General features: G+C 38.7%; 3 protein-coding genes, 1 non-coding gene and 2 pseudogenes across 10 annotated transcripts; 5 read left to right on the forward strand and 1 right to left on the reverse strand.

Annotated features, from left to right (window-relative positions):
• Window positions 1-32,906: 32,906 nt before the first annotated feature.
• Window positions 32,907-167,736, forward strand: MB21D2 (Mab-21 domain containing 2). Of its 3 annotated transcripts, XM_053565682.1 has the most exons (3): window positions 33,559-33,607; window positions 86,189-86,280; window positions 164,895-167,736. In XM_053565682.1, the coding sequence occupies exon 3, from the start codon at window positions 164,897-164,899 to the stop codon at window positions 166,157-166,159; it is 1,263 nt and encodes a 420-aa protein (XP_053421657.1). In that variant the 5' UTR covers window positions 33,559-33,607; window positions 86,189-86,280; window positions 164,895-164,896; the 3' UTR covers window positions 166,160-167,736. The 3 variants fall into 3 exon arrangements, with proteins under 3 accessions (XP_053421655.1, XP_053421657.1, XP_053421656.1); XM_053565680.1 differs by lacking the exon at window positions 86,189-86,280 and having other exon boundaries at window positions 32,907-33,607; XM_053565681.1 differs by lacking the exons at window positions 33,559-33,607; window positions 86,189-86,280 and adding an exon at window positions 157,985-158,048.
• Window positions 167,737-230,143: 62,407 nt separating this feature from the next.
• On the forward strand, window positions 230,144-771,662 carry FGF12 (fibroblast growth factor 12). Of its 3 annotated transcripts, XM_053565441.1 has the most exons (6): window positions 230,144-230,264; window positions 230,432-230,574; window positions 577,230-577,340; window positions 610,840-610,943; window positions 752,169-752,367; window positions 771,203-771,662. In XM_053565441.1, the coding sequence occupies exons 2-6, from the start codon at window positions 230,562-230,564 to the stop codon at window positions 771,319-771,321; spliced, it is 546 nt and encodes a 181-aa protein (XP_053421416.1). In that variant the 5' UTR covers window positions 230,144-230,264; window positions 230,432-230,561; the 3' UTR covers window positions 771,322-771,662. The 3 variants fall into 3 exon arrangements, with proteins under 3 accessions (XP_053421416.1, XP_053421417.1, XP_053421414.1); XM_053565442.1 differs by lacking the exons at window positions 230,144-230,264; window positions 230,432-230,574 and adding an exon at window positions 415,376-415,836; XM_053565439.1 differs by lacking the exons at window positions 230,144-230,264; window positions 230,432-230,574 and adding an exon at window positions 530,050-531,921.
• A 70,854-nt stretch (window positions 771,663-842,516) lies between these two features.
• LOC128568207 (U6 spliceosomal RNA) lies at window positions 842,517-842,623 on the forward strand. The gene has a single exon (XR_008375030.1). It is a non-coding gene; the product is annotated as a U6 spliceosomal RNA (small nuclear RNA).
• Window positions 842,624-855,811: 13,188 nt separating this feature from the next.
• Window positions 855,812-856,533, forward strand: LOC128567473 (E3 ubiquitin-protein ligase RNF113A-like). The gene has a single exon (XM_053564640.1). The coding sequence runs from the start codon at window positions 855,889-855,891 to the stop codon at window positions 856,531-856,533; it is 645 nt and encodes a 214-aa protein (XP_053420615.1). The 5' UTR covers window positions 855,812-855,888.
• Window positions 856,534-918,953: 62,420 nt separating this feature from the next.
• Window positions 918,954-920,357, reverse strand: LOC128567858 (elongation factor 1-alpha 1-like; annotated as a pseudogene). The gene has a single exon (XR_008374946.1). The product of XR_008374946.1 is annotated as an elongation factor 1-alpha 1-like (transcript).
• On the forward strand, window positions 920,266-1,110,460 carry LOC128567857 (elongation factor 1-alpha 1-like; annotated as a pseudogene). Its single transcript, XR_008374945.1, has 2 exons — window positions 920,266-920,374; window positions 1,108,998-1,110,460. The product of XR_008374945.1 is annotated as an elongation factor 1-alpha 1-like (transcript).
• Window positions 1,110,461-1,153,433: the final 42,973 nt, after the last annotated feature.

A 1,153,433-nucleotide genomic window follows, 5' to 3' on the forward strand; every position in this document is an offset into this window, starting at 1 on the left:
AAAAATATTAAATAATGTTCAGGAAGACCAGAGGTGCTATAGAACTAAAGAGTCCTTCTTGGATAACCAGGGCCTGGTTGATGATGATGATGATGGAGACAAAAACCATAGTGATAGCAAACTGTAAAAACATAAATACAAATAGCACTCTGGGAGGCTGAGGCAGGAGGATCACTTTAGCTCAGGAGCTCGTGACCAGCCTGAGCAACAGTGAGACCCAGTTTCTACTAAAAAAAAAAAAATTAGCTGGGAATTGCAGCGAGCCTCTATAGCCCAGCTACTCAGGAGACTGAGACGGGAGGATCGCCTGAGCCCAGGAGTTTAAAGTTGCTGTGAGCTGGGCTGACACCACAGCATGCTAGCCTGGGCAACAGCATGAGACTCTACCTCAAAAAAATAAAATAAATAAAATAAATAAAAATAAATCCAAGAAGAATTCAGCGTGTTTCTATACTTTCACCGAATAGAGGCCACTGGGCCCTTCTTGCTGGCCCTAGGTTCCTTTGTATCCAACTTTAATTTATTTTGAAACACATTTTTGAAATGAAAGATATTTTTAGACCTTTAGACTTAATTTGTAAATTAAAATAACAAAATGGAAAAACACAGTGGATCATAGAAAATCTGTTCTGCATCGTACTGGAGGAATCTTTTCTCCCTTTTAAGAGTTCATTAAAATGCAGCTGTGCTCATTTCAACCAATTACAATTTTGGGTTATGAATGGGAAATATGTGTGAATGGCCAGTACAGTACAAACTAAAACATTTGCATAACATCAGCTCTTTCTTTGGTTGCATAATTAATTATTTGGGATTATACATTTGTAAACATAGTTTTTCAGTGTCAGAAGAAATCGTATTTTACTTATTGAAGCACTCTAAGTCATAATTACAGCTATCAATTATTCAGCACTCACCAAGTACCAGGCATTATATGATATTGATGGTTATACTTATCTCAATGTTATAAAGCAAAATATTTCTATACCTGAGGTTTTTTTTTTAGTTCAGAGAGGGTAATTAACTGTCCAAGAAGATAAGCAAAGCAATTCAAAGCTAGATATGACTGACTGTAGGCTTCTTGTTCTTTTCTACTATGCCAGGCAGCCTCCTTTAAAGATTTTTTTTCTGAAAATATTTAGTCCATGTTAATAGATGATACTTACTGTGTGCTTGCTGTATGCCACTGCACATGCAACTTTATATGTTTTGCTCCATTTATTTAACTCACCAAACATCCCTATTACACACATTTCAGATAATGTGAAAACTGAGGCTTAAAGGAATTATTACCTGGTTCAGAATAGGGCAACCAGAAAGTCATGGAATCTGGATTCAAGATCTTGGTAGTTAGTTCATGTCTTTTTAATTTAATTTTTTCAATTTACATATAATAAAATTGACCTTTTTGGTATACAGTTCTAAGAATCTTAACACATGTACAAATTTGTGTGACCCATAACCACAAACCACAATCAGCATACAGAACAGTTCTATCCCCTTATCTCTTTGTGATTACACCTTCCTCCCACACCAAGACCTGTCCTTCCCTCAACTGGTCTCTGTCCCTACAGCTTTGATATTATATACATGGAATCCTGCCATATATAACCTTTTTGAACTGGTTTCTTTCACTCGGTATGTCTTTGAACTTCATCCATGTCGTTTCATGTAACAACAGTCTATTCCTTTTTATTGGCAAGTACTTTTCTATTGTATAGGTATATCATATTTGTTTATCCATTTATCTAGTGAGAGAAATTTGTGTTGCTTTCAATATTCTGGTGATCGTGAACAGACCTGCTACCGTGTATAAACATTCATGCTCAACTTTTTGTGTGAATGAAGCCTTTATTTCTTTGGGGTAAGTACCTAGGGGTAGTCTTGATGAGTCACATGGTATTGGTTTAACTTTATGAGAAACTGCCAAACTGTTTTCTAGAATAGCTGTACCATTTTGTCTTCTTGTTACCAATGAGTGAGAGCTCTGGTTGCTCCATAATCTTGTTTGGACTCGGTATTATCAATTGTGTCTTGCTGTTAGCTGTTCCAACAAGTGTGTAATAGTATCTCATGATAGTTTTATTTGGAAACTTTTAAAGTGAATTTCTTTATGTGCCTATTAAGGAGATATTGACCATCTCTTTAATATGTCTGTTGTTTCCTTACTATTGAGTTTTAAGAGAAACTCTTTATATATTCTAAATATGAGTCCTTTGCCAGAAAGATGATTCACAAGTATTTTCATCATCCAGTCAGAGTCTCACTATGTTGCCCTCGGTACAGTGCTGTGGTGTCACAGCTCTCCGCAACGTCAAACTCCTGGGTTTAAGTGATTCTCTTGCCTCAGCCTCCCAAGTAGCTGAGACTACAAGAGCCTGACACAACACCTGGCTTTTTATTGTTGTTGTTGTTGCAGTTGTCATTGTTGTTTAGCTGACCCAGGTGGGGTTTGAACCCGCCAGCCCTGTGTATCTGGCCAGCACCCTAACCACTGAACTACAGGTGCGGAGCCTCTTTTCATTATCTTAATAGTGTCTTTTACAAAGCATAGTGTTTTTTTTTTATTATTTTAATGCAGTTCAATTCAACTTTTTAAATGAATCATGCTTTGGGTGATTAGAGGGTCCCAGGGGGAGAGAGACTAGGAAGTCACTATGGTGCTTCGCACAATGGACAAAGGCACCAGCAGCCGCACCTCCTCGAGAAGTTGAAAAAAGGCGCTTTCTAACCTGGATCCTCCAGATCCAGCAGCCCTGTTGACGTCTTGATTTTTTCCTAATGAAACCCATTTAAAACTTCTTACCTCCAGAAGTATAAGACAATAAATTGTGTTGTATAAGTCTTTTTTTTTTTAATTTTTTGCAGTTTTTGGCCAGAGCTCTGGCATATGGGGCTGGCATCCTACTCCTTTGAGCCACAGGACCCTCAGTATTAAGTCATTTTTTAAAAAAGAAATAAAAACTCTGCCCAAATCAAAGGCCAAAAAAAATTATCTTATAACGTCTTCTAAAGGTTTTATAGTTTTACATTTTACATGTAGTAAAATGTAAATAATTTGTTTTGAGCTATTTTTTGAGCCATTTTGGGTTATTTTCTGCATAAAGTTTGACTTTTGAGTCAACATTCATGATTTTGTTTATGGACATCCAATTGTTTCATCACTCTTTGTTGAAAAGACAAATCTTCTCTTCATAGAATTGCCTTTAGGTAAGAAGAATATGTTCCAGCTCCATCCATGTAAACATGAAAGAGGCAAAGTCTCCATCTTTCTTTAAGGCTGCATAATATACCATGGTGTACACATACCACAATCTATTGATCCATTCATGGGTCAATGGGCACTTGGTATCCAATGTACTCAGCCCTACTATGAAACTAATTTATAGCCCAAGAATATGGGGAAAGGGGAAAGGGAAGGAGGGGAGGGGAGGGGAGAGGATGGGTAGAGAGATGGTAATTGGTTGGACCACACCTACGGTGCATCTTACAAAGGTACATGTGAAACTTACTAAATGTAGAATATAAATGTCTTAACACAATAACTAAGAAAAGCCATGAAGGCTATGTTAACCAGTTTGATGAAAATATTTCAAATTGTATATAAAATTGTATATAAAACCAGTACATTAATACATGACTGCATTAATGTACACAGCTATGATTTAATAAAAATGAAAATAAAAATAAAATAAAATAAAATATATTAAAAAAAGAATTGCCTTTAGGACTTCATCAAAAATCAATGGGCTATATTTATATGGTCTTTCTGGACTCTCTATTCTGTTCCATTGATCAATATGTCCATCCTGTCACCAATCCCACTGTCTTGATTACTGTAGCTTTTTACAATAGTAGCTCTTTAACTCTGATAATGTGTGTGTGATTCTTTAAGCAGTTAATTTTCTGCACCAACAAACTACATGGCACAGGTGGGCCGGTTCAGTGTCCTTTCCTTCACTACCTGGACAGTGTTAATAATACGTATTTTTTTTTTTACATATAAAGGAATAGAAAAGTAACAGGCTAGTTTCCAGCTCAAGAGACAGAAGAAAGGCTGTCATGGGCAGTATGTGTGTCTCTGTGTTAAGCACCATTATAACATTTGGAAAAGAAAAGGAGAACAGGACACACAGGTTTTTCTTCTGACAGAACTTAACATCAAACAGTAAACAAACAATGTCTAAACAAAGAACACGAGATCAGATGGCTATTCTTCAGAGAAGTAAAATTGGATAAAGAGTGAAAATAAAAGACACTCAGGCATCTTAGATCTCATGGCTTGGGAACACCTCCCTGAAGAGGCGACATTTACACTGAAATACCAAGACATGAGGAAATCAAACAGGTGAATATCTAGAGGAAGAATATTCTGGCCTGTTAGTCTGAAGAGCCTTAGATGAAAATAAGCTTGGCATGTTTTAGAAACAAACAAAAAAGGACTGGTGTAGCTGGAAAGTAGTGAGCCAGGGAAAGAGGTGTGAAACAAGTTCTGAGAAGTGGCAGGGGCGAGCTTTGTAACTAGGACAAGAAATTGGGTTTAATTGTAAGTGCTATGGGAGGCCATTCCAGAGTTTAAACCAATGTGGGTCATGTGACCAGACACAGAACTGGGCTCCGAGGTAAAGAAATAGTAACAGAGAGTATAAAGCATCTCCCCATCCCCATGGAAAAAATGTTCCCTGCTCACATTAAGCTTTTCTTTGCACCGAAAATACGTACATAAAAGCCTAAAGACACCAGGTTCAGGGCTCTGATCCTTCTAACATGCACATTATTTCTTCCTAGCATGAAATTCAAGGATCTAAGGAAAGGAGAACAGAGAGGAGAGAAAAAGAAGTCACTCACAGGCTCGGCGCCTGTGGCTCAAGCAGCTAAGGCGCCAGCCACATACATCTGAGCTGGAGGATTCGAATCGGGCCAGGGCCCGCCAAACAGCAATGACGGCTGCAACCGAAAAATACCCGGGCGTTGTGGCAGGCGCCTGTAGTCCCAGCTACTTGGGAGGTGGAGGCAGGAGAATTGCTTGAATCCAGGAGTTGGAGGATGCTGTGAGCTGTGTCTACCCAGGGTGACAGCTTGAGGCTCTGTCTCAAAAAAACAAAAAGAAGAAGAAGAAGTCACTCATAGTCTCCTGCTGAGCTGGCATGTGCTGAGGACATTGGAACTCGAACGTGGGACGAAGCAGCCCTAAACAAGCAGCCCCACCCCGCAGCCCCATGAAAAGTAAAAGCAGACACCCCTGTCTGGAGGTGAAGTGAGTCGTTTCATCACAGCTACTGCCCTGTGGTCCCCAATTTCACAAGCAATAAATTAAAGGAAATTGGCTTAAAATTACAGTATAAAAAAAATAAAAGCCCTGCACAAAAGGACTTTCCAAATAGCAGGAATTATACGCCCTGAGCTGCATTTCTGAGCAGAGGTGTGCACAGACTTTCCCAGAGACTCTATTTATTCCGTTTATTTAACCCTTACTTTGGATAAATAAGTTCCTGTGGGGAAGCAGAAACACAGCCCCGCTTCCCCATTACAGAGTCACAAGTTCCAACTCTGTGTCCTCTCTTCTCTCATCACTGTGTCTATATAATTTTTATGGAGACACAATCCCTGTGACGCTTGCTTCCTAGTGTTCTGTATTTGGCTTAACACTTCACATACATTTTTCCATGGAGCAGCGCAGTCTAAATATTTGCCATCTCACAGAGCCACACCGTGATACAGTGTAACAGGAAGAGCTGGCAGGTACGTGGCAATTGCTATTTGTCAGGCACTGTTCTAAGCCCTTTACCATTTTTACTCACGTAATGTTTGCTTGCTGCACCCCTCCAATGGTAGGTGCATCTCTGAGTGTGGTATCAAAATAAAGCGAAGCCTAAACAAATGGTTTCATGAACTACTTCATTTGGGGCACGATCCCAAGAAAGCAAGAGTGAGGGAAAAGTGAAATGAGCCAGGGAATGGTAAGAGTCAGCCTGAGGGTTTGTGATCAATCTGGTTACCACCAAGTATGATTGATGGCTGCATCTCACAAGACTGTATTCCCACAAGGCAGTCCTTCAAAAAGCAGCATAAACTGCATCTCAGACAGTCACATGGGGGAGAAAGAGGAAGAGTTTGTCCACCAGTTGCCATCTGCCCCGTGAGACATTTTATCCACCCATACTCCCCCGAGATCACCTACAAACACACATACTCACATACTCCTGGGCTGGAGCGTGTCACATCTGAGTATGCAATGGAGGCCTCAGGGATGGCAACAAAGACAGGGTCAAGGTCTTGAAGTGAAATACTCCATAGTTTGTTTGCACAAAGTCATGAAGTTGATCAGAACCTGCGTGCACCTGGCTCTGGCAGTGATGGCTGGAATGTACAAGAGATTCTGTTACTTCACTGTTTTTACAGATGAGTCTCAAAAAGATTAAGCGCCTGCCCCAAACCACTCAGCTAGTAACTGATGGGACCACAATTTGAGTCCAGAGAGCCAGCTTCTTCCCAAGTATGCTGAATTACCTCTTTAATTTGGGGAGACCTGAATTGTTTTCAGTTTTCACCAAAAGGCTCTAGAGCAGGCATTCTCAAACTTTTTAAACAGGGGGCCAGTTCACTGTCCCTCAGACCGTTGGAGGGCAGACTATAGTTAAAAAAAAAAAAAAACAACAAACTATGAACAAATTCCTATGCACACCGCACATATCTTATTTTGAGTAAAAAAACAAAAAGGGAACAAATACAATCACACTGCCTCATGTGGCCCGCGGGCCACAGTTTGAGGACCCCTGCGCTAGAGGGTCATTGATAGGAATCTTGGATTCTGACCTGGCTTAGACCCTTGGAAAAATCATTTCTCCAGATGACTGATTTTGTTCCTCTGGTTTTAGGAGAATTCAGAGTATGTGATTTAAGAGGTCTCAAATTTTGAAAAATACTATTCTAAAAATCTGAATTTTTTCAATGTACAAACCCTTAAGGTGTAAATCGAGAAACTAGATCAGATCACTGGGTCATAGGGTAGGACCATTTTTATGAGTCATGGTTTAAATTAGCAGATTACCTTTGAAAATAATCATACCAATTTAATGCACTTATAATATCTCCAGTACATCCGTGTGCCTCTTCCCTTGGAGCTTGACTATCATTGGGATTAAATAATATTATATATAATATACTAATTTTATATGACTTGATAGGGATGAGGTAGTATGTCAAAATTGTTTTATCTTCTATATCTTTAATGACTGAGGAAGCCAAACATCTCTCCACATGTCTCTTATTTGATTTACTCTGGTGTGAATTTACTTTTAGAAAGTTACTTCCCCTCTCTGGGGAATCGGCTTTGAATCCCAAAAGTGAAAAAGCAGCCTGAGCTCTCTAAGTCTGTTCTGGGGTGAAGTGAGACAGCCTGGGGTGCCTAACGCAGTACTTCCTCCATTCAATCAGTGGTCAAGTCGGGGCTTTTCCATCTTCAGCATGTCTATGAGTCTAAAAACCAGCAAACATGTCCCTTGCCTGGAAATTTCTGAGAACCCAATCTGGTCAGCCAGATTCCCTTCTTTCTAAACAGCTCATATTTTAGTCCTTCCTAAAAGCAGAAGTGAACTTAAATGACCTACATGTTTTCCCCCAATCCAGTCAGTTTGTTTTATTAATGTTACTATATGACAATAAACGCATACCAAGGGCCTCTCCCACAGTAGAGCTTGTCTGGGTTGACATTTCCAGTGCTGATCTAAAGCTGGAGCTTCTAAAACATTTGACACATTTGTCTGAACTTCTGGTGACCTACTTATTCTTAAATTTCAATCTTTTAGCAGATAAGATTAAAAATGTCCAAAGCAATGATGTCATCGTTGTCAGTCTTTGGAGATTTAAAAGAAATAAGACACCACTCTCAAACACTAGGGCAGAGCTGGGGGCTGGGAAACTGGGAATCTGCAACCAGATTATTATGTTTCCATTTTAGGACAGAGTTGTTTTTTTTTTTTTTGTAGAGACAGAGTCTCACTGTACCGCCCTCGGGTAGAGTGCCGTGGCATCACATGGCTCACCACAACCTCTAACTCTTGGGCTTACGCGATTCTCTTGCCTCAGCCTCCCGAGCAGCTGGGACTACAAGCGCCCGCCACAACGCCCGGCTATTTTTTTGTTGCAGTTTGGCCGGGGCTGGGTTTGAACCCGCCACCCTTGGCATATGGGGCCGGAGTCCTACTCACTGAGCCACAGGCGCCGGCCAGGACAGAGTTTTTAAAAAAGAAAAAGCAGGCCTAATCTTCAGAGAGTGCCAGCCTCCTTTTTCTAAGATTTCTTCTTTATTCTGTGGTTTTCTTCCACTTTTGTCTTACTTTTCTCTGAAGATCTTGCTCAGAACTGGGGTTGGAAGTAGGAAACACATGTTCGAGGCCAGGAAAGATGGGTCTGAACCCAGTTCTGCCACTATATTTTAGTAAGTAACCTCCCATCCCCAGTCTCCGTTTCCTCATCTGTCTTTAGTGATTGTTCAGTCTGTGAGAGCCTTGAATTTTTAACAGTATCAATCCTTGTTCATATTTGTGCTCTCCACAACCGCCTGTGATAGCATGTGTCATGATGTGTCATGTAAAAATGCTCTCCTCTTTTGTATTCTGAATGTTATGAACCTCTCCTTGCTCTGGGGATGATCACTATTATCTCATCTTTCTAAGGTTGTTCAGGCGCATTAGTTTACTAGAGCTGCCGTAATATATTGTCACCAACTTGGTAGCTCAAAACAACAGAAATTTATTCTCTCACAGTTCTGGAGGCTACAAGGTATCCAAAAATCAAGTTGTCCAAAGAGCTATGCTATGTAGGAGACCATGCACCAAGCTTGTGGAAGCGGTCACCGGCTCTTGAGGGAGGCGCTGGGAGCGGGACAATCTCCTAGTTGGCATGGAGATGTTTGGCTGCCCAGAGACAAGCCCTCAAGCAGCTGCAGGCGTTAATGAGATAATAGGGGTCACTCTTTAGCAAGCAGGTGTTCTACATTGGACATCAGTGGGGGGGGGGGAAGAGCACTTAGTGTTCATTAAGCATGTAGCTCTTGTGCATGGGCCCCCACATGTATTGTATAATGTTTCAATAAAAGGCCACAAGAGAGGTTATTTCGGGCTCTCCCTGGAATATGGGAAGCTCCCCTGCTACGGGCCGGGCCTTTGTTCCTTCAATCTGTGGTCCCCGCTGCTTTTATTTGCACTGTGACAGCGTGCCCACAGTGGACACTGACAATGCTACCTCTGGAAGTTCTAGGAAACAGTCATTCCTTGCCTCTTTCTAGCTTCCTATGGTTGCTGGCAATCCTTGGTACATCCCTCCAGTCTCTGCCTCCATCACAACATGGCATTCTTCCTGTCTCTGTGTGTCTTTCTGCATCTCCAATCTCTCTCCTTATAAACACCAATTATTGGATTAAGGCTCACTCTAATCCCATATGACCTCATCTTGATTAAATTTCCAAATCAGGTCACGTTCACAGGACATGAATTTGGGGGGACACTATTCTTCCCAGTTACACCAGGAGATCTCTGTATCTTCACTCCTCCCATCCCACAGCCATCATCATGAAGAATTCTTCCCCGTGGAGTACTCCTCTACACTGGAGTCAATATTTCATCTTCATTGTTCTCCTGGACAGCAGGTTCTCCCTCCGTCAATCCACGTTTCAAGAAAGTCGGCTATGAAGCTAATCTCACAAAAACAACAGCTTGGATATCTTCAGTCCCTTGCTCAGAAACTTTGTGATGGCCCCATTACCTACAGACTAAGGATCACACTTCCTCAGAAAAACATTGACAGTCTTTATCACGTGATTCCAACACCCCCTTCCAGGCCTATTCTTATGAATCGCTCCACACACACATTGGATTGTCTTTTAACTCCATGGCCTGCCCTTTTCCTCCTCTGTCATCATTTCAAAGCCATTCTCCATTCAAAAAGCCATTCTCTGACATAGTTTGTATTAATCTCACCTCTCTTGAAAAGCCACCTCTCTTCCAAAGTCTTTTCCATAGTCTACTAAGATCCCTACACTACCCCAGCCAGAACAGTCACTCCTACTCCAAACTCCCATATTTTGTGCTTTGATCCATACTTTTCTCCCTAAAATTATTTGTGCTCAGGCAATATCTCTTTCGATTGAAGCATGCACTTTTTTTTTTTTTTGAGAAAGACTCTCACTTTATCACCCTCGGTATAGTGCTGTGACGTCATGGCTCACAGCGATCTCTAGCTCTTGGGCTCAAGCAATCCCTTTGCCCTCAGTTTTTCCATATTAGTAGAGACAGGGTCTTGTTTTTTGTTTGTTTGTTTGTTTATTTGTTTTTGTTTTTAGCAGGCCCAGGCTGGATTTGAACCCATCATCCCTTTTGCTTGTGGCCGACACCCTAAACACTGAGCTACGGGTGCCCAGCTGAAGCATGCACTCTTAAGAACAAGGTTCCTGTCTCATTTGCCTGGTTTCTGCTTCTTAGGAAATGTTTGTTTGATTCATTTTTCAAAGGAAGGAAGGAAAGAAGGAAGGATTCTGAAGCAGTGATTTTCAGAAGGTGCTTCAAGGGGTATGCATATGTTTTGTATTTCATTGATCTCAAGATGATAAAAAAAAAAGTGTTTTTTTATGTTTGTTCCTAATTTCAAATTTTCATATTTATAAAAATAGTTCAAATCTTTATAATAAGCAAGTGTTATAATTAGAATTTACCACATAAATGTATATTAGTCGAATGTATTTCTATCTTATGAGTAGGTTCTGGGTAAGATCTTACAGCCTTAAAAAAATTATGAAAAATCACTGAGGCAATGAGGTCACATATTGCCCCAGGCAGATAAAGTATTTGCACTTCCTTTTAGATTCCGCTAATCCCAGGAGATACAATGATGGCTGGGAGTGTTCCCTCTATGGGTGAAAGGAGAGGATGCTGTAAGGATTAAAGAAGAGGGATGCTGTAAGGATTAAAGGAGAGGGATGCTGTAAGGATTAAAGGAGAGGGATGCTGTAAGGATTAAAGGAGAGGGATGCTGTAAGGATTAAAGGAGAGGGATGCTGTAAGGATTAAAGGAGAGGGATGCTGTAAGGATTAAAGGAGAGGGATGCTGTAAGGATTAAAGGAGAGGGATGCTGTAAGGATTAAAGGAGAGGGATGCTGTAAGGATTAAAGGAGAGGGATGCTGTAAGGATTAAAGGAGAGGATGCTGTAAGGATTAAAGAAGAGGGATGCTGTAAGGATTAAAGGAGAGGGATGCTGTAAGGATTAAAGGAGAGGGATGCTGTAAGGATTAAAGGAGAGGATGCTGTAAGGATTAAAGAAGAGGGATGCTGTAAGGATTAAAGGAGAGGATGCTGTAAGGATTAAAGAAGAGGGATGCTGTAAGGATTAAAGGAGAGGATGCTGTAAGGATTAAAGGAGAGGATGCTGTAAGGATTAAAGGAGAGGGATGCTGTAAGGATTAAAGAAGAGGGATGCTGTAAGGATTAAAGGAGAGGGATGCTGTAAGGATTAAAGGAGAGGGATGCTGTAAGGATTAAAGGAGAGGGATGCTGTAAGGATTAAAGGAGAGGGATGCTGTAAGGATTAAAGGAGAGGGATGCTGTAAGGATTAAAGGAGAGGGATGCTGTAAGGATTAAAGGAGAGGATGCTGTAAGGATTAAAGAAGAGGGATGCTGTAAGGATTAAAGGAGAGGGATGCTGTAAGGATTAAAGGAGAGGGATGCTGTAAGGATTAAAGGAGAGGATGCTGTAAGGATTAAAGAAGAGGGATGCTGTAAGGATTAAAGGAGAGGATGCTGTAAGGATTAAAGAAGAGGGATGCTGTAAGGATTAAAGGAGAGGATGCTGTAAGGATTAAAGGAGAGGATGCTGTAAGGATTAAAGGAGAGGGATGCTGTAAGGATTAAAGAAGAGGGATGCTGTAAGGATTAAAGGAGAGGGATGCTGTAAGGATTAAAGGAGAGGGATGCTGTAAGGATTAAAGGAGAGGGATGCTGTAAGGATTAAAGGAGAGGGATGCTGTAAGGATTAAAGGAGAGGGATGCTGTAAGGATTAAAGGAGAGGGATGCTGTAAGGCCAAGAAGCAGAACAGAAAGGTAATGGACTTCAGAGGTACAAAGACTCTAACAACTCTGTCATCTATTAACTGTGTGATTTGGGGTGAATCACTGAACTTCTCAAAACTGGGAGTTTTTTTCTTGTTAAACTAATGATTAGTTTTCACTTATAGGGTTGTTAAGAGGAATAAATAATATTCCTAAAATAGGCTGGGTGAGGTGGCTCACGCCTGTAATCCTAGCATTCTGGGAGGCCGAGGCAGGTGGATCTCCTGAGCTCAGGAGTTCAAGACCAGCCTGAGCAAGAGTGAGATCTGATCTCTGAAAACTAGCCAGGTGTTGAAGCAGGCACCTGTAATCACAGCTACTCAGGAGGCTGAGCCAAGAGGATTGCTTGAACCCAAGGATTTGTGGTTGCCCTGAGCTATTATACAACAGCAGTCTACCAGGGTGACAAAGTGAGACCCTGTCTCAAAAACAAAAACAAAAAATTCCTAAAATAAATAATAAGTGAAACACTTAATAAATGATATCTACCTCAATTAAAAGGGTTAGTTCCGATAAGAGGTACTATTTTTGACTGTTCTTATGAATTGAAGGGATAATTCAAATAGAAGCTGAGAAAGTAGATGAATAGGGCCTTAACCTCAAGATTGCCCTGAGGGAGAGTTAGCTAATGAAAAGCCACAGAGTGAATTATCTGCTGAATGCACTCTTTTGCTGAGGTACAAAATTACTTTTGTATAGATATGCACTTTGCTAATTATCTTTTAAAAATCTAACGAGAGTTCTTTCTAAAGTCCTGGCAGTGACCAAGATGTATTAAAGGAAAAGCAACTAATTTTACCTAAGAATCAAGAAAAATGCATCTGGAAGTAAAAAACCACCTGTGTACATAGTGTTTGCTATGACTCTGGAGTTTTTCCAATACTATATGTTCTCGTCTGTGATGCCCCTTCTCCAAGATTTGGGTGAAAACCAAGTGATTTAAAAGATGACTCTGAGAAATAGAAAAATCCACTTCCTGGATTAAATTTGATCTTTAAAAGAAAGCCAGTGACAGATTTCTTCTCTTACCAGTGGGGTTTAAAACGATCTTTTCCTCCTTTCATGAGACTGCTTTTCTCTGTTCATTTCTGGGAGCTGGTGTGCACTGGGGATGGGAGCGCATGAGGGTGTTCCGCACCGGTCTGTAACGGGTTCCCCCTGGGGATGACTCATTACGGGCCACGATCATGAGCCTGTGGAGTTACTTTTGCTTTTGCCACCCAGGGTGTCCAAGAAGAGTTATTCCTGTCCTCACAGGTCTCATCAGGAGCCCTCTTCTCCCTATTGTACCTTTCTAAAATTAAGTTCGGGGCCATATCTCAGACCTAAGATCTTTTTATCTTCATTGCCTTAAACCTCAAAGAATTTACCCTACTATCTTTTCTCTTCTAAATTTTAACACTAATTCCCATTCTATCCCTGTACAAGCCACCAGGGATCTAATTTTGAGACTTTTACTACCTATCAGAATAAGGAAGAGACGTTATTAGCTGAGAGAGATTATATGGGAAAGATGGAAAGTTTCTAGCCTCTTAAAAAGTAACTCAAGCCAGTCAGCACCCAGCTGGTATTTCCGTTGACATTAGTGGGATCTCAGATAAAAGTTCGAAAAGCAGCACTTCGCACAATATAATTTATTCAACAATATTTGGAACATTCATTGATGTTGGAGATAATTGGCTGCAACTCAGAAATAGCTATCTTTCAAAATGATTAGCACTGGATTCTGAGAGCAAAGAGAAAGGGATTGTTTTCACTTTTTAAAATTCTCTCAAAAACATCATCAGTTCCTTCGGAGTCCTTGAGTTTCCCACCACACGGCAAACTTTTTCCCTTTTCTCTTTCACAGCTCTTGGTCATATAGATCAATTCAGCTTCTCTGCTTATCTTGTTCATTACTAAACAGAACTTAAGAGTTGAAACAACACACCAAGAATCCACCACTTATTTCACCACACATCTCCAGGTAGGTTTCCTTGCTCTCTCCTGCAAGTGAGACCAAGACAGTTTTGTTCTTTGAAGACTGAAGGAAGAAGATGCGGTGATAAAAACAGAAGGTCTGGGGGGGCACCTGTGGCTTGAAGGAGTAGGGCGCTGGCCCCATATACTGGAGGTGGTGGGTTCAAACCAGGCCCTGGCCAAAAACTGCAAAAACAAAAACCAGAATGTCTGTTAAAACTTGACAGCTCAGAGTAAAGGAAATCTGAAAAACTCTCACACATTATTAAATTCTATTGCATTTGCACTTGCATTAAATTTTTAGCTATGTGATCAGGAACTTATTACACTCCTCTGTCAATCTCATTTGTTTCATGTGTAAAATGTAGACATTTAACTGGATAAGATGACCGCCTAGCCCTGGCAGTCTAAGATTCTGCACCTTAAGAACAATTCTTCATGTGAGTAAAGCTAAGAGCAATGTAAAAATGCATCAAGTGTGGGCCCATCATCACCAGGGAACCTCAGCCATCCTCTTTGGTGGTGAAGCTAATGCTGTTTTGTCCTGCTCCACTGGGTATTTGCTTTGTGAGTGCTAGGTTTCAGGTTGTTTTGCAAAGATTTCTAATCCATAATGTCCAATAAAGGCAGAAGCAAGAAGAGTATTGAAGATGTTAATAAGAGAGAGGGAAGGAGGGAGGGGTTGGGGCCTTGGTGTGTGCCTTTTGGAGGCAAGATATGATTGCAAGAGGGACTTTGCCTAACAAATGCAATCAGTGTACCTGGTTTCTTGTAACCTCAATGAATCCCCAACAATATAAATAAATAAATAAATAAAGTGAAAAAAGAGGAGGTATATGATAATAATGTAAACAGAGTAAGGTGTATTTAAAATTTTTAATTGGCATGATTCACTAGATTGAAGGAAAATTTCTGAAGACAAAGAGCTATTCATGAAGCAGGTGCAATGATTTGTGCATACCTGTGCAAAATCGTTAACCACAAAAATAAAAAGTGATTGATGAGCCAGAATGCCATTTGGGTGTGTGACTGTAGCATTTGCAGTGGTCTCTTCATTCAGGAGAAGGCTATGAGTTGGTTAAACAATTAAAAGTGAAGCATGGGCTGGGTATGGTAGCTCACACCTGTAATCCTAGCACTACGGGAAGCCAAGGTGGGAATGTTGCTTGAGGCCAGGAGTTTGAGACCATCCAGCACAAGAGTGATCCCTTTTTTGCCTCTACGAAAAATAGAAAAATTATCCCAGTGTGGTGGCACATGCCTACGGTCTCAACAACTTGGGAGGCCAAGGCAAGAGGATCGTTTGAGACTAGAAGGTTGCAGTGACTTATGATGTGTGTGATGGTGTCACTGCACTCTAGCCCAGGTGACAGAAAGGTACCTTATCTAAAAATAATAATGATATTAATTTTATTGGCTGTAAGTTATACTTCAATAAAGTTCATTTAAAAAAAAAAAAGTGAAGCATGGTATCCTTGAAGAAACCTATTACAGCCATGGATAGTTCATGGGTTTAAGAGTCTCAGTGGAAAAGGACTGAGTGCAGGCATGGTAATTACTAACATTCTCCATAATACTTAGAAGAGAGGTGATCTACCTCAATGGATTCCCACCATATAAAATAAATTACTACTTTTTGGAAAAGATGGTAGGGGAAAGGCACAGCAGTAAGGAAGAGAAGTGAACACTTGGTTTTAAAGCTTTGAAGGTCACTGACATAATTCCATGGGATAGAAATGAGCACTTGGGTTATAAGATTAAATCCATCTGTATTTGTTAAGATAAGACTATGTCCCATTGGCTTAACACAAGAATGGTTTCCATCTCACTCCTGTAGAAATTCACTATGGATGATGCTTGTTGGATGTCATTTCACGTGGTTCTTCATGGAGCCTCTCTGTCTTGTGGCTCAGCCCTCCTGCAGGTCCTAGGAGTCCTCTCCATTCACTAACAGAAAGAGGGGACTTTGGAGAAGGCAGACCACATCTTCACTATTCCACCAAGAAGCAGAAGTGACGGATTCACATCACTTCTTCTCACATCCATTGATAAGAATTAGCTGTGTGACTCCCGCCCCAGGTGCAAGAGAGCATGTCTGGGAAGTATCCAGCCATGTATGTCCCTGTCATCGCTTCCTTGAAATGACCCCACTCTATGAAGGAATCTTCTGTGGTCATCTATCCATCTCTGCTACACCTTCTTATTTCAGTTATGAACAGAAGGATTTATAACTAACTTCAGAACCTAACCTGTTCAGTTGTAGGGGAACAGAGAAACTTGCAGTAGATACTCAAAAGTAGGAGCTATGCTTCACAGCATTGAATGCCTAGACAATGGATGAATGAAAGCAATGTTTAAAAGAGCAAGCTACAGTTTAAGGAAAAGAAATATATTCAGTTGTAAATGTGCTAATGTCAATCTTAGGTAACACACTTGTGTGTGTGTGCATGCGCACACATATGCGTGTGTGTTGCCTCCGAATCTCTTTCTTTGAGAAGTTACTCCACCCTCATTCTGTAAATATCTCCCTCAGTTCATGTAGCTAAAGAAGGTGGAGGTAGAACTGACCAGGGTCACCTCCCTGCCTCAGTAGTTGCCCATCACCTGGTCTTGGCTGATCAAACAAATTTACCCCACTGATCACAGTGAGTTTTTAAGGCACACAAGCCCTAAATTGAGCCAATAAGGTCTCTGAAGCTCATGTAAATGGGAGCTGCTGGCCACCGTCTTACCACGGAGTAATTACTACTTACTACTTGAGCATGGCGACAGCCCAAGAGTGAAGTCAGAGAGACGATGACATTACTTAAATGCCTGAACCACCAGGACTCATCTCTCCTGCTTGAACTTTCTTGTTATATGAGCCAATACATTTCTCAGCTTACTATTTTTTTTGAGGGGTATTTGATTTGAGTTTAATTCTGATAATAAAACCTTCAAAATTAAAGGGTCCTAACTAAGACACCTGGTTTGGATTTTTCATCATTTTTCAAGGTTCTGCTCTAAAACCTTTACTGGACTCACTAATTGCCCACAAAACCAAATTAAAGCTCCTCTGCTTCACTTTCAGAGCCTAGCACAATAAGAGTTCACCTTTCTTAATCCAAGAACATAAACCTTAGAATGTCCACACACTTGTTTCTTATATTGACATCTGCTTTTGACCCATTTCAGCCTTAATCTGTTTCAGCTTGTCAAAGTCTGCGTATGTTAGAACAGTTCCCATGGAAATTATTACTCTTTTGAGGGTAGGGAACATGTCTTTTAGACAATGGTATTCAACATTACCGTCCACATCACTACCCCTTGTTCAATTCCTAGCATGGTATAGAACTCATAAAAACATTCTGCAAATACTTGTTGAATTACATTTCCACAATGATATTTCTTTGAGAAGCAGACTTTTAATTTTGAACAGGTTACATTTTTTTCTTTCTGGGAGGGGGAAAGTAAGTAGACAATTGTGGAGTAAATTTACAGCTTGCAAAAGGTGCTGAATTGACCAAGCCTTCATGGAGGCCAGCATTAAGGTCACCTTTACCTTTATTTCATTTTCACACAGTTACAGCTCAGATAGCAATTCAGAGGGTTTCCAAATAACTGACCTAAGTACTAATCTCTTTTAGATGTGAAAAAGAAATCAAGTTCTTCACAGCTCAGCTCTGCAGAAGCTATCAAATACCTGTTCTTCATTATTCCTGGCACATGGTGATGCATAGCAATTGTCAAAAGAAAAAATGATTTCTTTCTTCTCTTGGTTTTGTTTTGTTGTTTTTTTTTCCCTAGCTCTGGGCCTCATCAATTCCTAAGCAATATTAGGAAGATATAAATTAAGGTGTAACAATTCCTCCTATCTTTATAGCATTGTTATAGTTTTTATTCACCATCTTTTCACATGCCCTCCGCAATAACTTGTTAGCTAAGAGGAAAGAATAATGTCCATTTTGCAAAGAAAAACTGAGGCTCAGAGAGGCCCAGGGGCATGAATGTCATACAGCTGGCAAATGACAAACCCAAGTGTCAGGCTTCTAACACAACCACAACCTGTGTCTTACCCACTACATCACACGCTCTGAGAGGGACCAGGAAGGCAGCACACACAGTGTAGTGATCAAGACCATGGGCTTGGACTCAAGCAGACACAGATAAAAGTTTAAATTTGCTGCTTACTATGTGGCCTTGGATAAGTAACCAGTTAAAACCTTAGCTTCCTGCTCTAAAATGGGAATGACAGTTCAACTTCCTAAGGAAATTGTGAAGATGGAATACCTCTGAGACTGAGATGTGAAGAGTGCTCAGCAAATACAAGCTATTAAAGATAAAGTTGTTGGGAAACCTGGGATTGAGATCTCTGTTTAGATTATATAGATCTCATCTATACGGTACTCTGTGAAAACCCCCTCTTTGTACATACCAAGGAGAGAGCTGCCATTCGGCTCCCACCTTCTCAGGGTTCATCACTGAAATGTCATTCTTGGAGGAATATGTGAGGCAACCTGCCTAAGTAAACCTGGACTGAGATCTCCCTAGGAGGGCAATCGCAGCATTAGGATTTTGGAGCAGAAGGGCTGGGTGTCCACTAATCCCATGTCATTTGAAATTTCCTGTTTTCCAAAAACTTTTTTGCCAAAGGACTTGTTGCACTCCTCCCCCAATAGGAGACACCTGTGGTTCTTCCTGCCACGCTTTGTGGCACAACCAAGCCCTGGAGGACAGAGATGCCTCACTGTGCTGGCCACATCCCCACCATATTCACCAGGGATCCCGGAAGCCTTGCCAAACTAGCAGCGACTTAACACCCTTCAGGTTCATCAAGATCCAATCCCAAGCAGGTGAAATTTCTTCTTTTCTACCTGCCTCAAACTCGCCTTGGGTACTTTTCTGAGACTCTGCCTCTGCCCTGATGTCTATTTTTTGTAGGGAAGGCTCTACTTACTATCCAAAGGGATGTGACTTTGTCCTGAGGCTAGGATGAAATATACTAAACTGAACCTTGTTACAACAGATTAACATCCACTCTCACAGAGGAAATTTTCTTTAATGAAGGCTATTCATTAGTTGGTATGATTACCATTTATCTTCACCAAGATGCTCCACATCTCTCTCTCCACACCTGCCCTTCTGAGGTACACCGCAAGCATCCTCCCGGACACACCCCCACCCACGGGTGATTGATGCGCTATGGAGGGTTGACCTCTGCCCTCCAGAATGGGATGCAGCAGTTCCGTGTATCTGAGCTTTGCCTGTCCTATGGGAGTATTGAGGGGGTCAACATTAAAATGAGATAATACACAACAAAAGCATTATGTAAATATGAGGTAAGAGTATAATCTGATGCCTCTAGACACATTCTCCATCTTTGGAAAATAATAGAAGATAACACTTCAAGAAGAATGTTCAGCTGTTAACTCTGAACCCTTAGCATTCCATACGTCTGTTAAGATCCACTCCCCTCCCCGGCCATGTCCATTTATTTAATGCCTCTGATCAATAACCTCATTTCTCCCCAGTCTGTCTTTTACTAGCCTTCTCGATAGATTTAATTAAAGTAATGCACTTTGTTTGTGGGGATATGAAACCAGGCCTTGCTGCATGATGTCACTTCCTGGTTCAGGTTCTGAGCTTCCCTTTTGTAAAGTGGAGCGGGAGAGGGGCGAGGGGAAGATGAGGTACAATTTGCTTCTGCTCAATTCATAGTGTTATAAAGCTGAATAAAGGCTGGTCTGGACAGTGTCTGCAATTATGTCATTTCTGTAATTATCTTAATTTTTGACAGTGTTACATGATCCTCAAAGCCAGGCACGTTCTTATGAATTATGTAAATGTTTTAGGACAAACCCATGGCTAGTTAGTTCATGGGTAGAAAATATGAATTTCTATGTAGGCAAAAGGATGGTTGAGTTTAACGCAGGGATAGTAGAGGCTGATAGTGGAAGTACAAGCCTTGTCATTTTAATAATGATTTGCTAAAGCCAAAGTAATTCTTTGAAGCAAGGTTAGGGCTTAAGGCCTGGAAACGAGCTGGCTCAGAGAAACCGTGAAAAAGAAATATACAAGGCACAATCTGTGGACTAACAGGAGTCTTGAGTAAACTTTACTTTCTTGTGAACCCTGTGTTCTCCTATATATATTTTCTCTGTGCATACTGACTACAGCAATTATTGCGCGTGCACACACACACACAAAACACAAGGTCCCCCCAAAGAAAAAAACAAAATAAACAAGAAATACCTTTGACTGAGTGGTAAAAACATTAAGATTTTAATTTTGTGATATATGAATTCCTGAACACATATTTTTGGAACATCTATGCCTATATGTTCATTTAAAGTTAGGACCTAATAAATTTCTTCAATTTATCAAAGAATAATATGAATTTTTCAAAGATAGTTAACCTGAAACAACAGAGATAAACTGTTGCCCTTTCTCAGGGATGGTAAAACTCATTTTGAAGAGCTAGCCGTATCTAGCTTCTAAACACAAACAGCATTGACTTGTATGTGTCATCCCCTGAAGTTTTTCTGTGTGACTTTGGAAGAATCTCTTGATCTCTCTGTTTCATCTGCAAATGGCTAATAGCTTTTAGAATGAGTACTTGAACGAGCATGGAGTAATCACTGTCTAAATTAAAGAGGCTTTGGTGAATGCTTTATATTCCCAGCCGAACTGAACAACTCAATGTTTCTATATACATCACGCATTTTCCTGACTCTACACTTTTTCTTTTTTTTTTTTTATTGTTGGGGATTCATTGAGGGTACAATAAGCCAGTTACATTGATTGCAATTGCTAGGTAAAGTCCCTCTTGCAATCATGTCTTGCCCCCATAAAGTGTGACGCACACTAAGGCCCGACCCCCTCCCTCCATCCCTCTTTCTGCTCCCCCCCCATAACCTTAATTGTCATTAATTGTCCTCATATCAAGATTGAGTACATAGGATTCATGCTTCTCCATTCTTGTGATGCTTTACTAAGAATAATGTCTTCCACTTCCATCCAGGTTAATACGAAGGATGTAAAGTCTCCATTTTTTTTTAATGGCTGAATAGTATTCCATGGTATACATATACCACAGCTTGTTAATCCATTCCTGGGTTGGTGGGCATTTAGGCTGTTTCCACATTTTGGCGATTGTAAATTGAGCTGCAATGAACAGTCTAGTACAAGTGTCCTAACCCCAGTGAGAATGGCCCACATCACAAAATCTCAAAACTGCAGATGCTGGCGTGGATGTGGAGAGAAGGGAACACTTTGACACTGCTGGTGGGACTGCAAACTAGTACAACCTTTCTGGAAGGAAGTATGGAGAAACCTCAAAGCACTCAAGCTAGACCTCCCATTTGATCCTGCAATCCCATTACTGGGCATCTACCCAGAAGGAAAAAAATCCTTTTATCATAAGGACTCTACACTTTTTCTTATGCCATTTCTCCCACTTAGGAATGCCACCCACTGTCCTGTTTCCCTGGTTCTAATTTTACCCATTGTCCACGGACAAGGTTAACTATCTTTTGTGTCTTCGGCTTGCGTGCCTCTTTACCTGTAAATAATGTTCATTCTTTCAAACCTGCTAAGATGGCATGAGCTCCTTAGGGATTTTTAGAGTTATACTGTGTGTACATATTTAATTAAATGACTTATGCCCTTCCTTTCCAGGGCAGGGATTGTCCAGGGTTTGTCTCACAATGTGGCATGTGATAAGCACTTACTAAATGTTTACTGGCTAGATGGTGTCACGGTTTTAGATGTCAGCTTGGCTGGGCTACAGTAGATGTGGTTGACTGTAAGTAATGGAGATGACCTTAGATGATGTGGATAAGCCTTATTCAATCAGTTGAAAAGTTTTAAAAACAAAAACTGAGGATTCTTGAAGAAGACATTCTGTAGCAGCAGCAACTCCTGCTTGAGTTTCTTCTTTCTTCTTCTTTTTTTTTTTTTTGTGGAGACAGAGTTTCACTCTGTTGCCCTGGGTTGAGTACTCAGTCACCATGGGGTTGAGTGCTGTAGCATCATAGCTCACAGCAACCTCAGACCCTCGGGGTCAAGAGCTCCTCTTGCATCAGCCTCCCGAGTAGCTGGGTCTGCATGTGTCCACTACAAAGCCTGGCTAGTTTTAGTAAAGACAGGGGTCTCACTCTTGCTCAAGCTGGTCTTGAATGCCTGAGCTCCGGAGATCCACCCTCTCAGCCTCCCAGAGGGCTGGGATTACAGGCATGAGCCACCACGCCTGCCTCCTGCTCAAGTTTCCAGCCTGTTGGCCTGCCCTATGAATTTCAGACTTGCCATCCTGCAGATTTTTAACTTGTCAGTCCTCCAGATTTAATAAATTAATTGCTTAAAGTCCTCCAAATTTAATAAATCAGTTCTAAAATCTTTAGAATTCCAGAAGGATAGGAATTTTTGCTTTGTTCACTGCTATATCCTCAGTGTCTAGAACAGTGCTGGACACATAATAGGAATTCAATAAATATTTGTTGAATGAATGAAAGTACAAAAAAAGAACTTTATGAAAAATACCATATTTAGAAGGTTTGGGGCATTTACTAGGTAATTTAACAGTTTTTGGCCAAGTATAGGGCAATTTATATGTTTGCAACATATAGCTATTGACTGCAACATATAGCATTGGATGGATGCTTGACACAGAGACCCTCGCCTTCTTTCACACGTGTGTCAGATACAGCAGAAAAAGTCCCATGCTGTCATTCTGTGTGCTCACTAGGAAAGTCACTTCTATTCTTTTTACCTCATCTCGTTTTTGTTTTTTTTTAAAGACAGAGTCTCACTATGTCGCCCTGGGTAGAGTACCGTGGAGTCACAGCTCACCACAACCTCCAACTCTTGGGCTTAAGAGATTCTCTTGCCTCAGCCTCCCATGTAGGCAGGACTACAGGCGCCCACCACAATGCCTGGCTATTTTTTTGTTGTTGTTGCAGTTGATTGGCTGGCCCGAGCTGGGTTGAAACCCTCCACTCTGGGTGATGTGGCTGGTGCTGTAACCACTGTGCTACGGGCCCCCTTCACCTCATCTTGTTCATCTGTACAATTCAGTCCCTTCAGAGTGGCCTCAGTGTGTCAGGCCTGGTTGGGTTTCAAGTCCTCCTTAACCACTTATCTCCCATGAGATGTTGTAAAATAGAACTGTGCTGCCTCCACTGCAGGACTTGGCTTGGGATAAACAAGACCCATGTGTCTAAGAGCCTTTAAGGGGTTATTTTTTATTGGAGTTTATGGCGTGTGTGTAAACTATATATGCAAATAAATAACTATATATCTATTTAGGAAAAAAAAAGATTTTAAAGTGACAGAATTTGAAAATCTCTCTCACCCTTCTTTAATATGTGATTATTTTAATACATGGCTATGCGTATTTTTAATTTTGTCACTGTACACACTTGGATATTATTTATTGCACAATTACTGTTATTTCCTTCATGATTCATCACCACTACCACCAGTTACTACCTAAGATTTATAAAGTTGCTCTTCTCCCAAATACTTAAAAGAACAGCCCTGATGTCTAGGACCAGACTTCCATGTATTGATTGTAAAGAAATAAAAAGATTCCATACTTTTTTTTGCCAAAATCACAGCTTCTGGTGTCCAAGAGTTTTCTAAGCCCAGCTATAGAGCCCCATATATACCCTCATCCTGCACCCCGGACTTCAGAGCATCAAACTTAACTTCAAATTTTAGGGCCAGAAAATTATTCTGTTTTACAGCCTCTTGTAAATACTTCCTGGGATATTTTCTCTGCCGTGGTTTTGTTTCCTCTCATGCCTGTGGGGAGAAAGGTTTCTATAGTCTGACACACCTGCTGAGCTCTGGCTGGGCCTGAGAGCCCAGAGGCCATATAGCCTGACCCAGGGCCAGCCACTGAGTGCATTTCAGCAGCAGCCTCTGCTTCCTCCTGCACCAGCAGCAAGCTAGAGGCCATTAGCCCAGATGTGCCAGCGAGGACGGTGGGGGTGGGGGTGGGGGGGTCCTTAATGCATTTGTAGCTTCGCTTCCTCTTTGATTTCAGGCTAATTCTTGTAAAGCAAAGATTCTAAAGAATAAATTCTTAGAACATTAGACCATGGCATGTCAGGCTGTGCAAGGGTAGACTGGGAAAAATAAACAAGCAAAATGCTCTAAGAGTTTGTACTGAGCACAAGATTGCTTTATTTGTCTTTCTGTGCTAGAGCTGAAGTCTCAGAATGTCATGTTTGGATGGCACCTTATTCTATTCATTTACCCATGAGGGAAAGGATATTCAGAGAAGAGGAGATGCTTTTCTTCTGATTATGGAAGTAACTAATGGCCAAAGCAGGACCAGAACAGAAATGTACTGTCAAGCCCACTGTAGTGTTTGTTTGTTTGGAGACAGACTCTGACTCAGTCACCCTGGGATTTGAGTGTTGGGGAATCATAACTCACAGCAACCTCAAACTCCTGGGCTCAAGCGATCCTCTTGTCTCAGCCTTCTGAGTAGCTAGGACAACAGGCACCTGCCACTCCTGGCTAGTTTTCTATTTTTAGTAGAGACAGGGTCTCTCTTTGCTCAGGCTGGTCTTGAACTCCTAAACTCAAGCAATCCACCCTCCTGGACCTCACAGAGGGGTAAGATTACAGGTGTGAGCCACTGTACCTGGACCACTGTAGTTTTTTTGAATTCATTTATTTATAACATACATCTGATATAATCCTGCCTATCCCTCTCCAAAAAGTATTTAAGGCAAAACTTTCAAAAAAATGCAGATACTCATATCCTGAGGATAGTTTAAATGGACAAGAATAATCTGAAATTAAATGGAGTAAGGGAGCTGTGTTTTTTCTTTTCTGCTTTTCCTACTTTCTTTTTTTTTTCTTTTTCCTTTTTTCTTTTTCTTTTTTTCTATTATGGAAACACTGGGGAATTCAAGGGATTTGACAGTAGAGTTTTTGTTGTTGTTATTGTTTGTTTGTTTTTCCTGCTTATAATGTAGTAATAGAGAAAGCAGAATTTGACAGCTTGGTCCAGGACATATATTTACAGTTCCGTATGATAATGTCATCAGAGCTGAGGAACATTAATATTTTCCTCAAATGCCCTCTCTGTTTAAATTATAGCTTGGAATTTAAAATGAGCTTTGGACCACAACTCAACATACCAGGTCTCAGACCAGGGGAAGCAACTCTTTTTATTCAGGTAATATGCTGAGCATGGGAGGGAAAAAGCAAGCCAAATTTTTCAATAAACTTGTTGCAGGGCAGGGATTTACAGAATTTTTTTTTAATGAAGTCTAGAAAACAAAATAGTCATTCCTATGTTTCCCTTGTCAATTGTATAGCCCTGTTGGATAACCAGCTTCTATTATTATAAAGTGAGTGTGTAAATGAATGTGTTAAAGGAAGAACCTTTCTTTTGTTTTTCCTGACAACTGCCCTGAATACGAATTTGAGGTGTGTAATCTGTGTGGGATGTCAGTGGCATGTTCCTTCATCACTTTGTCAAGGGTTGGAATGAAAGAACCCGTTAGAATTGGACAGCAAGAAAGCTGGAAACAAGTGATAGGCGTAGTGGGCCTACGCTAAGACAGAAAGGTGCCAGGCCTGGCCTATAATGGAAAAATACCAGTTAACTTCTGACAAATTTCCGAATTGCAAGCTTTCAAATGAAATGAAATAAGTCTAGTTCACCCCAAGATAAATGAGGAAGTACTAATTGATTTCTTGCTTCTAGTTCAATCTCAGTTTCTTACTTGGCTAACTCCCTGGGAAACAGACCGGGGGTACCAACTGTTCCAGGACTGACTTTTTATTTTTATTTTTTTAAGAGACAGAGTCTCACTTTGTTGCCCTCGGTAGAGTGCTGTGGCATCACAGCTCACAGCAACCTCCAGTTCTTTGGCTTAGGTGATTCTCTCGCCTCAGCCTCCCAAGTAGCTGGGACCACAGGCATCTGCCACAATGCCCGGGTATTTTTTTGTCGCAGTTTGGCCTGGGCTGGGTTTGAACCTGCCACCCCCTACACTCTGAGCCACAGGCACCACTCCGGACTGACTTTTAAATAATACCAGGTGGGGAAAATACTGAAACCAAGATGTATGGAGGGAAAGTACTGAAACTAAGATGTATAGGGGGAAAATATTTAAACAAAAATGTATGACATACAGCTAACTAACCACAAAATTCTGCTTCTGTATAATGTCCAGCTACGCCTGGACTGCCTGCATGCCAACCAGGGTGCAGACCAAGCCTTAAAAACACAACCCCTCCCCAGCTGCTCTGGAGGCTGAGGTAAGAGAATCGCCTAAGCCCAGGAGTTGGAGGTTGCTGTGAGCTGTGTGATGCCACGGCACTCTACCCAGGGTCATAAAGTGAGACTCTGTCTCTACAAAAAAAAAAAAAACACAACCCCTCTTGGGTAGCGCCTGTGGCTCAAAGGAGTAGGGGACTGGTCCCATATGCCAGAGGTGGCAGGTTCAAACCCAGCCCCGGCCAAAAAATAAAAATAAAAATGTTAAGGGGAAAAAAACAAAACAAAACAAAACAAAACACGACCCCTCAAACACTTGGGACTGCTCTCAGAAACTCCATGTTGGGACACTGAGGCAGTCACTGGCTGGCTCTTCAATAAGAGGATTCTGCTGTAAATTTGACTTATTTGGCAGTGTGGTCTTTGTGGAACTCCTGGGGACAACACAAGGAAATATATATCTTAAGTCCAAAAAAAGAAAAAATACAGTCCTTGATCTTGAACATTATGTGAAGATGGATACAAAACACCTTGTGTTTAATGCAGAACGTAGCCCTGTAGTAGGGTGCGTGCGTCCTTGTAAGAAGCTAGTTCTCTGTTTTTCTGTTAGCTGAAAATGGATCATAGGGTAGGGGCTTCCCAGAGCTGAAAGGCACTGCAGGGGTCATAGCCTAAGCTCCTAACCAAGTTGGGAACCTCCTCTTATGTAACCTTGATAGGTGGGTAACACAGTTCTGAACACTTCCTTTGACAGGGAGTTTACTAATTCATAAGGCAGCCTATTCTGTACAGAGCAATGCTCATTGTGGAAAAATCCTTCCAAATCCCTGATCTGAAAGCTTTTCTTTCTACAGCTGCCACTCATCTCTCCTGGTGCTACCTTCTGTAGCCTCACAGGAAAAAAAATTAATTTCAGCAAAACAAACCAAACATTTCCACTCTTTCCATGACAAAGTATCGTGTTCGACCCTAAGCATAGGACCCAATACCCACGACATATACAACATAGGAAATGGACTGGCCTGGAGAACCAAGTATTGGCTATTTTGACAAGTTCAAGGGCTAAAGCAGAATGTAACAGTGTTATGGTAATGCAGGATGAGGCAGCACTATGACCTGCTGCCTTAGCCCTGGAGGTGTTGATGCTCCTATGGATGGAGGAACCAGCTTGCTGCAAGAGCCAGACACCTGAAGGGGAGATGCTGGTGCCTTGCTGTCTCCTCCATGTTGGCTTCTGAGCGGATGGCGCCTTACTTGCACTTCTGACTGGTCAATTTCATGGATGGGGCCTTGCTGTCTCCTCCAGGTGTGCTTCTGACTGGTAGATTTCCTGTCAGTTTCCAACGCCTGAGAGTTCATTGGACAGCTGGCTGTAACTGACAGGACTCACACCCTAGCAGAACACCCCCCCTGCCACTATATAAACCCCTGAGCAGCAAGCCCAAAGGCAAACCTGGAAGGGAGCAGGAGAGCTTGTTCTCCTCCTGGGTTCTCTCTGCCAGAAGGTTTGATTTTTGTACTTGTTGTAATTTTTGGTTTCTGTAAATAAATCCTGACTTACCACTGATCTGTGGTCCGTGGATTTATTCTTCAAATCGCGGAGACCAAGAACCTGAAATTCCGGTATCAATGGGATTGGTTGGTTGTAGTTTCCCCATAAGAGCCTATAGTTAAGGCATGCATATAGGAGGATTTCTAGAGTTATTTGTATTAATTGCCTGCAATTACCACTTTGCTTTTATTTACTTAATTTATAGAGGTCAAATGGGGTCTCTTAGACTTGATTTTCTAAAGGTTATTTTGTCATAAATTTATTGAAGAAAGGGCCTCAGCTTAGATTTTAAGGTAGAGAGAAGAAGAACAAAAGGTTTTCTTTACAATGATGGAACTTGAATCAAGCTTTAGGATCAGACTGTGCGTGTGAAATGCTGAATAAAGCATACCCAATCTCTAAATGTAAGAGTGTTGGCATTTTTCTGGATACTCAATGGTGCTGGCAACAGAGTCAGTGAGCTTTGGTTATAAATCAAGTTTGGGGGCTGAGTCTGCCATCTGGTTCATTCATTTACTTTTTTATTTATCAAACATTCATTAAACATCTACTACGTTCCAGATTTAGTGATAGGTACTGGTGATATTCAGGACAGACACAGTTGGGTACATTTTTGTGAGGAAAACAGGTAAGTTATCAGGCAGTTACAAAGAAAAATGAGAAAGAGCAGTGGCAGAAATCCAAAGGCAAGGGGAACCTGGAATTAGCCTACCTGACCGGACATGGGTGTCTTGAGTGTGGGAGAGGTCCAGAAAGAGCCATTTGCAAGGAATTAACATCTAAATAGAAAGCTGCAAGATGACAATTACTGACCAGTAACCTCACAAAAATCACTCTCTCTCTCTGAACCTTGGTTTCTTATCTCTAAAATGGGAATAGAAATAAAAGTCTTGATTAACCTGCTTCAGTAGGAGGTTGTAAGGAACTGATAAATGAATTTTATGATACGTGCTTTGTTGAACTATAAAGTACTCTAACATTGCAAGAAGTTGTTAATAATTTTTATCAGATATTGTTATCTCCCCATGCCTAGAGTTAATTTTCTTCTTTCCATATGTACAGATTTTGCTCTCCTGAGTACACTAAGAGCAGAGAATTAAGCCAAAGATTGGGGTGGAGAGAGCTATATTGCTGTTATTTTTTTTCCAGCTAGACCACTTAGGCCTGAGGCAAGAGGGTTATCCATACTGTTCTTGTACCTGACTTTTCAAGGACCTAATGTCATCAGAGGTAAAACTGCTAGATTTGCCCAAGCAGCAACATACGCGGGTTTGTTTGCGACTACTGAAGAGATTAGCTCTGGTCCTGATTATTACCTATTGCAGGAAAAAGCGGCAGTCAAGTCAATTCCAGGTGTCAGCAATTGCCTATTTATTGAGATTTCATTTTCAAGTGCCATGAGAACATTTTGCCCCAAGGATCATTCTTTCTTTTTTCTTTAATTATGATTTTGGTCCAATTTCATGCCATTTTCCATGCTCCTTCTGGCAGTCTGGAAAACAATAAATACAGTATTTACTAAATTTGAAGTTACATGAAAATAGAAACAGTTATTTCTACTATTTAGACAAGTCTTCTTTTTCCTTTCTGTGTCCCAGTTCTCTTATCTGCAAAATAAAAGAAGTGGGATTATTTTCCAAGTTCTCTCTACTGTCAACATTCTACATGTCTATGAGGTTTGCCTCTCTTTTTCCTGCCTGCATTTTCAAATTATAAGAAACCTGGGCCATTCTATTTGCTAGACTTTTATTGAAAATCCAGCTGCCCAAGAAGGCCAGATCTTGTAGCCTGGGCTGCTATTTAAATCTCTGTCAGACCAAAGAATCTTTGTTTAAAATTATATTTTGTTAATCCATCATGTGGATGTGGAGCTTGCTATTTTTAATACATGCTCTGCACAGCCCAGTTATTCATGGCTGAGAGTTTGCCACAGAACTTCAGAGCTGTATTTAACAACAAACAGCTCCAGAGAAAGAAGACTTCTTTCACATGCTAATAAAATTTGGGAGTGAGGCAGTCCAAGGGGCAAATTCAATCTCTAAGTGGGACAGCAGTTTGGAAATATAAGGAGTTTTTCTGTTCAGCTTAATGCTGCAGGAGGAAGCTTAGGAAAACCTGCCTTAGTGTTTATTTAGATAGTAGACTCTATTGAGCTTTTGGGAGTCATCTGTCAGAATTCTAGAAATGTGATTGTTTTTCTTTTCTTGTTTTTGCGAAAGGTTCTCACTCTGTCACTTAGGCTGGAGTGCAGTGGTATGATTGTAGCTCACTGTAACCTTGAACTCCTGGGCTCAAGTGATTCCTCCCTCCTCAGCCTCCCAAATAGCTAGGACTACAGGCATGCACCACCCTGCCCAGCTAATATTTTTATTTATAGAGAAGAGAACTTGTTATGCTACTCAGGCTTGTTTTCATCTCCTGGCCTGAAGCAACCCTCCTGCTTCAGGCTCCCAATGTGCTGGGATTATAGGCATGAGCTATGGAGCCTGGCCAGAAATGTGAATTTTTATTACAAAGCTCAGATATTCTTTAACACCTTTTGATAATTATCTCTTTTTGTCTCCTCACCTTCTTCTCTATCTCCTTTCCTTCTCTTACATCTTCTGATATATACAAGAATAAAAGGCATGAAAATAGGAATATTCAATTAGACTCAAGCAGAAATATTTATAACACCACTTAAATGACCCCGAGAAACCAGTCAGCATACACTGAGATATGTAAATCATAGCAAAAATCACCGAAATACTGAGTTCTTGGACTTTGAGGGCTGGTATTATTGAATTTATTCTTTTATTTGTTCATTTGAACATATTATGGATATACGATGGGCCAGAAACCATATTAAATGCGTTGTTTACAAAGGTGAAAAGACACACACTTGCCCTTGAGGAGCTCAGTGTACTCGGGCCCAGAGGTTTAAAAGTCTCCCAAGAGACCACTTTAGGGAATTATGGATCCTGATCTTTTCCTCCTATTATTTTAATTGAACAAGGGATATTTATACAATCTTATTGGAGTCATAAAACCCTATGAAGAATATTTAGTGTACCATTCAACTACTAAACATGTCTCTAAACATGCATGCACAGTGAGGGTCAGTGATTCACAGAATTCTGATCTGGCTGATGGAAACAAGAATAGAGGAAGAACAACACCAGAGAGATCCCTCATATACTCACTCATTCAAAAACCTCCAAGGCCCAGGCAAAGGCACAATCAGAGTAGCTCCTGCTAATTACCTGTTGTCTCTCTAAGAATATAAATATCACCAAAAAAGGTAGAAACCAGGGAGGAGTGATGCCTCATTCACGGTTGTGGAAATTCACAGCAACAACAAAAATGTCTTGCCTTGGTTGTTTCTCACAGCACTACACAGGTCGGAGGTAAACTGGAACCATTCTGAACCATGGGATAACTGTCTCTCAGCCAGCTGTCCCACAGATACCCGTCTGGATGTCAGCAGATGGGGGCAGAGCTAATGTGCTGGAGTTCCAACCACTTGTGTGGCTTATGCTTCTGTCCAGGTGATGGTGACACACGCTCAGGATGAGAAGTCAGGGCAGCAGAACTGCAAAAGCCACAGTAGCTTTCTCATCAGTCTACCCCCATTTGTCTGGGCAGGTATGCTCCTTCTTTCATATTGAGTGGGTGGAAAAGTTTGTTTTAAAGAGAAGGACACCAAAAGCAAGAAGAATAGTCTGAAACTTGCATTAACAGGGAGAAAGCAAGTTCAGAATTTATCAGTGTCATATGAAAGCTTCTGGAAGGGTGCAGTGGCACTTCCTTGGGGAGAATGTTCTAGAGAAGCTTTAAGGAAAAGGCAGGACTGGAATTGGCTTTGGTATAAAGTTGAGAAGGAAATAAAGAGGAGAATTCCAGGGATGTCAGTGGCCAGATTTGTGTTTGGTAAAGATCGCCGTGGCAACAATGTGGAGAACAGATTGTGGAAAAGGGAAAGAATTAAGTTCATATGGGTGGCGCCTGTGGCTCAAGGAGTAGGGCGCCGGCCCCATATACCGGAGGTGGTGGGTTCAAACCCGCCTGGGCCAAAAACTGAAAAAAAAAGAAAAAATAATAATAAAAGCTAAATGGTGAAAAAAAAAAAAAAAGAATTAAGTTCACAACCACAGTAGAAGCTGATAGTAGCTAACCTCTACTAAGTGCCTATTGTGTGAGTCCTTGTATTGTGCATTTTTCAGGGCTAACAAAACAATTTGTATTCCTGACCACGAGAATCCAGGTAAGAAAATGAAAAGGCCTGATCTAAATCAGGGATAGTGGGATAGAGAAAAGATGAATTTTGGAGAAACTGGGAGAAAGCTAACCTATGTTTCTAAGAGTCACACATCTCATAAACACTAAAATTATCTCTGTGATTCTGTTCTGTCTGAAGAACTATGACTTAGATTGAACCTGCCTGTCACATTAGCCTAACTCCATTGTAGGAACCTTGTCTTTTGGCTTAACGCTGTCCACCCAGATTCTTGCACTTCTCTGGCAAATACTAGGTGCTCTAATTGTATCTGTTGGACGAGAGAATTTCCATTTCATCTTTCAACATTCAGTTTGAACCTGGGGCAATTCATTCTGTTCCCCTCCCCCACACTTTCATTTCCCTGCTTTTAGATTCGAGTAGGTTGGATCTCATTAACTCATTATATGTTAAGTTGAATGAGCTGTTATCCAAGTAAATTAATTACTTAGGGCAAAGGTAGGGACACTTCAGCGGTTAATGGGAGTGTCTGTACGGGTCGAGTTGCGCACCCTCTTTTTTGATACGCTTAATCCTATCATGCTTAGCAATCTATGCCAAAAAAAACGGGCAGAAGATAGGTTTCATATTCCTTAAGACAGTTTCCTTCACAATCTAAAGGTATTGGAGTTCTTGGGATAGAGAAGGAAACGCGCGCATAGAGATGTCCTCGCCCGGGACACCGCCCTTAAAATCAGACAGGGTTAGACTCTCTCTCCTTGAAGGCGTTGGGCAAGCCTGCCCCGAAAGGGTTGGGGTGGGCGCAGGGGAAAAAGAAATATGTCCACACCTTGAGCGTCTTTCCCGAGTACAGATTGGCAAGTGGCATAGACGCGCAGACCTCTGTCATTTATTTATTTTTCCTTCCACTGGGTGCGCTGTCCCTTTAAATGGGGACGCTGGAGCTGGCTCCGTAACACTGGAGCCGGCAGCTTGTTGATTTCTGAGCTGAATTTCACATTGTTTCCACTTCACTTTCCTGGCTAAGGGGGGGAGGCTACGGTCGCCTCTACGACCGCTTTCTTCGCTGCCAGCAAGGGCCAGGGGAGGGCAGGGACACGCGGCATCGGGACCGGCGTGGGGCCAGGGAAAAGGGTGTCGGGGCTACACACGCACCCTCGCTGCAGTCCAGCTCCTCCCGGAGCCCGGAGCCCGGAGCGCACGGAACCGGGGACCGCCAGCCAGCCCGCCCACGGGCCAGGGCCACAGCCGGGAGCCCAGGAGGGGAGGAGGCCCAGGGGGGCGGGGTGGGGGGCGGGGGTGGGTGCTGCTGCTGCCGCGGAGCTGCTACTCGGCGCGTTTTGCATGAAGATGGCGGCTCCCACCGCCAGCAAGGCAGCCTCCCTGGGCTGTAACAACAAGCCTACGTTCCCGGAGCTGGATTTCAGGTCGGGAGCCCGGGTGGAGGAATTGAACAAACTCATCCAAGAATTTACGAAGCACGACCAGCGGGAATACGACGACCAGAGAGCGCTGGAGATTCACACAGCCAAGGATTTCATCTTTTCCATGCTGGGTAAGAAGGAAAGAGGGGGGAGGCGTGTGTGTATGTGTGTGATGGGAAGCGGAGTGGAGAACCCATTCCCCCTTCTCGAGCTCTTTCCTCCTCGGTTTCCTTCCCGAGCCGGGTGCCTGGGGGATAAGTCATCTCTGTTACGCCTCTTTCCTTCGTCGCCGCCAGCCGGCTGCCTTCGCTCCCCTCCTTACTATACTTTGCGCCGGGTCTCCCTTTTCCCGGGTTCGCCTGTTCTTTTGTTAATTTCCCAGCCGCCGGGGGCGGGTTGGCAGGTGAGGTGCTGGCGGTGCGACGCTGCACTGTTGGGGGAAGCCCCTGAAAGCCGTGCTGTGCAGGTGAGACGGCAGGCGCCTTTCAGTTGAGGGACTCGGCTCCCGGAGGTTCAGACCTGCCTGAGCTTTCCCAGCGCCAGGTCTTGGGTCTTCTCCTGAGCCTGAGCGCGGAGAAAGCTTGGGGCCCTGGCTCCCGGCCCAAGCGACAAGTTGCTTCTCTGGTCTTGCGGCGCGGCGCTGTCATGCCGAGCCCCCGGTGGCCAAACTTGTTGGGTGTTCCCGAGTAACCCGCTGAAGTAGTCTGGGCGCCTGGAGTTCCTGCAACTTTGGTTTGCAAATTGACTTCCCTTTGAAGCTATCGGAAGCATTTCCGGAGCTGCTCTGGGGTTCTTGCTGAGCTCGGAATTCTTAATTCCCAGCTGGAAAATGACCGGGCACCCAGTTCTGGCCTTTGAGGAGCGTCTATCCTCTCCTCTTTGTGTATTGTTTTAGCGCTAGCGGAGAAAGGTAGCCGGAGTTACGAACGCAGGAGACGTCCGGGGTTAGAAATGTGCAGCTCACTGCCACAGCCCACCTCTCACCTAAGGGTCCTGAAGGAGGAAATTAATTTGAACGGGGCCCGAGAGCGCACCCGTCCCCAGGGGTCCTGCTGTTGGGATCATTGCTTCTGTGGTGCAGCATCACTGTCCGCTGAGCTCGGATGTGGCTTGTGGCTCGTCCACCAGTGGAAGGAACCGTGGCTGTCATGCAGTACGTGGCCCGTGGTGCTGGAGTACAGCGCTGCTCCGACGCGTGTCTGTGCTGACGCTCTCCAGATAGATCTTCAGTCAAATTCCCGAGTGTTGAAAAACATGATGGGAAAAGGTCTTTTGGCCCCAGAGGAAGACAGGTTTTGCTTTCCTTCTGCAGTCTACCTCTATTTCAGCTGCTGTCTGCTGCTAGTTCTATCCTGGGGTACCTTCTTCTTTCTTGGTCCCCACAGCCCAAGTAGGGGTTATTAAATTGAACAAGTGTCCTAATGCTTTGAGAAGTTGGATGAAGCATGTTAAAATCTTGGCTGGTTTTAACCGTTTGTTTCACACTCTCCAAGTGTATCCTAGATTGTGTATGAGGTTGAAAAAAACTCTTTGTTGAGATATCCCATTATTCAGCTATTTAGATGCATTAAATTTTTTTTAAAATATGTCTGGTGGTGGGAGTGAGCTTTCAGAGGAAAGCTTGAAGTAGTTACAGAACCTCTAGATTTGAAAATCATCATAGTGATTGTCAGGAACTATGGGGCCACACACAGAAGGCTGAGGGCAGTTATCTAAGAAGTCACTTAATCATAGTCTGTCTCTTTGGCGTAAATAATGGAAGTGTGCCACTGTGTTATTACAGCCCCCCCGCATCCGAGCTGACGTTTTTGCCCTAGGTGATGCACTGGAGAAAGGTCCTGGGTCACAACCAGTCAGGATAGTCCTGAGTCAGAAAATTGGGAGAGTATGGGGAGCAGTAAGTTTAGGTGCCTACCCTGTTTTCCCGAAAATAAGACATCCTCCGAAAATAAGACCTACTTACAGGAAAGATAAGACGTCCCATGAAAATAAGATCTAGCACATCTTTGGGAGCACACCTTAAAATAAGACACTGTCTTATTTTTGGGGAAACAGGGTAGGGTTCAGTAGGAACTTCTAACCCCACAGCTGATAACACTGAATTAGTGAAGCCTTTGTCCAGATATAAAAAGGATAGATTATTCTAGGGTGCTTCATTGATGCCTGAGTTTAATAGTATGGGGGGCATTCTGTTGACAGGTAAACCAGATTTGATTCTATTCCTTTTTATACACTTGACCTTGCAAGAGAAGTCTTTCTTGCTCCCTGGGAATTTAGTATTTCCACTTGCAGGAGAGAAAATTCAGGAGAGTGTCATGTACGCCTTTTGCTCCTCTGGACACTGGAAGGCAGATGGTGAAATGAGCTTGTCTGTGTGTGGTGCTGCATTCATTTGTGAGTTCCTTCCTTTTAATGAGGTGCTGGCTGCTTTAGACAAGTGAAAGGTTTAGCACAGCAAAGGGTCCCTGTGTGGTTTTACTTTTTCTAAAGCAGATTTTTGCTTGGCTTAAAAAATCAAAATCTCTTTTTGTATACTTTGTTTCACTTACCACAGCCTTCGTTTTTTGAGTGTGAATGGTACATACATATGGTATGTAAGTGAGCCTTAGATTGTTAAGGTGTCACTTGGGTGGCACCAGGGCCTCATTTCTGGCAGTTGTAGGGAGCAAGTCCTCTTGGCTTTGTTCTGCACCTGAGCTGTACCTAAGGATTGTCAGCAGCCTAGAAACATTCTCTCACACAGAATGAAGAGGCCAAGGAATTGGGTACAAGCCTCTTGATTGGAGTTGAAGTAATGCAGCCTCTGGTTTCCTGCAGTTAGTGGAGGGGGCTGGAGGAGGCATAGCACTGTCTTCCTGGGTAAGACATTTTTGGTCTGGGCTGAAGCCCTCCTTTTCATTTTGTCTAGTTTGGAGGGGATTTTACACAGAAGAGCAAAGGGGTGGCAGACAGTTGTTATAATCAGTGACCTGTCCATAGTAAGACACTAAACTGGCCTATCAGGAGGGTTCTGCTCAGGCTGTGGGTTGGTCTGAACCTGCTGGTGGTCACAGTGATCTTTGTGATGTGCCCTTATGTTCTTTGTGCAGAAATTCTTATTTTTTGGAGGCAGGTATTAGCTGGAGTCATCTAGATTCATTCCTTGTTTCTCTATACCTTGGTCTTTTAGGAGAATAATTGCTATTATCATCTAGTTAATATTTGAGGGCTCATATTGTGTGAGAGGCTGGCAGTGCATAATAAACACCATTTATCAAAAATGCAGAGAAATCGCCAGAGTTCATTAATGTTTTAATAATATTTGGTATTTGCATAACGTCTCTGCCAACTCTTTTGTTATCTTCATTCCCTGGCGAGGTTGGAGGAAGACTGGTTGTGTCCCCATTGGATAGAGGCAGGACCAGTGGGTATGCAGATGCTGGAAAAGGAAACAAGCTGTCACCTAAGCTAGAGACGAAGTGTTCAGTATCATGGCATGACTGTCAGAGTAGTTATTCTTTCATCAGTCACCTTCTCAGGGTCAAAAATTTCACATAGTCTTTGAGTAGGTGTTGGTACCACTATATAGATGAGGATATTGAAATTTATTGGAGTTAAGAAACTTGATACTCAGGGTCATGTGTTTAAAGAATGATAGAAATGTTCTTGTAACTCGGGTCAGTCTTACTAGAACTTAGGAGATGTTCCTCATTTTCTACTTGAGACTATTAGGAATCGATGCAGGAAATCCTGAGGATGGGCTTTGTTTTAAAAAATTGCTTCTTTCAGGATTTTGTTTCTGATTTCAGCTCTAATTATTAGCATAATACAGGTAGCATCTGATTTCTGGAGCAGTCTGGGTTCAATATTTTATTCCATTATAAGAACACCTTTTACAATTTTTGATTGAGAAAATCATGGTTATTATAATGAAATGTTAAATTCTGTAGTTCCAGGCCCAGACTGCCTCTTGCTGGCTGTGCGGTGTTAGTTGTTTCATTATGAAGCCTGGATGACAGTAATGCATCATTTCAGAATTGTAAGCTGGTGGGAGTGAACTTTCAGAATTGTGTTTGAATGTGAAATTACTTTGCTAACTGAAAAGGAATGTATACGTGATTATTTAAAGAAATGTACTTTATTAGAAAATCTAGTGAACTTAAACTGGAATTATTTCTGCAGCTTGGCATCAGAAAGAACTATGGAGCGTAATTGAGGCGGCCTAGGAGGATGTTGGGTCTGGCTCTAGAGGGCCTAATTAATTCTACCAGGCATTGCCATTTGTTCAGCGCGTACTACAGGCTGACCATGGTGCTAACTACTTAGCGTAAATCTATAGCTCATGTCATCTTCTTCCAACAACTTTGTAAGGATAAGTATCATCATGCCCGTTTTGGAGGTGAAAGGAGTGGTGTTACCCTCTTTTAAATTTGAAACACTGAGGCTCAAAGGGGTCATAGACTTATGCAAGCTTGAGTTTGAACCCAGGTATTTCTGATGACAAAGTTCATATTCCTTTCACTGTACTAGCAATCAGTTTCCATTACTTTTGGGTCAGGCAACCAAAATTGGCCCCCACTTCCTGGAAAATACTACTGCTTCATGTATAGGAAGGATACTTTCTTTTCATCTGCCTGTCTCTCTTCCTCTTACTTTCATGGATTCAGCAAATACTTCAGTGAATGTAATAGTGTTTGCCAAGCAGCAGGCAGGGTACTGGGGATAAAATGGTGAGCAAAAATTTTGAGAAATTCATAAGGGGTTTTGAGGACCCCCCCCTTTGCCCACTATCTCTAAGAAATAGTTTGTAGGCTATTATGTATTTCCAGGCCAATAAATACCATGTGGCTGCTTCTAAGTTGTTTTTTTTTTTTTTTTTAATTGTTGGGGATTCATTGAGGTTACAATAAGCCAGGTTACACTGATTGCATTTGTTAGGTAAAGTCCCTCTTGCAATCTGCTTCTAAGTTTTAAATTTGTGGTGTGGTGCTTCTGAGTTTTCCTAGACCTACCACAATTTTAGGTATTTTTTTCTTTTTAGAGACAGCGTCTCACTTTGTCAACCAGGCTAGAGTGCAGGGGCCTGATCATAGCTCACTGCAGCCTGGAACTCCTTGGCTTAAGTGATCCTCCTGCCTCAATCTCCCAAGTAGCTGGGACTGTAGGCACTCATCACTGCGCCTGGCTAATATTTTAAATTTTTTGTAGAAACAGGGTCTTGCTATGTCCAGGCTGGTCTCAAATTTCAGGTTGAAACAATCCGCCTACCTCAGCCTTCCAAAATGCTGGGATTTTAAGTGTGAGCCACCATGCCTGGCCTTGGCACTTTGTGTCCAGAGTAGGCCACTTTAAAGTTCTCCCTTTCCAGCATTTGCCACTTTTCTTTTAATGAATTCACTCAGCAGTATTTATTGTAGAAATTTATTGTGAATTGTTGCTTTGTGGGCCTCCCAGTGCTTGGTAAGTTCCTTAGAGTTATAGGTACTAAAGTGCACTATGTATATGGCGGGCAAGATAATCTCTAAAGTTCTGGTGCTGAGAATGTTATGAATCTAGGGCATGGAGGTACCTCTAGTCATGCATTTTTGTGCTAATTTGTATTGTTTCAATTCTCTCTCTTTGGTCCTGGGCAGTTGCTGCCCTTCATTCTCAGAAGAGCCCTGGAGCTGTTGACAGGCATCTCCCAGCATTCCTCACTATGCCACCCGTGGATAAGGCATTGCTCACATCACAGAAATGATAAGAGTCCCTCTTGTGGAACACTGAGAACTGTCACTGTCAGGAGAAGCTTTTTAACAATTCAGAGTCTCTGGTTTCATTTCAAATCTATGGAGTCAGAATCTCTAGAGATCCCCAAACTGGCTGCTCAGCACTTGTATGCCCTGTCCTGCTGGCCGGATGCTGTGCATTCTTTGTCCGGCACTGCTGCTCCTAAGCCAGTGAACAGGATTCCGGCTGACTTTGAGACTAGAACTGAGCAGCTGAGCCTCCCAAGCAGATATGTCCACTGGCTTCTGGATGGTAACCCTGGAGTCCTTCTACCAGGGACAGAGGCAGGGAGACAGGATTGAGATGAGAGCCTTTACTCTGTTGGAGGAGGTAATAGGGCTTTACCTCATTGATCATTAATCATCACCACAACATGTTGAAGCAAAGAATCCTAAGATTGGAAAAATGGGGGAATTTGCTTAAGTTTACCAGCAAGTAAATAGCACAGTTGAGACTTAACCAAGGCCAGGATAATGCAAAGCCCTTGCTTTTTTTTTTTTGCAGTTTTTGGCTGGGGCCTGGTTTGAACCCACCACCACCGGTATATGGGGCCGGTGCCCTACTCCTTTGAGCCACAGGCACTGCCCTCACAGCCCTTGCTTTTAACAATGACAGTATTCTGTACTCTGTAGGACCACAGACCTTGGTTTTACCTCTGACTTCTCTAGTTATTTGCTGTGGGACTTTTGACAAGTCGCTTAAACTTTAAGCCTCAGTTTCTGCATATGTGAGTTGAGGTTAATAATTATATGTACTTAATGGACTTGGGAGCATTCAGGTCTGAATCTGAAAGCTTTTGTATAGTATAAAAGAAGGGAATTTCTGAGTTCCAACACCAGCTCTGTTTTGTACTATGTGGTATGTGTGTTACCCTAAGTCTGCCAACCTATTTTGAGCCTCTTTTTGCCTTTTTTTTTTTTGGCAGATTTTGGCCGGGGCTGGGTTTAAACCCACCACCTCTGGAATATGAGGCCAGCGCCCTACTCCTTTGAGCCCCAAGTGCCAACCTTTTTTTTTTTTTTGCAGTTTTTGGTGGTGCCAGGTTTGAACCCGCTACCTGCAGTATATGGGGCCAGCACCCTACTCCTTTGAGCCACAGACGCCATCCTTTGTGGGTTTTCTAATGGTAGAAAATGAAAGCAAACAGTAAAACTACTTCCAAATGTTAATCACTATTAGTATTTTGATGTGCATCTTTTCTAGACAATTAGGTGTAGTCACAAGCATGAATATTAACATACTACTTCCATGGACAGTTAACGTAACAGGGAACATATGGGACAGGTACTTTTTTTTAGTAAATTTATTAATATTCTGTCAGGTGCTACAGTGGAAAGAGGAGCTAAAATTGAAACCTGTGGAATGATGTTCTTTTATCCTCTTTCATTTATTTCCTTTGTATTTCAAAAGGAATTACCATTCTAGAACTTAGAGCACATTCTGTGGGTTAACAGTTGGGGGTGATGAACCCTACACTGATCACTTCTGAGGGTTTTTGCTGCCTCTTTTCTGTCTTTGTCTGTGTTTTCCATGGTCATATAACATGTCCCACATTTCTCACTCTCTCCTTTTGCTTAGGTTCTTTCTTCTATCAGGATTTCCTAACTTGCGTCCATGGACTTTAGGAACGTCAGTGGGGAAAAAAAAATGACATCTTCATTTTTAATAACCCTAACTAAAATATAGCATTTCCTTCCATTATAAATGTAGGTAGAACACCACAGTAGCATTAGTAACACCTATTTTTTTCTTGCCCATCAAAATCATAGATATTTTCATTTCATATTGTGGTTGTTGCAGATATCTCCAAAAACCATGGATATTAGGATTTGCTGCTCTATTTTATTGAATGTATTCATTAATGTATTTTACAAAATATATTAATACATTTTTTGAAAATACAAAAAATTCATTTTGTATTTTAACATTGATTTTCTTTGAAATCCTATGTAATGTTTTCGTATTCATTTAAACGTGCTATTTTTTTTTGCAGGAGTCCATAGGCTTCTCCAGCCTGTCAAGAGGATCCATGTTACAGAAACAGTTGAGGGTTTCAGCTTCCACAGATGGCCTTTGATGCCTTTCTTTGCTTTAGTTTCCTTTCCTAGGTCAAATGCATCTTGACTCATGGAAACATCCTAGAACAAAATGGCATTTCCTCTCCATACCATGTCCCCTTTTCCTTGGCATGTTCTTTCCCAGGCTGTGAAGAATTCTTGGCTTATTTATCTTAGTAGCTTCCAGTGGGGTCTTGTACATAATAGGTGCTCAGTAAGCGTGAAGTGACTTGAGTCACTTTTTAAAAAGAGCTTTTCCCCATGTAGCTTCTTATTTTAGGTTCCATTTAAGAAATGAACGTGTTCTGACATCTTCTCTTTATGATTTCTCTCTTCCATTAAGCCAGGCTGTATCTTCTTTTCTGGAGTCAAGAAACTCTTGTTCTTACCTCCTGTGCAGCAGAGGGGTGTAGTGGAATTTTTTCTACATTTCTGTGTTCCCTAAGACTTATTGTAGGGCAGATTAAGAAATGTCCAACATAATTGCCGTAGCTTGTTGACCAGAGCAGCAAATGGCAACTCATGCCCCGTAGGAATGTTTCCTTTCCTGTGGACCCCGACTTTTCTTCTACAGGGTACTCCTAGAGCTTTAGCCCACTCATACTCTGGACTTTATAGAATGTAGAGCAAGCAGTTATCTCTCTCCCATTAAGGTGTTTGATAGGTTTGTTAGCCATCCTCCAAATATTGGGATGCTTGTTCTGGGATGCAAATTGTAGTCGTTCTTTGTATTATAAACTATTATTTATTTATTTTTTTTGGTAGAGACAGAGTCTCACTTTATGGCCCTCGGTAGAGTGCTGTGGCCTCACACAGCTCACAGCAACCTCCAACTCCTGGGCTTAAGCGATTCTCTTGCCTCAGCCTCCCAAGTAGCTGGGACTACAGGCGCCCGCCACAACGCACAGTTATTTTTTGGTTGCAGTTTGGCCGGGACCGGGTTTGAACCTGCCACCCTCGGTATATGGGGCTGGCGCCTTACCTACTGAGCCACAGGCGCCGCCCATAAACTATTATTTGTTATCAATAATTATCATTTGCCTTTCTACAGTACTTTCTGGATGACAGTACATACTCATATCTGCTGTGGTATCATCCTTAGGTGAGGTCTTGGGTGAGAAAGGTTGAGTAGGTTCTATTAACCTCCATTTCCAGATGTGGGTAGTGAGGCTTTAAAAGGCAATGTGACTTAGTTTGACTTAATTTGACTAAATTGTAGCACAAGGCCCAACCCAGCTATTGAGGATACCTCTTGCCAAAAGCTTTTTTTTTTTTTTTGTAGAGACAGAGTCTCACTTTATGGCCCTGGGTAGAGTGCCGTGGCATCACACAGCTCAACCTCCAACTCCTGGGCTTAAGTGATTCTCTTGCCTCAGTCTCCCGAGTAGCTGGGACTACAGGCGCCCGCCACAACGCCCGGCTATTTTTTTGGTTGCAATTCAGCTGGGGCCGGGTTTGAACCCGCCACCCTTGGTATATGGGACCCGCGCCTTACCGACTGAGCCACAGGCGCCGCCCGCCAAAAGCTTATTGGCTGTCCTACCGGCAGGTACAAGCCCTTATAGACATGCATTCTCTGGTCTGATTTTTAGGCCTTGTCGTACTGGTTCTTAGGGCCCATGACCATGTTTACAATGGACCTACGTAAGCATTTGCCAGCTGAGTGATCTCTTTAAGATTATAATGGTGCCATTTTTTGAGGCTGTCTCTAGGAAATAGGTATCTGGTTTTCAACCACTGAAATACCTTTTCATGAATTCCCTCTGCTCCAGATAAAGAGATAACTAGGCACAGTGCTGCCCTGAATAAAGCTGGCAGAGGGAACTGTTCAGTTTGTTTCTTTTTTTTTTTTCCTCAACACAAGAGGACTTGATTACAACTTGTGAGTTGAGTCAGGTCAGTAGGGGGAGTTGGTGTAAGTCTAGTTTAGGTTTTTGTTTCTTCCAATTAGTTTTCTACCCCGTGTACAGAATGGTGTGAAACATTCATTCATTCATTCATTCATTCAACATGTTGGCCTGCCTACCTCCTGTTGGTGTAATTACTGTGATGTAATTACCATGTGAGTGCACAGAGTGGTGAAAAAGAGAAATAAGATTACTACTTTCATAGAGTTGTTGTTCTCTGGAGGGTTTAACAAGATTAAGCATACAAATAAACAGGGATGTGTACTATAAAACCCCAAGAAGAATGGAGTATCATGATGGTGCCTGCCTACGTAGGATGGAGTGAAGAATAGTTAAGAAGGCTTCCCTGAAGCAGACACATTTGAAATGGAAGGAGAAGGAACCAACTCTCTGAAGACTGGATAAAAGCATATTTCAGGTAGACAGACCATAGGTGTAAAGGCCGAGGAGGCGGGAGGGTAAACTTGAAAGGAGCTTTTAAGGCTGTTTAACTTACAGCAAGTCTGTTTTGGCCTCTGTGAGGAGGAATGGCGTGTGCTGCAATGGGCTGCCTGCCTGGGCATGTAGTGAGCGGATTGTGTTGTGATTAATAAAGGAAACTTTCCACTTTCCAGGAGGGACCACCCTGAGGCAGGACTCTTGTTAATAGCTTTCAGAAATGAGAGGAAGGGAGAAAGTCAGATTACAGGTCCTCAAAAGTTCCTTTGTAGCCGTGCGATCTCTGATTTCACCTTTGATAGCTGTAAGCTAGAAACAGTGAGTCCTACATTTGGTGATTTATGGGTCAGACTGCAGCTTTCATGGGATGATGATAGTAAGCCTTTATTTTTTTGGGTCCACATAGTTTATAAAATGCAGTAGAACCTCTTTAAGTTGACCACCCAAGGGAATATAACGAACTGGTCAACATATGGAGGTAGTCATCATAAGGAACTGGCCTACTGTACTGATACATGTGGGGCATGTCCAGTCTATGACAATTAGGTCAACTGAGAGAGGTGGTCGAGGTAGGGAGGGGCCAGCTGTGGAGGTTCTGCTGTACTTTCATTTCATTTGATTCACTTCTCACCGCAACCCTATGAAGTAGGTATTATTATTGTATCTGTTTTAACACAGGACAAAAACATAATCAAGAGAAGTAACTCAAGGTCACTAAATGATTGAGGTGGGATCCAACTCAAGTCTTTTGAAGCTCACCCCAATTCTCTATAGTATACTAATTCTAAATTAAAAAACAAAAACAAAACATTTGGGCAAAAACCACCTTCTCCCCATCCCATCGCACTCTGTCCCAGGGAATGGAAAGAGGATGACTTCTGCTCCGAGAGAAACCCGAAGGATCGTGAGGAAGAACCAGGCCCGTAGCCTGCAAGTCTGCGCCTGCCTGTTACGGGATTCAACTGTGAGCAGTTTTCTAGGCTGCTTCAAGATCACCCTTTTAGCAGCTGCAGCTGTTCTTAATAGCAGCTGCTTGTGCGGATTGTGTCGTGATTAATAAAGGAAACTCAACAGTTTGTTCCTTCGACTGTGCCCTTGGTGTGCACAGCCTGCCTTTCATACAGTTCTGATTCGGAACAACACAATCTTACTGGCATACGGAGCCTGGGGGCTCATTACCCTGTTGTCAGAAGAGGTGGTCCATCTAGAGCAGAGCCTCCTGGGGACTGGGTGGTAAGGAAGCTGAGTGCGGTGGGTGGCTTGGTGTCAGTCAGAGACCACAGGGAGTTGGGAGTACAATGGTAACAGATCACCTCCTGCCCCCCTGTCCAGTGGGACCCGCACTGTTTTTCCCATCTGCCAGCTGTTCCTCTGCTGCAGTGGACCTTGAGCTGCAGTGTGTGTGGGTCTCCTGCTTGGTGAAACACAGCCAGCCAGCTGTCTCTTCCAGAATTTCTGATTCCATAGGTCTGGGGTGGAGTGTGGTAATTTGCATTTCTAATGGATGATGGCAGTTGCTGCTGGTTGAGGGACTGCACTTTTAAGAGCCACTACTGAGGGTCCAGGGCTGATAGCTGATAACTTTGTATGTTTTGTATTTTTATGAGAAATCTCCAGACTTTTAAATATCGAGAATAAAATCAATTTTTAAAGAAACATCATGGAGTTTAAAAGTGTGGTCAGACAGAACACCGGCTGCCAGTATATCCTCTCTGAACTGCATAATTTCAGGGAAATTCTTATTCTGTCTTACCTGGAAACTGAGGCCCAGACAGGGGCAGTAGTTCATCCACAAACATAGAGCTGGTTTGGGGCAGTGTCAGCACGAGGACCCAGCTTTTCTGCCTGTCCGCTCTGTGTGTATATATGTCCTGTTGGGCTGTCTTCCAAATAAACTTTTTTTGTTGCGTAGAAATCTATGTAACTGCCTAAATAATGATAACCAAACCAAAGTAATGTTTACTGTATTCCAGGCACCGTTCTAAGTTCTTTATGCTTTATATGCATTGACTAACTCAATCCTAACAACAGAACTGTACGGAAGATATTATTACCCTTATTTTACTGGTGGGAAATGTGAAGCACAGAAAGGTTAAGTGATTTGCCTAAAGTCAGGGCTACTAGTAGACCTGAGATTTGAATCCAAGAAATCTAAGTTCAGGCAGAAAATAGCAAAAAACTATGACTTTTTTGTTTGTTTGTTTTAAGAGTCTCACTTTGTTGCACTTGGTAGATTGCTCTGGCATCATAGCTCACGGCAACCTCAAAACTCTTGAGCTCAGGTAATTCTCTTGATTCAGCCTCTTGAGTAGCTGGAACTACAGGTGCTGGCCATCCATGCCTGGCTGGTTTTTCTATTTTTGGTAGAGATGGGGTCTTGTTCTTGCTCAGGTTGGTGTTGAACTTGTGAGCTCAAGTGGTCCACCTGCCTTAGCCTCCTAGAGTGGTAGGATTACAGGTGTGAGCCACAGTGCCCAGCTTACATAAATGGTTTTTATTTGTTTAAACCTCATTTAAAAATATTTAAAAATCATTTGGGTAGAGAGTTGGAGGTTGCTGTGAGCTGTGATGCCATGGCACTCTATCCAGGGTGGGAGAATGAGACAAAAAAAAAAAAAAAATTAAAAATCTTTTCTCCCGTGCATGTGGAAATCATGACAGCAGACTCCTACAACTTTAATGCTGCTTAGGAAACTTGAAAATTAGGTGGCTTAACATCCTTCCTCCATTTTATAGATGGGGACACTGAGGGCCAGAAGGGGGGTGGGGGTGGGGGCTTGATTATCCTGAACACTAGAACACTAATTTTACTTCTGAGCAGAATGAAGGCTAAGTAAACATTGGAAGGTGTTTGCTCCTGAGACAGTGCACTTGGCAGCATCTGCTCCTTGGGGAAGACTGGCTGGGTTTGAAGAGGAAGGGAAGTCACTTTGACAGGCTATGCCTGCAGGTAGGGAAAATTGTCCCTGCTACAAAGCCACCTTATAGTTTGAAGTTCTCTTAATTGCTATTTGAGGAAGGATGCTAAATAAATCATCGCGTGCACAGAGTGTATTTTTCGTCTGTTGTGTTTGCTTTTGTCTTTTGACTGTCCCTTGCCTCTTGTTCTCGGGTTTGTTCCCTCTGAAGTGTGTCCTTTCCTTATGCTCCAGCTGCTTCACAGCTTTGAGTAATGCAATGAATATTTTGATCTCTGCACAATTTGGATCTATTAATACAGAAGGCTGGTTGGCTGGACCCTGGACTCTGGGACCAGCCTGGGCCTGCAATGTGTGAAAGGTCCATGGGCTGGTACTCTTCTAGGACCAGCATAACCTTCTCTCCCTGTTGCTGGTCTTAGAGCTCAGGGCCTTTAGGAGGATTAGAGAGTTGTAATAGGATTCAAAGAACTTTGGAGGAGTTAAGCCAGGGAGGATCTTCCTGAGATCAGGCCATCCAATCCCATCACTTTACTTATGGGGAAACTTAACCCCACAGTGGACAGTGACTTGCTTAAGGTCAAACAATGATGGTGGTAATGGTGGTGCTGAAATTGGGGAACTCTTCTCTATTTTCCAGGCATTATTCCAAGTGGCTTTATAATTATTAACCCATTTAATCCCCACAGCAGTCTATCAGGAGGGGACCATTACCATCCCCACTTTACAGATACAGAACGAAAGCTGAGAAATCACTTGTTAAGCGTGTGTTATCGGCTGGATCCAAACCCAGGCTGTCCTGTTTCTTCCCTCCTTGTATTTCACAAAGCTGACCATGTTGGTCTCCATGTTGTTGCTTGTGTACAAATGTGAGGTGGTGCCAAATATGGAGGGTAAGAGTGGCAGTCAGAGGATAGTGGGCAAAGTAGAAAAGATAGTGGTTTTGCTGTTGTGGAGACAATTGCCAATATGGTTCTGGCTCCTGGTCCAGAGTCTTTTCATTCTGTGGTTCTGGTTCCTGGTCCAGAGTCTTTTCATTCTATCATCTGACCTTTCTTGACAGTCCTCAGGACAAAACATTCTTTTGATGCTTGTGGGTTTTGTTTGTTGAAAAGTCCCTTTGTATGAAATCTTGTCCTATCCACAGCCTTCTCCTTTTGAAAGTTAAGGTGTGTTCCAGCTAATTGGTTGATTTAAGAAGGTATAAAGGTCAACTGGGCCCTTGACACTAAGTAAATTAGGGCAGTCTTATGAAGATGCAGGCTTCCCCCACCCTCAGTGGGTTTCATTCTGGATTTAGAACATTTAATTAGGACGTAGTTAATGTAGTCTCTCATTGTGGGGAGAATGGGGAGCAGATCTTCAAATGTATTTTTAAGAGGCTTACTTTGAAATCAAAATTTATAAATCAAAGTGGGTTTTATGTGAACTAAGGCATCTGCCTCTCTTACAGGGACTTACGGTGACTAATTATTAATATAAACAACCCCCATCCATTTCCCCTGCTTTCTTAAGGACAAATGTTTGTGCATTGATTTTTCTTAAAGCACTGAAGCACATTGGTGTTATGCTGCAAAACCAGTTGCTGGGAAAAAGTAGCTTCTTGAGATGCTGTTGCTCGTGATGCAGGGGAGTGGAACTGAAATCCTCAGAGAAGCCTCATTCCTGACCAATTTACTCATGGTTTTCTGGAAATAAAATCGTAGGAATGGAAATATCCTGAAGTAGTGAATCCATCTGGGCAATATAGAAACTCCGGGGAGAGCATTTTTTAATCTTTGGTTCCTGGGGAAAGGGATTAGTGAGCAATGATGAATTTAATATCTTTGTGTCATCCAAGACCAACCAAGCCCGCCCCCATCCTGTCTGATGTCTTAGTCCTTTCCCTAGGACCTGATTGTTGCCCTTTCCATCCTGCCTAAAGCTTCATGTATTTATTCTTCATCCCTGTCCTCAACAGAGACCTTGGGGAACCTTTGTGCAACTCGTCTTCCACTGGGCTGTAGTAACACAGTGAAGGAATAGACCTTCATGTTGCTTGTACGGTCTCAGGAGGAGATGGACAATATGGGGGAAAAAGCTTTACAGATTATGATCAATACTCTGAAGGCAAAGCACCCTGCCAAATCTACAAACAAATCAGAACCCAGAGCTGTGATTTGGCATTTCTTCTCCAACTTAACAATGCTGACTAATCTTTTCTTTAAACTCTTTCCTCCCTTGACTTCCATGGCGACATATTCTTGGTTTTCTCTATTCTTTCCATCTCCGTGTAAAGGATGGACTTATATCCCTTTGCCTAAACTCAGCATCTTAGTGCCTTTTCTCTTTCCATGTGGCAGTCTCCCAAGCCTCCGTCTCAGCTCATCACTCTTTGGCAATTCCATTTGGATGACCCAAAGGTGAGGTGGTTGACTGTTCACAGTGAATTCATCTGTGCTCCAAACCTGTTCCCTCTCAGTCAGCCACATTGCCGCTCACCGGGATGCTGGAGATGGAAACTTGGCACACTAGTGTGCTGCGCTCACTGATTGAGAATCACTGGTCTAGCATGTTTGCCTAGGCAATGAGTTTGGCTCAATAGTTTCAGTAGGTAGAAAGAAGTTACTAGTGATTTTTTTTTTTTTTTGATGTCTTATAACTAAACAAAAGCTAAATTTTCCAAGAGACTAAATGGATGCTTTTTTTCCTGTATAGTTTCTTGACTATTTCAAAAAGTGTGTAGGATTTGCCAAGGAGGAGGCTAATTCTAGTTACTCTGTACAACAGTTGGGGTCCTGAGGAGGGGATCAGAGGCTGTGTAGTCCCACAGGGATTGGCTGCGTGAGTTGAAATCCTCTTGCTTGGCCGTATTAAAACAAGTGAGATAAAGTTGAGGTTTTATGTGTTTATTTATTTATTAGAGACAGAGTCTCACTTTGTCACCCTTGGTAGAGTGCTGTGGCATCACAGCTCACAGCAACCTCCAGCTCTTAGGCAATTCTCTTGCCTCAGCCTCCCGAGTGTCTGCGACTACAGGTGCCAGCTACTACAATTGCTTTTAAGTATTCCTGTATGTTGGCTCCAATTGCCTATTGCTTCTCTGTTGAACGTCCAGCTATTTTTTGTTGTTGTTGTTGCAGTTTAGCTGATCCGGGTTTGAACCTGCCACCTTCAGTATATGGGCCAGTGCCCTACTCACTGAGCCATGGGCGCAACCCAAAGTTGAGTTAAATCTGATGCTTATGCAAAGTAATTTTTACATAGGGAGATAATTTAGGGGAGACCTGACTTGGAGATGGTTGGGGTGTATGTTTGGGTCCGCATGTGGAATGTCAGGTTACCCTGATCCTACTCGTGAGGGTTAGGTGGTGATGAGGGTTGGGCATCTGCTGCCGAAGTGAAGAAAGTGAGCACTGGAGCTTAAGGAAAGGTATCAGGACTTCTGCTCCTCCAGGACCCTTGGGAAGTGGAAGCTGTGGGGAGATTCCCTGGTGGCCTCTCCTTGCCCATCCCCCTGTTTCCTGTTTTCCTGCACTTGGTGACTGTCTGGTTGTACAGACGGGGCTGGTGAACAAGGGGTTGATGATGAGTTGCATACCAAAAGAATCTTGTTAGACTGAGAAGAGCTTGGGAATGCTTATCTTTCTCATTGGTCTAATCTCTCTGTATTGTGATTGTCTTTCCCTGAGGGGTAGCTGGCCTGTGAATTGGGTGTACCCCTCCTTAGAGCACCTGTTCCTGTTGCACAGGTGGGGGATGTGAAATGGGGTGCTGGGTGGGAAGGAGAAGAGATTTCTTAAAGAATGGAGGAGGGTAGGGGGGTTCTCATCTCCAGTTTCAGGGATAGTAGTGGGAGCTGTAATCACTTTCTCCGGAAAAGATTAGGCGGTACATTATACATCATAAAATTCTGGCAGCTTTTAAGTATTCCTGTATGTTGACTCCAATTGCCTATTGCTTCTCAGTTGAGATGAGAGGTAAAGACCTCCAAGGTGAAAGTAACCTGTGTGCTTGTCTTCAGGGGAGGCCAGGATGAGGACTGGACAGAAGGCTGGGGAAGACCATTCTCTATTCAGAAGCCAAATGGGGAGAGAAGACCCTGGCCAGGGAATAGCATTAGAAGAAGGTGGCTCTTTAAAGAGGAGAGGGTAGAAAGCTCTGGGGTGGAGAGGGAGAATGGTGCTTGGGTGTGGCGGGATGCCTAGGAAATGGATCGTGAAGCCCACCTCAGCAGTACAAGTGTTAAGGATGTGTGCTAGGTGTTTCATGAAATGAAGTGTTTTCCTGTTAAATCACAGGGCATTTGCATCCTTCTTCTCTCACTTCCCATGTCATCTTCAGCAAGTCACTTCCCCTCTCTACCCCTCACTTGCCCTATGTATAAAGTAAGGAAATTGGGCTTCCCTTCTGAGGCTATGATCTTAAGACTCCGTAGGTCCATAGATGGAATCATCTCTCATCAATACCAAAACTTGTTTTGAAATTCTGGGTTCAGCATGGAGATAGGCTCTGGCGGTTGGTTTGGTGGCAGTGGTTTATTTTTCAAGGTAAAGTTTGGAGAGCAGTTTCTGTTCTCATTTGAAGAAGCAATGATGTTATGTCTCTTGCCACATGGGGAAGCCAGATTCCTCCCTGTGGTTCTCAGAAGGGTGACTCATTAAACTCCAGGGGTGCTTGGGCCCCTGTTGGGAGGTTGGTACCCTGGCCCCTGTTGATAGTGGTGATGTGACAGCTCTGGGCTGCTGGCTCAGCAAAGTGTAACTGCACCTGTGATGGCAACGAGAGGGTTCTGAGCAGTTTACATAAAGGTGACAGCCTAGCATTGTTGTACAAATTAAGCAGGACACCAAAAGGGAAATTCATCTTAATCTGCTTTTAATACTCACTGCTCATTTGCCAGAGTTCTAAGTAGTATAATTTCAAAGGTTCAGAGGTGTCTAATACAATTTCACCCCCTCTGTACATAATTCTATGCCCATTGTGTATTTCGGTTAGAAACAGTAGGGTAATTATGGAGCTACATTCTGCTTTTCGAATCTGTATTAAAAGTCCTGAGTTGGCCTGTACTGACCATATTCATAAGCAATGACTGAAAATTAAAAACAGTTTAGCGAACTTCTAAATTATGATCTCCCTCCCCCCGCCCAGGACTTTCTCCCTGACATTTATAGGCAGGCAGGCAGGGTGTTACTTGGAGATGAACTTTGGGTTAGGAATTCAAAGAGCCAGTTTCTAAACTGTCATCTCTACAATGAAGACAAAATGATGTGAACGGTGAGGGGTGAGGACCAGTGAGCCTGTTGGGTGTGAAAGCACTTTGGGAGCTGAAGATGGGCCACATGAGTGTGAGTGGCAGGAACTGTTGTTAATATTTAGCACAATTCTTTTTTTTTCAAATTAATAATGAGGGTATATATGTTTAGGTTACATTGTTTTCAATTCTAAAGTAAAGTTCAAGGTGTAGTTGAGCCCTTCACCCAGGGGTCATGTTGAACACTCTCCCATTGTGCACTTTAGGTGAGATTCTGTCAATCACTGTCCGCTTCTCCCCTCCCCTCCCCCCTCCCCTTTGCTAGGCTGTACTTGTGTTTTTCCTTTCATGTGGGCATGTAGTTATTTATATATTGCTTTCTTATTAGTATTGAGTATATTGGGTACGTGTGTTTCCATGCTTGAGCTACTTTACCAAGAAGAATGTGTTTCACCTCCATGCAGGTAAACAGAAACAATGTTAAGTCTCTATGTTTTCTTGTGGCTGCGTGGTACTCCATGGCATACATATACCACAGTTTGTGAATCTGTTCTTGGGGTGATGGCATTTGGGTTGCTTTCGCGACTTGGCAATTGAGCTGCAATAAACATTCCGGTACAGACGTCCTTGTGGTAAAATGATTTTTGTTCTTCTGGGAAGATAGATACCTAGTAATGGGATTGGGAGATCCAAGGGAAGATCGACTTTTAATATAATTCTTAAAGTGGAGGGCAAAACAAGCAGATGCCACTGGTACATGTGCTTGTAGGCAGTGGGTCGCAACCCCTTTTAACTGTATTAAAGGTTCGTAGCATTGGGAAGGTTGAGAACTATTGTTCTAGGGGTCTTCATGGGTATGTTTCAAGGAATGGAAATTTTATGCTTAATATTTGGGCTAATTATTGTCACATCTGACACATGATAGTGTGAAAAATGCTTTCATACCTAAACTATATAAAATAAATTGCTTTTTTCTTCATTCTGTGAACCAACCAAATGAGGTGCAGATGGATTAAATAATAAACCTAAAATCAAATAATCAAATTAAACTTTTTGAACATAATTTGTTAAAACTTTTGGCTTGTGTCCACCGGTTTTAGAAACCCTTCCCCCCATTTATTACATTTTACTTTAGGTGGGGTTTACCACCACCTCTTTAACAATAAGGGATTATTAAGTATGAAGTGTTTAATGTCCTTAAGTACTAAATTTGACAGTTAATATTTCTGACATTTCACTTTGACACTTCCTGTTTTATTTTTATTGTGAAGATACATCCTCATTCTTTCAAATGTATGTTTTGGCTTGTGATTATCTTTCAAATTTTTTTAGAGCAATCTTTGTGAAACCATGGATAAGTAAAAAATTCATGTTATTTTCAAGTATGAGTTCTGTCATGGAACCAGCACAGACAGCTTGAAATATCAGCAGTGTTCGGGAAAGATGGGGCTAATGAATACACAGTATGTTGAAGGTTTGAGAAGTTCAATTTTGGTGATTTTAATTTTGACAATGAGCCACGTGGGTGATCTGAGACCAAGGTGGACAATAATAAGCCGAAAGCTGTAGTGGAAGTGAATCCATTTCAACCTGCAGGTGAATTAGCAGCAAGGATTGATGCTACTATTTGAACACTATTAGACCATTTGAAACAAATTGGCAAGGTAAAGAAGCTAGATAGGGGAGTTCTGAATGAATAAAGGAGCCTCAGATGAGACATGGTCTTGAATCTTGCCTTTCTTTGCTGTCACAACATAAAGGCAAACTATTTCTAAACGATGTGTGATGAAAAATGGATTCTTTGGGAGCTGGGCACTGTGGCTCACGCCTGTAATTCTAGCAGTCTGGGAGGCCAAGGCAGGAGAATTGCTTGAACTCAGGAGTTTAAGACCAGGCTAAGGAAGGACGAGACTCTGTTGCTACTAAAAATAGAAAAATTAGCCCTGTGTTATAGGGGATGCTTGTAGTCCCAGCTACTTGGGATCCTGAGGCAAGAGGATCTCTTGAACCAAGAGTTTGAAGTTGCTGTGAGGTAGACTTACACCATGTTAGCCTGGACAACAGAGTTAGGCTCTGACTAAAAGAAAGAGAGAGGGAGAGGAGGGAGGGGAGGGGAGGGGTGGGAGAAGGGAAAGGGAAAGAAAAATGGATTCTTTTTGACAGTTCCAAGTGTTGTTGGGTACTGATGAAGCACTGAAAGTCCAACACTGAATATTCATGAAAAGAAGCTAATTTGGTGGTCCAGCACTCGTATTATCCACTATAGCCTCATGAAACTTGGTCAGTTGATTACAGCCACTGTCTACTGCAACCAATTGGATGAAATGGTAAGGATGCTTGTGATTAAGCAGCCAATATTGGTTAGTAGAGACAGGCCAGTCTTTTTGCATGACAACGCTTGACCACATATTATACAAACAGCACTGCTCCAAGTATAGAAGCTGGATTTAGAAGCTCTCTGTCATCCGCGGTATTCACCAGATTTTGCACCAACGGACTACCACTTCTTCCAGACTTAAGACCACTTTTTGCAAGGAAAAATATTCAAGTCTCAGCAAGCCATGGAAAATGCCTTTTGTGATTTCATTGCCACCTGATGACAAAACCATGTTGATAATTTAGGTGCACACTTTGATTAATTGTGTTGCTGCTTGTTTGAGACATAAAAAAGTAGACATTTGATTAGAGAGCAGGCATTTCATGTTGATGACTTAGTAGCAGCTGGCATTTTCTGAAGCTTGGTCTGTGCCAGCATATTTTACAGATGAGAAGACGAGGTAGAGATGTTGAGTAGAGTACACTAAAGGTCATGGGCCTGGTGTGGCATACCCATTTGAGCTCTTCCTGTCCTGATGATGATGATGATAATAATAATAATAATAGCATTAACACTTACTATTTGCTAGGTGCTAGGCACCATGTTGAACAGTGTCATTAGAACCCCTTTGGGTATCACAGTGGTCCTGGTATCACAGTAGCCCTTGAAAATGTTCTGCCAGTGAGAGGCTCTTGGCATCTTTCCTGATAGTGGATTTGCAGATTCCCTCCTTTTGTTCTCTTACCTAGTACCCGTTTAGAAGTAGCTTTTTTTATGCTGCTTTTCTTTATCTCCTTCTATTACACTAATTATAATAATATAGGTGTTATAAATCAACTGTCTACAGCCCGAATTTGCCTTGCAGTCCTATGTTTTGTGCCCTTCATTATATTAAAAACAAATATGTGATTGAATTAGATAGCAATGTCTGAAAATTGAGGTAAACATATAAAAATGTGGATTTATGATTTCTCATGAAAAATTTGTGAGAATACGGGGTTTGCTTATCTGTATATCAGCATCAAGCTGTTCCCTTAACATGGACATGATTGGTATTTTTTTCTTCTATATTCTTTATCCATTTCCCACTTAATTACCCAGCTGAGATCCAGAGGATTGTATCCTTTATGTAACAAAGAAAAGTAAATAAATCTTGGTTCAGAGAAGAAATTCTGTAAATGTATGCTGAATTAAATTTAAATTGGTGGCTTAAGAACTAGGCTTAGTTGGGTAATAGAATATTTGCTGTTTGTGAGGTGACTTGCTATCCTGGCACTTTCTGCACAGATGGGGCATGTTAGGTTTTAATTTGTTATAAAAATGATGAAGGGCTTCATTCTTCTAACTTGAAGGTCATCAAAAGTTCAAAGTGACATACATAGACCTATTTTTGGTAAAATTACTTTTATTGTATTACTCAGCATTTGGAAATAGGAAGAAATAATATTTAAAAAAATAAAAGTTGTAGATTTGATGAGTTAGATGAGATAATGTGTATAAAAGCATGTTATATGTTGCTGAGTGTTGAGCCAGGGATGTATTAGAGCTGTTTTGAGAGCATCACCTTGTTATCATTTTAAACTTATGACGAACTTCTTGAATCTTTGGTCTCTGCCGTTCTGTACCTGGTTCAATAAGCTCCCTTATCTCTCTGAGCCTTTTCTTTTCATATATAAATATAGCTAATGTTATGTCCCAGCACCCAGGACAGGGCCTGAGTATAGAATGTATGTTGGGATAAGTGAACAAATACACGAGGAGTTTCAAGACTTTATTGAGCTAATACACAGAAAATATCAAACCGTATCAGCATGGCAGACAGTTTGCAGTTGTTAGTCATAGGCTGTTTCCTAAAACTACTACCTGGACACAGGGTAAGGGGTGATTTTTGTTCTTGGCTAAAGAGAGCCGAGGACTGGCATGTGTGCTGGACGCCAGAGAGCACCTGCATGAAACGCTGGATGGGGAGAGGCAGAGGGCAGAGCTCCTTGTGTGGTGCCAGAGCTGCCCTGGTGCCGCTTTCAAGCCTTAGTTTCTGATCCCTGCCTGTCCCGTCAGGGACATGCCAGAGGAAAATGATTAGGCAAGAGCAAGATGAGTTCAGACTTAGGAAATTTTGGAATCTCTACCTTAGAACATTCTGGAAATAATAGTGTCAGATCTAGAAGGGTTGTTAGGAACCACCAGGCTCAAATACCGTTTTACCAGCAGCATGTAGAGACAGGAAAGAGCGAAGAACGAAGTCTTTGGGGTTGGATATTCTTTGGTCTGAACCCCTATTTTGCCTTTTCCTATATGTCTTTTGCCCTAAGTCTTAACTTCCTTGACAGGAGGCAATTTATAGGTGTTTGTGAGGTTTAAATTAAGTAAAACATTCTTAGTACAATGCCTGGCATGTAGTGGTTACTTAAGTACAATGGCAGCCCTCACTGTTACAGCAAATGAAAGCCCAGGGACGGGAGTGGCTGGCCTGTGTGCTGACACCAAGGCCTCCTCCCATGGATTTGTGGTGAGGGAGGTGCGGGATGTGTGTTTGTCTCATGTCCAAGATGAAGTTGCTTCATTTGGAGAACGTGCTGAGATAGTGAGTTTAGAAGTAATGAACTTACTACCTGTTTGAGATAAAATGGCTCACCCAATCAATTTGACAGGAAAGTTTCCAGGGAAACTTTGTACACGGCAGAATATGATATGTGTTTGTATTTTTAAATTAATCTTTGTTTCATCTTCTCATGAGTGGTATTCGTTTTCTTTGAGATAAGCTGTTAAATGATCAAAATGCCCTCTAGAAACACAACTTTAGACTCGGATGGAAGATGTCACCATCATTTTTCTCCCACTCAAGACAGTCTTTCAGTTTTTATTATTAAATTTAAAAACCATCATTCTCTGTCTCCCCGTTGCTCTGCTTGCACCTGATATTCAGGGAAGGACTTCTGGGAAGCAGGCACGTCTTTTATCAATATCCACCTGCTGTGGAGGATGTGAGGATGGTCGTTATGACTTAATTCCATATTCTCATAGCATGTATCATTTTTATTGAAATTCACTTGTTTCAAAGGTTTTTTTTTTTTTTTTTACAAGATAGCACAATCTGCTGGCTTCACGGCTTTCAGAATTTATGAGTTTGTACCTGTGCAGTCAGGAAGAGGCTGGTATGCTAACCGTTAGCTTTATAGGAAGGATTTTTTTCTGTAATAATCACTTGCAGAACAGACTGCATCAGACATCTTCAATACCTACAAAATTATTATGCAGGAAACTCAAGTTTACCTTTTGTCATGCTGCTCCATCAGGCATTAAAAGATAAGCCTGCCACTCCATAAAACCCCGGCTTTCTTTAAAGGACAAGTACAGCTCTTTGTTTATCTCATGCCTCGAATTTCCAGATTCACTCAAATCATGATTTCCCTGAGTATACAGAGTCAAACACATTAGAAAAAAAAATCTTCTTGGTCCCTTTCTTTATGTTGAGAATTTCCCCTGGCATCTGTGATTTGTGAAAATAGATCATCTACATAGTGGTGAGAATTTTTGTTCCTTTGCACTGTTAACAAACTACTTTTAAATACTAAAAATGATCCTTATACCTATTCTGCTAGGGAGGAAGGAGTATGCTTCGGTTATTTATTCCAAGGAGGTTTATTTCTCCAGAAATACCAGTAGGATGTCAAGAAAAGGTTGCTCTTGGCTCTTTTTTCTGTATGTTCTGGGAATAAATAAAAGTAAAAAGAATTGTTTTTCTGACTGGCTGAAGTGTCAGAAATAACAGTAGACATTTCTTATTTCTTGAAATCTATCCTTTACAGAGAAGACATTTCTGACGTCTCCCCTTGAATTTGGGGGACTTTTACTGACTGATACTTTTTATTATTTCATTTTGTTAAGCTGAGTGTGACTCTGTGGATGTGGGTGTTCCGGGACCTTAATTTTTTCTATTGGAAATCTTGGGACTGGTTTAGTCCTATATGAAAAGAGTTATTTTTACTTGTGAATGAAAATTTTTACCATTACATTTTACTGTGTACGTTGCACACTTTGCAAACAGTTCACAGAACACTTTTCGCGTCTTTGCACTCTGGATGCACGTTTCTTTGCTCCTTCATGAGGTATTTTGACTAACAGTTTTGACCTGGGTTTGAGACACCTGGAACAAGCGTCTGTATGTGTGTCTCTATCATCCTGTGATAAACTCCAGGGCAAGAGCAGAGAGCATCTGGCTTGGGCAGGTGTCTTGTCCTTTCCCACTGGCTGCAGTCTCAAGGAAATGCTCTGGGTCTGGACACAGTGAAACTTTTTAAAAGTATAACACCTATTGTGCAAAAATTAAGTATTGCAAAATTAGAGATTCAGCGTGAAGCAGCCTCTCCCAATAACCAACCTATTGAATTCTTTTCTCTTAGGTGCTCCTGCAGTCTGAGTCTCTGCATTCCAGCCATTCCAAGCTGCTTAGTGGCCTCAGTTCACATGCTTCAGTGCCTTAGTTTCTGTTTTTACCTCTTCATGTATAACCAGTGACCCGCCCCCAAATCATCTTAAGGGAGAACGTCTTAACCCTTTTGTCAGAAGAATTCCCTTTCCCTGCTCTGAATTTACTCAACAGAGTAAATAATAAATAGATTATAACTTTTCTGGGCTGGGAGTGATGACTCAATGCCTGTCATCCTAGCCCTCTGGGAGCCCAAGGCAGGAGGATCACTTGAGCCTAGGAGTTTGAGGTTGCTGTGAGCTATGATGACACCAGGGTACCCTAGCCTGGGGGGTAGAGTGAGACCCTGTCTCAAAAAACGAATAAACAAATGAAAAAAACAAAATAATTTTTGTGCTTGTGGACTGAATGCTTGCTGAAGGCAGGGACTGGTGGGGGTTTCATCCATAGCCCTGGCAGTGGCCACACCCTGTCAAGCGTGTGTGAATACTGAGGGGCGTGGGTTCAGCTGCTCCCCCAGACTTTGGTATAGCTTAGACCTGGAGTTCACAGGGAAGAGGGAGTAGAGCCTTCTACTTTACAAGAGAAACATTCTCTGCTTAAAGAAGCAAGAATTAACATTTTAGGAAAAATCCTTGTGAGGAAGAAAGGAGTTAAATGAGTAAAGATAACGCATTTGAAGTGAACTAATTTACATAAATTGCTTAGTACTTGCTTCCTGCTTATCAACCTCAGTAAATGGGAGCTGTGTGATTATTCAAGGCCTGACAATGAAGTTTGTGAACTTGCCACTGTGTGCTTATGTTGGCAGTTGTTGGATTTAAAAATAACTTGGGAAGGTTTCATAACCTTGATATATCATCAGTATCTCACAGTTGTGTTCGTATTGACGGGTGGCGTGTCTTGCTGAGTACGTTCATTGTCGTCGTTGTGTGTTTATTTGTGCCATGAGATGAGAATGTCAGAGCTTGAATTAGAGCAACAAATAAACATTTGTAAATTTCTTGTTAAACTTGGCAAGAATAGAAGTGAAATCAGGGACACTGTTAGTCCAAGTTTATTGGGATAATGCCATGAGGAAAATGGATTAAACGTTTTTCTGAAGTCAGAGAAGACGTCACTGATGAACAGAGATCAGCGCAGCCAGTAATGAGCAGAACTGACAAAAACACTGAAGAAATTAATTGAATTGTGTGTCAAAATTGCTGACTGTGAGAAGTAATAGCAGATCATGTAAACATTGATAGAGAAATAGGAAAGTCTTAACTGAAAATCTTGCCCAACAACTCATGGTTCTTACATTATGACAGTGCTCCAGCTTACACAGCACTAACTGTGAGGGAGTTTTTGGTCAGTAAAAAATAACTGTATTGGACTTTCCTTGCTCAACTTATCTGGCCTCCACCAACTTTTTTCTTGACCCGAAGATAAAGGTTATATTGAAAGGAAGACATTTTGATGACATTCAGGACATCAGGGTAATACGATGATAGCTTTGATGGCCATTCCAGAAAAAGAATTATAAAATTGCTTTGAAGGGCGGACTAAGTGCTGGTATCAGTGCCTAGCTTTCTAAGGAGAGCACTCAAAAGTGACTGTAGTGATATTCAGCAGTGAGGTATATAGCACTTTTCCTAGGACAAGTTCACAGACTAATTTGTCAGACATAGTACGATAATAGCTGGGTTCAGGTAGTCTAATAGAGAATAGAGCAATATCTGAGGACAGAGAACATAAAACATTGGAGGGAATAACTATATTTTGTAGATAAGCTTTTTCATGGGTAGAAATACTTTTTTTGGTTCTTCAGAGATGTGATGATGGTTTAGGAGCAAGCATACTGTTATGAATTTCATTTCCTTGTCAGATGAAATGTACTAGAGTTTCCAAGATATTTTGTTCTTTTAACTTTCTTAGGGTATGTTAATGATTCCCAAGTTTTGCCTGAGCCTCTGAACTTTGACCTCTAGAGCTGTTTCTCTGGCTTAGTCACTACTTAATAGATTTAGAAGCTGTGTTTCTTGGGACAGTACATTTTAATTGTTATTGGAGGAGTTTAGACGCACAAGGCTGGTGCTGAAGGAATAAACCTGATTGTTAGGATTTTTGGTTTTTTTGGTCTATCCCCCCTTCTTTGGTTACCATCACATGACTAGTGATGCCTGTGTGATAAGTAATGTAAGTAAAGCTTTGCCAGATTCTCCCATTGCAAACACTTGTTGCCCTTAAGCCCCTATTGCAGGCGTCCTCAAACTGCGGCCCGTCCTCAAACTGCGGCCCGCGGGCTACATGAGGCGGTGTGAATTGTATTTGTTCCCATTTTGTTTTTTACTTCAAAATAAGATATGTGCAGTGTGCATAGGAATTTGTTCATATATATATATTTTTTAAACTATAGTCTGGCCCTCCAACGGTTTGAGGGATAGTGAATTGGCCCCCTGTTTAAAAAGTTTGAGGATGCCTTCCCTATTGCCTTGAAACTTAATATGCTATCCATGGATCAGCACCAGCACCTGGGAGCCTTGTTAGAAATGCATCATTTCAGTCCCTACCTGAGCCCTACTGAACAGAAACTGCATTTCAACCAAGTCCCAAAGTGATTCAAATGCACATTCAAGTTTGAGAAACATGTCTACTCTAGCATTGCAAAGGTGAAGCAGATCTCAGAATGGTTAGCATTTGAAAAAATGCTGCTTTCATTCCTACTTAAAAGCAAAATGACTCATTAGTGTGTAATGAGTATTTTGGTTGGACCAAGCTATTATTTCAAATATTTTGTGTCGGAGAACTTCAAACATATAAAGGTAGAAAGACTGGTGTAATGAATCCCCATGGACCCCTTATCACTGAACTTCAGCAGTTATATCCATCAAAGCTAATTTTTGTTTTATCTGTAACTCTGACCACACCCTGGATTATTTAATATCAAGGCCTAGACATATAATTTATTCCTAAAGATATATCTTTTTCCTTTTTAAAATAATTGAAGTTAAATGCACATAATATAAAATGTACCATCTTAACCATTTGTAAGTGAACAGTTTGGTAGTGTTAAGTATGTTCACATTTTTGTGCAATCAATCTCAAGAACTCTCCATCTCGAAAAACTGAAACTTTATAGACATTAAACAATATCTTTTTCCTTTTTAACATAACCACAGTACCATTATCACTCTTCAGGAAAAGTTAACATTAATTCTTAATATCATCAAATATCTGGTAAGTGTTCAGATTTCCCAGATTTAAGTTTAGTTTAAAGAAACCAGGAATTTCGTTTAACATCTTCTCTATGTGAATTGAATTGGTGGCCCTGTTTGTGTAATGTGAAAGTGGGGGCTTTTCTCTTTTCCTGAACTTGCAACCTGATGGGATTTTTTTTTTTTTTTTTTTTTTGAGACAGAGTTTCACTCAGTCACCCTGGGGTTGAATGCCATGTTATTAGAGCTCACAGCAACCTCAAACTATTGGGCTCAAGAAATCCTCTTGCCTCAACCTCCTGAGTAGCTAGGACAATAGGTGCCCATCACAATGCCTAGCTATTTTTAGAGACCGGGTCTTGCTCTGACTCAGGCTGCTCTTGAACTCCTGAGCTCATGCAATTCGCCTACCTTGGCTTTGGGATTACAGGCGTGAGCCACTGTGCCTGGCCTGATGGGATTTTGTGTAAAGACTTTGCAATTTCCAGTCTTCTTCTAATTTCAGAAAACTAGAGTCCGTAGCAGAAAAATGTGGATGTCTTATTAAGTCATTGACTTCTTAGAGTTGGGCAAAGTATTTACTCTTTCCCCATTTTAGGTAAAATGTTACTTTGAAAAATGAAATACCATGGCTCGGCGCCTGTGGCTCAAGCGGCTAAGGCGCCAGCCACATACACCTACCTGAACTGGCAGGTTCAAATCCAGCCCGGGCCTGCCAAACAACAATGACGTCTGCAACCAAAAAATAGCTGGACAGTGTGGCGGGAGCCTGTAGTCCCAGCTACTTGGAGGCGGAGGCAGGAGAATCGCTTGAGCCCAGGAGTTGGAGGTTGCTGTGAGCTGTGATGCCACGGCACTCTACCCAGGGCAACAGCTTGAGGCTCTGTCTCAAAAAAAAAAAGCAAAAAAACCCGAAATACCACACAGCACTTAAAATTAGTGAACCAGAGTTATATTTCCAACACAAGGAAAGGCCCAAATCATAAAGTTTAGAAAAGCAAGTTTCAGAATGACTTGTACAACATGATACACACAAGAAAATGTGCTTGAGAGTGACTCCTGCACATTTCAGGGTAATAATCATGTCTCCATGAGCAGAGAGTGGAATGGAATACCTGTTCCTGTGGTTTATTATTCAAAAAGCTGAAGGAAATGGGGCCAAGTGTCAAGGAAGGGGTATCTGTGGTATTATTTTTGTAGTGTATGTTTGGAAATACTGCAAAAGAAACACTTTTAAGAACTGATCAATTTGGGCGGCGCCTGTGGCTCAGTGGGTAGGGTGCCAGCCTCATATCCCGAGGGTGGCGGGTTCAAACCTACCCCCCGCCAAACTGCAACAAAAAAATGGCTGGGCGTTGAGGCAGGCGCCTGTGGTCTCAGCTACTCGGGAGGCTGAGGCAAGAGAATCACCAAAGCCCAGGAGTTGGAGGTTGCTGTGAGCTGTGACGCTATGGCACTCTACTGAGGGTGATTAAGTGAGACTGTCTTGTAAACTCAAATCCTCAGAAATATCAGCAAGTATGATTTGATTCATACCCCCATCTCAGAAAGGAAAAATTGAGACCCTGTATAAAACTATAAAAGTAACTTTCTTGGTGGTAATAACGGTTTTATAAAATAATTAAAAGGAGCCACTTGTCAAGTGTGTGGGATTGTCCAAAATTTGAACTAGTCTTCTGTTCATGGCTGTAGACACAGGTGGAATTCCGAAGAGCACCCGCCCCGCCCACCCCTATGGTGGGGTCAGGGCCATTTTAAAAAATTGGAATTTATAGCTTCCAAGGAAGATTTGAGGTGTCTTAGACCTAGCTTGTCGTGGTCTGGTGGACTAGACAGCCTCTCACCCCCAAACAGCCTGCACGTCACTTTTTCCTGTCTCAACTGTAGACAGCACTAATTCGGAGCAATCTGTGAAGGACAGTGCTTTCAAAGACCTCTGAGAAGGAGGTGCTTGGGGCTCCTCGGAGGACTGTTGTATGTTTAATTACCTTTCCCTTTAGGATGGCCTTTCTCACTTCAGCGTTTTCCTGGTGTGTACTCATATTCTCATTATAATAATCCTTGCCTAGAGGGTGTGATAAAGGTCATACAGTTGATATTTATTCATGAGTATAGAACTGAAACCATTCACTGCCGATGTTCTTTCTGGCAACGGGGGTGGGGGGGTGGGGGGGAGGAGATTTGGGCTTTCCAACTAAAGTGCACGTGCTGGGGGTAAAGAGCAGAGATATTGTTAATTAAGCCACGTTGACAAAAATGATAGAATATGTCTTGCCAAGGGTTTAAATAATGTGCAATTTCTGCAGGTTGTTTATATCAAGATCTCTTAGTGTGGATGTTTTATTGATAGTAATTAAATTGAGCTAACAACTATGGTTACATTGGGTACCTGAAGACAGCCGGAAGTCTGCCTCTAGTCTAATCTAATCCTTGCTACTGTGATTTTATTTCTCCTTCAGAACTAATTTTTGTCCCCTTCATCATATTTATTGTTCTTATCTCAATTCTCAAATATCACTAATCTTCCAGAAACATATATAATTATCTTTTAAAGATCTGAATCGTGCCAGATGTAGCAGAAGAATGGCTTCCTGGCTCCTGTATGAGGCTAAATTTTTTGTATCAGATTTTACCTTTTAAGAATAGGAATCAGACTCCATCCTTCTCTCACTCTGAGTGATTCTTGGATTTGTCCTCTCATTCAGATGTGCGTCACGTATTTATTGAGCTCCTCTTCCGCAGAGGGTGCTATGGTGGAGTCTTGAGGAAGGCAGTCATGAGAAGGGGTAAATATATACACATGTGCCCAGAGTCTCACTCCAGCCTCAGAATAATTTTGATTTCTGTCAGGATGGAACAACACACCCATGTAACCCCTACTGACCTCTGTCTCCAACACTGCTGGAGTTTGCCTGAGTTTGCAATTACACATAGTTAAAAGGGAGACAGGATTAGTGCAAAATCAAAGAGTGATTTACTGTGTTTGAATAGGGAGAAGTTAAGCAATGGGTTTTTTTGAATGTAAGTGATAGCAGCAGGAGAACTGCAGCAACATCACTGCATGGGCATTCACTCTGTCTTTGAAAGGTGAGGGAGTGGCTTATCTGGTATGTTTCCCATGCTAATGACATTAGACCTAACTTGTCATGTCTGTCAACACACATGTCCTTGTGAAGCTGAGTAGTTTTGACCCCCTGACTCATGTCCATCTCCTTTGCTGTGGACAAGGAGTCTCAGATGTCCAGAGACAACCACAGAAACAGAACAAGCCTGAGAGGGTTGTGAGAGTTCATCCCCATCTGATGGTTGCCTTCAGGCAGCAGCACCAGCATTAGTAGAATTGATGTTTTAAATTAAATAGAGGACTCCTCTGTTTTGGGCATGCCTCAAAAGGGGAATGTAAGAAGCCGGAATGGAGGTGAATTAATTCTTATCTACTCAGGGAGCTGTTGAATAATGGCGTAACTCTGGAGCTGGAGACTTGTATTCAGAAAGAAGTGACTCCTGTGGTGTTAATATCACAAACGCATATTTGTGATACGGAAGTGGAGTGGAATTTCCTCCTGCTTATTACCCCACTAAACTATAGTGGAGATGCAACTGCTGTGTGGTGTTTCCAGGGACTTTCTAATAGATCTTCTTCATTTTAGGGAGCAGGCAAGGATTTGTATCGTGGACAATAAATACTGACCCTAGTTACAAACTGAGAAGCTGCTCTTTGGCAGTTCCTTATATCTGTTTCCCACGCCGTCTTTTGTAAGCTGAATATTGTAAATGTTTATGTGAAGGTCTTACTCTCATGCTAGGCTGCCAACTAGATCTTCTTTTCTTATGTTTCTCTTTTCTCTTTATCACTTGTTAGTTTTTAGTTAGTTTTAGTTGGAATAGTTTTCTCCCTATTCAAACACACGTGGTTTTTAACAAGTGATAAACATGACTCTCACAGAGTGGGCGCATATCAGAGATGTATTTAACTTATTGATGAGGGAGCCAGTAGGAAGATAAAGCTGGTGCAGAGAGCATTTAAAGAAGTGTGTCGTGATAGGTGCTACTCAATATTGGAATCAGATTGCTAGAAATCAGATATGAAACTGGCTAATGTTCTCCAGGGCAATAAAAGAAGAACATTGGGAATTTCTTTTCTAGTAAGCAGAGATAATCATATACATCTATGATGGATAAACATCTGCACATTTCCATGTTAACACGTAACTTCTTAAAGTCTGACCGCTAATTAGTGGTAAATACCAAGTCAAGCACAGACACACTTCCTAGAGAATCAAATACTGAAAGGACATGCCGCCTGCCTTTTGCCTTGTTTCCAAGAGCAGCATAAGGTTTTCTAACACCTTTGGTGTCATTGCATTTAGCCAAGGAGCATATGCATTCAATCATCTGCTCATTTTGTTTAATAACTGTTGAATTCCAGTTCTGTGCCAAGTGTTAATAGCAGGGTAGGCACCCGAGGTACCTCCTTGCATGAGACACACAGTCCTTGCTCAGATGGAGTTCAGAGGCATTTGAGAGTCCTGAAAGGGGGGGCAAGTAGGCAAGAGTTCTCTTTAGGAAATGAGTTTTAATGTGGGAGAAGCAAGGATTATCATCTTTGGCTCACAGTGCCTTTGTGTCTATGTGCTTGTAAGGCGAGGATAAGATGTAAATGTCACAGAGGATGACAGCCAGAGCCCAGCACATGTGGGGACAAGAACAAACACTGATGCCACTTTGTTTATTCACGTGGCATGTTTAGCTTTTCAGTGCTAAATTTTGCAGGCCCGCGTGTTTACCATCTGACACGGTGGATCCCACTGGCCAGTGCTGCCAGGTCTGTCTGGAGGCCACCCTCTATTTGCCCCGCAGGTATAAACGTGCATATTTCTGGTTTGATCAGTGTGTAACACAAGCTTCAGCAACTTCTGTGGCAAAGACCTGGCAGAGAGGCTGCTTTTCCCCAGAAGGGTTTTGGTAACTGGCAGATAGCTCAAACTTTATAGCTGTCAGTACAGTTTCCTTATAGCAAATCTGTACATTGGTTTAGGGCATTTAGTGCCTTTTGAATTTAACTTCTCATCTCAAAAGTAATGATTGAGGGGAGGTGGCTGCTGTTCATCTTACAGCTGTAAGGTAGGGAGCTGGAAGGAGCCTTGGAGACCTTGCTTCCCCTTCTCCAGCTGACATGTGGGGAAACTGAGGTATGGCACATCCAGGGATTAGTCTCTGCTCTCCTAGTGACTTTTTCATGTTGCCTTCTCTGTGATGGTGCTTCTCACCCAGATTCATGAGGAGGATACAGAAGTCCTTCAGAGAGGACAAAGGATGCTTTTGTTTGGCGTTTTCATTTTTCTTTCTGTTTATAAAGATAGATTCTTGCTACAAAAAATGTACTTAATACTGAAAACAGCAAAACCCTTCTGAACTCAAATAATTACCATGACCATTTTTGGGAACATCCAGACAACCCTCTATCTAAATATATACATCTGTATTTATATTGTATACAGAGATGGATATATATTTTTCTTTATGATATTCAGCATGTGGGGAAGAGCAACATTTTCTTGCAGGTGATTTATCTGTAATTTGAAGAACTATTATCAACTTATTCTAGGGACAAATGGAAATATTTTCTTATGGGCTTGTTTTTTATTCCTGTTAGTATATGTTCAGTAACATAATAAACTGTTAATCTTAAAGTTAACCAGAAATATAAAGACAGGTTATCTCTTTGGAACAGGTGGATGTGATGAGTGCAGAGATGTGCCACCCCAGCTCCCTTGAAAGAGGGCTTGCTGACAGCTGCAGGCAGTGACAGCCTCCTGCTGGCTGTTGGCTCCATGGAGGTCGGGTGTGGGGGTCTGTGCAGAAAGCTGCTCACCCAAGGCCATGCTCTCCTGGAGGCTCTCAATCTGGAGCTACCTGGTAATGGGCAAGATAGCCCTGTAAAGGCTCAGGTGACGTCAGCTCCCCTGCAGAGGCTTCATTGAGTTGCTTCCTCCTCTTCCCTGCACAGGAGTTGATCGTCTGATAAGCATCACGAACCCCATACTCCATCTCCGCATCTGCTTCTGAAGAACTTCACCTGCAACAGTAGATTTTGGTTGTTGTTCGTTTGTGAAGCGTTTTAGTAGCCATTCGTGAGGCAAGACGTTTTCCGGCAGGCCTGTCCAGTGTAGTTCCAGCTCAAGGTCTCAGCGTGAGCTCATCCTTGCTCCCCACCACCCCTTGTTAGAGGTTTGGCATTTGAAGAATGTGGCCTTGGGCAAGGTGCTGAAGCAGCCTGCTTTGTGGTTTTAAGGGAAAGCTTGAAAGGCTGTCTTGCTGTGGGTATTCTGTCTGCAATACAAATCCATTTTAATTGTTTATGACATTAATCAATTAAAGATTTATCTGCTTTGGTAGAAATTTCTCTAGAATAGTGGCAAGCTCCTGCCTAAGAGTTAAGGATTTTTTTTTTCTTGCCTTCACTTCTTTGCTCGTCCTCCCTGCTTCCATCCTCCCACTTGATGGATGGGGTCTTCTTTAAGGTCCTCCATTTGCACAGCCTCTCCAATCCCTTCTTATTTTCCAGCAGAAAATATAACTTCACTGATCGGCTAGAAAGGGATGTGGAGGTGGGAGGACAAAGGAAGCAGCGAATGCCTTTTTGAGGCTTAATGGGGGTTTGTCCTGGTCACTGCGTTTACTTAAATGCTTTGTCCCTCTTGGTGAATGCTGGGAGTGTCTGTGCACCCTGCCCCTCATTTTCTCAGAGTCCTCTTGGGGACCCTGGCACTTCACTTCAAAGCTGTTTACGCTGACCAGCCCTAGTGCTGGTGGAATTGGCTTAAAGAAAGCCACATGTGCTCTGTGGTCTCTGGGACTCTCCTCTCTCTCCAGTACCAGTGGAGACGGAGATTAAGATCTCCCCATCTTAATCCCCAGAAATCAGTTTACTTTGGTGCTGTTAACCTTTAACCAAGCCCTACGGTGTGGACTTTAGAAGCAGAGATAAGAAAGGCCTGCCTGGAGGGTTTGACGTTGCTTCTTGGGCACCTCTTAAGAGCACCTGTAGTGAGAATAAGACGATTCAGTCGGGCTAGGGCTGGTATGACACAGCTGGTCTGGTCATTTTAGGTCCTATGCGACCTTCACCCCCTGCCTCTCATTCTTTTTGTTTCGTAAATTTAGTTCCCACCCTAAAGATGCTCATCTTAAATAGTTTAGGGAGATTGTTTTAGGAAATTGATTTATGAATAGGAAAATGTTCTAATAGGTCACTGAGTTATGCTGATTATTATGTAAAATAAGGGTTAAAATGATCTTTGCTTTAGGAGGATTGATGTAGGTAATGAACTTGTGAATTGGAAATATTGTAATAGGTTGTCCCTGAGTTGTGCTGATTATTATTTAAAATAAGAGTTGATACGGTCTTTACTTTGAACCTTTATATATAGAAGTGTGATTTTGGAAACGGAAGAACACAACAGTCTTGGAGAGGCTACTGTCACTGTTCTCCAGAATCGCTGGTCTCTTGACAGAAGTGGGTAGATCCAGCTATCCCTGTCTCTGCAATATTGGCTGAGTGACAAGCAGCTGGACCCTCTTCTTCCCGTAACACTCTCACTGTCTTCTTTGTGGGGGGCGGGCAGGGGCGCCTCCTTTAAAATTCTGCTGCCACGGTGACCCTGCTCTTCAGCATGCCGTGCCCTCCACTTGATTAACCTGGCAGCCAGGACTGAAGAGAGGGCCTGGGAGTTTTACAGTAAGTTCTGCAAGATAGTACTCAGAAGTGCGGGCTTTCAAAGGCTTCACTCGCTTAATGGATGTTTTTTTAAAAATTATTAAAAAAAGTTTATTTTTTATGAAAAAAGCAACTAGGCAAACTAGACCCGAAGAGGCTGCTGAATAGTCTTTCTTCTATAAAAGATTACGGGCAAAGACCTGACGCCAAAGAAATTGTTAAGCATTTTATTTCTCCTCCAATTTTCTCTGTAGGAGGAGAAAGGTCTATAAAGACATTTCTCTGTGTTCACTTTTTCAGTGACTTAGTCTTGCCACTGAATTTGCCTGGGGGAAGAGAACTCAGAAGTTCATAATACACCACAGAGTCAGAAAGCCTTTTGGAGTCATTTAGTTGACTGTCTTCATTTGGGGTGTTGGGAATTGGGGATAAGCAGGAGAATTGCTTGAAGATTCTTCACAGGGCCAGTTGCTCCCTCATCCCTCCCTTCTCCCACCATCATGCCGCCTCGCAGTGTTTTATCTTCTTCTTCTTCTTCTTTTTTTTTTTTTTTTCTTTTTCAACAATAGGTTCATGTGAAAGAGGGGTAATGATTTATTTGGGCACTCCAGATCCAACAACTTGTACTTTGGCCCTTCCAAGTTCCGATAATGAAATGTCCGTTAGATTTAGATGTAGCACGCGCCAATCCAGCAGACTTGGATGTGAGTTGGTCAGATCCTTGGCCCCAGTCTCAGTAGGTTGGTGTCACTCAGCTGCTATTGCACACACTACTATTCTTGTTAATAACAATGCATAGAATAGAATGGAGGTAGATGTCTTGAGCAGACATTTGAGTAATTACAGATGAATGTTGTATAACATGTATGTCCAATATACAATCACAGATAAACAACGTAGACCACGGGCAGGCAGACCTCTGTATGAGGCCTTGTGGGAGGATAGCGCAATAGACACCTGCAGTGTCACTGACAACAGCGGCCATGGAAGCTTCCGTGGATGACTTGATATTTGACATTGACTTGAGGAGTAAAGAAGTGGGACTGGCATGAACAAGGTTTCAGATAGTGTGAGAACATGAGTATTACCTATTTGGCAGCCCTAAGGGAGATTTTAGAGAAAGCTGGAGCCTATAGGACTAGTGGAAGGAAGTAGTCAGACCACAAAGGAAGAAGGAGTGGAAAAGAAAGGACAATGCAACCAGAGGGCATATATGTTCAAAGGCTACGAATGAGCCCAAGGAAAGATGGCTCTTGGGAGAGCCACAGGTAGCTTAGCAGGACAAGACTAAGGAGTGAATGGGGAGATGGCGGGCAGGATAATGAAGAGCCTTATGGTCCAGCCTCAGATACATGATGTTGTCCTAAACCTGGGCGTTGTCGAGTGAAGGGTCTTGGTGGTCTTAAGACCCCTGTGGCCACCAAGAGTAGACTGAAAAGTCACACAAGGAAGAGCAGTTAGGAGTGTGTTGTGGCTGTCCAGGAGCAACATGGTGGGAGCCTGAGCTGGACTAAGAGCAGCAATTCTGCAGAAAACTGGACAGACTCAAGACATACTGAGAAGATGAAAGGAGCAAAATTAGTGTTTTGATGTGGGTTGTAAAAGAGAAAAGCAGAAATGAATCCAAGATGACAGATGGATTTCCATCTCGGGCCCAAGAATGCATGGTGGAGCCATTCTCAGAGGAGGGGTAGAGAGAAGAAAGGGAGTGAGTTTCAGGGTGAGAGAACGCTCGGCCACTCCTGGGGGACACATGAGGAGTGATTCTGATTTACTGACTTTCCGCTTTTGTCATCGGATGTTCATGAAATGTAGGAACTGTAGGATTTGTGGTTTGGCAAGGACCCTTGCCTTTACACATGAGGAAAGTGGAGTCCAGAGAGGTGGAACAGCTTGCTTTGGGTCACACCGCTACTTACTGTTTGGGCTGCGACCTGTACCCAAGTCTTCTTCATCTGTCTAGGACAGTGGTTCTCAACCTTCCTAATGCCATGACCCTTTAGTACAGTTCCTCATGTTGCGGTGACCTCCAACCATATGGAAGGTTGAGAACCACTGTCCTAGGAGCATTTCCACTGTTAGTTTAGTGGTCTCTGAATTTAAGTGTGAATAAATTCCTGTGGCCATGTTGTCCCTTGCTTGGGAAGAACTACACTGACAGTTAAAAATGAGGGCCATGGGGTGAGGACTGTGCCCCATTCACGTCTCATTTGATTCCACCTGACTTGTCTTAACATGATTATTGCAACTTTGTGAGGCAAGTGGTTGCTTAGCACAGTGGAAAACTATCTTATTCTTTAACAGCTATATAAAACAGAGGAAAGTCAATTTTAATATTTAATCATTTGGTCATCTCTTGAAAAAAATTATTTTAGCATCCATTTGCATATCCATAAAATATGTAGGTGCAAATGTGCTACATTTTCATTTTCATTCTAGATTTCAGTAACACCAACCTTTTCTTTCAAAGTATTATTGCTGTGTAGACACAGAAAATTTAATGAAAAATTAAAATTTAAAAATCCACTCACAGTCTTTCCATATAACAACAATAAAAATTCAGGCTTTATGTTTTTTAGTACCTTTTCTCTACATGCCCATATGGTAATCCTAACTTGTGTCCTCTTTCCTAACTTTTTAATTTCACCAGCTATTTTACCATATCTACTCATTCATCCATCTGTTCATTCATTCGTTCAAGGAACAGCTGAGTATCTTTCAGGACTGGGGAACCTGTAGCCTCCAGGCCACACCTCTGGATCCCCCAAGTGTGGCCCCTAAACTGGACCCAATCTTAACAGACCAAATTCCTTTGTTAAAAGGATTTGTACTGTAAAATTTGAGATCAGCCGGTAGACTGTATTTGAGAACTGTTAAACAGTCCTCATGAAGCTGACATTTGGAGAGTGGGGGAATAGCTGTCTGGATAACGTATTCAATAAGTAATAAATAGTGTCTCAGAAAAAACTGCAGTGGAGGTAATAAACACGGTGCAGCACATTCTTTTTATATTGTAGATTCAACAGCTCAGGATCCCAGTAAGAAGCAAGTGGCACATCCAAATAGGGCAAGTGGAAGGGGTTTTGTATAGAGACAGTTTGCAAAGATATAGTCAGGATGAAAGGAAACCATCACGATGGTTACTCCACTGTGCAAGTGACTGTGAAGCATTTCTTGGCCTAATGGGGCTGGGGGGAGAGAGGTTTCTGAAACTGGGAAATCATTTGGTTGTGATGGACACATTGAGAGGTTAGTTGAGGAAAACAGCCTCAAGCTTATATTCCTCAATTCTTCTGATCTTTCTCTGATTTTAACCCCACTGGCTGGATCCTACTACTAGAAGGCAGCAGGCAGTGGAGCCTGCGAATGCTCCACAGAGGTCAGCTTTCCAGGGCACAGAGTGGGGAGAAAGTCAATGTAGACGGGCAGAGGATAACCAGCCCAGACAAGAGCCACATCAAGTTATTATTTTTTTTTATATTTCAGATTAATATGAGGGTACAAACAATTGGGGTTACACTGTTTGCATGTGTTAGGTAAAGACCGAGCTGTAGTGGAGCCCTTCACCCAGGAGGTGTGCTATATACCCTTACGTTGTGCCCATTAGGAGAGAGCTTACCAATTCCCTTTCCTTCTCCCCCTCCCTCCACTTAAGTGTAATTGTATTTTTTTCTTGTGTGGGCACATAGTTGTTTATTTACTAGTTTCATATTGGTATTGAATACATTAGATACTTGCTTTTCCATTCATGTGATACTTACTAGGGAGAATGATCTTCAATTCTATCCAAGTTAATATAAAAGATGTCACCATCTTTTTGTGGCTAAATAGTATTCCATGGTGTACCTATACCACAGTTTATTAATCCATTCATGGGTTAATGGGCACTTGGTTGATTCCATATCTTGGAGATTGTGAATTGAGCTGCAGTAAACATTCTAGTGCAAAAGTCTTTATTATCTTTTACTTCTGGGTAGATACCTAGTAATGAGATTGCAGGATCAAATGGAAAGTCTAGTTTGGTTCTTTGAGGATTCTCCATACTTCTTTACACAGAGCCTGTATTAGTTGTAGTCCCACCTACAGTGTAAAAGTGTTTCCTTTTCTCCACATCCACACCAGTATCTGCAGTTTTGGGACTTTGTGATGTGGGCTAATCTTACTGGTTTTAGGTGATATCTCAGGGTGGTTTTGATTTGCATTTCTCTAATGGTTAGGGATAATGAGCATTTTTTTGTTTATTTTTTTGCAGTTTTTGGCCAGGGCTGGGTTTGTACCTGCCACCTCTGGCATATGGGACCGGCACCCTACTCCTTTGAGCCCCAGGCGCTGCCCAGGGATAATGAGCATTTTAAAGTTATTTTTAAGAGTGTTTTAACAGAAAGCACTAGATAGGCAACTAGACCAGATAGTATAATAAAGTAAGTGTTTTAGGATAGAGAGCTGGATTTGGGAAACTGGGATTAGTGGAGTGGTTGCTGGAGTACATTTTTGTTGGTGGATTATTTTGTTTATTTAAACATAAGCCAGTGTGAGCTTTCATTAATGTATCTTGCTTAAGTTTGGTAGTGTGTGAAACTTAGTGATAGGGCTTTAGGAACTAGACCTTCATTCTGGTTCTGGCTCCATTTATTTATTGATTGATACATTCAGAGTATCATTCAATAAAAATTTGTCTTGTTTTAAACTGAGGTACAAATTTGGGTTGATAAAGGGCAAACATTTTGTGTCCAGCTCTGTAAGTGTTTGCATAGTATAAGTGGGTCACTATGAAAATGTTGAGACACTGTGTTATGGTCCATTATTTTCACTTACAAGAGACACAATCTACAGCGTCCTTTCTGATTCACATGTGCCGGTTTCCACTCGCTTGGCTTATTGGTGTTGCTGGGAGGGCTGTATTTGTTTCTGTGCACGCAGATTTTATGTTTCTTGATTTTTGTGTATCTCAAAACTTTCATTATAACCCAGGTACACTTGTGTAACTACTACCCAGGTCTACATGTAGAAATTTCCAGCACTCTGGAAGACTTCTTGTGTCCTTTCCATCCACTGCTTCTTGCCCCCACCCTAAGCAAGTGCTGTGGGGACTTTTGTTGTATCAGTGAATGCTGTCTGTTCTGATCTTCTTGTAAATCGAATCCTATGATGTGTATTCTTGTGTGTCTCACTCCTTTCAGTCATTATTGTCCACAAGATTTAATGTTGTTTACTTAAAGCAGTAGTTCATTCTTTCTCTTTTCTTTTCTTTTCTTTCTTTCTTTTTTTGAGACAGAGTCTTACTTTATTGGCCTCAGTTGAGTGCATGGCATCACAGCTCACAGCAACCTCAAACTCTTGGGCTTGAGCAATCCTCCAGCCTCAGTCTCCTGCGTAGCTGCAATCCTCCAGCCTCAGCCTCCCGAGTAGCTAGGATGCTACTCACATGCTAGGCGCCTCCCACAACCCCTGGCTATTTTATTTATTTATTTTTTTTTAGAGATGGGGTGAGAGGATGGCGGGAGGATCTATCTCTCTTGCTCAAGCTGCTCTGAAACCAGTGAGCTCAGGCAGTCCACCTGCCTCAGCCTCCGAGAGTGCTAGGATTACAGGTGTGAGCCACCGCACCCGGCCCATTATTTTTCTTTGGTATTATTTCCGTGGGTAAATTTCTTCCTGGTGTTTTTCAAGAAATATGTTTTTTGTAATCCTGAGAGACATTACTCAGGAAAATGTGCGAGAATTATAATTCTCCTATGATAATTAAAGCTTGGCAGTCATTGTACAGACATTATGGGTTGGGAGGAACACACGACGGACATGAAGTGGAGAGCAAGGGCAGGGGCTACAGGGAGGAGGAAGATGAAGGTCAGTGCTTCTGTCCTAAGAGAAAAGTGGCCACAGTCTCTCTGGTCACCTTGCTTGTGGCTCTGGCCTTGTTGTAGATGTTTGCTCCAGGCCCTCTCAGATGCTACTGGTAAGTCATTCTTGCAAATGAAATAACTATGATATTAATGTCTTTTTATAATACACTCAGTACACTCGATACAAGTCCTGTGAGTGGCTGCCAATAAATACTAACTTCTGGAAGTAAATTTGTTCATTGACAATTTCAACATGTGATTCTGGGTAGTGCTATGAACCTTGCTAGGAGAGCATCTCGTTTTGTTATTTAACTAGGAACTAAGGATGTTCACTAGCATTTTCTGTGTTGAGATATTTGCTTTAAGGTACAGACCATTGCAAACAATATATAACTTTAATATTTCCTTTTTATTAAACAGTTTTTTAAATGAGAAAGAATATAATGAAAGTTATTTTTTTCCTGTTTTCTCAGTTCTGAATCCCACAGATTAATATCTGACAGAAATCTGGAAATACTATTGCTGTGCGGTATTTCAGAGTATGAACGAATGTACGGTGACATTTATTTATCCATTCCATTTTTTTTTTTCAGTCAGAAAAAGGAACAATTTATTGATACATGCTACAACATGAATGAACCTTGAAAACATTATGCTAAGTGAAAACAGCCAGACACAAAAGCTCATGATTTTGTACATATGAAATGTCCAGACTGTAGAGACAGAGAGTATATTAATTGCTACCTAGGTAAATTGGTGCAGCTGCTATGGAAAGTAGTTTTATAATTTCTCAAAAAGTTAAAATAGAGAGTTACCATATAACCTAGCATTTCAGAAGTTCTCCACATTTACATTTTTTTTTCTTTTCTTTTTTTTTTTTTTTATTGTTGGGGATTCATTGAGGGTACAATAAGCCAGGTTACACTGATTGCAATTGTTAGGTAAAGTCCCTCTTGCAATCATGTCTTGCCCCCATAAAGTGTGACACACACCAAGGCCCCACCCCCCTCCCTCTGTCCCTCTTTCTGCTTCCCCCCCCATAACCTTAATTGTCATTAATTGTCCTCATATCAAAATTGAGTACATAGGATTCATGCTTCTCCATTCTTGTAATGCTTTACTAAGAATAATGTCTTCCACTTCCATCCAGGTTAATACGAAGGATGTAAAGTCTCCATTTTTTTTAATGGCTGAATAGTATTCCATGGTATACATATACCACAGCTTGTTAATCCATTCCTGGGTTGGTGGACATTTAGGCTGTTTTCACATTTTGGCGATTGTAAATTGATCTGCAATAAACAGTCTAGTACAAGCGTCCTTCTGATAAAAGGATTTTTTTCCTTCTGGGTAGATGCCCAGTAATGGGATTGCAGGATCAAATGGGAGGTCTAGCTTGAGTGCTTTGAGGTTTCTCCATACTTCCTTCCAGAAAGGTTGTACTAGTTTGCAGTCCCACCAGCAGTGTCAAAGTGTTCCCTTCTCTCCACATCCACGCCAGCATCTGCAGTTTTGAGATTTTCTGATGTGGGCCATTCTCACTGGGGTTAGATGATATCTCAGGGTTGTTTTGTTTTGATTTGCATTTCTCTAATATATAGAGATGATGAACATTTTTTCACGTGTTTGTTAGCCATTCATGTGTCATCTTTAGAGAAGGTTCTATTCATGTCTCTTGCCCATTGATATATGGGATTGTTGGCTTTTTTCATGTGGATTAATTTGAATTCTCTATAGATCCTAGTTATCAAGCTTTTGTCTGATCGAAAATATGCAAATATCCTTTCCCACTGTGTAGGTTGTCTCTTTGCTTTGGTTATTGTCTCCTTAGCTGTACAGAAGCTTTCCTGTTTAATGAGGTCCCATTTGTTTATTTTTGTTGTGGTTGCAATTGCCATGGCAGTCTTCTTCATGAAGTCTTTCCCCAGGCCAATATCTTCCAGTGTTTTTCCTATGCTTTCTTGGAGGATTTTTATTGTTTCATGCCTTAAACTTAAGTCCTTTATCCATCTTGAATCAATTTTTGTGAGTGGGGAAAGGTGTGGGTCCAGTTTCAGTCTTTTACATGTAGACATCCAGTTCTCCCAACGCCATTTATTGAATAGGGAGTCTTTCCCCCAAGGTATGTTCTTGTTTGGTTTATCGAAGATTAGGTGGTTGTAAGATGTTAGTTTCATTTCTTGGTTTTCAATTTGATTCCAAGTGTCTATGTCTCTGTTTTTGTGCCAGTACCATGCTGTCTTGAGTACTATGGCTTTGTAGTACAGCCTAAAATCTGGTATGCTGATGCCCCCAGCTTTAATTTTGTTACTAAGAACTGCCTTAGCTATACGGGTTTTTTTCCGGTTCCATACAAAACGCAGAATCATTTTTTCCAAATCTTGAAAGTACGATATTGGTATTTTGATAGGAATGGCATTGAATAGGTAGATTGCTTTGGGAAGTATAGACATTTTAACAATGTTGATTCTTCCCATCCATGAGCATGGTATGTTCTTCCATTTGTTAATATCCTCTGCTATTTCCTTTCTGAGGATTTCACAGTTTTCTTTATAGAGGTCCTTCACCTCCTTCGTTAGGAATATTCCTAGGTATTTCATTTTCTTTGAAACTATGGTGAAGGGAGTTGTGTCCTTAATTGGCTTCTCATATTGACTGTTATTGGTGTACACAAAGGCTACTGACTTGTGGACATTGATTTTATATCCTGAAACATTACTGTATTTTTTGATGACTACTAGGAGTCTTGTGGTTGAGTCTTTGGGGTTCTCTAAGTATAAGATCATGTCGTCAGCAAAGAGGGAGAGTTTGACCTCCTCTGCTCCCATTTGGATTCCCTTTATTTCCTTGTCTTGCCTAATTGTATTGGCTACAACTTCCAGCACTACGTTGAATAGTAAAGGTGACAGAGGACAACCTCGTCTGGTTCCAGTTCTAAGAGGAAAAGCTTTCAGTTTTACTCCATTCAGTAAAATACTGGCTGTGTGTTTGTCATAGATAGCTTCAATCAGTTTTAGAAATGTGCCACCTCTGCCTATACTCTTCAGTGTTCTAATTAGAAAAGGATGCTGGATTTTATCAAATGCTTTTTCTGCATCTATTGAGAGGATCATGTGATCTTTATTTTTGCCTCTGTTAATATGGTGGTTAACGTTTATGGACTTGGTATGTTAAACCAGCCTTGGATCCCTGGGATGAAGCCTACTTGATCATGATGAATGACTTTTTTGATGATAAGCTGTAATCTATTGGCTAGGATTTTGTTGAGAATTTTTGCATCTATATTCATGAGTGAGATTGGTCTGAAATTCTCCTTTTTGTTTGGGTCTTTTCCCGGTTTTGGTATCAGGGTGATGTTTGCTTCATAGAATGTGTTGGGGAAGATTCCTTCTTCCTCAATTTTTTGGAATAATTTCTGCAGTACAGGAATAAGCTGTTCCTTGAAGGTTTGATAGAATTCTGGAGTGAAGCCATCTGGACCAGGGCATCTTTTGATTGGAAGATTTTTTTATTGTTTCTTTGATCTCAGTGCTTGAAATTGGTCTGTTCAGGAGCTGTATTTCTTCCTGGCTGAGTGTAGGGAGAGGGTGTGATTACAAATATTGATCCATTTCCTTCACATTGTCAAATTTCTGGGCATGGAGTTTCTGGTATTATTCAGAGAGGATCTCTTGTATCTCTGTGGGATCAGTTGTTATTTCCCGTTTATCATTTCTAATTGAGGTTACTAGAGATTTTTTTTTTTTTTTTTGTAGAGACAGAGTCTCACTTTATGGCCCTTGGTAGAGTGCCATGGCCTCACACTGCTCACAGCAACCTCCAACTCCTGGGCTTCAGCGATTCTCTTGCCTCAGCCTCCCAAGTAGCTGGGACTACAGGCGCCTGCCACAACGCCCAGCTATTTTTTGGTTGCAGTTTGGCCAGGGCCAGGTTTGAACCCGTCACCCTCCGTATATGGGGCCGGCACCCTACCGACTGAGCCACAGGCGCCGCCCAAGGTTACTAGAGATTTTACTTTTCTATTCCTTGTTAGTCTGGCCAATGGTTTATCTATTTTATTTATTTTTTTCAAAAAACAACTCCTTGTTTCATTAATTTTCTGAATGATTCTTTTGTTTTCAATTTCATTGATCTCTGATTTGATTTTGGATATTTCTTTTCTTCTACTGAGATTAGGCTTAGATTGTTCTTCTTTTTCCAATTCCATAAGATCTCTTGTGAGATTGTTGATGTGCTCTCTTTCTGTTTTTCGAATGTAGGCATCTAAAGCGATGAATTTTCCTCTCAAAACTGCTTTTGCAGTATCCCAGAGGTTTTGGTAGCTTGTGTCTTCATTGTTGTTATGCTCAAGGAAGTTAATGATTTCCTGTTTTATTTCTTCCTTCACCCATCTGTTATTCAACAGAAGATTGTTTAATTTCCATGCCTTTGGGTGGGGTCGAGCGTTTTTGTTAGAGTTGAGTTCCACCTTTAGTGCCTTATGGTCTGAGAAGATAGAAGGTAAAATTTCAATTCTTTTGATTCTGTTGATATTTGTTTTGTGTCCCAGGATATGATCAATTTTGGAGACTGTTCCATGGGGTGATCAGAAGAATGTATATTCTTTATCTTTGGGATGGAGTGTTCTATATGCGTCTATCAAGCACAGTTGTTCTAGGGTCTCATTTAAATCTCTTATATCTTTGTTTAATTTCTGTTTAGAGGATCTGTCTAGCTGTGTAAGAGGAGTGTTAAAGTCCTCTATCATTATGGTATTATCAGATATCATATTGCTCAGACTGAGTAAGGTCTGCTTCAAGAATCTGGGAGCATTTAAATTGGGTGCATAAATATTTAGAATTGAAATGTCTTCTTGTTGTATTTTTCCTTTGACCAATATAAAGTGACCATCTTTGTCTTTTTTGACTTTAGTTGCTTTAAATCCACATGTATCTGAAAATAAAATGGCAACTCCTCTTTTCTTCTGAATTCCATTTGCCTGAAAAATTGTCTTCCAACCCTTGACTCAGAGCTTTAATTTGTCTTTTGAAGCCAGGTGTGTTTCTTGCAGACAGCAAATGGATGGCTTGTGTTTTTTAATCCAGTCAACCAATCTATGTCTCTTCAGTGGGGAATTCAAGCCATTAACATTTATTGAGATAATTGATAAGTGTGGTAGTATTCTATTCGTCTTATTTTGTGAGAGTCCATTGCTTAGTTTTATCTTTTGCATGAGTGTGGAGGTTAGGTTCTCTACTTTAATTTCTGAGTTCTTACTTTGCTGCTGATCCATTGTGGTGGTCAGTGTGCAGAACAGGTTGAAGTATTTCCTGTAGAGCTGTTCTTGTTGTGGCGAATTTCCTCAATGTTTGTATATCCGTAAATGATTTGATTTCTCCGTCAATTTTGAAGCTTAGGTTAGCAGGGTACAGAATTCTGGGCTGGAAATTGTTCTGTTTAAGTAGATTAAAGGTAGATGACCATTGTCTTCTTGCTTGGAAAGTTTCATTAGAGAAGTCTGCGGTCACTCTGATGGATTTGCCCCTGTAGGTCAACTGGCGCTTACTCCTGGCAGCTTGCAGAATCTTTTCTTTTGTCTTGACTTTGGACAGGTTCATCACAATGTGTCTTGGAGAAGCTCGGTTAGAGTTGAGGCGACCTCGGGTCCGATATCCCTCTGAAAGCAGTGTTTCAGAATCTTTGGTGATATTTGGGAAATTTTCTTTTATAATATTCTGTAGTATGGCTTCCATTCCTCTGGGGCATTCTTCTTCCCCTTTTGGAATTCCTATAACTCATATGTTGGAACGCTTCATAAAGTCCCATAATTGTGACAGTGAACGATCTGCTTTCTCTCTCTTCTTTTCTGCCTCTTTTACTATCTGAGTTATCTCAAGAACTTTGTCTTCTACTTCTGAAATTCTTTCTTCTGCATGGTCTAACCTGTTGGTGATACTTTCCATTGCATCTTTAAGTTCCCTAATTGACTGTTTCAGTTCCTTCAGCTCTGCTATATCCTTTTTATATTCTTCATATCGTTCATCTCTTATTTGATTCTGTTTTTGGATTTCCTTTTGGTTATTTTCCACTTTATTAGCAGTTTCCTTCATTGTTTCCATCATTTCTTTCATTGTTTTCAACATGTGTATTCTAAATTCCCTTTCTGACATTCCTATCATTTCTTCATAGGTGAAATCATCTGCAGTAGCTACGTCATGGTTCCTTGGCGGGGTTGTTCTGGACTGGTTCTTCATGTTGCCTGGAGTTTTCTGCTGATTCTTCCTCATGAGTGATTTCTTTTATCTGTTTCCTTGCTCTAATTTTCCTTTCACTTCCTCTTGCTCTTTAAGTTCTCGTGCCTGTGGACTAAGGGTTACAGGACCAGAAGGGTGAGAAGGTTGAAGAGCAAAAAAGGGATGAAAGGAAGGAGGACCGAGTGATAAGAAAAACAAAGAAAAATAGAGAAAGGAGAGGTTGTGGGTGAAAGGAATATTGACAAAAAGAAGAGTGGCACAGAAAGAGGTAGACAGAGCAATATAGGTGTACAGTAGGGTACTTTGCACCCCCTTAAAGAAACCCCACCTTCTGGGGCTGCCCAGTTGGGTGGTTCCCTTGAGGTCAGCAGGTCTTTGCCACCCTGTTCAGACACTGTACCCCACCTCCACCAAGTAGAGAGGAAAGACAAAAATGCTATAAATCAAACCAAAAGAAGCAAACATAAAACTTTATGGGATAAAATTGGGTGGAAAACCAAGTAATAGTGGTAGAAACACTAGCAAGAATGAAGTTCTAATTATTGAAAAAGGCAGTAATGGGAAATTATAATTGAACTAGAAAAATTGAGAAAGAAAAAGGATCTGTATGGAAAAGGTTGAACTTAAAAAAGAAAACAACATCAATGACATCAAAATAAACAAACGAAAAAAAACAACCAAACCAAAAAAAAAAAAAAACAACACAGCCAAAAACAAAGCAGTATGTATATGTTATTGAATATTGTCTGGGCAACACGTGGTCTTCTGGTGTATGAGATGTGAATCACAGTTCTGATACGACTGGAGACTGCTGATTTCTCAAACCCCAGTAGGTAGACACCCTAAATCTCTCTTCAGCCCACTTAAAAGACACTTTGAACTTGTTCACTTGCTGAGCAGAAGCTTTGCCAGGAAAGTGCTTGTCGCTGGAATCACTGCTGAAGTGGCTATCCACTTATCCAGTGTGCCAAAACTGGTCTCACTCTGCCCCTGAGGGTTAGGGCTGCAAGGCGGCTCAGACCCCACCCTTAGGTACTTGGTTGCTGGGTTACCAGCTCCCACCCAATTCTAGCTCTGCGACCCTGAGGGCAGATGGCTCACAATGGCTCCCTGTGACCCACAGCCAAACACTATTAGCTCCGTCCGGCTCAGTGGCTCAGACTGGGGCCCTAGACAAAGGCCAAAGTTCTCCGCACTCCCGCTCAGGCTCTCCCCAAGGCAGTTCAACTGAGTGCCAAGTCTAAAGACACCAGAACAGTTCACAGGTAAGGCCTTTCTGGTTTGCAGTCTCGCTGCTACTGAATTTACAGTTGTGGGCGGATTTAGACAGATTGAACGCACGCGACCACTTGCCGGTTTTCCACTGTTTTAGTCTTCCTCTTGGGGTCCAGAAGTCTCTCGCTGACTCCTTGTATCCTGGCAGGGGTGATGATAGGCAGATCCCACCAGCCAGAGATGCCTGGAGTCCTATCTCCCCAGACTCACGGTGCCCAGAAGCTGTTACTCGTCCCCATATGCAAGGAAGCTGTTACTCGGCCACCATCTTGCTCCCCAGCCGGCTCGCTCCGCGTGTGCCTCTCCAACTCCAGTAGAGGTCCTCTGGCCCGGGCTAGCTGAGCCTCTGCGGCTGCAGCCCAGGTGAGGGCTCGCGGCTCCCAGCGGTAGCACCTGGCACGTGTTGGCGGGTTCAGGGGTTGCGCTGCCAAGGAGGACTGGGCCGGTGGGCGGTTAGCATCCTGTTGGATGCGGGGAGGGGCGGCACACCAGGCGCTGCACAGCCTTGGCGGGCGGCGGTGGCGGCTACCAGGCTCTCGGGTTCTCTGCCCCAGGCCGGAGCCAGTAGTTGCCCTGGCGGAGAGAAGGTATCCATTCCATGTTTGATGGAGTACTTGGTTGCTTTGGTTTGGGGCTATTATGAATAATGCTGCTCTGAAGATTCTTTCTTTGGGTAGATACCACCATTATTTCTATTGGGAATCAATAAACATTTTACCCTAAATGCCCATCAACTCAGGGATGGATTAACAAATTGTAGTTTATGCATACTTGGGAATACTATTCAGCCATAAGAAGATGGTGACTTCACATCTTTTGTATTATCCTGAATGGAGTTGAAACACATTCTTCTTAGTAAAGTATCACAAGAATGGAGAAGCAAGAATCCAATGTACTCAGTACTAATATGAGGCCAGTGGATGATCTAGTACATGGCCAAATATGAGAAAAACTCATTTCAATGCCAGTTGGGGGGAACGGGAACAAGAGACGGGGACAGGGGAGGAGGGTAGGGACACCCACTGACTGGGCACGGCGTGGGGGCGTTTGGCACACCTTTTGAGTGTCGGTCATAACTACAAGAGGGACTCTAACAAATTCAAATATTTTGACCTGGTTGTACCCTCACGTTAACTTGAAATAAAAAATAAATAAATAAACAGCAGGCATTGTGCCAGTGCTAAAGGGAACACAAGCCCTGTCCGAAGGGAATCTTCTGCTTCCTGGGAGTGACGGGGGACAGCAGGGAAGAGTGATAGCAGAGCCAGGACTGGGAGGAAGGACAGGAAAGGAGCACAGGGGCTTTCTCCAGCTGCAAAGCAGGGTGAGTGGTGGAGGTGGGAAGAAGCAAAGGGCTGAGCTGGGCTCAGCTATCCCTCAGGCAGAGCTTTTCAGCTCTGAGCTGGGGATGGCACGTAGACCTCCTGAGACTGGATATTTCTGGCTTGAGAAGCCTCTTCCTGTCCACCCCACTATTGGATAAATAATTGCATCTTTCTTTTGTGTGCTATACCATGATGAATTTGGGAGATTTCCATGGGTTCTTCCAATTACTGAGTACTATCATTCTAGAAATTCTACCTGTAGTTGATGAAGCTTTAGGTGTTTCCGGTCTAATGTAATCAAATCACAGTAATTGTATATTCCTTCAGTGGCCTTTCTATTTTAGCCATTGTCAAGGTTGGGGAGGCAGGTGGAGCCAGGGGAAAGGGTGTCATTTTGGAGGGAGAAGGGAGGGAACCACATTAGCACTCCCCGCGGCGATGGTGCACAGGACAGGAGTGTTTAGGTAGGGGGTGCAGTTGTTTTTGTCATTTACCTGGGGTGTGTGTCTTCTAAACTTGTGAAGTTCATGTTTGAGGTTTTGCTGAGCATTGCCAACTTGGGGATCTGTTGGACTAATCTACTGGGAGCTAATGAATCACTTATACTGGGCCTCCTAAGGGAAGAGGGAACAGAGGTCAGGATCTAATGGTGTCACTAACGAGTGTTTGTTTGTGTGTGTGTGTGTGTGTGTAGGAGGATGAAACCTTGGCTGTGGCCTCTGTTCTTAAAGACCTAGGGTGGAATCTTTACTGCTCTCAGTTAGCGATTTTGCTGTTGTTCTGTTTTGTTCTCCTGATGGGGAGAGGGGCTTGTTCAGAGATGAGCCCAGAAAGAACTTAGAACCTGATTCTGTTTCTTAATTTTAGTTATCACCCTAGGAGGTACAACCCTCATCCCTAATTCTTTTCTCGGGGTTGAAATGTTCAGCCATCAAGGCAGAGCTTTGTAACTTTTGGTCCTTCTGCCTTTAGGGGGTAGTGTGGAAAGGCAAACAGTAAGCTCCCTTTTACCCTGTGATACATTTTGGTTTGTCTTCCTTTACCTTTTTTATTATAAATTGCCGCAAATCCTTTTTGGAAACAGATGAAGCCTTGAGTAATAAATGAGTAAACTTTCCTTTATCCAAACCCAAACAGCCAGCAAGCTAGGTAAGGATTCTTCACTCACCTTGGTGTTATGAGAAAGACAAACGCAGATCATGATTATAAAAAAGAAAATGAACGGAATGTTTAGAATATGTCTGACATTAGTTCAGCTCTGCCTCGGTCTACCACTCTGATTGTTTTTCTTTCTGTTTCAGCACCATATGACGTCTGTGACGTCTTTATCTAGTACCCAGGGGTATTCCAAGTTGCTGGAGTGCCAGTTACCAAAGTGCTGAGTGCCTTGTGAACCCACTGGGGAGCGTCCAAGTAATTGCCCTCCCCACAGCGCAGCCAGTGTTGTCTCTATCACGGTTATGTCTCCGCTGAACACCTTCCATGGCTCCCACGATCATTCACTTAAAAATCATTGCCGTGGACCAGGCTTTAGGTGCCACCAGTCCTCTGTCCCTTTCCCAACCCATCTGCAGCCTCCACCCCCCTCTTCTCTCTATGGGGTCCTTGGAGATCCTGTAGCCTGTTGACTTACTTGACCTTGGAACATGCTGTCTCTGCCCTCTCCCTCTCCTTATTCCTGTGATCATCTTCCCTGGCTCCACAGGTGAGGTGAGGTTTTTTTATTTTATTCTGTCCGTACCTCTCCTGTTCATTTGTTGGTATAAAATGTCACTTCTTCTCCATACAAGCTAATCAGTCCCCCATGAGGACCAGCTCTGTGTTTTTCCTGTTTACTACTGTTTCCGCAGCATCCGGCTCAGTGCCTGCTAAATAGTACATACTCAGGAGAGAGATGTTAAAAAATTGAAATATGTACTGTGCATTCATCAGGATTTTTGACAGTAGCAATCCATATTCAGTAGGTCCCTTCATTCCCTGGATAACCATCATTTTTAACAAGTTAGTATCATTCCTTTTCTAATAGGCCTGGATATGTTCCATCTGAAAGTATTTGTAACATTTCGCTTTAGGTGATTGTCAGCAAGGGTGGGCCAGGAGGAGAGTGGATTATATGTAGATTGATGGATTCAGCCCTGCCTTCACGGATATGCCCACCTTCCATGTGAGTTGAACCTTTACATTCAGAAATTTTCATTTTCATAATCTTCATTGATGGCCTCATCAGAACCTCTGAACTTGGCAGAGTAAAGGTTTTTATCCCCATTTTACAACTAAGAGATGTTTTGTTTTTTTTGAGACAGAGACTCAAGCTGTCACCCTGGGTAGGGTGCCATGGCATCACAGCTCACAGCAACCTCCAACTCCTGGGCTCAAGTGATTCTCTTGCCTTAGCCTCCCAAATAGCTGAGACTGCAGGCGCCCGCCACAATACCCAGCTGTTTTTTTTTTTTTTTTTTGGTTGCAGCCGTCATAGTTGTTTGGCGGGGCTGGGCTGGATTCGAACCCACCAGCTCAGGTGTATGTGGCTGGCACCTTAGCCGCTTGAGCCACAGGCGCTGAGCCTAAGAGATATTTCTGATGAAAACCAGCTCATGTCTGGCTGAGAAGCTTTGTTGCACATTTGCTCAGATGTTGTTGATGACCAAGCAGGCCACACTGGTTGGAACGAGAGAGATATAGAGTCACACAAGCCACAAGAAACCATTCTCAGTTTGGAAGTAATACATTTTGAGAAACTGTCTTCGGATTTGCCTGTTTCAGTGTGGGTTTTGCATTTTTAAGTACAAGGGTAAGCATGACTGAAATGCTCCACAGGTCCTGGGCATTTGCTCCTTAGGCTTGGGGTTTAGGTGTTTCTAGTTCATTCCATCTTATGGATAAGAAGTCTAGTCAGAAGAAGTCATTTACCAGGGAGACTCAGGTGGGGAAAGGAGGGGGGATTTGGATCCAGGTTTCTTGACTCATGTTAGGGACTCATGTGTCAGGGCATCTTCTCTATAGATTAAGTAAGAAAGAGGAGCAGGCCTGAATGTGTGGTTTTGAGATTATTGTGTGCCTGAGTAGTCCTGGGCTCAGAACATTGGTATTTGGTTGTGTAAATTATTTCATGATGACCATTATTAGCCTTTTTCTTCACCTAGCCTTTCTGCTGAATCTTAAGACCTTGCTCCATTGTTAAGCATCATCCATCTAAGTACTATTGATATACAGTTTATTTTTCTCTTGGAATTTTCTGTGTGTCTCTAATATAATGTGAAGGCTACAGCTGCCCTGTGTCCTGCTGTTGGAGTCTCTTTCCTAGCTCAGGTTAGCAGGTTATAGATGGCCTTGATGGCTGCCTACAGGGCAGGGGTGTTTTCCATTATTGCTAATGTCAGGGGCAGGTTTGTTGCTGTGTCCTGTGCAGGCCAGAATGGACTGGTTGATGACAGCTGATGCAGATAAGCTTCCTTCCTGCAAACTGGCCATAGCCCCAAGTGCAAGGTGAGGTCAAGTAGCTTTTGAGGGGGTGAGGTTTGCTGAGCAGAGAGGCCAGTAAGAGTCTGGGTAATTGGCAGGCTTTGCTGTCCTTTGGCCTAGCCCAGCTTTGATTAGAGCCTGGGTATGGTCAGCTGCAAGCTATGTGACTCCAGGCAATTTGCCTGAGTTTTTTTCTAGTGTTGGGAGAGACAGGATGATTAAAGCATCAGGACTCAGCTGGAGTCCTCCTCAGGTTCTGGCTCGTTTTGTTCATGATTTCTGTCTCCTCCACCACTCATACCACGTTATTTCTTGTCTTCTTTCTTTACTGAATATAGTATATTTATTTTAACAAGTAGTCTTTGGCCAACATAGTGTTTTATTTTATGGTCACAGGTTCAGTGAGTGGCATCGCCCCCAGACTTACAATCTCACTGGTGTATCATTTCCTGCCCTGCTTTGTCTGGCAGTTTGGTTAGCTGGCCACTAATTCCAACCTGCCGGCTCACCTCTGGCTTCTCCTGATTATATGTGACAGTGACTAAGGTAGAAGAGGTGCAGGTACAGAATCCTAGGGAGATTGGAATCCTTCCTTCCCTAGTTGTACTGCAAATTAACATTTTCATTCTATAGACCAGAAGCTAGAGCCTTACTATATTTAAAATTTTTCCCGTATGTCTTTTTTATTCCTTGACTTACTTTTTTAATCATTTATGACTGTTTAGAAATGGAAAAAGGTCAAGGACCAGTGATGGCCCTTTCCCATTTGCTGGTAGTTAGGAGTTTCATCAGCAACAAAGTTCCAGATAAATCAACACAACTTGCTTCAGCACAATATGAATTGATTGACAGTGTCCCCAAAAAGTTCCTGGGTAGCGCTGGCTTGATGAAAGGGCCAAATGATGTCATTAGTCCTTGCTTTCCTTCCCTGGCTCTGTCTCCCTTTGCATTGCTCCATTTTCAGAGGTTTCCCCCTCTTTCTGCCTCTGCTTTTTCTGTCTTTCAAGTCCAGGGGGGAGAGTCAAGAGTCAGACGACGAGGGTCCAGCATAAGTGTGCGCCTTGCCCTTCTAACTTCTGGCTTTGGCTGACCTAGTGAGGACGGGGTAAGACATGGAGGATTACAGGCATACGTAAAGATCACCAAATCAGAGGTGTGAGGGCTAGAGGGCTTTTATAGATCCCTGTATTATACATAGTTACTGATTGCAACATAAAACCAACCTAAACCTAGAGGCTTCAAATAATATCTCATTATGTCTGACGATTCTGTGAGGAGAACTTCAGACAGGGCACAAAGGGAGTGGCCTGTAATTACTCTGTGATTCCTGGGCCTCAGCTGAAAGCTGGCCAGACATCTCTCGCCTTCCCTCATTCCAATCTTTCTCCAGCCCCCAACTCCCCCAGCCATTTTGTATTATTAACTTGGCGTTTCTCATAGCATGAGAGCCTCCATATAAGTCAGACTCTTCCTAAGGAAGATCAGGGCTTCCAGAGAGAATCCTCTAAGATATGAGAAGTGGGAGCTGCCAGTTTCTTAAGGCCTGACCCTGAAAACCAGCAAAGCCTCATTTCCGTGTGTTACTTGGTTAGTCAGGCAGACACAGAGCCCTCTTACATTCAGGGCCATAGGACCGAGCCCTTATCTCTTGATGGAAGAATGTCAAAGAATATACCTGCAACCATCTTTAATCTGCCTTGTTCTCTAGTCTTCTATTCACAGATAAAAAGCAGGAGGCCCTGACAGAAGCAGTGATTGGCCCAACTTCTCTGAGCCCTTTTTCAGCAATAAAATAAAAACAAATAACAGCCAGGAGAAAAGCCCATACCTTACCCAGCCAGAATAGCTTTTGCTATATCTTCTGGGCTCTGGGGGCCCCAGTGCAGGGTGAGCCAGGGTTTATTGTTGTTCCTTTGCAAGTAAGATGCTGACAAAATGCTGCTTGTCAGCTAGGAGGGAGTTGCTTTGCGATTGCCTCAGGCTGCTTAGCTCTGCTGGGACTTCCCTTCTCAGTCAAGAGACAGCGGGAGAGACTGCTGGGTATTTTTGCTGGTTGCAAAGGGGCAGGGGGTGCTCTTTGGAAGGGGCGTGGATGTTGGGGTTGGAAGGGACCTAGGGTTCTAGCTGCTTGTTGGAGCTGCCTCTTCCTCCCTTCTTCCAGTTCTCCTCCCATTAATTAGGGAGCCCCTGACATGTCCCTGTGTGAAAGTCACTCATTTCATAACCTCATACTGCAGTATTTTCTGGGTTTATTATCTCTCTCCAACCTGCGGCTTCACACCATCTGGTGAGCACACACACAAGCAAGGGAGAAATCTGAGAGGGAAGGGAAACAGCTTTCTCCACTCCCCCTCCCTTCTGGGAGAAGAAAATTCACAGTCTTTCCGCACACAGGACCTGAGGTCTATTTCTAGGTGTGTGAGGCAGGAGGAGAGAGGTGGTCAGAGAACATGGTAGTGCAGGCTATTTCAGCAATTTGTCAGGAAACCACTTAAATCTCCTCTGCTAAAGGAGAACTTTCTTCTCTCCTGAATTATCTTTTACCTCTAGAGTGAGGACAGATTGTTTTTTATATCCTTATGTTTCATGTGGTCATGCCTCAAAAATAGGCGCTATCTTCATGGACAGGGAAGACAATTACATTAACATAGAATCCATTTATGACCCAGGGCACCTGGAAAAGAATAAATTACTCTCCAATTCAGAGTTAAATGCACCCGTGTAGGTGTTCGTATGCGCATGTGTGCTGGCTTTAACAGAGCAGGCAAAAAGAAATCTTGAAAACACACATATTGGGCTGGGGAGTAGGTTGAGGTGAGGAGATCAATTATATGTGGGATTCTTTGGTTTCCTCACATCAATTCCCTTCTTAATCAGAGAGAGATCTTCTAACTAGAAGATACTGTCTAATTGATGTTCTTTTGGTTTTTAATCCTAGCAAATTAAAGAGACTTTGCCAGTGATGTTGTCAGGTCTTTGAGGGAGGATGTGATTTCAGTTTACACTTGTACATTGTAATTTTAGTATATATTTAAAGTTTGCGGTTGTCTTCTTAACCTGGGAGTTTGGGAGAAATTCTGAGCCTTGGAGAGGACTAATGAGCTTGAAATAATAATATTGAAGGAATATCATTGGTGCACGCTGCCAGTGGCTCTATTCTCAGTTTCTGATGGGTTGATTTCAAGTTGCCTTGGTGCCAGCAACTTCTTAAAGATGGCTGACATGGACAATCGTCTATTAAACACAGAAGAATGGTGGGGCTGGGAGTCAGGGAGACATTAGATGGGGCCCAGTGGATGCATCTGTTCTCTGAGCATTTTTTTTTTTTGCAGTTTTTGGCCAGGGCTGGGTTTGAACCCACCACCTGTGGCATATGGGGCCAGCGTCCTACTCCTTTGAGCCACAGGCACTGCCCTACTCTCTGAGCAATTGCAACCATATGTGCCTCACAACTTCACTTGCTGCTTTATCTGCCATTCTTTCCTTCAGACTTCCAAATCAGAGTGCAGAGGGTGGTTAGTTTGATCATGTGCATTAAATGTCTCCTACTCGTAAGATGACACAAACCAGGACTTGCTCCTTTTGCCCTCTCAGTGGAATGTTCATTCATGTAATCTGAATGATTTCTCTTTACTCTTGATGAGCCATTCTTCCCAAATGCGATCCTAGAAGCCCTTTTGCATGCTTCAAAAGGAAACCAAACAAAGCCAGGGAAGGTGACCGCACCCTGGGGTCAGGAGTTTGAGTTCTAGTCTTGGGTCAGCCTCTAACTTGGGGTTCACCGAACTCCGAGCCTCCTTCAAGCCTCGTCGACACTGCTCAGCTCCCTCGGTTGCTGTAAGAATAAAACCCAGGGACATGGGAGAGTACTCTGGAAGGGCGGAAAGCTCCACACGCAGGAGGTTATATAATGCTATTCCAAGATCGCTCACAGCTGTCAAGTGCGACGCACTGACACACTCATGCTCCTGCACTGTGGGAAGCAGCTGTTGGTTTCATTTCTGCCTCTCCCTCTCCATATGCCAGAGTGAGGAGAAATGAATGGACTAAAAGTCTGCTCGGGATGAGGGAAAACCACTGGGGGATGAGGGAAAACCACTTTTCAGCTTTAATAATCTCATCGAAACTGTAAGGATGGCATATGACCTGTGTAGCACTTGAGTCACTCTAAAAATGAAGGGACAGAAAATAATCAAGTATTCTGGGGATGAAAAGAGTTATTGAGTAAGACTATTAAATATTGGAGGGGGAGTCATCTGAGCTCCTGTGGGGTTGCTTGGACTAGTTGCTGTACAAGTTGGGTGCTTCTACGTAGCTCGTGCATTTTATTTCGCATCCCTCCCTCCTTACACCCAACATCTGCCCGTATCTGGAGGAGCAGTCAAGGCCTTTGAACGTGTTTTGACACGCCCAGAAAGCATGTCCCTACCTTTTTCACAGAAAGAATACCTACTTTTTGAAGATCTGGCACAGATGTAACTTTGGTAAAAAGTCTCAGCTGATATCCCTTCTCCCGGATGGGATCGTTCTTCCCTTTTCCTTCCCTCCACGTGTAAATGCCACTGTTACACTGTCCACTGCTGATGTGAAGACATCTGTCAGGTTACATTTTTGCACCTTAGACCATTCCGGCTGCTATAACAAAATATCACAGGTGGCTTATAAGCTGCAGAAATTTATCTGTCACGATTTTAGAGGCTAGGAAATTTAAGATCAACGTGCTGACAGATTCGGTGTATGGAACGAGGCCACTTCCAGGTTCAAAGATGGCCTTCTTTTCACTGTGTCCTCATGTGATGGAAGGGACAAGGGATCTCCTCATGCCTCATAAGTACACTGGTTCCATTCCTGTGGACTCTTTCCTCATGACCTGGTCTTTCCAAATGCTCTTTCTCCTAATACAGTGGTTCTCAACCTTCCTAATGCCATGGCCCTTTAATACAGTTCCTGTGGGTCGCGACCCACAGGTTGAGAACCACTGTCCTAATAGCATCACCTTAGAGGTTAGGTTAGGATTCTCACATAGGAATTGGAAGGAGACACATTCACACCTTAGTAGGTGGTGAGCTCTTAGGACAGGAATTATTTCTTCATCCTTGTCTCCTCAGGGTCTAGCAGAATTTTTGTCACATATTAAGTACTCAGTAATTGGTTATTAAGTGTATGAATGTTGTTACAAAGAAAAAAAAACTAAAGCCATGTTCTAATATTCTTTCTGATTCAAGAATTAATGTCAGAACCCCCATCACAATTCCCACGTGGAAAACAACTGTTAGTTCCTAAGTCACAGACAGCTTGTCACCACATTCAGGCATTAGTCTATGCTTTAATTTACTAGGAGTGCTATAATAATTGCCACAATATTGGTGGCTTAAGACAAGTGTTTTGGAGTTTAGAAGTCTGGAATCAAGGAGCTGGCAGGTTAGACCTCCTTCTAAAGGCTTTGGGGACAGATGTGTTCCTGGCCTCTCTCCTAGCTCTGGTGGTGGCTGGTAGCCCATGGTAGTTCGTGGCCTGGAGCTGCATCACTTAGGTTTCTGCCTTCATTTTAACGTGACTGTTAACGTGGTCTGAATGTCCTTGTAAAATTCATGTCTTGAATCCCCAGTTAAACAGCATTAAGAGATGGGGCCTTTAGGAGGTGATTAGGTCATGAGGGTGCTGCCCCTGTCAGTGAGATCGGTGCCTAATTCTCCCTCTGCCATGTGGGGGCACAGCTACAGGGCACCATCTCTGAAGCAGAGCATAAGCCCTCATTAGACACTGAATCTGCTGGTGCCTTGATCTTGGACTTCACAGCCTGCAAAACTATGAACAGTAAATTTCTGTTGATTATAAATTACTGAGTTTAAGATAATTTGTTGTAATAGCCTGAATGGACCAAAACAACCGTCCTCACTCCCCCATGTGTATTCATGCCCAAATTTCCATCTTCAGTTAAGGACACCAGTCATTGGATTTAGGGCTCACTCTAATTTAGTATGACCGCATCTGAACTTGATTACTTCCACAGAGACCCTCTTTCTAAATAGATCATATTCATAAGTACACGGATGGGGGATAGATAGGACTTGAACATCCCCTTTTTATAGAACATAGTCCCACTTGCAGCAGCGCATTGACCTTGTGGAATCCCAGTTCCTTTCCTCCTCTGTTTCTCCTCCAGATGGCTCTCCAGCCCCTGCTTCAGCACCCCAGGGGCAAGTCTCTAGATTGGAGCAGCAGCTTCACGGAATTTTTTCTTTTATTGAGCCCAAATCTGTGTCTCTGCCATTTCCATCATTCTACAGTTAAAATGAATGTGGGGTAACAACCTTACCCCTTTTTCAGGGAGGAAAAGGAGGTTTAGGTTTTGAAGATGGTGCTCCTGGCCGTGTCTTTCTATATTCCCAGTTCCTTCAAATCTTCATCCAGGCTGTAGTCTCCTTACCACACCTCCTCCCTGTTGGTGTGACTTCCTGTTTGCCAGTGTATTGCTTGACAGTAATATGAATTTTCCAGGTGTGGTCAGCAGTGCAGGTCACAGAAGACATGTTACCTTCCAGGGAATGTGCTTCTATTTCTGCAGCTTCACTCATATTTTCTTGGCGGCTAAAGCACACCCTGGAAACATTTGTACTTATCCTTGGTTTCATATAAGGTTGCTAAACTTTATTCCCCTATTTAGCATTTTGACCCCCCAACCAGGGCCTGGCCCTTGTGTGATTGTTTTTTATTTTCTTGTGCCGGCCTTTTGCCCTAGCTTGTTGAAACGTCTTTATCACAGAGTTGTTACATGTGGTGTGTTGATGGTGGGAGTGGAGGGAGGGTGTGTCACTGGGGCTTGCTGTGCTGCCCTGTCCGTCTTGGCTGATCAGAATAGAACCCATTCAGAATTTGGGGATGTCTGCATAAAAGGCTTTAGATTATTCTACTGTTGCTGTAGGCTTCTGTAGTGGAGACAGCTCCATCATACCTGTTTGTGGGGTCTCCTCTGAGACTTGGGTGCTAGTTAGTACATATAGACTCTGGGGGTCCCAATCCTTCCTGTCTGAATGACTCAGGATCACAACCCGAGGGGACACAGAGATGATCATCTGAAGTATTGAGAACCTGAGCCCCAGGAACCAGGCAGATTTGTACTTCAGGCTCCACCTGTTTGTAACTTTGGGAAATTATTTTGTAAAATGGGGTTAATAATACTATCAACTTATACTTGAAATAATATCTATTTAATTTTAGCTAAGATGCAGCACCAGGAAGGGAAGCCGAGGCCCAAAGAAGTTAAATGATTAGCTGAGATCACTATGTGTCCACTCAGACCAGGAACAACGTCCAGCCTTTTGGTTTCTAATTTAATGCTTTTTCTTCTAAACCACTCTCATGCTTTAGAAATCATCAGCTTATTTATTTACAGTCTGCTTTTGTTTACTGAATAAAGGAAGGAAAATAAATAGAGTTGGTATTTAAATCTTTCTCACTAGAATATTGATTGAATTACTCTGTACTGTGTATGGATTTATTTCACATGGGTCTGAATTACCTGGGAGACCCTGTTGCCCCCTTGAGAGAGGGATGAAAGTCAGGGAAGTTGCCCCAGACTTTGCTTTCTCTGAAGACTTGGTAATGTGTCCTGCTTCTCCTGGGCGGCCCTGGCAGAGCTGGTTCCTGGGGCGGCCCTGGCACCACGCAGAGGCTATCTGTGCACATTCAGCAACTGCCTACATCCTAAGGCACGCTATTGCTGTTTAATATGCAATGCAGACTATATTTTCTTTCAATTTCTGTAAATTGTAAAGGTGAATTGTGCCAGCTTTCCTAAATTGCCACAATCAATATTCTACTGCCTTTATTTTTTATGCATGCTAATGACTTTACTTCTTTTGAAATGTACTTGTTTCCCAGATCAGTCTTTCCTGCATTAACAAAAAAAAAAAGAAAGAAAAAAAAAAAAGGCTGTGTCTCAAAAGAAGAAAAAAAAAAAAAAAAGAGAAAGAGAAGCCCTCTATATCAGGGTGAATTTCTGCCCAGAGTTATGTGGCGTGAATTTGAACCAGAGGTGGAAAGTGCTGCTCTGCTATGCTGGGGAGACCCTGATGGGCCTGTTGGGCTGACCAGGGCAGAGCCCACACAGAGTGAAGAGGGCGCTGGAGTTTTAGCTCAGAGAAACAGTTGGCCGGGTGGTGAACAGCTTGAAGGCCTGTGCTACAGTTGGCTTTCAGGAATCATCGCTGATCTCCCATCTCCACTCCCACCCCCAGCTAAACTGCTCTCCAACAGAGCCTGTGTGTATCTGGGGACCCCAGGGTGTCTCCTGAGATTGAGGGGTGGCCTTCCACCCCTATTCATGCAGAATGGGATCTGTGTGCTTTACCAGATGTTTGGGACTCCATTCTGCATTCTCTCTGGTCTACTTTCATTTGTATATCTTACATTTCAGACAAAGGAAACCCTTGCAGGTGTTATCCCAGCTCCCACACTTGGCCCTGTCTAAATATTTCTGCATGTTCTTTCCATCACCTGTAAGGTGGCTCTGCTTCTTACCAATGTGTCTTTTTTTCTCAACACCATCCATCATTTAAGGATCGGCTCCGATGCTGTCCTCTTCATGAAGCTTTCTCTAATTTCTGCTTTTATTCATTCTTTCTTTTCAATAAACCTTTTATTGAGTACCTAGTATATCTGAGGCTCTGTATTTGGCGATGGGGATAAAGCATTGAAGAAACTAGACACAAATCACTGCCTGTGGCCCTTCCATCCTATCCAGGGAGAGGGAGAAAATGTGTATAGAGGATATTGGCTGGTGGAACAGGGATGAGGCTGTGATTTTAATAAGATGGCCTGGGGGGAGGACTCACTGGGAAGGTGGAATTTTTCACCTGATGGTGAAAAGTGCTGTCTCCTTTCTCTGCCTCTTACCTGGTCCTCTCTCAGTTCTATGGTGGGAAGGAACTGCGTAGAGGAGAGGCTGTGGAGGAGAGGTTAGAAGCCGGGAGAGATTGAGAGAGAGGAAAGAGTCTGCGTGTGTCCCTGCACACACCTTCCATGCTGCCTTGCATATTGTCTCCTGATGCTTAACAAATGAATTTGGAGTGGCTATTGTTGAGTAGGCTTGTTTTCCTGCTATTCCCAGTGAGGGGAAAGAAAATGTATTCTGTACTGTGAACTATTGCTCCAGGATGGATCCGAGGTCCCTCTGGCTCTGTGGGCTTTGTGATGATGGCACTGCGGGCAGCAGGCCTGGCTTTTCTGTACATGTTGCTGTGAGCCCAGCATGCACACGCACCTTCCAAAAGCCTTGTTTTCTCCACCTTAGAATAACAGAGTGGAGTAACTGAATCCTGAGAGCTCTCCCAGCTCCAAAGTTTCATCCATTTTGTATGATAAAATCTTCACCCTATGTAGCCATGAAGAAAGATGGTGACTTTCCATCTTTTGTATTTACCTGGATGGATTTGGAGAACATCCTCCAACGTCAAGTATCATAAGGATGGAAAAGCAAGTGTCCAGTGTACTAAATGCCAATATGAAACTGGTAGATGAACGACTACATACCCATAGGAGAGAAAAACACAATTAAGTTAAAGTCCGGGTGTGGAGAATGTGGAGAGGGAGAGGGGAGGAGGGAGGAGGTTGGCAAGCTCTCACCTCTCTGGCACACCTCCTGGGCGAGGGCTCAACCACAACTTGGACTTCCCCTAACAGACACAAACATTGTAACTTTATCGTTTGTATCCTTACATTAATCTGAAATAAAATAAAAAGAATCTCCCAAATAAATATCCAAACAGTGCAGTTAAAAAAAAAAAGATCTCCACGCTGATGAATGATTTCAGCTCCCAGATTATTCCATTGTTTGTGCTTATGGTCTGTGCCCTGGAAACAGCACCCATAGGCTTATTTTCTTTGGCCCTGTGTGTCCTGTGAGAATATTATCTTCTTCAGCTAGATTGTGGGAAGTTAACTGGCGGGCCTGGGGATATATTTTGTCCCCTTTAGCACCTGCAATAGAAGATTCTGTATGTGGGGCTCCATCAGCTATTTGTCCATTGTTTCCTGAGTACCTAGAAAGTATGATAGGTTGTGCATTAAATACTGGAGCTCCTGAAGGGGAAATGTGAGTGCTGACCTCAGAAGTTCACAACCTGTCAGAGGAAGGACACTATTTAAAAATTCTTCATTATCTGTCAGTGTTTTGATCTTCAGACATCCTTAGGATTGAGGTAAGACATATAATATGAAGTTCTTTTTTGTTCCCTTTAAATTACAGGAGCCGGACTTGATAAAAATCGAGAGAGTGACAACAGTTTTAACAGTGCTGGTGACATGGTATTGGGATCCCCAGGCTGAGGAGGGCAGTCTAAGGGACAGGGTGGGGGTGGGGGGGCGGGGAGTGGCTGATGGGAAACACAAGCCTGTTCTTTAATTTGACCTCGGATCTCATGTGCCCCTTATGATATAAGCATTAAAATATGTCAGCTTTCCTTTTGAGTCATTTTATGGACTTCCAGGGCTGCTTTTATCATAGCGATTCTGACGGTTTCATCAATTTACAAACTAAACATCTGGTGCCATGTCACAGATGAGGAGATGGTCCCACAGGGAGGAATTTTCCTCCCTCGTCTGCCTGAAAGATAGAGTTAGGATTGGTTATACGTCTCCCTAACTTGCAACCAGGGCTTTTTTCTCTTCATCTTCATTTCTGTAATTCCACTGGGGTTATGTGGGTGTGGACTGCTAATGCGTATGGGAGGAGCTGCTTCCAGAAAGGTGTGCACGCTGGAGGGGTTGACACAACAGTGCTTCCTCTTCAAGCCTCCAGCAGCCCTGGGCTGCCCTGGAATCCTGGCCAGGCTTGGAGCTGCCTATTTGGAAATCTGTGGCTGCTTTTCCTCTGGGATCTAATGAATGCTGACTGACTTTGAGTGTTCCCTCTACTGTATTGCAGTTCCTTAAAGCCCATCTTCCACATCAAATTGGCAGGTTCATTTAATTGTTTGGGAGCCAGATAAAAATGCTTTGTTCTTTGTTCCTACATTATGTCATTTCACATTATCTCTCCTCCCACAAATTGCTGAGACTGTTCAATTTAGGCCTTCAGTTGCTTCTCTTTGAGCAGATCTTTCAATTTATATTGCAAGGCCTGTTCTTTTTGATTAGACGTTTAGGATATCAGTTAGGTTTCTTAATCTATTTATTTGTGTTTCTTTTTGCCTTTCTCCTTTTGCACTTTAAATGTCTTCTGTGTGGAAAGCATGCAGTCTCAGTAGCTGGAATGAAATGCGAATACTTTTTTCTTATTTCCTTACTGTAGTATGTAATCTCTTTTCTTTTTGCTTATGTTTTAGTGTGACAATAATAATAATGACATCATTGTTAGTATTTTTTTCTTCTTGAATTAGTTCATATACTTAGATATCAAACAGAAGATAATTAGTAGATGAGAAAAATACCAGGAAACTGTGATTCAGATTTCAGAAAACATGCCAAGTTCAATCCCGGGCACTGGGGCAGAGCTGTGAAAAAGATAAACTGGGCCTCTCCCTCCTGGTGCTTACAGTCTGATTTCCCCTGTGTTCTTTCATTTCACTTCATAGCAATTGTGATACTCATTCAACCCCTGGGGAACCCGAAACTCTAGAGTGGCAAAGTGATCTGTTCAAGGTTGCATACGCCTGTGGTTCAATGGATAGGGCGCTGGCCCCATGTGCCAGAGGTGGCGGGTTCAAACCCAGCCTGGGCCAAAAGCTACAAAAAAAAAAGAATTGGAGATGGATTTTAAACCCAAGTGTAGAGACTCCGAGTCTAGTGTTAGAGTCTGTGTAAAGGGAAAGTTTCCCACTTCAAACCAGACAGATGGAGACCACCCCTCCTCAAGTGTAATCAGAGGCTTTCGGTTTACTTCCTTATGAGGACTGGAAACATTACAACAGGTAGATCTCTGATTCTACCTTTGTGTTGCTTTATGGCAATGTTTTTCAACCTTTTTTATCGTATGGCGCACTTAAACCTGTAGTTAAACTTCTGTGGCACGTTTGCATTATGTTTATCAAAAAAAAAGAGTGAAAAAAATATACTCACTATGCTTTGAACTTCTTTCAAAAAATGATTTAATTACTGATCTTAAATATTTTTGCAGCATACTGGGTGAAAATCACTGATTCGTGACTTCTCTGATGCTCATTTTCATCCTTTAAATGGTGTAGGTAAAGGGAGGGAGAGGAAGTTAATATTTAAGAGAATGGGTTCTAGAGTAACAAGAATTAGTATCGACTGCTGGCACTTCTATGTTTTGACTCTGTGATCTTGGGCACATGAACCTCAGTTTCCTTATTTGTAAAATGGAGATGAACATACCGGAGCTGTATTGTGGGTTCAGGTCCAGACCACCTCAATAAAGCGAATATTGCGATAAGTCTTGAGTTACACAAAGCATAAAAGTATGTTTACACTGTGATGGGGTCTATTAAATGTGAAATAGCAAAATGTCTAAGATAAAGAATCTACCTTAATTTAAAGGATTTTTCACTAAGAAATGCTAGTGATCGTCTGAGCCTTTGGCAATTCTTGATCTTTTTGCCTGTGAAGGGTCTAGCCTCAGTGTTGATGGCTTTGACTGAGCAAGATGGTGGCTGCTAAAGGTTGGGGTGATTGCGGCAATTCCTTAAAATAAAACAACACTGATGTTTGTTGCATCAATTGTTGTTTCTTTGAAGCATGACATGCTGTTGAGAACGTTTTACCCACAGAACTTTCAAAATTGAGTCAATTCTCTCAAACCCTGCCACTATTTTTATCAACCAAAGTTATGTAATTTTCTAAATCCTTTCTTGTGATTTCAATGCTGTTTGCTGCATCTTCACCAGGAATAGATTCCATCCCAAGAAACCACTTTCTTTGCTCATTCTTAAGAAGCATCTCCTCTTCCATTCAAGTTTTATCATGAGAGTGCAACAATTCAATAACATCTTTTGGTTCCACTACAATTCTAGTTTTCTTTCTATTTCTTTTTTTTTTTTTTTTTTTGTAGAGACAGAGTTTCACTTTATCGCCCTTGGTAGAGTGCCGTGGCGTCACACAGCTCACAGCAACCTCCAACTCCTGGGCCTAGGCAATTCTCCTGCCTCAGCCTACCGAGTAGCTGGGACTACAGGCGCCCGCCACAATGCCCAGCTATTTTTTTGTTGCAGTTTGGCCGGGGCCGGGTTTGAACCCGCCACCCTTGGTATGTGGGGCCGGCGCCCTGCTCACTGAGCCACAGGCACCGCCCGTTTTCTTTCTATTTCTACCACATCTGCAGTTACTTACTTCCCTGAAGTCATTAACACCTCGTAGTCTTCTGTGAAATTTGTAATCAACTTTTTCCAAAGTCCTATTAATGATATTTGGACTATTTTTCCAGCTATATTGTCAAGGAGCAGTAATATTTTGTAAGCAATCTTTTTTTTTTCTGAGCAGTTAGATCTCAATAGTGGGAGCTAAATATTTAGTAAACCATGCTGTTATCTAGGCTTTGTTGTCCTATTTTTAGAGCACAGGGTAGATTTAGCATACTTTTTAAAGGCAGTAGGGTTTTTGGAATGAGCTCTAGCTTTAACTGAAAGCCAGTGTTTGCACTGACCCCTAACAAGAGAGTTGATCTGTCCTTTGAAGCTTGGAAACCAGGCACTAACTTCTCCTCTCTAGCTATGAAAGTTGTAGTTAAACATCTTCTGCCAATAGAAGAACGTTTTGTCTATGTTGAAAATCTGTTGTTTAAAGGATCCACCTTCATGAGTTATCTTAGTTAGATCTTTTGGATAACTTGCTGCGGCTTCTACATCAGCACTTGTTTTAGCTTGTACTGTTACGATATAGAGATTGCTGCTTTCTTTAAACCTCTTTAAAACCTCTTTAGACCACCTGTGTCTCCAAGATTCAGACTTTTCTTCTGTAGCTTCCTCACCTTTCTCAGCCTTCAATGATTGATGTGAGTTAGGGCCTTGCTCTGGATTAGACTGTGGCTTCGGGAAGTATTATGGCTGGTTTGATCTTCTGTGCAGACCACTCAAATTTTCTCCATCTTAGCAGTAAGGTTGCTTTACATTCTTATCATTCATGTGTTCACTGGAGTAGCATTTTTAATCTTCTTCAAGAACTTTTCTTTTAAGAACAAGTGATCCCCTGGGTGGCGCCTGTGGCTCAGTGAGCAGGGCGCCAGCCCCATATACCGAGGGTGGCGGATTCAAACCCTGCCCCGGCCAAACTGCAACAAAAAAATAGCCGGGCGTTGTGGCAGGTGCCTGTAGTCCCAGCTACTCAGGAGGCTGAGGCAGGAGAATCACCTAAGCCCAGGAGTTGGAGGTTGCTGTGAGCTGTGTGACGCCACGGCACTCTACCGAGGGCGATAAAGTGAAACTCTGTCTCTACAAAAAAAAAAAAAAAAAAAGAACAAGTGATCCCATCACAGGCTGGGCAAGGGACTTGAAGAGAAACTTCTCTGAAGAAGATAGGCGCACGGCCTACAGACATATGAAAAAATGCTCATCATCCTTAATCATCAGAGAAATGCAAATCAAAACTACTTTGAGATATCATCTAACTCCAGTAAGACTAGCCTATATCACAAAATCCCAAGACCAGAGATGTTGGCGTGGATGTGGAGAAAAGGGAACACTTCTACACTACTGGTGGGAATGCAAATTAATACGTTCCTTTTAGAAAGCTGTTTGGAGAACACGTAGAGATCTAAAAGTAGATCTGCCATTCAATCCTATAATTCCTCTACTAGGTATATACCCAGAAGACCAAAAATCACATCATAACAAAGATATTTGTACCAGAATGTTTATTGCAGCCCAATTCATAATTGCTAAGTCATGGAAGAAGCCCAAGTGCCCATCGATCCACTAATGGATTAATAAATTGTGGTATATGTACACCATGGAATATTATGCAGCCTTAAAGAAAGATGGAGACTTTACCTCTTTCATGTTTACATGGATGGAGCTGGAACATATTCTTCTTAGTAAAGTATGTGAAGAATGGAAGAAAAAGTACCCAATGTACTCAGCCCTACTATGAAACTAATGTATGGCTTTCATATGAAAGTTATAACCCAGTTATAACCTAAGAAGGGGGAAAGGGATGGGAGGGAGAGGGGAGGTGGGTGGAGGGAGGGGGATTGGTGGGATTACACCTTCGGTGCATCTTACAAGGGTACATGTGAAACTTAGTAAATGTAGAATATAAATGTCTTAACATGTTCAATAACTAAGAAAATGCCAGGAAGGCTATGTTAACCAGTGTGATGAAAATGTGTCAGACGGTCTATAAAACCAGTGTATAGTGCCCCATGAACGCATTAATGTACACAGCTATGATTTAATAAAAAAATAAATACATACATAAATAAATAAAAGAAAACTTTTCTTTTGCATTTACAACTTGGCTAGGTGGTGCAAAAAGCCTAGCTTGCGGCCTGTCTCCACTCTCAACGTGCCTTTCTCACTGAGCTTTTGATTTAAAGTGAGAGATATGTGACTCTTGAACACTTAGAGGCTATAACAGGTATATTAACTGGCCTAATTTCAGTATCCCTGTGTCTCAAGAAACAGGAAAGGCGGAGGAGTGGGAGAGAGATGGGGGAACAGCTGGTTGGTGGAATAGTCAGAACACATATAACATTTATTGATTAAATCCACTGTCTTCTGTGTGTGAGATTCCCGGTGCCCCCAAACCATTATAATATTAATGTCAGAGATCAGTGACCATGCATCACCACAACAGATATAATAATGATGAAAAAGTACGAAAGATCGTGCAGATCACCAACACAGAGACTTGAAATGAGCACGTGCTGATGGAAAAATGATAGACTTGGTTCATACAGAGCTGCCATAAGCCTTTAATTTGTAAAAAAACAAAAACAACGACACAATTACTAGTAAAGTGAGGTATGATGAAATAAAGTGTGCATGTATCTGAAAGGTCATTTGAAAATTAAAAAACAAAAACAGAACGTAGGCTAAACATTTAGCAGAGTGCAAAATAAATGTTGTCAGCAGTTATTTTTCTACTAGAGTCATTCATTCATTTATATATTCAGTGTGCATTTACTGAGTGACACTGAGGTTGGAGTGTCGTGACCCCTATTTTGGCCCATTGTGGGTAGTCAATATGGCATTGTAGATAAGATGCGGTTAAGTCTTTGGTGAACTGAAACTTTATAGGTGTCAAATGATAAAAGACCCATCGCATTAAATATTCCCGTAGTGTGAAAAAGCACTTGTCACAGAAGTGCCTTGTGAAGAAAGGGTCATCCTGGGGTGGGATGGTTGCTGGCTGGGGTAGGGGCATGGAGTGAGGTGGCCTGTTGTGGAAGAAGAGTCTGGAAGGGGTATATAGGTGGGGGATGTGGTTGGTCTCAAAGGCACGACTAAGGAGGGTAGACTTCATTTATTCATTCGTCTGTAAGCTGAGACTGAGTGAAAGATCAAAATGGTAATGTACTAAGTGGAAGGCAGTTAAAATGGTCTCAGAGGGAGAGAGATGGTGAGGACTGGATTCAGGGCAGTGGTAAGGGGAGGGAAAAGTAACTAAGAGAGTTTAGAGATGATGAGATGTTTTTAAAAGCACTTGTAAGAATCTGGATTTCCTGGTCATCGTGAGTATAGAAACAGGCACACTGGGCGTAATTTGGAATTGGAGGGTCCCGTAGGCTGTGGGTCACAGACATCTTGACATCTCGATTAAAGTGACTGAAGGGGCTGCACAGATGCTCTGAGGTGGCTTGTTCTGGAAATTCTCCAGCAAAGTTTGAGGATTTGGTGGACAACTCAGCGTTCTCTGCTTCTAGCAGTCATTCATTTCTCAATGATGTTAGCCATACTGACAAATGGATGCTGGCTTTTATTTTGCTCTCATTTTTAAAAATTTCCTATCTTTATGGCTTTTGGAGTCTAAAATGTACAAGGAAAAAAAATCTATCATTCTTTCCACCATAAAATGAAGAGGCTGTTTTCGTATTTGAGGCTATACCTCATTTCTCCCTTTTGTTTTTTTCCCCTCCTTTAAAATTCTCTGCTAAGCAAATGGCCTCTGGAACATGTATATGGAACAGGTTGCAAGGATGGTTCATCTGAGTGCTGGGATGTATCTAAGAATTCTTTAAACTGCCAGTTCAAGCTAAAAAATACTGGCTTTGAAATAAGGATTTGTTTCCTCCTTTCTCATTCATTCGCTTTTGTGGCCATTCCATTGATTGAAGAGCGCCTATAAAAGGGGGCTCCATGCTGAACACAGGTGCTCTGCCCACTGACTGCTATCTCTGATTGTGACCCCCAGTGAAAGGATGAAATAAATAGGTTCCTTCCTTCCTTGTTTTCTCCCCAACTGGTTTGCTTAGGTCCTGCTTTCTGATCATTTCCCCTGTTGGCAGAACCTGCCTCTGACCCTCAGCCGCAATGAATCAGTGTAAGCTGGCGCTGCTCCAAATGCCTGGGGGATAAAACTTTGTCCAAGCTCTCCAGTCATTCCTCGAAGTGGCTCAAGTTGTTCTAGTCTTTGTTGATGTTTCCTAGAAAATTTTGGCTCCACATTTGTCATAGTTTATTGATGTTGAGCTTGTCTTGCTTTGTGTTTGGCGCCTTAGGGGATAGGACTGTGAGACTCTGGCCCCGTCCTGGAGTAGTTCACAGGGGAAGAACATGAGGAATAATAATACCTTTTTAAAAAAAGTGTATAATCTAGTGGTTTTAGGACGTTGATAAAATTGTGCATAGATCACCACTCCCTAATTCCAGAATAATTTTATTAGCCCCCGCCAAAATCCCATACCTGTTAGTGGCCCTTCCTCCCCAACAGCCCTTGGCAATCACAAATCTGCTTTTTAAATCTATGTCTTTGCCTATTCTGGACATTTCGTATAAATGAAATCATGTCATAGGTGGCCTTTTGTGTCTGGCTTATTTCAATTAGCATAACGTCCCCAGGTTTGTCGAGGTAACAGTACTTCATTTCTTTTTATAGCCTAATAATAATTGTGTTTAGATGCACATATACCACATTTTGTTTATAGGAGTAATATCCTGAGCGTTTTCTCTGTTCCTTGTTCCATGAGCTTTACTTTGAAGTTCATTTGTCTTTCCAAGTGTCCTACGTCATAGGTACCATTATTATTGTCATTTTACAAGTAAAGAAGAAGAAGGCCTAGAAAGGTCACACAGCTAATAACAAGCTTGGTTTTAACTACAGAGTCTGTGCTCTTAACTACCCTATAACCATCCTCCCCACCATGAGTTAGAGGACATAAGACATATTTAAAAATGATTGTCCATATGCGAGAAAGTTACAAAGGTGGCCTGTGGTTTGGGGTAGTGGCTAGCAGGTGTGTTGCTCTGAATCATCTGTACTGCCCCTTAGATTATGGCACACAGTAGAAGGAGGCCAGCCAAAGTGATCTGGGCACATGGAGGTGGGGTGGGGCTCCGGATCCACCGCCAGGTTTGGTCAAGGCTGACTCAGGCAGTGGGCAGGGCTGAACCTAGGCCAAAGGTTTTTAGACATTACGTGTACCTGGGTGGAGCCTGGGCAGGCAGGGGCTCGATGGCAAAAAGCTCTTTTCTTGGAATGTGGAGGAGTTCGTGTGAGTCCAGGCGTGCTGCCCAGCTCACCACAGTGGTGCTGAGTAAGGGGATGAGCAAGCCATTTGGTTGGGGGGTACCGGATCTGAGACCCTTGAACCTCAAATTGAAGAGTCCATGCAATAGGGTGCCTTCAAGCTCTCTAGCTCATGTCTGGCCCGAGTCTGTCCACATCTCTGTGACTCTGTTTGAGTATCCAGCATCCGCCAGAGCAGACTGTCCAGGTTCTTCGTGGTGTAGAGCCTGTCTCCTGAGGGATGGTAATCTCTTAGAGAATCTCTTTGCTTAAGTGGAGCCCCAGGAAGTTGTTCATGATGTAGTATTTCTGTCTTTGGCGTTCAGTTATTCATTCAACAAAATTTAAGGAACTGCTGTGTGTTAAAACAGGAGTTGGGCTGGGGACCTAGGACACATCAGTGAGCAAAATGGAGACGGACTCCTGCTGTCTTGGGACTTAGACACTCTTCCAAGCGGGAAGAGATAGTAAGCGTGGATGTGATAAGTAAATTGAAGTTGTTTTTTTTTTTAATTTTTTTTTAAATGAATGCAGTAAGTGTTATGAAAAATAGTTAAAGTGGAGCAGGGTAAAAAAGGGATGTAAAATGGTTGAAATTTTAAATAGACTAAGATGATAAGACTTGTATTTGAAGATGTTAAAGAGCTCTGTGAACACTGGAGAAAGTCAGGCATGGCAGAATTCTGAAGGTGTTGGAGTAGTGTCAGGGGGACAGGTGTACATAGTGTGCTGGGAGCCAGGCAGCCTGACACTCCTCCTTTGGCTATCAGGGGGACTGTGGCGTTCCCTGTGAGTGGAATGTGCACACGAGCTTTAAAATGACCCATCTATCTACCCCGCTGAGACTCTCCTAATGACACTGAGTCTATCATATGTTAAGGATACTTCTTGGAGCAGACAGAAGAAATAAAAACATATTTCTGTGCTGGCTCTAGATCTTGGAACATTTTGCAGTCACCCCATCAGGCTCCCAGGGGCCCTCTGAATGCATTTGTTTTCTTTCATTCTCTTTGGTTTGTCAGAACCTTGAAGGGAAGGGAGCACCTTCTGTAGCAGAAGCCTAGCTGTGCCGTGGCAGACTGGGTTCCCTGCCGCTGGCTGTATACGACCAGGTCCAGGATCTTATTTTGTTCTAGGAAGACTTAGAAATTAGTATTTGATCATTGGTACATCTTGAAAATGTAAAGTATATATACTTTGAAAAATAGAGATACATGTATATAAACATGTAGCTCTTTTTTTTTGTTATTGTTATTATTTTTTTGTTTTTTTTTGTTTTTATTGTTGGGGATTCATTGAGGGTACAATAAGCCAGGTTACACTGACTGCATTTGTTAGGTAAGGTCCCTCTTGCCATCGTGTCTTGCTCCCAGAAGGTGTAGCTCTTGATGATCCTGTATAAAAAAAACTGTGACATGTTGATTTATTAACTTTATTCCATTTCACAAGATTTTGTTCAGGTGAGAAATAGGACCTTAGGAGCATACTTTTTGTCTTCAAAATTACTGGATCTATTATACAATCCCAACTTAAGTCTGTTGGAAATAGGAAATGGATCGTGCAACAATCGCATTACCTGCCATGTGAATGGACAGCCTTTCTTTATTTAAAAGTATAATAAATAGTACAGTATAAAAGTACTGATGCCACTTATTTATTTGGCTTGATTTGGGGCTTTCTTTGGGCCAGAATTGTTTGCAGATGCCCCCAGAATTTGAGATTCATGCTACATTTGTTGTACTCCCTGCTCCCCTCCCCATTAGAGATTTCTGAGATAGCACTTTGGCAAAACGTCAGCACAAACATTTGTAGAAGTGGGTGAATGAATTAAAAAGCAGAGTAGGCATTTAACTGGCAGGCTGAAAGAAAACGTCAGTTTCCGTGGGTTAAGCAGGATCTTTGCAGCATATTTAGCACTTGACTTCTTCCAAATTTGCCTGCATGAAATAACCTCTGTGTTTTCACACATGAAATATTTAAATAACTTTAAAATATGTCTGTAATGCAGGGTATGTGACCAGATGGAAGAGCACTTCTTGGCCCATAAGTGTACACAAGCCGCCACGCATGTTAATGTTACAGCTGTAGACATAAATGCATTTTGCTTGGTTATATTTTACTTTTAGAGTGTTCAGAACTTCGAAGTTAAGCCCCAGTTGAGTTTTTATTTGAATTTTTTGATGGAGCCTTTATACACACACACACATCACCACCACCAATTTTACCTGCCCTGCTGGCTAGAATATTTTAACCCCATGTAAAAGGGATGCATCTGTTTGCTTTTGTCAAGTACTGTCCACATAATGATTTCCCTCTCCAGTTTCCTAGAGAAAAATGCCATGTATGCAACTTTAGGATATTTTAGCTGGCTAACAGTTAATTGTCAGGTAGGCTGAGGGGTGTCTGAGTTTGTAAAGGGTCTGGGTAACCCATTGCTGCTTTGGGAATTGTTTCTTGTCCTACAAGAACTCTGATTTGGGGGTATTATGGTGAATGGTGTTTCATTCTGGTGACCCTGAAATGAAAGAAGTTAAAGTATGTTTCAGAAACCATACTGTCCCATGCCACCTTGTTTAATCTTAACTTTTCATGTGAATTAATATCATTAGTATTTTTTAATAGGAAAAATCAGCCTCTGAGAGACACCATTCCCAACACCCCTAGCTGCTAGTTAGTGGCACAGTCCAGATGCGGAACCTACCATATCCACCCTACTCAGAAGGCCCATTCTCTTTTTAATGGTTCACTTTAGGAAGGGAGCAAGGTAATATCTGTCAGGTATATTCCAAATGATTGGATCAGACAGCTCTAGTGTTTCTTAATCTTTAGATAATTAAATGGAGGACCTATGCCTTTATCTCTTTATGAATTTATTTTTAATATTTAATCAGCAAAGTTTGTAGGTTTCTGAGACCCAGTCTTCTGGATCTTATTTTGACAAATGCTTGTGTGATTATCTTGGGAAACTAACGATGGGCTTAGGTTCCTTCTAGCTCCCTTGACCCTGAGACCATCAAGAGTCGGGAATGACTCCTTCCAGGGTATTTCCAGAGCCTCTGCTTCCAGGCAGTAGTGAGTCCTCTGATTGCTATGTCCAAGTACGGGGAACCCTCAAACCAGGTCACTTGGGAGATTTTAAATTCATTGGCATTTAATTAAATAGTTTGCAGGAATCAAGGCGCCCATGCACACAGTTGTCAGTGAGTGCCCACACCCTTGCATCTTGAAACAGATATAAGAGAAAAGCAAAAACAAGATGTTTGAAGAAAACCACAGGCTCAAAATTGATGATATGAGGAGTGCGAGTGACAGGTGGTCTCTGGCTCCCAGGGAGCCTTTGCCAGTACTGCAGGCTGTGAACGTGGCTTGGCCAAATGGTGGCTGTTTCTCTGAGTGAAACTGCAGGGCTTTCTGCCTTCTTGTTCAGGATATTTTGGGTATTTTTTTTTAATTGTTAAATCATAGCTGTGTACATTAGTGCAATCAAGGGGTACAATGTGTTGGTTTCATAACAATCTGAAATATTCCCATCAAACTGTTCAACGTAGCCTTCATGGCATTTTCTTAGTTATTGTATGTAGACATTTGTATTCTGCATTTAGTAAGTTTCGCCTGTACCCATTCTAAGATGCACTGTAGGTGTGGCCCCCCCATTACCCTCCCTCCACCCTAACCTCCCTCCTCCCTTCCCCTTCCTTGGCCCTTCCCTCATAGTCTTGTGCTATAGTTGGGTTATAGCCTTCATGTGAAAGCTATAAATTAGCTTCATAGTAGGGCTGAGTACATTGGATACTTCTGGGTGTGTTTTTAATGGAGACTTATCTGGGATCCCAGACCTTCAAGGTCCATAAGAAGTGATGCTATGAACAGGTTAGAAATCAGAACTGTGTTGTCAGCAACCCAAAGATGTGGATTTATGAAAAAACATGTGAGCATGTTGATCCAACGGGGGGTGGTTTGAGGCATTAGGGATGGGGGAGAAAGGCAGAACAGTAGACCAGGTAATTACATATAAAATCTAAGTAAAGCAAAGCTCCAAAACAATGTACATCATAAGATTGTTCTGAAGATTTATTGAAATAATATAGATGAAGTGTTCTAAGCCTAGCATATCATAAGTACTCAAGAAATACTGTTTTTTAAGGTTATTACTATTTTTATTATCATTACTATATGTATATCAGATAGTCACAGGAGAAAGGCTTATATGAATTAATAAGACTTTGTAACATTCATAATTAATACATTAATGATGACTGTGTCAGGTTCGAAGATTGAACATTCACTCCAAATTTTATAATAATTTGGCTAAAGAGATTATTTTAGAGAAGAAAACAGATGTGGATTTTTTTGAGACAGAGCCTAAAGCTGTTGCCCTGGGTGGATTGCTATGGCATCCCAGCTCACAGCAACTTCCAACTCCTGGGCTCAAGTGAGTCTCCTGTCTCTGCACCTCCCAAGTAGCTGGGACTACAGGCGCCCAGCTGCTTTTTGGTTGCAGCCATCATTGTTGTTTGGTGGGCCCAGGCTGGATTCGAACCTGCCAGCTCAGGTGTATGTGGCTGACGCCTTAGCCGCTTGAGCCACAGGTGCCGAGCCACAGATGTAGATTCTTGTATACCACCCTGTCAAAGCCTCTGATGGAAGGAAAAGAATGCGGGCCAGAGTGAAATTTGGGATTTTGGTCTCTGCATTGTCCCTTCCTTAAGGACCTTCAGATTTGGTGGGCAAGGCAGAGGTTCTCAACATGTTAGGGTATAGAAACATGAACAGCCAAGGCCCAGCATTTGCTCATCTCTGTCACCCTTCTGTCTTGCAATGGGAATTTATAATTGGACTACAGATGAGGGTGCTCAGCAAATCATAGGATGGAGAGGAAACACGGTCTAAGTGGCAACTATGATTGGTATCTGCAAGGTGGTCTCTACCGCAAAGCTTACCCTGGACTCTTTATCAGTGGTTCTCAACCTTCCTAATGCCTCCGAGTGCTGCGACCCTTTAATACAGTTCCTCATATTGTGGTGACCCCCGACTATAAAATTATTTTCATTGCTACTTCATAACTGTAATTTTGCTACTGTTGTGAATCGTAATATAAACATCCTGATATGCAGGATGTGTTTTCATTGTTACAAAGGGGTCGCGACCCACAGGTTGAGAACTGCTGCTCCATAGGGTGAGATGAGAACCTTGTTGGAGGCCAAGATGAGTCGCCTGAGTCGGGGATGGTACATGTTCATGTTCTTCCTGTGATAGGTAACTGATGAAAGTGGTTAGAATTGTTTGTCCCTGGCTCTTGATTATAAAGGAGGGGGGAAAAAAACCCTTACTCAATAAATGAAGTCATTTGAAGAGTAGGTGCCAGTCACCCTGTAATCCTTCTCTTATTCTTCTCAAGAAACTTTAGTCAGCAGCCTCCAAGTTTCCCAAGGAAATGAGAGAGTACATGTTTCTTCTAAGATTTTGAATCAAATTTACTTAGCGGCCAGATCTATAGTGAGTAGAGGATCATTCTCCGTAAAGTCTGTTAATGACCAGATGTAGATGTTCCAAGTGGGAGGAAAGAGGCAGAGCCTTAAGCTCATTGGCCTTCCTTTGAAGGAAAAAGGAAAGTTGCTGCCAACTGCCTGGGTGAGACCTGGGAGGCTTGGATGTGGACTTTTTCCTACATGACAAATAAGGGCTCTTTGCTTATTCTGGCAAAATATGGCTGTGTGTGTGGTCTCCTTGAACAGGCTGGACTCAGGCCCTCAGAGGGGTCATGTTGAGGGGAAGGGGTATTGAAGCATTTCATCTCTCGCTGGAATCTCTCTAGCCCATTGGAATTTGGGAGCTCTGTTAAAGAGATCTCTGGCCTCTGCTAATCCCTCCCAGAGTTCTGCTGGCTCTATTTGCTGGAGGAGAAAGACGCCAGGAGAGGTGTGCTTGTAAACAGAACTGGATGCTAGCTTTTGGCATTGGCTCTCATTTACTTATCAGTCAGTGAAAGGCAGGGACAGGGGAAGCTGGAGAGTTTCAGGGGGAGAACCCCCCGGTGGCTGGCCAAGGTGTGAGGCAGATGGCAGTTATACCTCTGAGATAACCACGTCAGTGGGCATATCCGTGTCATGACTGGACGATGAAGATAAAGAAATGTAATTCACACGAACACTCACTCCCATTCAGGACAACAAAACTGTCTAAGCTCCTTCCCTCCAAAGAGTTTGAAAGTAAAATGAGAAGGAATGTTGGTGTGCCTTGTGCATCCAGACTCTGTCCCCACTGAGGCAGGGATGAGCCAGGGCCTGGCTGCAGAAGTATCCTGAGGGGTATCCTCAGGCTGGCTTGAAGTAGAGGGCTGGCTTTCAGGTGGTTCCAGGGCAAGTTTCTGGACAAGAGAGGCAGAACTAGAAAGAACAAAATTGAGCAGACATCAAAACCTGTACAATAATAGCATATTTCATCAGCAGCAGATGAAGCGAGCCTGGGAGGAGTGGGAGTTCTGGAGCTCTGGCCCAAGTTTGGCAGTGTAGGACTCAGAATGCAAATGGGGAGTGTGTTCCAGGAGGCTCCTTGTCTGGTGGTGTGTGGAGGGTGGCCATGGCTACTTAGAAGCCTGGGCTGGGGACCGTGTGCATACTTTTCTCTTGTAATCTTCTTGACAAGTGTACAAAGAAGAGGGCCTTGGGTGGTGCCTGTGGCTTAACGGAGTAGGGCGCTGGCCCCATATGCTGGAGGTTGCGGGTTCAAACTCAGCCCTGGCCAAAAACTGCAAAAAAAAAAAAAAAAAAAAAAAAAAAAGAAGAGGGCATTTATTTTTCTTTTATGATTTGGGAAAACAAAGCTCAGGGAAATGAAAGTAACCTACACGTGACATGGCTGGTAAGTGACAAAGCCAGGACACAAATACAGGTTTTCTGTTACAACTTCCAGGGACTCTTCTCTCCCCCACCCCCCAGTCCCTTTTGTTTATGTGTATAAACTTTACACCCCTCCTTCGACAGACTGCGCTGTTTCTCAAATAGAGGTATTTATATTTCTGTGCATTTATGACGTCCATGTTTCCTGAGCAAATGTCCTGCCTTCATTGCTTGTGAATCTAGAAGTATGCTTAGTGTCACTGTGGTCCCACACAGTGTGGTGTTAGCAGAGCTGGCCCCTCAGCTGTGACGACAGGCCCCCCTGAATGATCATAGCAGGCAGAAGAGTGCAGATTGCTAAAGCTTAGCCCCTTTTCCTCCTGGGAAGGCTGATCGTCATTTTGCTCTGACAAGCCCAAGGCAGGGAGCTGTTTTTCTTTTTCAGCACTTACCTTTTGTGATTTCACTGACAGGACTAACTTAGTGACAGAGTCCTTTAGTGAGCTGCAGAAGGAGATGACGCTGCCTCCCTGTCCAGGGTTGAATCATGTTACTTCCCTGGTAAACCTGGTTGCTACTCCTAATCAAGTTTCCACTTTCCCTAAGTATAAACACCCCCCTGTGCACGCCAAGCTGGATGGGCGCTAATCTTGTGTATTTAGGAAGATAAAGGCCAACTGTGTCCTTTTTGCTCCCTAGTGCACGTTGCTACTTTTCCTTCAGTTTCTTAAGGCTTTTGTTAGTCAAAGACAGTCTGCCAAAGACTAGGGCCAGGTTTTTCTTTTTTTTAATTTTAATTGTTGTCAGTTTTCTTGCCAAAGTTTTGCTGGAATGGCCTTAATTGCACTTAACATGGGCCATGGCTTTTGACAGCCTCCGAGTAACTGGATAGTGTCCACTTCCCAAAGAATTCCGGAGATCCGAGAGTCCACATGTTCTCTAAACCTCCACTGGTGACTTGTCTTTTGTTATGTGGGATGACTCGATGAGATTGATAATACTAATATTGTCCCTTACTGCTTTCTTCCACAGGCCTGTCACTGCTGTGAAGGATTGTCTTTCGAATTTTCTCTCTATTGCTTCCGTAATGTGTCCTTTATTATCATCATCATTATTATTGTTTGACTTTATTTTATTAAAGGTAGTGTAATTTAAAGTAAAGTGATTGAAGGGGAAACACACGCTACACGATTTACTATCATTTTGTGTCTGTAACCTCTACAGTATTTATGGCATTAATTTCGTGGTGCAATGCGTTGTATACCAGACAGCATGAATGGTGGTGCTTTGACTGAAAAACATGTCCTCTGGTAGCTTTGTCCTCAGGCATATAGCTAATATGCACACAGATGAAGCAATGGAACACAGATGAGTGTTCCGAAACCTCAGGCTCTGACAGGCAGCGGTGGGCGGCTGGCGTTCCACGTACGGACCACATCCACACTGTGCTGCTCATTCGTACCTTCTCTCTGACCCTACTCCAGCAACAACTTGATGGCACCCAATAATTGCAGAGCAGTATTTGTATACAACTGCAGGATAGAGAAATCTTCTAAGAAGTTGTCTTAACCAACTAAAACCTCATTTTCCTGCTCTTCTTCTGTCTGGAGTTGCCTATCCAACGCTTCTGATTTATTTGACCGTTCTGTTGAACTAGAGAGCTTAAGAAGCCCACGTGAGTGCCACATTTCAGCAGATTTTCTTAATTAGTCATCTAAAAAGATTCAACTTGTCGCCTCTCAACCACAAGAAGCTTCCTACAGTAGGGCTTTGATCATCTGTGTCAAAATGTAATGCCCTCCCAAACTGGTTCCCTGTTTCTAGGCTTGCTGGGATTGCGCTGCTATTGACGTGGGAACTTCTCCCAGTCCACTTTTCCAGAGTTGTAATTTAGCTTCAGCGTCAAGGAAAAAAAAAAAAAGGAAAGAAGAAAAGAAAAAAAAAAAATAAAGAAAATCCCTTGTTAGACTCCTAAGCAGAAAGTTATGGTGATTGAATTCAATAAAAGGGCTTTGATTTTCTTTTTCATTTTGAACAAAATCCTGGCTCCTTTAGTGGACTTTGAAAAGGTGGAACGTGTGTGCTTCTAATTTCAGTCATTTCTTCTTTCTTCTTTGCAAAAAAGGGAACACTGCATGTAGCTTTCTAAAAGTTGAACACCTTAGGTTTTTGTGTTCCCTGTCATAATAATCTTTTATATCTGCAGGGGACTTTTGGACTTATTCTTGTAATGATCCTTGGATTTTTGATTTGTTGGCTAAAGATACATTTTTTGAAATATTTAAAGTTCAAGTGTGTTTCCTACCCCTCCCCCCCAAGAAAGTTGGAGGAATATTACATATTGTTTGTCTAGTCCTTTTCTTACCTCTGCACAGGTATGCTTCTTATTTCTACCTCTACTGGCCATGGGGTGGTTTTTGTTACGTGCTTCAGCACAATGAGTTTCCCCTGAACTGTAGAATTTCTTGGATCTCTTTAAAGAGTCCAAACATACTGGGGAGATGGAGAAGTTAAGAGAATTTGAAAAAGAATTGAGAATGAGCTGTCTCAGATACTTTCATGCTTTTAGATGGTCATAAGGTTGTTTTCTGTATAGATTGATGTTTTCTTCAGTGGCTGTACAGAGTCAAGTTCATTTCTCGCACCGGTCCTCAAACTGCGGCCTGCAGGCCACATGTGGCGGTGTGATTGTATTTGTTCCCGTTTTGTTTTTTTACTTCAAAATAAGATACGTACTGTGTGCATAGGAATTTGTTCATAGTTTTTTTTTTTTTTTTAACTATAGTCCAGCCCTCCAATGATCTGAGGGACAGTGAACTGGCCCCCTGTTTAAAGTTTGAGGACCCCTGCTGAGCTCTGAAGAAGCCTCCACTCTGATGACAATAGAAATTCTGTCTCACATTTTCATTTTTGCATATAGATCTAGATAAATAATACTTAAATGTATATGTGTGAACATACCTCCAAACACAAAATATTTCCAGAAACTTCCATATTTAAGTGTAATTCTTTCCTGCTGTCATCTTCAGTATACATGGACATTTATCATTTATCAGAAAGCTGGCCAGTGTGGTGGCTCAGGACTATATTCCTGGCGTTCTGGGAGGCTGAGGTGGATGGATAGCCTGAGCTGAAACGTTCAAGACCAGCCTGAGCAAGAGCAAGACTCCGTCTCTACTCAAATACAAAAACTAGCTGGGTGTTGTGGCTGGCACCTATAGTCCCAGCTACTTAGCACGCTGAGGTAAAAGGATTGCTTGAGCTCCAGAGTTTGAGGTTGCTGTGAGCTATGATGACGCCATGGCACTCTACCCAGAGCAACAGAGTGCAACTCTGTCTCAGGTGAAAAAAATTAAGAAACAATTAGTTGTAAGTTCTCAAGAGGAGTTAATTGGTCAGGTAGCTTTGGGTAGTTGTCCAGTATATTTTACAAAGCCCATCTAGTTCTAATTGCGGGGAAGACCACAGGTAGGACCAGAAAGAAAACACAGTTTGGAGCAGGGAGACGAGTATCCCTGAGGGTGGGATTTCCTCAGGAAGCAGCAAAGGGCTGTTTTGCTCCTAAAAGGAAGTTGCCCAAATCCATAGTGCACATATGCAGAGGAATTGAGGTGACCTGAGTGCACTGGCCTCTTCACCTTCTGATATGTTTATCTTTGCTTATAATAAGCTTGCTAATAATCATAATTATTAGTATATATGGCACTTTGTCTAGCATGGTCATGAATTTTATCTTCTTTGGCCCTCATAGAACCCTGCCCCGTAAGGACCTACCCATTCACCACCATGAGGTTAAAAGTAATTGTCATTTTGTAAAGGAGCAAGGTAGTAGTTTAGTGCCCACAGGATATACATAGATAAACACACCCAGGCTGTGTTTATTTCTAATCCAATATGCTAGGTACTTCTTCTCCTAAACTAACTGGGCATTCCCTAGCTTGACTTCACAAAAGGAGAATAACATATTGGATACTTTGATTCTTTCTTGTACCCTGAGTCCCAGATTCCCTGAGGGCTGGATGAAACCATGAATATTTTTCTGTTTCTACTTCATTCTTGGCATATGATAGAAGCATTGGAAAGTATGATACTACACAGCTTCTTAGACACTGACTTCTGTTCTTTTTGAGCATGCGTTGGACTCTTGACTTGCTTCTAATAAATAGAAAGAAGTTGAAGTAACTGTGTACAACTTTAGAGACTTGATCGCAGAAGGTGCTGTGGCTTCCTCCTTGCTCTCTCTCGGATCCCTTACTGTGGGATAAGTTAGCTGCTGTCCTGAGAACTCTTCAGACATGCCTGCATAGCAGCCCACATGGTATAGAACTAAGGGCTTCTGCCAGTAGCCAGTGGGGAAACTGAAGCCTCTGGTTGACAACTTGGAAATGGATTTTCCAGCCCCAGGCAAGCCTTCAAGTGACTGCAGCCCTAGCCCATGAATGACTTAACTGCAGTCTCATCAGAGATCTTGAGCTAAAAATACCCAGTCCCACTGCTCTGTGAGTTTCAATGTAATGAAATGAAAAGATAAGAAATGTTTATTGCTATAAATCCCTAAGTTTGGGGGTGTCCTGTTAGGCAGTAATAGATAACTAATATACAAATGGGTGAAGAGGACCTCAGAATGGTCCAGGTTTCTGATGTTTCTGATGGTTAATGATAAAGACTCAGTGATATGTGCTGTGATTTGTAGATACTGGCTACCTCTCCGTCATTTTCTTTCAACTCAAAGATGGGTACAGTTTTGTGTGTTTCTCAGATTAGACAATCAATCACCTGGGGATCATTTAAACGCACAGAATCCAAAGCTTTACCCTGGTCATGAAATGGAACATCCTAGGATGGGGATTGGGAGCTGACAAGTTTAAATGAACCTCTTAAGATGATTCAGATGCACCAGCCCAAACTCACTGAAGGAATGTCATTTGGGAACCACTGAGCTGGAACTCTTCGTTTTTTCACAATTCAGTTCTCATAGTTAAGGCTTGCTACAGGATTATCCAATCTTCGTTCTCTTTCAGGGACTCATCTTCATGCTTTCTGTGGAAGGGGTGCTCCTTGCAATGATGAACTGTTGTTAGATTTGTGTCTCATTCTCTCCTGGGAGCTATGTCTGGTGCCTGTGTTGGGACAGGGAGAGGGGATATCAGGAGCTGGGAATGGATGCAGGTTCCAGCACTAATGTTGAGTCTCCTGTGTGGCATTATTCTTAAAATGTTTATGTGTGAGTGTCTCTCCAAGTATACAGACTTCAGGAGGCCCCTTTGGAAATGCATCACCTACCGGAGACTAAGTAGCTGTAGAGACTGCTCCCAGGCTGAAACTTAGTGTGTCTTCTGATGAAGAGATGCTGGCAGAGTTCTGGCCACAAACAGGGCATATTTTAAATGTCTATTTTTAATGCTTCCATAATCTTAATTTAAGATTGATTTATTGAGCATGTTGACTGTACTCTGGGTGTGGTCTTTGACATATATCATTTGAATGCTGGTGCCAAGTATTTCAAAGTTTTATTGTGTTATATGTTAATTTTAAAGGAAAAAGTCCAGGTGGTAGAGGGGATCCGTTTTTCCCAGGAGTTCTAGTCTGGTAACCTCTTTTGACACTAAGTAACTGTGTGACCTTAGGAAAGTTACTTTTCAGCATTGAGATAAAAGTCTTTTCATTAGAGAAAGGAGAGACCTGGGAAGGTGAGTGTTCCATCCACACAGCTAAATCTCTTAAGCATTATATTAGTTTGCCCAGGCTGCGGTAACAAAATACCACAGTGTCTTAAACAGCAGACATTTGTTTTTTCACCGTTTCAGAGGCTAGAAGTTTAAGATCAAGATGTTGGCAGGTTTGGTTTCCCCTGAGGCCTCTTCTTGGCTTGCAGACAGCCGTCTGCTGCTGTGTCTACAAATGGACTTTCTGCCCTGTGTGTGTGCACTGTAGGACACACAGACTTCCTCTTAAAATGACATCAGGCACATTGAATTAGGGTTCACTCTAACAACCTGTTATAATTGAATTACTTCTTTAAAGGCTGTGTCACCAAATACAGTAACATTCTGAGGTACTGGGGGCTAAGGCTTCAACATAATAATTTGGAGGGGATGTGACTCAGCCCATAACAATCATCCAGATTGCCTTTGTGTGTTAGAATTCCATGCAAGGCAATGGCTTGGGGTGGGTGCAGGGCACCGATAACAGAGCAGAATAGACAGAGTGAACCTGCTGAAGATACCTGGCCATTTTCTTGCTTTTCTAGAAACAATCTCTGAGAGGTCTCTGTTTGTTAGGGAGTCAAAGTCAGAGTTACAGAAGGCTACTAATGATGAACCGTACCTTGGGGGGATGCCCTTTATTTAATATTAGAGGAAGCCAAGGGTCCAGGGAGAGATTGAGCTACATTTATTATTAGATCTCTTGATTTATAACCCAATTCCATCTACTCAGTGGTGAGTCAGAGGACAGAGCCATACTCTCTGACCTCACCACTGCCTCACACCAACACCTTGGAGGCACTGATGTGGGTATGACATTTTTTCAAGCTCTGAGGAGGGAGGATATAATGGCACTTCATTGGGAATGTGCTAAGAACATTCTGAAAATAGGGACGTCCTCTAATCAAAAGCTTTTTGTCTGAGTGAGGGCTTTTTCAATGCTTTCTTCTTCTTGATCTTTCAAAGAAGGTCAGCTTTGTCACCATGAGCTTCAGGATCAAGGCTAGTATGTAAGTTGGTAGAGTTTTGTTATATTTAAACTGATGAAGAACAGAAACACACAACAGTAGAAGTGATCGATTTATTTCCTTAGTTTAACTCCAGAGTTAGGACTAGAAACGATCTTGATATCTAATTAAAAAGTGCTAGACCTAGTCCTTTTTCTGAATTAAGTGGCATAAACTTCCCAAATATTGTATGTTTTTAAAAAACTTTTTTTTTTTTTTTTGAGACAGAATCTTACCCTGGGTAGAGTGCTGTGGCATCATAGCTCACAGCAACCTCAAACTCCTAGGTTCTAGTGATCCTCTTGCCTCAGCCTCCCAAGTAGCTGGGACTACAGGCGCCTGCTACAACGCCTAGCTAGTTATTCTATTTTTATTATGGTGGGGGTGGGGGTCTTGCTCTCACTCAGGCTGGTCTGGAACTCCTGAGCTCAGGGGACATACCATCCTCAGCCTCCCAGAATGGTAGGATTACAAGGGTGAGCCACCGTGCCCTGCTAAAACGAAACTTTTTAAAGATCCATGGGCAAATCAAACAATCCTCTCAAACGTCTGTATCAATGGTTTGCATAATTCAACAAACCTTTCAATATTTCCTAGGAAAGCAATTTAGTCAGCATCACACCGGTGTTCCTAGTTTGTCTTGCTTTCACGGCAAAATAGTTAGCACTGCCTGTGGTGAAGGCAGTGAAAGAGGAAGGCTACCAGGCCTTTCCCCACGTCTGAAGCCCAGACGTGCACATCTCAACATCACTACATGCTGTTTATAAAGTCAATTATCTGAATGCAACAATCGAGATGTCTTTTCATGTACAAGGACAGTTTGACATTTTTATTGTCCCCCTTCTGTGTATGAGATAGAATCTTTCTACAACAGGCCCATTTTCTATTTCCTAAATGATTGATTCATTCCACAAAAACTTAGAAGAGGCTTCCTGTGCTAGACAGGAGGGATATGGCAGTGAACGGTAGTTAACAAATGTATGGTCCCTACTCATTTATATTCTGAAAAATAGGCTTTCATAGAATAATTTCACCTTTTAAAAAGTAACTTTTTATTCTATATTCTACCTATATATTTAAGGTATGTAACATGTTATGAGATCAAGATAAGAAAGATAAGATAGTAAAGCAAATGAATATATCCATCCTCTTACATAGTCACCTTTTCGTTTTCTTTCTTTTTTTTTTTTTGTGGCAAAAACACCTGAAATTTACTCATTTAGCGTAACTCCCAAGCATAGTCTGTGTCGGTGTCACTCGGCCGCTGACCAGCAGGGACGAACACACCAACGCAAACAGCTTTCAGCAAGTTTATTATGGGGGCAAGCAGCTTGTCCGGGGAGAGCAGGATGGAAAAGCCCTCTCTAACCTTGTTTACAGCACTCTGTATATATACTCTAGGACACTTCCTGTTGTCAGTTTCTTGACTTAGATATCTCTCCAATGAGCGCAAAGGGCACGGGGCGGCAAGGTTGTTGCCAGGGCGCAGCCTGCAAGCAGGTTTCCTAAAGTACGCCTCCGCCATCCTGTTTTTGTGCCTGATCGATACATTGTATAAGGGCCCTCCACATCTCCCCCTTTTTATTTATTTATTGCGAGTTGTGACCATGCCTGTCTTAGGTTGTCCCCCTGTCCGAGTATAGTCTTACCCGTCATTGAGGGTACAGGCAGCGGTGGCCTGTCCTCTGTCTTAGGTTGATCTACATGGGGGGGATCTTACCCGTCATTGGCTACTGGTCCAGCATGCTAATCCAGATTTGGGGGGAACCTCCTGCTTGGAGGGCGAGGAGGGCCTGCTGGACGATGACGCGGTCTCGTTGTTGTCTTTGGCGGAGGGTAAGGAGAAGTTTGATGCAAAAGACTATGGCAACTAGAAGTATAATACTTAAAGCCGCGGTGCCGGCCCAATTGCGGGCATGGGAGAGCAAACTAGTTACTTTTCCTAGAATATCGCGAGCGGTAATTACTTGTACTCGAGTGCCATTGATACTAACAATATGATTCAACATTTGGCGGGTGAGGTTTTCAAATTATGCATCCCAGCTCCCCAGAAGGTAACGGGATAGTTGCAAGGAAGCATTACGCAGGGTACCATTAGGTTCAAAAATTGTGGGGGTAACACACAAGGAACTAAACAACCAAAGGAGAGGCATCTCTCCACATCATCCACCCGCTGCTGCAAAATGTCCACTCCCTAATCGACCAACAGTCCAGCGCGAAGGCGTCTGGCTGCGGCGGCCCGGGTGCGCAGGGCCTCCACAACTGAGGCGGACAATTGGTTGACAGCAGTAGCGGTGGGGACCGTGGTGGCAAGGGCTGCAGTCGCGGTGGCGGCGGCTACGAGGGCTGTGGCGATGGCCGTGACAAGGGCCCCGGTGACTCCGAAGTCGCGCTTCGATGTGGCTCCATGGGCGCGGCTTCATCGTGTGAGGGGTTCACTGGACGGGTGAGTCTTTCCGGGACCCACACCGGGGAGCTCTGGTCCTGTGGAGAAACACAAACTGCACCTCGGTTCCAGATGAGAACCGGGTCTGGGCCACATCAGTGGCCAGTTAACAAATTTTTAAATGAAATTATTAATGAATTTTTGAATGAATTTTTTTTTTTTTTTTTTTTTTCAGCTTTCAGCAGGTTTATTATCAGGTACAAGCAGCTTGTCCGGGGAGAGCAGGATGGAAAAGCCCTAACCTTGTCCAGGGAGAGCAGGATGGAAAAGCTCTCTAACCTTGTCCGGGGAGAGCAGGATGGAAAAGCTCCCTCTAACCTTGTTTACAGCACTCTGTATATATACTCTAGGACACTTCCTGTTGTCAGTTTCTTGACTTAGATATCTCTCCAATGAGCGCAAAGGGCACGGGCGGCAAGGTTGTTGCCAGGGCGCAGCCTGCAAGCAGGTTTCCTAAAGTACGCCTCCGCCATCCTGTTTTTGTGCCTGATCGATACATTGTATAAGGGCCCTCCACAAGTCTGGTTTTATTGAGTGTAGTTCTCCTGTCATACACTGGATCGCTAGCCCCGTTCATCCTGCATATCTGCTACTTCTCATCCTCCGACCCACGTCACCCCATTTCAATTAGTATAACTACAAATTGGGATAAATTCTCCAAAGGAACAAACTGGATTATAGGGAAAACAGGAGCAGATTATGAAGGACTTTGTTCTCGGCTGGAAGATTTCTCTGGGGACCTGATTTTTGGCAGAGAGATGAAGGATCTGGGAAAGTGAGAGAAGTAATGTGGCAGAGGCCGGTGGTCCCAGTGGAGTGGCGTAAAGTTAAAGCAATGGATTGGGATGAGATAATTTGCATGCGTGTCTGTCATTTTTCTTTTTTCAGTGTAACTTTGGGAAAAATTATTTCACTTCCTCGAGCCTCATGTCCTTGTTTATATTGTGACTGAATATAAACCTCAGAGTCACTGAACTAGATTCATTCATTCAGTGACCTCAGAGTCACTGAACTAGAGGTGACCTCAGAGTCACTGAACTAGATTCATTCATTCACACAAAAAGCCTGACCACTTACCATGTACCAGGCAATGTGATTAGTCCTACAATTCAAAGATGCATTAACTGGGATCACTGACCTCGGGAAGCTTGGATCAGGCGCACAGACAAATGTATGAAGCAACCAATTGTGCCCTGTTGGGTCCTGGGGAATACAGATGAGGATGGGAGGAGAGGAGATGTTTGGAAGACTCCATGGAGAATAACATACTTTTTTTTAACTAGACGAAGAAGAGGATGAAGTTAGCCTGGGCAGCCAGATGAGTATGAAAAAATTTATAGAGATTGAAAATGTTCATTGTGACAACAGTGGGTAATGCTACTGCTCAATCTCAAGTGTGGACAACTAGGTCCTTTTGAGGCTCTGCATGTACCCAGATCTCCAGGGCAGATGGGAAGGGAGATTACAGACATCCTTGCCCACATCTCCTGGTTCTGTAAGGCTGGGGCAATGTAGAAACTTTCTATGCTCTTGCTTGGTTGCCTACCTGTCAGAAAATGCCCTTTTCATAGCAGGGTTCTAGTGACTTAATTATTGGTTATGGGATATTTTAGAAGTTCAGGTCAAGGATGAATTTCTGGTACAAAACTCAAGGCACATAAGTCACATGTGTAAAAGTGAAGTGGAAGTTTTTTTGGTTTGGTTTTGTTTTTGCAGAGAAAGATTTCCAAGGCCTGAATGTGCCTCTGTGGTTGGGTCAGATGGCCAGAAATTATTGTGTACACCAGAGAGAGGAAAGGGGAGTCTTTGGAGGAGCCGTTCTAAAAGGACTTTTTGTTTATTCTCTTAGACTCCTTGGTGTGAATGGGTCATAGTTCCCTTCCCAGGGATAGGGTTAGCATTTTTGTGGTATTTTAAAAGCTACCTGAAGGACTGGCAGGAACAGAGACAACCCAAACTACTTGAGAAAGAGTTGTTGGAAATTAGGTTGCAGTTGTTCCGTCTAATTCTGCTTAGAAACAGAGGACACAAACTAACATTCTTGATTTAAAAATTTGTTCCCTGCCTATTTCCAAAAAGTCGTAGGGGAATATACTTGCTTATAACATGGCCATTCAAATACAGGGCAAAGCCAAAACCTCACAAGGTTGGTGCAATGGCATATGTTTTATTTGACCTGGGTAGATGGCTGTTGTTATTGTTATTATTGATTGGGGGCATGGAGATTCTTGGCACGCTAAGCAAAAAAGGAAAATATGATTGCCTAGCAACTTTTATTGAACTATAAAAATAGACAGGTCAACCTGTTGGGAGATATATGTTTTCTTTGATGCACTTATAATGCAGATTTTTGTATTATAAACATTGAATAGGGTAATTTACCACAACTTCAATAAGTTTTCCTCATGGCAAACTTTCCTTAGTAAGGCAGGGTTTTTTTTTTTTTTTTTTTTGCATGAAGACATTTTTATATGAGAACATAACTAAGGCAATTCAGGTTTGTAATTTTCTATTACGATTTGATGCAAGGAAAAATATCAGTGAGTGGGTGGATATTATCTTGTTTAGATCAGTGTTTTAAAACTTGAATGTTCATAAGAACTGCCTGGGGCCCTTGTTAAAATGCAGATGCCAGTCCCCACCACTAACCAGTTCTACCTGATGAAATCCTCTAGGCAAGGGGCCTGGTTATGTATTTAACAAATACACCGAGTAATTTCTTATGCTCAAACAAGTTTAGGGAACACTGCCATAGATGGTTTTCTAGACTATTTTTTCCTCTCAGCTGGGCTTTGTAGCAGTCATTTTGAGCATAAATTGTGATAGGAGCCCGAGGCAACAGCACGGAAAGTGAGGTGTTGGAGCCCAGCAGAGCCAGTTTAATTAGCTGGTTTGGACACCGGAATGTCACTTTCCTGTCTCCAGCTGTGTGTTTCTGGATGCTGCCCAGAAGTTCCTTCCAGGTGTCTTTTCATCTGTTATTCCATTGATCCTTATAACATCTCTATGTAGTGGGTTGAACAAGTATAATAATTATTTTCATTGATTTTAAGATGCACCCCCTCCCATAGTTTTATATCACTAACATTACCATGCACCTGAGAACTCATGGTGTCTGAACTGGAACTATTTTTTGTTTGTTTTAGTATTACATAAAAAAAAAATGGTGCATCTTATATTCCAAAGTATCAAAGATTTGATGAACTGTGGTTGCCTTTTTTGTAGTTGAGTCATCGGGGACACTGTAACGGTGCTGCGAGTGTGTGTGGATATCACTACTACTACAGGGAACCCAGTCTTAGATTCATCTCTCTGCTCTTGGACTAGTTATCCTGAGTAACCAACTATCCCCAAACTTACTGGCTTAAAACAGCATTGAACATGTATTACCTCATGGAGTTTCTTGAAGTCAGGCATGAGGGCATTGCATAGATGGGGGATTCTGAGTGAGGGTCTCTCATGAGCTCAGCTGGGGCTGGAAGTTGCCCTTGCAGGCCGGTTCGCTTACAGGGCTGGGAGGCCTCAGCTCATCCCCATGGGGGCTTCTTAGAGGTTCCCTTAGAGTGATGCACCCTGGTGATTATCTGCCTTCCACCAGAGCACCTGATCCAACAGACCAAGGCAAGAAAGAAGTTACGATGTCTTTTATAACTTGGCTTCAAAATCTCATACTGTCCTTTCTATACATTGGCTTTGCCACACAGACTCACCTGATTCCATGCGGGAGGGGATGGGAAAGATATCAGGGCAGGAGTGGGGGCGCTGGCTGTTCCCTTCAGAACACACTGCCTTTCCAGCATTGTTTTGTCCTGAGCAGCTTGGTCATCTCATACCCTTAGGCCAGTTCTTAAATGGAATGAATGAAAATCCCTTGCGATTTATGACCCTTTCTAGCATTTGAAATTTGAATATGCTTACAGATCTCCTGGATCTCCAGTTAAAATGCAGATTCTGATTCGTTAGGTCTTGAATACAGCTCCCGGGTGACGCCTCTGCTCCTGGTCCTTGAGCGACACTTTGAGTAGCAAAATGAACAGTCAGGCAGGCTTCCAGTAGCGCGGGCGCTCTCTCTCTCTCTCTCCCTCCCTCAACCCCCCTCTTCAGGGCTGCATTGAAACTCTAACTCCTTTCTCCTTCTCAAGGTGTCTTGCTCCCTCCTTCTATTTGGCTGAGACAAAGGGTTTGGGAAGAAGGAACTAGGAAAAGAGAAGCAGCCTGCTTCATGCAGTGGTTAACAGAAAGGGTGATATGAAAGCAGATAAGAGCTGTGTGTTACTGTTTGGCAGTTTGCTGCAGCTGTGAGCCACTTCACAGTGAAGGTCAGGTTCAGACAGCCACAGCTGGGTACTCAGCTGGGTGAGGTAATTAGCTTGGGGGGGGGGGGCGCGAATGGAACCCAAACAGTGCTTAAAACAAAAAGTGCTAATGGATTATTCAAAGCTCAGATGTCCATCAGTGGAGGCTCTTCCTCCTCCTTTATCACTCCCGTCCTCTCTCCCTCTTCTGAAAACACACTCACACACACACACCCTGGAAGCATTACACTCAGAGTGTATTTCCCTGATTAAAATGAAGAATGTTCCAGCAGCATGCAGGGCACTGATTTTTGTCAAAGTAATAACAGTCATTATTTGAGGCTACCTGTGAAGTATCACCCAGTCCTTCCATGACTGGTGGGAATGTAAAATGACACAGTCGCTTGGAAAATAATGTGACACTTTATAAGAAAGGCACTACACACTCACCCTTAACACAGCACAACTATTGCACTCCTAGGGATTTACCTGAGAGAAAAGGAGCTTACGTGTCTATATAAAGACCTGTACACAGATGTTGACATCAGTTTTTTTCATAGTAGCAAAAAACTAGAAACTGGCAAATAGATAAACTGTGTCACATCTATGCATAGGACTCTACTCAGCAATAAGAATAAGCAAGCTATTGGGGGAATTGAAAAGCATCATGTGGAGTGAAAGAAGCCAGCCATAAGAGGCCCGTTACAGTGTCACTTCGTGTGTTAATTGATGTGTCACTCAGGAAACAGCAGAACTATAGGGATAAATCAAAACCCTTGGGAAGGGTGCTGACTTCCAAGGGGAATGAGGAAACTTTGGGGGGAACTTCCAAGGGGAATGAGGAAACTTTCACTTCTATGACTGAATTGTGGTGGTGGTTACACAACTTTATACCTTTATCAGACTCATCCAACTGCACTTCCAAAGGGGCTGACTTTTATTGCACATAAATTATACTCCAATAAATGTGGCTTTTAGAAACATACCAACCTATCCAAATGTACCATTTTCCAAATGAGGAAACAGGCCCCAAGTGAGGAGGTGACTTGCTGTAGCAGTTGAGAGTTAAGAACGCAGGCTTCTCGGCCCCAGTCCTGACGGAGCAGCAAGGGGACCCTGTGCCTCCTGTCCCCTGCCGAGGACATTCCAGGCGGGTGTTGTCTTCTCAGTGCTGTGGTGTGTGTGGCTTTTTATTATTATTATTATTAAATCATAGCTGTGTACATTAATGCAATCACGGGGCACCATACACTGGTTTTATACACAGTTTGACACATTTTCATCACACTGGTTGACAAAGCCTTCCTGGCATTTTCTTAGTTATTGTGTTAAGACAATTGTATTCTACATTTACTAAGTTTCATATGTACCCTTGTAAGATGCACCGCAGGTGTAATCCCACCAATCACCCTCCCTCCGCCCATCCCCCTCCCCTCCCTCTCCCCCTTTCCCATATTCTTAGGTTATAACTGGGTTATAGCTTTCACACGAGAGCCATAAATCAGTTTCATAGCAGGGCTGAGTACATTGGATACTTTTTCTTCCATTCTCGAGATACTTTACTAAGAAGAATATGTTCCAGCTCCATCCATGTAAACATGAAAGAGGTAAAGTCTCCATCTTTCTTTAAGGCTGCATAATATTCCATGGTGTGTGGCTTTTTAAAACCCACAATCTTCAGTGTTGACCTGTGTTTTGGCTAACGGTGTCCTAATGAGAAAGTAGAGCAAATTCGCACTCAGTCAGAATCTAAAGAACATAGAGCCTAAGAGGAACCTCTCTGTACATATACTCTGTTCTACTCTTACGAGAGATAGGAAAAAAGCAAAACTCTCATTGATTTATCCAGAAGAGTGCCTTGTAAGGCACAGCCACCAAGTCAGCCTGGAAGGGACTGAATATCCTAGAGATAGACAACCAACATCTTGTTGCAGAAAGTAGGTAGGATTTGGAGTGAGGTAGACCTGGTTTCAGTTGGAGAATCTCACGTAACTTCCTGCCCTTGAGTAGCCACTTAAGTTGCCTATCTGTGAAATAGAGGCCATCATTCTTGACTCCCAGGGCTTTCTGTGAGATTTAAATGAGAAACGAGAAAGAGAGGACCTGGCCCAGTTTGATAGACTTCTTCAGTGATGAGCACTGGGCCGTGTGCTCTACGTATTTTATCTTAAACCAGGGATCCTCAAACTGTAGCCCGCGGGCCACATGAAGCGGTGTGAATTGTATTTGTTCCCGTCCCATTTTGTTTTTTACTTCAAAATAAGATATGTGCATTGTGCATAGGAATTTGTTCATAGTTTTTTTTTTTTTTTAACTATAGTGCAGCCCTCCAAGTGTCTGAGGGACAGTGAATTGGCCCCCTGTTTAAAAAGTTTGAGGATGCCTGTCTTAAACCTTAACGCCCAGTTAGCAATCTGCCAGCGATTTATACCACCAGGCCAGAATCAGTGGGCTATGCATAGATTTCAACAAATGATCATCGATCTAACCAAGTACGATAATTGATTGGGGTGGATGGAAAGGAGTGGAATTTTGTTTCTTAATTTGAAAGGAAGCCTCCTTTAATTTTTTGCTTTTTAAGAAAGGAAAGGAAAACAGTTGAGGCCAAAATTGGGGCCCTGAGTGAGTGCCAGATGGGAGTTGAAAGGAAGCCGCCCTCCTCTGCCTTCTCTTTGTCTGGAAAAAAAAATATGCCACCAACCAAAAGATATTGTTCTATTTAGGGCTAGCTAAAACCAGAGCGTCAGAGAGCCAGTCCACCAGCACCTCAGCATGGTGACTGTGTCTGAGGACAGTCTCGATAACCTCAAACTCTTCTGCTTTCCTAGGCCAGTTTAACACTAACTGAAACAGGGGTCAACTAGGCTTAGGGCTGACTTTTATTTTTTCTCTTTCACAATCACAATAATTTGCACGTATGTTTTCCTTTTTTTATTTCTTTCTTTCAAGACAGAGCCTCAAGCTGTCTCCCTGGGTAGAGTGCTGTATCATCACAGCTCACAGCAACCTCCAACTCTTGGCCTCAAGCGATTCTCCTGCCTCCGCCTCCCAAGTAGCTGAGACTACAGGCGCCTGCCACAATGCCCAGCTATTTTTGGTTGCAGCCATCATTGTTTGGCAGGCCCAGGCTGGATTTGAACCTGCCAGCTCAGGTGTATGTGGCTGGCGCCTTAGCTGCTTAAGCCACAGGTGCCGAGCCTGCAAGTATGTTTTCTTTCTTTCTTTTTTTTTTTATTAAATCATAGCTGTGTACATCAACATGATCATGGGGCACCATACACTTGGTTCATAGAATATTTGACACATTTTCATCTCATTAGTTGACATAGCCCTCCTGGCATTTTCTTAGTTACTTTGCCAAGACATTTACTTTCCACATTTGCCAAGCCTCACATGTACCCTTGTAAGATGCACCACAGGTGTGATCCTTTCAATCCCCCTCCCTCTACCCACCTCTCCCCTCCCTCCCCACGCTTTCCCCCATCCCCCTGTTCTTAGGTTGTAACTTGGTTATAGCTTTCATGTGAAGGTCCTAAGTTAGTTTCATAGTAGGGGTGAATACATTGGATATTTTTTCTTCCATTCTTGAGAAACTTTACCGAGAAGAATATGTTCCAGCTCCATCCATGTAAACATGAAAGAGGTAAAGTCTCCATCTTTCTTCAAGGCTGCATAGTATTCCATGGTGTACATATACCACAATTTGTTAATCCATTTGTGGATCGATGGGCACTTGGGTTTTTTCCATGACTTAGCAATTATGAATAGGGCTGCAATAAAGATTCTGGTACAAATATCTTTGTTATGATGTGGTTTTTGGTCTTCTGGGTATATGCCCAGAAGAGGAATTACAGGATTGAATGGCAGATCTATTTTTAGATCTCTAAGTGTTCTCCATGTATCTTTCCAAAAGGAATGTACTAGTTTGCATTCCCACCAGCAGTGCAAAAGTGTTCCCTTTTCGCCACATCCACGCCAACATCTCTGGTCTTGAGATTTTGTGATATAGGCTAGTCTCACTGGAGTTAGATGATATCTCAAAGTAGTTTTGATTTGCGTTTCTCTGATGATTAAAGATGATGAGCATTTTTTCATATGTCTGAAGGCCGCTCGCCTGTCTTCTTCGGAGAAGTTTCTTTTCAAGTCTCTTGCCCAGCCTGTGATGGTATCCCTTGTTCTTTTCTTGCTAATACGTTTGAGTTCTCTGTGGATTCTGGTTATTAAACCTTTGTCAGAGACATAACCAGCAAATATCTTCTCCCATACTGTGGGCTGTTTGCTTGCTTTACTTACTGTGTTCTTGGCTGTGCAGAAGCTTTTTAGTTTGATCAAGTCCCAAAAGTGTATTTTTGAAGCTGCTTCAATCGCCCGGGGTCCTCCTCATAAAAAACTCACCCAACCCAATTTCTTCAAGGGTTTTCCCTGCACTCTCTTCTAGTATTTTTATAGTTTCATGTCTTAAGTTTAGGTCTTTAATCCAGTAAGAGTCTATCTTGGTTAGTGGTGAAAGGTGTGGATCCAGTTTCAGTCTTCTATAGGTTGCCAGCCAGTTCACCCAGCACCATTTGTTAAATAGGGAATCTTTTCCCCACTGGATGCTTTTAATTGGCTTGTCAAAGATTAAATAACGGTAAGTAGCTGGGTTCATCACTTGGTTCTCTATTCTGTTCCAGACATCTACTTCTCTGTTTTTGTGCCAATACCATGCTGTTTTGATCACTATCGATTTGTAATATAGTCTGAGGTCTGGTAGCGTAATTCCTCCTGCTTTGTTTTTATTTTTGAGTAATGTCTTGGCTATTCAAGGTTTTTTCTGATTCCATATAAAACGAAGTATTGTTTTTTCAGGATCTTTAAAGTATGACAGTGGAACTTCAATAGGGATTGCATTGAAGTTATATATTGCTTTGGGTAGTATGGACATTTTAATAATGTTGATTCTTCCCAGCCATGAGCATGGTATGTTTTTCCATTTATTAACATTCTTGGCTATCTCTTTTCTTAGAGTTTCATAGTTCTGTTTATATAGATCTTTCACATCCTTTGTTAAATAAACTCCCAAATATTTCATCTTCTTTGCCATTACTGTGAATGGGATAGAGTCCTTAATTGTTTTTTCAGCTTGACTGTTGTTGGTATATATAAAGGCTACTGATTTATGAATGTTGATTTTGTAACCTGAGACATTGCTGTATTCCTTGATCACTTCTAAGAGTTTTGTAGTAGAGTCCCTAGTGTTTTCCAGATATACAATCATATCATCTGCGAAGAGCGAAAGTTTGATCTCTTCTGACCCTATGTGGATGCCCTTGATCGCCTTTTCTTCCCTAATTGCGGTGCCTAAAACTTCCATTACAATGCTAAAAAGCAATGGAGACAATGGGCAGCCTTGTCTGGTTCCTGATCTAAGTGGAAATGATTCCAATTTAACTCTGTTCAATATGATATTGGCTGTCGGTTTGCTGTAGATGGCCTCTATCAGTTTAAGAATGTCCCTTCTATACCGATTTTCTTAAGTGTTCTGATCATGAAAGGATGTTGGATGTTATCAAAAGCTTTTTCTGCATCTATTGAGAGAATCATATGATCTTTGTTTTTTACTTTGTTTACGTGCTGAATTACATTTATAGATTTACTTATATTGAACCAGCCTTGAGACCCTGGGATAAAGCCAACTTGATCATGATGTATGATTTGTTTGATACGTTGCTGGATTCTGTTTGTTAGGATCTTGTTGAATATTTTTGCATCTATATTCATTAGTGATATTGGTCTATAATTTTCTTTTCTTGTTGGGTCTTTTCCTGGTTTGGGGATCAGGGTGATGTTTGCTTCATGGAACGTGATGGGGAGTCTTCCTTCTTTTTCTACCTTTTGGAACAGTTTGAGTAATATAGGTACTAATTCCTCTTTAAAGGTTTGGTAGAATTCTGATGTGAAAACATCTGGTCCCGGACTTTTCTTTTTGGGGAGGTTTTGTATGGTTGATGTTATTTCCAAACTTGAAATGGGCCTGTTCAACATTTCCACTTGATTCTGGTTAATCTTGGAAGGTGACGAGCTTCCAAGTATCTGTCCATTTCCTTCAGATTTTCATATTTCTGAGAGTAAAGTTTCTTGTAATATTCATTAAGGATTTTTTGGATTTCTGAGGAGTCTGTTGTTATTTCGTCTTTGTTATTTCTGATTGATGAGATTAGAGATTTTACTCTTTTTTCCTGATTAGGTTGGCCAACGGTGTATCTATTTTGTTGACCTTTTCAATAAACCAGCTTTTTGATTTATTGATCTGTTGTATTGTTCTTTTGTTTTCAATTTCATTTAGTTCTGCTCTGATTTTGGTTATTTCTTTTCTTCTACTGGGTTTGGGGTTGTAATGTTCTTCCTTTTCCAGTTGCTTGAGATGTCCCATTAAGTTGCTAACTTCCTCTCTTTCCGTTCTCCTGAGGAAGGCTTGCAGCGCTATAAATTTCCCTCTTAGAATTGCCTTTGTGGTGTCCCAGAGGTTCTGATAGTTCGTGTCTTCATTGTTGTTTTGTTCCAAAAATTTGGCAGTTTCCTTCTTGATCTCATCTCTGATCCAGCTGTCGTTCAGTATGAGTTTATTTAACTTTCATGTTTTTGTATGAGTATGTAGATTCCTGTTGTTACTCAGCTCAAGTTTTATTCCATGATGGTCCGAGAAGATGCATGGAAGAACTTCTATTCCTTTAAATTTACTGAGGTTAGATTTGTGACCTAAGATGTGATCGATTTTGGAGTAAGTTCCATGGGCTGATGAGAAGTATGTGTATTCAGTTTTGTTAGGATGAAATGTTCTGTAGATGTCTGCTAGATCTAAATGCTGGATGGTTAGATTTAAATCTAAAATTTCTTTACTCAGCTTTTTGTTCGAGGATCGATCCCTCACTGCCAAAGGAGTGTTAAAATCTCCGACTATTACGGAGCTGGAGGAAATCAAGTTGCTCATGTCTGTTAGAGTTTCTCTTATGAATTGAGGTGCATTCTGATTGGGTGCATAGATATTAATAATTGAAATCTCATCATATTGAGTATTACCCTTAACAAATATGAAGTGACCATTCTTGTCCTTCCTTACTTTTGTTGGTTTAAAGCCTATTGTGTCTGCAAATAAAATTGCAACACCTGCTTTCTTCTGGTTACCATTTGCCTGAAATATGGATGACCATGTTTTCACCCTGAGTCTGTATTTGTCTTTTAAGTTAAGATGTGACTCTTGTAAGCAACAGATATCTGGTCTGAGTTTGTGTATGCAGTCAGCTAACCTATGTCTCTTTAGAGGACAGTTTAAGCCATTCACATTAATGGAGATTATTGATAAGTTTGGTGAAATTTTGGGTATCGAGTTTTTCAAAAGTCCAGTGGATAATTTTAATCTTTTCACCATTGTTGAAGTTGGAATTTGATCAGAAGTTTCTGAGTGAGTTTACGTTTGTAGTAGAGTATTGGGTTGGTCATTATGGAGGATAGGTCTGAGAATATCCTGAAGAGCTGGTTTGGTTGTGGCAAATTTTTTCAACATATGAATGTCGTTAAAGTATTTAATTTCTCCATCATAGATGAAACTCAGTTTATCTGGGTACAAGATCCGGGGTTGAAAGTTATTTTGCTTTAGGAGATTAAAAGTCGATGACCACCCTCTTCTGGCTTGAAAAGTTTCAGCAGAGAGATCTGCAGTCATTCTAATGTTCTTACCTTTGTAGGTAATGGCTTTCTTTCTCTTGATAACCTTGAGAATTTTCTCCTTCATGTTGACTTTAGTGAAGCTAATTATGATATGTCTGGGGGATGACTTATTGGGGTTGAATCGTGCTGGTGTTCTGAAACTGTCTGCTATCTTAATTTCAGAATCTCTAGGCATGTCTGGAAAATTCTCTTTCATAATTTCATGCAGAAGGGCCTCTGTGCCCATCGATGCCACTTCATCGTTTTCTGGAACTCCTATTATTCGTATATTTGCCTTCTTCGAATTATCCCAGAGCTCTCTAAGAGAATGATCAATTTTTGCTCTCCATTTCTCTTCCTGTTTTAGAGTTTGGGAGCGTTCGAGGGCTTTATCTTCAATGTCAGAAATCCTTTCTTCTGCTTGGTCCATTCTGTTGCTGAGGGATTCTAGTGTATTTTTCATATCTTTAAGGGTTGCAAATTCTTGCTTCAGTGTGTCTCAGTCTTTGGTGGTTTTGTCTTTAAATTCGTTAAATTCTTGAGACAACTTTTGAATTTCTCCTGGGATTCCTAATTCCATTTTATCAATCTTGTATGCAATCCAAATTCTGAATTCGATTTCTTACATGTCTGCCAGTTGTTTATGAATGGGATCTTCAATTACATCCGCCATTTCTTTCCTTGGGGTGGGGGGTTGATCTATTCTGGTTATTAATGTTACCAGAGATTTTCCGTTGATTCTGCCCCATGGTTGTTTTACTCCCTTTGATTTTTCCCTTAGGGTTTTGTTGAGGGCCCGTTCAGTGTTGTAGCCTGAGATACTGGGGCCTTGTCTGGTGTGGTGGGGCTGAGTGGTTCTGACTTGTTGTCAGCTGGCTTCTGTTTGACCCCAGTGAAGCACTTACTCTGGGTTGAAGTCTCAGTTCTCTGAGTTGGCCCTATCCTGGATGTTTCCGGGGTCTGTGAGTCACCCCAGGCAAATCCTATACTCAGGGGTGGCCTCCTCTGGTTGCCCAGGGAGGCAGGGGGTATGGCTTCAGCCGCCTCAGGGAACTGCCGCTCTGATGTGGGTCTCCCCCAGCCTCACTCCTGTGTCCCAGAGTCAGGACCGACCAGCCGCAGTTCGGGCACTGTCCACGCCCCGACAAATCCCTCAAGAATCTGGGCTCCCGGGGGACAGGCCTCTAGATCCCAGAGTGAGGGTGGGGTGGGGCGCTGGGAGCTCAGAGCCGCCGGCAGGAAGCTCACTCAATTCCCCCAATCTTTGGCTGCACCGTACTGCCACAGCCCAAGCCTCCAGGCTTCAGAGTGAGGGCGGGATGGGTGGAGTGGCTGGAGCCCAGGACCGCCGGGCAGTGAACAGACTCAGCTCCACCGAGTTCCCTGCCCGGCCACACACAGGCACTCAGGTCTCCGGAGCACAGAGTGAGGGCGGGGGGAGGGGAGCGCCTGGAGCCCAGAGCCAGCAAGGGCTCCGAGCCACAGGGAGCCCAGTCGGCAGCGAGCAAATTCAGTTCCTCCCGGTCTCTCTCCCAGTTGTACCGCCGCAGCTCAAGCCTTCAGGCTTCAGAGTGGGGTCCAGGTGAGGGGAGTGGCTGTAGCCCAGAGCCGCCAGGCAGTGAACAGACTCTGCTCCACCCAGTTACCTACCTGGCCACACGGCAGGCGCTCAGGTCTCCGGACCACAGAGCGAGGGCTGGGGGAGCGCCGGGAGCCCAGAGCCAGGAAGGGCTCAGAGCTGCAGGGAGCCCAGTCGGCAGTGAGCAAATTCCTCCCAGTCTCTCACCCGGTTGTACCGCCGCACCTCAAGCCTTCAGGCTTCAGAGTGGGGGTGGGGTGGGGGGAGTGGCTGGAGCCCAGAACCGCCGGGCAGCAAAAAACAGATTCAGCTCCACCCAGCTCCCTGCCCAGTCACATGGCAGGCGCTCAGGTCTCCGGACCACAGAGCGAGGGTGGGGGGAGCGCCAGGAGCTCAGAGCAGCAGGGAGCTCGGAGCAGCTGGTAGCAAGGTCACACAGTTTGACTCAGCTATATGCCTGGTTGTATTGTTGCCCAAGGAGGGCTGCTGCACCTCCCCTCGGGGAAGCGCCACCCTGGTGAGGGTCTCCCTCCGCTGACTGTCCTCACCTCTCTCCCGTGCCCCAGAATCAGCGCTGACCAGCCGCAGCTCGGGGACTGTCCTCTCCCCTTTAGGAGTCACCCAAGAATCCGAACTCCTGGGGGACAGGCTTTCAGACCTCAGAGAGAGTGGAGGGAAGTGCTGGAAGCTCAGAGTTGCCGGCAAAGGATATTTACAGATTTATACAGTTTTGTTTTTTTTTTTTTTTTTGTAGAGACAGAGTTTCACTTTGTCGCCCTCGGTAGAGTGCCGTGGCGTCACACAGCTCACAGCAACCTCCAACTCCTGGGCTTAGGCGATTCTCCTGCCTCAGCCTCCCGAGGAGCTGGGACTACAGGCACCCGCCACAACGCCTGGCTATTTTTTTGTTGCAGTTTGGCTGGGGCTGGGCTTGAACCCGCCACCCTCGGTATATGGGGCCGGCGCCCTGCTCACTGAGCCACAGGCCCGCCCCAGATTTATACAGTTTTATGCCTGGCAGGAGAACGCCTAGGCATCCTAGTAAGGGAGGTAGGTCCAGTTTGTAGAAGGTCTCTCCCGTGAAGTGTAGTGGGAGGGCCTTTGATTTCTGCCCTTTTGTTTGTGGGGTCCTTAAGCCGATCAGATGGGGGATGGGGGGACTCCCGTCCGCTTGGTGATGGGTTTTGTACTTTTTGTTTGCTTCCTTGTGGTCGCAGCGCTCCTCAGTGGGGTTGATGTGCGTTCTTCAACTTTCTCGCTTGGTGTTGCTCGAATCCATCGGGTTACTTGCTAAATTTTCATCCCCTAACTCTCCTTCAGGACGGGAGCCTCTGTGGAAAGCTGGCTTCAGTCCGCCATCTTCCCATCATCCCCCCAAGTATGTTTTCTGTTGCTACTTGAAAATATTTCCCATTCCGTCCCATAGCCAGGGTAAGCCTAGGTTTATAATACATTAACTAATTGTAATAACGTCAGACAGCTGGCAAACATACCAATGACAATATAATTGCTTTCTATACTGTGTATGTTTAAATCCCTTTATGTTTCATTCACCTTGACTTAGTTTTCCTTTCCTAACCACCGTCACCCACTATTAAGTGGTCTGTTAAATGTACAGATTCTGGTGCCTCCTATCAAGCCTGGTGTACTATTGTGTTATGAGTGTTACAATTAAAAAGCATTGTTATTTATAATTTGGGTTGGAAGTAAAGCGTGCTAGGTTTTAATTTATATTGAAAATATGGGCTGGGCGTTGTGGCTCATGCCTGTAATCATAGCACTCTGGGAGGCCATGGCAGGTGGATTGCTTGAGCTCAGGAATTGGACATCAGCCTGACCAAGGGTGAGATCCCTGTCTCTAATAAAAATAGAAAAATGAGTTGAAGGTTGTGGTAGGCACCTGTAGTCCCAGCCAGTTGGGAGGCTAAAGCAGGAGGATCACTGGATACCAGGAATTTGAGGTTGCTGTGAGCTAGGCTGAGACCAAGGCACTCTACCCTGGGCAACAGAGTGAGACTCTTGTTTCAAAAAAAAGAAAAAGAAAATTATGATGTTAAAATGTTAAAATTTATCACGCAGTGTTTTAAATGCTAGATATGACTCTACTGCCCAGATCAAAATTATTATCCTCTTGAATAGTTTAGGAGCCTGAAGACGAGAAAAACTGGAGTCAAGGCCGGTGGTCAAAGTGGGAGACTGTAGATTCTTTCCCGAGGCCAGCACCGAGCTGCTTCTGCTGGCCCACATGCATGCTCCTTGTGGAGGTTATTTAATAAATTCATTTCACAAGCCATAGAGCTCAGTAGGAAACAATGCAATTACTGAACCATAGCAACACAGCTGCCAACATCTTGTTGATTCAGAATTGTCCAAACACTTCCATGTGGGGGCGGGACTGATGCAATTTGCTGGTTCAACAGTTGACATATATAAATTGGAGTTTCATTTCCTCTGCCTTCTGTTGGAGGTGCTAATGAGCATTGAAAGGCTGGAGAAACACAGAAGGGAGAGAAGGGAAAATCTTGCCTGATCTACATACTAAGTAATTGAGCTTGGAAGATACAGACTGGACACGGTTAGGTAATAGGAGGATCCATGTGAAGGCACTGACAAGGGCCAAACACAATTAGTGCTGTGAAAATTTGAACTATTTAAGTTCTGCTTGTGGATTATGGGGGCTGGAATCTTCATTTATTAGGAGAGAATGTTTTCCCTAATATTCCATTTCCAGGGCACTATGCCAAGATTCCTTGGCTTTTGGAAAACAAGGGAAACGGACCAGATGCTCTGTGAGGTCTCTTCCGCACGCCATTTTTTTCACTTGCTTTGGTATGAGAATTTGCCTGACATGAATTGCATCCTCTCCTGCAATCCTCTACATTTACCCAGGCCTCTGTTTTCTAAACCATTCATTTTCTCATTCGTTAAACAAGCTTACTATGCACCAGCTACTCCACTAGGAACTAAAGTGATTAAAAGACCTGAAATGTCGCTAGACCTTTATTCTCGAGAGTTGACTTTCTAATAGGGAGGGAGGTAAGTGGAGCATTTTGAAGTTGTCCTGGGGTGGGATACCCAGCAGAACCTATATATAGGAAAGCCCCCAGGCCAGACGTAATTAAGAACAGCAATTCAGAGCATGTCATGTTTAAATGAGAAGGTGAAGATTGAGAGGAGGAAGAGTTTGCATGAATTTTATTCTGTGTCCCCCCAGGACTTCCTAACGCCTTTTCTGTATGTGCAATAGAAGAGGGTTATGAGAGTTTCATAAAACACAGGGTTTGCTTGGTGTGGGAGCATAAAGTAGAAATAAGTAGGAGTGATTTTTGGAGAATGGAATGGCAGAGGGTTAACACTGAAAGAGGTGACTATTAAAAATCTTAAATGAGCATCTTAAAAGTGTCTATTTTATAACCCCTTCCTTAAGTACAAGCTGGGAACACAGCAGAGCTCAAGCTTGTCTTGTTGAATGTCCGCTATTTTGATCCATTCGTTAAGAGTTGGAAAATACTTTAAAAGCTTTCTATACTCATCCTTTCACGCATGAGGCAATTGATGCCCAGAAAGTTAAATTTTTTTTTTTTCAAAAATCATATAATTGAGTGGCTGAGCCTGCCCTAGAAACCTCCCCACGTACCTAAAGCACTTTCTTCATTCAAGAGCCAACTCGAGATGTTCCATCTCTTTCGCTTGATTTCTACAAGTCAAACTTTGAACTTTTCCTCTTTAAACACACACTTAGGAATTGGTTACCACCACATTATTTGAGGTCTGATTACACCTCCCAACATACATTCGTAATTTACTTTTACATGGGGGCTGTTGGCGCTGGGGGTTTTCAGTCAAAGTGGGAAAATGGATAACATGGTTTCAAAGAGTAAGAGTTTAAATTCTTCATCTGGAATTTAAGTTCTACAATGATCTAGCCCTATTCTTACTGTCTGGGATTCTTTTGGTAACACTGTATTACCTGCATTGAAGATTGCTACTTTTACTCAGCTCTCACAAAAACAGATTCCTAATAAACGTATGTCAGCATAGAGAGGAAATGCAGTGATTTTTAATTATCTTTTCCCCAAAGGTCATTAGACTATCTGTGGGTTGTCCTTAGACGTATTTCTGTTATATTTTAACCTAGTAAACAATTATTATTTCCGTGGTTTTAAAATTTTCCCTTTGTTTTAATCTGTCACTTTTATTTGAAAACAAATTATTTTGAATAAAACAAATTAGCAGTACTGAATTTCTAAAATGAACGCTTTACATATATGAATGTGTGTCTCAAACTCCAAGCCAACCGTAAGCGATCCTTTTCCTGTGTATTCAGCTTTTAGCCAGAAGAGTAGACTAATTTAGGAAAATTGCATTTTGTTAGGCTTTGAGTAGATGCAGTTAAGAATTCTCTAGCTGCAAGTCATTTCAGAAATTATCAAACATGTATTTACTCAATGTTTTTAAAAGCAAATTGGATTTATTTTTGTATGGCATTCATTAAAAAGCCTAAAAACGATTTCTTTGCAGGTAATCTTGATTTTAAGTATTTTGCTTAAAGTGATCTATAAATAAACTAGAACTCAGGATAGTCAGTGTGAAAATACTGTGGATATGTTTTTTAAAATGAAAATTTAACATCGCATATTACCATGGCTTATAAATACATCAGATGTGACATTTTATAATCAAATTCTATCACATCTGATGAGTAGAAAGTATAAAAATAAAAATGGCATCTGACTGTGATGGTTGCTGTCCTGTAAGGATTCAGGTTTGTGCACTGATAGCCCATCTCATCACCTGTCTGTAGGGTCTCAGAGCACTGGTTTAACAATTAGGAGACCTTGGCCTGGTCTTTGCTCCCATCCTCATCAGTCCTGTGGCCTCGAACTCCCAGCAGCGTCTCTTTGGTATTCCGTGGTCTCATCTATCGAATGAAGCTGTCATGCTGGGTGGATGTTCTGAGGGCCCCTACAGGTTTTAGGTGGATGAATGTGATCCATGAAATGTTTCTTTTCTATTTAGCACACAGAAAAGCAAAAGCCATAAAAGAGAAGCGTGTGGCCTGCCCATGGCCACAGGGAGAGTCACCAGCATAAAAGGCATAGACTGGACTCTGTCACATTTTTAGTTCTGCTCAGCCCTTTGGCCCTCATGCCTCCTTGTGGTCACTCTGCTAGTGCACCTGCTTTGGACCTTATTGTTCACAGAACCCAATCATTAGCATTTGCTGTTGTGTCTATTAGGATGACTTCTAGGTAGGTATTTAAAAGGGATGGAGGGAATGAAGTTAGTTGGCAAGTTCCTGTTCTAATAGACTTCTCTCCCTCTAGCCTGTCAAAATGGTGTAAGAGGTGAACTTATATTACCTTTTCTATTGAATCTCATTTTGGGGAGAAACCACTAATTAAAATGAAACAGTGTAAGGGACTCTCCAGGGTATCGTGCTCTCTCATCTTCAATAAAATTTAGAAACAACTTCTATCAGGAATGAAAATTTTAAGCAGATTCCCCATTCCAGGCTCTCTCACTGACCCCCCCACCCCCACCCCCTTTTGGATTGGTAAGCCTGTTTGCAGCACATGTAACCAACTTCCACGTCCAGGTGACTTACTGTGAATCATGTCTACTGATAGGCTCACCTTTAGAAACGTGATGGATATACATTTGTTTGTTTAGACTCAGACAATATTTCCACATAAAAATATTCTAAAGAATAACTAGGTTTGCAGGTGCTGTTTTACCTCAGTTTGCAACTGACCTCTGGTGCTCATCTTACTAGTTTGGATTTGAGAAGTAGAAGATTGTAGAAGAGAGAGGGAAAGGAAGAGGAAGAGGAAAATTGAGTACAGTTTTGACCAAGCATTTCCTTGGTGCTCCCTCTTGTGCTTCTAACATCCTTGGGACCTTTCAACACCCTGATGGGCCACTGTGGTACTTAGTCAACCAAATCTTAGTCAACTCTGAATCAAAACGCCCATCCTGGCAGGGCAGGTGGTCCCCACTTTGTAAGAATGTCTCACTCCACCTGAGCACATTTATACTAAAGAGTGAATGTTAATTAGCGTCTTAACTTCCAAGGAACAATTTCCATTTTCTTTTTTTAATTGTGAAAGCGAACCTCATTGGTAGAATTTTGGGCAAAATGGGTGGGAAGGTACAGAAAATTCTGGACTCAAATCTCTCTCCAGATTCAAATCTCCCTGCTTGCATCCAGATTTCCCAGCTTCTTTCGTTTCTGGACCCCCAGGGCAGTGTTTTTCAATCTTTTTTTGTCTCACGGCATACTTGAACCTATAGTTAAACTTTGCAGCACACTTAAAGTATGTTGATTAAAAAATAAACAGAGAGAGTAAAAAAAGAACATACTTACAGTGCTTTGAACTTCTTTTTTTTTTTTTTTTTGAGACAGAGCCTCAAGCTGTTACCCTGGGTAGAGTGCTATGGCATCACAGCTCACAGCAACCTCCAACTCCTGGGCTCAAGCGAGTCTCCTGCCTCCGCCTTCCAAGTAGCTGGGACTACAGGTGCCCGCCACAATGCCCGGCTATTTTATGGTTGCAGCCATCATTGTTGTTTGGCGGGCCCAAGCTGGATTCGAGCCGCCAGCTCAGGTGTATGTGGCTGGCGCCTTAGCCACTTGAGCCACAGGCGCCAAGCCTGAACTTCTTTCGAAAATAATTTAATTATTGGTCTTTAAAATTTTTTGTGGCACACCTAAGATCCTCTTGGAGCACAGGGGTTGAAAATCACTGCTCCTAGTGTTTGAGAGTTTCAGTTGCTTTGCCATCTTTCAAAGTAGGGGTGGAATTCTGAGAATGAGGTTGAGGCCTAGGGCAGAGCAAGTGGCCATGGTCAGCACTACTTACCTGTGTGAAGTGTTTGTAAGTCAGATACCTGGGTTTAACAATCAGCTCCCCTGACTATGTAGCTTCAGGCAGTTATTTAACTTCAGAAGTCTCCATTTCATTACATTACTTAGGGGCATCATAGAGACTACCAGCAATACACAAGACCACCTTGGCCCAAAAGTAGATGCTCGATAAATGGGTGATGTGAAGAGTCCAGGGGTGGTTGGACTGTGATATCAGCAGTATCAGGAAGGCAGCAGCGTCGTTAAGATAAATGATGTGTTATTTGAGGTGTCTATAGTGTCAGGCTATTCTGTTTGTTTTGAATAGATTTCTGGGTATGGATCAGAGCTCGTAGGACTGCAGTCTGGGTGCTCAGAGGTTGTACCTCCAGAAAGGTGCAGATAAGGCCAGAGAACTGCTCTGGGGAGGGTGGGCCCTTGCAGAGAGAGCATGGGCTGAATGCCAGGGGGCGTTTCCAGCAGCCGAGTAGTCACTGGGATGTGCCCTTTCATCTGCAGTCGCTGGGCATCTGTCTGAGACGAGAATCAATACCAGAAGGAGAAGGTGACAAATCACTTACTGCCTGAAGACTGCCTGTAAATCCAGTGCCTGTTATTTTTTTTCTAACTACTTTAAAGAAACTTCTACACAAATCCTTTGCCTGCAACACAGAGCCTCATCCCAGGCCACTAAAAGGCCTTGGGAAATACCCAAAAGGACCTTTGCATTGTCCACAGCTGTCATCTCAGGGGATGTAAGGATCTGTTCTGTTCTGCTCAAGTTAAATCAGCTTTCATAATGTCTTTGTTTTCTCCTCTACAATCTGTTCTTGGTATTCAGGAATTTTAGAGGAATAATCTGAAGAGTCGGCGTTGGCCTCTGCGTGTGTCTGAGGGGTGTGTATTTTAACGCCTCTGAATTCCGCGTTGCCACGAACTCATTCGTAATACAGCATCTCTTTCAGTGTAGAACACACTCAACACTTTCGGTGTACAGATTCTAGAAAGTCAGAAAGAATATTAAAGACCATCTAGTCCACCACAACACTTGATAGTGCGGAGAACACAGACCTGGGAGGAAAGGTGACCTGCAGAGGGAGCCTAGGACTGGACCTGGGGTCTGGCTCTGTGCTGGGGCACCACCACCACCAGCAGGGCCCAGGGTCTGCTGTCTACACAGCCTACACAGCCTACACAGCCTTCCCTTCCACAGCTGATACCAGGATCCTCCTAAGGCCCTGATCTACCATGGAATGTCTGGAAATGGATAAAAATAGTCAAACGAGTGAGTACAGCTGGCAAAAAGTAAAGTCCTTTTAGACAGCTTTGGAATGATTAGAGCAGGGAATTGGGGACCACACCAACAGAGGCCAACAGAGGTCCTCGTAGAGTAGATCTTTTATCAGTATAAGCACTGACTTATTTTGCTGCTAAAGGCCAGCCTCGGGCAGAATTGGGAAATAGGCAGCTTGATGTGGTGCTGTGGTTTCAAGCCTTTCCCTCCCCCTTTTGAAACTGTAGGATTTTCACTTCAAATAGAAGCATAAGAGGAAGCCCGATATGTAAAACGGATCAGAGTGGTTGCAGTGGGGTGGGAGGCCCAATGTCTGGTCCTTGGGCTCTCAGGGCTCCTCACACTTACCTCCTTCCACCCTCCACTCATTACAAGGCTCCTTGGGAGGCCCAGTTCTGGGTGCTCAGTTTGGAAACAACCGTTGCAGTGAAGAGCCAGCGTTTGGGATTCAGGCAACTCTCTGCTAGTCACTGGAGGCAAATCCTTTCACCACTGCGCCTGGCTTGCTTTTCTTGTACATTGAGGCTGGAGTGTCACACTGAAAGATTTTTGCATGGGAATATTAAGTGAGCCTCAGCAGAAACTGCAAACATTGGTTCCTACTTCTCTTTTTATCTTTTTTTCTTTCTACCCCCTTCCTATGCCTTTCCCTGTCAGATGTCCTTTTTCTTTTCAGGAGACCAGAGACCTCTGGCACTAGCATTCTGCAGACATGTGCAGCTCTCCAGGAAAACTATGAGTCATTTAGAGTCCAGGGTCAGCTCAGGTCAGTCTGTCTTTCCCAAGAGCAGGTCCACTGGCAGTCACAGACTCCAGCAAAAGGGCTCCTTCCCTGCTGCTTCTGATACTCAGCTAGTTGAGAGCCAGCCTTGGATAGTCAATGTTCAAGGGAATGGTAATGAGGGACCTCTAATCATTTCTGAAGACAAGGAGCCTCTAAGTTGAATATTAGTTTGGGCATTAGTGATGCAATACAGTATACACCTTTCTTCAAATTCTCATGTTCTGCACACACTTGCATCCAAAAGAAAAAAACATTAGTTGATGGAAAAATACGGTTGGCTACAAGAAGGTGACCCAAAACCTATTTGACTGTAACCAGGACATTAAAAAGATTTTTTAAAAATCACTCTCATATAGTACTTTACCTTTAAAAAGGGATTAAAGGTGGCTTGATGAAAAAGGTTGTAGGGAAGGGATGAAATTGTTGAATTTTGGAGATAAGGATAAAATGTAGTAAAATCATAAGCAACAATAAAAGAAAAACCATGTGCTGTCTGAGCCAAGAAGAGCCAGATGCCCGTCTGCCCCCAGCACGTGAGCCTCCTTCTCTCTGAGTTGCCACATTCTGCAGTGTTTGAGTATGTTTCGTTAGCTGTCATTTCTTAATTGCACAAAATATTAACATTCTTAGAAAGTTGCCCACGATGCCAACACTACTTTGAATTGTGTTAACGTGACTTTCCTATTTGCCAGTCCTGAATAAGCAATTCATTTTACGGTGACACATTCTGTGCAGGACAAACTATTTCTAAGCCCCAGTGGTCTAAATCCCAAAGAACACAGAGAGTGCAGGTGAGTAAGTCCCTGTGTTCTCAGAAAACTCTGGGTCTCAGGCGAGACGCGAGAATGAACTCAAATAGCTGTGATTACAAGTCACACTATCAATCTCCTAAGATACCAGGTCAATCAGAATGCTGTGCGGAGAGGAAGGGAGCTGACGTACACTGTGGGGAGGCCCGGGCCTGAAGAGCAGGATTTCAACGGGCGAGGATGGAGGGTGAGAAGGGCGGGAGCAGAGCGCATGGGGGATGCACTTGGACCCCACTGGGAGCATGAGGGAGCGGTTTAGACAAGGACTGAGATGGAGATTGGCCTTGGAGTGCAGGGCCCTTGAAAGCGCTTTGAGCAGGCAAGTGATGTGATCAGAGCCTGTCCTTTAAGAAGCTCCCTTTTGCAGCTGAAGCTGGGTGATGGTAATGGAGGTGGAGTCCAATAGGAAGGTGTTGCTCTTATCCCTCTGAAAGATATGGGGGCCCTCGCTGGACATTGACAGTGACACGCTGTGGCAGTGGGCATGATGGGAGGTCATTACATCACAAGCATTTTAGAGACAGAACCTCAAGCATTTGTCAACTGTGACTGCATGGTACAGGGCTCTGCTGGTACCTGTTTAATGACAACTTTACTATTCAGTAATGATAGTTGTCATCACTGAATACCATAAAAGATGGCATTAAGCTAAAACTAACCCTAAAAATCAGTACATTTGTTACTTTCTCTTTCCCTTCTTCTTTTATTTCCTTCCTTCCTCCCTCACTTACATCTGCCAGGTGCTTTGTGATACTTTTTACTGAACGTGTTTCTGCCCCTTAACAAAGCTGACTATTGTCAAGAGGTTTCCTTCATTCAGCCTACATTACTTGATGCTTACAAAGCCCTGCAGGGGGAGCTCTTGGTAACAGAAGGAAGCAGACACAGATGCCACCCTCCGGCTGTCTGTAAGTTGATGGTTGAACCATGTTACTCTATTACTCATTAAAACCTAAAGCAAATAAAAAAAACAGGAGGGAGGTGGCAAACTAGGCAGAAAAAATACCGAAAAATTTGTTTTTACCAAGTCACATGTCTAAATAACAGGGTAAAAGTCAGCGTTATTAGTTCCTCTAGAGAAGTGAGAACAGAGTATGACTTTAAAAGAAAAATTATACTCTCAGCATTTGCAAAGCTCCAGAAAATGTACTGGGAGCTTTAGATAACTGTTTCAGTCATATGTCACAAAAGCCTTGTGAGAGAAGCGATTTTAACCTTTTTTTTGGGGGGGGGGTGACAGTCTCACTTTGTCACCCTTGGTAGAGTGCGGTGATGGTACAGCTCACAGCAACCTCCAGCTCTTGGGCTTAAGTGATTCTCTTGCCTCAGCTTCCTGAGCAGCTGGGACTACAGGCACCCACCACAACGCCCAGCTGTTTTTTTGTTGCAGTTTGGCCGGGGCTGGGTTTGAACCCGCCACCCTGGGTATATGGGGCCTGTGCCCTACTCACTGAGCCACAGGCACTGCCCATCCCTTTTTTCTTTTCTTTTTTTTTTTTTTAATGAGAAAACAAAAGTTGCCAAAAATCAAATAAGTAATGCTAATGTCACACACACAGCCAATAAATCGTGAAATGAGGGTTCACGTTCAAGCTTGTCTGTGTCCCAATTCATAATATTTCCATCACATCACCCTCGCTATCTCCTCAGGCATCCTTTTGCACATGCCTTGTTCCTCTTAAAGCTGTGTAATTTTGTCACTGGCCATGTGACGTCCCGTCCTTACAGTGGAATTGCAGCAAGCAGCATGTGGGCATTTGGGATTCACCGGCAAGAAGCACTGTGTTGTGACTTACTCTGCAAGAATATCAGTAAAGTCAGGTATGAATTTTAAAATCTATGTCCAGCCTTCAGGCCTTCCTTTCTGGATTGGAGCCAGGGCATCAATTGTAAAGAAAGATTAGGAAGGCAGGACCTCTAGTGGAAATGCTAAAAACTTCATATTCTTTGCTGGTTTCTCCCCAGACTGATCCCTTTTAAACTATAATTAATGGAATTTTTTAATCTGAACATTACTCTCATAAGAAGACTTGGGGTCTGTGAACAAAATGGCATTTTTGTCACTATCTGGGAAGCTGAGGCTGGTGGATCGCCTGAGCTCAGGCGTTTAAGACTAGCCTGAGCAACAGCAAGACCCTGTCTCCACTAAAAATAAAAAATCAAACTGGGCATTGTTGTGGGTACCTGTAGTCCCAGCTACTTGGGAGGCTGAGGCAAAAGGATCACTTGAGCCTAAGAGTTTGAGGTTGCTGTGAGCTCTGACACCATGGCACTCTATTCAGGGTGACAGTGAGACTATCGCAAAAAAAAAAAAGAGCTATCCATGTAACAAAGATATTTGCACCCTCTTCATATTTAGAAATTCAAAAACGGGATTTCTGCATGTAACAGTCACACCACATCTGGGTGTGAGTCCTTTAACCACCTTTGCCATGAAGGCAGCATTTTTTAAAAGAAGGCTTGTCCCATAGTCTTTTTCCCACTTAATTATAAAACCTAATCTAACCAGACTTTTCGAAGGGACAGAGTATGGATGTGGGTCTCCGTATTTAATCTACCATGTCTAAATTCAACTCCAGGACAGTTGACCGCTTTGGAAATCATACACCCTTCAGACTATTCAAACTGGGATCTTTGGTTTCAGGGACTGAGCTGTAATCATGTCCATCACTGTGGGTTTCTTTCTCCACTACCACATCAGCCCCACACTCAATACTCACTGACCCATGTACATGATCCCAAGTAAAATGTGGTGTGTGAGCCACTTGTCCTTAAGGATTTTCAGCTGATGACACAATCACTTTGTCTATGCCAAAGACTGAACAGAGGACAAAAGTCAGCCCCTATCTGATAGATAGAGGGAGATAAGGGCCCTGCAAAAAGTCAGTAGCAAAAATTGAGCATAAATACATCATTCTCTTTCAAAGCAAACTGAATGCCTGGGAGTTTAGGAATGGGAATGAATCCTCCAGTGTGAGGACTGAGAGATGCCACATCTCTCCTGAATTTTAGGCATGTTTCCAAATGTCCCACCCAAGTTGTCTCTTTGCTGATTTGAGGATTTGCTAATCTCAGCTCTTCAAGATCTTAGAGAATTACTGGGACAGTGAATTTCTAATGCTAATCTGACAGTTTTGCCTTTCCTGACTTCATGCAGTTACCTTTCTCCTTTGAAACTGAGAGGGGAAGCAGGCCATCTCAATTTTTAAAAGCATTGCAGCGTTGCTAGTTTAAAACATGTCTCCGTAAATATTATGCTTTGGGCCTTCTGGGATGAGACAAGGACACATATTTTCAACAAACTGTGATTTGATACCCACCCACGTGTACAGTGGAAAGAGCACTGACAATCAGGGACTTTGGATTCTATTTCTAGCACCTGCCCCAGGTTCTGTGCTGTGTCTCCTTAAGTTTTGGGGCCTCAGCAAGCTCATCTGTGCCGTGATAGTTGGAAGAAGTAACCTTAAGTGTCAAGTCTGGCTCCAGTAATTTGCGTTGTATTCATTCTATGTGTGGGGAATATATATGTCACTTAAACTTCATTCTTGGAAGTCTAAGAGTTTCAGAATTTACCTCTGAGTCAAACAACCTTTTTTAATACAGTGAAGTTAAACAAACTCTTATTTCTCCCTCAATAGCTACCATTTTGGTTAATAATTTCTGCTAACATATTGGACGCCACTTTGTATCCACTTGCTCTTGCAGCATTTTTAACATTTGGAGGGAAAGCAGAGGAAAGAAGCCATCTCTCAACATAGAACTTTCCCACTTTCAGCACTGACTCGCCTTCTGACTGTGCCTGAGACTTTACCTTTTTCTTTTCTTTTTTTTTTTTTTATTGTTGGGGATTCATTGAGGATACAATAAGCCAGGTTACACTGATTGCAATTGTTAGGTAAAGTCCCTCTTGCAATCATGTCTTGCCCCCATAAAGTGTGACACACGCCAAGGCCCCACCCCCTCCCCTTTTTTTGCGGGGCTAGGTTTGAACCCGCCACCTCCGGCATATGGGGCCGGCGCTCTACTCCTTTGAGCCACAGGTGTCTTAGACTTTCCCTTTTTCTATCCAGCAGACCTTGATTTAAAAACACTGCAACACTTTGCCCTCTTTTGAATGATCCTCCTGTGTTTTTAAACTGTAAGTTTCAGCTCTCTTGCACGGGGCTTTGGCTGGTTGTTATTTTAAGTCTGACTTCTTTTGATGTGAACATTTTCAAGCTCAAGCAACAAAGGGTGTTTTTGCCCATATCCTGAAAGTAGTTATCAGGTAGACAATTGTGTCTCAGAAGTAGATTTAGTTCTTTATTAGTCTGTCAGGCTGTCAGTACTTTTTTCCCATTGTCTGTTTTCTTTGGACAAATTCTCAATCCCTCTCTCGGTGAAATTGTTAAATATGGGTGTAGCTGTACCAATCTGAACTTGAAGGTTTGTGGAACATTCCAGCTTTATGTAATGAAAAACCTTTAAAGATTTATTGAGTCATTGTTTTTTGAAATAGCAGGTTTTTAGGACATTAGTGCTTTGTTTGGAAACCAGATTGTAGAAATTATTGTTTGAAATAACACTTATTTAAAGAACAACAATATGGGCAGTCCCTGGGTTATGAACAAGATAGGTTCTGTGGGTTTGTTCTTAAGTGGGATTTGTATATTAGTTGGAACAGGTACATTTACCTATTCTCTGTAATAGCCTCCGTTCTTATATGCGAGCCTTATGTCAGTCAGATTTCATAACTTGAGGAATTAACTCTAATAGCCCATTTGTAAGTGTGAGCTGTATGGACATTGGATGTTTGTAACTCAGGGACTGCGTATATAGGCTTCATTGTTAATAAGCTATATGGAAAATTGATTAATAGCTATTAAGTATTCGATTGTTGACACTTTAAGTCAGGTTATTTTTCCGGAATTCCAAGTATTTTGCTATTGAAAGTCAGGAAAGTAGGGTGTCTTACCAGTACCCCAGTCAGTGTAGACATAACTGAAACCCCCTGGCTTATCATCTGTGGATTGCCCCCAGCACTGAAAGCTTTACTTTTTTGAGAACTTTGTCCCACCTGGGAACAAATTGACAACTTGGTAAAAAAAAAGAAAAGAAAAGAAAACAACCAGGTGACCTGTTCTTCTTTCCTTCAAAATAATTGTGTGTAGGCATATTAATTTTAATCTCATTTAGGCCAAAAAACTGGTGGCTACTTTGAATAGGTGGTTAGCTTCCAAGCCTCAGCTTCCACATCTGTGCAATGAGAACTATAATGTTCTTCATACTTACCGCTGGGAACGCACGAGAAAATGGCTGGAAACGGCAAACCATCATACAATATATGGCAGTGTTTAGTTGATTAGTTATTGATTGAAGCCAGGTTAAAACAATATTTTTTATTTGTCACCTGAATTTCTAAAATCTTTGAATGCATTTATTTATTTATACTTGAAGCAATGTTGTAGTGCCTTCATCTCATAACATCAAGGGGTATTTCCTGTGACTTCTCTTTCTTTTATTCCTGGAACCTGAAGCTTTACTCATTTGTTAAAATCTCAGCTGCAGCAAACAAGAGCTGAAACTCTGCCTTGCAACCAGGTCTTGGATATGCCCTGGGTTTTCTCCCAGGCATTGTCTCCCAGGTTTTCCACAAGGACAAAATATCATTCAGCTGTGGCTCACTTTAGGCGGAGTCCTTCAGCACCTGCATAACCAGGATTTTCTCTGGGAAACCAAAAAGCAAAGTTACAAGTCACTGGGTAGAACCTATGAGCAAACTGGCCTGGGACTAGTAGTGCTTTTGGAATTTAGACTTTGTTTTTTTTTTTTTTTTTTTTTTATTAAATCATAACTGTATACAATGATATGATTATGGGGCATCATACACTCACTTCATAAACCATTTGACACATTTTTATCACAGTGGTTAACATAGCCTTTCCGGCGTTATCTCAGTTACTGTGACAAAACATTTACATTCTACATTTACCAAGTTTCGCAAATACCCCTGTAATATGTACCACAGGTGTGATCCCACCGATTCCCCTCCCTCTACCCACGCCCCCCCCCCTTTCCCACTTCCCCCTATTGTTAAGTTGTAGCTGGGTTATAGCTTTCATGTGAGAGTCCCAAATTAGTTTCATAGTAGGGCTGTGTACATTGGGTATTTTTTTTTTCCATTCTTGGGATACTTTACTAAGAAGAATATGTTCCAGCTCCATCCATGTAAACATGAAAGAGGTAAAGTCTCCATCTTTCTTTAAGGCTGCATAGTATTCCATGGTATACATATACCACAATTTATTAATCCATTCGTGGATCGATGGGCACTTGGGCTTTTTCCATGACTTAGCTATTATGAATTGGGCTGCAATAAACATTCTGGTACAAATATCTTTGTTATGTTGTGATTTTTGGTCTTCTGGGTATATGCCCAGCAGAGGAATTACAGGATTGAATGGCAGATCTATTTTTAGATCTCTGAGTGTTCTCCATATATCTTTCCAAAAGGAATGTATTAATTTGCATTCCCACCAGCAGTGCAGAAGTGTTCCCTTTTCTCCGCATCCACGCCAACATCTCTGGTCTTGAGATTTTGTGATATAGGCTAGTCTCACTGGAGTTAGATGATATCTCAAAGTAGTTTTGATTTGCGTTTCTCTGATGATTAAAGATGATGAGCATTTTTTCATATGTCTGAAGGCCGTGCGCCTGTCTTCTTCAGAGAAGTTTCTCTTCAAATCCCTTGCCCAGCCTGCGATGGGATCCCTTGTTTTTTTCTTGCTGATGCGTTTGAGTTCTCTGTGGATTCTGGTTATTAAACCTTTGTCAGAGATATACCCTGCAAATATCTTCTCCCATTCTGAGGGCTGTCTGCTTGCTCTGCTTACTCTGTTCTTAGCTGTGCAGAAGCTTTTTAGTTTGATCAAGTCCCAGTAGTGTATTTTTGAAGCTGCTTCAATTGCCCGGGGGGGTTCTCCTCATGAAATACTCACCCAGACCAATTTCTTCAAGGGTTTTCCCTGCATTCTCCTCTAGTATTTTTATAGTTTCATGTCTTAAGTTTAAATCTTTAATCCAATGAGAGTCTATCTTAGTTAATGGTGAAAGGTGTGGGTCCAATTTCAGTCTTCTGCAGGTTGCCAGCCAGTTCACCCAGCACCATTTGTTAAATAGGGAATCTTTTCCCCACTGAATGTTTTTAATTGGCTTGTCAAAAATCAAATAGCAGTAAGTAGCTGGATTCATCTCTTGGTTCTCTATTCTGTTCCAGATATCTACTTCTCTGTTTTTGTGCCAATACCATGCTGTTTTGATCACTATCGATTTGTAGTAAAGTCTGAGGTCTGGTAGTGTGATTCCTCCTGTTTTGTTTTTATTTCTGAGTAATGTCTTGGCTATTCGAGGTTTTTTCTGATTCCATATAAAACGAAGTAATGTTTTTTCAAGATCTTTAAAATATGACAGTGGAGCTTTAATAGGGAGTGCGTTGAAATTATATATTGCTTTGGGTAGTATGGACATTTTGATAATGTTGATTCTTCCTAGCCATGAGCATGGTATGTTTTTCCATTTGTTAACATTTTCAGCTATTTCTTTTCTTAGAGTTTCATAGTTCTCTTTATAGAGATCTTTCACGTCTTTCGTTAGGTAAATTCCCAAATATTTCATCTTCTTTGGCACTACTGTGAATGGGATAGAGTCCTTAACTGCTTTTTCAATTTGACTGTTGTTGGTGTATATTGGAATTTAGACTTTGGAGCTGGCTAGAAGCTTTTAGTACAGTGGTTCTCAACCTTTCTAATGCTGCGGCCCTTTAATACAGTTTCTGTGGGTTGCGACAGGAGAACTGCTGTTTTAGTAGACGAATGGAGTGTGAGTGCCATCTTCTGGCTGTTATTGGGAATTGCTTAGTAAGGAGTCCTCCCGTTACATCTAGGTTCTGTACTTAATTCTTCAAAGGAAAAATGCATGGTTATGATCTTTTTTAAACATCAGATATTAGACTTTGATCAAAATTATTACACTGTAGTTACAGAGTGCCTTTTCTCCTATTCCTCTGTTAAGATTGTTGGCTAAGGGGCGGCGCCTGTGGCTCAAGGAGTAGGGCGCCTGTCCCATATGCCGGAGTGGCGGGTTCAAACCTAGCCCCGGCCAAAAAAAAAAAAAACACACACACACAAAAAGATTGTTGGCTAAGAAGTATTGCTTTGGAGAATGTCCTTGAGTAAATTATTCCCAAAGAACAAGAGATACCCCCTGAGCAGTTTTACAGATTAGTCCCTGGTCAGCTCATTAACAAGCCCCTAGAGCTTCTCCCTTCATCTGATTTGAGTATATAATACGATTCCCTTGCTTGCAGATATAGAAGCTCTGGAGTCTCTCGTTATGTCTCCAAATGACAGTGTTGTTAATCTAAGCATATTACCTGATGATTTCATCCTCTGTAAAGGTGGAGTCCACTTTAGGCTATTTCTATTTATCCATTCAACTTGGATCTGTTGAACTTCTGTTATGGTAGGTTAGGAGATACACAGGTCACCAGACCAAAGGATGCTAACAGGTAAGCACCTAGTTGGCAATTATCACAAGTATCACGCTGAAGTATGGACAAAAGGTCATTGAATGGAGAGATTAAATATGTCATTTAGGATTCTGTCCATACAATTTAGAAGAGAGATAGAATAATCCCAAACAGAGGCTGAAAGAGAAAGGTTGTTTTGGTCTTTGGCTTGAAACTTTTATATGTGAACAAACCTCCACTCTGAAAGTTGGTTTCTGCGGGAAGCTGGGCTTACTTTGTCATCTCCCCTCCCTCAAACCTTACTCCTGTTGTTTGCTTTGTAATTTAAGGAAGAAATGCCTGTACCTAAAGAATATATGAATTTTTTACTTTTCCAAAGTTCTCCAGAACACAAACACTTTTCAAAATGTCCTTTGGGAAATGAGAATTAGAATATCAAGAAAACATAAATATTCTCCACTCACAAAAATTGATTCAAGATGGATAAAAGACCTAAATCTAAGGCATGAAACCATTAAAATCCTCAAAGAAAGTGTGGGGAAAACACAGGAAGCTGTTGGCCTGGGGAAGGATTTTATGAGGAAGATTTCTATGGGAATCACAAAAACAACAAAAATAAACAAATGGGACTTAATGAAACTGAAAAGCTTCTGTACAGCTAAGGCGACAACAACCAAAGCAAACAGACAACCTACATATTGGGAAAGGATATTTGCATATTTGAAGCAGACAAAAGCTTGATAACTAGAATCTATAGAGAACTCAAATTAATAAACATAAAAAAAGTCAACAGTCCCTTAAATCACTGGGCAAGAGACATGAATAGAACCTTCTCTAAAGAAGACAGATGAATGGCTAACCAACATGAAAAAAGGTTCATCATCCCTAATTATTAGAGAAATGCAAATCCTGAGAAAGGTTCATCATCCCTAATTATAAGAGAAATGAAAAACCGCCCTGAGATATCATCTAACTGGTGTGAGAATGGCCCACATCACAAAGTCTCAAAACTGCAGATGCTGGCGTGGATGTGGAGAGAAGGGAACACTTTTACACTGCTGGTGGGACTGCAAACTTAATACAACCTTTTTGGAAGGAAGTATGGAGAACCCTCAAAGAACTCAAACTAGACCTCTCATTTGATCCTGCAATCCCATTACTGGGCATCTACCCAGAAAGAAAAAAAATCCTTTTACCACAGGGACACTTGCACTAGACTGTTTATTGCAGCTGAATTTACAATCACCAAAATGTGGAAACAGCCTAAATGCCCCCCAACCCAGGAATGGATTAACAAGCTGTGGTATATGTATACCATGGAATACTATTCAGCCATTACAAAAGATGGAGACTTTACATCCTTCGTATTAACCTGGATGGAAGTGGAAGACATTATTCTTAGTAAAGCATCACAAGAATGGAGGAACAAGAATCTATGTACTCAATTCTGATATGAGGACAATTAAGGTCCTAGTACATGGTGGGGGACAGGGAGAGCTGAGAAAAGGAAGGAGGGAGGGGGTGGGGACAAGGAGTGTGGTTCACCTTTTTGGGGGTGGGACACAATTATAAGAGGGTCCTTATCTAACAGGCCATCAATGTAACCTGGTTTTGTGTACCCTTAATGAATCCCCAACAATAAAAAAAGGTGCTAAATATTTGCTGATGATTATTTAAAAAAAAGAAAGCAATAAATAGAGAAAATGCTAACTGCTAATACACTGGAAAGCAAGCTTACGGATCTGAGAATGCTGATGAACTCTTTTTGGAAATTGTTCTCAGATCTATAAATGTAATCGATCTATAGCTGATTGTGGGAAAGAACAAGTAATTCATTATTACCGACTGACATTTGTAGTCTCATGGGTGGTTGTACATCTGAAATGTTGGGATTTCATCAAGAATTATTAGCAGAGGTGAGCCTGCTTCACACGCCTCCCCACCCCCACAGTTCCAGAACCAAAATACCTTGCTGTGGCTGTTGATTTGGGAAGTAATATTAAGAAGCTGGAGTGAGGGAGTAGAGTAGTTGAGACAAAGAAGAGAGAACTGTCAAGAAAGGTTCTGTCTATTCATAACTGAATGGGTGGGTTGATCTGTGGGCCCCTTTAGGAAGGAAGCTGTGTAGAACCCAGCTAGTCTGGGGAAGCCAGGGTATGTCTACCAGTTCTTCTCCTGGGTTCGGTGATGGTTGCTGCAAGGGATGGCGGTTCTCTGGCATCAACTCCCCTGCATTTTCTAGCAGTGGCTGAAGCAGAGATTGCTCTCAGGCAGAGGAGCAGAGTCACTGGCACTTGAGGAGGAAAGCGGCCCATCAGAGCTGCAAGTGAACTCAGGGGCCAGTGGGGACGCAGAGCAGGGGTCAGCGGAGACTCTCTCTCTCTGTCCATACACATGTATTCACAGATATTAGGAAAAACATAAAACCAAGTGGTCTGTAGTAATGGTAATAGGACTTACTACTATTAATATTATTTGAGGATAGAATGTTGTTTACATTATTAAAATGTTCTTTATTAGACAAATATGTTTAAGTGTTTATGGGTAAATTTATAGGCTACCTGGGATTCGCTTTAAAATATAAAAAATATAATATAATAAAATATAAAAATAATATAAAAAAATGGGGGGGAATGAAATAAGCAAGGCAAGCAGCATTGTTGAAGGTGAGTGGTGGGGACACAGTGATTGATCTACTCTGTGCGTGTTTGAAAATTTCTACAGTAAATAGTAAGATGTCTAACGTAAGACAAGGTCTTTGACAGGGTTCTTTAGATAAGCTGGAATCAGTGTTAAGCTCATGTAGCAAATTAGAGTGTATAGTATAGACCCCAGATATAAAATCCTCCTTTTAATGATCAGGGACATAGTTTTTAGGCTGCTAGGTTACAAGGAACATTATCTTTTTATTGCCGCCTCATGGATATCAGTTTTTTGTTTTTTTGTTTTTGTTTTTTTCATCATCATTGTCGTTTGGTGGTTTCTTTTGGAGATGGAATTCTTTACATTCCTTTCTCTGTGTCTCCGCGTGCCCAAGCTGAGTTTTGTACGGAGAAAAAGCGTGGCCGTGGTGGATACTGCTATGTCTGCAAGGAAAAAGATTTTCTTGCTTCAGCCTTCTACGTAGGAGTTGCTGGCTTTGTGGTTAGTACGTCTCTGGGTAATTATGTTTCTGGCCATTCTCTGTCTCCTCAACTCAGTACTAGAAACTAGGATAGAACCGTAAAATTAAGGCTGTACTAGTGGGTTAAACTAAGCAAGTTAGATGTTGTGCTGAATACGTGAGAATATTTTTAGAGTTTATCCTGGGGCCAGAAAGAATTCCAAGGTTTCTGTTATGATTAAAACAGTTGTGAAATGCTCTTTGAGAAATATTTAACAGAGTGTGACACGTGTGTGTGCATAGAGCTATGCGTCACAGCACTAGAGGTCCTTTTTTTTTTTTTTTTATTGTTGGGGATTCATTGAGGGTACAATAAGCCAGGTTACACTGATTGCAATTGTTAGGTAAAGTCCCTCTTGCAATCATGTCTTGCCCCCATAAAGTGTGACACACACCAAGGCCCCACCCCCCTCCCTCCGTCCCTCTTTCTGCTCCCCCCCCATAACCTTAATTGTCATTAATTGTACTAGAGGTCCTTTTTTAAACGGTCATTTATAATATCGTCTCTCCTGCAACCCTTCACCCATTTTGCTCATTTACTTCATTTTCCAGAGATGACTATAATCAGTTTTTAATCTACATTAGAAAATATTTTACTCCAAAGTAGTATGTGTTTCATTTGCTGGGGCAGGGTGAATAAGCTTCTACGTGTACTCCTTATTTACGTGGCAATTTTAACGTCCTGAAGATATTAAATTGTTTAATATCTCTTTTAGGAGAGCCCATTTAATGCTGGAAAGCAACAAAGAATCAGCTTGAATTTGGATCTCAGCTTAGCTATCATGACCATAAACAATGTATTCGACTGCTGTTAATCTTGGTTTCCTCATGTGTAAAATGGGAATAAAATTGTGTATTTGGAAGTGTCAAGAGGATTGAATGAGGCAACGAGGTATACATCAGCCCTTCTTTTGCAGTATGTTTACATTGCTAGTACTATGCTCTCTCCTCTTAAAATTGGTGGAGTTGTTTAAAGCATGTGACAACAGGTGGGCTGCAGATTGGAAGTGACGCAGCATGGACCAGATGAGAGAGAAGAACAGCTTCTAGTGTTGGAGCATAATGTATCCTTGGAGTTCTTGCTGACACTGTTGCTGGGCCCACCTTGGACGGTCACAGGTGGCTGCAGGAGTCCACCTTGAGGAGTCTGTCTTCAGTAGCGAGCAGTCACCTGGATAGACATCTATACTCAGACTCCATCACATTTATATTTTTAGTCTTTGTTCATCCTGAAGATGTGAATTGTTTGTCCCTTGGGACAGGATGTGGACTGCCTTTGCAAGCAGCATTGTTAGAAAATGCTACTTGAGGCGGTGCCTGTGGCTCAGTGAGTAGGGCGCCGACCCCATATGCCAAGGGTGGCGGGTTCGGACCCAGCCCCGGCCAAACTGCAACAGAAAAATAGCCAGGCGTTGTGGCGGGCGCCTGTAGTCCCAGCTGCTCAGGAGGCTGAGGCAAGAGAATCGCGTAAGCCCAAGAATTAGAGGTTGCTGTGAGCCGTGTGACGCCACGGCACTCTACCGAGGGCGGTACAATGAGACTCTGTCTCTACAAAAAAAAAAAGAAAATGCTACTTGATGGATGAGTCTCCCATTTATAACATTAGACTGGAATTTTCTCCTTCTACCTTCTACTTGTTGAAATCATAAATGAAGTCCATTTCTGCTCTATGAGTACAACTCAATAGATATTTGAAGGTGGATCTCAAGGTCTTAAATTTTCTATTCTTTAGGCAAAACAATTTTCAGTCCTTTCCCTCTTGTGTGCTCTATTTCCTTTAGTGTTATTCTCTCAGCTTATAATTCTATGTTTGTTAGTGTGTAATTATTTTATTCGTATGGGAACCATTCATGCTTCTTATCAAATATTTCGATCTTTCTCCCTACCTAGAATGTGGTAGAACTGTGATTTCTTCTTAATTCATTTCCTTTCATCTAACATGTTTTATGTGCCTGGCATGTGCTAGAGGTTTAGATAGACTATCTTGTTTCCTTAAATCTTCCAAACACCTCTTGGGAAAGATCAAAGAAGACTTCTTTGAGGAGTCATCTTTTGAATCATTCCTATTATTGTATATAAATTCTGGTCCGTAGATGATTACCATTACCATGCATGAGTTGAAAGTTTTCTAAAAGATTAAGTAAAACTATATGCAATAGTCTCTGAACTTAAGCAAAATACAACTGACTCTTTGACTTACAAAGCATATCACCACAATTGTGAACATTAATGATCAGTCAGAAGATTATTGAAAAGCTGGGAAGCTCCGTTGGTGTCTTCCTTATTTCCAGTGTCTTGCAGTCTATTTGGGAATACAAATGGCATCTTTCAAGGCAGATGAGGTCCATTCTTCCTGATGATAGACGTGGATAGTCAGATATATTCTGCTGCTTGACCAAGGTCACACAAAAGCTTTGGCCAATGAAATGCAAAGCAGGCACTTTGCCTGGATGCCTCTGCTCCTTCTTTTTTAAGCTGTTCTGCATTCAGGTCAAGTGAGGTCATTGTCATGGGGAGAACAGTACGTCTCTGCCATTCTGACCTTCTCAGCAAATGTGGAGATGAGACGATGCTGATTATCTCTCACGAAAGCTGGGTGACCTTGAATGAGTTCTTTTTCTTCTCTGAAGCTCCGTTTTTTAACCTGTAAAGTGAAGGACTTCAGATAGGTGATTTGGGGCCATGATTAAGGGAAAGGCTATAAAACCTTTCTCAAACTGGTGTCATTAACAAATCTATATATTAGTGACTTTGTAAGAAAATGGTGGCCATGCCTATATCTCAGATGTTTCTCAGAATGTCATGTAAACTTAAAAGAAAATTTCCTCTTTTGAAGCATACGTCACAATATTTATAGGAAGATTTTATACTGTTTATTGTCAACCAAAGTGATTGTTGCCCTAGGGGATACATTAAAATCAAAGAAGGGCCCTGTCAGCATCCTCCCACTCTATACACTTGCAACTAGTAAAAATCATTGTCATAATCAATCACTGTTTATTATTGTTATGTATCAATGAATTGGGGCCAAGAAAGAGTAACTCTTTTATATGAAACAGTGAATATTACTGAGATATTCAGGAACATAGGTCTCATATGTAGTGTATATATTATGCATATATATAGAGAGAGTCAAAGATATATGAAGAAATAAAATTCATCTAACTTTGTAACTTCACAAGATGTAAAGATCTGGCGTTATACGTTTGAGTGATGAGGTTAGTAATTTGAATTCAGTAGACTATGATAACATTTTATTTACTAGAACGTAAGGGAATCAGGGACAAAGTTCTATTTTCACTTCATATTCTAAAGGTAAACGGCAAAGAACTTTGAAAAGGATGACATGGAATTCATTCCTTAAACTCAAGATCCCAGTTTCTATATAAAAGAGTAATATTGAGGTCTGAAGTAGAAACTATGAAGTTAGTCAAAGCCAGGAGTGGGGAATTACAGTGAGGGAGGCTGAGAGGAAGTTTTACTTTCGTGTTTTTAAGAGCAAACATATGTCAGTGCTTCCATGAAGGAGAGACCACCCAGAGGAGTAAGCTGTTTCTCCATCCCACCTTTTCTTCGCTGCTAACAAGCTCATCTTCCCTTTGTTCCTGCTCGCGACTTGGATAATATAACTCATAGCTAAACAAGAGTTGCTTGATCTTACCTTTCTGCAATTACACAAGAATCCTTGGATCAGTTCAGAGACAGCACTTGTTGGAACTGACCCTGACAACCAAAGTATGCAGTTGAAATTTCTTCTCCTCTTTTTCTCTTCCAGCCCCTGCTTGTGTTTTAGTTGCATGTCAGTCTGTCTGCTGTGATAGCTGGTGTCAGTTCGTTTTCATTTGGACTTAGCCCAGAAAACTTTTCATGGAGGAAGTTTGGGCTTGTGTAATGTTGGGGAAGGCTCCAGTTTGTGTTATCAAGTTATATGTAAAGCTGCCTGCTAATGGGCTCAGGAAGGCTAAGTGGAAATGTGGGTGTCACAGGGGATTAGCTTCTGGAACAATGTGGCCTTAGGGATTTTGTTTCTAACTTCTAGGAGCTTAGTAAATGAGTATCTGCAATATTCTTCTCTCTGCTGCTAAAGTCCTTTCTTCATTTTAAAAGGAATAACAAGAAGTGTCTAAAATTACCCTAACTCCTTGGTATTAAAATTTAGCCCAATACAGAATTTACATTTCTTTTGAATGAACGGTCAGCATTTTAACTAGATGCATCAGCAGCAATTGAGAGGAAAAAGGATTAGCCCTGGCAGAGATGTTCTAGTATATACATGAACAAGTGAAAATAGGTTAAAACTTCTTTAATCCAGCAGAGGGCAGAAGGGAATTTTAGCTATGTCTTACCCAAAACCGTCTAAACTGAACTGTGATAATAGCATAAAATTCAGTGGCACTTTTGTAGGCAGATTATCTCTAGGTTGTTAATGCAAAAGTTACTCTGGTTTTGTAGGCAGGTCTTAGCTGCTGTTTCCAGAGCCAGTTTGCTCCTTTCTAGCACAGAAGGACATACAGAATTATGAGTTATTTATGCCCAAGAGGACAATAATGTGGTCAAATAACATTACCACTTTAATTGATTCGCATCTCATCTACTAACCACAAAACAGCATTTCGTGTTTTTTTCCCCAGTACATTTATGCACTCCAAATACTAGAATGAAAGAATATTTGAAATAATGAAGAGTAAACTATTTTATTAATCAATATATCTCTTTGATATATAATTGTACCTACATTCAGGTTCAGAAAATAAAATGATTTTCACAACCTACTCTGGAAGCTGAGAAATCAATCCTACCCTTTCGTAGCTGGAGCTGACAATTGGCTGGTAGTATTTGTTACCTGACAAAGATGAGGTTACTGTGAACACACACGGTGGTGACAGTTGAGTAATGGATCTTGGTCTTGGTCTTTATGAGAACTTTCCATCCTGATTCAGTTTGGCTTTTAAAAACCACTTTAAAAAAGGGAAAAGAAAATTTCCATTCTGAATTTATAGCTAAGCCTTTTTTGCTCGGGGAGTATGTGGTATGGTACGTTGTGTTTCTCGGGAAGCAGCCTCTGAAATGAAGTTAGCGTGTTTAGTAAGGAGCATTCTTGGGCTCTCTCTACACCTGGGAAGGGAGGGAGGCAGCAGGATTGAGTTGGAGGAGGAGTCAGTCAGGTTTCCCTGCAGGCTCATCATCCATCTCAGCTGACCCTCCTGGGAACTCTGGGTGTGACTGGCCCTTCAGAATGTGCTGAGCCTGGACACTCTCACACTGACCAGTCACTGGACGTCCATACCCAACTCCCAGCCCAGCCACAGGACGGAACCTCAGTTAACGTGATATTTTGCCTTAAGGCATTGTACTGAAGTGGTTGGGATGAGTCCTTTATTGAAGGGGGACTGGACGGCAGATCACAGCACAAATAGTGTGAGAATCAGCCCAAGAAATTACATGTGCTGGATTTTCTTTCTGATGAATCGTTGACTCTACAATGTTGGATAACTTACTGATTTGATTTCTTTAAAAAGAAAATGAATGATAATTTGCTCTATACCTATCTATATGTAAGCAAATGGTTCCTGAATAAAAGATATTTTTATTGTTAATGTGGTTTAGAATATGCGATTGATTCTAAGGAATGAAAAACAGCATATTTTTGTAAATGAGTGTTACATTTTAAAATATATTGTCGTATTTCATTCAGACTATTAAAGTACAGTAGACTGAATAGCTTATAAATAAACAATAGGAATTTGTTTCACACAGATCTGGAGCCTGGAAATTCCAAGATCAAGGTGCTGACAGAGTCAGTGTCTGGTGAAGTGCCCCCTCCTGGCCGCTACACAGCTGCCTTCTCGCTGTGTCCTCACCTGGTGGAAGTGAGGAAGCTCTCTGAGGTCTCTTTTATAAGGACACTGATCCCCCTGTGAGGGCTCCGTCTTCATGCCTAGTCACCTACCAAAGTCCTCACATTCTAATACTGTCTCATTGGAATTTGGGAATTTCTGTATATGTATGGAGGAGACGCAGACATTCGTCTTTACCAGTTACCACCACACAACCCATTTATATGGCTTATTTATTTGCTTTGGGATTATCCTATAAACCACAAACTGTTGATCAAAATTAATTACAATAAGTGACGGAATATTAGTTCATCGTTAGTTCTTTGTGATTTGGGGCAAAAACTGTTAAATAAGTCACAAAAATTATTCTGGTAATTCGTCAGGTAATGAAGCACAAACAAGTCTATCATGAAAGGACAGGAGGCAGAGACGGTAAATTTCTATGTTGTTCGTTGAACAGTCATTTAAGGATAGCCTGTATTTAAGTACCTGTGTTAATTCCATCTCTGAATTCCATCCAGCAAATAATTTTATACATTTGCTTTTTTATCATTTAGTCATAGTTTCAATTGTGTGCCTCCTGACCGGAGACCCTGTGTCTGCATAACACGAATTTGAGAAAGGATTCATTAATATTGTGTGAAGATGTCAAGCTCATGGTGCAGGATATACATTTTCTAAGATTTAATTTTCTTTCGAAAGCTTCAGTTTTATCATTAGGAATAAATATCATCGGTTGCTTTGTTGAAGCCAGACTTATTTTGTCTATTTGAAAGAAAAATGTCTGCCAAATACCCAAGTCTGAATAGCCATACTTTATCAGTTGTTCTTTAAGGTAAAAATGGTGTTCCATTATGAACTGAACATAGAGGCTAGTTCAGTTCACAGCTCGTAAGTCACGTGAGTGTTTTTCCTGAAGACTGTCACATTTCAGTGTGAGGAGAGAGGCTTTATACTTCCCATTTCATCACACAAACTATTAGAAAGGTGGTCTTTATAATGGCTCAGAGTTTGAGATTTAATAAAAGATAATTTTTCTTCTCCGTCAAGGATTTTCTTAGGTGAAACTGGAATGTTTTTAAATTGGTAGTGCATGTTGGCAGTAAAGACTACGCTGACTGCTGGCAGAGTTCGGTGCCACCGTCTCAGCTAGTGCTAAGGTACCAGCAGCTTTACCTTCCAGTGCTGTTTTTTTCTTTTTTTTTTTTTTTTCAGTTCTTGGCTGGGGCTGGGTTTGAACCCGCCACCTCCGGCATATGGGGCCAGTGCCTTACCCCTTTGAGCCACAGGTGCCGCCCCCTTCCACTGCTTTTATATCAGTGGAAGTGCAAGTATCAACACAGTGAAAGAATCAAATAATATGTTAGTATTCTTATGGAAAGAATTATGGCCTCGATGGTCTTTGGCAGTGTCTGCAGGCCACATTGAGAATTGCTGGAACGGGTGAAAGTTTAAGCGTGAAGAGCCCAGAGAAGGGAGATGGCTTTGGTAAGAGACAAAAAGAGCCTAACGTCATGATGGTAGCGGAGATGGAGAACACGATGGACATGAGAAACCCTGGCAAAGGTTATATAGATGAGATCTGGCAATAGAAAAGCAAGGAAGAGTTGAAGCTCACTGAAATTTTTAGCCTGGGTAACTGAGTGGACGACATTAAGAACAAGCCCAGTTCAGGATTAAAAAATAATACTGCTTTTCACTGTGAGAGAAATCTATCATGGGGTTTCCACTTGGAAAATAATAGATTCTAGCACTGGTGAGAAAGTCCTGTCAGCTGGGGCTGTGCAGCAGCCTGGGATCTGCCTTTGTACTGATAATGAATTTTGGATCTTGGAAGGTCAGAGCGTGAAGACTTCGTGCGGTGCTTCCCATAATAGGTTGTTCTCTCTTTGTATTTCTAGGAATGGTACAAAAGCTGGACCAGAAACTCCCAGTGGCTAACGAGTACCTGCTGCTCTCTGGAGGGGTCCGGGAAGGCGTGGTGGACCTGGACCTGGATGAGCTTAATGTCTATGCCCGGGGGACCGACTATGATATGGACTTTACCCTTTTGGTGCCAGCCCTCAAGCTGCATGACCGTAATCAGCCTGTGACGCTTGATATGCGCCACTCAGCCTTGTGCCACTCCTGGCTGAGCCTCCGACTGTTTGATGAAGGGACAATCAGTAAATGGAAAGACTGCTGCACCATTGTAGATCACATCAACGGTGCCACCAACTACTTCTTCTCCCCCACCAAAGTGGCCGACTGGTTCTATGACTCTATCAGCATCGTCCTATCAGAGATACAGAAGAAACCCCAGCGGGGGATGCCCAAGGTAGAAAAGGTAGAAAAAAACGGGACCATCATTTCCATCATTCTGGGTGTAGGGAGCAGTCGCATGTTGTACGACATTGTTCCTGTGGTGTCTTTCAAAGGGTGGCCTGCAGTGGCCCAGAGCTGGCTCATGGAGAACCACTTCTGGGATGGGAAGATTACGGAGGAAGAGGTCATCAGTGGGTTTTACCTGGTGCCTGCTTGCTCCTACAAGGGCAAGAAGGACAATGAGTGGCGGCTGTCCTTTGCCAGGAGCGAGGTGCAGCTGAAGAAGTGCATCTCCAGCAGCCTCATGCAGGCCTACCAGGCCTGCAAAGCCATTATCATTAAACTGCTGTCCCGGCCCAAGGCCATCAGCCCCTACCACCTGCGCAGCATGATGCTTTGGGCCTGCGACAGACTTCCCGCCAGCTACTTGGCTCAAGAGGACTATGCAGCCCACTTTCTGCTGGGCCTCATTGATGACCTGCAACACTGTCTGGTCAACAAGATGTGCCCCAATTATTTCATCCCCCAGTGCAACATGCTGGAGCACCTGTCGGAGGAGACGGTCATGCTGCACGCCCGGAAGCTGTCCTCGGTGCGCTCAGACCCTGCGGAGCACTTGCGCACCGCCATTGAGCATGTCAAGGCGGCCAACAGGCTGACGCTGGAGCTCCAGCGGCGAGGCAGCACCACCAGCATCCCCTCCCCGCAGTCCGACGGGGGGGACCCCAACCAGCCTGATGACCGGTTAGCCAAAAAACTGCAACAACTAGTGACTGAGAACCCGGGGAAGTCAATCTCCGTGTTTATCAACCCTGATGATGTCACAAGGCCCCATTTCAGAATTGATGATAAATTTTTCTGAGTGTTTCACTTTTCCCCCTGGTCCTGAAACTCTCATAATGCTTAGCGTGGTTTGTGATGCTTTCTGTTTTTTACATATCCAGCCTCGATTGGATTTGTTGAAAACAAAGTTTACGTTTCCTGGTTCTGCAGGATGGTGCAGGCTCTGAAGCAGTATATTACTATTTCATATTCTGCCTCTGATTTCCCTGTTGTTTGCCTTTTGTAGGCGTTGTCCTAGAGTTTTGTTGTTTTTTTTTTTTTTTTTTTTTTTAAGGAGAACTTGAGCCATAGATGAAGATGCTCATGAGTTTCGTTGCTTTTTTCTGTTTTGCGCTTTGTGCGCATTTGTTAATGTTTATGGGGAAACAATGCTCTTTTTGACAATTGAGGATTCCATTATGTTTTGTTTTGTTTTTTATCTTCATTTTTTACTGTGTTTTCACCACTACTGACATTTGAGAATCATATGAACCGGGAAACTGCCTGGCAGGTTAGCTGGACTTATTTCTTCTGACCAGTGGCCAGAGTAGCTTTCCCTTTGTCCACCAAACAATGTCAACTTTGAAAGTGAGAATGCTACGAATTGTGTTTTGGAGCAAATTCGTTGAATGTAATTGTCCTCAAATCAGAGAACATTGGATAGTTTGGAGGATGTGTTGGATGGTTTTCCAAACAGAATTAAGGTTTCCAAATGTTAGTCTTAGTGTATGTAATTATTTGAAGCCTTATTTAAATCCTATTAAAGAACATACCTTTATAATTATTATTTGCACTAATGAAATCTTTGCCATTGCCAGAATTGCAAAGTATGTTTCAATATAAATTAACATCCGCTGTTGAAATGCTATCATTTTTTCATTTACCCCATTTTGCTCAATGAATGGAATGATTCTTTGCATTCGTTTAGTTCTCCTTTAATTGTGGGTCCTGTTTTGCCCTCTCTGATATTCCTGATTCCTGTCAGACTAGAGAAGTTTTTAAAGCTTTATACCAGTTAAATGACTCTTATCTAAAGGGGTGGGGTGGGGTGTAAACTTGATTAAGTAGATGTCTTTGTATTTATTTCTTTTGGGGTATAGAAGTATGCTTTTTTGTAAAGTCTCTTTATTTCTCCTGAGAATTTTGAGGAAAACTGGCAGGAAGAATTTATAATCCTCAAATAGAAGATACCATGTCTGTTCAAAAGCAGGTTTTGCTATGGAGCAGGAGCCAGGAAATATCGGTGGGTGGCAGCCTTGGTATAGAGGTGTCCTGTCTTCATGAATGAAATTACTTGCCAGGTTTAGGTGCTGTAAAGCTTTGATTCCCTGTTTTGAGGTGGACTCATGGCATACTGGTGTTTGAGGGGTCAAGGGGTCTGCTGATCTCTCAAAGGACACCCATGATGTCTACTAATGGAAATTTCAAGCAACATTTTGGTTTTGGTCTTGAATGTCCAGACTCAAAGGTTGGATTTTGGCCATTGAGATCAGACACGTGGTCTTGGGTTTTTGCATGGGAATTAATGTAATGCTTTTAAAGGAGAATGAAATCATTCAACCATCTTAAGTCAAACACAAAAATAATAATAAAAAGAGAAACATACTAGCCTTGAAATTTTGTTGTTCATTTGTAATCTAAAATTATTTTCTTACTAGTAATGCTAACAATAATTTTCAATAAATAAGAGCTATGGGCTTGCTACTGTCTTTCAGACCAGATACTCGTACATTGAATATCTATATTCCTTCTGCCTCTTTTCCCCAATTATCTTAACTAATGTCTACTTATCTTCCACACAATCTTTGTCCTTCTCAGGAAATGACTTTATCCCCAGATCTAGACAGACACCCTGATTGGAAAAACCAATCTCCACCAAGCATTTCCCTGGCCACAAACATTAGAGAAAGACATATAATATAAACTCTTCCAGTCGGGGACGTGCTCAGCATTCTGGGTTGGAGTGCTGGAGCAGAAGCATGCACTCTTCCAGATATGGGAGGGGAAGCATTTGGCTTCCGTTGCTATTAACAACTATCACATAATCATGACTAGAGCCAGAGTTAGGATGAAGCTGACAGTGGATGGCCTTATGGAGAATTAGGAAATAAAAACACGAGCCACCAGACTCCACACTCCCAAGTTTGAAGCCTCTCCTCTGTTAGACTTTATAGTGAAATGAGTCAACACTGAAGTTATTTTAGTGAGTTTGAATTTGGTTCAGTTCATCACAATATTTAAACTGGTATGTCCAACTGGTTCAGTATATTTGAACTATTGCAGTTGATAACTTATCTGTTTCAGGAGTTTGGATAACAGAGATACACATATTTTATCTTTTTTTTTCTTTTATTAAATCATAGCTGTGTACATTGATGTGATCATGGGGCATCATTCACTAGCTTCACAGACCGTTTACCAAGTCACATATTTTATCTAAGAGCTATGCTGTCTGACTCAATTAATTCCAAAGAATATCAGAGCCTTTATAACTAATAACTATGTACCTGACAAAGTCTTTTAAATTTATCATACTTAGATCATTATGTTGAACTCTGGGTTAAAATAAATACAGTAAATGACTGAAGTAGCAAGCAAATAGCTGTTACTTTAAAATCAACTATAATATAAACTACCCTGGTGCTCTGAATTGGAGTCTCAAATATGGTGAGCAACATTTGCCATGTCTTAAATGCTATGTTTTCAGACAAAATTCTGTTAACAGGCTTGGAAAAAAAGTTTTCACAATCCTCTTGGCACATTTTTTTCTTTTGCTACTTCTACACCTAGTGAAAAACACTTTAAAAATTTTTGGTTAAACTTCACAAAAAAGGTTCCAAGGCTCTGGGCTTTAATAATTTTAAAGTCCTATTTATTTATTTATTTATTATTGTTGAATCATTGAGGGTACAAAGAACCAGGTTACATTGCTTGCATTTGTTAGGTACAGTCCCTCTTATAAAAAATTCCTGAAATTTGCTATAAGTACCGTAACTTAGGACTTGAGGGTTGAGGGTGTGTGGAAATGGGATATAGTTTTCCATGTTTTCTTGTCTGAATCTTAAGCACGTCATTGAATTTACTAACCGGTCAGTTTGTCCCTCTAAAGCCCAGAAGATTCATTAACATCACTTCTGTTTCAAGTGCAATAAAAAAAATGCCTTATGGCTGGAGTCATAATTTTAACATTGCTTACAGCTGATTTTTTTAATTGGGGGCATCTATGAGCTGTTACTCAACAGGCTTCCCATTCCCTAATGAGACCTGGTTTCACCTGCTTCAAGAGTAGATGAGCAGCTGTCCCCCTGCCTTTCTTTTCTGAAATGGAAGATCCAAAGATACAAGTCAAAGGTTGGTTTCAGAGTGGATGGTACCAGTCAGGACAAATTCTGAAAATAAGAACATGTCTGAAATTACTGGATGGACTTATTTCAGAGAAAATGAGAGGTCGGCATAGGTGGCTATCTTACTTTCGGGTGAAATTGTGAGGGAAGGAGTGGGAGGCTTCTGGGCCTAGGTTAAGAGCGCCTACTGACTTCTGTACCACCCCATCACCATGTGTGCACACGTGTGCTTTCACATTATCAATTGGTGGTTTCTTTGGGGTGACTGTTGTGTAACAATTCTTTGGAGAATTAAGCCCTCTGGTCACAACTAAACGGCAGTTCTTTTGGATCAGATCATCACCTTGCTGGGAGAAATTTCCCAATTTGGGGTTCAGCGTTTGATGGGGGTGCTGAGAAAGAAAAGGAGGCCAGGGATTATCAACAGTCACTGGAACAGTGTTTTTCTACCTTTTTTATCTCATGGCACACTTGAACCTATAAATACTTCCAATGAACACTTAAATTATGTTGGTCAAACAAAAGAGTTTAAAAAAAGAATATACTTACTGTTCTTTGAACTTCTTTCAGAAATAATTTGATTGGGCAGCGCCTGTGGCTCAGTGAGTAGGGTGCCGGCCCCATATGCTGAGGGTGGCGGGTTCAAACCCGGCCCCGGCCAAACTGCAACCAAAAAATAGCCGGGCGTTGTGGCGGGTGCCTGTAGTCCCAGCTGCTCGGGAGGCTGAGGCAAGAGAATCGCGTAAGCCCAAGAGTTGAAAGTTGCTGTGAGCCGTGTGACGCCACGACACTCTACCCGAGGGCGGTACAGTGAGACTCTGTCTCTACAAAAAAAAAAAAAAAGAAATAATTTGTTTAACGATCTTTACAAATTTTCACAGCACACCTTGGATCCTCTCACAGCACATTAGTGTGCCATGGAACACCAGTGGAAAAATCACTGTGCTGGACTCTTGGGATCCTCAGAGATCTGCAGTGGTCTCGAGAGAATGTGCCTGAACTTCCTTCCTGATAAGAGGCTTCCCAGAACCTCTGTTCCTAAGTCACTGAAGGAAGTGTTTGTCCCCTTCTTTCAGGTCCAATTGTTAGGTGTCTGGGAAAGATATTCACGCTCTTCAGAGTCTGACCTCTAGAGTAATCCTTTCCCTAAATGAAGCACTGATGGCTACTTATATTAAAGGAAGGAAAAGATCATGACTGGTTTTTAAATGTAATATCAGGTGAGTACAAATGTGTTTTTAAGGTGATTACAGTGATATAACCAGTGCTGCTTTCTGAGGAGACCAGCCGATTTTAAAAATGCACTTCTTTTGCTATGATTTTGTCAATAGGTCAACAACGTGTGATCCAGTGGGTCCTAAAGGTTACCATACATACATACATAGGGAAGATGGGAAACTGTAGCTAAATGTGCCTTTATTTGCAAAGCATCACAAAATTTTATAAAATATTTATGAAATATTTCTCTACATGTTGATATATAAATATAAAAGACACAAAAGAATATAAAATATGAGCTTATTAATTTTTCCTACTTACAGTGAGCTTTGGGGCACTATCAATATTTTTAGAATAGATATTCACCAGTGGAGAATTACTGTTTACAACATATCTAAAAGTCTACCTTATGTTAATTAGCTAGGAAAAACACCTTCTTTATTTTTGAAGGAAACATACATGGTAGGACTCAGGCTATACTAATTTAACTACAATAATTGTGTTTCTCTATGCTCATTTACAACGCTGTCAAGCAATAAATTCAAAAGCAGCGTGTTTTACAACTACACTATTTCCTATGACACCGGACTTTTCTATTGATTTAGTGTGTTTTTCTAAGGTCGAGTTGACAGTTTTCATCACAGTTGGGGCCTGACATTCAGCAAACATCAGGGAGACAATATGACTGGGTCTGTGTGGTTGAGCATAAGCAAGAAATTTCAGAAAAGTCAAATACTGCAATGTAAAATCACTTGTTCAAAGATGTTCAAAGACATACAGCCTTAATTTGGTGTGGCAGCTGAGATGAGGATGCTTGCACCCGGGACCACTTTTCCTTTCTTCAGGATGAATGGGCCCTTAATGTGACCTGAGTGAGGATGCATTAAAATGCTTCTCACTTGCCATCTTCTGCTCTACAAATCAATCATGGAAGATAAAGGGAGCTCAATGGAGGTAGAGGCAAAAACTTGTGTCTTTGACTTTACACCCTTATCTGTAAAACGCAGAGTAGCTATTGTCTTCCTTTCTGGCTTTTACTATACTTTCTCTGTTTCCAATCTAATTTCAGTCTTTAGAGCTGTCCATCTATTTACACACCTGGAGCATTCATTCTGACAGAATATTTTTTTTTTTTTTTTTTTTTTTTTGTAGAGACAGAGTCTCACTGTACCGCCCTCGGGTAGAGTGCCGTGGCGGCACACGGCTCACAGCAACCTCCAACTCCTGGGCTGAAGCGATTCTCTTGCCTCAGCCTCCCGAGTAGCTGGGACTACAGGCGCCCGCCACAACACCCGGCTATTTTTTGGTTGCAGTTTGGCCGGGGCTGGGTTTGAACCCGCCACCCTCGGCATATGGGGCCGGCGCCCTACTCACTGAGCCACAGGCACCGCCCCAGAATATTATTTTTAAAAAATCTTATTAAATTATACCAACATGTCCCCGGGGGCCCAGCAAATTTTCATTGAACGCTTTGCTGATACAGATCTTCCTGTGAGAGGAACTTTCTGAAGTATCACAACAACTCTAAACACAGTCTCAATTTCAAGACTCAAATTAGGTAACTTGTTCAAAGTTACACAGATAGTCATGGGGTGGGACAGAGGTGCAATTTGAACTCATTTGTCTTATTTCTTTGTTTTCAAAATTAAGAACTTTCTGCTACGTCACCAGCCTCTGATAGTAGAATCAATTCTTATTATTTACAGTAAGATTATTATGTGAATCCGCAGGGGGCCGGCATTCGGATAATAGTACTTTGAATAAACGTACCTTCAGAGCTTTTCCTCAGTAGAATAAATTGATTATTTAGAGAAAATTAATTTTCTGTCTCTGACAGATCCTAGCAGAAGAGAGATGACCCCCACAGGAAAGTTTCCGGTTGGAGCAGGGAAATGGACAAAATAACTGCCCTCATTTCATTTTAATTCCTGAGCTCAGAGGAATGGACAGCAGGAGGACTGTTACTATTAGCAAAATCCTACCTTTTTATAGGATGTAGGGAGAGAATTATCTTTGAAAAGAAAAAAAAAAAAGGTGTACTTGGGCATTTAGTTACACTTAAGAATTAGCTACCAATGAAAGGTCACAGCTTTAATGGATCTTTCAGCTGGCATTGCTAGAAAAATGAAATACGTGCAAATAGACCGTGCTGTATATTTAAAGCACTGTTTCTGTAATTTAGATTTTCTTTTATTAAGTCATATACACATAGATCATGAATACATTTATGCATTGGTGGGATAGATTGTGTTGATTTTTTTATGCAGTTTGGAATGCTTACATCAAACTAAATATAGCTTTCACCTCATTTACTTAATTATTGTGTTAAGACATTTATATTCTATGCTTTATAGATTTGACTTGTACCTTTGCAATATGCTTGATAGGTGTGGGGACGTTTGATAGATTTTTTTTAATATGATGGTATTTTTAAAAATTCTAGGCATTTGTAGACTTTGGTAGACTAAACCCACTACAAAATCTTACCACTTACATTTTTTAAATCCACGCATTTACTATTTGCACTTATAAATCTTTTTATAGAAATCGGAATTAAACCAGCTTTCATTACTATTACCAAACTACAAAGTGGGAGGTGTGGTTTTAATGATGACCTAAAGTCATTGGCCCAAGGGACAAGAGGGCATTCCTGGGTTATGATAATTGAAGATATCTGGAAATAAACAGAAATTTGTTTCTCACCGTTATTTTTTTACCTGAACACAGCCTATGTTTGGAGGACTAAAGCAGGTATCTGTGATCACGAGCCAAACTCTTCCTTGTTTATGGGAGCAATTAAATATATAAAAGATCCCCATTTCACAAGATAATGATTAAAAATAAAATCAAACACTTCTGATCTTTGGTGGTGATTTGCAGGTACTTTCTATAATGTTTGTAGAAATTCACCAGATGTCTGTCTTCTGAAGATGAAGCTTTTCAAGGAGGAACATTCTTTAGTGGGTGGAAAAGGCCAGGCTGAGACAACTTGGTCACCAACAAAGAGTGCAGGAAACTGGGAGCCAGGCCATAGGGATTTGGTCAGTTCTGACAGTAACAATGTGACTTTGGGCAAATCCCTCCTCTTCTCTGGGTCTTGTTTGCTCTCATCATTTATAACCTGAGGAGTGAGATGTGTGACCGCTAAATACCCCTTCAGGACAAGCTATTCGTGGCAGAGTGAGAATAAACACTAAGACATAGGGAAGATTAAACAAGGACAACTTACAGCTGGTAAGTGGGATTGGCAGATCCAGGCTGGGGCTCAAGATGAAAGGAGGTGTTGGCGAGTGCTCGGGTGGGCTAGAATAATGAGAGAAACTTGCTTCTGCTTATTCCATTCTTTACTCCAGGAGGCTTCGTTCTTCTGAGAGCTCCCCAAGGCCAGTTTCATAGTCAGAAGTACAGATCTTTGCGCAGCTGTGATTGTGACATTTTATAAAGCTATTGCTTGCAAACAGATTTTATTGGAAAACCGAAACCTTTTGTTGACTCTTAGGTCATTAAATACACCTCCAACATTGACCTTCACTAATTCACACATTTTGTTCAAATTTTTGATATGAGAATCCTGAGATAAAGCCACTTGAGTGTGACAAGATGGCAAGGCTATATTGGGTATATAATCTGCATAAATTTGATCTCTAGCTACCGTGCACTCACCACATGGTGGAAACCTTTGGGGACAATGTCTCCCATCATGTCCTGTGAGTTTGACAAGATCATGGCTTGACTCCAGCCAGCAGAATCCTACCTTGCTGTCTTCTTGACCTTACAGTCATCTTGTATTTTTCTATCCTAATGATGTGGAGAAGATCTAATAAAGTATAACAGAGTATGTAACAGTCTGAGAATGGCTTCCTTATCCTTGCAGTGAAGGTCCTGGCCTAGAAGATCTCTGAACTTTGGTGTTAGCTATCTGTTTACTTAATCTAGTGCTATACCCAGACTCATTCTCTTTATATTGTTTTTAACAAGGGCTATGTAGGATGTTAAATGGGTAAAAAGACCCCACTCAAGTCCTTACATGAAATTTTATTTTCTACTTTTCCATTTTTAAATATTCTATAACCTTCTAACAAATACAATAGCTTAAGTATTTTAATCTCTTCAGACACTCCTTTTTTTTGCTTCCCTATTACTTGTTAGAGAATCACTATCTTCAAGTATTCCCCCTAGACAGCCAGAAATATTTTGACAAGCTTTCTGAAGTTTATATTATAAAAATTACAGGTATTACCGGGTTTTAAAATAAATGTTCAGACTGTAATTTTTTCAGACTACATATATTCCTAATTCCAGTACATCATCAGGCAACAACATTTCCCCCATTAAGGAAGGGTCTGCACAGAAGGGCAAGTGGAGGTGCAAGGGCTCTGCTAAATTTCTTCTCCTTAATTTGAGCTCATAGAAGAATTTGTCTTACTGGAAAAAAATGATTCATATAGAAATGTCTCTATACCTAGTTGATCTATAGATTTTGTTCAAGTCTTGAATTTCCAGTAGTGGAAATCTCTTGTAGAGATTTTTTTATTCCTAGTGAATTGGGGTGAGTGTGTGGGGAAAAGTTAACCCTAGCACATATATAAAACTATTATGTGAATTAGGTTAGTTCAACACAGTAAGTGCTTTTGTTTTGCACCTGTCTTTTAGGATACTTGGTGATGACAGCATTTTCCATGAATCTCCTGTTTACCAACACTGGCCAACTGACTTCATTCTGATTTCTTTTTCTCTCTACTTCAGATTTCTCAAGTGTTACTTGAGTGCTATTTGAATGCATTAATTTTTCAATGCCCACCAGCCCACCAGTGGGGTGGCGGTTGGGCTCCAGATCTCTCACTTTTGACCTAGTGCAGCTAGCGGGTCTATATTTACTTGCCTTAAGTGTTAAAATTTCCCATAGGAAATTACTTGAAGAAAAGGCATCACTGTGTTAACAAATATCAAAAACCATATAAGAGATGATCTCTTTAAAGGTCTTTGTCCATTTTTAAAGGGTCAGTAGTTCTAGAAATCAAATGTTACATCAATATGTTGAGGAGTGAAGGAAGACTGGATAACACTATACTACTTAATTTTTCACTCAACAAACCTTTACAGAGTATCTTGAAGAAACAGGAGAACTAGTAAAAGGGGGGTGAATGTGGAGAACATTAGTCCTAGATGCTCAGATATAAAAAATAGCAGTTATGAAAGTTTTATAATTGGAAAGATAAAACTAATATTAAAATCTGTTTTCACATCTCTCGGCCCACATTAGTTTCTCAGACTCGGTGCTGTTGACACTGTTTCCTGTGGGAGCTGCCCCTGTGGATTTTAGAATTCATAGCAGCATCTCTTGCCTCATTCACTATCATAACACCAGTAGCATCCTGCACCTCCAGTTTTGATGAACAAAACTATCTCCAGACATTGCCAAATGTCCTCTGGGGAGCACAATTGCCTCTAGTTAAGCACCACCGTAGTGGCTTTTCGCTTTTCCTGACATGAGTTTTGGGGTGTGCAGCCTAAGAGTTTTTGCTTGCAGGTCAGTCCTGCTGTCCCTCAGGTGCCTTCATTCCTCCCAGTCCTGGGCCAGTTTGGGAAACAGAGGCCAGCATGTGGGCCCTGTGGGCCGCTGCAGCCAGAGGGGCCTTCTGCTCATTGGGCAAACATTTAGTTTCCAAGGGCTAAATGCCAGATTCCGCTCTAGGTTCCAGGGACGCTGCTGTGAATGAGAGTGGGTGTCAACACCGGCCCCAGGAGCTTTCAGCTTGTTGGTCACTGCTGATCATTTCACTCCATCTGCTCATGACCTGCTGCTTCCCCTGCCTCCTCAGAGGGAGCCCAAGTGATGGCAGCTGTGCCCGTGAAAGCTCAACACCAGGAGTTGGTGACCTTCGAGGACACAGCTATGTACTTCACCCGGCCAAATTGGACTGGCCCCCTCCCTCCCAGAGGGCCCTGTGCAGAAGTGTGATGCTGGAGAATTATGAGAATTTGACTATTGCAGGATACCCAGTTCCCAAACCTGCACTGATGTCACTTCTGGAGAGAGGGCCTTGGGGGCTGGAGGCGCAGGATGAACCCACCTCAGAGAGGACCAGGACATCTGTAAAGATGCTGAGACGGACACTGCTAAGGAGTCCATGTTGACACAAGGAATTTCTGAAGAAAGGGAGATCATAATGTCACGTGGGCTGGAAAAGAGTGTCCCTCGGAGAACTTACTTCCCAGAAACACGCGAAGTGGAGAAACACCAGGAAACTCCCACAGTGAAAATTATTTGAGGAAAAGGTCCAAAAATCCACTATGCAAGGAAACCTTTCTGATGTGAAGAACGTGGGAAATGTTTCACCTATTTTTCTTACTACGTTAGACACCAGGTAACTCACACTGGGGAGAAAGCCTTTGAGCGTGTTAAGTGTGGAAAACCCTTTAATGGCAATCCTTTGTTAATTCAGCACAAGATCCATGCTAGAGGGACACTGAGTGTGAGGAGTGGGGGAGAGCCTGTACTCCTAGGGCCAGTCTGATCAGGCATCAGAGAATCCACAGACTGTATATCTGCAAGGAGCATGCAGGTAGTTTCACCCATAGTTAATGGATTTGTTATGCATCAGAGAATCCACACTGGGGAGAAACCTTATGAGGGTAACCAGTGTGGAAAAGCTTTTGTGGGTAGTTCACCACTAATTCAGCATCAGAAAATCCACACTGGAGAGAAACGCTGTGAGTGCAGTAAGTGTAGCAAAAGCTTTGGAAGGACTCCGTCTTCATCAGCACCAGCGTATTCACACCGGGGAAAAGCCGTATTCTTGTAAAGTATGTGGACAAGCCTTCACTTTTCATACACAACCATTCAGCACCAGAGGATACCCAGTGAGGACAAACCATTCGATCGTGTCAATTGTGGAAAAGCCTTCAGTGCTCAGAAACAATGAAAAAGGCATCTGAGAATTCATAATTCAAGAGTTTTCCTGAGTACGTAGTAAGTGCAAAAAAGTCTTCTTTAGCAAAGTAAGTCATCTTCAGCATCAAACAATCCATACCGGAGAGAAATCTGAAGAGTGTTCTGTGCAACAGCCTTTCAGACTTCTTGACCATGTCCCTCTGCCAAGAAGCCTATTCTGGACGTTCGTTGTTTTGGCCTTCAGATTTTTTTACCCCTTTTTACTGGTAATAGTGCTTCAGTTTCCTTTTATTTATTTATTTATTTTTTTGAGACATAGGTCTTACTATGTCGCCCTTGGTAGAGTGCTGTGGCGTCAGAGCTCACAGCAACCTCAAACTCTTGGGCTTACGCGATTCTCTTGCCTCAGCCACCTTCAGTTTCCTTTTAGATTCCATCTTCCACTCAGGAGTGGAATGGGTGACACAGGCCTGGCTCAGCTGCAGATCCTTCCCTCAAGCCACAGTTATTGGTTCAGATGTCAGTAAGTGACCCACGGTGGTCCAATAAAAGTACCGGGACTTGGCAAGAACAAGAACTTACAGGGTGAAATACTTTTTCTTGCTTTGTTCTTTTCTTGGGTGACATTGGTTTTAAAGCAGTGAAGATCTAGGTTTTCATAGAAGCTGAGAATAAAATCAGCACAGCAAAAAAGATACCCGAGAGTTAGATACTATTTGACTAGCCCATTAAACCACGTCTGACCCTTGAAATACATGTGGGATTTTGAATTTCAGTAGCCAATAAATTTGTTTTATTAAAACAAATGAACAACAACAAAAAAGAATCACTATAGTAAATAATTCTACATTACCTATTATTTCCTGGTAATATAGACAAGGTTTATCTTACCTCTTAATTCCTGAGGATAGAGACAATTATGACTAGCCAAAATTAAGTAAATACCTAGCAAATGTTGGTTGAATTACATTTGTAAGAGCTGATGTGTTGATGAGTCTTTTCACAGTTCCTCATCACTTTTATGTTTGTAACTATTGAAATGCTTGCTCAATCAGCTGATCAACAAGTATTTTCCAATGACCCAGGTTTGCTTAAGAGGGGCTGTGGGTTACACTCTTCAAGGTAACCTTTTCCTTAAGAAATTTACAGTGTGTAAGAAGAGATATAGATTGTGTAGGTGGAAGTCTTAAAAAGCAGCAAAAGGAATATACTAAAGGGGTCAAAGAAAAAGACAGGTCAGGGCGGCGCCTGTGGCTCAAAGGAGTAGGGCACCAGCCCCATATGCCAGAGGTGGTGGGTTCAAATCCAGCCCTGGCCAAAAACTGGAAAAAAAAAACAAAACTGGTCATAGTTATAGGCAGGGGTCCTCAAATGTCAGCCCGCAGGCCACATGAGGTGGTGTGATTGTATTTGTTCCCGTTTTGTTTTTTTACTTCAAAATAAGATAGGTGCAGTGTGCATAGGAATTTGTTCATAGTTGTTTTTTTTTTTTTTTTTTTTGTAGAGACAGAGTCTCACTGTACTGCCCTCGGGTAGAGTGCCGTGGCGTCACACGGCTCACAGCAACCTCTTAACTCTTGGGCTTACGCGATTCTCTTGCCTCAGCCTCCCGAGTAGCTGGGACTACAGGCGCCTGCCACAACACCCGGCTATTTTTTGGTTGCAGTTTGGCCGGGGCCGGGTTTGAACCCGCCACCCTCGGCATATGGGGCCGGCGCCCTACTCACTGAGCACAGGCGCCACCCCATAGTTGTTTTTTTTAAACTATAGTCCGGCCCTCCAACGGTCTGAGGAACAGTGAATTGGCCCCCTGTTTAAAAAGTTTGAGGACGCCTGGAGGAGTTAAGCATAGGAAGAAATCTTGGGCTGGGATGTTTGGGAAAGGCTATAAAAGATAGTATATTAAAACTATGGAGATGGTTGGGGAAGTGTTACAGTGTAATAGAATGATGGAAAAACTTAGAGCAGGCATGGAGGGGCCACATACGGGAAAGCAAAACAAGAAATACAGATAGCCCTATTCTTTCATGCTCTGAGGCCTATAAAGGCTTTCTGAACTATGCTTTGTACTCAGAAAATATAACTGCAGCAAATTTGAGTGGAAAAGGAATCTCACTTCCTATTTTAACTTTGACAGCATGAGAAATACAGAAAGCAGCTTGACAGTATTTGAGATGCACATTAGTTGTCCCTGAAATGACTTTACTGCTAAATAAGTTTCATGTATGAACACTGTTCTGCTTTGTTATTTTTGGTTGCATTCATTAAAAAATATTGTCAAGTCTTTAGGAATGGCTAATTTACACAGCTATTCAAAGTTTATAATTAGTCATCGAGGGCAGTTCTCCTCCTTCAAATAAATTGCAAACTCAGATCTTTGCCTAGAAAAGTCACACTCAAAAATATATTACCGAGGGGGAGACAAGATGGCGGACTGAAGCCAGCTTTCAACAAAGGCTCCCATCCAGAAGGAGAGTTAAGGGACAGGAATTTAGTAAGTATCCTGGTGGACTTGAGCCTCACCAAGAGAGAAGGCTGAAGAACGCACATCAACACCGCTGAGGCAAGTTGTGATCACAAGGACGCAAACAAAAGGTACAAAATCCACCACCAAGCGGACGGGAGTCCCCCTCCCCCATGAGACCGGCTCAAGAGCCCCACAATTGAACAAGCGGGCAGAAATTAAAGGCCCTCCCACTACACTCCACGGGAGAGACCTTCTAAAAACTGGACCTACCTCCCCTACTGGGGTGCCGTGGCGTTCTCCTGCCGGACATAGGGCTGAATAAAACTTTGGGAATCCTTTGCCGGCAACCCTGAATCCCCGGCGCTCCCCTCCCGCCCACTGAGGTCTGGAGGCCTGTCCCCCAGGACTTCGGATCCTTGGGTGATTTCTCAAGGGGAGTGGACAGTCCCCGAGTTGCGACTGGTCAGCATTGACTCTGAGGCGCGCCGAGTGAGGAGAGGGCACCGGGCTGAGGGGGAGTCACGCCTCGCGGCACTTCCCTGCGGTGCAGTGCAGCAACCTCCCCAGGCATGCGGGGCCCAAGACTGAATCAGACTCTGGCCTCCCCGCTGAGAGCTGAGAGCCCCTACTCTCACTCGGGGTCTGAGGGCCTATCCCTCCGGAGTTCGGCTCCTTGGGTGATTTCTCGAGGGGAGTGCACAGTGCCTGAGCTGCGTCAGGTCAGCGCTGACTCTGGGATACGTGAGCGAGGAGAGGGAACTCTGCTGAGGGGAAATCAAGCCTTGGTGGCACTTCCCTGCAGTGCAGTGCAGGAGCCCTCCCCGGGCATACGGGGCCCAAGACTGAATCAGACTCTGGCCTCCCCGCTGAGAGCTGAGAGCCCCTACTCTCACTCGGGGTCTGAGGGCCTATCCCCCAGGAGTTCGGCTCCTTGGGTGATTTCTCGAGGGGAGTGCACAGTGCCTGAGCTGCGTCAGGTCAGCGCTGACTCTGGGACACGTGAGCGAGGAGAGGGCACTCTGCTGAGGGGAAATCAAGCCTTGGCGGCACTTCCCTGCGGTGCAGTGCAGGAGCCCTCCCCGGACCGTAGTATTGCGTGAAACTGAATGAAACTCTAGCTTCCCCCTGCCCCACTCCCAATCGGGGTCTGGGGGCCCATCCCCCAAGAGTTCTGATTCTTGGGGGATCTCTTAAGGGGTGTGGACCCAGCACAAACTGTGGCCGCTCAGTGCTGACTCTGGGGCGTGGGACAGAGGAGAAAAGGGTCGCCTGAGTGCCCACACCAGAGCAGCAGTTCCCTGGAGGTAGATCAACAGCCGTTTTTTCTTTAACGGCAGAACGCTCACTTCTGGATATTCTGAGGCCATACCCCCTGTCTCCCTGGGCAACCAGAGGAGGCCACCGGTGACACGGCTCACAAACCCGGAAGCCTCCAGGGCGGGGCCGACCCAGAGAGGTGTTCAGACGCAATTCTCCAGCAGCAAAGACGTTTGAACTCAAAACAGCCCGTCTCCTGTAGGCGACGACAGGAACAGAGACAGAACCTCACAAAGTTGTCTGTTCTGTTCTGTTCTGTTAGCAGCATGCATCAGGGACGGGGCTAAGCCTGAGTGAACACCTCCTTCCCATCACCTGCATCAAACACTCAAAGATGTCAGGCCCCATCTCCTCCTGCTAGATAGCGGCAGTCTGCGGGGGCCTGGCAGACTTCCTTGCGATTCAGGCAGGTGCAAACCCCTGGAGTGTCTGTTCACTGCAGGCAACTGGGTTAGCCATCTGCAGAGATACCAGTGACTGGGTCCGACGGAGGGGCAAAGTGGGGAAGGAGACGTCAACCTTCCCAGACTGCTCTGTTTGCTGGGTGGCTCCTCCTGACTCCACGCTGCACTGGGGTGAGCTGTGTCAGAGGAGTCACCAGGCCCCTGTGATCCAGTTCCCAGAGACCTCTTGAACCCTTCCACCAGAGACAAGTGCCGATTGAGACAGTTGATTCGGACCTTTTGAACTGGGCTAATAGACTGAGGACTCTTCAGGCGGTGCCCTGGGTGTGCGATTGTAGGAAGGTTTGATTCTCCTTTTCCAACTGGGGCCAGAGGTGGGCAGGCGGGGTGACTTAATTGCTGATTTTTCCACACAGCTGAGACTTCAAGCCAGAGTAGAAGATGCAATAGGATCGAACAGAAACCAGCTGAAAACAAGACAGAACCACTTTGCTCCACCACACCAGACAGGGCCCCAGTTTCTCAGGCCACAACACTGTACGGGCCCTCGATAAAACCCCAGGGGAAAAACCAAAGGGAGTAAACCATGGGGCGGAATCAGCGGAAAAACTCTGGTAACATGAATAACCAGAATAGATCAACCCCCCCAAGAAAAGATACGGCAGATGTGATTGAAGATCCCATTCATAAACAACTGGCTGAGATGTCAGAAGTCGAATTCAGAATTTGGTTTGCAGACAAGATTAATAAAATGGAATTAGGAATTCGAGGAGAAATTCAAAAATTGTCTCAAGAATTTAACGAATTTAAAGGCAAAACCACCAAAGACTTAGACACACTGAAACAAGAACTTACAGCCCTCAAAGATATGAAAAATACAGTAGAATCCCTCAGTAACAGAATGGAGCAAGCAGAAGAAAGGATTTCTGACATTGAAGATAAAGTCTTCGAACGCTCCCAATCTCTCAAAGAGGAAGAGAAATGGAGAGCAAAAACGGATCACTCACTCAGAGAGCTCTCAGATAATTCGAAAAAAAACAACATAAGGGTTATAGGAATTTCGGAGAATGATGAAGTGGCTGCCAAGGCCACAGAGGCCCTTCTACATGAAATTATGAAAGAAAATTTTCCAGACATGCCTAGAGAATCTGAAATTCAGATAGCAGACAGCTTCAGAACCCCAGCACGATTCAACCCCAATAAGCCATCTCCCAGACATATCATAATTAGCTTCACTAAAGTTAACATGAAAGAGAAGATTCTCAAAGCAGCCCGGCGAAAGAAAACTATAACGTACAAAGGTAAGAATATTAGAATAACTGCAGATCTCTCTGCTGAAACTTTTCAAGCAAGAAGAGGCTGGTCATCAACTTTTAATCTCCTAAAGCAAAAAAACTTTCAACCCAGGATCTTGTATCCAGCTAAACTGAGTTTCATCTATGATGGAGAAATTAAATACTTCAATGACATTCATATGTTGAAAAAATTTGCCATAAGTAAACCAGCTCTTCAGGATGTTCTCAGACCTATCCTCCACAATGACCAACCCAATCCTATACCACAAAAGTAAACTCACTCAGAAACTTCGGATCAAACTCCAACTTCCACACTGGCGAAAGGATTAAAAATGTCCACTGGACCTTTGAAAAACTCGATACCCAAAATTCCACCAGACTTATCAATACTCTCCATCAATGTGAATGGCTTAAACTGTCCTCTAAAGAGGCATAGGTTAGCTGACTGGATACAAAAACTCAAGCCAGATATTTGTTGCATACAAGAGTCACATCTCAACTTAAAAGACAAATACAGACTCAGGGTGAAAGGATGGTCATCCATATTTCAGGCAAATGGTAATCAGAAAAAAGCAGGTGTTGCAATTTTATTTGCAGATACAGTAGGCTTTAAACCATCAAAAGTAAGGAAGGACAAGAATGGTCACTTCATATTTGTTAAGGGTAATACTCAATATGACGAGATCTCAATTATTAATATCTATGCACCCAACCAGAATGCACCTCAATTTATAAGAGAAACTCTAACAGACATGAGTAACTTGATTTCCTCCAGCTCCATAATCGTTGGAGATTTCAACACTCCCTTGGCAGTGTTGGATCGATCCTCCAGAAAGAAGCTGAGCAAAGAAATCATAGATTTAAACCTAACCATCCAATATTTAGATTTAGCAGACATCTACAGAACATTTCATCCCAACAAAACTGAATACACATACTTCTCATCAGCCCACGGAACTTACTCCAAAATTGATCACATTTTAGGTCACAAGTCTAACCTCAGTCAATTTAAAGGAATAGAAATTATTCCATGCATCTTCTCGGACCACCATGGAATAAAACTTGAATTGAGTAACAACAGGAATCTGCATACCCATACAAAAACATGGAAGTTAAATAACCTTATGCTGAATGATAGCTGGGTCAGAGATGAGATTAAGAAAGAAATCACCAATTTTTTGGAACAAAATGACAATGAAGACACAAGCTATCAGAACCTCTGGGACACTGCAAAGGCAGTTCTAAGAGGGAAATTTATAGCACTGCAAGCCTTCCTCAAGAGAACGGAAAGAGAGGAAGTTAACAACTTAATGGGACATCTCATGCAACTGGAAAAGGAAGAACATTCCAACCCCAAACCCAGTAGAAGAAAAGAAATAACCAAAATTAGAGCAGAATTAAATGAAATTGAAAACAAAAGAATAATACAACAGATCAATAAATCAAAAAGCTGGTTTTTTGAAAAGGTCAATAAAATAGATATACCTCTGGCCAACCTAATCAGGAAAAAAGAGTAAAATCTCTAATATCATCAATCGGAAACAACAAAGACGAAATAACCACAGACTCATCAGAAATCCAAAAAATCCTTAATGAATATTACAAGAAACTTTATTCTCAGAAATATGAAAATCTGAAGGAAATAGACCGATACTTGGAAGCACGCCACCTTCCAAGACTTAACCAGAATCAAGTGGAAATGTTGAACAGACCCATATCAAGTTCAGAAATAGCATCAACGATACAAAACCTCCCTAAAAAGAAAAGCCCGGGACCAGATGGTTTCACGTCAGAATTCTACCAAACCTTTAAAGAGGAATTAGTACCTATATTACTCAACCTGTTCCAAAATGTAGAAAAAGAAGGAAGACTACCCAACACGTTCTATGAAGCAAATATCACCCTGATCCCCAAACCAGGAAAAGACCCAACAAGAAAAGAAAATTATAGACCAATATCACTAATGAATATAGATGCAAAAATATTCAACAAGATCCTAACAAACAGAATCCAACAACACATCAAACAAATTATACATCATGACCAAGTTGGTTTTATCCCAGGGTCTCAAGGCTGGTTCAATATACGTAAATCTATAAATGTAATTCAGCACATAAACAAATTAAAAAACAAAGACCATATGATTCTCTCAATTGATGCAGAAAAAGCTTTTGATAATATCCAGCATCCCTTCATGATCAGAACACTCAAGAAAATTGGTCTAGAAGGGACTTCTCTTAAACTGATAGAGGCTATCTACAGCAAACCCACAGCCAATATCATATTGAATGGAGTTAAATTGGAATCATTTCCACTCAGATCAGGAACCAGACAAGGCTGCCCATTGTCTCCATTGCTTTTCAACATTGTAATGGAAGTTTTAGCCACCACAATTAGGGAAGAAAAGGCGATCAAGGGTATCCATATAGGGTCAAACTCTCGCTCTTCGCAGATGATATGATTGTGTATCTGGAAAACACTAGGGACTCTACTACAAAACTCCTAGAAGTGATCAAGGAATACAGCAGCATCTCAGGTTACAAAATCAACATTCATAAATCGGTAGCCTTTATATACACCAACAACAGTCAAATTGAAAAAGCAGTTAAGGACTCTATCCCATTCACAGTAGTGCCAAAGAAGATGAAATATTTGGGAATTTACCTAACAAAAGACGTGAAAGATCTCTATAAAGAGAACTATGAAACTCTAAGAAAAGAAATAGCTGAAAATGTTAACAAATGGAAAAACATACCATGCTCATGGCTAGGAAGAATCAACATTATCAAAATGTCCATACTACCCAAAGCAATATATAATTTCAACGCACTCCCTATTAAAGCTCCACTGTCATATTTTAAAGATCTTGAAAAAACATTACTTCGTTTTATATGGAATCAGAAAAAACCTCGAATAGCCAAGACATTACTCAGAAATAAAAACAAAACAGGAGGAATCACACTACCAGACCTCAGACTTTACTACAAATCGATAGTGATCAAAACAGCATGGTATTGGCACAAAAACAGAGAAGTAGATATCTGGAATAGAATAGAGAACCAAGAGATGAATCCAGCTACTTACCACTATTTGATTTTTGACAAGCCAATTAAAAACATTCAGTGGGGAAAAGATTCCCTATTTAACAAATGGTGCTGGGTGAACTGGCTGGCAACCTGCAGAAGACTGAAATTGGACCCACACCTTTCACCATTAACTAAGATAGACCCTCATTGGATTAAAGATTTAAACTTAAGACATGAAACTATAAAAATACTAGAGGAGAATGCAGGGAAAACCCTTGAAGAAATTGGTCTGGGTGAGTATTTCATGAGGAGAACCCCCCGGGCAATTGAAGCAGCTTCAAAAATACACTACTGGGACTTGATCAAACTAAAAAGCTTCTGCACAGCTAAGAACACAGTAAGCAGAGCAAGCAGACAGCCCTCAGAATGGGAGAAGATATTTGCAGGGTATAACTCTGACAAAGGTTTAATAACCAGAATCCACAGAGAACTCAAACGCATCAGCAAGAAAAAAACAAGGGATCCCATCGCAGGCTGGGCAAGGGATTTGAAGAGAAACTTCTCTGAAGAAGACAGGCGCACGGCCTTCAGACATATGAAAAAATGCTCATCATCTTTAATCATCAGAGAAATGCAAATCAAAACTACTTTGAGATATCATCTAACTCCAATGAGACTAGCCTATATCACAAAATCTCAAGACCAGAGATGTTGGCGTGGATGCGGAGAAAAGGGAACACTTCTGCACTGCTGGTGGGAATGCAAATTAATACATTCCTTTTGGAAAGATATATGGAGAACACTCAGAGATCTAAAAATAGATCTGCCATTCAATCCTGTAATTCCTCTGCTGGGCATATACCCAGAAGACCAAAAATCACAACATAACAAAGATATTTGTACCAGAATGTTTATTGCAGCCCAATTCATAATAGCTAAGTCATGGAAAAAGCCCAAGTGCCCATCGATCCACGAATGGATTAATAAATTGTGGTATATGTATACCATGGAATACTATGCAGCCTTAAAGAAAGATGGAGACTTTACTTCTTTCATGTTTACATGGATGGAGCTGGAACATATTCTTCTTAGTAAAGTATCCCAAGAATGGAAGAAAAAATACCCAATGTACACAGCCCTACTATGAAACTAATTTGGGACTCTCACATGAAAGCTATAACCCAGCTACAACTTAACAATAGGGGGAAGTGGGAAGGGGGGGGTGGGTAGAGGGAGGGGAATCGGTGGGATCACACCTGTGGTGCATCTTACAGGGGTATGCGAAACTTGGTAAATGTAGAATGTAAATGTTTTGGCACAGTAACTGAGATAAAGCCGGAAAGGCTATGTTAACCACTGTGATAAAAATGTGTCAAATGGTTTATGAAGTGAGTGTATGATGCCCCATAATCATATCATTGTATACAGTTATGATTTAATAAAAAAATTAAAAAAAATATATTACCATTGCTATGTTATTGACCTTCTCTGTGGTTGGGAAATTAAGAATTCTCAACTTATCTCTCAAATATATTCAGAATGGCCAATAGTTAAGTCTAAAAGAGCAGTGGAGGGCGGCGCCTGTGGCTCAGTGAGTAGGGCGCCGGCCCCATATGCTGAGGGTGGCGGGTTCAAGCCCAGCCCCGGCCAAACTGCAACAAAAAAATAGCTGGGCGTTGTGGCGGGCGCCTGTAGTCCCAGCTGCTCGGGAGGCTGAGGCAGGAGAATCGCGTAAGCCCAAGAGTTAGAGGTTGCTGTGAGCCGTGTGACGCCACGGCACTCTACCCGAGGGCGGTACAGTGAGAGACTGTCTCTACAAAAAAAAAAAAGAGCAGTGGAAGTTCACTGTCAATGTGGCTGGTTCATAATACATAATAAATTCAAATATGGTCCAGAAGGTATCTGTTGAATAGTAAAATAAATAACAACAGGTTTAAATGAATAGTATGTACACGAATATTTAAACAACAGGTTTAAATATTATATGTACACGAATTTTGTAAATTTATCCAACTAATCTTCCGTTCGATCTCGCACATATTTTCATCATTTTCATTTGTAACGCATCCTTGCAAATTCTATTTTATTTGTACAGAATTGGTGTTTTTCTCAGTTTTTTGAAAATTTTCTCAATTGTAATTTTTCCACTTGACCTAGTATAGGCTAATTCTTCAATTCTGCATTGATTATTTAAATAAACAATACAGAACAGTATTGGTAACACGTGTGAACTCATCCAAAGCCCATGAAAACAATTAAAATCATTTGTCTTGTTTTAAAATTGATGACTGATTTTGCTTCTGATGTCATTAGATCATCCATGTTTTTTTCTTCTTTAATCTTAAAATTCCATATTAAAACAGATTTAGGCATTGACCATTCTAGGAAATACTAGTTACGTAGAGTTTCATTTCGGTATTTACGACTTTTTTTTAAATTTCAGGACTCTTTCTTGAGTTATCATTTTGAATATTTGTTTTTTATCAATGTTTGACTTTTTCTTCTGGGACTCCATTCATATTCATATTCTATTTCTTTTGTCCGTCTTTAACTTCTTTCATTGTCTTAAATCTTTTGTCTTTTTAAACATTTTCTGTTTTATTTTATTTTTTTACCATCATTGTTTATTTTTATATTATTTTCAACTATTAAGAGTACATAGTAGTTGTGTACTTCTATAGGGCACAGCTGTGTTTGGATACAGGCATACAATGTGAATTAATCAAATCAGGGTAAGTGGGACATCCATTACTTCAGCCTTTTATCATTTCTTGGTGTTGGGAACATTCCAGTTCCACTCTTTTAGTTATTTGAAAGTAAACCCTAGCTTGTTGTTGATTACAGACACTCTGTTGTGTTCTCACACACAGTATGAGACAAGGATCGTGTTGTAATGGGTTAGGCCCGATTCTTCATGTTGACAGATAAAGACGAGCAACCGCAGAGCTTTTGCCCTTCCCAGATTTTCTCCTACCTCGTGGTGTGACGGCAGATGTGGTGTGTTGGTAGCTTCCTTTATTTTGCTCCTCTTCTCATTTGTCCTCAATCCTTTTGCCTCCCTCTGGTGTTAAAAGTGGTCCAAGGAGGCTCCCAGGTGCTGCTTTCTCAGCTGCAAAGAAAAGGTCTCGTGTTTGCCCCTCTTTGTGGGCCTCCTGTTTTGGAGGTAATTGGGTCCAGCTGTTGCCACTTGAAACCTGTCCACCTTCTTCTCCCCTGATTTGATTTTCATCACCTTTGCAGCCCTTCTTCAAATATGTATTACTTAGGGCATGGGGTGTTTCCTAGTTTTGTTTCATAAAGAATTTTTTTTCTCACTTCAGTTGTTGCTTTCGAGAGATCAACAAAAGAGGTGAGCAGAGACGCCTTTACTTTGCCGTTTTGCATCTTCCATTTGTGGTTTGTTATTGGGTTTTGTGTCTTCCCCTGGCATACGGGCTTTGAGATTTTTTAAAAACCAAAACCCTACCAATTTTTTCATTTATGATTACTTATTTTAAAGTTATTCTTGGGCCTTTAATTCTACGGGTATTCACGTGTTTCCTTTGAATTTTTTAAGACACGGTCTTGCCATGTTGTCCAGCTGAAAGGAAGTAGCATGATGGTAGCTCACTGTAACCTCCAAAGCTTAGGCTCGGCGCTGCCCTCGGGTAGAGTGCCGTGGCGTCACACGGCTCACAGCAACCTCTAACTCTTGGGCTTAGGCGATTCTCTTGCCTCAGCCTCCCGAGCAGCTGGGACTACAGGCGCCCGCCACAACGCCCGGCTATTTTTTTGTTGCAGTTTGGCCGGGGCTGGGTTTGAACCCGCCACCCTCGGCATATGGGGCCGGCGCCCTACTCATTGAGCCACAGGCGCCGCCCCTTTTGAATTTTTTAAGACACTGTCTTGCCATGTTGTCCAGCTGAAAGGAAGTAGCATGATGGTAGCTCACTGTAACCTCCAAAGCTTAGGCTCAGCGATTCTCTTGCCTCAGCCTTCTAAGGTGCTGGGACTACAGGAGTGCATCACCATGCACCCAGCTAATTTTTAATTTTTTTGTAGAGAGGGTATCTTGCTATGTTGCCCAGGCTGGTTGGGCCTATGTTGCTCATACTTTTGGCCTCAAGCTATCCTCCTACCTCAGCCTTCCAAATTGCTGGGATATAGGTATGAGCCATTGAATCCAGCACTTTTCTTTTTCTTTCTTTCTTTTTTTTTGTTTAAAAAATATTTAATTCTCTCGTTCTCCTACTCAAGTTTTGTGGGATTTTTTTGCGATTTAACTGAAGTATCTAATTTACTTCTTTTTATGAATGGCTGATTTGTTTTTCCCCTACCATTTATTTATATCTGTCCCCCCTCACAGTATATCATGCTATGGAATGTATTAAATTCTAATGTAGACTTCCTGTAGCTCAGTGTGCCATATTCTATCTAATCATCTGTCATTCTGTTTCTGCTTCAAATCTATATTGTTTTCATTTTTATATCTTGAATATATGTTTTAATGTATGAAAGAATAAGTTTACCTCATCTCTTTCATATGTTTCCAGAATTTTTCTATATTTTATGAAACTGGTTAATTGGTATTTTTATACCCTGTATGTCCCTTTCAGAAACATGAAATTCATTTCTAAAATGTCAATATATCTGTACATTTTCTGGCTTTCTTTTCTTTATAATTCCTGTTACTACAAGTGTGATTTCCACTTTTATTCCATTATATATTTTCTCAATAGTTATTACAGCAATAGAAAAAATTTACTATCAAGGTAAAGGTGACTTTGTGAAGTTAATTGGAAAATGGCTATTAAAAATTAAAAGGTTTAAACATAAACATTTTTTGTTTCTTGAATATATAAGGGAATTTCCATTAGAACCAAGTAGGACTGATGCCATGTTGTGGGAGGGCTATATATGCATTTAAAAAAAAAGATTTTAATAGATTTTTTTAATGGTGTAAGACAGACAAAACGATCCACTTAATTCAGTCATTTAATAAACATCATATGCCAGCGCTGAGCAGCAGTGGGGATACTGAGATAAGACTTGCTCTTTGCTTCCCAGCTTGTCAGAAATTTATTTCAACTTATTTAACTGGCAAAGATCCTGATATTAAATTGGAAAAATAATCTAAGTTTAAGTTCTTTTAACAAATCCTTCTTCTGATATTATCACTACTTAAACTAACTCTGGTAGGTTTAATGCTATAATCTTCACATGAATCATTGATTAGCTTTCTGTTTGAGTCCCCGCCATACCCAAGGGATATTATGCATTACTTTTCTTTTTTTTCTTTTTTAAGAGACAAGATCTCAGCTTGGCACCTGTGACTCAATGGTTAGGACGCCAGCCACATGCACTGGGGCTGGTAGGTTCGAACCCTGCTCAGGCCCGCTAAATGACAATGACAACAACAAAAAATAGCAGGGCATTGTGGTGGGCACCTGTAGTCCCAGCTACTTAGAAGGCTGAGGCAAGAGAATCGCTTACACCCAAGAGTTTGCGGTTGCTGTGAACTGTGTCGCCACGGCACTCTACCTAGGGCAATATAGTGAGACTCTGTCTCAAAGAAAAAAAATTCTGTTGCCCAGGCTGCAGTGACAAGATCACAGTTCACTGTAACCTCAAACTTCTGGGCTCAAGTGACTCTCCCACCACAGCCTCCTGAGTAGCCAGGGCTGTAGGTGTACATCATGATGACTCCAGAATAAGTGCTTTTGTTTTGTTTTGCTTGTAGAGTTAGAGTTTCACTTTGTTGTCCAGGCTGGTCTCAAATTACCTAGCCCCAAGTGATCCTCCCACCTCAGCCTCCCAAAGTGCTGGGATTACAGGCGTGAGCCCCTGAACCCAGGCTGTGCATTACTATTAATGCCAGTGATTCACTGGATTAGTGCTGAGTAGTTTGAAGAAACTCATGCTGATTTCCCACTTCCCACCCTACACATGTGCACATTTGAAATTACCTCTCTAGAGCTTACAAAACTCACCAAAAAATCCCTAACATATGTTTATCCTTTTGCTATGTATAAGATGAAATCACAATTATGTTTTCACTTGCTTCTCATAATATCCTATGGGATAGTTTAGGCAAAGATTATTTTCTCCATTTTATATTTGACAAAACTGAGTCTTAAATAGAATGATACAGACTCCCACCTCCTTACTCCAAATGTCAGTTTCTTTCCACTGAACTAAACTAAGGCAGTGTCACTTTGAGTCTCTTTTAAGATTGATGAAGAAACTAGCTTTTAATCTACATAACTTCCACCACAGTGAGTGATGATCTGATTGCTTTGTGTCTAAATTTTCTTTTGAATTATAACCATTTAACTGAATAGTTTTTACTCTTTTATGCCTGATAATAAATGGCTTCCATCCTTTCTTTATAAAGATAAGCCTGAAGGAATGATGCGTCGGCCTCCCAAATCACCATGTGGGGCCTGACAGAAATTATAGGAGTTTTTAATTTATGAAGACATCTCATCTTACCTTGCCAACCTTCTAGCTTTGCCCAATTTTATCTCAATTTTTTATTCCAAACCAAACTGTCACTTTTCTACGGTGAGGAGAAGATACAAAATGTAGGCTGTGTAATGAGAATAGTAGGAAAAAACATACTAAGATATAGCTTTATGTTCTATTTTTTATTTTATAATGAAAGAAGACCTATAAAATTGTTTCACACTATTTCACAGTCTTCAAGTGAGTGAGAGAATACTTCCAAGAGTAAGCATACAATTATGAACATGTAATGAAAATAGTTCCTATAGAATATTTTCACAGTCTTTGTTGTGAAATAAGCCATTCGAATATGCAGCTTAACTTTAACAAATTTTTATAAATATGAATCACCATGTAACCACCACCTAGGTCAAGAAACAACATCTCCAAAGCTTCCAAGCTGCCTGTCTGTGCTTCATTCAATTATAACCCCTTTCCCCTAATGAATGTAAGTCTCCTAAATTTTATATCTTCCTTTACTTTTCTTTATAGTTTTTCCATATACCTCTGCACCATTACATGATGTACTTTAGTTTGTCTGTATTTTTGAATTTCATATAAAAGGCATCATTCTTTCCTTTCTTGTGTCTCCCACTCACCTTCACGTTGTAAGGTTCATCCATGCTGTTTCAGGAAACTGTAGTTTGTTAATTTTCAGGGCTGTACAAGATTGCATGACTTGGATAGACCACCATTTATGTGACTATTTTCTCTTGATGGATGTATCTTACATGTTTCGGTGTTTAGTTATTGTAAGGAATACTGTTGTGAACGTTCTCATTCATGTTTCCTGGTACAGGCAGTGCCCGGAGTACAGATGACCCAACTTATGGAGTTAAGTACTTATGAACTGGCTTCCAAGCCTTCCCGTAAGGATAGTTTATAATTAAATATTTAAGTTAATATTTTAGGACCTGGTTTCTTCCGCACATGTAGACAAACCTGCATGATGTAAGCAGTTTCTTGGTGCAGTATCTTTATGCTGGTGCTAGTCTCAGGGCAGACATAGGTGCTTATGCACAGCATCACCTTATCTTAACATTTTTATTTGATTTCGTGAGCTGTGTTTACCCCTATGCCCATGCCTTCAAAGTGAAAGTCCACTGCAAGTCCAGGTGAGCTGGCAGTGAAGAGAAAGGTGATTACAATGGGAACAGATGTAGAAATTAAAGTCCTTGGAGAAAGGTCAGATGCCCTTATGCATTGGGAAAGCCTTTGGCCTCAGTTGCTAACTATTGGAACGATTATGAAGTGGAAATAACGGAACATGTGATAGGCAGCAGGAAAGCACCAATGAAAGCATCAGTTATTACTAAGTGGCATAGTGGATTAATTATTGAAAAGGAAAAGTTATTATTGATTTGGTTAGAAGATCAAAATAAGCATAACATTCCTACAAGCCTAAGAATTAAAACAAAGAGGACAATTGATTTTGTAACTTATGACAGTATTATACTGTGTTATTATATGAACTGTTATAGCATTGTTATTATTATTACCATAATGTGCTGTTCATCAGGGATCTAAGTTACATGCCAATCTGACCTAAAGATGTTTGCAGGATTGTATCTTATTGGTGTCATCATAAACACACATTTCTTTTGGGCAGAAACCCAGGAATAAATTGCTAGTTATAAATGTTTTCCATATCTTCTCCCAGTCTGTGACATCTCTTAAGGATATATTTTGATAAGTAGTTCTTAATTTTATTTTAACATAAAATGTTTCATATTTTTATTGTTTAGTAACTTCCTCCTAACTCAATGGTTGAAGCCACTCTTCTGTATTAACTTCTAGAAGTGTTGGGTCAGGTGACACGTCTATAAGGGTCCAGGTGTCCCACATTCTCACCAACACAATGTAAGGCTAATCTTTTTATTTGTATTTTTAGTCATTTTGATGGGTACATACTGGTATCTTGTTGCAGTTTTAATTTAAATTTTCTAATAACTAATAATGCTCAGTAATTTTTCTTATTTTTATTGGATATTTGTATACCTTTGGTAAATTGCCTGTTTAAGTTTTTTTTCCAAGTTTGTCCATTTTTAAAATTAGATTATTTGATTTTTCTTTATTAATATGTAGGTATTCTCTAAATATTTTAGGGAAAAAATCCTCTATAATTGTATTGTAAACGTCTTCCTCAGTCTGTCTATACCTTGTCTTTACACTCTCTTAATGATATCTTTGATGAACAGATGTTCTTAATTATAACATATCCTAATATCTCAAGCTCTTTTATAGTTATTGTTACTTCTGTTATAATTTCTTCACCTGTCCAAAATGGCATGAAGATATTCTACTTTGTTTCTTCTAAGAGCTTTATTAATTTACATCTATAATCTAAATTATGTTAAATTTTTTGTGTGGTGTGAAGTCAAGAATTAAGGGGTTTTTTTCCTATATACATAGCCATTGACCAGTACAGTTTATTAAAAGATTATCCTATCCCCTCCAAATTTCAGGGGTCCCTTTGTTAAAAACCAAGTGACCACACACACATTTACAAACTTTTTTTTTGTTGTTGTGGGATTGGTTTCTCTCTCCTTATGCCAATGCCACACTGTCTTAATTATCATCTTTTTAAAGTATGCTCTGAACTTTGGAGGGGTAAGTTCTTTTTTTAAAATGGTCTTGGCTATTCTAGGATGGGTTTTATTTGCATATTTATATAAATTTTGAAAACTGATGCTATCAATTTTCACACATACACAAAGCTTGTTGAAACCAATTGAGATGGAATTGAGCCTACAGATTAAGGAATAGAACATATAATAATTTATGGGAAAGATACAATTGCACTTTTTGTATCTGTCAATCTATAAATGTCTTTATAAGGTCTTCTTTAATTTCTCTCAGACATATTTTGTAGTTTTAGAGAAGTTGTACAAATTTTATTAGGCATATTCCTGGGTATTAGATTTGTTTATACTACTACAAATGGCATTTTAAAAATATAATTGACAAGTTGTGATTTTCTTACGGTGCTTTCAGTTAAATTTATTCCTTAGAGCACCTTCTCTAAGGAAGGTGAGTTAGCATGACTTCTGATTTTGTAGTATTCTTATTTTAGTAGAACAAATCATAATCTTGGTTTTGACCTATGATTTCAGAATATGTTCTACCCATGTATATGTTTTCTTTAGTGACGGTCACATATACTAATTCAAAATTTAGAGTACCTTAAATTTAGAAGTAAAAAAAATTTCCAGAACTGGAATTTTAAATATTATGAAAACCTAGGGTAACTTCTTTCTCATCAGGCTTCATTATGAATTTCATGTGACACATAAATGTTTCTCTCCTATATTACATTCCTTGGTTTTGGTTCTCTCTGTAGTAGTTGTTAGAATATACTTAGTTAAAGCTCCTGGTCCCCATAATAGTAATAAAGAAAATCTTCTGCACTCTACAGAAGTTCCTTTCACTAAAGGCTTTTAGAGAACTTTATAGACATTGTTTGGTAATGAATGTTATTAGAAAGGATATACCAACAATTAAGATTCTTCTATATTTGGCTCAGCGCCTTGTAGCACAGTGGTTACGGGACCAGCCACATACACTGAGGCTGGCTGGTTTGAACCGGCCCGAGGCCTGCTAAACAATGACAACTGCAACAAAAAATAGCCGGGCATAGAGGCAGGTGCCTATAGTCCCAGCTACTCGGGGGGCTGAGGCAAGAGAATCACTTAAGCCTAGGAGCTGGAGGTTGCTGTGAGCTGTGACACCACGGCACTCTACTGAGGGTGACATAATGAGACTCTGTCTCAAAAAAAAAAAAAAAAAGAAAAGAAAAAAGAAAAAAAGATTCTTCTATGTAACTTCCAATGCTCTTCCTTCCTAAAAGGAAAAGAGAAAGAAACAAATGTCTGGGGAAGAATGAAAGTCTAATATGAGTGTTTTTTTTTTTTTTTTTTGGTAGAGACAGAGTCTCATTTTATGGCCCTTGGTAGAGTGCCGTGGCATCACACAGCTCACAGCAACCTCCAACTCCTGGGCTTAAGCGAATCTCTTGCCTCAGCCTCCTGACCAGCTGGGACTACAGGCGCCCGCCACAACACCTGGCTGTTTTTTGGTTGCAGTTCAGCAGGGGCCGGGTTTGAACCCGCCACCCTTGGTATATGGGACCAGCGCCTTACTGACTGAGCCACAGGCGCTGCCCCTAATATGAGTGTTTTTATAATTTATTCTTCTTCAAGGATAAAGCATTTGAAGAATTTCTTTGAAAATATTGAAGATTAACCAGAAAGGAAATGTCCAGATAGCGAGGAAGCCCACAGGATACAAATCTATTGCAGTCTTCCTTACAGATTCGGAGCTGCCTGGAGACTAAGTGTGTATATAGTTGCAACCTTGAGGCTTAACCTACTATTCAAATCCGTGGATTACATCTGTTCCCAGAGACAAACATCATTTTGCTCTCAAAGGTCTGCTGCTCGGGCACTTTGTAGATGAGATTCCCTGGACATCACCAAGCACAAGGTCTGTCTGTGTGGGCCCAGGGCCTCTAGGGGGCAGCGTTGCCATCGACCTGGTAGTCACCAGGGGAGCCTGCCGAAGTCCTGGGGTTGCTGGAAGATCAGAAGACAAGAGTGGAAAGAGTCGGGATCGAGCAAATATGAAAATGCATACACAGGTATGCTCTGTGGCAGCCGGAAATGACAGCGGGCAGTTAAATAGAGAAAGTAATACTTGCATTTTCATCCAATGTTTGATGTGGAACTGACCTGTGAGGGGTATTATGAGTTCTCTGTTCAGTGTGATATTAAGACTTATAAACACGTTTTCTGTCCAATGTGTTAAGTGCCTTGGAGAAAAGCAAAAGGTGCTGTGCAGGTTCAAGGACAGTGACCGTGGGGATGGAGAAGGTGGGGAGGACGTCATCAATAGGTGAGTGACATTGGTACCAGCTCCTAGAGAATGAGTTGGCAGAGAAAGAAGTGGGAGAGGTAAAAGGCACACTGGGTGGACAACAGCGAGCTGTTAGATAATGTCTGTGTGAGGAAGTGGGCAAGACGAGGAGGCCTACCTTGCCCTCTGTGCCTCTCCCCTCTAAGCAAGTCGTTTTTTTTGTTTGTTTGTTTGTTTTTATTTCCTTGCTTTATTTATTTATTTATTTTGTTGAGACAGATTCCCACCCTATGCCCTGAGCAGCATGCAGTGGCGTCCTACCTCACTGCAACCTCAGACTGGGGCTGTGGGCATCCTGCTGCCTCAGCCTCCTGAAGGTGCTGGGATTACAGGTGCTTGCTGCAGCGCCCAGCTGGGATTTTCATTTTTTGAGGAGTCGGAGTCTCACTCTCACTCAGGCAAGTATCAAACTCCTGAGCTCAAGCAATTCACCCTCCTTAGCTTCCCACAGTATGAAGCAAATATGTCTTTTAATATATTCTGAGAATAAGTCCATGAACCCTCTTCATCAATGTTACTAATTCCCACCACACTTTGGGGTTCTTCCATAAGAGAATGAAGACTAATTTGGTTTAAAGAAAATGGGGAGGTTTTGTTATCTGGTTGAAACCAGAACCCCCCAAGGGAGATGAGAACTATGAGCCCTCACTCTGCTAGTACATTCCAAGGCAAGGGCATGGTATGCGGAGGGGCTGTAGCAGAGAAGATGAAATATGTCACTGTATCAGATAACTGCTCACATTTCCCCTTGTTGCTTCTTTTTGTGAGCTCTAGACATCTTGAGACTTTCTGGACTTAAATACTAAAGGATCCAGGATTTTTAGACATCTTGATGCTTGGGCCCTTCCCCCTCACTCAGCATCAATGAGTGAAACAAACACCTAGAAAAACAGGTCTCACCAGTCAACTGTTGGGGGGCGGGTAACACACATCCTCTGAAAGAATAAGTTCAGGTTATTATTGAGTAGTTCATCTAATATTTAATGTGATGTAGGGTAAGGGTAGTAACTTTGTTTAATTCTAGAGTCAAAATTCTAGACTCTTAGTGCCTAAGTGAAAGATCTCAGACCTTTTCCCAATTCCATTTGACACAATATTTCAACTAAGTTTAGTGCTTGGGACAGAACAGGTGTTTATTCAATAGCCGTTGAATAAATCAGTGAATGAACCACCAACCAATTGATTGGAATATATGAAATCAAAGACATCTACAGGGGTTCTTAGCCCTGAATTTGCTGCTAACTACCTCTTGTCTTCAGTGAATTTGAGACCACCGATACTTGTGAAAAAGTCATAGAGATGTGCTGACAGGTTGCTGTGTTGTCTGCAGCAGAGCTTCCCAGCCTATGCACTTGTACAAGTTAATGCCTGTGCTGTGAGAAGCTCAGCTCTGCCTTTAGGGTGGCAAGCCAGTTCGGCCCCAGCCAGGGTTCCTAAGTCAGTTGACTCAGGTCATAAGCAATCTCATCTGAGACACCTTAGAGCGCAGCATGATTAGAGAAGAATTTTAAGGTGTGCTCCATGGTCCCCCAAACTTGCAAAAGGAAAGCTGGCATTCCCTGCTTTGACAAGAAACCCTGTGTCCAGGGAGGTGCGCCTGCACCTGGATTTCTACCTCAGCTGCCGGTTGCTGAGTGCAGCTGCCCATTGTGGATAAGAGTCATGTACTGGTGAAGAAGTTCATGTTCATTTAGCAGGATGAGGCCCAAGGCTCAGTCAGTTAGAGTTTGGGGGGGGGACTGAATAGGGTTCCTGTGGGCACAGTTCTCAGATCCATCATCTCTAACATCTGATAATTTTGTTATTTTTATGACCAATGTACACTTTTACTGGAGTCTGAACTACCTCTGACGTGATTGTTGTAATAAAGCAAGTACTATTTGCAAGTCATTATTGTTTTGAAATCCTATATATAGAAAAGGTTTTTTGCATTCAAAACCCACTTATAAATCACAAGAAAATCTACTAATTATTTTTGTAGGGAGAAGTTGTTACATTCTTTAAATATCGTCTGAACTACAGATTGTCCTTGACTTGGAATGATTTGACTTATAATTTTTCCACTTTGTGATAGGTTGAAAAGGGTATTAAATGCATTTTTTAACTTATAATATTTTTGACTTACAATGAATTTATCAGGACATAGCCCATTACCAGTTGAGAAGCATCTATATTTTAAATATATAGTGGTTGTAAAAGGAACAGCAGCTTTAGATTTTTTCTCATCTACTTCTATGAATGGTTTCCCATTAATGATAACTATTAAGAATTTGAAGCGTTCCTCAGTAGAAAGTTTTGTCAGGAATTTTATATCAAGCATAAAAGCTGAATTAAAAACTTTGTGTTCATTGATAAAACTTTTACTTTCTTGTCACATTTTGGGAAATATTTCATTTAGAAATTTTATCAATTTAACACTTACTATATTTTCCTAGTATATTGTTTTATTTTAATTATATATCAAAAAGAAAATCTAACTTTTTTTCACCAAATTATTTATAGAATCTTCAAATAACCTCTAATTTTCTTTAGCGGGGTATTCAAACACTGTCACTTACTATGAGTACCACATACATCCTCTCTCATCTCCCTCAGCCCCCCCAAAGGAAGAGAAAAATGGGTACTAAGTTCATGAGACCAATTAGGACACTTGCTTTGACTGTTTTTCTGTGTTGGACTTCTGTAGAACTGTCTTTAGGTCTAATGATTTAATTCTCTATAGTTGGCTTTTATCTAAGATCATAAATTTTCTGCAGTTTTATTGTTATATATGGATTATTAAATTATCCAAATTGCATGAGATAGAAACCTTTTTGAAGATCTTATTCCCTAAAGGACTGGTATGCTCTGGTATGTATTTATCATCCAATGATAAATAGGAAATCTATTGCATTTTTCTTTTTGGTGTGCTGACATCCAGGAGAGTAATTTAATTCTCAAATGCAATAAACATTATTGCTAAGACATACAGAAGTATTAAAGTTTCTTTGATGTTAAAGTAGAGTAAATTATGCAGAGAAACAGCCAGAGTGATAACCCCTAATTTGTTGCAAGGAATTTGATGTTATTTGAACACAAAAATCTTCCTCACCCAGATAGCTTAACATATATACAATATTTTCCTTTTCTCTTCTCTGTTTCTCTCCCTAATTTAAAAATAATATCTTTGCTGATGCCCACATATCATTTTTGCCTGACATAATCCTTGATACAAATACATAGCTCTCATCTAACCCACATGTATATAAAAGTGAGGCAACTTAAGATCTCTACCAACCGAGCTGTACGTACCAACTTATGACTCATGTAGGCTGCAATGATCTGATGTATTGGAATCTGACCTAGCATTGTTATTTATCATAGTAAAAAAATAAGATTGAGCCCTGGAAAGTAAGGAAGTTGAATGTCTTCCTTCTTGCTGCACTTAAAAAATAATTTTTTCGTGATTTTTTAAAAACGTATTGGTGATATGTTAAAAGTGTTACACTGTCACATTGTTTCTTCAACCCAATTTCTCATCACAGGACCAGACAAACATTTCCTAAATAACTGTGGACCGTCCTGTCTTCTCAGAACCATTCTTCATTCTGTCCCCTTCTATACTGCATCAGACGTGTCGGTCCTCTTGTGTGTGTGGTGTTAATTAAAATAGCTGTCAATTTTTGAGGAAGGATAAAAGCTGGTGATGCTTACTTACATAAATATATTTCTTAGGATTATGTTTATTTTAGATAAGCATATCACTGTTTCCTTCTGTTACTGTAATTAAAATAAACTCCATTTAAAAAAAAAAATCAACTCCATTTTATTTGATCTTTTACATGTACCTTCCCAGGCTCCCTGTTTAGATTACATTCTCTTTGAGGCCTGTGCTTACATGTCTTAACACAATAACTAAGTAAATGATATGAGGTATGTATTAACCAGTGTGATGTCAGTGTTCCTAATTCTATAGGAAATCAGCACATTGTACCCCATAAATGCATTAATGTATACAGGATCTATGTGTTTATGATTTAATAAAAAACAAAAATTAAAAAAAACAACCAATAAAATATTAGTAAAAGATATAAATACACATTTCCTTGAGCACTGGAAATCAAGGGGATCCAATAAACATGAGAATATGCTCAATTTCAAAAAAAAAATCAGCAACCAATGAGTCTCGTATATTCTGTTGAAAATAATACACATAGTTACCTGTCTTACCTAGCTCTATTTTGCCCAAAGAAAGAAGTTTGGGCATGTTAGTAGTCACTAGATCTAAGAATCAGGAAGGAAGGTTCTAAATTCTCAAGTATAACTTTGGTGCCAATTGGCAGATTTTTTTTTTCATTTGTCAGCATTGTTTTTCTTATCTGTAAAATTAAGGGATTTGAGTTAGATGTTCACTAAAATTTCTGTCATTCTATAGTTCTGCAGAAAGAAATTAGTATAAACCTAAACTATCTTTGATTTATCCATGATTAAAATTAAAATTGAAGCCTGAGGCTCTAAGTTATGTTTTGTTGTTTTTATTTTTTTTTTAAGCAAGAACCTTGAGAGCTAGATAAGCTGTTGACACAAGTGCTTTTGAGAGTGGAATATGGGATAATTACTAGCTTATATTAAAATAGACAAAGGAAAAGGTTAGTAAATATTTGCATATCACCAGTGACCACAAAATTTAAATAAACCTGTGCTTACCTGCATCTAATCCCTAGAAAAATGGAGTTTATATCTCAATTAGTTAACTAAAAGAAACTTTCCCTTAATATTAATTTTTTATTTAAATAGTACTTCCAAAGTAGTTGGCTTATTATCTTTGAAGTTATGTTTATTCTTACTTACATGAATTAAATAAAAATACCTTTTGTAGAAAACTATATGATGTCATGAATTCTTCTTTATGGGAGGCTGTGCATGGTCAAAAACTATAATAATTAACCTGCTGTGACCTCACCAATTTTACTTTCTTTGACTTAACCAGCATCTAAATAGTAGATTTTCTTAAAATGAGAACACATCTGGGGTACTGCTCCCAGGAAGTAGTCATTTTAATAGTCGTAGTGAAAGAAATATCTTTAACAGATGAACTTTAAAACACAAGACAGAGTATTCATATTTTTAGGTTATAAGGCACACTTCTTGGGTACGGGACACAACTACAATAGGAACTCTACTTAACAAATGAAACATTATAACCTAATTTTTTGTGTCCTCACATTAATCTGAAATAAAAAAATTAAATAAATAAAGTTGATATTTAGAAACATAATGGTCACCTCAACCAACCTGCTATAGAAAATTGTGCAACCTAATACCTGCTCATTTTTGATAAACAGTGACACATTTATAATAACTTAGATGCATTTATTGCATTTCTGAAAAAGGAAAATGAATTTCGTGTTTGGTATGATAATTCAAAACAACTGGTAAATACTCAGGATATGAGCCTCCTTTTTCATCGGGGTGGGGGATGATACTGTGGCTCTTGGTACAAGGGAAATAGTATTAATTCTTCTCAGCTGGCCACTTTGGAGGTTTCCCTTCCATTGCCTTCTTCTGCCTTAGTATCTGAAAAAGCTTTTCTTCCTGTTGCCTCAACAGTCTAATGACATTCTCTGTGGAAGGGTCCACGGTGTCTCCCTGCTCCACTGTCTGATGACATTCTCTGTGGAAGGGTCCACGGTGTCTCCCTGCTCCACGGTCTGATGACGCTCTCTGTGGAAGAGTCCATGGTGTCTCCCTGCTCCACTGTCTGATGACGCTCTCTGCAAAGTGTCCACGGTGTCTCCCTGCTCCACGGTCCCATGACACTCTCTGTGGAAGGGTCCATGGCGTCTCTCTGCAGCACTGTGGCTGTGTTCTTTAGCATATTTAAGAGCTGTTAGCTGAAAGCTCCCAGGGTACAAAAATTGGATATTTTCCAATAATTTTTGTAAAAATATCAGCTAGATTGCTAGCTCCTGTTGATTAGCCCACATCACAAAATCCCAGAGCTATAGATGTTGGCGTGGATGTGGAGAGAAGGGAACACTTCTACACTGCTGGTGGGAATGCAAGCTAATACAACCTTTCTGGAAAGAAGTTTGGAGAATACTCAAGGAACTAAAAGTAGACCTACTGTTTGATTCTGCAATTCCTCTACTAGGTATATACCCAGATGATCAAAAATTATTTTAGGACAAAGATATTTAAACCTGAATGTTTATTGCAGCTCAGTTCATAATTGCCAAGACATGGAAACAGCCCAATTGCCCATAGACCCAGGAATGGATTAAGAAATTGTGGTGTATGTACACCATGGAATACTATGCAGCCATAAAAAGATGGAGACTTCATATCTTTTAGGTTTACCTCGATGGAGTTGGCACATACTCTTCTTAGCAAAATATCTCAAGAATGGAAAAAATAGTATCCAATGTACTCAATACTACTATGAAATCAATATATAATCACCTTTACATTCATATGAATGGCAAAGCATAACTATAGTCCAGAAAGTGGAAGAGAAGAGGAGTCAGAGGGGAGGGGAAGGGGGATATGGGAGGAGAGAGGATATTTGGGGGGACCTCAGCTAATGTGCATGATGCAATGATACATTTCAAAATGATTAAGAAAAGAGTATAATTGCGATGGATGTGTTACTTAGTTCAATGTAAGATTAAGAAAAGAGTATAATTGTGATGGATGTGTTACTTTTTTTTTTTTTTTTTATTGTTGGGGATTCATTGAGGGTACAATAAGCCAGGTTACACTGATTGCAATTGTTAAGTAAAGTCCCTCTTGCAATCATGTCTTGCCCCCATAAAATGATGTGTTACTTAGTTCACATTGTATATCACATCAGTACACTGAACCCCATAAATGCATCAATGTACAAAGTTATGATTTAATAAAAAAGTGTACAAAAAGAAATATGTCATTCTTCATTGGCTGAAAATACTTTTGTTTTGAGCTCGTTGTAAGTTCAACAAAACCGATTACTGTATTCGATTGTACTATTTTGCATACAGGTATCACTATTGCTTAAAAAGAGTTACAGTTTTAATGCATAAGCATAAATAAAAGAATGAAAAACATTTATATAGATACAGAAATAGTACTTCCCATGTATAATGTGCATCCTTATTTTTCTCTCTTTTCCCTCAAAAATTTAGGCAAAAAAGTCTGGTTATCGACAGTGCCTAATGGAACTAGACAGAAATCTGTGTTACTAGAAAGTGATATAATGAAATAATTCATAGTCTTTACAGAATGTGTTTGATTTGGAAGTTAAGAGTTATGAAAACTAGTCTACCAGTAACTTCCTATTTATTAATAAAATTGTTATTTTGAATGTTGAGTTAACTTGGAGTAGCGAATGTGAATATTCAAGGATAAGAATAAATTGAGATAAGTATATGAGTCTATGTGTGAAAAAGTTGCATATCTCTGCAAGTGTAAAAAAAAATTAAGAGCAATTATATTTAAGGTGGAAATCACTTTGAAGGCATCTAATTTTTTCTTCTCAATTTTATTCCACATGAATAAACTGTGGCAAGGATGAGGACCAGCTGATAGTAAGTAGCAGTGCGCTCGCTGTGGAATTCTCTGTGAATGGAACAATAATTGTCTATGTGAACTTTTCTTTGTAGGTCTCAGATTGTCCTCTATAAACTTAGTGGATTATACCAGATAATAACTTAGATTCATTTTGACTCTAATATTCTATGATTCAGTGATTTTATGATGTATAAAATCATTATACAATGTTTATATTATATAATAGAATGTCAGAAGGCTTTAATTTTGTTTAAAAATCTGGATTGAAATTCTACTTTAAAAAGAAAATAACTGAGAGAGGAGACAAAAGACAAAAAACCCGGAAGTGACACAAATTAAGACCAAAAGTGTAATTGATTTATTTGTCAGCAATTTTCAAGTTGAATTATTATAGGTCTTTTGGGAATCATCTTGCCTTTACAGCTGACTTACAAAATTTTCTGTTTTTTATACATTTAGTCTAAGTACAATGTTTTTCAGTTAAGAATACATCAGAATAAGATTCAGGAAATAGTTCAGTAAAGAACAGTTACAGCTCCAGCCTGGAGGATGGAATGTGTTATATTTTAAGAGCTTTAGCTATAATGATATTATCAAATTAGTCATATAATAAAGCAAATTATGGGAAGACTATTAATAGTAATGTGTCTCTGGGTAATGTAGAAATTTCTGTGACAATTTAAGAAAAACAAATTCCTACATATTTGTTGACTTTTTTTTTTTTTTTATTGTTGGGGATTCATTGAGGGTACAATAAGCCAGGTTACACTGATTGCAATTGTTAGGTAAAGTCCCTCTTGCAATCATGTCTTGTCCCCATAAAGTTTTTTTTTTTTTTTGCAGTTTTTTGGCCAGGGCTGGGTTTGAACCCCCCACCTCTGGTATATGGGGCCAGTGCCCTACTCCTTGAGCCACAGGCGCCACCTTTATTGAGAGATTTTTGGTTGAATCTAGATGCCACTGCTTATTAGCCAAGTATCCTTGGGCAAGTTATCCAACCTTCCTGAGCTTCAACTTTCTTTTCTGTAAAATGAGATACTACTTATACCTAATTGAAAGGATTATTATGTGTATTAAACAGGATACTAGGTGGACGGAATTTACCAATGTGGTAAGTATTCAGTAGCTGTTCTCATTTGTAGGTGCTATTTGTAGTTTTATTCCATCCACAGAGAATTCCATAGAAAGCACATTGCCAGTTACTAAAAGCTGGTCCTCATCTTTGCCTCAGTTTATCCATCTGGAATAAAATTGAGAAGAAAAAACTTACATGCTTCTATTGAAGTATGATATTTAAATGGTAGACAACTCTGATAAAAGGGAATGTTTTCAAGCAAAGTGGACTCTAGATTTTTGTTAGCATTCCCATACATAAATAATCTAATGAAATCAAGCGCAAGCATCTTTAGCAATGAATGAGAACATTTAAATCCAAATATACAGAAGGTGCCAAAAATATATATACACATCTTAGAAAAAGCCTGTAATAAAATTATAGTGCTCAAGTCACCTTTAACTTTTGCAATCATAAGATACAATATATAAGATAACAAACCATTGGTATATATATGGATTATTACAAGTTTTAATACTTGTAAATAAAAATGTGCGTCTGTATATATAATTTTGAATTTTTCTCTCCACCAAATAACCATACTATTAGCTCCACTCTTTAGATAAAGAAACTTATTTAAAGATTTGATGTTTACATAGCTACTTCGTTTTGACACTGTCTTCTGAAAGCAGGACTTCCGAGTACTGTTCTGGGGCTCTGTTTAATGAATGTTTATTGAGCATTTATTAGGAGCAAAGCACTGTGAGGGGCACTAAGAGAGATGCATTGTAGTGCACACCTATTTGTTTTGCTCACCTCTTACTTTTTCCTGTAACTGTTTGTTTGTTTATCTAAGACAGAGTCTCACTCTCACGTAGGCTATCGTGCAGTGACATGGGCACAGCTCACTACAACTTCGAACTCTTGGGCTCAAGAGAGCCCCGTGCCTCAGGCTCCCAAGTAGCTCCAAGTAGTACAGGCTCCCTACGACTGTTTTTGGTTTTTAATAGAAGTTTCTGAAGTTTTCTAACTGACCAACTTTGAACTATAAGGTGACTGAGGGAGCTGCCCTGTCAACCTCACGCTAAGCATCATAATCCACCAAAGAAACCACCTGCTAAGAAATGGAAGCTGCAGAAATCCTTTAATAGACTTTGTGCCATAGTTGGTGAAAGAGAGAGCAAGGGAGAAAGAGAGAAGACACGTGTGGGCACGCGTGTTTGCTTTAGGGACCCTGAACACCTGATGCTTCTCAAGACAATTTGAATCCTTTCCTGAGAATTTGGACTTATTGAACAGAGAGTTGACTCTGTATATGGACTAAAACATGCAGCACGTGGGAAATGATGGCAGTTAGGTTCTGCCACTGAGGAAAGGAGAAAACCTGTCTGGGGTGAGACAGAAAGACCAGGAAGATGTTCAGAAGTCAGGAAAGATGAGAAACAGGAGAGTCTGGAGGTGACTTTGTTGGTTTTCTTGAGCCCAACTGCATTCTTTCATGGCGTTTCATGATCCATTGTAATGTCCTACAGTAAATCCTTTTTTCTTATTAAAAGTAGTTAGAATTTTATATACAACGAAGATGCATAATTAATATCAAAATTAAGGTTAAAGGCATGAGGTCTCTACTTCTGTGAGCGAAAAACCAACATTAGCATTTCCCAAATGACTCAGATGTGTATTATACTCATTGCCTAAGGAGGGAAGCTTGTTAAAATGCAGATTCTAAGACCCCTTCTCCTATAGGTTCTGGTGCAGAACATCTGCCATTTGGCCTGGAAATCTGTGTCTTAATAAGCTTTTCAAGTGAATCTGATGCATAGCAAGAATTGGAAACCTCTGGCAGAAAATCTTCTGCAAATATGGCAATGGACTTAAAGGTGATAAAAATCATGTCAATTAAGATCTATCAGGTATATTTCTGTTTCCGTTTCCGTTTCAGTACTGATTTGATAGTAAAATGAAACATTTCCTCTTAGGAAGTTATCATCCCTTCACTGTGTTCCGAGGGGAGCAGGTAGAAGGCAGTGCAGTCAGATTTGGGGGTACGGGGTTTGGTAAAAGAATGGGGAAGAACTGAAGATCAGAATCGGAGATGGTATGTAGGAAGTTAGTAGTAAGTTGTAGGTGGGCAGAAAAGATGATGTCTCTCCTCTGCTCAACTTGCAGAAACAATCGCAGTGTGAGGCTTCCCTGACCAGAAGCTAGAAGGAAAAGCAAAACCAGAACAAAAGCTCTTTTAATGCAGAAACCATTTTCAGGTCTTTGCCTCTTCTTCCTTGCCCTAGCCTCTCTGCTTTGAGGGTAGTTTATAGATGTCGAGGATGATATTTACCTGATCTTTGCCTCCTGATCCCATGAGATATTGCCAGATGGGCAACTTGGGAAGAATTATTTCCTACCCCCGAATTGACCCTGCTGTAGTTTACGTTTACCTCAGCATCTTTCATGCAGGCTGTCAGCAATGCATGAAGCAGCTCTAACCACAGTCAAGCTACAAGGACACTCATGAGAAGCTTTTCCATCTGAGAAACACAAACAGCTCTATCGATCTTGCTAACACCCTAGAGGTAGGTGTGAGAGCAACAGAAATTGTCTTGGCGGTAGAGTGGGGAGAAGGGATGGTATAAGTAATTCTGGAGTTATTTCCTGGCCTTGCCAAAAAGCATTACTGGGAAATGGAAACTGGGTGTGGTTAAATTCCCAGTACCTTAGAACGTCATTGCAGAAGGAAAACTTAGAGATTATCCAGTCCACAACTCTGTTTTTATAATTGAGAAATTGAATTTGAGAGAAAGGAAGTGGCATGTCCAGACTCACACTTATAGTTACTGGCAGTGTCAAGTCTGGAATTTAGAGCTTCCGACACCAAGGTTAGTGTTCAATAAGTGTTACCATGAGTGAAGACTCCTGACTGTGTCTGAGGCTGAGAATATAGCCAGTCTGGGAAGCAGAATTGTCATGGTTGTATTAGTCAGCTTGAGCTACCTTAACAAAATGCCACAGACTGGGTGGTTTAAACAATAGAAATTTATTTCTTGCAGTTCTGGAGGCTGGGAAGTTCCAGATCAAGGTATAGACTTTCTTCCTGCCATGCCCATGGCTGCCTCGTCACTGTGATCTTACATGGGGAACACACACACACAGAAAACACTCCTGATGTTTCTTCTTATATGTTTCTCTGTCATCAGATCAAGATCTCACCTTATGACCTCCTTACCTGAACCTAAATTACCCCTTTATAGGCTGTATGTCCAAGTACAGTCAGACTGCAGGTTAGGGCTTCAACATACGCCTTTGGGTGGGAAGCGATAATACAGTCCATGGCAATGGTTGTCTCTGTATTAGATAGCATCCTCCTGCCCTTGGTCACACTGGCGATTTAGGTTGAGGCAGGTGCTTGTTCTTTCTGCCTACCACAAAGACAATACTTTTGAAAAGAAGAGGAAAAATTAATCAATAATGATATTTTCTGTTTTGCTTTTTGTGGTGTTTCCTTATGAGGACAGAAAAGGTCTAGAGGAAAAAACTCAGTCCACGTCACTAATACTGGTGATTCTCTTAGAGAGACAAATGGAGTCACCGATGATAGTTGACTAGGCCGAGTAGTTGTATAAATGAGTAGTTGTACAAATATACACTCCCTTGTCTGCAACTCTAAAATCTAGAGATTTCTGGAATCTAATCATTTTCTACAAATGTGTAGCAAACTCATGGTGGCAAAACCTGGTTTATTCTGATGGGAGGCTGTTCATAGTCTCTGCTTGTTCTGATTATTGAGAATATTCATATGTTTTGCTGAATAAATATTAATAATAAAGTGCTCAATTTTGGATTTCTGCCCCAAATCCTGCTGGGGTATTTGTAGTATATTAAGAAAGGCACTGAACTATTTTTCTGAAATACAAATAAATATGAATTTTTGAAACACCTATGACCCCCAAAGTTTTAGATAAGGAAATTTGAGTCTATATTATTGTGAATATTCTGTCCCAAGGGCTGAAATTACATATGATAGGGTGGGGGTTATAAAAATCAAGGCTAAGCAGAGGTGAATGTTAGCTGAATGTTCCTAGGAAATCAGCTGATGTGGAGGCCATTGGAATAGAGCAGGTGAGAAGGTGAAAGCTTGACTCCAATTACTGCAAGCAGGGTCATGGAATTCTTTTAATTAAATGTTTAGGTCAAAATATAATATAGAGTTCTGAGGAGGAGACCCTTGGTGATTTGAAACAATAAAATAGATTTGTTTGAGAAATTTGGAAATGCTGTCTCATTCAGCAGGTTGAATTCCAGGGAGAAGCTGACCTTCTGTGCTCCCTTTTTATGTATGTTTTCTTGTTGGAAATTGACCAGATCACTTGACCTATATGACTCCTTTTTTTCCATTCACGGTACAAATAGCTTTCCTTACCATATTCTCAACCAACACATAAAATGTCATTTTAAGAAGACGTTTAACCTCACAAAGGCCTTGTCTGGAAGGTGACTGGAGAGCACAGCTGTTGGTCCTAGTAGAGTGAGTTCTGGGCTGGGAATTGGGAGTCACAGCTTCAGTTTCCACCTTAGTTTTAATTTCCAGCGTGGCCTTGAGCATTTCACTTTCCCTTTCTAGAGCAGTTTCCTCATGTAGAAAGCACGAGACTTGAAAACGGTGATCTTCAAGGACTCCTTTACCATTAATACTGAACCCACAAATAAGATGATAATAATCATCCGCTATTTGTTTAGACATTTATAGTTGTAGACAACTTCACATCTATTAAGTATCAACAAACCTTTTAGTGTCTATGGAGCAGGGAAGTATTATTTTCTTCTAAAAATGTTTAGAGAGAAGTTACTTGACTTCTAATTAATGGTTGTCCAATAAAAAGGGGGCCAGACCACATCTTCATACTCTTTGACCACTTGCCCTTTTTTTTTTCCACTCTGCCTCACTATTTCACTAATTTCAGAGATTCCTTGCTTAATAACATTCCCAGAGAAAACACATTTGTGACCCTAGTGTAGGCCTATGTTGAATAGCAGTTTTTACATTTTGGCAGTATTGTTTAGGAGAAGAAAATAGCCAGAGAATATTTTAAATCACCCCCCTTGGGCCTCAGTTTCCCCATCTGCATATGAACCTGGCATTCAAAGCACTCTGCCCCTCTCTCCCACCTTCTGTACCATCACGCCTCTTTACACCCTACTCCAAAAACCCAACATCTTTCTCTTGACTTGGAGGCAACCCGACGCTGCTTTTGCTTTCATAATTCCCTCTTGCCTTGATTTTTTTTTATGTTCTTGATTCCAAGTCTCCTTGTTTTCCAGGCCAGCACGAATGCCATGGAGCTTTGCCTGATTTTCCCACCCGGAAGCTGGTGCTTCTTCCTCACCTAAGAGTCCCTATTTGTCTTGTGGACTATATTTAACAGTTTCCATCTCCTAGTGCTTTCATTTGTTATATATCTGTGACTTTGCTTGCCTGGGATTCTTGATGACAGACCCATCTGTATCCTGTCCCCTCTCTAGGATTGCATGTACCTAGTGAAGTATGATCTTAAATATCTGAGTAAACAAAGAATGCGTGAGAGCTAAGGTCCATTCTACACTAGAGTAATGTGGTATTTCTCCTGAAGCAAGTGTGATAAGAATCTGCTTAGAAGTGAGACATTTTGTGTTGAGTTAGGATAGAAACTTACCTAATCAAAAACTAAATGGTTTGAGCTGAATTCTTGCTCTTTTAAAAAGAAATCCATTTAAAGAGAGGTGCCATGTAATTTCAAAACTACTGCCTGATGATTTTTTCCCCTGGGTGAGTTAAGTTTGAGATATCCTTCTGTTTTTTTACCAACTGTGAGACTTCAAACAAGTCAGGTCACTTTTTTGAGTTAATTTTTTTTGACACAGGGTCTTGCTCTGTTGCCCAGGCTGGTGTGCAGTGGCTTAATCACAGCTCACTGCAGGCTTGAATTCCTGGACTCCAGTGATTCTCCTGCCTCAGCCTCCTGTGGCTGAGGAGGTGGTGATACAGCCTCCTGTCACCACCCCTGGCTTCAGAGTCCAACTTTTTCAACCAGAAAATAATGATCTTTCCAGGGTTCAGAAGAGTTAATGTGATAATGGATATGAAAGTGTTGCAAACTAAAATGAACTCCATACATAAAGAGGTTTATTATTATCATTATTATTATTTTCAAAGTCATTTCCATGGGATGTAAATGCAGTCTCTACAGCTCCTTTGGGCTTCTAACTGTACAGATAGTATTTACAAGTTTATAACATACTCAATATGGAGTTGAATAACAGCCAATCAATGCTAATAGCCCTGAATCCTTATTTACAGAGTGCCTTTCTTCTGACATCAAGAGTCGTTAAAAGCTAAACCCTTCATTCTTCAATCAATTTCCATTCAGTCAATCATCTAACAGATATTTACTGTATGCCTACTATGTGTCAAACAGCATTTTAGACAGTAGGTGGGTTGTTTCTGTTCTGCTTACACTGTGGGAAACTGCAGATCCAGAGAAGTGACAGACTTATACACAGCTGTGTGTGCAGACAGGGTCAGAGGTGGGGTGACAGCCCAGAGCTTAGGGTAGGTAGTGGCCTACATTGTGCTAAAAATAATCGTTTCATGGCTGAAGCCGAACACCTTTGGTTGGAGGCAAATACCTTCACCCACAGAAAACTGGGCCTTTGCCTTCTTGCAATAATGAGAAATGATGTCAGTGGCTGAAAGGCACATTGCGTGACCCAAGTTGCAGGGGGGTAAGGTTGCTGACCTGCTTTGGTCGGTGCTGTTTCAGACACTTTGGGGAGGAAAGTTTCAGTGTAGCTATTGATTGAGAGATTTGAGTCTGTCCCACAGCTGACTCCTGCAGAGTCCTGCACCTGGCTGCAGTCACATTTCACAGTTGCAAATTCACTTTTATCCTCTAGAGAGAACAAACTCTTCTCTTTTTCCAAGTGGAGGATTTTTAAGATGCTGGGATAAAAGCTCCCCTTTCATGTGTGAGTGACTCAGGGAACCTCGAGTCAGCAGGGCTGTATCAAGGCAGCCCAAGGCGCTACAGGGGAGCATCAGACATGTTTCCCATATTCAGCCTTGTATCCTCTCAAAGACATTTCCTACTAACAGGCTCTGCAGTGGGCTTCCATAGCTTTGGAGTATCCCTAGCAGTCTTATCCAGAACAAGAAAATGACACAGATAATTTGTATCATTTTCAATTTGACACATTTCTCAAAAGAGATTCACTTTTGAGAAAATCACAGGTATGGCAGGGCCGTCTCCCTCTAAAAGCCTACTGTGGGGTGATTGAGAAAACACCCAGGTAACTATTAATAGACAGGACCACTCATTCAATAAATAGTTCTTGATGAAATGTGTTTACCCTAATCATACTCTTGAAAGAGTAAAAATGATTTGGTGGAACCAGAAAATGTTTTCTGTTTTATTTCTGTAGTATGGAATTCTGGATACTTTTATAATTAACTAAGAAGGACTTGAGGGAAATAAAGATGGGATGAGAAGAGGTGCATTCCAGATGTGAGCAATGTCCTAGAGGCAGGGAGGTAGAAGATGTTCCCGGGCATCAAGAGTGGTCCTGTGAGGAGAAACAGCAGAATACAACAGTTGCAAAAAAAAGAGTCCTCTGGATCACTGCGACAGCCAAGGTAATTTCTGTTAGGGCAGTACTGTAAAACTTTGAAAGTACTGTTTGGAAACATTTAATGCCTGCCCAAGTACAACCTAAATCCTTGGTCTATAATTACTATCTCACGATTCACCCAGTCTCTTAAATGTGATCCATTTCTCTGAGCAACTAGATTTCCAGTTAAACATTCAAACTTTTCTCAAACAATAAATGCTTTTATTATTTGTGATGACTAAAGGCTTTGAAAGTTCTGATACAATGATTCTTCCAACCACTTGGGATTTAGTGTATATACTTATTGTAACTATACTAATTTTCTTGCTTTCTGCAAAATGGTCCTAGTAATTTAGTTACCATATTGGATCATTAGTTTTGTTCTGATAAATAATATATTAGTTTGGCTTCCCCTGGGTTTAAATATAGGTGGTCATATTATTTTTGAAAGTGATTTCCTCTTAATCGTTCCTTAACGTGATCATTGCAATATTCTCAGTGATTTAGGGATTAGTGTATTTACCTAGCTGTGTATATTCACTTTAGTATTTTTGTTTCACATTCTTTTTTTTTTTTTTTGCAGTTTTTTTTTGGCTGGGGCTGGATTTGAACCTGCCACCTCTGGCATATGCGGCTGGCGCCCTACTTCTGTGAGCCACCGGTACCGCCCTTTCATTTCCCATTCTCTAAGAAATTCATAAAATAGACATATATGTATTAAATACCTAGCCCCAAAGCAGTGACAGTCCGAGGAGTGTAGAATAGTGATAGGAATAAGGAATTCCACTGGCCCTGGAATTTAAGAGGAATAGATTCCTCAGAAACTCTGCCACTTACCAGCTTTGTGATGTTGTTCACATACCTGTTCTGGGCCTTGGTTTTCTTTTAATAAAAATTATTATCCTGTCCTGTCTTCAACTGACACAGTAGTCCCCTTTTAATCCATGGGATAAGTTCCAAAACCTCCAGTGGATGCCTGAAACCACAGATAATAACCAACACTATATATACTATTTTTTATAATCTGATCGCCAAAGTGGCTACTAAGTGATACTGGGCAGGTAGTGAACTCAACAAAGACACAAAGACACACTGGACAAAGGGATGATTTGTGTCCCAGGCAGGATAGAGCAAGACAGCAGGAGATTTCCTCATGCTACTGAGAATGGTGCACAATTTAAGATGTATGAATAGCTTATTTCTGGAATTTTCTATTTAATATTTTTAGATCATGGTTGACTAGGGGTAAATGAAACTTCGTTAGTGACACCTCAGGCAAGGAAGACTACTGTATTTTTGATTGGCTGCGGCGTACTGTGCTCCATAGCGTACATCCAATTACAGGTGTCTTCTCTAACAAAGCTCAAAGCTTAATAGGGGAGATTCAGGGTTCCCGGCAGTTTAAGTCGTAAACCGGGAATGTTAAGGGTTTTATGAAAGCCAGGATGAGAGCATCACTTCACAAGATATGAGAGAGCTTCTTAGAGGAGCGGGCACTGGGCTGAATTCTGAGTGAACTAGAAAGAGAAAGGGGAATGATGTCTGTGCGGGCAGGGAGAGCAGCATGGATGGACACAGAAGCATGGCAGGGCCTGCTGTACCTGGGGATCCCTGGGCGGTGCACAGTGGGAGAGAAGAACAAGCATGGGGCAGTGCAGCGGGGACAGGCCTGTGGACTAAGCTGGCACTGCCACTGCAGCTGATAATCACTACCTTTTGTTGATGGAATTCAAAACACGAGGAAAGCACATTTTTAGATTTTATTTTTATTTATTTATTTATTTATTTTTGTAGAGAGAGACAGTCTCTCACTGTACCGCCCTCGGTAGAGTGCCGTGGCGTCACACGGCTCACAGCAACCTCTAACTCTTGGGCTTACGCGATTCTCTTGCCTCAGCCTCCCAAGCAGCTGGGACTACAGGCGCCCGCCACAACGCCCGGCTATTTTTTGTTGCAGTTTGGCCGGGGCTGGGTTTGAACCCGCCACCCTCGGCATATGGGGCCGGCGCCCTACTCACTGAGCCACAGGCGCCGCCCACATTTTTAGATTTTAAAGATTGGTAAAATTAACATCGCAGAGTGCCTAGCTTTTTACCAAATAGTTATTTCTAAAATATATTCTACCATTTCTCAAATGTAAACAAGTATGAAGAAATACCGTTGTCAAACAGATTAATTCAAGTATCAAGAGCTGAGGATTGTGGAAAGGATGATGTCCTTCCAGTACGAAAACTTTTACCACTGTTTATTTAAATATTCCCCCAAATGTTTCAATAAACTAGTCCACATCTCAACATATTCTTGAGGATAATAGTGGGGTTTACTTAGTAGTACGTGTATTTATCCTACTTTACCTCTCCTGAGCATGGATGTTCAGTATAGTTTTCATTTCTTGGCACAATATTATGAGTGTTCAAATTAAAGCTATTTTTCATGTGTATTATAGCAGTAACATATTGAATGCTAAACAGAAAAGAGAAAGCTTAAATTTGAGATTGCAGTGGTAGAGAATGCTGAAATTCAGTACACCCGTAATTACTAAATTCAAACGCTTTTGTTAGGTCTGTGTACTTGGTTTATTTAATCTTACGAACATTATGAACAATTATTCACAACCTCGACAATAATACAATTGGCCCTGCATATCTGTGGTTATGCATCTGAGGATCTAACCTACTGTGACTCAGAAATATTTGGGAAAAAATAGTCTATACTGGACATGTACAGACCGTTTCTCTCATTATTTCCTAAGCAATAAAATATAACAATCATATACATGGCATTTGCATTGTTTGGGGCATTATAAGTTATCTAGGGATGATGTAAAGTATATATGCGTGGGTTATATGCAAATACTACACCCTTTTATATCAGGGACTTGAGCTTCTACAGATTTTGGTATACGAGGGAGGTCCTGGAATAAATTCCAAACAGATACCAAGAGATGGTTATATATACAAAGTGCATAGTAAATGGTTAAAATTGTACATATTACTTACCAGGCTTCGTGTCCAGGGTGGACCTTGCCTCCAGAGGAGGGCATCTGGAAGAGGTAAGACAATAGGATTTCTGAGAGAGAGAGAGAGTTGAAAGGACTGTTATCATGAAGGTTGTTCATGAACGGATGGAATTAAGGGATGGAGATAAAACAGCTGGGAGGTAGGTGAGGCCAGAAATTGATCTTGCAGTCATGCTGGTTAGGGAAGTGAGATTATTAATATAAGTTAGATGCAAAGCTGGCGGTCAAGTAGAGAGGAAAGATTCAGCAGCATATTGTTGAGTCAATGGGATCACAGGATGAGGATTTAAATTTGCATGCAGTCCATATTTCATTTTTGCATTCAAAAACTCAGAAAGTCATGGCTGGACTCACAAAAAAGCTACATAAGAAGGGAAGTTCTAGGAGGAAATATGTGTCCAAGATTCAGTCTTTGCAGACAAGGGGCTAAATCTGATAAGACAAGTAAACATGAAAACAGTCCATGCTAAGGGAGAGTGTGCCAAGAGCTTTGCTGGAGGTAATTAAGTTACACGGGAAGGCTCCTCTACCCGGCAACTCCTCTGCTCCAACACTATAACACCTACCCTAAATGATCCAGGGCATTTAGTAGAAATTAAAATGGACACTTCAGATATGGGAAACTTCGTGTCCAACTGTAGCCATGAGTATTAAAGCTTCCTCCTCGGCCCACATTCAGCATGTCCTTACCCTTCCTCTCTCCAGTCCAGGAACACTGGTCTGCTATACTCACTTCAAATCATCCTACCCTGGCTCTCCACTGAGCCTTGCTTTAATGCTGAACCCTCTGCTAGAAATGGGTTTCTCTCATTCATTAAAAAGGCTTTTTATTAAAAAAACCTTTTTTCCCTTTTCTTTTTTTAAATTTCAGAATATTAAGGGGCTACACACCTTTTGATTGCATAATTTAGTCTTGTACATTTCAGGTTAAAATTATAAGTGTGCCCTTCACTCAGGAAGGGTGCATGGTACCTGTTAGGTGTGAATGAACCCAACCCCTCCTCCCCCCTTTTACCTACTTGGTTCTCAATGAGTTTAACTTTCATATGTGCACCTACGTGTGATTGACTAGTTCCAACTGAGTATTGAATACACATGAAGTTTGTTTTCTGTGATACTTCACTTAGAGAAGAATGGTCACCAGTTCCATCCAGGTTGTTGCAAATGATGCTAATCATTTTTTTTTTTTTTTTTGAAACAGAGTCTGGCTATGTTGCCCTCCGTAGAGTGCTGTAGCATCACAGCTCACAGCAACCTCAAACTCTTGGGCTTAAGTGATTCTCTTGCCTCAGCCTCCCAAGTAGCTGGGACAGGCACCTGTCACAACCCCTGCCCTTTGTTGTTGCTGTTGTAGTTGCCATTGTTGTTTGGCAGGCCTGGGCTGGGTTTGAACCCACCAGCCCTGGTGTATGTGGCTGGCGCCCTAGCTGCTGAGCTACAGGTGCCAAGCCAAGATAATCATTGTTTAAGATTGAGTAGTACTTCATGGGGGAGTGTGTGTGTGTGTGTGTGAGAGTATGTATATATCATATATGTACATCATATACATATCATGTTTTATTAATCCATTCATGTATTTATGGGCATTTGAGTTGTTTCCACATCTTTGCAATTGTGAATTGTGCTACTTTGAGTTCAGGTGTCTTACAAAATTACCTTTTTTCCTTTGGGTAAATACCTAGTAGTGGAATTGCTAGATCAAATTCTAGGTCTACTCTTAGTTTTTTGAAATACCTCCATACTACTTTCCATGGAGGGTACACTAGTTTGCAGTCTCACCACCAGAATGTAAGTGTTCCTTTTTCTCTGCATCCTCTCCGACAGTTGTTATTTTGGGACTTTTTGATAAAAGCCATTCCCATTGAAGTTTGGTGATACTTCATCGTGGTTTTCATTTCCCTAATGATTGAAGATGTTGAGCATTTTTTCATGTGTTTGTTGACCATTAGACTATCTTCCTTTGAAAAGTTTCAGTTCATATCTTTTGCCCGCTTTTTAATAGGGTTGTTTTATTTTTTTCATGTTGATTTGCTTGAGTTCTTTGTAGATTCTGGTTATCAGCTCTCTATTGGAAGTATAGCATGCAAATATATTCTCCCATTCTGTGGTTCTCTATTTCTGCTGTTCACTGTGTTGTTGGCTGTGCAGACACTTTTTAATTTGATGAGGTTTTATTTGTTTATTTTTGTTGTTGCTGTGATTGCTTGTAAGGTTTTCTTTATGAATTCTTTCCCTAGGCTGATAGCTATAAGAGTTTTTTTTCAACACTCTCTTCTAGAATTCTTATAGTTTCATGCTTTAGGTTTAAGTCTTTCATCCATTGCGGATTAATTTTTGTAAGTGGTAAGAGGTGCAAATCCTGTTTTCCCAGCATGATTTGTTGAATAAGAATTCTTTTTATCAATATATGATTTTATCTGTTTTGTCAAAAATCAGATGGGATATGAGGATGGTTTCGTCTCTGGGTTCTCTGTTCTGATCAATAGGTCTATGTCTCCAGTTTTTGTGCCACTACTATGCTGTTTTGGTTACTATAGCCTTGTAGTATAGCCTAAAGTCTGGTAAGATGGTACCTCCCACTTTATTCTTATTGTGTAAGGTTGCATTGACTATTCAGGGTCTTTTCTGGTTCCACACAAAGCATAGAACTGGAAAGACTTTTTCATCCTTCAGTGTTCCCTGCTCTTTTGCTGACTGAGAAAGTATCACATTCCCTCTCTTGGGCTCCTCTGGCACAAGTTTACCTAATGGTGGAAGTTTCACCTACAAAGGATATGTCCTTGAGGCATATGCAAAGGTCAAGAATTTAAATTCTGTAAATGAAAGAATATGTTTCTGACTCCACACTTGGTGTGTATTTTGGACAAATAATATACTTTCTTGGAGCCTTAGTTCCTTACAAGTGTTTTCATGGGTATTTGATAAGATAGTGGATGTAAAGCACCCAGCATAATGTTAGACAAAAATTAGAGTGTTTTGTTTGTTAAATTTAATATGTGGAATATATAATATAAATGAATACAAATGTAAACTGGATTTGGGGGGACTACCTTCAACTTAGTAAAGAAGTTTGATTTCTGAATTATTACATAGCCCCTTTGGTAAATTCCCTGATGCCATGTAAGAATAAGTCATTCTTTTCTCTGAGGGATTCTACTAATGACATTTTAATCGTATTCTACCTATAAGCCACACAGAAAGTTATTTCAGTTATTTTTATAAGCATATTTGATTTTCTTGGTGTTGATTTCCTTTTGCAATTCTGATTTTCAGTTTATCATTGAAATAGATGCACTATGCCCCCTTAACTTCCTTCCAGCTTAGCTGAATTCAGATTCCAATGGTTTGCCAATCAGGACCTGAGTGATACTTGTTGAATGATCATCACAATTTTCAAAATCCCAAAAAACAAAGTCCAAGTGTAGAAAAGGCACCACTTCTATTGCCAATTCTCCTATCTCCATCTGTGCTGCCTAAAAGTGTCTGCTTTCTGTACTTACAAGACATTAGTCTTTTGGCACTATCTTCCAGAGCAAATAATGTGGATGTAATAATAGCAAATGATTTGGCATGTGCATCAAGTGAAAATAGAGTTTACAAATGCACAGTAATGTATCCTGAAAGAATACATCATCTTTTAAAATGTGTTTCTTGAACATACTTATGTTCAGTTGAGAAAACATCACATCCATTATTAGAAAGGTAGAGTGTTTCTTTGTATTCTAGGAGGATTCTTGATAGATGGTTGCTATATTTAGCCATGAAAGCTAACATCTCACTTAAGAGGAAAGAACCCTGTGGTTGGGGAGAAAACCAAGAATTGGAGTATGTCAAATTCCTTGTTTAAAAGGAGATATAAAAATTGAGACAAAGCTAAAGGAAATGGGTAAAAGGACCAAATAATAATATTGAGCTACAATTTAGGGTTTGAAAGCAGAAAATAAAAAGAAATAGAACATTTATCATTCATGCATTTGAATGCATCATCAAAGCATTCCTCTGTCTCTTGACAAAGTCAGGATACTAGCTCAGCTTATGGGTATCTATGGAAGCAAGTGGGGATACTGTTAATGAGTAATGTGTGTTGGGGAGGAGTAGTGGTGATAGGGGTAAGGTGCATGTTTCAAAAGATGGGAAATCCAAGATTAGAAGAAGAAAGTAAAGAGTGAAAAATACTCATCCCAGAAGCCAAAAGGGAAGACCTCTGTTTCTCCAACCTGGAGAGTCAGAGAGAAAAGAGCAAGAATAAAGCATGTTGAGGGCAACATTGAGGGCCCTGGTAGTAGACCCTGCGTAGAAGAAGCACTGCTATTCAAAGTTCATTTTTATTTACTCCTGGGGTATAATGAAGAATAAATCAACTGCATTTAAAGATCCACGGTGGCCCACACCTGTAATCCTAGCACTCTGGGAGGCCAAGACGGGTGGATTGTCTGAGCTCACAGGTTCGATAACAGCCTAAGCAAGAGCAAGACCCTGCCTCTAAAAATAGCCGGTGTTAGGCATGATGTCATGTGATAGGAATCCTCCCCTTTTTTAGTGCATGCAGGCTGCTATGTGGAATACCATAGGGCTCCCTTATAAACAACAGAAATTTATTTTCTCATAGTTTTGAAAGGCTGGGAAGTTTAAGATCAAAGTTCTGGCAGATTTGGTGTCCAGTGAGGCCCTGTTTCTTGGTTAATAGAGAGCTGTCTTACTGCTGTAACTTCACAGGCAGAGAGGCAAGGAGCTCCCTGGGGTCCCTTTCACTGTGGCAGTAATTCCATTCATGAGGGCCCTGCCCTTGTGACCTGACCACTGCTCAAAGTCCCTTCCATCTGTACCATTACATTGGGAATTAGGTTTCAACATATGAATTTGGGGGGCACGCAAACATTCTGTCTGTAAGCATATATTGTAGACATAAAAAAATACTGAAACTACTTTGAATATTAGGAGAAGGTTTCTCAGGAAATGCTTTAAGTGGGATTTGAAGGATAAAGAAGAGTTTCCTAAGCTGAGAAAAAGAGTGAGCCCCAAGGTTGTATTCAATCCTGTCCCTCTGCAAGATTGTATTTATCAGACCTTCTTTATCACAGCCTGAATCATCAGCCAGCTTGAATTGTTTGCATCATGTAGGGGGTAAAAATGAAAAAAATTATGTAAAAGATATAAGAGAGAGAAGGGCAAGGAAGCAGATAGATAGAAACCATTCTGCTGGGGTTTGTATTTCTTTATTCAGTGGTTTAGAGGTAGCAGTGGGGCCTAGTAGACTGCTATTTCTTCACTTCAAACTATTAATATTTTCTATTGGAGCACTTTGTACTTCATCATAACATAAGGAGCAGTCAGGAGCAAGACTGTTTCAAAAAGAAAAAAATAGGCAGTATAAAATAATGGATAAAAGTCCTGGCTGACTTTGAATTCAGGCAGTTGTAGGGTCTAAAATCTTCCCTTCCCTGGGCCTCAAGTGTCTCCTATGTAAACTGGTGCAGCTGGACTGGAGGAATTTCAGTGGTCCTTTCAGGTCTGACAGTGATGCCAAGAAGAATACAACATTCTTGTGTGAGCACCAAGAAGCGGTTCTGTGATCCAAAACAGAACCTTGTAGTCTTAGGGCTGAAAGGGGACTGACAAATCCCTTCCTTCTAGAGGAGGAAACCAGAGTTAGGTCTCTACCCTTCCCAAAATCATTGCTGTGACAGTCACTAATTATTAATAGCTTGTGGTTCCTCAGAGAGAAGGAAAAATGTTTATTGAGTGAATTTGGAAGTAATTGGGTAGGCTAAATAAGTTTTCCATAAGTATATAAGTATACCATAAAGTATAGGTATAAATTTAAATCAGGTGACAACATTTTTCATCTCATGTTTTATTCATTTTATTTTTTTTATTTTTATATATTTATTTTTTTGTAGAGACAGAGTTTCACTTTATGGCCCTCGGTAGAGTGCCATGGCATCAACACAGCTCACAGCAACCTCCAACTCCTGGGCTTAAGTCATTCTCCTCCCTCAGCCTCCTGAGTAGCTGGGACTACAGGTGCCTGCCACAATGCCTGGCTATTTTTTTGTTGCAGTTTGGCTGGGGCTGGGTTTGAACCCGCCACCCTCGGCATATGGGGCCGGGGCCCTGCTCACTGAGCCACAGGCGCCGCCCTATTCATTTTATTTTTTATTTATATTTTTATTTCCCCCCAAATACCCACCTTCCTCCCCTATCCCCCCTCCCCTCCCCTCTCTCTCCTCTTCCCTTCTACTTTCTGGACTATAGTTATGTTTTGCCATTCGTATCATCTCATGTTTTAAATGACAGACTTCATGGACTTCATGGCTCGGCGCCTGTAGCTCAAGCGGCTAAGGTGCCAGCCACATACACTAGAGCCGGAGAGTCCAAATCCAGCCCGGGCCCACCAAACAACAATGACAACTGCAACCCAAAAATAGCTGGGTGTTGTGGCGGGCGCCTGTAGTCCCAGGTACTCGGGAGGCTGAGGCAAGAGAATCGCTTAAGCCCAGGAGTTGGAGGTTGCTGTGAGCTGTGATGCTACAGCACTCTACCCAGGGCGACAGCTTGAGGCTCTGTCTCAAAAATAAATAAATAAATAAATAAATAAATAAATAAATAAAAATAAATAACAGACTTCAGGCAGTTAAGAGAGGGCCTAGGAACATCGGCATCACTGTCTTACAACCCCAGGGCCTACAGCTCAGTACACAAGAGACCCCTGGGGGAAGAGCCCCGGTTTGGTCCCACCTATAACTACACTCTCTCTTGCCTTCCTTCATAGTCCAGGAGCATCATCTCAGCGGGGCAAATGATGAAGAGAAAAAAAGACAAGGTAAAATGTTCTGGAAAACGCCTTTTAAAATAAACAATTTTTTAAAAAGATAGACGTAAAAATCTATTGGTCTTGTTTTTAGTAAATTGTAGACTGTCAGCATCATCCACAATTGGTCATGAACCGCCAAATCTCTGCTGATAAAGCCCTTGTGTTAACACACCTGTGGGATCCATTACGCTAGTGTATTCTTTTGCTGTTATTTAATTTCAGTTGGTTTAAATTACTCATTAATCTTTTCCTCCATTTTTAATAACAGGGCTTTTGGCACCAGTCACATCGCTATTATAATTGCTTCATTTCTGCATTTCACTTTGCCTTGGGTAGCCACAGCCACTATGTGAATTGGGATTTGAATATAAACACAAACCAGAAAGATTTTCACCAAGTAAGTGCACAGGTAATGAAAAAACAAAAACAAAAACACTTTCCTATTATCCACCACACAAATGATATACTTGTGCCACATCAATCAGGCATCATGCAGAACATATTATGAAGGTTCCTTATTGGTGGAAACACATTTAGTATCATTACCATTTTCCAGCCTTTTAATACAATATAAAGAGGACAAGGCCTCCAAGCCACGAATGCACATGGACTTGCGTATCACTGTGTGGAGGGCTGTGATGGAGTGGGGCATCTGTAGATCTAACTTCGAGTCTGCTTGTAACTCGTTATTTGACTAGAGAAAAGCTGTTTCCCCCAACCCCCACCGATCCTCATTTCTCAATTTTGTCTGATAAGTGTTTGGGTTACAAAGTCTGAAGTTCATTCCAGCTGTGAAGACACAGCGTAAACACCACGAGTCCACAGACTTATGTATACACAAGTACCTGGCACACCATAGGTTCTCAGTGAATATTTAATGAATGAATCACAGACTGGTCATACTATTTGTTAACTTTTTAGGCCTGAATGTTCATGTGATATTAAAAAAAAGTCAAAAAATCAAGCACCTACATTTTTGGAACTTTTGTGGGAAGAGTATAGAGTAAGGAAACAGATTTATCCAAATGTCTACATTCTTTTATAATGCCTCTTTGGATAAATGGATTTATCCAAATGTCTACATTCTTTTATGATGCATCTGGACTAAAACTTGCCGTACATTTGGACTGTTCTTAGTACCATAACTCAAGGATTGTTTTGGCCTTTATGACAATTCCATAGAAATTCAAGAAATTACATTCGCATGTTATTTTAACAGGTTATTTCTTATCTACAGAGTGAAAAGAGGGCAATTAATTGAAAAGTGTTATCTTCTAGTAATCTGTTTAAACTGATTATTTAGACCTGTGTCAGTCTGATACCTAAACATTAATGAAATTGGCATACTCCATTTTAAGTGGGCATTATGCCAGGGTAACAGATGGGCCTTGAAATTATCAGTTGATAGCTTGTGTATAAATCTCTAATATTGTCAAATGGACAAAGTCCTTAAGAAGAAATGTCAAAAATGTTTGTCAGTTGGTTTCCAGATGCCTTACCATGCATCATTACTTGGCCACACCAGTCTGAAAGCCTCCTTGGACTCCTCATAGCTGATTGGTAAACCATGTCGACAGGTAACTCTGCGGAAAAATATACCTGGATGAACTGCACCATCTGCTCTTCTGCCTCTTTCATAGACTGTTCCTTCTCTCCCTTCCCTGCAACCTGAACCAGTTCTATTGAAGCTTCATCACTTGTCATTTTTCTTCTTGGGAAGGCTACTTTTTCATTTTCACTCAATGAAGACAATGAGAACCTCACACATGGTAAGCAATTAAGATTCGTTTGCTCCCTGAGAGATACTGTCTGAGCTCTACAGTACTGTCACCCTCACATGGCTTTGCTCTATCGACCCATCATCCTCTTGTCCTCTGACATTTTTGCCGCCTTCCTTCTTCTTCCTTCCTCTACAATCAGTTTCCTCCAGTCTGCTATGCTCTTTGTGAAGGTGTGGTCTGCCTATTAGCCTGCCAAAGAGGGATACCTGAACTTAGGTTCAGAAAAACCAGAACCTAAGCCTGCTTATTTATGGTCTTTGCCTCAAAGTAAACACTGAGACCAGTTGTTAAAGGACTTTATGTCTGATGATAATAATCTTGCTATCTGTTGCTATTCACATACAACCTGGTTTATGCCATCAGGATTGCTGATAAATGCTTCTCTTTTGCCAAGTGAATTGGCTTGCTGGCCATAAAAAAAAGCTGTATTATATTAAGCTCATTTATTTACTCATCAGATGTAACACTCACTCTTCTACAAGCTGGAGATATGACAGTGAAAAATGATGGAAATGGTCCTTATTCTTCTGGAGCTTACCTTCTGGTGACAATTTAGAATTGCCACCCTTGGTGGTGACTGAGCTAACCACTTGTTCCCTCTTATAGTGAGTACTCATTTGTAGAGGTGAGTTGACTTCAGTGTCATCACCATAACATGTTCCAAATGGCCAACTGTTACTTCTTACAAAAGGTCATCCAGTTATAAAAGAGGAATAGTAAGAAAACCATCTGATATAAAGGAAAGATCACAAATGCCTCTCAATTTCCATTCACCAGTTCTGGAAAAACAAAGTGAGTATATGGAAGAAAAAGTAAGTGAGCTCGTAATTGCTTTGACATATTAGTAAGTCTGGTTAAATTTTTAATTAAAAGTAATGCATTGCTGTTAATTAATTTCAGTAATTTATATTATTTCTGTACATTCTATACTAACAAGGACCAAAGCTAAAAGAATCTTAATATGCACAGATAGACAATCAATTCTGTGAGTTGTCTAGAAATTCCATGGAGTCTCAGTGTTGAAGATGTGTTCTCATTCGATGGTGTAGTACAACTACTATGCCCATATGATTTATTGCTCAAACCAGGACAGTTTTTGATGGGCCCTCTGAAAAATTAAGCGTGACAATAAGCATAAACGGGAAACATCTTGAGCACACCATGATGTAAGGTCACCCAAAGTACAAGGAATCTAGTTCCACCTAATTCTTGGCACTTTTGAAATAGCAAATTGCCAGGCTGGACTAGTTCTCCTGTTAAGATTTATCTTTAAGCAAGTTCATAATAACTAGGTCAAATGATTTCTCGTTGACACTCTCAGGAAATAATTATTCCTTTAAATCCTCTCCCACTTTTAGGATAGGGAAGGATTAGACTCTTTTCATATTACTTTTTTAATAAAGGGGGCCCTTAAAGGCTCCAAGCCCCTAATCCTTAGCCCAAATGGATTCAAGACTCTGAGTGAATATAATTTAATGAGTAATCAGTATTTTAGACATCTTTGTATGTCTTCCAGCATCTCTGCCTAGAAGATAGTACTCACAATTCCAAAAGAAGCTAGGTCTCATACAGATTGAGTAAATTGTCAGGATAAAACAATAAGTAACAATGGGCAAGCTATACAAACCCATGTCTGTCTGGTGCCAAAACCTATTTTATCCACTATGTTCTATTGTCTTTCTACCCAAATTTATGGCAGAAGCCTCAGGTGCTATAAAGAGATCTGATCTTTTCAAGGCTGGAATTGGAGCTCTGGCACTGAGCATTTCTCTGCCTCATTCCATTTTCCTCTCTTACACTGAAGGTTCACATCTGGTGGAGAAACCTGGACAATGACAATAACTTTTCATGTTCAAAGGCACTTTTGGTGTATAATATGGTCCCTTGGCTCCCCCCCACCCCAACCGTGTGAAGCTCAGGCTTCAAGAGGTATCTCCATGTATGTGGGAAACTTTCTTAAAATCCCCAGGATGACTAACTGCCCCTTCTCCTGCACTCCCACTCCACTGTGACAACCTCTGCCTTATACCTTACCATTAAAAAAAATCATTTATGTTTCTATCATCATTAATAAGCTCAAGGCTTCTGTAGGAAAGAGATCATATTTTACAGATACCTTAACTTCCCCGTGCCTCCAGCTGCTCATCTTTAAAATAGAGGGAATGATAATACTAACCTTATACAGTCTTAGAAAGATAGAATTAATTAAAAAATTTGGAGTCTTTACAGTGCTTGGCACATAGTAAGCTCTGAGTAATATTAGCTGCATATTACCATCATCATTAGTTGTTATTTTAGTGCCTGTAGCCAATGTCACAAAATATGTATACTAAATATTATTAATTCAAATGTTTATCATTGTTTCCTATGTTTGAGACACTTGGTAGACTACAGTGGAAAATAAGGGACCTGCTTTTAAAAATTAGGGTGAAGAAAAGGAGTAAGATACTTACATAAGTAATTATGACACATAAGTGATGTAAGAGAAGTAAAGACATAGACTCATCAGTGTTCTTACACAGAATATTCTCAGACTAAATCAGGGAAGACTTTAGGAGTGAGAAGGAACTTTAGCTGGATTTTGAGGAAAACGTAAGATTTGGGTACATAGACACTTGTGGTAGGTGGGGGTGTGATGAGGTAAATGTATCTATGCAAGTCAAGGTATTGAAAAGGTTTGTCTAGAATAATTTCTACTACTGTCTAGGTGGTAAGCTTGGAGAAGAAAGGCAAGATCTTGAATGTCAGACCACAAATTTTGCACTAAATTTGATTTGTTTTCTATTTATAAAGCACCTGGATTTTTAAAATTATAAATAAAAATAGAGAAAATTTGTGCTCTAGAAGGCTCTCCTTGTTCTCATTTACTGTGGATAACAGGGAGGCAGTTATGTAAGAAATCATCCAGGAGTAGATGGATTTTGCCTTTACCTTCAAGGCCAGAAACTCAGATTCTGAGACCAATTCTGCTCCACTATGTGGCTCTTATCAAGTTAAGTACCACCCTTCTGCCTTTAGTTACTCCATCTGTAAAATAATAAATATTAAGAGTATATATAGAGGTACTGTATAACTTTCGAGAAGGAATGAGCATGTAATTTGGTATAGTATTAAGAGGATAATTTGGCTTGGTGCCTGTAGCAGTGGTTACAGCGCCAGTCACAAACACTGAGGGTGGCAGGTTTGAACCCAGCCTGGGCCAGCTAAACAACAATGACGACTGCAACAAAAAATAGCTGGGTGTTGTGGTGGGCGCCTGTAGTCCCAGCTACTTGGGAGGCCGAGGCAAGAGAATTGCTTAAGCCCAAGAGTTTGAGGTTGCTGTGAGCTGTAATGCCACAGCACTCTACTGAGGGCAACATAGTGAGACTCTGTCTCAACAACAACAACAACGACAACAACAACAACAACAACAACAACAAAGTATCTGCTTAATCTCAGTGAAATAGGATATTGCTCTTAAAGAGCAAATCTACTCCCACCATTAGCCTACTTCCTAAACCTATCCAACGTTTACAAGAAATCCTGAGTTTTGTGATTCTTCAGAACATTTACTTGAACATGTAATTGAAGAACCTAGAAATTAGTATGACCTCTTTAATTCCATATTTCTAGATGCTGTGGGAGTCCTCCACTAATAAATGTCCGTGTCTGGTTGAACCACCATGATTTCTATTTGTAATCATAACCCTGGCACTGGAAAATCCCAGGATGCCTCTAAATCATCAGAAAATGATTTCCTTAGAGTCAGCCTCAGGTTTCTTGTTAGGAATCCATTTTATTGTATGTCACTATGTTGGAAATTGGAAATAAAAGTCTACAGAAGAAGGATCTTTAGATGATCTCAATTGTGTGATTAATCTGCACATCTCTTTTCTTAACCATTCTAGAAAACAGGGCTTCTGAATTTGCTTTTGTGCCAGATATTAGTCTGCTGGGAGAATTTGAATTATTGAATAGAAAATAAGGTAGTAGATGAACCGTATTTTTTTCCTATTATTTTTTTTATATAAACTAATACAATGTGGGCTTTAAAATATTTAGTTATGAAAGTAGCACTTCAAGGAATTTGTGGCTTTACATTCTTCTCTAGAGCCTTATACAAGAAAGAAAACACTCTTCTCCAACTTCATAAAGATGATAAGATGTTTCATTTTAATAGTACTTGTTATCTTGCAAGCTTTGGGGTCTTGCTTCTTGGTAGATTGTTGTAGCTATCAAGAGCATCTGCAAATGTCTTCAGTAGATTTTTGTTTTGTTTTGTTTGTTTGGAGAACTTTAGAAGCCTTGCAGCCTGCTGGCAAAACAGTGTGAGGTGGAGGGAGGAAAACACTGGGTCTCAGCAAAGCAGGAGAATATTAACCTTTGGCAGCTCCAGGACTACTACCCCATTCCTGAAAAAGAAAACAAAACAATACGAGGATATAAGGAGAAATGGGAAGTCTGGGCAAGGCAGAGGGAAGCAGACACCTGGAAAGTTACTGCAGCCAATAGGAAGAGAAACCCAAATTGTGAACATTAATTAAATAGGATTCGTAAATCCCTTGTCTCTGCCTAAGGAATAAAACCATACCCTGCCTGGAGACCCCAGCTTCCTCTAAGGCTTTAGTGATCCATCCTGGAGAAGCGTATGTATGTGTCTGATGCACAGTTCCAGTTCAATCCATTTTCTAGTTTGCAGAGGAAAATCCGGTCCGGCGTTTATTTTTAGCAGCGCTTCGCTGTGACCGAATGCTACAGCTCTTCAGCTGGGATAACTGAGGACCGTATTGGGGAGCTAAGCGAAGGGGGCGGGGAGCGGGAGGCGGAGACAGGGGCGGGGGAACGCCCTGCGCATGCGTGCCAGCGCCCATGCAAATCCGCTGTACATCCAGAGAGCAAAGTGGGATGATCTGTCACTACACCTGCAGCACCACGCTCGGAGGACAGCTCCTGCTCGCAGCTTCCAGGCCCAGGTAACAAAATAAAAAAAATAAAAAGAAATCTGAGCGGGCACCGTGCATGCGTTTCGGTATCAGATGCGCGTCGCAGCCTGTGTGTCGAGGCAATCTGCTGCTGCTGCCGCTAAGTGTCCTTTGGTGGCTGATTGCAGCTTCAAGGTTTAAGAAATCCCATCTTTCAGGAAGCCTGAGGGGAAGGAAGGAAGTACGGGCGAAATCATCAGATTGGCTTCCCAGATTTGGGAATCTGAAGCGGGCCCACGTCTTCCGGCCAACTTCCATTGAACTTCCCAGCACTCGAAAGGGACCGAAATGGAGAGCAAAGGTATGTGGCTGTCCCTGTCGGGGACTTCCCGCTGCATGTGCGTGTGGTCGGGGCAATCCTCAGCGAGAGGACTGCAGTGCCTGGGGAGCGAGCATCATACTGGGTCGCCAGGAGGAGGAGATGCTATGTCCGTTGCAGCACGGGGAAGTGTGGCAGGAAGGCGACTTCTTTTTAACTCCCACAGCTCTGAAGACAGTGTTTAATACTCCATCAGTTGCGTAGTGAAGTGTGATGAGTTTTTTTGTGGGGAGTAGGAGAGCCCCCCCAAAATGGAGGAGGAGGAAAGATGTGTTGGTAAAGCAGTTGCTTTTCTGTGTAATGGATGGACTCAAATATATTTCATTTGCTTCAGAATTGCTGACAGGAACGTTTGTATCTGAGATCCAATAATCCATTGCCAAAAAATAAAAATGTTTGGATTTCTCTACCCCCACCATATGAAGATGGTATTTCTGGGTGTGCATGACCACATCCTATTGCATTTTGAATATATATCAGCAGAGAAATCGGGTCTGTTTGAAACAGCATGCGTTAGAACTGACCTCTAAGAAGAACAGTGTATCGGAGTACCGCTTGGTTCGAAAGCACAGTGCACTGACTAGCTCTAAACATGTATGTGCTAATATTCTCATAAGCCAATCTGCATACTGTACACATCCCAACTGGTAAGTGAACTGTAAAAATAACTTCTGGGTGGTATACTCACACACATGAAGAAATGACTATTGAAATTATAAGATCAGAGATCCTTTGGATTTAACCCCATCTATGCAGGTCTATTTCTCCTCCTCTAAACGCCCACCAGGTTGTGAGAGCCTTGAGGAATGTGGTCAGATATCCAGTAGGAATATTGGGTGTCTTTAATTCTGGTGAAATCAGAAGAAATGATGTCAACTTTTATGAAACTATATTCATTACCCAGAACTTGAGAAGCTATATTTGAAACAAGGTTTTATTTTTAAACCAGGAATATGTCAGTCACTGTGGTAATGTACTCAAGATCAGGGAGTGGTGGTGGGTTACCTATTTCTGGGCTGATTAATAAAACAATACTATGGAATGATAGCAGTTAATGTTCAGGAAAGTATTTTAAGTATTTAATTAGTAGATGTAATGTGTTTGAACCTAGGTAAGTACTTAGAACATACAACGAACTGAATCAACATGGATTAAGACTAGCTGGTAATTTTCGGTGTAGACAAATTATTTTCACGATACATTGATGGACATTTCCATGTCTGACAATGATGTACACATATGAGAGAATCCATGTCTATAAATATACATGAGGCATATAGTTATTAACTCTGTTATTGAATTCATTTTAAAATGAAAGCCTGTCTTTCTTAGGAAATAAAGGTCTTTAATATTGTAGTTGATTAAGCATTTCTGAAACATAAGCTTAGCAACAGGAAAAGAGTATTGTTTTACTATGAAACAGTTTTTCGTGTTTGGATGACACCTGCTATTTGGCCATTAAATTTGTTATTTGGCAAGAGTTCTTGGTAACATTTTTGCCTCCAAGTCCTGGTCCATCGTAAACAGAGGATGTATTTCTCAGCAATAATCTTTTATTTTCCTTTGTTACCCATGAAACATGCTACATACTACTCAGAGTTCCTGGTGGTTTATATCTCGGATTGCTAGCAGTAGAGTTCTAGCTATTCTTCCAGTCTTGGTAAGTTCAAAAAGCAGGAAGAGTCTCAGAAATACATTAGATCAGGAACAGGCCAGAAGTTGTATGTCAATCCAGATAGCAGCAGTACAGCCATACAGCACTACAGCAATGAAGACATTGTCATAAGCCAACACTATGATCATTTTGCAGAGGTCCCATAATTGCCTCTGACAAAAGATAAGACAAAAGTCTTTACTCATGTTAATTCCCGGACTTCCTTTATAGAGCTGAGTTAGCCAGTTAGCAATCAGATTAAGAATAGCTAATTACTTATACTTGGCCTCACTTTCTACACCGATGCAAATAGAACAGCTAAAAATGGTAGCTAACTTGATATTTTTATTCTAGAGGAGAAAAGAGTATATTAAGAGGAGTGTCTATCCATCTTTCATTCCCGTTGGTACATCTTTCATACTTTATGTTGCCATGTTCAAACTGCTTCTCCCAATAGACTCAAATCTAATTTTAGGAAGACATTCTCAAATGTAAGTACATATAATTTTTTTTTCTTTTGAAAAATCTATTAAGATAGAGTCAAAAAAGTCATATTGCATGATTCATTTGAGGGTTCAAGAGTTCTCCATTCTCCCCCAAATCAAATGGCTCATTTAATCTTGAATCTTGTCACCAACAAACTTTCACATTGCTCCTAGCATTTTGAAAACCTTTCATAGAGCACTTCCCCAGAGTGTCCTCCAAGTTGAACTTCAGTTATAAACAAATACCTAGTAAGATCAATTTATTTTTGCTTCCTTATACTTTGTATCACTCCTCGTCATCCAGGTTAAAGAGGAAAAGAAAACACATTGGTTGGCTCAGGGATCAATGTGCAATCTAAGTGATCTTTCTGTACCATGTAATTAATATTGTCTCAAAGATTTGGGGTGATGCACAATCTTAGCAGCTGGACAAAATTTTTGACTTTTGGGTCCCAAGAGCTTGAGATTCTTAAATATATTCAGTATTTAGAACAGTGACTGACAAACTTTGCTGCCCATTAGAGTCTGACCTGCTTTTCAAACATCCTTATTTTCCAGTGGCACACATGGCAATTGAATTAAAATTTGTGGTGGGAGAAAAGCATAGGCATTTTTTTTAAAGACCCCCAGGTACAACAATGTTTGAGAACCACCGATTTAGACTCTCGATAATCAATATGTGGTTTGAAGATTAGTTTTTTTTTTCTGGAATTGGAGAATTTTGATCTTTACAACAGGTCTATTGAATCAGAATCTGATTAAAAAAATCCTTAGGTAATTTGCATGCACATTAAAGTTTGAGAAGCATTGATTTAGGGTGAGGAAAGAGGCTCACTCATCTTTCTTTCTTTCTTTCTTTCTTTCTTTCTTTCTTTCTTTCTTTCTTTCTTTCTTTCTTTCTTTCTTTCTTTCTTTCTTTCTTTCTTCTAACTAACTACTTTCTCTCCTCTTTTCCTCTCCTGTCTGCATCACATTTTTTTTTGTGGTTGTTTGGCTGGGTTTTCAGTCTCAGACTGACATATTACTTGTAGAGCTTTTCAAATGTAAAGATGCAGCGCCCGTAGCACAGTGGTTGCAGTGCCAGCCACATACACCCAGGCTGGCAGGTTCAAACCTGGCTTGGGCCTGATAAACAACAATGACAACTCCAACAAAGAAATAGCGTTGTGGCAGGTACCTGTAATCCCAGCTACTCAGGAGGCTGAGGCAAGAGAATCACTTAAGCCCAAGAGTTTGATGTTGCTGTCAGCTGTGACACCACAGCACTCTACTGAGGGAGACATAGTGAGACTCTGTCTCAAAAAAAAAAAAAAATCAAATGTAAAGATGCTCAGGACATAGCTCCAGATTATTCTACTTCATTCTAGGGTGAGACCTGGGGCATAGGTATTTTTAAATAGCTTCCCAAGTGATGCTAATGGATATCTGGAGTTAAGCACAGATATAAGGCCTTGCTACCAGCGGTCCACAGACCAGCAGCCTTGGCATCATCTGGGAACTTGTTAGAAATGCTGAATTTCAGGTTCTACCCTAGACTCACTACATCAACTAGATTCCAACAAAATCTGATGGTCATTTGTGTGCACATTAAAGTTTAAGAAGCACTGGTTTAGATAGAAGGGAAATGATTTGTATCTAAGAAAGACTGCTCTAGGCACCTCAGTAGAGAAGAAGATCTGATATTATCTGACTGATCAATAGGGAAGATCAGGGATATGTGATCCTGTTCTAGGTCTTCTGGCTGCTTTTTTGTAGAGAACAGAAATGAAATGGAAACCGAATTGCCTTCTTCAGGGTTAGATCAGAAAACAGACCCACTTTTAAATACCCCTCTGTGCTTCTTCAAACCATTTACTTTCAAGCCCCAACTGTTCTAAAATATTTATTCTCTAAGTTCATTTTGAGCCGCTGACAATTGTCCTGATGCTAACTCATAGTAATGCGGTGATATTAGGCTGCTTAAATCAAGGCACAGCTTAACAAAATGAGGATAGCTTTACCCTCTTCCCATTGTCGTATCTCCTTGTTCCATTCTCTTTGAGTTTCATGTGACATGTCCCTTGCTACATAAAACCTGTCCTGACCTCTCTCGCATTGAATTAATATTTTATTAGTATTCATTATATGACATAAGTACTTGTTTATTCCTCACCTACTGTATTTCTTAGAATCATTGTAACTTTTGTGCTCTTTGTTTAGACAAATATTTATATTTACCCAGTATATGCCCTATGTTCTTAGTTCTCAGAAAGAAAGTAAATTAAGATGTAATCTCTACTCACAAAGATCTCACTCTCCTATCTCCATTAATATATTAACCTTCTTGTAGGCCTAAGATGAGCTGCAGCATTTCTGCAGCCAACTAGGTGTCTGCTTCAGGTAAAACATTTTAGTTTACATGGTAGGATTATATATGTTAAAGTGAACAGCCTTAATTTTCATGCCAATTTCATGCACCCAGAAGACTGTTAATTGGGAGAGGTGAAAGAAGTTTAGTTACCAGGAGTGTTCCCAGACACGTCAGTTTGAGTCCAGAAGAGAGAAGGCAGTAACGAGACTTGAGACTTGCTTTCTCACTAAAGACCTACATGTATGTTCCTCCTGAAAATCAATTCTCTTTTCTGGGTTTCATGCCAGTCATCAGGGTCCAGGCAGGAGCATAAGCCAACACATTTGAGGTGTAGAACAGTTATTTCTCTGAAGCCAGGATGGTTCACCCTGCAGGGGAAAAAGGAAATGTCTAATAAGTTTATTCATTTAGGGTGGTGCCTGTGGCTCAGTGAGTAGGCACCGGCCCCATATACCAAGGGTGGCAAGTTCAAACCCGGCCCAAGACAAACTGCAACAATAACAGCAACAATAAAAATAGTCGGGTGTTATGTCAGCCTTCCGAGTAGCTGTAATCTAAGCTACTCGGAAGGCTGAGGCAAGAGAATCACCTAAGCCCAAGAGCTGGAGGTTGCTGTGAGCTGTGATGCCATGGCACTCTACTGAGGGTGATAAAATGAGATTCTGCCTCAAAAAAAAAAAAAGTTTATTCATTTAGCAGAATCAGAAAGTGATGTTAATAAGAGCTATTTTGTAGTTCAAACAACAAAATATGGAGGCCATTGTGGTGGGATACGTAAGATATAATACAGTTAAATCATAATGTAATAGAATAAGCATTGGGCATAGATGAAGTAGTCCTTACGCCGCCAGCTCTAATGGTGTAACTTTGGACAAAGTGTTTTCCCTCTCTGGGTCTCAAGGTTCTTAAATCCTAAAGTGGTCCAGTTCATTTAATTCAAAATACACTGTTTAGTTGCCACATTGTTCCAGGCAAATTGTTAAATGAAAGGATAGAGATATAAATAGTGTATGGACTTAACCTTTAGGAGTTTATAATCTGTGAACAGGCTCAACAGCGATCAGTTCCTGACATTGCATGCGCCTCCTCCATTCATCTTTCAGAGTTCTAGCAGGTTACTCAGGAGGTTAGAATGGGAAGTTACAGTGATTAATGACCTCCAAAGAGGCACTTAGCAATATTCCACAATAATAATGCCTGCCTTTTTTAATTTTTTTTCTCCTTTGGTCTCTTTAAACAAAATTATTGTGTGGGTGAACACTTGAACTCAAGCTATGTATCTACTCTCAAATCTGTTCCAACTGACCGCCTAGTTAGTAACCCATTGTCTGACTCTGGTGGTTATTCTGGAGCTTATTAGTTTCAATAATGTCTCTGGGAGTGGCCAGCTAGTTATTTGCCATTCCTTTATCCCTGTCCTTTCATACTTTAAAGCTTCTAAAGTATTGATTCTGTGGTGTTTTGTGCTTACTGAGTGACCAATAATGTTTTATTGTTAACATTGGGTTTCCTGATTTATTATATGTTAACAGCCATAAATAATGTTCATGAGACACTTTGCGTTTTTTTCCCAAAGGGCTTTTTGTGTATGTCACCTTCCTTAAAACCCTGTGATTGTGCATTTTAACTTGATTTTAGAGATAACAAAGCAGAGGGTTAGAAAGACTAAGTGACATAGCAAATCATCGTACCTTGGTTTCTCTGTAAAATCATAATTATTTTACACACCCAAGCACCATACCATAATGTCACCATAATATCGTGATTTTGAAATAAAACTCATGCTAGTAAAGCATTTAGAGTTGAGCCTGACTTTCGTCATTGTTAGCTATGTTTGTCTTTTCACCAGACTGTGAATCCTGGAGGGTAGAAATTGGTCCTTTGCCATTTTTGTAGTTTTAGTAGTGAGCTCACTGGATAGACACTCAATAAATCATCTTCATTGACTTCACAAAGGCTTTAATTTACCAAAAGAGATTTCTTTTGTGCTTATTCTACATTTTTGATGGCAACTTCTCTAATACCTGAATTTGTCTTTGTTGTTGGTAGGACTTAGTTTCCAGGCAGTTATGTAAGGCTGGACCATTAAGTTCATGAAGTCATCCTAGAAAATGGGCTTCATACCTCATTGCTGAATATCACTACAGTCACCTTCAAAGTACCCCCAGTGGAAAGCTATACACCCACATCAGTGCCTAGTCCACCCTTCAGAGCACTCTTTCCAGGATAAGTTCACAACCTTAATTATCAAACCTCCTGACAATGACATCTCTGATGGCCATTCCATGAAAAGAGCTCCAAAATTGCTTTGAAGGGTGGGCTAGGCGCTGGCATCAGTGCAAAGCTTCCCAAGGGAAGCACTTGGAAGGTAACTATTGTGATATTCAGCAGTGAGGTATGAAGCCCTTTTTTTAATTGTCTGACCTTGTACGAGATCTTGTAGATTTGGAATGGAGGTACATTCAGTCAAGTATTACATCCTGGATGGGCTTAAAACATAGACTGTATAACTTCCGGCCATTAATAGTGGCTCTTAGGCTCTTAGGTACCTCAGAACAACTCGGCACCCTGTAATATGTGGAACTCTTCAGGTATGTAACAAATGTGTGGGTGATTAGCATGTACATCCCCAATTATGAGTCAGTAGATAAGCTATAGGGCGGTTACTAGAAAACTATAACATGCACCTATGTCCTTTATCATGAACACTATAGGACTTGTGCTGCCTGGGCCTTGTCTGTTATGATCACCCTCCTTAGTGTTAAGAGAGTGTGTGTGTGCAGAAGAGAGACTTAAATCATATATTATAAACTTGGGATAGAAAATAGATATGTAAAATAGACAAGATTCTGAGGCTAAGACAATATGTCATTTTCCCCAACATCTTCTTCCTCATCTTATTAGCATCCTTGCATGCAGAACATGGTAGGATTTTTCTGAGGAGCTATGTCAATAGTTCTAATTTTAGTTTTCTCACAGTTACTTTTTGAAATAGTTCCTATCTCTTTGTCTTTGGGAATATGAGACTTCCACCCAGGGAGGCCATGGTATTTAGCTGCTTGAATGCTACAGACGGTGGTACTTTGGCGGAAGTCCCCAAGGACACCTGTTGCGCTTCACAGACCTTTTCTCTTTTTTTTTTTAAATACACACGCTGCCTTGATTTTACCTGAAACTAATCCCATCTCTAATAATTCCAAAAGCACCAATAATTGAAAGTGGGGCCTTCAACTACATACAAGAAGTAAAGAGAAGCTGCTTGTGGTTAGATTTTTGTTTCTCTCTTGTTTATAGACTGGCTATTAGCCTGAAAAGCAGCCCAAGGGGATTAGACTGGAAAAAAAAAATCCAGAAACTTTCAGAGGCTATTCAGAAGACAACTAAACACATCGCCTCCCTTAACAAGGAGGCCGCAGTGGTGGCAATGCCAATCTCTTCCTACCCAATTCATTTCTACAATCAGGTTCTTCTTAAGTTTTTCAAATACTGAGAACATTGAAACAGGTCAGACTAACCTCAACATAAGGTAAATTAGGTAAATCCTTTTCATGTATTTGGATACTGAAAATCTACATGTGTTTCTGGCTTCAAAATGTGTTGAAACGTTTTTATGCCAGTGGTCTCTTTCACATATTTAAATTGTACTTAGATGGTCTGCAAATAAGGCAATTACTTAAGATTTATTGTATGATCACTCTAATTGCAAACTCTGGGAAGTTTAAAATTAGATTATTGAGGAGCTTTTCTAAAGGCTCTTATTTCATTTTAAAATATCTTCAACATTTCCAGCACTATCTAAAATTGAATTTGCTTTCCTTTTCTTCTGTGATTTAAGGGAGAAGTATTTGCTATGTGTCCAGATTAAGATTGCCATGTAAATTGCTCAGATGAAATGGATACTTTGTACGTATGGATATTGTATTCACAGTAGCATAAGAAGCATGCTGCTGATGAAAATACTGTATAGTAAACCCTAGTAATACTGAGGTAAGGGAGATAACCAAAGCAAAGGCACGTCTATCAGTCTTGGTCTGTTAAAATAAAATGATTGAATAAGTGAGTCAATAAGCAATATTTTTTTTTTGTTGTTTCAGGTTAATTTGAGGGTACAAAGAATTAGATTACAATTTTTATATTTGTTAGGTAGAGTCCCTCTTATAATTGTGTCCTGCCCCCAAGAGGTGTGCCATACACCCCAATATTGCGTGTATTGTGCCAATCAAGTGGGAACACACCCACCCCCTTGTTCCTCCCCTCTCCCCGCTTCCTCATTCCTCTGTACCCCACCTACTATTTGTTAGATGTTTTAAGGCTGAGCTTTTCAAACGGGATTGGGGGGTTATGCATATTGTGGCATCATGGTGTCATATCCTGGGGTGACATTCTGAAGCACAGAATAAACAGGATGCATGTTCTCATGAAATAAACTAGTATTCTAATACAGGGTAGACATAAAGTTCATGTGAAATTTAAAATAATTTAACATAGTAAATTGCTCATGAACTTATGAACACCCTGTATATTAATCTAATAGACAATTACATTCTAATAGTCTATTAGATTATTCTATGGTAGAAAATGTGGGTTCAGGTTCTGCTTCCTATATTAATTCTGTGGACAAACCTGGGGAAAAATCACTTCGTTCTCCTCTTAGGAGGTCAGTGTATTAAACTTTTTTATTTTTAACTCATTGATTATTGATTTTTATTCATTTTAATTTAATTATATTTTTTTGAGACAGAGTCTCACTATGTCACCCTTGGTAGAGTGCTATGGTGTCACAGCTCACAGCAACCTCAAACTCTTGGGCTCAAGTGATTCTTTTGCCTCAGCCTCCCCAGTAGCTGGGACCGTAGGCGCCCACCACAACGCCTGGGTATTTTTTGGCTGTAGTTGTCATTGTTGTTTGGCAGGCCTGGGCTGGATTCGAACCCTCCAGCTCTGGGGTATGTGGCTGGTGCCCTAGCCGCTTGAGCTACAGGCACCGATCCTGATTTTTATTTTATTATTACAAAGAAACTGCATTTTTAGCGTGAGTTTATTCTTCCTTCATCCTCTTGAGGCTTGACATCTGTATAAAATAAATCAGGGTGATCATAATTACCACATCCAGTTTTGAGGACTCAGTGTAAGTTTGAGCTAGCCTGTAAAGGCTGTGAATTGTGTGACTGAAGTTGTTGGATTTATAACTAACGGGGTTGAGCAATTCATTTGATTCTGACTGAGAAAGCTCTAAGACTTAGGGGAAACTGTGAGTGGGCTGAAGTTTGCATGCAGCATGATTGTGACCCCCCAAAGGGGACAGGCCTGTGTCTGAATTGGAGAATGGCTGTGCTGACCTTGTGGAAAAGACCCTGACTTGGGAATTCAGAGACCTGTCATTTGAATTCTAATTCCTGCTCCACCTCATTAATGTGAATTTTTGCTGTTCACTTTCTTTCTCTGGCCTTGTTCTTCATCTGCAAAACAAAGGTGGATTGAACACAAGATTCTTTTCATTGTTGAGATTGTAAGAAGCAGCATTTGTGAAGTGTTTATGTAGGAACTAGAGTGCACGTGCTCTGTTTAATCGTTTCTGGTTGGCTTCCTGTTCTCTCCTACCTCTTTGGCCAAGGCCGTGGCATTTTTTGCTCTGCAGATTGTCTGCTATGTTTTAACATCTTTTTTTCACCCTCACGGGTATCCTCCTTACAATTCATGTGAGTGTATTTATCAGTTGTCTGGGAAGTTGATTTGGTGGCTATGGGTTTCTTCCCACTGTCAGCCCTAATCAAAAAAAGAAAGACTAACAAATGATAAGCCCTTCAACAAGTGCTGAGTGTTTTACTAACGTTATAGAAAGGAGATATGATTTTCTTTTAGTTCTCAATCATTAGTAATATATTATTCAAAAATAATTGCACTCAGTCCTTTATTGTCTTCAAACAATTTAAAAACCAATAACTATCTCTTCCAAGGTTTGATTGGCTCCCGGTCATTTTAGATAGAAGCAGCATTTTTTTTTTTTTTTTGCTTCCAGATGGAAGTTTTCCAAGTTCTAAAAGTTTCAAGGATAATAAACTGAATTTCTTAATTATGCAAAGAATAAAATAAAGCAAAATATTTATCAGTCACTAACATGTTTATGAACATAAATTATGAGCAGAAGTACTTATGATATAATGATAATTATAAAATAATCGTATGTATGGGTGTATGTGCTGTATATATACTGCTTATAATAGAGTAAAATTTGCATCTCAATGAGCAGATAGTAGATTGTTTTTGGTCCGGGCTGGGTTTGAACCCGCCACCTCCAGCATATGGGCCCGACGCCCTACTCACTGAGCCACAGGTGCCACCCCAGATAGTAGATTGTAATAAAAGTGATAATGTTTGGGTAACGATGATTTAATTATGAGTAGATGTCTATTCCTTTCAAATATATTATCAATATTACAGTTTTTTTCCATGCAGCATCAGTACACCAGGTGTTGGGCTAAGTTATAAACTATTAAACAGATCTACCTGAACTTAAAAAAAGTGTCTTTATGCTTCACAGTTTCATGTTTTTTTCATGTCAGACATTGAAAGGACATTTGAGAAGATAATGGAGTCTTTGGAAATAATGCTTGTGTTGCTTTTCCTATGCATTTTGCACTGCGCTTTACGTACATTGAGTCATTAAGCCTCATCAAAACCCAGTGAGGCAGGCTCTGTTGTCTTTATTTTAGTGATTGGAAAACTTGGCCATAGAGATAATAAGTAATTTACCCAGGTCACACAGGCGGGCTTCAGAGTCCACGTGCTTACCTACTACTTAACATCAAGGCATATTTAGCTCTAGTCTGATAAGACGGTTTAATAAACCTGTCTTTGTTACTGAAAAGCTAGTCCAGCAATGCACATACAGATTTTATTAACCTTTAGGAAGCCTAATCTGCAGAATTAGTCTCAACCCAAGGCCTAGGCTAATGAGCCGCAGACGGAGAATCATCCGGAGTTGCCACCTATCCCGTGCATTGGAGAAAGAGCCACATCTCTCATGTGCCTTGCCATGGCTTCTACCGCTAGGGGCGTAGGTAAGCATGGAGTTGCATCGTCTTTTTCTAGCCCTCAGCTTAAATAGTTGTCCTGTTTATTTGGGAAGCTTGTGGTGTGGTGAAAAGATCACAAGACTTGAAATCAGACCATATAACTAGCAACTTTTTAATCTCTGTAACTCGGCAAGATATATTTCTGTTTCTTTGCTTCCTAATTTGTACAATAGCTCTCTTTCAAAATTAATGGGGCAAATGAGAACAAAATATATAAAGACATAAGCATAAAATTAGTGCCCGATAATAACAGCTGCTGCTGTGGCTATGGTTGTTACTTTTGTATGGGGCTGGATTCTTGCCTTAATACCACCATCATCAGGTGAGACTCTCTGCATAGAACTCGATGCAGCTTGCGGTACCCTTCAGACCACTGCACGTGAACACGCCTGATGCATAACAAAATTCCCACCTGATACTGGAGGGCACTGCCCTTCTTAATCCTATCTCCATATTCCTTCTTTCCCCTCTCATTGCCTCTCCTCCTACTTCAACACCAGCTATGATTGGTCTGGAATTGATTATATTGCTCCATACTCTTTTTTTTAAATTCCGACTTGCTGACCCTTGCTGCCTTCGTTAGTTTTCTCCTTCATCTTGGGTAGTTCTATTTCAATCGTTTTTCTTTCCACTAAAAATTTAAAAAATTCTGCTCTTTATTTTTTTATTTCAGGTTAATAGGAGGGTACAAACAATGTTTGCGTTTGTTAGGTAAAGTCCCTGCTGTAGTTGTGTCCCTCACCTAGGAGGTGTGCCATGGACCTCTACATTGGACCTGTTAGGTGGAAGCACACCAATCTCCCTCCCCTCTCCACCCACTTGAATTAAATTACGTTTTTCTCTTGTGTGGGCATGTATTAGTTCATCTACAGCAGTGGTTCTCAACCTTCCTCATGCCATGGCCCTTTAATACAGTTCCTGTGGGTTGCAACCCACAGGTTGAGAAGTGCTAATCTACAGCCTTCATATTAGTATTGAATATATTGGATACTTGCTTTTCCACTCTTGTGATACTTTACTAAAGAGAATGTTCTCCAGATTAATACAAAGATGTAAAACCTTTATCTTTTTTTATGGCTGATATAGTCTCTGAAGAGGACAGACAAATGGCCAGCAAACATAAGAAAAAATGCTCATTATCCCTAATCATCAGAGAAATGCAAATCAAAACCACCCTGAGATATCACCTAAACCCTGTGAGAACAACCCACATCACAAAGTCTCAAAGCTGCAAATACTGGTGTGGATGTGCAGACAAGGGAACACTTTTATACTGTTGGTGGGCCTGCAAACTAATACAACCTCCATGGAAGGAAGTTTGGAGAATTCTCAAAGAACTCAATTATAGTCCTTCCATTTGATCTCACAATCCCATTACTAGATATTTACTCAGGAGAGAAAAAAAAAAGATCAATTTATCATTAGGACATTTGTACCAGATTGCTTATCATGACTCAATTTGCAATCACTAAGATGTGGAACCAACCCAAGTGCCCATCAACCCATGAGTGTATTAATAAACTGGTATATTTCACTCCTTTTTCTCTGGTTGGAGCCACCAGTATGCCATGTACCAGGTATACAGTTTAAAATAATAGTTTTTAGTGACACTATAAAAATTAAAAAGTCGTAACATCAGTTGGCTCATCTACTAATCTTTTTGATCAGAATTTTACTGGCCTAAAATGAAGTCTAGATTCCTTAGAAGATGGAACTTGACTATCATAAATTGAGGGTTGATATCATCAATTCGGTTTACGAACGTTGCCTTGCTCATGCCAGAAGAATGAGGACAATTATCTGCCAAATTGTCCAACTAAGTGTGCATCACAATAATGGTGGGTTTGTTAAAACACAGATTGATGTGCCCTAGCCCAGAGTTTCCAATTCCGTGGGTCGGGGGTGGGCAAAAGAATCTGCTTTTATAACCTGTTCCAAAGAGGTGCAGATGCTGCTTGTCTGGGGGTGCAGCTTGAGAGCCACTGCTGTAACCAGTCTAGTCTAAGATTCTCTTGTGCTTGGGAATTGGATTGAGAAACAGATAACATATTTTGCTGATTATTCAGAAATGTCAGAATAAGGGATCAGAAGTAGCATTCTCATGAGTGAATTCAATTAATTCACTTTAGTTAATTCAAGGGTTCATCTTTGGTCATATCCATTTACCCCTTTATCTATCCCGAGGCATATTGCTTGTCATTGGGACTAGAAATGAGAAACCGCATAGTTTTTGACCTTAAGAACACCTCATAAATTGGCTTTTGAAGATATATACAAACCAAAACTTAAGAACTGACAGGTGGCAATGCGTATAAAAATTTCAAATGAATTTACTTTTACTATCGTGTCTTGTGTAGGCTGCTTTGGGTAGTTTTTATAGGTCAGGAGCCTAGGCATGAAACAAGGTTTAGACCATTTCCTATTACATAGATAAATATAAATATAAATATAAATATAACCTTTGGAGATACCGACAGAAGCTCACATCTAGGAAGGAGCTGGCGTTTGAACTTTTGCAGGCAGGATGAAACTAAACCATTGGAAAAGCATTCTAGGCTGATGGAATAATATAAACAAAGGTAAAGAAACATAAATGTCATACTAGGAAAATAATAATGGAATGATGAATTAATTCATCTAGCAGCTATTTGTTGTCCTGGACACTGTTCTACATGCTAAGTATAGTAGGGATGAGAAAAAGTGCCCCCCTCAGGAAGCACGTAAGGTTGGGGATGGGATACAGTGGATGATGAATCCTAAAAGAAAGGCTGGAGGCAAATTGTGGAAACCTGTAACAAGTTGTATAATGCAGGTGATGATTTCATTTACATTTCAAAAATGTTAACTAATGTAATCATCTTTGAAAAATTAGATTCCTAGGGCTTTTATAATACAATTTCTACTTACAAAGCTTTAATAATTCACTAGCTTTTCAAGAACCCATCTACTGTGCAAAGCGAGGCATTCCTACAAACACACTGCCACGGCTGTAGGAAATGCTGTGGTCCAGTGTTTCAGGCTGACTTTCTCCAATTGCTGCTGCTGACACACTTCCTTTGCTTAATGGAACAGTAAGTTTCACTTTTGTTCACTGTTGGCTCTCAAGTCCCTGAAATTCTAGCACGGAAACTTAAAAACTGATGTTATAGAGGAAAAGAAGCCCAAGAACCCTTTGGAATGTTTCAGGCTTAAAAATCACTGCCAAAAGATCTATAAATTATTAAGTCTCAAAATTGTAGTGACAGCAAAAAGTGTGCAAGAATATACTAATTAATGTACATGCATTTTTCAACTATGTTGTATGAAGTTTTTCAAACTCTTCTATCCTTAAATATATGAAGACTCATGTGAGAAATGTTTGTCTCCTTCTTTCACTGGTCTGTTTTGATGTTCTGATGAAACTTCTTTTTTTATGGAAAATATAGGTAAACTAAAAGAGTAGTTTTTAAATCCAATCCTGGTCTTGATTTTTGTCTGCCCACTTCCTAACTGAAGACACTGGATGAGGGTCCTAATCTCTCCACTCCTTGATTTTCTTATCCATATAATGGAGATAATAATAGTACCTATTCAGAGAGTTGTTTTAAGGATTAAATTAGATACTTTATGAAAGTGTTTAGCTCACATACAGTAGACATTCAATAAAATGTACCTATTACTATGTTACATATCTCAAAACTGCCTCATTGTAACCTCTGGTTTCATAACCATGGGCTTTGGCTGAGTCTGATGGATTCAGGTTTGTTTCATTGTTTGGATGAACAGCAAGCGTAATAATTCCAGTCTGAGCATTTATTTGTAACTCGACAGATTTCTAGTCAATAAAGTATGGCAGCCACAAAGACACTGTTTTTGGATCAAATTCTTAAACTCTCCTAGGAAGACACATCCTACCACACTAGATAACCATAATCAGTAGTTGAAATCTAGAAAGCATCTCGTATAGAGAAGGTTTCAGCCTGGCTGGTGAAAATTTTATGAATAAGATTTTGAAATGAAGGTCAGCAGATGACTTTCCTGTAACAACCATAAGGAGCAGTTAGACAGATGGCAAGGACAGCCTTGTCTGTTCTCTGGGCAACATCCTTTGATCTCTATTGACCCCATTGAATCATGTCTTAGCAAAGAAGGGAGAATGGCAGGGAGCAAGCTACAGCCTCCTGCCATACGCCATTCTTCAGAAATACTTTTAGAGTAAGAGCTGTACAAAAATGACCCTTCATGCATAAAATCAGAGGTGATTTCTTTCTATTCCTCTGCTGTTTTCACTTGCTATTTTTGTCACAGTTATAGAACGTATATTATGAAAGATAGTAATTCCTTGTCCTTGTCCCATTGTTTTTTCCCTGTTGAGACAATCACTCTCCGCTCTTGCTGATACTTACCTTTGTGTTCTGAAGACATTCTCTTCTTCCTACTTCTTTACTTTCTTGTTGTCACACCAAGGAAATGATTTTCAGCTCTCTCCCATGGTCCCATTCTCACCACAACTTGCATCCTTGCCATCTCGCCATCTTTCCAGGGGCTCTGCCATTGTTATTTTGGTTAGTTTAGTTGGTAGCTACATTATTGTAATTATTTAAATACTTTCCATGACTGAGGCAAATTAAACCATGACTTCCCTTCCTTTTGTCAGAAGATTTCATTTTTTCTGTGGTTGATAATTGTCTTGTTTTTGTTTGCTCTGCTTTCTACGTTCTTTTTTTTTTGTAGAGACAGAGTCTCACTGTACCGCACTCGGGTAGAGTGCCATGGCATCACACGGCTCACAGCAACCTCTAACTCTTGGGCTTATGCGATTCTCTTGACTCAGCCTCCCGAGCAGCTGGGACTACAGGCGCCCGCCACAACGCCCGGCTATTTTTCTGTTGCAGTTTGGCCGGGGTTGGGTTTGAACCTGCCACCCTCGGCATATGGGGCCGGCACCCTACTCACTGAGCCACAGGCACCGCCTCTGTGTTCTTCTCACTAGTCAACTCCCAGCCCCTGACCATTTTCTGTGTCTCATCTCAAGTCATTCAGATGCACAGACCCTCTATCCTGTGCACTGTCCTGAAGTAATCTCTCCTGGAACCCGAGGACGGGGTGTTGTAGGGGTGTGCTTTTTCTTCTATGTGCATTGGTTTGGTCTCGGGATTTCCTTTATCATCACCCTGGAAAGTCTCTGAGGTCTTTTTCCTTGTTCCCCTGTTTTCCTGTAGCCTCTGTGTTCTTTCTCTGTTTTGTTATTTTTGATGGAGTATATTCTCCAGTAGATTCCTGGAAAAAAGGATATATGGTAGTTAAATTCTCTGGATCTTTGTATAGCAGCACATATCTTTATTGATTCTTCATATTTGTATAATAATTTGGCTGGTTGTAGAATTCTAGGTTTTAAATCACTTTTCTTCAGAATTTAAATGACTCTACTACAATATATTCCTTCTTCCAGTTTTGAAGTTTGGGTCTGATATTATTCTGATTCCTTATTTTTTGTACATGCCTGATAATTTTTATTAGAACTTAGGTGGATCTATTTTTTTCTTCCAGCTCTGAGAATTGATAATGATTCATCTTCTTGTGGTTTCATTTGAACTCATTCTGCTGTGTACTTACTGTGTAGAAACTCTTTACCATCTTTAATTCTAGAAAAAAATATTTTTAATTCTTTGATTTCTATAAAATCAAAAATAGTTTAGTTTCTTGGATGAATTTCTTGATGATTTCTCATTCTCTGGTTATTTTGTTGTTTGTTTAGTTCCAACTTTTGGAAAATTTTGTCACTTGGATTTTGATATCCTGGATTTATTTGTCACAGGTTTAGTTTCTCATATGCTACATTTTCTATTTCTATCTCTTTTGTTTTTCCTCTACTTTCTACATGATAGGCTCAAATTTATCTTCTACTCTTTCTTAAATTAATCTTTTTTGTCTTTAATTTCTGGTATCAGATTTCTAGTTTCCAAGAGCTTTATTTGTTGGCTTTCTTTGATTGTTCAATTTTATATAATATGATTTCTTATTTCACTGATGTAATCAATATTTTCTAATGTTTTGCTGAGAATATTGATATACTCCTTAGAAGGTCTCATCTCTCTCCACATTCTCTATTTGTAGTCAGCTTTTTGGTTTGCATTTGTTTACATTTCTATCTTTTGTGTTAGAGACTTTCTACAGATGTTTTTATATTTGGTGCCTGTTCATGTTTCAGAGTGGGTATAGGGGGCTAAGGAGGTGACCGGAAACCCTGCGTGCATGTCAACAGCAATGATCTTAGTTGGGTAGTGATCTTGGTGGGCTTTTCACAGAGGAAACTCCTGATGTCAATATCCTTAGCTTTTATCTCTTATGTTTACATCATTTCTTTCTCTTTTTTTGTGGCTTATTACTCTATCTTTATTTGAAAGAATTCTGTTGATGTCTTTCGCACACTTTCAAAATTTTTTTTTTTTATTAAATCGTAGCTGTGTACATCAGTGCAATCATGGGGTACAATGTGCTGGTTTTATATACAATCTGAAATATTTTCATCAAACTGGTTAACATAGCCTTTACAGCAGCCTCTTAGTTATTGTGTTAAGACATTTATATCCTACATTTAGTAAATTTCACATGTACCCTTGTAAGATGCACCGTAGGTGTGGTCCCACCAATTACCCTCCCTCCACCCATCCTCCCTTCCCCCCTCCTCTCCTCTCCCTTTCCCCATATTCTTGGGCTATAATTGGGTTATAGCTTTCATAAGAAAGCTATAAATTGGTTTCATAGTAGGGCTGAGTACATTGGATACTTTTTCTTCCATTCTTGAGATACTTTGCTAAGAATAATATGTTCCAGCTCCATCTATGTAAACATGAAAGAGGTAAAGTCTCCATCTTTCTTTAAGGCTGCATAATATTCCATGGTGTACATATACCACAATTTATTAATCCATTCATGGGTCGATGGGCACTTGGGCTTCTTCCATGACTTCGCAATTATGAATTGGGCTGCAATAAACATTCTGGTACAAATCTTTGTTATAATGTGATTTTTGGTCTTCTCAACATATACCTGGTAGAGGAATTGCATGATTTCTTCACAAAGACTCTTCCACTCCTCTGCCTGATGGTAAAGCCTGACTCTAAGGGTTCTGTGGCTGTCACCAATACATTCACTTAATCTCCGAGTTTTCAATGTGGTACTGGCTCTGCCCACAGACTGAACTTTTTTCTTTCCACTACAAAGAATAAATCTCAAATTTTCTTCTGGGATGAGGGAGGGCAGCTGCTTAAATGCTTAATGTGTAGGAGAGGACTTAAGGTTATAACACCTTCTTAAAAACCAACTTTCCATAATCTTTATACATTTTATCCTGTCTGATCTTATCCTTCTCAGATCTGCTAAATCCTTTATATTTTCACCAGCTGGTTTGTCAGTTCTAAAGTTTTGTTTTTATTGTCTTATCTCCCCTTTCCTCCATCTTGGAATATTTATGCAATACATACACATCTTTGTTGTACTTTGAATGATGCTTCAGGTAGGAATGAAAGTAAAAGCCACTTTTCAATTTTTTATCCTTACTTAAAAGTCTCTTTACTTTTTAAAGATACCAGATTACCTTGCAACAGGATAATCTCAGCTCAGAGCTCCTCTTTACATGCATAACATTTTGCAGAGTTTTCAGCAGTGCCCTTGGCCAAATCCCTCACTTTATTCATACTTTAGATACCAGGGTCATGAAAGTATTCTTTGCATGAGAAAATACTATGCAAATCACTTAAAAGTGTTACTAGCTTAAGAGAATTACTAGGACCATCTCTAGACAATTTTGTTTGTTTGTTTTTGAGATAGAGTCTCACTATGTCGCCCTTGGTAGAGTGCCATGGCGTCACAGCTCACAGCAACCTCAAACTCTTAGGCTTAAGAGATTGTCTTGCCTCAGTCTCACAAGTGACTGGGACTGCAGGTGCCCATCACAGTGCTCGGCTATTTTTTATTGTAGTTGTCATTGTTGTTTAGCTGGCCCAGGCTGGGTTCAAACCCACCAACCCTGGTGTATGTGGCCGGTGCCCTAGCCACTGAGCTATGGGTGCTGAGCCTCTAGACAGTTTTTTAAAGTAGTTGTTCATGCATTTGTTCATTCTTTCACTTGCCAGGCAGCCACTGAACACTCACCCTACATTGCTGGACAATGGCAAGGCAGGATAATGAAAAAGAGACAGTTCTTGACCGTATGAGCCTTTCACACTGGCATGGGAGACAGACAACAATGTCCCAGATGCAATATGATAAAAGCCATCATAGACATATTAACCGGAGGTAGAAGTTCCAGAGGGGGGAGTGATTAAGTTATCCTGCAAAATTCATGACTGGAAATATATCTTAGCTCTCAGTACATTCAAGCACAAATTTTCCAGAGTGATCCTTTTGCCAATTTATAACTGGCAAAATTACTATCTTCCCAGCACTGTAATAGAGTTTTATGATCAGAAGAGAATTTGAAAGTTCTTATTAGCTTCTTCATTTTACCTGGGAAAAACTGAAGCTCAGGGAAAAGCAGTTCAATCCTAGTGAAATCAAAGACTGAAACTCAGGTTTCTTGATTCTTTCACTAATGTTTTTTTCCACTAAATTATATTGACCTCCCACCCCAAAGCCCAGTTATCTATTTAATATTACTCAAATTTTTAATCAGTGGCTCTGAGTCTCAGAAATCTGGAAATAGCAATTTTTAAAACTTGTGACTGTTTCTTTAAGAACAGTCATTTAAATGAAATAGCTATGCTGTGGACTTCAGAATAGGACTACAAACTCTTTCAGGTAATGCTATAAAGAGAGAATGGCTTCCAGTTCTCACTGCTTCTTTTAAAGCAGGCTCACAGTTCTTAACCTAGAACAGAGGTTTTAAAATTCATATAGGCTAGTATTGATTGAATTTAAATTCACCCAGCACATTCAGGGTACACTTTCCCAGATGACGCACTGGTGTGCCATTTTGCAATGTATTTTTGAGACGTTTCTATGTTTACAGTGTCTTGAAAGCATACAACAGATGTATAAACATAGTATTTAAACATTTCAGAGAGGAGGAGAATGCTGTCTTTGGTAAACACTTAAGAATATAATGTATGCTGTTAAATTTATCATTTCATGAGTTAGTGATTATCAAATGGTATACTATCGGGAAGTCTAAGAACTAAAAAAAAACATATATATTGTTCAATTGTCAGTTCTTTATCAGCAATATAATACTAACAGTAAGTACTCACTAAAAGCAAAACACAGCTTGAAAGAGATCTTATAATTTCCCAAAGTATATTAACTTTGTTGTGTATTCATAAATACATAGATGGTGATATTTTTCAATAAATTTTTTCCTGATTCTTTTCTCCTGAGAAATCTGTCCCTCCCAGCCCTTCAAACGTCTGCTGCAGTGCTGGTTTCTTTCTATGCTATACTACAGTTTCTTGGATCATAGCCTCTTAGCTAGGCTGTGGGATTCAAGAAGGCAAGAACTATGTCTTTCTTTTTTGGGATTCCAGTGACTTGGCACATATTAAGTGTCTGATAGGAGGTTATTTGAGTAAATAAAAATATAAAGCCTTCGATATATAATAATATTGTTTGATTTTTATAGCACCAGACCCAGAGATGACATACATAGCATGCATGCCTCAACTTCCCCTTCTTTGTCTTTTGAAACATCTCTCGTCTCTACCCCAAACTCAGATATAATCTTGACATAATGGATTATAATCACTGTGACTTAACCTCTCCTTGCCCATGAAAGAGAATGATCAATTCTCATCCCTGGGAGGTCTAATTAGGCATCAAAACGGTTTCCTCCACCTTCATAGAAGCCATGTCTCTTGATTTTTCTAAAAATGAGCAACAAAACAATCTCGGTTGTTGTCATCCTCATCCAGAAGGTGGCGAGTTCCTGGTTATTATCTGTGTGTCTGTGTTGCCCCCAGTCTTCTGGTTCTGCTGGCAGGTCGAATGTGAATCATGTGAGGACATCTTTGCTTATCTGTGGTGGTGGATATCACAAAAAATGAGTCATGGACCTTTTTTTTTTTCGCTTATGAGCTTTTATTAGTGTTTGTGTATTTAATATGTGGCTCAAGACAACTCTTTCTCTTTGGCGCAGAGAAACCAAAAGGGTGGACACGCCTGAAAGAGCTTTGCTGTTCCCTGTCAGCTTCCGCGATGCCACCTGAGATCACCTTCCCCCTGGCTAAGTGCAGCCTTGTCTTTAGCTACATCCTCAGTGATCCTACTTCTTAGGATCTTTTCTGAGTGCCAACAAAAGGAATGCTGTGCTGGTTCAAAGGGGTGGCCTTCCTGGAGCCACAGCTATCCTCACCTTTGTCCTTTAAAATAACCTGAGATTTCTGCTTGCCGAGGACTAGGAATAGAGGTGTTTCAGTTTCCTCAGTTCAAACAAGGGAGCTGAAATAAGTGAGTAATGTAGGCCTTTCTTGTCCTTGATATGTAAACCACTTCAGTAAATATGTATGTTTTAGTTTTTAATTATTTAGGTACATAATAGTTACCTATCTTTCTAGGTGGATGTGATGTTTTGATACAGGCATACAAGTGAATTAATCAAATCAGGGTAATTGGGTGTACATTACCTTAAACATTTATCATTTCTGTGTGTTAAGAATATTCTGATATCACTCTTTTGGTTATTTTAAAGTATACACTAACTTATTGTTGATTATAGACACTTTGTTCTGCTCTCCAGCATTTCTCATTCTATCTACTTACCTACTTTTTTGTATCCATTAATCATCCCCACTTTATGCCCCGATTCCCCACTACCCTTCCTGGTGTCTGGTAACCATGATTCTACTCTCTGTCTCTAGGAGATCCATTGTTTTTACTATTTAGCTTTCACACATGAATGAAAACATTATTTTTTTTGTCTTTCTGTGCTTGGCTTATTTTACTTAACATACTGTTCTCCTGTTCCATCCATGCTCTTGCAAATGGCAATATTTTATTCTTTGTGTGGCTGTACACTAAAATATTCCATTGTGCATTCCTTATTCACGAGTTGATGGACATTGAAGTTGATTCTAAATCTTGATACTTCATAGTGCTGTAGTAGATACTAATAGAGCTGCAATAAACGTGGGAGAGCAGAAATCTTTTCCGTATGCTGAATTCCCCTCCTTTGGATATATACCCAGAGGTGGGATCACTGGGTCATTTGGTAGCTCTGTTTTAATTTTTTTGAGGAGCCTGTAGACTGTTCTCCATAGTGATTGCATGAATCTACATTCCCATCAACCAAGTACAAGGGTTCCCCTTTCTCCACATCCTCATCCACATTTGTTATTATCTGTTCTTTTTAAAAAAGCCATATTAATTGTGGTATATGTGTACCATGGAATATTATGCAGCCTTGAAGAAAGATGGAGACTTTACCTCTTTCATGTTTACATACATGGAGCTGAAACATATTCTTCTTAGCAAAGTATCTCAAGAATGGAAGAAAAAGTATCCAATGTACTCAGCCCTACTATGAAACCAATTTATAGCTTTCATATGAAAGCTATAACCCAGTTATAGCCCAAGAACATGGAGAAAGGGGAGAGGGAAGGGAGGGGAGGGGGGAGGATGGGTGGAGGAAGGGTAATTGATGGGACCACACCTGTGGTGCATCTTACAAGGGTATATGTGAAATTTACTAAATGTAGAATATAAATGTCTTAACACAGTAACTAAGAGGCTCCTGTGAAGTCTATGTTAACTAGTTCGATGAAAATGTTTCAAATGGTATATAAAACCAGCACATTGTACCCCATGATTGCACTGATGTACAGAGCTATGATTTAATAATAAAAAAGCCATATTAACAGGGGTGAGACGATATCTTGCTGCAGTTTTATTTGCATTTCCCTATGACTAATGTTGTTGAGCATTTTTTCTTATACTTGTTTGCAATTTTAGTCTTATTGTGAGAAATATCTATTCAGATCCTTTACCTATTTTTTAATCAGATTATTTGAATTTTTCCCATTGAATATTTAGAGCTCCTTATGTATTCTAGTTATTATTCCTTGTCCGATGGGTAGTTTACAGACATTTTCTCCCTTTCTGTGGGTTGTCTCTTTACTATTGATTTTTTTGCTTTGGTTGCCCATGCTTTATGAGTATTACTGAAGAAGTCCTTGTCCAGATCAATTTGCCATGCATTTTGGTGGTTGTCCTGCCTGTTTTTCTTGATATTTTATCTATTACTTTTCCATGGGTTATTTATTTGGTTAGTGTTAAAATTCTTTTTTTTTTCCAAGACAAAGTCTTACTCCGTTGCCCAGGCTAGAGTGCCATAGGGTCAGTCTTGCTCACAGTAACCTTAGACTCTTAGATTCAAGTGACCCCCTTCCCTGAGCCTCCTAAGTAGCTGGGACTATAGGCACTAACCATTATACCTGGCTAATTTTTCTATTTTTAGTGGAGATGGAGTCTCACTTTGCCTAGGCTGGTGCCGAACTCCTGAGCTCAAGTGATATTATCACCTTGGCCTCCCAGAGTGCTAGGGTTACAGGATGAGCCACTGTGCCCAATCTTAAAATTCTTTTAAAAGCATTTTCTGTATCCATAAATGTTTCACAAAGTTACTTGGAAAGGCCACTTAGAATCTTGGCTTAATAGGATGAAAATAAGGATTGGAATGGATAATTCTTTTTCTTGGACTGATTATATTTCTAGAACAAAAAATTATTGTGGATCTATTTATAGAGAACTAGATGCGTAGTAAACAACTGGGTTCAAGTTTAGCTCTATGCCATGACCTTGAATCTATCGCATTATATGTTCCTAGGCCTTAGTTTCTTGTAAGTGAATGTAAATATCTTGCCTCTGGGGTTTTGGGAAGGATTTAAGGAGAGAAAGAGCTTTGTAAACTATATAGTACTATATAAAAGCAAGTTGTTATTAATAGAGATCTGACTATTCCCAATTGTTTCTGCTTGGTCAGTTAGTTCTAGGTGAATAAATCGGAGAGGACAGGAAGGAAGAAAATGGCACACGGCTAGGAGTCCGGTGACCTGAAGTCCATCCTGGTGCTACTCAGCACTCACTCACTGACTTGATGTGACCTTGGCAAAGTCGCTTTATCTCATGTGCTTCTGTTGCGTCATCAGTAATATGAGGTGGGCTAAAGAAAAGGTGATCCAGAGACTTTCTTCCAGTCTAAAAACACCTATGGTTTTTGGATCAAACATGCTTATTTATTAAGCTTATCACTAAGTTTAGATTATTAAATCAGAAGTCTCACCAATTTGAAGCCCAAGTAACGTGTATTTTGAGTACGCAATTTTAAGAATTATTTTAAAGAAAGTGCCAAAGCTTAAAATTTTTTTTAACCACTAAAAGGAACCAGTGGAATCTTCTATCCAATACATTTTTCTATTGTATCTGGGAGGAGCGGATGAAATTCTGTGTGAGAGACCAACTAATGTCTACAACACCTAAAGCGCATTTTATCATGATATATTCTCTAGTAACTATAAATTAATTTCTTGTCTTCATTTAACAAAAAAAAAAACAAAAACAAAAACAACCTGACTACTTGTTAAAAATCAGGCACTATGCTTAGCAGTGCAGAAGCACAATTAAGACAGTTCCTGTTATAAGGGATAGTTGATTTCATGTAAAAAAAAAGCAGCATGTGTTTAAAATCACAGAGGGCTATCTCATTTTATTGCACTTTGCAGATGTTGCATTTGTTACATGTTAAAGGTTTGCGGCAAGCAACCTTGTCAAGAAAGTCTAGTTATGCCATTTTTTCCAGTAGAGGTGCTAACATCATGTCTCTGTGACACATTTTGCTCATTCTTGCAATATTTCAAAGTTTTTCACTATTATTTTATTGTATCTGTAATGGTGATCTATGATCAGTGATATTTGGTGTTAGCATCATAACTATTTTATGGAGCCACAAACCATGCACAGTGATGACTGATGCACGCTGTGTATTCTGTATTCTGACTGCTTCGCTGACTGGCTCCCCATCTCTCTCCTTCTTCCTGGGCCTCCCTACTTCCTGAGGCACAACAATATTGACAGTAAGCCAGTTAATAACCATACAATGGTCTCTAAATGTCCAGTGCAAGAGCTCCACATTTCTACTTTAAATCAAAAGCTAGAAATGATTAAGCTTAGTGAGGAAGGGATGTCAAAAGCTGAGATAGGCTGAAAGCGAGGCCTCTTGTGCCAAATAGCTGAGTTGTGAATGCAAAGGAAAAATTCTTGAAGAAAATTAAAAGTGCTACTGCAGTGAACACGCAAATGATAAGAAAGCAAAATAGCCTTCTTGCTGATGCAGACAAAGTTTGAGGGGTCTGGATAGAAGATCAAACCCACAGTATTCCCTTAAGTGAAAGCCTCATCCACAGCAAAATCCTAACTCTTCTCAATTCTGTGATTGCTGACAGAGGTGAGGAAGGTGCAGAAGAAAAGTTTGAAGCTAGCAGAGGTTGATTTAGGAAGTTGAAGGAAAGAAGCAGTCTCCATAATGTAGAAGTTCAAGGTGAAGCAGCAAGTGTTGCTGGAGAACCTGCAGCAAGTTTTCCAGAAGACGTAAGATAACTGATGAAAGAGGCTACTCTAAACAACAGATTTTCAATGAATACAGAACAGCCCTGTCATGAAGAAGATGCCATCTGGGACATTCATAGCTAAAGAAGAGAAGTCAGTGCCTGGTTTCAAATCTTCAAAAGACAGGCTGACTCTCTTAGTAAGGGGCTAATACAGTTTTGTTTAAGTGGAAGGCAGTGCTTATTTACCATTCTGAAAATCTTAGGCCCCTTAAGAATTATGCTAAATCTACTCTGTGCTCTATCAGTGGACCGACAAAGCCTGGATGTTGGGCACATCTGTTTACAGCATGCCTTTTTTTTTTTATTATTAAGTCATATACACATAGATCATGAATACGTTTATGCATATGTGGGGTTCAATGCATTGATTTTTTTATACAATTTGATGTGCTTACATCAAACCAATTAATACATCTTTCACCTCACATTGATAAATGTTTTAAACCCACTATTGAGACCTACTGCTCAGAAAAGAAAAATTCCTTTCAAAATAGCAATGCTCATTGACAATGCCTCTAGTCTCCCAAGAGCTCTGATGGAGATGTACAAAAAGATTCATGCTATTTTTATACCTGCTAACACTCATCCATTCTATAGCTTATGGATCAAGAAGTTAAATTTTAACTTTCAAGTCTTATTATTTAAGAAATACATTTTATAAGGCTACATAGATACTATAAATAGTGATTCCTCTGATGGATCTGGAGAAATTAAATTGAAAACCTCTGGACTGCATTTACCATTTGAGATGCCATTAAGAACATTCACGATTCATAGGAAGAGGTCAAAATATCAGTATTAACAGGAGTTTGGAAGAAGTTAATTCCAGCTCTCCTGGTGATTTTGTGGGATTCAAGACTTGAGGGAAGGAAGTTATTGCAGATGTGATGAGAATCACAAGAGAGCTAGACTTAGAAATGGAGGCTGAGGATCTGCCTGAATTTCAGCAATCTCACGATAAAACTTGAATGGATGGTGAGTTGCTTCTTACAGATTAGTAAAGAAAGTAATTTCTTGAGATGGAATCTATTCCTGGTGAAGATGCTTTAACCATTTTTGAAATGACAACAAAAGATTTAGAATATTACATGCACTTAGTTGATAAGTTTGAGAGGATTGAGTCCAATTTTAAAAGAAGTTCTACTGTGGGTCGAATAATATTTTTGCCATCAAACAACATGGTATACTGTAGAAATTTTTCCTGAAAGGAAAAGCCAACTGATACTTCAGTATTGTCTTATTTTGAGAAATTGCTACAGGTTCCTCAGCCTTTGGCAGCTACCGTCCTGATCAGTCATCCCCCGTCAACATCAAATCCAGAGTCTTCACTAGCAAATGACTGTGACTTGCTGAAGGTTCAAATGATAATTAACAATTTTTAGAAATATACTTTTTTTAATTATTTACATTATATTTTTAGACATAATGCTTTTGCTCACTTAACAGACTACAATATAGTGCAAACATAACAACTTGGATGGGCTCCGGGAAACCATACTATCTGTGTGGCCCACTTGATCATGATATTTGCTTTATTGCGGTGGTCTGAACCTGAACCTGCAGTACCTCTATGGTAAACCTGTGTAAGAAAGAAAAACCAAATTTCTAAAAGGAGATAGAGGGAAGGTAAAATATATAGCATGTTTCAAATGCTTTATAGATTATAGTAGTTTTTTCATATGCTATCTTGACTTTAACAGGTGTAGAGCAAGATATCATCTTTTGAGAACCAGTTTGAAATCTCCTGAAACTCCCAAATTCTGAGCAGTGTAGAGAAAATACTGATAAGATATACTGTCATTTAAATAATTAAGGTGGGTAGCTAAATGTAATCCACTCGAATTTCTGAAAGTTTTGCCCAAAGTGACTTGCACTATTTTTGTGCATGAATATCACCCTATCAACCATTCTCTTTTTAAATAAGAAGCCTATAACAACCTTTTCAAATTATATAATGTAGGTATTCAATTTCTATGTATATTTTCCAGACGAATTTATCTAATATTGATACTTACTGTATATTGGTTTGTTATGAAGCATGGATAAAATTTGGTTCTATTGCCTAACTTTAGCATTATTGACAATAGCCAATATATGGGAACAAATTAAGTGCCATAGACACATGAATGGGTAAAGAAATTGTTCCGTGTTAAATAAAGCACTATTTAGCTTAAAGAGGAGGTCTTGCCATTTGTGACAACATGGATGAACCTGGAGAACCTTGTGTTAAGTGAAATAAATTAGACATAGAAAGAAAAATACTGCGTGATCTCACTTGTATGTGGAAGTTAAAAAAAAAAAAAAGTCAAATACATAGGAACAGAGTTGACTGATGGTTGCCAGGTTACCAGAGGTGGTGGGGGGTGGGGGCAATGGGAGATGCAGGTCAAAGGGTAAAGTGTTGTCATTAGGGAAGATGAAGAAACCCAGAGAGCTAATGTATAGCATGGATGTGTTGTACTTTTAGAAAAATAGTAATTTTTCACTATAATTATGGCCTCCAGACTAATTCCCTTGCCTGTACACCACAGCCAGAGTAAAGGTTGCCTCAAATAGAGCTTCATTTGATGTGGGACATGCCTAAAATTGTCTTGGTCTCTATTTGGATTTTAGCACAGTATCTTTTCATGAATTTCTTTTAAAACAATTAACTCTGTGTTTAAGGTTACTACCACTGTGCGATAGTGACATTTTGAGGAATTGTAACTGTTTTGTGGCCTCAAATGTATTAATAACGGATCTATGCAAATACGTAAGGGGCTTCTGCTCACAAAATGAGATGTGATAGTAGTAGAAGTCATTGCTGCATCTTCGCCTCATTTTCAGTGACAAATCTTTAAAAAGATGAAATGTATCTTTTTATTATTATTATCTTTTTATTAGTCCTAAGTATGACAGGACTTTATTTGGATTCATTTTATTGCCAAGTAAAATTCTAATTTTATTTTATTCGAATCCATTAAATACAGTGGTTCTTAACCTTTAATAACTGGGGCTACAATTTAGATTTTTAAAGAAATAAAATTTTCTGGGTTTATGAATGTGATCTCTGTTTATATTCTATATTATTTGGATATTTTAAAATCATCATGTCCATTTTGGGACACTAGTTCAGAAGAACCTTGTAAAAGTAGAGTACGCATATGAAATGAACCCTTAGTGCAGTTACTTAATCTGAAAAAGAGACAGCACAGAAAATGTGCTAATTACTACCCTCAGGCATCTGCGATGATTTTATGAGGAGCCCTATAGTTTCCCCTTCCTCTTAGAAAGGAGAGATTTTGGTTTTATGTTAGTGGTGACAAGCACAGCCAGGATTCAGCAGGAGGGACTGCAGTTTCCATCTGTAAAGATCTAAGACAAGGACTGATGACCTTTGCATTTTTAAGTTGTCTTTTTTTTATATCTGAATAAAATGATCTCTCAAGTTCTCTTTCCATTCTGTAGTTACCTTTGGGGAAGAGAGATTGAAACTCATTTCTTCCACAATGAAAATGACTAGGGACCTTGAAATAACTGACTCAAAGAATGTGGGAACTATCTTGCCAAGCTCCCATCCTTTGCATCAGAGCCAGAAGCCCAGAGAGAGTGCTGGGGAGAGAATTTACATCAAGGTCTTGCATCCGGCCTTCTCTTGGGGATCTTCCTCCTCTCTCTGCATGGCTTCTGAGGGCTTACTGCACAATCTAATATGCAGTGGATTTGACGACTACACAAAATTAATGATTGGATGGAAGATCAAGGTTAGGGTAGACTGGATAATGCACCTCTTTCCAAGCATTGCAGGTGGTAGCTTATTATGTCAGATCAGCGACTTTCTGCCAATGTGGCTAAGAAAGAATAGATTTGTTGACTGCAGTCGATTTTACAGTTAGAAATTATGGAACTTATGTGTAAGTGTCTAGATAATAAGCTCTCATAAGCTAGAAATATTATGTGTAGGACTGGGTATCTTGCACCCCACAATGATTGAACAGTTGTTACTTGGAATTTTTATACCCAGCACTGGCATCAATGTTCCATCAGATACAGCTTTCTGAAAGCTATGATTACCACTGACTCATTCTTTTTCAATGATAGAAATTGTGTCAGAAAGGGAAGGGCAGATAAGCTCAGACAGATTTTGTTGGTATGGAAAACACTAAAGGTATAACAAAAATTAGAGTTTGAAATGGCATGGGTTTTGTTTTGCCCAGTCCCTCACCTGACAGATATAAAACTTGAAGCCAAGAAAAAAAGATGTGGCTAATATTTTGGTGACAGGTGAGGATTAGAAACAAGAAATGAGAAGGAAAAAAATAGTTGAAAGTTACAAATGTGTTGGTCAGAGCCCATAGCTCAGTGGGTAGGGTGCTGGCCACATTCACTGAGGCTGGCGGATTCGAACCCAGCCCAGACCAGCTAAAACAACAATGACAACTCAACAACAACAACAAAAAAAAATAGCTGGGCATTGTGGTGGGCGCCCGTAGTTCCAGCTACTTGGAAGGCTGAGGCAAGAGAATTGCTTAAGCCCAAGAGTTGGAGGCTGCTGTGAGCTGTGACACCATAGCACTCTACTAAGGGCAACAGCTTGAGACTGTCTCAAAAAAAAAAAAAGAAAGAAAGAAAGTTACAAATGTGTTATAGGAGTTTATCAGGAAACACTGATGGCAGTATTTTTAGGGATAAAGAAGACAAAGTTATCATACAATCTTTAGACAAAATGAGGAAAGACTTCTCTCTCCTGACACAAAATTCTCTTTACAGTGTTAATTTGAAAGAACTTGTCTGAAAGGGGTAAAGGGACTAATATTTTAAAAGGAAGCTAACAGTATGAGGAGCACAGGGAAGGCCAAGGAGCTGTCAACAACTAAGATCTGCTCAGCAGAGTTTTTGTGATTTCTCTTTGAAAAAACAAGAGCAATCATCACCTCTTGGGAGAAAATGAAAACAAAAGTAAGAAAAGAGTAGTAAGATGCTATTTAATCATCTTTGGTAAATATATAACCCTTTCCAATCTCCAGAAAACCAAAGGTGAATTATAGAGCTGACAGGAATATTAGAATTCATCATTCTGCTCATTACAAGAATTTAGGTTAATATTTAAACTTTTCATTGTATTTTTGTGTTTTGTATCCTTGCTGGTTATAAGTGCTAAGGAAGCAAAACTTTGTATTTAGTCACTTTTATGGCCTCCACACCATAGGACGGTGTCTGACACATAGTTAATACTCAGTAAATATTGTTGCTTAGTGTATGAAACCCAAACTATTGCTATTCTTATTTTAGTATTATACAATGTTGGTGTTTAGAAGAGACTAAAATCTGGTGTAATTTCTATATTTTTCAGTAATAGATGAGGCTTGGAAAAGGGCCTATATGTGTTTATACTGGTATGTAGCTACAGGCCATAAACCAAACTTTGATATACTGGCTTTGTCTCCCAAACCAAAACGATACATTTTTAAGTAAACAGTTTCTTAGAGAAACTTGTATATAATATATAGTTTTGATAAGTGGCCACATTATCTGAGATACAAGACTTTAATGACCTCACATTATTAATTAATGAAAAGATGTTTTTATTGATTCACCAGTATTTCTTGAGGCCTATGATATGCTAAGCACTGGTCTACATAAAGCGGTGAGGAAAACCAATAGAATTTCCTGATTACATTTGGGGGAAAGACTACCAGGTAAGTAAACAAGTTATGTCAGTTATTGAAAGTACTATGAAAAAAAAAAAAAAAGATCAGGAATGAGGCGTAGGGGATGCTGGGAGACATTGGGGTATTAATTTAGAATTGTAATTAGTTATGGAAGACCTCACTAAAAATGAAACACTTGGACAAGGGCCCAATTAAGGAGGCAATGAGAAAACAATGGCCTTTCTGCAGGGAGCACATAGAGGAAATAGCAAATGCAAATATGCTGAAGTAGGAGTGTGGCTGGGGTATCTGCAGAGCATCGAGGAATCTGTGAAGTCAGAGAAGGTGAGAGTGTTGGAGATGAGGTTTGGTCAGGCCGCAGGACATCTTCATCCTGATGCCCCTTTTCTCCTGACTAGCGGGTTCATCACAATCAACTCTTGGACGTGCAAAGGATACGCTTGGGGACTAATCAGTCCACATTTTCCCTAACGCAACATACTTTTGGCAATAACCTTCAGATAGCAAACATCTGAGCTTTCTGCCAGTTTCAAGCAATGAGTTCCTCTGGAAGTCTGAATTACGACTGGTAGTCGAGCTTCTGGGAGTATACCAGAAACTTGGGACAGTATCCATGATTTCCCGCTTAGAAAATATACACATCTCTGATGAAGTTGCGAGAACCTCAGATTGCTGGTGGGAGAGAGACACAAACCCGTTTGTAAGAAGGGAAATTCTCTCCTATTTCCAAAAGCAATTTGAGTCTAATAGATACTGTCAAGGACTGGTTGTAGACCCAGATCATGTTTCTTTTAAGGGAACTGTTTTTCCAAGGATTCCTCAGAGCCCTCTCAGTAACCTTTGGGGAGTCATTGCAGAGCTAAATCACCACATTAGCCTGCTGCCTGCTGGAAAAACCTAGCTCCATTGCTCTGGAAGCAGGAGAAGCCAGCCCTTGAGCTGGAACCAACTGCGGAGAGAACTGAGAGGTGAGGGAAGGTGGGGTGGGGTGGGGGAGCTTTTGAAAAGAAGTCCAGATCCTCAGGGCAGGGTGGGGAGAAAACAATCATGTATTAAAGAGAAAGCACTTGTTTTATTGCTAATCAAATACCTTCTTCAATGCATTACAGTTTATAAAATATTTCCCTATCCCTTACCTCCCAGTCCCCTATGGTCTGGCTTTGTTGTACACAATGTTGAGAATCAGCACATCTGTATTACTCAGGAACTGATTAGAAATGCCCCCACTTAGACCTACCAGCTGGAATTCATTATTTTATTGATTAATTGTTTTTAAATTTCAGATTAATATGAGGGTGCATATGGTTAGATCACATTGTTTGTGTTTGTAAGGTAAAGTTCAAGTTATAGTTAGAAGCTTCACTCAGGAAGTCAGCCATGTACCCGTACATTGCACCTGGTAGGTAGGAACTCACTGACTCCCCTAGCTCCTTAAAGTTTAAGAAGCATTGCTAGAAGGTCCATGGAATAGTCATTTTTCCTGATTGTAGTGAGGAGATAGAGGACAGCATGATGGAATGTCTGAGCCAAGCTCACCCTCTCAGTAAGTAGTGCAGCCGGGCCTTACTCCTAGGCTTTGTGCCTCCTAGGCCAGCAGTCTCCTCCCACTCCACCATCCCTTGGTGGCATGCCTGTGATGTACTACCCTGTTTCCCCAGGTGTGCTCCCAAAGATGCCCTAGGTCTTATTTTCAGGGGATGTCTTATCGTTCCTGGAAGTAGGTTTTATTTTCGGAGGATGTCTTATTTTCGGGGAAACAGGGTAGCTTTTGAAAGAGAGAGTCTTTCTTCTCTGAACCTAGACTATGCCAGCTGTCTGAGGCTCCTCCCTCATCTGCTTGCTGGTTGTAGAAATGCAAACACCCTAAAAACCTCCATAGCATTTCCCACGTGGAGCCCATCCGGTAAGAATTACTGGCATCCATCAATTGCTCAGGGCTTCTCTGCAAAACTTCCCAAGTTCACTCAAAGGAACGGGTGCAAACTCAGAACAACACAACTGAAGAAATAAAACTTGGGATACTCTGGTGGGTACAAGTGTTCCACTGTTGCTCACAGTTAGGAAATGCCATGGTGTCTAGCTTAGTACCACATAAAAACACATGTGCTGAGAGCGTCATAGCCTACCATTCACCATGACTTACAGCAGTCCTAAAATTGTTAGCCTTCCCATTTTAAGAATGTAAAACTATGCCCGGATGTCACTTAGATGACATGTACTAGTTGACCCAACAGGTAGAAAAAACTGAGTCTCCTGGGTAGAGAATCCTTCATTTACAGGTATCATGCTTTGGGTGAGGGACTTGAATTTTAAAAATATGAGTCATAGATCCTCAACTATAATTCTTTAACTAATTTAATTTAGTTAACTCACAAATTTCAGGTTGAATCCTCACTTTTTATTAGTCAGTTTGTTCACTGAAAAATTGTATATGACATTCCCCTGTGAACCTACCTGTATAAGACGTTTCCTGTGAATCATAAAGATCATCTGCAGCAGGTGTAGGAAGGGTTCAGAAACGAGTGGGATCCTCTGAGAGCCTGCTGTCTAATAGAACACATAAATATACAGAAGTCAAGCTAGGATAGGAGACAGCCGAAAATTCCTCTCCCACCTCCACCCCAAATAATGAAGGCTTGTCCTAGGAAGTGACATTTGAGGACAGAAGATAGATTTTAGATATTCAGACTCACAGTAGAGAAAGCCATGGGGACAGTGAGAGGCAAAGCCAATGAAAAACAAGATGAAAAAGGCTAGGTTTTATTTGGAATAGCAAATAAACAATAAATTGATTATGACTTGTGATATATCAACTCAAGGATAAGCAAAATATGCTTTTGTTAGTTCTAATTCTTCTGGTATCTTTGGGTATTTTTATTTATTTATTTATTGAGACAGAGTCTCACTGTGTTGCCCTCAGTAGAGTGCTGTGACATCACAGCTCACAGCAACTTCCAACTCTTGGGCTTCCGTGATTCTCTTGCCTTAGCCTCCCAAGTAGCTGGAACCACAGGCGCCTGCCACAACGCTGGGCTATTTTTCTGTTGCAGTTGTCATTGTTGCTTAAGTGGCCCAGGCTGGGTTTGGAATCTGCCAGACTCAGTGTATGTGGCTGGTGCTATAACCACTGTGCTACGGGTGCCAAGCCAAAGGTCATGTCATCTGTAAATGGGGATAGTTTTACTTTCTACTTTCTAACATGGATGGCTTCTTTTAAAAATATTTTTTCTTTTTCTTTTTTCCCTTTGGTTCAATTGCTCTTGCTTGTACTTCTAGTACTTTGTTGAATAGAATGGTGAGAATGGACATCCTTGTCCTGAGCCAGATCTTACAGAAAAGCTTTTGTTTCCCTTCCTATAAATAGTCTACATTTTGTTGAGGAAGTTTTCCTGCTATACCTTAGGTTTGGAGAGTTTTTTTCATGAAAGGAGTGAAACTTTGTCAAATGCTTTTTCTGTATTTATTGACATGATCATGTGATTTTTATCTTTCATTTGGTGTATCACAATGATTGATTTGTCAACGTTAAAACAATCTGGCATCCCAGGGATAAATCTCACTTAGTCATGATGTATACTTTTTTTGATGTGTTGTTGAATTTGGTTTGTAAATATTTCATTGAAGATTTTTGCATCTGTGTTCACCAGAGATAATGGGCCTATAGTTTTCTTTTCTTGCGGTGTCTTTTTCTGGTTTTATTATCAGGGTAGTGTTGGCCTCAACAAAATGGGTTTGGAAGTATTTCCTTTTTTCTATTTTTTTTGAATAGCTAAAGAAGGATTGGTATTCGTTTTTCTTTAAATGTTTGGTAGGATTCAATTAGCGAGGTATCTGGTCTTGGACTTTTCTTTGCCGGAAGCTTTTATAAATAATTCCTATGCCAATCCTTTTATTTGTCATTTGTCTGTTCAGGCTTTCTATTTCTTCTTAATTCCATCTTGATAGGTTGTGTGTTTCTAGAAATTTATCCATTTCCATTGGGTTATGTAATTTCTTGATTCATAATTGTTCATAATAGTCTTTTATGATGCTTTTTATTTCTGAGGCATTCATTGTAACATTTCCACTTTCATATTTTTATTTATTTGTGTCTTTCAGGGTTTGTCATTTTTGATTCTCAAAACATTCATTCTTTTTATTTTTAATAGTTTTGCTGTTCTCTGTTGGTTCTATTCCAGTTCTGATCTTTTTTATTCTCTTTCTTTCACTAACTTTGGACTAGTTACATCTTTTACTAGTTCCTTGAAGTATAACATTAGATTGTTTATTTGAGATATTTCTGATCTATTAATGTAGGCATTTTTTTCCTATAAAGTTCCCCTTTAGAACTGCTTTTACTGCATCCATAGTCTTTTGTATATTGTGTTGCCATTTTTGTCTGAAGATATTTTTAAATTTCCCTTTTGATTTGTTCTCCTATCCCCCCATTAATGTTTCAGAAGCATATGAGTTAATTTCCACATCATCGTGAATTTTCTAATTTTTTTCCTGTTATCGATTTTTAGGTTCATAAATTGTGGTTGGAAAAGATACTTGATATGATTTCAATCTTCTTAAATTTCTATAGATTTTTTGTGTCTTAACATATAATCTATGCTGGAGAATATCCCATTCTCCATGTGGAAGGTTTGTAATTCTCCATGGGATATTCTCCAGCATAGATTAGAAGAGGAATTGGTCCTCTGCTACAGTTGGATGGAATGGTCTGTGAATTTCCCTAAGATATTTTAAAGGGGATACCGAAATGCTTTTATACACATATTATTGTGTCACTTCAGATTTATTATTATTTGCTTTTCATTTTGGTGCGCTCATTTTGCATACGTATATATTTATCATTATTATAAGAGTTTGATGAATTGACCCAATTTTTAAATCTATTTGTCTGTTGATGAACATTTCAGTTGATTCCATGACTTTGCTATTGGGAATAGTACTGCAGTAAACATGAGGATGTGTGTATCTCTTTGATATACTGATTTTCTTTCCTCGGGTTCAATATCCAGTGGTGGTATGCTAGATTGTATAACAATTCTATTTTTAGTTTTTGGAGAACTCTTCCTACTGTGTTTTCTGCTGAGTGTCTTTAGAACAATTATTTTGAAATGTTTGTCAGGCAATCCATGGGTCTCCAATTCTTTAGTGTCAGATACTGAAAGTTTATTGTGTTCCTTGGTAGTATCAGGTTTGCCTGATTCTTCATGGTCTTTGTAGGTTGGCAGAGGTATCTGTGCTTTTGAAGATCATGTATCTCTTCAAAACTTTATGAACTGGCTTTCTTAATAAAAAATCTTCACCTGTGTAGGGGAAGAGGGTGGAGAGGCCCGCATGGCATCAAGTGTCATAGTGCAGGACAACAAGAATGAGGACATATGTACATGTAGGGGCTCCAGGGGCAGGGTGAGCATGGTGCTTTGCTGGTTCAGAAAGCTGGGATTTGTGATATTGGCAATTATGTGGTTCTTGGTGGCAAGCACTGTGGAAGGTTTGTAATGACTGTGAGGCTATTAAGTTTCTTAATGCTCCCTCTGTATCCAGTGGAAGGGGCTGGAGCAGACAGAATTGGGGACCAAAAGTAGCAGTTTGCACATACTTAACTGCAGAAGCTGGCTGCAGGCATATGTGTGGCAAGAAAGACCAGCTGCAAGTTTGTACGTGTTGGTGAGGGCTGCTACCAGAAACATGGGCCAGTGTAGACTCCAGGTGCCAGCATTGCAGCTGGGGCTGGTGGTGAACATGTACACTACATTGTCCAGTGGCAGGCCAGGCAGGGGTCAGGCTGGCTAAATTTGCAAGGGAAGTTGTGACCCTGAGCTGGAGGTCTGCATGTTGAGGAGGTTATAGGGGCCAGCTGTGGGTGCAAGCATAGTGGTGGGGCAAAAGTTGGGGTGTGGTGCCAGCTGCTTACACACACACAGCTACAGGGACAGGGATGGCAGCATGCAGTAGCCTGCTACAGGGATGGCCATGGGTGTGGGCATGATGGTGTCAGCCAGATTCCCGGGGCCAGAGCACCTGTGGAAGCAGCAGCTGTCCTTTATTTTCTTTAAATTCAACCAGTGTAAATCTGACCTTAATTTCCTATCTCTGTTAGTAAATTTATTGCCAGTTATTATTGGGCCTTAGCTCATGTGCCAGGCAGAGTCAGATTTCTACCTGAGCCTTAGAGCATTTATCATTGGTCACTGGCCAACATGAGGTATGTGCTGTGTAGGGAGCATGAGGATCTTCACTGCTACCAGGAGTTTTCTTTGCCTGGGATTCAACTCTCCAGCCAAACCATGTGGCCATCACTCCCAGAATGATGCATGTGTCTTCACCCTGCTTTCTCTCAACACCCCCAAACATATGTTTTTAGTCCCAGGGAAAATATTTGCTCTCATCTAGATGTTCTTATGAGACCTCTTAACATAGACTCCAATCCTTAAGCCTTAAAAAAAGTCTCCTCAGTGAGTTTAGACTTTTGTAAGAACTATAATCTCCAAATAGCTTCTGTTGTCCTTATTGAAAAATTCCTGAGTCAAGGAAATACTATGGTAAGTGGCCTACTTTAAGTAGCACAGGAAAAAGAGAGGAAATGTAAGTTAATATTTTAATAAAACAAAAAAGTGCACCACGTTTAGAATAACTGGGGCATCAGATGGGTGAGGGTAGAATGGTGGGTGCTCAGACCGGATGCTTTGTTGGCGTTTGGGAGGGGTGTGGTGTGGGGGGGAGCATCTTTTACTGACTTTAGTAACTCTCCTAAGATCATAAGAGCCTATGTTTCTGTTTGAGTTTTAACTTTCTGATTTTTTTCCATCGTATATGAACTTGCCTCTGTGTCTCTGTTCATTTTCTTTGTTTAGAGCAAGAGCTGGCTGTTCATTCATTTTAAGTTAGTCAACTTCTGTTTATCTACAACTAAGACTGATATTTTAAAAAAAAAAAAAGCCTGATATTTTCATGCTCTACTGACTTCTCAGCATTTCAACATGCTCAAAATCAGTGCATTAAATGCTTTTCTCTTCACCTCAACCTGTTCTAGCTCTTCCTTTAACTTCTCCATTCTTTACAAAATCCCTGATTGTGCCATGTTGACTTTTTTTAAAATTTCAAGATATTAATAGTATTCAAATGTTTTTGTTACATGGATAGTTTTATAATGCTTTAATGAAGGTTTTACGTAGGACTGTCGCCCCACTAGTGCTCATTGTACCTGTTAAGTAGGTTTTTACCCCCTCACCTCTTTCCCTCTCCTCTTGATTTCCAATGATTTTTACTTTTTTCTGTGTCCATCTGTGCCCATCACTTATTTCCAAGTAATCAGAGTATATGCATTGTTTGTTTTCCAATTATTGAGATACTTCATTCACAAACTGTACATCTGATAAAAGGGCTATTATCCAGAATCTACTAAGAAATCAAACAAATCAGCAAGAAAAAAATAAATAACCCCATTAAAAAGGGGACAAAAGACATGAACAGAAACATTTCAAAAGAAGATAGACAAGTGGCCAACAAATATATGACAAATTCTCAATGTCACTGATCATTGGGGAAAGGCAAATTACAAGTACATTGACTTTTGTCACTACAGCTAAGGAGTGCCTTAGAAATAGCCTGCATAGCACCAATCTTGGAGACAGATGGGCTCTGCCACTTTCAGTCTATTATCGTTGAGAAATACACTATAAACCTTTCTAAGTCTCATGTTCTTAATTTTTAAAATGGTAACAGTGAGGACAACCTTGAAATACTATCATCAGAATTTAATAAAATATAGGTAATTTTTATCACAGTCCTTGCATATAATAGAAAAGATATGCAAATATTATTATTCACGAATATTGCACGCTTGGCCCTGAAATTCTACTCTCTCCTTTTTTCATTTCTTGATTTTCTGGAAAATGTCTGCTAATCCTTTAATACTCTGCCCTGTGATATCACCTGCTGTTACCTCTTTCCCTTCCTTTCCCCTTGTCCAATGTGCCCCCCACTTCTCTCCTATGATACATAAGAAATTGTCCTATGGTTGTTTAATTTTTAACTCACTCTTGACAAGAACTCTGAGAGTTTCTGGAGGACAAGAACTGTGGTATAAATCTCATATTTCCATGCCCTTGTTATGATATGGTGTGAGCTCTCAAATGGTTGTTGAATTAAATTTTATTTCACAAACTCTTTAATAGTGTTCACTATGTTCTAGGTACTTAGAAATATTAACTTTTTAATCCTTAAAACAACACTCTCAGGTACGAACTATTATTTTCATTCTACAGTTGAGGAAACTGAGGCATAAGAAGAGTAAGTTGCCCAAGCCCATGTAGCAAATAAATAGGGGAGTTAAAATTTGAACCTACACTATATCCTTCATCTATGTCTGTGTTTAATACTATTTGTCCTGGGGTAATATTATATGCCTTGCCAGTTTGAAGCCTTGTAATGAAGACCATGATAGAAGCAAGTGAACTTTGTAAATGACTAAATATTGAATGAATAAGTGAAGCAAGTTCCTTGATTTATACTAAAAGTGTTACGTAAATATGTGTCATAACAATGACTAAAAAGAGCATTATAAACATCATATTTTACAGAAATTTGGTGATTATCACCAAAATACTTTTTAAACCCTGACTTTCAATTACTGAAAGGGGAGACTACTATTCTTTTCCATCAAAGAAAAGCAAAAAATGAAAAACGAGTTTTAACATATGTCACCTCTGGAGTGTGGTCCCACAGTCATTTTTCTGCAAGGATCAATTCTACTTGCAAGCAGCTGTTTAGAGCAGATGAACTTCCAAAAATGGCCCCGGAGAGAAAAAAGCCAACGGGCAGCTGCTTGACCTTTTTCCAAATGAAAAAACAAACCCTGATCAGTTGGTCTTGATTGGCATGTTCAGCATCAAGGAGCTTTAGATTAGTTTTTATAGCAAACCACCAGTGACGATTACTCAGCACTCATTAACACTGTGTCCCAGATCTTCTTGAGGGTCCGATGTGTGTTTCCATTTTAAGTCCATTAACACAGTCAGCTTGGACAGCACGTGTTGGTGCTGTGCCAATGATGACCTATGGGGAAAAGCAGTAGAAAGTGTTTCTTGGTGTTTCTGCAGATCACCTGTGTCAGATTACCTGGAAGGACTGAATCATGCAGGTTTATGGTACCTAACTTGGAATTACTGGTTCTGAATCTCTGGGAGAGGATTCTAAGATGCTGCAACAAAATCAAGCGCCCCCCAAGATGTCTCTTAGGAACATGGAGGTTGAGTACCGTGGAGGTGAGACTCTGGTCTTTTACAGTGTCATGGAGGATGAGAATAGCTCTAGAACTTAATTAATCATTCCCCAAAGAATTCCAGAATCTATTTTTCCTTCTGTTTATAATCAATTAATTGGTATTTATAGCTGCATAGGGAATGAGATTGAGTTGCACTGGAACAAAAAGATATTCTTAAATCTGTTTTGGGGGAGTTTATATCAATGATTTCAAGTCTGTTTCCTGTGCCTATAGGAAGGGAAAAAAAGAAAAAGAAATGAATTTTTGGGATGACCAACATTTGAATTGCTTAAGAATGATAAAAGTAAGACCTGCAGAGTGGTTGTTAAAGAGATGGTGTATTAGGCAGGGATTTCGTCAACACCTGAATAATGACAGGCTGCTCCCCAGAATTTTTTTCAGATTTTGTAATAACTGCTTAATATAGCAAGGAAATGTTCCTTTTAAAAGCGCTGTTAGGAGGTGCCGATGCAGAAGAATGTGTCCTCTTTGACATCTCAGAACACTTTTGTCATTTATAAGACCTGCATAACCATGATTTTAAAAGTCTGTCAGTGGGAACATCTTATAATCACACAATACCCATGCTGGTCCCAGACACCCCACTTACTATAAACCAGGGAACACTCGTAGAAGTGTTTGAAGTCCATTCATTTGGCTAGGAACATATATAAATTATAATTATTATCCAATAGGTACATTGTATGCAATATTTTAAGTCAAGTCCAGGACTAAACATTGGAGTGAGCGTTGTCTCCATAGGTTAAGGCCACAGTCTCCAACAAGACTATACTCATTTCAAGTGCCAAGTGCAAGTTCAGGGGTCCCCAGGCAATTTCATTTACTGACTATACATTCTGAAGGTGGAAGTTTCACGTAATGCTCTCAGTTTAGATAATTTGCTGAACAATTCGTAGAACTCATTAAAGTATCATACCTAGAATTATAATGTTATCATAAAGGATACAATTCATGAGCAGCAGCTGAACAGACACATTGGGTGGGGTCTGGAAGGGTTTTGCATCTGTACCCACCCCTCAGTCAGTAAACGTCTCCTTCCCGGCACAGCAATGTGTTCCCCAATCAGAAAGCTCACCTGAGTCTTATGGCCAAGACTTTAACTGTGGTTTCATATGCATGACTGAGTGAATCACTGGCCACGTGAATGAAGTCAGTTTCCAGCTTTCCTCCCTTTTGGACCTATGGCCCAAAGCCCCAACACTTTAATTACTTGGCTGGTCTTTCTTGTAGAACTAGCCCTTCTCTAGAGTCCTTGCCTTAGCTTAAACTCAGGTGTGGTTCAAGGGCTCACCCTGAATAACAAAGACACTCTTATTATTTGGAAAATTCCAAGGCTTTAGAACCTCTATCCCAGAAACCTAAGACACAGACCAAATTCTTCATTATACAACATCTTAATTTCCAGAAAATTGTACTTCAGGCTAAATGTCTTATCGGGTGGAACCTCATACAGTGTCAGAGGAGGAACAAATCTTAGAAATGATTTAATCTAAAGTTTTAACTTGACAGATGAGAAAATTGAGCCCCAGAGGTGAAGGGAAATCCTCAAGTTAATACCTGAGGTGAAACTGGAATCAGAGATAGTTTTTTTTGTTTTGTTTTTTTTCTTTATTTCAGGACCTTAGATTTGTAAATGGGATGGAAAACTACTTATATAGCCATGTGGGAAAACAATGGTGGTTGGAGGAAACACATTGAATGTGTATGGACTTACAGCAGAGAAAATTTGGCATCTGCTGTTTACCTTGCTTTTACCGGGGCTACTATTTAGACCACTGATAGGGAAATTACTGAAACAGAAAACCTGAAAAGTTTGTCCACCATCTCTCCTGGCCTAAGGAAGATTTGTTGTAAAAGAGAAAGTGAAAGTCTAGGTTCTGGCTCTATTGGACTCAGTCAACCAATGAGAAAATGATGGGAAACCGTTTGTATCCCCCAGAGTCTTAATGTCTTCACTTTTACAAAGAGGGTGGGGAGGGGAGAATAGCATTGGAGTCTGGCACTGTGGAATGTCTAAAAACATTGTGAGGTTTTATTTATTTATTTATTTATTGGGGCACCAATAAAAAGAAATATGATCCTGGGCTGTCTCTTTCCCTTCTCTTTCTGACGTAGGGGTTCATTGGCTAGATGAGTTTCATGACCCCAACCAGTGTTTATAGTGAATATCTGGGTGGTCATCATTGTTTCTTATATTCCCATCTGTAAAGCAAGAATGGAAATATTTACTTAAAGTAAAAGCAAGATTTGGGTAATACCTGGGAAAGGAAAATAAAATAAGAAAAAAAGACTTTCAACTAACTGACATTTTTCTCCTTTGTGCACTTTCTTTGTTCATTTCTAAGTCCCTTTGGTTAAGGCGCAGCTTTTTACAGTAAGTGCCCGCTGCTGCCTGGCCTGTCTTTTCTAGAGAAGAGAAAAGGGAAGATAGAGGCCTCAGTCCAGCGCTCTGTCTTGAAGATACCGTGTGCTCCTTGTCTTTGGTGCCTCCTAGATTCCTATGACTGGGATATCTCCAGTCTAGAACTTTCTCCTGAACTTCAGAGCCAAAGCACCCAAATTCTACTGACTCATACTGACTCTTCATCTTCTCCCTCATCATTCTCTCTCCCTGTTTTTCTCAACTTGCCAGTGGCACCATGATCCATAAGACACTTAATGCAGAAACTTAGAGTCATCTTCAAGACACCTCTTTCTTCACTCAGTCTGACCGCATGTTTCCCCTCTGAGCATCTCTGGTTTAAATTAAGATGTCCTTCCGGTTCTGCTGTCTCAGTTCAGATACTCCTCACCTCTTACCTTGTCTTCTGTGATGAAGGCCTAACCGGCCATCTTATTCTGTCCCTCTACCATTTATAAGAAGACACAAATTCTATGCCCTGTATCATACTGTGCCAGGTTCTTACAGCTAGAAACAGAACTGAATGAATGAAATGTTTACAAGTATATTCTTGAGATGACAACATTACTGGATGGAAGGTATAAACATTGGCACCCAGAGATGAGGCCACAGAGGAGATGTTCAGGCCGAGTTTATTGAAGGGGAAGGCAGCCTGCCTCGGCAGTGCGAAGGTGGCATCTGCACCTGGGGGCAGTTAGAGATCACTTTTATATGGGCCTGTGAGGGGTGGGCACATTCCATAGGTTGCCTGGAAAGTTAGGGTCTTTTGGCACAAACATTTTGGGAGTGGAGACAGCAGATCCTTTGTGTCTTTGTCTCAGAAGGAGAGGAGGAAGAGAAGGAGGGGGAAAGGGTTTGTGTGTGGCTGCATGAGGCCCCACAACATTGCATAACAGAAAACATGAGGATGGGTTCTGCAGAGCCCAACATCAGGTCCTTATTAAATGTCTTTATGTAAATAATTATTTAGCCTAATTTAGGGGCAGCCTCCAGAATTTCCATTCTGTAACCCAGGTTTCTAATGTGCCTGGTATTTAAAGGTAGGAATACTTTTCTTTATTATTATGGGTCTAGCATCTAACTACCCAGCCAATAATATGTGTTTAAGTTCTTGCAGACTGAATGAATGCAGGAATATAATGCCTAATGGGCTTCAGGGCTAGGAAAACCCCCACACACCCTCCCAGAAGTGGGAACTACATCGCATAACTATTCTTATGATGTTAAGTAGACGATTCATTTACAAACATAGATGCTACACTTAGAGGAGAGGAAGCAAGTCACATTGTGAACCGGATCCATCTGGCTGGGCAGTTCTTATGCTTCTCACATCCCCTGTTGGGTTTCCTGCTGTGCAGTCTCTGGTCTGATCTGTTGCTGAGGGTTTGCTCCTGTCTGCGCCAGCCCTCACCTCACAGTCCGACCTCTTTGGCTTTCATCATGTAATGACCCCAATAACCCCTACCATAACCTTTTCTTCATTTCTTCTTCCTATCATCACCTCCCCACCAAAGGCCACCGGCCCTGCGTTCCTGCCCGAGTCCATGGGGTTTGAAGGTCCTCCAGCTCCTTTCATGGCTCCCGCCTGGGCCCTGGGCAGAGTTCCTTATCCCCTCTGCACCACTTCCTTCTGCATCAGTCACCTTGCTTTGCACCCAGCTGTGCATCTTATGATCACTCCCCACTCCCTCTAATTCTTTGTTAAAATCAGGTTTGGAACAGTGGTTCTTACTTCCAGATTCTGCTGAGGATCCAACAAAATTCCTCCCCTGTCCCTGCTATATCTGTTTCTCCTGCCTTTTAAAAACTGCTTTCTTAGCATTAAGGGAATGGGACACATGGAGTAAGCTATTTTTTCTAGTGAAGGAAAAAGCCCTCAGAATAGAAATCCTTTGCCAAGATGGGAGCCAGAGAAAATGTTTGTTTTTGTTATTTTCATCTTTTAAAATGGGATGTTTTACTAGCATGCAAGCACCTGGTGGCAAGGAAGTAGTAGAGGAGAGAATTTTATACCCCCCCCCCAATGCCAGCTCAGGGAGGATTACCTTCCCCTGCCCTGCCACTCTGCAAGGTAACACCTCAGGCTCCAATGTCTAAAGCCCACTGGCCTGCTCAGCTGTCCCTCACTATATAGCACAGCTCTCTGCAGAAGCCACACAAAGCAGCTGTGATGATTTAGGAGCTTTTGGACAGTAGGTGTGGGGCTTTTGGGTGTGATTCCTGGGTCTTGGTGGTGGTGTAGTTTGAGGGCCTCCCTATATGAAAAGGTGAATCCAAGCCTCTTTATGATCTGAAGGAGAAGCAGAACTGCTTAACTTTGGGGTCAAGTCCAAATTTTCTGCTTATCTTCCTGTGCCCACGTTGTACCTCTTGTACTTACCAAGCTGTTCATGTTGCCTGTCTTCAGTGTGACCTTCCATACATCCTTTCTTTGCTCCATGCCCTAACTCCAAAAGGGAGCTTTTTATCTACCTACTGGTTTCTTTCTTGCTTAAAATACTCTTCTGCAACGCTGGTATCTAGAGCAGTTGAGTCTCAAAACCTTCATCATTAACCTCACCAAGGAGCGTGTTGAGAATGCAAATTCTCAGACCCCCTTTCAGACTTCCTGAAGCAGAAACTCTAGGGTGGGCTCAGGCATCTATATTTTAACAAGCTCTCCAGGGGATTCTGAAGCATAATGACGTTTGAGCTTTAGAGTGAATTCCAAGTCCTCTGTGTTCCCTGTGAGCTCTGTCAAAGCTACCTTTATAGTGGACCCTGAGTAGGATACGGCGAGCCTGGGCTGGCTCTCAGGAGGAGGATCCTGGACTCTATATCATGCTACGACACTGACCCTGTTTTCACTTATTCCCTAAATGTTCATGGAGAAAACTTTGCTAAATGCAAGGGAATATGGTAGGCTTCAGGGAACTTCAGAAATAACTGGGCTGTGCATTTTTCACAGGTGTGTTTACAAATGGTGAAAAAATGAGGGAAGTTTAAGGCATACAGCTACAAGGCAGAAATCATTGAATGACCCACAAGGAACTGAGGGGTTGAGTGGAGGGAGACAGTGTTTCTTGGTGAAGTCATGAGGGCATAAATAATTTGAGTCTTCGACAGTGCTGAGAGAGGAGTTATCCACCCCTTCAAAAAGTTCACAGTGGGGAGAGAGATGTGACAACGCAGGTGGCTCCCAGGGCGAGGAGCAGACGAGGATGGTGGCTTAAAGTGGAAAGCCCTGGAGACAGCTTGACTTTGCATTCTCTGTCTTTTACAGGCCGCACGAATTTAAATACTTCCCTTCACCTTTCCATTTCTACCTCAGCCCCCTCATCTGTGAAGTAGGAATAATAATAGTGCCTATCTCATGAGATTTTTGCGAGCAATACAAGAAAAGACTTTGGAACATTTAGCCTATCCCATAATAAGGGCTCATAGTAAGTAGACCTTAGTAATTATTTTGTCATTGAATATTGTGATAGTAGCTTGTATGGTTGGAAACCCAGAAGTGGGAGCTACATTGCGTGACTGTGGTTATGATGTTTTACTGATGATGCAGTGACTTTGGAAAGCATTTAGGAAGCCCAGCTGGACTCCATGAAATTACTTTGAATTGGTCAAGAATCTTCTGCTGGAACTTCATCTGGAAATGACTCTATTGTTATTCCTTTTTTGGTGAATGATTTCTCAGTCAGCCTCCTCCAAATTTATGGGTTAGTGCTGCTAATTCCGAATTTCTGATACCAGACAGCCCACTTATGGTAGAACCTCTGTGTGAGATGGAAAATGTGCCCAAAGCTGACTTTTGCATCATCCACAGGCGTCAGGGTGGGGAAACTTGCATTAAAGCATACACAGAAGGAGAGAGGGAAAGACAATACATTGAACCAGCTAGGAAAATGATTAAAAATATTATTCATGTTGAAATAATTAGAAATTCAGCTCACAGACAAGGGAATGTTCTTTATGTGAGTGTACTAAATGCCTCAGATCCAAACTCTGAGCACACCACACCGTGTCCTGGACTTTGCCTGATGCACCTTCAGAGTTTGTCTCTGGGATGCTCATCTGCAGAGGTGCGGCATGAAGAAAGAAGAGGAGGGAGGTCATCTCAAGACAAGTTCATCAGTTATTATGAATGCTGGGATCTGTTTCACCTACAGAACTAGGCTCAGTCAACTCTTGGTGTGGGGGTGGGGGTGTTGATTGCCTAAGTGGTTATAGTTTGAAAGGTGAGGGAGGAGAGGCCACTGTTTGAAGCACCTTATTTGGGATGTGTAGGAGCTTATGGACTTGTCCTACTACGTGAAGTCAAGCACTCTCTGTGGCACATGCTTAGGCTGGAATCAGGAAGACAGTCACTATGGAATGGGCCAATCCAGACTTCAGGTGAGGGAATAATTGGATGCTGAAAGACACTGGTTTTATTCAAAATTCATTGTATTAGTTTGCAAGGGCTTTTGTAACAAAATTCAGACATGTGCTCCATAACAACTCTTCACTGAGGGATGGATCAATATGTGACAGTGCTCCCATAGTATTATAACACTGTGGCCTTCCTGTACCTTTTCTCTGCTCAGATACGTAAATACCTACCAAAGTAACATGTTGTGCAGTTTGTAGCTTGGGAATAGTCTGTGCCTCTAGCCTGGGTGTGCGGGTGTGTGGGAGGCTGTCCCACCCAGGTTATGTGTCAGTGCATTCTGTGGTGTTTGCACCACAATGAAATTGCCTAATGATGCCTAGCTGAGAACATCACCCTGTCTTAAAGCAATGTCTGACTGTACCACAAACTGGGTGGCTTGAAGAACAGAAATTTACCGTCACACAGTTCTGGAGGCTAGAAGTTTTGAGATCCTGCGTGAGCAGGGTCAGTCCCTTTGGAGGGCTGTGAGGGGAAGTCTGTCCCAGGACTCTGCCCCAGTTTGGGAGGTTCGTTGGCTGTCTTTGCTGTGCGTTGGCCCCATTGCTGCCTTCGTCTTCACATGGCATTCTCATGCGTGTCTGTATCCAAATGTCCTATGGGGGCACACTAATCATATTGGATCAGTGTGCTCTACTCTAATGACCTTGTTTTAATTTGATTACCTTTGTAATGACCCTATTTCCAAATCACTGAAGGTTAGGACTTCAATATATACATTTTGATGAAACAAAATACATGTCACAAACTGACATGTAACAGATCCTATCTACTGCAGTGGCATAACTATTACGTGGAGAGAGCTAGAATGCCTGTGGACCCCAGAACGGGAAGCCTTAGGGGTGATGCCAGCTCTACCTCTAATTTGCAGTGTGACTGGGAAGCATCAAGTTTGAAGCTTCTTTTCATTCTGTGAGGAGAGGGGTTGATTGTGTTGCTCTGCTCCCTTGAGACATCTTTCAACTTTAGTCTTGTAGAATTCTGCACCGTTTCCTCTGAAGTTCTCCTGTTCTGTCTAGGAAATCTTACCTTCATTAACATCATTGTTCTTACCTTTGCAGCTGTGTGAACTGGGCATTGTTCTTATCTTGCAGCTGTGTGAGCTGGGCCAGGGGATGGCCTAACAGAGAATTTCAAGCAGGGGGTAGTGGTGGGAGAAGTGATTTATGCTTTTATTTGAACTGTCAAGAGTATTGATGTGGCCTTCTGGTTTAGTGGATGTTTGATGGGTCCTGGAAGTGCCCTCATTCTCTAAATTCTCTGTACTGATAGGCTCTGTCAAAAGCGTAACTTCTTCAGTTTGACTATACCTAGGATATAGGTTGAATAAATTTGGGTAGTGTTTTGGGTTTAGGACTCCTGGAGTGAGAAGACTAAGTTCCTAGGTGAATGGTGAGCCACACTGCACAGACCCAAGTTGTTTACATTGATCTGCTTCGCTGTTTCAAGTGTTTTGTGAAGTCACCAGGGAAAAGTTGACTTGGAATAATGTCAGTAATGTATTTGATTCTTGACTTGTTTTTTGATGTTTCCTAAGTTTGCCTATACTTTGAGCATTATTCTCCAAGTACCATGAACTTACTATCTGTGTGTCTTGGGCAAGGCACTTCACCTCTTAGAACATCCAATTCCTCAAATATAAAACAGACATGAAAACCCACCATTCTACATCCTTCATAGATGGAAACAATGTGTCAGATTAAATGATAGATAATGAAAAAAAGGGTTTTATGAATGGAGAAACCATTTGTCTCAGTTTTATACCCATTGTTTGGGGTTATAATTAATAGCTTTCCCTTGTATTTTTAGAAATGTCAGAGTTTGCATAATAAATTATATGGTCTTTTTCAAAATAATGACTGTTAAGTATTCTTGGTTTTATCATTTATGTCACAATATAGATGATCTTAAATTCTGGTTTCTTAAATAGTTTCATTTAAAACTTCTTTTAAAGACTTTTTTTCTTGGCTCACTTTAAAGTGAGAAAAATAACTAGTGTGAGTTTTTTACCCATACATCTTCACGTAACTGATGTCATGGGTCATGGTGCATCCCAGGAGGCCCTGTGGCTGCTCTGTCCCAGGTCTGCCAGTGCTCAGGCTGTCCACAGGCTTCAGCGCTCATTTGGTTTTCTCTACCACTTAGTCTATCTCTAGGGCTGTCTACAGCATGACTCTGGTTTCTGGAGCTCTTCGTTTCCTTTCTTCTCTTAAAGACAGGTACTCAGGCCCTGTCCATTTTTAGGATGGAATCACTGATCATGCTTGTAGACAGGCGGTGATAATGAGCATGCAAACAACAAAAGGCTGCAAAGCTTAAAAAAAAGGATTTGATGCTCTTACAAAGGCCTTGGTCAATACTATTTTAGAGTCTTGCTGTGACAGTAATTGTAAACCTTAGCAGGGTGTCTCTACATGTATGGCTGAGGCCGGGACATGTCACATTTTCCTTTTCCTTACTCATTTTCTTCTTTAGAAAAAGATTTGCATTGAAGTCTTGTCCCTCAACTAAGGCTATATATCCTTTCCTTGAAATCTGTATCTTTGACAATTTTCAGACATGGGAATATTCACTGGACTAGAACTTTTACTTATCTAACTACATATATTTTATTACTATTACCATTAAAAGTTTTAGCTGTGGAAAGTGGTTTAGCGATCTAAAATATAGTACTCTTCCTTGTACAGCTGAAGAAAATGGTTTTTTAGGGATTCGTACCTGTCCCATCTTTACTGAGTACGGGCTTAATGTAGGTCTCTAGGCTCAGGAGTTCTTCTAAATATACTATTTTAGTCATTTATTTATCATTTTGTTTTCACACACGCAATGTATTGGTTACATTAAGTCTTTGCTAACAAGTAGTGCAACTCCGGATGGATTGCTTAGTTTCTAAGTAGGTATCACAAGAGCTGAGTCTGGCTATCATGCCTTTTGCTTCCATTAATTCCATGCTGGATTGTAGTAGCCAGACTTTGGCATCAGCACTTTCAACATTCCTGGTTTTTTGATGAGTTGCAAAGCAACTGACCCATCTGTGGGTCACAAAGATTCTGTGCATGAATGTGGATCCCTTGGGTTGCAGATTCGGATGTAGAAATAATCACTTAATGAAACAGCCTAGTCATAAAACACCTGGCCTTGCCATTTTGGAAAGATCTTTGGATGTAGCTTTTATGAATGTAGATGCTCTATTATAATATTCACTAATACATTTCTGGGTAATACTGTTCTTTACATTTTTCTTGCAAACACTGCATGCTTCTTTGTGTTTGCCCCCTTGCTGGGGCGCCTCAAGGGAATCTGAAGGCAGAAGCCTGTTATGTGAAGAGAGTAAACCAGTGAGGAGAGCACTTCCTCATGCTCAGGAGGACTAGCGAGGTAGATCACCTGCATTTGCTCAGCCCATGGACAAAAACAGCCCTTTTGAGACCATTCACAGTGGCTCATGCCTGTATTCCTAGCACTTGGGAGGCCAAGGTGGGAGAATTGCTTCAGGCCAGGAATTCAAGACTAGCCCAAATAAGAGCAAGATCTCATCTCAACAAAAAAATAGAAAAAATAGGCTCTTTTCACACTTGTAGGGCTCTGCATTATTTTCTGGCACTGTCTTCTACTGCGGTTTATGATGAAAGATTATTGGACTGGAAGTCCACAGGGCTAAATTCTATTAATAATCCTATCTTGACTATCAATTCGCTTTGCCATTTTGAGCAAGCCAAATTCTCTCCTGGGGTCTCAGTTCTTCATCAGTGAAATAAAGAAATTTTTCAATATGAGCCTCTTACTATGATGACCCAAGGAATTGATAGTTTTATTTCAATCTAGTTTATAATAATAATGAAAGTTATTTATCCCTTTAAAATTAACTTAAAAGCACATGCTTTAGCAATGAGCATGGGCTAAGTTACCTTCAGATTTCTTAGTTGATATTGAAGGTTCTTTTTCTTTTTTGTGTGTGTATTCAAAAAACACAAGATGCTTTACTGAATGTCTTCACTTTATAACAGCCTTCAGCTTCTTACCTAACTAAAGGAATTTTTCCTGTGTATAAAAAGCTATCACATATATCATTTCATGTGGTCTTTATAGACAGTATGTGAGTTTCCACAGGGGACATTTTGCATTCATCTCACAGGGGAAAAAAGGCTGAGGCCTCCAGACTTGCTCCCTAACAGAAAGCTGAAAAGTAGTTATGGGTATTTCTACCTTTTGTCCAATGTTATTATTATTATTATTATTTATTTTTTTTTTTTACCAACTATTGGGTTAACTTTTCACTGCTAAAAAACTGGTGATTAGAAAACGTAACCAATTCATGGAATTTCCATTGGAAGCCCCTCTCTTTAAAATTTATTTCTTTGTATTTTGTTTTCCTAATCTGGAAAATAGTAATTGCAATATAATCTCTAAAGAGTCTCTTAGCAGTTCACCTGTTCCCCTGACCTCCACTTCTGCTTCCTACAATACATCTTTTACTGTACTAGAGATATTTTTTTTTCCTAAAGCACCAAAGTATTGCATCATTTTTTTCTTAATGTTTTCTTTGTATCTTCTTGGAAGCTCTGTAGGGTAAGCTAAATTCCTTGATATATAAACTTACTCATATCCTTGTATTTACCTTCCTCATCAGCCCCCTCTCTTTCCATGCCCTTCATTTACTTGTTTGAAACCTGTCTTTACGTTTATGATATTCCAGTTTTCATGCTGAGTTGGAGATTAAAGCTGATAAATGTGGTAGACTTAGGTGATGCCCTGTCTGAGGCAACCATCTACAATCCAGCTGAGCCAAATGTCATGAGTTTGATAATGCTTAACTCAGATTGTCTTCCTCTTCACCCTATCTTCCCTCTCTGTGGAAAACACACACTCATCTTTGAAATTCAATCACTATTACCTTTGTGAAGCCTTTCCTTGAGATTCAAGGAGAATCAAGCTACACCATCCTTTTGGCATCAGTGGTACTTTGCATATACATCCATGATAACACAAATAATGCTTTAACCGTTCTCACTGGTGTTCTAGACTGAAGGCTCAAAGTAGGAATCTTTTTTTTTCCTTTTTTAATTTTTTTTGTAGAGACAGATTCTCACTTTGTCACCCTCGGTAGAGTGCTGTGGCATCACACAGCTCACAGCAACCTCCAACTCCTGGGCCTAGGCGATTCTCTTTCCTCAGCCTCCCAAGTAGCTGGGACTGCAGGCGCCTGCCACAATGCCTGGCTAAATGTAGGAATCTTTTTAATTAATTAATTTTATTGTTTGGGATTCATTGAGGGTGCAAAGAATTAGGTTATACTGATTGCATTTGTTAGATAAGTCCCTCTTATAATTGTGTCCCACCCCCAAGAGGTGTGCCATACACCATGGCCCCCTAACTTCCTCCCTCTTTCCCTTCCCCCACTTGCTCATTTCCCCCTTGTATTAGCTTGTCTATTCTCTTCTACTGTCTTCATTCAATCCATATAAGTACATTGGAGTCTTGCTTCTCCATTGTTGTGATACTTTGCTAAGAAGAATGTGTTCCACCTCCATCCAGGTGAATACAGAAGATATAAAGTCTCCATCTTTATTAGTGGCTAAATAGTATTCCATGGTATATACATATACCATAGCTTGTTAATCCATTCCAGTGTTGTTGGGCATTTAGGCTAGTGATTGTAAATTGTGCTGTGATAAACATTCTAGTGCAAATTTCCTTATGATAAAATGACTTTTTTTCTTCTGGGTAGAAGCCTAGTAATAGGGTTGCAGGATCAAGTAGGAGGTATAATTTGAGTTCTTTGAGGATTCTCCATACTTTCTTCCAAAAAGGTGGTATTAGTTTGCTGTCCCACCAGCAATGTAAGTGTTCCTTTCTCTCCACATCCATGCCAGCATCTGCAGCTTTGAGACTTTGTGATGTGGGCCATTCTCACTGGGGTTAGGTGATATCTCAGGTAGTTTTGATTTCCATTTCTCTGATGACTTGGGACAATGAATATTTTCTCATATGTTTGTTAGCCATTCTTCTGTCTTCTTTAGAAAAGATTCTATTCATTTCTCTTATCCAGTGATATATGGGATTCTTAGTGGGGGGAGGGGGTTGTCGATGAATTTGAGTTATCTATACGTCCTAGCTATCAAGCTTTTGTCTGATTTATAAGATGCAAATATATTTTCTCATTATGAAAGTTGTCTATTTGCTTTTGTTTCCTTAGCTGTACAGAAGTTATTCAGTTTAATTAAGTTCTATTTGTTTATTTTTGTTGTTGTTGCAATTGCCACAGAAGTCTTCTTCGTAAAATCTTTCCCCAGGCCGATATCTTCAAGTGTTTTTCTTACATTTTCTTTGAGATTTTTATTGTTTCATGCCTTCTATTTAAATCTTTTATCCATCTTGAATCAATTTTTGGAAGTGCTGAGAGGTGCAGGTCCAGTTTTAGTCTTTTACATATGATTATCCAGTTCTCGCAGCACCATTTATTGAATAGGATTTCTTTTCATCAGTGTATGTTCTTATTTGGTTTGTCAGATCTGTAAGATGTTAGTTTCATCCCATGGTTTTCTATTCAGTTCCAAATGGCAATGTCTCCATTTTTGTGCCAAACCATGGTGTTTTGATCACTATGGCCTTGGAGTATAGCCTAAGTCAGGATATGAATGCTGAGGAAATAATCAGGGGATCACTGAATGCAACTATGTTTGGAATAAGGACCATAAAGATTGCTGGCTGTGCTCTCTGTTTCCTAAAAAACTACAGTACTACCTGCTGTCCCAGTAACATATTGCAACATACTTTCATCAGAGCAAGGACTTTTGTTTTTTTGGCCATAAGGAAGAGTTTGACTTTGTTCAGGCTAAGGCCCTTGAAGACTTAAGTTCCGAGAAAAGGTAATTTGAAACAAAGGAGAAAATGAGAAGGAAAGAGGAGGACAAAGAGGAGAACAAGAAGAAAGAACACATGAGGAGGAGACAGCAGAAAAATCTGGGCAACATGAAAAGCCAAAACAGAGGAACTTCCTCAAGGGACCATGAGGCAGCTACTGAAGAAGACTCCACCTGTAAAGAATTAATGGACTTGATAGAAAGTGAATTTAAAATATGGATGATAAAGATAATAAAAAGGAATGGATGAGAAAATGGAAAACAGAACCAAAAATCAGACGAGAGATATGTAAATATAGAAAGGATATGGCAGAGCTTAAGGAAATGAAGGAGACAATCAGGGAATGTAAAGATACAATAGAAAGTATCAAAAATAGGTTAGACCATGGAGAAGAAAGAACCTCAGAGCTAGAGGATAAAGTTTTCAAGTAAACCCAGATAGTTACAGAGGCAGAAAAGAAGACAGAGGAAGCAGAACAGGCACTTAGAGAGCTATGAGACTCCATCGAGTGTTCAAACATACAAATAAGAGGGATTCTTGGAGGAGAAGACAATTATCCCAAATAAATGGAAGCCCAACAGGAGACTATCATAAATGAACCCCAAATTTTAATAAAGACCCCAACACACTACTTTCAGATGGATAGTGAACCCTGGGTCATCTCAACTCAAACAGAGCCTCTCCAAGACATGTTGTAATGAACCTGTCCAAAGTAAAGATATGATTTATACTTAGAGAACCCCAAAGACCTAACCATAGGACTCCTGGGAGTGATAAAAAAATACAGTAATGTCTGAGGATATAAAATCAATGTCCACAAATCAGTAGCCTTTGTATATGACAATAACAGCCAAGATGAGAAGCTAATCAAGGGTACAATTCCCTTCACAGTAGTTTCAAAAAAAATTAAATACCTAGGAATATACACAACATAAGAAGTGAAGGACCTATCATTACAAAACCCTGAGAAAAGAGATAGCAGAAGACATTAACAAATGGAAGAACATAACCATGCTCATGGCTGGGAAGAATCAATATTGTGAAAATGTCTATACTACCACAAAGCAATCTACAGATTCAATGCAATCCCCATTAAAATACCATCATCAGGGTGGTGCCTGTGGCACAAAGGAGTAGGGCACTGGCCCCATATACTGGAGGTGGTGGGTTCACACCCGGTCCCGACCAAAAACTGCAAATAAATAAATAAAATAAAATAAAATACCATCATCATACTTTCAAGATTTGGAAAAAATAATTCTTCATTTTGTATGGAACCAGAAGAAACCCCATATAGCTAAGGCAATTCTTAGCAATAAAAATAAAGCCAGGGTATCACCCTACCAGAAAGTAGAAAACTTAATAAACATTCATTCAGTGCTTTGATGGTTTATGAGTCAAAGGACTGCACAATCACACACATCTGCCCAGAGACGCAAATCAATTTATTATGCTTTTATTATTTTTGGAAAGGTTTATCTGCCTGTAGATATATCCCAATGAATGCATATACATCATATTATGGCACATGTTATTTATATCATTATTATTATTATTATTTTTATATCATTATTATTTAAAAAATATTTTTGTTAAATATTCATATATTATTAGTTCTTAAAGTCATCTTTGGTCTCAGGAGATCTACACACCTCAGAATTCTTGAGAATTTAAATGAGCTTTTGTTTATGTGAGTTGTATCTATCAATATTTACCTTGTTAGAAATGAAAACTGAGAAATTTGAAAGAAGTTATTTAAACATAAGTAACAAAAATAAGTGACTACATTCTTCCATAAACAACATTTTTTTAAGAGACCTATGTTTTTCAAAACAAAGAAACTAGTGGGAAGAACATCATTGTTTTCCATTTTTGTAAGTCTCTTATAATGTCTAGGTTAGTAGAAAATAGCTGGATTCTCGTATCTGCTGCATTTGACGTATAGCAAATATTCTTGGGGTCAAAGTATATTAACAGTCCAGTCTTACTCATATATATTAGTTGGAAAATGGAGGAATATTTTAATAGTTCTTTTAAATACTTGTGGATATTCTTCTTTAACACTATATCAAAACTCAACAAGTGATTGTTTCATACAAGTTAGGTGCAAAAAGGAATTTGAAATCATCAACGATCTTTTTATAGTCTTTCACATGGGTCTACTTTGTACTTTGAATGGGTCTTTTACTCATGCATTATATTTTGATATCATACATTGAACGTTTGGAAAATATTGGTTCACAGAGTCACACAGATCTTCCAAATATTGACACAGGTTATTATACTATGTCAGCACATGTCATAGAGCCTCTGGAAAACACGTTATTATAAGAAAATGATAATGAAAAAGGTAAATAACACTTTAATATTATTGAAGAAATAGTCTTGACCTTGTGATCTCCTATAAAGTTTCCAGGGACACTCAGGATTCCCTGGACCACACTTTAAGAGCTGTTGCAATCTGTCAATCCGACTCATGTCAATATTTAATTCTGGAAAATTCTTAGATGTTATAATGTTGCTTCTTTTCTTTTTCATAATTTGCATTTTCTGTAATAGTAGCTTTAACTCCCATTTAACCAATGTGATGTCCTAATTCTAACTTGTATACTTTAGTTTGTCTATTGAGATTTTTGTTCTAATAACCATATTTCACTTTTAAAACCTCATCATTTTTTCTTATTTGCCTATTTTTCTTCTACTGTCAACTTCTGAAACTCCTATTAGACAGATACTAGAGCATATTTATCTGTTTTTGTCACATTTTTCATTTTTCTAATCTGCCTATTTTTTATTTCCTAACTGCTCCTTCTTTCAGTTCTTATATCATGTTATTAATCTATTCTTTCTCTTGAGGATTTTAATCCTATTTTTTAAAAGTCTTATTCATGTTTGTCTATTTTCTCTATTTCATGGATGTAAATTATCCTGTTTATTGGGTCTGATTGCTTTAAATTGCATTAATGAACTTTTCATTGTGCTTTAAATTATTATTTAAGATGTCTTTTTCTTTAAGAATTTCTTTCTCCGCTTGTAGGTGAGTTTTGCAGTTTCTTCATTCTGGATGCTACAAATGCACAGTTCCAAACCAAGTCTCATGGTAGCATCTCAGTTTGACGTTTTCCTTTGGGGGATAGTGTAATCCCTGGTCTTGTCTCTGTGGCCCACACAGACCCAGATCCTATTTTCACATTAGTATTTCTGTCTCTGCCCTATGAGTGGCACATTTTAGGTCATGGACCTAGGAAAGTGGAAAAAAAAGCGTTTCCATTATTTCTTTGTAGGTGGGCACTGCAATCCCAGCTTCTAGATTTACTTGGGAAGCCTATCTCTGGTGCTCTCACTGTGAAGTAGTCTATTTGTCCTTCATTGTATATTCTCATGAAGAATCTGGACCCAGTGTTTGTATCTGCTCCCAGTCCCTTGTGAACCAGGAGTTTTGTCCCACCTATTGCTGTGGGTTGCCTTACTATTTCTGCCATGCAGAATTTTTTTCATTCTTGTGTTGTTTTTAATTAGACATCCTTTATTTTCTAGTTTCTGTTTGTTATTTATGTTTATCAGTATATTTCTGAGTTCCGAGTGGAAGAGGGAATTTTTGGTATGTGGTTAATCTGCCATTTCTACTTCTTCAGCCACTACGTGAAGGGACCAACGTTTATTAAACCTATTTCCCAATGCTGGGCACTTAGTTTTTTCCTAGTTCTTGTTAATACAAACATCACAATGATAGACATCTTCACAGCTAAATACTTGCACATACCCATTATTACTACGTATATTCCTAGATTACATTTTGAGAACTAAATGCTGATAAGTTTTTTTCCTTACACAGGTCTAACCATGTTTTTCTTCCCACTTAAAACCTTTCCTTGGCTTTTCACTTCTTTCATGGTCAGGTTCTAGCAACGCAACATCATGTTAAAATGTCAGCATCTAACTCCTCCTTAACTTCATGTTCTGTCAGTCTTCTCCATTCACCAACTTGCAGTTCTGCAGATACGTTTATGCTCTCCCACTCCTCTGTGTCTTTATCTATGTTGGCGCCTCCATTAGGGATACCTTCGCTTCATCTCTTTGCTCAGCGATCTACTCATCCTTTAAAACTCTGCTGTGAAGCCCTCTGAGACCTTTCCAGATAGCTTTTCTGTCCTCTGTGCTATTATAGTTCCTCTATTAAAGAATTTACCACTGTTGTTTATGTGTCTCCACAACCAGATTGGGTAATCCTCAAAAAACTGTTATTTGAAGCTTAGCACTTAGCAGAGGGGATAATACGTAGTAAGTACTCGCTCAATGTATAACGAATGAATGAAGGATATGATCTCACTTTGTGAGTTATAGGAGGTTACATTATTTACTTTTTTTCTTCTGCCTTCACATAATACAGTGGTTTGGGGTAAGGCTTTATCATGATTTTCTTTCTTTCTTTCTTTCTTTCATCCATCATCTATGTATCAATCATCTATCTATCTTCTGTCTATGTATCATCTTTCTTCTATGTATTCTGCCTCTTTTTACCTCTAATCTGCTATGCAGTATCAATCATATTGTCAGCACACTCTCAATGTTTACTGTTTGATTGTCTATTAGGCAAAACTGCAACATCAGTGAGGTTGAAGGGAATTTATTATGGAGTTCTTTTGCAGGTTATTTGATGCTAGACCACGAGAACATTGCACTGAATACTCACCTTGGTTAAGCCTCTTTCCATTTCTTAGTTTTTATGTGTGTGAATAAAGACTTCTGGATTTGAAAATCTCCAAGGCAGCTTCCAGGTCTAATCTAACTTCTTACAATTCGTATCCTGTGTCCAATACCTAAAATAAGCGAGACCTGTGTTTTATAATAGCACTTGTTTTTAATGTTTGTATATTTTTATAGTTCTAAAATAGAAATCATAAACTTGTATTTATATTTTAACTTACTTCTGGAAAAATGACTATACAAAGTGCTGGGAAGAAGGCTTTTCACCTCCTCTATTCTTATAGTTTTCTGACCTCAAATAAGCATCCGCCCGTATCTCTAGTGATAGCAAAAATGGTCAACTTTTTGTTCCTTTGTAAATAAAGTTCATAGAGGGAAAATAAATCCTTAAATTAAGCAAAGCTGTATAAAAGTGAGTAGAAAACAGATATAAAGCTCAAGCAGCTCAAGGTAGCATCCTTAACTGATCCTGGGATAAAAAGGTATTTTAAATCGTGTGGTTTCCTTTTCTTATTGTGTTGTTATCAGATTGGGAGGTATTGTCTTGGGTTCATGTGTTTCCCCAAATCTTTATCTTTTCCATTTCACATTGGTTTTAATTGCATGGAAACTAAAGATTATTTCTAGTTGTATTAAATGTGATGTAACAGTCAAAAGAAAGAAAGAAACAAAAACTGCCAGGACCTTTGATCATCAATTCAATTTCACCATTACTGGTTTTGCTGTTTTTACGAAAGCCATTTTCCATAATTAAATGAATATTCTAAACCAGAAATTGTATCTCGGTTACTGGTTCCACCTATTTGAGACCTTAGATAAACTACATCCTTTTATTGATTTCAGGTTTATCATGGTAATGGCATAGCAATCTGTTCTCTCATTTTGGCTTAACTATGATTCAGTCTTCATTTCCTTTCTCTTTCCTGTAATTATTTCTCAAGCAAAGACTGAGTCAATATTTTTTTCATGATTCATCAAGGTTGAGAGCCTGTGAGGAGAAGCCATGTCCAATTTATTTTTTCACACTTTGCCTCCCCTCATCCCCTCCCAGTACTAATATATAGCATGCCTTTAGGAAAGATTTTGTAACTACCTGGATTTAAATAAAAGAGTGTGAGGTCTCTAAGAGACATCATATTTCTGTTTACCTTCAGGTAAACTATGGTCCTGAACTTGATGGACTTTCAGGATTAATGCATTGATAATCTGCTTAAGTTCCTATGGGATTTCTGGATAATTATTACTATTTTTTGTTTTTTCTGTGTTTTCTAGTTCTTCTATATTGGATAGGTATTACTTAGCTGTACAGAAACTAGTTGTTAATAAAATTTTAGAAGGTAGGCTCAGCACCTGTAGCTCAACTGGCTAAGGAGCCAGCCATATACACCAGAGCTGGCGGGTTCAAATCCAGCCCGGGCTTGCAAACAACAATGACAACTACAACCAAAAAAAATGACAACTACAACCAAAAAAAAAAAAAAAAAGCAAGGTGTTGTGGTGGGCACCTGTAGTCCCAGCTACTTGGGAGGATGAGGCAAGAGAATTGCTTAAGCCCAGGCATTGGAGGTTGCTATGAGCTGTGATGCCGCAGCACTCTACCCAAGGTGACAGCTTGAGGCTCTGTCTCAAAAAAAAAAAAAAAAAATTTTAGAAGGTAGATATTAATTATATTTGTAATATATTTTTTATTTCCTGCAAAAGAAATAACAATGAATAATCAAACGATGAGGTTAGAGTTTGGTAATTAAAAAAAATTTTGTGTCAATTAAGGAAGTGATGATGGTGGTAGTTTATTGTTCTGATCTAAGATTTAAAGTCAGTAGCTATCTGGTCCTAGAACAACTGTGGGGAGTAGTTTCAACCACTCCCTACGTCTGAGGCTTATTTAAACTAGGACTAGCTCACACTCTGTGTAACCCAGTTTGCTACTACTTATCTAATCTAGACAGTGCTAATTTTATTGGATTATAGTATCTTTTCATCTTATTATGGAGATGTCTTTTTATATCTCAGAATCATTTGCTTGGCATAAAATGAAATGTTAAGGTATGTTTTAAAGAGGAGGACATTGGGTTAACTTCAGAATTCCAGCCACTTCCTCTTTCACTTATCTTGAGAAAAGCGGGGTTGTTTTCAGTCTTCGCAACCATGGAGCCAAAACTGACTTTGTCACTCATTAGTGGTAGGAATTGGAGCAGCTCACATGGCTCCTCTGACCCTCAAGGACTTCCTCTCTAATGTGGGGCTGTCAGCTGTCTGTCTACCAATAGGGTTGTGTAAAGCATAAGAAAATGCCAAGTTAATTGCAAAGCACAGAACAAATGGATTTTGTCATCAGTGTTATAGGATCTATATGTACAGGCAAAAGTGAAATCCTCGGAAACAAGCTGGAAGACATTTTTCTTCAGCATTTCTTCTGCCAAAATGTGTATTGATTGTAGCTGGAAGGAAATGATTCTGAGAGGCAAAAAAATGTTGAATAGGAGTCAGAGCTGTTTAATATTTGACACCATGAACATATTTCTTTATGGTTAATGATAATGATAATTTAGCTTTGATGCCCCCTAAATCGGGAAAGCTACAAATTTCTGTTCCCTTTGAGAGATGACAGGCAGGGGAAAATGGCACGGGACCAGTGCGTTTGCCTGAGGGCACTCATCTGCCTAAGGTTTTATAGGCTGCAAAGGAAGCTGGGTCTTTTGGCATGTGAAGGACCAGCTCTGGGCCTCACTCATTGAGAATCTACCACGTACACTCTGTAGTAGGGGCTTTGACAAAGGTATTACATTTATCCTTCACAACACATCTGTGAGGGGAATGCTATCGTACCGCTAATTCCTTTAGGAGAACTGATACTCAAAGTGGCAATGTCACACCCCCTAAACTACGTTTATACTCAGACCTTCTAATTCTAAATCTAGTACTCCTTTCATTTTATACATAACCATCCAACAACCACATATACCTATACTAGTAACTATGCATTGACAAAGTACTTCCAGACAGATCATCACACCTTACTTAATGGCTACCTTCTCGGGCCTTAGCCTCTCCAGGGCTTGCTTGTGGATTATTTCTGTCTGAGTTCTGATGGCATGCCTGCAAAAAAGCTGCATGAGAACCAGATCTTTGGTCTTCGCAACTTGAATTTACCACCTCAACCTCTGAACAAGAAAGGTGTTGTCTCTAGCATAGTTAGTTGGTAGAAGAATCTGGAGAACTCAGATGTCTAGAGAACCAGGCCTCCCAAGGATCTCTGGGAGAACAAAAGTACTAAATAGATAGTATTTATGTACTTGTTGAGGTCATTATTTAAAGAGTGTAATGATTTATTCCTTCAGGTAGTCAATAAAACTGACTATAAAATGGAATAAGGGAAAACATTGGTAGAAAAAGATTTACCATGAAAGTTTGGTCCTTATCTACAACGAATGTAACACTTCACACAGACAAAGAGTAAAAAGCCGTCTAAAGCTTTATCTAGTTGTAGAAGCCCCAGCTTTAGGCTTTGAAGCTATACAAAATAGAGACACAGTTTAGGCTATCTGTAAAAGAATCTGAGCGCACCAAGTGCTCCTCTCGGTGGAGGACCTAGGTCGGCCTGCCCTGGAAAGGTGAAGGCCTGCAGAAAATCCACCTGCCGTAGAAAATGAATGTACTTTTCCTTCTGGGCAGCTCAATTTACAATCGCCAAAATGTGCAAACAGCCTAAATGCCCACCAACCCAAGCATGGATTAACAAGCTGTGGTATATGTAGACCATGGAATATTATTCAGCCACTAAAAAAGATGGAGACTTTACATCTTTTGTATTAACCTGGGTGGATGTGGAAGACATTATTCTTAGTAAAGCATCACAAGAATGGAGAAACAAGAATCCTATGTACTCAATTCTGATATGAGGACAATTAAGGTCCTAGTGCATGGTGGGAGATGGGGGATGGGGAGAGCTAAGAAAGGGAAGGAGGGAGTGGGCGGGAGAGTCTAGGGGTGTGGTACACTTTTGGGGGGCGGGACACAACTACAGGAGGGTCCTTAACTGACAAGGGCAATCAGTGGAATGTGGTTCTGGGTTCTGTGTTTCCTCAATGAATCCCTAGCAATTAAAAAAGAAAAAAAAAAAGAAAATGAATGTACTGGCAACTCATTCTAACCTAGGTAGCGTTCAAGTGCGTCCACAACCAAGATCATTTTAGAGAGTTAATTAATGAGGGCCAATATAGTTATTGAAGTTATTGGAGGCTATTAATTAATTCAGATTTGTAACGACTCGGATTTATGAAAATGAATTTGTAATAAACAGGAATGGCAGAAATAAGCTGAAAAAGCGAAGCATACGGCTACTCAGGCAAATCTGCCTTAACAAAACGAGGTTATTACCTCCAGAGGATGAAGATGACCTGTCTTTTGAGATATTTTATTAAAAGTTAGCTGTGATTTTCTTTTGAGGTCAGTTGCTGCCTCTCTAGACAGGGTGACCTTGAGGCTACTTCCTTCTTCCTCTGATCTTTCCTCTCCTTCGCCTTCACTCACTCTCTCTTCTGGACACATTCTGGTGAATGAAGAAATAATGACTGTGGACTACGGAGTGATGAATCAGGAAGCCTACTCAGGCTGAGTCAGAGACAGTAGGAGATCAACAAAAGGGATTTTTCATTAGGACGTGGGATGTGTCGGGGTGATAAAACGTACTGAAGTAGCATTTTATGGCAAGCTTGATGTTAAATTACTTGCCCATATTTCTGTAGTAAAGCTATCATTTGAACGGAGTATGTCTGTCTTGAATGTAGAGGCCCCAGGGCATTACCAGGTCTGGATCTCACTGGTGTTGGGGAGCAGGACATGGATTGAAACCTCAAATGTTAGTGTCTCTGGTCAGTCTTCGCCTCGAGAGCTATTTTCTATAGACATCTTTGCTTGATTGTTGCTTCTATCCCACGAGTCAGGACTTGTTTTTTAGAGATTAAAATTATTTGTAAACATAAATCTACCATCTTTGCTATTTTTATAATCGTCCCTTTAATACCTTTTCCTCTTTTCTGATTCTTAGGAGAATTGCTTCTTTATATCAATGATTTAATTTTTATAGTGCTAATTTTATTCTTTTCTATTTCCAGAATGGATTTAATTTGGCTTTTGTTACCTTGCTATTCTCAGCCAGGTCCTTTAATCATTTTGGACTGCATTTCTGTAAAATGCAGAAATCTCATCATTCATCCCTAACTTTAACTGGTTCTTTCTTTCTTTCTTTTCTCCCTCCCCCCCTTCCTTCCTTCTTTCCTTCTTTCTTTCTTTCTTTCCAGTTTTGGCCAGGGCCAGGTTTGAACCTACCACCTCTGGTATATGGGGCCAGCACCCTACTCCTTTGAGCCACAGGCACCACCCTAGGTCCACTATTTCATGTATTTATTTGAGAGCACAGAAAAGATATTCTAAAAAATTTTTTTTATTTTTTTAAATATGAAATATTACAAAATAAAGAACTATGGTTTTCCTCCACAACTTCCAAGAAAATGTCCCTTATCCCAGTCTGTGTTTTTTCCCCTGTTTACTTCTCCTTGAGCATGGATCTAAGACTGGAATTTTCCAAAAGCTAGGCTTCTCAGTTTTCACTTATTTTCCACTAATTTCCATGTAAGTGTAATAGATTTCTTCCAAGTTCTTTACTAACTTTTAGAAGGTCAATTACATGGCTCTACCTAAATGAGGAAGCATCTTCTTCTTCCAATGCCTGCTCGTTTGGCTGTGAAAAATAAATTTTCCCCATTTGTGATTGAAAATTGTTATTTCTTATTTTTCCAGAAACAGAGTATACAGCTCCAAGAGCTTTTCTTTTCTTTTACAGCGCCCACCAACAATTTTCCTTTCCTTTTTCCTTGGTATTTCTGCACCCTTGGCTATTACAGTCTTCAAATTTTGATGTAAGGGGAACCCATTAATGCTGCCCTGTGTAAAGAACGAATGTCAGAGGAGAGGAAAAAACTATCTTGCATGGATTAACTTACCATTTCTTTGTTGTATGTGTAGAGGTGGATGTCAGATTTCTGACTCCTGCAACCCTCAGGCAGGGGTACACAGTGGGAGCTGCTGCTGGCTTCTGCTATATTTCTATCCCAGATGACATGCATCAGCTGATGATGAGATCACATGCTCTTCCCATATCAATGAGCATTGATTTCACCCATGTTCTAAAAAATTGTTGTTAGGGATTATTATTTTCTATTACTATTGTGATATTAGGTCATATATTTAGGGTTTTGTGCATTTGAAGGGAAGGTGGAAAGAGTAAATGAGGTGCTATAAAATGTAACACTTTATGATATCACCCTAACGTATTGCCATAAACTTATAATTTGCGGGAGTCCTTTATGAATAGATGATGTCTATTTTTTTAGCGCGTGTTTTTCTATCCAAGGAGAACTGGCATCAGCAGCTGAAGCCCAATTTTTCCCTTCCTAAGGTCCACTTAAGGCACATAGGGGAGCAGCTCAGCATCGGCTGGACCACTAATTTCTGGAAGCAAAGGGCAAGTGTGACTTAACATTTGCAGCATAAATACTTTGCAAAGGGGTTGACACTTGTATTTCTGTAATGTGCCAAATTGTGGTTTCTCTAGTGCGAGTGCAGAGCCTGTAAAAATTTGAAAGGAAAACTCCATCACCCTTTTAGGCACTGTATCTTTGGCCCCTCATGGGATAACTATTTTGATATGTAGGAAATAATTCTTTTGATCTTAACTGCAGTGATACTTTCCACACTTTATTTTCCACTGGTGAAAGAAATTATTTTCATTGAAAAGCTAAGTTAAGTAAAAGTATGACTTGAAATAACAGCAGATTTTTTTTGTCTCTTCTCAACGTAACCCTTAATTTTCCAAATAAGCTGAGGACGCTGCTTTCTGGGGTAGAGCTGATGCTGATCAAGCTCCATGCTCTGCCTTTTTCTGGTCTCCAGGATGTTCTCAGGGCAAAGGCTCCAGCTTGCTCAGCTTCACAAAGTCACGGCAGAATGGAATAAAACTGCTGGGAGCAGCATTTAGGTGCCTGGGGGGACATTCTTGCCAATGAGCAGCTGATGTTGAGTTCAAAGAGCCACAGAAGCAATGCAGCTCTTTGACATGCCAAGTCCTGGGTCCCTGACCACTGCCCGTTTCAGCTCTCAGCCTGCCAAGACATGGGTTCAGTTTGCCATCTATTTTATTTACATAATTTTTTTTAATGGGCTGATTTCTTATTTAGCAGATTTGTCATGATTTTCCCTACAATTTTCAAGAATCACTGATGTGTCCTATTGTATCTCGTCCAGTTAACCCTCACGACATCTCTGCACTCTTCTGCATCTGCCATTGCAAAGTGCTGGTAAGGGTCCTTTTCATTTTCCAAAGGAGCGATGATGGAGTAGAAAAACTTAATCCAAAGAGCCTTTGGGGCATCCTTTGAGGAACATAACTCTCCTTAGGGCAAAACATCCTTAAAAACTTCATATTATCTTGCTACATTTATTACTTTTGATAATTTTGTTGGTACTTTTATCCTTTTGCAATTAAAAAATTGGGAGCTGTGTATTTAAAGTGTTATTGGGCTACATCTTGAAAATATGGCTGTCTTGATAAATTTTGCTTTAAATGTAGATAGTAGACATATATAGCTTGGTGGAAGCATAACACAATATCCCATTATAATATAGTCAAGTGTAGGATTAAAATGTCCATTACCTATATTGCAATATGTCATGAACTTGAAGCTTATAGATCCAACAAACTCTGCTTGATGGAATTCAGCTGCAAGTTAGAAAATAAAGTCAAAAGGAATTCGGAGCAGGAAGCGTATCCAGTCTCAGCTTCTCATCCTGTCATCTCTCTTCCCTGCTTCCCCTACTCTATGGGAAGTTCCTTTAGGATTTTATTTCATCTTTTTAATAGTTTTAATAGTCCTTGTTCTCTTTTTTTATTCCATAGAAGACTAGAAGATTCTGAAGATAGGCACAATGGCCATAGTTAAGCTCACTACTAATATGAAGCCAGGAGGCAAACTAATGCATGTCCACATAGAAGAAAAACTATTTCTTTTTTTTTTTTTTTATTGTTGGGGATTCATTGAGGGTACAATAAGCCAGGTTACACTGATTGCAATTTCAATTCAAGTTGTGGAGAGTGGTATGAAGGGAAGGCAAGGGGATTGGGGTGCTCTCACTGAGTGGGCACTTGGTGGGGGATGTTTGGCACATCTTTTGTGTGTGGGACATAACCCTGAGAGGGACTCTACCTAACAAAATCAGACATTTTGACCTGGTTATTTGTGCCCTAAAATTAACCTTAATACATTTACTTAAAAAATTAAATTAATTAAATTCTTTTTTTAACTATTAGTTTTGGAGATAGATATATTGGAATTTTATGAATCTTTTTTTTATTAAATCATAACTGTATACGTTAATGCGTTTATGGGGTATGATGTTAGACAGCTCCAACTCTGCCGGAAAAAGGGGGTAGAGATGAAAAGAAAATCTCTAAAAACATTGGGATCATCTAGTGAAGGGACAAACAGCCCTGTCATTTCATAAGCTCCAGAGACATTACACTACAGGATAATGTGGACTCCATCATAGCCACCTGACAGGTTAGGAAGAGATTAACTTATGTTCAGTATGGTATATATAGCAAATAGAGCTCAGGAATCTGTAGTACATTACAGGAAACATTCTGTCCAATAAGTTACTGCTTTTCTGAACTTGAAAAACAAAAATAAAGAAAGAAAGCTTAACTCACTAGAGAATGTCGGTATCCAGAATAGCAGCCATGATGACACAGTGAGCTTCCTGTGTCATCAGTATACACTGGGATCTTCTATTATTTATAAGTGCTGTGACCTTGGGCCTGGACCTTGTCTCTTGCAGCCTTAGAGTTCTCTTCTGTAGAATTATTATGACAACAGGTATCCCTCAGGGGTGTTCTGTAGATTCAATAAGATTATCTTTACACGGTTTTTCACATTATTCCTGCCAAAGAGTTGGTATTTAATAATTTTGGCTATTATCCATTTCAAGCTTCTGTGAACAAGGAAATCCATTGAAAGGTGAGCTGTGTAGTACCGAGACTTACTTTTCTGAGCCTGTGCTGTTAGGTGTTTTCTTGCTGGATATTCTGAAAAATATATGAACTAAAAGACTGTTAATACTGGAGAGAATATACCGTCACTTTGAAGGGTCTGGCATTATTGTGAGATTTTGTGAGGGCCAATTCTTCGTTGTGGATAGGTGACTGTCCTGGGCATTGTAGGTTATTGGTCAGCAGCATCTTTGGCCTCTACCTACTAGATGCCAGTAACACCTTCCCTGGCCCTCGTTGTAACAACCAGTGCTCTCGGTACTATGAGGCTTTCCCTACTTGTATCAGCTTTATTCTAATTATCTTTCTCTGTGTGTGTCTTTTCCTTTTATAATTTAGATGTTCTTTACTGACAGTTAAATGAGAGTCAGACGGCGATGAAACAGTGTGTCTTATCCAGTCTTTTGAGAATGAGGCTTCCCAGCTGAACTTCAGTCACTGATTTGTTGGTTGGCTTTAAGTTAATCACTGTACATTTATTGAGTGCATGCCCTTTTTAAAAGTTCTGTTCCAGATATTGCAAGGGAGAGCATTTTTTTCCCCTCCACCACACAGATGATGGAATTTCTATTCTGATGTGTAACATTTCTTTTTTGGGCCCATGTCCCTGGGGGGCTAATTATGCCTTGTGCCAGTCCCAATTTGTCTTTTTCTATAGCTTCATTGATCTTTTTCTCTAAAATCCTTATGCCCTGATTCACATCCTCATCTTCCACCCCCAACTCCATCGCATCATTATGCAGCGTTACAAACACCATCATCTCCAGAGCCATCTACTTTCTGGCTGTGACTTAGAGCCCTAATAAAGTTACATCTCTGTTTGCCTTATTTAGGGAAAATAATCTTGTTTTTTAGCTCACATTAATGCGAAACATCGGTCCATCTATTACTCAGTTGGCCTTTAATTTTTAAATTTCGTCTTAACCAAAATTTTCCAGCTCTTCATCTTGCCCATATTTGGGGGGTTTAAAAGTAAGAATGAAATTGGTCAGCTAGTAACAGAAATCCAAAGTAAGAGTGACAAACCAAATGAAATTAATTTTCTCTTAACATGGAGGTCGAGAGATTGGCATGGTAAGGTTATAATTTTATCAGACTCTCAATTTTCCCCTGTCCTTCTGCTCTGCCCATCACTGTGGTGTAGCTTTCCATCTTTAAGGTCAAGTCATGGTCAGCGGATGTCTATCGACATAATGCAACTCCAAACGTCACATCTGAGTTTTAAACACAGAGATATAGAATAAGAGAAGGGCAGAAGGAGTGCGTCTCTATGGAATGCTATCTCTTTTCCCTAACACCCTCTTAAGACTGTGTTGTTTAAATTTTAACACCTGTCTACAAGAGTGGCTGGGATATGTAGCTGGGCACACTGTAGCTGTCAACAACATAGAGATTGTGTTAATAAGGAGAAGTGAGGATAGCTAGTGGTCGGGCAGCAGACATCTGTGCACACAGAGAATTTTGAGAGGAAGTCATGTCATTGATGTTATAGGCAAGATCTGACAATTAAGTTTGTGACCTTGTCCTAGAAAAAGTGCTACATAGCTCATGGCAGCATATCACTATGGTCACCTTCGAAGTACTCCCTTTGGGAAGCTGGGCGTCGACACCCGTGCCTAGTCTACCCATCAAAGCATCTTTTCTGGGATGAGTTTGAGAACTTACTTGCCAGTCCATGCATGACAAGAGTTCTGATGGCCATTTCAGAAAGAGTTCCAAAATGGCTCTGGAGAGTGGACTAGGTGCTGGTATCCATGCATAGCCTCCCTAGGGGATTACTCGGAGGTGACCACAGTGGTATTCATCACGAAGTATGTAGCGCTTTTTCTCAGATGAATTTGTGAACTTAATGGTTTGACCTCATACACCACATATGAAGAGGACTTCAGTAACATATTTCAGAATCTATACAGCAAATGTTTTTTATTCCATTCATACTGAGTTATCATTCCTTGTGCTTAAGTGCATATTTAGAAGGATTCTTTGTTATTGTCCCCAGAATGAGGTGGAAAACTGTAACATTGCTCAGAAAAGTGACAAATGTAGTTAGTTAGTCTAGTTGACTAGTTTTTTTCTTCCCTAATCTGTCAAACATGGTTGATTAGTTCTGGGTTTCTATACATGGCTAGCATTTATCATGGAAGCATCATGAAGACACCCTTTCTCTTGTATATATGACAACTGTGCCCAGTTTTGACATGCAAGGGAAGGGGTGGAATGCAGGTCTGTCAAACCATGAGGCAGTGTGGGGTGGGGGAAGGAATGCGCTGTGTTCAAGAAGCCTCTATTCTGTTCCAGCTTGACCATTTCCTGGCTTTATCACTTTCTTAATCACTCAAAGCCTGCATTGTCCATCTGGAAAACGGGACTAATAATCTTTAACTTAGCTGTCATTTGTTTGTTCCTTCTCAAAGAAATACTGAATGTCCACCTATGACAAGATACTGTAGTAGAACAGAGCTATTTATACCCTGAGATAAAATACTATATAAAAAAATCACATGTACATTCAAAAGGCTATTCTGTTGCTGGCATTGAGTTTATTACTGCAACAAATGGCAGCTCATCTGAGAAGGTCAGTGTTCTATTTGTTCTTCCGTCTTGGAACAGAATTTTTTAGCATTCCACTGACCCAAGTAAATTGTAAGTTTTTTGTGTTATGAGATTTTACCTGAATCTATCCTTTTAGCTCCCTAGAAAGCTAAGATGTGCAGAGGGACAGACATGTACAGATTTCATTTGGAAACTCTGTTTTTTAATGTCTAGGTCATCGAAATCTTCATAGCAACTTGCAACATTAAGACGAAAATAAATTTAACCTAATATCTTATTAATTGCTTAGGATTTAGTGTTGGTCAATGAAACTTGTTATTTACTTTTTATATTGCTGTTAATTATATTTTCTGAATTAAAAAATCAAGACATCCAGTTTGATGATAGGATAGAATATTTAAAGGGACAACTGTCCCATTAGACATCTATGAATATGCCATGTTATTTTATTTTATATTTTAAAATTCATTACTCTTTAAATGATATTCATTCTTCAGATAATGAATAATTTAGACTCATTCAGAAACTTTTATGGAACATTTTTGTGTGTTTCAGGAACTGTGCTCATGGCTATTGATACAAAGTTGAACAGTAGACAAGTCTTGTTTGCAAGGCATTTATAGACTAATAGGAAAAATGTATTTGAAAACAAATTACGACAGTAGAGTATGATAAATGCAACAAGGAGGTAAGTAATAGGTATTGGTTGGCACATGCACAAGGGAGTGGGTAGTTGTTTGGGTGGCTCAGGGAAGCTTCTACAGATGGGAGCTGTCTTTCAGAATGAGTAGGAGTTTATCAGAAGCAGGAACTAGGAGAAGGGATGACAGTTCCGGTATTGGAAATAGCAGGTGCAAAGGCACAGAGTTGCGAAATAATTTGGCATAATCAAGTAGATATAAACCAGTTGATAGTCTTGGACTTCAGAATTTGTGTAGGTTGGTGGTGGAAGCTGAGAATGACAAAAAGAGGAAGGGGAAAGTTTCTGGAAGGCCTTGTGAAGGCTGTTAAGGCACCTGAACTTTACACACTTGGAGTATGTGTAGTTGCAGGGACATGTGACATGGTCACATTTACACTTGAAGAGGATATTTTGATGCCCTTGCTGCTTCCCACGTGAGTCTCTTTGATTCCTTTTCCTTGTGGTCTGTAATAGAGTGAAAGAGTTTCCTACATGAAGCGTGGAGAGAGGGAACAGATTTGTGTGCTGCCAAGTTCTCAAAGAAAATAGATTGCCCTTAAAACCAACTTTTTCCCCTTAAAGCTACTAGTAAGAAAAACATCAGGAGTGGAAAATAGCACAGAATGATCTTATGCAGCATTTTAAAAAAAACTATTATATAAAAGAAATTTATAAGTGAAAATATTAAAACAAGATTTCAGTAGAATTTTAGTAACACACAAACCTCAGGATATTTATTATAACCCAAAGTTATATAATCATAAGAAAACTAGATCGTCAAGGTAAATCTCTGAATTAAGAATTCAAACTGTTATTAATTAAGCAGAAGAGCTCTTGTGGAGGCGTTAGTCAATAACAGGATTTACTGCACTTCTGGGGGGCTGATCCCTCCCTGCCCATTGAGTAGACGCTTCCGTTTATTCTCCTTCTGTTTGTTATAGTTGTTACTATTGTATGGAGTGGCTGAGGTTTGGGCTGTGGGGATCAATCCTCCGATGCTGGATGATGAAATTTACTCAGTGGGTCACAGTAATGAATTGTCCGCTATCTGGGATACTATCCATTAAATCAGATAGTGGCCACCTATAGGTGTATTAATCTGAGTGCTGAGATAATGCGATTGGGTAGCACGACTCAAAAGCCCTCAACTTTGACTCCCTGGTTGTGCTGATTTTTAACATAATGAGGGGACCCTTCAAGATTGCAATTTCCCTTCCTCCACACTCAACATCTCTCCCCCAAAGATAATAATGACTTGAAATAATTCTGAGGGTGAGTCCATTGATCTAGTTGAGAATCTATACTGGAGATTAATGAATCCCAAGCTTTACAAAATGCCCTCCTGGCTTCTAGCCACATACTGTAATTTTACTTTACTTTTGGTTATTACTCAATTGAAAGCCTTATCTCAAGGATAAATTATTTTGCTTTCTAAAAAAATTATTTTTTAAAGTTTTTTCTCTTTACTGCTCCTTTCTAGTGCCATTTCTCATTGTTCTTATTTCTCCTAAATTTTGGAAGGCAGAACAAAAGCAGGAGTAAAGTGATCTCTATCAAAACAACAATCATTTGTTTAGGAGATGTTTATTTAGTTGGAGAAGAACGAAAACCAGCAAAAGCTGGCAATTTGATGGGTCTGTGAAATAATTTTTTCTAATAAAAAGAAATACCCACTGATGTGAGATTTCAAAATTCCAAGAGATTTTTTAAACTTCTAAGTTTTCTTTGTCCTTATAAGACCATGAGCCTTCATAATATTGTGGGGGAGACACTCATCTAATGTATATGTAAGTATCTTAGTGTCTTGCTTTTCTTTATAAGATGAACAAAAGAAAAAACAAAATCAACAAAACCAACAAAATCAATTAGTTTTTCAAAAATGGATTACTTTTAAGGCTGCTAGTCATCATAGACCAATATTGTTATATTGATATCATATATCATTATTTACTTTCTTTTTTATTATTAAATCATTATTTACTTTCTATCAGATATAGAGGTATTCTGTGATAATAAAATAACATCAATAATAATATAGATAATGATAGAATACTGTGTTATTTCAGGAATGTATTGGACTTGATGTCAGAAGGTTTGATTTGAAATAAAACCGGGTATACCACTCCCTGAAAGTCCGAGTTTGTGCAGTGTCCTGACTTTACTAAGTCTCTATAACATGTTTTTACTCAAAAAAGGTTTTTTGTTTGTTTTGTTTTTTGAGACAGAGTCTCACTGTGTTGCCCAGGCTAGAGTGACCTGGCGTCAGCCTAGCTCACAGCAACCTCGAACTCCTGGGTTTAAATGACCCTCCTGCCTCAGACTCCCACATGGCTGGGACTACAGGCGCCCACCACATCACCCAACTGGATTTTCTGTTGTTAGCAGAGACAGGGTTCTTCTCTTGTTCAAGCTGGTTTCTATCTCCTAAGCTCAGACAATCCTCTGACCTTGGCTTCCCAGACTAGGATTATAGGTATGAACCACCACGCCTAGCCAGTTCATAAATGTTTGTAATCTGCTCTTCTGGAGCAATTCTTCTGCCTTAGCTAGCTTGCTTCTTTATGCATTTATTTATAACTTATTTTATAAGGAATTTGCTAATTTGATGAAATTTCCATCATACATTCATGTATATATGTATGTATTTATGTACCTATTTTTCTCTTAACATTCATAATAAAAATATCAAGCCATATTCCCAAGGTTGGTATAAATTCCAGATACTCATTCACTTTTTTATTACTAACTGTCAGAGAAAATTGAAAAATTGATACGTCTGCTCATTTCTCAGACCTTCCTAAATACTTGCCATTATGGGATTCAGTCCATTATGACCTCGATAAGTCACTGGGTTTCCTATATTAGAAATACATTAAAATTTTAAATCTTACCTTGATTGTCTTCAAAATATTTGATAAAGTCAAAGCCCTTTCTATTGTCTTGACTGGTAAGTTAATGCCCAAAGGATAAATTGTGTGCAAAATACCTCTTCTGGTTCATTGATCACTATGTCCTGTGAGGCGGAATCGAAGGCCTTCTTTAAGACCCTGGGTATTGAAGCTCTGCCTCTTTTTTGCTCTATTAAATCTTGCCATTTAGCATAAGGGATGACACTTCCTGACAGAACTTTTACAAGGTAGTGAGTGGTAATGTTTCATGACACACGTGGATGTTGTTGTCTTGGTATATTTATGTGACGGATTACGGAAAGCTTTTACAGTATTTTTCCAGGTATAAAATTAATCTTATGGAACTGAACTTCCAAAGTTGTTATTAAACACAGGCATAACTCATTCAGCCACAGCTCATCAAAAATAATATCAGCTTAAAAACATTCATTCTGGGCTGCGTGCTGTGGCTCGTGCCTGTAATCTCACCACAGCGGGTGGCCGAGGTGGGAGGATCTCTTGAGGCCAGGAGTTGGAGACCATCCTCAGCAATATTGGGAGACCCCATTTCTATAAAATACAGAAAAATTCCCTGGGCATGGTGACACGTAACTGTAGCCCCAGCTTCTTAGGAGACTGAGGCAGGAGGATCACTTGGGCCCAGGAGTTTGAAGTTGCAGTGAGTTAGGCTGATGCCACTGCACTGTAGGCTAGGTGACAGAGACTCTTTCTCAAAAAAAAAAAAAAAAAAATCTAGTAAAATCCTTACATAAGCAAGCCATCTAGACTGATCTCTCTATAGGTAGGTACATCATTTATTGAGATTAGTAGGGTGCAAGGAGGTTGTCCCATGAGTTTAAAAAAAAAATAACAGCTTTATTGGCATGTGATTCATGTGCCATAAAGTTTACTCTCTGAAAGTACACATTCAGTGGGGTTTTTAGTATGTTCATAGAGTTGTGACTCCCTTGCTGTGATCCAATTCCAGTGTAGTTTCAGCAGTGCAAAAGAAAACCCCAGGCCAATTAAGCAGTCATTCCCCTTCTCCCCATTCCCTGGCAACCATCAATCTACTTTCTGTTTCTAAGGCTTTGCCTATTAAGAATGTTTCATATTAAGGGACTCACAATTTGTGGCCTTTTCAATTTGGCTTCTTTCACTGAACATAGGTCCATTCATGTTGCAGTATGCATCACTGTTTCTTTCTTTTTTATGTCTAACTGACCTTGCACTGTACATAACTTTACTACATGTAATTTATCCATTCCATGAGATCTTTAGTCTCACCAAAGTGATTCATGGAACCTTCCTCTAACTCCCCAGAAGAGAACATATGGGATGGAGAAAGTAGCTTGAATAATGACTCACTTTTTTATATTAATTGAAAGAAAAGGGGCTCATTAAGTAGCTACCATGCTGTGCTGGAAATGGTTGAAATCAAGCTTTCTTTTGCAGGCTTTTCTTCCCTTCTCCCCTTGTTAAATGCTGACATCCTCTACATTCTGATGATTGACTGATAGATGAATACTGTGTCTCAAAAGACAGACTGTCCCTGAATAAACAGGTCTGCTTGAACTCCACCCTTTCTACCTCTCATCCTGGGCTCCTCATTCATTATGTTTCAATCACATTACCTTTTTCAGTGTTTTTAATAAATAACTCAATCTTTCTCGTCCCAGATCTTCACCTAGTCTGTTCCCACGGGAATGTTTGGTACTGAGCTAACCACCCATTAGGCTTTAGTCTCAGTTTCAATCCTCTATGTCTCAGATGGCTCTATCAACCCAGTCTAGATGACCCAACTCCTGTCATTCTTGTCTGTGGTAGTCTGTGCTTTTTCTCTTTGGCACTTTACGGAATCTCTAGTTGTGCATTTATTTTGTATGCTTTAATATAACCCCCTGAATACTGACACTAAGAAGGCCAGACCTTTTTTTTTTTTTTTAATTAACCTGTCTTGTTAACTGCCATATCCCCAGCATCTAAAATAGTTTCTGGAACACAATGGGCAGTCAATAAATATTTGTTGAACAAACAACTGGCTTTAATTATCACCTGCACACTGATGATTCCCACTGGCATCTCCCTCTGGACCTACCTGGCGCTCCATACTCCCTGGGCTGCTGTCTTGACGTCTCTGTCTGAATGTCCTGCACGTACACCAAAGTCAGCAGTTCTAAAACGGGGATCATTTTCTTTCTTCTTCAGTTTTGCTTCTACCTGCCCTGTTTAATGGCATCAAAACTCTTCTTGTTGCCTAAGCCAGAAACCTGAGCATCTTCTTAGATTCTTTTCTAGCTTTAGTCCTTAATATCTGGTTGGCCATAAGGTAGAGTTCTTTCGGTGCCCTAAACATTTCTTTAACATATTTTTATTTCCACTGTTACTACCTTAGTTCAAGTACTCATTTTTATCTGAGTTGTGCTATTGTGATATCTTGTGAACTTGTTTCTCTTTCTCTGGTCTTATTTAATTTATACCTCACACTGCTGTGAGCTTTTTAAATTTAATATTTGATCATGTCATGTCATTCCTTTGTTTAAAAGCTTTAGTGGTTATCCATTACCTACAAGGGTGGTTCCAACTCCGTGGCTTGTCCTGCGATCCCCACCCACCTCTTCAGCTCCAGCAGGAGCCGCGCGCTCACTAATTTCAGTGGTGTCAGACTGCTTTTAGTTCCCCAACATGCTACTTTTAAAAACAGTATGCTTTTTCCCCATAAAGTCTCCTCTATCCATAAACTCCTCTTTCTCTTTTCTACTTGACAAACATTTTATTTATTTATTTATTTATATGTATTGTAGAGACAGAGTCTCACTTTATCACCCTGAGTAGAGTGCTATAGCATCACAGCTCACAGCAGCCTCCCACTTTTGGGTTCAAGTGATCCTCTTGCCTCAGCCTCCTGGGTAGCTGAGACTACAGACACTCACCACAATGCCCAGCTATTTTATTTAGCAATGGGTTCTTATTCTTGCTCAGGCTGGTCTTGAACTCCTGAGCTCAAGCAATCCACCTGCCTTGGCCTCTCGGAGTGCTAGGATTATAGGTGTGAACCACCGTGCCTGGCCTCTATCATTATTCTTTAAAATTTTGTCCAAATGCCATATATACCTCAAAGATTTGGCTAACTGCCCTCAGAAAAATTAGGGTTCCTTTATCTATAGCCAATGACACCTGTACTTCTCCGAATAATAGCTTTCATCCCGTGAATTTAATCATCATGGTAGATGTCTCTCCCTGATACTACACATGGGCACTTGAATGACAAAGAGAGCCTGGGCTTCTGATGATGACATACTTGGGTTTAAATTCTGAGTCCTGTGTGCAGTAGTGGATGAGCCATTTAACATTTTAACAGAGAAGAGGTGCGTAAAGTACCTAGTATTGTGCCTGACACACCCTAAGCATTTCCTTACAGATAACTATTAATTATATACATTTTAGTAGTAGTGGAAGAAACCTTAGTGTCCTAAAGGCAGGGCAGCAACTGACATTTGGTGACATTTGTTCAATCAATGATTAAATAAAAATTTATTGGGTGGTGCCTGTGGCTCAAGGAGTAGGGTGCCGGTCCCATATGCCAGAGGTAGTGGGTTCAAACCCAGCCCTGGCCAATAAAAAAAATAAATAAATAAAAATAAAAATTTATTTGGGGGGGATCATGATCAAACTGCAATACGATAAAAAATAGGGATAAACATAAAATTATGAGCTGGGCCCAGAAAGACAGGTACACAAATAAGGAGAAAAGAAATATGACAACAGGGGTTTTAGACTACAGTAGTTAGAGAGAGGCTCAGCTTCTACCCCAACTCTGCTGGAGACCACATCTGAAAATTTCGGAGAATTTTTACAACACTCCATGATTCCCAGGTGTGCCCTGCCTAAGTCATTTAATGAAGTTATAGTTTCTTCAAAAAATGTATGTGCGTGATATTAATAGGAACAAAGCACTCAAACAATGGACTTTACTAACTAGAAAAGTTTTTGGGGAGACATTCTGATCAAATGGGAAATTTGAATATAAAGAGCCAGAAGATCAAGGTTGCAATTCTGGGTAAGTCATTTACCTCTTTCAGATTTTCATATACTATGTATAAGGCTAGAAGTTTGGCTTGGCAGGCTCTTCAGAGTCCTCTAACCTATAAGCTCTGAGGTTACTTGATTTACTTTTGAAGTAAGATATGATCGTGAACAGGAAAACTCCCCCAAATCAAGACCCACTTATTTTGTGGTAACTAATTGATGTCATTTAACATAGCATAGGAATTTACATGTTTTTCATCTTCTATTATTTTACCAAAATTTAGACACGAAAAAGCCTCTCTTACATGACAGCTTTTTCTGTTGTTCAAAAAAGTGCAATCTTCCAGCACAGAATGTGTCAATTATTATTAATCCTAATAGCTGTGGGAAACAGAGAAAACCAGAGGGTGAATGTATGCAAATAAGTACTAATGGAAATGGACACCAGTGAAGTTTGTGAGGGATACACAGAAGCAGAACAGGCTACAAATGTGAAAAGTAAGAGGAAAGGACGTTTTCTCCTTTAGAAAGAATAAGGAGGACAGAGCATGACATGGCCGGTTTGGGAGTAGCTGGAGGAGGAAAGATACCAACAGCATGAAGGAAAGCTGAAGGTGATAAAATTAAAAATGTTGGTTGGGCCAGATCGCAGGCAATTTAAATGTATACATAATCTTTACTTTCAATATTCACTTTGGACAAAGTCCCCTTTGGCAACAGTTTACTCACTGATTAAGGCAATTGAACTAGATGATCCATAATACTTTATCTAATCATATGTTTTTTAATTTCATAATATTTCTCAAGCATGCCAGGATCAATAAGTAATATATCTTCTAACTAGTTATCTAGCTAGATAAAGATGGTTATAGAATCTAGATTTGTCTATGTATTTATCTATCTATCTATTCTAAATAATTCTCAAGTATTTTCAGAAGATTGGAAGAAAAAGGAATTTCCCTAAAGTGTTGACTCTGATTTTGAATTAACTATTGAAAAATCATGATTGCCAATTAAGTACAGAAAACTCTTTTGTGCAGTATCATTCTTTCAAGAAATACTTACTGATTGTGAATAGATTTGCCAAGACATTTGCTACTGGAAAGAAAATGTAGCTGACGATCAGTCCTACTGTAAGTCATAGCATTTGCTGGTAAAAAGGAATAAAAGGAAAGAAAAAAATGAGCAGCACTCCAGATGGGTCAGGCAGGACTCCCCATCAAGCTGCTTGTCATGTACCTGCCAGTCCTGGCCTAGCGGCAGGGAGCAGTGAATGCTCCATCATTTCCGTTAGGCTACAAGTAAATGGCCCATCAAAATGGACTGCATGGCAAATGCTGTGCTGACCTCAGATTAACATTTAATTGGGAATTCTCTTTCCTTAAAGACCATTGGAACTGCATGAAATCTTCCTTCAAAAAGAAAGACATAGTTCTTACTGGCAGGAGATGCTCTCATTTGGTTGTCTTATATTAATTAAGAGACTTTTAAAAACCTTATTTTTTAAAGAAGCAACATACGTACGTGGTACCAATTTCAGACAAAAGGATAGTAAGTCTCCCTTAATTTTTCTTCAGCCAAATAGACACAAAAGTCCTACCTGGGTAGCCTTCCAGAGATAATGCATGCATAGATTATGGCTTGTTTGGTGGATTGTTTGTTTTCAGATTAATGTGAGGGTACAAAAAACTAGATTACAATGTTTGCATTTGTTAGGCAGAGCCCCTCTAGTACTTGTGTCCCACACTCGAGAGGTGTGCCCTAAAACCTTACATTATGCCCATTAAGTGGGAGCACACCCATCTCCCCTCCTTCCCTCTGTCCCCTTCCTTGTCCCCCCCCCCACTTGAATTGAATTGAGTTTTTCTCTTATGTGGGCGTGTGTTAGACCATCTACTGGCTTCATATTAGTATTGAAGATTGTAACTTGTTTTGCTAATATCATCCCTCATCATGATTTTGGTTTTTCTAATCTCAGCAGCAAGTGCACATGATCCTCCAGATGGAATGCTGTTCTCTCAGGAGCACCTGGATTCTGGGGTCAGGGAAGGAATCTCTTGCTGATTCCACAGTGTGCTTAGGACAGTCCCTTGAATTCCCTAGGCCTAGTTTTCCCCTCTAGAAAGCAGAAACAGTCATTCTTTCCATGGACACCTCATATGGTTTTTTTGAGAGATCAATGTATGCAAAAATGTTTTTTTTTTAGAGACAAAGTCTCACTCCGTCACCCCCAATAGAGTGCTGTGGGGTCACAGCTCACAGCAACCTCCAGCTCTTGGGCTTAGGCGATTCTCTTGCCTCAGCCTCCCGAGTAGCTGGGACTATAGGCACTCGCCACAACGCCCGGCTATTTTTTGTTGCAGTTTGGCCAGGATTGGGTTTGAACCTGCCACCCTGGGCACATGGGGCCAGCGCCCTACTCACTGAGCCACAGGCGCAGCCTGCAAAAATGTTTTAAATAGCAAAGATCTATATAAATATGGATTGAAAAAAAGAGTTGTTGTTGAGAAATCAGAAAAAATTCTCAGACATATGATATTGTTGATGAAACAGTTTGGTAAGCTTATGGACATATAAAGAAATCACAGAAGGTTATAAATAAAATTCTGCATGTCTTTAATTTATAAACAAAAGATAATATATTTGCAGACACATGCAATATATTACACATCTCTGAGATATGTTATTTAGGTGTCAGCAAACTTCTAAAGAACCAGATAGTAAATATTTTAGGCTTTTGAAGTCTATATTCTCTGTTGCTGCTGCTCTGTTCTCGTCCCACAAAGGCTGCCATAGATAATATGCAAACAATTGAGCATAGCTATACTCCAATAAAACTTTATTTATGAGCCCTGAAATTTCATTTATCAAAAATGTTATTCTTTTTATTATTTTTTCAATTACTTAAAATTATAACAAACATTTTTAACTCTCGGCCCGTACAAAAATGGGCTACAGGACAGAGTTGGCCCATGGACCACAGTTTGTCAAAGACTAATTCAGAACAAATTGTGTAAAGAAAAATGAACCTTACTGACCAAAATTTTTATTTACCAGCTCAAGTTTTAAACGTGCTCTCTGTAAGATTGAATTAGTTGTGTGAAGGTGGGAAAGGCTGTAAAAGAAAGGAGGTAACATCTGATGATCTCCTAGGAATTTGCCTTTGCTAACATTTTGAGGCTTAATGGTTCTGAACAACCTCCTTCCTTTGGAGTTCACTCGGCCTTGTACATGATATATGAAATACACCTGTGAAAGCCATTCTCCTGGAAAGTTTTTAGCTTCAATTTTGTGTTTTCTTTTTACTTTATTATTTTCAATTTCTTTTCTTTTTACTTAATTATTTTCAATCTTGTTTAAAACATTTAAGTTATTTTATGTATATTTAAAAAATACTATGGGAAACATATAGGAAGTTGAATACTCACTAGAGTGAAACAAACTACGCATACCCATCATCCACATAGGTACTCATCTAACATCTACTCATTCAGCAGAAATCCCAAATTCAGTGCAATTTTATCAACGATAGTCCTTATGTGGTACATTAGACCTCTAGACGTGTTTATCCTGTGGATCTGCTGCTTCCTAACCCCTGAGCTATATCCCCAATTCCCTCCCCCGACTTCTGTCCTGTGCCTCTTGTTTTATTGTTTCAAGCACTGTTTCATTCCCTATCTCTGTACCCTTGACCTTTTCTTGTCATGATTCCACACGTAAATTAGATCACGCGGTACTTTTCTTTCTGTGTCTGCTTATTTCACTTATCATAATGGCCTCCAGTTTCATCCATGTTGTGGCCAATTACAGGACTCTCTTTTCCCCTAAGGCTAAATAATGTTCCTTGTATATACAGTCATACCTTAGAATCCATGGGGGTAGGATTCATACTACTGGTAAGAAAATGTAATTTATAAACAAAAGATAATATATTTGCAGACGCATGCAATATATTACACATCTCTGAGATATGTCTTACTATGACCCGTGGCATTTACTAGTAAAATGGAATAAAAGAAAATGATCAAGAATACCAAATCCCTGGATGTTTAAATCCCTGCCAGTCCTGGCATAGTGACAGGGAGCAGATACATAAAATCTAAAGTGCTTACACTGCGTAATACCTAATGTGGTATAAATGCTACATATATAGTTGTTATACAACGTTGTATAGAGAATAATGACAAGTCTGTACATGGTCAGCACAGACACCATTTTCCCCCACATAGTTTCCATCTGTGCTTGGTTTGAATCCACTGCTATGGAATCCACAGACATGGAAGGCCTACTGTAGACACCACAGTTTCTTCGTGCATTTGTTGATGACAGACACAGGTTGTTTCCGTATCTTGGCTGTTGAGAATAATGCTGCAGGAATGTGGGAGTACAGATGTCTTTATGAGGTGTTTATTTCATTTCCTTTGGGCATATGCCCAGAGGAGGGATGGCTGGGCCGTATGGTAGTTCTATTTTTAATTTATTTAGGAACTTCCATACTGTTTTCCATAATGGATGCACCAATCTACATCACCACCAACAGTGTGCAACCATTCTCTTTTTTTCTTACTCTTGTCAACATTTGTTATCTCTTGACTTTTTGATAATCACCACTGTCATGGAGTTATATGAGTTCCTTCTAAAGTTTGAATATTAACCCCTTATCCGATATATGGCTTATAAATGTATTTTTCCTCATCCATAAGTTGCCATACCATTTTGCCGTTTCCTTTGCAGGGCAAAAGCTTTAAATGTATTTATGACTAGAGGTGAATTTCTGCATCTCGTTGAGTTTACTTTTCCTTGGTTCTCAAATTTCTTGGTATTAAATTAGGTGTTTTGGATGCACATTAATTGTTCAATGCCTCCTGGGTATCATCTGGGACGTTGCCATGTTATTATTGCACTGCCCACTGAATCGGAAAACGTTTTATTTCAGTGGGATTTTTCCTATCAAATACTCCTACAAATGTGGGCTGTAACTCGTACTAAATGAGCACATCTATAAACAGGGAACTAATACCAACCTGTGGGCATGTGGTTAAATTTAATTTATTAAAGCTTCTAAAGAACTTCAAGTCCACAGATAAAATGTATTATTCAATTGCTAAGAGCTATCATTATTTATCATTTTCCTCTAGTGTTTCCCAGTAGATGCTTTCCTATTAAAATGTAATGGCAGTAATTTTGAAACAAACTGACATTTGAGTCTGTTTGCAGAGTTCATGAAGCTACAGGTAATATTTTAATGAAATCTTCTCCCCTCTTCCCGCAGAGTAACTAGGTACACAGCTACTATCACCTTCTCTTATCAATAGATGTCCACAGAATTTATTAGAATTTACTAGTAACGTCTCCATTGGTATAAAAAGGAATCAGAAGAAAAATTTTTTCCAAATAAGATTAAGTAATATAGCAGCATATCAATGTTGATAATTTTTACTGACGCTAAGGCTACGTATAATGGGAGGCAGGCAATAAGTTGTGTTCAATAATTTACTAACAGTTTACTGAAATTCTCTGATTGACCTTTTATGTTGGTCAATATTGCAGTTTGGATAACAGCCACTAGAGATAGACCCTAAGTTACTCTTCCATAATACATAGGAGCTCAAAAGGGCTTATGATTTTTGGATGTCATGGCATGTAATACTCACTTGGAAAGTGTGAAAGCCAGCCAGCGTGTTCTAACAGAAAGAACCCTGAGCTGGAGGCAAGCCGTCTCTTCAGAGACTCAGTATTTTCCCTTGTTTGCAAGTTTTTTTTCTTTTTTTTCCCAATGTTATATTTTAATCTCAATAGTATTTTTTTTTTCCATAACTGGTCCTGGGGTCTTTATTTTATTTATTTTATTTTTTTTTAATTAAATCATAGCTATGTACATTGATATAATCATGGGGCATCATTCACTAGCTTCAAGTTTTGTCTCTTTCTGGGTCTCAAGCACCTTATCCCATTGGACCATATCCTTGGTTTTCACAATGTGGTCCTTAGAATTTAAGGCTTAGAAGGCTTCAGAGTTTCAACCAGCAGTTTTTTCCAACAAACATTAAAGATTTATATGCCTGAGCACCCCATTTATTATTTTTTCTTTTACATACTTTAAGGTTCTTTTAAAATTTTGATCTGAAGATTTTTATTGCCTAGGAAAATATTCTGCTCTGTGATCTGAGGTCCCTTCCAGCTCTGGCATCCTGTGATCTTCTATCTCAAAGGAAGCTAATCACCACATACACAGGCCTCTGTACACACAGACAAAAGCAGTCTTTGAAGATTTCAATCATGGGCTCTGGGACGAGTTTAATTCTTGAGGCTTATGGATTATAGAAGCTCTGCTAAATAAATAAAATAGTTAATAAAAAATAAATAGCATTTGAAAGACACATACTCTATGAAACTGCTACTGAAATGCTTAGCAAACTACCTGCCATAATTTTTCTCAGTATCTTATCCCTGCTGTGTATTAGCTGTAGCCAAATTTTCACTTTCAGGGTCTTTGGAATCCCACGTACATGTGGTTCAAATGGGAAAGAGCTATAATAGGGTTGTTTAAGGGCTTAGTGTTCTGGGGAGTGTCTTAAGGCACAGAGCAGAGTGGAACTCAATAATTTGTGCTATATTATTACTTTCCATTTCACAAAGTAGAGGCTTTTAAAATGCCAGTTCCAATGTTGATTTCTCTTTCCCCTATGAAACCTCATAGTTCTGACTCACAGAAATCCTTTCCGAAGCAAAAGTTAAAAGCTGGGCTTGCATCTTTCGATGACTACATAGAATACAATGGTAGACATTTTTAGGGGTGTGTGTGTGCACGCTCCTGCTCCCGTGGGTGCCCATGTACAGAACTATTAAGACAGAAATGCCACTTGTCAGTGCAACCATGTTATTCCTTGGTAAACAAAATGCTATTTTAAAAATCAAGTGCTCAGAAATGCATGTTAAATTATGTCAATGTGATAACACTTATCCTGGGTCTTCTATCTTGAAAAATGACACCATCCTTAATAATATTTCCTGTGACACTTGAAACTGCCCACGTATTATTATTATTATTATTATCATTATTATTTTCAGTTTTTGGCCAGGGATGGGTTTGAACCCACCACCTCTGGAATATGGGGCCAGTGCTCTACTCCTTTGAGCCACAGGCGCAGCCCAAACTGCCCATGTATTATAAAAGCCATGCTTCCCAGGGTGTTTTAGTCATTTTTATTTGTAAAGATAGCTTCACTGACAATGTTACACGGGGGTGTGTCCATATCTTCTTTTAGTAGGCCTTAATTTTGAGTTTTGATATAATAAAGAGAAACCTTTGCCTGACCTTTTCCATATCTACAGCATGCTCTGCACATTCAAAAGATCTTACAAAGGCTATAGATGAAATGTAAAACCTGACATGGACGAGCCCAACCTCCGGTCCCTGCTCTGCCACTCACTAGCTTATGACCTTGGCCAAGGGCTGCTATCCGTGTGCGTCTCAGTTTACAAATGTAGAAGTTGTGTAAGAGAATGCTTAAAGTCCCTGTTAGCTCTAAAATCCCTCTTAACAGGCACAGACAAATTTTAAGCAGTTGAATTCAATCTGGATTTATTTAATGTTGCCCTAATGGTTCTGAGTGTTTGCCTTGCTTCAGACACCATGCTAAGAGGTTTGGTTTTATTAACTCTTTTACACATGAATGTGGCTTCCCAAGGACACTAGAATGCCCATTTAAGAGAAATGAGACTTAGACCAGGGAGGTTAGTTTTTGAAAGACACAGTTGGCAAGAGGCAAAGATGGAAGTGAAACCCAGCAAAACTGTCTTCATAGCCCTGGATGTACTGTCAATGCCATATTGCCTGGAGACGTGTGGGCACCATGCTAAGATCCGCCAGGGACCACAAAGGCAAACGTGATGAAGATTTTGTCTTCCCAGAGCTTACAGTTGTATTTAATCTGAAAGGAAATATGAGGGAAAGCATTAAGAGAAATGGCAGGCGGCCTGCACACTGGAGGCTAAAGGAGAGGTGCAGAACTTGGCTATTATCAGAGTGCTGAGAAGAGGGCAATGGGAACTTGGCACCACTGAGGTGTCGTTACAAAACCAACCCGAAGCACTGTCAGCATCCAGCAAGGTTTCCATTGCCTTATCCAGAGACATAGGCGCAGGAGAGAGAAGCTATAAAAAGAAGAATAAAAGAAACAATTATTTATTAGCTATGTTTTCAGTCATCCATCACCTGGTAGAGCTGACAGCTGATGATAATCAGGCTAAAGGTGGTTTGTCGGGTAATTCTGTGCAACAAAATCGGCCTGGTATTTGGCTTCCTCCCACCTCCCTGATCAGTAGCTCTCATGTCAGTGCCATCACCCCTCTCTCTCTGCCTTTCCTAACACTCTGACCACCCTGAATATGCTCTAGTTTTCATTTCTGCTTTTCGTTTAGGATTATACGATAGACTTTTAGAATAGGCCTCTCTGATATCTTTGTTGTTGTCCTGGGTGCCTGAGTCATCAAGGAGAAGTACCCTGAAGTCACCTCTGCTGACCAGCATGGCTAAGTCACGTCATGGCAGAGAAGCAGTCAGTAGGCACAGCAGCCAATAGCTGAGACTCTTCCCCCTCCTCCACCCCAACTTTGCCACACCTGCAGATACCAACACCCGGCCACTATCATATCCCTGACTCATGATGGAGAAAAGAAATAGAGACTTGGCAGGTCACCTTGTAAGAGTTTAGATTTATGAACCCATTTGTTAATAATAGACTTGTGCAGATTTTAACTTGGTGAAATGGTGATGTTTTATATTGGTTGTTGAAAGGTTTACAGCGAACTCTCTGCAATGGTGGAGACGTCGTGTATCTGTACTGCCTAACACAGTAACCACGGGTAACATGTGGTGTTTGAATACTTGACATATGAGACTTGAAGTGAGACCAAGAAAATGAATTGCAAAATTTATTTAATTTCAAACAAATTTAAATTTAAGTAGCCATATGTGAGTAGTAGCTATCATATAGGACGGGGCAGCTATGGCTCAAAATACCCAAATATTCAAAACTGACAATCTGGAAGAAGCTAGTCTCTTAATCCTAATAGTAGTATGGTGTTTTTTTAGTCACATAAAATATTTCATAATTTTTGTCCTTAATGGTACTTGAGCAGAAAGATCCTCAGTGTGTCAAAGATTTAGATTTTATAAATATTTATTAGAAATACATATTTGTTATTTATCCTCCAGATCCCAGACTCAGTGTCAGAATCTCCTTCAAAGCAGCATTCCAGGTAGCTAATATCAATTGGTTGAATTTGTCAAAAGAGAGAACCTTGTTTGCCATCTTTGAGGTACTGGCGACAAAATGTATAGTGTACTTTGATAAAGACATCTTCAATTAAGATTTGATGACCAGGTGATCTGTAAGGCCTTTTTGTGAGATTGTATGAGTCTATCAACTAAAAGAGAATCTGTTCTGTACTTACCCACATGTCATCATAGAAGTTTAGAAGAGAAACCATCTCTGTAGCACTAAGCAATGACCTTTTACTTCTAACAAACTACCCTCACCATAAAAAAGACCAGAAAGAAAAAAAAAATGCAGCACAGATTAAAAAAAATCAATTCATTGGCTTAAATGCTATGAAGAAACTGGCTCTTTTCTTTTGTTTTTAACTGAGTGTATACACAGCCTCAGGCCAAGTCATGACCATTATGAAAGTCAGGCACTGTTAGGTGCCCGTATAGCATGGGGTTCAACACCAAGTTGTTAGGGTTTGGCAAGTGACCCAGCAAATTCAACAGGGCTTTACTAGGTTGAACTTCAATGATACAGCAATGCTGTATGATATACATCACCTATTTTAGCATTGAAACATTTCTGATTAATCTGTGGGGATTTTAGCAATGTGACAGTGATATTCTTAAACACAATCAGCCTGCCCTAAAGGAAGATTTCTGAGTGTGGAGGTATTGGAAAAAAAATTTCAAACATTCTACACACTAAAACAGAGGCCAAGTGATTTGGACAGCTCCTAAAACCTTATTGTAGATTTAATTCTTTAAACTGTAAGAAGATCTTCCAATTATTTTATTAATATTATAATAGATCACGATATTTTTAAAAGGGTGAGGGTTATTCTTTTAAACCCTCACAAGTTTTTCCTTCTTAATATTTAAATTAATTAATTTCAACTAACATATATATATATAAAGTCATTTAAATTTACAAAGTAATTCATTGATTTATTAGTGATTTGATAGCCTTCCTCTCTAAGACTCTGGTTTCTGATTTTAGAGTTAGGTATATGTATGTGTGTGTGTGCATATACATTAGACATACTGTCGTCCCTCAGTATCTATGGGAGACTGGTTACAGGATCCTTGTGGATAAATTGGACAAGTCCCTTATATAAAACAGCATTTGCATGTGTGTATTTATGCACGTATATACGTACGCTTATAGCTATAGAAAGAGAAAGAGTGAGAAAAGGAAAAAAGGAAGAAAAGAAAGGAACAAGAGAAGGAAGAATATGACAAAAGTAGATTTTGATGAGTACCAACTTAAAGAGGCAGTGCTATGGGAATTGAGGGAAAAGACAGATTTATAACTTCCTGGGCTTTCAGAGATGAATTTAGAGATCGAAGCTGAGCATGTAAATTTGGAAGGAAGAACTGAAGGGAAGGACATTTCAGGAGAAGAAACAGGGACATAAAGTCATAAAGTACACCGGGTCATCTTGGTTGAACATGAAGGTGCATGAAGAGATGTTGAGATATGAAGGGGTTACTGAAAATGATGTCAGGTTTCAATGTCAAGAGTCACGAGCATAAAAACCCTGAGCTTTCTGCTGTTGGCCAAAAGAGCTGTAGGAGGTGCTTGTTGTAGGGGAGTGTTGCAGACATTTAATTCTGCATTGATTACTGTAATTTAGAATAAGTCAAATGCAGCAAGGTCTCTTGCAAGGTGGTGCAGAAGGAGTCCCGTGGTGCTGCACATCCAGATGAGTCTGACCCGGCCCGCGCAGACGCTGGTGGGAGAGCTGAGCGGTGTGGATGGTGTACGTACCTTTGTTCGGTTCTTGGCTTTACAACTGATTACCTAGGTGATTTGAGGGAATTGTTGAATCCTTATTTAGTGACACAGCATGTCCCTTCTAAAATTAATTTCCATGCAGAGCGTAGGAATGTGACCTTATTTGGAAAAAGGGTATTACGTTGAGACTATACCAGATTAGAGTGGGGCCTAAATCCAATGTCTAATCCAATCCTTAGAAGAAGAGTTGAGGACACATAGAGAAAAAGCCATGTGAGGACACAAGCAGAGACTGAGACTTAAGCAGAAACATCATCATTTTACCATGGTGAGTGACGCATCTACAGCCAAGGGGCACCAAGGATTCCCTGCAACTACTGGAAGCTATGAGCAAGGCATGGATAGATTCTCCCTCAGAGCCTCCGGAAGGAACCAGCACTGCCAACACCTTGATTTCTCTCTCTCTTTTTTTGTTCTTTTAGTTTGAGAGTGAGAGTCTTACGCTGTTGCCCCAGACTAGAGTGCCGTAACATCATCCTAGCTCACAGCAATCTCAAACTCCTGGGCTGAAGGGATCCTCCTACCTCAGCCTCCTGGCATCTGCCATAATGCCTGGCTAAGTTTTCTATTTTTTAGTAAAGACAAAGTCTCTTTCTTGCTCAGGCTGGTCTTCAATTCCTGAGCTCGAGGGATCCTTCCACCTCTGCCTACCAAAGTGCTATGATTATAGGGGTGAGCCTCCATGCCCAGCCCAACACCTTGATTTCAAACCTTTGCTTTCTGTAACTGTACATTTCTGTTGTTTTAAGGTTCCCAATTTGTGGTAGCTTGTTATGGCAGCCCCAGTAAACTAACACACCTTCAAACCCAAATTTACTTCATTGTAATATGGGGACGATGATCCTGATCTGGCAGAGTTTGGATGAGAATGAAATGAATCAGACTCAAATTAAGAAGAAATTGGCCAGTTCTGAAATGCTCTATAAATATTTACAAAGTTAAAAGACAATTTTCTAGACTTGCAAGATATATCTAACAGTTACAGAGCATTAACTATTGTACCAACCAAAGCGTCAGACACATTCTGCCTGCCATGTCCCAGCAGTCAGTGATATTTAGTTGTCTAATCTCATGTCATTTTGCCTCCTTGACATATGAAACTTAATGGCAGCAAAATTTTGTAGGCATTTAATTGCTGAGGAGAGAAAGGAAGGGAGTGCTTTGGTCCAAATGAAAGGGTTAATGCATTTTTTTTCTTGGCAGTATTTTTCATTTAGTCAAAATCATTTCTTTTTCCCCGAAGATAAGCAAAATTGCTATGCTATGGTTTAATAAGTAAAGTAAGTACATCAAGTTAAAAAAAAAAACTCTGTGTAGATGTTTGAATTCCAGGCTCTGATTTTCAATTACACCTTTTCTTAAGAAAATCACAACTTCTCATTCCTGTCTGATCTGAATTAGGTGGATGGGGTGGGGAAGGAGCTCCTTCTATCCCATAGTAAGTCTAATCGGGAGTCCCCAGAGAAAATATATGTGAAAAGCTATTTAGCTCAGTTCATTTTCAGACAATTCGGTAAATATTGGCTAATTTGTTTGCATTGCTCTCCTGAGACAACCATGAGTTGTGTTCTTTTGTAACACAGAAGCTGAAATAGAGTTCAATGACTTACCAAATGAGTAAACGGAGTAGGTGCTGCTGCTGGAGCTGGACTGTGGGGATTTTAGGACTCTACTCACTGATGAACTTCCCCCTGGGGAGACTCCAGGCACTCCATCCTGCCTTCCTGCACCATGCTTCAAATAGTCAAGGAATTTTTCTAGGAAAATGGAATTTTAGGCTTGCATTCCATCATTTAATGCAAAACTTTTGCACTCCCTTTAGCCTCCCAGCTTCCCTTCCACTGTCTTATGCCTAGAACTACAATGATAAACATAATGGACTCTGCCCCCTGCCCCATGTGACACACCTAGTAGGGGGTAGAGGCAGAAAGCACAGCATGGGAAGTGGGATGCCACTTTTCAGAGCTCAAGTTTAGCTAGGCAAGGCCATTTACTTTCTATAAGATGTGGTAGAATTAAGTAGGTTGAAACATCTTGGTGCTAGACTTGCCAACTGCTGTGGTGTAAGGATTTGGGAAAATTATCCAAGTGTGGTTGCAAATGTGGGTTCAATCTGGTGAAAGAAATGAGGTTATCAAGATTTTCAGCTGTGGTTAATCAGTTGCTGTAGGAATTCAGGACTGGCACGCTGGATGAAATAGCATTATGTTCTGATGGTTGGGTAGAAGTGTGTTGATGGAGGTTCTGAGATGGGCCAGTTCATACCTGGACAGTGGCATCAGAGTAGTTGAGCTTAGCCACTGGCCTGAGCTTTAGGAATAGGACTCTTCTCTATGAAAGAAGAAGACATTATTCTTAGTAAAGCATCACAAGAATGGAGAAGCATGAATCCTATGTACTCAATTTTGATATGAGGACAATTAATGACAATTAAGGTTATGGGGGGGAAGCAGAAAGAGGGATGGAGGGAGTGGGGTGGGGCCTTGGTGTGTGTCACACTTTATGGGGGGCAAGACATGATTGCAAGAGGGACTTTACCTAACAATTGCAATCAGTGTAACCTGGCTTATTGTACCCTCAATGAATCCCCAACAATATAAAAGAAAAAAAAAAAAAAAAAGAAGAACTTTAAAGCAGATTAAACCCAGCAAATGGATGGAGAACATTGAACTATGACACAGGTTAGCAAAAAGAAAACCTCATTATGAGAGCAAAGATTTTTTAAAAGTGGCATTAACTCAGGAACTGGGGAGAGAGAAAAAGAATAAGCTGCTAGAGGCGGCACCTGTGGCTCAGCGGAGTAGGGCACCAGCCCCGTATGCTGGAGGTGGTGGGTTCAAACCCAGCCCTGGCCAAAACCTGCAAAAAAAAAAAAGAATAAGCTGCTAGCAAGAAGGACTTGACCCTTCTGAAGGGAAGGACTGGAGTCAGCTGTGTCGGGAGATAAAACTGGGGAGGGGGCAGCGAAGATTAGGAATGAGCTCACACGTATGGAACACAGCCTCACCTTCAGTTGTGGGGCAGAAGAAGAGTGAAAACCTTTGCAACCAGGCGGGGTCATACATGGTTTCCTTAAGAAAAAAAACTGAGAATGAATTTTTTATAGAGACAATGTGTCACAAATGGTTAAGAGCACATCAACAGTGGCAAGAGGCAAGAGTTCCAATTCCACCTTTGCTAGTTTGAGGGAGCGTGATCTTGCCTTTTGGGGGGAAATATCCTTTATAACACTCATTTCTCTATAAAGTTGTGTTTCATATGAAAGGCCATGGGACGGCACTGGGTTATGAGGGAGCTTGTTAACAACACCATGCTCTGAGGTGCTCCCTTCTAAGATTGTGCTTAAAATAGTCAGAGGTAGACCCAGAAATCTGTGCTTTTAACAGGTACCCCGTCTAAGAATGTAGATGAGACGACGTTCGACTAGACATGCTGGAGTCTCTTCACCAGTCCTTCCGTTGTTCTCATTTTCTCTTTGTATCACTCGCCTTTGCACATGTTTGTGCTCATAAACTGGGTTGATGCTCAAAGATCCAATAAAAAAAGTTTATTGGCACACTATTTCCAATGGACACTTGAAGTCTAGGAGTCAAATGATGCAGGAAAGTGGCTTTTTATTACCTGTCAGCCCCCAGAGCACACACTGTCACAAGGCTGGTGTAGAATTTGCTCTCATTTGACCTCGGAGCTCATTTTTACAGTTGCAGAAATTTGGGTTCTTCTTTGAGATCGCTGACTTTCTTTTTTTATGGTATGAGGCATTTCCAAAGCTTAGACATAACTATCAATACAGCATTTCAAAATGTTTGGAAAAATACTTTCCATAAACAAATATAGGATGAAGTTAAGGTGGTGATTAGGTGACTTCTACTGTCACGCAGAAACGGGAAAAACTTCTGGGAAGTCCATCTTACATGCAGTAAATCAACTTGCTATGTTTAGTAGCTTACTTCTGAGGGAAATAGTATGTCCCAGGACCCACACATTACCTGGGTTTTCAGAAACATCAATTCCTCCTCTGTAGACAAAGTCATTCTCTCTCTCTCTCTCTTTTTTTTTTTTTTTCTGTTAGAAGAAAAGTAATTCACAAACCCTTTCTGGGTTCTACACTTTTATAATCAACCATGGAAGTGTGTTCTTATTTTATATTCATAGAAAGGTATAATTGAAAGATTGTTAGGAATTTTCTGTGTTACAGAAACCATGTCTCAGAGGAGAAGAAAAGATTTGGCTGAGATCACACGCGTATTTGTGGCAAGTCAATCTCAACCTCTTCATTCACTGCCCAATAAAAATAACAAAAATATCCTCCCCTACTGTATTAGTCAGGGTTCTCCAGAAAAACAGAACCAATAGGATGTATGTTTATCTACACTTAACATGTGTAAAATGTGTGTGTCTGTGTATATTTGTGTATAAATGACATACACACACCTTTGGTTGGAATAAAAAAATAATACAGCCATTCAGGAAAATAGTTTGGCAGTTTTTATTTATACTGTATTCTTGCGTTTTATTGAAGAGAAATGAAAACTATGTTCACACAAAACCTGTATATGATTGTTCATAGCAGCTTTATCTACAACAAACCCAAACCAGGAATAGCTAAAGTGTCCTTTAATAGGTAAATGGTTTGAGAAAATATGGTATATCCATATTGTGAAATACTACTCACTAATAAAAAGGACAGACTGTTGATGCATGATACAACTTGGAAGAATCCTTAGGGAATTACACTGAATGAAAAAAGCAATCTCCCAAAAGTTATGTACTATGTGAGTCTACTTACATAATATTTTTTAAGTGACAAGATTTTAGAAGTGGAGAAAAGATCAATGGTTCCCAGGGGTTAGGAATCAGTTGGTGGGATAGGCAGAAGAGAGAAGGGCATGGTTATTCAAAGGCAACATGAACAATCCTTATGTATTCATTATTCATTAAAAATATTCATTATTGTGATGGGTTCCACATGAATTTTATACATGTGATGAAGTTTTATAGAACTAAATGCACGGACACATGCAAGTCAAACTGGAGAGATCAGCGGATTACATAAATGGCAAGATTCTGGTTGTGATAGTGCAAAAGTTTTGCAAAATGCCACCATTGGAGCAAATTGGGTAAAAGACTTCTGTATTGTTTCTCACGGTTGTATGGGAATCTAAAATTATCTTATAAAATTTTTAATTAAAGATACTATTACTAATAAACAGGCTAAAACTTTATTTTTCTTGTGTCAAATTGGACAAAAGATGTTTTTATGTTCTAAAGCCAATATTGGTGAGAATAGAATAAGATATATACTTTTTCTGTAGCGTACTGGTGGAGTACATGTTGCTATGCTTTTAAAAATAAATTGACATATTTAAATGCTTTGACATGATCATTTCACATCTGTGAAATTGTCCTAGAAAAATAGAGATATTAATAAATTATATATGTATGTATTTTCACTATATTTTATAGTATATTGTAGTATTATGATAGCAATAAAACTAAAAATAACCTACGTAATAACCTAAGATGGTTTACTGGAGTTTTGTTAAAGACAGCATCTCACTCTGTCACCTAGGATGGAGTGTGCAGCACGATCATAGATCACTGCAGCATTTTCTTTCTTTCTTTTTTTTTTTTTATTAAATCATAGCTGTGTACATTAGTGCAATCAAGGGGTACAATGTGCTGGTTTCATATACAATCTGAAATATTTTCATCGAACTGTTTAATATAGTCTTCATGGCATTTTCTTAGTCATTATATGTAGACATTTGTATTCTGCATTTAGTAAGTTTCGCCTGTACCCTTTATAAGATGCACTATAGATGTGACCTCACCAATTACCCTCCCTCCACCCCAAACTCCCCCCTCCACTCCCCTCCCTTGGCCCTTTCCCCATATTCTTGTGCTATAGTTGGGTTGTAGCCTTCATATGAAGGCTGTAAATTAGCTTCACAGTAGGGCTGAGTACATTGGATACTTTTTCTTCCATTCTTGAGATACTTTGCTAAGAAGAATATGTTCCAGCTCCATCCATGTAAACATGAAAGAGGTAAAGTCTCCATCTTTCTTTAAGGCTGCATAATATTCCATGGTATACATGTACCACAATTTGTTAATCCATTCGTGGGTCGATGGGCACTTGGGCTTCTTCCATGACTTAGCAATTATGAATTGGGCACTTGCAGAAATAAAGTTTCTTTATCTTGCAGAAATAAAGAAAGTTCATTGTTTTTTTTTTTTTCCCTTTTATCAGTGAGTAGTATTTCGTAGTATGGATGTATCACACTTTGTTAAACCATTTATATGTTAATGGACATTTAGGCTATTTCTGATTTGGGGTTGTCACAGATAAAGTTGCTATAAATAATCATATACAGGTTTTTGTGTGAACATGGTTTTTCTTTCTCTTTAGGAAGGAAGGAAAGATGGAAGGGAGGGAGGGAGGAACTCCTGGATTTCAAACAATTTGCCCACCCTAGGCTTCCAAGTGGCTATGACTGCAGGTGTACACAAATACACCTGGATAATTTTTTTCATTTTTTGTAGAGGTGGTGTCTAGCTATGTTGCCCAGGTTGGTCTTCAACTCCTGACCTCAACCTCAAGTGATCCTCCTGCCTCAGCCTCCCAAAGTATAGGGTTTATAGGTGTGAGCCACCATGTCTATCCAAAAGATAGCATTTTACATGCTTCATTAAAATTGTATTTTCCAAAAATATTTATCAATTTGACAACAGCCCATGAGATAATGTTAAGTAAAAAATATAAAATAAATGTTATTTATATATCACAAAGTACATATCAACATATATAACTGACTCCTATTCTTACAGGCTGTGTGATCTTCAGTAAATTGCTAACTCTTTTTTGGATCTCTGGGGTACAAACATAATAGAAATAACTCATATTTTAAAAATTAAAATGATTAAAGCTCTTCAAAGCATAGTCTAGCTCATAGATTTTTAAGCCGATATTAAATATTACTTGTATTTGAGAAATAGTAATACTACCTATATATATATATTCTTCTGTATTTTAAAAATGTTCTACTATAAGCATGTGATAATAGTTCATGAAGCAAATAAAGAAACTGTTGAAAAACATTTACTCTTCATTTTGGTAGTAGATAATTAATTGACTTCCTGGGAAATTAATCATTGATAAGACCATGAAATAAAGAACATATGCTAATTATTTCAAAAAGATTGTGATGATATATGGGTGACTAGAATTGAGAACTTGAACCATCTACTGAGTCAGGTTATGAAGCATTTAATCATTTACTTATTCTTGGTGAGCATTTAATTTGCCTTAAAAATGGCAGTCATTATAGCAACCAACAGAAAATTCTGTAGACATTATGTATCACAGCACTGCCTCATTTATCTAATCTATTCTCTAACCTAATTTTACTCAGAAAGGTATCTATCAGTCTATCTTTAAAGCTTTCCTCCCCAAACTCTAAGATGTTGTGAAAAACTACAATTCATGACATTACATTTCTAACATTTAGAAATATATAATATTTAATAATTATTTGCCCATTATTCTCTGTTTGTTCTGCCCCTTTCCCTTTTAACATGTTTTGTGTTTTTCTTTTCAATGTTTCATAACCTGAATATTTTGTGGGATAACCTAAATATTTAGTAAGAAAGTACTTGCAAAAAACATGAATTTTTAAAAAATCTATTTTCTGAAAATATTGTTTCCTTTCCATATTACTCAATCTCCAAAATAAACATAGAATTTATATTTTTCCCTGAAAACCATCTGTGCTTGACACTAACATTTCTTACTAACTTACAAAAATTATTTTATCTTATTAACTTATAAAAAGATTTTTTTTTTTTTTGAGACAGAGTCTCACTATGTTGCCTGGGTAGAGTGCCATGGCATCATAGTTCACAGCAACCTGAAACTCTTGGGCTTAAGCGATTCTCTTGCCTCAGCTTCCCAAGTAGCTGGGACTATAGGCGCCCGCCACAATGCCCGGCTATCTTTTTGTTGTAGTTGTCATTGTTGTTTAGTAGGCCTGGGTTGGGTTCAAACTCTCCAGCTCTGGTATATGTGGCCAGTGCCCTAGCTGCTGAGCTACAGGCACCAAGCCTAACTTATAAAAAGATATTAAGATTGGGAGGCTGAGGCAAGAGAATTGCTTAAGCCCAAGAGTTGGAGGCTGCTGTGAGCTGTGACACCATGGCACAGGGCGACATAGTGAGACTCTGTCTCAAAAAAAAAAAAAAAAGGTTTTAATAGATTAAGAGCCTGAGCTCTTTTTATAACAAAAACGTTATCATGTCAAAGCAGACAGCAGTCAAATGGCTCTTAAACATATGGATGTATACTCAGTCTTGATAATTTTTTTTAAAGTAGGTTAAAACTTAAACATCGATATATCGTTTTTAAATTCTCAAGTTTCCAAAATGAGAAAGTTTTATAACATACTTTATTGGCCCGCTGCACTAGTGTCAGAATTAGTATAATGTTACCAGGGGCACTTTGGCAGTATCTGTCAAAATTATAGATACACATATCTTGATCCAGCAATTCTGTTTCTAGGAATTTATCTTAGGTATCCTTGGACATGTGAAAGATGAATATATATATATATATAAAGTAATTTACCGCAGAGTCATCTGTAATAAAGGCAAAAGATTAGATGCAATCAAGCGACTCGTTTAATAAACAATTGTATGTGTACTTGAAACACAAATGATTATGTACAATGTACTTGAAACATAAGAAAGCTTTTAATGTCCTATATGGATTATTTTCCAAACTATCTTGTTAAGTAGACAAAGCAAAGGTACAAGACTGTGACAGTAGTTTGCAAAGAATGCACTGCGGGGTGACAAAATGGTTACTCTGAGGCTAGGGGATAAAGAGAGTTTAAACTTACACCTTTTGAATTTACACCTATTTCAATCTTAGACCTACTGAATTTTATAGTGTAGGACTGTATTACCCAATCAGAACATAAATTAACTTTATGCCTAACAGCAGACTGATACACATATAATATACAATACACTGAAATGCTTTAAAGCAAATTTCTCTTTGTTACAGTTAAATTTTTCCCAATATCTTTAAACAAGAAAGATGCAATATAATTATTGTAGAATGATGACGGGAAATGATTTTTAAAAGATTAAAGAGAAGAGTTAATCTTTGAAGCATGAAGTCACATTATTTCTTTTATTCACACATTATTTATATGTGAAAATATACAAATGAGCAGCCAGATGAGTGAAACTCTTCCCTTCTCTCACTGCCCCCTTCTTCCGACCCCTTTCCTTCCTCCACCTTCTCCTCTTTTTGTTTAGCTTGGCTGACCTTGGGAGGATTTTTAAATTATATTAACCAAAATATAGGTGCATGGATGACAAATGTAAGTTAATATTTATGTATTTATTTAAATTATTTCCCATGCTCATATAAATAGAAGCAAGAGTGACAGCCTCTTTGGACATAATCATTTTAAAGGGGTTTTATCAGTTTTTGGCTTAATTTCTTTTTCTTATTTAAATAGAGATTATTTCCCATTTGCTAAAGGGCTGTATAAGCTGTATATATTTCTTTTTTTTTTTTTTTTTTTGTAGAGACAGAGTCTCACTTTATGGCCTTCGGTAGAGTGCCGTGGCTTCACACAGCTCACAGCAACCTCCAACTCCTGGGGCTTAAGCGATCCTCTTGCCTCAGCCTCCCGAGTAGCTGGGACTACAGGCGCCCGCAACAACGCCCGGTTATTTTTTTGGTTGCAGTTTGGCCGGGGCTGGACTTGAACCCACCACCCTCGGCATATGGGGCCGGCGCCTTACCGACTGAGCCACAGGCGCCGCCCGCTGTATATATTTCTTTAGAGAACATTGGCACTTTTCACTTATTTTTGCTATCAATTCCAGAGAAGATATGGACAAAAGGAGCTTAAGCCACTTAGCCTCGTAATGCCAACTCAAACTGGCTCCAATAGAGTGTGTTTTCACAATTAACTTTCTGTCTAATACTGTGATGACCCAGTCTTAAAATTGATTATGCACTCTTGAACATGTTTTTTGGAGGCTCACAAAATAATTACATTGTCAAACATGCAGTTTTGGCAACTAGTTACAATTGCTTCTGAAGCTCCTGTATGTGGCTGTCAAAGGACCCAGATCTGATGTGCCCTGAGAAACCCGAAGAGCTAATGGCAATGGGGAAGAGGCGAAGCTGGTGAAGTTGTGTGGACTTCCCTAGTCTCTGGCTATTCGCCTTGCAGCCTCCCATCCATGTGCTGAGTCTGCACCAGAGTGACTCATGCTCCGTACACCTCAGGAGGCCAGTGTTCTGCTCTGGGCAAATGTAGAAAAGAACGTAGTGGAAGTCTGGCCTCCTTCATTCATGATGAATCATGCTCTTTCAATGAAACACCAGCACATCTGGATACAGATCAGAATGCAAAGCAAACACCAGGCACTTTTGTACAAAAAAAAAGGGTAACAACAATTTTTAAGGCATCACATTTATAGGAATTTTGAGGGAATTAAATCTATCTTGTGGCATCACACGCAAACCAATATAGGTAGCATTTTATGCTTATATTCAGCTACTTTTATGAAAACATGTAAGTTTAGCAAATTTTAATTCCCTGGTCAGCAATTTGATCTATAGCTGTTAGCACAAAGCATATTTGGCCTGATCAAATTGTTTATTTTCTTTTGTGTGATCAGAAAAAAAAGATGATGTCTTCATCTGTGCTCTCATGGTCCATTTAGAGCTTACTTTCCTTTTTCCTTGTGATCATTAGTTGTTCTCATGTCTCCCTCCCCACTGGAATGTCAACACACTGAAGGCAAAGACTATGCAATGTCTTTTTATCCATCATAGCCTCCAGCAGGGAGCCTGGCACATACTTGTTACACAGTCAATGTTCATTTGATTGAATTGAATTATGAATGACATTTTGGTTATTCAAATGTAAGGTCGAGAGGGATAAGCTAAGTATGAAATATAAAATCATTGTACTTCAAAAATATTAAGCCCCAGTTGCAAGTGTCATAATCCTGAAAGATTTTTTTGGTTACCCCTGGTGCAAGAGAAGGTGCCGCTGACTTGCTCTTCTGCAGCCCCTTGGGTTGACTTAACAAGCCACTGTAGAAAACAATGAAAACTTGACCCCTTTAGCAGAGATTGAGGCTAGGGCCAGGGTTGGGGAGAGAATCAGAATGTTTGGGTCCTCACTTGGTGAAGAAGGGTGATGCCCTGTTTATTTGCGGGTTGGGTATTTCATAGTTTATGAAGTGTGTCTGTGCTTTTTAATGATCACATCTGATTTGCAAACGCAATCTGAAGATAGGTTCTCTATACTTATGTACTAAGCTCTACAGTAGTAGTATCCCCACTGAGTGATGATCCCTGTTCCCTCCTTTCCCCAGTCCCTGTGTCCAGGAGAGAAGTCTGCATCCCTTGAGTGTTCAGGGTAGAGTGAAGACTGAACATCTCCGACCCAGTCATAGGACTCCTAGGTTACATTTTCTGCCCAGGGCATTTTCTGCCAGTGATTTGCAGATGATGTCATTTTAGGCAATGGTTGTAAAGAGGCTCCAGGTGAGGTTGGAAGGCGCATTGACAAGCAGACTCTGCTCCACTCTACCTCTTTGCTTCCCTTTGGACTACTCCACAGCCTTCCTGTCTTGTGGTTGCTGTATTTTGCTTGCTGCCCTTGGGCTGAAGGAGGCCATGCTGTGCAAAATGATTACATCTCCCTGCCAGTTGGCACAGAGAAGCCATGCTGTGCGTATTTGTTTGTGCTCATGCCATTTGACAACAGTAAGATTTAGTAGTTGGCTTGCATTTGTAAGGGAATTGGAAAGGAGGTCTTTTCTTCAGTGGTTTACTCATCAACAACTGTAAAGACCTAAGTTGTTGTTAATCCTGGCCAGCCTGTGGCTTTCTTTTTATGAGTCTGCTATTATTTGACTTCTCTGCATAGGAAGAATATTGAGAATTAAAGGCATGTTTCCATTTCTGGTATTGCCCCCCCCAAGAATTTGCAAGCATATAACTTTCACTATAGGCATTGGGGCACAGGGCCAATCATTCCAGATTTCTTGAGAGCTACAATTCTTGGGGCTAGAGGCAGGAGGGTGTGTGTGTGTTGCATTTTTGTGTGTTCATCCTTGTTTTTTGCCTAAGATATTCTCTGATATTTCACTTAACCTTGCTACATCCCTATAATGGAGTCACAGATCTCACCAATAGCAATATCTACCTTGATACTATGCTCCACAAATTATGTACATTATCTCTAATTTTTAAAATATCCCTGTAGGGTGAGTACTATTATTCTTGATATACAGTGGGAGAAGAGAGATATTCCATATTTTCTCCAGGATCACACTGGAAGAATCTGAATTCCAACCCTTTCTCTTTAGGCTTCAAAGCCCATGCTTTTTCTGGTATGCATCACTACATAACTGAACTAAACAGAAACTTACTTTTATAAGAGGTAACAATTTCACATAGTATTTCTTACCCAACCTACTGTCTATGGGGGAAAACTCTGGATAGAATAAATTTTATAAAAGAAGGGAGAAAGAAATTCTATCTTTGAGAAAATAAAATTCTCTATAAAATTTTGGAGGAAAGAAATTTCTCTGTAAAAATTAACTAGTCAATTAGCAGGCAGGAAATGTGAGGGAAAAATGCATACATCATTTCAGGGGTGTATGAAAACAAAAGCAGTGTTTGGGTTTCAAGTCAATAGGTTGCTCGAAAAGAATGCAAAGTTGGAAGTTAAGAGACGTCTGAAATTTTCAAGTCATGTCTGATTATATTTCCTTTGTTTACTTGAACAGAAATACAAAAGTAGTGTGTTAGAGTCAGATGGTGCTGGAAGTTTATCCCCCAACTTTACAGGTGGGGCTGAGGACATGGAGCCCATTATTGGTGTATATGTAGACCAAGGGCTTGAGTTTCCTGACCTGGAGCCCAGTTCTCTTTTGTGGGCTGTCATGATATTTTTCAGTGGAAAAGCAGACATCTCAGCTCTTTTACCTTGCCTCAAAGGTGAATCATGAGCCCACTGCATTGATGTGGAGCTCAAAGCTGGGTACATGTCGGTTGAGGCATTTTGAGCTTAAAAATATCTGGGGAAAATTCTAGGATCTAACGTTAATAGACCTTAAAAATAAAATGTAAGAGTGGGGCTTATAGATAATGTTCTTCTACAGCCAGGGAGGGCAGAGCCCATTAGCTTTCAAAATGTGAAAGCTAAACAACGTGGACTCTCCAATCAGCAGCTTTCCAGGCGGGAAACTTGGGCAGCTGGTCGGTAGCATGCTGGCTCACTTAGGCAGGGTAGCATTTTTCCCACCGTGTAGTTTTTATGCAGAGCACACATCAACCAAATGATTCTCAGCAGGAAAGGATACAGATTTCTTCTCGTGTATTACAGCCATTGGAGTAGATGAAATATGGGCCCTGGAAACCTTTTTGGCAAACTCTCCAATTGCTGCAGGCAGTGCTTAGAAAAGGAAGAAGAATGTGGGCTCTTTTTTAGTCTATCGAAACTTTAAAATGTTTTTTGGCTCTGTTGTGTGTGTGTGTGTGTGAAATGGATCTTACTGAACTAAATCATGAATTTTCTTATGAATTCAAAGCCAGAATGTATTTTATCATCTCCCTCAATTAGGGGAATGAGGGTGAGCTGGGCAAAATTGGAGAGTTAAAGAGGAAGTAGATACCAAAGAGAGCGTCCATTGGGTATGAGAGATCTGAACGACGGCCCCATTAAGCTCTTCTCAACCATTGACCACAAATGACCACAGAGTATCTGAGTCTAAAACAATCAATAGGTTTTTTTCATTGATTTTTTTCCTGTCTTCCCAACCTATCTCACAACCACCTCTCCTAAGAGTGAGGGCAAAGCTATCATATCCTTGTTTTGGGGACTGATTATCCTGAGTTTCTAAAGTCCATTCTTCTGCACCTACTGAAAATTCACCCAACTAGATGTGGTTTTTCTGATTTAGGACGTGACAAAAGAAAGCATAGCACTAGCAAATACTCCCAATTCCTTTTTCAAAAACATTAATAATTTATGGTGAGATGAGGTTGGAATAAAGCAATTTCTCTCAAATTTCTCACATTATAGGAAAATTAAACAAAATTAAAAGACTTGCCATAGAGATTGTCAGAACTGGGCTTACTACTTAGATTCTAAAATCTCATGCTTGGGTAGGAGGGGGACGTCAAATTATACCAAAGTTGACAATAACGCCTCTAGGCAGATGAAGGCCATGGCTTTGTGGCCAATGCCTGAATGATATCAGCAGGAGGAGCTCCGAGGAAACTGGGCAAGACTGGTGGTGATGCCCAGTAAGGCCCAAATGCTCTTCTGCAGCCTTAGCCTGCCCCTGCCTGGTACATGCACTGCCCAACTGTGCCTTTCCCTGCTGGAACTGGATGGACTTCTCTCTGCTTTTGCCATGCCCTTTCCTATGCCTGGAATTCCTGATCCTTCTGTGAGGCCCCACTCACATGGCACCTATTCTGTAAGGGCAGGTTCCACCCATGGGGGGAGGAAGGAGGAATACAGTTCTCTTTCATCTGTGATTTCAGATTATTTTATAGCCCTATTTTAAGTGGTTACCATGCCATATTACTTTTAAATTGGCTGTTTGTAGCCTCTATCAGACTATAAACCAGATCATATCTGTGTATCTCCAGTCCCAAACAAGTGTTCCTTGCTTACCAGGGACTAGGTCAACGTTTGTTATTTTGAGGCCCATTATCTTGTTTTTATTTTTCCAGATTAATATGAGGGTACATATGAATTGGTTGCCTTCTTTGCATTTGCAAGGTAAAGTCTGAGTTGTAGTTGACTCTTTCACCTAAGCGGTGTGCCCTGTACCCCTGCATTGTACACTTTAGCTGGGAGCTTACCAAAGCCCTCCTCCTCCCTTCTTGAATTTAATTGTGTTGTTCTCTCCTGTGGCATGTAGTTGTTGGTCTACTATTTTCAGATTAGTACTGAGTACATGGGATGCTTGCTTTTCCATTCTTGTAATAATTTACTAAAGAGAATATTCTTCAACTCCATCCAGGTTAATACAAAAGAGGTAAAGTCTCCATCCTTTCTTATGGCTGAATAGTATTCCATGGTATGTATGTGTGTATATACATGTACACACACACAGACAACACACACACACACACATATATATATATATTTATCAAAGCTTATTAGTTCATTCACGAGTTGATGGGCACTTGGTTTGTTTCCACATCTTTGCGATTGTGAATTGAGCTGCTGTAAACATTCAAGTGCAAATGTCCTTGTGATAAAATGACTTCTTTTTTCTGAGTCAATACCTAGAAATGGGATTGTGGGATTAATTGGAGGGTCTACTTTTAACTATTTGAAGATTCTCTACATTTCTTTTCAAAAAGGCCATATTGGGTGGCGCCTGTGGCTCAAGGAGTAGGGCGCCAGTCCCATACGCCAGAGGTGGTGGGTTCAAACCCAGCCCCGGCCAAAAAAAAAAAAAAAAAAAACCAAAAAGGCCATATTAGTTTTCAATCCCACCAGCAATGTATAAGTGCTCTCCTCTCTGCACCCATGCCAGCATCCACAGCTTTGGGACTTTGTGCAGTTGGTGGCCCATTCTCATGGGGGTTGGGGGATCTCTCAGTGTGGTTTTGATTTGCATTTCTCTGATAATTCAGGATGATAAACATTTTTTCGTGTATTTGTTGTCTTTAGGCCAATTCTTGAAACTGTTCAAGAAAGAAATGTGTTAACTTGGGGATTAACAAGAGCAAGTACTTGTACTAATTTAGTTTTTGTGTGTGCACATGTGTCTGTGAGAAAGACAGAGACAGAGAGTCAAGCTTTGATAAGTAAAGGAAAAAGCAGCATTTGTCATTGAACAGGGTTATTACTTTTCCTATTTTCATCTGTGAATCAGATCTAAAAGATTTAGCAGCTTCAAATGAGACTGAAACTAAGATTTTGAAACCTTCAGTTTCTGAGCCAGAGATTTAGACAGAATATTTTTGGCTTCAGTTTTAGTGAGGAGAATATTCAAATTTATTATTAACATGTTGCCTTTCTAAAGCATTAACTGACTCTTCTTATTTTGTATATTATACTCTTTACGTTTCTTTCCCCCCTTCCTTCCTTTTCATTCATTCTCCTAGAAGTGAGGATTAATTTTTTAAAATTTATCATCTTTGCTTGCATTAAATGGCATTCATCTGCCAAAAATTGGATGGAATTGAATTAAAGGTCATGGGAGGCACATTGAGTTATGAGGCCTCTGCTGATTTGGAATCCTCTTCCACTGGCAGCACTCTCTGATCAAGTAAGCTGACTTTAGAATATTCTTTAGGTTCCTCAACACAAGCTCTCTTTTAAAAAGCATATTCTTTTGTGCTTGGCTATTCCATTGTAGAATATAAAAGAATAGAATAGGAAAGGATCTTGGCGACCATCTCAACAATTCCTACAATTCTTGTGATGAAAGGTTGCTCAAGTTCAATCTGAACACCTATACAGAAATCAATGTATCATCCCCAAGTTAACACATTTCTTTGCTAGTCAACTTTGATTCTCTTTGCCATCCTGGGTACACAGATGGAGTTGTATTTACATCAATAACCCAAATTTATTTTCCTTTACCATATGTATCTTTCTAAAATGCCTATAAATAACCGAAGTACTACCAGGGTTGGCAGGAGTGTCTGGATTATGGATGGAGGTTAGTTCCAGAGTATTCAAACCCACAATGTGAGTTTCAGACTCTGTTCAGCATCTGCCCTGTTCTTCCTTTCCCATGTGGCTTCTCCTTGTCAGTCTCTTCTCATCCCAAAAATCTCTACCAAAATCTTGCTACTAAGTGGTTGCTGGGCCAGCACTATCAAAATCACCCGAGAGCTTATTTTGAATGGGGAATCTTGGGTTCCGTGTCAGATTCACCAAATTACATTGGCATTTAAATAAGATCCTAGGTTATTCTTATGCATGTTTAAGTTTGAGAGATGTTGCTCTAGCTGGGCAGTGCCTTATGATTTCTGTGGCCTGGCCTACTCTCATAACACCAGTGTCAGGACTAAAAAATGTGCTGCTGGATGATTTCTAAATCAGAATGGCCAAGTTGAGGAAGGTTCTGCACAGAAAGTGGAAGAATGATTTCTCCAAGTTTATGACTCACTTTGTCACTTTGTAGGGTCCTATCCAGCCATGTCCTGTGTCCTGATGCCCCCTTGGGACTTTTTACCTTTCTCCTCCAGCCCCCTATATCCCCTAGTTCTTTTATGCTAAGGCATCTTAGAAAAGTACCCTACACTATCACATATTTTCCAGTGACTTTTTCGAACTTCTCTTCAGAATCTTACTCTATTTCTTGTCCTTCCTCCATCAGTTTAAAATTAAAAGTTTATCTAGAAATCAATTCACGCCAATAGCCCCTTATAGACTCAACATATATCACATACACAAATATAAATTCCCTTTGGATTAATTGGGCCATCTCATACTCACTGTCACTGAACTGCCGTATTCCTTCCAAAAGCTAATCTGTTTTATAATTTAGGACTTCTGAAACCATGAAAAACATACTTTAAATCTCTTTTCTGTGTACCTGTCCTATAGGTATTTGAAGAACATTTTTATGTGCTCTTCCCCAAACCTTCTGATTTCTAGACCACACATTCTCAGTTCTCATACATTTTTCTCACGTTTGACTTTTCAGCTATTTCCTCAGAATAAGAATGGGTGACACAAATTGATCACAAAATAAACTGATGATCATATGCAGAGATAGCGGAAGGCAGAGAATATCAAAAGAGGGTGTTTTGTAATAAATGAGGTGTAGAGAGTGCTGCAGACAACTTCTATGTGCAGCCAAGCTGGAAAGCAAGTCTGTTACTTTACTACCCCTCATGGATCAAGCAGATGAGCTCCTTATATTCTCTTCTTAAAATATCATTGTTTATATCACTGTTGTTGCACCAGTTTATTTATACTCCAGAGTTTAGTTTCTCAAAGCTCATGCTGTACACTTCGTAAGCAATAAAATTCTTGGAGTCTGTGCCTCAAAGGCTCTGTGTGTCCGTGGCTGTTCAAGCTATTAAATATTAGAGCCAACAGATGTAGAAATCATAATGAATCTGCTGTCACGATGGCTGAAGCCTTTATAAACTGATGAGGTGCTCATCTAGGTAAACATTAAATTTATCTTAGAATCATAGGTTTTGTTAGTATTTTATTTCTCAGATTTTGTATCATAATGCTTTACAAACAACAAAAATAAATGAAAAATAAAGTTTAAAACCATCAATAATTTTGAAACTTTTCTGAAGCTGAAACAATGTGGCAAACCTTTTTTTCTTTGCCAACAATTCAAGTAATTAAACACAACATGAGTTAATTTTTTTAAATAAAATTGTTCTGTTGCAATTAATTTCATATGGACAACTATACAATAAAGTAGTTATCAGTAGCTTACATTTGAGTTATACAAGTTGTATTTTAAAGTCTTTTCTGTACATGAAACTAATAATTATCTATCAGAGAACTTTTGACACTGTAATTGATTGCAATTACAAAGGAATTAAAAGTGTCCATAATTCTACTGCTTTTAGATAAACACAACATTTTCATGTCTTTTTAAATCATTTTTTTAACCACCAAAATATATGACTATATAGGGGAGCATGGTTACTGATTGTATAACAATGTTGTATTCTGTTTTTGTCATTTGTCATGTATTTCCATGTTCTTAAATTTTTTTGGTTTTAATTATTGTATAAAACTCCAGCACATGAATATATCATAATTTATTTTACCATTCCCTTATTGCTGGATATTTTGATTGTTTTTACCTTTTCATTATTTTTACTAGGAAGACTATTTTATTACTATGTAAATTTTGATCACTTCTATGACTATTTTATTATGCTAGAGTCTGTGAGTTAGTCTTGGTGAGTTAAAAATGATGGTTGTGTCATGCATCTCTTTTAAAATGTGTATTTAGTTTGTCCATTATCTAAAGTGGTACATGGGGGGGGTGGCTAACAGGTGGGGGTGGGGAGATAGAGTATTGGAAATACATCTTCACAAGAAAGGAAAATTAAAATCATTTTTGTTAATACACGATTCAAGACCTTAGCAGTAACTAATTCTAAGCACTCTAAAAAGGTGACTTTATAATGGGAAATCTTAGTTCCATAATAATAAAAAAGAGAGAACTTTTAATTTTTCATTTCCTAATAGAATAAAAAATTAAACTACATTTATGTGAGTAATCACTGCTTTATTTTTGCATTTCACTGAGATTGAATAATCTTTTTAAAATTCTTTTAAAAAATTATATTATTTTCCACATGTCATAAGTGTAAAGACACAGAAAATCTAAACCATAAACCCCCTTAGGGCAGAGGTGGCAGCTGTCTTAGAGAGTCTGTGTCTCTGTCCTCATGAGCTTTTGATACATGTATGGTGCACAGTAGACATTTGGATAGTGTAGAGGACATTTTTCTTGTGACTTTTGAAATATAAAATACATGTGGTCAATATAATTTTATTTTCCTTAAAAATTATTAATTAGTGATATAATAGAAGAAAAAAAGCTCTACAAACAAGTAAACCAAAAAAAAAAAAAATGTATACAAAAAGTGTCTGAAGTTAAGCAGTTAGAAGGCTGGATGTACTTCTCTGAATAGAATTTGGAGTAGACAGAATTCATTTCTTAACTGAAAGGTCAAGGAAGATGGTCACAGAAGATGGTTATCTCTTTTATTTTTCAAAGGTGAGTTACCGGAAACCCTGTCTCTCTGTTCTTCCCTGGCCTCATTGCAGCATACAGAATATTCAATAACACCCTTAGAAATGTTTCCTGTTAAAATTTAGTCTAGTAATACTGAAAAGTAAAAAAAAAAAAGTAGTTAAAAAATCTAAACTTTAACACCTGTAGCAATATGAAAAAAACGTATTTTGCTCTGTTAACGTACATAAGGTAAAGAGGAAATTAACTTGTACTAAATAGTATCTCCTGAAATAAATCTTAAATTCCATTTCTAACCACCACTGAAGTCTTTTAGGGTTTAAAACAATGCAAGGGGGTGGAGTATAGTCTTCCTCCTTCTTGTCACTAGTTAAAACCATTTTGATTACAAAGATTCTAATTTTATTATCTCCATTTTAGTCTCGATGTAGAAATATAAGGACAGGTGAACAAAAGATCTATGTGGCAGATTGGTTCAAAAAGAGGGGTTTAGAAGAAAAAAAATTAAATCTACTTACAGTGAATGTTGACTCCTAGGGGAAAAAAAAGTCTTCAAAATTGTGATTAAAGAGAAGAAAGCATGGAGGAAATACAAATTTAGAAATAAAATGATCTGTGTTTGGGATATATAGATTGCCAATTTGAACATGCCTTGTCATCCCCCATATTTCTGGGAGCAAGTATATGTTCACCAAAGAGGAATAACTCTGTCATCAGTGGGAAGCAAAGGGGAAGGGCAGGGATTGCTGGGATGGTAGGAATTGCAGACCACAGTGACTTTGATCCAATAGGTAATCCATCCATCATTCCAAGGTTGATCATTCTTGCCACTAGCAAACTAATTTATATTCCTTTATTTAATGGCCTTATTAGAATTGTAAATTTATAAGTAATGTTTTGAGATCCTATGCATAATTATTGAAAAAAGAGTTTGTGAAGGAGGCGGAGCAAGATGGCAGCCGAGTAACAGCTTCCTTGCATCTGGGCACCGTGAGTCTGGGGAGATAGGATTCCAGGCATCTCTGGCTGGTGGGAACTGCCTATCATCACTCCTATGAGGATACAGGGAGTCAGCGAGAGACTTCTGGACCCCAAGAGGAGGACTAAAACAGTGGAAAACCGGCAAGTGGTCGCGTGTGTTCAATCCGTCTAAACCCGCCCACAACTGTAAGTTCAGTAGCAGCGAGACTGCAAACCAGAAAGGCTTTACCTGTGAACTGTTTTGATGTTCTTGGGCTTGGCACTGAGTTGAACTGCCCTGGGGAAGGCCTGAGTGGGAGTGCGGAGAACTTTGGCCATTGTCTAGGGCCCCAGTCTGAGCCACTGAGCCAGACGGAGCTAATAGGGTTTGGCGGTGGGTCACATGGAACCATTGTCAGTGATCTGCCCCGGCAAGCTCCACCCTCAGGGTCACAGAGCTAGAAACGGGTGGGAGCTTGTAACCCAGCAACCAAGTAGCCTAAGGGTGGGGTCTGAGCCGCCTTGTAGCCCTAACCCTCAGGGGCAGAGTGAGACCGGTTTTGGCACACTGGGTAAGCGGATAGCCACTTCAGCAGTGATTCCAGCGAGAAAGCTGGGAAAGCTTCTGCTCAGCAAGTTTATAAGTTCAAAGTGCCTTTTAAGTGGGCTGAAGAGAGATTTAGGGTGTCTACCTGCTGGGGTTTGAGAAATCAGCAGCCTCCAGTCGTATCAGAACTGTGACTAACATCTCATACCCCAGAAGACCACGTGTTGCCCAGACAATATTCAATAACATATACAAACTGCTTTGTTTTTGGTTGTGTATTTTTTTCTTTTTTTTTTTTGGTTTGGTTGTTTTTTTTGTTTGTTTGTTTATTTTGACGTTGTTGATGTTCTTTTGTTTTTTAATTACAATCTTTTCCATGCAGATCCCTTTTTCTTTCCCAACTTTTCTAGTTTAATTATAATTTCCCATTGCTGCCTTTTTTAATAACTACAACTTCATTTTTGCTAGTGTTTCTACCGCTATCATTTGGTTTTTCACCCAATTGTATCCCTGTAAAGTTTTCTGTTTGCTTGTTTTGGTTTGATTTATAGCATTTTTGTCTTTCCTCTCTACTTGGTGGAGGTGGGGTACTGTGTCTGATCAGATTAGCAAAGAGCTGCTGACCTCAAGGGGACCACCCAACTGGGCACTCCCAGAAGGTGGGGTTTTTTAAGGTTGTGTCAAAGTACCCTACTGTACACCTATATTGCCCTGTCTCCCTCTTTCTGTACCTCTCTTCTTTCTGTCAATATTCCTTATCCCCACCCCCTCTCCTTTCTCTATCTTTCTTTTTTTTCTTATCACTCGGTCCTCCTTTCTTTCATCCCTTTTTTGCTCCTCAACCTTCTCACCCTTCTGGTCCTGTAACCCTTAGTCCACAGGCACAGGAACTTAAAGAGCAAGAGGAAGTGAAAGGAAAATTAGAGCAAGGAAACAGATAAAAGAAATCACTCATGAGGAAGAATCAGCAGAAAACTCCAGGCAACATGAAGAACCAGTCCAGAACAACCCCGCCAAGGGACCATGAGGTAGCTACTGCAGAGGATTCCACCTATACAGAAATGTTAGGAATGACAGAAAGGGAATTTAGAATACACATGTTGAAAGCAATGAAAGAAATGATGGAAACAATGAAGGAAACTGCTAATAAAGTGGAAAATAACCAAAAGGAAATCCAAAAACAGAATCAAATCAGAGATGAACGATATGAAGAATATAAAAAGGATATAGCAGAGCTGAAGGAAATGAAACAGTCAATCAGGGAACTTAAAGATGCAATGGAAAGTATCAGCAATAGGTTAGACCATGCAGAAGAAAGAATTTCAGAGGTAGAAGACAAAGTTTTTGAGATAACTCAGATAGTAAAAGAGGCAGAAAAGAAGAGAGAGAAAGCAGAACGTTCACTGTCAGAATTATGGGACTTTATGAAGCGTTCCAACATACGAGTTATAGGAATTCCAGAAGGGGAAGAAGAATGCCCCAGAGGAATGGAAGCCATACTAGAGAATATTATAAATGAAAATTTCCCAAACATCACCAAAGATTCTGACACACTGCTTTCAGAGGGACATCGGACCCCAGGTCGCCTCAACTCTAACCGAGCTTCTCCAAGACACATTGTGATGAACCTGTCCAAAGTCAAGCCAAAAGAAAAGATTCTGCAAGCTGCCAGGAGTAAGCGCCAGTTGACCTACAGGGGCAAATCCATCAGAGTGACCGCAGACTTCTCTAATGAAACTTTCCAAGCAAGAAGACAATGGTCATCTACCTTTAATCTACTTAAACAGAACAATTTTCAGCCCAGAATTCTGTACCCTGCTAAGCTAAGCTTCAAAATTGATGGAGAAATCAAATCATTTACAGATATACAAACATTGAGGAAATTCGCCACAACAAGACCAGCTCTACAGGAAATACTTCAACCTGTTCTGCACACTGACCACCACAATGGATCAGCAGCAAAGTAAGAACTCAGAAATCAAAGGACAGAACCTAACCTCCACACTGATGCAAAAGATAAAACTAAGCAATGGACTCTCACAAAATAAGACGAATAGAATACTACCACACTTATCCATTATCTCCATAAATGTTAATGGCTTGAATTCCCCACTGAAGAGACATAGATTGGCTGACTGGATTAAAAAACACAAGCCATCCATTTCTGTCTGCAAGAAACACACCTGGCTTCAAAAGACAAATTAAAGCTCGGAGTCAAGGGTTGGAAGACAATTTTTCAGGCAAATGGAATTCAGAAGAAAAGAGGAGTTGCAATCTTATTTTCAGATACATGTGGATTTAAAGCAACTAAAGTCAAAAAAGACAAAGATGGTCACTTTATCTTGGTCAAGGGAAAAATACAACAAGAAGACATTTCAATTCTAAATATTTATGCACCCAATTTAAATGCTCCCAGATTCTTGAAGCAGACCTTACTCAGTCTGAGCAATATGGTATCTGATAATACCATCATAACAGGGGACTTTAACACACTTCTCACAGAGCTGGACAGATCCTCTAAACAGAAATTAAACAAAGATATAAGAGATTTAAATGAGACCTTAGACCAACTATGCTTGATTGATTAACATAGAACATATAGAACACTCCACCCCAAAGACAAAGAGTATACATTCTTCTCATCACCCCATGGAACATTCTCCAAAATTGATCATATCCTGGGACACAAAACAAATATCAACAGAATCAAAAGAATTGAAATTTTACCTTGTATCTTCTCAGACCATAAGGCACTAAAGGTGGAACTCAACTCTAACAAAAATGCTCGACCCCACCCAAAGGCATGGAAATTAAACAATCTTCTGTTAAATAACAGATGGGTGCAGGAAGAAATAGAACAGGAAATCATTAACTTCCTTGAGCATAACAACAATGAAGACACAAGCTACCAAAACCTGTGGGATACTGCAAAAGCAGTTTTGAGAGGAAAATTCATCGCTTTAGATGCCTACATTCGAAAAACAGAAAGAGAGCACATCAACAATCTCACAAGAGATCTTCTGGAATTGGAAAAGGAAGAATAATCTAAGCCTAAACTCAGTAGAAGAAAAGAAATATCCAAAATCAAATCAGAGATCAATGAAATTGAAAACAAAAGAATCATTCAGAAAATTAATGAAACAAGGAGTTGGTTTTTTGAAAAATAAATAAAATAGATAAACCATTGGCCAGACTAACTAGAAATAGAAAAGTAAAATCTCTAGTAACCTCAATCAGAAACGATAAAGGGGAAATAACAACTGATCCCACAGAGATACAAGAGATCATCTCTGAATACTACCAGAAACTCTATGCCCAGAAATTTGACAATGTGAAGGAAATGGATCAATATTTGGAATCACACCCTCTCCCTAGACTTAGCCAGGAAGAAATAGACCTCCTGAACAGACCAATTTCAAGCACTGAGATCAAAGAAACAATAAAAAAGCTTCCAACTAAAAAATGCCCTGGTCCAGAAGGCTTCACTCCAGAATTCTATCAAACCTTCAAGGAAGAGCTTATTCCTGTACTGCAGAAATTATTCCAAAAAACTGAGGAAGAAGGGATCTTCCCCAACACATTCTATGAAGCAAACATCACCCTGATACCAAAACCAGGAAAAGACCCAAACAAAAAGGAGAATTTCAGACCAATCTCACTCATGAATATAGACGGAAAAATTCTCAACAAAATCCTAGCCAATAGATTACAGCTTATCATCAAAAAAGTCATTCATCATGATCAAGTAGGCTTCATCCCAGGGATGCAAGGCTGGTTTAACATACGCAAGTCCATAAACGTTATCCACCATATTAACAGAGGCAAAAATAAAGCTCACATGATCCTCTCAATAGATGCAGAAAAAGCATTTGATAAAATCCAGCATCCTTTTCTAATTAGAACACTGAAGAGTATAGGCATAGGTGGCACATTTCTAAAACTGATTGAAGCTATCTATGACAAACCCACAGCCAATATTTTACTGAATGGAGTAAAACTCAAAGCTTTTCCTCTTAGAACTGGAACCAGACAAGGTTGTCCTCTGTCACCTTTACTATTCAACATAGTGCTGGAAGTTCTAGCCAATATAATTAGGCAAGACAAGGAAATAAAGGGAATCCAAATGGGAGCAGAGGAGGTCAAACTCTCCCTCTTTGCTGACGACATGATCTTATACTTAGAGAACCCCAAAGACTCAACCACAAGACTCCTAGAAGTCATCAAAAAATACAGTAATGTTTCAGGATATAAAATCAATGTCCACAAGTCAGTAGCCTTTGTATACACCAATAACAGTCAAGATGAGAAGCTAATTAAGGACACAACTCCCTTCACCATAGTTTCAAAGAAAATGAAATACCTAGGAATATACCTAACGAAGGAGGTGAAGGACCTCTATAAAGAAAACTATGAACTCCTCAGAAAGGAAATAGCAGAGAATATTAACAAATGGAAGAACATACCATGCTCATGGATTGGAAGAATCAACATTGTTAAAATGTCTATACTTCCCAAAGCAATCTACCTATTCAATGCCATTCCTATCAAAGTACCTACATCGTACTTTCAAGATTTGGAAGAAATGATTCTGCGTTTTGTATGGAACCGGAAAAAACCCCGTATAGCTAAGGCAGTTCTTAGTAACAAAAATAAAGCTGGGGGCATCAGCATACCAGATTTTAGTCTGTACTACAAAGCCATAGTGCTCAAGACAGCATGGTACTGGCACAAAAACAGAGACATAGACACTTGGAATCGAATTGAACACCAAGAAATGAAACTAACATCTTACAACCAACTAATCTTCGATAAACCAAACAAGAACTTACCTTGGGGGAAAGACTCCCTATTCAATAAATGGTGTTGGGAGAACTGGATGTCTACATGTAAAAGACTGAAACTGGACCCACACCTTTCTCCACTCACAAAAATTGACTCAAGATGGATAAAGGACTTAAATTTAAGGCATGAAACAATAAAAATCCTCAAAGAAAGCATAGGAAAAACACTGGAAGATATTGGCCTGGGGGAAGACTTCATGAAGAAGACTGCCATGGCAATTGCAACAACAACAAAAGTAAACAAATGGGACTTCATTAAACTGAAAAGCTTCTGTACAGCTAAGGAGACAATAACCAAAGCAAAGAGACAACCCACACAGTGGGAAAGGATATTTGCATATTTTCAATCAGACAAAAGCTTGATAACCAGGATCTATAGAGACCTCAAATTAATCCACATGAAAAAAGCCAACAATCCCATATATCAATGGGCAAGAGACATGGATAGAACTTTCTCTAAAGACGACAGACGAATGGCTAACAAACACATGAAAAAATGTTCATCATCTCTATATATTAGAGAAATGCAAATCAAAACATCCCTGAGATATCATCTAACCCCAGTGAGAATGGCCCACATCACAAAATCTCAAAACTGCAGATGCTGGCGTGGATGTGGAGAGAAGGGAACACTTTTATACTGCTGGTGGGACTGCAAACTAGTACAACCTTTCTGGAAGGAAGTATGGAGAAACCTCAAAGCACTCAACCTAGACCTCCCATTCGATCCTGCAATCCCATTACTGGGCATCTACCCAGAAGGAAAAAAATCTTTTTATCATAAGGACACTTGTACTAGACTGTTTATTGCAGCTCAATTTACAATCACCAAAATGTGGAAACAGCCTAAATGCCCACCAACCCAGGAATGGATTAACAAGCTGTGGTATATGTATACCATGGAATACTATTTGGCCATTAAAAAAAATGGAGACTTTACATCCTTCGTATTAACCTGGATGGAAGTGGAAGACATTATTCTTAGTAAAGCATCACAAGAATGGAGAAGCATGAATCCTATGTACTCAATCTTGATATGAGGACAATTACTGACAATTAAGGTTATGGGGGGGGAAGCAGAAAGAGGGATGGAGGGAGGGGGGTGGGGCCTTAGTGTGTGTCACACTTTATGGGGGCAAGACATGATTGCAAGAGGGACTTTACCTAACAATTGCAATCAGTGTAACTGGCTTATTGTACCCTCAATGAATCCCCAACAATAAAAAAAAAAAAAAAGAGGAAAAAAAAAAAAAGAAAGAAAAAAGAGTTTGCATTTTTAAGTGTGCATTGTTGGAATTTTACGCATCAGAGATTCCATTTTGGATGTTACAATAATTTGAGTATCAGTAGGAATGTGTCTTTGTGGTTTGTTTATAAGTGTACTTGGAATCATTCATCCACTATGTCTCCTAATTGAAAGGATGATTGTTGATTGTTCATATTTGACTCTTCTTTGAACATTCCGTGACTCTTAGCAAATACTTGTAAATTTCTGGAAAATTGTTATTGAAGGCATGCAGGTCAAACAGCATTTGATCTTTTCTTGGACAGAAAGGTCCTTTATTGGACTATTTATCCATTGCCTATATTCATATCCCAAATGTGGTTATCTCTTCAGATCAGGGGAAATGAAGTCAGTCTATATGGTTTTGCTTTTAGTCTTTAGTGTCATTTTTGTGCAGCAAACACTTCCTCATCACACTGTTCCAGAAAAATATGACTGAAGAAGGTATCCATGGTACACCTGTGAGGAGGTCTTCTGTTATTTCCTGTATCAAAAACTCTGTAATATAAAAATACTCATAATCAAAATGAGAGAAGGCCCGGTGGCAATTAGTAAAGCACAAATTATGTGTGAAGTCAGTAATCTCTTTCCTGAGAACTTTTTCAGCAAATAAATTGTGTAAAAAACAAGTCTTCAAGGAGTAATTGACTTCAACAAGCATTCTACTTGTCAGCAAAAACATTTTTGCTTTGAAGTAAAAAACCAAAACAAAACAAAAGAGATCAGCAAAAAGAGAAAAAAAAAAGTAAATAAGAAGTAACGCCTGTGTTTTCCAAGCAAGAAAAATGAGCAGGGAAAGGTCACCAGCTTGTGTTTTTAAGATTATTTGTCTATCTCACAGTTTGTGGTTCCAAAGTATTTTATCACTATTGATTAGCTTTTCCCTTAAAAATCTGGAAACATTCAACTCAGAATAGTTATGCCAATTCAAATCTCAAAGTAAAATTTGAGCAAGAAGAAGCATGTTTCTTGGAAGAGGGGATATAAGGGAAAAGTGATTTCTGTTTATTTGTTTTCCATTAAAAACACCACAAGTCATTGACTTTAAATTATTCTATGTTTTTCTGTTTTGAAATTAATGTATGTTCACCTGAGAAGACTTAAGAAATATAAAATAAGTAAAAGAAGAAAATAGTCCTGATAATCTTATTTCATAGAAATAATTTTTTTCATATCATTTCATGTTATAAGTAGCTTCATATCTTCCACCTCCAGATTATTTTCTTATCATATGGTAAACGTTTCTCTTTGACATTTCTAGTTTGCAAAGTATCTCATCATACAGATCCAAAATTCTCTTGAATAGTTACTATTCACTCATTCATTTATTTGTTTATTTTTAATGAAGAATTGAGTAAGAAGCCAGTCATGTAAGCCAAGCACGCTTCTGAAATTTAGATGTCTGTTACAGTTCTTGCCTTAGAGTAATTAAGCAAAATCTGATTTCCTTCTCTTTCAAACGATTCATGTATTTTTAAGAGGCAGACAAAGGAAATGGTATACAAACCCAGTAAATCATGGAATGCAAAACTATGGTGAAAAATGTGAGGAAAATATAAAGAAGCTTAGGGAGACAGGAGTACCCAATGTAAAGGCAAATGGAGAGTGTACTTCATTCAGTCAACTGAAGCAAATTTCCTTAACTGTAGCCATTCCCCTGCTTCTCTGGCCAGTTTGTTTTCATGGCAAATAACTGGCTGTGGTTGCACCTCTATCTGCTCAAGGTAAATGGTCCTATAGAAAGTTATACGGTGGCATGAAGCCCAAGCACGATCATATCCCACAGACACAGTGTGGCTGTTTAAAAGCCCACGACAGGCCCTCCCTTAGAATGTTCTGCCTCCTCTCCTTCAACTCACTGGAGTGTCAAGATTCCGTGGGACACTGAATTCCCAGAAAGGGAATGGAAAATGAATAATTTCTCAAATTTATTTGAGCATAGGGCTATTTCTTCCACCCCCAAATAGCTATTAACATTTGACTCCTGTTCTTGAACACTCCTCTGACTAGAAATCGTTACTCTCTTTCTGGTACTCTAGCATTTTTACCTACAGCTCCTTCAGTCTCTAACCCTTTTATATTAGAGCAGTAGTAGCACTCAGAATCAGCATTACAATCGCCTGAGAAGTATTTAAAAATGCCTCTTGATTTTTTTCAAATTTTCTAGACTGGGTCTCGGCCATTGGTTTGTGTTATATTATGCAGCTCCATTGAGAGCCACTACATGATGGAGCAAATTTTCTTTATGTATTTTAGGGAATATGTCTAATATAGCTTCAAATCCCCTTAAGGCTAATTCAGGGACCTTGCTGATAATAGGTTCTCAGTAAATATTTGTTGAATGAACGATCACAGCCGTAAAACATAATAATGCAAAGTGGTTTTGGAATGAGATCTAAAATCAGAGTTAATCGGTGTTAACAATGGCAGATAAGCAGTGAGTGGTCAAGTCTCATGTGAATCGCTTCTTTCATCTATGGACCAATGTAAAAAGATAGGAGAGAACACACAATTTCCTCCCTGGATGGACATTGTAATAATTTGAATCTTCATATTTTCTTGGAGACCTGTGTGAATTTCTAATGGCTCCCTTTCTGAAATTGCAAACAAAGAAACATTAAAGAAGAATGTGATTCACATCCAATAAGCCCTCAGCTTCCTTTCCTTGAATCCTGACTCACCAATTTATGAAGGAATCTAAAGAAGGGCTGTATGTGTCCACAGAGAATGGAAATAAATGGGTTTGAACATTTCTTCCAATGTCTGAGAGTCTCTGATTCTGTGATCCTAAATAACTCTGAAAATTGAATATAGAAAGACTGAAAACTTATGATAATATATGAGGTCTGACAATTAAGTTTGCATTATAGAAAAAGTGCTACATACCTCACTGCTGAATAATCACTATGTTTACCTTCAAGGTAGTCCCCTTGGGAAGCTGGGCACTGACAGGGGCACCTCATCCCCCTTTCAAAGCAATTTTGGAGCTCCTTTTCTGGAATGGCCGTCAGAGCTGTCATTATAAGGTCTGGCAATTAAGTTCACAAACTCATCCTAGAAAAAAGTGCTTTTGAAGGGTGGACAAGGCTCTGGCAATGGTGCAGAGCTCCCCAAGGGGAGGACTTTGAAGGTGACCATAGTGATATTCAGCAATGAGGTGTGTAGCAGTTTCTCTAGGATGAGTTTGCGAAATTACTTGTCAAACCTCCTATATAAGTAGTGGCACTAATTGTCACAATGTTGAAAGCAAACACTAATGATCGTAGGCATATTTAAAACATTTCACATCTTTCCCAGCACCGACACTGAGCAATCAGAAGTGATGCTGACCGTAAACAGGATGCAAATCAGTTCTGCTTACGTTCAGGTATGAATCAAATCACGTTTTAGCTTCCACAAACATCCATGTCAGTTTGAACCAACTCAATTGAGCAAGTGTAGTGAATACAAATCTTGCACCTAGGCTGTGTCTGACATTCTGACAGAAATATAAAAGAAGCATAAAATGTAGTTATGACCTTCTGAATGCTTTCAGTCCATCTCAGAAGGCTATACTTTGCACTCAAAACAAATTAAGAGTGATGCCACATCTGGGGCTAACACAATTATTTTTTAGCCTCTTAATGCCTTGTCCCTACCATAGTAACTGTCCTTCCTGAGGCTTCAGAGTAGTTTAATGAAAGAAGAAACCAGCTGACTGGTGCAAGATATTAGAAAATGTTGCCGACCTTGTGATGCTTGCCGACATCATGGAATAGAAAAACAACATCTCCACCCAGTGTTCAACACACTCATTCTGGAAACCGTCATATGAGACGCGTCTTCTCCATTTTCATGATCCTTTCCTGGGATGGGTACTACCCAGCATTTTAACAACCAACAATCCTAAGCCAAAGGATGTCTAGAGAGTAAGAAGCAGCAGTCTAGCAAATGCAAACTTTTTTTATATATTTCACCCCCAATCCATGATTGACTTTGGGAAAATTTTTTTGTATGGAATCTGACTATATGTTCAAGGTCTGGATATGCATTGTATAGTGAGCCTGCAAAACAGTTATCTGGGCCAAGGTTATGACTCCCATACAGAACCAACACACCATACCTCTGTAAAATAAATGGAGAATTTACAGAGTTTTCGTGGATTTGAGCTGTCTCTGCCCCCACCTATTAAGAATCTACTGGGACAAGAAAATAAAATTTTATGCAGAAGGAACACAGAATTTCAAAAGTCAGCAAACTGCAGATCCTGTGCCTTCAGCTGGATGCCCATTACAGCTCAGCCAAACGCCTTTTTAAGGATCCTCCTCTGTACACCTGCCTCACTTGGCTGGTAAAATGCCAGAATATGTGGGACTGACCATGCTATAATGGACTTCTTCTGCATTGAATCTTTAGGAGCTGGTAAATTTAGAACAAGCTAAGGCCCCATGTTGTGCCTGTACTGCTTATCAAATTGGCATAAGGGTTGGAGACTGAAAACTGTGAGCCGGATTTTCCCAGAGGACTGAATTATTTAACGGTCAGCAATTTTGAGGCTCACAGTAAAATAGAAACAACGAAATTATCTACTTCTAGCTGTGAAAGCATCTCCTCAGAAGGCCACAGGAGTTTGCAGTCTATTCTATTTGCTGGCTGTTTGGGGCCTGCCTAGTAGGAACTGTTTATCTGACCTAATATGTGAGAAGATTCTGCCAAAGTAGAGTAAGTTCTATACAAATTTAAAAGGCAGTCTGTGTGTTGCTAATGGCTCCTTATTAGGGGTTGGGGTGTCAAATTTGGTATGCGTTCCCGTCCTTATGTAACTGTGGAGATACCAAGTCACATTCTGAGTCTTCTCACAACTGGCCACGTGACTCTTGGCAAGTTGCTGGTTACTTAATCCTGATTGCTGCAGTTACCTCACCTGTGAAATGGGGCCAATCATGGCATCTTCCTGACGCGGTTGCTGTGAGGCTGAATGCAGTCAGACGGTGACTGGCGCAAAGTAAGTGCTCACAGAATGTTAACTATTCTTATTTGCTGGTTGTGAAATGGAGAGGGCTGACAAGAAAATTTCCACCCACAAGCATTTTGTGTCTTTTTCTTTCAATTGTGAATGTTCTAATGAAATAGATGGAGAGCTTAAATAAAACTAATGAAGCATGCACTGGAGTAACAGGAGTAATCATCAGCGTATTTTTAAAACAGTGGATTGAAAAATGAAAAAACCCTTCTACTCCAAGAAAGGAACTAGCATATTTTGGGAGTGCTCTGTGGCAGGCATAGGTAATGCCCTTGACATCACATTTAACCCTCCTCTCGCCCAGGTGCTGCTATCTGCATTTTATAAAGAAGGTAAAGCTCTAGTGAGAGCAGGGTGAAAACTCTGAACTGCTTTCTCTTCCTCTAGCACCAAATGCACGTATCACCACCGTCCTTCTTTTCCAACCTTCAATTTTCTTCCTGTGGGGTGGAGGCACCCTTTCTCTTCATTTCCTCCCTTACTAGAACTCCTTTTCTGACACTTCTGGATGCCCTAATAGGGATTCCTATACACAGGGAGGTGTCACAGGAACTGCTGCAAATGTGGGAGTGTGGCTTAGATTTTGTGTTCAATGTTGGCCAAATAGCAAGCTTCTTATGTCCAACAGTCATGGCTAAATCATGACAATGACTCACTTTATGGTCTCTCGATTATAGCATATTAAAAATTATGAAGAATCAATCAGAGATAAGTGATAAAATTGTGACCAAATGTGTGTGTTTGTGTGTGTGTTCACACATGTACGTATGTTGTCCCTGAAGTTGTGTCTCTGCATTCTCATTCTGTTCCAGTAATAAACATTTGTGTTCACCTGATTTATTCTGCATGCTGCTACTATTGCTGTGTTTGGAAGAAGGAAGTTTGTACTCTTGAGTCTTAAGGAAGACTGAAGTTTGCTGAGGGGGGATTCCTTTGTTGGAAGTTGTTTGGAAGCCTGGACCTAGGCAAAGAACAGACATGGCTTCAAATCCTTAATCAGATTTTATATAGCTATGTGACCTTGGGCTGGGTCCAAGGACATAAGCTCTTAAGTCTCTTTTCTTCATCTGTAACCAGAGAACTGTAGCAGCAACTTGTATACACCTCAGAGTGGACACTGCTCAGCAGCCTAATTTGACTCTACTTCACAGCTGGAAGAATACATGTAACCTCTGACATATAATTTGAAGGAAGAGGTGAGAGACAGGTTGGCATAGTTGGCTTCTTCTTATCATTCAGGTTTTGCACAAATACTACCTCCTCAGAAGGAAATTCCCTAACCACGTATCTCAAATACCCTCCACCTTACCCCCACCTACAGACAATTGCAATCTATCCTCTTTACTTTGCTTTATTTATTAATTTTTAATAATATACTTAACTTTTGAGAGAAGTTTTAGGTTTGCAGTAAAATTGAGCAAAAATTTTTCATATGAGGTCTGACAAGTTCAAGAATTCATCCTAGAAAAAGTTCTACATCCCTCCCAGGGGAATATCACTGAGATCACCTTCAAGGTGCTCCCTTTGGGAAGCTCTGCCATGATGCAGTTTTGGAACTCTTTTACTGGAATGGCCATCAGAGCTATCATATTACCCCTGATATCCTGAATGTCATCAAAATCTCTTCCTTTCAATATTTTCTTCATCTTTGACTAAAGAAAAAAACCACTGGGGGCCAGATCAGGTGTGTAGGAAGAGTGTTCAATATAGTTGATTCCTGACTAAAAACTCCCTCAGAGTTCTCTGCGAGCTCTTTGCTTTTGCTCATCGGGAACCATTTTTTTTTGCCCACACCTTTCTCATAACAAGATTTTTCGTTAAGATTTTCCTACCTGTTTCTCTATTGATGTTAACTTGGTCTGCTATGCTTCTCACAACAAGCTGACACATTTGAAACACAATTCGAGAATTTTACGTTTTTGTCAGTTCTGATCATTTCTGCCACCCTGACCTCCCTTCATTAGTAACACTTTCTCTCCCCTCAGAGAAAAGGTTTAATCCATTTTTACACTGCTCTTTTCTTCATGGCATTATCCCTGTAAACTTGGACTAACATGTCCCTGATTTCACTTCTACTCTTGCCAAGTTTAGCGAGAAATATAATGTTTGTTCATTGCTCTAATTCAAGCTCGTGGTGGCACACACAAACACACAACAACAACGAGTGCCACTGAGCAAGACACTGCCACGTGTTGCAGGAACACAGCTATGAGACGCTGATATACCAAGGTTCTGACACCTTACTAAGCTGTTTGTACAGTGCTCCCAATGGAAATGCATGGTGGCCAAATTGGAAAATTTAGTTGTCAGACCTCATATATCCTCCCCCCGCATCTCCCACCATCAACTTTCCCCACCAGAGAGGTACTACATTTGTTACAATTGATGAACTTACATCGACACATCTTTATCATCCAAAGTCCATAGTTTATATAAGAGTTCACTCTTGCTGCTGTACATTCTATGGGCAACTGTTCAATGCCATGTATTCACCACTACAGTCCCATAGAGAGTACAGTCAGCCTTCCATATCTGTGGGATCCACATCTGTGGAGTCAACCAATTGTAAATTGAAAATATTTGAAAAGAAAAATGAATGATTGTGTCTGTACCGAGCACATGCAGATGTATTATCTTGTCATCATTCCCTAAACAATACAGTAAAACAACTACTTACATAGCATTTACATTTTATTAGGTATTATAAGTAATGTAGAGATGACAAAGAGTATAGGACAAAGTGTGCATAAACTATATGCAAATACTACACCATTTTATATAAGAGACTTGAGCATCGGTAGATTTTGGTGTCTGAGAGGGATCCAGGAACCAATCCCCCATGAATATTGAGGGATGACTGCAGTTTCCCTGCACTCCAAAATCCTCTGTGCAGCTTTATCATTATTTGTGTTATTTATTTGTTGTTTTTCCCTCCCACTAGAATGTCAGCTACACGAAGAAGACGGCGTCATTTTCTGACTTTTGAAATGTGGGATCTTCAGAGCTAGACTGTGTTAGCTCATAACAGCCCTCAGAAAATATTTATTAGTTTAGAAAACGAATAAATCTTTCCCCCACCCAAATTACTCCCATCCTTCTGCTACCATTAGAACTGGCAATAGGAAATACAGGCACAAGTGCTAATAATAATACTGCTTGTCATTTTTATTATCTTCTAGATTATGTAATTTAAATCTCGGAACGTTTTGAGGTAGGTACCATTTAAGAGGTAACATAGGTAGTATATAGCTATGTATGACATAGTATATAGCCTATGAATAACATAGGAGTATAGGGTGGCGCCTGTGGCTCAAAGGAGTAGGGTGCCGGTCCCACATGCCGGAGGTGGTGGGTTCAAACCTAGCCCCGGCCAAAAACTATAAAAAAAAAAACAACTAGTATATAGTTTAGCCTTTTTAAAATAAAGTTTATTTTCTTAAAGGCAGGGTGTTACTGTGTTGCCCAAGCTAGAGTGCAGTGGCACAATCATGGCTCGCTGCAGCTCAAACTCCTGGACTCAGTAGCTGGGATTATAGGCACCTGCCACCATGTCTGGATAATTATTTAATTTTTTTTGTACAGAGACAGGATGTCCTATATTACCCAGGCTGATCTCAAACTCTTGGCCTTAAGTAATCCTTCTACCTCAGCCCCCCAAAATGCTGGGTTACAGGTGTTAGTCACCACATCTAGCCTGGTCTAGCCATTTTACAGGTAAGAAAATAAGATCCAGAAATGTTAACTTATCCAAAGTCCCATAATTAGTAAACAGCAAAGTTAAGACCTACATTCAGGACTACAGGATTCCAAACCAAACTGTTGGAATTTAGAGCTGAAGGAAATCTCATAGCTGGTCCATTCTACTCCTTGTATTTGGAACATGGTTGGTTAATCTAAGTGCTAATCAAAATCAATTGATGTTTACTCTGGACTATTTAACATTTACACAGCAGCTAGTACTTGCTGGGTATCACTTGGCTGTTCTTAGAAGTGAAGACTCTCAGCTATATTCCAGACCTCCTGATGCAAAATCTGCATTTTAACAAAATTCCCAGGAAATTTGTATACATGAGATCCATATGTTTGAGAAACACTGCCCTCTGAGGAATATTAAGCCCCCAAATGCCCATGCCTCTAATAAGCAAACCAGGGTACCAGCATTGTATTTTAGAGGGGGAAATAATCAATCATCCATGCATATCACATTCCCTAGCACTTAATGAGCATCTAATTAACATTCAGATTTATTACAAACTACACAAGGAATAAAATATCAGCCAGGTAGAAGGGCTAAATGTTGCTGAGTATAAATAAGTTAGACTCTGGCTCTTGGACAGCATAAAATATTCTCTTTCAACAAGACATAGAAAAACCAGCTTGCTTTTCTCTTGCTGTGATTCAGTGCTGGTGTGTGTATCTGGAGTGATGTCAGCTTTTCCACCTGTAGTGGGGTAGATTTCTGTAACGCCGTTTGGACTGTAGCACATCTCAATGATGTGCTAACAAGGGTTGCCAGGGAGGACTGATATTTTACTACAAACCATAGAAGTACTACTGCGTTCGCACTGGGGAAGGTGTGGGTGGGCCATTTCAGCACAACGTGAGGCTGCTATATTCTTACCATAGGGAATAAAGTGTTGTCTGTTTTCCTCCATCTCTGTTCCAAACGAACTCAACCTTCAATACCTCTGTACTGTTTATGAGCATTTACGCCAGAGAAAATGAACTTAGCTACTTCAGGTATAACACATATCCCAGCACCGTGTGAGTCAAAATGCCAGGTTGCCATCTAGCCGGGGCTCCTGTTTTCTTGTAAGTTGTATCTGAGTCTGATGATGAATCCTGGACGCTAATCAGTGGGTTTGTTTTCTGCTTTGTCATACACGTAACTGGCAAGTCTAGCCAAGGCGCTGTTTGCAGAAGAAATCTTCTGTCTGTGCCTGGAATGCAGAAAGGGCAGTTTCTCAGATTTCTCTTCCTTTTCTCACTCAACACAGTCATCCTTTGTATTTGTTCCCACTTCTATGCCGACTATAATTATGTATATTTCTTTTCGTGCCACTTATACTTGTATAACATTTCTGCATCCGAGATGAATACAATTCAACCAATTTTCTCTTTTTTTCTCCTTTGTAACTCAAGCTGTTGCCTCGTTCTTTCTCATTGATTCCTGCATCACAACACAGTCAAGTGGAAATACAATATGTTGCACCAGAAATCCATTTAAATCACCTGCCACAATGCTAATAGGTGGTGATGATTTCTTAGCGTAGCTGTCAATGATAAATTGTGTTAGTACTGCAATAATATGCCAGCATTTGCTTTTCTTCTGGAATATGCTGTGGTTTGGTGCATGAACAATTCAACAAAATTGTGGGAATTTGGTGGGAATGAGCAACAGAGCTTCACCTATGATTTTTTTTTAATGTTCAGATCCCAGTCTTAGTACATTCTTTTGCCCTTCCAATGAGTTAAGGTGGGAACTAGCCCTTAGTGAGTACTCCCAGTATTCAAGGCCCTGAACTAGCTACACATACTTAATTTTACCTGCATTTTTGCTTAGTGCTTGCAAGTTTTCATACATACATGTAATTTATTTTACAGGCAAGGAGTTTAAAATTGATAGAAGTAAGGTGATTTTTCAAGGTCTCACAGCTGGTCAATGACACGCCAGAGATTTGTTTGACTCTAGAATTCATTGGGTTTCTATACACTATCTTCCTCTTTGCAGAATTTTACAATCCAGAAAGTTTAGCATACTCCCTTACTATCTGATGCCAGTTAAATCAGGTACACCAGAGTCTATTTTTATCTTATTCAAAGTGGTCACTGCCAAATTGTTTTGCGTAAATTAAAAGAATTCTTTTGGTAAAATAGATGTTTGATGCTATTTGTGAACAATATATTGTGGGTCCAATTGCATTTTAAGAATTTTTTTTTATCATAAGCCTTCATGGTATTTTCAATCCGGTCTTCATTGTGTGTCAGTAAATAATTCCTAGAGAGCAAGATTAAAGGTAAAGCCAGCCACATATTTGCAGTGTATATGGGGGAAAGACACATGACCTCTTTAAGACTCAGATTATTTATCTGTAAAATAGTGTAATACACAAGGCCTATTCACTTCATAAGATAGCTACCAATATTGAATGAAATAATGAATATGAAAAACTTTGGAAACCATAAGAATAATATAGACATGTATCATTATAAGTCCTTAAGTATTTTTCAGGCACGTCCTATGAGCTGATGTCAGGTACTGCGCTGAGGAAGCTACTTGAACTTCCTTGCTCTCAGAAAACTTAAAAGGTAGACAAAGAAAAAATATAGTCATAGAGCTGTGTCTTGACTTTTTAGTGAAATTACAATAATTGCTCCTTTTATTCCTTTAGCGCTATCAGCAATAGATTGTCAAGTAGAGTAAGCATAATGAGCAAAGCTGTCAATTATCTGATATGACTCACATCTTAAGGGTGTTTTAAGATAAAACTTGCATTTAACTTGAAAATTGCTACAGTAGGTAATGCCTTCTGATCCATCAAGATGAAATTCAAGTCATACAACGGAGTGCAGCAATGATTCTCCAAGGCTGGTCCCTGGACTAGCAGCATCATATCACTTGGGAAATTGTTAAAAATGAGAATTCTTGATTTCCATCCCAGGTCTACTGAGTCAGATTCTCTGGGGGCAGGTGTTCAACAGTCTGTGTTTTAATAAACCCTCCTGAAGATTCTAATGCATATCAGATTCAAGAGTAAGAATCACTGCTGTACTAAAAGCCCAAGATGTGAGTCAGAAATTATCAACTCAAGGCTTATTTCCTAATTGAACTGGAGAGACTTCCTTGCTTAATGGGAGCAGCTAGTGATTATTCCAGCTATTGGTTGCCATTCAGGAATGTGAGGCATATCCAAATATGATTTTCCAAAAGACAAAAACATGACTCTCTTACATATATATGGTGAACACATGTTAGAGATTAATTTAACTTATTAATAAGAATTTAGCATGATGATAAAGCTAGTTTAAAGGAGAAAATGAGAGGCTGGAATACTCAATAGAAGTAAGAATGCTCAAATAAGGTCAAGTTAGTAACAGAATTTGGTTAATAATCTCCAAGGAAATAAAATTGTTATCTATGGGGTTATTTATTCTATGGTATAAAAATAATATGCAAATAATGCTCTATAAGTTGACATCTAACTCAATAGAATCTTATCCCTAATCAATAGTAAACCATGAATAGTAAATTAAGCAATATTGCATCCCTAGAGTTTAAGGCTTAGATTGCCTAGGGCCTAGACAATTGAATAACTCTTATACGGATATCTTTATCTGTGTACGGTTGCTATAACAGTATACCACAAACTGGGTAATTTATAAAGAAAAGAAATTGATTTCTTACATTTCTGGAGATTGGGAGGTCCTGGGTTTGGGGGCCACAGTTGGTGAGGCATTGTTACTATGTCATAAGTTGGCAGAGAGCATCATGGTGAGAGGGTAAAACATGTCAGCACAGGTCATTCTTTCTATTCTTATAAAGCCACCAATCCCATGTCAGGGCCCCACTCTGATGAATTATCTACCCCTAACTATCTCCTGAAGTCCTCACCTCCAAATGCCATCAACACTGAATTTGGAGATGGAGTTTCCAACACATGAAATTTGGGGGATACATTCAAACAATGGCAGCAGGCTAATTAGAAGATGCTCTGTTATGATTGAAAAATCATGCAGCAATATTTTTGCTTTATTTACATGCTTTGAGTATTTTTTTTAACAAGAACATACAGCAGTCATTTGAAAGAAAACTGATTTCAGGATTTATAGGTGAAATATTTCCATTAATAAGTATAGGCTAAATAAAACATGTGCTTGAAGGCCGGCAACTATGGATTGCCACCTGCTAACCCAGGTATAAACCATTATTGAATTTTCAGACTCCAAACATATTCTATTCATCATTTAATGTCACTCATTCTAATCATTTTCTCCACTGTGTCCAGTTAAGCACTCTTTTTTTTTTTTTAATTAATAAGGCCTATTATCCAACTTTAGAAAGCAGAGCCAGCTGGGTAGTCTCTTGTTCAAATGTCTTTACCAGATGTTTCAGGCCTCAGCTCCCCTATGTTCTTCAGAAAATTTCAGAAGGTTTGCCTTTTATTTTGAAGAACTTCACTCACTCTGCTTACCCTCTCAATATTTAAGAAATTCTAGGCAAGACTGAGAATGAAAGAAATACCTAAGCAAAGTAAGACCAATACCATATTACTACATTCTTAGGTAGAGCAGTGCAATTTAAGGATTTTTATAAAAAGAGGATTTTTCTTTCTGCTGTTTTCCTTGTTGTTCCAAAGCCTTCTACCTATTTAGTTAGTATCTTTCATGTCTCAGAGAGAGGGCAGATACAACCCTGAACAAAGAAATCAATGCTCAACATGGAGCTACGAAATGAATTTTTATTGTTTTTTGGGTTTTTTTTTTTTTTGGCTGGGGCTGGGTTTGAACCCACCACCTCCGGCATATGGGGCCGGCGCCCTACCCCTTTGAGCCACAGGCACTGTCCCCAAAATGAATTTTTAAAAATGGACAGCAGAGAAAATAGTTTGAAATGTAGCCTTTGCTTATAAAGATCTAAATGTTGATGGACTCTTAATTTAGAGTTCCTTCATTCATTCTCATCCTACAATTATTTTTTGAGCATATTTTATATACCAGGAACTGAGTATACAATAGCAGCAAACTCCATGTTCCCAGGGAACAATGGTGAGCCTCACGGAGAAGTGCTGCATCCTATGTGACATTAGGATGTCAGAGGAGCCGCAGCTGGGAGAGGAGCTTGGGCAAATGGACAAGAGGACCACTTCTCAGATTCCCATGCATCCCACATGGCAAATGATCAAAGGTTTCCTATATCCCTGAAAAGTAAACAATGGTATGACGTTATGATGTATGGAATTAGAAAATAAGTGTACCAGCAAATAAACAAATAAGATGTCAGGTGGTAGTAAGAGCCATGGGTAGAAAATGGCAGAGAGAAAGAAACAAGGAGAGTCAAAGGGAAAAGGTTGCTATTCTATATACAGTTCTATATTCTATATCATGGGGAAAGAGGGTCTTTCTGATGCATGAAAATTGATCAGACCTGAAGGCAGTGAAGGAAAAACCACAGAAACATCTGGAGTCTGAGCAACAGAATGACCTATGCAAAGGCTTGAAGCTGGAGGTGGTTAGAGCAGAGTGTCAGAGAGGCGAGGAGGATGAATCACATAGGGCTTCACTTGTCAATATCAGAACTTTGATTTTACTAAGAGTGAACGGTTTTGTGAAACAGAAGAGTAATGTTACATAACTTGCATTTTAAAGGGATCATTATGACTGCTATTTTGAATATAGACTCTTGAGAACTAGGGGAGGAATCAGGAAGACCAGTGAGGAAGCTGTTACAGTAATATAGGTAAAGGTTGCTGGTGGCTCAGACCATTATGGTCATGGAGGAGAGGTGAGGAACAACCAGCTTCTGGATGCATTGTGATAGTGACTCAGTGCCATAAGATACTGAAGGAGTCACGATTGTGACTAATGGTCAGGAAGGTGTGGTTGAAAGAGCAGTGAGTTGAGCTGAGTGGCACTAAGTCTCTAAGAAATTCTCGATCCCCACCCTGTTGCTTCAAGCTAAGTTCTGGAGATCAAGGGAAGATGTGGATTCTTGGAGAAGTTTGAGAGGATTCTGCAGCAGAGGGTTTTTTGTGCTGCAAGGACAACTCTGAGCCCCATGGAGAAGTGCTGCATCCTGCATGACAGTAGCATGGCAGAGGAGCAAAGCTAATTGAGGAGCTTGGGCAGATGGATGAGAGGACCACCTGTCACCACCAGCTCCGTGGTGAACAACCAAAAGTGTCCTGCATCCCTGAGAAGTGAACGATGGTATAAGGAAAGAAAGTCAGCACAATAGAGGATCTATAGCTCAGATAAGGAAGACACAGGGTGCAAACACCTGTTTACAGTGTCCATGGCAGGGCCAAAGATGCTGGTGACAGTAGACAAGCAAGGATTGGGTTCCAATACCCAAGACCAGAGAGTTTGAAATGTGCCCCAGGATCTACCTGCAAAGACAGGAAATGATAACAGAGACTGAATCTCTTCTCCCAAAGAAAAGAACTTATCCTAACAGAGCTTTGTAAAAGGTATACAATCTTCAGCAACAAACTACCTTGATAAAAGAAATGTGTACAAAATTCCTGTTGACTCTATCAGAGCTGAGTTGAAGGAGGAGCAATTATAATTCTAGAATTTTGAACTAGAGAAGGGTATCCAAGTATCAACGATTATTAGGCCTAATACAAAAATACTTCCCCCGTCTAATCTATTTTTGTTATCTACACAGTAGGACAGTACCCCTCCACCCTTACCGTGGTGGTCTGATCCACCAGCACCCTTCAGCTATATTGTTGCGGGTGCCTCCTCAAAGGTCTTTCTGCTTCCTCCCTGGTTCTCTAGAATCTGTATTCAGAATAGGCACAATTACCCTTTTTAAAATGCAGAGTAAGAGGAGTGGTTATTTAATTTGTCTTATGAATTTTGCTGGCTAAATCACTAAACTTGGGTGTTGTGGCAAAAAAAAAAAAAAAATTCTAACACCTTCCAATTTTATTTATGGTAGAAACAGTCTAGTTCCAGCCCCCCTTTACCTACACCCTTATATCCTTCCTCTCCCAAGGTCTTAGGTTTTCCATCTGTAACATAAGGCTTGTGCAGAAAACTATACTTCCTTTAACTCCAGACTTGTTGGGCTTCCTACCGCCACTTAAGCATTTCTGGCCATCCATCCCCTTTTCTGTCACTCAGTGTCTGGCCCAGTGTCTCGGATTCGGCACTAAGTAACTTTTGGTGTTATGAGTAAAAGACACACAAGAAGGGGGACTCTAGACCAAGTCCATTGCTAAGGGCTTGATTGGTCTGAATCCCCCTAAAGCAATTAAACTGGGAGCCGCGACCAGCTTATTTCCTAACTCTTTCCCCTCAGTCCCACCACTCCACTACTTTCTGGTTTAGTCCTTTAGAAAATACAGCAAGCACATTCCGACTCTTCCCATTTCTTCCCTTTTTCTTCACTCTTAGCTATTCTAAGACTTTAAAACTGGTAGCTAAACATGTCCAGAAACAAAGGACAAAGGTGGTGGTGGCAAATTTAATCTCTTTTTATCTTTTAATGTAAGTGAAAATGCTCTAAGTGGTCATCAAAAGGACCAGCCAGAAACCCCCAATTCCCAGGATCACTTGCGAAGAAACAAATAGTGTTCTTCTTAGAGAAAAGCTGCCTCATTGTTCTGATGGTGGCTGTGAAGGAACTGGGTTTTGCCTCGTTTCTGCAGATACTGCCGTCCTTACTGACTTTATCTCTCCAAACAAGGCACATTTCTAATAGTAGGTACGAAGAAATATGAATAGGAAATGGAGAAAATGGACCACAGTGGTCCAATTGGACAAAGGAAGGCAAGGGCTCTTAAAGAGACACATAGATGGGTTGGTGTTTTATTAAGAGGTGATAAAGATGGGAAGGAGTTTGAGATAGAGAACTGTCAGAGCCAGTGTGAGTTGACATTAGGAATAGGAAGTTATCAAGTCATGGCTGTGGCTGGAGTGTAAAGGTCCTATCAGGCCAGCCCCACAAGCTGATGGTGCCATTTTTAGAGGTTTAAAGTCCGAAACCAAGAAGTCTGTGTTTCACAAAGTCATTAATTCAAGAAAACGTGTAAGTTTTGTGTGATTATCTGTTAGACATGTGGTACAAAAAGTAGTGGACTGTGAGTAATTGTGGACCAAACCTCCCTCCATGTTTGACCTTCACACAAAAGGAAGTGATTGGTTTTAGAAATGGGTGTGTAAATGATTTCTGACAAATTTCAAGCAGCATTTGATTTCTGTGGGCTTTTTGATTCAAAATAAACACTTGTCTGCATTATTCAATTTCTTTGTTCTGCTGGAAAAAGAAATGTGTTCCTACTGAAAAGAAAAACCTTCAAACGTTTGTAAATCTTTCTGAATTCTCAGTAGCACCTGTTAACATATTCACAAAATTTTTTGTTAAAGGTTTGACACCTGTAGCTCAGTGAGTAGGACACCAGCCACATACACCAAAGCTGGCAGGTTTAAGCCCAGCCTGGGCCTGCTAAACAACAATGAAAACTGCACACACAAAAAAAGCAAGGCATTGTGGTGGGCGCCTGTAGTCCCAGCTACTTGGGAGACTGAGGCAAGAAAGTCACTTAAGCCCAAGAGTTGGAGGTTGCTGTGAGCTGACACCATGGCATTCTACCCAGGGTGACATAGTGAGACTCTGTCTCAAAAAAAAAAAAAAAATTAATAAGGATAAATGAACTAGAATTGTAGGATTTAACTATCTGAGAACTATATATTTTTTCTCAACGAATTAACTGTCTGTAAAGTATCATCAATGTGCAAGACAGTTTCAGCCTTGCAAAATGTTCTTTTCTTTCCCCATGGTTTTTGACTTTTCTTGTGGAAAAATCAAAGTCTTTAGAAACAAAAGAACCAGGGCCAGAATTCTCTCTTTACCACTTAATAGTCTGGTGACCTTGGTCAATTAAAAAAATTTCCCAAGGTCATTTTTCTCATTTGCATAGTAGTAAAAACAATACCAATCTCCAGCTTGGTAGAGAAGAGATATGAGAATTTCTTTCCTATAGCCACTATATGGTAGGTGCTGAAAAATAATGATGCCTCTCTTCTCATTTCCCTATAAAATATACAGTATTACTTGCTTGCACAGTCCTTCTGAAAAGTTCTGTTTTGTCTGAAAAGTCTAACCACTGAGAAAGTGATTGCTGGACCCTGGGTGTCAGTCAGTCTTCCTGTAAAGTAAGGGAGTAAAGGTGATTGCTAAGGGGCCTTAGACCTATCACTGTCACTCAGTGAGTTGGGGATATCATACTTACTTCATGGCTCAGCTCTGCCATCCTAACTGTTCATTACTTCTCTCCACCCCATGAATTCTATAGTATTTCAGTATAACTTAACATAATAAGTACTCTATATCAGACACACTGAACCTGCTGATAAGACTTAAGCTTAGAAATAGGTTAATAGAATTTGCTGAGAGCTACGGATGAAGCAAACAATGTTTTCCCTCGTGTTAGCTAACTTTCTTTTTCATTTCAAACATTATGATTTATAAATCTCTGAGAATTTTATATCTTCTGACAATTTAGCATGGCCTGCTTGTATAAATGGTTTGTTACCCAATCCAATAGCAACTATATTGGTTAAAAAAGTTTTCTTTCAACATGCTGTTGCTGGTTTGAAATCGTATTAGTTTCTAATAGTAAATTCCTAAGACCACCATAGTTGATTTATATGTTTTAAACATAACAGTTATGGAAAGGCTTGAAAATATGTGAGTGAGATAATTATCTGATATTTTTAATATCTTCATATATAGTGATGATAATAATCCTTGTATCCTGGTATGTTGTATGGATTAAAAGAGTTGATATATGTAAAATAACAGTGTGAAGTCTAAAACACAAAAATTAGCATTATTATAAAGATATTTTTTCTTGTTCATAATAGCAGTACTATTATTTCTTCAATTTTTATTATGGTTTAAGTATAAATCCAAGGAAAGCATAGATGCCCAAAGAAAATATGTAACCATCACTGATACAACCACTAAATCAGATAACCAAGAAGGAGGGCAAAAATAGATTTATCATTTGTCTTGTCCAACCATGTACTATAAAAGAGGCACCCAAAGTTTTAGTATTAAAAAATCTTTCCCTTGCTTCACATTTGTGAGAGTTTCTTAAGTTGAATTTGAGCATAAGATTATTTCTTTGTCATCATGTATTAACGTAGAGCTGATATTTAGGAGGCATCCAATCAATACCAATACCACCATCCTGGTCTATACAGTATGGCAGTATATCCATATTCTGTTGTTCTAAGATCCTCCAGCCAACACTGCCTCTGCCTCTGCCAAGTGCTCCAATGCTCCACAGTCCCGCAACAAAATGTCCCACTGTGAGAGGAAGTGAAGGCCTCTAAGAACTTGCTTGAGCACTCAAGACATCCTGTCAGGTTGACTGATGAGCCTGTAGAAGTGACTGGTAACCGTACTACGCTTACCTAAGTTCTATATAGAAGGTTGAATTGGTCTATTACTACCAGGTCATACTTTTTCATTAACAAAAGCGTTCGATGAAGAGGCTATGAGCAGCATTTTTTCCTTGAGATCCTTGCTGACAATTTACCTTAAAGATTCAATGCCATTCTGGAACTGACTAAGACATATGGTATATATATATTATTCCAAGTAGATCTCCAGGGGTCAGTGACTCCAAACAGTGTGAGAATCATGTTAGACTCTTTCTGAAATAATAAATGATTAGATTTATAATATAGAGAAAGTTGGGGGGAAATGTGTACAAATGGCAACCATGCCAACAAGCAGTACAGTTGTCAACAGTTTGATAGAAAAACAGTGAACAAGAAGGATTTAAAAAGAAATGAAAATTAGTCTAATCTGCAGCTGGATATACATAATTTCCAAAAGAAATAAATGGGTCTCTGTGTAGTTATCTAGACCTGCACTTATATTTACTGAAATTTCTCTACTGAAATAAGAAAATGGAATATACTCTTTGATATCTGCATCTGGAGGAAAATAGAGCCCTCCTTGCTGGCTTCCTGCTCTCTATCTGGCTTAGGTGAAGTTATATTGCAACTGAGGATGTGTCAGAGGCAATCAAGCTCTTCTTGGTGATATTAAAGTCAATTTTGCAAACACCATGTTGGAATGAATTAATAATAAGAGATTGGTAACAACAGCTAATTGTATGACTGCCATTCACTAGGCCAAGTCCTTTATTCACACCTTTTCATTTTAATCTCCATAACAACCAATGAGATGGTTATTATTGTGCCATATAGAGAGATATGGAAATTGGTGTTCAGAGAAATTAACTTGTCTAAATTTCCAGAGCTAATAAGTAAGAGTTAGGAATCCAATGTAGGTAATATGCTGTCTGCCTCAAAGTACTAATTAATCCAGGTAATCAAGGGGGATAATCCAGGGGGTTTACACATGATGTATTTGTTACCCGTCATGCCTGTCTCATATAGTTTATCTCCCCCCTTGTCCCCCAAAACTGTAAGGCTGTATAAGCAAAAACTATATAATTAGTAAATTTTTATGTACAGTAATCATGATAACAATGATTTTTATAAACTACTCCCACTTTCCAATATTAAGTTATTTTCTTTTCATAAATTAGCTCAATGCAATATTTTCTCTTCATATATGGATTGCTACTATACCAGCTGTCTTCACTGGCTCTTAGAAACATTGTTACATTTCAACGAAATGTATGTAAATATATTCACCTAAGTATCAGTCATCATGAGGTTTTATCAGTGAACTGAACTCTTGGACATATTATTCATGGAGGGCACGATAAGGCCGGGTAGGCAATATCAGGAAACCCGTCTACAGAAAGAGTGGATCCCGGAGTCCCCAGGATTCTGCAAGCCCAACTCTTGGGTCAAGTTGGTGAGATAGACTCCAGAATTTTTGATGTCTAGTCCCAATCAGTCACAGCCTGGAATCCCTGAGGACATTGAAGTAGGAGCAGGAAATTCGCCACTAGGTGGTGCTAAACCACAAGTGAGAATTGAACTTGATCTGTACCTGGACCCCTGGAAATGCCCTATGCCCCATTCCTGCCTGCAGCTAGAAAGAGGCATGAAAATAATTCATTAGATATTGTAGAAAATACAGAGATGTATAGTCATACAGACCTGGGTCATATGCTTTTGCATCCAGTAGCAGGAAAGACAGTACCCAGCGTTGACTAGGTGCTCTGTAAGTGTTACTTGGATCTGGCCTAGAAAGAACTGAGTTGGCCGCAGTTTGTTGCTTAACTAGTGAATTAACTTTTGCTATTGCCGCGCTTACATTATTGAAAGCAGGGTGACTTTTCCTCACTTAAAGTTGAATGCAACAGAATAGGCCTGTTTCCAGAATGAGAATCTTTTTTTTTCTGTGAATAATTGAACCACATTTTGTCTTTAACCACTTCACTGGCTCCAGCAAGGCTTCTGGTCAGGAACTGGGATAAACTGTTGAAAATCTGATGATATATCCCAGAGATGTCTAGAGATGGGAATGGCATGGGAGGAGCAGAGCTTTACTGGCAGCTTTATAAGAATTCATCAACAGAGGAAAAGCAACATTGAGGAACAGCCCAAGAGAGGCTCAGGACCTGAGGGGGTGCCCCAGCCGAGTAGAGAAATCAGAGGAAGAAAAGGATGTTAGAAGCTGATAGCAAGATTGCTTGAGAAACAGACAACACTGGAGAGCCTGGTACAAGTCAGGTGGATAGGGGACAGGACACACATTTTGGTGATAAGCCTGGAATAGAAGTTAAATAAATATAGAATATGTAGTTGACATTGTGATCTGCTACTAAAAGAAGCCAAGTCTCTTGTGTGAAACTTGCCCAAATAACCCAGGGCAACAGTAAGACCATGCTTCAAGGTAGAGAACCTTAAAGTCATAACTGACAAAGTGAAGTCTGCTTCAGAGCTCAAAGATGCCTCTGACTTGTGATGCGGCCTCAGTGACCCTTTGGATCTCTCTGGGGCTCTGTTTTCCACAGGGATTTTGAATGAATATTCTTGACAAAATTTCTTATAATTGTGTCTTCGTAGATGGAAAGATATGAATGCAAATAATACTCTTTATATAGGGACCGGTGCAATTGCAAATGAGACAGGAGAAAACTGACATGCAACAAATGAAAAGTTTATAGTTTGTTCATATGCAGTAAGTGGGAGAATCTGGGGTCATGTCCTCAGGAAATGCCTTGCCATTTGAAGGGTTAATAAAGGTATCAGAGAAATATCAATTACTATGGCTAATCTGCCAGTAATTTTTCATTTCTTTTACTTTTCCTGAAACAGACATTGGAAATAGATGAATAAAAATGTGAGACAAAGCTAATCCCCGATCCCTTAAATGCTTTCATATTGAATTTAGAAACATCTGAATCATTTGACTCCATGATTCCATGGTTGCTCTGTTTCATATTCCTATGTATTTCTTAAAGAAGACTATGAACTTGGGTTTTTTAAAGTAGCAGAATCTTATTCTTCAGAGCAGCTCAGCAGGTTTTATACAGCTAGCCAGGTCAAATTATTTTCCTCAGGATTTATATTAACCAAGAAAAAGATAAAATGATGATTTCAGAAGCACTTTTAAAAGGCCTATAAAACAAGCTAAATTGAAATGCGGGTTTAGGAGATAACACCTTTGTAAAAGATTTCTAGTGAGTAGAAATCCAATTATAACCCCCCCCTCCAATTGTCTGAGTATAGAAGTACCCAGGGAAACAGGTGTTTGAGACCTAAATCTTCAGTTGTAGGTAGGATGAAGTCAGGGATCTAAAAGTCAAGGGCATTTTTCCTGATTCATTTTAGAAGGAATCTGATTAGGCATTTTCCAACTCAAAACTCCTGCAGCCTTGTATCTGCTGTTATAGGTGACTTAATATGCAAGTCTTAAATTTTTGAAACTGTTCTTATCATTACAGGAGGGCTAAAAAGTATCATTAAAGCAAATCACTGCCAAAATTGTCCTTCCAGGAGCAATAGTATTTTCTCTAGAAAAGGAATATCAGCTTGTGAAAATATTTTTAAAACATACTTTATTTTAAGCAATATGGTAATTAAACAAATCAGCAAGTATCACCTGATATCTTGTGTGCCTTTTATGTTGTCCAGACTCTACTAGACCCGGTGGAAAACAGAATAGAGGTTGAGAATGATGCTTGCTAGGGATATGGAAAGAAAATAAAGGTGCATGTTATTTAAGGTGTGTATAATCAGATAGCAAACTGAGTGTCATCTAGCAGTGTGTAGAATAAAGGTTTGGAAACTGGAGACATCAATGAGAACTAAAGTAGTCAAAGATCACTTCATGGAGGAGGTGAGATGTGAGGCAGCTCTTGAGGAAGGGGATGCTCTGGGAAGAGGGAGCAACAGATAAAGTCACATTGAGGTCAGGCTGTCTGCTCTGAGGAGGGAGGGAAAGAGAAAAAAAAATGAGTAAATTATAGTCAGGATTGAAAAGTGCAAAGTGTGCATGTTTGTGTTGAGGATGGGAATGGAAACAAAGGAAGTGGAATGATGGGTTGGCATCCGCTGTTCCTATTGGGACTTCAGGTGCAATAGGGTCAGATGAAACTTAAGAATCAGGTAGAGGCCTTTAAGCTGACCTCATTCATCTTCACCTTGATTCTGGTTCATTCCAAACCTTTCTATTCTAGGCTCATAAGGACAAAAAAAAAAAAAAAAAGAATCATTTTTTCTATCTGTGAAAGCATTTCCTGCCCCATCTTCTAATCACTAATCACCAAAACTGAGGTTCTACCATTTTTCAAAGCTATTTTAAAGCTTTCAAGTCATTTTATTTCCAGTCCTTTGGGACTGCCCTCACTGCTGAATCAGATTGTATAGTGCTTAATAGCTGGAAGGCCTTATCCTTGTCAGGAGTCAATGCAATGATAACCTATGTTAATCCTGGAACTAGTAATTCAGTAATAACAATAAGTGAACATGTTGTAGATACAAACATTTTCTCTCCCTTATGGGTCATTTATTTCCATTTATATTTATGGCACAAGGTTTGGAAAGTGACAAAAAAGAAGACATAAAATTGTCTTTTATTTGAATAGCCTATGGCAGATCTGCCAGAGGTCTACAAATAGCTTTATAGGGATTCTAAACACACAACCATCATTATTTTTAAAAGCTTAAAGCAATTTTTTATAGCTATTATAATGGGAGTAATTCTAAAATAAAATGACAATGTGAATTATGTGACAAGGTGAATTATGTTAAATTCTGTTTAGCATTTGTACAGTTATATTTTCCTGTCTAATAATCAAGGGTTTGGGACAACTCTATTTTACTGGACTTAGTATAATTGTATTTCCCCACAAATTCTGAAAAAGTACAAATGTTGCAAAAATATTGCTACTAAATAAAGCATTGAGTCCATCAGGACATGTGACTACTCCATAGATAATAAGGTATTCATAGTTTTAGGCATTTATATATTTGTTCATAATCTTTTCGCTAATTCGACATGATGGTGTTTTAAAGATAAAGACGCTTATCACATAAATGAATTAAGAATTTACCATGTCATGTAGAGTCTGAAACATGTGGGGCAATATTGCATTATAGTGCACTTAGATGTATTAAGAAGACATCATGCCCTTTGGGTTGTGAAGGATGGAAAAATTTGAGGTCTTCTAAAATGTTTTGATTTACAGTTTAGAAAAGATCTTTGAAATTAACAAAGAGTGATGGGGGTTGAAGGGGACAGAATATTTGAAGATCTTGATGAGAGAGAGCATGAAAAAGTTGGTGAATTTTAGGATGTCCAATTGTCCAGAGTTGACATTTTTATATAGTTTACCCTTCTCCCTTTTTAAAGATGTATTGAAATTTATTTTAATGCAATTTGGATCATACAATCCTCTACCTACTTTATCACTTAGTCATAAATTGTGCTTATTAGCCCATATCATTGAAATTCTTCTTTTTTTTAAATCCCCCATCCCCTTTCCTCCTCCCTTCTCCCTGATCCCACATTCCCCTACCCCCTTCCCTTGTATTAGATCATCTATTGCCTTCATATTAGAATTGAGTACAATGGATTATTGCTTCTCCATTCTTATGATGCTTTACATTGAAATTCTTCTATACAGTGTTTAATGGTAACAATAATCTAAGAAATAATAATCTCATAATTAACCAGTCCCTTGTCATTGAATATATTGTGCCCAATTTTTTTCTATTACAAAAAAGTTGACTATTTTAATAGACAGTTTTTACACATCTGATTATTGCCTTCCAGTATCAAATCGTTGTTCAAATATATGTAAGTTTTAAGATTTTTGATACATATTTCAAATAAAAAAACCCCAAAATTAAACACTCATCAACATGAAATAATGTGATTTAAAACTCTTTATTGAGAAGTATTTTTTGAGAATCATCACTAGTGGGACATAAACCAAATGCCCGGATCAACATAGGCTTATCTGGAGCCGTATTCTAAGGCCCTAGCATTGAATATTATAACACATTTTCTTAGTAAAGCCTGCTCCATGGTTCAATGGTCACTAGCTGTTTCCTAAATAATTCTTGAGTTGAACTTCAAGTAAAGCTTGAAACAGTTTTAGTCTCTGATCTATTTTTTAAAATAATTTTTTAAATAATATTTGTAAAAACCTGAAATCTTGACTCCAGGACAAATTCCAGTAACTTGTTCTAATACCATACATTGGCGACCATCTCTGCAGGCAGGAAGATAACACACTGTTTGGAACTTGAAATGGATTATTAAATAAGATCTTGAATAAAATGCCTCACACAAGTAAGTAAATAAGCAAATAAGGAAGTTGGCTACAACACTGATGTCTCACACTGCCAAGAAAGCAAAGGAGACACTAGCATGTGCCTCACACCCGTAATCAATCAGAGCACTCTGGGATGCTGAGGTGGAGGATTGCTTTGAGGTCAAAAGTTTGAGACCAGCTTGAGCAAGAGAGGGACCCCATCCCTACTAAAAATGGAAAAAAAAAATTAGCTGAGCACGGTGGCATGTGTCTGTTGTCCCAGCTATTCAGGAAGCTGAGGCAAGAGGATTCCTTGAGACCAGGAGTTTTTGGTGTCAGTGAGCTATGATGCTGCTGCTACACTCTAGCCCAGGTGGCAGAGTAAGATTCTGTCTCAAAATGAAAAACAAAAAGAAGACAAAGGAAGGAAAGAAGGAAAAAAAGAAGGAAGGGAGGGAGGGAGGGAGGAATGGAAGGAGGAAGGAAAGAGGGAAGGAAGGAAGGAAGGAAGAGGGAAAGAGCAAGCACTGAATTGAAAGTCACTAGATCCAGTGCTAGTCTTCCTCCCTCCTCGACTGTAAGTTCCTCTAGATCTTGGAGCACAGTTTCATCTCTGTGTCCCTCTACTGCCTGTGAGAACACCAAGAAAATGGCACTCAGTACAAGCAAAGTAAATGAATGAATTAGTGAATGGATGAAAGAATGAATGAACAAATAAAGGAACAATTAAGCTTCAGGCTTTTAGAAGAATAAAATGTGGTTTACAGCAACATAGAAACAGTGTTTGCATGTCCAGAGCCAAGACACCCTCAAGGAGATATTTTCATGGAAATAGAGGGGGTGCCGCCTCCAACAAATATCTTCACCTCTTTGTTTAGGCACATGTAGGTACGAGTTAGTTTGAACTCTCTTAAACATTTCTTGAGGACTTGTCTACACAGTTTTGTCTTTTCTTTGTTGTTAATGGTTGTTTTTTCTTTCTTTCTTTCTTTTTTTTTTTTTTTTTTTTGAGTTTTTTGGCCAGGGCTGGGTTTGAACCCACCACCTCTGGCATATGGGGCCAGCGCCCTACCCCTTTGAGCCACAGGCACTGCCCCAATGGTTGTTTTTTTCATACTATTGTAATCAAGCCTTATATGCTGAGAAGAGATAAAGATCTTAAATTCCTTCTTGTTACCAGGATACAAGGTAGCTTTTTCTCAAATAGTAAAAATTTTCCCTGAAATGAAGACACGTCTTATATGGGAATAACATTGAAACCCTGAGCTTTAAGATCATTGTCTATTATAGGAAATCTTAACGAAGAACATTAGATACTTGGAAGAGAAATAGTGAAAAATCATTAAAAGAAAGGAGAAAAAGAAAGAAATCATAAACTTAAAGAAGTCTTGGAATGAAGACTTGGTGATAGACATTTTACAAACCAAGGCAGCGTGGGAGGTTTTCAATTTATATTTTTAAATGTGAGCAGATGGGCTGAGCATTTTTATAGAAAGTGGATATGTGTGTATATGTGATAAAAATTTGGTTCATGAAGGCTGTTCCTTTGCAGGTGGGAATAATATGAGCTACTCACTTTGGAGAGCTAAAATCAAACCCCCAAAACATTTTACATATGGTGACCCAGTTCTGCTTATTTGCTTATTAATGGTCTAAAGAGTTGTTCCTTCCTTTCATTTGACAATTAGAGTGAAAAAATAATATTATCAAATAAATTTGAATGTCAAGCATATAAAGATTAGATATGTCATAGAAAAGAGTATCTTTTTGTGGCTCTAACTGTACTGGGTGTCAGGGGTGTTAAGTAGACAAAAGATAAAGACACATTTCCTGTTTACAAACTAGTTTGAGAGGCAAAACTGCCATGGAATTAATAAGAGCAATTAATAAGTCTTGAATACGTGCCTAGGTGTATACATTGCTGTTGTTGTTTTTTCTTAAATGATAGTAAAGGATTAAGAGTGCAGACTGGAGCCAGAAGGTTTAGGTTCAAATCTTAGCTTTCCATCGGCCTAGTTGTGTGACCTTGGGCGAATCACTTAATCTTCCTGTGTTTCAATGCCCTCCCCAGGAAAACAGGAGACTCTAGGAGGAAAATAATAATAGTATCTATTGACAGGGAAGTTTGGGAGGATTAAATTCATTAATATATATAAAGTGTCTACAGCATTGTCTGGTACATGGAAATTGCTATATAAACGTAGTGGTTTCATTTATTATTTGGTACTATTCTGATATAATACAAATAATTACAGCCTGGATGTCTTATTCTTACCTCTTGTTCTTTATGTACCAAAAATATTTTTGTTCCCATAGAGAACCTTACTATCCTTCATAAACTGACTACACGATGTTGCTATTTTCACATATGTAGTATCTCCTCCCCCCACCACTAGAACCCCTTTCTTTCACCAGACCTTGTTGTCTGCCTGAATCTTTCTTTGGAGCCAAATTTACTTTGAAGCTCATCATGGGAAAAAAAAATAGAAAAGGTTTTGTTTTGTTTTATTTAAACATCTTTTCAGGGCTTCACCTAACAACCTTGCATTAGTATTTTAAGATTTACTGGATAAATTCATGTTTATTCAACCTATGAACTACAATTCAATTCAGGAACCTACAGTGCTAGTATTATGCATATAATAATGAGAGTAGAAAGATGAATAAAATAGTTATTATTAGAGAGATTAAAATAAAATGGGATTCAGGCATTCACCTATATAATGACAGATTATTTTATGAACCACAATCATATCACTTTAGTCTTAGCCGATCTCCGTTTAAGATTCTTAATTTTTTAGTGAGTTCCTCTATGCCATATGGCAAAATTTCCTCTTCCTTTGTTCTCTGTCCCAGCTTTTTTTGAAGAGTGTTCCAGCTTCACTTCTCTGGCATTGCCAAAATGCACATAGTATTCCATGTAGATCTGCCAGGATCGTGTTTCCATTTTGTTTCATATACCCTTTGTTAGAATTTCACTGCGGTAATTGAACACAATAGCACCGCGAGCCAAATATTTAGAAATATTAACTCTCAGACCTGTTTTTAAATTAAAAAAATATTTTTTGTACTAAGCACGACAATATTTCAAAAGTAGGAAAGTACAAAAGAGAATAAGAAAACACAAAACTGTTTATAGTCTCAACAGCAGAAATTTGAACATAGCTATCATTAGTATTTTGACATATTTCTTTCTCTCACCTGACAGCTGATGTTTCGGGGACTAAACTCTTGGTACTTTTCTGCTTTTCAAACTTAATGTTACAATATGGGTCTTTTTCCATGCCATTAATTATTCTTCACTTTTCTGATGGATTTAATTGTGATTTATTTAATCACTTCTTATTATAAGCAAATGCCATACTATTCAGATAAAACACAGACCTGGTTTCTCCCTGGTCCTTTTACTGTGGTCTCTAGTGTTTTATTGTTCTTATGAGCATGTAATTGTTTATATATTGATTTCATATTTATATGGAGTACATTGGATATTTATTTTTCCATTCTTGCAATACCTTACTAAGAAGACTGTATTTCAACTCCATTCAAGTAAATGTAAAAGATGTGAAGTCTCCATCTTTTTTAACGGCTGAATAATATTCCATGCTATGTATATACCACAGTTTGTTAATCCATTCATGGCCTGTGCTTTCCTTTTCCACCTCAAAGGCAACATAGAATTTTCTTCTCCTTCAGTAGAGAAAGGCTACACTGAAGTGTTGAAAGATCATTATTCAACCCCTCGACCTCCAGAAGGATTTGTTAATGTTTAACCCCATCTCACACTTTTCCTGTAGTGACCTGATTCATCTGATGATTTAAAACAAAGGTGATTTGGGTAGTGAAATTATAATTCTAAAATGTTCATTATGAATAGCAAATCTATTGATAAAAGGAAACTTTAGTTATTTCTTTTCAAGTACCTTTCCTATACTTATCATAGCAAATAGCCTTATAGTAGTAACAATAATATTTTTATATTTGAAAATATTAAGGGAGTACAAATGTTTTTGTTAAATAGATATCTATACTTGAGTAAGGGCTTTTGCCATGTCTGTTACCAGAATAGTGTTCATTGTACCAAATAGGTAAATTTTTATCCCTCACCCCCTCACCCTCCTCCTTTCTTGATTTCCAATGTTCTTTATTTCTCATTGTGCCTATCTGAACCCATAATTTAGCTCCCCCATATTATTGAGAATATGTGATGCTTGGCTTTCCATTCCTGAGATATTTCACTGAGAATAATGATCCAGTTCCATCTTCACTTAGGATAATAATCTTCAGTTCTATCCAATTGCTGCTGATGAGATTATCTCATTTCTTTTCATGGAGTAGTCCATGGTGCGTGTGTGTGTGTACACACCATATTTTCTTTATCCACTAGAAAACTGATGGGCACTTAGAGCTGTTCCATATCTTTACAATTGTGAATTGTGCTGTGACAAACTTTCAAAAGCAGATTTTTTTTTGATAAGATGACTTCATGTTCATTAAGTAGATACCCAGCAGTGGGATTGCTGGATTGAATGGCAAGTCTACATTTATTCCCTTGTGAAATCTCCATGCTGTTTTCCATACAGATTTAGTGACAATATTAACATAATAGTTATGATGTATTTATTACCCATAAAGTGACAGCAAAGTGTTTCAAATATGTTTAAATCCTCTTAACAACCATACCAGTTATATTTTGAGGTGAAAAGTTTATCATGAGGCCAAAATTATTTAGAGAAGAGTTTCTAAAAAGAATTAGTCTTAATGACATGGGTCACTATGAAAGTTTTGAGACAGACTGTATTATGGTCCGTTATTTCAGTTTTAAGAAACACGGTGGGCAGCGTCCTTTCTTTTTTTTTTTTTTTTTTATTGTTGGGGATTCATTGAGGGTACAATAAGCCAGGTTACACTGATTGCAATTGTTAGGTAAAGTCCCTCTTGCAATCATGTCTTGCCCCCATAAAGTGTGACACACACCAAGGCCCCACCCCCCTCCCTCCGTCCCTCTTTCTGCTTCCCCCCCCATAAACTTAATTGTCATTAATTGTCCTCATATCAAAATTGAGTACATAGGATTCATGCTTCTCCATTCTTGTGATGCTTTACTAAGAATAATGTCTTCCACTTCCATCCAGGTTAATACGAAGGATGTAAAGTCTCCATTTTTTTTAATGGCCGAATAGTATTCCATGGTATACATATACCACAGCTTGTTAATCCATTCCTGGGTTGGTGGACATTTAGGCTGTTTCCACATTTTGGCGATTGTAAATTGATCTGCAATAAACAGTCTAGTACAAGCGTCCTTCTGATAAAAGGATTTTTTTCCTTCTGGGTAGATGCCCAGTAATGGGATTGCAGGATCAAATGGGAGGTCTAGCTTGAGTGCTTTGAGGTTTCTCCATACTTCCTTCCAGAAAGGTTGTACTAGTTTGCAGTCCCACCAGCAGTGTAAAAGTGTTCCCTTCTCTCCACATCCACGCCAGCATCTGCAGTTTTGAGATTTTGTGATGTGGGCCATTCTCACTGGGGTTAGATGATATCTCAGGGTTGTTTTGATTTGCATTTCTCTAATATATAGAGATGATGAACATTTTTTCATGTGTTTGTTAGCCATTCGTCTGTCATCTTTAGAGAAAGTTCTATTCATGTCTCTTGCCCATTGATATATGGGATTGTTGGCTTTTTTCATGTGGATTAATTTGAGTTCTCTATAGATCCTAGTTATCAAGCTTTTGTCTGATTGAAAATATGCAAATATCCTTTCCCATTGTGTAGGTTGTCTCTTTGCTTTGGTTATTGTCTCCTTAGCTATACAGAAGCTTTTCAGTTTAATGAAGTCCAATTTGTTTATTTTTGTTGTTGTTGCAATTGCCATGGCGGTCTTCTTCATGAAGTCTTTCCCCAGGCCAATATCTTCCAGTGTTTTTCCTACGCTTTCTTGGAGGATTTTTATTGTTTCATGCCTTAAATTTAAGTCCTTTATCCATTTTGAATCAATTTTTGTGAGTGGGGAAAGGTGTGAGTCCAGTTTCAGTCTTTTACATATAGATATCCAGTTCTCCCAACACCATTTATTGAATAGGGAGTCTTTCCCCCAAGGTATGTTCTTGTTTGGTTTATCGAAGATTAGGTGGTTGTAAGATGTTTGTTTCATTTCTTGGTTTTCAATTTGATTCCAAGTGTCTATGTCTCTGTTTTTGTGCCAGTACCATGCTCTCTTGAGCACTATGGCTTTGTAGTACATTCTAAAATCTGGTATGCTGATGCCCCCAGCTTTATTTTTGTTACTAAGAACTGCCTTAGCTATACGGGTTTTTTTCCAGTTCCATACAAAATGCAGAATCATTTTTTCCAAATCTTGGAAGTACGATGTTGGTATTTTGATAGGAATGGCATTGAATAGCTAGATTGCTTTGGGAAGTATAGACATTTTAACAATGTTGATTCTTCCCATCCATGAGCATGGTATGTTCTTCCATTTGTTAATATCCTCTGCTATTTCCTTTCTGAGGATTTCATAGTTTTCTTTATAGAGGTCCTTCACCTGCAGCGTCCTTTCTGATGCACCCATGCAAATTCCAGCTTGCTTGGCCTATTGGTGTTACTGGGAGGGATGCGTTTGTTTCTATCTGCATGGAGTTTACATTTCTTGATTGTTGTGTATCTCAAACTTTTGTAATGACCCATGATTAGAAAGAAACTAGGCTTAAGAGGGGACACAAAAAGCAAATGTAATGGCTAAGTACAACCAACCAGAAAGAGAAAAGTAAAACAAAGAAAAGTCTCCAATATGGAAGCTGTCTAAAGGGAAGCAAAGAGCAGGAAAAGGTTGTCACTCTCCTCTATGGCTTATGTTAACCCTTCTCCCACTATACTGTGGGGTTTGGCTAAGTGAATGTCTTCCACTCCCAACCTGTGTGCACTGGGACAGGACCAATGCCAATGCCTTGATTACCTTTTTATAGAATTTGTTTTTTTTTTATAGCTTTCTTGAGGTTTAATTGATATAAGTTTTATACAACTAAAATGTATAATTTGATAATTTTGACATGATGCTATTACCACTATAAAATTACAAATGTAACAGTCAGATCCCCAGTATTTTATTGTACCACTGCAGCTCCTTCTCTCTTTCTTTGCCTCCTCTAGGCAATCACCATCTGCTTTCTGTCATTATTAATTAACTTCAAATTACTCTTCAAAGCTTATTTCATTTAATGTAATTATTTTGAGATTTGTAAGCATGTTGTCCATATCAATAGTTCACCTATTTTTTATTGCTCAGTTGTATTCCATTGTATAGATATTTTTCTATATCTGTATTTTTCATTTACTTATATTTCTATTGATGGATGTGTAAATTATCCACTGTTGCATAAAAGATTATCCCAAAACTTAGTGGCTTAAAACAACAAAGATTTATTAATTCACAGTTTCTGTGGGCTAGACTTTTGGGAGCAGCATAGCTGGGTCATTCTGGTTCATGATCTCTCATGAGATTGCTGTCAAGATCTTGGCCAGGTCTGTGTCTGTGCAGTTATCTGAAAGCTTGACTGGGGCTGGAAGATTCACTTCCAAGTTAGAATTTTCTTCTACTACCCCAAGTACTGTACCTGGTGCATGGCAGGTGTTCATGAAATGTGTATTGCTAGAGTAGGTTAAGCTTTGATTATGGAGGTCCTTAATTTTAGGCTAAGCTATAGAGATTCAGTGCGGATGTTTGAATGGGCAATGCTATGTTAACCTATGTTCCAAGATTCTGGTTTCAATGATAGGAGGTGGCCCATTTTTGAGTGGAAGTTTTTCTACCAAAGTAGGCATTACTAGTCAGAGGTTCACTGATTTATTTTCTTGATTTTATTTTTTTAAATAAATGTTCTTATAGTAAAAATTCAAAGCCCTTCCTGCAGAGCAAACTTAGTGGATTTTTATGAGGCATTCAACCACACTATTTAATTCTTAGATTTTAAAGATATGCTAAGAGTTTAGGCTTCATAATATATGAGGCTTTATAGATCAGCTAATGATTTCTGTATGATATTGATAGGACATTGTTTTCCATGTGAGGGTTGGTTTTCCTAAATCCAAAATAAACACAATTGATTAGCTAACTTCTGCACTTATTTTGAGTTTTAAAATTATGTATTATGAGGAATGTGTAGCATTGTTAATTGCAGAGGAGTCACAAAGTACAAGGGTCCCATACATCATTCCATCCCAAAGTAGTAGTATCTTAGAGTCTCTAGCTTTATGATATGAAGATAAAGTTTAATCTGACAGGTATATACTATCACCCATTCCTTTATTAGGATGTGACTAGGCAGAGGCCCTTGCTTCAGGTACACTTTGAGGTAGAGAAGCTGGGAGAGAGGAGAAGTGGCTTCAACTTTTCAGTGTACTTTTGTGCCTAACTCAAATGAAGACCAAGTGACATTTCATTGAATATGTAAGAGGAGGGACATGGATATGATGTTGCCGAGAAACCAGCAGTACTGACATTTTAAAACTCAGATCTTTTAAAATATCTTTGTACTCTGTTTATTTTGTGTATTTTTGAACACCCAAGTTTTGTTGAGTTTTATTTTCTCTAATGAGTATAATAAAAGTAATAGGTACTGTATCAGTTAGTTTTTTCCAGACAGTCAGAAAGAATAGGATATTTATTTATTTATTATTTATAAAGAACTGGTTCACATGATTATAGAGGTTGGCAAGTCCAAAATCTGTTGTGCCAGTGTCCTGGTGTAACTCTGAAGACCAGCTAGCTGCTGTAGATCTAGGAAGAGTAGATGTCCTAGTTCAAAGGCCCTCAGGTGAGGAATTCTGTCCTACTGAGAAGAGAGTCTGATTTTTGTTTTATTGAGACTTTATACAGATTGGGTGAGGCCCACCCACCTTACAGAGGGCAATCTGCTCAATCTACTGACTTAAATTTTAATCTCACCAAAAAACACCTTTACTAGAACACCTAGAAAAATATTTGACCAAATATATGTGCACTCAGTGACTAGTCAGTTCAACACATAAAATTGTCCATTGCAAGTACATGGACCATGTGTTCCAGGAGTATAGTCTATAAGCACTAAGACTCTCCATCCTCTAAGAAGAGAGCATCTTTCCAAAATAAACTGTCTTAGATCTAACCTTCAAATGTAGAAAAAGACTATCCATATGCCTTTGCTCATTGCTACAGTCCTTGGCTGCCCCAAATATCAAAAACACCTTTCCTAAATGCTATTCTTCATTCCTAGAGCCATGTTATCATTCTCACTTCTTCTCTCCATTCCTCTAACATTTACTATATATTTATTCTATGTAAAATAATTCCAAAGATTGAAAAAACTGGGCAGATGACTATGAAATGGTCCTTATTTTTTTTGTAGGCCTTTAAAATGTTCTATAAAGTGACATTGTGATGGCAGTGGATCCCCCTGAATTTTAAATTTTACATAAAAACTAAAATTGTTGGTGTGAATTGCCATAAATGGGCCACTGTGTACTTTTATACCTCTTATTAAGGTAGTTTGATAGATAATTTCTAAAATAACTTAAGGGATCAAATTATAGTGTTATGTTACTGTGTATTCAGTCTCAAGGAGTGGTAATTTGTGGAAAATTTTAGCAAGAAATCCTTGGGTTTAAATAAATGGGCTAAAGTGCTATACACCATACCTTTGCATTTTGGGGGGGGAGTGTGTGTGTGAAAACATTTGCTGATTTTCTGGCCTTCTACACATATGGCACATTTTCTCTTATTATGTCCTTTTGATTAGTTGTAATGGTCCTTTGTTCTCTCCCAAATCACCTGCCTGCTCATCTGCATCATTAAACAACCAAAGGTAAAGAGAGCTTGATTCTATGGTGATTTGGTGCACTTTCCCCTGCTACACAAGTTGCTCAAAAGGGGCAAAAGGAAGATCAAAGGGGCAGTTAGGAAAGAGTCACTAAAGGTTGAAGACCAAGAATCAGTTAGAGAAGTTTTGTGCTTTTGAATGATGAAAAAAGAGGAAGTTTTATGCTTTAAAAAAATCTCTTTCAAGAAGAAATGTACAAAATGGAAGAAGGAAAATGGAAGTTGTGTCTACTAATAGCGTCCATACAGGATCTAGATTATTCTGCCTGAGGATTCACAATGAACCCCAGTTTCCTAACTCACCCTCAATACGTATTCACTTGTTCCCTACATCATTCATCACGTACCAGGCGTTGTGGATAACTCAGGGCAGGTACGTTACAACTATAACACCAAGAGAACGAGGACCTCAGAGCTCTCAGAAAGTTCCTACAGGGGGAACAGACGCCTGGTGCTTTGGGACGTCCTCTAGGGGGCACAGGCATCGTCAAACTGGGGAAGATCAAACACCCACATTGCTACTGGGGCTGCTGTTGAGGAAGGTGGGGATCCGGCTTTGGGTGTGGAAGCAGCAGCGGCTCCCGTTGTTGCTGCTTCTGCTGTTAAAAGAACAAATGCAAGATCCTATAGAAGCTAAATTGCTGCCCCTGGAGAACAACCTTGAAACAGGGGACGGATTCAATATGCCAGATTTCTTTCAATAAGGTCCCAAGAACCACATTAAAGTGCCAATCCTCTAATAAAGGACACTGGACATTTTCGCCTTCTTGGACGGGAAGCCTGGACGTGGGCACCGGGGACCCCGCTGCCCAGCCCACGGCACCTGCCTCCTGCTGATGGCGAGCTCCCCGCACGCTCCGCCGGACTGGCAGGCGTCCCGGAGCTGCGTGAGTCAGTTTTGCGCTGAACCTCGGCATAATGGAGGAAAGTGCTATTTTGGGATAACAGGCATATGATCAGTATTTTTTTTTTTCTTTTAGTTAGATTTCACAGGCCGCGATGTTTGCAGAAAAAGTCACTTTCCAGAATACCTTCCTTTCTGCTAGAGCACAGAAAACAATTTCAGGAAGTCACTGTTGCCTCCCCAGCAGAGTTTCACGTTTGACTTTGACAGCCCATTAATTGTGTTAGCAACAGTAATAGCTTTCGAGCAGTTTAATGGAAGATGTTTATGTGTGGTTAATAAGGTACGTTCTCTTTTTTCAATGGTAGAAATGAACGTGGAGACTAATTCAAAGGGTTGCAGAGAAGGTCTGAAGCCCCAAAGGGTTAATGGAATCATAGAACCCTAAATGAATAGAACCCCAAATGAATAGAAACCCCCGGTCTGTCTCCCCCTTTGCCATTATAATCATGTATTTTCCTAGCCTGCCTAGGATGAGTGCCAACAGTGAACTTCCACCTTAGAACAGCTATCAAGAGGGCGAGCCCTGGGATTATAAGCAGTTTTACTTACTTTTTCTTACACATATTATTACTATTACTTACAGTGAACATATATTCTTTTGGTAATATGCCAGACCAATAAAAATATTTTATAAAAAGATAAAAATGATCCATGTGTCTGATGTGTGTGTGTGTGTGTGTGTGTGTGTTAACTTCGAGTATCCCGACGTTTGGGCATCTGCACCCTGCTAAATATAATGTGAAGAATATGATGCTATGAATACAGAGCGACTCTTACCCTTATTTCCAGTTGATGTGCACGCTGGCCTGATTTCTGTTTTATCAATCTAGCCAACTGTATTAGGGAAAAATTTTGGACTCTGTCCTTAATTAGGCTGAGAGATCAAAGGTGACTATGGAGAAGTCCCTCCTTTCAGGCACTTTGTAGACCTTTCTATTCCATAGAGTTTGTAGACCTTTCTATTCCATAGAGTTTGCACCATCCTTTTTCCACCCTCTCACTCAGGCAATTTTATCAGTCCTATGATTTAGACTGCCATGATTCCATGTTTTCCCCAGAATATTTACCTATAACTAAAACCTTTTGATAAGATATATACAAATTCTGACAATTATGTTTATAAACTCATTCTGGAAAAAGTGCTACATACCTCAATGCTGAATATCACTATGGTCGCCTGCAAAGTCCTCCCCTTGGGAAGCTATGCATGGAAGCCAGCGCCCAGTCCACCCTTCAAGGCAATTTTGAAACTCTTTATCTGGAATGCCCATCAGAGCCATCATCGTAAAAGATCTGACAATTAAGTTCCAGAATTTGCCACTATATGCTTTCGTAGAAAACACCACATGCCAATGTCTAATAGCTGTGTCCGTGTGAATGTGTGGCAGTGTATGACTGAGTGGTATTCATTATTTTTATTGCACGTTCTTTTTTTTTTTATTGCATGTTCTTGTGTGCTGTATGGTGACATCTCTGATGGCCATTCCAGAAAAACAGAGTTTCAAAATTGTTTTAAAGGATGGACTAGGTGCTGGTGTCCGTGCATAACTTCCACAAGGGAGAACCTCGGAAGTGTCCATAGTAATATTCAGCAACGAGGTTTGTAGCACTTTTTCTAGGATGAGTTTGGACCTTTACTATCAGATCTTGTATGCTTAAATGTGTGCTGAAGCTCTCTACCTGGATTTTCACTACTCAAATTCAACATGTTCCAATTTGAATCACACATCACCCTCTCCCCCACTGAAAACAAATGCAAACAAACACAACTCCCTGATGTCCGTCTTACACCTCTGTCTTAGCAAGTGGCCCTTCTGTCCTCTTAGTTGCCCCTGCCTGGACTCTGCTTATCATATTCCGTAATACCTACTTACTTATTAAAGCCTATGTACTCTGATTCTTAGTTGCCTTTGAATCTTCTGTGTCCTTGCAGTCCTCACTAGCACTGCCGTTAGGCCCTTATTGTTCCCCTTTCGGAAATTGTCACAGCAGCACTACAGTTCTCACATCCTCGGGTGGTCCCTGTGCACAAACATGACTTACGTTCTCCCCATTACAATCTTCCAATAACTCCCTGCATGGCACATGCACTTCTCAGTAAAGAAGGGATAGGATTTGGAATCCGATCTGAGTTCAAGTCCTCCTTCTGCCACTTACCACTTCTCCATATACCAATATCTTCTTTAAAATGAGAATAATAATGGGCTCCCTTTGGTAAATCTTACTTCAGTTCTCCAATACCTGCTCCTCTTCTAATTCTGAACATTATATTTCCCTGGTTTTTGAAGTTAGGAGTGTCCAAGGGACTTGCTTAGCCAAAGAAATGTAATGAGATGAGGTATGCATTACTTCTGCATAGAAGCATTCAGGTACAGAGCCTGGAATTTCCAGCCCACGTTTTTCTTTGATAAATGTAAAAACATGTGTTGAAATAAAGGTTCTGTGTGAATTAAGGAGACTGAATGCTGGGCCTACACACAGAAGACAGCTGCCCTGGGGAATGACTCAAATTCACAGCAGACTATGTGTGGAGGAGAAATAAACATTCATTAGATGAAGCAAACTGGTGTCTGAGGGTTGTTTGTTACTTCAGCACAGCTCAACCTACACTGAAATATTACCACGAAGGCTGTTAGGAGAAATTATATAACGTATGAAGGCTTTTGGTATGGTGATTTTCACAAAGGAAGTATTCAGGTAATGATGATCCTTTCAGACAGAATTTTTCCCTACCTTTCATCGGCACGCTTTATTCCAAGGTACCTACCCCCTTGCTGTCTCACATCCATCTCTTTGGACATGGGGATTACATTGGAGGTACTGTTTGCTCCTATCTTGCTCAGGTTAGGACATTTATTCAACCTTTATGAACCAAATGAAATGGGTCCTTTGTAAGGGACTATCTCATATCTGGGTCCACCCACAGATCAGGTGGGTCACTTAGGCTTCTATGCTTCTGTACGCAGAGGGCCTCTGCTTAGCACTTGGGCACTGGATTGCAGGGATAATGTCATGTATCTGTCTCTCCTGAGAGGACCCTGTCTTGCCCATCTTTATAATCTCAAACACTAGACTCAGAGTCTGTCACAAGAATATATTCATGGACAAAGTATTGAACTCTGTCTCACCTTTGATCCTGAGATGCTTCTAGTACCTGGAGTAAAACTCGTTGCATATGCCCTACTTCCAGAGCGGTAGCAAGAATCAGATGAGAGAAAGTGGGCATTTTCTTATAGTGTGAGGTGTTCTGTAGAGATGATGCTACTAACACCGCAGCTGCTGACCAATATAAATAAAATACACGGACAGTACATGAGCGCTGAGAGCGGTCAGCACAGGGTGCCCTCTGCCATGGCCGCACGGGCTGGTGTTTACTCTATACTTTGCTGCCATCATGTGGCCCTAGTGGTAGTTGTCGGTGGTATTGGTTCTCAATATTCAGTGATTTTACTAATAAAGTTCATAACTGTAAGTTTCCAGACACAGAAAGGTAATTTTTCTTTTAGAAGAAAGACTGGGAGTACAACTCTGAAATTGTCCAGAGTCTTTCTATGTTTTTAGCTGAGGAAAACTAGGAGATGAGGTTGGGAAATATTTAAACAATTATGGCAGATAAATGTAGAAATTAAAAGACTTGGGCTGAGCAGAGAAAAAATGGATAGTGGTGTATGTGTCAGAAAAACGTAAGCATTTTCCCTACCCAGGAACATTTATAACATACTGTTATTTGAATCGCAAAATTTCCTGGTCTCCCCAGTGGCGGTGATCAAGTCTCATTAGCTTCTTATCGCTAATACCTCTCTCATGCATTTATTCCATACTCTCCAGTTTATTGTGTGATTCTGTCCTTTATTACTTTGGTGTCTGGATCATTTTAATACTTGGTCTCCCTGTTGCATAATTTCATCTTTTCCCTTTTATCTTGCACACACTGCTAGATTGCTTTTCATGAGGCACTATAGAAACAGAGCAAAATAGAGATTAAGAGTAAAATTTGGAGCCAGACTGAGTGGGTTTGAATCTGTGATCCATTAGTTTGCTCTAACTGGGCAAACGCCTGAGGCAAACGCTCTTTATTTCCGTCTTCTTACTTCTGTAATGAGGATACTACCAATGCCTGCTCTGTATACATTCATACATCTCTTAATAACAGGGACACATTTTGAGAAATGCATCCTTAAGTAATTTGGCCATTGGGTAAACATTATAAAGGATCTTTCCATAAACCTAACCTGCTACCTACCTAGTCTATTTCCCTTAGGCTATAAACCTGTACAGGTTGTGATCATACTGAATAGATAGGCAATTGTAACACAATGGTAAGTATTTGAGTATCTAAACACATGTAAGCATTAAAAAAGAGCATTACAAATATGGTATTTTATAGGAACACCCTTGTATATGCAAATTATCATTTGCGTATATGCAAAATGTTGTTATGCCACACATAACTATATAACTGATAAAGATAAAATGGATAAATTCACATCAGATCTCTTAACATTTAGTGTTCAACTAATATTTGTAGTTACTAATCCTGATAGAATACAGATTTTTTGAACATAAGGCTTTGATTTGTCTTTGCATCTTGAACCTCACGTGTCACTTTTACATTACAGTAATTTGATAATATTATCAAATTTGGGGGGTTCCCAAAATGTATAACATTTTGAGAAATGTTATCTAGCTATCATTTTTAAAGTTGAGTAGAATTATGGTATGATATTCAGTCAAAAGATGGTGTTAACCAAAGGAATGCAAGGGTCAGTCACCTTTGGACAAGCATGAATAGAATAGCGTTTTCTCTTAAATTCTATGTACATTTTTTTGGCACCCTCTGAACACAGGTGAAGAATCACTAAGCTTGAATAGGCACCTTCAGTTCACTTCTTAGAATTCTCATTTTTTCACCAAAATATGCCTAGAGCCATACCATGATCTCTGTATGTGAATATTAATGTACAAAAAAGTTTCAAACTTGCCATGTTTACAGTTAATAAGCCGTGACTAATATTTGCTGAGGATTTACTGAGAGATAACCTCTGTTCAAATGTTTTATATGGATAACCTTATGAAATACAACAGCTTTGAGATCAGTACTATTATCAGCAGTCCTATTTCAAACAGAGGAAACAAAGAGGTGAGGAAGTCCCACAGCCAGTAAATGGAGACAATTGATAGATTAGAACTGATGCAATTCATCCAAGAGGTTACATTCTTAAGTGAACTCTATGCTATAAATACATCCTCCTATAATGCCTCGTTTCAATTCTGAGATGGTGTTTTTGAATATCAAACACAGTAGAATGCAGAATGCCAAGTTCATGTCTATATTCAGGCTGCATTAGGCCTCCACTTGCCGCATCCCCTTTTGGGAATGGTGCTCCATGCAGTATGAACTGTGATCACTGGCTTCTGTTGTAGCTGGTCTAGAGACCACAGAGACCAAGTATTTTTAAACTTGTTACAGGAGGAAAGGCAATGATTCCGTTACAATAGCATATTGTCAGACACACCACATGCCACCTACTTGCTACTCTAATTGCTGGCTTGTTTTGGAAAGTTTTCCTGAGAATACTGGCCCCAAAGTACAAAGTGGACCTGAAAAAATGTAATCCAGGAGGTAAGAGGGGCACCTTGAGCTTCTAGATGGTCTGATAGTGTCAGGGTGGTGGTCTGCCCTTGGTTCTTGGTGTGCTGTTGACTGAAAAATGACCAGATACACCACAGTGTCAAGGCCAGCCTTCTGGTTCTATTGTCCTGGTTCAATGGCTTGTTAGGAGGGAAAAATCATCACACACAGGGCCAATATGATGGAGTTACCACAGGCTCAAGAAGCAATCTTGCATAAGCAGCTCTTTATTACGAAATGGAATGTGTGTCTCTCTGGGAGTGGAGATTGACTGACTGACTACCGACTCACTCACTCCCTGGCTCTCTGCCTCTCTCTGGTTGTTTCCTTTTGTTGGTCCAGCCTAGCTGACGGCTCTCAGAAGGTGTAGGATGTTACAAAGTGATCCACAGGTGTCCTCAATTCCAACTGCCTATGCACTGCTCCCTCTCTGATTGCCCATCTGGAGCGGGTGAGCATTCTCAAGTTGTTTGAACATCCCCTCCTTTCTCTACTTGCTTGGGACAGGATTAAAGATGGGACAACAACAAAACAGAATGAACACCTTTGTCATTCTTCCCAGGTGGAGCAATTGCTCAAGGCAACAGCAAGGCAGGGCACCCTCTTCCCTGGAAGCTCTGGAGATTTTAGCTCTGTACCTAACATTATGACTGTTAACGACATTAAGACTATCTAGTTTTCAGACTTATTCCCTGCCATATACAGCTTGTTACAGTAGGAAAGGCAATGATTCAATTCCAATAGCATATCATCAGCCACACCACATGCCCCTGCTAATGCTGGCTCTGCTGGAAAGTCTTCCTGAGAATACTGGCCCTAAAGAAAGTTTGAACTTAGAAAAATGTATGCACAGTTAAGGGTAATCATCCACTTAACAATGGCAGACATACATATCATTTATGCATCGATCTTCAGTTTGAGATGAATTAACTAATTGAATCCTTGTAACAACTCTATGATGTTGGTACTGTTATCCTATTTTCTTAGATGACAAAACTTGGACACAAAGAGGTTAGAATTCCAAATTAGGCAATTTGGATCCAAAGTGTGAGCTTTACCTACTGAGAAATGCTACATGTCATTGTGTGTGTGTGTATGTGTGTGTGCATACACACACATATGTATGTCTATCCATTGATGCTAGCAGCATTAAATATTGAACAATTATATACAGTTTCTTTGTTTCAAGGCACTAGTGATATATGAGGTTGGACAATTAAGTTCACAAACTCATTCTAGAAAAAGTGCTACATACCTCACGCCTAAATATCACTGCAGTCACCTTTGAAGTACTATCCTTGGGAAGCTATGGACCAATGCCAGTGCCTCGGCCATCCTTCCCGCCCTCTCCCATCTCCATAGCATTGTTTTTAGATGTGTATTTTTCTTCTACATATATTATAAACCCTACGATAGATATCTTTTTTTTTTTTTTTTTGTAGAGACAGAGTCTCGCTATACCACCCTCGGGTAGAGTGCCGTGGCGTCACACGGCTCACAGCAACCTCTAACTCTTGGGCTTACGCGATTCTCTTGCCTTAGCCTCCCGAGTAGCTGGGACTACAGGCGCCCGCCACAACGCCCGGCTATTTTTTTTTGTTGCAGTTTGGCCGGGGCTGGGTTTGAACCCGCCACCCTCAGCATATGGGGCTGGCGCCCTACTCACTGAGCCACAGGCGCCGCCTGATAGATATCTTTTTTAAAAAATTTGGTTAGCTGTTTTCAAATGAAATTTATAAAGATTAAAAAAGTAGGGAGGGGGGTTGTTCTATTTACTATATATTCAGCCCTTCTGGTTTTTTTTTCCTTCTTCTTTGTTTATCTGTGTTTCAATCTGGTGTCTTTCCTTCAGTTTGAAGAAATGTCTTAAATCATTTCTTGCAGTGTACTTTCTGCTGGTGACAAATTTTATCAGTTGGCATTTATCAAAAATAAATTATTTAATTCTCATTTTCAAGTATTATTTCCACTAGATATGTAATTCTAGGTTGGCTGTTTTTATTTTTTATTTTTTCTGGCAATTTAAAGCTGTTGTTCCAAAATCTTCTGTCCTCTGTTTTTTTCTGGTGAAAAATCAGTAATCTTTTTTATTGTTTCCCTGCCTGTAAAGGTTTGTTCTTTTTTTTTTTTTTTTTCTTTTATGGCTGTTTTTAAGATTTTCTTTTCATCAACACCTTATTTTAAGGACCTTGTGGGTTCCTAAAGTAGGTTTAATTGCTTGAGAGTACTAAGGCTCTTGTATTCCTTTTAGTCATTTTTTTTTTTCTGTCTTCACATTGGTTAATTTCTATTCATATGTTTTCAGGTGTATTGACCCTTTCTTTTGCAGTGTCTAATATGCTGTTTAGCCTATTCAGTGAATTTATTTAGTAACAGTATTTTTTAGCTCTAGAATTACCATATAGTTCTTTGTTACAGCTTTCCTTTCTCTGCTGAAATTTCCCAATTCTCTGCTGTATTACAACTACATTATTTGTATATTTTTAAGTTATAAAATAAAAATATTTATACATACATATGTCAATACATCTGTAGATATTAATAAAATACATATATACATATATAGCCTATACCTGTATCTATCTGTCTATTCAGTTTTACAGTTCTTACGTCCTTACTCCAATCTATCACCTTGGGATCTGTTCACATCAACTTCTTTTCCTTTTGACTATGAGTCACACTTTTCCTACTTCTTTGCAGTTTTATCCTTAGTCTTATAATACGACCCTTACTATTTCATGGTCTTTACTCCTAAGAATGGTCTTTTGGGCATCTCAGTTGAATTCCCGCATTGCTCAGTGAGGCTCTTTCACTCTGGCTGGGTTAGAATTCTAACATCTATGAGCACTGGCTAATGTCTCCATTCAGATGAGCACTGAAGGATTTATCACTGCAGAAGCTGTTCTGAGGAGAGAGTCACAGAATCTTTACCTGCTTATAAGTAGCCCGTGTTTTGGGCAAGGACCTAAGGGTAACCTCTGAAAATTTCTGGCTTCCCTGCTCTATGGAGCTCCTCTTCAGCACTCTACCACACAAATTCCAGCTTTTTTACCAGCTCCAATCTCTGATCTATGCCTTCTCATCTCAGTAGAACTGCCATTCTCCATTTGGACTCTGTCTCCCAGGCTGCCTCTGGAAAGTGGCCCCAGGGTGAAATCTGGATATGTTGTTTTGATCAACATATTTCAAGTATGCCACAGAAGTTTGACTGTAGGTTCAAGTGTGCTGTGAAAAACATTGCTCTAAGCCCATTAGAGTAGATGGGAAGCCTCACTGGCTGCCCCAGGGTTACATTGCACTAAGCGCTCTTTTATTTTAGTATAATTGGATAAAATTAAAGAGCTATTTTATTTGATATGGCAGATACATTCTCTTCTTGGTTGTCAGGGCTCCTGACCTAAACATTATAATTACATTATTCCAGAGAAAGACAGCTAAAATAAGTAGAGAAATTTTGGGGGTTTTTAAAATAGGAAAATGATGTTTGTGTCCTTTAAAACATTTGAAATATTTTAATACACTTTTAAAACTTCCTTTCATTAAGTCCATTCAAAACCCTGCATTGAATTCTAATTTTTCTTAAATTAACTCCAAATTCTTTAGCTGTGTATCAGAAGTGTTCCATTGTGTAGCTCCAATCTACCCTTCTGCTTTGACTTCCAACCCAGTCTGACCTGGCATTCTAGTTGTGTGAGTCTATCTGTTTTTTAAAACATATACAGCCCTCATTTAATTTTCTCTCCTTCTTTAAGGCTTAGCAAACTTGGCATATTATATTCTTTATTACTAATGGTTGTCCAGATAAACAGAACCAATAGGTAATTAATACATAGTATGACAATATTATATGATATATGTGTAATATATAAGGTAATATATGCAATTATATAATCATATATAAAAAACATATACATGCTTTATGTTCACCCTGTATATGTGTGTATGTGCGGGTGTGTGTATATATAATATATATACACACACACACATATGTATACAAAAAGAGAGAGAGAATTTATCATAAGGGATTGACTCACATGATTATGGAGGCTAAGAAGTGTCAAGATTTGCAATCTCCAAGCTGGAGACCAAGTCTGAAGGCCTGAGTACCACACGAATGTTGATGTTGTCAGTTCCAGTGACAGGCTGGCAGGCTCAAATCCCAAGAAGAGTTGATGTTTCCAGTTGGTGTCTGAAGGCTCAAAAGATCAATGTATACAAGTTAAAGCAGTCGGACAGTAGGAGTTCCCTCTTTCTCAGCCCTTTAGTCTTTTCAGGCTTTCAACTGATTGGGTGAGTTTCTTCCCCTCCCAAGTCTCTTGATGTGAATGTAAATCTCATCCAGAAACCTTCTGAACATACAGAGGCCTTTAGCAAATCTCATCCAGAAACACCACATAGACCAGTGTTTTTCAACTTTTTTATCTTACGGCATGCTTGAAACTATAGTTAAACTTCCCTGGCACACTTAAATTATGTCGATCAAATAAAGGACTAAAAAAAAAAAAAAAAACCGGAATATACTTACTGTGCTCTGAAATTCTTTTGAAAATAATTAAGGATCTTTCAAAATTTTCACAGCACATCTAAGGTCTTCTCACGTCACCTCCGTGTGCCACAGCATACCACACCCAGAAAGATGTTTGGCCAAGTTTCTGGACAACCTGTAGCCCAGTCAAATGGACACACAAAATTAACCATCACAATTTTGTTATTTCTATTTTCAAATGTGATTTTATTCCCCTTTTTGTTTCCCATGTGTGACATGTCACACATTCTACCATGAATGACCATTATTCTGTCATGAATAAAAACTATCTACCCGAATTTCTTTTCGTTTTGACCGTCTTTTCTACTTGGCACAATGCCGGGAATTTGGATATCACAGATTCTTCCTCTGCTTTACTTCCCACACACAGTCAGTTACTAAGTTCTTCCAGTTGTGTATCTGAGGAGTATTTCTGACCCCACTGTATTTGCCACAGTTTATGCCCTTGGTCTTCTCACCTCTGTACTAGTACTAGAGTAATCTATTTTACTCACATACTTGATTACAACAGACCCAGAATTAAAATCTTTCAATCTTTGATATGAGAGAAAGTCCAGAATTTTTATCCCAAGCAACCATTAGTATAATTGACATTCGTGATATAGCTTAGGAGGCATAACCTGTCATGTCCACCTTAACGCTTACTGTGAAAAATAACTGTGGTTATTAAGATGAAAGTCATGTGAAAATTAATGAAAGACTGTTTGGGTGGAAGCAAATACCTTAGGATTTTTTTTTTAGCTTTTAAAAGAGATGGTTGTATTTTAGTGAGTTATTGCCATAGGAACACATTGTAGATTAGTTATGACAATTAGTTTTTCTTTCTAATTTTTAGGTCAATAGTGCCAAGTCTTTTTGTTAAAGCTGTTTATTGTTATTAATGAGATGAATGTCAGTACATGATCCATGTGTTGGGAGAGATGTAACTCAGTAAATACACTCCTGCTTTCAGTCTGTCTGCTCTGCAACAGAATGGTGACACACTTAGAGAACAGCTGTCATCAGAATTAGTAACAGTGTTCACAATCTGTATGATGTATACTTTGATGAATTAATTGACTTCTATCTTAGGTACAGTAGATGAGTCATTATAGTGCCAAAGAAAATATAGGTGATAACCACCCAGCTGGTAAAGAGGTAGGGAGAAATTCAGTAAAATCCTCTGGAAAAGGGATTTAGAAGTGAAAAGGCCTTAAGCTTTCTCCAAGTTAGGCAACTTTGTCATTAATTACTCTGAGTGATTCATTTCCTGCCTCTAGGCCTCAGGGGGGTTTCATTTGTTCAGTGAAGGCATTGGATAGTGCAATATGCAAAAAATTTATCAATTCTAATACTCTTACTTGAGTTTAAAATTTACAAAATATTGCCACTTCAAGCTTTATGTTGTAAACATGTGTATCAATGCTTTGGAAATTAAAGCATTTAAATGTCTTTATGTCATCGTTGTCCCCAATCTAATCGACAAGTGCTCTGAAGTCCCCGCACATTAGACACCAAACCTCCCTCTTCTCCCCTCGGCATAGCCTGACTCATAAAAAACAGGACATGGGTATGTTTTGTACATTGTTCAAAATTGCTCTGAAGGATATCTGAGGAAGTCAGGTTCAAATCCTGTAGTAATTTGAGTATTTTTTGTTTTTTATCTATGTTTGTTTTTCACGACACTTCTGGTTCTAGCCGTCTACCTTCTGAATCTACAGAGGCCTTTAATAAATTTTCTAGCTGATGCCTGGGAAGTATTTGAAAGGAATCTAGCATTACCCCCCAGCATGTGTTGAAGAAAATGGTGACAGAAACTATAGAGAAGAACATGATAGTTTTTATTTCAGTAACCAAAACGTGTAACTCTGGCCAGTGCTATGATGATAATAGTAGTTTTATTGGATAAGTTCTGGTATTATGAACCTAGATCAAATATTTTGAAGAACTTACAGATTAGAGAACATTTCTTGTTAGTTTTGGATTCAGTTTTGTATTTGGAATGTTCTTTAGAATCTGATATCATTTCCATGTGGTGACTTTTACTGCAATGTAAGCTATAATTCGTATAAATATTAGGTTTGTAAACTGCAATATACACTGTAAAAATGTTAATCTATTACTAGATACAATTATGATCAATTAGACACAACTTTTCCTCAAATCCGCTGATTTACTTGAGGTGATTAAAAGAGACTGGGGGGGGGGTTACTGGAGAAGCAGGGAAGGAGTAAGGAAAATGGTGAACTTGGGTGAGCTGGGAACTCAGTTTAGTTTGATCAGGAATTTCTCCAGCATGATTAAGCTTAGGAAGACTTATTCATAGTGACCTAGTCACAAAAAACAAACATTTAATTAATAATTCAAATGCTGGCCTGTTGCCGTGGCTCATGCCTGTTATCCCAACACTTCAAGAGGCCAAGCCAGGAGAATTACTTGAGCCCAAGAGTTAAAGACCAGCCTGGGCAATGTAGAGAGACTCCTTTGCTACAAAAGTTTTTGAAAATTAGCCGAGTGGGATGGCTGACTTTCGCCTGTAGCACCAGCTACTTGGGAGACAGAGGCAGGAGGATCACTTGAACCTAGGAGTTCAAGGCTGCAATGAGCTATGATTGTGCCACTGCATTCCAGCCTGAGAGACAGAGGGAGACCCTGCCTCAAATAAATCAATAAATAAATCAGATGCCAGTCATTGCCTTTGCACTGGGAGGGAGACATCACCTGCTGGGCTAACCTTGGAAATTGCTAGTCTGCCTTCTATAAAGGATTCCAAATATGACTCATCAAAAACAAAATAGTTAGCACAAGGTTTCTTAGATGTGTGAAATTAGTACAGAGAAAGAGTTGGGCAAGTCTAAGAAATATTTGTGGAGGCTGAGGCAGAATGTGGGTTGTTTGCCCTGTGCTGCTCTCTGCAAATTCTCCTGGTTATTAAGTATGGGTGGACACTACTCATGTATTCGCCCACTTATGAACAAAGGGTTGAGTATAGATTATGACAGGAATGGTTCTCATCCTTAGAAATACACCAGTGAATGAGACAACTTTCCTGCCCTCATGAAGCTTATATTCTAGGTGGAGAAAGACAAGAAGTAAATCAGATATAGGCAATCACATACTTATTCTCCAGTCGTGGTTTTGGTATATTCTTCATATGTCATGATACTGGTTTTTTGTTTGAAGGCAGGAATTTTCCATAATGAAGCTGTTATAGATTCTAAAATTACAACCTGTCTTAAATTTCTCTTTCATTTGTGAATGTATCTGAGATGGATCCACAGATGATCCTAAAAAGGTGAGATAACTGTGGTTTATAGTTAATACATTAGTAATAAGTTTAATTTATTTAGTTCCTATTTCAAGACTAGCATTGTGTAGGTACTTTATGTACAACATTTCACAAGCCCCTTATAATCCTCTGTAGTGAGGCATTCTTACCTGTATTTACATGAAGCAACTCAGGCTCAGAGAGGTCATATAAGTTGTCTGAAGTCACATAGCAAAACTAGGATTTGAATCCAAGTTGGCCAGGCTTAAAAGTCAAGTTCTGTCTCACTATACCACTGTCTTTAATTTAGTAGGTCTTTCTTAAGGCAATAGTTACAGGGAGCTAATTGCATTTAACTGAGAGTGAGAGGAGTTATAATCTTTTCCTTAGTTCCTTTGCATGGAATCCATTCAGAGCACAGAGATCCCCTATGCCTTTAATCAGTTTAATTGGAACATTTTTCCCCTTATTTGCTCAGAGAGTATAGCAAAGTGGTTCAACTTCTTCTACCCAAAGATTTAATATATTCTGAAGATGACAGAAAGCCCACCATTAATAGAGACAGGTAACTTCAACTGCAGATGAATTTATGGAAAAAACAAATTTTCTTATATTGAGTTGAGAATTGCCTCCTTAAAGAACCAGCGCCTGGCCCTGAGTTGGGTTGGCAATTACCACACTCAACAATTATATACAGTATTTTGTCCATAAAAGAGTCCTCTTAAACTGACATGGACAACTTTTGTTCTGGAAGCTACTTTTTCTAGTTCTACAGTTCTGGATTCTTCCCTATGTGTCACCTGATCATTGTTCTCTGGACAAGGGCCAGCTGGAACTATAATAATGATGGGACAGAATTCACAGCTTAGCTAGAAGGCGAGCATTTCACAAACGCTACGCACACACTTATGAAGGGTTTTCTGTGGGAGGGAAAGATCAATAGTCGAGGAAGATTTTCCAGAGGCTCTTGGAACACCATTATTCCCAGGTGAAAACTATGTCCTTTGTGATCCTTTCTGTCCTTTTTTCTGTGGATTCATATGATAAATGCCTCCTGGCGCTTACTGCCAGGGAGAATGCGTGTGTTATGATAAATCAGGACACATGGCTGGATGACTAGAGCTTATAAACAAGTAGCAGTTGGGGCCAGAGTGCTGTTGCCTACAGGAGGGAGCACCCTGTAGCATTTGATTCCTCAGGCAGCTGTAGTTGGCACAGGAATCCTGGTAATGCTACACCCTGGCCTATCGTGGGTGTTCCTGCCCATTGAGGCTCTCTCCTTCTGGTGCAAGGGGAGGGTGAGAGTTCTTTTGGACATGGCTCAGTCATTTTGTGTGAATGTTTGTGTCTTCTCAATGAATGTTCAAGTTCTCCTCATGCCATCTCATCTGACTTCCCTTCTGGACCCTCTTCCAGGAACAGGAAAAGTCGAAGTCTAGATAACATAGTTGTGGTGGTTTCCCCAAAATAGATGCCTCGCTCTTACTAAGATCTATCCACCCACGGATTAAATGGGACTACAGAGGTCCACCACTGTTCCTCAGGTCTGTGCCCAAGTTCATGCAAGCTCAAGCTGGGAAGTGAGTGCAAGCAGGCTGGTACCAGAATGAACTCTCTCAAATTCTACAGTAGAATGCTTTAATAATAATACTTTAAAATAATAAAAGAAATGTGAGATCCATACTCTGCTTCCATGAGAGAAAAAAAAATGTATAATTTGAAGCTTTGTGGAGAGAAATCCACATGTTTTGATGTGAGTTCAATGGTGTTGTACTCAGGTACTACATAGTGCTGTTCCTCGCCCCTTCATAGCCAAAAATACCTTATATACTATATCTGTTATTACTTCTAGGAAGTATTTTATTCATTGCTTGTTGTTTTATTTTTGAAAATATCCTAAAAATTTTTTGATTATAAAAGGAGTCAGAAATGTCAGTTTATATGACATTCAACTAAATTATAGATATAAAATATAAGATTGTGAATAGCAGAAGGTAAAAGTTAGGTTTGAACTCAAGGGAACTATGTGGTATCTACTCAAAGTTAAAATAATAAGGCAGTACTTCTATTTGGAGAAATGCAGTTCTTCCATTCACCTAAAATATTTAACATAGAATGGTATAGTTTCATAATTTTTCATTTTTAAAGTTAGCCTTATCTATAATTACTATTAAATCATATATTAATTCATCGGCAACTCTCAATTGTCTGCAAAGAGCACTGCAAAAAATAAAAGGTACATTTCCAATCTACTAAACAGTTTAAAAGCTGCTTACAGAAATGAAATGATATGAATTTAGGTAAGTAATTAGGAAAATAAGAAGGAAAAATAATGAGCAAGTTACTTTTTTTAAAAACTCGCATTTTCTGAGCACTACTCTGAGCTGGTTTCTTTGACATCAACTCAGTGTTAAAGTGGAATGGAAAGCTAATAACTCTAGGGCTGATCTTTTTTCTAAGAATCACCAGAAATTACCTGATCAGAGAAGACAGATAATGAGTAAAACTAGTTTGGAGAGAACAAAACCCTGTCATTGTGGAAAAATCCATGATGGAACAGAGGAACAGAGGTGGAGAATGCTTTGGATTTGTTTTGACGATATTGTGGGGTTTTTTGTTTGTTTGTTTTTACTTTAGATTAAGCTGAGCAGACAAACCATTAGGTTATATAATTTATACCTGAAAGGTTAAAGTCGGCCTTGTCCTACACTCAGGGAGTGTGCCTATATCCACGCACTGTACCCATATCTGTGTTTTCATGTAGACCTGCTTCATTCCATTTATATATTCTTTTGAAGAAAATACACTGCTGGGATTTAGAATGTGCAATGTAAATCAGAGATGTTCTTTAAAGAGTTTCTAGTCAATAGGAAGAGATATGCATTGTATTATACAAGAGAGGAAAATTGGGATGCCTTTGACTTTAGGTTTTATGGGACAATTGACATTGGGTTGGCTCAAGATAAGAGTCCAGTAAACTAGAAGAGACACAGAGAAATTCTTGGTGAAGGAAAGAAAATAGAAAAGGCTCAAAAAAGTTCAAAAGTCCGGGCCATATCTATAATTTCTAAATCTCAGAAGCTTTGACAATCATTGTGTGTGTGTGTGTGTTGTCTTAAGTTTATAGCCAACTTATTTTGTGGCACGACCTGACTCGAATTGACAGGAGATTGTTATAATCTTTATCCCACTGGTGAAGGTATTTATAGGTTTTATTGAATAAATGTCAATGTGTTTGATTACAGATGCAGCTCCGACATACAGGGTTTTTGTTAAAATTTTGAATAATACTTGCATTACTTTTTAAAAATACCAATGTGTCCGCCCCAAACTTAAATTACAAAATATACCTGGCGCCAACTGGTTTAGGTAAGAGATTGCTGGTGAAGTGATATCATAGAAGCCATAACTAGAAAGGTAGATGGAGACTATACCAGTTCTTAAATGCCAAGTTACAGATGTTGGAAATTCATTCTTAGGCTGGAAAGAAACATTGTATGCTTTTGAAGAAAGTATGCAATAATAATTTATCAAAATGTTCCGTGTTCCCGAGCATACTCTATTTTGAAGTTCTTTCTCTAAACAATTATGGAAACTGTGGTAAGATGATGGTAAAAATACCTTTTGAAAATAGATATTTTCATCAACCAGTTTTTTTCTTGTGAAGATGTGTGGGAGAAATAGGGTTAGAGAAAACAATTTCAGATTGTGTGTGCAGCTTGCTAGGTGTCATACCATATAAATATGGTCAAAGTTTGATGTCCCCAAATGACTTTGCTTTGAAAATGCAAGAATTGCTTTGTGGAAGAAAAAATTAAAAAAGTAAAAACAAACAAACAAAAAAAACCCTATAAGAAACAGTAATTCATTTCAGTCTTGTCCATGTTCTCTTGCTAAAGATATCTGAAGGCAAATTTAAGATAATTTGATTCTGACTAGATTAAGGAAATTAATTGAGAAATGAAAAATGGTGTTGTCACTGTGTGGTGCATGCATGTCACTCAAAGTCAAAATGAGGTTTTTTTTTTTTTTTGCAGTTTTTTGGCCGGGGCTGGGTTTGAACCCACCACCTCTGGCATATGGGGCTGGTGCCCCACCTCTTTGAGCCACAGGTGAGTTTTTTTTTTTTTTTTGGAGATGGAGTATCACTTTGTTGCCCTTGGTAGAGTGCCCCGGCGTCACAGCTCATAGCAACCTCCAGCTCTTGGGCTTAGGTGATTCTCTTGCCTCAGCCTCCCAAGTTGCTGGGACTACAGGCATCCGCCACAATACCCTGCTATTTTTTGTTGCAGTTTGGCCTGGGCTGGGTTCAATCCCGCCACCTTCCTTATAGGGAGCCCACGCCCTACTCACTGAGCCACAGGTGCCACCCTCAAAGTGAGTTTTTAAACTGCCTTTGGAAACAGGCAGCAAAGGTTTGGCAATTAAAATCTTGACTCTAGGAATTTATCTAACTGTGTTTTTCTTTATTAAACTATCCGCAGTTAGCTTGTTTCTCTCTTTCCCTTAGCTTTGATAAGACTGGTAGCCTAGGGTTAAAACTACATTTTATTTTCATCTTTTAAATTGTCATTTGAGGGGCTGGAAGCAGAGATAGGAAGATATAAAAAAACTTTGAATTGGCATATTTTTCAAAAAGTCTATCTGATACATGTTTGAGAGCCATTACTGAGACTACTTCCTAGAAGTGGGATTCCAATCTCTGTGGGTGTGTGGGGAGAATCAGAGAGTCTCATGCCATTCATAGCTTATGGTTTTCCAGAAAATTTCTGCAGCTGACTTCAGAAGAACTGAGAATCATAATAAGATGCTTACAACATTTTACAGCTTTCACTGGGGTTCGAGGATAAAGCATACGTATGAGATCAGAGAAGAAGCTATTTTTTGATGCTGTAATCTCAACAGTTACATTCTGAATATCAGACATCCTTGCAAGATTTTTAAACATCACTTATAAAATTGAAAATATGCTGATAGTCTTTAAACAAGTATTTATTTCTGATTTTACAAGTATTCAACATTTGTTGTAAAGAATTAGATAATAGAGAAATGCAGAAATAAGAATTGATAATAACGTCGAGTTTTTCAATGTTCTACAAAGCACTGTTTTACATAAATGATCTCTCAATGAAGCCTTACTCTGTTGTGTATTATTGCTCACATTTTATATTAAAAAAAACTGATGACTAGAGAGGGTAAGTGACTGACACAAAACCATCATGGCAGCAAGTAGTAGAGAAGTCAACCCAGGAAGGCCAGTTCCAAAATACATATCCTGAACAGCTATCCTCCACTGCTTCCCCTTGAGTTGCCAATGACCACAAAAACAGTCATTGAGAAAAAAAATCATTATTATATTTTTGTGTATATATTTTCAGTATTTTTCCCATGTAGGTATTGAAAGAAACATAATTGAAATTATAGTGAAAGCTGTGATTTTCACCTTCCATGGTGGCTTTTTTGTTCCAGACTAATACGAGGGTACAAATGATTAGGCTACATTGTTTGCTTTTGCTAGGTAAAGAGCAAGACAGAGTTGAAGCTTCACCCAGGAGGTGTGCCATATACTCTTACATTGTGGCCATATGGTGAGAGCTTCCCAGTCCTCTTTGTTCCTCTCCCTTCCTCCCCTCTTGAATTTAATTGTTTTTCTCTCATTTGGGCATATAGTTGTTCATCTACTGGTTTCATGTTAGTATTGAGTACATTGGATTTTTGCTTTCCATTCTTGTGGTGCTTTACTAAGGAGAATGTTCTTCAACTTCGTCCAGGTTAATACAAAGATGTCAGGTCTCTATCTTTATTATGGCTGAATAGTATTCCATAATATACATACACCACCTCTTGTTGATCCATTCATGTGTAGATGCTTTGCTCATATTTCAGTTGGATTATTTTTTGCTGTTTAGATATTTAAGTTTCTTTAAAATTCCAACTATGAATACCTTGTTGGATGAGTAGTTTACAAATATTTTCTCCTATACTATGTTATCTTTTCACTCTGTGATCCCCTGTCTTCACCTTCCTCTTCTGCCCTTCTTTCTGGGCTATAATTGTGATTTACCTTTCATATGAAAGTGTGGGTCATAATATATTGGTTTCATAATAGTATTGAGTGTATTGGGTATTTTTTTCCTTTTTCTTTTATTTTTTTTTATTAAATCATAGCTCTGTACATTGATATGATCATGGGGCATCATTCATTAGTTTCACAGACCATTTGACACACTTTCATCACACTGGTTAACATAGCCTTCCTGGCATTCTCTCAGTTACTGTGCCAAGACACTTACATTCTACGTTTACCAAGTTTCACATATACCCTTGTAAGATGCACCGCTGGTGTAATCCCACCATTGGGTATTTTTTTTCCATTCATGAGATACTTTACTAAGAAGAATATGATCCAGCTCCATCCATGTAAACATAAAAGAGATAATGTCTCCATCTTTTTATGGCTGCATAATATCCATGATATATGTGTGTGTGTGTGTGTGTGTGTGTGTGTGTGTATATATATATATATATATATATATATCAATCATAGCTTGTTAATCCATTCATGGGGTGATGGGCACTTAGGCTGCTTCCATGACTTGGTAATTATGAATTGAGCTGCAGTAAACATTCTTGTGCAAACGTCTTTGTTGTAAAGTGATTTTTGGTTGTCTGGATATATATGTAGTAGAGGAATTGCAGGATCGAACGGCAGGTCTACTTTTAGTTTTCTAAGTGTTCTCCAAACTTCTTTGGAAGGGATGTATTAGTTTGCATTCCCACCAGCAGTGCACAAGTGTTCCCATCTTTCCACATCCATACAACATCTGTAGTTGTGGGATTTTGTGATGTGGGCTAATGTTACTGGAGTTAGATGATATCTCAAAGTGGTTTTGATTTGCATTTCTCTGATGATTAGAGATGATGAGCATTTTTTCATATGTCTGTAGGCCATGTGCCTGTTTTCTGCAGAGAAGCTTCTGTTGAAGTCTCTTGCTCACAATGAAATGGGATCACTTGTTCTTTTCTTATTAGTAAGTTTGAGTTCTCGGTGGTTATCAAACCTTTGTCAGAAACATGACCTGCAAATATCTTCTCCCATTCTGAGGGCTGCTCCCATTCTGAGGGCTTCTCCCATTCTGCTTACTTTACTTACTGTGTTCTTGGCAGTACAGAAGCTTTTTAGTTTGATCAGATCCCAGTAATGTATTTTTGGTGTTGCTTCAATTGCCGGGGCAGTGGGGGGGGGGGGGAGTCCTCCTCATAAAGTATTCTCCCAGGCCAATTTCTTTAAGTGTTTCCCCTGCACTCTCTCCAAAAATCTTTATAGTTTCATGTCTTAAGTTTAAATCTATTATCCAGTGAGAGTCAATTTTTATTAATGGTGAAAGGTGTGGGTCCAGTTTCCATCGTCCACAAGTCGCCAGCCAATTCACCCAGCACCATTTGTTAAATAGGGAATCTTTCCCCCAATTTATGTTTTTGATAGGCTTATCAAAGATCAAATGACAATAAGTAGCTGGGTTCATCTCTTGGTTCTCTGTTCTGTTCCATATATCTACCTCTCTATTATTGTGCCAGTACCATGCTGTTTTGATCACTATAGATGTATAGTATGTCCTGAAGTCTGGTAGCATGATTTCTCCTGATTTATTTTTGTTTCTGAGTAATGTCTTGGCTATTCGAGATTTTTTCTGATTCCATGTAAAATGAAGCACTACTTTTTCCAAATCTTTAAAGTATGACAGGGGTGCTTTAACCACTCTTCTAAACCGTGAGCATGAGATGTCTTTCTTTTTGTCTGTATTCTCAGTTTTTTCATTAGTGTTTTCCAGTTTTCCTTGTAGAGGTCTTTCTTTGGTTAAATTTAGTTCTAGGTATTTTCTTTCTAGCTACTTCATATTGGCTCGCCTTCTCAATTTCTTTGTACCTAGCTTATTGGTGTATACAGAAACTACGGATTTTTGTATATTGATTTTGTATCTTGCAACTTTACTAAATTTATCATTTCTGAGAGTTTTTAAAATAGAGTCTTTAGGTTTTTCTGGATCTAAAATCATGTCATCTACAAATAGGGAAGATCTGACTTCTTCCTTTCCGATTTGAATGCCCTTTATTTCTTTGTCTTACCTAATTTATCTCAGTACACCTCCAAGTTCAATCAACATAAATTTGGAGTGAAGTTTTCAACTCATGAAATTTGCTGGGCCCATTCAAACCATAGCATCAATTAAAGGGTTTCAAAGGCTCCCTTTCTTCTGGCTTGTATTTCTCTTTGCTCCTTTCAAGACATCCTCTATTTTTATCACACTTGAAAACATTTGGTAGGTATATCCTTGATTTTCAGGAAAGACAGAAGGCATGACACATGCTGCTTTTGCATATGTGAGAAATATAAGGTTATGATAAATTTAAGATTTTATCTTCACTTGAACTGTATGCTTAACGCTATCTCGAAAGAAACAATTGTAAAACTATTCTGCAACTCTGGATGAAATTTTCGGTTTCATCCAGCAGATATTTATGGACTTTTTTCTATGTTTTAAGTAGTATCTATGTATAGGGAAGGTAGTAATGGTAGTATTTCAGGATGAATAAACCTGAGACTTGACACGAAAAGGAACAAAAGTTAGTGTGTGCATGTGTGTATATGTATACTTGAGGTGAGGAAACATATAAAATGTGTCCCACTAATTTCAGTCCATGCTGTTTTAAGTGCTTCAGCTTTTCCTGATTCTTCCAGCTAAATCATCCCCTATCACCTCTGGAGACACTGTGAAACTGTGTACTGATTCTTTGTTTAGGCCTGTCACAGTTGCAATTGTACATTAGTTTGTGTAATCATTTGGCTGAATAAATAAATAAATAAAGGGAAAACCAAAAGGAAAATGATGTCTCTGGGCCAAAACATACAGCACCAGCCGCAGGAACAGAGACAGGCCTGGCCACTGAAAACAGCGTCAGGTGTCCAGGGCAGGGGAAATGGAGGCGATAAGGAGGAAGATTTCACGAAATACAGACTGACCAATAATTTTAACACATATAATTGCTATTTTTTTTTCTGTATCATTAGGACAAAATGTATCCAATGAATCTGAAATAGTCTCATTTATGATGATTTTATACAAAAGAACTTCACTGAGATTGTGTGGACAACAGGCAGCATTCAACAGGTATAAGAAATAAAGAGTGCTAAACTGGAGAAAGTACACAGACATTCCTACTGAAGATGTTTGTATGTTTATGGACGGTAAGAAAGAGGAGATACAAAAAGGATGCACAAAGGTTTCAAAAACTCTATGTGAGGCTCTGGCCTGGTACATGAGAGTGGCATTCTTGGCCTTAGCCTATATTTTCAACAGGTACAAAAATATAAGCATACGTATATTTCTCAATGCATTTGTGTGCATAACAAGTGCCTTGTAAGAGGCTAAAACATTCACTACCCAAATAACCACATCTCCAACAAACCTTCAATATGGCTGTAATGAATGTCTCCAGGTAGCTCTTTCTCTCCTCCTTTTCCTGCCCTCAACCATCAAACCACAACTTGAACAGTTAAAGCTCGCCTCACAGTCTTTAGACTTAGCCCCAGCCGCAAGCTAAGACTGTCTCCCATGACCTATTCTGAAAGTTGACACTAACAAAAAACATCGTAGTTCACTGCAAAGGCAATACTTATTTTTATCATTGTCAAGTCTTTAACTGAGTGGCTGCCCTCTGCTTCTGGAAAGCAGACAATATGCAGAGAAAATTCAGTTTCCAAGGAAAGGAAAAATGTCCTGAAATTGTTTCTATACATATTATAAATGAAGTTTATAATGTACAAATTGTTTTATACATATATAAACTTATAAATAAGTTTAATTCTGATGTTATTAAAACCAGAGGCTATAGCATAGTGTCTTTTAAAGAATATTGCACTGGGAAGGTGTGATCTGAGTCACTGAGTCATGGCTCTGCAGAAAGAAGCCACATAACTTTAGGAGAAATCACTGTCCATTCTTAGCCTTTGGTTAAAGGATGGGGCTAGATAATAAATACCTATGATAGTTTGACTTATATTCAGATGTTATTCCCTAACACCCTAAATGAGGTTAGTCCATAAATTTCCTACTTTAACCTATGGCTTTAAAGAACTCCTCCTTTACAGATGTTGTAATATCAATGTGTGTTTTTCTGCGCTTTCCTTCCCCCTCTCCCCAGGCTAAGAGAACAGCTCCTCTCATCTGTGCCCTCACAATAGGCTCACTTCTCTATACACAGCAACACTGTTTGCACAGCTATTCGTCTTCCCCACCTCCACTAGATAGGGAGTTCACTGAGGGCAGGGTTATCTTAGCAGTACAAAATATGCACTCACTAATGATGTGGTAACCTAGGAATGAATATTTTTTAAAACTCATTTAATGGGTAGACTTAGTACTATTCTATAACATTTGATGAGATTTTTATTTGGAGAAGTTGGATGACAAGGTGACTCAAAGGGGTTGACTAAGTCCTTATTACTAGACTTGATGGGATTCTTTATCACTATTTCGTTGTCTTTAATACTCAAGATTGTCGAAATTCCATAAGGACATATGGGAGTGAAATATAGTTTATATCAATCACATGGAGGTAACTATTTTTCCCCACATCACCTAAATTTAACATCTCATTTTAAAATAGGAGCAGATAATTTAAAAGTAAAATAAGAGTAGTATCTCATATTTTTGGCACTTTGGAATTTTATAATTTATCCATGTACCCCCTTCATTTTTTTTTATTTTTTTTTTTAATTTTTTTATTAAATCATAACTGTATACAATGATATGATTATGGGGCATCATACACTCACTTCATAAACCATTTGACACATTTTTATCACAGTGGTTAACATAGCCTTTCCGGCGTTACCCCCTTCATTTTAGAAGACAAGGCTCATTCTCATCCCTGAACTCTCTTTGGCACCAACATTCTCTTGTGAGCCACTGAGAAGGTTATGATTCCCACTTGGGTTTCATGACTTTCAGGGCATCACGTTTGTACCCTGTTAGCAACTTAGAAATGACCTTTCTAGTTCTTACGTAGCTCCTTCACTTTCTGGAGTTTTGAATTTTAGGCTTTTTTTAACCAAATAAAAATTACAACCTTGATTTTGTTTTAATATTTTATTTTGAAGATATTTATATATATATTTATATGTATATGATACGAAGTTTTGAAATATAAAATAGAATGCAGTCGAAATTGGGTCTCCCTCTTTCTAAGTCTCTCCTTATTTCTAAGACTGTATCTGATGCCAGTATTTTGTGCACCCTTTCGGAAAGAGTCTGTGAATTTATAAACATCAATGTCTCTGTCACACAAATTGTAGCACACTATGTATATTATGTGCTTGTTAAATTTAGCAATACATTTCACAGATCTATTCATATCAATACTTATGGAATTGCTATATTTTTAAAAACTTGCATCATATTCCTTTGTAGGGATATGCCTAAATGTAATTAGCTCCCTATTGATCAATTGGTGTAACTAGTATCAAATAGTATTAACAACAATGTTGTGCTAACTACCCAGTACAGTTGTTACTGTTGTACACTTGTGCACTATGTCTAGAAGTCAATTTGAAGAAGGAATTGCCAAAGGGAGAAGCAGCTTTCTAAATTTTGAAAGATAAAGATGAATTATCAATAAAGGCATGAATGTTTACGATCACCAAGAATATGTAAACATTTCCATTTCCTTTCCATTGTCTCCAGTACACAAAGTTATCAAATATTTTTTTTGTTGAAGTACGAATAATTAAGAAATGGTATCTTATGGACTCTTATGGACATATTTAGTCCTTATCCTATTTTGAGTGATTTTGATGACTTTTCTTTTTTTTTTTTTTTGTGGTTTTTGGCTGGGGCTAGGTTTGAACCTGCCACCTCTGGCCTATGGGACCAGCGCTCTACTCCTTGAGCCACAGGCGCCACCCGATTTTGATGACTTTTCTAATGTTTCAAAGTAAATTTTATCATCCATAGATCTCATATTCTCAATCTAAATTTTTATGAGTTATTAAGTTCAATGTAGAGTTACAAATATTTCCCCAAAGGGAAAATCCATAAAAGTCCCCATTTTATTTTATGTCTTCAATATTTAATATTGGCTTGGCACCTGTAGCTCAAGTGGCTAAAGCGCCAGCCACATACACCAGAGCTGGCAGGTTCGAATCCAGCCCGGGCCTGCCAGACAACAATGACAACTACAAACAAAAAATAGCTGGGTGTTGTGGCGGGTGCCTGTAGTCTCAGCTACTTGGGAGGCTGAGGCAAGAGAATCACTTAAGCCCAGGAGTTGGAGGTTGCTGTGAATTGTGATGCTATGGCACTCTACCCAGGGCAACAGCTTGAGGCTCTGTCTCAAAAAAATATATATTTAATATTTAACAAATCATGTTATATGTTCTAGATAGTAAGATACACAAAAATAAAAGATATGAACATCAATACCAAAATTTGTAGGTAAAAATATTCACAACCTCTTGGAGAAAGATGTGGAGGCAGAATAAAAAAACTCCTGTGATGGAAAAAGTACAATGTGCTGTGGGAGCTTAGGGGAAGTTGTATGGAGAAAGCAGGCGGACATCAGGGAAAGTTTCCCAGATTTGTTGTGATTTTTATGCTAGGTCTAAAAGAATATGTTGTTTGCTGGGGGCACTTGCCTATAGTCCCCGCTACTCGGGAGGTCCCTGGAGACTGTAGTGAATTACAGTTGCACAACTGCATTGCAGCCTGGGTGACAGAACAAGACCCTGACATAAAAAACAAAAAAAGTAAATTGAGAAGAATGGATGGGAATTTTTTAGGGTTAGAGAAGCATTTGGGTGATAGGACAGAGGGGTGGAAACATTTTAAATTGTACCTCTATTTTGATAATGAGTTTTGACTAATGAGCAACTGTGTTTTTCTTAAAATTCACTGATATTTATTACCTCTGATTGAGTGACTTCATATTTGTCACGATGAGCAACTCACACATGGCTGTGATGAGGCAAAAACATTTGCCTTCCATGTGACTCAGATAACTGATGTTTAAGGTTTTCTTAAAGATGACAAGCTCAGTGTTATACGAAACAATTTGTGAAAGTGCTGTCAGAAAAGAAGGAAAATTGCAGTGACAAATCCAGGAAGTATTATCCATAGATTAGGGCAGGGGTGGAAAGCTTGGGAGAAAACACATGGAAGTTTTGTTTATTAACTCAACCTCAATAGGCTTTATAGAAAAGAACTTTAGATATTTCAACACTATTCTTTGGCTTTTTGGGGGAGGGGTATGGTAAAGCAAGATACACTGATGGTAAATGAGATTTCATATTACTCCTGAATTTCAAAAACCTGACATAGTATCTATGGTATGTTCACTTATCTATTCAGTCTTACTATACGATTCAAATAGTTCTGAATTGCTGACCAATGCTTCTCAAAAAGTGCTAACTTATTTTACTTTGAAACCATATTGTTGAGTCATTTGGTAGAACTGGTCCAAGGTAAGTCAATTAGAAAACAGAAAAGAATGGCTAACTTTAAAAATATCTACAGAGACAAACATAATTTAACATTTTAACATTAAAAAATTATATCATGAATTTAAAATTAAAAATGCTATTGCTAGTATAGTTTTGATTTTGGTTTATGGGATAATACACAGAAACAAGAAAATGTGAAAGCTTTTGCTTAAACTAAAAATATGCCACTTTCCTACCGTTCATGTGCTCCTGGCTTCTAGGGTTTCGGTTTGTTCTGTTTTGTCTTGTTTGGGAATGTTATGATAAATACAAAAATAAATTCTGACAAGATACTTTAGGAAGACTGCCTCTATATGCCTATTGTGGAAGTAGATGGCAATCACATGAGGAGTTACTTTTAAAATCATGTACACTGAAGTCCTGATAAGTTTAAAACATCTTTATTTTTAAAATCAAGTGTAAGTAATAAAATTCCAGTGATCAATCCCCTTTTATACCTACTTTAATCAAATGTCCATTGTATATAGTAACAAAATTAAAATATTATGTGCCATATTTGGTTTAATCCGAAATTATCTGAAAGTACAATAACAACAAATAAATCTATAAGCATAATACCTCTGTTTTTCAAGTACTACAATGTGATAAGTCATTTTCTCTAAGATGAATACACTAGTCACAAGCATCACTGTGACAGCCACTTAAAGACAGCAGCAGGCCATTTAAATATTAATTGTGACTGAGGTGACTTTCCTGCTCTGCTTCCTAAGAGTTTACAATCATGAAGAGGAGTTGGGAGCTTCACACCTAAATGCTTCCTATAATCAAATAATAGAGCCACTGTTTTAAACATTAATAGTCTAACAACTAGAATGTGGAAAAGTTGGTAATAGCAACTTACCTTTCAAATATAATTGGAATCTTCAAAGCACTTTCACTTTACCTCATTACAACCTCACTAGACAGGGCGAGAGGCTCATGATAAATGTGAAAACTGATGCTCAGGAGATCACGTGTGTTTTAAACTCACACATAGGCCTGCTCACTCTGATCAAGTTCCCTTGAGGGAACCATGGCTTCATTCTATTCACTTGCTACTTTTCAAGGGATACCATTTATTTCAAAGTAAGGAAATAGCTCTTGGCATTGGGTTTCAGGGCAGGAGAGCTCTACTGGAAAACTCTGTCTTCTGCTGCAGCACAAAGGACTATTTTTAGATGTTTTCCTTTTGCTAATTGTCTCTCCCTCTATGGGGAATTTCTATGGGTAGAATCCCAGATGAATCAACTTTCTCACTAGATCTCAAAGAGACTGGAAAGACAAGGCCATAGCTCAGTTGCTCTGGGGATCAGAACTTCTTCAATGATGTCAGAACAGTGGCTAGCAAGTTCTTCAGTGACCTCTGAGTCCAGAGTGTTGGTGATCCCATTGAACACTGGGACTAAAAGAATTCAGAAAAGTAAGCCTAGACATAACTTCTTAAGCCTGGGAACCACCCCAAATGACCTTGACTGAAGGCTCAACTTAGAAGCTAAGACGGTGTGGAGCCAGTGGTGGCTGTGGGTTCCAGAGGCCCTCCAGATGTTCCATTTTTCTTCCACCACCTTTGGGAGAAAAAAGGAAAAAGACTTCTTCAGTCAACTTCAACTTTCACTTGAACATTTAGGGAACATCAGAGGAACTGTGAACATTTAGCCTAGAGAAGAGAAAGAGGAAAGGGGTGTTGTAAACAAAATAGCTCCTTTGCAGCTAACAGTAATAAGAGGCCTTAAGACAATGCAATTCCTATTAAAGCTCCATTGTCATACTTTAAAGATCTTGAAAAAATAATACTTTGTTTTATATGGAATCAGAAAAAACCTCGAATAGCCAAAACATTACTGAGCAATAAAAACAAAGCAGGAGGAATCATGCTACCAAACCTGAGACTGTACTATAAATCCACAGTGATCAAAACAGCATGGTACTGGCACAAAAGCAGAGAAGTAGATGTGTGGAACAGAATAGAGAACCAAGAGATGGATCCAGCTACTTACCGTTATTTGATCTTTGACAAGCCAATTAAAAACATTCAGTGGGGAAAAGATTCCCTATTTAACAAATGGTGCTGGGTAAACTGGCTGGCAACCTGTAGAAGATTGAAACTGGACCCACACCTTTCACCATTAACTAAGATAGACTCTTACTGGATAAAAGATTTAAACTTAAGACATGAAACTATAAAAATACTTGAAGAAAGTGCAGGGAAAACTCTTGAAGGAATCGGCCTGGGTGAATATTTTATGAGGAGGACTCGCCAGGCAATTGAAGCAGTATCAAAAATACACTACTGGGACCTGATCAAACTAAAAAGCTTCTGCACAGCCAAGAACATAGTGAGTAAAGCAAGCAGACAGTCCTCAGAATGGGAGAAAATTATTTGCAGGTTATACCTCCGATAAAGGTGTAATAACCAGAATCCACAGAGAACTCAAACGTATTAACAAGAAAAGAACATGTGACCCCATCTCAGGATGGGCAAGGGACTTGAAGAGAAACTTCTCTAAAGAAGATGGACGCAAGATCTACAAACACATGAAAAAAAGCTCATCATCCTTAATCATCAGAGAAATGCAAATCAAAACTACTCTGAGATATCACCTAACCCCAGTAAGAGTAGCCCACATAACAAAATCCAAAACCAGAAATGTTGGCATGGATGTGGAGGAAAGGGCACACTTCTACACTGCTGGTGGGAATGCCCACTAATACGTTCCTTCTGGAAGGATGTTTGGAGAATATTTAGAGACCTAAAAATAGACCTGCCATTCGATCCTGTAATTCCTTTACTAGGTCTATACCCAGAAGACCAAAAGTCACAATATAACAAAGACATCGGTACCAGAATGTTTATTGCAGCCCAATTCATAATTGCTAAGTCATGGAAGAAGCCCAAGTGGCCATCGACTCACGAATGGACTAGCAAATTGTGGTACATGTATACCATGGAATATTATGCAGCCTTAAAGAAAGATGGAGACTTTACCTCTTTCATGTTTACATGGATGGAGCTGGAACATACTCTTCTTAGCAAAGTATCTCAGGAATGGAAAAAAAAGTATCCAATGTACTCAGCCCTACTATGAAGCTAAATTATAGCTTTCACATGAAGACTATAACCCAACTATAGCACAAGACTATGGGGAAAGGGCCAAGGAAGGGGAAGGGAGGGGGGAGGTTTTGGTGGAGGGAGGGTAATGGGTGGGGCCACATCTATGGTGCATCTTAGAATGAGTACAGGCGATTGCACTAATGTACACAGCTATGATTTAACAATAAAAAAAAAAGAATCCGGGAGCATTTAAATTGAGTGCATAAATATTTAGAATTGAAATGTAAAAAAAAAAAAAAAAAGACAATGAACGGGGGAAGATGAAGTCAACTGCTGGCTCACTGTCGGGTAAACTTTCTAGCAGGTTTCCTGCAATGAATTACCCAAGAAGTTGCTGAGTTCTCTGTCACCTGTGTGGACACTGGCAGTCATCAAAAAGGGAAAGTGGTCCAAAACTTTATAGGTGGGGCTACATAATAATTGTCAACACTACTTTATAAAAGCGTTTTCTTAGTCTTCAACAAGTAGACTTTCTTTTAAAGATGAGAAAACAGATACAGAGAGGTTAAGTAATTTGTTCTGGGTCACACATCAAGTAGAACTTTGAACTTAAGCTGTTTATCTGTAGTGTCTGCCATGAGATTCCGCATAGGATGATCTGTCACATTTCCAGCGTCCTTTCTATGTTTCACTTCACTGATGGCCCCTAGGATTTGGGGGGAGGGGGAAGGAAGAAAAAAGAGACAGAGATGTTGTTGGGAAAATCACACCGAGCACGGAGAAGCTTATTGGTCCTCTGGGCTGGCTGGCAGAGGCAAAGCCTACAGGAATACTGGCGCCGACCGAACAGATTTCCCGCCTCTGGCCCCGCTTCCCTGTGCGACTAAGCTAAACTTTTCCGGGAGACTGGAAGGACCAAGGACAATCACGGAGCTGCCAATCCTCTAGTCCACACCCTCTTTATGGAGAGACACCCAGGGTGGTAAGGGACTTACCCAAGGTCATAGAGTCCCAACTAAAAAATCCAGGCGTCTAAACTCTCGCCTCAGCCCGGTGCACACCCACGCACACCTTACTTCTCGTCTCCCGCACCCGAGAGCTTTCTCTACGCCATATCCCCGCCTCCCTACCCTCGCCCCCAGTTCCCCGGAGTCGCTTCTGACGCTCGCGGCCTCCAGGGTCCAGCCCTTACTGCGGACGCTTCCTTTCCGTCGGATTCCCACGTCGGAGGCGCCCGCGGGAGCGCTGTCTTCCGGGCTCGATCCGCCGCGCAGCCGGGACCCCGCAGAGCCCCGACCCCGGACGGCGGGGAAACCGAGGAGGGCGGCAGACGCTGAGGGCAGGAGGAGAGGAGGTGCCCCGAGATCCGGGCTCAGAAGGGCCGCGGCCGGCGGGGGCCCCGTCTTTGTCCCTCCGGCGCCCCCCTCTGGAGGGAGGCACCGACCTCGGCGCAGCGCACCCCTCGCACTCCTGCGGACAGACTAGCCGCCTCCCACGGAAAGTCCCGCGGGGTCACGTTCGGGCCCACTGGGGTGTGGCCGCGTCCCCGGCTCCCCGAGGGCTGCCCCCGGCGGAGCCGCACTTCCTCGTCCCCGCCCGCGCTGGCCGCGGCGTCCGCCGCGCTCCTGCCCGGCCCATGTGCCGACTGCCCTCCGCCTGGGACGCGCGCACCATGGACTCCGGACCCGGCTTCGGAGCGCAGGCCGCCTTTCGGTTGGACAATTAGCGGAGGTGGGCGGGGAGTTGAAGAACCCCACACACGCTTCTCCATGAAGATTCTTGAGCTTTCCTTGAAGAAAGGAGTGCATATGCTGCAGTGTCTCTGTGGAAGGAGCCTGAGGTCCAGCAACAGCCTGAGCGGTGAGAAATGTTCTTTCCCCAACCCTGTAACGCTGGTACAATATACCCCCGTCCCTCCTCCGGGCGCGCTCTCGGCCGCCCTTCCCTCCTTTATTCCGCGAGGTAAGTGGTGGAAGAGGCGTTTCCCGACTGGGGAGAGGTAAGGGTCCTGCCGCTGGTTCTTTGTATTTTTTTTCTTTTGAAATCCCTGAAGTCATCAGCGCTTTATAGAACGGCGTTAGCTCTCGCTCCGCGCGCCCCGACTGGAACCCGCGGGTATCTTTTCAAGGGGCGCTGAAGTGACCTGTTTTCGCACTTTCTCGCGGCTCTCTCCGTGTGATTTGCGAGGGCGGCGTGTGACTTGGAGTTGTTCAGTGTCTCCTCCGAGAAGTTGCTGGTGCGTTCGAGAGGAGAGGGGACGTTTAAACAGATGACTGGCGAGGCAGGTATCTTTTCCTTTTCTTGTTTTGCCGGAAAAGTAGACCTGGAGGAAGTCAGGGCTGTGATTTCCCGGGAGAGCAAGCAGTTTCTGTCCTTGGTGCTGAAACAGGAGAATCCCAGTTAGCCCTGGGCTTAATCAACCGGGTCCCTCAGGAAATGCTCAGGGAAGGAGAGAAAGAAAATCAGACCCTTCAGATGACCTGAGATATTCAGAAAAGTCATTAAAAATATTTTAATTAAAATTTTAAAATAGAATAAATACCTAATTAAAATCAATAAGTGTGATTCTTTTTAGCTAAAATGATTTGCCCTTTCATCACATGTTTTTCCATTGTCTACCTCTATTTTTTTAAGGTGTTAGTTCCTTCTAAAGTGATATATCTATCAATCTTGTAAGTGCTAATTAAGTTTCCGTGTCTTTTGGTTTTCCTTTACAATGGGAGTGGGGTGAGAGGAAGGGCACCCTATTATGTGTAAACCCGTGTCTCTGTAAAAGAATATCTATGGGGGGGGTGTCCTTAAATTCCAAATAACTTTACTTTTCCAACATTTAACAACATAGTTATAGATTTTGTGTTTCAAACTTCATATGTTATTTTAGGAGTCTTATTCATTTGGCTACGGTACTTATTTTCACTCTGTTCTGTAGCAATGGAAATTATACTTGAAAAGATCAAAATGAGGATTCATTCATTCTTTAAAACTTTGACTTTCTGGTTACTCATCAGTCTAAGTGAAATTAAAACTATTTAAAGAACTAATTAGATAATTTAACTATATACGAAATCTGAAAACACATTTTCAAAATGAAAAATCAGCAATGAGATCTCATATTTTACTTCTTCATAATTAAGAAGATTATTTGTTCATTCTTTTTCTTACCACCTTTTTTTAAGTGCTAAAAAAGATATCATACTCACATTCTAAACTAGTGGCTTTATGTTGAAGTTTTATGTTTTGATAATGCATATTTCAAGAAGCCAGTAGAGATGTATGTTAATACTATTTCAATTTTTCTGGTCCACACCAAGTAAAATGTTAATAGATTATAAATTATATGTACATTTTTAGTAGTGAAAAATTTTTAAGTGTTTATGGTGAGTAATAAAAGGTAGTTCCTTTTGTCAAATTAGGTAAAAGGTTCAAGGTATATGCAGTGTCAGTTTCACAAATGGTGACTGATCCAAATGGAAGGAAGAACTTACATGATTGGACAGCATAGATTGTCCTAAGCACAGGAATTAGAGTCTGAAGATTTAGTTGTAAAACAATCTCAGTAGATTACTACAAATCTTTGAAATTCACTATTTTTATTTACAAAAAGTGGAAATGATAGTTTCAGCATAGTTCCTGTGTCTTGCCTTCATCCCAGATTTAACATGTGATTCTATGAAAACTGCTGTACCTTATTTATATATGCATTTTTACTTAGTGGATAGTTTGTTCATTTTGAGGAACAATAACACTAGAGGAATTCTTACAAAATGGTCTGACTACCCAAGTAGTGAAGATGAAGGTTTCTTTCCATGCTTTCCACAGACAGAGATAATACATCCTTATTTATTAAGACATTGTTTGTGGAAACTACACTGCCTTTATTTGAACTGGGACTCTTTAAAGCTTATAATTTTATGTAACTAACATGACCTTGTTGTTTCTCAACTTATGCATAAATGTAAATCGCCATGATAATAGTATCTACCTCCTAGGTTGTGATAAAGATGAAATGAATTAATAACAGCTAAAGATTTAATTGAGCTCTCATTGTATGTTCTAATGGCTTTAAGCAATAGCATTAAAATATACTAACATATTTAGTATATTTTATGTGTTGTTATTATTGTGTTCTATTTTAAGTGATTTTTTTTTCATATGGCATATGCCATTCGCATGACTGCATAGCAATTCTGCATGTAAATGTTGTTATGGCCAGTGTAGACATGCAAATTGAAGTAATGGCATCAGAAACTTTTTCTAGGAACAAATTTATAAAAATAGAGCCAGGATGAACCACTTTAATTTGTCAAACAATGACATCATGTAGTAACAGAATTTTATGCCAGCTCCTTCTTCCTCATTATTTTACAGTTGAAGGAAGTGAGGCCCACAGAACAAAAATGACATAATTTGTTATAAAAGATAAAGAGAGTCTCCTAATTCATTGCTAAAATTTTGGAGTTGTAAATATTTATTTTATTTAGGTTATGTTTTTAATAAATGCGGTAATAAATACCAACTAATCATTACTTTTGTGCTTTTTAGTGTAATTAAAATATATTTTTGCTCCTGTTTTTCCTGGGAATTAACAAATATTAACATCTTGCCTAGTCCTTTGTACAGCAATAGGTTGGAAATAGCATGGGCTATCAAATGGAAGACTGTCTTAGACAAAGTTAAGTGGATTGTTTCAGGATAAATTCCTGGTCTCTTATTATCTTTTTATTTTTTCATTTCTCAAAATGAAATGATTTTCAATCATTTTTTAAGCATGCGAATTCCATACATTAAATGATAGGTTAGAGTTTAAAATTCTAAACAAACCTTGTTAGGATAAGTGATACTTTTATTAATCTGACAAAGCATTAGTTCAAAGGGAAAGTAAGGTTCATTTTTCTCTATAAAGTAGGGAATTTTACACAGAAACGGTAGTAATTAAAACATCATCTTTAATGCCTGCACTCACTCCTCTCAGGATGTAGTGGGGGAACGAAGAAGCATTTCATCTATAGATTTGTCATCACTTCAACAGGAAAGACCATTCTAATGTTGTAAAAAAGGAATTACAATAGTTGTAAGTTAGAGGAGAGAGAGAGAAACACCTGTGCTTGGTTGCTTGTGTTATCACTTTGGGTCATTCCAGAAAGTCACCCTTCTTCTGCATACAGTCATTCATGGCTCTTCTGCCATATTTAATCATTTGGGAGCTTCTCATCTTTGTAACCTGAAAAATTATTAGATGTCAACAGCTGAACTAAATTATCACATAAAATGGCCTTTATGGGGAATTGAAACACTCTAGGCAAAAGTGAGTTATCAAACCTATTAAAAACTCATAACTGAAACTTAGTCACACCACTGTTTTTCAAGTATAGTACTGGCATCTAAATGAAAACTGCCCACCTACAATCAGTTTGCATCAGATACTTGTATAACTAAGGCGTACTTAGTAGACTTTAGTAGACTTTAACTATTCTACAAAGGAGTCTAATGAGCCAAAAAATAATGTTTTATTGCAAAGTGGTTGTCTTAGTATGTTTACGTTGCTGTAAAGGACTACTTGAGGCTCAGTGATTTATAAAGAGAAAATACCTTATTTGGCTCACAGTTATTGTGGCTGGACGATGAATCATCTGGGGACAGCCTCAGGCCACTTCCACTTATGGTGAAAGGCAAAAGGAAACCAGTATGTGCGGAGATCACATGGTGAGAGAGGAAACAGGAGAGAGAGGTGGAAGGCACCAGGCTCTTTTTAACAATCAGCTCTCAAGGAGATGAACAGAGTGAGAACTCACTTGTTACCATGAGGACTGTGGGACCAAATCATTCATGAGGAATCTGCCCAAAAACTTCCCATTAGGTTCCACATACAACACTGAGAATTAAATTTCAGCATGAGATTTGGAAGGGTCAAACAAACTAAGTTAGTGGTTGTTACTGTTTATAAGTTTATTTCCTGAGAAAGAGTTCTCTGCAAAGAGCAGTACTCTGCTGAAAACTCGGCTCTACCTTTACTTACAAGTATTCATATTACCCTTTAATCTCTTTGCTTTTTCTTCAGAGGTGTATGTAACAGATGCCTTTTAAAATTGGGACAAATTAAAATAACGTATTTATTGACTGAGGATATTTTAGATTATTGACTGAGGATATTTTAGTTTCAAATTCATTTTTCAGAAATTTACCGAGTCAAAAAGTGAATGACAGAGTCCACCTTTTAAAGCCATGTATTCAGTTCTTCACATTATTTTGGTATTGAAGTATGAGGATTTTAGTGTGTAACTGCCATTGAGTAGCCAATCTTGGAAACCTTATTGAAGGGTAATTGATGGTTTATTTGTGGGGATTATCTTCATTGAAGAACCTTTCTTTGAGCTAGTTCTTATGTGTTAAGCTTAAAATTCTTCGATGCTCCAAGGGCTAAGATTAATATGAGTCATTCAGTAAACCAAATGCCCATTACTTTTTTTACAGCCTTAATTTTCCAAGGTTTGTGTTTGTTGTTGTATTTACATGATATTTTCAGTATCAGAAAACTTCAAGAACTTAGCACTCATTAAGTTCATTTGCCTTATAGTACTTCTTAAAAGCCATTTGCTAAGTGCCAACCACATACAAATATAATAATCATTAACATTTTTCATAGACTTTATCTTTTTTGAGAAGTTGTATGTTCACAGCAAAATTGAGAGGAAGGTATAGAGATATCCTATATCCTATATTCTATACCCCACTTACACATAGATTCCCTCATGACAACTGATGAACTTACACTGATGTTATACATCTATGGGTTTGAACAAATGTATTGTAGCATGTATCCACAATTCTAGTATCATACAGAGTATTTTTTACTGTACTAAAAATCTGTACTCAGCCTATTCATTCCTGCCTCTTTCCTAACCTCTGAAAACCACTGATCTTTTTACTATCTCCAAAGTTTTGCATTTTCTGCAATGCCGTATGATTGGAATAATATAGTGTGTAGCCTTTGTATACTGATTTTTCACTTAATTATATGAATTTGAGTTTTCTCCATGTCTTTTCATGGCTTGATATCTCATTTAAGTTCTGAATAATATTCCATTGTCTGGGTATACCACACTTACTTATGCATTTACCTCCTAAAGGACATCTTGGTTGTTTCAAGTCTTGGAAATTATGAGTAAAGTTGCTGTAAACATCCATGTGCATGTATGTGTGGACATACATTTTACAGGTCACTTGGGTAAATACCCAGGATCACAACTATTTCATTGTTCAGTAAAAGTATGTTCAGTTTTGTATGAGAGTATCAAACTGTCTTCCACAATTGCTGTACCATTTTACTTTCCCACCAGCAATTAGGGCTCTTGGCACTGCACATTCTCACCACTATTTGGTGTTGTCAGTGTTTTGAAGTTGGGACCTTTTAATATGTGTGTAATAGAAGGTCATTATTTTTTCAATCTTTAATCCTCTAAAGGTATATGATGTTGAACATCTTTTCATATGGTTGCCTGCCTTCTATGCAGTTTTGTTGTTGTTATTAAGGTGTCTGTTCCTGTCTTTGGGCCAGTTTTTAATTGGGTTATTTTCTTTTTTGAATTGTCATTAGCACTTCTAACCCAATATTTTGGGTTCTTTTGTTGGGCACATTGTTAGATGTCCTCACTCATTCCCTTGATGTTACTTGCGACCATAAGACTTGAACTGGCAAATGAAATTTGAGCAGAAGTGACATATTGGCATGTGGAAGCTTTAATAGCCATAGTGCATTTCACCTCAGATGTGATGATGTCTGAGGTAGTGGTTACTCCACTGGCCTGTGTCTGTAATGAATAGAGCCCCACTGCGTTACCCATGATGAATGTTTAATACAAAATAAGAAGTTGAAATCTCTTTCTGTAAGTAGCTTCATTTTTTTAAGTTAGTTTATTATCCAACTAATCTTGATTGATATAATATGGCAGCACAATTTACATAATAAAATCTAGTGGAATTTTTAATTCCACTCAATTTATTTTGCTATGTGTAAGTTTCTTTTCAGTTAAAACACTCTAATTTCTCTATAAAATCATCCATAGCATATAATGAATAGATGTATTGGTTTTTGTTCATAGTCTTAATAATTAGTTTATTATACCAAGGTATGATGAAATTTTGTTATCATCCTTCTATTAAATTAGTATGTATCTGGGCGGCGCCTGTGGCTCAGTGAGTAGGGTGCCGGCCCCATATATTGAGGATGGCTGGTTCGAACCCAGCCCTGGCCAAACTGCAACAAAAAAATAGCTGGGTATTGTGGCAGGTGCCTGTAGTCCCAGCTACTTGGGAGGCTGAGGCAATTGCCTAAGCCCAGGGGTTGGAGGTTGCTGTGAGCCATGGCACTCTACCAAGGGTGATAAAGTGAGACTGTCTCAAATAAATAAATAAATTAATCAGTATGTATCCTGAGCCTTGCTGTTACAATGTTCCTTAAGTGTTATCTACTACTTTCCAAAAATGTATTATATCTCCAATGATTTTGCCTTCAAAAACTTTGAAATTATTCTTTCAAAGTGGAAATTTTATTGCAAGGCTCTTAAAAGCTCAGTGGTTCCTTTCCACTTACCCTAAAGTATGGAGTTACTCCATCATATCCAGGAAAGGAAGAATTAGCTACATTGCCTAAAAAGGCAGTAACGGTAGCTCTCATTACTACTATAGTTTGGTCAAGCAAAGGAAAACGCAAATAAACAAATTTTCTTCTCCCAGCTTATAAACAACGAGCTGTGCGCATTAGGAAGAATACCAGGGCAGTACTTTGTGATAAAGGGATTGGGCTTAGTGCTTCCATCTGGGTCATGGACCAGCAATTCATTTGCCTGGTTCTGTGTTAAGTACAGCAGAAGAGAGAAGGAAAGCCAGACGTTTTCCAAAACCTAGGATATTTGCCTTATGCCAGTAGCCCATCCCTTTTCGTACCCCTCCTTTCCTTCTTCCTTTTTCCATCCAAGGGTAGAAAGTTAATGTCTCTGGCTTCAGATGTCTTTTTTCAATTCTGCACACAATCCTTGAGGACCAATTGCATGGTAGGTTCTGTGTTAGACACTGAAGAGCCATCAGGGAGATTAATGCTTGAAAGCAAAAGGTATAATCTGAGGCAGGATTTGATACATGTCCAAAGTGAAGCACTGGGCAGCTTCAGTTTGTTTCCATTTAACAAACTCTTACCTGTTCGGTGGTAAGAATCAACCAAAGGAAGAATAATTAATGCAATCTGGAGTTCTTTTTTTTTTTTAATGATTTTATTTTATTTATTTATTTATTTATTTATTTATTTTTTTGTAGAGACAGAGTCTCACTTTATGGCCCTCAGTAGAGTGCTGTGGCCTCACACAGCTCACAGCAACCTCCAACTCCTGGGCTCAAGCGATTCTCTTGCCCCAGCCTCCCGAGTAGCTGGGACTACAGGCGCCCGCCACAACGCCCGGCTATTTTTTGGTTGCAGTTTGGCCGGGGCTGGGTTTGAACCCGCCACCCTCGGTATATGGGGCCGGTGCCTTACCCACTGAGTCACAGGCGCCGCCCCAATCTGGAGGTCTTATTAATGTCCCTGAGCTTGAAAAAGCATTTAGGAGTTCAAAAGAGAGCTCTTGGATGTGGCAAATGAGAGTGGTAACGGAAGGAAGTAGTATTTCCCTACAGTATACTTCACTGGAAAAGCGTGTTTGAATAAAAATAAAATTAAGATGTAAAATGAAGCAATTTTGGGGTGGCGCCTGTGGCTCAGTGGGTAAGGTGCTGGCCCCATATACTGGAGGGTGGCAGGTTCGAACTCTGCCCTCTCCATACTGCAACAACAACAACAAAATAGCTGGGCATTGTGGCCGGCACCTGTAGCCCAGCTGCTCTGGAGGCTGAGGCAAGAGAATCATCTAAGCCCAGGAGTTGGAGGTTGCTATGAGCTGTGTGATGCCACGGCACTCTACCGAGGGCCATAAAGTGAGACTCTGTCTCAAAAAAAAAAAAGAAAAGAAAAAAGAAGCAATTTTTTACAAAGGCAATAACTCTACAGCTCAATTAAAGTCTACTTAACTTTGCCCATATTTGGATATCCTGCCGAATGATCTATACATTTCTACTTCAACGTAAGTCTACTTGTTCACAGCAAGATACAATATATTAGCTTCTTAGAAAGGTGCATGTTCTGTTCTGTGCTACCAGAGTTACAAACATCCAGGGTGTACTTACAGATCTGCTTTTTCAATTTCTATGAAATATCTTAAGTCAATGGAATTATCTTCCTTTGTCTTAGTACAGCAATTGTTATCATTACACCATATCATTTTCTTTGTACAATGTTATGAATGCCATGTCCGAATATTTTTTCTGATGCCATAAAATGTGGGACATTTGCATTTTGTAGGGTGCCAATCAGAAAGATACTGTGAATCTGCCAAGATAGTTTCTCTTGCTGAAACGATCTTTTTTGTTTATACATAAGCTTCTAGTATCGTTCTACCCCCTCCACTCATTACTGTTTATAGAAACGATAGCATTGCAGTTGGTGTCACTGATTGCCCACGTTGTTACTTCAATGAAGCCAGCTGGGATGCAATTGCATGGTCTTTAAATAAAACTTAGTGACACAAAATGAATCTCTTTTTGAGGGGAGAGGGGTTGTTGCTAGCTGGATCATTTTCTAAGGCACTAATTATTTGCTTAACTTGGAGGAACTTGAGAATCAGTGAATCTCCACGTTGGCTCAATGTCTGACCTTGACACTAAGGAACCTGCAGGTGGATAGCAGAGTTCCAGTCTTTATGAAGCCATTCTCACCATGATGGTGATGATCCTCTCATGCCCAGACCGTTTTAGCTCTCTGTAAATAACTCAATGACTGGTGATAGTGGATGTAACTGTGGTTCCAGTTACTCAAAGGCCGAGACCAGAAGATTAATTGAGTTCAGGAATTCTGGGCTGTAATGATCTGTGCCAGCCTGGCAACAGTCCTGCTCCCACAAGCATCGTGGGAATTACCTGAGAGTGGCGATACACAGAGTGAGAGGGTGGTGTTGTATTTTCTAAAACTGGAGTTTTGAAAAGGAAGGACATCAATTATTATCTCTGACCTTTGGGCTTGCAAACTTCATTGTGAGCTAGGGAGGATAGTATTCCTCCTTACAGTTATATACCACGAATAAGGAAACTAAGGCTTCTCCAGATGAATATTTATATGTCTATGTACTCTTTTTATCGTGAAAATCTTAAATGTATCTATTTAAAATGTCTATGTGCTTATTTGTGTATGTGTATGGATATGTGTTTGTGTGTGTGTGTGTTTGGTTAAATGCATCAAAATTTCTAATGACCATTATCTTTAGGGAATTTGAGGTGTGAGATGGAAGACTTGCTTTGTACTTTACATGGGTTTATATTAAATAAATTTTTATGAAAATATATTCCTTTCATAATTAAAATCTAGTGATATATTTCAGATCATAGTTTTCTTCTATCTCTGTAGAATAAGAAAATCTCTTATAGAACTAAAACTCCATGTATGAAACTCCATTTTATGTGTGTGAATTTTTTATTTTTTATTTTTATTTTTTTTGTGTGTGTGTGAATTTTTTAAACAAAATATATCCCATAAAAGGTATCTTTTCTTTCTTTCTTTCCTATGGGACCAAACAATTATTCTAAATATGGAAATAGATACACACTGAAATATCTGGAAAATATTTTTCCAAAAGAATTGAAAGATGCTGTGATTAGTGGTATTTGCTTGGAGAGAGATATTTTGAAGCAGCGAGAAAGAGGCTTTCCTTTTTTAAAAAGCTTTGTGTATTTCTATGCTGCTTCTACAATGATTTGTACATATTGACTTTATTTAAATAGAAGTCAGGATGTGGCTAGATGGGAAATTGTGGCTCATTTGTATTTTCCTCTTCCTTAAATTTGTATTAAAAACACTAATGCTTGGAGGCGGCTGTGGCTCAAAGGGGTAGGGCGCCTGCCCCATATGCCAGAGGTGGTGGGTTCAAACCCAGCCCTGGCCAAAAACTGCAAAAAAAGTGAAAATAAAAACACTAATGCTTATATTATTTTGTGGAAGATTGTCACAAGCATCATTTTAAATTACTTTATGGAATGACATCATGTACCCATGCTATAGTTGTCAGTCTACCCACTATTGTTAGATATTTGGATCATATCCATTTTTCTGTGCCTTTAAATTTTGTTGTGATGAATATCCTTGTGTCAAACTCTTTGTGACCTGTGGGCTTGGAGGAGGACATTGGTAATAATGTTCATTTCCCTTCCTTCCCTCTACCTCTCTTCTTAATTCTGAGTTCAATTGAGGAAATGGACGAAGTTGTCGAATGGCTGGCTATTAGATGTATCTGCTTTCTTGCCGGATTGCTGACTACTGGACGGGAGAAGGATCAAAATCCAAGTTAACACCCTTCTCCCAAAACTAAATCCTGCCATAAACAACTCACCTCGGGGGAGATTTGGATCTACAGGGTTAACCCACCTACTGAGAATTTTAGCCTCATCCTTTCTGACTCTAATATAGTGTTGGAGAAATTTGGATCTTATATCTACATGTAAAGGCAGGTGTAGGTTCTGACCTGTTCGTGGCCACCTGGCCACTCAGAATGTGTCCAGCCTGAGGGCAGGCTTGTTCACAGAGAAAGAGGTAACAGCAGGCTAAACCTCACTTGCTCTATTTTAATCTCTTGATCTCAGCAATCAGACCCAATTGTTCTCTACCTTGGAAAGGAGTTAGAAGGCTGGCTGAAAGGGTGGCAATGCTCTTCCCAATGTTTTGGGAAAGACAGAAATGCCTCTTTTATGGGTCAAGAAGTACATGTGGAAAATGAGAGAGAGAATATTAACTCTTACAGTGTGTGATTTTCAAAGGCATGAAGATTCCTAAAAGCAGTAACATACCATTGGGGGTGGGGAGGGTAGTCAGAGACTGACTCCAACTCTGGGTTCTTTTGCATATTTGTTTATGTAGGACAAACGAACTTACAAAAAGAAAACATCGGTGGAAGCAGTACCTGACCCCCCCATTAGAATGTGATTGTTTTAAGGGTGCTGATGTGTCCTCCAGTGACTCACACTCCAGCCAGCAACATAGAATTTTCTTTAAATCTTTTCTACCACTGCACCCTTTCTATGCTGTGATACCCTGTGCAATCTGTGTGTCTTTCGAATCTTTATTAGATAAAAACAAAAACAAAAAACAAACAAAAAAAAGTTTTAAGAATGTGGAAATCACTTGTTCTCAACCCATGTAGTGACCTAGGAGTAATTTGAATTGAGACAGTTTACTATTTTCCAAATTACTTTTATCAGTATAATTTCCAGGGAGATATTTTTTCTAACCAACTTTGAGATAGTTTTTATTCGTTTGCTTTGTTTTTTTTTTTTTTTTTTTTTTGGTGTGGAAAATGATCTCAAAGCTTTCCTCTGCAACTTTTGTCCATGTTGAAGGATGTAAACAATTTTTATAGTCCAGTACGAGAAGAGAAAGGGGGGGGAGGAAGAGAGAGAAAGAAGGAAGTACCTCACTGCTTCTTGATTTTCAGTTTCTAGGCTATATCGTGTTTGCATAATGTGCTTGGAGGATACTGCTGTTCTGACCGTACACTGATGCCTCCACGGCCACGTGTGATCATATTCGATTGTTCCTTAACAGACTCATGCATATATGTATTGATATATTTTCTAATTATATTATTAGTACAAATTCATCCTAGTAACCTGAAAAAATACAGAGAAACAAAAGGAAAACAGAAATGATCCATGGTCACAGCCTAGATAACCACCATTCACATTTGACACACTTTTTCCTTTTACAAAATTGTATTACACCATAATATCCTAATGTAAACATTTCCCCTCTTTTAATTTAATTTATATTGTCAGTGTGTTCCATGTTAAATTACATATATATTTGTTTTGGAGATGAGGTCTTACTCTGTCACCCAGGCTAGAGTATAGTGCCATGGTCATAGCCCACTGCAAGTTCAAACTCTCTAGCTCAAGCAATCCTTCCCTCCCTCAGCCTCCCAAGTAGCTAGGACTACAGGTACATGCCACCATGCCTGTCTTATTATTTTAATGTCTGCATAGTATTCATTTACACATGGGTAGCATAATCAACTTAACCAATCCCTTCGGTTAGACACTTTGATGTTGCTGTATTGTATATCTCTATATATGATGGATCCATCTAGCTGTTAAAGGTTAATGGCCCTCTCCCTCACCACGGTGATACCTAGTGTTTACCATGATGCCTGCCACCTGTAAGGAGCACAGAAATATTTTGATTAAAATGAACGTTTATGTTATGTTTTTATGGGAAAATTCATCAAAGTCCAACCTCGGCTATCGGTGCCTCACTTGTTGGCTCTGCAGTTTTAGTGGCAGGATGTCCTCAGTCCCCATCTTGGAATGAGCTGCTTCCCCGACATGGTATAGGAGAAGAGTCAGGATAGAAGTCAACGAAAGCTTCTTTTGGTTTAGACCAGCTTCTGGCTTACCCTTTCTTTGCCTGGTAAGGTCCTAGAGGAACTGGGCAGTGGGCTACCCCATCCAAGGGCCACTAGCTCTTGCTTTTCACATGGAGCTTCTCTCACATTTGTAGAAGGGAAAACAATTATGTTGATTCTCTTTTCTCCTCCATGTATTTAAATAAGCATGGAGCACATTTGGAGATGTTTGCAACTGTTAGAACATATAAGAAACAACTATGGTATTTAAAACTTCCTGAAATTGCTATCCTCACCTTGTGCTTGTTATTTGGGCTCTATAGTTGAAGGTAGAGAGAGGCTTAATACAGACAATAGAAGAGTCTGTAGTGGGGAGAAAGAAGGAAAGAGCAGAACAAAATCTCAAAGAGTTATGTTTGAAAGACAATTAGAATTTCTAATACAGTTGTTAAGGACCAGTTATTCCCTAAATCAGGATACTATAAGTTAATGATTCCTGACCGTCTTTAAATAACAAACGGAGTCATAAAATTAATCAAGGAGCATTTGGGGGTTCAGAGAAGAGGAAAACTGGCGTTTAAGAAAAAGTTAACTCTTTCCGTCATTTGTGAATGATCACAAGGGTAAAAATTAAGGAAGGGAGAGGTGGTTAATGGAAAGTTTTTGTTTGCTTTTCTTTTTTCACATTCTGAACGGCAGTGATAAAAGAACAGAATAACCTCCTAAAGTCATGTCATAGAGTTCAAGGAAAAGGGTGAAGACTAGATATACAAAGTTTGAAACCCAGGAGTTAAAATGTCCCCTAGTCGGGGACACAGCTTGTTGAAAGTCCACATGGCCCCCGGCAGTCCTTAGAGCACATGTTTGGGACAGAGGGAGGCAGAATCTAGAGCTTGAAGAAAGGCTGTGAAGACAAAGCCTGACTGGCTGGGCGATGCTGTGCCTCCTACATGAACTGGGGCTTAAGGATAATGCTTGGTTATAGGATTGTTCTGAGGATTACAGGGATTGACGTGTGTAAGGTGCTTAACTTGTGAAATCTTGGGCATGGAGTCACACTTAGTACTTCCTGCCTTTTTTTTTTTTTTTTTTTCTCTCATCCTTCCTGGTGTCATAAAATACCAAATGTAGGCTGTTAGTGTATGGTTTATCCTCGCTTACCTTTCTCTTCACTTATGGCAAAAGTATGTGCACACATACAAGTATTTTGAAATTTTTATCTGTATGTTGAACTTTTCCTTATTGTTTAAGACAGTTACTAGACTTCATTCTAGTAAAAAAGCAATATGAGTCTGTATCTAGCCAATTTCATTGGGGGACACTCCTGTTAATTTCCATAGAACTAATAATAACGTACACAGAATTGAGAAAATTTGAATTTGATTTCATTGATAGGAACCAATGTAAAGTGGCTTTGAGGAGTAATTTGGCTGTAACTGATAAGTTGGCTGATATAATTTTAGATAACTTAATTTTTTAGAATTATGTGAGTAGCACTACTACTTAATAGTCTATGATTCTTGATTTTTTAACCTGATCTTGGGTTGGTAGATTATTCAGAGGATCAGGACAGGATGCAATCACAAGTCATATTAGGTTTGAACACTGAAGATTCAATATAAGTGGAAAAACTCCGACTTCATCAATTTGTGACTAAAAATTAAATTCACTTTCATTTTCCAAGTCCTGTCAACTATGCTCATGCAGTTGGTCACTGATATTTCCATTCCTCAGCTGAGTTTCCCTCACTAAATGATTTCTAGGATTTCCACTAATTCATCCTGGTGTTTATTTGACATCTCCACCAACTTTCTTCACTCTGAAACCTTGCAGTACAAGAACTTTGCCACCCTCCTCTTTCAATCTTAAGAAAAAAACGGGACTGTGATTCTTTAGAATAATTTAATAAGTTCCTAAGAAAGGTAGAAGTGTGTATCAGTGCCAAGAATGGAAATCTAAAGACCTATATTAGCTATCACTGATCTTAGAATCCACAAGACACATTCTTCCCTAGAAGAGCTTCCTGTTCATTTCTCTTTAAGTCCTAGCCTATTTTTGCATAATGGGTATTCTTTATTTTCTCCAAAAATTAGACGTTAGTCTCAATTTCAGAGAGAAAATGAGGGATTCCTTGCTCCCATTCCAGGGTCCATTGCTTTTGTATTGTAAGATAACTGAAAGTGGAAAATTCACTTTCTTTAAGAGAAACAGTTGTTCTCTCCACAGGACATGTCTGACCACTCTCAGTTCAGTAAAAGCAATCAGCGTGCTACTACTACATGGGTGTTCAGGTTATTCCGTTTGAAATTCCAGAAGGGAAACACGTAGGTAAACCCTCGTATCATCTTACTTTTCCACTCTTTCTTTCAAAGTAGATTGTAAAGAAGAGGAGGCTGGCGTGCTCTTTAAGGAATGATCTGTTGTTACAGACTCTTGGGACAAATAAGACATGTCTTTTAAGAATAGTGAACAAGAATATTCAAATTAGATAGTCTAAATGTAGGGGGAAATTCTTTAACTTTGCATAAACTTGGTTCTGCTCAGAACATGTCCAATGCAAATTACTAAACAAATACTTGCCATCTCAGATGGAAGCATCTGCTACAATGGTAGTGGTGCAGGATTTCCAACAACAAAAAATAGAAAATCGATTTAAACTGATGTATACTATATTTGTGTAATTAGGAAACTCGACCAGGTAGTTCCTATCAAAGCAAAGGAAAATTTTAATGTCTATCATTGGGGGCAAAAATTACTAACATGACAAAATGGTATATGTCTAGTTACAAAAATTTTTAAGTTTTAATACTTTAGCTCTGGAAAAGCAAAGATGGTATGGAATATTGCTTTAATGATATATTTTTCAACCAGCATTACTAAGACCCACACCGTGTAACAAGCAATGGGCCTTCATAAACCCTGTTTTAGAAGAAATTATGCTTTAGTAAAGAAGATAATATGTGAGTACAACTAATCCTAATTAAGACATTAATTTCTAAAATGTGTCATTTTTAGTTACCATTTTCATTATTCTAGAAGAGTTGCTATGTTTGGGGTAGAGATCAATTCTCCTAAATATTTTTGTTTTTGATGTATCTTCGTTGATAACTACTATTGGCGGCTGTGAGTGTTTGCATGCGCTCAGTTCAGATTCTAGTTGAATGGAGTGGTTAAGTTGTTTTCATCACTCACAGCTAGAAACAGTCTAGTCGCAGTTAACATTAGCCATTTGTGAGTCATCTTTATGACTTTGCTTTCCAAAATGCAATGCTTAATGGATTCCATGATCTCAGCTGGAAGTAGTCCTCATTGCACTGGCATTGGGGAGGCACAAGAGGGAATAGGAGACAAAACATATGTAATTCATTTTTAAGGTTAAAATACAGAAAGAGTAAGAAAATAATAGGACACGTATTGATACATCTAAGACTGAGAATGAACAAATTGCTGATTTACGGATATTAGTTCAGGTTTTTTAAAACGAAGAAGCCCAACATTACTGATACATTTAAAATTATTGGAACCCACCCCCAGCTTCGGGTGTAATAATGGTAGTGATTTGAATCTGTGTCCCTCCAGTCCATCTGTTTGTTTGTATTCTTAACACATCATACACAATACTGTGTGTGGAGTGTTACAGAAGTTTGTATAAATGGTTTCCGCCTGTTTGTTATCTCTCTGCATCTTATTTTTCACTTAATTTTATATTTTTGAAATTCATACCTGTTAGTATAAATTTAACGTGTTCAGAAACATGTTAAATTTGGTGTGAGGTAGTCTGCTGAGGTAGTCTGGGTTCGACCTGACACTCAGCCTTACCAATGTGACCTTGAACAAGTTCCTTAACTCTTCCCTGACTCAGTTTCTTCATTTATAAAATGGCAATAACAATAGTACCTAACTTATAGGAATCGTAGGGCAGGATTAAAAAGAGTTAATACACCTAAAACTCTTATTAAGCACAACGTGGGTATTTATTATCTGTAATTTACTTGGGGATGTATATTGACTCATAGTAGGAGAAGCACTCTTGCGTAGCTGATATTCCCTGATTTCTTACATCCATGTTGACTAGGAAAAAACCTCTGTTTCCAGAGTTGGATTAGTCTCAAAAGCAACTGGGCATAATGGGAAGTAACATAAACAGGAGAACTCCAGAGGTCAATAATCGTTTGACCTAGGCTGGTTGCACAGTGGGCTGGCCTCAAGGGAAGGTGCAGTACCTGCTGAGAAATTGCCTGACTCCTTGGTGGGGCAAGTTGGTTTTATTGTGTCAGTGGCACCCTAGGGACAAGGGAGAATGGTCTGAAGTCCTATCTGTTTTCTAAACCTTCCCCCTCCTCTGCTCGGATAATAGAAGCATTTTGTCATCTCACCTTTTAAAATGAGAGGGCGTGGTTTGGGGTTGAGCTGGAACTAGAGTGAACACTTGAGACTGAAGCAAATCCCACTAGGGGTTGAAGAGGAAAATAAATGAAAGAGAACAGGTGAGATGAGAATGCCCAGTGACTGGGTCAGATTGGTGTCAGATCTGCTTTCTAAGCCACCTGGGCCTCCTTAGCAGGTTTCTCATACTGATCATAGCCAGCTCTCTCAAAAAGGTGCAGGGGCATTCCTAATGCAGATATTAAATCTGACCTTAGACTTTGTTCTGAGTGGTCTCCTTACCTTCTGAAGCCTTTGGGAATGACCACATTTCAACAATTCGAATGCACCTTGCTGTCATTATCCCAACACAGATGTTAAGAAGCAAAAATAACACGTGGGTTGTAACTTTCCATTGAGGAGGGACCGATTATGATATTATGCATGAGAGCATAAGTGATTCCAAATGTAAAATCAGAGTCTTGGGTGCTAGCAACAGTTGTAGGCATTGAACACACCCTTTTATTTGGCAAAGAAGAAACGAGAAACCAAGAGTCAGCAAGGTCGAGACTGTTTTTCTTATTTATTATTAAATATCATAGCTGTGTACATTAATGCAATCATAGGGCAACATACACTGGTTTTATAGACCATTTGACACATTTTCATCACACTGGTTAACATAGCCTTCCTGGCATTTTCTTAGTTATTGTGTTAAGACATTTATATTCTATATTTAGTAAATTTCACATGTACCCTTGTAAGATGCACCATAGGTGTGGTCCCACCAATTACCCTCCTTCTGACCATCCTCCCCTTCCCCTCCCTCTCCCACTTCCCCATATTCTTAGGTTATAACTGGGTTATAGCTTTCATATGAAAGCTATAAATTAGTTTCATAGTAGGGCTGAGTACATTGGATACTTTTTCTTCCATTCCTGAGATACTTTGCTAAGAAGAATATGTTCCAGGTCCATCCATGTAAATATGAAAGAGGTAAAGTCTCCATCTTTCTTTAAGGCTGCATAATATTCCATGGGAGACTTTTTCAAAGCCCCACATGTGTGTAAAGTGGCTGCATCTTTGACTTTTACCTCTTAGTACACTCTGCATTCAGAGACCTGTGTGGAAATCTTTGGCTCACACCCTGCATGACCCTATCTTATAAGGCAACTTTCTCAACCTCTGTGAATCTCAAAATAGTCATCAGCAAAGGGATTATAATCATTCTTGCCTCTATCAATGCATTATTGTGAAGTATAAATGAAATAGTGTGTACAAAGCATAAAATCTAAGGAGCATGATAAGGATATAACTTACTTGTTATTACTGTTATTGTTATATTTGATGCACTCATAACAGAAAGCTATACAAGAGCTAAAGTAAAGCGCCATTTTATATTATCTTGGAGAAAAAGTTAATGGCCAAAGCAAGTTATACCAACATTAAACTAATAGCTTCTTTGGAATAAGAATTCCATCCTCCAAAGCCATCTTTTACACACAATTTCTTTTTTATCTTCCCTGTTATGGTGCTGCTTGTGGAGGATGCTGTTCTCATCCATTAAATAGAACATTTTCAGTCACATTGGGAACTAAGATAACATGACAAAGGATAAGGCATTTTGTTGACTTAATTTTAACTCTTTCACTCATGACTGGTTAACTGGAGTCTTACAAAGAATATTGGAATGAACTCCAATGCTCAGACTCACTTCTGCTATTGAGGGCTTGAAGCATTCTAGTTCTCAGTCAGTGGTGAGCAAATAGACATATACTCCGTGAAGGTTTACTTTCAGGAGCTTTTATTTGTGAGGCAGGGAGGGCAGATGAGACATGCCTGCTTGTAGTTGTGGTAACCACGTTAACAAACAGCAGCAGCTAATGAAAATAGCTTCACAGACAGAACTAGGAAAAGCTCATGTGAGCACGAGTGATCAGACTTAGATAGAGACATAATTGGGTTCCTAGTATGGTATTTTTGTATTCTGGGCTTTGGATATACAAAGACAAGTCAATTCCTGCCCCAAAGAGTTCACAACTTGGCAATAAAGACATGTTCAAGGATAGGTGCTAGGCTAAAGGTGGGAACGGTTGACCTTGGGAGCAGAAATGTGTGATGGTGGTGGGGTGTGTGTGAGTGTGTGGTCAAGGAGTCTTAACTGGGAAGGGTTAAGGGGACGATGCTCCCCCAAATTTTATTCTTTTAAAAAATAATCATCCACCTGGCATAGAAAATGATCAGAAAGAACACCCTAGATAAAGGGAAAAAATATGCATCAAAACATGGGGCCAAGAAAGAACATGTGTTTCATGCTAATGAATTTGTTCATTCTTTCATTCTTTTCTTAATTTATTTATTGATGGCTTGTTCTTTGCCAGGTACTGTTGTAATTTCTGGAAATTCAGTGGTAAGCAAAATAATGTCTATTTTGAGAGCTGAGTTTGTAGTGCAGAAGTGAAACAAAAAAATAAATAAACTAGCATGCATATGATATAATGTCAGGTGTGGTAAGTGCTATGAAGAGAATAATCCCATTGAAGGGTGGGAGAGTGAAAGGAAGAGCTCTTCTTTATCTTTTTTTTCTTTAAAAGGCTCATCTGTTTTATTTTTTATTATTATTAAATCATAGCTGTGTACATTAATGCGATCATGGGGTACCATACACTGGTTTTATAGACCGTTTGACACATTTTCATCACACTGGTTAACATAGACTTCCTGGCATTTTCTTAGTTATTGTGTTAAGATATTTATATTCTACATTTACTAAGCTTCACATGTACCCTTGTAAGATGCACAGCAGGTATAATCCCACCAATCACCTACCCTCCTCCCCCTCCCCCCTCCCTCTCCTCCTTCTCCCCCTTCCCCCTATTCTTAGGTTATAACTGGGTTATAGCTTTCATGTGAAAGCCATAAATTAGTTTCATAGTAGGGCTGAGTACATTGGATAGTTTTTCTTCCATTCTTGAGATACTTTACTAAGAAGAATATGTTCCAGCTTCATCCATGTAAACATGAAAGAGGTAAAGTCTCCATCTTTCTTTAAGGCTGCATAATATTCCATGGTGTACATATACCACAATTTATTAATCCATTCGTGGATCGATGGGCACTTGGGCTTTTTCCAAAGAGCTCTTCTTTAGATAGAATAGTCTTCTCTGAGGGAATGGCTTTTTAGTAGAGACCTAAGGAATTAGGGAGAAGGGCTGCAATTACCTAGGAAAAACATGCTCCAGCTGGAAGGAATAGCAGGTGCAAAGGTCCTGGGACAGGAACATGTTTAACATATTTAAAGAGGAGCAAGAAGGTCAGGGTGACAGGAGAAAAGTGAGGGAAAAATGGTAGGAAAGGAGATTATTTGGGGACTTACAGGCTGTGGCAAATATTTTGGAATTTATTTTGTGAATTGTGGGAAGTAATGGGAGGTTTTGAACAAAGATGTTGTGAGCCATTGACATTTTAAATGGATCACTCTGGTTGCAGTATGAAAATAGACTGTTACAGGGAGACCATTTAGTAGGTTATTATGGTATTTTTAGTGAGAGGCTTGGAATAGAGTGATAATGAGCTAGGTGGTGACACGTCGTCTGATTTGGGATATATTTTGAAGGCAGAACTGCCGGGATTTGCTAACTGATTGACAGTGGGCTTGTGAGAAATGGAGGGAAAAGGATGAAACAAGCAGTGAGCAGGGAGGTGAAGAGGGAGTCTTTTTACTGAGCTGGGAGATTAAGTAGAGTAGAGCTGCTTCGTGAGGGGGTAAACTCATGTTCAGCATGACTATGTTAACTTTGACATGAAGTAGAAAAGACACATTGAATAAAACATAAAATTCAGAAACTTAGGAAAGGCTAGGGCTGCAGATACGCATGTGTAATTCATCAGTGTGTAGATACTATTTAGAGCCACAGAACTGTATTTAGTCACATGAGGATCTGGTGTGGATATGGAAGAGAAGCGATTTAAGGACTAAGCCTGTGATACGCCTATATTTAGACATCAGGAACTACATCCCAGCAAAGAAACCAGAAGGAGTGGCTCTAGAAGTACAGGAAATTTGGGAGAGTGCGATAACACAGGGATTGAGTTGGAAAAAGTGGTGAGAAGGAATGACCAGCTGGGTCATCAGACTGAGAACGGAGCTTTACTTGGCAAATTGTGGAGCTCATCAGTACCCAGGGCGAGCGGGTTCAATGAAGAAGCAGGTGTCGAAGGTCTGATGGGAAAGGTTCAGGGGATGGAAATTGACACAGCGAAGACAGTGAGGACAGGAACGTCTTTGTAGGAGTTTTGCAGTAGCATTCTATGCAGAAATCAGGGAATATGAGGACCTGTGGGCATAGTTTCTATGAGAAATATTATCGCATACTTATATGCTGATGAGAGTGATTAACTAGGAAAAGACAAGCTGATTTTGTAGGAGTGGGGCGATAATCCAAGTATAAGGGGCGTTCCATGGCTGACATCAGATTCTTGTTAAGCAATCAGAGTGGGTTGTCCTACACCAGAGTTCCTATGTGTGAGAAGGCCTCATATTCTTATGCTTTAGAAACACTTCCCTAGCGATTATAATGTAGAGCTAGGTCTGAAAACAAGGTGTTGCAGGGGTGGTAAGAATCCATTAGCCAGAGGTTGGAGGGGGCTGGAGAGTTTGACTGTGTGTAAGTGTTAATCTTCTAGCTATGGTTTTTCAATTTCCCCTCTTAAGAACGCGTTTAGCATTGGGCACTGGAGGCTGCTAATGGTTTTCAGAGCTCATGTGGCCTCTCTGAGAGGTATTGATGGAAGTGTCTAGTTCTCACTAATTGCAATTAGAAAAGACTTTGATCAGGAATTTAAACAAGTGGCTACCTGTTTAAAAGAGTAAGGATCATGTGTCTGCCTTTCTTGTAGGAGTACACAGAAATAGCCAGGAGACTGCCAAATCTAGCTCAGACATGTTCAAGCATCTGGGTCAGAGGAGAACGTTAAGATTTACACCTGATCTATGCGTCTGAGAACCAAACTAGGTGCTCGGCCTTGTGATCATTGAGATATGTTGCAGAGAGATATTGGGTCTGGAATCCAAATACCTGGGTTACACTTTGGGCTCTGTAACTTACAAACTGTGAATCTTGACAACCTTTGTGTATTTGTGTAAAGAGGAGTGTAGTAAATCCTTTCCTTGCTTCCATCCTAGCGTGTTGTTGTGAAAGCCAAATCAGTGAAAAACACCTGATTAATAAAGACTGGCTTATTGAGGGGCACTCAGAGAGCTGTTAAACATCTGATACGAAGCAGAAACAAATGACCTAAGAAGTCATGAGAGGGAGCCAGTGAGTTTCCTGAGCTCTAGTGGAGGTTGGAAGGGAGATGACAGAGGGAGACGGAAACGGGAGGCACACTTGGTTACACTGACGGGGGAAGGATTTTGAATTTAGTTCAGAAGGAGTCCAGGAATCCTAGACTTACCTTTTCAATTCTCAAGTCCTCGGATAAATCTCTGGATACTTGATGTTCTGTCATTCCGTTCCCATTCAGGGGATCAGAACAGTGTCATTGGTGTATAGGTTGGACTCTTCTAAATGACAGAAAAAAATGTCAACCTCTGGGGGCTTTTTATGTCTTCCTTCATAGGAATTACTGCACAATAAAAAATTGCCACAGAATAAAAAAACTTGGAACACACAGGTTTGAATGAGTGTGTAAACTGAGTGGAAGAAGCAACAATTTAATTGATGGGCCACTGGAGTTAACAGTAAGTCCTTTTCACAGACTTAACAGCTAACTGTGCTTCTAATGCAGTTCATGTTTTCTGCATTGACTCAGATTGATGTTGCTGGAAGATACTTTACAGAAGAGCAAGTTGAGGTTCAAAGAAGGAATGTGCGAAGGAAGCACACAGTATTAGAACAGAGACCAAGGCCTGGGGCTCCATTGTTCCAGCATGTTCTCACTCTCCACCTTTCCATTTGTGTCTAAAATTTGTAATTTCCATGATGACATCCTGAGATGATTATTTTTTAGTTTTTCTGGAAGTAATTTTATCTTTATAACATCACTTCTTATCTCTCCCACCCTATATGGAAGTTGGTATATATATATATATATTTTTGAAAGTGACACAGCACTTTCAAAAAGTCTCCTTAGAGATGCAGTGAAGAGCATCTCTAAGGAGACTTTTGCCCGTACTTAGTGATACCTGAGGAGCAAATATCACCTCACACCATAGCCCAAAACTCTAGAAATCCATGCACCTCTGGAATAATTTTGCTGTATTTGTGTGCTCCCTCGATTGTTACTTTTTCTTTAAATCAACACACCTAAAAAAGAAAAAAAAATCAATTAATCTTTGTCCTAACAATAGCATCTGTAAAATCACAAGATTTTTTCCTAATATAAAAATAATGACTTTAATGGTCATTTTTTTCATGGTTTCACCTGGGTGTCAACTGAGACGATTTTGCATACTATACTTTGGAAAATACTGGAGAAATGAGACTATTTCAATGAACTCTCTGCTAATGTAATGTACAATAGTCATTATCTCTTCCCTTCCCATCCCACTACTACTATCTGAGCAATTTAAGTGAAAAAAAAAAAACCCACGAACTCCTACCCCTGTGTGTGTGTGGTGTAGGTACATAAATGAGGGTGGTTCAGCTGTGCAAATGTGAAAAATAGAGACGGACATGGCTGGATACTTTCTGGACAGCCTTCTATGCCCACACACGCTCACACACACATACACAAAAATTTTTTTCTTTCTCTTTGGGGGTGGAGACCATAAGAAGGAAAGAAATGAAAAGTAATCTGACAGAAAAATAAATCAGTCGGGTGACATTTATATATTAAATAAGGGTAAGAATCGCTAGAAAAAGTGAGGAAGTTTGCAAAGTAAGTGTTTCTTTCCTGCTCAACTATTGATCAGTTGTTTCCAAACTGGTTCTCATTACAGATGTTAGATATCAAGGAAGTCGACTTGAGGAGTTTTCCTTCCTGTGGTGCCACCGAAAGGTCCATACAAAGATAAACACAGAATTCCAGATTCGGGTGGGGGATTTTCCTTTGCAGTGTGGGACGCCGTGCATGAGCGATGGCACTCCAGTTTGGTTCCACGTGATGTCTGGAGCCATCTACCTCCGGGTCTTACTTACTTTCTGTGTTTGAGCTCTATTTGCGCATGTTGCCTGAAAAGGAAACAAAATGTCTTGATCCTGTCTGAGCCTGGATTTTTAATTCTAGTAACTTCATGGTTTTCTAAACCTACCAAACCACTGCACAGTCGGCCATCCTCCAGTCCTAAACAGCCTTGTAATCTTACTCCAGTGCGTTGCACAATACTTGTGATTTTCTGAGATGTGCTATGACAGGGAAAACAGGGTAGGAAATATTACTGGGAGACAACAAAGAGCAATGCCTCTGTTTTTATTGTGATTTGGAGTTTACAGAACACTCATGTGCTCCAACGCTCTTGAGACACACAGCACTTCTGTAAGGCAAACATTCTCCCTATGTTTCAGGTGAAGAAACTACAGATCTGAAGGCTCCAGAATTTCAAATTTTCAGATTAGATTATGAAAACTCAAAAACAGAAAAATTCACAGAAGAAACCGATCTTTTTATTTTATAGCAAGCTGTTTTGAAGTAAAACTCCATTCCAAGATATTTACTGACCTATTTGGTGCACTACAGTTTGAGATGACACGGATGAGATCCTGACCTTTGGAGAGATTGTAGTCTTTGGGGAGGAGGTAAGGGATTGTCTAAGCAAACATTATAATGCCAGACAGCCTGGTATACTTGTCATAAGGCAAAAGTATAGGCAAAATTCTGCCGAGAAATAAGAGGAAATGGTTAAACTTAAGTGAGGATGAAATTAGAGGAAGGACTGTGGAAGAAATAGTATGTTAATATTTTTAGAATGGATAAGCTACTTTGCTTTGGAAAACTGTAAATATTACATACAGAGCACTGCATAGATCATACAGTTTGATGTATACTCACCAGGTGACCATGACGTAGGTTAGAAAACAGAACATTGGCCAGGCCCCATGGCTTACCCCTGTAATCCTAGCTCTCTGGGAGGCTGAGGCAGGTGGACTGCCTAAGCTCAGGAATTTGAGACACCAGCCAGAACAGGACTGAGACTCCAGCTCTACTAAAAATAGAAAAAACTAGCCAGGCATTGTGAAGGGTACCTGTAGTCCCAGCTGCTTGGGAGGCTGAGGCAGGAGGATCGCCCAAGCCCAAGAGTTTGAGGTTACTGTGAGCTATGACGCCATGGCACTCTACCCAGGGAGACAGAGTGAGATGCTGCCTCAAAAAAAGAAAAAAGAAAGTGTGGGCGGTGCCTGTGGCTCAGTCGGTAAGGCGCCAGCCCCATATACCGAGGGTGGCGGGTTCAAACCCGGCCCCGGCAAAACTGCAACCAAAAAATAGCCGGGCGTTGTGGCGGGCGCCTGTAGTCCCAGCTACTCGGGAGGCTGAGGCAAGAGAATCGCTTAAGCCCAGGAGTTGGAGGTTGCTGTGAGCTGTGTGAGGCCACGGCACTCTACCGAGGGCCATAAAGTGAGACTCTGTCTCTACAAAAAAAAAAAAAAGAAAGAAAGTGAGAGAGAAGAGAAGAGAAAAGAAAGGAAAAGAAAAACAGAACATAACCAGTATCCTAGGAGCTCTTTTTGTTCCTCCTTCCAATTACTGCCTTCCCCAGGGGCAGACATTAACTCTCTGACACTATAGATTAGTTTGCCTGTTTTAAAACTTGAAAGGAATGAAATAATACAGTTTATCTTTTGTGCCTAGGTACTTTGTTTAATGTTGTAAGACTCACCCACATTGCTGCATGTACCTGTAGTTATACTTGTTCATTTTCATTGCTGTGAACAAATCATACATTAATTCTCCATTTTACCAGTGATGGCCATTTGGGTTGTTTCCAGTTTGCATGTTACAAATTGTGCCTCCGCGAGCAATCTTGTCCCTGTCTTTGGTGAACATACACTCCGTATGCATTTCTGATGGGGGTATCTCTAGGATTGGATTTACTGAGTCATGGAATATGCCCACAACATAACTGTTGATGAGGAAAAATAAGGATGAGAAAGGACTTCATCGACGAAGGTAGAACCAAAAACCTATAATGGACCGCAGAGAGAATTTGGAGAGTTCTGAGCAATTTGGGTGCTGTCTGAGAGCTACAGTGGAATGTAGATTTGGAGAGAGAGAAACAAGAAACGAGATTTTTGAGAAGCTCTAAGCTGCTTTGCGAAATAATAATAATAATAATTGTTACCACTTAGAAAGGACTTCAGCTACAAGTCACAGAAGACTTCAGTAAATGTCTTAGTCAGATGGGGATTGATTTTTCTCAAATCCTAAGAAGTCTGGAAGGAGAGATTTGGCCTGTTTTCCCACAGAACTCAGTAAAGTCACCAGGCTCTGGGAGCGTTTTTCCACTGTGGCCCCCTTAGCGTGTTGCCACCCACGTTCTCACCTGCTGTTTTCTAGTCTGAAGATAGCTGTGCTATTGCAGGTATCAAGTGTAAGTTCAAAGCAGCAATAGGAGTGAACAGGTGATGCCAGCCACACCAGCTCTCTCTCCTCAGAGGAGTAAACGTTTCTTAAAAGACTCCTTCCCAAGTCCTTCAAAGACTCCTTCCCAAGTTTCATTACTGGAACTGGTGACTCTGAGCTAAAGGTAAGGTATGGCAATTGAGGCATAGTTTGGCTTGTATTGATTATGATCAACTGCCTGGAATTAAGCATATTGCTGCCCTGAAGAAAACCAGGACTCTCTTGACAAAGAAGAAAAAAATGGATATTAGACAAGCAATCGAATGGGTCTTTCATAGTAATCATGACCTTGGAAGGAAGAATGGTTTAGGTGAAAGGGTTTTATTCTATTGGGGAAAATGGAAACTTTATAGGGAAAATTAACACATACTCCATTGGTGATTTGAAACTAACTACAGTCTTTTATTACTAGTATTTTTTGCCATTTTGTTTTATTATTCATGACATGGTGAGGCAAATAAACCGGATAGTATATAGGTAATATAATCAGATAGTATGGTTAGTTTCCCCCCCAAAATCATCAGTTACAGAAACCGACTTTTTACCAGCTTTTCCAGAATAAAGTGAGGCCAACGAGCAAGCAAGCACTGTGAGCTGCTGCAGCCACAGACAGTGGTGTAAAGTGATTTCTATGATGCATAAATTACACCATCCCATCATAAGGCTAACAGATCCAAAATAGCCCCAATTTGGTCTTTCATGTGACTTTATTTCTATCTCTGACCTGCAGTTGTTGATTTGTGACAAATTTGTCAGTAGATCAGTGGTTACTGCATGGAAGGACATTGATTCAGATGTTGCTACAAATACTGATACGTATTGCGTGCCCTACAAAGAAAAACATGGTTGTATGTGGAGGGGTTTTTTTTTTTTGCTCCTTTTAAGCAAGTCTTAGAAATCAGGTCAGTCTATAAATTCAGTTTCCTGACAATTTATTCCCTACGAGCCGTGAAACAAGGTGCCTAACCAATTAAAGTTCATGAAACATACTTCTGTCTCTTGTTCATTATTTTATTTGGTGACAGGGTGGTGGTATTAATTTGCAAAGGTTGATGTTTTCTGTTTTGGACAATTGTGTCATCTCTGAAGTGATATTGACAGAAGTGGAGTTAATGGGCTGAGAGACTTTCATTTTAGGCCGAGTGTGACAATTAACTGTTCTGCTGGAATGTTTTGCTCAGGGAAATGAAAAGGAAAGGAGGGAGAGCATGGTTGGAAGGCACAATTCAGACTTGGGTTCAGCGGTATTTGGATAGCTCTGTTCTCATATGTGAATATTAGAGATAAATTTTATATTTATATATTAGGAAATATTCTCAAGATTCTTTTGTCATTTCATAATTATTGCATTCATTGGTGTGTTTCGAGATTATATATGGAACCAATTAAAACGTTGCTTTTAAAAATAGCTGGGTGTTGTGATGGGCGCCTATAGTCCCAGCTACTTGGGAGGCTGAGGCAAGAGAATCACTTGAGACCAAGAGTTTGAGGTTGCTGTGAGCTGTGACGCCAAGGTACTCTACCAAAGGCAGGAAAGTGAGACTCTGTTTAAAAAAAAAAAAGTTGCTTTTATCAGGAGATAATTAATGGACAGATTTTATTATTCTGAAGAATACTATACACTCAAAATAGGCTTAGGTAAGCATCATGTGAGCTGGAATTCATGCATCACAGTTAAGTCATTGGGGGGGTACTTGGGGAAGAAAGTGACGTAGATTATGCTTCTGTTATTTTGGAGATCTTGTCACAAAGTACAGCCATGTTTTTCCATGTTTTCCATGTCAGCAGTTTCAGATGTCTGACAGCCTGACATTCGTTCACTAATTCAACCAAGTGTGCACTGAGCAACTTAACATGTGCCACCCTTCTAGATCCTGGAAACAGAGCAATGAATAAGTTAAAGTTCCTGACCTCGTGCTCTTACATTTGTTTAGAAACCTATAGTTTTCATGACTTAACCAAACAGCATACTTTGTAGGCAGATGAGAATAAATGTACGAAACTAGAAGCAGGCTTCATTTAATATCAATCAAGACGTTATACACAATAATGCAATAAGGATTACACATTGTTTTAAATTTACAATGCAATGATAAAGCACTTTAAAGAACAGCTGTCTCGCCCTAGAACACTTGACTGTGCATACAGAATCCTACCCCTCCAAGGACTCAGCAATGATGTGAGCAATGCAAAGTTCAAGGATGACTGTCTTTAGGGAGAAGCATGGTCACCCAGGACAGCTTGAGACCTGGGATGATGGCTCCCAGATCTGAAGCGAAGGCCTAGGCTGTGGACGAGCACCAAGAAAGGAGAAGTTGATGTTTCATGTTCAGGCGTGGAGGTGGAGGAGCAAGTGGACAGAACCTCCTGGGCCTGATAACTGAAGAAAGATCAAGTCAGGCGTGATCTCCATGAAGGCTTTTAAAGCACCCTGGGAACAGCTCCCACAGGCTGTGGCTGTCACTCATTGCTGTAGTCCCTCTGAGGAAGTGCCAGAGGAAATGCATGGAGATACATCCAACAGGTAAGAAAAGTGAATGAAGGAAGTCAGCTCTCGGGCAACGAGGGGTGTGAGAGTACTCTGACAAACGGGGACTGCGGCACTTTCCAAATGGGGAGATGGAGCTCCTCGGCTCCAGCCAGTTGGCTCTGGGCAGGGATATAGGCCCAATGTTCCTGGAGCTTCCAGAAATTTAAAAACATTTCCAGAGATGTAGGAAATCAGATATTTTAGGTGACATCTCATGATTCTAATAATGTTGGCAACTGAGATGAAAACATAAAACACACTTATTAACCCCACCTTGGCTCTGGTTCCTCTCCTAGCAGATTTGTCCCAGCGTGACGGGGGCCACAGTCCTGTCTGTCTGCCAGTCTTCAAGGTTTATGTCTGCAGGACATCTAGCCATTTTACCCACCTCAGCCGGATATTTATAATATAAATTAGATCATGTTTTTTCTACTTATTGTATTAAGTTCTTAATGGCTTCTTATTCCACTCAGAATGGAACAGAAATGCTTTTTCTTTTCTTTCTTTCTTTTTTTTGGGGGGGATAGAATCTTATTACATCGCCCTCAGTAGAGTGCTGTAGCATCACAGCTCACAGCAACCTCAAACTCTTGAGCATAAGTGATTCTCTTGCCTCAGCCTCAAAAGTAGCTGGGACTACAGGCGCCCACCATAATGCCCGGCTATTTTTTGTTGCAGTTGTCACTTTTGTCTAGCAGGCCCGGGCTGGGATCGAACCTGCCACTCTCAGTGTATATGGCTGGCGTTGTAACCACTGTCCTATGGGCGCCGAGCCAGAAAAGCTTTAAATATGGCTCTTTGCTCACCTCCGAAACCCCATCTCCTGCTGTTCTTCCTCCTGTACTATTTTCCAGCCACATTATCCTTCTTTCACTGTCTAGGATATGCCAGTTTTCCTGAGCTAGAAGCTTATAAGTTTTTATTCCATTTCTGGAATAATTCCCTCTTGCCACACTGCCCACTCTGCTTACCTGGCTCTTTCTTTCACATCCTTCAAGAAGCTCCTACAGATCATTTAATATCAACTAGTCCTCCCATCACTTTTGTTATCATGGGACCATCCATAGTCTCAATGCAACTTGAATTTTTTTTTAAATGAGGTAATTCCACGTTAATTGCTCACTCATTTGTAAACTCCCTGAGGAAACAAGTCTGTCGTGATCACTAATAAAATTTCAGCATCTAATACACACTTGATAAAATACGAATGAATGGTTCACTGCACAAGAGGACTTGACAGATTTGTATCTTTTTATTGTTGAGTTGGTGCAGGATTTTTTTTTACCTAGAACTTCTAAAGCAGTGTTTTTCAAATTTAGTAAAGTACTTAACTTTTTAAATGGAAAAACCATATTAATGGCCATCCAGTATCAATGTATGTTTTTTTACTAGACACTTTATATGGAGGCTATAATACTAACCATCTGCTAATCTTTGGTGTTAATATAAACACCAAAGATTGGCAGATAGACAGGATTATGGCCTCCATCGTGCAGGGCCAAATCTTTTTTTTTTTTTTTTTTTGATTCAGAGTCTCAAGCTGTTGCCCTCGGTAGAGTGCTGTGGTGTCACAGCTCACAGCAACCTCAAACTCTTGGGCTTAAGGAATTCTCTTGCCTCAGCCTCCCAAGTAGCTGGGACAAGGCACCCGCCACAACACCTGGCTGTGTTTTTTTTTTGTTGTTGTTGTTGCAGTTGTCATTGTTGTTTTTTAGCTGGCCCGGGCTGGGTTCGAACCCGCCAGCCTGGGTGTATATGGCTGGCGCCCTACCCACTGAGCTATGGGCACCGCGAGGGCCAAATCTTTTGTTTCTAGAGCTTATAAAAGTGTGAAACTAGATAATTTGACAATGAAATTATAAACAAATCTATACAGAGGGAGTTCAATATAAATTAATAATATTAATTTAGTATTAGAAGTGATATTCTCATGACATAAAATTACCTCAGTTCAGATGCAGTTCTGTATTTAATGTTTTTGTGCTTTCGTTTTAATAATAATTAAGCAGAGAATACCTGTTAGCTGAAGTATGTTGGACAGAATTATATTAATAATTTTTGGCTCTGTTATTTAAGGACAATTAGACTTCATACTTAATCAAGTCTTTACCTGCTAGAACTTCTAAAATGGCAAATTTAATTATATTGCTCTAATTTTTTTCACTTGACGATTTAATTATTGAGACATTACTGAAAACTGCATTAAAATGTTTTGTAAACTACTTGCTGGAATTAAAGACAGATTTCTCATCGACTATTTGCCATTTATTCTCATTAAAGTGAATTGCTACAACACTGGTCTGCTTGGGGCTGGCATTTCTCAAAGACATCGCCTACAACGTGAAATTTTTTTTTATTGCTGTGACATAAATGCTTTTGAGTTTTCAAAAGCCAAATGAGAACTCCATTTTCTCAATTTGAACTATCATAGACAATTGTTTATTCAATGCATGGAGATTAATCTTACCTTTATTTTGAGTGAAACAATAAAAAACAGAAACAATTTCAAATACTGGGGACAATTTTCAGTTGCCAGAAAGGCAATAAAGTCCTTTTCAGGATACCTTAGAATTTATCTACTTGTGAGTATCTAGATAAATACACATACATATACACATACACACATATTTTACGTATACTACATTGAATAGATGGATGTTTATATGTGTACATACAAAGTATTAAATTTAAATTTTAAATTTCCATGGATACTCTATACCCAAATCACTTAATTTGAGAAACAGTGGATTAGAAGATATATCTATGTTTCAAATCCCAGAAGTCTAGGCATTGATTGTGGAGTATGGGGCTCAAGACCACTCTTGAAATGTGTACATATAAAATAAGAATACCAGTGAAAGGAAATGACAACTGAGCCCTGGTCTGGAAAGAGGCCAACATATTGCATAGTTCTAGGGACACCATTCACAGGGCTTTCTTGAATTGTGCTTCAAGAAGTGATACTTAGGGCGGTGCCTGTGGCTCAGAGGGGTAGGGTGCCGGTCCCATATGCTCGAGGTGGCGGGTTCAAATCCAGCCTCAGCCAAAAAAAAAAAAAAAAAGAAGTGACATTTAACATAAACACAATATAAATAGTGTCCCCTGGTGCTGTGCAGTGTGGGCCTGTTGATTCCGTCCGGGAGAGTGCACGGCGTTCGCCGCCTCTGCAGCAGCCACCCTCTCCCTTTACCCGGAGAAACCTTCCCTTTCCCGTACTGGATCTCACAGCCAACCATTCACACTGGGAATAGTTTAAATGAGATTTCCCTCTTACAGAGATACTCACGTCCTAAACGTTAACTCCTATATATTACAAATATTTCAGTCATAAAGTAATTGGGTAGAACAGGCTGTATTTTGTTTTATGTGGGGATGTGCATGCTGTGGTCCGCATACTTTTATCTTATGCAAGGCTGGACTGAAGGATCTATGTGGCATCTTAGAGTATTTATATCAGGTTCTGGAGCAAGTTTTTGATCAGTAAAATCTCACATATCTTTCTTTTTAGGAAGAACCTATCTCCATTAAAAGAGCTCCCGATTGTTGGGTGTTCTTTTACATAGAGATCAAACTATTTGTACCTCCGTGGTGATGACAGAGTGTACTCTCCCAGAGAAACACTTGCCCAAACACTATCGATTGTCCCCAAAGGCCCCTTCCTCTTCAATTCAACAGGGCCAAAGTCCTTTGCTATTCCATCTGCTTCACTGGCTCCTGTGGTTGGCCTTCATTTCTATCAAGGATGTAATCAGTTCCCTCAGTCTTTCATGCTCTTGAATTTACTGTCAATACCTCACTTAATTTTCTTGCATATTGATAAGTCATATATAATTAACACTTCAAAATATGTATATTATGTGACAAGTGTCTTCTCAAGAATGCGGTGACTCCCTTCTCTCCACAGTATAAAGCAATATGCCTTTTGACCTTTCAACAAGTTTTATTTTCTCCAGCTTTCCAGCACAGCCCACATGATTGTTAGTGGGTTAATTTTCTGCTTTTGCTAAAAATGAAGCGCATATTTTTTCCTATAAGGCTACTGCTTATATGTGTATTTTTTCTACCTGGAATGCCTTTCAGCTTCATCTCAATTATCCAAATACTATCCTTTCCTCAAGCTATGCCTTCCCCACACTTCTGCTTGTTGATAGTTGATGCTGGAATGATCATTCCTTGGTTTGAATTCTTCCCATCATTTATAAACATAGCTTATAACACTAATTCATCTCCGTACTGTAAGAGTCATTTTACATCTATCATTTATGTATATTAATTGAACTGATTCTTATACTTATTTCTGAATTGTCTCATTTTAGCATCTTAATAACAGAACCGTATCAGAAATAATTCTGCTCATTAAGGGTTTATAGTCCAGTATGACAAATAATACATTTTCACATATGACCATGTGACCATTATATAATATCTTTTTTTTTCCTTTTAAGAGCAAGAAAATAATAAAGTAAGAGCTGTAAGAGTTTAGAGAATGAGAGAATGGGAGATTAAAACTGGCGGTGGTATCTGAATCCCCATGAAAGAGGTGGTATTTAAGATATGGTAGTCAATTTAAAAACAAAAAACGATAAATAATAATAGTTTTCTAAACGACATGGGGGTTGGGTGCAGTGACTCATGCCTATAATCCCAGGACTTTGGGCGGCTGAAGTGGAAGGCTCATTTGGGGTCAGGAGTTTGAGACCAGCCTGAGAAACATAGAAAAAACTTGTCTCTACAGAAAAAATTTAAAAAGTAGCCAAGCATGGTGGTGCACCTGTATTCTCAGATACTTGGGAGTCTGAGTCAGGAGGATCATTTGAGCCCAGAAAGTTGAGGTTGCTGTAAGCTAACACTATTTCACTCTAAAACATGGTGACAGAAAAAGAACATCTCTCAAAAAATAAATAAATGCAATTAAATTAAAAACTACATTAAATCTGGATAGATTTTAGGTAGGAAGAGAAGGTGAATACTGCAAGGAGGAGTAACAGGAGCCAGGATCACATCAAAAAGTCCCAGAGCAGCAGATGATGGTGTAGATGCAGAGAGAAAGGAACTCTCATTCACTGTTGGTGGGATTGCAAACTAGTACAATTTCTATAGAAAGCAGTATGGAGGTGGCTCAAAGACCTAAAAGTAGACCTACATTTTGATTAAGCAATCCCTCTACTAGGCATTTGTCCAAAGGGGGGGGGGACATTTTATCAAAAACACACTTGCACTAGGCGGTGCCTGTGGCTCAAAAGAGTAGGGTGCCGGGCCCATATGCCAGAGGTGGTGGGTTCAATCCCAGCCCGGCCAAAAACTGCAAAAAAAAAAAAAAGACATTTGCACTCAAATGTTTATAGCAGCACAATTCACAGCAGCAAAGATGTGAAAACAAACCAAGTGCCCATCGATACACTAATTAATTAATAAAGTGTGGTGTATGTACACCATGGAGTACTACTCAGCCGGAAAAATGTTGCAATCTAGTATTTTGTTTAATAACCTGGATGGAACTGGACCATCTTCTAAGTGAAGTATCACGAGAATGGAAGAACAAGCACCATGTGTACTCAATAATGAACTGGAACTGGTCAATTAACACTTACATGCACACATGAAATTAAAACTCAATGGAAATCTAGTAGGGGGAAGGAGGAGGAGCTGTAAGGTAAACTCACCCCGCACAGGTGCAATCCACATATTCTGGATGAAGGGCACAATTACAACATTGACTTAAAATGTACAAATGCAAGCTACGTAACCAAAATGTGTGTACCCATGTAATACTCTAAAATAAAACATAAACTAAGGAAAGAAAGAAACAAACAAAACAAGAGCCAAGAGGTGTAAGTAGCTAAATGTGAGGGATGCAGAGACTGGCATGTCTAAGGAATGCTGGATGAGAGGTCCACCGGCAGGCAGAACTTGTAAAGATTAGTCGTAGAAGATGAGGCTAGAAGCATTCACTGAGGCCAGGACGTAGGTTGTAGAAGACTATAAATTCTATTCTAAAGTATGGAGGCTATTGTTTTTATACACATACACACACACACTATATATATGTGTGTACATATGTGTGTATGTATATGTGCATATATATGAACAGAGGTTTGTTTTGGTCATGGTTCTGTAGCTGTGCAAGAAGATTCTGGCGAGGGCCTCATGGAGCATCCAATCGTGGTGGAAGGTAAAGGGTGAGCAGGTGCCTCACAGTGGGACGGGGTGGTACCACTGAACAAAACTCAAGAAATTGCTGTGGCCAGAGAATTATTATGAGCAGATTAGCATAGACTTAGTTTACCTTAAACAATGTGCATAGGGGTAAACTCTATAGATGCAGAGTAACTAGGACCACCCCCAGCTGGGAAAAGACCCTGAAAAGAAAGATCAGTGTCCACTATACATCAGGATAGATGAACTTTTTAAACCCTTTAAACCATTTATGCTTTTTTCATTTTCAAAGATTTTCTTCAAAAAATTTTCTTTAAACAATTTAGATCAACATACCTTTATATGAAATTTATTTTGAAGGCTATTGTTGAAGTCATCACTTGGCAAGCTCTAGAGGCCTTTGAAGTGAAACTTGTTATACACAGCATTCTGAACAGACACGTGGTGAATGAGAAATTTCTTCTGTCATCATTATAGATCCTTTATTCTGAGCGAAGGTTAAATTCAGCATGTTTGTTTTGGAAAAATAAATCAAGCACATGGGGCATTAACCATGTTACTTTCTTCCCTGCTTCCATGATTAGATCTGACCAATTACAATGCAGTCTCCTTTGATTTAATTTTAAAATGGATACTGGAGTAATTAATAACAGTGTGTAGACAAAGAGAACACTTTGATCAATCAATAGTAAAGGCTGAATGTCACAACATAATGTGGTTAAGCTGGTTTTGATTCCCTTGTAATTTTCAAAATGTACAGGCCTATTTTTTTTAAAGTAGAATACATCATGTATGGTATGAGATTCTAGACAACTTGTGCTGGACTGCTGGTACTTGAGACTTAAGACAGGAACTTTTTATGTTGATTCAGTTTGGGCAGCATTGAAAGAGGTCTCTTCTTGTGAGAAACCTGCTTTCTGCATCTAGCAATGATTCTACTCAATGAACAACTTATAAAATGCCTTACTCTTGTATTGTTGCTAGACCTGGCAGCACCATTTGTCTCTGGGACATCTTGGAGAAAGGACTGTCTTCTCTGTCAACCAGCATACTATTCTCCTACTAGCCAGTACAGCAATCGTGTGTGAAGTGACGTCCCAGAATTAGCCATGGGCTCTTATACTGATATTCAGCCTCTTACTTGTACCTAGAGGAGAAATGAAGGCATTTCATGTTGAGATTTAAAGGTGATTATACTGAGTGGAATGTAAGAAATGCATAATCCTGGTTTTGTGGGGGAAATAATGGATTTTATGCACAAGGTTGGAAAGAATGGCGAGAATCCTTTTAAGTCCCCTGATCCATTTTTTCCTCTTTATTCTGTTTCTATCATCAACGCTAAGCACTGAGATTATGTTGCCTGAGTCATCGTTAAATTCTTTGACTCTCTTTATCTCTACTCCCATGGAAAGTAATTTTACATGCTGTTGCCAGCCAAATATTCCCAGAGCACCAAGGTCCTCTCTGCTGTTATCTTTTTTACATCCTCGTGGCAACTAAAAGGAATTACTCTCTTCCCTTTCCCAATCTCAGTTCTGTCTTTCAAACCTAGCCTGCCTCGTATCTGTACCTCAAACCCTTACCCAGTACTAGGGTCTTCATCACCCATAATTTCATTCTTTAACCTTGCTCATATTATACTTTAATCATTTTATAAATATTATGCGCCTTAATATTTGAGAGGATGGGAAATGTAATTTAAATTTTTCAGTCCCCAGAACTAGCTACCCAGAAGGCACTCAATTAAAACGAACTAATGGGGCGGCGCCTGTGGCTCAGTCGGTAAGGCGCCGGCCCCATATACCGAGGGTGGCGGGTTCAAACCCGGCCCCGGCCAAACTGCAACAAAAAAATAGCTGGGCGTTGTGGCGGGCGCCTGTAGTCCCAGCTACTCGGGAGGCTGAGGCAAGAGAATCGCTTAAGCCCAGGAGTTGGAGGTTGCTGTGAGCTGTGTGATGCCATGGCACTCTACCGAGGGCCATAAAGTGAAACTCTGTCTCTACAAAAAAAAAAAACAAAAAAAAAACGAACTAATGAATCAGGTGGCATTAGGATGAGAGTATAAAATGTGATTTTGTTTAACTATCCTAGGCTAATAGATTTATTATTCTATTTTTCTCTCCACTATTCAGGAACAAAAAATATATCTTTGTTTTGGTTTATTGGGGGAGAGAGGATAATTTGTAGGGTTTTTTTTTTTTAGTTTATCATTTTGTTTAGCCAAATGGAAACTAGGTAATGCTTAATGTCTCCCAAGTTTTTTTTGAGTAAGACAAATCAAATAAAGAAGTTGACTAAATCTGTAGTACTAAGACTTCATGTGACTTTTACTGGGTGACATATTGCAATAGCTACTGACCCACATGGAGGCTGGGACTGGGTCAGGGGCACATCTGGTGGGGGCCCATCCTACCTCTCTATCCCTTGAACAGACTCCAAGTGGAGAGAGCACACTTTTGCAGGTTTCTATGGCCTTGAGAGAGGCTTGGAAGTGGAATAATTCCCTTTAGAAACTGGTGAGGAGAAAGACGGAGGCCCAGGCACTTTGCTTGTTCAGAAGGGAATGTATTTCCTGTGTCCGAAAATAGAAACACTGTTAAGGAGAGCAGCGCTTTACATGAGAGCACACATCTGCCGATGTTTCCAGGGTTTTTCAAGCTCTCTGAGGCTTCCATTTTGTTTGAAATGCACATTTGAGATTGATTTTGTTTTAGCGATGTCTATTCTACAGGTGGGCTGAGAATGTTCCTAGCAGAGGAAACTTGTAGTAAGAATTAAGATGTATAGTAGTGTAACATCAAATTAAATCAAATAATGTGTTATGATAACTGGAATACAAGAAACTGTTTTCTTTGAGTTTGTGCAGGTCAAGAGTTATGCTTAAAATAATAACTTAATTATGATTGACAACTAAATAACTAGTAGGATGATAGTGAAAGTATACCTTTTGAATTTTCTAAACTTCCTTTTGCTTCCATCTAGTGTTCCAAGTAATAAACATTTAATCACCCGAAGTATGCTATACCACAACCCAGGGCCTCACTCACAATAGGGCTGAAAATGTGCCTCACTCACAAGAGGGCTGAAAACCATTAATAAAAGATAAAAATATTTATGGCAAGAATGAATACACTGGTCTCTTTGAAAAGTTATAAAGAGAGTGGTGAAGAATATTGGAATTTATAAAACAAAAATCTGTGCATTTATATAATATTTGCTATTATACAGTATTTTAAAATATATTCTTTCAAATTCCAAAGGACTATAATGGGGCAATATAACCGTAATAGTGTTATGGTATATAGTTTGGAGTCATGCCAGAGTCTGGGTTCAAATCCTACCTTATCATTTACTAGCTGGAAGACTACAGGCAAATTACTTAACCTGCATTAATATGACTTAGTTTTCTCAACAGTAAAATGGTGACCAAGTGTTGTACCTACTTCTTGGACTGTTGTAATAAGTAATAGAGATAAACTGGATGCTTGGACATTAGTAGTTGCTCAATATCTATGTTATATGAGAGGTTAGATAGGCCAAAGATATTTGCTTAAAAATGTCAAAGATATTGGCCCAAGATTAGAGAGTTAAAATGGGACTGGATCCTGGGCCTATACCTAACAATGATATTTTGATTTTTATCAGTTCTTGCCAAAGCTAAGTATAGAACTTTGGCCTACATTTTTCCCACGCCAGTGTGTTTATCTGTGGTATAAAAATGTAAACCTATGGATGCCCATTGCAAAAGCAATGTCTCAGGAATTGATCCGACTATGTAGTTAAATGATATAAAGTGCAATCACTTAACTCCTGATCAAGAAACAGGGAGTTTTCTGGTATGTCATGAACCTGAAAGCATAATTGATCAAATAGCATATTAAACTATTAATATCAATATGTGGCTGCAAATGAAGTTAATTTCTAATTATCCATGCCCAATCGCCTGCTCGAAATCATTTTAGTCAATTCTTCACACTAGATCAAATTGCTTTGTGTACACTTTTGAACCAGTCCTGACTTCACTTCACTTATGGAAAGTGTCTGTTCACTTTCCATCTCGGTGGCTACTACACTTACAGAAACTTGAACCTCAACGTAAAGGAGTCTAGTATTTGAAAATATGCATAGTATAATATAATTGTGTAAACAATTATTGGTAATAAATATCTTTTTATACTGGTAATAATTCCTTCTGTTCTATCATTGTTTCTGCTCTATCTCTGTTAATATAGATAAATAAAAATTGTAAACTATACTGCAATATAATTATTTTTTTCATTATTTGGAAGACTGAGAGCCAGATAGCTTCTGTTTGAGCCTCCAGATCTGCTTCTCTCCTCTCCCACCTCTGCCTCGGTCTGGGCAGCTGACCAATGTGAATTCTTAGAGGGGGTTGTATGTACTCCAGCCACCTGCTAGGCCTGTCCAAAGGGAACTCCTGACAGGAGATGGGAGGAGAGAGAGAGATCTGAGTAGTTATTTCTGTCATTTCTTTCCTGTGAAGCCAGCTCCGTCTGGCCATGAGAGAACGTCACTGCTCCTTTCTGGTTACTCCACATTACGCGTTTTCTCCTTCCGGGTTTGGGTAGCCTTTCTTCCTCTTCTTGCTCCTTAAAGTTAGCACAGCTCTGCTGGGACTGGCCCAGGGCCTTGCAGGCTCCTTGTAGCATCTAATTAGTTCTTTTGTAAGTGTAATAATCCTCCTTAAATTATCCTAATTTAAGAGTGCTCTATCAGGGGAGACGGGAGGAGGGAGGGTGACTGGCAGCTCTCACCTGTTGTGCACAATGTGAGTGTGTTCAGCACGCTGCCTGAGTGAAGGGCTCAGCTACAACTTGAACTTTCCCTTCAAACAGAAACAATATGATCTGAACCAGTGGTTCTCAACCTTCCTAATGCCACAATGTATTTTCATTGTTAAAAAGGGGTTGCAACCCACAGGTTGAGAACTGCTGATCTAAACATCAGTACTCTCATATTAATCTGAAATAAAACAAACAAACAAAAACAGGTAAAAGCAACTCCCCTCCCCACCCCCAAAAGAGTGCTATATATATCTTTTTGGCATCTACACTGTTATCAACTTTAGTCATTCAAAAGCACTTATTAGGGTGCCTGTAGCTCAGTGGTTAGGGCACCAGCCACATGCTCTGGGGCTGGTGGGTTCAAACAAAACAAACAAACAAAAAAGTAGACGGGCATTGTGGCAGGTGTCTGTAGTCCCAGCTACTAGGGAGGCTGAGGGCAAGAGAATCACTTGAGCCAAAGGGTTTGAGGTTACTGTGAGCTGTGATGCCATAGCACTCTACAGAGGGTGACATACTGAGACTCTGTATCAATTAACAAAGAAAAACTTGAGATACCTTACTAAGAAGAATATGCTCCAGCTCCATCCATGTAAACATGAAAGAGGTAAAGTCTCCATCTTTCTTTAAGGCTGCATAATATTCCATGGTGTACATATACCTCAATTTATTAATCAATTCATGGGTCAGTGGGCACTTGGGCTTCTTCCATGACTTAGCAATTATGAATTGGGCTGCAATAAACATTCTGGTACAAATATCTTTGTTATAATGTGATTTTTGGTCTTCTGGGTATATGCCTAGTAGAGGAATTATAGGATTGAATGGCAGATCTATTTTTAGATCTCTAAGTGTTCTCCAAACATCTTTCCAAAAGGAATGTATTAATTTGCATTCCCACCAGCAGTGTAGAAGTGTTCCCTTTTCTCCACATCCACGCCAATATCTCTGGTCTTGGGATTTTGTGATATAGGCTAATCTTACTGGAGTTAGATGATATCTCAAAGTACTTTTAATTTGCATTTCTCTGATGATTAAGGATGATGAGCATTTTTTCATATGTCTGTAGGCTGTGCACCTGTCTTCTTCAGAGAAGTTTCTCTTCAAGTCCCTTGCCCAGCCTGCGATGGGATCACTTGTTCTTTTCTTGCTTATATGTTTGAGTTCTCTGTGGATTCTGGTTATTAAACCTTTGTCAGAGACATAACCTGCAAATATATTCTCCCATTCTGAGGGCTGTTTGCAAGAATGGAAGAAAAAGTATCCAATGTACTCAGCCCTACTATGAAACTAATTTATGGCTTTCACATGAAAGGTATAACCCAGTGAACAACCTAAGAATAGGGAGAGGGGGAAAGGAAGGGGAGGGAGGGGGAGGTGGGCAGAGGGAGGGTGATTGTGGGATTACATCTGCGATGCATCTTACAAGGGTATATGTGAAACTTAGTAAATGTAGACTATAAATGTCTTAACACAATAACTAAGAAAATGCCAGGAAGGCTATGTTAACCAGTGTGATGAAAATGTGTCAAACGGTCTATAAAACCAGTGTATGGTGCCCCATGATCGCATTAATGTACACAGCTATGATTTAATAATAAAAAAAAATGTGAAAAAAAACTTAATAGATGCTTATAGGTAACAGTGTGACTGTGGTATCTTTTTCAGTCTCACTAGTCTACAGATCCTGTCTATTCTGGAAAAGCTTCACTGCCTGGCACGTCGCCCTCCCACAGTCTCCCACCTGGGGAAATCACTTGGCTTCCCTGCCCTCGTGTCCTGGACTTTAAGCTTCTTTTCAGCATTTCTATATGATGTGGGACTTGTGGTGTTCATTACATGAACACACACAGTGATAATTCATACCAGCAAAATATATCTGGGGCTTATTTCAGACTTAATGTCTTTGGTCCTGTCATTTATCAAATGTTTATCATCAAGTACTTCCCATGTGTTGTGACAAAATGGTGAGTAGTTCGTCAGGGGTAATATTGAGTGGTGGTGTGAGTCAGGCTTTGGGCTCAGACTATTGAGTTTATACCTACTCTTCTTAGTCAGGGACCTCTGAACTCCTTTTTTTCCTAGCTGTGACAAAAATAATATTTTCTTCATAGGTTGCTGTAAAGAATAAATGAAGTAGTCATTGTACTAAGTCTTCTAGACAAGGATACAGAAAAAAAGCTATTATTGTTATTATTGTATTTTCCTACCCTTTAAGGTGTAGAACGCATGTGTGATCTCTGAAGCCAGGGGTGAGACCACATGTGGAAGGCCATTGTCCAGTTGACCTCAGGTCTGTGTCAGGGCTCAGTATCAGGTGTCACCCCACCTTGAACTTCAGATTCTCATGGTGATCAAGCTATTCTATTTTATGCTGTATGATGATGGTTTGGGGAGTCCATCGGCTATAACACTATTTGCTGAATTGCCTAGGCTGTTTTGTAGCAAGATTTCATCTATATCTTTATCTATTTAATGATTTTAGGCTTACAAGTAGTGAACTTCTGGAAGAGCGTTCTCAGACATGTAGGTGTTGTGTTCTGTCTTTCTAAATTTCCCTATCACAAGAACAGCTTCTGCAATGATTTGTAATCTTTTATTCCTTTGTCATTAAAAAGAAATCATGACATGAGGAGATTTGGTCTAGAAGAACCGGGAACTCTCCGAATGATACTGTGTGTGATTCATACTCACTTTAGGGAGTCCGGCTTTTCTGTTTAGTTTAGTTTTCTAATCTTCCCATCAGTGGGAAGGCAAATCTTTAAATTTATGCTTTTCTCATATTTTCTGTATGTATTTCAATATTTCTAGACACAAAATCTGGGAATAAGCTGATATTCCAGGTCCTTTAAGACCTGCAGCCACTTCCCTTGTGCCCCTTATCTGCTTACTACACTGACACCCATACAAGGGGTGGGTGTTTTGTGACTATGTTGTGTTTCTGTGTCCTGGTCATTCAGTTTACAGATTAAGAGGGAAAGTTCTCTGGATGTGGGCGGAAGCTCTGGAAACGCTCAGGAACAGCCCATCCTCAGTTCTTATGATTTAGAGCTCAGACCAGGGCCTTAGGCTTCTCTTATAGGGTCCAAATAGCATCATTCTTTACAACCCAAGTTCTTCAAGTAGACCAAGGTAATATTTTGCTCTGTTTTTGTGTGTGAAGCCAGTGGTTAAAAGCATATTGATTCAAATTGTATTCTGTAGTATTTCTGAGTTACAGATACAAAAGCTCAATTTGGATTTACTGAAACAAAGAAGGAGTTTTAAGATGGACACCAGAAGAGCTCACACAAAGGAGCAGCTCCATGAATGAGGTTAGATGGGGGATTTCAAGGACTGGGCAAGGGACTCAGGGCCCTCAGAACGTTCTCTCGATTCTACTGCTCCCCCGTCTCTGTTGGCTTTGTTCCCCTTTTCTTCATGCAATTTGGGCGTGCTAGCAGTCTGCCCCAGCTGTGAACCCAGAGGGAAGTGTTTTCTTCAACCACTTCAGCAAGAAAGGACTCTGCCATCTTGGGTCGTCACCCATCCGTGCATCAATCTCTGTGGCAGAGGACATGGGGTGCTACAGTTGAACAAATCTGGGTTGTGAGCCTACACTTGCAGCTTGGGAGGCCAGTGTCCTATGATTAAAAGCCTCAAACTAATCACTTACCCCTAAAGAGTAATGGATGTTGTTACTAGAAGAGAGGAAGATATTCTGATGATTCTGAGCTGACAAAAACAACAGATGTCCAATGCACAAAGGGAAACTAATTTTTAAAGTTTTCATTTCTACATAATTAAACAAAGCCTGTTTTACCTTATTGCAATTATGTCCATTCAAAATATTTATTTAGTAGTATTTATGTGCCAAGTTAGAAATGCTCTGGAGAGGGAGCAAGATGGCGGCCGAGTAACAGCTTCCTTGCATCTGGGCACCGTGAGTCTGGGGAGATAGGACTCCAGGCATCTCTGGCTGGTGGGATCTGCCTATAATCATCCTTGTGAGGATACAGGGAGTCAGCAAGAGACTTCTGGACCCCAAGAGGAGGACTAAAACAGTGGAAAACTGGCAAGTGGTCGCGTGTGTTCAATCTGTCTAAACCTGCCAGTAACTGTCAGTAAGCTCAGTAGCAGCGAGACTGCAAACCAGAAAGGCCTTACCTGTGAACTGTTTTGGTGTCTTTGGACTTGGCACTCAGTTGAACTGCCTTGGAGAGAGCCTGAGCGGGAGTGCGGAGAACTTTGGCCGTTGTCTAGGGCCCCAGTCTGAGCCACTGAGCCAGACGGAGCTAATAGTGTTTGGCTGTGGGCCACAGGGAGCCATTGTGAGTGATCTGCCCCGCAAGCTCCACCCTCAGGGTTGCAGAGCAAGAATTGGGCGGGTGCTGGTAACCCAGGGACTGAGTAGCCTAAGGGTGGGGTCTGAGCTGCCTTACAGCCCTAACCCTCAGGGGCAGAGTGAGACCGGTTTTGGCACACTGGGTAAGTGGATAGCCACTTCAGTAGTGATTCCAGTGACAAGCACTTTTCTGGGAAAGCTTCTACTCAGCAAGTTTACAACTTCAAAGTGCCTTTTAAGAGGGCTAAAGAGAGATTTAGGGTGTCTACCTGCTGGGGTTGGAGAAATCTGCAGCCTCCAGTCATATCAGCACTGTGATTAACATCTCATACCCCAGAAGACCACGTGTTGCCCAGACAATATTCAACAACATATACATACTGCTTTGTTTTGGTTGTGTTTTTTCTTTTTCTGTTTTTTTTTTTTTTTGGTTTGGTTGTTTTTCTGTTTAATTTGATGTTGTTTATGTTGTTTTGTTTTTTAATTTCAACCTTTTCCGTACAGATATTTTTCTTTCTCAATTTTTCTAGTGTAATTATAATTTCCCATTGCTGCCTTTTTCAATAACTAGAACTTCATTTTTGCTAGTGTTTCTACCACTATTATTTGGTTTTTCACCCAATTTTATCCTGTAAAGTTTTCTGTTTGCTTGTTTTGATTTGATTTATAGCATTTTTGTCTTTCCTCTCTACTTGGTGAAGGTGGGGTACTGTGTCTGACCAGGTTAGGAAAGAGCTGCTGACCTCAAGGGAACCACCCAATGGGGCACCCCCAGAAGTTGAGGTTTTTTCAAGGTTGTGTCAAAGTATCCTACTGTACACCTATATTTCTCTGTCTCCCTCTTTCGGTGCCTCTCTTCTTTCTGTCAATATTCCTTTTACCCACTCCCTCTCCTTTCTCTATTTTTTTTTTTCTTTTCGCTCATTCCTCCTTTCTTCCATCCCTTTCTTGCTCTTCAATCTTCTCATCCTTCTGGTCCTGTACCAAAAGGACTCATCAAAACCTTAGTCCACAGGCACGAGAACTTAAAGAGCAAGAGGAAGTGAAAGGAAAATTAGGGCAAGGAAACAGATAAAAGAAATCACTCATAAGGAAGAATCAGCAGGAAACTCCAGGCAACATGAAGAGTCAGTCCAGAACAACCCCGCCAAGGGACCATGAGGTAGCTACTGCAGAGGATTCCACCTACAAAGAAATGTTAGGAATGACAGAAAGGGAATTTAGAATATACTTGATGAAAGCAATGAAAGAAATGATGGAAACAATAAAGGAAACTGCTAATAAAGTGGAAAACAACCAAAAGGAAATCCAAAAACAGAATCAAATAAGAGATGAACCATATGAAGAATATAAAAAGGATATAGCAGAGCTGAAGGAACTGAAACAGTCAATTAGGGAACTTAAAGATGCAATGGAAAGTATCAGCAACAGGTTAGACCATGCAGAAGAAAGAATTTCAGAGGTAGAAGACAAAGTTCTTGAGATCACTCAGATAGTAAGAGAGGCAGAAAAGAAGAGAGAGAAAGCAGAACGTTCACTGTCAGAATTATGGGACTTTATGAAGCATTCCAACATATGAGTTATAGGAATCCCAGAAGGGGAAGAAGAATGCCCCAGAGGAATGGAAGCCATACTAGAGAATATTATAAAAGAAAATTTCCCAAATATCACCAAAGATTCTGACACACTGCTTTCAGAGGGATATCGGACCCCAGGTCGCCTCAACTCTAACCGAGCTTCTCCAAGACACATTGTGATGAACCTGTCCAAAGTCAAGACAAAAGAAAAGATTCTGCAAGCTGCCAGGAGTAAGCGCCAGTTGACCTACAGGGGCAAATCCATCAGAGTGACCGCAGACTTCGCTAATGAAACTTTCCAAGCAAGAAGAAAATGGTCATCTACCTTTAATCTTCTTAAACAGAACAATTTCCAGCCCAGAATTCTGTACCCTGCTAAGCTAAGCTTTAAAATTGATGGAGAAATCAAATCATTTACGGATATGCAAACATTGAGGAAATTCGCCACAACAAGACCAGCTCTACAGGAAATACTTCAACCTGTTCTACACTCTGACCATCACAATGGATCAGCAGCAAAGTAAGAACTCAGAAATTAAAGGACAGAACCTAACCTCCACACTGATGCAAAAGACAAAACGAAGCAATGGACTCTCACCAAATAAGACGAATAGAATACTACCACACTTATCAATTATCTCAATAAATGTTAATGGCTTGAATTCCCCACTGAAGAGACATAGATTGGCTGACTGGACTAAAAAAAAAAGCCATCCATCTGCTGTCTGCAAGAAACACACCTGGCTTCAAAAGACAAATTAAAACTCCGAGTCAAGGGTAGGAAGACAATTTTTCAGGCAAATGGAATTCAGAAGAAAAGAGGAGTTGCAATCTTATTTTCAGATACATGTGGATTTAAAGCAACTAAAGTCAAAAAAGACAAAGATGGTCACTTTATATTGGTCAAGGGAAAAATACAACAAGAAGACATTTCAATTCTAAATATTTATGCACCCAATTTAAATGCTCCCAGATTCTTGAAACAGACCTTACTCAGTCTGAGCAATATGATATCTGATAATACCATAATAACAGGGGACTTTAGGACTCCTCTTACAGAGCTGGACAGATTCTCTAAACAGAAATTAAACAAACATATAAGAGATTTAAATGGGACCCTAGAACAACTGTGCTTGATAGACACATATAGAACACTCCATCCCAAAGATAAAGAATATACATTCTTCTCATCACCCCATGGAACATTCTCCAAAATTGATCATATCCTGGGACACAAAACAAATATCAACAGAATCAAAAGAATTGAAATTTTACCTTGTATCTTCTCAGACCATAAGGCACTAAAGGTGGAACTCAACTCTAACAAAAATGCTTGACCCCACCCAAAGGCATGGAAATTAAACAATCTTCTGTTGAATAACAGATGGGTGCAGGAAGAAATAAAACGGGAAACCATCAACTTCCTTGAGCATAACAACAATGAAGACACGAGCTACCAAAACCTGTGGGATACTGCAAAAGCAGTTTTGAGAGGAAAATTTATCGCTTTAAATGCCTACATTCGAAAAACAGAAAGAGAGCACATCAACAATCTCACAAGCCATCCTATGGAATTGGAAAAAGAAGAACAATCTAAGCCTAAACTCAGTAGAAGAAAAGAAATATCCAAAATCAAATCAGAGATCAATGAAATTGAAAACAAAAGAATCATTCAGAAAATTAATGAATCAAGGAGTTGGTTTTTTGAAAAAATAAATAAAATAGATAAATTATTGGCCAGACTAACGAGAAATAGAAAAGTAAAATCTCTAGTAACCTCAATCAGAAATGATAAAGGGGAAATAACAACTGATCCCACAGAGATACAAGAAATCATCTTTGAATACTACCAGAAACTGTATGCCCAGAAATTTGACAATGTGAAGGAAATGGATCAATATTTGGAATCACACCCTCTCCCTAGACTTAGCCAGGAAGAAATAGACCTCCTGAACAGACCAATTTCAAGCACTGAGATTAAAGAAACAATGAGAAATCTTCCAACCAAAAAATGCCCTGGTCCAGATGGCTTCACACCAGAATTCTATCAAACCTTCAAGGAAGAGCTTATTCCTGTACTGCAGAAATTATTCCAAAAAATTGAGGAAGAAGGAATCTTCCCCAACACATTCTATGAAGCAAACATCACCCTGATACCAAAACCAGGAAAAGACCCAACCAAAAAGGAGAATTTCAGACCAATCTCACTCATGAATATAGATGCAAAAATTCTCAACAAAATCCTAGCCAATAGATTACAGCTTATCATCAAAAAAGTCATTCATCATGATCAAGTAGGCTTCATCCTAGGGATGCAAGGCTTGTTTAAGTACACAAGTCCATAAACGTTATCCACCATATTAACAGAGGCAAAAATAAAGATCATATGATCCTCTCAACAGATGCAGAAAAAGCATTTGATAAAATCCAGCATCCTTTTCTAATTAGAACACTGAGGAGTATAGGCATAGGTGGCACATTTCTAAAACCGATTGAAGCTATCTATGACAAACCCACAGCTAATATTTTACTGAATGGAGTAAAACTCAAAGCTTGTCCTCTTAGAACTGGAACCAGACAAGGTTGTCCTCTGTCACCTTTACTATTTAACATGGTGCTGGAAGTTCTAGCCAATACAATTAGGCAAGACAAGGAAATAAAGGGAATCCAAATGGGAGCAGAGGAGGTCAAACTCTCCCTCTTTGCTGACGACATGATCTTATACTTAGAGAACCCCAAAGACTCAACCACAAGACTCCTAGAAGTCATCAAAAAATACAGTAATGTTTCAGGATATAAAATCAATGTCCACAAGTCAGTAGCCTTTGTATACACCAATAACAGTCAAGATGAGAAGCTAATTAAGGACACAACTCCCTTCACCATAGTTTCAAAGAAAATGAAATACCTAGGAATATACCTAATGAAGGAGGTGAAGGACCTCTATAAAGAAAACTATGAACTCCTCAGAAAGGAAATAGCAGAGGATATTAACAAATGGAAGAACATACCATGCTCATGGATGGGAAGAATCAACATTGTTAAAATGTCTATACTTCCCAAAGCAATCTACCTATTCAATGCCATTCCTATCAAAATACCAACATCGTACTTTCAAGATTTGGAAAAAATGATTCTGCGTTTTGTATTGAACCGGAAAAACCCCCATATAGCTAAAGCAGTTCTTAGTAATAAAAATAAAGCTTGGGGCATCAGCATACCAGATTTTAATGCCTTTTTTTTTGGCCGGGGCTGGGTTTGAACCCACCACCTCTGGCATATGGAGCCAGCACCCTACTCCTTTGAGCCACAGGCACCACCCTAGCATACCAGATTTTAGTCTGTACTACAAAGCCATATGCTCAAGACAGCATGGTACTGGCACAAAAATAGAGACATAGACACTTGGAATTGAATTGAAAACCAAGAAATGAAACTAACATCTTACAACCACCTAATCTTCGATAAACCAAACAAGAACATACCTTGGGGGAAAGACTCCCTATTCAATAAATGGTGTTGGGAGAACTGGATGTCTACATGTAAAAGACTTCAACTAGACCCACACCTTTCCCCACTCACAAAAATTGATTCAAGATGGATAAAGGACTTAAATTTAAGGCATGAAACAATAAAAATCCTCCAAGAAAGCATAGGAAAAACACTGGAAGATATTGGCCTGGGGAAAGACTTCATGAAGAAGACTGCCATGGCAATTGCAACAACAACAAAAATAAACAAATGGGACTTCATTAAACTGAAAAGCTTCTGTACAGTTAAGTAGACAACAACCAAAGCAAAGAGACAACCTACACAATGGGAAAGGATATTTGCATATTTTCTTTTTTTTTTTTTTTATTGTTGGGGATTCATTGAGGGTACAATAAGCCAGGTTACACTGATTGCAATTGTTACGTAAAGTCCCTCTTGCAATCATGTCTTGCCCCCATAAAGTGTGACACACACCAAGGCCCCACCCTCCTCCCTCCTTCCCTCAATATTTGCATATTTTCAATCAGACAAAAGCTTGATAACTAGGATCTATACAGAACTCAAATTAATCCACATGAAAAAAGCCAACAATCCCATATATCAATGGGCAAGAGACATGAAGAGAACTTTCTCTAAAGACGACAGATGAATGGCTAACAAACCTATGAAAAAATGTTCATCATCTCTATATATTAGAGAAATGCAAATCAAAACAACCCTGAGATATCATCTAACCCCAGTGAGAATGGCCCACATCACAAAATCTCAAAACTGCAGATGCTGGCGTGGATGTGGAGAGAAGGGAACACTTTTACACTGCTGGTGGGACTGCAAACTAGTACAACCTTTCTGGAAGGAAGTATGGAGAAACCTCAAAGCACTCAAGCTAGACCTCCCATTTGATCCTGCAATCCCATTACTGGGCATCTACCCAGAAGGAAAAAAATCCTTTTATCATAAGGACACTTGTACTGGACTGTTTATTGCAGCTCAATTTACAATCGCCAAAATGTGGAAAGAGCCTAAATGCCCACCAACCCAGGAATGGATTAACAAGCTGTGGTATATGTACACCATGGAATACTATTCAGCCATTAAAAAAATGGAGACTTTACATCCTTCGTATTAACCTGGATGGAAGTGGAAGACATTATTCTTAGTAAAGCATCACAAGAATGGAGAAGCATGAATCCTATGTACTCAATTTTGATATGAGGACAATTAATGACAATTAAGGTTATGGGGAGGGGAGGAAAATCAGAAAGAGGGACGGAGGGAGGGGGATGGGGCCTTGGTGTGTGTCACACTTTATGGGGGCAAGACATGATTGCAAGAGGGACTTTGCCTAACAATTGCAATCAGTGTAACCTGGCTTATTGTACCCTCAATGAATCCCCAACAATAATAATAATAATAATAAAAAAGAAAAAGCATGCTCTGTTCTTTATCCTTAAATTTGTAAAAAAAAAAAATCATTAATAATTTACCCTGTGTATTAGGTTTTATTCTATATTCTGAAAACCAACTGTGGAGCTCAGTGGTTTGCAACAACAAATGTTTGTGATAATTCACTCTCACATGTCATGGGTGTTGTAAGGCGTGAGTCCTGGAATCAGCGTAGCTCTGTTGATACGTCCTCGAAAAAGAAACTGCTGCCTGAGACTCAATATTTTCATGATGGAGGGCGAGAGCAAAAAAGCGTGTGTCCCTGTCATTACATTAAAACTTCTGTTTGGTTATGCGGAACATCTGTTCGCAATTCTGTTGGCCAGGGCATGTCATATGCTGAGCTCAAAATCAATGAGGTGGGAATGGGGTCCCTTCCCATGGAATGTGTGACAAGTCACAGGACTATGAATAGAGATGTATATAACAGAGGAGAGAAATGCTTTAGGACAATGACCTAAAACACCACACCTTACAAAGCAATATTGGGTTTTAATCCATTCATTTGGTGTGTATTTAAAAAAGTGAAGGGCTGTATGTCATTAATAATTACCATTACTTTTCTGCAGAGTAGAGAGAAATTAGGTAGATTGTAGTAAGCTCCATGTCATTTCTGTATTTAGTTTCTTGGTGTCATGGGTGTCAGCCTTTGATGGCCGTGGTGCCTTTGGTGGTTCCCCTGTAATGGTGATCGACTCAGGGTAAGGAATGTCAAGTTGCCTCAGCTAGTCTAGAAAATTGTTGGAGTAAAAACACAGAGAAATCAGTATCTCAGCAGTTTCTAAAGTAAGTGAAATCCATGGTTTAAGGGGTAGGTGTGGATGAGAATTTCTCTTTAATGTTAAGTTATAATTGGCCGAAAACAACCTTGTGCTCTTCACGTCCTCTGCTTCAGTCAAACAAACGTTTATTGAAGACAAACTAAGAGTTAGGATTACTGAAATGACTAAATTCATAGGTCCGGCACCCAGATAAATCACAGGAAGTAGAGTAAAACTTACGTAAATTGCAGAAGTTTTTTCAAGTACAGAAAGAGCATGAAAAGAGAAAATACATTTGTCTGGGGCTTGGCACAAAGCCTGGTGATCCCTGGACAGAAGTACTGATAACGAGTAGGAGCTCTTTAGGTAGGATTACATTTACGCTTAGGAGGTATGGCACAATGGGAATAGCAAGTGCACACTCAAAACCATAGACACAGGCTTTGTTTGATGACTGGCGCCTCTGGTAGGAATGAAGGCCGCACAGTGGGAAGCAGGGACCAAGGAGCCAAACAAGTGAGAGCGACCAGTGAGAGAAAATGAGATCAGCCCTCTCTCTGGAGCAAAAATAGTGTCAATTATTTTCTCCTTCCCTTCTCCTCTACCCTCTTCAGAACAGCTAGACGCTCAGGAGGAATTCTATTCATCTTTTTGGCTCTTCTGGAGGATTTTAAGCCTTTAAGCTTTATTTTGGAGAGGCTGGAATCTGGGCTTTGGCGGGGCGGGGAGGGGTGTTACACTCTAGGAGACAGTAGAAATCAGAGGGAGAAAAATCCAGGAAGCAACATGGAATGGTGTCCAGGTACCCTGTGAAAAGGAAAGTGTCATCAGAGGAAACTTAACATTTCTCCCGAGTATTTGAACTTAATTCAATGGGGGTAGCAAGAGAGGGTGATGGGAGAGGCCCACCCCAGCACAGGTAACAGGGAACGTGATGTCTAGAGAAAATACAAAAGCCTTAGTGAAGTGAAATCCAATCCATTTACTTTTTATTATCGGCACGTGCAGGTAAGTCAGTGTCCAGGGAACCCACTGCTCCCCTAAAACACCTGCTGCTGCGGTTGCTTAGTGCTGAGTTTTGAGAATATATACAGAGGGTGCCAAAAAACGTATACACTGTTTAAGAAAAGAAAAAACTGTATTACAATTGTAATCCTCAATATATACTGATAACAAAAGATGAATATCAGTCACTGTTGAGCACCTCTTATAATGGCAGAAGTCAGTGGGACTTGAGTATATAACAATTGTAATACAGTTTTCTTTCTTAAAATGTGAGTACGTTGTTTTGGCACCCTCTGTATGTAACCTCGAAATTAGCCCATTTACAAATCATTTATCCTTAAAACCCTGTGTGTTCTACGTGGACTTGAATTTGGAGACTTCCCAGTTCTGCAGTCGGCACTCGTGTCTGCAAACCCGGCCACACATAGTCATTTTGAGAATAAGTTAGTCATGACTCAAAACATACCACACCTTGTTTTGGGTGCAGTTTGCATCTACCTATTCCTGAGTTTAAATAGCAAATTTGAAATAAACAGTAATAACTCAGAATTTGTGAAGATGAATAGAATGAGTTAATTCAATTGTGTGGCAACTTAGAGTTTTTTGTGTCCAGCATTAAAATCAATGAAATAAAATATAAGCCAAGTATACATTTTTTTCTCTTTTCTGAAAATACATTAATACATAAAAATTATTACTGTTGTATTATTTTTACATTATTATTGGCCTGGTCAGACATATGATTCAATAAAATAAATTTTTCACTATTCCCAATTTTTTCTTTTAGCATTTTTACTAAAAATGATTTTGTCGCCTAAAGGAGAAAAATGTGAAAACATAATCTTAGCTGATGTCAAATGTACTCGTTATACCATTGCTTTGCTCCCTCCCGAAGCAAAGAATAAAGGCAGGGACTCAGAGCAAGCTCTGTCCCAGGGTTGAGACTCTGCACCAGAAGGAAATGCTCCCGTGAAGTGCATCTCTGTGACCTGACCATGGCCTCACAGAGCATCCAGTGCTCGCTAGACACCCTTCCCAAGACTGGCAATGCCTGCCGTGAGCCAGCTCTTCACAGCACGCTACATGCAAGTGGGGAGAGAGCAAAAAGAATCATGTGCAATAAAACACTTTAACTTATAAAACAAATAAAACAGCCTGGGGGTAATAAGTGATAGCAATGAGGTAGTGTAGACAAGTGTCCAGGAAAGACATTTAGGGAAGTGCCACTTGCTGGGAAGCTGGAGATGTAAGACGCAGAGGGGGAGCAGTCCTGACAGAAGGGTCAGCTGCCGCAAGGCACAGGGACAGGCTTCTTTTGCCCAGAAGGTGGGGAGAAGGCCAGAGTGGACAGGGGACAAAATAGATACAGGGGACAAAGAGGTTACTTTCCCCTTGTGAAAGAAATCTGAACTTTTAGAGGCAGAGGGATAACAGATAGACTCTGATAATGGTAAATGTTCATGATCGTTATCAAACTCCACAATTAAAACAGTACAACTAAATAGATACAATGTTTGGATTTTCAAAGCCTTATAATGCATTTCTACAATTCTCACATGCCCTTTTGAATTAAAATGTCTTCAGTGTTGAGGTTTTAAAATCGCTTACCTTTACCTTCTGGGGCATTGGAATGAAAATAAACGTAACATGACTAAAATATGTTGTGTTTGAGGCCTAGCCGGGTATAATTGTTTGCACATTTTGTGCCTATTACCTTTCATTTTTCCATCCCTCAGTAAAGGACACTCAGGTTCCCACAATTATGGACAGTTCAGTGGCCTCAGTGGCCATTATCACAAACATTCCTTTGTAGAACTTGGGTCCATAGCACAATGTAACTTCACTTAGCCTAGTTTCTGCTGTGTATAATTCTACTTAGTTTGCTAAACACTTGTCTCGGCCAAGCCGTGGTGGAGGCCAAGCTTTGCTCTTGGTTGTCCTCTGAGAGGTGTCTCATTGCCAGAGAAAAAGTTACAAATAAGGAAAGAAGGTGCTAACATGAGCCCTGGGGTGTCGGACTGCATTTAGAGGTATCACTAGGAATTCACAGTGTTCAGTATTAGTAGACATGTTTTAGACCAATGGTGGACACATATTCCCTAGACCAGGCGTCCTCAAAATTTTTAAACAGGGGGCGAATTCACTGTCCCTCAGACCGTTGGAGGGCCGGACTATAGTTTGAAAAAAAAAAAACAAGTATGAACAGATTCCTATGCACACTGCACATATCTTATTTTGAAGTAAAAAAATAAAACAGGAACAAATACAATTACACTGCCTCATGTGGCCCGGGGGCCACAGTTTGAGGACCCCTGCCCTAGACCTATTGCCTAAGAGTTTCTAGAACCAAAAGCACTCCACCTGAGTGAGCACACTTAGTACCTGGCTCTTAGTTTCTAAACAGCATTCTCCAATAAAAGGAGCCGGGACACCTGAGGAAGTCCTTGATTCCAGGGCTGGGACCTGTAAAATACCAGCTGAGCCTGGAGCATCCTCTGATACTAAAACATAAGAAACCACTTAGACCGTTAGGAAGGTTGAGAACCACTGACTTAGACAAAGATGGGGACTTATCAAAAGAACACAGGAGCCAACAGAAAGAGGCTTGTAATGTCCAAAGTTGGAATGATTTGACCATGAAAATAAATAATGGTAGTATTAGGTTTTAATCCATAGCATGAAATAAATATCCATTAAGTCTACACTGCTATAAACAAATGGTCTAATAAATAAAAAGGAGGAGATAGGACCGCTCTTTTTTACAGAGGAATTCCAATTAAAAAGTGCGGAAGGATGAAAATAGAAAAATCACTATTAGGCAAACCCCCTGGTTATAATGACTGCAGGAAAGATACCTGATAGATGCTCAGATCAGTGGGCAATATTTGAAAAGAACATTTTGTGTAGCCTTAGAGTCTCTTCCTCAAGATATGTATTAACCACAAATGAAAAGACAGTGGACTTCTGAGGAAGAAACCCATAAGATGTCACTTTAACCAAGTGATCAAAGTTAACATCACTAATAATAAGATTTTGACAACATTAATTCCTTGCTATGATATCATACCTAAGAAAGATACGACATGATTTCTGTCATATTCTTTCCAAAAAGTAAAAGCATGGCCTCAATATAATCATGTGAAAACAAAAGATAACCCTAAATTGTGGTACAGCCTACAAAATAACCAATCAATATTCTCCCAACACACCAATGTCAAGGAAAGGCTGAGAAACTGGTATGTGTTATAGACTGGAGGAGACTGAGGAGGAACAAGCACAAAATGCAATTTGGGACATGGCTGGAATTTTGTAATAGATAAAGAAAATTAGTGGGAAATCTGGTTACATTTGAATAAGGCCTGTAGTTGAGTCAATACGGTACCAACACTGGTTTGGGTTAGTTTGCTGTGATTGTGTGAGCTGTTAACATGAGGGGAAGATTGATGGAGGCTATACAGGAATCTCTGTACTGATATTTCAATTGTTTTTCTGTAAGGCTAAAATAAGCTCAAAATAAATTATTTCTTTTTGAAAAAAGATTGTCCTTGAACCCATCAGACAAGAAACCTTGACATTTTTAGTCACAGAACTCTGTGTCTCTTGCATAACCAGAAGGCACTGTTTGAGCCTCTGTGTCAGGATTTGCCCACTCTCCAGCAGGGGTTATGGTAGTTGGTGACCCAAAGGAACCCGGGTCTGGTAAGGTGGAGGCATGAAGCTTCCCTGAGAGGTGGCCAGAAGACCTGTCTTTCAGTTTGGTTTCTGCCGTCCCCAGTTGTGGGCATACAGTAATTTTTGTGTACACAGTTTACCACATTACTATTCTGTGATCTTACAGTCAGATAGTCCTTTTATATCAGAAACAGAGTTTCATCTTTGTGGACGTAGCTGTGTTAACTGACACAGCATGTTGGAGACAGCTAACGCGTGAATGCTTCCCAGTTAATTCAGGCAATTGAATTACACCTATAGCCTTTCTCCCTTCAGACTCGGCTCGGGGTGTCCCGCTTACCCAGGCCACGCATAGGCAGGCTAAGGTAGAACTCTGCTGCCATCGTGTGGCCAATTCTGGTTACTGTAGGGCCAGGAATTAACTTTCTTTTCTTCTTTTTTTTTTTGAGACAAGAGTCTCACTAAGTCGCCCTCCGTAGAGTGATGTAGCATCACAGCTCACAGCAACCTCCAACTCCTGGGCTTAAGCGATTCTCTTGCCTTAGCCTCCCGAGTAGCTGGGACTACAGGCGCCCTCCACAATACCCCGCTATTTTTTTGTTGCGGTTGTCATTGTTGTTTAACAGGCCCCCAGCTGGGTTTAAACCCGCTGGCCTCGGTGAATGTGGCCGGTGCCCTAACCACTGAGCCACTGGCACTGAGCCCGAAATTAACTTTTCAAAGAAAAAACAAGTAGGCATAGGAATTACGGAATCAAAGACCCCTAAGGACTTGGATGAGCCCTCATAATTCAGCTAAACCAACCTTTCCGCAAATAAGGAGACTGATTCCCAGAGAGGGAGGATGTCTTTCCCTGAGCTGCTTAGTGATCAGTGGGAGAGCGAGGAGCAGTGGAAGTTGTCCGACATTCACAATGAGGGGAAAATGATCCTGAGACTTTGGAATTTGACTAACTGAAAAAAATTTAAAACCTTTTTTGAGCGGGTCTATGTAGATGTTTCTTTTTTATTTCAGTAGATTCAGTGTGCCATTTGCTTTTTGTTACTTGGAACAATAGTGAGTGTGATGTCTGGGTTTAGTGCACTCCCCATTCATATAGTGTAAATAGTTTTTCTTCCCTCTTCCTCCCCCACCCTCCCCCATTCTGAGTCTCCAGTGTCCATTATGTTTCTCTGTATGCCCTTACATACCTATAGCTTGGCTCTCTAAGTGAAAATATGCAGCATTTGGTTTTCCATTCCTGTGTTACTAGGATAACAGACTCCAATTGCATCCAAGTTGCTATAGGAGACGTTATTTCATTCTTTTTTATAGCTGAGTAGTATTCTATTGGGTGTGTGTATGTACGTGTGTGTATACCGCAATTTCTTTATCCACTCCTCAGTTGATGGGCACTTAGTTTGGTTCTTTGTCTTTGCAATTGTGAATTGTGCTGCAATAAACATAAGGTTGCAGGTATCTTTTTGACAGAATATTTTTCCCTTTGGGCCGACATTCAGTAGTGGAATTGTTGGATCAAATGGTAGATATGCTTTTAGTTCTTTGAGATATATCCATACTATTTTACTTCCTCCCTTCCTTTCTTTTCTCCCTCACTCTCTTCCTTCCTTTCTTTTTCTTTCTTATAGTGTGTTGCACTGTCATCTAGGCTACAATGCAGTGGCACAATCATAGCTCACTGCAGCTTCAAACTGCTGGGATCAAGTGATTCTCCTGCCTTAGCCTCCAGCGTAACTGGGACTTCAGGATGTGCCATCATGCCCAGCTATTTTTTCTTTTTTTAAAATTTTTTGTAGCGATGAGATCTTGCTGTGTTGCACAGACTAGTCCTAAACTCCTGGGCTCAAGCAATCCACCTGCCTTTCCAGCCTCCCAAAGTGTTGGGATACACGTGTCGGCCACAACACCTGGCCTTCTGTACTATTTTTTATAGAGGTTGTACTAACTGACATTCCCACCAACAATGTACAACATTCCCCTTTTTTTACCATATGTGTACCAATGTCTTATTTTTTCCCTTTTAAAATAATGACCATTTTGATAGGAGTAAGAGAATATCTCATTGTGGCTTGAATTTGCACATCCTTGATGATTAGTGACCATTTTTCATGTTTGTTGATCATTTGTATCTCTTCTTTTGAAAAATGTCTGTTCATGTCTTTTGTCCACTTTTCAATGGACTTTTTTTCTCGCAATTTGCTTAAGTGCCTTGTAGAATCTGGGTATTAGCCCTTTGTCAGTTGTATAGATTATGAATGTTTTTTGCACTCCATAGGTTGCCTATTTGTTCCACTCACTGTTTCTTTCTTGTTGTCCAGAAGCTTTCTGGTTAAATCCCATTTATTTATTTTTGGTTTCGTTGCATTTGCTTTGGGGGGGTTCTTAGTATTTAATTCTTTAGCCAGAAGAGTTTTCCTAGTTTTCTTCTAGAAATGTTATGGTTTCAGGTTTTATATTTATAAATTGTTAATCCATCTTGAGCTAATTTTTGTATGTGGTGAGAGATAGCGATCCAGTTTATTCTCCTGCATGTGACTATCCAATTTTCCCAGCACCGTTTATTAAATAGGGCTTCCTTTCCCAATGTAAGTTTTTGTCATCTTTGTTGAACATCCGTTGGTTATAACGGGTTCTCTATTCTGTTCCGTTGATCCGTATGTCTACTTTTATGCCAATACTAGGCTGTTTTCAGTTTACCATCACCTTGAACTATAATTTGAAGTCAGGAAGTGTGATACCTCCAGATTTATTCTTTTACTGTAAGAACATACTGCAAACAATTAAGAAAAAACAAGAATTATAAATTAAAACAGCCATGATCTTCTAACAGAATAGACATTGTAACCTTGAAAAAAACAGAACATAGAATATGTTGCAATTATTTTATGTTGCACTTTTCTCTCCCTTCACTGAGAGCTAATGTAACTTTTTCCTGGTATAAATCCCTGTCTACAGACTGCATTTGAGGGAACTACTGGTCAGTGAAGAAGGTAAAGGCCACGGATTTGAAGAAGCAGGTCTGTTTTCAACTCCACATTCTGTGAATGTGAAATAATTTGACCTAACCCCGACATCCTTCTTCCGGTCCTCCATATCTTCATCTATAGATTTTTAATTCTAGGAAGTGCCTGTCCACTCTTTCCCAAGCTTTGATGGTAGCAGTTTAATACAAGTCAATTTCTCAGCAATAAGAGTAAATAGAGAGTTAGAGTTTTCCAAAAATATCCTCTCTATTTCAAATTAATAACAATTAAAGTGAAAATAAATACTAGTGTAAGCTTCAGGAAAATCAGTACTAGAAATATTATCAGGAACTGAGGCGCCTGAGTCTCCAGATGTCCAAATGGCTGTAATTTAGCAGTGAGCCTTGTTGTGGTTCTTTTACTAGCAGTCACAGTCAATCGTCTGGTTGTATACTGGATGGCTTCTGAATGTCCTCTGGCCCTTTCTCTATGGTGACATTTTTTTCCCCTTCAGAACTGCAGCACTTAATCACCAGCACCATTTTTTAACTTTGTTGCAATTCTGACTAATGTTTTGAAAGCCTTCATCATTTTTTGGACACTTCCTTTACCACATGAAAAGGGCTTGAGCCAGGTAGTCTGGAGAATATGCATTGGATACTTCACTGTGCTTCTATCCGTCTCACCACTCCTCACAATGTGTTCCTGAAATATCACCCTCCTTCCAGGTTTTTAAAACTTGAGTCTCATCTTTTCTTAAGCTTATGAAGTAAGCCTTTTATTCCTCAATTTTGCTTTTTATTTTCCTTCTACCATTCAATGATTTTTTTTTCTTCCTTATAAGTATCTCTTTGGGGGTGTATAACATTGCTAGGCTACATTTATACATTTCCCATGTTTGTTTTATTCTGCCCATGAATCAACAATAATAAATCTGTGTTTTTATTTGACAACTGTAGAATTAGGATATAGTTATATACATGTTTGACTTTTCCCCATATCTGGATGAGAAGGAATATTGCCTAGAGTAAAAGAAATCACCTTGGTCCTTAATGTGTTGTGTGTACATAGATATTAGAATATTAAAAATACTGCAAGTTGATAAAGAAATAGAATTTTCTTTAGCTAAGTTAGCTAAATTTGTTCTAAACAAATGGATTTGGTTAATGGACTAATCAAGGGCAAAGGTCAAAGTGAGTATGAGATTATTAGCCTGATTCCCTGTGGGAGGGTAACTGAGTGCAAGCTGAGCAGAGACCCCTCCCCCACCTCAAACAGGCAAAAATGGTAACAGGTGAGTAGTATCGCTCGGCTCTCCATGCACAAAAACACAAATATTCTCTGAAGAAAAACTATGAAAGTTAATCTTTTTTTAATAAAAACTTAAGGAATTTTGGTTTCGTCTACTTCTATTTTGCAATTCAGTTTCCTAGGAGACAAATAAATCCTTAGAATGTAAAAAGATTAGATTCAATCAGCTACACATTAAATATTACCAAATCCTCCATAAAAAGCCATTCTTAATGAGAGTCATCCGTTACAGAAACTAACAGATGTATACTCTCCAGGGACCAAGAACTTCATACATGGGAATGATCCCTTTTAGAATACTACAGAACTAGGTATAAAATACTTTAAAAATATGATAACAAAAGTTTGCATGAGGAAACAATAGGAGATTTTCAAATGTGATCAAATTAGTTTCCAAAAAGAATCAAATATAACTTTTAAAAGTGAAAGATATAATTGAAATGTAAAAATTCAAGGGATGAGTTAGATGCCTGTCAGGCACAACTAAAAAGAGAACAAGTGAAATGGAAAACACATAGGAAGGAACGGCCCAGACCATAATAATGCGGAGATAAGAAGACAGAAAATGTGAAATAAAAGTTAGATGCTATGGAGGGACGCATCTAAGAAACGTCCAGTCACAGTCTGAGAAGGAAAAAAGAAAGGCATTTGAGGAAACAATTGACTGAAAATTGTCTGGAATTATAAAAAGTCATGTCTCATAGGGTGGCGCCTGTGGCTCACTGAGTAGGGCACTGGCCCCATATACTGAGGGTGGTGGGTTCAAACCCAGCCCCGGCCAAACAGCAACAAAATAGCCGAGCATTGTGGAGGGCACCTATAGTCCCAGCTACTCCCAGCTACTCTGGAGGCTGAGGCAAGAGAATCACCTAAGCCCAAGAGCTGGAGGTTGCTGTGAGCTGTGAGGCCACAGCACTCTACTAAGGGTGACAAAGCGAGACTGTGTCTCTAAAAAAAAAAGAAAAAAAAGTCATGTCTCATAGATACAGAAAAAAACATACATATAAAGTAGCATAAGAAAAAAAAGTACATGTATTTGATAATTGAACACCAAATAAATTAATAGTGAAGTTATGGAACACCAAATTAAAAAAAAAAGATCTTAGGAGCAGCCAGTGAGATTTATCAGCTGCAAAGAAACAAAAATTAGGTAAGGAGAAGACTTCTCAAAAAACAAACAAACAAAAAAGTACTAGAACACACCAATGTAATTAACATTCTGAGAAAATCACACATGAGGCTGCTGTATGGAGCCACAGCGGCTGGGCACTGCACACCTTCAGGGGGTGCCCTTCACACAGGACTCCATTTATGTAGCGTTCCCTGGAGTGGACCAATGCAGCATTAAATAGAATTTTGTATCTAAGAAAACAAATTTTTAAGAATGATCCAAATCTTTTAAGAAATAGAGGAAGAAGCAATGTCAACCTCAATTATGAGGCCAATACAACCCTTTTACTAAGACCTGACACAAATATTACAAGCAGATTAGTACAGACTATAGCATATAACTCAGAGCCACAAAACTATCCTTAATACACTAAAACACTGATAATCAAACCCAGCAATATATAAAAAGGATAATTGATCATGGTTAAGAGAAGTGGTAAAGGATAAAGGAAAACTTGGGAAATAAAGTTGATTTATTATTTGAAACACATCCATCGCTGTAATTCATCATATTAACAAAATAAAGATCAAAAACCACATGATAAACCCAATGAGTACAGAGAAAATATTTAACAAAATTGAATACCCATAGCTGGGTGGGGTGGCTCACTCATGCCTGTAACCCTAGCACTTTGGGAATCTGAGGCCAGTGGATTGCCTGAGTTCAGGAGTTTGAGACCAGCCTGAGCAAGAGCAAGACTCCGTCTCTACTAAAAACAGAAAAACTGTCCCAGGCATTGTGGTGGGTGCCTGTAGTCCTAGCTACTTGGGAGGTTGAAGCAGGAGGATCATTTGAGCCGAAGAGTTTGAGGTTGCTGTGAACTATGACACCATGGCACTCGACCCAGGGCAACAGAGTGAAAAACTCTGTCTCAAAAAAAAAAACAAAAACAAAAACGAAAAGACAAAAACAAAAATTAACACCCATTCATGACCATAAAATCTCTCAGTAAACTAGAAATATATGAAACGTTCTCAATTTGATAAAAGGATATATAAAAATAAAAATGGTAGCTTACCTAAAAATGCATGATTAAATATTGACTGCTTTCCTAACTATTAGAAATAAGGAAAGGAGGGGTGGCGCCTGTGGCTCAGTCGGTAGGGCGCCAGCCCCATATACCGAGGGTGGCAGGTTTGAACCCGGCCCCGGCCAAATTGCAACCAAAAAATAGCCGGGCGTTGTGGTGGGCGCTTGTAGTCCCGGCTGCTTGGGAGGCTGAGGCAGGAGAATCACTTGAGCCCAGGAGTTGGAGGTTGCTGTGAGCTGTGTGATGCCATGGCACTCTACCGAGGGCCATAAAGTGAGACTCTGTTTCTACAAAAAAAAAAAAAAAAAAAGAAAAAGAAAAAGAAATAAGGAAAGGATATCCATTTTCATTACTTCTACTCAATACTATGCTGGAGATTCTTGCCAAAATAAAAAAAAAAAAAAAGGAAAGAATGATCTATTAATACTGAAAATGTTCGTGTTCTATAATTATCTATTCTACCTTGAGGCACTCTAAATAAAACTCTAACACATTACTCAGAGGGGAATCTATGGCCCTCTGATTTCAAGATTGTTCTTTTTAAAACACCAAAGGAGGCAAGAAAAGCTTCATCTTTCTTGGCTGCACCCCTTTTAATAAAAGGATTTGTTCCTTAAAATTTGGATTCAGTCAAAAGGCCCCACTTAAAGACGTAGAAGGTCACACTTTGCCTTGAGGCTACAGGCTCCCCACCCCTGGAAGTCTTTAAACTTAGGCAGGTTTTATCAACATAGGAATGGGTAAATAACTTCTAGTGAATCCACACAGTGGGCTATTATATGTCCATCAAATGAATAAACTACAGTTAAATGGCAACACATGAATGGATTTTAGAATGTTGAATAAAAAATCAGATTGCAAAGTACTAAATGCAATATGCTGAACACATTTGATGTCATACCAGGTCTCAACACATTCATGGTGTCTGGGTTTGAGAGTAATCTCTTCACTTTGGTAACCGCCTACACACTCAACGTAACTTACTCCAGATAAGGCTAAGACACCTAAGGGGCTAACAACCATCACAAACATGTGTTTTAATATGGCTCTACCCTACTCAGCTGTCATAATGACATCAAATAAATCCCAGGTACTGTAGGCTGGTTTCAGTTCTCATGGATTGGCCGCAACTAGCCTCTTAACATTTTCCTGTGGTGAAGCATAATACCCTGCTGTCCGGCTGATTAGCCTCATGGTCCTTGCATCCTCTCAGCTGTCCTTCCAAAGCCTGATGTTATTGTCTTTAAGCTTTGTTATTATCTTTAAACCTCTTGACACTAACGGTGATGGAGGACAAATAGGGTGGTTAGATAGTCAGGAGACTTGGATGTTACTCCTGATCCTTCTGTACACCCACTATGTGAACTTAGGAAATATCCAAATACTTATCATTGAGCACCGTCGAGAAGGAAAACTTTGTGTTTGTTTTGACAATAAATCATAACAATAAAATAGTTCCTATCCCTTGGTATCTTATAGCTCTTTGAGAGACTAAAGAAGGTACATTCGGAGTGACCAGACAGAACAGAGCACAGAAACCCGGACCATTCTATGTGGCCTCCAAAATTGGAGAACTCACATTTCACATTGCCAGTTACGATTGAGGGGATGTTTGACTTGGGAGTAGCACACAGGTACACAGGTGTGTTGAGCATCTATGGCAAACTAGAGCCAGTGGAAGTGCTTTGGAAAAGGATTCTGGGGACTAAAGGAGGTAGAGGATTGACATAAAGTTGGGTATTTTTACCCTATTTGAAATTCAGACCATTGAATACAGAGGCTAAATGATCTGTTCATTGTCAGAAATTGAGGTGGGAACGCCTGGTAATTCTGGAACTTAATCCCGTGAACTTAATCCCGTGTGGTATACTGAGTTTTATTCAGATTCTAATTTTAGGAACCAACTTTTCTTTATATACTAAGTAAATGACCCTTGACTCCTATGGTGAGTCAACCATCTTTTCCATTCAGTTGGGTTTATTTGGTTGAATCATAAGATGAATTCCTGATTGTTTTAACTGAATAGTTATTTCATCGAAAGTTAGAATGTTCATGCACTCCCTTGGTGTCTTGTGCTGAGTTTTACCTGTCATTGTGTTGTGTTTTATCTGGTACCCTGTCTTCAGTTTTGTCCATGTGGAGTATTATCTGTGACTTCCAGAAGCTGCTTTATGATTAAAATTGAATATAGTGTCACTTCACTTTTGGTTCCTTAATGGGGTCCTGCAGGACTATCTCCGTGTAATGGGCAGACCCAGTGTAGCAAGTACCTCAATGTGATGTGGTTTTATCTTTTTTTTTTTATTTTTATTAAACCATAGCTGTGTACATTAGTATAATCGTGGGGCACCATACACTTGGTTCATAGATCGTTTGACATATTTTCATCACATTGGTTAACATAGCTTTTGTAGCATTTTCTTAGTTATTTTGCTAAGACCTTTACATTCCACATTTACTAGGATTCACATATACCCTTGTAAGATGCACCGCAGGTGTAATCCCATTAATCGCCCTCCTTCCTCCTCCCTTCCCCCTCCCTCCCCTCCCTCCCCTCCCTTTCCCCTTTCTCCCTATTCTTAGGTTGTAACTGGGTTATAGCTTTCATGTGAAGGTCCTACATTAGTTTCATAATAAGAGTGAGTACATAGGGTACTTTTTCTTCCATTCTTGAGACACTTTACTAAGAAGAATATGTTCCAGCTCCATCCATGTAAACATGAAAGAGGTAAAGTCTCCATCTTTCTTTAAGGCTGCATAATATTCCATGGTGTACATATACCACAATTTATTGATCCATTCGTGGATCGATGGGCACTTGGGCTTTTTCCATGACTTAGCAATTATGAATAGGGCTGCAATAAATATTCTGATACAAATATCTTTGTTATGATGTGATTTTTGGTCTTCTGGGTATATGCCCAGTACGGGGATTACAGGATTGAATGGCAGATCTATTTTTAGATCTCTAAGTGTTCTCCATATCTCTTTCCAAAAGGAATGTATTAATTTGCATTCCCACCAGCAGTGCAAAAGTGTTCCCTTTTCTCCACATCCACGCCAACATCTCTGGTCTTGGGATTTTGTGATGTAGGCTAGTCTCACTGGAGTTAGATGATATCTCAAAGTAGTTTTGATTTGCATTTCTCTGATGACTAAAGATGATGAGTATTTTTTCATATGTCTGAAGGCCATGCGCTTGTCTTCTTCAGAGAAGTTTCTCTTCAAGTCCCTTGCCCAGCCTGCGATGGGATCCCTTGTTCTTTTCTTGCTAATGCGTTTGAATTCTCTGTGGATTCTGGTTATTAAACCTTTGTTGGAGACATAACCTGCAAATATCTTCTCCCATTCTGAGGGCTGTTTGCTTGCTTTACTTACTGTGTTCTTGGCTGTGCAGAAGCTTTTTAGTTTGATCAAGTCCCAATAGTGGATTTTTGAAGCAGCTTCAATTGCCCGGGGGGTCTTTCTCATAAAAAACTCGCCGAACCCAATTTCTTCAAGGGTTTTCCCTACACTCTCTTCTAGTATTTTTATAGTTTCATGTCTTAGGTTTAAATCTTTAATCCAGTGAGAGTCTATCTTGGTTAATGGTGAGAGGTGTGGGTCCAGTTTCAGTCTTCTACAGGTTGTCAGCCAGTTCACCCAGCACCATTTGTTAAATAGGGAATCTTTTCCCCACTGAATGTTTTTAATTGGCTTGTCAAAGATTAAATAACAGTAAGTAGCTGGATTCATCTCTTGGTTCTCTATTCTGTTCCAGATATCTACTTCTCTGTTTTTGTGCCAGTACCATGCTGTTTTGATCACTATTGATTTGTAGTATAGTCTGAGGTCTGGTAGCGTGATTCCTCCTGCTTCGTTTTTATTTTTGAGTAATGTCTTGGCTATTCGAGGTTTTTTCTGATTCCATATAAAACGAAGTATTATTTTTTCAAGATCTTTAAAGTATGACAGTGGAGCTTTAATGCGGATTGCGTTGAAATTATATATTGCTTTGGGTAGTATGGACATTTTAACAATGTTGATTCTTCCCAGCCATGAGCATGGTATATTTTTCCATTTGTTAACATTCTCAGCTATCTCTTTTCTTAGAGTTTCATAGTTCTCTTTATATAGATCTTTCACGTCCTTTGTTAGATAAACTCCCAAGTATTTCATCTTCTTTGGCACTACTGTGAATGGGATAGAGTCCTTAATTGTTTTTTCAACTTGACTATTGTTGGTATATATAAAGGCTACCGATCTATGAATGTTGATTTTGTAACCTGAGACACTGCTGTATTCCTTAATCACTTCTAAGAGTTTTGTAGTAGAGTCCCTAGTATTTTCCAGATATACAATCATATCATCTGCGAAGAGCGAAAGTTTGATCTCTTCTGACCCTATGTGGATACCCTTGATCGCCTTTTCTTCCCTAATGGCGGTGGCTAAAACTTCCATTACAATGTTAAAGAGCAATGGAGACAATGGGCAGCCTTGTCTGGTTCCAGATCTAAGTGGAAACGATTCCAATTTAACTCCATTCAATATGATATTGGCTGTGGGTTTGCTGTAGATGGCCTCTATCCGTTTAAGAAATGTCCCTTCTATACCAATTTTCTTAAGTGTTCTGATCATGAATGGATGTTGGATGTTATCAAAAGCTTTTTCTGCATCGACTGAGAGAATCATATGGTCTTTGTTTTTTAATTTGTTTATGTGCTGGATTACATTTATAGATTTACGTATATTGAGAGAGTTCACCCAAGAATCTGGACTCCTGAGGGGGCAGGTCTCCAGATCACGGAGTGAGAGTGGAGGGGGGTGTTAGGAGCTCAGGGTTGCAGGTCGTAACACCAAGCTCATTGAGAGCAAATGAACAAATAAACAGATACAAAGGTTACCAGGCACATGGGCCCATAGATACAGAGACAGATGGAAACACATAAACATACAAGCAATAGCCACGACAACAGCAATATAAGAACTGCAATAAAAATAGTGATAATCATAAAATAATTGAAAGAAAGGGAAAAAAGTGGTGTTAGAGGGAATGTTAAGTGAGAAGAAAGAAGAAATTAAAATTAGAAGATGTAGAAATAAAAAAATATATCTATATAAAATGTAATAATAAAAAATTATCGAAATCTCCTCTAAGAAAATGGTGAGGAAAAATCAGACAAAAAGAAAACAACAGCAAAAAAAACAAAAAACCCCCACGAAAACCAAAACCAAACCAAACAAAAACAAAACAAAAAGGCACCAACTGCAGAAATATTCTTGTGGTAGAAATGTACCTATAACTATCTATATGTCTGCTGTAGGGATCAACTTTTGTAGGAATATATTCATACTGCAATATACTTTCTGGACACCAGGTGGTGCTGTGAGTGCTTTCGAGACTTATACCTGGTTTACAGTTTATACCGTTACCATGGTAACCACCTTCCATGGCCGATGGCCATTTTGGAGTTTCCGTAAAAGTTTGTGGCTCAGTTGGTGGGGCGCCGGCCCCATGTACCGAGGGTGGCGGGTTCAAACCCGGCCCCGGCCAAACTGCAGCCAAGAAATAGCCGGGCGTTGTGGTGGGCGCCTGTAGTCCCAGCTGCTCGGGAGGCTGAGGCAAGAGAATCGCTTAAGCCCAGGAGTTGGAGGTTGTTGTGAGCTGTGTGAGGCCACGGCACTCTACTGAGGGCCATAAAGTGAGACTCTGTCTCTACAAAAAAAAAAAAAAAAAAGTTTGTCGCCTAAGAATTGTGCAACCTTGGCTGTTCTTTTCCAGACAGCACTTGCGACCGACCTTCCCACTCAGTGCAGGTGTCCACGCTTCCTAAGTCCCTCCACTGTGTTCCCAGGTTCCCCCGCAAACTGGCGACTGCAATCGGCCATAAGGGGAGTGGTGTTGAGTTCCCGCGGTATCTCCTGTAGCTGGTTCCCGGGGCTTCAGCAGCCAAAGCCGGTCCACGGCTTCAGTAGCTTTGCGGCTCCAGAAGCCAAAGCCTGGTCCTAGGCTTCAAGCTGGTTCCCGTGGTTGGAGAGCTCGGGGGATTTATTCTGAGTTTTATGGTTCAGAGTTTTGGATGGGCGTCTGCCAGTTTGCTGCGCAGCCTGAACTGCCAGCCCCCTCCAACCGTGGTTTTATCTTTGAGTGTCTACGATAATGAGTTGAAAGGGGGCGGCTATTAAATGACACTGAGGTGAACTATTTTATTGAAGTAGCCAGTCTTTCCTTTCTTCCACAATATGCTTTATTCATGCTTTTATTTTGGTGCAGTGGGAAAATCAGAGGATTTTGGATTCAGAAGATTAAGTTCTGGTCTCGTCCTCGTCTGTGTTGCCCATGAGATTTTATCAGTTAAGCTCAACTCAGGAGACAGAAATCACATAGTAATTTGAGAAGTGAAAGCTTAGTATAGGAATTAACTATAACATGGATTGACGTAACAGAGAACTGGCTAATAAGAAGAAAAGTCTATAGAATGCAGCAATACTATATTTAAGGATCAGCTGGTGTCACAGGGCTAAGATACAGCATCCTTCAACCCATCTCAGGCTGAGTTCCAGACTCCTTCGGAGACAGCCTGACCATGGCTCATTGGATGATGGAAAAGACACCAAGTACCACACCATGGAACTTGCTAGAAACCTGGCTTCCGGGACACCAGGAGAGCAACCGGTAGGGAGGTGTTGCACTTGAAGGCTTGCTGCAGAGTTGCTAGGGACAATTCTGGGAAAGCTGCTTGCTGCTGCTCCTGCGGGGCACTGCAGGCCACCAGATGCAGCTGGAACCAAGAGCTAGGGAAGTCTCCCTCTGTAGTAATGGGACCTCAGAGAATCCACACTCTGAAGGAGTCTGATACTAAAGAGCACGTGGGAACTGGAAGAGCTGAGCACTGGCAAGAGCACAGAGACAGCAGAGGTGTCAGCAGCTTGCTCACTTGTAGAGTGATGTGAGGGGACTGATGCATGGGGTCACGGAGCCAGTACTGGAGGGGCCACAAGCTCACCAAGCTGCAGAGTGATTATTGCTCACAAACTAGCTGCTGGCTGCTGTGCAGTAGGGATAAATCAATGTACAGGGTGTTCAGAAAGTTCATGTGCAAATTAAACTAGCCAACTATTTTAATTTGCACAGGTACTTTCTGGAAAGCCTGTATTAATAGCAGTAAACCAGAAGCAGAAAGACAAAAACCACTTCCCCCAGCACCCTCTACTGACAAAGCTTAACTTTGTGCTTACTGCAAAGAGAGAGACTCAGCCAGTTGAAGTCTATTATCACAGAGCAGGTAATGAAGGATTTGAGTTGAGATATACTAAATCGATAACTTGTAAACATGAAGACAGATCCTGGAAGGTATCTGAAGGGTTGAATTATATTGGAATTTAAAATCAGTCTGTGTGCTCTCAAACAGAATACCAAAATTCACCATGGCTGTTGTTAAGACTTACCATAATTAAACCTGACACAGACATAAATCTACAGAATTGGATTGTATAGATTGTATTACAGCAAATCTGCTATTCTGGATTTTAGGGAATTTATTTCAAGATTATAAATGGGCAAGTTTGCACCAGAACTTAAGCTAATTTGGGCCTCCTAAGCTAAAATATAGCACATGTTGGTGGCTGTTAGTATACATATGCATTCATAATTCATGTATATTCATATATACGTACGTATACATTTCAATACATATTCAAAATAGTGTATTGAAATCTACTTGTATGATAGATATGGTAAATATATTATTTCCTACTAATATTAATATCATTAGCCCCATTTTTTTTTTTTTAATAGAGACAGAGTCTCACTTTATGGCCCTCGGTAGAGTGCCATGGTGTCACACAGCTCACAGCAACCTCCAATTCCTGGGCTTAGGTGAGTCTCCTGCCTCAGCCTCCCAAGTAAGCTGGGACTACAGGTGCCCGCCACAATGCCTGGCTATTTTTTTGTTGCAGTTTGGCCAAGTCCGGGTTTGAACCCGCCACCCTCCATATATGGGGCTGGCGCCCTACGCACTGAGCCACAGATGCCACCCAGTATTAGCCCCATTTTTTAAATGAGGAGCTGAGGTAAAGTAATTCACTGGGATCATACAGGGAAGAGATGAACCACAATTCAAATATGAGTTTTTCTGATTCTAGAACCTGTGCATTCAACTTAGAACCAAAGCGTAGCATCTCCCAAGCCCAGAACAGGGTCTTGAGTGAAATGTATATTCACTTTGGACCCTTAATGCCGATGTGTGCTGCTCACCATTCTTGTATGGTATGCCCCACCCTTTAGGTGTATATTTACTTTTGTATTCAGTAGCTTCTTAGTAACCCCAAAATTTGGTGCTAGAAGTAAATAACAGATAAGCAAAAATTGATTTAGAATTGCTTGTCTACCTCTCACATCAGAAAATTTTTTTTTTTACAAAGTGCAGAAGGACTAGATGAGGCATAAGGAAAAAAACAATTAGTGTTCCACATCACTGGTAGATTTCTGCAACCCATTTCACTAAGAGGTGTTTATGTTAGCAATATGACTAGATGAAAGCATAGCTAATCTTAGCAATTTATTTTTAACAGCACCAACCCAGAAATAATTTGAGTTTACATCAACAGTGGTGTGGCCAAAGTATAGTGTATTTCTATAAGGAACTGATTTAAATAGAATAACTACGGATATACATAAAAGCATGGATGAATCTGAAAGACATAATACTGAGCAAAAGAAGTCCAGAATAAAAGTCTGTGAAGTTCAGAAACTGGAAAAATGAATTATGGTGCCATAAGTCAGAATAGGATTGTATTTACCTTTGATAGGATTGCCTGTGGATGGACATTTAGGAGACTTTTTTTTTTTTTGAGACAGAGTCTCATTATGTTGCCCTCGGTAGAGTGCTATGATGTCACAGCTCACAGCAAGCTCAAACTCTTAGGCTTAACTTTCTTCAGCTTCCCAAGTACTTGGGACTACAGGAACCTGCCACAGCACCTTGCTGTTTTGTTTTTTTTTTTGTTACAGTTCTTTAGCTGACCTGGGCTGGGTTCGAACTTGCTACCGTCAGTGTATGTGGCTGGTGCCATAACCACTGTGCTATGGGCATTGAGCCTAGGAGATTTTTGGATGCTATTAATGTCAAATACTGGGGTCGTAATGTGGGAGCAGACATTTGTAATTTTCATACAGTACAAAAGTTAAGGTTTGTGCACTTGATCTGGACAATAATTTCAGCAAAAAAATTTTTAAATGGGTAAAACCCCACATTTTTAAAATAGGAAAATTGGGAATCCAGGGGTTCCAGACAGACTGAGCAACTTAGTGAGACCCTATTTGTCCAAAAAAAAAGAAAAACTTAGCCAGCAGTGGTGGCATGTGCCTATACTCCCAGCTGCTGAGGAGGATCACTTGAGTTGTCAGAAGTTCATCAAGAGAACAGAAAGAGGGCGGTGCCTGTGGCTCAGAGGAGTAGGGCACTATGCTACAGGTGGTGGGTTCAAACCCAGCCCCAGCCAGAAACTACAAAAAAAAAAAAAAAAGAAAAGAAAACAGAAAGAGAGGAAGCTAACACCTTAATGGGTCATCTCAAGCAACCGGAAGAGGAAGAACATTCCAAACCCAGCAGAAGAAAAGAAATAACCAAAATTAGGCCAAAATGAAATGAACTTGAAAACAAAAGAATCATTCAGAAGATCAATGAAACCAAAAGTTGGTTTTTTGGAAGGATTAATAAAATTGATAAACCTTTGGCCAACCTAACTAGAAATAGAAAAGTAACATCTCTAATATTGTCTATCTAAAACAATAAAGGAGAAATAACAACAGACACCTCAGAAATTCAAGAAGTCCTCAATCATTACTACAAAAAACTATTCCCAGAACTATGAAAATCTGAAGGAAATGGACCAATATCTGGAAGCACACCACCTTCATGGACTCAAACAGAAAGAGTTAGAAATCTCGAATAGACCTATATCTATCACTAAAATAGCTTCAACTAGATGCAATCTCCCCAAAAAAAGTCTGGGGCTATACACGTCTGAATTCTATCAAACCTTTAAAGAGGAACTAGTACTGATATTACACAACCTTTTCCAAAGCATAGGAAAAAAAAAAAAGGAAAACTTCCTAGCACATTCTCTGAGGCAAATATCACCCTGAAGTGGTGATATTTTAAAAACTATTGTTTGTGGCCAGCAGTGGTGATTCATGCCTGTTATCTTGGCACTTTGGGAGGCCCAGTCAGTTGGATTGTCTGAGCTCCTAAATTGGAGCCCAGCTTGAACAAGGGTGAGACCCCCATCTCTGAAGAATAAAATATGGCCGGATGTTGTGCCAGCGCCTGTAGTCCCAGCTGAGGGAATAGGTTCGCTTGATGACAACACTTGAACGTTGCTGTAAGCCATGATTCCAGGGCATTCTATCAAAGGCAACAAACAAAATGAGACTCTCCCAATATAGAAATGAAGAAAACCATTGTGATGGGACTTACCCCTCATTTTGACTTTTTACCACAGAAATTTTACCCCTAGATTGGATGTCAATTAGAGAAAATACTATATAAGAAGGCAATTGTTTTCCTAAAACCTATATTGATCAAGCCTTTTGATTTGATGTAACTCTTACCCTTTGACATGCTGGATTGTTGTAGTCCCCTGGAAATTGCCCCCACAGTGAATTCTTGCCTAAAATTAGGCTTTTCCTATGCACACTAACCAATCCAGAGTGTCCCCGCCACCTCCTCTGTTGGGCTCTTTCAATCTAGGCCCATATCCCCTTGCCCCAGTCACTCCAAGGCCAGGTACCAGTCGTCTCTGGACAACCCCCTACACTTCAGATCCACTGACAACATCCCACCTAACCAGTCCCTGCTTGTCCTGACTCACTCATTCCTCCACACAGGAGCCACAATTAACTTGCTCCTTTATGTAGTCCCCTATTCCACCTGACTACTCGCCCATCCTTGTACTTTTGCTCTTGGAAACTGAATAGTAAAATTCCTTTATTTATATATTTTTTTTTGTTGTTTGTTTTTTAATGAGACAGACTCTCACTCTGTTGCCCAGGCTAGAGTGTCATGGCATCAGTACCCCTGGTACTGAGGTCAGAAATGTTGGAACTTTCCAGATAGGCTGATATTTTGAATGATCTTCATAAATAACCGGAGCTATTGAGGACGTTACTGGACACAGTACCTATCTTGATGTTAAGAGAGGATGTTCAGTGAGACCCCTACCTTTCAAATCAAGCCTATTTTAGAGAAAGAAGTAAAACCCCACAAAAGTAGAACTGAGAATTGTGTGATGTACCTGTCAGGTCTGTGAAATCAGCATCTGATCTTTGTGCTTGGGTTCCTGTTCTACAACATCCCAGGGCAGCAGCAGGTGTAAACCACACTCTTCCATTTTCTTAGATATCCATGACATGGAAAAGAAGGAAAGTGTCCTTGAATACCTTTGCACACAGATACAGAGAAAATTTATGATGCAGGGATTGAGTGTGGAGAAAAGAATTCCACTCTTTTGTAACAGTTTGAAACACAAGAACAACAACAACAACAAGAAACCCGACAGCCATTCCCCAGACTTAGCAAGAACCAGGCGAAGCTTGAAGATGGTAACATGGGGCAACACCATTGTGATGTCATCACTGTGACCATGTGGTGACTTCATCCCATGATGTCTGGTAACACGGGGCAACATCCATTGTGATGTCATCACTGTGACCATGTAGTGACTTCATCCCATAATGTCTGGTAACACAGGGCAACATCCATTGTGATGTCATCACTGTGACCATTTAGTGATTCATCCCATAATGTCTGGTAACATGGGGCAACACCATTGTGATGTCATCACTGTGACCATGTAGTGACTTCATCACGTAATGTCTGGTAACACGGGGCAACATCCATTGTGATGTCATCACTGTGACCATGCAGTGATTCATCCCATAATGTCTGGTAACATGGGGCGACACCATTGTGATGTCATCACTGTGACCATGTAGTGATTCATCCCATAATGTCTGGTAACACAGGGCAACATCCATTGTGATATCATCACTGTGACCATGTAGTGATTCATCCCATAATGTCTGGTAACATGGGGCAACTCCATTGTGATGTCATCACCGTGACCATGTAGTGACTTCATCACGTAAAGTCTTGGGATCCAGGCTTGTGGTCAAAGATACTAATTGGCCTTTTCTGCTCACTCCAGCTGGTATCCCTGAAGGATTTGGAACAAGAAACTTGTTAGCCCTCCATCCACAGAGAGAGGAATGTTCTCCCATTTGTGCCTTATTGATGCTAGTAACAGTTGAGTTTCTGGCACTGGGTTCACACAGTAGTTGAGATTTTGTACAGCCCTGTGGCTCAAGCTGCATTGCAGCTGACAAAACTGGATGGAGTTACTTAAGTTGAACACTATTTCAAGGACCTGTTTTGACACATATCTAAAAAGATCCATTTTATAGAAGCTTACAGATTTCCTGTGCCTGGCTACAGCCTCAGTTTGGTCATAGCTTCACAGGTCTTAAAACATGACCACTTTGCTTGAACCATCAGGTAATTCTGGTCTTTTCAGATGATGAAAATGTTTGCTTTTGGTTTGTTTTTCTGTCTCTGTGTGTGAAACAGTTGCTCTATAGTTTCCCTGTGTTGTCCAGGTTAGACTTACGTGGCCTCAGCCTAGATTACAGCAACCTCAAACTCCAGGATTCAGGCAATCTTCCTGCCTTAGCCACCCAAGTGGATAGGACTATAGACCCTGCCACAATGCCTAGATAATTCTTCAATTTTGTGGTAGAGATGGGGTCTGACTCTTGGTCAGTCTGTTCTCAGCACCACCTAGTTCAAGAATTCCACTGTCTCAGCCTCCCAGAGGGCTAGGATTATAGGTGTGAGCCACAAAGTCTGGTCATTTTCTCTTTCTTTGTTTCCCTCCCTCCCTTTATCCATTCTTCCTCCCATTCCCCTCTCTCTCGTTCTCTCTTTCCTTTCTTTCTTTCATCCCTTTCTTTCCTCTTTCTCTCTCTCTCCTACACATTCAGGGAAATGACTCTAGTAACAAGCAAACTATACAAGTAATCCCTGAAAGTATAGTCTTGAACTGTATACTTTAAGTAGGTGAATTGTGGAGGGTGTGAATTATATCTGAATAAAGATGTCATTTTTTAATCTACAGGCTATTATCTGTTATGAAAATAGAAACCTTCATCAAAACAAAAGTATGGATGAGCACTGTAGCTCACACCTATAATCCTAGCACTTTAAGAGGCCCAAACAGGAGGGTCACTTGAAGCCAAGGGTTCCAGACCAGACTAAAAAACTTAGTGAGACCCTATTTGCCCCCCCCCCCAATGCAAAACTTAGCCAGCAGTGTTGGCATGTGCCTGTACTCCCAGCTGCTGAGGGGGATCACTTGAAGCAATCAGTTTGCATTGCTTAGAGTTATGATGGTACCACTGTATTTTTCTGGGGCAAAGAAGGGAAACACAGTCTCAAATATATAAGAAATAGACTGTGTATGTGCAGAAAAAGTCCGGTAGTATACAAAATATTATAAACATATTCACCAAATTTGATTTTGTACCAGTAAATTCAGTCTACTTCAATAAGGGAAAATCAACTAATAGAAATCACTACATTAATAGAACAAAGAAGAAAAAAACACATGATTGTGTCAAGAGACACAGAAAAGGGCTTGTCACCCATAATAGTGGTTACGGTGCCAGCCACATACACCCAGGCTGGTGGCTTTGAACTTGGCCGGGCTAGCTAAACAACAATGACAACTGCAACAAAAAAATAGCTCGGCATTGTGGTGGGCACCTGTAGTCCCAGCTGCTTGGGAGGCTGAGGCAAGAGGATTGCTTGAACCCTGGAGTTGGAGGTTGCTGTGAGCTGTGACACCATGACACTCTATCGAGAGCGACATAGTGAGACTCTGTCTCAAAAAAAAAAGAGAGAGAAGAGAAACGGAAAAGGCATTTGATAGACGCATACCATCTTGAAGATGAAAATCATTAGAGAAACGGAAAAGGCATTTGATAGACGCAAACCATCTTGAAGATGAAAATCATTTAAGAAACTAAGACTAGAAGGGCACTTCTTCAGTAGTGTGGATGGCATGTACAGTTGATTGGACAGGTATAATGTCCTGTGTTCATATGATGGAATGTTTTTTAACATTAAAAAGGAAGTGCATATATATGTTACAATACGAATGAACCTTAAAAACATCATGATAAGGGAAAAAGGCCAGTTATAAAAGTCCACGTATACTATGATTGAACATATAAGAAAGCATCAAGACAAGGCCAAACAATGCACACTAGGCATAGAGGGCAGGTCGGGGAGTGTGGAGAAATGAAGGTGACTGCTGATAGGTATTAACTTTCTCTGGGTGGGAGTAGAAGAAAAAGTTCTGAAATTAGGTTGTGATGTTAGCTGTACAATTCTGTGAATATACAAAGAAACACAGAATTGTGCACTTGAAAAGGGTGAACTGTACATATTTCAATAAAGCTACTTAAAGATGTTTTCTAAAACTTTAGGTGCTCTAAATGCTCCCAGCATAAGAATTACCCAGGTAGCGAGAGTGCCTGAGGAGACAGTCAACCCTATCTCCCTGCTCACTCTCAGGCTACCATGGATGAACATGGAAGGCACATTGATCCGTACCATTGAAGTTGGGATTTTTTTTTTCTTTGAGACAGAGTCTCGTTTCTTCACCCTGGGAAGAGTGCCCTGATGTCATTGTAGCTAACAGCAATCTCAAACACCTGGGCTCAAGAGATCCTATTGCCTCAACCTCCTGAGTATCTGGGAGTACAGGTGCCCCCCTGCCCCCAAAGCTGTTACTTCCTACCACCCGCTTCTGCTTCCCAAGTGCTAGGATTACAGGTGGGAGCCACCACTCCAGGAGTGTTAGGATTAGAGGTATGAGCTACCACTCCAGGCCTTGAAGTTGTGATTTTTTTTTTTTTTTTTTTTGAGACAGAGTCTCACTATGTCAGCCTTGGTAGAGTGCCATGGAGTCACAGCTCACAGCAACCTCCAACTCTTGGGCTTAAGTGATTCTCTTGTCTCAGTCTCGCTGGGACTACAGGCACTCTGCCACAATGCTGGCTATTTTTTTTTGTTGCAGTTGTCATTGTTATTTAGCAGGCCCAGGCTGGGTTCGAACCCACTAGCCTTGGTGTGTGTGGCTGGTACTGTAACCACTATACTATAGGTGCTGAACTGAAGTTGTGATTTTTTTCTCATCTTTTATACTTTTACTTCACTTTTACTTTTTTGTTTTTATTAAATCATAACTGTGTACATTTATGCATATAAGGGGTCCACTGTACTGATTTGTTATACAATGTGAAATGCTTACTTTGAACTGATTAAAACAGCCATCACAATTATAAAAAAGAAAATAAAATAGGAAAATTGTAATAAAATAAAAGCTAATAATAGAATCAAGATTTAACGTTAGCTAGGTAGTCATTACGTGACGTTCCCTAAAGATTTGTAAATGATAAGAAAAAGTGCTGTCCTCTTACACGGCAAGAGGAAACAAATTAAAGTCCACATCTGAATACGTTATATTATCTCCACTTGTAAAACTGAAGTCTAGAAAATTACTAAAAAACACAAAAAATCCAACGTTAATGGTCCCACAGAAATGGGTGATATTTTTCTTTCTACTTCACTAATTTCTTCAGATTTTCTGCAGCAAATGTGTAGACACTTTTGATAATCAGGTATGCTAATTCCTGAAAGCATGAATGTTTGGAAAGCTTCTGCATCTTGACAAGACCCCAAAGTCTCTCATCACTCAATGCTCAAATCCTCTGAAAAAGAGCTCTGATTTGACTTTGTAGCCTGAATTATCCCAGCTTGTCCAAGCCTTCCCTCTGCCTTGATCAAATTGGGTTTTGTCATTTTGTTACTTCAGCAAATGATTTTTAGGCATCAGTTATTTGCCAAGCACAACAGATAACAAGGACCGTGATTTCTGTTTTCTTGCTCTCTGTTCCCTCTGCTGAGGAAAACAACGTGTAAGTTACTGTTTTAAAGATAGATTAGGTTGAAGATGGGAAAAACTCAGAGTAGTAGGACGGGATATACACCAGAGAGACCACGTGCAGTCCAAAGGGGCAGGGTTATTGCTGGCAAAACAGGTTGATTTAAGTGAAGACTGAAAAGATGAATGGAAATCCTCCAGTCGTAAAATGAGAGATGCGATGGTTCCCGGGAGTGAGAACAGTGGACTAGGGATCTCGGAAGGACTGAGGGAGTCATAGGAATGGCCAGGGAAAGTACTAGCAAGACAGAGGAGTTGAGTCCGAGTTTCATGTTTCAGATTTCAGAGGTGGTCTAAGTCCAGGAGTGACCTGGGTATAGGAGGAAAAGGTCATGCACGGTGAGGGTACCAGTGATCTGAGAGCCTGGATGGGTCATGCCTGTGACTTCACTGAGAAGGTTGATAGGGGAGGGATAGAAAGGAAGGAACTCAGTTTGTTCACAGTTTTCTTCTGTCTCAACTACATAGACTATGCTTATTTTGAGGCGCACAGAAAGTGTAACTTACTCTACGAAACTATCTCTAAATTACCCAATTTGATACATGCTCTCATACCTTTAATTCCATAAAATCTAATGGCCCATTCCGTAAGCTGTTTCTTGTTGAGCATTTGCTCAATTTAATACTTTGTGGGCCATTATTTTTAGGTTTCGGATGTGTTGAGCTGAATGAACTGTGTGTTTAATCTGGAACTATTGTTATGTTCCAACAGTTTAAGCAAATGGATCTATTCTGAAAGGAGTTCTGTCTAGAAAATAATAATCCGTGATTTTTATTTTGTATACAGAAATATAGTTCAGAAAAAAATTTCCATGCATTTGCGTTAAAAAGGTAAAACTATGGCTCTTTAGCTGTTTAATGTTGATATTGCTGTTCAATGTCTGGCTGTAGTCTCACTTTTCTGTAGATAAACTTGCAGCTTCAAATGACATGCACGAATTCCAGACAGATGTCTCCAATGTCTGGAATCAAGACAAATTATATCACTTGGCTGTCACAAAGAATGCCTTTTTTGATGTTATGGAGCAATTTGTTTAATGACACAATTGCTACGCTGTAGAACAGATGACTGTCTCCTTTGTTGCTTAGAATTTCTGGGGCACTGTGGAGAGCCACGTAGTTGGAAAATGATACATGTGTCTGGATAACTGCATGCCTGAGTGGCAGAGGAGGGGGATGACTCTGTTCCCTGGTGGCAGTTGATTTGCCGCTTTTATGGTGGGTGGGAGGTTTGTTTTCTAGGTGCTGCATCACAGGGCTTTTTGCTTGGCTAATTATTTGAAGCTGGAAGACTTCACATGCAAATTCATAATGGAGTTTGAATGATATTTCTAAAGCTTGCCATGTGCAAATGACCGGTGGTCCGTAAAGAGGTGATGGAGAGCCCTACTGTCTAGGATTCCTCCATGAGGATGCATATCTCTTGATGAGCTAAAGTAAGAAGGAGGAATACAATGGCTACTATATAAGTATGTGATTGGAATGAAAAACCCAGGAGAAGGCATATGTATGAAATTTTTTAAATAAATTGAAAAAGCTTTTTGGATGAGGTACTCTAGGGTGCTAGTCTGTGAAAAACCAGTTATAGTCTAATTTGCAGGAACAAAGGCAATTCTCTTCCTAAATTGCTTAATTCTAAATTCAAGGAAGAGAGTAGTGGGGTCTGTAACGGGAGTGCACAGCATGCAAAAAAAAAAAAAAAAAAAATCTGACTTCAAATGCCGGTTCTTAGGTTCCAGCCCCAGAAATTCTGATTCAGTTGCTCTTGGGTGGGGCCTTGGAAGCCACACTATATAGAAACATTCTAGGTGATTTCAATACAAATGGTCCAGAAATCACTCCTCTGAGAATTGTTGGTGTGAAATATGAAAAGGTAACTTGTTTTTTTGCAAAATGGTTGGTAGTCCCAAATTAAAAAAGAGGTTCTGTCAGGAAAGATTAAATAAAAGAATAGTAATTAGTGTTCTCTAAATATGGATGGAATTTACTGCTCAGATACTATGTACATTTAAATTCGAATGTAATCTGCATAATTAGTCACGCTCATTTGTCTTTTTTGAATTTCTGACTGTTCCAAATCCTTTATTTAAAGAAGGGAAGCTACCATTGTCCTTCACCTTAAATTTTACCTGAGGACAGATTCATTGTGCAGATATTTCCACTGCTACTCAGAGAATCCCTAGGATGGAGAATTCATAAATTCAGGCCTCGCTTCAGTGACTGGAGGGTGTTCAAGCCATTTAAAAATACAATTCTCTTAAACGTGTTTTGAGAGCTAAACGGGAACTGAGTCTGGTTTCCGAGTGGCGCATTTTCCGTTGAGTCCACGAGGTGGCACTCTTCTACCATTCTAGGCCTCCCATGCGTAGCAAGCAGGGCTGTGATGATGTGTCTAAAAGCAGAGAGGATCTGGGGAGAACCCTGTCAGCATTATGGAACAGCCTTGTTTCAATTATTCCTGGAACACGGAATGACAATATGATCTGCTCTTTTCCCACTTGTTCCAGTCTTGTCTAATGCTGAAGGTCACATTATCCTGTCCCAGAAACAATGTTAGGATCAATGGGCTAAGTAGAGGAAACAGAAACAGTCTCACACAAAGGCAAGAGAAAAAAAGACAAAAGAAAAAAGAAAAGGTGTGAGAGACAAAAGCATATAATCCTTTTAATAAACTCACTGAATTGGAAGTATCAGAAGTGAGAAGAGAGAAGGGAATTGTGGCAAATGATGAATTCGGGCTTGAACAAACTGAAATCTTTTTTCCCAAGGTCAGCTCTCAAGGTCAGATTGGAGAGAGCCCTGGAGGGAACAGGGTTGATATTATTAATATAAACTGTAGCAAGCTGGGCTGGCCTTGGTTTTAGGGCTGGCTATAGAACTCAGGGCAGCCAGACTGAGGGCTATTTTCATATTTCTTCCTCACAATGAGCTCATTTTAGTTCATGCACACGTCTGTGATCCAGTGAAGGCACTGCGGGGACTCGTGGAACTCTAGGATTCCATGGTCCTGATCGGTGGTTGGGTCTGTGACTCCTTGAAAAAGCCAATGCCTTGGGCCAGCGTTGCACCTGGCGGCCCCGGATTCTCAGCTGTCAGGGGTGAGTGCTCTCAAGGCTCCCTGTGTCACGAGCAGCAGGGCCTTCTGCATTCATCACATAGCAGCTCCTGGCCACGAGGGGGATTTTCCACCCAAGCCTGTTGTGTGTAAGCAAATAAATATGTGTGAAGAAGAATGGTAAAGCAAAGTTCAAACCAAAATGTGCATTTTGCTGAGCTAGAAATGATCCCTAAAAATATTATGTTTTCAAAACTTGTAAGGAACATTGGGAGAGATTTTGAACTCAGGTTCTAAACAAAATGCTATGTGAAATAGTAAGCCAGAATAAAATTATTAGCTGTACTTCCTAAATGCTGATTATGTTACCACTGTTTATCAAAATCTTCAATGGCCTGAAACATACGGTAAAATAGTAAGCTAGATATTCAAAGCTCTCTATAAACCTTTCCAGACCTATTTATGATGATTGTATTATAATATTTCAGGTTATTTATATCTTACGAGCTATCTCTCTTATATGGTATCATCTCTATATTTTTTAATTTTATATAAGTGAAAACAAAGAGTGTTCCATTTTATCACATCCAAGTATTGACTGAAATCTGGATTTAGGAGCTACTGAGCAGAGCAATGAAAACCTCACTGAGTAACTGTGATGTTTACATATTTTACAAAGAGAATGGATATCATTGCAAATGTCTGAATTTCTCTGTGATAAGTCTCAGCTAAAATCCAGTCTTCCCAAATAAAATGCTTGCTTTCAGCTTAATAAAAGACCCCATTCGTACAGATGGAAAACATGTGGCTTCAGTTTCTCTGATAATAATAATTGGTACTTTAGGTAGGGCTCATCTTCATGACCTGGTGGCATTATTTTGCTACCATCTAAATAGTTGAATTCATTTGTACTGAGGTTTTGGTCTCATTGAGGGTTAATTTTTGACTGACTGCATTATGCCATCATGGTATTCATCCTTCTTTATCATCTTCTCTCCAAAGAAGAAAACAGATGTGTATAATCTTGGCCTCTTTCCTCTGTACCAGGTCTGCATCTGTATTTACTGGGCATCTTCAAATAATTTTCCTTGTACCACCTTAAACGTATTGAACGCAATGTTGGTCTATCCTGGACTTTTATAATATTGCTGATCTTAGCTGATTGTGTCATGTATCCATTCAGTGAATAGTGACTAGATTCCATGCTGTGCCAAGCGCACTGCTAATCTGGAAGCAGCTTTCATTCTGGGACCATATTTATTGTTTTTCACTATGTAATTGGTGCCTAAACCACTATAGTAAACACTCAATAAACATTATCCAAGTGAATGCATGGAGATGCAGGGTGATCGGGAGACACATATTCCCTCCCCGTCGTTCTTGAATGCAGGGACAGTGGCACAGACTCTTTCAGTCACTGACGCGGCCTGGTTCATTGTGTGCCGTAGACTCCCTCCCTCTGTCTCTCTTTCTACCTGTTGATCCTGCACCAAAAGAAGGCATAATTCAACAAAGCTCTAATTCTTATCTACATAGTATACTATACATCAAAATTAGGATTCTAAAATATACATACAATTGGTGGAATTAAAAAGTCAGCAGCAAAGGCAGTTTTTTATTATGTTTTGCAGGGAAACATAAACTACATTGAGTTCATCTAACCTAGAAAATAAATTTCTGGTGTCACTGTACACCTTTGAACTAGATATAAACAGTTCTGTAAGGGTTGACATTGTTTACCTGGAAACCAGGCCAGTCTGAGAGGTAATTTGCACCTGCCCATCCCTGCCCCAGAAGCCTGTGGCTTTAGACTTGCTAAGGACTCACTTGTTAAACAATTGTGTTTTCCTAAAGTGCAATTTCTCCTGCTATCTCTTGCATGAAAAGAAGAGAAAATAACAGACAGAATCACAGAATTGTAGGAGTGAATCTAAGTGCTGTCGCTTCTCATTTGGAAAGGTCTTTTCATACTGGAATGAACAATGCTTTCAGTTTATGGTCCCTTTCTTTGTTCTCAGTGGGATATAACTGAGTGAAGAGCTCCTCTTTGCAGCTCCCTGGCTCTAGGGCTGTGACAACAGGGTCTTGGAAAAAATGTGCAGCATCAGTGGAAGATAATTACAGGGAAGGAAACTGAGGCACAGAGGAAGAGACTGACCCATCATCAGAGAAAGTCAGTGGCTGAACTCTAGTTTCCTGACTACCTTTTCTATTGGCTGCATCCTCCTTCAGCTTTACTTGGTCTGATATTCATTCATTCACACCTGTATTTATTCAACACTTGCTCAAAAAAAGATAGGAAAGCTGTGCTGGGTTCTATGGTGAATGCTTATGCTTTAAAACACAGTGTCTCATTTTGCTGAATTTTCAAGGTTTATAATCAAGGCAACCGAGGCCCAGGAAAGTGAAATAATCTTCTCACTTCTAACAGAACCAGTTAACTGGCAATACTAGTATGAGAACTCAGGTCACAAGTAAAAGTCTCTTTTGTTATGCCATATATGATGATACCCTTGCTAGCGCCCAATCCAGTGTTAGAGATTGGAAAATGTATAGTATTTATCGTAAATACGTGCTTTATCCTGGAGCATTTTCCACAATGTGAGATGTGGTTCTGACCATCAGTGAGCTCGCTCTGGATTTGGAGACAGATGCTGTACGTGTTAAAATGTAAGTAAAAACTGCACGTCAAGCAGCAGCACCAGATTAGTATGTAATATATTATGGGATGGATGAAAGTTATCAGCCTCATCAAATGTTCAAAGGGCTGGATGAGTTGGATTGTGTGGCCAGTGAGGGAGGCATTGATTGTTTTACATGCAATTTGCTGAGTGATTAATATGTATTAGAAGAGTAAATAGAGTTAGATTTTCAAGCGTGGCAGATGTTTGAAAACCTCTTACCGTCTGCAAAACAGAAGATTTTGAAAGATGCTGCCTGATTTCTTTGTACTCTATGTTTTTTCCAAATTATAGAGATTCTGGAAGGAAAAAATTTGTAAGATACTTAAAAATTAAGAAAAAGAAGAGGGTCCATGAAGGAAAATCTTGAAGCTCGACACATCGAAATCCAAACTTAAGATCTTATCCCTCACCGTGTGTCTACCGGTAGTTTAGCCCCTTTAATGACAGGGTTTCCCACCGCCCTGTTAGCCTGGGAATCCGAAGTCTGCCCTCGACACATTCTGTCACCCACCCCAGATCCCATCGAAGTAATCACTAATGTTTCCACCGCCACTACTTCCATCTTACTTATTTTCCCTGAACTATTGAAAAATATTCCCATTCAGATTCTCTCCACCCTACCTGCATTCAGAAGGACTTTCAATGTGTAACTTTTTCTCGTTTTATCCCGCCAACTCCTTAAAACCAGTAGGTTTCCTGTTGCTCTTATAACAAAGACAACTTTTATTCTAATGGTCTACAAAGTTTTTCCCTGGTCTTAAAAAAAAATTACCCTTTTTGTCATCAGACTCTCTCACAAAGTGTTCCTACATACTGTTGAATAAGTATTCACATAGGTACCTCCGGTTCTGAGCCCCTGGACCTCAACTCAACATTTGCTTCCTCAGTAAAATTTCCCTGACTTCCTCCTCCTTAGATGATGCATACAAAACGTACCTCTCTTTCTTCACAGATGCAATTTGACATTTCATTTACTTGACTGATTTCCCTCTGTCTCTCCCAGCTCTAGATTGTAAGCTGGAGGCAAGACCCAGTTCCAGTTTTGCTCACCGTTGCATCTGCATGCCCAACATATAGAAGGATGTTGCTGAATATTTGTTGAGTGAATGATTCAAGCAAAATGGGAATATTCTGGTTCCTGACAGGGAAGATTAAGATGCGGCTCAAAAGAGACCTTGTTAGGAAGCGTCATTACACTGAGAAAAGTTTGATGTCCTTCTCAGCAATCTTGAGGATGGGGAGAAGAGCTCTGTATTATGTTGGACATAAAGAAATATTAGAATATATTACCATTTAAGGCTCTAAAATCTGTATAAAGAATACCAATACAGTCAGAACGTACGTTGACAGGAGAGAATAAAGGCTGGGTCGGGGGAACTCTGGCAGGTCCCACTGTAGTACGTAAGCAAACTTACTATTTCATTAAAATCCTTTAGGCAAGTTGTAATTCCTGCTTGAGTCTTAGACCTAAACTCTGAATCTGACTGCTCTTTACAATCCTGTCTGAGTGTGATGAAGGCAGGGAGTCCCATATTGGTGATACCGCGTCTTGGATGAGTCTCTAAGATCCACTGCAACGGCTTTCACAGTCACACCTGATCAGATGCTTAGTGTCGCAGTCCAGGACAAAGTAGGGGGGCTCCCCACACTGCAGACTCCCAGGCAGAAAATAACGTTAGATTCAGCCCTAGAGGAACATCTCTCAGGCCAACCTTAGTTCTCCTTGAACAGGAGGCTTTATAAAGCCAGAGAGGCTGAGTGGCTAAGGCTTTGAAATGCTAAGGATGTCCTCGGTAACACCAAAAACACAGCTTTTACTGATCATGAGTCTTTTTGTTGGATTTCTGATAAATTGTCTTTGACAGGAATGTTTCCCTCCTTAATGATATCTGTCTGACTATAGCTGCAAACCTGGTCTCTCATCTGCATCCTCCGCTCTGACTTTTACCCTTTTGAAGCTAGAGCAGAAGACTTGTTAACTGATCAGACTGCCCTGACGGTGGGAAACAGAAAGACCAGGATCCCTGGGTTATACCTCTTGCCAGATGAGGAGAGCTAATATCTATTTGCCTATTTTCCTGAAGATAACTTCTTCTAGATCAGAGGTTCTCAACCTGTGGTTTACGACTCACAGAATTGTATTAAAGGGCCACGACATTAGGAAGGTTGAGAACCACTGTTCCGGATGATTGGTAAGTTTCAAGGAAGGCTTAATATTGGATCTTTGTCTTTACCTTCTTTTTTATTTTTATTTTTTTGAGACTGAATCTCACTTTGTTGCCCTCTGTAGAGTGCTGTGCTGTCAGGGCTCACAGTAACCTCAAACTCCTGGGCTTAAGCAATTCTCTAGCCTCAGCCTCTTGAGTAGCTGGGAGGAGCTGTACACACCCGGCTATTTTTAGAGATGGGGGTTCTCGCTCTGGCTCAGGCTGGTCTCAAACCTGTGAGCTCAGGCAATCCACCCACCTCGGCCTCACAGGTCTTTACCATCTTGATTCAGTTTAAAAATTGATAAGTGCAAAATTCTGGTTGCAAAGATGCAGACAGACAAAGCACATTGTTGTTCTCAATAGTTTTAACATCTGGAAGAGCAGTAAGATTAGAAGGTCACCAGTCGTCTTTTCAAGGTTACAAAAATAAAGAAGGTTCAAAGCTGGGAATAATTCTCAGTTAGAGACAGAGATGCTTTTATAGCACAGTTGAGATATTTAAAAAGAATGATACAATCTCATTAATGGGTGAAAATGAGTAAAATAGTATCCTCCAGTTTTAGTTGCCTATGGGATAACTTAAAAAATATGTCCAGAAGGCAACTGGAAACGAGACTCAGGCTCAGGATATTTGTAGGTGTTTGAGAAAAAAGTTGGATTTATCTCTAGAGAAAATATTTTTTTCTTTTTTTTTAGACAATGAGGAGGACATGACTGCCAAAGCAGAATAGAATTCAGAGAATATGTTTACTCAGGGACAAAAGAAGGAAGGCGAGGCGAGGCAGGAAATGAAGGCGCACCAGGGAGTGGGCCGAGGAGGAGGCAGCGCGGCAGCCCGGGAGCTGAGGATCTAAGTAGGAGGGATTATTCAGTAACGTCTGCGGAGTATGGAGAGGCTGAAGACATGAACAGATTTGGAACTGGGAACTGGAGGGTACTAGCAAATAATTCGCTCACTCTTGCAAATTCCACAGACTTTTCCTTAAAACTTCTAGCTAAAGGGCAATGCTGCCACCCAACTTGTTGTTTTTTTTTTTTTATAAGTAGCATTTGTCTCTTTTGTTATCACTTGGTATTTGATGGACTCCTTTTAAGGGCAATGATGGTATTTCTATTCTCTAATCTTGAAACCGGGACTGACAGTGTTTTATTGTAATCTTTGTAGCTCTGTGAGGTGTTTCCTATAGTCCCTGGCCTCCTCTTTTTTTTTTTTTTCTTGTTTGTTTGTTTGAGACAGATTCTCACTCTGTCACCCTGGGTAGAGTGCCCTGGTGTCATCATAGCTCTCAACAACCCCAAACTCCTGGGTTCCAGCAATCCTCTTGCCTCCTGAGTAGCTGGGATCACTGGTGTCCACCACAAATGCCCGGCTAGTTTTTCCTATTTTCAGTAGAGACGGGTCTTACTTTTGCTCAGGTTGCTTTCAGACTCCTGAGCTGAAGCAATCCACCCACCTTGGCCTCCCAGAGTGCTGGGATTACAGGTGTGAGCCACGCTCGGCCTACACTAACCTCCTTAATAACTTACACTTCCTTTTCCCAGACAGTTCTCCCTCCCTCCTCCCCTTACTTAACTATGACCCTGCCATCCAGCATCTCTTGCTCCAAGACCCTAATAAATCATACACCACACTAAGAGGCAATTCAGATGATCTCATTCTCATTCTCAAAAACCTCCGTAGCCTCTAATTTTTAATTCTCTATAGTCAGTTCCTTGGCACGGCATAGAGTAAGCACTCAAGAAATGTTTTTAAAATGGATAATTTAATAAATTAATCTTTGTGTTCTATAGCGTACACCCAGTCTGAAGCAGGTCTCCATCTTTTTGTTCTCCAGCACCCAGTGCAGTGTTGGGAGATAGCATCCTGCATGTAATGAGCTGCCCAAGGAGGGGGGGTGTTTTTCAGACTTTTCTAGTGAACGTCATCTGAACCACAAGTTTACCTAGAAGTTTGAACCTAGAGGGCAAGCAATTAGATAGGCTACCAGAAACATACAGAATCTTAAAAGTATTTTAAAAATGCAAGATAATTGTCTCATGGAAGCTAGTCCAGTGGCTTGTCGGCCTAGCTTCACATTGGAAACATGCGGAGAACTTTTAAAACTAATGAAACCAGAACTCAGTCCAGACTAATTAGCTTGGTCCATGACCTTTTCCTCACAGGAGAAGATTTCCAAGTGTGGACCCCACATCAGCAGCATCAGCATCACCTGGGGACTTGTATGCTCTAAAAAGCTCCAGACTTCACTCCAGACCTTCTCAATTGGAAATCTGGAAGTGAGGCCCAGCAATCTGTGTTTTAGGAAGCCCCTCAGTTGATCCTGATGTGTGTGAATATTTGAGAACCACTGATTTACAACATTAACTTCTGACTCTTGATACCACTGTATCCTGGGAGTGAGGGTGGGGGCGAAGCTAAGAAGTACATTTCCCGCTGATACCTCACCGCAACAAGTAAGTAATTTTTGACCCCGGAGCTTCTACCCCTTATTAGTTCTAAGTGCCATCCCCATGTAGATTGGGAGCAAGGTCCTTGAAGATGAGGACTATAACTATGTCATCCTGGGGTCATGTCCCATTTCCTTCCGAGCCCCAGTACCTAGTACAGGGCCCAGTAGGAAACGTGTGCTCGGTAAAGACGAGAAGAAAGCTTTGTGGATTTCTTGGGTTAAGCGAAACAAGTAGATGGATTAGTTGTGGTGTTGGTTTCCTTACATTGTGCTGCTTCAAAAATATTCTTTAAAATAAATATTCTATTTTAAAATGCCAAGGAATTGTAAAACTTGGCTAAGCAAATGTTATTTATCATTTGTGCTCCTAAAAATGTGATTAGGAGGCTTAACGTGATGACACATTGAATATTACTCTGCACAGGGAAAATGACAGAAGCAGATTGTATCACCAGCACCCAAACAGAAAAACAGGAGAAGGAATGCTTCTTCTGATTAAGAGTTGATAATATTTTATCAGCAAAAGCAAAGCTATTTTATTCTCCAGAGTAACTGAGATCGAAAGACCTAAGGAAATCACTAGGTAAGCTTCCTTCCTTCACAGAGGAGAAAAGTAAGGCTCAGGGGGCTTGGGCACAGTCCCTGGGCTGAGCAGTGCTGTTCTGGGACCAGAAATTGGGTTTCTAGTACTTCATTTGTCATTCTGTGAGCTAAAATGGATCACCAACTTCCTGACACTTGCAAGTGGAGAGGATCACTGGGCTTCTTACAGTAAGAAAACCAGGGAGAAAGAAGCCGGACGGCCAGGGTTTCTCTAGGGACTTTTGCTAAGATCTCCTGCCTCTTTTAAGTGGTTTTTGATTTCAGAATTGAAATCTTCAGTGCATTTCCTTTAACAATAATTAAAAATTCATTCTTCATTTAGCATGCAAAGAAACAAAGTTAGTTTTTCTTAAAACCAGTGGTTGTGTTAAATGAAAGAGATAAATGTAGAATGTTCTCCTGACTTCACAGCCTTAACTGTTTTATCTTCTGTAGCTTTTGATTTGTGATTTAAAGAGAAAAACAGAGACTTGGTGCTTTATAGATCATAGAACACTGTAGTAGCTGTACAATCACGTATCCCATCCAGGAAACGAGGGCCAAGAAGGGAATGAGAGTTGTCCAAAGTGTGATAATTGTGGGGATGGGACCTAGAACTGAGACCCCTAATTCCTTCTTTAGTGCCCTTTAAGCCCTTCAGTGGCTAAGGCATCACCCCTGGGAAACTTCCTCATCGATCTGAAAACAGTTGGATAAAAGTACTGCCACCTGCCCCTCCCCCACCCCGCCAGTGGAGGGAGACGCCATCACGAGTTAGTTTATCCTTCTCATTTTTGTATCTTGATCACAGAGGGTTTAACCAGCATATAGCATTCTGGGGAAAAAAGCCTTGAAATAGGCTTTCCAGACACTTTTGAGCAAAAAGTAGATTTGGGGTAACAGTGACTGCTCTTTATGGTTCTTAAAAATGAGCTAAACAACTCATTCTCCGTTACTACAGGCTATAACTGTAACCAGTTAGATCAAATAAGATCTCAAAAAAAGTCAACTCCACATTAAGATTAAATCACAGGACACACATTTCTTTCCCTCTCTAGCAGATACGTGTACACACACATACATGAAACCAGCACATGCATTCAATGTGCACACATCATACACATGTGCAACACAAGGAGGGCTAGCTCATCATAGTCACATTCCACATATGTTCAAAGGGAGGTGTGCGTATCAGGGAGGGGGAATCTTGGGGCTGTCTTAGAATCCTGCTGGCTGTGTACCAACAATATAGACTTCATTCATTTCTTTATTTCTTAAAATAATTCTTGGAGATAGTTGATCCCATTTTTCATGACTAAGTAACTAAGACTTGAGAAATCAAGTAATTATCCCAGGGTCAGAGAAGCAGAGTCTAGATTTGAATCTGGACCTAACAGTCTGACATCCTGGCAACACACACTGGGGCCTCAGGCATGGATTACCTGTCCACACAGAAGAGCATTTAATTGCCATACCTGTTCCCATGGAAAATAAAACCACCTGTAGGCTCGGCACCCTTAGCTCAGTGGTTAGGGTGCTGGCCACATGCACCAGGGCTGCCGGGTTCGAACCCTGCCCAGGCCTGCTAAACAACAATGACAACAACAACAACAAAATAGCTGGAGGTGGGCAGCGCCTGTGGCTCAAAGGAGTAGGGCGCCAGCCCCATATGCTGGAGGTGGCGGGTTCAAACCCAGCACCAGCCAAAAACTGCAAAAAAAAAAAATAGCTGGGCATTATGGCAGGCACCTGTAGTCCCTGCTGCTTGAGAGCCTGAGGCAAGAGAATTGCTTAAGCCCAAGAGTTTGAGGTTACTGTGAGCTGTGACATGATAGCACTTTACTGAGGGTAACATAGTGAGACTCTTGTCTCAAAAAAAAAAAAATTAAAAATTAAATAAATAAAACTACCTGTTACGTGTGCTGCTTTCCTAGGGGCTGGAACCTTGTAAATACAATGTGAGCATATTGATTAATTAATGCAACTCACACATCACAGTTTAATTATTAGTCTTCTCTGTCAACAAAGTCTTAAATTGTCCAACTTAGAATTTTCAATTTAGGAATTATTCCTTGAGCTTCCCATGTGAAAACATTGAAGAAAATAAAAATTAATCAGATGTATAATCTAAATAGTAGTTTTCATAAGAATCCTCACAGCGGATCATATCAACGTACACAGCTATGATTTAATTAAAAAAAAAAAAAAGAAAAGAAAAAAAAAGAATCCTCACAGCAGTGTAGACAGATCACTGAATACAAATCTGGAGACTTGGCACAAGTGCCTCTGTTTACCCGTCACTCCAACGTTCTGACCCTCAGTTTCTCTCACCTATAAAACTTACCTTGTAAGGATGCCTGTGAGAACCAAATAAATGAAATGATTCAGAGATCCAATATTATAAATTATAATTATTACAAGTCAAGTTTTATAGACCAACACAGGGCTATGTAGGGGTCTTACAGAAACAGGATGGAAGTGATGATTATCTTTGATTTGGGAGACTCTGGCGGTTTCTTGGATGAGGCTGGTCTTTGTGAGTTACTAAGAATTGAAAATTTCCCCTGGCAGTTCTTCATCCCTAACAACATGCTTCGTTCTGGGACACCCCATAAAGATGGTGATTTTTTTTTTTTTTTATTTTTTATCAAAATGGTCTTCACTGACTACTCTGTGTAAATTAGATCTCTCATCATGCTCTAGTTCCCAACTCTCTCTCTTTTTTTTTTTTTTCATTACTTGGAATTCATTGAGGGTACAAAGAATTAGGTTACACTGATTGCATTTGTTAGGTAAAGTCCCTCTTACAATTGTGCCCTGCCCCCCAAAGATGGAGATCTTGACCCTCTTTTCATTACTACTACTGTTTGTCATCTTTTCATTAGAATAGAGATTCTTAAAATTTCATGAGAAAAAAATTGATGAGTGAGACACCAATGTTCTCACTAACACTTTAAAAAATGATGTTTGTCAGGCAGCACTTTGGGAAGTTAAGGCGGGAGGATTGTCTGAGGCCAGGAGTTTGAGACTAGCCTAGACAACATAGTGAAATCCTATCTCTACAAAAAGTTTTAAAAATTAGCTGGGCATCTGGGCAGATGCCCATAATCCCAGCTACTTGGGAGACTGAGGCAGGAGGATTGCTTGAGCCGGGGAGTTTGAGGCTACAGTGAGCTATGATAGTACCATTGTTTTTCAGACCCTGCAGAGCAAGATCCTGTCTCAATAATAATAACAACAACAACATTAAGAATAATTCACTCAGTGCTCCAGCTGCCATAGATCCCACGACATCCCTCTCACACACCATGAACTTTCACGCTTACTTGTCCTTAAGATTCTCTTCACGTAAACTTGTTTTTTCCACTCCACACTATTATCTGTTTATCCAAGTGCTACTTCACCCCTAAAAATAAACACATTGGAGAAAGGAGTATCTAGCTGTTATTGTAAAGCCTGTGCTACAATTGTAAAACATACATTATAGAAAATGTAGAAGATATACAAAAATACGAGGAAAAAAATGTAAAACTTTCATAAACTGACCAAAAAGAAGCACACTGGATACTAGCAGTGGGCACATCTATTTTTTATGTATTTATTTCTTTAAGTTTCTTCTCTACACATCCACACAATCACACAGCTGCCTATTTCCTGTGTGTGTGCAGATATAAATCTCATACATATATATGTGCAATATGTACTTTAAATAAATTGAGATAGTATGTATTATATAGTTTGTGTTCTGTATTTTCTCTAAAATCTATTTTATTCCTTATTTTATTGGATGATATGATTTTTAAAGACTGCTTTATGTTTCCTTGTGTAAATAGCATACTTGTTACTTCTCCAAATTATGAAAAAATATTTATTTAGTTATTATTACTATTTTTTTTGAGATAGAGTCTCACTATGTCGCCCTCGGTAGAGTGCCATGGCGTTACAGCTCGCAGCAACCTCCAGCTCTTGAACTTAAGTGATTCACTTGACTCAGCCTCCCAACTAGCTGGGACTACAGGTGCCTGCCACAAGACCTGGCCACAAAATTATGAAAAAATATTTAGATGGTTACCTTTTCACCAACTTCTCATATGTGGTCCAGATTATCTTGTAAAATGATTGAATGTGTCTTACCCCTCACTTACCTCACTGTGCTTGGCCAGTTCTGGTCTTGCCTTTTCACACTTTATGGGGGCAAGACATGATTGCAAGAGGGACTTTACCTAACAATTGCAATCAGTGTAACCTGGCTTATTGTACAGTCAATGAATCCCCAACAATAAAAAAAAAAAAAAAAAAGAATGTGGGAAGGAGGGAGAGGGTTGGGGCCTTGGTGTGTGCCACACCTTCTGGGGGCAAGACATGATTGCAAGAGGGACTTTACCTAACAAATGCAATCAGTGTAACCTGGCTTATTGTACCCTCAATGAATCCCCAACAATAAAAAAAAAAAAAAGAAAGAAAGAAAGAATGTGGCTAGATAATAGCTTGTTTTAAGTCACATTTCTAGAATGTCTCTTATTATTTAAAGCCTGCGTTTACTATCACCCCTTCCTCCATCTGAATCAACATTCCTCTAACACATCAGGCAAGACCATCTCTGGTTTATTCTGCCCTAAAATACACTTATTCATTAGATTCTGTCACCTTCATCAGACTCTCAATTAGTTGAAGGTAAAGATCATCATCTATTTCTGTATCTCTGTTAGCCCTTAGGGCAGTGTCTGGAGCATCACTGGTATCAGTAAACATTGCAGGTTGGTTGTTGAAATAAGTCCCTTGAAAAATGGGAACTAAGAGAGAACGTGGGCAGGTAGATCTGTTGCATTCAGTGCCACCAGGTGAGCACGGAGGGGACACAGGGATTGGGGGTAGGAGTGGGAACAAAAAGGAGGTGACATAGAGACCCTGCAGGGACAGGACTGAGCAAAGCACATGTGTACATGAGGACCTGTGTGTGTCATGGTTGGGCATACAAAGGAGAGGCTATAGTCAAAAGAGGATGCCCAGGGTTTGCTATTGAATGGCCAGGTAGAGATTCATGCTTTTATCTGAAAAGCTATGGGACAAGTGAGGCTGGTTTCATATACTGAGTTCAATGTCTCAACAACACTTTATATCTCTAGACAAAATAAAGATTAGTCTAGGTTACACTTTATAACAATAATATATTGAAGAATTTACATAAGTATTTTATAGAATTTAGTAAGAGAAAAAATTTAAAGTCATTTTTAAATAGAGTTGAGATTAACTAACCCATTTAGAGGTGACAGATGTTAGGATTAAGGAAGGTATTCAAAACCTGAGATTAATCTGGTGGAAAATGCCAAACTGCCGCCGTGAGGTTTTATTTGTTAATAAAAACCATCGGGAAATAAAAAAGATAAGATTGCTTTCTGCAAAAATCTGAACGGCTTTCCTGTGAAAGAGATGCTAGAATAATTCTGATTGCACCTCCAGGGGTAGAACTAGAATCAGATGAGACACAATTTCTCTTAATATCAGAAGAATGTTCTTACAGTCATAGCTGACCAAAGATGAAAACAAGGACTGAGGAGGCTGTGGCCGGTCATCACTGGAGCTTTCCAGAAATGCTCGGCACCTGACGGGGAGTTGGGCAACTTCGCCTTCTAGCTCAGGGTTCTAATTCTATCAGAATTGTTTTCTGTTCAGCAGCTTTTGAGTTTTGAACTGATTTGCCACTTCACTTCAGTATTTATTACAGAAAGTAGAATAATGGTGTATGAGAGGGCTTTTGGTTTTCATTAGTTTTCTAGTAGCACTGGCAATAGAAATACAGGAATAAAGTGGGGGTATGCTTTTTAAGTTCATCTTCACACTTTTTCTTTTTAATACAGCTTTACTCTAAGGAACTATTTGATTTCTCTTCGTTAGCTAAGATCTAATCGGCTCCTTTCTATTTTGATTTCCAAGACAGTCCACCCGACAACAACCTTGAACTTGAAAAGTTTCACCTACCTCTGCTTACAAGGGCCACTGAAGTTTCTCTTTGCACACTCCAGCACCTGTGGAAGTCGAGGAAGCTTATCTTCGCGAGTTGCTGTAGGTGGCATAGGCGGATTTTGCCTTTGTTAGCATGATCCAAGTAATTCCTCCGTTCCGATCCCATTTATGTTGGAGTTCTCAGGATAGCTCGTGTCCTCATCTCTTCCTTCATTCTTTGGCTTGTAATATTTCTTCAAAATAAATCAGTGCTTAGAAGAAGAGGTCTCTCTCCATTGTTACTTGGGGCTGACGTGAAACCACAGGTATCTTGAAATCTAGAAGTGTTCAGTGAAATGTAAAAACCGTCGGCGCCTTGGCTCAGTGAGCAGGGCGCCGGCCCCATATACCGAGGGTGGCAGGTTCAAACCCGGCCCCGGCTAAACTGCAATCAAAAAACAGCCGGGCGTTGTGGCGGGCGCCTGTGGTCCCGGCTACTCGGGAGGCTGAGGCAGGAGAATCGCTTAAGCCCAGGAGTTGGAGGTTGCTGTGAGCTGTGTGATGCCATGGCACTCTACCGAGGGCAATAAAGTGAAACTCTGTCTCTACAAAAAAAAAAAAAAAAAACCGTTGCTGTTGGGCGTAGACCCAATTGTTCAAAAAACTTTCAGAAATTCAGATATTCACATAACAAATATGCCTCCAATATAGTGGTTACAGTACAGAAGCAGGTTTCTTGATTCTGTATCAAAGATGACTAACAAACTAAGGGGACATAAATTAGTGATTAACTAAAAGTTCTACAGTTATTTAGTTAAATAATTAAAATTTAAAATCGGGACTCTGATTACAAGTCAAACACTCTTCTACTCTTGAGACATTTGGTTCTTTTGAATACTGATACTTCTTATGTAAGTGTTTCTTTTTCAAACACAGCTAAGGATAAAAGTAAATGTGTGCAAGGTCTCTCTAGCTCTTAATATAGTTCCCGGGGTGTCACCGTCTTCCTTTTGTATTACACTTTTTATCTCATACAATTTTCAAATAATTTAGGAAGTTGACAAAGTGTATTACTAAATATACTAGATTGCTATCATCTAAAATGGAGTCATCTCTGGGGTAAAATAAAACATCTGTTTGAACAGCTATGCACATTTCCAAATTAGAAGCCTAATATATTTTCTTTTCTTTTCTTTTTCTTTTTTTTTTTGAGACAGAATCTCACTTTGTTGCCCTCGGTAGGGTGCTGTGGCATCACAGCTCACAGCAACCTCCAGTTCTTGGGCTTAGGCAATTTTCTGCCTCAACCTCCCTAGTAGCTGGGACTACAGGCGTCCACCACAACGCCTGACTATTTTTTTGTTGCAGTTTGGCCGGGGCTAGGTTTGAACCCGCCACCCTTGGTATATATTTTCAAAAGTAGGCTTAAACACAATCCGGCATTCCTATGTGATATAACTTCCTCATTTTTCTTTTACTTTATATTTTTATTTGTTCACTTTTAGATAAATAAAGAAAAAGGTGCAATATTTTTCCCTCAGAAGATACTTCATCATTTCACAAACTATCCTCCAGCCCTGGGCTGTACTAAGTGCGGAAACCGACAAAGGGTCTTTCAGAGACCATGTTAGAACCATAGACCATCAGGGTTAAACCAGATCATGAAGTGTTCCAAGGGGACGGGGCCCAGACACAGGAAGAAAGGTCCAGGGCCTTAGGGAAAGTTAAGGACAAAGGCAGGACCAAATCCAGCTGGTACACTACTGGCCCTGGGCTGTTTGTCGTGAGCGACTTTGGGAGAACCTATGGATACCTGTACCTGTTTTTCTACTATACTTATGAAAACAAACAGATGTGGGCCAAGTTGGTGAGAGTAAGTGTAACAACTTCAGGCTTCCTGTCTGGGAGATTTGTGTTATATGCTATTTATATCCATTTAAGACAGTTGAGTAAAATATTTCCATCCTCATATGATTTTAATGTGTTGAATTTTAGTTTAATGTTACTTCATTTTAATGTAATGAATTGAATCTGATTAGTACTAATTCTGTTGTACCACACTTAACCCAATCCCTTTTATTAGAAGCTACAATAGTACAGCATTTTATTGATTACACTGACGATCATCTTCACATATTTTCCATAGTTCTCTGTTGCTTTCAAGATGAGGAACATGTTCCATAGCAATGTGTGGTTTCTACCATATGCCTCCAAATGTCTTATTTTCTGAACCCAGTGAAGTGCCAACACTCTTCAAATACTGTTCATTCAGTTATTGTTTAGTTTGATTTAGTTTTATTAATCAGGAGCTTGGAACATTAGTTATATAAGCTTAATACAGGGGCCCTGTTGTGGAGGACTTCGTGGGCTGACATAACCCTGATGTTCGACACCCCTGTTTTCTTCCCCTCTCTTCTCTGTTTAGAAGGGCTGGGGGCTGCATCCTCATTATCCTGGAGGGGGCGATTCTTGTGTCTCTCATTCTCTCATGAAACCTTGCAAGGTCTGTTCCAATTAGGAAAAGTGGCACAGAGCCTACCTGTTATTAGCATATCTTGTATTCTGACTGTTATCACCTAACATGTCAGATTTATCCTCTAGACAATAAGTGCTTTGAAGGGAGAAATTATGTTTTATTTCTTTATGTCTCCCAGGCACTAAGCAGTTTGCCAAATGGTAAATGCCCAGTGACTAGGGGAGGGAGGGATTATGTAAAAGGAAAAGAATATAAAACTTTGGTAGGAAACTTAGGTAACAGATGCCATTTCTCCATCAGTCTCCTTAACCTAGCATTTAAAACTTTTAGACATATAGCCACATACACACACACACACACATACACACAGAGTTGTTTGTGTGTACTCTCTATACACATACACAGTTTTTTTTTTAAGTGTACATGTAAGACAAGGTGAGTTTTAAATGTACGTGTTTATATAAATCTACATATTTTTGAGGTTTATGTATACATCTGAGACAAGGTGAGTTGTTACACACGTATTTTTTGTTTTATATGTGACTGCATGTGTGTGTATGCCTGTGTATGTATAAGATTGTAAATGCAAAGGTAAGGAGACTGGTGAAGGCGTGGAAGAAATGTGGTCTATTACCAAGTATTATTGGCAGTAAATAACCCATTGGCAAGGTGATCTATCTATTTATCTATCTATCTCAATTTTTTTGCTGAGAACAAACAAAGATGTTTATAGACTTGCTTTCCCTGGCGTGTGATTCAAATTGCATGTATTCAAGACAAAGGCAAATTCATTTCTTCACTGAGTTTCCCTTCGGCTATAGTTGTTTTTAAAGATAATTTTCAGGTTAATGAATACTCCAGCAATGAGTTGCAAGTTTTGTATTTAATTGAATCTTTAAAGCCAAAGAAACACAAGGGGTGAACTGATTAAAGGTATTATTTATGTAACTATCAAATGCTGTAGCATCTAATACCTGTGGCAGAGGGCGTGCCTGGCTGGAAATGACCTGGTGGGGAGATCCCCAGGCAAGGTGAGGGTCCTGCCTTTCAGACTGCACACATTTTTGGCATGCTGCACCAGATGTTTTGCAAGCAACACTACCTGGTGAAGAAAATTCTCATTAGCATTACAAAGAACTCTGTATTTTGATGATAGTTCTGTGATTATAGAAAGAATTATGACTCTTTTATCCTCTGTAAACTAGGGAGAGAAAGTCATTGTTCTAAAGATCCTGTTCTATTTAAGCTATGTTAACCAGTGTGATGAAAGTGTGTCAAATGGTCTGTGAAGCTAGTGAATGATGCCCCATGATCATATCAATGTATACAGCTATGTTTTAATAAAAAAAAATAAAAAAAATAAAACAAACGACAACAACAATAAAAGCAAAAAAAAAAAACAAAAAACAAACCCAAAACAAAAACAAATGGATGTCAGATATACAGATGAAAGAAGTGGCCAGTGAAGAACAGCCTGCCTTATATGCTAATTGGGGGCATTTTGGAGAAAGCATTAATAGTCTTTTATGAAGATTTTATAATTCATTTTATCTTATCTGAAAGTTAAAGGGAGAGGGAGGGTGAAGAAAATATCCAAAGAATAAAATTTAAAAAATACAAATTTAGAAGATGAGCCCTAGATCGCTTATGTGTCCTAAGATCATTTCCTTAGCAGTCTGAGCTTGTGTTTATGCATCTGTCAGGTATCTAATAATGTTAACAATAATAAGTAACTGTAATACCTTACTGGGTGGTGGTGAGGCTTGAGTGGGAAGCAGCTTTCACTATAAATTGTGTTGTTCTGTACACACTAGTTCTTATTTGTTAGCCTTTTTTTTTTTTTTTTTTTGAGACAGTCTCACTCTGTCGCCCTTGGTAGAGTGCTGTGGCATCACAGCTCACAGCAACCTCAAACTCTTGGGCTTAAGCGATTCTCTTGCTTCAGCCTCCCAGGTAGCTGGGACTACAGGTGCCCGCCGCAATGCCCAGCTATTTTTTGTTGCAGTTGTCATTGTTTAGCTGGCCCAGGCTGATTTTAAACCAATCAGCCTCAGTATATGTGGCTGGTGCCATAACCACTGTGCTACAGGTGCCAAGCCTGTTAGCCTTCTTTTTTTAATGAAGCCTAAAATATGATCTTTAATAGAAAAAATTGAATCTTATACCAGAGAGACCACTGATCTTTGAATCAGGAAGCCTGAGCTGGACTTCTTCTTAAGCCCCCAAGAATTGTGTGACCGAATGTGAGCCACATTCGTTGTGAAGTGGTTCTCAGACTTTCATAATCTTTAACATAAGGGCATCAGCCTGAATGATTCTTAAAGTTCTCTCCATTTCAGGTCTTGTGTCTGGTGATTCTATGTCTAAATCTTTGCCATGGAAGTCTACTGTATTCATTTTCCAAATGATTCCAAGCAACAAAAAGGTTAACCTATTTGTTCAAGCTTTCTTAATAAGGTAACAGCAGTTATACATTAAAATGCAAAACCCCAGAGTTTAGTGACTTAATGCTGTGTCAAGTTGCTCTTCTGGATACACACTAACACAGTGGCTCCCTCAGCCTGAATCCTCTCGGAAGAAAATCAGAGGTTGGCACATTATGGGTATTGCCAATAGAATTCTTTTTTTTTTTTTTAATCTCGTACACATCTTACTGACTCTAGAAAATTGGTTAGCAAAGTCATACACATTTTAATTACAGAAATTATGCAGTAGGAGGCTCTCTAAAAAAAAAAAAAGAAAGAAAGAAAATTAGTGAGGCACACATTCAGGACAGATTCTGCTTCAGAAGTGGTTTTAAGTCTTGCCCACAATTTTCAAGGAAGTAGAGGTGCAATGCTGGGCTATGACAGGGCTCAGTTGGGATAATAAACTCATGGAGATGCTAGGATTGAGGCTTAGTTAGATGATTCTCAGGCATTTGCAAAAGGAATGGATGGGCCTGCTCTCAACCTCTCTTAGTTGACAGCATTCTTCTCATTAGGATTTCCCACCCTGCCCAGCTACATCTTTTCTTTTTATATAGGACACAAAAGAAGAGGTACAGTAGGCACCACAGGCTCAAAATTAGCACCCTTCCTCTGCCTCTACTACCAGTACCACTTCACTGGGATGTGACTGATTTGTTAGTCAGAGGTTGGACCCGGAGTCGCTGTGTTCAAATCCTAGTCATGCTGTTTAACAACTCTGTAACCTTAGTCCAATAATACCAATGTTATAGGGTTGTTATGATAATAACATAAATTGGCACATATTACAAAGTGCTTAGACCCATTCTTGGTAAATAATAAGTGCTCAAAAAATGTTTGGGTTGATTATTTTACCTTCATCCAGAGTTACAGAGAGGTGCTTTGTGATAAAAGATAACCAGTCAGGTTTAGTTCTTCTGGGGACTAAGGGTATCTAGCTAATGGTCCAGCAAATGAAAGATAACTAGTAACTCTTCCAAAGATGAAAGGGGATGCCTTCTAGTTTGTTGTACACAAATAACATGATGTTGGCAAGCATCATAGTTAGAGCCATAGAACCTAAGAGTGGAAAGAGACCTGAATAGTCATCTGGTTAATTTCATTTTAGGAATGAGAGCTTGGAGCCCAGAGAAAAGGAATAATTTTCCCAAGGTTCCATATCGAGCAAGTAGCATTAGATCGAATAGTCAAGTCAGGCTAGGAACAGGCCCATTAGAATATATCTTCCCTGTTGATTCTCCTCACTATACGATTATCTCTTCTTTTTATCTGAATTATTAAAAAACTGTTCATCAATAGTCATTTAAGATTTCCTATTTATATGGAAACTGCTCTCATTATAAAATAGATAAATAAAAATTAAAACTAAAACCAAAAACCTCTGAACTAAACAAAAGCCTCTGAATTAAAACTAAAACCAAAAACCTCTGCTCCAACTATGATAGGAACAGCTGTCTTCACGATTATAACAGATCACGTCATATTTCTTATTCTTCCTGTACCATGACCGTCACTACCTAGTTAGAGGCACCCAGTTTAAACTAAAATTGGGAGAATTTAGCAGCTTCAGATCAGAGCATTTCATTGAAATTGGAGTCCATTTATTCTCACATCTGTCTTTGCTATAGCTACTAATGCCCTTCTTTTTTCGAGGAAGTAGTTGTATTGGAAATATTTACATGCTTTATGTACTCATTTTCTTGTTTAGAATCCCTACAACTGAATAACTTCCCGGTTGCAGGACCTTTCCAAATTTTTTTTTAGAAAACTTAAAATGGGGCTGGGCATGGTGGCTTACATCTGACACTCTAGGAGGCCGAGGCCAGTGGATTGCTTGAGGTCAGGAGTTCACGACCAGCCTGAGCAAGCACAAGACCCTGTCTCCACTAAACACAGAAAAACTAGCTAGGCTTGTGTCAGGTACCTGTAGTTCCTGCTACTTGGGAGACTGAGGCAAGAGGATCTCTTGAGCGCAAGAGTTTGAAGTTGCTGTGAGCTGTAATGCCATGGCATTCTACCCAGTACAATAGAGTGAGACTCTGTCTCAAAATAAATAAATAAATAAATAAATAAATATTTAATAAAATAAAAGTAAACTTAAAATTAAAGGTCATCAGTTATTCCTTTAACAATTTCTCATTTATTTTTATTTATTTATTTTTTTTGTGTTTTTTTTGGCCGGGGCTGGGTTTGAACCCACCACCTCCGGCATATGGGACCGGCACCCTACTCCTTGAGCCACAGGCGCCGCCCACAATTTCTGATTTTATAGATGAGTAAACTGATGCACAGAGTTTAAATGAGCTTTCTGTAGTCACAACACTTTCTCATCTACTGGGGAGAACACACCCTCACTCTCTAGTTTTGAAGATAACAATGTGTATTCAGTAAGTTAAAAACCGTCAAGCAGGAAATGGAATGGCTGCCTTGTAAGATCCCAACTTCATGAACATGGCAACCGTTGTCGATTTAGTGTCTAATATTATTCCATTCCCCTCACTGTGCTTTGTTTACTTTCAGTTGAGAAACCATTTCTAAGAATCTTTCTCAGTTTGTAGTATTCTCAAATTGTTTTTTTGGTTTTTCAGTATTGTGATTCTCTTTTTTCTTCCTAAAACAATGAAATCAAAGACACAACATGACAAGCTGTGAGTGTGTACGTCAATACATTTAAGTATTTCTTTCTTTCCACCATAAATTGAGTCTCTAGATTTCTCTGTGATTACTGATAGCAGAAACGATAGATCTTGTAGCAAACAACCACAACTGCAGACCACAGTCTGTATTTGCTTTTCAGACTCTAATAGGAGCCTAACAGCCTACTTGACAGAGGGCTAATGTGCAGGGAGCTGTAACAGAACTCCTAATCCTACCTTTGCCCTCCTGACTGTTTTCCTTTAGGTTCCGTCCTCACCTTCAAGCTCACAAGTTTTTGGTTACTTTGAGACTCCTTACCTAAAAATGGATCTTTAAGGCACAGGACTCTAATAGAGTCGATGATTATCTTTCAAGAGTCTTGAAAGGCTTCCCTTGACTATCTCCTTGAATCTCCCATCCTATTGTCTTCCCCTCATTCCTTCATACTGCTCTATTTTTATTTTTTTAGTTTCTTTAAGATGAAAAAAAGTTTTCCCAATTATTGCCTTAGATGCAACCTATAATGATTTTGATTCACTCCCTGCCCCCAGCAAGCTGACTGTGATGATTTTGTAGCATACTCATCTAGCTCCCAGAACTCTCCTCCATAAGTATTGCCCCCCATCTTGACTTGAAGGTCTCTAATGATGAGGAAATCATTTTCCCATGTTGTGAAGTAATCTATTCCTTGGTGGGGGGTGGTGTCTGCACTTCCTTACACATAACTGCTTCACTGAATACAAGTTTACCTCTGGACACGCAGGAGATCTTGTTCTTTTTTTTTTTTTTTTCCCAAAAAGAACTCTTTAGATTCTTGAAGATAGGTATCTTCAATTTCTCTTTGCATGGCTCTGTTTATTAAAATAGTATTTCAGATGGGGCCGTGATACTGAGGAACATACAGCCTGGATGCCTCTGACTTAAATTTTGGTGGCCTTAACTTAACGGGTTATCTTAACTTTTTTAACACTTGAGGACTATAAATGGTCCTCATACGTTCATTTTGTGGATTCATCATCTAAAAAAGGTCATGAAGACCTCTTTGGATTTGGAGTGAGCTAAACTAGATTTGAACTTGGAACTGACACATATATATTTCAAACAATTAATTAATGTTTCTGCCTTACAGTTTTCTTATTGTAACATGAATAATGATGTTGACCTTGAAAGGTTATTGTGAAGATTAGGTAAGATAACCTGTATAATGTCCAGTACCATGCCTGGTGCTTTGAAAGTGTCTAATAAATCTTAGTTTCCTTCTATTTCCTATTCAATCCTTCTTTTCCTCAAACACTTTTAACCCATACTTTGAACACAGAATTTTTTGACATTTTTGTGTGGCTCTAAGTAAAAGGCATATAATTTATCTAAAATTGTAAAAGGACTCAGTGAGGGGAATCCAACAATATCTGGACTGAAATCAAACTGTTAATCCTTCATCATTTGTAATGGAAGATAGTATCTCATCGTGGGAAACTAACTCATCCCAGAGATACACCTCGGAAGATGTTATTAATTATGTCTGTCATTTCCACAGTGCCACAATCTGAAAAAGCTCCTGGCCTTTTCTGTTAATTATGAGTAACACAAGAGAGACTAGGTAGGAATATTAATATAAGACTTTACTAAAGGCCAGGGTATTACAAAGGAAATCATAGCATGGAGAGTAATTTGCAACTAACATCTATATGACTTGATATGGTTCATTCTCTGGAGTCCACAATTGAGACAAGTATTTCAGGAGACCTTATATATGTACTGTTTTCCTGTGTAATTACTGGCCTGCTTCTGTGTGGTAGAAGAGCTCTTCCCATGACATTCAGCACAACAGTAATTACGGTCAAATCACTCAAAATCAAGGTAAAAAAGAAAACCGCTGTTCTTCAGTTCTAAATGCATCTTCCTGGGTTCAGGCTCCTTTCTCATCTGAGCCCTGAAACTATGACTTTTCACTCCCTTAGAGAGTAACTTTTCCCTTCCCTAAGGTGTTGTGAGTTTACCTTTGGGTTTTAATAAGGGTTGTATCATCAGAAAACAGTTCAAGATCTGTGCTAGGTGTACAAAGGGGGTAAGAAAAACCCCATCCTAGATTAAAACCATGCGTTTTCCACCATCCTATTTCTTGTTTTATGTGGGTCACTACGTAAGTTTTGAGACAGACTGTGTTATGGTCCATTATTTTGCTCTAAGAAATACAGTCCATAGCGTCTTTTCTGACTCACCTGTGCAAGTTTCAACTTACTCAGCTTAATCAGTGTTGCTGGGAGAGCTTCAGAAAGCTTCATTTGTTTTTGTCCTCAAGGATTTTATGTTTCTTGATTTTTGTGTATCTCAGAAATTAGGTGATGTCCCATGTAGTATGGCCACTGCTAAAATGATAGCAATAGAGACTAAAGGTGATATCACTGTTAATAAAAGCATGCCTAATGTTTGCTTAAGGTGAAATTTGAGATAATTCTTACTCATCCTGAACATTTATTATTTTTAAGTCAAAGTCAAATCAACACACATTTACAGAGTATCTACTTTATTCAAAACACTATATTAGGTCCTTGCAGGAACAACATTGTTAAGTCAGATTCTTGCCCTAAATTCTATACCTAATACTATATACAGATCATATTTAGAATTTTTTTTTGTAATGAATTCCACTTATCTTGGCATGAAGTCAACATTGTTTTGATGATTTTTGTCCTTAGCAAATAAGAAAAGCCTCCTGTTACTTATCTTTTAAAGGCTACCTGTGGCTATTTTCTTGTCTTGGCCTTTTGAGGGATAAGGGAAAGAACTGCCAAAATGAAGAGAAAGGATCGTGCTTCTCCACTGCCATGCTGTTTGCATACTCAGCCAACCAGGAGATCATTTTCTAGCTCACTTATCTCTTCTTTGTCTCTTGCCGATTATGATATGTATACACTATCTAGAATGGGCTGAGGACCTCATGAGATGCCTTCTAGCTGACACTGTAAGTTTAAGCACTAATATCCTGTTGCAACAATGTGGTTTCTTCCTGCTCCAAATACTGTTTAAAGAAATATCTTTACAGAATTATCTTATCCTTCCCTTTCTGGCTATCCAAGCACTAAATCAATCAATCTACCTACCTACCTACCTATTCTGCTTTAGACTTTAGATGTCACAAACCCAAAGCCATTTACATCAATGTCCTCTTGATGTCATGCTGGATTCATGGGTAAAATTAGGCATAGGGGATGTAGTTTTATGTAAAACTGATTGTTAGATGAATGACTGAGAGTTGTACTAAGTGCTTTCCTTTACTATCCTATAATTCTTGAATGTTTTCTTGTTTGCCTTTCTAGTATTCTGCAAAGAAACTCATCATATATTTTTTTAGTTTCCATTGTGAGCTATTTTGCTTAGCTTAATGATGCTACCTCAGAGATATTTAAATGATAATTACTGGGTTTCACCCATCTGGCTGCCCATCTACCACTACCCTGCTCATCCATTTATCTATTCATTACTCATGCACTCTTCACACTTTTCTTCATTTCAAAAATTGGTGCTATCTTTTTAATATATTATTTTCACTGACTTTGTCCTATATTGTACTCCTTTTAGAAGCAAGTAAACTTAGGCTCAAGTTTACTAAGTAGTTTCACACTAAGTAGTTTTATGCAATGACAAACTATGACAAATTGCATATTCTTTCTACTTCACATTTTATTTTTAGGGAATTCTAAAAACTTAGAATGACCTTATGGGTCATCTCGTCCAAATTGCAATTTGATCTTCTGATAGTTTTTTTTCTAATCTGTTTGTATGTTTTTAGTCATTTCCAATAAAATCTTACTCATCAAATACCTGGGAGCACAGGGTTAGTGGGGTTGCTCACTACTTTTTTGTTTTTTTTTCACAGCATCTGATGTTATATGAATGCAGAAGACAACAATATGAATTTCTTATGGTTTTAAAGTACATTTTGAGGGTCAATCATGTGCCGGGTGCTGGAAGGAGATTCTCTTTCAGTAAGATCCATTCCCTGAAAATTTGGAATCCAAAATTAGAAATGAGAGCAACTAGGCCTGGCCTGAGGGGGAAACAGCTCAGTAAAGACGGGTAACAGTGTGAAGGTTAGGATTAGCAAACCATTTTAATGCCATTTTAGTTATAGTCTAAGACTTTAAAAATGGGCTACTCATTTTAACTGATGCGTGTGGCTTTCTGTTTATCTTATTGTGATATTTTGAGTGAACATGAGTGTGTGAGAGAGAAAGAGAGAGGAGAGAGTGAGCAGAGGAGAGGAAAGACACCAGAACTGGAACCACAGGCCTACACGTGGAAGATGGTGTTGGTCAGAGAAGAAATCTACTCTCAGGCACTATCTGTATTTTAACAGGTAGGTTGAATTTAGGTAGATAATTTTAGGTAGCACCCATAAAGCAAAATAACCAACTTTTACCGCTAACTGAGTTTGTTTCCTGGCACAGAGTCATTGTTCTGCTCTGCCCTTTGGGATGGGCTGTGCCTCCATCTGACTTAAAAAACTGCATGGACGGATGGATGAATCAATTCATTGGTTAAAGTATTTTTTAAGTATCTGCTATGTGCTAAACACTATAGTAGGCATTAGAGATATGAAATAAACAAAACATACCATTGTGGGAGGCAGGTGGGCTGAACTCCTCGTGGGCCTTCTAACTTAGGGTAAAGTGCCCGGTCAGGAGAAGGTCTCTGTGACTATCCCTGTGGGGGATTCAGCCGTGCAGGTGAGCTGAGACCTATAGATTCTTGATGAGTAGTTTAAATTAGGGAAGCTAAGATAGCTCAGAGAGATGAAACTTGTTTTCCCCCTTCTCTTTTCCCTGTATACCTTATCTGGCTGTTTCAGATGTTCCATTACCCTCTATTTCCGTTTACCTAATTTTTAACTGCCATGCCTTTTTGCACATATACATTAATGTCTGAGCACAATAAAAAACCCTTGGGAAGACTGAAAGGGGCTGCCAGCAGGCACAGAGGAGGGTGTGTGCCTCCTCAGGCTTTTCTGCACTAAGTTTATGTTAAAGTCTCATGTTTTTTCCAGCACGGTCTCCCCTGTCGGCCACCATCTCAGGTTGGGGTCCCGGAGAATCCTGACCATTCTCTCTCTCCCCTACTTACTGGTTCCTTTCATTTTAACTTCAAACTCAGAAAAAAGGAAAAAGAAGGTTGTATGTTACCTTCTATTCCTTCTACCTACCGCTCTTGTTCTCATGGGATTGACATTCTCACGGGATCTTCTAAGCCATGTTTCTCTGCTGGGGGAAGTGGTGCCACTGGATTAGTGAATGAAACGTAGATAAGGGCTGAAATGACGGGCATGTGAGACCTGTTGTTGCAGGTCTTCTAACATCCTCAATCCAGCTGTGGGAGGAAAGAGCCAAGTGCCAGCCATCTCCCCTGTGGTATAAGCCAAACCGATGACCATTTTTAAGGAATGGGAATGGAGGAAATATAAATTTATCTATGTACACATTTATTTAATTTCTGTTTTGGTTTAATATCCCTATGGTTTTATGATAAAGCTCAATTTGAATTACTATACTAAGCAAGAGAGTGTTTCAAGGCCATATTCTTGGAACCAAAGAGAACAGAGTACCCTGTCATGGCCCAAAGTGGCAAAACCATCACTTTAGCTCCCAGACCCAGAAAAACATAATAGCTGCAGAGAGAATTCAAGACACTTGTATTCCCTCCATTTTAACACAGAATTATTTCTTGAAGATCATTCACAAGATGGAAGGACATTTGGCCTTACCAGGTTTTTTCCCCCTCTATGTGACCTTAGTTAGGGAGGTGGAGGCTGTGAGGTCAGAAGGTCTGGATTAAACTCATAGATCTTCACTTATTGTGTGACCTTGGATGATGACATGATTTATTGGTGTCTCAGTTTATAATATTGAATTAGTATTATTATCTCCTGAACTTTTATCACAAAGATGTTAGAGTTTCAGTGAGATAATACATGAACAGATGATTTTTAAACAGTATAGAGCCATATAAATGATTATTATATTCTTATTTTATTGATTGTATTATATGATTATAATTATTCATGGTATTATATTTTTATTGACATAAAGTATAACATAGAGAATAAACTAGAGTTCGAATCTGAACTGTAGCAGTTTTAGATGGGTAATCTCAGTTAAGAGCCTTAACCTCTCTGTGCCCTGGTTTCTTTATTTATAAAAAGGGGATATGACAGAACCTGCCTCATAGAGTTGCTGTAAAGATTCAATATGCCGAGGGTGGCGGGTTCAAACCCAGCCCCGGCTAAACTGCAACAAAAAAATAGTCGGGCGTTGTGGCGGGTGCCTGTGGTCTTAGCTGCTTGGGAGGCTGAGGCAAGAGAATTGTTTAAGCCTAGAAATTGGAGGTTGCTGTGAGCCGTGTGAGGTCATGGCACTCTACCCGAGGGCGGTACAGTGAGACTCTGTCTCTACAAAAAAAAAAAAAAGAATCTAAAAAAGATTCAATGTGTCAATAGTTGCAATGCACTTAGACGTGTGCCAGGCACTTAGTTTCTGCTTACACTGGTTTCATCTTATGCTTCTTATCAAAACAGACGTTCTCCAAAACATTGAAAATTCTATGTGGGCAGTGAGGATAACATCCTTTATCTATGGCATAAAGTAGATTTAAATTCATTCTCCTTTCTGTTTTGAAAGATGATCAAGACCAGATAGACACCTAACATGTAGCAGCAATTCAATTGTTGAGTTGTTGAATAAAGCAGTAGGAATAAATTTGCTTTATAAAGGAATTCACAAATTATTAGAGAGTAGTTGTTTATATTGCTTTTGCCAGGCTATTTTATTTTATTTTTTATTTTTTTATTTTTTGGCCGGGGCTGGGTTTGAACCTGCCACCTCTGGCATATGGGACCGGCACCCTACTCCTTGAGCCACAGGCCCTGCCCATTGCCAGGCTATTTTAACTGACTATCTGGCAGAGAAAAGCAAATGAAAGTATAGCGACTATATAGGATAAAATTCATGGAGAAAAGACATTTGTCTGCTTGCTGTGACTGAGTCCTGTGAGCTCATATTCACAAAGCTTTGAGTTGGGGCCCAACTCAGAGCAAGAAGATGTGTGAGCAGGGCTGGGCTTCTCCACGTTCCCAACAGATGAGGACATTGACAGTATTCCAACAATGAAAATTCTCTTTGCCACTGCAATGTCAAGGTTAACCATTCACTTCCAGTAAATTCTTAGCCTTCGTTAAATGCATTATGTCCAAGACTGAATGTCGATGTATATGAATCATAAGGTATGTGTTATTTTTATGTTTGGGGGACTCTGTACTGTTATTTTATAGCAGACACTTGATTTAAATGGGTATGTTAATGACAGGGTGGTCATTCTCATACATATCATAATTTCTTTGAACTTGGTAACAGCCGGGTTAGTTAGGTACCATTGCCATTTATCTATTTTGCAGATGTGGTTTAGAGAGGGTGAATAACTTGTCCAGCAGCATACAGCTTGTAGGTGCAAAACAAATAAAATCATGAAGTCAGGAATTGTAAGCTTATTGAAGGCAGAGAAAATGCAGAGGTGTATAGAGCTCCCCTTGTAAGTGACACAGAGTGAAATCTGTGCTGGATACAATTTTTCAAGTGAATATGTAAATTAAGTCCTAACAGTTAGATTTTGGAGTTGGCAGACTTGGTCTGTGAATAAGCAAAAGGCTAAAAGGACTCCATGGTTCTTCCTTTTACAATATAGAAAAGAGTAAGACTATTTGTGTTTCGTTTGTCTGGAGGTCAGAAATAGAAATATAACTACATAATTGTCCTTTTGATGTGTAACTGGTAACTTTCTCCAAAGTAATTAAAACTTCTTCTACTCATGATGTCTTCAGAATTGGAAAAGAAATTTAAGTTTTTCAAAGAACAGTAATATAAAAATCAAGGTATTAGTATCTCTAAGAAACCACCCTTTAAAATACCTGGTGGTTCAGCCTAAATCATCAGTAATGAGTAGTTTGATTTAATTTTATTCCTGATCCCAATATGCAAAGACATTGGAAATGTCCTAGCAAGACTGGAGGAAGATTGATGAGATTATGAGATTTTTCTACCCCTGGCCTGGGTAGGAAAGTTATAAATTTCTGGACATAAAAGTAATTAATTTAAGTATTTCTTCTGAGTTCAATACCCATGTACTTAGGTCCCAGATGATTTAAATTTCTCTATCCTTACCTCTTCTCCCTGGGGAAACAGAGTAAGTGATGCTGCTGATGACTTAAGGGGCTAAACAGCCAAAGAGCACTCTGACAACAGCAGCGGGAGTGTAAGCAAAAAAATAAGGTCTTTCTTGTCTGATTGAATCCAAAACACCACGTTCTTTTAACAGAGATCTAAAGGCAGAAATAATGTCACTCTCGGAAAGCTGGCATTGATTGTTTTTTTCTCTTCTTTAAATGCCTAACTTGATATTGTCATGTCAAAGCAGAGAAGTTCAAACAGTAACTGTTCCCTGCTTTTTCAGCTTTATTCATCACTTCCTTCTCTCCTATTTCTCTGTATTAGTTACCTTGTACATCAAAACATCTTCGATTCTCAAAAACCTATGAGAAAAACTTGGTGATACAAAGATTAAAGAACACATATCCTCTTTCCAGGCCTTTTTTTGGGGGGGGAGGGGGCGGGGTGAGGGACACAGGACTGCATTTCTGAAGAAGCATGACAGATTTTAAGAATGTGAGTTTAGTTCTTTTTCCTTGTATTATCTACTTTGCAATCATATATTAAACTTTCAAACTGTGGTACCTAGAAACTTGTTAAAATTCAGATTCTTGGGCTCTTCCCCTATAGATTTCTGCTTCACGTTTTGAGAGACCATCAGGAATTTGCATTTTAAATAAACATTTCAGGTGAAGAAACACTGTCATCATTTCTTTTACACATTTGGCATTTTCCAGTTTTCAAAAAAGCCTATACATGCATATTCAGTACCGTGAGGTAGATGGGAATGAGGATAAAAAAGAGATTCCAAGGTTAGCAGTGATTTCCTCAAGGCCTCATCATGCACCCTACTCTTGCCTGATCCTATGGATACTCCCCTTAACTAAACCTTTCATTCTGGTGTTTAACTGGAGAAGGCAGGAGCTCCCCACCCCCCACCCCAGCCAGCCAGTACTATCTATGCTAGCCTTGGTTAAGATTTTGACAAGTCTTCTGTTAGCCGGGGTTGGAAAATAATCATACTTGGGGAATGTGAACATTTTTATAATCAACATTGTTACCAAATTGATTTTAAGGTATGTTCTTTGTTTCATTCAGATGCACTTTTGAGCATGTATTCAGGTTCATTTTTGGAGAAGAGGGGTGTGTGTGTTCTTTTTCACCTGTCTCCTTGTGTATTGTTAGAATCCCGGAATGAATCCACTGTCCTCATTCCACCCCAGGAAACTGCTGCAAAGGGTGGATAGTCCCCATTGACATCCGGGATCCGCCTTTCTTCAGGGCGTTGAGTCTGTTGTTAATCCTCATCCCAGCTGGCTGTCCCATGAACTATTACTCTGCCAGCCTTTGCTTTGCCCAGCTGGCACTGCATCCTGGAAGGTCCAGGCCCCCAGGCGTAGTAGGGTTGTTAGACTCAATACTTGCTCTAAACAACCTCATAGATATTCAATGCTTCTCATTGCCCAAGTGAATCACAGCTGGTTCTACATCTAGAGGGCTCCTGGGGTTCCTCTGGGTCTTAACATCCATTTTCTGTAGCTTCCAGGGCCTGCACTTTCCTCTTCCTTTATTAGAATGCTTCCAACATACACCTGTTTGTGCTCAGAAATCATACATTTAATCCTTTTGCCTAGATGGCTAGTAAAGCGTCTGTGAAGGAGACAGATTAGGGCTATTTGGAGATATTGAGGAGAAATTATTAACTAAAAGCCACTCCGAGACTTTAGCAGGACTGGAAGGTCCTTCATACTAGTTTTAACTTGTGGGACTACTTGATTAAGTTTCTTAAACATCAGCTGTCATCACAAGCACTTCTGGACCTGACTGCGCGCCCCAGGGTGTTGTTGATGGCCTTCGCACACGTCACTTCCTCGCCCCACCTCCATTCATCCTCTGTGTAGGTTGCTCACTTGGTCCCTCTTTTTAGGGACTGTGACTGCTTTGCAGCTTTCTAGACAAAACCAAGAAATGTGGGTCCTAAGGAGGAAGAAACACCTTTTCATGTTTCAAAATGAGCTGAAGGTGGAGACCATCATGAGGGCCAAAGAAGCCATTGTTACTTTCTCCACTTCCTTACTAAACAGAGAATTTTACGCGCTGCTCGAGCTCACCGGAGAAAGGACAGGCCGCATTCTCCCAGTTCTCCCCTCCCCCAACCCCTTCCTTGTGCACCTGGGGCCTTTCAACCTGCCCACCGTTGTTTTTCGTGTGGAGGGACGGGGCAGAGCAGACCCGAGCTGCAGTTCCCTCACTCTGCCTCTTGAGAATTTCTCATCCAAACCTCAATCACGTAGGATTGCGTAGAGAGGAGAAAAGGGGAGAGACAGAAGACAGAGCGGGGGAGAGGAGTGACAGGAGGGAGGAAGGAGAGAAGGGAGTCTGGGAGCAGAGGGCGCGAGTAAAGGGAGCTAGATCCGAGCGCGCTGCGCTTCCCGGCGCCCCACGAGCCCGGCGCCTCGCTCGGCCCCACCTGGGCGCTCTTCTGCTCTCCCGCGGGTCGGCAGGAACCGTGGCTGCCGCCGGCCCTCCGTCCCACCCGCCGTCTCGGTGACTCTGGCCCAGACTGGAGTTTCCTGCGGAGCTGGCACTCCAGCCGAGAGAGCCGGTGGGGCCGGTGCGGTTCCGCGCGCCCAGAGCCTCAGCCCATGAATGGGACTCCGCCCTGAGCGCCCCCTCCCGGGCCCGGGGAGGCGGCAGCGCGGCAACTGGGGGCGCCCAGCAAGCCCGCGGCTCTGAGCCGCCACCCGCGCAGCAAGTTGGGGGAGTTGGCGGCCGCCCGCACCTGCCTCCTGGCCCCGGTCCCACAGTCCGCGTTTGGCCCCCTGGGACCGGGTTGCGCGCTCTGCGGTCTCCCGCCGTCGTCCCGGGGGCCTAGGGGCCCCGCCTGCACCCCCGGCGCCTGACCATGGTGGGCAGCTCCGGCCGGGAGCCGCAGCCACCGCGATTCGACGTCGCCCGCGGCCAACACCCGCCCAACCCGAGCGGACGCGCGGGTGTTCGCAGCGCGCGGGTCATTTCCTTCCTCCGCCGCGATGGGCGGCGCGGGACTGAGTGATCGGCCTCGCGTCGGGCCGGTAATCCCCATCTGATCTGCTGCCTGGGTGCTGCCGACTGCCGGGGCGCGCGAGCCTGGGGAGCCCGGGCGGCGCGGCGATGACCTGATCCGGAGCCCGCGGGGGCGCCCCCTCCTCCCCTCCCTCCCTCGCACCCTCCGAGCCTGTGCGGAGACCGGCTCGGTGCGGCGGCCCCGGGCGGACGATGGCGGGGAGCTCCAGTTAAAGGCGTGTGGGCGCCGAGCTGGAGAGGACACCTTCGGCATCGCTGCCTTTTGAGGGGGCTTATTTAAACTACTGAGTCATTCCAGATTTAGGATTCCCTAAATAATCACCAACTGTGCCCGTCTCGTGCCGGAAAGCCAGCGGAAAGAGCGCCGGCTCTTAGGACCCGGCAGATCGGCTCGCGCGGGTTGCTACCCCCGAGGGGTGCCCGGCCCTCGAGGATCTCCCTCCCTCCCTTCCCCCTCCTTCGCCTCCGGCTCTGTTTGCAGTGCTGCCGGCCTGAAGTCGCGCTCACCGCCCCGGGAAACATCTGGCTGCACCCCGCGCTCCTACCCAGACTCCGGGTACCGCTCCCACTTGGCGCCTCTCAGAATTCCAGAAGTCGGGGGGCTGGTCCCGGGAAAACCGCAGCCGGGGCGATGCATTCGGTGGACCTCACCCAGCCGGGACGGACCTCCTAATCTCCAGAACTGCGGGCCGCAGGGAGTTAAATCGCTGCCTTCCTTTCCTCTCTCGCGGTTGGTGGCTTGTTTTCTAAAGGAACGTTTTATTCACTTTTTAGTATTTTCTCCCGGGGGAGCACTGCCCGCTTGGGTCCGGACTCTGCTTTGTAAATGGGTTTTATATGTATGTATGTGTAGGTATACTTGGGACATCTCAGCACGCTTGCGCCTCTCCAGCAGGGGCACGGCTTGTTATTTTGGACATCCTTCTTTCCCTTCCACTTGGTACCCCGAACGCAGTGTGACTAAACTCCCCACCGCCCCTTGGACGCGGATCGCTTTGGGGTGCAAGTTTGGGGAGCAAACGCCTACTTCTCCGGGAAGGCCTGGGACCGCCCCGCTCCCGCTGCCAGAGGTTGGGGAAGTTTACATCTGGATTTTCACACGTTTTGTCGCCACTGCCCAGACTTTGACTAACCTTGTGGGTGCTGGGCTTTCGGTACTGCAGCCTCCTCAAATATTAGCACTGCCTCTCCGCGCCTGTCTGTCCCTCCCGGCCGCCGAGGTCCTGCCCTCGCCCCGGCGGAGCACGACCCGCGGGCACAGGAGCGCCTGGGGCCTGGGGCCCGCGCTGAGCAGCTATGGCTGCGGCGATAGCCAGCTCCCTGATCCGGCAGAAGCGGCAGGCGAGGGAGTCCAACAGCGACCGGGTGTCGGCCTCCAAGCGCCGCTCCAGCCCCAGCAAAGACGGGCGCTCCCTGTGCGAGAGGCACGTCCTCGGGGTGTTCAGCAAAGTGCGTTTCTGCAGCGGCCGCAAGAGGCCGGTGAGGAGGAGACCAGGTCAGTAGAAGCCCGGAGAGCGGGCCCCCGGAGGGCGACACCCCTTCTCCCCTTCCTCAGAGTACCCGAGGACGCCAGTGGAAGGGAACCAGGACCCCTCTCTTCTATTCTGGCCCCTCTTCCCTCCCCTTTTCTGGCGTCTTTCAACCACCCTAGGAGTTAAGAGCTTCTTTCTTGGTTCATCTTCAGGAAAACACTTTCTGCTTCGTTCAGTCTAGGCTCTAACTAGGATGTGAGTTGCACGTATGGATACACGTAGTTCGAAATAGCCTGTAGAGTCCTTGAGGACCGTGGCCGCCTCGTGCTTTCCTTCAGTCATTCATTCATTTTCTTGCTCTCCCATTCATCGGTCTATAGTGTGAGAGTACGTGCTGCCCACTGAGGACCTACAGATACAGAAAGCTCTCCCTTGTAATCTAGGATAGACACTTAGAAAACACCAGGTGAACTTAAATTTGTTCTTTTTAAACTCTTCCTCCAGCAACACATGGTATTGCTGCTTTCAGACATCCCCATTTCTCACTTTTCCATTTTCCCACATCCCTTCACTTCCTTTTATCTGGATCTGCCCCCTGTCTTGTTTTCTCCTTCCATCCATTCTCATGGTTTACAAGGATCCTCCCTCGTTAACTTTTCCGTCCTATTACCATTCTCTGCACACTGACGCTTACTTTCGGAACATTTAGGGGACAAGATAGTTTCCACAGTTTGGCCTGGGGGTGGGGGGTATTAAGAAAACTGAAAACTCAATTGAGATTTTCATGGCACGGCCTTTCTGAAGCTAATTCTCTTCTGAGGGCTTAAACTCAAATGATTGCTTTCTGATATGTCTATTTACAAAAGGAAATTGGATACCTTGAGTTTCAGTGTGATGCCTCCCAGCTCAAGCCAGGCCAGTGTTCCAGTTTAAGAGAATGAGAACAAAATTGCAAAAAGATCTGGCTTCCATTAGACTGTTGATCCTCTGGGGTTGTGGCATCAGGGTTATTTGCAATCTGCAGATACTGGACCCTTATGGTGGACAAGCAAAAGGGAACTGTGATCTAGAGGGGACGCCTGCTCTGTGCAAACTAGTTGATTAGTTTGCCTGTTTGCACCTCTGTGTTCTTTTGGTTTCCAGAAATGAGGCACATTGGCTAGGTTCTTGGGTTAAGGAAAACAGTTGAGAAGTCTGGGCAAGTGGGGTGCATAGTTAATTAGCTTAGAAATTGGGATTAAGTCTTAGAAGAAACCATCCCATTTCATTTTCTGTTGGGTTGTCATGTGATGATGAATAAAGTAATAAATTGCAGGAGTAAACAAAAATATTATGATCTTAAGGTGAGCTACTAAAGTCTCTGCTATTCTACATCCAATTAACATAGCCTATTTATTTTATAGAAGTGAATATTTATGCAAAAACTAGAATTATCCTTGAAAAATAAGTAATTCATATTGGGAGAAAATAAAATCACTTGTTTTGTTGTACAGGGATCATTTGGATGCCTTCTCTTAGGGTTTATGTAGTCTACTGGGGAACTTAAAGGCTCTGAACTCAATATGATGCTCTCATCTCAATCTCTGAAGTAGGTTCTTGCACTCTGCTTGGGATAATTATCCGAAGTTTTTGAGTTAATCCTACTCAGCCCCCTCAGCTAAATACAAAGTAATAGGAATGATGGATGGATTATATTTGTGAATGGGTGAGATAAAGTCATCTGATCTTGGTTGATTCGGAGATGAGCAGTGGCTTACTTTTGCATGGCTTAATTTGCATAACTTAATTTTGCATGGGAAGGAAGGACTGCATTTGTTGCTTCCTGTGGCCCTTTCCTTAGTATTTCATTAGAAAACAGAGAATTAGAGAGGATTTCTGAGTTTATTGTTTTCCTCCGTGTTCATGTAACGTGCTTCTCCTTTTCATCTAGTTAGTATTCATCTCAGCACAGAAGATCCTGACTGGTGACTTCCTTTAGCTAAAAGTGTCCCAGTGATAGGCAGAGAGAGATGGCAAGACCTGTTAAAATATTCCCAGTGCAAGGACACCATGCATGTGTTTGGCCACCACAAACTTCAGTTTGTTCTGAAGCTCAGTTTATAGAATGGGAGTGTGGTGTGTGGAAAAGGCTTTTCGGGAAGACAATAGTGTGCTATTATCCTTACTAACACAGCCAGATAATTAATCTGTTGATTTGCTGTCAGCAACCATGATTCACATAGCATGGGATGAGCCTATTTATGGAGAGATAGCACCTTCCACATCTCAATTTCAGAGAGGATTCTTTAGCTGGATTGGCAGGAAGTTGCTACACACCAAAAAGAAACACTATTTGAGGGAATCTGTTTTATAAGCACCTTGATGTTGTGTTCACCTGATATTTTAGCTATTCTTGAAATCAGTAGCCTTGCTAAGCCCTATCATTGTGAACTGCCAAGTGAGTCACAAAAGGTAAAGTGGTGAAATGGAATAATTTATCCTGATAAAGAATTGCTGCACTGAAACACAGGTTTCATTGAACAGACTTTCTAGGAGAGTGAGTCTGAGGCAGTGAGGCTAAGCCAAGTATTAGACGGGAAAAGCCATGGTAGTATTTCTGATGTCAGGGCTCACACACTCAGTATCTCTCCTCCTTTCTTAGTACACCAAATCCTGGTATGTATACGATTGAAACCTTATAAAGACAGTAGGGATCCAGAAGTTATGGCAAAGGGCTCAGATTTTAAAATTACCATAAAACAGAATGGAAACATGGGAAGTGGCAGGCCAGGATCTCACATCACCCAGCTCCAGGGTCACCATACACATGGGATGCTTTGTGAATGCTATCCCCGCAGCGCGATGTGATGGCTCTCCTTGGGATTGTACTGGAAAATACTTACCTTTATAAATGAGAAATCTTAAAGCCATAGCAAGTATGTGGTTTATCTAAGGTTACACAGCTAGCTTGTGACAAAATTGGAACTAGAACTAGATTTTTTGTTTTTTGCCTGTCTTCTTTGCAACACAACACAGAAAAAAAGTGTGTGAAGAAGAACTGGATGTCTTCTGTCAAAAGATGGAGTTATATGTGTGTATATGTGTATCAGGAGTTGGAATTAGTGTTGTCATTATTAACATTATAATTATAACAGGGATAGGGCAAAGCAGAAGAAGTAACTTGGAGAAGATGGCATAGGGTAAGAAAGGCAATTTGGGGCGGTGCCTGTGGCTCAAGGAGTAGGGCGCTGGTCCCATATGCTGGAGGTGGCGGGTTCAAACCCAGCCCTGGCCAAAAACCACAAAAAAACAAAAAAGAAAAAAAAAAAGAAAGGCAATTTGAGTTCAGAAGCAACCCCTTTAGATAGCTGAGATGCATTATTGAAGACCTCCAGCTAGCACAGGAATGGTTAGTACTTCAGGCCCTGTGTGACTGTAGCTCTTTCCATATGAAATGTTGGAGTTCCCTAACTGGCCCAAAGTACATTCATATGAATTACATGGCTTATTCATGTCCAACATTTGCTTTATTTTGAATAAAAACACTTGGACAGATGTTTGACTCTAAAATGATGTATGTTTAAACTCAGAAGTTACTGTAGGTAAGGGACGGCATTCGTAATCAAGAAGAAAAATGTGTTTATGGGACTTCTGAATGTCTGAGCAGCCACAGACCTTGGAGGTCATCCAGAATCAACCTTTCATTTTTCAAAGAGCCTCTTTGGAAAGTGCAGAGTAACTAGATAAGCTTAAACATAGGTATTTTAAGAGATTTTTGGTGTTTTTATTAGTTTTCTATGTAATTTAGTTCTTTCCATTAAACATTAAAGAATCATCAATTAGGAGAAACCCCTCCCCTAAAAATCTTTAGTATTTTTAAGTATTTGATTTTATATGCCCTTCCTTCTTTGTTTTTTAAAAAATGTGGCATATAATTACACTATGTAATAAATTTTAAAAGGATTATAATTTTACCAAATTTTGTTGATTTTCATTTATCTTATTTTTCAGAGTTCTTGTTTCTGATGTTGTAAAAATTGTGGTTATTCAAAAATTCAGTACTACTTTTCTAACTTGTTTTGGTAGGTGTATAGTATTTGTCAGTATACTCATTCAACATTTTTATTATAAAATCTATCTTTTTGCGTAGAGGAAGGAAGCATCAGAGGAAATAGGAACTTCAAGAAGAAAGATGATAGCAAAGGGGAAATATGCTTAATCATGTGATCTATGGAATATAAATTAGATTTTTATAAATTGACATAATTTGGTTAACATAGAGATGAGATTCAGAATAGAGTCATGACAGGTGATATTTTATGTTTGTAGCAAGTGCTTTGATTATATTTTCTCTTTTAAAAGTATGATTTATATCTCAACTACAGAATCAACTTAATTAAATGATATTTGCCTTGATGTTTGTTTTAAAAAAAGCTTTTCTCTTCAGAAACTCACCTCAGGTTTTAAAGTAGTATTTTGTTTGTTTTTTTTCTAAATTCTATTTTCTCTACAGCAGTTTATTCATTAACAAATTATGTTTCCATTGTAAGAACATTTTAAAATAGTAGGGATACTGTGATCTCTTGATTTCCTTCATCTCACAGAAATCTTACCAAGTCATATATGACTCAGGATTAAATCCTTAATGTTTTAATGAAGCTGGTGTTCTTCAACAGAATTAGTAAAACAATTTGCAGGAAATGAAGCAGTTTCTGTTTGAGGAGACAAGAAGAATGTTTTAGAAGATCTTTAGAAATTAACTTTGTCTCATAAAATTATATTTTATAAAGTCCAGGGCTTACTTATATAGCAGCATATAGTTTCTATTCCTGGTGAGGACATATTTGTGTATGGACATTACCTTATAGATTTGGTTTGGGAAATTTGTTAATATTGATTAATTTTTGTCCGTTTCTTGAGTGCTTCATCATAATATGCATTTATAGACTTTTACTTCTAGAATTGTTACAGATTTTTGAGGACTTCTAAAGATGGTGTTGTTAGACTTAGGAGATACATTTAATATGCTATGTTTTGGGTTTTAGCTAATGATTTTCCAATGCAATTAACAAAACTTTTCTGATGTTGGAATGCTTGGCAAGGAGTGAGTTGTGCAGGGCCTGGAAAGCCCCAGGAAGGGTCAGCAGTAGGAGCTATTATAATGTGACTTTTATTTTTAAACTGGCACTTTGGCTTTGAAGATGAGAATGGATTTCAAGGGAGGCAGAGTGGAAGCAAAGGAAGAGTAAGGAGGCTCATGCATCTGTCCCCACCAGCGGTTCTCAAAGTGCGGCACAGGGGCCCTGGGAACACCTTGATCCACAAGTTCAAAACTTTTCATAAAAATATTTCATAATAATACTAATTATTTGCCTTTGTACTTATCTGTCCCAAGCATCCAGTAGCTTTTCCAGGGACTGTGTGATCCAGGGGTATTAAAATGTTCCTCCCTTTTCCATGTGAGGCCAAGTTGTCGTGACATACTTCAGCCACACAGACATACCACAAGACGTTGAATGCAGAGGCAGGTTGAGAATCTGGTTGATTTCTGTTAAGCCAGACATAACAGAGATTTACAAACATATTCAAAACTGGTTGTTTCACTATTTTTTCTTTTGTTTTGGAGAATATAATTTTCATTAAAACAGGCTATATATGTTAACATTTAGTGGGTTTTTATTATTTTGGATAAACATTTAGAACGTTTGTTGTAATATCGAAATACAGTCAATATTGCGAGAGAGAACTCACAGAAACAAATGCTGTTATGGGTACTCACTAATACCTAGAAGTGTGAACAGGTTCTGAGACCAAAAAGTTTGAGAACCATTGGTCTAGGCTATAGATGATGTTGAAACCATACAAGGAATCTAAGAGTGGAGTGGCTATAGAGTGAGTAGAACCTGATGGGAGGGAAGGGAAGGAGCCTCAAAGATTCTAGGCTGACCAGTTCAGTAGTGGATCGTGTCTTTGCTGAGATGGAGGAGTGCCCCGGAGGAGCAGAGTCAGTAGGGGTCACACAATGCAATTGCCAAACTGCAAAGCACCAGAGAAAGCCAAGGTGAAAAACTGTGATTTATGTATTGTTTACTCGTCTTACAGTATATTGACGGTCCTTAATACCCATCTGTATGTTCCTGGTTCATACAGGGCAGTCTTTTTGCTGCTTTTCACATTCTGGAAGGGGAAAAGAGCTCTCTGGGGCCTCTTTAATAAGGATACTAATCTCATTCGTGAGGGCAGAGTCCTTCCCGCCTAATCACCTCCCAAAGGCCCCACCTCCTAATACCATCACCTTAGAGCTTAGGATTTCAACCTAGGAATTTGGGGAGGGCAGGAGGACACCAGCACTCAGTCTAGAGCACTGTCCTTGTCCTCATTGTTGAATCTTCCTCGTGTTTCACGGTGTCCCGAAACTGAGCTGTGCGACGTGGTATGTGTGTGTGCCTCATCCTCCTGGAGAGAATGTGAGTTTCTGAGGACGTGTTCCCCGGCCAGCACTAGTTTCTCAGCACATAGCACACTGCCTGTGTCACTGCAGTTCTTCAGTTGCCATTACATCAGTGAGTAAATGGCACACTGACTCATGGGCTGAGCCTCTGGGATTCAGAAGTTGGTGTTTCCACTTCCCCCATATGGATGCTGAGGTCCTTGCAAGCCTGGGGCTTCCCAGCGTCAGACTTTAGATTTGAACTCAGGTTTGCTTTTCCTAATCCAGTTTTCTTCTGACTTTGCCAGTCAGCTCTGCTGGAAATGTACCTCCGTTTTCTTCCTTGAAAAAACAAGGGTGTTGTGTTTAAGGGTATCTAGGGGATTTTTTTTTTTTTGCTTGAAAATCTGTCACTTATAACTTCTCACCCAATAGAAATACTCGAGAATAGATACATGAGGCATAAATATGCTCCCTGCTTCTTACTTTAGGTTGTTATTGTTGTTTCTTTATTCGTTTTGGAGGCAGTATCTCCCTCCGTGTCCTGGGCTAGAGGACAGGAACGTCATTATAGCTCACTGTGACCTGCAACCTCAAACTCCTGGGCTCAAGCAATCCTCCTCCCTAGTCTCCTGAGTAGCTGGGACTACCGGTGAGAACCAAGACATATTTTTCGTAGAGACAGGGTCTGACTGTATTGCCTGGGCTGGTCTTGAACTCCTGGGCTCAATCAATCCTTCTGTCATGGCCTCCCAAAATGCTGAGATGATAGGCTGAGCCACCATGCCCAGCTCTTTTCTTACATCAAAAGGAAGGACAAAAACTGTTTTCTTAGTGTGCTGTTTTAGATGTTCCTAACCGCATGCCATGGTTTAATTACCTGTGATGCACTAATAAATGAATCTTGTCTAAATTATTGGTCTTTCTTTTCACCCCAGGGTAGGCCTGTTCTCTTCCCCTCAGTTGCACACAGCGTTAGAGACTTTAAAACTAAGGTCAAAAGGGAGATTGAAACGAAGTGTGAAAGAGATTTATGAGAGAAAAACTATAAACTTGTGTAAGTTGTTATAAAGAGAGAAAAATAAAAATTTCTAGAAGAGATATTTTTTATTGCCCCGGTGATTTAAATGTTGAATTTTAATCTTGGGAGTTCAAAAGATGACTCAGATCACCTTCCAGTGCCCTAGAATCAGATAATAATCCCCAAATAATTAAGAACCAGGGGGAAAATTTAAATAAGTACCAAAGATAGACATCCATGTTTAAATCATCATCTTAGAACAAATGTCAGATTCCATTTTTGAACAAATAGCTCTAGTAGAGCTGTCCACATAATGTCCATTCTCTATGCAACCTCAGATCACCCAATGTAGATCACTCACAGTAAAGGTTCATCCATGTCTGGGTAGTAAATAAAAAAGATGGAAAATAAAGCAAATCTTAAATTTTAAGGAAACTCTTGTTTCCCACCATGGAGCAAGCAGTGTAGGGTTACCGCCATGCTTTCTTGTTTCAAAGGAAGATTATGGAAGATTTTTGCAACCAGAGTGTAGCCATGAAAGGACGAGGAAGTGACATATGAGAATTCCAGGGAAGGAGGTATATCTATACATACATACGTAAGTATATTTTGCTTGTTTCAGGTTAATTTGAGGGTACAAAAATTAAGTTACAGTGTTTACTTTTTTTAGGTAAAGTCCCTCTTATGCTTGTGTCCTGCTCCCAAGAGGTGAGTCATATACCCTAACATTGTGCCCATTAAGCGGGAGCACACCCAACCCCACCCTCTTCCCCTTTTTCAGCTCCCTCATTGCCCTACTCCCCACCTTGAATTGATCTGAGGTTTTCTCTTCTGTGGCGTGTATTATTAGATCGTATATTCATATTGAGTACGTTGGATTCTTGCTCTTCCATTCTTGTGATACTTTATTAAGAAGAATGTGCTTCAACTCCATGCAGGTTAATGCAAAAGATGAAAGGAGGTTATACGGATAGAAGCCCAGGCACCCTCTGTAGGCCTCATGTAGGGTATCTCTATGAGAGACTGGAGATTTACTTTCCCTTAGAAAGTGAGAGTCTTTTATTGCCTCCCTGCCTCACTGTGTTTCTCTGACAGGCCCTGGGCCATTAGCCTCTGCAGCTTTTGCTCAGGAGAGCAGTTGGCAGCATTGTGCCTGGGCCACCTCCTCATTCTGCAGCTCTGACTTTCTGCCTACTCCTCCCTTTCCACCTATAGGTCATGAGAAAAGCAGGCCCAAGAAGGAAACTTGCTTTGAAATTATGCTTTTCCCAGTGTTTCCACAAGAGTCCCTTCTTTGAAATGTTTATGAGTGCATTTTCTGCGTTACCACGTGGCTTCTTGAGTTAGAGTCTGCTGTTAGGACTGCCATCTCGGCTGGGAGCCTGTTCCGTCAGGGTAGATTTTGATGTGGTAAAAATGAAGACTCCGATTGGCTTTTGGTCGTGACTTTCATTACTCTCACCTAAACTGTCTTTTTCATGCTAAGCAACCATATTCAACTGGTTTCCCTTGAGCTGATGGGCACACCTGTCAGAGCTGACCAGCAGCAAGCTTTGTGCACCTGTTGACTCCAGGCAGGTGTCTGAAATTCTGATTTGAAAACTTTCACTGGAACTGCAATTTGGTTAAGACTTTTGTCTCAGAAAATTATATATTCTGCTCTTGAGGGTGATTATCTGTGACATCAGCCTTGAGCAGTCCACGTTGAGTTTAAATTAGAAAACATGAGAGTTCATTGTAATCCACCCACACCCCTCATGGAAGAAAGGATTGAGACTCATAGTGGGTAAATTAGGTCATTGAACTAGGAAAGGAAGAGCAAGGATTGAAATTTATCATAAACCTCTACCTTATTGCTTCATAACAGCTGTCTCCTTGTGGGGGCATTGCCCAATGCTTATAGCAAAGGAAACGTGGGTAGCTGATTTTAAATACATACGGTCAAGTTGAATTGCCAGACACCTATTGAGAATGTCATGCACTTGAAAATGGGATACAGAAATGATGAGAAAGTCTTTGTCCTTTTTGTGTATGGCAATATATAATTAAGATTTGTTAATTCTCGCCACCAGATTTGTATTACTGTGCTCCAAGTTGCAGTTTTTGATGTGTTATTTTGGGCAGTTTCTCCTTTAATTTCTGTATTCCAAGAAAAATAATAATTTCTTAATTTAAAAAAAAATTAGCCACAATCTGTCTTTCAAAAATGCACGTGTGAGTTCAGTGCCTGCCTGAGAGCATACAGTTTTATTTTTACATCTTTGACATGAATAGGCAGCACAATCAAGGTTCTTTCTTTCCCTCTTTCCACATACTGCTCTAGCCAGCTCCAGCCTTCTTGACATTCATAGAACATTACTGCATCTATCCATTTAAGCTCCTTTATTTCACAGCTATTTTTTTTTCTCCTCCAGGGATGCTATTAACCTCCACACTTATCCTTCACTTACCCAGATGCAACCCTTCATTTATCCAACCTGCTGCAGTCCTGCCCATTGTTCCAAACCCAGTTCAACTCCCATCTTTTCTGCCAGATCTTCTCAAATCCTCCCAGGCTTTGTATCTGTCTAGGTGTCTGTACTTAATTTGTCTTGTCTTGTAATTACTGTGCAGGTACCTGTCTGTCTCTGCTGCTAGGGTGTGCATTTCTGCAGGGCAACAGCCCTGTCATGTCAATGCTTTCCACATAGTAGTTGGTCAGTCTACATAGTAGGTGGTCAGAAATAACTCACCAAGATGAAATTACTTCCAGTGGTGACTAACGCACTCATGGCATCAGTACTAGCCTGGCTCTAGGGGAATTTCTGCACAGATATGACCATGCTGAGCAAGAAAAGAAATTGGTATTTTAGGCTAATGTTAATTTATCTTCATTTGATGTTAAAATAAAAAATATCATGAATCTGTTTTAATCCGATATATGGCTATTAGATAATGCGTACAAACCCATGTCTTCCATTTCTTCCAGACCCAACTTCTAATTGCCACTTGTTTCACTCCTTATGTACTTTGCCTAAACTCTTATGAAGGGGGAGTTTCTAAGGGAATGCTAAAAGGGAGAGGGGTGTATTTATATTAATTTATGTCTTTGCCCCAGAAACCAAGGGGAAGTAGGTGATGCAGCTCATTTGGAAAAGGGCCCATTTCTATTTTGACTGACTTAGATATCTTAGCATTGGGTGAATGAGTAATAACTCTTACCATTGATTTCAGATTTAGTCTTGTCTGGTCCTTACACTTACAGTTGAGACCAACAACTCATTTTAATGTTAAATACCCTCGAGAGAACATATTCACTGCGGCTTTTCTTTCCTTGGTGAAGCTCTAAGTGGTGGGGAAAGATAATATTGATTGGGTCTAATGAAAAAGTTTCCTTCCGTTGACTCTTTAACCACCTTGGTTTTTCTCCTTTTCTCTTTTAAAGCTACTAATAGCAGCATTAAGTAAGTCTTCTGTGTATGCAACAATCTTCTGTATTTATTCTTTTGCTTGGTTTGAAACCCAGCCTTTTATTTGTTAAAGAAGATATGAATAAAAGATGTTTTCAGTTCAGTCTAAGGTAGGCGTGGTGTCATAGAAATAACCCTGGACCCAGGAGTCAGACTCCTTATGACCTTGGGGCAATTGTTTTTCTTCCCTTCAGCTTAGTTTCCTCATTTTCCAAACAAAGGGGTTACTATCAGGTGATTTTTGAGATTCCTTCCAGCTTTATTATTCTTGATGTATATTTCTGGTGTTAATAGATGGATGGATTCCAAAATATATGTCGGATATAGGAAAATAGCTTAATAATATGTTTGATATGAAGTTCTAGATTTAATATATATATTAAATGGAATTCAAAAATTTAACATTTTTTTGTTTAACAAATCTCCTATATATTCTTTATTTGTTCTTAGATTCATTAATGTAATTATACACGAATTGACCGTATTTCCAAATTTTCCCTGTATTATTTTAGTGTCTAGAATTTCATTGAGCATTCAAGATAGACTGTTACATAAGTTTGGACCACAGCCCTGGAAAGATTTATTAAAATGGTAGAATTAGCTTTTGTTTCAATCAAAATACGTTTATTTACTTATTAGTAGAGTCTCAAAGAGACAATAACAACAAAAATCAGATAGGGAAAGTTTCTCTTCAAGAGTTATATGTATACCATGGAATATAATTCAGCTATAAGAAATGATGGAGACTTTACATCTTTCGTGTTTACCTGGATAGAGTTGAAAGACATTCTTCTTAGTAAAGTCTCATAAGGATGGAAAAAAACACACACACAATGTATTCAATACAAATAAGAAACCAATATATAAATAACTACAAATCCACACCAAAGAAAAACGTAACTGTAGTCTAGTGAGGGGGAAGGGAAAGAAGACGAGGGGCTGGGGGTCAGAGAGGGTGATTGGTGGGTTTCCACCTAATGTGCACAATGTGGGGGTGTTCAGCATGCTCCCTGGGTGAAGGGCTCAACTACAACATGAACTTTACCTTAGAAATGAAAACAATGTAACCTAAACATTTGTCCCCTCTCATCAATCTAAAATAAAAATAAAATAAAACAGGAAAGGAATTATATGATAGTGAGTAAAAATTGGAGACATTTCTGAACACACTAGTCTAGGATGTCATATTTCAGGACAGTTTTAAATTTAAATTTAATGGCAATGTAGGAAACTATAAAATGCCACAGGAATTGGAATTCATTAATACAATGAATTGATGTAGAGAAAAGAAAGGCATGACTTAATTTTCAAGTTTTTAGATTTCCCAGATACTGGGATATACCTTTTTAGATATGTTTTCCACCATAACTTCATCAGTTATGGAAGGAAGAAACCAACATTTACTAGATACATCAGTCTTGACATTCTCTTAGAATCATCATATTTAATATTATGGACAGTTGGTGAGATTCAGTTGTGCTTGCTTATGGTAATATTGCAAGCTTTAGAAGGGAAAGGGTATAATTAAAATACTGCCTAAAATGATGCTTCAGGGTTTTTTTGAGTTTCACTTAGGTTTATCATCCACCTCATCTGTTCCCATAGATGTTCCTGGTGTTTGACCTTTTTCTTCTGTATGTTCTTCTCTTATATGTGTAGCACAATTATATATAGGTAAATTTAGTTTTATCTTTTTTGTAGTGTTGCTTATGTTACCTCACCAAGAATGAACTTGACTTGTTCCCTGAATTTGAATTCTAATGCAAAGTCAGTTTTGACCAATCCACAGAAGGGTTCCTTTAGCTTCTGAAAAGAATGTTACAACAATCATGTAGAGGCTGCATCATAGTATGTACCGAACACGAGGAGTCTTTGGAGAAACAGTGTGGAGGGCTCCTGGAACAGGATTATTTCTCCGTATGTAGATATGACTTGAGTGTGAATATAGAGTTCTGTTGAATCACTGGTTGGTTTACTGTTTAATTAGAACATGATGGTAATGAAGTCATTTCCTGAGGTTAGTCTTAATGTAAAATGTGACCCGTAATCTATTTCATGCTAAAGGACAAAGCCTAGCATATTGCTTGACACCACACATATCACATAGAATACCTTTGTTTAATGAATAATCTTGCCATTGACATAGTCTTAACCAAAATTGGGTATATCCAAATTATTACTCTTGGTGAAGAGAGAGATGGGGGAGGCACTCAACAGTGCTTCACGAGCATCCAATCCATAGAGTCATCTTCATATATGCTATGATCTTTTGGGAAATTCAAATTTGTCACGTGAAATGTTCTGATTCAGCTCTGTCCCACTCATATGTAGAAAAAAAAAGCAAAACTATAGACCATTAATATAATAATTATAAAGTTTCAGGGTTATAGGGGACTTTAAAGGTCATCTAACTATGTTTGGGGGCCCCTGACCTCATCACTTCTATTCATTCCATCATGTTTTCAATTACTTGACAAATGTCTGTTGTCTGCTTGTCTGTCTAGTATTGAAGTATGGGTCAGCAGAGCAAACTATACAGACTTTTCCTTCTGCTAAGGAGGTTATGGGTCAGTGGAGTAGAGAATGTTAAATATTTCATGTGCATTTCAGCTTTCTGCTTGAACCTTCCTATCTCCAGTGGCTAGATGTTACCTGTGTTATCAACTCTAATTATTAAATGATGTTTTTCTCAAGTTAACTAAAAGTCTGTCTCCTGAAAATTTCTTAATTCAAGTCATCTGGGAAACAAAAACAAAAGCAAAGAGCAAAACTCTCATCTCTTTTCTCTGTTTCTTTAGATCGATGCTTTTCAACTTTAATGTGCATACGAATTAGGTGGAGATCTTGTTAAAATGCAGATTCTGATTCAGCAAGTCTGGGGTGATTTGGGGATGCTCTCCGAGGAGATACCAGTGCTGCTAGTCTGTTGACCACACATTGGGTAGCAAGGCTTCAGACTACGTATAACTGAAAGCTGAGGTGCCACATCACCTCACTTTTTCTCCTAATCCCATGTCCTATCACCTCTAGGTTGTCTTCCCTAGTTTCTCAGCTGTTTCTTAGACAATGTGGCTTCAAGCCCCTTGACAAACTTGGAAGTTGAGAGAGACTTGGTCAGGTAATTCAGTCTTTCTCGTCCTCAGTTTTCTAATCTCAAAATCAAGACCAAATATGTACCTGTCCTCTGCCCTTTCAGAGAAAGAATTTATAGCTCCTGAAATCATATTTCATCCAGGAGGTGTGTTGACCTCCAATTTATCCATTTTGTAGAGGACGTTGCTTGAAATCAAATGTAATAATCCAGATTTGGTCTGATAAAGCCGGAGTGAAATACCCTAAGTCTAGATTAGACTTTCTGTGAGGTCTTTAGGAGATCACGTTCCCTCTCAGCACAGTAATATTTGGTTAGCTGCCCTTGCAGCTGCTGTTTATAATGTGCTTTGAAGAAAGAACTTTATAATTTCACAGTAAGGATTTCATTATTTTTTAATGTTAACCAAACTCCTAGGATTTTTGTAAGAGGTTTTTGCCTGTGTTTTAAAATTAAGTCTCCAGTTGGTCTGGACCTCCTCTGAGTTGATTCAGGCACTTTTACAGGTAGATTTCACAGCATGTAAACGAAATGCTCCAGGGCCTGAATGTGCTCAGTTTTAAGAGTTCTAAGCTTATTGTTGTTCACAATTTCCTTGTTCCAGTCTGTGAACTAATGTGATGAAGGGATATACATTTTGCTAATCCCAAGTCAGTCCTTGTCTTTGTCCTTCCTACACTCCTGCTTTTCTCTTCTCTCCGCTGTGACTTCTCCTTGGATAAGCTCATCTTATTAACTTCGCTTGTCTCCTCTGTGTTTCTCATCCACACATCGACATCTGACTTCCTCGTACAGATTCCCAGCTGCACGTTAGATACCTCTGTGTACTCAGATGCAACACGACTCACTTCAGATGTATTATCTTCCTCGGGATCCCATTCTCCTTTTGATCTTGAGTTTCCCATCTCAGTAACTAACACTACTAGTGATTCCTAGGAGACAGCAAATATTGATAGTTTTCTGACACCAACCTTCACATCTTCCAAGTTGGAAACCCCACTTACCTTTGACTCATCTCCTCTTTAGCCTCATATCCGTCACACACCTCATTGATTTTATCTCTGTACTGTTTCATTATTTTGTTTCTTCATCAAGTACTAAATAAGGCTTTCTGGGAACTATGCGGGATAGCAAGATGAATCAGGCACAGACATTGGAATCATGTAACTGACTACCTTTGTTCCATATTACCTTTCTTCATCCTTCCTGCCATAATTTAGGGGCTTGTTAAAACCTGAAATGCTGTAAAATCGCAGACGTGGTATCCCAATCTCCCTTTTCTTGAATTCCTGACAATTCTTTACATGGACTTACAAAATATACTATCAGGTAATTTTCCTATTAAAAACCTTTTTAGAGATTCTGAACTGCTTACAAAAACACCTTTTAAACGGCAAATGACTGTGCTTCCCTGAGATTTCGTCCCACCAGTCCCTTGAGCCTGTCACGTGGGGCACACAGCCCCCACACTCTGAGAACCACATTTGATCCTAGGCGGGAAGCTGAGAAGAATTTCAACAGCCAGTTGATGTGGGTGGTAAGCACATGAACAAATAAATGAATAGAGATGGGAAACTTTGGCTGCATGTCCCCACAGGTACCAAAACTCAAAAATAAGGGCATGAAAGATTCTCTCCTATCCCTCCATTTTGATAGCTCTCCCATAGTTTGTAACCTAAGCAGCCATCTTGGATTCGTTCTAAGGAAGTAAAACTCATGGGCATTTGAATATTTTTCCTAAACTAAGTGAACTAAGTCAGTGATTATGAGTCATCTCATAGGAGAGTTTTTTTTTTTTTTTTTATGCTAGGTTACCATAGAGCTTTTCTTGGTTTAGATTAAATATTTTGAAATTGAAAAGAGAACATGAGAACATAATAGTTGACTACCGGAAGCTCTTTTATTGCGTAGGTGTTATTGGGTGATGATCTTAATCCATGATGTAATATTTATTCCCTTGATTTTTGCACACCATCTAATCTAATTGTAGCTTGTACTTGATCATTCGGATTTATAAATTCTCCTAGAAATTATGCATTTTGAACAATGGGTCTTAAGAGAATGCGTACTTATTAACCTTTTGTATCAAATAGAGTTTTTAAATTGATTTTAAGTAAAGTCAGAATAAAGTAAAACTGATCTAAATTTTTGCTTTTGCTCCTTTTTATTTTGCTAAGTCAATTAAACACCGAAGACTAGAAATGCTCAGTTTCCTTTTTAAAATCAAGGGTGGAAAAAAGGGAGTGCTCATGCTAAAAGGATAGCATTAAAATATATGTAAGAAATTCTTAACTTTTGCCTTAAGGAAATGCTCAGTCCAGATTGACCCAAATCTCAGGGGGCAAGTGTGGCACATGCATTGTTAGTGTAAATCTTTTCACGTTCGTTTGCCAATTCAGTTCTGTTTCATTGTAAGATTATCTTGTTTTTTCCTTGGGTATCTTAGTTTCCTTCTAACTTTTTTTGTTCTTTTTAATAATTTCATATTATAAACATCAGTGTCAGTAAATGACAAAATTCGACACTGGCTTCTATTTCCCAAAACATAAATAAAAGTTTTTGCTTATTTTTCTCCTTTTCCATATGTTTCACTTTTTAAAAAACTGAATACACATATCTTTTAAACCATATTTTTCAAATTTGAATACTTATTTATAGTATTTCATAGTTGGGTGTCATACAGCAAGTTGCTTTCAAAAATGTGAAATGTTTTTAAAACAAATTTATGATGGCTTTAAATAAAAAGCAAATGGTACCAATTTCTAAATTTCTATTTTACTTTCTATATCTATTTTCAACTCATTCCTTTTATTATTATATCTAAATGATGTAATTGCCAGTTATGTATCTTGTTTAATAGACTGAATTTTCTTAGGGTATGATTCATATCTGATTTCTAATTACAACCTCTACAACATCTGGCAATATATCTGGCCCATCAGTACTTTTCCCTATAAAACACATCTAATGTATGTCAGTCTCTGTCATTTCACACATTTTAAGTTTAATGCACTATAAATCCTAATACCCTCTGATACAGTGATTCATTTTATGTAGTGGAGATTCCATTGCACAGATTTGGATTGCCTTTACTTACTTTTATAAATACTTATGTTTTATGTATGTTCAATTACATAAAATAATTAAGAGTAGCCATAATCAAACTTTAAAGGCATGACATTTCTCTTTTGTTACATTTATTGAAAATAACTACCCTGAAATAATGAAGTAAGACATAAAATCTATTTTTAAACGTTTATCAAAGATTATTTAAGTAGAGTTGGCTGTCTGAATTATTTTATTAATAAACTATTTTCCTTCCATATACCTTTGATTCTTCTGAACCTTAAAATTCTGAGCTTCTTAGTAGCTCCTAACTGGTGTTAGACTTGTCACATCTATTTGTGAAATCATAAAAGGACCAACCATGAGATGTCATTCAAGTTCTTTCTCTGAGATATAATAAAATATTAACCAGCTTCTCTGTAGAGTGTTTCCGTGGGCAAGCAGGCCAGGGCACGTGATGAGTCACACCACACGTATCAGGGGGTATACCCCCAAGCTGGAAGGGGCTGTGCTCCTCGAACACAGTGGAGATTTCTTGCCAGCAGTTGCTCCTTTTCATGTTCATATTGCTGTTGTTTGTATTGTACAATTTATAGAGATATTCATATTAGAGATAAGAAAGCAGCAGACAGGTTAGTGAGAACCTTTATGGAAAGTTTGACACCTTTAACAGTAAGGTAGAAAAAGACCCTAGCCCTGTACATGGTACATTGTAGTGTTCAATAAACTGTAGTTTCTTTTTTGTCCTCCAACCCCCAGCTTTTGACTCTAATTCAATGTTCTTTATATTATACAAGATTGTCTCTACGAGTTGCCTTTTTATTGGGTAAGTGAGAATAGGTTTTTTTTGTGACAGTCTCACATGTCGCCCTCGGTAGAGTGCTGTGGCATCACAGCTCACAGCAACCTCAAACTCTTGGGCTTAAGCCATTCTCTTGCCTCAGCCTCCCAAGTAGCTGGGACTTCAAGCGTCGCCACAACGCTCGGCTATTTTTTGTTGTTGTTGTTGTAGTTGTCGTTGTTTCGCAGGCCCGGGCCAGGTTCGAACCCGCCAGCCCCGGTATATGTGGCCGGCTCCCTAGCTGCTGAGCTACAGGTGCCAAGCCAAGGTTGTTGTTGAGTACCTACTCAAATGGTCATTTTCAATTTGTCTTTTCCAGACACTTCTCTGTTTTTGTTCATGCATTGTCTTGTATATAGAAAGAAAAATGAAAAAAATATAAATTATGTAAATCACTCTAATATATTGGTGCCTTCCTTTAACTATCATATTCTTCTGGATTCCAGTTAGGAGATAGAACTGTATATCTATAATAAATTTAAGAAAAAGAGAAAAGTAATATTTTATGAAATTTGCATGTTGTTTGGGAGGATGAGGTTTATAAGCAAGCATTGATTCCCTGGGTTATACATCAGTCAGAATTTATGACATGAAATCTGTGTAGGGAAAATCAAATAATGAAATAGGACTTAAACAATGATTTCTGTAAACTATATTTATCATGTGTTCCCAAGCCACATGGTGTGTGTGTCTGTGTGTACACACACGTGTGTACACATATAAACATAATTGTGTTTATGAGTGAATGAGCTATCAAGAGGAGTATAGTATTCAAAACCTTAAAAATCCCACATAGCAGTATGTACTCAGTCAGCCTGGAACTGCAGACTTCGCTCTGAAGAGAATTAGATGTGTTTATCATTCATTCTACATTTATTCACCCATATTGGAAACTTATGTTCTAGTAATTGGGCTAAGTAACAAGTACTTAAACCTTTTTGAACCCCAATTACGTTAATAATAACCCTAATCGAAAGAGATAAGTAAGAATACTAATGAGTCCTTTTAAGTCTTATATAGAGGCCTTTTCCTGGACTTTTGCCTGGACTCTACTGATACCTTTCTCTGGTATGTTTTTCTCCAGGGGAAAGGGTCAGAGGGTTGAAGGGTCCTGTTCACCTGAATGCCCTGCTTCCCCATTTTGTGCCACACTTTGGGTCTCTGGAACCTGGAAGTCTGTACCCAAACATCACTGAGCCCCCTTCCAGAAGCTCTCTGGACCTCTTCCTTGTCTTGGCTCCCAAGGGCACAGTGCACTGGAAAGAGGATGTCCCTTTTGCCTGAAAGTTTGCTAAGGCTGTTTGCAGGACGTACCGATGGTACCTGGATGTATAAGCTTTTGTGGCCCTGTGAATCCACATGGGGCCTCTGGCAATGCTGGGGGAGGGGAGAGAAGAGGTCTGCACTAGGAGCTAGGGGTGAGTTCTCTCAGTCCTGCCTTAGCTGGTGAAAGACTGAGGAGCCCAAGAAATCTGTTTGCATTAGAAAGGTATGCTTTTCAAGTACACAACCAAATGCATTTTATTTGACAGTGAGTGAGCTTGATTTTTAAATTTAAATATTAGATACATGATATGTAGGTCTCTATTTGTTTTCCCTCCCTGGACACTACAAATTTTAAAGTTGGGTTTGAATAATGCCTACCTTAAAAGTGTGTTTTGGGGAACAAATACAATGTAGATATTAAAATTTTATCTAATTTGCAAAAAGTCTACATAAATATAAGATATGTTATTATATTACAATATAAAAATAAACACTATCAGAAGGAGCCTAGTGGTAATGAGTACTTGATATTTCACAGATAGCCACGGTACCTAATGCTCAGGATATCACAGGCATGACTGCTGCGGACGTATATGACATGAGAGCCATTTCATAACTGAAGCACGTGCTTTCTGAAAAATCATCTCTTTTCCTTTCTTCCTTGACTCAATCTCTCATCTATCAATCAATTATCTCTCTACCTATGTCTGTCTGTCGCTACTGAATACAGATGAGGACATTGTAAAACAGAGAAGGTAAGTGACTCCCTCAAAATGAAAGGGATAGAAATGGAAATTGAGTCAAGTTCTCCTGAATCTTAAGATAGTCCCTTCAGCCTTGCTTGCCTTGCAGACACACAGGTAACTGACCATCTTGTATATCTGCAGGTGGTGCTGAGTTCTAGGGGTCTGTCACTCACATGCTGACCTGTGAGCGTCATCCCGGCAGCCTGGCGGTGGGAAGCCTGTGGTGGCTCAGTAAAGAAGCCAATTCTCAGCAGATACTGAGTGTAGTCTGAGAGGTGTGTGTGTGTGTGTGTGTGTGTGTATTTTTCTATTTAAAATTCTTCACATATGTATTGGAAATCTTGAGAGAGAATTACTTGCTATAAAGAGGAGCCACTGCATTTGGGAGCTCCTCGACACTTTTGCATCAGAATAAGCAAACTGACATCTGTTCTAGCTTTCTTTCCTTCTGTTACAATGAAGATTTTATTTCTTCTAGCGGAGACCAATCTCCTGTGTTCTAAATCTCATCTCCTCCCACCTTCGGAGGGACGATACATCTCTGTCAACCACTCTCTCCTGGATTCTTGCTGTTTTCAGTTTTGGCCAGGGCTGAGTTTGAACCTGCCACCTCTGGCACATGGGGCCAGCACCCTACTCCTTTGAGCCACAGGTGCCACCCGATTCTTGCTGTTTTCAATTCAGCACGCTTGCATCTTTATAAAATGTCAAATAACCTTCCCACAATCCCCAATCCTTTTCCAGGATTGAGAGAGTGCCTACCCCTCTTCTTTCTGATGTTTAACCTCTTAAAAAAAGACCTCTTTATTTACTGATAACTTTTCTTTAGCTCTCTCACCTCATCTCTTTCTAATCTGGCATTTACACTCAGCGACTCAGCACCATACGTCTTCTCATGGCATCATTACTAATGACTTCTCACTGACTAATACAGTGGGCGCTTTCCAACCCTCATTTACGTGACCTCTTGGTACTACTCAACACTGCTGGCCCAGCCTTCTTTTTGAAATATTCTGCACCCCACTCTTTCTGGTTCTTCCTTAGTCTCCTAGATCAGTTTATCCTCTTCTGCTCCAACATTAGACATTCTCAAGCTTCAATTCCAATGTCATGGCTTTACTTCTCAAAAATTAACTATTGCCACATTTATATCCTCTGCCGAGACCTCTCTTCTGAGTTCTTAACCTGTGTATCCACTTTTACTTGATGCCTCCAATTCAAAATGTCCTAATCCGAATTTGTAAATGTATTCCCAAATCTGTTTCTCTTCTAAATGTTTTCCTTTTCAAATAATGCCATTCCTCTACGTCTTGTTTAAATCACAAACCTTGGAATCAAACTTGTCCTATTAAGGGAGGTCTGACTACAGTGGTTTATCTGGACTCAAAGATTGGTGGGAATGACCCCTGGGCCTAGTTTTCAGATTTTCTTTCCCCCCCTTGGTTGTCTATCAAAGTGGAATACAGTCAGTCAGTGGTTAGGGACCTGTCAGGAACCAGGTGTTCAGCATTCCCACCTGGGCTCTGGTCCTGCCTCCCAGTTCAAAGGCTACAAACAAGAGCAGGGACACAGGTTAGCATGTGGGTCCCCTGCTATTTCACAGAGGCACACCAAACTTATGGTCAGTGCAGCTCAGAAAGACAAGGTTCTTTATTAACTCGAGAGAACCTGGGTTTTGTCTTTCATGCCATACTGAGGATTTTATTTTGTGGGGGAACAGCCCAGTTAAGGATCGACTCTGTTACAAGAAAACTCTGGCTGTGCCATGGTTACATACTTTCACTTTCTATTTTCACGACCTTCCCACACATTTCCCTTTCTGCCCACGTACAATTAATAACTAAGTCGAGACAATTGTACATCCTCAACTACTTTCTGACTTCACAAACACTCCTTAATCCAAGCACTTAACTGTCATCTCCTGATGGGTCTCTTGCTGTGTCACTTGCTAACTTGTCTCCCTGACCATACTCTCATCTGTTCTCCCTCTAGCAGTTTTTACTGAGTTTTTAGATCAGCAGTCACCAACCTTATGGCATCAGGGACTGATTTCAAGGAAGACAAATTTTCCATGGATGGGGGTGCAGTGAGGAGGGACAGGGGCTAGCATTCAGGTGGTGATGCTGCATGCCTGGTTCCTGACAGGTCACTGACCAGGGGATTGGGGACCACAGTGTTAGATGATATCATTCTTATACTTAAACCTTTTCAATGACTTTTCATTACTCCTTGTAAAAGTCAAAAGTTTAAAATACAGGCATTTCGGGTGGTGCCTGTGGCTCAGTGAGTAGGGCGCCGGCCCCATATGCCGAGGGTGGTGGGTTCAAGCCCAGCCCCGGCCAAACTGCAACAAAAAAAATAGCCGGGTGTTGTGGCGGGCGCCTGTGGTTCCAGCTGCTCGGGAGGCTGAGGCAGGAGAATCACGTAAGCCCAAGAGTTGGAGGTTGCTGTGAGCCGTGTGACACCATGGCACTCTACCTGAGGGCGGTACAGTGAGACTCTGTCTCTACAAAAAAAAAAAATACAGGCATTTCTCTTGCAGGGTTATTTTTATAACTCAAATTTAATAATTACATAGTTTAGAATTAGACAATTTATTATTTAAGGGAAATAATGTACAATATATGCATAATTAGGAATTATAACTGTTACATAATTATAATTTATTTAGGTTTAAATTTTTTGGTTGATTGCTTGCTTTAGGTTAGTAATAGCAAAGGGTGAAAAAGATGCTACTGTTTGAGTAAACCACCTGTTTTGTTTTAGTGACTTGTACTTTGCTACAGGAAATGGGAAAGAAGACCACACTAATAATTGGTAAGAAAAGAAAGGCTGTTGTTCTTGGACAAAAGGTAGATAAATCAAAGGCTAGATTTGTGCAGGGATGTTTAGGTTTCAAGGCTATCTATTTGAGGTTCCATAGCATAGGCAAAGTGGGAACAGGAGCAGCCAGCCTGGGTTGTAGATGGAGCACTGTGTCAGTGTTTGGTTGACGGACAAGTGCAACAAAAAGCATTATCCTAGCCTGCCCTTCCTGTGTGTCCCACATGTCTTTTGCTTTCCCCATCCAGAATTTCCCAAAAGGCCCTTAATTTTATACTGCTTGTTCCACTGTGGACTATAACATTCTGAATGGTCTGAACTCATCCTGGGCCTCTGTCCACACCCTTATTCTCTAAACTCCAAGCCACATGTTCAGTTGGTTCAACTCATCAAAGTCCTTTCTGCCCTGAACCTCTTTTCTTAGTTCTACCCTTATGTGTCATGTTACTATTTTCCAATCTTCATGTTTTTTCTACCTCCCCAGTCCCTCTAGCTAATTTCTTCTCCTTCTTTAAGACTTATCTCTAAGGTCATATCATGAGGGAAGTCATTCTTGACTCCCTAAAGATTAGGTAAGGTCCATTCTCTATAGCAGCCAAGACTCCTTCAAAGTATTTTCTCCTATTTCTAATTAATTAATGGTAGAATTGTTTATTTAATTTTTCTCTTTCCCACCAGAGGTCAACATCATTAGGATTCTAACTCTATCTTGTTCATGGTCGTGTTCCTTGGCATAGTACCAAGGCCAGGGTATTGGTGTAAGAAATGAAGTCTGGCAGGCAGCAGATTGAGTATAGTATTTATGCCTTGCACCATCTTTTGGTGTGTATTTTTGGGAACATAAGTGATCTTTGGTTACCTATACCTTGCTGTTCTCTGTACTCACAGTATGGGTCACTGAGATAATTGTTGCGATTAGGTGCTATTTGGGGAAATATGTCTACCAAGCTGTTCAACCATCTAGGGTTGTGCAGTCCAATAATGGTCGTCACTAGCTACACATAGCTTTTGAACATTTGAAAGTGACCATTCCAATTGAGGTGGTAAAACGCATACTGTATTTTGAATACATAGCATAAAGGAAATGAATATAGACTATCTCAATGATTTTTACATTGACTGCACATTTGGGATATGTTATATTAAATAAAATATGCTATTAAAATAATTTTACCTATATGCTTTTATTTTTAAATTGTGACTACTAGAAAAGTTAGAAATATCTATGTGGCTTGCATCATTTTGCTATTAAGTGCAACTGTAAGAATAGAATATGGCATCCTTTGCATCACTGCTAGACCCCAATGGAGGGGAAACCCATCCTGGTGAAATGAGGTAATTGCTGTCAACACTGTTATGCTAAGCAATCTATTGTACTCCTTGTTGGAAAATTAGGGGCTGATTTCTCTAAGTTGTTTTTGTTATTTCACAATCATAAGTAGAATTTCTGTACATGAGTACCACTTCTGAAGTAACATAATTGTTACCTTTCCATAATGTTTTACAGTTTAGATTATTTATTTTTCCTGTGAATTTCTAATGTGATAGCCACCATCTGTATTTTCTTTGCTAGATTCCAGAGTGTGGTTTGGTTATACTTTTACTTAGGCAAATGACAGCTGATACAAGTTCAAGCTTTGAAATAGGCTGAGAGTTTTCCTGATGTGGAAGACGATGCTGAGGTCAACTATAAATTATCCTGCAGCCAATATTAAGTCCTAGAACTCTGAATTCCAACAAGATGCCAGTCCATTAAGCAAACAGATGAAATATGCTTTGCCTAAACTATCTGCAGCACAGTCAATTGTAATTCTTAATAAGGAGACAAGGAAAGGAAGCTTGGGTGCCTGGAGCTGAAACTACATATCACCCACTTAATTATTAGTGGATATTAATTATTATTGCATAAAATTGGAACTTATTTAGTATCCTTAGAGATGTCTGGCACAGCCTTCAACTTAAATCTTGTTCTTAATTTCTGGTTATTTTTTACCCCAGGTACTGAGCTGTAAAATATCTGTTATATAATACTGAATCTGTTCAAATCTGGATATTTTTCGGTACCCAATAACTAAATCCTCATAAAAAGATAAGTCAAGGTCCTATCCTTATCACCATTGTTGTTTTAAAACTATATGATTCAAGATCTAGAAAAAAATCTTGACATTCCAGCTACTTTAGTCTTAGAAGAAAAAACTGAGTAATAAAGTGAATTGCTGAAGTTGCAGAGCAGAGATGAGGGCTTTAGATTTCTGCCTCCCACTGTGGTGGTCTTCTTACTAATTTTTCCTGAGAGCGTATTGGTGCTGAAGTGTAATGAGTAGGTATTAATATTGTTAAATGGGGTAAATAAGGAAGCATCCAGTTATTTCTTGGGGGGGGGTGTGTGTGTGTGCGCACATGTGTGTGAAAATTCCACAGCCTTGTGGGAAGAAAGCACTTTATAAATAGCATTATCTTGTTGTAGATTTCCAAAAGGACTGAGAGCTTTTTTAGTGTCCCTCATGTCCTTATGTTTCTTCCTTTTATTGTTGCAGATGTCAGAGTACAAAAGTTGACTTAATTTTTTTTTTTAGAGCTGTTTCAGGTTCACAGCAAAGTTGTGTGGATGGTATACAGATAATCCTATATGTCCTCTACCCCCCATAAAAGGACATTTTTGACATTTTGCTAGGTGTAAAATGTCAGGTATTAAATGTAAAACATATACTCTGTTTTCATTTGTAGTTGTTAAAGTATTTGTTAAAAAGTCATATATATATAATATATATTTATTACATAGTCATTTGGGAAAGTCAGGTAGGAAAAACTGAAGCCAGGTAAAAAGTGCTTCTGATTCTGTGGAGCAGGGGGGAAAGAACATTAAAGATAAAACAAAAAAGAACAAATAAATGTGGTTTCCTTAAATCAGAATGTAAACTTGTGCCAGAAAATATCTTAAAGAACTGTTTGGTAAAATTAAGAAAATGAATCTCTGCTCTGTTGCTTTTGGAAAGCTTCAATTTAAGTTTGCTAAAATTATGTTGATGAATAATCTAGGGTTTACCTATGTAAATGTGCAACTTCAAAAGTAGTTATGTCCCTATTTTGGCATTTTCAGAAAGACTATTTTAATAGAAGAAAGGAGTCTGGTTGAATTATGATGAACATGAACATCAGATAAGTAATTTTTATGCACAGGCCTCCATTTCCTCATTTGTAGAATAAGAAGGGGGAATAAGGACAGCTTCCTAACTGGTGGTTTATACATTTCTAGGGAAAATATCTGTTTGAATATATTATTCTCCTCAAAGCAATAGTATAGATTATTTTAAAATATACTTTTCCTTGAGATTTAAGCTGGAAACATACAACTACTGGGATTCCTACTCTATCCCAAGCTTCTTCAATAGTGCCTGGCCCTAATTGACTCTCAATTTCAATTACTGAATGCTTAGCACTTGGAGGGACCAGACAGTTGTGTTCATGTTGGCATCTCATTTGCACAATTCTAACTATGATGATAATTTTGAATATTATACAATTTTAATGAAATTCTCGTAATATATCATTTGTTAAAGCAGAGCAATCTCTTAGAGAATTGTGGGACTACACAAAGTGTATAAACGTGAATTCTTGGTATCCTTGAAGGAGAAGGGAGTCCCAATGACAAGCCTTAGTTGATGATATTATAATTGAAAAATTTCTAAGCATCACCAAACATTCAGACATATTCCTACTAGTTGGGCATCAATCCCTAGGTCACTAAAATTCAAACAGAGCATCTCCTAGACACATTGTCATTAACTGGCTAAAGTCAGTATGAGAGAGAAAATTCTGCAAGTTTCCAGGTGTAAGCAGCAGTAAACCTATAAAGGCAAGTTCATCAAGGGGACTTTTATCAGACTTCTCAGTGGATACCCTACAGGCCAGAAGAGAGTGGGCTTCCACCTTTAGTATTCTCAAACCAAACAACTTCCAGCCTAGGATTCTGTCTCCTACAAAGCTAAACTTCATATTCAATGGAGAAATCAAATCTTTTACTGTCAAGCAAACACTGAGGAAATTTGCCACGATAAGATCTGCTCAGCAGGAAGTACTTATAACAGTACTATACACAGACTAACACAATGGATCCCTAGTAAAGTCAAGGCATCTGGTAACTAAAAGACAAAGCCTAGCTACCACAATGGCCAGAGTGATAAAGTAAGGCAACAGGGCACAATACAAGATGAACAGAAACTCACCCTACTTATCAGTTCTTTCAATGAATGCAAATGCCTTGAAAGTTCTACTAAAGAGACACAGACTGGAGGACTGGATAAAAAAAGTACAAGCCACATATATTTGTCTTCAGGAAATTCATTTAACTCTCAAGGACAAATCAAGACTCAGGGTGAAGAGTTGGAAAACATTATTTCATGCAAATGGAAACCAAAAGAAAGTCGGGGTTGAAATTCTTATCACAAAGACAGTTGACTTTAGAACAACAAAAGTAAATAAATACACAGATGGACAATATTTATTGCTGAAAGGAACAATATAACATGACATTTCAATTAGAAATATTTATGTACCCAACATTACCCCCAAATTTATAAAACAAACCCTACTCAATTTGAACAATATGACAACCTACAATACCATAGTAACTTGGGACTATGACAGAATTGGACAGATCCTCCAGCAGAAACTAAACAAAGAAATGATGGGCTTAAAATAACTCTAGAAAAAATGAGCTTAATAGACATACAGAACATTTTACCCCAAGGCTATTGAATATACATTCTTCTAATTAGCTCATGGATTATTCCCTAAGATAGATTATATCTTAGGGCACAAATCAAACTTCAACAAATTTAAAATAATACAAATGATACCTTGTATATCTATGTTACAGATTACAGCAGAATAAAACTCAGTTCCAACAGAAACACATTTGCCCACACAAATTCATGGAAACTAAACAACCTTCTGCTGGATGATAGTTGGGTCCAGGAGGAGGTAAAGAAGGAAATAATTAGTTTTCTAGAACAAATGACAATGAAGCCACAAGCTATCAAAACCTATGGGATACTGCAAAAGTAGTCCTAAGAGGACTCTATTGCATTAAATACTCACATCCAGAAATCTGAAAAACTGCAAATCAACAATCTAATCAACCTTCTAAAAGAACTGGAAAAGGAAGAGTAATCTAATCCCAAATCCAGTAGAAGAAAAGAAAAACTAAAATTAAACTGAAACTAAATGAAATTTAGAACAAAAGAACCATTCAGAAGATTAATGAAACAAAAAATTGCTTCTTTGAAAAGATAAATAAAATTCATAAACACTTGGCCAGATTAACTAGAAACAGAAATAAGATATTTAATCTTAATTTGAAATGAAAAAGGGGAATTAAGAGCAGATATCGCTGAAATACAAAAGATCATTATTGAATGATCAGTAATCTCTACAGTAAACTCTACACTAAGAAATTTGAAAATATGGAGGAAGTAGACCAGTTCTTACAATCACACTACTTCCCTAGGCTCAACCAGAAAGACATAAAACTTTTAAAGAGACCAATATCAAGCACTGAAATTGCAGTAATAAAAAACCTTCAAACAATAAAAAGTCCTGGACCAGACAGTTTCACACCAGAATTCTGCCAAACCTTCAAAAAAGAGCTTTTACCTATATTGCAGCACTCATTCCAAAACATTGAGAAGAAAGGAACTCTCCTCAACTCTTTCTATGAAGTAAATATCATCCTGATGCCCAAACCAGGAAAGTAACCAAAGAAAAAGGATAACTACTGACCAATAAAATTAACGAATATTGATGCAAAAATAATAAAATCTTAGCAAACAGAATTCAGATACAATCAAGAGAATAATTCATAATGACCAGGTGGACTTTATCTCAGGAATGCAAAGCTCATTCAGCATATGCAAATCTGTAAACATAATTTGCCATGTAGCCAGAAGTAAAAACAAAGGCTTCTCTCAATATATGATTCTCTCAATAGATACGGGAAAAAATAATTTAACAAAATTCAGCATCCTTTTCTGAGAAGAGCACTTAAAAAAATAAGTATAGATAGGATATTTCTTAAACTTGATAGAAGTCATTTATGACAAACCCACAAAAAATACGATGTTGAATGGAGAAAAATCGAAAGTATTTCTGCTTAGAACTGGAATCAGGCAGGATGTCCACCATTGCCACTCCTATGCAACATAGTGCTGGAAGTCCTGGCCAGTCCATTTGGGCAAGAGAAGGATATCAGGGCTATCCCAATGGGGACACAGGATGTCAAACTATTGCTCTTTGCTGATAATATGGTCTTATACTTAGAAAATCCCAAGTACTCAGCCATGAGATTCCTGAAAGGGATCAAGAAATACAGTAATGTCTCAGGATGTAAAATTAACATTCTCAAATTAGTAGCCTTCATATGCTCCAGTTATAGGCAAGCTGAGAATCAAATGAAAGAAACAATACCCTTGACAGTAACATCAAGGAAAATGAAATACGTTGGAATATACTTACTGAGGGATGTGAAGGATCTCTATAGAGACAACTGTAAACCACAAGAAAAGAAATAGCAGAGGATGTTAACAAATGGAAGAATATATTATGCTTATGGTGGTGAAGAATCAACATTGTTAAAATGTCTATAGTACCTAAAGCAATCTATAGATTTAATGCAATCCCCATTAAGACACCAATGTCATATTTTGAAGAACTTGAAAAGTAGTTCTTCGTTTCATGTATGATCAGAAAAAAAACTCTAAATAGCCAATGCAATTATACAAAATTAGAACATATCTGGATTCATCACATTACCAGACTTTAGGCTGTACTACAAATCTATATGGATCAAAACAACATGGTATTGACATAAAAATAGAGATGGGGATTTATGGAACTAAGCTGAGAACCTTAGCTAAAAACATCCTCATGTCACCATCTGATCTTTGATAAAGCAAACAGAAGCATTCACAGAGGAAAAGAATTCTTATTTAATAAGAGGCGCTGGGAGAACTGGTTAACCACATGTAAAAGACCAAAACTGGACCCACACCTCTCGCCACTTTCAAAAAGTAACTCACAATGGATAAAATGTTTAAATCTAAAGTATGAAACTATAAAAACTCTAGAATAAAATGTGGGAAAAACTCTGAATCTAATCAGCATAGGAAAAGAATTTATGAAGAAGATCCCATGGGCAATTGCCACAACAACAACAAAAAAATAAATGCGACCTGATCAAATTAAAGTTTCTGCACAGCTAGGCTCAGTGCCTATAGCTCAGTGGCTAGGGCATCAGCCTCATACACCAGAGCTGGCGGGTTCAAACCCAGCCCAGGCCTGCCAAACAACAAAGACAACTACAACAACAACAAAAATAACTAGATGTTGGTGGCATGTACCTGTAGTCCCAGATACCTGGAATTCTGAGGCAAGAGAAGCACTTAAGTCCAGGAGTTGGAGGTTGCTGTGAGCTGTGATGCCACGACACTCTACTGAGGGTGACATAGTGAAACAAAAAGAAAAAGTTTTTGCACAGTTAAGGACATAATAAAAAAAAAAAATCCAAAGAGACGATCTTTAGAATTGGAGAAAATATTTGCATGCTATGAATCTGACAAAGGGCTAATAACCAGAATCTATAAAGACTCAAACAAATAAACAAGAAAAGAGCAAATAACCCCGATAAAAACTGGGCAAGAAACGTAAACAGAATCTTTAATCATGACAATGGATGAATGGCTAACAAACACATAAAATGTTCATCATTCCTAATCCTCAGAGAAATGCAAATCAAAATCACTTTGAGATTTCACCTAATCCCAGTGAGAAGGGCCCATATCACAAGGTCCCAAAGCAGCAGATGCTAGTGTGGGTGTAAAGAGAAGGGAACACTCCTGCACTGTTGGTAGGACTGCAAACTAGTACAGCCTTTATGGAAAGAAGTATGGAGAGTTCCCAAAGAGCTAAAAATAGACCTTCTATTTGATCCTGCAATCCCATTACTAGGTATTTACCCAAAAGAAAAAAGTCATTTTACCATAGGACATTTGAACTTGAATGTTTATAGCAGCTTGGTTCACAATTGCAAAGATGTGGAAACAACCTAAGTGCCCATCAACCCATGGATGGTATAGACTGTGGTATATACTACATCATGGAATACCATTCAGCTATTAGAAAATACGGAGATTTTGTATCTTTTGTAGCAACCTGGGTAGGTTTGGGGAACATTCTCCTAAGTGAAGTATCACAAGAATAGAAAAACAGCACCACCTGTATTCAATACTAAGTTGAAACTGGTAGATTAATAACTACAGGTTCACATGAGAGAAAAGCTCAGATTCAAGAAGGAGGGAGGGAGGCTTCCATAAGTTCCCACCCAAGGGGTGCACACTTTCTGGATGAAGGCCACAACAGCAACTTGGACTTTACCTTATGTAAACAACGTAATCTAGTCATATGTACCTCCATATTAATCTGAAATAATTTTAAAAAACACATTATAAGGATCTATCAAAATAAATGTGAAAAGGGAAGCTACAAATTCAGAAACATAGTTGAATCTGGTCAAGAAAGAATGGAAATGAGAAAATGACTACACTGCTGTAATTTGTAAAAGGGTTGAAGCAATTAAGGAAAATGCCAGTATTTGTTAGAATGGGGTAGTGAGTACAAGAATAATTGAGAGGCCAGTGAGAATAGCAGGCTGCTTGGTGGGTTCCGGAGCCACACTGCCTGGGCTCCAGTTCTCACCGCTGGCATACTTACGAAATGTAGAACCGAACCCTGGGCAGTCACATTACTTCTTTGTTACTTAGCATCGTCATCTATAAAATGAAAAAAAAAAAAAACCAAACAACAACCAAAAAAAAAAAAAAAAACAAGCACACTAAATAGTTTTGTTGCAAAGATTGAGTGATAAAATACTATTTATTGAAATCACTTGGTAGTCCTGGCTCACTGAATAGTCCTTGTTGAATATTGATTCATTCAAACGAGGATGTTTGAAATATTTCAGGCTAGAAAGAGAATTCAAAGAAATGAAATAGTTAATGGATAGGTGAAAATATAACACATTTGCAAATTGTAATCAAGATAATCTTCACTAAAACATACATTAAAAATTATTCTTGTTATTTTTGAAATAGTCTCACTTTGTCACCCTTGGTAGAGTGCTGTGCTGTCATAGCGCACAGCAATGTCAAACTCCTGCTCTTAAGTGATTCACTTTCCTTAGCCTCCCAAGTAGCTGGGACTACAGGCGCCTGCCACAGCACCTGGCTATTTTTAAAGATGGGGTCTCATTCTGTCTCAGACTGTGAGCTCTGTCTCTAACCTGTGAGCTCAGGCAATCCACCCATCTCAGCCTCCCAAGTATTGGGATTACAGGTGTGAGCCACTGCGCCCAGCCCTAAATTAAAATTTATTGAACAAAATTCTTGTCGTGTACATCAACAAGTTTTTAGAACTTCAATATCAGAGTTAAATGAAAAATTTTCATGAGCATTCTATCTAATGTGGTTTCCCACTATGACAACAAAGATAAATCACATGTAGAATGGCTTATGTGTGAATACATCCTTGCAATAAGCTTCAAATTTATTCTATTCCTTTGTCATTGGGATAAAAACACATAAATTCTGAAATTAAACCAGTTTCTTTATTGGAATGCAGTACAAAATTTGAAACATCAAATAAAAAACAGTGTTTTCATGTATTTTTTGATTCTATAGCACATAGAGAAAATTCAATATACATTTTAATGTTTTGTTGTCCTCCCAAGCAAACATATGCTCTTATATTATATATATGATTTGTTGACATATGATGCCTTTTCTTCATGAGATATGTCATATAAAAGTGGGAAATTTGGCAATTTTTAAAATAGATTATGGGTGTTGAAGTCCAGCTGGCATCCTGCGTAAGGTTTAAGAAAATCATTATTATTATTATTTTTATTTATTTATTTATTTATTTTTTTGAGACAGAATCTCACTCTGTTGTCCCAGGTTAGAGTGCCTTGGTACATAGCCCACAGCAACCTCAAACTCCTGGGTATGAGTGATCTTCTTGCCTCAGCCTCCTGAGTGGCTGGGACTACAGGCAGCTGCCACAACACCTGGCTAGTTTTTCTGTTTTCAGTAGAGACTGAGTCTCACTTTTTCTCAGGCTGATCTGAGCTCAGGCAATCCACCCATCTTGGCCTCCCACCATGCTTGGCCAGTAGAATCATTATTGATGTGTCTGTACAGATAGATCAATCCCTGCTGTATTGAATCCTGAAGTTTGCTTCTCAGTGTTGGCCATGAGAAAAGAAGGCTTTTGGTACGTGTATGTCTATTATCACAATGACCACCCTTTAAATTATTGGCTTGACATATTTGTCTGAAACCTTTGCTTCATATCTTTGTTCATGGGATCTTAGCATCTATTTAATGTTCCTTTACTATCAGTCACAGTGGTAGTGCCTTGGACTTGTGTTTCACTTTCCCCAAGAGCCTCTCAGAGTGAATTTGGGTTATAGCACACAATCCATATTTACATCCTAAGTGTAAATACTACCCACATTTGGTACCTTTTTTGTCCTCTTTTGTGTGGTATCAAGTAATATATTAATTGTATGAATACAGTTTGTATATTTTATAATTTAACTGAAATTTTACCAATCTTCATTGATTTTTCAGTGAGGAATGAAGGAATCTATTGGATAACACTTTCTTCATTTTACAGTTTTTAACTTAACTGAAAATAGCTTGTAAATATCTACCTTTGTGTCCCTTAAGGTTTTGGAGATCTTGGACTTGAGGCCGCTGAACTGTTCTGATACAGGTATTTTATAGATGAAACGTGAATCCCAGGGAGAACAAACCAGTTCACTGAGCAAATATGTTTCCTTTTATATTATGTTGCTAGGCACTATGCTAAGTACTGAGCATACGGTGATAGATCAAGGAAGGATGGCCTGCCCCTCATGGATACTACTGTCCAGAGGGGGAAACAGACATCAACCAAGAAATAGAAATAGATATCTCCTTACAAATTGGGGTAAGTGCAATGAAAGGGAAGAGTGTAGTGTGTGCTAGAATCTATGAGTATGAATGTGGAGGAAGACTTAGAAGGGAGGCCCAGGAAAGACCTCTTTGAAGTGATACTTAAGCTGTGACTTGAATTTTTATAGGAAGAAATCAATCCAGGCAGAGGGGAATGCATGTGAAAAATTCCTTAGGTCTGAACAAAAGAGGGAGGTTGTGCCTAGAGCTTAGTGAGCCAGGCAGAGAGTAAATTAAGACGATGATGAAATGGTAGGCAGGAGCCAGATGGCACAAAGCTCTCCAGGCCATGCTAAGGGTTTGACGTTTTGTTGTAAATGAAATGGGAAGCTATTAAAAGGTTTAAGCTGAAGAGTGGCATGATCCAATTTTATTGTAGAATATTACCTCGACTGGAGTGTGATTTGGAAGGGAAAAAGGGTAAGAGTGTTAGTGTGGAGGCTGTTGGTGGAATCGAGCCAGGAGCTCTTGATGGCTTAGATGAAAGTGGTGGCAGTGGAAATGTAGGGAAACAAACCGTTGGGATCAGCCTCCATATGTCTGGATCCCTCTGGCCCGTATATCCCGTTATGCCACGCTGCCTGGCCTGAGCTTGCCAGGGTTGAGACTGACGGATGTGGTCTTGGAGTTCTAAATTGCTTGTTTGCACAAAATGTTATTATCTCTTGAACTCCCTCTCTAGTTGACTGTGAGAATTGTGTGTGTGTGTGTGTGTGTGGCATAAAAAATAAGATGACAGACCAAAACAAAAAATTACATTTTATAACACTAGCATTTTTACCTGTCAGTAATTTAGAGTTGAGGTGTATGAGGGAATTCCTGAGGCTTGCCAACACGAATAAACAAATCTCTGAAATCCAGGGCAATTTCTGGACAAGTCCAACATTTGTGCAGCTCCTCTCATGTCAGACAACTGTCATGCCTGTGCTCTTCCAAATAATGTGTCCTGTTCATTTATTTCTGGTGCCAAAAGATGTGTCTGTGAAAAAAAGAGACTAACTGAGAAGACTTTTCTATGCCAAGTGCTGATGCTTTGATTACAGAAGGCTTTCTGTGTGCAGAGAAGTGTCTACACTTCCCCCTCTTTTTTTTTTTTTTTTTTTTGTATCAGCAGGCCAAAAGCCATGCTTTCAACTCCAGTTCAGTGTTTTCTGTTTATTTCTGGCCCCTTGCTTTATAGATTTCTAGTTTTTGTGGGCTTATGATAGTCAAGGAAAAAGACCAATGTATGAGCCCAGTAGACTTCGTCAAAAGACAATTGATGATTAGCAATGATAAGGTATAAAGAACAAAGGGAGGGGCCTCAGTCCTGGCTCTGGCATTTGCTAACTCAGTGATGTGGTGCCAGTGATGGAACCTCTATAAGCCTCAGCTGTAAGGTTTATGATAGAACCTGTCTTAAATTATTTCTGTGAGAATTCAGAGAAATAATCCACATAAAATACATGGTATGTGTTAAGTGCTTGGCGTTTGTTATTGGTGAAAGAAACTAAGGAGAATGTGCCCATTTCTACTGCTACCAACCATGGGTCTTTCTTTTCACGTTAATTCTGTATAAAAGTGAAAGCTGTCATATAAGCATGGCTCACAGCAAGGTATGCCCGTGCATGAAGAAATGAAATAGCTTTCTGGATACCGGGCAACGAGTTTGAGACCAGGCCATGATACCTTTGGCACGTGTGAAAAACGGTTTTCTTTTAAGGCAGAACAGAAAGCTCATGCTATACTAAAGAGCTCTGACTCCAGGGTTTGGGAGATGTCCCCTTTCCCTGGCATTTTGCTTCTTCATGAACCTTATATTAGATCATTCTGAATGGCTTTTCTGGCTTAGAAATCTCAGGATTCTAGGATTATCTTCATATTATCTTACAGTCTCTGTTCTCCAGCAGTTGCTCTTGAGCTGCCTGGAAAGCCCTGTTCCTTACAGGTTGAATTCTCAGGGTGATCATCTGAGAAAGACCAGGAGTTGTGACCCAGTGAGGCTGCCCAGAGTCAAATTCCCCTCTAGAGAACACAGATCCTTAAAGGCAAGAAATTATTTGCTTCATTGGAATGCCTACATTAAGCTTTCTTTTTCCATTACCTTCCATAATGTTCTACATTTAAATAGGGCTCTTGTAGGAAGCTAATAATGGATTTGGATTTACAGACTAGGAAGTTGTGCATCTTTCTGCAACTGAAAGGAGAAAACACATCTTTTATCCTTAAAGGGCCCAAAATTGAGCACACCAAGCACAACCACTTTTCTCCATCCCTACGGCCAGTGCCTACCTAATACCTAAGGGCCTTATTATTATATAGGTCAACTCCCTAAGTGGCTCGCACGACCACACCATCACCCCACCCTAATTCCACCTCTTCTATTGTCACTGACGTGACTTGCTATAATACTGCACTCATAATTTTATCTCCTGACTTAAAATCCTTCGGAGATTCCCCATGGCCTAATGCAGAGATCTCTGAAGTATGTGGGGGCAAGACAGCCCCCTTTCTATATGGGAAGAAACCATTATATCTGGTTTGTGTTTAGCACTGATCTAATTTAAAATTTTCTACTTATCTATGATGTATACATAATTTACAGAGTAGTATACACGAGTGACTTATAAATAATAAATAGACATACAAGGAAACTATAGATTGAAACTATTTTACAGATAGTAATGTATAACCAAAAATGTTTGGAGATCCTCAGTTTAAAGAATAAAGTAAAATTTATTAGTAACTTTGGGTAAAGGCTCTTGAGGGTTCTGGAGCCTCCTTCCTTTCTGCTATCACCTCTAGCCACTGAGTGCCCACCCTACCCCCCATCTCTTTTTTTTTTTTTTTTTTGTGGTTTTTGGCCGAGGCTGGGTTTGAACCCACCACCTCCAGCATATGGGACTGGCGCCCTATCCCTTTGAGCCACAGGCACCGCCCTACCCCCCATCTCTGATTACACCTTTCTGCTTACTCAACCCTGAACAGCTAGACACGTGTGTCCCTCTGGGCCTTTGCTTCTGCAAGCAAAATCCTATCTATTCTAGGCCATATCTAACATGGTGCTCCACCTTCAAAGCCTTTCCTAACTGCTTCTTATCCCAGAACCCGCTATCCCAGGTAAAATTAGCGTCTCCCCTCTGATTCCACAGCATTCTGTTTGTTCCTCTGTGACAGCACTTTTTACATTCACTGCCATAGTGATTAGTTGGGTATGTGTCTCCTTGAGGAGGCCGTGGGTGCCTTCAAGGCAGGAATTGCATCTTACTCATCTTTGTACCCAGTACCTACTGCAGGTTTGAAATCAATAAATGGTATTTGAGTTATTTTGAATTTTTCTGAGCATATTACAGAGGAGAATCTGGGAGGAGAGAGGGGACGAATGTCATGAGGAATAAAATTGGCTAAGTACAAAAATCTCATCCCTACTGGCATTTCAAGTCTTAGCTCTGGGCTTCTGCCCTGCTTCTCCGTCTTCCCCCTCAGACTGCTTTGGAGAAGAGGATCCTTCAGAAAAGCCTGTCTTTTCTTTCCCTTTAGCTTTGAGGTAGCATGAAGGTTAAGAATTGCCTGTCTCAAGGTCATTTGATTCCCGTTGAATTGTGAGGCAACTCAGGGCTTTGGAGGCTGCAGTTTATGGAGGACGCTGCTGTGCTTGACAGACTGTTCAGTGTGGAGGGGAAAATGGAAAGATATGCGCGGAAGGCTGGAGGCATTGTATTCAATGGCTGTAAACAGCTCTTTTTCCAAACAAGAAGCTCCTCTGAAAGTCACAGGTGACAGTGGAAAATGCCAAATGTAACTTAATTTCTTTCGTTCCTTCAATATGCAAACGCTCCTCATCCACCCCATGCCTGGCACTGGGCTAGGTGCTGGGATAGAGTGATGAATAATTCAAGGTCCCAGAAGAGAGAGGCATGGAAGGAAGCAGCCGTAACAGAGTGCGCAGCTCACCTAACCGGTGCATGAAGCAGCTCTGAGAGAGAGAGTGATTAATTTTGCCTCAGGGTGTCAGGGAAGGCCCTCTGGGGGGGAAGCTGAACTTAGAAGACTGAGGGGAAGCCCTGGGCAGAGTTAGAAAGTAGGAGTTGTGCGTTTCAGGCAGAGGGAACTGGGGAGGCTAGAGTCTAAAGCAAGGATTAGCAAATTTACTCTGTAAAGGATTTCTTAGCAAATATTTTAGGCTGTGCAGGGTACAAGGCCTCTGTTGCAACTTCTCATCTCTGTTGTATGAAAGCAGCCACGGGTAACACAGGAGAGGAGCACAGCCACGTTCCAGGAAAACTTTATTAACACAATTGGCCTGTAATTTGGACTCCTGGCCTAGAAGAAGGATCTTCAAAGAGCCCCTAATCTGATGGTCCCTAATCTTTTCAAGTATCAGGATTACACTACATGTGTTTCCCCTGCACTTGGAGCACTTTTCTCTTAGATATTTCTAAGGGTTTCCTCCCTGTCTTCATGCAGGCCTCTGTGATGTCACCTGCTAACCACTCTCTCCACAATTACACATCCATCCATTGTAGGCACTCTCATTTTTTATTGCCTTAATGTTCATCATAGCACTATGTGAACACTCTATTCTATATTTTACTATTTGTTTATTTTTTTTTCTCCCCTACTAGAATGCAGGCTTCATGTATTTTTCATCTCTTCCCGGTTTCACCTCTACATTCAGTGGTGTTCAGTGGTAGTTTTCAGTTGGGACTATTTGCGCTTTGGAAATCAGCTTTATGGAAGTTCAGTTTGGGGTTTTCTTTCATAGCCTGTTTGGGGGGCAGGCGATGATATTCTAACATACACCTGATTATCCCCTGTGCCGAGAAGAATGGCCACCACAGAGTAAATATTTGTTTGTATGTGTGTGTGTAGAATATAAATGTATAAACTTCGTTTTATCTTCTTAGAAAGAGAGAGGAAAGAGAGGATGAAAGAGAGAGAGAGAGAAAAGACTGCATAGCATCCCAAAGAAAGAAAGGAAAAATGCCGACCCAGTATGTTTTGTTTTTTTAACAAAATGTGCCATTAGTATCTGTTGAGTGAAAAAACAGATATGAACTCGCAGGTCCAGAGTCCTCTTGGAATCCTCAGCACTTCATGGGGAGAGTCATGATTCTTGGGTGGGTAAGTGTGGATCATGTTCCTGGCACTCATTGACTGATAGGGAGGAGGAGGATTGGGGGAAGGACTCAGCTGTCCTTACTATGCAGAGCAGATTCTTCCAGGCCCCAGTGACACATCCTGGCCTTATACTTACAGTTCTGCAAGGTGTCCCTTTAGGTCTGCTTGCTGCAGTCACCTGGGAGACTGAGGGGCCTCAGGCAGGTATTTTTAATGAATTCCCATGACTCAGTATGGTTGTCACTTTTGCCTTGTGTTTAAAAGTTCAAATTTTGCCCCTTTCCATGTGTCTTACTGTGCCTCATTTCTGGGACTTTGATTTGTAGTATGCAGAATGTGCCATAGTCTATACCCTTTAGCTATGATTGGTCAGAAATGTATTTTTTAATGAACACTTTTTATCCCTAATAGTCTAATTTTGAAATCTGTAACAGTATAATGTCCCAGAAGCACTAGACAAGAATCACATTTAACAACCTTCTCAATCTTAGTCCCTTTATGTAGATGGTATTAAACTTTAATGCAGAAGGGCCATTTATAAACCCACAGGAACTGATTAAAAAATCCCATCAAACTACTTCACAATCCGTATTTAACATTTACAAAGAATTTTGCATTTTCAGGGTGCCTGGTAAAACGTCCTTTTCATTCTCTGTCCTAAGTACAAACTCAGGGAACAGAAAAGTGAAAGAAAGCTATTGGATTTAGGGAGAGCTGTTCATTGTCAGTTAGGATGTCACAGATTTGGGGGACATTCATGTCTTTCACAGCTTCTCTGGCCTGTAGTTTTTCTGCTTCTTCCTGGTTACTTATATTAATTAGTAACAGAAAATCCACTATTTCCTTAGGGAACCTGGTCTTTGTTTGAACACAATTTCTTTTGTAATCTGCCTCCCTGTAACTTTCACCCACTGGCCCTAGTTTTGTTTCTGTTGAGATACTCAGAACAGGTTGACTGCATCTTTCTTCTGGTGGCTGTGAAAAATGTGGAGATGGTTCACATCTCCCCACCTCAAGCCATTCTTCATATGGCAGTACTTAGAACCATCTTTGTTTGCTTCCTTCCCTCTGGACATGACCTGGTTTTGCCAGTGCCCTCCATAAAGTGACTGAACAATGCTAGAGATGGCCAGGGCCATAGACACTTAAGCTAGACCTGCCTCTTCATGTAGAGCTCTGCAACCCTGGGTAAGGGAGGTAGCTTCTCAGAATCCCAATAGTCTCATCTGAAAAATGAGAAAAGAGTCCCTTGTACATTCATTGTTGTGAGTTGCAAATAAAACCATAGTAAAATCAGGAGAGTGCCTGGTACAAAGGAGATGGGTTAGAAACATAGCTGTTTTTATTAAAAAGTACTATTCATTCTTTAGATATGATCTCCATAACAAGATCTGCATCACTGTTACAATCTTTTTCATTTTAAATTAGAGGTTGCATGGAGGAACTTTCTCTAAATTTGGGCACGAATGCTGATTAGGTTGGTCTTAGATGAAGGCAGTCCAATTTTCGTATCAAGAGTTTTATATATGTGTGTAATATATACATGTATGTAGCATAGTTTTCTATAACCTTTTTTTTATCACCTTGGCATTCCAGTAATTGATGCACAACTAAGTCCTCCTGCCCCCTTGTCTCTCTTTGCTCTCCAGCACCCTGGCTTGCATGAGATTGGGATGAGGTCTTGGCTCCTCATTCATGTATTAGCTGGGTGACCTTGGAGAAGACACTTTCCCTGTGAGCCTCAGGGTGTTTTAAATATTGAAAGTCAATGAAACCAAAATTTGATTTTTTTCATTTCTAAGATTCATTTTCTTTCCCCTAATCTAGTTATTTATCTCGAGATGTGTGATCAGGCTGCCAGGCTCTGTCTTTGTCCTGGGTTTCCCTCACGTTCCTGAGTAATGGTCCCTAGCACTATACTCCTAGCCAGCCTGTCTAGTTACTTTCTCTTCAGGTCTAGGGTCCCATCCAGAAATACCACATAACGTTTAGTTATTATGCCCCCCCCCTTAGGCTCCTCTTGTCTGTGACATTTTCTCAGACTTTCCTTTTCTTTGATGACCTTGACAGTTTTAAGTATTCATCAAATATTTTGTAGATTTGTCTAGTGGTTTTCTCATGATTAGACTGAGGTTGTAGGTTTCTCAGAGGAAGTTCTCATCATATCATCTCAAGGGGGGATACTATCCGCCTGATTTATGACTGTTGATGTTAACCTTGATCACCTTGCTGGCATAATGCTTTGTTTGTCAGGGCTCTTGCCTGTCTCTCTCCCTTTCCATACTGTATTGTTTGGAGGGAAGTCATTATGCACAGCCAATGGAATTTAATTTCTTATCCACCTCACTGTCCAAGGTGGGATTTCAATGGCTGTTGTCTTCTCTTTAGCAGTTATTCAGAAACCCAGAATTCTTCCATTGTGTTGCTTTGACATCCCCTAGGGCTTTGTCATTTTAATCCAGCCAGCATTAAGGAAGAGAGAATGTGGAGGAGAATGTTTGCTTTTAAAAGCCTTGGCCTGCAAATGGCACACATCACTTTCACTTACATTCCATATGACACTCATTCATCTGCCAAACCTAACTGCAAGGGAGGCTAGGACATATGGTCTAGCTGGGTGCCCAGGAAAAAGAGGAAATGGATTTGAGTGAAATGCTAACAGTATTTGCCACACCACTTTAGAGCACAAAAGGTAATAAAAACCAAACCCTCCTCCCTGACCATCTAATAACATAGCCATCATGATTTCAGAAACACACAGAAACAGGGAGAACATAATCTTAGAATCAAAGACTCACATAAATTGAAAAAAATAGCTTACTAAAATCCTTATTCCAATGATTCTATTTTTATTAATTTCAGTGTTGACCTATGAACATTTTTTGAGAACAGGCATTTACTTGCGTGTCTGCGTTTGAGAACCTGTGCTCTGCATTCACTCTGGCTCCGCATCGCCCCCGGAGTCCACCATGCTTTTTGTCTGGAGTTCCCTTCATCCATCATATGACCTGGGAGGTGCCTTTGCTCAGCCTCTTGACAGAATAAGTCTCTTGTCTCTTAGCACCATCACGCCATTCTGCTTCCCCGTCTCCAATTTACTGGCTGTCCCACACCAATGTTACATGTAAATATGTTTCTTGTGTTACCCCTGGTGCTCCCTGAGGACAGCACTGGCCTTATTCATCTCTTACAACCCCACGCATGGTCTGACAATTATAACATGCATGTTGGTTGCATGTACCCACAATGCTAAGTGTGTTATTTTTCAAGCCTCTTTCTTTAAAATACAGAACTTTTTTTTCCTAATTATATTATAAAAGAGATCCTTCCTTATGATAGCCAGGTCTGCATGGAGGAGGTGATCTGGAGGTGAGCCTGGAAAGGTTGGTAGGTCTTGATGGATGGTTAATAGAGATACAGAAAGTCTGGCAGGTCTCACAGGTTTCTATGACCCCTCATAGGTTCAGGGCATTTACTCGATAGATGATCAGATCTCCTTTGGGACTTCTGTAGGGCTTCACTTTCAGAGATCAGCACATAATTAAAACTCAGGCTCTGAGCTGGTTCTGGCACTGCTCTCGGTGGTGGAGGTTGGTGAAAGTCTCATGCTCATTATCTGGAACAGGAGTTACTAACCTTAATTCCCAGAGGTATGGCTTCACCATGGCAATAGAAGTGTTTAATTACAGGAGCATGAAGAAAACAAACAATCATTTGCAGGCTTTAATGACCAAGTGGCCATGCCTCTCATTGCTAATGAAAACATAGCTTCTTAAAGTGGCCTTATCAAATTTATTAGAAATAAAACATGAATTATAAGACAGTTGTCCCTCTCCTTTCTCTGTCATTTTCTATTGCCTATTTTTTGCCCACTGTTTACTCCAGTGGCATTCCAAGCTCAATTAATATTTACGGAATCTATGAGTCTCTTCTCAGAATGCTCTCTTTACCCCACTTAATGCTGTTCCCTTGATTTTCAAAATGGAAACCTTAGACTTTAATTAGGACTTATGTTATTATGGGGTCTTTTAATTCATGCTATCTCATTCTTATTCACTTAAAATTCTCAATGATTACAGTGAAGGTAGGAATTTTTTTTTTTTTTGAGACAGAATCTCACTATGTCGCCCTCAGTAGAGTGCTATAGCATCACAGCTCATGGCAACCTCAAACTCTTGTGCTTAAGTGATTCTTTTGCCTCAGGCTCACAAGTATCTGAGACTACAGGTGCCTGCCACAACACCTGGCTGTTTTTTGGTTGTAGTTGTCATTGTTTGGCAGGCCTTGGCTAGGTTTGAATCCTCCAGCCCTGGTGTATATGGCTGGCACCCTACCCGCTGAGCCAGAGAATTATTTTATCTTAATATACAGATACAAAAACCTAGACTCAGAAGTTAGACTTGCCCAGGACCATACAGCATTTGGGGTTCAAACCTAGGTCTTCTGACTCTAAATCTAGAGCTGAGAGTGACACATGAGAGGCTACCTGTCTGCCAGGGCACCTTCCAGCAGAGGCACCCAGCACCCTGGTTGTGGTGAGGTTAGCAAGCTGTGTGTTTCTCTGACGTGTCCCTAGCACGTGGGATTGAAACGTGCTGAAGATGAATGCTTTCTTCTGTTTCCACCCCCACGCAGGGCAGAGGGTTCTAACCTGCTTAAAATGAATAGAGACTCATAGGAGGGACCTGAAGATCATTTATTTAATTTAACTTTCAGATGTTATTGACAAGGAAATTGAGTCCAGCAAATGAAACAAATCGAATGCATTTAATTTAGGAAGATAATACAAAGCTGTTAATCAGGATGCCTGGTTTCCAGTTCAGTTCTTTCTTCATTACTCTGCTTCCTCACTTCCAGTTTTCTTGGCATCGCTTTTGCTGCTTAGGACTACGTGGAAGAAGACGTGTTGACAGAGCATTGCCCTGTATTCTCAAACATGTGTGATGAACTAACATGTACAAAAGTCCGACCATAGACGCCTTACAGGGAGCAGGCCTATTCTCACGGAATTAAGCACATCAAATGCTTAACTATAATAGAAAATTCTTTTCGACGTAAACATCAATGAATGTGTTCACTTTTGCACACAGTGCCCAGCATATTGCCTGGCAAAAAAAAAAAAAAAAGATATTTTTAGGAAATATTGATTTGAATAAATGGATGAAGAATGAAGTGATTGTGCTTCTAAGGATACCATGTAGCTACTTCAGCAATCATAATTTCCCTCTTTGCTTCAATTTTTGCCAACAGAAGCAGCATTTTTTTTCTTTTTCTCCTCATTTTAATGAAATAATTAGGTCTATGAATGCTCAGAATAGTTCATTTTTGCTCAATAATAGCAACAAAAAATGGTAATACTGTGGAAACTGAACTGTGGCTGGCAGCCCTCACCGCAAGTAGAAAGCTCTAAATACTTTAGCTGATGTACAAATATTCAAAGGTGGTATACAAGGGTTAGTTTGACGGTGCTCATGAATAGAGAGTTTTTAAATGTTGAGGACTACTTCTAGTTTGAAATACTTAGAAAAATATGTATAAATTGATGTTTGCCCTTCCTTATTTATATTTTTGTGCTGGAGAAATGGTCTTTGTAGCACTGGGGCTCCTCTCTGGTGAAGGCCAAATCTGCATCTTCACACACTTGCCAGAGACATCTCATGGCAATGGAGGCTTTGCTTTTCCCTGTGGTTCGCATGCTAGCTATTCTTTTTGGTTGGACTGGATCAAAATTTTATTTTATATTATCTTATTTTATTTTACTTTATTTCATTTTATAATATTTTATTTATTTATTTTTTGAGACAGAATCTCACTTTATCACTCTCTGTAGAGTGCTGTGACATCATGGCTCAGAGCAAACCTCAAACTCCTGGGCTCAAGTGATTTACTTGTCTCAGCCTCCCAAATAGCTGGGACAACAGGTGCCTGCCACAGCACCCACTACTTTTAGAGACAGGATCTTGCTCCTGCTCAGGTTGGTTTTGAACCTGTGAGCTCAGGCAATCCACCCACCTCAGCCTCCCAGAGTGCTAGGATTATAGGTGTGAGCCACCGTTCCTGGCCCTGGATCCGAATTTTGCAATTCAGAGATGGATAGCTGACATCCAGCAGAAATAGAAATATTTAAGGACCTGGTTTAGACTGTGAGACTCTTGGGAATTATCGTGGCTTTTTGGTCTAAACAGGGATTTGCAATGGGACTGTAAACTTGGTGACATCTACTAGATGCACAACTCTGTATTTTCCTCATCAAAAGTAGCTTTTGCTTATTTACATTTGGTTTACTATTGCAAAGCATTTAAGCTCTCTGTCTAGAAGGAAAAATGTAAGTATAGATATGTTACTGGAATACTGCACTCCCAAGTACTTAATTCAGTATTTAAGCCCTTGGCATTTATGCATTTACTTACAGAATGTACATATTTATAAACAGAATAAGAATTTAAATAATTCTTTCATTTTGTTTTGCAGAACCCCAGCTAAAAGGAATCGTGACAAGGTTATTCAGCCAGCAGGGATATTTCCTGCAGATGCACCCAGATGGTACCATTGACGGGACCAAGGACGAAAACAGCGACTATAGTAAGAAACAGTAATTTCTTATAATCTGATTACAAATCAAATATATGGTTTAGTGTGTCTTATGGTTAAAGCATAGCCAGGCTGTCTTTTGAACTTTTAACTCTTAGTAAATTAGTGTCTTTTCTTTTATCCTTCTTTCTATGATTCCCTACAGCAAAGAGGCAGTGTGGGAGAAAGGTCATGTATAAGAGGTTTGGAGGAGTTCACCAGTTGGTCTGCGGACAAGGATCTCCTCCCAAGATGATGATAAGCACTCATGGGAATAATACAGATATTTCAGCACAAAATGGGATTTAAATCTTGGAGAAAAATAATAAATAGGTTATAAAGTTCTCAGAACATAATTCCTGCTAGACAAAAATTACTTCTAAAGGTCAATACTGAATACATACGCTACATTCTATGTTGTTTTGTTTTGATTAAGGATAAAATTACTGATTTTGAAAGAAAAATTTATTTAATTATGATTATGTTTTATGGAACTTATAGTAATGACATAAATGAAGTCTGATAGAACCGAAACAGAATTTTAAAAATAATTTTTTTGAGGCAGTGCCCATAGCTCAGTGGGTAGGATACCGGCCACATACACAGGGCTGGCAGGTTTGAACCTGGCCTGGGCCAGCTAAAACAACAATAATAGCTACAACAACAACAAAAATAGCCAGGCATTGTGGCGGGTGCCAGTAGTCCCAGCTACTTGGGAGGCTGAGGCAAGGGAATCGCTTAAGCTCAAGAGTTGGAGGTTGCTGTGAGCTGTGATGTCACGGCACTCTACCCAGGGCAACAGCTTGAGACTCTGTCTCTTTCTCTCTCACACACACACAAATAATCATAATAATAATAATAATAATAATAATTTTTTAGAAATAAAAGTGCCAAGTATTAAAAGATTAATAACAATGTTCCTAGTTTTGATCTAATTTGATTTTGAGTTGATGAGTTCAGTAACTAAATACAATCATCAAGGTATGACACAGTGCATTTGCATTTGAGAAAACATTTCAAATACAAGCTTCAGAGGCAAAATGATATCTCTGGTATCTTTCAACTTCATATCTTTGCCTCAGGGCAAATTCGTGTTATTCTAAAACCAAGTAAAATGCATATTGTTTCCTAAGATTTGTCCGCATTCACTGCTAGATCTATAGTGTTGGATACACAGTACAAGCTTATTAAATATGTGTTCTGATGGATGTGATTTTGTCTTCAGACTGACATTCTACCAAAATGTATTATGTCATCTAGGAAGACTGATACCTTATTAATCTTTTAAATTAATAAGAAAGATTTGAAGAAAAATCCAAAATCCCTAATATATGAAAGTGCTCTTACTCACTCCTTCTAAATTATTCTTTGTTAATTAATACTACACATTATAAAATAAGATTTGCAAAAAAGAAAAGATCTTATTATGAAGAATTTCATCCCAGTTTTCTTGGTCTCAGTTTTTTGCAAAGGAGCTGATTGGTTTATTGTGGTTTTCATTGTTGGTTTGTGTTTGCTTGAAAGCGTTCTTTCCATGATTCGAGTTTTCAGCTCAGTACAAAACAATGTAGGATTTTCATTATTGCATCTGTACTTGAATGTAGATATAGGTGAGGCTGCATACAGATGGAAAGAACCAGAGAATGGCTTAGTTGTGTCCCTCACGTCTGCTAACTCTGAGGTCTTTCTACATCACAGTTTCTTTGTCTATGAAATGAGGTGCCTGGGCATGATGATGATATCAACATTTCTCTGTCAGCACCGTTCATCCGATGTCAAAGAAAGATTGAAAAGTTATAAATTGATAAAGATAGATTTAATCCTTGAGTAGCCAAATAGTCACACACAGTTCTACAAAATGATACTTTAACCCAGCCAGCTGTTCTGAAAAGGCATGACATTTATCATGGGCCAAGGGTACAAAGGCGGGAGTGCAAGTATGGGGTGAAATTAGCACAAACCCTTCCTTCACATGTTTATAGGAAAATAATTAAAATTGTTTACTCTGCTAATGTTGGGTCAACTACTAGTGTGGATCTATACCGACATATCTGTATATACATTTATACACATGCACCTATGTATGTTAATGTGTATGTCAGCATAATGGCATTGGGCACACTACATTCACACACACACACACGCACATGTACACACACACCCAAGGGTGATACATTCTGTCAAATATGTCCTTTTAGAAACTGTCTGAAGTCATAAATTTGAACGGCCTAGTTTTTTTTAAATTAAAATAAGCTACTTACTCACTTTTTAACTATTGTTCATAAAATGGTTTAGACGTATGAAATATAAAGAGTAATATAAATTCATCTGGATCCCACATCAGCTTAACAGTAATTAAGACTATCAGCACATTTGAGCCCTTTGTGGGATCTCTCTGACAGAATCCTACTTTCCTTCATTACCAGGCATAAAACTGTCCTGAGTTTGACATTTCCTGTTTTCATGTAACTAAAAATTTTTTTCTATATATATGCACTCATACATTGTTTTGCATATTTTTAAACATTTTGTCAATGAGAACATTATCAGATAGATATTTTATATACTTTAACCCCCAGTAGTATTGTTGTGAGGTCTGTATATGGTAATATATTTGCTTTATAATGTCTTTACTCAGATTTCATCCATTTTTCAACTAACGCACTTTCCTCTGATCCTCCGCTCCTATATTTTAACAAAAGCATTCAAGAGAAAATAAATTATTTTACATGTACTTTTTCATAAAGTAGAGATTGGGGGGAAAATATCAGATAGGTAACTTAAATTCTCTTCATTTTTTATGGAAAAGTTATAAGGCTTTAAGTTGTTAAAATGCTTTTCTTTCTTCACTTTGTGTGGGTTGGAGTAAAAGCAGTTAATTGTTTGAAAAAAAATCTTGTTACTATGAGCATCTGTCAGAAACATGTTGTTTGGTTCACTAGACATCATTAGGTCCAACCAACCTTACCATAGTATCTTGCATAGAATTGATAAAGACACCTGTTCTTTTGTTCATGAACAAGGACTAATTACATGTAATTGAGTACAAACGTAAATGGTTTTGTTGGCAGTAACAGATAAGTATCTCTGCAAATGTAATGATAACAAAAAATGCAAAACTCTGCTGGAACACTGGAACAAAAATGACAATAGCAGTTGGGAGGGAGGGTATTAATAGGAATATTTTACATAAAATTGAAAGGCTAATTATTTTGTTCCACTAGTTATGATAGAAGAAGATACGTTTGAAGAGGTCAAAAACGCTGGCGGGAAAACAATGAAGACATTATAACCAAATGCAGTGTTTTCTTTTTCTTCCGAACAAAAAATATTAAGAGCTATGTGACTATGGAAGGCGCTGCCTGACAAGTTCGTACCCTAGCAATTCTGGAGATACTCAGAATTGTGGCAGTGGCACATCTGAAGTGAGGGATGAGGTTCGCAAGAAAACCCTCTTGGCGTAGGAGTGGGAAGCGCAGTGGTGGTGGGGTTAGTTCTAGGATGCAGTGACCTTTAAGGTCCACTTTAGTCCTCGAATTCTCCTAAAAATGATTTCAAATAGATACGTTCGTGGTACAAAATTGTAGAAAGGGTATAGGGTTTATAAAGAGCAAAACAATCTCTGACAGCCCAGGAACTGGCTTGGCGCTGTCCTTTTGTTGAATATAGACACTTCGACAGAAAAGGCAATCAGTCAAGGCCACCATGCTCTGAGGAGTCAGGTCAAAGCAAGACCACTTTGTAATCATATCTGAAAACAGACACACACAATAAAAACCATGATCTATAACTCCACGTTGACCAAATATTTCTGTGTCCTGTGTTATGTGAGTACCACCGTTTCTTTACCAAACATAGCTTTAACTTTGCTCTGTTCTTCCAGCCTTGTAGTTAAGAATTATATCCACTTCCTTAGAACATTCAATTTGGGACAAATACAGATATCTTTGAGTCCTCTTTAAAAATCATTTAACACACTCAAATGTCCTGAGTCTTTCCCTATACCCTTTTACGAAGACACCCTGGTTCTGGGATGATGAGGTATTTTTCTTCCCTGCTCCAAGTCATTAAACCCAACTTTGTTCAACAACAGGTGTGGTTCTGATAGTCTTTGGCTGGACATCAGTGACACAGTCAAAAGCCATTTCCGTTCCCTCTCCTCACCCTTGCCAGTGGGCCGCATTCTTGGTATTTGTCCAGATGCTGTCTATGCATTTATTAACATACAAAATACTCCATCCATTGATCAGTATCTGCTTATCTGCTACATCTATCTATCTACCTATCTATCATTTCAGAACCTTTTATTAACTTAAAATGTGTATCTACAAGATTTTACGTATTAATGCGTATTTAAATGGATAATTTTAATGCCCAATTTCCAGTTGATGAACATTTTGCTAATATAAGCAAGGCTGTAAAGAATAGCGTTATATGTAAGTCATTTTTCATGTGTGCAAATGTATTTAGGGGATGGCTGATTAGAAGTAGAATTGCTGCTTCACAGGTTTGTGCTATTTTAATTTCTAAAGATAACATCTGTTTGTTTTCCATTGTACAAATTTGTACTGAGAATGTCTGTTTTCTTATCTTCTAGTCAACAGAATCTGTTATCAAACTTTGGTTCTTTGTTACCTTAAAATATAAATTAAAATTTTTCTTCATGAGTTAGGTTGACTACTTCTTTATGTGTCAGAATGGCTATCTGCACCTCTTTTTCTATGAAATGTCTACTTACATCTGATTCTATTCATGTCTCTTTATTCGTAGGAAAAAAAATTTTTTTTTGAGACAGAGTCTCACTATTTCACCCTCGGTATAGTGCTGTGGTGTCACAGCTCACAGCAACCTCAAATTCTTGGGCTCAAGTGATTCTCTTGCCTCAGCCTCCTGAGTAACTGGGACAACAGGTACCCGCCACAGCACCCAGCTATTTTTTTTTTTTTGTTATAGTTGTCATTGTTGTTTAGCAGGCCTAGGCCAAGTTCAAACCCGCCAGCCCTGGTATATGTGGCCAGCACCCTAACCACTGATCTACTGGCATTGAGCTGAGGAAATTTCTATTTAAAATCACTTCTTTGCTTTATGAATTAACTCTTTTTGCTCATGTTGTTGTCTTTGAATTTTTTTGCTACAATTTATTCTATTTTATTTATTCTATTCTATTTTTATTATACTCTCAACTTTTCTAATTTAGAAAGGCTTTAACCATGCCAAATTATTTTAAAAAGTGTCTCCTGTGTTTTGTTTTAGTAATGTATTCTTTCGTGTTTTCTGCGTCATATTTAATTAATCTGGAATTTAGTTTTGAGATTCTTTTATTATAAATTTCTGCTATTTTATATTCCTATAAATTACAAATACAGTTTCTTTAGATTGTATTAATGAAATAAATTAAGTATGAGTTCAATATGGAGAGAAACTGATTTCAAAACGATTTGTGTCTGAATTTTAGAAATCCAATTGGAAATATAAAAATTTACTCATCCAATTATGTTTTCTATACAATGCCAAGCATATGATATTTTGATACCACCAATCACAGGGATATAGACACAGCCAGGGTCAGCAGAAGCTTGTATTGCTAAACATGATCCAGATGATTACTTGGGGAAAATTACGAAGGAAATCTTATGTTTTTCATTGAGAGAATATACAACTACTGCAAAGAATTATTAAAAAATGTTCTTTCTCCCTAATAATTAGGGTTTTTTCTGGACAAGAAATTCATCCCTTTCACCTACTGAAGTAGACATATTATAGTATTCATGGGAAAGTGAGGACTAGGCCATCTCTAACTATAGAAATATTTTCTTCTTATGTCATTTATATTTTAAAAATATGCCATGAATTTGTAAGTATGAAATTATACCTACAAGTTTGGAAAAAAAAAAAAAAAAGAAATGCCTGCCTTATCCTGCTAATTTTCTTTAAGTTATTTACATAATCTTGAACTACACTTTGGTACATGTAATGTTATTCTTATAGTTACATATCTTTCCAAGAACAAAATTAATCTTCAGCCTTAGTTTATGAATGCTTTACTTTACTCATAGCAACTTAACTTGACATTTTTTAAAAGGAAAAAAGTATTTCATTTTGATTTTGATAACTAGAAAAAGTTATGGACATTTTTCTCAGGTATTTGTTAGAAAGGTACGTTTTTGTTGACTGTGTTTTAATATTAAAGACAGGGCCTCCGAATAATGTTTTTGAAAAGCTTGAAAGAAACAGAATTTCTCCTTGAATGTTTAATTCCTCTCATAAAATCATAAAAGGATAACTCCTCCAGTTTTTTTTTGTAACCATGCTTCTCACCTTCTTCTTTTTCTTGTATGTATTTTTTTAAATCATAAGACTTGTGCATCCTGTTAGTAAAGCAAAACATGAGCCATTTGAAACTGTACTCTTTCCTGATGGTTCTGTGACTAATGATGGACATATTTACAAGGAGGGCACATAGGGGTTAAGATCTTAGGGTAGCTACTCGACCAAGTGTATTCCTAGAAAGATCCAGCAACTGAGCATGTCTTCGGTCTGTTTTTTGGCTCTGTGAGGTGATGACTGGTGCTTTGGCCTTCAGCAAGTTACATAAACTCAGATTTTTACAAACTGGGATTATACAAAATGAGAAGAGCAGAGAATCTGAGATTTTTGTTATTCTTTCGTTTACTTCTCATATAGAAGAAAATGTGTGCTCAGAAAAACTGACGGACAGCTTCTGTTTCCCTAAGTACCATTTGTTTGTTCTGAAAGGTATGTTTCTGGCTGTCAGAAACCCTTCAGTTTACAAATTCCTATGTGATATTCTCAAGATGTGGTAAAAGTTCAGAGTCACACAAATAAACAGGAGAGTCAGAATCTGAATCCAAACTACCTAACTTGGATTCTGATGTGTCTTTGGGTTAGTTAGTTATGTGTTTTAATTCCCTCATTTATTAAATCAAAGTGTAATAATATTTAGATCATAGGGATGTTGTGTAGATTAAGTGGGTTGATGCATGAAAAGTGCTTTAAACGGTAATTCGTGATAAATGTCATCTGCTGTTGTTTTTTATCTTTTAATCAGTGGGGGTGAAAGAGCCCTTGTTTGCAAGGTGCTCATAGCCAATGGCCGTTTCAGCAGAGGGAGAATTCTTAGCAGGGGCAGATATTGTTTCTTTGAAGGTGTCTTTTATATTGGGGGGTATTGAAGACTGATTACTCTAAGTCAGTGGTTCACAAAATATATAGTACCCAGTTCGGCAGCATCAACATCTTCCAGGGAATTGTTAGAAGCACACGTTTTCTAGAATCACCCCAGACATGCTGAATTAGAAACTGTGGGGCTGTGGTCCAGCAACCTGCATGATTCTGATGCCCTGTGGCAGGTACAACTGGTAACTCTCCTCTGCCCCCCACCCCCACCCCCCCCGGGATTTGGAGTACTCACATTTGCTAGTGAAGGATCTCTTGGTCCTGGGACAGTTACATCTAGTCCTATGGGTATCTGACTCTTAACGAAACAGGGAAAGCAGAGGTCTGTAGGTACTGAAATTTAAACTGTGGTACCTTAAACATGTGCGCAATCTGTTACATTTTGGTTTATAACCTGGAGAGTCAGGGCTCAATTCCACACAGATATGTGATCAAACAGGTTTGGGGCATTACAAAAAACAAACAAACAGGCCAAGTCCATGTATACTTCCTAGTTGTATGCTTTGAAGCTGTGACACATGCTAAGGGATTTTGCCTGGAATGTCTTCACCCATCTTGTCCACCTGGCAAGCCCCACCCCCCAGACCCGTCCTTAGTTCCTACCCCTTTTCTCTGTGTTAGGACTTCTCTAGGTAGCCCCCTTCAACTGCTGCACCCCCCCCCCAGCAAAACCCCACATAATCATTGAATTCACTCTATTTCATTTGCCCCTGAGGCGTGCATTTCTAGCTAGCTGCACAAGTCACTTTATGCCTGGTTCCTTATCTGCATTTGTGTTTTCCCTATTAGAGTGCGACTTCTTTATTTGCCTTTCTGCCAATAAAGGCAGAAGCATATTTTCAGCAATGCATATTTTCCAAGATGCCAAGGACTACAAATGTGTTTCATTTAGCTGGCACACTTTAGGGAGGAAAATGAGTGTATTCAAGCAGTGGACACAACATCTACTTTTCTCCCCCATTTTCCTCCTCCCTGCCTCAGCCCCTACGTCTTTTCAGTTTAGAATTCCTGTAGCTTTAACTCAAGTGTATGAAATCAAAATAACTGAACAAAACTTTAAAGGAACAGTATAAATCAATTAAATATCATCAATTGTAAGACAAGCATCCTGGTCTGTGAGTTAGCTAGCTTTCCAGTCGATTCTTTCTCTAATTAGCTGAGTGATATTTCTGTCCCCCTCCCCACACACACACCTTTTTATTTCCCCTTTCAAGAATGGATCCTTGGCTTTCTATTCTGTAAAATGAAACATTTGGAAAAGATGAACTCCAAAGTCCCTGACACATCTGAAATTTTGCAGGTGTACACCTTGACAATGATAACCTCTGAAAAGCTTGAAACATTTTTTCTTTGAAACACATACAAAAAAGTACAAAACTATAAGAGCATACAGTTCAATAATTTTTGCATGGAATTTTAGAACAATAGTGAATTCACCTCTAGTTTCAAAATATATGTAGCTTTCTATGGCTTCTACACACCCCTCAGGCCCCTACCTTGTCGAAGCCGCTCTCCTCTCTGTGTGGACTTTTCCAACAGCTCCCTAACTGGGTTCCTAAGACTTTCCCCCTTCAGCCTATTTTCCACACAGCAGCTGGAGTGACCCAGTTAAAACATAAAATGAGACAAACTCCCTTCTCTGCTCAGTCCCTTTCATCACACACCAAGAGTAAAAGCCAATGACCTTTTTACCTGTGACCAGTAAAATTTTATATAATCCCACCTGTTACGTCTTGTTGTTCTCCTAGTTCCTTCCACTGGTCTCCTTGCTGTTTCTCAAGCACACCAACCGTGACCCTGCCTGAAGGGATTGGTACCAGCCCTCCCTGTTTCTGGAATATTCTTTTAGCTTTCTAAATAGCCCACCCCCTCATTTTCTTCATACCCTACTCAAAAGGGAGGCCTTTTTTTCCAGGAGATCTTTTCTGGTCAACCTATTTAATTTTTATTCTCTACCCTCAATACTTCAGACTCCCTTGGCTATTTGAATTTTGTTTTTCTCTCCAGAACCCTTCCCACTATCTAGTACGCTTACTTTTTTTTATTATCTCTCTTTGCCACTGAAAGGTTCCCTATAAATAGCTTACATTTTCTTCACTGCATACTTGCTTATGTTATTTCTTTCAGTAATTAGACCATCCTTTAAAAGCAAGATCAATGGCCTTTTCTCTTTGTAAGTTTTTTCTTATTTCTTTAACTTGTTTAAATCCTTCTTTTTCTTATGAACAAACCTTACATCTGTTAAGATTTTATGCTGCTTCATCTGTATGTATTTATTGTACACACATATGATTTATTGACTCTCTTTAGGTTAGGAACTCTTTGAGGGCATTGACTATACCTGTTTTATCTCTGTAATAAAGCCTAAATAAAGGGGAAGGCCTTAATAATAAATATGGAAAGGTTAATTGATAGTAACAGTAGTATAATCACCTTGCCAATTAAATTGATGAAAGACTTAATTAGAATGTGATCTCCACAGGCCAAAGACTTGGGTCTTCATTTTGTGCTGTTGTGTCTCCAGCACCCACAGTGGTACCTGGCACCTGTTAGCTATTCAGTATTTGTTGAATAAATGAGTGAAAATGAATTCCCAGAACAATCCCATCAAAAAAGAATATAATTTTGTGTGACAACGCCCAGCTTAAACGATGATGTGAACTAGGTCATGCTTGCCTTTTTGAGGATAAATGACAGATAATTTAAGAGAATTCGGGGATGGATAAGGAAGTCATTTTCCATTATGAAAATAGGAAGAAAATTGAGTACCTTAGTCTAGAAAAGTGAACTCTATAGAAATAATAGTAAAAGAACCACTCTTAAACATTGTTACATATATCTTCACAGTGTTGTATGAACATATGTTCATGGTGATAATTACAGAGACATGGAGACATCATTTTCTGAAAGTGTATGGATGGTGCATTTGAGAGGGAGCCCTTGCTTTTATTTTTTAGCTAGGACCAGCAGTTTACATGTAAGCTTATGTTGCAAGAAAAAGAACCTATACATTCAGTTATTTTAAGACTTAGAAAATAAAGGGGGAAGGTCTTTGAGGTAGTGGAAAGGGATATTAGAGTTTCAATGAGTTAGAATCAGACAAAAAAAAAAATAAAAAAACAGTTTCAATGAGTTAGAATCAGACAAAAAAAAAAAAAAAACCCGCCTGGAATTCATTATCTCATTTTGAGGCTCTAAGTTGTGAGTAAGTAGAATTCAGTTCCACTATGAAAGTTTTGAGACAGACTGTGTTCTGGTCCATTCTTTCACTTCCAGGAATAGTTGACAGTGTCTTTTCTGATTCATTCATGCAAGTTGCGACTTGCTCAGCTTCTCGGTGTTGCTGGAAGGGCTGCATTTGTTGTTTCTGTCCCTGTAGATTTTACGTTTCCTTATTTTTATGTATTTCAGAACTTTCATAATGACACACATAAGTCTATATCCTGTGCTACTTCCTCTTCAGAAGTTACTATTTGTGAGGGTATGTGGATTCATCCATATTCTTAATTAATGGCAGTGAAATTTGTTATATGTGGCTGGTGTGATTAAGCATTTAGTTTATAGCCACCGACTAAATAAGGGATAAATCATAAATGTATGCTCACGTGGACTACTATTTTGCAGGGCACGCTACCATGAAGTAAGTGTAAAGGAACAACTATGTATTTTCAATGAAGGATTTGGAAAATAAAATAGTCACCTATGTGCTAAGCATTATTCTTTATGAGTTTGGGACAGGTAATAATAGCTAATGTTTAATGTATGCTTTCTATATGTTTAGTACATGTATGAAAATTTCACAGATTTTAGTCATTGAAGTCTTACCACAACCCTGTCAAACAAGTACTGTGACCATTCCTACTTTGAAGATGAATAAACTGAGGCAGAGGAAGTTTAGATAATTAGCCCATGGTTGCACAGATATTAAATAATAGATCCAGGATTTGAACTCAGCAAGTTCAGTTCCAGAGTAAATACCTTTATCCAGTCTACACTGCATCGCCAGTTTCTTATTCTTGGTTAATATTTCCCAGTGCATAATAAACATTTCCTTAAATCATATCTCTCCCTTGTACTGACAACACTTTTCAAAAGCATTAAGAAGGGAGTATGGTTTGGTTATAAAACATTATGGTGGTTTACTTTATATGGGCTAAACATTGAACTCACAAGGATTTTTCTTCTGTATATTTAATGTATTTAAAATGTAAATTAAAACATTTTTTGGAAATAGTAAATCATTATACAATAATTTTAAAGATCTTAAATAATCTGGTTGCCTGTTTCATCTATCTGACTTGAGAAGTTTGAGGTATGTAGGATGTGTGTGTGTTTGTGTGTGTATATATATATCTTTTCATGTATTATTCAGCAGCCTAGATAGAGAGGTGCTGGGCAGGCTTTTAGCCAAGATCTAGTGAGGTTTCTCTTAGTACATCTGTTTACCTTGACATTGAGATGGAATTTGGAACCCAAGGCCATGCCAAAATAGGTCTGTACAGCAGTGTTAAGCCCACTCTATTGTATTATAATGGAATTAAAAATATTCTAAAAAGAACCTCTCCTTGTTCCTTCTTACTCAGGTATTAACAGAGGACATCACTTATGTTTTTTCTTTAGTACATGCACGTATACCAGGGATCATTTCCCACATTTGAGGAAGGTGTGTGGAGTTATGAACAGCTCACAGGATTTCAGAGACAGGTGATCCTGGACATTAGTATGCATTTGTCTGTGTATCAGCTGGCTCAACTCAGGCAATTAGTTTAGCACTATTAAACCAGAGTTTCTCATTTGAAAAATAGGAATTGTATTCTTGAAGTTGGTAATACCAAATTTTACTCACGTGAAAAAAGATGTTTTGGAAAGAGTAAATAGGGGAAGTCTATGCTGGCTGAAGGGTGATCAAGAGTAATTTCAGAAAAAATGGAGGCCTTGAGCAGAGTTTTGACAAATTGGGTAAGAAATCACTTTTGAACCACATCTGCAGTTTCAGCACTTTTTTAGGCCTTCTCGTCTTAGGGAGGATTGATGAAAGTCTATTTAGACAGGATTTAAAACCCAGTGTTTGTAATCTCCCTCTGAAGGGATTGGAAAGAACAGAGTTACATATAGTCTCTTCTTAGTCCCTGACACTGTTGATAATCTGAGTAGGACGAGTCTTACTAAGATGCAAAGGGGGAAGCCCACCTTTCCTCATATATCCAGTTTCTCTAGAGTAATGGTTCCAAAATTCTTGCACATTAAAATTACCCAGGTAATTTAAAAATCCTTATTCCCAGGTTTTGCTTTAGAACGATAAAGTCAAGTCTCTTGAGGAAAGAACCCAGTTATCAGTATTCTTTCAAAACAACCTGAATGATTTCAAAGTGCGGTCAAGGATAAAAACAGAGCTTTATTCTAGAACTTGACTTCTCAGACTTTATCATGCATCAGAATCACCCAGAGGGCTTGTTAGATTACTGTTTGCTGGGTCCTACCCCCAGCATTTCTGAATCAAAAGTGTTAATTTCTGTTAATACCTAAGTAAGAGGGAACAGGGAAGGTTCTCTTTAGAATATTTTAAATTCCATTATAATACAATAGAGGGGCTTAATAATCAGTGGGTCTAGAAGGGGGCATGAGAGTTTTCATTTCCAGCAAGTTCAGCAGATTACACTTTGAGAGCCATTGCTTTCGAACTGTGCGTCTCAAACTTTAAGTGCCTTGTAATCAGCTGGAGTTCTGTTAAAATGCACATTTTGCAGTAGTCATACTTGAACAGGGCCTGAGAGAGTCTGCCTTTCCAAAAGTTCCAGGTGAGGGTGATGCTGTCCACATTTTGAGTAGCATGATTTGGTCCCTTCACTGACAAGGTTTGTAAGGATCAGCATCACCCTGGAACTTGTTATAACTATCCCAGACTATTGATTATGAAAATGCTGCACATTGAAATAATCTGAGGAGCTTCAAAAAAGTTCAATCCTGGACATTTTTATTTAATTAGTAAAGTTGTGACCTGGACATTGGACATTTTTTTTTTAAAGAAATCTTTTATTTTTATTTATTTATTTATTTTTTGCAGTTTTTGGCCAGGGCTGGATTTGAACCCACCACCTCCGGCATATGGGGCCGGTGCCCTACCCCTTTGAGCCACAGGCACCACCCGGGACATTGGACTTTTAAAATACTTCCCAGGAGGCTGTAATATGCAATAAAGTGTGTGAACTATTGAGTTAAATTATCTCTGGAGGGTTTTTTTTTTTCCTGTTTTTAAAGTTTACATTCTGCATTTGCATTATTAAAACTTTGAGACAGAGTTATACAATAAGATAAAAATAAAATGAAGTGCAAATCATTGCTGTTTGTTTGTAGAAGGTTTTGTGATATTTTGTTTTAAAAGGAGGCCCTCAGGCTGGAGGTGGCAAATCAATGGCTCAAGCGCCTCCCTTCTGTGTCCACGGCAGAAGTCACTGGATTCTCACAACATTCATTGTTGCCTGGCTTCATATGTCTTCTTAGAACACTGTTTCAGTCAGCTACAACCAGATGATTGGGTTTTCACATATGTCTGCCATATGCATGCTTTATTTTCATTAACACCAACATATTGAGGGCCAACTGCGTACTAGTTACTGGGTTACAAAATGAATGTGATACAATCCCTGCCTTCTTTTCCAGGGTAGTAGAAGAGGTTGGATTTTAATGTACAATAAAACTTAATGCCAGGTGTTACTGGTACTACCAACTGGTCAGAAGAATCACCAGATTTCAGAGATCAGAGAAATTCCCAAATCCATGGTACTCAGCAAACGTTGGTTTTAAACTGAATCTTGAAGAATAGAAATAAAGGAGAGAGAGGGGAGGGAGGCAGGGGGAAGGCAGATGGGAGAGGGTGTTTGGGGGGGACCTCACCTAATGCACGCGATGCAATGGTACATTTCAAAACTATTAAGAAAAGAATATAATCGTGATGGATGTGTTAATCAGTTCACATGTGGGCATGTGGGCATTTCACATGGTATACCAAATCAGTACAGTGAACCCCATAAATGCATCAATGTACTCAGTTATGATTTAATAAAAATGCAAAAGAGAACAATAAATAAATAATAAAAAATACATAAACTAAGATTAGGAGAACTGAATTTCAGATATGGAGGCACAAAATCAGAAAGTAGAGATACCTCTTGCCAGAGAAATATAAGCCCACTATTTCCAACAAGCAGGGAGATGGTGCACAAGTGTCAGAGGGCCATGATTTAGACTGCCTTACCTGACATTTAGGAACATTTAAACTTTATATTGTAGGAAATAAGGAAGTGATATTGAGCAATGAGTCAAATGCAGTGCTTTGGAAAAATTTGTAGGTATTATATTAGAGATGGGTTAAAGGAGATGTTTTTAAGGTAAAGAATAATGAGGACAAAAATCGGTATCTTATATTTCAAATCCTTTTTTTTAATCTCTGTATTTCAAAAAAGAAAAATCTTACCACATTATTTGAAGTCAGATAATTTTTTTTTGTGTGTGTGTGTCTTCTTTATTACTTTATTATAAGGATTCCCAGAAATTTAACATTTTTATTTTTCTTTTACAAGTGCCAATTTTGGTATAATATCCTCTCTTGAATGTCTGTTGTTTTTTTTTTTATTAAATCATAGCTGTGTACTTTGATATGATCATGGGGCATCATTCACTAGCTTTACAGACCGTTTACCAAGTTTCACATATACCCTTGTAAGATGCACGGCTGGTGTAATCCCACCAATCCCCTTCCCTCTACCCACCTCCCCCCGCCCTCCCCTACCTTTCTCCCTTCCCCCTATTCTTAGGTTGTAACTGGGTTATAGCTTTCATGTGCAAACCCTAAATTAGTTTCATAGTAGGGCTGAGTACATTGGGTACGTTTTCTTCCATTCTTGAGATACTTTACGAAGTCAGATAATTAAGTTCATGAACTCTTTCTAGGAAAAATGCCACATAGCTCATTGCTAAATATTGCTATGGTCACCGTTGAAGAATTCCCCTTGGGAAGCTGTATACCGATGTCTGGACCTAGTCAATCCTTCAAAGCACATTTGAGGTTTGACAATTAAGTTTGTGAACTCATCTTTGAGAAAGTGCTTTGAAGGATGGACTAGGTGCTGGTGTTGGTGTGTAGCTTCCCAAGGAGTGTACTTCCACGGTGGTGACTAGAGTGATATTCAGCAAGCAGATATGTAGTCCTTTTCTAAGATAAGCTCAAGAACTTAATGATCCAGCCTTGTATATTCATTTCTAGCAATCCACTTAATATTTTTGGAATGAGGCAGGTACATTTTCTTGTTCAGGTATTAACAATAAAGTTCCATGCTTTGGTTGAGTGTATCTAAATCAACTTAAATAAGTTTATTTGTATCATCTCTGTGTAATTTTAACTAAGAAGAACTAAAGGCTTTGTACTTTCTGAGTGGGATGGTTCTGCTTGGCTGAAAAATTCCCTTTAAGGCTTTCAAATTGTTTAATTATAGTTCTACATGTTATCATTTTTTTCACAACCACTTGAATTGTGATTACTGAATTTGTCTTTTCTTTATTTCTTCTTTCCTTTCTTTCTACTTTGCTCTTTTTTTCTTTTTTGTATTTTGAAACAGAGTCTCACTCTATTGCCTAAAGTGCCGTGGTATCATCATAGCTCACTATAGTCTCTAACTCCTGGACTCAGGTAATTGTCCTGTCTCAGCCTCCTGAGTAGCTGGGACTACAGGCATACAACACCAGGCCAAGCTAATTTTTCTATTTTTTGGCACAGAGTGCCTCTCCCATGCTGCCCATCTCCTGGTCTCAAGTGTTCCTTCCATTTCGGTCTCCCAAAGTGCTAGGACTACAAGCCTGAGCCACCGAGCTGGGCCCTCCCTTTTATTTCTTAAAAGCAGCAATATTCTGTAGTTTTAGAGGCACCAAAACCTAGGTTCACATCTTAGCTTTCCCATTGACTAACTTTATGACTCTGGGGAAACAGCATCTTTAAGCTTTGACTCCTTGATCTGTAAGACGGATATGTGGAGTTATTTTTTGTTTGCTTGTTTTCAACTTTAACTACTGTGATGATAGGTGCTATGCCTGTCTTTTTCACCACTGTATTACAAATGTCTAGCACAATGTGTGCAGTATACATATGTGGTGAATTAATGAATAAACTTAATAGGCTACAGTATTGATTTTGGCAACATAGTGTTGGATGAAAGATTTGTAAAAGATGATGATCTAAAAACTTCAAAACATGCAAAGATTTCTTGGAGGATGTTTTTACCCTTTGATCTGTGGACTGACACCTGTGCTAGTCACTAAATTCTTCAAATACTGTAAAACCAGTCTGTGCAAGACTAATGGCTGCAGAAGATGAGTAATGACAGGAATTTACTTTCATTATTGATAGTGATATGCTTCATTTTTCATCTTAAAGAAAAAGAGAGTCACATTGAATTGATTTGTTAATTATGCAAGTTTTTGGACATCTTTGACGTATCATAGGAAAGGTTGTAAAGCCAATGGCAGGACTTCTACCAGAGCAAAGGTATTTCTATTTGCTGTTATCAAATGAGATTGGTGTTGCTCATTTTCACTATGCTGGAGACTCACAGTGTATCCTGTCAACCAATGCTTACGAGAAAAATTCTAGTCCCTAAGCCCCCAAACCAGGAATCAGTTCTGTAAATCACTGAGGAAAATGAATCATTGGACTGGATTCCTCGGTCAGTGGTTTGTAATACAGTGCGTCATACTGAAACACTGAATCAACATAGCTTAATGGGTGTCAACTTTTACATTCTTTCCATTTGTTTTATTTTAAATGCATAGTTGTTTTTTCTTACTGTATGTAAGACAAAATACCTTGCTTTATTTCCTTCCATCATATTTTAAAATTTTTAATTTGAAATATGAGATGATGATCACCCAGCCCTCTTCCCCTTGATATGAAAACTCTAGATTTGGAGATAGGAAGAAACAGTGACAACAAAAACCAATCTACAATCTAATAATGACTCTTTGTATCTTACTTTTATAGTTTAAGAAGTAGTTTGTTTTTGTTTTCTTATCTTAATCGATCTTTATAACAATGCCCTGAAGCAGCAAAGAAATAGGGAGGTTAAATTCCTTGGAGTTACTAAGGTCGCAAATCTATGGAATAAAGATCAGCATTATTTTATTTCTTTTTTTTTTTTTTATTGTTGGGGATTCATTGAGGGTACAATAAGCCAGGTTATACTGATTGCAATTGTTAGGTAAAGTCCCTATTTTATTTCTTTATAAGCTAAAGGAATAGAGAAAAATTCACATTGTTTCTTAAATTCCATTAAGAAATGCTGTTTTAAAGAGTTAAATTCAGAAGACTAATAATTGGTTAGTCTTCTACTGTGCAATGCACTCTGGGTGCAAAAAATCCTCACATATTTTATACTCTTAAAGACTTCCTACTTTGCAGGGAGACTCAGACATGTAAACATGAAGAAGCACTGAGGTACGTTCTGTGTGTGAAATGCAATGGATTAGGGTAAGGGAATCAATAATTTGCCTAGGTGAACATCTTTTGTACTCCAATTTACATAATAACTCTTTTGTTGGAGGATTTAATAGCTCAGACCATATTCTACTTTGCTGAATATTCAATAATAGCATTTTCCTGTTGAAAATGGGGGGTGGTGAAGAATTGACTTAAATGAATGATAAACAAATAACAGAAAGAAATATTAATTTCATGACTAAGGAAGAAACAATTGAGTGACCTGCAAATATTATCATAAATATTATAATTACAAATATTATTGCAAGAGACTATAAGATTATAGGAGAAAGTAAAGAAAATAACCTAGTGCCAGCTTACTTTTAGGATAAGATTTTGTAGGATATGATCTGATTCACGCTTTGACAAAATATCTTTGTTGAGAATATTTTGAAATGTAGGAAATGATATTGAACTTTCTAGGCAATCTGACATTAAAAATGCACAGATTAGACCAGGTATGGTGCCTCATACCTGTAATCCTAGCACTCTGGGAGGCCAAGGCCACTGGATTGCCTGAGCTGACTGGATCGAGACCAGCCTGAGCAAGAGCAAGACCCTATCTCTAAAAATAGATGGGCATTGTGGCGGACATCTGTAGTCCCAGCTACCTGGGAGGCTGAAGCAAGAGGAGCCCAAGAGTTTGAGGTTGCTGTGAGCTGTGATCCCACAGCACTCTACTGAGAGTGACAAAGTGAGACTCTGTCTCAAAAAAAAAAAAAAATGCACGGATTATAAACCCAAATATCTCTAAGCCCTGGAAATAGCTTCCACATGAATTTTTAATGGTCTTAGGATGTATTTTTCATGGCCTTTTCTATAAAATAAACCCAGAATTTCATAATACAGCTGTACTCTTTCCTACCTTTTCTTGATTGCATTAAGGAGTCTGTCCTTAGAAGTTACTGAGGAAAATATCATTTTTGTCTCCCTTTTCCCCTTCTCTCCTCCCTCCTCTTCTTCCTTGAGATTTCATTGGTTGTCACATTGTTTTCTCTTAATGTGTTTTGGATTGATATCTTTTTATTACTGGAATAATCTGGTGTGGAAAATAGGTAGGTAGCAATTAAGTTGACTAGAGCATAGCACTTGTAAAAAGTACATTTTTCTGGTGAAATATCATTTTAGAAGATGTTTAATATGTCAATTGTAACAGATTTCCCTAAATTCCTTCCTCTTCATTCCCTCCAACCCTGCCTCACCCTACACACACGCACACACACACACGTGCTCACATACACACAAGCACACACAACCAGTCCATGCATCCCATGATTCTTACCATCTTAGATTTCACATCATGAAGTTTTCCTGCCTTTCTGTTTAGATTACATATTTGTATATATTCTCTGTGTGGTAGATTTTATCTTCAGTTTTTTTACATGTTTAATTATGGAAATATGATCTAGAAAAACTATGAATAAATATGCGTAAAGAGAAACTACTGCTGATTCACTTGTTTACTCAGCAAATATTGAATAATAGCTTCTATTATTCTAAGGTATCCTGCCAGACAATGGAGATAAGAATAAAAGTTTCTGGTGCTTTAAATTTTCCCATAGGATAGTGGGAGCTTCAGAAAGATTTATAGATGAATCTATGTTTCACCAGGTACCATATCTTTGGGTTCATTGTTGTTGTTGTTGTTTTTAAGCTCAAGTCTGACATTTGTTTAGCAGGCCCAGGCCGGGTTTGAACCCACCTGCCCTGGTGTATGTGGCCGCACCCTAACCACTGGGGTACAGGTGCTGAGTCTCAAATCTGACATTTGTCATATAGTAAGTATACAATAAATATTTATGATAAGAATGACTTTTAAATCAGGGAAATTAGAGATGCTTATAAGCTGCTATATGAGAAATCAACAAAGGCCAGAGTCTACTACAATGTTTAAGATGGCAATTTTCATTTCCTTCATTTATTTACTTTATACCTACAAAAGAAATTAGAAATTTTATATACCATGAAATAAAGCCAAGTAATCAAACATTGTTTATAATAAAAATGACATCTTGCATGTCCAAATATCTAATATAAAGCCTGAAAAAAGTAGGCAATCAATGAATATAAATTCTTTTATTTTTTTATTGTTGGGGATTCACTGAAGGTACAAGAAACCAGGTTACACTGATTGCATTTGTTAGGTAAAGTTCCTCTTATAATTGTGTCTTGCCCCCAAATGGTGTGTCAAACGCTGAGACCCCCTTTTTCTCCCCCTTTTCTCTCTCTGCTCTTCCTTCCCCACCTCCTTCTCTCTCTCTCTGCTCTACCCTTCCCCCACCCCCACCTTGTACTAGGTCATTAATTGTCCTCATATCAAAATTGAGTACATAGGACTCATGTTCCTCCATTCTTGTGATGCTTTACTAAGAATAATGTCTTCCACGTCCATCCAGGTTAATACAAAGGATGTAAAGTCTCCATTTTTTTTAATGGCTGAATAGTATTCCATGGTATACATATACCACAGCTTGTTAATCCATTCCTGGGTTGGTGGGCATTTAGGCTGTTTCCACATTTTGGCAATTGTAAATTGAGCTGTGATAAACAGTCTAGTGTAAGTATCCTTGTGGTAAAAGGACTTTTTTCCTTCTGGGTAGATGCCCACTAATGGGATTGCAGGATCAAATGGGAGGTCTAGCCTGAGTTCTCAGAGGGTTCTCCATACTTCCTTCCAAAAAGGTTGTATTAGTTTGGAGTCCCACCAGCAGTGTAAAAGTGTTCCCTTCTCTCCAAATCCATGCTGCATCTGCAGTTTTGAGATTTTGTGATATGGACCATTCTTGCTGGGGTCAGATGGTATCTCAGGGTGGTTTTAATTTGCATTTCTCTAATAATTAGGAACAATGAGCATTTTTTCATATGTTTGTTAGCCATTCATCTGTCTTCTTTCAAGAAGGTTTGGTTCATCTCTCTTGCCCATTGATATATGGGATTGTTGGCTTTTTTCATGTGAAGTAATTTGAGTTCTCTATAAATCCAAGTTATCAAGCTTTTGTTTGATTCAAAATATGCAAATATCCTTTCCCAGTGTGTAGGTTGTCTATTTGCTTTGGTTGTTGTCTCCTTAGCTGTACAAAAGCTTTTCAGTTTAATTAAATCCCACTTGTTTATTTTTGCTGTTGTTGCAATTGCCATGGAAGTCTACTTCATGAAGTCTTTCCCCAGGCCAATATCTTCCAGTGTTTTTCCTATGCTTTCTTTGAGGATTTTTATCATTTCATGCCTTAAATTTAAGTCCTTTATCCATCTTGAATCAATTTTTGTGAGTGGAGAAAGGTGTGGGTCCAGTTTCATTCTTCTATATGTGGATATCCAGTTCTCCCAGCACCATTTATTGAATAGGGATTCTTTCCTCCAGTGTATGGTTCTTGTTTGGTTTATTGAAGATTAGGTGGCTGTAAGGTGTTAGTTTCATCTCGTGGTTTTCTATTTGATTGCAAACGTCTGTCTCTCTATTCTTGTGCCAGTCTGGTGGTATCTTGACCACTATGGCTTTGTAGTACAGCCTAAAGTCTGGTATGTTGTTGCCACCAGCTTTATTTTTATTACTAAGAACTGCCTTAGTGATACGGCATTTTGGGGTTTTTTTTTGGTTCCAAACAAAACAAAGAATCATTTTTTCCAAGTCTTGAAAGTACAATGTTGGTATTTTAATAGGGATGGCATTGAATCTGTAGATTGCTTTGGGAAGTATAGACATTTTAACAATGTTGATTATTCCCAGCCATGAGCATGGTATGTTCTTCCATTTGTTAATATCTTCTGCTTTTTCTTTTCTTAGGGTTTCATAATTTTTTGCACAAAGTTCACCTCTTTTGTTAGGTATATTCCTATTTCATTTTCTTTGAAGTTATGGTGAAGGGAGTTGTGTCCTTCATTAGCCTCTCATCTTGGCTGTTATTGGCATATACAAAGGCTACTAACTTGTGGGACATTGACTTTATATCCTGAGATATTGCTGTATTTTTTGATGACTTCCAGGAGTCTTGTGGTTGAATCTTTGGGGTTCTCTAAGTTTAAGATCATATTGTCAGCAAAGAGGGAGAGTTTGACCTCCTCTGCTCCTATTTGGATGCCCTTTATTTCCTTCTCTTCCCTAAAACTTCCAGCACTATATTGAATAGAAGTGGCAATAGAGGACAAACTTGTGTGGTTCCAGTTCTAAATGGAAAAGTTTTCAGTTGTACTCCATTCAGTAAAATATTAGCTGTGGATTTGTCATAGATAGCTTCAATCAGTTTAAGAAATGTGCCACCTATGCCTATACTCTTCAGTGTTCTAATTAGAAAAGGATGCTGGAATTTATCACATGCCTTTTCTGCATCTATTGAAAAGATGATATGGTCTTTGTTTTTGCTTCTCACCAAATGTTATATGGTGAATAACGTTTATGGACTTGCATATGTTAAACCAGCCTTGCATCCCTGGGATGAAACCTACTTGATTATGATGTATGATTTTTTTGATGATAAGCTGTAATCTATTGCCTAGGATTTTGTTGAGAACTTTTACATCTATATTCATGAGTGAAATTGGTCTGATATTCTCCTTTTGAGTTGGGTCTTTTCCTGGTTTTGGTATCAGGCTGATGTTTGCTTCATAGAATGTGTTGCAGAAGATTCCTAACTCCTCAATTTTTTGGAATAATTTCTGCATTATGGGAATAAGCTCTTCTTTGAAGATTTGATAGAATTCTGGTGTGAAGCTACCCAGACCAGGGAATTTTTTTCTTGGGAGATTTTTTATTGTTTCTTTGATCTCTGTGCTTGAAATTTGTCTGTTCAGGAGACCTGTTTCTTCCTGGCTAAGTCTGGGGAGAGAGTGTGATTCCAAATATTGATCCATTTCCTTCACATTGTCAAATTTCTGGGCATAGAGTTTCTGGTAGTATTCAGAGATAATCTCTTGTATCTCTGTGGGATCAGTTGTTATTTCCCCTTTATCATTTCTGATTGAGGTTACTAGAGATTTTACTTTTCTGTTTCTAGTTAGTCTGGTCAAAGGTTTATCTATTTTATTTATTTTTTCAAAAAACCAACTCCTTGTTTCATTAATTTTCTGAATGAATCTTTTGTTTTCAATTTCATTGATTTAATTTTGGATATTTCTTCTTCTGCTGGGTTTAGGCTTAGATTGTTCTTCTTTTTCCAATTCCATAAGATGGCTTGTGAGTTTGTTGATGTGCTCACTTTCTGTTTTTCAGATGTAGTATCTAAAGTGATAAATTTTCCTCTCAGGACTGCTTGTGCTGTGTCCCACAGTTTTGTTAGCTTGTGTCTTCATTGCTGTTATGCTCAAGGAAGTTAATGATTTCCTATTTTATTTCTTCCTGCACCCAACTGTCATTCAACAGAAGGTTATTTAATTTCCATGCCTTTGTATGGGATTGAACATTTTTGTTGGAGTTGAGTTCCATCTTTAGTGCCTTATGGTCTGAGACGATACAAGGTAAAATTTTAATTCTTTTGATTCTGTTGAGGTTTGTTTTGTGTCCTTGGACATGATCAATTTTGGAGAACGTTCCATGGGGTGATGAGAAGAATGTATATTCTTTGGCTTTAGGATGGAATGTTCTATATATTCTTGTTGAATATATATAGAACAAGTTGTTCTAGGGTCTCATTTAAGCCCCTTATGTCCTTGTTTAATTTCTGTTTGGAGCAGGGGTCCTCAGACTGCGGCCTGCGGGCCACAGGAGGTGGTGTGATTATATTTGTTCCCATTTTGTTTTTTTACTTCAAAATATGATATGTGCAGTGTGCATAGGAATTTGTTCATAGTGTTTTTTTTTTTTTTTTTAAGCTATAGTCCGGCCCTCCAATGGTCTGAAGGACGGTGAACTGGCCCCCTGTTTAAAAAGTTTGAGGACCTCTGGTTTACAAGATCCATCTGGCTCTGTAAGAGGAGTGTTAAAGCCCCCTGTTATTATGGTGTTATAGGATATCATATTTCTCAGAATGAGTAAAGTCTGTTTCAAGAATCTGGGAACATTTAAGTTGGGTGCATAAACATTTAGAATTGAAATTTTTTCTTGCTGTATTTTTCCCTTGACCAATATAAAGTGTCCATCTTGTCTTTTTTGACTTTAGTTGCTTTAAATCTACTTGTATCTGAGAATAAGTTTGCAACCCCTCTTTTCTTCTGTTTTTCATTTGCCTGAAAATTGTCTTCAAACCCTTAACTCTGAGTTTTAATTTGTCTTTTGAGGCTAGGTGTGTTTCCTGCAGACAGCAGATGGAGGGCTTGTGTTTTTTAATCCAATCAGCCAGTCTATGCTTCTTCAGTTCAGAATTCAAGCCATTAACATTTACTGAGATAATTGATAAGTGAGGTAGTGTTCTATTCATCTTATTTTGTGAAAGTCCATTGCTTAGTTTTATCTTTTCCATCACTGTGGAGGTTCTGTCCTTTAATTTCTGGGTACTTACTTTGCTGTTTGTCCATGATGATGGTCAGTGTGTAGAACAGGTTGAAGTATTTCCTGTCTATCTGGTCTTGCTGTTGCAAATTTCCTCAATGTTTGCATATCAGTAAAAGATTCGATTTCTCTATCAATTATAATGCTTAGCTTAGCAGGATATAGAATTCTGGGCCGGAAATTGTTTTGTTTAAGTAGATTAAAGGTAGATGACCATTGTCTTCTGGTTTAGCCCTGGCTGAACTGTGACCAAAAAATAGCCGGGCGTTGTGGCAGGTGCTTGTAGTCCCAGCTGCTTGGGAGGCTGAGGCAGGAGAATCACTGAAGCCCAAGAGCTAGAGGTTGCTGTGAGTCCTGTGACATCATGGCACTCTACTGAAGGCGGTAAAGTGAGACGCTGTCTCTACAAAAAAAAAAAATTAAAAAAAAAGTTTCATTAAATAAGTCTGCAGTCACTCTGGTTATTTTCCCCTGTAAGTCAATTGGTGCTTACTCCTGGCAGCTTTCAGAATCTTTTCTTTTGTCTTGACTTTGGACCGGCTCATCACAATGTGTCTTGGAGAAGTTCTATTTGAGTTGAGGGGTCCAACCTGGGATCCAATATCCCTATGAAAGCAGTGTGTCAGAATCTTTGGTGATAGTTGGGAAATTTTCATTTATAATATTCTCTAGTATGGCTTCCATTCCTCTGGGACATTCTTCTTCCCCTTCTGGGATTCTTATAACTTGTATATTGGAATGCTTCATAAAGTCCCATAATTCTGTCAGTGAACATTCTGCTTTCTCTCTCTTTTTTCTGCCTCTTTAACTATCTGAGTTATCTCAAGAGCTTTGTCCTCTACCTCTGAGATTCTTTCTTCTGCATGGTCTAATCTGTTGCTGATTCTTTCTATTGCATCTTTAAGTTCCCTAATTGATTGCTTCAATTCCTTCAGCTCTGCCATATCCTTTGTATATTCTTCATATTGTTCATCTCTTATTTGATTCTGTTTTTGGATTTCCTTTTGGGTATTTTCCATTTTCTCAACAATTTCCTTCATTGTTTTCATCATCTGTATTTTAAATTCCCCTTCTGTCATTTCTAACATTTCTTTATAGGTAGAATCCTCTCCAGTAGCTACCTCATGGTCCCTTGGACAAGGGGGATGCTCTGGACTGGTTTTTCATGTTGCCAGGATTTTTCTGCTGATTCTTCCTCATAAGTGTTTTCTTTTATCTGTTTCCTTGCCCTAATTTTCCTTTCACTTCCTCTTGCTCTTTAAGTTACCATGCTTCTGGCCTACAATGATACTTTTTGGTACAGGACTAAAAGGATGCAAAGATTGAAGAGCAAGAAGCTAAAAAAGATTTTAAAAAGAGAAAGGAAAGGGGGTGACTAAAAGGGAATATTGACAAAAAGAAGAGAGGCACAGAAAGAGGGAGACAGGAGTAATAAAAGTGTACATTAGGGTACTTTAATCTACACCTTCAAAAGCCTCAACCTCCGGGGTTGTTGGGGTGGGTGGTTCCCTTGAGGTCAACAGCTCTTAGCCAGTCTGAGCAGACACGGTACCCCACCTCCACCAAATAGAGAGGAAAGACAAAAATAGTGTAAATCAAACTAAAACAGACAAACAGAAAACCTTACAGGATAAAATTGGGGGCAGAAACAAAATAGTAAGGGCAGAAACACTAGCAATAATAAAATTCTTATTATTAAAGATGGCAACAATGGAAAATTATATTTATGGTAGAAAAATTAAGAGAGAAAAAAAGAAAAAATGTAGGGGGGAAAGTTGAAATTAAAAAAAAAAAAGAAAAAAACATAAAAAACCAAACCCAAAAAAGGGGCAGTGTGTATTTCCTGCTGAATATTGTCTGGTCCACAGCTGATCTGGGGTATGAGATCTTAATCAGAATGCTGATACAGTTGTGTGAGATGGAGACTAGAGGCCTCTGCAGATTTCTCAAACCCCGCAGGACTGAGAGCCTAATTCTCTCCTTAGCACACTTAAAAAATACTTTAAATCATTAACCTTGGCTAAGCAGAAGCTTTCCCAGGAAAGCACTTGTTGCTGGGTTCTCTCCTGAAGTGAATGCCCGCTTATCTAGTGTGTCAATAACGGCCTCACTCTATGCTCCTGAGGGCCAAGGCTGCAAGGCAGCCCTCCCACTGCCAAACACTGAAAGTTCTGCTCTTCCCCAGTGTCTCAGTCCTGGCCTTTGGCATTGCTCACAGTCACTAGATCCCTTGCCCAAGGTCTCCCAGCTGGAGCCTTGCTCTGTGACCCTGAGGGCGGAGCCTGTAGGGGCAATTCTCCCCACAATGGCTGTGCATGTGGCCCATAGCCAAAGAATGTTAGCTCTGTTCCAGCCCAGCGGCTCAGTCCCCTGTTCTGGACAAGGCTTAAAGTCACTCACACTCTCACCCAAGTTCTCCTAAGGTATTTCAACTGAGTGCCCAAGTCCAAACAAACAACACAACCCACAGGGAAGGCTTTCCCTGTTGCAATCTCCCTGCTGTTGTAGTTACAGCTGCGGCAGCCCATTCGCAAGCACTTGCCACTTCTTCACTGGTTTTGTCCTCCTCCTGGGGTCTAGAAGTCTGTTGCTGTCTCCCTGTGTCCCAGAGGGATGTTTCTGGGCAGAGCCCACAAGTGAGAGATGCCTGGAGTCTTTCTCCCCAATATCACTGCTCCAAGTTGCAAAGAAGCTGTTACATGGCCTCTATCTTGCACTGCCCCCAATGAATATAAATTCTTGAGTTTTTCCTTTCTCATTTGTTACTTACATTCTCTCTTTCCACTTAAATTTTAACTTGAGATTGACTGAGGTTTTGTAGGTCCTGAAGCTTATCTGATTTTGAGTACTCCTTTGAAAAAATAAACATAACATAAGGAAATAAAAATAAAATGCAAGAGTGAGTAATGTGAAAAAATAAAAAAAAGTAACAGTTTTTTAAAAGCTTGGAGCTCCCTTAAAGATGGTAAAATCTTGGAAAATAATAAAATATATTAATTAATTACATGTTAGCTGCAATTCTATACATTTATTTTATATTATTTTCAATGTATAATCTTTTATATAATTTAATCTCAAATCTTTTCTATAGAATGATTAATCAAAATTGATACTTTTTTAATAACTTAAAAATGTGTCTTTTAGCTTCACAGTTCATAAAGATCTAGTGACGGTGAGCATACGCTTGTTGGCTATCTTCTCTAGAAAAATGTTTATGCAAGCCCTTTGCCCATTTTTTAATTGAATTATTTTGGACTTTTTTGTTATTGAATTGTAGTAGTACTAGATACTTCGGATATTAGACCTTAACAGATATACAGTTTGTAGATATTTTCTCTCTCTCGGTATGGGCTGTCTTTTCATTCTGTTGATTGTTTTCTTTGTTGTGCAAAAGATTTTTTAGTTAGATAAGTCACATTTGTCTATTTTTGCTTTTGATTCTTGTGCTTTTAATATCACATGCAAAAAATAAATCATTGCCAAGGCTATTGTCAAGAAGCTTCCCCTTATGTTTTCTTCTAGGAGTTTTACAGTTTCAGGTCTCGTGTTTAAATCTTTCATCCATTTGAGTTAATTTTCATGTATGGTGAGAGATAAGTGTCCAATTTCATTCCTTTTTTTTTTTTTTTGAGACAGAGTCTTACTGTGTTGCTCTCAGTAGAGTGCTGTGGTGTCACAGCTCACAGCAACTTAAAACTCTTGAGCTTAAGCGATTCTCTTGCCTCAGCCTCCCAAGTAACTGGGACTACAGGCACCTGCCACAACACCTGGCTATTTTTTGTTGTGGTTGTCATTGTTGTTTAGCTGGCCCGGGCTGGGTTCAAACCTCCCACTCTCAGTGTATGTAGCAGGTGCTGTAACCCCTGTGCTATGGGTGCTGTGCCTCCAATTTCATCCTTTTACATGTGAATGTCTAGTTTTCCCAGTGCCATTTCTGTAAGACTATTCTTTCCCTTCATTACCTTTCTCCATATCTTTTTTTCCCATCTGATTTCATAGTGGGATTTGGTTTGTTAATCCAAAGAGCATTGGCTCCATTATTTTATATTGACAATGTAATAGTCAACTTTATGAAAAGATTTAGAATGAGCTACTCCTTTTGGAAAGGACAAGATTAATAAGATCTTTCAATGTCAGATTAGATACATGGACTCTATTTGCCATATAATTCTAATTTTTATTCAGCAAATGTTTACTGAGATCCTGAATATAAATAGAATGTAGAAGACCCTGCATATTCTTTCTCTCTTTCCTCCTCTCCCTCCACCGCCTTACCTCCACATTATACAAGTATATTTTAGATATGATTTCTGTTTTGGAAAGCTTACAGTCTAGTTGTGGTTGGGAGAGAAAACAAGATATTTTAAAGGAATAAAATTATAACTTGTGATAAATATAATCTAGATCCAGGAATAAATCAGCTAAGAAATGAAAGAAAGCACTTGGTATTTGGTGTGTCATTTTAAATGTGTCAGGGATTTCAGGGTGAAGACAGAGAGAGAGTGACATTCCAAGCGGAGGGAACTAACTTAGCAAAATCATGGATTTTAGAAAGTAGGAGGAGGAAAATCATATTATTAAAAGCACCAAATAAGTGGTGTTGAAGTGAAAGTGCCATGTAGCAGAAATGTATGTTGTATACATAACTTTGAATATCATTCCAGTAAGGAAACACAAATTCCTGAAAATAATGTCTTTTCATGGCCCTTATAATCAATAGCACTTATTTAATATAAACTATATATTATATATCTAACTGTGCTAGAAGATGCAGAGACTACCTTCAAGAAGCTTGTGTTGTAGGGATGGAGACAAATAACTCTGAAACCATGTTCTGAATGCCATTGCAGAGATGGGCACATGAAATAAGCAATTCTGGAAAAGGGAACTACTATCTCTAAAGGGTTTGGCCAAGACTTATGGAGGGAGTTCAATAAAGTAGGCCTTAACGGGTAAAGAGAGTTGGCCACATTCATTTGGAAGATAGGCTTTCCAAAAAGAGAGAACAAACGAGGAGAAACTCTCACCTAAAGATCAAGGGGGGACTTAGGAAATAGCAAAACGCTCTAGGAAGCTGGTTACAGTAGATGGAAGGGGTGACAGATGATAAGCTGGAAATGTGGATGGGAGCCAAGTTGGAAAGGACATGGGAGACAGGGAAGAATCAGCACGCAAGCAAGGAAACGACGTGAGTCACTTGCCGGGACTTGACAAATGGGTGGAAGCCAGTATCTCAGTTATATGAGTTAGGGCAGGGGCTTTGAGTTGGAGTCTAGAGACTAAGGAGAAATTATCGCTGAGAAACAAAGGGCTTCTGTGAGCTGGCAGCAAAGTACACTACACTGATGGCAAATAATTGATAAGGGTAAGTCACATGCCACTTTTGGAGATTTTAGGAGGCAGATGAGTACTCTTAAAAAGAGAATGGTTTTCAAGCTTTTACCTATAAAAACTCTTATTTCAAATTGCTTACTGATTGTTTTTTTAATGGATTCGGTAACTCTCCCAGAACATACCATCTAAAAGCCATTGTCACCTCGTGGTTCATGGGAAGCATTCGCACAGATTTCATGTTTTTGTCTCTGTCTAGCTTTAGCAGTTTTCTCTCACTTCTCACATAAGAAAAGCTTTACCGTTGTTTTTTTCTCCTGTTCCAGCTACATGAACTAATGCAATTAGCATTTATCCTAGGAAGTCTTCACTTCAGAAAGACATTATGCACAATTTGGGATTTCATTAGTTCTTCTCACAAGAATTGCCCCTGAACTTGATATGCGGATTTTCTGGTAGCTGCTGTTATTTACAGCGTATAAGTACCTTGCATTTAGTTCAGATGTTACATATTCATTCTGCTGTCATTAGCAGTCTACATTGGTTAGGATTACCTTGGCCCTGCATTGCACAGACTGAAATAACAAGGACTCATTTTTTCACATGAGAGCCAGACCTATGTCTCCGAATGCTGGATGGGTGCCACTGCTCACAAAGTTCTCAGGGACCCAGCTCCTTCCAGCTCACTTGCTTCTGCTCACTAGGGAGTGGCCCTTGTTTTCACCATCGGAGATGATCCAGCTACCATATACCTGCCAGGCAGCAAAAAGGGAAAGGTTGAGCAGAGAGACAAAGGACACCCAGAAGCTATCTTTAAGGAAGGGCTCTTCAACTTTATGTAGACCCGCTGACCTGCACGTCATTATCCAGCACTGAAACACCAGGAGCTACATCTAAATGCAGGCTATGCAGGGAGACTCAGCTAAAGCATCTATTAGTTTGCAAGAAGGCAAGAATAGTATTGGGGAAATTAAACCTAAGAGAACAAAAGGAGGCTGGGCGCTGTGACTCCCACCTGTAATCCTAGCACTCTGGGAGGCTGAAGTGGTTGGATCCCTTGAGCTCAGGAGTTTGAGACCAGCCTGAGCAAGAGCAAGACCTCTGCCTCTACTAAAAATAAAACAAATTACCCAGGCTTCATAGCAGGTGCTTATAGTCCCAGCTACTCAGGAGGCAGAAGCAGGAGGATCTCTTGAACCCAGGAGTTAGAAGTTACTGTGAGCTAGGCTGACACCATGGCACTCTATCCTTAGCAACAGGCTGAGACTCTGTCACAAAAAAGGAAAAAAAAAAAAAAAAAAAGAGCAATAGGAGGAAATACATATTTTGGATAGAAAACTGTATTAGAGAGCTAGGAAACCTTTGTTTAGATGCAGTTTCTCCTAGGTTACTTGGCTGAAATTTGTTTATCCTTCTAAAAATTAAGGCAGTCATTCTCTCCTAAATTCTTCATAGCATTTATGGTTGAGGATCAAATCCATCTGATGAATTTATCAGCACTTTGAAAGTTAAATATTGCACAAATATAAAGCATTATCTTTTAAATCATTAAGCAAACTATAAAAAGTAAATTTAAAAAATATTGCTGAGGCCATATAACTCTTTTTATATCAGTCCTATAGTAACCTTATTTGACAAGCAGAGGGATCAAGCATTAATGACAAATAATAGACACATCTTTGCTTATGAATCACTTGCAGGAACACAATAATGCATTTGATTCTTCTGTCAACTTTGTGCGGAAGGGATTATTATGCCCATTTTAAAGATAGGAAAACTAAGGAAGTGAGGTTAAATGTATATAGCTCAAAGCCATGTAATGGAGTGGTGCAGACAGAAACAATATTGTCTGGAAATATCTTACAGTCGTATAATCTTTATATGTCACGTGTCTTGTTGCCCATTTGGTAAAGTCTAGATCTCAGATTTGAGTGACAGACCCTCATGTATCCTCACTTTATTTACATTGTGTTCTTTTTTTTTTTTTTGGCTGGGGCTGGGTTTGAACCCACCACCTCCGGCATATGGGATCAGCACCCTACCCCTTTGAGCCACAGGCGCTGGCCTACATTGTGTTCTTTCTCGTTCTGCCCCAGTATAAATCAAGTCCTCTGATCTCCCATTCCCTTCCTGCATACACACGTTACTCTGCAAAACCACCTAACTTGCCGCCCCAATAAAATATTCTTCTCCTGTTGACTTTCTTAATTTCTGCCATGTCTTTAAGTGCCAAGGTAGGCTCCATTTTCTGTGTGAGGCACTTCGGGCCACACGGATCTTCCATTTTCCTGAACTTCTGTAACATAGAGAATATATATAGAATGCATATATTACATTTAATTATAGAAGTAAATTATACACTGTATCAGATTATTCCATATGTCTTAGATTTTTTTTCCCCAACTAGACTTTAAGGTTTTGTGTTTCTTAAGTTATTTTAGTAGCACCAGGACAATGGCAGGAATACAGGAGAACTAAAACTAGTTCAGGTCTAAATTGAGCCGATGATCCATAAGCAACTATTAAGATTTTTTAAAAATAATGCTTACCATTTATTGAACGACTATTATTACATAAGCTATACAGTTTATTGGCATCAAGATTTAGTCTCAATTTTCATGACAAATGAGGAAACAGGTTTGAAAGAGAATGATCCAATGTCAACTGCTAGGAATTGAATCTGTCTGTAGTGAACTTGGTGTCTAAGGCTTGATTGATCCTCTACAACTCTCAGCCAAACATTTGACTGAAAGCCAAATACTGTGTGTGCAGAGGTGTGTGTGTGTGTGTGTATTTGGCATACTATCCCAGATTGAGAGAAGCCCCCATCACAGAAGCATTCCTAAGTAATAGTAGCTCTTGGGTTAATTTATGTGTATCTTTTATCAAAAACTGACAAAGTAAGAACTTATAGGAATTTTTTAAGTGGAAAAGACAGATAAGAACATTTAAGTCAGAATATAAAAGTGAACTGCAGAAATATTCTGTTATGTGTGTAGTCATGAGATATTTAATTTATAGCCATGTTGCCATGTACAGGGCCTAATTATATGAATGCTTTTCTTCCATATATAGTGTAAATTGTTTTAGGAAAAGGCGATGTTTTCTGCGTATGCTCACTTTGAAATCTCAAAAGTAATTGGAATCGTGCCAAAGATACATAATTATAGAACTACATTGTCAGAAGAAAATTAGATTATCTTGTTTTTCTTCTTCTTTATCTTTTTTCTGATGTATGAAATCCTTTTCCAAGTGGAAATTATAGACTGTGGAGTATTTGGAGTGATGGGCAAATAAAATGCATATTTAAAGACAACAAGCAAATGTTCTTATTTCATCTTAGTGTGTTGAATTACATTTGCCAAATTAATTTTTAATGGTTTTAAATAGACATCTATAAAATATATCATTGTAGTTTAAGCTATATGTCAGTCATCTATGTATCTATTGTTGTTTACACATGAAAACCTGAAATATCAAGAGAAAAGTTCTGTCTTTGGTATTACAACCAGCGAGTCAGTGATTTTTACATTTATCTTCCATGTTTAAGACAGTGTTTGGAACCACAGGGAAAAGTCTGAAAACAGGAAGTTCTGACGTATATTTTAGAGATCATATTTTATTATTCCTTATGACTACAAATATGCCTTTTATTGTTGAGAATTTTTTGATTCTAATTATTTAAGTGTTAGAAAAAAAACTTATTTTGCACGGTTTGTGTTAATTTTTGAGAAGCAAGGGTGCTGGGCTCCCAGATCCAGTTGGGGCTCTTCCACACCTTCTAATCTAACTCCTTTATACATGTGTGTCTGTGTAATTGATCTGAAGTTACACAGGCAATCAGTGGGGGGCAGAGCCAAGAAGTCAGTTATCCTCATTTTTAGACCTCTCTGTCTTTCTCTCTTTCTCCTTCCTTTCCCCTACCACTTTCTATTAATAAGTTTTAATTCTCAGAAGAAGAATCATTGTAAGAAGCAAGGTGAGTTATTCAAGAGGTCACTAATTATTCTTCTCTGTCTTCTTTTTAACCCCTGCAGCCCTCTTCAATCTAATTCCTGTGGGCCTCCGTGTGGTGGCCATCCAAGGGGTGAAGGCCAGCCTCTATGTGGCCATGAATGGTGAAGGCTATCTCTACAGTTCAGTAAGTGCCGTGTGTGTGTGTGTGTGTGTAAACTACCAAAATGGCCATAAAGAGTTCACAGAGCAACCACTATTTTAGGGAAGCAAATTGGAAGTTGAAGTCATTTTATATTTTCTGATTCAGTTGTTCAGTTATTATGAGGATTTTAATAATTTTGGATGTTAAAGATCATGCCTTGCTAAATGAGAAAAAGCCAGTTGCTTTTCATGAAAATATGCATTCTCTATGTCTCTCTTCCACTTCTCCAGAGTAGTCTATCTTTTGAATTTTTCCTTTCTGTTTAATTCAAGGCATAAGACATTTTCCCTTTCCGTGTTGCTTCTCCTTCAAGCATAGTGGGTAGCTTAACAGTGGAAATTCTTCCATAGACAAATTGAAGGGAGTCTTTTCTGTCCTATTGCGGAGAAAAAAAATAAAAACCTTTCAGAATATGTAGATTATGGTTTTGTTTGTATTTAATAAATGTGTAGTTCCTCATGTGTCAGAGTAAGAGTAACTGTTTAATTCAAAGGCAATATAAAATAGATTGGAGGCAGGGATGTTTGGGCTTGATTTGCATTTCAGTTACTATCTAGATGTCCCTTTGGGCAAATCACATTCCCTCTTTGGCTTCATTTCTGGACCTTTAAAAGGAGGGTGGTGGACACCATGTTGTCTAACATCCCTTTCAATTCCCAAACTGGTAAAATTAGATAGCATCAGTGGCTATAACATAATTTTGAGTAGTTAACACTGTTTTAATGCCAGTCTCACTCTCAAGGTAATAATTTATGCATTGAGAGAATGTGGCTGCAGTGAATGATGTGTTTGTGTGTATATACACATGTATACAATTACTGCTTTCTCACAAGAGAGGTGACTATTTGTAGTTCATCAACAAAATTTCTTAAAAATCATGTCTGCTGATTTCCACCCTTACTTTCTATGATCTTAGTAAATAATACAAGGTTACTTAGGAAGTTTGTGTAGGCCTACTGGATTTTAAATTAGTTATTGACTGTTTTATTAGGCTCTTTTATTATTCAATTATATAAATCTCTCATGTATTGGGGCTCAGAAACTGATACCCCAAAATGTGACATTTTGATGTTCTGAACTGGAGAAGCTTCAGGTCTCCCTGACCTTCTCATCACCCTCCTGCCTCTCAGTCCTCTGTCTGTCCCAAAGCACAGGATAGAGTTCTCTTATTTGCCTAGAGTTTGGACCTGTCAAAAAAGAAAACAATGACTCTCTTCCTTGAGTTTTCATGAACTGAGCTCATATCTTCTGAAGAAAGACTGAAGTCTGTCAGTACACCTGAATAGCCTATTGTCACAAACCATTGTCTGCTCTGTGTGCCTCTAAAAATATTTACTGCCCTCCCCAAATCATACATTGTTTCCCATCTACCTTTCCCCTCAGAAGGGTATATGAGAAGGGTATATAATCTTTTGTACTGCGTGGTCTGAAAATCATTCTCCCATTGTCCCCTGTGCAGGTTGTTAGGTTTGTCTGCCTTTATTCCTATCAATCTGCCTTTTGTCAGTTGATTTTTGGTGAACCTTCAGAGGGCAAAGGGAAAAGAATTCCCTTAGCCCCAAAAGGTGCATTATTCTTTCTTATTAGTAATACACCTGCCATTTGTATTAGAATTTTTTTTGTTGTTTGTTTTGGAGACCGAGTCTCACTTTGTCACCCTCGGTAGAGTGCTGTAGCGTTATAGCTCACGGCAACCTCAAACTCTTGAGCTCAAATGATTCTCTTGCCTCAGCCTCTTGAGCAGCTGGGACTACAGGTGCCTGTCACAATGCCCAGCTATTTTTTTTAGAGACGAGGTCTCGCTCTTGCTCAGGCTGATCTCTAACTAGTGAGCTCAGGCAATCCACCCACCTCGGCCTCCCAGAGAGCTAGGATTATAGGTGTGAGCCACTGTGCCGGGCCTGTATTACAATTCTTAAAGTTACCATTTTACTGTTGAATATATTTTGATCTAAATACACAATTATATGTCATATGTGTACATATGCATTTTTTTCAAGAGTTTCTGGTCAAAATAATATTTAAAGACAATTTTAGTCAAAATACTGGGCTTTCATTCTTAGTCTGTCATAGTTGTAACAGTTCTTAATATCCAATTATGGTGAGCCCATTTTAAATGTAGAAATTAAAATACAAAAGAAAGGCAACAAACTGTTGTTTTGAATAATTATAGTTACTTTTTTTTTTTTTTTTTTTGCGGTTTTTGGCCAGGGCTGGGTTTGAACCCACCACTTCCGGCATATGGGGCTGGTGCCCTACAGAAAAAAAAACCCTTTCTTTTAAATAAAAGTTAAAACATGGAGTTTATTTTAGGGTAGTGTTACTTTAAAGATTTAAACAGTCATTAAATAAGAAGTTAAAGGTAGACTGTATTCATTATATTTAAATTGTCATAATTCAGGTTGTAATTCTATAAGAACTGTAGAATTCAGATCTTTGGACTAGAGTTGATTTCTACAGGACCAGGAAGAAGAAAAACACACAAAGTTTGACAACAGTATTGTAGGCTGGAAATAATCATGCAGGAGTGCACGCTCATGTGTGTCTCTGTGTGTGTGCATCTGTATGTGTGTGCGCGCGCATGTGCATACATGCCTCTGTGTGTGTGTGTGTGTGTGTATGCGAATGTGCGTCTGTGCTGGGCATTGGTTTCATCCTCTGGAGCTTTTATGGAGATGCACTGTTTCTGTCCTTCTTGCCTAGAATTGAGTGAGGTTAAGCTGAGAGCTGGTGGAGGAAGCTTGGTAGGAGGGGTTAAGAAACTTCTTACTCTTAAGATTTAGAGAATTTTTTGGCAGGATCTTTTATTAGTATGGGGCTGACCAGTTGAGTTACCTGTTTGGGGTACCTAGCTTTTCAGTTCTGTCCTCTTAAATCAAACTTGGTCGAATGAAGAATCATGATGCTTTCGCCTGGCGAGTTGAACACCTGCTGCTGATCTAGGCCTTCCTGAGGTGCTTTGGGATACAGTATTAAGGCTGAAAGTCCTTTGAAAAGCAGTAGCTGGCACACCGATAAAGGCTTTGTCTAGGGTATGTAGAGGGAGAGCAGAGAGGCTAGAGCAAATGCAAGAGGCCTTAAAGAAGCTGATTTGGAATGCAGGAGAAATTCACAAAGGTATCATTTTTTTCTAGTCAGTTCCTTGGCTCTATTCCTATATAAGCTAGGAACGAATTCCTTTGTGGCTTTGATTTTTCCTCTTTTACTAGGTGACAGGAGGAATGTGAGTGTTAGGTAACACAGAGTCATAGTTTTTAAAATCCATTCTGAAAAATTTGTGTTTCCATAAGTGAGTTTAATCTGTATATATTTGATGCGGTTATTGGTATATATGAATTTGTTCTTACCATAATAGTTTGTATTTTTAAAATCTACTTTTGATTCTCTTTCTTTGAAATTTCTGTTGCATTATTGAAAATTTTTTATTTTTTTAAATTCTTCTACTGGCTTATTAATTTAAACTTTATTTTTATTCCTTTACTGGTTATTCTTTTTTAAATAGTTACATAGTTTGCTAAATATTTTTAGTGTTTCTGTCTTCCTTCCAAACAGCTCATGGCCCTTAGGATGTTTTCTTCTAGTAAATACTGCAACCTTCCTCACCAATTTGATTAGTTACACTTTAAAATAAAATCGTATACACAATTAGTTATTTTATAGCTAGTCATTGAATTTACTGATCTTTTGAATAATTTCTATGCATATAGTTTTTGTTTGCATGTGTATGTGTATCAAATGTGGTCTTACTTCTAAACTAAACCTTTAATCATTTTGGGTATAGAGGGGTCTGTGAATGGTGAATTCACTTGCCTTGGTATCCATGAAAATGCCTTCCCCTTTCACTTTTACTCTTGAGTTTCAATGGATATGAAATTCTGAATTCTTAGCCCATATACATTTTTTTTTATTATACTTTCCAGGCTCTTGTGCTGAAAATTTGAAAATAATTGAAGAATATTAAATTTCAAGTTAGAACTGGTTATATAGACAGAGCAAAGCCCAAGCAAGTCTCCTTTCTCCATTGTTCTCCATAAATTAACTCACATTGGTATCTTTTTATATTTAAGCAGTTTGAACTGCATTTGGTATAAATAAAAAATTGTAGATATGCATCATTTGGTATAAAATTATAAAGCTAGATTATTTTCAAATTGTGATTAGAAAATTGATGGCATAGTATTTTATATAATTATTGTAAGGAGTGTTATATGTAATAGGATATATACAAAATAAAAATAGTGTTTCCTATGGTCATCCCTGATGCTGCTATATTTGCCTTTTCTGTTGGCATATATGGTATATATATGCCGTATAAACCATAATCTTCCTAAAGCTCAGCTCGAATGTTGCCTGATATGTGGCCATTCTCCATTATCCATTTTGAAATGAGAATTAGATGGTATTTCTGCTTTAATATCACAGCAGTTGGATTTTATTTTGCTGGTGGACAGGACCTACATGATATTCATCTTTGCTATCTGGGCAACACAGTTCCCCAACCACATTCCCTGGTGAAGATTTCTCTCTAAAGACTTACTGAATTTTAAAGAATAGCTGATTCCCAAATGGATGGAACATATTTAATACAGTAGTTGGACAATTAACTATGTAATCAAAGCTTTAATGGCGGTCCTACAACTCACGGTACAAATGCTGGTTTGTTCTCAAAGTCAGTCTCAATAAACCTAATATTCATTCAACATGTACTTCCTGTAACGCTACCATATACCAGGTACTATGTTATCTACTGAGTTCATAAAAGTGGATGAAATAGATAAGATTCTTATCTTCTTAGAGTTTGCACTTACTGCCATAATTCTTACAAGGAGTTTGGGCCAAGCACAAAGTTAGAAGGCGCAAACCCCCAAACCACCCTCACTTCTGGCACCAACCACAAGTGTGTGTGAGAGTTCACGGAATCGTTCTCTGGTTTGATGATGTGCTGGGACTCACAGAACTCACTGAAAGCTGTTACTATTATTCTCCTGGTTATGGAGTTTATTGTAAGGAAAAGGATACATATTAAAATCAGCCCAGGGGAGAAGGAAATAGGGCAGTGTCTAGCAGAAGGACCAAACACAGAGCTTTTACTCTTCTCTCTGCAGAGTCAGGATGTGTTCCTCTTTTGCTACCAATGTGTAATTAATAGGCATGGAGTATTGCCAACTGGGTAACTCACTGAAGTTTCTGTGCTAAGAGGTTTCATTGGGGTCCATTTTTTAAGCAGGATTCTTTGATTGCTCGTGTAGTTGATCTCAGTCTTCACGTCTCCTGATGCTGAGTGACCCAGAGTCCCAACCAAGTCACATTGTTGCTCTATGATTTACCCAAGCCCCTCAGCCAAACACAGATACCTCCCGGAAGCCAAGGGCAAACGCTCTTTTTGGGCACATTTAAGTTCTTTGTGTGTATACGTGCTTGTCCAACGTTGAAGTCAATGAATTCTGTGAATGTTATCCTCTGACCCTGCCTCCAACTCCACCCTCTTACCCTTCTGCTTCTCATCACTTTTCTTCCCCCAATTTAGAGGAAGGAAATGATGAAAGAAAAGAAAGTTATGGGAGTAACAGCTGGCACATCAGCATTTGGGAAATAAAAATATAACTCAATGGTTGGATATCTTGAGAGCCTTGATATCTGAATCGGGGAAAATAACACTTAAAAATAGTACAGTTTATATAATTTAAGTCCAGAGCTTGTAACTAGGCAGTCTTTTTTAATGAATAAAAAAAACTCTTCATTTTTTTAATGAATAGTTTGATGAATTTAGCACACTTGTCACTGGCATTTCAGTGATTAATAATGATTAAAACTTTTTTTGTGTGTGGTTTTGGCCGGGGCCAGGCTTGAACCTGCCACCCCCAGTACATGGGGCCAGCGACCTACTCCTTGAGCCACAGGTGCCACCCAATGATTAAAACTTTTTTTCTTTCTTCTTTTTTTTTTGCAGTTTTTGGCCAGGGCTGGGTTTGAACCCGTCACCTCCAGCAAATGGGGCTGGCACCCTACTCCTTTGAGTCACAGGCGCTGCCCTGATTAAAACTTTTTTAAAAGGTTTATCTTTTCTCTTAACTACCACTATTATTTATTTACTTTATAAACTTAAAACAATTGTCACCCTAATCTGAATTAGTTTATGAACTAATGGGAGTTTTTTCCACTGAGGGATAAACTAAAATCAAATTTTATGAACACAGATTTTTATTTGACCAATGTCTTAACCCTTACAAATTATATTTGAAGCTAAACTGGTGATAAAGTGACTCCTTCGAGTGATTATATTTTAGTAAATAAGTGATGTTATAAGTTGTCTTGGGGTAACTGTAGTCAGAGAGGTACCATCAGTAATGGCTGTGCTGGCAGAAGTCAACTATACTTTGCTTAGCTTTTGTTTCTAAAGGATTTTTAGATTTGTATTTCATTTTCTCAGCAAGTTCATGAGGATGGATAGGAATGAACTATCAGATGTTGATGAAAATCTGAGGCTTAGAAAATCTTGACTTCAATAAACCCATCCTGGTGAGTAACCAAACCAGGGCTTAAATCTAGGTCTTAACTTCAAAAACCATGAGCTTTTCATAATACCGTACTGTCCTTGGCCTGTGTGTAATGAAACCTTTCCATTGTGGAGTATTTCTCATTTTTGTTCCCCAAACTTTCATATAAACGATTTCATTTGAGCCTTGTGATGACTCTGGTATTATTACTGCTGAGTGACAGAAGGAAGGCCTTCGGAAACAGGTTAAGTGACTAAAATGAGGTCACTCGGTATGGTGAGGAAGGTTAAGTAAAAGCAACTTCTAGTTCAATACTCAGTTCTTTAATCAGCATTGCTTCTCCTATTTGTTGTTGAAATTAAGGATGTGCCACTCTGTTACAAACGTGAAAGCATAATCCTTTGAAAGGCAGGGCAGTCTATCACCTTGTTTGTGATGGCTTTGTTTAAAGGTGTCAACGACAGTAACAACAAGAAAAATGAGAGAGAGATTGCTAGACTGACGCATGTCCTTTGGTACCATTTAGTATTTTAGCACACCTAAATCTGGTGCTTTAGGCAGAGCAGATAATGTCAAGATTCTGAGATGATATTGATTTCATACTGAGAAACATGGAGAGGTCTCTGAGGAAGAAGAAGGGACAGGCAACTAGTGAGACTATTTTATGCCATGGAGGTGCTTTTTATTTTACCTGTCCAATTTCTTTTACTTCCCCACCATCATAGATGTTCACATTTCTCCATCATTTAGGACCCAATAAAAATTTTTTCTAATTTCTGCGGTCAAAAATAACTTACACATGATCCACTTTGATAAGACATCTATCTATTTCTCTTTTCTTCTTTTGTTTCTTTGTTTGCTTTGTCCTATCAGACACAAACTCCTTGAAGTTAGGTATCTTACCTAATATAGATTACTATCTCTCATAGCAGTGGAAATTCTAATTCTCGTGTAAAAGCATCTGTTAAAATTTTATTGCATCATTTGATGGCGACATCGTGCAGTTTGATTCTGTTCGTAATTCATTGGTTGACTTAATGGCCATTATAATAATTTGACCCTACATGCTTTACTATTCAGTTACTTGTTCTCTTTTAAGTAAGCTGTGGCTGTTCTATTGAAACTTGAAGTTTGCCAGGGGAATCTTAACTGTTCATGCCTCTTCGGTGTTGAGACTGATGCTGTGTGGTAGTTTTAAAAGCTGCTGTTGCCATGTTTTCCTTTCTTTACTAAGTACTGCTTTTAAAAGGTGAGGGAGGAAAAAAGATTAGCCAGGACATCTTCCTGGGAAGCTACCTGGTCACTACAGTCCATCTACCAGTGAAAATTTTCTTTTCATCCTGAAAACAAATGGCATTAAAAAAAAAATCAAATAGAGGTACAAAGTAGTTACCCACTCTGGAATTTGAATTTCCCTATCAATTCATTTCCTCATGGAAGTTGTGAAATCTGAGGCTTACTTTAGATGTTTCTTGAGACAGCAAATGGTATTTCTGAAAAGTCAGAGAGAGAGAGAAAGAGAACACAGACTTTAGTCATCAATTGCAAATGAAACTCCCGGGAGTTTTGAAACGAGGAGAGTGGAGAGAGAGAGAGGGAGAGAGAGAGACTGAGAGAGGAGAAAACACAGACTTTAGCCATCAATGCCAAATGAAACTCAGAGTTTTAACATAAGGCGAGTGTGTGTGTGGCTGGGGGGAGAGAGATAACAAAAACGTCAGCCATTAATGCCAAGTGAATGCCAAATGAAATTAATGATGCCTGCGTAGATACGCAGCAAAGGGCAAATCACAGAGGCTTCTTCCCCAAGTGGATTTTTAAATATTCAGTTTAGGTTATTTACATAACTTTTTCTTCTCATATACTTATAATTTCCTTCAATTGTGCGTCATTTCTTCTTTTATCTTAGAGTCCTTTTTGGCCATAGCACCTAGAAAAAAATTACTTATTTTGCTTATTTCTCCCCCCACCTCTATGTACTAATTGGACTAGAGTATTTTTTCCAACTAAAAAATAAAGCAGCTGTGGAATCCATGCAGCCCAAGGCTCTCACAGTTGTGGCTTGTAAACGTGCAGTGGATTTGTTGTTGTTGTCAATGTTGTTGGAATTTTACTGCCTTTCTTCTGGAAGAATCAACAGGTCATTAGTTAAACTTTCAGTAGGGATTGAGTAATGGTAAGCATCCATCTTTGCCTTATTAGGATGTATGCAGTAGTAAGTAATGTTGGTTTTATTCTAAGAGTTTCTGACTTCTGGAAAATGTTAATACGTTAGCTCCAGGGCTGGCCTTGATTGTGAAAATTAGCATATGTGTTTCTAGTAACATTTTTCCTTAGAACAGGATTCTGCTTCTTAGAGCAGTACTAATGAGGACTTTCCATGTAATTATTTTAAAATGTTGCCAAATTTTACTTTTTCTCTTTCCAGGTTGCCATTAAGCATAGTAAGCCAACAAGTATTCATAGTTCCAAAACTTTTAGATTATGTTCCTTTAGTCATCAATCAGGCAGTATTAACTAGTATTTTTAAATGTAAGCTTTAGGAATGAAACTATATTTGAATCATATCTCTGTAACTCAGTTCCTTTGTGATGAAATTGAAAATTTTCTTTATTTTCTGGACTCAGTGTCCTTACACGTAAAATGGGGACATTATTATAAGAGTCTAAGCAAAGATTGACTAGAAAGATGCATGTAAAACCCTAGTGTGGTTAATAGTGTGTAGTGAGCACACAGTGTCAGCCATAAGCAGAAACAAAGTAATAATAGATATATTAAAGAAGATGCCGAGTGTACCCTCCATCAGTTGCTCATCTTCAGTTTATAAAGCTTTTGTAGGGTTAATCTCACCCTTAGTTTTAGCAGCAGTTCCTGGTTTTCCTAATCTAATATCTTTAGCCACCCTGGCCATGGAGGATTGGTTGTGGGATTATTTCTTACCTAATTAGGGTCATTTAGCTTCCAGCACAAGACATGATTTTGTCTGTTGAAGGATGCTTCCTTTTTTTATTTTTTGAAACTGGATTTGGAGCTGAGAGTTTAAAAGGACCTCAACTATCTTAATACCACAAGCAAAGATTCTTTCTGAGAATGATTCCAACACTCAGGGGACAGAAGATCCAAATCAAACAAGGAAGCAACTAGGTCTCATTCACATCCGTTGAATTTGCACATGAACTTGAAACCAGCCCACCCTCTGAAGTTTTTCAGTTCCATGAGCCTATAGCTGCCCTTTTTGTGTAAATCAGTTTGGGTTGCATTTTTTTTTTTAATTCAGTAAACTGTTAAAGAGATGAAAACATTTTCAGAGTAGTAATGAAACAATTTTCGGAGTAGTAAGGCCTTCTGAAAAAGCTGAAGCTCCCTGTAGTCTGTGTTGTTTCTGCGAGGGCATTACCCAGTGGCTTCTTCTGGATAGTAGGTGGGATCTTGCTGTGGCTTTCTGGTATACCATTAGTTTGGCTTTCCCTGGCCTGGGGAGGCCCAAGAACCAATTTAAAAATATAGTAGTATTCATGTTTATAATAAGACAATCCTCAAAAGGTAAGGATCGATCATTTTTGCTCCCCTTCCCCCAAACCCCATGCATGAACCAGCTTTTCAACTCCTGATGCCTTTCGTTCTTGGAAATACCTTCTTATGTGACTCACTCGGAGGGAGGCAGATCACACAAAATAAGTCTTTAGTCCAGGGCTTTCATAGATATAAGGGAGAGGGGAAAGGAAAGAAATAATGAGCAATCAATGGAAAGCTAAAATTAGTGTATTTTCAATGGAAATTTGAATGGAATAGAGGTGTGGTGAAACAGAGAAGCAAAAGGGAGTCATTTTTATAACCAATTCTGTGGAGAAGTTGACTCTTTGAAGACAGCATTTCTGATCCATAGCAAAAAGGAACATTAAGGAACAAAAAAATGAGAAAAAGAACTGTGATAGGTTACCAAATAAGAACACAGCTAGACAGCGATAGACCACAAATTTGATATATAGGAATGTAAATGACATGTATTTCAATTAGGTCCAACTAGAAAGAAAAACTTTGTTTTGAATCCACAGAGAATTTCAGTCTCCTATGTGGTAACTATTTGTCCTGGTTGACCTGGAACAGTTGCATTTTATGCCTGATGTCTTAGTGTAATTATCGGTAATGCCTGTTTGACCCTCCAGAGTCCTGGATTAGGATTTTGATATGCTCTGTGCATGATCCTACATATGAGTTCTATGTCTTATACGTATAAGATATCGGTGGAGGCAGAAAACCTCACTAATTTGAAAATTCCCTGGTCTGGTTTTATTTCCCAAGACCAACTCGTTATAACACATTTCTTAAGTTTGCCTTCCTAGATCAGCTAGGAATTGAGTTTGGCTGTTCATTCATCGGCTCAACAAGCCTATTGGGGTTAAAGATTTTGATATTTATTTGACTTTCTCCTCTTGGGACAAGATGGCTTCTATGTTCCCAGATAATTTGTGTACTTCCTAGAGGGGCACAGAGGAAGGGGCACAGGGTACCTTTATCAGAAGGCTACCGCTTTGCCAAAGGCTGCAGAAGATGTCCACTTCTGAATCATTGGATAGAACTGTGTCACGTGGCCACCCCAGGTGGAAAGAGAGTAAGCTAATACCTGGGGTTTTGTTTATTTTTGTTTTTAATATTTTAAGGTATATACTTTGCCATATCTATCAAAATCAGGATTGTTCTCAGTTACTTTGGGGTACTATGACAAATTGCTATGGATCAAGCAGGTTAAAAAACAGGCATTCAGGCTCGGCGCCTGTGGCTCAAACAGCTAAGGCGCCAGCCACATACATCTGAGCTAGCGGGTTCGGATCTAGCCTGGGCCTGCCAAACCACAATGACGGCTACAACCAAAAAATAGGTGGGCATTGTGGCGAGCGCCAATAGTCCCAGCTACTTGGGAGGCGGAGGCAAGAGAATCGCTGGAGCCCAGGAATTGGAGGTTGCTGTGAGCTGTGATGCCACAGCACTCTACCCAGAGTGACAGCTTGAGGCTCTGTCTCCAAAACAAAACAACAAAAAAAAAACGGACATTCACTTTCCACAATTCTGGAAGCTGTTAAGTCCAAAATCAGATTGCCAGCATGGTTGGATTCTGGTGAGGGCTCTCTTCCTGGTTTACAGTGGCTCTTTTTCTTGCTCTGTCCTCACATGGTGGAGGCAAGCTCTCTCTTGTCCCTTCCTATAAGGACACGAATCTGATTTATGAATGCTCCATTTCATGGCTTAATTAACTCCCAAGGCCCCATTTCCAAATACCATCTCACCGGGGATTAGGCTTCAATATATACATTTGTGGACACGAGGATTCAGTTTTGAAGCATTAAAGCTTTGTTAATAAGAAGGAAAGAATGCATGGGGTGGCGCCTGTGGCTCAGTCCGTAAGGCGCCAGCCCCATATACCGAGGGTGGCGGGTTCAAACCCGGTCCCGGCCAAACTGCAAGCAAAAAATAGCTGGGCGTTGTGGCGGGCGCCTGTAGTCCCAGCTGCTCGGGAGGCTGAGGCAAGAGAATCGCTTAAGCCCAGGAGTTGGAGGCTGCTGTGAGCTGTGTGAGGCCACGGCACTCTACCCAGGGCCATAAAGTGAGACTCTGTCTCTACAAAAAAAAAAAAAAAAAAAAGAAGGAAAGAATGCATACTGTGTAGACACCTGACAGTTGCCCTACTCTCCAGACTAAAAATTTAACTGTACATAGAGTAAGACTTTAGGACAAGAAAGAGAGAACAATGGGCTGCACCTGTGGCTCAGTGAGTGCCCCATATACTGTAGGTGGCAGGTTCAAACCTGGCCCCGGCCAAAAACTGCAAAAAAAAAAAAAAGTAAACTTTACCAATTTAAAAAAAAAAAAAAAGAAAGAACAAGTGAGTAGATTGAAGCTTAGATATGCATATGTAGTCTCTTCATCAGATTGCATAAATTTTTTGAGTCACCATAAATATTGGTTGATAAGTTTATGAACTTGTATTAGGAAGCTAAATAGTGAACTCTAGAGACTATGGTGAGGAGAGACGACCTCTAATTTTATTCTAATTTTATTCCAAATAGATTAAAACTCACCTAGGATTTAGAGACAGATGCTTTTGGCTTGTTGAGATTTCATTGCAGATTGCTGGATATTTCCTCTAAAATTTTTTTCTACAGCTCGGGCAAGGATGAGTAAGCATTACTTCTTCGACTTTTATTATTCTATTTCAATAGATGGGAAAAGATTTTCTCTGCAGGGAACTGAGAGAGGTCATGAGGGAACTGAAAGACACCGTGGAGAAGGACGCAGCAATGACTTTGTTCAGATTGTTTGCCTGTGGTTTTGATGTAACTGTTCCTGAAAATCCAAGGACCGGCAGATCGCCTGCACTCCCACTTATCGAATCATCCACTATCTACTTATTTAGAGTAGAGCCACATTGTCTCAGGCATTGGGAATAAAACGAAAAACATTTCCAATGTAGTGGGAGCCCAAGACAACATGTAAACAAATAAATATGAAGTTTACTCTTTGGGATTAGAACCCTGAAAAAGAGAAATATATTTTTTATAATAGAAGAAACCAATTGAGATACACTTGATATGAAAATTTCTTTTAGGAGATGATGCTTAAGCTAAAACCTAAGGAGGAAATGGCCAGAGTATCATGCACCAAACCAAGAAAAGAGTGATCTTAGGAACATGTGTCCCAGTAAAGGGAGGAACCGTGAAAATGTTTGCAGGAGCAAATGTTTGTAATATTTGTAAACCTTACTGATTGTCCACCGCTTTTATCATACTTTTTCGGCACAGATGAGTGCCAGTTCTAACATTCATCCATTTTCATTTGTTCATCTATTCAATTTTAAATATATGGACTTATCTTGTGTCCAGTACTGTTATAGATTCTCTAATTATGAGGGAAGAGAAAGGCAAATACTGTGCTTTCATACTACAATAAAAGTGCTATAAAAGAGGAAAACAGGGCTCTAGAAACATAGTATGTCTTGGCACGAAATTTTAAATTTTTCATTAACTCTCATGAACTTCTTTCTGTTCCATATTTTTGTTATCTTTACATTCTGGCTTATTTTGCATAGACTCCAGAAAGAAGATGTTTAATTTTTTAAAATTTGTATACTTCTTATTGAAATACTTTCTTGATTATTAATGTGCTTATGGGATTTCCTTGAATATTCTTAGTTATTGCAATAAAAACCCTCTTGGGCATTATTGTAAGACTTTAAAAAATCTGATAACATTTTGCCAAAAAAATTTTTTAAAGGCTAATTTTTCACACTATATATGAAAAAATAACTCAAAATGAATCATAGACTTGGGCATTATTTTAAGAGTTTAAAAAATCTGATTGATAGCATTTAGCCCCAAAAATTATTTTAAAGGCTAATTTTTCATACCACATATGAAAAAGTAACTCAAAATGAATAGTAGACCTAAATGTAAGAGCTAAAACTATAGAGCTCTTGGAAGGAAGCAGAGGGGTAAATGTATATGACTCTGCATTATTAGGCAATGGTCCCATGAACAATGATACCAAAAGCACAACCCACAAAAGAAAAAATAGATGTTGTATTATATTATGATATAAAAGTTTTTTGCTTCAAAATCACAATCAAGAAGTGACAAGTCAATTCACTAAATAAGTGAAATTTTTGTTATAACCTTGATTTAAAATGTACAAAAGCAAATAATGTAACCAAACATGCGTACCCTTGTAATATTCTAGAATAAAAGAAAATTAAGAAAGAGAAAATTTTGAAAAATCCCATATCTGATGAAGGACTTATATCTACAATATACAAAGAATTCTTAGAACTCAATAATAAAAAGTATGCAAATGATCTGAATGGATGTATTTCACACACACACATTGTGTACAGTCAATGGTCACATGAAAAGATACTCAACACCATTAGCCATCAAGGAAATGCAACGGAGATGCCACTTGTTTCCCGCTGCAATGGCTGTATTAAAAAAAGGTAGATAGCAACATATATAGATGAAAAATCAGAACCCTTATATACTGCTAGTGGGAATATAGAATGGTACATGCATTTTGGAGTACAGTCTGGCAGTGTCTCAAAATAGTAAACATAAAGATAGTATAGGACCTAACAGTTCCACTGTTAGGTATATACCCTGGAGAAATGACGATGTGTGTGTCTATACAAAAACTCCTTTAAATGAATATTCCTAACAGCATCATTCATTATAGCCAAAAAGTTGAAAGAACTCAAATGCCCATCAACTGAGTTATGGATAAATAAAGTTAGGTATGTTTATACAATAGAATATTATTTGGCAATATGAAGGAGTGAGGTATTGTGTATATTATAGTACGTATGAACCATGAAATCGCTGTGCTATGTGAAAAAAGCCAGTCTCAAAAGATAGTACACCACTTCATTGATATGAAATGTCCAGAATAGGGAACTACTGAGATAAAAAATAGGTTAATGATTATATAGTGCTGAATGGGGATGAGAGAAATTGGGTGTTCATGGCTAAATGGGGTACATTGCATTTTAGGGTGTTGAAAATGCTTTAGGATTAATCAGGATTATGGGTTCACAACTCTGTGGATGTACTCAACACTTGGGAAGCGTATATTTCCAGTGAGTGAACTGTATGGCCTGTGAGTTATATCCCCACAGTGCAGTTACTTACAAAACTAATTTTATTTAAAAGTCAACTTAATCATGCTTTAATAGATTGAAAAGTAAATAAAATCGTTTGTATTCATGTATTCAATACCTATTCATTTCATTTTTTATTTGTTTAATGTAGCACAAAGATACGAATTTCCTCCCAATTGGAGAAGCGAGACAAAATTTTAACACTCTAGTATTGCAGCAAAAAAATGGAAAAAGTAGTGGAAATGGTTGGTACAAATCATGGTCTCATTGTGATGCCATGCCTTACACTGTAACTGCTGATGTGTCTGACCACAAGAGACTATGAGTTTTTCTAATAGGATTAGTATTTTCTAGGACTGGCATTGAACTTTACTTACTGAGCTTGGGTTTCTCAATTATTACTGTCAGTTCTTAAAAAATTTGTGTATATTATATGTGCTTTCTCTCTTTAGATCAATTAAAAATGTATTGTGAGATAATTTATAAGACTTTTTACCTTTAAATGGCACCTTGGGTCTATTTAATGATCTAGAAATACATGTATCTATTTAGGAATGCACATTTTAGTGCCTTGCAGCAGAGTATCTTATTTCCTAATACACAGTTGGAAATTTCAACTTACAGTTTTAAAATGTAAATGTTTTGGGCGGCGCCTGTGGCTCAGTTGGTAAGGCGCCGGCCCCATATACCGAGGGTGGCGGGTTCAAACCCGGCCCTGGCTGAACTGCAACCAAAAAAAAAAAATAGCTGGGCGTTGTGGCGGGTGCCTGTAGTCCCAGCTACTCGGGAGGCTGAGGCAAGAGAATCGCTTAAGCCCACGCTTAAGCCCAGGAGTTGGAGGTTGCTGTGAGCCGTGTGACGCCACGGCACTCTACCAAGGGCCATAAAGTGAGACTCTGTCTCTACAAAAAAAAAAAAAAGTAAATGTTTTAAACAGGCTTTAAATGAAGTTTGAAGCCAAGTTGAATATTTATAGACAATAGATGAAGACATACTTTGTTAGTCTTAGTTTTTACATATTGTGATAGAATCTCTTGAAGATCATCTCTAAGATACCAAAATAGCAGACAATCAAGAGGCAGTATGTTTCTTCCGCTTTTTGCATTTAATTTGTTTGACTTTTTTCATCATTAGCCATATAAACACATCTAAACTCATAATAGAAGCCTATTTCATGAAGTGTGGCTATTAATTCAGGTTTTATATTCTGACAGTGTGACAAGTATTTTATCATCACTTTTTGTGTTTGTTAAGGCGTTCTTAAGTCTGTTAATCAAGGCCAGGGGGCGGGTTAATCAGTATTACCATCAGGGAATTGGATAAGGTTTCATTCTCAAAAGCTTTACCATTTTAAATATCCTATATTTAGTTAAGCTTGTGTAGTTTAATTCATGACATTTTTTTTTAAAGGAAAAGAAATGCTCTAAACCAAATACTGAGAAGTACAGAGTTTTAAGATAGATAAAAAATTTTCTGTATAATTTAGCCTAAAATAACATTTGATGATTGGTTCCCTCTAAAGAGCTATTCAGTCTCTGCTTGAACACCTCGAGGTCTAGAGGGGTGCACCACCACCAAAGGCTTCTCACACTGTGGTCCAACAGCCTGGTGTTGTGTAAAAACCAGTTTTTGGAAGAGGTCAGACTTGGGTTGTAATTGCATTTCTGCTGCTGATTGAGTTTGAGTGATTTACTTAATTTCTCTGAGTTCCTCTTCGTCATTTTTAAATTAAAGGCATTAGATCTTCGTGTTAGAAGGATTTAGAAAGAGAAAATAAGAGGTAATACACACAGATCAATAATGAACACCCAATAAATATAGTCCTTCCTTCCTACTCCTTATAAATGGCAAAACACTTCACAAGATAGAAAATGTCTCAGTGTGGTATGTGAACAATTTCTTATTTACCTATTTTAAGTGAAAAGATAGTAACACATTTACTTCTGTTCATCCTTTCTCTTAAACTTCCTTCTTTACCTCTGTTCCCCATTCTTCCCTCCAAATCCCCACCCATGCCAGCTTGACCCATCAGGTAAAACGAGTGCTGTAGATTTCGGAGTTAAACCACCTCATTTGGTTGGAACTTTTCTTTGTATTTTGAGGTATTTGTTTTACCATTAAATCTGCCAATGTCAGTTAGCCTCCAGCTTGGTATAATATTATATTAGTTTTGAGTGCTCTACTAATATCTGAGCTAATATGTGATTGGGACAGTTGCAAATTGATTTCTGGATTTTATTTCAATGTTTACATGTGTTTTCTTTTAACATCTGATTTTTATTTATTTATTTATTTTTTAAGTTTTGTTAAGCAGGCCAGGGTAAGGCTCTGACCCATCGCCCCTGGTGTGCAGGGCCAGCACTCTAACCACTGAGCCACGACACTCACTCCCTAATATCTGATTTTTAATATTGGTGTTATCTGGGTGTGGTTTTTATTCTTTCTTTTTTTGAGATAGAGTCTTACTATGTCACCCTTGGTAGAATACCGTGTGTCACAGCTCACAGCAACCTCCAACCCTTGGGCTTAAGTGATTCTCTTGCTTCAGCCTCCCAAGTAGCTGGGACTATAGACACCCATCACAATGCCTGGCTATTTTTTTGTTGTGGTTGTCATTGTTGTTTGGCAGGCCTGGGCTGGGTTTGAACCCACCAGCCTTGGTGTATGTGGCCGATGCCCTAACCTTGGAGCTACAGGTGCCGAGCCTGGTTTTTATTCTTAAGAGTATTCGATGGTTTTTGCCAATTCATTGTTCCCGTAGTGATTGACATTATTATTGTAATCTGAAATAGAAGTGTGTAGTATAGAGCAGTAGATTATTATAGTAAAAACGCATTCCTTAAGAATTCTTAAGTTCATTTTCTGGTCCTTGTTCTCAAATCTGTGTTTACAAACAGACTATATTTTTGGTGTCTTATTCTTTACAAAATGAAGAGACAAAGGTAAAGGCCCCACTAGCTAAGATAAATTGTGAAAATTTAAAATGGAGTTGTACAGCCTAAGTCTGAGATGAAAAATGTAGAGGGAAGAAATTGGCCACATTTCAAACTCTTCTGAGAGACTGATTCAGTAGGCCAAAACGGAAAATGAAGTTTCAGAAAAACCATTCCCCGAAGAGGCATCTTTCATCTTGTGTAGCAGTAAATATAACTCTTTGAGTACTATTATTTATTTGACCATTTCACTGGAATCTGTGTGCCTATCTCTGCAAATCAGTTTCTTCAAGCCAACTCTTCAAGCCCAGCCCCAACAACAGTCAGCTATTTTTTGTTTGTTTGTTTTAAACTGTGCTTATAGGATTGAGAAATCTTCCAAATCTACCAGTTCTATGGTGTCATCTAGCACCATGCCCACTCTGGCTTCATTTATATTGACAGTTAACAAAGCTATATGGAATTTTCAGTGCTTCTTTTTTGCTAAAATTAGAATCTAATCTTTGCTGAAACATCTCTAATAGTGGGGGCTTTATTGCTTAAAGTATACACTGAAGATGATTATTAGAATTATCTTCTCTTTATTGTGTCTTTTTGATCCTAGTTCTATAATACAATCTGAAGTCACAGAAAAATATAATACTTAGTACATGCTTGACACAAGACTAGTATTCTAAAGCTATTGGCTATTAGGAAGATTGAATGAATTTTTCTATCTCTACCTTCATTCTATCTCTGTCTTGATCATTATCCATGTTCATTTCTAGATATATATTTATCTTCTATCACATAAAACGATGCCTAACGCATGGTAAGAGATTTAAAATTATTTGCAAAAATTATTTCTCACATACCACATTTTTAATGATTTGTTGGACCCATTTGAACACTATGCAATGTGTAATCATAGTTTATATGAGAGTATTAACTAAATCCAATCATTCACAAGTACTTTTCTCATTTTAAGGAAATAAATTTTTTAATAAATGGACAAGTAAACAAAAGAACCATTAAATTTTAGAAATAAAGGGAAACTAATAAATTATTTGCCTTAGCTCTTACTGTTTTTTCAGATTAAACACCTGAAATCTAGAACTTAGACTTTTAAAATTCTTTCATCACCCAGAGCTCACTCTTTTATTTATACACACTTCTCTTAAAATGTGGCATTTTATAATCTGTGGAAGTGGTGTTTGAACTGTACCTGTTAGCTCTTACTAACTATTCTTGATTTTCTAGGGCCACCAGAAAACCATTTATGGTCAGTATATACTGATGATCAATATAGAGCTGGAGAATTAGACTTCATTCATTGGACACCTAGAAATACGTTTTCAAAAATGATTTATTTTTCCCCTGAAGGTAACAGTTTTATGAGCATCCTGGTGGTGTCCCTGATACTAGTCACCTAATTTTCTAGTCATGTACCAGAAATGTATTTGTTTATAGACTTTATACTGGCCCCATAATAGCCTTGGTTCTTTATTATGTTTAAAGGGGTGGCTTGAACTGAATCCACAATAAACTGAACCCATGCTAAGTACAACTGTACTTAGTAGTAAGGGTCAGTGTGGGATAGATAGCTAAGACCTCGTTCCTGCTGGGGTTCTCATTATATATGCCTTTACTTTCATTTGGTAGTAATTTTTGTAAGTCTAAATGGAATGTTATGCTTTTATAGAGAATTTTTCCTAATTGACTGAAGATTCTGTAGGCCCTTCTTAGGTGCATATTTCACCTCTCCTAATTCTTTTCCCCCGTACTGGTCCTAACTTTCTTTCAGTAGAGTTGTCCCCGTCTTCGCTTCCTATTGCAGATCCACTTTATTTTCTCACCTGTCCTACTTCTCACTGAAGTCTTCTGACAGCCTCAGTCCGTATCTAATTCTTCCTCCACATACCCATCAAAGGCCATTTTTTAAAAGATGTTATTCTCAGCTTACACGGAGGATATTTCCTTGGCCAATTTTTTGATGGCAATTACGATGCTTCTTAAAAAAATGATGTCCTTTTTTGTGCTCTCAGAGTATTCCATCGTGGAAGAATCATAACCTCCGACTCAGCTGGGCTGGGGGTTGAGACACGTTATTCTACACACCTGATGAGAGTGCTGGAAATCAGTGGATTGGGGCTTCTCTAAAGGATGGATTTGTGTAGGAATTTCCAACTTTTGTTTTTAGTAACATATAATGGAGATCATATAGATAAAAATAGGCAGCCAGGAAATGTTTCTGCGTGGTTTTTTGTGCATCGTTCTTGTTTATATTAAAGTATTTTTCATGTTTGCAGGGACATGGGCTAGGCATAAAACCCCCAGAGAGATTTATCAGACTGATGCAATTTTTGCTAGATTGGAAAAATGGTAAGTTACTCAAAAGTAGTAAGGGTCAGTAATATCAGTATCAAATGTGAAGACTATACCTCTCAACTCTACATCTAACTGACTAAGCCACCACGAATTCCTGGGACCACCAGCAAACCATTTTTGGTCATTATATGTTGATCAGTAATATAGGGCTGGAGAATTAGAATTCATTTGTTTGCCCTTTAGAAATAGTTTAACAGTTCTTTTGTCAGAAGATTTTCCTATTTTATACCTAAGCTTCTTTTTCCTCCTTTATTTGAAAAATAAAGGTTCCATCACCTGCAGTACAATTTCAATCTAAGACTTTTTGTCTATTTTTCACTTGAGGCCAGAAAATATTCTTGGATGTGTGTCTGGAAGAGTGACATTGGTGGTCTGAAGATGTAAGAGCTGGGGTCTATCGCTGCCCTGGGCAGCCTGGCTGGAGGTGGAGTGGGCGTGGGAGGCAGAGGGGGAAGGGCAATTCAGCCTGCATTTCTTGGGAAAAAAAGCAAAAAACACAAACAAAGGAATTATGTCTGTCTTTGAAATTTTGTTTTGTACATTTAGCTTTTTTGAGTTTGTATAAAAATTTAGCTGGTTAAAATTACATTTTTCTTTGATACCTTGTAGGGATGCCTGTCATTCTGATTAAGAGGTGGTGTACAGAGTTTTAATGGGAAACAACTTTATCTCATGTCTGAACAGTGGTCCCAGGATTTCATTTAAAGTAATCAGGCATTCTTAAGATCTCATGCATCTATATCTTTTCCATCTTCTTTCTTCTATTTCCATCCTTACTTTCCTCCTTCCTCTCTTCACTCTCTCTCTTGTTTTTATCTCCATCTTTCCAACTCCCCTCCTTCCCACCGTCTTTTCTCTTTGTCTATGGTAGACAGAATATTTATTTATTAGACATGCCCTAAACATGTATAAAATCTAGGTACAAAGTAAGCTAGATGCTTTGGATGCATGTATACAAAAAAAAAAGATACAAAAGTTTTCTCAATACAAAAATTAAGATATCCAGAGTGGGATCCACTTAAGTTCTGGGTACAGAATGAGCATTATGAAATGAGAGGGTATTTTAAATTTTGGCCTAGAAATGTAGTTTATGTCAGTGAGCCCTACTGATCTGGGTCCAGGAAAACACTGGCTGTTGTGACCTGTTACAAGCTATATAACAGATTCTATTATCATACCATGTAAAGTATGGTATGTGTGATAATATATGTCATAGCTTTTTTTTTTTTTTAGGAGATGAAATCTCATTCTACTGTTTAGGCAGGTGTGCCATGGCAAAATCACAGCTCATTGTAACGTGAAACTCATGGGCTCAAGACATCCTCCCACCTCAGCCTCCTGAGTAGCTAGGGCTAAAGGTATGCACCACCATACCTGGCTAATGTTTGAAAAATTTTTTGTAGAGACAGGGTCTTGCTTTGTGGCCCAGTCTGATGTCAAACCCCTGACCTCAAGTGATTCTCTCTTCTCTGCCTCCCCAAATGCTGGGATTATAGGCATAAGCCACCATGCCCAGACAATCATAGCTTCTTTAGTATTAGAAATTACCACAAACAAATGATACTGAGAAACGAGAAGCTGACAATTATTCCTTTAATAACAATCTCCCATTCTTTCTCTATGCAAGAGAGCAAATGGTAATAATATAAAAAAGTACATACTCCGTTTAGAAAGACCTACAAGGAGCTATGTGTACTTGGTAGGACTGCTCATCAAACACACTCTGGGCTATCCTAAATTTCTTTCTTTTTATGTGTGGAGCAGGAGGGTGGTAATTTTAGGGAATGGTCCCGTGGAAGCAAAGTTAGTACTTAACGCTTAAAAGGGAAAGTAGAAAGCTTGAGAATAACCTTTAGCATGAGTGGATGTGTCAAAAAGTTGTTGGGGAGGGGGTGGGATAAGAGAGTTGTATACAAGGTGCCTTAGATATGTGTAGTTTGAGTTCTCCAGCCCATCGCTTCAGGGCCATTTGGTGGGAATAACAGCTCCATCCAATTTAACAACCCTTCAAGTAGTCATAGGTTAAATGACGGAATGCTACCAATTATGTTTGTTAACACTTTTGAGTGCTTACTACATATCTGAATTTTATAAGTTTATTGATTCAGTCTTCACAGCAACTCTCTAAATTATGTCCTAGTATTATCTTCCTTGGACAGGTGAGGAAATAAAGATGAAATGACTTACCGGAGATTACCCAGATGGGAGCTAAGGCTATTAATTATGTGAAATATGGTTTGTCTAATGACAAGGAAATGTCAATTAATATTTATTTACCTGGTACTTGGCAATTTCCAAGGGCTTTGATATCTGCTACATTTTATGATTAACACAATACCCCTGTGAGATACGTTAGGTCAGGCAATGTGTATTTATGTCATTTAAAAAAATGAAAAACCTACGACTCAGAAAAACTGTCATGCCCAAGAAAACATGGGTAGTAAGTGATAAAACTAACAGTCAACTTTAGATCTTTTATTCCATAACCTAAGTACAGTCCATCGCACTCTAATTATCTGTTCATAACTTAAATACAGAGAGACATGTCCAATTTTAGACAATTTTCTAATCACGGTGGCTCAAATCTAATGGTTTCTGATGCTTGGGAACGTAAATTCCAGTTTCTTGATAATTATCTTATGCACTATACAGTCTTCCCTGGAGTTGCCAGATAAATGAGATGTCACTGATTTAACAGAAAGGACCACTGGTGCTGGCTTTTGATTGGCTCCATCTGTTGCTAGGAGGAGTTGCCATCTCTCAGCAGCTGCCAGCCACGCAGACATATCTGAGTGGAACTGAGCCCAGGTTGACAGTAGCTATAAAAGAAATGCGCCCTAACCTGGCAAGGACATCATTCAAGTCGATGTTTTTGTCAACTAAGCTGACAAAATTCCTGATTTTGATGCATTTCCATTGCTTTTTGTAAAGCCCTTTTCTGTCTTTTTTCATCTTTTTCCTTACTCAAGTTTGCTTAATTGCTGACAGACCATTTTCATGCATCTTACAAAGGAATAAGTAAATTTCCAATTAACATCTGAAATGCAGAATTTTGGTTCCAGCTCTAGTGGAAAAGTGCTATATTATTTGATTAAAAGAAATAAGTACTATTTCTTCAAAATAAGAACTCTGTGCACACATCATCTTCCCGGCAATTACGAAAGAGGTTTGAAAATGTTCCCTTTAGGATTTTGATGAAAGAAGGAGGAGTGTTCCATTTGGATGGCTTCCCATGTTGAAAATCCTGTTTATCTGCAAAGTGACTGAAATAGATGCTGGAGAAGGGAAAGCATTATGTTCATTCCTTCCCTTCTTGTCTTTACGTATCATTATCTGGCTGCCTGCAATGTTCTTCACCTTGTCTGGCTGCCTTCTCTTCACTCCTATGATCAAGCTCAAATGTGGTACTTGTGACCAAACCTTAGACAAGCAGCTCTACCACCAGCACTTACTATGACTTTCAGGGTGTCCTCGGAATACTGCATTCATATTTCTATTTGGGGACTTACACTAGTAAACTTTGGTTATTATTTTCTGCATGGCCATTTTCATTACAAAGCTGTCGAATGTCGGGCTTGGTGCTTGTAGCACAGTGGTACGGTGTCGGCCACATATACCAAGGCTGGCGGGTTCGAACCCTGCCCGGACCAGCTAAACAACAATGACAACTGCAACAAAAAAATGGCCGGGCTTTGTGGCAGGCGCCTGTGGTCCCAGCTACTTGGGAGGCGGAGGCAAGAGTTCAAGGCTTACGCCCAAGAGTTTGAGGTTGTTGCAGGCTGTGACGTCACTACATGCCACTGAAAGAACCAGACCAGTGCCATCTTAAGAGTTAAGTTTCACTTTCCCTGCCATTTCACTCAGTAAGTTTTACTTTCCAGACAAGCCTAGGCAACTCCAAAATCACGAGACAACCACCCACCAATCAGGGACCCCCCCCACCTAACCAATCCAGAAGCGCCCCCTTTGTTTCAAGCTGTGCACACCCACCCGCTGCGCAGGACCATAAGAACCCCCTGCTCCAGAGGGCTCCTGGCTTGGATCCGTTGCAGCAGAGTCCCCGGGAGCCCAAGTTCGAGCTTATAATAAAAGGCCCTTTTGCTTTTGCATCGGACTCGCATCCCTGGTGGTCTTTGTGGAGGCTTTCGAGACCTGGGCACAACACTACCAATGGCAACAAAGTGAGACTCTGGCTCAAAAACAAACAAACAAAAAAATCAAATAAAGCTTTTGAATGTGTAAGGTTCAAGGACCATATTTACTATACTTTGATTTTCTAACATATACTGCCATAGGCGGGGCTCTCTCCTTAAACAACCAACACCAGCCCCAAGACATTTAGTGAGTTAGCAAAGTGCATATAGGATATGTCCATCACCTTAATCTCTAACAGCTCACTTTGGGTTCAGGAGTCTCAAAAGATAGCTTTTAAAGGAGAAAAAAAAAATAACCCAACAAAAACAAAACCATAATTATCTCTCTGGCCCCTGAAATTATGTAAACTACCTCCAAGTATACACACACACGGAAGTATTTAAACATTTTCTAATTACAGAGTCTGGAAAATGGAGCACGGTCTGTTTAATCTGGAAGGAACTTCAGAAAGTCAGTTGGCCTTTAAGCTCCTTGACAGATGTGAAAAGAAGCCTCCCAGAGGCTATGTGATGTGCTTAGGGCCTCCCCCAGGGCTGTGGGCTGAGCTCTCCTTCGCCTCCTAGTGGGCACTCTGTCATGTCCTGTTTTTCCCTCTTGGTCAGTTGTTCTCCATGGTACTTATTCTATTCTCCATAGCAAGTTCTTAGTTGTGCATTTTGGACTTGCAGCAAATATTGAAATAAAATAGGATTTCTCTTACTCTCCATCAACATTCTCACATTCTCTTCACTGCAAAGGGTATGAAAGTGAAAAGATAGCTCTGATTTAGAAACTATTGAAAGAAGAGGTTGCTCGGCCCTCCGAACGATTAGAAAGCAAAAGCCTGCTTCATCCTTCTTTCTCTCCCTGCCACATCCTTACCTGTCTTCTACCCCCTTCCTCTCCTTTCCTCTCCTCAAGATGGAGAATCTACCCACTTTCTCCAGTGGGTTGAAAGTATAATCCTTAACACTGGTAAGCAGCACGAGCCTCTTTCTGTTCCGACATGCTCATTCCCTTTCTTGGCCCACCTCTCCTTCCACTCTGCTGGTGAATTCTTGCCCATCTTAAAGGTGAAAGCTTTAATTTCACTGACCACCAGGCTACAAGTGCCTTTGGGGCCACAGTACTCTTCCCCTATAGCGTTTTTCATAATTTTTAATTTTTTGTATTTTTATTCACTTCATATCTGTTTTTTCAAGTAGACTGTAAATTCTGCAAAGTTAGACACCATTTGCCCTGTTTTACACCATTGGACATCTATCCCCTGGCATGTGGTACACGACATATAATGTCTAATACATTTTTTACTTAGTAGATGATTTGATTAATTAAGTAAGCAGTTAATTATGAGTTTATGTTTATCTTTGCCAAGCATGTATTTAGTGGAACTCTGTTCTTTGAAAACGCTACCAGCAAGATACAGAGAGCATTCACGTCTTCCCTGAGGCTTGTCCTGGAATGAGGACTCTGGGCCCACATTATCTCCCTGGCAGTTAAAAAAGAGGTATTAAAATGTTCCCTTGAGAATTTTGAGGGATTTTCCATGTTCCTTATGGACTCTATGTTCCGTGATGAATTTAACTTCATCTAGTCCCCTATCTGTCCCCTTCCGACCTCATAAACTCCTTTCCATTGTCCATTTTTTCACAGCAAAATTTCAGGTGCGTGTTTCTTTAGTGAAAACGACCTCAGTTATTTTCCTTGTGGGTTGTGACTTCTCTCCTCATTTCAGCCCAGTGCATTTGGCGAGCTCTTACATTAGCTGATTCCTGGACAACGTCTAGAGATACTTAACCTTTTTATGTCATGAGTCGCTTTGGCAGTCTTGTGAAGACATGGATTCCCTTTTCAGAATGATAATTTTTAGTGCATGAAATGAAAATCCATGTGACTACAAAGCAAGTGAGTTCTACAGTTATTTACTCACTTCTCCTGACTGCCCCTGGGAAAGAACTGGTTTAACCAAAATGCAGGCCCATAGCAGGCCCATGCTCTGGCCCCCTCCACCCCCAGGCAATTGGAAGGTAATAGATTGGTTGTCTAGGATCGTGATGCTGGGCTGTCTATGTTTTAACTAAAAATCAAGGTAAACTCTAAGGTCCCTTCCAAGCAACTTAATTGTTGAATTTTACACAGCCTTTAATAATTAGTTTCAATGAGAGATATGTTTTAGCAAATATCCACATTGGTTTTAACATCAGTTATATCAGTATTTGTTGACATTGACAGTAGATCATTATAATTTAGTAAGTACCTAAATTGATGGCTGGCACTGGGAGGAGGGCTGCTCTGTGCTAGAGTAGGTCTGATTTTCCAACCCAGGGCACCCAATCTGCAGATGCTCTTAGCAGCGTCTTCCCAAGCATGCCCTCGGGTAGCGGAGGGGATTGCCTGTACTCCCCTAGGTTTTGCTGGAGTTTCCACTGGCTTTTCTGAGAGATGAACACACCTGAAGAGGAAACGGGCCCCAGCGGGACAGGTAAAGCAATGAGCACATGGAAGAAAAATAAAGAGCAAAACACCTGCGGCTGCTCTGTGATTCCAGTGTTGAAATGAAGTCCTTCTAGCCACAAGAATGGAGGGATGGGGAATGACTCTTAGTCTTTCAGCTGGAAGGCTTGAGTTCACACACTGGCTTGAAGCTTTGTGCCTTTCACATTGCACGCTCTAAAACTTCATGTGACGTTCTAGTCATCCTCCTCGTAATCCAGAGTCATCCTTGCTTCCTTCAAACTATAAACTCATCAGAGCATATTTAATTTAACAAGAATTTATTGGGCATTTTTAGTGTTTCAGCACTTTTAGGACATCCTTTTAGGAACTACATCATGCCTAGAATAAAAGTAAGCATCCAATCTGTACTTAAGGAGCTCCCGTAGACTTATATTTCCATATGAGAAATTATGGTGTACTATGCCATATAAGACTTTCAGCCTCCTATTCAAAGTGTGCTTAAGTTCTCCCTTTTTAAAAATATGGCATACATTAGGCGAGGAAACAAGCTTAAGAATATTTAAAATATATGAAAGAGTAAGCACTTAAGCACTATGGAAGCATTCATTTACATACAACTGATTTGTGTGGTAATCACAGGCCATTCTCCAGAATTTCTCAGCAATACAAATCGAGTTTGAATTTACAGGGTGTAGTCAAAAGTGATATAATTTCATCTACAAATTTCTCCAAATTGGTGGGAGCAGCAAAGTTATTTCTACATCTTGGCCTTCCCTCAATCTGCAATATTCTTTCCCAGTTCCTTCTGCCTGTCAAAACCATGCAGAATCCAACCAAAGCTACATCTTGTGTGAAACGTTTTTCTGAACCTTCACCAAATGCAAATATTGTTCCTTGTTTTGTGCTCCTGACTTCTTTCACCTCTGTTATTGTCTTTAATTATCTTCATTTTTCATTGACCCATCTTTCAAGTTAATTATAAACTGTATGAACTCCAGAGAGCTCATATCTTTGCAATATTTTGAAAGCTCAACAAATAGTTGATTGAAGGAATGAATGAATGAATGAGTGAATGAAGCTGAAAGAACCATAGTTCTTCTTTCTTTTCTCTTGTTTTAGAAACATGGTCTCACCCCAGGACACAGACTGGATAGCGGTAGAGTCGTAGCTCATTGCAGACTTAAACTGCTGAGCTTAAGGGATTCTCCCGGCTTAGCCCCTCATGTAACTGGTACTACAGGCACACACCACTGTGCCTGGCTGATTTTTCTTTTATCTTGTAGAGACAAGTTCTCACTATGTTGGCCAGGCTGGTCTCAAGCAGTCCTCCTGCCTCCGTCTCCCAAAGTGCTGGGATTCTAAGTCTTAGCCACTTCACTCAGCCCATTCATTTTTTATTCCGTAAAGATACATAGAATGATGACTAGCCCCTGTGTGTCATGCACTGTGCCCAATCATGGGATATAGTGGTGACCTTGTGCCTGCCACCACGGCACTAAGGGCCTAATATTGTAGTAAGAGTTGCAATTGTCTTCTCAGTGATAAAGAATACTTATCCAGAAATGTAGGGATTCTACCATTTTTGAGAATGTATGGAAAAATCTGTGGTTCTTAAAAGTTTAACACCCACTGAAGTATAGAAGTGAGCTTTCGAGAGATACAGTGAGCATAAAAAAACCAGTATGAGTCTGCTATCAGAATCATGTGAACTTTATCAAAATTAGCACTGCTGCTAATTTTGAAGATGCTAAAGATTCTATTTCAGTCTCCAAACAGGGATTTCTTTTTGATATTATCTAAACCATTCCTGGCTTGAATTCCTCTGTTTTATAATCAGATACTCATTTCTCCCTCCCTCCCCCCCCCACAAATGAGTATTCTGAGGATTAATTATTATAAAGCACTTTGCAAATAAAAGGCCTATCTAAATGCTAAGTGGTGTTGTTTTGTTATGGGCGATGTGCCAGTGAAATATTGACAAAAGCCCCCATTTGCTAATGCCTGAATTGATGTATTAAACTCCTGCTGTAGAATAGTACCTCTGGGAGCTTTATATATTCTTTTCTTTAGATACGTGAATTAGCAATTAAAAATAATTACATTGCAGTTCTAGTGATGCCAGTCAAGAAATTTGCATTGAATAACATGGGATGTTGTCTTTGAGTTCCAATTACCAAAGAGCACCCTTTTCTCTTCCCTTTTGAGATAAAATATTGTTTCTGAACCCAGTCTAGCAATCCAAAAGACCGGGCTATTTTTTTTCTTTAAAAAATTTTTGCTTTGTAGCATATTTGCAGAAAATGGAATGAATCAGTTCTGTTTGTAAAGCCATGACTCAGATTGTGGGAGAATTCTAGGCAGATAGGTTTCTTTCTTAAAAATTTTTTGAAGCAAGCACACTTATGCTTTGGGTTTGGTACTTTTAATTGTTTTTGACATGTGCTGATAGGAAGGGGAGTAAGGAGTTAGCAATAAACTTGATGTGCTAAAAAGAAGTCTGGGTAATGAAAATTGCAAGCGATTTGAAAGAAGTTAGGCTATCTCATTTGGGGGCATTCTGCTGACTACCTGGATTTTATTTTATTTTAGATTTGTATAACTGTGTGTAAGCCTGTATTTTCTGCATTTGGGCTGTTCAGGAATAATGATGTCAGTGCAGATGAGAGAAGAGGATTAGACTGTACAGCCTCAATACACTGTCATGGTTCCTTTTGAAAAGAAAAGTTTGGACTTCAAAGATCTTTTGTTTTCAAACATGACAGTATCAAATGTGCATGACACTTCTTAACTGATTGCAGAAGTTTCATATAAAATTATCGATTACTCGTGTATACTAAATGTGTAAACAGGAATTATTTCATTTGCTATGAAGGCATAATGATGTTCTTTACAAAAGTAAATTATCTATTAACTAAAGAAGATAAATGTTAATCTTTCGATAGGCCATGTTGTCTTCATAAATGATGATAACTCTTGAAGATTTGGTTTAAAAATAAAAGGAAACATCTGTATTGAAGTTTTAAAACCAGAATTGTATTGAAACAGCTGTCAGACATGGGAGTATTTGTGGTAAAAAAAAAAAGTCTGTACCAACTTAATTTTGACAAATATTTCAGTGAAAAAAATTACTTGATTTTATATGAGACTATCTCTTAAAAAAGCAAATCTAGATTTACCTTTGAAGATAGCCCATCAAAACAGCCATTGTGGGTTGGCGTATTTTGCTGTAAATTCCCGTAGAAACAATTTTCTTAGTGTTTAATTGATAGTGCCCTTGCTGTGATATTACTTACCTCTTCTTCGTTGTCCAGAAAACAGGAGCGAAATGTGGACATTAATCTGATCCACCCAACTCGTATATTTTTGTGTTTGAATAATTCTTTTTAAGTTTAACACATTTTTGAGGTCTTGTATTTGTTGACCAGTTTATCCAGAAGGTAGCATCTAAAGTCCATGCTGCCATTGGGCAGTGATTATAGTTGGGTGAAGCCCAAAGAGGCATCTGGCATATAATTGCTGCATGTGGCTATTCAAAAATTATGATGGCCTAATAATATAAAAGTTTCCAAAATTATCATGTTGTTTTGTAGTAAATAAGATAGTTGAACTGGACGTACAAAAGTCTAGTTTCTAGTTTCAGCCCTACTGATCCAGCCAAAGAGTACAGTGCATTGCCAGAAGGCTCCAGGTGCTTCCTTGGGTATAGATCTGTCTTCACAGGCCAGAGGGGGAAGGGAATGAGTGAGCACTAACTAGCAGAGGTTAGGGATTCATGCATGGTTCTTATCCATCAAGCTGAACCTTAAAACTTAATCATTTTGTGTTACCAGAAATAATACACTTACATCAACAGAGATGCCCCTCTTAACTTCATAGAATGTTTAATCCACAGGGTCCTTTGGTATTTATTGGAATATAGGGTCTTGGGTGGCACCTGTGGCTCAGTGGGTAGGGTGCCAGCCCCATATATGGAGGGTGGCGGGTTGAAACCCGGCTCTAGCCAAACTGTAACAAAAAAATAGCTGGGCATGTGGCAGGCGCCTATAGTCCCGGCTACTTGGGAGGCTGAGGCAAGAGAATTGCCTAAGCCCAGGAGTTGGAAGTTGCTGTGAGCTATGACACCATAGCACTCTACCAAGGATGATAAAAAAAAAAAAAATTAAAGGAAGATAGGGTCTTATGGCCAACATTTTGAAAATATGTGCCCCGAGAAACAAAATGTCTTGATGAATTCCTGATTTTATGTGCCCAGGGTAGCCCTCTTAAGGCTTTCATTACTAACTATTATATTATTATTAAATATTATATTTAGTCTAGCAGTAGTTACTAAATCTGATTAAAGTTTTTTTGCCCTTATCTATTTAGAAGATCTTATTTTTTTTATTTAACAGTTGAAAAACTCTTCCTTATCCAGCCAGTCTTTCCTTCAAACTAAAATATGTTGAAAGATCAGGAAGAAAGCAAAAATGTGTTTTAAATATACAAAAGATAAATTATAATGTCTTTGGATGCCATCTCTTGCATTTCTAGGTGAAGAAATCATTCTCCTTTTATATGATCTGATATCTGTAGTTCTCCCAACCTAGGATGCTTTGTTTCTCTGCCTAGGGAGACACTAAGCAAGACATAAAAAGGGAAAAAAAGAAAGAATGACAGCAGTGACAGGGAGGAACCAGGATTAGGATATTGTGTCCCCTCCCTGCAATTCATATACTGAAATCCTAACCCCCAAAGTGACAGGGAGATGACTGAGTCATGAGGGCTGTCATGACTGGCCTCAGTTCCTTTTTTATTGAGACGGAGTCTCACTATGTCACCTTCAGTAGAGTGCTGTGGCATCACAGTTCACAGCAACCTCAAACTCTTGGGCTTAAGCGATTCTCTTGCTTCAGCCTCCCAAGTAGCTGAGACGACAGGCGCCTGCCACAATGCCTGGGTAATTTTTGGTTGTAGTTGTCATTGTCATTTGGCAAGCCCAGGTTGGATTCGAACCTGCCAGTTCTGGTGTATGTGGCTGTCACCTTAGCAGCTGAGCTACAGGCACTGAGCCTGGCCTCAGTTCCTTTATAAATGAGACCCTGGGGAGTTAGCAAGTCCCTTTCTATTCCTCCATGAAGCCTCAGGGAGTAAACATCTGTCAAACACAAGAGCACGCCCTGCCCAGATGCCAAGTCTGCCATCACCTTGGTGTTGGACTTCCCAGCCTCCAGAACCGTAAGAAATAAATTTCTGTCATTTATAAGCCAGTCAGTTTCATGTATTTTGTTATAGTAGCCCAAACAGGTGAAGATAAGTGAGAGCTAGGAGAAATAACCCTGAATCAAAAGAGAAGGCAGGTGAATATTAAACAGATACTTATGGAAAGTTCCACACAAGAAAGAAGGAAAGTTTGTAAGGTACAAAACCTCCAAATCTTTACTGAGTTCTAATTAGCAGTCAGTGTATTACATTCCAGAAAAGTTCAGTTTCCCGAAATTTTTGTTCATATTCATTGTTATCTTCAAAAATTTCTCAAAATTTGGCCCTACTTTGTGATACAATGACCTCACCTTGGTTGCCAGTTAAAACACTACGGTAATCCCTAAGTCAAATTGGCCTCGAGGATGTGGGGATGGAAAGCTAAGGTTTATTTTAGAAAACACTAACAAAATTAGGTTTGAATTTAGCAGTGGAAAGAAGACTGGAAATCCCCAGATACTTAAACTTCATTTTCTCTTTTGTTTAAAAATTACGACAAGTAATTTCGTGTATAATTTTCTTTTACTTCCCAGGAGAAAGTATTTTTCCTCCTCCATATTCCCTTCCCTGCCCTGCCCTGCCCAGAATTAGATTAACCCGAGAAAATTCTGATTGATTTAAATGAAACCTTTCACCCACGTTTATGTCTCCTTTTCATCTGTCTATGAAAGAAATTTAAATGGAACTCTGATAAAACATTTGATTAAAATTACCACTCAAGTCAGTTGACTGGTATATGTGTATTGGTAATGTATGTATGTATGTTACATACAAGTAAGTTTCAGATAGTGAATCAGAGAGAGGGAGAAAGAGAGAATGGGAGAAAGAAAAAGTCTGACTCTACAAACCAGAAAATTATATCGACTTTTAAAATATTTTCCCATATTTATTTTAGTACCTTAGACATTAAAGCAACTGTTTGCATATTTGAATAAATAATCATTTTTTTCCTTTAATATCCTAGTATTATTTTATTGGTTTTATGAGTGAAAACAATGTAGAAAGAGGAAACACCCCGATACTTCCATTTTCATTTACCAAGTCAAGATACTAGGCTGGGTTCCGTGGCTCACGCCTATAATCCCAGCACTCTGGGAGGCTGAGGTGGGTGGATTACCTGAGCTCACAGGTTCAAGAACAGCCTGCGCGAGACCCCGTCTCTAAAAAATAGCCGGGCCTTGTGGTGGGTGTCTGTAGTTCCAGCTACTCGGGAGGCTGAGGCAAGAGAATCACTTGTGCCCAAGAATTTGAGGTTGCTGTGAGCTATGACACCATGGCACTCTACTGAGGGCAGCAAAGTGAGACTCTGTCTCAAAAAAGAAAAAAAAAGACAAGATATTAGCATTGATTGAAAGAATTTTAAAGCAACCAATGTTACTTAAATATAGCTCTCCTATCCTAATTAATTCTCTTTACAAAACTTGGAAAAGAAGGATGCTGACTTAATGGAACAGACTGCTGTATGCCCATAACCGTATAACACTGAGAACACTAAGAAAGTTGGTTAGTGTTCTTGATACTGGGACTATAAACACAAGGCATTTTAATAGAAGCCACAAAATTTGGCGATAGCAAGTGGGATCACTATGTGAACAAAATAAGCTCCTAGGAAGTCATTTACATCATGCCAAGCAAACTTCTGATTCTGAGCAATGATAGCAAGGGCTTTTAAACTTACTGTGGTATAACCAAAATTTGGTGTGAATTTTAACCATTTTTATATTTTGGTTGGTGTCAATGCACCTATTTTGAGCTTTGACTGTGAAATCATCCATTGCATTCCTTTTCTCACTTAAATGGAATTTTGAATTGAGTTAGACACATGGCCCTAATGCTAAGTTGATATAAATATTGTCAACTATAACACACTGCTTTTATGAGGACTTGGAGAAAATACTTTTCTTTTTTCCTTTTAATTAAGATTAACAATCTGTTGCTCCAGGAGTTTGCTGTCAATGGTTGCCCTAATTTGAGTGTTTGCCTTAAAACAGAAAGAATGTATTTCTATGGCTAATTTATATTTACCATACTTATTTCCATAGGTGTCTCACATTTATTTTTACTGAGAGAAATGCTTTGCTCTGTATTGGGAAGCCAATACTTCCCAGGGTATTTATTTGAGGAAAAAGTCAGATTTGTGGGGTAATATTGTAGAACATTTCCTGTGGCGATAATGATAAGTTTTTTCAAAAAGCAACACAAGGTTCCCCAACTCTTATCTCTATAGAATAATCAATAAATTACCATGTTTCATCAATGTACATTTTGGTATATGTACCTACATCAGATTTTTTTTTTGCAGCTTTTGGCCGGGGCCAGGTTTGAACCTGCCACCTCTGGTGTATGGGGCCGGTGCCCTACTCCTTTGAGCCACAAGTGCTGCCTCTCATCAGATGTTTTTAATATCCAAGAAGCTTTCTTAGTCAGTGGTACTGAATCACCAGATGTGTATGAAAAGAACCATTTATTCATGGGCAAATAAAGTACAATCTGTGAACCGGGGACATGATAATTTAATGTTACTTCACCAGCAAGGTTAATGATGGTGTAAATGTAGATAGACGCACACATAGATTTGGTTATGCATGGATGATGTGTGTATAGATGTGCATGTGTATTATACATTAATTTCTGTGTATGTGTATTTTTTTCAAAGTAAAGTATAGCTTGCCAGACCAGAACTGATTCTAAGACATTCAAATTAACAAGGACACGGCCTATATATAACCAGGTGGGGTATTTTTGTTTTGTAATTGAGTCACTTTAGTACCATCTAGTGTAAGAACCTGTCTGTTATGTACAGCAAGTGGCGTTTTCCACCTTGTCACATGAAGATGTAAGTATCATGATGCAGTGGAGACGTAAGAGATGAGGTCCTAGCCCTGCCACCTATGAGCAGTGTAACTTGGGCAAATGCCTCCGTGAGTCTCTGCTGTCTATTCTGTCAAGTAGGAATTCTAATCCTTATTGTGCCACTTTATTCAGATGTTTTGAGGATCAAATAAGAGAATGATCTCATTTATGACTATTCAAGGACTCTGGAAGCCCTAGAAGGCTACCTCTAGGTGAAGGGTGATATGGTTATTGACAAGTCAAATGCTCTATCAGTCATAGAATCTGTTTAAAAATAAAGGATTCTTATGATTTTTGCAGGCTACTTAGCCTGCAAAAGATTAGACCCCTCAGGCACCAATGCCTGTTCTGCCAAAAAGTCTTGCACATAATCAAGAAATAATCTGTTATAAGAAGGTCTGTAGCTATTGTAAAGGACTCTGCAATTAATGTAGTGTGGACCTGCCTGTGTTACATTAACCTTGTGATCCCGGAGGCCGGGCCTCATGCAGCAGGGGCACAGGTAAGTTTTACACGTCAGTCATCTGTATAGTCAGCCATGAGCTTCTCTCCCGTGTCATCAGCTGCAAACCTGTATGGCTTCTGACTCCTTCTATGTGTCATGTGGACTAGGAAATCTTAATTCCGTTTTTGAAATAATGTGTCCAGGGCACATTATTTATCTTGGATATGGATACTTCCTTCATGAAGACAGTATTACTATGAAAATAATAAATTATGATTTGGTGGTATTCTGAAAAAGGTTTTCTTTTATTGACAGTTGTAAATTGATGACATCCATTAGAAAATGAGAAACAACATTCTAATATTTATAGCTACCAATTATTTGGCACTCAATATATGCCAGGTAGTGTGCCAGGAGTTTTGCATGCTTTATCTTATTTAATCATGTGCCCATTTTGATGCAGTGAATATTTTTATTAACTACTGATGAGTATTAACAGATGAGAAGCTGCATTTCTGAAAAAGAAATTTGTTCACAGTTGCATGGATAATAAATGGAATACCACAGTGCTAGGCTTATCTAGCTTCAAAAGGCTTACCCTTCACCATTGCACCTACCCTGTTTCCCCAAAAATAAGACAGTGTCTTATATTAAGGTGTGCTCCCAAAGATGTGCTAGGTCTTATTTTCAGGGGACATCTTATCTTTCCTGTGAGTAGGTCTTATTTTCAGAGGATGTCTTATTTTCGGGGAAACAGGGTAGGAACTGAGCTCTATAGACACAAGAAACCTGTACAAATTCCCTTTCTTCACTACTGTGTGAAAAGCCATTATAGAGATATGATTCATAGACAAGACAGTGCAGCCAGAGGTCTTGGAATGAGACTCTAGAAGACCTGGCTCCCAGTCAGCTTCCTTGCAAAGTAGAGACATCTTGCAAATGTCACTTGATCTCTCTGAGCTTCTGTCAGTTTTCTCATCCATTCAGGCAAGATGATAAACCCTTTCTGAGGACTTACTGGAAGGCTGAATGAAGAAATAAATTATTATAATTGGACCTTACATCTCTTTGTAATCCTTGTTAGGTAAATTCTACTTACTCCCTGGTGAGGAGGAGACTGGATTTTATTGAACATCTAATATGTACCAAGTGCTTTTACTTAACACTAATTAATATTAACTACAAACTTAGAAATTAGATATTATTACTCCAGTTTTGTAGTGAGTAAATAAATGTTTTGAATAGCTAATTGTCCCAGGTACTGCAAATAATAAGAGAGGAAGTCAACAGTCTCAGTTGACGCTTTGTGCTTCTCTTCCGTAGGCTGAGAAGGTCTTTGCAGCACAAGCAAGGTTTCCGTCTGTTCCTTACACGTATCAACTCGAAATGGTCATTGCATTTGCCTGTTTGCATCTTCTACCTTTCCCCCCCACTATCTTCCAGTGGCTGTTCCTTTTTGTTATTCTTCTTACCTTTTCTTTTGGTACAGATTGGTACAGAATCTGAGAGATGCTATCCTACTGCTCCTAATTACCAGTCGCATTACCTATTTTGTTTTCTTTATAGCACTTGTCTCTGTCAGGAATCACGGATGTGTTTATCTAGGCATTGATCCACTCCTCCAACAGAGTGTAAGTTCCCGAGACCAGGGGCCTTGTCCATCTTGTTTGGTCCTTCATCCTAGCATTTAACGTGGAGCCTGGCATGGCAGGTGCATAATCAGCAACTGATGAATGAATGAATAAGTGATGTTCAGCTGTCTCTCAAAATCCACTTTCTGCAATCTGTGGTGAATTAAAATATTTCAACTCTAACCTTCTGTTTCCTGAATGACTATTGGTCACTTAATTTCTGTCACCTAATTTCTTGCAAAGACATCTGGGTGGTAGGAAGCCAGCGTTATCCGTGAGTGATCTGTACCTGTGCCTCTTGCCTGACAGCCAAGGCACTCTGACATGGGGTCTCTTTTGGCATCATGAACAGTAGTTCTTCGCCATGATAAAAAATTAAGCAAACACAATATGGTACACCTGAAAACTTATGAAATTTTAAAGACTTTTAAACATGCAAATGCAGTATAATGCTGTCTCTTGAGGACACAGTTTGCAGCCAATCTTTAAAGTATAATTCTAAATGGAAAATAATTTGTAAACATGGGCCATGTGCCTTGGCATCCAGTATAAACTAATTTTTGCAGTAGGCCAACTCAAATTTTGTCTACTTTGTTATTGAAAACTCATTAGGGAAAGAACTAATTTGAGCTGTACTTGCTTGAGTACTTTGTCATAGCCAGAATCCTAATTATGAACAGTTTATAGTTGATGATTCAAGAAATAAGATGGCCATGGATGAACTGTCAGGCTTTTAGTTGAAAATGTGGAATCATCAATTAAGATATAAATATCACTTGGGTTTTAAACATAAATTTAATCTGGATATCAGCTATAAGAAAAGATCATACTATGATTTAGTGAAGAGGTTTTTCCCTAACTTAATCACAGGCATAAATCTAATTGTTGAAAAAAGATTCCTGAATCCCTTGGGGCAGCGGATTCTCTGCTCTGTGTTTCTCTTAAACAATACCCAGATAGTTTATGTAATTGTGCTTCGGCATTGATAATATTTCTTGATAACTAGGTATAATCTGCATTAATTTTTATAAACTTCTCTGCTTCCTTGCTGTACAATTCTTTTTTTCTGTTTGGTAATTGTCTTTTGGGAATGACAAATCTTTGTTCACACAGAGTAGTAATGCAGTTTACAAACTTATTTTCCAGTGCCCACATTTTGCTTGAAAACTTGCCATTTCTACCCAAAGTTATGCCTTTAAAAAACAACTTGACTCCTAAAGCCATGTTAGAAAATTTTTTATTCTACAGTCCTTTCTTTAACTCATGTCTAGGTATAATAATGTCTTATTGAACAATGACTGACAGTAACTGCATTTTCTGGATGATTGAGATAATCCAAGGAAGTCACTATTCCAGGAAACCCTTTGTGGCTTGAGCCATGTTAAAGACAATTAAGGTCATGGGGGGTTGAGGGGAAGGAAAAGCAGAGAGAGGGAAGGCGGGAGGGGGTGGGGCCGTGGTGCGTGCCACACCTTCTAGGGGCAAGACATGATTGCAAGAGGGACTTTACCTAACAAATGCAATCAGTGTAACCTGGCTTATTGTACCCTCAATGAATCCCCAACAATAAAAAAAAAAAAAAAAAAACAAGAAGAATCTTTTATCTGTGAGTCTATAATGTGCTTATATTTATCATAGCATTTACCATTTTTTTTTTTAAACACGATGGAGTGTCCTTGTCCTTGTTTTCACTAATAGGTAGTTTCTCAATAGCAGATGATCCGGATGCCATGTCAGTTTTATAAACTCAGGTTTTGGCACAGTTATTGACACATGATACATATTAAATAAATAATTGCTGACCTTGAATACTTGGCTCTTTTCAGTTATATTCTCAGACGTTTGAGGTTTTTCAATTATTTCCTCCTCCGCTGAACCACCCCAGTCTATGTTGAGAGGGTTAGGGGCTGCACTGCTTTGGCTAGCTTTTTCTGTGTAATCTTTTCTCACCCCCTGCTCACTTTCAGAGCTTTTCTCATCTTTGCTGTTTCTAATCTGCTATGATGCACACACCAGATAACTAAGCACATTAAAACAATAAGCTAAATTTTACAGACTATTAACCTCTGCACAACTCCTGAACAAAGCTCTATGCTTAGCACCGAGTTAGGCATTGTAGTGTTACAAAGAAAATACACAGGACAGTTCCTCCCCATTTATTCGGGGATAAAATATGTAAAAAGAGAACACAACTGGAGAATGAGATAATACGTTAGTGAATTGTAAAGTTCAGATTAACAGAGGATACGCGTGGGCCTTGTCTTCCTGCAACAAGATGAGGGAATTAGGAACTCAAGGAAGGCTTAAATTATCATGGCAAATGATATGATTAGATCTAAACCTTGGAAGTTAAGAAAAAAAACCAGATTGGGTGATTTAAAAATTTAAGTTATTTGGAGAAAGAAATCTAATATAGTCAAATATTAAATTTTTCTTATTTTGGGCCTGCTAGTATGTTATTTTGGGTCATTTAAGGAACTCCATTTACCTTTGATTATTAATTTTCTATTTCAGCATTTTTTGAAGTTTGTAGATTGCATCATCATCTTAGAATTGGATACAATGTAAATGCTAAAGCAAGCATTTGGAAAGGATAGTATTTTACACCATCACTCTTATATATTACAACTGTTTGTGCCATGACTCAGCAGCAGGTGAAGTATGTGTTAAAGTGCCCTAGAAATGGTCCAAATCCTCCTCTGCTGTCATGAAACAGTTGTATTATTAGATCATTTGTTTATAAAATAAGGATAATTCAACAAAAAATTAATCTCAAGAGCATACCCAAAACAATGATGAAATATCCTATATGTTTGTAAGTGTTAATTAATACAATTAATTAATAAAAGGAGGACTTCATTCAGTTTTATGGGTTCATCCCGTTGTCTCTTACGCACTTTTTTTCTTCTTGAAAACATATCTGTCATTAGTTTGCACTCCTTAAACAACCAAAACTCTGGTCATGATCTCAGAAATCAATACATTGAGACTGCAGATTGCTTTGAGTAACTGAAAAAGAGAGAACATATTTCTGGGTACTTTAAATTTTTCATAATTCTGATACCACAGTGCTCAGTATTAGTAACTAAATGGCAACTCTTCCAGCCAGAGTTTGCTATTGATGCTGTTTTTTTTAGAGGGTTTCATGATTTGGCAAGAATCTTAGGAAGGCTTTCTTTATAAATCCACCAGAAAATTCACCTCTCTCTGATGGATGGCAGCACATATGTGATGGAAAACCAGCCAGACATCTGGTAACATGTCCCAGAGTGCTGGGATTAATTCTTTTCCTCCTTAGCTTCTTTAAATTCGTATTGTGCAAAAGCACCTTTTACTTCAAGATTCAGTTCACTAGTCACCTCCTTTTTGAAATATTCACTTGCTTCAGAGGAATTAGTGGCTGCTTCTTTAAGCCTGTCTTTCTGTGCTTATAAGACTAAGTAAGAAGCATTTTTGTTTAATTGAATATACAAGTACATCCATCTCTCCTAAATGTGATCTTCTCAGGAACAGGTGTACCAGCTTATGCTTGTTTTGGTGTTTCCATCACATTATAAATTCTCAAACATTTTCTGTCATAATCAATGAGTACACTATTAGTTGACTCAATTATCTCTGGTTATTTCCACCAGAATTAAAATAGCCTGGAAATAGTCTAGAATCTTACTTAAACACTCTCTTCAAAACAGGATGTATTTGCAAAAAAGGTGGTATTTCATTTACTTTATGCAAGAAGTTTTAATTACTAAAGACATTCATGAAAATAATTATAAAATAGTTTAACCTAAAAGGTGGCTCACAGTATGAACACCAAATATAAAAGTATAATTAGGTTTTTGTATATTTTAGTTTCAGAATGGGGTAGGAAATGAAGCAAAAGCTTCAGAATTTAAAAGAATATAGGGTTATAATGAGAAATGACAGAACAAAACTGTGTTCACAGTGTAGATTCTTGGAAAAATGCTTAGTTATTTACATAGGTAATTTAAAAAGGAGCACATTGCATAAAATATTTCATTTATTTATTTCGCTTATTATATAACTCGATATTCTTCATAACTCATTGATGTAGAAAATAAGTCCCTGACCTAAAGAGATTTGTTTGAAATTATAGAGGAAAGAACATGAGATTTTGAGTCAGGAGGAATGAATTTTAGTCCCAGCTTGGCCCATTATGAATTACATGGTGATGGCCAAGTGGGAAAAGATCTGAACACAGACCTCACCAAAAAAAAAAAAAATATATATATATATATATATATATACACACACACACATTTATACATATATATTTGTATGTGTATATATATACATACTACTACTTCTCTATTAAAATGGCTAAAATCCAAAACTTGACAACACCAAATGTTTGCAAGCATGTGGAGCAACAGGAACTCTCATTCATTAGCTAGTAGGAATGCCAAATGGTGCAACTGCTTTGGAAGACAATTTGATAGTTTATTACAAGCCTTAATAAAGTCTTAAAGTATGAACCAGCAATTGTGCACATAGGAATTTACCCAGATAAGCTGAAAACTTATCTCTGAAAAAAAAAACACCCTGCATATGAGTCTTTATATAAGCTTTACACATACCTGCTGAAACTTGAATGGAATAAAGATGGTCTGCCACTGATCAATGGATAAACAAATGGGGTGCATCTATATAATGGTGTATTGTTCAGCAGGAAGAAAAAAGGAGCTGCAGGGAGATGTGAGGATTCTTAAAGACCTATTGCTGAGTAAAAAAAGTCACTCTGACAAGACTGCATATGGTATGATTCCAACTATATGACATTCTCAAAAAGGCAAACGTACGATGTATAAAAACAGTGAAAAAGATAAGCGTTTTCCAGAAGCATACACTGAATGAAGAAGGGAGGGATCGAAAGTCTGCACACAAAAGATGTTTAGGGATATGAAACTATTATGTATGAGACTATACTAGTATATACATGACAGTATACATTTTTCTAAACCTATAGAACTGTGCACTTCAATAATATATCAGTCTTGGTTCATCAGTTGTAACAAATGTACCACACTTATGCAAGATACTAATAATAGGGGAATCTGTGTGTGGGTGTGGGCATTTGGGAACTCTGTATGTACTTTTGTGCAATTTTTTTGTAAACATAAAACTGTTCTAAATAGTGAACCACGTAGTGGAGGAGATAAGAGTGAAAAATTAATTTGAGGTCATATTGTAAAGAACTATATGAGAATTTGGTCCTTTTTAAAATGCTTTGCCTTGGTCTACAATCAATGGAAGATGGCTCATGGAATTAGACAAAACCAAGTAGCATATTAACCATAAGTGAAAAAAATCAAACCATTGAAATTTAAAATAAGAGGCTGTTGCATCTGTATGTAAACCAATCAGATATGTAGCCTGGGCGTAAAGACTTATGGAGGTTCTAGATTTGAACCAATGATTTGACCTAGAACTCCTTGCAAACCCTGGTAAAAATGATCATAGGCATGATACATAGCTCTTAATGTTTAATTTGGGGGCATAACAAACTTAGCTACTTCTTCACGATTTTCAAACATCTAGTAAGAGTGTTGACGTATGGCATGAGCAGAAGAGAAACCACAGCAAAATAACTGTTTCAGTCTAAATTATTTTTGACTCTTTATATAATAATGTGTATTTAAGAGTCTAGTAATTTGTACTTTCTTTCCAGCTAGATTCAATTCATTCATTCATTCTTCTGCCTATTCAAAAAATATGTTGAATACCTACTATGTCTCAAATGTTTATCTAGATTTTGGGGATAAATCTGAGAACAAAGGGGGCTTCACTCTAGGGAATTAATCAGATAATTGTCCAGAATATTTAGCAGTGATTGTTTCGAGGATAAGTGTTGAAAATGCAACCTCCATGAAGTTTTAAAAACCTCACTTATCTTTATTAAAAGCACCATGTGTCCCTTATTAATGTTCTTAAAACAAATGAAGAAGATACTTATAGCAAATGAATATGTAGTTCTCCCTGTCACGTCATTCACGTAAGTTTAGATCAGCTCTTGCTTCTAATTTATAGCGTTCTTAGAGGTTTATGGATACTCTCAGCCTGAGATCTGCAGGTAGCTAGTCATTCCTGTACCAGCTTCTGCAGTGAAATCAGGAGGCTGTTACAGAAAGGATGAAGACTCCTAGCACTGCAGCCTTTCCATCCCAGGATTGCCTGGGGACTGCAGGAGTAGGTTTGGAAGGGCTGAAGACACGTATTTGTTATGTTTTAGGTAAGCCCTGGGTATATTTCACCCAGAGGACTGCCCCTAATCCCTTTACACTAGTCCTGTGGGGACTCTGCAAAGTGTTTGCCCTTATGTTGCTAAGTGCGCGGGCTGAGGTCACAGGGCTACCTGCAGTCACATGGGGTTGTCTGTGAAGTCATGACACAGAAAATGCGTTTGACGCGGGGGCTCTGGCAGGTGTGGCTGAGTGTCATTCTATAGTCAAGCCACAATATCTCAGCACCTGCTGTCGGGGGTTAAATAGTGTTCCCCAAAATTTATGTCCACGTGGAAACTCAGAATGTGACTTACTTGGAAATAGGGTGTCTGTGGATATATAATTAGTTAAGTACCATGAGATAATTTCGTACTTGATGTAGGGTGGGCCCTATATCCAATCAATGACTAGTGTCCTTGTAGGAAAGAAAAGAAGCAGAGACACATGGAAAAGGCCATGGGTAGACAGGCAGAGACTGGAGTGACGCAGCCACAGGTCAGCCAGCATGAAGGACTGTCAGGCATCCCCCATCGCCACCCCAAGCCTGGAAAAGGAGAGAGAGAGAGAGAGAGAGAGAGGATTCTTCCCTGGAGACTTCAGATGTCCTTGTTAACATTTTGGTTTTGGAATTCTAGCCTCCAGAACCGGAGAGTAAACTTAAGTGGTTTGAGGCCTGGTAGTTTGTTATGCAGCCCTAGGAAATGGAAACCCCTCCCCACACTGAATGTGAGAAACTGTAGAAAAGTGCAAGGAAAACAACCAGCCTCACAGTCCTCATCATTCAGTGCGGAAAGTAAGTTGAAAACAGAAATTCCCTTACACACACACCATCTTCCCAAATCCTCCTCGTGATGAGAAAAAAATCCAAAATAATAAATAAATAAATAAGACAATAAAACTTTATAAAGACCTGAATTTTAGAGTCTTAGAACAGGCTTTGAATGACAGTCATCTGAGGTATCATGTCAAAACATAAAACATTTCGACTAAAAATTAAAGTATTTCAGCAGATATTATTGTTCTCTGTGCTTTTCTTGTTGCTTTTATTCAGTACTGGCGCACATCCTAGGTCTCTAGCTCACTGTTTAATTGTGGTAAGTTACACTTTCTGTTTTAGTTTCCTATGTATTTGTCAAATGGGGTTAATAATAGTTCCTTGTTATGGGTTTGTGGCAAGGATTAAATCAGGCGTAAAACACCCTCAATGAATCCTCAACAATCAAAAATAATAATAATAATAAATAAACGTAAAATATTCAGAGCATTGGCACATAGGAAGTGTCTAATTATATCAGCTATTTTAAAAATTTCTGCTCATCTACTTGAGATTTGTTTTGGACAGGCAGTAGTATCACAACTATTGATTTTAAAAAAGTGAAAACATTAGTGACAGGGAATGAAATTCAGAACAATATTTTCTAATGACACATTAGATCATTAATGTATATGCAGAAAACCTAAAATATTGAATTATTTTACAAAATCATAATTAGTAAGTGAAGAGGGTAAATACCGTGTTTCAAATTTTAAACTCTGACTTCTTGTTACATTCCTTATTTAATGCTAAGCTGTGACAAGGAAATAACCGTGTTATCTGCTCCATTAGTTAAAATTTGTTTGAAAAAGAAATCTCATTACATTTGCAAAGTAGGATTCACAAAACAAGCTGCCAAAACAGCTGTGCAGTTCTAAAAATAATAATAATGAGTCTAAGTATAACCCCATGACACTATGAAAAAAAATTACATTTAGGCTTCTTAGAACTTGGATATTGCCTTATATTTTCATCCAGTTGACATGTTATAAAAAAATATTTTTTGATTGTATGTTATGTTAAGATAGCATTTTTCAAAAGAGTATCTCTTATGTAATGTAAATTTTTGAAGTGTTTCCTGGGCTACACAGTCAAATGCTAAGCTAAATTGTTTGCATAATTCAATATGCATTACCTGCCCACTACACACAATCTTTCAGAGCTGGAAATCAAATCCAAATCTGGAAGAGACCCTGGAGATTCCACTGTCCATTCCTCTACTTTAATAGATGTGGAAACTCAAGTCCATGTAAACAGTAGTGAGCACTGCAACACAGTCCTGGCTTCTGCAAGGGACACTCACAGTTACCTAATTAGAATCGGGAAGAGATTTGCCTCTTTTGGACCAAAAGCTTCAAGCAAAAGCCCTAAAGGGCACTGGCCAACTTGTTGCCCCCACTGTAGGTCAAGCGCAATCCTTTGTTTACTCTTTATCGTCTCTGGGTTTTGCAATCACAGTTATGCATATGCATGAAGATATTTACAAAATGCTTTCTCATTGAGCCAAAGAAAAGTAAGTAATACGAAGTTTAGAACTGCTGCTCAAATCTGACTCTTCCTACTAGCTTCTGGTTTATCCTTTCTGGGCGTGGCTTACCTATAACGTCCAAATAAACTTAAGGCAATGCTTTCACTTAGAAACAATAACAATTGCAATCAGTGTAACCTGGCTTATTGTACCCTCAATGAATCCCCAACAATAAAAAAAAAAAAAAAAAAGAAACAATCAGTTCTCTGATAGGAACAGCAGTGAACCATTTTATCAATGAATGGAGATTGTTAAAATAAGAACCACTTTCCCATAAGGCACCTTGGTTTTCTGTGAGTTCATAAGAAGATACAAATTTAAAAATAAAACTAGAACAAAAAAATTAGTGAATTCACATCCTAAAGCCTTGTTAGACCATATTCAGAATATTGTGATTTGCTATAGATGACAGTTTTAAATAGGCTTGTTCTTATTTCTTTTACCCAGCACTAGATTTCTACAATTCCTGTGTTGCTGTGTAGGCTGGGTCTGTTTATTTTTCCCATACATTTCCTCTGAAGAATGTGCTCTTATGAGGGGAAAGAAACTTCAGTGCTCATGTGTGGCCTGGAGTGAATATAGCACTGAATGTAATATAACTGATCAATCAGCTTTTGTTTCCAGTTTTTTTCCAGGCTGGAGTGCAAAGGCCTCATCCTAGCTCACTGCAACGTCAAATTTCTGGGCTCAAGTAATCCTCCTGCCTTAGCTTCCCAAATAGCTAGGCCTGTAGTACATACCACCACGCCTAGCTAATTTTTCTGTATTTTTGTACAGATGGGCTAGCACTCTTGTTCAGGCTGGTCTTAAACTTCTGGCCTAAAGCAGTTCTCCTGCCCAGATTTCCAAAGGGCTGAGATTACAGGCATGAGTCACCATGCCCAGCATTTTTGCTTTTTGAACTCTATATACATGATCCTCTTTAACTCCAAGGTTTAATAATTCTTATTGAATACCTGACTTTTAGCATTGATAATCTAGCTGTTGCATTTTCTGTCAGTAAGTGCTGGGCTTACATAGAGTGGGGTATTATAAACAAGATGCTCTTGGTAACATAATTTCTGTTACTTTCAGAATCCCAGTTCAGCCTAATGGGGTGACAATAGGAGATGTCATTAGCTAGGATGTTGGAATCTGGAGTTACCTGTAGAATATGGTCAAGCTAGCTTCATGATCTATAAATTTTAGTGATCTACTAAACAGCAAGAATAAAGTCCAGATTCCTTGGCTTGGCATTCGGATCTTTCCATATTTTGTTTTGTTTTGTTTCTTTTTGTTTTATTTGGGATAGGGTCTTGCTCTGTCATCTCAGCTAGAGTGCAGTGGTGTCATCATAGCAAGACCCTGTCTCATATTCCTGGGCTCAAGCAATCCTCCTGCCTCAGCCTCCAGAGTAGCTGGGCTGACAGGCATGTGCTCCCACACTGGGCTAAATTTGTATTATTTGTACAGATGGGGTCTCACTGTATTGCTCAGATGGGTCTTGAACTCCTGAGTGCAAGCTATTCTTCCACTTCAGTCCCCCAAAGCACGATGATTACAGGTTTGAGGAACCACCCCTGACCTCTCTTCATGTTTTGCCCCCAAAATACAGTAGAACCTCCATAGTTGACCACCTCCCTATTTGACCTCCTCCTTAAGTTGAATTAATTTTCATAGACCAGACGACATGCACCCCGTGTATGTATCAGTATAGTAGTCCTAGTTCTTTACATTGACAAGTTTGTTACAGTCCTTAGGTGGTAAACTTACAGAAGTTTTACCGTATATTTCTAGTTGTGTTTCTTACCCCCAAGCTTTACTTAAGCTGTATTTAGCTAAAAAGGATATCTTGCCATTCCTTGAATAAAGGTTCTTCATTCTTTTTCTATTATATTTTCCTGTATTTATATATCTATCTTTATATCTCTATCTATCTTTACATTTCTCAAAGGCACAATCACAACAAATTTAATTTAAAGATCTTAGTCGGCTTTATTTGTAATTCTAGAATTGGGCAACATCTCAAATGAGCTGAACAGAAGGTGGAGGTTGGTTTTATAGACACAAAAGTGCTGAGGAAAGCAGAAACAGAACAAAAAGCAGACTGGTAACCTTTCCTTGCAAAGATTAAGGGAGAGGAGACTTCCTTACTGTGCCAGCTACAACTAGCCTATTTGGGGATGTGACTGTTATCTCTTTCTCCTGATTCCTTGGGACATTGGTTAAGCTACTTAATTTGGGGTTGGTGTGGAACTTCAACATGAGTAACTCCATTTCAGTTTGGAGTTGGATATAGTGCATGAGCTCAGTTGGATATAGTGCGTGTTGGATATAGTGCATGAGCTCAGTTGGATATAGTGTGTGTTGGATATAGTGCATGAGCTCAGTTGAAACCGATCACTTCCTATACATTTTTTTTTTTTTTACTGTATCTATACTCAGTTTCATCATCTATATTATTCAACGGATCTGTTTTCACTTTTTAAGAATGTTTTTTCCCATTAAGAACAATCAAAGCAACCTGCCCTAAACATATTTTAAAGAAACATCAGCAGGGACTTGTACCGATAGCATCATTGGACAAAAAGTATGTGAAGACTTCCATGGCAACAAATATGAAGGCAATAATGTGTATTTGAAAAGGTCTGTATTTTAAGCAACCATATTTCTTTAGGGTCATACTGTTACCCGATTATATCCCCAGCTGAACATCAGTCATGCTAATTTGAGCAAACACAGATCCTTGTTCACGTATTATTGGTTTTGACTTCAGAAAAGCCACACAGTTAGACAGGAGCTATAAATGGAAATCACTTCTTTATTCTCTCTCTCTTTCACTCTCTCCCTTGTTCCAGGTTCTTAAATCCTGATTATCTCAGCTACATCAAATGGTTTTTATGGTTAGCTACTAATGTGACTGGTTTCCTATTTTTTATTACTACATACCTTCTCCCAGTGAGTTAATAGATGCAGTTATCATAAGGTGAACAGATAGTTGACAAACGAAATTTTTCGAGGATTTTGCTTTGTTAGTTATTTTTGGTATAGGTTACTATACACATTTTATGTACATACAAGGTCTGACAATTAAGTTTGCAAACTCGTCCTAGAAAAAGTGCTATATACATCATTGCTGAATATCACTATAGTTACCAGATGGCCAAGGGGAGAACTTCAAAGGTGACCACGGTCATATTGAGCAAGTAGGCATGTAGTACTTTTTCTAGGACGAGATCACAAACTTAATTGTCAGACTTTGAACATATACTTGTCACTGAATTTCTTGCTTTAATGTTTTGGTAAGTGTGTGCACTAAATAAATATGTTATTTTACAGAAATTGCAGTACTGAGGGAACTTTTACTCTGCTCTACCTTGCTAGGTTAGAATTAATAGGAAGATTTATGCTATAATTCAGTATTTCTCTGTATGTAGGAAATAAGTTTTATTAAACCCATTTCCTTTTATTTTTCCTTTAAATATACCTTTAAAAATAGACATGTTTATAGGATGTTACAAAAGGTAATTAGGAGATGTTAACCTTGAGGTGTCTATTTTAGGTTTTATATTCGTAACAATCTTCTTCAGCCTTTGTAATTATCTAGCTGATGGTGATCAATCATTATGATGCTGATGACAGGCATTTTTCATTGTTTTCAGTGCTACTTTTTTTAATCACTTCCTTGACACGCTGAAGACTGAAATCCTTGAATCAATCCAGTGAGCAGGGAGGATGCAGGCAGCCAGCAGACAAACCAATCTCCCAGCTTGCTGTCTCAAGGTTGCACTCAGAGATTCAATCCCTCCATTTATTATTTTTGTGCCAGCATTTTTTAAAGAAAAAGTTTTATAGGAGTGGAAGTAAATTCTTTAAAGTCTTGACACTCTCAGTGTCAGATAGACATTGATTCATTGATTCAGAAAGACAAAGACACTGAGGGTAGACCATGTACAAAGCCCCCTGAGAGACCATTTACCTCCTTGAGAATGGTTTGCAGTCCAGCCAACAGACATGGATTTGCAAATAACCAATAATGCCAGGAGAAGATGCTTAACTCCTGGAGCTTAAATCTGAATGCAACATGGGGTGTATTGGCGAGGCATAACTCTAAATATTGCTCAGCACCTGGGACTCTCTTAGAGGTCCCACATTTGTCTGTGCTGAGAACCCACCTTTGGCCCCAAGAAAGCCTGGTCTTTTTATTCTTTTTTAACCAGTTGGTATTTTGCGATTTTTTTCTTCTTTCTCCTTACATCAGAGTATGTTGCAGACATTTGTCCTTTCCACCAGGATGAAGGTCTTTAATAGAAGGAATGGCAGTGTCTCTACCTTGCTTATGTGTGTAAATTCATAGTGCCTGGTGCAAATGTTTGAATGGATTTGCTCATTAACACATTTATGTAACAGCATGAGTGGTTCAGTTGCCTTTGTTGGAAGAGGGGATTGATTTTTTTCTTTTCTTTTTTTTTTTTTTTTTTGGTAGAGACAGAGTCTCACTTTATGGCCCTCGGTAGAGTGCCATGGCATCACACAGCTCACAGCAACCTCCAACTCCTGGGCTTAAGCGATTCTCTTGCCTCAGCCTCCCGAGTAGCTGGGACTACAGGCGCCCGCCACAACGCCCAGCAATTTTTTTGTTGCAGTTCGGCCGGGGCCGGGTTTGAACCCGCCACCCTCGGTATATGGGGCCGGCGCCCTACCGACTGAGCCACAGGCGCCGCCCAAGGGATTGATTTTTTTCTTAATGAAAGGAGTAAATCCCTCCAAAGAGAACTCTTTGATCTAAATATTTTGCCCCAAAGTGATAAAATGAAATTGCTCTTCAATCTTTGAGAAAGTATGGCCCCGTATATTTCACCTGTGCACTTCCGCCCTGAATCCAGTCTTGCAAACTTGGTTGTTAAAATTTGGTCACTGTGTTCTCATCATTTAAGAGGGTTCTGAAAAATAGATGAGAAGATATTTTTCTTTTGAAACTGGACAAGAATTTGTTTGTAAAACAGGGTATGTAAATTACTGCTTGCCAAATCTCACGTTAAGGGATATCACATAGGGAAAAGATATTCCATCTTACCCACAAATCTGTTTGTAATGGCTGCAATCATTTGGGCTATTCTTGGGCTCTCCCAATGCTTATTTAAAAGGGTACATAACAGATCATATGTACATGAAACCCCCTTTCTATTGTTAAGGATTTCTATCCATTTAGTAGAGTGGTTTGTAAGTTTTCAGTAATTAGGTTCAAGTTTCTATGCCCTGTAATCGTGAGGCCATATTCCATGAGAACTACATTCTGACATAGCAATTTCACAGAATCAGATGATGTGTACAAAGAGCCTATTTCACAGAATCAGCTGATGTGGATACTAACCTCCCCCCTGCCCTTTTGTTGTCTGCAAAGGACTAAAGGTAGATTTGAAATGAAAAAGGCCCTCTGTGAAACTTATCTGCCATAAAAAAGCAGTAACAGTTATTGAAAATTCCTGGAATAAATTGTGTTGATATGAAATATTTTTTCATTTTGGATTTGTCTCCGAGAGATCATTTCATTTTCAGATGGCTGCAAGGAACTTGGGCCATTAATATTTTTATGTAGCTCTCTGTATTTTCCAGGACTCGCTGATATTTTTATTAGTCATTCCTAACATCACTTGGAGGAAAGTCAATATGCTTCCCTCTCATGACCTCCCAGAACAACCAAGACCTGGGGAAGAGAAATTAGTAGGACCAGGTCAGATTCCAAGCCAACATGACTCTAAGAGTAACAAGTTTTAAAAGCCACTTAAGTTGTCTAAATAAACCACATAGTTTATAGCCTGGAAAACTGATTCCTTGGGGTACTTCTTCCCATAAACTGTTGTCCACAGCAGCTATAGCTCTTCTTGGAACATACTGAAAGTCTTTCAGACTCCTGCATTAAGTTGCCTTTGTGCTTGTTTATGAAACATTTGAATGTGATATGTGAGAATGAACTGATCCAATTTGAGCATGCAAGTTGGGAAAAATTTCTCCTCAAACAGCAATATTAAAGCAAGTGTTAGGAATAAGCTAACTAGAGGTAAGAAGGTGCCATTAGTAGAGAAAGGGAAGGTAGAAGGTGACTAATAGGAAAAGTTAGGAATAGGAAGGTAGGCAAAAAACGGTTACGTTAGATTTTATACCTTAAATTTCAAGTGTGGGTGGGGCACCTTGATGGAAATTAATTCAGGATCCCAGGACCAAATCAGACGTTGCCTTGTCATTGAAACTTTTCAGCCTTGCTATTATAATTTCCAGAAAATGGACTAAGAATCAGAGTCACAATGCAGATGTTACTGTAGGCTCAGGAAAGTTTAATTATTGAATGAAACAGAATACAGGGAAAAGGTTTTGAAGAGAGTTGGAACCTCTGCATTTGTACAAACCTCTGCATTTGTAACATCTCTAGATGTTAGCCTTGGCATGAAGTCCTTTCAGTTTCGTTCTTTCTTGGTAATCCAAAACGATGCATGGATTTCTTACTCCTAAAACGTCTATCACATGTCATGCCCAGAGTTCATGACTTTCGGATGACACCTGGAGAGAGATTTGTTTCAATGTTCTAACTGATCATAGTCCAGTTTTCTGAAGAGCCATCCCTGCAGCGTGTAGTGAGGTAGCCTGCCAGTGTACCAGCTGAGAAACTCAAAGTAGCAAGAATTAATTGAATTTTTTTTTGGTGTGGAATTCTAACATCCCATCACCATCAACTGAACCTCCTCTGTTCTTCTCCTTTCTTTGTTCCTTCCTTCTCTCTCCCTCCTCCCTCCCTCCCTTCCTTCCCATGGATATGCAAACAACCAGTAATGCCAGGAGAAGATGCTTAATTCCTGGAGCTTAAATCTGAATGCAACATGGGGTATATTGGTGAGGCATAACTCTAAATATTGCTTCCCCCCCCCCACTTTCTCCCTTCCTTTTTGTTTGTTTGTTTCACCTTAGTATTGCCCTTTTTTATAATCTGAAGGAATGTACATTTTATGTCAGTGTGGAAACACGTTTGTCATTTTAGGATATCTTTGCTGGAACTGTGAAAAATATACGAAGTGTGAGATACATCCATTCTCATAGCCCATCCAGAATTAGTTTGTCAGCTCCTGCAATGCACTCGCTTCTTTATTTTGCTCCTGGTATCTTTTATGAGTTCTTGTATGGTTCATAGTAACTTAGATTGAGTTATTTTTTTCTTGGTTAACTTTGCCAAATGAAAGAAGGGAAGGAAGGAAGGAAGAGTTTTTTGAAATGTTGATGTAAATGGATAGCGTAAGTGGAGAATTTCAAGAAAGCTGAGTCTTTTGCTCATTGATTTAATGCTTGCCAACTAAGGTGCAAGAAATTAAGTGCCGTGTTACATGTAGCCTAAGGTTCTTTGGAGGGAAGAAAAATGCTTTCACTTTTCATTGAGCTGTGAGAAATTATTCCAAGACCATCACAGGAAAAGCTTAATTTCTTTGAAGAAGAGCTCTGGGGTCATTAGAGCAAAAAGCCTTGAATTTTATACATGGTGAAAGATTTCTACTAAATGAACCACTAGGTCTTGACACCACTGACCTTGAGAAGCCGGAGGATATGGAGCACAGATTGTAACCCCAATGTAGTTATTCTTTTTCAGCAATACTACAACATTACAAATATTTGAAGTTCATCAATGAAACACCTGATGTTGCTTCTCATTATAGCATAGGACTCAGTAACAATATTCAAACTGCTTCACCCATTTATTTCAATCTATAGAATTTGCCCTAATTCATTTCAAACAAGAAAAAGAAAGCTATATGTCTGAAGATATTCTTTGTAGTATTAGTGGTCACAGTAAAAAATGGAACCAATTTAAATACCCAACAATGTAGAAATTATTAAAGAAATTTTTGTATATCTTTGTTTATTCCATATTTTAGTAATGCATTTGTATTGCAGTTTATGAAAGTATTGATCCACGACCGATTGTAAAACAAAATCCCAGGCAAAAACTAGTCTTCTCAATAGACCATTTGAGGAGTGTCATTTTACACCAAAATGCTCCTGAATTTTTAGCTCTCCAAATAAAATGGATAGAATACCGGAAAAAAAAAAAAAATTAAGTGGCACCACTCTTAACCCACATCTCCTTAGCTTTTCAATAAAGATCACATGAATTTTCAATGGTGTGGCTCAGTTTCACTGTGGAATCATTTTAAATCCAAGCATAAAACCTTTCCCATCGCCTTCTCCCCACAGGATGATTGAAGCAACACACAGTGTTTCAGTCCTGGTCTCCAAGCTACAAGCTCTTCTTCTAGTTGAATCAACTTTTCTGGATGTAGGTTTAATTGGTTTCCTCTCATACTGAGTTGAATGGAGTAAAGGGAGACTTTCTAATGCAGAGGTATCCTAGTAAGAAAGAGAAAATTTATTTATGATGCCAGTTGGCTAGGTGTTGATTCCCTGGACAAAACATCAGTCTAGTCTTTAAAGGCCTGAAGCCATGTTCTCTTCAGTAACAATCCAAAGTCTGTCAGTAGGAAGTGTGTTCTCAAACAGATTGCTTGGTACTGCCTGCTTAGTTTTCTGTCTTTATTTTTTATTTTTATTTATTTATTTATTTTTTTTTTTGTAGAGACAGAGTTTCACTTTATTGCCCTCGGTAGAGTGCCGTGGCATCACACAGCTCACAGCAACCTCCAACTCCTGGGCTTAGGCGATTCTCCTGCCTCAGCCTTCTGAGCAGCTGGGACTACAGGCGCCCACCACAACGCCCGGCTGTTTTTTTGTTACAGTTTGGCCGGGGCTGGGTTTGAACCTGCCACCCTCGGTATATGGGGCCGGCGCCCTACCCACTGAGCCACAGGCGCCGCCCTTATTTATTTATTTTTATGTCAGCTTTATATGAGGGTTCAGACGATTGGGCTACATTGTTTGCATTTGTTAGTATTAGCTAAATTTATATATATATGTAAAGAAATTTTCCGTAGCCCTTGGAAGCTATTGCATATACTGTGCAGCTGCAGAGCATTGTCTACCTTAGTATCACATAGAAGAAAGTGCTAACTCGTCATGATACGTAGAGCCAGCATGTATTGGGCCTTTTTAGCATTTCAAACATTTTTGAAGAACTTTACACTCATGCAGTCTGACAATAATTCTGTGAGGTAGGTACTATTATCCCCAACTTACACAGGAAGGAACTGAGGAAGGTTGCAGACTACTAACTCCAGGGTTTGGGGTTCAACCAGAAAGAGTCTATCTCCAGAGTGTGCAGTTAATCATTACTGTGTATATAACCAACAAGCAAATGGCTATATTTACGCTGATTATACCTTATATTACTCTGAATACATGTAAAAAGCTAAAAGAAAATAGAAATAAAAACAGGATTGTTGAAATTTGGAATAAATACATTTTTTAATTTTCTTTAGTGTTCTAACATATGATTTTACTATTTTTAAATATTATTTAGTAACGTGTAACAAAGTTCAAGGCTTAGTCAAGGAGGCCATTCACATATTATGAAAGAGAGAAGATTTTCATACCACGTAGCCTCTCATTCCATTTGAAAACCCACTTCTAGAGGTCTGCTGTTAAATCTAGTGTTAGGTAAAGGCCACCAAAGAGCCACAGATGGTGGCAGAGTAGATGCCTGAAGAATGAGCCCTTTGTGGGAGGAAAATTGGAAGCAGCAGCATGTGCCTGTATATAGGTCAGAGAAGTTCAGCCTGGGTAACCTGTTTATAATCTTCAAGCCTATGTTGCAAAGGTGACTAGGATAGTAGGTAGAAAGGACATTGAAAAATTTAGTTAAACTTTAGGAAGAACTTCCATAATTTAATAGTATCTTATATATTTATGTTTTAAAATAAAAGCTTTGTTTGTAAAACATAACAATATCTATCCCTTGGAGGAGCATAAATACTCACATAGAGACAGAAAGAATATTTTCAAATGAAATTGGGAAGTGAAGCACCTTGTGGAATATGGAATATATGATTCGGAAGGAGAAACATGTCAATTTATGTTAAACCTAATAACGTGCATTTTGAGAAATTCATAATTACTGGTGCAAAATTATCTATGCTGATTGTGTGTGCAGTTGAGTAGTGTAGGAATTATATTTTATAATTAAAAATTATCCTATGCAGTTTTTTTTTTTTTTTTCACTTGTAAGACCATGAATAGATTTAGGTGAATTATACAGCACACACGCTTTTGTGCCTTTGAGCATTTTCAGGACGTGTACATCCTGATTTTTATCAAATGTTCAGGAATGTCTACAATGCCAAATTTACTACCATAACATCTCCACTGATAACGTTATAGGAACATCAAGACTGGGTGGTAATTTTGATAGATAATAGGTGGCTAGGCGGCAGGTGTAAAGACAGATAACAGCCTCTTGCATAGACTTGGAGAGTCTGGTTGGCTCCTTCTAATGCTGTTAATATTCTAATATGTTGTTGGTAACTCTCATTAGAAATGAAAATAGACACCTATTTTTAAGTTCCTTTACTCTATGGTCATTGGAGATTTTAATGCTTAAGGATTTTAGACTGGGACAAATTGCATGGATCAGGGCTTTGGAATGGTGCACCTGGGTTTTTGTGGGAGATGGCGTGCTGCCAGTGGGTCAAGCATAGTTCTCTGAGATGCATTAATGAACAGTGTAATGTGTGAGTCCATCTCAGATGAAATCATCTTTCCAAGGACTGAGACTCAATTAAACCTCCTTTGCCTGCCTTTGAAACATGTGTTCTTTGCATTACTGGACAATCTGTTGCCTTTGTTTGGGCAGCAATCCTTTAGGTTTCAGGTAATCTAAACCTACCGGTACCCAAAATTCAAATAAGCATGAAACTTCTTATTCCTCAGGATATTGATCTCTTGAAGCAAATAAACAATGAGAAGAGATTTATTTCTCATTTATAACTCAGGTTTTATTGCGTTTAGAACTTTGCTGAGATATAATTCACATTCATTGCTTTTTTTTCCCTTGAGTATCCTTTTCCTTATATCAGCTTAAAATATATATATAATAATTGTACATACATGTGATGTGTGCATTTGTGTGTGTGGGGAGAATATTTAGATCGAGCAAACTGACTTTTGAGGACATGACTAATAGAACCATTTTGTTAGTAATATAGGATAGAATAAGATTCATTCTATGCATTCTATTTATCCTTAGAAAAAGGAATGTCTTCAAAGTTTCTAATTAACATATTCATTTTATTGGTTACCTTTTTCTCACTAAAACTTTGAAAATTGCTATTGCCCTGGCATATTTTAATATAGAAATAAAGCCTAGAGTGGAATATATATCTTTGTAAATAAAATATAGCAAGATCATATACTAGAGAGAGTCTAGTATTTGTTATCAGCAAGAGACAGCCTCTCCCTGACATTCCTTTGGTTAAGACTTGTGGTTTATATGTGGCATATTATTTGGAAGAACAATAAACCTATTTAAGTATCCCCATTCATTTGATAATTCATGCATTCATTCAGCTTTTCATTTGTTTAGTAAATATTGACTGTTTCCTGTGTATAATGCTCTATGTATGCTTTACATTATGCAAATTACAAATTAATAAGTGATACTTTTAAAGAAGGAACTTATACATAACCAAAGTATAAGGCAGATTAAGGATCATAACATAACAGACTGGTAAACAGAATGCTGTGGAAACTCGGAGCAATTAATTTAAATTGAGAGACCATAGAAAGTTGCATAGAAATGTAACCTTTTATCATGGGCTTGAAAGGGTAGGTAGAATTTTGGTAGGTAGAAAAGGGGAAAGGGTGCTAGGACTTCCAATATGGGAAAAACATAATTTATTAAGTTCTTTTTGTGTGTAACACACTGTGCTGAGTGAAAGCTGAACTTTCCCAAGCAAGTTCTTTATCTCCACCGTGTAGACAAAGAGATGGAAGCTTGGAGAGGTGCAGTTTGTTTTCAGGCCAAATGGAAGAGCACGTAGAGAAACAATGCTGTCTCACTAAGATACAATGTTTTCATCATGGTATCTCCCATAGGGGTTGGCAAACATTTTATTAAAGAGCTAGATGGTAAACATTTTTTTTTTTTTTTGTAGAGACAGAGTCTCACTTTATCGCCCTCGATAGAGTACCGTGGCCTCACACAGCTCACAGCAACCTCCAACTCCTGGGCTCAAGCGATTCTCTTGCCTCAGCCTCCCGAGTAGCTGGGACTACAGGCGCCTGCCACAACGCCCAGCTATTTTTTGGTTTGCAGTTCAGCCGGGGCCGGGTTCGAACCCGCCACCCTCGGTATATGGGGCTGGCGCCCCACGCTTTCTACACTACACAATCTCTGTCAAAATTACTCACCTCTGCCACTGTAGTATAAGCAGCCATCGGCCACAGGTAAATGAATGGACATGGTTGTGTTCTCATAAAGCTTTATTCATGACATTTAAAATTGAATTTTACATAATTTTCATGTTTCAAGAAATAGTCTTTTGATTTGTTTAAGTCATTTGCTCATGGCTCTGCAGAATTAGGTGATGGTTGGATTTGTCCTGCAGGATGTAGCTTACAGAGCCTGATGTTACAGAACAAATGCTTTATCAGTATTTGTCATGAAAAATAATTAAGGAAGAAAAAGCCCCCTACTCTTTGTCCATGGCTATTACATCATCACGCAACTCCTGGGTCCTCCATTCAATTCCTACTGGTATAAATTAGCACTTCTCAAATTCTAATGCACGTATAAGCCACCTAGGGATGTTGTTAAAATGCAGATTTTCCTGTAGGTGTGGGGTGGGACATTGATTGGGACAATGACACTGATCCAGGGACCTCATTTGCAGTAAGAAAGATCTAAATTAAAGCTCAATTTAGTTAGAACACTTTTTATCTATGAATGCTATAAGTAAATAATTATGAAATAATTAACATTTGCTTAATGAAATACTTAAAATGGTCTCAAACTCCGTCTTTAAAAATGGACCCTTTTAGGGTGGAGCCTTGGCTCAACAGAGTAGAGTACCAGCCACATATGCCGGAGGTGGTGAGTTCAAACCTAGCCCCAGCCAAAAACTGCAAAAGTAAATAAATAAATAAAAAGTGAGCCCTTTTGATTGTCACATTGCGTAATTCTGCCCTGCATTTGCTGAGCACCTATTCCTTGCTATTTTGCTAAGCTTGCCAGGAATGTACAGAGTAGAAAAAAATACAACCCGCAGGCTAGAATAGCAGTAAAATGTTCATAGTAATGATAATTACTATACTTCAAAATGAAAATCTCATAAGAGAAGCAAAAATTTTTATTTTATACTTGATTGTAAGGTATGACGTCTTTTTGTGAGAGACACTTGTTAGATTTTGAAGTCTAAAGTCTTTTTTTTTTCTTTTCTTAGAAGGATGTATGTGTATATGGGGGAGTGGTTCTTTGGGATTTTCAGCTATTCTGTTGGTGGGTTTAATTAACATACAAAAATGCTTTTTCTCAGTCAAGTTTCCAACAGAGGAAACAAGCAAACAAACATGAAAAGCGTGGAATGAATGATTGGTAACAGATATCTGCCGTCTAGTGCTTGGAGAAAGTTACTTTTGAAATAGGCAATGAGACAGAAAATCAATAGCAGAGGTAACGAAACCTAATAGTCATGTCACAGCTAGGGCAATTTTATTATTGGGGAGGGATATTTGCAGAGCACCAACTATAAATGAGGCCTTTCAACACTCCACTGATACCTGGCCCGTTTTATGCCTCAGGCAACAAAGTCTCCTAAATTCTCCAGCAACTATGTTAATGGAACAACTTGAAGAATTTCTAGGCTGTGTGACTGAAATGTTAGTTCTTTTTTATGGGAGACTCTCAATCTGCAGGTGCATAGAGGATCCTGAGATTCTTGTGAAAAATGTATACATTTTTACTTGGTCATTCATGAGGAAGCTCTCTGAATAGAAGACCTTTCCTTCCAATGTATTGCTTTATTTTTTCTTTTTCTTTTTTTTTTTTTTTGTAGAGACAAGAGTCTTACTTTATGGCCCTCGGTAGAGTGCCGTGGCCTCACACAGCTCACAGCAACCTCCAACTCCTGGGCTTAAGCGATTCTCTTGCCTCAGCCTCCCGAGTAGCTGGGACTACAGGCGCCCGCCACAACGCCCGGCTATTTTTTGGTTGCAGTTTGGCCGGGGCCGGGTTTGAACCCGCCACCCTCGGTATATAGGGCCAGCGCCTTACCGACTGAGCCACAGGTGCCGCCCCCGCTTTATTTTTTCTTAATAAGTGAGCTCTTCCTGTTTCAGTTTATTAAATGGTCAAGAACAAACAGGATTACTTCTTAAGGTATTTTTAGGATTTAGTAAGGATAATAAATTATAACGTAGAAGATTTTGCTTACTTCATGTGAAAAATAAATCTATTTCATATTTTATGTCATTATAGAATATACATTATATAATTGCAATCATGAATCACTTACTGTTGGGGATACTTCTGAGAAATATGTCCTTAGGCAATTTCATCATTACGGGAACCCCACAGAATATACTTACACAAACCTAGATGGTCTAGCCTACAACATACCAAGCCTATATGGTATGTAACCTATTGCTTTTAGCCCACAAACCTATAAAGCATGTTATTGTACTGAATATTATAGGCAATTATAACACAATTGTATTTATGCATCTAACCCAAAAAAGGTATAGTAAAAATAAGTTATTATAATCTTACGGGACCACTCTTCTACATGTAGTCTGTTGTCGGCAAAAACATTATATGTGGCACATGACCATAAATCCTGTTATCACAAAATATTATCTCTTTAGCTGTCTCCAGTCAGATCTACAGAGTGCTGTGAAAACTTCTTATAGTAGTATAAATTTTAGTGTTTAACATGCAGTTGAAGGCATTGTGTGAATCACTTTTTTGTCTTCACAAAAGAGATTTTGAATCTCGTTCAAGAAATTTAACAAAGTGATCAGCAGCTCAGTTGTCAAAGGAATTAAGAGCAAAGTTGATGCCTCCCCACTGCCAACTTACTTGTTCAAAACAAATGTCAGAAGTAGCACATGGGGAACTTGCAATGGTTTAATTTACATGCATGGAGTCAGCACAAAATTAATAGCAGTCTGCCACCAAGGTTTGTTAGCTAATTGCTGGGTTTGAATGTTAACAATGAGTGTGAATTTTAACAGCACTGTTTGGGAGCCTGTTTGGGAGCCTGCGCTCCTCTTTCCTCCTCTGGGCACGCCTTGGGTTTCAAGACGTTTTCTAAACTCATTTTCTCATTCTTCAAGTACTAAACCGATAGTCCCCCTTGTCTTCAACAGTCGACCCCCCTCCCTGATAAAACCAAGTAGACACGTCAGGAAGATAGACCATAAGGCAGAATTTTAATTGTCCACTACTAGTACTTTTTATTTTTTTCTTTCCCACATGCTTCTTTCCCTGTAAAGGACAAATAGTTCAGATTGTCACACAGGCAATCCGAACCAGAAACAGGACTTACTGAATTTTTTCTAGTGTGACCCTAAGCAAGAAATTACTTCAGGCAGAAAGAATTCGGTTTACTAACTGAAAACTAAATCTACGTGTAGCCAGTGTGTTAAAAACATGCTTGTGCTATAAACAGAAAGATGTTTTCTCTCCTGCTGCTGTCCTTTATTCAGCGGGGGCAAACTTGTGTCTGCTTCTGGACGGAATCCCTGGCATGGCCCTGACATCTCTGCAGTCCTACGGACACTTTAAGTCGGAAACACAAGGTATTAATCCAAACTTCAGGAACCTGAGTTGTCAGCAGTCAAGTCCTTCCCGAGATGAGCTATGCTTTAGTGTAGTTAGAAACAGAAGCGCAGAGCTGGCCCCTTTTCTAGTGTCTCTCATTAGCTTCACCGGGACGGAAGGTGTTGTGCGCAGGGAGGTGAGATGTAAAAATAGCGTAGTTCTTTCTTGTCCAGGTAGCTTCATCAACCCTGGGCCTTGGCAGATGTTTGAAGTTGAGGATTTGGGGTAGACCAGCCTAATAGGAAAGGTGTCTTTTTCTTTCCTGATGGTTTTCGTGGCATCTGTCAAGGTGCCTTGTAGGAGCGTTTCACCTGCCATTCGCTCAGCTGGCGTTTCCGCTGCAGGTAGCTCCTTCCTGCCTCGCTCTGCAGCTCCTGCGTGCCCTGTGGCGCTTGGCCATCGCTTTGTGGTGAGGTCCCTTTATCCCTATACTCCACTTACCTTAACCAAAGTGACTGTCCTCTGCCCCTGTCTTGGCCTATATTTGACCCAGATAAAACCCTGCATATCCCTTGGTCTGAGGACTTCTGGGCTTGTGTCCTACCCCAGTTCGAAGGCACACTCCAATTTGCTATCAAAGAAGACAGTCCAGCCTTTCCTCTCCATGTATGTCTCTCCAGCACAGTTCATACCATAGCAAAACTGACGGTTCTTAGGTGTGAGTCACACCCCTGTTCTCTGCGACTTTCCATTGCCGGTAGGTAACAGCTCTCTAGCCTTCTTCCCTAGAAGCAGGGGAGGGGGACTTACAGCACAGCAGCAATTCTCTCCGGAGAAATATGATTCCCAGGTTTAGTCTAAACGTCTTCTGTGACCCTGTGAACTCTGTTTCTACCATATGCTAGCTGAGGGGTCCAAGAGCCAGGGACTATGTTCTCTGCCATCATAGGTGTAAATTCTTCATATGAAGACGGGTGTGATGCATGAGTTGCATTTTGGGGTCACCGTGTTGGTTCTGCAATCAAATCTGAGGCAGGAGGATTCCGAGTCTGATGATATGTTACGTATTTGAATAAACCAAGGATGATGAAAATTCAATTTGGTGTGATTTCTTAACCATAAACAAAATGGCATTTGTCTTCATTGGCATATGACCTGATTGGGAAAGCCAGGTGTGCTGTAAATAGCTAAATATAGATGAATATGCTCAATATAATATGAATTATATTCATATAATTCATATATCTTATATGTGAATGAACAAACTACACCTATATGGTATCTTGTACTTTGGCAATCCAGATAGTTTTTTACTTAACAAATGGAAAGGCCAGTTGTAGGTTTGAAGACATTTTGACATTATAATTTTGATTTAGGGATCAGTGAAGTTATTGATTATGATATAATTTTGATTTAGGGATCGGTGAAGTTATTGATTATGACTGTAGAGATGCTTCGAGTCATGGAAGATGGGGGTTGAGGAAGAAAACATCTGACAGCAAATTAACCTGGAATAGGTTACTGGTTGCATTATAAACTTAAGAACAATGAAGGTAATCAAGCATTAGAAACATACATAAAAGTATCACATACAGGGCAGCACCTGTGGCTCAGTCGGTAAGGCGCCGGCCCCATATACCGAGGGTGGCGGGTTCAAACCCGGCCCCGGCTGAACTGCAACCAAAAAAAAAATAGCCGGGCATTGTGGCGGGCGCCTGTAGTCCCAGCTACTCGGGAGGCTGAGGCAAGAGAATCGCTTGAGCCCAGGAGTTGGAGGTTGCTGTGAGCTGTGTGAGGCCACGGCACTGTACCGAGGGCCATAAAGTGAGACTCTGTCTCTACAAAAAAAGAAAAAAAAAACGTATCACATACAGTTTCTCCTATAAGATGGGTTCCTAATTAAGAATTCTGCCATAAGACCCAAAGTCCTAAGTTTGAATCCTTGTTGATGAAACCCAACATTTGGTTTGTTTGTTTATACTGCTGTATCATTTGCTTCAGCAACCTTTTCCTCTAGCCATTTCTACTGTTTTGTGACAAGAGAATATTCATCTTCTATCATATATTGAAAGAAGGAATATTTTGTTGTTTTTTCTTAGGGGAAATATTTTTAAACTCCTCTTAATCTATGCATTCTTATTTTTATTGTTAAATCATAGCTGTGTACATTAGTGCAATCAAGGGGTACAATGCGCTGGTTTCATATACAATCTGAAATATTCTCATCGAACTGTTCAACGTAGCCTTCGTGGCATTTTCTTAGTTATTGTATGTAGACGTTTGTATTCTGCCTTTAGTAAGTTTCGCCTGTACCCATTCCAAGATGCACCGTAGGTGCGGCCCCACCCATAACCGTCCCTCCCCCCTAACCTCCCCCCTCCCTTATCAACCCCCACCTTCATTTATAAACATTTCCTAAAATCTGTATTTTTAATTCATGAGACAGTTATTCCCATGCATATTCATACATGGCATGTCAGGGATTTTTTTTTCTCTTTTACCCATACACTTAGAATTCCCTTGTTCCAATCTAATGTATTAGTTTTTATATAACATAGTTGTGTTCAGTTTACTCAATTCTTTTTTTCTTTTATGGATATATGTGGTGGCTGAATTTTACATATAAAAAAGTTGCTTTACAACCCTTCAACCATCCATTTTTATTATAGTTTTTATTCATCACTCCAAAATAATAAAAATTATGATACTACTGTCAACTTATTAAACAGTATTTTCATTATAAAGATTTCCCTTATTCATTTTCTTAGCAAAACCTTCACTGACACTAAACTGATATTTTCCATTTCTGAACTTTCTATTTTGCAGCTGTATTAATCAAACTGGATTCCATGACCTTGAAAAGGGGACTAAATAGAGAAATTGCCTGTGGGTATAATGAATTGACACAAGGAAAGCTCTGGTTGGAGCTTAAATGCAACCAAGTAATGTCTTTAAATTCCGAAGAGAATGATTTTACATTCTCTATAAGTATGTATTCAGCTGAATAGCTGCAGTAGCTTAAGTAATACTCATGGCAGTCATAGGGGAGGGGGTTACATGTACATGTAAAAGGCAAACACACAAACCTCACACACACGTGTGATAAAACCTGATCCATCAATGTCACATGTTTTTCTTGAGTTGCTAAGCATTGATGATAGCATACATTCGGAGACACAAAATTTTTTTAAGTTTTCTTATTCACTGTTTTCTTTCCCCTTATGTGAAATAAGAATTTCTTTCCTATATCTCTGCTAGTGGAACTCCCAGCCATCAATTTGCTAATTTTTACTAATCTGCTTTTGAGTCACACAAACATTTTTAAACTTTTCCTGAATTATATAAAAGAAAAATACATCAAAAATATTCGAATCATCATATGGATTTCAACAGAGCAAAATATTAACACAGGCAATATTTATGTTTAAATGAAGTAACTCCATATTCCTTATGGTTTAAATATGTTTTTATTATAAATAAACTATATTGATTAAATCACTGTTGCTGTCTTTTATATTTATCATCTTATACTTTTCCTCATGCAAAATTGTCTTGATTAAAAAAGCCTTTATATGCAGTTAATTTGTAATGTTTCTGCTCATTTTGCCATAATTTTACCATTGTCTTACCAATGTGCAATTTTCAGTAATTCTGAATCACAGAGTATGATAAAAATTGGAACTTAGGAGTTTGAGTCTTAAACGTGTGTCACATTGTCAAGCCCTCTCAGAAGTCAAGCCCAAGTTTTGAAGTAGACTATTTAATATTGTTTAGAATTAGCTCACCCTAATCTTGTATAAAGTGCAAGTTTCTCCACACTATGAAATGTGTAGTAAGCCAGTGTTTTCTGTGACTGATGAAGCTCTGTTTTAAGGGAGATTATTCATTGGCAAAGTAGTATTTTTCATGCTTAAGAGTGAAAAAAAACTCCCTGATCAAATAACTGGAACATTTGGTTAACCCCATTAATCAGCAAAATAAGCACTAAAAGTTTTTCATGGTACTTGTGAACTACACTTAGTCATCACTGCACCAAAAGTGCAAGTCAAATGGCCCTGATACCGAGGATAGAGAGAAAACTATTCTTCAAGAAAGAAAACTTTAAAAGTCAAAACCCCAAGATAAGGATGGATAAGGATTTCAGAGAAATTGCTCAAAAGTCAGGGGCACACTGGATGGCAGGAACTGTGTATGCAGCTGATACAAGGATTAGGCTGTTACCCATCTCTTTTTGATGTTGATAAAGAGATCGTTTAAGTGACGGATGGGATATATTTTGATTGCTGTTGAATAGGTTGTCAGGTGTAAATAACAAAGTTACAAAACTGTGGTATAAATGGAAAATCCTGGTTCTATAGCCAAAGGCTAATGCTCAGACTCTGATAGGGCTTTTAATACCAATAAGATCACCCTACAAGGATGTAGAAAGTATTTACTTAATCCAGTAACATCTGGGAAAATTAGAAAAGGAATGTAGGAACATTATGTTACCTTTGCATACAGCCTCATAGTTCAACAAGAACCAAGCAATGGTAGGATCTTATAATTTAATCTGTCAGAGCTTAATTACAGTTTATGAGCTTATGAGAAATAGCTACTAAAAATGTGAGATTTTCTTAGAGGCAGAATGCTTGAAATTCGGACTTGGAAATTAAAGATGATAAAAACTGTATTAACTTCTATGTAGTCACTACCCAGATCCAAGCTAATTAAGTGAAAGTCTAAACGCTCAAGATACCTCCGTTCAAACTGCCAGAGTTCAAGAATGTCTTTATCCATACGTTCTGCCCTCTATCTATCTATATGTATCCATAAATAATTATATCAAATGAAACCATGAATGACATTATTCTCCAGTAAGATTTTTAGAGCCTATTTTACTGTGTTTATGCCATTACACAAGGAATCTATTTTATTTGGGCCCAATTAAAATGGTAGATAGAGTACTTTTAAGGGAGAAGAATAAATTTAAGAGGTTATAAATTTTTTTGATATTGAATGCATTGAATACATGGCATATATCATACCAAATGGTGTACAAATTAATATACAGTGTGCAGTGTGTTGAGAGTAAAGAAACATGGATTTATATGTAAATCCCACTTATTTAAAAATGTATGTACAAAATATTTGTAAATAAATTTATAAGTAAACATAAAATACTGTAGAACCTTTGTAGTTGACCAACACCCTACCTTGTCCTCCTCCTAAATTTCGCAGACGGGGTATGCACCACATGTACTCAGTGGAAGTTCCTTATATTGACACCTCTGTGTGTTGATCAGTTTGTTACAGTCCCTGGGGTGGCCAATTTATAAAGTTTCTACTGTATTAACACTTGTGTCAATTATAGGTTTGTGTAGGGTTTTATGAGTAATGCAGCAGTAGATTTGGATAGAGGATACAAATCAATGACAGGATTAGTTATTGCAAAAGTATCAAAAGATTTATCCTTGTATACAGCCTCCCTTGAAAGGAAAAAAGAACTATGCATATGGTCAGAAGTTTCAATTATTTAAACAACACAAAATGATGCGAATTTATAAATCAGAAGTTTGAAATCAAAGCACATAACTCAGTTACATGGGAAGTAAGACTCTGGCTCACTGTAGCTCAGCAGATGAGGAAAGGGCAGTGGCCACCTAGGTGGTTTCACTGTTCTCCAGAATGAGCCTGAATATTTATGACAATGCATTCATCATCTGGAATAGCACAATAAGATAAGCCATAACAGAAGTGACTTGCACTTTCCCTCCCCACCAAAAATGTTGTCACCAAGCTCTATAAATCTTATTTAATGGGCTGTTCTCCTTCCTTGTTGTGGAATACCAACCAGAGTCCTGCCACGTGGCTACACTCTTTAGCCGCTGTCTCACCCCAGGAAGGAAATTAGTGGCTTGCTGGAGATGTTCTGTAGACTTAATAACATACACATCTCTAGAAAAATGTAGATGCGTGGCTATGTGCAGAGGAGACGTAACAGATTTCTTTTTTTCAGAATAAAAACTGGGAGTCAGATATGTGGAACATGTAAGTTTAGTCTTTGGCAAATACAGTTTTTAAAGATTGATTTTTAAGTAATGCAGTTCGATTTTCCTTGATCACTCATAGGAGGTTGCAAGTAAACAAACAAACAAACATAGAAATAATAGTAGAAAATCAAGTTGTTCTTATAATTTGATATGTATAAACAGAATCTAACTGAAGTCTAAAGTCTTTATTACATCGTGTGAATTGATATTCATTGTAAACCCTTCTGCTATAATAAGCACATCAACATGATGCTTACTGATAATTCAGACTTTCCTAGGTACCATAGCACCTTTTTCCGTTATAAATCAGTCTACTCAGAATGCGCCTAATACAATAAACTCTGAAATATTTTCTCTCTTCACATACTTCGTAATATTATGGCCCTAGATATATTTATTAGTCTCTTCTGGAAACATTATCATGGGAAAAATTCACATTGTTTATGATATTAATAATTTAAACCTTTTCTTACTTGCGTAATAAATTGCCCTTTATTGAGGCCTTGTAATGTGCCCAGCTGTTTGATCAATGCTCTGCCTGCAGTATTTTTATTAACCCTTACCATAGCCTTTTATGAGAGGGTTGTGTTGCCATCTTCTCTTTTACAGTTAGGGAAACTGAGGGATTAGCAGATTAGGGATTTTTCCTCAGAACTCACAGATGCTACGTGGTAGAATCACAGTATCTCAACCAGTGTCTCTCCTGATTTCAAACTCTTTTTACAATTTCCCCTCAGTACCTCTCTCTCATCTGCCTTGTTCACGACATGATATTCATTCATCACGATGAACTCAATTTTTGAACCTCAGCAAAAATTCTTCAGTACTACCTGACGTTTCAAATAATTTGGAGTTTTATATGCGTTCATTGTACACCAAATTGTAAGAAAGTATTTACATGTCATAGAAACACATTCTTAACTTGTTAAATTTCTTTCCATTGAATTGTTAAACTGTTTATAGTGCAAACTGGCAAAGAAGTTTGACTCATTACTTTAATGTAAAAACTTAGTGTCTTCCAGTTGTATCTTTTAATGTTTACGTATTAGCTTGAGAATCTTGGCTTTTCTACATTTGTAGAATCCGATATTTGAGTTGAAAGGCAAATTACAGATTATCATTAGTCCAGTATCACACGAAATGCACTTGTCCTCTGTACAAGTCTGACATGTAAGTGGCAAACTTGTCCTAGAAAAAGTGTGCCAGGCCTCATTGCTGAGTATCACTACAGTCACCAGAGGGCCAAGGGGAATCCCTCAAAGATGCGTAGTGATATTGACCAATGCAGTATATAGCACTTTTTCTAGGATGAGATCACCAACTTAACTGCCAGACCTCTTATAAGACAGCTCTGATGGACATTTCCGAAAAAGAGTTCCAAAATTGTTTTGAAAGTTAGACCAGGCACTCCAAAGGGAGGACCTCTCAGGTGACCGTAGTAACATGCAGCAATCAGGTACGTAACACTTTTCCTGGGATGAGTTCACAAATTTAATTATATGACCTTATATGTTTCCTCAATAGCCTCTTTTATTATCTTCAGTGATAAATTTATCAAGTATCCTATACTTCTATCGCTATGCTGAAAGGAGCTGTACATGTGAAATTTAATACATATTATTTGATTTGTAAAAATGTATCATAATATCAAGGTAGCCATCAACAGATGAATAAAGAAAAGCTGGTAAATACACAGAATACCATACAGCCTTGAAAAAGAAAGAAATCCTGTTATTTTCATCTGCATAAATAAACCTGGAGGGTGTTATGTTCAGTGAAATCAGATAGGCACAGGAAGACAAGCTCTACATGATCTCGTATAGATGTGGAATCTAAAAAAGTTGAACTCACAGAAGCAGTGAGTAGAATGAGCGACAAATAGGAGCTGGGGGAGGGATAGGAAGGTTGAGGAAATATTGGTCAAAGGATACAAAATGTCAGCTTGATAGGAGGAGTTGGTTCAACAGATCTGTTGTACAACTCAGTAAGTATAGTTAATACCAAAGTATTAAATTCTTGAAAATTGCTAAGAGAGAGTTTGAGTATTCTCACCACATAAGAATGATTAAGTATGTGAGATAAGACATGTTAATTAGCTCCATTTAGCCACTTAACAATGTATACATATTTCAAAGCATCGTGCTTTACACAGTAAATGAATACAATTTTTGTCAATTAAAAGAATTTCAAAAACTACGAAGGTAGTATTACAAATAGCTGTTTTAAATTGATTATGAATGAATAACAAATGTTATGGTAACAGTAATACATGGTTCATTCCCTTTCTAAAGTGAGTAATTTTCATGGCCTTGGTTATCCTTTGGGAACATTTCCTCCATTACTTAAAGCAGAGATTCTAAGGCAAATGTCAATTTTTTTTTTTTCTGGGTTAATGTGAGAGGGCAAGACTGGAAACATAATTTAAATAAACACCATTTTCCCTTCCAAACCAAAACTTTTTGCCCCACCCAACTTTTTTTTCAATTCTTTTAAATGATTTCTGTACTGAGTTTAATTTGTATTTCTGGACATAAGATACAGAAAATCAAGAGGACATTCTAATTTCTTCAAAGTCTTGGTTTCCTACCATTAATTCAAACTAAATTAATTTTCTTCTTCCATTTTTTTCACTCTTCTTCTAACTTTTGCTCCTCCCTTTTTCCTTCCCCTCTGTTGCTACGTTTTTATTAAATACTTATATAATATGCCACGCTCTTGCCAGGAGTCATGATTTCTCAATATCTTCTTATTTGTTCCATCCCTTTCCCTTTCTTTAATAAGATTAGTTAGTTCTACGTCCAGGAGGAAAAGTCTCACAATAAATAAAATGGTCTCTCTACTTCAGAATGATTATCTTCTAAAGACTGAAAGGAGGTGACTGAGCACTTTTAGAAAGTATACAATTGAGAGGGAGATTTCGGATGCCAGGAGCCTGGGAAATCAAATCACCTCTCTTCATCTACAGTCAGGAAATATTTCTCCTTCAGTGCAAACGTGGGGAGATGAGGTGATTTGGGGTATGTATTACATGGCATTAGTCAGAGACGTTCTCTGAATTTATTGATCCGTTCATAAATACATTTTCAAGGGAATATATTTCATACCACTGAAATGTTTACTAAGCAACTCTGTTGATTTGATTTCTTTTTGTTGCTTTCCTTGGTATTAAGACCAAGTGTGTTCCCCAGGGTATAATGAGAGCAATATCTAGAAAGGTAATAATGTGAAAATCACACTTACTATAACGCTTTTTATTACCATTAATCTTTCACAGTCTCTTTTTTCCAATTTCATTAAGTTATACATCTCACGTGAATTAAATAGTATTTTTATTGCCCTGTATTATTCCTTTATGTGGCTATAACACAATGTATTTGTCCATTCTCCTGATAACAAACATTTCAGTTATTTTTAGTTCGGGGCCATAATATATAAATTGCAAGGTGTATTCTAGTCATTTTCTTTTAATGAACAGGTCTAGTCATTTGTCTTTAGACTTTGCCTAAAAAGAGAATTGCTAGGGTATAAACTACATATAAGTTGAGCTTTGGTAGAGTGCATCAAACGTATTTCTAAAGTTGTTGGATCAGTTGATACTCCTGGGTCACAGTCAAATTTTGGCTTGTAATAGCACAATAGATTTATAGGCAATACACAGCATGACTAAGGCAAAAAGCCCAACTTTTGTCTCTGGCAGAGTCAAGGTGGATTCTCATCAATGACAACATTTTCATCGAGCATTCACTCCTTTAAGATATACAAAGAAAAAGGTTAGGAGCTCATTTCAGGAGAGTTTCTTTTTAAGTTATATGAGCTGGAAAGTCCTGAAATGTATGATCAGCAGCAAGTAGTGAATTGTGATAAGGCAAAACATAATAGTTTCCTGAGAGCACATTCTATGAATGAAATATGTAAATTTGTGGCCCAATAGCTCCACCATTGACTCACAGTCAGTTGAAGACTTTTCATTTCCTTCATCTAAATCCTGCTGTCATAGGCAATGACATTTTTCTCCCAGGAGAAATACCCTGTTTCCCCGAAAATAAGACATCCTCCGAAAATAAGACCTACTTACAGGAAAGATAAGACATCCCCTGAAAATAAGACCTAGCACATCTTTGGAGCACACCTTAAAATAAGACACTGTCTTATTTTCGGGGAAACAGGGTAGCTTCTCAATTTCCAGACACAGGTATCTAGACACCAGTACAATCCACTGCGTTTAGAACTCTGCTATCTCTTTAGAAGGGCCAGTGCTGTTTGGTTCATATAGACTTAATCTTCTATGTTTGATTTTAAATAAATAAACATACAGATTCAATTCTTCCTTTTTAGTTTACCATAAATAAAAAGCCTTCAAAATAGACTTACTTGCTCCATAATTTATTGCATTTTTTTATTTGATAAATTTTTTTGTTTTGATAAATCATTTAAAATAATGTTCTAACTACCCATATATTATAATTATCATTTGAATTACTATTAGTAGGTATTAGGTGTGTAGGGAGGGTATGATCAGAATTTTAAGGCTGAAATAGACTTTAAATGTTTAATTTTAATTTCTATAATACCTTACTATTATTTGTCCCAAAAAATCACTTATGCCGGTAATTGTGGCATAATTTTTTCTCAAGGTGTATAATATTAGCAGTTTATAAAGTGTAGAATATTCTGAGTGTACCAAGAATTAACAAGTTTCCTGTTTTCTTATTCTGATTGTAGCTTAATATCAAAACCCTCAAAATCATGTTACTTTTCCTGTGTGTCCTATTAACCAGCTAATGTTTAATGCTACAATACATCACACAATAAAAAGCATGTTTCCTGGCCAAAGGTGATTTGACCAGGGCCAGAGAACTGAATTTAAAAGTTATCAGAATACTCTAAAATGTTGGGTTATATGTCCAATTTAGTATACATGGAAGCCCAGATTTAATATACATGTAATTTGAGCTCTCAGTGTTTTAAATTACCCACCTGAGAAGCATGGAGAGTTAAACGCAGATATGACTTGAGAACAGTATTGTTTCTAAAATGTCTTTTGAAATAGCAGAGCAATAGCATTTGTGTCTAAACACGTCTCGTGTTCTGTGTAGACTCCAGCCTCTCTTATAGGTGGATCCTTTTGTAGCCCTGGATAGCAATGCTATTCAGTGTCTTTGGATGCAAACTGCTAGAAGGGAGCCCATCCTGCCTTTCATCAGTGTCACATATGAGTTGATTGTGAGTTATAGTGATCGTGCCACTGTTGAGACAGCACTGAGGAGGCCACCTCACATATTTCTCCCTTTCTTGTAGTGTGACAGTAGACAAAATGCCACCAGAGGAGAGCTTTGTTCTTTGTATTCTGAAGATACAGTGTGAACAGTCTCAACTCTTCAAAAGAACCAGAGCAAAGAATGTCTTTTCAAGTACCACAGAAAACAATCCATGTTCCCTAGCAACAAAAGGTGGAGTTTTCACACAGTGGTTCATAAGACCCAGATTCTGTGCATTGAAAAAAGAAACTCCTCTGTTCCCAAGGTCTCAGTATTGTGTAACTAAAGATAGTATTCAGACCCTACTCACTGTTCATGAGGTGGTAGAGAAATCCCTTTAGTGTATTGCTGTATTTGAAATATTCTAGGAGAGGTCTGAGTGATGAAATTGCACACAAATTGGACTCAGAGCATCTGAGCAGCTGCTGGGTGCATTGTCATATAAAAGTATAATCACAGCCATGTTTTCCAAAACAAAATGCTAGATGTGTGCCTGCTTTTTTATAATAGTATTTTTAAAATTCAATTGGCATTTAATGAACAGTGCCTTGTGCAAGACACTCTGATCAGGGTCCGTGGGGGTTCTATCACATACCTTTCCTCAAAAAGCTTGTAATTATTACAGCAGTGCAGAGCGCTGCATTTATATAGCTCTTACAACAAAAGTGTCATCATAGTCATTATTGAATTATTGCAATGGTTCCATCTTAGTCATGCTTGACTGATTTACATGACAATTTTGCATTTGATAACCAAATTTTATATTGAATAAAAAAACAGCTGCTAAAACTAAAGTGTTCAAAACTCTTGGCTAACCAATGAATAATCACTGATTGCAATGGTAGATAAAAGGTGGCATTAGTAAATATGGCTCATCAAGTGGGTAGAATTTGGAGACAGACCAAATTAACCATTAAGCAAAAATGCAGTGCACCCTAAATAATTATTTTTTAGAGTTTTATAATTATTATTAATATAGAAGACTGCTAAAAATAATTAAAGGGAAATTTGGGGATCATCCAAGAATCTTTAACTGTCTGAAATACGCAAGATAGCTTGAAGCCATGTTCCAGAGAATGTGATAAGTGTATTCAATGTTAGCGCTTGTGCAACATGAGTAGTGAGACTTCCTACATTGAAATAACTTGAAGATGTCAGGATAGGTGAAAGCAGTTGCATAGAGAACATGAAAAATACCATATTGGGCCACATATATATATCTGAAAATAGTTTCAAAGAACACACCGCTAAGGTTGTCATCCACAGTAGTATGTCAAATTCAATGTATACTTTAAACATGTTCAGATTTTTAAATTTTCTTAATTTGCCATTGTGGTTTTTCTCTCAACCCCTTTGAACATATATGTTATACCTAATGGAGGAACTTTACCCTTGGGGAAGTAAGTAGATGTTGATAGATTGACTCCATTGATCCAAGATAGTAGTGTGGAAAAGGAAAAAAAAATATATATATATATAGTGCTAAAACATTTATAAAACATTTATTTATATATATAAATAAGTAAGTAGATGTTGATAGATTGACTCCATTGATCCAAGATAGTAGTGTGGAAAAGGAAAAAAAAAAATATATATATATATAGTGCTAAAACATTTATAAAACATTTATTTATATATATATATAAGTAAGTAGATGTTGATAGATTGACTCCATTGATCCAAGATAGTAGCGTGGAAAAGGAAAAAAAAAATATATATATATATATATAGTGCTAAAACATTTATCCTCTCTTAAAAATTCTCATGACCCATTATAGAAAATAAAATAAAAAAGAGAATCTTGGCCGTGCCTGTAGCTCAGTGGGTAGGGCGCCGGCCACATACACCGAGGCTGGTGGGTTTGAACCCAGCTCCAGGCCAGCTAAAATAATAATGACAGCTACAACAAAAAAATAAATAGCTGGGCATTGTGGTGGGCACCTGTAGTCCCAAGTACTTGGGAGGCTGAGGCAAGAGAATCGCTTAAGCCCAAGAGTTTGAGCTGTGATGCCACGGCACTCTACCCAGGGCAATAGCTTGAGACTTTATCTTAAAAAAAAAGAGAAAGAATCTCGAAGGGTCAGATAAGTTCAATTTATTATGCAGTATATGGGTCCTAATATAAAATGTCCTAATTTTTTAGACATTAAAAAATGTCTTTATCCACCATCTGGCTTAGCCATATGTCAGGGATGATACTTCCAGACATTAAAAGTTTTCATTTTCAATATGCCTCATTATCAGTAAGATCTTACTTAAAACAAAAATCGACCTTACTCTTTTGGCCTTAACTTTTCCTTTAAACTACACAGAAGTTGTTGCCTATCTTTTCCTTAAAACCTTTCCAAATTTAATGTCTTCTGTTTTTCACACCACTCCTTATTAAATATGGTAGAATCAATAATTATAAATAAACTATAACTATATATAACATAACTAATATAACTATATAATAAAATAATTAGTTGACTTCTTGATCTCTTGATAGCTCCTTCACTGATCTCTACAAGTGGTTTCAGAAAGCTGTCAGCAAAATAGGCACCATCACGCAGACCCACATCCCTGAAGTGCTCTCCTTACGCTGTTTTGACAGAGTGAAAGTTGGCTGACCTTTAAATACTATGTAGTCATGCTTGTGAGGTGAGCATAGTCCATTGAGCCATGTCTGATCGTATGCATGGGAAACTGCAAAATATGATGACCTTTAAGCTAATAGACTCTGAATGAATGTTTCTATGGCACATAGAAAAACAAAATTACCTACCAGTTTGATACTTTACAATGAAGAAACAACTGTTCAGTGCTGAAGTCTCTTTTGGGATGCCAAATTAGCAAGTCTGGTTGCTGAATATTTGACATTCGGCTGGAAAGAGGCCTACAAGGTTGGGCGTGTGCTAGGCAAGCTTCTCCTGTCAGCAAGTCTTAGTACCCCCTCACATCACCAATCTCTATCCTCAGCATTCTCTTTTATTTCCCGAGTTGCTTTGGCTTATCACTTTAACATTTATGTCAATTAGAACCAGGCCCTATATTAAAAAAGCCTGCATACACTATCTGAAAAATAGTTCCTTAAAAATCTCTAGTCAAAGAGAGCATGAATATTCATTCACAAAATATTGCAGCTTTTAGGACCCCATGGGCAGCACTACAGAATTCGGTATAATTTGTATTTACACTAATTCTGCTTGGTGGCAAGTACCATAAGGTTCACCAGACAAGAATGGCTGCTTCAATTATATGTTCGCCCCATTTGTAGCTATGTTTACTCCATTTATGTTAAACATTACTCTCTTCTTCTTTACTGTTTCAAGTGATTGTTGATGTTACCTATTGCCACAGTGATTCTCTTGCTTTCGTTTTAGTATTCTTATCAACTTGTAAATATTGAATTATAAGAAGAGAAAATTTGAAATGCACATTTTTAGTTTATAAGCGTTCATCTTAGATAGAAGTATGCTTTTCATTTTAAAAATAAAGCTGTAATTGCTGATAGGTGTCTTCAAACTATGTTTGTGTTCTGAACTTATTAAATAATACTGAGTTTTATAGTGAGATGAGATCCAAAGCAACTGGGAATTTAGATATTTGGATAGGAATCTCCCAAAGCTTTGACTTGGTAACTATTAACAGTTCCAATACTTTCCCAAGCAAAGTGGTTATGAAATGGAAATCTCCAACTGTGACATTAAAACTTAGTCACCCCACTAATCACAATTTTTGAAAATAGTACACCATTCAATCTTTTACTATTAGAGAACCATAAAGCAAGGACTCTGCTGTCAACCTGTCGCCCTAGGAGGTCTGGTGGAGGTAGAATGTTCTCTGGTTTGTGATGTTCTTTCTGTCAGGGGATGTTGTTACTGCCTCTCTTTCCTGGACTCCCTCTAGTCTTGTTTATGACTATTATTGTAACATATACCAAATTGCATTAATTTCTACCATGCCTGACCTCCCCAAAATGCAAATTCCTTAGGGTGGAAAGGTGTTGTCGCACCTCTCTGTTTCCAGTGCCTACTATGCAACCTGGTCTGTAATGGTTTCCCAGTAAATGTTTGCTGAGTAAACAGTGAGTTGTGCTTGGGCAAATGTAGAATTACTGCCTGCTTCAATGTTTCTGAGACTCACAACTGAGAGAAAGAAGTGTCACAATTACAATGGGTTTTGGAATTGTTCAAAAGTGGAAAGCATATGTTTGTTAGGGAGATAGAATCTTCAGTTTGTATGGAGAAAATAACTATTTGGTCCACAAGAAATTCAGACTTGTGCTACTCCAGATCAGTAAGATGAAGCTATACTGACAGCTTTACCTGTCAGCATGAATTTTAAATTAAGAAAATGTGAGTCATGTAGGCTTGTAATCTGGATTTCAAAATTTGTTCTGTCTTCATTTGATCTTATCGTGCATGTCTTCTTTCATGTCTATCATACTAAACTTTTGAACATTTCCTTAAGAACAGGCAATGCGGGCGGCGCCTGTGGCTCAAAGGAGTAGGGCCCCAGATACTGGACAGAGATGGCGGGTTCAAACCCAGCCCCAGCCAAAAACTGCAAAAAAAAAAAAAAAAAGAACAGGCATTGCATCTACTTAACTCAAAACCATAACATAAAAGACAATATTCACTGAAAATCTCCTTGCTGACTGTCTTTAGCCATTTTTTTTCTACAGGCTACCAATGTTATAGTTTTCTTATGTGTTGACTGGAGTTATGGTTATTATTCTTTCACCGATGCTGATATAAGCAGATATATCTCTTCACCCTATTTTGTTAGAAAAGTTAGCTACCATTCACACTATCCCTTCACTTTGCTCTTTCCACTTAATATTTCTTGGTTCTTTTCCCCTATCAGTACACAGGGTGTTTCTGTATTTTTAAGCCACATGGCATGACATCATAAAGAACCATACCATCCATACATGATATTATCAGTCCCGTATTGCTGGAAGTTTGACTCAGTTTTTGCTATTATAAATAATAACATAATTACACATAAGCATTTGTGCACATTTAAAAGTACATCTGTACAGGAAATTCCAAAATTTGGACAAGGAAACAAAATATTCATAAGTTTGCTAGATACTGCCAAATTTACCTCCCTAGACATAGATCATATTTATACTCACTGAAGTATTACATGATAGTGCCAATTTCTTCTCACATTCCCCAGCACATTGAGTTATTTGAGTTTTAAACTTTAGAGCATTAAGAAAATGTTATTCATTATAGCTTTGAATTTTACATCATTTATGGTATATGGTTTTTAGCATATTGTAACAGAATAACTGAGAGTTGTTTTATTTTAGTATTTGTTCCCTTTTTGTCACTTGTTTGCCCTTGATTTTATTTGGATCTTTGTCTTATACTTATTGATTTGAAGGAACTCTTTATATGTTAGGAATACCAGCCCTTGAAATGCTTCCCACTTTTCAACTCTTGATTTAGTGCATGGTACTTTTATTAATACAGAAATGTTTGTATTTTTATAAATATCCTGTATTTTTCAGATTCAACAACCTAAAGATCTTAGCATTTAATTAATTATTTCTTACATAGCTTCTGATATAAAAAAAAAAATTCTCCCTATTTTAATCTCACTTAAATTTGTTAAATATATCTAAAGTAAATTTATGGTTTTAAATTTTACACTTAAGTCTCATATACAGTAGTTAGGATTTATCCTGAGATTTTTTTTTTTTCTGTAGAGCTGCCCAAATGTTTCAACACAACTTCCAAAATAAAAATTTTCGCCCACTAATGTAAAATAATACCATAAATATTCATGTATTTTTTACTTAATTGAACGTCAGTATTTCAAGACTGTCCCAATGTTTTGACTGTCTATTCAAGTCCCAGTGCCACACTGATTTAATCATTATAAGTTTATATTATTTTTTTAATATCAGTCCATCTTTCTTCTTCTTCTTCTTATTATTATTATTATTTTATTTTTAAGTTTTTTTTGGCTGGGGCTGGGTTTGAACCTGCCACCTCCAGCATGTGGAGCAGGCATCCTACTCCTTTGAGCCACAGGCACCACCCATCAGTGAGTCTTTCTATAACCCCCATACCTCACCCCAAATTACCAATCACCCGATGATTATCCTAGCTATTCTTTCTGGTTTTGTTTTCTATATGAATTTTGGCATCAAGTTTTCCAATTCTCAATTTCTCTTTTGGTATTTTATTTTTAGATTGAATTAATGGTTTGATACCTCAACGAAGTTAAATCACCCTATTTAAGCACATGATAATCTTGTAATTCCCTTAGAAGTATTTTGATGTTTTCTTAATATAGATCCTGAAAATATGGTATCAGTTTTCTTCCTGGATATTTTATGTCTTATTGCCATGATCTTTTTTATAATGGAGGTAATTTGTATACATGGTGTCCATGTAACAAAAACATTTGTTCCCTTTAATATTTTGAAATAAAAAAAATTTAAAAAATACCTGTCTATTCATTAAAATGGTAATTTCTATATTTTCTTTTTGCAGTTTTTGGCCAGGGCTGGGTATGAACCTACCAACTCCAGCATATGGGGCTGGCACCCTACTCCTTTAAGCCACAGGCGCTGCCCGATAATTTCTATATCTTAATTCTATACTGAGCCAACATACTAAATTTTCTTACTATTTTCAATATTTGCTCAATAAAATGTACTTCTTTTTTTAGTTAACCAATAGTATCAGCAGAATTAAACTGCATCTGTAAATAATAATGCTAATAATATTTGTTTTACCTTCTTAACCTTTTTCTAAGTGTTTTTCTCCTTATTAAATTTATGGCCACGTATTTCTACAACAGTGAAACAGAGTGGAACAGTGTTCAAATCATAGTGGTTGATTTTGATTTTTTTTTTTTTTTATTTTGAGATTGGATTTTGACAACTTTGTTGCTTTGGTAATTTATGTCTTATTTCATATTTTTGTTAATTTCGTTTTACTATAGTATCAATTTTATACAGGTTTCATTTTTACTTGCAGAGTTTGATTCTTTCAATTTTCCTTGACTTATCATTATTTTTTTATTTTTGCTTATGTTACGAATTTTACCCAGGTTTCATAATTCTTTGCAGTGTTTGGTTCTTTTCATTTTTTACGACTGCATATTATTTCCCTGTTGTTTCTTTTTTCTTTTTTTTTTTTTTTGTGGTTTTTGGCCGGGGCTGGGTTTGAACCCGCCACCTCCGGCATATGGGACCGGCGCCCTACTCCTTGAGCCACAGGCACCACCCTCCCTGTTGTTTCTTAAGTTTGTGTGTGCTTCTTCCCTTCCTTTTGATTGGGGTAGTTCATGGTCCTCAAATGGGGCAATTTTGATCTCCCTCAAGTGGGTAATTGGCAATGTTGATAAAAATTTTTGGTTGTTACAGCTATGAAGTGGTGAGCTACTGGCATCTAGCAGGTAGAGGCCAAGGATGCTGTTCACCATCCTATGATGCACAAATCAGCACCCACAACAAAAATTTTCTTCCTTGAATGCCAAGGTTGAAGCATCCTGGCAGCCTTTTGGAGAAGACTATATATTTTATACAAATTTATACATATTATTTTCTTTTTCAAAGAAGCTACCTTGGTATTTATTTACTAATCCTGATATTTTATTTCTAATTCGTTAATTTGTTTTGATGATTCCAGTAATCTTCCTCTGCTTTCCTTAGGTTTCATGGTCTCTTAAGTAATTTCTGAAGATGAATGCTTAATTTGTTTATTTCCTTTCTTACTTCCTTATGTAAGTATTCAATGCAATGATTTATTTCTTTGAACACTGCCCCAGCTATATCCCATAGTTTCTGATGTGAGATATTATTATTTGTTCCTAGATATCTTATAATTTTGATATTGATCTTTTCTTTTTAGACTGACTGTATACTTAAGTACAGAGTTAGCTTTGTTATTTGATGCCCTTTGAAAGCCTTTTGCTTAAACATGTGAAGTAAGCTTATTTATATGTCATTCCTTAAAGAAACTTTTGCATGCAAATTATGAGCCAGGCACTATTCCAAGTGCTGGGAACACAGCAGTGAACAAAACGAAACAAATATATGTCCTTTTCCTCATGAAACTATCAATAGGGCAGATACATTTAATTTTAATTCTATCATTATCTTATGTTACGCTTTTCTATCTTTAAAGCTTTTTGTATTCTGGTTTTGCTTGTGTGTGTGTGTGTGTTGCTTCTGATCATTAGAGAGTTAATATTCTTGATCTAGTGTAACTTTCATTATAGCCTAAATACTTCAGTTCTCTTTCTTTAAACAGTATTTGATTCTCCACTGTAAGCAGCAATGGAATCAGTATATTTCTTATTCTTTGTATCTCCTCTACATCTCTTCCGCCTGAGTTTTGTTAATTACATAATCTTTCTTAGTGTTTTACTTTGAGGTATTAAATATACTTACCTTGAAGCATTAAAAATACTCTTTAACTCCTGGTATTAGAACTGAGAAAATTTCCATACTTACTCACTGTCGCACCCAGACATCTAACATTTACATTCTCTTCTTTCACTTTATTCCTTGCATATGTTTAAATCATTGTTCAACAAATATATAGATTCAAAATTCAATACTACTCTTTTTATATAGTCTTCTCCCAAATATCTCTCATTTGAGTGAAATTTCTAGAATTCTTGCATGTTAAAAATTGTTTTTTGTTTGTATTTGAACTCGAACATTGTGACTGGATACTAACAATGTGGGTTATTCTTTTTTTCTTTTTCTTTTTTTCGTACATCAATTTACTTGCATAGTAGGAAAGAAAAATTCCAAAAAACATACAATTTACATTTCCCTCTGTGCATTCATACTTGAAAAAATATTTTCAGCACACTTAGTTTGACCTCTGAAAATATTGTGACAAAAACAAAAGTTTTGAAAATGCAGTTTCCATCTCCGTTTGTTTTATACTTCTTTTCCTTTTGGTATGCAGTTATGAATTTTCACACATGGGTAGATTTATGTAATCATCACCATAAACAGCACACAGAACCTCCCCCACCCCTCATCCCCTCATCCAATCCTTTCATAATTACAAGTTTCCCACCCCTAAACCTTGCCAACCACTGATCTTTTCTCCTTCGTTACAGTTTTGTTTTTTCAAGAACATCATAAAATGGAATCATCAAATGTGTAACTTTCTGAGATGGGTTCTACTACTCAGTATAATGACTTTGAAACTCAGCTAACTTATTATGCATATCAATAGCCTATGCCTCATTTATTTTTTATTTATTTATTTTTTTTAGAGTCTCACTTTATCATCCTCTGTAGAGTGCAGTGGCGTCACAGTGCTCACAGCAACCCTCAGCTCTTGGGCTTAGGTGAGTCTCTTGCCTCAGCCTCCCCACTAGCTGGGACTACAGGCACCTGCCACAACACCCGGCTATTTTTTTGTTGCAGTTCGGGCGGGGCCGGGTTTGAACCCACCACCCTCCGTATATGAGGCCAGTGCCCTACCCACTGAGCCACAGGTGCCGCCTGCCTATGCCTTATTGCTGAGTAATGTTGTACTGTATAGATTAACCACAAAATCTTTAATCATTCACCTACTGAGCAGTAAAACAGGTTACTGGTTTTACTAGTGAAGTTGTTATGTATGCAAGTTTTTCCATGAAAATGGATTTTTATTTCCCCAGGACTGAGAGAACTGGGGCATATGCTTATAAAGTTAATTTCATAAGAAACTGCCAAACCATTTTCCAAAGTAGCTGTATCATTGTGCATTCCCACAAGCAATGTATGAGAGCCCCCGTTGCTCTACCTCTGTGTCAGCACTTGGTATTGGCAGTCGTGGGTTATTCTTTTCTTTCTGTGAACACTCTGTGGACCTTGCTTTACTGCTTTCTAGAATCGGATGTTGCTGCATAGATAGCTGAGCCTTATTTTTTCCTCCTTATAATTGACTTGTTCTTATTTCCTGACAGCTCAAAGGCATTCTTTCTTTATCCTTTTAGTTGCTTTAAAAGGATATAGCTTATGAGAAAATGAAAGATATGTTCTTTTTGTGATCAAGAATATAATGATAATAGCATAAAATAAGAAATTATAAATAGTATAGAAAGTAGAAATAAAGAGCTCTTAAGAAATTAGAGGGAGAATTTATTTTCCGAGAAAACATCAGACTAAGATTTTGTAGGATTCAAGATGAACCTAAAGGAATTAGGATGTGGGAAATTGGGAGAGAACAAGTTACAGATGGATGGACTGGGAAATTGTATGATATAATCACTGTGCACTAGGTCAGCTATTCCACCAGATTTTGAGAAGGGTGAAGATAACTACTACTTCTGATATGTCTTTTTAAGCCCTTGAAACTCCTAACAGTTTTTTGTATATACTACGATCTAAGTTAATGTGTGTTTATTGTTGCATATTGCCATTCTTATTGTAGCATGTAAACATATTTACATTGACTTACTGAGTGAAAAATGATTTTATTGTCAGAAAATCATCCTAAATTCAATGAAAGTTGGTATTCCCAAAAAGACATAGGATAACAAGGAAAATTAGATAAGTCATTGTAGTCTTATTCTAATGATGATTTCTCTTATCTTTTCTGAATAGCAATTATTTTCACTGCTGGGCTAGAAAACTCCAAAAAGCACTCCAAAATATGATAATTAGATATACGATTCATCACTCATTGTATTTCTATTGAATAACAAACACGGAAAAATCAAGCATGAATGCACCTGTTTTTCCCAATTTCCTCTGAGACTTCAGCACACTAATGGATTTCCATAAGGGTAGGGATTTAATTTGCACCAGATCTATGAAAAATGTATAAGACAAGTTTCCTTGTTGCATTTTCCTTTTCCAAGACTCTTATTTCTAACATCTCCACTCCCGCACCCTTACTGTCTCATACAACTTTTTCACTTTTCATTTTACCCACTTCCATTAAGCCCTCAGATATTCACTGAGGCTTTTCAACTTTACCCTTATTGTGACTTGAGTTACCCTGTCAGCAGGATTAGTAGTTTGTCACACTATTAGAGAGATGTTGCTAGAATCAGCTTCACATAATTAATGCTTTTGTCCCAGATTGGCATTAACAGAGCAATTTTCCCATTGCCACTTTTTTCACTAAAATTTAGTGTAAGAGATTAGGAATTTGTCCCCACGTCTTTAGATAGAAAAACAAATCTATTGAAGACAGTAATTCTAGAATAGTCAATCCAACAAATGAACCTATTTACTTAGGATTTTTTCCCTTTTATCGTTAATCTCGAATAGTGTTATAATACACGAGTGTTATAATTTGTTTGAAAAGCAAATATGGAAGAGAAAGGAGTTAGCACTTTATTCATCCCACATGTATTTATTAGGATCAATCGATATTTTGAGCCATGTACACTTCTACATCCTGCACACAAACATTGTGTCTTTTCATAAATATAAATTAGGAAAAGTTATACGCTAAGCAAGCTCATTCTATGAGATCAGAATGTTGGTAGATGTAACTCTAAAACCTTTCTTTTTCTCAGGAATCTGGGTTACCTTCTCCAATGAGTACTGTTTATAGAAACTTTGCTTCCAGTTAGATTTGGAAAAATTAGTTTAGCATAGGTTTGAATCAGTATTAGCCCCCACCATCCCAGATAGCCTACTGATAGGCCTGATGCTGTCCAAATATTGCCATTGATAAGATTAGATATGGAGTGACCACAGGAATTAATGGAATTAGAGTAAACTTTGGACTGAAGGAACCTTTAATAGTAGACCCTCCACAGTTGACCACCTCCTTAAATTGACCTAACTTTCATAGACCAACGTGCATCCCATGTACTCAATGGTGGTGCATTCCTTTGGTTGACCACCTCCATATTTTGATCAGTTTGTTATAATCCCTTGGGTGGTCAACTTGTAGAGATTCTATTATATTTGTTACACAAAAGCCTGAGATCCATTCCCAACTCTGCTGTTTTCTAGAGAGCAGAAACACTTCATGCCCCAAGCTTCCATTTACAGGTTGTTTGGTCACAAGGTTGTTATGTACATCAAATGAGATAATTGAAGTCTTTCTATTTAATAAAACTTTCTTTATGCAGTACAGTCATCTTATTGTACAGGTGAGAAGACTAAAGCTTGGAGTCAGAAAAAGACGTGGAGATGCAGATGATTAGAAAAAAAAACTAAGGCTAATACACTAACAGCTAAACTCATTCTGGATCTACTGCTTTGCATTGTGACAGAGGAGAACAATCACACATCATAAAGTCTGCATTTCAAAGATATGACCTTGTCAGTGGGAAGTTACAAGAAGAAAAAAGACATATGTGAATTACTACTGAATTTTAGAAAGATTATGGAGCACTTGTCAGCATTTATTTCAAATGAATATTTATTGAGAATTAATTATGCCTGAAGCAGTGGGCAATGAAATGAATCTAGAGATTCATCAGGGGAATTAGCTGTACATCTCATCAGCAGCAGGCAGTACTGAGTTTGGTCTCTCTTTCCTACTGGTCAGTAATTCACATTGTACGAGCTGATGAACAAACGGAGTCTTGCTGTGCCATTGTTCTAGTTTTATATCATTGTAACAGTCATGATTGAAATGCATGAAATACAAATGTGAAGTGTTTGTGATGATGTTCTACAGAGCACCTTCTAGCTGGGGCCTTTATCTTCTCTCATTGTTGTTATTGAGACTCTGTGATTCTTGATTTTGAAATATTAGCTTAGTAGAAAAGGGGCCTGTCACCTGACCAAACAGCCATTTGCAGATTTTCCATGCATTTTAAGGTTTGTTCAGCATGGCTGAAAGCCACATCAATAATATATCAACAGCATTTAAAATAGAGAGAATTTAGAAATCTGTCAGAGACAATCTCCAAAGAATGGTATAGGTTTTTTGCTTCCAAGATAAAATTAATCAAGGATATTATTACAGGTGAACTTTTGGTTTTTCACATTTAATCAAATGCAGCAATGTCTAGAGACTGTAAATCTAAACTAATTCAGGTGCTTTAAAGATTAGAAAGGTAAATGATTTTCTCAAGTAGGTCATCCTTTGCTTAAAGTGTTCAGTTTCATTAAAACTTTCATTTGTCGTTTTGAAAATTCTGAGACTATATCTACTATCTATCTGTGTTTTTCAACTCTATTTTCACAACCTGAGAGGTCATCGTTGCTGATCTAATGAATTAATTTGATTTGCCATCCCTTGCATTTCAAGGCTTCCTCTTATCCTATTAAAATTAACACATTTGGCTTTTATCCTATGACAGTAAAAACTAAAAGATAAAAAGGAAGCATGATTTTTTTTCCACCTGAAATTCCAGGTCAGTCTGACATAGATCTTATTGAAATTGACTGTGGGTGCTCAAAAATATTAAATAACAATCTTTTGTTTTTTCTATTCTCAGAGTCTTTATTTTTAGTTCAGTAGGAATTAATGTAACTCAAAGCTTCTTACTCTTAGCTCTCACTCTTAGCTGTGCATCAAAATATTTTTTTATCTAATTCTTGGCAGATTATAATATTATCATCACTGTTTCTCAAGTTTTTCATGTATATTGGGTGCTGAACTAAGTATTTGAAGGCATATGCAGTATGAATTATGTCACAATGATGTAAAAAGACGTAAATCAAGATTATACATGTGACAAAATAGTTGTGTAGAGCAATACTTAATTAGAATACGGAACACTAACACCAAATGGCCATGGATTTGCTGAAGTTTCCCATCACATAAATGGAATGTGGGTACATTCCTAAAATTGAACAATTTTAAGATTGGATCTCATGTTAGATTACATCACTTTCCAACTTAAATGTGAATAAGACTACTTGATAATATTGTTAAAATATATATCCTGGTTAAAGAGTTCTAGAATGGGGTCTCGCATTCTTCAATTAAGTTCGCTTCATGGAGATGTTGATGTTGGAGATGTTGATGCCGCTGCATCATGACCACAGTTCCTATAGCAAGTGTTAGGTAATAAGGCCTGTCATGTGCACAGCACTTTAAAGTTTACAACATAACTTTTACAGTTATGTAAAGTGGGGGCCTCCAAACCCCGGGCTGCCAACCCACTAGTGGCCTGCAAGGAAGCAGCTGCATAGCAGGAGATGAGTAGCTTCCAGCAAAGCTTCATCTGTATTTACAGCCACTCCCCAGGGCTCACATCACCACCTGAGCTCCACCCCCTGTCAGATCAGCATTAGATTCTCATAGGAGCACCAACTTTACTGTAAACTGCACATGTGAGGGATCTAGGCTGCATGCTGCTTATGAAAATCTAAAGCCTGATGATCTGAGGTGGAGACTGACCTTGAATCATTTCAAAACCATCTTCCCTTCACCATCACCACCCCCCATCCCATGAAATGTCTATGGAAAAATTATCTTGCATGAAACTGGTCCCTGGTGCCCAAAAGGTTGGGGACTGCTGATGTAAAGCATGCAAGGGCAGACTTACTTATGAGAAAACTTAAAGTTAATGTGACTTCTTCAAGTTTTTCAGGTGTATAAACTTCTTAGTAAATGTAGTGGAAGGGCTTTGTTTTTCAGATTCTAGGAGTAGCTCTCTTTCAATGACATAATGTTTCAAAGTCCTAGTTTCTATTCCATGGCCTTTTAAATTACTTACAATAGATACGTTTAAATTTTAAATTGTAAATGGAGACTCATTCCCACCTAATCAACATTGACAAATGCAGATCAATTACTTCTTATGGAAGCCCAGGATACATAGTCACTATTTCCAATTTGTGCTCAGAATGGATGCAACCTTAGCCAAAATTAGAATTGAGAAGCATTGAAAGAGAATTATAAATATCTACAGCAAGGGGGAAATACATTAAAAAATGAGCAAATGTCTGATTTCCTCTGTTTACTTTTCTGTATTTTCTACAAAGGGACCTATACATTTAAAATATTTCTTTATAAGAAATAAAAATAAGTGATGAGGAGGATGAGGAAAAAGGAGATGTTGGTCTAAGGGTACAAAGTTTTAGTTAGACAGGAGGAATAAGTTTCAGTGATCTACTGCACAACATAGTTTCTATAGTTAATAGTGTGTTTTATAATTCGAAATTGCAGAAAGAGTAGACTTTAAATGTTCTCACTACAAAAAATAAATATGTGAGGTAATGGATATGTTAATTAGCTAACTTAATCATTCCACAATGTAATATGAAAACATTACATTGTACCCCATAAATATGTGTAATTATTTTTTGTCAATTGAAAATACAATTGAAAAATAAGTGATTAGGGGCAGCGCCTGTGGTTCAGTGGGTAGGGCACCGGCCCCATATACCAAGGGTGACAGGTTCAAACCCGGCCCTGGCCAAACTGCAACAAAAAAATAGCCGGGCGTTGTGGCGGGTGCCTGTAGTCCCAGCTACTCGGGAGGCTGAGGCAAGAGAATCGCCTAAACCCAGGAGTTGGAGGTTGCTATGAACTGTGTGACGCCATGGCACTCTACCGAGGGCAATAAAGTGAGACTGTGTCTCTACAAAAAAAAAAAAAGAAAGAAAGAAAAATAAGTGATTAGAAATGACATCAAGTTCCTGTGGCTCAAAGGAGTAGGGTGCCAGCCCCATATGCCAGAGGTGGTGGGTTCAAACCGAGCCCTGGCCAAAAACTGCAAAAAAAAAAAAAAATGACATCAAGATTGGGCAATTTGGCTCATGCCTGTAATCCCAGCAGCACTCTGGGAGGCCTGCATGGGTGTGTCACTTGCGCTCAGGAGTTCAAGACCAGCCTGAGCAAGAGTAAGATCCCAACTCTACTAAAAATAGAAAAACTAGCCTGGCAATTGTGGATGGCACCCATAGTCTGAGCTATTCGGAAGGCTGAGGCAAGAGCCCCAGGGTTTGAGGTTGTTGTGAGCCCTGACACCACAGCACTCAACCCAGGTGATATAGTGAGACTCTGTCTCAAAAAGAAAAAAAAAATGACATCAAGCAGACATCGCCCACCACAGTGGTGAGAACCTCTATCTCTGAGTCTTGACGTCTAACTCTGTTAAGCAAGCACTTAGTCATGCCAACTGTGTTACAGACATCAGCAATACATAAAAATTGAAATAGGCTAAATGTAACTAACTATGCTCTCACCACAGCTGTATTTCATTTATTCAGCAAAACTTCCAAGTTGACCTGTCAAGGCTCATCACCTCTTCACAGCATATATAGACAAGATACTTAAAAATAATGGGAACTCCCTCACAATCACCAGGCCCATGCTTGCAGGTATTTTTCCCCCCAAAATAAGAAATAATACCTTTTTTTAATATTAAGGATAAAAACACAACTGTCATTACTGTTTTAGCAAAGGAAATTATGCTAAGAATCAGATGTCATATTCTAAAGGAATCCATGTTTACTGGGGCCACGATGACCATCAGGATGAATACAAAAGGGTATCACTTGTTCTATTGGTTTATGTTGCAGCTTTGGTTACAGAATTTAAATAATTATTTCAGATAACTGTCTAATACAGTGTCTGTAAGGGGAAAAAAAAGGAGGGAAACTAAGCCTTCTGAGAGCCCGTAAATTCAAGTCACAGAGCTCAATTATGTTTTTAAATTAACCTATTCAATCCTCTGAATAATTTTTCAGGTTACGCAATTAGCCTAAGAATCATTTCATAGTCGATCAAATAATTTCCAGCTGTAGAGAGTTTATTACATCATGAGATTCCTCCCTCCTCCAAAGGGCGAGCCCTGTGAGAGTAAGGACATCCAGGCATAAGTAATCTAGCATTTGGCACATGGCTAAGGCACAAAAAACTTTAGGGATCTAAATGGATGAAATTATAGAAAACAGAACACTTGGAGTGCTCACACAGAACTAATAGATGGAAGAAATGAGATCTGAAGCCTGAAAGTTCTACTATTTTACCAAGCCATACTGATATAATGTTTATTTATAAAACGGTGGAAAATGAGGATTAGTGAGAAAAGGCAAGAAAAATGATTATCTTCTTCTGATTGTGGGTAGGCAGTCTTTCACATTTGTTTTTAACTGACTGGAGTAGAAATATAGATTTAAAAGAAATGAAATTCTATATCATTATCATCAGAATCACCACCACCATCATCCACAAGCAATTCCCAGGCTCCTTTTTGCTGAGTTATGAATGCACTGCTTTTTGCAAATACAGAAATGTTATGTCAGTTTGCCTAGTAGTAATAATGGACTTGGTAATTGGATTTCAGAAAACATTGCAACAGCTCTCCAGGTATCTTACAAAATCCCTACCCGGAGGCAGTCTCTCAGTGATAGTATTAGGCTTGGGCAATAGCCAAGGTGACCTTGGTTTTGTTGCTAACCAAGCTGCTGAGGGATTGCAGAATTATACCTCTGTATACACTTTATCTTTCTTCATTTTATGAGCTATGAAAAAGTACCATACATTAGTCAGGAAGGTTAAGAAGAAAAGTATTTTGTTGTTGTTGCTTTGGTAATAGTGAATGATGTGATAACATCATTATGTTAATATTACTTTAGTGGTAAATATTAAAGAATTAATGTTTTATACTACTACATATACTTTGATAATTAGGTTATACACTTTTAGCTCCTTGAATATTGATTATCCTATGCAATTTTGTATTCCTTTTTTTTTTTTTCTGAGATGGAGTCTTATTATGTCGTCCTCAGTAGAGTGCTATGGCATCACAGCTCACAGCTATCTCAAACTTTTGGGCTTAAGAGATTCTCTTACCTCAGCCTCCCAGTAGCTGGGACTACAGGTGCCCGCCACAATGCCTGGCTTGCTGTTGTTGTTATTATTGTCATTGTTGTTTAGCAGGCCCTGGCTGGGTTTGAACCCACCAGCCCCGGTGCTTGTGGCTGGTGCCCTAACCACTGAGCTATGGGTACCAAGTCCAGTTTTATATTCCTTAATATATTTGTATATATCTGTAATGGTCAATTTAAAGGCAACCAAATATTTTGTGACAATTTTCAAGTAAAATAGAGCGACAATAATAATTTTCCAGGACTACAGGCTTAAGTTGGGATTATACCAGGGAGACTGGCTATATGGCCCCTCCACATCATGAATGCATCTTAATTCTCCCATAACCTGAGGAGCCACAGTGTGACCTGGATCACAGGTAATAATAGCAACCATTGTTCTACGTCTTTTATTATATTCTTTAGTTTCTTTTATGAGCAATTTAATGACAGACATGGAAAGAGACCGAAGAATAAAGTGAAGAAGAAAAATCCCAATAAAACAGAACTATGTGCTGATATTTACTTATTAACCATTTTTTTGCCATTCCCAAGTAGATTTTTATAAATGGCATTCTGCTTCAGTTGGAGGGCTTTGTGTAGTTCTCAGAGTAGTCACTGCAGGTTACCTCAGTAACTGGTCTGTGTCCAGGTGCCTCTGGTAGGTAAAATGTGAGAAGGTGCACAGCTAAATGAAACTTAATTTTATATTAGACAATTCCAAGATGCGACTAATGTGATTTTAGTTGGTGTTAAGCTGTCAGTGATCTGAAATGCACTCTACTAAGGTAAGTCTGAGGGGAGGTGTGGTGCAGATGTCTGGAGAGCTGGTAAGACAGTCTATTCACTGAAGTGGAAGGAGACCACAGTGTGGGAGAGATTCTCAGCCACATCATAGTGCAGATACCAAGTTTTAATTCCACATTCGCTTCCCTGAATTCTAGTGGCTCATTCTTTTCACAGAAAAGGTAATAAAACTGTGTTTCAGCACATGTTTGCAAAGAACCAGCATGAGCATTCACTTTGGTGAAAATAATTGCCAGTCGGGTTGACTGAGTAGCTTTTTCATTTCCCAGCCCAGTTGTAGTGGGATGACTTGATATCAGCAAATGCATTCATAAGATTACCTTGGAATGTTTCCCTGTATCATACTGAATAAAACTATTACGTATTGATAAAATCTCTGTTATTATCTTTGAGTGCAGAGGAAAGAAGTATTTTTATAATTCAGTTGGTATCTTCCAGGATAATCTCTCAAGGAACACCATCCTACAGCAAGGGAAATTTGATGTGTAAGAACAAATACTAATGTTATTTTTTCCCATTGAGTTTCTGGATGCTAACATTTTAGAATTGAAAGAATAAATCTGGAGTCCAATTATCATACTCAAGGAGTTTACAATATTCTTCAGAATAGATGCAAAGGTGTCCAGAATAGAAACTGATTCTCCTCTGGACATTCTAAAGAGGGGTTTGCAGGTAAAGGATCTTATCTGATTATTTTAGGTTCTTTATTAAGCACAAGAGAATGAAAAAAAAAAAAACTGACTTTCATTGTTTTTTCTTCACCTACCCAGTTAGTACTAAGTTCTTTTTTATTTTTTTTTATTAAATCATAGCCATGTACATTAGTGCAATCAAGGGGTACAATGTGCTGGTTTCATATACAATCTGAAATATTCTCATCAAACTGTTCAACGTAGCCTTCATGGCATTTTCTTAGTTATTGTATGTAGACATTTATATTCTGCATTTAGTAAGTTTCACCTATACCCATTCTAAGATGCACTGTAGGTGTGACCCCACCAATTACCCTCCCTCACCCTAACCTCCCCCCTCCCTTCCCCTCCCTTGGCCCTTTCCCCATAGTCCTGTGCTATAGTTGGGTTATGGCCTTCATGTGAAAGCTATAAATTAGCTTCATAGTAGGGCTGAGTACATTGGATACTTTTTCTTCCATTCCTGAGATACTTTGCTAAGAAGAATATGTTCCAGTTCTTATCTCCACATTTGTGTCCTGATAAGCATGGCACCACCAAGATTTCCAGGGTCATCTCCCACTTTCTTTCTCCATTTACTTGTATTCTGTCTAGATTTATGGCTATTGTCTGAATATGCAGCGCACTGTCATCTCTGCAGTTTTATCTTCTTACTACCCCTTATCTGGCCAAAATTGAACTTGAATTATAAGGCGAACTCCTATCACTTGTTTCCTTATCTTTTTTGCTCCAAGTTTTTTCTTTTTCTTTTTGTTTTGCTTCCACAAACTCTCGCACCATTTAGCCTTTTTGATATTTAAATTACATTTGTCATTTTGTGCATATTATATTCTACCTGTTCATTGCCAGTCACTGGAGACAAGGATGGTGTCTTAAATATCTTTGTGGTATTTTTCTCCCAGATTTTTGGCTCAGAAAATGTTTGTTGACCTGAATTGCATCTTACTTTTTAGATTCCTAAGACCTGGATCATATTTCTTTCTTTATGTTATCCACTCACATTGTTCTCTCCATTTGCCCTACATTCAAGTCTGTATGAGTCACTTTATCCAAAATGTGACTATTTATGACGTTTTGTTGCTGTGTTGGTATCCCTTCCTCCCTGTAACACTGGTGTTTATGCACATGCCTTAGTATGAAGATAGCAAATACCTCCTGTGCCGTCATGGTGCCCACAGACACAGTATCTCATCTTAGTAAGGCCCTATTAAATTAATATGTAGGCATAGCATTTTAACCTACTTACAATTTTTCCTTTGACTAATCTTTCAGATTAGTGGTCTGCTTATAAGGAGAGTGAAGAATTCTGGGGTTCAAAGCAGAATGATTCTGGAACATGGAGAACATTTAGAAGAAAAAGAAATACCGCCTGTGTATGAAAGAAGGGGAAGGGAGTTTAGCCTTGTGAGGCTTTATCAAAGAAAAATGGTCACCTTATTCAAACAAGGAAGGAATTGTATAATTGTGTGTTCTGGACAGAATCCAGGTATTACCAAAGGTATACAAGCTGCCGTGTCTGACTAAGACCCAGTCTTATTACCAGTCCTCTTCCCTTTAAACCAACTTGTCATAGAGTCACACAAATGCATTAATTTGCTTCTTTTTCTTTCCCATGTTTAGTATAAGATACTTCTAAGATACAAGTCTAACACATGTTCAGAGAACTTCTTTGTGTCTCCTTTTGCCTGATAAAGAGAATGATAATAGAGGAACCACTTTGAAGATGGAAAGGAAAAGATGCACCAATTATCTCCTTCAATAAACCATTAGCATATTGAGCATCGTGTTTCCAATTTTTTAATCCTTTAAAGGGACTTTTTGAACTTATATTTCTATGCATAAAGTTTTAAGACCTTATTTTTCTAATTTTACCAGTCATCTACATCTTAGCATCATTTTCATCTTATAGATGTCAATTATTAATTTTTTGTTAATTGAGTAGATGAATGGTAGTTCTCAACCATCACAACCATTGATATGGGCGTGTGTGTGTATCTCAGTATGTCAAGTGATATTTGAGAGGGGGATAAAAACCTAAGGCAATATAGTGTAGACAAAAACTAGATTTGATAGATCAAAGAAGGCTTTAGGAGGAAATGGTGTACAAGAGAGTTATCATGTAAGAAGAATTTGGAGTAGTTGCTAATAGAAGACGAAATTTGGTCAATCCAAGTAGAATGAAAACGTATGCTAGAACATAAAGTTAAAAGTAAATATGGAGTAGGGAACTTTGGGGGATAGTAAATCATTCAGAGTTCAAGGTTGGAAGGGAAATAGAATGGGGAAGGAGAAGTATAGGAAGACAGGTAGGAACCGGGAGGATGGTCTTTGATGCTTTGAACTTACTCAATGGGGAGTCACTGACGGATGCTGAGGTGAGGGTGTTCATGACCTGGCTTGCATTTAGGAATACTAAACCATCAGCAGTATATATGATGAATTGGAGTGAGTCAATATTAGAGGCAGGGACACTAGTTAGTTAGAAAATGTTTTAATAATCATGATAAGAAATAATAAAAGGCTGAACGAAGAAAATGGCAGTAGGACTATAAGTAAAAAATGAATGTAGTACTTAAGGGGGTAGAATCAGCACCTGTGAGGAAAACAATGGCTGAAGCTTGGCAGCTGTCCATTTGTCATTAGAAAGACGAAATTCAGGAAAGAAATTAGGTCTGGGAAAATGAGAATGAGCTCAGTTAGGAGGTCTATAAATACATAGGTCACTATGAAAGTTTTGAGACAGAGTGTGTTATCTTCATTATTTCACAAGAAACAGCATCCTTTCTGATTCACCCATGCAAGTTTCAACTTGCTCAGTTTTATTTGTGTTGCTGGGAAGGCTACATGTGTTTCCATCCACACGGATTTTACCTTTCTTGATTTTTATGTATCTCAAAAATTTCATAATGGTCCTTGTATAAACTAAGCTACTAGGTAGGCTGCTTAATTGAGTGAAAAACAGGGTACAATAACTAACAGAGACATGTGAGTTCTATAGTGTAGTACAACAGTGCACAAAATTAAGTTTGAATCAAAATCACCAGCAAGCCTTTGCAAACACAAATTCTCTAACCTCATCCCCAGAGTTTCTGATTTTGTAGGTCTGGATGTGGCCTGATAATTTGCTTTTCGAACATACTCCAAGGAGATGTTGCTATTGGTGATGAACAGCTTTGAGAATGCCGGCTGCTTTGCACAAAGTATTATAGCAGGAGGTACATGAAAATCACCTGAGGAGCTTAAAGTCCTTCCAGTACCTGGGCCCAAACCACATCTTTTTATTTTATTTTTTTAAGTTCTTTGAATGATCTCACTGGACAGCCAGACTGAAAACTACTAATCAGATCTTCTGATTTTTAAGACACTAAAAATGTATATATTTATATATTTTTTTCCAATTTTTGCAACATCGCATTGTCCAATAAACAAATATGTGGAGTCTCAAGTTTGCCAGCCCAGGTGCATGACTAGGACCATATCTGGCTCTAAGGGTCACAATAGGCAGTTGAAATGTATGGCTGGATCCTGGAAAGGGCATTTGAGTTGTGTATCTAGATATCTATCTATAACTTGTGGGACAAATCCAGCAAACAAATGAAAACCACAAAGTTTGATGTCGTCCAAGTAAAATGGTTATTTTATAAAGCTCTTCATCTTTTCTACCATTGCCCATTTTTAATCAAAGTACCTTGTTGTGTACGCATCTGTGAATCACATCATCCAGATTAACTGAGCCAAAAGATGCTGGTATCTCCTTATCGTTTATTTCCTACATGCCACAGATACACTCCCACAAGATGAACTCAAATTTAGTGCTTCCATTTATCCATATCAGTTTCACTTTTAAAATCCATTAATACAATTTAATTTCCTGACATAGAATATTGACAAGCACTCATTAATATATCACAAGTTGCAGGTTACTGGTACAAGTAATTAGCCTTTGGTCCTTTTAAAATAGGATTTCAAAAGAACTGGATGCATTGAACACAGTTACAAAACTGTTTAATGTACAGCAATTTAGGAAAACATCTTCAAATTTGACTTTATGTCTTTTTCTTAATCAAATGCTGAGGCTTAATTATAAGTTACTCATAAAACCATTTTTAAAATGATGGCAGAGAGATTTGGTAGTCATTAAGACAAGCTCACAGATGTTTTTACAGGTCTGGGTGTTTTCTTTGATTTCTGTATTTGTTTTTTTCCCTCATAGAAAGCATTTACCCGCAGTAAGAGAGTCAGACTCGTGTGCCTACTTCTTTCCCTGGATTAGACGCCTTTGCTTTGGTTTGATGTGAAAAGAGTGATAATTAAAACTGAACTTGAAGAAAGTATGGGAAATGCAATCCTTGGGTTTAGAAATAGCAACAACAAAACAACAGCAAACATTCAGGTCATACTTAAGGGGTTGGGAATTTTTATATGTACTGCACATAAAGAATGGAGGTGATTTTAATTTATTTTTTATTTCAAATTAATATGAGGGCACAAATGTTTAGATTACATTGTTCTCACTTCCAAGGTAAAGTCCAAGTTGTAGTTGAACCCTTCCCCCAGGGGGCAAGCTGAACACCCTCAAATCCTACACATTAGGTGAGACCCCACCAATAGCCCTCCCTCCCCCCACAAATAGCCCTCCCCCTCCCCTCTGCTTTTATTTCCCTCCCCCTTGTTAGACTATATTTGTGTTTTATCATTCATGTGGCCGTGTAATTGTTTATATATTAGTTTCATATTAATATTGAGTACATTGGATTTTTTTCCATTCTCGAGATATTTTACTAAGAAGAATGTGTTTCAAGTTCATAAGGGAGGTGATTTTATTATCCCTGATTTAGGGATAAGAAAAACAAAGGCCTACAGTGATTAAGTGACTTGCAAGGGCCAGGAAGCTAGTAAGTTGCAGGGATTTGAAGCCAGGTTTATTTGATTCAAAGTAAATGTCTTAACCACACTGCCCTTCTATCTACTTCTATTTGATGTATACCAGTACTACTGAATAAACATACTTTCTTCACCATGCAGATAATAAAATAAAAACAACAGATGTATCAAATTATTTGTTTCAGAGAATTCATCTTCTCAGACCCTTAATATTCGATAATTAAGAAATTTATCACTCAGCACAATCAAAGAAAAGTTACTGTGAAATGAAGCCATAGGGTTGGAAAACGGAGTTTAAATCTATGTCTGCTCCATAGGCCTTGTAGTAGAATAAACAAATACTGAGTTCCTCTGGGCTTCCGTTTTTCACCTAAAAGTGTAGATTCTTTTAAACTATAAATCAGAGTTTTATGAATTAACTTGATTTCTAAGATAAAATGAAAAAGGGACGAGAGAATTATCTGGAGATTATTTTCTGCCATGACTGCTATTGTATGGAAAAGTTGTTGATAACTTTCATTATATGAAATTAGAAGAAGTTTTTGATTATCTGGCAGTTTTAAAGATATTGTTTCTTATACCATATAAAAACATATTAAATTAAATTAATTAAACACATTAAATAATACATGTTGTATTTGATAAAATGATGTGCAAATTCATTCTCTTTCCATGTACCTGTTTGATTTTAAAATAAGAGCTGGGAAAACAATTTCCATCTTATTATTGTTGTTCATCTATTTATTTTTGAGACAGAGTCTCACTATGTCACCCTCGGTAGAGTGCCGTGGCGTCACAGCTCACTGCAACCTTAAACTCTTGGCCTTAAGCAATTCTCTTGGCTCAGCCTTTCAAGTAGCTGGGACTACAGGTGCCCACCACAACGCCCAGCTATTTTTTTGTTGTTGCAGCTGTCATTGTTGTTTAGCTGGCCTGGGCTGGGTTTGAACCCGCCAGCCTTGGTGTATGTGGCTAGCACCATAACCACTGTGCTACAAGTGCCAAGCCTTCCATCTTAATATTAAAGACAATGGGTAATAAAATAGGGAGGATCAGGCTTGGTAAGGAACCAACCAACATTAACAGGTGGGTAGATAGTAGATGGCTTGATGGGACACTGTCCAGTGTATATGTATAAGATTCGGGTTAACGGTATTTTGAGAATAGCTCTTTTTGTTTGGAAACAGAAAAAAAGAAAGAACGAATCGCATAGGGAAATGTAAATGGAAAAAATTAAATTACAGAATTCATATAGGAAAAAAAAGTAGGGTTATTCTGTCCCAGAATATAACAACACACTGCACTGTCTTTGTAGCAATGGTCTGGAAATTAGTGTTAGAGACAAAAGGAAATTTTCCAAAATTTACTGTGGCATCTGAGCTTCTTGTGTGCTCTATTTCTAGGGTCTAGCAAGGTGCCTTGTACATAAGAGACCCTCTTATATGCTTATACAATAAATTGATCATGACCATATTGAACATTGAAGTACACGGTAAGAAAGGGGGTCACATAAAGAGGAGGGCAGCAAAGCTGGGAAGAAGGAGCCTTGGAATTAAGTCCTATGAGAAGAGGCTGAAGAAAATCTGGAGGTTAGGTGAGGTTTTCAGGAAAATCAGAAAGCTGGTTTTGTGTAGTCAAACAATTAAAATATATCAAGGAAATGACTTTAATTTATATGACTACTACAAGGAAAGATTGAAAGAATCCTATCTGTAGTGGTGAAAGATTTTGGAGAAAGTAATGAAGACCAGCCCAGTCTGTACAAAGACAGCTGCGGGCTGTCTGAGGTGGTGGTGAGGACTTCCTAACAGGAGACCTGCTAAGAGAGAAGGGACACACAGCCAACCAGGGCTTTGAGGAGGGGATGTGAGCATTAAACCATGTTGAATTTATAGTTTTGGGGGCCTTTAAGATCTATGTGACTATGAACGAGGCATTTAGCTTTGGGCCCCATGCTATGTGTAATATCTTATCATATCTGATAAACCAACTTTTCGGAACATAAAATCCTGTACTCATCTTAACTTACTTGAATCCGGCAGTTAAAATGTGGTAGAATGAGAGCTAGACTGGACTCCCAACCTGGTCCTGTCCCTCCCACTCTAGGTCATCACCTCACTTACTGAAAATTGTCCCATCATTGCTAACATGGCATCATAACACTTACCCCGAAAATGGCTGTGCAGGTGAAAGACGATGCATACTGAGCAATGAAAAAACAAAAGGAGGTGAGCATTATGAATTCTCAGATCTTAATTCATGCCTGGAAATATTCTTACTGGATGTGGAGTTCCAAACCTATAGAAGGTGTTCCCTCTTAAAAGGGTGATTCCAATACTTCTTTATATAGAACTCCCCAGTGACTATGAATGCAGTTTCTAAAAAAAAAAAGAGTAGGAGACACACTTCCAGATAATGAGGACTTAAAAATAGGCTGATGTTATCCCTCGCCTTTAGGTCTTCTGGCTGTGGCTAGGGAAACACGCTCTGTGTGGAGCCTTCCCGTGCAGAACTTTTGACATTGATTAGAAATTGGCACATCATATCCTGACATGTAATGCTGGAGGGAGAACATCAGTCTAAAACCCTTGGTACCATTGTGCTTCTGAGACTGGTAAAGACACAGCTCTGACGAGAGCAGTTGCCACACAGCCGTGTGTTTTTTTGTGTATTTCTCTTTATGTGATGTGTCACTGATGCTACCCAGCTTATCCCGTCAAAGCTCAAATAACTAGCTTTTGAAATCATTAACAGAAATTACAGTGTTATCTTTTTTGCTTCTCTTTTAAAAACTCCACATTTTTTGTGAATTTTAATGTTGAGAAGAAAATGTGAAAGGGAAGATTATCAGTCTCCAGGATGCCACAAAAAGGAGGCACATTATTTATGACTTTTAAATGACAAATTTGAAAACTGCTTTGAATACAGGCAAGATATAAGGTTGATATTAAATGTGACCTTTGAGTTTAACAGTCAGGAGCAAAAAACTTTTCATTTGCTATGCAAATTGTACTGTACATTACTGACCCAGAGGGGACAGACAGCAGCAAGAACTATTGCTTGTGACTTGCCATCTTCAAAGTAACAAGTTGTTCGAACTTAATCATCTTCTCCTCACATCATTTTTACATAACATGTTTAAATACAAGTTATTTGTTTGTTTTTCTGGAAGTAACTGTCTGAACTAAATCGGACCTTGACATTTTATGGCAAATCCCTTCCCTGCCCCAGTCTTCCATTTTTACATCTGCAAAACGACAGCATCAGTATATAGGATTGATATATGTCTTTCTAGCTCTACATCTTGACTACTTAACCATCCTGTTTTTATTGTTTGTAAAAGAATAGCTGTTAATCATGACAACAACTCAGAGGTTTGCGGCCATGTAAATGATGCAAAGAACATCAAGTTCATCATCTCATCAGTGATCTCAGTTTTAAGTGTAAGCTCTTCTGTGCAAGTCTATATAAATGACAGTATCACAATTGCAGAGAGGGTGCATTTGCAAAATAAGTTAGGCAAAACAGGAGTTAAATTGCATATACATGTTACTCAAGTTGCAAGCTGGGCTATTTAGGGGAATACTGTAGGCTGTTTAATGTTCCTGTATTTAATGTGGGAGAGACTTCACTTTGGAGCAAGAGTCTAAACTTTAGTGTTTTCTTATTTCTTCTAAAATACACATTTATGTAGGGTTTATTACATTCTTTGAAAGGAAAAAGAGATTTTATGTTGTGACATTTTAAAAAACATGTAGAAGTTTTTACCATGCAACAGATCTTACACTTTCTTTAAAATTTATTTTTAAAATAGATTTAGTCATTTCACTCGCTAAAATGCCATTCACTTCACATATCCACAATTGATCTTTTACCCCAGATACACTCAATCCAGTGGGTTCTCTGGTGCAGTGAATAGCAACTCTACCCTTCCAGTTACTTAAAACAAACCACAACAAAAGTCTCAAAATCATCCTGACTCGTCTCTTTCTTTATACCCACATATAATTTGTTAGGAAATTTTTGTGGTTACATTTTTTCAAATATGTGTATGATCTGACTACTTCTCACCTTGTCCACAGTTTCCACTCAACTCCAAGTCATCACCATTTGTCCTGTGAAGTATTGCAATATTCTCCTAACTGGTCTTCCGCTTCTCCCATTGTCTTCTTTGAGCCCACTTAAAATAGAAGCTAGAATATCCTTTCATAACATGTAGACATGACGTTGTACCTCTGTTTTAAACCCTACAATCTCTACTCTTTTCACCCAAAGGCAAAATCTTTCCAGTGACTTTAAAGGATCTAACTCATCACTATGTTTCTGACGTCCTATCTTTGTTGCTCTCCTCTTTCCTTATTTCTCTCCAGCCATTCTGGCATCATCACTGGTCTTTGTCTCATCTACTTTGATGAATTTGTGGACCTATTAAAACTGCACATCCTTCCTGCATACATAACGCCTTACCCCCATTCATTTAATAGCATTCATTTTTTTCCAATATAACATCTATTGTCTCTCTTCTACTCTCTGTTAGAATATAAACTCCATGAAGATAGAGATTTTATCTCTCTTCCTTGCTACACTCCAATATGTAGAAATCTAATTCATGTAACTGTATGCTACATACTGAGGTCAAGCAGTAATACAATTGTTCTTTATGTTCAACTTCAAAAAAATCCTAGGTGACAATGCAACTGTCTACTCTTAAATTTATTTTCTGTCTACTGTATGTTGACTTTTTCAGAATTTTATTAACAGGAAGTTATACATGGAAATACCTTTCTTAGAGATCTACTTGCAAAGATTCAATTATCTCCAGGTCTTTCTACTCTTAGGGAGACATGAATTACTCCCAGTTTTTTGTGTACTCCAGGAATTGTTTGGCTTTGTCTGTTTTTTAGTGGTTTTTTTCACAGCCTTGAGTGGTCTCCTCTCATACATAGGCAGGCCAATATTCATACAAATACTTAGGGGTCTCTCTAGAAACATAGTTTTCTTCTTTTTCTCAAATACTGTACCTCTCCAAATTCTAGCTATGTTGACTTTCTGAGGTCCAACTTCTGTTTCCAGAAGTCTCCTGGGCTATCTGGGTTCTTCCCTTCTGTGCTTCCTAGAAATTTCCTTCACAGGCATGCTCACTGTGTTTGTTTCCCACCCTCAAGGATCACAGTTGTTCACTGCGTGTTTTCCAATGTCTGAAAATTATTGTTTCATGTATTTTGTATAGTATGATTTCTGGTTATTTATATTGGGGAGGTTAATCTAGTCATTGTTCATCCAACATGGCAAAAACAGAGGCCTAGTGGAAAAATACTAAAGCCAAATTTCATTTTTTTCTTTTTAAATAGAGAAGCATATGAATGAGTCAGATAAAAAATGGCATACAGCAATATGAGTAATTTTCATGCATATAACTTGCAAGTTATTAACAGGAAAGAGATAAAGTTTTAAATCAAGAAGGTTTAATATCTAGTTCCATCAGTTGCAGATTTTGACCTTGGACAGGTCACTTAGATCCTTAATGTCATTAGTGTTTTAGGAGAAATGGAAATCATCCTGCTTTAGCACAGAGTTCTATCAAGGATCAAATCATTTGTGGATTTAGGATTAGACTGCTCGTGGATACCAAAACTCTGTCTCTAAAACCTTGTCTCGTAAGTGTATATTCTTATTCACATCATCATTATCTATCAAGCTAGAAAATTCAGAAGAAAACTTTTTTTTTCAGCAGAAAAATAAAACATTTTTTCTGAACTTGTCTTGTTCATTGTTATCCTGACAACTTGTGTAGGCAAGAATACATTGTCTTTTGATAGAAACTTTGTCAATGAAGATTAATTTTTTTTTAACATAACAGCCGAATTCATAATACCAGTGGTTTAGACAGCACAGGAGCTTGTCCCTATTACACAGAAGATGACTAAGCTCTATAGTCTATAAATAGCATAAAATTTCCAGAGGACCCTGGGACCCAGGTTTCTGTATTTCCACATGGATGTCCTCAGTGATCACATTCATCACCTCTTAATTCAAAATGGCTGCTGGGATTCTCACCATTGCATCCATATTCCATGGTGATGAGGATAATGATGACAACAACTGGAAGAAACAGGGAACAATAAAATGTTTTCTTTCAAGCTAAATCAGGTCATTTAAATCACCTTGTCTGAAAGTCTCATAATCTACTTTTGTTTATATTACATTACCTGTAATTTAGTCAGATGACCAGTATAGCTATAAAGAAAGCCAGTAAATGTGACCTTATTTTTTCCATAATGTGTCCATAGAAAGTATTTTATTATCAGATACCTAAAAATGCTGAAAGGCAACCTTCAGTTTCGGCCACATACCTTTCCTTTGTCAACAGAGAGTCTTCTGAATTAGCTCAATGTAAAGTACTTTTAGATGTACTGTACCTATGTGCCCAGTGAGACACTCTGAGACAATAGCTAAGTTAGATAGCTGTGACATAGCAGCCGATAAGTATTTGTCTCTAAATAAAATTTATCTGTTGTGAAAAAGCAAATTCACTACATTTGCTTTTTCATAATAGATAAATTTTGGATTTATTCTCAGGAAGGAGAGTTTTAAAAATCCCCTGAAAGAATTCCTCAGAGAGGATTCTCAACAGTTCTCTTATTTGTTTGGTTTGTTTTAAATCTGAGATTCTGCAACATTTATTTGTATTCTAGAAATGATCCTGTTAATGTAAATAATAAATCTTGGGGGAAAAGTCTATTCCCAAGAAGATTCATATTGATTAAATTTCATTATATTGAAATAGTTTTGTTTCATGATTTGATACATATAACATTCACATTCAAACGTTTTCTTTAATCTGTGTAGCAAAGGACAGAATTTATCTGATAACAAATTGTGGACAGAGAAAAGCAGTTAATTTAAAATTATGCATGACAACCAGGCTTAAAAATAATAAGCATTCTTGTACAGAGACTGAACAGCTATATGTCTGTCTATCTCTATTAACCTGACTATTCAGACTGTCACATGTATTCCCAACAGTGTTTTGAGCTATTGTTGTTAAAATTTGTGGGATGTGCTCTATAAAATTTCATAACGCACGTTTTCTTTATTCTGGTTTCTTAAAAATCCATCTAAATGCTTTTAAAAATCAAATTTCTTTTTCCATACCTTCACACATGTTTTATGTTGATTCCATGAGGACTTTTAATAAGAACTCTTCAAAGTACGTTTTTCAGATTTTCTTCACTTCCCCTGCCTCTGTCAAATAGCTGATGAGCTGTAAATGGATGGCTAAACGCACTCAAAGACTTGCTATTTAAGGGAACCTTGGGATCCTGAAATGAATCCTTTTGTAAAGCAACAAATGTTTCCTCAGTGGAAATAATTACCCTGTAATTTATGTGGCCGTGAGTGGGATTTTCCTCTGTTTAGTGTGGTGAGTGTGGTTTGCACTAGATGTCCTGCGGGCACTGCCTTAGCGTGGCTAAAATGGTGGCAGGGAGCCCAGTTGGAAGGCTGTCGCTGTAAGTCTTGATGCTGGTTTCTCTGGACTCTAATTCGTCAGTCCTCTGATGCCAGGGAAACGTTTCCTGAAAAACAAATGCACTCATTTCATGCCCTGCTAAAAACCTCTGCTGGGTCCCCACTACAGAATCTCACCCTCCACTGGATGGCCGCCAAGCCCTTTAGCAAAGTATTGATGGCCCTCCACATTCTGTCCCCAACTGCTTTTCCAGCAGCATTTCCTGGTCTTCCCCCTACAAACCATATGCTCCAGTCACACTTCACCTCTCTCCACTCTCCAAATGCACAGAACGTTTCATACCTCTCTGCATTTGCTTTCAGCTGCGCCTGGATTGCTGTGTGTTCAACACCTTTTACACCTGAGGAATTCCAAGCTTCAGCTGAAATATCACTGCTCTAGCTTCCCAAGTCAAGTCACTCATCTGCTTTTTTATTGCCGTAGCAGTCTGCTCATATCTGAGATTACTCACATTACATTTTATTGTCATTATCTCTATATGTCTCCACAACTAGCCTTTAAGTTTAGGAGCCATGTCATAATCATCTTTTTATGTTAAGGATGAGTAACATTTGGATGCTTTCTGTTTCACTGAGAAATAAGTAGATGTTCAAAGATGCAAAGGAACCTTCTCTTGTCAATAGCCTGGATTCAAATCCATCTTTGATGCCAAAGCCTAGGTATTTTTTTCCTAATGTAACATGTTCTTTCTTCAGGATTTGACACCATAATCATGTCTAACACATGAAAAACTATTTGAGACTCAGTTTAAGCTAACTCTAAAAATCATAATTTCCCTTAGAAGATAAGATTTAACATCATTGAGGTTATTGTAAAGGAAATGCCAGATTTAGTTTACAGAGAGGCCTTCTGGGAATATTTAGAGCCGGGCCACTGCTTTGAAAGGTTAGATGTAACTACCCTTTCAATAAAACATTAACCTTTATTTTATTTTCCCCACTAACTGTTTGTTTCAGCAGCAGTGAGGCAAGAATTTTAATTCCTCTTTCTCTAAAGAGGAATTAAAATTTATAGATGGGACTGCCATCGTCTGTCCTGCCTTCTTGCCTTATGGAAAACTTTTTTAGAAAGTGTACGAAAAGATTAGAGGGTTGTGTTTCAAAATTTGTAATATGGTTTGAAAATGCTTATATACTAACAGATGCAGAGGGTGCTGTTAGAAATAGACTAAAAGATGTAAACAAAGTGATTTATCCATATTTCTTATGTAACCGTGTAGTCCCAACTTGAGAGTATAAACACGAAACACATTATGTTTTGTTTAGTTCTGTTTTGTTTAGTTCTTCTGTTACTACTTTCAACTGTACTTTGTCAAAAGCATTCCTGCTTATTAATAACATACTGGGTGGATTCTCTTGTTATCCAGTCACTCGGTCCACTTTAGCCCAAAATTTTGATCTCACATTTGATTTCACCTTACCCTCTTCACTTTTAGAGATTGGATCTATAATCCTCCTTCTTTGAACACTTCTGGGCCTAGAGCCTTCAGTGTTTCAGGGAAAGAGAAAAGAATAGAGATGGCAGAGATCTCCGTCTAGACACACAGAGATAGTGAGGTGATGGCCATGGCGTGGCTCTGCATTAGCCTGGTTCTGTCTGCTGCTTTCTTTCCATTTGATTAGGTGATGTAATAGCCTCTACATAAGAAATATGCATGGTCTTGTTGGAATAATGTTCAATTTCCTGAGACCCTTTCTGAAAGGTAGCTGTGTCTCCACTACCCCATCAGTGATACACCATAGTAACTCTCCTCTGAGTAGAACATCTCATGCTTTGCCCACAGCCAACTGGATTTTTAACATGCAGAGGACCATGAGGAATCCAGAGGTCTTTTTCTGGGTGTGTCCAGGGATGTAGAGACTGCAATGGAGTGGGCGTCACCCTCATCTACCATGCACACCACACCACTGCAAAGCCACCTCCCCGACTGATTCTAGCAGTCTGGTTTCTAAGGCTCTTTCTCAGAAATGGGCAGCATTTTCTGTGTCCTTGTAGGCCCGATACTTGACGTGGCAAAAGTCACATTCTTACAAGAGCTCCTTAATCACTTCCTACTCTAGCTACGCTATCAGGGCAGGGCTATTGATTTGCACAGTTCACCAAGCATCCAGTCAGGGAATAAGATGCAAGTCTTCTTGGGAAGACCTCAAATTTTATGAATGATACTCTTAAAGCCTCCATCATTTGGCTTCAGGAAGGGGAGATAGTTTCCCTTCCTCCAACCCACAAGGAGGAAAGGGACCTGATTATCTTCTTGAGCATGTTCCTCAAAAGATCTCAGTCCAAGAAAACTCCTCTCATCTCTTTTCTTTTATTAACTTGGGAGTAAGCTGTGGAATGGTAGTTGGTGGTAATTTTTCCATCCCTTAGTAATTCTTCCATCTCAGAAAAAGGGTACATGGTTCTAATTCTAGGAAGCTATTTAGAATATGGAGCATTTAATAATGAATATTTTAATCATGGATTTAGCTATAATTCTGGGACCACACAAAAATCTACTTAAAAGACCTATTACCTTTAGAGATTTTTGAAATTAGATTAAATTAATAATTTTTTTCTAATGACTATCATAATTAATACACCCAAAAGATAATACAGGTTACTTCTGCCCCTGCCTACTCATAGGCTACATTTATATCAGGAAGAAAGAACTGTCTTAAAAGAATATAAAGCACTTAGTAATTGACTGTCATCAGGAGAAAAGCTCTGGGTAATGAAGCAAAGTTGTCCACACTTGTTAGGAATGATGGGCAGTACCTGTGCGAATATGAACAAAGGTGAACCTTTTCTTTATGCAAATATGAAGAAAAGTGATACTATGAGGCCTGAGTGAAAGGTGACAGCCTGGTTTACAAAAGGATAAGTATATTTATCTGGTGGGGGAATGGCACTTCACAAGTCTTTCCCCAGGAAAGTGTGACTAAAATGTCTAGGTACACTGCCCAATACAGTAGACACTAAACTCATGAGACTACTTAAAATTGAAAATTTAGTTTCTAAGTAATAATAACCACATTTTAAGTGCTCAGTAGTCACATGTGATTTGTGGGTACTGTATGCATAAAGTGACCATTTCCATCATCACAAAAAATTCTACTGGACACATTTACAAGTTGACACTCTTACTTGCTCTGTAATGAGAACAATGGGCTTTTCTCCCATATACTCAAATCTACCTCGTCTGGGTCTAAGAGATGGGCAAGGAGTTGATATGGACTAGGTGGATATCTTTTCAACCTTTTTCCAACTCAGTTTTTGGGTGACCTTTGACACCTCAACTATTTGAAAATTTCCATCTGCCACTAGTTGATAATTTGGGACAAATAATCACAAATAATAAATCTGACAGATGTGCTTTCTTTACTGCTTGATGAATCATTCAAATAAGTTGACTAACATGACTGATTGTTTTTTGGGCACATGAAACCCTGGCCTTTATTTCTTAGCTGTGCAGGAGGCCCCAGAAACTCCTAAAATTGAACTCATAGTTAAGAATGTAACTTGACTTGTTTATTAGAAATGATTAAGCTATTTCAAATGCAAACGTGTATCCAAATCCTTAGATATATAGACATGTGATATTTACTGAAGAGTTTAACATGGTCTTCAAAACCTTAATTTTGTTGACACTTTTCAATAAAGCTGCGTGTAAATGAATGAAAATAAAGTTCTACCTCAGTTAATTTCACGTAATTCTAAATTCTTTTAACTAGAGATGATTTCTCTAGTTAAGGTGAAAGACAGATGATAAGACAAATACATATAAAAGTTGCAACTTATTAGGAAAGAAAATCCTCACTTTGTTCCATCAGTCTTCTTGGCTAGAAGAAAGCATTATTTTTACCGAGGGCACAGGTACACACACATCCAAGTATGTAATATTTTTAGATACTTTGGTTTTATAAAAGATCGACATAACTGTCTTGACTAGTCTTTTTCCACCTAATACCTGCACTGATATTTTTAAAAATAAAAAATAAAAATAGATGAACCAATGAAATTTCCTGGCATTGTACTTTCACCACCAAGCACTATTTGCAGGTAGTCATTACTTTCCCTCATTAATGGAGGAAGTCCTAGAAATGTGGAAAGTAAAGATGAAATAATAAGTTCTTTTTTTATTTTTATTATTGTTAAATCATAGCTGTGTACATTAATGCGATCATGGGATACCATACACTGGTTTTATAGACCTTTTGACACATTTTCATCACACTGGTTAACACAGCCTTCCTGGCATTTTCTTAGTTATTGTGTTAAGACATTTACATTCTACATTTACTAAGATTCACATATACCCTTGTAAGATGCACCGCAGGTGTAATCCCACCAATCACCCTCCCTCTGCCCATTCTCTCCCTCCCTCCCCTCCCTCTCCCTCTTCCCACAATTCTTGGGTTATAACTGGGTTATAGCTTTCATGTGAAAGCCATAAATTAGTTTCATAGTAGGCCTGAGGACATTGGATACTTTTTCTTCCATTCTTGAGATACTTTACTAAGAAGAATATGTTCTAGCTCCATCCATGTAAACATGAAAGAGGTAAAGTCTCCATCTTTCTTTAAGGTTGCATAATATTCCATGGTGTACATGTACCACAATTTATTAATCCATTCGTGGATCGATGGACACTTGGGCTTTTTCCATGACTTAACAATTATGAATTGGGCTGCAATAAACATTCTGGTACAAATATCTTTGTTATAATGTGATTTTTGGTGTTCTGGGTATATACCTAGTAGAGGAATTATAGGATTGAATGGCAGATCTATTTTTAGATCTCTTAAGTGTTCTCCAAACATCTTTCCAAAAAGAATGTATTAATTTGCATTCCCACCAGCAGTGTAGAAGTGTTCCCTTTTCTCCACATCCACGCCAACAGCTCTGGTCTTGGGATTTTGTGATATGGGCTAATCTTACTAGACTTAGAAGATATCTCCAAGTAGTTTTGATTTGCATTTCTCTGATGATTAAAGATGATGAGCATTTTTTCATATGTCTGAAGGCCGCATGCCTGTCTTCTTCAGAGAAGTTTCTCTTCAAGTCTCTTGCGCAGCCTGCAGTGGGATCACTTGTTCTTTTCTTGCTTATACGTTTGAGTTCTCTGTGGATTCTAGTTATTAAACCTTTGTCAGAGACATAACCTGCAAATATCTTCTCCCATTCTGAGGGCTGTTTGCTTGCTTTACTTACTATGTTCTTGGCTGTGCAGAAGCTTTTTAGTTTGATCAGGTCCCAGTAGTGTATTTTTGATGCTGTTTCAATTGCCCAGGGGGTCCTCTTCATAAAATACTCGCCCAGACCGATTTCTTCAAGGGTTTTCCCTGCACTCTCTTCTAGTATTTTTATATTCTCATGTCTTAAGTTTAAATCTTTAATCCAGTGAGAGTCTATCTTAGTTAATGGTAAAAGGTGTGGATCCAGTTTCAGTCTTCTACAGGTTGCCAGCCAGTTCACCCAGCACCATTTCTTAAATAGGGAATCTTTTCCCCACTGAATGTTTTTAATTGGCTTGTCAAAGATCAAATAATGGTAAGTAGCTGGGTTCATCTCTTGGTTCTCTATTCTGTTCCAGACATCTACTTCACTGTTTTTGTGCCAGTACCTTGCTCTTTTGATCACTATTGATTTGTAGTATAGTCTGAGGTCTGGTAGCGTGATTCCTCCAGCTTTGTTTTTATTTCTGAGTAATGTCTTGGCTATTCGAGGTTTTTTCTGATTCCATATAAAATGAAGTATTGTTTTTTCAAGATCTTTAAAGTATGACAGTGGAGTTTTAATAGGGATTGCATTAAAATTGTATATTGCTTTGGGTAGTATGGATATTTTAACAATGTTGATTCTTCCCAGCCATGAGCATGATATGTTTTTCCATTTGTTAACATTTTCAGCTATTTCTTTTCTTAGAGTTTCATAGTTCTCTTTATAGAGATCTTTCACAACCTTTGTTAGATAAGCTCTCAAATATTTCATCTCCTTTGGCACTACTGTGAATGGAATAGAGTCCTTAAATGTTTTTTCAGCTTGACTATTGTTGGTATATATAAAGGCTACCAATTTATGAATGTTGATTTTGTAACCTGAGACACTGCTGTAATTCCTTGATCACGTCTAAGAGTTTTGTAGTAGAATCCCTGGTATTTTCTAGATATACAATCACATCATCTGTGAAGAGTGAAAGTTTGATCTCTTCTGACCCTATATGGATACCCTTGATCGCCTTTTCTTCCCTAATTACAGTGGCTAAAACTTCCATTACAATGTTAAAGAGCAGTGTAGATAATGGGCAACCTTGTCTAGTTTCTGATCTGAGTGGAAATGATTTCAATTTAACTCCATTCAATATGATATTGGCTGTGGGTTTGCTGTAGATACCTCTATCAGTTTAAGAAATGTCCCTTCTATGCCAATTTTCTTAAGTGTTCTGATCATGAAGGGATGCTAGATATTATCAAAAGCTTTTTCTGCATCAATTGAGAGAATCATATGGTCTTTGGTTTTTAATTTATGTGCTGAATTATACTTATAGATTTACGTATATTGAAGCAGCCTCAAGACACTGGGATAAAACTGACTTGGCCATGATGTATAATTTGTTTGATGTGTTGCTGGATTCTGTTTGTTAGGATCTTGTTGAATATTTTTGCATCTAGATTCATTAGTGATATTGGTCTATAATTTTCTTTTCTGGTTGGGTCTTTTCCTGGTTTGGGGATCAGGGTGATGTTTGCTTCATAGAACATGTTGGGTAGTCTTCCTTCTCTTTCTACATTTTGAAACAGGTTGAGTAATATAAGTACTAATTCCTCTTTAAAGGTTTGGTAGAATTCAGACGTGAAACCATCTGGTCCCGGGCTTTTATTTTTATGGTTTTGTATGGTTGATGCTATTTCCGAACTTGATATGGGCCTGTTCAACATTTCCACTTGATTCTGGCTAAGTCTTGGAAGGTGACGTGCTTCCAAGTATTGGTCAATTTCCTTCAGATTTTCATATTTCTGAGAATAAAGTTTCTTGTAATATTCATTAAGGATTTTTTGAATTTGTGAGTCTGTTGTTATTTCGTCTTTGTCGTTTCTGATTGATGAGATTAGAGATTTTATTCTTTTTTTCCTGGTTAGGTTAGCGAAAGGTTTATCTATTTTATTGACCTTTTCAAAAAACCAACTTTTTGATTTATTGATCTGTTGTATAATTCTTTTGTTTTCAACTTCATTTAATTCTGCTCTAAGTTTGGTTATTTCTTTTCTTCTGCTAGGTTTGGGGTTGGAATGTTCTTTCTTTTTCTGTTGCTTGAGATATCCCATTAAGTTGTTAACTTCCTCTCTTTCCGTTCTTTTGAGGAAGGCTTGCAGTGCTATAAATTTCCCTCTTAGGACTGCTTTTGTGGTATCCCAGAGGTTCTGATAATTCATGTCTTCATTTTCATTTTCTTCCAAAAATTAGGCAATTTCCTTCTTAATCTCATCACTGACCCAGCTATCATTCAGCATAAGGTTATTTGACTTTCATGTTTTTGTATGAGTATGCAGATTCCTGTTGTTACTGAGCTCAACTTTTATTCCATGGAGGTCCTAGAAGATGCAAGGAATAATTTCTATTACTTTAATTTACTGAGGTTAGACTTGTGACCTAAGATGTGATCAATTTTGGAGTATGTTCCGTGGGCTGATGAGAAGTATGTGTATGCAGTTTTGTTGGGATGAAATGTTCTGTAGATGTCTGCTAAATCCAAATGTTGGATGGTTAGGTTTAAATCTAAAATTTCTTTGCTCAGCTTCTTATTGGAGGATCTATCCAACACTGCCAAAGGAGTGTTGAAATCTCCGACTACTATGGAGCTGGAGGAAATCAAGTTATTCATGTCTGTTAGAGTTTCTCTTATAAATTGAGGTGCATTCTGGTTGGGTGCATAGATATTAATAATTGAAATCTTGTCATATTGAGTATTACCCTTAACAAATATGAATTGACCATTCTTATCCTTCCTTACTTTTGTTGGTTAAAGCCTATTGTATCTGCAAATAGAATTGCAACACCTGCTTTTTTCTGATTATCATTTGCCTGAAATATGGATGACCATCCTTTCACCTTGAGTCTATCTTTATCTTTTAAGGTAAGATGTGACTCTTGTATGCATCAAATATCTGGCCTGAGTTTTTGTATCCAGTCAGCTAACCTGTGCCTCTTTAGAGGACAGTTTAAGCTGTTCACATTAATGGAGAATATTTATAAGTCTGGTAAAATTTTGGGTATCGAGTTTTTTGAAAGTCCAGTGGACATATTTAATCCTTTCATCACTGTGGAAGTTGGATTTTGATCAAAAGTTTCTGAGTGAGTTTACTTTTGTGGTAGAGTATTGGGCTGGTCATTATGGAGGATAGGTCTGAGAATATCCTGAAGGGCTGGTTTGGTTATGGCAAATTTCTTCAACATATGAATGTCATTAAAGTAATTTCTCCATCATAAATGAAACTCAGTTTAGCCGACACAGGATCTGGGGTTGCAAGTATTTTGCTTTAGGAGGTTAAAATTCGATGACCACCCTCTTCTGGCTTGTAAAGTGTCAGCAGAGAGATCTTCAATCATTCTAATATTCTTCCCTTTGTAGGTAATGGATGTTTTACGTCTGGCTGCTTTCAGAATTTTCTCCTTCATATCAACTTTAGTGAAGTTAATTATGATATGCCTGGTGGATGTCTTATTCGGATTGAGTTGTGCTGGGGTTCTGAAACTGTCTACTGTCTGAATTTCAGAATCTCTTGGCATGTCTGGAAAATTCTCTTTCATAATTTCATGGAGAAGGGCCTCTGTGCCTTGCGAGGCCACTTCAAACATCACTTTCAGGGATTCCAATGAGGCAGATATTAGCCTTCTTCGAATCATCCCAGAGCTCTCTGAAAGAAGGATCCTTTTTTGCTCTCCATTTCTCTTCCTCTTTGTGAGTTTGGGAGTATTCAAAAGCTTTTCTTCAATGTCAGAAATTTTTTCTTCTGCTTGCTCCACTCTGTTACTGAGGGATTCCACTGTATTTTTCAGATCTTTGAGTGCTGCAAATTCTTGCTTCAGTGAGTGAAAATCTTTGGTGGTTTTGTCTTTAAATTCGTTAAATTCTTGAGAAAAGTTTTGAATTTCTCCTCGAATTTCTAATTGTGACTTTTGAATTGCACCTTGAATTTAAAATTCCAAATTTTCCTCCATTCTATTAATCTTGTTTGCAATCCAAATTCTGAATTCGATTTTTGACATGTCGGCCAGCTGTTTATGAATGAGATCTTCAGTTACATCTGCCATATCTTTCCTTGGGGTGGGGGGGTGGGGGTTGATCTAGTCTGGTTATTCATGTTACCAGTGTTTTTCTGCTGATTTTCCCTATGATTGTTTTACACCATTTGATTTTTCCCCTTGAGCTTTGTCGAGCACCCTGATAGTGCTATGGCCTGAGAAACTAGGGATCTATTTGGTGTGGTGGTGCTAAGTGGTTCTGTCTTGTTTTTAGCTGGTCTCTGTTCGACCCTAGTGAAACAGTTACTCCGGGTTGAAGTGTCAGCTGTGGAGAAATACCAGCAATTAAGTCACCCCACCCCCCACAGGCAACAACTGGAAAAGGAACATCAAACCTTCCTACAACCACACACCCAGGGCAACACCTGAATAGTCCTCAAGCGATTGGCTCAGTTCAAAAGGTCCAAATCAATTGTCTCAGTCAGCACCTATCTCAGGTGGGAGAGTTTAAAAGGTCTCTGGCAACTGGATCACAGGAGTCTGGTGACTACTCTGATTTGTCTTGCTCCGGTGCTCTGTGGAGTCAGGAGGACCCACCCAGCAAATAGATCAGTCTGGGAAGGTTGATGTCTCCGTCCCCACCTTGCACCTCTGTCACACCAAGTCACTGATAGCCCTGCAGGGCTGTGACCCAGTTGCCTCTAGTGAACAGATACTCCAGGGGTTTGCACCTTCCTGAATCACAAGGAAATCTATTTCTTCTCATCCAGGCCATTGTGCTCTGCCTCTATCTAGCAGGGGGAAGTGAGGCCTGACAACCTCGGGTGCTCGATGGAGGCTGAAAGTATTCACTCAGTTCCAGCTCCACCCCTGATTGATGTTACTGACAGAACAGAACAACTTTGTGGGAATTTGTTTCTGTCCCTGCTAAATTCCCCTGCAGAAGAGAAGCTGTTTTGAGTTCTCATAGCCTGCGCCTCAGCCCTGTCTTTGTTCCTGCAGGTTTGTATTCAGTTAGCTGTCAGTTCTAGCCTCCTGTGTTCCTTTGTCTATAGGCTGACAATCCCCTGAGGGCCGGATGCATCTTAGGCTCAGTAAACCAGTCCTCTGGGTCAGCCCTACCCTGGGAACTTCCCGGCTCTGTGCATGCGTTTCTAGTCCCCATGCTCCACCCAAGCCGGTACCGCCTCAGGCAAACCCTTTACTCATGGGGCCTGCATTTCCGTCTCAGAGCTGTTCCATAGTGGTTGCCACCTGAGAAGGTGCCCGGCCTCCTCTGGTTGCCCACGGAGACAGGGGGTGTGGCTTCGGAATATCCGGAGTGAGCCCTATTTTTGCCAAAAGACAGCTGCTGCTCTGCGCCTCGGGGCACCGCTGTTCTGATGTGGTTCCCTCTCAGCTGACCACCCTCTCTTCACTCCCATGCCACAGAGTCAGCCCTGACCAGCTTCAGTCTAGGCCCTGTCCACACCCCTCGAGTAATCACCCAAGTATCTGGACTCCTGGGGGACAGGCCTCCAGACCTCATAGTGAGAGTGGAGGGGAGTGCTGGGAGCTCAGAGTTGCAGTTAGAGAATATATACAGTTTTATACAGCTTTATGCCTGGCAGGAGAATGTCATGGCACCCTAGTAGGGGAGTTAGGTCCAGTTTTTAGAGGGTCTTTCCCATGGAGTGTAGTGGGAGGACCTTTGAACTCTGCTTGTTTGTTTGTGGGGCACTGTGATCCATTCTCATGGGGGAGCAGACTCCCGTCCACTTGGTGATGAATTTGTACCTTTTGTTTGTAATCTTGGGGTTGCAGCTCGCCTCAGCGGGGTTGAGGTACGTTCTTCAACCTTCTCTCTTGGTGCAACTCTAATCCACCAGGTTACTTGCTAAATTTCTGTCCTTTAACTCTCCTTCTGGATGCGAGCCTCTGTGGAAAGCTGTCTTCAGTCAGCCATCTTGTCTCCACCCCCGCCCAAAATAATAAGTTCTTAACCTTATTGTTTTTCAGCTCCAAACAGAAAGCTGCCCACTGTGTTATAATATGTGTTAGCTTCACTTATATTCTTCGGATTAGGTGAGTTGTTATTTATTAGTATCGTTGGCTGGCTGGTGATAGAACCCATGGCTCAGAAAGCCCAGTGTCCCAAACTCATATAGGCAGCGCTCCCATCATGTTATTCCAGGAATGTGGCCTTTCTGCTGCTATCCATGTATGGGACAAAATTAAATTTAATTCTTACTTTTCTTCCCCCTTTCAATGGAAAAAACTGCTGTCAACAACAAAAATAACATCTCCTATATTAGCACTTTCCTCAGGGTTGTACAAAAACAGAAAGTGTTCATTTCAATAAAAACAGGGTCTTTGAGCACATTAATTAGAACAGGCACATGGTAAATCTCTGTCCATAACCTAACACACATGGTGACAGAATTCTTGGACAGTTATGGATGGCCTTAAATGTTTGGATATTTGTTTTGATGACAACATACCCATAACCTTCCAAAGGCTGACATCCAAACTCTAATTAAATCTGTCCTCTAATGCTTTTGTTAGAGCTACAGGACCCATCTCTGCCCCTAGGAGATGCCACCTCCTCAAACTGTCTTTTGTTTCCTTCATCATTCATCTCCTCTACTTTGGAACTTCCTCTCGGATATCTTATTTTTCTTTCAAGAGCCCAGCTCAAATGCCACCTCCACTTGAGAAATTTATGTGTAGGAAGTATTTTGGTGTTTTTGCCTTTATCATCTCAATGAGACAAATGCAAAACTTTAGCAGCATAAGTGACTCAAAGTCAATTAGGTACTTAACATTGCAGGAACATCCATAAGTAAGAGATTATTAGGAATAAAACCTTTTAAGAACTGTATTTTAAATACCTTTTAGTAGATTGGTTCTTGGTAAATGGAAGAGAAGAATATTGTTCCCCAGAGGTTCTAAGTATGTATTCCATATCTGAAAATCAGTGTGCAGAAGCAGAAGGCTGTTATTAGCAGTGTCATTAATTACAGTCCTGCTTGTTCTTCTGTGGTGAAGAATATTCATTCATTTGCTCTGTCTGACTGACAGGCAGTAATGATGCCAATAAACTAATTCTAGTTAGATAAATATGATTTTAAGTTAATAAAATTATAAACATGATTTTAATGAACTCCTGTGTTAATAGAATTTCCCTGTTTATGGGCCTAAATTGGTGGTATGCATAGAGTGGTGAATGAAGATTAGGTACCTGGGCTCATCCTGCCGTTCACTGGATGTGTTGCCTAGTGGTGAGAATCAAGTGAAACACAAGATGCTGACATATTTTTTTAATAACGGGCAAGTAATACTTAAATGCATAAATAGAAACTTTTAAAAATAGAGTAGATGGCTACTGACGTCTTCTTTAAGGAGGGTTTGTTCCTGCCCTCCTTTTGCATATCTCTGTGTCAGTTGTTGTTTTCCCTCTCCACTCACCCATTCACACAATGAAATTTATTGGCCAGCTAATTACATGCCAAAATGTGACTCTAAAAACAGAGCAATGCTAATGGGATCAATCAGAAAAGCAATGGAAATTACTCATGTTTAGACACAAAGCAGAGCCTGACACCTTGAATCCTGTGTACACTCCATCAAATTTCCTAAGTATCCAGATGTTAACCTGGTAAGCTAAGCTGGTAGGCAAAAATGTACCAATAGCCTTCTTTAGCTGACCTTTAGCAATTCCTAGATGGATTATCTGGGGCTATCTGGGGATATAACCCTTGTTATGGAGACTCTGTATGTTTTTATTAGCTTTTTCACCTGACTCTCAAAAACAAGATCATTCCTTAACATTCTGGGGTAGGCTACCCACTCACTTATCTACATAAAAACCTAGTTCTTCTGTTTCTAGTAAGATCCTATTACTGCTTTTCTTATCCATAATGTAAATTACAGAGCAATGTTTGGCATCAAGAAACTGAAAGAGCCTAGGCCTTTCTAGCAATAACAAAATCTATGGTGCTATCAGTGTCAGGGTCCTGCCCTGACAGCAGCGTCTGCTGAGACCTGTGGAAACTGGTGGTGATCACACCACTGAAGAAATACAGAGTTAGAAGCGATGGTAAAAGAAGATGAGACATAGAATAGAATTAAAAGTGGGAGCTCAGGGAATCCATCGTAGGATTCCGGCAATGGCCCTGAGTGTTTGCTCTGCTCTGATTTTATTGAAGTCTATTTACCCAGTAAGATGAGGGAGGGAACAAAGACTCAGCAGTTTCTCAGATTGATCATATCAGCTCCAATTATTATTATTATTAAGGGTAGCCTTCAATAATCTGAAATCTGAGCCTTGTATTGGGAGAGCCTCCTGCTTGAGGTCACACACACACAGATTTCTAGGGAGGTATTAAGCTCTGCTAGTTCTCTGTGGAGTAAAACACCACCAGCATTAATCCCCTCAGGGATTGGTGGGAGGGAGGCATTTTCCTTCCATCACCACCACTGAGAATTTTTTTTTTCTTTTTTTTTTTTTTTTTTTTATTGTTGGGGATTCATTGAGGGTACAATAAGCCAGTTACACTGATTGCAATTGTTAGGTAAAGTTCCTCTTGCAATCATGTCTTGCCCCCATAAAGGGAGGAGGGTGGGGCCTTAGTGTGTGTCACACTTTATGAGAATTTTTTTTTAAGCTCATCTGCCCATATCTCAGAGCTGTAGCTACTCCGTTGGCCAGTGCCCCAGGCAAATGCCAATCCCCACAATGGGTATCGTTTTGCCTGTTTAATGGGCCTGAAATGCCCTAAAAGATTTATCTTTTCTAGGACTTGCCACAATCTCATCTTATGGCCATTACTCTCCTGAGAGTGCTCACAGACCGAGCAGGGTGTTTGTAAGCTGTATCCCCAACAGGCTAGAATTTCAGAAAAGGCAAGAAGTTTGCTAGCAATGGCTAGCTTAAAAATAAACTAGCTGACTTTTCTTTGTTCTGACTCACTCAACTTACTTTTTAGGTTTCCTCTTTTTCTGGGGGTGCTTTCCTTTGTCAAGAATGGGGTCTTCAGTCCCTCTTCTCCCAGCAATCAGGAGTCTAGGTACACTCTTGTTGCCCCCATTTCCTTTACCAGTTTAACGGCCTATGAGAGAGGAAGAGTGTGCGTTGTCCAGGATCACACAGCGTGCTGCAGAGTTAGGGCTACCTTCCCTAGGGCCATGAGAGAGGAAGAGTGTGCGTTGTCCAGGATCACATGGCGTGCTACAGAGTTAGGGCTACCTCCCCTGCAGCCATGAGAGAGGAAGAGTGTGCGTTGTCCAGGATCACATGGCATGCTGCAGAGTTAGGGCTACCTCCCCAGGCTTCCATGACAGTGAAGTCTATGTCGTGAAGCTTTAATAATTGCTCCTATGTGAATTCTACCTCGGCAAGTAGTGCACACATACATGGAAAATGTGGGGATTTATTTGGCTTCTTGCATCAAAATGTCATCATTCATTAATGTTTCAGATATTATCTTGTAGATCTGGTGTTTTTCTGCATTAAACTAAAGAATAAAAAATAGTACATAGCAAGTATTTTCATTTCTCATTGATTGGCAGTGTTGTTTTCATTGTGACTTTAATATCTTCATCTTCTCAAACATGAGTAATTTCCCTTGCCTTCCTGATTGATCTCCTTGGCACTGCTCTGTTTCCCAGGGTCAGGAAATAAACCTTTTGTCTCTCAGAGTCGACTTGATAATCCCTCCATCAGTATGTATCTGTGATTGGCCTTTGACATATGAATCATTTTGGTCATCAACCTACAAAATACCCTTTATTCCATCTGGATTGTCGTGGTCTTCTTCTTGAGCTTTTCTGGCGTGAGAGTACTACATGATACAATTACTTTCCTCTTCATCAGAGAGGGAGGGAAAAGAAGCAGTTAGATCTCGTAAACAACTAGGCTATCTTTTTTCTTTGCCTTTGCAGATTGGCGAGAAATATGGTTTAATGCATTTTTTAGTAGCCACTTACAAGATTTAGCTTTTCTCACATGGGTAAATAATTCTCCTTTATTCCTAAGCTTTATGTGTCAGCTCTCAAAGGAATCACTGTTTAATTCTGGTCAGGTGGGCTTTCTACATTTATTGACAAGCTTCTGAAGAAAGGCAACATACTATGTACAGATGAGATGTCTATTTATCTGATGACTTCATTAAGTTACTTGATATTTGTAAACAATGTTGTTTCTTTGACCTAATCACCCCCTTCTCCCTCAAGAAAATAAGAAATATCAAATACAGAGAACATCTGATCTGGTCTATTACGATATAGGTCATATATGAAATGTCCTTTAGTGAAATGTTAAGATGGTTAAACAGAATCGGATTGAGCCGGAGCACAACTGAGTACAATTACGACTCACTTTTCCTTCCCAATCTGGGTAGCATTTGTTTTAGGCTCGTAGGCTCACGTACTTAGAACATCTCAGAGATCATCTTGCTCCTTTCCTTCTCTTGACCCATTTTGCAGATGAAGTACGTGATACCTGGAGAGGTGATGTGATGTCAACATTTGCAACTTAGTTAGCCTTGTTACCGACTCAGCTCTTCCCAGTCTTTTCACATATCTTGCACATACTTTTCTTGAAACTGTTCTGAGAAGAGCAAAATTAGCTTAGAACTCAGGTTAATTCTAATTTGTCTAAAAAGTGAATGTGTAAAATTTTCCAGAATGAAAAAGTTTCATAAGTTGGAGATAGTCTTATTAAGTATTGCCCAGTAATGAAGAAACTACCTTAAAAGGCAATAAGAATTATGTCCCTGGAAGTGACCAAAAAGGGGGTGTGATAGCAACATGTAATTCCTCTCTGACGGTGGATACGAGCTTGCTGATGATATTTACCTATTCATTTAATAATGTGGATTTTCCAAAAGTATTCTTTGGGAATTCTATGTCTAACCAGTTGAGGTTGATATTGGTGATGATGTTGGTGATTATAAGCTTCAGATTATAATCTAAGGAACATCAGATTTAAAGGGCTGATCTCTTTAAACATTTATCATCTCCCCAAATCTCTATTTTTACTCTTCCTTTACAATACTCTAACTTTTCCATCTTAGACTCATAGGTTCTTCTACCTGGAACAGATATTATTAATTGACACGATCTTGCTCCCTCCCCCTCTCACCCCATTTCACCATGTAATGAGGTTATGAGAGGTAAAGTAACATTTACAAATTTAGTAAGCATTATTAGGTTTTTTCCATCTGTTCAGTGCTTTTCATGCACAGACTAATATGCAAATTCAGGTTAAAAGGTATAGAATAAATATTAATTTAGGAAAGTAATGAAAAATATTGCCTGTTTTAAAGGCTTTTAATTCCCCCAATAACCGTCAGGGAACATTTCATTTCTATTTAGATGCTTGAAAACATTTGGTCTTAAAAATGGTGAATGTCCTTTCCTACTTTTGTTTATGTGATTAATTTGCTTAGCTTATCTTTTTTATCATAATTCAAAATGCCCAGCTGTCTGTCTTTGTAATGAATACATTGTTCTGGATTATCTGTGGAGTCTGTCTTCTACACAAAATTTGTACCAAATACAAAATTAAGAAATCTGTTAATAACAGATATGTTGATATTATGAGAGACAAAATTAAAAATACAAAAGCAGCTCTGCAGGTTGCAGAGGATTTTGTCAAAGTCATGATCTCTCTTCCTTCCATAAACACCTTCACCACATTGCCCCAGTGGTGAGTCCAGGTTCTGTGGCCTCCTTTGTAAAAAAGAGAAATGTGTTGTTTTCCCTTCACTCTTCCAAACGCAGAGGCCAAGTTCCTTATCATCTCTGTGGTTGCTTACCTCAGAGCATTTTATAAAACCTAGACAAGAAAGGAAATATAACAGTGAAACACTGCAGTTCAATTGCTGTTGCATTTGAAATTAATTTTCACATAATTCAGACTTAGTTTCAACTCTGACATGAAAATCTCAAATTGACTATTAAATAGTGAAGAGAAACACATAATAAATATTTCAAACTGATCACCTGATCCTGAGGTTAATAGCAACTATCTACAATGTTTTATGTGGGCTCTGAGAAGAATACAGAATTAAAAACAAAAATCACTAAAAATACATTTTTCTTTACATTAGGGTTTTCCAGAAAGACTTACAGAGAATTGCACATGTACTTTTAAAGTAGAGACTGTATTTGGGTAAATCAAAGTGAAAAATAAAAACAGTATAAAATTTGGGGGAAATGTTATTTTTCTTTAGATTTTTTGATAATTGTACATCTTATTTAGCAAAAACAGAAACTCGGATCTGAAATATAATCTCTTTCCTTAAGGCAGAGTGTATTAAAATAAGTACTAATTTTCCTTCTAAGGCTGAGCCATTGTCACATTAAATTATTTTCAATAACCAGTGCTTACTTGATTTCTTGCAAAAACACACTTACCTTTCCAAATATGACCTCTGAAGAATGAATCTATAATTTTACTCTGTATCCTAGTATGTGCGCTCAAGACTGTCAAGCTGTCACCAAAAATTAAATAGATTCAAAAGGGAGAGAGGAATGCTATAGGATGCTGTCAAATCTACTTTGATGCTTCATGTTTAGAGTGTATTCTTAAAAAAGGTGAGTAACGTGCAGGCTGGAATAATTCTGTGTTTCACATTCTGAACAGCCAAGCGTGTTGCTAACAACCTTCGTATATGGATGAAATTGTTTTGTCTCTTGACAAATTAGAAAACTCTACTCCAGCATCCGATGTTTCTTACCAATAAGCTCTACATATCAGTTAAAAGGAGAGGTAGGATTTTATGTCTTTATTGTTTATAATAATCTTCCTTCTAGTGTTTTACAGTTTGTTGTGTTCTAGCATCTCCATTTAGAAACTGTGCCCAGGGCATTATAAAATGTTGACTATTTTTTTTAAATCACTATTTTTTAAATACAATCTTTGGAATGCTCTTTGCTTTATTTTCAAATTAATTTACTCTTTATGTACATCCATCCTCTGATGGACACTGGGTTGATTCCATGTTTTGGTTATTGTGAGCATGGGAGTGCAGGCGTCTCTCTGACAGCCTGGATGAACTTGGAGGGCATTATCCTGACCGAAATAGGGCAGGCACAGAAACATAAACAATGCAGTATCTCACATATATTGGAACCAAAACAAGTTGATCTCATAGAAATAGAGAAGAGAATGGTAATTACCAGAGCCAGGGTGGTTAGGGTATGAGGTTGGGGGGGATGTTGGTCAAAGGTTATATAATTACACTAGGAAAAATGAGTTCAAAAGATCTCTTATACACAGCATGGTGACTATAGTTAATAAAGATATATTGTACTCTTGAAAAATGCAAAGATACTCAGGCCTGTAATCCTAGCACTGTGTGAGGCTGAGGCAGATGGATTGCTTGAGCTCAGAAGTTGGAGACCAGCCTGAGCCAAGGGAGACCCCATCTCCCCAAGAGTTTGAGGTTGCTGTGAGCTATGGTGCTGCAGCACTCAACCAAGGGTGACAAAGTGAGACTCTGTCTCAAAAAGAAAGAAGGAAGGAAGGGAGGGAGGACAGAAGGGAAGAGGGAGGGAGACAGAGAGAGAGAGAGGAAGGAAGGGAGGGAGAGTGGATGTTCAATGTTCTCACCACAAAAATTGTAACTGTAATGTATTTGTTAGCTAGATTTAACAGCCCTATGATATGTATATACGGTCATGTGTTGCTTAACGATGGGGATACACTCTGAGAAATGCATCATTCAGTGATTTCATCATTGTGTGAGCACAACCCTAGATGTGTAGTCTGCTATATACCCAGGCTACATGGGCTTGCCTATGGCTCCTAGGCTGCAAAGCCATCTCACATATTACTGTACTGAATACCATAGGCTATTCTAATACGGTGGTAGGTATTTGTGTATCCAAGCGTATTAAACATACCTAAACAGAAAAGTAAAAGTCTAATACTGTCTTTTTTTATTTTATAAATTGAAGGGAGATGAGAGCAATTGTATTGCATGGATACTTTGTGTAGTGGGGAATTCTGGCCTTCTTGTGTGACAGTCGCTTAAATAGTGTACATTGTACTCATTAAGTAATTTCTATCCCTCAACGCCCCTGCTTTCAGAGTTTCCAATGACTATCATCTTTTTTGTTTTTATTTGAGAGACAGAGTCTCTTTTGTTGCCCAGGATAGAGTGCCGTGGGGTCAGTGTAGCTCACAGCAACCTCAAACTCCTGGGGCTCAAGGGATGTTCGGCCTCCTGAGTATCTGGAACTACAAGTGCCTGCCACAAAGGCTGGTTATTTCTTTTTTAAATTTTATTTTTAGTAGGGACAGAGTCTCACTCTTACTCAGAATGGTCTTGAACTCCTGAGTTTCAGGGATCTTCCTGCCTTGGCCTACAAGAGAACTAGGATTACAGGTTTAACCACCTGGCTCCTCAAGGTGTGTACTGTCCTTTCACTAAGTAAGCACAAACCAATCTGTAAGCCAGCATGCTGGAAAGGCTCAGCTCACCTTGGAGCATGAGCTGGGACAGTGTGAGCAGACCACAAAATAAGCCTAAATACACTAAATCCCTAATCACACATTTTGCAAATTACCAAATTTTTGGTATGGATTTGCAATTATTTGAATGGATTTTTTTCATATAAGTCAACATCTTGAAGTAACAGAAACATTCTCAAATTATCTTTGACAGTTATGTCAAAATCACAAATAGAGTGTTGCGTGACATTGGAGGAGGAGGGATATTGTTCTAGCTGGAAAGACACTATTTTTATTTTTTCCGCATGCTCCATACACCTGCTGGCACAGTGTGTACCATTTGGTAGAAAAAGAACTTGAGAAACACAATGTCGTATACTCACAGTCAAACTCAGGAGAGCCAATAGCAATTACTTTGTATGACAGGCCAGTAGTACCCCCAGGAATCACACTGATAGTACCTAGGTGTCCTGATTATGATGTATATGGAATAAAAATGTCTTTAAAAAGGAAGGAGCACAATGGCCATTTCCAGTATTTAAAAGTGTCTCAGCCTGGATTGGGGAATCATCCCAAGATGAAATTGACATGAAATTGACCCAGTTGTACTGAAATGGAAGTGACATAGGATGAGATAATGAGGTATATTCTTGAAATGTAGCTCAGTTTTAACCAAGGAAATTCTTTTCATCAGTCTTCAAGAGAATAGGTGTGGTGCATTTGGTCAGATAAAAGAATTATAATGCTAGGACTGCTGATAAATAAAGCTGATTATGGGATCCCACTTAAATCATTGCTGGAAAGTGGGTCTTGTATCACCTTTAGGAGAAAGTGAGTACCCTTGCAAGTCTGCTGTCAGGTGTCAGAGCTCACTGCAGTGATGAAGTGACAGTGAAAGGATCAAATCCAAGACATAAGAGTTGAAGTTGTCCACTTCTCAGCTCAGACTATAGCTACAATAGACATTTCTTGGATCCTATTTTAACAGGGACATTCACCATCTAGAGCATATTTAGTGTAAGGAGGGTAAGACCAGGAAGTAGGTCTAACCTGTGACAGGGAATGCTTGAAGTATGTAGAATATTAAACAGTACACATGGCACTTAGGAAACCTTCTGTGGTCTCCGAAGGATGTGAGCCCTGGAAACCCAAATTATCAATACCCAGTTTCTGCTCTACCTGGATCAAACTTTTTCTGCTCTACACGCTCCCTACCTCCCAAAAGAGCAATTACAAAAGCAGACTTTAATTTAATTTAATTCCACTCAGTGTAGGTGCTAAAAGTATTCTTGACATTACCATTTAAATCATTAGTATATTGTCATTATGTTTTATGGACAGTTCCATGATACAAAATGCTTCCTGTTTAAAATGACAGAAACATCAATATTTTATTTACACAATGAAATGACATATTCTATGTAGATACTGATGTGCTATGTAAATAAAAAAATTACTGCTGGTCTTCATGAGCACCTATTGAACCTGCACTTAAGACAGTAATATAAAACTAAAGATACATATTTGAAAGTGAACAGTGAGGAAATGATTACTCATTTGGGGCCCATAGCTTTGAAAAATCAAATACTCTTCTCTGTAAATTTGAAAAAATACTGTACTGTGATTCTGTGATTCCATAGGAAAAAGTGCATAACTTAAGCGTGGAGAGGAAAAAATCATATCAGTTATATTTAAAACCTCTTTTAAGGGAGATGTCTTGTCACCTGCCTTTAAAAAATGTATATGTGTATGTATTAGTTTTGTTCTGGAAAAATGTGTCTTAGTGTGTATGGGAGAGAGAGAGGGGCAATGAGAGGAAGAGAGAAAATGTCCATTCCTACTCAACAGCCCACAATCAGTTCCGTTTTGGCTAGCTTATAAAAAATCCTGAAACCAGTAATTATCTGATCTCTCCTCCACTAAGTGAAAGGTCAGAGATCAAGACTTCCAGCTGTAACTGTGATAAATCCTCCCTTATCATGTGAGGGGTGAGTATATCAGAGACTGAAGCAGGCGTTCTCCAGAATTCATCCTGGGAGTTCCTGCCACAGCACCCCATCTTACCCCTCTGCAGACTCAGTGCGTTTAAAGGCACAATCTAAAAAGCTGCTAATGTGACTTTAGGGGGAATCTTTCCTTCACCCTGTTCATATATCCCCTTGCTATTTGTTCAGGACATCTTTAATATTTTTAAAAGACATTTTTTAGAGCCATTGTGGGGTTACAGAAGATGGAAAGTACAGAGATACCCTGCACGCTCCCTGCCCGGACCATGCGCAGGCTCCGCCATCATCACATCTGCCACCGAGCTGCCATTAGGTCTGACTGAGAGCCCTGCAGTGACACATCATTACTGCCTGACATCCGCAGTTTATATCAGGGTCCATTTTGGTGTTGTACCCTCTGTGGGTTTGAGCCAATATATAAGGACATGTGTCTGCAGTTATGATGTCATATAGTGTAATCTCACTGACCTAAAAAGTCCTCCATTCTTGCTCGGTTTTTTCCTCCCCACTCCTATTCGCTGGCCACCACTGATCTACTTTTTTTGTTATGAACAGTGTCTCACTCTGTTGCCTAACCTGGAGTGCAGCCACACCATCATAGCACACTGCAGCCTCCAATTCCTGGCTCCACTGTTCCTTCCATCTCCCCCTCTCTAGTAGGTGGGACTACAGGTGCACACCACCATGCTCACCTAACTTTTCTTATGTTTTTTACAGCCAGGGTCTCGCTATGCTACTTAAGCTGGTCTTGAACTCTTGGTCTTGAGCAATCCTTGTATTTTGGCCTCTCAAAGTTCTGGGATTACAGGCATGAGCCATTATACCCAGCCAATAAATGTTTTTATCTTCATAACCTTGTAGAACTTCATTATTTTAGTTATGAAAATACTTGTCCATATTCTATTCTATAATCACTGATACTAGAGTACGATGGGAAACATACACCTTCAGGGAAAAATGGCTGGGGTGTCATGACAACAATTGTGTCTAATTACACAAGATCTATTACTGCTTTCTTTTGGACTCATTCTTGTGATAGCCTGAAGAAATGGACAGAAATGATGAATGTTCTTTTGGAGAGGTTATCATTTTTCAGAAATGATAATCCTTTGAAGTATGGTACTTCATAATTTAAAAGACCCTTTTACTAACATTACCACATTTCTGCCCTGGTCCTTTTCAGGGGGGAAATTTGACCACTGGGCTTTATGAAGAATATTTCAGAAAGAGTACTGAAATTAGCATTTGACTGATTCTAATCATCAGTCAAATCATCTAGTTAAATTATCTTCTAAAATGTGTGTAGGTAAAGACATTTTCAATGAATTCGTCATTTGCCCTTTAAAATAGTTCGGTACGTATGGTACTTTTTTGGAAACATAAAACTTAGTATTATACCAGTTGCAACTTGTAAAAGGTGTTTTTGTTTGTTTTCTTCTTGGGTAAATATGTATTATTTGTGTAATAACTATAAAGCTTTAACCACCATATTTGATCTGGGGGATCAATATGGATAAAAATTCAAAGTCTATGCAATATAATTTTAAAATAACTGAAATGTTTTATATTCTTAAAGACTTGGAGAAAAAAATCTCCTTTCTTTAACTCTCATTAACTACATACCATCCCCTAAGTGTTCTTGTGCTTTTTTTTCAATCTGCCCTCATTCAGAAAAAAGTGAAACTTCTTCTTACCTTCCATATTTCACATAGTCTTTCCCATCCTTTCTCTCCTGGATTCAAACACGAAAGGCTTAACACACTCTGCTCAAAGGAAAGAACAGTGGGAGAGACTGGAGAGCCAAGCCAGAATCCTCTTTGGAGGGATTATTAGTTTGCTAGGGATTCCATAACAAAGTTCCTCAAAGGGGTCTTAACAAGACAAATGTCATTTTTCACAGTTTCAGAGATCTTAGAAGTTCAAGACCCAGGTGTCAGCCAGCTGGGTTGGTTTCCTCTAACACCTGTCTCCATGACTTGCTGATAGCCACCCTTTCGCTGCCTCTTCCTGTGGTTGTTTCTCCGAGCACGCACATCCCTGAAGTCTCTGCATATGTCCAGATTTCCTTTTCGTATAAGGGCACTGATCAGATTTGTTCAGGGCTCACTCTTACAGCCTCATTTTAACTTAATGGCCTATTTAAAGGTCCTTTTTTCCAAATATAGCCATATTCCAAGCTAACCGGGCGTTAAGGTTTCAACATATGAATTTGGGAGCAGAGTGACACAATTTAGCCCTCAAGAAATGGTCAGATAAGAATGAATTTAATGGGCAGCTAATTCCTGTTTGGACAGGTCAAATTTCTGTCTCATTTTGAAACTCAAAAGCATATCTACTTTGTCACAAAAGAAAGTATCACTCCTTTAGAAATTACCTAATTAATGTTGTCTTTCTATATTGGATTGCCTAAGCATGAAAAGTAGAGTAAGAAAACAAAAACAAAAACAGCAAAACAAAAGGAAATTTAAAAGCCCCTTTAGGATGGCTCTAACAGGGCAGGAAATTTTGTGAAACTGAGACTCAGAAAGTCTACAATCTGTCAAACTACTCAGTGGTTTTTTACAGCATTATCACACTGGACTCTCAGGCAAGTTTCGCTGAAATCTATGTTAGCAAACTCAAGGGCAAGGAGGGGACAACCTGAGTAATGTCCAGCTAATTCTTTTTTTTTTTTTTTTTAGAGACAGAGTCTCATTTTATTGCCCTCGGTAGAGTGCTGTGGTGTCACAGCTCACAGCAACCTCCACCTCCTGGGCTTAGGCGATGCTCTTACCTCAGCCTCCCAAGTAGGTGGGACCACAGGCACCCACCACAGCGCCCGGCTATTTTTTGTTGCAGTTTGGCCGGGGCTGGATTTGAACCTGCCACCCTCAGTATATGGGACTGGTGCCCTACCTACTGAACCACAAGCACTACCCAAGAGCAGCTAATTCTTAGATGCGGGGGATGAAGAGCCAGTGTTACACGAATTTAAAACTTTCATAAAAAAATAGAAATCTGTTTTCTGGGTGAAAGCATGTTTGTGGGTCATATTCCAGTGGTTATCTGTGTTCTTTCCAAAGTATATCGCACCACATGGATTTATTTATCTCCTAACCAACTTGTAAGGTTAAGTATGATTCACCTTTTAAATATGATAAAACCAAGGCTCACAGAAATGAAGAATATTGCTGATTTTCATCCAACTAATAAATGGCAGAGCAGAACTAAATCCTCCTGCCTGATATCAAAGTCCTGAATTTTTCTTTGTTTTATTTACATCTTAGAAAATATATTTTAATGCAAATGTCGTCTAACACAATTCTTTCTAAAATATTATTCTTGTAGCTTATTTTTTTTTAACTGTGCACTACAGTTCTTGAAAGAAAAATGAAAACAGAAATAGGAATCCAGGATTCATAATCAGCCTCCCTTTTCTCAGTCACACAACTCTAACCTATTGGAATCAAGTCACCACGGCGCCACCTAGTGGCAATATTCTCTAATTGGCGGTTAAGTACCACCTCAGGAAAATACATTAAAATTGAAAGACAAAAACGTGCATAGTTTCATTCTATAATGCCACCCTAAACAAACCTTTGGAAAGGTAGGAATAATACTGTCTGAAAGGCACTGCGCTATTATTAGAATGTTATAAATTGATTATTAGACTAATAAAATAATAAATTTGATGAATAAATAAATGAAACTACTACCTTCCTCAGTGAAATTTCCTGGCTCTCTGTTTCATGAGAGTATCTCCAGAACTCTGGGGACTAGAATAGGAATGTCTCTTTCTGAGTCCACTTGCTTTACCATTCCCATTTCCTAGTACATAGCTCTGGTTGTCTTTATTCCTTGACATCGTAACTACAGCTGGCTCCTCAATGCTGACAAAAACTTAATATTCTTCCTTCTCTTTGTCTTCCCTTTTCTCTTTTTCCCCTTACTTTCCCTTTCTTTTCTTCTCTATTTCCCCCTTTTCTCCCCTTCTCTTCCCTTCATTTATTTCTCTTTTTGTCTTTTTCCTTCCTTTCCCTTTTCTAGCCTCTCCTCATTGTCTACCAAGCAAATGACTGTGCATTCTCCAAGGGTCAAATGCAGCCTCTTCCAAGATGTTCTCCTTGATCCTTATCCTCATCCGAAAAAATAACCTTATTGCTCAACTTTATACCTCACAATATTGTAAACTGACTACAAGAGCTATTTATTAATCTATCATTAACCATTTGGAAAATGGACAGAATTTAAATGTGAGCTGAAAGACTACATGAATTATATAATCATTTCAATATCTACCCAGAAATTAAATACCAAATATGCTATTTTTGTCAACATCACATTAACCTTATATTTCTCTTCCCACCTGGACTGGCCCCTCTATAGCTGAATTACATATAAAGTGCATATGGAAATTGGGAATGCGGCAGGAAAACATATGCATACATTTTATTGACCCATTTATGAAAAATTCAAAGATATACTATATAAACTTTGCCTTTGTTCAAAAAATAAGGGGACTATATGTGTCAGAAACTGAAACTTGTCAACTTTAGCATAATATCTCCTTCACATATTGTTCTGCTCTCCCACACAGTAGTTTTAAATACAGCTTTTCAAAATTGAATGCTAGAAATTTGCATGCTGATTCTATTAGGGAAAATGGTCAGATTCTATTCACACTGAATACAAGCTAAATTGATGAGATGCTGTGACACTTTGCTGCTTGGCTTCAAGTTAAGAGAACAGAATCAGTATCAAGGTTGGATTCCAGTGCTGAGTCTTTCCCCTTTATAATATGATGGGGTTTGGTTTACAAAAATTCCAACCTGGGCGGCGCCTGTGGCTCTGTGAGTCGCGTGCCGGCCCCATATACTGAGGGTGGCGGGTTCAAACCCAGCCCCGGCCAAACTGCAACAAAAATTCCAACCTTTTTTCCAGCACCATCTCTACTAAGCCAAGGAGAAAATAAATTCAGAATGCCAGGCTGCAAAGTATCCTAAAAGAACAAAGACTACATCGAACATGTTGGTCCATTTCAGGAGGAACCAAAGTCAAATACTAACTGCTTATTGACAATTGAACACCAAACTTCAAAACTGAACTTGTAGGCAGATGAAAAGTATTTAAGGTTAACAGAACAGGAGACGTGACTCATTAAACAATAGCTTTGCAATTGTTCTTGAAACTACCAACTCAATTCTCTATTTTACTTTTTTGTGGAGGGTATGGAAATCAAAACAGGAAATGAATCAAAATTATTTTCCTTCCAGATAGAGTACCATTCTACAAAATAAAATTCAAGAGAATTTGCAGTGATGGTTTTTGTAGCGAGTGATCTGAAGAAGAAATTCTTTGTACATTTTCCATTTCTCAAAATAGTTTTAATAGAATAAATTTATATAAAAAAGGAAGTGTATAGCCTTTTTATTAGGCAACTTAATACATACAGCATCATATATATGAATAAATCACGTACATTTCACAAAGTGGGATCAAACAGCATTTTGTGTAAGCCTTTGTATTAGGTGGTAGGGGTGTGTGGACGTGAACTGAACAGGAACCATGACATTTTAACAATAGATTTACTGTTCAGTAATTCACATTATTCTCAAGTACTCACATCGGAAAGTATTAACATTACTGCTTTCCTTCTTCAAGGCCCAGAATACCATTTTTTTTTTTTTTGCTTTGGTTACATGTTAATGGCTTTCATCTAGTTAATATATATTTGAATTTCTACCTAATTTGTTCTCAACTCAAGATTAAAAAAAAAAAATCTCTTACAGACAACCAAGATGAAATCTATCTTTTATAGGCTGCCATAGAATGTGACAGAAGGTACATGCTTCCCTGAGTTTGTTTTATCGTGTTGTGGACTCTTTGAGAATATAGCTTCTGTTTCTATTTTTTAAATGTTTCTTTCTGTTTCGCCAATGAGTAAATATTTTCTAAAAGAATAGATGGTTATTTCCTTTCATGCTATTGATTATTAGCTGTAACTTTTAAATTTCACTTAAAAAATACTTCAAGGACTAAAAAAGCAAACGAGAAATAGTTGGGCTTAGTTCTGAATCTTGTTTGCTGTGTTGGTGTGGAGGAAATTTAGCTCTGGCAGCTTGATGAGACATGACAAAAGCTATTCCATCAGACTCTTCTGGATGTTTGGAGCAGGTTAGAGCCGTCTCCTCCTTACTCGTTCACACAACAGTTACGGAAAAGGTCCCAGATACAGTGAGAGTTTCAAGGAGAAAGAAAACCAAGGCTCTGTTCTCAAATAAGTTATACTTAGTGAGGTCATAATCACAAATACATGTAAAATATAAGGCCAAGTGGTCATTACGTTAAGACAGCCACAGATACTTGGCTGTGGTGGGGATAAGAAGAAAAAGAAATTATTTTCACGTGTCATGATCAGAGGAGACATTGTGAAGGGAGTTGAATGTGAAGGAGATCTTTCAGAAGAGGTGAGATTTGGATTTGCAGACACATGTAGGAGGACTTGATAGAGTAACAAGTGAAATAAACATGTATGTTGTGGTAAAATCTATGAGAAGTAGAAAGATATATATCGAATAACCTATTCAGATGCACACATATCTGTGAGATGATTTAGCAATCTGATAGTAGAGGATGTGAATTATTCACGTATGTCTGAATCTTTCTTTTTGTGGATTTGTAACCAAACATTCTATAAATGGGCAGAACCATTTCGTTTGTTTACCATTTTTTAAGGTTAACAAAAACACCTTGGTTAAGAGACTTGCCAACTTTTAGGTTGCTCAGGAAATTACTAGAGAATCAAATCACAAATTATGAATCACAAACAAATGGAACGCAAAGTGTACATAAATAGGAACCCTGGCTAATACCAGGTTATTAAGTTTCAGAGTTGGATGGGCCCCAGGACCCATTGTTCCAGCATTCCCTTTGTCCACAAATGCCAATTCCAATTTAAAACAATCTTTCCTCCATTCCTCATTCCCATTTAAGAACATCAGTTCATCAGTCAAACTTACTCTGTTTTATAATGCCTGTTTTATGGAATCTTAAAAGCAAAGTACTACCTACCTACCACCAAAATGGCTGAAAACAGTGTCCTTATATTATGTAAACATAATGACGATGACTGTTATATTAACTGACGTACATTGGTCAGAGTCATTTGATTAATGGAAAATATGCATAATTAAAAGTAAAAGCCTCTGTTAGCTGGTCACTTATCAATCTATTAAAGGCCATAAATCATGACCAAAGCCTCTCCCTACCCCCCAGGTGACATATTGAGGGCAGATGCCTGGAATGGAGAGCAGGTTGTAATCCTGACCCTGCCATGATCTCCATTGGGTTGTTACTCCCTCTGTTCAAACTTTCTTTGTTCGTCTGTAAAATGCAGAGGCAGGCTACATCTTTGCAGTTTTAGGTTTCAAGGATTCTACACCTATTGTAAGGACAGAACTTCTAAACTTCTTTTGTTTTTAGTATCTTTTATGTAATCAACCAAATATAGTTCTGATAGCTTTGTCAAAGAGATGTTATCTCCTGAACACAGCAGAGTGATATTCCATCACCCAGGGTTTTAGAGGAAAACATCCCGCAAACCAGGCCTCTTTCTCTTCTCCTTTCTCTTCTCCTTTTTTAGCGGCAAAGGTGTTTACTGTGAATTCTCGTTCTGAGTACTCATCGTTATAGCAAGAAACACTGCAGCAAAGATGTTGTTGAAAAAACACTGCTCTAGCTTTTTGGTTCCATCAGAACGGTTTGTCTGGCAGATGATGTGTTAGGCTGTTGAAATGAAAGTGACTGGGGTTGTGGTACGTGCAGGCTCAATCCCAGCTGAGCAGAACACACCTGTGAGAGACACAGTGATAGCACTGGTAGGAATTTGAGGCCGAGTCTCAGTCTACTTACTTGCAAGTTATTGAGATCCCTTTGCTTTGCTTTAAAAAAAAATTTCTTACTTTCTCTTCAGATTAATAAAAAAGATTTGGGCTGCCTGCTCTACCTCACATCAGCACCTCGGCAACCCTGCATCACAGGCACTCTGCGGGCACCGTGCATTTCCACCCACCTACCTCATTCGTTGACCATTAGAGTCCTTCCTCGCTGAGAAATGTTTCAGCTGCTGAGCAATATAATCACTTCTAGGTAGACTATGTTTAAATGAAAGTATAATTTGAACCCAAGGAGAAAGCAAGTAACACAAGCAAATTCTGAAGCTGTTTCTCCTCTGTGACAGTGGGCATAGATGTATCTCATGCCTACAGTAACATATTGCTCACCAATAAAAGAATATATTGCATATTCACAGGTAAAGTGTTTTCATCTTCTGGAAAACCCACATTCTTCATGCCAGCTTTGATTAGAAATGTAGGTAGTGTTGGAGGAGAAATTTGGGGGGCCCCCTGTGGCTGTTAGGATTGCTCCAAATTGTGGAAAGGCTAAAAAATGAAGCAAACAGTTCAAAGAAAGATAAGAGTTTGTTTGTTTGTTTGTTTGTTTGAATATGCATGCATAATATTCCTTTTACTGAGGTCCAAGGTTATCCTGTTGGTCTACTCACCAGGACACAGAAGATGAGATAAGTAAACAGGTTTATTCTCATTCTCTCTTTCAGGCAACTAGTCCATTTTGGAAAAGCTTATTTAATGGAGTCTCACTGATCTTCCTTCAGTGATTTTTCACAGGAAAATACCATTCTTTTAGGCGAACTTGTGGTGTATTTTTTGTAGTCATGAAGCTGTTGCTTGATGTGTACGCCTGGACAAGGACATTTCCACATCAGAATCGGTTTTATAAAATTTAAAACAAAATCATTTTAGTAATTATAAGGCCACATTTAGCTAGTACATTAATCGTACTTGACTCAGAGTTTCTTTCCCCCTAATTCATTGTTCGAAATCGTAATACATTGATAGGAAAAAATAAGTCTATTTCTTATGCCTTTGTTCTCTGACTACCCAAATCCCTTCCCAGGAGGCAAACATTATTACCAGCTCCTTGTGCACCCTTCAAGATATTTTGTGCAGATATAGATAATATACTTGTGTGTGTGTGCAGGTGCTCGTGCATTGAACAGGAATGGTAGCTTGTGCAAGTACATTGTGTGCTTATGTTATGTATGTATATGAATTTAATACAAACGGTGGTATCTACAAATATGCACATGCTTTGTATGTCTTGGTGATCTTTCTAAATATTTCAAACATTGTTCTACAGCAGTACATACTGAACTGAATTTACTGTCTTAGCTCTCATGTATGGGCATGCTGGGATTATATTTAACCAATTTCCTGTTGCAGGACATTTAGATTGTTTGCAGTGTTTTGAGGTTGTCACGTGTCTTTACCATGAATATGATCTTGAACATACCTCATCTGTACGTCAAATCCCTAGAAGTGAGACAAAGGGTATGTGCATTCCCCCATTCTCTTAAGAATATTCCCTTAGCTACATCCTACAGATATTGATATTTCATATTTTGTTGTTAGGAAATGTCATGGAAAAAACATACACCTATTTTCAGCCTTAATTGATAATTTCTGGGACCCTTTACAGTATGAAAAGTGATTTTCCAAAATGTAGAACAACTGGCTAGGTGCCCCGTAGCATGGTGGTTACGGTGCCAGCCACATACATCAAAGTTGGCAGGTTCAAACCCAGCCTGGGCCAGCTAAACAACAATGACAACTGCAACAAAAAATAGCCAGGCATTGTGGTGGGTGCTTGTAATCCCAACTACTTGGAAGGCTGAGGCAAGAGAATCACTTAAGCCCAGGAGTTTGAGGTTGCTGTGAACTGTGACACCATAGCACTCTGCCAAGGGTGACACAATAAGATTGTCTCAAAACAAAAAAAAATGTAGAACAATTTTGAAGTTGAAATATGGGAGTTTGACAGTTTGACAACATCTCTACTTTCATTCTGAGGAAAGGACAACAGAGGCAGCTGAGGCTCAAGAGTCACAAATCTTGCCTGGATTTTCAAGCTCAATCATAGTTGGACGCTTGGTTACGTCTCGTGCCCATGCTCACTTCATGAGGACCAGTAGTGTTTTCAGTGGTGAATTGCTGCTTGCCCATTATCTGTTTGAGATACTATCGTCTCTAGAGCATTGAAACCTGTGGGAATAATTTTGATGATAACACTGAATTATAGCATGACACCACGTACATCCATTCACCCACTGGGCTTCTGCTACTTCCACTCCCTCCTCATCTTCATACTTTGCGTCTTCTGATTAGACTCTAGGACAAATAGCATGTGGTGTAAGGCCTCAATAGAACCTGAAAATTATCACAGCACTTATCTTGCCTTTGATGATTTCTCTCTGTTCTTTGCCTACAGATGGTCCAATGAGGCCTCATGTGTTAGTTTTGATTAGCCTGTCCCAGGGAAGAGATTATTTGGACTCCACGAGTAGGGTGACATTTCCTAGTCTACTGCTCAGGCTAACACATTCTCACTTGTGATCACAGTTATCACCTGGAAATTGTAACCAAGAGTAAGGAGAGTGAGTATGCCAGGGACCACATACCTGATGCCCCTTCATTGTTCTACTTAGTAATCACAACCTCGCATGGAGGTGTAATTAACTTTAACTTACAGATAGTGAAGCTGAGTTTCAGATAAGTCACTTATCTAAGGTGAAAAAGCAGGGGGTTGAATATTTTTGCCTATCTACCTCCCGTATCTACCTATATTACCTTTCCAATGTATCACAGGTTGTGTTATTTTATGATAACGTAAATTTACCTTGTTGCCATGTCAGATATTGCAAAGAAATAGAAAACCTTTATTTTTAGAGAAATTAACTCAGTAGTTTTCCAGTAAAAACTATCTCAAAAGTAGATACGCAAAGGCTTCCATATCAGCTAATTTTTTTTAATTATAAAATGAGACTTGTTCCAGTCAAAGCAATTCCAGTTTAAAAAAAAAAAAATTCATTTGCGATAATGTAATTTGGCATTTTCTTTGCCTCCTGTCAGGATAGAAAACAATCATTCTCTTGCTAGATTTAATGTCATTATGTCTGACAACACAGTTAACAGAGAAGCTGCTGATACACCAAGAATTTTCAAATTCTTTGCATCTAAAGGTCATTAACGAAGTTAGCAGACCAGAAGCTTCACAGCTTGAATCTATATTCAAAGATTATAACTGAAGGAACTTTCTGTCTCTGAAGTTGTTGGATGTAAATGATGTTGGAAGAATCATCAATAGTTTGATTCTTTTCTTTCTTAAGGATAACCCGGTAAACAAGGATGGACAGCAATCAGGAAGATGGTTCTGACCCCATCTCTACTAAAAACAGAAAAGTTAATGAAACATTATGGTAGGAGCCTCCCAGCTACTTGGGAGGCTAAGGCAGGAGGATAGCTTGAAATCAGAAGTCTGAAGTGACTGTGAGATGGGCTAACACCATGGCACTCCAGACTAAGCGAAAGAGTAAGACTCCGTCTCAAAAAAAAAAAAAAAAAAACCATAAAGAATAAAAAAGGAATAAATAAAAATTGGGGGTTTTAACTGGAAAAGAGAAATAAAAACCAGAGGGCCCTTTCTATCTGACATATGTTTGAAAATCAGTAAATTTTACATGCCATGGGGAAAATCATTAATCATAATTACTAATATTATGGCAAAGTGTATCTTCTCTGAGTACATTTTTCTTTATTTGCCTGATAAATAATAATATATTTCTACCATTTCTTTGGTAAGTAAGCACTATTTTTGAAATAACAATATTTTATTATAGACTTCTTAATTACGATAAATTATTTAACTGTAAACTATTCACAAGAAAGCTATAGAATGTTTAAGGTTAAAGGGGCATTTGAGATTGCTTGATGGCACAAGCACTTCTTTTTTTACTTTTAGAGACACTGAGAGCCTAAGATGACCTTCCCAATTTGAGCACAAGTTAGAAATACATAGGAATAAAAATCTGGGTCTTAGTGATGTCTTTTCACCACATTATTTTGTTGAATAGATTCTTTTTTAACTACAAAAAAACTGTTGTGAATACAAAGGGAATGTAACCATCATGGTGCCTACCTTCCTGAAGCTTAAACAAATTCATTTATATTATAATGTCCTGAAGGGTCAAATTGCAAAGAAGAAGAAAACTAGGTTAATGGTCAGATAGTGACTGGAGAGGGTGTGAATTATATAAGGCAGTCAAAGGAGGTCTCCCTGAGGTAGTTACATGTGAGCAGTGACCTGAATAAAATAGAAGATCAAACCATGTAATACATGATTGAAGAGGTTGTCAAGAACAAGGAACGTCGACGGTGAAGCGTCTGAAAGGGATGTGCTTGCTGTGTTTGAGCAAGGGCAAGAAGATCAGTGGCTGAGTGTGATGAAATTGGGTGCATGGCAAGAAGTTAGCATGTGAAGCAAACAACATGGCAGTGACAGTCAATCTTGAAGAAAAGATAGCATTCTATCCATACATTCATTACAATTTTTAAATTTCTGTCTCTTTGTCCTTCATGGTATTCATGTCTTAAGGAGAATTCCACTCAAATGGGTGCGGAAAGGGCCACAGCTGCATAGTTAGACCTGGCCAAGGAAGGAAGGACTTACCCTGGGCAATGGTAAACCTTACAATCCCAGAAACTGTGTAGGATATTGAGGGTCTAGGTGCAGACACAAGAGTTGGGAGGAAGTTCAGGATGGAAGAAGGATCAAGGTAGAGTATGAAACTGGGAAGTTGAGGGTCAGGGAGAGGATCTACAGAGAGAGTAGGTTGGAGTCAGATAGGACGGGGAGAGACCAGAAGGGGTCCTGAGTGATCATCTTGAGCTTTTAAGTAGTGTTCTAGCATTCATTCATCATCTGGATTGAAATGGACGGAAATTTTTAACTTTGGAGGGCAAGGCTAGGGTGGATAGGTGTTTGGAATGTGAGAAAGAATTGGTTACGTTATGGTATACACAGTGACAGGACAAAAACCCAGTTGTGCAAATGCTGCTGAAGGAGTTAGTGCCCCAGAATAATTTCAGAACAAGATGCCCTGGCTTCCCGCTGGAGCATGCGGGGGTCACGAATTACCTTTCTAATCCTCTTTAATTTGGTGGAGTAGTTACCATGAGCAAAGCTCACCCTCCCAAGTTGAAAAAAATTTATGGACAACAAGTTATCATTGAAATTAAATGGTGGTGGATATGTCCAAGAAATATTGCGGGGATTTCCTAGACATATACTTTTATGAACCTTGTGACAGATGAATGTGTGGAGATGGTGACCAGTGAGCAACAGAACAATATTGGAATGGGGTAATATGAGGAAATCTCATCAACAGTTAGAAGTCCTGGAGTGAGTATAATGAGTAAAGGTGGTTTTGCCTGTGTGTATGCATTTTCATATTCACTTTTTGTTAAATAAACTTTTCTAAAGACAAAATAAAATTTCAGAACGCTCTCAAAATAGTCATATTCCACTGACGTCAAAGTCGGCTTAAGTTGAACAACAGAAAGATGTTGGAGTAATAATTGTGCAACACAGACCTACCATTCCACGTATCTACATATATAATATGCCTGTCAGGGGGTTTCTGTTTCATCAGTAAATTTATATGAACTTGGTTAAGGTGCTGACCCTAACACTGGCCTGAGAGCTCAGGTTTATAGAGGTAAGTTCATGAGATGATGGTTGTGTCTTTCAAATGGAAAAAAAAAAACACAAAAAACCTTCCCTCTTTATACTGGTTATTTACTCTGCTTTTTAGCTGCTGTGAACATTTGTCTACAAGTTTCTGTGTGGACCTATGTTTTCATTTCTCTTAGGTATTTACCCACAAGTAGAATTGTTGGGTCATTTAGCCTTTTAGGAATTGCCAACCTACGTTCTACAGTTGCTGTGTCATTTGACCTTTCCACCGGTTCTCCATATCCCCGCCAATTAATTCTTATTGTCCTTGTTTTATTAGCACTGTCATAGTGGATGTGAAGGCCATCGTGGTCATATGTTTCTGATTCTTAACCCACTTAGTTTATTAAAGCTTGGAGAACTCTGAGAAATCGTATTTTAGTATTAATATAAAAACAGTATTAACTTTTTAGTGTTATTATTTTAATGTCTACAATCACTTTTCCATTCCCATGTTCTGAGGCTTATGTTCTGGTTTGTAATGTTAGAACCATTTATAATCAGGCTGGGCATGGTAGCGTGCACCTGCAGTCTCTTTTGCTTAGAAGGCGGAGATGGAAATGTTGTTTGAGCCCAGGAGCTTAAGGCCAGCTGTGGCAACAGATTAATACCTTGTCTCTTGAAAACAAAGAGAGACAACAACAAAATCAAAAGAATCTTAACTCTGGAGGCCTTCACCAGTCCCTACCTGTGCATCACTTTGCTCTCTGCAAAGGAAGCCAGGAGATCAGCCTGGCAGTATCGCCTACAAGGTTATGGTTTCAACCGACTCTACCCCTATTTTCATCAATAACGTAATTCCAGGTTTACCTTGCATGAAGTCTTGGGGCCTCACATTGAAATTCTTCCGGGACATCAGTGAAGAAGAGTTATGGGGTTGAAGTGGAGAATATTAGGTTTTCTAATGGGACTAAAACTTTTATTCTATGTTTCATTGAGGATTTTTTCATTGTAATGGTAATATTTTTTCCTACTATGTATTCCTGTTTTTTTCTAAACCCATGATTTTGATTTTTAAGTTAAAAAATTATTTTAAGTTTTAAGGAAATTAAAGGGGAAGTTACTGACATCAGCCCAAGTGTGAACACATTGTGTCTATGGAATGCTTTTTTGTACATATGGGATAGTCCCTTCAAAAACATCTGGTAAGCCCCAGTTTACTGTGCTTGTATTTGATTTTTATCCCCACGGATGCTTTCCAGTGCCTTCTTTACATGCCAAAGGCAGCTACACTGAGAAATGTCTATTGCTTCAATTTGCAAAGTATTATGGCAGGATCGGAGATCTGACTTAGCCCCAGGGTCGAATGATTTTTAGCCTTCTAAGTGACTTAAGCTTGAGCAGTTGTCTTCTGTGGAGTAAAGGTTGGCTGGAAAGGAAATCATGTTTCTTGATGTTGTCTGATGAATCCTTATAACCAACTGCTGATAGGAATCATGTTCAGTGTCCTCCATTTGTTCCTAACAGAGGACGTGTATTTCAAGCTTGTTAGATTTAAGCATTTGCCGATTCATGTTTAAGCCCTTTCTCTTTTTTGTATGTTCTTTTTCCCTTCAGGATGTTTTTACTCCAGAATGCAAATTCAAGGAATCTGTGTTTGAAAACTACTATGTGATCTATTCTTCCACACTGTACCGCCAGCAAGAATCAGGCCGAGCATGGTTTCTGGGACTCAATAAAGAAGGTCAAATTATGAAGGGGAACAGAGTGAAGAAAACCAAGCCCTCATCACATTTTGTACCCAAACCTATTGAAGGTATGAAACCATTTTTTTCTTTGTTGGACCCTTACCTGTGTGTTGACACTCATTTTTACCCACATTGTTTTGCTCTGGAGGACTTGACTGGAATGCAACAAATTAGAACACAGATTCAGAACAAAAATTCAGAAAACACAATAGTATCACTTCCTATTAAAATAAGGAAGGGAGGGAGGAGTGTTCAGCCTTCGCTCGGTTTTCATCCACTAGACTCATCTGTCTGAAAAATACCTTTTAGTCCTTTTAAAGAATTAATTCAAGAGTCAACACTCCTGTGATAGTCTTTCTGACTTTCTTCAAATAAAAGTAAACCTCTGTCACCTTGTCATTGCACAGATTTCTCTCCCGCAGAAACTACCACATCTTAAATTTGCAACTCTCTTTTTTTTTTTTTTGTAGAGACAGAGTTTCACTTTATTGCCCTCGGGTAGAGTGCCGTGGCATCACACGGCTCACAGCAACCTCCAACTCCTGGGCTTAGGCGATTCTCCTGCCTCAGCCTCCCGAGTAGCTGGGACTACAGGCGCCCGCCACAGCGCCCGGCTATTTTTTTGTTGCAGTTTGGCCGGGGCTGGGTTCGAACCCGCCACCCTCGGCATATGGGGCCGGCGCCCTACTCACTGAGCCACAGGCGCCGCCCAATTTGCAACTCTCTTATTTGTGGTGAGCTCACTCTTTGAATGTGGAGTGCAAACGAATGCACAGACTTATCTTTGACGTACCATGTATATGGAATAGGATGAGAATCACTTCCAAAGATGAAAACAAGAACTTAATTGGCTTTCGACCAAAAGTCTTTTAATTTCCTGTGAATGGATGTCTTTGCTTTTTGTCTTGGAGAACAAGTTTACGCTTTTGAACAATGTTGGCTAATAGTTTACTAAATGCTTATTCTGTACAGGTGCTGTTCTGAGCACATCTCAATTACTGTCTCTTGTATTTCATTCCATTTCCATGAAGTAGTTTTTAGTATTATTTTCATTTACAAATGTGAAAAATGAAGCACAGAGACATTAAGTCATTGATCTCAAATCATGCAAGTCAGTGACAGAGCAGAAGGCAATACCAAGGCATTCTGACTTGAATAATCAGTCAAGCACTTAAACTCCATGAACACTGGTGAGATAGGCACAGTCTGAAGTCTCAGAGGGGTTGGGGACAGAACCTCAGTGCAGTGTAACAGGACCCTCGTAAATGATTTTGGATAAATGTCTGCTAAATGCTTTCCTTCTTTTTAATGTGGAATTTACCTGCACCTTAGAAATAAAAGCTCTTGCAGATTAATACAGACTTTTATGTTTTTGTAACTCACCTGATACATGTGAAATTGGTTGGTTCTCTGCCTCGTATGTGCTTTGATGTCATTATAATCCAAAACATGTCAACAATTACCAGTGAGTCTCCATGCGGTTATATTTTATATCATTACATGATTTTTAGAGGTTGCACTTGACTTTAGTGAGTCATCATTCTACTGTGTAGTGAGACCTTCTTCCTCCCTGCTGCAATCATCCACCTATTTTTGCTACCTCTACTATTATTACTATTGATAGTCTTGCCACTGCTATATACAGTTTATGTATCAATTTGCCATTTGCTAGGCAGGTTGTATGTGTGTGTTTAATTTTTGTTAAATGTCACAACTGCCTATGCTGTTATCCTCATTTTATAGATGAGGAGACTAATATTTAAAGTAATTAAGTAAGCCAATTCAAGGTTTCAGTACTACATAAATACAGACCTGGGAGTGCAATCTAGGAAGCACCTTGTTAATTCCTGTGCACCTAACCCCTACACTGTATCGCCCTTCCATCTCAGGTGTGCTGTGAATATGCAAATACTCAGAAACTTCAGTGACAGCAAAGTAGAAGTGTTATAACATGATGCAACTTGAGTAGTAAGCTAGTTTTAAACTATGCAGAATTGAGGCCAGTATACACATGATATGATCAGGAAAATACTGGTAAATGAGAAAATAAAACAGTGGAATGCCATGTTCAAGTTAGGCAAGAAAGAATGAAGAATACATCACTTTTCTGATGATTTCTAACAGGTTTCTTTTCCTACTCTGTAGAAGAATTTGCATCTAGATGATTCCTATTGTTCTTTGATCAGGAAAATACATACTGGTAGATGAGAAAATAAAACAGTTAGTGGAATGCCATGTTCAAGTTAGGCAAGAAAGAACGAAGAATACATCACTTTTCTGATGATTTCTAACAGGTTTCTTTTCCTACTCTGTAGAAGAATTTGCACCAGATGATTCCTAAAGTTCTTTGATCAGGAAAATACATACTGGTAGATGAGAAAATAAAACAGTTAGTGGAATGCCATGTTCAAGTTAGGCAAGAAAGAATGAAGAATACATCACTTTTCTGATGATTTCTGACAGGTTTCTTTTCCTACTCTGTAGGAGAATTTGCACCAGATGATTCCTAAAGTTCTTTGGCAATGCATGGCATTGTGTGGCAGTCTTTAGAAGCACTTTAGTGTAAAATCGTGTTCTTTCGTGGAACCTAGCCTGGGATTTATGCATAAAAATAGTCTAAACACATTTTCATTATTGAATCATGAATGAAAAGGACCATTTTATGAGCTATTTCTCTTATAGGTGATTTTCTTTCTTTTTTCTTTTGGATGAGGGACTAAGATAAAAGCCATTTAGCTATAAGAAAATTTTCGATATTTTTTTCTGTAGGCCAATTATAAAGCATATAACTTTAAGACACATTTAGAAAATAAATAGAAAATGAGAGATCCATTGGCATTAGTCATTTTTTGTTTAATGAAAAAGCTCCAATTATTTCGTATTTTAGCTTTTAAAGGAATTCCTGTTTATAAGCATGGTAAGCCCACTACTAATACTGTTAACCACCCAACAGTCCAGGACTGCAAGTAAATTAGTCTCTCCTTTGTGAGTGGAATTGGCCTTTTCTGGAGGAAAAGCAAAGTACAATGTTTTTTTGTTGTGGTTTTGGTTTTGGTTGTTGTTTTTCAAATATCTCTGCCTTTATCCCAGTCCAGGATTCCCAAAATTAAGCTCTGCCAGTTTGAGGATCATTAATTCCTACACTGGTGACATGAAAATAGCTATGCACCAGCCCATTTCCCTTCACTCCTTCACCCTCAGCCTGTGTTTAGAGCACAGGAGGTATTAATGAGGGGTTGCAGGGTGTCCGTGAGACAGAGGGATGGACTTGATATTTAAGTCCATTACTATACGTCAACCTCTACTTACACAAGTCCCCTCCCCTGGAGTTTAAGACAACAGCACAGGCTTCATGAATCCCAGTTCTACCCTTTCAGAGCATTGTTCCCACTGCAGACAAGTAACTCCCCCCAGATTTAACTTGTCTTGGTGATCTCCCCTTCTGCCATTAGACACAGGAGCCAAAAAACGTTTGACAAAGAACAAAATGCAGTCTCCTCCTTTTCTCCTCCTTCCTCCTTGCAGAAGCTCATTACTCAGCTCCTGCAGGTGGTTGAGTATTCAGAATCTGGTTCTTTCCCCTGAAGAGAATGTGTGCACTTTACAAAGATTTAAGATTCAAGAACTGAGTTCTGAAGGGGAAAAAAAAAACAGATATTTGCAAAGTAAGATCAGTACGTAGCAATCAAGAGCCACCCATCCCTAACAGAAGTATTAAACTTGTACTAAAGGAATATTTACCCATTTCCACCAATTTACTTTTTAGTGGGGAGACAGGATACACACGCACACACACACACACACACACACACACAACTGTAGGACAGTTAATGTTATCTATTTTACTTGTTAAAACTATTGCTTTAAGCTAATGGAACCTGATTAACGTCCCAGAAGAATAATGTAGGTAAGTGTTTCCAAACCTTGGTATTAGGACTATCGGAAATGTTCTTAAAATCTATAAATCTTCAGAACAAGTATCCAAAATAATGTAATTTATTAAATCTGGGTATGTCCTAGGAACCTACAGGTTTAAAAAAATGTCTGAGTGGTTTTTACCACACCCAAATTTGAATCTCAGTTTCTATTCTAGGCTCAATTTCTTGTTTCTAAACTCATTTTTTGTTATATCTGTTCATAGACACTTTAAATTTATTCACATTATTGTGTTCAAGGTGTTAGGGTAAGCCTAATAAAATGTAAATCCTCTTGCCCATCGTAGAATTAAACATGTTACATTTTTATGTTGCTCATTACTATTAAGATACATGTGTTTAAGTGCAGAGTTAAAGAGTTAGTAGAGCCAATACCATTATTTTAATACATTTTATCTCTGAAGTCAAGTAACCAAGGATACAGAATTGTCTAAATCTTCTAATCAAAGTTTTGGCAATGATTTGCTAGGTAACTTTGAGAAAATAATTTACTTTTTTCAACCTAAGTCATCTCTGAAGATGAAGTCAATTATAAATTCCAGCTGTTTCACAGGAATAAGATGAAGATTAGACATTGTACAAAAGTTGGATTTCTGAAGAGAATTCTGTCAGCTCAAATGTAAAGTGCTTTTTTTCATTTCCCCTGGGAAATGGACATTGTTTTATTGTGTTATGTCTTGAAGAAAGGCTGTTAGTTATGGTCTTGCATGAGAAATTATAAGCAATGAAATTTGATTTTGGAAGGACAATAATAATCACTTCAACAACTGTATAATAAGACACCAAAGAAAAAAATGAATCAGGAGTCCTGATGTTGCTAATCTCCAACTGGGAGGACACTGATGGCAAATTTATTTTGATATTTTTATTTCAATAAACTGGAAAGAAATGTAAAGGCTTATTCTTCAAAATCCTCATTTGGACCCAACATACTAAAAGACAAAAATAGAAAAATGGAATAAAAAAGTACCTCCGATGCTGTTGATTGTTTCAATTACAGAAAAGATAACAGGTGCAACTCTCTATCCTTGAGTTTCAGATCTCTGCCTGCCTGTAACACATTCCTTCTGAAAACCTTTGCTTTCAAAGCAACTTTTTTGCTGGTTTCTGAATATAGTGTCTAATTGAACCTCCCTGCCTTTTCCCTACATAACTCTTCATCCATTTCTATCTTTCTCTCTTTTACACAAATATTGCTTCTACTGTTTTTCTAAGAGGCTGTACAGTAGAATCTCCATAGCTGACCACCTCCTTACTGACCAGCTCCTTAAATTGACCCACTTTTCATAGACCGGACCTGCAGCACATGGATATATCAGTACAGCAGGCCTGGTTCTACTTTATGTAAACAATGTCTCTTAACTCTTTATAATAAAATGTTTACAGAAACTAGATGCATTTCTATGGCAATGCATTGCTTCCAAACCAGCATTTAAAATTCTCCTGCAGTTCCTAAGGAACTGCATGTGACATTAATTTAGGTGTGAAATTGCATCATGTTAATTGCCCACACCCTTCGATGATCTGCTGTTAAGATAATTGAATATCTTTAATGGTACATTAACAAACAGAGCAATCTTACCTTTCCACTTTTTGAAAATTACAGAGGGCCAGGGAAAATCCAATTAAATGGGTGATTATAGAAAATTAATCATAGTTTATTTTCTTTGATGGAAATTGATAAAGAATGGGAGTTCTTTATATAGTGCAATTTATGAGTTTTATTTAAAACAGAAGTTATACTGTCTTCATTGGGAAAACAATTTGTTAGCACTGACTACAGTGGCCTTCCACACAGGTTGTCCAACTCACCAGTACAGAGCAATATTGGTGCGGAGATTTACACCTAGTTCTTCTCATTACTACCCAGACTCACAATTTTCAAATGTCTGCCAAGAATCTGGCAGCAGTATAAAAATTATGATTGTAGCAGCTGTATTACTTCATAAGCCATTTGCACTCTGCCTTGTCATTTTCAACATACTTTCCTAACTAAAGTATCTTTGATAGTCACTAAAACCTTACCTTATGCAGGTTAAGATTTATTATCCTTATTTTACTCTTTTTTTTAGAGACAGTCTCAGTTTGTCGCCCTCTGTAGAGTGCTGTGGCATCACAGCTTATAGCAGCTCCAGCTCCTGGGCTTAGGCGATTCTCTTGCCTCAGCCTCCCAAGTAGCTGGAACTGCAGGTGCCTGCCACGATGCCCAGCTGTTTTTGTTGTTGTTGCAGTTTGGCCAGGGCCGGGTTCGAACCTGCCACCCTTGGTATATGGGGCCGGTGCCCTATTCACTGAGCCACAGGCGCCACCCTATCCTTATTTTAAACATGAGAAAACTGTCTTTAAGAGAGGTTAAGTAACTTACTCAGGTGCATACAGCTAGAAATAGTGAAAAGTATCATCAGAACTACTATCTTTTAATGTCAGACCTCATGCTTTTTCTACTAGAAATGTGTGTGTGTTTTGTGTAAATGGGCTTTGCCATTAAAGCTGTTTGCTTTAGGTATTTAATCAGTTGTGTGTTTGTGTGTGTTTCTTCTCATGAAGCAGGATCTGCAGGGCAGGACTCAAATATGTATTTTTTGGAAAGCTACCCAGATGATGCCTGTGAAAGAATTAAAGACAGGGTTGAGTGTGCATCAGAAGCACCTGGGTCGGGGAGCTACTAAAGAGGAGCTTTCTGGGCCCCTCCCCCAAGTTTCTAATTCTATAGGTGTCTGTCAGTTCAAGAATTTGCATTTATTTTATTTTATTTTATTTTACTTTATTTTTTGAGAAAGGGTCTCTCTCTGTTACCCAGGGTAGATTGCAGTGGCAGTGTCATCAAACCTTAATTCAACTTCAAACTCCTGGGCTCATGCAATCTTCCCTCCCACTTCAGCCTCCTGAGTAGGGCACAGCCTGGCTAATTTTTCTATTTTTTGTATAGACAGGATCTTGCTATGTTGCTTGGTCTGGTCTTGAACTTCTGGGCTCAAGACATCCTTCCGCCTCTATCTCCCTAAGTGCTAGGCTTACAGGCATGAGCCACTGTGCCTGACCAAGAATTGTCAGAATTTGGCAGTTAGCAGTTCATGCTTAGAGAACCACTAAGTTAAGGAATCACTGGATACAATGCTCCTTAGCATCTCTTTCTTTTAGCCTATAATTTACTACGTGTGTACAGAGGGAAAGGAAAGCATGGTGGTTAACTTTCTTGGTTTATTTTCTTTTCCATTGATTATTCTTATTTCTGTGAAGATGACTATCAGCTGAAGTTGCCACAAAGCACCTGGCCAACAAGAGTTAATAGCAAGGATTTATTAAAACATCTGCAAGCAGATGGGCTGCCACCAATGTGGCATCAGCATTGAGTTAGGGTAAGGGTGTTCTTTTGTATGTGGTTGAGTCCTGTTTGGTGAACATTCTAGCTCCATCCAGGACATGAAGTATGTTAGTTGAGGAGGCGCTGGGCGCCCCAGCCGTCACACAGTGACTGGAGATGTGGCGTGAAAGACCAACATCATCTGTTGGAGGCCTTGGAAGAAGGTCAGAGGGTTATCTGCTGTACATCTTCTACAAGCTGGAGGGAATGTATAACATCGCCAGAAGAAACACAGCAAGTTTTAATCTTTGCTTAATAAATGTCTAGACCAGTGATTTTCAACTGGTGGGCCACAGAAGTTTTTAAAATCATTAATTAAATTATTTTTAAAAGACGTTCAAAGCACTATAAATATATTATTTTCTTTACCTTTTCTTTCTTTTTTTTTTTGATTAATATAAGTGTGCTGCAGAAGTTTAATTATAGGTTCAAGTGTGCCGTGGATAGAAAAGGTTGAAAAACACTGTTCCAGACCCAAGATAGAAAAAAACTAGCAAGTCCTATTTGCCTAGGAGTTGTTAGACCACTGGAGGTAGAAGAGGACTAATGAGTCCTACTTTGTTCCTTTTTTTTTTGTTTGCAGTTTTTTTGCAGTTTTTGGCTGGGGCTGGGTTTGAACCTGCCACCTCCAGCATATGGGGCCGGCGCCCCCTACTCTATTCTTTACTCAATGAGTGCTCAAATCCCCTGGAGGTAGAAATTTGGAGGGTGTTTTGACCTCCAGGAGGTAGAGAAAGACTAATAATGATGCCTATTATTTTATTATCCAAAGATCATTAAACTAAAGGAGCTTGATAAACATGGCTCATGACGCTGCATTCATTGCTTTAAATTTTGTCGTCCATTCTAAGCGTTTATGGATACATTTCAGGGTACTCACCATAAGGTTAGAACTTTGGAGAAAGTAAACTTTCACTGGCTTTAAAAATAAAAGACAGTACAGTTTTATGCCAATCACAGATAGTAGAAGGGAATATATTCATTTGGAAAGTAAGAATAGAACACCCACTAAGTGTTCTTTACTGTTCTAATGGGGATGTAGTGGTACACAAGAAAAAATGACTTTCATGACATTTGTATAGAAATGGATAGGTAAACATACAACTAAGAAGATAAGTATTTTAAAAATATCACTGGAAATTAGTTCTAAGAAGGGCTATTTCAAATAGGGTAAATAAGGTAAATCTCTTAGGGAAGATGATATTAATGACATTTTTGTACAGGAATCTGAATGAAATTTAATAGTAAACCATGCAAAGATGTGGGTGAAAGTTTTTATAGGCAAAATTAAAAAGATTCCAAAGGCTCTGATAGAATCCAAGCATGTCTAATGACGAGCGAGAACGCCAGATTGATTAGAGGGATAGATGGTAGGAGATGAAGTTAGAGGAGTAAGCCAGGGGCATAGAGATTGAGACCTTGTCGCCACCTTCATGACTTTGGATTTTATAGCTAATTAGATTTTATAGATTTGTCCCTCTAGGTTGCAGGAAATCAGGCAAGGTGGTGGTAGCTTGAACTGTAGGAGGGCTTTATAGCAAGGTGGCAGAATGACTTTGGATTTGTTTTGAAGTTAGACTTGATGCAGTTCAGTGATGAACTGGATGTGGGTTCGTAGATAATGAGAGACATCAGTGATTTTTAGGATGTTGGGCATTACCACCTCAGTGAAAAATGGGGTTATGTATTTAAAAAATCAAAAAAGAGGAGTGAGTTTTGTCACCTGTAATAAAGTGTCAAAAGGCCTGTGTGACAGGTTTGAGATGCTTATAGAAAACCAAGTAGGGATAGATACCAAATAGGAAGTTAATATGTGCAAGTGTGATGTCAAAAAATTGGGGGCCATTTATACATATCTCGACTGCTCAAAGATGGCATTTTTTTTTTTTTTTGTAGAGACAGAGTCTCACTGTACCGCCCTCAGTAGAGTGCCGTGGCGTCACACGGCTCACAGCAACCTCTATTCTTGGGCTTACGCGATTCTCTTGCCTCAGCCTCCCGAGCAGCAAAGATGGCATTTTAAAACTTCACTAGGCCATCACAGTCTCAACACCATTGACATTTTGGGTTGGATAATTATTTTTTTTTTTAACAGAGTGTCACTCTGGCCCCCTGAGTAGAGTGCAGTAAACCATAAAATTCCGTTGCTAAAAATAGCAACAAAAATAATTTTATGGTTGGGGGTCCCCACAACATGAGGAACTGTATTAAAGGGTCACGGCATCACAAAGGTTGAGAACCACTGCTCTACATACAAGGTGCCAATAGCAAATCACCCTGTCCACTTGTTACAGACATATCCTAGACATGGTCAGATGTCCCATGGGGACAAATTCACCCCTGAGAACCACTGTCCTAGGTGGTATAACTACTTTTTAAAGGAGGAGACTATTTTGATTGGGAAAATTCTTCTATTGCAGAGAACTAGCTCACGTTACGGAAGAGTAGTAACATCAATGATAATGTCCCATCCCTATCCTAGTGACAAGCGGTTGGAAGAGACTGTGCTGGGTTGAAAACCAATTTAAAAAAATGAATATAGATGCTGACCTACCCCTGAGAAACCCTAACATTTATTCAAAACAGAAGGTCTTGCAAAGGAGAGTAACAGTCACCAGGGAGTTAGCAGGAAAGGGGGCTATTATGATTGATGTTTAGGAAAGCAAGTGAAAACATTTTGTCAAAAGGGAGGGATTAGTCAACTCTATCAAACACGGCCTCACTGACTGTGAGCTGCTGAATGAGAATTAATTACAGAGTTTGTAACTTTGGTCAGTCAGAACTTGACACCAGCAATTTTAGTAAAATAGGGAGAACTAAGAACTAACTTGAATGGATCCAAATTATAACTGGAGGCAAAGAAAAGAAAGTGTTATTACATGATAATCTTGAGAGGGTCTGTTATTAAAAGAGGAGTGGAGATAGGGGGAGAGCAGGTGAAAATCGTGACAGTGACGGGGAAGGCTGTTTGTTTTTATACTGTCAGAGTATGTTTATACGCTGATGGGAACATTCTGGGATGAGCAAAGGTTAATATTACAGGAGAGAGGGGCGCTGTGAAAAGCTGAGTAAAGGAAGTGTGACCAATTCTCAGTGGAGCTCTGGATTTGACTGGGGAGGAGAGAGTACCAGCACTGTGTCCAGGAAGCCAGGCACACGTGTGTGCATTGGTGATTTTGTAGTGAATTACAAATTACATTGTTTATGGCTTAGAAAAAAGAAAAAAATGAATAGAGGGAGGAAGGAAGAAAGGAAAGAAGAAGGATGAAGCAAAAGAAAGTAGACAGGCATATTACCTGAGTCTGCAGAGGGGGAAGGGATGTTGGAAATTCAAAAAGGAAGGTGAAGATGTGGAATAAGAAAACTGGGACAGAAAACCGGACAGAGAGACACGGTAGGATTCTAGAAAGTGCTGAGCGCCTCCGAAGTTTAGGGCCAAGGTTCTGCCTTGAGACCAGTCGACACTATGCATTATGTTTTTCAGCATATTCAAACATATTCAACTGTTTGGCTATAAGCCTAGAGCAGGGACACAGGAGTTAATTGCACATGGATTTGAATATTGACCGTATCCTGGATCAATGTGCTACTTTGAACAAATTACACTTTGTTCCCCTGACTGCCAAAGAGGCCAAGAAGAGGACCTAGTTCCTAAGTTTTCGCATCATTTAAAAACTGTGTATGTGAAGTGCAGGCATATAGTCAGGGTCCGATTAATATTAGATGTTATTATGGGGGTGACTACTACTTAACGTGAGAGTGCCCTGGGATGGTACCTAGTACCTTGTTTATTATAGCTGCCTGCTTTATAAATAGCAGAAATTCCCAAGATTTTACTTTAACTTTTAATAAAGTCATAATTTTACTTTAAATTTTTTAGGAGAAATTTATGATAACTAATTTAAAAATGAGTGTTGAATGTTAAATGTTGTAAACAAGGAATCTGCGCTATCACAGTGGCAAAGAAAGCCTGCATATTCCAGTAACTGCATTTGCAACACAGGCACCAGTGAAAAGAATTAATAGAAAATATTAAATAGAAAGCTTACCCTGGAAAAACTCATGCTTAATCCTACAAAGAGAAAATAGAATTTAAAAAGAATAAAGCCCAGCGATATATATTTAGTATTTCTTCTTTATGAGAGCATAATCTTTCACTTAAAAATAAAGCAAAAAATAAATGCACAGAGCAAATACCATATATTGTCACAAAGGTAGTAGCTTAGAGTCATGTTGTGACCAAGTGTAGCATTTTATTTGTATTACCAGAAGAGAAGGGTTTTCTACGGATACATGATCAGTGTCTGCTGAGACACCAAGTCACTACGTAACAAGTGTCCACCATACAGGTGCGTTCTGCTCTTATGAAAGGGTTAAACGGGAGATTTCTAGCAAATGTTGTGCTTTAAAGTAGTACATGATGTAGGTTGTGTGATTAGAAACCTCTGCTTGCCCTTGTGTCTAAAGATGGGGAGGAACTCTCATCCAATCTCTCCACCTCTGTTTACTCAGAAAGCTGGGCCGAACATCCCTCGACTTCCATCTAATACAGATCTAGCAAACTCAAAAGCATGAATAGAAGAAATACTGAAGGAGACAGAGAAAAAGAAATTGAGATAATAGAAAAGAACAGAGATAAGACCATGCTTTAACTTGAAGAAAGGGTTCTAAGGAACACAAAAGAAACGTCTTCCCTTTCACGTAGTCTCTTTTTAGCATTTGTCCAAAACTATTATGATGACATGCGTTAGAGGAACAGCAATATTTCATCTCAAAATATCCTATGAGGTAGGAAAGGAAGAGTGACTATTTCCTCTCCTACTTTATATACCTGACAAATGAACAGAAAGAAGGCAAGCAACTTGATCATGGACAGCCCAGGAAAGCCAGATAATAGGAATTAGTCACTGTTAATCAGTCAGGTATTGCCCGTTCTGAACACTGAACATTCTCGAAACTTGGGTATTGAAACTTTCTTTAACAAAATACTGTTAATTGCAATCACAAAGAAACAAAATGAGGAATTAATTCCATACCAACTACTATTTGTCAAATTATACCTCCTGCTGAAAATGAACTATGTATGGTATGTGTAGTCTACCAGGTCCTGAATGAGACATGGTTAATAAGTAACATCTCCGATTGCTAAACTAGAGGATTGGTTTCAAACTGTCATATAGGAAGCACCCCTGAATCGGAATTTCTATAAAACAGGATTGGGGAACTGGGAAGACAGGAAAGATAAGGAGTTTCTATTTGTTTGTTTTGTTTCATTTTGCTTCACTTTACCAGCTTAGAAATTACTGTTCGTCAAAGGAACTGGAATATCCGATTTTGCTCTCGTAGCTGAGGTGAGCCAGAATTCAAGAAAAGAAAAGAGATTCAAAAAAATTCTAGTGCCTCCTAAGGCAAAGTAAATCTATTCCTAATAAATACATTATCTCATAACGGAGAGATGGAAAAGCTACTTCCTGAAATAACATTGAACTTTGAGCTACTACAAATAAAGAGACTGGGTCTGTCTGGGTAATTGTAGGACTTGATTACTAGGAAGAAAAGACCTTAACCTGACATAGAATAGGAATATTTTCAGAACTGCAATTTAGGAACTGTAAAAGAGATGTAACTTATGAGGATCAACACCTAGACAATTTCCTAGACACGGCTATTAAAAGTTTGCACAAATTGCTTAATAGTATGTGATTGGAAATTAATATCAGGACTCCAAGTTATAGTCCTGATAGTTGTATAAAATTATGATGAATTTTTACTGCAAAGTATATGTGATTCTTATTTTATTTTTTATTTGTTTATTGATTGATTGATTGATTGCAGTTTCTGGCCAGGGCTGGGTTTGAACCCACCACCTCCAGCATATGGGGCCAGCACTCTACTCCTTTGAGCCACAGGCACCGCCCTGTGATTCTTATTTTATATGTGTGATTAGTAATTCTTAATTTATCATTTGTTGTTTGTCTAGGCTTCTTAACTGCTAAATTAAGTTTCCCCTACAACTAAAGTACATTTGATTTAGCTTGACAAAAGGAATCCCACCTTTCCCTTGCAGTCACAATTGTGATACATGAATTGGGTATCTGAGATAAGCAGTGGGCCCTCACGTATAACAGGTTCTCTGCTAGAGTCGTGCCTAAGAAACTAAGATTGTGTTTGCAAAGCACCAGAGCAACTCAAAGTTTCAATGGAATTTCTTACGGAATCCATGCAGTAAGGTTCATTTTGACTGATTTTTCTTAACTGACGAGTTGTGTTTATATTATGTAAATACAAACTTTTTTTAATAAAGAAATTGAATTAGCAGATTTTTCCCTCTATACTCTCGTATTTGATGAACATAGTATTAACTGTTCATTCACTACCAAATTTACTCGACTGTAATAGGGGAGAGCATGGTTTCAATTTTCTGGCCTGAAATTCATACATTAGCCCTATCAGTCTTCACCACCCACCACCTCCCAGCACCCTGCATTTACCACGTCCTTCAGTGTTTATTTTTACTCTTACAGCACTTAGGACTAACTACATTTTAAGTGCTCAATAGCCAAATGTGATTAAATGGATTATCGGGCAACCCAATCTCAGATGTTCTTACCAGATTCTTCTATTCTCTCCCTGAACCTCTATCCTCTCAGTTACACCTCCGCTCCCTCCTCTGTAATTCTGTCCTAAAACTGGTACTCTTGACTACTGGGGAATTGTTGGCTCTTTCCATGTCATTAGGACATTTCTGGTTATTATAGTCACTTCTTTACTCATAGCTTACACTCAGCACAATTTTTTTTTTTGGCATAGTAAAATATAATAATATAAAATTGACTGTTTTAACCATTTTAAAGTATATATCTTAGTGCCATTAAGTACATTAAGATTGTTGTGTCATATCATCACTGCTATCCATCTCCAGAACCTTCTTATCTTCCCCAGTTGAAGCACACCAACTCCCCATTCCTCTCTTCCCGCAGCCCCTAGAAACCACCATTCCATTTTCTACCTCTGTGAATTTGACTACTCTAAGGATCTCAAATATCTGGGATCACCTAATATGTGGCTTCTTGTGACTGGCTCGTTTGACTTGGTATAATTTCTTCAAGGTTCACTGATGGTGTGTAGTATGTGTCAGAATTTCTTTTCTTTTTCGGGCCAAATAATAATCCATGATATGTTTATACCACATTATATTTGCCCATTCATTTGTGAGTGGGCACTTTGTTGCTTCCATCTTTATGTTTTTGTGAATAATGCTGCTTTGAATGTGGGTGTCCCAATATATGTATGAGTTTCTGCTTTCATTCCTTTTGAGTATATATATATACAGAGATGGAATTGCTAGATCACATGGTGATTCTATGTTTTTTAATGACTCAACATACCATTTTCCACATTGCTTGTACCATTTTAAATTACAAGCAACAGTGGACAAAGATTTCAGTTTCTTCACATATTCCCCAACACGTATCACTTTCTGGGTTTTGAGGGTGTGTGTGCGTGCGTATATGTGTGCGCGTGTGTGGATAACACATGCCTTTGCTTTCATTACCATTTCCAGATAACATTAGGTATATTTAGTAGAGAGAAGGTCAACATAAATCTCAATTAACATGTGGACATAATAAATTAAACATTATCTGATATGTCTAGTTGTTAGTACCTTGTTTATTTCATGGGTTGTGGCTTTTCTGATTTCTTTTTGTTTGTTTGAGACAGTCTCACTTTGTCACCCTCGGTAGAGTACTATGGTGTCACAGCTCACAACAACCTCAAACTCTTGGGCTTAAGCAATTCTCTGCCTCAGCCTCCCAAGTAGCTGGAACTACAGGCGCCCACCAAAATGTCCAGCTATTTTAGAGGTGGGGTCTCATTCTAGCTCAAGCTGGTGTCCAATCTGTGAGCTCAGGCAATCCACCTGCCTTGGCCTCCCAAGTTGTTGGGATTACGGGCGTAAGCCACCGAGCCCAGCTGGCTTTTCTGATTTTTAGGAACTCTTGATGAGTACTTTGAAACTCTGTGTTTTCATACTGGCTTTGCTACTATTTCCATCTCACTTTAGTGAAGTAGCTTAGTTTCTTTTTTATTTAAAAATGGGGATAATAATTTCTTATGTGTTATGTTCAATGGGTCTTTCATCAAATTAATCGGTTTAAAATTGAATACTTTGAAATGATAGATTTATTTAAGTGATTATCATTGTGTCTACTGCATATATTACAGTGACGTCAATTTACACATTGGTCACATAATGTGCTTTATAGAACATGTATGCCTTCTTTTTTCTTCTTTTATTTTGTCTTATTATTTATTGTGTATCAGACAAATAGCAATTGTACAGCGTTAATACAATTATCAAAGGAATATTCCTGAAGGGAAATGCTTTATTTTTCCCTTCTTTGATTTCTAATTAGATTATGTCTTTTAATAATATGTTAATTAAATTTTCTTATTGAGATTTATACCCATTGATTTGTCAGCTTCTTAAATTAGATATATTACTTAATCCCAGGACCTACAAATAGCAATGAAATTAAATTAAATCTATTGGTTTGACCAAAATTTTTCTGTCTTTCTTTCTTTCTTTCTTTCTGTCTTGTTTTTTTAAAATTGCATATAATTCCTAAAATGACCTTAGTTTTCATTCTCTAAGCATTCAGTTCTTTTCATAAACAGAAATATGAAAACTCAAATACCTATTTGACTAATTGGAGAAAAGGGAAGTTTTTATCAGTGAAATGGAAAATCCACCTATTACTCTTCATTTTCCAACCACAGTAGAACTTCTGTAAATTGACCACCCAAGAGACAACTGGCCAGCATACAGAGGTGGTCATCATAAGGAACTAGGCCTACTGTACTGATGCACATGTGGTGCATGTCCGGTCCATGAATATGAGGTCAAATTGAGGAGGTGGTCAATGTAGGGAGGTGCTCAACCTATTGAGAAGCCTGAACCTTGTTACTCCGTTGAATGGAAATAGTGGGCATATTGGGAAGTTAGTGATTGTGTTGTACTAGAAGAAGAGCAATTACACATCTTGCTATGACACTGGCAAATTGTGTTCTTTTTGAAACACTGCAGATTTTCAGACGTCAATTTGGGCAGTCTCTCTGGGAACTCAAAGCCAGGATGGCCAGCAGAGTTAAGTTATTGGAAAAGTTACCTGCAGCAGTAATTATTAATATAATGGTAACATTGTGTGTTGTCACAACATTTATGGGCAAGTGAAGAATAGCAAAAAAAGAAAAAAAACAAGATAAAGGTCCAAATGAGTGTTTTGGTTAGAAGCCATGGTAGAAGAAACCTAAAAAAGAAACTACCTCTAAGGTGAAGTTTAAGAAATTTACAGATCATATTCTTTATTATTTTTTTAAAGGATTTTTTTCATTCATTGAGATTTGATTTCGCAATCTCAGTGGGGGGCGGGGAGGGGCAGGCCTGGGGAAACACATGCCTTTTCACAGCTGATTAGGCGACAGAGTTGGGAGAAATTGCTTTATGACATCATCTGATTAGCTTTCCAACTGAATCACTTCGTTACTCCTTGAGTTCTGTGCATTAAGCAATTATATGTAAATGGAAATATATTGTACCAGTGAAAATATGTTTTAATTTTGGACCTTTTGATACTTTGTTTATAACAGAAATAGAATTGAGAGTTATTAAATGTGAGGAAGTTCAACATTACAACAGGATTGTTCATAAAGATTTTCTATTTTTGTTAAAAAAGAAAAAAGAAAGAAAAAATTGAAAACTTGAATTATCTACTTGTGTTGTTTGAGAATTATGGAATCAGCTCTCTGAACTGGTTTCCTCTGTGTACTGTGCTATTTCCCCAAAAGCCATTTAGTCCTTTGAGGATGTTGGAAGAGCCATTCAATGTAGTAATTGAAATGCTTTAAAACCTTCTTAGAAATATATGTGGATAACAATTTTGGATAAGATCATTAACAGACATTTTGTACATACATTTTGTGCTACTCACGGTATGATCTGGCTTCCACCAGGATCAACATTACCTAAGAGCTACTTAAAAATGCCCAGAATCTTATGCTCACTCCCAGCCTTCTGGACTTTCATGGTTTTCCTAGGTGATTCAAATGCATATTAACCTTTAAGAAGTTCTATTACTGAGTATGTTACAAGAAACCTGTCTCTTCATTACTGAACTGGTCTCAAAAGAACCTTACTTGTTTTCTTAAACTCTCTCTTAATCTAATTTTGGATTTAGAATACCTTCAGCCAAAACAATATCACTCTATTCTCTGATCTCTGTTATCTAAAATTATCACACAGAAATCAGCTCCTTAATTTTCTTAAACTTTTGTGAGTGCTTGCTATATGCAAGGCATTTAATCCTCATAAACATGCCGTTTTTCAGTTATGAAATTTGTCCAACTTGAAAAAGCTGGCAGGATGTGGACCTAGGCAGTGTGGCTTCCAAATTGGTATTGTTAGCCACTCAAAGCTCATGGAAAGAAGCTGTTGGACGTTGGAAATAACATTCAAATTATTAAACCATTGTGGTGATGATTCTATAGGTGGATACATTTAACTGCTTCCTAAATCAAGGATAATGGTAACTCCTTTATCTTTTAAGTGAAATGTATCATGTGCTCCTATTCAGTCACATTTGTCTATTTCACAACAGTATACTGAAGCTGAATTAGCGTAGTCTATGTGCTGATAGATCGTATCCTATAAAACAATTATGTATTGAAAAACATTGTTCTTTCTAAGCAATAATAGAGCAACAGCTATGGTGGTTCACAGATGACTGAACTTTGGAGCCAGACAAAACAATAGAAGAGAAACGGAACTGTTTATATAGATGTGAACTGAAACCTCAGGGCTGCATCATCACATTCCCTATTAATGAATAATGAAAAAGACATGGATTGAGTCTTTATTATAGGTGAAGGAAATTTGGAGCCATCAGGAAAATTGCCTCATCTTTTTTATCTCGTCTCTCTTCTCTCTCATTTCTTACATTGGATTCCCGGAAAGCTGACCATAAATCGTCAGTTTGACACAATAATATCATATTTCTTGTGGTAGGAACATGTAAATAAATGTTTTTCCCTACTCAATAGTTAAATATCTATTTCTACCTTTAAATACTCAAAGGTCTCTTGTAACTCTGGATAAAAATTATGGTATACAGGTGAGGAAACTATAAAGATTCAAAGGGTATCTATAAGAAAACAAGAATGACTCACTTATCTACAGTTCAAAAAGGCATAACAGGTTGTGACTGATAAAACTGGAAGAGAACCATTATATCCTCTGAATATATTGTTGTTAAAACTCTTCTACAGCCTGTAGTCCCAGCTACTCGGGAGACTGAGGCAAGAGAATCGCCTAAGCCCAAGGAGTTGGAGGTTGCTGTGAGCTGTGTGACACCACGGCACTCTACCAAGGGCGATAAGGGGAGACTCTGTCTCTACAAAACAAACAAACAAAAAAAAAACTCTTCTACAGTGGGGAGAAGAGCTACAGATGAAAGAGAAGAATATTATAAAATAAAATTTGAAACATTGACTGAAGCCAAAGTAATGTTCACTATCATAAGTAATTGTTGTGATTTTTCTTTCCAGTGTGTATGTACAGAGAACCATCACTACATGAAATTGGAGAAAAACAAGGGCGCTCAAGGAAAAGTTCTGGAACACCAACCATGAATGGAGGCAAAGTGGTGAATCAAGATTCAACATAGCTGGGAACTCTTCCCTTCTTCCCTTTCTCGTCCCTCCCTTTTCTCTTTCCTCCCCTTTACGCATTTCCTTCCAATAAATCCACCCAAAGAGAGGAAAATAAAATGGCAATCAGGACCTAGTGGCTAAGATTCTGCATTCAAAATCTTCTTTTGTGTAGGACAAGAAAATTGAACCAAAGCTTGCCTGTTGCTATGTGGTAGAAAATTCACACGCACAAAGATTAGCACACATAAAAGCAAATAATAAATCGGGACTCCACAAACATTAATTAAACTGTGTTGTTATTAATAGAGGGCTAATTGTAATGAAGACATTCATAGAAATGAAATAAAGTTATTACCTCGTAGGAAAGGGTTTTGGAGAATTGAACTTAACAAATTGATGTTATACCTTGAATAGCATAAACTGTGGATAATGGTGTGATGTGGGGTTTTGTTTGCTTTTGTATTTTCTTTGGGCATCTGGAACCGACACACAAGTACATTCTGTTTCCAGGATTTTTTTAACCATGGAATTTAATGTATGTTCATTATAGACTCTTTTACGGTCTATAAAGTATACCGTGTATAGCTAAGAGCTATTTAACATCAAGAAAAGTTCAAGAAATATTTTCGATTCTGTTACGATTGTTTCATGCAAAAGCAAAGTCATATTGAATGAAGTGACATCAGCTGATTTAATTCCTTCATAAAAAGAGCTTTAAATTCTCCTAGGAGAATATCACATTTTTATCAAACTTATTCTTCTAGGAATTAATATTTTTAGTCATCTAGGAAAAAAGAATTTTTCTAATGCTGAAGCGACTTTCAGGAATCCTTTGCCATTGTCATGTCCAGGCAGCGAGGTATTTGTTAATTGCTCTTACCATTAAGTCTGATTTTTTACTTTGTCGACACATGTGAGAGTTTAGATGTATGTGTTAGAAAGTTTTGTACCATCTCTTGCAGCAGGAAAGAAAGAAGATAAGTTTTACATAGGGAAATAAGTCCTAGGAAATTGATCAAAGCAAATGGTATTTGCCTTTATACCTTACTAGAGTTTTATGTATGTAGCATTTTCCAAACTCTGCCAAAAAATTAGGAGGCGTGGCTGTGACATTCCTAGTTTAATGTTGACGAAGGCAGTGGTTGGGTTGTTGCTATACATCCTCATTTATAAGTCCAGTTGAAGTCTGTTTTCTAGAACACAGAGGGTACTAGTAGTACCCGTGCATTAAGTTTTCAGAAGGCAAGAGAAACAGTATGGAATCAACAGCTGTGGCTTTAGCAGACGAGATTGTGTAAGCAGCTTAAAGTAGTGCGAAAGAACTCTCTGTAAGACCAGGCAAATGCATAGTTAGGGATATCAAAGTATTAGGAAAATATTAGGGAAGAAATAAATGTTATACAATTGCATTGGAATAAGTAGATCTAGTTAGTCCTACAAATCAGAAATGGTGTAGAGACATCCAAATTAAAAAAACCCAAAAAACAGAATGTTACAAAACTGTATGCAGACTTATGGATATCATCAATGAGAAGACTTAGCATGTAACTTCTCCTATATCTCTGCTGTCCAGCATGTAGCGTTCCAAATATGACTCCCTAAAATATATACACTTGGCAGAAGCTCTAGGCCTTCCCTCAGACCTTGCCATTGGTTGCTGTATTTCAAGGTCAGCATAGGTTCCCTCACTCTACTCCATCACTATTCAACAGTGGTTTGTGTCCTTCATCAAGTATCCTACTTCTGTTATCAAGTGGTTTGCAGAAAATGAAATGGAGGAATTCGCCTAAACAGTTGGGAAGAATAAACATTGTGCATCTGGGCAAGGATTTTGAACACACATTTGCAAGAGATATTTGTTTAATTGAAATGTTTAGAAAGCAACAAAGACATTTAATTTTTCTTAAAGGAATCTTACTCTTCTAGGAAAAGAATGCCCTTTGTTTAAAAAAAAAAAATAGAAATCTCTCTGTATTGCTCCTTGTCACTTTTGATTCAACTTGCTTATAGATACACTTGTCACTTCTAGGACCAAAAAAATCCCAAACACAAAGCCTTATTTTCTTTGAAAAAATAAAAAAGAAACTGCAACATAATGGGTCACAGGCTCTTTTAGCATGAAATGACTTTAGCTTTTGTGGTGATAAAGACACGTACTCATCAGTGATACCATAGATGATTTTGTAAATAACAGAATGGAATTCATAGTCATCAATTATAACAGTGATTTCATTACCAAGATATTTAATCCAATTAATCATGAAACTCTGCCCTTTATCTTCAGTGGCTGGTTATCATTTACCATCCAGCCTCAACATCTGTCTCCTTCCTGGTAGCAGCTAGAAGCAGAATTCTAACCACTCAATTTGTATATTATTTTTCTAAAAGTCAAGTTAAACAAATATTCACTGCAGTAATATGTTTTGGAAATTAGCTTTGTCCTGTTTACAATTTATTTCAGAACCTGAATTAGAAATCTCATTTCTTTTACACATAGACCTAACAAAATTTGTGGTTTAGAGCACAGGGTGAATGTTTGCTTAACTATGGCTTACTGTTAAAGTACATAAAACCTCTAAGAAAAAAAAGGAGTCAGTATTTATGCTCTAAGTTTTAAATACTATTAACCATTAGAAATGTAATAATCCAATTTCCTCCTAAAATACAAGCCATTTGAATATTTTATTTTCGGTTTATTTCTAGTATAATTTTTTGCTTTGATCTTCCTAATTCTATTTGCTAGGTCTTCAACACATTCTTCCCCTTATTCTCATTTAAGTGAAATAAGCTTTTTTAAAAAATGCATTGAGATTTTCCCTGAAAAAACATGACTTTAATAAAGCTTTTGTAATTGGCTCTACAGATATAAATTAAGACTTGCCCATTCTAAATTTTTATTATAATTTTTTTTCATTTCTTCTTTTTTTTTTTTTTATTGTTGGGGATTCATTGAGGGTACAATAAGCCAGGTTACACTGATTGCAATTGTTAGGTTTTAAAATCAGTAAGTTAAAAATGAAAACAAAACTTCTGTGAATCTCACAAAATTGCTTTTTGGTCACTATACCTTACTTCATTTCTAAGCTAGAAGTTTGAAGTATAGAAACAAGTGTTGCTGAATGAAGTTTCATTTGCTAATTCAGAGACTTCTGTGCTTCAGGAAACTGGAAGAAAGCAAGCTGTACTATTCTTGATCATAATAATGGCTTTGACTTTGAATTTTACATATGAACACCATAGCACATTAGCCACCATGAACTGGCACGATAAATAGCCATCAATATAATACAATAGGATGCTTTCTAGGCCTCCTTCTGAGTAAGAAAGTCTTATTTAAAAGAACTCTTCTGTTTAAGAAAATAACAGCACTGTAGATAAAGTGTTGCTGTCTGGATTGGTGGTCCTGTAGTATCACCTGGGGAGATCAGCCTATTAAAACAGTAGGAAGGAATGAAGAAAAATTATAATAATTGCTGTGTATTGAAGAGTTTGGAAGTCCTAACTTGACACCACTGATGTCTTGGTGAAGAATCATGACTACATCAACAGTAATTTTTTAAACATACACCCAGAAATAGCAAATCTAATCTTGAGAAGGTTTTCCATGATGTTGCTTAATTTCATCTGCTCAAGGTGAGACATAGTCAAACATAAAATTCCCTGCTCATATCTTAAAAGGCTGAGGTTATTGCTCCGTCATGAAATTGTAAATAACATTTTTTAAGTCAGAATTACATGTAAAAGAGTGGATTGTTCTACAAATATATATGTGTATATATACATATACTTCTGAAATAAGGATATATTATATAGAGTTTTTATTTGATTTGTGGTCTTTAGTCATAGATAATCAAAAGTAAAGAGATTTGAATGCAAAACTTTATATGTAAATGTATATTTCTAATGATAGTACAAATTGCCACTTTATAATAAAAAGAGGAGACAAATTGGAATAATAAAGCACATGCTCCATCAGAAGTCCAGTGATTTTTAATCCCCGCTTCAATGCAGAGAAAATTACTTTTTATTTCTAAAAAGTTACCTTGAAAAATCTATACTTCCCAATATAGATTTCACAATAAGTCACGCTACATTGAAAATTTATGGTTGGGGGCAAGAAAGGGATGCTAAATGCTGATCTTTGTTTTTTGGGATTTTTCCTGGAGCCCAAGTTAAAAATTCAGTATTCAAATCTAAGTGAAAATTACTAATGTTCAGAGTTGACATACTGAGCCTTAGGAACAAACAGAAGCAAAAATATGAATATTTAACATTATAATAATAGCATTAAAATGTCATAATAAAAATTACATCATTAAATGTCTTATTAGTTGGAGAGAATGAACTAATGTTTCTTTGTCTTTGCTCCAAGCACAATTTAAAGGCAGTGACATTCATTTTTCTCAAAGTTGTTCAAAAAGCCCAAAATATAGGCCCATGCATAGAATTTGTATTAGCTCTGTTACAAGGTTAAATGTCACAGTCAAGAAACTACTGGCACCAAAATGTTTAATAAACATGTTGTATGAGAAACTACACAAATCATTGGTTTCATTTTTGCATTAAAGCACAGATTATTCAAATGCTGTTTTTTGAAATCAGACTTGTAAAAGGTTTATACATCACAAACTACCTGAAGTAAAAAGCAATTGAAATTAAGATTCGCGTGCGTGTAGACAAAGTACTGGGACATTTTTTAAACATTTAACTTCTTTGAGAAGTATACCCTTTTTGAAATGTGTTTATCCTGTAACGTGTTGCTGAGAAGGTGTTGGGTCTTATTAAAAAAAAAGATGAAAGATGGATTTATGGATGGGAAATAAGTCAAATGTTATTGAAGTCAAATAATTATAAAACTACTTACAGAAACCTGACATTCTGCTTTTCAGTGATTAAAAAGTAGCGCCTATGCCTTTATTATTTTATTCATAATTGAGCAACAAGAGACACAATTGACTTTAGGGGTCATAAACAAAATTATACTCTGGAAAAAAATCCAAGAGAGGCAGACAAATTATGTAACACCTCAAAGGTTGTACAATGATCTGTGTGCTACTAAGATTTTTTATAGCACTAATGATGCAACAACAAGGCTGGAGATAAGACAGAGATTGAAAAGAAACAAGAAAAAGAATAGGTGTTTGCACAAGAGAGATGGCAAGGGAACTCTCATTAGAAATTATTTGAATAAAAGAGATACTTGAAAAATAACTTACTTGGGAAACACTTATGAATGAAACATATGAAGTACATTCAGAAAGAAGGTAAGATAAAGCAAAATTCAGATTAATAAAAATGAAATGATTCATAGTTTTTCAGTGTACTCTCTGAATTTGTGTGAGCCTCTGTGTCTGTCAGGACGCATCGGGCTGATCACATAGAGTCCCAAACCCACCGTATTCAGGGCACATGTGGCCTCTGGATTCTTGAGTGTGGCCTTTTGACTGAATCTAAATTTTAAAAATAAAACCTTTTAATAAAGTGATTTGTTCTGTGAAGTTCAGATTTGGTTGCAGGGGCTGCACACAGGGATCTGGAGGGCCCCCAGAGGATGCTTGAGCCCTTCCTCATGTTCATAGCATCATCATCAAAACTGAATTTGTCTGTGGTTCTTAGCCCTACCCATCGTGGTGCATAATAACTTCTCTCTTGGAGTCAGGAATTCCTTTAGAAATTGCAGAACCTGCATAATTGTGTCATCTATTCTCCATGATCTCCCAGAAAACACATCCTCACATCTCATTGGCCTGATGTGGGTCATGTTTCCACTGTGGCCATAAATTTGAAAATGTGTTGACTAGTGTAAATCAACCAGGGCTGTTCTCAAGCACTGGAGATTGGATGCACTTCCCCAGAGAGACAGTCAGGAGGAAATGGAAATCAATAGCAAAAAGTAGCAAATCTTTATTACCTGCTAATAAATTTATTTCTTATCCTATAGCTTTCCTAAAACCAGCAGAGAAATGCAAATACTACATATTGATGAATTAAAACTATAGCCATAAACCATGGGAGCAAACAAAGGCACTGAACATTCAATTCCCCGAGTATTATTTAGTGCCTGTTACAGAGAAAGCACTGTTCAGGACACTGAGGAAGAGATCAACAGGTGCAGTTTTAAAGAAAAGTGGTACAGTTGACAATAACTCAATATATCTAGTATTTCCTGTGCATATAAATGACCACTACAGAGGAGGCTAGAGAATGAAGTGAGGCTAGTCTAGATCAGAAGTTCATACCGTATCTATTTTTTTCATACCCATTAAAGCACTACTGGGATTTGGGCATTATAGAATGTGCCTCAAAATGTCACTCCAAGCTGTCATTCTCAGTCCTACACATGCCTCTCTTGAATTTCATCTGTAAATTATTGCATAGATTTTGAACATTTTGGTTGACAATAAATGTATTGACAATCCTGAGTGGCCTATTCTATTCGTGAACAATATTGGTTTCATATTTACATTGGCACCAAATCTTTAGGTTGCCTTCTTCTAAAAATTTCTCCAATTTTCCAATGACCTTAGCTTTGCTTTTTACACAGCAGCTAATACAGCTTACTTGAAAGTAGTATGTTATCATCTACGTGCAAATTTTCACAATTACTTTCCTTAGGAGTATAAAATATATTGTTATACTATTTTTCTAACCCTTTTGACAAGCTTATCTAAAGACAGCATATCCTAACTATTGTGCTACACTTACACATTAGCCTGCCTACCTGTTGCAGTTTGCTGTCTTTAAATGTATGTCCCTGGCCCACAGAGGCCTACACAGGAGAACACAGTAAGAGAAGGTCTTCCACATAAGAATCACACATCAGCCTATCTGTTTCACTGCAATGACAACTCTGAATACAGATGTTGTGGGCATTATTTGAACCACTGAAAGAAATCAAGTTCAAAGTCTCTGTAATTTCGATTATTTTCCTTCAAAATACTTTTGATTCACAGTTCCAAAATGGCCACTCCAGTGAGTACAGAAGAAAAAGGCCCACAGGGACAAAGAAAGATGTGGGCGCCTGTGCCAAAGAACCATCTTTCCCAGAAACAGTTTATGTCTTGTTGGCCAAGAGTGGGGCCTCATTAGGAAGGAAGAAAGAGGAATTGGTATTGCATGAGGAATTAGAAGCTCCTGCCACAAACGGTAAATGATCCTTGAGGTTTGTATTGAGTATAACTGCAGTCTCTTCATGGAGTCATCCTGCTGCTTTAGGTACTAATTTAGCTGACGTAGCACTACCAGGCAATAGAGTACAGCTTAATTGCTCTCCAAGATACCTCTTTCTCTGACAATTTGAACACTATCATTCCTGATCTCCTGTATGACAAGGAAAACTATATGCTGTCTGTGTGTCCCTGCAGAAAAACAATGAAGAAATAGTTTCTTCCTCCAACACTATAGATTAGAACAGCAACACTGTCTAAATCGTGTAGCAGGAAGGCATGGCCTGACACCCTAGACTGATCTAGTACAAACTTTATTGGCTCAACACATCTAGTTAATGAGGAGAATGGCCACCATAAAGCCCCAATTTAGTCGTCTCACTGAGCGACATCCCTGCCTGTGCTGGCATGTCTTGGCCCACGTGTGAACTAATCATGGAATTATGCACAAGGGTGACATGGACCTGCTTGATCCTACTCTTCTTAAATCGGAGAGCTATGTCTGACCTGGCTCAAAACAAATAACTGTGTGCTATTAGCATGCAACCAACATAATTGGCTGCAAACTTGCGGGTGCCTATCTGTTTATTTGATGTGGGGTATGAACATATCTGGAACTTAGTTCTAAAAGTGGGACTTGTAGAAGTCTCTGCCCACTTCCTCGCTATCTCCCCATTCAGAACCATCACCACCTCGTTGCCTCTGCAATCAGGGTCTAGCTCTGGTCCAGTGACGTCTCCCTCTTTCAGGAGGAGGCCTGCAGGAAGCACCTCATCAATAGCAATGTGTCAGAATATTTCATTTGGGGGAATAATGTCATTTCTTTAAGGAAACAAAAATAATTGAATATTTCATCTTTAGTATTATTATGATATAGTGTTACTATGTAGATTTAACTGCTCTTCTGGCTTAGGGTATTTAGTGTTCTTAACCTTGATTGCATATTAGAATCACCTAAGACCTCTAAAAAATACACTGAGAGTCAGGTCCCACCCCTAAAAATCCTAATGTAATTGAGGGGGAGTTTTTTTATTTCAGATTAATGTGGGGATACAAAGGATTCCATAAATGAGTCTGATCTGCAGAGATTGGCAATCACTCCACTAAATGAACTCCTTAGAAACCATAGCGAATATTCATTAAGGCGTATTCAAGTCTGGATAAAGCTAACTTTCCAGAGAAACAGTTGTAAACATCCAGGAGGCTTAGCCAATTTGAAAAGTAGGTGATTTTTTACAACAAGCCTTCACAATGTCCCTGCCGTATTCCAACATCATGCTTAATCTCCTAGTGGTGGTATAGTGGTAAATTTAAAGGTTTCTTGATATGGAACTTGTCCGTATAGTAAGCTGATACCTGAATATTCAGAATTGATTCAAGGACAATTTCTTCCTTCTGAGTCCAGAGAGATACTTGTTTAAGCAGCCCAATTATGTGAGTGTACACATTATGCAGAAAATATTTGGATCGAAATTTAATTAGTTAATTAGTATAGCTGCTGTCTTGAAATAGTAGCCCTTCACATCAATAAGAGGATTCATAAAGAATCTAAATATTTATTTTTAAAAAAGTTTTATTTCTTGTTTCTACTGTCTTGGTACACAGTGCCACTTCTTTTAGGCAGACCATACTAACAAGAACTTCTCTGTTACTTGGAAAGAAATTTGCCTTCCCCTGACAGTGCAGCCTGGCTCTGAGATGTCTCTTAGCCCATAGCCGGTCTGATTAACTCTCTTGCATGAGACCACTTATTCTTAGAACACAATTAAGTTACAATAGCCTTTACTCAGAGGTCATGCTTTCCTGCAGCTGAAAGCAGGTCGCGGAAGCCCAAGAGCTGGAGGTTGCTGTGAGTCCTGTGACATCATGGCACTCTACCCAGGGTGGTAAAGTGAGACTCTGTCTCTATAAAAAAAAAAGAAAAGAAATTGTCACGCCTGATGTTTTCTTCTCTGCCCAGCACTGCATGCTAGAAAGCAAGATCCACATGAGAGTCTTACTCTGTTATATGTGCATTGTCTGACCCTATCACAAGCAAGAAAAGAGAAATGTGTGTCTGTTCTGGAAAGCGGGGTAATTAAGTAGTGGTTGTCTGAATTTTACCCTTTAATCCCACATACCCTCTATTTCTCCAGTCCTCGCCCTTATTTTTCCAGGGGAAATGTGACTTGTCTCATAAAATCTCATCACTTGCCCCAGCAATCCAAGAAGCAAAGTTAGAAATTTGATGGAGATTATCTTGACTTTCAGCGCTTACAACCTGCTGAAGGCAAGGAGTGAGGAGTGAATACTAAAATAATATACCCAGAATTGGCTCACTTTCTCTGCCTTTGTCAGAATGCAAACAACTCTTCTCAAGAAAAGCCTGGGGAAACTTGGCCCTTTTTTCTCCAAAGAAACAGACCAGAAATAGGATCAGACCTAGTGAGATGCTTAATTTTATGTGACTACTTGCCTGTGCCACATAAATGTTTAATGTCCTCATATTAAACATTCTTTCTGGTATGTCTGGGGTTGTTTCCAGATGATGTTAGCATGTGAATCAGTGGACTCAGTAGACAGCCCTCTCCAGGGAGGGTGGCCATGAGCTAATCCACTGGGGTCTGAATAGAATAAGAAGGCGGTAGAAGGACAAATCTGCCTCTTTTTGCTTCCTCTCTACTTCCTTGAGCTGGAACACTGGTCTCTCCTCCCCTGACAAGGATTAACACCAGAGGCACTGCTGATTCTGAGGCATCTAGACTTAGATTGGAATTACATCACCTGCTTTTCTGAGTTTCTAGTTTGCAGATGGCAGATCCAGGGATTCCTCAGCCTCAGCAAACTGTATGAATGAATTCCTCATAATAAATCTCTCTCTCTGGAACACACATACACTTTTATGTATATTTATTTATCTGTGTGTGCACATGTATATAACCTAGTCATTCTTTTAATTTCTGTTTTGTTTTGTTTTGTTTTTAAGACAGAGTTTCACTTTGTCACCCTGGGTAGAGTGCTGTGGTGTCACAGCTCACAGCAACCCCAAACTCCTGGGCTCAAGTGATTCTCTTGCCTCAGCCTCTCAAGTAGCTGGGACTACAGTTGCCTGCCATGATGCCTGGTTATTTTTTTAGAGAAGTGGTCTTGCTATGGCTCAGGCTGGTCTCGAACTCGTGAGCTCAGGTAATCCATCCACCTCAGCCTCCCAGAGTGTTGGGATTATAGGCATGAACAACCATGTCCCCCCGGCCCCCACCCCCAGTCATTCTTTAGAGAACTCTGAGCCTAACGAGAGGGCTGCTTCTGAGTTTTCTGTCAACTCCTTTGTACCCACTGCTATGTTAGTTGGTCAGGTCTATTAAAGGAAAAAATAGAAAAGTCAGCAGTGATGCATCAATACCTGAAATCCTGGTTTTCTTCCCCAGGTTGCCTGCTACCTTGCAGTGTTCTCTATTTCACTCTGCCCAGGCTTTATTCAGTGCAGACTAACTATAGAGTACGATTACTATACAGTTGGATGTCACTTTACCCGTCTTTGCCTATCTCTTTATATAGTTGCAGGTTTTTTCCAATGGATTTCCCAGCAACACTCTCCTTTGGCACAAGCTCGGCACTCCCATGCCACTGAACCCTGAATTCCATCCTAAATGGATGTGGGCTAGCTGTGTCTATGCTCTCATTCCTTATCTCAGCAACGCCCTTGAGGCTGGAACAGAGTACTTGGTAAAGTGATGAGGGGGCAATACCTAACAAGTTAGAAAAAGTCCTATTTAAATCTGGTTGTTATAGGATCTTGAACAAGGAAATTTCCCCCCTTCATTTCTGTTTCCTCTTTGTAAAACGGATTCAGTTTGCAGTACAGGGATCAATTTAATTGTCTACCCTCTCCATCCTAAAATGGATAATGGGTCAGACAATGGAAGGACAGTCAAGATGAATACCAATAGTGGTCAGCCCATTCTCCTGGAACCACAACTCCTCTGCCCCAAATACGGTAGCTCCCCCTCCTTTCCTGTGGCTTCACTCCCAGCCGGTCACTGGTCAGTTACATGCAGATAACCATAGCTGGAAAATAAGTGAGTATAGCGCCATCGGGCATTTTGTGTGTGTGTGAGAGAAAGAGAGAGAGAGAAGCTACATTCACATAACTTTGATTATGGATGATGGTATATTGTTATAATCATTCTATTTTATTATTATTGCTGTTAAACTTTATCACAGGTATGTATAGGAAAAAGCATAGCGTATATAAATTTTGGCACTAGCCATGGTTTTCTGGTGTTCATTGGACATCTTGGAATGTATCCCCTGCCCATGAGGAGAGACTTCTGTAGTAGGAAGCTCCCTGCTCAAAAATTTGGCTCCAGAATTGCTCACAAACTGTGTCATTGGAAAATGAAAAACAACTGAATATGAATAAAACAGGATTTTTCCAAGAAATACTTGTACTCAACTGTTTATTACAGCATTATTCACCATAGGTAAGATATCCACTCAGTGGATTAATGGGTAAAGAAAACATCGGACATACATACACACACAAGAATACTATTTGGTCATAAGAATAAAATCAGGTCAATGGTAGCAACATGGATGGAACTGGAAGTCTTCATGTTAAGTGAAATAAGCTAGGCATAAAAAGGCAAACATCACATGTTTTCACTTGTATATGGCAGCCACAAATGTTGATTTCATGGTGGTAGTGAAGAGATAGATGGATACCGGAGGATGGAAAGGGTATGTGCGCAGTGGGGGTGGGGGGTAAAGAGAAGTTGGTTAAAGGGTACAAAAATACAGCTATATAGAAGATACACGTGCTTTGTACATTTCAAATTAACTAGAAGAAAGGACTTGAAATGTTCCCAACACAGAGAAATGATAAATTCAAGGTCATAGATGTACCAAATACCCCAACTGGATCATTGCATGAATTATGCATATAAAGGTAGTCACATTCATAAGTATATGAACATATACCCAATAAATATACAAAGTATTATGTATCAATCTTCAATTTTTTGAAAATTAGATTTCTACACGATCTCTAAATATTTTGCGCTCCTTTTCCTGCTCCTTAAGCTAGAACTGGAGGATTTCTCCTGAGCTCTCTACCAACTCCTTTGTGCCCACTGAAGTGTTGTTGGGAATTTAAGGGGAATTAAAGGGGAAAATTAAAGGAAAAAATTAAAGGGGAATTACTTTATAGTAAAGTGATGCTGATTCCTCAGTATTTGAATTCTGCACATCTTCCTTAAATTGCCTGCTACTTTTCAGAGTCTTCAAAGAGCTGCTCTGTTCCACTCTGCCCAGGTTTTATGCAATGAAGAAGACAGAGATACTGGTACTTACTCCATCTTACCCAAACTGGACTCCCAATACTCTTTAACACTCCACAAATTCTATGATGTGTATTTATACCCTGTTTTCCCCCAAAATAAGACATCCTCTGAAAATAAGACCTACTCACAGGAAATATAAGACGTCCCCTGAAAATAAGACCTTGTGCATCTTTGGGAGCACACCTTAATATAAGACACTGTCTTATTTTCGGGGAAACAGGGTAACATATTTTAAATCTCCTTTCTAGTCAGTTTTCTGAATATTCTGATAATCTATCAATACTGCACAATTAAAAAAAAAATGAAATGTCCTCAACACCATTGCCACCTGAATGTAAAATGCGATATTATTGTTTGACTTTCAAAATATGGTTTTTGAAGTAATAGTTTAAAAAGTATAGAAGATGTGAACAGATAATTTAGCCTTTCTGTGTATTCCACTAATTCAGGTTTAGAAACTTGGTTTTTAAAAAATAGGCCTTAATTGAACATTTTTAAAGATTGCCCGAGGACCATCTACAAGCTTTCATTACAGCTTAGGCTTCAAAAGAAATATAAAAGCTGGCCACTTAGAGACATGATAGCTGGCCCTCTTTTCCCCAGGGAAAATCTACAGTGTCTTAGAGTAAATTGGTCACGGAGGGAGAGTCCATAGTGACTGCTATTCATGGGAAATTGCCTGTGTAAATAAATACACTTTATATATGTCAGAGCCATACTGAGTAAGAAGTCTAAAAAATCCATTAACAAAAAAGCCAAAGAGACTGGAAAAAATTACTCTCCTGATACCTACATAATAATTATGAAATATAAAATGTCAAGAAAAATATATATGTTCTCATTTTGACAGATCCTCCAAATAAAAGATTTTATTCAATTAAAAAGTCAGTTCCCATATTTAGGTCATGTGAGATAGTTTTTAAATGTCTAAAGGTTTTATGGACTATATGTAGTCATCTGGTTTTTAAAAATAAATGTAGATAATATAGGTAATAAAACTGATGAACTTCCTTTTGGAAAGAATCATGTTACATTTGTGCCTTGGATGTAATTGATTGTTTCACTTTTCACACTATTTTATTTCTTTGTGAACCAATGTCTTCTACTGGACTGAGAAGACTGGAAGGCCAGAAATGAAGGTTGTTCAGCTAGGTTGGCCCAAAAAAGAATTTAATAAATGTTCATCAAATTGTTGAAATACGAAAAAGTTCAATCATAAAAATTCAATAAGACGTAATGGGTTTATTTAGCTGGACATATCAAAGAAAAAAATCCTGGCAAGACATGTTTTGAAGAACACTCATGAAAAATTCATTTTCTGCAAAACAATCTTTGCCATTTAAATACAGTATGTGGTATTCACTGTACTACTGCTGATTTTTTTCTTCCTTTATTCAAAGTTACTTCACTGGTAGAAAAATTTAAGCCAGTATTCTAAGTGGTGTGTGGGAGTCTTCTCTGAGCACATGTCTTTTTAATACATAACGGAATATGTGCATATATTTTAACTCCCACAGGATCTTCTAAACTGCTCTCCTGAAGTCTATACAGCTTATAATCAAGTTAGGTGGCTTTCTGCCTAGGATTCTGGTTGAAATCAACTCAGGGCTAAATGTCTCCTTCTGAATGGTTCAGATTTAATAGGAAGAAAATTTCTCATTCCGGTCACCAAAATCTTCATGCCAGATGAATCTTAGCATTCTATGATTACCAGGGAAGAAAATGATACTGAGCAGCATTTTACATCAAATAAATATCGGGAGGCATGTAAATAACTTTAAATTTTATAGGGCGGTGCCTGTGGCTCAAAGGGGTAGGGCACTGGCCCCATATGCCGGAGGTGGCGGGTTCAAACCCAACCCCAGCCAAAAACCACAAAAAAAAAAAAAATTTATACCAGCTGCATTAAAAAGATGAAATTAATTTTTATAATACAACATATTTAACCCAATATATCCAAAACATTATAGTTTCAACATACATTTGATATAGAATTACAAATAAGATATTTTACATTTTTATTCTAAAACTTCACAATCTGTTATTTATTTATATTCATAGCACATCTCTATTCAGACTAGCCAGATTAAAAGAACTCAGTAGCCACCGGTGGCTAGTTGCTACCTTAATATTAACACAGATTTAGAAAAAACACAGAATAAAAGATGGAAAGAGAACATTCCCTTACTATCCTTAGAGATTTTTTTTCTAATCCAAAATGCTTTCAGGCCCCACAGCCCCTTTCGTTGTTTGGTGCCACCTCCCTGCTTCTCTGAGCCTCCTGCAGATGTCACCCTCTCTTCCTTCTGTCCTGATGCTACCTCTTTCCCTCCCTGGGTGATGACTGGGGGCATGTTTCACCTCAGGTCTGTTGCATCCATTGTTTTTTCTACATAGCATATACCTCATTTTTGCCATTGTCAGTTCAAAAATTACCTCACCTCTCTGCTTTTTTGACTAACCAGCTCCTTTCAAGTCTCAAATTTATCTTTTTTGAAAGAATACTAACCTGAATCTCCAAGAGTTTTCCAAAAGCAGAGACTGTTGTCATATTAACTGTTGTTTTTACAGAACCAGCTATGGACATTCTCATTCTGATAAAGAAACCTCAGGTGATACAGTCCTAACCTGAGGGCATAGTAGCTACTCCATATTCTTGAATGAAGGTACAGCTGAGTCAGTGAATGAAAGAATAGAAACATCCAGAGAGAGTTGCTAAAAGTCTCACAGTCAGTAAGGGACAGGTCCAGATCAGTAGCACAATTGAACTCACACAATGCAATCATTTAAAGAAAGTGTAGGGTGCCGGCCCCAAATGCTGGAGGTCGTGGGTTCAAATCCAGCCCCTGCCAGAAACCGCAATTAATAAATAAATAAATAAGTAGAGTGTGGTTAAAAAGAGACACAAGCATTATGATACAAAGAGCAAGAGTTCCAAAAGACCAAGCATTCAGAAATTTTTTTGCCCTGGTTTAGTTTCTCCCTTATAAAGACAGCAGGAAATATGCATGGCTGATGGGTGTGTGCGCTGCTACTCTGGAAAGCAACGTACCAGCACTTTCTCAGATCATACTTAGGATCCAGTCAAGCCACGTCTCAATGTATACCTCAAATTCTAAAACAGATTCATGAGGAGAAAGTTTTGAGAATGTTCCTTGCAGTGTTATTTATGTTGGCAAAGAATTACAGGTAGTGTAGGTGTCCTTCACTGCAGGGGGAATGAAGAGGTGGATGGGCAACATACGGCAGAAACACGCAAGTGAACACTACACAGCAGATAGAAGCTGTAGACTGGATGGACACACAACAGCAGCAGTAGGGCTCAAAAGCACAGCCCTAATGAAAAAGCAAGAAACAAAATGAGACATATGCGTAAGACACCATTCATCAAATCCAACAATACACAGGCATACAGAAAACAAACACATTTCAAAACATCGTATCAAATACCAAAATGATTATACATAGAGCAAGTGTATAAAGACTGTGGAAATAAGGACAACATTTATTTTTTAATTGTACAGGCCATTGGGAATGTGTCTTGCGTTGAGAAGTGTAATTAACCCCTGGAAATTGAGATCCAAAAATTAGAAGCAACATTTAAAAGAAAACAATTAAAAATATCATATACATATTACCTTATCTAGCTCACTCATACTCCTTTTTTATGGAAAAATACTTCTTCCTATTCACTTGCTTCATTATTCTCTCTCCTGCCTCTTCTCCCTTCCCTTCTCTCCTTTCCCCGCCTTTCTCTGTCCTCTTTGTCCCTTCCTCTCCTCTGCCCTCCACCAACACTGTTTATCTGTCTTTTCTCTTTTCATCTGGAGATAATTTAAAGGGATCATTTTAGAGATGTTTGAGATGTTCAAGAGGGCTCTATATTATGTTGCTAATCATCTACTTTATTAAACAGTTTATTAAGTGGACACAGCAATCATATTGTCCACATAAATAACTTGGCCAAATTATCTCCTAAAAAAACCAGTTCCTGTGCCTCCCCTAGCTCTTCCTCCTTAACTCAACTCCCAATGCTGCATTATCAGTGCATCTTTTTTCAAGTATTTACTTAATCTTACCTTGTTACTTGTTGTAGGTAAAATTATTTATCGAATAAACTGAAATATTCATCATCCTAAGTGATGGAGACAGACATAAAGAATGGTATAGTTTCCAGATTCTGAAAGATCTCATTTTTATGGAGAGGCGTATAGCAATAGGTATAGGTTGGTCACATAACATTCTGATACAGCTATTTTGACATTAGCTTATTTGAACATAAATTTATTTTTTTCATACACTAAGCCCAATTCACAGCCAGGGATCAAATAACAATGAACTAAGATCAGATCACCAACACCAGTTTCATTCTTTGTAAGAGCACCATTTGTACACATATACCATGTTCTCAGCATGGAGGAGGGATGATTAAGACACTACCCCCCCATTATTAATAAAATCGCTTAGTTGAAGTTAAACACATAACCTAAAAATAATTTTTAAAGACATAGATATAGAAAAGGTATCTTAGCAATGGCTCAAATAATCTGATTTATGAATTAGACATCCTGTTTTGCTTAAAGGATTAAGGACTGTTTCGCAGAAGGCTGGCATTTGAATCCTAAAGGCTTTATTGGTAAGACCCCTGGGACAACATGCACAACAGCCCAGAGACCAGGATGTAGATGGCATGTGTAAAATATTATAGGGACTTTATTGTGACTGAGAGAATGTGTGAGGCAGGAGAGTTAGGTTGGAGACAAATCTTGCAAGTATATTGATGGCAGAATTAGTAACAATCACGTGGGTCCATGGTAGATTTAGTAACAGTAAGAGGGGTATAGGAATGTCTTTTCATTCACAAATGGCCAACATACTTTGTCAAAGCATTGGTTGAAAATGAAAGCCGGGAATCATGACCATGTAAACCACAGGGTTTTTTTTAAGAGACAGGGTCCTGTTATTTCACCTAGGCTGAAGTGCAGTGGCCCAATTATAACTCACCACAAACTCCTAGATATAGCAGTCCTCCTGCTTCAGTCTTCTGAGTAGCTGGGATTACTGGGATTACAGGTGTACGTCATTGAACCCAGCTATTTTTTTTTTTTTTTTTTTAATTTGTAAAGCCGAGGTCTTTCTATGTTGCCTAAGCTGGTCTTGAACTCTTCGGCTCAAGTGAACATCCCACCTCAACCTCCCAGAGAGCTGAGATTATTGGCTTGAGACACTGTACCCAGTCTACTTTTAATAATTGTGTTATACTGCAGTTCAAGTTTGACCAAAGTCTCCCCTAGGTAGTGTTACATAGTTGAGGTTTATTGCCATATTCGTTCCCTTTTTATGGGAAGAAGGAATGATGAGTGTGCCCTTCCTCACTATCAGCCCAGCTGTCTGAAGTTCCCCTTCTGTAGAAGCCCATTTATATTTACTATTCTTGAGAGATTTCTTGTTCATTTTCTTGATTCAAACTGTTCATTTCATGTTTTTACATTTAGTATTCTAATGATTAAAGAACATTTTAATTTATCTAAGATATCAGAAAATAAAAATGGCTCAGGTTGTGGCATTAACTCAAATGAACTGACGTTGTCACTTATTGCTTTTGGACGGCTCATCTCGCAATTCTGGCTATTTTAAGGACCATTTGTTTGTAGTTTCCATGGTGAAAAGTCAGAAATGTGCTCCCTGGTGAAGCCTGGTCCTTGGTTATGGCTAAATTGAAAGATAAGGTAAGATTAGTCTAATGTGACTGGGGAAGGATATTATCTGACTCAAACAATTGTTTTTCTAGAGCCACGATGTCTCATTTTCTATTGATTTTAGTTATATTGAGGTAAATGTGATATGTTGATATTATTCTTCCTCTGCTTACTAAATACTATGAATTATAAGTAATGTTTACTTAAAACTTCTCCTGGCTTTAGCAGTTACATTCCATTAAAAATATTTTGGAATAGGAATCTGTCTACAACATACATTCTATTCATGTCATAACCTTAATACTCTGAAGCTTTAAAGGAACTTGAACCCAGTCTTTGTGATGTTTTTTCTGTTGGTCAACTCGGCTAAGTGGGAACGCTTTTTTCTATGATTATTTTTCTGGAGGCTTCTAGGTTAGACTTGACTAAAATAAAAATTTGTGCAAGAGGTGGAGGAAGAAGTGAGGTAAGAATCACTCCTCTCTGAAGTGGTTAAAGCATTGAGAGACGGACCTAGAGGTGCAGGTGGGTTTCAGGATGTCCTCCCTTTCCACTGACAGCTGGCACAGCTAATCAACCACAACCCTTGGCTCATCACAAGATGCAGAAGTGAAAGCCTTTGGTAGACCTTCCTATCAGTTCCCCATCATGGCCACACACCATCAGATGGACGTGCCTGGCTTCCCAGATTCCTATGGAACAAGCAAGCCTATTCTGATCTTTCCTTCCCTCCATTCTAAACCTTACTTAGCTCCTGTCAGCTTTTAATGGCCAAACCCACAGTGACACCCTCATTCCACACTACTACTAATGGCACTACTTCCTCGATAGAACTTTGACACAATATTTATAGGTAATTTCATTTTAGCTTTTAATACAAAAAGGAGGGGCAATAGTTTTTTTTTCTGGGCACTTCCTTTTTTGATAATGGTGTCTCCCTTTGACACATGATCCCTTTTACAGTTACAGCTCTAATAGAAATTCATTCATTTCCATGAAAACTCACTTTCTGAGAGCATAGTAGGAAAAAAATATTACACATTGCCATATGAAACATTCTGGAAATTTTCTTTATTAACTAGAATTTAAATTAAAAAAACAAAAGTAGACACAAATGTGTCAAGTACTTAGAATTAGTCTTTAGTCCTTAAAACAAATTTGAAGCTCATATTCAAATCTGTTTATTAAAGGGTATTTGTGTGCATATATACAGTTGTGTGTGATTGACATACATATCTAAAGAGAAAAAATTTAAAACTAACTATAAAATAATTTTTAAAGCTATGTTCATTTAATTAGTTAATGTTTAGGCAAGGGAAGATCTGATGGGAGAAGGGTTTTTTATGAATATAGAGTGTCTCAGCCCTATATAAGAGTGGTCTTCATCTTGATATGAAATTTGACCTAGAACAGTATTATGATTTGTGAGTTAAGAGAATAGGTTAAAAAGCAATAATCCACTAAAAAGGAAGGAAAAGGGCAAGAAGGCAGTTGTTGCTGCATCCTGCATTTTTATTTCTGTCATTTCAGTCAGATATGGGGACGATAACAATAGCAATATCTGTCACGTGAATAAAATGACACTGAGGTGAAGAGATGTGTGGAAATGGTAAAATTTTGTGCAAATGACCATCTTGACCACGGTGATCTCCTTTTCATTTTGCCTCTTTTTTATTTTATCCCATACTCATAGGGGCTTCTTCCTGATAAGAGCTAATTTGATAAAATAATACAAGAACTCTGCCAGTGGGACTTGCTCTGTTCCCAGGCAACAGATGCTTATTTTAAATATGGTCTTACAGAAGCTATGATTCATCATTGCTGTCTAAGTCTGAAGTGACATTTAACAATAAAGACCTTCAGGGAGTTGGTGTTTCAGTGGCCTACCAATTCAATCCAGCAAACAGCACCTAAACACCTACATGGCGCTTTCAGGTTCACTCAATCATCGGGAAGCACAAGCCAGGCCCTTTGCTCAGAACAAAAAATTGGAGAGACAACGAGCTTGTACCCACATGCAGGCTCTATTTTCATGTAGTTCCCAGCAATGCAGTATAGCCACAATGAACATAACAACTGTTAGAAGAGGAGGAGATAATTGAGTAGAATAAGCCAACATTTTCATCAGAAGAAATGACCTAAATAGAGACAAAAGATTATGAAAATTCAAGATATATTCAAAGTCACTTGAAGTGTTAACAAGTATTATTGCTGAATGGTGAACATCCCAAGATCATCTATAATGATGGTTTTTTCAAGCTTCAGTGATTTAATAATAACATTCATATTTTTGCCCTGCTCCCCCCAGTTCTTTTTTTTTTTTATTGTTGTTGGGAACTCATTGAGGGTACAATAAGCCAGGTTACACTGATTGTAATTGTTAGGTAAAGTCCGTCATGCAATCATGTCTTGCCCCCATAAAGTGTGACACACACCAAGGCCCCACCCCCTCCCTCCATCCCTCTTTCTGCTTCCCCTCCCATAAACTTGTCATTAATTGTCCTCATATCAAAATTGAGTACATAGGATTCATGCTTCTCCATTCTTGTGATGCTTTACTAAGAATAATGTCTTCCACTTCCATCCAGGTTAATATGAAGGATGTAAAGTCTCCATTTTTTTTAATGGCTGAATTGTATTCCATGGTATACATATACCACAGCTTGTTAATCCATTCCTGGGTTGGTGGGCATTTAGGCTGTTTCCACATTTTGGCGATTGTAAATTGAGCTGCAATAAACAGTCTAGTACAAGTGTCCTTATGATAAAAGGATTTTTTCCTTCTGGGTAGATGCCCAGTAATGGGATTGCAGGATCAAATGGGAGGTCTAGCTTGAGTGCTTTGAGGTTTCTCCATACTTCCTTCCAGAAAGGTTGTACTAGTTTGCAGTCCCACCAGCATGTAAAAGTGTTCCCTTCTCTCCACATCCACGCCAGCATCTGTAGTTTTGAGATTTTGTGATGTGGGCCATTCTCACTGGGGTTAGATGATATCTCAGGGTTGTTTTGATTTGCATTTCTCTAATTTATAGAGATGATGAACATTTTTTCATGTATTTGTTAGTCATTCTTCTGTCATCTTTAGAGAAAGTTCTATTCATATCTCTTGCCCATTGATATATGGGATTGTTGGCTTTTTTCATATGGATTAATTTGAGTTCTCTATAGGTCCTAGTTATCAAGCTTTTGTCTGATTGAAAATATGCAAATATCCTTTCCCATTGTGTAGGTTGTCTCTTTGCTTTGGTTATTGTCTCCTTAGCTGTACAGAAGCTTTTCAGTTTAATGAAGTCCCATTTGTTTATTTTTGATGTTGTTGCAATTGCCATGGCAGTCTTCTTCATGAAGTCTTTCCCCAGGCCAATATCTTCCAGTGTTTTTCCTATGCTTTCTTTGAGGGTTTTTATTGTTTCATGCCTTAAATTTAAGTCCTTTGATCCATCTTGAATCAATTTTTGTGAGTGGGAAAAGGTGTGGGTGCAGTTTCAGTCTTTTACTTGTAGACATCCAGTTCTCCCAACACCATTTATTGAATAGGGAGTCTTTCCCCCAAGGTATGTTCTTGTTTGGTTTATCGAAGATTAGGTGGTTGTAAGATGTTAATTTCATTTCTTAGTTTTCAATTCGATTCCAAGTGTCTATGTCTCTGTTTTTGTGCCAGTACCATGCTGTCTTGAGCACTATGGCTTTGTAGTACAGACTAAAATCTGGTATGCTGATGCCCCCAGCTTTATTTTTATTACTAAGAAGTGCCTTAGCTATACGGGGTTTTTTTCTGGTTCCATACAAAACGCAGCATCATTTTTTCCAAATCTTGAAAGTACGAAGTTGGTATTTTGATAGGAATGTCATTGAATAGGTAGATTGCTTTGGGAAGTATAGACATTTTAACAATGTTGATTCTTCCCATCCATGAGCATGGTACGTTCTTCCATTTGTTAATATGCTCTGCTATTTCCTTTCTGAGGATTTCATAATTTCTTTATAGAGGTCCTTCACCTCCTTCATTAGGTACATTCCTAGGTATTTCATTTTCTTCGAGACTATGGTGAAGGGAGTTGTTTCCTTAATTAGCTTCTCATCTTGACTGTTATTGGTGTATACAAAGGCTACTGACTTGTGGACATTGATTTTATATCCTGAAACATTACTGTAGTTTTTGATGACTACTAGGAGTCTTGTGGTTGAGTCTTTGGGGTTCTCTAAGTATAAGATCATGTCATCAGCAAAGAGAGAGAGTTTGACCTCCTCTGCTCCCATTTGGATTCCCTTTATTTCCTTGTCTTGCCTAATTGTATTGGCTAGAACTTCCAGCACTATGTTGAATAGTAAAGGTGACAGAGGACAACCTTGTCTGGTTCCAGTTCTAAGAGGAAAAGCTTTCAGTTTTACTCCATTCGGTAAAATGTTGGCTGTGGGTTTGTCATAGATAGCTTCAATCAGTTTTAGAAATGTGCCACCTATGCCTATACTCTTCAGTGTTCTAATTAGAAAAGGATGCTGGATTTTATCAAATGCTTTTTCTGCATCTATTGAGAGGATCATGTGATCTTGATTTTTGCCTCTGTTAATATGGTAGATAACGTTGATGGACTTGCATGTGTTAAACCAGCCTTGCATCCCTGGGATGAAGCCTACCTGATCATGACCAATGACTTTTCTGATGATAAACTGTAATCTATTGGCTAGGATTTTGTTGAGAATTTTTGCGTCTATGTTCATGAGTGAGATTGGTCTGAAATTCTCCTTTTTGTTTGGGTCTTTTCCTGGTTTTGGTATCAGGGTGATGTTTGCTTCATAGAATGTGTTGGGGAAGATTCCTTCTTCCTCAGTTTTTTGGAATAATTTCTGCAGTACAGGAATAAGCTCTTCCTTGAAGGTTTGATAGAATTCTGGAGTGAAGCCATCTGGACCAGGGCATTTTTTGGTTGGAAGATTTTTTATTGTTTCTTTGATCTCAGTGCTTGAAATTGGTCTGTTCAGGAGCTGTATTTCTTCCTGGCTGAGTCTAGGGAGAGGGTGTGATTCTAAATATTGATCCATTTCCTTCACATTGTCAAATTTCTGGGCATAGAGTTTCTGGTAGTATTCAGAGATGATCTCTTGTATCTCTGTGGGATCAGTTGTTATTTCCCCTTTATCATTTCTGATTGAGGTTACTAGAGATTTTACTTTTCTATTTCTAGTTAGTCTGGCCAGTGGTTTATCTATTTTATTTATTTTTTCAAAAAACCAATTCCGAGTTTCATTAATTTTCTGAATGATTCTTTTGTTTTCAATTTCATTGGTCTCTGATTTGATTTTGGAGATTTCTTTTCTTCTACTGAGTTTAGGCTTAGATTGTTCTTCTTTTTCCAATTCCATAAGATCTCTTGTGAGATTGTTGACGCACTCTCTTCCTGTTTTTCGAATGTAGGCATCTAAAGCGATGAATTTTCCTCTCAAAACTGCTTTTGCAGTATCCCACAGGTTTTGGTAGCTTGTGTCTTCATTGTTGTTATGCTCAAGGAAGTTAATGATTTCCTGTTTTATTTCTTCCTTCACCCATCTGTTATTCAACAGAAGATTGTTTAATTTCCATGCCTTTGGGTGGGGTGGAGCATTTTTGTTGGAGTTGAGTTCCACCTTTAGTGCCTTATGGTCTGAGAAGATACAAGGTAAAATTTCCATTCTTTTGATTCTGTTGATATTTGTTTTGTGTCCCAGGATATGATCAATTTTGGAGAATGTTCCATGGGGTGATGAGAGGAATGTATATTCTTTATCTTTGGGTGGAGTGTTCTATATGCGTCTATCAAGCATAGTTGTTCTAGGGTCTCATTTAAATCTCTTATATCTTTGTTTAATTTCTGTTTAGAGGATCTGTCCAGCTCTGTAAGAGGAGTGTTAAGGTCCCCTGTTATTATGGTATTATCAGATATCATATTGCTCAGACTGAGTAAGGTCTGTTTCAAGAATCTGGGAGCATTTAAATTGGGTGCATAAATATTTAGAATTGACATGTCTTTTTGTTGTATTTTTCCCTTGACCAAGATAAAGTGACCATCTTTGTCTTTTTTGACTTTAGTTGCTTTAAATCCACATGTATCTGAAAATAAGATTGCAACTCCTCTTTTCTTCTGAATTCCATTTGCCTGAAAAATTGTCTTCCAACCCTTGACTCAGAGCTTTAATTTGTCTTTTGAAGCCAGGTGTGTTTCTTTTAGACAGCAGATGGATGGCTTGTGTTTTTTAATCCAGTCAGCCAATCTATGTCTCTTCAGTGGGGAATTCAAGCCATTAACATTTATTGAGATAATTGATAAGTGTGGTAGTATTCTATTCGTCTTATTTGGTGAGAGTCCATTGCTTAGTTTTATCTTTTGCATCAGTGTGGAGGTTAGGTTCTGTCCTTTAGTTTCTGAGTTCTTACTTTGCTGCTGATCTATTGTGGTGGTCAGTGTGCAGAACAGGTTGAAGTATTTCTTGTAGAAAATTGTGGCGAATTTCCTCAATGTTTGTATATCTGTAAATGATTTGATTTCTCCGTCAATTTTTAAGCTTAGCTTAGAAGGGTACAGAATTCTGGGCTGGAAATTGCTCTGTTTAAGTAGATTAAAGGTAGATGACCATTGTCTTCTTGCTTGGAAAGTTTCATTAGAGAAGTCTGCAGTCACTGTGATGGATTTGCCCCTGTAGGTCAACTGGCGCTTATTCCTGGCAGCTTGCAGAATCTTTTCTTTTGTCTTGACTTTGGACAGGTTCATCACAATGTGTCTTGGAGAAGCTCGGTTAGAGTTGAGGTGACCTGGGGTCCGATAGCCCTCTGAAAGCAGTGTGTCAGAATCTTTGGTGATATATGGGAAATTTTCTTTTATAATATTCTCTAGTACCTCTGGGGCATTCTTCTTCCCCTTCTGGGATTCGTATAACTCATATGTTGGAACGCTTCATAAAGTCCCATAATTCTGACAGTGAACGTTCTGCTTTCTCTCTCTTCTTTTCTGCCTCTTTTACTATCTGAGTTATCTCAAGAACTTTGTCTTCTACTTCTGAAATTCTTTCTTCTGCATGGTCTAACCTGTTGCTGATACTTTCCATTTCATCTTTAAGTTCCCTAATGCCCTAATTGACTGTTTCATTTCCTTCAGCTCTGCTATATCCTTTTTATATGCTTCATATCGTTCATCTCTTATTTGATTCTGTTTTTGGATTTCCTTTTGGTTCTTTTTCACTTTATCAGCAGTTTCCTTCATTGTTTCCATCATTTCTTTCATTGTTTTCAACATGTGTATTCTAAATTCCCTTTCTGTCATTGCTAACATTTCTTTATAAGTGGAATCATCTACAGTAGCTACCTCATGGTCCCTTGGCAGGGTTGTTCTGGAGTGGTTCTTCATGTTGCCTGGAGTTTTCTGCTGATTCTTCCTCATGAGTGATTTCTTTTATCTGTTTCCTTGCCCTAATTTTCCTTTCACTTCCTCTTGCTCTTTAAGTTCTCATGACTGTGGACTAAGGGTTACAGGACCAGAAGTGTGAGAAGATTGAAGAGCAAAAAAGGGATGAAAGAAAGGAGGACCGAGTAATAAGAAAAAAAAAGAGAAAAATACAGTAAGTAGAGGGGGTGGGTAAAAGGAATATTGACGAAAAGAAGAGAGGCACAGAAAGAGGGAGACAGAGTAATATAGGTGTACAGTAGGGTACTTTGACACAACCTTAAAAAAAACCCACCTTCTGGGGGTGCCCAGTGGGTGGTTCCCTTGAGGTCAGCAGCTCTTTGCTAACCTGATCAGACACAGTGACCCACCTCCACGAAGTAGAGAGGAAAGACAAAAATGCTATAAATCAAACCAAAACAAGCAAGCATAAAACTTTACAGGATAAAATTGGGTGAAAAACCAAATTAATAACAGTAGAAACACTAGCAAAAATGAAGTTCTAGTTTTTGAAAAAGGCAGCAATGGGAAATTATAATTAAACTAGAAAAATTAAGAAAGAAAAAGGATCTGTATGGAAAAGGTTGAAATTAAAAAACAAAACAACATCAACAACATCAATATAAACAAAAAAAACAACCAAACCAAAAAAAAAAAAAAAGAAAACACAACCAAAAACAAAGCAGTATGTATATGTTATTGAATATTGTCTGGGCAACATGTGGTCTTCTGGGGTGTGAGATGTTAATCACAGTTCTGCTACAACTGGAGGCTGCTGATTTCTCAAACCCCAGCAGGTAGACACCCTAAATCTCTCTTCAGCCCACTTAAAAGGCACTTTGAATTTGTAAACTTGCTGAGCAGAAGCTTTCCCAGGAAAGTGTTTGTCGCTGGAATCACTGCTGAAGTGGCTATCCACTTACCCAGTGTGCCAAAACAGGTCTCACTCTGCCCCTGAGGTTTAGGGCTGTAAGGCGGCTCAGACCCCACCCTTAGGCTACTTGGTTGCTGGGTTACCAGCTCCTACCCGATTCTAGCTCTGCAACCCTGAGGGCGGAGCTTGCTGGGGCAGATTGCTCACAATGGCTCCCTGTGACCCACAGCCAAACACTATTAGCTCCGTCTGGCTCAGCAACTCAGACTGGGGCCCTAGACAACGGCCAAAGTTCTCCACACTCCCACTCAGGCTCTCCCTAAGGCAGTTCAACTGAGTGCCAAGTCCAAAGACACCAAAATGGTTCATAGGTAAGGCCTTTCTGGTTTGCAGTCTTGCTGCTACTGAACTTACAGTTGTGGGCAGGTTTAGACGGATTGAACACACGTGACCACTTGCCGTTTTTCCACTGTTTTAGTCCTCTTCTTGGGGTCCAGAAGTCTCTCGCTGACTCCCTGTATCCTCACAGGGGTGATGATAGGCAGATCCCACCAGCCAGAGATGCCTGAGTCCTATCTCCCCAGACTCATGGTGCCCAGATGGCGGCCGATGTTACTCGGCCGCCATCTTGCTCCTCCTCCCCCAGTTTTTTTTTTAATTTCAGAATATTAGGTGGTACACATGTTTTGTTTACATGCTTTGTTTTTGCACAGATTGAGTCAAAGTTGTAAGTGTTCTCTCCTCACCCGGATGGCGTGTGCTGTACCCAATAGGTGTAAATTTACCCCAGTGGATCCGAACACAAAACTCAGGTACAAAGCCATCCCCTCATCACCATCCAATCCCCAGCAAAGCAGACAATTACATACACTGTGAAAAAGAATCCCCATTCAACAAAATTAGGCAACCACCATGTTTCCTCATGCTCCATACAAACCATACCAACCACCACTTTCCCCCACACTCCATACAAGTTGTATCAAAATACAAAAACTCATCAGACAGATGGATCAAATATTCACAAAGACATACAATGTAGGGAATTCCCAGCACAAACAGTCTAAAATGTCATGGTCTAACATCATTCTTTTTCTAAATTTTTTTCCTAAGGGACTTTAATATGGAGCTTTCTTATGTAGCTTTAATATGGAGCTTTCTTTTGTAGCTTTTGCTACAAAACTTTCAAATAACAAACAAATAATACAGGGGATCCTTAACACAAAAATGCCAGCACCTGTCAAACAAATGGAAATTCAAAGAGGACAAATGCCTCCCCAACTGGCACCTTGGACAGGGTCTCAAATGCAGTAAAGGGCTGAAGACAAACTCTCCCAAATTGTAACCTAGTTATCCCCTCACCCCCCATGCCCTGGGAACTGCAAATGAGCTCCAAATTCAAACCAGCTTACCTAGTTCCATTCAACTTTGTGACTTTCACCCCAACAAGCATCTTAAAACAAACAAAACTGACAGGAACATCTGAAAACCCTCTCCAATGCGTGGAGTCAGGGTTTTATCATGCGTGCCAGGGAACTTGCTCAACCAAAGGCCTGGCATCTGGACACTTTCCAAATCCATTTCCTTCTCCTCAACTCAGTTTAATTGTGGGAGTTGTGTATACTTTGGGGAGACAGACAGGAGTTCCCCAGAGCTAAACAGGCTCCAGCAGCTGCTGGTGCTACCCCAGGTGGAGAGAAAAAAATAGAGAAGGCAAAGACTGAATGTTGTGGACCAGTGTGGCAAAGGGGAGCAAACCAGAGTGGAATTGGTGGGGAATGAGGAAAATACCGCACAAGGGAAGACATGGAAACAAGGATGGGACTGGGAGGACAGACTGAGCTGATGGCTACAGCCAGCCCCAAAGCAGAAAATCAGCTTTATTTATAGTATCTCTACAGGATTGTCCAGGGAGAAGTAGCATAGACAAAATGGGGAAATAGTATAAACAAAAGACATAGTTTTGGTCTTATAGTACAATAGGAAAATGTAAATGACTCTAACAAAGACAAACCATCTTGTTAATGGTTTCTGCTCAACTTCATTAACATATAACAAGAAGTAAGAAAGGCAAGATCACAAGGATCTCAGCATAGTTGACAGAACAAAGAAAAAACTATGTGACTTAGTGGTTATTACTCTACTTTGTTAGCATATGACAAGGAGGAAGAAGGGAGTGGTCTTAAGGATATAACTGTAAGGATATAGAATGAAAGGGCTACGTGACTTCTGGCAGAGGGAGCATGAAGAAAGGAAAACGGCTATTTCGGGAATGGAAGAGAAGCTGTTGGGGGTTTATTCTCTGAGTATTCCCCAGGCTGTAAGGGCTCTGCCGTCTCACAGCCTGCTCTCTACAACTGAATTCATTCCAGCTTCATGGTTTAAAAGCCAACTCAAATGTTACCTTTCTGTGAAACTTGCCTTAATCCAGCCCAGAGCTTAGTCATTTAAAGTGATACTTCCTTACCCTGCATTTTAAGTACATTTTCTATAGTGCATTGAATCTAGCTCTTTGTACCTGTACCCTGGCCCTTTGTGAATTTCTTGACTATTTGTCTTCTTCCTAAGTAAATTCCCAGAGATCCAGAATATATGAAAGTTACAAAGGACTAGAGTTTTGTAAATGACAGAGACAGGATACTGGGGACAGGTGAAAACAAGTAAAACCCATTTAATAATCCAAAAATTAACTATGTAGAGTCTATAGTAGGAGGGGATGAATTCCAGAGCTACATGGGCAATAAGATCACAATGACTAGGTAACTAGCGATATGAAAGATTAAAGATAGTTCTAATATTTCTTTATGGGTTGAAGCACATAACAAAAGGAATAATATTTTAAGCATAAAACTATGCACTGGGATACAGTCATCTCTGAGCCAGTAATACAATGTCCATTCAGTGTTTCAAGATTGGACTGTAAAACATTTTTATACATTTATGAAGCCAATTATACACAAGGCTTAATCCAAAAAGTGAATGATTAAATGTATGCATAGTTGCCTACTGAAATGCAGCTGTGTTGTAGTGAAAGAACCAATACCCTGTTTTCAAGTTTTGGCTCTGTCATTTGTCAGTATCTATCCGTAAACTGGGTATTCTATCTCAGCAAATTTCAATTCCTTTGAAAGCAAATGGGTGTGATAATCACTACTCTGTTTTTTACACATGTTCTAATGAGGTAATGATTGTGAAAGTGGGTTTAGAATGGCTTTGCTCTTATATCCACAATACTCCATTGTGTATAGAACACAGCGCCATCTTTAGGAAACATTAATCAGATTATGTTACTCTTCATCTAAAAAGTTCCAACAATTTCCTATCTTAGTTTAAAATCAGAACAGCTTACTGTGACTATAGACAGAATCTTTGCACATAATGTGTCCTTATTTGTTTCCTACTATGCTGCCAGCATGAGTGTAGCACCTGACACATAGTTATGAACATATGAACAGATAATACCCTGAATAAGTAAATGGATGAGTTGTCCGTAATCTCCTGGCTAATTGGTTGGCAGAGTCAAAGCTGCTCCCAAAATCTTTATTTCCATTGTCCTCAAATTGTTCTAAATCATGAAAATCTTTTCTTTTACTTCCATAGGACCTAGCCATTAATTTGGGATATTTGTCTAAAAGTTAAATATGTGTTCTTTCTCACCAAGAATCAAGTGACTACATGGAATTTGCTAGGCATTTGAGCTGGCAATCACATTTTTTTTCATCTTGTATGTTTATCAGTTGATTTATGTGATACACAGAGACTATGTGCATATGTATTTTCATTTGAGAATATGGCTGTGTGCATTTATCTGTTGCTTATTCATACATTTTCCGAAATAACTTCATTTCAAATTTGCTTTGGCAAAGTGTGATACTATTCTAGCATTTTATAAATTAAAAAAAGCAGGTTCAAAGGAGGATTGGATTCATCATAGAAAAGTTAAATAATTCTGATTTTGACCAATGAGTATCAATTGCTCTTTTAAGACATGTTTGAAGAATACTTGTCATTGAGGAAAACATTTTCAAGGGCCTCTTGAAATGCATTCAAGTGTTAAGGGAAGGATAAATAAGGTAGGGTAAACTAGTGACTTTTGCATAATAAGTTGTTTTGAAATCTACTATTTTTGAAAAAAGAAGGATGGGTATCTCTACAATCAAGTATTCTTGCAAAATTGTAGCATAGCTTTCTGCTAGCTTACAATATGCAGAACAAACATTCTTGAAAAGGGCAAGAAAGTCTGGCAAAAATAAATAAATAAATAAATAAACCTCTAACTCCTAAGTGGTTTAGTCTGAATGAATATTTCACATGCTGTTAAATTTATGCCTGATCTTCTATGCTCTATTTATGGTGAAATCTGTTATGCAATGATCCACGGTACACAAAAAACAGCTAATATATTTTTTTGTTTTCTAAACCTGGTTTTTTAGTAAATAGGTAATTTTAGGTAAATTGTTTGACACTGTATACTTGTTCCCTCATTTGTAAACTGAAAAAACTAGGAGGAGGCAAGATGGCTGACTGAAGCCAGCTTTCCACAGAGACTCCCGTTCAGAAGGAGAGTTGAAGGATGGAAATTCAGCAAGTAACCTGGTGGATTTGAGCTGCACTAAGAGAGAAGGTTGTAGAACGCACGTCAACCCCACTGAGGTGAGCTGCGACCACAAGGATACAAACAAAAGGTACAAAATCCATCACCAAGCCAACGGGAGTTCCCTCCACCATGAGAATGGCTTGGAGTGCCCCACAAACAACCGGGCAGAGTTCAGAGGTCCTCCCACTACACTCCACAGCAGAGACCCTCTAAAAACTGGACCTACCTCCCCTACTGGGGTGCCACTGCATCCTCCTGCCAGGCATAAAACTGTATAAACTGTATATGGTCTCTACCTGGAATTCTGAGCTCCCAGCACTCTCCTTCGCTCACACTGGGGTCTGGAGGCCAGTCCCGGTTGGTCAGCAGAGAGGGGACTGCACCGGAGTGGCAGTACCTTGAGGCACAGTGCGACAGCCGTCTTTTGGTGATAATACGGCCAGGCATAAAACTGTGTAAAGCTGTGTGTGTTCTCTGCCCACAACCCCAGGCTTCCAGCGCTCCCTGCGTTCCCCTCTGCTCTTGCTCTAAGGTCTGGAGGCCTGTCCCCCAGGGGTCCGGACTCTTGGGCGATTGCTCGAGGGGTATAGACAGTGCTGGGCTGCAGCCTGTCGTGCAGACTCTGGGGTACGGAGTGGAGAGAGGATGATTGGCCAGAGGGGAGCTACACCGGAGCAACGGTTGCCTGAGCCATGAGGCAGCAGCCCTCTTTTGCTAGCAATACGGCTCACTACAGAATATTCTGAAGCCACACCCCCTGTCTCCCTGGGCAACCAGAGACTCTGAGTTTGCCTGAGGCAACATAAACTTGCAAACCAGGGAAACTCAAAGGGCGGGGCTGACCCAGAGGTCCGCTTTACTAAACCTAAGACGCACCTGGCCCTCAGGGGATTGTCAGCCTATAGACAATACAAGAGCAAAGACAAGCTGATTTGGAACTCAATTCAGCTTCTCTTCTGCAGGGGAAACGCAGAGTTGTTCTGTTCTGTTCTGTCAGTAACATTAATCAGGAGTGAGACTGGACCTGAGTGAAAACCCCTCAACCATCATCTAGCGCTGGAGGTTGTCAGGCCTCACCTCCTCCTGCTGGAGAGAGGCAGAGCGCAGCGGCCTGGCAGACTTCCTTGTGATTCAGGCAGGTACAAACTCCTGGAGTACCGATTCACTACAGGCAACTGGGTAAGCCAACTGCAGGGCTATCAGTGACTGGGTGTGAAGTGGTGCAAGGTGGGGAAGGAGGCAGCAACCTTCCCAGACTGATTTATAGGCTGGGTGGCTTCTCCTGACTCCACGCAGCACTGGAGCAAGCCACACCAGAGTAGTCACCAGACCCCTGTTATCCAGTTCCCAGAGACCTCTTAAACTCTCTCACCCGAGACAGGTACAGACTGAGACAATTGATTTGGACATTTTTGAACTGAACCAATCACCTGAGGACAAATCAGGTGGTGCCCTAGGTGCACGGTGGTAGGAAGGTTTGATTTTTCTTTTCCAATTGTTTGCTGGTGGGGGGCGGGGTGACTTAATTGCTGATATTTCTCCACAGCTGAGACTTCAATCCAAAGTATCTGTTTCACTAGGATGGAACAGAAACCAGCTGAAAACAAGGCAGAAAAATTTAGCCCCACCACACCAGACAGGGCCCCAGTTTCTCAGGCCACAACACTGTACGGGCACTCGACAAAGCCCCAGGGGAAAAAATCAGAGGGAGTAAAACAACCATGGGGCAGAATCAGTGGAAAAACTCTGGTAACATGAATAACCAGAATAGATCAACCCCCCCAAGGAAAGATATGGCAGATGCAATTGAAGATGACATTCATAAACAACTGGCTGAGATGACAGAAATCGAATTCAGAATTTGGATTGCAGACAAGATTAACAAAGTGGAATTAGGAATTCGAGGAGAAGTTCAAAAGTTGTCTCAAGAATTTAACGAATTTAAAGACAAAACCACCAAAGTCTTAGACACACTGAAGGAAGAATTTGCAGCCCTCGAAGATATGAAAAATACAGTAGAATCCCTCAGTAACAGAATGGAGCAAGCAGAAGAAAGGATTTCTGACATCAAAGATAAAGCCTTTGAATGCTCCCAAACTCTCAAAGAAGAAGAGAAATGGAGAGCAAAAATGGATCACTCACTCAGAGAGCTCTGGGATAATTTGAAGAAGGCGAATATCCGAATCATAGGAGTTCCAGAAACAGATGAAGTGGCCTCGCTGGGCACAGAGGCCCTTCTGCATGAAATTGTGAAAGAGAATTTTCCAGACATGCCTAGAGATTCTGAAATTCAGATAGTGGACAGCTTCAGAACCCCAGCACGACTCAACCCCAATAAGACATCCCCAAGGCATATCATAATTAACTTCACTAAAGTTAATATGAAGGAGAAAATCCTCAAAGCTTCCAGGAGAAAGAAAACCATTACCTTCAAAGGGAAGAATATTAGAATGACTGCAGATCTCTCTGCTGAAACTTTTCAAGCCAGAAGAGGGTGGTCACCGACTTTTAATCTCCTAAAGCAAAATAACTTTCAACCCCGGATCTTGTATCCAGCTAAACTGAGTTTCATTTATGATGGAGAAATAAAATACTTTAATGACATTCATATGTTGAAGAAATTTGCCATAACCAAACCAGCTCTTCAGGATATTCTCAGACCTACCCTCCATAATGACCAACCCAATCCTATACCACAAAAGTAAACTCATTCAGAAACTTCGGATCAAACTCAAATTTCCACACTGGCGAAAGGATTAAAAATGGCCACTGGACTTTTGAAAAACTCGATACCCAAAACTTCACCAGACTTATCAATATTCTCCATTAATGTGAACAGCTTAAACTGTCCTCTAAAGAGGTATAGGTTAGCTGACTGGATGCAAAAACTCAGGCCAGATATTTTTTGCATACAGGAGTCACATCTTAACCTAAAAGACAAATACAGACTCAGGGTGAAAGGATGGTCATCCATATTTCAGGCAAATGGTAATCAGAAAAAAGCAGGTGTTGCAATTTTATTTGCAGATACAATAGGCTTTAAACCAACAAAAGTAAGGAAGGACAAGAATGTTCACTTCATATTTGTTAAGGATAATACTCCCTATCATGAGATCTCAAGTATTAATATCTATGCACCCAACCAGAATGCACCTCAATTTATAAGAGAAACTCTAACAGACATGAGCAACTTGATTTCCTCCAGCTCCATAATCGTCGGAGATTTCAACACTCTTTTGGTAGTGTTGGATCGATCCTCCAACAAGAAGCTGAGCAAAGAAATCTTAGATTTAAACCTAACCATCCAACATTTGGATTTAGCAGACATCTACAGAACATTTCATCCCAACAAAACTGAATACACATACTTCTCATCAGCCCATGGAACTTACTCCAAAATCGATCACATCTTAGGTCACAAGTCTAACCTCAGTAAATTTAAAGGAATAGAAATTATTCCATGCATCTTCTCGGACCACCACGGAATAAAACTTGAGCTGAGTAACAACAGGAATCTGCATACTCATACAAAAACATGTAAGTTAAATAACCTTATGCTGAATGATAGCTGGGTCACAGATGAGATTAAGAAAGAAATCGCCAATTTTTTGGAACAAAACCACAATGAAGACACGAACTATCAGAACCTCTGGGACACCGCAAAGGCAGTTCTAAGAGGGAAATTTATAGCACTGCAAGCCTTCCTCAAGAGAACAGAAAGAGAGGAATTTAACTTAATGGGACATCTCAAGCAAATGGAAAAGGAAGAATATTCCAACCCCAAACGCAGTAGAAGAAAATAAATAACCAAAATTAGAGCAGAATTAAATGAAATTGAAAACAAAAGAATAATACAACAGATCAATAAATCAAAAAGCTGTTTTTTCGAAAAGGTCAATAAAATAGATACACCTTTGGCCAACCTAATCAGGAAAAAAAGAGCAAAATCTCTAATCTCATCAATCAGAAACAACAAAGATGAAACAACAACAGACTCCTCAGAAATCCAAAAAATCCTTAATGAATATAACAAGAAACTTTATTCTCAGAAATATGAAAATCTGAAGGAAATTGACCAATACTTGGAAGCACGTCACCTTCCAAGACTTAGCCAGAATCAAGTGGAAATGTTGAACAGGCCCATATCAAGTACGGAAATAGAATCAACCATACAAAACCTCCCTAAAAAGAAAAGCCCAGGACCAGATGGTTTCACGTCTGAATTCTACCAAACCTTTAAATAGGAATTAGTACCAATATTACTTAACCTGTTCCAAAAGGTAGAAAAAGAAGGAAGACTACCCAACATGTTCTATGAAGCAAACATCACCCTGATCCCCAAACCAGGGAAAGACCCAACAAGAAAAGAAAATTATAGACCGATATCTCTAATGAATATAGATGCAAAAATATTCAACAAGATCCTAACAAACAGAATCCAGCAACACATCAAACAAATCATACATCATGACCAAGTCGGTTTTATCCCAGGATCTCAAGGCTGGTTCAATATACATAAATCTATAAATGTAATCCAGCACATAAACAAATTAAAAAACAAAGACCATATGATTCTCTCAATCGATGCAGAAAAGGCTTTTGATAATATCCAGCACCCCTTCATGATCAGAACACTTAAGAAAATAGGTATAGAAGGGACATTTCTTAAACTGATAAAGACCATCTACAGCAAAGTCACAGCCAATATCATATTGAATGGAGTTAAATTGGAATCATTTCCACTCAGATCAGGAACCAGACAAGGCTGCCCATTGTCTCCATTGCTTTTTAACATTGTAATGGAAGTTTTAGCCACTGCAATTAGGGAAGAAAAGGCAATCAAGAGTATCCATATAGGGTCAGAAGAGATCAAACTTTTACTGTTCGCGGATGATTTGATAGTATATCTGGAAAACATTTTTGTAGGGACTCTACTACAAAACTCTTAGAAGTGATCAAGGAATACAGCAGCGTCTCAGGTTACAAAATCAACATTCATAAATGGGTAGCCTTTATATATACCAACAACAGTCAAGTTGAAAAAACATTTAAGGACTCTATCCCATTCACAGCAGTGCCAAAGAAGATGAAATATTTGGGAATTTATCTAACAAAGGACGTGAAATATCTCTATAAAGAGAACTATGACACTCTAAGAAAAGAAATAGCTGAAAATATTTTACACTGCTGGTGGGACTGCAAACTAGTACAACCTTTCTGGAAGGAAGTATGGAGAAACCTCAAAGCACTCAAGCTAGACCTCCCATTTGATCCTGCAATCCCATTACTGGGCATCTACGCAGAAGGAAAAAAATCCTTTTATCATAAGGACACTTGTACTAGACTGTTTATTGCAGCTCAATTTACAATCACCAAAATGTGGAAACAGCCTAAATGCCCACCAACCCAGGAATGGATTAACAAGCTGTGGTATACGTATACCATGGAATACTATTCAGCCATTAAAAAAATGGAGACTTCACATCCTTCATATTAACCTGGATGGACGTGGAAGATATTATTCTTAGTAAAGCATCACAAGAATGGAGAAGCATGAATCCTATGTACTCAATTTTGATATGAGGACAATTAATGACAATTATGGTTATGGGGGGGAAACAGAAAGAGGGAAGGAGGGAGGGGGGTGGGGCCTTGGTGTGTGTCACACTTTATGGGGGCAAGACATGATTGCATGAGGGACTTTACCTAACAATTGCAATCAGTGTAACTTGGCTTATTGTACCCTCAATGAATCCTCAACAATAAAAAAAAAAAAAAGAAAAGAAATAGCTGAAAATATTAACAAATGGAAAAACATACCATGCTCATGGCTGGGAAGAATCAACATAGTTAAAATGTCTATACTACCCAAAGGAATATATAATTTCAGTGCAATTCCTATTAAAGCTCCACTGTCATACTTTAAAGATCTGGAAAAAACAATACTTCGTTTTATATGGAATCAGAAAAAACCTCGAATAGCCAAGACATTACTCAGAAATAAAAACAAAGCAGGAGGAATTACGCTACCAGACCTCAGACTATAGTACAATTCATAGTGATCAAAACAGCATGGTATTGGCACAAAAACAGAGAGGTAGATGTCTGGAATAGAATAGAGAATCAAGAGATGAATCCAGCTACTTACCGTTATTTAATCTTTGACAAGCCAATTAAAAACATTCAGTGGGGAAATGATTCCCTATTTAACAAATGGTGCTGGGTGAACTAGCTGGCAACCTGTAAAAGACTGAAAGTGGACCCACACCTTTCACCATTAACTAAGATAGACTCTCACTGGATCAAAGATTTAAACTTAAGTCATGAAACTATAAAAATACTAGAGGGGAGTGCAGGGAAAACCCTTGAAGAAATCAGGATGGGCGAGTATTTTATGAGGAGGACCCCCCAGGCAATTGAAGCAGCTTCAAAAATACACTACTGGGACTTGATCAAACTAAAAACTTCTGCACAGCCAAGAACACAGTAAGTAAAGCAAGCTAACAGCCCTCAGAATGGGAGAAGATATTTGCAGGTTATGTGTCCGACAAAGGTTTAATAACCAGAATCCACAGAGAACTCAACCGCATTAGGAAGAATAGAACAAGGGATCCTATTGCAGGCTGGGCAAGGGATTTGAAGAGAAACTTCTCTGAAGAAGACAGGCGTGCAGCCTTCAGACATATGAAAAAATGCTCATCATCTTTAATCATCAGAGAAATGCAAATCAAAACTACTTTGAGATACCATCTAACTCCAGTGAGACTAGCCTATATCACAAAATCCCAAGACCAGAGATGTTGGTGCGGATGTGGAGAAAAGGGAACACTTTTGCACTGCTGGTGGGAATGCAAATTAATACATTCCTTTTGGAAAGAGATATGGAGAACACTTAGAGATCTAAAAATAGATCTGCCATTCAATCCTGTAATTCCTCTACTGGGCATATACCCAGAAGACCAAAAATCACGTCATAACAAAGATATTTGTACCAGAATGTTTATTGTAGCCCAATTCATAATTGCTAAGTCATGGAAGAAGCCCAGGTGCCCATCGATCTATGAATGGATTAATAAATTGTGGTATATGTACACCATGGAATATTATGCAGCCTTAAAGAAAGATGGAGACTTTACCTCTTTCATGCTTACATGGATGGAGCTGAAACATATTCTTCTTAGTAAAGTACTCAAGAATGGAAGAAAAAGTACCCAATGTACTCAGCCCTACTATGAAACTAATTTAGGGTTTTCACATGAAAGTTATAACCAAGTTACAACCTAAGAATAGGGGGAAGGGGGAAAGGGAGGGGAGGGAGGGGGGAAGTGGGTAGAGGGAAGGGGGTTGGTGGGATTATACCAGCGGTGCATCTTACAAGGGTATATGTGAAACTTGGTAAATGGTCTATGAAGCTAGTGAATGATGCCCCATGATCATATCAATGTACACAGCTATGATTTAATAAAAAAATAAAAAGAAAATTAAAAAAAAAAAAGAAAAAACTAGACTTAGATGACCTTTAAACTTTGAGATTTTATATATAAAATATATAAAGTATAAAATATATAATATATATATAAGTAGCTAAAATAGAGATAAATATTTGCATGATGGCTTGATTGGTTATATCTAGAATATATAGAATATATGTGGAATATACATAAATAGATGTAAACAGATAAAATGGTAAATTTAGGAAAACTATATATAGTGGTATATACATGTGAAAATTGATGGATAATAAAATGGATATCCAGGGTGGTAAAAAAAAATGTATATGTACTTAAATAGTTAAAAAGTAAAACTCTGTAGGCAGTGAGGCAATATGGCTGACTGAAGCCACCTTTTGGCAGAGGCTCCCATCCAGAGGGAGAAATATTGACCAGAAATAACCCAATAAAGTGGAAGATTGGGAGCTGAACTGAGAGAGAGGATCGATAGGTTTGCATCACCTCTGCTGCGACAAGCTGGGACTCTAAAAAAACAAATTTCAGGTACAAAACCCATCCCAGTGAGGATGGGAATACTTATCCTCCCTGCCCAGGAGAGCAGCTTGAGGTGAGTAGAGAACAGAGGACTTTTTGTTTCACCAAAGGGGAGAGAATGACTAAGGTGGAGACTCCCTCCACAGAGAGATACTGCTGCAAGCCCAGGCAGTCTCTTGCCTGGGCCAAAAATTGATCTAATATTCTCCCTACCTTCCTGAACTCCCAATCCACTCCTTCCCCCTCTTCTGGCAGTCTGGAAGATTACCCCCTGCAAAATCTGGAGCGTTCGGCAGATTTTTGCTAGAGTGAGGCACCTCATGAGCTGTGGGGCAGTTGTGCTGAAACTATAACTTTAATAGAGGCAGGAATCACAAGGGGAGAGAGACTTGCCCTGTGTTGGAAAGAATATAGCTTGGGACCTGTGCTACCGACCACTGGGGACCTAGTGGGTATGGTGGGTGGCTTGGCTCCCACCAGGCTCTTGGGACTGGTGGCTGCAGTGGTGACTCCTGCCTAGCTCCTGCAACCTGCAGCCCATGGCCTGTGACTACCCCCAGCCCCTGAGACCCATGTGGCACAAGGCTGGCCCCTATGACCCATGAGGCCCTTGGCCAGAGACTCCACCCTCTGTATCCCCGCCAGGCTTCCAACACTCACAGCCCATGGCCAGTGACTCCCATCCAGCCCCTGAACCCACAGCCTGTGGCCGGTGACTCCCACCTGGCTCCTGTAACCTGTGTGGCCCATGGCCAATGACTCTACCCTCTGCCTCCCCACCTGGCTACTGTGACCTGTGGCCCATGGCCCGAGACTCCCACCCTGCTCCTGTGACCCACAGCCCATGGCCGTTGACTCCTGCCCAGCTCCTGCGACCTGCAGCCTGGGAGCAGTGACTCCACCCTTTGGCTCTTGTGACCCCTGAGGCCCCACAGGCCAGCAACTCTGCCCTCTGGCTTCCTGCCTGGCTCCTGCAGCCAAGGCCCAGGGATCAGCGGCTCCGTCCTTTTGTTCCTGCCAGGCTCCTTTGACCCTTTCAGCCAGTGGCAACACCGTCCAGCTCCCTGCCGGCTCCTGGGACCTGCACACAGTAGTACCCTAAACTGGCACCACCCCTGACAGTGGCAGCACCACCCCTGACAGTGGTGGTGGCTCCAGGGTCCCTCCCACTGGCATCAAATTGAGCTGCCAGTGGACCCTCACCTCCTAGATGCTGAAGATCTTTTGAACTCTCTCACCTGATCGGTGTTTGTGTTGATAGGGACAATTGGTTTGGAACTCTCAACCTGGGCTGATCACCCCTGGACCTACCAAAGTTGTACCCTGGTTGTGTTGTGGGAGTGTGTCACCAGTGGGGGGAGGGAAGTGTCTTAGTTGCTTATATATCTCCACAGCTGAGGTTTCAGCCCAAAACCACTGATTCACTAGGACTGGACAGAGACTAGCTGAATACCAGTCATTGCCATCTGGCCTTATCACACCAAGCAGTTCCCCAGAGTTTCAGTCTGTAGTTCTGAATGGGACCTTTATAAAACTCTAAAGGAAAAGCCACAATCATCAGTTCCAGTTCTTTGGTAAAAGGCTGGTTAATTACAACTCCAGGAGACCTCAATTCAATTTCACATTGCCAGCTTCTCTAGCCAAATGGTAAAAAATAATCATGGGGAGGAATCAGTGGAAAAGCTCTGGCAACATGAATAGTTAAAATACATCAACTTTCCAAAGGAATGACAAAACAGACACCACAGAAGAAGAGACACGACAGCAGATCCCATTTATAAACAAATAGCTGAGATGTCAGAAATCAAATTCAGAATTTGGATTGCAAATAAGATTAACAGACTGGAGGCAAAGATGGAATTAGAAATTCAAGGAGCAATTCAAAAGTTTTCTTAAGAATTTGATGAATTCAAACACAAAATCACCAAAGATTTTGACACATTGAGGCAAGAACTTGCAGCCCTCAGAGATCTGAGAAATACAGTAGAATCCCTCAGTAACAGAATGGAGCAGACAGAAGAAAGAATCTCTGACATTAAAGACAAAGCTTTGGAATGCTCCCAAACACTCAAAGAGGAAGATAAATGGAGAGCAAAAACGGATCATTCCCTGAGATAATTGTGGGACCACTCCAAAAGAGCAAACATTCACCTCATAGGAATCCCTGAAGGACAGAGGATGGTCCGAAAGGCACGGATACTCTACTCCAAGAGATGATTGAGGAGAACTTCCCAAGCATGGCAAGAGATACTGAAATTCAGAGAGGAGAGAGTTTCAGAACCCCAGCATGACTCAACTCAAATAAAACATCTTCTAGACACATTTTAATTAATTTTGCCAAAGTTAATATGAAGGAGAAAATCCTGCAAGCAGCCAGACATAAGAAAATCATAACCTACAAGGGGAAGAATATTAGAATGATTGCAGATCTCTCTGCTGAAACTTTTCAAGCCAGAAGAGGATGGTCATCAACCTTCAATCTCCTAAAACAAAACAACTTTTAGTCCAGGATCCTGTATCCAGGTAAACTGAGTTTCATTTATGATGGAGAAGTTAAATACTTTAATGACATACATACGTTGAAGAAATTTACCGTAATCAAACCATCTCTTCAGGATATCCTCAGCCCCATCCTCCATAATGACCAGCACAATGCTCTACCACCAAAGTAAACTCACTCTGAAATTCTTGACCAAGACCTAAATTCCACAGTGGTGAAAAGATTCAAGATGTCCACTGGACTTTTGAAAAACTTGACACCCAAAATACTACCAGGCTTATCAATACTCTCAATTAATGTGAATGGCTTAAACTGTCCTCTTAAGAGACACAGGTTGGCTGACTGGATACAAAAACTCAGGCCAGATATCTACTACATACAAGAATCTCATCTTACCTTAAAGGATAAATATAGACTCAGGGTGAAGGGATGGGCATCTGTAATCCAGGCAAACAGAAATCAGAAAAAAGCAGAGGTGGCAATTTTATTTGCAAATACACTAGCTTTTAAACCAACAAAAGTAAAGAAAGACAAGGATGGTCACTTCATATTTGTTAAGGGAAACACTCAACATGATGATATGTCAATTATTAACATTTATGCACCCAATCAGAATGCTCCTCAATTTATAAGGGAGACCCTAATAGACATGGGAAATTTAGTATCTTCCAGCACCATAATTGTTGGAGATTTTAACACTCCTTTGGCAGTGTTGGGTAGATCCTCCAATAAGAAACTAAGCAAATAAATTTTGGACTTAAAATTCACCATAAAACAACTGAATTTAACAGACATCTACAGAACATTTCATCCTAGCAAAACTGAATACACATTCTTCTCAGCAGCCCATGGAACATCCTCCAAAATTGATCACATCTCAGGTCACAAGGCTACCCTCAGCAAATTTAAAACTATAGAAATTATTCCTTGTATTTTCCTGGATCATCACTCAAAAAAAGTTGAACTCGCCAATAACTAGTATCTGCATACTCATACAAAGACTTAAAAACTAAATAACCTTATGCTAAATGATAACTGGGTCATAGATAACATTGAGAAGGAAATTGCCAAATTTTTGGAACAAAACAATAATGAAGAAATGAATTATCAGAACCTGTGGGATACTGCAAAGGCTGTCCTAGAGGGACATTTATAGCATTGCAAGCCTTCCTCAAGAGAACGGAAAGAGAGGAAGTTAATAACTTAATGGGGACATCTTAAGCAACTGGAAAAGGAAGAACATTCCAACCCCAAACCCAGCAGAAGAAAAGAAATAACTAAAAGTAGAGCAGATTAAATGAAATTGAATGCAAAAGAATTATGCAAAAGATCAATGAATCAAAAAGTTGGTTTTTTGAAAAATTCAACAATATTGATAAACCTTTGGCTAACCTAACCAAAAATAGAAAATTAAAGTCCATAATATCATCAATCAGAAATGACAAAGGCAAAATAAAAGCAGACACCTCAGAAAGTCATAAAATCCTTAATGAATATTACAAAAAACTTTATTCTCAGAAATATGAAAATCTGAAAGAAATTGACCAATACTTGGAAGCACACCAACTTCCTAGACTTAATCAGAAAGAATTGAAAATGCCTAACAGACCTATATCAAGTACTGAAATAGAATCAACTATACGAAATCTCCCAAAAAAGAAGAGTTTGGGTGGCTTCACATCAGAATTCTATCAAACTTTTAAAGAGGAACTAGTACCTGTATTACTTAACCTTTTCCAAAACATCAAAAAAGAAGGAATACTTCCCAACACATTCTATGAAGCAAATATCACTCTGATCCCCAAACCAGGAAAAGACCCAACAAGAAAACTATAGACTAATATCTTTAATGAACATAGATGCAAAAATATTCAATAAGATCTTAGCAAACAGAATCCAGCAACACATCAAACAAATTATACACCAGGACCAAGTGGGTTTTATCCCAGGGTCTCAAGGTTGGTTCAATACATGTAAATCTATAAATATAATACATCACATAAACAAACTAAAAAACAAAGACCATGTGATTCTCTCAATAGATGCAGAAAAAGTTTTTGACAATATTCAGCATCCTTTCATGATCAGAACACTTAAGAAAATAGGTATAGAAGGGGCTTTTCTTTTTTTTTTTAATCAATGAATTTCTTTTTTTTTTTTTTATTGTTGGGGATTCATTGAGGGTACAATAAGCCAGTTACATTGATTGCAATTGTTAGGTAAAGTCCCTCTTGATCAGGAACCAGGCAAGGTTGCCCATTGTTTCTACTGTTTTTTAACACTGTAGTGGAAGTCTTAGCCATTGCAACAAGGCAAGAGAAGGCAATCAAGGGTATACAAATAGGGTCAGAGGAGATCAAACTCTCATTCTTCACAGATGATATGCTTTTATACCTGGAAAACCCTAGGGACTCAACCACAAAACTCTTAGAAGTAATCGAGGAATATAGTAGCATCTCAGGATACAAAATCAATACTCACAAAGCAGTAGCTTTTATACATACCAATAATAGTCAAGCCAAAAAAATAGTCAAGGACCCTATTCCCTTTACAGTTGTGCCAAAGAAGATGAAATATTTGGGAATTTACCTAGGACATGAAAGAACTCTATAAAGAAAATTATGAAACTCTGAGAAAAGAAATGGCTGAAGATGTTAACAAATGGAAAAACATACCATGCTCATGGCTAGGAAGAATCAACATTATTAAAATGTCCATATTACCCAAAGCAATTTACAAATTTAATGCAATCTCTATCAAAGCACCACCATCATACTTTAAAGATCTGGAAAAAGTAGTACTTCATTTTATATGGAACCGGAAAAAACCTTGAATAGCCAAGACATTACTTAGAAATAAAAACAAATCAGGAGGAATAACACTACCAGACTTCAAACTATACTATAAATCTATAGTGATCAAAGCAGCATGGTATTGGCACAAAAATAGAGAGGTAGATGTATGGAACAGAATTAAGAACCAAGAGATGAACCCAGACACTTATCATCATTTGATCATCTTATCATCATCTGACCATCAAAAATATAAATTGGGGGAAAGATTCCCTATTTAACAAATGGTGCTGGGTGAATTGGCTGGCAACTTGTAGAAGACTGAACCTGGATCCACACTTTCACCATTAACAAAAATTGACTCTCACTGGATAAAAAATTTAAACTTAAGACATGAAACTATAAAGATTCTTGGAGAGAGTGCAGGAGAAACACTTGAAGAAATTGGCCTTGGAGAATACTTTATAAAGAGGATCCCCAGGCAATTGAAGCAACCCCCAAAACACGTTACTGGGATATGATCAAACTAAAAAGCTTCTGCACAGACAAGAACACAGTAAGTAAAGCAAGCAGACAGCCCTCAGAATGGGAGAAGATATATGCAGGTTGTGTCTCTGACAATGGTTTGATAACCAGAATCCACAGATAACTCAAACTTATTAATAAGAAAAGAACAAGTAATCCCATTTCATTGTGGGGAAGGGACTTGAAGAGAACCTTCTCTGAAGAAGATAGGTGCATGGCCTACAGACACATGAAAAAATGCTCATCATCTTTAACCATTGAGAAATGCAAATCAAAACCACTTTGAGATACCATCTAACTCCTGTGAGAGTGGCTCACATAACAAAATCCCAAAACTACAGATGTTGGTGTGGATGTGGAGTAAAGGGAGCACTTCTGCACTGTTGGTGGGAGTGCAAGCTAATACGTCCCTTTTGGAAAGAAGTATGGAGAATACTGAAGGATCTAAAAGTAGACCTGCTGTTTGATCCTGTGATTCCTCTACTAGGTGTATGTATATCCAAAAGACCAAAAATCACTTTATAACAAAGATATTTGCACCAGATGGTTCATTGCAGCTCAATTCATAATAGCCAAGTCATGGCAGAAGCCCAAGTGCCCATTGACCCATAAATGGATTAATAAATAGTGGTATATATATACTATGGAATATTATGCAGCCTTAGAAAGATGGAGACTTTGCCTCTTTTACATTTACATGGATGGAGCTGGAACATATCCTACTTAGTAAAGTATGTCAAGAATGGAAGAAAAAATATCCAATGTACTCAATACTATTATGAAACCAATTTACAATCACTCACACTTTCATATGAAGTATAGATCACAATGATGGCCCAAGATGAAGGAGGGAAGAGGGGGGATGGAAGGAGAGGAGAAAGGTAAGATTGAGGGAGGGTAAATGGTGGGATCACACCTATGGTGCATAATGCAAGGGTACGTGTTGGATCTATTAGTATAGAGTATAAATGTTTTAACACAATAATTAAGTAAAGGAGATGAGGTATATGTTAACCAGTGTGATGTAAGTGTTCCCAATTCTATATAAAATCAGCACAATGTACCCCTTAAATGCATTAATGTATACATTATCTATGTGTTTATGATTTAATAAAAAAAAAGTAAAACTCTCAATGAAGTCATTGAGGATGATAGAGAGGATCATAAAAAATAACCATAGAGAATATTATAAAGATGGCAAATTAGACAACAATAATACAATTTACTCTTTTTCTAGATAAAAGAATCCATGGATGTTTGTTAATCACATTATTATTACTGCTGCTACTATTATTTTTGGTATATTATTTTTATTATTATAATTCTATAATCATTCCACTTAGGTAGTAGGGGTATGGATGAATAGAGAATGGATACAGCCTGGATAAGATGAAAGCATCCAGGAAGATAATTAAAGGCTTCTCCCACTACACAATGTCTTTTAGTTGCCAAAGCATTAATAATGTATCCATTCTAGACTTCATAGTTGTACTCAATCTAAAAATCTAATTGATAGGACAATTGGCCTTTCCTTGACTACCACTTTGTTTCTTTCAATGGATAATAAAATTAAATATACTTGAATGAGTAGGGAAAATTTCTAAAATACTTGAATAGCCTCGATAGATAGTTTTTAATAGCTGTTTTTCTGAATTTTTCTCTTTTTAGCCCAATCTCTTTCTTTCCTTTCCTTTTTTTTTTTTTGAGAGAGCCTCAATCTGTTGCCTAGGCTAGAGTGCCATGGCATCAGCCCAGCTCTCACAGCATCACAAACTCCTGGATTCAAGCAATGCCTCTGCCTCAGCCTCCTGAATAGCTGGGACTACAGGTGCCTGCTACAATGCCCAGCTAATTTTTCTATTATTAGTAGAGACAGGGTCTTGTTCTTGCTTAGGCTAGTCTCACAAACTCCTGAGCTCAAGCAATCTACCCCCTTAGGCCTCCCAGAGTGCTGAGATCATAGGCATGAGCCACTGTAGCCTCCCTAATCTCTTTCTATTGCTGCTTCCACTGGATCTTCTCAAAAAATTCCTTTGGAATATAAGTTTCCTTAATGTTGGAGGCCATCTTTTTTTCATTTTATCCACTTATTTCCAAACCTGGCTGCTGGTCCATAAAATTTGTAATATGCAAATTACGATTAGCTTACTCCTAATGTTGTACAAATTTAAATTTTGTTCACAACATAGTTTACTGTGGTAGTTTGTATAGAGTTTTAGCTGATCATTACAATAGGCCCACAATCTCCTTCCTATATGTGTACTCTCAGCATAGTATTTAAAACTGTGCTGAATATTAGTGTGTCACTGGTGCATCCAGAAATATGGTAGAACCTAATGCTGTACCAACAGAGCAACATCACAAACTTGGAATTGTGTTCATATTAATGGGAAAGACATTTGCATTCAACAGAGTAAGCTTATTTCATAAACATTTATGGGACATTTACTATAAACATAGTTTAGGTATGTGGGAAACAAAACTTGTCTTTGCGAAGTTTATCCTCTATGGACGAGAGGCAGACAATTAATAATAACAAATAGGTCAATTGTAAAATATGTCAGAAGGTGCTAAGTGGGAAAAACAGCTGGGAGAGTAGAATTTAGTGTGTGAGTACAGGGAAGATTTTTAGACAATTTGTGATTTTAAATAAAGGTCATTAGGGTTGGCATCATTGAGAAGATGATACATTAGCGAAAACTTCAAAGAGACGTGGGCTGGCCGGGAGGATATAGGAAGAAAAGTCTTCCATGCAGAAAGAACAGACGAGTGTGTCTGGGAAAAGTACAGAATTGCAAGAAGGTGATTATGACTGAAAAGGGGGTGGGGGAAGGGAAGAATGTTAGTATAAGACAACAGATAGGTACCGGCAGGATCCCCTGAGTAATGAAGAAATTTGTAAAACTTTACTTTTATTACAAGTGACTCACCACTGGAGGATTAAAACAGAGAAGTGACAAACCTGACGTATTTTCAAAGGATCACTTTGGTCAATACGTTAAGGAGAGGGAAGGGCTAGGAACATAGGAACCAGCTGAAATCTGTTGCGTAATGGGTGAGAAATGATGGCAGCGTGAGTCAGGGCGGTGGCAATGGAGGCAAAAAGTGGGCAGAGGGTGGTCACATTTTGAAAATAAATCCAACAGAATTTGCTAGTGTATTGAACATAAGTGTGTAAGAGGCAGAGAGACCTCAGGGATACATATTTTCTGCTTGAAAATTATTAAGCATTATCTGGGGGTTATAGTAGAATTAGGTAAAAGGTAGCTTGACTCATATGTTATATATAACTTTGTTATTTCAAGTATTTCTTAATTCAAAAAGCGCTGATGCTGATATTCTAAACTGAAGAGAAACAGACTGTATCAGCCATAATGTGGAGTAAAAGATCTGGGCCAAAAGTAAATCCTTAATAAATACTAGTAATACCTCATTTTTTTGCACTTAACTTCATTGCACTTCACTGATATTGTTTTTTTCACAAATTGCAGGTTTGTGACAATCCCGCTTTGAACAAGTATTTTGGCACCATTTTTCCAAGTATGTGATCATTTTGGGACCCTGTGTTAGTTACACTTTGTTAATGTTCACAAGATTTCAAAATTTATTATCATCATCATCATCATTATTATTATTGTTATTGTCTGGAGGTTCCACAAATCACACCTATATAAGATGGCAGACTTAACTGATAAAAGTTCTGGGTGTTCTGACTACTCTACCCATCAGCCATTCCCCTATCTCTCTCCCTCTCCTCAAACCTCCCTATTCCCTAATTAGGCTAATTAATAACTGCATGGCCTGAAAGTGTTCAAGTGAAAAGAAGATTCACCATACCTCTCGCTTTAAATGAAAAACTTGAAGTAATGAAACTCATTGAGGAAGACGTGTCAAAAGCTGAGATAGGCTGAGAGGTCGGTCTCTTGTACCAAAAAGTGAACTAAGTTGTGAATGCAAAGGAAAAATGTTTGAAAAAAATTACAAGTGCTAATCCAGTGAACACACAAATGGTAAAATAGCAAAACAATTTTATTGCTGTTATGCAGAGAGTTTGACTGCTCTGGGTAGATGATAAAACCAGACCTTAAACCAAAGCCTAAACCAGAGCAAGGATCTATTTATGAAGGCCAAGAATGGTGATGAAGTTGCACGTTATGTAGATTAAGGGCCTTTAAAGCCTCCACATGATGTGAGCCCGTACCGAAGAATGACACCAGGAGACCAGAGAAAAGGGACATGAGTTTATTTGGGGGATTTACATGTGAGACACCAGTGGTGGCAGGTCACAGCCACTCCTGGGAATAGCAATTGATTATACGATAAGCAAGCAGAAAGAAAGAAAGAAACCTTACCTGGGAATACTATGTGCAGCAGCAGGTGTGAGAATGCAGTCTTCTGGAAGGGTCAGCATGTGGTCAGCTGCACTCTGTGAGTGGGCAGCCAGTCCTCTGTGGCTTTCTTTGTTTTAACTGTTGGCCTCTTTGAGTGGGATTGGAGCCAGGATCTCTAATCGGTGCAGAAGAAAAGTTGGAAGGTAGCAGCTGGGTTCCATGAGCGTTAGAAAAGAAGTTATCTCCGTAACATAAAAATGCATAGTAAAGCAGCAAGTTCTTCAGAAGATCTAGCTAAGATAATTGATGAAGATGGCTATACTAAACAACAAAATTTTAATACAGACTAAACAGACTCCTATTGGAAAAAGATGCCATATAGGACTTTCATAGTTAGAGACAAGTCAACGCCTGGCTTCAAAGGTTCAAGACTGACTTTCTTGTTAGAAGCAAATCCAGGTGCTTATGGTGACCATAAGTTAAAGCCAATGCTAATTTTGGAAATCCTATGGTCCTTAACACATTGCTGACTAGTCACAAGTTACATGGTAACATAGTTTCTGTGTAAAATTGCAGATCACCAATGTGTTAAGATTCTATATTATAAGCAGCTGAGAGATGAAGAGGGGAGAAAGAATAAAATAAGCTGAATTGGGGACAACTGGGAATTGAGACTGGGAGAAGCGAATCTGGGCACAGCTTCTATGTTAACCACAATTTAATTGTTCCTGGGAAAGCTTCCATGTTAGTGTTAGAGGACTCTGCTATGGGGTGCAACAACCCTGTGAATGTCCTCTGTTATGACTTTTACCACAATACATTGTACACTTATTTGCCTACTAATTTATATTCTGTCTAGTCAGACTGTAATCTCCATGCAGGCAGGAACTGTATTTTTTTACTGCTATGTTGGAAGTACATTCCAACATTCTGCCTTGGACATACCAGGTACTCAGAATATTTGTGCTGAATTTTTACACATGAAAAATAAATGTAATATTGCATAAATGAATTCATGATTTGTTCACTGTATTTCTGCCATGCCAGTTCCCAAACTCAGATATGTCCCAGTCTATAATTGAGAACAAATGAATACATTAAAAAAGTTGCAGTTTGGGAATTCGTGCTATTATAGTACAGCTACTTTCCAATGTTTATTTCTTTCTCCAGTTGACTCTATTCCATGGAGAAGGTTTTTATTCTCCACTTTTAAGAGCCTTCTTGCTACCCTTGCAGGTTTGTAGGGATAATTATTTCTCCTATAGTAGGTAAATCTCAAAGCAAATAAAGCTTATTCTATTTACTTTCTTTCATGATATTTACCTCATATTTTTATATCCATTAAGCTTTTGTTTTTCTCTTGTAGGAAGAGAACGTCCCTCTACTTCAGGATATTTTTTTTGTCCTTCAGTCATTTTCCTGTATCTGCATTCTCTCCTCATCCCTTCACCTACTGACCTGTTCAGGCCTCTGGACAGTCTGACACATGCACAGCCGACCCTCATCCTTTGTAGACGCTCACACTGTTAGAGCATCACTTTATTTTCACTCCTGAATGGCTTGGAAGGATGTTGAAGATGCCCTGTCTCCGGAACCTCAGCTCACACTCAGGACTTCTCTTTGATTCTGCTTTGTTTATCTGTTGCCATAGATTATCAGAATGGATTTTGAAAGTCAAGTGATCTTTCAATGTCTCTAGTCCTCCAAATTGCTCCCATCAGGTTATCAGACATCACTGCTAAACTTGCTCTTGCTAAGCACATTAATATGCAGTTAAATTAATCAAGGATTTTTTTTCTTTCAGTCTACATTCTTTATTCCTTGTAATGTTTGTCTGTTGACTGTTCTGCCATTTCTAGTTCTTACCTATCTGGTCTCCTTTGGCTTCCATGCCCCCTCCTTGTGGTGTTTCTTCTCCGATCCTTCTAATGATGTTTTTTTTTCTTCTCTACTCACTCCTCTTTTTCCTCCTATCCTGCTAATATGAATATTCACCAGGATTATGCAATTATATTTCTTTTCACAGTGTTAATAATCTTATCTACGTCTCTCTTATCAACTACTCTGCTCAAATTCTTGGATATTTTCTGACATTTCCCTGACCAAAATGGTAGCCACAGGCCACATGCGGCTCTTAACCATTTGAAATACACCAAATGTGAAATACACCAAATTTGCAATTGTTGTAAAAGATGCATCAATTTTAAAGACATAGTACAAAACCTAATGTAAAATATGTGATAATTTTTGTATTGATTACATGGAAAAACAATATTTTTGATATACTGGCTTTTATGAAATATGTTATTAAAACTAATTTTACCTACTTCTTTGCATTTTAAAATTTAAATTTCACATTAAATTTTAATTTTATGAAAATTAAATAATTTTAATTAAAAATTTACAGGTGGGTGTTCAAAAATTTAAAATTAAGAAGGGTTCACATTATATTTTGATGCGATGGTCCTGTTAGAAATGACTCCAAACATTTTCCACATTCTACACAAAACCAGCCACCCAATTTACTATTTTGGATGGGGCCAGCAACTCTTTTCCTATCTACTTTGTTTAAGTCCTGGATCTTCTTTCACATCCAAGTGCTTGCTCACTGTCTACTCTCATCCCCCCTCTGTGACCATTTACTTAATCATTACACCTTGTAATTTTTTCCTTTAAACTTATTTGATTCCATTTTTATCTTGGTTTTTGTCTTCTCTGTTTGATCCTAGACAATTTCAGTAGCTGAATCTCTCGGTGTTAGACTCTTTGCTCCTTCAAACGGTCACATACATCATTACTAAATAAACTTCATTGATTATAACCTGCCTCTATGAAAAAGAAATGCTTATTGCTCACTACCACGTGCACGTTTAATTGTTCAGAACTTTGGATCTTTCTAATTGTATCTCTGACTGCTCTACATAGTTGTTTTTCCTGCCATTTTCTTTGAAATTATCTCTAGTCTTCATAGGTTTTTAAGTGTTCCACATATGTCTACCTTTTCATCTGTATATTGAAATCAGGCTAAAAATTCTATCTTAAATGTTATTTTTTTTCCATAAATTTGGCCACAAGTAGTCTCTTCCACATATGAATTTTAACAGTATTTTATCTTTTATGGCATTTCCAACTTATAAAGTGGTTTGTCATTTTCCTGTTCATTATTCATTTTCTACTTGAGAAGTGCTTTAAGAGTGAGAATCATAGATGAATTAGGTTTGTATACCTCCCCCACATGTCTAATATACTGGTGTTCAAAATTATTTATTGGATAAAGACATGTGTGAATAAAATGAGTATTGATAGATTCATGTCCTTTTAAAATTAAGGATTTTTCTGGGGAGGGGGTTAATTTCCAACTTTTTAGTTATGCCTGGTGGTTTTTTTCTACTAGCTTAATATGCAAATCATTGACTAACAAAATACGTGTTTCATTTACTGATGAAAATGCTTAAGACGACAAAAAGGGGGCATATTAAGAATCAATGGAAGCTGCTACATCTGTATCTTTTTAACACCATCTGTCTCTTGAATTGCTAGATGAATCCAAATCCCGTGCAAATTTTGCTGGTCTGCACCAGTAAAATGCTTCAGTGGCAGTTTAGACAGATTGAACGTATTTCAATTAGACAATTTAGTTGCAAGAGCATTGTCTTGGTGGATAACCCTCCAGGGATTATAATGAATACAGCTTAATTAGTTTATTAAGTAAAATTTACAAAAGCCAGGAGCACTAGTCTGAAAAAACTTATAGGTATCAGTGGGGTATGGGTTTTGCATGAAATATGGAATAAATGTGGTAAACTCCTGCTATTGTAGAAGGGTTGGTGATTGTTCATGTTAAATTATTGCTCTAGCTAACAAAGTAGTATTTGTAAACACAAATGTATTTTTAAAATAATTGAGACACAATGGACCCAGAACTAAAAATTAGGCCTGCTAAAAATTAGGCCTCAGTGTGGTAACTTATCAAGAAATCGTGGCCTCAGAATCAGAATTTCAAGATTCTAGGCCTGAATACCCAAATTATGAAATATAATTAAATTTGTTTTAGTTATTCAGCAAGGCCATAGACATAAATATTGTTATCATTACACAGCCCTGAAAAATAGTCCTCTGCATTTGCACAAATTGGTAGATGTACAAAATCAGATCCGAAATTTACTTTGTATATAGTTATATTCATATTTGTATAATTTAAGATTTAACATTTTCTGAAGTTAGTGCTAAAATATGTGTTTTTTAAAAAAAATTGTTAAAATCACATATCTAATGCCAGGAGATGGCATAGATATGTCATAAAAAACAAAAAATATTTTAGGTTGGAAAGAAATTTTTATATTATCTATTTCTGAATTTTGCATTTAACGGATGGGGAAAGAGAGAGTTAGAAGGAACGAGACAATCTTGCATGAAAACAATTCTCCAAAATCAGACATCCAGAAAGTTGGCCAAATTGGGATCAAAACCTGTGTGATGAGCTTCCCAGTTGGCTACTTAGGTGACTTTAACAAGTAACCAGAAAACTCATGTTTCCAAAGACTGACATGGTGAAGACATGAATACAACCCCTCAAGGTGAAAGGGAGGAAACTAAAGAAAAATGCAGGAGAAATACAGTCTAAAACTTCCTCATTCCAACAATTTACATGGAAATTAACCACGATTACCAGAAAAATCTTTTTTGTCCAACTAAATATTTATAGTCATAACTAAGTACACATGTTTTTAACTTAGAGTCTTATTCTATATTCTATAGTGTTATCAAGGAACTATAATGGAGCTCATGTCTCCACAGAAATAAAAGTTAATTAAATTCAAATAAATATGTATTACAATATCCTATGACTAAAGCATTATTTTGAGCAGTGTAGAGTATATAGATCTTAAAAATATATAATATCTGTGCTAATATTATATTTTTAAAGGGAGGGAGAACCAATAATTATTTGGGAGAGACACAATTCTATAGTCTTGATAGCCCATGAATCTTTTTTTTTAAATTTTTTTTATTAAATCATAGTTGTGTACATTAATATGATCATGGGGCACCATACACTTGGTTCATAGACTGTTTGACAATTTTTCATCACACTGGTTAACATAGCCTTCCTGGCATTTTCTTAGTTATTGTGCTATGAAGGACAGTGGGCAACTCCTGAAAGTCAAGGTAAGTCGTAAAGCTGTGGGTACCTTAGCTTACCTCCTACTTTTTCTTCTTGGTAAGTCGACTGAAATTAATTGAAGATTAGGCACTAAGCTTATCAAGAAGAAAATCTGTCAAGAGTCGGAACAAATTTTCAGGTTTGTGTATTAACAAATTGTTCATGATAAGAACCCAATTTCACGCTTGTTTTCTGGGAAACTCACATTTATTATGTGGAAACTCACATTTATTATGTGTTTTCTATGTGTCAGGAATTGAACCCTTTATATGAATTAAATTTAACAAAAACATCCCCTGAGGCTATGGCAGATAATGAAGCAAATTGAAGACAGTAAAGTAAATTGCCCAGGATCACACAACTTAGAAGTGGCTGACCCAAGTTTCCTTAGCAATCTCGCCCCATAGCTTGTGTACTGACTGCCATCCTCTCATGACTCTCAGACTCAGATGTTGTATGTGATAAATGCTGAAATCCCCTGTAAGCGTTATTTTCCCTAAACATTGTTTTCAAACCAAATAACAATCTTCCTAAATATACAATGTCATCTGTAAGCAGCACAGGGTGAATGAGACCATTTCTGATCCATCTTCTCTTTCTTGCTATTCTTTCTCACCAGAAATGCATGACATTGACCCTTCTGCTGTGCAAGCTTCCTCTCTACAAGATCCATAAAATCCACACGGGGGTAGCTCTTACTCTCTTGTAGGGCATCATTCTTTACTACAATTTGAACTCTTTGATATCCGACAGGATTGCTCCCAGGGTACTTCAGTAGAGTACTTGATAGCTTATTTTGTTTCTTTGATGTGTTTTATCTTAAATCGTGTTTTGTAAGCTAACGGACAAAAAAGAAGGATCAATCATTAATAAAGACTATAGGGGCCGGGCACTGTAGCTCATTCCTATAATCCTAGCACTTGGGAGGCTGAGGCAGGTAGATTGCCTAAGCTCAGGAGTTTGAGACCAGCCTGAGCAAAAGAGAGACCTTGGCTCTAAAAATAGCTGGGTGTTGTGGCAGGCACCTGTAGTCCCAGCTACTTGGGAGGCTGAGGAAGTGAATAGCTAAGGCCAAGAGTTTGAGGTTGCTGTGAGCTGTGACACCATGGCATTCTACCGAGGGTGACAAAGTAAGACTCTGTCTCAAAAAAAAATATATATATATATCATATAGATACAGGAAAAAGTATTTGGGCTTTCTCTCCATGGTCTTGCTGAAGGCACCTTGTGTTCCTAGATAGTCAGACTGTGCAGCGAAGTTGTGTTCATGCAACTGATGCCTGGCATGTACTTTGTTCCCCTCTGTATAAAAGTGCACAGGACCTTTCCCCTATGTGGACCGTGGATTACAGATTGAGATGTGTAACTTAATTCTCTGGCTGCCAGGAGCTAGGGCGGACCTCCCGTGTAACTTAGCTTACCAGCCACCTGAGAGCTGAATAAAGCTGTTACATCTGCCCTCCAAGCCTGGACTGCTCTCTGGTCTGGCGGAATTAGAACACTGGCATTACAGAGCGTCAGAGTTCCTTGTGTGGAGTATTCTGTTTGGGAAAGCATATCTCTTGCCATCTTTATACCTTATGAATTCCCTCGTAGGTAAGAAAGATGTTTTATTTTTTGCCTTGACAATGTCATGTGTATCAAACTCTCAATTGATCTATTAATAAATATGGGATAGTATTACTGATGTGTTGCTACTATCTTTTGCTGTTTACTTAATGCTTTGTGCATATTTTATTGTGTTTTCTGACTCCCTTCTGTCTTCTAAGCAAATGGTAAAACAGGCATGGTAACATTTCTCCCTACTTTATTTATTTTCCTATGAGATTCAAGTGTGGGTATGTTAATAAACTTTTTCCAGCTAATATGTATTTTATTACCTCCAGGAAGTGATCCTTTGGATGTATTTGTGTATGTGTGTGTGTATATAGTTTTCTTCGTTCTCATCCTTTGAAATAAAATATACATTTTTGTGAGCTACAGGAGATAGTAGCATGGAGGGAATAAATTGTTCCCCCAAAAGGAAAAAGTAGTTTAGCACAGCTGGTATGCCTGAATGTTAGCAACCATCCTAGGACATCATTAAGCCAAGGCTTCTCCTACTGATCTTCAAAATAGAACCTTTGAGGTGAGGACAGAGATCAACATCTGTCTGTTCACTTACTAATTCAAGTACGTGTGTCTCTACCTGGTTAACAAATACATTTTTTTTTTCAAAATTTTTAATATCATGATGAAAGAAAGAAATTTATAAATAGAAATGAAGCATTCACATCATTTTTTTGTCTCAATTATCTTAAAAGCCTGGAAGTTGACTCCATTCCTTTTCAAAAGTTTTTGTGCTTTAGAAAATCCTGGGCAGGAGAGAAATGCTGAGAGGTCCATGAATGACCATTCTTATGGAATCGCTGACTTGAGGAACATAGGCACTCTTACAAGAAGTGTCTGAAAAATGAGAATGGCCTAAAATTCTTGTGAATAACTGTCAGGATTTTGTATTGCTCTGGAGAAATTAAATCACTCCCTCCCACCCCACCGATCCTGTAGTGGGGAGTTTCTATCCTCTTTAGCTTCTAGATTAGAAAGGTACCTAAAGATCTTTTCTATGGCTCTGCAGACTTTAAAACACAGCAGTATTGCTCTGGGTGAACAGCAGAGACCCCTGTTCTGGTCTGGAGCGTTATTTAGGGGCTAGCCGGTTTTAAAACGTGCTTTCTCTGTATATCTTGGCGATGACCCTCATAAGTTCAGTTTTGTTCTCACCATTTGAGGCATAGAAGCAGAACAGTAAATACATTTTGCAATTGGCATTGATAAAGTTCTTAATCTACTGAAGTTTTGACGTATCATGGAAGCCTTGTTGCCATGGTTATTTCAGTATATGGAAAGGAATCTATTGGATGTGTATAAAGGAACTCAATAAAGTGGGCAATAACTTTTGTATAAAGTCTAAATAAACTTTTATTTTTTAATAATTGGATGCCTTCTAATACCAGACTTATTCAACACTTCAACTCATATTTATATGAAAAACATACAGGTCTTTGAAAGTCAACTTTCCTTTGTGTAGTGTTTCATGCTAAGCAATTTGGGGAAATAAAAAAGATAAATAAGACAAGAGTCATGCTCTCAAGAAGCTATTATCTGTTTGAATTGTCAGCCTCTCCACTGAAGCACGCCCAGAAACTTCTAAAAAGACTCCATGCTGTGACTTCCCAGGTAACATTAAAGTAAATTAAATGTAATTTGTCTTGATTTTTTTTTAGACTTTCACAATGACCTTTGAAATAATTGTAATTACGAATTATTATGATGCCATAAAGCGTGACTTAAGTATGCCATACACAATCTTTTATTGAAACTAATTTCTTGCAACTAATTTTGTACATTTATACACAACAAACAATGCTTTAGATATTGCACCTAGGGCACTAAGAAATCTTATGGTAGGTTCTAGAGGACAAAGACTGTACAAAGTGAATTGAAAATCCTAAGAAAATGTATTTTGATTTTAAAGATGAGCAATCTTTGCCTGGTGTGGTGGCTCACACCTGTAATTCTATCAGTCTTGGAGGCTAAGGTAGGTGGATTGCTTGAGCACAGGCGTTCAAGACCAGCATAAGCAAGAGTGAGACCCCATCTCTACTAAAAATAGAAAAATTAGATGAGCATTGTGGCAGGTACCTAATCTCATAATTATTCACCCAGTCCTGGTACTGCACATGGAGCATGGTAAAGACTAGCACACCAGGCTTTAGCCGTTCCACAGTCATTTGTTATCCAGATAAGCAATTCCCAAGAAAATTGTTTTAATCAATTATTTTAGGATTTAGTAGGAGGGGATGAAGGGATTGGACAAGGAAAATCATACTTTTTTAAACTCTTGTGTGTTTTTCATTATTCAAATAGCAGTCAGGAAGATATTGCATCAGCAAGGAATATATTATTTAAGCATTTTTAATGAAAACATATATCTATTAAGTCTTGGTTCCACTTATGGCCAAATATCAGGCAAATGATTTTTTCTGCCTAAAGTCTCCACAAGGTTATATATATAAAAAAAGTACGTGTAATGTAATACAACAGAAAGTATTTCCTAGTAGTAATATAAAAATTATGATCACATTAATAATCATGAATGTTAAACAGCTTCACCATAATTATGGCAAGAACACAATGTCACCCACTTTCTGTTTAGCTGTAATAGATCACCAGATGAATTTGTTTTCAGGAGATTTCAAAATCAATTTTGTTTCCTTTGGGAAGTCTTAATAACTCACTAAATGTTGTTAAATATCTGCATATTTTTTTCAGAACATTATTTAGTTGAGGCGTTTAGAGCAAAGCTGTCAATGAAATGTAGCTGGAAGAGTCCTAGATTTGGACATAAATGACTTGAATTCAACTTTTATTAGAGGTCTTACTTAATTATTAGTCTCATTTTCCTGGACACAGCAATATTATTTCTCTCTTATAGGGCTACAATAATACACTGGATCAAAATCACTTTGCAAACTGAAAGGCATTGCTTGCTGTGCATTAATGTAGCTCTTAAATAATTGTGTGTGTGTGTGTGTGTGTGTGCGTGTGTTGCTGAAAAAATTGCACGGATACCTGTTAAAATGGCAAGGAAGACTGTTTAAGACAATTGCAACGTGGGTCAAGATTACTGCAGTGTGAGGGAGAGATTAAATTCAGCTCTGTGGAAAGAAAAGGTGGGAGGATTTTTAAGTGCTGGGTAAGCTAATGGAAAAGTACTGAGTACATTTTGGGGAGGTTTGGTCAATGTGTTTAGGCCATCTGTGTTAGCTAATTGTTACTTAATAAAGTCGGACTCCCACCTTCCCCACAGAGATTGAGTGACCCTGTCTTTCTTGATGATTATATTTCAAAGGCAAGCAGATGAGAGAAAATTTACATCTCAAAGAAGCAGAGAAATAATTTACAATTGTATCTAAAACAAATGCTCTAAGAATAAGTAAGAGGATAGGGATATAGAGTCGGGAAGAAGCCCTTCTAAGTTTAGTCAAGCTGAGGATGCCTTGGTCAATGTTTATCAAGATAGTAAAATTCCATAAGAAAGTCAAACAGCTAAATCAGCACAAATATACCTTAGATGCCTTGCTTCTATTCACTGCTGAGAGAAACTTAGATATCATTGCTACTATATCCTGAAATTCATTTTCTGGTGTTAGATTTGTAATAATGACAAGCAGTGGTAGATTTGTAAATAATGACAGGCAAATACTTTAAAAAACAACAGTGACAAGAACTTTTGCAGTACTTTTTTTTTTTTTTGAGATTTATTCATCTATGTATCCAGATGAATTTATATGGTGATAAACATATAAAGTTTTATTCTTTAATTTAGGTAAGTAAAATAAAAGAAGTATCCAGTATTGACAAATTGTTCCAGATGTTGCTGCTAGGACTGCTGCTGCTTGGACTATTATCCATGCAGAGTCACAAGTCTCTGGACTTAATTTTTCCTGGATTCTTGTGCTGTGGTTCTTAGGGGAAAGCATTTGACCTTTATGATCCTTTTTTCAATGGTCTTGCATTTCGATTGCATCGCTAAACTCAAGAGTTACTAAACAGCAGCTATTTAATATGGTACGGTTGTTCTTTGACCATGTTAAAATGGGGAATCTTCACAGTATTTTCTGATAGAGCCAGTGACCTGGGCACTCATTGACTTAGGGAATAATGAGATTCAGAATTTAAATTCCCACAATTCATATTAGTACAAAAAGGAAATACAGCACTCAGAGCAATTGCATTAATTTCTTAATGGTTATAAAATACTACCACGCACATGAATTTATTTGCTTCTTACAAAAATCTTGTAAGCTTAGTAAATCTTGACCTCATATTACAGGAAATAAAATCAGCTCAGAGATATTATGTAACACGAAAATTTGTGAAGTGGGTAAAGGGTTAGAGCTGGGTCTAGAAGTCTGTTCTGCAGGGCAAGAGAAATAACATAGGGTGCTGGGGAGAATATAAATTTTAAAAATACACTAGACTTACGTTTAAACTCCTTACTTACTAAATGGATTTATTTAAATTAATTCAAAAGCTTGTAATTCTTCATTGTAAATAAGATACTGTGAAAAATTGATGAATAACATTCCTGGAAAAAAAATCTCATGAATATGTTGCATATATTTCCACTTTCCACCATGTTCTCCTCATTCCCCTCCAGCCCATTCTTCTTCTATCGCATCGTGCATTTTTGGCTAAAAAGTGAAATAAGAAATCTGAACTTACCATCTTATAATTTTAAAATCAGCTTTATTTAGACACAATTTACATACAACAAAATTCACCATTTTAAGTGTCCGATGTGAATTTTGACAGATGCACACAGTTGTGTAACTATCTCCACAACCAAGATTCATTTAAAACATTTCCACCATGTCCATATGTTTGCTTTGTCTCTTTTTTAGTAATCTCCATCTCCAACTTCAGCAGCCAGAAAACTTATGGCTTTGCCTTTTCAAGAATGTCACATAAAAGGAATAATACAGTATGCAGCCCTTTGAGGTATCACTTAGTAGAATAATTTTTTTTTTTTTTTTGTAGAGACAGAGTCTCACTATACTGCCCTCGGGTAGAGTGCCGTGGTGTCACACGGCTCACAGCAACCTCTAACTCTTGGGCTTACGTGATTCTCTTGCCTCAGCCTCCCAAGCAGCTGGGACTACAGGTGCCGGCCATAGCACCCGGCTATTTTTTTGTTGCAGTTTGGCCGGGGCTGGGTTTGAACCCGCCACCCTCGGCATATGGGGCCGGTGCCCTACTCACTGAGCCACAGGCGCCGCCCTACCATAGTTTTTTTTTTTAAACCCATTTAATTGTTGATGGATGTTTGATTTGTTTTCAGGTTTTGGCCGTCGTAAGTAAAGCTGCTTTAAATATTTGAATACAAATCTTCATGAAGGCAAGTGATTTCATTTTTCTTGATTAAATATGCATGAGTGGAATTGTTGAGTTATATAATAAGAATACTATTAAGTTTATAAGAAACATCCAAATCATTTTCAAAGTGGTTGTAATATCTTTCATTCCTTACAATGCTATTTCAAAGTTCCAGTTGCTCTACATCTTCAGTAACATTTGATATTGTTAATTACTTTGCTTTAGCCATTCTAGTGGATGTGTAGTGCTATCAGAGGTTTAGCTTTGCATTTCCATAATGCTTGAAAATATTAAACATCATTTTGACAATACATGTGAATTCTTTCTTTTGTGCAATTGATTTGTATGTTTATCTTTTCTCTAATATAACACTGGCTTAATAACTACAGCTTTATGGTGAGTCTTGCAATAAAATAGCACAGGTCTCCCAACATTTTACAACTATTTTGGCTACCTGAGAACATTCACATTTCTTAATAAATATAGAAATCAACTTATCAGTTTGTACAAAAAAGCTATTGATATTTTGATTGGGATTACATTAAATATATAGAAAAATTTTGGAGGAATCCCTGGTTTACCAACATAAGTATTCAGATCCATTAACATGGCATATTCTCCATATATTTACATCTTTGATTTCTCTGAAGAAGATATAGTTTTAGTATAAATATCTTATATATATTTTTTTAAATTCATTTTTAAATATTTTATGTTTTGATGCTAACATGAATGATTATTTTTCTAATTATAATTATTACTAATACATAGAAATATAGTTAAAATTTGCTTATTGATCTTGTTTATTATACATTTACTAAAATCATTTTGTGTACCTTGTGATATTCAAAAAAGAATACCATGAAAATTTTTAATATAAAAGATTTTATTTGCAAAATATTTTATTTTATTTTTTTCATGATTTATTTCAGTAGCTAGTATTTGGATAAAAGTAGTGAAAGCCATTCTTACCTTCATCCCGGTCTTTAGGATGAAGTCATTTAGTTTTTAGCTATTAATGTGATACTAGCTTTTTTTTTGGTAGAAGCTCTTTATCAGGTTGACATGGTTCCCTTCTATCTTTTCAGTGAAAGTTTTTTTGCTTTTTGTTTTTAATTCAAGATGGGTATTGTATTTTATCAATGTTCTTTCTGCATTCATTACTATAATCATATGACTTTTTATTTTACTTTCCAATGAGGTAAATTACATAAATTGGTTTTCAAATAATAAAGCAAATTTGGACTTATGGTTAAAATCCACTGTCCTTTCTATGTATTTCTGTATATTGAGTGTAATTTATAAGCAATACCCAAGTTACAAACGTCTAACTTACATACAACTCACACTTATGAATGGGGGCTATTATAGTAAATCCTCAAGTTACAAATACTTGACTCATGCAGGACTCATACTTACAAAAAGGAGGCTATTACAGGTAGTAGATAATGTACCTGTTCCAACTTACATACAAAATCAACTTAAGAGCAAACCTACAGACCCTACTTCATTCATAACCCAGGGAGGGCTGCTAGTACTTATTCTTTAAATTATTAAAAAAAGAGTGGATTTATTTCTTACTTAAATTACATTTTGAAGTGTATTTTGAAGCTCTTTGGTGCATAAATATTTATGTTTTTAATGTCTTCTTGATGAATTGACTTCTTTGCTATGGTAAAATGGCCTCTGCCATTTCTTATACTGAAGTTTATGTTGTCTGATGTTAGCATAGAAACTTTGGTTTAATTTTGGGTAATGCTTAAGTGCTGTTTATATACCCTGCTATTATTAAAATTTTAATCTATCTCTATATTTATTGTTGAGAGCATTTTTAAGATAGCATATAGTTGAGGTTCATAGAAAGTAACTTGTCTAACGTTGTACAAACTAGATGTTCAAGTCATAATAAGAATTCAGATTGAGCATCTCCTCTGGCATTCTCTTCGTTATACCATGCTGGTTCTTATTATAAATTACTAAAGAGAGTATTTTAGAGGAGTAGTTTGAATAGAATATGTCTTGTATTTAAGGAGAGATGGTGGTTTAAAGACTTGGAACAAACTAGTGGAGGTTAGTCATTTGTAAAATATTATTATTATAGAAAAATGGAACTGAAATTGGTAGCTAGGTCAAGTGATGTGTATATGTGGATGTGTGTGTGTGCATATGCTTTCTCAGTCTTTAAGACAGGAAAATTCTTTTTTTTTTTTTGATGCGGTAAAATAGTTCATTTCTATTTTTTTTTTTAATTTTTTTTTTTTTTATTGTTGGGGATTCATTGAGGGTACAATAAGCCAGTTACACTGATTGCAATTGTTAGGTAAAGTCCCTCTTGCAATCATGTCTTGCCCCCATAAAATGTGACACACACTAAGGCCCCAACCTCCTCCCTCCATCCCTCTTTCTGCTTCCCCCCCCATAACCTTAATTGTCATTAATTGTCCTCAAATCAAGATTGAGTACATAGGATTCATGCTTCTCCATTTTTGTGATGCTTTACTAAGAATAATGTCTTCCAATTCCATCCAGGTTAATACGAAGGATGTAAAGTCTCCATTTTTTTTAATGGCTGAATAGTATTCCATGGTATACATATACCACAGCTTGTTAATCCATTCCTGGGTTGGTGGGCATTTAGGCTGTTTCCATATTTTGGCAACGGTAAATTGAGCTGCAATAAACAGTCTAGTACAAGTGTCCTTATGATAAAAGGATTTTTTTCCTTCTGGGTAGATGCCCAGTAATGGGATTGCAGGATCGAATGGGAGGTCTAGGTTGAGTGCTTTGAGGTTTCTCCATACTTCCTTCCAGAAAGGTTGTACTAGTTTGCAGTCCCACCAGCAGTGTAAAAGTGTTCCCTTCTCTCCACATCCACGCCAGCATCTGCAGTTTTGAGATTTTGTGATGTGGGCCATTCTCACTGGGGTTAGATGATATCTCAGGGTTGTTTTGATTTGCATTTCTCTAATATATAGAGATGATGAACATTTTTTTCATGTGTTTGTTAGCCATTCGTCTGTGGTCTTTAGAGAAAGTTCTATTCATGTCTCTTGCCCATTGATATAAGGGATTGTTGGCTTTTTTCATGTGGATTAATTTGAGTTCTCTATAGATCCTGGTTATCAAGCTTTTGTCTGATTGAAAATATGCAAATATCCTTTCCCATTGTGTAGGTTGTCTCTTTCCTTTGGTTATTGTGTCCTTAGCTGTACAGAAGCTTTTCAGTTTAATGAAGTCCCATTTGTTTATTTTTGTTGTTGTTGCCATTGTCATGGCAGTCTTCTTCATGAAGTCTTCCCCCAGGCCAATATCTTCCAGTGTTTTTCCTATGCTTTCTTTGAGGATTTTTATTGTTTCATGCCTTAAATTTAAGTCCTTTATCCATCTTGAATCAATTTTTGTGAGTGGGGAAAGGTGTGGGTCCAGTTTCAGTCTTTTACATGTAGAAATCCAGTTCTCCCAACACCATTTATTGAATAGGGAGTCTTTCCCCCAAGGTAAGTTCTTGTTTGGTTTATCAAAGATTAGGTAGTTGTAAGATGTTAGTTTCATTTCTTGGTGTTCAATTCGATTCCAAGTGTCTATGTCTCTGTTTTTGTGCCAGTACCATGCTGTCTTGAGCACTATGGCTTTGTAGTACAGACTAAAATCTGGTATGCTGATGCCCCCAGCTTTATTTTTGTTACTAAGAACTGCCTTAGCTATACGGGGTTTTTTCCGGTTCCATACAAAACGCAGAATCATTTTTTCCAAATCTTGAAAGTACGATGTAGGTATTTTGATAGGAATGGCATTGAATAGGTAGATTGCTTTGGGAAGTATAGACATATTAACAATGTTAATTCTTCCCATCCATGAGCATGGTATGTTCTTCCATTTGTTAATATCCTCTGCTATTTCCTTTCTGAGGAGTTCATAGTTTTCTTTATAGAGGTCCTTCACCTCCTTCATTAGGTATATTCCTAGGTATTTCATTTTCTTTGAAACTATGGTGAAGGGAGTTGTGTCCTTAATTAGCTTCTCATCTTGACTGTTATTGGTGTATACAAAGGCTACTGACTTGTGGACATTGATTTTATATCCTGAAACATCACTGTATTTTTTGATGACTTCTAGGAGTCTTGTGGTTGAGTTTTTGGGGTTCTCTAAGTATAAGATCATGTCGTCAGCAAAGAGGGAGAGTTTGACCTCCTCTGCTCCCATTTGGATTCCCTTTATTTCCTTGTCTTGCCTAATTGTATTGGCTAGAACTTCCAGCACTACGTTGAATAGTAAAGGTGACAGAGGACAACCTTGTCTGGTTCCAGTTCTAAGAGGAAAAGCTTTCAGTTTTACTCCATTCAGTAAAATATTGGCTGTGGGTTTGTCATAGATAGCTTCAATCAGTTTTAGAAATGTGCCACCTGTGCCTATACTCTTCAGTGTTCTAATTAGAAAAGGATGCTGGATTTTATCAAATGCTTTTTCTGCATCTATTGAGAGGATCATATGATCTTTATTTTTGCCTCTGTTAATATGGTGGATAACGTTTATGGACTTGCGTATGTTAAACCAGCCTTGCATCCCTGGGATGAAGCCTACTTGATCATGATGAATGACTTTTTTGATGATAAGCTGTAATCTATCAGCTAGGATTTTGTTGAGAATTTTTCCATCTATATTCATGAAATTCTCCTTTTTGTTTGGGTCTTTTCCTGGTTTTGGTATCAGGGTGATGTTTGCTTCATAGAATGTGTTGGGGAAGATTCCTTCTTCCTCAGTTTTTTGGAATAATTTCTGCAGTACAGGAATAAGCTCTTCCTTGAAGGTTTGATAGAATTCTGGAGTGAAGCCATCTGGACCAGGGCATTTTTTAGTTGGAAGCTTTTTTATTGTTTCTTTGATCTCAGTGCTTGAAATTGGTCTGTTCAGGAGGTCTATTTCTTCCTGGCTAAGTCTAGGGAGAGGGTGTGATTCCAAATATTGATCCATTTCCTTCACATTGTCAAATTTCTGGGCATAGAGTTTCTGGTAGTATTCAGAGATGATCTCTTGTATCTCTGTGGGATCAGTTGTTATTTCCCCTTTATCGTTTCTGATTGAGGTTATTAGAGATTTTACTTTTCTATTTCTAGTTAGTCTGGCCAATGGTTTATCTATTTTATTTATTTTTTCGAAAAACCAACTCCTTGTTTCATTAATTTTCTGAATGATTCTTTTGTTTTCAATTTCATTGATCTCTTATTTGATTTTGGATATTTCTTTTCTTCTACTGGGTTTAGGCTTAGATTGTTCTTCTTTTTCCAATTCCATAAGATCTCTTGTGAGATTGTTGATGTGCTCTCTTTCTGTTTTTCGAATGTAGGCATCTAAAGCGATGTATTTTCCTCTCAAAACTGCTTTTGCAGTATCCCACAGGTTTTGGTAGCTTGTGTCTTCATTGTTGTTATGCTCAAGGAAGTTAATGATTTCCTGTTTTATTTCTTCCTTCACCCATCTGTTATTCAACAGAAGATTGTTTAATTTCCATGCCTTTGGGTGGGGTTGAGCATTTTTGTTAGAGTTGAATTCCATCTTTAGTGCCTTATGGTCTGAAAAGATACAAGGTAAAATTTCAATTCTTTTGATTCTGTTGATATTTGTTTTGTGTCCCAGGATATGATCAATTTTGGAGAATGTTCCATGGGGTGATGAGAAGAATGTATATTCTTTATCTTTGGGGTGGAGTGTTCTATATACGTCTATCAAGCACAGTTGTTCTAGGGTCTCATTTAAATCTCTTACATCTTTGTTTAATTTCTGTTTAGAGGATCTGTCCAGCTCTGTAAGAGGTGTGTTAAAGTCCCCTGTTATGATGGTATTATCAGATATCATATTGCTCAGACTGAGTAAGGTCTGTTTCAAGAATCTGGGAGCATTTAAATTGGGTGCATAGATATTTAGAATTGAAATGTCTTCTTGTTGTAGTTTTCCCTTGACCAATATAAAGTGACCATCTTTGTCTTTTTGACTTTAGTTGCTTTAAATCCACATGTATCTGAAAATAAGATTGCAACTCCTCTTTTCTTCTGAATTCCATTTGCCTGAAAAATTGTCTTCCAACCCTTGACTCGGAGCTTTAATTTGTCTTTTGAAGCCAGGTGTGTTTCTTGCAGACAGCAAATGGATGGCTTGTGTTTTTTAATCCAGTCAGCCAATCTATGTCTCTTCAGTGGGGAATTCAAGCCATTAACATTTATTGAGATAATTGATAAGTGTGGTAGTATTCTATTTGTCTCATTTGGTGAGAGTCCATTGCTTAGTTTTATCTTTTGCATCAGTGTGGAGGTTAGGTTCTGTCCTTTGATTTCTGAGTTCTTACTTTGCTGCTGATCCATTGTGGTGGTCAGTGTGCAGAACAGGTTGAAGTATTTCCTGTAGAGCTGGTCTTGTTGTGGCGAATTTCCTCAATGTTTGTATATCTGTAAATGATTTGATTTCTCCGTCAATTTTGAAGCTTAGCTTAGCAGGGTGCAGAATTCTGGGCTGAAAATTGTTCTGTTTAAGTAGATTAAAGGTAGATGACCATTGTCTTCTTGCTTGGAAAGTTTCATTAGAGAAGTCTGCGGTGACTCTGATGGATTTGCCCCTGTAGGTCAACTGGCGCTTACTCCTGGCAGCTTGCAGAATCTTTTCTTTTGTCTTGACTTTGGACAGGTTCATCACAATGTGTCTTGGAGAAGCTCGGTTAGAGTTGAGGCGACCCAGGGTCCGATATCCCTCTGAAAGCAGTGTGTCAGAATCTTTGGTGATGTTTGGGAAATTTTCTTTTATAATATTCTCTAGTATGGCTTCCATTCCTCTGGGGCATTCTTCTTCCCCTTCTGGAATTCCTATAACTCGTATGTTGGAACGCTTCATAAAGTCCCATAATTCTGACAGTGAACGTTCTGCTTTCTCTCTCTTCTTTTCTGCCTCTTTTACTGTCTGAGTTATCTCAAGAACTTTGTCTTCTACCTCTGAAATTCTTTCTTATGCATGGTCTAACCTGTTGCTGATACTTTCCATTGCATCCTTAAGTTCCCTAATTGACTGTTTCAGTTCCTTCAGCTCTGCTATATCCTTTTTATATTCTTCATATCGTTCATCTCTGATTTGATTCTGTTTTTGGATTTCCTTTTGGTTATTTTCCACTTTATTAGCAATTTCCTTCATTGTTTCCATCATTTCTTTCATTGTTTTCAACATGTGTATTCTAAATTCCCTTTCTGTCATTCCTAACATTTCTATACTGGTGGAATCATCTGCAGTAGCTACCTCATGGTCCCTTGGTGGGGTTGTTCTAGACTGGTTCTTCATGTTGCCTGGAGTTTTCTGCTGATTCTTCCTCATGACTGATTTCTTTTATCTGTTTCCTTGCCCTAATTTTCCTTTCACTTCCTCTTGCTCTTTAAGTTCTTGTGCCTGTGGACTAAGGGTTACAGGACCAGAAGGGTGAGAAAGTTGAAGAGCAAAAAAAAGGGGATGAAAGAAAGGAGGACCGAGTGATAAGAAAAAGAGAAAGGAGAGGGGGTGGGTATAAGGAATATTGACAAAAAGAAGAGAGGCACAGAAAGAGGGAGACAGGGCAATATAGGTGTACAGTAGGGTACTTTGACACAACGTTAAAAAACCCCACCTTCTGGGGGTGCCCAGTTGCGTGGTTCCCTTGAGGTCAGCAGCTCTTTGCTAACCTGATCAGACACAGTACCCCACCTCCACCAAGTAGAGAGGAAAGACAAAAATGTTATAAATCAAACCAAAACAAGCAAACAGAAAACTTTACAGGGATAAAATTGGGTGAAAAACCAAATTATATCGGTAGAAACACTAGCAAAAATGAAGTTGAAGTTATTAAAAAAGGCAGCAATTGGAAATTATAATTAAACTAGGAAAATTGAGAAAGAAAAAGGGATCTGTGTGGAAAAGATTGAAATTAAAAAAAAACAAAAGAACATCAGCAATGTCAAAAGAAACAAACAAAAAAAAGAACCAAACAAAAAAAAAAAAAAGAGAAAAATACACAACCAAAAACAAAGCAGTTTGTATATGTTATTGAATATTGTCTGGGCAACACGTGGTCTTCTGGGGTATGAGATGTTAGTCACAGTTCTGATACGACTGGAGGCTGCTGATTTCTCAAACCCCAGCAGGCAGACACCCTAAATGTCTCTTCAGCCTACTTAAAAGGCACTTTGAACTTGTGAACTTGCTGAGCAGAAGCTTTCCCAGCTTTCTCGCTGGAATCGCTGCTGAAGTGGCTATCCACTTACTCAGTGTGCCAAAAGCAGTCTCACTCTGCCCCTGAGGGTTAGGGCTGCAAGGCGGCTCTGACCCCACCCTTAGGCTACTTGGTTGCTGGGTTACCAGCTCCCACCCGTTTCTAGCTCTGCGACCCTGAGGGCGGAGCTTGCTGGGGCAGATCACTGACAATGGATCCGTGTGACCCACCGTCAAACACTATTACCTCCGTCTGGCTCAGCGGCTCAGACTGGGGCCCTAGAGAACGGCCAAAGTTCTCCGCACTCCCGCTCAGGCCTTCCCCAAGGCAGTTCAACTCAGTGCCAAGTCCAAGGACATCAAAACAGTTCACAGGTAAGGCCTTTCTGGTTTGCAGTCTCGCTGCTACTGAACTTACAGTTGTGGGCGGGTTTAGACGGATTGAACACACGCGACCACTTGCCGGTTTTCCACGGTTTTAGTCCTCCTCTTGGGGTCCAGAAGTCTCTCGCTGACTCCCTGTATCCTCATAGGAGTGATAATAGGCAGTTCCCACCAGCCAGAGATGCCTGGAGTCCTATCTCCCCAGACTCACGGTGCCCAGATGCAAGGAAGCTGTTACTCGGCTGCCATCTTGCTCCGCCTCCAAGACAGGAAAATTCTTATAAATTTTATGTCAGAGGGAACAGGTCAGTGAGGAAGAAGAAAAGTGAGAGTTTCAGGAGAAAAAAAAAAACATGGAGAAAGAAGGATCTGAAAGGAACAGTTTGAGGTGGTGTAGTAGGTACTTACAGAGGGAAAACCTTAATTTATTTGAAATTGGAGGACAATGTATATAGTCTAAGAAGCCATGAACTTCAATCTACTTCTTAAGAGCATCTCACATGTTTTTTGGTTACACCAGCAAAATGTATATTACACTTTCATGTTAGTGAGCCTTTTTCCAAGTCATTAAAAACTCTTGTCATTCAGGAACTAGCAATCTAATCAATGCAAGCAAAAATTAAGAATAAATTCTGCTACTTTAAAAAAAAAAACTGTGGTAAGTGGGTAAAAGGCTCATTGCTTTGACTTATTCCATAGAATTTCACAAAGTTATTGCCAACACTAGCCACACCAACTTGCATGCATAGTTAAAACTAAATCAATAGAGTAACCCAATTCTTCAACAGGCTGACAAAGTTTTCTCTTCTGATATGCATTACAGGATTAAATGGCCTATTTTTTTTTTTTTTAAGGATTCTACAGTTATAGGCAATAGTTGAGGAAATGGCAGACAAAAAGATGAACTATTCTTTTGCTAGTACAATATCCAATTTTTGGTATTAATCTCAAATTTAATATATAAAATAGAATGTAGAGGGTGCCAAAAAATGTATACACATTTTAAGAAAGGAAAAAAAGCTGTATTAAAATTGTAATACTTAATATACACTGATAAAATTTAAGTGTTCTAATGGAATAAATAGACAACATATAAGAACAGATGGATACAATTAAGCAGAGAGTTGAGAACCCTAAGAAAAAATCAAAGGGAAATACTACAAATAAAAAATACTATCACAGAAATGAAGAGTTTCTTTGATGTACTTAACCCAGAACTTGACACAGCTGAGGAAAGAATCAATGTGTTTGGAGGTAAATCAGTAGAGACTTCCCAAGAAATGCAAAGAGAAGAAAAGAATAAAATAAAAAAGAGAACAGTGTACTCACTTCAGCAGCACATATACTAAAATTGGAACAATGCAGAGAAGATTAACATGGCCCCTGCACAAGGATGACACACAAATTTGTGAAGCGTTCCATATTTTTCAAGCTGCCAGGAGTAAGTGCCAGTTGACCCTCAGGGGCAAATCCATCAGGGTGACTGCAGACTTCTCTACCTGCCTTTAATCTATTTAAAAAGAACAATTTCCAGCCCAGAATTCTATATCCTGCTAAGCTAAGTTTTGAAATTGATGGAGAAATCAAATCATTTACCGATATACAAACATTGAGGAAATTTACCACAGCAAGACCAGCTCTACAGAAAATACTTCAACCTGTTCTACACACTGACCATCACAATGGATCAACAGCAAAGTAAGAACTCAGCAATTAAAGGACAGAACCTAACTTCCACACTGATGCAAAAGATAAAACTAAGCAATGGACTCTCACAAAATAAAATGAATGGGACACTACCATACATATCAATTATCTCAATAAATGTTAATGGCTTGAATTCCCCACTGAAGAGGCATAGATTCGCTGACTAGATTAAAAAACACAAGCCACCCATTTGTTGTCTACAGGAAACACACCTAGCTTCAGAAGACAAATTAAAATTCCAAGTTAAGGGTTGGAAGACAATTTTTCAGGCAAACGGTATTCAGAAGAAAAGAGGAATTGCATCTTATTTTCAGATACATGTGAATTTAAAGCAACTAAAGTCAAAAAAGACAAAGATGGTCACTTTATATTGGTCAAGAGAAAAACAACAAGAAGATGTTTCAATTCTAAATATTTATGCACCCAATTTAAATACTCCCAGATTTTTTAAACAGACCTTACTCAGTCTGAATACTATGATATCCTATAATGCCATAATGATAAGGGGACCTTAACACTCCTCTTACAGATCTGGACAGATCCTGTAAACAGAAATTAAACAAAGATATACAGGACTTAAATGAGACCATAGAACAACTGTGCTTGATAGATACGTATAGAACACTCCATCCCAAAGACAGAGAATATACATTCTTCTCATCACCCATGGAGCATTCTCCAAAATTGATCATATCCTGGGACACAAAACAAACCTCAACAGAATCAAAAGAATTGAAATTTTACCTTGTATTTTCTCAGACCATAAGGCACTAAAGGTGAAACTCAACTCTAACAAAAATGTTCAACTCCACACGAAGGCATGGAAATTAAACAACCTTCTGTTGAATGAAACTTGGGTGCAAGAAGAAATAAAACAGGAAATCACTAACTTCCTTGAGCATAACAACAATGACAACACAAGCTACCAAAACCTGTGGGATACTGCAAAAGCAGTTTTGAGAGGAAAATTAATCGCTTTAGATGGCTACATTTGAAAAATAGAAAGAGAGCACATCAATAAACTCACAAGCCATCTTATGGAATTGGAAAAAGAGGAACAATCTAAGCCTAAACACAGCAGAAGAAAAGAAATCTCAAAAATTAAATCAGAGATCAATGAAATTAAAAACAAAAGAATCATTCAGAAAATTAATGAAACAAGGAGATGGTTTTCAGAAAAAATAAACCAAATAGATAAACCTTTGTCCAGACTAACTAGAAATAGAAAAGTAAAATCTCTAGTAACCTCAAACAGAAATGATAAAGGGGAAATAAGAACTGATGGCACAGGTATACAAAAGATCATCTCTGAATACTACCAGAAACTCTATGCCCAGAAATTTGACAATGTCAAGGAAATGGATCAATATTTGGAATCACGCCCTCTCCCTAGACTTAGCCAGGAAGAAATAGAGCTTCTGAACAGACCAATTTTATGCACTGAGATTAAAGAAACAATAAAAAAGCTCCCAACAAAAAAAAAAAATGCCCTGATCCAGATTGCTTCACACCAGAATTCTATCAAATCTTCAAGGAAGAGCTTATTCCTGTACTGCAGAAATTATTCCAAAAAATTGAGGAGGAAGGAATCTTCCCCAACATGTTCTACAAAGCAAACATCACCCTGATACCAAAACCAGGAAAAGACCCAACTAAAAAGGAGAATTTCAGACCAATCTCACTCATGAATAGAGATGCAAAAATTCTCAACAAAATCCTGGCCAATAGATTACAGCTTATCATCAAAAAAGTCATAGATTATGATCTAGTAGGTTTCATCCCAGGGATGCAAGGCTGGTTTAACATATGCAAATCCATAAATGTTATCCACCATATTAACAGAAGCAAAAATAAATACCATATGATCCCCTCAATAGATGCAGAAAAAGCATTTGATAAAATCCAGCATCCTTTTCTAATTAGAACACTGAAGAGTATAGGTGTAGGTGACACATTTCTGAAACTGATTAAAGCTGTCTGTGACAAACCCACAGCTAATATTTGACTGAATGGAGTAAAACTGAAAGCTTTTCCTCTTAGAACTGGAACCAGACAAGGGTGTCCTCTGTCACCATTACTTTTTAACACAGTGCTGGAAGTTCTAGCCAATACAGTTAGGCAAGACAAGGAAATAAAGGAAGTCCAAATGGGAGCAGAGGAGGGCAAACTCTCCCTCTTTGCTGATGACAGGATTTTACTTAAAGAACCCCAAAGACTCAACTACAAGACACCTGGAAGTCATCAAAAAATACAGTAATATCTCAGGATATAAAATCAATGTCCACAAATCAGTTGCCTTTGTATACGCCAACAACAGTCAAGATGAGAGGCTAATTAAGGACACAACTCCCTTCACCATAGTTTCAAAGAAAATGAAATACGTAGGAATATACCTAACAAAAGAGGTGAAGGTCCTCTATAAAGAAAACTATGAAATCCTAAGAAAGGAAATAGCAGAGGATATTAACAAATGGAAGAACATACCATGCTCATGGATGGGAAGAATCAACATTGTTCAAATGTCTATACTTCCCAAAGCAATCTACCTATTCAATGCCATTCCTATCAAAATACCAACATCGTACTTTCAAGATTTGGAAAAAATGATTCTGCATTTTGTATGGAACCATAAAAAAACCCGTATAGCTAAGGAAGTTTTTAGTAGTAAAAATAAAGCTGGGGGCATCACCATACCAGATTTTAGGCTGTGCTACAAAGCCATAGTGGTCAAAACAGCATTGTACTGGCACAAAAATAGAGACATAGACATTTGGAATCGAATAGAAACCCAGGAAATGAAACTAACATCTTATAACCACCTAATCTTCGATAAACCAAACAAGAACTTACTTTGGGGGAAAGACTCCCTATTCAATAAATGGTGCTGGGATAAATGACAGGATATCCACATGTAAAAGACTGAAACTGGATCCACAACTTTCTCCACTCACAAAAATTGATTCAAGATGGATAAAGGACTTAAATTTAAGGCATGAAACAATAAAAATCATCAAAGAAAGCATAGGAAAAATACTGGAAGATATTGACCTGGGAAAGACAAGAAGACTGCTGTGGAAATTGCAACAATGAAGATAAACAAATGGGATTTAATTGAACTGAAAAGCTTCTGTACAGCTAAGGAGACAACAACCAAAGCAAATAGACAACCTACACAATGGGAAAGAATATTTGCATATTTTGAATCAGACAAAAGTTTGATAACTAGGATCTATAGAGAACTCAAATTAATCCACATGAAAAGAGCCAACAATCCCGTATATCAATGGGCAAGAGTCACGAATAGAACCTTCTCTAAAGAAGACAGACAAATGGCTAATAAACATATGAAAAAATGCTCATCATCCCTAATTATTAGAGAAATGCAAATCAAAACCACCCTGAGATATCATCTAACCCCATTGGAATGGCCCAAATCACAAAATCTCAAAACTGCAGATGCTGGCATGGATGTGGAGAGAAGGGAACACTTTTACACTGCTGGTGGGACTGCAAACTAATACAGCCTTTTTGGGAGGAAGTATGGAGAACCATCAAAGAACCCAAGCTAGACCTCCCATTTGATCCTGCAATCCCATTACTGGGCATCTACCCCGAAGGAAAAAAAATCCTTTTATCATAAGGACACTTGCACTAGACTGTTTATTACAGCTCAATTTACAATCGCCAAAATGTGGAAAAAACCTAAATGCCCACCAACCCAGGAATGGATTAACAAGCTGTGGTATATGTACACCATGGAATACTATTCAGCCATTAAAAAATGGAGATTTTACGTCCTTCATATTATTCTGCATGGAAGTAGAACACATTATTCTTAGTAAAGCATCACAAGAATAGAGAAGCATAAATCCTATGTACTCAATTTTGATATGAGGACAATAAGGACATGGTGGGTTTGGGAGAAGGGAAGAGCAGAGAGAGAAAGAAGGAGGGAGGGATGGGGAAAGGAAGATCAGAGAGAGGGAAGGAAGGAGTGGATGGGGCCTTGGTGTGTGCCCCACCTTTTGGGGGCAAGACAAGATTGTAAGAGGGACTTTACCCAACAAATGCAATCAGTGTAACCTAGTTTCTTGTATCCTCAATGAATCCTCAACAATAAAAAAAATAAAAGAGAACAGAACATGTAAGAACCATGATAAAATTTCAAAAAATATATGGTAATTGGAATAACAGAAGAGAGTATGCTGCAGAAAAATATTTGGAATAATATTGGCAAAGATCCTCCCCAAATTAATGACAGACATCAAACCACAGACCAGGAAGCTCAGAGAACACTAAGTAAAATAAATATGAAAAAAACAAACTATATCTCGGCATATCACATTCAAACTTAACAAAGTTAAAAAATATTGAAAGAAGCTGGGGATGGGGGAAACACCATATCTATAGAGAAAAAGGAAAAATAATTACAATGAAGTTCTCATCAAGAAATGAATTCACAAGCCAGGAAAAGACATGGGTGAATCATAATACTCAGTTTAGTAAGTCAGTCTATAAATCCTACAACGTGTATGAGTACAAGTATATAACATTCAGGAAAAATAAAAATGATGAAAATGATAAAATGGTCAATGATCACCTTGGATTTAGAGGGAAGTGGACAAGATTGAATAGGTGAAGTGCAGAGTATTTTGGAGATGGTGAATATATTCTGTATGATACTGTAATGATTGACACATGGTACTATACATTTGTCTAAACCCACAGAAATTTATGGCCTGAACAGTGAATGTTAATATATGCAAATACTAAAAATTATTTTGGAGTTTGAGGGATCTTGAAGCAAAATGCAGAATGTAACAGAATATTCCCATTGGAACACTTGTGAAGGTCACAGTGCATATTACATGTTTATGAATCACTGAAAAGTATGAGGACGGAGGATAAGATGATGAGCTAAGTAACTTTGGAAATGAATAGAGTCCTGAAGACCAAAGATATAGGAAACAGAACACAAGCACTGGACTCTAATTGATAAAGCTGCTTTCCATGGAGATATGAGTTACCAATTATACAATGGCTAAACGTGTACTAGAAATGAGCAATTAAGTAAATTGATGGTTGATGTTTAGAGCCAATACTTTTCACTATTTAGATAAGCAATGACAGGAGGCTAAGACGATTCATGTGGTAATGCATCAGAGTCAGAATCATCGGCATAAACTTATGTTTAGTTTAATGTAGACACAGATGTTTAAAGATAGGTGCACAGAGTTACAGCACACACTTTAATCCATATCATCTAGAAGCAGCAATGAGAACACCTGGCATTCCAACTCTGGGCTTTGGATAATGGTTTTCAAAACCATTATCCAGTGAAAGGAACCATGATTTCTTAGAGAAATGATTGATTCTAGGATTGAGCAGGAAATACATAAGATGTGGAAAATCTTGTAGTGTTGGAAATTAAGATAGTTTCAGAATAAAACAAAACAAAACCACGATAGCAGTATGTAAAAAGACACAGGAACTAATTGAAAGTACATCTAATAGTCAAAGCTAGAACAATTTGTGCAAAAAAAAAAAAATAGTTTATGACCTAGCATATAAAGTTAGTAATAAATGAAGGAGAATAGACATATTGTCCATGCAGAATTCCAAATAATATATGTAGAAACACCACTCTTAAAGGAGTAGAGTCTAACTCCTGAAGGAACTCAAGAAATTTTACCCCCAAACAGGACTCCTTGATATAAAGACTATTTTGAATTAAAAGCTGTTAGAGATAAAAGAAGGGGCTTCCCCTCTGTCTGCATAACCAGACTTACCCATCAAAAGAGTAATTGACTACTCTTTTTCTCCCTATTATTGTAATATGTTTCAGGAAAGCCAGACCTGGTCCATATTATTTTAAATATAATATCTGCCTCTCATGTTAATTCACAAGTGAATCTGCTCCCCCACTTCATTCTCCCAGAGGGACATTACAGTCAAAACTAAGGCTATATGAATAAAGTATGGATTTCAGTTCATAATGTATCGATATTGATTCAATAATGCTGGTTGATGTACCATATCACTGTAAGATGTTAATAACAGGGGAAACTGGATGTGGGTATGTGGGAACTCTCTGTACTATCTTTGGAATTTTCTATAAGTCCAAAACAGTTTTAAAACATAAAGTTCATAATACATAAGCATATCAACTCTTGGGAAGTGTCATTCATCCAGGAATCTAATTTAGATTTGTGGGATTTCAATTCTCCTCTTTTTCATATTCCTCAATGATTCATGTACCATCGAATCATAATTCTACTTCAATTTCTGTCCAAGTTATTTTTTCTCAATCTATAATGATTACTTCAATCTCATTGAAACCACTTTTTACAAATTAATAAAGGGGTGCAAGGCGAGAACTGTGGCAAAGGCCGAAACTTTGCAAGGACACAGCCATAGCTGATGTCTAGTTTGCTTTCCTACAATTGCTACAGGAGTCACATGGCCCACCCAGACCAGCAGCCTGTATTTAGGAATTGAATCAACTGGTCTTGTGGCACTCACCCAAGAACTTGGTCAGCAAAGAAGATAATTTCTGCTTCACTGTGGTTCCACCCTCAGCCAATTAGCAGACTTTTTCCAGCCATGCTGTCTTTAAAAACCTTATCTCCCAAACTCTCAGAGGCAGATTGAGAAATTCCTCTGATCTCCCCATTTAGTGCTTTGCAGAATAAAGCCTTCTCTCTGCTGTAAGCCCAGATGTCTCAGTGTATTTGTTTCCTGATGGGCAGCCAGAAAATGAACCTGGTTGTGAGGCAATATCACCATCTTTTTCTGCCCTCCAGGACTATGTAAAAAGTCTCCCAACAAGCTCCATTCCCACCTGTCTTAATGAATAAATGTATGAATTACTGAATTAATGGCTTGTAAAAGAACAGAACATGAAAGACATTAAAAGCATTTTTTAAAAAATGAAGGCTGTTGATTATAATAGGTTTAATGGTCCCTTGGTCATGAGAAAAAAATTAAGCTGCAATGATTATGAAGAAAAGGTTAATTAAGCTATTTGTTTCCTGCTTTGATTCTGTTTTACCTATTTAACTTCCTCATGTTTTCCTAGAAATACTATTTCCCCAAGTTCTTTGCCAAGATATCTTTTATGTGACTGTTTTACAATATCTTACAAGAACTTGCTTTGAAGTTAGGGCATTTAGGTGACTGGCTTTACTTACCCATAGCCTTGGTGTTCTGTGTGGTGACAAATAGGTAATATATAATATTCACATTATATATTTGATAATCTATTAACTTCCAGGAATAATTACAGTAACACCTCTGTAAGTGGACCACCCCAGGTACTGTAACAAACCGGTCAACATAAGGACCTGGGCCTACCGTTCTGATAACTACTTGTGGTGCATGTCTGGTCTATAAAAATTAAGTCAACTTAAGGAGATGGTCAAAGTAAGGAAATGGTCAACTATTGAGGTTCTACTGTGTCTAAGTTATGTAAGGTTATAGTTTCCTGGAGTTAGAATGAATTCTGGAATGATTTGTTTCCATCTTGATCTTCTGAAAGCCCAGAGATAATGTAGATGGTCTATGATTGCTTTTTGTGGTACGTCATATGAAAGAAATAAATATACGTGGATCGTAAATGATCAAAGCCAGACTTTTAGAATTGCAGGTCATGGGAATGGCATTTAGATTTGGCCTGCAAACTTTTAATTTTGCATTAGGCTTTCATATTTACAGTGCATCCCTGCAGCAAATTGATGAACTCCATACACATTCATGTTCATGACTATTTGGGGGGAGCAGGCAATAAATGAAACGAAGTCAAGCTGCACTAGCTATGACAGTTGCTGAGATCCACAAAACCACACTTGTTCAGGTAAAATGTTCATTGATCCTTCTATGTTTAAAATATTCTGTCTTAGGAAGTTGGTGTTTTTAGTCTGTGAGGGTTTGCTAAGGGAGCCTGAGGAAATAGTGAGAAAATATTTGATTTTGAGGCTCAGGCTTTTTCATCTGGAAGGGAGCAAAAATGTCATGTACCAGGAACGGCACTAACAGACTTCAAATCTACAAGGTTGAAAAAGCAGCCTTTGATTTCTCTTATCTTCCTGGAAGGCATGCTTATCAGAAAAGATTATGAGTGCAGAGTTAGTGCTACCAGCAACTGCCACCCCTGAAGCTTTCATTAACCATCTAGGACAAATCTATTCCCTCACTGTTGTGAAACAGTTGGTAATGTGCTTTGTATGTCTCAAGCTACCTGGCATCTGTGAGCATTCACTTTGGAGACAAAAGTGAAACTGCAAAACATAAGCAGTGAAAACATAAAAAGCAAATACAAGCTTAAGGGAAAAAAAACATTTTTAAAATATCAATTCGGGGGGGGGGACAAAGGAAAAACTAAAATAAAATCTATATCTTATCCATAAACATGAGAATGAGAAGGGAAGGCTGGTGTCAGGGAAGGTGTACCTAAAAAGAGGGAATAAATGATTTTGACAAATGAAAAAGAGAGATAAGGAATGAAAATAAGTGCAAAGGGAAGAGTAGAAGTAAACTGAGAGAGTGTTTAGAAAACCTACAGTGAGAGGGTGAGGGGAAAAAAGGAAAGAGAAAACAATGTGAGTGGAGAAAACAATGTGAGTGGCCATGACAGGTGGAAAGGAAAGGGCCAGCTGTCTCAGCTATCTGTTGATTCTCCCAAGAGGCAGTGAATTCAAAGGCAACTGTGACCAGAAGAGCCTGACCAGGAGAGCTGGTAGTGCTTCCAGCATTTAGCCCTGAAGCCTTTCTGCTGCCCCAACTGCCACTTGTTCCCAGCCCATGGTGAGTTGGACCAGGCTGTCTCAGTACAGCCAGTCTCTCTGCACACTTGCCTCTACATCCCTGCAAACCAGTATGTTGGTATTAGTGGTTTTCAAGTAGTTCCCAAGAGGGGAGAAACCAAAGGAGAGAGTGGGAGAGAAGTAGGTCAGGTTACCAACGAGCAATGTCTCTAACCAAAGGTACAGACTGGAGCAGGATAATGTTGGGGTACATTCTAGCATTCCCCTTTCTTCTTAAAGAGTTCAAATGCTATGCATATTGTTTTTTATATTATTTTTATTTATTTATGTTTTATTTATTAATTATTTATATTATATTTTTATATTATTATCTTCATTTAGCAACAACTAAATGGCAGCAATGAAACAGCTTCTTCTTACTTTCCCCAGAGAAACACAGTTCTTTCCATAAATTCAAAGGTCAGATTAACGGGCCTGAAGAAATTCCCTAATTTCCTTCTGCTAGGTCTGTGTGAATGTTTCCTGGTCTTGAGAGAGGATATCTGGGGAGAATGTGTTCTAACTTGAAAATAAAACAAAACAAAACAAAAATGATTCTCAAGAAACCCAAAACACTCCTGCTAGGTCCTCCCCATGAGGACCCAGCGTTAATAATTTGTAAAACTTAGTTTCTTGGGTCCTTGAAACTAACGCTTGCTTCTTTCTTCTGCTTCTGTAAATCCTGCACATGATTTGATACCTCCAATGACAAATAATACGGTATTTCCTTTGTCTGTCTACCTGTGAGTCCAATAAAAAAACAGGGACAGAAGAGCTGGTTTGGGAGCTGACCATTTTGGATTCTAGTCTGCAGCAGCTCCTCTGGCTGAAATAAAAACCCTTCCTCTTCTGTTTCTGGTGTTGGGATGACCCTTTTTCTCTACTCACCCTGGATTCCTGCCATAAACTCAGCTTCTAGTGACAAGAATGAGTATTGCTACTGCGTGCTGCTGATGATGGAGGGATGAAAGACAAGAAGCAATTTTACACAAACAGAAAAAATGAATATAGTGAAGAAAGTGGCACAAAGTGAAAATACTCCAGAGAGAGAAGAATGGGTCAGTCTCCAGGAGTGGAGACAGACCCCGAGTCTGAGCACACACTGCCTTGTATAAGCGCACATTTTCCCCGGCAAGATTGGTTGTTGCCTGCCCTATGGAGTAATTAACAGGTTGGGCTTATAGAATAGGCACATCACAGGTTACAAAACAGCGGGGGGAGGGGAGATAATAGTTTCTCCTTCTACACATGCCTCTTTCTCAGAATCCTTCACAGAGCTCCACCCATGCTATGCTAATTAGATGGTAATGAGCGCTAGGTCAGTTACAGCCACTGGGTACTTTTTACTAAGTATGCTCCCTCCAAGGAACATCAGCTGTAATTTTGTTCCTACCCACAATTCAGTTCCTGCTCTCTGCTCTGCTTGCCACCTGTTGATTCACCACCACACCTAACATAGTGAAGGAGCTCAGGAAATTTCATTCCAAAATATGACTCCTTGGTAAATTAAGAGTATTTTGAATTAAAGGCCCTTAGAGATCAATATACTTTGCAAGGGGCTTTCCTTCTATCTGCATACGCCATACAAACCCATGACTTCTCTTCCACTCTTTGTTATCTCAATATATTTCAGGAAAAAAAGGTGAAGAATGCAACTAGACCGGGCCAAAATCATGTTAAATATAATACCTGTTTCTTAAGTTAATTTACAAGTTATTGTTTCTCCCATCCATTTGTTCTCCCAAGCATCTATTACTGTTCCTAAACAGAATTACCTACATTTCTCATCTCCCCTCCCCTATAAAAGTCGGGTATATAAATTTCTGGACCCTCTGGGGATATTGGGTAATCACTCTGTGATTCTCCCCAATGCAGGGTAAATAAACCTCTTTTTCTTACTATTCTGCTTTAATTTTGAGTTGATCTGTCAGTGAACCTTCTGGGGCAGTGAGAAAGTCCCCCCGCCCACACACAATAGTATTGTCAAGAGACTCATTCTGTACCAGAGGAATTTAGACCAGAGGTCAGAACAGCCTTTTCTTTTCTCTCACTTAGACCGTTTTGAAGGAAAGGTACAACTATTGAGTCACGATTCAGCAGGAGCTGTCATTAGTGACAGACCAAACAGCCAGGCAGCACAGTTTGCACTGACTTCCAGCCTCCTGTTCCAGCTGCCTGGAAGCTGAGAGAGTGGTGGAGAGGGCTGACTGGCTGGAGCAGAGCCAGGGGGAGGGAGAGGCTGACAGGCATCCCTCTGCTATGAAGAGCTAGGTTGCAGCTGGGCCCATCAAACAGTTCCATGGAGTGTCCACAGCGAGACAGGAGAAGGAGACAGGGACGGGTTGGCTAGGCAGGGTTTAAAAACAAAACAAAACAAAACTTAAAACACTATTTTCAAGGGGGCACAAACTGTGGGTCTCTGAAAGAATAACATGGTATGCCAAGCGTTCTGATTACTTGATTTTATTATTGGCTTTGGAAAAAGCAGCCACCCACCAAGTAAGGTGAAAATTAAAGTAGTAGCCAGGAGAAGATGATAAAATCATATTTGTTAATCATGTTCTGCATACTGCAGACATACTGACAATTTTGTCACTAAAAAATAGTAAGGTGGATTTTCCTTTTCTTAAATGTTAACAGATTAAAAACATTGTCTTGTGTCTCACCACAGTTCTGCGAGGCTGGCAGTGAAGGAAAGTACTACCAAATCCAAAGGGGGGGGGGACCAGATATGTAGCAGCACCCCTCGCCCCCTACCATAAGAATGTGACCTTTTGTAACTGTCCTAGGAAATAGCCCCGAGCTGAAGCAGATAACCGGTAACTGGTTCTGAAAGAAAAAAACTAAGCAAATGTTTGACTGCTGATCTTGTCTTAAGATAGATGAGTAATGAACCAGAGTTCTTCTTATCTGGAAAAGCCCCTATATCTGCTACCCCTCCCTAAAGCCCCTGCTATGTCTCCTACCCCTCCCTAAAGCCCCTGCTATGTCTGCTGCCCCTCCCTAAAGCCCCTGCTATGTCTGCTACCCCTCCCTACTTTGTGGTTTTTGCCTTTATAAGCTTGTAAAAACTGCTGTTCAGGGCTTGATTTCTCGGCTCCTAAAAGAGTTGTGAGTCAAGACCCAGCATGCTGGAATAAACTCCTCTTGCGTTTTGCATCAAGCGCCGTCTCTTGCGGTTGATTGGGGGGTCGTCAGAGCTCAGGGCAGAGTGGGGGGTCCTGCCCCAAGTCTTTCAGCAGGTCAGAGGTTGTTAACCCTTTTATGCAGATAAAGGGCTTGGCCTCAAGAGAGATTATAAAACTGCAATTTTTTTCCCTGACCACCAGTTCATTCACTGCTCTTTCTGCCTTGCCACCAAGCCTGTGGTTCATCTTCTAAATAAAATTTGATATAGGAGGGAAGAATCATTTTTCAATCATAGCAAGCCAGACCTGGGCTGAGGTTACTTTAGATTTTGATGGTGAATAGGTCAGTATCTTTCTTGTCTTTTATGCTGATATAATGTCAGGTTAGCCTTTCATTTATCCAGTGTAATCACTGAATTTCTATGTGATCTGAGACTTTAGATTTCCCCTTCAGGAAATGAAAGCTTTAGTTCGTTTGTCTTTCTCAAGTCTCCCTTTCTCCACCCCTGTGGTCCTGAAGCTCAGGGTTCTGCAAGGCCCATTAGGTGCTCCACTGATTGGAGGAGAGGCTGGGGAGGGCCCATCAGCAGTAGTGGTTCATTTTATTTTTTTCCATGAGAATAAAGTATTTATTTTTAAATTTGTGAACTGTAGGAAACTTAAGTAATGAGAATAGGAATCTCATCGGTGTCTTCTGGGAAATCAGAAGCACCACCCCGTGGTGCAGCTCGATACTTCTCCAGTTTAGCAATCAATTCTTTCGCTGGATTGAAGACGCCATTGGTCTGCTGGTCACAGACATAGCAGCGTGGGGTGGTGCGGAAATGCTGCCGCGCACAGCTCTCGCAGAAATAATGCCTGCATTTGGTGACAACTGGGTTTTGGAAGGTCTGGCGACAGATGAAACACTTGAATGGTATTTCCTCATCATCGCTTCCCACTTCATAGTTTTCGTCCTCATAGACACCATAGCGACCCTCAGCACGCAACGCCGAGTGCAGAGAGAAGCTCCCGTGACCCAGCATGTCATAGTCGTTTTAAAGCTCAGAACTCTAAAATGGCAGAGCAAGTTCCTCCAGGCAAGACTGCTAACCAGGTACGCACCTTCCTTTTCAAAAAACCTGGGCGGAAAGGGGCTGCAGGCCGCAGAAAGCGCCGGGCCTGCGATCCGGAGCGGGATGAGAGCAGCCCCAGTAGTGAGGAAGGCAGCACTGTGGTCCGCCCGGAGAAAAAGCGGGCGACCCACAATCCAATGATACAGAAGACTCGTGGCAGCGGTAAACAAAAGGCGGTTTATGGCGACTTGAGTAGCGAGGAGGAGGAGATGGACAATGCGCCCGAGAGTCTTGGGGTGGTTTATAAGTCCACCCGCTCGGCGAAACCCGTGGGACCAGAGGATATGGGGGCGACAGCTGTCTACGAGTTGGACACAGACAAGGAGCGTGACGCACAAGCTATCTTTGAGCGCAGCCAGAAAATCCAGGAGGAGCTGAGGGGCAAAGAGGATGACAAGATCTATCGGGGAATTAATAATTATCAGAAATACATGAAGCCCAAGGATACGTCAATGGGCAATGCCGCCTCCGGGATGGTGAGGAAGGGCCCCATTCGAGTAGTGGTTCATTTTAGACCCCATCTTACTGCAGCTAGTGAAGCTCATTTTTTACTCTGTTTAAATAAAGGTCTTCTGAGTAAAATTTAGTTTAAAGAAAGAGTACTCTTCTTCCCAACATAAAAGCTTTGGAAAATGACCAGGTAATTTCCAAATTCCTTCCAGCTTTGATAACATTAGGAGTCCTCTATCAAGACTTTAGACTTAGGTTGGAGTGTGTTCACTCTTTCAAAACACAAAGGTCTTATTGGGTACTTGAATAAAGTGAAATATTTGAGATCAAAACATTCCAAAAGGGGGATGTCTCAGCATGTGGCAGCTGAAGGGCATTCAGTGTGATTCCCTGTTTTTCTCCCATTGGCCAAGCCTGATAAAATTGAGAAGGCAGGGTTGCTGTCTTTACATCTGAGGCAGTGGGCTCGTGCTCCCTACCCTCCAGTGTTGCAAGAAGATGAGGCCCAGTGGAGAGAAAGAGCACCCAAACACCACGTTTAAAAAAGGAAGGGCTTTATTCCATCTGGCAGAGCGACGGCAGACCCAGAGTCCCAAAATGACCACGTTCCCCGACTGGCTCACTCTTCTCCTTTTGATCCTCAGTCAAAAATTTCTGGCCCACAGGTACCTTTCTCATTGGTCAGTTTGAATCAAGCTGGAAAAGTATCTTCGGGCCTTTATAGAAGCAGAAGCAAACATTAGTTTCCAGGTTCCAGGAAGTTAAGTCTTTATAAATTCCTAAGAGCTGAGTCACCATGGGGAGATAGGTGTGTCCTTAGGGTCTCCTTGAGAAGACCTCTGTTCTGTTAGACTTCACATTTTCCAGGTATCCTCTCTTACCAGGACAGTATTTTTCAACCCTTTTTAATCTCATGGCTCATTTGAACCTGTAGTTAAACTTCTGCAGTACACTTAAATTATGTTGATTAAAAAAAAGAATAAGAAAAAGAATATACTTACTGTGCTTTGTACTTATCTTGAAAATAATTCAATTTATGATCTTTAAAAGTTTTTATGGCATATCTAAGATCCTCACAGGGCACACCTGCTGAAAATCACTGCTGTAAGACTTACTTTCTCATCTATAAAGTGGGTTAATAATAGTTATGTATAATGTCACTGCAGACATCAGGTTCAAGGCAGCTGCCTATGTCCTAAAATGTCAGGGTTTCAAGGAGCTGTCTGCATCTTTGGTTCTTGGGGTGCTTTTGGCCAAGTAATCACCAGCCACCCCAAATTAAGGCAAGAGTGAAATAAAGTTTATTGAGAAAGAGAAAGATGGGTTTAAAGAATAAAAAGGTTTACAGAGCAAGATGTGTCTCCCATAGACTGCAAACAGGTCTCTACTTTTAGGATAGAAGGGTTATGGGAGGAGGGAATGTTCTGCTTTATACTGCCTGGGTTGGGCCTATCCTGTGGCTCAGAGGTCACCTTGGAACCAGAGTCTTACTGTGCATGCAGACCTCCCATGAACCTCTCTGAGAGCCCATTGTGGAGTGTGGACTACAATGTAGATTTAAGGTAATGACATAATAATTAGTCTTAAGGCTATTTAGGTTGGTCACCTTTAAGCTGTATTGTACCTAATGCTGGGCTCACAGGCTAAAGAGACTTCCACATGCCTTTATGGTTGGGACACTAAGTTCTGACTGGTAGATTGGTAGGGTGTCCCTTCCTCCTCAGGTGTGAGCAATCACTCAAGTCAGGATTCAGGTGAGATGGGGGCCCCACCCTTGTCTTTTTTCCTTAGGAGAGTTGATTTGGATTTCTAGCCATCTACCTAACACAAGTAGTAAATGAAATAAAAAACTTTATGTCTTTAGCACAATTTCTTAGTGCATCTTGGTATTCAAAGATTGTCAGCTCTATCCTCATTCATTCCTCTGTCCTAAACCATCCTAAGATCTTTACCAGCATGTTAATTACCCTATCTTTCTTCCTTTTTGAGGTAAGATGGAAGGAATATTCACTCCCAAAGATTTAATCAGTGTTACAAACTAATTTAGTGATAGAGACCAGGCAAGTAATGTAAACTGATAACATGTCCATAAAGCAAGGTAGCAGGAGTGGTTTAGACTTTGGTTAACTAATTGTTTTATTAGGCTGAATTTTGCCATTGGGTCCAGTGGGTTCAGAGAAGGAGAATATTTGCATTCTCATCAGAAATCACCCATTTTTTAATGTTGGCTCATTTTCTTTGAACCAACATTTCTTTCTTTATGGGGTGACCTTGGCAGGCTTAAGCAGTACTTTTTATCCTAATTTGGAACATGGGGAGATAAAAGGGGAGGATTATGAATTTATTTTACAAAAGTTTCGAGTTCACACTTCAGTACAATAATACTTGAAGTCCTTGGGTGACTGAATCATCAGAAAAGCCAAGGACTGACCTTGAACTTTTCTTATCAAATCTTGGTGTCCATTTTCCAAGCGACAGCTAATTTATATGGAGATGTTTCAAGTCCCAGGTTCAGGAATCAAGTAAATAGAAAAGACAATATGGTATACACGTTGAAGGGTCATCTTTCAATAACTTATGTGTTCCAGAAGAGAAGTGAGCTGTCCGAAGATGTCCCCTTCCCTGGAGCGTTAAAGTTATTGCTAGTGGTGCATATTTAAGCTTGAGGTCTAGGTTATCCAAAACTGAAACAGAAGTTGGAGTAATTTCAATTCTTTAATCTCTGTCCCCATGTGCTGTGCAAGGTATACCCCAACCATCTAGATCAATGTTTCTCAACCTTCCTAATGCCATGACCCTTTAATACAAGTTCCTCATGTTGTGGTGAGCCCCAACCATAAAATTATTTTCATTGCTACTTCATAACTATAATTTTGCTATTCAAAATTAGATTAGATTGAGGTTAGATTGAGTGGGAAAAAATATCACAGGCTTAGTGTGCCTATTTTAATCCATCATTATGTTTCATTACTGGCTATATTAACATCAAAAACTTAGTTAAGGTGGTGTCTGCCAGATTCTGCCCTGTGCTCTGCAGTTTCTTGTCTTTATAAATAATAAATATTTATAGAGTCTATACAAGTATCTTGTGTTCCTTTAAACTTTGCCCTACTAATTTTACTATTCCTAGGATCTTGCCTTCAGTAACTATAATTTACTTTTAATGGTATTGGTTGCAGCCATCGTTGTTGTTTGGCAAGCCCGGAATGGTATTGTTTTAATGGTAATTTTTTAATTTCCTTTATTCATTCTATGTTTATAAGTGGAAATTCTTTGGTAGAGGTGTAATGATCCTTTTCACTCTTGTATTTATTTAATCATTTGTTTATACTAGCATGGAAATATGGATTTATATGTTGCTATTTGGGTTACAGGCCAGTACAATAATAATTTCTTGTGTTGCTCACAGTGCTCCAGATTCCACTTCTGGGAACTCTTCTAGGTCAGCTCCTGCATGCTTACTACATGCCTTGGTCCTTTACTTATTTATTTTGTTTATTTATTTTTTAATAATGCAAGATGCTCCAAGCTTATGTTGTATTTTCCACTGCTCTAGCCCTGGTATCAAGCACTTCACCGGAAAGCTCTATGTCTTTTTTGTGAATGATGTTAGAAAAACCAACATAGGTGCTCTAAGTGTTATCATTGCTAATGGGATGTTACAGTTTCTAGGCCTCCTCAGAGGACAGAACTAGAAAACAAATGCAGGTATAGGAACCCATGTGTACATATAGACCTATCAACATGCATATGGAATTTAAATGCCAAAAAGCCAAACATGAGTTCATACAACTGCCTGTAATGCAGATCCAGGCCCAGAGAGATCACTCAAGCATTCTTCCTTTATTCTTTCCCTCTTATCCCTCCTTTACCTTAACTTAGTGCTTCGATGGTGAGAAAACTGGCTCTCATTTTATATCATATATTCACTTATCTGTTCACCCTGATAATAAAAAGCAGTTTCAGAATTGCTAATTCTACCTCTTTGAGAAACTAATTTACCGAACTACAGTCCATTGTTTGTGCAAGTTCTTCTTTTCTTCAGCTTTATAGTGTCCAGTTTAAACACTATTGTCCAAAGTCATTTAGATTAGATTATGTCTTCTCTGTCTGTTCAATGTGGATTTGCCCTTCATTTGTAGTATGGTAAGTTTTGTCACAATCAGCATTCTACATTCAGTTTCTTGATTGCCCCCAAATATTTATTGTTTTTTTAAATTTAAAATTTCATGCAGTAGAATTCATTTTTTATTACAGAGTGCTATAGGCTTTGACAAATATATCATTCACTGTGTCACCAAGAAATTCCCAATATCCCAATCACCCTTTTACACTTCTCTTATGCGCTAAACCCCTATCCTGCAACTCCAATCCTTGTAACATTACTATCATTTAGACTTTTTCAGAAATCCTGCAGTGTATAGCCTTTGGATATTGACTCTTTCTCTTAGCAAAATGCATTCAAATATGTTATTGTAAAAATCAATAATAGATTGCTCCCTTTTTACTGCCAAGTACTGTTCCATTGTATGGTTATATCCCAGTTTATTTAGTCAACTATTGAAAGACTTTTGCGTTCTTTTCACCTTTTGGAGTTGTGAGCAGAGATGTTATAGACATTCATGCACAGATTTCTGGGTATTTGGGTTTTATTTCACTTGGATAAATACTTAGGAGTGGGATTACTGGATCACGTGATATGTTTATATTTAACAGTCATGTTTCCACTGTTAAAGAAGTGACCACACTATTTTATCCCCCAACCACCAATGTATGAGAGTGGCATTTACTCTGCATTTTTGACAGCACATAGTATTGTCCCTTTTTTTTTGAGACATAGTCACACTCTGTCAACCCAGCTAGAGTACAGTGACATCCTCAGAGCTCTTTGCAACCTCATACTGCTGGCTCAAGGGATTGTGCTGCCTCAAACTGCCAAGTAGCAAGTATTGGGCTAATTTTTCTATTTTTTCTAGAGGCAAGGGTCTCACTCTTGCTTAGGCTGGTCTCAAGCAGTGCTCCTGCCTTGGCTTCCAAAAGTGCTGGAATTATAGGAGTGAGCCACCTGCCCAGCCTGGTATTGTCTCTTTTTTTTTTTTTTTTTTTGTATTGTTGGGGATTCATTGAGGGTACAATAAGCCAGGTTACACTGATTGCAATTGTTAGGTAAAGTCCCTCTTGCAATCATGTCTTGCCCCCATAAAGTGTGACACACACCAAGGCCCCAGTATTGTCTCTTTTTAATTATATTTTTGACATTCAATAGATGCGTATGATGGTATGTTATTATTATTTTAATTTGAAGTTTTCTTTTTTTTTTTTTTTTTTTGTAGAGACAGGGTCTCACTTTATGGCCCTCGGTAGAGTGCCGTGGCCTCACACAGCTCACAGCAACCTCCAACTCCTGGGCTTAAGCGATTCTCTTGCCTCCGCCTCCCGAGTAGCTGGGACTACAGGTGCCTGCCACAACGCCCGGCTATTTTTTGGTTGCAGTTTGGCCGGGGCCGGGCTTGAACCAGCCACCCTCGGTATATGGGGCCGGCGCCCTACCAACTGAGCCACAGGCGCCGCCCTTAATTTGAAGTTTTCTAATGACTAGAGGGTTTAAGCATCTTTTCGTATGTTTATTTTTCATCTGTATATCTTCTTTATTTTGTGCAGAACTTTTGCTCATTTTTCTTTTTTTTTTTTTAACATTGTCATTTTTTTCTTCATATACTCTGGATAAAGATCTTTTATCAGATACGTACTTTGTAAATATTTTCTTTTAATCTTGGGCTATCTCTATTAGTTCTCTTAATATTATCTTTTGCAGTGTAAACATTTTCAATTTTAACAGGATTTTATTTATTGATTTTTTTTTCTTTTATGGATTATGCTTTAGCATTACGCCTTGCCAAACCCAGGCCATGCAGATTTTCATCAGTGTTTTAATGTAAAATTTTATAGTTATATATGTTACCTTTATATCTATGATTCATCTAAAAATAATTTTTATACAAGGCATAAATTATATATCAAAGTCTTTTTTGCATATGAACATCTGTTTTTAGTTTTAGTTCTCTCAGGTTTTACTTCACGTATTTTAAGGCAGGGCATTGGTGGTTCAGTAGTAGAATTCTCACCACCCTCTCGTGCATTTTAAACTGTTGTTAATACATACACATTTGTATGTATTAATATGTGTTACTATGTCTTCTTGGAGAATTTATTCTTTTTGAAAAAAGTAACTTTAAGAGAGGATACCCAAGAAGGGTGAAGTCTAACAGAAGTCTAGGTGAATTTAGGTCTTCTCAAGGGGACCACAGGGATACACCTGCAGGGTTCTCGCCATGGTTGACTCAGCTCTTGGGAATCTGTAAACTTAACTTCCAGAAACTTGGAAATTTCTGCTTCTGTGAAATCCTGTAGTTCTGGAATAGCAGAATAGGGGGCTGGAATAGCATCTCCTGCTTGATTCAAACTGACCAGTGAGAAAGGTAGCTGTGGGATGGAACTTTCTGACTGTAGATCAAAAGAGAAACACTGAGCCAGTTGGGGAGCGTGGCCATTTGGAATTCTTCTATGCCTTAAGCTCCTGGATGGTGAATAAAGCCCTTCCTCTTATAAACATGGTGTTTGGGTGCTCTTTCTCTCCATGGGGCCTCGTCTTCCTGCAACAATTTTCCTGTTTAATCTTGGTAATATTCTTTATTCTGAAGTCTAATTTGTCTCATTAATATAGCTTCCCCAGTTTTCTTTTGGTTAGTGTTACTATGAGATGTCTTTCTCCATCTTTGTATTTTTACCCTATGTCTTTATACTAAAGTGATTTTCTTGTATACAGTAAATAGTTTGATGCTTTTTCATTTACTCTTATTGCCCTTGTCTTTTATTATAACTGGAATGTTTAATGTGATTCTTAGTATGATGGAATTGAATTCTACTTTCTTGCTAGGTATTTTCTATCTGTTTCAAATGTTTATTTCCTTTGTCTATTTCTATACCTTCTTTTGTAATAGTTGAGCATATTTATTCTTTATATCTTCTACTGACACTAATGTATCTATTTAAAAAAGTTTTCTTAGTGATGGTTTTAAGGATTTTATATATATATATATATATAATTAATCAGAGCCTCTTTTCAAATAATATTGTAATTGCTCCACATGTTTTATCAACATATTTTAATGGCCTTTCTCATGTCTTTTGTGTGGTTACTTTTATGCCTTTTATGCTTGTATGTGCTATTTACATATACAAAATAGATGGTTACAATTTTTGCTTTCATCAGTCAGTTGTATTTTAAAGTAATTTAAAAGAAGAAAAATGAAGTTTTATATTTCATTCATTATTTTATTTTTAGTTCTCTTTATCTCCTTGTGTATGCCCAAGTTTCTGTCTGGTGTCATATTCTTTCTTCCCAAATAAATTCCTGTTCTGAATCTTGTAGATTATGTCAACTGGTAATAAATTCCCAGAATTTTTGGTTTTTACAAAGAAAGTATTTCTTCTGCTTCCTTGTAAAACAACTTAGTGTAAGAATAGAATTCTGGCTTAGTAGAGAGTTTTCCTTTAGCATTTTAAAGATGTCAAGCTATTGTTTTCTAGTTCGAGTGATTTTTGAAAAAGAAGTCAACATTCTAATTTTTGTCCTTCATTCTGCAATGTATCTTTTTCTCGGATTCTTTCAAAATTTCTCTCTCTCCCCATATACTGTGGGTGGCGGGTTCGAACCTGGCCCCAGCCAAACTGGAACAAAAAATAGCTAGGCATTGTGCTGGGCACCTGTGGTCCCAGCCACCTGAGAGGCTGAGGCAAGAGAATTGCCTGAGTTGGAGGTTGCTGTGAGCTATGATGCCACGACACTCTACTGAGGGTGATAAAGTGAGACTCTGTCTCTAAAATTAAAAAAAAAAAGATTCTCTCTCTTTTTTTTTGTTTATTTTTTTTAGCCATTCAGATACAATGTGCTGGTGGTGGTAGTGGTTTTTTTTTGTGTGTGTGTGTGTGTGTGTGTGTGTGTTTGGTTACTGTTTCCTGTTTGCTACAGATCTGTTCTATCAAATTACTTGCTATTTCATATGCACATAATACCTGGAGGTGATATTGGTGCAGGCTCTTGGGTTCTCTATGTAATGGAAATTAGCCAAAGACTGAACAGGAGTCACAGGCAAGATTTTGGGGGATCTCATGTTTGAACATGAGAAAAATAGTGCTAGTTAAGAAGTAATCAGACTGGCTCTCTGAACAGAGGACTGGGGAACTGTTAAAGGGTAGGAAAAAAGTTTAGTTGGCAGCACTGAAATCATAACATGTCAAGGTGGGGTTTTGTTGGCGGCTGCCTATACGAGGATCATGCTTCTTCATATATAGAATGTCTCATTAGCATGCTAACTCTCCACCCTTGGGTGTGATTGTTAGCATTAAAATGAGGGAAAGGGTTTATAAGCAGTCAACTGTGGGCTTCATCTTGGCTGCAACCAATTTGTGCTGGCCTCGACTGGGGTCGGTAGACCTCTGTTTCAGGGGTTGCCATGTCCTACTAAAGAAAGAATTACCTTCTATCAAAGCTAATCATTTTCAAAGCCTTTGTTCAGTCTTGTAAGCAGACTTAACTTTGGCTCAAGTATCAGGCAGGGAGCCCAAGTCCACCTCCTAAGCCATCTCCAAGGGACATGGAGGGCAATCTCTGTCATAAGCACACCTAACTTCCTAGGTAGGCACCTTGTTCCTGGGACTTGGATGTGCGGTCTTCTCAGCATTCCTAACCCCTTCCCTACACTGTTCTGTACCCAGCATGCATTTAATCTTCAGTACAACCACACATGTCAATTATAATGATTGTGACTAATTTCTTCTTGGCTGAAATTCCCATTCTATTTTACACTGATGAGACACAGCGCCAGGCACATAGTAGGTATTCAGCAAATGATGGAACTTTTCTTCTTGCCTTCACTTAAAATATTGGTAGCTTGGTGAATATTTCCAGGAGAGAATGAATATGTGGGTAAAGAACAGATTTTCTTTTGTGCTGTTATTACTTTGAACTAGGCAGACTGTGGAGTCCCCTGCTTTGTGAATTCAGTAATTACTTATTTACATTCTCAGCAACTGACAAAGTCACTCTGACCTTCCTTGAGACAAACTGTTGTGTTAGAAAGCTTACTGTGCTGTAGCTGTTTAGCTAATGTGGTTTCTAGGGTTGTGGGAATGTTGCCACATTTGTAAGAGTATTCATGTTCCCTTTGCATTCTGGTGCATATAAATACAGAGCCAGCATAATTCACATGCATATTCTATAAATGTTTGCTTCAAAGAGTGAGACAAGGTTACTGTTCTGAATAAATGGCTTTTTTAAAATAGTGAAAGTGGTTTTTAACAAAGTCTATTTAAAAGACTTAACATTTCAAATAATGACATCTTTAATGTCCATTTTTACATGCATATTCTATAAAATTCTGTTAAGGTATAGGACATTCATAAACTACTTTAGCGATGCATATATTTGAAGATTTTTCCTCCCTATTGTTTGTTTATTGATCAGTTTGCTTCCCACAGACTGATTTACATTGAAGATTAATAGAAATCAATATTATTACCTACTGGGAAAACAAAGGTATCCCATGTGGTCACCTGACTTTTTAAGAATAATTTTATTCCAGGTATTACACTGAATGGTGGATACCTTAAACTGAGACCTAGACTAAGAGTTGAAGGACATGGAAAAAAAAAATTAGAGAGATGGAAGGAAAAGAAATCATATATATCCATATATTATTTTTAAGGATGTGTCATATGAGAAATTGTTTTGGGGAAAATTTATGTCTACATCAAAATATTGAGGTGCAATTTGCAGCCATGTGAGTCTCGTGAATAATCAGACAATGCCTATGCCTCCATCACTGATAACCTGCTCTTTTACCCTTTTGTGTGATTTCATCATAGTCTTTCTACAGCAAGACCTACTTCTCTGTATCAGATTATTATTTGATTTCTCTGCTCTTCTTGAACTTTGTTCTCAGGAGATTGTGTTTCTCATATTTAACAAAGATAAGCCTTATGCGATATTTTAATCTCCCCCTAAATTCTTAAGCATATCAGTCCATTACTATCCCTCCTGTATAATCCTTCTCTTCTCTCTTGGGTATATTAACGAATGTTAACACACCTTTCCTGTTAGTCCCATGGAGTAACACTTCCCCCACCAATATTTTGCCTTTTGGGTAATTTTCCTTTTTACATCAAAATCAATCTAACTGACTGTACCTACTTCCTCATCACTGGTCCACTTTTTTAAAGCTTAAAATCTCTGTGTGTTTTCTCAGTCCAAAGTGTCAGTATTTTACCAAACACACTAAAAAAAAAAAAAATATATATATACAGAATCTTCTTCCTTATTTTTTTTTTCCAGAAATAATCACTTTCAATGAACTCTTTTGGTTTGTACTGTACTATCTCTAAACAACAAGGTTGTACCACTATCCCTTGATACATAATTGTTTCAGATGGGAATGCTATTGACTACCCACTAGGAGAAATAAGAATTTGGCTTTCTTCAGATGAGTGCAAATTTCCAGTTCACTATTCTCTAGGAAGAGATTTATTATAATTTTGGTTAGATCAATATTCAGTCTTGGAAATTTTTCTTGAATGGTTCCACTGTTTTTTTTTTTTTTTGTAGAGACAGAGTCTCCCTTTATGGCCCTCGGTAGAGTGCCATGGCATCACACAGCTCACAGCAACCTCCAACTCCTGGGCTTAAGCGATTCTCTTGCCTCAGCCTCCTGAGTAGCTGGGACTACAGGTGCCCGCCACAATGCCCAGCTATTTTTTGTTTGCAGTTCAGCTGGGGCTGGGTTTGAACCTGCTACCCTTGGTATATGGGGCTGGTGCCTTACCAACTGAGCCACAGGCGCCGCCCTGTTTTTTTTATTCTAACTTCTTCATCTTTTTTGACTCTGTTTTTAAATATGTCTTCAATTTTATTTTATAAAGATGATATTGAATTTTACTTTTTTCTCATATTTTAGTTTTATAGGACTTAAAAAAAAATTTGAATGTTCTTTTTCATAATACCCTACTGTTTGATAGGTGTAATAAAATGCCTTATTTCTAGTAGTGCTGAATGTAGGGACCCTCTCAAATAGAACCTGGAAGGAATGAATGCACACACACACGCACTCTTATATTCCCACCCTACCTTAACCCACGTGCTGACTTCTTTTTTGAACTCAGCTCTTGCACCCGAGGACAGAGGCACTCCAAGGATAGTTGAGGGTTAGTGTAGCTTATGCAAACACAGGAATCCATAAATGAATGCATGTATGCTAATCTCTCAGCCTCATTCTCTCACTCACAAAATACCAGCAATTAGGCCTTTCTCCTCCAGACTAGCCATCAGAAGTTTCCCTTTTAGAGGATTTATGAAAGTCAAAACAGGGTGGCGCCTGTGGCTCAAGGAGTAAGGTGCCAGTCCCATATGCCAGAGGTGGTGGGTTCAAACCCAGCCCCGGCCAAAAACCACAAAAAAAAAAAAAAAAAAAAAGGAAAGTGAAAACAAAAGGGTGGAAAGCAGAAAATTTTAAATTATATTATGGCTTCATTGATAGCATGTGAGTAATTTCTTTCACTCAGTGTGTTACTGGATGGAGAGAGTCCTGCTGCCTGTCACTGTCCGCCAATATTCAGAGATGGGGATAGGCCCACTAATCTTTATTATCAGAAGGCCAGCGATTCTGGAGAACTGTGATAGTAACCTCTCCAAGATTGTTCTGTTTTTCCATTTCCAAAATCACAGTTTTATACATAAAAGTTAAAAGCAAGAGCCATACTAACTGTTATCTTAAACAACAGTAATCATCATAAGCCGTGACCCATAGTAAACAATGATTGACACAATCCAAAACCCATATAACAATATTCCGCTTCTGAAGTTAATCTCTTCAATCAATCACCCTAAACTACTCAGATAAACACCTTCAGGTTATAGCAGAATTTCCAAAACAAGAGTGGGAGATGAGGTAAAGTTTAGGTAGGACCTAAACCGACCAGACCAGCTATGTCATGTTGGCCCTAGCCTGACTGACTCCATCTTGTTTTCATCACATGTGCTCTCAAGTGAAGAAATGATAGCTTGTAAATTATTTCATGGTACTAGGGTTTAAAACAGACCACAAATCAATGTGTCATTGCTTCCTTCTAAGGGAGTCTGAGTGTCCATCATTCAGGGTTTCTAATTCTCTTCAGAACGTCTGGTTAATTGCATGTAGGCTTTGGTTCTGCTGGGCTAAACCCTCATCAGTGAGGACACGGGAAGAGGTCCTTTGCCAATACCTGGGAGACAGGGTGCAGTCTGAGGGGTGTTCTGGCATTGTTTTCATCACAAATCCTTAACTGAGGGACAAAAAAGTGTGAGTGAATAGCCATCACCTGTTGTCACTGTGGAACTGATTAACAGACAGAAAAAAATTTTTTTTTTACAGACAAAAATCTTGCTATGGTTGTTTTAAACTTCATGTTTTCTTTCTATAGGGTTAATAAACAGGAGTATTTCTTTCATATACTCTTTAATTAAAAAAACAAACAAACAAAAAAAAACTAGGGGATCAATGAGTAGTTCTCCAAGGAACTTAAAGCAAATGAAAAAGAATTTGTTGGTGAATTACGAGAAAATGAAGGCTTTTTATGTGACAAAATTTAAGCAGGAGCAGCCACCATTTAAGGGCAAATATCAAAGCATCAAATGATTCAAAGTTCTCTATGAGGTAGGAGAGGGAGACCAGGAGATTTTTCTTCTACTAATCTCCTGGCTCATCTTTACTGATTTTTATTTCTCTCTTGAAACTCCTTGCCCTGACTTGGGTAATATCCACATCAAACACCTGACTTTTTCAGAAACAATTGAACACACAGATAAAATAATGCTTTTTATAGTTTGGAAAAACATTGCTAGCTAAGAGAAGACAGAACAATTTTCCATTTCTCTCCTGGATATTTTAAAACTAGAGCTCAGTACAATCAATCCTCATTTATTATTGGGGTCCGTATTTGGTAATTCCCTACTTGCTATTATTTATTTGTGATTTAACCCCCAAATCAATACTTATGCTACTTTCCCAGTTGTTTGTGGCCATATGCGGAGGTGCAGGAAATTTGAGCCACCCAAGGTACAAGTGCTTAGCTGAGGCTGAACACAGCAATGATCTCCCTTCTCATCTCAGCTCTCATGTTGTTAAAGAACATCCTTTGTGTGGTCTACTACCATGCCACATCTTTCTCATTTTTCTGCTTTTTATTGGTGATTTTATTATTTAGAAAGTCTCCCAAGTATAATGCTGAGTGCTTTCTGGTGTTCCTAAGTCCAAGTCATCTATGATGTGCCCTAAAAAGATAACCTTTACTCAACCATGAGTTAAAATGCTGTTGATTTTGAATTCAACACTATTGAATCAACAATATACAGTAAGTAAGATGTCTTTAAACAGAAACACATATTAAATAAGGTTAGGTATTGATTGGTTGACAAAAATGTGTGACCAGAGACTTGAAAATATTTAACTCTGTGTTTTCCCTGGGATCAATGGATCTGTGTTTGCTAATTCCACGCTCACTGACACTTTAGAGAACAGAACTGCAGTAATTAATGAGAAACAACTATATGTACATGAACAGAGGGAGGTCACTAAACAGCTAATTTAAAGCCTATAATATTTCTACTATACCAACCACGTTTTTCCTGTAATGTACATGTTTATGTTTTGTTTTAAAATTCCCTGGTTTCCTCTATGGCTTAAGCCTACACTCAGATTGTCCCTCCATTCTCCTCTCCAGCCTCCAACAAGGGAAATGCCTTTACCTGAAATTATAAGGTTTTCTTTTATCTTTATTTTTCTATTCTCCAAATTTGAGAGTATTGCTTGCTATTGAACTATGAGCCATTTCATTTTATTTTATTTTTCAAGAAGCTAGAGTGTTATAGAAGACATTTTAAAACTCTATATGACAAAGGGAAAAAAATCAGTACTTTTTAAAAATTAGGTGATAATTTAATTTAAGGATGAGTAGGAATTAAGCCAGTGAAAAAGGAAAGGGGAGGGATTCCAAGAAAAATGTACACTACTGCAGTAGAAAAGGTATATTTGGTATGAAGGTCATTGACATGACTCCAAAGCAGGTGTGTAAGAGGATGTGACAGCAGATTGGAGGAGATGTAGCCAGAGCTCACCACATTAAGGGGGAACAAGTGAGCAAGGAGTTGGGCACTACACCTTCTTTATTACTTCTTTGCTTATTTGTTTATTTACACATGGTATCAGAATGATCTCTCTAGTCACATTGTGAAGGATGAATTAAATAAGTTGACGTAAGTAAACAGTGGTGTCATGAAGAATATTTAAGAAGCTGTTTTAATATTGTCAGTAGAAAGTGATGAGGGCCTTTTTCAAAGCAGTATCAATGTGGGAAAAGATGACTACAAATTACAAGGACATGTAGTCCCAAGAATTTAAAATTCTAACCACCAACTTCATATGAGAGGTTACTAGAGTCTTGAATGATGTTCCATATTTTATTAGTTTATTTTCCTCCTCTCTCCTTCAGCTCTTTGAAATTCCATGAACATATGCTTCCGAAGCAAATATTACATCTAAATTAATATGCATGAAACTGGGACTGTGACAATGATTTAAACAAGATCCATGTCTCTCAGAAGATTGCGAGAGTGAAAAAACTAAGCAAGTAAGTGATGTGTACTAAGCAGCAAACAATGAGCTAAGATTCTTCATCTGCAAGTTGTAAAACTTAGATGACTGCCATGGAATCTCATAAGTCTAACATTCTAGAATTCAGCAAATCCTTGCAACTTAATGAAGATGAATGCCATTATTGACAGACTTCAATTTGATGATGAGCTATGGCCTTGAAAATGTATTAAACCATAAAATAATGAGATCCTTAAAAGAAGATATTACTGGATGGCTGCCTGAAAACTCACCCATTTTCTGGCCTATATAACACAGAGAGAAATTCTAGTTTACAAATTGAAGATCCTCCCTGCTCAGGACTGGACAGGGATCTCCCCATTTTCTACGCCTGGGTGAGCTCAGAAATCAGACTCATTGCGGGCCCTTCCTGTGGTTGTCAAAAGAGCTCTGAAGAAGAAATTTTTTGTGGCTAGAAATTCAAAGCTCTGGGACATCCAGAAATTTCAGACCTTTCAAAGTCGAATAATATCCAATAGTATCTATGTCTCAAACAGCAAGATAAGATAATTGCTCAAAGTAATCAAGATGTAAAGATCAGATCAAGGACATCCATCACTTTCTGTTATCTCTAGTACCTTCATGGGGATCATTTTTAATTTGGGGTTTAGAAAACAGGCCTATCACAAAGCTAGTAAATAAAGGAGAAATGTAGTTTTAGCAGTCATTGCCTGCTGAGATGTTTGGATGAGCTACTTTTCACATGTACCCATTGGAAACCTAGGAGACTGGGAATCTATGAAGTCTCTGTGGGAATTGCATTGCAGTGAAACCACAAGCCTCTCTATAACTGAGCTTCTGTTTATTCCCTGAACAACCCTTGAGCCTTCAAATCTTTACTGGTGGAGAGTGGGCTGTTGAAAGCCACCGCATTCCTAAAGATGAAACAACTGTTAATTCATTTTTCTTCAGATTTGGTCACACAACTTTAATAAAGGGAAAGCGTGTTCCAGAAGACAGAGCCCAGGCCATGATAAACAGTGGATAAAGGAGTTATGCCCAGAAAGCAGAAACCAGGAGGAGCTGACAGGCGAGCCAAGGCCAAGAGAGGGAGTCATTGTGGTTTCCATCTCTCAGGCTTGTGTAATCGCTGTGGAACACCAGCTCCTCTGTCTCATTCTTTCCTTTTCTGGATGTTTATTTGATTGTGGCTATACCATCTCTAGTCTATCAGTATACTCTGTTAGGAGAGAGGAAAGCCGATATCTTAATTGTTTCCTTATAGATGCCTTGGTTTTTTAAAAAAAAATTTCGATAGATTTAGGGTACAAGTGTTTGATGTTACATGATTGAATTGTGTAATGCTGAAGTCAAGGTTTTTAGTGTGCCTGTCAAAAGAATAGTGTACCTGTACTTACTCAATAAGTGTATTTTTATCTCTTGTTTCTCTCCCACCTCCCACTTCTTAAAGTTTTTAATGTCCATTGCACAACATTATGACAATACATATGCCTTGTTTATCTTCCAGTTGTTAAGTGAGAACATGGTATTTCTCTATTTCTGAAATACTTCACTTAGGATAATAGTCTCCAGTTCCATCCAAGTTGTTGTAAAAGATATTATTTCATTTCTTTTTTATGGCTGAGTAGTACTCCATGATGTGTGTGTTACCTTTTCCTTATCAACTCATGAGTTGATGGGCACTTAATTGATTCCATATCTTTGCAACTGCTTGTTAATTGTTCTATGAACAATATTTAGGTGCAGATGTCTTTTTTAATAAAATGACTTTTTTTTCCTTTGGGTAAATACCCAGTAGTAAGATTCCCAGATAAAATGATAGATCCTTCTTTCAGTTTCTTTTCTTTCTTTCTTTTTTTTTTTTTTCTGAGACAGAATCTCACTTTGTCACCCTGGGTAGAGTGAGTGCCGTGGCTTCATAACTCACAGCAAACTTAAATTCTTGGGCTCAAGAGATTCTCTTGCCTCAGCCACCTGAATGGCTGGGACTACAAGTGCCCAGACAGGGTTTCAACTCTTGTTCAGGTTGATCTAGAACTCTGAGCTTGGGGGATCTAACCACCTTGGCCTCCCAGAGTGCTAGGATACAGGTGTGAAACAATGTGCCCAGACTACTTTTAGTTATTTGAAAAATCTCCATACTAATTTTCATAGAGGTTGTGCTAATTTACATTCACAGCAACAGTGTCCAATTTTACTGTATCCTTGCCTACAGCTGTTGTTTTTCAACTTTTTATTAATGGTCATTCTGGCAGGTGTAAATTGGGATCTTTTTGTGATTTTAATTTACACTTCCTTGATGATTAGTGATGTTGAGCATTTTTTCTTTTTTACAATGATCTATCCATTTTATTTATTTTACCTGTACAGATATCTCTTTTGCAGTCAGTATAACATTTATGAAGTTTCTATTTGTATTTCTTTTTTTTTTTTTTATTGTTGGGGATTCATTGAGGGTACAATAAGCCAGTTACACAGATTACAATTGTTAGGTAAAGTCCCTCTTGCAATCATGTCTTGCCCCCATAAAGTGTGACACACACTAAGGCCCCACCCCCCTCCCTCCATCCCTCTTTCTGCTTCCCCCCCCATAACCTTAATTGTCATTAATTGTCCTCATATCAAGATTGAGTACATAGGATTCATGCTTCTCCATTCTTGTGATGCTTTACTAAGAATAATGTCTTCCACTTCCATCCAGGTTAATACAAAGGATGTAAAGTCTCCATTTTTTTAATGGCTGAATAGTATTCCATGGTATACATATACCACAGCTTGTTAATCCATTCCTGGGTTGGTGGGCATTTAGGCTCTTTCCACATTTTGGCAATTGTAAATTGAGCTGCAATAAACAGTCTAGTACAAGTGTCCTTATGATAAAAGGATTTTTTTCCTTCTGGGTAGATGCCCAGTAATGGGATTGCAGGATCGAATGGGAGGTCTAGGTTGAGTGCTTTGAGGTTTCTCCATACTTCCTTCCAGAAGGGTTGTACTAGTTTGCAGTCCCACCAGCAGTGTAAAAGTGTTCCCTTCTCTCCACATCCACGCCAGCATCTGCAGTTTTGAGATTTTGTGATGTGGGCCATTCTCACTGGGGTTAGCTGATATCTCAGGGATGTTTTGATTTGCATTTCTCTAATATATAGAGATGATGAACATTTTTTCATGTGTTTGTTAGCCATTCGTCTGTCGTCTTTAGAGAAAGTTCTATTCATGTCTCTTGCCCATTGATATAAGGGATTGTTGGCTTTTTTCATGTGGATTAATTTGAGTTCTCTATAGATACTGGTTATCAAGCTTTTGTCTGATTGAAAATATGCAAATATCCTTTCCCATTGTGTAGGTTGTCTCTTTGCTTTGGTTATTGTCTCCTTAGCTGTACAGAAGCTTTTCAGTTTAATGAAGTCCCATTTGTTTATTTTTGTTGTTGTTGCCATTGCCATGGCAGTCTTCTTCATGAAGTCTTCACCCAGGCCAATATCTTCCAGTGTTTTTCCTATGCTTTCTTTGAGGATTTTTATTGTTTCATGCCTTAAATTTAAGTCCTTTATCCATCTTGAGTCAATTTTTGTGAGTGGGGAAAGGTGTGGGTCCAGTTTCAGTCTTTTACATGTAGACATCCAGTTCTCCCAACACCATTTATTGAATAGGGAGTCTTTCCCCCAAGGTAAGTTCTTGTTTGGTTTATCGAAGATTAGGTGGTTGTAAGATGTTAGTTTCATTTCTTGGTTTTCAATTTGATTCCAAGTGTCTATGTCTCTGTTTTTGTGCCAGTACCATGCTGTCTTGAGCACTATGGCTTTGTAGTACAGACTAAAATGTGGTATGCTGATGCCCCCAGCTTTATTTTTATTACTAAGAACTGCCTTAGCTATACGGGTTTTTTTCCGGTTCCATACAAAACGCAGAATCATTTTTTCCAAATCTTGAAAGTATGATGTTGGTATTTTGATAGGAATGGCATTGAATAGGTAGATTGCTTTGGGAAGTATAGACATTTTAACAATGTTGATTCTTCCCATCCATGAGCATGGTATGTTCTTCCATTTGTTAATATCCTCTGCTATTTCCTTTCTGAGGAGTTCATACTTTTCTTTATAGAGGTCCTTCACCTCCTTCGTAAGGTATATTCCTAGGTATTTCATTTTCTTTGAAACTATGGTGAAGGGAGTTGTGTCCTTAATTAGCTTCTCATCTTGACTGTTATTGGTGTATACAAAGGCTACTGACTTGTGGACATTGATTTTATATCCTGAAACATTACTGTATTTTTTGATGACTTCTAGGAGTCTTGTGGTTGAGTCTTTGGGGTTCTCTAAGTATAAGATCATGTCGTCAGCAAAGAGGGAGAGTTTGACCTCCTCTGCTCCCATTTGGATTCCCTTTATTTCCTTGTCTTGCCTAATTGTATTGGCTAGAACGTCCAGCACTATGTTGAATAGTAAAGGTGACAGAGGACAACCTTGTCTGGTTCCAGTTCTAAGAGGAAAAGCTTTCAGTTTTACTACATTCAGTAAAATATTGGCTGTGGGTTTGTCATAGATAGCTTCAATCAGTTTTAGAAATGTGCCAGCTATGCCTATACTCTTCAGTGTTCTAATTAGAAAAGGATGCTGGATTTTATCGAATGCTTTTTCTGCATCTATTGAGAGGATCATGTGATCTTTATTTTTGCCTCTGTTAATATGGTGGATAACGTTTATGGACTTGCGTATGTTAAACCAGCCTTGCATCCCTGGGATGAAGCCTACTTGATCATGATGAATGACTTTTTTGATGATAAGCTGTAATCTATTGGCTAGGATTTTGTTGAGAATTTTTCCATCTATATTCGTGAGTGAGATTGGTCTGAAATTCTCCTTTTTGTTTGGGTCTTTTCCTGGTTTTGGTATCAGGGTGATGTTTGCTTCATAGAATGTGTTGGGGAAGATTCCTTCTTCCTCAGTTTTTTGGAATAATTTCTGCAGTACAGGAATAAGCTCTTCCTTGAAGGTTTGATAGAATTCTGGAGTGAAGCCATTTGATTTTTTAGTTGGCATTTTTTAGTTGGAAGCTTTTTTATTGTTTCTTTGATCTCAGTGCTTGAAATTGGTCTGTTCAGGAAGTCTATTTCTTCCTGGCTAAGTCTAGGGAGAGGGTGTGATTCCAAATATTGATCCAGTTCCTTCACATTGTCAAATTTCTGGGCATAGAGTTTCTGGTAGTATTCAGAGATGATTTCTTGTATCTCTGTGGGATCAGTTGTTATTTCCCCTTTATCATTTCTGATTGAGGTTACTAGAGATTTTACTTTTCTATTCCTCGTTAGTCTGGCCAATGGTTTATCTATTTTATTTATTTTTTCAAAAAAACAACTCCTTGTTTCATTAATTTTCTGAATGATTCTTTTGTTTTCAATTTCATTGATCTCTGATTTGATTTTGGATATTTCTTTTCTTCTACCGAGTTTAGGCTTAGATTGTTCTTCTTTTTCCAATTCCATAAGATCTCTCATGAGATTGTTGATGTGCTCTCTTTCTGTTTTTCGAATGTAGGCATCTAAAGCGATGAATTTTCCTCTCAAAACTGCTTTTGCAGTATCCCACAGGTTTTGGTAGCTTGTGTCTTCATTGTTGTTATGCTCAAGGAAGTTAATGATTTCCTGTTTGATTTCTTCCTGCACCCATCTGTTATTCAACAGACGATTGTTTAATTTCCATGCCTTTGGGTGGGGTCGAGCATTTTTGTTAGAGTTGAGTTCCACCTTTAGTGCCTTATGGTCTGAAAAGATACAAGGTAAAATTTCAATTCTTTTGATTCTGTTGATATTTGTTTTGTGTCCCAGGATATGATCAATTTTGGAGAATGTTCCATGGGGTGATGAGAAGAATGTATATTGTTTGTCTTTGGGGTGGAGTGTTCTATATGCATCTATCAAGCATAGTTGTTCTAGGGTCTCATTTAAATCTCTTATATCTTTGTTTAATTACTGTTTAGAGGATCTGTCCAGCTCTGTAAGAGGTGTGTTAAAGTCCCCTGTTATGATGGTATTATCAGATATCATATTGCTCAGACTGAGTAAGGTCTGCTTCAAGAATCTGGGAGCATTTAAATTGGGTGCATAAATATTTAGAATTGAAATGTCTTCTTGTTGTAGTTTTCCCTTGACCAATATAAAGTGACCATCTTTGTCATTTTTTACTTTAGTTGCTTTAAATCCACATGTATCTGAAAATAAGATTGCAATTCCTCTTTTCTTCTGAATTCCATTTGCCTGAAAAATTGTCTTCCAACCCTTGACTCGGAGCTTTAATTTGTCTTTTGAAGCCAGGTGTGTTTCTTGCAGACAGCAAATGGATGGCTTGTGTTTTTTAATCCAGTCAGCCAATCTATGTCTCTTCAGTGGGGAATTCAAGCCATTAACATTTATTGAGATAATTGATAAGTGTGGTAGTATTCTATTTGTCTTATTTGGTGAGAGTCCATTGCTTACTTTTATCTTTTGCATCAGTGTGGAGGTTAGGTTCTGTCCTTTGATTTCTGAGTTCTTACTTTGCTGCTGATCCATTGTGGTGGTCAGTGTGCAGAACAGGTTGAAGTATTTCCTGTAGAGCTGGTCTTGTTGTGGCGAATTTCCTCAATGTTTGTATATCCGTAAATGATTTGATTTCTCCGTCAATTTTGAAGCTTAGCTTAGCAGGGTACAGAATTCTGGGCTGGAAATTGTTCTGTTTAAGTAGATTAAAAGTAGATGACCATTGTCTTCTTGCCTGTAAAGTTTCATTAGAGAAGTCTGCGGTCACTCTGATGGATTTGCCCCTGTAGGTCAACTGGCACTTACTCCTGGCAGCTTGCAGAATCTTTTCTTTTGTCTTGACTTTGGACAGGTTCATCACAATGTGTCTTGGAGAAGCTCGGTTAGAGTTGAGGCGACCTGGGGTCCGATAGCCCTCTGAAAGCAGTGTGTCAGAATCTTTGGTAATGTTTGGGAAATTTTCTTTTATAATATTCTCTAGTATGGCTTCCATTCCTCTGGGGCATTCTTCTTCCCCTTCTGGAATTCCTATAACTCGTATGTTGGAATGCTTCATAAAGTCCCATAATTCTGACAGTGAACAATCTGCTTTCTCTCTCTTCTTTTCTGCCTCTTTTACTATCTGAGTTATCTCAAGAACTTTGTCTTCTACCTCTGAAATTCTTTCTTCTGCATGGTCTAACCTGTTGCTGATACTTTCCATTGCATCTTTAAGTTCCCTGATTGACTGTTTCATTTCCTTCAGCTCTGCTATATCCTTTTTATATTCTTCATATTGTTCATCTCTGATTTGATTCTGTTTTTGGATTTCCTTTTGGTTATTTTCCACTTTATTAGCAGTTTCCTTCATTGTTTCCATCATTTCTTTCATTGTTTTCAACATGTGAAAACAATGAAACAACATATTCTAAATTCCCTTTCTGTCATTCCTAACATTTCTTTATAGGCGTAATCCTCTGCAGTAGCTACCTCATGGTCCTTTGGCGGGGTTGTTCTGGACTGGTTCTTCATGTTGCCTGGAGTTTTCTGCTGATTCTTCCTCATGAGTGATTTCTTTTATCTGTTTCCTTGCCCTAATTTTCCTTTCACTTCCTCTTGCTCTTTAAGTTCCTGTGCCTGTGGACTAAGGGTTACAGGACCAGAAGGGTGAGAAGGTTGAGGTGTAATCCTCTGCAGTAGCTACCTCATGGTCCTTTGGCGGGGTTGTTCTGGACTGGTTCTTCATGTTGCCTGGAGTTTTCTGCTGATTCTTCCTCATGAGTGATTTCTTTTATCTGTTTCCTTGCCCTAATTTTCCTTTCACTTCCTCTTGCTCTTTAAGTTCCTGTGCCTGTGGACTAAGGGTTACAGGACCAGAAGGGTGAGAAGGTTGAGGAGCAAAAAAGGGATGAAAGAAAGGAGGACCGAGTGATAAGAAAAAAAGGAAAGATAGAGAAAGGAGAGGGGGTGGGTATAAGGAATATTGACAAAAAGAAGAGAGGTACAGAAAGAGGGAGACAGGGCAATATAGGTGTACAGTAGGGTACTTTGACACAACCTTAAAAACCCTACCTTCTGGGGGTGCCCAGTTGGGTGGTTCCCTTGAGGTCAGCAGCTCTTTGCTAACCTGATCAGACACAGTACCCCACCTCCACCAAGTAGAGAGGAAAGACAAAAGTGCTATAAATCAAACCAAAACAAGCAAACAGAAAACTTTATGGGGATACAATTGGGTGAAAAACCAAATGATAGGGGTAGAAACACTAGCAAAAATGAAATTGTAGTTATTAAAAAAGGCAGCAATGGGAAATTATAATTAAACTAGAAAAATTGAGAAAGAAAAAGGGATCTGTATGGAAAAGATTGAAATTAAAAATTAAAGAACATCAACAACGTCAAAATAAACAAACAAAAAAAAAAGAAAAAAATACACAACCAAAAACAAAGCAGTTTGTATATGTTATTGAATATTGTCTGGGTAACACGTGGTCTTCTGGGGTATGAGATGTTAGTCACAGTTCTGATACGACTGGAGGCTGCTCATTTCTCAAACCCCAGCAGGTAGACTCCCTAAATCTCTCTTCAGCCCACTTAAAAGGCACTTTGAACTTGTAAACTTGCTGAGCAGAAGCTTTCCCAGCTTTCTCACTGGAATCACTGCTGAAGTGGCTATCCACTTACCCAGTGTGCCAAAACCGGTCTCACTCTGCCCCTGAGGGTTAGGGCTACAAGGCGGCTCAGACCCCACCCTTAGGCTACTTGGTTGCTGGGTTACAAGCTCCCACCCGTTTCTAGCTCTGCGACCCTGAGGGCGGAGCTTGCCGGGGCAGATCACTGGCAATGGTTCCGTGTGACCCACCGCCAAACACTATTAGCTCCATCTGGCTCAGCGGCTCAGACTGGGGCCCTGGACACCGGCCAAAGTTCTCCGCACTCCCGCTCAGGCCTTCCCCAAGGCAGTTCAACTCAGTGCCAAGTCCAAGGACTTCAAAACAGTTCACAGGTAAGGCCTTTCTGGTTTGCAGTCTCGCTGCTACTGAACTTACAGTTGTGGGCGGGTTTAGACGGATTGAACACACGCGACCACTTGCCGGTTTTCCACTGTTTTAGTCCTCCTCTTGGGGTCCAGAAGTCTCTCGCTGACTCCCTGTATCCTCATAGGAGTGATGCTAGGCAGTTCCCACCAGCCAGAGATGCCTGGAGTCCTATCTCCCCAGATTCATGGTGCCCAGATGCAAGGAAGCTGTTACTCGGCTGCCATCTTGCTCCGCCTCCGATGTTGAGCATTTTTTCTTTTCTTTTTTTTTGGCCATTTTTCTGTCTCCTTTTGAAATAAATCTACTCATGTCTTTTGCTTACTTTTTGGCAGAGTTGGTTTTATTTTCTCACTGATTTGTTTGAGTTGTTTGTAGATTCTGGATATTAGTCCTTCGTCAGATATGTAATTTGAAAATATTTCCTCCCATTCTATAGGCCATCTACCCTGTTTTCCCAAAAATAAGACATCCTCCGAAAATAAGACCTACTTACAGGAAAGATAAGACGTCCCCCGAAAATAAGACCTAGCGCATCTTTGGGAGCACACCTTAAAATAAGACACTGTCTTATTTTCGGGGAAACTGGGTAGCAACTGTTGTTATTTCCTTCTCTATGTAGACCTTTTTTAGTTTAATTAAGTGCCATGTATTTATTTTTGTCATTGCTGTATTTACTTTTTGGGTCTTAGTCATAAATTCTTTGCCTGGGCCAATGTCTGGAAGAGGTTTTTCCTGTGTTTTCTTTTGGAATTTTTTGTGGTTTGAGTTTTTATATTTAAGTCTTTAATTCACCTTGAGTTAATTTTTATATGGGGTGATAGATAAGGATCCAATTTCATTCTTCTGCACATAGCTTTACAGTTTCCCAGCATATTTACTGAACAGGATTTCCTCTACCCAGTGTTTGTTAAAAATCAGTTGGCTGTAGGTATATGAGTTTATTTTTCAGTTCTGTATTCTGTCCCTTGGTCTATGTGTCTATGGTACCTTTATACCAGTAGTATGATGTTTTGGTTACTATAGGCTTGTAGTATAATTTGAAGTTAGGTAATATGATACCTCCAGGTTTATTCTTGCAGCTTAGATTGCTTTGTCTATTCGGGCTCTTCATGGGTTCCATTTGAACTTTAGGGTTATTTTTTCTAGATATGTGAAAAATAATGTTGGAGTTTTGGTGAGAATTGCATTGCATTTGTAAATCACTTTGGGCAATAGGAACACTTTAACAACGATGATTGTTGGGCAGCACCTGTGGCTCAGTGGGTAGGGTGCCGGCCCCATATACCAAGGGTGGCAGGTTCGAACCCGACCCCAGCCAAACAGCAACAAAAAAATAGCCAGGTGTTGTGGTGGGCACCTATAGTCCCAGCTACTAGGGAGACTGAGGCAGGAGAATCACCTAAGCCCAAGAGCTGGAGGTTGCTGTGAGCTGTGATGCCACAGCTCTCTACCGTGGGCAACAAAGTGAGACTCTGTCTCTTAAGAAAAAAAAATGATGATTGTTGTAATCCATGAGTATGGGATATTTCTCCATTTGGTTGTGTAATGTGTGATCTCCTTCTTCAGTGTTTTGTAGTTCCTCTCATAGAGAACTTTCAGCACCTTGGTTAGGTATACTCCAAAGTATTTTATTTGCAGCTACTGTAAATGGTACCAAATTCCTAATTTGCCTCTCAGCTTGACTGTTATTAGTGTATAGAAATGCTATTGTTAGGCATACATCAATTTTATTACCTGAGACTTTACTGAATTTATTTATCAATTCTAGAAGTCTTTTGCTGACATCTTTAGGACTTTCTAAATAAAGGTCATATTATCAGCACACAGGAATAGTTTAATCTCCTTTTTTCCGATTTGGATGTCCTTGACTTCCTTCTCTTGCCTCACTGATTGGTTAGGGCTTCCAGATGAATAGCAGTAGTGACAGTGGGAATCCTTGTCTTGTTCTGGTTCTTAGGGGGAGTGCTTTCAATTTCTCCCCACTCACTATGATGCTGGCCATGGGTCTTTTTTATTATTTTGAGATATGTTCGTTCTATGTCTAGTTTGTAAAGGGTTTTTATCATGAAGGGGTGCTAAATTTTACCATTCATTTTTCTTCATCTATTGAAATGATCATTTTGTTTTTAATTCTGTTTATGTATTGAATCCCATTTGTCAATTTGTGTATATTGAACAATCCTCACATCCCTGGCATGGAGAATTATCTTTTCAATGTGCTATTGGTTTTGGTTTGCTAGTGTTATGGGTTGAGGATTTTTACATCTATGTTCATTAAGGATTTTAGTTTGTAGTTTTATTTTTTGTTGTGTTCCTTCTTGGCGTCGGTGATTCCTTGATTTTTAATTCTCTAATCCAGATAGGATGAAAACGACTGCACATCACAAAATTTGGGATTTGGGGCTGGATGTAATAACTGCATACATACTCAGAATGGTAAAGTGGGGGAACTCTAACTGCCCCTACTATGTATTTTTCTATGCTTTCTTTTTGAAACTAATAATCTGTTATTTAGCCAGAATCAATATCATCTAACAACAGACTATGTTTCCTTGTCACTCATACAACTAACTGGGACCATCTGTCCAAAATTTTGACCGATGGTTTATGAGAATTGCTGCATGGAACTTGTAAGTAAACTCATAAAAGATGTTTCTGCTGGACTTTTCCTCCCTCTTTACTCTCTGTGAAATGTCAACAAATATAACTAGTGTGAAATGTTAGGTTTAAGATAGCACAACTTCTCTGCAGCCTTAGGCCACACTATACCCTTACACATGATCTTCTGGATCCTTGAATGTGGCCTTTTGACTGAATTTTATTTAACAAAAAGATTTATTCTGTGACGTTTTGATTCAGTGGAGGGGCTGCACTTGAGGATCTAAAAGACCACGAGTGGCCTTGAGGCCACAGGTTCCCATCCCTTAGAGTCTAAATTGCCAAGGATGGAAATAGAAACGAGGCAGTTAAAAGGCTATTCTGGGAATTCGTGTAAGAGTTTAAGATAGTGCCTTGAGCAAACATGGTAACAGTGGATGTGATGAGATTCTGAACATATTTTGATTTACAGCCGTAAAGATTTCTTGATATATTAGTTACAGAGTTTGAGAGAAGTAATGATAAGGATGACATTTTCAAGGATTTTTGGCATAAACAACTGGAATGGAAGAATTCCCATTATCTAAGATGTGGAAGACCACAGGTAGATGTATTTTTGAGGAAAAGATCATGTTTGGCTATGGAAAGTTGAAAATGCTATTCGATGTTTAAATAAAGATTTTAAAAAAGAAGTTAACCATATGCATGTAAAGTACAGAGAATAATTTGGACTATGCATATACATTTAGAAATTGTAAGTAATTATTTCAAAATAATTTTACCTACTTTCTTACACACTTCTTTAATATTCAGAAAACATTTCTAATATATAAAAAGTTATTACATACATTAAGACAATGGGTCCCTATTTACTTCAAATAAGACATTCTACCATAAAAATCATAGTATCAGTGTTAGTCCTAAGAAAAACAATTTTCTTAATCTTATTTATTATCAAAACCATCTTTAGATTTTCTCACTTGTCCCAAATATATTATAGTGGAATAATGAAATTTATTTTATTTTATTATCTTTTCTTTCTCCAAATACAAATATAAGCAAGGTTCAACCACTGCATTTGTTTATTACATGTATTTTAGTCAGGAAGTGTTCCTTCACATTTTTGCCATGAAATTGACTCTTCTAAAAGATCAAATCAATTTTTCGTTGACTATTTCAGATTTCATATTTCTCTATTTTTTATGTCATTATAGTTTTATATCTCTTAATTTTAGTAAACTAAAAATTAGGTCTAGTGCCTTAATTCTGTTTGGGTTAAACACATTTGGCAAAGACTACTAGTAGTGTTAAATTTGGTCACACCTCAAGGGGATGGTGAAAAAGTATTTCCATTGTGAAGATACATACATATACCCCTGTCCCACAAACAAGCTTTAAAAATATGCGTGTATAGAAGGAGGATGATATTTTTCATTGTGCTTTTTTTATTCTTTCTCCAAAAACATTTTTTTCTAATGGTTGTAGCATCTGGTGATCCTTGCCAGAATCAACTATTTGCTGTCAATTGCAAATTGTGATTTTTTAAAAAATGTGATATTATATATAATATATATTTTTGGCATTCTTCTGTGAAGAGGTTTTCTTCATCAAACAACAAGAAATTAAATTCCTCACATAAAAACAAAGTAGATAAGTAACTTTACCAAATTTTCAGAGTAAAGTCTTGGTGAACTACTTTATTCCACTGATGAAAAATTTGTTCCTCTTTCTCCTTACATTTAAGATATATCTATTAATTCTTAGATTTTTATTTACTCAGTATTTTAAAAGCAGTTATAGTCAGTAATTTTTGGATATTTGTCTGTTTTCAAAATTTGTGTAAAAGAAGTCCCTTCAATCTCACTTCTTCATTCCTTTGATACATCCTAATTAGCTTTTCCTTCTGATAACAGACGATGTCCCAGCATCACTTGAATGTTGCCTGACCAAACAAAATTTCTTCAAGAATTCTTGGTTCCATTACATGGAGAAAGGTTTATAGTAATCAAGATATATCTCTAGTTAAGACTATTGCTACTGATGTACTTATTTCTAGACTCTTTCAGAATAAAAAAATACGTATTTTAGAACATATTGATTTCCAAACTGACATTTCCAATTTTACTTTAATATTACAAAATTTTTCTCAGCTGATAAAAGAAAGACTGTTATTGAATTTTCATCAAGCTGCTTAAAACCTACATTGTTCTCAAAAAAAAAAAAAATGGAATGATGGACACCATAGCTCCCAATATATAGAGCCTTCTTAACTTTGTTATGCCAAATTTGCCATTACTTTCTTACTTTGGGGAAAGTTGATAGAAGGAAGATGAATGGAATAGTCTAAAATAGATTGTAGTTTATTCAGGTATTGCTAACTTGATGGCATTTTTTTCAGAATGAGTTTCTGCAAGAACAATAGAATAGAAGCAGAGTAAAATAGGAATAAAAATATTTTTGAGGCTGGTGTAATTTTAGAAATTAACAATGAACTTCATATAAATACACATGCATTACATAATTAGAAAGCTTTTGAAAGCTGTCAAGATTTCATATTTATTAATCTCTATCTGACTTCTTTCTTTCTTTTTTACTTCTAACAAAGTTTCTGTCAGTGAGGTCACTAAAGAACTTCAGATTTCAGCACTAACAGATGCTTTCTAATATTTATCTTACTTGACGGCTTTATGACATTTGGGGCAAAGTTATACTGTTATGCTCCTTTGACTTCTATGACACTGTTCTCTTTCTCCAGCCTTCTTTTTATTCTTTGGATACTTTTTTTCTTAACTTCCTGTGCATACTCCACTTTTCCTATAATCCCTTTACCTTCCGTCCTCAATATATGATTTCTTCCCATTTTATCAATAAACATTAAGTTGTTAGTATTTATTGGACTTGATAGAAGAAAGTTAAAATTTGTTGTCTACCAAATGAAAACAAATAAACAGAAGCAAAATAATCTGGCATTACAAAAAATCTTATGGTCTGTGGACCAAGTTTGCTGTATAGTGGATTACTGGTGGTTATGACAGAAACAAGCCCAAATACTTGATACATTTTAACAAAACTGAAGTGGTTTTTTTTCTTTTCATCAGGACAAAATTTTATAACAATCTCAATTAATAATCTCTATAGAGATTTTTTTTTTTTTTTTTTTTTTTTTTTTATTGTTGGGGATTCATTGAGGGTACAATAAGCCAGTTACACTGATTGCAATTGTTAGGTAAAGTCCCTCTTGCAATCATGTCTTGCCCCCATAAAATGTGACACACACCAAGGCCCCACCCTCCTCCCTCCATCCCTCTTTCTTCTTCCCCCCCCATAACCTTAATTGTCATTAATTGTCCTCATATCAAGATTGAGTACATAGGATTCATGCTTCTCCATTTTTGTGATGCTTTACTAAGAATAATGTCTTCCACTTCCATCCAGGTTAATACGAAGGATGTAAAGTCTCCATTTTTTTTAATGGCTGAATAGTATTCCATGGTATACATATACCACAGCTTGTTAATCCATTCCTGGGTTGGTGGGCATTTAGGCTGTTTCCACATTTTGGCAATGGTAAATTGAGCTGCCATAAACAGTCTAGTACAAGTGTCTTTATGATAAAAGGATTTTTTTCCTTCTGGGTAGATGCCCAGTAATGGGATTGCAGGATCGAATGGGAGGTCTAGGTTGAGTGCTTTGAGGTTTCTCCATACTTCCTTCCAGAAAGGTTGTACTAGTTTGCAGTCCCACCAGCAGTGTAAAAGTGTTCCCTTCTCTCCACATCCACGCCAGCATCTGCAGTTTTGAGATTTTGTGATGTGGGCCATTCTCACTGGGGTTAGATGATATCTCAGGGTTGTTTTGATTTGCATTTCTCTAATATATAGAGATGATGAACATTTTTTCATGTGTTTGTTAGCCATTCGTCTGTCGTCTTTAGAGAAAGTTCTATTCATGTCTCTTGCCCATTGATATAAGGGATTGTTGGCTTTTTTCATGTGGATTAATTTGAGTTCTCTATAGATCCTGGTTATCAAGCTTTTGTCTGATTGAAAATATGCAAATATCCTTTCCCATTGTGTAGGTTGTCTCTTTGCTTTGGTTATTGTCTCCTTAGCTGTACAGAAGCTTTTCAGTTTAATGAAGTCCCATTTGTTTATTTTTGTTGTTGTTGCCATTGCCATGGCAGTCTTCTTCATGAAGTCTTCCCCCAGGCCAATATCTTCCAGTGTTTTTCCTATGCTTTCTTTGAGGATTTTTATTGTTTCATGCCTTAAATTTAAGTCCTTTATCCATCTTGAATCAATTTTTGTGAGTGGGGAAAGGTGTGGGTCCAGTTTCAGTCTTTTACATGTAGACATCCAGTTCTCCCAACACCATTTATTGAATAGGGAGTCTTTCCCCCAAGGTAAGTTCTTGTTTGGTTTATCAAAGATTAGGTGGTTGTAAGATGTTAGTTTCATTTCTTGGTGTTCAATTCGATTCCAAGTGTCTATGTCTCTGTTTTTGTGCCAGTACCATGCTGTCTTGAGCACTATGGCTTTGTAGTACAGACTAAAATCTGGTATGCTGATGTCCCCAGCTTTATTTTTGTTACTAAGAACTGCCTTAGCTATACGGGGTTTTTTCCGGTTCCATACAAAACGCAGAATCATTTTTTCCAAATCTTGAAAGTACGATGTAGGTACTTTGATAGGAATGGCATTGAATAGGTAGATTGCTTTGGGAAGTATAGACATTTTAACAATGTTGATTCTTCCCATCCATGAGCATGGTATGTTCTTCCATTTGTTAATATCCTCTGCTGTTTCCTTTCTGAGGATTTCATAGTTTTCTTTATAGAGGTCCTTCACCTCCTTCGTTAGGTATATTCCTAGGTATTTCATTTTCTTTGAAACTATGGTGAAGGGAGTTGTGTCCTTAATTAGCTTCTCATCTTGACTGTTATTGGTGTATACAAACGCTACTGACTTGTGGACATTGATTTTATATCCTGAAACATTACTGTATTTTCTGATGACTTCTAGGAGTCTTGTGGTTGACTCTTTGGGGTTCTCTAAGTATAAGATCATGTCGTCAGCAAAGAGGGAGAGTTTGACCTCCTCTGCTCCCATTTGGATTCCCTTTATTTCCTTGTCTTGCCTAATTGTATTGGCTAGAACTTCCAGCACTATGTTGAATAGTAAAGGTGATAGAGGACAACCTTGTCTGGTTCCAGTTCTAAGAGGAAAAGCTTTCAGTTTTACTCCATTCAGTAAAATATTGGCTGTGGGTTTGTCATAGATAGCTTCAATCAGTTTTAGAAATGTGCCACCTATGCCTATACTCTTCAGTGTTCTAATTAGAAAAGGATGCTGGATTTTATCAAATGCTTTTTCTGCATCTATTGAGAGGATCATGTGATCTTTATTTTTGCCTCTGTTAATATGGTGGATAACGTTTATGGACTTGCGTATGTTAAACCAGCCTTGCATCCCTGGGATGAAGCCTACTTGATCATGATGAATGACTTTTTTGATGATAAGCTGTAATCTATTGGCTAGGATTTTGTTGAGAATTTTTCCATCTATATTCATGAGTGAGATTGGTCTGAAATTCTCCTTTTTGCTTGGGTCTTTTCCTGGTTTTGGTATCAGGGTGATGTTTGCTTCATAGAATGTGTTGGGGAAGATTCCTTCTTCCTCAATTTTTTGGAATAATTTCTGCAGTACAGGAATAAGCTCTTCCTTGAAGGTTTGATAGAATTCTGGAGTGAAGCCATCTGGACCAGGGCATTTTTTAGTTGGAAGCTTTTTTATTGTTTCTTTGATCTCAGTGCTTGAAATTGGTCTGTTCAGGAGCTCTATTTCTTCCTGGCTAAGTCTAGGTAGAGGGTGTGATTCCAAATATTGATCCATTTCCTTCACATTGTCAAATTTCTGGGCATAGAGTTTCTGGTAGTATTCAGAGATGATCTCTTGTATCTCTGTGGGATCAGTTGTTATTTCCCCTTTATCGTTTCTGATTGAGGTTATTAGAGATTTTACTTTTCTATTTCTCGTTAGTCTGGCCAATGGTTTATCTATTTTATTTATTTTTTCATAAAACCAACTCCTTGTTTCATTAATTTTCTGAATGATCCTTTTGTTTTCAATTTCATTGATCTCTGATTTGATTTTGGATATTTCTTTTCTTCTACTGGGTTTAGGCTTAGATTGTTCTTCTTTTTCCAATTCCATAAGATCTCTTGTGAGATTGTTGATGTGCTCTCTTTCTGTTTTTTGAATGTAGGCATCTAAAGCGATGAATTTTCCTCTCAAAACTGCTTTTGCAGTATCCCACAGGTTTTGGTAGCTTGTGTCTTCATTGTTGTTATGCTCAAGGAAGTTAATGATTTCCTGTTTTATTTCTTCCTTCACCCATCTGTTATTCAACAGAAGATTGTTTAATTTCCATGCCTTTGGGTGGGGTTGAGCATTTTTGTTAGAGTTGAGTTCCATCTTTAGTGCCTTATGGTCTGAAAAGATACAAGGTAAAATTTCAATTCTTTTGATTCTGTTGATATTTGTTTTGTGTCCCAGGATATGATCAATTTTGGAGAATGTTCCATGGGGTGATGAGAAGAATGTATATTCTTTATCTTTGGGGTGGAGTGTTCTATATACGTCTATCAAGCATAGTTGGTCTAGGGTCTCATTTAAATCTCTTACATCTTTGTTTAATTTCTGTTTAGAGGATCTGTCCAGCTCTGTAAGAGGTGTGTTAAAGTCCCCTGTTATGATGGTATTATCAGATATCATATTGCTCAGACTGAGTAAGGTCTGCTTCAAGAATCTGGGAGCATTTAAATTGGGTGCATAAATATTTAGAATGGAAATGTCTTCTTGTTGTAGTTTTCCCTTGACCAATATAAAGTGACCATCTTTGTCTTTTTTGACTTTAGTTGCTTTAAATCCACATGTATCTGAAAATAAGATTGCAACTCCTCTTTTCTTCTGAATTCCATTTGCCTGAAAAATTGTCTTCCAACCCTTGACTCGGAGCTTTAATTTGTCTTTTGAAGCCAGGTGTGTTTCTTGCAGACAGCAAATGGATGGCTTGTGTTTTTTAATCCAGTCAGCCAATCTATGTCTCTTCAGTGGGGAATTCAAGCCATTAACATTTATTGAGATAATGGATAAGTGTGGTAGTATTCTATTCGTCTTATTTGGTGAGAGTCCATTGCTTAGTTTTATCTTTTGCATCAGTGTGGAGGTTAGGTTCTGTCCTTTGATTTCTGAGTTCTTACTTTGCTGCTGATCCATTGTGGTGGTCAGTGTGCAGAACAGGTTGAAGTATTTCCTGTAGAGCTGGTCTTGTTGTGGCGAATTTCCTCAATGTTTGTATATCCGTAAATGATTTGATTTCTCCGTCAATTTTGAAGCTTAGCTTAGCAGGGTACAGAATTCTGGGCTGAAAATTGTTCTGTTTAAGTAGATTAAAGGTAGATGACCATTGTCTTCTTGCTTGGAAAGTTTCATTAGAGAAGTCTGTGGTAACTCTGATGGATTTGCCCCTGTAGGTCAACTGGTGCTTACTCCTGGCAGCTTGCAGAATCTTTTCTTTTGTCTTGACTTTGGACAGGTTCATCACAATGTGTCTTGGAGAAGCTCGGTTAGAGTTGAGGCGACCCGGGGTCCGATATCCCTCTGAAAGCAGTGTGTCAGAATCTTTGGTGATGTTTGGGAAATTTTCTTTTATAATATTCTCTAGTATGGCTTCCATTCCTCTGGGGCATTCTTCTTCCCCTTCTGGAATTCCTATAACTCGAATGTTGGAACGCTTCATAAAGTCCCATAATTCTGACAGTGAACGTTCTGCTTTCTCTCTCTTCTTTTCTGCCTCTTTTACTGTCTGAGTTATCTCAAGAACTTTGTCTTCTACCTCTGAAATTCTTTCTTCTGCATGGTCTAACCTGTTGCTGATACTTTCCATTGCATCTTTAAGTTCCCTAATTGACTGTTTCAGTTCCTTCAGGTCTGCTATATCCTTTTTATATTCTTCATATCGTTCATCTCTTATTTGATTCTGTTTTTGGATTTCCTTTTGGTTATTTTCCACTTTATTAGCCATTTCCTTCATTGTTTCCATCATTTCTTTCATTGTTTTCAACATGTGTATTCTAAATTCCCTTTCTGTCATTCCTAACATTTCTATACTGTTGGAATCATCTGCAGTAGCTACCTCATGGTCCCTTGGTGGGGTTGTTCTAGACTGGTTCTTCATGTTGCCTGGAGTTTTCTGCTGATTCTTCCTCATGAGTGATTTCTTTTATCTGTTTGCTTGCCCTAATTTTCCTTTCACTTCCTCTTGCTCTTTAAGTTCTTGTGCCTGTGGACTAAAGGTTACAGGACCAGTAGGGTGAGAAGGTTGAAGAGCAAAAAAAAAGGGGATGAAAGAAAGGAGGACCGAGTGATAAGAAAAAAAGAAAGATAGAGAAAGGAGAGGGGGTGGGTATAAGGAATATTGACAAAAAGAAGAGAGGCACAGAAAGAGAGAGACAGGGCAATATAGGTGTACAGTAGGGTACTTTGACACAACCTTAAAAAACCCCCACCTTCTGGGGGTGCCCAGTTGCGTGGTTCCCTTGAGGTCAGCAGCTCTTTGCTAACCTGATCAGACACAGTACCCCACCTCCACCAAGTAGAGAGGAAAGACAAAAATGCTATAAATCAAACCAAAAGAAGCAAACAGAAAACTTTACAGGGATAAAATTGGGTGAAAAACCAAATTATATCGGTAGAAACACTAGCAAAAATGAAGTTGAAGTTATTAAAAAAGGCAGCAATGGGAAATTATAATTAAACTAGGAAAATTGAGAAAGAAAAAGGGATCTGTGTGGAAAAGATTGAAATTAAAAAAAACAAAAGAATATCAGCAACGTCAAAATAAACAAACAAAAAAAACAACCAAGCAAAAAAAAGAAAGAAAAAAATACACAACCAAAAACAAAGCAGTTTGTATATGTTATTGAATATTGTCTGGGCAACACGTGGTCTTCTGGGGTATGAGATGTTAGTCACAGTTCAGATACGACTGGAGGCTGCTGATTACTCAAACCCCAGCAGGAAGACACCCTGAATCTCTCTTCAGCCTACTTAAAAGGCACTTCGAACTTGTAAACTTGTTGAGCAGAAGCTTTCCCAGCTTTCTTGCTGGAATTGCTGCTGAAGTGGCTATCCACTTACTCAGTGTGCCAAAACCGGTCTCACTCTGCCCCTGAGGGTTAGGGCTGCAAGGCGTCTCAGACCCCACCCTTAGGCTACTTGGTTGCTGGGTTACCAGCTCCCACCCGTTTCTAGCTCTGCGACCCTGAGGGCGGAGCTTGCCGGGGCAGATCGCTGGCAATGGATCCGTGTGACCCACCGCCAAACACTATTAGCTCCGTCTGGCTCAGCGGCTCAGACTGGGGCCCTAGACACCGGCCAAAGTTCTCGCACTCCCGCTCAGGCCTTCCCCAAGGCAGTTCAACTCAGTGCCAAGTCCAAGGACATCAAAACAGTTCACAGGTAAGGCCTTTCTGGTTTGCAGTCTCGCTGCTACTGAACTTACAGTTGTGGGCGGGTTTAGACGGATTGAACACACGTGACCACTTGCCGGTTTTCCACGGATTTAGTCCTCCTCTTGGGGTCCAGAAGTCTCTCGCTGACTCCCTGTATCCTCATAGGAGTGATGATAGGCAGTTCTCACCAGCCAGAGACGCCTGGAGTCCTATCTCCCCAGACTCACGGTGCCCAGATGCAAGGAAGCTGTTACTCGGCTGCCATCTTGCTCCGCCTTCCCTCTATAGAGATTTTAAATGTGGTGCAATCATCTTTGCTCAACTTATTTTGTGGACAAAAAATATTTGGATTCTTATCTGATTTACCAAATGAAATTAGAACTTGAAAGCTGATTTTTAAGTTATCCTTTAAGAAGGATTGCTCTTCAAATGCATTTGGAATAAATACAGAGAGAAGACAGATGTGGTACTTGGAATGCATTCCCATACATCGCATGAATACTGATAATTGTGGCTCCATATTTTCATGATGAGATAAATTTAATCGACATTTGTGCTGCCATGGAAATGACTTTTAACCCACTTCTCATTTATTCAAGGTTAAAATTTGATTGCAACTATAATTTATTATTTCTTCCCTAATACCATTTTATTTCTTCTTCACAATAAAAATTCACACAGCTATACAACATTATTGCTAAAATATGGTGGGCTTTTACAGGGCAGGGAATTTAAATTTTACCTAATTAAGTAAAAAAAGAATTTACTTTTAATAAACTTCAGGTAATTATGAAATATAATCTTAGAAATTTTCTAAATGTTTGAAATTCAAAAGCTTACAATGCTAAGGGACTTGCTAAAATCTGTATCTATTAATATTTCCAGCATTCACCTAACGGATTTGTTCCATTGACCTGCATTTGTATCCAATTAATTCTCTTGCCACGTATATGACAAAGAGCGTTATGAAATCAAGGCAAAGCATTTGCCAACATGAACCAAAACATTCTTTATTCCCTCAGACATATGATTCTATTCCAATGAAAGTTTGTTTAGTTGAGAAAGAGAAACACAATGCCATATCCTGTTGCGTGAAGTTCTTCATGCGTGGTCCAGACAAAGAAAATAAAAGATGAGACTGGAAAATAGTACTTTATGCAAAACTTCAGAGAAATTTGACTTTGAAATTGACATTGATAGGATTATCCCAGAAAGTAGGTTACTTTGGTAATTTTACTATTTGTAAAAAATACAATAGTAAAAAAGCACCCCCAAAGTAACACATATTTATATCATATATACAAGCTCATTTGTTTATCAGCATCCATTAAGTAATGTACATTATCTCTTTCTGAGGTTGACTCTCAGTTCATAGAATTTCTAACCGTGTGGAGATGTCTACATTATGGAGCTGTTATGGAAGTGTCTATATTAGCACTGGAGCAATATAAAACTAATAATAGTCAAAGACTAGTAATTTTAAATATTGTAGCAGCCACATTAAAAAATAAAAAAAATTGGTGAAATCTATTTCAACAGTATAGTTTATTTAACTCAATCTATCCAAAATATTGTCATCTCAGCACATAACTGCTATTCATTCAGTAATGGGATATGACACATTTCTTTTTCATGCCCAGTTTTCTCAGTCTACTCCGTATTTTGTATCTTCCATCCATCAGATTAACACTGGTCACATTTTGAGCGCTCAGTAGCCACGTCTCTAGTGACAAGCATGTTGGACAGCACAGCTCAGTTCTATATTGTTGAATTGCGAAAGCTATAGACTTGCATATCTTTATCAGTATTATCCATTAAGAACTGTTTGTGATTATCTTACCCTTATCCCTCTATCCAGCTTATGGGAACCTCTATTAGTTTCTGGTGGCTGTTGTAATAAATCATCTTAAATTTAGTGGATTGAGATAGTGCACAATTATTATAGTTCTGGAGGTCAAAAATCTAACATGGGTCAGCAAGGATGTTTTTTTCCTCCTGAAAGCTCAAGGTGAAAATCAGTTCCTTGCCTTTTTCAGCTTCCAGAGGCTGCCTGAGCTTTTTGGTTTCTGGCAGCATTACTCTAACCATGGCTTCCATTATCAAGCTTCCTTCTCTGATGCTGGCCCTCCTCATGCCACCCTCCTATAAAAATCTCCATGATTACAGTGACTCATCTGGATAATCAAAGATGACGTCAGCATCTCAAGTTCTTTAATTTAATCACATCTGCCAAATCTCTTTTGTTATGTCACAAAACATATTCATAGGTTTGGAGATTAAGAAATGGATATATTAGATGGTGGCCATGCAACTGGGCATGGTGAGTCTGGGGAGATAAGACTCCAGGCATCTCTGGCTGGTGGAATCTGCCTATAATCATCCCTTTGAGGATACAGGGAGTCAGCAAGGGACTTCTGAACCCCAAGAGGAGGACAAAAGCAGTGGAAAACTGGCAAGTGGTTGAGTGTGTTCGATCAATCTAATCCTGCTGGCACTGTAAGTATAAGCAGCAGTAGACTGCAAACTGGAAAGGCCTTACCTATGAACTGTTTTAGTGTTTTTGGACTTGGCACTTAGTTGAACTGCCTTGGGGAGAGCTTGAGCAGGAGTGCGGAGAATTTTGGGCATTGTCTAGGGCCCCAGACTGAGCTGCTGAGCTGGATGGAGCTAATAGCATTTGGCTGTGGGCCGCAGGGAGCCACTGTGAGAGAATTGCCCCAGCAAGCTCCGCCCTCAGGGTCGCAGAGCAAGGATTGGGCGGGAGCTAGTAACCTAGTGACTGAGCAGTCTAAAGGCAGGGAATGAGCTGCCTTACAGCCTTAACCCTCAGGGGCAGAGAGACACAGGTTTTGGCACACTGGAACCTCGGGCTGTTGCCCTGGGTAGCGTTCCATGGCATCACATAGCAACCTCAAACTCCTGGGCTTGGTGCCACCCAGACCTGCATAAGAGCTGTGCTGAAACCCCCGACCTGCGACCTGTGCCTGCTGGGACTCCACAAGCCCTGACCAGGAACTGCAAGAGCTGTGCAATCCCACGTCCTCCCTCCTGTACTCCTCCCTGCCTCCACACCGGCCCGATCATCTGGCCAGGGACACTGGTAGCCGCGAGCACTCTGGAGCCCTCTCTGCCTCTGCGCAGAGCCCATCTCCTGGCCAGAGACTGCTGGAGCCTTGGGCTGTCTGTGCCAAAGTCACTGGATGACAGGCACTCCCACAATTGTGCACACCACCTCCTGCCCTGTTGCTGGATCTGGGTGTGTCACACGCCGGAGCTGCTTCCACAACCAGAACTCCCTAGCTGGGGCAGCCTCAGAGGAACTACACAGGGTCAATCCCTACAAAGATCCAGCGACAATAAAGTGATCCCTCTGGGGTCTAATCTGGGAGAGACACCTCCCCAACTCTGAGGACGGCCAGAGGCAATGGTGAAAAAATATCATGAGGTGAAATCAACAGAAAAACTCTGGCAATATGAATAATTAGAGTAGATCAACTCCCTCAAGGATCAATGGGGCAGACACAGCACAAGATCCCATGCACAAACAAATAGCTGAGATGTCAGAAATCGAATTCAGAATCTGGATAGCAAATAAGATCGAATTAGAATTCCGAGCAGTAACCCAAAAGATATCTCAAGAATTCAATGAATTCAAAGACCAAATGACCAAAGATTTTGACACATTGAGAAAAGAAGTTGCAGCTCTCAAAGATCTGAGAAACACAATAGAATCCCTCAGTAACAGAATGGAGCAAGCAGAAGAAAGGATTTCTGAAATTGAAGACAAAGCTTTCAAATGCTCCCAAACTCTCAAAGAGAAAGAGAAATGGAGAGCAAAAACAGATCACTCTCTCAGAGAGCTCTGGGATAATTCGAAGAAAACTAATATTCGTCTTATAGGGATCCCCAAAAGCGATGAAGTGGCTTCACAAGGCACAGAGTCTCTTCTCCATGAGATTATGAAGGAGAACTTTCCAGACATGACAAGAGATTCTGAAATTCAGATAGCAGACAGTTTCAGAATTCCAGCACGACTCAACCCAAATAAGACATCCCCCAGACACATTATAATCAATTTCACTAAAGTTAATATGCAGGAGAAAATTCTGAAAGCAGCCAGATGAAAGAAAACCATCACCTACAAGGGCAAGAATATTAGAATAACTGTAGATCTCTCTGCTGAAACCTTTCAAGCTAGAAGAGGATGATTATCAACTTTTAATCTCCTAAAACAAAATAACTTTCAACCCAGGATCCTGTAACCAGCTAAACTGAGTTTCATTTATGATGGAGAAATTAAATACTTCAATGACATTCACATGTCATTTGAAGTTGAAGAAATTTCCCATAACTAAACCAGCTCTCCAGAATATTCTCAGACCTATCCTCCATAAAGACCAGTGTAATTGTCCACCACAAAAGTAAACCCACCCAGAAAATTTTGATCAAATTCCAACTTTCACAGTTGCAAAAGGATTAAAAATGTCCGCCAGACTCTTGAAACGATTATCAATATTCTCAATTAATGTGAATGGTTTAACTTGTCCTCTAAAGAGGCACAGGTTGGCTGACGGGATACAAAAAGTCAAGCCAGATATCTTCTACATACAGGAATCGCATCTAACATTAAAGGACAAATATAGACTCAAGGTGAAAGGATGGTTATCTATACTCTAGGCAAATTGAAAGCAGAAAAAAGCAGGCGTTGCAATCCTATTCGCAGAAGAATAGGTTTTAAACCAACCAAAATAAGGAAGGATAAGGATGGACACTTGATATTTGTTAAAGGTAATACTCAATATGATGAGATTTCAATTATTAATATTTATGTACCCAACCACAACACACCTCAATTTATAAGAGAAACTCTAACAGATATGAGCAACTTGATTTCCTCCACTTCCATAGTAGTTGGAGATTTTAAAACCCCTTTAGCAGTGCTGGATAGATCCTCCAAAAAGAAGCTAAGCAAAGAAATTTTAGATTTAAACTTAACCATTCAACTTTTGGACATAACAGACATCTACAGAACATTTCATCCCAACAAAACTGAATATACATTCTTCTCATCAGCCCACGGAACATACTCCAAAATAGACCACATCCTAGGCCACAGGTCTAACCTCAGCAAATTAAAAAAAATAGAAATTATTCCTTGCATCTTCTCAGACCATATGGAATAAAAGTTGAACTCAATAACAATAGGAACCTGCATACACATACAAAAACATGGAAGCTAAACAACCTTATGATGAAGGATAGATGGGTTATAGATGAGATTAAGAAGAAAATCACCAAATCTTTGGAGCAAAACAATAATCAAGACATGAATTATCAGAACCTCTGGGATACTGGGATACTGCAAGGGCAGTCCTAAAGGGGAAATTTATAGCACTGCAAGCCTTCTACAAGAAAACGGAGAGAGAGGAACTTAATAACTTAATGGGACATCTCAAGCAACTGGAGAAGGAAGAACACTCCAACCCCAAACCCAGAAGAAGAAAAGAAATAACCAAAATCAGAGCAGAATTAAATGAAATTGAAAACAAAAGAATTATACAACAGATCAATAAATCCAAAAGTTGGTTTTTTGAAAAGATCAATAAAATAGATAAAGCTTTGGCCAACCTAACCAGGAAAAAAAGAGTAAAATCTCTAATTTCATCAATCAGAAATGGTAATGATGAAATAACAACAGACCCCTCAGATTCAAAAAATCCTTAACGAATACTACAAGAAACTCTACTCTCAGAAATATGAAAATCTAAAAGAAATTGACCAATACATGGAAGTATACCACCTACCAAGAGTTAGCCAGAATGAAGTGGAAATGTTGAACAGGCCTATATCAAGTTCTGAAATAGCATCAACTATATAAAATCTCCCTAAAAAGAAAAGCCCAAGACCAGATGGCTTTACATCAGAATTCTACCAAACCTTTAAAGAAGAACTAGTATTTATATTACTAAACCTCTTCAAAAATATAGAAAAAGAAGGAATATTACCCAACACATTCTACGAAGCAAACATCACCTTGATCCCCAAACCAGGGAAAGACCCAATAAGAAAAGAAAATTATAGACCAATATCATCAATGAATATTGATGTTAAAATACTCAATAAGATCCTAACCAACAGAATCCAACAACACATCAAAAAAATTATATACCATGACCAAGTGGGATTTATCCCAGTGTCTCAAGGCTGGTTCAATATACGTAAATCTATAAATGTAATTCAGCACATAAACAAACTAAAAAATAAGGACCATATGATTCTTTCAATTGATGCAGAAAAAGCTTTTGATAATATCCAGCATTGCTTCATGATCAGAACACTTAAGAAAATTAGTATAGAAGGGACATTTCTTAAACTCATAGAGGCCATCTACAGCAAACCCACAGCCAATATCGTATTGAATGGAGTTAAATCGAAATCATTTCCACTTAGATCAGGAACCAGGCAAGGTTGCCCATTGTCTCCATTGCTCTTTAACATTATAATGGAAGTTTTAGCCATTGCAATTAGGGAAGAAAGGGGGATCAAGGGTATCTACATAGGGTCAGAAGAGATCAAACTTTCACTCTTCGCAGATGATATGATGGTATATATGGAAAACACTAGGGACTCTACTACAAAACTTTTAGAAGTGATCAAGGAATACAGCAGTGTCTCAAGCTACAAAATTAACACCCATAAATGTGTAGCCTTTATATATACCAACAATAACCAAGCCAAAAAAAAAGTCAAGGACTCTATTCCTTTCACAGTAGAGCTAAAAAAGATGAAATATTTGGGAGTATATCTAAGAAAGGACGTGAAACATCTCTACAAAGACAACTATGAAACTTTAAGAAAAGAGATAGCTGAGGATGTTAACAAATGGAAAAACATACCATGCTCCTGGCTGGGAAGAATCAACATTGTTAAAATGTCTATACTACCCAAAGGAATATATAATTTTAATGCAATTCCTATCAAAGCTCCATTGTCATATTTTAAAGATATTGAAAAAATAATACTTTGTTTTATATGGAATCAGAAAAAACCTTGAATAGCCAAAACATTACTCAGAAATAAAAACACATCAGGAGGAATCACGCTACCAGACCTGAGACTATACTATAAATCAATAGTGATCACAACAGCATGGTATTGGCACAAAAACAGAGAAGTAGATGTCTAGAACAGAATAGAGTACCAATACTTACTGTTATTTGATCTTTGACAAGCCTATTAAAAACATTCAGTGGGGAAAAGATTCCCTATTTAACAAATGGTGTGGGGTAAACTGGCTTGCAACCTGTAGAAGATTGCAACTGGACCCACACCTTTCACCATTAAGTAAGATAGACTCTCACTGGATCAAAGATTTAAACTTAAGACATGAAACTATAAAAATACTTGAAGAAAGTGCAGGGAAAACTCTTGAAGGAATCGGCCTGGGTGAATATTTTATGAGGAGGACTCCCTAGGCAATTGAAGCAGTATCAAAAATACACTACTGGGACCTGATCAAACTAAAAACCTTCTGCACAGCCAAGAACATAGTAAGTAAAGCAAGCAGACAGCCATCAGAATGGGAGAAAATATCTGCAGGTTATACCTCCGATAAACATCTAATAACCAGAATCCACAGAGAACTTAAACATATTAGCAAGAAAAGAACACGTGACCCCATCTCAGGGTGGGCAAGGGACTTGAAGAGAAACTTCTCTAAAGAAGGCAGATACACGATTACAAACACAGGAAAAAAAGCTCATCATCCTTAATCATCAGAGAAATGCAAATCAAAGCTACTTTGAGATATCACCTAACCCCAGTAAGAGTAGCCCACATAACAAAATCCCAAAACCAGAGATGTCGTGGATGTGGAGAAAAGGGCACACTTCTACACTGCTGGTAAAGAATACTTAGAGACCTAAAAACAGACCTGCCATTTGATCCTATAATTCCTTTACTAGGTTTATACCCAGAAGACCAAAAATCACAATATAACAAAGACATCTGTACCAGAATATTTATTGCAGCCCAATTCATAATTGCTAAGTCATAGAAGAAGCCCAAGTGCCCTTTGACCCACGAAAGGACTAGCAAATTGTGGTATGTGTATACCATGGAATATTATGCAGCCTTAAAGAAAGATGGAGACTTTACCTCTTTCATGTTTACATGGATGGAGCTGGAACATATTCTTCTTAGCAAAGTATCTCGGGAATGGAAGAAAAAGTATCCAATGTACTCAACTCTACTATGAAGCTAATTTATAGCTTTCACATGAAGGCTATAACCCAACTATAGCACAAGACTATGGGGAAAGGGCCAAGGAAGGGGAAGGGAGGGGGAGGTTAGGGTGAGGGAGGGTAATGGGTGGGGCCACACCTATGGTGCATCTTAGAATGGGTACAGGCGAAACTTACTAAATGCAGAATACAAATGCCTACATATAATAACTCAGAAAATGCCATGAAGGCTACATTGAACAGTTAGATGAGAATATTTCAGATTGTATATGAAACAAGCACACTGTACCCCTTGATTGCACTAATGTACACAGCTATGATTTATCAATGAAAAAAAAGAAAAAAGAAATGGATATATTTAGGGAAGTTATCCTACCCACCACAGTACCCAACTGTTCAAGGCAAGAATAAGGATAGAAAATTGTCCAGGAACTACACTTAGTATTAATTAGTCCTAGCTCAAGAATCTAATGTCTGCATTCAAACAATGATAATAGTGTGAATGTGGTCCTTTATTATTGATGTATCTAAAATAATGGTAAGATGATCTTTTGCTTTATGAAATGCAGTAAGCCATCAAAATGGTGTTAGTAATTATGCAGGGGCAAATGTATGGGTTCCCTAATTTTCTTCATATTGTGCAACTCTGCTTGTTTTTAGCCTTTTCCACACTTGTTTTTATACTTTGTATTTCTGCAGCAACTTCACATATAGTCTGGCTCTTGCTTTCTCATCTCCTTCTTCAGGGGATCTCATTTGGTTTTGCAAATGTTCCTGCTTCTTCCTACCCCAGGACATTTGCACGTGCTCCCCTGCCCTACTGTACCCTCTTTAACTACTACTGGTGTTAAGAAATTTCTTAAAGGTGCAGAACCGACTGAGTTTCTCCTTTTCTTGGCTTTCCCTTTCTGTTGTTGAGGTAATCATTAGACCAAATTCATCCTCCCTGAGTGTGTGTGTGTGTGTGTGTGTGTGTGTGGTGTGTGTGTGTGTGTGTGTGTGTATAGCAAGCATTTCACAAGGGACACTGGTTACATTTTAAGACTCTAAGCCCTGGCGGAGAAGGCAGCTTTTCCTAGATTACTATTCGATAAAATGGATGTATGACTTCAGACATTACATAGAGCTCTCAATACCAATTCCCTATTTTGTAGAGGTACCAAGGCTTCCTCTGCTCTCCACATGTAGACATAAGAACAGGAAACCTGGAGGTGTAAAGCCCACAGTCTCCCGTGGAAAGGCCAGCTTCAGTTTACACTGCTTTGGCATTTAGTTGTTCCTGCATTTCCTTTTGTCTGAGATTTCTTTCTTTCTTTCTTGCAAACTCAGGTGTACATATTAAGGATTTTTGCTATATTTTATAGTACATATCTAGAATGCTTGCCTAACATTCCTGATTTTTTCTTCCGCATTCCTAGAACCAGAAGTCCCCTGTATTCATTTATTTTCACTTATGTGCTTAGGCTTAATTCTGAAAGCCACATTGTCATTTATATCCTAGAGGAAAAAAATGAGTCGTCTATATTCTAGAAAAAAAAAAATGAGTCCACGGACAAACAGCAACAACAAAAGAAGAGTAATATAAATAATCCCCATGAGAAGGTTTGATATTTCCTTCTTCTAGGCATATTTGGGAGAGACTCTATGGGACTGCCATTACTATACATTTTGTGTTTCAGCTGTAAAACCGTTCAGTGAGAAGCTGCCACTTTCTGGTAGCCTCCCGGGGCCAGAAAGTGAGGAGGAGAAAAGAGATACTATTTTAAATGAAGTAGGCTGGAAAGGGAATTCATGACAGTTGCTAAGATTTATTGCATACAGAGGAACCCAGGGACAGACAACAGACGGGCGTGCTTGCAGCACCTAAAAAGTAGTTTGCAGTGTGTTGTATGCATGTTACAAACTGAAGTTGCCTAGGAATTTTTACAGTTTATTTGTAGTGGATGCATTTACTAACAAATATGTTGGAAGTACTGAATCCCGGACATCCTTTGAAGCAATTGTAGACATCTTTTGTTTTGGATAGTCATTGGAGTACTCAGAAAGAGGAATATAATACTCAGAAATCATTTAAAAAATGCGCAGGGTATGACACATCAGTTCAACAAATTAAATTTTAGGACCACATCAGAAAAGGAAATACATAATTTAACTGCATATTTGCATATTTATTTACATTTTAAAATCAACTTATATGTTCTGGCTTTCATTCTTTTTCCTGCCCCCCCACCTCAATTTTATAACTCCCAATAACAATCACAGAAGGAAAAGGAGAGGTAGTCAAGCTGGCCAGTGGTAAAACTCCAGGGAAGGTGAGGTGTGACCCATTTAGATATTAGTGTGCTGCTTAATCGTTTGTATTACTGCTTGAGTTATTCGTAATACATGATTTAGGTGCCAAAGAGAATTAGAATTCTGGTATAACTCGTGTAATAAAATAGATACCTATTTTATCTATTTTTTTATGTTGGTAAATACTTTAAATAAATGTTTTAAACAATATTTCCTAAAATTCCTCAATCTCTCCTCTTTCATGACTCTTTCTTCATCTTGACATTTCTACTCTGTGTATTACTTGGTCAACATTTTGTAAAAATTAGCAGTTAAAAGACAAATGTGACCTACCCTGAACTGCTTCAGGAGCACGCTAGCACAGTGAGCCCTTGGCATTGGTGAAGTCACTCTCTCCCAGCAGGGGTGGGGCTCTACCTGGGGCCAGGGTCCTAGGCTTGGCAGTTTGCCTTTAATTCAACAATAGTCCACAATTAGTTACCCACTATTAAAAAAGAAAATCTAAACCAAAAAAAAAAGGAAGAAAGAAAGAAAATCTAAGCCCATGCTCTTGGTGCTCCCCTCCATTGAGAAGGGCCTTCCCCCCCGGATTGCTGACGACCTATTGTTTTCACAGTATTGTGCCTATTTAGCAAGCTCATCTGCCATCAGAGATCAATAAATTGGCATTAAAATGACTGGGAGGGAGAAGAGGAGTGGTGCAGATGAGCAGAGCTGGTGGAAGACAGCATTTAGAGTAAAGAGAACTTTAATTTTAAAGTTCGTCCAGATACAGGTGACAGCTTGACCCAGTTATTGTATAAACTGAGAAAATAAGTAACTGTCTATATTTTTCTGAGGCAAAACTGAGGGAAAGTTGTATTAATTTATTTACTTTTGGTATAAAATCTTTATAAATATGATTGCAGGGACACTTACTCTTTTCAGATGAGTCTTGCATTCCTTCCATGTTTTTAATCAGAAATCAAGACATCTGAGCTTGCATTTCAGCTCTGTAATTAAATAACTGTGTGACCTTGGGCTTATCCTTCCATATTTTGATTCCTTAGTTTCCAAATCTATAAAGAAAGGGGCTTGATGAAATGTTCTCAAAGATCCCTCCAGTCCTAAAAATCATTTCATGTTGTGGGATAATAAGCAGTTCATTTGTCTAGGGCTCTAGCAAAATAAATTCTTAATTTTAAAGTATACTTTAAGCCAATTAAAAGGGGGCAGTTTATGTAATGGCCTAAATAAGTACCTTTAAAACATTAATGTGTGCATTTGAATCATCTTAGATTTTATTAAAATGCAGATTCTGATTCAGCAAGTCTGGGGTGGAGCTTGCTGCAAGTTCAAGGAGAACACTTTGACTTACAAGGACCTAGATACCTGTGGGAGTCCCAGCTCTCAGAGACGTCACACAGGGAGTCACTCCAACAGGCAGACCCAATTATAAGGACCCAATGTTATATTTTAAACATTAAATGTAAATGTTTTCTTCTCAGCTAACATCAAATAAAACTAATCATTTAGAGTTATGTGAGTCACACTTCTGAATATTTTATTTCCATTGAGCATTAAAAATGTTTTATTTATTACTTCTTATATAATTCAGTGCTTTTTAAAAGCTGATTGTTTGGGTCTTGTGTCAATAGAGTAAAAATATGATATTTTGTCTCAACTTGCCTCTTCCCACAAAAAGACCTCAAGATGTCAAGTTCACTCTTTAGAAAGTCATCATAATGATACAGCTGGGAGTAGTCACTGTATTAAAAAAGCCCAGAACAGGTGCTATGGGATGTGTTTTCAATTTCCATTAACATTTCTCCTTCCTCTCAGTCTAATTTATGTCAGGTCCTGAACTTATGAATCTCATATTAATTTTGACAGCTGGCTTCTGCCTCAAAGCCCAAGAATTGAAAGGCATTTTATCCTCATCACCTGTCCCTGATCTACACATCAAATTCGCTGAGAAATAATGAAAATCAAAATGCAAAGGCAACATGTTGCTAAGTGAATTAATTAACATATTGCTTTTGGGAGGAGTTTTATGTTTTCTATTTGGTATCTATACTGTATTCTCCAAGACAAAAGTTCTTTTTTTGCACACTAACAGCTAACATTATGGAACCTTTATTGTAACAATTCCAGTGATTTTAACTCCATTAAGTACTTCCTAGACTAACACTCTTGTCAGTAGGAATCTGGGTCCTTGCAAATGCTAAGTCACATGTAGTTCACAAATTAGATTCTCTTTCTAAAGAAGAACTCAGGGCTTATGCCAATTCGAGCTCTAGAATTACTTTATTATCATAATTGTTGTTATTGTTATTATTTTTACTATTATGATGATGGAATAAATCTCTGATAGGAGCTCTGATAGACCAGAGAAAATAACTGTACTCTTGTACTAGATGGGATCATGAAGCAAAAGAATTACCTAGGGGAATTTTCTCAAATGCAATTCTCAATTGTCGTATTTTTTTTCCTTGAGGCCCTCAACCCTGGCATTCTGATTTAGTAGGTCTGAAGAAGTTCTTCCAAACTCAAAATTTAACAAGCAGCTTATGTGATTCTAATGCAGGTGTACAGGGAGCATATTTTTATAATTGTTTTAGTTGTCTAAACTAGCTTTGATCTTGACCCATTTAATGCAAGCAAATATTTGAGAATGTGTCAGAGTAGCAGAGACTCTTAGTTGTGTAGAGTGCTGTTGTTCATAGCCATATTTCAAATGTAAATAGATTTAGTACAAGTCAAGGTTTAGCTTGTAGTTGGACACATACTTACCATTCTCACAAAAGGTCAGAATGAAGCCTGTATTGTATACTGAAGTGACTTATTAATGACATAAGAGGGAGATACCTATAAAAGATTTTTTTTAAGTCAAAGTTATCATGTGGATCAAAACAGATTTTTGACTCAATTTACTATAGATATTTAAAGATTATTCTTCAGATATTACTAACACATATACACAGACATACAAACACAGAATAGAATGCACAGGTATATTTTTGTGTGTGTGTGTCCGAAAACATTTATTTCCCCATCACTTTCACAATTTGTTATACTGTACTCATATTACACTTACGTATATACATTTTTATATTTTCACCTTATTAAATACACTTCATATTTGTTTTTTTAAAATTAAATCATAGCTGTGTACATCAATGCAATCATGACGTACAATGTGCTGGTTTTATTTACAATTTGAAATATTTTCATCAAACTGGTTAACATAGCCTTCACAGCATTTTCTTACTTATTGTGTTAAGGCATTTATATTCTAATGGTAAATTCACTTGTACCCCTGTAAGATGTACCGTAGCTATGGTCCCACCAATTACCCTCCCTCCACCCATTCTCCCCCCAGCTCCTTTCCCCATATTCTTGGGCTATAATTGGGTTACAGCTTTCATATGAAAGCTATAAATTAGTTTCATAGTAGGACTGAGTACATTGCATACTTTTTCTTCCATTCTTGAGATACTTTGCTAAGAAGAATATGTTCCAGCTCCATCCATGTAAACATGAAAGAGGTAAAGTCTCCATCTTTCTTTAAGGTTGCATAATATTTCATGGTGTACATATACCACAATTTATTAATCCATTTGTGGGTCAATGGGCACTTGGGCTTCTTCTACGACTTAGCAATTATGAATTGGGCTGCAATAAACATTATGGTACAAATATCTTTTTTATAATGTGATTTTTGGTCTTCTGGGTTTATACCTAGTAGAGGAATTGTAGGATCAAATGGCAGGTCTATTTTTAGATCCCTAAGTGTTCTTCAAACATCTTTCCAAAAGGAACATATTAGTTTGCATTCCCACCAGCAGTGTAGAAGTGTGCCCCTTTCTCCACATCCACACCAAAATCTCTGTTTTTGGGTTTTTGTGATGTGGACTAATCTGACTGGAGTTAGAAGATATCTCAAAGTAGTTTTGATTTGCATTTCTCTGATGATTAAGGATGATGAGCATTTTTTCATATGTTTGTAGGCTGTGTGCCTGTCTTCTTCAGAGAAGTGTCTTTTCAAGTCCCTTGCCCAGCCTGAGATGGGATCACTTGTTCTTTTCTTACTAATACGTTTGAGTTCTCTGTGGATTCTGATTATTAAACCTTTGTCAGAGCCATAACCTGCAAATATCTTCTCTACCTCTGAGGGCTGTCTGCTTGCTTTCCTTACTGTGTTCTTGGGTGAATGCACAGGTATATTAAACTGACTTTTTAAAAATCTAGTTTAGAATTAAAGTTCTTCAGTGGGACAACATTAGGTACCTTTTGGTGAAAAGCAGGAATCTAGTTTAACTTCTTCATCTTAGACATTACGAAAATTAAGTCTATTGAACGGTAACATACTAGAACCAGACCAGAAATAAGTCTCCTGAATCCAGCCTAGAGGTTTTCTGCTGTTGAGTACAATTGACATCTCTTGTTGTTGAATAATAAATTCATCATGCAACTGTATCTGTTTCAATGTGCATTTTTTAAACATACCTAAATGTTTTAAAATGTTTCTAAAAGTGCTCAGAAAGAAGTGCTATAACATTTATGAGCATCATAAACACCAAATCCATGCTAATTATTTTTCTGATGGGGAAGGATAGTGAACTAGGTGTGTGAAAGGACAAGGTTATAGGTGGAATATTTTATTTCTTAACTTGGGTAATTAGTTCAAAGGGGTTCCTAGAGACCTCAAATAATTAGTATAAATAATTTTAAGATAGTTTTGTAAAAACATAGTGTTCTGGAAATCTGAAATTAGTATGTATTTTTATTTGTACAGTTCAAGGCAGGACAACATACTCTGATTCTTAAGCATATCTGCCCTCCTTATATCCTCAATATGTATTATATATATCATATAATACATATATTATAGAGACAAGGCAACTGCATATTATGTGAAAGATGTCATGTTTCTCCTAACACTTTCCTATAAAATTTTCTTCAATGCTATATTTTCATCAAGGATTTATAATTATTGGAGATGCTATTTTCATCATCCAGATATAAACTTACTCTACCTTTCAAAGTAGAGTCATCATTTACACCAAAACATTGGAGGGTAAACACTCTTCCTAAGGAAATGGAGGCTGGAAAAAAAATGACAATTTAAATCATAATGGTGAAATTATATACTAATGTATTAAATGAAGGTGCTGCTTTTTCTTAAAATTTTAAGAAAAAGAGTAGAAAAAGATGATAGTTTTTGTTCTAAATCCAGGAAACAATAACATTTAAATTTTTTCCATTCTTTTATAAAGAAAAACATTTCCCATCCAATACAAAAAAATTTATGAAATAACTTATAACTGATTATTGTACTTTGTTTGAAGAGGAAAATATTACATCACAGGCAAGGAGGCTATATGTCTTCTTGGGAATTAGGTGTAATGCCACCAATTGAAATTGTGTTGAAATTATTTTCTGACTATTTTAAGAACTTTAAGTAAAGCTTTGTCATTGGAAAGAATTTCTCCAATTATTATGAATACATTAGAAATCATGTAAGAAGTGTCATAGACTCTCAAATCTTAAAATAAATTTAGAAGGTTATTAAATATGCTCTTTCAGCTCTCATAGTCATCCACTTCCTGTTTGAATTTATCTGGGGAAGAAAAAACCTACTATGTTCTGAGGCAGTTCTATTTGGGGATAGTAATAAGCTAAAATGTTCTTTTTTTAATATTGATAATATTATATTGATATTGATATTGATAACATTGATAATATTCTTCTTGTAATTTACTCTGATTGTAATTCTGAAACCTGAGAATATAACAACAACAACAAAAAAAACTCATCCTTCTTCCCATGAAAACTTTCCTTGTGTAGCATAAACAAAGTATCTATGTTTCTAAAGAGATATTTATAACTTGAGAATTAAACTTAAATCCATATGCCCAGACATGAATTTTAAGATTTTGTATTACTTTGAGATAAATAATAAAAAGTAAATGCCTATATCAACACAGGATGCAAGACTAATTTTCTATATGGAAAGAACTTTTTCAGATCTTCTTGTTCTTCACTGACTTTAACCAGAAAATACGTGAGTTCCCTGTCCCATATGTACCCCTAGACAAAGCTGGTAAGTGAACCCCCGGCCTACTGGTACTTAGGTTCATACAAGTAAGCAGTACCATGAATAAAAACAACAGAAACATCTGCAAACTGCTTTGAAGCTACAATTTTGTTAAAACTTCTAGAGTGTATTTTCTAAGATTTAGACACTATCATAAAACCTTTCTGTAAACTTTCTCTTTAATTATAGATCCATATACATTTGTGATAATACAGAGAGATCCCGTATACTTTTCATTCCATTCCCTCCAAAGATAGTATTTTGTATTATATAGCACAGTATCCTAGCCAGGAAATTATTAAATAGACACATCCAATCACCTTATTCAGATAACACCAACTTTACATGAACTCATTTGTGTATTTTGTGTATATTTCCATAGTCAAAAACCACAGCAGCAGTTGCGTCCCCAGGATCACTCATGCTATTGCCAACTCCCTTGTCCTTCTCTTCTGTAGTCCTGGAAACTCTAATCTGTTTTCTATTTCTGTAATTTTGTCATTTTAAGAATGCTATGAGAATGGAACCATGCAATATGTAAACCTTTGAATTTTTTTTTATGCAGCATTAGCATGGACCCAGTTTATGTGTATCATCATTTTTCTTTATGATTACTGAGCAATCATTTGTAGTATGTACGTACCACAGTTAGTTTACCCATTTGTCCATAAAAAGACATATGGATTGTTTAGTTTGGGGGCTGCTATCTCCTTTTGTTTTTTTCTTAAATTGTTTCTCAAATGTTTTGATTTTTAATTTTTATGTATACATGATATTTATACATGTTTATGGGGAACGTGTGCTATATTGATATAAATATACAATGTGGGAAATCTACTATTATGCACTTTTTTGTATAAGTTTTTGTGTAAAAGTAAATTTTTATTTCTTTGGGATAAATGATCAAGAGTGCAGTCACTGGCTCAGCACCTGTAGCTCAAGTGGCTAAGGTGCCAGCCACATATACCAGAGCTGGCGGGTTCGAATCCAGCCCAGGCCTGCCAAACAACCATGACAACTACAACCAAAAAATATCCGGGTGTTGTGGCGGGCGCATGTAGTCCCAACTACTTGGGAGGCTGAGGCAAGAGAATCACTTAAGTCTAGGAGTTGGAGGTTGCTGTGAGCTGTGATGCCATGGCACTCTACCCAGGGTGACAACTTGAGGCTCTGTCTCAAAAAAAAAAAATGCAGTTACTGGGTCATATGATAAGTGAAAGGTTACTTTTTGAAGAGACTGCTAACCTCTTCTCCAGAGTGACTACTGTTTTACATCCCTATCAGCAATACATTGGTCATACTGCATGGAAAGCTGCCTTCATTTCTAAGGAATTCAGTCTAAGAGCATTTAACTATTAGATTTTGATATTATCGGCATGGTATTCCAACTATCTAAAATGTATAATTACACTACACTTCCAAGATTTTTCACTTATTAACTTCTTATAGTGGATAGTGTGCCGTGTGGCCTAGCTTCCCTTCAGGCCCAAGGCTTTCCTTTTGCTCACTATTGAAAACTAGTGGCTCCTAACAGCTCACGAGTGTAACACTTTCCAAGATTTGCTCTAAACTGAAGACAGCTGCCTGCTCCAGGATTATACACTATCACTTGAGGCAACCTATGTTCAAAACTTGTTGATACAGGAGTGGAAAGATTTAGTCCTTTAGATTGAGATGTTTCTGAAGGGCCTGTGCAGCTCAGCTCCAGAGCTCTCCACAGGATCAGTGGAGGCCTCTGTGGCAACTTTATCACAATTCAATTCTTTTTTTTTCCGCAAAAGTTGATCTTTGGCACATACGCCTAAAAGCTCTCCTTGCTTGAGGAGCCTAACCCAAGACAGTTGGTAACAGAAATACCAGGGGTAGTCCAGAGAGACAGACACTAAAGGGGACTTAGGTACTTGGCAGGTGGAGGACAGATGACCTTACCAAACTATAGCAGTACAGTTGTCCAAACTTTCATTGGTGGGGAACTTGAGAAGTACAGCAGTAGATGTACCCCTGGTGTGATATATAACATGATTGAGAGGTACAGGAGAATCAGGCAATAGGAGTAGGGAATTGGATGGCCATTGCTGAGTGCTATTGATGAGTTGGAGAAAGACAATGGAAGATTAAATGTGATGAATCATTAATTTAAGGTGAAGTTACAAATCATCAGGTGTCCTTGCCAGCTTATAAACTTATTTAATCAGAACAGAAAAGCATGATTTGGAAAATATATTTGAGGTTTGGAAAAAGACATGGATTATAGATGACAAGACACAAACCTATATTCAAATTTCTGCCACATTACAGAAGTTATTAAGTGTTCAGAAGTTTAGGGCAGCAGTTGGAGTACTGTTTCTGCAAAGAGTCAAAGATTTTGGCCGTTAACAGGCTATACAGTCTCTATCACAACTACTCAGTTTTGCCATTGGAGCACAAATAATAGTCATAAACAATCTACAAATGAACGAGCATAGCTGTGTGGAAGTAAAACTTTATACACACACATACACAAACAGGTAGCATGCTGGATCTGACCTGTGATCAGTACAAAGCATTTTGTCAGCCCCTGACGCTAAAAGCCTGATGGGGCAGCCTCTCCTTCTCACAGTAAAGTGCAACTTCCACCCTTGAAAAGAAAGAACAATCTTTGATAGGTCTTGTTGGATTCTGGAGATAGCTCATTCTATACCTGGAAATATTGTCTGGCCTATTTTCCTAGTGAAATGGAAAGCTATCGGTTTTGAGTGGGGTTCAAAGTGGAAAAAGGCTCTGTAAAAGTCCAGACTACATCATAAGCTCATGCAGTAGCACAAATGATATCTTTGGAGAAAAAAATGCCAAATGATCTTTAGAGCATGGCCCAGTAAGAAAATCAGAGCGACCACAGGTAGTTAACGTGGATCCGAGGTTTGTGTTTAGATTTGCCCAGGTTGTAAGAACAATCTCTTTTATATTCCTTAAAAGAACTGGAATAGTCTTGCACAGCATAGTAATTAAATAAATGTATATTCAAATGTACCAGTAGATTGTAGTTCAAACAATTGGGAAGTATTCCTGAAGAACAAAACCTGCTCTGGACCCAACTCACATTAGCAATCAGGAACTTTTGTTGAATAGGTTTTTAAAAAGCCAGGTGATATGTTTTTGCCCACTAAATTTTGTAATATGCAGTTTCAGGTTTAAAAGGATTCCAGTTTATGGGAAGAAGCTTCATAAAGAATCACATTTTACTTTAGATTTGACAATTATTAGCAAGTATTTCCTTTTTTCAGAGTCCCCACAAGGGAAAAACTGATTCTTTGTTTTCTCCTTTCTTCCTGATCCGCAGGAGGATTATGCCATGTTTTTAGTCTGGGTTGCAAAAAGAAAGGCATAAGGCTTGGATACCAAGTAAGATCAAATGTGTGAGAAAATATTTATTCACATTTGGAGAGTGTTAAATATTCCTTAATGGGCAGTCAAGTAACTTATCAAGTTATCTCTCCTGGCCTTAAGCGTAGAATCTAGAGAGACACAGATCCAGTAGTGGTGCAGATTACTGTTTCTATTCCTGTTGGGATAGCGGAGTGTCTTAACTTTCCTCTGGGTAGAATTTGTGTCACAGAGAAGTCACAGGGCCTGCCCAGTGAAGCTAAAGAAGGGAAAGATACGTACTGACAATGCAAATATAACAACATGACTAGCTCTTGCTAAGCCAGGTAATGCCAACAGGAAGCAGAGAGTTGCTTCCAGAATTTGTATACAGATAACATATGTACTCTAAACTTCGGTTTTGGTTTCTTAAGGGGAAAATGATGAGACAGCTAATATCTGTTGATAGCTTATTGTGTGTCAGGCACTGAGCCCATGAACGTAACCATCATGCTTTATTTTCTGGTTAAGAAAGTAAAAAATAAAGGCAACAGTTTTCTCCTTTTACGATCAGATAGTGGGTTCATTTTTTTAAACCAATCTCTTTATTACTAACAAGGAGGTCAGCTATTGGTCATAAGTATATGACAATATATTCCAGATTTCAATTTACAGATTAGATTTAATTATGCTGTTCTTTATGGTTCTAGTAAGATTTGACAGTATGTCCTCAATATTTGATATTCGTCATAAGTGTATGACAATATATTCCAGAGTTCAATTAACAGATTAGATTTAATTATGTTGTTCTTTATGGTTTTAGTAAGATTTGACAATATGTCCTCAATATTTGATATTTGGACTAAAAAATTTCCCTGCTTGGATTTTCTCTTGCTGTTGGAAATAGCAAAAAAATTGAGAAACTTGTTCATGTACTTTCAGAAGGAATGAATTCTATAAGATAATGAAAAGTTGGGCAGTCCCTGTAGCTCAGTGGGTAGGGTGCCAGCCACATACACTGGAGCTGGCAGGTTCGAACCTGATCCAGGCCGGCCAAAAACAACAATGACAACTGCAACAACAGCAAAAACACAATCGCCAGGCGTTGTGGCAAGTACCTGTGGTTCCAGTTACTTGGGAGGCTGAGGCAAGAGAATCTCTTGAGGCTAGGATTTTGAAGTTGCTGTGAGCTGTGATGCCATAGCACTCTACCCAGGGCAACAGCTTGAGACTCTATCTCAAAAACAAGAAAAAGAAAGATAATGAAAAGTTTCCCAGAGTGTCTGATGAGTCCTGCCTTCCAGTAGTCTGCAGTTTTAATTTCAATGTGGCCCAGTGTAGTCACTAGTTACTGTACAAAGTACAGTAAGCCACATAGTTTCCGTACAAAGTACAACTCAGTAAGTTTTCTTTTTTTATTTTTTAATTTGAAAAACTTTGTGTTAAAATAGTAAGTATGTTAAATAAAACAGTGAAGTTCAGAAGACAAAAATTTAATGAATAAGGGCAGGAGAGAAATAGGAACTGGCTACATCTACTGAGCATGGTGAGGCCCGTAGTGAAACAAATGCTGAGGTTAATCTAAAACCAGAGAGCCACTGAGCTGGTGCTTCAGTGTGCATTACTTATGCAAGAGGTCTTGGTAACAGTGGGGTAGCATGGCACCAGAAATTAGGCCAAGGCTTAGGACCACTTCTTTAGTGACATGCAGAGTAGAGAGAGTATCTTTTCAACAATTAGTATAGACAAAGGCATTTTAAAGGTTTTTATTAAATAAGTGTTCATTCAAGTCATACTTTGCTTCAGTATTGTGCTAAGTATAGTACTGGATAAATTAATACACATAGTCTCTTTGTGTGTCTGTCTCAATATGTCCTTGAGATAGATAGGTGATCCGATCTCATATCATCATTGGGATTGCTGAGTCTTCTTTCTCTATAAATTTCAATTAGATAGTATTGATTAGTAATGCTCTTTAGTTTAATTATATGCTTTAAGATAAGCCTGATGATATGTCCATCAATTACTGGAAGAGGATGTTGAACTCTCCAATTACAATAGTGGATCTATTTCTCCTTACAGTTCTATTAGTTTTTTCCTCACATGTCTTGATGCTTTGTTGTTAGGTAGATATATATTAAGGGTTGTTCTGTCTACTTGGATAATTGACACCTTTATCTTTATGCAAGGCTCCATTCGATCCCTGATAATAATTTGCTTTCCTTGGAAGTCAGTTTTGTCCAAAAATGTAACTATTTCATTTTTCTTTCTTTCTTTCTTTTTTTTTTTTTTAGAGACAGTCTCACTTTATTGCCCCTGGTAGAGTGCTGTGGCATCATAGCTCACAGCAACCTCCAACTCCTGGGCTTAGGCGACTCTCTTGCCTCAGCCTTTTGAGTAGCTGGGACCACAGGCACCCGCCACAACACCTGGCTATTTTTTCTTGTTGCAGTTTGGCCAGGGCTGGGTTTGAACCCACCACTCTCAGTATATGGGGCTGGCTCCTTACCCACTGAACCACAGGCCCTGCCCTCATTTTTTCTTTTGGTAAGTGTTAGCATGGTATACATTTTGTTTTTTTATTCCTTTACATTTTATCTATCTGTGTTTTTATATTTAATGTGGATTTCTTGTAGGCAACATATAGTTGGGTCTTTTTTTTATTCACTCTGACAATTTCTATCTTTGAACTGGTATATTTAGACCACTTTACATTTAAATTCATTAATAATATAGTTAGATTAATATTTACCATATGTTTCCTATTTTGTCAAAATTGGGGACTTTTATTTTGCCTTTATTTATTCTATTTATGAAACTTTTCCTTTCTTTATGAAAATCCAAGTTGCTGACATATATAATTTTCTTTCTCCCTGATGAACTTCTTCTAACATTTCTTAAAGGGCAAGTCTATAAACAACAAATCTCTCCAATTTTTGTTTGTCTGAGAAAGAATTTTTCTCCTTCACATTTAAAGTATAGTTTCATTGATATCAATTTAAAGATTTATAGTTTTTCTTTCAACACATTTAATATTTTATTTCAGTCTTTTTTCCTTGTCTGCATGCCTTCTAACAATTGCACTATAATTCTTATAATTCCTCCATAAATAAGATTTTTTCCCCCTCTGATTTCTTTTTTTTTTCTTTTCCCCCTCTGATTTCTTTCAAGATTTTCATCTTCATTTTTGTCTTTCTGAAGTTTGAATATGATATGCCTAATTGTACTTTTTTTTTTTTTAATATTTATTCCCTTTGTTGCTCTTTGAGCTTCCTGGATCTGTAGTTTAGTGTCTGTTAGTAATTTTTAAAAATTCTTAGTTATTATTATTTCTAATATTTCTTCTATTCCAATCTTTCTTTCTTCCCTTTCTGGCATTTCAATTATGCTTGTGTTACATCTTTTGAAATTGTCCCACCATTATCAAATATTCTGCTCTGTTTTTATTCCACTTATTTAACTCTTTGCATTTTAGTTTTGGAAGTTATATTGATATATCTATCTTTTCAATATGATTCTCTCACTGATCGTGTCCAGTCTACTGGTAAGTCTATCAAAGGCATTCTTCATTTATGTTAATTCTTTTATTATTTCTACCATTTTCTTTTGATTCTTTCTTGGACATTTCTGTCTCTTTATTTACATTACTCATCCAATCCTTTTCCTGTTAGAGCCCTTAACATATTAATTATAGTTATTTTAAATTACCTATTTGATAAATACCACATCTGTGTAATATTTGAAGGTGTTTCTGCTGCTTGGTTTATCTCTTCAGATGATATATATTATTTCCAGGTTAGCATGCCTTACATTTTTTGTTGAAAGTTAGATATGATGTATTAGGCGATTAGAGCTTCAGTAATCATCCCTTGCTGTGAAACATTTTTTTGTTGTTGTTGTTTATCTGGCTAGAAGCTGGATTATATCTAATATGTGCTATAGCAGTAGAGGCTAAAAGTTTGCATTTACCTCATTGCTCTTATTTTTTTATCTCTCCTTATCTTTGGGTTGCTTTAAAAATGCTCTTCTAGGGCGGCGCCTGTGGCTCAGTGAGTAGGGTGCCAGCCCCTTATGCCGAGGGTGGCGGGTTCAAACCCAGCCCCGGCCACACTACAACAAAAAAAATAGCCAGGCGTTGTGGCGGGCGCCTGTAGTCCCAGCTGCTCGGGAGGCTGAGGCAAGAAAATCGCGTAAGCCCAAGAGTTAGAGGTTGCTGTGAGCAGTGTGACGCCACGGCACTCTACCCGAGGGCAGTACAGTGAGACTCTGTCTCTACAAAAAAAAAAAAAAAAATGCTCTTCTATATAGAGTTTCTATCTTGAAGCATTTTGAGTTATAATCCACGGTTGTTATATGGAGTTCTGTTGATGTGGTCTTAAAGTATAGGAGGGGGAACATTCTATTTTCTTTTGATTAAATCTCAATAAATATAGAGATAAAATATATTCAGGATATTTTTATCCTGAGTACAGAATAAAATATTACTCAGGATTTTGTATAAAGGTAATTAATTTCTCCTTCTGTAACCTTTAACACATATTAATTATTCCAATTTTATGTATAAAATACGTCTAATCAGTTAATGTTAATTGCTCTTACCTATCTACTATCTTTTTTCTATTATAAAGAAGTTACTTTACTGGTGTTCTGTTCTCTCTTTTAAAATGTTTCTTATCTTGGCATTAGCACTAAATACTTTCATGGATTTAGTGATTTTTAATACTTGAATTGTATTAAAAATTCTTGGAAGAATGGTTACAATACGTTGAACTAAAAGTTACTTTTTATCTTCCTAATTGAAAGATATATAACTCATAAGCCATGTTGCTGATATTATTTATACCAATTTTTTTGCCATCCACTAATAATATAAAATAAAACACAACTTGATCCCTAATTTGAAGGAGAATAGACCTAATATGGTGGAAATATGTATGAAATAATCATATCTTATTCCATTCCAGATGTATATAAAAGGACAATATTTGGAGATGGTTTTAGACAAATTGAAGTGTGGTCAGGGAAGCCTCACAATGGAGAAAATATGTCTTAAAGAACAAAGTTCATTTCACAGATAGATGAAATAAAGATGATGACTTCAGGTTCCATCAATTCTTGTGATATTAGCTGATTTAAGACTTAATATTTAAAAAAGTCAGCCAGTGGTAGGTAAGGCTGGAAAGATAGGTGGGGGTCAAATAATAAAGAGCTTTATATGCTATGTGGAGAAAATTCTATCTCATCCATACTGATAAAATGTTTAAAACAGGAGTTTAGGAAAAAAGTGGTTGGACCAGGCAAGCTGTCTCACAACTGTAATCCTAGCACTTTGGGAGCTGAGGTGGGTAGATTGCCTGAGCTCACAGGTTCAAGACCAACCTGAGCAAGAGCAAGACCCTGTCTCTAAAAATACCCAGGATTGTGATGGGTGCCTGTAGTCCCAGATACTCGTGAAGCTGAGAAAAGAGAATTACTTGAGCTCAGAAGTTTGAGGTTGCTGTGAGCTATGACACCAAGGCACTCTACCGATGGTGACAAAGTAAGACTCTGTCCAAAAAAAGGAAAAGAAAAGGGGAAACAGGCGGTAAATATGGTTCAATGTATTTCACAGGATTTATTTTTCCTTTTACCCCCAGTGGGCTGTTAGCATTATTTTATTCTTGAGAAGTTCATTTTTTAAACAGAGGTATAAGTTGACAATAAGAAAAACATTTCTATAATTAGAGGTATTTTAGAACAGGGAAGAACTACAAAAGAGGTTATAGATTGTCTTTCCCTTGAGGAATTTGAGACTAAGAGAATCTGTCAGAAAAGCTTTAAGGGAAGCTGGTTAGAGATAGGTTAATGAATGCTGCTAGGGACTGACCTTACCGGGTTCCCCGACCAAGCACATGAGTGATTCTCTGATTTTTAGAGTTGCAAATAAGCTTTGCAAGTTCATGATAAAATTTGCAAAGCAACTTATGGTCTGCAAGGATTAGTGGGGCTCTGTGAGCCCATGGATTAGCCTTTTATGTTTTAACATGCTGTCTTCATAGACAGAAATGACACTGCTCCTTCAGCTTCAAGAGGTTATGCAGTCAATTATTTTTCTAGTTCTGGCCATACTGAATTCTTTATACTCCTCAACTGGACCTGTTGTGGTCAAGGTCATACACATTGTCGCTATCTGGAAAAGGTAGAAAAAGGTGACATTAATTGATCCTGTAAGAGATGATTAGGAGGAAGTTCATAAAGACATAGATTCCCTGAAAGGGAAATCACCTTAAGGTTACTTAATTAAATCTCCAGTTGGATTCAGAAATCTGCTCAAGGTTTTATCTGATCAAACCTTTAGGAAGATGAGATAGCATGAAGATTCCTCATGGAGAATTCCTTAGGACACTCTTTGTGCTTACTCAAATACATAACAGTGTTATTTCAGGTCACTGTTTGAAACTAATGTTCTTATTTTTACTTTTTTTAATTTTTTAATTTTATTTTTTTCTCATTAAACTTTGTTTTAATGGGTCTCAAAATTCTGTGACAGATTTTTGGTCATGTTGTTTCCATTAAAAAGTACTGATTTTAAAAACTAATAACTTAAAACTGCCACACAAAAAGAAACAAATGGTCCACAAAACATTCTTCTTTCCTTCTGAGGGTTTTATGATGCATTGTTATCATTAACCAGTCTTTTACTAGTAAACTTAAATGGCCAATTGAAACAAACAGTTCTGAGACCGTTCTTCCACCACTGATTAAGACTGGGGTGGCAGGTATTAGAGACAATATTCATTTAGCCTTCTGAGCTTTCTGGGCAGACTTGGTGACCTTGCCATCTCCAGCAGCCTTCTTGTCCACTGCTTTGATGACACCAACAGCAACTGTCTGTCTCATGTCACGAACAGTGAAACGACCCAGAGAAGGATAATCTGAGAAGCTCTCAACACACCTGGGTTTGCCAGGAACCATATCAATGATGGCGGCGTCACCAGATTTCAGGAATTTAGGGCCATCTTCCAGCTTTTTACCAGAGCGGCGGTCAATCTTTTCCTTCAGCTCAGCAAACTTGCAGGCAATGTGAGCTGTGTGACAATCCAGTACAGGAGCATAGCCAGCACTAATTTGTCCTGGATGGTTCAGGATAATCACCTGAGTAGTGAAGCCAGCTGCTTCCATCGGTGGGTCATTTTTGCTATCACCAGCAACATTGCCACGATGAACATCTTTGACAGACACATTCATGACGTTGAAGCCCACGTTGTATCCTGGAAGAGCTTCACTCAAAGCTTCATGGTGCATTTCAACAGACTTTACTTCAGTTGTAACATTAACTGGAGCAAAGGTGACCACCATGCCAGGTTTGAGAACACCAGTCTCCACTAGGCCCACAGGGACAGTACCAATACCACCAATTTTGTAGACATCCTGCAGAGGCAGAAGCAAGGGCTTGTCAGTTGGACGAGTTGGTGGCAGAATGCAATCCAGAGCTTCAAGCAGCGTGGTTCCACTGGCATTGCCATCCTTCCGGGTGACTTTCCATCCCTTGAACCAAGGCATGTTTGCACTTGGCTCCAACATGTTGTCACCATTCCAACCAGAAATTGGCACGAATGCTACTGTGTCGGGGTTGTAGCCAATTTTCTTAATGTAAGTGCTGACTTCTTTAACGATTTCCTCGTATCTCTTCTGGCTGTAGGGCAGCTCAGTGGAATCCATCTTGTTAATGCCAACAATTAGTTGTTTCACACCTAGTGTGAAGCCAGAAGGGCCTGCGCACGGGTCTGCCCATTCTTTGAGATACCAGCTTCGAATTCACCAACACCAGCAGCAACAATCAGGACAGCACAGTCAGCCTGAGATGTGCCTGTAATCATGTTTTTGATAAAGTCTCTGTGTCCTGGGGCATCAATGATAGTAACGTAGTATGTGCTGGTCTCAAATTTCCACAGGGAGATATCAATGGTGATACCACGCTCACGTTCGGCCTTCAGTTTATCCAAGACCCACACGTACTTGAAGGAGCCCTTTCCCATCTCAGCAGCCTCTTCTCAAATTTTTCAATGGTTCTCTTGTCAATGCCACCACATTTGTAGATCAGATGGCCAGTAGTGGTGGACTTGCCTAAATCTACGTGTCCAATGACAACGATGTTGATGTGAGTCTTTTCCTTCCCCATTTTGGATCCTATGGGCGGTTTTCACAACACCTGTGTTCTGGCGGCAAACCCGTTGCGAAAAAGGAAACTAATGTGTTTTTTTTTTTGTAGAGACAGAGTCTCACTGTTCCGCCCTCCGGTAGAGTGCCGTGGCATCGCACGGCTCACAGCAACCTCTAACTCTTGGGCTTACGCGATTCTCTTGCCTCAGCCTCCCGAGAAACTAATGTTTTTAAATGCTTCTGCAAAATAAAAAAAAAAAGGAAGAAATTAAAAAAGGAGAAAACTAGCTATGGAATAAAAAGAAGAAGAAAAAAGATAATGCACGTTCAGTTACTAATCCTTGAGGGTGCTAATATCAAACAGTATCTTACATTTAGCAGAGCTATACTTATTCAGGGAATTAAAATTGATTCCAGAATTGCCCAAATTTGTCCCTGTGAGGGTTGAGTACAGGGAGAGCATTGATCCCTAGTTTAGGTCTATCACCGTCTTCAAAGACTTGAAGAAAGAAAATAGCCTTGTTATTTACACGTTGAAGGGATTAATATGTCTGTAAAGCAAAAGTTTTAATTCACATGTTATGTAGCTCCAAAGTCTTTTTTCACATTTCATTGCTAACAGGTATCTGTTTTTGTATATGTGAAACTACAAGTGTAGGATAAGTCAGAATAGTGCTCCACTCCTGGGAGGCTACAGTGTGATGGGCTTTTGATTCTCAGAGAAGCATTGCTCTGTAATTAACCACCTTAGAAATGTTTTTGGTGGTGGCATTCTCTTTCCTTCCCTGTGAAAAAATACTTTGTGAATCTCTCAAAAGAACCTGTAATGATACATGTTACTTGTTAATAGTGATGCCCCATTGCTTCAGTTCTTTTCTTGTTCATTTTCTTTTTGAATCTTTGGAGACCTAAGGCAAAAGTACAATTTGTAGTTCCTTTGATATGAGCCAATGAAAGTGGTATGGATTCTAAGGATAATATTGTGATATTTACTTTTATGTCTCACTTCTAAATGGCAGCAAAATCTTATTCTTAGGTTTACATAATACTAAAATTTAAATAAATGATAAAGATTCTTGAAAACTTACAACACCCTTTATTCTCCAGACTTTACCATTGAGACTGGATCTCATTTTGGGTCCATGATATTGTGTCCACTAATGTACATATGCCTGCAGAGATTTCATATTTATGACTTATCTAATATTTTCATTTTCCTTTTTTAATTGTTTCAGATTATTTGAGGGTACGAAGAATTAGGTCATATTGTTTGCATTTGTTAAATAAAGCCCTCTTATAATTGTGTCCTATCCCAAGAGGTGCTCCCCTGCCCCCACCTTGAATTGATTTGAGTTTTCCTCTTATGTGGGCATGTATTAAAATGTCTACTGGCTTCATATTAGAATTGAATACATTGCATTTTTGCCTTTCCATTCTTGTGATACTTTACTAAGAAGAATGTGTTCCAGCTCTATCCAGGTTAATACAAAAGATGTAAAGTTTCCATCTTTTTTAATGGCTGAAAGGTATTCCATGGCATACATATACCACAGCTTATTAATTCATTCCTGGATAGGTGGGCATTTTGGTTGTTTCCACATTCTTGGTGATTATAATTTGAGCTACAGGAAATAGTCTAATCCAAATGTCCTTATCATAAAAGGATTTTTTTTTCTTGGTAGATACCTAGTAGTGGGATTGTGGGGTCAAATAGGGGATCTAATTTGAGTCCTTTGAGAATTCTCCATACTTCTTCCAAAGAGGCTGTATTAGTTTGCAGTCCCACCAGGAGAGTAAAAGCAATTTTATTCTCTCCACCAGCATCTCCACCTCCATGCCAGTGTCTGCAGCTTTGAGACTTTGTGATGTGTATTAATCTTACTGAGGTTAGGTGATATCTCAGGTGGCTTTGATTTCAGTAATGATTAGGGATGATGAGAATTTATTCATATGTCTGTTGGCCAATCATATGTCTTTCTCAGAGAAGGTTCTGTTCATATCTCTTGCCCAGTGATGGGATTGTTAACTCTTTTTTGTTGTTGATTAGTTTGAGCTCTCTAAAGATCCTAGTTATCAAAAATCTCTTTGTCAGATTTATAATATGCAAATATATTTTCTCATTCTGAAAGGTATCTGTTTGCTTTGGCTGTTGTATCCTTAGCTGTGCAGAAGCTTTTAAGTTTAATTAAGTCACATTTGTTTATTTTTGTTGTTGTTGCAATTGCCATAGACGTCCTCTTCATAAAATCTTTCCCAGTACAACATCTTCAAGAGTTTTTCCCGCACTTTCTTTGAGGATTTTTATCATTTAATGCCTTAGGTGTAAATCTTTCGTCCATCTTGAATCAATTTTTGTAAGTGGTTAAGGGTGCAGGTCCAGTTTCAGTTTTTAACACGTGGTTATCCAGTTCTCCCAGCACCATTAATTGAATAGGGTTTCTTATACATAGTGTATGTTCTTGTTAGGTTTACTGAAGATCAGGGGACTATAAGATGTCTTAGTTCTCTATTTTTGTGACAATACCATGCTGTTTTGATCACTATGAACTTATAATATAGCCTAAGGTCTGGTAGGGGTGATAAAAAATGAAGAACTATTTTTTCCAAATCCATGATACCAAAACCAGGTAAAGACCCAGCTAAAAAGGAGAACTACTGACAAATTTTATTAATGAATGTAGATGCAAAAATACTCAAAAAATTTTTTCTTATTGATACAAGTGAATAGTTGATAATAGAAAAGCAGGATTTTTTTAATATTTGAAGCAATCCATGTTTTAAAATACTTATCTAAAAAAATATACTTATCTAGTATATATTTTTTTTCTATTTTCAGGATTAGGCCAATTTTCTTTTCTTTTTTTTTTTTTTTTGTAGAGACAGAGTCTCACTTTATGGCCCTCGGTAGAGTGCCGTGGCCTCACACAGCTCACAGCAATCTCCAACTCCTGGGCTCAAGGGATTCTCTTGCCTCAGCCTCCCGAGTAGCTGGGACTACAGGCACCCGCCACAACGCCCAGCTATTTTTTGGTTGCAGTTTGGCCGGGGCCGGGTTTGAACCCGCCACCCTCGGTATATGGGGCCGGCGCCCTACCGACTGAGCCACAGGTGCCGCCCAGGCCAATTTTCATTGATTATACTTCTACCTGTTTTTTCTTATGCTTCATTTGGATAGTTGAAATGCATGTCTTGTCTTATTCTGGGTGTCTTAATTTGCTGCAAAATGGCCAGCATATTATCAGGTAAATTTTCATAGAAAAGAAAAACTTAAGTAGTGAACTAATTTAAGAACAAAATTTAGTGGCAGAATAGAAAGTACCCATGAGACTTTCTATAGTATATAAAGAATCCTTGTAAGAGTTTTCCCTGCACTCTCTTCTAGTATTTTTATAGTTTCATGTCTTAAGTTTAAATCTTTAATCCAGTGAGAGTCTAATGTAGAATATAAATGTCTTAACATAATAACTAAGAAAATGCCAGGAAGGCTATGTTAACCAATGTGATGAAAATGTGTCAAACGGTCTATAAAACCAGTGTATGGTGCCCCATGATCGCATTAATGTTCACAGCTTTGATTTAATAATAAAAAAATAAAAAAGAAATAAAATAAAAAAATTAATACATGAAAAAAAATCCTTCTTCTACTGCCTATAATTAATAAATTACAAGCAAGGTAAAAAGAACAAACATGGGTTAACCTGATAAAAAGTTCCAGTTATCCTTAGAATGAGACACCAGACATGGGAATGAAATCATGGGATATCCCTAGGTTCCTTCTTTTTCTCCTTGATGTTTCTTCTTGGAAAGCCTGTGAGTATTATAAAAATTACCAAATCCTATATCTTGAATTCAGAGGATTCTGGGGAAAAATTATTAAAAATGAGAATTAAGGGACTGTGAAACTTAACTTTGTGTATCTTTTAAGATGCTTATGAATTTTTTATTCAGCAATTCCCCTATATTTTTGAAGTGAAAAATTTACACCAATTGTGTGAGACAGGTTTACCGTGTAATTGGGATAAGGTTACTCTCCTACCCTCGCCCCCAACCTTTGATATGACTCTCTTTAGATATGAATTATTTTGACCTCCACAGAACACACTTGCACAATTGTGTTTGGGGTATTTATATGGAAAGATTTGTCAAGGTCACTGCAGAGGGAGGAGGCTCTATTGCCAGAAGCTGATTCATCCATTTCCAGACAGATTCATGGTTTGTGAATCAACAGCCGAGAATTGAGGACCTCTTGGCTAGGAATAGGAGATACTGCAACAGGGTCAGTGGCAGGCATCTGTTATGTCTGCCAAAGAACAGTATGGTTCAGTCTTCAATGATTTCATCTTTCTTATATTTCATCTGAATGCAGATGTTATTTAAATTGGGCTGAGCTAGAAGAATTTTTAACAATAATTGTGACCTTGTCATTTCCTATCAACGTTGCTGATATAAACAGTGTCACCTGACTGAACTGGTACTGATATTCTTAATTGATGTTGTACCTATGAGACTACTTTCTTAACTAAATCAGCTGTATGTTAGCTGAAATTGATTGCTATATCAACTGGATTGTTTGATTGGTAGAAGCCTACTGTAACTAATTTAGAATAAAAAATAATGTATTGGTGATATAGTAGGCAACTTTTAAAGAATCAATAAAAAAATTGAACAAATAATAACAACAAAAAAAGAAAGAATGAATAGATTTTTAGGGAGCTGATGGATCCAGCTTTGTCAGACCCTCTCCCCAGGTTGTCAAGGCTGCCACCATGATCACAGGCAATGTGGTAGACAGAGTTTTCTAAATGAAAAGAGAGACAGAACCTGACAGTGAAAAACAACAGATGCCTGCTACCTAAACTTGAAACTGCAATTCTCAACGAACTTCTGTGAGGAAAGTTTGTCATTAATCTCATTAGTTAAATGTTCATTCACATATTCAAGAAATATGTGAATGGTTATTTTTGCCAGGTCTTCTCCTAGGCTTTGAACTGTGAAAAAAGACATATGTTGTCCCTATGACAGAATCTATGTGTGGGATTGCTAGATTATAAAGTATTTGTATTTTTAATTTTTTGAGAAACTTTCATACTGTTTTTCATAATAGCTTTACAGATTTAAATTCCTGCCAGTAGTGTACCGGGTTCCCTTTTCTCCATATCATCACTAATACTTGATATCCTTTGTCTTTTCAATAATAGCTATTTAATAGATGTGAGGTGATGTCTCAATGTGATTTTGATTTGCATTAGCGATGATTAGCGATGTTGAAAACCTTCTCATATGACTATTGACCATTTTTATGCCTTATTTTAAGATATGTCTACCAGATCCTTTGTCCATTTTTAATCAGGTTATTTGACTCTTTTGCTTTTGCATTATGTAATTTCCTTGTATATTTTGGATATTAACCCCTGTTCTGTAGGTTGCTTTTTCAATGTGTTGACTATATCCTTTACATGCAGAAATTTGGGGGGGTTGATACAATCCCATTTGTCTATTTTCACTTTTGTCCTGTGCTTTAGGTGTCGTGCCTGAAAAAGTCATTGGCCAAACGAAGGTCAAGAAACTTTCCCCCTGTATTTTCTTCTAGTAGTTCTGTAATTTCAGGTCTTATGTTTAAGTCTTTAACCTATTTTGAGTTGATTTTTGTATATTATGTGAGATAAGGGGCTAATTTATAAGATACCAATAAACTAAATTCAACAGCACATTCAAAGGATTATACACTGTGATCAAATAGGATTTGTTTCTGGTATGCAAGGATACTTCAAGATGTGCAAATCAATAAGTAAAATGTACCAATTAACAGAATGAAAGAAAAATATCACATGATTATCTCAACAGCTGCAGAAAAACCATTTGTCAAAATTCAATACCCATTCATAATAAAACTTTCAACAATATAGGTATAGAAGAAATTTACTTAAACACAGCAAAGGCCATATATAAAAAGCCCATAGCTAACATAATCAATAGGAGAAAACTGAAAGTTTTTCCTGTATGATCAAGTAGAAAGCAAGGATGCTAGCTTATTTCTTGCCACTTCCATTCAATATAGTACTGGAAATCCTAGAAAGTAGATAAAAGAAATACATAAAAGGCATTCAAATAAAGAAAAATGAAGGAAAATAAGGAAGAAATAACATTATCTCTGTAGATGACACGATCATATATGTAGAAAACCTTATAGACTCATTAAAAAAAGCCTCTTAAAACTAATACAATAATACAATTCACTAATGTTGTGGGTTACAAAATCAAAATACCAAAATTAATCATGTTTCTGTATACATAAACTGTATGGGAAGGAAGTTAAGATAACAACAATAACAACAAAAAGAATAAAATACTTCTGAATAATTTTAAAGAGATAAAACTTGTACATAGAAATGGTGAAACATAGATTGTGTCTTGAGTCTTCTATAATAGAAGAGCCAGATAAATGGAAAGACATTCTTTCTTCATGTATTGCAAGAATCAATATTGTTTGTTGTTTTTTCTTTAGAGAGTCCTGGTCTATAACCCTGGAGAGAGTGCAGTGGCATCATTATAGCTCAATGCAACCTCAAATTCCTGGACTCAAGTGATCCTCCTGTCTTAGCCTCCTGAGTAATTCAGACTACAGGTGCACCACAATGCCAGGCTTATTTTCTTATTTATTTATTTTTTAATGGAGATAGGATCTGGCTTTTGCATAGGCTCATTTTGAACTTCTGAACTCAAATCATCTTCCTGTCTATTCCTCCCAGAGTGCTAGTGTTACATACAGGTGTGAGTCACTGTGCTCAGCCAAATTAATATTGTTAAAATATTTATAATATTTAATATTAAATATTTAAATATTAAATATTAAAATATTTATAATAATATTTAAAATATTTTCCCTAATTCATCTATAGATGCAAGGCAATCTCTATCATATTCTAAAGAATATCCCATGATATTCTTTATAGAAATAGAAAAAACTTCAAAATTCTATGGAACCTCAAAACACTCCAAATAGTCAAAGCAATCTTGAGCAGGAAGGACAAAGCTACAGGCATCACATTTACTGATTGTAAGATATATTTCAAAGCTCTAGTAATCAAATGGTATGGTGCTGGCATTAAAACAACCAGATACCTAGACCAATGGAACAGAATAGAGAGTTGAGAAACAAATACACACATCTATGGCCAACTCATCTTGTACAAAGATGCTAAACACAGAATGGGTAAAGGATAGTTTCTTTAATAAACAGAACTGGAAAAATTAGCTATCTATATGGCAAGATAAAATACTATCTCTGACAATTATTTTATAAAAGAGACTTTATTAGGTAAATCCCCTAACATGTTTTAGATATCACCTTTATTGTCAATTTATTTTAACTGATAGAGAATGGGTAACCCCAAAATTTAATAAAATAAATAAAAGTGTCTTAAGGGAATATTAATCAGATGGAAATCTGAGAACTAAACTTCGCTCAGGGCAGAGGAGGCTGGGAGGTCAATTAATTACCAGGGACTTATCAACTGCTTTTATACTTGCAGAATCTAGAGAAAATATCAGTTAAATAATGTTTATATTTATTGAGAGCATAAATGATTTATATGTATCAATTTACTCTTCCCATATTAATTTATATTTTTCATATTTATTCAATTGTACAAGGTGGGGTATAGATAGGTAACTGAGACAGAGAAAGATTTGCCTTAAATTTCTCATTTAGTGAGTGAAAGAGGTAAGAATGACACAGGATAATCTACCAAACTATTGATTTTTTAAAACTATTTTTTACTATTTAGTGATAAGTGGAGAGGATTAAAAGAATAAATTATGCATAAAATGAGGGCAAATTGGCAATAAATTTTATATTTTGACTATAGGGGATGATAGATTTCTCTGCCTTAATTAAAGCTAGATATCAACAGGGATTAATTATTTCTTAGAACCTTTGCAATACAAACAACTATTAACATATTTTATCAATCAACTTTAAAATAAATTTTTAAAAAATTAACTTAATTTTGATTGAAAATTCAGATAAAGCAACTTGTGTGTGCTGCATTCATTCTCAAGAGAAAGGTGTGTCTATAAAGTTTACATTTTATTTCTTAACATTTTTATATATACACAGGGTAGAATTCTCTGTACTGGTTTTTGTTGCTTTTAAAAGGCTTCATTTGAAAAACCTTGATTTGTCTGTTTTCCTTGTTTGGAAGTTTATTGCAAAGTTCATTTATTAAATTTTTTATTTCTATTTCCCTGGAAGTCACATATATTTTTAAAATGTGGCAAGCAAGGATCAATTGAGCCACATTTTAATTTTTATATAAATCAAACACTGGTGGTTAACTGAGTAAAGTTGATCTTTTTTGAAATTGATTGTCTTCTATGGCATCCAGGGACAAAAAAATAGAAGGAGCAAAAGGAGCATATGTATAAAACAGTATTTTATACATTCATAATATATAAATATAATTATTCATCAGCTGCAATATGAAGGAAATATTCTAGTCATCCTGTTCTCCAAGTTTCACCTCAATAGCAGTTACAGATTAAGAAATTATGGATTCCATAGTAAGACTTATCCAAAAAGAAAAAACCCAAAACAAATAATGACAATAACAAAAACTTTACAACCTTGATTGATATCATCAATCTTTCCCCCAAATATAAATACTGATTAGCTACTTGCATAACCTTTTTCTCCACCAAGATATAATAATTAAATTTTTCCTATTACATTACAAAGTACAAGAAACAAAACTTCAAAAAATTTTGTTTTTTTCTTTTTTAGCACTTATCACTAAGTTTGAGAATTTATCTATGGAGAGGCATATGCAAAAAGAAAAACATTACTTTTGAGACGAGACTTTATGGAAAAGGAGGTACATAATAGATTAAAAACAATGGCTCAGTAGAGAAAAGCTATGGGATCAAAGAATGAAATGATCTTACTTGTTCCTTTTTTGATATATGATGTTAGGTTCACTGCTGCACATTTATGGTTCTAGAATTAGAACTAGAATTAGCTTCAAATGTATTTGGAAACAATGATGGTACTGTTTCATTAAAATCCTACATTGAAAGCCAATATGTCCCCCAAATTTTATGTGTTAGAAAGTTAATCCTTTAATTCATAGGTTGATTGAAGGTGTGGCCTTTGAAGGAAATTAGGATTAGATAAAGTCATCCAGTTAGGGACTCTGTGATGAAACTGTTGGCTTTATATGGGGTAGAGAGACCTGAGCAGACAGGTTCTTGCCCTCTCACTTTGTGATGCATCCATCATGTTATGATAAAGTACAGAAGTCCTTGCCAGAAGCAGCTGCCATGCCCTTGGACTTCCTGGTCTTTAGAACTTGGAGCCAAATACATCTTTTATTTAAAAATTACACAGTCTCATATATTCTATTATAGTAACAGGAAATGGACTTAGATACCACAAAACTCTTTTGACCTTCAGAAACCAATATTAGTGAGAATGAAACCCATTTTTGTAAATTAATAAATTCTAAGGCCAAGAATCTTAAATCACTGCATTTATAGAAACTCAATCATTCTAAGTATCCTTCTCTTGCTTAAATCAAGGGAAACACATGGAATGCTGACTCTGTAAGTCATCAAGTCAAAGTGTGAAAGATAAATAATCTATGTCAAGATCAGGAAAAAGACCTACACCCTCTAACTCATATCTTTTTTCCTGCAATTAAGACTTTAAAAAATTTTCCATTTTCAACTAAAAGCACATACTTAAGTTTGATAATTAAGACTTCTTTTTGTATGGAGAGAAGTGTTTTAATATCCTCACATATTTCTATTTTATTATTAGGTAATTCAGGATGTTTACAAACAAAAGGGTGTCTAGAGAAGGATAACCAGTATGGTGAGTGATTGGTCAATTGTCATATAGAGAGAACAAACAAAGGGACAAAGAATTACTAGCTTAAAGAAGGGCATGTATTAAAAGCCATCCATCTACAATCATTAGGCTGGCCTTGTAAAGATGGAGAATGTTTATGTGTTTGTGTTGGGTTGTATCAAAAGATAAAAACTGTTCTAGGTATGTGCAAGTTATAGGATAATTTATTTCAGTTCAGTATAAAGAAATGTGCCTCACATTCATTAGTTATTCATTCATTAAAAAAGCAGTAACTTTTATTTACTTATAGGTATGAAAATTAATGAAATTATCTACTCTTGTGAAATTTATACTCCATCCAGAGGAATGACAAAGTATCTCATGTATAGTGGAGTGTGGTAGGGGTGTAATAAAGATGAGTACCAAATGACTCTTTGACATTTTGATGTCATAAACTTTGACTCTTACAATCTGTCCATTTTCTCAAATTTGTAATAGAGGATGCTCAATATTTGAATGAAGAAATTAGGCCATCCATCATGTATTCCATCTCAGGGAGTATTTAAGAAGCAAAACATGGTCTAGACTGAAATACATATGAAGGCGTTTCAATGTTGTAAACAGTTTTGAAATAGGTGAATATCCACTAATAACTCTCATGACTTCAGGTTTTTGTGGGTTTATACCTGAAATAGGAAAATAGGAATTAATTCTAGACTTTCTTAATAAATATAGTTCTCTATGGAGGAGTTCAGGAGTTAATCTATTCTTAAAGATTTTCATAGTTTTAAAATCATGGTAATAATTTAAATGTCAAGCAGGTATTATAAAATAATTGAATATTGGTGAAGTATAATTATTATGACTTATTATTAACATTGAAAACATTATCTCCAAAGAATCTAATGCCTTTATGAAAGTAAGAATTGACAACAGAGGCAGCTAAGTATTCCCTAACATTGATTATGTTTATGAAAGCTGCATTGTGAAATATATTCTTTTTAAAATTCAGAATCCCAAACAGGGAAGGTTAGAATAATGAAGTGATTAAAATGACTTATGCTGACAATGATCAATTAAAATATATGATAGCAATATAAACCTTCCAGCAGCCTGCTTCCTTGGAAAGTATACTTGTAGGACACAGCTTTTAATCTTAAATTAATGGTTTGTCTGTGTTTATGGATGTTAACTGTTAGGTCTAAGTGATGTACCCAAATTCCTAAAGGGAGAGAGAGACAGAGAAAGAACATCCTGAAATTGAAATTGCTCCTTGAGGGAAAGTCCCATGTACTTTTCCTCAAAATGTGGCATTATGATGGATGTTTAATAAAAAGAGAGTGTTTGATCAAAATTAAGAGGCTTGAGGAGGGATAAGACTTTACAAGTTTTGGACAAAGTATTTCTAGAAGGAAAATATTTTGATAAAAAATATTGTGTATGATCTTTCCAATTTATACAGCATTTTAACCACAGAGGTAATCTCTCTCTCTCTCTCTCTCTCTCTTTTTTTTTTTTATTAAATCCTAGCTGTGTACATTAATGCCATCATGGGGCACCATACACTGGTTTTATAGACCGTTTGACACATTTTCATCACACTGGTTAACATAGCCTTTCTGGCATTTTCTTAGTTATTGTGTTAAGACATTTACATTCTACATTTACTAAGTTTCACATATACCCTTGTAAGATGCATCGCAGGTGTAATCCCACCAATCACCCTCCCTCCGCCCACCTCCCCCCTCCTTCCCTTCCCTTTCCCCCTTCCCCCTATTCTTAGGTTATAACTGGGTTATAGCTTTCATGTGAAAGCCATAAATTAGTTTCATAGTAGAGCTGAGTACATTGGATACTTTTTCTTCCATGGAGCCTATGGCTCAGAGGAGGTAATCTCTTTCATTATTCCTCATAAAAGTTGTATGCAGTCTTGAAAAATGGATCAGAGAAATGAAGTAACTTGCCTAAATGTATTTTGTTAGAAAGTATCAGATCCAGAACTAAAGTCTAGAACTCTGGTTCCAAATTGTTTGTTCTTTGTTACCTGATATAGAGGAGGAATTCACCTTGAAAGTTATATTTAAAGTAGGCAAACTATAGTTAAAGCAATGACTCTAGATGACATTTTTTGCCCACCGCTACTGCAACTGGAGAACTACTTGACATACTTTGAATGTATCTTGTATATTATAGACAAAATTTTCCCTTTCTGATAACTATGAAAATTAATGGGAAGAAAATGAAAAGATTATAAAAGTTCATCAAGAAAGTTATAAGGGAAGCAATTTCACTAACACTGAATTTCTTTTTCTGTTTTTTTACAATTTTCCTTTTTCTATGGAGCTTTTATTTCATGCATTTTTACATAATTGGGATCATATCATAGTAAAATATTACAATTTTATTTTTCACATATGATAGTTTTTAATATCACTAAAATTTCACTTTTTTTTTTTGCAGTTTTTGGCTGGGGCTGGGTTTGAACCCACCACCTCTGGCATATGGGGCCAGTGCCCTACTCCATTGAGTCACAGGGCACCACCCATCACTTCAGCACTTTTTGAACATTTAGATTGTTTTCAATTTGTGAACATGATGAAATTTTTTATCTTGTTTTGAAAGTATAATACTATTACTTATATTGTTATGTTATAAAAATGATCAAAATTTATGTATCATTTGTATATTTTACATATATACAATTTATATAAATAGAAATGTTTAATTTGAGTATAAATTATAGAACTAGACTGGACATGCTGTCATTAAGTGGTAAAATATAGATAGATAGACAAATTTTGAGGTAGGAAGAGAGAACAAAAAGAGAAAATGGAAGAATGAAAGAACTAAAGAAGGATAATTTCACATGGAGGCACAATACACACCCACATATATACACACAGAGAGAATATGTGTGTATATATGTATGTATATCTATGTATACTTACATAATATATATACACTCCAGAGGGAATATTTTTTTCTTAGGGATGAAAAGTATTTTATATAAAGCAAGAGTAAATTATTAGGCATAGGTTTAATTTTTTTGGCATATATTTAATATTTATAGATATTAGAGGCAACTGAAATCTTCAGAAATGCATCGCTCTCTTAGCTCTCTATTTATTGTCCTATAACTTCAGTTCAAATTGTCCCCATTATGATCATCTACTATTTCACAATATCTGGTTCACACTAATTATTTTACAACATCTTAGTACATCTTCAACTGCACCTACATTTGCTAAAGTTTTTCTCCACAACATATTTTTTATAATTAAAAAATAGTAATACTCTCCTTTGAACTTCTACAACAGAAGAGTTTACTTTTGTGAGTACACTGTGCATGCATATTTACATGAAAATCTCTTTATCCTATAGTATATTAAGTCATTTGCCTCTTTATTAATCTTCTTATGAAATTATAAGCCTTTCGAGATTAGAGGGAATTTTTGTATTGGAGCCTCTCACAGTACCTTGCAGGTCATAAGCACAGAATTAAGATTTGATGCATATTACATTTGAAGATTAGGCAGAACTTTATGTCTCATTTGGAACAGGGATGAAAGAGAGAAACCAAAGATGACTTGTGGTTATGAGCCTGAGAGTTATGTGGACTTTATGTAATGTGGAATTTTGGAATAAATGATGGGATTATAAAAAAGTTATGAATTCCATTTGCTCAAACTTAAATATGCTCAAATTTAGTTGTTAAGAGAATGCTTAAATTTAAGAGTTTTATTCAATTAAGAAATTGGAGAGATTCAATGAAAGGAGATGAGCAATGTTATATATTTATACCTTAGAGACTGAAATTGAAAACAAATAAGTGAGTGCATTTCCTGATGGAAATAGAAAGGACTAACAGAGTGTCTTTCACCTAATAAATTTCTTTTCTTTACTTTTGTTTGGCGATAGAGTCTAACCCTGTTGCACCGGGTAGAGTATCATGGTGACATAGCTCACAGCAACCTCAAACTCCTGGGCTTGAGTGATCCTCTTGCCTCATCTCTTGAGTAGGTGAGACTATAGGCATGCAGCACTGCACCTGGCTAGTTTTTCTATTTTTAGTAGAGAGTGAGTCTTGCTCTTGCTCAGGATGGTCCTCAACTCCTGGCTTCAAAAAATTCACCTACCTTGGTCTCCCAGAGTGCTAGGATTATAGGCGTGAGCCAAGCTAAGCACATCCTATGGGCAAGAGTATATTGGTGAATATGATATACAAGATCTTCATCTATTGTGCTTACAAATTTACTGCTGTAAATGAGTTGAGGCAAAATATAGACTAATCCTGAAGTCAAGGGTGAAGTGGCTGCACATGAGGGGAATGGCAGGATGAACTATGAAGAAGCAAAGGATACTGGATATTCAATCACTTCAGAGAAGCTCGACTTTTATCTCTCTTAAATACCGTGGTTTGTAGTGAATCTTCTTATGGTGACAGTGTTTTATGTAAAAAAGCAAAATAGTTTGTGGACAAAGAGTACATAATGGAACTGACTATGCAGCAATGAATCTCTAGTTAGAAGACAAGTTTTTGTTAATTATGAAACTATTTTTACCTTCTTTTTTGATATTCCAAAGGTCACTTAAATGTGTTAAGATCTATTACCTCTATTACTTGATTCATATTTAAATATGGTTTGTTGTATCACTCAATTACCAATGCATTAGACCAGGGCAATAATTCAAGCTCTGAGAAGAACATGTTAATAAAATAGCTTCCATGAAAGTAGCACACTTCTGAGAAAAGGAATGTTGATGGGTCTGGGTGTGCTACTTATGTGATATAATTAATGTATGCATGGAATTAGCTATGCATGGTAGACCTTAATGTTTGTTATCAAAGTCTAACCAAAATCACTCCCAAGAATAAATTAAATACATTTAAAAAACATATTACAGAGACTCATTTAGTGAGGAAGGCTGCTTTTTCATACTAAAGCAATATATTATGACAATAACATGCAAGAAAAATTGTATTTGAAGAGGGGAATTAACACAGTGAGGGATATACAGAATCCAGGATAATCACAACCTGAGCCCAAATAATATAAAGCTTTTGAGAAAGTTATATTTTAACAACTATTTGACATAATATGTTCTAAATAGAGTGTTTAACTTGGCATTATTATGAATATTAGGTTCTTACCTTTGAAAGAATATGAATTATGATATAGATTTGGGTAATTACAGAGGACTGACTTTCATGACAGGGACCTCTGACTTAGGAGGATCATTGAAAATTTTTTGATTTAGAAGCTTTTTTGGACTGGGTGTTTTGGTTTGTTTTTTATTTTTGTTTTTTGTTTTGTTTTGTTTTTGAAACAAAGTCTTATTCACTTGCCCCATGCTAGAGGACTGTGGCATCATAGCTAACAGCAACTGCAAACTCCTGAGATTAATTGATCCTCTTGCCTCAGTCTCTCAAGTAGTTGGAACTACAGGCACCTAGAACAACACCTAGCTAATTTTTCTATTTTTAGCAGAGATGAGGAGTAGGAATGAGGTCAGGGTGTGTCTCATAGGTTAGTGTCCAACTCTCTGAGCTCAAGCAATCCACCTGCCTTGGCCTCACAGAGTTCTAGGATTATAGGTGTGAGCCATGACGTCTGGCCAAGGGTTTTGAACTAAGATTTACCATACATGACTGCTCATAGACAATTCACATTCTTTCTCTAGATTTCAATGTTTCTATAATTCGAAGAAGTTAAATTAGTATCTCCAAGTGTCTTCTTAGCTATAGCATTAAAACTAAAAACAAAACACACAAAAAACTTGTATTTATAACATAGTGGTATCCCGAAGAACTAATTTATAATAAAATTTAGTTGAGATAAAAAGAAATTTGATATTATAGAAGCTTATGTACAGGCAGAAGATAATTTGAAAGCTAGAAGATAAAGGAAAGAAAGGTTTGTCAAAAGTTATTAATAAAACTCTGAAAAAAATATATCTAGTATTCATGAGGAAAGTGAACACTTCCTTTCTCAGATGATTTTGGGTTGAGAAGAAAGTAGTAATTTGCCTCTTATGTTTCCTTTTGTAGACTTTAATTACTTATATTTAAGTTCTATAAAATTTGAATTTGATTTAACTATTTATAGAAGATCCTATTGTACAAAATGAGCTCCTTTCCCAAATTGTTTGTGTATGATAGCTCAACATTTGAGACGTGTATCATTGAGAGTTCTTAGTTGAAAACAACAGAATTTATTCCACTACCTTTATCAGGAAGAGATTTATTTTGAAGCCTTTTAGGTAGCACAAGAAAACATGTATGGACCAAGGACCAAGTTTAATGTCAAATATGTAGGTACGATAGGCAAAGGAAGCACATGTAAGGAAATGTTATAGAAAAACATAATTTTTATCACTTCATGTTTATAACTGATTATACTCAGAACTCCATGCTCAGCTATGGTTTCCCATTTTGGACCCTGTATTTTTTTTTTTTTTAATCTGTAGCATTGGATGTAGTGAGTATTATCCTCACCTTTGTGAGGAAAAGTTCCTGTTGTTAAACTTGTAATTAATTATCTCACTGGTTCTATAGCCACTGTGTTCATGCACCCTTTGAGCAAACACTGGGTGGGGAAAGGAACTAAGACTACAGTATGATATATATATATATTTTTCTGAGACAGAGCCTCAAGCTGCTGCCCTGGTTAGAGTGCCATGGCATCTCAGCTCACAGCAACCTCCAACTCCTGGACTCAAGCAATTCTCCTGCCTCTGCCTCCCAAGTAGCTAGGATTACAGGTGCCTGCCACAATGCCTGGCTAATTTTTGGTTGCAGCTGTCATTGTTGTTTGGTGGGCCTGGGCTGGATTCCAACCTGCCATCTCTGGTGTATGTGGCTGGTGCCTTAGCTGCTTGAGCACAGGCACTGAGCCTACAAAATGATTTACACATATAAGTAACTCTACTACAGAGGAATCCTTTTTGGTTACTATTCACAAGACATAAATATTCTTACCTTTGGCTCACATATTTTTACCAATCTTTTTTTTCACTAATTGTCCAATTTTATTCCTTTCATGTGACTGGTCATTTGGGTCAAACCATTAAACATGGCAAATAAGTTAGTAAATAGGTCTATATCTCTGATCATGTCATTGGATGTATCATACTTTTTAAAAAAATAATCCATTGAAAAACATCTGTTGGGAGGCAGAGCAAGATGGTGGCCAAGTAACAGCTTCCTTGCATCTGGGCACCGTGAATCTGGGGAGATAGGACTCCAGGCATCTCTGGCTGGTGGGATCTGCCTATCATCACCCCTGTGAGGATACAGGGAGTCAGCGAGAGACTTCTGGACCCCAAGAGGAGGACTAAAACAGTGGAAAAACGGCAAGTGGTTGTGTGTGTTCAATCCGTCTAAACCTGCCCGCAACTGTAAGTTCAGTAGCAGCGAGACTGCAAACCAGAAAGGCCATACCTGTGAACTGTTTTGGTGTCTTTGGACTTGGCACTCAGTTGAACTGCCTTGGGGAGAGCCTGAGCGGGAGTGCAGAGAACTTTGGCTATTGTCTAGGGCCCCAATCTGAGCCGCTGAGCCAGACGGAGCTAATAGTGTTTGGCTGTGGGTCACAGGGAGCCATTGTGAGCAATCTGCCCCGGCAAGCTCCGGCCTCAGGGTCGCAGAGCTAGAATCGAGTGGGAGCTGGTAACCCAGCGACCCAGTAGCCTAAGGGTGGGGTCTGAGCCGCCTTACAGCCCTAACCCTCAGGGGCAGAGTGAGACCGGTTTTGGCACACTGGGTAAGTGGATAGCCACTTCAGCAGTGATTCCAGTGACAAGCACTTTCCTGGGAAAGCTTCTGCTCAGCAAGTGAACAAGTTCAAAGTGCCTTTTAAGTGGGCTGAAGAGAGATTTAGGGTGTCTACCTACTGGGGTTTGAGAAATCAGCAGCCTCCAGTCATATCAGAACTGTGATTAACATCTCATACCGCAGAAGACCACGTGTTGCCCAGACAATATTCAATAACATATACATACTGCTTTGTTTTTGGTTGTGTTTTTTTTTTTTTTTTTTTTGGTTTGGTTGTTTTTTTTGGTTATTTTGATGTTGTTGATGTTGTTTTGTTTTTTAATTTCAACCTTTTACATGCAGATCCTTTTCATTCTCAATTTTTCTAGTTTAATTATAATTTCCCATTGCTGCCTTTTTCAATAACTAGAACTTCATTTTTGCTAGTGTTTCTACTGCTATTATTTGGTTTTTCAGCCAATTTTATCCCGTAAAGTTTTCTGTTTGCTTCTTTTGGTTTGATTTATAGTATTTTTCTCTTTCCTCTCTACTAAGTGGAGGTGGGGTACTGTGTCTGATCAGGTTAGCAAAGAGCTGCTGACCTCAAGGGAACCACCCAACTGGGCACGCCCAGAAGGTGGGTTTTTTTTAAGGTTGTGTCAAAGTACCCTACTGTAAACCTATATTGCTCTGTCTCCCTCTTTTTGTGCCTCTCTTCTTTTTTTCAATATTCCTTTTACCCACCCCCTCTCGTTTCTCTAGTTTTTTTTTTTTTTTTCTTATCACTTGGTCCTCCTTTCTTTCATCCCTTTTTTGCTCTTCAATCTTCTCACACTTCTGGTCCTGTAACCCTTACTCCACAGGCACGAGAACTTAAAGAACAAGAGGAAGTGAAAGGAAAATTAGGGCAAGGAAACAGATAAAAGAAATCACTCATGAGGAAGAATCAGCAGAAAACTCCAGGCAACATGAAGAACCAGTCCAGAACAACCCCGCCAAGGGACCATGAGGTAGCTACTGCAGATGATTCCACCTATAAAGAAATGTTAGGAATGACAGAAAGGGAATTTAGAATACACATGATGAAAACAATGAAAGAAATGATGGAAACAATGAAGGAAACTGCGAATAAAGTGAAAAATAACTAAAAGAAAATCCAAAAACAGAATCAAATAAGAGATGAACCATATGAAGAATATAAAAAGGATATAGCAGAGCTGAAGGAACTGAAACAGTCAATTAGGGAACTTAAAGATGCAATGGAAAGTATCAGCAACAGGTTAGACCATGCAGAAGAAAGAATTTCAGAGGTAGAAGACAAAGTTCTTGAGATAACTCAGACAGTAAAAGAGGCAGAAAAGAAGAGAGAGAAAGGAGAACGTTCACTGTCAGAATGGTGGGACTTTATGAAGCGTTCCAACATACGAGTTATAGGAATCCCAGGAGGGGAAGAAGAATGCCCCAGAGGAATGGAAGCCATACTAGAGAATATTATAAAAGAAAATTTCCCAAATATCACCAAAGATTCTGACACTGCTTTCAGAGGGATATCGGACCCCAGGTCACCTCAACTCTAACGGAGCTTCTCCAAGACACATTGTGATGAACCTGTTCAAAGTCAAGACAAAAGAAAAGATTCTGCAAGCTGCGAGGAGTAAGCGCCAGTTGACCTACAGGGGCAAATCCATCAGAGTGACTGCAGACTTCTCTAATGAAACTTTCCAAGCAAGAGGACAATGGTCATCTACCTTTAATCTACTTAAACAGAACAATTTCCAGCCCAGAATTCTGTACCCTGCTAAGCTAAGCTTAAAAATTGATGGAGAAATCAAATCATTTATAGATATACAAACATTGAGGAAATTCGCCACAACAAGACCAGCTCTACAGGAAATAGTTCAAACTGTTCTGCACACTGACCACAACAATGGATCAGCAGCAAAGTAAGAACTCAGAAATTAAAGGACAGAACCTAGCCTCCACACTGATGCAAAAGATAAAACTAAGCAATGGACTCTCACAAAATAAGACGAATAGAATACTACCAGACTTATCAATTATCTCAATAAATGTTAATGGCTTGAATTCCCCACTGAAGAGATATCAATTGGCTGACTGGATTAAAAAACACAAGCCATCCATTTGCTGTCTGCAAGAAACACACCTGGCTTCAAAAGACAAATTAAAGCTCTGAGTCAAGGGTTGAAAGACAAGTTTTCAGGCAAATGGAATTCAGAAGAAAAGAGGAGTTGCAATCTTATTTTCATATTCATGTGGATTTAAAGCAACTAAAGTTAAAAAAGACAAAGATGGTCACTTTATATTGGTCAAGGGAAAAATACAACAAGAAGACATTTCAATTCTAAATATTTATGCACCCAATTTAAATGCTCCCAGATTCTTGAAACAGACCTTACTCAGTCTGAGCAATGTGATATCTGATAATACCATAATAACAGGGGTTTTAACACTCCTCTTACAGAGATGGACAGATCCTCTAAACAGAAATTAAACAAAGATATAAGAGATTTAAAAGAGACCCTAGAACAACTGTGCTTGATAAACGCATATAGAACACTCCATCCCAAAGATAAAGAATATACATTCTTCTCATCACCCCATGGAACATTCTCCAAAATTGATCATATCCTGGGACACAAAACAAATATCAACAGAATCAAAAGAATTGAAATTTAACCTTGTATGTTATCAGACCATGAGGCGCTAAAGGTGGAACTCAACTCTAACAAAAATGCTCGACCCCACCCAAAGGCATGGAAATCAAACAATCTTCTGTTAAATAACAGATGGGTACGGGAAGAAATAAAACAGGAAATCATTAACTTTCTTGAGCATAACAACAATGAAGACACAAGCTACCAAAACCTGTGGGATACTGCAAAAGCAGTTTTGAGAGGAAAGTTCATCGCTTTAGATGCCTACATTCGAAAAACAGAAAGAGACTGCATCAACAATCTCACAAGCCATCTTATGGAATTGGAAAAAGAAGAACAATCTAAGCCTAAACTCAGTAGAAGAAAAGAAATATCCAAAATCAAATCAGAGATCAATGAAATTGAAAAGAAAAGAATCATTCAGAAAATTAATGAAACAAGGAGTTGGTTTTTTGAAAAAATAAATAAAATAGATAAACCATTGGCCAGACTAATGAGGAATAGAAAAGTAAAATCTCTAGTAACCTCAATCAGAAATGATAAAGGGGAAATAACAACTGATCCCACAGAGATACAAGATATCATCTCTGAATACTACCAGAAACTCTATGCCCAGAAATTTGACAATGTGAAGGAAATGGATCAATATTTGGAATCACACCCTCTCTGTAGACTCAGCCAGGAAGAAATAGAGCTCCTGAACAGACCAATTTCAAGCACTGAGATCAAAGAAACAATAAAAAATCTTCCAAACAAAAAATGCCCTGGTCCAGATGGCTTCACTCCAGAATTGTATCAAACCTTGAAGGAAGAGCTTATTCCTGTACTGCAGAAATTATTCCAAAAAATTGAGGAAGAAGGAATCTTCCCCAACACATTCTATGATGCAAACATCACCCTGATACCAAAACCAGGAAAAGACCCAAACAAAAAGGAGAATTTCAGACCAATCTCACTCATGAATATAGATGCAAAAATTCTCAATAAAATCCTAGCCAATAGATTACAGCTTACCATCAAAAAAGTCATTCATCATGATCAAGTAGGCTTCATCCCAGGGATGCAAGGCTGGTTTAACATACGCAAGTCCATAAACGTTATCCACCATATTAACAGAGGCAAAAATAAAGATCACATGATCCTCTCAATAGATGCAGAAAAAGCATTTGATAAAATCCAGCATCTTTTTCTAATTAGAACACTGAAGAGTATAGGCATAGGTGGCACATTTCTAAAACTGATTGAAGCTATCTATGAGAAACCCACAGCCAATATTTTACTGAATGGAGTAAAACTCAAAGCTTTTCCTCTCAGAACTGGAACCAGACAAGGTTCTCCTCTGTCACCTTTACTATTCAACATAGTGTTGGAAGTTCTAGCCAATACAATTAGGCAAGACAAGGAAATAAAGGGAATCCAAATGGGAGCAGAGGAGGTCAAACTCTCCCTCTTTGATGACGACATGATCTTATACTTAGAGAACCCTAAAGACTCAACCACAAGACTCCTAGAAGTCATCAAAAAATACAGAAATGTTTCAGGATATAAAATCAATGTCCAGAAGTCAGTAGCCTTTGTATACACCAATAACAGTCAAGATGAGAAGCTAATTAAGGACACAACTCCCTTCACCATAGTTTCAAAGAAAATGAAATACCTAGGAATATTCCTAACGAAGGAGGTGAAGGACCTCTATAAAGAAAACTATGAAATCCTCAGAAAGGAAATAGCAGAGGATATTAACAAATGGAAGAACATACCATGCTCACAGACGGGAATAATCAACATTGTTAAAATGTCTATAATTCCGAAAGCAATCTACCTATTCAATGCCATTCCTATCAAAAAACCAACATTGTACTTTCAAGATTTGGAAAAAATGATTCTGCGTTTTGTATCGAACCGGAAAAAACCCCGTATAGCTAAGGCAGTTCTTAGTAATAAAAATAAAGCTGGGGGCATCAGCATACCAGATTTTAGTCTGTACTACAAAGCCACAGTGCTCAAGACCGCATGGTACTGGCACAAAAACAGAGAAACAGAGACATAGACACTTGGAACTGAATTGAAAACCAAGAAATGAAACTAACATCTTACAACAACCTAATCTTTGATAAACCAAACAAGAACATACCTTGGGGGAAAGACTCCCTAGTCAATAAATGGTGTTGGGAGAAGTGGATGTCTACCTGTAAAAGACTAAAACTGGACCCACACCTTTCCCCACTCACAAAGATTGATTCAAGATGGATAAAGGACTTAAATTTAAGGCATGAAACAATAAAAATCCTCCAAGAAAGCATAGGAAAAACACTGGAAGATATTGGCCTGGGGAAAGACTTCATGAAGAAGACTGCCATGGCAATTGCAACAACAACAAAAATAAACAAATGGGACTTCATTAAACTGAAAAGCTTCTGTACAGCTAAGGAGACAACAACCAAAGCAAAGAGACAACCTACACAATGGGAAAGGATATTTGCATATTTTCAATCCGACAAAAGGTTGATAACTAGGATCTATAGATAAGTCAAATCAATCCACATGAAAAAAGCCAACAATCACATATAACAATGGGCAAGAGACATGAATAGAACCTTCTCTAAAGACGACAGACGAATGGCTAACAAATGCATGAAAAAATGTTCATCATCTCTATATATTAGAGAAATGCAAATCAAAACAACCCTGAGATATCATCTAACCCCGGTGAGAATGGCCCACATCACAAAATCTCAAAACTGCAGATGCTGGCGTGGATGTGGAGACAAGGGAACCCTTTTACACTGCTGGTGGGACTGCAAACTAGTACAACCTTTCTGGAAGGAAGTATGGAGAAACCTCAAAGCACTCAAGCTAGACCTCCCATTTGATCCTGCAATCCCATTACTGGGCATCTACCCAGAAGGAAAGAAATCCTTTTATCATAAGGACACTTGTACTAGACTGTTTATTGCAGCTTAATTTACAATCGCCAAAATGTGGATACAGCCTAAATGCCCACCAACCCAGGAATGGATTAACAAGCTGTGGTATATGTATACCATGGAATACTATTCAGCCATTCAAAAAAATGGAGACTTTACATCCTTCGTATTAACCTGGATGGACGTGGAAGACATTATTCTTAGTAAAGCATCACAAGAATGGAGAAGCATGAATCCTATGTACTCAATTTTGATATGAGGACAATTAATGACAATTAAGGTTATTGGGGGGGAAGCGGAAAGAGGGACGGAGGGAGGGGGGTGGGGCCTTGGTGTGTGTCACACTTCATGGGGGCAAGACATGATTGCAAGAGGGACTTTACCTAACAATTGCAATCAGTGTAACCTGGCTTATTGTACCCTCAATGAATCCCCAACAATAAAAAAAAAAAAAGAAAAACATCTGTTTTGTTTTCAACTTTTGGGTCTTTCAAATAAAGCTTCTATGAAATTTTGTGTGTAGAATTTGATATGAATCCTTGTTTTTATGTCTTTTGAATAAATTCCAAAAATGTGATTCATATGATAAAAAGGTGTTTATTTTTTGTTTTATTGTTTTAAAAAACATCCGAACTGTTTCCTGAATTCTTACCAAAATTGTATGAGTAGTCCAGTTTTTCCACACCATCATCAGGCTTTTGTGTTATCCCTACTTTTTAATTTTAACTATTCTGACAGATGTGTGGGACGATTTCCATGTGGTTTTACTTTGCATTTCCTCAATGACTAATGATGTTGAACATATTTTCATATGCTTATTTTACACCTGTTTATACTCTTTGATGAAATTTCTTTTATGTCTTGCCCAGTTTCTAAAAGAATTTATTATTATTATTATAAGATGTTAAGTTACTTCCAGGTGAAATAAAGAGCCAGAGTCACATTAACCCCAAGAGGAACGAAGGGAAGGAGGAAAAAGAAGAGGGTGAAGCAAAAACAGACGAAATCACACATGAGGAAAAAACAGCAAAAAATTCTGGCAATATGAAGACCCAGAAGAGATCAACTACCCCAAGGTATCACACTGGAACTACAGAATTCAGATTATGGATGGAAAATATGAAAATGGAATTAAAGGGAAAGTGGAAAACTAACAAAAAGAAGTCCAAAAACTGTCTCAAGAAATTAACAAAGTTAAAGACAAAGCCACCAAACATCTGGACAAAATTAGCAAGGATATAGCAGAGCTTAAAGAATTAACCAGGGCATTCAGGGAGTTTCAACAATAGACTTAGCCATGGAGAAGAAGGAATCTCAGAGTTTAAAGACAAGGCTCTCAAGCTAACCCAGTCATGTGAAGAAGAGAGAAAAGCAGAAAAGAAGAGAGAAAAGCAGACAAAACACTTAAGAGAGTTATGGGACTATATTAAGTATACAAATGTATGAATTATAGGTATCCTTGAAGGGGAAGAAGCGAGTCCCCCAAACATGGAGGTCTAGTTGATGACATAGCTGAAAATTTCCAAGCATTGTCAAAGACTCAGACATACAGCTACTAGATGGATACATGTATCAAACCCCAGGATGACTGAATTCAAATAGAGCATCTCCTGGACAAAAGTCAAAATGAAAGAGAAAATTCTTCAAGCAGACAGGCATAAGCATCTGACCTACCCAGGTAAACCCAGCAGGTCTACAGCTAATTTCTGGATAGATACTTTACAAACCAGAAGGGATTGGGCAGCTACCTTCAATCTTCTCAAAGGAAACAGTTGTCAGCCGAGGATTCTGTATCCTGAAAAACTAGTTTCATATTTGAAGAAGAAATCATATTTTTTAATGACAAGAAAACATTAAAGAAATTTGCCATTGCAAGACCTGCTCTGCGGGAAGTACTCAAACTTGTACTATACACAGACCAACATGATAGATCCCCAGCAAAGTAAAAACACCTGGTCACTAAAACATGTAGCTACCATAATGGCCCAAGTGATAACACAAGGCAAAAGAGCACCACACAAGATGATCAGAAAATCATTTTAGTTATCAATTCTCTCAATAAATGTGAATGGCTTGAATTCCTGACTAAAGAGACACGGGCTGTCTTCAGGAGACTTATCTAACTCCCCAAAACAAGTTAAGACTCAGGGGAAGAGTTGGAAAATATTATTTCATGCAAGTGGAAACCAAAAGAAAGTAGATGTTGAAATTCTTATCACAGAGACAATTGACTTCAAAGCAACAAAAGTAAAGAAAGACAAAGATGGACACTATATCCTCATCAATAAAACAATTCAACAAGAAGACACAGCAATCTTAAATATTTACAAGCACAATTTAAATGCTCTCAGATTCACAAAGCAAACTACTTGATCTGAGCAATATGTAAATTTTGCTTAAGTCATATTTACATTTCACCAAAGTATAATGTAATTTGTAAACTTGGAACAAATTTATAAATTTGTTGTGTAGGTCATATTTACATTTGACAAAAATACAACATAATTTGTAAATGTAAATATGACCTAAACAAGAAAACCATAATACCTGGGGATTTCAATATCCCACTGACAGAACTGGATAGATCCTCCAAGTAGATACCAAATAGAGAAGCTTGGACTTAAACATGGCTCTAGAACAAATGGGCTTAACAGACATCTACAGAACATGTCACCCCAATAATACTGGATATATGTTATCAGCTCATGAATCATTCTCCAAGACTGAGGATATCCTAGATCACAAATCAAGCCTCAACAAAATTTAAAAACAAGAAATCATACTTTATACCTTTATAGATCACAGTGGAATAAAAGAACTTGATTCTAACAGAAACACTCATCCTTTCACAAAGTCATGAAAACTTAAACACCTGTTGCTGAGTGATAGCTGGGTCAAGGAAGAGATACAGATGGAAATTAATAGATGCCCTGAACAAAATGACACAGAGGCCACAAACTACCAAACCCTGTGGCATACTGCAAAAGCAGTCCTGAGAGGAAAACCCACTAATTTTCCTTTTAATATGATGCTTCCTGTTGATTTTTTAAAATTTCATTTAATATTCAAGAAGTTTTCATCTTTTTGTTTGCATTTGGTGTTAGTAATAATTAAGAATTCTAATTTTGAAGATACCATATTAAAAACTTCAATATGTATTTCACTTTGTAAAAGATTTACATGATATTCTTCTTAAAAATAATCTGGAACTCACAAAGATTATGTTTAGTTTGAAGAGCACTGTATGTAATAACATATTTTATCTTTTATATCAGTAATATAAAAAACAAAATCTGTCTCCTTAATTGAAAAAATAATTTATTCTATCCTATTTTTCTATATCCAAGAAGAAATAGGCAATATTTTTCTTACAATATCAATTCCTATGTAATAAAAGTAGAACCATTGTGACACTATAATTTCATAAAGAAATATGTTAAGATGTTTCTGTTACCCTATCTACAAAATAACTGATTTTATCCAAAAAGTCAGTAGTTTGTCTTTAATAAAAAATGTTTCCAAAGTCTTTTCTTTATGTTATCCTGCCATGTAAATTATAAGCACTCACTAAATATACTAATTTTGAATAAGGCATTTCAATCCTAAGGTATTTGCAAAAGATATTTCTATATATCTTTTTCAAATATACTAATATTTCCTAAATATTAACATTGGCTTAATCTCTAGAAGTAATATTGTATCTTCCTAGAGAGTTATCCTATCTTGGTGTATAAAAGTTAGTCTTTATGTTATCTTTCATAATTTAGTAGTTATTTAACAGGTAAGTTTCAATAGTGCGATTTATAGTTAATATCATGTCTAGTGTGGTCAAATATAGATTTAGTATAATAGGTCATGTTTTTACAAACTTCTTTATTAAAAGAGGGGAAAAAAGCATAATTTTTGTGCATGCTTAAGATTATATTAGGATTCTTACCTATAGGCTTCTATTTGTTACAGGATAAGAGCAGAATCCAAATATAGTTGGCCTAGAATGGACTAGAATGGGCTGTATGTAACAGTTGTCCAGAAAGCAATCTTGTTCCCCGAGTCTGTTACAAAAGGGACAAGCACCTCCTGCACTGAAAGGTGAGCTTGAAGTTCAACCACATGAAAGTTTGGAGTCAGGTGAGAGTATCACAACCCCGGAAGCCCCCTGTGATCTGATACCAACTTATCATTACATTCATACTGGAACAATTCCCAATTTTGAACAAAGAATTTGTACTTTTATTAACTTTAGGCACCTTGGCTTATACCATCAGCCTGAAGCATCATTATGCTTCCCTCCTCCTCTGTAGATGTTCAAATCCTAATTCTTCATGGTCTTAAACTAGTGGTAGATATTCCATACGTTGACAATATATTCCATCCATTACAATATATTGAAGAATGATTTAGATATTATTCAGTCTCTTGCCTGCATTTATTAATGTTACCATTTATTTTCTTTCTTTCTTTTTTTTTTTTTTTTTTGGAGACAGCGTCTCAAGCTGTCACCCTGGGTCATGGCATCACAGCTCACAGCAACCTCCAACTCTTGCGCTTAAGCGATTCTCTTGCCTCAGCCTCACAACTAGCTGGGACTACAGGCACCCACGACAATGCTCGGCTTTTTTTTTGGTTGTAGTTATCATCATTGTTGTTTGGCAGGCCCAAGCTGGATTCGAACATGCCAGCTCTGGTGTATATGGCTGGCGCCCTTGCCACTTGAGCTACAGGTGCCGAGCCACCATTTATTTTCTGATTAATTTTCTTGAGAGATGAACTGGTCCTGGTTTATATACCCAGTGAATCACAGTTCCTAAGGGTTTTCCTACTTGAATATATACTCGGTCTGAATTTTCTGCCATTGGGAACTCTGGTTTTGTGATTAAGTTTCAAATAGTGAACATGCAAAGAAAAAACAATATGTATAGAATTCAACTTGATCACTAAGGTCTGATGTTTAAAATGGAAATTTTTTGCTTCCATGTTATAGGACAATATTTTGTTTAATACCTAGAAGTATTAAAATCAACTGCAATACTAAAGGAGCCTATTCTTATAATGTAAGGTTTGAATGACTTGTCAAAAATGTTAAGCTCTAGATTTAGAGTTTCATGAAAAACTTTGATTTTTCCAAAATGATACTATGAGCCTTTGAAATAGCTTTGCTTTGTTCAGTCATCGGGTTTCCCCACAGAGCATACAGGCTTGGTGGTAAGTATTTTGATCTCCAAAAGAATGCCTTTTAAAAATGCCAAGCCAGCACAAATCCCAAAGCTTAAAAGCACCTGCTGCTCCACTACTACTATTGTGTGTTTTGTTGAAGTTTCCTTTATGTACCTCAGAGAGATGGAAATGAATCATAATAACTGTATCAAGGGGTGAGGTAAAATTGAAGGAAATGTTACACCTCATCTGTCCTTTCATTCTTGAGCTCCAATTCCTAGACTTTTAGATAAGTAGAGTGAGACGAAAGATGTCACCTGCTGACTTCCTGAAAGAGCCATGGTTCCTGGTGGTCAGGTACAAGTCCTAGGCAGAATGCATCACAGTTAAATCTTAGGATTGCCTTATTTCTCTGCTAGCAGGGAGAATTTTAGGTGTGCATTTTTAGGGCATGTAATTGGGATAGGAGAAAAAGATAAAAATGGCTTACTGTGGCCATCGAGAGATCTGACAGGACAATAAAAAAATCTCAAGACTTAATGGCATCATTCTTGCTGCCAAATATATTTGGGGGCTTGTGGAACTATCCTTCTTTGGGTTGTTAAAAGAAGAATGTTGAGGCTTGGCGCCTGTGGCTCAAGTGGCTAACGTGCCAGCCACATACACCTGAGTTGGTGGGTTCTAATCCAGCCTGGGCCCGCCAAACAACAATGATGGCTACAACCAAAAAAAAAAAAAAAAAAAATAGCTGGGCGTTGTGGTAGGCTCCTGTAGTCCCAACTACTTTGGAAACAGAGGCAGGAGACTCGCTTGAGCCGAGGATTTGGAGGTTGCTGTGAGCTGTGATGCCACAGCACTCTACCGAGGGTGACAGCTTGAGGCTCTGTCTCAAAAAAAAGGAGAAGAATATTGAACCAGAAATTCACAGAACTAGGTTTGAATTGGGTCTTCAACACTCCCTAGCTCTGTAACTTTGGCCAAATTATTTAGTTCTTCTAGTTATCACTCTTCCTTTTCAAAGGAAAGATTTGACAATCTCAATATTTTATTAATACATCTCATTTTATGTCTCACAGGACTACTGTGAAGCCTATATAAGATAATGGATGATGAAAATTTTAGGAACCCACGAAAGCACTAAATAAATGTAAGAAATTATTGGAGGTCTCACTCACCCTTTCTCCTTTATGAGAGGGACCCCCTTCCAACTCTCTATGGAAGTGCTGTCAACTTTCTCTTTGTTTATCCAAAATAAAATCTCTCCTTGTTACTCTAAAAAGGTAATAATAACAACTTTTAGAAAAGGAATTATTGGAATTGCCCAAGAGAAGGTAGGTCCAGCAAATCTTTGGTACTTTTTCCAACATCGATATAAACACATTGTCTCACCATGTCTTTTCTTATGGAGATTTCAACTTCTAATAGGCGCACTTACAACACCAAGAATCTGGGACTAGGAGAGTAGCCAGGGTCTCAGATTACCCTGAGTGGCATGAGATTTTACCAACTGAGTATTCCCATTTCAGGCATACTATCTTGTTCACATTTTGGATTGGGTACCATGTACCAAAGGAAAGTGTAGTACCCTGAAAGACACCTACTGTTTTCTTTTATTTATTTATTTATTTACTTATTTATTTATTTTATTAATATTAAATCATAGCTGTGTACATCAATGCGATCATGGGGCACCATACACTGGTTTTATAAACAGTTTGACACATTTTCATCACACTGGTTAACATAGCCTTCCTGGCATTTTCTTAGTTATTGTGTTAAGAGAATTATATTCTACATTTAAGAAGGCCTCCCTTAGAAGCCAAATACAGAATAGCAAAGCACTGGATTCATGTAGCACTTTTCTCTCCTTTTTTTTTCCTTCATTCCTGACACAAATAGCTGTGTATTTTATTTACAATATCTCTACATGAATGAAAGAGATTTTATGCTAGTGCTCATTTTTTTTTATAGAAACCAGAATTTTGTTATCATGAGTTTCTCTTAAGTCTTTAAAGAATGGGATATCAGATATCAATTTTTAATTTATCCATTCACTGAAGGAAAGACAATGGATTTCAGTAGAAACAACACTGAAATAGGAATAAGATTTAAGAGCAATGATTTTTCCTTTGGCTTCTTGCCTCCTTCCTGAAACAAGAGAAAAAAATCTGCAAAGAGATGAAAAGACCTGCTTAGGATGGACTAGGATTTATGGAATGGAAAATCCTTTATTTCTCAATAGGGGTGGGTAGAGAAAGAGAATATAATATGTGCATCACACCTTATAAAGTGCAGCCTGCCGTTCTATCTGTTACACTAATATCCTCCATTCTTATAGTCAAGATCCTCACTCAGGGTAGATAATAAAGAAAGAAGAGAAAACCTATATCACCCACCAAACAGTTTAACCTAATCTTTTATTTAAAAATATATGAATGAAAAAACTACAGTCATTGGAAAGATACTTAATCAAATCCAATAGCACAAATAAAAGTTGACTAAAATGAGGAAAAAAAAATAAAAAAGAAAAGGAACAATTGGGCCTGGAGAAATCAATACAATTCATGGAACAAAATATAACTTTAAATTCATTTTGTCAAAATTCTTAGAGCAATCCAAGAATTTTTTTTCATAAAATAAACCAATATGCTCTTTTTAGAATAGATAACTCCCTAACATTGAATTTATAAAATTTAAAACTGGCCAAATTTTAAAAACTCAACTAAAGAACTGAAGGAATGTTCAAGTAAATCTGACAGATTATTATTCAAACAAAGATGAAAGTTTGACAGAAAAGAGGAGAGACCTAGAAAGATAACATCTATTTTTTTTAAATTAAATCATAGCTGTGTACATTAATGTATTTATGGGGTACAATGTGCTGGTTTTATACACAATTTGAAATACTTTCATCAAAGGCTATGATAACATCTATCTAAATGAAAATGAAGGGGAGGAAATCTTGAAGAACCTGCAGAAGAAATATACACTGTACCAAATGGGATATTATAAAAAGACAGAATGTAGTAAGTTTTTATAATCTTAAGTAAAAAAAAGGTCTAAAAATTTCCATAAAAGGAAACAAAGAAACAATTCTCAAATTGGGCACCTGTAAATTATCAGATGACATCAGACTTCACATCCGAAAATAAGCTGCATTTGCAGATTCAACCAAATGAAGATTGAAAATGTTTGGAAAAAAGAAAAAAGTAATATATGTAAAATGACAGAAAATATAAATAAACATAACAACTATTTACACAGCATTTACATTTTGTTAGGTATTATAAGTAATCTAGAGATGATTTAAACAGAAGGATATGTGTAGGTTTCATGCAAATGCCATGCTATTTTATGTAAGGGATTTGAACATCTAGGGATTTTGGTATCCACGGTGTCCTGGAACCAATCCCAGGTACTTAGGGAGGATGATACATAAATTACCATTCAAGTATACTTGACAAATAAAGATTTCTTTAGACTTTCAAGGACTCAAAAAATAATTATATAAAAATAATATGAGGGTATACTTAGGAAAAATGAAAATGCAATTTAAGAAAGAGAAAAAGAAATGAGAAATGGTCTTTAGTGCTTATTTTTTATGCTAAGTCATGTGTGTACACACATGCAGATGAAAGCTTAGATCTGCCATTGCACATGCCTGTGATGGCACTTTTACTTTAGTGGTCGCAGAAAAGAGTTGGATTCTCTTAGATGAAAGAGATATTATGCAAATACTTTTTATTTTTTCAGATACTTTTTATTTTTTCCTCTACAGACCATATATTTCTTGGTAAGTTCAACTAAATTTGTACACTCACTCATGAGCCCAACAGCATTGGGAATGGCAACAACCAATCCTGGCTGTATGAAATACAGCTGATAACAAAGTTCACAACTGCTCTTCAACTGCTAGTTAAACATTGAAGAAATAATCAGATAAAATGGGGCTGAAAGATGAACAAATGGCTAGGAGTTACTCTGAGTGACAATTTTCCAATGTTGAACAAACTTCTAATTTAGTCAAAAACCAAAAACATTTGAAATTATTATTGTGAGAAATGCATGTCACCTCACATTCAGAGCACCAGGACAAATGTTTTATTTGTTGACAAACATGAAAAAGTGGAGAGGAAATAAAAGGCATGAGGTGACATGTTGCTAGTCTTAACTATACAATAGAGCTGACTCTGAAATCATGTATGTTAATCTTATTTTAACGATTTTAAGGATTATACTGTAGTTAGGAGCAAAGCAATTGCTTTGCTGTAGTTCAAATGACAGATTGGGGATCACTTGCTTTAGTTTTGGCCAAACCCAAAGAAAACCAGATAGCCCATAGTGTCTGGAGGGAAGGTACTTTTATCCAAGGCCTCAGTATTCCAGGTAGGGAACCTGTGGCCTTCTGGGTCACAGCCCTTTGACTGATCCAAATTTTAAGAAACAGATCTTTTTTTTTTTTTTGCAGTTTTTGGCCAGGGTATGGTTTGAACCCACCACTTCAGTATATGCAACTGGCACCCTACTCCTTTGAGCCACAGGCAACCACCCTGAAACAAATCATTTTACTTTTACTTCTATTAATACATTTTTTACTATCTTTTTTATTTTTTAAATGTGCATATTTAAAATACCAAAGAATAAAACAAGTTTCAATGAAATAGATCTCCCAGACTGACAGGCACAATTACAACACTAGTAAGCCATAGAGTGAAATTAATGGCTTCTATGCTCATGATTCCAAATTCCCTGCCTGACTGGCACCACCTTCACATGAGGCTGGTTGGTGAGAGTTTATGGGAGTCAAACTTGCCAGTGTGATATCAGCTTTTGACAATGGTACACTAACTATATTGCTGTTTGAAGTGGAATTTGTGAATATTTGCACAGCTAGACAGTATTTTTTAATTCTGTCTGCTTGGGAGCCAATCATGTCAAAAAAGTCCAAGGGAACACTGAAGGAAGAAAACACATTTTCTAATGAGGATTGGAAATTGCCATATTATCTTGTGTCTGCTAACAATAAGATGATTTGCTTCCTTCATGATACTGCAATATAAACATTAAAGAAATTCAAAGCTCATTAGCTTATAACACTTGTAAGGACCACATATGTTTTAAATTAGAGGGAGAGATACAAAAGGTAGTAATTTAGCATAAATTAAAAGATTAAAAGCAAAAGCAAAAAAAAAAATTCTGTAAGCAGTAAGGACACTGGGAAATAATGCCATTGAAGCAACTTACAAAGTAGCTTATATACTTGGGAAAAAAGTGATATAGAAACTGGGAAAGAATGTATTGTCAAACTTGTAGGGTGATTAGACCCTGATAATGTTTCAAAGTAAAAATAACTGCTTCTTTCAACTGATTCGCAGCATGAATTGACGTTCAACTTAACAGAACAATTTATTGCAATATTTCAAAAGGAAAATATCAGCATATGTTGTTCAATTGCTTTGAATGAATCAACTGAGACTACTGACTCTGTGCATGTTTTATATTTCATTTGGGGTCATAACATAAGATTGTCTTTGCTACAAAGTTACTTTGGTCATTCTTGCAAACAGAATACAAGGAATGTATATCTTCAACAAATTTTAAAATAAATGTCATTAAGATGGACTGCACTTAGTAAATTTAGTGCATGTATGTACAGATGGTGCACCTTCCATGACAGGAAAACATGAAGGGTTTTTTGCATAGATTTTTAAAAGAAAGTATTAACAGATCCAGATGCTCTCATTTCTTTTCAATGTATGTATATCTTACAGTAGCAAAATCTTTGTGTTGAAGCTCTTTAAGTGACACTTTGCAGCAAGTTATAAGTCTTGTTAACCATTAACCATATCCATGCCAATGTAACACAGCAGTGTCAGCTTTGTAATGTGCTAAAGCTCAATGATGAGGGATTCTGTGTGGATTTGCTGTATCATTCTAAAGTGCATTGGCTATCATAGGGGCAGGTGTTAGCCAAAATTTTATCTCTGTGAGAAAAGATAGGTAAATTTTATGATGAGCAGAACTAATAATGTGAATTATCTAAAGAAGATTTCTATAGAAATGCAGCATTTCTATATGACATATGTCAAATCAAAATGACTTGAATATTTCTTTGTAAGGTAAAAAAGAAAAAAACTGAGTCTATATGTGATACATGGTAAAAAGCAAACAACAACAAAAACAAAAACCCAAGCATTTTGAAAAAAGCTTTTTTCAAAATACTTCTTCCAAAGAAAGTTTTGGGTGAACATATCCTTCAGTTAGCAAAGGTGTGTGATGAGCAGGATACACAGCTGTTTAGACCTATTAAGTGAAGAATACAGTGAAAAGGTCACAAACTTTGGGAATCATGACATCATGATTAGTGTTTCAGCCTCACCCTAAAGAACTGCAGATGGAATTGACTGAGCTCTCAGTAGATGACATTTTAAAGTCATTGTTGGATGCTAAGAAAGATCCAGTTGAAATAAGGAAAAATGCAATAGAATACCCATGCCTTCTGCAACATGCCTGAAGAGATGCTTTCTTTATTTTATAACACTTATTGATATGAATCTATATTCTCCTACCTAATCTAAATCAAGATGCCCTTGAGGTCACAAATGACTGGTACTCATCCAGAGAGTCAACTGAAACCATGGACTTCTATGCTGCCACCAAATATTCTAATGCTTTCCAACAAGAAAACAGACATGACAATGTCATTAAAAGGTTAGTTAACTTTAACATTCATACAGTTTTCATTTTTGCCAACTATCAGGTACATAGTAGTTACATTTTTTCAAAATAATGTACATTTTAAATATATATAATTGAAGTTTCTTGAATATAGTCTTATTAGATTATGACTAAGTTAATGTATCTTTCCAACAGGCAAGTTTCCCCAGCCCTGATCTAGGCAGTAAACTATGATATGTATGCAAAGCCTCATCCAGCACTTACAGGTTTAGTAGTGCCTGTGCTCCAAGCTGTCTGCTATCTTGTTCATGCAAATAGTGATCAAAACAGGTGACATATTTTAGACTAATAAGCCTTAAATTCTAATAGTAGAATATAAAAAAGTAAAGTATATGATGTATTGATGGTGATAAATGCTACTGAAAAAAAACAAAACAAGTCAAACAGAGTGCTGAAGAATTGGGTCCAATTTTTAAGAGGGTAGGCAGGGAGCACTCACTGAAAAAATATCATTTAAGCACAGATTCTTTAAAAGGTAAAGAAAGGGGCCAGATGCAGTGACTCACTGTGATCCTAACACTCTAGGCATCCGAGACAGGTGGATTGCTTGAGCTCAGGGGTTGGAGACCAGCCTGAACAAAACCAAGACTCTCTCTCTAGGCACTGTCTCTAAAAATAGCTGGGCATTGTGGTGGGCACCTGTAGTCCCAGCTACTTGGGAGGCTGAGGCAAGAGAATCACTTGAGCCCAACAGTTTAAGGTTGCTGTGAGCTATGATACCAGGGCACTCTACGAGGGCAACAAAGTGAGACTGTCTCGGGAAAAGAAAAGGAAAAAAAGAAGATGGGCCAGCGCCGTGGCTCATGCCTGTAATCCTAGCACTCTGGGTGGCCAACCGCGGGTGGATTGCCTGAGCTCTGTGTTCAGTGTAGCTCTGTGTGTTGTAGTGAACACTTGTAGTCTCAGCTACTCAGGGGACTAGAGACTTCTCTTGCCTTCTCAGGAGGCAAGAGAATCACATGAACCCAAGAGTCTGAGATTGCTGCGAGGTATGATGCCATGGCACTCTACCCAGGACGACAAAGTGAAACTCTGTCTCAAAAAAAAAAAAAAAAAAAGAAAGAAAGGAGTCATGTGGGTAGCTGGGCAGAAATAACAGCGGATGTAAAGCTGGTTTATGCCAGGATTACCAGGAAGTCCTTTGTGGCTTCAGCAGAGTGAGACAGTGGAGGACCATTCTGACATTAGTTCATAGAGTTGAGGGCAGATGGTAGGTTAAATAGTCCTATGGATTTCATATGGGTTTAATGTAGCTATTAGTCACATGTTTGCCTGAATTATGGGTGTCATTAATGTAAAATGGCTTTTGAAGACAGTATAAAGAAAGTAATGCTAATGATTTCATTAATACTTTTTTTACTGATAACAGCTTTTTTCTTTTCTTTCTTTTTTTTTTTTTTTTTTTGAGACAGTCTCACTTTGTTGCCCTGGGCCATGGCCTCATAGCTTGCAGCAACCTCCAATTCTTGGGCTTACATGATTCTCTTGTCTCAGTCTCCTGAGTAGCTGGGACCACAGCCGGTTTTTGTTGCAATTCTCATTGCTGTTTTAGCTGGCAATGGGTTGGAACCCACTACCCTCAGAATATGGGGCCAGTGCCCTACCCACTGAGCCACAGGCACCACCCTACTGAAAACATCTTAACATAATAATACATTGGATGTATTGGGTTAAATAGAATATACTTAAAAAATAATTGACCTGCTTTTTTTTTTTAAATCTTTTTAAAAAGTGATTATTAGAAAAATTGTGGCCACTGAAACTTCTGATTACTTAGCTTAAAGAATAGATGAATCAAAAACAGAGATTTACTTAAATGCCCAGAATGATGAAGTCTCCCAGGCTTTTCTGAGAGTCTGGGAGCTCACCTCACCACTCAGCCGGGAAGTGCTAACTCCAGCTTTCCCTTCACCTCTCTTTGCACAGCGCCTAACATTAGCCAGTAATGAGAGCCTAGAGCTGCTTTTTTGGTTTTTTTGTTTGTTTTCAGACAGAGTTTCACTTTGTCACCCTGGATAGATTGCTGTGTCGTCATAGCTCTCAGAAACCTCAAACTCTTGGGCAGAAGCAATCCTCTTCCCTCAGCTTCCTGAGGAGCTGGGACTGAAGCTGTGTGCCACCACCCCTGGCTAACTTTTCTTTTCTTTTTCTTTCTTTCTTTCTTTTTTTTTTTTTTTTTAGTAGAGATGGGGTTCTACTTTTGCTCAGGTTAGTCTCAAACTCCTCAGGTTAACCAATCCACCTGCAACAGCCTCACAGCCTCCAAGACTAGTATTAGAATTATAGGCATGAGCCACCCAGTCAGCCTTTTTTTTTTTTTTTTTTTTAATCTTTCATTATCACATTTACTGACCAATATAGCAGCATACCCTTTGGGAGTCCTAAGAATAATGTATCAGAACTTTCTAAGGCCCTCAACTCTACCCACCATGATAATTTCATTACTCAACTTTTCCTTCTAAACTTTTATGTTTTGCCTACAGTTGTTTCTGCCTATTATCACTGTTTCATGTAACCGCAATGGTAAACAATTTACTCTGATTTTATTTGATAAAGGTGTTTTGGGAAAAGCCTGCCCTCACTGTATGAGCTCTGAGTCAAGTCAAATAAAAAGAGCCTTCCAAGTGGGGTCTTCCAGTGAACCACCAGACAGAAGGCATAATGGTAATGCTCTAGAAATAAAGACTTCAAAGAAATCTGACCACATTCTTCCCCACCCAGTCACATTTAGACTGCTGTGATTGTGTCACAAAGCCCATTGATCTTACAAAGATTCAGTCATTTTTCTCCACAAAATCCTTCATAGATTGGTGCAAACTTTTGGTCAATTTCCAGAGTACTGAAGAAAAGTTTATTCTAACCATTTTTGCTAGTATTTTCATGCTTTTATAGAGAAGATAATTTTGTAGTTTTTCACTTCATCATTTTCACTGATGTTCTCTCCATAATTATAGTACAGAGGTGCCAAAACAATAAATACACATTTTAAGGAAGGAAAAAACTGTATTAAAGTTGTAATACTCTATTTATACTGATACAAAAAGATGAACACAAGTTCCATTGAGCACTTCTTGTAATTGCAGAATTCAAATGTGATCTGGGTATGAATTTAATATAGATTTTTTTCTTTTTTAAAATGTGCATACTGTTTTTTGGTACTGTCTGTATATTACATAAATTTTACTATTTTAATCATTTTAAGTGTACAGTTTAGTAGCTTTAAGTACATTCACATTGTACAGATATCACCACTATCCATCCTTAGAACTTTTTTTCATGCAAACTAAAACTACAATTGACTTCCTATTCCCTGCTCCACTCAGCCCCTAGTAACCACTTTTCTACTCTCTATTCAATGTGACTATATTAGGTATCTGATATATATACAAGCGAAAACATACAATATCTCTCATTTATTTCATTTAGTATAATATCTTCAAGTTTATCTATGTCGTGTCATGTCATAGACATAGATAACCACTCCCGTGGGAGAAGAAAATTTAGTTATTCCTTGCACGAATCACCTTTATAAAATGATACTTGCTATATCTTTCCTTGTTATCAATGATTGTGGAAACATGTGTGATCACTGCAAATTCTCATTATGCCTAATCTTATACTTATTTGCTTACTCTCTGACTGTGATTGAAGCAAAGTAGTAAAGATGCTCTGAGTCATCAATAATGTGTGTGGGAAACACGTCACAAAGACATTCCAGTACGCAAAGGGAGCATAATGCCCAGGGCAGCAGCAATAGTTGCTGACCTGTGATTTTAGACAGGCATGTGAACTGCAACAAAGTTGTAGTCCCATGCATAGTAAGAAAGAGGGCATGTGTGTCAGCAGCAACAGTTGCAACCATATGCACAACAAATTAATCAATTAATTTCTGCTGGGCAGAAATAGTTAAGGCAGATTCCAGTCAAACCAATAAGCAGCAAGTGTCAGAGCTGTGTTTCCCATACTAAATACATTAACACAGAAATACAGTCACCTCTGCACAGAAAAACAGTCACCTCTGCAATGCCTGCATATCCCACTACACAGTGTAACATTTTTCTATTACACTTTTTTATTCTGTCTTTCAATAAATCCTCAGCACTGTCTGGCGCTCCGGGATCCCTCAGTTACTGTGCTTAGAGTAGTCACATCACTCTGCGTCCTTCCCAAGAAACAGGAGGCTCCACCTTGCCTCACAGTCCCTTTTTTTTTTTTTTAATTATGACTACATAATAGTTTATTATATTTATAGGGTACATGTGACCTCACATTCCCTTGAAGACTGAATAATATTTTGCTGTATGCGCGTATCACCTGTTGTTTATACACTCAGCTGTTGATGGGCACTTTGGTTCCCCCGCTTCTGAGCCATTGTGAATAATGCAGCTACGATTGTGGATATACACATATCTATTAAAATTCTTACCTGAAATTATTTTATGTATATACCTGGAAGTGGAGTTTCTGGATCATATGGTAATTTTATGCTTACACTTTTGAGGAACCATCATCATGTTTTCCACAATGATTGCCCGCATTTACATATCCTCCGATGCACCATTTCACATCCCCAGTAATGTGCAAGTGTTTCAATCTCTCTGCATCCTCACTGACACTTGTTATTTTCTGCTAATGCCATCTTAATGGGCGTTAAAGTATCACATTAGAGTTATTATTTGCATTTACACAATGATGAGGGATGTTGGGCATCTTTCATGTGCTTACTGGCCATTTGGACAAATGTCTATTCAAGTTCTTTGCCCATGTTGAAATTCCGTTGTTCGCTTTTCCTATTGTTGAGTTGTAGGCATTCTTTAAATATTCTGAATATTAATCTGTCATTGGACCTATGACCGCAAATCCCATTATGTGGATTGCCTTGTCACTCTGTTGATGGTGCTCTTTGATGCATTTTTTATGGAATTTTTTCATCTTTCTGTTGCTCTAACTGGATAATTTCCATTGGTTTATCTTCAGGTAAACTGTTTCTTGCTTCCGTTACCTCCATTCTGCTATTAAGTACTTTCAGGATATTTTTATATTTTTGTTGTATTTTTCCATAATAAAATTTCCATTTGGTTCATTATAGGCTTTACTAATACTTTCACTTTTAACTTTTATTTCCAAAGTGTTTTCAAATGCTTGTTCAGAAATTTGTTTAGCAGCTGTTTTTAACATCTTTGTCAGAAAATCTGAAATCCTATATATCTTATTATTGGTGTCTGTGGATGGTATTTTACCACTCAAGTTGAGACCGTGGTTCTTGTATGTTGAGTACTTTCTTTATTGTATTCTGGAAGTTGTAACTATTAAGTTATGTGATATTTGATATTGTTTAAATCCTATGGAGGACATTGAAATTTTTGTTTTAGTGGGAACGTAATCTAGTTGCCATCAAAGCTCATGTTCTGATGTATTTTCTGTTGTCTGTGGGTCCTGTGTCAAATCAGTTCTCAAAGGCTTTGTAATGATACTGAGATCTGTTCTGTGTGTGCTGCTCCCAGGAGACTCTCTTAATAGATAAGCTCCATTCTCAAAGTCTTTAATGTGTCAATCAGGAGCAGTTCCTCCCATGTATAAATCAGGATGGAGCCCAGGAGTTCATAAACAACTTTGTGTGGATACTTTCCAAAAAGACTTTCTATGCAATATCCTCCATATTTTCCACTTCCTAGGTGTGCAGAAAAAATTAACATAGGAAGCTTAAGACTACTATCTTTAGAGAGACCTATTTGCAAAGATGGTTCTTGGCTGGCATCTGGGATCTTAGAATTCAGGAGGCTTCCCACCACTGCACATCGATAATTTTTCACTGTGCTTAAACTATTTGTGAAAACAATATGGTTTATTCTGAACACCTGAATTCTTTCTAAGCATATGGAGTTATGGTACATGTCAGGTAAAAAGTGGCCGCATGAATGGCCCCCAACCCAATCCTAGGACAGTCACTGAAGCTTCAGTGAGCTTCCCAGGTAGACAATATTTCACATGTGTTACTGTAACTTGGTGCTGGGTTAATTAAATACATCCTGTACACCACCACTGAGAGAGGACTCTTGGAAACATACATCTAGTTTCCTTCAGACTTGGCCCCACATATTTCTTCCTTTGGAAATTTTACCTTGAATCAATTTGTGGTTAAAAAATCATAGCCATGGGTATAACTGTGTTCTTAGTCCTGTGTGTCCTTTTGGTGAATGGTCTCAGGAACTCCAATACGCTAGGACTTGCCTTTTTTAGTCCTTCAGCTAGAAACTATCCAAATCTGTGATTTTGCCAAATGGTGGATCAGGTGCACACACACACACACACACACACACAGAAAGAGAGAAAAAAGAGAAAGGGATAGGAGAGGGGAGGGGACAGTGAGAGAGTAGAGATAGCACAGGAGAGGGAGAGAAAAGCAATGCTATTTGGTACTGTCTTCTTGGCACCCACTGGAGAGGAAGATTCACCTGCCTTCCTCTGTTACACCCTTCAAGGTCCCATTATTGGCCCAATTTTTAGATTGTTTTTGAGTTGGCATCAATCAACTATTTACTTTCTTGATCATAGACAAATTTTCTTGCTTTTTCTTGTGTTCTATACATTTTTATTTTACGTTGAATATTTTGTATAGAAGAATAATAAAGCTAGAAGTAAATAATAAGCACTTCCCCAAAATGTGGTACCCTTATTCTATTATGGGACTAAGATGTGATCTGATTAAATCCAATCTGAAGTAGACCTATGTCGAGATTAATTATAGCTATAATTATATCCATTTTGCCTTCAGTTTCAGATATTGTGAGAGTAACATCAGGACTAACCTTTAACAAGCTGAGAATGGTGGTGAAGTCCTGGTGGTGGCGGCGAAATCCTTAGAATGGTGGCAAAATCCAAGCTTAGAATACTGGTGAAATCCTGGAGATCTCTTTCTGCTTTCCCCTCAAGGTGCCGGCTTTCTGAACGTGAGGGTATCTTTGCATTAAAGGCTGTGTACCACCTTTTTTTGGTATCTGTGGCCTTCCCTTTACTCTTCATTCTTGCCTCTGGCTCTCTAGACCTCTGCAGATATCTTCACACTCTGATATCCTTCCACCAACGTTCAGAGGGCTACTTCAGGGCACCAAGACAAGGCCCAAGTGACTCACACAGATTTTTCACAAGTCTTCTGTCCCACTTTAGCTGCAACATACTTAGTGAAGACCCAGAATGCCTAAGAGATATTTCTTTCAGCTCAGCAGCCATTCCCTTCACCTCCAGGAAGCTGTTTCCACTCGCTAAAGAAACTACACCCTTGTGAGTGTTGGTTTTCTCTGAGGTCTCAGTTCTACTTAGCTGTGCCCTCTGTCTTTGGCAGACAACACTCCTGCACTCAGTGAAGGCCTATGAGAAAGAGTAGAGGTTGTGTGCAGGCTAGCTTTGTGGCAGGGACTTTGGGGATTCCTAACCCACTGTATCAGACTATATATGTCCATTAAAAGTTTATAAAAATTTGGGGCATTTTTGTGAACCTAACTAAGGTATATTTCTCTTTCTTTTCTCTCTTTTCTGCCAGGGATGAAAGTGGCCAGGGATATCTTTTCTCCTAATTAGAGCTTTATAAATTGTAAAATCCAGTTCCTTAGTTTCCCTTCCATACAACCTCAGTTTGTGATTGGATTATATCTCCATAATGCCATCATGACATCCCCAAATCATACTGGAGGGTTTCTGGCAGCTGCCTGGGGCCTTGGTTCTTGGAGTGCTCTTGGTCAAAAGATGACCAGATACCCCAAAGTAAGGCAAGCATGACATAAGGTTTATTGATGAAAATAAACATAGATTTACAGAGTAAGAACATTTATAAAACAGAATCCCTTTGCCGTAGACAGTGAACATGTTCCCATTGTCTCGACAAAGAAAAGGACAAAGACCTGGGTCAGGCCTACCTTGGTTCACAGGTCACCTTGAAATCTGAGTTTTACTGCTTGGGCAGACCTCCCATGAACCCCTCTGAGAGCCCATGGGAGTTGTGTAGACCACAGTGTAGATTTACCCAATGACATAGTCTTAATTAAGGCTGTATTAGGTACCTTTAAGACTGTTGTTGTACCTGTTGCTAGGCTAGAGAGGCTTCCATATCCATGTGCAGTTGGCAGGCTAAGTTCTGACTGGTAGGTTGGTAGGGTGAGCCCTCCCCCTCAGGTGTGAGTAGTCAAAATTAAGGTGGGCAGCACCAAGATGCAGACCTCCACACTTGTCCTCCTTCCAGGGAGAGCCATTCCTAACCAACTTCTTAACAACACATCAAACCATTCTTGTTAAGATGTGAGGCTAGTGTGTAGGGGTTTGGGGAACAATTTCTACAGACAGAGATTAGGACAGAAAAGAGTTTACTTTTCCTAAACAGAAAAGGACCAATGTAGTGAAAGAGAAAGATTGTGTTAGCAGAGAGAATCAGACACTCTGGCTTTTCATTTAGAAGTTGTAAAGGGGTTGAAGGAGATTTATGACTGCAGCTAAATTAACAGGGTACTGTGAAACTGCGGTGCCCACATGCAGATAACAGAAGCAGCTTTTCCTTTGGAGACAGACTTATCCCTGGATTGGAATCTCGTCATTGATTCCGTCCCTGGGGCAAGAACTGAGGCCTGAACTCTTCCTGTTCTTCCCGAACTCCTCAAAGCTGTAAAAAAGCAAATTCTAAAAGGGAGTTTTTTGACAGTGTAAAGAGAAAGCTTCACATTTCCTTTCTGTCTGTCAGGCTTTTTTCAGATGTTGCAGGGTGCTGGCAGCTGGTCAGCTAGGGGGAAAGAGAGAAAGAGAGCTCCAATTATTCATTTTGGCTCTCACTAAAAAACTATGAGTTAATAATTTTTTCTGTTATTTCACAACTAAGGTCATCCTTTTGATTCTAAAACCAGAGGCTCTTCTAAGTGAGGAATCATCCGCACTCTCTTCTCTGATAGGTTAAAAACGTATTAAAACTTTGTAGATTACCTGGCTTGCATTTATGGTTAGATTCGTGGCCACTGTCTCTTTGTACTCTGTGTTGGGGGTTGGGAGTCCCCGCTCCCTGAACCCAGTTGACCTGGTTGAATTACTCAGCTGAGCTAAAAAATTCAACCAAGACACAGTGGTAATTGAAAGCAAAAGTGAGTGGAAACTGAAAATAAAACCGGAGCAGCACAGGCAGTGTGAATAGGAAGTGAAAGTAGCCTGCACAAGTCTCAGTGTAACAAAGAGACATTTTATTTAGGAAGAACAAACAGTAAGTGCAGAGCACTTCCAGAGAGAGTTGGAGGTGGGTCCCTCTCACGGATGAGAGAAGGGGAGAGAGACAGAGCTGCAAAGGCCTGCAGGGGTATAAATATCCTCGCCCATTGAAATGGGCTGCAAGTTGTTCATTGGCCTCTCTGTACCTCCCAGTATGGCCCTTTCAGCTTGGTCATTGATTGTCTCTTTCTACTCATCATCAGTTACCTAGTTTACTTCATACCCACGTTTTTATGGGCCCTCCAGACTTCTGGTTCAGCTGGTCAAGTTTTCATCCCACTCCCTTTAAAGCCCCTTTCTTCGTATCCCTTCTGGTTTGGGGGGAAGTACAAAAAGTGCAAAGGGAATTGTTTTTGTAAGATTTGATGCAAAGCGTGTCCCAAAGAAGGGAAGAAAACCCCACAAACTCGCCAAATGTGTTCTCCACTTTGCACGGAAAAATAATTCAGGATGTGATATTTTGTGGCTATGTTAGCTAGACTGTGAACTCTCAAAGGTATCAAAACTATGCTTCCATTATAAGTGAAAGGCTTTGAAGGGTAAGTAGCATACAATTTTGCAAATTGTAATTACAGCAGCAAATGCATGGGATTCTGGAATTTTACTTTTTTTTTTTTAATGGGGCTTTAAAAATTAGGAGAAAAAGATACATGCATCTCCTGATTCTCCAGCTGGCTTTGGTTTCTGCAGGGCTGTGCCACTGGGTGCACAGCTGCCACAGACTCCAGAGGCCTGGAAGTTTCCTCATGAGTCATTTTAGCTCTTTACTGAGAGCCCTGTTTTCTTGGGGGAAGCTCTCCTCAGAAACTGTGGTTTTGGCGCTGGGCATAAGTTCTTTCTGCAGCAAAGCCTGCCTCTGTGTTAACTTGTGCGATATTGTGTTAGTCAGGCAAAAATCAACCAAAATGGTTACTACATGATTTGTTCCCAGGGATTTGAAACATTCAGTGAAACTTTTTAAAACTCTGATTGTATGTTTTTTTAGAAAGATATTGTTTTAGAATGTCTTTTTATACCAGGAAATAGTTATTCTGAAACATTAGAAACTTCATATTATTTTTATTATTATTTTTTATTATTTTTTATTTATTATTATTTATTCCCCTCTCCAAACTTCCCCTCTCCTTTATTATTTTTTTTTTTAAATTAATACATGTTAAAGTAACAACAACAACAAAGAATTCAAGAGTGAGCCAACTAGTTGAAAGGGGTTCAGCAGTGTCCCTAGAGACAAGACAGGGAGCAGTTCAGGCCAAGTTTAATGAAAGAGGATAGAGACCCACTTGGGCAAAGATGGTGTCTACATCAATGGTGGTTGGAGGCTTGTTTTTATACTGGGCATAGGGACCGAAGAGTCCACAGTTTGCTGGAAGGTTCTGCTGGGCTAGGTTCCTTCCGTGGAACTCTTGAGGTGGGGCCAGGTAGGCCTTTTGTTCTAGAAGGAGAGGAGGAGGTGTAGGAAGGGGAAGGGTTTAGGCCAACACTAGAGACAGAAAGTTTATTAGGAGAGACAGACAACAGGTTCTACTCTACAGACAGAGTGGGGGTCCCTTCCTTAGTAGGAGGGTGACTTCTCATGAGGCAATGGTAATGTTTCTAAATGTTCTAAACCCTGTTGGAAAGTAGCATTGTCTTGAGGTTGGGCCATAAAGGTTAACCAGAAACTGCTGTCACAGAAAGGTAAGCACGAGCAGTTTGTGAAGCATCTGGCTTAGTAATTTATCCATCCTGGGGTGATCCTGGGTTGTCAACTTGACTTCCTTGTTTGGGGCGGTCAGGGTCAGGTGTGAGTGGAAACGGCTGTATGCAGACTTCCTTGACCTTCCTTTTCTGCCTTATCCCTACATTAAATCAACAACTCATACTTTCCCAAAAGCAGCTTTGTCCTCAGTTTTTTCTGTCCCTGAACTTCATATAAATGGAATTATACATTTTTGGTTATTATGTATAATGTTCACCTTCAGTTTCTCATTGTTAGTCTGTGAGATCAATCTATTTGTTCCATTTAGCAATATTGCATTCTTTTTATTATGGCAGAGTATCCCAATGTATGATGTATTCATTCTGTTGTTTCCTAGATAGATGTTGAACGTGTTTCCATTTCCAGACAACAACTTCCAGTAACATCCTTTCTATACCCTTTGGTGAACATACACGCTCCACTCTTTTGGAAATGTATCTCCAAGTAGAAATACTACACCACAGGGTTGGCATATAATCAGCTTTAGAATATATTACTAATTTTATAATATATCTTCATCAATATATACTCTCAGCAATGTATGAGGATTCTAGTTTCTCTATAACACAAACAACACTTAGTGTTGTTAGTTTTTTTTTTTTTTAGTTTTTGTCATCCAGTGATTATATATTAATATCTCACTTTAAATTTTCATTTCCCTAGTGAATAATAGTGATGCATTCTTTTTCATATATTTAATGGCTGCTTGAATATCATATTTTGTGAAATAGTTACTTAGGACCTTTGTTAATTTTAAAATCAGATTTTTTTGTACTTAATGATTTGAAGAAGCTCTTTGTAAGTAGTTGAAATAAGTACTTTCTGGATTTTCATATTATAAATGTCTTTCCCAGTCTATGCCTTACCTTTTCATAACTTTATGATTTATTTTTAATAAAATAACATGTTCATATAAACGTGCATATGTGTGGAGTGTATGTGTATGTGCACATGTGTGAAATTGCAACCTTATATATTGTTCATATTTACATTCATTTAGAGAAAGTAACCCAAGACTTCTCTTATTTGTGGTACTTTTAACATTTTATTCCTCTATATCCTTTAATGATTTAACATTTAATTTTTATTATCATATTAGTAGCTTTTAAGGTTACTAAAGGAGCTCAGGGAATTTCATCCAAAAATATGACTCCATGCTATAAAGCACATTATGAATTAAAGTCCCTTAGAAATCAACAGAATCGTAACAACCAGATGAACCCAACAAGAAAAATAATGATCTTTTCTTCCCCTCCCTGTTATCACATATATTTCTGGGAAGAAGATCAAGAATGCAACTAGACTTGGCCCAGCCTTTTTAAAAGATAATAATACCTTTCTCTCAGGTAATTGAATTTCTAAATAGAATCATTTACAAGTCAGTCTGTTGCCTTTATCCATTCATTCTCGTAAGTATCTATTTTTCTTGCCTAGTAATCATTTATTGCCCTTCAAAAGAATTACCTGTATTTCTTATTTCCCTCCTTTCTCTAAAATGAGGGAATATGGCTCAGCACCTGTAGCTCAGTGGTTAAGGGTGCCAGCCACATACACCGGAGCTGGTGGGTTTGAATCCAGTCCAGGCCTGCCAAACAATGAGAATTACAACAAAAAAAATAGCCAGGCATTGTGGCAGGCGCCTATAGTCCCAACTACTTGGGAGGTGAAGGAGCTAAGAAAATTTTACCCCAAAATATGATTCTTTGGTATAAAGATTATTATGAATTAAAGGCTAATCATTATCAGGGAACTTTAAAGGAAGACTTTCCTCTATCTAGAGGAACTGCTTTTATGAGAATTGATAACTCATGTGTCCTTGCTAAAACTTTTTTTTCCCCTTAGCTCTCAAGTCTGATTTTTTTTTCATCTACTCAGTTGCAAAAGAAAGGATGAAAGCAGAGCAAGACATTAAAAAGGAGCACTGTACCCGAGAGGGAAACAGAACTCTTAATTGTTGTATTAAATAAGCATTTGATTTTAGAAGAAAATGACTTAGACGTGATACTTCAAATAACTTGGCAGAAGCTATTTTAAGTGCTGCTATAAAATCTTTCATATTTCATAAGAAAATGTATAAGTGATATATAAATAATAATAGTGGGTATAAGTATTCCTCAAAACAAAAAATCAAAACTGTACTATTTTGGTCGACTAAGATCTTACAGAGCTTTCTAACTAAAATTAATACATGCATTTCAAATGCCATTTTACACATTAAGCTAATACCCACCAGAGGCTGATGGGCGCAAACAAATTTAAACTACAATGAAGGGCCTTGGAAATAATCAATATGGTCATATCACAGAGATTTTTATTTACTTTGTAGTTCCTTAAAAATCACACCTTTCATATCAATCATAAAGTTTTTAATGAGGTTAGATATAAACTACAGTAGAGTTACCATTTCCAGTCATCCATTCTTGAAGTATTAGTGCAACCTTTTTCATCACCTTTATGGAAAGTCTGATATCTAATAAGGTACCAAATTCTGCTGATTTGGCAGTACTGGTGAGAGAAGGGGAGGTTTATTACTTCTTCATTTCTTCAGCTATTACTTACGAGGAGCTGCCCTCACTGCTTCCTTAGGAAATCACAAGAGCTCTAGGATGATTTCCATTTCTCCCAGCTTTCTTTAATCTAACCTCTTTTATGCCAGCTAGCTTATTTCTCTGCACTACTGACATGATTCAGTTTGGGCTTTATTCAATATCTCCCAATTGGTTTCCATTTTATTTAGACAAAATATTCCAAGTGTTCTGTAATAATAACATAATGGATATTCATATGAAAATGAATATAGCCTAATATTCAATTTTTCACATGACCTGTCATCTTTTTCAAATTTATTTTTTCCATCATTTCTTTCATGAACTTTATAAGGGTTATCCAGAAAGTATCCACCCATGTAATATGAACAATAGAGATATAACATGGCTGGATACTTACGGACAGACCTCCTAAAGTCTATCTCTAAGATAGTTACACCATAAACCGTTGTTTATTGAAGTGTTCTGTAATAATGCTTTTAACCTTCCCACACTGAAAACAGTCTTGAAAAACGTATTGAACACTAGACTTCTTTTTACAAAGGATTTTGCTATTTTGTTTGTTTGTTTTTTGTCTTTTTATAAATGGAGTCTTTATGTTAATCATAGTACATTATACCCCCAAACTTCTGGACTCAAGATGATACAGGATTTGCTACCTCCCATTAAGAGCTGGATGGGGACCTCCATCTTCTAGGCTTGGGCAATTTCATGTAAGCAGCTGGGCTTCTTCTGAAGGGAATGCCCTGCTATTTTGCCCCCAGTTGGAAGGACTCCACAAGGACTATAGGCTTACAGCACTGTACTTGGTGGATTTTAGCCATTTTGTAAACACACACACACACACACACACCTTACTGATTCTCAGGCATTCAAAAAGACTATTTCAGGTCTGGCAAGTATTGGTCGATGTTTGAATAAACAAACTATATGATAATGTCTAAATTTTTCTCTAGTGAAGGGAATTAACTTCTCACTCCTTTTTCAGCTGTCTTCTTTAAGATAGGGTATTGTTTTCTGACCAAGGGAGAAACCATCAATATTCATTTAAATATTTCAGATAAAAATGAAGAAACCCACATTACCTCGATTGAGAAATTGGCAGAATGGGCTCATTTCCACATTTTCATCTGCTCTTCATTTACTTAGACTTTTATGTCTATCCAATTCATTTACTTTTATATGGTACAACAAAGCAATTTCCCTCTAAAAATCATATACAGTATCAGTGAACAAATATCCTGATTTCAGTAAAATTCCAACTTTCTTTCCCTGGAGGATTTTAAAAGGTGATGCTTTGTTAAGAACTAGATTTGATGAGACCTCTTCTAATCAAAAGTTTGGGGAATGTGGTATTCCACATAATTGAATTCTTCAGGTAACTTAAATCTATCCCTTTAAATTTTCATTTTACACAAAGCTTTCATACATAGGTAGCTTCATTGTTTTCCTTAGCACAGAGCATTGGTCAACTCTTTGTTTATATTGGGTGATTATCATTATGAATATCCTTTGTGTTATTACAGTTCAATATAATCTATCCACGTTGGCATTACTATCACCTTCTCCACTGTTGGGTGGTCAGTTGGCATTTCTTTGAAAATAATTTTGTGTTTCACTACAAATATTTCTTTTGTTCTCATTTTCCTTCTTTTTCTCTGTTTTACCTTTTGTGAGTTGAAAGCAGATAGTAAAATAAATCAATAATTATGTAAAAAAGGGTAAAATAATTCTGTATGACTACTTACAATTCACAAAACACTTTATTATTTTGTTTAATAATCTGGGCAAACATGACTGGTAGATGTCATTATCTACATTTTATAAATAAATAAAAGGAACTTAGAAAAGTAGATCACATTTTATAAGTCCGTAGAGCCAGTAAGTTACAAAATAGTTTGCATGTAGCACTGTTGTCTTGTCATTTTCTGGTCCTCAGTGGACTTTTTTTTTTTTTTTTCTTGACTTAGGTTTAAAGCTATTTGGACTCTGGTAAAGTCCCTTAATGTAAAGTCACTGGCTAGATGTGTGGTTACTCTGCTGTTTTATCTAGCAAAAGTTACAATTTAGCTACACTAACTATAAAATATAATCCTAGACACCTTACAATTGGACCAAGTTAATGTCTAGAAGACATAAAATATATAGCTGCTTATATGGATTTTGAGAGATTCTTCCAGTGACATGTTCATGGGGACACTTAAGGAATTCTTTCTAATGGACCATTATTGAGAAAAACCACTAGAACTTCCAGCAGCAGAGGTTCCTAACAGAGTCCAAAGTGAATTAACACACAGGAGGAGTTTAGGTTTGGGGGACTGAAAAATTAGATGGAAGTAGGTCTCCCCCATCCCAGCCTCATCTGAGCTTGTAGCAGAGCAATCAAAATGGAGAGCAGAAGATAATAGGAGGATTGGTTCCCTCCCCATTTAGAACAAATTTGATGTCTTTCAAAGAAAAAGGTTGATCTTGAAGTTGAAGACTCCACCTTCATAAAATATTTTGTCAGTCTCTGGACATGGAGGTATTATTTACTACATCAGATGATAAAAAATGACTCCTTATTGAATGGGGGAATTCTGTCTATTTTTACAGGAACCCAAAATAATTGTGGCATGAGAATCTAGAAGATTTGTTCTTATAGCAGCTTCTTGAAGAGCAGAGATTGCTATAAACATGGATTAAGTAAAGCAAGAGTATAAAAATTAAAAAAGAATTTAAAAACACCACTATATTATGATGATTACACAGACTTTCATTTATAAGGCCAACAAATGAGAATTTTTTAAGGGACTACATGTATGTTTAAGGTCATACATGAGAACACAATGTGTGAAAAGCTGAGGCAGGAGTAAGGGTAAGAAGGAGATGATTTGTAGGTAAAAAGAACTGGGCTTTTGGTTTATTGAAGAACATGGGACTTCATTGACATCCACAGGCTGGAAGATCCCGGTGGTTTTGTTGGGCAATGCAGATACAAACAGGAGCAAACACGGATAGGTCAGCTGGATATTGTGGAACTTTTCTACAATATTAAAATGGTGTTTTTGAAACTGCTAAGAGCTTACAACAATGAATCAAGTTTCTTAGATTCCCCGTTCGAGGAAGATTCCGGAAAATAAGAGGACACCATACTACTCAATTGCTAAATATCTGTTTTTGTCTCTGCTAGAAGATTTTTAAGCTAGACTGATTAGATCAGATCATCGGAAAAATAAATTTTGTTCCATATATGTCAGATATAATAGCTAGCTATTGTAATAAATATGGGTTTCCAGTTGTATAAAACTATTGAATAATAAATATATCAGGAAAGCCTGGATAATCATGTAGAGATCTGCAAACCTGGTTTATTAAGAGTTGTTTTATACTAAAGAAGGTCTATTTCCTAGACATCATCAAGAATTCAAGCAGAAAAGAGCCCTAAATATCAGGTCTGACCTCATTTTAGAAACAAAAAAACAAAACCAAAGGAAGCAAAATTAATCTGGCATGAGTCCTGAATAGAAGTTTCAAGCTCTTCTGACTTTTTGCTCAATATGATTTTTCTTCTCTTTGTCAAATTTGTGCTCTTAGGAGAACAATTGCTATTCATAAGCATTGCTGTTCTCAGGTAAAATACACTAACTCCAGGAACCAAAGCTGATTAGATTGATGCCAGAGTGGGGCAACTCATTATTATGAAGATAATTTTATTTTATAGATTCTCATCTCATTGATACTCTAGTTTTCACTCAAACAACAAATGATTTATTAATCACTGAACGAAATAGTAAAGATAACCCATTATCACTTTAAAGGAAAGGACTGGAACAGAAAAAACAGTTTCACTTTTGAACTTTATAATCCCAAATTAAAAAAATAAACATCACATTAAGATTGTAGATATTTTCAAAGTTAAATCTTATAGAGGGACAAAACAGAGGCAGAAAGCAGAGTGCTAGAGAACAGCTATTAACTACTTAAAAGGCATTTGACGCTAGAAGCAAAAAGGATGTGGTTAGCGTAGATTTTCTTTTTCTCAGAAGTGATATATTTCCTTGGTACTTTACCAATAACGTTGCAGTATCTGCATTTTACCAGGAATGTTTTATTCAAAGGAAGTTGCTCAATATGAATGCCTGTTAATAGGCTATAGCTCATAAAGCAATAACTTATCTAGGTACATCAACAAAAGGGAGTATGAAATTGTGTGGTAAAACCTTCTGGTTGGACCAGCTATCAGAGAACACTGTTTATGGCTTTGAAAATGGAAAATGAATTTATAGTTTGAAATGTCAAGAAAGATAAGCTTGTGCCTGAATATTTTGTGCCCAATTAACTGATAGCATGTTTCCATTTTTGTAAACGTCTAGAATAAAGTTTGATATGTATTATAAAAGGCTTTCTTACATGTCAAAAATTATTATACAACTATGCTTCAATAATTTTTTTTTGCAGTTTAAATTTTATTGACCAAATATATATTGTGCATTTATTATGTCGCATAACATGGTTGTAGAGACCATTGGGAATCCAGACACGGTGACCACTCCTCAATGGTTTATGACCTATGAGGAAAATACAGACTAACTGGACAGAAGGCTGACAATGATCTGTTGAAGGAGATGCAACAATAGATATTTATTTTGACAAATGTCAAAGGACAAAGAAAGATTAATCTCAGTTTTGATGTTTTGAAAAGGCTTTAAATATAGTCAGTCTTGGGAAAGTTGACTCCGAGACAGGAGGTGAGCAGAGTATTCCGGGGAGTATTTCTGTGTCCAGAAATAGGAAAGTTCAAAGTGAGCTTGGGGGCAGAGAAAGTAATTGGCTGAGGCTGCAGAACGGGCAGAAAGGCAGAGATGCAGAAGGAAGGGCATGGGGAGCTTCTGTGTGGTGCTTCATTCCCTTTCACGATCAACCAAATGAATTCATCGCACGGCTGTAATAGGCGAGTCCAAACATGACAGCCCCAGAAACACCACATGCAAAGGTTGTGAACCTTCAGGTGGGAGATGGGAGAAGTGGGCAGTTCTGCCTTTTAGTCTTGGAGCTAATTAGTAGCAAAGACTTCTCCAAAACACTGTTTTCCTCCTTTATATTCTTACATGTTCCTTGGGCAGCATATATTTTAACTCAATCTATCCTAGTTTCCAGTTGTGCCAACTTTATCTTCACTTCCTATATGAGCTAGTAGTTCATTCTTTGATATCTTATTTTCATGCTGTTCACAGGTTAACTCTCACCGAATTGCCTTTCATCCTTCGCTTGGCTTAGGCAGACACTTCTGATCCTCAAGATTCATCTTTTGTGAAGGATTTTCTGACAGCACATAGGAAGAATAATAAGTCCTTAGTTCACCCCAAACTCTTAGAACATTTTGTGTCACACACCTCTATAATACATGTGTTTGTGCCAATTTCATAAGATATTCACCAAGAAGGAATAGCTGAGTAGGATCCTTAAGATCAAGTACTTAGAAAATGTTAACATCATCAAATTGAGTTAAAACTTACTCTTACCTATGAGATATTTTTGTGATTTTTTTGATGGAACTTGGTTGTGTGATTCTTGAGGGTAAATTTTATAGACCACAATGTCATGTCCCAATGTCACATAAAATAAACATAGGTATGCTCTTGCTATTTGTACACATGCATGGCTTAGTTTTACAGTGGTGTATGGCTTCCAGACGCAAACAGTTGAATTGACCTCATTAGATGTTACATGTGCTCATGGTGACTTGGTGGCACACGATTGTCAATAATATTTCAATGTACTTGGATGGAGCTGGAATGTATTCTTCTTAGCAAAGTATCTCAGGAATGGAAGAAAAAGTATCCAATGTACTCAGCCCTACTATGAAGCTAATATATAGCTTTCACATGAAGGCTATAACCCAACTATAGCACAAGACTATGGGGAAAGGGCCAAGGAAGGGGAAGGGAAGGGGGAGGTTAGGGTGGAGGGAGTGTAAGGGGTGGGGCCACACCTAGGTTCATTTTAGAATGGGTACAGGCGAAACTTACTAAATGCAGAATACAAATGTCTACATACAATAACTAGGAAAATGCCATGAAGGCTACGTTGAACAGTTTGATGAGAATATTTCAGATTGTATATGAAATCAGCACATTGTACCCCTTAATTACACTGATGTACATAGCTATCTTTTAACAATAAAAAAAAGAAAAAAAAATTTCAATGTACCGTTGCAATGTTAGGTGCTTAATGTTATTTAGAAATCAGGTAAGCATTCTTATTTGATTAGTAAGGCTACTTCCACACCACATCACCTGCCACACTTCACATTTGGTCACCGCCTTGCCCTGCCATCAGTAGCCAAGATTGGAAGGGCCCAAACCTTGTTTTCTATTTTCCTGTCAATTAATTTTCATAACAAAAGTGAATATAGTCCCTTATCTATTTTTATTATTATTTAATCCTAGCATGACTTCTACAATGTCTCAAAAGAAAACAGAACCCCCCAGAAGAAAAATTACAGGTGAAGGGAAATATTTCTTTGATGTGCTATGCAATGATGCATTTGTTTCTCAAATACAACAATGAATATCTAACTAGTTTTATGTTGCCTAATTTTCTTTTACTTTTATAATAAGAAATGTAAAAAATCTCCAAAGATGTTTTATTATTTAGATATGTTTATTTTATTTTACTTTATTTTATTTTATTTTTTAAGATAGTCTCACTCTGTTGCCCAGGCTAGAGGGCTATGGTGTCAGTCTAGCTCACAGCAACCTCAAACTCCTGGGCTCAAGAGATTCTCCTGCCTCAGCCTCCTGAATAGCTGGGACTATAGGTACCTGCCACAATGCCCAATTAATTTTTGCTATTTTTACTAAAGACAGGGACCTTGCTCTTGCTTGTTCGATCTTGGGCTCCTGAGCTCAAGGGATTCTCCCAGCTTGGTCTCCCAGAACGCTGGGAGTACAGGCATGAGCCACCTTGCCTGGCCTAATGTGCATTTTCTTTTTTTTTTTTTTTTTATTGTTGGGGCTTCATTGAGGGTACAATAAGCCAGGTTACACTGATTGCAATTGTTAGGTAAAGTCCCTCTTGCAATCATGTCTTGACCCCATACAGTGTGACACACACCAAGGCCCCACCCCCCTCCCTCCTTCCCTCTTTCTGCTCCCCCCCATAACCATAATTGTCATTAATTGTCCTCATATCAAAATTGAGTACATAGGATTCATGCTTCTCAATTCTTGTGATGCTTTACTAAGAATAATGTCTTCCACGTCCATCCAGGTTAATACGAAGGATGTAAAGTCTCCATTTTCTTTAATGGCTGAATAGTATTCCATGGTATACATATACCACAGCTTGTTAATCCATTCCTGGGTTGCTGGGCATTTAGGCTGTTTCCACATTTTGGCGATTGTAAATTGAGCTGCAATAAACAGTCTAGTATAAGTGTCCTTATGATAAAAGGATTTTTTTCCTTCTGGGTAGATGCCCAGTAATGGGATTGCAGGATCAAATGGGAGGTCTAGGTTGAGTGCTTTGAGGTTTCTCCATACTTCCTTCCAGAAAGATTGTACTAGTTTGCAGGCCCACCAGCAGTGTAATAGTGTTCATTTTCTATGTTAGTGATCCCAAACTTGGGACCAGCACCATGATTTTAAAGACTCTTAGAATAGGCAGCTGAATAATTTTGATTATTATGTGAGGACATTTTTACTTATCTGTGGTAGCAGGTATGGACTTTTTTTTCTCATCAGGTTTCATTAGTGTTTGTGTACTTAATGGGTTGCTCAAGACAATACTTCTCTTAGAAGTGTCCCAGAGGAGCCAAAAAGTTGAATGCCCCTGGCTTACATAAATCATGGATCATGTTGACCTCTTCAACAAAAGCTGAGTCCCAAGAAAATAAATTAATCCACATTTCTCTGTTGGTAAGATTTAGCCTAATCTAGCCTGGCTACAAATTAGCTAAAAAAAAAAAAAAAGTTTAAAAAAGGGAGTATGATGTTTTAGTTTTATTTGGTTCCATATAGTATCTTAGAAATATTTTCTCCTCACAATCACTCCATTAAAGTGCTAACTGACATTTTAAAAGTTCTGATTATGTAATAACTAAAGATCATTCTGTCTTAAGAAATAAGGCAGATGAGCGGCACCTGTGGCTCAGTCGGTAAGGTGCCGGCCCCATATGCCGAGGGTGGCGGGTTCAAACCCGGCCCCGGCCAAACTGCAACCAAAAAAAAAAATTACCCGGGCGTTGTGGTGGGCGCCTGTAGTCCCAGCTACTCGGGAGGCTGAGGCAAGAGAATCGCTTAAGCCCAGGAGTTGGAGGTTGCTGTGAGCTGTGTGAGGCCACGGCACTCTACCGAGGGCCATAAAGTGAGACTCTGTCTCTACAAAAAAAAAAAAAGAAATAAGGCAGAGAATGTTTCTTAATCCCATGTACCTCTGTAGAAACCATCACAAACATAAAATAGTACACATGTGAAATCATTATACTTTATTAAATTATCTTAATGAAGAATGCTGTCCATTTCCTTTGCAGTATTAATCACTTCTCATCACAAAACATAACCCCTTCTCACTGCTCATTCGCCCTTCAAGCAGGGCAATATTCTACCGACAAGCTTGGGCAGAAACCAAGAAGACACCTTTAGATAGTAAAAAATAGAAAGGATGTCATGATTTAATATATGACTGTATGAGGCTAAAAGAAAGTTACTATATTATGCTTAAAATATTTCTTTTTTTTTTTTTTTTTGAGACAGAGCCTCAAGCTGTTGCCCTTGGATAGAGTGCCGTAGCATCACAGCTCACTGCAACCTCCAACTCCTGGGCTCAAGCGATTCTCTTGCTTCAGCCTCCCGAATAGCTGGGACTACAGGCACCTGCCACAACACCTGGCCATTTTTTTTGTTGCAGCCATCATTGTTTGGAAGGCCTGGGCTGGATTCGAACCCGCCAGCTCAGGTGTACGTGGCTGGCACCGAGCCACTTAAAATATTTCTTTTCCTGAAACACGTTGCTTATATTTTTCAGAAATGGCTCACAAAACAGCAATATGCTTAAGTTTTGTGTCTTGTGTTGTGTGGTGTGGGTGTGGGTGTGTATTTTTTTTTCTTGTCTGATATGTGAAAGTTCTATTGCTGCCCAATAATCAGTATGGGAAAGGGATCAGATCACAATATTTAGCAATGAAAGATGTGAAAGGAACCAAGCTTCATGATCTCCTATCGTTCCCATATGTTTGGTAGACCATTAAAAGGATTATGAATACTATTGATTCAGGAGTTAATAATGGAATGTAGTTGAAGCTGTAAATAATAATTAATAAGGTATTAGACACATTTATTCATTGCCAACTTTTCTAGGGACTTTTTCTTTCCAGCCAAAACATTTCTGGTACCAGAGTCATTCTTTCCTCTGTGCCCACTTTGTGAAAGATAATCATAGAAGATAGAACTTTCCCTTAATACAGATGTTTTTGGTTTTCATTTTTCTAACTATTTCATTAAAAATATATTTCTAGTTTGGCACAAGGGCTCACTTTAGGAAGCCAGTGGAGGAGGATACCTTGAGGACAGAAGTTCAAAGCTACAGTAAGCTATGATCATGTCCCTGCACTCCAGCCTAAGCATTCGAGTGAGACTCTGTCTCTAAAATAAAAAAAAAAAGGAAAAAATATATATACACACATACATACATACATACTACATACACACACTGGGTGGCCATAAAGTTCACGTGCAATTTAAAATGTACATATATATACATACACACACACATATATATACACATATACACACATATGTATCTTAATGAAGAATGCTATCCATTTTGGCTAAAGTTTCAGGGGTTTGGCTAAAGTTTCACATATATATGCGTGTGTGTACATATATATACATATATATATTCCTGGATGCCGCATTTGAAGAACATGTGTGTGAGTTAGGAAATAGACACTCTGAGTATTCCTAAAGAGCATATTTTAAGTCACCTACTGTGTAATAAAGAATTTGGCTAGCCTTAGTTTCTACTTCCTAGGAGGTAAACTCTAAATTTTTGAAATTTTTCAAGGTGCCTTTGTGGTTCATGGTGGGACCAGATCTGACAGTATATGCTAATAAGGCAACTCACAACCACCCCCTAGATATTTTATGCTAAGGAAATGACTCAGGATGAAGGTTGGTCACAACAGAAAGACCAAGGTGGTAAGTAGAGGGCTGGAGATTTCAGCTCGTTGATAGCAGGCTGACCTCTGTGGAGACTGGGTCCAACTCTGTGGCTTGTTACTAAATCAGTCATACTTATATAACAAAATCCCAACATAAATTTTGAACACCAAAGCTGAGGTGGGAGTCCCTGGTTGGCAATACTTTGCATAATGTCACACATCAAAGAGCCAGGAAGGGAATGCATCCCTGAGGACGATGAAAGCTTTGTGATCAAGATCTTCCCAGACCTTGCCCTGTGCATCTTTTCCATTGGCTGATTCTGATTTGCATACTTTTTTGACATAATAAAATTATAATCATAAAAATAGTGCTTTCCTGTGCTCTGTGAGTCTTTCGAGCACATTAACCTGGCAGTAGGAGAGACCCCTGAAACTTTAGCCAACTGGTCAGAAGTGGGAGTAGCCCTGAGGACTCCCAAATTTGTGCCTATGGCTGACTGGGCCTTTAACCTGTGAAGTTTGTCTTAGATCTTAATATTTGTTATCGGAAATCATTGTACCTACCTTATATTTCCATATGGGAGAAATGAAGCTCAGGGGAAGCTTGGGGATGTTCTCAGAGGCATAATGGGTCAGTGGGAAACCTGAAGAGGGTGAGGTCCTATCTCCCTTATACCAGTGTTCTTAATGTTATATCATGCTAACACACCACATAGCATGCTAACATGCTAATATCCACATAGCATGCTAACATACTAACACCCACACAGCATGCTAACATGCTAACACCCACATAGCATGCTAACATGCTAACATGCTAACATCCATCTCCTCTGTGTCCCCATGACAAAATGATAGTAGAAAAAAAAAAAAAGGAAGCCAAGGAATTGGGTGACAACATGAACAAAATCTCACTCCTGTAGATATGATTTATGGAAGGATTAGTAGGTGCTGGGAAATTTTTGGAGCATTTTAAAACCATGATCTCTTTTAATCTTCACAAAAACCCTTGAAATTTCTCCACTTAACAGGTGAAGAAACTGAAGCTGATGGATTCTAAATAACTCACTTCAGAAAACAAAGATAAGTCTCAGAGCTAGCATGCTAGGGATATAACACACATATAAATCTTAAGCGAAAAGATTCTGAAGACTGTATACCTTGGTTCCTAAACTGGCTACATATAAATGGTTAAAAATGATTTTTTTTTTAAAAAGGAGCTACTAAAAAATAAATAAATAAAAAGTAAAAAGGAGCTACTATGTGAATGCAATGTAATTCTCCCTGCCATATCTTTTTCCACTGTATTTTTAATACTTAATTTAAATGATATAATTTACTGCATAGATTTTTGCTATGTCCATTATGGAAATTTCTAAGAAGAATTATCAAAGAAATAACATCCCATTCAAAATAAGAACTTGGACTGAGCCTGGTGTGTCCTTGAGCAAATTCTTTTTCCATTGGAGGATTCAGAATTTCTGAACACTGAATGGAGATAATAATGTTATTTGCTCTGTGAGATTATTGTGAGATGTAACTACTTTGTATAATGCCAGGCAAATTATAAGCACTTGATAATGACTTGCATCACCATGAATTATGATTGAATAATATCACTCAAGTGATTCAACAGTTACTGCTTAGAAAACACATCCTTCTGTTTTGTATTCTTGTTTGGTAGATGAAAAATTATTTAGAAAAGAATCAAACAACAGAGGACTTAGGATGATGCTAAACTATCTGAGTCTAAGCTAGCTATGTGCTTTAAAAAGGACAATTCTCTGAGTCAGTGTGAATGTCAACTCAAAAATTTACATCTCAGTGGAATACTTGATGTCAAACACCTTACAGGACATATTAACATCATCAAATTGATAGAAAGAAATGACACAATTCATCTGTACATACTTGAAATGCAGAAATTATCATGTAAACGTCTCCAACATAGAGACGCGAGATGTGGATGAGAAAGAAAAATAATTTCAGATTGGAGCAGAATGCAAATTGATAATTTGAGGTAGTAAACACATGTGAAGAAAATGTTATTAAAATATTGAAAGGAGAATACGGCAATGGAAGTTACCAGGGAAAACAAGGAGTCAAGATTTGCCCTCACTAAGGACCAGATCCTTCTTGGATCTACATTGTCATCATTAAGTAGGATAAATGTTTCACCCTGAGCTTTGGGGGGTGCAATAGAAAAACAAGTCCGAATTACCAGGAATAGCAAAAGCAACTAAATTGCTGTCTGGCTCAAGGACACAGGTCTGTGTGCAGAGGTGAAAAGCAGATAAAAGAAAAACAATTACTCACATAGCAACCACAAATTGTGAACTTTAACTTTTCTCAGATGATAGAAAGAGCCCAAAAGAAGATTGCTTTATTGCTTTTCAATTGCCTGACTTTCTTCTTTTAGGGATGTATGTGAGTGGTATGTCCTCATTTATTTATAAAAACCACAAAGCTATTAGCAGCATAATGAGAGAAATAAACTTTTTTCAATTAGAAGGAATCCCATTAATTAGAAGATTAATTAGACAGTTGGGTGGTTCAGTGAATTAGTTTGTGGTTAATTCAGGGAAAACAGTACTGTCATCTAAAATACCTTTAAGGAGAAATTTTTTTTAAACATTACATTGTAGGATACTCCTTTCAAAATGTTAATTGTATGTGCTTCATATATACTTACTGCCTCTGCTCTATTCTAAAATAATCTGGATAATGAGATTCATTAATCACTAGAAGAGTGTATGTGTGTGTTTGTGTTTATAGACGTGTATGAAGATGGAAAATGTCTCATGTGCTCATAAGAAGAACGTTCATTCTATAGATTTGAGGTAGAATGTTCTGTGTCTGTTATTTCCATTTGTTCTAGAGTCTTGTTAAAGTCCAGTGTTTCTTTGTTTATATTTTGCTTCAATGATCTGTCCAGTTCTATCAGTGGAGTGTTGAAGTCTCAGGCAATTAAGATGCTACCGCTTTATTTCTTTGCTTAGAGCTTATAGAATTTGCTTTATGAATCTGGGACCTCTTGTGTTAGATACATATATGTTTTGGATTGTGTCTTCTTGTTGATTTGCTACCTTTACCGTATGTAATAACCCACTTTGTCTTTTTTTAACCATTGTTAATTTAAATTCTATTCAGATACTTTACCTGTTTGCCTTTGGTTTTCTTTGCATAGACTATTTTTTTCATAACTTTACCTTGAATCTGTGTGTGTCTTTGTGGGTTAGATGTATTTCCTGGAGATATCAGATATTTAGGCTGTTCTTTTTTCCATGCATTTAGCCAATTTAATGTGTGTCTTTTAAGTAGTGCATTAACACCATTTACATAGTCTTAATGTTGGTATGTGAGACGTGGGTACCTTGGGGTGGGGGTTGTGAGAATTTGACAAGTGCCTAGGCGTGTTGCAGGAGCTTGGAAGGTGCCTGGATATGTGGCAGGACTGTGTTCAAGTGCAAGCTTCAGGGCAGGTCATGGGACCTTGGTAGGCACCTACATGTGTCATGCAATCTCATCTGGCAGGTTAGGCTATTGGACCTTTGCAGGTGCCTCACAGAATCAAGCTGGTGACAGGGCTAGTCACCCAAACTTGGTAGGCATGTATGCAGGGTGTGGGAAATTGGCAGGAATCTGGATAGAACAGGAGTCTTGGTCATTGCTGCGGAACGTTGCAGGACCACAGCTGGTCACAAGGTGGCTCCACTGGTTGCAGCAGCTGGGACCCCAGAGGCTGGCAGGACCAGAGTGATGTGTGGCACCCTTCCAGGGAGTCAAAGTGGCTGGAACCCTCCCTCTGCCCAAGTGTGACCGTGGCAGCAGCTGCAGTGCTACTCAGGTGGCAGCATGGTGCTATTAAGATGGCAGTGGCCTGTACTCAGGGCTAGTAGCTGTCCACTCTCCTCAGATACCCAAGGGTTACCTGGTGAGGGGTTCAAAGGTGCACAGCACTGAGTCACATTGTCCATCAGACTGCCTGCCCTCTCCACTCCATCCCTGACCTGGCAAGAGTGATGATGGGGAGGCTGCAGAGAAGCTGACCCCTCTTTAGACCGGGAACTCTGGGGCTGAGAGCCCAGAGTGCCATCTATTATAGTTACTTGGAACCAGAATTTGGTGGGAGCTTGCTGTGCTTGCTTTCTGTTGCAATGCTGCTGCATAGTCCCCAAGCAGCTCTCTGATCAACATGGAGACATACTGTGATGAGGATCACCATCACAGCTTGGATTTCAGGGTTCTCTGGAACAAGGCAGATCCCCAGAGATCTCTCCCATAACACTTCACCATGTGTGGACACTACCTTCAGGCACCTTCCAGTCATGCTGAACAGGGCCCCTTGCCTCTCTCTCTTCTGCTTTTGGTATCCTTGGTCACTTCTCTGATGATTCATAATGTTCTCTCTGAGATGGTACATCCACAGGTGACCCCCTCTCCACAATCTTTGATCATCTTCCTGAGAGTGGGAAATGCAGGCTGCTTCCAGACTGAGATCTTGGTCTCTGCCTTGCTTTTCTTCTTAAAAATACAAGATTCCCCAAATACAAGTTGATTCATCTTTATTTATACAGGTGGAGGCACCATAGCTCAGAAGACAATGTGGTAGTTAATGTGTAAATACATGAATGGTACTCAAATGAGAACAAGCAAAGTCTATTCTGAGCTTGCTATAGCAAGGGAGTCAGCCACTATAATTTGTGCTTGAAAGAGACTCAAAGGCAGGCAAGACATAAAAAAACTTTATAGGGGGGGCAGAGCAAGATGGCAGCCGAGTAACAGCTTCCTTGCATCTGGGCACCGTGAGTCTGGGGAGATAGGACTCCAGGCATCTCTGGCTGGTGGGATTTGCCTATCATCACCCCTGAGAGGATACAGGGAGTCAGCAAGAGACTTCTGGACCCCAAGAGGAGGACTAAAACAGTGGAAAATCGGCAAGTGGTCGTGTGTGTTCAATCCGTCTAAACCCGCCCGCAACTGTAAGTTCAGTAGCACCGAGACTGCAAACCAGAAAGGCCTTACCTATGAACCATTTTGGTGTCTTTGGACTTGGCACTCAGCTGAACTGCCTTGCGGAGAGCCTGAGCGGGAGTGCGGAGAACTTTGACCTTTGTCTAGGGCCCCAGTCTGAGCCACTAAGCCAGACGGAGCTAATAGTGTTTGGCGGTGGGTCACACGGAACCAATGTCAGTGATCTGCCTCGGCAAGCTCCGCCCTCACGGTTGCAGAGCTAGAATTCGGTGGGAACCGGTAACCCAGTGACCAAGTAGCCTAAGGGCGGGGTCTGAGCCACCTTGCAGCCCTAACCCTCGGGGGCAGAGGGAGACCAGTTTTGGCACACAGGGTAAGTGGATAGCCACTTCAGCAGTGATTCCAGCGACAAGCACTTCCCTGGGAAAGCTTCTGCTCAGCAAGTGAACAAGTTCAAAGTGCCTTTTAAGTGGGCTGAAGAGAGATTTAGGGTGTCTACCTGCTGGGGTTTGAGAAACTAGCAGCCTCCAGTCATATCAGAACTGTGATTAACATCTCATACCCCAGAAGACCACGTGTTCCCCAGACAATATTCAATAACATATACATACTGCTTTGTTTTTGGTTGTGTTTTTTTTTTCTTGGTTTGGTTGTTTTTTTTTTGTTTATTTTGATGTTTTTGATTGTTGTTTTGTTTTTTAAGTTCAACCTTTTCCATACAGATCCTGTTTCTTTCTCAATTTTTCTAGTTTAATTATAATTTCCCATGGATGCCTTTTTCAATAATTAGAACTTCATTTTTGTTAGTGTTTCTACCGCTATTATTTGGTTTTCCACCCAATTTTATCCTGTAAAGTTTTCTGTTTGCTTGTTTTGGTTTGATTTATAGCATTTTTGTCTTTGCTCTCTACTTGGTGGAGGTGGGGTACTGTGTCTGATCAGGTTAGCAAAGAGCTGCTGACCTCAAGGGAACCACCTAACTGGGCACCCAGAGAAGATGTTTTTTTTTTAAGGTTGTATCAAAGTACCCTACTGTACACCTATATTGCTCTGTCTCCCTCTTTCTGTGCCTCTCTTCTTTTTGTCAATATTCCTTTTACCCAACCCCTCTCCTTTCACTATTTTTCTTTATTTTTTCTTAGCACACCATCCTCCTTTCTTTCATCCCTTTTTTCCTCTTCAACCTTCTCACCCTTCTGGTCCTGTAACCCTTAGTCCACAGGCACGAGAACTTAAAGAGCAAGAGGAAGTGAAAGGAAAATTAGGGCAAGGAAACAGATAAAAGAAATCACTCATGAGGAAGAATCAGCAAAAAACTCCAGGCAACATGAAGAACCAGTCCAGAACAACCCCGCCAAGGGACCATGAGGTAGCTACTGCAGAGGATTCCACCTACAAAGACATGCTGGAATGACAGAAAGGGAATTTAGAATACACATGTTGAAAACAATGAAAGAAATGATGGAAACAATGAAGGAAACTGCTAATAAAGTGGAAAATAACCAAAAGGAAATTCAAAAACAGAATCAAATAAGAGATGAACGATATGAAGAATATAAAAAGGATATAGCAGAGCTGAAGGAAATGAAACAGTCAATTAGGGAACTTAAAGATGCAATGGAAAGTATCAGCAAAAGGTTAGACCATGCATAAGAAAGAATTTCAGAGGTAGAAGACAAAGTTTTCGAGATAAGTCAGATAGTAAAAGAAGCAGAAAAGAAGAGAGAGAAAGCAGAATGTTCACTGTCAGAATTATGGGACTTTATGAAGTGTTCCAACATACGAGTTATAGGAATTCCAGAAGGGGAAGATGAATGCCCCAGAGGAATGGAAGCCATAATAGAGAATATTATAAAAGAAAACTTCCCAAATATCACCAAAGATTCTGACACACTGCTTTCAGAGGGATATCGGACCCCAGGTCGCCTCAACTGTAACCGAGCTTCTCCCAGACACATTGTGATGAACCTGTCCAAAGTCAAGACAAAATAAAAGATTCTGCAAGCTGCCAGGAGTAAGCGCCAGTTGACCTACAGGGGCAAATCCATCAGAGTGACCGCAGACTTCTCTAATGAAACTTTCCAAGCAAGAAGACAATGGTCATCTACCTTTAATCTACTTAAACAGAACAATTTCCAGCCCAGAATTCTGTACCCTGCTAAGCTAAGCTTCAAAATTGATGGAGAAATCAAATCATTTACGGATATACAAACATTGAGGAAATTCACCACCACAAGACCAGCTCTACAGGAAATACTTCAACCTGTTCTGCACACTGACCACCACAATAGATCAGCAGCAAAGTAAGAACTCAGAAATTAAATGACAGAACCTAACATCCACAGTGATGCAAAAGATAAAAGTAAGCAATGGACTCTTACCAAATAAGATGAATAGAATACTACCACACTTATCAATTATCTCAATAAATGTTAATGGCTTCAATTCCCCACTGAAAAGACATAGATTGGTTGACTGGATTAAAAAACACAAGCCATCCATTTGCTGTCTGCAAGAAACACACCTGGCTTCAAAAGACCAATTAAAGCTCTGAGTCAAGGGTTGGAAGACAATTTTTCAGGCAAATGGAATTCAGAAGAAAAGAGGAGTTGCAATCTTATTTTCAGATACATGTGGATTTAAAGCAACTAAAGTCAAAAAAGACAAAGACGGTCACTTTATATTGATCAAGGGTAAAATACAACAAGAAGACATTTCAATTCTAAATATTTATGCACCCAATTTAAATGCTCCCAGATTCTTGAAACAGACCTTACTCGGTCTGAGCAATATGATATCTGATAATACCATAATAACAGGGGACCTTAACACTCCTCTTACAGAGCTGGACAGATCCTCTAAACAGAAATTAAACAAGGATATAAGAGATTTAAATGAGACCCTAGAACAACTGTGCTTGATAGACGCATATAGAACACTCCATCCCAAAGATAAAGAGTATACATTCTTCTCATCACCCCATGGAACATTCTCCAAAATTGATCATATCCTGGGACACAAAACAAATATCAACAGAATCAAAAGAATTGAAATTTTACCTTGTATTTTCTCAGACCATAAGGCACTAAAGGTGGAACTCAACTCTAACAAAAATGCTCGACCCCACCCAAAGGCATGGAAATTAAACAATCTTTTGTTGAATAACAGATGGGTGCAGGAAGAAATAAAACAGGAAATCATTAATTTCCTTGAGCATAACAACAATGAAGACACAAGCTACCAAAACCTGTGGGATACTGCAAAAGCAGTTTTGAGAGGAAAATTCATCGCTTTAGATGCCTACATTCGAAAAACAGAAAGAGAGCACATCAACAATCTCACAAGAGATCCTATGGAATTGGAAAAAGAAGAACAATCTAAGCCTAAACTCAGCAGAAGAAAAGAAATATCCAAAATCAAATCAGAGATCAATGAAATTGAAAACAAAAGAATGATTCAGAAAATTAATGAAACAAGGAGTTGGTTTTTTGAAAAAATAAATAAAATAGATAAACCATTGGCCAGACTAACTAGAAATAGAAAAGTAAAATCTCTAGTAACCTCAATCAGAAATGATAAAGGGGAAATAACAACTGATCCCACAGAGATACAAGAGATCATCTCTGAATACTACCAGAAACTCTATGCTCAGAAATTTGACAATGTGAAAGAAATGGATCAATATTTGGAATCACACCCTCTCCCTAGACTCAGCCAGGAAGAAATAGAGCTCCTGAGCAGACCAATTTCAAGCACTGAGATCAAAGAAACAATAAAAAAATCTTCCAACAAAAAGATGCCCTGGTCCAGATGGCTTCACTGCAGAATTCTATCCAACCTTCAAGGAAGAGCTTATTCCTGTACTGCAGAAATTATTCCAAAAAATTGACGAAGAAGGAATCTTCCCCAACACATTCTATAAAGCAAACATCACCCTGATACCAAAACCAGGAAAAGACCCAAACAAAAAGGAGAATTTCACACCAATCTCACTCATGAATATAGATGCGAAAATTCTCAACAAAATCCTAGCCAATAGATTAGAGCTTATCATCAAAAAAGTCATTCATCATGATCAAGTAGGCTTCATCCCAGGGATGCAAGGCTGGTTTAACATATGCAAGTCTATAAACGTTATCCACCATATTACCAGAGGCAAAAATAAAGATCACATGATCCTCTCAATAGATGCAGAAAAAGCATTTGATAAAATCCAGCATCCTTTTCTAATTAGAACACTGAAGAGTATAGGCATAGGTGGCACATTTCTGAAACTGATTGAAGCTATCTATGACAAACCCACAGCCAATATTTTACTGAATGGAGTAAAGCTCAATGCTTTTCCTCTTAGAACTGGAACCGGACAAGGTTGTCCTCTGTCACCTTTACTATTCAACGTAGTGCTGGAAGTTCTAGCCAAAACTATTAGGCAAGACAAGGAAATCAAGGGAATCCAAATGGGAGCAGAGGAGGTCAAACTCTCCCTCTTTGCTGACGACATGATCTTATACTTAGAGAACACCAAAGACTCAACCGCAAGACTCCTAGAAGTCATCAAAAAATACAGTAATGTTTCAGGATATAAAATCAATGTCCACAAGTCAGCAGCCTTTGTATACACCAATAACAGTCAAGATGAGAAGCTAATTAAGGACACAACTCCCTTCACCATAGTCTCAAAGAAAATGAAATACCTAGGAATATACCTAACGAAGGAGGTGAAGGACCTCTATAAAGAAAACTATGAAATCTTCAGAAGGGAAATAGCAGAGGATATTAACAAATGGAAGAACATACCATGCTCATGGACGGGAAGAATCAACATTGTTAAAATGTCTATACTTCCCAAAGCAATCTACCTATTCAATGCCATTCCTATCAAAACACCAACCTCGTACTTTCATGATTTGGAGAAAATGATTCTGCATTTTGTATGGAACCAGAAAAAACCCCATATACCTAAGGCAGTTCTCTATAACAAAAATAAAGCTGGGGACATCAACATACCAGATTTTAATCTGTACTAGAAAGCCATAGTGCTCAAGACAGTATGGTACTGGCACAAAAACAGAGACATAGACACTTGGAATCGAATTGAAAACCAAGAAATGAAACTAACATTTTACAACCACCTAATCTTTGATAAACCAAACAAGAACATACCTTGTTGGAAAGACTCCCTATTCAACAAATGGTGTTGGGAGAACTGGTTGTCTACATGTAAATCCTGAAACTGGACCACACCTTTCCCCACTCACAAAAATTGATTCAAGATGGATAAAGGACTTAAATTTAAGGCATGAAACAATAAAAATCCTCCAAGAAAGCATAGGAAAAACACTGGAAGATTTTGGCCTGGGGAAAGACTTTATGAAGAAGACTGCCATGGCAATTGCAACAACAACAAAAATAAACAAATGTGACTTCATTAAACTGAAACGCTTCTGTACAGCTAAGGAGACAATAACCAAAGCAAAGAGACAACCTACACAATGGGAAAGGATATTTGCATATTTTCAATCAGACAAAAGCTTGATAACTAGGATCTATAGAGAACTCAAATTAATCCACATGAAGAAAGCCAACAATCCCATATATCAATGGGCAAGAGACATGAATAGAACTTTCTCTAAAGACGACAGACGAATGGCTAACAAACACATGAAAAAATGTTCATCTCTATATATTAGAGAAATGCAAATCAAAACAACCCTGAGATATCATCTAACCCCAGTGAGAATGGCCCACATCACAGAATCTCAAAACTGCAGATGCTGGTGTGGATGTGGAGAAAAGGAAACACTTTTACATTGCTGGTGGGACTGCAAACTAGTACAACCTTTCTGGAAGGAAGTATGGAGAAACCTCAAAGCACTGAAGCTAGACCTCCCATTTGATCCTGCAATCCCATTACTGGGCATCTACCCAGAAGGAAAAAAAATCCTTTTATCATAAGGACACTTGTACTAGACTGTTTATTGCAGCTCAATTTACAATCGCCAAAATGTGGAAACAGCCTAAATGCCCAGCAACCCAGGAATGGATTAACAAGCTGTGGTATATGTATACCATGGAATACTATTCAGCCATTAAAAAAATGGAGACTTTACATCCTTTGTATTAACCTGGATGGACGTGGAAGACATTATTCTTAGTAAAGCATCACAAGAATTGAGAGGCATGAATTCTATGTACTGAATTTTGATATGAGGACAATTAATGACAATTATGGTTATGGGGGGAAAGAGAAAGAGGGAAGGAGGGAGGTGGGTGGGGCCTTGGTGTGTGTCACACTTTATGGGGACAAGACATGATTGCAAGAGGGACTTTACCTAAGAATTGCAATCAGTGTAACTTGGCTTATTGTACCCTCAATGAATCCCCAACAAAAAAAAAAAAAAAAAAAAAATCTTTATAGGAGCATGGCCAATTGGAATTCTTCTTGCCATAAGCTCCTGGCTGGTAAATACAGCCCTTCCTCTTATAAACATGGTGTTTGGGTGCTGTTTCTCTCCATTGGGCCTCATCTTCCTGCAACATTTTTGGTTCCCTGATAGGGAAATGAGATTACCCCTGGAGAGAACTTGCACCTGGTAGTTGTTGCCAATCCTCTGGACACCCACATGGGGGCTCCTGATCAGCTTGGGAGACATGAATCACTGAATGTGCCAGGGAGGCAGTTTGGCCTCCCTGTATGGATGCCTAAACTGGGAGGAGAAAGTACCCCTTTGGCGGATCTTCAACGGGGAGCAGCTGGCAGGCAGGAACATGTACCTACACAGGGAGATGTCTAAGGCAAGGTATGATCAATCTGGGGGTCCCAATACAGTTTTAGTGGAAGAAGGAGCCTGATCAACTCCTTGGGAATTAGATCACTGGCAGGTCTGTTGAGAGGTGTATGACAGTGTGTGGATGTGGTGTGACTGAGAGAACTCAGAGGGTGGAGTTGGATCTCCTTTCACAGGGCCTAGGGGAGTGTTGGTTTGCCTCCTATGGCTAAGTGGCAGCTTGAGTGGGAAATCAAGACTGCCCAGGTGAAGAAATGCGTTGGAATTGTGTGCATCTGAGTGCTTGGAAACTGACTGAGATGGGTAACAATAGGTGGGGTTTCACACCCCATTCATGGGGTGAAATGAAAGTATGAGTGTCCCCCTCTTCCCTGCTCCAACTTTGTCCCCTGGCTATTCTGAGAGAAACTGGAAGTTCCAGTTTTTCCACTTCGTGGCCTTGTGGGACTTGGGGGAATATGAAAAGACATTAGAAAGGATGTTGTTGTAGTTTTGTTACTGGAATTTCTTCAGTGAGTGCTAGATCTCAGAAATTTGAGAATTGAGCCTGCAGGCCACAGATCAGTGATAAAATGGGATTTTGTTGGACTGAGGGGCATTCAGAGGGAGTGCCAAAGCTATTGGCAGAGGGGCCATGCCTTGGAAAGAGTTGCAGTTCAGGCAGTCAGGTGAGCTCTGGATGGCCCTTGAAAATCTGGGAAAAAGAGTATAAATCTCATGCTGGGCAGGGCTGTACCTGTATCCACAGTAGGTCTCCAAGGTGAACAGCCTCTGGAAGGGGGGAGGAGGCCCAGGTCAGAGGTTTCCTGCATGAGTCGTTTGTCTAGAGGTAAATAATTGGCCCTGAGAGATATTTTGGCCAGGACTTGGTAGATGGAAAAATATCTTTACAAACTGAACAAGTGTTCTAGGAAATGCATGAATGCAGTTCCTCTCCTTGCTGTGTTTTTTGTCTGGGAGGGGATTAGAATGTGTGCTCCTTAGTCAGGGTGGAGCCATCCAAAATGTTTGGGACTGCTTTGTTCATGACCTTGCCAGGACTCAAAGAGTATGTATGCCCTTTTGGCTGAGTGAATGGGTGACTTCATAGTGAACTGGGATCCTGTTTTGTGGGCAGTGGATTTTTGAGAGTAAGAGAAGTTAGACAGAAAGGAGAATGGTATTGTGTAAGAAAAGAATCTTGTGTGATAAATTTTGTCCTGAAACAAAACAGTTATTTAAGAAAGTGAAAGGGCAAAAGTTAAAGAAAGTTGAGAATGTTTGTAGATTGTTCAGGTTAAACGAAACTCATAAAAGAGAATTTGTGAAGGAATTTACATGTGATTCAGTTAACTATGTATTGCCTTTAAAATCTTTTGGCTTGTAATTTTGTTTAAACAAACATTTTAAGCCTTTGATATTTGATAAACCTTCCAAAATCAAAACTCTAAATTTGGGACTTGGCACCCATAGCACAGTAGTTGCAGCACCGGCCACATGCACTGAGGCTGGTGGGTTTGAACTTGGCCTGGGTCAACTAAACAACAAAAAAAAATAACTCTAAATTTGGTCTTTTTGAAATATTAAGATTACTGAAATTCATAGGAAAACAAATTAAACTTATTCAATTTATTAAAAACGTATAGGAAACATTGTCAAATATGACATAGTGATTAATTTTGTATGCATTATGGTTATATATATATTCCAATATCATGCAGCATTTGTCTGTCCTCATGTATAAAGCATTGGTCTGTCCTAATGTATAAGACATTAATATATTATCGGTAATAATTTTAATTCATCTAAAAAAGAAAGTGTTTTTTGTAACTGGCTGAGTCCAAAGTTTATCCAAAAAAAAAGTAATATTAAGAGAGGCTGACAAATTCTCCCGAATTCAAACTCCTGACGTCTTTGGAAATTGAGTACCTTCAGACTAAAAGCAGACTTTTAGAACTTTCATTGGAAAGTTAACATGTCTAGGATTATTGCTCACCTAACTTCAAACAGAACAGAAATCAGTTACATGGAACTGCGCTAGTTTGTTATGGTTTTTGTTTGAAATATTGTTGATTCTTTCTATGTTCTGTTTTCCAGAAGTCAAGAAAATCGTTTTCTGCCTTTTGAGCTATTTATAGCTTTTCAAGCAATGTATGTATCTATGAGCAGAATTTAAAACATGTATTTTTTCTCTCTCATTGATTTCTACAGAATTTTTTTTTTTATTATTAAATCATAGCTGTGTACATTAATGCGATCATGGGGCACCATACACTGGTTTTATAGACTGTTTGACACATTTTCATCACACTGGTTAACATAGCTTTCTTGGCATTTTCTTAGTTATTGTGTTAAGACATTTACATTCTACATTTACTAAGTTTCAATTTCTCCAGAATTTGAAGGTCATTTGTAAGTATTCTTAATTTCTCACAATACAGTTATTTGCATAAGTTTAATAAGAATCTGTTTTGTTCTATAGGACATGATGAAGGCACTGGTTATTTTACCAATGCTTTGGCTGGAATAGCATTTCCAGAGGTGTCCAGACTGCGTTAAGGAATTAAGGTTGACTTTATAAGGCCAATAAAAAAACCCTTTGGAGAACTGGCCAAATACCCATCAGTAACATTTTCTGATCTGTGGTAAGTAATGAAGGTCACTTGCTGATGGGTCTGGGAATCAAAATGTGCTTGAGGACCTCAAGAGAAGAGGAATTTACCCAATGCATACAGGTATCTAATGGCACAGATGAAACCTGGGCTCTGAAAGGCTTTCCAGAAAGTCCAGCCTGAGATTCCTTATAAAAGGTTCTAGCAAAGCCAATTTTAAAGGAAAGAAGAGCTTAGATGGCTAGTAATCAATTTATTCTTGGCGGCGCCTGTGGCTCAAGGAGTAGGGCGCCGGTCCCATATGCCAGAGGTGGTGGGTTCAAACCCAGCCCCTGCCAAGAACCACAAAAAAAAAAAAAATTATTCTTACTGCACTTTATGCAAATAAACAGACCCAGTATATTGAAGGTACAGTTTATTTTGGCAACTAAGTTAGTTCTGCTATAATTTATCTTTAGTAAAAAGAGAAACTGGAGAGAGAAAAATGATTCTAAGAAAAAAGAGGCTATGGCCCACTGGTATTAGATCCCAGCCTTGTATGTACTGTCAACTCATAAAATGAGACATAACTGTTTTACTAACCTAATCTGTTAAATGGGACTAAAAGACTGGCCAAAGATTATAGAAGTATATACAGTACTTATATTTGCTCTGAAGCCTTGAAACTCAACAAAGGTCTCCTGTTGGCTACACTGGAAAAATTTGTGCAGTATTGAATGTTATCTGCTGTGTCTATATAGATACCTCAAGAAAAATTAGGACCTGAATGAGAATTTCCCGGTAAATGGTGTAACCGTAACACTGAATACTACTGTACCTAATTCGTATACTCTGCTAAGCCTGCTGCCAGCAGAAGCCAAGTGGCCCACTTGCCTGGACTTAAAAGATGCCTTTTTTAGTATAAGTCTGGCTCCAGGAAGCCAGAGGCTGTTTGCTTTCCACTGGGAGAGACCAGACATGGGAAATGTGATCCAGTACACATGGACTGGGTTGCCACAGAAGTTCAAAAACTCACCCACAATATTTGGAGAAGTACAGGCTCATGATCTCCAGAAATTCCCCACTGAGGAATTAGAATGTGTGCTGCTGCAATATGTCAATGACCTCCTTTTAGGGCACCCTACCTAGGAGGGCTGCACCAGAGGCACAGACCGTCTTTTATGACATCTAGAGGTATGTGGCTATAAAGTGTCCAAATGAAAGGCCCAGATTTGCCAGTGCAAGTACATTATCTAGGATTTACTATCCAGCAGGGAGAGAGAAATCTAGGCATGTAATGGAGGCAGGTCATTAATTATCTCCCCACCCCACAAGCTGAAAGCAGGTTCAGGAATTCTTAGGCATGGTGTGAACTTCCACCGCCTTTGGATTCCCAACTTTGCCATTTTGGCCAAACCCTTGTATGAGACAACTAAAGGAGAGAAAAGAGAGCCTTTAGAATGGGGAGAAGAACAAGAACATGCCTTCTCCCAGATGACTGCACCTGCATTGGGGCTACCAGACTTGGCAAAGCCCTTTACTCTGTATGTCTCAGAGAGAGATAAGATGGCTATGGATGTGTTAACCCAGCTGGTTGGGTCCTGGCCAAGACCTATAACTTACCTCTCTAAGCAGTTGAATGAAGTGGCAAAAGGATTGCCACCATGCTTACAGGCTGTAGCCACTACCGCTCTCCTTGTGCAAGAAACTGATAAGCTTACTCTAGGGTAGAATCTCAGTGGAAATACCTGACTCTATGGTCACTGTAATGGACACTAAGGAACATTTTTGGCTCTCTAATGCAAGAACACCCTGAACCCAGTCACACTCCTTCCAGTCAGTGGAAGACAGATTGAGCATGACTGCATGGAAGTTATAGATAATGTGTATTCTAGCAAATCTGACTTGCATGACTAGCCTTGGACAAATGCAGACTGGGACTTGTATGTAGACTGAAGCAGTTACATGACAGTGCAAGGTGAGCAGCAAGCTGGGTATACAGTAGTTACCTTAATAGAGACTGTAGTGGCTAAGCCCCTACCCCAGGGAACATCGGCTCAGAAGGGTGAGTTAATTGCCTTGACTCAAGCCTTAGAACTAAGTAAAGGGAAAAGTGTGAATATCTACAGAGACTCCAAGTATGCTTTTCTGACTCTCCAAGCACACAGGACATTGTACAAAGAGGAGGGACTATTAAATTCTGGGAATAAAAGACATTAAATATCAGCAGGAGCTACTTCAGTTACTAGAGGCAATATGGAAACCCTAGAAGGTAGCAGTGATGCACTGTCATGGACATCAAGGAGATGCTTCCACATTCACCAAAGGAAACACTAGGGTCAGTACTGAGGCAAAAGGGCTGTATCCAAACTGTACCAGGTGTTGCAAGTGGCTCCCCTTATCCCATGGGTTCTGGAGCTCTCACCTATGTACTCCTGGGAAGAGAAGGAATAGTTGACAGCAGAGAGGAGCCAGGAAATGGAGGAAGGATGAATAAAGATGCCGGATGAATGAGTAGCAGTCTCCCAGCTTCTAGGAACCTCCACGGTGAAAGGAGTCTTTGGTGAAGTTACTGAGCCGGTACTTCTACATCTCCTACCTGGCAGCCCTGTGTCTACAGTGTCACTGCAACCAGTTCAACGCTCACCAAGAACCAATGGTACCCCCAGGAATCCAGTCATATGGAGCAACACCCTTCGAGGACTTCCAGGTAGACTTTACTGAAATGCTCAGGTGTAGAGGGAGCAAGCACTTGCTGGTGATGGTCTACCAGACTTGGAATAGGTAAAAGCCTTCCCCACTGGAATAAAAAGGACTCCTGAAGTGGTAAAAATGTTGCCCAGAGAAATTGTCCCATGGTTTAAGTTGCTACTCTGGTTTAAATTTGACAATGGACTAGCCTTCATAACAGAACCAGTGCAAATAATAACTAAAGCTTTAAGTATCACCTGGAAACCATATGTAACTTATAGGCTTCAAAGCTTGGACAGGGTAAAGTGCATAAATAAGGCTATAAGAACAGGGATTTGTAAAGTCAGCCAGAAGCAAAGCTTAATTGAATACAGTATCGTATTCACTGATAGTGCCACTGGTATTATTCAAAGAGGCCTCTGTCAATCCTCTGTAATTTAGCAGGGACTCCTAGCAGAATTGGGAGAGACCAAACTGAATAGACAAAAACCCTAGAAATAATAGCAAGGAACATATCCACTTGGGCAATTAACCACGTTCTGTTTAGTCTTTTGTGTCCATACTTCCTTTCTCTCTGGAGAATCAAGGGGACCAAGTCTAGGTCCAGGATCAGAACCCAGTCCCCCTCAAACCAAGGTAAAAAGGACTTTATGCCACCATCCTGACCACATGCATGGTAGCAAAGGTGAAAGGAATCCTCACCACATGCATGGTAGCAAAGGTGAAAGGAATCTTCACCTGGAGTCATCACAGCTGGCTGAATAGAGCTTCACTGCCCCTGTGGAGGTAAAGGTAACTTTTAGGATGGTCAACATGCCCTGCTCCAGCCACATACTGGGAGCTGCTGGTCAACGCACAACGGGAGCCTGAGGAAACTCCTCGAGGGACTTGTCTTAATTGGACTTTGGACTTTGGGAAAAGGGGGAGAAGAATGTCACACAGGGAAAAGTAAAAACTCGTATATATATTAGCTCAACACCCTGGTACCATTAAGGTCTGAGTAGAGAACCCAAGAAAAGTCACAGTCCCTAAAACCTCAGTGCTGAAAAGTAATTAATATCAGCACCTGCAGAAGCAAGCTGATATTGAGACCCCAAATCAAAATATACTGGAGTCTCAAAAGGGGGGAATGAGAGAGGATACCTGAGAAGGGTGAGGTCTAGAGGAACAGGTCTTCTCAAGGAGACCACAAGGATACACCTGCAGTGTCCTCTCCATGGTGACTCAGCTCTTGGGAATTTGTAAACTTAACTTCGTAGAACTTGGAAATTTCCAAGTTCCGTGAAATCCTGTAGTTCTGTAGGGGCTGGAATAGCATCTCCCGCTTGATTCAAACTGGCCAATGAGAAGGGTACCTGTGGGTTGGAACTTTTTTACTGTCGATAAAAAGGGAAAGACCAAGCCAGGCAGGGAGACGGCCATTTGGAATTCTTCTATGCCATAAGCTCCCAGCCAGTAAATAAAGCCCTTCCTCTTATTTAAAAAAGAAAAAAAAAATTTCATTATAGAGGAAAAGAGGGAAGGTTACATGTGCACCCAGATTACAGGTTTTGAAGGTAGGTGGTTTAGAAGCAGAGCATCCCTGTGTAATTGGCTTGGGGCACATATTTGGATTTATATGGTTGATCCCAAGTTGGAGGCAGGAGCAAAAATTTAGAAAGCTGTTAGTTATTTTATTTATTTGTTTGTTTGTTTATTTATTTATTTTTAAATTTATTTTTGAGACAGAGTCTCACTATGTCACCCTGGGTAGAGTGCTGTGGCATCATAGCTCACATCAACCTCCAACTCTTGGGCTTTAGTGATTCTCTTGCCTCAGCCTCCCAAGTAGCTTGGACTATAGGCACCTGCAACAACACCTGACTACTTTGTTGCAGTTGTCATTGTATAGGTGTTTGGGCCTGGGTTTGAACCCACCACCCTTTGTGTATGTGGCTGGCTCTGTAACTACTGTGCTACAGGTGCTGAGCTGAAAGCTGTTAGTTATTAATCAAGGTGTGAGTCTTTTGAGCCAATTGCTACAGGGATTGTTGTTTGGCCTCCTGGACTGATTACTGACTTCCTGAATTGGTTACTACATAAAGTAGGTTGGCCTCCTGGGCTGGTGGCTGCAGATTGTGTTTAGAACTCTATTTTTATACACAGACTGGTTATAATGCGTTTTTACATTTAGTTTGTCATAAGTATTGCCTCTGACAGTGACATGTGGTAATTGGGAAAGACAATCCTCACAAGAAAAGTACTTTCTATGATCAACAGATGTGGGCAGGCCACAGGTAGCCATAGTTGCTAGCAATTGTGTTTGTCATGTATTACATAAATTTAGATTAATAAAGAACCAGCCAGGAGGAGGCATAAGAGGATGCTACCTGCAGCGGTACATGGGGTAAAAGCCAATGCAACATTAGATGCACCTTCTTCTCAGCTAAAGATCTGAGGAGTGTTACACCACCTTCAAGTGGACCTGGAGAAGTCCCAACGGTTGCCAGTGCCAAAGACCTGGTCTTTTTTTGTAGATAAGTAAGGAAAAAAAAAAAATACTCGGTTAACTTTTTTTTAATATAAGAAAAAAATCAACACATACTTTGAGACAAAATTCTACAAATTAAGAGAGTAAACCCAGCATTGGGGAGACTCAAAGGAATTGCATAACTTCAGAAAATGTACTACTGGAGAATGCAAAAGAAAACTACAGGAATCTATTTTAAGATCTTCATTAAAATTAAAGAAGACATTGCTTCTATTAAAATGGATCTGAAAGTCATAAAGGGAAGTTAGACTTTGATGAAAGTGGAGAGGGAAGAGATATGCACAAATTAAGAATATGAAAAAATATGAAAACTAAATGGCAGAATATGAATCTTTATTGAAAGTATCACATCAAAGATATAGCTTATAAACTTGGAACTCCTCAGCATGAAAGGAAACAAAAAAACATATTTCTTTAAACATGAAAGATACGATCAATATGTCCAGGGAATAAGCCCAAAACTGACAGGTAATTTATATTCTTGAGGGAGAGACAGGAACGAGAAAAGAAGAATGCTATCAAATAATCATGACATAGCCATAACACAAAATAATTATAGCTAATATTTATTAAGTACCCATTATGCTTCGGCAATCTGATTAGTGTTTTCTTTGGATTGTTAAACTTAATAGACACAATAGTACTATGAGTAGTTACATATTAACCAAATTTCATGAATGAGAAAATTGAACTTAAAAAGGTATAAATGTATAAGAATATTACCCTAGGTTATTAAATAAAGCTTTGCTCATAGATTTCATTTTTAAAAACATCAATAAATGCATGTGTAGCTCTCTCTGTGTGTATGTATATATATATCCTGTCAAAGTTTTTTGTACTGTTTATAAAAGAAAAATAAAATATAATGATTCCAGCTTCACTTTCTCTCTTTCTCTGTCCCCCTCCTTATCTCTCATGCCCTCTCCCTCCCTCCTTTCTTTTTTCATCAAACGGTTCTAACTTGATTTGTCTCACTACCACAGCAAAAAGTCATTAGGAATGACGTCTATGCTTCTCTACCCAAAAGCTATTTTCAGTTATAGTTGACTTGACCTGTCAGCTGATTTGCCATTGTTGATCCCCTCCTTTCAGAATTCTCCTTTTCTTCATCCTGTGGCACCACACATTTCTTCTTTGCATGTACTATCATCTCTTTTTGAATTAAATAATGGTTCTTTGGGGAAAACTCTGGCACAGGCAAAATCTCAATACGTATATGTCCTGTTTCCATTTTACAAATTTCCCAGACCTTGCACTTTTAATGGTTGATATGCAAACTCCTAGTTTTACAAAACCAGTGTTCATTCAGTTATTCACTGAATAACTTAAGAAAGCCTTCAGTTGAATGTGATCCTTAGTTCCAAGGAAAGTATTTGCTGAAGCATCTCAAGTCTATTTGATCCCAAATAAGCTGAAATGGAAGATTGAAGCTACTAGCATTTTATTTCACTTTTTAAATTCTGTGACAAAACTTCATACTTTGAAAAGTCAAACGGACATGATAATCCTATCATTAAAAGTGATCTTAAAGAAAGTGGGAAGTAATGGGGAATTGCTAGGAATTGTGACTGTACATCATGGTTTGAATATTCTTGCCTTTCCTGAAAATTATTTTGGTTATATGGAAAGAAAAATGAAACAGGAAGACAAAGTAGGAAGATGATCTCCCCATATCTCCTCACTTCCCTCATGTGTAAAATGGAGTTGCACACATCACAGGAGGCACTGAAGGGTACATAGCAAAAAAATGTTTCTATGTGAAGTTATTTTATACATTAATTCATTTATCCAAAAATTGTTAAAAGATGGTTACTATATAACAAAAATTCAAAAACATCACATATATATGCCATAAAATCAGTACTATATCTTCAAAGAACTATTGTTCTGATGAGGAGGACAGGCAAGAAGATGAATAATGCTAGGATAATTTAATAAGTTCCATGAAATAGACACGAACAAGTTATTTCTAGGTTTCTCCCAATCTCTTCCCTTAACTTTTTCCAAATCCCTTGTCTATATCTCAGTTCCTGTTTTCATGGCTTCTTTTCTTTTTTAAACCACTTTTAAAATGAGTCAGCAGAGTTCTCAGATTGTAGCATGAGATTGAATGAGCATACTTTTCTCTTAGGGTCTAGTGTGTTTCACCTCCAACATGTTCTTCACTTGGCTGAGGGGTGATCATAGTGAAATGCAGCTCTCAACTTTTATTTTCTTGCCTATGAATTCTTTGACAACATCCCAGTGTTGGCAGATACATTCCAAGCTCTTTAGTTTGGCCTGCACTTTCTTGATCCACACTTTGTCCAGCTCACACGTTCCAATCCTCTAGAAACTTGCTGAGCTCATTTTAGCGGATGAGCTGATGTTTTTAAACATTGGAAGATTTTTTCCCTCACTTGGGCCTTCATTCCTGCTATTTCCTTCTATAAGAGAACAACTTGTTTCCCGTGATTTTGGTTTAAATATCTGTTACTACTTCATAAAGGCCTTTTCTTGACTGTTCTACCTAACGCAGTCCTGAATTAATCCACTAACACGCTAGTGCCCCTATGTCACATCGCCGTGTCATTATATTTGTGTTTGTTTCCTTGTTTAATGTCAGACTATTCCATTAGAATATTGCTCCTTGAGGCAAGGAAACTGAATGTCTTGGTCACCATTTTATCCCTGGATTTGAGTGAAGTTGCTGCTACATAAGGGCAGTTCCGTAAATAGGGTTTAATGAATTAAGATAACCCAAAGACAAAATAGACTCGAGGGCTCATTCTGCTTCTGCATAACTCATCTGCACTGGGAGAGAAAAACTTGGGGGCATTTGACCTTGATGATAAATCCAATTTTCTAGAAAGACTATCATGCGCTAGCAGGATATAATGATGATTTAAATTGGAACAAGAAATTCCCCACACACACACACACAGATCCCCCAAACACACTCCCTGATTTTATAATGTTACACACACACACACACACACACACACACACACACACACACACACACACACTATCTCTCTTGCTGTTTCTTGGAATAAAGCCCTTAATCTATTGATTCTTTACCTCCCTTAGGTTAAATTTAAAAATCCCATTCCTGCCTGCTGCCTGGTCCTGTGTTGCTGTTTTTCCTCTTCCTCCTCCCTTTCCCCCTCCCCTCTCCTCTTCTTCTTCTTTTTCTTCTCCTCTTCCCCCTCCTTTTTCTTCATTTTTCCTTTTTTGGAGACAGAGTCTCCCTCTGTCACCTAAGCTGGAGTGCAGTGACATGATAATAACTTACTATAACTTCAAACTCCTGGACACATGAATCCTCCTGTTTTAGACTCTCTGGTAGCTAGGACTACAGGGGTGTGCCGTCATGTCCAAGTTTCTATTTTTGTTTTTTAGAAACATGTTTTTGCTGTGTTACCTAGGCTGGTCTTGATCTCCTGAACTCAGGCGATCTCAGCTTTCAAATTTGGGGGATTACGGGTGTGAACCACAACTCCTGACCATTTTGTTTTTCTGTAGCAAGCTATCATACGCATATGTAAATTAATATAATGACTTCACACTTGTAAAGTTATTATACAAATTTAAAACTATGGTTTGCTTAGCAATTCTTAGTCATTTCTTTTGTTACTATATGTGTAGCATGCAATTCATATTTAATAATTTGATAGACATTTACCTGGAAAGTGTTCTGTATGAAGCACTATGGGAGACATTGGCAGGAAATACAGTCTGTTCTCTAAAAATGCTCTGCATGTAGCAGGGGATGTAAAGTTAATAAAAAATTGTAATTGACAAAAGTAGCATGAACTGTCAAGAACCCAAATGAGAATGGAAGAGGAAGACCTGAGTCTGCCTTCCTGGACTGATCAGACACAAAGGTTTCTTTAAATTTGGACATTATCTACCTTTCCTTTTTATACAATTGGCTTACTGAAAACACCTCATGAATTATCTTGTGGGTTGATTCAACATTTAGGTTAAACTCTTTTAGTGAGAGAACTTTGTAGATGATGCTATGTGTTCCTATTGCATTATTTTAGGAGGTACATGATGATAATGTTTTACTAATGTTAAAAAGTTTGTAGTCACCCTATCCCTTTATGGCTTGATATGGTGTATCCATACAAACTTCCAGTTCTCTGTCAACATTTCACTTAATAGTTTGTGTCCATTGATGACCTTTGCCTGAATAAATTATCTAATCAGAGTCGCAAGAACTCAATCTCTTTTGAATGAGTATTCAGTCTTTCAAACACTTCCTTTCTCATATATGCATGCAGGAATTGTTTCCCCCAAAGTCATATTTAGGCGAATGAGGGGCTTACTGTATCCATGAAGAAAAAAGAATAGAGGCCTTTAAGTCCATGTGGAATCTGTTGGATTCTCTTAGTTATAGGCACTCTTCAACTTTTTATCTATTCTCCTTTGTCTCAGGCGGGGCCTGGCACTGTTGGGTATCTGATTCTGTCCCACTTGGCCTCTTCTTGGTGCAATGTGCCTCGTTTCCCTGGCCTAAGCTGTTCACGGCAAAATGTTGCCACCAGTCTTCCTCATTCTGTACCATTATGGTCTACGCCAGAGGTCCTCAAACTACGGCCCATGGGCCACATGCAGCCTGCCCAGGACATTCATCTGGTCCACAGGTGTTTTTGCCACAGCTGCCTGTCCTGCTCAGCAGCTGACTCATCCCAGGATGGAGTGCGCATGTGTGGAATGTGTGCCACAGTCTCCGACTCCCCTCCTTCTCTCTGTCTCCTTTCAGTCTCTGGTGTGATTGAACTAGTCACCAGCTTGCCTGTGCAGAGCCTGCTGCTGCCTGAGGACTGCGGTAAGAACAAGTTAGGACATTTTTTTTTTAAAGTTAGGAGGTCTATTTTTTTTTTTTTTTTGGTTTATTTGCCATTAGTAGGGCCTTTTTTTGTGTGGTTAAGAGGGGCCTTTTTTTCTGAAGTTAGGAGGTCATTTTTTGCAGTTGGGGGCACCATTTTTTTTTTAAGTTAGTGGAGCCTTTTATTTTATTTTATTTTTATTTTTTTATTTATTTTTTTTTTTGTAGAGACAGAGTCTCACTGTACTGCCCTCGGGTAGAGTGCCGTGGCGTCACACGGCTCACAGAAACCTCTAACTCTTGGACTTACGCGATTCTCTTGCCTCAGCCTCCCGAGCAGCTGGGACTACCGGCGCCCGCCACAACGCCCGGCTATTTTTTGTTGCAGTTTGGCCGGGGCTGGGTTTGAACCCGCCACCCTCGGTATATGGGGCCAGCACCCTACTCGCTGAGCCACAGGCACCGCCCCCACCTTTTTTTTTTTTTTTTGGAAATTGTAGGTACCTTTATTTACAAAATATTCACTACAAAATTTTACAAACGATTTATAATATATTCTCTGTGTTGGCCACCTCTTTTTAAATTTTGTAATGAATATTTTTTAAATAAAAGTACATTTAGCTGTAATTTCCCATTTTCCCTATGTTTGGTGACTTCATGGGCAACCTTTGGGACATCCTGTAGAAGTAAATAGTTTTCTAAGGAGTGGAGGAGGAGAGGAAGGGCTGGTCTCTGAATTCCTGAGCAAGAGTGAGACCCTGTCTCTACTAAAAAAAAATTAGAAAAACCAGCCAGGTGTTGTGGGCTTAGCTATTTGGGAGGCTGAGACAAGAGGATCCTTTGAGGTTGCTGTGAGCTAGGCTGACACCATAGCACACTATCCAGTCTAAAAATAAATACATACAATAAAGAATTGACACTTTCACATGTTACTGTTTTGATCTTGTGCCTATTCAAGTCATTTGTTTCTTTTGTTTTATTATTATTATTGTTACTTTTTGTTAAATCATAATTTTGTACATTGATGCATTTATGGGGTTCAGGGTACTGTTTTGATATATAATATTAAATGCCTACATTGAAATAAGTAACAAACCCATCACAATTATACTCATTTCTTTTTTTTTTTTTTTTTTCAGGTAGTAGTTTATTTTTAATAAATATTTTTAGTTTTTCCAATTTTAATTTCAATTGTGGTAAATATCAACAGAAACAACGTACATAAAAGCTTTTTGCGCTCCTTTAATTTTTAAAACTGTAAAGAAGTCCCGAGGCTGAAATGTTTAAAAATGATTGCGCTTAAAATTCCCTATGAATTTTTGGGTCATTTGAGCTTTCCTGAAGTTAATATTTTTGTCATTTCAAAACAATGAAAAAAAACCAACAGTTTAATTCAGTTTACTCCCATACTTTTGTTACATTGTTGTATATTTTATTTCTATGTATGTTTTAAACTCCAAAAGATATTATTACTGTTATCATTTTAACCAATGTTCATTTACATTTGCTCACATATTTAGCTATTTTGTGCTCTTAATTCTTTTTTTTTTTTTTTTTATTGTTGGGGATTCATTGAGGGTACAATAAGCCAGGTTACACTGATTGCAATTGTTAGGTAAAGTCCCTCTTGCAATCATGTCTTGACCCCATAAAGTGTGACACACACCAAGGCCCCACCCACCTCCCTCCTTCCCTCTTTCTGTTTCCCCCCCATAACCAAAATTGTCATTAATTGTTCTCATATCATAGGATTCATGCTTCTCCATTCTTGTGATGCTTTACTAAGAATAATGTCTTCCACGTCCATCCAGGTTAATACGAAGGATGTAAAGTCTCCATTTTTTTTAATGGCTGAATAGTATTCCATGGTATACATGTACCACAGCTTGTTAATCCATTCCTGGGTTGGTGGGCATTTAGGCTGTTTCCACATTTTCGCGATTGTAAATTGAGCTGCAATAAACAGTCTAGTACAAGTGTCCTTATGATAAAAGGATTTATTTCCTTCTGGGTAGATGCCCAGTAAGGGGATTGCAGGATCAAATGGGAGGTCTAGCTTGAGTGCTTTGAGGTTTCTCCATACTTCCTTCCAGAAAGGTTGTACTAGTTTGCAGTCCCACCAGCAGTGTAAAAGTGTTCCCTTTTCTCCACATCCACGCCAGCATTTGCAGTTTTGAGATTCTGTGATGTGGGCCATTTTCACAGGGGTTAGATGATATCTCAGGGTTGTTTTGATTTGCATTTCTCTAATATATAGAGATGATGAACATTATTTCATGTGTTTGTTAGCCATTCGTCTGTCGTCTTTAGAGAAAGTTCTATTCATGTCTCTTGCCCATTGATATAAGGGATTGTTGGCTTTTTTCATGTGGATTAATTTGAGTTCTCTATAGATCCTAGTTATCAAGCTTTTGTCTGATTCAAAATATGCAAATATCCTTTCCCACTGTGTAGGTTGTCACTTTGCTTTGGTTATTGTCTCCTTAGCTGTACAGAAGCTTTTCAGTTTAATGAAGTCCCATTTGTTTATTTTTGTTGTTGTTGCAATTGCCATGGCAGTCTTCTTCATGAAGTCTTTCCCCAAGCCAATATCTTTCAGTGTTTTTCCTATGCTTTCTAGGAGGATTTTTATTGTTTCCTGCCTTAAATTTAAGTCCTTTATCCATCTTGAATCAATTTTTGTGAGTGGGGAAAGGTGTGGGTCCAGTTTCAGTCTTTTACTTGTAGACAGCCAGTTCTCCCAACACCATTTATTGAATAGGGAGTCTTTCCCCCAAGGTATGTTCTTGTTTGGTTTATCAAAGATTAGGTGGTTGTAAAATGTTAGTTTCATTTCTTGGTTTTCAATTCGATTCCAAGTGTCTATGTCTCTGTTTTTGTGCCAGTACCATGCTGTCTTGAGCACTATGGCTTTGTAGTACAGACTAAAATCTGGTATGCTGATGCCCCCAGCTTTATTTTTGTTACAGAGAACTGCCTTAACTATACGGGTTTTTTTCCGGTTCCATACAAAACTCAGAATCATTTTTTCCAAATCTTGAAAGTATGATGTTGGTATTTTGATAGGAATGGCATTGAATAGGTAGATTGCTTTGGGAAGTATAGACATTTTAACAATGTTGATTCTTCCCATCCATGAGCATGGTATGTTCTTCCATTTGTTAATATCCTCTGCTATTTCCTTTCTGAGGATTTCATAGTTTTCTTTATAGAGGTCCTTCACCTCCTTCGTTAGGTATATTCCTAGGTATTTCATTTTCTTTGAGACTATGGTGAAGGGAGTTGTGTCCTTAATTAGCTTCTCATCTTGACTGTTATTGGTGTACACAAAGGCTACTGACTTGTGGACATTGATTTTATATCCTGAAACATTACTGTAGTTTTTGATGACTTCTAGGAGTCTTGTGGTTGAGTCTTTGGGGTTCTCTAAGTATAAGATCATGTCGTCAGCAAAGAGGGAGAGTTTGACCTCCTCTGCTCCCATTTGGATTCCCTTTATTTCCTTGTCTTGCCTAATTGTATTGGCTAGAACTTCCAGCACTACGTTGAATAGCAAAGGTGACAGAGGACAACCTTGTCTGGTTCCAGTTCTAAGAGGAAAAGCTTTCAGTTTTACTCCATTCAGTAAAATATTGGCTGTGGGTTTGTCATAGATAGCTTCAATCAGTTTTAGAAATGTGCCACCTATGCCTATACTCTTCAGTGTTCTAATTAGAAAAGGATGCTGGATTTTATCAAATGCTTTTTCTGCATCTATTGAGAGGATCATGTGATCTTTATTTTTGCCTCTGTTAATATGGTGGATAACGTTACAGACTTGCCTATGTTAAACCAGCCTTGCATCCCTGGGATGAAGCCTACTTGATCATGATGAATGACTTTTTTGATGATAAGCTGTAATCTATTGGCTAGGATTTTGTTGAGAATTTTTGCGTCTATGTTCATGAGTGAGATTGGTCTGAAATTCTCCTTTTTGTTTGGGTCTTTTCCTGGTTTTGGTATCAGGGTGATGTTTGCTTCATAGAATGTGTTGGGGAAGATTCCTTCTTCCTCAATTTTTTGGAATAATTTCTGCAGTACAGGAATAAGCTCTTCCTTGAAGGTTTGATAGAATTCTGGAGTGAAGCCATCTGGACCAGGGCATCTTTTGGTTGGAAGATTTTTTATTGTTAATTTGATCTCAGTGCTTGAAATTGGTCTGTTCAGGAGCTCTATTTCTTCATGGCTGAGTCTAGGGAGAGGGTGTGATTCTAAATATTGATCCATTTCTTTCACATTGTCAAATTTCTGGGCATAGAGTTTCTGGTAGTATTCAGAGATGATCTCTTGTATCTCTGTGGGATCAGTTGTTATTTCCCCTTTATCATTTCTGATTGAGGTTACTAGAGATTTTACTTTTCTATTCCTCGTTAGTCTGGCCAATGGTTTATCTATTTTATTTATTTTTTCAAAAAACCAACTCCTTGTTTCATTAATTTTCTGAATGATTCTTTCGTTTTCAATTTCATTGATCTCTGATTTGATTTTGGATATTTCTTTTCTTCTACTGAGTTTAGGCTTAGATTGTTCTTCTTTTTCCAATTCCATGAGATCTCTTCTGAGATTATTGATGTGCTCTCTTTCTGTTTTTCGAATGTAGGCATCTAAAGCGATGAATTTTCCTCTCAAAACTGCTTTTGCAGTATCCCACAGATTTTGGTAGCTTGTGTCGTCATTGTTGTTATGCTCGAGGAAGTTAATGATTTCCTGTTTTATTTCTTCCTGCACCCATCTGTTATTCAACAGAAGATTGTTCAATTTCCATGCCTTTGGGTGGGGTCGAACATTTTTATTAGAATTGAGTTCCACCTTTAGTGCCTTATGGGCTGAGAAGATACAAGGTAAAATTTCAATTCTTTTGATTCTGTTGATATTTGTTTTGTGTCCCAGGATATGATCAATTTTGGAGAATGTTCCATGGGGTGATGAGAAGAATGTATATTCTTTATCTTTGGGATGGAGTGTTCTATATGCGTCTATCAAGCACAGTTTTTCTAGGGTCTCATTTAAATCTCTTATATCCTTGTTTAATTTCTGTTTAGAGGATCTGTCCAGCTCTGTAAGAGGAATGTTAAGGTCCCCTGTTATTATGGTATTATCAGATATCATATTGCTCAGACCGAGTAAGGTCTGTTTCAAGAATCTGGGAGCATTTAAATTGGGTGGATAAATATTTAGAATTGAAATGTCTTCTTGTATTTTTCCCTTGACCAATATAAAGTGACCATCTTTGTCTTTTTTGACTTTAGTTGCTTTCAATCCACATGTATCTGAAAATAAGATTGCAACTCCTCTTTTCTTCTGAATTCCATTTGCCTGAAAAATTGTCTTCCAACCCTTGACTCAGAGCTTTAATTGGTCTTTTGAAGCCAGGTGTGTTTCTTGCAGACAGCAAATGGATGGCTTGTGTTTTTTAATCCAGTCAACCAATCTATGTCTTTTCAGTGGGGAATTGAAGCCATTAACATTTATTGAGATAATTGATAAGTGTGGTAGTATTCTATTCATCTTATTTGGTAAGAGTCCATTGCTTACTTTTATCTTTTGCATCACTGTGGATGTTAGGTTCTGTCATTTAATTTCTGAGTTCTTACTTTGCTGCTGATCTATTGTGGTGGTCAGTGTGCAGAACAGGTTGAAGTATTTCCTGTAGAGCTGGTCTTGTGGTGGTGAATTTCCTCAATGTTTGTATATCCTTAAATGATTTGATTTCTCCATCAATTTTGAAGCTTAGCTTAGCAGGGTACAGAATTCTGGGCTGGAAATTGTTCTGTTTAAGTAGATTAAAGGTAGATGACCATTGTCTTCTTGCTTGGAAAGTTTCATTAGAGAAGTCTGCGGTCACTCTGATGGATTTGCCCCTGTAGGTCAACTGGCGCTTACTCCTGGCAGCTTGCAGAATCTTTCCTTTGGTCTTGACTTTGGACAGGTTCATCACAATGTGTCTTGGAAAAGCTCGGTTAGAGTTGAGGCGACCTGGGGTCCGATAACCCTCTGAAAGCAGTGTGTCAGAATCTTTGGTGATATTTGGGAAATTTTCTTTTATAATATTCTCTAGTATGGCTTCCATTCCTCTGGGGCATTCTTCTTCCCCTTCTGGAATTCCTATAACTCTTATTTTGGAACGCTTCATAAAGTCCCATAATTCTGACAGTGAACGTTCTGCTTTCTCTCTCTTCTTTCTGCCTTTTTTACTATCTGAGTTATCTCAAAAACTTTGTCTTCTACCTCTGAAATTCTTTCTTCTGCATGGTCTAACCTGTTGCTGATACTTTCCATTGCATCTTTAAGTTCCCTGATTGACTGTTTCATTTCCTTCAGCTCTGGTATATCCTTTTTATATTCTTCATATTGTTCACCTCTTATTTGAATCTGTTTTTGAATTTCCTTTTGGTTATTTTCTACTTTATTAGCAGTTTCCTTCATTGTTTCCATCATTTCTTTCATTGTTTTCAACATGTGTATTCTAAATTCCCTTTCTGTCATTCCTAACATTTCTGTATAGGTGGAATCCTCTGCAGTAGCTACCTCTTGGTTCCTTGGCGGGGTTGTTCTGGACTGGTTCTTCATGTTGCCTGGAGTTTTCTGCTGATTCTTCCTCATGAGCGATTTATTTTATCTGTTTCCTTGCCCTAATTTTCCTTTCACTTCCTCTTGCTCTTTAAGTTCTCGTGCCTGTGGACTAAGAGTTACAGGACCAGAAGGGTGAGAAGGTTGAAGAGCGAAAAAGGGATGAAAGAAAGGACGTACGAGTGGTAAGAACAAAAAGAAAAATTGAGAAAGGAGAGGGGGTGGGTAAAAGGAATATTGACTAAACGAAGAGAGGCACAGAAAGAGGGAGAGTACAAGTAGGGTACTTTGATACAACCTTAAAAATAAAACACCACCTTCTGGGGGTGCCCATTTGGGTGGTTCCCTTGAGGTCAGCAGCTCTTTGCTAACCTGATCAGACACAGTACCTCACCTCCACCAAGTAGAGAGGAAAGACAAAAATGCTATAAATCAAACCAAGACAAGCAAACAGAAAACTTTACGGGATAAAATTGGCTGGAAAAACCAAATAATGGTGGTAGAAACAGTAACAAAAATGAAGTTCTAATTGTTGAAATAGGCAGTAATGGGAAATTATAATTAAACTAGAAAAATTGAGAAAGAAAAAGGATCTGTATGGAAAAGGTTGAACTTAAAAAACAAAACAACAATCAGCAACATCAAAATAAACCAAAAAAACAAACAAACCAAAAAAAAAAAAAAACACAACCAAAAACAAAGCAGTATGTATATTTTATTGAATATTGTCTGGGCAACACGTGGTCTTCTGGGATATGGGATGTTAATCACAGTTCTGATACGACTGGAGGCTGCTAGTTTCTCAAACCCCAGCAGGTAGACACCCTAAATCTCTCTTCAGCCCACTTAAAAGGCACTTTGAACTTGTTCACTTGCTGAGCAGAAGCTTTCCCAGGGAAGTGCTTGCCGCTGGAATCACTGCTGAAGTGGCTATCCACTTACCCTGTGTTCCAAAACTGTTCTCCCTCTGCCCCCGAGGGTTAGGGCTGGAAGGGGGCTCAGACCCCGCCTTTAGGCTACTTGGTCACTGGGTTAACAGCTCCCACCGAATTCTAGCTCTGCGACCCTGAGGGCAATCTTGCCGGGGCAGATCGTTCACAATGGCTGCCTGTGATCCAGAGCCAAACACTATTAGCTCCGTCTGGCTCGGCAGCTCAGACTGGGGCCCTAGACAAAGGCCAAAGTTCTCCGCACTCCCGCTCAGGCTCTCCCCAAGGCAGTTTAGCTGAGTGCCAAGTCCAAAGACACCAAAACAGTTCACAGGTAAGGCCTTTCTGGTTTGCAGTCTCGCTGCTACTGAACTTACAGTTGCGGGCGGGTTTAGACGGATTGAACACATGCGACCACTTTCCGGTTTTCCACTGTTTTATTCCTCCTCTTGGGGTCCAGAAGTCTCTTGCTGACTCGCTATATCCTCTCAGGGCTGATGATAGGCAGATCCCACCAGCCACAGATGCCTGGAGTCCTATCTCCCCAGACTCACGGTGCCCAGATGCAAGGAATCTGTTACTCGGCTGCCATCTTACTCCGCCTCACCTATTTTTTTTTTTTTTTATTAAATCATAGCTGTGTACATTGATATGATCATGGGGCATCATTCACTAGCTTCACAGACCGTTTACCAAGTTTCACATATATCCTTGTAAGATGCACCGCTGGTGTAATCCCACCAATCCCCTTCCCTCTACCCACCTTCCCCCTAACTCCCCTCCCTTTCCCCCTTCCCCCTATTCTTAGGGTGTAACTGGGTTATAGCTTTCATGTGAAAACCCTAAATTAATCTCATCAATGCAAAGTACATTGGGTACTTTCTCTTCCATTCTTAAGATACTTTACTAAGAAGAATATGTTCCAGCTCCATCCACGTAAACATGAAAGAGGTACAGTCTCCATCTTTCTTTAAGGCTGCATAATATTCCATGGTGTACATATACCACAATTTATTAATCCATTCGTGGATCGATGGGCACCTGGGCTTCTTCCATGACTTAGGAATTATGAATTGGGCTGCAATAAACATTCTGGTACAAATATCTTTGTTATGGTGTGATTTTTGGTCTGCTGGGTATATGCCCAGTAGAGGAATTACAGGATTAAATGGCAGATCTATTTTTAGATCTCTAAGTGTTCTCCATATCTCTTTCCAAAAGGAATGTATTAATTTGCATTCCCACCAGCAGTGCAAAAGTGTTCCCTTTTCTCCACATCCACGCCAACATCTCTGGTCTTGGGATTTTGTGATATAGGCTAGTCTCACTAGAGTTAGATGGTATCTCAAAGTAGTTTTGATTTGCATTTCTCTGATGATTAAAGATGATGAGCATTTTTTCATATGTCTGAAGGCCGCGCGCCTGTCTTCTTCAGAGAAGTTTCTCTTCAAATTCCTTGCCCAGCCTGCGATGGGATCTCTTGTTCTATTCTTGCTAGTGCATTTAAGTTCTCTGTGGATTCTGGTTATTAAACCTTTGTCGGAGACATAACCTGCAAATATCTTCTCCCATTCTGAGGGCTGTCTGCTTGCTTTACTTACTGTGTTCTTGGCTGTGCAGAAGCTTTTTAATTTGATCATGTCCCAGTAGTGTATTTTTGAAGCTGCTTCAATTGCCCGGGGAGGTCCTCCTCATAAAATACTCGCCCAGACTGATCTCTTGAAGGGTTTTCCATGCACTCTCCTCTAGTATTTTTACAGTTTCATGTCTTAAGTTTAAATCTTTGATCCAGTGAGAGTCTATTTTAGTTAATGGTGAAAGGTGTGGGTCCACTTTCAGTCTTCTACAGGTTGCCAGCCAATTCACCCAGCACCATTTGTTAAATAGGGAATCTTTTCCCCACTGAATTTTTTTAATTGTCTTGTCAAAGATTAAATAATGGTAAGTAGCTGGATTCATCTCTTGATTCTCTATTCTATTCCAGACATCTACCTCTCTGTTTTTGTGCCAATACCATGCTGTTTTGATCACTATCCATTTGTAGTATAGTCTGAGGTCTGGTAGCGTAATTCCTCCTGCTTTGTTTTTATTTCTGAGTAATGTCTTGGCTATTCGAGGTTTTTTCTGATTCCATATAAAACGAAGTATTGTTTTTTCAAGATCTTTTAAGTATGACAGTGGAGCTTTAATAGGGATTGCATTGAAATTATATATTGCTTTGGGTAGTATAGACATTTTAACTATGTTGATTCTTCCCAGCCATGAGCATGGTATGTTTTTCCATTAGTTAATATTTTCACCTATTTCTTTTCTTAGAGTTTCATTGTTCTCTTTATAGAGATTTTCACGTCCTTTGTTAGATAAATTCCCAAATATTTCATTTTCTTTGGCACTACTGTGAATGGGATAGAGTCCTTAACTGTTTTTTCAACTTGACTGTTGTTGGTATACATAAAAGCTACCGATTTATGAATGTTGATTTTGTAACCTGAGACGCTGCTGTATTCCTTGATCACTTCTAAGAGTTTTGTAGTTGAGTCCCTAGTGTTTTCCAGATATACTATCATATCAACCGTGAAGAGTGAAAGTTTGATCTCTTCTGACCCTATATGGATACCCTTGATCGCCTTTTCTTCCCTAATTGCGGTGGCTAAAACTTCCATTACAATGTTGAAAAGCAATGGAGACAATGGGCAGCCTTGTCTGGTTCCTGATCTGAGTGGAAATTATTTGAATTTAACTCCATTCAATATGATATTGTCTGTGGGTTTGCTGTAGATGGTCTCTATCAGTTTAAGAAATGTCCCTTCTATACTGATTTTCTTAAGTGTTCTGATCATGAAGGGATGCTGGATATTATCAAAAGCTTTTTCTGCATCGATTGAGAGAATCTTATGGTCTTTGTTTTTCAATTTGTTTATGTGCTGAATTACATTTATAGATTTACGTATATTGAACCAGCCTTGAGATCCTGGGATAAAACCGACTTGGTCATGACGTATAATTTGTTTGATGTGTTGCTGGATTCTGTTTGTTAGGATCTTATTGAATATTTTTGCATCTATTTTCATTAGTGATATCGGTCTATAATTTTCTTTTCTTGTTGGGTCTTTCCCTGGTTTGGGGATCAGGGTGATGTTTGCTTCACGGAACGTGTTGGGTAGTCTTCCTTCTTTTTCTACCTTTTGGAACAGGTTGAGTAATATAGGTACTAATTCCTCTTTTAAGGTTTGGTAGAATTCAGATGTGAAACCATCTGGTCCCGGGCTTTTCTTTTTAGGTAGGTTTTGTATGGTTGATGCTATTTCCGAACTTGATATGGGCCTGTTCAACATTTCCACTTGATTCTGACTAAGTCTTGGAAGGTGACGTGCTTCCAAGTATTGGTCAATTTCCTTCAGATTTTCATATTTCTGAGAGTAAAGTTTCTTGTAATATTCATTAAGGATTTTTTGGATTTCTGAGGAGTCTGTCGTTATTTCATCTTTGTTGTTTCTGATTGATGAGATTAGAGATTTTACTCTTTTTTTCCTGATTAGGTTGGCCAAATGTTTATCTATTTTATTGACCTTTTCGAAAAACCAGCTTTTTGTTTTATTGATCTGTTGTATTATTCTTTTGTTTTCAATTTCATTTAATTCTGCTCTAATTTTGGCTATTTCTTTTCTTCTACTGGGTTTGGGGTTGCAATCTTCTTCCTTTTCCAGTTGCTTGAGATGTCCCATTAAGTTGTTAACTTCCTCTCTTTCCGTTCTCTTGAGGAAGGCTTGCAGTGCTTTAAATTTCCCACTTAGAAGTGCCTTTGCGGTGTCTCAGAGGTTGTGATAGTTCTTGTCTTCATTGTTGTTTTGTTCCAAAAAATTGGCAATTTCTTTCTTAATCTCATCTCTGACCCAGCTATCATTCAGCATAAGGTTATATAACTTCCATGTTTTTGTATGGGTATGCAGATTCCTGTTGTTACTCAGCTCAAGTTTTATTCCATGGTGATCCGAGAAGATGCATGGAATAATTTCTATTCCTTTAAATTTACTGAGGTTAGACTTGTGACCTAAGATGTGATCAATTTTGGAGTAAGTTCCATGGGCTGATGAGAAGTATGTGTATTCAGTTTTGTTGGGATGAAATGTTCTGTAGATGTCTGCTAAATCCAAATGTTGGATGGTTATGTTTAAATCTAATATTTCTTTGCTCAGCTTCTTGTTGGAGGGTCGATCCAACACTGCCAAAGGAGTGTTGAAATCTCCGACGATTATGGAGCTGGAGGAAATCAAGTTGCTCATGTCTGTTAGATTTTCTCTTATAAATTGAGGTGCATTCTGGTTGGGTGCATAGATATTAAGAATTGTTATCTCATCACAGTGAGTATTACCCTTAACAAATATGAAGTGACCATACTTGTCCTTCCTTACTTTTGTTGGTTTCAAGCCTATTGTATCTGCAAATAAAATTGCAACACCTGCTTTTTTCTGATTACCATTTGCCTGAAATATGGATGACCATCCTTTCACCCTGAGTCTGTATTTGTCTTTTAGGTTAAGATGTGACTCTTGTATGCCACAGATATCTGGCCTGAGTTTTTGTATCCAGTCAGCTAACCTATGCCTCTTTAGAGGACAGTTTAAGCCATTCACATTAATGGAGAATATTGATAAGTGTGGTGAAGTTTTGGATATCGATTTTTTCAAAAGTCCAGTGGGTATTTTTAATCCTTTCGCCAGTGTGGAAATTGGAGTTTGATCCGAAGTTTCTGAATGAGTTTAGTTTTGTGGTATAGGATTGGGTTGGTCATTATGGACAATAGGTCTGAGAATATCCTGAAGAGCTGGTTTGGTTATGGCAAATTTCTTCAACATATGAATGTCATTAAAGTATTTAATTTCTCCATCATAAATGAAACTCAGTTTAGCTGGATACAAGATCCGGGGTTGAAAGTTCTTTTGCTTTAGGAGATTAAAAGTCGGTGACCACCCTCTTCTGGCTTGAAATGTTTCAGCAGAGATATCTGCAGTCATTCTAATATTCTTGCCTTTGAAGGTAATTGTTTTCTTTCTCCTGGCAGCTTTGAAGATTTTCTCCTTCATATTAACTTTAGTGAAGTTAATTATGATATGCCTGGAGGATGTCTTATTGGGGTTGAGTCATGCTGGGGTTCTGAAGCTGTCTGCTATCTGAATTTCAGAATCTCTAGGCATATCTGGAAAATTCTCTTTCATATTTTCATGCAGAAGGGCCTCTGCGCCCAGTGAGGCCACTTCAACTGTTTCTGGAACTCCTATGATTTGGATATTCGCCTTCTTCTAATTATCCCAGAGCTCTCTGAATGTTCCATTTTTGCTCTCCATTTCTCTTCCTCTTTGATAGTTTGGGAACGTTCAAAGGCTTTATCTTCAATGTCAGAAATCTTTTCTTCTGCTTGCTCCATTCTGTTACTGAGGGATTCTACTGTATTTTTAATATCTTTGAGGGCTGTAAATTCTTGCTTCAGTGTGTCTAAGTCTTTGGTTGTTTTGTCTTTAAATTCGTTAAATTCTTGAGACAACTTTTGAATTTCTCCTTGAATTCCTAATTCCACTTTGTTAATCTTGTCTGCAATCCAAATTCTGAATTCGATTTCTGACATCTCAGCCAGTTGTTTATGAATGGGATCTTCAATTGCATCTGCCATATCTTTCCTTGGGGGGGTTGATCTATTCTGGTTATTCATGTTACCAGAGTTTTCTGCTGTTTCCCATGGTTGTTTTCTGCTGAGCCCCATGGTTGTTTTACTCCCTCTGATTTTTTCCCCTGGGGCTTTGTTGAGGGCCCGTACAGTTTGTGGCCTGAGAAACTGGGGCCCTGTCTCGTGTGGTGGGGCTAAATGGTTCTGCCTTGTTTTCAGCTGGTTTCTGTTCCACCCTAGTGAAACAGATACTTTGGATTGAAGTCTCAGCTGTGGAGAAATATCAGCAATTAAGTCACCCCGCCCCCCACCGGCAAACAATTAGAAAAGAAAAATCAAACCTTCCTACCACCGTGCACCTAGGGCACCACCTGATTTGTCCTCAGGTGATTGGTTCAGTTCAAAAATGTCCAAATCAATTGTCTCAGTCTGTACCTGTCTCAGGTGAGAGAGTTTAAGAGGTCTCTGGGAACTGGATCACAGGGGTCTGGTGACTACTCTGGTGTGGCTTGCTCCAGTGCTGCGTGGAGTCAGGAGAAGCCACCCAGCCTGTAAATCAGTCTGGGAAGGTTGCTGCCTCCTTCCCCACCTTGCACCACTTCACACCCAGTCACTGATAGCCCTGCAGTTGGCTGACCCAGTTGCCTGTAGTGAATCGGTACTCCAGGAGTTTGTACCTGCCTGAATCACAAGGAAGTCTGCCAGGCTGCTGCACTCTGCCTCTCTCCAGCAGGAGGAGGTGAGGCCTGACAACCTCGGGCGCTAGATGAAGGTTGAGGGATTTTCACTCAGGTCCAGTCTTGTCCCTGATTAATGTTACTGACAGAACAGAACAGAACAACTCTGCATTTCCCCTGCAGAAGAGAAGCTGAATTGATTTCCAAATCAGTTTGGCTTTGCTCTTGTATTGTCTATAGGCTGATGATCCTGTGAGGGCCAGGTGTGTCTTAGTTTTAGTAAAGCGGACCTCTGGGTCAGCCCTGCCCTGGGAGTTTCCCAGGTTTGCAAGTTGGAGTAGCCTCAGGCAAATCCTATACTCAGAGTCTCTGGTTGCTCAGGGAGACAGGGGGTGTGGCTTCAGAATATTCTGTAGTGAGCCGTATTGCTAGCAAAAGAGGGATGCTGCCTTATGGCTCAGGCAACCGTTGCTCCGGTGTAGCTCCCCTCCGTCCAACCGTCCTCTCTCCGCTCCCGTACCCGAGTCTGCACCGACCAGCTGCAGCCCAGCACTGTCTACACCCCTTGAGCAATCGCCCAAGAGTCTGGACCCCTGGGGGACAGGCCTCCAGACCTTGGAGTGAGAGCTGAGGGGAACACGGGGAGCGCTGGAAGCCTGGGGTTGCGGGCAGAGAACACACACAGCTTTACACAGTTTTATGACTGGCCGTATTGTCACCAAAAGACGGCTGTGCCCTGTGCCTCAGGGAACTGCCACTCTGGTGCAGTCCCCTCTCTGTCGACTGACCGGGACTGGCCTCTAGACCCCAGTGTGAGTGAAGGGGAGCGCTGGGAGCTCAGAATTCCAGGTAGAGACTATATACAGTTTATACAGTTTTATGCCTGGCAGGAGGACGCCGTGGCACCCTAGTAGGGGAGGTAGATCCAGTTTTTAGAGGGTCTCTCCCATGGAATGTAGTTGGAGGACCTTTGAACTCTGCCCGGTTGTTTGTGGGGCACTCTGAGCCGTTCTCATGGGGGAGGGGACTCCCGTCTGCTTGGTGATGGATTTTGTACCTTTTGTTTGTATCCTTGTGGTCGCAGCTCACCTCGGTGGGGTTGACGTGCGTTCTACAGCCTTCTCTCTTTGTGCAGCTCAAATCTACCAGGTTATTTGCTGAATTTTTGTCCTTTAACTCTCCTTCTGAACGGGAGCCTCTGTGGAAAGCTGGCTTCAGTCAGCCATCTTGTCTCCTCCCCCTGAGCCTTGTATTTCTTTTTTTTTGTAGAGACAGAGTCTCACTTCATCACCCTTGGTAGAGTGCTGTGGGGTCACAGCTCACAGCAACCTGCAATTCCTGGGCTTAGGCGATGCTCTTACCTCAGACTCCCAAGCAGCTGGGATTATAGGTGCCCACCACAATGCATGGCTATTTTTTTGTTGTAGTTAGGCCGGGACTGGGTTTGAACTCACCACCCTCAGTATATGAGGCTGGTGCCCTAGCAACTGAGCCACAGCTGCCACCCGGAGAGCCATTTTTTTTTAAAGTTGGTTAGTTGGTTGGGGGTGTTTCTAGGGGGATTGCATCACAGTGATAATGCAAATAGTCAGCGCTCAGTGCTAATGCAAATTATCAGTGCTCAGAATTAATGCAAATAGTCAGTGCTCAATGGTAATGATAATTGTAAGTGCTCAGTATTAATGCAAATGGTCAGCACTCAGTATTAATACAAATTGTCAGTGGTCAGTGTTATTGCAAATGGTCATCGGTCAGTGTTAATGCAAATGGTCAGTGCTCAGTGTTATCGCATGGCGGCCCCAAACTGGTAATCTGCCTAGGGCCCCGTGGGAACTTAATCCAGCCCTGTAGACAGTGGAGGAGTAGGAAACCCAATTTAATCAACAATATAAGTGCATTTATATTCTGATTGCTATTCAGTTGTGTATGAAGTTGTATGTTGTGTGCTGTGTAAGTCCCGGTTCACACTGTTGCGATCTCTGAGCAGTGCGAGTTCAGCCATATGCTTGTATGGCTGAACTCGCATTAGATTCAGAAGAAAAAAGTCATACGTGCCTTCTTTTTTCCTGCAGTGGATTCTGATCGCCTGTGTCTTCTCACCCATGCGATCAGATTCCTGTGCGAGTTCACAGATGGCAGTGAGGTTCGCACAGGGTAGTGTATATTAGAAAGGTGGTGGAGGAACCGGCTCTATAATCGTGCCAGTTACCACACCGCACCAGTGTGAGCCTGAGGTAAAAGCAGACTTCCACCAATATGGGCAGTGGTGAGGCTGAAATGATGTGGACTGGCAAGGATGCACTGATGGACACTGATCAGACTGCATTGATGGGCACTGATCAGACTGCAGTGATGGGCAGTGCAGTCTATATGTCTCTGTGTGGGCAAAGTTATTACTGGTATATTGTTTTTGGAGCACTGTATATTATATATATATGTGTGTGTGTGTATTTTACTAATAGCAATTTGGAATCCCTAGGAAACACTGATATCAAGAAAGAGAAAAATTAAGTCAGAGTTAGGATATTCAAAGAACAGTGGACTTATGATTACTTTTCCATGCAGTATGAGGAAAAAGCTGTGTGTTTGATATGCCAGAATATAGTGTCTGTGTTCAAACAAGACAATTTGCGTCAACGCTATCAAATTCAACATAAAGATAAATATGACTGTTTGGTTGGAGAAGTGAGAAAAGATAAAATATTAAAACTGAAAAATACATTGACAACTCAGCAAAATACTTTTGTGAGGCAGAAGCAGCTAAATAGTTCATCACTGTGAGCAAGTTTTCAAGTTGCCAAGCTAATAGACTGCATTGGCAGACCATTTGTGGAGGGAGAATTTGTTAAAGAATGCCTTCTTTCTGTTGCCAAAGAGATATGTCCAGAGAAGGCCAATTTATTTAGTACAGTGAGTCTTTCAGGACCTACAATTACACGAAGGATTGAAGAAATGGGAAACAATTTATATCAGCATTTGCAAAACTCTGTAAAAAAACTTGCATATTTTTCCTTGGCACTCGACAAAAGTAATGATGTTTGTGATTCTGCACAACTTCTAATTTTTATTCGTGGGATGAATGACTATTTTAAAGTCACAGAAGAGCTTGCTGCACTGCAAAGCATCAAAGGAACAACTATAGGAGAGGATATCTATGAAAAGGTTTGCCAAACTGTGAATGGTTTGGAGCTGGACTGGGCTAAACTAGCCAGTGTGACAACTGATGGTGCTCCTAGCATGGTGGGGTATAAGAAAGAAGTAATTGCTGGGGTGGTGCCTGTGGCTCAAAGGAGTAGGGCACCAGCCCCATATGCTGAAGGTGGTGGGTTCAAACCCAGCCCTGGCCAAAAAACAGCAAAAACAAAGAAAGGAGTAATTGCTTGCATTAACCAAGAGATGGACCAACATAATCATTCTCATCCAATAGCCATACACTTTCTCATCCACAAAAAAGCACTGTGTAGTAAATCACTGAAGTGGGACTCTGTTATGAAAATTGTGGTATCTTGTGTTAACTTCATTAGAGCTAATGCACTAAACCACAGACAATTTCAGGAATTTTTGTCTGAGCTAAATGTTGCTTATGAAGATGTTCTGTACCACACAGAAGTTCATTGGCTGAGTTGAGGGACAGTTTTGAAACATTTCTATGATTTACTTCCACAGATTACAGCTTTTCTACTTTCAAAAAACAAAGAAGTACCAAAGCTCAGTGATGCAGCATGGAAATGGCACCTTGCCTTTCTGTCAGATGCAACAGACCTACTCAACAGTTTCAATGTGCAACTTCAAGGAAAGGGGAAGCTCATCTGTGATATGCAATCACATGTGAAAGCATTTGAAGTAAAATCCTTCTCATCAAACAAGTGAAGGAGGAAAATTTCTGCCATCTCCCACAACTCAAAATGTGTTAGTGGAAAAACCACTGGTTACGTTCCCAAACAAAACATGTATGGATTCACTGGAAAAGTTGTAAAAGAAGTTCCAATTTAGATTTAATGAGCTTCATCTCCATGAACGGGACATACAGCTTTTCTGTAACCCATTTTCTATTGACATTGAAAATGTGGATACAATTTACCAAATGGAACTGGCTGAACTGCAGAAATGTGACTCTCTGGAAGACACATTCAAGTCAAGCAGCCTTCCTAATTTCTATGCATCTCTCCTCTCTGAGACGTATCCTAATCTCTGGAACCATGCACTCAAAATGGCAACCATCTTTGGCAGCACTTATGTCTGTGAACAGACTTTTTCATTTTTTATTTTTATTTCAAAATAAGATATGTGCAGTGTGCATAAGAATTTGTTCATAATTTTTTTTTAAACTATAGTCCTGTCCTCCAACAGTCTGAGGGACAGTGAACTTGCCCCTGTTTAAAAAGTTTTAGGACCCCTGGTCTACGCCATGGAAGGCCAAATGCTATTAAAGCAACTAAAATACACATTCCAGACCCTCCCTCCCGCAATGGAATACAGACTTGAGTCCTTTGCACATACTGTGAGAGCAGCTTGGAAAATAAGATGGGTAACTCCTTTGGCTTGCCTCAGCCTGAGGCTTTTCCCAGGAAGTGAGAATTTCAGTGCTAAAACTAGAATAGATCTTGTGAAAACCAGGACAGTTGCTTACTCTACCAGAAAATGGAAAAGCAAAAACAAACAAACAAAACAAAACAAAATGAAATGAAACAAAATCTCTCCCTTTGCCTAACAATGCCATAATGCAAAGAACTCCTGGGTGGGTTTGCTCCAGGTTGGCCTGTGGCTGACACACACGATGGTCTTTCTCTCCTTCAGTATCCCTCTTAGCAACTCCGTCTGCTGCCTTGGCCTGGATACGGAAAGAACTGCCTTACTCTCTGCCTTGCTGGCTTAGTGGAATCCTTTATTTTCTCACAGTTCCTTAGGCAAAAGGTATAATTTTTTCTGTTTACCTTTTCTCTTTTTGTATGCTCAAGGATTTTCCTCATCCACTGGAGAGACAGGCTAGGTATTTGCTTCTTCTGAGTCACGTTCTTTCTGACTCTTACCCCAAAGCTAAGCTGTAGAACAGATTAGGGTCCAAGGTGGGGGTGGGAGGAGTAGCCTTCTTTATAAGGGAAGCTGTTTGGGAAGTATTTTAAAATTATTTGATCTCAAAAATCTATTTTTCCTCACAGAAAATAATATTTTTTGGATTGCTTAGAATATTTTGTTAAATTTATTGGAGTTTTAAAAATCATGTTATATTTAAGGAGAAAAGCCTCCTGGGGAAAAAAAAATGGCCCACTAGATAATTCTGTGCCTGGTACTTTCATTATGAGAATTTACTTAATGAATTGAATGGAATTTGAAATCATCAACAGAATATTCTAATATTGGTACTGCTAAAATCTTTGTGAATATTTTTATTTCTCAGTCAGACTCTGTCAGCACTTTGTCTGATATCCATTTATATGATAGATACCATGTGGCCAATAAAATTCTCTAATATTTTTCAAGCCATATGGCATCTACTTCTTTTAAATTCCCACAAGTGCTGTGACTACTGGGGTATAGGTATCACAGGAAATCTACACAAGATGTGGAATGATTTATTCTACACATCTTGTAGAAATATGGCATAAAGTCAGTTTTTCTGACTTTCTGTTAACCTTGGTTTCTGTTACAGCAGACCTTCATAAACCCATCAGGTTGAAAACTTGTGGAAGACAATGTGCATCCTGGCAGCGTGAGCACATGGAATGATACCCAGGTCTTCTTCATTCCTGTCTTTAAAAAATGTGGTAGGGCAGTGCCTGTAGCTCAAAGGAGTAGGGTTCTGGCCCCATAAACCAGAGGTGGTGGGTTCAAACCCGGCCCCAGCAAAAAATTGCAAAAAAAAAAAAATTTGGTAGACAAAGAGACAGAGCTGGGAGCAGAACTGCAAAATTTAAGGAACTGTGCAAATCCTCAGTATCCAAGATAAATATTTTTAATGCAATATTTATAAAAATCCAAATGTGTTATGTACCAAATATTAACATTAAAATAAAGACAGAATAAATATTTTTACATTTGCTGTTGCCTCAGGCTTTGGTATGGTGGTCCACGGCACTGACAAAGTTCTTCAAGGCCGACTCACTGCCCAGTTGTCAGAAGTCGGCTGTTAATTCTTTCAGTGTCTCCTGTAACTGCAGATCCCTACCTTCTCTGAGGTCCCATCTTTCCCACACTGCCCACATTCGTAACTGAGAAAGGCTGGGGTAGAAAGGCCCAGCTATTTTGTCCTGATCAAAGAAAATTCAAAGGCACTACTTTCTCCAGAATTCCCTGCCACGTTGACCAAGCTTTCTCTCATGAGAATCTCAGTTTAACTTCTGCCTCTGCCTGACTTTGCTTCCCCGCCTGCCTTCACAAGTGTTCATCTTTAAAATATCTTTTACTCCAAACTCTGACTGAAAGCACCTGCTACCAGAGAACCTAATTTGTTAATGGATTGCAGCTGCTGAAGCCTGCTTCATCTAGGTGCCAGGGTTTCCATGAAAAATGTCAGTTTGCATTTTCTGGTTTCTTTTCTTTTCTTTTTTTTTTTTTTTTGTAGAGACAGAGTCTCACTGTACTGCCCTTGGTAGAGTGCCGTGGCATCACATGGCTCACAGCAACCTCTAACTCTTGGGCTTACGCGATCCTTTTGCCTCAGCCTCCCGAGCAGCTGGGACTACAGGCGCGCGCCACAACGCCCGGCTATTTTTCTGTTGCAGTTTGGCCGGGGCTGGGTCCGAACCCGCCACCCTCGGCATATGGGGCCGGCGCCCTACTCACTGAGCCACAGGCGCCGCCCTCTGGTTTCTTTTCTTAAACATTTAGAGGGTCTGTATGTAAAGCTATTCAGGAGAACAGAAATAAACTATAGATAATTTTTAAGCAATTGACTGCATGCATATGTGGTTATAACTAACCAAATTTTCAATAAGAATCCTAACTACAGCATGGTTTTGCTACTGACCATCAGCCTGGTCTGAGTGTAATTAAAGCCCTGTGCTTAGATCTGTCAGAATGCTGATTTCCTGTGGTTATGGTTTATTTTCTTTTCATTTATCTTTCCTTTTTGCTCCATCACAGAATCCCATATCAGACTCATTACATCATGTGATGCAGTATTTATGTAGAGTTTCAAAGGCTTAGGTCAGAATTTATTCAAAATTCTTTAATAAAAATATCTTTCTGCCTCAAATATGAGACTTCATTACTGCATTTCTATTAATTCAATTGTTTTTTTTTTAGTAATGTTAGCACAGATCTATTCAGATGCTGAAAATACAAATACAAAAGCAAATATGCTTATCAAGCCAAGAAGCTTCACAATGCTCTTCTTCTTTTTTTTTTTTTAATTGTTGGGGATTCATTGAGGGTACAAGAAACCAGGTTACAACTGATTGCATTTGTTAGGTAAAGTCCCTCTTGTAATCTTGTCTTGCCCCCATAAGGTGTGGCACACATCAAGACCCTGCCCCCCTCCCTCCTTCCCTCTCTCTGCTCTTCCTCACAATGCTCTTCTTATGAGTACTTTACAAGGAGCGCCAGTCTTTCAAGAAAATGAAATTTGTTCCCCCAGTTTTGTGGCAGGAAACAATATGTTTTGGGTTGAGTCTTACCAGGAAGATTATCTCCCTTGAGGTAAAATCCTTTTCATTTGTCTTCCTTCCTTACTTCCTATTCCTTCCTTCCTTCCTTCCTTCCTTCCTTCCTTCCTTCCTTCCTTCCTTCCTTCCTTCCTTCCTTCCTTCCTTCTCTCCTGCATCAATTACAAAGCCCCATTTTACCTGGGTCCCCCATTATTCCTCACTGGCTCACATTTAGAAAATAGGAAAATGTGTCACTCTACTTTACACCCTCCAGCCTCTGTGAGGTTTCAATTTTACTTGTTTTATGCTCACTATGTACAAATTACATTAGTATCTGGGTAAAAAATAATTTTTTTTCTCTGAAGAAGGCAGGCAAATGCCTAACATATGAAAAATTGTCCCCTATCACCAAAGAAATGCAAATCTAAACCACCTTGCGATATCACCTAACTCCAATGAGAATAAGCCACATCGCAAAGTCTCAAAGCTATAGATCAGTGGTTCTCAACCTTCCTAATGCTGCAGCCCTTTAATACCGTTCCTGTGGGTTGTGACCCACAGGTTGGGAACTGCTGCTGTAGATGCTGGCACAGATGTGGAGAGAAGGGAACACTTTTACACCGTTGATGGGATTGCAAACTAATACAGCTTCTTTGGAAAGAATTATGGAGAATTCTCAAAGAACTCAAAATAGACCTTTCATTAGATCACAGAATCACATTACTAAGCATCTACCCAGAAGAAAAAAATATAATTTTACTATAAGGACATTTGCACTAGATTGTTTATTGCAGGTCAATTTACAACCACCATGGTGAGGAAACAGCCTAAGTGCCCATCAACACAGGAATAGATTAATAAACTGTGCTACAGGTATACTACAGAAAACTATTCAGCCATAAAAAGATGGAGACTTTACATCTTTTGTATTAACCCAGATAGAGTTGAAACACACTCTTCTCAGTAAAGTATCACAAGAATGGAAAAGCAAGTATTGAATGTACTCAATACTAATATGAAGCCAGTAGACAAAATAATACATGCCCATACAAGAGGAAAACTCAATTTAACTCAATTTGGAGGGAGAGGAAAGGAGGGGAGATTGGTGTGCTCCCACCTAATGGGCACCATGTAAGGGTATATGGCACACCTCCTGGGTGCTGGACACAAGTACAATAGGGACTTTCCCTAACAAATGCAAACATTGTAACCTAATTGTACATTTCTATTAATCTGAAATAAAAAGAATAATTGTTATTCTTTTTTTACCAGGATGACACACACAAAAAAATCTCTGGCCTGGGGCTCAGTACCAATAGCACAGTTCTTACAGCACCAGCCACATACACCTAGGGTGGCGGGTTTGAACCCGACTGGAGCCAGCTAGATAACAATGACAGCTGCAACAAAAAATAGCTGGGTTTTGTGGTGAGCACCTGTAGTCCCAGCTACTCAGGAGGCTAAGGCAAGAGAATTGCTTAAGCCCAAGAGTTTGAGGTTGCTGTGAGCTGTGAGGCCATGGCACTCTACCAAGGGGGACATAGTGAGATTGTCTCAAAAAAAAAAAAGAAAGAAAGAAAAGAAGAAGAAGAAAAGAAAAGAAAAAAGGAAAGAAAATCTCTGGCCTGGGACTTGGAATATTTTGGTTCTATTATTTGCTGTACTGCAAACTTGGTATTTGAAATTGACTAATCATTTCACTTTTCTGGATTTGAATTCCTCTCTGGCCTTTGGAGACCCTTGCTGAAATCTTGTTTAAATTTTAATTATTGAAATTACAGTTTGAATAACACTTTGGGTACATTTTAGGAATATCTTTGGAGACTTGAATGTATAATATTTGAAATTTAGTAGGACTATGGCCATGTGGGAGGGCTATGCAGTGAGCTATAGATGTGAATTCTAAGAATTATTATGTAGTAGCTAGAAGGTTTTTGGCATACCATATAACATCTCAGGTTCTTAATCCATTCATCATTGAGTGGAGATAATGAAGAAAATAAAAATTAACTTCCTTGGGTATTAGGAAGATTTGAGATTGCCCCCCATAATTGTTTGCTATTATTGCCATTGAAAAAATGTACAGTGGGGAGGAGACAAGATGGCTGACTGAAGCCAGCTTTCCACAGAGGCTCCCATCCAGAAGGAGAGTTAAAGGACAGAAATTTAGCAAGTAACCTGGCAGATTAGAGCTGCACCAAGAGAGAAAGTTGAAGAATGCACTTCAACCCTGCTAAGGTGAGCTGCAACACCAAGGATACAAACAAAAGGTACAAAATCCATCACCAAGTGGATAGGAGTCCCCTCCCCAAGGAGAACGGCTCAGAGTACCACATAAACAAATGAGCAGAGTTCAAAAGTCCTCCCATTATACTCCATGGGAAAGACCCTCTAAAAACTGGACATACTTCCCCTACTAGGGTGCCATGGTGCTCTCCTGCCAGGCATAAAACTGTGTAAAACTGTATAAAACTGTATATATTCTCTACTGCAATTCTGAGTTCCTAGCACTCCCTTCCACTCTCACTCTGAGGTCTGGAGGCCTGTCCCCTAGGAGTCCAAATTCTTGGGTGATTTCTCGAGGGGTGTGGACAGGGCCTGGACTGCAGCTGGTCAGTGCTGATTCTGCAGCACTGGAGTGAGGAGAGGATGGTTGGCTGAGAGGAAACCACGCTGGAGCAGCGGTGCCCTGAGGCACAGAGCAGCAGCCATTTTTGGCAACAATAGGGCTCACCCCTGGATATTCTGGAGTCACACCCCCTGTCTCTCTGGGCAACTAGAAGAGGCTGGACATCTTCTCAGGTGGCAACCACCAGCAGAAGATCTGGGACGAAATGCAGGCCCCATGAGTAATGGGTTTGCCTGAGGTGATACTGGACTAGGTGGAGCGCAGAAACTAGAAAATGCACACACAGTGCTGCAGACTCCCAGAGCAGGGCTGACACAGATGACTGCTTTACGAAGCCTAAGATGCACCCAGCTGTCAGGGGATCATCAGCCTGGACAAAGGAGGGCAGGAGGCTAGAACTGACAGGTAACCAACCTTTGCAGCAGCAAAGACAGGGCCTGAGGTGCAGGTTCTGTGAACTCAAAACACCTTCTCTTCTGCTGGGGAATTTAGCCAGGCCAGAAACAAATTCTGCAAAGTCATTCTGTTCAGTCAGTAACATCAATCAGGGGTGGGGCTGGGACAGAGTGAACACCCCCCAGTATCCATCAAGTCCCGAGGTTGTCAGGCCTCACCTCCCCCTGCTGGATAGAGGCAGAGCACAGCAGCCTGGCAGAGCAGATATAGATATCCTTGTGATTCAGGCAGGTGCAAACCCCTGGAGTATTTGTTCACTACAGGCAACTGGGTCACAGCCCTGTGGGGCTATTGGTGAGTGGGTGTGACAGAGGTTCAAGGTCGGGAAGGAGGCATCAACCTTCCCAGACTAACCTATATGCTGGGAGGGTCCTCCTGACTTCATGGAGCACAGGAGCAAGTCATAGCTGAGTTGTCACCAGACCCCTGTTATCTAGTTGCCAGAGACCTTTTAAACTCTCCCACCCGAGACAGGTGTTGACTGAAACAATTTATTTGGACCTTTTGAACTGAGCCAATAGCCCAAGGACTATTCAAGTGGTGCCCTCGGTGTGTGGTTGTAGGAAGGTTTGATTTTCCTTTTCCAATTGTTGCCTGTGGGGGGGGGGCGGGGTGACTTAATTGCTGGTATTTCCCCACAGCTGAGGCTTCAACACAGAATAACTGTTTCACTAGGGTCAGACAAAGACCAGATGAAAACAAGAGAGAGCCACTTAGCCCCACCACACCACACGGGTCCCCAGTTTCTCAGGCAATAGAGCTGTACAGGTCCTCGACAAAGCTCCAGGGGAAAAATCAAATGGTATAAAATAATCATGAGGTGGAATCAGTGGAAAAACTCTGGTAACATGAATAACCAGAATACACCAACAAGGTAAGATATGGCAGATGTAACTAGAGATCCCATTCATAAACAGCTGGACAAGCTGTCAGAAATCAAATTCAGAATTTGGATTGCAAACAAGATTAATAGAATGGAGGAAAAATTGGAATTAGAAATTCGAGGAGCAATTAAAAGTCAGAATTAGAAACTCGAGGACAAATTCAAAAGTTGTCTCAAGAATTTAATGAATTTGAAGACAAAACCACCAAAGACTTTGATGCACTGAAGCAAGAATTTGCATCCCTCAAAGATCTGAAAAACACAGTAGAATCCCTCAGTAACAGAATGGAGCAAGCAGAAGAAAGGATTTCTGACATTGAAGACAAAGCTTTTGAATGCCCCAAAACAAAGGGGAGGAGAAATGGAGAGCAAAAACAAATCATTCTCTCAGAGAGCTATGAGATTATTCAAAGATCATTGGAATTCCTGAAAGTGATGAAGTGGCCTCGCAAGGCACACAGGCCCTTCTCCATGAAATTACAAAAGAGAATTTTCCAGACATAACAAAAGATTCTGAAATTCAGATAGCAGACAGTTTCAGAACCCAGGCACAAATCAATCCGAATAAGACATCCCCCAGGTATATCATAATTAACTTCACTAAAGTTAATATGAAGGAGAAATTCTGAAAGCAGCCATATGCAAGAAATCCATTACCTACAAAGGGAAGAATATTAGAATGACTGCAGATCTCTATGCTGAAAATTTTCATGCCAGAAGAGGGAGGTCCTCGACTTTTAATCTCCTAAAGAAAAATAACTTTCAACCCTGGATCCTGTATCCAGCTAAACTGAGTTTCATTTATGATGGAGAAATTAAATACTTTAATGACATTCATATGTTGAAGAAATTTGCCATAACCAAACCAGCCCTTCAGTATATTCTAAGACCTATCCTCCATAACGACCAGCCGAATCCTCTACCACGAAAGTAAACTCACTCAGAAACTTTTGATCAAACTCCAATTTCCACAGTGGCAAAAGGATTAAAAATGTCCACTGGACTTTCGAAAAACTCAATACCCAAAATTTTACCAGACTTATCAATATTATCTATTAATGTGAATGGCTTAAACTGTCCGCTAAAGAGGCACAGGTTAGCTGACTGGATACAAAAACTCAGGCCAAATATTTGCTGCATGCAAGAGCACATCTTACCTTAAAAGATAAATATAGACTCAGGGTAAAAGGATGGTTGTCCATATTTCAGGCAAATGGTTATCAGAAATAAGCAGGTGTTGCAATTCTATTTGCAGACACAATAGGCTTTAAACCAACAAAAGTAAGGAAGTATAAGAATGGTCACTTCATATTTGTTAAGAGTAATACTCTTATTAATATCAATTATTAATATCTATGTACCCAACCAGAATGCACCTCAATTTGTAAGAGAAACTCTAACAGACATGAGCAATTTGATTTCCTCCAGCTTCAAATCAGTCGGAGATTTCAACACTCCCTTGGAAGTGTTGGATAGATCCTCCAAGAAGAAGCTGAGCAAAGATATTTTAGATTTAAACCTAACCATTCAACATTTGGATTTAGCAGACATCTACAGAACATTTCATCCCAACAAAATTGAATACACATACTTCTCATCAGCCCATGGAACATACTCCAATGTTGATCACATCATAGGTCACAAGTCTAACCTCAGTAATTTAAAGGAATAGAAATTATTCCTTGCATCTTCTCAGACCGCCATGGAATAAAAGTTGTGCTCAGTAACAACAGGAATCTGCATACTCATACAAAAACATGGAAGTTAAATAACCTTATGCTGAATGATAGCTGGGTCAGAGATGAGATTAAGAAGGAAATTGTCAAATTTTTGGAACAGAACGACAATAAAGACACGAATTATCAGAACCTCTGGGATACCGCAAAGGCAGTCCTAAGAGGGAAATTTATAGCACTGCAAGCCTTCCTCAAGAGAATGGAAAGAGAAGAAGTTAACAACTTAATGGGACATCTCAAGCACCTGGAAAAGGAAGACCATTCCAACCCCAAGCCAGTAGAAGAAAAGAAATAACCAAAATTAAAGCAGAATTAAATGAATTTGAAAACAAAAGAATTATACAACAGATCAATCAATCAAAAAGTTGGTTTTCTGAAAAGGTCAATAAAATAGATAAACCTTTGGCTAACTTAACCAGGAAAAAAAGAGTAAAATCTCTAATCTCATCAATCAGAAACAACAACGACGAAATAACTACAGACTCCTCACAAATTCAAAAAATTCTTAATGAATATTACAAGAATCTTTATTCTCAGAAATATGAAAATGTGAAGGAAATTGACAAATACTTGGAAGCACATCACCTTCCAAGACTTAGCCAGAATCAAGTGGAAATGTACAGGCCTATATCAAGTTCTGAAATAGCATCAACCATACAAAATCTCCCTAAAAAGAAAAGCCCAGGACCAGATGGCTTCACGTCAGAATTCTACCAAACCTTTAAAGAGGAACTAGTACCTATATTACTCAACCTGTTTCAAAATGTAGAAAAAGAAGGAAGACTACCCAACACGTTCTATGAAGCAAATATCACCCTGATCCCAAAACCAGGAACCCAACAAGGAAAGAAAATTATAGACCAATGTCACTAATGAATATATTAGATGCAAATATATATTATAATATTATATTATAATATTATCATTATAATATTAGATGCAAATATAGGTGCAAAAATATTCAACAAGATCCTAACAAACAGAATCCAGCAACACATCAAACAAATTATACGTCATGACCAAGTCATTTTTATCCCAGGGTCTCAAGGCTGGTTCAATATATGTAAATCTATAAATATAATACAGCACATAAACAAATTAAAAAACAAAGACCATATGATTCTCTCAATTGATGCAGAAAAAGCTTTTGATAATATCCAGCATCCCTTCATAAGCAAAACACTTAAGATAATTGGTATAGAAGGGACATTTCTTAAACTGATAGAGGCAATCTATAGCAAACCCACAGCCAATATTGTATTGAATGGAGTTAAATTGAAATTATTTCCACTCAGATCAGGAACCAGACAAGGCTGCCCATTGTCTCAACTGCTCTTTAACATTGTAATGGACCTTTTAGTCACCACAATTAGGGAAGAAAAGGCGATCAAGTGTATCCATATAGGGTCAGAAGAGATGAAACTTCCGCTCTTTGCAGATGATATGATTGTATATCTGGAAAACACCAGGAATTCTACTACAAAACTCTTAGAAGTGGTCAAGAATAGAGCAGCGTCTCAGGTTACAAAATCAACATTCATAAAATTGTAGCCTTTATGCATACCAACAATAAGCAAGCTGAAAAAACAGTCAAGGACTCTATTCCATTCACAGTAGTGCCAAAGAAGATGAAATATTTGGGTGTTTATCTAACAAAGGATGTGAAAAATCTCTATAAAGAGAACTATGAAACTCTAAGAAAAGAAATAGCTGAAAATATTAACAAATGGAAAAACATACCATGCTCATGGCTGGGAAGAATCAACATTGTTAAAATGTGCATATTACCCCAAGCAATATACAATTTTAATACAATTCCTATTAAAGCTCCACTGTCCTACTTTAAAGAGCTTGAAAAAATAATACTTCATTTTATATGAAATCAGAAAAAACTGCAAATAGCTAAGACATTACTCAGAAAAAAAAAAAAAAAAAAAAAACAGGAGGAATCACACCACCAGACTTCAGACTACACTATAAATCGATAGTGATCAAAACAGCATGGTACTGACACAAAAACCAGAGAGATAGATGTATGGTACAGAATAGAGAACCAAGAGATGAACCCAGCTACTTACCATTATTTGATCTTTGACGAGCCAATTAAAAACATTCAGTGGGGAAAAGATTCCCTATTTAACAAATGGTGTTGGGTGAACTGGCAGGCAACCTGTAGTAGACTGAAACTGGACCCACACCTTTCACCATTAACTAAGATAGATTCTCACTGGATAAAAGATTTAAACTTAAGACATGAAACTGTAAAAATACTTGAAGAAAATGCAAGGAAAACTCTTGAAGGAATCGACCTGGGTGAATATTTTATGAGGAGGACTCCTTAGGCAATTGAAGCAGTATCAAAACTACACTACTGGGATCTGATCAAACTAAAAAGCTTCTGCACAGCCAAGAATACAGTAAGTAAAGCAAGCAGATAGCCCTCAGAATGGGAGAAGATATTTGCAGGTTATGTCTCTGACAAAGGTTTAATAACCAGAATCCACAGAGAACTCAAACGTATAAGCAAGGAAAGAACAAGTGATCCCATCTCAGTGTCGGCAAGGGACTTGAAGAGAAACTTCTCTGAAGAAGACAGGTGCACGGCCTACAGACATATGAAAAAATGCTCATCATCTTTAATCATCAGAGAAATGCAAATCAAAACTACTTTGAGATATCATCTAACTCCAGTAAGATTAGCCCATATCACAAAATCCTAAGAGCAGATATGTTGACGTGGATGTGGAGAAAAGAGAACACTTCTACACTGCTGGTAGGATTGCAAATTAATACATTCCTTTTGGAAAGATGTGTGGAGAACACTTAGAGATCTAAAAATAGATCTGCCTTCAATCCTATAATTCCTCTAGTAGGTATATGCCCAGAAGACCAAAAATCACATTACAACAAAGATATTTGTACCAGAATGTTTATTGCAGCCCAATTCATAATTGCTAAGTCATGGAAAAAACCCAAGTGCCCATCAATCCACGAATGGATTAATAAATTGTGGTATATGTACACCATGGAATATTATGCAGCCTTAAAGAAAGATGGAGACTTTACCTCTTTCATGTTTACATGGATGGAACTGGAATATATTTTTTGTAGTAAAGTATCTCAAGAATGGAAGAAAAAGTATTGAATATACTCAGCCCTACTATGAAACTAATTTATGGCTTTCACATGAAAGCTATAACCCAGTTATAACCTAAGAATAGGGGGAAGGAGGAGAGGGAGGCGAGGTAGGAGAGAGGATGGGCGGAGGGAGGGTGATTGGTGGAATTACACCTACAGTGCATCTTACAAGGTTACATGTGAAACTTAGTAAATGTAGAATATAAGTGTCTTAACACAATAACTAAGAAAATGCCAGGAAGGCCATGTTAACTAGTGTAATGAAAATATGTCAAATGGTCTATAAAACCAGTGTATGGTGCCCCATGATCACATTAATGTACACAGCTATGATTTAATAATAAAAAAAGAAAAGAAAAAATGTACAATATTTTTGTCAGACTCATTTTCTTCTTTAAGTTCACATATTTGCTTGTTGTACTTAGTTTCTGAAGTAGGTATTAATCTGTACAATTTTTAATATGATAAAATGCTTTGATCTCTGTGAGATAAAGTATTATGCAACTAGCAAACATTATTTGCTGCACTGATACGTGAATGTTCAAGGAGCCAGACACATTTATGTTAAAGGAAATACTAACTTCAAAATCTCCATGAGTGCTAGAGATGTATCTCAGTAAACACTACAAATTTATAATTTTTACTTTTCAGTTAAGTAAAAACAAAGATAAAAAGTTAATATAACACAAAATTTATGAAATTAATATAAAATGCTAGAATTTAAATATTCAATTTAGTATCACCTTTCTGAAAATTAAATGTTAAGAAGTTATAATTAGGGATCTTGCCAATTTTGACAATTACATTTCCATTCCTGTCTATATGTATTTGAGTGATGTCCTTTTCCTTATATTAACATTTTATATTTGCATATAACTTTACATAGTGCATTTATATATTTTAATATATAAATCAGAGATAATTAATACTTGGTTACAAAGGAAACAGCAGATGCACAAAGGGTTCAGGTCCCTTTCCTATAATCAGGATAAAGAGTCTAGGTACACCTTATTTTCACTCTAGAGATGGATATCTACAGAGCACGTGAGGTGCATAATGATTATTCCCATTGGATTAAAGTGTAGAATTGAGGTGGAGGTTGGAAAAAGTTGAAAGGGTACTTGAAATCAAATATTTTTTATGAATAGAAATGGAGAAACAATTGAAGGCTATTAAATAAAACTCTCCTAATCGGATCTGTGGTATGAGAAGGTTAATGGTGAGAGGACAAAGATCAATGGGAACAGAGGCAGAGACTAAGTAATAGGTAAGTGGAATAGTTCCAAAAGCAAGGCAATGTTGAACAAAACCATTCAGAGACTAACTGGATGATTGGCAGAGTTCAGAAAATGAGGCAATGGTGAACAGCACCGTTCAGGAAGCAGTCTGATTATAGAGAAGGCTAAGTGTTCAATGACTGGGAAAACACAGACTGTAGAGATTAAAGAGGACACAGTGATTACACTCCTTTTCCTCACCTGAATTCCAAACCAATTGTTAAATCGGATGCAGAAATCCAAAAAATGTAGGTATAGAAGTCTACTTAAAGGAAAGAGTTTGGCTTGCCGTGCTATAATTAAACGATCTTACATACAGGACCACTCAGTGGGTGGCTGGTAAGAACTGCATTGGTACACAGCCCTGGGGAAGCTGGGGTGCCTGAAAGTGTGCCTTTAATGGGCAACATGTTTCTGGGAAAGGTGGGAAGGTGGAGTTGAACTAAGCATGCTCAATTCCTTCCTTCCAAATTTACCAATCAGAAAGTCACGTTTCCTCTTGCGAGGAATGGAAAACAAGTGTTAAGAAAAAAAACAAAACAACCAAGATTTGACCAAAAGATTTTTCTAGGGAAGTTTCTTCACAGGAAAACATGGAGACTTGGAAATAAGGGAAATGTCATAACAAAATCACCGTTGAATGACTTATATTTAACTTTCGTCTGTAGGAAATGACTAGAGTTTCTTGGTGTCAGTACTAATGAAATATATGGCCAGTTTTTTCTTAGAGGGGGCGCTCTTGTGCACTGCAGGATGTTGAGATATATTTTTGGCCCCTTTCTACGAGACACCAATCTCATACCACAGGTCTGGCACCCCAAAATGTCTCCGAGTATTACCAAATTTCCTCTGAGGACCAAACTCCCCATCATCCTCCAATTGAGAATCAGTGGCCTAAATGAAGAAAGCTTTTTCTTAACTTAAGCATTCTTGCACAACCATCCCTTTCCTGCCCTTACAAGTCTTAGTTTTAATCTTTATAAGTTAATTATGCATGAATCTCTGTAAGCGTATTAACATTTCCTTCTTTTTTAGGTTCAAAAGATTATGTCTGTCATTATGGGGGAAATAACAATTTTCATTGAAACTGAAATTAAGGGACGCCATTGATAACCAGAAATAGCTGGGAGAATGCTAGTGGGAATTCGTTATACATAGCAGTTCCCTTGTTTGAAAGGATATCCTTTTGTTTGTAAAATATTTTTAAAATTCTTCAGAGGGAGAAGACTATATTACGTGTTATACAAGGAAATAGGTAGGAGAAAGGTGCCTTGGTACCACTATGATTAGTAACAGCCTTGTCACTGTTGCTTTTACAGGCATTCAATTATGTGTTCTCTGAAGATACTATTTCAGCGTTGGGCTGTGCTTATATCCGTCTGGAACAAGGAGGAATACCACTATAGGAGATTTAACATAAAAAGTAAAAAGCCATAAATACTCCACAATTTTCCATAATTTTTGTGAGTACACACAGCATTAGCGTTTGAATAACAAGACTTAGATTCAAAGATCGGATTTGCTCCTGATTTGATTCTTTACCTTGAAAAATTCATTTCACATTTTTAGGATGGAGGGGATGAGTTGGCTGCAAAGCAACCCTGCACAGTGCTCTGTACTCAAGTAGAAGGAGTGGATTTTTTTTTTTTTTCCTGATTCATACTTGTCTCGAAGGTATAAGTCTTTCTTTGTCATTTAGGGAGTCTGTCCACTTGGCAGACCTTGAGCTTTGCCCCAAGTCTTTCCTTGCAAAAGTCAGTTTCCTATCTGTTTTTTAAGGCTCTACTCTTGTAATTTTCTTCCTGTATTTTCAGCTCTTTGCAGCTTTTTGGTAACTTTTTGGGTTTTTTTTTTTAATTGACAGATGAATGGTCATAACCAGAATTTAGAAATATGATACATTTAAATATAAATAATTGAGAATGTAAACTGTCATAGAACCATTCAAAAGCACTATAATGTAATGACCAAGAATGATTACATAAAAATCTGGTTTATTTATTTCTGTTTTTTTTTTTTTTTATTGTTGGGTATTCATTGAGGGTACAATAAGCCAGGTTACACTGATTGCAATTGTTAGGTAAAGTCCCTCTTGCAATCATGTCTTGCCCCCATAAAGTCTGTTTTTACCAGACTATATGCTATATATTATTTCATACGGAATATATCACTTCGTATTATGTTTTTGTCATTACAGTGTTTTATAAAACATTAAGTCAATAAAAAATGAATATTTTTAACATAAGTGAAAGGGGTAAATAATAATAATGAGATGAAGAATGTGTACCCAATGTTTAACTTAAAAAGAATATTATAAAGTTCTTTGTTAACCTCAATACATAATAATTATTCTGAACCTTGTGATAATTAATTTTTTTCTTTCTTATATTCTACTTATCTACCATTTTGTCACATGTTTATCATGAATATTTATGTAATACTGAAAATTTCTATAAACATACAAGTGATGATCGAATATTTTACAAAGTATACATAATAATTTATTAAACTTCTAATATTAGATATTTAGCTTATTTTATATTAGTGTTATAAAACTTTATCCATAAGACTTTATTCATATTTTCAATTACTTGAGAAAATATTCAAAGAAGTTATATAATTGAAAACACTTCTTTTTAAAATCTTTGATTTTGTGCTTAAGTCACTTTTCAGAAAAGTTGGTATTAGTTTTCAGTACAGTGATTTACTAGGTAGGATTTTTATTCAGAAAACATGAGGTAATGCCTCAATTTACCTTTAGCTAACTGTGTACTTGGGCAAGTTTTTAATTGCTCTGTACCTCTTTATTTACTTTTTTGGACAGTAATACAAATAAATACCTACTTCATAAGGATATTGTGAATATTCAATGGAGTAATATGGTTTAATGTAAATATGCTGTTTGCAAAATCCTTAATACAACTGCTTGATAAATATCGGTAACAATATATGAGTGTGATACACTAATAGCATACTTTTGTGAATATTAACATGTATATTTTATGAAATGTTTGCTAATAATAACCTAAGTAAAAATTATATTCTCATTTTAAATTTCCTCACTTTATTACTTATATTTCTATATATGTTTATTTATGTAACTGGAATTTCTTTCTGCTATAGGTCTTTGGTCTTGGGGATTCAAAGAATGAACCCATGGACCACAGATCACTGGTAAGATAGGATTTATTAGACAGAAAGTAATACAGAAGGAATAAAAATCATCAGAGCTTCTGGCAGAGGGGAAGACCCAAGTGGGAAGTCTTCATGTGTGTTATTTTATCTCACATAGATCTGAGAAGATTTATAAGATCTTCTTTTTTTATAGACAGAGTCTCACATTGTCACCCTTGGTAGAGTGCGATGATGTCATAGTTCACAACAACCTCAAACACTTGGGCTCAAGCAAGTCTCTTGTCTCAGCCTCCCAAGTAGCTGGGACTACAGGCACTGCCGCGGACCGCCAGTCGAATGAGTCTCAGTCCGAGGGCTTTCAGGGCGAACGGCTCAGGTTGATTGGAAGGTCGACGCAGGGTGATTTGACAGACTACTACACACCACGAGTGATGAGGAAAGTAGCTGTACTTTACTGATTTTAAGGCATGGTATTTATACATTTTTGACAATGTCTTACAAACCACAAAAGATATTTTTATGACTTGCTGATGCTTACAAAGTTCTTATCGAGTTTTGTAGATGTGAGTAGTCAACCGTCTTTTCTTACACAATGTTTCTGCCCGTAAGGGGGAACAAAGGACTGCTGCTTATCAGCAGTTACTCTTTTACTTCTCTTTATCTATGTTTAAACCTTTTTTCTTTGTAAAACTGTTTTGTTCACATTTTGTATTTTTATATTTTTATGTTTGATTATGATTTTTATGTTGTTAGTGAATTGATAGTGAATTATGTATGTGTTTTAAGTGTATAGTGAGGAAATTTACGTGTAATAGTACTTATAGAGAAGGCAATTTCATAGAAAACTTATTTTAAAGAAACAGTTTTAAAGGGACATAAGGTAGAGATAAGAGACCGGAGGGAGTGGGTATCTGGTAGGAACATCTTAACTTGTCATTCCTGCATTCTCTTGATACATTGTTTCAATTAACTGACTTTTATGGTGGGAACGTGTTCCCTTGGAGACATTTAGTCTCCATTGTATAGATGAAGTCATGGATTAGTAAGTCATTATGTTTATTCTTAGTTTCTAAGGACATTCAAGCAACAATTAACCATTCAACTCAACAAACAAGTTTCAAACAGGTTTCAGGGTAAAGGTTATTCAGGCCTTTATGCCGCACCTCATGAATTCTTACGTTCACTAAAAGGCATGCTAGGCAACTTATGCGCTGCTGTCGCAGGCCAGGGGGACTGGGGGCAACGCTCCGGGGAGCACTCACCGCCTTACCACAGTTTTTACAACGCGGACAGAGCCATCCCGCCACGGCTTGATGCCGGGGGTGCGGCAAGGCACCTCCCACAATTCCTGGCTATTTTTAGAGATGAGCTAAAGGGACCAGGAGCTCTCTGGCTCAGGCTGGTCCCAAACCTGTGAGCTCAGGCAATTTACCCACCATGGCCTCCCAGAGTGCTAGGATTACAGGTGTAAGCCACCTTGCCAGGCAGTGTATAAAGGTGTTGAGAATTACTTTTGGCCAGGACTTGGTAGATGGGTGACACTTTTTCAAAGTTAATGAGTATATTAATAAATGAATGAATGCAGTCCCTCCAGTTCAGGGCAAAAGGGCAGGGCATTCCCTTCAGAAGAGGACCAATTGCTTACATGAAATTGCCCAGGCCTAGGAAATGGGAGTTCCCTGTCCATCCCTGAATGGGGGGGAGGGAACCCTGTATCATTTTATGTATTAATTATATTTGTTATATTAAATATAATTATATTAATTATATTTGTTTTGTATAACTATATAGTCAGAAAGCCATGCCTATCTCATTGACGAAAAGGGAAATTTGTATTCCTATGAGTTTGCGTTAACTCTCTAATTACCAAGGAATTTAATTATTTTTATGCAATATGTTTTGCAATTGTTTCTCTCATTTTGTTGTCCTTTTGTTTTTTATTTTATAATATAGAACCCCAATTACCCTGGTTTGATAAATTCACATTGCAGCCTGTGTAAAATTATCACTTATACCCCTATAAAGATATATAACTGTTATGTACCAAGAATAATTAAAAAAAGGAAAAACATAAAATATAAAATTTATATGCAATACAATATTTGAATCCTATTCTTGGTGACTTTTCCCAAGGATGTTATGTTTAGAATATGTTTCCTCATTTAAAAAAATTAATCTAAATTTTCTTACAGTTAAGCAATTTTGTCTCTAAAATTAAATACATCAGGCATTTAATTTATTCTAAGTTACCCCATTAATTCCAAGAGTTTCTCAGCAGAAGTTCTATGGTTTTGAATAAAAAGAAATTATTATTAGAAAATGATGATAGTGTTTCTTTTTCCAATAGCTCTTATTTATGTATCCTATTACTATTTGTTCTAGGTTTAAGAGGTGAACTACCATTCTTTCCTTGTTAATAACAAATATATGTAATGACACACACTATTTATCATATGAAGAAAAAAACTTCTGTTTTCAATTTTTCAGCATTTTAATAAGGCACAGTTGCTAAATTTTGGTATATTTTTAATGATACTGTTAGCTATTAACCTTTGGAAGTGGATATCTGGGACTGTGCACAATTATGACCAGTTTCTGAGCAAAACAAATTGTCCAGATAATTGGCATATTCTATATTCTTTAAAATTTACATATAAAAGTTGCACATGTTTGGAGGTACAGGTAATTTTTTTTTTTAAAAACAACCAAATTTATATTTGAATATGTGTGTACAGACAATAGAAAAATGTGTACAGAGGAGGCAATTTTTTTACAAAATGTATAAACATAAGAAAATGTATACATAGGCAATTGTTTAAACAATGTTTACCTTTGGGTAGGAAAGTAGTGAGGGAATATTCTAAATGTCTGATTTGTTTATTTTCTATATTGTATTTATGTATGCTAAGAAAATAGCAAGGAAATGTCAGTATTGGTTTTCAGAAATGTTTATTTTCAGATATAACATATGTATGCAGTATTTTAGTTTGACGATTATCTTGTTCATTATTCTAGCATGTAGTTTTTATTCTTGTCTTTAAAGTTAATAATGAACTTAATGAACCTCTAAGCGATGATAAATGCACAGACTTCAGGTTATTTCTAGATCAGTAGCCTGTAATAACTGACTCAGCAAAAAGACCCGTAAAGGCCCCTAACTGTTTCCACCTGAGTCCCCACACATCTCAAACCTCCCCACCCCCTACCCTGACAAAATCCAGGAACAGGTTTCAGAATAGAATAAGGAAGTTCCCAAAGACTCCTAGCCACAGGTAAAACAATAGTGAAAGCTTACTCAAGCAGAGTTTCCCAAGCTACTGAGTCTCCCAAGAGCTGTCCCAGTGCCAACTGCCATGCTGTAGCCCCCTGACTGTAATCCCGCCCTGAGCTAACCACAAACATTCTGCTTCTGTGCTTACTTGCTTGCCTGCCATGAAGCACAAAGAGGGGTATAAAAATCAGCCTGCTCCTCATGGTGGGGCCATTTGCCCTTTAGGGCAGTGGCCCCATGTGCAGGTGTAATGAATCACCATCTAATTTATACCTGAAGTGAGGTCCGAGTTTTTCTTACAAGTGGCATGAGTACAACATTTCTGGAAGCCCCAGTGAGATTGCCACCCCTGGACCCCCACCTAGCCCCGCCACCACCTGACAGCTCCAGGGGAAGGCCTCAGAGAGATGTTCCTTAACCCCAGAGTCCTTGGATGTGTGGAGCCAGGGCATAGGTCTCCAAAATTTCCAAATTGGTGATTAATCAGTGACATGTGGGTGACTTTGTAAAATCTGTCTGTTCTCAGTACAGGTGATATTTTTAATACATGCATACATTATATAATGATCAAATTAGGGTAATTGCAATATCCATTACTACAAACATTTTTCTTTTCTTTGTGTTAGAAACATTACAATTCTTCTGTTCTAGATACTTTGAAATATGCAATAAATGGTTGTTAAGTATAATTTCCCTATTGTTGTATAATTATCTGTAGCTTCAAACCTTATATCTTGGGTGCTAGGCTTGGATCATGTTCTTTCTTATGCTAAGATAAATTCTTGCTGTTAATTTTTTCTAAGCAATAATATAAATAAATTATAACAATGATAACATGTTGACAATGATTACTTGATGATGACAATGGCAATAATGATAAGTAACACTGAGTGGTTACCATATGTGACTTCATGCACTAAACTTCACATGCTTCGTTTTATTTAATCTTATTATTAAATGAAAAAACAGCCACCCAGAGAGGTTAGGAAATGTGATGAGTGTGGAGTATCTAAATGAAGATAATAAATGGGAGCGGACACTAGGAATGTGAATTTAAACCCTCACCTTTATTCCTTGGTAAGACTTGCTTCTGTAAATTCTTCAGGTCTATTACGGAGATTACAAGGTTTTTGTCTCCTGATTTCTGTGTCTCCAAAGCCAAGGTAGCACCTTCGTGTACTTCTCTGGTTAGTATTGTTTGAATAACTGAAATCCAAATTGGGATTTTTCAAGGAGAAAATGATGGGATCTAAGGACCATGGATGGCAAAGTGAAATACCTGAGTTATTATTAGCTTGTTAGTGAGTTCCTGTGCAAATAGGGAATTGTAGTTTACCTTTCAGGGCAGTGAAGCCTCTCTGTCCTAGAATCATAGAAACTATGAAGATTAATGAATCTTTTTCTAATTTCTTTGATGCTGTTCATACTATTTTCTATTAAATTATGAAGCATATGGTTACTAGTGTATGAAAGTGTTTCTAAACTTTTCCTCATAATTGATGTAATTAGGGTAAAGTCCCTTTGGATTTTGGCTTGTTTTCTTCCGTAGTTTATAGTCCTGTTGCTATTTTATTTCTTTTGTTTCTCAAATATGCATTTTAAAGGATGGAAGGCAGAAACCAATTAAATTCCCTGGTCACATAACCTAGAAATCTCTGTAAATCTAGTTTAAAATTTAACTGTAATGTATAGTGAATTTATTGTACATCTAGAATTATTTTGACAGATATGACCTGGCAAAGCCAGGTCAAGAGCACTGGTTCATACCCATAATCCTAGCAATTTGAGGGCTGAAGCCAGATGATTGCTTGAGGTCAGGAGTTCAAGATCAACCTGAGCAGGAGTGAGACCCCCCCCACACACACACATTAAAAAAAGTAGAAAAATTAGTCAGGAACTGTGGTGGGCACCTGTAGTCCCAGCTACTCAGGAGGCTGAGACAGAAGGATCACTAGAACTTAGGTGTTTGAGGTTGCTAGAGGTGAGCTAGGCTAAGGCCATTGCACTGTAGCCTGGAGCAACAGAGTGGACTTTGTCTCAAAAAACAAATTAGTTAAGGCAAATATACTTACAGTATGATGTCCAGTCTGGTAACATGATGTCTACAGATTTATTTCTATTTTTTAAAATTGCATTGGCAATTTGGGTTTTTTTACTGGTTTCAAATCAAATGAAGTACTATTTTATCAAGGTTCTTCAAAGTATGATGTTGGTACTTTGATGAGAATTGCATTACAAAAGAAAAAGATGGAGACTTTACATTTTCTGGATTTACCTAGATGGAGTTGAAGTATATTCTTCTTAGTAAAGTATCACAAGAATGAAAAAGCAAGTATCGGATGTACGCAATACTAATATGAAGCCAGTAAAAAACAACTACACACCCCCATGAGAGAAAAACACAAGTATATTCAAGGGGGGGAGGGAGAGGAAGGGGAGAGAAGGTGGGAGGGGGATTGGTGCCCTCTGCACCCTGTAAGAGTATATGACCCTGGATGAAGGGCTCAACTACAGCTTGAACCTTAACCTTAGAAATGCAAACAATGTAACCCAATCATTTGTAAGCTTCTATTAATCTGAAAAAAAAAATTACAAAAGCAAACTACATAACCAAAATATATTTATCCCCATAATATACTGAAATAATTTTTTAAAAGTGAAATAATTAAATATAAACCTACTATGTGGTTCAGTCATTCCATTTTTTATTGGTAAACTACAATGCTGACCACAGCTTTATGCTATTAAAGCTGCTATGAGATTTGCATGTTAACCTTCATATGGGCATATGCCTTATTGCTCTTGTGTAAAACTTTAACTTCAAAAAGGTAGAGAAATTGTCTGCATTGTCCATGATCCCAACTTAGTGCCTCGCAGAGCATCTGGCTATAGTAGGAGTTCAAATACTGGTTGACTACAAGAACATGATTTACTAAGGACCCTGTTTTGTCAATAGGTCAATGAATAAACAAATCAAGGCAAGTGAATAACATGGACTTTTACTTCACACTAAAAAGAAATGAGTTCTAGATTTATGCAACAGAGTGAATGAATCGCAAGATAATTATGAAGTAAAAGAAGTCAGACAAGAAAGAGACCATACTTGTTGATTTCATTTATGTAAAACTCTAGAAAATGTAAATCATTTTATGATGACAGAAAGCAGGTTAGTGATTACCTGGGGTATCAGAGGTTGGAAGAGGTGGGGCAGAGAAATTAGAAAAGGGTAAGGGGAAATCTTTGGGTGTGATACCTACTTTCATGATCTTGACCATGGTGATTTTATGGGTATATACATATATCGATGATCATCAAATTGTACACTTTAAATATGTGTAGTTGTATTTGCCTATCTCTCAAAATTTTGTAAGGTTGATTTTTTGTGACATCAATTCTTGGATGGATCTAAGAAGATGATTTTCGGTTTAAAAATCAGGTTTTTGATTTTTCTTGTGAGCACAAAAACTAAAAATAAAGTCCTTCTAATTTATTTTCTAATTAATTAAAAACATCACCTGAAGTACTGACTATTTTGTTCCAGGATAAAAGGAATGGATTGCAACTCAGAAAACAGCAAGATGTGTATTTCCTACTTAAGAAATAGTTCTTAGGGAAACACTAAGACAATGGGGAAGAAACAGCAGCAAGGAAGCTCGAGTATGCCAAAGTACCAGAGCAGACTTCAAACACAGCCCAGCTTTCTGCCAAATTAATGTAAACTTTCACACCAAAAGTCAAATTATCTCAATTTCTATTACTCTTACATCATTTTTGTTTTTCACACACAAAAAATAAAGCAGATTAAAAGTCAATAAAAAAGACAGTCCAAAGAGACAAAGTAAGGATGAGAACTAGACTCAGATGTGATACGGATGTTGGAATCATCAGACAGATATTTTTATTTATTTATTTATTTATTTATTTATTTATTTATTTATTTGAGACAGAGTCTTACTATGTCACCCTCAGTAGAGTGCTGTGGTGCCACAGCTCACAGCAATCTCCAAATTTGGGGCTTAAACAATTCTCTTGCCTCAGCCTCCTAAATAGCTGAGACTACAGGTGCCTACCACAATGACCAGCTATTTTTTTGGTTGTAGTTGTCATTGTTATTTGGCAGGCCCAGGCTGGGTTTGAACCTGCCAGCTCCAGTGTATGTGGCCGGCACCCTAGCTGCTGAGCTGCAGGCACCAAGCCAATTTTGAAATAGCTAAGAAGTCAATGGAGAAATGATAATCTTCTCAAAAAATAGTGCTGAAACCAAAAATAAGAAAAATACAAAGAATAATGACACAAATTCTCTACCTTTCACAAAATTTAAAATTTAACTCAAAATACATCACGGACCTAAATGTAACTTAAAATTTTCTATTCTGCCGATAACATTTAAGAAAATAAGAAGACAAGCCACAGAGTAGGAGAAAATATTTGAAGAATATATAATCCGATAAGTGACTTATATCTAAGATATACAAAGAATTATTAAAACTTAACAATAAGAAACTAAAGAACCTTTAAAAATGGGCAAATTTTCTGAACAGATGCCTCATCAAAGAGATATGCAGATGGAAAGTAGGCATATGAAAACTACTTATCACTATATGCCATTAGAGGATTGTAAAATAAAACAATGAGATAATACTGTCTACTTATTAGAAGACTAAAATCCAAAAATTCCTAATGATACCACATGCTAGAGAAAATGTGGAGCAGCAGGAACTTTCGTTCATTGGCGGTGGGAGTGCAAAATTCACAATCACTTTGGAAGAACATTTCACAACTTCTCACAAAAATAAACATAGTATAACCACATGGTCCAGAAGTCACACTCTTAAGTATTTACCCATTTGAGTTCCAAACTTACATCTACAAAAATCCTGTGCATAAATATTTTTAGTAGCTTAATTTATAATTATTCAAATCAAGATGACTTTCAAAGGTTAAAGAATAAACAAACTCTGATATGTCCATCTAAGGATTATTACTCAGCAGTAAAAAGAAGTCATCTATCAAAGTACAAAAAGATATGAAGGAACCATGCATGGGGAAATAAATGCATATTGATTTGTGAAAGAAACCAGTCTGAAGAAAAAAAAAACAAAAACATATATCTACATCATGTATGATTCCAACTATGTGAAATTTTCTTTAAAAAGCAAAAGTATATAAATAGTGAAAAGATCAGTGATTACCAAAGGTTTGGGTGAAAGAAAAGAGAAATAAATAGGTGAGGCATAAAATACTTTCAGGGTGTGGAAACTATTCTTGTGATACTGTAATGGTGGATACATGACAGTATGCACTTGTTAAAATTTGTATTATTATATAACACAAGAAGCATTAATATAAACTGTGGTCTTTAGTTCAGAATGCATTTGTTGGGGTTGTCCTCTTCAGCTGTTCCATTTCCTGGAAATCCCAAGTGTCTCTGCAGCAGCCACTGTCACCCTGTGACCTGCAGGTACTGGGAGATCTGTAGAAAGGACACCTGGACCTCCCCGGAAGCTGGGAAATGTCCACAGGCACAAGAACTTAAAGAGAAAGAGGAAGTGAAAGAAAAATCAGGGCAAGGAAACAGATAAAAGAAATTACTCATGAGGAAGAATCAGCAGAAAACTCTGGGCAACATGAAGAACCAGTCCAGAACAACCCCGCCAAGGGACCATTAGGTAGCTATTGCAGAGGATTCCACCTATAAAGAAATGTTAGGAATGACAGAAAGGGAACTTAGAATACACATGAGGAAACAATGACGAAAATGATGGAAACAATAAAGGAAACTGCTAATAAAGTGGAAAATAACCAAAAGGAAATCCAAAAACAGAATCAAATAAGAGTTGAATGATATGAAGAATATAGAAAGGATATAGCAGCGTTGAAGGAACTGAAACAGTCAATTAGGGAACTTAAAGATGCAAAGGAAAGTATCAGCAACAGGTTAGACCATACAGAAGAAAGAATTTCAGAGGTAGAAGACAAAGTTCTTGAGATAACTCAGATAGTAAAAGAGGCAGAAAAGAAGAGAGAGAAAGCAGAACATTCACTGTCAGAATTATGGGACTTTATGAAGCATTCCAACATACGAGTTATACGAATCCCAGAAGGGGAAGAAGAATGCCCCAGAGGAATGGAAGCCATACTAGAGAATATTATAAAAGAAAATTTCCCAAATATCACCAAAGATTCTGACACACTGCTTTCAGAGGGATATTGGACTCCAGATCACCTCAACTCTAACAGACCTTCTCCAAGACACATTGTGATGAACCTGTCCAAAGTCAAGACAAAAGAAAAGATTCTGCAAGCTGCCAGGAGTAAGCACCAGTTGACCTAAAGAGGCAAATCCATCAGAGTGACCGCAGACTTCTCTAATGAAACTTTCCAAGCAAGAAGACAATGGTCATCTACCTTTCATCTACTTAAACAGAACAATTTCCAGCCCAGAATCCTGTACCCTGCTAAGCTAAGCTTCAAAATTGATGGAGAAATCAAATCACTTACAGATATACAAACATTGAGGAAATTTGCCACAACAAGACCAGCTCTACAGGAAATACTTCAACCTGTTCTGCACACTGACCACCACAATGGATCACCAGCAAAGTAAGAACTCAGAAATTAAAGGACAGAACCTAACCCCCACACTGATGCAAAAGATAAAACTAAGCAATGGAATCTCACAAAATAAGATGAATAGACTACTACCACACTTATCAATTATCTCAATAAATGTCAATGGCTTGAATTCCCCACTGAAGAGACATAGATTGGTTGACTGGATTAAAAAACACAAGCCATCCATTTGCTGTCTGCAAGAAACACACCTGGCTTCAAAAGACCAATTAAAGCTCTGAGTCAAGGGTTGGAAGACAATTTTTCAGGCAAATGGCATTCAGAAGAAAAGAGGAGTTGCAATCTTATTTTCAGATACATGTGGATTTAAAGCAACTAAAGTCAAAAAAGACAAAGATGGTCACTTTATATTGGTCAAGGGAAAAATACAAGAAGATGTTTCAATTCTAAATATTTATGCACCCAATTTAAATGCTCCCAGACTCTTGAAGCAGACCTTACTCAGTCTGAGCAAAATGATATCTGATAATACCATAACAGGGGACTTTAACACTCCTCTTACAGAGATGGACAGATCCTCTAAACAGAAATTAAACAAGGATATAAGAGATTTAAATGAGACCCTAGAACAACTGTGCTTGATAGACACATATAGAACACTTCATCCCCAAGATAAAGAATATACATTCTTCTCATCACCCCATGGAACATTCTCCAAAATTGACCATATCCTTGGACAACAAATATCAACAGAATCAAAAGAATTGAAATTTTACCTTGTATCTTCTCAGACCATAAGACACTAAAGGTGGAACTCAACTCTAACAAAAACGCTTGACCCCACCCAAAGGCATGGAAATTAAACAATCTTCTGTTGAATAACAGATGGGTGCGGAAGAAATAAAACTGGAAATCGTTAACTTCCTTGAGCATAACAACAATGATGACACAAGCTACCAAAACCAGTGGGATACTGCAAAAGCAGTTTTGAGAGGAAAATTCATGACTTTAGATGCCTACATTCGAAAAACAGAAAGAGAGCCCATCAATAATCTCACAAGAGATCTTATGGAATTGGAAAAAGAAGAACGATCTAAGCCTAAATTCAGTAGAAGAAAAGAAATATCCAAAATCAAATTAGAGATCAATGAAATTGAAAACAAAAGAATCATTCAGAAAATTAATGAAACAAGAAGTTGGTTTTTTTAAAAAATAAATAAAATCAATAAACCATTGGCCAGACTAACGAGGAATAGAAAAGTAAAATCTCCAGTAACCTCAATCAGAAATGATAAAGGGGAAATAACAACGGATCCCACAGAGATACAAGAAATCATCGCTGAATACTACCAGAAACTCTATGCCCAGAAATTTGACAATGTGAAGGAATTGGATAAATATTTGGAATCACACCCTCTCCCTAGACTCAGCCAGGAAGAAATAGAGCTCCTGAACAGACCAATTTCAAGCACTGAGATCAAAGAAACAATAAAAAATCTTCCAACCAAAAAATGCCCTGGTCCAGATAGCTTCACACCAGAATTCTATCAAACCTTCGAGGAAGAGCTTATTCCTATACTGCAGAAATTATTCCGAAAAAGTGAGGAAGAAGGAATCTTCCCCAACACATTCTATGAAGCAAATATCACCCTGATACCAAAACCAGGAAAAGACCCAAACAAAAACGAGAATTTCAGACCAATCGCACTCATGAATATAGATGCAAAAATTCTCAACAAAATCCTAGCCAATAGATTACAGCTTACCATCAAAAAAGTCATTCATCATGATCAAGTAGGCTTCATCCCAGGGATGCAAGGCTGGTTTAACATACGCAAGTCCATAAACGTTATCCACCATATTAACAGAGGCAAAAATAAAGATCACATGATCCTCTCAATAGATGCAGAAAAAGCATTTGATAAAATCCAGCATCCTTTTCTAATTAGAACACTGAAGAGTATAGGCATAGGTGGCACATTTCTAAAACTGATTGAAGCTATCTATGACAAACCCACAGCTAATATTTTACTGAATGGAGTAAAACTGAAAGCTTTTCCTCTCAGAACTGGAACCAGACAAGGTTGTCCTCTGTCACCTTTACTATTCAACATAGTGCTGGAAGTTCTAGCCAATACAATTAGGCAAGACAAGGAAATAAAGGGAATCCAAATGGGAGCAGAGGAGGTCAAACTCTCCCTCTTTGATGACGACATGATCTTATACTTACAGAACCCCAAAGACTCAACCACAAGACTCTTAGAAGTCATCAAAAAATACAGTAATGTTTCAGAATATAAATCAATGTCCACAAGTCAGTAGCCCTTGTATACACCAATAACAGTCAAGATGAGAAGCTAATTAAGGACACAACTCCCTTCACCATAGTTTCAAAGAAAATGAAATACCTAGGAATATACCTAACGAAGGAGGTGAAGAACCTCTATAAAGAAAACTATGAAATACTCAGAAAGGAAATAGCAGAGGATATTAACAAATGGAAGAACATACCATGCTCATGGACGGGAAGAATCAACATTGTTAAAATGTCTATACTTCCCAAAACAATCTACCTATTCAATGCCATTCCTATCAAAATACCAACATCGTACTTTCAAGATTTGGAAATAATGATTCTACGTTTTGTATGGAACCAGTTCTTAGTAATAAAAATAAAGCTGGGGCATCAGCATACCAGATTTTAGTCTGTACTACAAAGCCATAGTGGTCAAGACAGCATGGTACTGGCACAAAAACAGAGACATAGACACTTGGAATCGAATTGAAAACCAAGAAATGAAACTAACATCTTACAACCACCGAATCTTCGATAAACCAAACAAGAACATACCTTGGGAGAAAGACTCCCTATTCAATAAATGGTGTTGGGAGAAATGGATGTCTACATGTAAAAGACTGAAACTGGACCCACACCTTTCCCCACTCACAAAAATTGATTCAAAATGGATAAAGGACTTAAATTTAAGGCATGAAACAATAAAAATCCTCCAAGAAAGCATAGGAAAAACACTGGAAGATATTGGCCTGGGGAAAGACTTCATGAAGAAGACTGCCATGGCAATTGCAACAACAACAAAAATAAACAAATGGGACTTCATTAAACTGAAATGCTTCTGTACAGCTAAGGAAACAACAACCAAAGCTAAGAGACAACCTGCACAATGGGAAAGGATATTTGCATATTTTCAATCAGACAAAAGCTTGATAACTAGGATCTATAGAGAACTCAAATTAATCCACATGAAAAAAGCCAACAATCCCATATATCAATGGGCAAGAGACATGAATAGAACCTTCTCTAAAGATGACAGACGAATGGCCAACAAACACATGATAAAGTGTTCGTATCTCTATATATTAGAGAAATACAAATCAAAATAACCCTGAGATATCTAACCCCAGTAAGAATGGCCCACATCACAAAATCTCAAAACTGCAGATGCTGGCATGGATGTGGAGAGAAGGGAACACTTTTACACTGCTGGTGGGACTGCAAACTAGTACAACCTTACTGGAAGGAAGTATGGAGAAACCTCAAAGCACTCAAGCTAGACCTCCCATTTGATCCTACAATCCTGTTACTGGGCATCTACCCAGAAGGAAAAAAAATCCTTTTATCATAAGGACACTTGTACTAGACTGTTTATTGCAGCTCAATTTACAATCGCCAAAATGTGGAAACAGCCTAAATGCTTGCCAACCCAGGAATAGATTAACAAGCTGTGGTATATGTATACCATGGAATACTATTCAGCTATTAAAAAAAATGGAGACTTTACATCCTTTGTATTAACCTGGATGGAAGTGGAAGACATTATTCTTAGTAAAGCATCACAAGAATGGAGAAGCATGAATCCTATGTACTCAATTTTGATATGAGGACAATTAATGACAATTAAGGTTATGGGGGCGGAGCAGAAAGAGGGACAGAGGGAGGAGGGTGGGGCCTTGATTTGTGTCACACTGTATGGGGGCAAGACATGATTGCAAGAGGGACTTTACCTAACAATTGCAATCAATGTAACCTGGCTTATTGTACCCTCAATGAATCCCCAACAACAACAACAATAGAAAAAAATAGGAAAAAGAAAAAACAATTATTATAATTTATCTACGTTAATGAATGTACATTATTCTTTGAAAATTTAAATTAAAATAAAATGAAAATTTTTAAAAAATTGCATAAGTCGAATTTTATATAAAATACATTATGTATGTGTATGCATCACTCTCACTTTCTATATATACACATATATTAACATCTATGAAAATAAATTGGTAGAAATGAAAAAAAGAATGCATTTATTCATTAGGTATAACAAATGTATCATTCTGATGCAAGATGTTAACAATAGTGGAAACTGTGTGTGTGAAGAGCTCAAGAATAGTCTGATCTATTTTTTTCAATTTTTCTGATAATCTAAAACTGATCAAAAAATAAATTTTATTAATTAAAAATGTATACCAAGAAGAAAAAATAATTCAGAAATTTAATTTTCTTGTACTGCAGTCACGACAAAGATCATTTTACTTTTATGCAAGAGCAATAGTTACAAAATAAATTGAAATTTAAAACTTATCATTTAAGATAACATAAAAATGGCTTGGCACCTACAGCTAGTGGTTAGGGTGCCAACCATGTGCACCAGGGCTGGAGGGTTTGAATCTGGTCTGGGCCTGGTAAGCATCAATGAAAACTGCAACCAAAGAATAATAGCTGGGTGTTGTGGCGGGTGCCTGTAGTAACAGCTACTTGGAAGGCTGAGGCAAGAGAATCGCTTAAGCCCAAGAGTTTGAGGTTGCTGTGAGCTGTGATGCCATGGCACTCTACCATGACACAGTAAGACTCTGTGCCAAAAAATAAATAAAATAAAATAAAAATACAAAGTACCTAAAAATTCTTCTAATAAAAAATATGCATGATTTCATGCAAAGAATTATAAAATTTTATAGAATACATTTGCTAACATATAAATAAATAGAAAAATATGCCTTGTTTATATATTAAATTATTTGAAACCATAAAGATATCTATTATTTGCTCCAGAATGATTTATATATTCAGTGCAAAAATTTTGATATTGATAGGTATACCAATGAAAATGACCATGTGTCTTTGTGCTGCTATAAAATAATACCTGAAGCTGGATAATTTGTAAAGAGAAGAGGTTTATTTGGCTCACAGTTTTGCAGGCTGTACAGAAGCACGATGTCAGGATCTGCCTCTGTTGAGGGCCTTAGGAATCTTCCACTCATGGCAGAACAAAAGGGGGAGCTGGTGTGTACAGATTACAGGGTGAGAGAGGAGGTAAGAGAGAAATGAAAGGTGCCAGACTATTTTTAACGAGCAGCTCTCGGCCAGGTGTAGGGGGTCATAGCTATAATCCCATCATTTTGAGAGGCTGAGCAGGAGGATTTCTTGAAGCATGGGCAACATATTGTGACTCTGTTTCTAAAAAAATTTGAAAAAAAGTTGGCTGAGCATGATGGTGCCACTGTAGCAGAAAAGTAACTGTAGACAATATGTAAATGAAAGGGTACAACTGTGTTCCAATAAAACTTTATCAACAAACCCACAGAATATAGTTTGTTCACACCTGGAACATAGGAACAAAGATAAACTAGCAAATGTATTTCTTTTTCTTTTTCTTTTTTTATTGTTAAATCATACCTGTGTACATTAGTGCAATCAAGGGGTACACTGTGCTGGTTTCATATACAATCTGAAATATTCTCATCAAACTGTTCAACGTAGCCTTCATGGCATTTTCTTAGTTATTATATGTAGACATTTGTATTCTGCCTTTAGTAAGTTTTGCCTGTACCCATTCTAAGATGCACCATAGGTGTGGCCCCACCCATTACCCTCCCTTCACTCTAACCTTCCCCCTCCCTTCTCCTTCCTTGGCCCTTTCCTCATAGTCTTGTGCTATAGTTGGGTTATAGCCTTCATGTGAAAGCTATAATTTAGCTTCATGGTAGGGCTGAGTACATTGGATACTTTTTCTTCCATCCCTGAGATACTTTGCTAATAAGAATATGTTCCATCTCCATCCATGTAAAGGAAAGAGGTAAAGTCTCCATCTTTCTTTAAGGCTATAATATTCCATGGTATACATGTACCACAATTTGCTAGTCCATTCATGGGTCGATGGGCACTTGGACTTCTTCCCTGACTTAGCAATTATGAATTGGGCTGCAATAAACATTCTGGTACAGATGTCTTTCTTATATTGTGATTTTTGGTCTTCTGGGTATAAACCTAGTAAAGGAATTGTAGGATTGAATGGCAGGTCTATTTTTAGGTCTCCAAGTATTCTCCAAACATCCTTCCAGAAGGAACGTATTAGTATGCATTCCCACCACCAGTGTGGAAGTGTGCCCTTTTCCCCACATCCATGCCAACATCTCTGGTTTTGGGATTTTGTTATGTGGGCTACTCTTACTGGGGTTAGCTGATATCTCAAAGGAGTTTTGATTTGCATTTCTCTGATGATTAAAGATGATGAGCTTTTTTTCATGTATTTGTAGATTGTGCATCTGTCTTCTTTAGAGAAGTTTCTCTTCCAGTCCCTTGCCAACACTGAGATGGGATCACGTGTCCTTATCTTGCAAATACGTTTGAGTTCTCTGTGAATTCTGGTTATTAGACCTTTATCGGAGGTATAACATGCAAATATTTTACCCCATTCTGAGGGCTGTCTGCTTGCTTTACTTACTATGTTCTTGGCTGTGCAGAAGCTTTTTAGTTTGATCAGGTCCCAGTAGTGTATTTTTGATAGTGCTTCAATTGCCTGGGGAGTCCTCCTCATAAAATATTCACCCAGGCTGATTCCTTCAAGAGTTTTCCCTGCACTTTCTTCAAGTATTTTTATAGTTTCATGTCTTAAGTTTAAATCTTTGATCCAGTGAGAGTCTATCTTAGTTAATGGTGAAAGGTGTGGGTCAAGTTTCAGTCTTCTACAGGTTGCCAGCCAGTTTACCCAGCACCATTTGTTAAATAGGGAATCTTTTCCCCACTGAATATTTTTAATTCGCTTGTCAAAAATCAAATAACAGTAAGCAGCTGGGTTCATCTCTTGGTTCTCTATTCTGTTCCAGACATCTACTTCTCTGTTTTTGTGCCAATACCATGCTGTTTTGATCACTATCGATTTATAGTATAGTCTCAGGTCTGGTAGCATGATTCCTCCTGCTGTGTTTTTATTGCTGAGTAATGTTTTGGCTATTCAAAGTTTTTTCTGATTCCATATAAAACTAAGTATTTATTTTTTCAAGATCTTTAACATATGACAATGGAGCTTTAATAGGAATTGAATTAAAATTATATATTGCTTTGGGTAGTATAGACATTTTAACGATGTTGATTCTTCCCAGCCAGGAAGAATCCATTTGTTAACATCCTCAGCTATCTCTTTTCTTAAAGTTTCATAGTTGTCTTTGTAGAGATCTTTCATGTCCTTTCTTAGATATACTCCCAAATATTTCATCTTTCATCTTTTTTAGCACTAATAGAGTCTTGATGGTTTTTTTGGCTTGGTTATTGTTGGTATATATAAAGGCTACAGATTTATGGGTGTTAATTTTGTAGCTTGGACACTGCTGTATTCCTTGATCACTTCTAAAAGTTTTGCAATAGAGTCCCTAGTGTTTTCCAGATATACGATCATATCATCTGTGAAGAGCGAAAGTTTGATCTCTTCTGACCCTATGTGGATGCCCTTGATCACCTTTTCTTCCATAATTGCAATGGCAAAAACTTCCATTACAATGTTAAAGAGCAATGGAGACAATGGGCAACCTTGTCTGGTTCCTGATCTGAGTGGAAATGATTTCAGTTTAACTCCATTCCATACGATATTGGCTGTGGGTTTGCTGTAGATGGCCTCTATCAGTTTAAGAAATGTCCCTACTATACGAATTTTCTTAAGTGTTCTGATCATGAAGCGATGCTGGATATTATCAAAAGCTTTTTCTGCATCAATTGTAAAAATCATATGGTCCTTATTTTTTAGTTCGTTTATGTGCTTAATCACATTTATAGATTTACGTATATTGAACCAGCCTTGAGACCCTGGGATAAATCCAACTTGGTCATGGTGTATAATTTTTTTGATGTGTTGTTGGATTCTGTTGGTTAGGATCTTATTGAGTATTTTAGCACAAATATTCATTAGTGATATTGGTCTATAATTTTCTTTTCTTGTTGGGTCTTTCCCTGGTTTGGAGATCAAGGTGATGTTTGCTTCATAGAATGTGTTGGGTAATATTCCTTCTTTTTCTATATTTTGGAAGAGGTTTACTAATATATGTACTAGTTCTTCTTTAAAGGATTGGTAGAACTCTGAAGTAAAGCCATCTGGTCCTGGGCTTTTCTTTTTAGGGAGATTTTGTATAATTGATGCTGTTTCAGAACTTGATATTGGCCTGTTCCACATTTCCACTTCATTCTTGCTAAGTCTTGGTGGGTGGCGTACTTCCAGGTATTGGTTGATTTCTTTCAGATTTTCATATTTCTGAGAGTAGAGTTTCTTATAGTATTCGTTAAGAACTTTTTTAATTTCTGAGGAGTCTGTTGTTATTTCATCATTACCATTTCTGACTGATGAAATTAGAGATTTTACTCTTTTATTCCTGGTTAGGTTGGCCAAAGGTTTATCTATTTTATTGATCTTCTCAAAAAACAAACATTTGGATTTATTGATCTGTTGTATAATTCTATTGTTTTTAATTTCATTTACTTCTGCTCTGATTTTGGTTATTTCTTTTCTTCTGCTGGGTTTGGGGTTGGAGTGTTCTTCCTTCTTCAGTTGCATGAGATGTCCCATTAACTTATTAACTTCCTCTCTTTCCATTCTGTTGAGGAAGACTTGCAGTGCTATAAATTTCCCTCTTAGGACTGCCTTTGCAGTCTTCCAGAGGTTCTGGTAATTTGTGTCTTGATTGTTGTTTTGTTCCAAAAATTTGGTGTTTTCCTTTTTAATCTCATCTATAAACCATCTAGCCTTCAGCATAAGGTTGTTTAGCTTCCATGTTTTTGTATGGATGTGAAGGTTCCTATTGTTATGGAGTTCAACTTTTATTCCATGATGGTCTGAGAAGATGCAAGGAATAATTTCTATTTTTTTTAATTTGGTGAGGTTAGATTTGTGGCCTAGGATGTTGTCAATTTTGGAGTATTTTCCATGGGCTGTGTATTCAGTTTTGTTGGAATCAAATGTTCTGTAGATTTCTGTTATGTCCATATATTGAATGGTTAAGTTTAAATCTAAAATTTCTTTCCTTAGCTTCTTTTTGGAGGATCTATCTGCACTGCTAACGGAGTGTTAAAATATTTAACTATTATAGAAGTGGAGGAAATCAAGTTGCTCAAGTCTATTAGAGTTTCTCTTATAAATAGAGGTGCATTCTGGTTGGGTGCATAAATATTAATAATTGAAATCTCATCACATTGAGTATTACCTTTAACAAATATGAAGTGTCCATCCTTATCCTTCCTTATTTTGGTTGGTTTAAAGCCAATTGCATCTGTGATTTGGATTGCCACATCTGCTTTTTTCTGCTTTCCATTTGCCTGGAGTATAGATGACCATCCCTTCACCTTCAGTCTATCTTTATCTTTTAAGGTAAGATGCGATTCCTGTATGTAGAAGATATCTGGCTTGACTTTTTATATCCTGTCAGCCATCTTTAGAGAACAGGTTAAACCATTCACATTAATTGAGAATATTGATTTTTAATTCTTTTGCAACTGTGGAAGTTGGAATTTGATCAAAATTTTCTGGGTGGGTTTTCTTTTGTGGTGGATGATTGCACTGGTCTGTATGGAGGATAGGCCTGAGAATATCCTGGAGAGCTGGTTTAGTTATGGCAAATTTCTTCAACATGTGAATGTCATGAAGTATTTAATTTCTCCGTCATAAATGAAACTCAGTTTAGCTGGGTACAGGATCCTGGGTTGAAAATTATTTTGTTTTAGGAGATTAAAATTCGATGACTATCCTCTTCTAGCTTGAAAGGTTTCAGCAGAGACATCTGCAGTTATTCTAATATCCTTGCCCTTGTAGGCAATGGTTTTCTTTCATCTGGCTGCTTTCAGAATTTTCTCCTTCATATCAACCTTAGTGAAATTGATTATGATGCATCTGGGGGATGTCTTATTTGGGTTGAGTTGTGCTGGAGTTCTGAAACTGTCTGCTATCTGAATTTCAGAATCTCTTGGCATGTCTGGAACGTTCTCCTTCATAATCTCATGGAGAAGAGACTCTGTGCCTTGTGAAGCCACTTTGTCGCTTTCGGGATCCCTATAAGATGAATATTAGTTTTCTTTGAATTATCCCAGAGCTCTCTGAGAGAGTGATATGTTTTTGCCCTCCATTTCTCTTCCTCTTTGAGAGTTTGGGAGCGTTCAAAAGCTTTGTTTTCAATGTCAGAAATTATTTCTTTTTTTTTTTTCATTTAACTTTTTTTTTTTTTTTTTTTTTTTGGCTGGGGCAGGGTTTGAACCCACCACCTCCGGCATATGGGACCGGTACCCTACTGCTTGAGCCACAGGCGCCGCCCCAGAAATTATTTCTTCTGCTTGCTCCATTCTGTTACTGAGGGTTTCTACTGTGTTCCTCAGATCTTTGAGGGCTGTAACTTCTTGTCACAATGTGTCAAAATTTTTGGTCATTTGGTCTTTAAATTCGTTAAATTCTTGAGATATGTTTTGGGTTACTGCTTGGAATTCTAATTCAATCTTATTTGCTATCCAGATTCTGAATTCGATTTCTGATATCTCAGCTATTTGTTTGTGCATGGGATCTTGTGCTGTGTCTTCTCCATTGATCCTTGGGGGAGTTGATCTACTCTGATTATTCATATTGCCAGAGTTTTCTGTTGATTTTGCCTCATGATTGTTTTTCACCATTGCCTCTGGCCATCCGCAGAGTTGGGGAGGTGTCTCTCTAATATTATACCCCAGGGAGATCACTCTATTGTTGCTGGATCGTTGTAGGGAGTGACCCTGTGTAGTTCCTCTCGGGCTGCCCCAGCCAGGGAGTTCTGGTTGTGGAAGCAGCTCTGGAGTGTGACATACCCAGATCCAGCAACAGGTCGAGAGGTAGTGCGCACAGTTCTGGGAGTGCCTGGTGCCCAGTGACTTTGGCACAGAGAGCCCAAGGCTCCAGCAGTCTGTGTCCAGGAGAAGGTCTCCAAGCAGAGGCAGGGAGGGCTCCAGAGGGCACGTTGCTACTAGAGTCCCTGGCCAGACAAGCAGTCTGGTGCAGAGGCAGGGAGGGTACAGGAGGGAGGATGCAGCATTGTGCGGCTCCCGCAGTTCCTGGTCAGGGCATGGGGAGGCCCGGTGGGCTCAGGTTGCGGGTCAGGGTTCGTGGTGCAGCTCTTATGGAGGTCCAGGTGGCACCAAGCTCAGGAGTTTGAGGTTGCTATGAGCTGTGACGCCACGGTCCTCCACCCAGGGCAACAGCCCAATGCTCCTGTGTGCCTAAACCCGTCTCACTCTGCCCCTGAGGGTTAAGGCTGTAAGGCAACTCAGTCCCCGTCTTTAGGCTGCTCATTCACTAGGTTACTAGCTCACGCCCGATCCTTGCTCTGCAGCCCCAAGGGTGGAGCTTGCTGGGGCAGTTCTCTCACAATGGCTCCCTGCAGCCCACAGCTGAACACTATTAATTCCGTCAGGCTCAGGAGCTCAGTCTGGGGCCCTAGTCAATGTCCAAAGTTCTCCACACTTCTGCTCAAGCTTTCCCCAAGGCAGTTCAACGAGTGCCAAGTCCAAAAACACCAAAACAGTTCACAGGTAAAGCCTTTCTGGTTTGCAGTCTCACTGCTGCTTGTACTTAACAGTTGCCGGTGGGATTAGGTTGATTGCACACACACAAACACTTGCCAGTTTTCTACTGTTTTTGTCCTCCTCTTGGGGTCCAGAAGTTTTTTGCTGACTCCCTGTATCCTCAGAGGGATGATTACTGGCAGATCCCACTAGCCAGAGATGCCTGGAGTCTTATATCCCCAGACTCACCATGCCCTGTTGCAGGGAGGCTGTTACTCGGCCGCCATCTTGTATATCGCAAATGTATTTCTTACCAGAAACAATAAAAACTACAAGATAGTGGAGCAATATCTTCTCAGTACTGAAAGAAAAAAAATATTAACTTAAACTTTCTAGTAGATGAAAACATTTTTCCGAAAAAAAGGAGTGAAATAATTTCAGATACACAGAAGCTTAGTGAATTTATAGTAGTGGAGTCCTACTATAAGAAATGTTAAAGACATTTGGACAACAGAAAAATGATATCAGATTAAAACCCATATCTATACAATAGAGTGAAAAACACTTGCATTATAACCACATGAGTAAATATAAGGAGTTTTTTCTATATAAATCTTATTGTTAAATAATATTGAAATATAAATTTTATTATTTAGTTTGAATTCAAATTAAAATTTATACAAAAGTGTAAGAATATAAAATACTTAGGAAAAACTAAATCTGGCATCGGGTTGTAAAATGGATGTAAAATATAACATGTATTTTAATGAGCTAGATAGAAATTAGGTAAATAATTGAAGTTCCATACCATGTACATGAAATGGAGGGATCAGTGTTGTCAAGATGCTGTCTGGCCTCCCTCATTTCTGATGAGAAATCTACTGCTAATATTATTGAATTTTATTGTATGTGATGTATGTCTTCTCTCTTAATGCTTTCAAGACTCTTTATACTTGTCTTTTGACAGTTTGATTGTAATGTTTCTTGGTGTTGAAGAAACATTTATCATATTTGAAGTTTGTTGAGCTTCTTGAATGGGTAGATTTATGTCTTTTATCATATTTAGGAAATTTTCAGCAATTTTTATTTCAAATATTCTTTTGGGCAATTTCCATCCTTTTTCATCTTCTAGAACTTCCATTATGCATATGTTATAACATGCTTAATGATGTTCCACAGGTCTCTTATGGTCTGTTAACTTTTATTCACTCTTTCTTCTTTCTGCACCTCAGAGAAGATAATTTTAATTCCTTTTATCAGTAATCCTCCTTTTAAAAAAATTTCAATGCATTTAGGGGCTACACAGACAATTTTGTTATGTGGATATAATGTACAGCAGTGAGATCTGGGGTTTTAGTGTACCCTTCACCTGAGGAGTATACATTGTAACCAATAGGTAAGTTTTCATCTCTCACCCCTTGTAACCTCCCATCTTTGAGGTATTCATTGTCTATTATTCCACTCTGTATGACTATGTGTACACACAGCTTAGCTCCACTTATAATTGAAAAAATGCAATATTTGATTTTCTGTTCCTGAGTTGCTTCACTTAGGATAATGATCTCTAGTTCCATTTCTATGGGATTTGTAAGTACATATACCTGCACACATGCATACACACACAGAAGGCCCCCCCAAAAATGTACACACATTTTAAGAAAGGAAAAAAGTATTAAAATTGTAATGCTCAAGTCACATTTGATTTCTGCCATCACAAGAGATATAAGCTATATAGGAACTCCTGCTAGCTTTTGACTTGCATTTTTTTCACCCCTTTATTTTATAAAATATAGTTTTATATCTTTATATGGTCATATATTTACTTTATAAAATAAAGTTTATGAAAGTCTTTATCAGTTAAGTGAGTATCTTGATGGCAACAGATATTTAGATTTCATTCTTTTTTGTCCTTTTCCCCAATTTGTCTTTTAGGTGAATTTACCCAATTGCTTTGTATTATCAATTGTGAAATTTTGTAAAGACTGGTGAGTTTTATCATTTCTGGTGTTTTTATAATGGCAAGTATCTACCTTTCTTTTCCATGCTTAGAACTCTCTTGAGATTTTTTACAGGGCTGGCCTTGGAGTGATGAATAGTTTTAGCATTTGTATGTCTGTGAAGGACATTATTTCCCCTTCATTTATGATGCTTAGTTTAGCAGAATATAAAATTTATGGCTGAAGGTTCTTTCCTTTCAGAATATTGAAAATTAGGCAGGACCCTAATAGAAGTCTGCTGTTACATTGATGAGCTTTCCTTTATAGATGATTAGATGTCTTTATCTAGGTGCTTTTAAATTTCTTCAATTCACATTAATTTTAGATAGTTTAATGACCAAATGCCTTGGTATAGACCTTTTTGCAATGTATCTTTCTGGTGTTTGAAGAACCTCTTCTATCTTGACGTCTAAGTCTTTTAAGACTAGGTAAGTTTTCCTCAATTATTCTTTGAAATAACATTCTACATTTAATTTTTCTTCTTCCTCAACTATATCTATGACTCCTAGGCTTGAAAGTTTTACACAATCTTCTATTTCCTAAAAACTTTGTTTCCTTATTCCTTTTTTGCTTGTTTTGCCTGAATGGGTAATTTAAAAGATCCATTTGAGCTTTAAAATTCTTTCTTTGGCCTGGTTTATTTTATTGTTTGAGTTCTTAACTGCCTTTTGTAATTCCATCAATGAGCTTTTCATTTTTGGAAGTTCAATTTAAAAAATAAATAAATGTATATATCCTTAGTAAAATTTTCTTTCATGTTCTTAATGGTATTTTCCTGTGGCCAAAGCTCTATATATGTTTCTTGTTATAGATAATGTGTTTATTTCCATTCATTTTCAACTTGGTCTTGGAGTTCACTGAGCTTCCTTCCTTACCATCCATATTTTGTATTCTTTGTCAGTCATTTCAGACTTTTCCTTTTGCTTGTGATCCATTGCTAGAGATCTAGTGTGATAATTTGGGGATGTCAAAATAGTATGTTTTCTAATACTGCCAGAGCTCTTATGCTGTTTCCTTCTCATCTGGAAAAGCTGTCACTTCTTATTTTTGAATTTACTTTCATTTGGCTAGGACATATTTATTTATTTATTTCCCCCTTTAAGAATATACCTGTGATGTTTGTTGTCTTTTTTCTTTTAGCTTTGAATTTTAGTATTTTCCTGGGGGCAAAGCCCTGTATTTGTTTCTTGGTGACAGACAGCTTTTGTCCTGCTGGCTTTCTCAGATGCTGGTTGTAGAGATAATATATCTGGTTGCAGTTCAACCACCAGGCCAGTAGGTGGCGCGTGGGTGTAAGAGGCAGCTGCAGCAGGAGCCTCTGGGTGCGTGTTTGGTCTGCGTTCGGGTGGGTGGTCTGTGGAGAGCCTGACATCCTGGGTTTCCCGTTTAGCCCTGGAGCAGGTTGCAAAGCTGGATGGAGCTGGACTGAGTATGCCCTCCTGTCCTCCAGTTATGAGCTGATGGGCAAGCCCTGAGGAAGGTAGTGGGAGAGCTTTTGGTGAGATGGTTTGGGCAATGGGGGAGGGGACTTCACCAGGAACGTGGTCTGGGTACGCAGACACATGATCCAATACCCCCCCACCTCCATCATTGTTGCAGGGCTCATGACTCCACAGACACTTTTTTCCTCTAGGCCAGGCTTCCTCAAACTTTTTAAACAGGGGGCCAGTTCACTGTCCCTGAGACCATTGGAGGGCTGGACTATAGTTTTAAAAAAAAAACTATGAACAAATTCCTATGCACACTGCACATATCTTATTTTGAAGTAAAAAAACAAAACGGGAACAAATACAATCACACCGTCTCATGTGGCCCGCGGGCCGTAGTTTGAGCACCCTTGCTTAGGCTATAATGTAGCTGAGAGACACAAAAAACACCTATTCTATAGGCTCTGCTCAGAAGGCCTCAGGGCAAAACTTCTTTCAGCCTGAAACACACAGCTTTGGGACCGCCCTTCGCAGGAAGCTGCTGCTGCTTAAAGGGAGGGCTGTGTGCCCCACCCGTCCATGCAAGCCCAGGCTTGTTGGGGAACAAGCCCTGAGTTGGGGTGCAGCCACTCTGAAATGATGATCCACTGATACACCTGCACCAGTCCCTCACAGGAACAGCCCTGGCTGTGTCAGAAATGCAGGAGGGAGAAGTCCCTGTCACCAGGTCCATTCCCAGGCACTAGTGCTGCCAGCTACTAGGGAATAACTGATTTTCTTCCCTAGAGAGCCCAGCACTGTGCCCTCATGGAAAACAGACACCATCAGCTCACATGTAGCAACCTGTCCAATGCAGGAGAGTGGTTGCTGTGGTCTCCTGTGTGCCCAAGGGCACCCTGGCATACTGCACCCTCCTCTCTGCTAAGGGCAGCTTGCCCCAGTGTTAAAACTCCAGGAATTTCACAGTTCCCTCAAGGCCCACTGCAAACATTCCCAGCACCCACTCAGACTGCCTCAGCCATGGGCAAGGGGTAGAGGTGCAGTGGATGTCAGAGTCTGAGCAGGTGCTGTGGAATGTCTGTGGGAGATCCACTGAGGTGGAGCCAGAAGGTCTATGACTTCTTAGGCATGACAGAGGCCCTCAGTGGGTTCACAAGCAGCATGGTGCCAGTCGCCTCAGCTCAGATGTGGGGAGAGGGCAAGTGGCCCTGCACAGGCTGGCAGCCCAGTACTCTTGGCTTAAAAAATTCCGAGAGCTTGGGCTCCTGAGGTGCAGGGGCTCTCTTGACTGTTCATGGGCTGCTGTGTGTGTGTGTGGTGGGGGCTGGGGGGGGAGCAAAAAGAAACCTCCACCTTCCCTTTCTGTGGGACTCCAAGTTCATAGGGGGTCAATCTCTGCCAAAGTCTTGCTTCTTTCTTATTCTACACCCTAACTTCTTCCATGGATTCACTGATAGAGTCTGGTGCTCTTTCCTCACTATTTCATGTGGCCTTACTTATTCATTTGGCTCTTCTTTCTGTGGAGAACTGATGGCCCACGTTTCTAGTCAACCATCTCGAAAAACAAAGAAAAAAAGATTCTTCTGTTTTCTTGAAAAATGCTGTGGAGCACCTTTTGTGAATTTTCCTTTACCATTACTATAATGTTTAGCCACCAAATTTCTATCTGATTTCTTACCTATAAACTATCTTTATTGATATTCTTTATTTGATAAGATATACTATCCTGGTTTACTCTACTTTCTACTTTTTGGCCCTGGTTTCCTTTAGCACTTTGAGTATATTTATATAGTTATTTTAAGTCTTTGTCCAGCAAGTCTAATGTCTAGGCTTTCTTAGGGTCAATTTTAATTAATAACTCATTTACTTGGAATGAGCCATATTTTTGGTTTTGTTTCGTTGGCATATCTCATTTTGTTGGTAACTACAGGTTTTTCTTCGTGGATTTACTGTTGCCACGTATTGTGGGTTATAGTTGTTCCTTTCTTTAGAGATTTTTCTAAATCGGTTTTGGAAAGACTATCTTTTGTTGTGTGTGGGGACTGCTATCTTTGTTCTTTGAGCTTAGTGGTAGAACAAGTGGTTTGATGGAGATTTCCTCGAATGTCTAGAGCCACCGGGGAGAAAACACTCTCTTTGACTTTGTACATGGGCTCTGTGTCGGACTCCTGTTCTTTTCAAAGCCACTTGAAACTCTCTCCTTGGCTTTACTTCTGCTTTCACAAAACTGAACGGTAAATCAGAAATAAAAACTGAAGGTCTTCTCAGTTCTCTCTGATCAGGTGTCCAGCCCCTGGTATTCACACTGCCTCTCAATTCTCTGGTATCGATGGCAGTTTTTAAAAGCCTTTGCTCTCTTGTGAGTCTCCTTTCCTGGCCTCTTGCTTGCAGAATTTTTGATATGTCTGCCGATTGCCTCAGATGGCTACAACTATTAATAATATAGTGTATCTTTCTTTAAATGCTTTCAACAACCCATGCTGGGAGCCCACCCCATCCCTGTGAAAGCTCTGAGTGAACAAAACAAAAGCAAGCTTCTAAGTCAGTTCCTCAGGGAACCATCAGGCAGGTCAGTGCTTACAGATATAATTTTCAGAGAACAAGGTCCTCACTGCTTCTGTGGAATCAGCAAGCTGTATCAGCAGTGTGGGCCGTGTCTCGATGGCCACCGTAATGCTGATAAATGGAGGATGGCCGGCAAGTGAGTTCAATGTTATAAAACTCTGCTGCAGAATTTCAGCAGCTTCTCTTTCAGGTATTCCCCTAATTGTTGTGAGTTTTGATAATATGCCAGAGAGCCAAAAAAAATTTATTCTGTCAGCTTTTGTCTGCTTAAATATTGCTTTAGTGGAGAGATGGAATTTTGGACTTCCCCTCTCTGCCATTTTCAGCAATATCACTTAATTTTGCTTCTTTTAAAAAAAAGTTTTGTAGGTGCACAACAGCTTACAATATACATCTTTCGCTAAACCTCAGACCTCTTATTTGATGAAGAAATGCATAAGATCCAAAGTCATGTTGTCAACTTACACCAGGTTCAAACAGCCCTCTGAGAATATAAAATTAAAATGCTACCTTTCCCTATGAAGGTACAGTCAGAGGGCCTAGTCTTATAGAAAACATGGAAAAGAAGGACATCTTGAGGACCATCTATAACCAGATTCGAAGAGCCCCATCCATGTTACTAAGTGCCTCCCCTGCTGTCAAACTGCAAGGAGTTACTAACTGGGAACACCTGTCTTGATAACACCTGTCTTTTATTATTCCCTATAGGGACTGGCAGATGACACCCTGACTTACACATGTGACCTCAGACACCTGTTCAAGAAGTCACCTTCTAAAGAGAGCCAAAGATGAAGGAACATACTATTCTTCTTTCAGGTCTTTTTTGGCACTTTCCCAATATTCTACTGGTTAAGGTTACTTTGTCTGCTTCTTGGCAGCTGGAACCAAGTCTCTCATCAGCCAGTACAGTGCACCCCAGAGCTGTACTCTTATTGCTTATAATTCTGTGGATTTCATTTGCTCTGGCTAACTACTGCAAACACATTAACAAAAGGACAAAATCTTTCACACTGCTGGGTGTTTTAGGCAGGACCACTAAAGGATAGGTTACTACTTGGGGAACCACAATCATGCCCTCCTTCCTCTCATCTGCTGGCTGAGCAGGGAGGAGTTTGTACTGTGCTAAGCACCACACATTGAACTTATATTAATAATTCTGGTTCAAAAGAAAGAGGACATAATAAAAATCTACAAGCAGGCCACATGGTTACACAATCTTAGTAATCCCCTGCAAACATATGGGATTCTATTAAAGGGTATCTACCATCAGTCACCTCATTTTTACCTTTCTTAGGACCCCAAGTAGCTATCCTGCCTTTTGTTGATCTTTGCTCCCTTTCTGTTTAATCTTATAAAGTTTGTTTCTTTTAGCTTACAGTAGTTTCATGTCAAGATGATACAAGGCTTTGAACCCATACCACTTCTCAACCCACAGAATGGAATATTTTTCCCTTTGGGCCCTTAAGTTGGGTTTCTAGAGATTTTTATTCCTGACAGTCGAGACTACAACCCTTTCTCAGTCTGGAAGAAGCTACAGAAGATGGATCTTTATCCCTCAACAACTTTTTAAGATTAAGGGAATATCATCTCTAAGGGAGGAATAATGTAGAAATAAAACTGAAAAAGGAAGGTCAAGAGAATCTGAGTATAGCCGTTTTGACCAATGCCAGACCTTGAGCACTTGAACAAGGAAGTCACCAAGTTAGCAGCCCACGACCACCAAGGAGGGATGAATTATTAAACCTCACGAACTGTTCACACTTACCTTTCTGTGACAACAGCTTATAATTAATCTTTATGGCCTGAGCACAAAACAACGCTGCTCACACGTGGCTATTTCCTAATGGGATATTTGAACACATAAACAAATTACTATTGCCCCATGAGGTGTGTTTTTATTGCTAGGGAAACAACCCTAGTCTGTCTGTGAGTGGGGTCTATAGTCTATCTCTCTCAGTAAACTTGCAGTTGCTAGATGCCTTGCTCTCAAATTCACTCCTGCAGGAAGCCATGTACTCACTTGCTGAGTTCAGGGGAACTTCCTCACCTCATTGGGACACCCCCTGCATCATTTTCACGTTCAGGTAGGTAGGAGTCTTTTCTTCTTAGAAGATCTATAACGTCAGTTTTTTTTTTTCCTGCCCAGTATATGATTGTTTTTATTTTATGTAAATTATAATTTGAGAAGCTTACATACATATGCATAATCATCTACACACACATACATGCATTTTTTCACTCAACAAGATGCTGTAGGTTCCCTCCAGTTTGTTATGTCTACAATTAATCCATAATTTCTTTCTTTTTTTTTTATTGTTGGGGATTCATTGAAGGTACAAAAAGCCACGTTACACTGATTGCAATTGTTAGGTAAAGTCTCTCTTGCAATCATGTCTTGCCCCCATAAAGTGTGACACACACCAAGGCACCACCCTCCTCCCTCCATCCCTCTTTCTGCTTTTCCTCCCCCCCATAACATTAATTGTCATTAATTGTCCTCATATCAAAATTGAGTACATAGGATTCATGCTTCTCCATTCTTGTGATGCTTTACTAAGAATAATGTCTTCCACGTCCATCCAGGTTAATACGAAGGATGTAAAGTCTCCATGCATAGTATTCCATGGTACACATACACCACAGTTTATTATTCCATTCCTGGGTTGGTGGGCATTTAGGCTGTTTCCACATTTTGGTGATTGTAAATTGAGCTGCAATAAACAGTCTAGTACAAGTGTCCTTATGATAAAAGGATTTTTTTCCTTCTGGGTAGATGCCCAATAAGGGGATTACAGGATCAAATGGGAGGTCTAGCTTGAGTGCTTTGAGGTTTCTCCATACTTCCTTCCAGAAAGGTTGTACTAGTTTGCAGTCCCACCAGCAGTGTAAAAGTGTTCCCTTCTCTCCACATCCACGTCAGCATCTGCAGTTTTGAGATTTTGTGAGGTGGGCCATTCTCACTGGGGTTAGATGATATCTCAGGGTTGTTTTGATTTGCATTTCTCTAATATATAGAGATGATGAACATTTTTTCATGTGTTTGTTAGCCATTCATCTATCATCTTTAGAGAAGGTTCTATTCATGTCTCTTGCCCATTGATAAGTGGGATTGTTGGCTTTTTTCATGTGGATTAATTTCAGTTCTCTATAGATTCCAGTTATCAAGCTTTTGTCTGATTGGAAATATGCAAATATCCTTTCCCATTGTGTAGGTTGTCTCTTTGCTTTTGTTATTGTCCCCTTAGCTGTACAGAAGCTTTTCACTTTAATGAAGTCCCATTTGTTTATTTTTGTTGTTGTTGTAATTGCCATGGCAGTCTTCTTCATAAAGTATTTCCCCAGGCCAATATCTTCCAGTGTTTTTCCTATGCTTTCTTTGAGGATTTTTATTGTTTCATGCCTTAAATTTAAGTCCTTTATCCATTTTGAATCAATTTTTGTGAGTGGGGAAAGGTGTGGGTCCAGTTTCAGTCTTTTACATGTAGACATCCAGTTCTCCCAACACCATTTCTTGAATAGGGAGTCTTTCCCCCAAGGTATGTTCTTGTTTGGTTTATCAAAGATAAGGTGGTTGTAAAATGTTAGTTTCATTTCTTGGTTTTCAATTCGATTCCAAGTGTCTATGTCTCTGTTTTTGTGCCAGTACCATGCTGTCTTGACCACTATGGCTTTGTAGTACAGACTAAAATCTGGTATGCTGATGCCCCCAGCTTTATTTTTATTACTAAGAACTGCCTTAGCTATACGAGATTTTTTCTGGTTCCATACAAAACGCAGAATCATTTTCTCGAAATCTTGAAAGTACGATGTTGGTATTTTGATAGGAATGGCATTGAATAGGTAGATTGTTTCGGGAAGTGTAGACATTTTAACAATGTTGATTCTTCCCGTCCATGAGCATGGTATGTTCTTCCATTTGTTAATATCCTCTGCTATTTCCTTTCTGAGGATTTCATAATTTTCTTTATAGAGGTTCTTCACCTCCTTCGTTAGGTATATTCCTAGGTATTTCATTTTCTTTGAAACTATGGTGAAGGGAGTTGTGTCCTTAATTAGTTGTGTCCTTAATTAGCTTCTCATCTTGACTGTTACTGGTGCATACAATGGCTACTGACTTGTGGACATTGATTTTATATCCTGAAACATTACTGTATTTTTTGATGACTTCTAGGAGTCTTGTGGTTGAGTCTTTGGGGTTCTCTAAGTATAAGATCATGTCATCAGCAAAGAGGGAGAGTTTGACCTCCTCTGCTCCCATTTGGATTCCCTTTATTTCCTTGTCTTGCCTAATTCTATTGGCTAAACCTTCCAGCACTATGTTGAATAGTAAAGGTGACAGAGGACAACCTTGTCTGGTTCCAGTTCTAAGAGGAAAAGCTTTCAGTTTTACTCCATTCAGTAAAATATTGGCTGGGGGTTTGTCATAGATAGCTTCAATCAGTTTCAGAAATGTGCCACCTATGCCTATACTCTTCAGTGTTCTAATTAGAAAAGGATGCTGGATTTTATCAAATGCTTTTTCTGCATCTATTGAGAAGATAATATGATCTTTATTTTTGCCTCTGTTAATATGGTGGATAACGTTTATGGACTTGCGTATGTTAAACCAGCCTTGCATCCCTGGGATGAAGCCTACTTGATCATGATGAATGACTTTTTTGATGGTAAGCTGTAATCTATTGGCTAGGATTTTGTTGAGAATTTTTGCATCTATATTCATGAGTGAGATTGGTCTGAAATTCTCCTTTTTGTTTGGGTCTTTTCCTGGTTTTGGTATCAGGGTGATGTTTGCTTCATAGAATGTGTTGGGGAAGATTCCTTCTTCCTCAGTTTTTTGGAATAATTTCTGCAGTACAGGAATAAGCTCTTCCTTGAAGGTTTGATAGAATTCTGGTGTCAAGCCATCTGGACCAGAGCATTTTTTGGTTGGAAGATTTTTTATTGTTTCTTTGATCTCAGTGCTTGAAATTGGTCTGTTCAGGAGGTCTATTTCTTCCTGGCTAAGTCTAGGGAGAGTGTGTGATTCCAAATATTGATCCATTTCCTTCAAATTGTCAAAGTTCTGGGCACAGAGTTTCTGGTAGTATTCAGAGATGATCTCTTGTATCTCTGTGGGATCAGTTGTTATTTCCCCTTTATCATTTCTGATTGAGGTTACTAGAGATTTTACTTTTCTATTCCTCGTTAGTCTGGCCAATGGTTTATCTATTTTATTTATTTTTTCAAAAATAAATTTTATTTTATTTTAGTTTATATATTTTATTTATTTTTTCAAAAAAATTTCAAAAAATTTTCGAAAAAAATTTATTTTTTCAAAAATTTTCATTAATTTTCTGAATGATTCTTTTGTTTTTAATTTCATTGATCTCTGATTTGATTTTGGATATTTCTTTTCTTCTACTGAGTTTAGGCTTACATTGTTCTTCTTTTTCAAATTCCATAAGATTGCTTGTGAGATTGTTGATGCACTCTCTGTCTGTTTTTCGAATGTAGGCATCTAAAGCGATGAATTTTCCTCTCAAAACTGCTTTTGCAGTATCCCACAGGTTTTGGTAGCTTGTGTCTTCATTGATGTTATGTGCAAAGAAGTTAATGATTTCCTGTTTTATTTCTTCCTTCACCCATCTGTTATTCAACAGAAGATTGTTTAATTTCCATGCCTTTGGGTGGGGTCGAGCGTTTTTGTTAGAATTGAGTTCCACCTTTAGTGCCTTATGGATGAGAAGATACAAGGTGAAATTTCAATTCTTTTGATTCTGTTGATATTTGTTTTGTGTCCCAGGATATGATCAATTTTGGAAAATGTTCCAGGGGGTGATGAGAAGAATGTATATTCCTTATCTTTGGGATGGAGTGTTCTATATGCATCTATCAAGCACAGTTGTTCTAGGGTCTCATTTCAATCTCTTATATCTTTGTTTAATTTCTGTTTAGAGGATCTGTCCAGCTCTGTAAGAGGAGTGTTAAAGTCCCCTGTTATTATGGTATTATCAGATATCATATTGCTCAGATTGAGTAAGGTCTGTTTCAAGAATCTGGGAGCATTTAAATTGGGTGCATAAATATTTATAATTGAAACATCTTCTTGTTGTATTTTTCCCTTGACCACTATAAAGTGACCATCTTTGTCTTTTTTGACTTTAGTTGCTTTAAATCCACATGAATCTGAAAATAAGATTGCAACTCCTCTTTTCTTCTGAATTCCATTTGCCTGAAAAATTGTCTTCCAACCCTTGACTCGGAGCTTTAATTTGTCTTTTGAAGCCAGGTGTGTTTCTTGCAGACAGCAAATGGATGGCTTGTGTTTTTTAATCCAGTCAACCAATCTATGTCTCTTCAGTGGGGAATTCAAGCCATTGACATTTATTGAGATAATTGATAAGTGTGGTAGTAGTCTATTCATCTTATTTTGTGAGATTCCATTGCTTAGTTTTATCTTTTGCATCAGTGTGGAGGTTAGGTTCTGTCCTTTAATTTCTGAGTTCTTACTTTGCTGGTGATCCATTGTGGTGGTCAGTGTGCAGAACAGGTTGAAGTATTTCCTGTAGAGCTGGTCTTGTTGTGGCAAATTTCCTCAATGTTTGTATATCTGTAAGTGATTTGATTTCTCCATCAATTTTGAAGCTTAGCTTAGCAGGGTACAGGATTCTGGGCTGGAAATTGTTCTGTTTAAGTAGATGAAAGGTAGATGACCATTGTCTTCTTGCTTGGAAAGTTTCATTAGAGAAGTCTGCGGTCACTCTGATGGATTTGCCCCTGTAGGTCAACTGGTGCTTACTCCTGCAGCTTGCAGAATCTTTTCTTTTGTCTTGACTTTGGACAGGTTCATCACAATGTGTCTTGGAGAAGCTTGGTTAGAGTTGAGGCGACCTGGGGTCCGATAGCCCTCTGAAAGCAGTGTGTCAGAATCTTTGATGATATTTGGGAAATTTTCTTTTATAATATTCTCTAGTATGGCTTCCATTCCTCTGGGACATTCTTCTTCCCCTTCTGGGATTCCTATAACTCGTATGTTGGAACGCTTCATAAAGTCCCATAATTCTGACAGTGAACATTCTGCTTTCTCTCTCTTCTTTTCTGCCTCTTTTACTATCTGAGTTATCTCAAAAACTTTGTCTTCTACCTCTGAAATTCTTTCTTCTGCATGGTCTAACCTGTTGCTGATACTTTCCATTGCATCTTTAAGTTCCCTAATTGACTGTTTCAATTCCTTCTGCTCTGCTAGATCCTTTTTATATTCTTCATATCATTCATCTCTTATTTGATTTTGTTTTTGGATTTCCTTTTGGTTATTTTCCACTTTATTAGCAGTTTCCTTCATTGTTTCCATCATTTCTTTCATTGTTTTCATCATGTGTATTCCAAATTCTCTTTCTGTCATTCCTAACATTTCTGTATAGGTGTAATCCTCTGCAGTAGCTACCTCATGGTCCCTTGGCGGGGTTGTTCTGGACTGGTTCTTCATGTTGCCTGGAGTTTTCTGCTATTTCTTACTCGTGAGTGATTTCTTTTATCTGTTTCCTTGCCCTCATTTTCCTTTCACTTCCTCTTGCTCTTTAAGTTCTCATACCTGTGGACTAAGGGTTCGATGAGTCCTTTTGGTACAGGACCAGAAGGGTGAGAAGGTTGAATAGCAAGAAAGGGATGAAAGAAAGGAGGACCGAGGGGAAAAAAAAAAAATAGAGAAAGGAGAAGGGGTGGGTAAAAGAATATTGACAAAAAGAAGAGAGGCACAGAAAGAGGGAAACAGAGCAATATAGGTGTACAGTGGGGTACTTTGACACAACCTTAAAAAAAATAACCCACCTTGGGTGGTGCCAAGTTGGGTGGTTCCCTTGGGGTCAGCACCTCTTTGCTAACCTGATCAGACACAGTACCAAGTAGAGAAGAAACACAAAAATGCTATAAATCAAACCAAAACAAGCAAGCAGAAAACTTTGTGGGATAAAATTGGGTGAAAAATCAAATAATAGAGCTAGAAACACTAGCAAAAATGAAATTCTAGTTATTGAAAAAGGCAGCAATGGGAAATTATAATTAAACTAGAAAAATTGAGAAAGAAAAAAGAGCTGTACGGAAAAGGTTGAAATTAAAAAACAAAACAACATCAACATCAAAATAAACAAAAAAACAGCCAAGCCAAAAAAACAGAACAAAAAAAAAAAAACACAACCAAAAACAAAGCAGTATGTATATGTTGTTGAATATTGTCTGGGAACACGTGGTCTTCTGGGGTATGAGATGTTAATCACAGTTCTGATACAACTGGAGGCTGCTGATTTCTCAAACCCCAGCAGGTAGACACCCTAAATCTCTCCTCAGCCCACTTAACAGGCACTTTGAACTTGTAAACTTGCTGAACAGAAGCTTTCCCAGGAAAGTGCTTGTCGCTGGAATCACTGCTGAAATGGCTATCCACTTACCCAGTGTGCCAAAACCGGTCTCCAACGTGAGTTTGTTTTTTAAAAAATGTGATTTAGTGTGTATGTCTTCGGAGCTGTCTGTAGTAGCTGCAAAGCTAATGGAACCCATTGTTTTCCCTCTACCCTGCCACCAGTTCCACTATTCTGCAAAGATTGCTTATCTGAGCAGTTTATTTTTATAGCTCCTTGTATCTGTCAATCATTAATGTATTTAATAGAATGTGGCCTTTAGGATTTTTATACCCATATGTGCTTTCTAGGTTCTGCTGTTTAAATTACAACATCGTTGCTTGGGCCTGCAGAACTGTAGCACACACTTCTGAGTGTGCTCTATGCAGTCTGCAGAATATGCCTGTTTTTCATTTCCCCCTTTTAATCCATCTCACATTTACTGTACTTGGAAATAATCCATTACAGTTTGTAATTAAAAGGGGTAGATGTTTGCTAACATCATTGAAGATGGCACATTTTACTTTCTGTATTGTACTTTTTCCTATTCAGTTGTTTCACAGAGAAAAATATTATTAGATGATTTTTTTGTTTCAGGTATTTGGTAGACTATTTTATTAATCTTAGAGGTTGCAAAAATTCTTTTTTTAGAGTCTCAATTATGTTGCCCACATCACAGTTCACAGCAACCTCAAACTCCTGGGCTCAAGCGATTCTCTTGCCCCAGCCTTCCAAGTAGGTTGGACTACATGCGCCCACCATAACACCCAGCTATTTTTTTTTTTTTTTTTTGCCATTGTCATTGTTGTTTAGCTGGCCAGGGCTGGGTTGGAAACCCACAGCCTCAGTGTATGTGGCTGACACCCTACCCACTGAGCTAAGGAAGCTGCCAAGGTTGGAAAAATTCTTAAACAAGATATGAAACTCAGAAACCATAAGGCTAAATTATGAGATATTTCTCTTTATAGAAAAAGGAAAAACAAAACTCACATAGAGTAGAAGATACAATATTGAAATTTGAAAAACTAAAGAGAGCCAGAAGGAAAAAAATAATCTATGTAATACATAGAGCAGAGACTTAATCTAATTGTACTAAAATTGGGAACAAAACAAAGAGCCAATGTAAGAGAAAAAGTTTGCACAGGCTATGAACTAATTTTTAAAATGCATCAGTAAATATAAAGAAAATAACCCAAAATTACATGGGAAGGTAAAATTAAATAATGTACCTTTTTTTTAGTTTTTTTTTTTTTTTTTTTTTTAGAAACGGAGTCTCACTTTGTCACCCGTGGTAGAGTGCCATGGTGTCATAGCTCACTGCAACCTCCAGCTTTTGGGCTTAGAAGATTCTCTTGCCTCAGCCTCCTAAGTAGCTGGGACTACAGGTGCCTGCCATAATGCCCGGCTATTTTTGTTGTTGCTGTTGCAATTTGGCCAGGGCCAGGTTTGAACCCACCAATCTCAGTATATGGGGCTGGCGCCCTACTCACTGAGCCACAGGTGCCGCCCATAATGTACCATTTTTATCCTTCATACTTTAATATACTTAACATATTGTTATTTCAAATCCATAGAAATAGGCACTTTTTTGAGATTGTAGACAGCATGCAAATAATATTTTTGGAGAGAATTTTGGCATTATCTATTAAATCAAGCAAATTTAACACCGTAAACTTTGATATCCAAATTCTATATCTGTAGTAGAGAGCCCTCCTATAGTAATAGTGACATGAGGGAAAAGATTGATAGGTAGGTACATACATACATATGATTTGATATTGAAGCATTTCTGTAGTAGTGAAAAATTAAAAACATCCTAAAATGTTTACAAGTAAGAAATGAATAATTATCTTTGTGTAATGTCCAAAATATAATATCCCTTAGAAAGAATGAGGTAGTTTTAAAATTTTATATTTATATAAAATTATATGTATGTATATTATTTTAGTAATTTCAGGGGTACAAATGTTTTTATTATATGGATAAATTGTGCAATACTGAAGTCAAAGCTTTCGGTGTGCCTGTCACCAGGAGAGAATGATTGTACCATATAGGTAAGATTTTATTCTCCCCTTACTCTCCCTCCTTCTTAGTTTCCAGTATCTGCTACATCACTTTATGACTACGTGTAACCCTAATTGAGCTCCCACTTATAAATGATAAGTGGTGGTATTTGTTTTTCCATTACTGAGATACTTCACTTAGGATAATAGTCTCTAATTCTACCCAAGTTGCTGCCAAAGACATTTCTTTTTATGGCTAAGTAGTACTCCATGGTGTGTGTGTGTGTGTGATTTTATTTATCCACTTATCAGTTGGTGGGGATTTAGGTTTTGAGATCTGTGCTATGATATGCATTTGAGTACAGGTGTCTCTTTGATGAAAATTTCCTTTGGGTGTATGCTTAGTAGTGAAATTGCTATATCAAATGATAGGTCTACTTTTAGTTCTTTAAGGAACCTCCATACTGTTTTCCACAGAGATTATGTTACTTTACATTCCTACCAATAGTGTATAAATGTTCCCTTTTTACCTCATCCTTGCCAACATCTGTTACTTTTTGATTTTTTAGTGTAACGATGGTCGTTCTGACAGGGAGTGGGTGGTACCTTATTGTGGTTTTAATTTGCATTTTCCTGATGGTTAGTGATCTGGAACATTTTTTCATGTTTGTTAGCCATTTGTCTATCTTCCTCTGAAAAAAAAAATCTCAACAAACAGCCTTCTTCTCACTTTATGATGGGGCTATTTGTTTTATTCCTGATTTGTTTGAGTTCTTTGCAGATTTTAGATATTTGTGTTTTTGCTAAATGTATAAACTGTGAATATTTTATCCCATTCCTTAGGTTGTTTATTTACTGTTATTATTTTCTTTGTTTAACCAATTCCCATTTATTTATTTTTCTTGTTGCTGTATTTCCCCTTGGAATCTTGGTCATTAATTCTTTGGCTAAGCTAATATGCAGAATAGTTTTCCCAATAATCTCTTCTAGAATTTTTATGGCTTCAGATCTTACATTTAAGCCTTTCTTAATCTATCTTGAGTTTGTTTTTGTGTACAGTGAGAGGTAAAGCAATCAGTATATTCTATCCAATTTTCCCAGTGCTATTTGTTGAGTAGGGTGTCCTTTCCCCAGGGTATGTTGTTGACTGCTTTGTTGAAAATCATTTGTTTGTTGCGGCTTTATTTCTAGATTCTCTATTTTGTTCCAGTGGTTTACATGTCTACCTTTATACCAGTACCATGCTGTTTGGTTACTATATAGTCTTATAGTATAATTTGAAGACAGGCAATGTGGTTACTCCAAATTTGTTCTTTTTGCTAGTAGTGCTTTGGTTACTTAAGCTCTTTTTATTCCATGTAAAATTTAGGGTTTTTTGTTTTTTTTAGATCTGTGAAAAATGACATTGGTATTTTGATGGGAATTGCATTGAATCTGTAAATCACTTAGGGAAGTATGGGAATTTTAACAATGTTGATTCTTCCAATTTATGAATATTAGATATTTTTCCATTTGCTGTGGCATGTATGATTTCTTTCATCAGTGTTTTGTAGTTCTCCTTTTAGAGTTCTTTCACTTTTCCTTGGTTATGTATATTCCTAGATATTTTGTTTGCTCTGCAGCTGTTGTAAGTGGTATTGAATTCTTGATTTGACTCTCAGCTTGACTGTTATTAGTGTATGGAAATGTACTAATTTGTGTACCTTAATCTTATAACCTGAGACTTTACTGAATTTATTTATCAATTCTGGTAGTCTTTTAGAGTTTTTAAGGGTAGTTATTTTTTATATATGCTAATATGTATAGATCTCTGTGAAACTTTCTGTGATAAAAATAAATGAAAAATACTATTACAATATATTCACTATTATTTTTAACGAATAACCCCCTGATATGTACACCACACATACGTGTACTTGGAAAAGTTTTGATTTTAAACATATTAAATCAAAAACAGTGGTTATTTCTGAGGAGTGGTAGATGGTATGTAGATGGTAGTAAGTCAGTTTTCATTTTAGGTATTTCTGTGTTTGAATTTTTGATTTTTTTTCTTTGTAATTAAAAATGATTAAGAACATCTGCATATAGCTACTAACCTCCAAACAGACACACATGAAATGCTGGCTCCTTCCTTCCAGGGCCACCCTGTGAGACCCAACCATCCCTCTCAGTTCTAAAAATCTGTTACAGATACAAAGAACTTGTTTCAGTTCTCTAAAATGTCCTTACTCTCTTTCCACATTAGCTTCTTGAAGTTTTTCCTTGGCCTTGAATGCTAAGCCTCCACCCTACCTTCCGTCCATTCTCGGTCCTACTCTCTTATAAACACCTAAATATTTTATACAGCTTAGATGTCACTCAGTGCAAGGCTTTCACTGTTCCAGCTCAGAATTTTAAAATTCCATTTCTGTAATTTCAAATCATGTTGTATATGTTGTATATCAGGCTATTATGGTAGTCATCACATTTCTTCCTAACTTTTTCTTTAGCTTTGCCTCTCTGACAGGCCGTATGCAGTCCAAGTAGATTGAAAAAAAAGGAAGGATGAAAAATAACTTACAGTTAGTGACCAAATAGTAGTTAAAAGTTTTAATTTGAGTATTTCAATAAATCCTATCATTATGATTCTTTTGTTCCAAATTCCCACCACAAGGCTCAAAGACAGAATCTTAATACAAACAGATAGTAAGTATCATAATCAGGATTTGAGGCCATGACTGTCTGATTGCAGAGCTTATGAATTCTTAATGCATAAACTCCCTGCCCTTTTTGCTGCCAAGGCCTCAGTAGTTGACTCCAAGGTGTTCAACACATATTTAATAGGCAAATAAATAAGTGAACATCATTTCATGGTATTGTGTTTTATTCAAAGACAATTAAAAAATTTGTGTGAAGGCCAGTGCTGTGGCTCATGCCTGTAATCCTAGCCCTCTGAAAGGTCGAAGTGGGTGGATTGCTTGAGTTTAGGAGTTCAAGACCAGCCTGAGCAAGAGCAAAATTCTGTTTCTAAAACTAGCTGGGTGCTGTGGCCAGTGCCTGTATTCCCAGTGACTTGGGAGGCTGATGGAAGAGGATCACTTGAGCCCAAAAGTTTGAGGTTGCTGTAAGCTGTGATGCCACAGCACTCTACGAGAGTGATACAGTGAGTATCTGTCTCAAAAAAAACAAGACAAAAAAAAAAAAAGACACTTGTGTCCTCCAGAGTTTCATAGTCTACAGAGTAAACAACCTCAACATAAAACACTTCACATAGTGTGAGATAAAAAAAAAAAAAATTCATGTAATACAAGTTAATATATATATACACTTAGGTTATAAGGATGGGAAAGCATTACATCTTTAAAAGGGCTAAGTGAAGTGGTATTTGAATAATCACTTGATAATTGGGTAAGGTTTCACTATATAAAAAATGGAAGGGTTGAGGAGATAAGAGAAACCAACAGCAAGCATTTCTAATTAAGGATGCATGAAAACACTTGAGTAAAGGAGATGTTTACAAAATTGTAAGTGGTCTAGTCTATTTGCATTAAAGCAGTAATGTTAAAATCAGATCAGAAAGATGAAACCTTGTTACATTGGCAAATAGAAGAGTTTGAAGCCATTTGAACCTGGAAAAACATTACCAAAGGCTATGTTTCAGGATGATTATCCTAGCAGGGGGATATTGTGTGGGTGAAGGAGAGAAGAATTTGAAGGCAGAGACTCATTCTACATAGGAAGTAATCGCAATCATTAATGATAAGCAATTGAAGTTTAAACAAGAGAAAGGCAGGAAAAATGGCAAGAGACCCAGATTAATTAGGAAGAGATGATGAAAATTTTTACATCACTGTCTTCATTTCAGCTATTCTATTGAATCTTGAGAGGTGCCCCATACTAGTTATATAGACTGGGGTTTCTTACCAAGAATATAAGAATATAGGTATTGGGCTAGAAGGGTCAATATTACTCATCTAATCAAACAAAAATATGAGCTATTTTCTGAAATAGCCTAAGTTTCAAGAGTTCTTCAGGTTTTTAATACCTAACAAAAATTGTAAAAAAAAAAATAAAACAAATCAAGATGTTGCTTATGTCAGTAAATGAAACATTAAGTCACTTTTACTTAACTACAAGGACAATTCAAGTCATTACATATTACGTATTATATATTATATGGTATTTACATTAAATGTGTTCCTTTCAGATAGATAGTCAAGCCTGTAATGAATTTTATAGATAGTCATGGTTGATAACAACAAAGTAGGGACAGATGGGCTGGAAGTTTCCCAAACCCTTACACAAAATATTTTTTATGAAAATATGAAGGGAATTTGCCCAGAACACTGATTTAAAATTTACTGTATTGTTGATGCTTAAAAATGAAAGATTTTTGAACTAATATTTCTTGTATTTTCTCCTCCTTTCCATTTATTTGCCAGATTTTAAATGAAAAACATTCTAATTGGGGATGAGCCTTCAGTGCTAAAAGTATTGATTTTAGCCCATACACCGTTTTCTTAAGAACAGGTCAGGATAGAAGAGGAGCAAAGGAAACTATTTTTTCAGTGCTAAAAGATCAAAGGAAATACATATTTTGCTTTATTTATAGGTACTGAATACATTAGAACAGATACATATTATTAATAAGGTATTCCAAATGAGAAACAAAGAGCAATATGTTCTGAACTCTTACTAAGAGATTCGACTAGTTCTGAGAACATTGTCCTATACCCAGTACTTTGTTTTTGTGACGTGAGGGGAATCTAGGGAAACCTTTGTATGAACCATTTTGTATGAATTGGCCATGATAGTAGCTCTTTTCTTAACATTTCAGCATGGAAGAACACAGCATCATGTAACAGCCCAGAAATGCTTGATTTCAGGGAGAGTTTATTTCAGTGAATACTGGTTGGTGTATTTGGAAGCAATTTACAGTGAAAATTTCAAATGAAAAGTTAATAAATCACCTTGGTTATTGAAGGCCTGTCAGATGCACTCCCAGCTTGTCTTAACACGTATCCCAGCTTGCCTTAACACGTACTCCAGTAGTCTTTGATATCAGTGGGGTCACCTCTGGGAGATGGAAGCAAACAAAAAACAAAAACAGAAGGCTAAAAAGTTAATGAAGAAAAAGAAATGAAAGAAATGAAAATTTTAAGAGGAAGAGAGAAAAATATGCTGAGAAGGAGGCACAGAGGCAAATCCTGGGCTTCCCATCTATCTTATCCTGTCAACAGCTCAATGGCAAGTAAAAGCTTCCTCTCTACACCCTCCTAGCATTTTATTATGCTATCTCTTGCAATAGTTATCCTTGTTCTTAATTATACAATGGAACATGTTCATTCATGAAGGAACATTTTATTAAACCAGAGACCAATTAATGAGAGACAATTAATAAATGTTTAGGACTTTTTGACAATTAGTTGACAAAATTTTGGTAGCTGAAACAGGCTTTGGAGGTATTTACATCACGGAAGTTGGAAGATATTGAAAAACACTGCAAATCAGGACTTTTATTTTTTGAAGACTTATTTACCTGGACACCATTGTACCATTCCTCTTGACATTACCCTTACTCTTTTTTTTTTGAGATGGAGTTCCACTATGGTCCCCTTGGTAGAGTGCTGTGGTGTCACAGCTAACAGCAACCTCAAACTCTTGGGCTTACACAATTTTCTTGCCTCAGCCTCCCAAGTAACTGGGACTACAGGCTCCCGCCACAATGCTGGGCTATTTTTTTGTTGCAGTTGTCATTGTTGTTTAGCTGGCCTGGGCCTGGTTCAAACTCATCAGTCTGGGAGTATGTGGCTGGCGTCCTACCCATTGAGCTACAGGCACCACCTACCTTTATTCTTTAGCTCAAATTTTCCTGCCCCTAATACACCTATACTTGGCCCTCAAAGATGCTATCGTTTCTTATATAACTTGTGTATTTAGTGCTTGAAAGTATAACTGTGTGGTTGAACAAATGAAGGGATAAATCAAAATATCTAAAGTGTTTGGAATAGTGCTTAACATATAATCTGCACATTTTAAATATTTTTCAAGTTAATCAACTGATAATCACAACACATTTTCAGTAGGAAAAAAATGTATCTATGAGAAGATGAGAGTTTAAAATAGATTCTATCTCAATTGATCCAGAACTTTGAGAATAAGAACTACCTGGATAATAAAATAAAAATAAAGATTCCCAAGGCTCCAGCTTTAAGGAATCTTGACTCAGTTGGTCTTGGGTCATTCCTGGAAATCTGCATTTGATAAAAAATCCCAGGCATTTCTTATCTAAGTAGCCTAACCTGTGTAGGAAGAATTTCCCTCTCTGCCAAGTCCTTAGTCTCGAGGTTCAAGAATGAGTCAACAGATCGTATGAGTCAGCGAAAGGAAAGAGTTTATTGATAGAAAAATAAATAGAGATAAGGAAACCTCTGTAGGTGGTGAAGTGGGGAATTCAAGTGGGAAGCCCATTTGTGCCTTTTGTCTACGGGTTTATATACTGCTTTTTCTATCTTGCAGACAGGAGTTTGGGGGAGATGGAATGTGTGTCTGGAATATGTCACAATCCTTGGTGCCAGGGGCTTCGGCAGAATTTAATTTTAAAACTGCTGCAGTGCAGAGGAATATGGTCTTGCCTGAGTCTGCTTCTCGGTTCCAGGAGAAGCAGTGGGGTGCGCTCTGAGAGAGGCAGCCCAGATGAGATAGCGGTAGTGGTCTGGCTGCTTTTGATGAATGTGTTTGTCCAGAGAATTTGGCATGTGAAGGGCCCATTTGTGCCTAGAGATAGGGTCTGTGATGAGACTGATTTCTACGCTCATCTAGGCCTTGAAAATGGGGGGTCCCTGTTCAGCCCTGACTGGAGAACCCTGTATCACCAGTATTTTGAAAATGGTTTATCTAGTTATTAGAGCCTCTAAACACTTCCCTGTTGTATATGTACCTAGATTGATAAGTAATTAATTAATTAGTATAACTAATACTTAAATGGAGTTTATTGTATATCTAGTACTGCTCTAAGCACTATATAACTTCTAATTAATATAATTCTCATAACAACCCTAGAGGTAGGTACCATTATGTAAACTAAAATAAATACTTACATCTCCCCCTTCAGTGACTGACTGACTGGACACCCCCTTGGCCAAGAGAATCCCTAAAATTGAGTTAGTTGCCATGAGAAAGGCGATCAGACAGGCCTCATCACACCCCTTCCCCTTCTTAGACAAGTCCTTTGCGACTCACTAATGGGCCTAAGGCTATTCCAGACCTATCTGCAGGTCCTCAATATACATAACAAACCTGAGTCTCTCAGGTACTTTGTCTCTAATTAACAGCTCCTTTATCTTAAGCATTCCTTTTCACTGCCTCCTGGTGTTTTAGACAGAACCTAACACTTTAAGCCAATTGTCAGCTAAAGAATCTTTAAACACACCTGTAACTGTTCCAGATGTTCCACCTTTTGGTACCAAACCAATATGTTTTCCACATATTGGTTTATGACTGCCCATGTAACACCTATATCCCTAAAATGTATAGAACAAAACTGTAACTCCACCACCTTGAGTCCACCTGCTGAAGGCTTATTTGGTATGGCTCTGGGTCATGGTCCTCAAATTTGGCTCAGACTAAACCTCCTTACATTATTTTACAGAGTATGGCTTCTTTTCCATGGACAATTATTATTTTTTTAATTTTATTTATTTTATTTATTTTTATTATTAAAACATAGCTGTGTACATTAATGCAATCATGGGGCACCATACGCTGATTTTATAAACAGTTTGACACATTTTCATCACACTGGTTAACATAGCCTTCCTGGCATTTTCTTAGCTATTGTGTTAAGACATTTATATACTACGTTTACTTTCACATGTACCCTTGTAAGATGCACCACAGGTGTAATCCCACCAATCACCCTCCCTCTGCCCATCCTCCCCCCACCCTCCACTCCCTCTTCCCCTTCCCCCTATTCTTAGGTTATAACTGGGTTTATAGCTTTCATGTGAAAGCCGTAAATTAGTTTCATAGTAGGGCTGAGTACATTGGACACTTTTTCTTCCATTCTTGAGATACTTTGCTGTGAAGAATATGTTCCAGCTCCATCCATATAAACAAGAAAGAGGTAAAATCTCCCATCTTTCTTTAAGGCTGCATAATATTCCATGGTGTACATATACCACAATTTATCAATCCATTCATGGGTTGATGGGCACTTGGGCTTTTTCCATGACTTAACAATTATGAATTGGGCTGCAATTTTGTACAACATTCTGGTATAAATATCATTGTTATAATGTGATTTTTGGTCTTCTGAGTATATGCTTAGTAGAGGAATTATAGGATTGAATGGCAGATCTATTTTTAGATCTCTAAGTGTTCTCCAAACATCTTTCCAAAAGGAATGTATTAATTTGCATTCCCACCAGCAGTGTAGAAGTGTTCCCTTTTCTCCACATCCACGCCAACATCTCTGGTCTTAGGATTTTGTGATATGGACTAATCTTATTGGAGTTAGATGATATCTCAAAGTAGTTTTGATTTGCATTTCTCTGATGATTGAAGATAATGAGCATTTTTTCATATGTCTGTAGGCTGTGCACCTGTCTTCTTCAGAGAAGTTTCTCTTCAAGTCCCTTGCAAAGCTTGCGATGGGATCACCTATTCTTTTCCTGCTTATACGTTTGAATTCTCTGTGGATTCTGGTTATTAAACCTTTGTCAGAGACATAACCTGCAAATATCTTCTCCCATTCTGAGGGCTGTCTGCTTGCTCTACTTACTGTGTTCTTGGCTGTGCAGAAACTTTTTAGTTTGATCAGGTCCCAGTAGTGTATTTTTGAAGCTGCTTCAATTGCCCATGGGGTCCTCCTCATAAAATACTCACCCAGACTGATTTCTTCAAGAGTTTTCCCTGCACTCTCTTCTAGTATTTTTTTTAGTTTCTTGTCTTAAGTTTAAATCTTTAATCCAGTGAGAGTCTATCTTAGTTAATGGTGAAAAGTGTGGGTCCAGTTTCAGTCTTTTACAGGTTTCCAGCCAGTTCACCCAGCACCATTTGTTAAATAGGGAATCTTTTCCCCACTGAACATTTTTAATTGGCTTCTCAAAGATCAAATAACGGTAAATAGCTAGACTCATCTCTTGGTTCTCTATTCTGTTCCAGACATCTACTTCTCTATTTTTGTGCCAGTACCATGCTGTTTTGATCACTATGGATTCATAGTACAGTCTCAGCTCTGGTAGCATGGTTCCTCCTGCTTTGTTTTTATTTCTGAGTAATAGCTTGGCTACTAGAGGTTTTTTCTGATTCCATATACAAAGTATTATTTTTTCAAGCTCTTTAAAGTATGACAGTGGAGCTTTAATAGGGATTGCATTAAAATTGTATATTGCTTTGGGTAGTATGGACATTTTAACAATGTTGATTCTTCCCAGCCATGAGCATGGTATGTTAACATTTGTTAACATATGTTAACATTTTCTAACATTTGTTAACATTTTCCATTTGTTAACATTTGTTAACATTTGCAGCTATTTATTTTCTTAGTTTCTTTAGTTTCATATTTCTCTTTATAGAGAACTTTCACGTCCATTGTTAGATAAACTCCCAAATAGTTCATCTTCTTTGCCACTACTGTGAATGGAATAGAGTCCTTAAATGTTTTTTAAGCTTGACAATTGTTGGTATATATAAAGGCTACCTATTTATGAATGTTGTTTTTTAACCTGAGATGCTGCTATATTCCTTGATCAATTCTAAGTGTTTTGTAGTAGAATCCCTGGTGCTTTCCAGGTATACAATCATACCATCTGCAAAGAGTGAAAGTTTGATCTCTTCTGACCCTATGTGCATACCCTTCATCGTCTTTTCTTCCCTATTTGCAATGGCTAAAACTTCCATTACAATGTTAAAGAGCAGTGGAGACCATGGGCAGCCCTGTCTGGTTCCTGATCTTAGTGGAAATGATTTCAATTTAATTCCATTTAATACGATATTGGTTGTGGGTTTGCTGTAGATGGCCTTTATCAGTTTAAGAAATGTCCCTTCTATATCAATTTTCTTAAGTGATCTTATCATCAAGGGATGCTGGATATTATCAAAAGCTTTTTCTGCATCAATCATATGGTTTTTGTTTTTTAATTTGTTTATGTGCTGAATTATATGCATAGATTTATGTATATTGAACCAGCCTTAAGACCCTGGGATAAAACTGACTTGGTCATGATGTATAATTTGTTTGATGTGTTGCTGGATTCTGTTTGTTAGGATCTTGTTGAACATTTATGCATCTATATTCATTAGTGATATTGGTCTATAATTTTATTTTTTGGGGGGGTCTTTTCCTGGTTTGGGGATCAGGGTGATATTTGCTTCATAGAACGTGTTGGGTAGTCTTCCTTCTTTTTCTACATTTTGGAATGGGTTGAGTAATATAGGTACTAGTTCCACTTTAAGGTTTGGTAGAATTCTGATGTGAAGCCATATGGTCATGGGCTTTTCTTTTTAGGGATATTTTATATGGTTGATGCTATTTCAGAACTTGTTATGGGCCTGTTCAACATTTCCACTTCATTCTGGCTAAGTCTTCGAAGGTGACGTGCTACTAGTATCGGTGAATTTCCTTCAGATTTTCATATTTCTGAGAATAAAGTTTCTTATAATATTCATTAAGGATTTTTTTGAATTTCTGAGGAGTCTGTTGTTATTTCGTCTTTGTCATTTCTGACTGATGAGATTAGAGATTTTGCTCTCTTTTTCCTGGTTAGGTTAGCCAAAGGTTTATCAATTTTATTGACCTTTTCAAAAAACCATCTTTTTGATTTATTGATCTATTGTATAATTCTTTTGTTTTCAATTTCATTTGATTCTGCTCTAATTTTTTTGTTGTTGTTGTCTTAATTATTTTATTTTTTTTATTATTATATCATAGCTGTGTACATTAATGTGATCATGGGGCACCATACACTAGTTTCATAGACCGTTCCCACATTTTCATCGCACTGGTTAACATAGCCTTCCTGGCATTAGTTATTGTCTGCTCTAATTTTGGTTATTTCTTTTCTTCTACTGGGTTTGGGGTTGGAATGTTCTTCCTTTTCCAGTTGCTTGAGATGTCCCATTAAGTTTTTAACTTCCTCTCTTTCCGTCGTCCTGAGGAAGGCTTGCAGTGCTATAAATTTCCCTCTTAGGACTGCCTTTGCGGTATCCCAGAGGTTCTGATAATTCACATCTTCATTGTTGTTTTGTTCCAAAACTTTGGCAATTTCCTTCTTAATCTCATCTCTGACCCAGCTATCATTCAGCATAAGTTTATTTAACTTCCATGTTTTTGTATGAGTACGCAGATTCCTGTTGTTAATGAGTTCAACTTTTATTCCATGGTGGTCTGAGAAGTTGCAAGGAATAATTTCTATTCCTTTAAATTTACTGAGGTTTGACTTGTGACCTAAGATGTGATCGATTTTGGAGTATGTTCCATGGGCTGATGAGAAGCATGTGTATTCAGTTTTTTTGAGATGAAATGTTCTGTAGATGTCTGCTAAATCCAAATGTTGAATGGTTAGGTTTAAATCTAAAATTTCTTTGCTCAGCTTCTTATTGGAGGATCTATCCAACACTGCCAAAGGAGTGTTGAAATCTCTGACTATTATGGAGCTGGAGGAAATCAAGTTGCTCATGTCTGTTAGAGTTTCTCTTATAAATTGAGGTGAGCTCTGGTTGGGTGCATAGATATTAATATTTGAAATCTCATCATATTGAGTATTACCCTTAACAAATATGAAGTGATCACTTTTATACTTCCTTACGTTTTTTGGTTTAAAGCCTATTGCATCTGCAAATATAATTGCAACACTGCTTTTTTCTGATAACCATTTGCCTGAAATATGGATGACCATCCTTTCACCCTGAGTCTATATTTATCTTTTAAGGTAAGATGTGACTCTTGTATGCAACAAATATCTGGCCTGAGTTTTTATATCCAGTCAGCTAACCTCTGCCTCTTTAGAGGAAAGTTTAAGCCGTTCACATTAATGGAGAATATTGATAAGTCTGGTAAAATTTTGGTTATCGAGTTTTTCAAAAGTCCAGTGGACATTTTTAATCCTTTCTCCACTGTGGAAGTTGGAGTTTGATCAAAAGTTTCTGAGTGAGTTTACTTTTGTGGTAGAGGATTGGGCTGGTCATTATGGAGGATAGATCTGAGAATATCCTGAAGAGCTGGTTTGGTTATGGCAAATTTCTTCAACATCTGAATGTCATTAAAGTATTTAATTTCTCCATCATAAATGAAACTCAATTTAGCTGGATACAGGATCCGGGGGTGAAAGTTATTTTGCTTTAGGAGATTAAAAGTCAGTGTCCAACCTCTTCTCACTTGAAAAGTTTCAGTAGAGAGATCTGTAGTCATTCTAATATTCTTCTCTTTGTAGGTAATGGATTTCTTATATATGGCTGCTTTTAGAATTTTCTCCTTCACATTAACTTTAGTGAAGTTAATTATGATATGCCTGGGGGATGTCTTACTGGGATTGAGTCATGCCTGGGTTCTGAAACTGTCTGCTATCTGAATCTCAGAATCTCTTGGCATGTCTGGAAAATTCTCTTTAATGATTTCATGGAGAAGGGCCTCTGTGCCCAGTGAGGCCACTTCATCACTTTCAGGAATTCCAATGAGGCTGATATTAGCCTTCTTTAAATTATCCCAGAACTGTCTGAGAGAATGATCTGTTTTTGCTCTCCATTTCTCTTCCTCTTTGAGAGTTTGGGAGCGTTCAAAGGTTTTGTCTTCAATGTCAGAAATCCTTTCTTCTGCTTGCTCCACTCTGTTACTGAGGGATTCTACTGTATTTTTCAGATCTTTGAGGGTTGCAAATTCTTGCTTAAGTGTGTCAAGTTTTTTTGTGGTTTTGTCTTTAAATTCATTAAAATCTTCAGACAACTTTTGAATTTCTCCTCAAATTTTGAATTCAGATTTTTGAATTGCTCCTCGAATTTCTAATTACAAATTTTCCTCCATTCTATTAATCTTGTTTGCAATCCAAATTCTGAATTTGATTTCTGACATCTCAGCCAGGTGTTTATGAATGGGATCTCCAGTTACATCTGCCATATCTTTCCCTGGGGGCAGAGGGGGTTGATCTATTCTGGTTATTCATGTTACCAGAGTTTTACCACTGATTCCACCCCATGATTATTTTATACCATTTGATTTTTCCCCTGGAGCTTTGTTGAGGACCTGTACAGTGCTATCGCCTGAGAAATTGGGGACCCGTTTGGTGTGGTGGGGCTAAGTGGTTCTCTCTTATTTTCAGCTGGTCTCTGTCCAACCCTAGTGAAACAGTTATTCTGGGTTGAAGTCTAAGCTGTGGAGTAATACCAGCAATTAAGTCACCCCACAGGCAACAATTGGAAAAGGAAAATCAAACCTCCTACAACCACACACCCAGGGCACAACCTGAATAGTTCTTGGGTGATTGGCTCAGTTCAAAAGGTCCAAATCAATTGTTTCAGTCAGCACCTGTCTCATGTGGGAGAGTTTAAAAGGTTTCTGGCAACTGGATCGCAGAGGTCTGGTGACTACTCAGATATGGCTTGGTCCAGTGCTCTGTGGAGTCAGGAGGACCCACCCGGCAAATAGATCAGTCTGGGAAGGTTGATGCCTCCTTCCCCACCTTGCACCTCTCTCACACCCAGTGACTTATAGCCCCGCTGGGCTGTGACCCAGTTGCCTCTAGTGAACAGATACTCGAGGGGTTTGTACCTGCCTGGATCACAAGGAAATCTATTTCTGCTCAGCCAGGCTGCTGGGCTCTGCCTCTATCCAATAGGGGGAGATGAGGCCTGACAACCTAGGTCACTTGATGGAGGCTGGGGGGTGTTCACTCAGTTCCAGCCCTGCCCCTGATTAAGGTTACTGACAGAACAGAACAGAAAAACTTTGTGGGAATTTGTTTCTGTCCCTGCTAAATTCCCCTGCAGAAGAGAAACTGTTTTGAGTTCCAGAGCCTGCACCTCAGGCCCTGTCTTTGCTCCTGTAGTTTTGTATTCGGTTAGCAGTCAGTTCTAGCCTCCTGCCTTCCTTTGTCTATAGGCTGATGATTCCCTGAGGGCCATGTGTGTCTTAGCTCAGTAAAGCAGTCCTCTGGGTCAGCCCTGCCCTGGGACCTTCCTGACTCTGCCCGTGCATTTCTATTCCCCGTGTTCCGCCCAGGCCAGTACCACCTCAGGCAAACCCTTTACTCACGGGGCTTGCGTTTCTGTCTCAGATCTGTTCCGTGATGGTTGCCACCTGAGAAGATGCCTGGACTCCTCTGGTTGCCCAGGGAGACAGGGTATTTGGCTTCAGAATATCCAGTAGTGAGCCCTATTGTTGCCAAAAATGGCTGTTGCTCTGTGCCTCGGGGCACCGCTTTTCTGGTGTGGTTCCCTCTCAGCCAACCATCGTCTCCTCACTCCCATGCCACAGAATCAGCACTGACCAGCTGCAGTCTAGGCCCTATCCACACCCCTAGAGAAATCACCCAAGAATCTTGACTCCTGGGGGACAGGCCTCCAGACCTCAGACTGAGAGGAGTGGACTGCTGGGAGCTCAGAGTTGCAGGTAGAGAATATGTACAGTTCTATACAGTTTTATGCCCGGCAGGAGAATGCCGTGGCACCCTAGTTGGGGTGGTAGGTCCAGTTTTTAGAGGGTGTCTCCCATAGAGTGTAGTGGGAAGACCTTTGAACTCTGCTCATTTGTTTGTGGGGCACTCCGAGCCATTCTCATGGGGTGGGGGGAACTCCTGTCTGCTTGGTGATGGATTTTGTACATTTTGTTTGTATCCCTAGGGTCGCAGCTTGCCTCAGCGGGGTTGATATGTGTTCTTCAACCTTCTCTCTTGGTGCAGCTCTAATCCACCAGGTTACTTGCTAAATTTCTGTCCTTCACCTCTCCTTGGAGCCTCTGTGGAAAGCTGGCTTCAGTCAGCCATCTTGTCTCCACCCTCCTCCATCAACAATTATTATTCAAATTTTACATATGAAGAAACTGCAGCATGATCATTCAGAAAATTGCCCATATCACAACCATACAAAATAAAGTAATTTTTAAGGGGTTTTCAAATTCACATGGCATAGGTTGATATTTATGCCTATTTTATTCTTCATTTCAAGTCCAACATTCTTTCCTTTATACCCCCAATGAACATGTAAAGTTAGTTGTCAACAATTACGGGTAAGTTTCTCACCTCCTTGTGCTTTGTCAGGCAGTCTTACCCCACACACTTTCACGTGGAAGAAATAAAGGTAGTGATACATCTGGCTGTCTCAGGTTGTTGCAAAGTAAAAGCAGGCCAGTTTTTATGCAATTGTATCCCAAGTAAGGGATTTCCCTGAATAATTTGTATGAGAAAATTAATTATAAATATTCTCCTTTTTGATGCCAATGTCTAACCTGAAACTTACAACAGATATTCATGGACTCTTTCACTTTCCAGTGGTCTTCTCCTGGGAGATTTCTGTGCTCTACAATATTCACCATTTTTATTTCATACTTTTATTGATACTAAAATAAGTGCTTCCCTTCTTTTACTAAGGAAAGTCTTGAAAACTGAGATATCAAAAATAATGAACTGTATTTTCCATCATGGCTACCCTTAAAAAGAAAAAGCAAGTCTACTATGATTTGTATCTAATGAGTTAGAGTCCACAGACTTTATTGCTTAAGTCACAACCCAATGGGAGGGAGTTGGGGCAGGTGAAAATAAACCATCCCTAACCTTTATCCCCACATCAGTGACTAACAACAATAGTGCTCACATGAAAGAAAAACTGAATTGAATTAAAAAAGGTGGGGGAGGAGAGAGCAGGTTCCTTCCCAGTAGGAATGGTGTAAGGCTGTATGGCACAATTCCTGTGTGAAGGACATAGCTACAATTTAGACATTGCTTTACAAATGCAAGCAATGTGGCACAATTGTATATACTCTCTCATATTAATGGTAAATAAAAATAAATGAATAAAAAAGCTCAAAATAATTCTGAAATAGATGCTGGCATAGTATCTGTACAGATAATACTGTGTTATTGATACTACAGTAAAGCCATGGTCAAAAAAGAAAAGGAAAAAGAAGAGGAAGAGTAAGAAAGAGAAGGTGAGGGGGAGGAGGGGAGGAGGAAGAAGAAGTGGAATTTGAAGTACTGGAATGAAATCACATTCATCAATTTATCAGAGTAACAAAATATTTCCCTTTTTGACCTAATAGTCCACCATTTTTCACTGGCCACCACTCTCCACCCAAAACTAGAGGATATGTTTGGCCTTTGCAAACTACATTTGTCCACTTCTGTGATTTTTTCATGTTCCTTTTTCTATTTACAGAACAATCTAATCTAAGTATTTCTTTTTTTAATGTTTGAAACCTTTATGAGAAACTTAGAAGTAATCCATCATCCCTAAATTCTCAAAATGTTTATAGAACCTTTTTTGCAGTCATTTTCCTGGTCTTATCTATGTGATAATCATTGTACATATACCCCTTCTCTCTATTAGACTCGGAGTGCCTGATGGACAGCATTTGCCTAAAAGTCCCTCCCAAAGATTTGTACAAGGCTAAACACATTCAATTTATTGAATTCATAGAGGAAAATGAAGACAGACACTTAACTGAGTCAGGTTATTGTACTTATCTGGATGAAAAATGTAAAAAACAAGGAAATAAAGGAAACACTAACACACATACAAGTTTCATGTTTTCATTTAGAATAGTGTTTTATGAATTATTCTGATCACTCATTCATTATCTGAAGGTCAGATGGTTATTGTGGCTATGGAATTTAAGATATATTTTATTATTATACTTTTTTGGACACAGAAAATAAAACATTTAACTAAAAAGTGACAATTAGAGCACAAAAGTGAATTTAAATTTAATCAAACTTTATTTTAAATGGACTTAGGCTGATGTCTTTTGCTTCTCATGAAGTATAATCTTCTTTTAGGTACTAAATTTACCAGCAGCTTTCAGTTGCCAACAAGCCAAGATGATTCATCCTCTGAGTCTGCTATAAAGCAGTAAGGATCACTGGTACTCTTGGTGGATTAAAACACTCTAAAGCAAGGGGGAAAAAGAAATTGAAGCATTTCTTAGTCATTCAAAATAGTTTAATAATTGGGTAACTGGAACATATTCTCTTTCTCTCACATTTAGAAATAGGTTGCCCCTGGGGAAAAAGAGAACTGCAATGGAGTTTGGCATTGATTTTTACTGAACTCCACAATGTGTCCCTCTAAATGTTCTGTTAGGATGAGTTCTAACTCTTCAAAGGTCAGGCTTTTCTCCCAACCCTTGAAACTCAACACAATTCAAACTGGTAATTTCCAAAAATATTTCCTATGGCAAGACTCTTCTTCCAAAGTTGACCATTTATCCAGTGAAAATTTTTATATTAATTTATTTAGCTAGGAGACAAAATTCATAAACTGGGAAGAAAAAAGTTAGGGCCTATCATTAAATGTGTACTACCCGGTCTCTTCAGATGATCTCTATATTTGCGTATTTATACTTGCAAAGGTGAAATACTTTCCAATTTTCGTTCAGTATTCCTGAAACACATCATGGTATTTCAACTCCCTGCTACTAGAGGCAGAATAGTCATTTATCTTGATGAGAGCGCATGTGATGAGAATAAAATGGAGTCAGTCAGACCTAGGACCAACATGACACAGCTGATCTGGTCAGTTTAGGTCCTACGTGACTTTTACTTCATGTCTCCCATTCTTGTTGCTTTGTAAATTCAGCTTTAACCTGAAGGTGTGTATTTGAATAGTTCAGGGTGATTCATTTAAGGCATTAACTTTTGAATTGGAATGTTGTATAAGTCATGGGTTATGTTAATTATTGTTTATTAACTTTTATGTATTAAAATGTGGTTTTGAAAATGGAAGCACAGAACAGTCTTGGAGAGGCTACTCTTACTCTTCTCCAGAATTGCTGGCCTGCTAATAACAAAGATTAGTGGACTTCATCCCCATTTCTGCATATGGGTTGACAGTGACAAGTGGCCAGACCCTCTTCATCCAGTAACATTAGGATACATAAAAACTAGCATTAAAGTTTTTAGTCTCTAAACTCCAGTCTGCTTACCTATGCTGTCTATCATTTACCTTTTCATATTTTGGAAATTTTCATTTTCTCTGAAACAAATTTGATCCAAATAAGATTCTTTTCTTGATTTTAAGTAGAAAATGGCCTGGTTTTGTGTTTTTTGTGTATGCATGTGTGTGAGTATGATTTGAGTTATGTCATTATGTTGCAGGGTCATAGTGGGATATGTGGAGGAGAGACTCATAAAATATAAACATAAGCTTCACTTACAGAGCAGAAGTCATGAAATATTTAGGTGAGTCCTTTCTAAATGTTAGAGAAAAATTTACAACCAACTTTAGAAGAGCACCATTTTCTCTTATTAAAGTAAATGTCAAGTTACCTTTGCATTTTTGATAATTAAAGCAAACTTCCTAAAAGCTAATTGTGTTATATTCAGGGCTTTTGAAATTTATTCTGATGTTTTCATACTCAAGGAATGGAAATACATCTTTAGACAAATAAGACTGCCAAATTTTAATAAATCGAAATGTATCTATTCTAGGCACCAAGCAGTCTACAGATAATTATAGGGGTATAAGAAAAAATCTTTCTACCTTTGAGTTACTTTATGACTTATGTGGAGAAATAAGACATGCATGCCTGAAACATCAAAACTTTAAAAATATGAAATGGTCATTCTAATAAAAGAACTGTAAAGTCCTCTTTGACTCTATAGCCCAAGTTTCTATGCCTTACAAAGATAGAGGTTCATAGTAGAGTTCATAGTGAATTACAGAATTACAAACTATTCAAGGGGGAAGGTGCCCTATGTTAGTAAAAGAAATATTAGAGAAGTGTAAGTGAAGATGTAAAGTTAGAGGTAGACAGAATACTAAATAAATGTTTGATACTTTTACTAAATAGTATCTGCTTAAACCTTAAGGTAGTTAGCCCAAGATAGAGAAGGTTAAGTGCATTTGTTATATAAAGATGGGACTCCAAAGGCTAAAATAGCAGTCAACTACCACCTCCCCACTGCAAATTCATAACAGAAGGCAAAATAAAATAGCAGTCAACTACTACCTTCTCCCTGCAAAATTATAATAGAATGCAAAATAAATTACCTTGGCACTTGATAGACCAAGGTGAAAGAATAAAGCTAAAGTACCCTTTTCTGGGATGCTGCACATATAAGTCAGACATCAAGCTGAATTGCAACTCAAAATTGTATTACTTGGATGGCTCCCCCCAAGAAAATCAATTTTTTAAGGTGAAGCATAGGGCACTTGAAGAAGCAAACTGTGGTCATCTCTGACACTTACTAGGTCCACAGGTAGTCCCATGAATATTTTAAAGCAAAAGAAGAAGCTCAAGATAAAGACACAGGGAAAACATGCACCACAAATAAAATAAGGAGAAACAGATGCAAAAAATGCTTTGCATAGTTATGCACAGATGATGATATAGCTACATTTACTAAGCTTAAAAATATAGAAGCAATGATAAATTTATAGAAAATTATTTAAAGATCAATGAAAAACTAGAATTGCCAAAAATAAAAGCATCAAGGACCCCAAATAAAAACTCATTGGGTAAGGTGTGATTAGACACAGCTAAAAAGGAATTAGAGAATTAAGTTAGCATAGTTAGAAATTAAAGGAAAGAAATAAGAGGTTAAAAATGAGAGCTCTAAAACATATGCATTGATAATGGTTAAGAATTTGTAAAAACTGATGAAAATCTAATCCACAGATTTAAGAATCTAACCAATCCTATGTATGATAGTAAGATAATATTTACATGATAGTACAATTTCAGAACAGAATTTCCTAAAGCAGTCCTAGTCGAAGATATTTCTTTAAACAAACTTCAATTAGATTCAAAGGTTATTTCATAGCAATAACGTTTGGATGAATGAATACTATCCAATAAAAATTGTAAAGTTTTGAAAGAAAATAATTGCCAAACTAGAATTATATGCCTTAAGAATATCTCCTTCAAAGTTGAAGATGAAGTAGACATTTTTCAGAAAAATAAAATATGAAGAATTTTACCACAAAAGGCCCTCCAGATATAAATTTTTAGATGTTCTGGAAGATGGTTGACTTGAGGTATTTGTCATCAGATCATCTAAGAAAGGAGGCAAAGTTTTAGATGAAAAAAACACCCCGGGTGTAATTCTGAGGGCAATGTGCCAGAACCTCCTGGAAATTTCCTTGGAAGAAGTTATGGAAAAGAACAAGAAGGAGTGAGATTGTGGCAGAGATCAAATCCCAAGAGGCTTGGAGCCCAGTGGAAAAGGTATGTGGGAACGTTTGTTTTTCCTCCCCTCACACTTCTGGAAGACTGTGGGTTCCCAAACTGCTGGAGAAATTCTTTACCTTCAGGAGACCAAAATCTGCTACTGCTGCCAGTGAGCTGGGAGCTCCCTGAGAACAGGCACCAAATCCCTCAGGATCTCTCCTCGTCACAGCAAACCTGAGTTGAGTTGGTGATGCCACGCTGCTTCCCCACCCACGGTGTGACTTTGTCCTCCCAAAGGAGCTCCGGCCTTCAGCTTTTGTGTCATCCCACCTCAACATTTCAAACTCTAGCCCAGACTCTAGTGGTGACAGAGGGTTGGTGGGTTCGAGGGCAACTTTGTAATCCCAGAGCTTGGACATTCAGGGTGGGCTGCTGTCAGGACAGAGGAGAGAGCAGCAAGCCACACAGCTCCTTATGACAAAGGGACTGGAGTGCCAGCTCTCTTCCATCCAGACTTCTCTTCTCTTTCTCTCCTCCCCTATCCATGCCTCCTGAGTCAGCTGTGGCAGTTCCCACATGAGTCAGCATGGATACCACTAGGGACAACTGAGCTTCAGCTCTAGGAGTAATTGTTTGCCCAGTACTAGTGTGCCCACCACACTGAGGATTCCATAGACAGTGGGGTTCATGCCTTTCCTCGGAAGGCCTGCAGCAGACCGAGGGATTCCTGCCCACCAGCTGTTCCTGCTGCTGCCCTCCTGGACATTCCCTCAGAGCAGGACACACACTGAAGTGGAGGGACAGTGAGTCTGTCTGAGCAGAATATGGGCAACTCCGTTCCAGCATGCTTTCCCCTGGCACAACAATATGTTTACATATAAACAAAATCAAAGTGTATTTATTTCAGCATGGATGTATTTCCATTCACTGAGACCTATATCATATTTGATGTTGTAAATATGTTCTTTCTTAGTTGAAAAAAGATTTAATATTATCTGATTATATCATCTTTGAAATAGAAAACTTGAATGTGTTGGTAAGAAAATAGGTGAATATATTGGGGTACTGATTAGCTGTGTTATTCAAGGCTCAAATAAGCATCTGAAAACAACATAGATAAAGTTTCCTTTTCATTTTCCCCAAAATAGAAAATGGCATTTGAGCAGATATCTCTTCAACCAACTATATTTCCGTAAGAAGTATTTATGTGCCATCTTTTCTCATTAGGCAGTTTCCTGATAGTAAACACTTTAACCAACTCTATTGGGTGGATATTTTGTAGTTTTTTTTTTTTTTTGCAGTTTTTGGCCGGGGCTGGGTTTGAACCCACCACCTCCAACATATGGAACCAGTGCTCTACTCTGTTGAGCCACAGGTGCCACCCTATTTTGTAGTTTTTATCTGAGATTTTTGTTGTTACCTAATTTTCTGCCCAAAAGAATTCATTCTTTGGGAGAGTTAGATATGATTTTAAGTCATTTTGTTATATCCCATCTTACACTAAGTCAACTTATATCGAGAGAGAAACTGCTGTGTGCAAGGCAGTTTGCTTTCTGTGTGAAGATAAATAAGACACAGTTCTTGTCTTTAAAAAAACTCACAAACTTGAGAAAGAAGGAGGGAGGGGTGTGGAAAGGAAGAGCAAAGACAGAGAAGGAGGGAGGCGGGTGGGGCCTTGGTGTGTGCCACACCTTTTGGGGGCAAGACAAGATTGCAAGAGGGACTTTGCCTAACAAATGCAATCAGGGTAACCTGGTTTCTTGTACCCCCGATGAATCACCAACAATAAAAATAAATAAGCTCACAAACTCATGAAACAACACTAAAAGCTAAATGGCCATACTAAGCACAGTAAATAATTGTATATTCTGGAAAACATCATGAAAGAATTAATAACTTTGCCTGAAGGTATAGGGAAATCATGACACAGCTGGTGACCTTTGGGCTCTTACTATTGAGGTGGGGGTAGTAATTTGACAAGTGAATTAGAAAGAGAAGGAATGTATTCAGAAAGAGGGAACATGGTGTTCAGAGGTAGCAATTTGTGAATAAAGTGACACACTGAGAGGACAGCAAAGTAGAGTTTGTTTTTTTATTATAAAAAAACATGGGATAATGCTAACAACATCAGTATGCAGAACATACTGAAGAAAAGAGAAAATGCAGGCCAAGAGAAGAGATCAGAGGAAAATGCAAGTGAGGTAAAATATGAAACTGGAATAGGGTATCATCACTAAATTAATAAGAGGAACAGAAAGTTGTAAAAAATGTTTCTAATGTATAATTGATAAGACTTTTAGTGTTTTTTTATAAAGGTGATTCTTGGGATAGAATGTGAGAGCTTTAAGGCAGAGATTCTATTTTATTATACTTTAAGCTAGCTATATTGGCAATAGAAATAGTATGGGAAAAGCAAATGCTTTCTTCAATCACATTCTCCAAAGTGATATTTCTCAAACATTTTAAAGATACTATGTTGATTTGTAATAGTAAGTTCTGATGGAAAAATAATAGAGGAAGCAAAGTGAACGTTCACGTCTTTCTGCGTAGTATAATTTTAGAACCTGAATGGTTGGGCCATGGAATGTATAGAACATGTGAGCATGGGCACTTCCATATCATGGGCTTCCTCCATCTCCAACCTGTTTACAAGATGAAATTTCCAGTTTGTTGCTACCCCCTGACTTTCTTCCCTTTGTAACAGATTCACAAAAACATTCTGAATAATTGGTGCTTAGTGAACACCTGTTATACACATGGGTTTATAAATGAATGAATGATGCCAAAAGCCAAACTTCTTACAAAACCCTGTGTAGAGATCTAAAAGAAGTAAATTACCAGGTGGTCAGTCTTCACAAGTAAAGGCAAAAGTAGTTTTGACATTTGTATACAGTACAAAGCTGATGTGAGATGATTGCAGCACAGACATGAAAAAACAAGAAGAGTCTGTAAATAAGAATTTCCTCAAAAGAGAAATTTATACATGCTGTGTGCAGTGTGCCTGAAAAAAAAAAAAGATATAAGTTGGGGCTAAAAAGGTAGGTAGGAGGCAGATCACATAACACTCTGCAGATCACATAAAGGTTTGTCCATTATACAAAATGCAGTAGAAAGTGAGTAAGATAAGATGGTAAGATTTGTTATATAAAGATACATCTATCTGCAGTAAGCATGACTCATTAGGTGAGTATCACATTGGATGATGGAGAAATAAGTCAGGGGTTTTGATATTTGCTTGTTTGTTTGCAGATATTTGAGTGGCTTTGGTAGCCTCGGAAATCATACAGGATGGATTTAAGAAGTATTTACAAGGTAAACTAGACAGGGTTTTATGATGAATTGGAAATGTCACATAACAAAATGCATGGTGTGACTTTCCATTGAGATAGGAGAGAATATGGTATGCAAGGCAGGTGGTAGAGTGAGGATAAGATTATAATATTTGTTGTGAATATATCCAAGCAGAGAGGACAAGTTTATAAAGAGGTCTAGGATGAAGACATCACTACGAAAGCCATCTGCACATATGTAGTAGCCAAACTAAATTTCCTAGGGAAAATTTTTATTATGAGAAGAAAAAAATTTTAAACAGGTTTTGAAGAACTCTAAATATTTATTGGACAATTTGGGCACATGAGACAGAAAAAGTATGACAAGAAATGCAGAGGCTATCTCAGGAGTGTGCTGTGTCATGGAAGTCCAGGGAGAAGAGAGTTTCCACTTAGAAAGTACTACAAGAATTACATTACACACTAACTCCATGAGGACTATTTTCTTCAGTGATGTGGTGGCCCTTGGTGACCCTAGGGAGAGCTATTGCAAGAAAGTCATGGAAGCCAGGCTGGAATGTTTTGCAAAGTAAATAGCAGGTAAAAAAAAAATAGAGTGAAGTATGAATCAAGGTCTTTCAAAAATGTCTTTGGAGAGAAAGAGAAGGAAGAAGGAGAGAATAATCCATAAATACAGGTTTAAGAGAAGATCCTTTTGTTGTTGTTGAGACATTATTATTTTTTTTTTTAGTAGGAGACACTTTGCCATGTTTTTTAATACTTGGGAGAAAAATCCAATTGAGAGTGCAAAGTAGTAATAAATGAGGTTCCTCAGAAAGCATAAGGAAGTGATATTTTGAATCAGAGGAAGACAAAGAGACAACAGGATAGATGCTGCACACACGGAAAGCACATTCTCATTGGTGTACCCAAAGCTTGATGAAAGCAATGAATGTAGAGATGAAGGAAAATAAAGCACAAATAAAGGATGAATTGTAGTCACTACTGGCTATAACGTAAGTTTTGTGATGTGCTCAACTCCAATCAATTTCGTAGATTGGTGGAGTTATTAGTAACTCAGGTAAAGGAGATTGGAATGCAGGTAGAGTAAAATTATTATGGGGATAATTTGAATCTTATAATAACACTTTACTTGAAAACCAATGAAGGCAAGAATGGTATCAAAACATGAAGAGGTGAGAATTGCTTCTTTAGATGTTGGTCACTTCCATACACAAGTGTCTCTTTTAGCAATGGTCTTGATGAAGATTAACTTTCCTCATAGAATAGGAAAATGTTAAGACTAAAGCAAAAAATATCTCTAATACCCTTACCCTTAAAAATCCTGTTTATGCTCATAAAGAGGATGTTATTTAGCCTTTAAAACTAGTTTGGGGGGGAAGGAGACAGATGGCTGACTGAAGCCAGCTTTCCACAGAGGGTCCCATCCAGTAGGAGAGTTAAAGGACAAAAATTCAGCAAGCAACATGGTGGATTTGAGCTGCACTAAGAGAGAAGGTTGAAGAACGCACGTCAACCCTACTGAGGTGAGCTGCCTCCACAAGGATACAAACAAAAGGTACAAAATCCATCACCAAGTGGACAGGAGTCCCCTCCCCCATGAGAACAGCTCTGAGTGCCCCACAAACAATCAGGCAGAGTTCAAAGGTCCTCCCACATGACTCCATGGGAGAGACCCTCTAAAAACTGGACCTATCTCCCCTACTAGGGTGCCACGGCTCTAAAAACTGGACCTATCTCCCCTACTAGGGTGCCACGGCTCTAAAAACTGGACCTATCTCCCCTACTAGGGTGCCACGGCGTCCTCCTGCCAGGCATAAAACTGTATAAATTGTATATAGTCTCTACCTGGAATTCTGAGCTCCCAGCACTCCCCTTTACTCACACTGAGGTCTGGAGGCCAGTCCCTGTCGGTGGAGAGGGGACCACACTGGAGGGGCAGTTCCCTGAGGCACAGTGCAACAGCCGTCTTTTGGTGACAATATGGCCAGGCATAAAACTGTGTAAAGCTGTGCGTGTTCTCTACCCGCAACCCCAGGATCCCAGTGCTCCTCACACTCCCCTCTGCTCTCGCTCCAAGGTCTGGAGGCCCGTCCCCCAGGGGCCCAGACTCTTGGGAGATTGCTCGAGGGGTGTGGACAGTGCTGGGCTGCAGCGGGTCGGTGCAGACTCTGGGGTATGGGAGCAGAGAGAGGATGGTTGGCCAGAAGGGAGATACACCGGAGCAGCGGTTGCCTGAGCCATAAAACAGAAGCCCTCTTTTGCTAGCAATATGGCTTACTACTGAATATTCTGAAGCCATACCCCCTGCCTCCCTGGGCAACCAGAGACTCTGGGTATAGGAGTTGCCTGAGGCTACTCCAACTTGCAAACCCGGGAAACTCCCAGGGCAGGGCTGACCCAGAGGTCCACTTTACTAAACCTAAGATGCACCTGACCCTCAGGGGATCATCAGCCTATAGATAATACAAGAGCAAAGACAAGCTGATTTGGAACTCAATACAGCTTCTCTTCTGCAGGGGAAACGCAGAGTTGTTCTGTTCTGTTCTGTCAGTAACATTAATCAGGGGTGAGACTGGACCTGAGTGAAAACCCCCCAACCTTCATCAAGCGCCTGAGGTTGTCAGGCCTCACCTCCTCCTGCTAGAGAGAGGCAGAGCGCAGCGGCCTGGCAGACTTCCTTGTGATTCAGGCAGGTACAAACTCCTGGAGTACCGATTCACTACAGGCAACTGGGTAAACCAACTGCAGGGCTATCACTGACTGGGTGTGACAGTGGTGCAAGGTGGGGAAGGAAGCATTAAGCTTCCCAGACTGATCTATTGGCTGGGTGGCTCCTCCTGACTCCATGCAGCACTGGAGCAAGCCACACCAGAGTAGTCACCAGACCTCTGTGATCCAGTTCCCAGAGACCTCTTAAACTCTCTCACCCGAGAAAGGTGCAGACTGAGACAACTGATTTGGACTTTTTGAACTGAACCAATCACCAGAGGGCAAATCAGGTGGTGCCCTGGGTGCACAGTGGTAGGAAGGTTTGATATTTTTTTTCCAATTGTTTGCCGGTGGGGGGTGGGGTGACTTAATTGCTGATATTTCTTCACAGCTGAGACTTCAATCCAGAGTATCTGTTTCACTAGGGTGGAACAGAAACCAGCTGAAAACAAGACAGAACCACTTAGCTCCACCACACCAGACAGGGCCCCAGTTTCTCAGGCCACAACACTGTACAGGCCCTCAACAAAGCCCCAGGGGAAAAAATCAGAGGGAGTTAAACAACCATGGGGCAGAATCAGTGGAAAAACTCTGGTAACGTGAATAACCAGAATAGATCAACCCTCCCCACCCCAAGGAAAGATATGGCAGATGCAATTGAAGATCCCATTCATAAACAACTGACTGAGATGTCAGAAATCGAATTCAGAATTTGGATTGCAGACAAGATTAACAAAGTGGAATTAGGAATTCGAGGAGAAATTCAAAAGTTGTCTCAAGAATTTAACGAATTTAAAGACAAAACCACCAAAGACTTAGACACACTGAAGCAAGAATTTGCAACCCTCAAAGATATGAAAAATATAGTAGAATCCCTCAGCAACAGAATGGAGGAAGCAGAAGAAAGGATTTCTGACATCAAAGATAAAGGCTTTGAATGCTCCCAAATTCTCAAAGAGGAAGAGAAATGGAGAGCAAAAACAGATCATTCTCTCAGAGAGCTCTGGGATAATTCGAAGAAGGAGAATATCCGAATCATAGGAGTTCCAGAAACAGATGAAGTGGCCTCATTGGGCACAGAGGCCCTTCTGCATGAAATTATGAAAGAGAATTTTCCAGACAGGCCTAGAGATTCTGAAATTCAGATAGCAGACAGTTTCAGAACCCCAGCACGACTCAACCCCAATAAGACATCCCCCAGGCATATCATAATTAACTTCACTAAAGTTAATATGAAGGAGAAAATCCTCAAAGCTGCCAGGAGAAAGAAAACCATTACCTTCAAAGGGAAGAATATTAGAATGACTGCAGATCTCTCTGCTGAAAATTTTCAAGCCAGAAGAGGGTGGTCACCGACTTTTAATCTCATAAAGCAAAATAACTCTCAACCCTGGATCTTGTATCCAGATGAACTGAGTTTCATTTATGGTGGAGAAATTAAATACTTTAATGACATTCAGATGTTGAATAAATTTTCCATAACCAAACCAGCTCTTCAGGATATTCTCAGACCTATCCTCCATAATGACCAGCCCAATCCTATACCACAAAAGTAAACTCACTCAGAAACTTCGGATCAAACTCCAATTTCCACACTGGCGAAAGGATTAAAAATGGCCACTGGACTTTTGAAAAACTCGATACCCAAAACTTCACCAGACTTATCAATATTCTCCATTAATGTGAATGGCTTAAACTGTCCTCTAAAGAGGCATAAGTTAGCTGACTGGATACAAAAACTCAGGCCAGATATCTGTTGCATACAAGAGTCACATCTTAACTAAAAAGACAAATACAGACTCAGGGTGAAAGGATGGTCATCCATATTTCAGGCAAATGGTAATTAGAAAAAAGCAGGTGTTGCAATTTTATTTGCAGATACAATAGGCTTTAAACCAACAAAACTAAGGAAGTATAAAAATGGTCACTTCATATTTGTTAAGGGTAATACTTAATATGATGAGATTTCAATTATTAATATCTATGCACCCAACCAGAATGAACCTCAATTTATAAGAGAAACTCTAACAGACATGAGCAAATTGATTTCCTCCAGCTCCATAAAAGTCAGAGATTTTAGCACTCATTTCACAGTGTTGAATCGATCCTCCAACAAGAAGCTGAGCAAAGAAATCTTAGATTTAAACCTAACCATCCAACATTTGGATTTAGCAAACATTTACAGAACATTTCATCCCAACAAAACTGAATATACATACTTCTCATCAGCCCATGGTCTTACTCCAAAATCAGTCACATCTTAGGTCACAAGTCTAACCTCAGTAAATTTAAAGGAATAGAAATTATTCCATGCATCTTCTCAGACCACCATGGAATAAAACTTGAGCTGAGTAACAACAGGAATCTGCATACTCATATAAAAACATGGAAGTTAAATAACCTTATGCTGAATGATAGCTGGGTCAGAGATGAGATTAAGAAAGAAATGGCCAACTTTTTGGAACAAAACAACAATGAAGACACTAACTATCAGAACCTCTGGGACACTGCAAAGGCAGTTCGAAGAGGGAAATTTATAGCACTGCAAGCCTTCCTCAAGAGAACAGAAAGAGAGGAAGTTAACAACTTAATGGGACATCTCAAGCAACTGGAAAAGGAAGAACATTCCAACCCCAAACCCAGTAGAAGAAAAGAAATAACCAAAATTAGAGCAGAATTAAATGAAATTGAAAACAAAAGAATACTACTAACAGATCAATAAATCAAAAAGCTGGTTTTTCAAAAAGGTCAATAAAATAGATAAACCTTTGGCCAACCTAATCAGGAAAAAAAGAGTAAAATCTCTAATCTCATCAATCGGAAACAGTAAAGACGAAATAACAACGGACTCCTCAGAAATCAAAAAAATCCTGAATGAATATTACAAGAAACTTTATTCTCAGAAATATGAAAATCTGAAGGAAATTGACCGATGCTTGGAAGCACGTCACCTTCCAAGACTTAGCCAGAATAAAGTGGAAATGTTAAACAGGTCCATATCAAGTTGAGAAATAGCATCAACCATACAAAACCTCCCTAAAAAGAAAAGCCCGGGACCAGATGGTTTCACGTCAGAATTCTACCAAACTTTTAAAGAGGAATTAGTACCTATATTACTTAACCTGTTCCAAAAGGTAGAAAAAGAAGGAAGACTACCCAACACATTCTATGAAGCAAACATCACCCTGATCCCCAAACCAGGAAAAGACCCAACAAGAAAAGAAAATTATAGACCAATATCACTAATGAATATAGATGCTAAAATACTCAATAAGATCCTAACAAACAGAATCCAGCAACACATCAAAAAAAATATACACATGACCAAGTCGGTTTTATCCCAGGGTGTCAAGGCTGGTTCAATATACATAAATCTATAAATGTAATTCAGCACATAAACAAATTAAAAAACAAAGACCATATGATTCTCTCAATCAACGCAGAAAAAGCTTTTGATAATATCCAGCATCCCTTCATGATCAGAACACTTAAGAAAATCAGTATAGAAGGGACATTTCTTAAACTGATAGAGACTATCTAAAGCAAACCCACAGCCAATATCATATTGAATGGAGTTACATTGGAATCATTTCCACTCAGATCTGGAACCAGACAAGGCTGCCCATTGTCTCCATTGTTTTTTAACATTGTAATGGAAGTTTTAGCCATTGTAATTAGGTAAGAAAAGGCGATCAAGGGTATCTATATAGGGTCAGAAGTGATCGAACTTTTGCTCTTCGCAGATGATATGATTGTGTATTTGGAAAACACTAGGGACTCTACTACAAAACTCTTAGAAGTGATCAAGGAATACAGCAGCGTCTCAGGTTACAAAATCAACATTCATAAATCGGTAGCCTTTATATATACCAACAATAGTCAAGTTGAAAAAACAGTTAAGGACTCTATCCCATTCACAGTAGTGCCAAAGAAAATGAAATATTTGGGAATTTATCTAACAAAGGACGTGAGAGATCTCTATAAAGAGAACTATGAAATTCTAAGAAAAGAAATAGCTGAAAATATTAACTAATGGAAAAACATACCATGCTTATGGTTGGGAAGAATCAACATTGTTAAAATGTCCATACTACCCAAAGCAATATATAATTTCAATGCAATCCCTACTAAAGCTCCACTGTTATACTTTAAAGATCTTGAAAAAAACAATACTTCGTTTTATATGGAATGAGAAAAAACCTCGAATAGCCAAGACATTACTCAGAAATAAAAACAAAGCAGGAGGAATTACGCTACCAGACCTCAGACTATACTACAAATGGATAGTGATCAAAACAGCATGGTATTGGCACAAAAACAGAGAAGTAGATGTCTGGAACAGAATAGAGAACCAAGAGATGAATCCAGTTACTTACCGTTATTTAATCTTTGACAAGCCAATTAAAAACATTCAGTGGTAAGAAAAAAAAAGAAAAAGAAAAAAAAAAACATTCAGTGGGGAAAAGATTCCCTATTTAACAAATGGTGCTGGGTGAACTGGCTGGCAACCTGTAGAAGACTGAAACTGGACCCACACCTTTCACCATTAACTAAGATAGACTCTCACTGGTTCAAAGATTTAAACTTAAGACATGAAACTATAAAGATACTAGAGGAGAGTGCAGGGAAAACCCTTGAAGAAATCGGTCTGGGCGAGTATTTTACGAGGAGGACCCCCCGGGCAATTGAAGCAGCTTCAAAAATACACTACTGGGACTTGATCAAACTAAGAAGCTTCTGCACAGCCAAGAACACAGTAAGTAAAGCAAGCAGACAGCCCTCAGAATGGGAGAAGATATTTGCAGGTTATGTCTCTGACAAAGGTTTAACAACCAGAATCCACTGAGAACTCAAACACATTAGCAAGAATAGAACAAGGGATCCCATCGCAGGCTGGACAGGGGATTTGAAGAGAAACTTCTCTGAAGAAGACAGGCGTGCGGCCTTCAGACATATGAAAAAATGCTCATCATCTTTAATCATCAGAGAAATGCAAATCAAAACTACTTTGAGATACCATCTAACTCCAGTGAGACTAGCCTATATAACAAAATCCCAAGACCAGAGGTGGTGGCACGGATGTGGAGAAAAGGGAACACTTTTGCACTGGTGGGAATGCAAATTAATACATTCCTTTTGGAAAGAGATATGGAGAACACTTAGAGATCTAAAAATAGATCTGCCATTCAATCCTGTAATCCCTCTACTGGGCATATACCCAGAAGACCAAAAATCACATCATAACAAAGATATTTGTACCAGAATATTTATTGCAGCGCAATTCATAATTGCTAAGTCATGGAAGAAGCCCAAGTGCCCATTGATCCACGAATGGATTAATAAAGTGTGGTATATGTACACCATGGAATATTATGCAGCCTTAAATAAAGATGGAGACTTTACCTCTTTCATGTTTACAGGGATGGAGCTGGAACATATTCTTCTTAGTAAAGTATCTCAAGAATGGAAGAAAAAGTACCCAGTGTACTCAGCCCTACTATGAAACTAATTTAGGGTGTTCACATGAAAGCTATAACCCAGTTACAACCTAAGAATAGGGGGAAGGAGGATATGGACGGGAGGGAGGGGGGAGGTGGGTAGAGGGAAGGGGATTGGTGGGATTACACCAGTGGTGCATCTTACAAGGGTATATGCGAAACTTGGTAAATGGTCTGTGAAGCTAATGAATGATGCCCCATGAATATATCAATGTACACAGCTATGATTTAATAAAAATAAATAAAATAAATAAAAATAAAACTAGTTTAGGTGCTCCATTGCTCCTGATAGAAGTATCCTGTTTGGAGGATTTTTCATATTTCTTTGCTTGAGCAGATATTAATTCCTCAGTCTCTTGGTAGTTTAGAACTGCATGCATCTGTGAGAAATTGAGAAGATTTTCTCAAAGGTACCAATCAGGAGTAGAATTCCATTCAGGGAAACGTGGTTTGACTTGGTTCAGACGAAACTCATTATTTGAACTTGAGCATAATGAGTTTGTTCTTGAGTGGAAAGGAACCTCTGTGATCACAAGGTCTTCCAGCCTGACTTAGTGACATTTTAACAGTGGCTAACTGTTATCAAAAGAAACAGAGCAAAGGTTGCCTTTGTCTTTTCCTTTCTAAATATCAAAACAGCTCTGTTACCTTAAAGTCATGCAAAGAAGCTAGATTTCATAGATAGAGCTCTGAGTAACACATAGTAATTATAAGCCAGTAACAAACTAGGGTTAGATATAAGATTATGATTCCAGGTCTTCCACATTTGAAAGAGATATGGAGCCTCACACTATTTTCAAGAAGAAAGTATATTTGTTTCGACACACAACCAAGGGATGGTAATGCCACACTTGGTGAAGTGACTTTAAATGAGGGTCTCAAAACCCAGAGGGAATGTACCAAGAATAATGGATGAAAGTGAGAACTGGAACTGTCAGCCTATGGCTGATCAAATGTCTGAGGAGGGAATAGTACAGTCAAGAGACCCTGAAAGAGTTTTTTCACAACAGGTTTGCCGCCAGAACACAGGTGTTGTGAAAACCGCCCATAGGATCCAAAATGGGGAAGGAAAAGACTCATATCAACATCCTTGTCATTGGACACATAGATTTGGGCAAGTCCACCACTACTGGCCATCTGATCTACAAATGTGGTGGCATTGACAAGAGAACCATTGAAAAATTTGAGAAGGAGGCTGCTGAGATGGGAAAGGGCTCCTTCAAGTACACCTGGGTCTTGGACAAACTGAAGGCTGAACGTGAGTGTGGTATCACCATTGATATCTCCCTGTAGAAATTTGAGACCAGCAAATACTATGTTACTATCATTGATGCCCCAGGACACAGAGACTTTATCAAAATCATGATTACAGGCACATCTCAGGCTGACTGTGCTGTCCTGATTGTTGCTACTGGTGTTGGTGAATTTGAAGCTGGTATCTCAAAGAATGGGCAGACCTGTGAGCATGCCCTTCTGTCTTCACACTAGGTGTGAAACAACTAATTGTTGGTGTTAACAAGATGGATTCCACTGAGTCACCCTACAGCCAGAAGAGATACGAGGAAATCGTTAAAGAAGTCAGCACTTACATTAAGAAAATTGGCTACAACCCTGACACAGTAGCATTCATGCCAATTTCTGGTTGGAATGGTGACAACATGTTGGAGCCAAGTGCAAACATATCTTGGTTCAAGGGATGGAAAGTCACCCGGAAGGATGGTAATGCCAGTGGAACCACGCTGCTTGAAGCTCTGGATTGCATTCTGCCACCAACTCATCCAACTGACAAGCCCTTGCGTCTGCCTCTGCAGGATGTCTACAAAATTGGTGGTATTGGTACTGTCCCTGTGGGCCCAGTGGAGACTGGTGTTCTCAAACCTGGCATGGTGGTCACCTTTGCTCCAGTTAATGTTACAACTGAAGTAAAGTCTGTTGAAATGCACCATGAAGCTTTGAGTGAAGCTCTTCCAGGATACAACGTGGGCTTCAACATCATGAATGTGTCTGTCAAAGATGTTCATCGTGGCAACGTTGCTGGTGATAGCAAAAATCACCCACCTACGGAAGCAGCTGGCTTCACTGCTCAGGTGATTATCCTGAACCATCCAGGCCAAATTAGTGCTGGCTACGGTCCTATACTGGATTGTCACTCAGCTCGCATTGCCTGCAAGTTTGCTGAGCTGAAGGAAAAGATTGACTGCCACTTTGGTAAAAAGCTGGAAGATGGCCATAAATTCCTGAAATCTGTTGACGCTGCCATCATCCATATGGTTCCTGGCAAACCCATGTGTGTTGAGAGCTTCTCAGATTATCCTCCTCTGGGTCATTTTGCTGTTCGTGACATGAGACAGACAGTTGCTGTTGATGTCATCAAAGCAGTGGACAAGAAGGCTGCTGGAGCTGGCAAGGTCACCAAGTCTGCCCGGAAAGCTCAGAAGGCTAAATGAATATTATCTCTAATACCTGCCACCCCAGTCTTTATCAGTGGTGGAAGAACAGTCTCAGAACTGTTTGTTTCAATTGGCCATTTAAGTTTAATAGTAAAGGACTGGTTAATGATAACAATGCATCGTAAAACCTTCGAAGGAAAGGAAAATGTTTTGTGGACCATTTGTTTCTTTTTGTGTGGCAGTTTTAAGTTATTAGTTTTTAAAATCAGTACTTTTTAATGGAAACAACATGACCAAAAATCTGTCACAGAATTTTGAGACCCATTAAAACAAAGTTTAATGAGAAAAAAAAAAAAAAGAGAGACCCTGAAAGAGAGCTCACTTGGCGTTGGCTTTTCCATTCAATTACTCCAATTAAAATTTGAAGCTTATTATCTAACTGAAATGAGTCTTTTCTTTTTCATAAGAATACAACTACCATGATTGTTTTCCAGCGGTGATGGCACAATTTGTACTTTGAGATCTTTTGCCATACAGTCCTTGGGAGAATTGCCAAAATTTTACTCTATGGCTGAGGGAGGATAGAATATCTCCTATTCTATGGAATAGAATCCCATGTTCATAGAATATGAATATCTAGAAGTTTAAAATACCTAAATTTGCTTGTGAAATACTTTTTACGTGGATATATTTCGCTATTATGGGTTTGTATTTTCAGACGTTAGATGTATTTGTTATCATATATAAATGTTCACATATTGACTGACAAGTAAGAGTGGTCACAGCCATGTTAACCATGATGAAAGTATTTCAAACTGTATATAAAACCAGCACATTGTGCCCCATAATTGAATTAGTGTACACAGCTATGATATAATAAAAAATAAATAAATAAAAAGTTACAACACTTACGAGTCTTTTTTTTTTTTTGCAGTTTTTTTTTTTTTTTTTGGCTGGGGCTGGGTTTGAACCCGCCACCTGTGGCATATGGGGCCAGCGCCCTACCCCTTTGAGCCACAGGCGCCGCCCCAATTACAAGTCTTTATGTCAATATTTAGAGCAGCTTTATTCATAATTGCAAAACTTAGAAGCAATGGAGATGCCTTGCAGTAGATGAACAGAAAAATAAGCTGGAGTACATCCAGACAATGGAATTATTTGGTGCCCAAAAGAAATGAGCTATCAAGCAATGAAAAGGCATGCAGGATACACACATACCACTAAGAAAAAGAAGCCAATCTGGAAAGGCTACACACCGCCATTCAACTACATGACATTCTGGAAAAGATAAAAGTATAGAGACAATAAAAAGATTAGTGATTGCCTGCTGGAGGGACAGGAGAAGGAGGGGTGCATAGGTGAAGCAAAGAGGGATTTTAGAGCAGTGAAACTATTCTTTAGGATGTTATGATGATGGATACATGCCTTTATACATTTGTCAAAACCCATAGGATGTGCGACCAGTGTGAATCCTAACATGAGGTATGGATTTAGGGTGATAATCATGGTCAATGTAGGTTCATTGATTAAAACAAATGTATCACTTTATGCGGACGGTGGTGGAGGCTGTGCATGTATGTGAGAGGCAAGAAGTATATGAAAACTCTTATGCTTAGTTTTGCTGTGGACCTAAAACTGCAGTAAAAAAAAAAAAAGTCTACTTAAAAATTTTTTTAAAATACAAGTCTCTATGAACTAGGTAACTCTTCTGATATTTGGTGGAGATAAAAAGAGAGAAAGGTGGGAGGAAAAGAGAATCCTATTTCTCAGCTAGAAGAACTGAAAACCATAAACATTCCTTGTTTTTCTTCTTTATTTCAATGTTTGAATGAATCCTGACACCCTGTATTAATTAATTAATGCAAGAAATTTCAACTGTAAAATAAGCAAAAAGTGGGGAAGAGTAGATGAAAATGGCACGCACTAAAGAGGCAACTTCAATTCATCAAAATATTTTTTTTCTTTTTTTATTGTTAAATCATAGCTGTCTACATTAGTGCAATCGCCTGTACCCATTCTAAGATGTGCCATAGATGTGGCCCCACCCATTACCCTCCCTCCACCAAAACCTTCCCCCTCCCTTACCCTTCCTTGGCCCTTTCCCCATAGTCTTGTGCTATAGTTGGGTTATAGTCTTCATGTGAAAGCTATAATTTAGCTTCATAGTAGGGCTGAGTACATTGGATACTTTTTCTTCCATTCCTGAGATACTTTGCTAAGAAGAATATGTTCCAGCTCCATCCATGTAAACATGAAAGAGGTAAAGTCTCCATCTTTCTTTAAGGCTGCATAGTATTCCATGGTATACATGTACCACAATTTGCTACTCCATTCGTGGGTCGATGGGCACTTGGGCTTCTTCCATGACTTAGCAATTATGAATTGGGCTGCAATAAACATTCTGGTACAGATGTCTTTGTTATATTACGATTTTTGGTCTACTGGGTATAAACCTAGTAAAGGAATTATAGGATTGAATGGCAGGTCTAGTTTTAGGTCTCTAAGTATTCTCCAAACATCCTTCCAGAAGGAACGTATTATGGGCATTCCCACCAGCAGTGTAGAAGTGTGCCCTTTCCTCCACATCCATGCCAACATTTCTGGTTTTGGGATTTTGTTAAGTGGGCTACTTTTACTGGGGTTAGGTGGTATCTCAGAGTAGTTTTGACTTGCATTTTTCTGATGATTAAGGATGATGAGCTTTTTTCCATGTGTTTGTAGATTTTGCGTCGGTCTTCTTTAGATAAATTTCTCTATAAGTCCCTGGCCCACCCTGAAATGGGGTCACGTGTTCTTTTCTTGCTAATAAATTTGAGTTCTCTGTGGATTCTGATTATTAGACCTTTATCATAGGTATAACCTGCAAATATTTTCTCCCATTCTGAGGGCTGTCCACTTGCTTTACTTACTATGTTCTTGGCTGTGCAGAAGCTTTTTAGTTTTATCAGGTCCCAGTAGTGTATTTTTGATACTGCTTCAATTGCCTGGCGAGTCCTCCTCATAAAATATTCACCCAGGTCGATTCCTTCAAGAGTTTTCCCTGCACTTTCTTCAAGTATTTTTATAGTTTCATGTCTTAAGTTTGAATCTTTGATCCAGTGAGAGTCTATCTTAGTTAATGGTGAAAGGTGTGGGTCCAGTTTCAATCTTCTACAGGTTGCCAGCCAGTTTACCCAGCACCATTTGTTAAATAGGGAATCTTTTCCCCACTGAATGTTTTTAACTGGCTTGTCAAAGATCAAATAACAGTAAGTAGCTGGATCCATCTCTTGGTTCTCTATTCTGTTCCAGACATCTACTTCTCTGCTTTTGTGCCAGTACCATGCTGTTTTGATCACTATGGATTTATAGTACAGTCTCAGGTCTGGTAGGGTGATTCCTCCTGCTTTTTTTTTATTGCTCAGTAATGTTTTGGCTATTTGAGGTCTTTTTTGATTCCATATAAAAAGAAGTATTATTTTTTCAAGATCTTTAACATATGACAATGGAGCTTTAATAGGAATTGCATTAAAATTATATATTGCTTTGGGCAGTATGGACATTTTAACAATGTTGATTCTTCCCAGCCATGAGCATGGTATGTTTTTCCATCTGTTAACATCTTCGGCTATTTCTTTTCTTAGAGTTTCATAGTTCTCTTTGTAGAGATCTTTCACGTCCTTTGTTAGGTATACTCCCAAATATTTCATCTTGTTTGGCACTACTGTGAAAGGAATAGAGTCCTCGACTGTTTGTTCGGCTTGGTTATTGTTGGTATATATAAAGGCTACAGATTTATGGGTATTGATTTTGTAGCCTGAGACATTGCTATATTCCTTGATCACTTCTAAAAGTTTTGTAGTAGAATCCCTAGTGTTTTCCAGATATACGATCATATCATCTGTGATGAGTGAAAGTTTGATCTCTTCTGACCCTATGTGGATACCCTTGATCACCTTTTCTTCCCTAATTGCAATGGCTAAAACTTCCATTACAATGTTAAACAGCAATGGAGACAATGGGCAACCTTGCCTGGTTCTTGATCTAAGTGGAAATGATTTCATTTTAACTCCATTCAATACAATATTGGCTGTAGATGGCCTCTATTAGTTTAGAAATGTCCCTTCTATACCAATTTTCTTAAGTGCTCTGATCATGAAGGGATGCTGAATATTATCAAAAGCTTTTTCTGCATCAATTGAAAGAATCATATGGTCTTTATTTTTAAATTTCTTCATGTGTTGAATTACATTTATAGATTTAGGTATATTGAGCCAGCCTTGAGACCCTGGGATAAATCCAACTTGGTCATGTGTGTATTTTTTTTGATGTGTTGCTAAATTCTGTATGTTAGGATCTTATTGAGTATTTTAGCATCTATATTCATTAGTGATATTTGTCTATAATTTTCTTTTCTTGTTGGGTCTTTCCCTGGTTTGGGGATCAAGGTGATGTTTGCTTCGTAGAATGTGCTAGGTAATATTCCTTCTTTTTCTATATTTTGGAAGAGGTTTAGTAGTATAGGTACTAGTTCTTCTTTAAATGTTTGGTAGAATTCTGACGTAAAGTCATCTGGTCCTGGGCTTTTCTTTTTAGGGAGATTTTGTATAGTTGATGCTATTTCAGAACTTGATATAGGCTGTTCAACATTTCCACTTCATTCTGGCTAAGTCTTGGTAGGTGGCATGCTTCCAGGTATTGGTCGATTTCTTTCAGATTTTCATATTTGTGAGAGTAGATTTTCTTGTAGTATTCATCAAGGATATTTTTAATTTCTGAGGGGTCTGTTGTTATTTCATCATTACCGTTTCTGATTCATGAAATTAGAGATTTTACTCTTTTTTTCTTGGTTAGGTTGGCCAAAGGTGTATCTCTTTTATTGATCTTTCCAAAAAACCAGCTTTTGGATTTATTGATCTGTTGTATAGTTCTTTTGTTTTCAATTTCATTTAATTTGCTCTGATTTTGGTTATTTCTTTTCTTTTGCTGGGTTTGGGGTTGAAGTGTTCTTCTTTCTCCAGTTGCTTGAGATGTTCTGTTAAGTTATTGACTTCCTCTCTTTCTGTTTCCTTGAGGAAGGCTTGCAGTGCTACAAATTTCCCTCCTAGGACTGCCTTTGCAGTATCCCAGAGGTTCTGGTAATTCGTGTCTTGATTGTTGTTTTGTTCCAAAATATGGTGATTTCCTTCTTAATCTCGTTTATAACCAATGTATCCTTCAGCATAAGGTTGTTTAGCTTCCATGTTTAGTATGGGTATGCAGGTTCCTGTTGTTATTGAGTTCAACAATTATTCCATGATGGTCTGAGAAGATGCAAGGAATAATTTCTATTTTTTAAAATTTTCTGAGGTTAGATTTGTGGCCTAGGATGTAGTTGATTTTGGAGTATGTTCCGTGGGCTGATGAGAAGAACGTGTATTCAGTTTTGTTGGGATGAAATGTTCTGTAGATGTCTGTTAAGTACAGATGTTGAATGGTTGAGTTTAAATCTAAAATTTCTTTGCTTAGCTTCTTTTTGGAGGATCTATCCAGGACTGCTAAAGGGGTGTTAAAATCTCCAACTACTATGTAAGTGGAGGAAATCGAGTTGCTCATGTCTGTTAGAGTTTCTCTTATAAATTGAGGTGCATTGTGGTTGGGTGCATAAATATTAATAATTGAGATCTCATCATATTGAGTATTACCTTTAACAAATATGAAGTGTCCATCCTTGTCCTTAATTATTTTGGTTGGTTTAAACCTATTGCATCTGCGAACAGGATTGCAATGCCTGCTTTTTTCTGCTTTCCATTTGCCTGGAATATAGATGACCATCCCTTCACCTTGAGTCCATATCTGTCTTTTAATGTAAGATGCGATTCTTGGATGCAGCGGATATCTGGCTTGAGTTTTTGTATCCAGTCTGACAACCTATGCCTCTTTAGAGGACAATTTAAACCATTCACATTAATTGAGAGTATTGATAAGCCTTTCGAGAGACGGGTGGACATTTTTAATTTTTTTGTGACTGTGGAAGTTGGAATTTGATCAAAAATTTTTGGGGTGGGTTTACTTTTGTGGTGGATAATTACGCTGGTCTTTATGGAGGATAGGTCTAAGAATGTCCTGGAGAGCTGGTTTAGTTGTGGCAAATTTCTTCAACATGTGAATTTTGTTGAAGTATTTAATTTGTCCGTCATTAATGAAGCTCAGTTTAGATGGGTACAGGATCCTGGGTTGAAAGTTATTTTGTTTTAGGAGATTAAAATCGATGACTATCCTCTTCTAGAGTGAAGGGTTTCAGCAGAGAGATCTGCAGTTATTCTGATATTCTTCCCCTGGTAGGTAATGGTTTTCTTTCATCTGGCAGCTTTCGGAATTTTTTCCTTCATATTAACTTTAGTGAAATTGATTATGATATGTCTGGGGGATGTCTTATTTCGGTTGAGTCGTGCTGGAGTTCTGAAACTGTCTGCTGTCTGAATTTCGGAATCTCTTGGCATGTCTAGAAAGTTCTCCTTCATAATCTCATGGAGAAGAGACTCTGTGCCTTGTGAAGCCACTTCATCACTTTCGGGGATCCCTGTAAGATGAATATTGGTATTCTTCAAATTATCCGAGAGCTCTCTGAGAGAGTGCTCTGTTTTTGCTCTCCATTTCTCTTCTTCTTTGAGGGTTTGGGAGCGTTCGAAAGCTTTGTCTTCAATGTCAGAAATCCTTTCTTCTGCTTGCTCCATTCTGTTACTGAGGGATTCTATTGTGTTTCTCAGATCTTTGAGGGATGCAACTTCTTGTCTCAATGTGTCGAATTCTTTGGTCATTTGGTCTTTGAATCCATTGAATTCTTGAGATAACTTTTGGAATTCTAATTCGATCTTATTTGCTATCCAGATCCTGAATTCAATTTCTGACATCTCAGCTATTTGTTTGTGCATGGGGTCTTGTGCTGTTTCTGCCCCCATTGATCCTTGGGGGAGTTGATCTACTCTGATTATTCATATTGCCAGAGTTTTTCTGTTGATTTCACCTCATGATTGTTTTTTACCATTGCCTCTGGCTGTCTTCAGAGTTGGGGAGGTGTCTTTCCAAGATTAGACCCCAGCAGGATCACTCTATTGTTGCTGAATCTTTGTAGGGAGTGACCCTGTGTAGTTCCTCTGGGGCTGCTCTAGCTAGGGAGTTCTGGTTGTGGAAGCAGCTCCGGTTTGTGACACACCCGGATCCAGCAACAGGGCTGGGGGTGGTGCGCACGGTTCTGGGAGTGCCAGGCTCCCAGTGACTTTGGCACAGAGAACCCAAGGCTGCAGCAGTCTCTGACCAGGAGAAGAGCTCTGCACAGAGGCAGGGAGGGCTCCAAAGGGCACACAGCTACCAGAGTCCCTGTCCAGATGAACGGGCTAGTGTGGAAGCTGGGAGGCATAGGAGGGAGGATGCAGAGTTGCGTGGCTCCCGCAGTTCCTGGTCAGGGAATGTGGAGGCCCAGTGGGTGTGGGTCACTGGTCGGGGGTCGCTACACAGCTCTTATGGAGGTCTGGGTGGCGCCAAGCCCAGGAGTTTGAGGTTGCTATGAGCTGTGACGTCACGGCACTCTACCCAGGGCAACAGCCCAAGGCTCTAGTGTGCCAAAACCATCTCACTCTGCCCCTAAAGATTAAGGCTGTAAGGCAGCTCAGCCCCCACCTTTAGGCTGCTCAGTCAGTAGGTTACTTTGACCCACCCAATCCTTGCTCTGTGACCCTGAGTGCAGAGCTTGCCGGGGCAGTTCTTTCACAATGGCTTCCTGCACCCAGCTCAGTGGCTCAGTCTGGGGCCCCAGACAATGCCAAAGTTCTCCACACTCCTGCTCAAGCTCTCCCCAAGGCAGTTCAACTGAGTGCCAAGTCCAAGAACACCAAAACAGTTCACAGGTAAGGCCTTTCCAGTTTGCAGTCTCACTGCTGCTTTTACTTACGGTTGCCAGCGTGATTACGTTGATCGAACACACGCAACCACTTGCCAGTTTTCCGTCCTCCTCTTGAGGTCCAGAAGTCCCTTGCTGGCTCTCTGTATCCTCAAAGGGATGATTATAGGCAGATCCCACCGGCCAGAGATGCCTGGAGTCTTGTCTCCCCAGACTCGCTGTTCCCAGTTGCAGGGAAGCTGTTACTCGGCCGCCATCTTTAATCTCTTCTCATCAAAATATTAACACCAGTTGATTCATTATAGTTGAACTGAGTGCATATATTATTCCTCTTGCATTAAAATAATAGAAAAATCATTAAATTAATTAGCAACAGTAAGAAAAAGTAAGCCGTGTTTCATGATGTATTTTAGTAGACAAAATGAAAATGGGAGAATGTTGATTGATGAGTAGCAGAGACAGCAGAAAGTTCAGTTCTCAGAGGGAACTGAAACCTGGGAGAGAATCGCTTCTGATGTTCTGGTTCATTGAACATTACAAAAACTCTGGATTCAGAGAGGGCCAAGGACTCAGATAATGATTGGTTCACTGGTTAAGTAACCATGGTGAAGTAAACCCTTAATGATTGGTAAGATGTGGTAATAAAATCAGGTGGCTTAACAGAAAGCCTTAAACAATGTGCTATTTTCTTTATTTCTTCCTCATACTCTCATTGATAAGCTTAGAGCTTAACTTGGGGAAACCTGGGAATGAGTTCAAGGCAACTGGGGCATTGCAAATCCAAAGAATCTTGGGAAATTTGGCAGCAAAGCATTCACCACAGAGAAGCACAGGAATCGTGATTTCTGTATACAAAGAGAATAAAGATAATGTTAATACACCTCTCAGCTTTTTACTGAAGGACATTTTACATTAACATAAAATGTAAACAATGTGATATGGTTGTCTTTTCTGTTAGTAATTATAATCAAATAGTGGAAGAGAGCTATAACTTCAAAAATGAAATATAAACATTAGTCACTCTAAAAATGTAGAAGTAAATGTGCAAGAGGAAGGCAAGGAAAATGCCTTTTCTGGCAAACCTCTGGCCAACTGCGACACACTTCCCCTTGCCTGAAGGCAAGATAGGAAAAGCAGGATTTAAACCCCTAGACCTAAGACTCAGGGGCTTCCTAGTTGGATTCTCGCCTCCGCTACTGGAGGTTCTGTTCCCTCTCCGCTGTTCCCCCTCTTATGCTCATCATGTTCAACTCTTTTCTCCCTGTCAATAGATTCTATCCTGTCATTTACTCATGTGGTTTGTGGTTTCATTCTTCCAAACCCAAGACCAAGGACTTGGCTTAGTGAGAAATTCCAGCAACAATAGTAGTTTATGTAGGGTTTTGAATAAGGTTCATTTCCATTTTACCTCTGCTGTGCATGTGTTATAAGATCTTGGATAAGTCCTAAAACCTCTCAATGGGAGCTAATTATATGGAATTAGTTTTGGTCCCACCTTTTGTAAAATGAGAATCATCTTTCATTATGAAGTATCTGCTAAATGATTAGCATAGTATCTAATATATAGAAAGTGCTGAGAAAATATTAGTATTATTAATATATTCTGAAGTGTTCCTTCAACAAAACTTTCTCCATGTATTTCACATTATAATCACATTGTTTTACTTATTAGACCTTAATTATAATACATTGCTTTTGTAGAATTTCATAGGTGTCATCATGTATTTAATTGTTCATTTTTATTGATTAACGTATCTCTAATTTAGAGTAGATTTTACTTTTTTCAAAAAATAGAAACTATGTTAAAATCAAGTTTGTATCCCTTAATTCATTAGTACAAGTGCCTCATATAAGAAATATTTATTAAAATAAAGTCTCTGAAAAAATAATTAAAAATCTAAAGATTTAGGTAGAATTCTCAAATTCTCAGGATATCAGGCTGTAGGAATATTAATGTATTTATAGATTTTAGATGTTTTCAAAGTCACTAATTCTTTTGCTCTTTAAAAATTTGGTAAGGAGAATATTATCATGATTCTCACTAAAAATATATATATATATATTTTTTTGTAGAGACAGAGTCTCACTTTATGGCCCTCAGTAGAGTGCCGTGGCCTCACACAGCTCACAGCAACCTCCAACTCCTGGGCTTAAGCGATTCTCTTGCCTCAGCCTCCCGAGTAGCTGGGACTACAGGTGCCCGCCACAACGCCCGGCTATTTTTTGGTTGCAGTTTGGCCAGGGCCGGGTTTGAACCCGCCACCCTCGGTATATGGGGCCGGTGCCTTACCAACTGAGCCACAGGCGCCGCCCTCACTAAAAATATTTAACATCAGCAAGAGACAGGATTCCACATATAGTCTTTACTGATCTAAAATTAAAATGATTAGTAACAATAATTTAAAAATTCCCCCAGGTTATTATTTCTTAAAGTGTGCCCCATTTTGAAAACTACTAGACAACGGCAGAACTAAGATTGAAACACAGATAACATAATTCTTGACACAGCATTCCATCATTAAAGATTTCTGTTCTTTCCTTGATAAAAGGCAAACATTCTTTGATTTCAGTCTTTCATTATACTAAAATCCAAAAAAGCCCCAGCTTTTTGAAATTCAAGAAATTATTGAGCATAGTTTGCTGAGATGTTTAAAAAGTACTAACAAGGCTGAGTGCAGTGACTCAGACCTATAAGACCAGCACTTTGGAAGGCTGACATGGGAGGCTAACTTGAGGCAAAGAGTTCAAGACCAGCATGGGCAACATCATGAGATCCTCAAAAAAATTTTTAAATTAGGGCTCAGCAGCTAGGGTGCCAGCCACGAACACCAGAGCTGGCAGGTTCGAATCCAGCCCAGGCCTGCCAAGCAATAATGACAACTACAGCAAAAAACTAGCCAGCACTGTGGCAGGAGTCTGTAGCCTCAGCTACTTGGGAGGCTGAGGTAAGAGAATCACTTAAGCCCAAGAGTTTGAGGTTGCTTTGAGTTGTGAGGCCATGGCACTCTACCCAGGGTGATACTTAAGTCTCTGTCCCCCCCCCAATTTTTTTTTTAATTAGTCAGGTGTTGTGCACATACCTGTACTCCTACTTACTTAGGAGGCTGATTCAGGAGGATCACGTGAGCCCAGGAGCTCAAGGTTTCAGTGAGCTAGATCACATAACTATACTCCAGCCTGAGTGACGTAGAGAGGTGAGACCCTATTTCTCTTTAAAAAGAAAAAAAAAATACTAACAATACAGGATTAGGTATATGATTTAGGAAAACTGCATATCATTAAGAAAATAAAATGGCTTAGAGATGTTTAGATACTTTTGTTAGGCATCAGCGCAGTTTTAGTGTTGTTTAAAATCTAGAAGTTATTTTGTGCAGAGCCATGTATGTTGTATTATTTAATAATAGACACTCAAAAGTAATTAATCTCTGCCATTGCTTCTCTGTCTCCCCTGGCTAAATCACTCCAAGTCTCTAATGATTTGATTTCCTTGTCTGTAGCAAGTTCTCTGTTCCTTTCCAGTCCCTCATGCTACAAATGCTATGAAAATCCTTTTAAAATAAAATGAGCAACTGCAGAGCAAAAAGCATGGGAGAGAGATTACCAAACCCACTGAGGGCGTGGAATGTCCCTTGTGTAATATGGTAGGTATTCTATAACTTGAGGATGGCTTGCTGCTGCTTTTTGTAATTATAATAAAGCTTGTTAAATGGATGAAAAGGGAAATGGTATAATACTCTGGCATGAAAATAATTCTTTCAGCTGAAAAAAAGGCTTCATGCATTCATGATGATGCCCCATTCAAAATGACCTTATAGAAAATGGCTTGCACTACTTCACTCTAAATGACAGCACTTTCTTCTAAAGCATTAAAAAAAGTATTTTCAGAGTCGGAACTCCCTTTGGGTGACTGAGCTACAAAGTGTCTGTAAGGCTCAGACTGGCAGAGGGATTGCTGTCACTGAAAGAAGAAGATTAATAGTGATAACAGCAGCCCAGGTTTGCCTCCCTGATAATCTAAGACCCCTCTGGAATAGTTATCTCAAAATTATTGTTCTTATGATGTATTTATAGAGAGAAACTAGGGCCAGAATGGAAGTTTCAAACTAGCAAAGAAGTCTAGAATTTAAATTTATTTAATATTGAGAGCTAGGGATGCATATTAAGCCATGTATGTTTTTATTCGAAACACATTTCTGGAAGTAGTAGACAGATTATGTTATGAGAACTCCTAAACCATGTAGTATTTTATCAGAATTCCATTTGGAAGTTCTACAAAAATAGTCTTATCACAGCAGCCTCTAGTAACATGAGCAGTGAGAAAAAGCCAGGGAACATCTCTGTTAAAAAAAAAAAAAATAGATTTTTTAGGACTTCAGTGCACCATATGTCATCGCTGAATATGCAGCTTTCAAAATGTTCATGGCCAAGGTATAAATAAATACAGCTTATTCATTCCAGCAACAGGGATTCCTATTTGTAGTAAAACATGTAATGTGGATCCTCCAGCTCCAGATTTGATCCTCAGTTACAGACGTTGGTTATTTACTGAAAAGCCCTCTACAAATATCAAACAGGATCCTGTAAAATTTTAGTCAATACTTTTGGGGAAGCCAATGAAGGTTCTTCGACCTGCTGCTACTTTTGGAACTGCCTTGCATTGTCACTGTGGGACTGAAACATATGTGAAAATTCTAATCATGGTGCATGACTCTCCTCCCTGTTTGTTACTTCTGTGTCTCAGAATGCCTCAGGATGGTGCACAGCTGAGGGAAAAGGAGCACAGAACGGCTAACAGCTTGACTGCAAGGTAACAGACCAAACACTTGCTTTCCCAATTTCCTTTGACATTTGATAGGGTATGGGGAAGTTAGAGAAGGCATATTGGAGAAGAAGAAAGTTTAGTCTATCAAGTGTTTTCAGTTCATATGCGGAAGTGACAAAAGAATGGGGATTCTGTTTTAGGCATTTTCACAATGAGATTCAGAATGATAAGTCTACCCAGTACCCTTTATTGTATTCATAAGCATCTGGTGATTACAACACACTCATAAGTGAAGACACCTTTAAATTATATAAGTTAGATGGCTTATGAAATTGGTAACAAAAAAATCTATGGTAAGTAATATTGCCATCTCCTAAGTGGTGATAACCATAACTTTAAAAAAATTGTTTTGGTAATGATCTCATGGAGACAAAGAGTGGAATGATGGTTGCCAAGGCTGGGAAGGGTAGTGAGGAGGGTGGGATAAGGTGGCGATAGTTAATGGGTGCAAAAAAACAGTTACATGGATAGAATGAACAATATTTGATAACACAATAAAGTTTCTATAATCAAATTTGGGAGTACTTTAAAGGAACTAAAAGAGTGGAATTGGAATGTCTCTAACACAAAGAAATAGAAATAATAAATGCCTGAAGTGATGAATGCCACATTACCTTGATTTGATTAATAAATACATTGTATGTTTGTATAAAAATGTCACATGTACCATATAAAGGCAGTAATATAAGACTATTACATACCCATAATAACTAAAAAGAAAAAGAAAAAAGCTAAAAAAATAGCCTATGTTGTTACTGCTAGGGGAAAATTTTGTGTTACAGGTTAATTCGCTAAGAATCTCTGGCATACTCAGTTATGTCTGAGAAATAATAAAGCACCTATTAAGTTCAAATTATTCTAGGAAAACTTACAATAATGATGGTGTTAGAGGCAGGGTATTCTACTTTGCTTCCTTGAAAAATATAAAATCAAAGTAGGAGAGCAGATAGAAAAACACTGAGTCTTGTCCCTCAAGCTCCCATACATTAAAACACATGGGAGCTCCCACTGTGCGTGGGCAATGCTCATCTGTAAGTAGTGCTTTGACAGCCCCCCCCCCCAGGAGGTAATCAACAGCTCCAAATCATGACGACACCCATGCAAGAGCTGAGAGGTAAAACCTACTAATCCCTATATGCACTATAGCTTTGTCTTAGCTTTCATAAATACAGATTCTTGGAAAGGAGGATAAAAGCTACCACTAAAATGGTAGACTCAGAGTTTGACTCCAAGAAGAACTGCTTCTGAAAGTAAAGATTAGCAAACAAAGGGAATGACAATTAACTAGCATTTTCAAGCAATAGGAAGATGTCTAATCTTCTCTCCACCTGATCCCTAATATTTTTTTCTCTCTTCCCTTCCCTCCCTTTCTCTCTTCCCCTCTCCCCTTCCCTTCCCTTTCTTTTTCTTTTCTTTCTTTTTTTTCTTTGCCTTCCTGCTAGGGCTTACTGCCAAGAACTTGAGATAGTAGATTCCATTTGCTTTTGAAAGACTGTCTATAAAAACCTTCAGATTTCTCAACTGCATTTCCATCTTGGAGGAGTGCCTATGGAGAGTCTTTGGAGAAAATGCTTAAACGTTTAGAGTATAGTGCTGGTATTCTTACTATTTTTGTTGGTTCGGAAATTTTTTAAGAAATATTTCTCTATTAGATTAATGATTAGACTAGATTATCAATATTTTTCTTATATCTAGTAGATATACTGGTGTGGCCTGAGGATTCTTCCAAGTAATGTGTTTGATAGTAGGAATCTAGTAAACACATTTGAATGAAATATTATAAAAAATCAGTTGGTTTTTTCAGTTTTATTGTCAAACGTCTATGCTGCACCCATGTTTTTGAACCATTTTATTTTTCCTAACATTTACTTTAGAGAGAAACTTTATGTCCAATCTTCTTCAATAATGCCATTCTGTGATTTATTCAATTATTAATGGATGGCAATTGATTCATTTATTCAGCATGGATTTTCAAATATATTCTTATATAAAATATTCTTTTAAAGTGAATAAAATATGTTTCATGCCCCTGAGTTTTAAGATTATTTTAGGGAAACTGACATGAAAGCCATTACCTTAATGATTATCATTAAGATACATTAGCAAATAGACAAAAACAAACTGTTTTGGATCTCTGGATCAGAGATATTTTCAAAGAGACTTTGATCAAAATTCCATAGGATGATAATAGTGGAGAATTGGCATTTCTTCCATTAAAAAACACATAAAAAGACATAATGGCAGTATATTGGAGAACACCAAGAGTTTTTGTATGGTTGAGCATAAGGTGATCAAGACATTTGTTGAGCATAAATTGGGAAACTTCAAGTGAAAACTGAAATGAACTAAGCTCTTAGAGAAAATTTTCTCAGGCTTCTTCGCTTTTCTACTCTCTATATTTACATTTTATAGCACAATGGTTTCTTCTCCTTGGCTTAGTTCTTACAGAAGAGCTACTACTGAGCTATTTTGAACATATTCTTCAGTCTTATATAAATCATTCAATTAATTTATGTATATCTGATTTTGCATTGGTTGTGAGTTTGTAGTTGAGAATTTTTACTCTCAAAAATCAATTTTATACTATACTTCATGAAAAATATATTTTGATATTTAGCTCTAGCAAATTCTTTATGTTTTTTGAAGCAATGGTAGGTTGCCTCTTAATGATAACAATCTGTCTAGCTTGCTGTGTGCTTATATTTGGACAGAACATAGGATATTCAGATTATGCCTTGTAAATTAGCACTGATTTCTTCCTGTGAGCATTGGTTCTGCTTTCTATTTCTCTTCTAATATTTAACTGCTTTTTTTTGATAAAAATGTTTTCAAATTATTTATGCCTCCATGTGTGATGTAAAAACATCTTAGTCTTTAGTGATATGTTTCTATTATTGCTAAAAGCATATTTATTTCCTCAATTAAAAAATGTTTATTTCCTATGATATTTAAATTAAAATGCTAAATAAAATGTTTGAATATTTATAGAATGTAGTATCTACACATAATTGAATATGTCTAATGTTAGTACCCATTTGACTAGTTTTGTTTCAACAAGGTTATGATAATATGTTCTGAATCTGATTTTAAAGTTATTTTTCTGCTTTTAAACTTTTTGGAAAGTTAATTCAAACTATTCTAATCTGCATTTAATATAAAAATGCATAACAATAACTAGGCTTCTCTTTAATACTTGCAGTAGAGCTTGTGTTCTATGATCTAATGATTTAATTGATGAACATTTCACTTTGTCTTTATTTTCCCTTGAAGTTTTTCAGGGGCATGAGGAAATTCCCAAAGAGCTACAAGTTAGTATGGAGAGCACATATTATAAAATTAAAACACAAATTACGTATATAAAAAGAAACAAAACAGAAGTTCTGCTGTAGACCACCACAAAACCTAACAGATAAAAGATACAGATAAAAATAATACTCAATATAAGGATATTAGCACAAGACAGCGTCAGTCTGTTTCAAAGACCACTTAATTGTGGCTATCCCTTAGATATTGGATTCTTTTCCCTACAGATACTGACATAGATTACTATGCGATTCCCAGTCATATAACCTTTATAATATTGAGTAGACTTAAACTCTAAATATTAGGGGTATAATGTAAAATTGATTACATTACCCTCCCAGACGTCTATGTGAACACACACATACACACATATATTTAAAGTAAACATTTAATAGATTTTTTAACAAATAATGCTAAAGAAAATAATATCATGAAGGTAATAGACTGCCTGGGCACGTTTTCAGAGATAAAGGATGATTCTGTTGAAAACTCAGAATAATGACTGAGACAGATCGGAACAAGATTTCGCCTTATTCTGTGTAAAAGGTTATACGGTTGATTTCCCTCTTTTTCTCTATGCAGACTATAAATGGCAGTAAAGATGGGCAATGATGTGGGCAGTGCCTCTCTGTGCTACTAAAGTCCACAAAGTAAGAGACAGCCGAAGAAAAGCTGTCTTCGAACAGCTGATTTTTATCAGCTACAGTCTGCAGGGGATGAAGACATCCTAATTCGCATGCATCTGCCCGAAATAACAAGCTTCCAATGGTTTAAGACTAAACAACTTCTTTCAACAAACCTTTATGGAGCATTTATTCTAAACCAATCACCATGCTAGGCTTTGAGGGAGAGGGAGCTGAGGTGGGCTCCCACTGATTCTGCGTTATGCTATTTCATTATCTATTACAATGTAATAATAATAGAAATAAAGCGCACAATAATGTAAGATGCTTGAATCATCCCCAAACTAGCCACTAGTCCCCACCCCTATCTGTGGAATAATTATCTTCTGTAAAACCAGTTTTTTGACCTTAGGGTGGTATGAACGTGGTATGCATTCTGTAGACAGCATCCTGGAACTGTCTCAGGATGCTGGGCAGTAGCTTCCAGTCACAAGTCTCAGCCTGTGATCACCAGGTTAAACAGTCAACAGTCTACAGTATACTATGCTGTTGGATGAGTTTTTCCAACTGTAGGCTAATGTAAAGTGTCTCCCACATTTAAGGAAGGCTAGGCTAAGCTATGGTGTTTGATAATTTAGGTATGTTAAGTATCTTAAGACACTTTCATGGGTTTATCAGGGCTTAACCCCACTGTAAGTCGAGAAGCATCTGTAGTAAGTACTAGTGGATTCAGGAGATGGTCTTAATCCTCAGTGGCAGCACATGAATGGATCATGGGGTCAGAAAAGTAGTGAGACACAAGTTGGATTTTCAAGGATGGTTAGGAATTCTGTAGTTGAAAAGTTTTCCACAATGGAAATATTTTGAGAAATTATTGAATCTGAAAGAACTTTCAATCACAAAAAAGGTGAAAGGACCAGCCTAGATGAGACAGCATGGAATTTGAGCCCAAGTGTATCTATCTTGAAAGTGTATACTCTCACCAGTATCACGGACAGCCTTGTGGGATAAAGGGAGATGTTTGGGGGAAAATGGGGAATGTGGAGGAGGGTCTCCAGCAGGAAGGTGAGAACCAGATGCTACAGGACAATCGTAGAGAGAACTGGCCTTGGATAAGAACAGAATTCTGGAAGCTGGAAGCTGACAGCCTGGAGAACTGTCCTAACACATCTTTTGCTCTTAGGTTAATTTTCCCTTAAGCCTCATTTTATCTTCTATTACAGGAGTGATGATAATATTAAGAATGATCTTGAAGGGATATTGCGAGAATGAAATAAAAAAATGTAAAATGCTTGGCACAATGCTTGTAACTTTTTTAGAGATTAAGAAACATTAATCATCATTATTCTTATTAAAATTATAGTACCAGTATTTCTACCACTTATTTATGGTATAATATAATAAATAAAAGGGCTTATACTAGGGTTAGTGTTGCCATAGAAAAGTCAAATGTGGAGTGTCCTCAGTCAGATGAGAATCCCCAGGACAATCTCAAACTCCAGTGACCTGCTGCCTAGACATTTAGGAAGCAAGTTAGCTACATGCTGTTTGGAGCTCCAGGAATCAGAAGAGCTTTCTCATTAATAGCACAGCATGATTCCCATACCCAATTACACCACATATTTAATTCTTCCTTGTAGTGCAGTTCTTTTAGGAGTGTGGTTGTAGTTAATTATGTAAATATATTTTGCCTCATCCCCATCACCACTTAGCTGAAAGCTCCCTGGTGGCACGGACTAGGATGAATTCAACTTTGTAGACATATTCATGACCAGTTCATGGTAGACCTTTAACAGACATTTGCATTAATGAGTGCTCTCTTGGGTGAACAGAGAAATTATGAAAGTTTAGAAAAGGTCCCAAGGGACTCATTGTATTTTTCACTGCTGTATATTTTCCTATTTTTTTCATAAACATGTCTACAGTTTCTCATAAAACAGTAATACAAATTCCCTGAGCTCTTGCTGGGGCAGTTTTTATTCTTAAGGATGATTTATTTATTTATTTATTTATTTATTTATGGAGAGAGTGTCTCACTCTGACACCAGGCTGGAGTGCAGTGGTAAGATAATAGCTCATCAAAACCTTGAACTCCTGGGTTCAAACAACCCACCTGTCTCAACCTTCTGAGTAGTTGGGACTACAGATGCATGCCACCATACCTGGTTCATTAAAAAAAATGCTTTTTTGTAGAGACAGGGTCTCACTATGTTGCCTAGGCTGTTCTTGAACTCCTGCCCTCAATTTATTCTCCCACCTCCTTCTACCAAAATGCTGGGATTAATTACAGGGATGAGCTGCACCACAGGGTGGAGTGCTCTTAAAGGAATTTTCCTTTCTGCCTGCAAAAAATAATAAAGTTGTGTTCTTAGTTCAAAAACAAAAGGCATAGTTAGGTGACCTTTCCAGTGATGGGAACTTAAGTGTTTTCCTTATGTCTCTGCTGAAGTACAGATAGATTTTTCCAGCCTTAATAACCTTATTATCTAACACAGGAAAAAGGTCAGAATTGGTAGTTTCTTGACAGAAAAATAAAAGTGGGAATAAACCACCGTGAGTAAAGGAAGACAAGATATGAGAATACAGAATTATTATTTTTGCTGTCTGTGACTGCATAGATTCAATTTTGAAAAAAATGTAAAATGCCACCCCTTTACGAAGTATTTTCACAGATACTTCACTTAATACTCTGATAAAATTATGAGACAAGTTGATCATATTATTTCCATGTCACAACATCAGAGATTCAAAAGCATTTTTGTTGTTGTTGTTGTTACATATTGTTTAAAAATAGGTGGTTAGGGCTCAGCTTGTAGCACAGTGGTTACAGCGCCGGCCACATACACCGAGACTAGTGGGTTTGATAATGACAACTGCAACAAAAAATAGCCAGGTGCCTGTAGTCCCAGCTACTTGGGAGGCTGAGGCAAGACAATTGCTTGAGCCCAGGAGTTTGAGGTTGCTGTGAGCTATAATGCCATGGCATTCCATCAAGGGCAATGAAAGTGAAATTCTGTCTCAAAAAAAAAAAAAAAAAAAGATAGCATAGACTGTAAGACAAAAAATATTACCTAGCATCAAAGAAGAACATTTCATGCTGAATCCTATGTCATAACACTAAAAAAAATGTGCAAAGCCCCCAAATTGTTGAGATATAAACTGGTAAGATTCATCATAGTAATGCATCATTAGGCTTGGAGCCAGTAGCTCAGTGGTTAGGGTGCTGTCCACATACCCTGGGGCTGTGGATTCAAACCTGGCCTGGACCTGTTAAACAGCAATGACAACTGCAACAACAATAAAAAAAATAGCCAGACGTTGTGGCAGGTGCCTGTAGTCCCAGCTACTTGGGAGGCTGAGTGAAGAGAATCACTTGAGCCCAAGAGTTTGAGGTTGCTATGAGCTGTGACACCACAGCACTCTACCAAGGGTGACATAGTGAGACTCTGTCTCAAAAAGAGAAAAAATAAATAAATAAAAATAGGTGGTTAGGAAAATGTAGGAAAAGGACTAATTATTGGTACTATTAGAAGATTCTCAGTAATAATGACTGTGCTGTGGACCTTTGGACTAGCAAAATGTCATTTTGTTTTACTTTTAATACCTTATTTAGATGATTTCCTACATTTTTATTTTGTGAGATTACATTAGAAGATTATTTTCTGGTAGCAATTTATTTTATTTTTTGAAGAAGGATATGAATTATATCTAATTTACTACATTATCACAACCTGATCGATTTTCTGCAATAGTAAACAACTATAATTTCATAATGATAATGAGCTGTACTAGTATGTCTTCTGGACCACTTGCAAAATTTGTCTTTATGGTGAACTGCTTATCCTAAAGCCTGTTCAAATGTGGGAAATGCCTTAAACAAAACATGTTTTAATAAAAATATTTATTTCAGTGTAAATTCAGAAAAAACAAACCTTTACACTATCAGTGGTTATTCCTTAAAATATCAGTTTCATTGATTTTAAGCTCTTCAGTGAAAATAATTTTATTTTTTACTTTTTTATTATTAATTTTGTTTTTTTAATTAATTATTTTTTATTAAATCATAACTTTGTACACTGATGCATTTATGGGGTTCAGGGTGCTGTTTCAATATACAATGTGAAATGTTTACATTGAACTAAGTAACACATCCATCACAATTATACTCATTTCTTAATAGTTTTGAAATGTACCATTGCATCATGTACATTATGTGAGGTCCCCCAGATACCCTCCCTCCTCGCATATCCCCCCTCTCCTCCCCTCTCTCTCCTCTTCCCTTCTACTTTCTGGACTATAGTTATGTTTTGCCATTCATATAAGTGTGTAGGTGGTTATATATTGATTTCATAGTAATATTGAGTACATTGGATACTTTTTTTCCCATTCTTGAGATACTTTACTAAGAAGAATATGTTCCAGGTCCATCCAGGTAAAAATAAAAGATGTGAAGTCTCCATCTTTTTTATGGCTGCATAATACTCCATGATGTACATATACCACAATTTGTTAATCCATTCATGGGTGGATGGGCACTTGGGCTGTTTCCATGTCTTGGCTATTATGAATTGGGCTGCAATAAACATTCTAGTGCAAATGTCTTTACTGTGAAATAATTTTTGATCATCTGGGTATATACCTAGTAGAGGAATTGCAGGATCGTATGGTAAGTCTACTTTTAGTTCCTTGAGTGTTCTCCAAACTTCTTTCTAAAAAGGTTGTATTAGCTTGCATTCCCACCAGCAGTGTAGAAGTGTTCCCTTCTCTCCGCATCCATGCCAACATCTGTAGTTTTGGGATTTTGTGATGTGGACTAATCTTACTGGTGTTAGATGATATCTCAAAGTGGTTTTGATTTGCATTTCTCTGATGATTAAGGATGATGAGCATTTTTTCATGTGTTTGTAGGCCATGCGCCTGTCTTCATCAGAGAAGTTTCTGTTCAAGTCTCTTGCCCACATAGAAATGGGATTATTTGTTCTTTACTTATTGATTAGTTTGAGTTCTCTGTAGATTCTAGTTATCAGACCTATTATTAGTTTTTATTAAATCATAACTTTGTACATTGATGCATTTATGGGGTTCAGGGTATTGCTTTGACGTACAATGTGAAATGCTTACATTGAACTAAGTAACATATCCATCACAATTATACTCATTTCTTAACAGTTTTGAAATGTACCATTGCTTCATGCACATTAGGTGAAGTCCCCCCAAATACACTCCCTCCTCCATGTCTCCCCTCTCTTTCCTCTTACCTTCTACTTTCTGGACTATAGTTATGTTTTGCCATTCATATGAGTGTGTAGGTGATTATTTATTGATTTCATAGTAGTATTGAGTACATTGGATACTTTTTTTTCCATGAAAATAATATTTACATTGAACTGAGGGAGGACCTCTATTTCAATTCCAGCTAACATTATTTACTTTTATCAAAGAAGTTATGTATATAGTAACCAAATCAGTTAGGATTCTGTCTACAGTAAACAATAAAACTCTTAGCTGAAATGAGCTTAAACTATAAGAGACCTTGTGATTTCACTGTGATCTACATGAATTAGAAAATTAAACTCTATTATTCCATAGTCTCTATCCTGGTCCCTTGAGATTTGATTTTATAGTTCCTCCCACAAGTAAGTTTAATCTATTTTCCCATTTCTTGAATACGACTTGCTTTGGGTGAAATAATGCAATATAAATAAAATTATGTTAGTTTCAAGAGGACTAAGCCTCACAGGGTCTTGAAAACTTTTGCTTATTTTTCTTTGGCAATTCTGCCTCTGCCAAATGAACAAGTTCAGGTTGGACCCTGGGAGAATTGGAGACTATGTGGACCATGGCCAAATCATCCCATTTGTGCTAGCCAAGATTTCAAACATGAGAGCGAGCTTGGTGAACAGGAAAACCTGCCTCACTGCTGACTACGGATGACAGCTGGCTGAAGCTGCAACCACCAAACTGAGCCTCACCTAAATTTGTCACAATAGGACTTTAAACTAAATGAATGGTTTCAATTTTAAACTATTGATTTTAGAGAAGAGTTGTCATGTAGCAATAATCAATACATTATATATATGGAAATTAAGAAGTAAAGTAAGCTTCAGGGTTAATTGATGCAGTTGATATAGTTTTAAAAGAGTCAAGATCTTTATATCTCTTTTTTCATCCATTCTTGGTGTTGATTTTATCACTAGGTAACAGCTGTCTCTGATATCTCATCCACAATGACATAAAAACAGTTTCTTATTTCCCACTTTCTTTAAGGGCAAGGAAAAAAGATCTTCCATTGTTTCAAGGTAACATTTCCACACAGAAATTTCTTACCAGAATTTTTCAGAAAACTTACATGTTTTTAAACATCTGTGCTGTAAGAAATATTAGCTGAGAAATTGGAAAATTGGAAAATATATATATATATATATATACATTACAATTCTCACATGAGGATTAGAACGAATACCAATATAGAGATAGATGTTTCCGGTGAGAAGGAATCCAGTGACAACAAGTCAAAAACATGAGAAGGAAGTGCTGGCATGTGGAGTCAAAGTGAAGGCTGACATTTCTGGGGACTGGAGCAGCAGCATGTAGGAGAGGACTGGTCACTGTTTTCCTAATCAGTCTGGTGCACATCTGTTGCTGTTAGTTGCTCGGAACTAACACACTGGTGCTATAGCAACATAGAATGTTGCTGTGATTAAAATTTAAAGCTTTAAATAGATGTAAATGAAATGACTAGATTTGCTACTGATACAAAATGGACAGGAAAATGTGGAATTAAATCTATGAAAAAACTCCCTGAATTAAGAATACTTTCATAACACTTGAATTCTGCAATGCTTCTTATTAGAGATGTTGTTTTGATTCTAAGTCTATTATTGAACCTACAATGTGGATGAGCAGAGAATACATTTGTTTCGTTAACATGCTGGCTTCTTAAAGAGCATCTTCAACAAAGCCAAATGTGTTTATTTAAATCTCCATGGAATGTGAATCTGAGCAGAATGACACAGAAAGAAAAGAAGAGGTGAGTTCATTGACTGTGTTGTAGTGTTCCAAAGACACCATTCCTGACTTTGTACCTGAGCTAGCTCTCCTGGTTTGAGACCTACCCAAGATCTTAGTGATCTGCTTTCCCGCTAGATTTGACAGTACTCAAAAGGCATTTTTATATACCCAGAGTGGATTTGGTTACTTGCAAAAAAAAAAAAAAAAAAAAAACTATCCATATCATGACGTTTTATTTTGCTGATCCATAACATGACGTTTTCTTTTGCTGGTGTATATCTCTTTAATACTTGGAAATGCAAGGTCTGACAATTAAGTTTGTGAATTTGCCACCATGCACTTTCATTGGGAGCACTGTACAAATAGCTCAGTAAAGTTTCATCACTTTGGTATGTCAATGTCTCATAGCTGTGTTCATGTCAACACGTGGCAGTGTCTCACTGTGTGGCTTTGATTATTGTTCTGTGTTTTTGTGTGCCCCCATGAGAATGTCAGAGCTTGAATTAGAGCAATGAACGAACAAATTTTTCTTGTTAAACTTGGCAAGAGTGTAAGTGAAATCAGGAATGCGTTAGTATGGGGATAACGCCATGAGGAAAACAGCAGTGTATGAATGGATTAAATGTCTTTCTGAGGTAGGAGAAAGTGTCAGCGATGAAAAGAGGTTGAATTATATCTCAAAATCAATTTAGAAGTGCAACAGATCAAGCAAACATCAATAAGGAAACAGGAAAATCTTAGCTTAAAATTTTGGCATGAGAAAAGTATGCAAAAAGGTCCAAAAGGAGCTCACCAATGAACAAAAACAAAGGAGAATTGAAGTTTGCCAAGACCTTTTGGAGAGACAAGATGATGTTGTGGGCCATGTACTCACTGGTGATGAGACATGGGTGCACCAGTATGACCCTGCAACAAAGTGTTAAAGTGCAAATGGGAGTCAGCCAATTCTTGATGGCCATAAAAGTTCTGTTGGTCCAAATCAAGAGTCGAAACAATTTAGCTAGCCTCTTTTACTGTCAGAAGGATTATTCATTATGAATTTGTATCAACTAGACAAACAGTTAACAAAATTTACTATTTGAAAGTGCTAAAAGGCTGCATGGAAATGTTAGATGAAAATAACCTGAAAACTTCACCAACCACTCATGCATCTAGCATCATGACAATGCACCAGCTCGCATGGCACTGTCTGCGAGGAACAGAAAACAAATAACTATACAGAAAACTCACTACTCATCTGATCTGGCCCCCAGTGACTTTCTTGTTTACCCAAAGATAAAGTAAATATTGAAAGGAAGATATTTTGATGATATTCAGGACATCATGGGTAGTATGACAACAGCTTTGATGACCATTCCAGAAGGAGTTCCGAAATTACTTTGACTAGGTGTTGGAATCAGTGCAGCTCCCAAGGGGAATTACTTAGAAGGTGACTGTAGTGATATCCAGCAACTTTTTCTAGGATGAGTTTAAGAAATGTCAGACCTGGTATCTTTAATGAATGCTGTGAATTGAAATTCTAAATTCATACTTTTAAAGTAGCTCAACACTTTTCTCAGCACTATTTATTAAAATATTTCTTCTGTATGCCACAACTTAATAAACTATTTTAAAGTAACATGCTACTGGAAACTGTGCTTAAAATTTGGCATCTATCATGATGTAGATAAAGATGTAGAAAATAAGTTTGGTCTCTGAGTATTAAATGGAAACTATGCAACCTAACGAATCAGATACAGGTCGGTGAAAATACAAAGCCGGTGGAAACAGACAGATTTTTCTCAGATCATCAGAATGTGTGTAACCTCTCTTAATGTTTTAAGTATATACAAATAAAAATTATTTATATGGGGGCTTACTTAACTACACAGTATAGAAAAAGCAGAGTCATTAGAACAAACTTATTCAGTGTCTAGCCACATACTTTTCAATGACAAAAAAACTTCGCTCACTGGAGTGACTGCATTTCTGATGCCAACGAAGAGGCTGCTGTCTGGTGGAAAGGCAGATATTGCTGTGCCAACAGAATTGAGGCAAAAGCTTTCAAGTATTCCTAAGCCCCTGCAAGAGGAATAAGTTATTCCAAAGATAGGGTATCAAGCAGACCTTGTCCTGATTCCCTGCTCATCAACACAGCTTCCAAATTAAATGAGGCCCCCTTGTCTATTTGTCCTGAGTGAGAGAATTTACATGTCCAAATGACTTTGACCACTCATTCTCTGGTGCAGTTATTTCTCCTTATAAATAAAATTATTTCTTATCGATATTTGTCTTTCTATAAGGTTTAACTATGTAGAGAGAGGGTAGTAACAATGCTGTATTTATAAAATGTTAAAAATTCATTGTAAAGGAATATTCCATTCTGGCTTGATGTTCATCTCCTGATAATTTCTGGGTGCTGGTTAAAAAGAAGTAGGTTATATAACATGAATCTGAGCATCCTTGTGGAGAATGCTCAGATTCTGTCACATTCTCCTAAGAAAACATTTTGTTGCCTTCATGTGGTTTCTATACCAAAATGTAGTTCTGAATTTTTAAAAACACTTTGGCTCCATTGATATCCTTTCAGAACAATCTTATGTTGATTTACTGCCATCATTTTCCAGTTATTTCTCTTTAGAGAAAAGGGAAAACAACAAAAGTATTGAAATTTTGACACAGTGATATTACTACTACAAATAATATGAATAAAATGAAAATATATCAAATCATTAATCTTTCATGAAGAATCTAAAAACATGAATTATCTCTTCATTAATTCTGTTCTATGGTTTATCTTTCTGAGTAAAGATACATTATGTGAAATTTCATGATTTCTTCTCAGTGGTCCTAAAAACATCATTTAAAGATATTCTAAGATAATGAATTGTACATTGTCTAATGAGGCTTTTTATTTTTTTAATGAGGCTTTTTAACTGACTGTTATCGATGATATACTAGAAAGCTACGAATTTTTTTGCATATTTATCAAATCCAGAAATCTTTAGTCATTAATTCCAAGACTTCTTCAGTGCATTGTAAGATATCAACATACAAATAGATGCAATTTTGTCTATTCCTTTTTTATAATAGTACCTCAGTTTTATGTGTTATTGCATTGGCCAGAATTTCTCAAGTATTACATCATGTTAAGAGAATAAAATACGAGCAGTGATTAAACTGGGAATTGAAAAACTTCACTACTTAAATGTTATTTTTTCTAATGTTTCATTACTATTTATACTATTTTCACTTAATGAAACAATAAATACTTAGTTCCTTAAAAATGAATATAAATAATATCTTCCATGGTGTTTTCACCATTTCACATATAATGAATAGTTACAAAATCAACAGTATTTTAGAGACAGAAAACAAAAAGAAAGAGAACGCTATTTTAAAATATTTTGTAGGGAAAAAAATTTTCAAACTTACCATAAATAGAACAGTGTAACAAAGCAGCATATGCTCAAAATTTAGACTGAAGAATTATAATTATTTTGCCATATCCTATTTGTCCATTATGTGTTGTAGGGGAAACTGAGCCCTGATCTTTGCATAAGGTCTCGCTTCCTGTTTGAGAGATCTGGAGAATCACGAGAAAGGCATCTGAGTTGTGTGCGTGCAGGAAATCAGAAAACTGACCTTTAAGGGAGAAACGTATCTGTGAGGTGTGGCAATACCAGGCCTGATGGTTATATTAGATCCTCTAGGTTCCAAAGGTCTCCCAACACTAGTGGCAGAGGTCTTGCTTTAGGTCTGAGATTTGGCAAAACAAATTGGAGACATTCTTTCTGATACTTTCCGGATTCCCCCCTTCTTAATGCTGATGTCTGATAAGTAACTTTTAACTACTTTTTCCTGCTTTATGGCAATAAATAGGGACCTCAGGTTTACTCAAGAGGGCTCTTCCCAGAGTTCCTCAGCCACCACCCCCCCACAGATTTTGTGTCAAGCCTCTTCATTCCTCACACCAAGACCCCCTCATCTGGTGACCCCAAACCCCTTCAATGTGTATGTATTTTAATCAAATATAAGCCAAATGACATTTTGCCCCCAATACTCCAGCTGCATCTCTGAAAATAATAACATTTTTATACTATGAAATCTCACGATAATATTAACAATTCTTTCAGGGGGCACCCGTAGCCTAGTGGTTAGGGCGCCAGCCACAATAATTCTTTCACATCAAATTTTCCTGGTTGTCATATAAATGACTGCTCATCGTTGTTGGCTTTTAAAATGAGATCTGAATATTGTCTACACTTTGAATTAGTATGTTCATCTCTTTTTTCAATTTCATCTCTTTCTTCAATAATCAAAAATCTTTTTATTGCACTGAGGTAAATTATAAGCACTACCAACTGTGCTTACTTAAAATAAAGTCAATGAGTTAGAATCTCTGTAATATTTGAAATATTATTGTTACCATTATTATTTTTCCAAAGACCGATCAGTGAACCAAGGAACCAACCAGCAGAATCTAGTGGGGATAAAAAGCTCAAAATGGTAACCACTATTTGAAATAAGGAGTATGTAATGGAAGTTCTGCCTAACTTTGCAAACTATCCTTGATTTTAGCCAAAAAACCAAGAAGTGATCTAACTTTGCAAACTAATAATTCAGCTGCAAAAAATGAGAAATGGCTAAAGATATTATACCTAGAGTTTGTTCTGATAATTCTGAGTTTCAAGTAATAACATTGTTTTAATCAAAGAGACATTAAAAACAAAAAAGCTTTTTTATGTGACAATTTGCCAGTGTTTTTTGTTTCCATATTAAAGACTGAATTACTGAGACTAAGTTATACTAACATAAAAGGTAAACTAAAATACTGCAGAACTTTAATGCAATCTAATGTGGGTCAGACATTTCAAGAAAGAAAACTTAAGACGAATATCACTTATGAATGTGTACATTAAAATTCTCCATAAAATATTGAAAAGTATAATCTAGCAAACTACTAAAAATTATAACACATTGTGACCACGTGTGATTTATCCTAGGGTCACAAAATAATATAACAGGCAATAAAACAATGAAACTCAACATGTTAGTCAGTCAAAGAAGAAAAATTATACAATAATCTCAGTAGATGAAGACAAAAGTAGAAAAGAGTAGTCGCATTATTTTTTTATCATTTCATTTCATGATGGACTGAAAAGTTAGAAAAACTGCTCTGACCCATCATGCTTTCATGAAAGTTCAAGAGATTTATTTTATTTAAATATAAGCAGTGAATAGCAGCATGTTCAGGATTAAAAGGAGAGAAATTGGAGAAGTCATTAACATAATGTTTTGCCATTACAGTCATCTGTTGATTACCTTGGGCATACTATGTACACCATAATATTTTAGAACTGTTATTACGATGAAGAATTACATGATTGTGGAGGTAAATGCCAACATTTTCTGTTACTCTCCATCATAGGCAATGTATTTTTTCATTCTCAAAGGATCCCAGTATATATTTTCAGATATGCTGATATATCTGTATTAGATGTAGAATCTGTATTAGCAGTACTTGAAATTAGACTTTAGTTTTACTCCTAGGAAAATGAAAATCCACGATTAAAGCATATTTTCTCAGTTACAGTGGGGTTTGTGGGCCCTGGACTACATTTTCAACAGGCTGGCTGTTGTGTTTGTCTTCCACGGGAAGGTCTGAATTTACCATTTAAAGACCATTTCAAGCTGGATAGCATGGAGGTACACAGCTGTAGTCCCAGCTACTGTGGATCCCACTGAGGCCTGGAGCACGGATTTAACACAAGTCCCTGGCTTTGGAAAAACAAAAAGTCCATTTTGCAGTCAGGAATTCAAACTAAGAGGTAGAAGAAGTCATCATTTTGTCTGTCCCCACAATTTCTCTAATTGGACTTACTGGGTAGCCTTTTTCATATAACAAACATGAAATTTCAGTAGCATATAACACTTAGATCTCTAAATTGGTTTAAGTTAGGCGGATCAAGTTCAACTTCACACCGTGGTGGGCAGTGTTGCCATTTTTTTTATCACGATCAGTAGTTTCGCTGGGCAGCTCTGCTCCAGGCGTCTTTTTTAACCAGCTAGCTAATTGAGCATGTTCTTCTCATTGTAAGGTCAGAAGCAAAAGAAAGCAAGCAAGTCTCTTAACATCTAGCTTAGAAATCTACCATTTTCTATTTGCTAAATCAAGTCATTTGGCCAAGACAACCTTCTTTGTTTATAGCGAGGCTGTGACATGGGTGTATGTAAGTGAGGGAGGCATGGAGAATTATGGCAATAATTTAATCTGAAAAAATTTAGTAACCTCCTCAATAGCACACTGATCATAGATACTAGAATATTAGTATTTCTAAATGGTACATTTATTTATTTTTTTTAATTTTTTTATTGTTAAATCATAGCTGTGTACATGGTGCAATCAAGGGGTATAATGTGCGGGTTTCATATGCAATCTGAAATATTCTCATCAAACTGTTCAACGTGGCCTTCATGGCATTTTCTTAGTTACTGTATGTAGGCATTTGTATTCTGCATTTAGTAAGTTTCGCCTGTACCCATTCTAAGATCTAAATGGTACATTTAGAATGTTTGTCTCGGCAGGAGGAGGGAGGGCATTTGGGGGGACCTCACCTGATGTCGTGATGTAATGGTATATTTCAAAATTATTTTAAAAAGAGCATAATTGTGATGATGTGTTAATCAGTTCAATGTAAGCATTTCACATTGTATATCAAATCAGATCACTGAACCCCATAAATGCATCAACGTATACAGTTATGATTTAATAAAAACAAAAAACTTTTTAAAATAAAAATAAAAAAATAAAATGTTTGTCTCCAGGAATGGCTTATGGAGAGATACTTCTCAAAGAACACACACTCTTTATGTATAGCATATTTACATAATATATTTTTTGCCTTATCTATTTAAATTTGCTGGCCTTGAATGCCCAGATTCACATACCACCTCTATCACTAGTTATCTGATTTCAGACAATGGTTCTCAGACGTTCATGCATCAAAGTTACTTGCTGAGCTTATAAAAACACGGATGGCTGGACCCCAGTCCCAATATTCTGATTCAATAAATTTGCAGGGCTTGTGTTGCTGGATCAGATGCCACACTTAGAGAAATATTGATTGAAGACATACAAACTGTGAATCACTAAGAACTCTCTGGTAGTTCCTTTCTGTTTCAGGAGTCTACAGGATTCCTTCCTCTTTGTTCTCACTGCTTTCAATTTTGAAGGTAAATGGTTTTGCTGACCCTGTTCTATTTGCTCCATCTTCTACTTAAAGACACCAATAAATCTGAGCAAATTTTGTATTTCAGCTGACGTGGGTGATTTACAAGTGGTGGTTTTCAAGCCTTGTGAATTTAAAATGAGCTTGTTTGTCTCAGTTGGGGTGGCGCCTGTGGCTCAGTGAGTAGGGCGCCAGCCCCATATGCCGAGGGTGGCGGGTTCAAACCCAGCCCCGGCCAAACTGCAACCAAAAAATAGCCGGGCGTTGTGGCGGGCGCCTGTAGTCCCAGCTGCTCGGGAGGCTGAGGCAAGAGAATCGCGTAAGCCCAAGAGTTAGAGGTTGCTGTGAGCCGTGTGACGCCACAGCACTCTACCCGAGGGCGGTACAGTGAGACTCTGTCTCTACAAAAAAAAAAAAAAAGAGAGAAGGAATCTGCCTCTCGATTAATTAAAAGCTTTTAGTATTTAAATTCATCAATCTAGAAGTGTTTTTATTTCAGCAAACAGGTACAGATTTCCAACGTTAATATTCTCAGCTAAATGAGAAAACAAGAAAGCTTAAGGAAAGGTGTCTACTAATATTTATGTTTTTTGGCAAATTTTCTAAAGTATCAGACATTTACTACCAGGGACTACTGCAGACATAGTGTCAAGTAAGAATTATTCTTTTCTTGAGGTGCATTTTGGAGATGGCAGATAACAGAGCTGGTGAGCATGGTCATTTACTAAAAGAAGTGTGGAAATGCAGATTGAAGACCATGGAAATGATAGTGGTAGGAATCAATTCCCATCTTGTTATTTATGCCACAGAGATAACAACAATAACAAAAAACCCAAAACAACAAAAATATTTATTTAGGGGCTGAATAAACTTCTGAATTAGCAGAGCTTTTTAAAAAGAATATTCTCTGCAGAACATTTAACATTCAGGGACTGCCAGAAGAGCAAATATTATCCATCATACCAATGGATAAATTAGGTCATTGGAAAAATGTTCTCAAGGTCACAGACAACTCAGCATCTGAGATAGGACTGAAATAATTGATTTGTGACTCCATGCTAATGAATATAGAAGGAGCATTAAAAAGGGTATATTCTCTCTTTTTCTATTTTGCTATAAGCATTATCAGCATAGTTATTCATTCATAGGAGTAAACTGATTTTTCCCATTTGTTTTAGTTTTGCCTCTGTGTTCTAATTTATTATTGCTGCACAAATGTTCATGATACTAATCATGGAGTATTAAAAAACAATTTATATTTATAAAGCAAACCAATCCATATAAAATGACAGTATTCTTGCTACCCCTGATGAACTCTTCCCCTTTCCCATCCACCCCCTTCGTCAGCTCTGTAGCCACCGTCTGCTCTTTACTCCACATATAAATGAGGTCCTGGGGTGTCTGACTGCCTGCGCCTGGCTTATGTTACTTAACATGACATTCTCCAGGTCCATCCATGTTGTTAACAGTCATGGCATTTCCTTATTTTAAGGCTGAATAATTTTCCATTGTGTATTTGAATTAGTCTGTTTCTGCTGCTATGACAAATTACTACAGGCTAAATGTTTTGTAAATAATGGGAAGCTGTTTCTGCCGATTTTGGAAGTTGGAAAGTCAAATGTCAAAGAAGCTTCAGTGTTTGGTGAGATTATGTTCCATTGATGCCATCTGCTCATGGTGGCGTCCTCACATGACAAATGGCAGAAGGGTAAAAAAGGGCCAGCGAGCTCCATGAAGTCTCTTTCATAAAGGTATTAATCTCAGTCATGAGGGTAGAACTCCCACAACTTAGTCTTGAATCCCCACCTCTTAACTGATATTTAATATATTGGTCATTCTTGGTACCTACGCTGGTAATGACTTTAATATATGAATGGGGGGGCAAATTTAGACCATAGCAATAAACACACTGCATTTTCTTTATGTACCTGTTGATATATACAATTATTGTCAAATGAAAATAAAATCCAATTAGAAAAATACATCTCTTTTAGATAACACAGAGCTAGGAAACCCACTATACTTAAACCCACTAATTTTGGAATAAAAAGTAACTATGTAAAATGTATTTTACAGTTGAAAGAAAATATCTAGTACTTAAAAAAATTAGAGACTGGAGAAGTATTAAACATACTTAACTCATTACTATTAACTTATTATCGCTTTTCGGCCTTTTGGCTAAGATCAAGTGTATTACTATTAACTTAAACATAAGAATAATCAAAGCTTACAAATAATAAAACTCCTTGAATCATCCATGGTCATACAGTCAGTTTCTACCTTATGCGAAACTTACCTTACAGGCTTCTGCATGAATTAAATTTAACAGACAATAAACCTTAATATTTTCTGTATCTTCAGGCCAGTACAGGATGTAAATATGGAATGTGCAGCCTTTATCCTGGGGCCTGCTGTTTAGTAGGCAAGTTAAGAGAAACACAAATGATATTCACAAATGACATAGCACAGAATATAGTAAAGGAAGCATTTTACAGAAGTTACAAACAATGTGCTATTTGCATGTAATGTAAAGACATTCATTGACAGGGTATGAAGTTGAGGGAATCTAGGAGTAGAGGGGAGAAGGCTTTCGAGATGCCACATAAGTGCATCGGATTCAGGGAAAACGTCTTCAGGGAACATGTAAGCAAGACGACAGATATAAAACTTAGGAGCGTGCACAGAAAAAGTTAATACTTTATTTCATATGGCTGGTGTATAAAGGAGTAGTGGGATATAGACTTTAAAATGAACAGGGAGTAGATCCTGACAAGCAGGCTGAAGAGTTTGGAGTTGATGAAGACTATCTGTTGGATCACTCCATATTTCTGATCACACTGCAATGCTTAGAAATTGGGCTCAGTAAATCTCACTTAAGCATTCAATCAACTCATTGTTCTTTCTTTAGATTTTTGCTGTAATATTCAAAACTATTTAGAATCCACCCATTTGATAAGAATTCTGTGAAGTACACCAAATGAGATTATGCAAATACAGGGATATGTACAATACAGCTCCTTTCTTCAAGGAAACTGCGATCAAGTGGGACAGACGGCTGTATAAGCAAGTAGTTCAAATACAAGCTAATAAAAGAGAAAATGTAGCTTTGCATAGGTAGCTGAGAAACCATTAATTTTTTAGGGGTGGCTTCTTGGAGAACATTAGGTCCAATTTAATGCTTGAAGAAGGAAGAGGAGTTTAAGATAAAGGGGAGGAAGAACATTCCCGCAGAGCATTTATAAAGGTCCTATTGTAGAGGCTGAGTGAAATGAGGATACACAATTAACAAGGATCATCAGTAAATGCTGTTAGGAAACACTAGCACTAGGAGTACTAGTATTCTGCCCTTTTCCATAAGAACATTTTTTCCTTCTAGGGTTCCAGAAGGAAAGAAATGCACAAGTGAACAAAGAAGGCACACATTGGCTGGGGCTTTGCTCCCCACCCAGGACTCTGTTAGCTCTCCCGGACCACACAAACACACCAGATGGTTCTTTTATCTGGCCTTATTTCCTTCCCAATAAGTTCAAACCAGAATGTTAGAATTTACCAACTCAATGAGACATAATGCCATTTCTGCTTTCACTAGAGAAATGGAAGCTGAAAACTACGAGGAGCCTAAAGGTAGCGCTTCCTGCCCACAGCTCAGCATTGAGCAGGTCAACACAGCACCACCCTGGGCTTCTCAGGTGGGAGAGTGAGTCTCCAGCTTGCATGAGTACAAGGGAAGAACAGAAACCCATAGAGGAGAGGGAGACTGACCTGCTAGGAGCCCAAGGCTCTTAAGATTACCTACATCAAGGTAGGAACTGAAAAACAGTATGACTGATAGTCTTTGGATATGATCTGTTCTATACTTACTCTGAAATGACCAGATTTGTATTTTAGAAAGAAACTCAGGTGCCAATGTAGATGTTGCATCATTTTTAATTTTGGTAAGCCATAGGGGTCTCTGAAAGAAATATTTCAAGTTTTTTCACAATGTCAGAGTCTGGCCATTTTTGTCAAGAGAGTTGCCTGCATTGGTTAGCAGACCAGAATGTTACAGGCTGGTGTCTCTGAGTGTTGTTAGATCCCTGCAGCAGCCTGAGCATATTGAAAAATTCAGCATAAATTGCTATGACATCATCATGCCACAGCTAATTTGGTGCATTACAAATATTAAATGGCTACAAAACTCATCCACATTAACTGAAAATATAACTTTGTAGAGAGCCTTAAAAATGTAGTTGGCTATGATCTGATTTATTCTCACTACTTAGCTAAATGTTCCCAATTTGAATGAGTTTGAAAATTAGAATAAACATTTACTTCTTATTTGGCTTTAGTAACAGATCAAATCCACTATTTATTTGCCAAACAGCCAATATTAAATAATAAATATACAACATGAGATAGTCTTCTCTGATGCCAATTTTAGTTTAGTTAATTGAGACTTCTCGCCAACCTGAAGAAGGGTGGATTCACTTCCTTTTCAGCGGAAGCATTTGACAGGGGTTCTGAATTACAGGGCTTATATCTCATTTTTAGTAATGGGATGTTCCAGGTTCAATATTTTTTGTTTGAAACAAAATATCTTTTATTCAGATACATTCATTATTTTTTATATTTCAGCTCTAATTTGAAGCATTTGGAGTGTTTGCCAAATAATTTATCATCTACTTTTCATGATTTCTATTTTATTGAGATGTAATTCTCAAACATAATATTCATCCCTTAGAGATGTACAAGTTGGTGGTGTTTAGTATTCCTGAAGCATGTATTCACCATGATCTAGCTCCAGAACATTCTCATCACTTCAAAAATAAACCCATATCCATTAGTAGTTACCATGTGTTTTCTCTTCCCACTGCTGCAGGGAACCTCCAATCTAACTCTCTGAATTTGTGTATTCTGAAAGTTTCTTATAAATGGAGTAATATAATATGTGTTGTTTTATGTCTAGGACAGTGTGCAAGATTCATACATGTTTTAGCATGTAGCAGAAGTTCATTCTTCTTTGTGACTGAATAATATTGTGTTGTATAAACATGTCACACTTGGGTTATCCATTTGTCAGTTGATGGGCATTTGGGCTGTTTCCACCTTTGACCTATTATGACTGATGGTGCTGTAAACTGTGCGCATAAGCTTTCAATTGTCTTGGGTAGTCTTGGGTAAATACCTAGGAATGAAATTGCTAAGTCATGTGATAACTCTATGTTTAACTTTGTCCTCTATTGATGGTAAGAACACAAGAGGAGATCTCCCTTCTTAAGAAATTCTAAGTATATAATATATTGTTATTGACTGTAGATGCAGTGGTATATACTACGTTTAACATTTTAAAGAATTTCCCGGCAGCTTTCCAAAGTGGCTACACTATTTCACAATTCCACCAGCAATGTATGAGGGTTCCAGTTTCACCACATCTTCACTGACACTGGCTGTTGTGTCTTTATTATTGTAACTATCCTTGTGAATGTGAGGAAGTATCTCATTGGGGCTTTTCCCTGTTGGATGATGATGCTGAGCCTCTTTCATGTGCTCATTAGCCATTTGCCTATCTCCTTTGGAAAAATGTCTATTCAAATTCCTCACCAATTTTTAATAAAGTTATTTTCTTTTAGTGTTATTCATATATTCTGAATATTAGGTCCTTATTAGATGATTTAAAAATATTTTCTCCTCTGTTTTCTACTCATGATTAGGTTTCTTGCCAAATTTATTTATAAGTTTAGTAGTCTGTCTCAGTTTCTAATATTTCTTGGCAGAATTAATCACTTTCTATTAAGCTTTAAAATACTCATGGCAATACTATCATCCTAACAACATTTCCTACTATAGTTATTAAATGTGTAGATATAAGCATTTTTTCATGATTAAGACATAAGATCTAGGGGAAATCAGCGAACAGAATTTGCATTGTATATCTGAGGAGTTTGCACTTGGTCACACTTATCCATTCATATCTTATTGGTCAGAATTGTATTGCCTTTACATAATGTAAATTATAAGACCATTACAAGAGAGAGTTTAAAAGTTGATCATTTTTTTGATAAAATGAAATAATTTAAAAAATTATTCAACATGAAAGTCAAAATTTTAGAAAGTATCCAATATACACATCAAACATTAAATACGTAAATTTTCTAGAAATGTCCAAAAGTTTATTAATTGGTTGTATGGCAACTGCACATTCATGCTTGCCTCCTAAAATAAAACTTTTGATGACAATCACATCCTTGGGATTGTCTAATGATGTTGCACAGATGTAAATTGTTAAGTCCAGAGGTGAAGAAACACAAATGACCACAGTGATATTTTAGAATCACTTCTCATTATCTTTACTTTGGAAAATGAGTAAAAAATAACATATTAGTATACATTATTTAATTAAAAGTCTGATAGCCTGCTTGCAGAATAACTTAAGCAGACAAAGTTGAATTGAAAGTCACTGTGATATAGTTGTGAAATTGGGCTTTGTAACACTGGGATCACTAGTTCTACTGACCAACTTCCAATCTTCATCTGGTTCTTGATATAAATATGCAAACATGTCTTCCCTTAGAGGACAGTATAGTTAAATCTCACATTAGAATAACTCAGTGCAGTGATTAAAGGTAGGGTGGAGGAAAGTTGTATAAATAGCTTGGTTATGTGAGACTTAGTTTGGAATGTTTCTGTAATGGTGATCAGTGTTGTATATGCAAGCCCTTGTTTCGTAACATTGACACTACTTTAGTAGGAAAATCAATAAAGTAATTCTCTTTAATGTGTAGGAAAAGCCAAAAGATTCTATTAAAATATTCCATTAGAATATGCCATAAAATATTCAAATCCTTATTAATGTTTGATCTCCTGATTATATCTCATCAAACCTCATTTTCCTCTGCAAAACCCATCACTTTGGTCTCTGAATAATTAAAACTCCAAGGCTCTTTTTCCAACTGGGTTAGAACAATATAATTTTGAAATTGACATCAGTAAAAGGTAGGGTGTTACAGAGTGTTATTCTTCCATTAATATTGGCATAGAAATATATAAGTATTAATATTTTGCAAAAGCCAATTAAGAGAAGGTAAACTAGGAAGATAATTTTATAATTATGCCATTGAATTAAAATAGACCAGAAATCACACATATTTAGATATTATAATTTATTTCAATATGTTTAAGATCCATTATTTCTTTTCATATTACCTTTTTCCCATCTTCTCCCTCAACCATATTATTTTAATTAGTTTTTTTGTATATTTTAAGAGATCTTGTTGAAAGTGAAATCAATCACTTCCAAAAATTGTATGAATTACGGGTAAAATGGACATGCATAGACTATCTAGGTACACTTGACCGGTAATGGTACCTTCAATTCAACTTTGAAAAGTAATACATAGATAACATCTCTTAAAATGTATACACATTTTGGCACCCTTTGTCGGTATGCGTATGCATATAGGCAGTACTTTAACAGAAGCGCTAACTATAGTTCAAGTCCTGAGTCTGGAATTGTTGTAAACATTCACAACTGTTCCTTATGTCTGAGTATTAGACTCTCAGATTTTTTGACCTAAAGCTTAAAAGTGCTCCCTACCTTACTATATTATAGAATTTTGGAAAATAAATATCAAACAATTAGTTTCTTAAATTATATGAGGAATGTAACAAGTTTTGTGCCCTTGAAGAGGTCTGTTGGCCTCTCTGATACTGTTTTACTTCATTCATAATATTAGGAAATGTACCTTTTGATCTAAAATCTATCAACAAATGATTCATTTACTCTTAGTGTTGCTGAGCAGGAAAGTCTAACACAATGCATTTTTAGATTCTATGAGATCAAGGTAATGTTGAAAAAATAACCAGGGTAAGGTCACAGCAAAGTGGAATTTCATTGACATTAAAGTCAGTGGCTTTGAATGATAGATTATAAAGTACACCAAAAATCCTCAAAGAAACCTCAATATAGCAGGTTTATATGCTTTTGAACCTTAAGTTTTTAAATACAAGTACATTTCATTTTATTGCTTGTTCCTTCAAAGACCCTTGCAGATATTGTGGTTTTTACAAATTAAAGGTCTGTGGCAACCCTGAGTCCTGCAAATTATTGATGCCATTTTTCCAACAGCATCGGCTTGCTTTATGTCTCTGCGTCATATTTTGGAAATCATCTCAGGATTACAAAGTTTTTCACTCTTATTTCATCTGATATGGTGATCTCTGGTATTATTATTGTAATTGTTTGGGGCACCTCAAACTGCACCCGAATAATAGCGAACTTGTGACCTTAATTGATAAATGTGTGTGTTCTGATTACTCCACTGACTGGCCATTTTGCCATCTCTATTCCTCCTCTCGGACGTCCCTATTCCTTGAGACACAAGAATATTGTAGTTAGGGCAATGAATAACCCTACAATGGCCTCTAAGTTTTCAAATGGAAGGCAGAGTCACACTTTCCTCCCTTTAAACCAAAAGGTAGAAATGGTTAAACTTAGAAAGGAAAGCATGTTGAAAGCTGAGATAGGCTGAAAGCTAGGCGTCTTAGACCATCTTGCACCAATCACTTAGCTAAACAGTAATACAAAGGAAAAGATATTCAAGGAAATTAAAAATGCTACTTCAGCTAACACAAAAAGGATAATGAAGCCCAACTGCCTTATGGTAGATCTGGAGAAAATGTGAGTGGTCTGGATAAAAGATCAAACCAGCCCAAATTTTCCCCTAATCCAGAGTAATATGCCACCTCTATTCAATTATATGAAGGGTAAGAGAGATGAAGAAACTGTAGAAGAAAAGCTTGAAGGCTGGATAGTTAGATTTGAAGAAGACTTTTCCACAGCATAAAAGTGCCAGGTGAAATAGCAAGTGCTTATGTAAAAGCTGCAACAAGTTATCCCAAAGATCCAGCTAATGTAATTGATGAAGACTGCCACACTAAAAAACAGATTTTCGATGTACACAAAACATCCCAACATGTGGAGATGCCATCTAGGGCTTTCGTAGCTAGAAAGATGAAGTCAATGCTTGCCTTCAAAGCTTCAAGGAACAGACTGTCTTGTTAGGGCCTAATGGTGCTGGTGACTTTAAGTGGAAGCTATTTCTCATCTACTGTTATGAAAATCCTAGGATCCTTAAGAGTTATGCATTATCTGATGGTGCCCAATATCTGAGTAGGGTGCTGGCCACATACACCAAGGCTGGAGGGTTCAAGCTGGGCCTGGGCCTGCTGAACAACAATGACAACTGAAAAAAAAAAAAAAAAAAAAAGGCAGGGCATTGCAGCAGGTGCCTGTAGTCCCAGCTACTTGGGAAGCTGAGGCAAGAGAATCACTTAAGCTCAAGAGTTTGAGGTTGCTGTGTGAGCTATGATGGGTAAAGTGCCATCAAACAGCATTACAAGCTGCAGAGAAATCTCTCATGAAAGGAAGAGTCAATCGATTTCATCAATTTCACTGTTGTCTTATTTTAAGAAATTATTGCAGCCTCTCAACTTTAACAATCACTGCCCTGATCAGTCAGTAGCCATTAATTTTGAGACAAGATCCTCCACTAGCAAAGAAATTATGACTCGCTAAAATCTCAGATGGTCTTTAGCATTTTGTTAGCATTAAGTATTTTTTAAATTAAAGCATATATACTTTTCAGACAAAATGCTATTGGAGACTTAATAGGTTATAATGCAGTGCCAACATAACTTTTTTATGCATTGAGATATAAAAAAATTTCTATCACGTTTCACTGTAATATTCACTTCACCGCAGTAGTCTAGAACTAAACCTGCCATATCTTCAAGAAATGCCTAGACTTTAAAGTAATAAAGTCTTAAATCTCAAGGCAATAATTAATGTAGGTCATATATATGACACAAAAATAGTCTGTTTAAATCAATTGTTTAAAAATGTCTTAAATTTTTTGATTCTATGCCTCCAAAAAGTTTGACTGAATGTCTTGTATTAATAGAGCTTCCTTTTTTTTTTTTTTTTTCATTGAGTCAGGGTCTCACTCTGTTGCCCTGGCTGTAGTGCTATGGTGTCATCAGACCTCACTATAACCTCAAACTTCTAGGCTAGAATGATCCTTTTGCCTCAGCCTCCCCAGAAGCTGGGACTACTGGCATCAATCACTGCCCCTGGCTGATTTTTTTTTTTTTTTTTTTTTGTAGAGACAGAGTCTCACTTTATGGCCCTCGGTAGAGGTAGAGTGCCGTGGCCTCACACAGCTCACAGCAACCTCCATCTCCTGGGCTTAAGTGATCCTCTGGCCTCAGCCTCCCGAGTAGCTGGGACTACAGGCACCCGCCACAATGCCTGGCTATTTTTTGGTTGCAGTTCGGCCGGGGCCGGGTTTGAACCTGCCACCCTCGGTATATGGGACCGGTGCCTTACCGACTGAGCCACAGGAGCCGCCCCCGTGGCTGATTTTTATTTCTTTTTCCTTCCTTCCTCCCTCCCTTCCTCCTCCTCCTCCTCCTTCTTCTTCTTCTTCTCTCTCTCTCCCTCTCTCTCTTTCTTTTGTGGAGGGAAGGTCTCTCTCTTGCTCAGCCTAATCTCAAACTCCTGACCTCAGGTAGTCCTCCTGAGCTCAGTCCCTTAAACTGCTAGGATTATAGGCATAGGACACCACAATCAACCCTTTCTTTACCTTCTTTAAGTAAATTTATCACACTTACAGAAAAAATAATGTTTTCTATTTCATTCTGTAGGAAGCATAATCAATGATGTTTCTCATTTTAATGCTGATACTAAAAAATACTAAGCAATATCTGAAATAAATACTTAAACACGTCCATTAATAAGAATGAGAAAAATTATTAAAATAACATTTGACAGATTTAATGTTATAAAAATTATCTTTATGGGATTTAATAAAAACACTTGTTCTCCAGACTGATAAGAGTATAAGAACAAGTATTATCTTGATGATTTTATACATAATTTATGCATTTTGTTCACTTCAGTTTTTTTTTTTTAAACAGATTGGAAACTTCCTAAAAGAACGGTTAAACTAGTTAAACTATACATTTTATTTTCCAAAGTACCATATTACTTAAAATTAACATTATATAATTATGATAAATAATTTTGGTTAACTAAAAATAAAAGCCAACTTTCTTAATCTGATAAAAGGAATCTTAAAAATATAACGTGGAAGGCATTATATTAATAGTGATTTATTGAAAGATTTTCCTCTGAGACAATATTATCTGCTGTATTCACCGCTTTTCAACACTTGACTGGATGTCCTAGTAACCACAAATAGAAAAGGAAATAAAGATATAAGCATAGAAAAGGAGAAAATTATTGTCATTATTTACTGATATTATTCATACATTATTTTGTAGGGGTAAAATCTAAAAAATGTACAAATTAAGTGTTAGAAGTAATGAATGAATGCAAGCAGGTTGCTGAACACAAAGTCCCTGAAAATTACTTGGGTTTAAATGTAGTCACGAAATTTTTTAAAAATGAAGAAAATGGTACTGTTCACAGTAATATAAAAGATACTTAGGGATACTTAACAAAGGATATGTAAGACTTCTATAAGAAAACTATAAAATATTATACTAAAAAAAGAAGGAAGTTCTGAAGAACTGTAGTAACTACCATATTCAAGGATTGGAAGATGCAGTGCATGAAAATGTCTATTCTCTACAAACTAATCTACAGATTATAAATGTGATAATGAATGTGATGTCTGTCAGAAACTCAGAATTGCACAAATTATTTTTTGTGTGGGGAGATTAAAAGCTAATTTTAACATGTATATGGCATCATAAATATTAAATAGTTGTAAGATAATTTTGAAGAAAAACAAATTTGGAGGACTGGCATTAAGGGATATCAATATTTACCATAAAATTTTAGTAATGTTATGCTATTGGCACAAGGAATAGAAGGTCCAGAATCACAAACATATGGTCACCTGACTTGTGATGAAGATGTCATGGGAGTGCACTGGGAGCAGACAGTCTTTTTGGTAAATAGTACTAAAACAACTGGATATTCCAGACTATTCACACAAATATTAACTTATGATAGATAAACTATAGATCTAAATATAAAATGTGAACGATAAAGCCTTTAGGAGGAAACAGAGAATTTGTTGATGAATTGAGCTAGGTTCATAAACAGGACACACAAAATTTAGCAGTCTGTGTGGGTGTATGTATGCTTATGTGTATGTGTGTGCATGTGTATCTAGGAATTGAACAAATTCAATCATCTTTACGGTGTCATATGTCAGAGTATAA

This window comes from Nycticebus coucang, chromosome 16 (genome assembly GCF_027406575.1).
Source record: "Nycticebus coucang isolate mNycCou1 chromosome 16, mNycCou1.pri, whole genome shotgun sequence".
NCBI classification, from domain to species: Eukaryota; Metazoa; Chordata; class Mammalia; order Primates; family Lorisidae; genus Nycticebus; species Nycticebus coucang.

Coding starts and splice junctions, on each gene's coding strand:
- LOC128567473 (XM_053564640.1), top strand. CDS start 855,889: ATGGCAGAGCAAGTTCCTCCAGGCAAGACTGCTAACCAGGTACGCACC.
- FGF12 (XM_053565439.1), top strand. CDS start 531,723: ATGGCTGCGGCGATAGCCAGCTCCCTGATCCGGCAGAAGCGGCAGGCG. Junction 531,922..577,229: donor GCCGGTGAGGAGGAGACCAG/GTCAGTAGAAGC, acceptor TTTGTTTTGCAG/AACCCCAGCTAAAAGGAATC. Junction 577,341..610,839: donor GGACGAAAACAGCGACTATA/GTAAGAAACAGT, acceptor TAACCCCTGCAG/CCCTCTTCAATCTAATTCCT.
- MB21D2 (XM_053565680.1), top strand. CDS start 33,397: ATGAAGATGGCGGCTCCCACCGCCAGCAAGGCAGCCTCCCTGGGCTGT. Junction 33,608..164,894: donor TTTCATCTTTTCCATGCTGG/GTAAGAAGGAAA, acceptor TTGTATTTCTAG/GAATGGTACAAAAGCTGGAC.